Here is a 1,129,625-nt window from a genome sequence, read left to right on the forward strand (position 1 = left end):
TTTTCGCACAGTGCTGAGAGAAAACGTTTACACCTTTCTCTCGTGTACTCTTCGACGACTTGTAAAATCGATGCTCGTGAATGTTGCTAGTTTCGTTCTAAAACGATGTATCCCGTTGTTTTGAGCTGGAATACAAGTTTTCGCGCAGTTCTGAGAGAAAAAGTTTACACCTTTCTCTCGTATACTCTTCGAAGACTTGTAAAATCGATGCTCGTGAATCTTGCTAGTTTCGATCTAAAACAATGTATACCGTTTTTTTGAGCCGGAATACAAGTTTTCGCGCAGTTCTGAGAGAAAAAGTTTACACCTTTCTCTCGTGTACTCTACGACGACTTGTAAAATCGATGCTCGTGAATCTTGCTAGTTTCGATCTAAAACGATGTATCCCGTTTTTTTTTTGAGCCGGAATACAAGTTTTCGCGCAGTTCTGAGAAAAAAAGTTTACACCTTTCTCTCGTTTCCTCTTCGAAGACTTGTAAAATCGATGCTCGTGAATCTTGCTAGTTTCGATCTAAAACGATGTATCTCGTTGTTTTGAGCCGGAATACAAGTTTTCGCGCAGTTCTGAGAGAAAAAGTTTACACCTTTCTCTCGTCTACTCTTCGACGACTTGTAAAATCGATGCTCGTGAATTTTGCTAGTTTCGATCTAAGACGATGTATCCCGTTGTTTTGAGCCGGAATACAAGTTTTCGCGCAGTTCTGAGAGAAAAAGTTTACACCTTTCTCTCGTCTACTCTTCGACGACTTGAAAAATTGATGCTCGTGAATCTTGCTAGTTTTGATCTAAGACGATGTATCCCGTTGTTTTGAGCCGGAATACAAGTTTTCGCGCAGTTCTGAGAGAAAAAGTTTACACCTTTCTCTCGTCTACTCTTCGACGACTTGTAAAATCGATGCTCGTGAATCTTGCTACTTTCGATCTAAAACGATGTATCCCGTTTTTTTAATCGGAAAACAAGTTTTCGCGCAGTTCTGAGAGAAAAAGATTACACCTTTCTCTCGTGTACACTTCGACGACTTGTAAAATCGATGCTCTTGAATTTTGCTTGTTTCGATCTAAAACGATGTTCCCGTTGTTTTGAGCCGGAATACAAGTTTTCGCGCAGATCTGAGAGAAATTTTACACCTTTCTCTCGTCTACTCTTCAACGATTTGCAAAATCGATGCTCTAGAATCTTGCTAGTTTCGATCTAAAACGATGTATCCCGTTGTTTTGAGCCGGAATACAAGTTTTCGCGCAGTTCTGAGAGAAAAAGTTTACACCTTTCTCTCGTCTACTCTTCGACGACTTGTAAAATCGATGGTCGTGAATTTTGCTACTTTCGATCTAAAACAAAGTATCCCGTTGTTTTGAGCCGGACTACAAGTTTTCGCGCAGTTCTGAGAGAAAAAGTTTACACCTTTCTCTCGTCTACTCTTCGACGATTTGTAATATATATGCTCGTGAATCTTGCTAGTTTCGATCTAAAACGATGTATCCCGTTGTTTTGAGCCGGAATACACGTTTTCGCGCAGTTCTGAGAGAAAAAGTTTACACATTTCGTCTACTCTTCGACGACTTGTAAAATCGATGCTCGAGAATCTTGCTAGTTTCGACCTAAAACGATGTGTCCCGTTGTTTTGAGCCGGAATACAAGTTTTCGCACAGTGCTGAGAGAAAAAGTTTACACCTTTCTCTCGTCTACTCTTCGAAGACTTGTAAAATCGATGCTCGGGAATCTTGCTAGTTTCGATCTAAAACGATGTATCTCGTTGTTTTGAGCTGGAATACAAGTTTTCGCGCAGTTCTGAGAGAAAAAGTTTACACATTTCTCTCGTCTACTCTTCGACGACTTGTAAACTCGATGCTCGTGAATCTTGCTAGTTTCGATCTAAAACGATGTATCCCGTTGTTTTGAGCCGGAATACAAGTTTTCGCGCAGTTATGAGAGGAAATGTTTACACCTTTCTCTCGTCTACTCTTCGACGACTTGTAAAATCGATGCTCGTGAATGTTGCTAGTTTCGTTCTAAAACGATGTATCCCGTTGTTTTGAGCTGGAATACAAGTTTTCGTGCAGTTCTGAGAGAAAAAGTTTACACCTTTCTCTCGTGTACTCTTCGACGACTTGTAAAATCGATGCTCGTGAATCTTGCTAGTTTCGATCTAAAACGATGTATCCCGTTGTTTTGAGCCGGAATACAAGTTTTCGCACAGTGCTGAGAGAAAACGTTTACACCTTTCTCTCGTGTACTCTTCGACGACTTGTAAAATCGATGCTCGTGAATCTTTCTAGTTTCGATCTAAAACGATGTATCCCGTTGTTTTGAGCCGGAATACATGTTTTCGCACAGTTCTGTGAGAAAAAGTTTACACCTTTCTCTCGTGTACTCTTCGACGACTAGTAAAATCGATGCACGTGAACCTTGCTAGTTTCGATCTTAAACGATGTATCCCGTTGATTTGAGCCGGAATACAAGTTTTCGTGCAGTTCTGAGAGAAAACGTTTACACCTTTCGTCTACTCTTCGACGACTTGTAAAATCGATGCTCGTGAATCTTGCTAGTTTCGACCTAAAACGATGTACCCGTTGTTTTGAGCCGGAATACAATTTTTCGCACAGTGCTGAGAGAAAACGTTTACACCTTTCTCTCGTGTACTCTTCGACGACTTGTAAAATCGATGCTCGTGAATCTTTCTAGTTTCGATCTAAAACGATGTATCCCGTTGTTTTGAGCGGGAATACAAGTTTTCGCGCAGTTCTGAGAGAAAAAGTTTACACCTTTCTCTCGTGTACTCTTCGACGACTTGTAAAATCGATGCTCGTGAATCTTGCTAGTTTCGATCTAAAACGATGTATCCCGTTGTTTTGAGCCGGAATACAAGTTTTCGTGCAGTTCTGAGAGAAAAGGTTTACACTTTTCGTCTACTCTTCGACGACTTGTAAATTGATGCTCGTGAATCTTGCTAGTTTCGACCTAAAACGATGTGTCCCGTTGTTTTGAGCCGAAATACAGGTTTTCGCACAGTTCTGAGAGAAAAAGTTTGCACCTTTCTCTCGTCTACTCTTCGAAGACTTGTAAAATCGATGCTCGTGAATCTTGCTAGTTTCGACCTAAAACGATGTGTCCCGTTGTTTTGAGCCGGAATACAAGTTATCGCACAGTGCTGAGAGAAAAAGTTTACACTTTTCTCTCGTGTACTCTTCGACGACTTGTAAAATCGATGCTCGTGAATCTTGCTAGTTTCGATCTAAAACGATGTATCCCGGTTTTTTGAGCCGGAATTCAAGTCTTCGCGCAGTTCTGAGAGAAAAAGTTTTCAGCTCTCTCTCGTCTACTCTTCCACGACTTGTAAAATTGAAGTGCGTAAATACGCTACTTTCGAACTAAAATGATGTATCCCGTTGTTTTGAGCCGGAATACAAGTTTTCGCACAGTGCTGAGAGAAAAAGTTTACACCTTTCTCTCGTCTACTCTTCGAAGACTTGTAAAATCGATGCTCGGGAATCTTGCTAGTTTCGATCTAAAACGATGTATCTCGTTGTTTTGAGCTGGAATACAAGTTTTCGCGCAGTTCTGAGAGAAAAAGTTTACACATTTCTCTCGTCTACTCTTCGACGACTTGTAAACTCGATGCTCGTGAATCTTGCTAGTTTCGATCTAAAACGATGTATCCCGTTGTTTTGAGCCGGAATACAAGTTTTCGCGCAGTTATGAGAGGAAATGTTTACACCTTTCTCTCGTCTACTCTTCGACGACTTGTAAAATCGATGCTCGTGAATGTTGCTAGTTTCGTTCTAAAACGATGTATCCCGTTGTTTTGAGCTGGAATACAAGTTTTCGTGCAGTTCTGAGAGAAAAAGTTTACACCTTTCTCTCGTGTACTCTTCGACGACTTGTAAAATCGATGCTCGTGAATCTTGCTAGTTTCGATCTAAAACGATGTATCCCGTTGTTTTGAGCCGGAATACAAGTTTTCGCACAGTGCTGAGAGAAAACGTTTACACCTTTCTCTCGTGTACTCTTCGACGACTTGTAAAATCGATGCTCGTGAATCTTTCTAGTTTCGATCTAAAACGATGTATCCCGTTGTTTTGAGCCGGAATACATGTTTTCGCACAGTTCTGTGAGAAAAAGTTTACACCTTTCTCTCGTGTACTCTTCGACGACTAGTAAAATCGATGCACGTGAACCTTGCTAGTTTCGATCTTAAACGATGTATCCCGTTGATTTGAGCCGGAATACAAGTTTTCGTGCAGTTCTGAGAGAAAACGTTTACACCTTTCGTCTACTCTTCGACGACTTGTAAAATCGATGCTCGTGAATCTTGCTAGTTTCGACCTAAAACGATGTACCCGTTGTTTTGAGCCGGAATACAATTTTTCGCACAGTGCTGAGAGAAAACGTTTACACCTTTCTCTCGTGTACTCTTCGACGACTTGTAAAATCGATGCTCGTGAATCTTTCTAGTTTCGATCTAAAACGATGTATCCCGTTGTTTTGAGCGGGAATACAAGTTTTCGCGCAGTTCTGAGAGAAAAAGTTTACACCTTTCTCTCGTGTACTCTTCGACGACTTGTAAAATCGATGCTCGTGAATCTTGCTAGTTTCGATCTAAAACGATGTATCCCGTTGTTTTGAGCCGGAATACAAGTTTTCGTGCAGTTCTGAGAGAAAAGGTTTACACTTTTCGTCTACTCTTCGACGACTTGTAAATTGATGCTCGTGAATCTTGCTAGTTTCGACCTAAAACGATGTGTCCCGTTGTTTTGAGCCGAAATACAGGTTTTCGCACAGTTCTGAGAGAAAAAGTTTGCACCTTTCTCTCGTCTACTCTTCGAAGACTTGTAAAATCGATGCTCGTGAATCTTGCTAGTTTCGACCTAAAACGATGTGTCCCGTTGTTTTGAGCCGGAATACAAGTTATCGCACAGTGCTGAGAGAAAAAGTTTACACTTTTCTCTCGTGTACTCTTCGACGACTTGTAAAATCGATGCTCGTGAATCTTGCTAGTTTCGATCTAAAACGATGTATCCCGGTTTTTTGAGCCGGAATTCAAGTCTTCGCGCAGTTCTGAGAGAAAAAGTTTTCAGCTCTCTCTCGTCTACTCTTCCACGACTTGTAAAATTGAAGTGCGTAAATACGCTACTTTCGAACTAAAATGATGTATCCCGTTGTTTTGAGCCGGAATACAAGTTTTTGCGCAGTTATGAGAGGAAATGTTTACACCTTTCTCTCGTCTACTCTTCGACGACTTGTAAAATCGATGCTCGTGAATGTTGCTAGTTTCGTTCTAAAACGATGTATCCCGTTGTTTTGAGCTGGAATACAAGTTTTCGTGCAGTTCTGAGAGAAAAAGTTAATACCTTTCTCTCGTGTACTCTTCGACGACTTGTAAAATCGATGCTCGTGAATCTTGCTAGTTTCGATCTAAAACGATGTATCCCGTTGTTTTGAGCCGGAATACAAGTTTTCGCACAGTGCTGAGAGAAAACGTTTACACCTCTCTCTCGTGTACTCTTCGACGACTTGTAAAATCGATGCTCGTGAATCTTTCTAGTTTCGATCTAAAACGATGTATCCCGTTGTTTTGAGCCGGAATACATGTTTTCGCACAGTTCTGTGAGAAAAAGTTTACACCTTTCTCTCGTGTACTCTTCGACGACTAGTAAAATCGATGCACGTGAACCTTGCTAGTTTCGATCTTAAACGATGTATCCCGTTGATTTGAGCCGGAATACAAGTTTTCGTGCAGTTCTGAGAGAAAAAGTTTACACCTTTCGTCTACTCTTCGACGACTTGTAAAATCGATGCTCGTGAATCTTGCTAGTTTCGACCTAAAACGATGTACCCGTTGTTTTGAGCCGGAATACAATTTTTCGTGCAGTTCTGAGAGAAAAAGTTTACACCTTTCTCTCGTGTACTCTTCGACGACTTGTAAAATCGATGCTCGTGAATCTTGCTAGTTTCGATCTAAAACGGTGTATCCCGGTTTTTTGAGCCGGAATACAAGTCTTCGCGCAGTTCTGAGAGAAAAAGTTTTCAGCTCTCTCTCGTCTACTCTTCCACGACTTGTAAAATTGAAGTGCGTAAATCTCGCTACTTTCGAACTAAAATGATGTATCCCGTTGTTTTGAGCCGGAATACAAGTTTTCGCGCAGTTCTGAGAGGAAAAGTTTACACCTTTCTCTCGTCTACTCTTCGACGACTTGTAAAATCGATGCTCGTGAATGTTGCTAGTTTCGTTCTAAAACGATGTATCCCGTTGTTTTGAGCTGGAATACAAGTTTTCGCGCAGTTCTGAGAGAAAAAGTTTACACCTTTCTCTCGTATACTCTTCGAAGACTTCTAAAATCGATGCTCGTGAATCTTGCTAGTTTCGATCTAAAACAATGTATACCGTTTTTTTGAGCCGGAATACAAGTTTTCGCGCAGTTCTGAGAGAAAAAGTTTACACCTTTCTCTCGTGTACTCTACGACGACTTGTAAAATCGATGCTCGTGAATCTTGCTAGTTTCGATCTAAAACGATGTATCCCGTTTTTTTTTTTGAGCCGGAATACAAGTTTTCGCGCAGTTCTGAAAAAAAAAGTTTACACCTTTCTCTCGTTTCCTCTTCGAAGACTTGTAAAATCGATGCTCGTGAATCTTGCTAGTTTCGATCTAAAACGATGTATCTCGTTGTTTTGAGCCGGAATACAAGTTTTCGCGCAGTTCTGAGAGAAAAAGTTTACACCTTTCTCTCGTCTACTCTTCGACGACTTGTAAAATCGATGCTCGTGAATTTTGCTAGTTTCGATCTAAGACGATGTATCCCGTTGGTTTGAGCCGGAATACAAGTTTTCGCGCAGTTCTGAGAGAAAAAGTTTACACCTTTCTCTCGTCTACTCTTCGACGACTTGAAAAATTGATGCTCGTGAATCTTGCTAGTTTTGATCTAAGACGATGTATCCCGTTGTTTTGAGCCGGAATACAAGTTTTCGCGCAGTTCTGAGAGAAAAAGTTTACACCTTTCTCTCGTCTACTCTTCGACGACTTGTAAAATCGATGCTCGTGAATCTTGCTACTTTCGATCTAAAACGATGTATCCCGTTTTTTTAATCGGAAAACAAGTTTTCGCGCAGTTCTGAGAGAAAAAGATTACACCTTTCTCTCGTGTACACTTCGACGACTTGTAAAATCGATGCTCTTGAATTTTGCTTGTTTCGATCTAAAACGATGTTCCCGTTGTTTTGAGCCGGAATACAAGTTTTCGCGCAGATCTGAGAGAAATTTTACACCTTTCTCTCGTCTACTCTTCAACGATTTGCAAAATCGATGCTCTATAATCTTGCTAGTTTCAATCTAAAACGATGTATCCCGTTGTTTTGAGCCGGAATACAAGTTTTCGCGCAGTTCTGAGAGAAAAAGTTTACACCTTTCTCTCGTCTACTCTTCGACGACTTGTAAAATCGATGGTCGTGAATTTTGCTACTTTCGATCTAAAACAAAGTATCCCGTTGTTTTGAGCCGGACTACAAGTTTTCGCGCAGTTCTGAGAGAAAAAGTTTACACCTTTCTCTCGTCTACTCTTCGACGACTTGTAAAATCGATGCTCGTGAATCTTGCTAGTTTCGATCTAAAACGATGTATCCCTTTGTTTTGAGCCGGAATACAAGTTTTCGCGCAGTTCTGAGAGAAAAAGTTTACACCTTTCTCTCGTCTACTCTTCGACGACTTGTAAAATCGATGCTCGTGAATCTTGCTACTTTCGATCTAAAACGATGTATCCCTTTGTTTTGAGCCGGAATACAAGTTTTCGCGCAGTTCTGAGAGAAAAAGATTACACCTTTCTCTCGTGTACTCTTCGACGACTTGTAAAATCGATGCTCGTGAATCTCTCTACTTTCGATCTAAAACGATGTATCCCTTTGTTTTGAGCTGGAATACAAGTTTTCGCGCAGTTCTCAGAGCAAAAGATTACACCTTTCTCTCGTGTACTCTTCGACGACTTGTAAAATCGATGCTCGTGAATTTTGCTTGTTTCGATCTAAAACGATGTATCCCGTTGTTTTGAGCCGGAATACAAGGTTTCGCGCAGTTCTGAGAGAAATTTTACACCTTTCTCTCGTTAACTCTTCGACGATTTGTAAAATCGATGCTCTAGAATCTTGCTAGTTTTATCAAAAACGATGTATCCCGTTGTTTTGAACCGGAATACAAGTTTTCGCGCAGTTCTGAGAGAAAAAGTTTACACCTTTCTCTCGTCTACTCTACAACGACTTGTAAAATCGATGATCGTGAATCTTGCTAGTTTCGATCTAAAACAATGTATACCGTTTTTTTGAGCCGGAATACAAGTTTTCGCGCAGTTCTGAGAGAAAAAGTTTACACCTTTCTCTCGTGTACTCTACGACGACTTGTAAAATCGATGCTCGTGAATCTTGCCAGTTTCGATCTAAAACGATGTATCCCGTTTTTTTTTTTGAGCCGGAATACAAGTTTTCGCGCAGTTCTGAGAAAAAAAGTTTCACCTTTCTCTCGTTTCCTCTTCGAAGACTTGTAAAATCGATGCTCATGAATCTTGCTAGTTTCGATCTAAAACGATGTATCTCGTTGTTTTGAGCCGGAATACAAGTTTTCGCGCAGTTCTGAGAGAAAAAGTTTACACCTTTCTCTCGTCTACTCTTCGACGACTTGTAAAATCGATGCTCGTGAATTTTGCTAGTTTCGATCTAAGACGATGTATCCCGTTGTTTTGAGCCGGAATACAAGTTTTCGCGCAGTTCTGAGAGAAAAAGTTTACACCTTTCTCTCGTCTACTCTTCGACGACTTTTAAAATCGCTGCTCGTGAATCTTGCTAGTTTTGATCTAAAACGATGTATCCCTTTGTTTTGAGCCGGAATACAAGTTTTCGCGCAGTTCTGAGAGAAAAAGTTTACACCTTTCTCTCGTCTACTCTTCGACGACTTGAAAAATTGATGCTCGTGAATCTTGCTAGTTTTGATCTAAGACGATGTATCCCGTTGTTTTGAGCCAGAATACAAGTTTTCGCGTAGTTCTGAGAGAAAAAGTTTGCACCTTTCTCTCGTCTACTCTTCGAGGACTTGTAAAATCGCTGCTCGTGAATCTTGCTAGTTTCGATCTAAAACGATGTATCCCGTTTTTTTAATCGGAAAACAAGTTTTCGCGCAGTTCTGAGAGAAAAAGATTACACCTTTCTCTCGTGTACACTTCGACGACTTGTAAAATCGATGCTCTTGAATTTTGCTTGTTTCAATCTAAAACGATGTTCCCGTTGTTTTGAGCCGGAATACAAGTTTTCGCGCAGATCTGAGAGAAATTTTACACCTTTGTCTCGTCTACTCTTCAACGATTTGCAAAATCGATGCTCTAGAATCTTGCTAGTTTCGATCTAAAACGATGTATCCCGTTGTTTTGAGCCGGAATACAAGTTTTCGCGCAGTTCTGAGAGAAAAAGTTTACACCTTTCTCTCGTCTACTCTTCGACGACTTGTAAAATCGCTGCTCGTGAATCTTGCTAGTTTTGATCTAAAACGATGTATCCCTTTGTTTTGAGCCGGAATACAAGTTTTCGCGCAGTTCTGAGAGAAAAAGTTTACACCTTTCTCTCGTCTACTCTTCGACGACTTGAAAAATTGATGCTCGTGAATCTTGCTAGTTTTGATCTAAGACGATGTATCCCGTTGTTTTGAGCCAGAATACAAGTTTTCGCGTAGTTCTGAGAGAAAAAGTTTGCACCTTTCTCTCGTCTACTCTTCGAGGACTTGTAAAATCGCTGCTCGTGAATCTTGCTAGTTTCGATCTAAAACGATGTATCCTTTTGTTTTGAGCCGGAATACAAGTTTTCGCGCAGTTCTGAGAGAAAAAGTTTACACCTTTCTTCGTCTACTCTTCGACGACTTGTAAAATCGATGCTCGTGAATCTTGCTACTTTCGATCTAAAACGATGTATCCCGTTTTTTTAGCCGGAAAACAAGTTTTCGCGCAGTTCTGAGAGAAAAAGATTACATCTTTCTCTCCTGTACACTTCGACGACTTGTAAAATCGATGCTCGTGAATTTTGCTTGTTTCGATCTAAAACGATGTTCCCGTTGTTTTGAGCCGGAATACAAGTTTTCGCGCAGATCTGAGAGAAATTTTACACCTTTCTCTCGTCTACTCTTCAACGATTTGCAAAATCGATGCTCTAGAATCTTGCTAGTTTCGATCTAAAACGATGTATCCCGTTGTTTTGAACCGGAATACAAGTTTTCGCGCAGTTCTGAGAGAAAAAGTTTACACCTTTCTCTCGTGTACTCATCGACGACTTGTAAAATTGATGCTCGTGAATCTTGCTAGTTTCGATCTAAAAAAATGTATCCCGTTGTTTTTAGCCCGAATACAAGTTTTCACGCAGTTCTGAGAGAAAACGTTTACACCTTTCTCTCGTGTACTCTTCGACAACTTGTAAAATCGATGCTCATGAATCTTGCTAGTTTCGATCTAAAACGATGTATCCCTTTGTTTTGAGCTGGAATACAAGTTTTCGCGCAGTTCTGAGAGAAAAAGTTTACACCTTTCTCTCGTCTACTCTTCGACGACTTGTAAAATCGATGCTCGTGAATCTTGCTACTTTCGATCTAAAACGATGTATCCCTTTGTTTTGAGCCGGAATACAAGTTTTCGCGCAGTTCTGAGAGAAAAAGATTAGACCTTTCTCTCGTGTACTCTTCGACGACTTGTAAAATCGATGCTCGTGAATCTCTCTACTTTCGATCTAAAACGATGTATCCCTTTGTTTTGAGCTGGAATACAAGTTTTCGCGCAGTTCTCAGAGCAAAAGATTACACCTTTCTCTCGTGTACTCTTCGACGACTTGTAAAATCGATGCTCGTGAATTTTGCTTGTTTCGATCTAAAACGATGTATCCCGTTGTTTTGAGCCGGAATACAAGTTTTCGCGCAGTTCTGAGAGAAATTTTACACCTTTCTCTCGTCTACTCTTCGACGATTTGTAAAATCGATGCTCTAGAATCTTGCTAGTTTTATCAAAAACGATGTATCCCGTTGTTTTGAACCGGAATACAAGTTTTCTCGCAGTTCTGAGAGAAAAAGTTTACACCTTTCTCTCGTGTACTCTACGACGACTTGTAAAATCGATGCTCGTGAATCTTGCTAGTTTCGATCTAAAACGATGTATCCCGTTTTTTTTTGAGCCGGAATACAAGTTTTCGCGCAGTTCTGAGAAAAAAAGTTTACACCTTTCTCTCGTTTCCTCTTCGAAGACTTGTAAAATCGATGCTCGTGAATCTTGCTAGTTTCGATCTAAAACGATGTATCTCGTTGTTTTGAGCCGGAATACAAGTTTTCGCGCAGTTCTGAGAGAAAAAGTTTACACCTTTCTCTCGTCTACTCTTCGACGACTTGTAAAATCGATGCTCGTGAATTTTGCTAGTTTCGATCTAAGACGATGTATCCCGTTGTTTTTAGCCGGAATACAAGTTTTCGCGCAGTTCTGAGAGAAAAAGTTTACACCTTTCTCTCGTCTACTCTTCGACGACTTGTAAAATCGCTCCTCGTGAATCTTGCTAGTTTCGATCTAAAACGATGTATCCCTTTGATTTGAGCCGGAATACAAGTTTTCGCGCAGTTCTGAGAGAAAAAGTTTACACCTTTCTCTCGTCTACTCTTCAACGACTTGAAAAATTGATGCTCGTGAATCTTGCTAGTTTTGATCTAAGACGATGTATCCCGTTGTTTTGAGCCAGAATACAAGTTTTCGCGTAGTTCTGAGAGAAAAAGCTTGCACCTTTCTCTCGTCTACTCTTCGAGGACTTGTAAAATCGCTGCTCGTGAATCTTGCTAGTTTCGATCTAAAACGATGTATCTCGTTGTTTTGAGCCGGAATACAAGTTTTCGCGCAGTTCTGAGAGAAAAAGTTTACACCTTTCTCTCGTCTACTCTTCGACGACTTGTAAAATCGCTGCTCGTGAATCTTGCTAGTTTTGATCTAAAACGATGTATCCCTTTGTTTTGAGCCGGAATACAAGTTTTCGCGCAGTTCTGAGAGAAAAAGTTTACACCTTTCTCTCGTCTACTCTTCGACGACTTGAAAAATTGATGCTCGTGAATCTTGCTAGTTTTGATCTAAGACGATGTATCCCGTTGTTTTGAGCCAGAATACAAGTTTTCGCGTAGTTCTGAGAGAAAAAGTTTGCACCTTTCTCTCGTCTACTCTTCGAGGACTTGTAAAATCGCTGCTCGTGAATCTTGCTAGTTTCAATCTAAAACGATGTATCCTTTTGTTTTGAGCCGGAATACAAGTTTTCGCGCAGTTCTGAGAGAAAAAGTTTACACCTTTCTTCGTCTACTCTTCGACGACTTGTAAAATCGATGCTCGTGAATCTTGCTACTTTCGATCTAAAACGATGTATCCCGTTTTTTTAGCCGGAAAACAAGTTTTCGCGCAGTTCTGAGAGAAAAAGATTACATCTTTCTCTCCTGTACACTTCGACGACTTGTAAAATCGATGCTCGTGAATTTTGCTTGTTTCGATCTAAAACGATGTTCCCGTTGTTTTGAGCCGGAATACAAGTTTTCGCGCAGATCTGAGAGAAATTTTACACCTTTCTCTCGTCTACTCTTCAACGATTTGCAAAATCGATGCTCTAGAATCTTGCTAGTTTCGATCTAAAACGATGTATCCCGTTGTTTTGAACCGGAATACAAGTTTTCGCGCAGTTCTGAGAGAAAAAGTTTACACCTTTCTCTCGTCTACTCTTCGACGACTTGAAAAATTGATGCTCGTGAATCTTGCTAGTTTTGATCTAAGACGATGTATCCCGTTGTTTTGAGCCAGAATACAAGTTTTCGCGTAGTTCTGAGAGAAAAAGTTTGCACCTTTCTCTCGTCTACTCTTCGAGGACTTGTAAAATCGCTGCTCGTGAATCTTGCTAGTTTCAATCTAAAACGATGTATCCTTTTGTTTTGAGCCGGAATACAAGTTTTCGCGCAGTTCTGAGAGAAAAAGTTTACACCTTTCGTCGTCTACTCTTCGACGACTTGTAAAATCGATGCTCGTGAATCTTGCTACTTTCGATCTAAAACGATGTATCCCGTTTTTTTAGCCGGAAAACAAGTTTTCGCGCAGTTCTGAGAGAAAAAGATTACATCTTTCTCTCCTGTACACTTCGACGACTTGTAAAATCGATGCTCGTGAATTTTGCTTGTTTCGATCTAAAACGATGTTCCTGTTGTTTTGAGCCGGAATACAAGTTTTCGCGCAGATCTGAGAGAAATTTTACACCTTTCTCTCGTCTACTCTTCAACGATTTGCAAAATCGATGCTCTAGAATCTTGCTAGTTTCGATCTAAAACGATGTATCTCGTTGTTTTGAACCGGAATACAAGTTTTCGCGCAGTTCTGAGAGAAAAAGTTTACACCTTTCTCTCGTGTACTCATCGACGACTTGTAAAATTGATGCTCGTGAATCTTGCTAGTTTCGATCTAAAAAAAATGTATCCCGTTGTTTTTAGCCCGAATACAAGTTTTCACGCAGTTCTGAGAGAAAACGTTTACACCTTTCTCTCGTGTACTCTTCGACAACTTGTAAAATCGATGCTCATGAATCTTGCTAGTTTCGATCTAAAACGATGTATCCCTTTGTTTTGAGCTGGAATACAAGTTTTCGCGCAGTTCTGAGAGAAAAAGTTTACACCTTTCTCTCGTCTACTCTTCGACGATTTGTAAAATCGATGCTCTAGAATCTTGCTAGTTTTATCAAAAACGATGTATCCCGTTGTTTTGAACCGGAATGCAAGTTTTCTCGCAGTTCTGAGAGAAAACGTTTACACCTTTCTCTCGTGTACTCTACGACGACTTGTAAAATCGATGCTCGTGAATCTTGCTAGTTTCGATCTAAAACGATGTATCCCGTTTTTTTTTTGAGCCGGAATACAAGTTTTCGCGCAGTTCTGAGAAAAAAAGTTTACACCTTTCTCTCGTTTCCTCTTCGAAGACTTGTAAAATCGATGCTCGTGAATCTTGCTAGTTTCGATCTAAAACGATGTATCCCGTTGTTTTGAACCGGAATACAAGTTTTCTCGCAGTTCTGAGAGAAAAAGTTTACACCTTTCTCTCGTGTACTCTACGACGACTTGTAAAATCGATGCTCGTGAATCTTGCTAGTTTCGATCTAAAACGATGTATCCCGTTTTTTTTTGAGCCGGAATACAAGTTTTCGCGCAGTTCTGAGAAAAAAAGTTTACACCTTTCTCTCGTTTCCTCTTCGAAGACTTGTAAAATCGATGCTCGTGAATCTTGCTAGTTTCGATCTAAAACGATGTATCTCGTTGTTTTGAGCCGGAATACAAGTTTTCGCGCAGTTCTGAGAGAAACAGTTTACACCTTTCTCTCGTCTACTCTTCGACGACTTGTAAAATCGATGCTCGTGAATTTTGCTAGTTTCGATCTAAGACGATGTATCCCGTTGTTTTTAGCCGGAATACAAGTTTTCGCGCAGTTCTGAGAGAAAAAGTTTACACCTTTCTCTCGTCTACACTTCGACGACTTGTAAAATCGATGCTCGTGAATTTTGCTTGTTTCGATCTAAAACGATGTTCCCGTTGTTTTGAGCCGGAATACAAGTTTTCGCGCAGATCTGAGAGAAATTTTACACCTTTCTCTCGTCTACTCTTCAACGATTTGCAAAATCGATGCTCTAGAATCTTGCTAGTTTCGATCTAAAACGATGTATCCCGTTGTTTTGAACCGGAATACAAGTTTTCGCGCAGTTCTGAGAGAAAAAGTTTACACCTTTCTCTCGTGTACTCATCGACGACTTGTAAAATTGATGCTCGTGAATCTTGCTAGTTTCGATCTAAAAAAATGTATCCCGTTGTTTTTAGCCCGAATACAAGTTTTCACGCAGTTCTGAGAGAAAACGTTTACACCTTTCTCTCGTGTACTCTTCGATAACTTGTAAAATCGATGCTCATGAATCTTGCTAGTTTCGATCTAAAACGATGTATCCCTTTGTTTTGAGCTGGAATACAAGTTTTCGCGCAGTTCTGAGAGAAAAAGTTTACACCTTTCTCTCGTCTACTCTTCGACGACTTGTAAAATCGATGCTCGTGAATCTTGCTACTTTCGATCTAAAACGATGTATCCCTTTGTTTTGAGCCGGAATACAAGTTTTCGCGCAGTTCTGAGAGAAAAAGATTAGACCTTTCTCTCGTGTACTCTTCGACGACTTGTAAAATCGATGCTCGTGAATCTCTCTACTTTCGATCTAAAACGATGTATCCCTTTGTTTTGAGCTGGAATACAAGTTTTCGCGCAGTTCTCAGAGCAAAAGATTACACCTTTCTCTCGTGTACTCTTCGACGACTTGTAAAATCGATGCTCGTGAATTTTGCTTGTTTCGATCTAAAACGATGTATCCCGTTGTTTTGAGCCGGAATACAAGTTTTCGCGCAGTTCTGAGAGAAATTTTACACCTTTCTCTCGTCTACTCTTCGACGATTTGTAAAATCGATGCTCTAGAATCTTGCTAGTTTTATCAAAAACGATGTATCCCGTTGTTTTGAACCGGAATGCAAGTTTTCTCGCAGTTCTGAGAGAAAAAGTTTACACCTTTCTCTCGTGTACTCTACGACGACTTGTAAAATCGATGCTCGTGAATCTTGCTAGTTTCGATCTAAAACGATGTATCCCGTTTTTTTTTTTGAGCCGGAATACAAGTTTTCGCGCAGTTCTGAGAAAAAAAGTTTACACCTTTCTCTCGTTTCCTCTTCGAAGACTTGTAAAATCGATGCTCGTGAATCTTGCTAGTTTCGATCTAAAACGATGTATCTCGTTGTTTTGAGCCGGAATACAAGTTTTCGCGCAGTTCTGAGAGAAAAAGTTTACACCTTTCTCTCGTCTACTCTTCGACGACTTGTAAAATCGATGCTCGTGAATTTTGCTAGTTTTGATCTAAGACGATGTATCCCGTTGTTTTGAGCCAGAATACAAGTTTTCGCGTAGTTCTGAGAGAAAAAGTTTGCACCTTTCTCTCGTCTACTCTTCGAGGACTTGTAAAATCGCTGCTCGTGAATCTTGCTAGTTTCAATCTAAAACGATGTATCCTTTTGTTTTGAGCCGGAATACAAGTTTTCGCGCAGTTCTGAGAGAAAAAGTTTACACCTTTCGTCGTCTACTCTTCGACGACTTGTAAAATCGATGCTCGTGAATCTTGCTACTTTCGATCTAAAACGATGTATCCCGTTTTTTTAGCCGGAAAACAAGTTTTCGCGCAGTTCTGAGAGAAAAAGATTACATCTTTCTCTCCTGTACACTTCGACGACTTGTAAAATCGATGCTCGTGAATTTTGCTTGTTTCGATCTAAAACGATGTTCCTGTTGTTTTGAGCCGGAATACAAGTTTTCGCGCAGATCTGAGAGAAATTTTACACCTTTCTCTCGTCTACTCTTCAACGATTTGCAAAATCGATGCTCTAGAATCTTGCTAGTTTCGATCTAAAACGATGTATCCCGTTGTTTTGAACCGGAATACAAGTTTTCGCGCAGTTCTGAGAGAAAAAGTTTACACCTTTCTCTCGTGTACTCATCGACGACTTGTAAAATTGATGCTCGTGAATCTTGCTAGTTTCGATCTAAAAAAATGTATCCCGTTGTTTTTAGCCCGAATACAAGTTTTCACGCAGTTCTGAGAGAAAACGTTTACACCTTTCTCTCGTGTACTCTTCGACAACTTGTAAAATCGATGCTCATGAATCTTGCTAGTTTCGATCTAAAACGATGTATCCCTTTGTTTTGAGCTGGAATACAAGTTTTCGCGCAGTTCTGAGAGAAAAAGTTTACACCTTTCTCTCGTCTACTCTTCGACGATTTGTAAAATCGATGCTCTAGAATCTTGCTAGTTTTATCAAAAACGATGTATCCCGTTGTTTTGAACCGGAATGCAAGTTTTCTCGCAGTTCTGAGAGAAAAAGTTTACACCTTTCTCTCGTGTACTCTACGACGACTTGTAAAATCGATGCTCGTGAATCTTGCTAGTTTCGATCTAAAACGATGTATCCCGTTTTTTTTTTGAGCCGGAATACAAGTTTTCGCGCAGTTCTGAGAAAAAAAGTTTACACCTTTCTCTCGTTTCCTCTTCGAAGACTTGTAAAATCGATGCTCGTGAATCTTGCTAGTTTCGATCTAAAACAATGTATCCCGTTGTTTTGAACCGGAATACAAGTTTTCTCGCAGTTCTGAGAGAAAAAGTTTACACCTTTCTCTCGTGTACTCTACGACGACTTGTAAAATCGATGCTCGTGAATCTTGCTAGTTTCGATCTAAAACGATGTATCCCGTTTTTTTTTTGAGCCGGAATACAAGTTTTCGCGCAGTTCTGAGAAAAAAAGTTTACACCTTTCTCTCGTTTCCTCTTCGAAGACTTGTAAAATCGATGCTCGTGAATCTTGCTAGTTTCGATCTAAAACGATGTATCTCGTTGTTTTGAGCCGGAATACAAGTTTTCGCGCAGTTCTGAGAGAAAAAGTTTACACCTTTCTCTCGTCTACTCTTCGACGACTTGTAAAATCGATGCTCGTGAATTTTGCTAGTTTCGATCTAAGACGATGTATCCCGTTGTTTTTAGCCGGAATACAAGTTTTCGCGCAGTTCTGAGAGAAAAAGTTTACACCTTTCTCTCGTCTACACTTCGACGACTTGTAAAATCGATGCTCGTGAATTTTGCTTGTTTCGATCTAAAACGATGTTCCCGTTGTTTTGAGCCGGAATACAAGTTTTCGCGCAGATCTGAGAGAAATTTTACACCTTTCTCTCGTCTACTCTTCAACGATTTGCAAAATCGATGCTCTAGAATCTTGCTAGTTTCGATCTAAAACGATGTATCCCGTTGTTTTGAACCGGAATACAAGTTTTCGCGCAGTTCTGAGAGAAAAAGTTTACACCTTTCTCTCGTGTACTCATCGACGACTTGTAAAATTGATGCTCGTGAATCTTGCTAGTTTCGATCTAAAAAAATGTATCCCGTTGTTTTTAGCCCGAATACAAGTTTTCACGCAGTTCTGAGAGAAAACGTTTACACCTTTCTCTCGTGTACTCTTCGATAACTTGTAAAATCGATGCTCATGAATCTTGCTAGTTTCGATCTAAAACGATGTATCCCTTTGTTTTGAGCTGGAATACAAGTTTTCGCGCAGTTCTGAGAGAAAAAATTTACACCTTTCTCTCGTCTACTCTTCGACGACTTGTAAAATCGATGCTCGTGAATCTTGCTACTTTCGATCTAAAACGATGTATCCCTTTGTTCTGAGCCGGAATACAAGTTTTCGCGCAGTTCTGAGAGAAAAAGATTAGACCTTTCTCTCGTGTACTCTTCGACGACTTGTAAAATCGATGCTCGTGAATCTCTCTACTTTCGATCTAAAACGATGTATCCCTTTGTTTTGAGCTGGAATACAAGTTTTCGCGCAGTTCTCAGAGCAAAAGATTACACCTTTCTCTCGTGTACTCTTCGACGACTTGTAAAATCGATGCTCGTGAATTTTGCTTGTTTCGATCTAAAACGATGTATCCCGTTGTTTTGAGCCGGAATACAAGTTTTCGCGCAGTTCTGAGAGAAATTTTACACCTTTCTCTCGTCTACTCTTCGACGATTTGTAAAATCGATGCTCTAGAATCTTGCTAGTTTTATCAAAAACGATGTATCCCGTTGTTTTGAACCGGAATGCAAGTTTTCTCGCAGTTCTGAGAGAAAAAGTTTACACCTTTCTCTCGTGTACTCTACGACGACTTGTAAAATCGATGCTCGTGAATCTTGCTAGTTTCGATCTAAAACGATGTATCCCGTTTTTTTTTTGAGCCGGAATACAAGTTTTCGCGCAGTTCTGAGAAAAAAAGTTTACACCTTTCTCTCGTTTCCTCTTCGAAGACTTGTAAAATCGATGCTCGTGAATCTTGCTAGTTTCGATCTAAAACGATGTATCTCGTTGTTTTGAGCCGGAATACAAGTTTTCGCGCAGTTCTGAGAGAAAAAGTTTACACCTTTCTCTCGTCTACTCTTCGACGACTTGTAAAATCGATGCTCGTGAATTTTGCTAGTTTCGATCTAAGACGATGTATCCCGTTGTTTTTAGCCGGAATACAAGTTTTCGCGCAGTTCTGAGAGAAAAAGTTTACACCTTTCTCTCGTCTACTCTTCGACGACTTGTAAAATCGCTCCTCGTGAATCTTGCTAGTTTCGATCTAAAACGATGTATCCCTTTGATTTGAGCCGGAATACAAGTTTTCGCGCAGTTCTGAGAGAAAAAGTTTACACCTTTCTCTCGTCTACTCTTCGACGACTTGAAAAATTGATGCTCGTGAATCTTGCTAGTTTTGATCTAAGACGATGTATCCCGTTGTTTTGAGCCAGAATACAAGTTTTCGCGTAGTTCTGAGAGAAAAAGCTTGCACCTTTCTCTCGTCTACTCTTCGAGGACTTGTAAAATCGCTGCTCGTGAATCTTGCTAGTTTCGATCTAAAACGATGTATCCCGTTTTTTTAGCCGGAAAACAAGTTTTCGCGCAGTTCTGAGAGAAAAAGATTACATCTTTCTCTCCTGTACACTTCGACGACTTGTAAAATCGATGCTCGTGAATTTTGCTTGTTTCGATCTAAAACGATGTTCCTGTTGTTTTGAGCCGGAATACAAGTTTTCGCGCAGATCTGAGAGAAATTTTACACCTTTCTCTCGTCTACTCTTCAACGATTTGCAAAATCGATGCTCTAGAATCTTGCTAGTTTCGATCTAAAACGATGTATCCCGTTGTTTTGAACCGGAATACAAGTTTTCGCGCAGTTCTGAGAGAAAAAGTTTACACCTTTCTCTCGTGTACTCATCGACGACTTGTAAAATTGATGCTCGTGAATCTTGCTAGTTTCGATCTAAAAAAATGTATCCCGTTGTTTTTAGCCCGAATACAAGTTTTCACGCAGTTCTGAGAGAAAACGTTTACACCTTTCTCTCGTGTACTCTTCGACAACTTGTAAAATCGATGCTCATGAATCTTGCTAGTTTCGATCTAAAACGATGTATCCCTTTGTTTTGAGCTGGAATACAAGTTTTCGCGCAGTTCTGAGAGAAAAAGTTTACACCTTTCTCTCGTCTACTCTTCGACGATTTGTAAAATCGATGCTCTAGAATCTTGCTAGTTTTATCAAAAACGATGTATCCCGTTGTTTTGAACCGGAATGCAAGTTTTCTCGCAGTTCTGAGAGAAAAAGTTTACACCTTTCTCTCGTGTACTCTACGACGACTTGTAAAATCGATGCTCGTGAATCTTGCTAGTTTCGATCTAAAACGATGTATCCCGTTTTTTTTTTGAGCCGGAATACAAGTTTTCGCGCAGTTCTGAGAAAAAAAGTTTACACCTTTCTCTCGTTTCCTCTTCGAAGACTTGTAAAATCGATGCTCGTGAATCTTGCTAGTTTCGATCTAAAACAATGTATCCCGTTGTTTTGAACCGGAATACAAGTTTTCTCGCAGTTCTGAGAGAAAAAGTTTACACCTTTCTCTCGTGTACTCTACGACGACTTGTAAAATCGATGCTCGTGAATCTTGCTAGTTTCGATCTAAAACGATGTATCCCGTTTTTTTTTTGAGCCGGAATACAAGTTTTCGCGCAGTTCTGAGAAAAAAAGTTTACACCTTTCTCTCGTTTCCTCTTCGAAGACTTGTAAAATCGATGCTCGTGAATCTTGCTAGTTTCGATCTAAAACGATGTATCTCGTTGTTTTGAGCCGGAATACAAGTTTTCGCGCAGTTCTGAGAGAAAAAGTTTACACCTTTCTCTCGTCTACTCTTCGACGACTTGTAAAATCGATGCTCGTGAATTTTGCTAGTTTCGATCTAAGACGATGTATCCCGTTGTTTTTAGCCGGAATACAAGTTTTCGCGCAGTTCTGAGAGAAAAAGTTTACACCTTTCTCTCGTCTACACTTCGACGACTTGTAAAATCGATGCTCGTGAATTTTGCTTGTTTCGATCTAAAACGATGTTCCCGTTGTTTTGAGCCGGAATACAAGTTTTCGCGCAGATCTGAGAGAAATTTTACACCTTTCTCTCGTCTACTCTTCAACGATTTGCAAAATCGATGCTCTAGAATCTTGCTAGTTTCGATCTAAAACGATGTATCCCGTTGTTTTGAACCGGAATACAAGTTTTCGCGCAGTTCTGAGAGAAAAAGTTTACACCTTTCTCTCGTGTACTCATCGACGACTTGTAAAATTGATGCTCGTGAATCTTGCTAGTTTCGATCTAAAAAAATGTATCCCGTTGTTTTTAGCCCGAATACAAGTTTTCACGCAGTTCTGAGAGAAAACGTTTACACCTTTCTCTCGTGTACTCTTCGATAACTTGTAAAATCGATGCTCATGAATCTTGCTAGTTTCGATCTAAAACGATGTATCCCTTTGTTTTGAGCTGGAATACAAGTTTTCGCGCAGTTCTGAGAGAAAAAATTTACACCTTTCTCTCGTCTACTCTTCGACGACTTGTAAAATCGATGCTCGTGAATCTTGCTACTTTCGATCTAAAACGATGTATCCCTTTGTTCTGAGCCGGAATACAAGTTTTCGCGCAGTTCTGAGAGAAAAAGATTAGACCTTTCTCTCGTGTACTCTTCGACGACTTGTAAAATCGATGCTCGTGAATCTCTCTACTTTCGATCTAAAACGATGTATCCCTTTGTTTTGAGCTGGAATACAAGTTTTCGCGCAGTTCTCAGAGCAAAAGATTACACCTTTCTCTCGTGTACTCTTCGACGACTTGTAAAATCGATGCTCGTGAATTTTGCTTGTTTCGATCTAAAACGATGTATCCCGTTGTTTTGAGCCGGAATACAAGTTTTCGCGCAGTTCTGAGAGAAATTTTACACCTTTCTCTCGTCTACTCTTCGACGATTTGTAAAATCGATGCTCTAGAATCTTGCTAGTTTTATCAAAAACGATGTATCCCGTTGTTTTGAACCGGAATGCAAGTTTTCTCGCAGTTCTGAGAGAAAAAGTTTACACCTTTCTCTCGTGTACTCTACGACGACTTGTAAAATCGATGCTCGTGAATCTTGCTAGTTTCGATCTAAAACGATGTATCCCGTTTTTTTTTTGAGCCGGAATACAAGTTTTCGCGCAGTTCTGAGAAAAAAAGTTTACACCTTTCTCTCGTTTCCTCTTCGAAGACTTGTAAAATCGATGCTCGTGAATCTTGCTAGTTTCGATCTAAAACGATGTATCTCGTTGTTTTGAGCCGGAATACAAGTTTTCGCGCAGTTCTGAGAGAAAAAGTTTACACCTTTCTCTCGTCTACTCTTCGACGACTTGTAAAATCGATGCTCGTGAATTTTGCTAGTTTCGATCTAAGACGATGTATCCCGTTGTTTTTAGCCGGAATACAAGTTTTCGCGCAGTTCTGAGAGAAAAAGTTTACACCTTTCTCTCGTCTACTCTTCGACGACTTGTAAAATCGCTCCTCGTGAATCTTGCTAGTTTCGATCTAAAACGATGTATCCCTTTGATTTGAGCCGGAATACAAGTTTTCGCGCAGTTCTGAGAGAAAAAGTTTACACCTTTCTCTCGTCTACTCTTCGACGACTTGAAAAATTGATGCTCGTGAATCTTGCTAGTTTTGATCTAAGACGATGTATCCCGTTGTTTTGAGCCAGAATACAAGTTTTCGCGTAGTTCTGAGAGAAAAAGCTTGCACCTTTCTCTCGTCTACTCTTCGAGGACTTGTAAAATCGCTGCTCGTGAATCTTGCTAGTTTCGATCTAAAACGATGTATCCTTTTGTTTTGAGCCGGAATACAAGTTTTCGCGCAGTTCTGAGAGAAAAAGTTTACACCTTTCTCTCGTCTACTCTTCGACGACTTGTAAAATCGATGCTCGTGAATCTTGCTACTTTAGATCTAAAACGATGTATCCCGTTTTTTTAGCCGGAAAACAAGTTTTCGCGCAGTTCTGCGAGAAAAAGATTACACCTTTTTCTCGTGTACACTTCGACGACTTGTAAAATCGATGCTCGTGAATTTTGCTTGTTTCGATCTAAAACGATGTTCCCGTTGTTTTGAGCCGGAATACAAGTTTTCGCGCAGATCTGAGAGAAATTTTACACCTTTCTCTCGTCTACTCTTCAACGATTTGCAAAATCGATGCTCTAGAATCTTGCTAGTTTCGATCTAAAACGATGTATCCCGTTGTTTTGAACCGGAATACAAGTTTTCGCGCAGTTCTGAGAGAAAAAGTTTACACCTTTCTCTCGTCTACTCTTCGACGACTTGTAAAATCGATGCTCGTGAATCTTGCTACTTTCGATCTAAAACGATGTATCCCTTTGTTTTGAGCCGGAATACAAGTTTTCGCGCAGTTCTGAGAGAAAAAGATTACACCTTTCTCTCGTGTACTCTTCGACGACTTGTAAAATCGATGCTCCTGAATGTTGCTTGTTTCGACCTAAAACGATGTATCCCGTTGTTTTGAGCCGGAATACAAGTTTTCGCGCAGTTCTGAGAGATATTTTACACCTTTCTCTCGTCTACTCTTCGACGATTTGTAAAATCGATGCTCTAGAATCTTGCTAGTTTTTATAAAAAACGATGTATCCCGTTGTTTTGAACCGGAATACAAGTTTTCGCGCAGTTCTGAGAGAAAAAGTTTATACCTTTCTCTCGTCTACTCTACGACGACTTGTAAAATCGATGCTCGTGAATCTTGCTAGTTTCGATCTAAAACAATGTATACCGTTTTTTTGAGCCGGAATACAAGTTTTCGCGATGTTCTGAGAGAAAAAGTTTACACCTTTCTCTCGTGTACTCTACGACGACTTGTAAAATCGATGCTCGTGAATCTTGCTACTTTAGATCTAAAACGATGTATCCCGTTTTTTTAGCCGGAAAACAAGTTTTCGCGCAGTTCTGAGAGAAAAAGATTACACCTTTCTCTCGTGTACACTTCGACGACTTGTAAAATCGATGCTCGTGAATTTTGCTTGTTTCGATCTAAAACGATGTTCCCGTTGTTTTGAGCCGGAATACAAGTTTTCGCGCAGATCTGAGAGAAATTTGACACCTTTCTCTCGTCTACTCTTCAACGATTTGCAAAATCGATGCTCTAGAATCTTGCTAGTTTCGATCTAAAACGATGTATCCCGTTGTTTTGAACCGGAATACAAGTTTTCGCGCAGTTCTGAGAGAAAAAGTTTACACCTTTCTCTCGTCTACTCTACGACTTGTAAAATCAATGCTCGTGAATTTTGCTAGTTTCGATCTAAAACGGTATATCCCGTTGTTTTGAGCCGGAATACAAGTTTTCGCGCAGTTCTGAGAGAAAACGTTTACACCTTTCTCTCGTCTACTCTTCGACGACTTGTAAAATCGATGGTCGTGAATTTTGCTACTTTCGATCTAAAACAAACTATCCCGTTGTTTTGAGCCGGACTACAAGTTTTCGCGCAGTTCTGAGAGAAAAAGTTTACACCTTTCTCTCGTCTACTCTTCGACGACTTGTAAAATCGATGCTCGTGAATCTTGCTAGTTTCGATCTAAAACGATGTATCCCTTTGTTTTGAGCCGGAATACAAGTTTTCGCGCAGTTCTGAGAGAAAAAGTTTACACCTTTCTCTCGTGTACTCTTCGACGACTTGTAAAATCGATGCTCCTGAATTTTGCTTGTTTCGATCTAAAACGATGTATCCCGTTGTTTTGAGCCGGAATACAAGTTTTCGCGCAGTTCTGAGAGATATTTTACACCTTTCTCTCGTCTACTCTTCGACGATTTGTAAAATCGATGCTCTAGAATCTTGCTAGTTTTTATAAAAAACGATGTATCCCTTTGTTTTGAACCGGAATACAAGTTTTCGCGCAGTTCTGAGAGAAAAAGTTTATACCTTTCTCTCGTCTACTCTACGACGACTTGTAAAATCGATGCTCGTGAATCTTGCTAGTTTCGATCTAAAACAATGTATACCGTTTTTTTGAGCCGGAATACAAGTTTTCGCGATGTTCTGAGAGAAAAAGTTTACACCTTTCTCTCGTGTACTCTACGACGACTTGTAAAATCGATGCTCGTGAATCTTGCTAGTTTCGATCTAAAACGATGTATCCCGTTCTTTTTGAGCCGGAATACAAGTTTTCGCGCAGTTCTGAGAGAAAAAGTTTACACCTTTCTCTCGTCTACTCTTCGACGACTTGTAAAATCGATGCTCGTGAATTTTGCTAGTTTCGATCTAAGACGATGTATCCCGTTGTTTTCAGCCGGAATACAAGTTTTCGCGCAGTTCTGAGAGAAAAAGTTTACACCTTTCTCTCGTCTACTCTTCGACGACTTGTAAAATCGCTGCTCGTGAATCTTGCTAGTTTCGATCTAAAACGATTTATCCCTTTGTTTTGAGCCGGAATACAAGTTTTCGCGCAGTTCGGAGAGAAAAAGTTTACACCTTTCTCTCGTCTACTCTTCGACGACTTGTAAAATCGATGCTCGTGAATCTTGCTACTTTCGATCCAAAACGATGTATCCCGTTTTTTTTAGCCGGAAAACAAGTTTTCGCGCAGTTCTGAGAGAAAAAGTTTACGCCTTTCTCTCCTCTACTCTTCAACTTGTAAAATCGATGCTCGTGAATTTTGCTAGTTTCGATCTAAAACGATGTATTCCGTTGTTTTGAGCCGGAATACAAGTTTTCGCGCAGTTCTGAGAGAAAAAGTTTACACTTTTCTCTCGTCTACTCTTCGACGACTTGTAAAATCGATGCTCGTGAATCTTGCTAGTTTCGATCTAAAACGATGTATCCTGTTGTTTTGAGCCGGAATACAAGTTTTCGCGCAGTTCTGAGAGAAAAAGTTTACACCTTTCTCTCGTCTACTCTTCGACGACTTGTAAAATCGATGCTCGTGAATCTTGCTAGCTTCGATCTTAAACGATGTATCCCGTTGTTTTGAGCCGGAATACAAGTTTTCGCGCAGTTCTGAGAGAAAAAGTTTGCACCTTTCTCTCGTCTACTCTTCGACGACTTGTAAAATCGCTGCTCGTGAATCTTGCTAGTTTCGATCTAAAACGATTTATCCCTTTGATTGAGCCGGAATACAAGTTTTTGCGCAGTTCGGAGAGAAAAATTTTACACCTTTCTCTCGTCTACTCTTCGACGACTTGTAAAATCGATGCTCGTGAATCTTGCTACTTTCGATCCAAAACGATGTATCCCGTTTTTTTTAGCCGGAAAACAAGTTTTCGCGCAGTTCTGAGAGAAAAAGTTTACGCCTTTCTCTCCTCTACTCTTCGACTTGTAAAATCGATGCTCGTGAATTTTGCTAGTTTCGATCTAAAATGATGTATTCCGTTGTTTTGCGCCGGAATACAAGTTTTCGCGCAGTTCTGAGAGAAAAAGTTTACACCTTTCTCTCGTCTACTCTTCGACGACTTGTAAAATCGATGCTCGTGAATTTTGCTTGTTTCGATCTAAAACGATGTTCCCGTTGTTTTGAGCCGGAATACAAGTTTTCGCGCCGATCTGAGAGAAATTTTACACCTTTCTCTCGTCTACTCTTGGACGATTTGTAAAATTGATGCTCTAGAATCTTTTGCTAGTTTTTATAAAATACAATGTATCCCGTTGTTTTGAACCGGAATACAAATTTTCGCGCAGTTCTGAGAGAGAAAGTTTACACCTTTCTCTCGTCTACTCTACGACGACTTGTAAAATCAATGCTCGTGAATCTTGCTAGTTTTGATCTAAAACGATGTATACCGTTTTTTTGAGCCGGAATACAAGTTTTCGCGCAGTTCTGAGAGAAAAAGCTTACACCTGTCTCTCGTGTACTCTACGACGACTTGTAAAATCGATGCTCGTGAATCTTGCTAGATTCGATCTAAAACGATGTATCCCGTTTTTTTGAGCCGGAATACAAGTTTTCGCGCAGTTCTGAGACAAAAAGTTTACACCTTTCTCTCGTCTACTCTTCGAAGACTTGTAAACTCAAATGCTCGAGAATCTTGCTAGTTTCGATCTAAAACGATGTATCTCGTTGTTTTGAGCCGGAATACAAGTTTTCGCGCAGTTCTGAGAGAAAAAGTTTACACCTTTCTCTCGTCTACTCTTCGAAGACTTGTAAAATCGATGCTCGTGAATTTTGCTAGTTTCGATCTAAGACGATGTATCCCGTTGTTTTCAGCCGGAATACAAGTTTTTGCGCAGTTCTGAGAGAAAACGTTTACACCTTTCTCTCATCTACTCTTAGAAGACTTGTAAAAATGATGCTCGTGAATTTTGCTAGTTTCGGTCTAAAACGATGTATCCAGTTGTTTTGAGCCGGAATACAAGTTTTCGCGCAGTTCTGAGAGAAATTTTATACCTTTCTCTCGTCTACTCTTCGACGATTTGTAAAATCGATGCTCTAGAATCTTGCTAGTTTCGATCTAAAACGATGTATCCCGTTGGTTTGAGCCGGAATACAAGTTTTCGCGCAGATCTGGGAGAAATTTTACACCTTTCTCTCGTCCACTCTTCGACGATTTGTAAAATCGATGCTCTAGAATCTTGCTAGTTTCGATCTAAAACGATGTATCCCGTTGTTTTGAACCGGAATACAAGTTTTCGCGCAGTTCTGAGAGAAAAAGTTTACACCTTTCTCTCGTCTACTCTACGACTTGTAAAATCGCTGCTCGCGAATCTTGCTAGTTTCGATCTAAAACGATGTATCCCGTTTTTTTGGCCGGAAAACAAGTTTTCGCGCAGTTCTGAGAGAAAAACATTACACCTTTCTCTCGTGTACACTTCGACGACTTGTAAAATCGATGCTCGTGAATTTTGCTTGTTTCGATCTAAAACGATGTTCCCGCTGTTTTGAGCCGGAATACAAGTTTTCGCGCAGATCTGAGAGAAATTTTACACCTTTCTCTCGTCTACTCTTCGACGATTTGTAAAATCGATGCTCAAGAATCTTGCTAGTTTCGATCTAAAACATAGTATCCCGTTGTTTTGAACCGGAATACAAGTTTTCGCGCAGTTCTGAGAGAAAAAGTTTACACCTTTCTCTCGTCTACTCTACGACTTGTAAAATCAATGCTCGTGAATTTTGCTAGTTTCGATCTAAAACGATGTATCCCGTTGTTTTGAGCCGGAATACAAGTTTTCGCGCAGTTCTGAGAGAAAAAGTTTACACCTTTCTCTCGTCTACTCTTCGACGACTTGTGAAATCCATGCTCGTAAATTTTGCTACTTTCGATCTAAAACAATGTATCCCGTTGTTTTGAGCCGGACTACAAGTTTTCGCGCAGTTCTGAGAGAAAAAGTTTACACCTTTCTCTCGTCTACTCTTCGACGACTTGTAAAATCGATGCTCGTGAATCTTGCTAGTTTCGATCTAAAACGATGTATCCCGTTGTTTTGAGCCAGAATACAAGTTTTCGCGCAGTTCTGAGAGAAAAAGTTTACACCTTTCTCTCGTCTACTCTACGACTTGTAAAATCAATGCTCGTGAATTTTGCTACTTTCGATCTAAAACGATGTATCCCTTTGTTTTGAGCTGGAATACAAGTTTTCGCTCAGTTCTCAGAGCAAAAGATTACACCTTTCTCTCGTGTACTCTTCGACGACTTGTAAAATCGATGCTCGTGAATTTTGCTTGTTTCGATCTAAAACGATGTATCCCGTTGTTTTGAGCCGGAATACAAGTTTTCGCGCAGTTCTGAGAGAAATTTTACACCTTTCTCTCGTCTACTCTTCGACGATTTGTAAACTCGATGCTCTATCATCTTGCTAGTTTTATCAAAAACGATGTATCCCGTTGTTTTGAACCGGAATACAAGTTTTCGCGCAGTTCTGAGAGAAAAAGTTTACACCTTTCTCTCGTATACTCTACAACAACTTGTAAAATCGATGATCGTGAATCTTGCTAGTTTCGATCTAAAACAATGTATACCGTTTTTTTGAGCCGGAATACAAGTTTTCGCGCAGTTCTGAGAGAAAAAGTTTACACCTTTCTCTCGCCTACTCTTCGACGACTTGTAAAATCGATGCTCGTGAATTTTGCTAGTTTCGATCTAAGACGATGTATCCCGTTGTTTTGAGCCGGAATACAAGTTTTCGCGCAGTTCTGAGAGAAAAAGTTTACACCTTTCTCTCGTCTACTCTTCGACGACTTGTAAAATCGCTGCTCGTGAATCTTGCTAGTTTCGATCTAAAACGATGTATCCCTTTGTTTTGAGCCGGCATACAAGTTTTCGCGCAGTTCTGAGAGAAAAAGTTTACACCTTTCTCTCGTTTACTCTTCGACGATTTGAAAAATTGATGCTCGTGAATCTTGCTAGTTTTGATCTAAGACGATGTATCCCGTTGTTTTGAGCCGGAATACAAGTTTTCGCGCAGTTCTGAGAGAAAAAATTTACACCTTTCTCTCGTCTACTCTTCGACGACTTGTAAAATCGATGCTCGTGAATCTTGCTACTTTCGATCTAAAACGATGTATCCCGTTTTTTTAGCCGGAAAACAAGTTTTCGCGCAGTTCTGAGAGAAAAAGATTACACCTTTCTCTCGTGTACACTTCGACGACTTGTAAAATCGATGCTCGTGAATTTTGCTTCTTTCGATCTAAAACAATGTTCCCGTTGTTTTGAGCCGGGATACAAGTTTTCGCGCAGATCTGAGAAAAATTTTACACCTTTCTCTCGTCTACTCTTCAACGATTTGCAAAATCGATGCTCTAGAATCTTGCTAGTTTCGATTTAAAACGATGTATCCCGTTGTTTTGAACCGGAATACAAGTTTTCGCGCAGTTCTGAGAGAAAAAGTTTACACCTTCCTCTCGTCTACTCTACGACTTGTAAAATCAATGCTCGTGAATTTTGCTAGTTTCGATCTAAAACGGTGTATCCCGTTGTTTTGAGCCGGAATACAAGTTCTCGCGCAGTTCTGAGAGAAAAAGTTTACACCTTTCTCTCGTCTACTCTTCGACGACTTGTAAAATCGATGGTCGTGAATTTTGCTACTTTCGATCTAAAACAAAGTATCCCGTTGTTTTGAGCCGGACTACAAGTTTTCGCGCAGTTCTGAGAGAAAAAGTTTACACCTTTCTCTCGTCTACTCTTCGAGGACTTGTAAACTCGATGCTCGTGAATCTTGTTAGTTTCGATCTAAAACGATGTATCCCTTTGTTTTGAGCCGGAATACAAGTTTTCGCGCAGTTCTGAGAGAAAAAGTTTACACCTTTCTCTCGTCTACTCTTCGACGACTTGTAAAATCGATGCTCGTGAATCTTGCTACTTTCGATCTAAAACGATGTATCCTTTGTTTTGAGCCGGAATACAAGTTTTCGCGCAGTTCTGAGAGAAAAAGATTACACCTTTCTCTCGTGTACTCTTCGACGACTTGTAAAATCGATGCTCCTGAATTTTGCTTGTTTCGATCTAAAACGATGTATCCCGTTGTTTTGAGCCGGAATACAAGTTTTCGCGCAGTTCTGAGAGAAAACGTTTACACCTTTCTCTCGTCTACTCTACGACGACTTGTAAAATCGATGCTCGTGAATCTTGCTAGTTTCGATCTAAAACAATGTATACCGTTTTTTTGAGCCGGAATACAAGTTTTCGCGAAGTTCTGAGAGAAAAAGTTTACACCTTTCTCTCGTGTACTCTACGACGACTTGTAAAATCGATGCTCGTGAATTTTGCTAGTTTCGATCTAAAACGATGTATCCCGTTTTTTGAGCCGGAATACAAGTTTTCGCGCAGTTCTGAGAGAAAAAGTTTACACGTTTCTCTCGTCTACTCTTCGAAGACTTGTAAAATCAAATGCTCGAAAATCTTGCTAGTTTCAATCTAAAACGATGTATCCCGTTGTTTTGAGCCGGAATACAAGTTTTCGCGCAGTTCTGAGAGAAAAAGTTTGCACCTTTCTCTCGTCTACTCTTCGACGACTTGTAAAATCGCTGCTCGTGAATCTTGCCAGTTTCGATCTAAAACGATTTATCCCTTTGTTTTGAGCCGGAATACAAGTTTTCGCGCAGTTCGGAGAGAAAAAGTTTACACCTTTCTCTCGTCTACTCTTCGACGACTTGTAAAATCGATGCTCGTGAATCTTGCTACTTTCGATCCAAAACGATGTATCCCGTTTTTTTTAGCCGGAATACAAGTTTTCGCGCAGTTCTGAGAGAAAAAGTTTACACCTTTCTCTCGTCTACTCTTCGACGACTTGTAAAATCGATGCTCATGAATCTTGCTAGTTTCGATCTAAAACAATGTATCCTGTTGTTTTGAGACGGAATACAAGTTTTCGCGCAGTTCTGAGAGATATTTTACACCTTTCTCTCGTCTACTCTTCGACGATTTGTAAAATCGATGCTCTAGAATCTTGCTAGTTTCGATCTAAAAGGATGTACCCCGTTGCTTTTAACCGGAATACAAGTTTTCGCGCAGCTTTGATTGAAAAAGTTTACACCTTTCTCTCGTCTACTCTACGACGACTTGTAAAATCGATGCTCGTGAATCTTGCTAGTTTCGATCTAAAACAATGTATCCCGTTGTTTTGAGCCGGAATACAAGTTTTCGCGCAGTTCTGAGAGAAAAAGTTTACACCTTTCTCTCGTGTACTCTACGACGACTTGTAAAATCGATGCTCGTGAATTTTGCTAGTTTCGATCTAAAACGATGTATCCCGTTGTTTTGAGCCGGAATACAAGTTTTCGCGTAGTTCGGAGAGAAAGTTTACACCTTTCTCTCGTCTACTCTACAACGACTTGTAAAATCGATGCTCGTGAATCTTGCTAGTTTCGATCTAAAACAATGTATACCATTTTTTTGAGCCGGAATACAAGTTTTCGCGCAGTTCTTAGAGAAAAAGTTTACACCTTTCTCTCGTGTACTCTACGACGACTTGTAAAATCGATGCTCGTGAATCTGGCTAGTTTCGATCTAAAACGATGTATCCCTTTGTTTTGAGCCGGAATACAAGTTTTCGCGCAGTTCGGAGAGAAAAAGTTTACACCTTTCTCTCGTCTCCTCTTCGAAGACTTGTAAAATCGATGCTCGTGAATCTTGCTAGTTTCGATCTAAAACGATGTATCTCGTTGTTTTGAGCCGGAATACAAGTTTTCGCGCAGTTCTGAAAGAAAAAGTTTACACCTTTCTCTCGTCTACTCTTCGACGACTTGTAAAATCGATGCTCGTGAATTTTGCTAGTTTCGATCTAAGACGATGTATCCCGTTGTTTTGAGCCGGAATACAAGTTTTCGCGCAGTTCTGAGAGAAAACGTTTACACCTTTTTCTCGTCTACTCTTCGACGACTTGTAAAATCGCTGCTCGTGAATCTTGCTAGTTTCGATCTAAAACGATGTATCCCTTTGTTTTGAGCCGGAATACAAGTTTTCGCGCAGTTCTGAGAGAAAAAGTTTACACCTTTCTCTCGTCTACTCTTTGACGACTTGTAAAATCGATGCTCGTGAATCTTGCTAGTTTCGATCTAAAACGATGTATCCCGTTGTTTTGAGCCGGAACACAAGTTTTCGCGCAGTTCTGAGAGAAAAAGTTTACACCTTTCTCTCGTCTACTCTTCGTCGACTTGTGAAATAGATGCTCGGGAATTTTGCTAGTTTCGATCTAAAACGATGTATCCCGTGGTTTTGAGCCGGAATACAAGTTTTCGCGCAGTTCTGAGAGAAAAAGTTTACACCTTTCTCTCGTCTACTCTTCGACGACTTGTAAAATCGATGCTCGTGAATCTTGCTACTTTCGATCTAAAACGATGTATCCAGTTTTTTTAACCGGAAAACAAGTTTTCGCGCAGTTCTGAGAGAAAAAGATTACACCTTTCTCTCGTGTACACTTCGACGACTTGTAAAATCGATGCTCGTGAATTTTGCTTGTTTCGATCTGAAACGATGTTCCCGTTGTTTTGAGCCTGAATACAAGTTTTCGCGCAGATCTGAGAGAAATTTTACACCTTTCTCTCGTCTACTCTTCGACGATTTGTAAAATCGATGCTCTAGAATCTTTTGCTAGTTTTCATAAAATACAATGTATCCCGTTGTTTTGAACCGGAATACAAGTTTTCGCGCAGTTCTGAGACAAAAAGTTTACACCTTTCTCTCGTCTACTCTACGACGACTTGTAAAATCGATGCTCGTGAATCTTGCTAGTTTCGATCTAAAACAATGTATACCGTTTTTTTGAGCCGGAATACAAGTTTTCGCGCAGTTCTGAGAGAAAAAGTTTACACCTTTCTCTCGTGTACTCTACGACGACTTGTAAAATCGATGCTCGTGAATCTTGCTAGTTTCGATCTAAAACGATGTATCCCGTTTTTTTTTGAGCCGGATTACAAGTTTTCGCGCAGTTCTGAGACAAAAGTTTACACCTTTCTCTCGTCTACTCTTCGACGACTTGTAAAATCGATGCTCGTGAATCTTGCTAGCTTCGATCTTAAACGATGTATCCCGTTGTTTTGAGCCGGAATACAAGTTTTCGCGCAGTTCTGAGAGAAAAAGTTTGCACCTTTCTCTCGTCTACTCTTCGACGACTTGTAAAATCGATGCTCGTGAATTTTGCTAGTTTCGATCTAAGACGATGTATCTCGTTGTTTTCAGCCGGAATACAAGTTTTCGCGCAGTTCTGAGAGAAAAAGTTTACACCTTTCTCTCGTCTACTCTTCGACGACTTGTAAAATCGATGCTCGTGAATCTTGCTACTTTCGATCTAAAACGATGTATCCCGTTTTTTTAGCCGGAATACAAGTTTTCGCGCAGTTCTGAGAGAAAAAGTTTACACCTTTCTCTCGTCTACTCTTCGACGACTTGTAAAATCGATGCTCATGAATCTTGCTAGTTTCGATCTAAAACAATGTATCCTGTTGTTTTGAGACGGAATACAAGTTTTCGCGCAGTTCTGAGAGATATTTTACACCTTTCTCTCGTCTACTCTTCGACGATTTGTAAAATCGATGCTCTAGAATCTTGCTAGTTTCGATCTAAAAGGATGTACCCCGTTGCTTTTAACCGGAATACAAGTTTTCGCGCAGCTTTGATTGAAAAAGTTTACACCTTTCTCTCGTCTACTCTACGACGACTTGTAAAATCGATGCTCGTGAATTTTGCTAGTTTCGATCTAAAACAATGTATCCCGTTGTTTTGAGCCGGAATACAAGTTTTCGCGCAGTTCTGAGAGAAAAAGTTTACACCTTTCTCTCGTGTACTCTACGACGACTTGTAAAATCGATGCTCGTGAATTTTGCTAGTTTCGATCTAAAACGATGTATCCCGTTGTTTTGAGCCGGAATACAAGTTTTCGCGTAGTTCGGAGAGAAAGTTTACACCTTTCTCTCGTCTACTCTACAACGACTTGTAAAATCGATGCTCGTGAATCTTGCTAGTTTCGATCTAAAACAATGTATACCATTTTTTTGAGCCGGAATACAAGTTTTCGCGCAGTTCTTAGAGAAAAAGTTTACACCTTTCTCTCGTGTACTCTACGACGACTTGTAAAATCGATGCTCGTGAATCTAGCTAGTTTCGATCTAAAACGATGTATCCCTTTGTTTTGAGCCGGAATACAAGTTTTCGCGCAGTTCGGAGAGAAAAAGTTTACACCTTTCTCTCGTCTCCTCTTCGAAGACTTGTAAAATCGATGCTCGTGAATCTTGCTAGTTTCGATCTAAAACGATGTATCTCGTTGTTTTGAGCCGGAATACAAGTTTTCGCGCAGTTCTGAAAGAAAAAGTTTACACCTTTCTCTCGTCTACTCTTCGACGACTTGTAAAATCGATGCTCTTGAATTTTGCTAGTTTCGATCTAAGACGATGTATCCCGTTGTTTTGAGCCGGAATACAAGTTTTCGCGCAGTTCTGAGAGAAAACGTTTACACCTTTTTCTCGTCTACTCTTCGACGACTTGTAAAATCGCTGCTCGTGAATCTTGCTAGTTTCGATCTAAAACGATGTATCCCTTTGTTTTGAGCCGGAATACAAGTTTTCGCGCAGTTCTGAGAGAAAAAGTTTACACCTTTCTCTCGTCTACTCTTTGACGACTTGTAAAATCGATGCTCGTGAATCTTGCTAGTTTCGATCTAAAACGATGTATCCCGTTGTTTTGAGCCGGAACACAAGTTTTCGCGCAGTTCTGAGAGAAAAAGTTTACACCTTTCTCTCGTCTACTCTTCGTCGACTTGTGAAATAGATGCTCGGGAATTTTGCTAGTTTCGATCTAAAACGATGTATCCCGTGGTTTTGAGCCGGAATACAAGTTTTCGCGCAGTTCTGAGAGAAAAAGTTTACACCTTTCTCTCGTCTACTCTTCGACGACATGTAAAATCGATGCTCGTGAATCTTGCTACTTTCGATCTAAAACGATGTATCCAGTTTTTTTAACCGGAAAACAAGTTTTCGCGCAGTTCTGAGAGAAAAAGATTACACCTTTCTCTCGTGTACACTTCGACGACTTGTAAAATCGATGCTCGTGAATTTTGCTTGTTTCGATCTGAAACGATGTTCCCGTTGTTTTGAGCCTGAATACAAGTTTTCGGGCAGATCTGAGAGAAATTTTACACCTTTCTCTCGTCTACTCTTCGACGATTTGTAAAATCGATGCTCTAGAATCTTTTGCTAGTTTTCATAAAATACAATGTATCCCGTTGTTTTGAACCGGAATACAAGTTTTCGCGCAGTTCTGAGACAAAAAGTTTACACCTTTCTCTCGTCTACTCTACGACGACTTGTAAAATCGATGCTCGTGAATCTTGCTAGTTTCGATCTAAAACAATGTATACCGTTTTTTTGAGCCGGAATACAAGTTTTCGCGCAGTTCTGAGAGAAAAAGTTTACACCTTTCTCTCGTGTACTCTACGACGACTTGTAAAATCGATGCTCGTGAATCTTGCTAGTTTCGATCTAAAACGATGTATCCCGTTTTTTTTTGAGCCGGATTACAAGTTTTCGCGCAGTTCTGAGACAAAAGTTTACACCTTTCTCTCGTCTACTCTTCGACGACTTGTAAAATCGATGCTCGTGAATCTTGCTAGCTTCGATCTTAAACGATGTATCCCGTTGTTTTGAGCCGGAATACAAGTTTTCGCGCAGTTCTGAGAGAAAAAGTTTGCACCTTTCTCTCGTCTACTCTTCGACGACTTGTAAAATCGATGCTCGTGAATTTTGCTAGTTTCGATCTAAGACGATGTATCTCGTTGTTTTCAGCCGGAATACAAGTTTTCGCGCAGTTCTGAGAGAAAAAGTTTACACCTTTCTCTCGTCTACTCTTCGACGACTTGTAAAATCGATGCTCGTGAATCTTGCTACTTTCGATCTAAAACGATGTATCCCGTTTTTTTAGCCGGAAAACAAGTTTTCGCGCAGTTCTGAGAGAAAAAGATTACACCTTTCTCTCGTGTACACTTCGACGACTTGTAAAATCGATGCTCGTGAATTTTGCTTGTTTCGATCTAAAACGATGTTCCCGTTGTTTTGAGCCGGAATACAAGTTTTCGCGCAGATCTGAGAGAAATTTTACACCTTTCTCTCGTCTACTCTTCGACGATTTGTAGAATCGATGCTCTAGAATATTTTGCTAGTTTTTATAAAATACAATGTATCCCGTTGTTTTGAACCGGAATACAAGTTTTCGCGCAGTTCTGAGAGAAAAAGTTTACACCTTTTTCTCGTCTACTCTACGACGACTTGTAAAATCGATGCTCGTGAATCTAGCTAGTTTCGATCTAAAACGATGTATCCCTTTGTTTTGAGCCGGAATACAAGTTTTCGCGCAGTTCTGAGAGAAAACGTTTACACCTTTTTCTCGTCTACTCTTCGACGACTTGTAAAATCGCTGCTCGTGAATCTTGCTAGTTTCGATCTAAAACGATGTATCCCTTTGTTTTGAGCCGGAATACAAGTTTTCGCGCAGTTCTGAGAGAAAAAGTTTACACCTTTCTCTCGTCTACTCTTTGACGACTTGTAAAATCGATGCTCGTGAATCTTGCTAGTTTCGATCTAAAACGATGTATCCCGTTGTTTTGAGCCGGAACACAAGTTTTCGCGCAGTTCTGAGAGAAAAAGTTTACACCTTTCTCTCGTCTACTCTTCGTCGACTTGTGAAATAGATGCTCGGGAATTTTGCTAGTTTCGATCTAAAACGATGTATCCCGTGGTTTTGAGCCGGAATACAAGTTTTCGCGCAGTTCTGAGAGAAAAAGTTTACACCTTTCTCTCGTCTACTCTTCGACGACTTGTAAAATCGATGCTCGTGAATCTTGCTACTTTCGATCTAAAACGATGTATCCAGTTTTTTTAACCGGAAAACAAGTTTTCGCGCAGTTCTGAGAGAAAAAGATTACACCTTTCTCTCGTGTACACTTCGACGACTTGTAAAATCGATGCTCGTGAATTTTGCTTGTTTCGATCTGAAACGATGTTCCCGTTGTTTTGAGCCTGAATACAAGTTTTCGCGCAGATCTGAGAGAAATTTTACACCTTTCTCTCGTCTACTCTTCGACGATTTGTAAAATCGATGCTCTAGAATCTTTTGCTAGTTTTTATAAAATACAATGTATCCCGTTGTTTTGAACCGGAATACAAGTTTTCGCGCAGTTCTGAGACAAAAAGTTTACACCTTTCTCTCGTCTACTCTACGACGACTTGTAAAATCGATGCTCGTGAATCTTGCTAGTTTCGATCTAAAACAATGTATACCGTTTTTTTGAGCCGGAATACAAGTTTTCGCGCAGTTCTGAGAGAAAAAGTTTACACCTTTCTCTTGTGTACTCTACGACGACTTGTAAAATCGATGCTCGTGAATCTTGCTAGTTTCGATCTAAAACGATGTATCCCGTTTTTTTTTGAGCCGGATTACAAGTTTTCGCGCAGTTCTGAGACAAAAGTTTACACCTTTCTCTCGTCTACTCTTCGACGACTTGTAAAATCGATGCTCGTGAATCTTGCTAGCTTCGATCTTAAACGATGTATCCCGTTGTTTTGAGCCGGAATACAAGTTTTCGCGCAGTTCTGAGAGAAAAAGTTTGCACCTTTCTCTCGTCTACTCTTCGACGACTTGTAAAATCGATGCTCGTGAATTTTGCTAGTTTCGATCTAAGACGATGTATCTCGTTGTTTTCAGCCGGAATACAAGTTTTCGCGCAGTTCTGAGAGAAAAAGTTTACACCTTTCTCTCGTCTACTCTTCGACGACTTGTAAAATCGATGCTCGTGAATCTTGCTACTTTCGATCTAAAACGATGTATCCCGTTTTTTTAGCCGGAAAACAAGTTTTCGCGCAGTTCTGAGAGAAAAAGATTACACCTTTCTCTCGTGTACACTTCGACGACTTGTAAAATCGATGCTCGTGAATTTTGCTTGTTTCGATCTAAAACGATGTTCCCGTTGTTTTGAGCCGGAATACAAGTTTTCGCGCAGATCTGAGAGAAATTTTACACCTTTCTCTCGTCTACTCTTCGACGATTTGTAAAATCGATGCTCTAGAATATTTTGCTAGTTTTTATAAAATACAATGTATCCCGTTGTTTTGAACCGGAATACAAGTTTTCGCGCAGTTCTGAGAGAAAAAGTTTACACCTTTTTCTCGTCTACTCTACGACGACTTGTAAAATCGATGCTCGTGAATCTTGCTAGTTTCGATCTAAAACAATGTATACCGTTTTTTTGAGCCGGAATACAAGTTTTCGCGCAGTTCTGAGCGAAAAAGTTTACACCTTTCTCTCGTGTACTCTACGACGACTTGTAAAATCGATGCTCGTGAATCTTGCTAGTTTCGATCTAAAACGATGTATCCCGTTTTTTTTTAGCCGGAATACAAGTTTTCGCGCAGTTCTGAGACAAAAAGTTTACACCTTTCTCTCGTCTACTCTTCGAAGACTTGTAAAATCAAATGCTCGAGACTCTTGCTAGTTTCGATCTAAATCGATGTATCTCGTTGTTTTGAGCCGGAATACAAGTTTTCGCGCAGTTCTGAGAGAAAACGTTTACACCTTTCTCTCGTCTACTCTTCGACGACTTGTAAAATCGATGCTCGTGAATTTTGCTAGTTTCGATCTAAGACGATGTATCCCGTTGTTTTCAGCCGGAATACAAGTTTTCGCGCAGTTCTGAGAGAAAAAGTTTACACCTTTCTCTCGTCTACTCTTCGACGACTTGTAAAATCGATGCTCGTGAATCTTGCTAGCTTCGATCTTAAACGATGTATCCCGTTGTTTTGAGCCGGAATACAAGTTTTCGCGCAGTTCTGAGAGAAAAAGTTTGCACCTTTCTCTCGTCTACTCTTCGACGACTTGTAAAATCGCTGCTCGTGAATCTTGCTAGTTTCGATCTAAAACGATGTATCCCTTTGTTTTGAGCCGGAATACAAGTTTTCGCGCAGTTCGGAGAGAAAAAGTTTACACCTTTCTCTCGTCTACTCTTCGACGACTTGTAAAATCGATGCTCGTGAATCTTGCTACTTTCGATCTAAAACGATGTATCCCGTTTTTTTAGCCGGAAAACAAGTTTTCGCGCAGTTCTGAGAGAAAAAGATTACACCTTTCTCTCGTGTACACTTCGACGACTTGTAAAGTCGATGCTCGTGAATTTTGCTTGTTTCGATCTAAAACGATGTTCCCGTTGTTTTGAGCCGGAATACAAGTTTTCGCGCAGATCTGAGAGAAATTTTACACCTTTCTCTCGTCTACTCTTCGACGATTTGTAAAACCGATGCTCTAGAATATTTTGCTAGTTTTTATAAAATACAATGTATCCCGTTGTTTTGAACCGGAAAACAAGTTTTCGCGCAGTTCTGAGAGAAAAAGATTACACCTTTCTCTCGTGTACACTTCGACGACTTGTAAAATCGATGCTCGTGAATTTTGCTAGTTTCGATCTAAGACGATGTATCCCGTTGTTTTCAGCCGGAATACAAGTTTTCGCGCAGTTCTGAGAGAAAAAGTTTACACCTTTCTCTCGTCTACTCTTCGACGACTTGTAAAATCGATGCTCGTGAATTTTGCTAGTTTCGATCTAAGACGATGTATCCCGTTGTTTTCAGCCGGAATACAAGTTTTCGCGCAGTTCTGAGAGAAAAAGTTTGCACCTTTCTCTCGTCTACTCTTCGACGACTTGTAAAATCGCTGCTCGTGAATCTTGCTAGTTTCGATCTAAAACGATGTATCCCTTTGTTTTGAGCCGGAATACAAGTTTTCGCGCAGTTCGGGGAGAAAAAGTTTACACCTTTCTCTCGTCTACTCTTCGACGACTTGTAAAATCGATGCTCGTGAATCTTGCTAGTTTCGATCCAAAACAATGTATCCCGTTTTTTTTAGCCGGAAAACAAGTTTTCGCGCAGTTCTGAGAGAAAATGTTTATGCCTTTCTCTCCTCTACTCTTCGACATGTAAAATCGATGCTCGTGAATTCTGCTAGTTTCGATCTAAAACGATGTATTCCGTTGTTTTGAGCCGGAATACAAGTGTTCGCGCAGTTCTGAGAGAAAATGTTTACACCTTTCTCTCGTCTACTCTTCGACGACTTGTAAAATCGATGCTCGTGAATCTTGCTAGTTTCAATCTAAAACGATGTATCCTGTTGTTTTGAGCCGGAATACAAGTTTTCGCGCAGTTCTGAGAGATATTTTACACCTTTCTCTCGTCTACTCTTCGACGATTTGTAAAATCGATGCTCTAGAATCTTGCTAGTTTCGATCTAAAACGATGTACCCCGTTGCTTTTAAAAGGAATACAAGTTTTCGCGCATCTCTGATTGAAAAAGTTTGCACTTTTCTCTCCTCTACTCTTCGACGACTTGTAAAATCGATGCTCGTGAATTTTGCTACTTTCGATCTAAAACAATGTAACCCGTTGTTTTGAGCCGGACTACAAGTTTTCGCGCAGTTCTGAGAGAAAAAGTTTGCACCTTTCTCTCGTCTACTCTTCGACGACTTGTAAAATCGATGCTCTAGAATCTTGCTAGCTTCGACCTAAAACGATGTATCCAGTTGTTTTAAGCCGGAATACAAGTTTTCGCGCACTTCTGAGAGAAAACGTTTACACCTTTCTCTCGTCTACTCTTCGACGACTTGTAAAATCGATGACGTGAATTTTGCTAGTTTCGATCTAAAACGATGTATCCCGTTGTTTTGAGCTGGAATACAAGTTTTCGCGCAGTTCTGAGAGAAAAAGTCTACACCCTTCTCTCGTCTACTCTTCGACGACTTGTAAAATCGATGCTCGTGAATATTGCTAGTTTTGATCTAAAACGATGTATCCCGTTGTTTTGAGCCGGAATACAAGTTTTCGCGCAGTTCTGAGAGAAAAAGTTTACACCTTTCTCTCGTCTACTCTTCGACGACTTGTAAAATCGATGCTCGTGAATTTTGCTACTTTCGATCTAAAACAATGTAACCCGTTGTTTTGAGCCGGACTAGAAGTTTTCGCGCAGTTCTGAGAGAAAAAGTTTACACCTTTCTCTCGTCTACTCTTCGACGACTTGTAAAATCGATGCTCGTGAATCTTGCTCGTTTCGATCTTAAACGATGTATCCCGTTGTTTTGAGCCGGAATACAAGATTTCGAGCAGTTCTGAGAGAAAAAGTTTGCACCTTTCTCTCGTCTACTCTTCGACGACTGGTAAAATCGCTGCTAGTGAATCTTGCTAGTTTCAATCTAAAACGATGTATCCCTTTGTTTTGAGCCGGAATACAAGTTTTCGCGCAGTTCTGAGAGAAAACGTTTACACCTTTCTCTCGTCTACTCTTCGACGACTTGTAAAATCTATGCTCGTGAATCTTGCTAGTTTCGATCCAAAACGATGTATCCCGTTGTTTTGAGCCAGAATACCAGTTTTCGCGCAGTTCTGAGAGAAAAAGTTTGCACCTTTCTCTCGTCTACTCTTCGAGGACTTGTAAAATCGCTGCTCGTGAATCTTGCCAGTTTCGATCTAAAACGATGTATCCTTTTGTTTTGAGCCGGAATACAAGTTTTCGCGCAGTTCTGAGAGAAAACGTTTACACCTTTCTCTCATCTACTCTTAGAAGACTTGTAAAATCGATGCTCTAGAATCTTGCTAGCTTCGACCTAAAACGATGTATCCAGTTGTTTTAAGCCGGAATACAAGTTTTCGCGCACTTCTGAGAGAAAACGTTTACACCTTTCTCTCGTCTACTCTTCGACGACTTGTAAAATCGATGACGTGAATTTAGCTAGTTTCGATCTAAAACGATGTATCCCGTTGTTTTGAGCTGGAATACAAGTTTTCGCGCAGTTCTGAGAGAAAAAGTCTACACCCTTCTCTCGTCTACTCTTCGACGACTTGTAAAATCGATGCTCGTGAATATTGCTAGTTTTGATTTAAAACGATGTATCCCGTTGTTTTGAGCTGGAATACAAGTTTTCGCGCAGTTCTGAGAGATATTTTACACCTTTCTCTCGTCTACTCTTCGACGATTTGTAAAATCGATGCTCTAGAATCTTGCTAGTTTCGATCTAAAACGATGTACCCCGTTGCTTTTAAAAGGAATACAAGTTTTCGCGCATCTCTGATTGAAAAAGTTTACACCTTTCTCTCGTCTACTCTACGACGACTTGTAAAATCGATGCTCGTGAATTTTGCTAGTTTCGATCTAAAACGATGTATCCCGTTGTTTTGAGCCGGAATACAAGTTTTCGCGTAGTTCGGAGAGAAAGTTTATACCTTTCTCTCGTCTACTCTTCGACGACTTGTAAAATCGATGCTCGTGAATCTTGCTAGTTTCGATCTAAAACAATGTATCCCGTTGTTTTGAGCCATAATACAAGTTTTCGCGCAGTTCTGAGAGAAAAAGTTTGCACTTTTCTCTCCTCTACTCTTCGACTTGTAAAATCGATGCTCGTGAACTTTGCTAGTTTCGATCTAAAACGATGTATCCCGTTGTTTTGAGCCGGAATACAAGTTTTCGCGCAGTTCTGAGAGAAAAAGTTTACACCTTTCTCTCGTCTACTCTTCGACGACTTGTAAAATCGATGCTCTAGAATCTTGCTAGCTTCGACCAAAAACGATGTATCCAGTTGTTTTAAGCCGGAATACAAGTTTTTGCGCACTTCTGAGAGAAAACGTTTACACCTTTCTCTCGTCTACTCTTCGACGACTTGTAAAATCGATGACGTGAATTTTGATAGTTTCGATCTAAAACGATGTATCCCGTTGTTTTGAGCTGGAATACAAGTTTTCGCGCAGTTCTGAGAGAAAAAGTCTACACCCTTCTCTCGTCTACTCTTCGACGACTTGTAAAATCGATGCTCGTGAATATTGCTAGTTTTGATCTAAAACGATGTATCCCGTTGTTTTGAGCCGGAATACAAGTTTTCGCGCAGTTCTGAGAGAAAAAGTTTGCACCTTTCTCTCGTCTATTCTTCGACGACTTGTAAAATCGATCCTCGTGAATTTTGCTAGTTTCGACCTAAAACGATGTATTCCGTTGTTTTGAGCCGGAATACAAGTTTTCGCGCAGTTCTGAGAGAAAAAGTTTACACCTTTCTCTCGTCTACTCTTCGACGACTTGTAAAATCGATGCTCGTGAATTTTGCTACTTTCGATCTAAAACAATGTAACCCGTTGTTTTGAGCCGGACTAGAAGTTTTCGCGCAGTTCTGAGAGAAAAAGTTTACACCTTTCTCTCGTCTACTCTTCGACGACTTGTAAAATCGATGCTCGTGAATCTTGCTCGTTTCGATCTTAAACGATGTATCCCGTTGTTTTGAGCCGGAATACAAGATTTCGAGCAGTTCTGAGAGAAAAAGTTTGCACCTTTCTCTCGTCTACTCTTCGACGACTGGTAAAATCGCTGCTAGTGAATCTTGCTAGTTTCAATCTAAAACGATGTATCCCTTTGTTTTGAGCCGGAATACAAGTTTTCGCGCAGTTCTGAGAGAAAACGTTTACACCTTTCTCTCGTCTACTCTTCGACGACTTGTAAAATCTATGCTCGTGAATCTTGCTAGTTTCGATCCAAAACGATGTATCCCGTTGTTTTGAGCCAGGATACCAGTTTTCGCGCAGTTCTGAGAGAAAAAGTTTGCACCTTTCTCTCGTCTACTCTTCGAGGACTTGTAAAATCGCTGCTCGTGAATCTTGCCAGTTTCGATCTAAAACGATGTATCCTTTTGTTTTGAGCCGGAATACAAGTTTTCGCGCAGTTCTGAGAGAAAACGTTTACACCTTTCTCTCATCTACTCTTAGAAGACTTGTAAAATCGATGCTCTAGAATCTTGCTAGCTTCGACCTAAAACGATGTATCCAGTTGTTTTAAGCCGGAATACAAGTTTTCGCGCACTTCTGAGAGAAAACGTTTACACCTTTCTCTCGTCTACTCTTCGACGACTTGTAAAATCGATGACGTGAATTTAGCTAGTTTCGATCTAAAACGATGTATCCCGTTGTTTTGAGCTGGAATACAAGTTTTCGCGCAGTTCTGAGAGAAAAAGTCTACACCCTTCTCTCGTCTACTCTTCGACGACTTGTAAAATCGATGCTCGTGAATATTGCTAGTTTTGATCTAAAACGATGTATCCCGTTGTTTTGAGCTGGAATACAAGTTTTCGCGCAGTTCTGAGAGATATTTTACACCTTTCTCTCGTCTACTCTTCGACGATTTGTAAAATCGATGCTCTAGAATCTTGCTAGTTTCGATCTAAAACGATGTACCCCGTTGCTTTTAAAAGGAATACAAGTTTTCGCGCATCTCTGATTGAAAAAGTTTACACCTTTCTCTCGTCTACTCTACGACGACTTGTAAAATCGATGCTCGTGAATTTTGCTAGTTTCGATCTAAAACGATGTATCCCGTTGTTTTGAGCCGGAATACAAGTTTTCGCGTAGTTCGGAGAGAAAGTTTATACCTTTCTCTCGTCTACTCTTCGACGACTTGTAAAATCGATGCTCGTGAATCTTGCTAGTTTCGATCTAAAACAATGTATCCCGTTGTTTTGAGCCAGAATACAAGTTTTCGCGCAATTCTGAGAGAAAAAGTTTACACCTTTCTCTCGTCTACTCTTCGACTTGTAAAATCGATGCTCGTGAATCTTGCTAGTTTCGATCTAAAACGATGTATCCCGTTGTTTTGAGCCATAATACAAGTTTTCGCGCAGTTCTGAGAGAAAAAGTTTGCACTTTTCTCTCCTCTACTCTTCGACTTGTAAAATCGATGCTCGTGAACTTTGCTAGTTTCGATCTAAAACGATGTATCCCGTTGTTTTGAGCCGGAATACAAGTTTTCGCGCAGTTCTGAGAGAAAAAGTTTACACCTTTCTCTCGTCTACTCTTCGACGACTTGTAAAATCGATGCTCTAGAATCTTGCTAGCTTCGACCAAAAACGATGTATCCAGTTGTTTTAAGCCGGAATACAAGTTTTTGCGCACTTCTGAGAGAAAACGTTTACACCTTTCTCTCGTCTACTCTTCGACGACTTGTAAAATCGATGACGTGAATTTTGATAGTTTCGATCTAAAACGATGTATCCCGTTGTTTTGAGCTGGAATACAAGTTTTCGCGCAGTTCTGAGAGAAAAAGTCTACACCCTTCTCTCGTCTACTCTTCGACGACTTGTAAAATCGATGCTCGTGAATATTGCTAGTTTTGATCTAAAACGATGTATCCCGTTGTTTTGAGCCGGAATACAAGTTTTCGCGCAGTTCTGAGAGAAAAAGTTTGCACCTTTCTCTCGTCTATTCTTCGACGACTTGTAAAATCGATGCTCGTGAATTTTGCTAGTTTCGACCTAAAACGATGTATTCCGTTGTTTTGAGCCGGAATACAAGTTTTCGCGCAGTTCTGAGAGAAAAAGTTTACACCTTTCTCTCGTCTACTCTTCGACGACTTGTAAAATCGATGCTCGTGAATTTTGCTACTTTCGATCTAAAACAATGTAACCCGTTGTTTTGAGCCGGACTACAAGTTTTCGCGCAGTTCTGAGAGAAAAAGTTTACACCTTTCTCTCGTCTACTCTTCGACGACTTGTAAAATCGATGCTCGTGAATCTTGCTCGTTTCGATCTTAAACGATGTATCCCGTTGTTTTGAGCCGGAATACAAGATTTCGAGCAGTTCTGAGAGAAAAAGTTTGCACCTTTCTCTCGTCTACTCTTCGACGACTGGTAAAATCGCTGCTAGTGAATCTTGCTAGTTTCAATCTAAAACGATGTATCCCTTTGTTTTGAGCCGGAATACAAGTTTTCGCGCAGTTCTGAGAGAAAACGTTTACACCTTTCTCTCGTCTACTCTTCGACGACTTGTAAAATCTATGCTCGTGAATCTTGCTAGTTTCGATCCAAAACGATGTATCCCGTTGTTTTGAGCCAGAATACCAGTTTTCGCGCAGTTCTGAGAGAAAAAGTTTGCACCTTTCTCTCGTCTACTCTTCGAGGACTTGTAAAATCGCTGCTCGTGAATCTTGCCAGTTTCGATCTAAAACGATGTATCCTTTTGTTTTGAGCCGGAATACAAGTTTTCGCGCAGTTCTGAGAGAAAACGTTTACACCTTTCTCTCGTCTACTCTTCGACGACTTGTAAAATCGATGCTCGTGAATCTTGCTAGTTTCTGTCTAAAACGATGTATCCCGTTGTTTTGAGCCGGAACACAAGTTTTCGCGCAGTTCTGAGAGAAATTTTATACCTTTGTCTCGTCTACTCTTCGACGATTTGTAAACTCGATGCTCTAGAATCTTGCTAGTTTCGATCTAAAACGATGTACCCCGTTGCTTTGAACCGGAATACAAGTTTTCGCGCAGTTCTGAGAGAAAAAGTTTACACCTTTCTCTCGTCTACTCTACGACGACTTGTAAAATCGATGCTCGTGAATTTTGCTAGTTTCGATCTAAAACGATGTATCCCGTTATTTTGAGCCGGAATACAAGTTTTCGCGTAGTTCGGAGAGAAAGTTTCCACCTTTCTCTCGTCTACTCTTCGACGACTTGTAAAATCGATGCTCGTGAATCTTGCTAGTTTCGATCTAGAACAATGTATCCCGTTGTTTTGAGCCGGAATACAAGTTTTAGCGCAGTTCTGAGAGCAAAAGTTTACACCATTCTCTCATCTACTCTTAGAAGACTTGTAAAAATGATGCTCGTGAATTTTGCTAGTTTCGGTCTAAAACGATGTATCCAGTTGTTTAGAGCCGGAACACAAGTTTTCGCGCAGTTCTGAGAGAAAAAGTTTACACCTTTCTCTCGTCTACTCTTCTACTTGTAAAATCGATGCTCGTGAATCTTGCTAGTTTCGATCTAAAACGATGTATCCCGTTGTTTTGAGCCGGAACGCAAGTTTTCGCGCAGTTCTGAGAGAAAAAGTTTACGCCTTTCTCTCGTCTACTCTTCGACGACTTGTAAAATCGATGCTCGTGAATCTTGCTAGTTTCGATCTAAAACGATGTATCCTGTTGTTTTGAGCCGGAATAAGAGTTTTCGCGCAGTTCTGAGAGATATTTTACACCTTTCTCTCGTCTACTCTTCGACGATTTGTAAAATCAATGCTCTAGAATCTTGCTAGTTTCGATCTAAAACGATGTACCCCGTTGCTTTTAAAAGGAATACAAGTTTTCGCGCATCTCTGATTGAAAAAGTTTACACCTTTCTCTCGTCTACTCTACGACGACTTGTAAAATCGATGCTCGTGAATTTTGCTAGTTTCGATCTAAAACGATGTATCCCGTTGTTTTGAGCCGGAATACAAGTTTTCGCGTAGTTCGGAGAGAAAGTTTATACCTTTTTCTCGTCTACTCTTCGACGACTTGTAAAATCGATGCTCGTGAATCTTGCTAGTTTCGATCTAAAACAATGTATCCCGTTGTTTTGAGCCAGAATACCAGTTTTCGCGCAGTTCTGAGAGAAAAAGTTTGCACCTTTCTCTCGTCTACTCTTCGAGGACTTGTAAAATCGCTGCTCGTGAATCTTGCCAGTTTCGATCTAAAACGATGTATCCTTTTGTTTTGAGCCGGAATACAAGTTTTCGCGCAGTTCTGAGAGAAAACGTTTACACCTTTCTCTCGTCTACTCTTCGACGACTTGTAAAATCGATGCTCGTGAATCTTGCTAGTTTCTGTCTAAAACGATGTATCCCGTTGTTTTGAGCCGGAACACAAGTTTTCGCGCAGTTCTGAGAGAAATTTTATACCTTTGTCTCGTCTACTCTTCGACGATTTGTAAACTCGATGCTCTAGAATCTTGCTAGTTTCGATCTAAAACGATGTACCCCGTTGCTTTGAACCGGAATACAAGTTTTCGCGCAGTTCTGAGAGAAAAAGTTTACACCTTTCTCTCGTCTACTCTACGACGACTTGTAAAATCGATGCTCGTGAATTTTGCTAGTTTCGATCTAAAACGATGTATCCCGTTGTTTTGAGCCGGAATACAAGTTTTCGCGTAGTTCGGAGAGAAAGTTTCTACCTTTCTCTCGTCTACTCTTCGACGACTTGTAAAATCGATGCTCGTGAATCTTGCTAGTTTCGATCTAGAACAATGTATCCCGTTGTTTTGAGCCGGAATACAAGTTTTAGCGCAGTTCTGAGAGCAAAAGTTTACACCATTCTCTCATCTACTCTTAGAAGACTTGTAAAAATGATGCTCGTGAATTTTGCTAGTTTCGGTCTAAAACGATGTATCCAGTTGTTTTGAGCCGGAACACAAGTTTTCGCGCAGTTCTGAGAGAAAAAGTTTACACCTTTCTCTCGTCTACTCTTCTACTTGTAAAATCGATGCTCGTGAATCTTGCTAGTTTCGATCTAAAACGATGTATCCCGTTGTTTTGAGCCGGAACGCAAGTTTTCGCGCAGTTCTGAGAGAAAAAGTTTACGCCTTTCTCTCGTCTACTCTTCGACGACTTGTAAAATCGATGCTCGTGAATCTTGCTAGTTTCGATCTAAAACGATGTATCCTGTTGTTTTGAGCCGGAATACAAGTTTTCGCGCAGTTCTGAGAGATATTTTACACCTTTCTCTCGTCTACTCTTCGACGATTTGTAAAATCGATGCTCTAGAATCTTGCTAGTTTCGATCTAAAACGATGTACCCCGTTGCTTTTAAAAGGAATACAAGTTTTCGCGCATCTCTGATTGAAAAAGTTTACACCTTTCTCTCGTCTACTCTACGACGACTTGTAAAATCGATGCTCGTGAATTTTGCTAGTTTCGATCTAAAACGATGTATCCCGTTGTTTTGAGCCGGAATACAAGTTTTCGCGTAGTTCGGAGAGAAAGTTTATACCTTTCTCTCGTCTACTCTTCGACGACTTGTAAAATCGATGCTCGTGAATCTTGCTAGTTTCGATCTAAAACAATGTATCCCGTTGTTTTGAGCCAGAATACAAGTTTTCGCGCAATTCTGAGAGAAAAAGTTTACACCTTTCTCTCGTGTACTCTACGACGAGTTGTAAAATCGATGCTCGTGAATCTTGCTAGTTTCGTTCTAAAACGATGTATCCCGTTTTTTTTTTTGAGCCGGAATACAAGTTCTCGCGCAGTTCTGAGAGAAAAAGTTTACACCTTTCTCTCGTCTACTCTTCGACTTGTAAAATCGATGCTCGTGAATCTTGCTAGTTTCGATCTAAAACGATGTATCCCGTTGTTTTGAGCCATAATACAAGTTTTCGCGCAGTTCTGAGAGAAAAAGTTTGCACTTTTCTCTCGTCTACTCTTCGAGGACTTGTAAAATCGCTGCTCGTGAATCTTGCTACTTTCGATCTAAAACGATGTATCCCGTTGTTTTGAGCCAGAATACAAGTTTTCGCGCAATTCTGAGAGAAAAAGTTTACACCTTTCTCTCGTGTACTCTACGACGACTTGTAAAATCGATGCTCGTGAATCTTGCTAGTTTCGTTCTAAAACGATGTATCCCGTTTTTTTTTTGAGCCGGAATACAAGTTCTCGCGCAGTTCTGAGAGAAAAAGTTTACACCTTTCTCTCGTCTACTCTTCGACTTGTAAAATCGATGCTCGTGAATCTTGCTAGTTTCGATCTAAAACGATGTATTCTTTTGTTTTGAGCCGGAATACAAGTTTTCGCGCAGTTCTGAGAAAAAACGTTTACACCTTTCTCTCGTCTACTCTTCGACGACTTGTAAAATCGATGCTCGTGAATCTTGCTACTTTCGATCTAAAACGATGTATCCCGTTTTTTGAGCCGGAAAACAAGTTTTCGCGCAGTTCTGAGAGAAAAATATTACACCTTTCTCTCGTGTACACTTCCACGACTTGTAAAATCGATGCTCGTGAATTTTGCTTGTTTCGATCTAAAACGATGTATCCCGTTGTTTTGAGCCGGAATACAAGTTTTCGCGCAGTTCTGAGAGAAAAAGTTTACACCTTTCTCTCGTCTACTCTTCGACGACTTGTAAAATCGATGCTCTAGAATCTTGCTAGCTTCGACCTAAAACGATGTATCCAGTTGTTTTAAGCCGGAATGCAAGTTTTCGCGCACTTCTGAGAGAAAACGTTTACACCTTTCTCTCGTCTACTCTTCGACGACTTGTAAAATCGATGACGTGAATTTTGCTAGTTTCGATCTAAAACGATGTATCCCGTTCTTTTGAGCTGGAATACAAGTTTTCGCGCAGTTCTGAGAGAAAAAGTCTACACCCTTCTCTCGTCTACTCTTCGACGACTTGTAAAATCGATGCTCGTGAATATTGCTAGTTTTGATCTAAAACGATGTATCCCGTTGTTTTGAGCTGGAATACAAGTTTTCGCGCAGTTCTGAGAGAAAAAGTTTACACCTTTCTCTCGTCTACTCTTCGACAACTTGTAAAATCGATGCTCGTGAATTTTGCTACTTTCGATCTAAAACAATGTAACCCGTTGTTTTGAGCCGGACTACAAGTTTTCGCGCAGTTCTGAGAGAAAAAGTTTACACCTTTCTCTCCTCTACTCTTCGACGACTTGTAAAATCGATGCTCGTGAATCTTGCTCGTTTCGATCTTAAACGATGTATCCCGTTGTTTTGAGCCGGAATACAAGATTTCGAGCAGTTCTGAGAGAAAAAGTTTGCACCTTTCTCTCGTCTACTCTTCGACGACTGGTAAAATCGCTGCTAGTGAATCTTGCTAGTTTCAATCTAAAACGATGTATCCCTTTGTTTTGAGCCGGAATACAAGTTTTCGCGCAGTTCTGAGAGAAAACGTTTACACCTTTCTCTCGTCTACTCTTCGACGACTTGTAAAATCTATGCTCGTGAATCTTGCTAGTTTCGATCCAAAACGATGTATCCCGTTGTTTTGAGCCAGAATACCAGTTTTCGCGCAGTTCTGAGAGAAAAAGTTTGCACCTTTCTCTCGTCTACTCTTCGAGGACTTGTAAAATCGCTGCTCGTGAATCTTGCCAGTTTCGATCTAAAACGATGTATCCTTTTGTTTTGAGCCGGAATACAAGTTTTCGCGCAGTTCTGAGAGAAAACGTTTACACCTTTCTCTCGTCTACTCTTCGACGACTTGTAAAATCGATGCTCGTGAATCTTGCTAGTTTCTGTCTAAAACGATGTATCCCGTTGTTTTGAGCCGGAACACAAGTTTTCGCGCAGTTCTGAGAGAAATTTTATACCTTTGTCTCGTCTACTCTTCGACGATTTGTAAACTCGATGTTCTAGAATCTTGCTAGTTTCGATCTAAAACAATGTATCCCGTTGTTTTGAGCCGGAATACAAGCTTTAGCGCAGTTCTGAGAGCAAAAGTTTACACCATTCTCTCATCTACTCTTAGAAGACTTGTAAAAATGATGCTCGTGAATTTTGCTAGTTTCGGTCTAAAACGATGTATCCAGTTGTTTTGAGCCGGAACACAAGTTTTCGCGCAGTTCTGAGAGAAAAAGTTTACGCCTTTCTCTCGTCTACTCTTCGACGACTTGTAAAATCGATGCTCGTGAATCTTGCTGGTTTCGATCTGAAACGATGTATCCCGTTGTTTGAGCCGGAATACAAGTTTTCGCGCAGGGCTGAGAGAAAAACGTTTTCAGCTCTCTCTGCTACTCTTCCACGACATGTAAAATCGAAGTGCGTAAATCTCGCTACCTTCGATCTAAAACGATGTATCCCGTTGTTTTGAGCCGGAATACAAGCTTTCGCGCAGTTCTGAGAGAAAAAGTTTACACCTTTCTCTCGTCTACTCTTCGACGACTTGTAAAATCGATGCTCGTGAATCTTGCTAGTTTCGATCTTAAACGATGTATCCCGTTCTTTTGAGCCGGAATACAAGTTTTCGCGCTGTTCTGAGAGAAAAAGTTTACACCTTTCTCTCGTGTACTCATCGTCGACTTGTAAAATTGATGCTCGTGAATCTTGCTAGTTTCGATCTAAAAAATGTATCCCGTTGTTTTGAGCCGGAATACAAGTTTTCACGCAGTTCTGAGAGAAAAAGTTCACACCTTTCTCTCGTGTACTCTTCGACGACTTGTAAAATCGATGCTCGTGAATCTTGCTAGTTTCGATCTAAAACGATGTATCCCGTTGTATTGAGCTGGAAAACAAGTTTTCGCGCAGTTCTGAGAGAAAAAGTTTACACCTTTCTCTCGTCTACTCTTCGACGACTGTAAAATCGATGCACGTGAATTTTGCTAGTTTCGATCTAAAACGATGTATCCCGTTGTTTTGAGCTGGAATACAAGTTTTCGCACAGTTCTGAGAGAAAACGTTTTCAGCTCTCTCTCGTCTACTCTTCCACGACTTGTAAAATCTAAGTGCGTAAATCTCGCTACTTTCGATCTAAAACGACGTAACCCGTTGTTTTGAGCCGGAATACAAGTTTTCGCGCAGTTCTGAGCGAAACGTTTACACCTTTCTCTCGTCTACTCTTCAACGACTTGTAAAATCGATGCTCGTGAATTTTGCTAGTTTCGATCTAAAACGATGTATCCCGTTGTTTTGAGCCGGAATACATGTTTTAGCGCAGTTCTGAGAGAAAAAGTTTACACCTTTCTCTCATGTACTCTTAGAAGACTTGTAAAAATGATGCTCGTGAATTTTGCTAGTTTCGGTCTAAAACGATGTATCCAGTTGTTTTGAGCCGGAACACAAGTTTTCTCGCAGTTCTGAGAGAAAAAGCTTACACCTTTCTCTCGTCTACTCTTCGACTTGTAAAATCGATGCTCGTGAATCTTGCTAGTTTCGATCTAAAACGATGTATCCCGTTGTTTTGAGCCGGAACACAAGTTTTCGCGCAGTTCTGAGAGAAAAAGTTTACACCTTTCTCTCGTCTACTCTTCGACGACTTGTAAAATAGATGCTCGGGAATTTTGCTAGTTTCGATATAAAACGATGTATCCCGTGGTTTTGAGCCGGAATACAAGTTTTCGCGCAGTTCTCAGAGAAAAAGTTTACGCCTTTCTCTCGTCTACTCTTCGACGACTTGTAAAATCGATGCTCATGAATCTTGCTAGTTTCGATCTAAAACGATGTATCCCGTTGTTTAGAGCCGGAATACAAGTTTTCGCGCAGTTCTGAGAGAAAAAGTTTACACCATTCTCTCATCTACACTTAGAAGACTTGTAAAAATGATGCTCGTGAATTTTGCTAGTTTCGGTCTAAAACGATGTATCCAGTTGTTTTGAGCCGGAACACAAGTTTTCGCGCAGTTCTGAGAGAAAAAGTTTACACCTTTCTCTCGTCTACTCTTCGACTTGTAAAATCGATGCTCGTGAATCTTGCTAGTTTCGATCTAAAACGATGTATCCCGTTGTTTTGAGCCGGAACACAAGTTTTCGCGCAGTTCTGAGAGAAAAAGTTTACACCTTTCTCTTGTCTCCTCTTCGACGACTTGTGAAATAGATGCTCGGGAATTTTGCTAGTTTCGATCTAAAACGATGTATCCCGTGGTTTTGAGCCGGAATACAAGTTTTCGCGCAGTTCTGAGAGAAAAAGTTTACGCCTTTCTCTTGTCTACTCTTCGACGACTTGTAAAATCGATGCTCGTGAATCTTGCGGGTTTCGATCTGAAACGATGTATCCCGTTGTTTTGAGCCGGAATACAAGTTTTCGCGCAGGGCTGAGAGAAAAAAGTTTTCAGCTCTCTCTGCTACTCTTCCACGACATGTAAAATTGAAGTGCGTAAAATTCGCTACCTTCGATCTAAAACGATGTATCCCGTTGTTTTGAGCCGGAATACAAGCTTTCGCGCAGTTCTGAGAGAAAAAGTTTACACCTTTCTCTCGTCTACTCTTCGACGACTTGTAAAATCGATGCTCGTGAATCTTGCTAGTTTCGATCTAAAACGATGTATCCCGTTCTATTGAGCTGGAATACAAGTTTTCGCGCAGTTCTGAGAGAAAAAGTTTACACCTTTCTCTCGTCTACTCTTTGACGACTTGTAAAATCGATGCACGTGAATTTTGCTAGTTTCGATCTAAAACGATGTATCCCGTTGTTTTGAGCTGGAATACAAGTTTTCGCGCAGTTCTGAGAGAAAACGTTTTCAGCTCTCTCTCTTCTACTCTTCCACGACTTGTAAAATCGATGACGTGAATTTTGCTAGTTTCGATCTAAAACGATGTATCCCGTTGTTTTGAGCTGGAATACAAATTTTCGCGCAGTTCTCAGAGAAAAAGTCTACACCTTTCTCCCGTCAACTCTTCGACGACTTGTAAAATCAATGCTCGTGAATATTGCTAGTTTCGATCTAAAACGATGTACCCCGTTGCTTTGAACCAGGATACAAGTTTTCGCGCAGTTCTGAGAGAAAAAGTTTACACCTTTCTCGTCTACTCTGCGACGACTTGTAAAATCGATGCTCGTGAATTTTGCTAGTTTCGATCTAAAACGATGTATCCCTTTGTTTTGAGCCGGAATACAAGTTTTCGCGTAGTTCTGAGAGAAAAAGTTTACACCTTTCTCTCGTCTACTCTTCGACTTGTAAAATCGATGCTCATGAATCTTGCTAGTTTCGATCTAAAACGATGTATCCCGTTGTTTTGAGCCGGAACACAAGTTTTCGCGCAGTTCTGAGAGAAAAAGTTTACACCTTTCTCTTGTCTCCTCTTCGACGACTTGTGAAATAGATGCTCGGGAATTTTTCTAGTTTCGTTCTAAAACGATGTATCCCGTGGTTTTGAGCCGGAATACAAGTTTTCGCGCAGTTCTGATTGAAAAAGTTTACACCTTTCTCTCGTCTACTCTACGACGACTTGTAAAATTGATGCTCGTGAATTTTGCTAGTTTCGATCTAAAACGATGTATCCCGTTGTTTTGAGCCGAAATACAAGTTTTCGCGTAGTTCGGAGAGAAAGTTTATACCTTTCTCTCGTCTACTCTTCGACGACTTGTAAAATCGATGCTCGTGAATCTTGCTAGTTTCGATCTAAAACAATGTATCCCGTTGTTTTGAGCCAGAATACAAGTTTTCGGGCAATTCTAAGAGAAAAAGTTTACACCTTTCTCTCGTGTACTCTACGACGACTTGTAAAATCGATGCTCGTGAATCTTGCTAGTTTCGATCTAAAACGATGTATCACGTTTTTTTTTGAGCCGGAATACAAGTTCTCGCGCAGTTCTGAGAGAAAAAGTTTACACCTTTCTCTCGTCTACTCTTCGACTTGTAAAATCGATGCTCGTGAATCTTGCTAGTTTCGATCTAAAACGATGTATCTTGTTGTTTTGAGCCATAATGCAAGTTTTCGCGCAGTTCTGAGAGAAAAAGTTTGCACTTTTCTCTCGTCTACTCTTCGAGGACTTGTAAAATCGCTGCTCGTGAATCTTGCTAGTTTCGATCTAAAACGATATATTCTTTTGTTTTGAGCCGGAATACAAGTTTTCGCGCAGTTCTGAGAGAAAACGTTTACACCTTTCTCTCGTCTACTCTTCGACGACTTGTAAAATCGATGCTCGTGAATCTTGCTACTTTCGATCTAAAACGATGTATCCCGTTTTTTGAGCCGGAATACAAGTTTTCGCGCAGTTCTCAGAGAAAAAGTTTACGCCTTTCTCTCGTCTACTCTTCGACGACTTGTAAAATCGATGCTCATGAATCTTGCTAGTTTCGATCTAAAACGATGTATCCCGTTGTTTAGAGCCGGAATACAAGTTTTCGCGCAGTTCTGAGAGAAAAAGTTTACACCATTCTCTCATCTACTCTTAGAAGACTTGTAAAAATGATGCTCGTGAATTTTGCTAGTTTCGGTCTAAAACGATGTATCCAGTTGTTTTGAGCCGGAACACAAGTTTTCGCGCAGTTCTGAGAGAAAAAGTTTACACCTTTCTCTCGTCTACTCTTCGACTTGTAAAATCGATGCTCGTGAATCTTGCTAGTTTCGATCTAAAACGATGTATCCCGTTGTTTTGAGCCGGAACACAAGTTTTCGCGCAGTTCTGAGAGAAAAAGTTTACACCTTTCTCTTGTCTCCTCTTCGACGACTTGTGAAATAGATGCTCGGGAATTTTGCTAGTTTCGTTCTAAAACGATGTTTCCCGTGGTTTTGAGCCGGAATACAAGTTTTCGCGCAGTTCTGATTGAAAAAGTTTACACCTTTCTCTCGTCTACTCTACGACGACTTGTAAAATTGATGCTCGTGAATTTTGCTAGTTTCGATCTAAAACGATGTATCCCGTTGTTTTGAGCCGAAATACAAGTTTTCGCGTAGTTCGGAGAGAAAGTTTATACCTTTCTCTCGTCTACTCTTCGACGACTTGTAAAATCGATGCTCGTGAATCTTGCTAGTTTCGATCTAAAACAATGTATCCCGTTGTTTTGAGCCAGAATACAAGTTTTCGGGCAATTCTGAGAGAAAAAGTTTACACCTTTCTCTCGTGTACTCTACGACGACTTGTAAAATCGATGCTCGTGAATCTTGCTAGTTTCGATCTAAAACGATGTATCCCGTTTTTTTTTTTGAGCCGGAATACAAGTTCTCGCGCAGTTCTGAGAGAAAAAGTTTACACCTTTCTCTCGTCTACTCTTCGACTTGTAAAATCGATGCTCGTGAATCTTGCTAGTTTCGATCTAAAACGATGTATCTTGTTGTTTTGAGCCATAATGCAAGTTTTCGCGCAGTTCTGAGAGAAAAAGTTTGCACTTTTCTCTCGTCTACTCTTCGAGGACTTGTAAAATCGCTGCTCGTGAATCTTGCTAGTTTCGATCTAAAACGATATATTCTTTTGTTTTGAGCCGGAATACAAGTTTTCGCGCAGTTCCGAGAGAAAACGTTTACACCTTTCTCTCGTCTACTCTTCGACGACTTGTAAAATCGATGCTCGTGAATCTTGCTACTTTCAATCTAAAACGATGTATCCCGTTTTTTGAGCCGGAAAACAAGTTTTCGCGCAGTTCTGAGAGAAAAAGTTTACGCCTTTCTCTCCTCTACTCTTCGACTTGTAAAATCAATGCTCGTGAACTTTGCTAGTTTCGATCTAAAACGATGTATCCCGTTGTTTTGAGCCGGAACACAAGTTTTCGCGCAGTTCTGAGAGAAAAAGTTTACACCTTTCTCTTGTCTCCTCTTCGACGACTTGTGAAATAGATGCTCGGGAATCTTGCTAGTTTCGATCTAAAACGATGTACCCCGTTGCTTTGAACCGGAATACAAGTTTTCGCGCAGTTCTGAGAGAAAAAGTTTACACCTTTCTCGTCTACTCTGCGACGACTTGTAAAATCGATGCTCGTGAATTTTGCTAGTTTCGACCTAAAACGATGTATCCCGTTGTTTTGAGCCGGAATACAAGTTTTCGCGTAGTTCGGAGAGAAAGTTTACACCTTTCTCTCGTCTACTCTTCGACGACTTGTAAAATCGATGCTCGTGAATCTTGCTAGTTTCGATCTAAAACAATGTATAACGTTGTTTTGAGCCGGAATACAAGTTTTAGCGCAGTTCTGAGAGAAAAAGTTTACACCTTTCTCGTCTACTCTGCGACGACTTGTAAAATCGATGCTCGTGAATTTTGCTAGTTTCGATCTAAAACGATGTATCCCTTTGTTTTGAGCCGGAATACAAGTTTTCGCGTAGTTCTGAGAGAAAAAGTTTACACCTTTCTCTCGTCTACTCTTCGACTTGTAAAATCGATGCTCATGAATCTTGCTAGTTTCGATCTAAAACGATGTATCCCGTTGTTTTGAGCCGGAACACAAGTTTTCGCGCAGTTCTGAGAGAAAAAGTTTACACCTTTCTCTTGTCTCCTCTTCGACGACTTGTGAAATAGATGCTCGGGAATTTTTCTAGTTTCGTTCTAAAACGATGTATCCCGTGGTTTTGAGCCGGAATACAAGTTTTCGCGCAGTTCTGATTGAAAAAGTTTACACCTTTCTCTCGTCTACTCTACGACGACTTGTAAAATTGATGCTCGTGAATTTTGCTAGTTTCGATCTAAAACGATGTATCCCGTTGTTTTGAGCCGAAATACAAGTTTTCGCGTAGTTCGGAGAGAAAGTTTATACCTTTCTCTCGTCTACTCTTCGACGACTTGTAAAATCGATGCTCGTGAATCTTGCTAGTTTCGATCTAAAACAATGTATCCCGTTGTTTTGAGCCAGAATACAAGTTTTCGGGCAATTCTAAGAGAAAAAGTTTACACCTTTCTCTCGTGTACTCTACGACGACTTGTAAAATCGATGCTCGTGAATCTTGCTAGTTTCGATCTAAAACGATGTATCACGTTTTTTTTTGAGCCGGAATACAAGTTCTCGCGCAGTTCTGAGAGAAAAAGTTTACACCTTTCTCTCGTCTACTCTTCGACTTGTAAAATCGATGCTCGTGAATCTTGCTAGTTTCGATCTAAAACGATGTATCTTGTTGTTTTGAGCCATAATGCAAGTTTTCGCGCAGTTCTGAGAGAAAAAGTTTGCACTTTTCTCTCGTCTACTCTTCGAGGACTTGTAAAATCGCTGCTCGTGAATCTTGCTAGTTTCGATCTAAAACGATATATTCTTTTGTTTTGAGCCGGAATACAAGTTTTCGCGCAGTTCTGAGAGAAAACGTTTACACCTTTCTCTCGTCTACTCTTCGACGACTTGTAAAATCGATGCTCGTGAATCTTGCTACTTTCGATCTAAAACGATGTATCCCGTTTTTTGAGCCGGAATACAAGTTTTCGCGCAGTTCTCAGAGAAAAAGTTTACGCCTTTCTCTCGTCTACTCTTCGACGACTTGTAAAATCGATGCTCATGAATCTTGCTAGTTTCGATCTAAAACGATGTATCCCGTTGTTTAGAGCCGGAATACAAGTTTTCGCGCAGTTCTGAGAGAAAAAGTTTACACCATTCTCTCATCTACTCTTAGAAGACTTGTAAAAATGATGCTCGTGAATTTTGCTAGTTTCGGTCTAAAACGATGTATCCAGTTGTTTTGAGCCGGAACACAAGTTTTCGCGCAGTTCTGAGAGAAAAAGTTTACACCTTTCTCTCGTCTACTCTTCGACTTGTAAAATCGATGCTCGTGAATCTTGCTAGTTTCGATCTAAAACGATGTATCCCGTTGTTTTGAGCCGGAACACAAGTTTTCGCGCAGTTCTGAGAGAAAAAGTTTACACCTTTCTCTTGTCTCCTCTTCGACGACTTGTGAAATAGATGCTCGGGAATTTTGCTAGTTTCGTTCTAAAACGATGTTTCCCGTGGTTTTGAGCCGGAATACAAGTTTTCGCGCAGTTCTGATTGAAAAAGTTTACACCTTTCTCTCGTCTACTCTACGACGACTTGTAAAATTGATGCTCGTGAATTTTGCTAGTTTCGATCTAAAACGATGTATCCCGTTGGTTTGAGCCGAAATACAAGTTTTCGCGTAGTTCGGAGAGAAAGTTTATACCTTTCTCTCGTCTACTCTTCGACGACTTGTAAAATCGATGCTCGTGAATCTTGCTAGTTTCGATCTAAAACAATGTATCCCGTTGTTTTGAGCCAGAATACAAGTTTTCGGGCAATTCTGAGAGAAAAAGTTTACACCTTTCTCTCGTGTACTCTACGACGACTTGTAAAATCGATGCTCGTGAATCTTGCTAGTTTCGATCTAAAACGATGTATCCCGTTTTTTTTTTGAGCCGGAATACAAGTTCTCGCGCAGTTCTGAGAGAAAAAGTTTACACCTTTCTCTCGTCTACTCTTCGACTTGTAAAATCGATGCTCGTGAATCTTGCTAGTTTCGATCTAAAACGATGTATCTTGTTGTTTTGAGCCATAATGCAAGTTTTCGCGCAGTTCTGAGAGAAAAAGTTTGCACTTTTCTCTCGTCTACTCTTCGAGGACTTGTAAAATCGCTGCTCGTGAATCTTGCTAGTTTCGATCTAAAACGATATATTCTTTTGTTTTGAGCCGGAATACAAGTTTTCGCGCAGTTCCGAGAGAAAACGTTTACACCTTTCTCTCGTCTACTCTTCGACGACTTGTAAAATCGATGCTCGTGAATCTTGCTACTTTCAATCTAAAACGATGTATCCCGTTTTTTGAGCCGGAAAACAAGTTTTCGCGCAGTTCTGAGAGAAAAAGTTTACGCCTTTCTCTCCTCTACTCTTCGACTTGTAAAATCAATGCTCGTGAACTTTGCTAGTTTCGATCTAAAACGATGTATCCCGTTGTTTTGAGCCGGAACACAAGTTTTCGCGCAGTTCTGAGAGAAAAAGTTTACACCTTTCTCTTGTCTCCTCTTCGACGACTTGTGAAATAGATGCTCGGGAATCTTGCTAGTTTCGATCTAAAACGATGTACCCCGTTGCTTTGAACCGGAATACAAGTTTTCGCGCAGTTCTGAGAGAAAAAGTTTACACCTTTCTCGTCTACTCTGCGACGACTTGTAAAATCGATGCTCGTGAATCTTGCTAGTTTCGATCTAAAACAATGTATAACGTTGTTTTGAGCCGGAATACAAGTTTTAGCGCAGTTCTGAGAGAAAAAGTTTACACCTTTCTCTCATCTACTCTTAGAAGACTTGTAAAAACGATGCTCGTGAATTTTGCTAGTTTCGGTCTAAAACGATGTATCCAGTTGTTTTGAGCCGGAACACAAGTTTTCGCGCAGTTCTGAGAGAAAAAGTTTACGCCTTTCTCTCGTCTACTCTTCGACGACTTGTAAAATCGATGCTCGTGAATCTTGCTGGTTCCGATCTGAAACGATGTATCCCGTTGTTTTGAGCCGGAATACAAGTTTTCGCGCAGGGCTGAGAGAAAAAAGTTTTCAGCTCTCTCTGCTACTCTTCCACGACATGAAAAATTGAAGTGCGTAAATCTCGCTACCTTCGATCTAAAACGATGTATCCCGTTGTTTTGAGCCGGAATACAAGCTTTCGCGCAGTTCTGAGAGAAAAAGTTTACACCTTTCTCTCGTCTACTCTTCGACGACTTGTAAAATCGATGCTCGTGAATCTTGCTAGTTTCGATCTTAAACGATGTATCCCGTTCTTTTGAGCCGGAATACAAGTTTTCACGCAGTTCTGAGAGAAAAAGTTCACACTTTTCTCTCGTGTACTCTTCGACGACTTGTAAAATCGATGCTCGTGAATCTTGCTAGTTTCGATCTAAAACGATGTATCCCGTTGTATTGAGCTGGAAAACAAGTTTTCGCGCAGTTCTGAGAGAAAAAGTTTACACCTTTCTCTCGTCTACTCTTCGACGACTGTAAAATCGATGCACGTGAATTTTGCTAGTTTCGATCTAAAACGATGTATCCCGTTGTTTTGAGCTGGAATACAAGTTTTCGCGCAGTTCTGAGAGAAAACGTTTTCAGCTCTCTCTCGTCTACTCTTCCACGACTTGTAAAATCTAAGTGCGTAAATCTCGCTACTTTCGATCTAAAACGACGTAACCCGTTGTTTTGAGCCGGAATACAAGTTTTCGCGCAGTTCTGAGCGAAAAGTTTACACCTTTCTCTCGTCTACTCTTCAACGACTTGTAAAATTGATGCTCGTGAATGTTGCTAGTTTCGATCTAAAACGATGTATCCCGTTGTTTTGAGCCGGAATACATGTTTTAGCGCAGTTCTGAGAGACAAAGTTTACACCTTTCTCTCATCTACTCTTAGAAGACTTGTAAAAATGATGCTCGTGAATTTTGCTAGTTTCGGTCTAAAACGATGTATCCCGTTGTTTTGAGCCGGAACACAAGTTTTCGCGCAGTTCTGAGAGAAAAAGTTTACACCTTTCTCTCGTCTACTCTTCGACGACTTGTAAAATAGATGCTCGGGAATTTTGCTAGTTTCGATCTAAAACGATGTATCCCGTGGTTTTGAGCCGGAATACAAGTTTTCGCGCAGTTCTCAGAGAAAAAGTTTACGCCTTTCTCTCGTCTACTCTTCGACGACTTGTAAAATCGATGCTCATGAACCTTGCTAGTTTCGATCTAAAACGATGTATCCCGTTGTTTAGAGCCGGAATACAAGTTTTCGCGCAGTTCTGAGAGAAAAAGTTTACACCATTCTCTCATCTACTCTTAGAAGACTTGTAAAAATGATGCTCGTGAATTTTGCTAGTTTCGGTCTAAAACGATGTATCCAGTTGTTTTGAGCAGGAACACAAGTTTTCGCGCAGTTCTGAGAGAAAAGGTTTACACCTTTCTCTCGTCTACTCTTCGACTTGTAAAATCGATGCTCGTGAATCTTGCTAGTTTCGATCTAAAACGATGTATCCCGTTGTTTTGAGCCGGAACACAAGTTTTCGGGCAATTCTGAGAGAAAAAGTTTACACCTTTCTCTCGTGTACTCTACGACGACTTGTAAAATCGATGCTCGTGAATCTTGCTAGTTTCGATCTAAAACGATGTATCCCGTTTTTTTTTTGAGCCGGAATACAAGTTCTCGCGCAGTTCTGAGAGAAAAAGTTTACACCTTTCTCTCGTCTACTCTTCGACTTGTAAAATCGATGCTCGTGAATCTTGCTAGTTTCGATCTAAAACGATGTATCTTGTTGTTTTGAGCCATAATGCAAGTTTTCGCGCAGTTCTGAGAGAAAAAGTTTGCACTTTTCTCTCGTCTACTCTTCGAGGACTTGTAAAATCGCTGCTCGTGAATCTTGCTAGTTTCGATCTAAAACGATATATTCTTTTGTTTTGAGCCGGAATACAAGTTTTCGCGCAGTTCCGAGAGAAAACGTTTACACCTTTCTCTCGTCTACTCTTCGACGACTTGTAAAATCGATGCTCGTGAATCTTGCTACTTTCAATCTAAAACGATGTATCCCGTTTTTTGAGCCGGAAAACAAGTTTTCGCGCAGTTCTGAGAGAAAAAGTTTACGCCTTTCTCTCCTCTACTCTTCGACTTGTAAAATCAATGCTCGTGAACTTTGCTAGTTTCGATCTAAAACGATGTATCCCGTTGTTTTGAGCCGGAACACAAGTTTTCGCGCAGTTCTGAGAGAAAAAGTTTACACCTTTCTCTTGTCTCCTCTTCGACGACTTGTGAAATAGATGCTCGGGAATCTTGCTAGTTTCGACCTAAAACGATGTATCCCGTTGTTTTGAGCCGGAATACAAGTTTTCGCGTAGTTCGGAGAGAAAGTTTACACCTTTCTCTCGTCTACTCTTCGACGACTTGTAAAATCGATGCTCGTGAATCTTGCTAGTTTCGATCTAAAACAATGTATAACGTTGTTTTGAGCCGGAATACAAGTTTTAGCGCAGTTCTGAGAGAAAAAGTTTACACCTTTCTCTCATCTACTCTTAGAAGACTTGTAAAAACGATGCTCGTGAATTTTGCTAGTTTCGGTCTAAAACGATGTATCCAGTTGTTTTGAGCCGGAACACAAGTTTTCGCGCAGTTCTGAGAGAAAAAGTTTACGCCTTTCTCTCGTCTACTCTTCGACGACTTGTAAAATCGATGCTCGTGAATCTTGCTGGTTCCGATCTGAAACGATGTATCCCGTTGTTTTGAGCCGGAATACAAGTTTTCGCGCAGGGCTGAGAGAAAAAAGTTTTCAGCTCTCTCTGCTACTCTTCCACGACATGAAAAATTGAAGTGCGTAAATCTCGCTACCTTCGATCTAAAACGATGTATCCCGTTGTTTTGAGCCGGAATACAAGCTTTCGCGCAGTTCTGAGAGAAAAAGTTTACACCTTTCTCTCGTCTACTCTTCGACGACTTGTAAAATCGATGCTCGTGAATCTTGCTAGTTTCGATCTTAAACGATGTATCCCGTTCTTTTGAGCCGGAATACAAGTTTTCACGCAGTTCTGAGAGAAAAAGTTCACACTTTTCTCTCGTGTACTCTTCGACGACTTGTAAAATCGATGCTCGTGAATCTTGCTAGTTTCGATCTAAAACGATGTATCCCGTTGTATTGAGCTGGAAAACAAGTTTTCGCGCAGTTCTGAGAGAAAAAGTTTACACCTTTCTCTCGTCTACTCTTCGACGACTGTAAAATCGATGCACGTGAATTTTGCTAGTTTCGATCTAAAACGATGTATCCCGTTGTTTTGAGCTGGAATACAAGTTTTCGCGCAGTTCTGAGAGAAAACGTTTTCAGCTCTCTCTCGTCTACTCTTCCACGACTTGTAAAATCTAAGTGCGTAAATCTCGCTACTTTCGATCTAAAACGACGTAACCCGTTGTTTTGAGCCGGAATACAAGTTTTCGCGCAGTTCTGAGCGAAAAGTTTACACCTTTCTCTCGTCTACTCTTCAACGACTTGTAAAATTGATGCTCGTGAATGTTGCTAGTTTCGATCTAAAACGATGTATCCCGTTGTTTTGAGCCGGAATACATGTTTTAGCGCAGTTCTGAGAGACAAAGTTTACACCTTTCTCTCATCTACTCTTAGAAGACTTGTAAAAATGATGCTCGTGAATTTTGCTAGTTTCGGTCTAAAACGATGTATCCCGTTGTTTTGAGCCGGAACACAAGTTTTCGCGCAGTTCTGAGAGAAAAAGTTTACACCTTTCTCTCGTCTACTCTTCGACGACTTGTAAAATAGATGCTCGGGAATTTTGCTAGTTTCGATCTAAAACGATGTATCCCGTGGTTTTGAGCCGGAATACAAGTTTTCGCGCAGTTCTCAGAGAAAAAGTTTACGCCTTTCTCTCGTCTACTCTTCGACGACTTGTAAAATCGATGCTCATGAACCTTGCTAGTTTCGATCTAAAACGATGTATCCCGTTGTTTAGAGCCGGAATACAAGTTTTCGCGCAGTTCTGAGAGAAAAAGTTTACACCATTCTCTCATCTACTCTTAGAAGACTTGTAAAAATGATGCTCGTGAATTTTGCTAGTTTCGGTCTAAAACGATGTATCCAGTTGTTTTGAGCAGGAACACAAGTTTTCGCGCAGTTCTGAGAGAAAAGGTTTACACCTTTCTCTCGTCTACTCTTCGACTTGTAAAATCGATGCTCGTGAATCTTGCTAGTTTCGATCTAAAACGATGTATCCCGTTGTTTTGAGCCGGAACACAAGTTTTCGCGCAGTTCTGAGAGAAAAAGTTTACACCTTTCTCTTGTCTCCTCTTCGACGACTTGTGAAATAGATGCTCGGGAATTTTGCTAGTTTCGATCTAAAACGATGTATCCCGTGGTTTTGAGCCGGAATACAAGTTTTCGCGCAGTTCTGATTGAAAAAGTTTACACCTTTCTCTCGTCTACTCTACGACGACTTGTAAAATTGATGCTCGTGAATTTTGCTAGTTTCAATCTAAAACGATGTATCCCGTTGTTTTGAGCCGAAATACAAGTTTTCGCGTAGTTCGGAGAGAAAGTTTATACCTTTCTCTCGTCTACTCTTCGACGACTTGTAAAATCGATGCTCGTGAATCTTGCTAGTTTCGATCTAAAACAATGTATCCCGTTGTTTTGAGCCAGAATACAAGTTTTCGGGCAATTCTGAGAGAAAAAGTTTACACCTTTCTCTCGTGTACTCTACGACGACTTGTAAAATCGATGCTCGTGAATCTTGCTAGTTTCGATCTAAAACGATGTATCCCGTTTTTTTTTTGAGCCGGAATACAAGTTCTCGCGCAGTTCTGAGAGAAAAAGTTTACAACTTTCTCTCGTCTACTCTTCGACTTGTAAAATCGATGCTCGTGAATCTTGCTAGTTTCAATCTAAAACGATGTATCTTGTTGTTTTGAGCCATAATACAAGTTTTCGCGCAGTTCTGAGAGAAAAAGTTTGCACTTTTCTCTCGTCTACTCTTCGAGGACTTGTAAAATCGCTGCTCGTGAATCTTGCTAGTTTCGATCTAAAACGATATATTCTTTTGTTTTGAGCCGGAATACAAGTTTTCGCGCAGTTCTGAGAGAAAACGTTTACACCTTTCTCTCGTCTACTCTTCGACGATTTGTAAAATCGATGCTCGTGAATCTTGCTACTTTCGATCTAAAACGATGTATCCCGTTTTTTGAGCCGGAAAACAAGTTTTCGCGCAGTTCTGAGAGAAAAAGTTTACGCCTTTCTCTCCTCTACTCTTCGACTTGTAAAATCGATGCTCGTGAACTTTGCTAGTTTCGATCTAAAACGATGTATCCCGTTGTTTTGAGCCGGAACACAAGTTTTCGCGCAGTTCTGAGAGAAAAAGTTTACACCTTTCTCTTGTCTCCTCTTCGACGACTTGTGAAATAGATGCTCGGGAATCTTGCTAGCTTCGACCTAAAACGATGTATCCAGTTGTTTTAAGCCGGAATACAAGTTTTCGCGCAGTTCTGAGAGAAAACGTTTACACCTTTCTCTCGTCTACTCTTCGACGACTTGTAAAATCGATGACGTGAATTTTGCTAGTTTCGATCTAAAACGATGTATCCCGTTGTTTTGAGCTGGAATACAAGTTTTCGCGCAGTTCTGAGAGAAAAAGTCTACACCCTTCTCTCGTCTACTCTTCGACGACTTGTAAAATCGATGCTCGTGAATATTGCTAGTTTTGATCTAAAACGATGTATCCCGTTGTTTTGAGCCGGAATACAAGTTTTCGCGCAGTTCTGAGAGAAAAAGTTTGCACCTTTCTCTCGTCTATTCTTCGACGACTTGTAAAATCGATGCTCGTGAATTTTGCTAGTTTCGACCTAAAACGATGTATTCCGTTGTTTTGAGCCGGAATACAAGTTTTCGCGCAGTTATGAGAGAAAACGTTTACACCTTTCTCTCGTCTACTCTTCGACGACTTGTAAAATCGATGCTCGTGAATTTTGCTACTTTCGATCTAAAACAATGTAACCCGTTGTTTTGAGCCGGACTACAAGTTTTCGCGCAGTTCTGACAGAAAAAGTTTACACCTTTCTCTCGTCTACTCTTCGACGACTTGTAAAATCGATGCTCGTGAATCTTGCTCGTTTCGATCTTAAACGATGTATCCCTTTGTTTTGAGACGGAATACAAGTTTTCGCGCAGTTCTGAGAGAAAAAGTTTGCACCTTTCTCTCGTCTACTCTTCGACGACTGGTAAAATCACTGCTAGTGAATCTTGTTAGTTTCAATCTAAAACGATGTATCCCGTTGTATTGAGCCGGAACACAAGTTTTCGCGCAGTTCTGAGAGAAAAAGTTTACGCCTTTCTCTCGTCTACTCTTCGACGACTTGTAAAATCGATGCTCGTGAATCTTGCTAGTTTCGATCTAAAACGATGTATCCCGTTGTATTGAGCTGGAAAACAAGTTTTCGCGCAGTTCTGAGAGAAAAAGTTTACACCTTTCTCTCGTCTACTCTTCGACGACTGTAAAATCGATGCACGTGAATTTTGCTAGTTTCGATCTAAAACGATGTATCCCGTTGTTTTGAGCTGGAATACAAGTTTTCGCGCAGTTCTGAGAGAAAACGTTTTCAGCTCTCTCTCGTCTACTCTTCCACGACTTGTAAAATCTAAGTGCGTAAATCTCGCTACTTTCGATCTAAAACGACGTAACCCGTTGTTTTGAGCCGGAATACAAGTTTTCGCGCAGTTCTGAGCGAAAAGTTTACACCTTTCTCTCGTCTACTCTTCAACGACTTGTAAAATTGATGCTCGTGAATGTTGCTAGTTTCGATCTAAAACGATGTATCCCGTTGTTTTGAGCCGGAATACATGTTTTAGCGCAGTTCTGAGAGACAAAGTTTACACCTTTCTCTCATCTACTCTTAGAAGACTTGTAAAAATGATGCTCGTGAATTTTGCTAGTTTCGGTCTAAAACGATGTATCCAGTTGTTTTGAGCCGGAACACAAGTTTTGGCGCAGTTCTGAGAGAAAAAGCTTACACCTTTCTCTCGTCTACTCTTCGACTTGTAAAATCGATGCTCGTAAATCTTGCTAGTTTCGATCTAAAACGATGTATCCCGTTGTTTTGAGCCGGAACACAAGTTTTCGCGCAGTTCTGAGAGAAAAAGTTTACACCTTTCTCTCGTCTACTCTTCGACGACTTGTAAAATAGATGCTCGGGAATTTTGCTAGTTTCGATCTAAAACGATGTATCCCGTGGTTTTGAGCCGGAATACAAGTTTTCGCGCAGTTCTCAGAGAAAAAGTTTACGCCTTTCTCTCGTCTACTCTTCGACGACTTGTAAAATCGATGCTCATGAACCTTGCTAGTTTCGATCTAAAACGATGTATCCCGTTGTTTAGAGCCGGAATACAAGTTTTCGCGCAGTTCTGAGAGAAAAAGTTTACACCATTCTCTCATCTACTCTTAGAAGACTTGTAAAAATGATGATCGTGAATTTTGCTAGTTTCGGTCTAAAACGATGTATCCAGTTGTTTTGAGCCGGAACACAAGTTTTCGCGCAGTTCTGAGAGAAAAAGTTTACACCTTTCTGTCGTCTACTCTTCGACTTGTAAAATCGATGCTCGTGAATCTTGCTAGTTTCGATCTAAAACGATGTATCCCGTTGTTTTGAGCCGGAACACAAGTTTTCGCGCAGTTCTGAGAGAAAAAGTTTACACCTTTCTCTTGTCTCCTCTTCGACGACTTGTGAAATAGATGCTCGGGAATTTTGCTAGTTTCGATCTAAAACGATGTATCCCGTGGTTTTGAGCCGGAATACAAGTTTTCGCGCAGTTCTGATTGAAAAAGTTTACACCTTTCTCTCGTCTACTCTACGACGACTTGTAAAATTGATGCTCGTGAATTTTGCTAGTTTCAATCTAAAACGATGTATCCCGTTGTTTTGAGCCGAAATACACGTTTTCGCGTAGTTCGGAGAGAAAGTTTATACCTTTCTCTCGTCTACTCTTCGACGACTTGTAAAATCGATGCTCGTGAATCTTGCTAGTTTCGATCTAAAACAATGTATCCCGTTGTTTTGAGCCAGAATACAAGTTTTCGGGCAATTCTGAGAGAAAAAGTTTACACCTTTCTCTCGTGTACTCTACGACGAATTGTAAAATCGATGCTCGTGAATCTTGCTAGTTTCGATCTAAAACGATGTATCCCGTTTTTTTTTGAGCCGGAATACAAGTTCTCGCGCAGTTCTGAGAGAAAAAGTTTACAACTTTCTCTCGTCTACTCTTCGACTTGTAAAATCGATGCTCGTGAATCTTGCTAGTTTCAATCTAAAACGATGTATCTTGTTGTTTTGAGCCATAATACAAGTTTTCGCGCAGTTCTGAGAGAAAAAGTTTGCACTTTTCTCTCGTCTACTCTTCGAGGACTTGTAAAATCGCTGCTCGTGAATCTTGCTAGTTTCGATCTAAAACGATATATTCTTTTGTTTTGAGCCGGAATACAAGTTTTCGCGCAGTTCTGAGAGAAAACGTTTACACCTTTCTCTCGTCTACTCTTCGACGATTTGTAAAATCGATGCTCGTGAATCTTGCTACTTTCGATCTAAAACGATGTATCCCGTTTTTTGAGCCGGAAAACAAGTTTTCGCGCAGTTCTGAGAGAAAAAGTTTACGCCTTTCTCTCCTCTACTCTTCGACTTGTAAAATCGATGCTCGTGAACTTTGCTAGTTTCGATCTAAAACGATGTATCCCGTTGTTTTGAGCCGGAACACAAGTTTTCGCGCAGTTCTGAGAGAAAAAGTTTACACCTTTCTCTTGTCTCCTCTTCGACGACTTGTGAAATAGATGCTCGGGAATCTTGCTAGCTTCGACCTAAAACGATGTATCCAGTTGTTTTAAGCCGGAATACAAGTTTTCGCGCAGTTCTGAGAGAAAACGTTTACACCTTTCTCTCGTCTACTCTTCGACGACTTGTAAAATCGATGACGTGAATTTTGCTAGTTTCGATCTAAAACGATGTATCCCGTTGTTTTGAGCTGGAATACAAGTTTTCGCGCAGTTCTGAGAGAAAAAGTCTACACCCTTCTCTCGTCTACTCTTCGACGACTTGTAAAATCGATGCTCGTGAATATTGCTAGTTTTGATCTAAAACGATGTATCCCGTTGTTTTGAGCCGGAATACAAGTTTTCGCGCAGTTCTGAGAGAAAAAGTTTGCACCTTTCTCTCGTCTATTCTTCGACGACTTGTAAAATCGATGCTCGTGAATTTTGCTAGTTTCGACCTAAAACGATGTATTCCGTTGTTTTGAGCCGGAATACAAGTTTTCGCGCAGTTATGAGAGAAAACGTTTACACCTTTCTCTCGTCTACTCTTCGACGACTTGTAAAATCGATGCTCGTGAATTTTGCTACTTTCGATCTAAAACAATGTAACCCGTTGTTTTGAGCCGGACTACAAGTTTTCGCGCAGTTCTGACAGAAAAAGTTTACACCTTTCTCTCGTCTACTCTTCGACGACTTGTAAAATCGATGCTCGTGAATCTTGCTCGTTTCGATCTTAAACGATGTATCCCGTTGTTTTGAGCCGGAATACAAGTTTTCGAGCAGTTCTGAGAGAAAAAGTTTGCACCTTTCTCTCGTCTACTCTTCGACGACTGGTAAAATCACTGCTAGTGAATCTTGTTAGTTTCAATCTAAAACGATGTATCCCGTTGTATTGAGCCGGAACACAAGTTTTCGCGCAGTTCTGAGAGAAAAAGTTTACGCCTTTCTCTCGTCTACTCTTCGACGACTTGTAAAATCGATGCTCGTGAATCTTGCTAGTTTCAATCTTAAACGATGTATCCCGTTCTTTTGAGCCGGAATACAAGTTTTCGCGCAGTTCTGAGAGAAAAAGTTTACACCTTTCTCTCGTGTACTCATCGTCGACTTGTAAAATTGATGCTCGTGAATCTTGCTAGTTTCGATCTAAAAAATGTATCCCGTTGTTTTGAGCCGGAATACAAGTTTTCACGCAGTTCTGAGAGAAAAAGTTCACACCTTTCTCTCGTGTACTCTTCGACGACTTGTAAAATCGATGCTCGTGAATCTTGCTAGTTTCGATCTGAAACGATGTATCCCGTTGTTTTGAGCCGGAATACAAGTTTTCGCGCAGGGCTGAGAGAAAAAAGTTTTCAGCTCTCTCTGCTACTCTTCCACGACATGTAAAATCGAAGTGCGTAAATCTCGCTACCTTCGATCTAAAACGATGTATCCCGTTGTTTTGAGCCGGAATACAAGCTTTCGCGCAGTTCTGAGAGAAAAAGTTTACACCTTTCTCTCGTCTACTCTTCGACGACTTGTAAAATCGATGCTCGTGAATCTTGCTAGTTTCGATCTTAAACGATGTATCCCGTTCTTTTGAGCCGGAATACAAGTTTTCGCGCAGTTCTGAGAGAAAAAGTTTACACCTTTCTCTCGTGTACTCATCGTCGACTTGTAAAATTGATGCTCGTGAATCTTGCTAGTTTCGATCTAAAAAATGTATCCCGTTGTTTTGAGCCGGAATACAAGTTTTCGCGCAGTTCTGACAGAAAAAGTTTACACCTTTCTCTCGTCTACTCTTCGACGACTTGTAAAATCGATGCTCGTGAATCTTGCTCGTTTCGATCTTAAACGATGTATCCCGTTGTTTTGAGCCGGAATACAAGTTTTCGAGCAGTTCTGAGAGAAAACGTTTGCACCTTTCTCTCGTCTACTCTTCGACGACTAGTAAAATCGCTGCTAGTGAATCTTGCTAGTTTCGATCTAAAACGATGTATCCTTTTGTTTTGAGCCGGAATACAAGTTTTCGCGCAGTTCTGAGAGAAAACGTTTACACCTTTCTCTCGTCTACTCTTCGACGACTTGTAAAATCGATGCTAGTGAATCTTGTTAGTTTCAATCTAAAACGATGTATCCCTTTGTTTTGAGCCGGAATACAAGTTTTCGCGCAGTTCTGAGAGAAAAAGTTTGCACCTTTCTCTCGTCTACTCTTCGACGACTGGTAAAATCGCTGCTAGTGAATCTTGTTAGTTTCAATCTAAAACGATGTATCCCTTTGTTTTGAGCGGAATACAAGTTTTCGCGCAGTTCTGAGAGGAAACGTTTACACCTTTCTCTCGTCTACTCTTCGACGACTTGTAATTCTATGCTCGTGAATCTTGCTAGTTTCGATCCAAACGATGTATCCCGTTGTTTTGAGGCAGAATACCAGTTTTCGCGCAGTTCTGAGAGAAAAAGTTTGCCACCTTTCTCTCGTCTACTCTTCGAGGACTTGTAAAATCGCTGCTCGTGAATCTTGCTAGTTTCGATCTAAAACGATGTATCCTTTTGTTTTGAGCCGGAATACAAGTTTTCGCGCAGTTCTTAGAGAAAACGTTTACACCTTTCTCTCGTCTACTCTTCGACGACTTGTAAAATCGATGCTCGTGAATCTTGCTAGTTTCTGTCTAAAACGATGTATCCCGTTGTTTTGAGCCGGAATACAAGTTTTCGCACAGTTCTGAGAGAAATTTTATACCTTTCTCTCGTCTACTCTTCGACGATTTGTAAACTCGATGCTCGTGAATCTTGCTAGTTTCGATCTAAAACGATGTATCCCGTTGTTTTGAGCTGGAATACAAGTTTTCGCACAGTTCTGAGAGTAAACGTTTTCAGCTCTCTCTCGTCTACTCTTAGAAGACTTGTAAAAATGATGCTCGTGAATTTTGCTAGTTTCGATCTAAAACGATGTACCCCGTTGCTTTGAACCGGAATACAAGTTTTAGCGCAGTTCTGAGAGCAAAAGTTTACACCATTCTCTCATCTACTCTTCGACTTGTAAAATCGATGCTCGTGAATCTTGCTAGTTTCGATCTAAAACGATGTATCCCGTTGTATTGAGCCGGAACACAAGTTTTCGCGCAGTTCTGAGAGAAAAAGTTTACGCCTTTCTCTCGTCTACTCTTCGACGACTTGTAAAATCGATGCTCGTGAATCTTGCTAGTTTCGATCTTAAACGATGTATCCCGTTCTTTTGAGCCGGAATACAAGTTTTCGCGCAGTTCTGAGAGAAAAAGTTTACACCTTTCTCTCGTGTACTCATCGTCGACTTGTAAAATTGATGCTCGTGAATCTTGCTAGTTTCGATCTAAAAAATGTATCCCGTTGTTTTGAGCCGGAATACAAGTTTTCACGCAGTTCTGAGAGAAAAAGTTCACACCTTTCTCTCGTGTACTCTTCGACGACTTGTAAAATCGATGCTCGTGAATCTTGCTAGTTTCGATCTGAAACGATGTATCCCGTGTTTTGAGCCGGAATACAAGTTTTCGCGCAGGGCTGAGAGAAAAAAGTTTTCAGCTCTCTCTGCTACTCTTCCACGACATGTAAAATCGAAGTGCGTAAATCTCGCTACCTTCGATCTAAAACGATGTATCCCGTTGTTTTGAGCCGGAATACAAGCTTTCGCGCAGTTCTGAGAGAAAAAGATTACACCTTTCTCTCGTCTACTCTTCGACGACTTGTAAAATCGATGCTCGTGAATCTTGCTAGTTTCGATCTTAAACGATGTATCCCGTTCTTTTGAGCCGGAATACAAGTTTTCGCGCAGTTCTGAGAGAAAAAGTTCACACCTTTCTCTCGTGTACTCATCGTCGACTTGTAAAATTGATGCTCCTGAATCTTGCTAGTTTCGATCTAAAAAATGTATCCCGTTGTTTTGAGCCGGAATACAAGTTTTCGCGCAGTTCTGACAGAAAAAGTTTACACCTTTCTCTCGTCTACTCTTCGACGACTTGTAAAATCGATGCTCGTGAATCTTGCTCGTTTCGATCTTAAACGATGTATCCCGTTGTTTTGAGCCGGAATACAAGTTTTCGAGCAGTTCTGAGAGAAAAAGTTTGCACCTTTCTCTCGTCTACTCTTCGACGACTGGTAAAATCGCTGCTAGTGAATCTTGCTAGTTTCGATCTAAAACGATGTATCCTTTTGTTTTGAGCCGGAATACAAGTTTTCGCGCAGTTCTGAGAGAAAACGTTTACACCTTTCTCTCGTCTACTCTTCGACGACTTGTAAAATCGATGCTAGTGAATCTTGTTAGTTTCAATCTAAAACGATGTATCCCTTTGTTTTGAGCCGGAATACAAGTTTTCGCGCAGTTCTGAGAGAAAAAGTTTACACCTTTCTCTCGTCTACTCTTCGACGACTTGTAAATTCTATGCTCGTGAATCTTGCTCGTTTCGATCTTAAACGATGTATCCCGTTGTTTTGAGCCGGAATACAAGTTTTCGAGCAGTTCTGAGAGAAAACGTTTACACCTTTCTCTCGTCTACTCTTCGACGACTTGTAAAATCGATGCTAGTGAATCTTGTTAGTTTCAATCTAAAACGATGTATCCCTTTGTTTTGAGCCGGAATACAAGTTTTAGCGCAGTTCTGAGAGCAAAAGTTTACACCATTCTCTCATCTACTCTTCGACTTGTAAAATCGATGCTCGTGAATCTTGCTAGTTTCGATCTAAAACGATGTATCCCGTTGTATTGAGCCGGAACACAAGTTTTCGCGCAGTTCTGAGAGAAAAAGTTTACGCCTTTCTCTCGTCTACTCTTCGACGACTTGTAAAATCGATGCTCGTGAATCTTGCTAGTTTCGATCTTAAACGATGTATCCCGTTCTTTTGAGCCGGAATACAAGTTTTCGCGCAGTTCTGAGAGAAAAAGTTTACACCTTTCTCTCGTGTACTCATCGTCGACTTGTAAAATTGATGCTCGTGAATCTTGCTAGTTTCGATCTAAAAAATGTATCCCGTTGTTTTGAGCCGGAATACAAGTTTTCACGCAGTTCTGAGAGAAAAAGTTCACACCTTTCTCTCGTGTACTCTTCGACGACTTGTAAAATCGATGCTCGTGAATCTTGCTAGTTTCGATCTGAAACGATGTATCCCGTGTTTTGAGCCGGAATACAAGTTTTCGCGCAGGGCTGAGAGAAAAAAGTTTTCAGCTCTCTCTGCTACTCTTCCACGACATGTAAAATCGAAGTGCGTAAATCTCGCTACCTTCGATCTAAAACGATGTATCCCGTTGTTTTGAGCCGGAATACAAGCTTTCGCGCAGTTCTGAGAGAAAAAGATTACACCTTTCTCTCGTCTACTCTTCGACGACTTGTAAAATCGATGCTCGTGAATCTTGCTAGTTTCGATCTTAAACGATGTATCCCGTTCTTTTGAGCCGGAATACAAGTTTTCGCGCAGTTCTGAGAGAAAAAGTTCACACCTTTCTCTCGTGTACTCATCGTCGACTTGTAAAATTGATGCTCCTGAATCTTGCTAGTTTCGATCTAAAAAATGTATCCCGTTGTTTTGAGCCGGAATACAAGTTTTCGCGCAGTTCTGAGCGAAACGTTTACACCTTTCTCTCGTCTACTCTTCAACGACTTGTAAAATCGATCCTCGTGAATTTTGCTAGTTTCGATCTAAAACGATGTATCCCGTTGTTTTGAGCCGGAATACATGTTTTAGCGCAGTTCTGAGAGAAAAAGTTTACACCTTTCTCTCATCTACTCTTAGAAGACTTGTAAAAATGATGCTCGTGAATTTTGCTAGTTTCGGTCTAAAACGATGTATCCAGTTGTTTTGAGCCGGAACACAAGTTTTCTCGCAGTTCTGAGAGAAAAAGCTTACACCTTTCTCTCGTCTACTCTTCGACTTGTAAAATCGATGCTCGTGAATCTTGCTAGTTTCGATCTAAAACGATGTATCCCGTTGATTTGAGCCGGAACACAAGTTTTCGCGCAGTTCTGAGAGAAAAAGTTTACACCTTTCTCTCGTCTACTCTTCGACGACTTGTAAAATCGATGCTCATGAATCTTGCTAGTTTCGATCTAAAACGATGTATCCCGTTGTTTAGAGCCGGAATACAAGTTTTCGCGCAGTTCTGAGAGAAAAACTTTACACCATTCTCTCATCTACTCTTAGAAGACTTGTAAAAATGATGCTCGTGAATTTTGCTAGTTTCGGTCTAAAACGATGTATCCAGTTGTTTTGAGCCGGAACACAAGTTTTCGCGCAGTTCTGAGAGAAAAAGTTTACACCTTTCTCTCGTCTACTCTTCGACTTGTAAAATCGATGCTCGTGAATCTTGCTAGTTTCGATCTAAAACGATGTATCCCGTTGTTTTGAGCCGGAACACAAGTTTTCGCGCAGTTCTGAGAGAAAAAGTTTACACCTTTCTCTTGTCTCCTCTTCGACGACTTGTGAAATAGATGCTCGGGAATTTTGCTAGTTTCGATCTAAAACGATGTATCCCGTGGTTTTGAGCCGGAATACAAGTTTTCGCGCAGTTCTCAGAGAAAAAGTTTACGCCTTTCTCTTGTCTACTCTTCGACGACTTGTAAAATCGATGCTCGTGAATCTTGCGGGTTTCGATCTGAAACGATGTATCCCGTTGTTTTGAGCCGGAATACAAGTTTTCGCGCAGGGCTCAGAGAAAAAAGTTTTCAGCTCTCTCTGCTACTCTTCCACGACATGTAAAATTGAAGTGCGTAAATCTCGCTACCTTCGATCTAAAACGATGTATCCCGTTGTTTTGAGCCGGAATACAAGCTTTCGCGCAGTTCTGAGAGAAAAAGTTTACACCTTTCTCTCGTCTACTCTTCGACGACTTATAAAATCGATGCTCGTGAATCTTGCTAGTTTCGATCTAAAACGATGTATCCCGTTCTATTGAGCTGGAATACAAGTTTTCGCGCAGTTCTGAGAGAAAAAGTTTACACCTTTTTCTCGTCTACTCTTTGACGACTTGTAAAATCGATGCACGTGAATTTTGCTAGTTTCGATCTAAAACGATGTCCCCCGTTGTTTTGAGCTGGAATACAAGTTTTCACAGTTCTGAGAGAAAACGTTTTCAGCTCTCTCTCGTCTACTCTTCCACGACTTGTAAAATCGATGACGTGAATTTTGCTAGTTTCGATCTAAAACGATGTATCCCGTTGTTTTGAGCTGGAATACAAATTTTCGCGCAGTTCTGAGAGAAAAAGTCTACACCTTTCTCCCGTCTACTCTTCGACGACTTGTAAAATCAATGCTCGTGAATATTGCTAGTTTCGATCTAAAACGATGTACCCCGTTGCTTTGAACCGGAATACAAGTTTTCGCGCAGTTCTGAGAGAAAAAGTTTACACCTTTCTCGTCTACTCTGCGACGACTTGTAAAATCGATGCTCGTGAATTTTGCTAGTTTCGATCTAAAACGATGTATCCCGTTGTTTTGAGCCGGAATACAAGTTTTCGCGTAGTTCGGAGAGAAAGTTTACACCTTTCTCTCGTCTACTCTTCGACGACTTGTAAAATCGATGCTCGTGAATCTTGCTAGTTTCGATCTAAAACAATGTATAACGTTGTTTTGAGCCGGAATACAAGTTTTAGCGCAGTTCTGAGAGAAAAAGTTTACACCTTTCTCTCATCTACTCTTAGAAGACTTGTAAAAATGATGCTCGTGAATTTTGCTAGTTTCGGTCTAAAACGATGTATCCAGTTGTTTTGAGCCGGAACACAAGTTTTCGCGCAGTTCTGAGAGAAAAAGTTTACACCTTTCTCTCGTCTACTCTTCGACTTGTAAAATCGATGCTCGTGAATCTTGCTAGTTTCGATCTAAAACGATGTATCCCGTTGTTTTGAGCCGGAACACAAGTTTTCGCGCAGTTCTGAGAGAAAAAGTTTACGCCTTTCTCTCGTCTACTCTTCGACGACTTGTAAAATCGATGCTTGTGAATCTTGCTGGTTTCGATCTGAAACGATGTATCCCGTTGTTTTGAGCCGGAATACAAGTTTTCGCGCAGGGCTGAGAGAAAAAAGTTTTCAGCTCTCTCTGCTACTCTCCCACGACATGTAAAATCGAAGCGCGTAAATCTCGCTACCTTCGATCTAAAACGATGTATCCCGTTGTTTTGAGCCGGAATACAAGCTTTCGCGCAGTTCTGAGAGAAAAAGTTTACACCTTTCTCTCGTCTACTCTTCGACGACTTGTAAAATCGATGCTCGTGAATCTTGCTAGTTTCGATCTTAAACGATGTATCCCGTTCTTTTTAGCCGGAATACAAGTTTTCGCGCAGTTCTGAGAGAAAAAGTTTACACCTTTCTCTCGTGTACTCATCGAAGACTTGTAAAATTTATGCTCGTGAATCTTGCTAGTTTCGATTTAAAAAATGTATCCCGTTGTTTTGAGCCGGAATACACGTTTTCACGCAGTTCTGAGAGAAAACGTTCACACCTTTCTCTCGTCTACTCTTCGACGACTGTAAAATCGATGCACGTGAATTTTGCTAGTTTCGATCTAAAACGATGTATCCCGTTGTTTTGAGCTGGAATACAAGTTTTCGCGCAGTTCTGAGAGAAAACGTTTTCAGCTCTCTCTCGTCTACTCTTCCACGACTTGTAAAATCTAAGTGCGTAAATCTCGCTACTTTCGATCTAAAACGACGTAACCCGTTGTTTTGAGCCGGAATACAAGTTTTCGCGCAGTTCTGAGCGAAAAGTTTACACCTTTCTCTCGTCTACTCTTCAACGACTTGTAAAATTCATGCTCGTGAATTTTGCTAGTTTCGATCTAAAACGATGTATCCCGTTGTTTTGAGCCGGAATACATGTTTTAGCGCAGTTCTGAGAGAAAAAGTTTACACCTTTCTCTCATCTACTCTTAGAAGACTTGTAAAAATGATGCTCGTGAATTTTGCTAGTTTCGGTCTAAAACGATGTATCCAGTTGTTTTGAGCCGGAATACAAGTTTTCGCGCAGTTCTGAGAGAAAACGTTTACACCATTCTCTCATCTACTCTTAGAAGACTTGTAAAAATGATGCTCGTGAATTTTGCTAGTTTCGGTCTAAAACGATGTATACAGTTGTTTTGAGCCGGAACACAAGTTTTCGCGCAGTTCTTAGAGAAAAAGTTTACACCTTTCTCTCGTCTACTCTTCGACTTGTAAAATCGATGCTCGTGAATCTTGCTAGTTTCGATCTAAAACGATGTATCCCGTTGTTTAGAGCCGGAATACAAGTTTTCGCGCAGTTCTGAGAGAAAAACTTTACACCATTCTCTCATCTACTCTTAGAAGACTTGTAAAAATGATGCTCGTGAATTTTGCTAGTTTCGGTCTAAAACGATGTATCCAGTTGTTTTGAGCCGGAACACAAGTTTTCGCGCAGTTCTGAGAGAAAAAGTTTACACCTTTCTCTCGTCTACTCTTCGACTTGTAAAATCGATGCTCGTGAATCTTGCTAGTTTCGATCTAAAACGATGTATCCCGTTGTTTTGAGCCGGAACACAAGTTTTCGCGCAGTTCTGAGAGAAAAAGTTTACACCTTTCTCTTGTCTCCTCTTCGACGACTTGTGAAATAGATGCTCGGGAATTTTGCTAGTTTCGATCTAAAACGATGTATCCCGTGGTTTTGAGCCGGAATACAAGTTTTCGCGCAGTTCTCAGAGAAAAAGTTTACGCCTTTCTCTTGTCTACTCTTCGACGACTTGTAAAATCGATGCTCGTGAATCTTGCGGGTTTCGATCTGAAACGATGTATCCCGTTGTTTTGAGCCGGAATACAAGTTTTCGCGCAGGGCTCAGAGAAAAAAGTTTTCAGCTCTCTCTGCTACTCTTCCACGACATGTAAAATTGAAGTGCGTAAATCTCGCTACCTTCGATCTAAAACGATGTATCCCGTTGTTTTGAGCCGGAATACAAGCTTTCGCGCAGTTCTGAGAGAAAAAGTTTACACCTTTCTCTCGTCTACTCTTCGACGACTTATAAAATCGATGCTCGTGAATCTTGCTAGTTTCGATCTAAAACGATGTATCCCGTTCTATTGAGCTGGAATACAAGTTTTCGCGCAGTTCTGAGAGAAAAAGTTTACACCTTTCTCTCGTCTACTCTTTGACGACTTGTAAAATCGATGCACGTGAATTTTGCTAGTTTCGATCTAAAACGATGTCCCCCGTTGTTTTGAGCTGGAATACAAGTTTTCACAGTTCTGAGAGAAAACGTTTTCAGCTCTCTCTCGTCTACTCTTCCACGACTTGTAAAATCGATGACGTGAATTTTGCTAGTTTCGATCTAAAACGATGTATCCCGTTGTTTTGAGCTGGAATACAAATTTTCGCGCAGTTCTGAGAGAAAAAGTCTACACCTTTCTCCCGTCTACTCTTCGACGACTTGTAAAATCAATGCTCGTGAATATTGCTAGTTTCGATCTAAAACGATGTACCCCGTTGCTTTGAACCGGAATACAAGTTTTCGCGCAGTTCTGAGAGAAAAAGTTTACACCTTTCTCGTCTACTCTGCGACGACTTGTAAAATCGATGCTCGTGAATTTTGCTAGTTTCGATCTAAAACGATGTATCCCGTTGTTTTGAGCCGGAATACAAGTTTTCGCGTAGTTCGGAGAGAAAGTTTACACCTTTCTCTCGTCTACTCTTCGACGACTTGTAAAATCGATGCTCGTGAATCTTGCTAGTTTCGATCTAAAACAATGTATAACGTTGTTTTGAGCCGGAATACAAGTTTTAGCGCAGTTCTGAGAGAAAAAGTTTACACCTTTCTCTCATCTACTCTTAGAAGACTTGTAAAAATGATGCTCGTGAATTTTGCTAGTTTCGGTCTAAAACGATGTATCCAGTTGTTTTGAGCCGGAACACAAGTTTTCGCGCAGTTCTGAGAGAAAAAGTTTACACCTTTCTCTCGTCTACTCTTCGACTTGTAAAATCGATGCTCGTGAATCTTGCTAGTTTCGATCTAAAACGATGTATCCCGTTGTTTTGAGCCGGAACACAAGTTTTCGCGCAGTTCTGAGAGAAAAAGTTTACGCCTTTCTCTCGTCTACTCTTCGACGACTTGTAAAATCGATGCTTGTGAATCTTGCTGGTTTCGATCTGAAACGATGTATCCCGTTGTTTTGAGCCGGAATACAAGTTTTCGCGCAGGGCTGAGAGAAAAAAGTTTTCAGCTCTCTCTGCTACTCTCCCACGACATGTAAAATCGAAGCGCGTAAATCTCGCTACCTTCGATCTAAAACGATGTATCCCGTTGTTTTGAGCCGGAATACAAGCTTTCGCGCAGTTCTGAGAGAAAAAGTTTACACCTTTCTCTCGTCTACTCTTCGACGACTTGTAAAATCGATGCTCGTGAATCTTGCTAGTTTCGATCTTAAACGATGTATCCCGTTCTTTTTAGCCGGAATACAAGTTTTCGCGCAGTTCTGAGAGAAAAAGTTTACACCTTTCTCTCGTGTACTCATCGAAGACTTGTAAAATTTATGCTCGTGAATCTTGCTAGTTTCGATTTAAAAAATGTATCCCGTTGTTTTGAGCCGGAATACACGTTTTCACGCAGTTCTGAGAGAAAACGTTCACACCTTTCTCTCGTCTACTCTTCGACGACTGTAAAATCGATGCACGTGAATTTTGCTAGTTTCGATCTAAAACGATGTATCCCGTTGTTTTGAGCTGGAATACAAGTTTTCGCGCAGTTCTGAGAGAAAACGTTTTCAGCTCTCTCTCGTCTACTCTTCCACGACTTGTAAAATCTAAGTGCGTAAATCTCGCTACTTTCGATCTAAAACGACGTAACCCGTTGTTTTGAGCCGGAATACAAGTTTTCGCGCAGTTCTGAGCGAAAAGTTTACACCTTTCTCTCGTCTACTCTTCAACGACTTGTAAAATTCATGCTCGTGAATTTTGCTAGTTTCGATCTAAAACGATGTATCCCGTTGTTTTGAGCCGGAATACATGTTTTAGCGCAGTTCTGAGAGAAAAAGTTTACACCTTTCTCTCATCTACTCTTAGAAGACTTGTAAAAATGATGCTCGTGAATTTTGCTAGTTTCGGTCTAAAACGATGTATCCAGTTGTTTTGAGCCGGAATACAAGTTTTCGCGCAGTTCTGAGAGAAAACGTTTACACCATTCTCTCATCTACTCTTAGAAGACTTGTAAAAATGATGCTCGTGAATTTTGCTAGTTTCGGTCTAAAACGATGTATCCAGTTGTTTTGAGCCGGAACACAAGTTTTCGCGCAGTTCTTAGAGAAAAAGTTTACACCTTTCTCTCGTCTACTCTTCGACTTGTAAAATCGATGCTCGTGAATCTTGCTAGTTTCGATCTAAAACGATGTATCCCGTTGTTTTGAGCCGGAACACAAGTTTTCGCGCAGTTCTGAGAGAAAAAGTTTACACCTTTCACTTGTCTCCTCTTCGACGACTTGTGAAATAGATGCTCGGGAATTTTGCTAGTTTCGATCTCAAACGATGTATCCCGTTGTATTGAGCTGGAATACAAGTTTTCGCGCAGTTCTGAGAGAAAAAGTTTACACCTTTCTCTCGTCTACTCTTTGACGACTTGTAAAATCGATGCACGTGAATTTTGCTAGTTTCGATCTAAAACGATGTATCCCGTTGTTTTGAGCTGGAATACAAGTTTTCGCGCAGTTCTGAGAGAAAACGTTTTCAGCTCTCTCTCGTCTACTCTTCCACGACTTTTAAAATCGATGACGTGAATTTTGCTAGTTTCGATCTAAAACGATGTATCCCGTTGTTTTGAGCTGGAATACAACTTTTCGCGCAGTTCTGAGAGAAAACGTCTACACCTTTCTCCCGTCTACTCTTCGACGACTTGTAAAATCAATGCTCGTGAATATTGCTAGTTTCGATCTAAAACGATGTACCCCGTTGCTTTGAACCGGAATACAAGTTTTCGCGCAGTTCTGAGAGAAAAAGTTTACACCTTTCTCTCGTCTACTCTGCGACGACTTGTAAACTCGATGCTCGTGAATTTTGCTAGTTTCGATCTAAAACGATGTATCCCGTTGTTTTGAGCCGGAATACAAGTTTTCGCGTAGTTCGGAGAGAAAGTTTACACCTTCCTCTCGTCTACTCTTCGACGACTGGTAAAATCGCTGCTAGTGAATCTTGTTAGTTTCAATCTAAAACGATGTATCCCTTTGTTTTGAGCCGGAATACAAGTTTTCGCGCAGTTCTGAGAGGAAACGTTTACACCTTTCTCTCGTCTACTCTTCGACGACTTCTAAATTCTATGCTCGTGAATCTTGCTAGTTTCGATCCAAAACGATGTATCCCGTTGTTTTGAGGCAGAATACCAGTTTTCGCGCAGTTCTGAGAGAAAAAGTTTGCACCTTTCTCTCGTCTACTCTTCGAGGACTTGTAAAATCGCTGCTCGTGAATCTTGCTAGTTTCGATCTAAAACGATGTATCCTTTTGTTTTGAGCCGGAATACAAGTTTTCGCGCAGTTCTGAGAGAAAACGTTTACACCTTTCTCTCGTCTACTCTTCGACGACTTGTAAAATCGATGCTCGTGAATCTTGCTAGTTTCTGTCTAAAACGATGTATCCCGTTGTTTTGAGCCGGAATACAAGTTTTCGCGCAGTTCTGAGAGAAAGTTTATACCTTTCTCTCGTCTACTCTTCGACGATTTGTAAACTCGATGCTCGTGAATCTTGCTAGTTTCGATCTAAAACGATGTATCCCGTTGTTTTGAGCTGGAATACAAGTTTTCGCACAGTTCTGAGAGTAAACGTTTTCAGCTCTCTCTCGTCTACTCTTAGAAGACATGTAAAAATGATGCTCGTGAATTTTGCTAGTTTCGATCTAAAACGATGTACCCCGTTGCTTTGAACCGGAATACAAGTTTTAGCGCAGTTCTGAGAGCAAACGTTTACACCATTCTCTCATCTACTCTTCGACTTGTAAAATCGATGCTCGTGAATCTTGCTAGTTTCGATCTAAAACGATGTATCCCGTTGTATGGAGCCGGAACACAAGTTTTCGCGCAGTTCTGAGAGAAAAAGTTTACGCCTTTCTCTCGTCTACTCTTCGACGACTTGTAAAATCGATGCTCGTGAATCTTGCTAGTTTCGATCTTAAACGATGTATCCCGTTCTTTTGAGCCGGAATACAAGTTTTCGCGCAGTTCTGAGAGAAAAAGTTTACACCTTTCTCTCGTGTACTCATCGTCGACTTGTAAAATTCATGCTCGTGAATCTTGCTAGTTTCGATCTAAAAAATGTATCCCGTTGTTTTGAGCCGGAATACAAGTTTTCACGCAGTTCTGAGAGAAAAAGTTCACACCTTTCTCTCGTGTACTCTTCGACGACTTGTAAAATCGATGCTCGTGAATCTTGCTAGTTTCGATCTGAAACGATGTATCCCGTTGTTTTGAGCCGGAATACAAGTTTTCGCGCAGGGCTGAGAGAAAAAAGTTTTCAGCTCTCTCTGCTACTCTTCCACGACATGTAAAATCGAAGTGCGTAAATCTCGCTACCTTCGATCTAAAACGATGTATCCCGTTGTTTTGAGCCGGAATACAAGCTTTCGCGCAGTTCTGAGAGAAAAAGTTTACACCTTTCTCTCGTCTACTCTTCGACGACTTGTAAAATCGATGCTCGTGAATCTTGCTAGTTTCGATCTTAAACGATGTATCCCGTTCTTTTGAGCCGGAATACAAGTTTTCGCGCAGTTCTGAGAGAAAAAGTTTACACCTTTCTCTCGTGTACTCATCGTCGACTTGTAAAATTGATGCTCGTGAATCTTGCTAGTTTCGATCTAAAAAATGTATCCCGTTGTTTTGAGCCGGAATACAAGTTTTCGCGCAGTTCTGACAGAAAAAGTTTACACCTTTCTCTCGTCTACTCTTCGACGACTTGTAAAATCGATGCTCGTGAATCTTGCTCGTTTCGATCTTAAACGATGTATCCCGTTGTTTTGAGCCGGAATACAAGTTTTCGAGCAGTTCTGAGAGAAAAAGTTTGCACCTTTCTCTCGTCTACTCTTCGACGACTGGTAAAATCGCTGCTAGTGAATCTTGCTAGTTTCGATCTAAAACGATGTATCCTTTTGTTTTGAGCCGGAATACAAGTTTTCGCGCAGTTCTGAGAGAAAACGTTTGGTAAAATCGCTGCTAGTGAATCTTGCTAGTTTCGATCTAAAACGATGTATCCTTTTGTTTTGAGCCGGAATACAAGTTTTCGCGCAGTTCTGAGAGAAAACGTTTACACCTTTCTCTCGTCTACTCTTCGACGACTTGTAAAATCGATGCTAGTGAATCTTGTTAGTTTCAATCTAAAACAATGTATCCCTTTGTTTTGAGCCGGAATACAAGTTTTCGCGCAGTTCTGAGAGAAAAAGTTTACACCTTTCTCTCGTCTACTCTTCGACGACTTGTAAATTCTATGCTCGTGAATCTTGCTCGTTTCGATCTTAAACGATGTATCCCGTTGTTTTGAGCCGGAATACAAGTTTTCGAGCAGTTCTGAGAGAAAAAGTTTGCACCTTTCTCTCGTCTACTCTTCGACGACTGGTAAAATCGCTGCTAGTGAATCTTGTTAGTTTCAATCTAAAACGATGTATCCCTTTGTTTTGAGCCGGAATACAAGTTTTCGCGCAGTTCTGAGAGAAAACGTTTACACCTTTCTCTCGTCTACTCTTCGACGACTTGTAAATTCTATGCTCGTGAATCTTGCTAGTTTCGATCCAAAACGATGTATCCCGTTGTTTTGAGGCAGAATACCAGTTTTCGCGCAGTTCTGAGAGAAAACGTTTACACCTTTCTCTCGTCTGCTCTTCGACGACTTGTAAATTCTATGCTCGTGAATCTTGCTAGTTTCGATCTAAAACGATGTACCCCGTTGCTTTGAACCGGAATACAAGTTTTCGCGCAGTTCTGAGAGAAAAAGTTTACACCTTTCTCTCGTCTACTCTACGACGACTTGTAAAATCGATGCTCGTGAATTTTGCTAGTTTCGATCTAAAACGATGTATCCCGTTGTTTTGAGCCGGAATACAAGTTTTCGCGTAGTTCGGAGAGAAAGTTTCCACCTTTCTCTCGTCTACTCTTCGACGACTTGTAAAATCGATGCTCGTGAATCTTGCTAGTTTCGATCTAAAACAATGTATCCCGTTGTTTTGAGCCGGAATACAAGTTTTAGCGCAGTTCTGAGAGCAAAAGTTTACACCATTCTCTCATCTACTCTTGGAAGACTTGTAAAAATGATGCTCGTGAATTTTGCTAGTTTCGGTCTAAAACGATGTATCCAGTTGTTTTGAGCCGGAACACAAGTTTTCGCGCAGTTCTGAGAGAAAAAGTTTACACCTTTCTCTCGTCTACTCTTCGACTTGTAAAATCGATGCTCGTGAATCTTGCTAGTTTCGATCTAAAACGATGTATCCCGTTGTTTTGAGCCGGAACACAAGTTTTCGCGCAGTTCTTTGAGAAAAAGTTTACGCCTTTCTCTCGTCTACTCTTCGACGACTTGTAAAATCGATGCTCGTGAATCTTGCTGGTTTCGATCTGAAACGATGTATCCCGTTGTTTTGAGCCGGAATACAAGTTTTCGCGCAGGGCTGAGAGAAAAAAGTTTTCAGCTCTCTCTGCTACTCTTCCACGACATGTAAAATCGAAGTGCGTAAATCTCGCTACCTTCGATCTAAAACGATGTATCCCGTTGTTTTGAGCCGGAATACAAGCTTTCGCGCAGTTCTGAGAGAAAAAGTTTACACCTTTCTCTCGTCTACTCTTCGACGACTTGTAAAATCGATGCTCGTGAATCTTGCTAGTTTCGATCTTAAACGATGTATCCCGTTCTTTTGAGCCGGAATACAAGTTTTCGCGCAGTTCTGAGAGAAAAAGTTTACACCTTTCTCTCGTGTACTCATCGTCGACTTGTAAAATTGATGCTCGTGAATCTTGCTAGTTTCGATCTAAAAAATGTATCCCGTTGTTTTGAGCCGGAATACAAGTTTTCACGCAGTTCTGAGAGAAAAAGTTCACACCTTTCTCTCGTGTACTCTTCGACGACTTGTAAAATCGATGCTCGTGAATCTTGCTAGTTTCGATCTAAAACGATGTATCCCGTTGTTTTGAGCCGGAACACAAGTTTTCGCGCAGTTCTGCGAGAAAAAGTTTACACCTTTCTCTTGTCTCCTCTTCGACGACTTGTGAAATAGATGCTCGGGAATTTTGCTAGTTTCGATCTAAAACGATGTATCCCGTGGTTTTGAGCCGGAATACAAGTTTTCGCGCAGTTCTCAGAGAAAAAGTTTACGCCTTTCTCTTGTCTACTCTTCGACGACTTGTAAAATCGATGCTCGTGAATCTTGCGGGTTTCGATCTGAAACGATGTATCCCGTTGTTTTGAGCCGGAATACAAGTTTTCGCGCAGGGCTGAGAGAAAAAAGTTTTCAGCTCTCTCTGCTACTCTTCCACGACATGTAAAATTGAAGTGCGTAAATCTCGCTACCTTCGATCTAAAACGATGTATCCCGTTGTTTTGAGCCGGAATACAAGCTTTCGCGCAGTTCTGAGAGAAAAAGTTTACACCTTTCTCTCGTCTACTCTTTGACGACTTGTAAAATCGATGCACGTGAATTTTGCTAGTTTCGATCTAAAGCGATGTCCCCCGTTGTTTTGAGCTGGAATACAAGTTTTCACAGTTCTGAGAGAAAACGTTTTCAGCTCTCTCTCGTCTACTCTTCCACGACTTGTAAAATCGATGACGTGAATTTTGCTAGTTTCGATCTAAAACGATGTATCCCGTTGTTTTGAGCTGGAATACAAATTTTCGCGCAGTTCTGAGAGAAAAAGTCTACACCTTTCTCCCGTCTACTCTTCGACGACTTGTAAAATCAATGCTCGTGAATATTGCTAGTTTCGATCTAAAACGATGTACCCCGTTGCTTTGAACCGGAATACAAGTTTTCGCGCAGTTCTGAGAGAAAAAGTTTACACCTTTCTCGTCTACTCTGCGACGACTTGTAAACTCGATGCTCGTGAATCTTGCTAGTTTCGATCTAAAACGATGTATCCCGTTGTTTTGAGCCGGAACACAAGTTTTCGCGCAGTTCTGAGAGAAAAAGTTTACGCCTTTCCCTCGTCTACTCTTCGACGACTTGTAAAATCGATGCTTGTGAATCTTGCTGGTTTCGATCTGAAACGATGTATCCCGTTGTTTTGAGCCGGAATACAAGTTTTCGCGCAGGGCTGAGAGAAAAAAGTTTTCAGCTCTCTCTGCTACTCTTCCACGACATGTAAAATCGAAGCGCGTAAATCTCGCTACCTTCGATCTAAAACGATGTATCCCGTTGTTTTGAGCCGGAATACAAGCTTTCGCGCAGTTCTGAGAGAAAAAGTTTACACCTTTCTCTCGTCTACTCTTCGACGACTTGTAAAATCGATGCTCGTGAATCTTGCTAGTTTTGATCTTAAACGATGTATCCCGTTCTTTTGAGCCGGAATACAAGTTTTCGCGCAGTTCTGAGAGAAAAAGTTTACACCTTTCTCTCGTGTACTCATCGAAGACTTGTAAAATTTATGCTCGTGAATCTTGCTAGTTTCGATTTAAAAAATGTATCCCGTTGTTTTGAGCCGGAATACAAGTTTTCGCGCAGTTCTGAGAGAAAAAGTTTACACCTTTCTCTCGTCTACTCTTCAACGACTTGAAAAATTGATGCTCGTGAATCTTGCTAGTTTTGATCTAAGACGATGTATCCCGTTGTTTTGAGCCAGAATACAAGTTTTCGCGTAGTTCTGAGAGAAAAAGCTTGCACCTTTCTCTCGTCTACTCTTCGACGACTTGTAAAATCGATGCTCGTGAATCTCTCTACTTTCGATCTAAAACGATGTATCCCTTTGTTTTGAGCTGGAATACAAGTTTTCGCGCAGTTCTCAGAGCAAAAGATTACACCTTTCTCTCGTGTACTCTTCGACGACTTGTAAAATCGATGTTCGTGAATTTTGCTTGTTTCGATCTAAAACGATGTATCCCGTTGTTTTGAGCCGGAATACAAGTTTTCGCGCAGTTCTGAGAGAAATTTTACACCTTTCTCTCGTCTACTCTTCGACGATTTGTAAAATCGATGCTCTAGAATCTTGCTAGTTTTATCAAAAACGATGTATCCCGTTGTTTTGAACCGGAATACAAGTTTTCTCGCAGTTCTGAGAGAAAAAGTTTACACCTTTCTCTCGTGTACTCTACGACGACTTGTAAAATCGATGCTCGTGAATCTTGCTAGTTTCGATCTAAAACGATGTATCCCGTTTTTTTTTGAGCCGGAATACAAGTTTTCGCGCAGTTCTGAGAAAAAAAGTTTACACCTTTCTCTCGTTTCCTCTTCGAAGACTTGTAAAATCGATGCTCGTGAATCTTGCTAGTTTCGATCTAAAACGATGTATCTCGTTGTTTTGAGCCGGAATACAAGTTTTCGCGCAGTTCTGAGAGAAAAAGTTTACACCTTTCTCTCGTCTACTCTTCGACGACTTGTAAAATCGATGCTCGTGAATTTTGCTAGTTTCGATCTAAGACGATATATCCCGTTGTTTTTAGCCGGAATACAAGTTTTCGCGCAGTTCTGAGAGAAAAAGTTTACACCTTTCTCTCGTCTACTCTTCGACGACTTGTAAAATCGCTCCTCGTGAATCTTGCTAGTTTCGATCTAAAACGATGTATCCCTTTGATTTGAGCCGGAATACAAGTTTTCGCGCAGTTCTGAGAGAAAAAGTTTACACCTTTCTCTCGTCTACTCTTCAACGACTTGAAAAATTGATGCTCGTGAATCTTGCTAGTTTTGATCTAAGACGATGTATCCCGTTGTTTTGAGCCAGAATACAAGTTTTCGCGTAGTTCTGAGAGAAAAAGCTTGCACCTTTCTCTCGTCTACTCTTCGAGGACTTGTAAAATCGCTGCTCGTGAATCTTGCTAGTTTCGATCTAAAACGATGTATCTCGTTGTTTTGAGCCGGAATACAAGTTTTCGCGCAGTTCTGAGAGAAAAAGTTTACACCTTTCTCTCGTCTACTCTTCGACGACTTGTAAAATCGCTGCTCGTGAATCTTGCTAGTTTTGATCTAAAACGATGTATCCCTTTGTTTTGAGCCGGAATACAAGTTTTCGCGCAGTTCTGAGAGAAAAAGTTTACACCTTTCTCTCGTCTACTCTTCGACGACTTGAAAAATTGATGCTCGTGAATCTTGCTAGTTTTGATCTAAGACGATGTATCCCGTTGTTTTGAGCCAGAATACAAGTTTTCGCGTAGTTCTGAGAGAAAAAGTTTGCACCTTTCTCTCGTCTACTCTTCGAGGACTTGTAAAATCGCTGCTCGTGAATCTTGCTAGTTTCAATCTAAAACGATGTATCCTTTTGTTTTGAGCCGGAATACAAGTTTTCGCGCAGTTCTGAGAGAAAAAGTTTACACCTTTCTTCGTCTACTCTTCGACGACTTGTAAAATCGATGCTCGTGAATCTTGCTACTTTCGATCTAAAACGATGTATCCCGTTTTTTTAGCCGGAAAACAAGTTTTCGCGCAGTTCTGAGAGAAAAAGATTACATCTTTCTCTCCTGTACACTTCGACGACTTGTAAAATCGATGCTCGTGAATTTTGCTTGTTTCGATCTAAAACGATGTTCCCGTTGTTTTGAGCCGGAATACAAGTTTTCGCGCAGATCTGAGAGAAATTTTACACCTTTCTCTCGTCTACTCTTCAACGATTTGCAAAATCGATGCTCTAGAATCTTGCTAGTTTCGATCTAAAACGATGTATCCCGTTGTTTTGAACCGGAATACAAGTTTTCACGCAGTTCTGAGAGAAAAAGTTCACACCTTTCTCTCGTGTACTCTTCGACGACTTGTAAAATCGATGCTCGTGAATCTTGCTAGTTTCGATCTGAAACGATGTATCCCGTTGTTTTGAGCCGGAATACAAGTTTTCGCGCAGGGCTGAGAGAAAAAAGTTTTCAGCTCTCTCTGCTACTCTTCCACGACATGTAAAATCGAAGTGCGTAAATCTCGCTACCTTCGATCTAAAACGATGTATCCCGTTGTTTTGAGCCGGAATACAAGCTTTCGCGCAGTTCTGAGAGAAAAAGTTTACACCTTTCTCTCGTCTACTCTTCGACGACTTGTAAAATCGCTGCTCGTGAATCTTGCTAGTTTCGATCTAAAAAATGTATCCCGTTGTTTTGAGCCGGAATACAAGTTTTCGCTTAGTTCTGACAGAAAAAGTTTACACCTTTCTCTCGTCTACTCTTCGACGACTTGTAAAATCGATGCTCGTGAATCTTGCTCGTTTCGATCTTAAACGATGTATCCCGTTGTTTTGAGCCGGAATACAAGTTTTCGAGCAGTTCTGAGAGAAAAAGTTTGCACCTTTCTCTCGTCTACTCTTCGACGACTGGTAAAATCGCTGCTAGTGAATCTTGCTAGTTTCGATCTAAAACGATGTATCCTTTTGTTTTGAGCCGGAATACAAGTTTTCGCGCAGTTCTGAGAGAAAACGTTTACACCTTTCTCTCGTCTACTCTTCGACGACTTGTAAAATCGATGCTAGTGAATCTTGTTAGTTTCAATCTAAAACAATGTATCCCTTTGTTTTGAGCCGGAATACAAGTTTTCGCGCAGTTCTGAGAGAAAAAGTTTACACCTTTCTCTCGTCTACTCTTCGACGACTTGTAAATTCTATGCTCGTGAATCTTGCTCGTTTCGATCTTAAACGATGTATCCCGTTGTTTTGAGCCGGAATACAAGTTTTCGAGCAGTTCTGAGAGAAAAAGTTTGCACCTTTCTCTCGTCTACTCTTCGACGACTGGTAAAATCGCTGCTAGTGAATCTTGTTAGTTTCAATCTAAAACGATGTATCCCTTTGTTTTGAGCCGGAATACAAGTTTTCGCGCAGTTCTGAGAGAAAACGTTTACACCTTTCTCTCGTCTACTCTTCGACGACTTGTAAATTCTATGCGCGTGAATCTTGCTAGTTTCGATCCAAAACGATGTATCCCGTTGTTTTGAGGCAGAATACCAGTTTTCGCGCAGTTCTGAGAGAAAACGTTTACACCTTTCTCTCGTCTGCTCTTCGACGACTTGTAAATTCTATGCTCGTGAATCTTGCTAGTTTCGATCTAAAACGATGTACCCCGTTGCTTTGAACCGGAATACAAGTTTTCGCGCAGTTCTGAGAGAAAAAGTTTACACCTTTCTCTCGTCTACTCTACGACGACTTGTAAAATCGATGCTCGTGAATTTTGCTAGTTTCGATCTAAAACGATGTATCCCGTTGTTTTGAGCCGGAATACAAGTTTTCGCGTAGTTCGGAGAGAAAGTTTCCACCTTTCTCTCGTCTACTCTTCGACGACTTGTAAAATCGATGCTCGTGAATCTTGCTAGTTTCGATCTAAAACAATGTATCCCGTTGTTTTGAGCCGGAATACAAGTTTTAGCGCAGTTCTGAGAGCAAAAGTTTACACCATTCTCTCATCTACTCTTGGAAGACTTGTAAAAATGATGCTCGTGAATTTTGCTAGTTTCGGTCTAAAACGATGTATCCAGTTGTTTTGAGCCGGAACACAAGTTTTCGCGCAGTTCTGAGAGAAAAAGTTTACACCTTTCTCTCGTCTACTCTTCGACTTGTAAAATCGATGCTCGTGAATCTTGCTAGTTTCGATCTAAAACGATGTATCCCGTTGTTTTGAGCCGGAACACAAGTTTTCGCGCAGTTCTTTGAGAAAAAGTTTACGCCTTTCTCTCGTCTACTCTTCGACGACTTGTAAAATCGATGCTCGTGAATCTTGCTGGTTTCGATCTGAAACGATGTATCCCGTTGTTTTGAGCCGGAATACAAGTTTTCGCGCAGGGCTGAGAGAAAAAAGTTTTCAGCTCTCTCTGCTACTCTTCCACGACATGTAAAATCGAAGTGCGTAAATCTCGCTACCTTCGATCTAAAACGATGTATCCCGTTGTTTTGAGCCGGAATACAAGCTTTCGCGCAGTTCTGAGAGAAAAAGTTTACACCTTTCTCTCGTCTACTCTTCGACGACTTGTAAAATCGATGCTCGTGAATCTTGCTAGTTTCGATCTTAAACGATGTATCCCGTTCTTTTGAGCCGGAATACAAGTTTTCGCGCAGTTCTGAGAGAAAAAGTTTACACCTTTCTCTCGTGTACTCATCGTCGACTTGTAAAATTGATGCTCGTGAATCTTGCTAGTTTCGATCTAAAAAATGTATCCCGTTGTTTTGAGCCGGAATACAAGTTTTCACGCAGTTCTGAGAGAAAAAGTTCACACCTTTCTCTCGTGTACTCTTCGACGACTTGTAAAATCGATGCTCGTGAATCTTGCTAGTTTCGATCTAAAACGATGTATCCCGTTGTTTTGAGCCGGAACACAAGTTTTCGCGCAGTTCTGCGAGAAAAACTTTACACCTTTCTCTTGTCTCCTCTTCGACGACTTGTGAAATAGATGCTCGGGAATTTTGCTAGTTTCGATCTAAAACGATGTATCCCGTGGTTTTGAGCCGGAATACAAGTTTTCGCGCAGTTCTCAGAGAAAAAGTTTACGCCTTTCTCTTGTCTACTCTTCGACGACTTGTAAAATCGATGCTCGTGAATCTTGCGGGTTTCGATCTGAAACGATGTATCCCGTTGTTTTGAGCCGGAATACAAGTTTTCGCGCAGTTCTGAGAGAAAAAGTTTACACCTTTCTCTCGTCTACTCTTTGACGACTTGTAAAATCGATGCACGTGAATTTTGCTAGTTTCGATCTAAAGCGATGTCCCCCGTTGTTTTGAGCTGGAATACAAGTTTTCACAGTTCTGAGAGAAAACGTTTTCAGCTCTCTCTCGTCTACTCTTCCACGACTTGTAAAATCGATGACGTGAATTTTGCTAGCTTCGATCTAAAACGATGTATCCCGTTGTTTTGAGCTGGAATACAAATTTTCGCGCAGTTCTGAGAGAAAAAGTCTACACCTTTCTCCCGTCTACTCTTCGACGACTTGTAAAATCAATGCTCGTGAATATTGCTAGTTTCGATCTAAAACGATGTACCCCGTTGCTTTGAACCGGAATACAAGTTTTCGCGCAGTTCTGAGAGAAAAAGTTTACACCTTTCTCGTCTACTCTGCGACGACTTGTAAACTCGATGCTCGTGAATCTTGCTAGTTTCGATCTAAAACGATGTATCCCGTTGTTTTGAGCCGGAACACAAGTTTTCGCGCAGTTCTGAGAGAAAAAGTTTACGCCTTTCCCTCGTCTACTCTTCGACGACTTGTAAAATCGATGCTTGTGAATCTTGCTGGTTTCGATCTGAAACGATGTATCCCGTTGTTTTGAGCCGGAATACAAGTTTTCGCGCAGGGCTGAGAGAAAAAAGTTTTCAGCTCTCTCTGCTACTCTTCCACGACATGTAAAATCGAAGCGCGTAAATCTCGCTACCTTCGATCTAAAACGATGTATCCCGTTGTTTTGAGCCGGAATACAAGCTTTCGCGCAGTTCTGAGAGAAAAAGTTTACACCTTTCTCTCGTCTACTCTTCGACGACTTGTAAAATCGATGCTCGTGAATCTTGCTAGTTTTGATCTTAAACGATGTATCCCGTTCTTTTGAGCCGGAATACAAGTTTTCGCGCAGTTCTGAGAGAAAAAGTTTACACCTTTCTCTCGTGTACTCATCGAAGACTTGTAAAATTTATGCTCGTGAATCTTGCTAGTTTCGATTTAAAAAATGTATCCCGTTGTTTTGAGCCGGAATACAAGTTTTCGCGCAGTTCTGAGAGAAAAAGTTTACACCTTTCTCTCGTCTACTCTTCAACGACTTGAAAAATTGATGCTCGTGAATCTTGCTAGTTTTGATCTAAGACGATGTATCCCGTTGTTTTGAGCCAGAATACAAGTTTTCGCGTAGTTCTGAGAGAAAAAGCTTGCACCTTTCTCTCGTCTACTCTTCGACGACTTGTAAAATCGATGCTCGTGAATCTCTCTACTTTCGATCTAAAACGATGTATCCCTTTGTTTTGAGCTGGAATACAAGTTTTCGCGCAGTTCTCAGAGCAAAAGATTACACCTTTCTCTCGTGTACTCTTCGACGACTTGTAAAATCGATGCTCGTGAATTTTGCTTGTTTCGATCTAAAACGATGTATCCCGTTGTTTTGAGCCGGAATACAAGTTTTCGCGCAGTTCTGAGAGAAATTTTACACCTTTCTCTCGTCTACTCTTCGACGATTTGTAAAATCGATGCTCTAGAATCTTGCTAGTTTTATCAAAAACGATGTATCCCGTTGTTTTGAACCGGAATACAAGTTTTCTCGCAGTTCTGAGAGAAAAAGTTTACACCTTTCTCTCGTGTACTCTACGACGACTTGTAAAATCGATGCTCGTGAATCTTGCTAGTTTCGATCTAAAACGATGTATCCCGTTTTTTTTGAGCCGGAATACAAGTTTTCGCGCAGTTCTGAGAAAAAAAGTTTACACCTTTCTCTCGTTTCCTCTTCGAAGACTTGTAAAATCGATGCTCGTGAATCTTGCTAGTTTCGATCTAAAACGATGTATCTCGTTGTTTTGAGCCGGAATACAAGTTTTCGCGCAGTTCTGAGAGAAAAAGTTTACACCTTTCTCTCGTCTACTCTTCGACGACTTGTAAATTCGATGCTCGTGAATTTTGCTAGTTTCGATCTAAGACGATATATCCCGTTGTTTTTAGCCGGAATACAAGTTTTCGCGCAGTTCTGAGAGAAAAAGTTTACACCTTTCTCTCGTCTACTCTTCGACGACTTGTAAAATCGCTCCTCGTGAATCTTGCTAGTTTCGATCTAAAACGATGTATCCCTTTGATTTGAGCCGGAATACAAGTTTTCGCGCAGTTCTGAGAGAAAAAGTTTACACCTTTCTCTCGTCTACTCTTCAACGACTTGAAAAATTGATGCTCGTGAATCTTGCTAGTTTTGATCTAAGACGATGTATCCCGTTGTTTTGAGCCAGAATACAAGTTTTCGCGTAGTTCTGAGAGAAAAAGCTTGCACCTTTCTCTCGTCTACTCTTCGAGGACTTGTAAAATCGCTGCTCGTGAATCTTGCTAGTTTCGATCTAAAACGATGTATCTCGTTGTTTTGAGCCGGAATACAAGTTTTCGCGCAGTTCTGAGAGAAAAAGTTTACACCTTTCTCTCGTCTACTCTTCGACGACTTGTAAAATCGCTGCTCGTGAATCTTGCTAGTTTTGATCTAAAACGATGTATCCCTTTGTTTTGAGCCGGAATACAAGTTTTCGCGCAGTTCTGAGAGAAAAAGTTTACACCTTTCTCTCGTCTACTCTTCGACGACTTGAAAAATTGATGCTCGTGAATCTTGCTAGTTTTGATCTAAGACGATGTATCCCGTTGTTTTGAGCCAGAATACAAGTTTTCGCGTAGTTCTGAGAGAAAAAGTTTGCACCTTTCTCTCGTCTACTCTTCGAGGACTTGTAAAATCGCTGCTCGTGAATCTTGCTAGTTTCAATCTAAAACGATGTATCCTTTTGTTTTGAGCCGGAATACAAGTTTTCGCGCAGTTCTGAGAGAAAAAGTTTACACCTTTCTTCGTCTACTCTTCGACGACTTGTAAAATCGATGCTCGTGAATCTTGCTACTTTCGATCTAAAACGATGTATCCCGTTTTTTTAGCCGGAAAACAAGTTTTCGCGCAGTTCTGAGAGAAAAAGATTACATCTTTCTCTCCTGTACACTTCGACGACTTGTAAAATCGATGCTCGTGAATTTTGCTTGTTTCGATCTAAAACGATGTTCCCGTTGTTTTGAGCCGGAATACAAGTTTTCGCGCAGATCTGAGAGAAATTTTACACCTTTCTCTCGTCTACTCTTCAACGATTTGCAAAATCGATGCTCTAGAATCTTGCTAGTTTCGATCTAAAACGATGTATCCCGTTGTTTTGAACCGGAATACAAGTTTTCGCGCAGTTCTGAGAGAAAAAGTTTACACCTTTCTCTCGTCTACTCTTCGACGACTTGTAAAATCGCTGCTCGTGAATCTTGCTAGTTTTGATCTAAAACGATGTATCCCTTTGTTTTGAGCCGGAATACAAGTTTTCGCGCAGTTCTGAGAGAAAAAGTTTACACCTTTCTCTCGTCTACTCTTCGACGACTTGAAAAATTGATGCTCGTGAATCTTGCTAGTTTTGATCTAAGACGATGTATCCCGTTGTTTTGAGCCAGAATACAAGTTTTCGCGTAGTTCTGAGAGAAAAAGTTTGCACCTTTCTCTCGTCTACTCTTCGAGGACTTGTAAAATCGCTGCTCGTGAATCTTGCTAGTTTCAATCTAAAACGATGTATCCTTTTGTTTTGAGCCGGAATACAAGTTTTCGCGCAGTTCTGAGAGAAAAAGTTTACACCTTTCTTCGTCTACTCTTCGACGACTTGTAAAATCGATGCTCGTGAATCTTGCTACTTTCGATCTAAAACGATGTATCCCGTTTTTTTAGCCGGAAAACAAGTTTTCGCGCAGTTCTGAGAGAAAAAGATTACATCTTTCTCTCCTGTACACTTCGACGACTTGTAAAATCGATGCTCGTGAATTTTGCTTGTTTCGATCTAAAACGATGTTCCTGTTGTTTTGAGCCGGAATACAAGTTTTCGCGCAGATCTGAGAGAAATTTTACACCTTTCTCTCGTCTACTCTTCAACGATTTGCAAAATCGATGCTCTAGAATCTTGCTAGTTTCGATCTAAAACGATGTATCCCGTTGTTTTGAACCGGAATACAAGTTTTCGCGCAGTTCTGAGAGAAAAAGTTTACACCTTTCTCTCGTGTACTCATCGACGACTTGTAAAATTGATGCTCGTGAATCTTGCTAGTTTCGATCTAAAAAAATGTATCCCGTTGTTTTTAGCCCGAATACAAGTTTTCACGCAGTTCTGAGAGAAAACGTTTACACCTTTCTCTCGTGTACTCTTCGACAACTTGTAAAATCGATGCTCATGAATCTTGCTAGTTTCGATCTAAAACGATGTATCCCTTTGTTTTGAGCTGGAATACAAGTTTTCGCGCAGTTCTGAGAGAAAAAGTTTACACCTTTCTCTCGTCTACTCTTCGACGATTTGTAAAATCGATGCTCTAGAATCTTGCTAGTTTTATCAAAAACGATGTATCCCGTTGTTTTGAACCGGAATGCAAGTTTTCTCGCAGTTCTGAGAGAAAAAGTTTACACCTTTCTCTCGTGTACTCTACGACGACTTGTAAAATCGATGCTCGTGAATCTTGCTAGTTTCGATCTAAAACGATGTATCCCGTTTTTTTTTGAGCCGGAATACAAGTTTTCGCGCAGTTCTGAGAAAAAAAGTTTACACCTTTCTCTCGTTTCCTCTTCGAAGACTTGTAAAATCGATGCTCGTGAATCTTGCTAGTTTCGATCTAAAACGATGTATCCCGTTGTTTTGAACCGGAATACAAGTTTTCTCGCAGTTCTGAGAGAAAAAGTTTACACCTTTCTCTCGTGTACTCTACGACGACTTGTAAAATCGATGCTCGTGAATCTTGCTAGTTTCGATCTAAAACGATGTATCCCGTTTTTTTTTGAGCCGGAATACAAGTTCTCGCGCAGTTCTGAGAAAAAAAGTTTACACCTTTCTCTCGTTTCCTCTTCGAAGACTTGTAAAATCGATGCTCGTGAATCTTGCTAGTTTCGATCTAAAACGATGTATCTCGTTGTTTTGAGCCGGAATACAAGTTTTCGCGCAGTTCTGAGAGAAAAAGTTTACACCTTTCTCTCGTCTACTCTTCGACGACTTGTAAAATCGATGCTCGTGAATTTTGCTAGTTTCGATCTAAGACGATGTATCCCGTTGTTTTTAGCCGGAATACAAGTTTTCGCGCAGTTCTGAGAGAAAAAGTTTACACCTTTCTCTCGTCTACACTTCGACGACTTGTAAAATCGATGCTCGTGAATTTTGCTTGTTTCGATCTAAAACGATGTTCCCGTTGTTTTGAGCCGGAATACAAGTTTTCGCGCAGATCTGAGAGAAATTTTACACCTTTCTCTCGTCTACTCTTCAACGATTTGCAAAATCGATGCTCTAGAATCTTGCTAGTTTCGATCTAAAACGATGTATCCCGTTGTTTTGAACCGGAATACAAGTTTTCGCGCAGTTCTGAGAGAAAAAGTTTACACCTTTCTCTCGTGTACTCATCGACGACTTGTAAAATTGATGCTCGTGAATCTTGCTAGTTTCGATCTAAAAAAATGTATCCCGTTGTTTTTAGCCCGAATACAAGTTTTCACGCAGTTCTGAGAGAAAACGTTTACACCTTTCTCTCGTGTACGCTTCGATAACTTGTAAAATCGATGCTCATGAATCTTGCTAGTTTCGATCTAAAACGATGTATCCCTTTGTTTTGAGCTGGAATACAAGTTTTCGCGCAGTTCTGAGAGAAAAAGTTTACACCTTTCTCTCGTCTACTCTTCGACGACTTGTAAAATCGATGCTCGTGAATCTTGCTACTTTCGATCTAAAACGATGTATCCCTTTGTTTTGAGCCGGAATACAAGTTTTCGCGCAGTTCTGAGAGAAAAAGATTAGACCTTTCTCTCGTGTACTCTTCGACGACTTGTAAAATCGATGCTCGTGAATCTCTCTACTTTCGATCTAAAACGATGTATCCCTTTGTTTTGAGCTGGAATACAAGTTTTCGCGCAGTTCTCAGAGCAAAAGATTACACCTTTCTCTCGTGTACTCTTCGACGACTTGTAAAATCGATGCTCGTGAATTTTGCTTGTTTCGATCTAAAACGATGTATCCCGTTGTTTTGAGCCGGAATACAAGTTTTCGCGCAGTTCTGAGAGAAATTTTACACCTTTCTCTCGTCTACTCTTCGACGATTTGTAAAATCGATGCTCTAGAATCTTGCTAGTTTCGATCTAAAACGATGTATCCCGTTCTATTGAGCTGGAATACAAGTTTTCGCGCAGTTCTGAGAGAAAAAGTTTACACCTTTCTCTCGTCTACTCTTTGACGACTTGTAAAATCGATGCACGTGAATTTTGCTAGTTTCGATCTAAAGCGATGTCCCCCGTTGTTTTGAGCTGGAATACAAGTTTTCACAGTTCTGAGAGAAAACGTTTTCAGCTCTCTCTCGTCTACTCTTCCACGACTTGTAAAATCGATGACGTGAATTTTGCTAGTTTCGATCTAAAACGATGTATCCCGTTGTTTTGAGCTGGAATACAAGTTTTCGCGCAGTTCTGAGAGAAAAAGTTTACACCTTTCTCGTCTACTCTGCGACGACTTGTAAACTCGATGCTCGTGAATCTTGCTAGTTTCGATCTAAAACGATGTATCCCGTTGTTTTGAGCCGGAACACAAGTTTTCGCGCAGTTCTGAGAGAAAAAGTTTACGCCTTTCCCTCGTCTACTCTTCGACGACTTGTAAAATCGATGCTTGTGAATCTTGCTGGTTTCGATCTGAAACGATGTATCCCGTTGTTTTGAGCCGGAATACAAGTTTTCGCGCAGGGCTGAGAGAAAAAAGTTTTCAGCTCTCTCTGCTACTCTTCCACGACATGTAAAATCGAAGCGCGTAAATCTCGCTACCTTCGATCTAAAACGATGTATCCCGTTGTTTTGAGCCGGAATACAAGCTTTCGCGCAGTTCTGAGAGAAAAAGTTTACACCTTTCTCTCGTCTACTCTTCGACGACTTGTAAAATCGATGCTCGTGAATCTTGCTAGTTTCGATCTTAAACGATGTATCCCGTTCTTTTGAGCCGGAATACAAGTTTTCGCGCAGTTCTGAGAGAAAAAGTTTACACCTTTCTCTCGTGTACTCATCGAAGACTTGTAAAATTTATGCTCGTGAATCTTGCTAGTTTCGATTTAAAAAATGTATCCCGTTGTTTTGAGCCGGAATACACGTTTTCACGCAGTTCTGAGAGAAAACGTTCACACCTTTCTCTCGTCTACTCTGCGACGACTAGTAAACTCGATGCTCGTGAATTTTGCTAGTTTCGATCTAAAACGATGTATCCCGTTGTTTTGAGCCGGAATACAAGTTTTCGCGCAGTTCTGAGAGAAAAAGTTTACACCTTTCTCTCGTCTACTCTTCGACGACTTGTAAAATCGCTCCTCGTGAATCTTGCTAGTTTCGATCTAAAACGATGTATCCCTTTGATTTGAGCCGGAATACAAGTTTTCGCGCAGTTCTGTGAGAAAAAGTTTACACCTTTCTCTCGTCTACTCTTCAACGACTTGAAAAATTGATGCTCGTGAATCTTGCTAGTTTTGATCTAAGACGATGTATCCCGTTGTTTTGAGCCAGAATACAAGTTTTCGCGTAGTTCTGAGAGAAAAAGCTTGCACCTTTCTCTCGTCTACTCTTCGACGACTTGTAAAATCAATGCTCGTGAATATTGCTAGTTTCGATCTAAAACGATGTACCCCGTTGCTTTGAACCGGAATACAAGTTTTCGCGCAGTTCTGAGAGAAAAAGTTTACACCTTTCTCGTCTACTCTGCGACGACTTGTAAACTCGATGCTCGTGAATCTTGCTAGTTTCGATCTAAAACGATGTATCCCGTTGTTTTGAGCCGGAACACAAGTTTTCGCGCAGTTCTGAGAGAAAAAGTTTACGCCTTTCCCTCGTCTACTCTTCGACGACTTGTAAAATCGATGCTTGTGAATCTTGCTGGTTTCGATCTGAAACGATGTATCCCGTTGTTTTGAGCCGGAATACAAGTTTTCGCGCAGGGCTGAGAGAAAAAAGTTTTCAGCTCTCTCTGCTACTCTTCCACGACATGTAAAATCGAAGCGCGTAAATCTCGCTACCTTCGATCTAAAACGATGTATCCCGTTGTTTTGAGCCGGAATACAAGCTTTCGCGCAGTTCTGAGAGAAAAAGTTTACACCTTTCTCTCGTCTACTCTTCGACGACTTGTAAAATCGATGCTCGTGAATCTTGCTAGTTTCGATCTTAAACGATGTATCCCGTTCTTTTGAGCCGGAATACAAGTTTTCGCGCAGTTCTGAGAGAAAAAGTTTACACCTTTCTCTCGTGTACTCATCGAAGACTTGTAAAATTTATGCTCGTGAATCTTGCTAGTTTCGATTTAAAAAATGTATCCCGTTGTTTTGAGCCGGAATACACGTTTTCACGCAGTTCTGAGAGAAAACGTTCACACCTTTCTCTCGTCTACTCTGCGACGACTAGTAAACTCGATGCTCGTGAATTTTGCTAGTTTCGATCTAAAACGATGTATCCCGTTGTTTTGAGCCGGAATACAAGTTTTCGCGCAGTTCTGAGAGAAAAAGTTTACACCTTTCTCTCGTCTACTCTTCGACGACTTGTAAAATCGCTCCTCGTGAATCTTGCTAGTTTCGATCTAAAACGATGTATCCCTTTGATTTGAGCCGGAATACAAGTTTTTGCGCAGTTCTGAGAGAAAAAGTTTACACCTTTCTCTCGTCTACTCTTCAACGACTTGAAAAATTGATGCTCGTGAATCTTGCTAGTTTTGATCTAAGACGATGTATCCCGTTGTTTTGAGCCAGAATACAAGTTTTCGCGTAGTTCTGAGAGAAAAAGCTTGCACCTTTCTCTCGTCTACTCTTCGACGACTTGTAAAATCGATGCTCGTGAATCTCTCTACTTTCGATCTAAAACGATGTATCCCGTTGTTTTGAGCCGGAATACAAGCTTTCGCGCAGTTCTGAGAGAAAAAGTTTACACCTTTCTCTCGTCTACTCTTCGACGACTTGTAAAATCGATGCTCGTGAATCTTGCTAGTTTCGATCTTAAACGATGTATCCCGTTCTTTTGAGCCGGAATACAAGTTTTCGCGCAGTTCTGAGAGAAAAAGTTTACACCTTTCTCTCGTGTACTCATCGAAGACTTGTAAAATTTATGCTCGTGAATCTTGCTAGTTTCGATTTAAAAAATGTATCCCGTTGTTTTGAGCCGGAATACACGTTTTCACGCAGTTCTGAGAGAAAACGTTCACACCTTTCTCTCGTCTACTCTGCGACGACTAGTAAACTCGATGCTCGTGAATTTTGCTAGTTTCGATCTAAAACGATGTATCCCGTTGTTTTGAGCCGGAATACAAGTTTTCGCGCAGTTCTGAGAGAAAAAGTTTACACCTTTCTCTCGTCTACTCTTCGACGACTTGTAAAATCGCTCCTCGTGAATCTTGCTAGTTTCGATCTAAAACGATGTATCCCTTTGATTTGAGCCGGAATACAAGTTTTCGCGCAGTTCTGAGAGAAAAAGTTTACACCTTTCTCTCGTCTACTCTTCAACGACTTGAAAAATTGATGCTCGTGAATCTTGCTAGTTTTGATCTAAGACGATGTATCCCGTTGTTTTGAGCCAGAATACAAGTTTTCGCGTAGTTCTGAGAGAAAAAGCTTGCACCTTTCTCTCGTCTACTCTTCGACGACTTGTAAAATCAATGCTCGTGAATATTGCTAGTTTCGATCTAAAACGATGTACCCCGTTGCTTTGAACCGGAATACAAGTTTTCGCGCAGTTCTGAGAGAAAACGTTTACACCTTTCTCGTCTACTCTGCGACGACTTGTAAACTCGATGCTCGTGAATCTTGCTAGTTTCGATCTAAAACGATGTATCCCGTTGTTTTGAGCCGGAACACAAGTTTTCGCGCAGTTCTGAGAGAAAAAGTTTACGCCTTTCCCTCGTCTACTCTTCGACGACTTGTAAAATCGATGCTTGTGAATCTTGCTGGTTTCGATCTGAAACGATGTATCCCGTTGTTTTGAGCCGGAATACAAGTTTTCGCGCAGGGCTGAGAGAAAAAAGTTTTCAGCTCTCTCTGCTACTCTTCCACGACATGTAAAATCGAAGCGCGTAAATCTCGCTACCTTCGATCTAAAACGATGTATCCCGTTGTTTTGAGCCGGAATACAAGCTTTCGCGCAGTTCTGAGAGAAAAAGTTTACACCTTTCTCTCGTCTACTCTTCGACGACTTGTAAAATCGATGCTCGTGAAACTTGCTAGTTTCGATCTTAAACGATGTATCCCGTTCTTTTGAGCCGGAATACAAGTTTTCGCGCAGTTCTGAGAGAAAAAGTTTACACCTTTCTCTCGTGTACTCATCGAAGACTTGTAAAATTTATGCTCGTGAATCTTGCTAGTTTCGATTTAAAAAATGTATCCCGTTGTTTTGAGCCGGAATACACGTTTTCACGCAGTTCTGAGAGAAAACGTTCACACCTTTCTCTCGTCTACTCTGCGACGACTAGTAAACTCGATGCTCGTGAATTTTGCTAGTTTCGATCTAAAACGATGTATCCCGTTGTTTTGAGCCGGAATACAAGTTTTCGCGCAGTTCTGAGAGAAAAAGTTTACACCTTTCTCTCGTCTACTCTTCGACGACTTGTAAAATCGCTCCTCGTGAATCTTGCTAGTTTCGATCTAAAACGATGTATCCCTTTGATTTGAGCCGGAATACAAGTTTTCGCGCACTTCTGAGAGAAAAAGTTTACACCTTTCTCTCGTCTACTCTTCAACGACTTGAAAAATTGATGCTCGTGAATCTTGCTAGTTTTGATCTAAGACGATGTATCCCGTTGTTTTGAGCCAGAATACAAGTTTTCGCGTAGTTCTGAGAGAAAAAGCTTGCACCTTTCTCTCGTCTACTCTTCGACGACTTGTAAAATCGATGCTCGTGAATCTCTCTACTTTCGATCTAAAACGATGTATCCCTTTGTTTTGAGCTGGAATACAAGTTTTCGCGCAGTTCTCAGAGCAAAAGATTACACCTTTCTCTCGTGTACTCTTCGACGACTTGTAAAATCGATGCTCGTGAATTTTGCTTGTTTCGATCTAAAACGATGTATCCCGTTGTTTTGAGCCGGAATACAAGTTTTCGCGCAGTTCTGAGAGAAATTTTACACCTTTCTCTCGTCTACTCTTCGACGATTTGTAAAATCGATGCTCTAGAATCTTGCTAGTTTTATCAAAAACGATGTATCCCGTTGTTTTGAACCGGAATACAAGTTTTCTCGCAGTTCTGAGAGAAAAAGTTTACACCTTTCTCTCGTGTACTCTACGACGACTTGTAAAATCGATGCTCGTGAATCTTGCTAGTTTCGATCTAAAACGATGTATCCCGTTTTTTTTTGAGCCGGAATACAAGTTTTCGCGCAGTTCTGAGAAAAAAAGTTTACACCTTTCTCTCGTTTCCTCTTCGAAGACTTGTAAAATCGATGCTCGTGAATCTTGCTAGTTTCGATCTAAAACGATGTATCTCGTTGTTTTGAGCCGGAATACAAGTTTTCGCGCAGTTCTGAGAGAAAAAGTTTACACCTTTCTCTCGTCTACTCTTCGACGACTTGTAAAATCGATGCTCGTGAATTTTGCTAGTTTCGATCTAAGACGATGTATCCCGTTGTTTTTAGCCGGAATACAAGTTTTCGCGCAGTTCTGAGAGAAAAAGTTTACACCTTTCTCTCGTCTACTCTTCGACGACTTGTAAAATCGCTCCTCGTGAATCTTGCTAGTTTCGATCTAAAACGATGTATCCCTTTGATTTGAGCCGGAATACAAGTTTTCGCGCAGTTCTGAGAGAAAAAGTTTACACCTTTCTCTCGTCTACTCTTCAACGACTTGAAAAATTGATGCTCGTGAATCTTGCTAGTTTTGATCTAAGACGATGTATCCCGTTGTTTTGAGCCAGAATACAAGTTTTCGCGTAGTTCTGAGAGAAAAAGCTTGCACCTTTCTCTCGTCTACTCTTCGAGGACTTGTAAAATCGCTGCTCGTGAATCTTGCTAGTTTCGATCTAAAACGATGTATCTCGTTGTTTTGAGCCGGAATACAAGTTTTCGCGCAGTTCTGAGAGAAAAAGTTTACACCTTTCTCTCGTCTACTCTTCGACGACTTGTAAAATCGCTGCTCGTGAATCTTGCTAGTTTTGATCTAAAACGATGTATCCCTTTGTTTTGAGCCGGAATACAAGTTTTCGCGCAGTTCTGAGAGAAAAAGTTTACGCCTTTCCCTCGTCTACTCTTCGACGACTTGTAAAATCGATGCTTGTGAATCTTGCTGGTTTCGATCTGAAACGATGTATCCCGTTGTTTTGAGCCGGAATACAAGTTTTCGCGCAGGGCTGAGAGAAAAAAGTTTTCAGCTCTCTCTGCTACTCTTCCACGACATGTAAAATCGAAGCGCGTAAATCTCGCTACCTTCGATCTAAAACGATGTATCCCGTTGTTTTGAGCCGGAATACAAGCTTTCGCGCAGTTCTGAGAGAAAAAGTTTACACCTTTCTCTCGTCTACTCTTCGACGACTTGTAAAATCGATGCTCGTGAAACTTGCTAGTTTCGATCTTAAACGATGTATCCCGTTCTTTTGAGCCGGAATACAAGTTTTCGCGCAGTTCTGAGAGAAAAAGTTTACACCTTTCTCTCGTGTACTCATCGAAGACTTGTAAAATTTATGCTCGTGAATCTTGCTAGTTTCGATTTAAAAAATGTATCCCGTTGTTTTGAGCCGGAATACACGTTTTCACGCAGTTCTGAGAGAAAACGTTCACACCTTTCTCTCGTCTACTCTGCGACGACTAGTAAACTCGATGCTCGTGAATTTTGCTAGTTTCGATCTAAAACGATGTATCCCGTTGTTTTGAGCCGGAATACAAGTTTTCGCGCAGTTCTGAGAGAAAAAGTTTACACCTTTCTCTCGTCTACTCTTCAACGACTTGAAAAATTGATGCTCGTGAATCTTGCTAGTTTTGATCTAAGACGATGTATCCCGTTGTTTTGAGCCAGAATACAAGTTTTCGCGTAGTTCTGAGAGAAAAAGCTTGCACCTTTCTCTCGTCTACTCTTCGACGACTTGTAAAATCGATGCTCGTGAATCTCTCTACTTTCGATCTAAAACGATGTATCCCTTTGTTTTGAGCTGGAATACAAGTTTTCGCGCAGTTCTCAGAGCAAAAGATTACACCTTTCTCTCGTGTACTCTTCGACGACTTGTAAAATCGATGCTCGTGAATTTTGCTTGTTTCGATCTAAAACGATGTATCCCGTTGTTTTGAGCCGGAATACAAGTTTTCGCGCAGTTCTGAGAGAAATTTTACACCTTTCTCTCGTCTACTCTTCGACGATTTGTAAAATCGATGCTCTAGAATCTTGCTAGTTTTATCAAAAACGATGTATCCCGTTGTTTTGAACCGGAATACAAGTTTTCTCGCAGTTCTGAGAGAAAAAGTTTACACCTTTCTCTCGTGTACTCTACGACGACTTGTAAAATCGATGCTCGTGAATCTTGCTAGTTTCGATCTAAAACGATGTATCCCGTTTTTTTTTGAGCCGGAATACAAGTTTTCGCGCAGTTCTGAGAAAAAAAGTTTACACCTTTCTCTCGTTTCCTCTTCGAAGACTTGTAAAATCGATGCTCGTGAATCTTGCTAGTTTCGATCTAAAACGATCTATCTCGTTGTTTTGAGCCGGAATACAAGTTTTCGCGTAGTTCTGAGAGAAAAAGCTTGCACCTTTCTCTCGTCTACTCTTCGAGGACTTGTAAAATCGCTGCTCGTGAATCTTGCTAGTTTCGATCTAAAACGATGTATCTCGTTGTTTTGAGCCGGAATACAAGTTTTCGCGCAGTTCTGAGAGAAAAAGTTTACACCTTTCTCTCGTCTACTCTTCGACGACTTGTAAAATCGCTGCTCGTGAATCTTGCTAGTTTTGATCTAAAACGATGTATCCCTTTGTTTTGAGCCGGAATACAAGTTTTCGCGCAGTTCTGAGAGAAAAAGTTTACACCTTTCTCTCGTCTACTCTTCGACGACTTGAAAAATTGATGCTCGTGAATCTTGCTAGTTTTGATCTAAGACGATGTATCCCGTTGTTTTGAGCCAGAATACAAGTTTTCGCGTAGTTCTGAGAGAAAAAGTTTGCACCTTTCTCTCGTCTACTCTTCGAGGACTTGTAAAATCGCTGCTCGTGAATCTTGCTAGTTTCAATCTAAAACGATGTATCCTTTTGTTTTGAGCCGGAATACAAGTTTTCGCGCAGTTCTGAGAGAAAAAGTTTACACCTTTCTTCGTCTACTCTTCGACGACTTGTAAAATCGATGCTCGTGAATCTTGCTACTTTCGATCTAAAACGATGTATCCCGTTTTTTTAGCCGGAAAACAAGTTTTCGCGCAGTTCTGAGAGAAAAAGATTACATCTTTCTCTCCTGTACACTTCGACGACTTGTAAAATCGATGCTCGTGAATTTTGCTTGTTTCGATCTAAAACGATGTTCCCGTTGTTTTGAGCCGGAATACAAGTTTTCGCGCAGATCTGAGAGAAATTTTACACCTTTCTCTCGTCTACTCTTCAACGATTTGCAAAATCGATGCTCTAGAATCTTGCTAGTTTCGATCTAAAACGATGTATCCCGTTGTTTTGAACCGGAATACAAGTTTTCGCGCAGTTCTGAGAGAAAAAGTTTACACCTTTCTCTCGTCTACTCTTCGACGACTTGTAAAATCGCTGCTCGTGAATCTTGCTAGTTTTGATCTAAAACGATGTATCCCTTTGTTTTGAGCCGGAGTACAAGTTTTCGCGCAGTTCTGAGAGAAAAAGTTTACACCTTTCTCTCGTCTACTCTTCGACGACTTGAAAAATTGATGCTCGTGAATCTTGCTAGTTTTGATCTAAGACGATGTATCCCGTTGTTTTGAGCCAGAATACAAGTTTTCGCGTAGTTCTGAGAGAAAAAGTTTGCACCTTTCTCTCGTCTACTCTTCGAGGACTTGTAAAATCGCTGCTCGTGAATCTTGCTAGTTTCAATCTAAAACGATGTATCCTTTTGTTTTGAGCCGGAATACAAGTTTTCGCGCAGTTCTGAGAGAAAAAGTTTACACCTTTCTTCGTCTACTCTTCGACGACTTGTAAAATCGATGCTCGTGAATCTTGCTACTTTCGATCTAAAACGATGTATCCCGTTTTTTTAGCCGGAAAACAAGTTTTCGCGCAGTTCTGAGAGAAAAAGATTACATCTTTCTCTCCTGTACACTTCGACGACTTGTAAAATCGATGCTCGTGAATTTTGCTTGTTTCGATCTAAAACGATGTTCCTGTTGTTTTGAGCCGGAATACAAGTTTTCGCGCAGATCTGAGAGAAATTTTACACCTTTCTCTCGTCTACTCTTCAACGATTTGCAAAATCGATGCTCTAGAATCTTGCTAGTTTCGATCTAAAACGATGTATCCCGTTGTTTTGAACCGGAATACAAGTTTTCGCGCAGTTCTGAGAGAAAAAGTTTACACCTTTCTCTCGTGTACTCATCGACGACTTGTAAAATTGATGCTCGTGAATCTTGCTAGTTTCGATCTAAAAAAATGTATCCCGTTGTTTTTAGCCCGAATACAAGTTTTCACGCAGTTCTGAGAGAAAACGTTTACACCTTTCTCTCGTGTACTCTTCGACAACTTGTAAAATCGATGCTCATGAATCTTGCTAGTTTCGATCTAAAACGATGTATCCCTTTGTTTTGAGCTGGAATACAAGTTTTCGCGCAGTTCTGAGAGAAAAAGTTTACACCTTTCTCTCGTCTACTCTTCGACGATTTGTAAAATCGATGCTCTAGAATCTTGCTAGTTTTATCAAAAACGATGTATCCCGTTGTTTTGAACCGGAATGCAAGTTTTCTCGCAGTTCTGAGAGAAAAAGTTTACACCTTTCTCTCGTGTACTCTACGACGACTTGTAAAATCGATGCTCGTGAATCTTGCTAGTTTCGATCTAAAACGATGTATCCCGTTTTTTTTTGAGCCGGAATACAAGTTTTCGCGCAGTTCTGAGAAAAAAAGTTTACACCTTTCTCTCGTTTCCTCTTCGAAGACTTGTAAAATCGATGCTCATGAATCTTGCTAGTTTCGATCTAAAACGATGTATCCCGTTGTTTTGAACCGGAATACAAGTTTTCTCGCAGTTCTGAGAGAAAAAGTTTACACCTTTCTCTCGTGTACTCTACGACGACTTGTAAAATCGATGCTCGTGAATCTTGCTAGTTTCGATCTAAAACAATGTATCCCGTTTTTTTTGAGCCGGAATACAAGTTTTCGCGCAGTTCTGAGAAAAAAAGTTTACACCTTTCTCTCGTTTCCTCTTCGAAGACTTGTAAAATCGATGCTCTAGAACCTTGCTAGTTTTATCAAAAACGATGTATCCCGTTGTTTTGAGCCGGAACACAAGTTTTCGCGCAGTTCTGCGAGAAAAAGTTTACACCTTTCTCTTGTCTCCTCTTCGACGACTTGTGAAATAGATGCTCGGGAATTTTGCTAGTTTCGATCTAAAACGATGTATCCCGTGGTTTTGAGCCGGAATACAAGTTTTCGCGCAGTTCTCAGAGAAAAAGTTTACGCCTTTCTCTTGTCTACTCTTCGACGACTTGTAAAATCGATGCTCGTGAATCTTGCGGGTTTCGATCTGAAACGATGTATCCCGTTGTTTTGAGCCGGAATACAAGTTTTCGCGCAGGGCTGAGAGAAAAAAGTTTTCAGCTCTCTCTGCTACTCTTCCACGACATGTAAAATTGAAGTGCGTAAATCTCGCTACCTTCGATCTAAAACGATGTATCCCGTTGTTTTGAGCCGGAATACAAGCTTTCGCGCAGTTCTGAGAGAAAAAGTTTACACCTTTCTCTCGTCTACTCTTCGACGACTTGTAAAATCGATGCTCGTGAATCTTGCTAGTTTCGATCTAAAACGATGTATCCCGTTCTATTGAGCTGGAATACAAGTTTTCGCGCAGTTCTGAGAGAAAAAGTTTACACCTTTCTCTCGTCTACTCTTTGACGACTTGTAAAATCGATGCACGTGAATTTTGCTAGTTTCGATCTAAAGCGATGTCCCCCGTTGTTTTGAGCTGGAATACAAGTTTTCACAGTTCTGAGAGAAAACGTTTTCAGCTCTCTCTCGTCTACTCTTCCACGACTTGTAAAATCGATGACGTGAATTTTGCTAGTTTCGATCTAAAACGATGTATCCCGTTGTTTTGAGCTGGAATACAAATTTTCGCGCAGTTCTGAGAGAAAAAGTCTACACCTTTCTCCCGTCTACTCTTCGACGACTTGTAAAATCAATGCTCGTGAATATTGCTAGTTTCGATCTAAAACGATGTACCCCGTTGCTTTGAACCGGAATACAAGTTTTCGCGCAGTTCTGAGAGAAAAAGTTTACACCTTTCTCGTCTACTCTGCGACGACTTGTAAACTCGATGCTCGTGAATCTTGCTAGTTTCGATCTAAAACGATGTATCCCGTTGTTTTGAGCCGGAACACAAGTTTTCGCGCAGTTCTGAGAGAAAAAGTTTACGCCTTTCCCTCGTCTACTCTTCGACGACTTGTAAAATCGATGCTTGTGAATCTTGCTGGTTTCGATCTGAAACGATGTATCCCGTTGTTTTGAGCCGGAATACAAGTTTTCGCGCAGGGCTGAGAGAAAAAAGTTTTCAGCTCTCTCTGCTACTCTTCCACGACATGTAAAATCGAAGCGCGTAAATCTCGCTACCTTCGATCTAAAACGATGTATCCCGTTGTTTTGAGCCGGAATACAAGCTTTCGCGCAGTTCTGAGAGAAAAAGTTTACACCTTTCTCTCGTCTACTCTTCGACGACTTGTAAAATCGATGCTCGTGAATCTTGCTAGTTTCGATCTTAAACGATGTATCCCGTTCTTTTGAGCCGGAATACAAGTTTTCGCGCAGTTCTGAGAGAAAAAGTTTACACCTTTCTCTCGTGTACTCATCGAAGACTTGTAAAATTTATGCTCGTGAATCTTGCTAGTTTCGATTTAAAAAATGTATCCCGTTGTTTTGAGCCGGAATACACGTTTTCACGCAGTTCTGAGAGAAAACGTTCACACCTTTCTCTCGTCTACTCTGCGACGACTAGTAAACTCGATGCTCGTGAATTTTGCTAGTTTCGATCTAAAACGATGTATTCCGTTGTTTTGAGCCGGAATACAAGTTTTCGCGCAGTTCTGAGAGAAAAAGTTTACACCTTTCTCTCGTCTACTCTTCGACGACTTGTAAAATCGCTCCTCGTGAATCTTGCTAGTTTCGATCTAAAACGATGTATCCCTTTGATTTGAGCCGGAATACAAGTTTTCGCGCAGTTCTGAGAGAAAAAGTTTACACCTTTCTCTCGTCTACTCTTCAACGACTTGAAAAATTGATGCTCGTGAATCTTGCTAGTTTTGATCTAAGACGATGTATCCCGTTGTTTTGAGCCAGAATACAAGTTTTCGCGTAGTTCTGAGAGAAAAAGCTTGCACCTTTCTCTCGTCTACTCTTCGACGACTTGTAAAATCGATGCTCGTGAATCTCTCTACTTTCGATCTAAAACGATGTATCCCTTTGTTTTGAGCTGGAATACAAGTTTTCGCGCAGTTCTCAGAGCAAAAGATTACACCTTTCTCTCGTGTACTCTTCGACGACTTGTAAAATCGATGCTCGTGAATTTTGCTTGTTTCGATCTAAAACGATGTATCCCGTTGTTTTGAGCCGGAATACAAGTTTTCGCGCAGTTCTGAGAGAAATTTTACACCTTTCTCTCGTCTACTCTTCGACGATTTGTAAAATCGATGCTCTAGAATCTTGCTAGTTTTATCAAAAACGATGTATCCCGTTGTTTTGAACCGGAATACAAGTTTTCTCGCAGTTCTGAGAGAAAAAGTTTACACCTTTCTCTCGTGTACTCTACGACGACTTGTAAAATCGATGCTCGTGAATCTTGCTAGTTTCGATCTAAAACGATGTATCCCGTTTTTTTTTGAGCCGGAATACAAGTTTTCGCGCAGTTCTGAGAAAAAAAGTTTACACCTTTCTCTCGTTTCCTCTTCGAAGACTTGTAAAATCGATGCTCGTGAATCTTGCTAGTTTCGATCTAAAACGATGTATCTCGTTGTTTTGAGCCGGAATACAAGTTTTCGCGCAGTTCTGAGAGAAAAAGTTTACACCTTTCTCTCGTCTACTCTTCGACGACTTGTAAAATCGATGCTCGTGAATTTTGCTAGTTTCGATCTAAGACGATGTATCCCGTTGTTTTTAGCCGGAATACAAGTTTTCGCGCAGTTCTGAGAGAAAAAGTTTACACCTTTCTCTCGTCTACTCTTCGACGACTTGTAAAATCGCTCCTCGTGAATCTTGCTAGTTTCGATCTAAAACGATGTATCCCTTTGATTTGAGCCGGAATACAAGTTTTCGCGCAGTTCTGAGAGAAAAAGTTTACACCTTTCTCTCGTCTACTCTTCAACGACTTGAAAAATTGATGCTCGTGAATCTTGCTAGTTTTGATCTAAGACGATGTATCCCGTTGTTTTGAGCCAGAATACAAGTTTTCGCGTAGTTCTGAGAGAAAAAGCTTGCACCTTTCTCTCGTCTACTCTTCGAGGACTTGTAAAATCGCTGCTCGTGAATCTTGCTAGTTTCGATCTAAAACGATGTATCTCGTTGTTTTGAGCCGGAATACAAGTTTTCGCGCAGTTCTGAGAGAAAAAGTTTACACCTTTCTCTCGTCTACTCTTCGACGACTTGTAAAATCGCTGCTCGTGAATCTTGCTAGTTTTGATCTAAAACGATGTATCCCTTTGTTTTGAGCCGGAATACAAGTTTTCGCGCAGTTCTGAGAGAAAAAGTTTACACCTTTCTCTCGTCTACTCTTCGACGACTTGAAAAATTGATGCTCGTGAATCTTGCTAGTTTTGATCTAAGACAATGTATCCCGTTGTTTTGAGCCAGAATACAAGTTTTCGCGTAGTTCTGAGAGAAAAAGTTTGCACCTTTCTCTCGTCTACTCTTCGAGGACTTGTAAAATCGCTGCTCGTGAATCTTGCTAGTTTCAATCTAAAACGATGTATCCTTTTGTTTTGAGCCGGAATACAAGTTTTCGCGCAGTTCTGAGAGAAAAAGTTTACACCTTTCTTCGTCTACTCTTCGACGACTTGTAAAATCGATGCTCGTGAATCTTGCTACTTTCGATCTAAAACGATGTATCCCGTTTTTTTAGCCGGAAAACAAGTTTTCGCGCAGTTCTGAGAGAAAAAGATTACATCTTTCTCTCCTGTACACTTCGACGACTTGTAAAATCGATGCTCGTGAATTTTGCTTGTTTCGATCTAAAACGATGTTCCCGTTGTTTTGAGCCGGAATACAAGTTTTCGCGCAGATCTGAGAGAAATTTTACACCTTTCTCTCGTCTACTCTTCAACGATTTGCAAAATCGATGCTCTAGAATCTTGCTAGTTTCGATCTAAAACGATGTATCCCGTTGTTTTGAACCGGAATACAAGTTTTCGCGCAGTTCTGAGAGAAAAAGTTTACACCTTTCTCTCGTCTACTCTTCGACGACTTGTAAAATCGCTGCTCGTGAATCTTGCTAGTTTTGATCTAAAACGATGTATCCCTTTGTTTTGAGCCGGAGTACAAGTTTTCGCGCAGTTCTGAGAGAAAAAGTTTACACCTTTCTCTCGTCTACTCTTCGACGACTTGAAAAATTGATGCTCGTGAATCTTGCTAGTTTTGATCTAAGACGATGTATCCCGTTGTTTTGAGCCAGAATACAAGTTTTCGCGTAGTTCTGAGAGAAAAAGTTTGCACCTTTCTCTCGTCTACTCTTCGAGGACTTGTAAAATCGCTGCTCGTGAATCTTGCTAGTTTCAATCTAAAACGATGTATCCTTTTGTTTTGAGCCGGAATACAAGTTTTCGCGCAGTTCTGAGAGAAAAAGTTTACACCTTTCTTCGTCTACTCTTCGACGACTTGTAAAATCGATGCTCGTGAATCTTGCTACTTTCGATCTAAAACGATGTATCCCGTTTTTTTAGCCGGAAAACAAGTTTTCGCGCAGTTCTGAGAGAAAAAGATTACATCTTTCTCTCCTGTACACTTCGACGACTTGTAAAATCGATGCTCGTGAATTTTGCTTGTTTCGATCTAAAACGATGTTCCTGTTGTTTTGAGCCGGAATACAAGTTTTCGCGCAGATCTGAGAGAAATTTTACACCTTTCTCTCGTCTACTCTTCAACGATTTGCAAAATCGATGCTCTAGAATCTTGCTAGTTTCGATCTAAAACGATGTATCCCGTTGTTTTGAACCGGAATACAAGTTTTCGCGCAGTTCTGAGAGAAAAAGTTTACACCTTTCTCTCGTGTACTCATCGACGACTTGTAAAATTGATGCTCGTGAATCTTGCTAGTTTCGATCTAAAAAAATGTATCCCGTTGTTTTTAGCCCGAATACAAGTTTTCACGCAGTTCTGAGAGAAAACGTTTACACCTTTCTCTCGTGTACTCTTCGACGACTTGTAAAATCGATGCTTGTGAATCTTGCTGGTTTCGATCTGAAACGATGTATCCCGTTGTTTTGAGCCGGAATACAAGTTTTCGCGCAGGGCTGAGAGAAAAAAGTTTTCAGCTCTCTCTGCTACTCTTCCACGACATGTAAAATCGAAGCGCGTAAATCTCGCTACCTTCGATCTAAAACGATGTATCCCGTTGTTTTGAGCCGGAATACAAGCTTTCGCGCAGTTCTGAGAGAAAAAGTTTACACCTTTCTCTCGTCTACTCTTCGACTACTTGTAAAATCGATGCTCGTGAATCTTGCTAGTTTCGATCTTAAACGATGTATCCCGTTCTTTTGAGCCGGAATACAAGTTTTCGCGCAGTTCTGAGAGAAAAAGTTTACACCTTTCTCTCGTGTACTCATCGAAGACTTGTAAAATTTATGCTCGTGAATCTTGCTAGTTTCGATTTAAAAAATGTATCCCGTTGTTTTGAGCCGGAATACACGTTTCACGCAGTTCTGGGAGAAAACGTTCACACCTTTCTCTCGTCTACTCTGCGACGACTAGTAAACTCGATGCTCGTGAATTTTGCTAGTTTCGATCTAAAACGATGTATTCCGTTGTTTTGAGCCGGAATACAAGTTTTCGCGCAGTTCTGAGAGAAAAAGTTTACACCTTTCTCTCGTCTACTCTTCGACGACTTGTAAAATCGCTCCTCGTGAATCTTGCTAGTTTCGATCTAAAACGATGTATCCCTTTGATTTGAGCCGGAATACAAGTTTTCGCGCAGTTCTGAGAGAAAAAGTTTACACCTTTCTCTCGTCTACTCTTCAACGACTTGAAAAATTGATGCTCGTGAATCTTGCTAGTTTTGATCTAAGACGATGTATCCCGTTGTTTTGAGCCAGAATACAAGTTTTCGCGTAGTTCTGAGAGAAAAAGCTTGCACCTTTCTCTCGTCTACTCTTCGACGACTTGTAAAATCGATGCTCGTGAATCTCTCTACTTTCGATCTAAAACGATGTATCCCTTTGTTTTGAGCTGGAATACAAGTTTTCGCGCAGTTCTCAGAGCAAAAGATTACACCTTTCTCTCGTGTACTCTTCGACGACTTGTAAAATCGATGCTCGTGAATTTTGCTTGTTTCGATCTAAAACGATGTATCCCGTTGTTTTGAGCCGGAATACAAGTTTTCGCGCAGTTCTGAGAGAAATTTTACACCTTTCTCTCGTCTACTCTTCGACGATTTGTAAAATCGATGCTCTAGAATCTTGCTAGTTTTATCAAAAACGATGTATCCCGTTGTTTTGAACCGGAATACAAGTTTTCTCGCAGTTCTGAGAGAAAAAGTTTACACCTTTCTCTCGTGTACTCTACGACGACTTGTAAAATCGATGCTCGTGAATCTTGCTAGTTTCGATCTAAAACGATGTATCCCGTTTTTTTTTGAGCCGGAATACAAGTTTTCGCGCAGTTCTGAGAAAAAAAGTTTACACCTTTCTCTCGTTTCCTCTTCGAAGACTTGTAAAATCGATGCTCGTGAATCTTGCTAGTTTCGATCTAAAACGATGTATCTCGTTGTTTTGAGCCGGAATACAAGTTTTCGCGCAGTTCTGAGAGAAAAAGTTTACACCTTTCTCTCGTCTACTCTTCGACGACTTGTAAAATCGATGCTCGTGAATTTTGCTAGTTTCGATCTAAGACGATGTATCCCGTTGTTTTTAGCCGGAATACAAGTTTTCGCGCAGTTCTGAGAGAAAAAGTTTACACCTTTCTCTCGTCTACTCTTCGACGACTTGTAAAATCGCTCCTCGTCAATCTTGCTAGTTTCGATCTAAAACGATGTATCCCTTTGATTTGAGCCGGAATACAAGTTTTCGCGCAGTTCTGAGAGAAAAAGTTTACACCTTTCTCTCGTCTACTCTTCAACGACTTGAAAAATTGATGCTCGTGAATCTTGCTAGTTTTGATCTAAGACGATGTATCCCGTTGTTTTGAGCCAGAATACAAGTTTTCGCGTAGTTCTGAGAGAAAAAGCTTGCACCTTTCTCTCGTCTACTCTTCGAGGACTTGTAAAATCGCTGCTCGTGAATCTTGCTAGTTTCGATCTAAAACGATGTATCTCGTTGTTTTGAGCCGGAATACAAGTTTTCGCGCAGTTCTGAGAGAAAAAGTTTACACCTTTCTCTCGTCTACTCTTCGACGACTTGTAAAATCGCTGCTCGTGAATCTTGCTAGTTTTGATCTAAAACGATGTATCCCTTTGTTTTGAGCCGGAATACAAGTTTTCGCGCAGTTCTGAGAGAAAAAGTTTACACCTTTCTCTCGTCTACTCTTCGACGACTTGAAAAATTGATGCTCGTGAATCTTGCTAGTTTTGATCTAAGACGATGTATCCCGTTGTTTTGAGCCAGAATACAAGTTTTCGCGTAGTTCTGAGAGAAAAAGTTTGCACCTTTCTCTCGTCTACTCTTCGAGGACTTGTAAAATCGCTGCTCGTGAATCTTGCTAGTTTCAATCTAAAACGATGTATCCTTTTGTTTTGAGCCGGAATACAAGTTTTCGCGCAGTTCTGAGAGAAAAAGTTTACACCTTTCTTCGTCTACTCTTCGACGACTTGTAAAATCGATGCTCGTGAATCTTGCTACTTTCGATCTAAAACGATGTATCCCGTTTTTTTAGCCGGAAAACAAGTTTTCGCGCAGTTCTGAGAGAAAAAGATTACATCTTTCTCTCCTGTACACTTCGACGACTTGTAAAATCGATGCTCGTGAATTTTGCTTGTTTCGATCTAAAACGATGTTCCCGTTGTTTTGAGCCGGAATACAAGTTTTCGCGCAGATCTGAGAGAAATTTTACACCTTTCTCTCGTCTACTCTTCAACGATTTGCAAAATCGATGCTCTAGAATCTTGCTAGTTTCGATCTAAAACGATGTATCCCGTTGTTTTGAACCGGAATACAAGTTTTCGCGCAGTTCTGAGAGAAAAAGTTTACACCTTTCTCTCGTCTACTCTTCGACGACTTGTAAAATCGCTGCTCGTGAATCTTGCTAGTTTTGATCTAAAACGATGTATCCCTTTGTTTTGAGCCGGAGTACAAGTTTTCGCGCAGTTCTGAGAGAAAAAGTTTACACCTTTCTCTCGTCTACTCTTCGACGACTTGAAAAATTGATGCTCGTGAATCTTGCTAGTTTTGATCTAAGACGATGTATCCCGTTGTTTTGAGCCAGAATACAAGTTTTCGCGTAGTTCTGAGAGAAAAAGTTTGCACCTTTCTCTCGTCTACTCTTCGAGGACTTGTAAAATCGCTGCTCGTGAATCTTGCTAGTTTCAATCTAAAACGATGTATCCTTTTGTTTTGAGCCGGAATACAAGTTTTCGCGCAGTTCTGAGAGAAAAAGTTTACACCTTTCTTCGTCTACTCTTCGACGACTTGTAAAATCGATGCTCGTGAATCTTGCTACTTTCGATCTAAAACGATGTATCCCGTTTTTTTAGCCGGAAAACAAGTTTTCGCGCAGTTCTGAGAGAAAAAGATTACATCTTTCTCTCCTGTACACTTCGACGACTTGTAAAATCGATGCTCGTGAATTTTGCTTGTTTCGATCTAAAACGATGTTCCTGTTGTTTTGAGCCGGAATACAAGTTTTCGCGCAGATCTGAGAGAAATTTTACACCTTTCTCTCGTCTACTCTTCAACGATTTGCAAAATCGATGCTCTAGAATCTTGCTAGTTTCGATCTAAAACGATGTATCCCGTTGTTTTGAACCGGAATACAAGTTTTCGCGCAGTTCTGAGAGAAAAAGTTTACACCTTTCTCTCGTGTACTCATCGACGACTTGTAAAATTGATGCTCGTGAATCTTGCTAGTTTCGATCTAAAAAAATGTATCCCGTTGTTTTTAGCCCGAATACAAGTTTTCACGCAGTTCTGAGAGAAAACGTTTACACCTTTCTCTCGTGTACTCTTCGACAACTTGTAAAATCGATGCTCATGAATCTTGCTAGTTTCGATCTAAAACGATGTATCCCTTTGTTTTGAGCTGGAATACAAGTTTTCGCGCAGTTCTGAGAGAAAAAGTTTACACCTTTCTCTCGTCTACTCTTCGACGATTTGTAAAATCGATGCTCTAGAATCTTGCTAGTTTTATCAAAAACGATGTATCCCGTTGTTTTGAACCGGAATGCAAGTTTTCTCGCAGTTCTGAGAGAAAAAGTTTACACCTTTCTCTCGTGTACTCTACGACGACTTGTAAAATCGATGCTCGTGAATCTTGCTAGTTTCGATCTAAAACGATGTATCCCGTTTTTTTTTTGAGCCGGAATACAAGTTTTCGCGCAGTTCTGAGAAAAAAAGTTTACACCTTTCTCTCGTTTCCTCTTCGAAGACTTGTAAAATCGATGCTCGTGAATCTTGCTAGTTTCGATCTAAAACGATGTATCCCGTTGTTTTGAACCGGAATACAAGTTTTCTCGCAGTTCTGAGAGAAAAAGTTTACACCTTTCTCTCGTGTACTCTACGACGACTTGTAAAATCGATGCTCGTGAATCTTGCTAGTTTCGATCTAAAACGATGTATCCCGTTTTTTTTTGAGCCGGAATACAAGTTTTCGCGCAGTTCTGAGAAAAAAAGTTTACACCTTTCTCTCGTTTCCTCTTCGAAGACTTGTAAAATCGATGCTCTAGAATCTTGCTAGTTTTATCAAAAACGATGTATCCCGTTGTTTTGAGCCGGAACACAAGTTTTCGCGCAGTTCTGCGAGAAAAAGTTTACACCTTTCTCTTGTCTCCTCTTCGACGACTTGTGAAATAGATGCTCGGGAATTTTGCTAGTTTCGATCTAAAACGATGTATCCCGTGGTTTTGAGCCGGAATACAAGTTTTCGCGCAGTTCTCAGAGAAAAAGTTTACGCCTTTCTCTTGTCTACTCTTCGACGACTTGTAAAATCGATGCTCGTGAATCTTGCGGGTTTCGATCTGAAACGATGTATCCCGTTGTTTTGAGCCGGAATACAAGTTTTCGCGCAGGGCTGAGAGAAAAAAGTTTTCAGCTCTCTCTGCTACTCTTCCACGACATGTAAAATTGAAGTGCGTAAATCTCGCTACCTTCGATCTAAAACGATGTATCCCGTTGTTTTGAGCCGAAATACAAGCTTTCGCGCAGTTCTGAGAGAAAAAGTTTACACCTTTCTCTCGTCTACTCTTTGACGACTTGTAAAATCGATGCACGTGAATTTTGCTAGTTTCGATCTAAAGCGATGTCCCCCGTTGTTTTGAGCTGGAATACAAGTTTTCACAGTTCTGAGAGAAAACGTTTTCAGCTCTCTCTCGTCTACTCTTCCACGACTTGTAAAATCGATGACGTGAATTTTGCTAGTTTCGATCTAAAACGATGTATCCCGTTGTTTTGAGCTGGAATACAAATTTTCGCGCAGTTCTGAGAGAAAAAGTCTACACCTTTCTCCCGTCTACTCTTCGACGACTTGTAAAATCAATGCTCGTGAATATTGCTAGTTTCGATCTAAAACGATGTACCCCGTTGCTTTGAACCGGAATACAAGTTTTCGCGCAGTTCTGAGAGAAAAAGTTTACACCTTTCTCGTCTACTCTGCGACGACTTGTAAACTCGATGCTCGTGAATCTTGCTAGTTTCGATCTAAAACGATGTATCCCGTTGTTTTGAGCCGGAACACAAGTTTTCGCGCAGTTCTGAGAGAAAAAGTTTACGCCTTTCCCTCGTCTACTCTTCGACGACTTGTAAAATCGATGCTTGTGAATCTTGCTGGTTTCGATCTGAAACGATGTATCCCGTTGTTTTGAGCCGGAATACAAGTTTTCGCGCAGGGCTGAGAGAAAAAAGTTTTCAGCTCTCTCTGCTACTCTTCCACGACATGTAAAATCGAAGCGCGTAAATCTCGCTACCTTCGATCTAAAACGATGTATCCCGTTGTTTTGAGCCGGAATACAAGCTTTCGCGCAGTTCTGAGAGAAAAAGTTTACACCTTTCTCTCGTCTACTCTTCGACGACTTGTAAAATCGATGCTCGTGAATCTTGCTAGTTTCGATCTTAAACGATGTATCCCGTTCTTTTGAGCCGGAATACAAGTTTTCGCGCAGTTCTGAGAGAAAAAGTTTACACCTTTCTCTCGTTTACTCATCGAAGACTTGTAAAATTTATGCTCGTGAATCTTGCTAGTTTCGATTTAAAAAATGTATCCCGTTGTTTTGAGCCGGAATACACGTTTTCACGCAGTTCTGAGAGAAAACGTTCACACCTTTCTCTCGTCTACTCTGCGACGACTAGTAAACTCGATGCTCGTGAATTTTGCTAGTTTCGATCTAAAACGATGTATCCCGTTGTTTTGAGCCGGAATACAAGTTTTCGCGCAGTTCTGAGAGAAAAAGTTTACACCTTTCTCTCGTCTACTCTTCGACGACTTGTAAAATCGCTCCTCGTGAATCTTGCTAGTTTCGATCTAAAACGATGTATCCCTTTGATTTGAGCCGGAATACAAGTTTTCGCGCAGTTCTGAGAGAAAAAGTTTACACCTTTCTCTCGTCTACTCTTCAACGACTTGAAAAATTGATGCTCGTGAATCTTGCTAGTTTTGATCTAAGACGATGTATCCCGTTGTTTTGAGCCAGAATACAAGTTTTCGCGTAGTTCAGAGAGAAAAAGCTTGCACCTTTCTCTCGTCTACTCTTCGACGACTTGTAAAATCGATGCTCGTGAATCTCTCTACTTTCGATCTAAAACGATGTATCCCTTTGTTTTGAGCTGAAATACAAGTTTTCGCGCAGTTCTCAGAGCAAAAGATTACACCTTTCTCTCGTGTACTCTTCGACGACTTGTAAAATCGATGCTCGTGAATTTTGCTTGTTTCGATCTAAAACGATGTATCCCGTTGTTTTGAGCCGGAATACAAGTTTTCGCGCAGTTCTGAGAGAAAGTTTATACCTTTCTCTCGTCTACTCTTCGACGATTTGTAAACTCGATGCTCGTGAATCTTGCTAGTTTCGATCTAAAACGATGTATCCCGTTGTTTTGAGCTGGAATACAAGTTTTCGCACAGTTCTGAGAGTAAACGTTTTCAGCTCTCTCTCGTCTACTCTTAGAAGACATGTAAAAATGATGCTCGTGAATTTTGCTAGTTTCGATCTAAAACGATGTACCCCGTTGCTTTGAACCGGAATACAAGTTTTAGCGCAGTTCTGAGAGCAAAAGTTTACACCATTCTCTCATCTACTTTTCGACTTGTAAAATCGATGCTCGTGAATCTTGCTAGTTTCGATCTAAAACGATGTATCCCGTTGTATGGAGCCGGAACACAAGTTTTCGCGCAGTTCTGAGAGAAAAAGTTTACGCCTTTCTCTCGTCTACTCTTCGACGACTTGTAAAATCGATGCTCGTGAATCTTGCTAGTTTCGATCTTAAACGATGTATCCCGTTCTTTTGAGCCGGAATACAAGTTTTCGCGCAGTTCTGAGAGAAAATTTTACACCTTTCTCTCGTGTACTCATCGTCGACTTGTAAAATTCATGCTCGTGAATCTTGCTAGTTTCGATCTAAAAAATGTATCCCGTTGTTTTGAGCCGGAATACAAGTTCTCACGCAGTTCTGAGAGAAAAAGTTCACACCTTTCTCTCGTGTACTCTTCGACGACTTGTAAAATCGATGCTCGTGAATCTTGCTAGTTTCGATCTGAAACGATGTATCCCGTTGTTTTGAGCCGGAATACAAGTTTTCGCGCAGGGCTGAGAGAAAAAAGTTTTCAGCTCTCTCTGCTACTCTTCCACGACATGTAAAATCGAAGTGCGTAAATCTCGCTACCTTCGATCTAAAACGATGTATCCCGTTGTTTTGAGCCGGAATACAAGCTTTCGCGCAGTTCTGAGAGAAAAAGTTTACACCTTTCTCTCGTCTACTCTTCGACGACTTGTAAAATCGATGCTCGTGAATCTTGCTAGTTTCGATCTTAAACGATGTATCCCGTTCTTTTGAGCCGGAATACAAGTTTTCGCGCAGTTCTGAGAGAAAAAGTTTACACCTTTCTCTCGTGTACTCATCGTCGACTTGTAAAATTGATGCTCGTGAATCTTGCTAGTTTCGATCTAAAAAATGTATCCCGTTGTTTTGAGCCGGAATACAAGTTTTCGCGCAGTTCTGACAGAAAAAGTTTACACCTTTCTCTCGTCTACTCTTCGACGACTTGTAAAATCGATGCTCGTGAATCTTGCTCGTTTCGATCTTAAACGATGTATCCCGTTGTTTTGAGCCGGAATACAAGTTTTCGAGCAGTTCTGAGAGAAAAAGTTTGCACCTTTCTCTCGTCTACTCTTCGACGACTGGTAAAATCGCTGCTAGTGAATCTTGCTAGTTTCGATCTAAAACGATGTGTCCTTTTGTTTTGAGCCGGAATACAAGTTTTCGCGCAGTTCTGAGAGAAAACGTTTACACCTTTCTCTCGTCTACTCTTCGACGACTTGTAAAATTGATGCTAGTGAATCTTGTTAGTTTCAATCTAAAACAATTTATCCCTTTGTTTTGAGCCGGAATACAAGTTTTCGCGCAGTTCTGAGAGAAAAGGTTTACACCTTTCTCTCGTCTACTCTTCGACGACTTGTAAATTCTATGCTCGTGAATCTTGCTAGTTTCGATCCAAAACGATGTATGCCGTTGTTTTGAGGCAGAATACCAGTTTTCGCGCAGTTCTGAGAGAAAACGTTTACACCTTTCTCTCGTCTGCTCTTCGACGACTTGTAAATTCTATGCTCGTGAATCTTGCTAGTTTCGATCTAAAACGATGTACCCCGTTGCTTTGAACCGGAATACAAGTTTTCGCGCAGTTCTGAGAGAAAAAGTTTACACCTTTCTCTCGTCTACTCTACGACGACTTGTAAAATCGATGCTCGTGAATTTTGCTAGTTTCGATCTAAAACTATGTATCCCGTTGTTTTGAGCCGGAATACAAGTTTTCGCGTAGTTCGGAGAGAAAGTTTCCACCTTTCTCTCGTCTACTCTTCGACGACTTGTAAAATCGATGCTCGTGAATCTTGCTAGTTTCGATCTAAAACAATGTATCCCGTTGTTTTGAGCCGGAATACAAGTTTTAGCGCAGTTCTGAGAGCAAAAGTTTACACCATTCTCTCATCTACTCTTAGAAGACTTGTAAAAATGATGCTCGTGAATTTTGCTAGTTTCGGTCTAAAACGATGTATCCAGTTGTTTTGAGCCGGAACACAAGTTTTCGCGCAGTTCTGAGAGAAAAAGTTTACACCTTTCTCTCGTCTACTCTTCGACTTGTAAAATCGATGCTCGTGAATCTTGCTAGTTTCGATCTAAAACGATGTATCCCGTTGTTTTGAGCCGGAACACAAGTTTTCGCGCAGTTCTTTGAGAAAAAGTTTACGCCTTTCTCTCGTCTACTCTTCGACGACTTGTAAAATCGATGCTCGTGAATCTTGCTGGTTTCGATCTGAAACGATGTATCCCGTTGTTTTGAGCCGGAATACAAGTTTTCGCGCAGGGCTGAGAGAAAAAAGTTTTCAGCTCTCTCTGCTACTCTTCCACGACATGTAAAATTGAAGTGCGTAAATCTCGCTACCTTTGATCTAAAACGATGTATCCCGTTGTTTTGAGCCGGAATACAAGCTTTCGCGCAGTTCTGAGAGAAAAAGTTTACACCTTTCTCTCGTCTACTCTTCGACGACTTGTAAAATCGATGCTCATGAATCTTGCTAGTTTCGATCTTAAACGATGTATCCCGTTCTTTTGAGCCGGAATACAAGTTTTCGCGCAGTTCTGAGAGAAAAAGTTTACACCTTTCTCTCGTGTACTCATCGTCGACTTGTAAAATTGATGCTCGTGAATCTTGCTAGTTTCGATCTAAAAAATGTATCCCGTTGTTTTGAGCCGGAATACAAGTTTTCACGCAGTTCTGAGAGAAAAAGTTCACACCTTTCTCTCGTGTACTCTTCGACGACTTGTAAAATCGATGCTCGTGAATCTTGCTAGTTTCGATCTAAAACGATGTATCCCGTTGTTTTGAGCCGGAACACAAGTTTTCGCGCAGTTCTGAGAGAAAAAGTTTACACCTTTCTCTTGTCTCCTCTTCGACGACTTGTGAAATAGATGCTCGGGAATTTTGCTAGTTTCGATCTAAAACGATGTATCCCGTGGTTTTGAGCCGGAATACAAGTTTTCGCGCAGTTCTCAGAGAAAAAGTTTACGCCTTTCTCTTGTCTACTCTTCGACGACTTGTAAAATCGATGCTCGTGAATCTTGCGGGTTTCGATCTGAAACGATGTATCCCGTTGTTTTGAGCCGGAATACAAGTTTTCGCGCAGGGCTGAGAGAAAAAAGTTTTCAGCTCTCTCTGCTACTCTTCCACGACATGTAAAATTGAAGTGCGTAAATCTCGCTACCTTCGATCTAAACCGATGTATCCCGTTGTTTTGAGCCGGAATACAAGCTTTCGCGCAGTTCTGAGAGAAAAAGTTTACACCTTTCTCGTCTACTCTGCGACGACTTGTAAACTCGATGCTCGTGAATCTTGCTAGTTTCGATCTAAAACGATGTATCCCGTTGTTTTGAGCCGGAACACAAGTTTTCGCGCAGTTCTGAGAGAAAAAGTTTACGCCTTTCTCTCGTCTACTCTTCGACGACTTGTAAAATCGATGCTTGTGAATCTTGCTGGTTTCGATCTGAAACGATGTATCCCGTTGTTTTGAGCCGGAATACAAGTTTTCGCGCAGGGCTGAGAGAAAAAAGTTTTCAGCTCTCTCTGCTACTCTTCCACGACATGTAAAATTGAAGCGCGTAAATCTCGCTACCTTCGATCTAAAACGATGTATCCCGTTGTTTTGAGCCGGAATACAAGCTTTCGCGCAGTTCTGAGAGAAAAAGTTTACACCTTTCTCTCGTCTACTCTTCGACGACTTGTAAAATCGATGCTCGTGAATCTTGCTAGTTTCGATCTTAAACGATGTATCCCGTTCTTTTGAGCCGGAATACAAGTTTTCGCGCAGTTCTGAGAGAAAAAGTTTACACCTTTCTCTCGTGTACTCATCGAAGACTTGTAAAATTTATGCCCGTGAATCTTGCTAGTTTCGATTTAAAAAATGTATCCCGTTGTTTTGAGCCGGAATACACGTTTTCACGCAGTTCTGAGAGAAAACGTTCACACCTTTCTCTCGTCTACTCTTCGACGACTGTAAAATCGATGCACGTGAATTTTGCTAGTTTCGATCTAAAACGATGTATCCCGTTGTTTTGAGCTGGAATACAAGTTTTCGCGCAGTTCTGAGAGAAAACGTTTTCAGCTCTCTCTCGTCTACTCTTCCACGACTTGTAAAATCTAAGTGCGTAAATCTCGCTACTTTCGATCTAAAACGACGTAACCCGTTGTTTTGAGCCGGAATACAAGTTTTCGCGCAGTTCTGAGCGAAAAGTTTACACCTTTCTCTCGTCTACTCTTCAACGACTTGTAAAATCGATGCTCGTGAATTTTGCTAGTTTCGATCTAAAACGATGTATCCCGTTGTTTTGAGCCGGAATACATGTTTTAGCGCAGTTCTGAGAGAAAAAGTTTACACCTTTCTCTCATCTACTCTTAGAAGACTTGTAAAAATGATGCTCGTGAATTTTGCTAGTTTCGGTCTAAAACGATGTATCCAGTTGTTTTGAGCCGGAACACAAGTTTTCGCGCAGTTCTGAGAGAAAAAGCTTACACCTTTCTCTCGTCTACTCTTCGACTTGTAAAATCGATGCTCGTGAATCTTGCTACTTTCGATCTAAAACGATGTATCCCGTTGTTTTGAGCCAGAACACAAGTTTTCGCGCAGTTCTGAGAGAAAAAGTTTACACCTTTCTCTCGTCTACTCTTCGACGACTTGTAAAATAGATGCTCGGGAATTTTGCTAGCTTCGATCTAAAACGATGTATCCCGTGGTTTTGAGCCGGAATACAAGTTTTCGCGCAGTTCTCAGAGAAAAAGTTTACGCCTTTCTCTCGTCTACTCTTCGTCGACTTGTAAAATCGATGCTTATGAATCTTGCTAGTTTCAATCTAAAACGATGTATCCCGTTGTTTAGAGCCGGAATACAAGTTTTCGCGCAGTTCTGAGAGAAAAAGTTTACACCATTCTCTCATCTACTCTTAGAAGACTTGTAAAAATGATGCTCGTGAATTTTGCTAGTTTCGGTCTAAAACGATGTATCCAGTTGTTTTGAGCCGGAACACTAGTTTTCGCGCAGTTCTTAGAGAAAACGTTTACACCTTTCTCTCGTCTACTCTTCGACTTGTAAAATCGATGCTCGTGAATCTTGCTAGTTTCGATCTAAAACGATGTATCCCGTTGTTTTGAGCCGGAACACAAGTTTTCGCGCAGTTCTGAGAGAAAAAGTTTACACCTTTCACTTGTCTCCTCTTCGACGACTTGTGAAATAGATGCTCGGGAATTTTTCTAGTTTCGATCTTAAACGATGTATCCCGTTCTTTTGAGCCGGAATACAAGTTTTCGCGCAGTTCTGAGAGAAAAAGTTTACACCTTTCTCTCGTGTACTCATCGTCGACTTGTAAAATTGATGCTCGTGAATCTTGCTAGTTTCGATCTAAAAAATGTATCCCGTTGTTTTGAGCCGGAATACAAGTTTTCACGCAGTTCTGAGAGAAAAAGTTCACACCTTTCTCTCGTGTACTCTTCGACGACCTGTAAAATCGATGCTCGTGAATCTTGCTAGTTTCGATCTAAAACGATGTATCCCGTTCTATTGAGCTGGAATACAAGTTTTCGCGCAGTTCTGAGAGAAAAAGTTTACACCTTTCTCTCGTCTACTCTTTGACGACTTGTAAAATCGATGCACGTGAATTTTGCTAGTTTCGATCTAAAGCGATGTCCTCCGTTGTTTTGAGCTGGAATACAAGTTTTCACAGTTCTGAGAGAAAACGTTTTCAGCTCTCTCTCGTCTACTCTTCCACGACTTGTAAAATCGATGACGTGAATTTTGCTAGTTTCAATCTAAAACGATGTATCCCGTTGTTTTGAGCTGGAATACAAATTTTCGCGCAGTTCTGAGAGAAAAAGTCTACACCTTTCTCCCGTCTACTCTTCGACGACTTGTAAAATCAATGCTCGTGAATATTGCTAGTTTCGATCTAAAACGATGTACCCCGTTGCTTTGAACCGGAATACAAGTTTTCGCGCAGTTCTGAGAGAAAAAGTTTACACCTTTCTCGTCTACTCTGCGACGACTTGTAAACTCGATGCTCGTGAATCTTGCTAGTTTCGATCTAAAACGATGTATCCCGTTGTTTTGAGCCGGAACACAAGTTTTCGCGCAGTTCTGAGAGAAAAAGTTTACGCCTTTCTCTCGTCTACTCTTCGACGACTTGTAAAATCGATGCTTGTGAATCTTGCTGGTTTCGATCTGAAACGATGTATCCCGTTGTTTTGAGCCGGAATACAAGTTTTCGCGCAGGGCTGAGAGAAAAAAGTTTTCAGCTCTCTCTGCTACTCTCCCACGACATGTAAAATCGAAGCGCGTAAATCTCGCTACCTTCGATCTAAAACGATGTATCCCGTTGTTTTGAGCCGGAATACAAGCTTTCGCGCAGTTCTGAGAGAAAAAGTTTACACCTTTCTCTCGTCTACTCTTCGACGACTTGTAAAATCGATGCTCGTGAATCTTGCTAGTTTCGATCTTAAACGATGTATCCCGTTCTTTTTAGCCGGAATACAAGTTTTCGCGCAGTTCTGAGAGAAAAAGTTTACACCTTTCTCTCGTGTACTCATCGAAGACTTGTAAAATTTATGCTCGTGAATCTTGCTAGTTTCGATTTAAAAAATGTATCCCGTTGTTTTGAGCCGGAATACACGTTTTCACGCAGTTCTGAGAGAAAACGTTCACACCTTTCTCTCGTCTACTCTTCGACGACTGTAAAATCGATGCACGTGAATTTTGCTAGTTTCGATCTAAAACGATGTATCCCGTTGTTTTGAGCTGGAATACAAGTTTTCGCGCAGTTCTGAGAGAAAACGTTTTCAGCTCTCTCTCGTCTACTCTTCCACGACTTGTAAAATCTAAGTGCGTAAATCTCGCTACTTTCGATCTAAAACGACGTAACCCGTTGTTTTGAGCCGGAATACAAGTTTTCGCGCAGTTCTGAGCGAAAAGTTTACACCTTTCTCTCGTCTACTCTTCAACGACTTGTAAAATTCATGCTCGTGAATTTTGCTAGTTTCGATCTAAAACGATGTATCCCGTTGTTTTGAGCCGGAATACATGTTTTAGCGCAGTTCTGAGAGAAAAAGTTTACACCTTTCTCTCATCTACTCTTAGAAGACTTGTAAAAATGATGCTCGTGAATTTTGCTAGTTTCGGTCTAAAACGATGTATCCAGTTGTTTTGAGCCGGAATACAAGTTTTCGCGCAGTTCTGAGAGAAAACGTTTACACCATTCTCTCATCTACTCTTAGAAGACTTGTAAAAATGATGCTCGTGAATTTTGCTAGTTTCGGTCTAAAACGATGTATCCAGTTGTTTTGAGCCGGAACACAAGTTTTCGCGCAGTTCTTAGAGAAAAAGTTTACACCTTTCTCTCGTCTACTCTTCGACTTGTAAAATCGATGCTCGTGAATCTTGCTAGTTTCGATCTAAAACGATGTATCCCGTTGTTTAGAGCCGGAATACAAGTTTTCGCGCAGTTCTGAGAGAAAAACTTTACACCATTCTCTCATCTACTCTTAGAAGACTTGTAAAAATGATGCTCGTGAATTTTGCTAGTTTCGGTCTAAAACGATGTATCCCGTTGTTTAGAGCCGGAATACAAGTTTTCGCGCAGTTCTGAGAGAAAACGTTTACACCATTCTCTCATCTACTCTTAGAAGACTTGTAAAAATGATGCTCGTGAATTTTGCTAGTTTCGGTCTAAAACGATGTATCCAGTTGTTTTGAGCCGGAACACAAGTTTTCGCGCAGTTCTTAGAGAAAAAGTTTACACCTTTCTCTCGTCTACTCTTCGACTTGTAAAATCGATGCTCGTGAATCTTGCTAGTTTCGATCTAAAACGATGTATCCCGTTGTTTTGAGCCGGAACACAAGTTTTCGCGCAGTTCTGAGAGAAAAAGTTTACACCTTTCACTTGTCTCCTCTTCGACGACTTGTGAAATAGATGCTCGGGAATTTTGCTAGTTTCGATCTCAAACGATGTATCCCGTGGTTTTGAGCCGGAATACAAGTTTTCGCGCAGTTCTGAGAGAAAAAGTTTACGCCTTTCTCTTGTCTACTCTTCGACGATTTGTAAAATCGATGCTCGTGAATCTTGCGGGTTTCGATCTGAAACGATGTATCCCATTGTTTTGAGCCGGAATACAAGTTTTCGCGCAGGGCTGAGAGAAGAAAGTTTTCAGCTCTCTCTGCTACTCTTCCACGACATGTAAAATTGCAGTGCGTAAATCTCGCTACCTTCGATCTAAAACGATGTATCCCGTTGTTTTGAGCCGGAATACAAGCTTTCGCGCAGTTCTGAGAGAAAAAGTTTACACCTTTCTCTCGTCTACTCTTCGACGACTTGTAAAATCGATGCTCGTGAATCTTGCTAGTTTCGATCTAAAACGATGTATCCCGTTGTATTGAGCTGGAATACAAGTTTTCGCGCAGTTCTGAGAGAAAAAGTTTACACCTTTCTCTCGTCTACTCTTTGACGACTTGTAAAATCGATGCACGTGAATTTTGCTAGTTTCGATCTAAAACGATGTATCCCGTTGTTTTGAGCTGGAATACAAGTTTTCGCGCAGTTCTGAGAGAAAACGTTTTCGGCTCTCTCTCGTCTACTCTTCCACGACTTTTAAAATCGATGACGTGAATTTTGCTAGTTTCGATCTAAAACGATGTATCCCGTTGTTTTGAGCTGGAATACAACTTTTCGCGCAGTTCTGAGAGAAAAAGTCTACACCTTTCTCCCGTCTACTCTTCGACGACTTGTAAAATCAATGCTCGTGAATATTGCTAGTTTCGATCTAAAACGACGTACCCCGTTGCTTTGAACCGGAATACAAGTTTTCGCGCAGTTCTGAGAGAAAAAGTTTACACCTTTCTCTCGTCTACTCTGCGACGACTTGTAAACTCGATGCTCGTGAATTTTGCTTGTTTCGATCTAAAACGATGTATCCCGTTGTTTTGAGCCGGAATACAAGTTTTCGCGTAGTTCGGAGAGAAAGTTTACACCTTCCTCTCGTCTACTCTTCGACGATTGGTAAAATCGCTGCTAGTGAATCTTGTTAGTTTCAATCTAAAACGATGTATCCCTTTGTTTTGAGACGGAATACAAGTTTTCGCGCAGTTCTAAGAGGAAACGTTTACACCTTTCTCTCGTCTACTCTTCGACGACTTCAAAATTCTATGCTCGTGAATCTTGCTAGTTTCGATCCAAAACGATGTATCCCGTTGTTTTGAGGCAGAATACCAGTTTTCGCGCAGTTCTGAGAGAAAAAGTTTGCACCTTTCTCTCGTCTACTCTTCGAGGACTTGTAAAATCGCTGCTCGTGAATCTTGCTAGTTTCGATCTAAAACGATGTATCCTTTTGTTTTGAGCCGGAATACAAGTTTTCGCGCAGTTCTGAGAGAAAACGTTTACACCTTTCTCTCGTCTATTCTTCGACGACTTGTAAAATCGATGCTCGTGAATCTTGCTAGTTTCTGTCTAAAACGATGTATCCCGTTGTTTTGAGCCGGAATACAAGTTTTCGCGCAGTTCTGAGAGAAATTTTATACCTTTCTCTCGTCTACTCTTCGACGATTTGTAAACTCGATGCTCGTGAATCTTGCTAGTTTCGATCTAAAACGATGTATCCCGTTGTTTTGAGCTGGAATACAAGTTTTCGCACAGTTCTGAGAGTAAACGTTTTCAGCTCTCTCTCGTCTACTCTTAGAAGACATGTAAAAATGATGCTCGTGAATTTTGCTAGTTTCGATCTAAAACGATGTACCCCGTTGCTTTGAACCGGAATACAAGTTTTAGCGCAGTTCTGAGAGCAAAAGTTTACACCATTCTCTCATCTTCTCTTCGACTTGTAAAATCGATGCTCGTGAATCTTGCTAGTTTCGATCTAAAACGATGTATCCCGTTGTATGGAGCCGGAACACAAGTTTTCGCGCAGTTCTGAGAGAAAAAGTTTACGCCTTTCTCTCGTCTACTCTTCGACGACTTGTAAAATCGATGCTCGTGAATCTTGCTAGTTTCGATCTTAAACGATGTATCCCGTTCTTTTGAGCCGGAATACAAGTTTTCGCGCAGTTCTGAGAGAAAAAGTTTACACCTTTCTCTCGTGTACTCATCGTCGACTTGTAAAATTCATGCTCGTGAATTTTGCTAGTTTCGATCTAAAAAATGTATCCCGTTGTTTTGAGCCGGAATACAAGTTTTCACGCAGTTCTGAGAGAAAAAGTTCACACCTTTCTCTCGTGTACTCTTCGACGACTTGTAAAATCGATGCTCGTGAATCTTGCTAGTTTCGATCTGAAACGATGTATCCCGTTGTTTTGAGCCGGAATACAAGTTTTCGCGCAGGGCTGAGAGAAAAAAGTTTTCAGCTCTCTCTGCTACTCTTCCACGACATGTAAAATCGAAGTGCGTAAATCTCGCTACCTTCGATCTAAAACGATGTATCCCGTTGTTTTGAGCCGGAATACAAGCTTTCGCGCAGTTCTGAGAGAAAAAGTTTACACCTTTCTCTCGTCTACTCTTCGACGACTTGTAAAATCGATGCTCGTGAATCTTGCTAGTTTCGATCTTAAACGATGTATCCCGTTCTTTTGAGCCGGAATACAAGTTTTCGCGCAGTTCTGAGAGAAAAAGTTTACACCTTTCTCTCGTGTACTCATCGTCGACTTGTAAAATTGATGCTCGTGAATCTTGCTAGTTTCGATCTAAAAAATGTATCCCGTTGTTTTGAGCCGGAATACAAGTTTTCGCGCAGTTCTGACAGAAAAAGTTTACACCTTTCTCTCGTCTACTCTTCGACGACTTGTAAAATCGATGCTCGTGAATCTTGCTCGTTTCGATCTTAAACGATGTATCCCGTTGTTTTGAGCCGGAATACAAGTTTTCGAGCAGTTCTGAGAGAAAAAGTTTGCACCTTTCTCTCGTCTACTCTTCGACGACTGGTAAAATCGCTGCTAGTGAATCTTGCTAGTTTCGATCTAAAACGATGTATCCTTTTGTTTTGAGCCGGAATACAAGTTTTCGCGCAGTTCTGAGAGAAAACGTTTACACCTTTCTCTCGTCTACTCTTCGACGACTTGTAAAATCGATGCTGGTGAATCTTGTTAGTTTCAATCTAAAACAATGTATCCCTTTGTTTTGAGCCGGAATACAATTTTTCGCGCAGTTCTGAGAGAAAAAGTTTACACCTTTCTCTCGTCTACTCTTCGACGACTTGTAAATTCTATGCTCGTGAATCTTGCTCGTTTCGATCTTAAACGATGTATCCCGTTGTTTTGAGCCGGAATACAAGTTTTCGAGCAGTTCTGAGAGAAAAAGTTTGCACCTTTCTCTCGTCTACTCTTCGACGACTGGTAAAATCGCTGCTAGTGAATCTTGTTAGTTTCAATCTAAAACGATGTATCCCTTTGTTTTGAGCCGGAATACAAGTTTTCGCGCAGTTCTGAGAGAAAACGTTTACACCTTTCTCTCGTCTACTCTTCGACGACTTGTAAATTCTATGCTCGTGAATCTTGCTAGTTTCGATCCAAAACGATGTATCCCGTTGTTTTGAGGCAGAATACCAGTTTTCGCGCAGTTCTGAGAGAAAACGTTTACACCTTTCTCTCGTCTGCTCTTCGACGACTTGTAAATTCTATGCTCGTGAATCTTGCTAGTTTCGATCTAAAACGATGTACCCCGTTGCTTTGAACCGGAATACAAGTTTTCGCGCAGTTCTGAGAGAAAAAAGTTTACACCTTTCTCTCGTCTACTCTACGACGACTTGTAAAATCGATGCTCGTGAATCTTGCTGGTTTCGATCTGAAACGATGTATCCCGTTGTTTTGAGCCGGAATACAAGTTTTCGCGCAGGGCTGAGAGAAAAAAGTTTTCAGCTCTCTCTGCTACTCTTCCACGACATGTAAAATCGAAGTGCGTAAATCTCGCTACCTTCGATCTAAAACGATGTATCCCGTTGTTTTGAGCCGGAATACAAGTTTTCGCGTAGTTCGGAGAGAAAGTTTCCACCTTTCTCTCGTCTACTCTTCGACGACTTGTAAAATCGATGCTCGTGAATCTTGCTAGTTTCGATCTAAAACAATGTATCCCGTTGTTTTGAGCCGGAATACAAGTTTTAGCGCAGTTCTGAGAGCAAAAGTTTACACCATTCTCTCATCTACTCTTAGAAGACTTGTAAAAATGATGCTCGTGAATTTTGCTAGTTTCGGTCTAAAACGATGTATCCAGTTGTTTTGAGCCGGAACACAAGTTTTCGCGCAGTTCTGAGAGAAAAAGTTTACACCTTTCTCTCGTCTACTCTTCGACTTGTAAAATCGATGCTCGTGAATCTTGCTAGTTTCGATCTAAAACGATGTATCCCGTTGTTTTGAGCCGGAACACAAGTTTTCGCGCAGTTCTGAGAGAAAAAGTTTACGCCTTTCTCTCGTCTACTCTTCGACGACTTGTAAAATCGATGCTCGTGAATCTTGCTGTTTCGATCTGAAACGATGTATCCCGTTGTTTTGAGCGGGAATACAAGTTTTCGCGCAGGGCTGAGAGAAAAAAGTTTTCAGCTCTCTCTGCTACTCTTCCACGACATGTAAAATCGAAGTGCGTAAATCTCGCTACCTTCGATCTAAAACGATGTATCCCGTTGTTTTGAGCCGGAATACAAGCTTTCGCGCAGTTCTGAGAGAAAAAGTTTACACCTTTCTCTCGTCTACTCTTCGACGACTTGTAAAATCGATGCTCGTGAATCTTGCTAGTTTCGATCTTAAACGATGTATCCCGTTCTTTTGAGCCGGAATACAAGTTTTCGCGCAGTTCTGAGAGAAAAAGTTTACACCTTTCTCTCGTGTACTCATCGTCGACTTGTAAAATTGATGCTCGTGAATCTTGCTAGTTTCAATCTAAAAAATGTATCCCGTTGTTTTGAGCCGGAATACAAGTTTTCACGCAGTTCTGAGAGAAAAAGTTCACACCTTTCTCTCGTGTACTCTTCGACGACTTGTAAAATCGATGCTCGTGAATCTTGCTAGTTTCGATGTAAAACGATGTATCCCGTTGTTTTGAGCTGGAATACAAGTTTTCGCACAGTTCTGAGAGAAAAAGTTTACACCATTCTCTCATCTACTCTTAGAAGACTTGTAAAAATGATGCTCGCGAATTTTGCTAGTTTCGGTCTAAAACGATGTATCCAGTTGTTTTGAGCCGGAACACAAGTTTTCGCGCAGTTCTGAGAGAAAAAGTTTACACCTTTCTCTCGTCTACTCTTCGACTTGTAAAATCGATGCTCGTGAATCTTGCTAGTTTCGATCTAAAACGATGTATCCTGTTGTTTTGAGCCGGAACACAAGTTTTCGCGCAGTTCTGAGAGAAAAAGTTTACACCTTTCTCTTGTCTCCTCTTCGACGACTTGTGAAATAGATGCTCGGGAATTTTGCTAGTTTCGATCTAAAACGATGTATCCCGTGGTTTTGAGCCGGAATACAAGTTTTCGCGCAGTTCTCAGAGAAAAAGTTTACGCCTTTCTCTTGTCTACTCTTCGACGACTTGTAAAATCGATGCTCGTGAATCTTGCGGGTTTCGATCTGAAACGATGTATCCCGTTGTTTTGAGCCGGAATACAAGTTTTCGCGCAGGGCTGAGAGAAAAAAGTTTTCAGCTCTCTCTGCTACTCTTCCACGACATGTAAAATTGAAGTGCGTAAATCTCGCTACCTTCGATCTAAAACGATGTATCCCGTTGTTTTGAGCCGGAATACAAGCTTTCGCGCAGTTCTGAGAGAAAAAGTTTACACCTTTCTCTCGTCTACTCTTCGACGACTTGTAAAATCGATGCTCGTGAATCTTGCTAGTTTCGATCTAAAACGATGTATCCCGTTCTATTGAGCTGGAATACAAGTTTTCGCGCAGTTCTGAGAGAAAAAGTTTACACCTTTCTCTCGTCTACTCTTTGACGACTTGTAAAATCGATGCACGTGAATTTTGCTAGTTTCGATCTAAAACGATGTCCCCCGTTGTTTTGAGCTGGAATACAAGTTTTCACAGTTCTGAGAGAAAACGTTTTCAGCTCTCTCTCGTCTACTCTTCCACGACTTGTAAAATCGATGACGTGAATTTTGCTAGTTTCGATCTAAAACGATGTATCCCGTTGTTTTGAGCTGGAATACAAATTTTCGCGCAGTTCTGAGAGAAAAAGTCTACACCTTTCTCCCGTCTACTCTTCGACGACTTGTAAAATCAATGCTCGTGAATATTGCTAGTTTCGATCTAAAACGATGTACCCCGTTGCTTTGAACCGGAATACAAGTTTTCGCGCAGTTCTGAGAGAAAAAGTTTACACCTTTCTCGTCTACTCTGCGACGACTTGTAAAATCAATGCTCGTGAATATTGCTAGTTTCGATCTAAAACGATGTACCCCGTTGCTTTGAACCGGAATACAAGTTTTCGCGCAGTTCTGAGAGAAAAAGTTTACACCTTTCTCTCGTCTACTCTTCGACGACTTGTAAAATCGATGCTCGTGAATCTTGCTAGTTTCGATCTAAAACAATGTATAACGTTGTTTTGAGCCGGAATACAAGTTTTAGCGCAGTTCTGAGAGAAAAAGTTTACACCTTTCTCTCATCTACTCTTAGAAGACTTGTAAAAATGATGCTCGTGAATTTTGCTAGTTTCGGTCTAAAACGATGTATCCAGTTGTTTTGAGCCGGAACACAAGTTTTCGCGCAGTTCTGAGAGAAAAAGTTTACACCTTTCTCTCGTCTACTCTTCGACTTGTAAAATCGATGCTCGTGAATCTTGCTAGTTTCGATCTAAAACGATGTATCCCGTTGTTTTGAGCCGGAACACAAGTTTTCGCGCAGTTCTGAGAGAAAAAGTTTACGCCTTTCTCTCGTCTACTCTTCGACGACTTGTAAAATCGATGCTCGTGAATCTTGCTGGTTTCGATCTGAAACGATGTATCCCGTTGTTTTGAGCCGGAATACAAGTTTTCGCGCAGGGCTGAGAGAAAAAAGTTTTCAGCTCTCTCTGCTACTCTTCCACGACATGTAAAATCGAAGCGCGTAAATCTCGCTACCTTCGATCTAAAACGATGTATCCCGTTGTTTTGAGCCGGAATACAAGCTTTCGCGCAGTTCTGAGAGAAAAAGTTTACACCTTTCTCTCGTCTACTCTTCGACGACTTGTAAAATCGATGCTCGTGAATCTTGCTAGTTTCGATCTTAAACGATGTATCCCATTCTTTTGAGCCGGAATAAAAGTTTTCGCGCAGTTCTGAGAGAAAAAGTTTACACCTTTCTCTCGTGTACTCATCGTCGACTTGTAAAATTGATGCTCGTGAATCTTGCTAGTTTCGATCTAAAAAATGTATCCCGTTGTTTTGAGCCGGAATACAAGTTTTCACGCAGTTCTGAGAGAAAAAGTTCACACCTTTCTCTCGTGTACTCTTCGACGACTTGTAAAATCGATGCTCGTGAATCTTGCTAGTTTCGATCTAAAACGATGTATCCCGTTGTTTTGAGCTGGAATACAAGTTTTCGCACAGTTCTGAGAGAAAAAGTTTACACCATTCTCTCATCTACTCTTAGAAGACTTGTAAAAATGATGCTCGTGAATTTTGCTAGTTTCGGTCTAAAACGATGTATCCAGTTGTTTTGAGCCGGAACACAAGTTTTCGCGCAGTTCTGAGAGAAAAAGTTTACACCTTTCTCTCGTCTACTCTTCGACTTGTAAAATCGATGCTCGTGAATCTTGCTAGTTTCGACCTAAACCAAGTATCCCGTTGTTTTGAGCCGGAACACAAGTTTTCGCGCAGTTCTGAGAGAAAAAGTTTACACCTTTCTCTTGTCTCCTCTTCGACGACTTGTGAAATAGATGCTCGGGAATTTTGCTAGTTTCGATCTAAAACGATGTATCCCGTGGTTTTGAGCCGGAATACAAGTTTTCGCGCAGTTCTCAGAGAAAAAGTTTACGCCTTTCTCTTGTCTACTCTTCGACGACTTGTAAAATCGATGCTCGTGAATCTTGCGGGATTCGATCTGAAACGATGTATCCCGTTGTTTTGAGCCGGAATACAAGTTTTCGCGCAGGGCTGAGAGAAAAAAGTTTTCAGCTCTCTCTGCTACTCTTCCACGACATGTAAAATTGAAGTGCGTAAATCTCGCTACCTTCGATCTAAAACGATGTATCCCGTTGTTTTGAGCCGGAATACAAGCTTTCGCGCAGTTCTGAGAGAAAAAGTTTACACCTTTCTCTCGTCTACTCTTCGACGACTTGTAAAATCGATGCTCGTGAATCTTGCTAGTTTCGATCTAAAACGATGTATCCCGTTCTATTGAGCTGGAATACAAGTTTTCGCGCAGTTCTGAGAGAAAAAGTTTACACCTTTCTCTCGTCTACTCTTTGACGACTTGTAAAATCGATGCACGTGAATTTTGCTAGTTTCGATCTAAAACGATGTCCCCCGTTGTTTTGAGCTGGAATACAAGTTTTCACAGTTCTGAGAGAAAACGTTTTCAGCTCTCTCTCGTCTACTCTTCCACGACTTGTAAAATCGATGACGTGAATTTTGCTAGTTTCGATCTAAAACGATGTATCCCGTTGTTTTGAGCTGGAATACAAATTTTCGCGCAGTTCTGAGAGAAAAAGTCTACACCTTTCTCCCGTCTACTCTTCGACGACTTGTAAAATCAATGCTCGTGAATATTGCCAGTTTCGATCTAAAACGATGTACCCCGTTGCTTTGAACCGGAATACAAGTTTTCGCGCAGTTCTGAGAGAAAAAGTTTACACCTTTCTCGTCTACTCTGCGACGACTTGTAAAATCGATGCTCGTGAATTTTGCTAGTTTCGATCTAAAACGATGTATCCCGTTGTTTTGAGCCGGAATACAAGTTTTCGCGTAGTTCCGAGAGAAAGTTTACACCTTTCTCTCGTCTACTCTTCGACGACTTGTAAAATCGATGCTCGTGAATCTTGCGGGATTCGATCTGAAACGATGTATCCCGTTGTTTTGAGCCGGAATACAAGTTTTCGCGCAGGGCTGAGAGAAAAAAGTTTTCAGCTCTCTCTGCTACTCTTCCACGACATGTAAAATCGAAGCGCGTAAATCTCGCTACCTTCGATCTAAAACGATGTATCCCGTTGTTTTGAGCCGGAATACAAGCTTTCGCGCAGTTCTGAGAGAAAAAGTTTACACCTTTCTCTCGTCTACTCTTCGACGACTTGTAAAATCGATGCTCGTGAATCTTGCTAGTTTCGATCTTAAACGATGTATCCCATTCTTTTGAGCCGGAATAAAAGTTTTCGCGCAGTTCTGAGAGAAAAAGTTTACACCTTTCTCTCGTGTACTCATCGTCGACTTGTAAAATTGATGCTCGTGAATCTTGCTAGTTTCGATCTAAAAAATGTATCCCGTTGTTTTGAGCCGGAATACAAGTTTTCACGCAGTTCTGAGAGAAAAAGTTCACACCTTTCTCTCGTGTACTCTTCGACGACTTGTAAAATCGATGCTCGTGAATCTTGCTAGTTTCGATCTAAAACGATGTATCCCGTTGTTTTGAGCTGGAATACAAGTTTTCGCACAGTTCTGAGAGAAAAAGTTTACACCATTCTCTCATCTACTCTTAGAAGACTTGTAAAAATGATGCTCGTGAATTTTGCTAGTTTCGGTCTAAAACGATGTATCCAGTTGTTTTGAGCCGGAACACAAGTTTTCGCGCAGTTCTGAGAGAAAAAGTTTACACCTTTCTCTCGTCTACTCTTCGACTTGTAAAATCGATGCTCGTGAATCTTGCTAGTTTCGACCTAAACCAAGTATCCCGTTGTTTTGAGCCGGAACACAAGTTTTCGCGCAGTTCTGAGAGAAAAAGTTTACACCTTTCTCTTGTCTCCTCTTCGACGACTTGTGAAATAGATGCTCGGGAATTTTGCTAGTTTCGATCTAAAACGATGTATCCCGTGGTTTTGAGCCGGAATACAAGTTTTCGCGCAGTTCTCAGAGAAAAAGTTTACGCCTTTCTCTTGTCTACTCTTCGACGACTTGTAAAATCGATGCTCGTGAATCTTGCGGGATTCGATCTGAAACGATGTATCCCGTTGTTTTGAGCCGGAATACAAGTTTTCGCGCAGGGCTGAGAGAAAAAAGTTTTCAGCTCTCTCTGCTACTCTTCCACGACATGTAAAATTGAAGTGCGTAAATCTCGCTACCTTCGATCTAAAACGATGTATCCCGTTGTTTTGAGCCGGAATACAAGCTTTCGCGCAGTTCTGAGAGAAAAAGTTTACACCTTTCTCTCGTCTACTCTTCGACGACTTGTAAAATCGATGCTCGTGAATCTTGCTAGTTTCGATCTAAAACGATGTATCCCGTTCTATTGAGCTGGAATACAAGTTTTCGCGCAGTTCTGAGAGAAAAAGTTTACACCTTTCTCTCGTCTACTCTTTGACGACTTGTAAAATCGATGCACGTGAATTTTGCTAGTTTCGATCTAAAACGATGTCCCCCGTTGTTTTGAGCTGGAATACAAGTTTTCACAGTTCTGAGAGAAAACGTTTTCAGCTCTCTCTCGTCTACTCTTCCACGACTTGTAAAATCGATGACGTGAATTTTGCTAGTTTCGATCTAAAACGATGTATCCCGTTGTTTTGAGCTGGAATACAAATTTTCGCGCAGTTCTGAGAGAAAAAGTCTACACCTTTCTCCCGTCTACTCTTCGACGACTTGTAAAATCAATGCTCGTGAATATTGCCAGTTTCGATCTAAAACGATGTACCCCGTTGCTTTGAACCGGAATACAAGTTTTCGCGCAGTTCTGAGAGAAAAAGTTTACACCTTTCTCGTCTACTCTGCGACGACTTGTAAAATCGATGCTCGTGAATTTTGCTAGTTTCGATCTAAAACGATGTATCCCGTTGTTTTGAGCCGGAATACAAGTTTTCGCGTAGTTCCGAGAGAAAGTTTACACCTTTCTCTCGTCTACTCTTCGACGACTTGTAAAATCGATGCTCGTGAATCTTGCGGGATTCGATCTGAAACGATGTATCCCGTTGTTTTGAGCCGGAATACAAGTTTTCGCGCAGGGCTGAGAGAAAAAAGTTTTCAGCTCTCTCTGCTACTCTTCCACGACATGTAAAATCGAAGCGCGTAAATCTCGCTACCTTCGATCTAAAACGATGTATCCCGTTGTTTTGAGCCGGAATACAAGCTTTCGCGCAGTTCTGAGAGAAAAAGTTTACACCTTTCTCTCGTCTACTCTTCGACGACTTGTAAAATCGATGCTCGTGAATCTTGCTAGTTTCGATCTTAAACGATGTATCCCGTTCTTTTGAGCCGGAATACAAGTTTTCGCGCAGTTCTGAGAGAAAAAGTTCACACCTTTTTCTCGTGTACTCATCGAAGACTTGTAAAATTTATGCTCGTGAATCTTGCTAGTTTCGATTTAAAAAATGTATCCCGTTGTTTTGAGCCGGAATACAAGTTTTCACGCAGTTCTGAGAGAAAACGTTCACACCTTTCTCTCGTGTACTCTTCGACGACTTGTAAAATCGATGCTCGTGAATCTTGCTAGTTTCGATCTAAAACGATGTATCCCGTTGTTTTGAGCTGGAATACAAGTTTTCGCACAGTTCTGAGAGTAAACGTTTTCAGCTCTCTCTCGTCTACTCTTAGAAGACATGTAAAAATGATGCTCGTGAATTTTGCTAGTTTCGATCTAAAACGATGTACCCCGTTGCTTTGAACCGGAATACAAGTTTTAGCGCAGTTCTGAGAGCAAAAGTTTACACCATTCTCTCATCTTCTCTTCGACTTGTAAAATCGATGCTCGTGAATCTTGCTAGTTTCGATCTAAAACGATGTATCCCGTTGTATGGAGCCGGAACACAAGTTTTCGCGCAGTTCTGAGAGAAAAAGTTTACGCCTTTCTCTCGTCTACTCTTCGACGACTTGTAAAATCGATGCTCGTGAATCTTGCTAGTTTCGATCTTAAACGATGTATCCCGTTCTTTTGAGCCGGAATACAAGTTTTCGCGCAGTTCTGAGAGAAAAAGTTTACACCTTTCTCTCGTGTACTCATCGTCGACTTGTAAAATTCATGCTCGTGAATTTTGCTAGTTTCGATCTAAAAAATGTATCCCGTTGTTTTGAGCCGGAATACAAGTTTTCACGCAGTTCTGAGAGAAAAAGTTCACACCTTTCTCTCGTGTACTCTTCGACGACTTGTAAAATCGATGCTCGTGAATCTTGCTAGTTTCGATCTGAAACGATGTATCCCGTTGTTTTGAGCCGGAATACAAGTTTTCGCGCAGGGCTGAGAGAAAAAAGTTTTCAGCTCTCTCTGCTACTCTTCCACGACATGTAAAATCGAAGTGCGTAAATCTCGCTACCTTCGATCTAAAACGATGTATCCCGTTGTTTTGAGCCGGAATACAAGCTTTCGCGCAGTTCTGAGAGAAAAAGTTTACACCTTTCTCTCGTCTACTCTTCGACGACTTGTAAAATCGATGCTCGTGAATCTTGCTAGTTTCGATCTTAAACGATGTATCCCGTTCTTTTGAGCCGGAATACAAGTTTTCGCGCAGTTCTGAGAGAAAAAGTTACACCTTTCTCTCGTGTACTCATCGTCGACTTGTAAAATTGATGCTCGTGAATCTTGCTAGTTTCGATCTAAAAAATGTATCCCGTTGTTTTGAGCCGGAATACAAGTTTTCGCGCAGTTCTGACAGAAAAGTTTACACCTTTCTCTCGTCTACTCTTCGACGACTTGTAAAATCGATGCTCGTGAATCTTGCTCGTTTCGATCTTAAACGATGTATCCCGTTGTTTTGAGCCGGAATACAAGTTTTCGAGCAGTTCTGAGAGAAAAAGTTTGCACCTTTCTCTCGTCTACTCTTCGACGACTGGTAAAATCGCTGCTAGTGAATCTTGCTAGTTTCGATCTAAAACGATGTATCCTTTTGTTTTGAGCCGGAATACAAGTTTTCGCGCAGTTCTGAGAGAAAACGTTTACACCTTTCTCTCGTCTACTCTTCGACGACTTGTAAAATCGATGCTGGTGAATCTTGTTAGTTTCAATCTAAAACAATGTATCCCTTTGTTTTGAGCCGGAATACAATTTTTCGCGCAGTTCTGAGAGAAAAAGTTTACACCTTTCTCTCGTCTACTCTTCGACGACTTGTAAATTCTATGCTCGTGAATCTTGCTCGTTTCGATCTTAAACGATGTATCCCGTTGTTTTGAGCCGGAATACAAGTTTTCGAGCAGTTCTGAGAGAAAAAGTTTGCACCTTTCTCTCGTCTACTCTTCGACGACTGGTAAAATCGCTGCTAGTGAATCTTGTTAGTTTCAATCTAAAACGATGTATCCCTTTGTTTTGAGCCGGAATACAAGTTTTCGCGCAGTTCTGAGAGAAAACGTTTACACCTTTCTCTCGTCTACTCTTCGACGACTTGTAAATTCTATGCTCGTGAATCTTGCTAGTTTCGATCCAAAACGATGTATCCCGTTGTTTTGAGGCAGAATACCAGTTTTCGCGCAGTTCTGAGAGAAAACGTTTACACCTTTCTCTCGTCTGCTCTTCGACGACTTGTAAATTCTATGCTCGTGAATCTTGCTAGTTTCGATCTAAAACGATGTACCCCGTTGCTTTGAACCGGAATACAAGTTTTCGCGCAGTTCTGAGAGAAAAAGTTTACACCTTTCTCTCGTCTACTCTACGACGACTTGTAAAATCGATGCTCGTGAATCTTGCTGGTTTCGATCTGAAACGATGTATCCCGTTGTTTTGAGCCGGAATACAAGTTTTCGCGCAGGGCTGAGAGAAAAAAGTTTTCAGCTCTCTCTGCTACTCTTCCAGGACATGTAAAATCGAAGTGCGTAAATCTCGCTACCTTCGATCTAAAACGATGTATCCCGTTGTTTTGAGCCGGAATACAAGTTTTCGCGTAGTTCGGAGAGAAAGTTTCCACCTTTCTCTCGTCTACTCTTCGACGACTTGTAAAATCGATGCTCGTGAATCTTGCTAGTTTCGATCTAAAACAATGTATCCCTTTGTTTTGAGCCGGAATACAAGTTTTAGCGCAGTTCTGAGAGCAAAAGTTTACACCATTCTCTCATCTACTCTTAGAAGACTTGTAAAAATGATGCTCGTGAATTTTGCTAGTTTCGGTCTAAAACGATGTATCCAGTTGTTTTGAGCCGGAACACAAGTTTTCGCGCAGTTCTGAGAGAAAAAGTTTACACCTTTCTCTCGTCTACTCTTCGACTTGTAAAATCGATGCTCGTGAATCTTGCTAGTTTCGATCTAAAACGATGTATCCCGTTGTTTTGAGCCGGAACACAAGTTTTCGCGCAGTTCTGAGAGAAAAAGTTTACGCCTTTCTCTCGTCTACTCTTCGACGACTTGTAAAATCGATGCTCGTGAATCTTGCTGGTTTCGATCTGAAACGATGTATCCCGTTGTTTTGAGCCGGAATACAAGTTTTCGCGCAGGGCTGAGAGAAAAAAGTTTTCAGCTCTCTCTGCTACTCTTCCACGACATGTAAAATCGAAGTGCGTAAATCTCGCTACCTTCGATCTAAAACGATGTATCCCGTTGTTTTGAGCCAGAATACAAGCTTTCGCGCAGTTCTGAGAGAAAAAGTTTACACCTTTCTCTCGTCTACTCTTCGACGACTTGTAAAATCGATGCTCGTGAATCTTGCTAGTTTCGATCTTAAACGATGTATCCCGTTCTTTTGAGCCGGAATACAAGTTTTCGCGCAGTTCTGAGAGAAAAAGTTTACACCTTTCTCTCGTGTACTCATCGTCGACTTGTAAAATTGATGCTCGTGAATCTTGCTAGTTTCAATCTAAAAAATGTATCCCGTTGTTTTGAGCCGGAATACAAGTTTTCACGCAGTTCTGAGAGAAAAAGTTCACACCTTTCTCTCGTGTACTCTTCGACGACTTGTAAAATCGATGCTCGTGAATCTTGCTAGTTTCGATCTAAAACGATGTATCCCGTTGTTTTGAGCTGGAATACAAGTTTTCGCACAGTTCTGAGAGAAAAAGTTTACACCATTCTCTCATCTACTCTTAGAAGACTTGTAAAAATGATGCTCGCGAATTTTGCTAGTTTCGGTCTAAAACGATGTATCCAGTTGTTTTGAGCCGGAACACAAGTTTTCGCGCAGTTCTGAGAGAAAAAGTTTACACCTTTCTCTCGTCTACTCTTCGACTTGTAAAATCGATGCTCGTGAATCTTGCTAGTTTCGATCTAAAACGATGTATCCCGTTGTTTTGAGCCGGAACACAAGTTTTCGCGCAGTTCTGAGAGAAAAAGTTTACACCTTTCTCTTGTCTCCTCTTCGACGACTTGTGAAATAGATGCTCGGGAATTTTGCTAGTTTCGATCTAAAACGATGTATCCCGTGGTTTTGAGCCGGAATACAAGTTTTCGCGCAGTTCTCAGAGAAAAAGTTTACGCCTTTCTCTTGTCTACTCTTCGACGACTTGTAAAATCGATGCTCGTGAATCTTGCGGGTTTCGATCTGAAACGATGTATCCCGTTGTTTTGAGCCGGAATACAAGTTTTCGCGCAGGGCTGAGAGAAAAAAGTTTTCAGCTCTCTCTGCTACTCTTCCACGACATGTAAAATTGAAGTGCGTAAATCTCGCTACCTTCGATCTAAAACGATGTATCCCGTTGTTTTGAGCCGGAATACAAGCTTTCGCGCAGTTCTGAGAGAAAAAGTTTACACCTTTCTCTCGTCTACTCTTCGACGACTTGTAAAATCGATGCTCGTGAATCTTGCTAGTTTCGATCTAAAACGATGTATCCCGTTCTATTGAGCTGGAATACAAGTTTTTCGCGCAGTTCTGAGAGAAAAAGTTTACACCTTTCTCTCGTCTACTCTTTGACGACTTGTAAAATCGATGCACGTGAATTTTGCTAGTTTCGATCTAAAACGATGTCCCCCGTTGTTTTGAGCTGGAATACAAGTTTTCACAGTTCTGAGAGAAAACGTTTTCAGCTCTCTCTCGTCTACTCTTCCACGACTTGTAAAATCGATGACGTGAATTTGCTAGTTTCCGATCTAAAACGATGTATCCCGTTGTTTTGAGCTGGATTACAAATTTTCGCGCAGTTCTGAGAGAAAAAGTCTACACCTTTCTCCCGTCTACTCTTCGACGACTTGTAAAATCAATGCTCGTGAATATTGCTAGTTTCGATCTAAAACGATGTACCCCGTTGCTTTGAACCGGAATACAAGTTTTCGCGCAGTTCTGAGAGAGAAAAGTTTACACCTTTCTCGTCTACTCTGCGACGACTTGTAAAATCAATGCTCGTGAATATTGCTAGTTTCGATCTAAAACGATGTACCCCGTTGCTTTGAACCGGAATACAAGTTTTCGCGCAGTTCTGAGAGAAAAAGTTTACACCTTTCTCTCGTCTACTCTTCGACGACTTGTAAAATCGATGCTCGTGAATCTTGCTAGTTTCGATCTAAAACAATGTATAACGTTGTTTTGAGCCGGAATACAAGTTTTTAGCGCAGTTCTGAGAGAAAACGTTTACACCTTTCTCTCATCTACTCTTAGAAGACTTGTAAAAATGATGCTCGTGAATTTTGCTAGTTTCGGTCCTAAAACGATGTATCCAGTTGTTTTGAGCCGGAACACAAGTTTTCGCGCAGTTCTGAGAGAAAAAGTTTACACCTTTCTCTCGTCTACTCTTCGACTTGTAAAATCGATGCTCGTGAATCTTGCTAGTTTCGATCTAAAACGATGTATCCCGTTGTTTTGAGCCGGAACACAAGTTTTCGCGCAGTTCTGAGAGAAAAAGTTTACGCCTTTCTCTCGTCTACTCTTCGAACGACTTGTAAAATCGATGCTCGTGAATCTTGCTGGTTTCGATCTGAAACGATGTATCCCGTTGTTTTGAGCCGGAATACAAGTTTTCGCGCAGGGCTGAGAGAAAAAAGTTTTCAGCTCTCTCTGCTACTCTTCCACGACATGTAAAATCGAAGCGCGTAAATCTCGCTACCTTCGATCTAAAACGATGTATCCCGTTGTTTTGAGCCGGAATACAAGCTTTCGCGCAGTTCTGAGAGAAAAAGTTTACACCTTTCTCTCGTCTACTCTTCGACGACTTGTAAAATCGATGCTCGTGAATCTTGCTAGTTTCGATCTTAAACGATGTATCCCGTTCTTTTGAGCCGGAAATACAAGTTTTCGCGCAGTTCTGAGAGAAAAAGTTCACACCTTTTTCTCGTGTACTCATCGAAGACTTGTAAAATTTATGCTCGTGAATCTTGCTAGTTTCGATTTAAAAAATGTATCCCGTTGTTTTGAGCCGAATACAAGTTTTCACGCAGTTCTGAGAGAAAACGTTCACACCTTTCTCTCGTGTACTCTTCGACGACTTGTAAAATCGATGCTCGTGAATCTTGCTAGTTTCGATCTAAAACGATGTATCCCGTTGTATTGAGCTGGAAAACAAGTTTTCGCGCAGTTCTGAGAGAAAAAGTTTACACCTTTCTCTCGTCTACTCTTCGACGACTGTAAAATCGATGCACGTGAATTTTGCTAGTTTCGATCTAAAACGATGTATCCCGTTGTTTTGAGCTGGAATACAAGTTTTCGCGCAGTTCTGAGAGAAACGTTTTCAGCTCTCTCTCGTCTACTCTTCCACGACTTGTAAAATCTAAGTGCGTAAATCTCGCTACTTTCGATCTAAAACGGACGTAACCCGTTGTTTTGAGCCGGAATACAAGTTTTCGCGCAGTTCTGAGCGAAAAGTTTACACCTTTCTCTCGTCTACTCTTCAACGACTTGTAAAATCGATGCTCGTGAATTTTGCTAGTTTCGATCTAAAACGATGTATCCCGTTGTTTTGAGCCGGAATACATGTTTTAGCGCAGTTCTGAGAGAAAAAGTTTACACCTTTCTCTCATCTACTCTTAGAAGACTTGTAAAAATGATGCTCGTGAATTTTGCTAGTTTCGGTCTAAAACGATGTATCCAGTTGTTTTGAGCCGGAACACAAGTTTTCGCGCAGTTCTGAGAGAAAAAGCTTACACCTTTCTCTCGTCTACTCTTCGACTTGTAAAATCGATGCTCGTGAATCTTGCTACTTTCGATCTAAAACGATGTATCCCGTGGTTTTGAGCCGGAATACAAGTTTTCGCGCAGTTCTCAGAGAAAAAGTTTACGCCTTTCTCTCGTCTACTCTTCGACGACTTGTAAAATCGATGCTCATGAATCTTGCTAGTTTCGATCTAAAACGATGTATCCCGTTGTTTAGAGCCGGAATACAAGTTTTCGCGCAGTTCTGAGAGAAAAAGTTTACACCATTCTCTCATCTACTCTTAGAAGACTTGTAAAAATGATGCTCGTGAATTTGCTAGTTTCGGTCTAAAACGATGTATCCAGTTGTTTTGAGCCGGAACACAAGTTTTCGCGCAGTTCTTAGAGAAAAAGTTTACACCTTTCTCTAGTCTACTCTTCGACTTGTAAAATCGATGCTCGTGAATCTTGCTAGTTTCGATCTAAAACGATGTATCCCGTTGTTTTGAGCCGGAACTTAAGTTTTCGCGCAGTTCTGAGAGAAAAAGTTTACACCTTTCACTTGTCTCCTCTTCGACGACTTGTGAAATAGATGCTCGGGAATTTTGCTAGTTTCGATATTAAACGATGTATCCCGTGGTTTTGAGCCGGGAATACAAGTTTTCGCGCAGTTCTGAGAGAAAAAGTTTACGCCTTTCTCTTGTCTACTCTTCGACGATTTGTAAAATCGATGCTCGTGAATCTTGCGGGTTTCGATCTGAAACGATGTATCCCGTTGTTTTGAGCCGGAATACAAGTTTTCGCGCAGGGCTGAGAGAAAAAAGTTTTCAGCTCTCTCTGCTACTCTTCCACGACATGTAAAATTGCAGTGCGTAAATCTCGCTACCTTCGATCTAAAACGATGTATCCCGTTGTTTTGAGCCGGAATACAAGCTTTCGCGCAGTTCTGAGAGAAAAAGTTTACACCTTTCTCTCGTCTACTCTTCGACGACTTGTAAAATCGATGCTCGTGAATCTTGCTAGTTTCGATCTAAAACGATGTATCCCGTTGTATTGAGCTGGAATACAAGTTTTCGCGCAGTTCTGAGAGAAAAAGTTTACACCTTTCTCTCGTCTACTCTTTGACGACCTTGTAAAATCGATGCACGTGAATTTTGCTAGTTTTCGATCTAAAACGATGTATCCCGTTGTTTTGAGCTGGAATACTAGTTTTCGCGCAGTTCTGAGAGAAAACGTTTTCAGCTCTCTCTCGTCTACTCTTCCACGACTTTTAAAATCGATGACGTGAATTTTGCTAGTTTCGATCTAAAACGATGTATCCCGTTGTTTTGAGCTGGAATACAACTTTTCGCGCAGTTCTGAGAGAAAAAGTCTACACCTTTCTCTCCGTCTACTCTTCGACGACTTGTAAAATCAATGCTCGTGAATATTGCTAGTTTCGATCTAAAACGATGTACCCCGTTGCTTTGAACCGGAATACAAGTTTTCGCGCAGTTCTGAGAGAAAAAGTTTACACCTTTCTCTCGTCTACTCTGCGACGACTTGTAAACTCGATGCTCGTGAATTTTGCTAGTTTCGATCTAAAACGGTGTATCCCGTTGTTTTTAGCCGGAATACAAGTTTTCGCGTAGTTCGGAGAGAAAGTTTACACCTTTCTCTCGTCTACTCTTCGACGACTTGTAAAATCGATGCTCGTGAATCTTGCTAGTTTCGATCTAAAACAATGTATCCCGTTGTTTTGAGCCGGAATACAACTTTTAGCGCAGTTCTGAGAGAAAAAGTTTACACCTTTCTCTCATCTCTTCTTAGAAGACTTGTAAAAATGATGCTCGTGAATTTTGCTAGTTTCGGTCTAAAACGATGTATCCAGTTGTTTTGAGCCGGAACACAAGTTTTCGCGCAGTTCTGAGAGAAAAAGTTTACACCTTTCTCTCGTGTACTCTTCGACGACTTGTAAAATAGATGCTCGGGAATTTTGCTAGTTTCGATCTAAAACGATGTATCCCGTGGTTTTGAGCCGGAATACAAGTTTTCGCGCAGTTCTGAGAGAAAACGTTTACGCCTTTCTCTCGTCTACTCTTCAACGACTTGTAAAATCGATGCTCGTGAATTTTGCTAGTTTCGATCTAAAACGATGTATCCCGTTGTTTTGAGCTGAATACAAGTTTTCGCGCAGTACTGAGAGAAAACGTTTTCAGCTCTCTCTCGTCTACTCTTCCACGACTTGTAAAATCTAAGTGCGTAAATCTCGCTACTTTCGATCTAAAACGACGTAACCCGTTGTTTTGAGCCGGGAATACAAGTTTTCGCGCAGTTCTGAGCGAAAAGTTTACACCTTTCTCTCGTCTACTCTTCAACGACTTGTAAAATCGATGCTCGTGAATTTTGCTAGTTTCGATCTAAAACGATGTATCCCGTTGTTTTGAGCCGGAATACATGTTTTAGCGCAGTTCTGAGAGAAAAAGTTTACACCTTTCTCTCATCTACTCTTAGAAGACTTGTAAAAATGATGCTCGTGAATCTTGCTAGTTTCGATCTAAAACGATGTATCCCGTTGTTTTGAGCCGGAACACAAGTTTTCGCGCAGTTCTGAGAGAAAAAGTTTACACCTTTCTCTCGTCTACTCTTCGACGACTTGTAAAATAGATGCTCGGGAATTTTGCTAGTTTCGATCTAAAACGATGTATCCCGTGGTTTTGAGCCGGAATACAAGTTTTCGCGCAGTTCTCAGAGAAAAAGTTTACGCCTTCCTCTCGTTCTACTCTACGACGACTTGTAAAATCGATGCTCATGAATCTTGCTAGTTTCGATCTAAAACGATGTATCCCGTTGTTTAGAGCCGGAATACAAGTTTTCGCGCAGTTCTGAGAGAAAAAGTTTACACCATTCTCTCATCTACTCTTAGAAGACTTGTAAAAATGATGCTCGTGAATTTTGCTAGTTTCGGTCTAAAACGATGTATCCAGTTGTTTTGAGCCGGAACACAAGTTTTCGCGCAGTTCTTAGAGAAAAAGTTTACACCTTTCTCTCGTCTACTCTTCGACTTGTAAAAATCGATGCTCGTGAATCTTGCTAGTTTCGATCTAAAACGATGTATCCCGTTGTTTTGAGCCGGAACACAAGTTTTCGAGCAGTTCTGAGAGAAAAAGTTTACACCTTTCACTTGTCTCCTCTTCGACGACTTGTGAAATAGATGCTCGGAAATTTTGCTAGTTTCGATCTAAAACGATGTATCCCGTGGTTTTGAGCCGGAATACAAGTTTTCGCGCAGTTCTGAGAGAAAAAGTTTACGCCTTTCTCTTGTCTACTCTTCGACGATTTGTAAAATCGATGCTCGTGAATCTTGCGGGTTTCGATCTGAAACGATGTATCCCGTTGTTTTGAGCCGGAATACAAGTTTTCGCGCAGGGCTGAGAGAAAAAAGTTTTCAGCTCTCTCTGCTACTCTTCCACGACATGTAAAATTGAAGTGCGTAAATCTCGCTACCTTCGATCTAAAACGATGTATCCCGTTGTTTTGAGCCGGAATACAAGCTTTCGCGCAGTTCTGAGAGAAAAAGTTTACACCTTTCTCTCGTCTACTCTTCGACGACTTGTAAAATCGATGCTCGTGAATCTTGCTAGTTTCGATCTAAAACGATGTATCCCGTTGTATTGAGCTGGAATACAAGTTTTCGCGCAGTTCTGAGAGAAAAAGTTTACACCTTTCTCTCGTCCACTCTTTGACGACTTGTAAAATCGATGCACGTGAATTTTGCTAGTTTCGATCTAAAACGATGTATCCCGTTGTTTTGAGCTGGAATACAAGTTTTCGCGCAGTTCTGAGAGAAAACGTTTTCAGCTCTCTCTCGTCTACTCTTCCACGACTTGTAAAATCGATGACGTGAATTTTGCTAGTTTCGATCTAAAACGATGTATCCCGTTGTTTTGAGCTGGAATACAAATTTTCGCGCAGTTCTGAGAGAAAAAGTCTACACCTGTTCTCCCGTCTACTCTTCGACGACTTGTAAAATCAATGCTCGTGAATATTGCTAGTTTCGATCTAAAACGATGTACCCCGTTGCTTTGAACCGGAATACAAGTTTTCGCGCAGTTCTGAGAGAAAAAGTTTACACCTTTCTCTCGTCTACTCTGCGACGACTTGTAAAATCGATGCTCGTGAATTTTGCTAGTTTCGATCTAAAACGATGTATCCCGTTGTTTTGAGCCGGAATACAAGTTTTCGCGTAGTTCGGAGAGAAAGTTTACACCTTTCTCTCGTCTACTCTTCGACGACTTGTAAAATCGATGCTCGTGAATCTTGCTAGTTTCGATCTAAAACAATGTATCCCGTTGTTTTGAGCCGGAATACAACTTTTAGCGCAGTTCTGAGAGAAAAAGTTTACACCTTTCTCTCATCTACTTTTAGAAGACTTGTAAAAATGATGCTCGTGAATTTTGCTAGTTTCGGTCTAAAACGATGTATCCAGTTGTTTTGAGCCGGAACACAAGTTTTCGCGCAGTTCTGAGAGAAAAAGTTTACACCTTTCTCTCGTCTACTCTTCGACGACTTGTAAAATAGATGCTCGGGAATTTTGCTAGTTTCGATCTAAAACGATGTATCCCGTGGTTTTGAGCCGGAATACAAGTTTTCGCGCAGTTCTGAGAGAAAACGTTTACGCCTTTCTCTCGTCTACTCTTCAACGACTTGTAAAATCGATGCTCGTGAATTTTGCTAGGTTCGATCTAAAACGATGTATCCCGTTGTTTTGAGCTGGAATACAAGTTTTCGCGCAGTACTGAGAGAAAACGTTTTCAGCTCTCTGTCGTCTACTCTTCCACGACTTGTAAAATCTAAGTGCGTAAATCTCGCTACTTTCGATCTAAAACGACGTAACCCGTTGTTTTGAGCCGGAATACAAGTTTTCGCGCAGTTCTGAGCGAAAAGTTTACACCTTTCTCTCGTCTACTCTTCAACGACTTGTAAAATCGATGCTCGTGAATTTTGCTAGTTTCGATCTAAAACGATGTATCCCGTTGTTTTGAGCCGGAATACATGTTTTAGCGCAGTTCTGAGAGAAAAAGTTTACACCTTTCTCTCATCTACTCTTAGAAGACTTGTAAAAATGATCCTCGTGAATTTTGCTAGTTTCGGTCTAAAACGATGTATCCAATTGTTTTGAGCCGGAACACAAGTTTTCGCGCAGTTCTGAGAGAAAAAGCTTACACCTTTCTCTCGTCTACTCTTCGACTTGTAAAATCGATGCTCGTGAATCTTGCTAGTTTCGATCTAAAACGATGTATCCCGTTGTTTTGAGCCGGAACACAAGTTTTCGCGCAGTTCTGAGAGAAACAGTTTACACCTTTCTCTCGTCTACTCTTCGACGACTTGTAAAATCGATGCTCGTGAATCTTGCTAGTTTCGATCTAAAACGATGTATCCCGTTGTATTGAGCTGGAATACAAGTTTTCGCGCAGTTCTGAGAGAAAAAGTTTACACCTTTCTCTCGTCCACTCTTTGACGACTTGTAAAATCGATGCACGTGAATTTTGCTAGTTTCGATCTAAAACGATGTATCCCGTTGTTTTGAGCTGGAATACAAGTTTTCGCGCAGTTCTGAGAGAAAACGTTTTCAGCTCTCTCTCGTCTACTCTTCCACGACTTGTAAAATCGATGACGTGAATTTTGCTAGTTTCGATTTAAAACGATGTATCCCGTTGTTTTGAGCTGGAATACAAATTTTCGCGCAGTTCTGAGAGAAAAAGTCTACACCTTTCTCCCGTCTACTCTTCGACGACTTGTAAAATCAATGCTCGTGAATATTGCTAGTTTCGATCTAAAACAATGTACCCCGTTGCTTTGAACCGGAATACAAGTTTTCGCGCAGTTCTGAGAGAAAAAGATTACACCTTTCTCTCGTCTACTCTGCGACGACTTGTAAAATCGATGCTCGTGAATTTTGCTAGTTTCGATCTAAAACGATGTATCCCGTTGTTTTGAGCCGGAATACAAGTTTTCGCGTAGTTCGGACAGAAAGTTTACACCTTTCTCTCGTCTACTCTTCGACGACTTGTAAAATCGATGCTCGTGAATCTTGCTAGTTTCGATCTAAAACAATGTATCCCGTTGTTTTGAGCCGGAATACAACATTTAGCGCAGTTCTGAGAGAAAAAGTTTACACCTTTCTCTCATCTACTCTTAGAAGACTTGTAAAAATGATGCTCGTAAATTTTGCTAGTTTCGGTCTAAAACGATGTATCCAGTTGTTTTGAGCCGGAACACAAGTTTTCGCGCAGTTCTGAGAGAAAAAGTTTACACCTTTCTCTCGTCTACTCTTCGACGACTTGTAAAATAGATGCTCGGGAATTTTGCTAGTTTCGATCTAAAACGATGTATCCCGTGGTTTTGAGCTGGAATACAAGTTTTCGCGCAGTACTGAGAGAAAACGTTTTCAGCTCTCTCTCGTCTACTCTTCCACGACTTGTAAAATCTAAGTGCGTAAATCTCGCTACTTTCGATCTAAAACGACGTAACCCGTTGTTTTGAGCCGGAATACAAGTTTTCGCGCAGTTCTGAGCGAAAAGTTTACACCTTTCTCTCGTCTACTCTTCAACGACTTGTAAAATCGATGCTCGTGAATTTTGCTAGTTTCGATCTAAAACGATGTATCCCGTTGTTTTGAGCCGGAATACATGTTTTAGCGCAGTTCTGAGAGAAAAAGTTTACACCTTTCTCTCATCTACTCTTAGAAGACTTGTAAAAATGATGCTCGTGAATTTTGCTAGTTTCGGTCTAAAACGATGTATCCAATTGTTTTGAGCCGGAACACAAGTTTTCGCGCAGTTCTGAGAGAAAAAGCTTACACCTTTCTCTCGTCTACTCTTCGACTTGTAAAATCGATGCTCGTGAATCTTGCTAGTTTCGATCTAAAACGATGTATCCCGTTGTTTTGAGCCGGAACACAAGTTTTCGCGCAGTTCTGAGAGAAAAAGTTTACACCTTTCTCTCGTCTACTCTGCGACGACTTGTAAAATCGATGCTCGTGAATTTTGCTAGTTTCGATCTAAAACGATGTATCCCGTTGTTTTGAGCCGGAATACAAGTTTTCGCGTAGTTCGGAGAGAAAGTTTACACCTTTCTCTCGTCTACTCTTCGACGACTTGTAAAATCGATGCTCGTGAATCTTGCTAGTTTCGATCTAAAACAATGTATCCCGTTGTTTTGAGCCGGAATACAAGTTTTAGCGCAGTTCTGAGAGAAAAAGTTTACACCTTTCTCTCATCTACTCTTAGAAGACTTGTAAAAATGATGCTCGTGAATTTTGCTAGTTTCGGTCTAAAACGATGTATCCAGTTGTTTTGAGCCGGAACACAAGTTTTCGCGCAGTTCTGAGAGAAAAAGTTTACACCTTTCTCTCGTCTACTCTTCGACGACTTGTAAAATAGATGCTCGGGAATTTTGCTAGTTTCGATCTAAAACGATGTATCCCGTGGTTTTGAGCCGGAATACAAGTTTTCGCGCAGTTCTGAGAGAAAACGTTTACGCCTTTCTCTCGTCTACTCTTCGACGACTTGTAAAATCGATGCTCATGAATCTTGCTAGTTTCGATCTAAAACGATGTATCCTGTTGTTTTGAGCCGGAATACAAGTTTTCGCGCAGTTCTCAGAGAAAAAGTTTACACCTTTCTCTCGTCTACTGTTCGAAGACTTGTAAAATCGATGCTCGTGAATCTTGCTGGTTTCGATCTAACACGATGTATCCCGATGTTTTCAGCTGGAATACAAGTTTTCGCGCAGTTCTGAGAGAAAACGTTTTCAGCTCTCTCTCGTCTACTCTTCCACGACTTGTAAAATCTAAGTGCGTAAATCTCGCTACATTCGATCTAAAATGACATAACCCGTTGTTTTGAGCCGGAATACAAGTTTTCGCGCAGTTCTGAGCGAAAAAGTTTACACCTTTCTCTCGTCTACTCTACGACGACTTGTAAAATCGATGCTCGTGAATTTTGCTAGTTTCCATCTAAAACGATGTATCCCGTTGTTTTGAGCCGGAATACAAGTTTTCACGCAGTTCTGAGAGAAAAAGTTTACACCTTTCTCTCGTGTACTCTTCGACGACTTGTAAAATCGATGCTCGTGAATCTTGCTAGTTTCGATCTAAAACGATGTATCCCGTTGTATTGAGCTGGAATAGAAGTTTTCGCGCAGTTCTGAGAGAAAAAGTTTACACCTTTCTCTCGTCTACTCTTCGACGACTTGTAAAATCTATGCACGTGAATTTTGCTAGTTTCGATCTAAAACGATGTATCCCGATGTTTTGAGCTGGAATACAAGTTTTCGCGCAGTTCTGAGAGAAAACTTTTTCAGCTCTCTCTCGTCTACTCTTCCACGACTTGTAAAATCTAAGTGCGTAAATCTCGCTACATTCGATCTAAAACGACGTAACCCGTTGTTTTGAGCCGGAATACAAGTTTTCGCGCAGTTCTGAGCGAAAAAGTTTACACCTTTCTCTCGTCTACTCTACGACGACTTGTAAAATCGATGCTCGTGAATTTTGCTAGTTTCGATCTAAAACGATGTATCCCGTTGTTTTGAGCCGGAATACAAGTTTTGGCGCAGTTCTGAGAGAAAACGTTTACACCTTTCTCTCATCTACTCTTAAAAGACTTGTAAAAATGATGCTCGTGAATTTTGCTAGTTTCGGTCTAAAACGATGTGTCCAATTGTTTTGAGCCGGAATACAAGTTTTCGCGCAGTTCTGAGAGAAAAAGTTTACACCTTTCTCTCGTCTACTCTTCGACGACTTGTAAAATTGATTACGTGAATTTTGCTAGTTTCGATCTAAAACGATGTATCCCGTTGTTTTGAGCTGGAATACAAATTTTCGCGCAGTTCTGAGAGAAAAAGTCTACACCTTTCTCCCGTCTACTCTTCGACGACTTGTAAAATCAATGCTCGTGAATATTGCTAGTTTTGATCTAAAACGATGTATCCCGTTGTTTTGAGCCGGAATACAAGTTTTCGCGCAGTTCTGACAGAAGAAGTTTGCACCTTTCTCTCGTCTACTCTTCGACGACTTGTAAAATTGATGCTCGTGAATTTTGCTAGTTTCGATCTAAAACGATGTATCCAGTTGTGTTGAGCCGGAATACAAGTTTTCGTGCAGTTCTGAGAGAAATTTTATACCTTTCTCTCGTCTACTCTTCGACGATTTGTAAAATCGATGCTCGTGAATTTTGCTAGTTTCGATCTAAAACGATGTATCCCGTTGTTTTGAGCTGGAATACAAGTTTTCGCGCAGTTCTGAGAGAAAACGTTTACACCTTTCTCTCGTCTACTCTACGACGACTTGTAAAATCGATGCTCGTGAATTTTGCTAGTTTCGATCTAAAACGATGTATCCCGTTGTTTTGAGCCGGAATACAAGTTTTCGCGTAGTTCGGAGAGAAAGTTTACACCTTTCTCTCGTCTACTCTTCGACGACTTGTAAAATCGATGCTCGTGAATCTTGCTAGTTTCGATCTAAAACAATGTATCCCGTTGTTTTGAGCCGGAATACAACATTTAGCGCAGTTCTGAGAGAAAAAGTTTACACCTTTCTCTCATCTACTCTTAGAAGACTTGTAAAAATGATGCTCGTAAATTTTGCTAGTTTCGGTCTAAAACGATGTATCCAGTTGTTTTGAGCCGGAACACAAGTTTTCGCGCAGTTCTGAGAGAAAAAGTTTACACCTTTCTCTCGTCTACTCTTCGACGACTTGTAAAATAGATGCTCGGGAATTTTGCTAGTTTCGATCTAAAACGATGTATCCCGTGGTTTTGAGCCGGAATACAAGTTTTCGCGTAGTTCGGACAGAAAGTTTACACCTTTCTCTCGTCTACTCTTCGACGACTTGTAAAATCGATGCTCGTGAATCTTGCTAGTTTCGATCTAAAACAATGTATCCCGTTGTTTTGAGCCGGAATACAACATTTAGCGCAGTTCTGAGAGAAAAAGTTTACACCTTTCTCTCATCTACTCTTAGAAGACTTGTAAAAATGATGCTCGTAAATTTTGCTAGTTTCGGTCTAAAACGATGTATCCAGTTGTTTTGAGCCGGAACACAAGTTTTCGCGCAGTTCTGAGAGAAAAAGTTTACACCTTTCTCTCGTCTACTCTTCGACGACTTGTAAAATAGATGCTCGGGAATTTTGCTAGTTTCGATCTAAAACGATGTATCCCGTGGTTTTGAGCTGGAATACAAGTTTTCGCGCAGTACTGAGAGAAAACGTTTTCAGCTCTCTCTCGTCTACTCTTCCACGACTTGTAAAATCTAAGTGCGTAAATCTCGCTACTTTCGATCTAAAACGACGTAACCCGTTGTTTTGAGCCGGAATACAAGTTTTCGCGCAGTTCTGAGCGAAAAGTTTACACCTTTCTCTCGTCTACTCTTCAACGACTTGTAAAATCGATGCTCGTGAATTTTGCTAGTTTCGATCTAAAACGATGTATCCCGTTGTTTTGAGCCGGAATACATGTTTTAGCGCAGTTCTGAGAGAAAAAGTTTACACCTTTCTCTCATCTACTCTTAGAAGACTTGTAAAAATGATGCTCGTGAATTTTGCTAGTTTCGGTCTAAAACGATGTATCCAATTGTTTTGAGCCGGAACACAAGTTTTCGCGCAGTTCTGAGAGAAAAAGCTTACACCTTTCTCTCGTCTACTCTTCGACTTGTAAAATCGATGCTCGTGAATCTTGCTAGTTTCGATCTAAAACGATGTATCCCGTTGTTTTGAGCCGGAACACAAGTTTTCGCGCAGTTCTGAGAGAAAAAGTTTACACCTTTCTCTCGTCTACTCTGCGACGACTTGTAAAATCGATGCTCGTGAATTTTGCTAGTTTCGATCTAAAACGATGTATCCCGTTGTTTTGAGCCGGAATACAAGTTTTCGCGTAGTTCGGAGAGAAAGTTTACACCTTTCTCTCGTCTACTCTTCGACGACTTGTAAAATCGATGCTCGTGAATCTTGCTAGTTTCGATCTAAAACAATGTATCCCGTTGTTTTGAGCCGGAATACAACATTTAGCGCAGTTCTGAGAGAAAAAGTTTACACCTTTCTCTCATCTACTCTTAGAAGACTTGTAAAAATGATGCTCGTAAATTTTGCTAGTTTCGGTCTAAAACGATGTATCCAGTTGTTTTGAGCCGGAACACAAGTTTTCGCGCAGTTCTGAGAGAAAAAGTTTACACCTTTCTCTCGTCTACTCTTCGACGACTTGTAAAATAGATGCTCGGGAATTTTGCTAGTTTCGATCTAAAACGATGTATCCCGTGGTTTTGAGCCGGAATACAAGTTTTCGCGTAGTTCGGACAGAAAGTTTACACCTTTCTCTCGTCTACTCTTCGACGACTTGTAAAATCGATGCTCGTGAATCTTGCTAGTTTCGATCTAAAACAATGTATCCCGTTGTTTTGAGCCGGAATACAACATTTAGCGCAGTTCTGAGAGAAAAAGTTTACACCTTTCTCTCATCTACTCTTAGAAGACTTGTAAAAATGATGCTCGTAAATTTTGCTAGTTTCGGTCTAAAACGATGTATCCAGTTGTTTTGAGCCGGAACACAAGTTTTCGCGCAGTTCTGAGAGAAAAAGTTTACACCTTTCTCTCGTCTACTCTTCGACGACTTGTAAAATAGATGCTCGGGAATTTTGCTAGTTTCGATCTAAAACGATGTATCCCGTGGTTTTGAGCTGGAATACAAGTTTTCGCGCAGTACTGAGAGAAAACGTTTTCAGCTCTCTCTCGTCTACTCTTCCACGACTTGTAAAATCTAAGTGCGTAAATCTCGCTACTTTCGATCTAAAACGACGTAACCCGTTGTTTTGAGCCGGAATACAAGTTTTCGCGCAGTTCTGAGCGAAAAGTTTACACCTTTCTCTCGTCTACTCTTCAACGACTTGTAAAATCGATGCTCGTGAATTTTGCTAGTTTCGATCTAAAACGATGTATCCCGTTGTTTTGAGCCGGAATACATGTTTTAGCGCAGTTCTGAGAGAAAAAGTTTACACCTTTCTCTCATCTACTCTTAGAAGACTTGTAAAAATGATGCTCGTGAATTTTGCTAGTTTCGGTCTAAAACGATGTATCCAATTGTTTTGAGCCGGAACACAAGTTTTCGCGCAGTTCTGAGAGAAAAAGCTTACACCTTTCTCTCGTCTACTCTTCGACTTGTAAAATCGATGCTCGTGAATCTTGCTAGTTTCGATCTAAAACGATGTATCCCGTTGTTTTGAGCCGGAACACAAGTTTTCGCGCAGTTCTGAGAGAAAAAGTTTACACCTTTCTCTCGTCTACTCTGCGACGACTTGTAAAATCGATGCTCGTGAATTTTGCTAGTTTCGATCTAAAACGATGTATCCCGTTGTTTTGAGCCGGAATACAAGTTTTCGCGTAGTTCGGAGAGAAAGTTTACACCTTTCTCTCGTCTACTCTTCGACGACTTGTAAAATCGATGCTCGTGAATCTTGCTAGTTTCGATCTAAAACAATGTATCCCGTTGTTTTGAGCCGGAATACAAGTTTTAGCGCAGTTCTGAGAGAAAAAGTTTACACCTTTCTCTCATCTACTCTTAGAAGACTTGTAAAAATGATGCTCGTGAATTTTGCTAGTTTCGGTCTAAAACGATGTATCCAGTTGTTTTGAGCCGGAACACAAGTTTTCGCGCAGTTCTGAGAGAAAAAGTTTACACCTTTCTCTCGTCTACTCTTCGACGACTTGTAAAATAGATGCTCGGGAATTTTGCTAGTTTCGATCTAAAACGATGTATCCCGTGGTTTTGAGCCGGAATACAAGTTTTCGCGCAGTTCTGAGAGAAAACGTTTACGCCTTTCTCTCGTCTACTCTTCGACGACTTGTAAAATCGATGCTCATGAATCTTGCTAGTTTCGATCTAAAACGATGTATCCTGTTGTTTTGAGCCGGAATACAAGTTTTCGCGCAGTTCTCAGAGAAAAAGTTTACACCTTTCTCTCGTCTACTGTTCGAAGACTTGTAAAATCGATGCTCGTGAATCTTGCTGGTTTCGATCTAACACGATGTATCCCGATGTTTTCAGCTGGAATACAAGTTTTCGCGCAGTTCTGAGAGAAAACGTTTTCAGCTCTCTCTCGTCTACTCTTCCACGACTTGTAAAATCTAAGTGCGTAAATCTCGCTACATTCGATCTAAAATGACATAACCCGTTGTTTTGAGCCGGAATACAAGTTTTCGCGCAGTTCTGAGCGAAAAAGTTTACACCTTTCTCTCGTCTACTCTACGACGACTTGTAAAATCGATGCTCGTGAATTTTGCTAGTTTCCATCTAAAACGATGTATCCCGTTGTTTTGAGCCGGAATACAAGTTTTCACGCAGTTCTGAGAGAAAAAGTTTACACCTTTCTCTCGTGTACTCTTCGACGACTTGTAAAATCGATGCTCGTGAATCTTGCTAGTTTCGATCTAAAACGATGTATCCCGTTGTATTGAGCTGGAATAGAAGTTTTCGCGCAGTTCTGAGAGAAAAAGTTTACACCTTTCTCTCGTCTACTCTTCGACGACTTGTAAAATCTATGCACGTGAATTTTGCTAGTTTCGATCTAAAACGATGTATCCCGATGTTTTGAGCTGGAATACAAGTTTTCGCGCAGTTCTGAGAGAAAACTTTTTCAGCTCTCTCTCGTCTACTCTTCCACGACTTGTAAAATCTAAGTGCGTAAATCTCGCTACATTCGATCTAAAACGACGTAACCCGTTGTTTTGAGCCGGAATACAAGTTTTCGCGCAGTTCTGAGCGAAAAAGTTTACACCTTTCTCTCGTCTACTCTACGACGACTTGTAAAATCGATGCTCGTGAATTTTGCTAGTTTCGATCTAAAACGATGTATCCCGTTGTTTTGAGCCGGAATACAAGTTTTGGCGCAGTTCTGAGAGAAAACGTTTACACCTTTCTCTCATCTACTCTTAAAAGACTTGTAAAAATGATGCTCGTGAATTTTGCTAGTTTCGGTCTAAAACGATGTGTCCAATTGTTTTGAGCCGGAATACAAGTTTTCGCGCAGTTCTGAGAGAAAAAGTTTACACCTTTCTCTCGTCTACTCTTCGACGACTTGTAAAATTGATTACGTGAATTTTGCTAGTTTCGATCTAAAACGATGTATCCCGTTGTTTTGAGCTGGAATACAAATTTTCGCGCAGTTCTGAGAGAAAAAGTCTACACCTTTCTCCCGTCTACTCTTCGACGACTTGTAAAATCAATGCTCGTGAATATTGCTAGTTTTGATCTAAAACGATGTATCCCGTTGTTTTGAGCCGGAATACAAGTTTTCGCGCAGTTCTGACAGAAGAAGTTTGCACCTTTCTCTCGTCTACTCTTCGACGACTTGTAAAATTGATGCTCGTGAATTTTGCTAGTTTCGATCTAAAACGATGTATCCAGTTGTGTTGAGCCGGAATACAAGTTTTCGTGCAGTTCTGAGAGAAATTTTATACCTTTCTCTCGTCTACTCTTCGACGATTTGTAAAATCGATGCTCGTGAATTTTGCTAGTTTCGATCTAAAACGATGTATCCCGTTGTTTTGAGCTGGAATACAAGTTTTCGCGCAGTTCTGAGAGAAAACGTTTACACCTTTCTCTCGTCTACTCTACGACGACTTGTAAAATCGATGCTCGTGAATTTTGCTAGTTTCGATCTAAAACGATGTATCCCGTTGTTTTGAGCCGGAATACAAGTTTTCGCGTAGTTCGGAGAGAAAGTTTACACCTTTCTCTCGTCTACTCTTCGACGACTTGTAAAATCGATGCTCGTGAATCTTGCTAGTTTCGATCTAAAACAATGTATCCCGTTGTTATGAGCCGGAATACAAATTTTAGCGCATTTTTGAGAGAAAAAGTTTACACCTTTCTCTCATCTACTCTTAGAAGACTTGTAAAAATGATGCTCGTGAATTTTGCTATTTTCGGTCTAAAACGATGTATCCAGTTGATTTGAGCCGGAACACAAGTTTTCGCGCAGTTCTGAGAGAAAAAATTTACACCTTTCTCTCGTCTACTCTTCGACGACTTGTAAAATCGATGCTCGTGAATCTTGCTAGTTTCGATCTAAAACGATGTATCCCGTTGTATTGAGCTGGAATACAAGTTTTCGCGCAGTTCTGAGAGAAAAAGTTTACACCTTTCTCTCGTCCACTCTTTGACGACTTGTAAAATCGATGCACGTGAATTTTGCTAGTTTCGATCTAAAACGATGTATCCCGTTGTTTTGAGCTGGAATACAAGTTTTCGCGCAGTTCTGAGAGAAAACGTTTTCAGCTCTCTCTCGTCTACTCTTCCACGACTTGTAAAATCGATGACGTGAATTTTGCTAGTTTCGATCTAAAACGATGTATCCCTTTGTTTTGAGCTGGAATACAAATTTTCGCGCAGTTCTGAGAGAAAAAGTCTACACCTTTCTCCCGTCTACTCTTCGACGACTTGTAAAATCAATGCTCGTGAATATTGCTAGTTTCGATCTAAAACGATGTACCCCGTTGCTTTGAACCGGAATACAAGTTTTCGCGCAGTTCTGAGAGAAAAAGTTTACACCTTTCTCTCGTCTACTCTGCGACGACTTTTAAAATCGATGCTCGTGAATTTTGCTAGTTTCGATCTAAAACGATGTATCCCGTTGTTTTGAGCCGGAATACAAGTTTTCGCGTAGTTCGGAGAGAAAGTTTACACCTTTCTCTCGTCTACTCTTCGACGACTTGTAAAATCGATGCTCGTGAATCTTGCTAGTTTCGATCTAAAACAATGTATCCCGTTGTTTTGAGCCGGAATACAACTTTTAGCGCAGTTCTGAGAGAAAAAGTTTACACCTTTCTCTCATCTACTTTTAGAAGACTTGTAAAAATGATGCTCGTGAATTTTGCTAGTTTCGGTCTAAAACGATGTATCCAGTTGTTTTGAGCCGGAACACAAGTTTTCGCGCAGTTCTGAGAGAAAAAGTTTACACCTTTCTCTCGTCTACTCTTCGACGACTTGTAAAATAGATGCTCGGGAATTTTGCTAGTTTCGATCTAAAACGATGTATCCCGTGGTTTTGAGCCGGAATACAAGTTTTCGCGCAGTTCTGAGAGAAAACGTTTACGCCTTTCTCTCGTCTACTCTTCAACGACTTGTAAAATCGATGCTCGTGAATTTTGCTAGGTTCGATCTAAAACGATGTATCCCGTTGTTTTGAGCTGGAATACAAGTTTTCGCGCAGTACTGAGAGAAAACGTTTTCAGCTCTCAGTCGTCTACTCTTCCACGACTTGTAAAATCTAAGTGCGTAAATCTCGCTACTTTCGATCTAAAACGACGTAACCCGTTGTTTTGAGCCGGAATACAAGTTTTCGCGCAGTTCTGAGCGAAAAGTTTACACCTTTCTCTCGTCTACTCTTCAACGACTTGTAAAATCGATGCTCGTGAATTTTGCTAGTTTCGATCTAAAACGATGTATCCCGTTGTTTTGAGCCGGAATACATGTTTTAGCGCAGTTCTGAGAGAAAAAGTTTACACCTTTCTCTCATCTACTCTTAGAAGACTTGTAAAAATGATCCTCGTGAATTTTGCTAGTTTCGGTCTAAAACGATGTATCCAATTGTTTTGAGCCGGAACACAAGTTTTCGCGCAGTTCTGAGAGAAAAAGCTTACACCTTTCTCTCGTCTACTCTTCGACTTGTAAAATCGATGCTCGTGAATCTTGCTAGTTTCGATCTAAAACGATGTATCCCGTTGTTTTGAGCCGGAACACAAGTTTTCGCGCAGTTCTGAGAGAAAAAGTTTACACCTTTCTCTCGTCTACTCTTCGACGACTTGTAAAATCGATGCTCGTGAATCTTGCTAGTTTCGATCTAAAACGATGTATCCCGTTGTATTGAGCTGGAATACAAGTTTTCGCGCAGTTCTGAGAGAAAAAGTTTACACCTTTCTCTCGTCCACTCTTTGACGACTTGTAAAATCGATGCACGTGAATTTTGCTAGTTTCGATCTAAAACGATGTATCCCGTTGTTTTGAGCTGGAATACAAGTTTTCGCGCAGTTCTGAGAGAAAACGTTTTCAGCTCTCTCTCGTCTACTCTTCCACGACTTGTAAAATCGATGACGTGAATTTTGCTAGTTTCGATTTAAAACGATGTATCCCGTTGTTTTGAGCTGGAATACAAATTTTCGCGCAGTTCTGAGAGAAAAAGTCTACACCTTTCTCCCGTCTACTCTTCGACGACTTGTAAAATCAATGCTCGTGAATATTGCTAGTTTCGATCTAAAACAATGTACCCCGTTGCTTTGAACCGGAATACAAGTTTTCGCGCAGTTCTGAGAGAAAAAGATTACACCTTTCTCTCGTCTACTCTGCGACGACTTGTAAAATCGATGCTCGTGAATTTTGCTAGTTTCGATCTAAAACGATGTATCCCGTTGTTTTGAGCCGGAATACAAGTTTTCGCGTAGTTCGGACAGAAAGTTTACACCTTTCTCTCGTCTACTCTTCGACGACTTGTAAAATCGATGCTCGTGAATCTTGCTAGTTTCGATCTAAAACAATGTATCCCGTTGTTTTGAGCCGGAATACAACTTTTAGCGCAGTTCTGAGAGAAAAAGTTTACACCTTTCTCTCATCTACTCTTAGAAGACTTGTAAAAATGATGCTCGTGAATTTTGCTAGTTTCGGTCTAAAACGATGTATCCAGTTGTTTTGAGCCGGAACACAAGTTTTCGCGCAGTTCTGAGAGAAAAAGTTTACACCTTTCTCTCGTCTACTCTTCGACGACTTGTAAAATAGATGCTCGGGAATTTTGCTAGTTTCGATCTAAAACGATGTATCCCGTGGTTTTGAGCCGGAATACAAGTTTTCGCGCAGTTCTGAGAGAAAACGTTTACGCCTTTCTCTCGTCTACTCTTCAACGACTTGTAAAATCGATGCTCGTGAATTTTGCTAGGTTCGATCTAAAACGATGTATCCCGTTGTTTTGAGCTGGAATACAAGTTTTCGCGCAGTACTGAGAGAAAACGTTTTCAGCTCTCTCTCGTCTACTATTCCACGACTTGTAAAATCTAAGTGCGTAAATCTCGCTACTTTCGATCTAAAACGACGTAACCCGTTGTTTTGAGCCGGAATACAAGTTTTCGCGCAGTTCTGAGCGAAAAGTTTACACCTTTCTCTCGTCTACTCTTCAACGACTTGTAAAATCGATGCTCGTGAATTTTGCTAGTTTCGATCTAAAACGATGTATCCCGTTGTTTTGAGCCGGAATACATGTTTTAGCGCAGTTCTGAGAGAAAAAGTTTACACCTTTCTCTCATCTACTCTTAGAAGACTTGTAAAAATGATGCTCGTGAATTTTGCTAGTTTCGGTCTAAAACGATGTATCCAATTGTTTTGAGCCAGAACACAAGTTTTCGCGCAGTTCTGAGAGAAAAAGTTTACACCTTTCTCTCGTCTACTCTGCGACGACTTGTAAAATCGATGCTCGTGAATTTTGCTAGTTTCGATCTAAAACGATGTATCCCGTTGTTTTGAGCCAGAATACAAGTTTTCGCGTAGTTCGGAGAGAAAGTTTACACCTTTCTCTCGTCTACTCTTCGACGACTTGTAAAATCGATGCTCGTGAATCTTGCTAGTTTCGATCTAAAACAATGTATCCCGTTGTTTTGAGCCGGAATACAAGTTTTAGCGCAGTTCTGAGAGAAAAAGTTTACACCTTTCTCTCATCTACTCTTAGAAGACTTGTAAAAATGATGCTCGTGAATTTTGCTAGTTTCGGTCTAAAACGATGTATCCAGTTGTTTTGAGCCGGAACACAAGTTTTCGCGCAGTTCTGAGAGAAAAAGTTTACACCTTTCTCTCGTCTACTCTTCGACGACTTGTAAAATAGATGCTCGGGAATTTTGCTAGTTTCGATCTAAAACGATGTATCCCGTGGTTTTGAGCCGGAATACAAGTTTTCGCGCAGTTCTGAGAGAAAACGTTTACGCCTTTCTCTCGTCTACTCTTCGACGACTTGTAAAATCGATGCTCATGAATCTTGCTAGTTTCGATCTAAAACGATGTATCCTGTTGTTTTGAGCCGGAATACAAGTTTTCGCGCAGTTCTCAGAGAAAAAGTTTACACCTTTCTCTCGTCTACTGTTCGAAGACTTGTAAAATCGATGCTCGTGAATCTTGCTGGTTTCGATCTAACACGATGTATCCCGATGTTTTCAGCTGGAATACAAGTTTTCGCGCAGTTCTGAGAGAAAACGTTTTCAGCTCTCTCTCGTCTACTCTTCCACGACTTGTAAAATCTAAGTGCGTAAATCTCGCTACATTCGATCTAAAATGACGTAACCCGTTGTTTTGAGCCGGAATACAAGTTTTCGCGCAGTTCTGAGCGAAAAAGTTTACACCTTTCTCTCGTCTACTCTACGACGACTTGTAAAATCGATGCTCGTGAATTTTGCTAGTTTCCATCTAAAACGATGTATCCCGTTGTTTTGAGCCGGAATACAAGTTTTCACGCAGTTCTGAGAGAAAAAGTTTACACCTTTCTCTCGTGTACTCTTCGACGACTTGTAAAATCGATGCTCGTGAATCTTGCTAGTTTCGATCTAAAACGATGTATCCCGTTGTATTGAGCTGGAATAGAAGTTTTCGCGCAGTTCTGAGAGAAAAAGTTTACACCTTTCTCTCGTCTACTCTTCGACGACTTGTAAAATCTATGCACGTGAATTTTGCTAGTTTCGATCTAAAACGATGTATCCCGATGTTTTGAGCTGGAATACAAGTTTTCGCGCAGTTCTGAGAGAAAACTTTTTCAGCTCTCTCTCGTCTACTCTTCCACGACTTGTAAAATCTAAGTGCGTAAATCTCGCTACATTCGATCTAAAACGACGTAACCCGTTGTTTTGAGCCGGAATACAAGTTTTCGCGCAGTTCTGAGCGAAAAAGTTTACACCTTTCTCTCGTCTACTCTACGACGACTTGTAAAATCGATGCTCGTGAATTTTGCTAGTTTCGATCTAAAACGATGTATCCCGTTGTTTTGAGCCGGAATACAAGTTTTGGCGCAGTTCTGAGAGAAAACGTTTACACCTTTCTCTCATCTACTCTTAAAAGACTTGTAAAAATGATGCTCGTGAATTTTGCTAGTTTCGGTCTAAAACGATGTGTCCAATTGTTTTGAGCCGGAATACAAGTTTTCGCGCAGTTCTGAGAGAAAAAGTTTACACCTTTCTCTCGTCTACTCTTCGACGACTTGTAAAATTGATGACGTGAATTTTGCTAGTTTCGATCTAAAACGATGTATCCCGTTGTTTTGAGCTGGAATACAAATTTTCGCGCAGTTCTGAGAGAAAAAGTCTACACCTTTCTCCCGTCTACTCTTCGACGACTTGTAAAATCAATGCTCGTGAATATTGCTAGTTTTGATCTAAAACGATGTATCCCGTTGTTTTGAGCCGGAATACAAGTTTTCGCGCAGTTCTGACAGAAGAAGTTTGCACCTTTCTCTCGTCTACTCTTCGACGACTTGTAAAATTGATGCTCGTGAATTTTGCTAGTTTCGATCTAAAACGATGTATCCAGTTGTGTTGAGCCGGAATACAAGTTTTCGTGCAGTTCTGAGAGAAATTTTATACCTTTCTCTCGTCTACTCTTCGACGATTTGTAAAATCGATGCTCGTGAATTTTGCTAGTTTCGATCTAAAACGATGTATCCCGTTGTTTTGAGCTGGAATACAAGTTTTCGCGCAGTTCTGAGAGAAAACGTTTACACCTTTCTCTCGTCTACTCTACGACGACTTGTAAAATCGATGCTCGTGAATTTTGCTAGTTTCGATCTAAAACGATGTATCCCGTTGTTTTGAGCCGGAATACAAGTTTTCGCGTAGTTCGGAGAGAAAGTTTACACCTTTCTCTCGTCTACTCTTCGACGACTTGTAAAATCGATGCTCGTGAATCTTGCTAGTTTCGATCTAAAACAATGTATCCCGTTGTTATGAGCCGGAATACAAATTTTAGCGCATTTTTGAGAGAAAAAGTTTACACCTTTCTCTCATCTACTCTTAGAAGACTTGTAAAAATGATGCTCGTGAATTTTGCTATTTTCGGTCTAAAACGATGTATCCAGTTGATTTGAGCCGGAACACAAGTTTTCGCGCAGTTCTGAGAGAAAAAATTTACACCTTTCTCTCGTCTACTCTTCGACTTGTAAAATCGATGCTCGTCAATCTTGCTAGTTTCGATCTAAAACGATGTATCCCGTTGTTTTGAGCCGGAACACAAGTTTTCGCGCAGTCCTGAGAGAAAAAGTTAACACCTTTCTCTCGTCTACTCTTCGACGACTTGTAAAATAGATGCTCGGGAATTTTGCTAGTTTCGATCTAAAACGATGTATCCCGCGGTTTTGAGCCGGAATACAAGTTTTCGCGCAGTTCTGAGAGAAAACGTTTACGCCTTTCTCTCGTCTACTCTTCGACGACTTGTAAAATCGATACTCATGAATCTTGCTAGTTTTGATCTAAAACGATGTATCCCGTTGTTTTGAGCCGGAATACAAGTTTTCGCGCAGTTCTGAGAGAAAAAGTTTACACCTTTCTCTCGTCTACTCTTCGAAGACTTGTAAAATCGATGCTCGTGAATCTTGCTAGTTTCGATCTTAAACGATGTATCCCGTTGTTTTGAGCCGGAATACAAGTTTTCGCGCAGTTCTGAGAGAAAAAGTTTACACCTTTGTCTCGTCTACTCTTCGACGACTTGTAAAATTGATGCTCGTGAATTTTGCTAGTTTCGATCTAAAACGATGTATCCAGTTGTGTTGAGCCGGAATACAAGTTTTCGCGCAGTTCTGAGAGAAATTTTATACCTTTCTCTCGTCTACTCTTCGACGATTTGTAAAATCGATGCTCTAGAATCTTGCTAGTTTCGATCTAAAACGATGTACCCCGTTGCTTTGAACCGGAATACAAGTTTTCGCGCAGTTCTGAGAGAAAAAGTTTACACCTTTCTCTCGTCTACTCTACGACGTCTTGTAAAATCGATGCTCGTGAATTTTGCTAGTTTCGATCTAAAACGATGTATCCCGTTGTTTTGAGCCGGAATACAAGTTTTCGCGTAGTTCGGAGAGAAAGTTTACACCTTTCTCTCGTCTACTCTTCGACGACTTGTAAAATCGATGCTCGTGAATCTTGCTAGTTTCGATCTAAAACAATGTATCCCGTTGTTATGAGCCGGAATACAAATTTTAGCGCATTTTTGAGAGAAAAAGTTTACACCTTTCTCTCGTGTACTCATCGACGACTTGCAAAATAGATGCTCGTGAATCTTGCTAGTTTCGATCTTAAACGATGTATCCCGTTGTTTTGAGCCGGAATACAAGTTTTCGCGCAGTTCTGAGAGACAAAGTTTACACCTTTCTCTCGTGTACTCATCGACGACTTGTAAAATTGATGCTCGTGAATCTTGCTAGTTTCGATCTAAAAAAATGTATCCCGTTGTTTTATCCGGAATACAAGTTTTCACGCAGTTCTGAGAGAAAAAGTTTACACCTTTCTCTCGTGTACTCTTTGACGACTTGTAAAATCGATGCTTGTGAATCTTGCTAGTTTCGATCTAAAACGATGTATCCCGTTGTATTAGCTGGAATACAATTTTTCGCGCAGTTCTGAGAGAAAAAGTTTACACCTTTCTCTCGTCTACTCTTCGACGACTTGTAAAATCGATGCACGTGAATTTTGCTAGTTTTGATCTAAAACGATGTATCCCGTTGTTTTGAGCTGGAATACAAGATTTCGCGCAGTTCTGAGAGAAAACGTTTTCAGCTCTCTCTCGTCTACTCTTCCACGACTTGTAAAATCTAAGTGCATAAATCTCGCTACTTTCAATCTAAAACGACGTAACCCGTTGTTTTGAGCCGGAATACAAGTTTTCGCGCAGTTCTGAGAGAAAACGTTTACACCTTTCTCTCATCTACTCTTAGAAGACTTGTAAAAATGATGCTCGTGAATTTTGCTAGTTTCGGTCTAAAACGATGTATCCAGTTGTTTTGAGCCGGAATACAAGTTTTCGCGCAGTTCTGAGAGAAAATGTTTACACCTTTCTCTCGTCTACTCTTCGACGACTTGTAAAATCGATGACGTGAAATTTGCTAGTTTCGATCTAAAACGATGTATCCCGTTGTTTTGAGCTGGAATACAAATTTTCGCGCAGTTCTGAGAGAAAAAGTCTACACCTTTCTCCCGTCTACTCTTCGACGACTTGTAAAATCAATGCTCGTGAATATTGCTAGTTTTGATCTAAAAGGATGTATCCCGTTGTTTTGAGCTGGAATACAAATTTTCGCGCAGTTCTGAGAGAAAAAGTCTACACCTTTCTCCCGTCTACTCTTCGACGACTTGTAAAATCAATGCTCGTGAATATTGCTAGTTTCGATCTAAAACGATGTACCCCGTTGCTTTGAACCGGAATACAAGTTTTCGCGCAGTTCTGAGAGAAAAAGTCTACACCTTTCTCCCGTCTACTCTTCGACGACTTGTAAAATCAATGCTCGTGAATATTGCTAGTTTCGATCTAAAACGATGTACCCCGTTGCTTTGAACCGGAATACAAGTTTTCGCGCAGTTCTGAGAGAAAAAGTCTACACCTTTCTCCCGTCTACTCTTCGACGACTTGTAAAATCAATGCTCGTGAATTTTGCTAGTTTTGATCTAAAACGATGTATCCCGTTGTTTTGAGCCGGAATACAAGTTTTCGCGCAGTTCTGAGAGAAAACGTTTACACCTTTCTCTCATCTACTCTTAGAAGACTTGTAAAAATGATGCTCGTGAATTTTGCTAGTTTCGGTCTAAAACGATGTATCCAGTTGTTTTGAGCCGGAATACAAGTTTTCGCGCAGTTCTGAGAGAAAAAGTTTACACCTTTCTCTCGTCTACTCTTCGACGACTTGTAAAATCGATGACGTGAAATTTGCTAGTTTCGATCTAAAACGATGTATCCCGTTGTTTTGAGCTGGAATACAAATTTTCGCGCAGTTCTGAGAGAAAAAGTCTACACCTTTCTCCCGTCTACTCTTCGACGACTTGTAAAATCAATGCTCGTGAATATTGCTACTTTTGATCTAAAAGGATGTATCCCGTTGTTTTGAGCTGGAATACAAATTTTCGCGCAGTTCTGAGAGAAAAAGTCTACACCTTTCTCCCGTCTACTCTTCGACGACTTGTAAAATCGATGCTCGTGAATTTTGCTAGTTTCGATCTAAAACGATGTACCCCGTTGCTTTGAACCGGAATACAAGTTTTCGCGCAGTTCTGAGAGAAAAAGTTTACACCTTTCTCTCGTCTACTCTACGACGACTTGCAAAATCGATGCTCGTGAATTTTGCTAGTTTCGATTTAAAACGATGTATCCCGTTGTTTTGAGCCGGAATACAAGTTTTCGCGTAGTTCGGAGAGAAAGTTTACACCTTTCTCTCGTCTACTCATCGACGACTTGTAAAAATGATGGTCGTGAATTTTGCTAGTTTCGGTCTAAAACGATGTATCCAGTTGTTTTGAGGCGGAATACAAGTTTTGGCGCAGTTCTGAGAGAAAACGTTTACACCTTTCTCTCGTCTACTCTTCGAAGACTTGTAAAATCGATGCTCGTGAATCTTGCTGGTTTCAATCTGAAACGATGTATCCCGTTGTTTTGAGCCGGAATACAAGTTTTCGCGCAGTTCTGAGAGAAAAAAGTTTTCAGCTCTCTCTGCTACTCTTCCACGACATGTAAAATCGAAGTGCGTAAATCTCGCTACCTTCGATCTAAAACGATGTATCCCGTTGTTTTGAGCCGGAATACAAGCTTTCGCGCTGTTCTGAGAGAAAAAGTTTACACCTTTCTCTCGTCTACTCTTCGACGACTTGTAAAATCGATGCTCGTGAATCTTGCTAGTTTCGATCTTAAACGATGTATCCCGTTGTTTTGAGCCGGACTACAAGTTTTCGCGCAGTTCTGAGAGAAAAAGTTTACACCTTTCTCTCGTCTACTCTTCGACGACTTGTAAAATCGACGCTCGTGAATCTTGCTAGTTTCGATCTTAAACGATGTATCCCGTTGTATTGAGCTGGAATACAAGTTTTCGCGCAGTTCTGAGAGAAAAAGTTTACACCTTTCTCTCGTCTACTCTTCGACGACTTGTAAAATCGATGCACATGAATTTTGCTAGTTTCGATCTAAAACGATGTATCCCGTTGTTTTGAGCTGGAATACAAGTTTTCGCGCAGTTCTAAGAGAAAAACTTTACGCCTTTCTCTCGTCTAGTCTTCGACAACTTGTAAAATCGATGCTCGGGAATTTTGCTAGTTTCGATCTAAAACGATGTATCCCGTGGTTTTGAGCCGGAATACAAGTTTTCGCGCAGTTCTAAGAGAAAAACTTTACGCCTTTCTCTCGTCTACTCTTCGACGACTTGTAAAAATGATGGTCGTGAATTTTGCTAGTTTCGGTCTAAAACGATGTATCCAGTTGTTTTGAGCCGGAATACAAGTTTTGGCGCAGTTCTGAGAGAAAAAGTTTACACCTTTCTCTCGTCTACTCTTCGAAGACTTGTAAACTCGATGCTCGTGAATCTTGCTAGTTTCGATCTTAAACGATGTATCCTGTTGTTTTGAGCCGGACTACAAGTTTTCGCGCAGTTCTGAGAGAAAAAGTTTACACCTTTCTCTCGTCTACTCTTCGACGACTTGTAAAATCGATGCTCGTGAATCTTGCTAGTTTCGATCCTAAACGATGTATCCCGTTGTTTTGAGCCGGAATACAAGTTTTCGCGCAGTTCTGAGAGAAAAAGTTTACACCTTTCTCTCGTGTACTCATCGACGACTTGTAAAATTGATGCTCGTGAATCTTGCTAGTTTCCATCTAAAAAATTGTATCCCGTTGTTTTGAGCCGGAATACAAGTTTTCACGCAGTTCTGAGAGAAAAAGTTTACACCTTTCTCTCGTGTACTCTTCGACGACTTGTAAAATCGATGCTCGTGAATCTTGCTAGTTTCGATCTAAAACGATGTATCCCGTTGTATTGAGCTGGAATACAAGTTTTCGCGCAGTTCTGAGAGTAAAAGTTTACACCTTTCTCTCGTCTACTCTTCGACGACTTGTAAAATCGATGCACGTGAATTTTGCTAGTTTCGATCTAAAACGATGTATCCTGTTGTTTTGAGCTGGAATACAAGTTTTCGCGCAGTTCTGAGAGAAAACGTTTTCAGCTCTCTCTCGTCTACTCTTCCACGACTTGTAAAATCTAAGTGCGTAAATCTCGCTACTTTCGATCTAAAACGACGTAACCCGTTGTTTTGAGCCGGAATACAAGTTTTCGCGCAGTTCTGAGCGAAAAAGTTTACACCTTTCTCTCGTCTACTCTTCAACGACTTGTAAAATCGATGCTCGTGAATTTTGCTAGTTTCGATCTAAAACGATGTATCCCGTGGTTTTGAGCTGGAATACAAATTTTCGCGCAGTTCTGAGAGAAAAAGTTTGCACCTTTCTCTCGTCTACTCTTCGACGACTTGTAAAATCGATGCCCGTGAATTTTGCTAGTTTCGATTTAAAACGATGTATCCAGTTGTGTTGAGCCGGAATACAAGTTTTCGCGCAGTTCTAAGAGAAAAAGTTTACACCTTTCTCTCGTCTAGTCTTCGACGACTTGTAAAATCGATGCTCGTGAAATTTGGTAGTTTCGATCTAAAACGATGTATCCCGTTGTTTTGAGCCGGAATACAAGTTTTCGCGCTGTTCTGAGAGAAAAAGTTTACACCTTTCTCTCGTCTACTCTTCGACGAATTGTAAAATCGATGCTCGTGAATCTTGCTAGTTTCGATCTAAAACGATGTATCCCGTTGTTTTGAGCTGGAATACAAGTTTTCGCGCAGTTCTGAGAGAAAAAGTTTACACCTTTCTCTCGTCTACTCTTCGACGACTGTAAAATCGATGCTCGTGAATCTTGCTAGTTTCGATCTTAAACGATGTATCCCGTTGTTTTGAGCCGGAATACAAGTTTTCGCGCAGTTCTGAGAGAAAAAGTTTGCAACTTTCTCTCGTCAACTGTTCGACGACTTGTAAAATCGGTGCTCGTGAATTTTGCTAGTTTCGATATAAGACGATGTATCCCGTTGTTTTGAGCCGGAATACAAGTTTTCGCGCATTTCTGACAGAACAAAATTACACCTTTCTCTCGTATACTCTTCGACGATATGTAAAATCGATGCTCATAAATCTTGCTAGTTTCGATCTAAAACGATGTATCCCGTTGTTTTGAGCCAGAATTCAAGTTTTCGCGCTGTTCTGAGAGAAAAGGTTTACACCTTTCTCTCGTCTACTCTTCAGCGACTTGTGAAATTGATGCTCGTGAATTTTGCTAGTTTTGATTTTAAACGATGTATCCCGTTGTTCTGAACCGGAATACAAGTTTTCGCGCAGTTCTGAGAGAGAACGTTTACATCTATCTCTCGTCTACTCTGCGACGACTTGTAAAATCGATGCTCGTGAATTTAGCTAGTTTCGATCTAAAAAAATGTATCCCGTTGTTTTGAGCCGGAATACAAGTTTTCACGCAGTTTTGAGAGAAAAAGTTTACAGCTTTCTCTCGTGTACTCTTCGACGACTTGTAAAATCGATGCTCGTGAATCTTGGTAGTTTCGATCTAAAACGATGTATCCCGTTGTATTGAGCTGGAATACAAGTTTTCGCGCAGTTCTGAGAGAAAAAGTTTACACCTTTCTCTCGTCTACTCTTCGACGACTTGTAAAATCGATGCACGTGAATTTTGCTAGTTTCGATCTAAAACGATGTATCCCGTTGTTTTGAGCTGGAATACAAGTTTTCGCGCAGTTCTGAGAGAAAACGTTTTCAGCTCTCTCGTCTACTCTTCCACGACTTGTAAAATCTAAGTGCGTAAATCTCGCTACTTTCGATCTAAAACGACGTAACCCGTTGTTTTGAGCCGGAATGCAAGTTTTCGCGCAGTTCTGAGCGAAAAAGTTTACACCTTTCTCTCGTCTACTCCACGACGACTTGTAAAATCGATGCTCGTGAATTTTGCTAGTTTCGATCTAAAACGATGTATCCCGTTGTTTTGAGCCGGAATAGAAGTTTTAGCGCAGTTCTGAGCGAAAACGTTTACACCTTTCTCTCATCTACTCTTAGAAGACTCGAAAAATGATGCTCGTGAATTTTGCTAGTTTCGGTCTAAAACGATGTATCCAGTTGTTTTGAGCCGGAATACAAGTTTTCGCGCAGTTCTGAGAGAAAAAGTTTACACCTTTCTCTCGTCTACTCTTCGACGACTTGTAAAATCGATGACGTGAATTTTGCTAGTTTCGATCTAAAACGATGTATCCCGTTGTTTTGAGCTGGAATACAAATTTTCGCGCAGTTCTGAGAGAAAAAGTCTACACCTTTCTCCCGTGTACTCTCCGACGACTTGTAAAATCGATGCTCGTGAATTTTGCTAGTTTCAATCTAAAACGATGTATCCAGTTGTGTTGAGCCGGAATACAAGTTTTCGCGCAGTTCTGAGAGAAATTTTATACCTTTCTCTCGTCTACTCTTCGACGATTTGTAAAATCGATGCTCTAGAATCTTGCTAGTTTCGATCTAAAACGATGTACCCCGTTGCTTTGAACCGGAATACAAGTTTTCGCGCAGTTCTGAGAGAAAAAGTTTACACCTTTCTCTCGTCTACTCTGCGACGACTTGTAAAATCGATGCTCGTGAATTTAGCTAGTTTCGATCTAAAAAAATGTATCCCGTTGTTTTGAGCCGGAATACAAATTTTCGCGCAGTTCTGAGAGAAAAAGTCTACACCTTTCTCCCGTCTACTCTCCGACGACTTGTAAAATCGATGCTCGTGAATTTTGCTAGTTTCAATCTAAAACGATGTATCCAGTTGTGTTGAGCCGGAATACAAGTTTTCGCGCAGTTCTGAGAGAAAGTTTATACCTTTCTCTCGTCTACTCTTCGACGATTTGTAAAATCGATGCTCTAGAATCTTGCTAGTTTCGATCTAAAACGATGTACCCCGTTGCTTTGAACCGGAATACAAGTTTTCGCGCAGTTCTGAGAGAAAACGTGTACACCTTTCTCTCATCTACTCTTAGAAGACTCGTAAAAATGATGCTCGTGAATTTTGCTAGTTTCGGTCTAAAACGATGTATCCCGTTGTTATGAGCTGGAATACAAATTTTCGCGCAGTTCTGAGAGAAAAAGTCTACACCTTTCTCCCGTCTACTCTCCGACGACTTGTAAAATCGATGCTCGTGAATTTTTGCTAGTTTCGATCTAAAACGATGTACCCCGTTGCTTTGAGCCGGAATACAAGTTTTCGCGTAGTTCGGAGAGAAAGTTTACACCTTTCTCTCGTCTACTCTTCGACGACTTGTAAAATCGATGCTCGTGAATCTTGCTAGTTTCGATCTAAAACAATGTATCCCGTTGTTATGAGCCGGAATACAAATTTTAGCGCAGTTCTGAGAGAAAAAGTTTACACCTTTCTCTCATCTACTCTTAGAAGACTTGTAAAAATGATGCTCGTGAATCTTGCTAGTTTCGGTCTAAAACGATGTATCCAGTTGTTTTGAGCCGGAACACAAGTTTTCGCGCAGTTCTGAGAGAAAAAGTTTACACCTTTCTCTCGTCTACTCTTCGACTTGTAAAATCGATGCTCGTGAATCTTGCTAGTTTCGATCTAAAACGATGTATCCCGTTGTTTTGAGCCGGAACACAAGTTTTCGCGCAGTTCTGAGAGAAAAAGTTTACACCTTTCTCTCGTCTACTCTTCGACGACTTGTAAAATAGATGCTCGGGAATTTTGCTAGTTTCGATCTAAAACGATGTATCCCGCGGTTTTGAGCCGGAATACAAGTTTTCGCGCAGTTCTGAGAGAAAAAGTTTACGCCTTTCTCTCGTCTACTCTTCGACGACTTGTAAAATCGATGCTCATGAATCTTGCTAGTTTCGATCTAAAACGATGTATCCCGTTGTTTTGAGCCGGAATACAAGTTTTCGCGCAGTTCTGAGAGAAAAAGTTTACACCTTTCTCTCGTCTACTCTTCGAAGACTTGTAAAATCGATGCTCGTGAATCTTGCTAGTTTCGATCTTAAACGATGTATCCCGTTGTTTTGAGCCGGAATACAAGTTTTCGCGCAGTTCTGAGAGAAAAAGTTTACACCTTTCTCTCGTGTACTCTTCGACAACTTGTAAAATCGATGTTCGTGAATCTTGCTAGTTTCGATCTAAAACGATGTATCCCGTTGTATTGAGCTGGAATACATGTTTTCGCGCAGATCTGAGAGAAAACGTTTACACCTTTCTCTCGTCTACTCTTCGACGACTAGTAAAATCGATGCACGTGAAGTTTGCTACTTTTGATCTAAAACGATGTATCCCGTTGTTTTGAGCTGGAATACAAGTTTTCGCGCAGTTCTGAGAGAAAACGTTTTCAGCTCTCTCGTCTACTCTTCCACGACTTGTAAAATCTAAGTGCGTAAATCTCGCCACTTTCGAACTAAAACGACGTAACCCGTTGTTTTCAGCCGGAATACAAGTTTTCGCGCAGTTCTGAGCGAAAACGTTTACACCTTTCTCTCATCTACTCTTCAACGACTTGTAAAATCGATGCTCATGAATATTGCTAGTTTCGATCTAAAACGATGTATCCCGTTGCTTTGAGCCGGAATACAAGTTTTCGCGCAGTTCTGAGAGAAAAAGTTTACACCTTTCTCTCGTCTACTCTTCGACGACTAGTAAAATCGATGCACGTGAAGTTTGCTACTTTTGATCTAAAACGATGTATCCCGTTGTTTTGAGCTGGAATACAAGTTTTCGCGCAGTTCTGAGAGAAAACGTTTTCAGCTCTCTCGTCTACTCTTCCACGACTTGTAAAATCTAAGTGCGTAAATCTCGCCACTTTCGAACTAAAACGACGTAACCCGTTGTTTTCAGCCGGAATACAAGTTTTCGCGCAGTTCTGAGCGTAAACGTTTACACCTTTCTCTCATCTACTCTTCAACGACTTGTAAAATCGATGCTCGTGAATCTTGCTAGTTTCGATCTTAAACGATGTATCCCGTTGTTTTGAGCCGGAATACAAGTTTTCGCGCAGTTCTGAGAGAAAAAGTTTACACCTTTCTCTCGTGTACTCTTCGACAACTTGTAAAATCGATGTTCGTGAATCTTGCTAGTTTCGATCTAAAACGATGTATCCAGTTGTGTTGAGCCGGAATACAAGTTTTCGCGCAGTTCTGAGAGAAATTTTATACCTTTCTCTCGTCTACTCTTCGACGATTTGTAAAATTGATGCTCTAGAATCTTGCTAGTTTCGATCTAAAACGATGTACCCTGTTGCTTTGAACTGGAATACAAGTTTTCGCGCAGTTCTGAGAGAAAAAGATTACACCTTTCTCTCGTCTACTCTACGACGACTTGTAAAATCGATGCTCGTGAATTTTGCTAGTTTCGATCTAAAACGATGTATCCCGTTGTTTTGAGCCGGAATACAAGTTTTCGCGTAGTTCGGAGAGAAAGTTTACACCTTTCTCTCGTCTACTCTTCGACGATTTGTAAAATCGATGCTCGTGAATCTTGCTAGTTTCGATCTAAAACGATGTATCCCGTTGTTTTGAGCCGGAACACAAGTTTTCGCGCAGTTCTGAGAGAAAAAGTTTACACCTTTCTCTCGTCTACTCTTCGACAACTTGTAAAAATGATGCTCGTGAATTTTGCTAGTTTCGGTCTAAAACGATGTATCCAGTTGTTTTGAGCCGGAATACAAGTTTTCGCGCAGTTCTGAGAGAAAAAGTTTACACCTTTCTCTCATCTACTCTTCGAAGACTTGTAAAATCGATGCACGTGAATTTTGCTAGTTTCGATCTAAAACGATGTATCCCGTTGTTTTGAGCTGGAATACAAGTTTTCGCGCAGTTCTGAGAGAAAAGGTTTTCAGCTCTCTCTCGTCTACTCTTCCACGACTTGTAAAATCTAAGTGCGTAAATCTCGCTACTATCGATCTAAAACGACGTAACCCTTTGTTTTGAGCCGGAATACAAGTTTTCGCGCAGTTCTGAGCGAAAAAGTTTACACCTTTCTCTCGTCTACTCTTCAACGACTTGTAAAATCGATGCTCGTGAATTTTGCTAGTTTCGATCTAAAACGATGTATCCCGTTGTTCTGAGCCGGAATACAAGTTTTAGCGCAGTTCTGAGAGAAAACGTTTACACCTTTCTCTCATCTACTCTTAGAAGACTTGTAAAAATGATGCTCGTGAATTTTGCTAGTTTCGGTCTAAAACAATGTATCCAGTTGTTTTGAGCCGGAATACAAGTTTTCGCGCAGTTTTGAGAGAAAAAGTTTACACCTTTCTCTCGTCTACTCTTCGACGGCTTGTAAAATCGATGACATGAATTTTGCTAGTTTCGATCTAAAACGATGTATCCCGTTGTCTTGAGCTGGAATACAAATTTTCGCGCAGTTCTGAGAGAAAAAGTCTACACCTTTCTCCCGTCTACTCTTCGACGACTTGTAAAATCAATGCTCGTGAATATTGCTAGTTTTGATCTAAAACGATGTATCCCGTTGTTTTGAGCCAGAATACAAGTTTTCGCGCAGTTCTGAGAGAAAAAGTTTGCACCTTTCTCTCGTCTACTCTTCGACGACTTGTAAAATCGATGCCCGTGAATTTTGCTAGTTTCGATCTAAAACGATGTATCCAGTTGTGTTGAGCCGGAATACAAGCTTTCGCGCAGTTCTGAGAGAAAAAGCTTACACCTTTCTCTCGTCTACTCTTCGACGACTTGTAAAATCGATGCTCGTTAATCTTGCTAGTTTCGATCTTAAACGATGTATCCCGTTGTTTTGAGCCGGACTACAAGTTTTCGCGCAGTTCTGAGAGAAAAAGTTTACACCTTTCTCTCGTCTACTCTTCGACGACTTGTAAAATTGATGCTCGTGAATCTTGCTAGTTTCGATCTTAAACGATGTATCCCGTTGTTTTGAGCCGGAATAAAAGTTTTCGCGCAGTTCTGAGAGAAAACGTTTACACCTTTCTCTCGTGTACTCATCGACGACTTGTAAAATTGATGCTCGTGAATCTTGCTAGTTTCGATCTAAAAAAATGTATCCCGTTGTTTTGAGCCGGAATACAAGTTTTCACGCAGTTCTGAGAGAAAAAGTTTACACCTTTTTCTCGTGTACTCTTCGACAACTTGTAAAATCGATGCTCGTGAATTTTGCTAGTTTCGATCTAAAACGATGTATCCCGTTGTTCTGAGCCGGAATACAAGTTTTAGCGCAGTTCTGAGAGAAAACGTTTACACCTTTCTCTCATCTACTCTTAGAAGACTTGTAAAAATGATGCTCGTGAATTTTGCTAGTTTCGGTCTAAAACAATGTATCCAGTTGTTTTGAGCCGGAATACAAGTTTTCGCGCAGTTTTGAGAGAAAAAGTTTACACCTTTCTCTCGTCTACTCTTCGACGGCTTGTAAAATCGATGACATGAATTTTGCTAGTTTCGATCTAAAACGATGTATCCCGTTGTCTTGAGCTGGAATACAAATTTTCGCGCAGTTCTGAGAGAAAAAGTCTACACCTTTCTCCCGTCTACTCTTCGACGACTTGTAAAATCAATGCTCGTGAATATTGCTAGTTTTGATCTAAAACGATGTATCCCGTTGTTTTGAGCCAGAATACAAGTTTTCGCGCAGTTCTGAGAGAAAAAGTTTGCACCTTTCTCTCGTCTACTCTTCGACGACTTGTAAAATCGATGCCCGTGAATTTTGCTAGTTTCGATCTAAAACGATGTATCCAGTTGTGTTGAGCCGGAATACAAGCTTTCGCGCAGTTCTGAGAGAAAAAGCTTACACCTTTCTCTCGTCTACTCTTCGACGACTTGTAAAATCGATGCTCGTTAATCTTGCTAGTTTCGATCTTAAACGATGTATCCCGTTGTTTTGAGCCGGACTACAAGTTTTCGCGCAGTTCTGAGAGAAAAAGTTTACACCTTTCTCTCGTCTACTCTTCGACGACTTGTAAAATTGATGCTCGTGAATCTTGCTAGTTTCGATCTTAAACGATGTATCCCGTTGTTTTGAGCCGGAATACAAGTTTTCGCGCAGTTCTGAGAGAAAACGTTTACACCTTTCTCTCGTGTACTCATCGACGACTTGTAAAATTGATGCTCGTGAATCTTGCTAGTTTCGATCTAAAAAAAATGTATCCCGTTGTTTTGAGCCGGAATACAAGTTTTCACGCAGTTCTGAGAGAAAAAGTTTACACCTTTTTCTCGTGTACTCTTCGACGACTTGTAAAATCGATGCTCGTGAATCTTGCTAGTTTCGATCTAAAAAAATGTATCCCGTTGTTTTGAGCCGGAATACAAGTTTTCACGCAGTTCTGAGAGAAAAAGTTTACACCTTTCTCTCGTCTACTCTTCGACAACTTGTAAAATCGATGCACGTGAATTTTGCTAGTTTCGATCTAAAACGACGTATCCCGTTGTTTTGAGCTGGAATACAAGTTTTCGCGCAGTTCTGAGCGAAAAAGTTTACACCTTTCTCTCGTCTACTCTTCAACGACTTGTAAAATCGATGCTCGTGAATTTTGCTAGTTTCGATCTAAAACGATGTATCTCGTTGTTCTGAGCCGGAATACAAGTTTTAGCGCAGTTCTGAGAGAAAACGTTTACACCTTTCTCTCATCTACTCTTAGAAGACTTGTAAAAATGATGCTCGTGAATTTTGCTAGTTTCGGTCTAAAACGATGTATCCAGTTGTTTTGAGCCGGAATACAAGTTTTCGCGCAGTTTTGAGAGAAAAAGTTTACACCTTTCTCTCGTCTACTCTTCGACGGCTTGTAAAATCGATGACATGAATTTTGCTAGTTTCGATCTAAAACGATGTATCCCGTTGTTTTGAGCTGGAATACAAATTTTCGCGCAGTTCTGAGAGAAAAAGTCTACACCTTTCTCCCGTCTACTCTTCGACGACTTGTAAAATCAATGCTCGTGAATATTGCTAGTTTTGATCTAAAACGATGTATCCCGTTGTTTTGAGCCAGAATACAAGTTTTCGCGCAGTTCTGAGAGAAAAAGTTTGCACCTTTCTCTCGTCTACTCTTCGACGACTTGTAAAATCGATGCCCGTGAATTTTGCTAGTTTCGATCTAAAACGATGTATCCAGTTGTGTTGAGCCGGAATACAAGCTTTCGCGCAGTTCTGAGAGAAAAAGCTTACACCTTTCTCTCGTCTACTCTTCGACGACTTGTAAAATCGATGCTCGTTAATCTTGCTAGTTTCGATCTTAAACGATGTATCCCGTTGTTTTGAGCCGGACTACAAGTTTTCGCGCAGTTCTGAGAGAAAAAGTTTACACCTTTCTCTCGTCTACTCTTCGACGACTTGTAAAATCGATGCTCGTGAATCTTGCTAGTTTCGATCTTAAACGATGTATCCCGTTGTTTTGAGCCGGAATACAAGTTTTCACGCAGTTCTGAGAGAAAAAGTTTACACCTTTCTCTCGTCTACTCTTCCACGACTTGTAAAATCTAAGTGCGTAAATCTCGCTACTATCGATCTAAAACGACGTAACCCTTTGTTTTGAGCCGGAATACAAGTTTTCGCGCAGTTCTGAGCGAAAAAGTTTACACCTTTCTCTCGTCTACTCTTCAACGACTTGTAAAATCGATGCTCGTGAATTTTGCTAGTTTCGATCTAAAACGATGTATCCCGTTGTTCTGAGCCGGAATACAAGTTTTAGCGCAGTTCTGAGAGAAAACGTTTACACCTTTCTCTCATCTACTCTTAGAAGACTTGTAAAAATGATGCTCGTGAATTTTGCTAGTTTCGGTCTAAAACAATGTATCCAGTTGTTTTGAGCCGGAATACAAGTTTTCGCGCAGTTTTGAGAGAAAAAGTTTACACCTTTCTCTCGTCTACTCTTCGACGGCTTGTAAAATCGATGACATGAATTTTGCTAGTTTCGATCTAAAACGATGTATCCCGTTGTCTTGAGCTGGAATACAAATTTTCGCGCAGTTCTGAGAGAAAAAGTCTACACCTTTCTCCCGTCTACTCTTCGACGACTTGTAAAATCAATGCTCGTGAATATTGCTAGTTTTGATCTAAAACGATGTATCCCGTTGTTTTGAGCCAGAATACAAGTTTTCGCGCAGTTCTGAGAGAAAAAGTTTGCACCTTTCTCTCGTCTACTCTTCGACGACTTGTAAAATCGATGCCCGTGAATTTTGCTAGTTTCGATCTAAAACGATGTATCCAGTTGTGTTGAGCCGGAATACAAGCTTTCGCGCAGTTCTGAGAGAAAAAGCTTACACCTTTCTCTCGTCTACTCTTCGACGACTTGTAAAATCGATGCTCGTTAATCTTGCTAGTTTCGATCTTAAACGATGTATCCCGTTGTTTTGAGCCGGACTACAAGTTTTCGCGCAGTTCTGAGAGAAAAAGTTTACACCTTTCTCTCGTCTACTCTTCGACGACTTGTAAAATTGATGCTCGTGAATCTTGCTAGTTTCGATCTTAAACGATGTATCCCGTTGTTTTGAGCCGGAATACAAGTTTTCGCGCAGTTCTGAGAGAAAACGTTTACACCTTTCTCTCGTGTACTCATCGACGACTTGTAAAATTGATGCTCGTGAATCTTGCTAGTTTCGATCTAAAAAAAATGTATCCCGTTGTTTTGAGCCGGAATACAAGTTTTCACGCAGTTCTGAGAGAAAAAGTTTACACCTTTTTCTCGTGTACTCTTCGACGACTTGTAAAATCGATGCTCGTGAATCTTGCTAGTTTCGATCTAAAAAAATGTATCCCGTTGTTTTGAGCCGGAATACAAGTTTTCACGCAGTTCTGAGAGAAAAAGTTTACACCTTTCTCTCGTCTACTCTTCGACAACTTGTAAAATCGATGCACGTGAATTTTGCTAGTTTCGATCTAAAACGATGTATCCCGTTGTTTTGAGCTGGAATACAAATTTTCGCGCAGTTCTGAGAGAAAAAGTCTACACCTTTCTCCCGTCTACTCTTCGACGACTTGTAAAATCAATGCTCGTGAATATTGCTAGTTTTGATCTAAAACGATGTGTCCCGTTGTTTTGAGCCAGAATACAAGTTTTCGCGCAGTTCTGAGAGAAAAAGTTTGCACCTTTCTCTCGTCTACTCTTCGACGACTTGTAAAATCGATGCCCGTGAATTTTGCTAGTTTCGATCTAAAACGATGTATCCAGTTGTGTTGAGCCGGAATACAAGCTTTCGCGCAGTTCTGAGAGAAAAAGCTTACACCTTTCTCTCGTCTACTCTTCGACGACTTGTAAAATCGATGCTCGTTAATCTTGCTAGTTTCGATCTTAAACGATGTATCCCGTTGTTTTGAGCCGGACTACAAGTTTTCGCGCAGTTCTGAGAGAAAAAGTTTACACCTTTCTCTCGTCTACTCTTCGACGACTTGTAAAATCGATGCTCGTGAATCTTGCTAGTTTCGATCTTAAACGATGTATCCCGTTGTTTTGAGCCGGAATACAAGTTTTCGCGCAGTTCTGAGAGAAAAAGTTTACACCTTTCTCTCGTGTACTCATCGACGACTTGTAAAATTGATGCTCGTGAATCTTGCTAGTTTCGATCTAAAAAAAATGTATCCCGTTGTTTTGAGCCGGAATACAAGTTTTCACGCAGTTCTGAGAGAAAAAGTTTACACCTTTTTCTCGTGTACTCTTCGACGACTTGTAAAATCGATGCTCGTGAATCTTGCTAGTTTCGATCTAAAAAAATGTATCCCGTTGTTTTGAGCCGGAATACAAGTTTTCACGCAGTTCTGAGAGAAAAAGTTTACACCTTTCTCTCGTCTACTCTTCGACAACTTGTAAAATCGATGCACGTGAATTTTGCTAGTTTCGATCTAAAACGACGTATCCCGTTGTTTTGAGCTGGAATACAAGTTTTCGCGCAGTTCTGAGAGAAAAAGTTTACACCTTTCTCTCGTCTACTCTTCAACGACTTGTAAAATCGATGCTCGTGAATTTTGCTAGTTTCGATCTAAAACGATGTATCCCGTTGTTTTGAGCCGGAATACAAGTTTTAGCGCAGTTCTGAGAGAAAACGTTTACACCTTTCTCTCATCTACTCTTAGAAGACTTGTAAAAATGATGCTCATGAATTTTGCTAGTTTCGGTCTAAAACGATGTATCCAGTTGTTTTGAGCCGGAATACAAGTTTTCGCGCAGTTTTGAGAGAAAAAGTTTAAACCTTTCTCTCGTCTACTCTTCGACGGCTTGTAAAATCGATGCTCGTGATTTTTGCTAGTTTCGATCAAAAGCGATGTATCCAGTTGTGTTGAGCCGGAATACAAGTTTTCGCGCAGTTCTGAGAGAAATTTTATACCTTTCTCTCGTCTACTCTTCGACGATTTGTAAAATCGATGCTCTAGAATCTTGCTAGTTTCGATCTAAAACGATGTACCCTGTTGCTTTGAACTGGAATACAAGTTTTCGCACAGTTCTGAGAGAAAAAGATTACACCTTTCTCTCGTCTACTCTACGACGACTTGTAAAATCTATGCTCGTGAATTTTGCTAGTTTCGATCTAAAACGATGTATCCCGTTGTTTTGAGCCGGAATACAAGTTTTCGCGTAGTTCGGAGAGAAAGTTTACACCTTTCTCTCGTCTACTCTTCGACGACTTGTAAAATCGATGCTCGTGAATCTTGCTAGTTTCGATCTAAAACGATGTATCCCGTTGTTTTGAGCCGGAACACAAGTTTTCGCGCAGTTCTGAGAGAAAAAGTTTACACCTTTCTCTCGTCTACTCTTCGACGACTTGTAAAGTAGATGCTCGGGAATTTTGCTAGTTTCGATCTAAAACGATGTATCTCGTGGTTTTGAGCCGGAATACAAGTTTTCGCGCAGTTCTGAGAGAAAAAGTTTACGCCTTTCTCTCGTCTACTCTTCGACGACTTGTAAAAATGATGCTCGTGAATTTTGCTAATTTCGGTCTAAAACGATGTATCCAGTTGTTTTGAGCCGGAATACAAGTTTTCGCGCAGTTCTGAGAGAAAAAGTTTACACCTTTCTCTCGTCTACTCTTCGACGACTTGTAAAATCGATGCTCGTGAATCTTGCTAGTTTCGATCTTAAACGATGTATCCCGTTGTTTTGAGCCGGAATACAAGTTTTCGCGCAGTTCTGAGAGAAAAAGTTTACACCTTTCTCTCGTGTACTCATCGACGACTTGTAAAATTGATGCTCGTGAATCTTGCTAGTTTCGATCTAAAAAAAATGTATCCCGTTGTTTTGAGCCGGAATACAAGTTTTCACGCAGTTCTGAGAGAAAAAGTTTACACCTTTTTCTCGTGTACTCTTCGACGACTTGTAAAATCGATGCTCGTGAATCTTGCTAGTTTCGATCTAAAAAAATGTATCCCGTTGTTTTGAGCCGGAATACAAATTTTCACGCAGTTCTGAGAGAAAAAGTTTACACCTTTCTCTCGTCTACTCTTCGACAACTTGTAAAATCGATGCACGTGAATTTTGCTAGTTTCGATCTAAAACGACGTATCCCGTTGTTTTGAGCTGGAATACAAGGTTTCGCGCAGTTCTGAGAGAAAAAGTTTACACCTTTCTCTCGTCTACTCTTCAATGACTTGTAAAATCGATGCTCGTGAATTTTGCTAGTTTCGATCTAAAACGATGTATCCCGTTGTTTTGAGCCGGAATACAAGTTTTAGCGCAGTTCTGAGAGAAAACGTTTACACCTTTCTCTCATCTACTCTTAGAAGACTTGTAAAAATGATGCTCATGAATTTTGCTAGTTTCGGTCTAAAACGATGTATCCAGTTGTTTTGAGCCGGAATACAAGTTTTCGCGCAGTTTTGAGAGAAAAAGTTTAAACCTTTCTCTCGTCTACTCTTCGACGGCTTGTAAAATCTATGCTCGTGAATTTTGCTAGTTTCGATCAAAAGCGATGTATCCAGTTGTGTTGAGCCGGAATACAAGTTTTCGCGCCGTTCTGAGAGAAATTTTATACCTTTCTCTCGTCTACTCTTCGACGATTTGTAAAATCGATGCTCTAGAATCTTGCTAGTTTCGATCTAAAACGATGTACCCTGTTGCTTTGAACTGGAATACTAGTTTTCGCCCAGTTCTGAGAGAAAAAGTTTACACCTTTTTCTCGTGTACTCTTCGACGACTTGTAAAATCGATGCTCGTGAATCTTGCTAGTTTCGATCTAAAAAAATGTATCCCGTTGTTTTGAGCCGGAATACAAGTTTTCACGCAGTTCTGAGAGAAAAAGTTTACACCTTTCTCTCGTCTACTCTTCGACAACTTGTAAAATCGATGCACGTGAATTTTGCTAGTTTCGATCTAAAACGACGTATCCCGTTGTTTTGAGCTGGAATACAAGTTTTCGCGCAGTTCTGAGAGAAAAAGTTTACACCTTTCTCTCGTCTACTCTTCAACGACTTGTAAAATCGATGCTCGTGAATTTTGCTAGTTTCGATCTAAAACGATGTATCCCGTTGTTTTGAGCCGGAATACAAGTTTTAGCGCAGTTCTGAGAGAAAACGTTTACACCTTTCTCTCATCTACTCTTAGAAGACTTGTAAAAATGATGCTCATGAATTTTGCTAGTTTCGGTCTAAAACGATGTATCCAGTTGTTTTGAGCCGGAATACAAGTTTTCGCGCAGTTTTGAGAGAAAAAGTTTAAACCTTTCTCTCGTCTACTCTTCGACGGCTTGTAAAATCGATGCTCGTGATTTTTGCTAGTTTCGATCAAAAGCGATGTATCCAGTTGTGTTGAGCCGGAATACAAGTTTTCGCGCAGTTCTGAGAGAAATTTTATACCTTTCTCTCGTCTACTCTTCGACGATTTGTAAAATCGATGCTCTAGAATCTTGCTAGTTTCGATCTAAAACGATGTACCCTGTTGCTTTGAACTGGAATACAAGTTTTCGCACAGTTCTGAGAGAAAAAGATTACACCTTTCTCTCGTCTACTCTACGACGACTTGTAAAATCTATGCTCGTGAATTTTGCTAGTTTCGATCTAAAACGATGTATCCCGTTGTTTTGAGCCGGAATACAAGTTTTCGCGTAGTTCGGAGAGAAAGTTTACACCTTTCTCTCGTCTACTCTTCGACGACTTGTAAAATCGATGCTCGTGAATCTTTCATAATGCGATACAGCGCGAATAAAGACGGGGACGAAGCGAGACAAGACACCACAGCGCTGACTTCAACTGAATTTTTATTGCGGAAAGGGGATATTTATACAGGAAATGGAAGGGAACGCATGATGCCGCTACTGCTGGAATTGATACGCGGGATAAGATATTTAAAGGCGAAAAGAAGAGGCTGCAACAGCGCACAAGGATGACTGCTAATAACAAACAACAACGCAGTGCAAGTCAATGATGAACGATAAGACAAGGCACCGGCATTTTGCAACAAAAACACAAAAACAAGAGCCAAAGGGTCCTAAACCGCAGTACAAGGCGAGGAATGAAACTAGGGAGCAAAAAGCAGGGCACTAACAATTTGCTAGGGAAAAATAAAGCAAAAAAAAAGGGTAAAAAAGATCTAAAACCGTGCGAGAGAGACTAAAATTGCAGGGCCAAAAGGGCAAATAAGAGGCTGCTCATGACATGGTGGCAAACGCACCTGAAAACTACTAAGAGCCAAAAGGTTCTAAAATCGCTGAAAATCAAAACCGAATGAAGAGATCACCGAGATGACATCTGGCTCAAATAATCTACTTCTCGTTTCGTCAGGGCGATCGAGGGAGAGCTGACACAGTCCTCTCCTAGTTTCAAGATGTGCAATGCCTCCATGATTTCGCGAGTGCTTTGATGGGCATTTTTATCTAGAACAGTGCAATCTTGAAACAACGGCTTGCAAGGGCGAGACGGACACTTCAAGCAATGCACTCCCAGGTTCCTCTTTGCTGTGTTGCTGACGTCATTAGAGTGCTCCATCAATCGCTCATTAAGGCACCGACCAGTTTGGCCTATGTAAGCCCTGCCACAACTCAAAGGAATTTTATACACGACACCGACTTTGCAGGATACAAACGGTGAACGGTGTTTGACCGGGCAGGCTGGTTTACGCTCTGCAGGGGCGTTTACTCTGTGGCAGAGCTTGGAGAGCTTGTCGGGAGCCGAAAACACCACTCTAACATCAGCCCGCTGGCCTATTCTCTTCAACCGGTGAGACACCGCGTGCAGGTAAGGAATCACAACAACCTTGTTGTGCTTGTCTGGAACCGCAACTTCGCGTATTCCTCCCTTAAGCTTCTTCAGGAGGCCTTCTGCTACCGAGATGAGAAGTGTCTTAGGGTAGCCTGCTCTTTCCAGCCTAGAAGACTGTTTGTTAAAGCTGTCACCCATAGAGTGCAGACAAGATTTCTTTAGAGCATTAGTAAAACACAGGTTCGCGATGCCGCGCTTAACAATCTTAGAGTGGGCAGAACTATAAGGAAGCAGGGACTTGCCCCCTCTCGGCTCATACCGCCAGCATAAGTGTCTTTCTGCTAGAGAAAGCCTTAAATCAAGGAAGCGTAGTGACCCACTCTCAGGTGTCTCATGTGTCAACATGAGAGGTGACAAGCACTGCTCAAAGGAGGAGAGAACACGAGAAACAGTACATGGAAAGGAGCAAACATTGTCAGCAAGTAATACTATGTAATCGTCTACAAATCTAAAAACTTTTGTGACAACTGAAGGGAGTCGTTCAGCGAGCAGTCGGTCATAATGGGCAAGGTAGATGTCACTGAGGATGGGAGCAATGCATGAGCCAATGCACACACCGCTTTTCTGAATGTAACTGCTCTCGCCCCATTTAACAAAAGTGGAATTAAGATAGACCGTCAACAATTCTAAGAGGCCACCTACCGACATACCGGAAGAATTTTGAAATGCAACCGAGCCGAACGCATCGATGCTACTTTCAACACAAGACAAAAGCTTGTCATGTGGCAAAGAATAATAAAGATCTTTAATGTCAATCGAGAATGGCATGAGAGCTCTGCGGTTAGATTTCAGGAAGTCAAGAACTTTACTCGAGTCCTTCAGAAGGAAGGGATCGTCAAGTGTCAGAACCTTGAGCCTAGACTGAAGGAATTGCCCCAAAGCTTTCTGCCAAGTGCCATTCTCAGTGACAATTACCCTCAATGGGCAGTCTGCTTTATGCGTCTTCGCTGTGAAGAATATGTCCAGACTGGCCTTGCCAGCAGCATTTATGCTTGTAACAAGTTTTTCTAGATTTAAGCGGCTGCAGATTTGCTTAGCTTTTGATTTTATCCTTGACAAAGATACCCTTTCACGCCGCTCGAAGACTGATTCCAAAGCATCAACAGCTTTTGTGCCAAACATGTCTTTGGGCAGGACCAGGAAACCATCTTCTTTGTCAGCTGCTAATAACGAAAGATCATGGCCTCTTAAGTAAGAGACGACATGATTGAAGGGCCTAGTTTTGTCCTTCAATTTGTGGCGAGACAACACGTCAACTCCTTCAGACAGGCAGCTGGCGAAATCAGAGTCCTGAGCACGATGAGCCACTTGCCTGACCAAGCCCAGAAGATCCGGTGGCGACTTCTTGGGTTCCAAGGCGAATTTCGGACCTAGGCTGAGAACACGAGCCACTTTGTCCGGGAGCACCACATCTCCAAGGGTGTGCACTCGATTGCTTTGACTTGAGCGCTGTTTCGGTGAGATGGCACGAAGGTAGCAAAGCTCATGTTGCCATAAGGCTTCAGCAGTTCTGTTAGCAAGCGCGGAAAGCTCACGCCACTTCATCCTGGCCCTTGGGGATCTGTCGAGGCGATGAAGCTGCAGGTACAGCGCTTCTCGGAAGAAGCGTGCTTGGCGCTGCCACTCTGACCGTAGGATCTTCATGATTCTTATGCCATGATGGAGCGAGGGCTGGAAACCTCCCCAAGGGCCAGGATGAAGTGGCGTGAGCTTTCCGCGCTTGCTAACAGAACTGCTGAAGCCTTATGGCAACATGAGCTTTGCTACCTTCGTGCCATCTCACCGAAACAGCGCTCAAGTCAAAGCAATCGAGTGCACACCCTTGGAGATGTGGTGCTCCCGGACAAAGTGGCTCGTGTTCTCAGCCTAGGTCCGAAATTCGCCGTGGAACCCAAGAAGTCGCCACCGGATCTTCTGGGCTTGGTCAGGCAAGTGGCTCATCGTGCTCAGGACTCTGATTTCGCCAGCTGCCTGTCTGAAGGAGTTGACGTGTTGTCTCGCCACAAATTGAAGGACAAAACTAGGCCCTTCAATCATGTCGTCTCTTACTTAAGAGGCCATGATCTTTCGTTATTAGCAGCTGACAAAGAAGATGGTTTCCTGGTCCTGCCCAAAGACATGTTTGGCACAAAAGCTGTTGATGCTTTGGAATCAGTCTTCGAGCGGCGTGAAAGGGTATCTTTGTCAAGGATAAAATCAAAAGCTAAGCAAATCTGCAGCCGCTTAAATCTAGAAAAACTTGTTACAAGCATAAATGCTGCTGGCAAGGCCAGTCTGGACATATTCTTCACAGCGAAGACGCATAAAGCAGACTGCCCATTGAGGGTAATTGTCACTGAGAATGGCACTTGGCAGAAAGCTTTGGGGCAATTCCTTCAGTCTAGGCTCAAGGTTCTGACACTTGACGATCCCTTCCTTCTGAAGGACTCGAGTAAAGTTCTTGACTTCCTGAAATCTAACCGCAGAGCTCTCATGCCATTCTCGATTGACATTAAAGATCTTTATTATTCTTTGCCACATGACAAGCTTTTGTCTTGTGTTGAAAGTAGCATCGATGCGTTCGGCTCGGTTGCATTTCAAAATTCTTCCGGTATGTCGGTAGGTGGCTTCTTAGAATTGTTGACGGTCTATCTTAATTCCACTTTTGTTAAATGGGGCGAGAGCAGTTACATTCAGAAAAGCGGTGTGTGCATTGGCTCATGCATTGCTCCCATCCTCAGTGACATCTACCTTGCCCATTATGACCGACTGCTCGCTGAACGACTCCCTTCAGTTGTCACAAAAGTTTTTAGATTTGTAGACGATTACTTAGTATTACTTGCTGACAATGTTTGCTCCTTTCCATGTACTGTTTCTCGTGTTCTCTCCTCCTTTGAGCAGTGCTTGTCACCTCTCATGTTGACACATGAGACACCTGAGAGTGGGTCACTACGCTTCCTTGATTTAAGGCTTTCTCTAGCAGAAAGACACTTATGCTGGCGGTATGAGCCGAGAGGGGGCAAGTCCCTGCTTCCTTATAGTTCTGCCCACTCTAAGATTGTTAAGCGCGGCATCGCGAACCTGTGTTTTACTAATGCTCTAAAGAAATCTTGTCTGCACTCTATGGGTGACAGCTTTAACAAACAGTCTTCTAGGCTGGAAAGAGCAGGCTACCCTAAGACACTTCTCATCTCGGTAGCAGAAGGCCTCCTGAAGAAGCTTAAGGGAGGAATACGCGAAGTTGCGGTTCCAGACAAGCACAACAAGGTTGTTGTGATTCCTTACCTGCACGCGGTGTCTCACCGGTTGAAGAGAATAGGCCAGCGGGCTGATGTTAGAGTGGTGTTTTCGGCTCCCGACAAGCTCTCCAAGCTCTGCCACAGAGTAAACGCCCCTGCAGAGCGTAAACCAGCCTGCCCGGTCAAACACCGTTCACCGTTTGTATCCTGCAAAGTCGGTGTCGTGTATAAAATTCCTTTGAGTTGTGGCAGGGCTTACATAGGCCAAACTGGTCGGTGCCTTAATGAGCGATTGATGGAGCACTCTAATGACGTCAGCAACACAGCAAAGAGGAACCTGGGAGTGCATTGCTTGAAGTGTCCGTCTCGCCCTTGCAAGCCGTTGTTTCAAGATTGCACTGTTCTAGATAAAAATGCCCATCAAAGCACTCGCGAAATCATGGAGGCATTGCACATCTTGAAACTAGGAGAGGACTGTGTCAGCTCTCCCTCGATCGCCCTGACGAAACGAGAAGTAGATTATTTGAGCCAGATGTCATCTCGGTGATCTCTTCATTCCGTTTTGATTTTCAGCGATTTTAGAACCTTTTGGCTCTTAGTAGTTTTCAGGTGCGTTTGCCACCATGTCATGAGCAGCCTCTTATTTGCCCTTTTGGCCCTGCAATTTTAGTCTCTCTCGCACGGTTTTAGATCTTTTTTACCCTTTTTTTTGCTTTATTTTTCCCTAGCAAATTGTTAGTGCCCTGCTTTTTGCTCCCTAGTTTCATTCCTCGCCTTGTACTGCGGTTTAAGACCCTTTGGCTCTTGTTTTTGTGTTTTTGTTGCAAAATGCCGGTGCCTTGTCTTATCGTTCATCATTGACTTGCACTGCGTTGTTGTTTGTTATTAGCAGTCATCCTTGTGCGCTGTTGCAGCCTCTACTTTTCGCCTTTAAATATCTTATCCCGCGTATCAATTCCAGCAGTAGCGGCATCATGCGTTCCCTTCCATTTCCTGTATAAATATCCCCTTTCCGCAATAAAAATTCAGTTGAAGTCAGCGCTGTGGTGTCTTGTCTCGCTTCGTCCCCGTCTTTATTCGCGCTGTATCGCATTATGGAAAATTACCAACTAGCCCGATCTGCCACTCTTGCTCGTGAATCTTGCTAGTTTCGATCTAAAACGATGTATCCCGTTGTTTTGAGCCGGAACACAAGTTTTCGCGCAGTTCTGAGAGAAAAAGTTTACACCTTTCTCTCGTCTACTCTTCGACGACTTGTAAAGTAGATGCTCGGGAATTTTGCTAGTTTCGATCTAAAACGATGTATCCCGTGGTTTTGAGCCGGAATACAAGTTTTCGCGCAGTTCTGAGAGAAAAAGTTTACGCCTTTCTCTCGTCTACTCTTCGACGACTTGTAAAAATGATGCTCGTGAATTTTGCTAATTTCGGTCTAAAACGATGTATCCAGTTGTTTTGAGCCGGAATACAAGTTTTCGCGCAGTTCTGAGAGAAAAAGTTTACACCTTTCTCTCGTCTACTCTTCGACGACTTGTAAAATCGATGCTCGTGAATCTTGCTAGTTTCGATCTTAAACGATGTATCCCGTTGTTTTGAGCCGGAATACAAGTTTTCGCGCAGTTCTGAGAGAAAAAGTTTACACCTTTCTCTCGTGTACTCATCGACGACTTGTAAAATTGATGCTCGTGAATCTTGCTAGTTTCGATCTAAAAAAATGTATCCCGTTGTTTTGAGCCGGAATACAAGTTTTCACGCAGTTCTGAGAGAAAAAGTTTACACCTTTTTCTCGTGTACTCTTCGACGACTTGTAAAATCGATGCTCGTGAATCTTGCTAGTTTCGATCTAAAAAAATGTATCCCGTTGTTTTGAGCCGGAATACAAGTTTTCACGCAGTTCTGAGAGAAAAAGTTTACACCTTTCTCTCGTCTACTCTTCGACAACTTGTAAAATCGATGCACGTGAATTTTGCTAGTTTCGATCTAAAACGACGTATCCCGTTGTTTTGAGCTGGAATACAAGTTTTCGCGCAGTTCTGAGAGAAAAAGTTTACACCTTTCTCTCGTCTACTCTTCAACGACTTGTAAAATCGATGCTCGTGAATTTTGCTAGTTTCGATCTAAAACGATGTATCCCGTTGTTTTGAGCCGGAATACAAGTTTTAGCGCAGTTCTGAGAGAAAACGTTTACACCTTTCTCTCATCTACTCTTAGAAGACTTGTAAAAATGATGCTCATGAATTTTGCTAGTTTCGGTCTAAAACGATGTATCCAGTTGTTTTGAGCCGGAATACAAGTTTTCGCGCAGTTTTGAGAGAAAAAGTTTAAACCTTTCTCTCGTCTACTCTTCGACGGCTTGTAAAATCGATGCTCGTGAATTTTGCTAGTTTCGATCAAAAGCGATGTATCCAGTTGTGTTGAGCCGGAATACAAGTTTTCGCGCCGTTCTGAGAGAAATTTTATACCTTTCTCTCGTCTACTCTTCGACGATTTGTAAAATCGATGCTCTAGAATCTTGCTAGTTTCGATCTAAAACGATGTACCCTGTTGCTTTGAACTGGAATACTAGTTTTCGCCCAGTTCTGAGAGAAAAAGATTACACCTTTCTCTCGTCTACTCTACGACGACTTGTAAAATCGATGCTCGTGAATTTTGCTAGTTTCGATCTAAAACGATGTATCCCGTTGTTTTGAGCCGGAATACAAGTTTTCGCGTAGTTCGGAGAGAAAGTTTACACCTTTCTCTCGTCTACTCTTCGACGACTTGTAAAATCGATGCTCGTGAATCTTGCTAGTTTCGATCTAAAACGATGTATCCCGTTGTTTTGAGCCGGAACACAAGTTTTCGCGCAGTTCTGAGAGAAAAAGTTTACACCTTTCTCTCGTCTACTCTTCGACGACTTGTAAAGTAGATGCTCGGGAATTTTGCTAGTTTCGATCTAAACCCGATGTATCCCGTGGTTTTGAGCCGGAATACAAGTTTTCGCGCAGTACTGAGAGAAAAAGTTTACACCTTTCTCTCGTCTACTCTTCGACGACTTGTAAAAATGATGCTCGTGAATTTTGCTAATTTCGGTCTAAAACGATGTATCCAGTTGTTTTGAGCCGGAATACAAGTTTTCGCGCAGTTCTGAGAGAAAAAGTTTACACCTTTCTCTCATCTACTCTTCGAAGGCTTGTAAAATCGATGCTCGTGAATCTTGCTGGTTTCGATCTGAAACGATGTATCCCGTTGTTTTGAGCCGGAATACAAGTTTTCGCGCAGTTCTGAGAGAAAAAAGTTTTCAGCTCTCTCTGCTACTCTTCCACGACATGTAAAATCGAAGTGCGTAAATCTCGCTACCTTCGATCTAAAACGATGTATCCCGTTGTTTTGAGCCGGAATACAAGCTTTCGCGCAGTTCTGAGAGAAAAAGTTTACACCTTTCTCTCGTCTACTCTTCGACGACTTGTAAAATCGATGCTCGTGAATCTTGCTAGTTTCGATCTTAAACGATGTATCCCGTTGTTTTGAGCCGGAATACAAGTTTTCGCGCAGTTCTGAGAGAAAAAGTTTACACCTTTCTCTCGTGTACTCATCGACGACTTGTAAAATTGATGCTCGTGAATCTTGCTAGTTTCGATCTAAAAAAAATGTATCCCGTTGTTTTGAGCCGGAATACAAGTTTTCACGCAGTTCTGAGAGAACAAGTTTACACCTTTTTCTCGTGTACTCTTCGACAACTTGTAAAATCGATGCTCGTGAATCTTGCTAGTTTCGATCTAAAAAATGTATCCCGTTGTTTTGAGCCGGAATACAAGTTTTCACGCAGTTCTGAGAGAAAAAGTTTACACCTTTCTCTCGTCTACTCTTCGACAACTTGTAAAATCGATGCTCGTGAATTTTGCTAGTTTCGATCTAAAACGACGTATCCCGTTGTTTTGAGCTGGAATACAAGTTTTCGCGCAGTTCTGAGAGAAAAGGTTTTCAGCTCTCTCTCGTCTACTCTTCCACGACTTGTAAAATCTAAGTGCGTAAATCTCGCTACTATCGATCTAAAACGACGTAAACCGTTGTTTTGAGCCGGAATACAAGTTTTCGCGCAGTTCTGAGCGAAAAAGTTTACACCTTTCTCTCGTCTACTCTTCAACGACTTGTAAAATCGATGCTCGTGAATTTTGCTAGTTTCGATCTAAAACGATGTATCCCGTTGTTTTGAGCCGGAATACAAGTTTTAGCGCAGTTCTGAGAGAAAACGTTTACACCTTTCTCTCATCTACTCTTAGAAGACTTGTAAAAATGATGCTCGTGAATTTTGCTAGTTTCGATCTAAAACGACGTATCCCGTTGTTTTGAGCTGGAATACAAGTTTTCGCGCAGTTCTGAGAGAAAAGGTTTTCAGCTCTCTCTCGTCTACTCTTCCACGACTTGTAAAATCTAAGTGCGTAAATCTCGCTACTATCGATCTAAAACGACGTAAACCGTTGTTTTGAGCCGGAATACAAGTTTTCGAGCAGTTCTGAGCGAAAAAGTTTACACCTTTCTCTCGTCTACTCTTCAACGACTTGTAAAATCGATGCTCGTGAATTTTGCTAGTTTCGATCTAAAACGATGTATCCCGTTGTTTTGAGCCGGAATACAAGTTTTAGCGCAGTTCTGAGAGAAATCGTTTACACCTTTCTCTCATCTACTCTTAGAAGACTTGTAAAAATGATGCTCGTGAATTTTGCTAGTTTCGGTCTAAAACGATGTATCCAGTTGTTTTGAGCCGGAATACAAGTTTTCGCGCAGTTCTGAGAGAAAAAGTTTACACCTTTCTCTCGTGTACTCATCGACGACTTGTAAAATTGATGCTCGTGAATCTTGCTAGTTTCGATCTAAAAAAATGTATCCCGTTGTTTTGAGCCGGAATACAAGTTTTCACGCAGTTCTGAGAGAAAAAGTTTACACCTTTTTCTCGTGTACTCTTCGACGACTTGTAAAATCGATGCTCGTGAATCTTGCTAGTTTCGATCTAAAAAATGTATCCCGTTGTTTTGAGCCGGAATACAAGTTTTCACGCAGTTCTGAGAGAAAAAGTTTACACCTTTCTCTCGTCTACTCTTCGACGACTTGTAAAATCGATGCCCGTGAATTTTGCTAGTTTCGATCTAAAACGATGTATCCAGTTGTGTTGAGCCGGAATACAAGTTTTCGCGCAGTTCTGAGAGAAAAAGTTTACACCTTTCTCTCGTCTAGTCTTCGACAACTTGTAAAATCGATGCTCGTTAAATTTGGTAGTTTCGATCTAAAACGATGTATCCCGTTGTTTTGAGCCGGAATACAAGTTTTCGCGCTGTTCTGAGAGAAAAAGTTTACACCTTTCTCTCGTCTACTCTTCGACGAATTGTAAAATCGATGCTCGTGAATCTTGCTAGTTTCAATCTAAAACGATGTATCCCGTTGTTTTGAGCTGGAATACAAGTTTTCGCGCAGTTCTGAGAGAAAAAGTTTACACCTTTCTCTCGTCTACTCTTCGACGACTTGTAAAATCGATGCTCGTGAATCTTGCTAGTTTCGATCTTAAACGATGTATCCCGTTGTTTTGAGCCGGAATACAAGTTTTCGCGCAGTTCTGAGAGAAAAAGTTTGCAACTTTCTCTCGTCAACTGTTCGACGACTTGTAAAATCGGTGCTCGTGAATTTTGCTAGTTTCGATATAAGACGATGTATCCCGTTGTTTTGAGCCGGAATACAAGTTTTCGCGCAGTTCTGACAGAACAAAATTACACCTTTCTCTCGTATACTCTTCGACGATTTGTAAAATCGATGCTCATAAATCTTGCTAGTTTCGATCTAAAACGATGTATCCCGTTGTTTTGAGCCAGAATTCAAGTTTTCGCGCTGTTCTGAGAGAAAAAGTTTACACCTTTCTCTCGTCTACTCTTCAGCGACTTGTGAAATTGATGCTCGTGAATTTAGCTAGTTTCGATTTTAAACGATGTATCCCGTTGTTCTGAACCGGAATACAAGTTTTCGCGCAGTTCTGAGAGAAAACGTTTACATCTATCTCTCGTCTACTCTTCGACGACTTGTAAAATAGATGCTCGGGAATTTTGCTAGTTTCGATCTAAAACGATGTATCCCGTGGTTTTGAGCCGGAATACAAGTTTTCGCGCAGTTTTGAGAGAAAAAGTTTACACCCATCTCTCGTCTACTCTTCGACGGCTTGTAAAATCGATGACATGAATTTTGCTAGTTTCGATCTAAAACGATGTATCCCGTTGTTTTGAGCCAGAATTCAAGTTTTCGCGCAGTTCTGAGCGAAAAAGTTTACACCTTTCTCTCGTCTACTCTTCAACGACTTGTAAAATCGATGCTCGTGAATTTTGCTAGTTTCGATCTAAAACGATGTATCCCGTTGTTCTGAGCCGGAATACAAGTTTTAGCGCAGTTCTGAGAGAAAACGTTTACACCTTTCTCTCATCTACTCTTAGAAGACTTGTAAAAATGATGCTCGTGAATTTTGCTAGTTTCGGTCTAAAACGATGTATCCAGTTGTTTTGAGCCGGAATACAAGTTTTCGCGCAGTTTTGAGAGAAAAAGTTTACACCTTTCTCTCGTCTACTCTTCGACGGCTTGTAAAATCGATGACATGAATTTTGCTAGTTTCGATCTAAAACGATGTATCCCGTTGTTGTGAGCTGGAATACAAATTTTCGCGCAGTTCTGAGAGAAAAAGTCTACACCTTTCTCCCGTCTACTCTTCGACGACTTGTAAAATCAATGCTCGTGAATATTGCTAGTTTTGATCTAAAACGATGTATCCCGTTGTTTTGAGCCGGAATACAAGTTTTCGCGCAGTTCTGAGAGAAAAAGTTTGCACCTTTCTCTCGTCTACTCTTCGACGACTTGTAAAATCGATGCCCGTGAATTTTGCTAGTTTCGATCTAAAACGATGTATCCAGTTGTGTTGAGCCGGAATACAAGCTTTCGCGCAGTTCTGAGAGAAAAAGCTTACACCTTTCTCTCGTCTACTCTTCGACGACTTGTAAAATCGATGCTCGTTAATCTTGCTAGTTTCGATCTTAAACGATGTATCCCGTTGTTTTGAGCCGGACTACAAGTTTTCGCGCAGTTCTGAGAGAAAAAGTTTACACCTTTCTCTCGTCTACTCTTCGACGACTTGTAAAATCGATGCTCGTGAATCTTGCTAGTTTCGATCTTAAACGATGTATCCCGTTGTTTTGAGCCGGAATACAAGTTTTCGCGCAGTTCTGAGAGAAAAAGTTTACACCTTTCTCTCGTGTACTCATCGACGACTTGTAAAATTGATGCTCGTGAATCTTGCTAGTTTCGATCTAAAAAAAATGTATCCCGTTGTTTTGAACCGGAATACAAGTTTTCACGCAGTTCTGAGAGAAAAAGTTTACACCTTTTTCTCGTGTACTCTTCGACGACTTGTAAAATCGATGCTCGTGAATCTTGCTAGTTTCGATTTAAAAAAATGTATCCCGTTGTTTTGAGCCGGAATACAAGTTTTCACGCAGTTCTGAGAGAAAAAGTTTACACCTTTCTCTCGTCTACTCTTCGACAACTTGTAAAATCGATGCACGTGAATTTTGCTAGTTTCGATCTAAAACGACGTATCCCGTTGTTTTGAGCTGGAATACAAGTTTTCGCGCAGTTCTGAGAGAAAAAGTTTACACCTTTCTCTCGTCTACTCTTCAACGACTTGTAAAATCGATGCTCGTGAATTTTGCTAGTTTCGATCTAAAACGATGTATCCCGTTGTTTTGAGCCGGAATACAACTTTTAGCGCAGTTCTGAGAGAAAACGTTTACACCTTTCTCTCATCTACTCTTAGAAGACTTGTAAAAATGATGCTCATGAATTTTGCTAGTTTCGGTCTAAAACGATGTATCCAGTTGTTTTGAGCCGGAATACAAGTTTTCGCGCAGTTTTGAGAGAAAACGTTTAAACCTTTCTCTCGTCTACTCTTCGACGGCTTGTAAAATCGATGCTCGTGAATTTTGCTAGTTTCGATCAAAAGCGATGTATCCAGTTGTGTTGAGCCGGAATACAAGTTTTCGCGCAGTTCTGAGAGAAATTTTATACCTTTCTCTCGTCTACTCTTCGACGATTTGTAAAATCGATGCTCTAGAATCTTGCTAGTTTCGATCTAAAACGATGTACCCTGTTGCTTTGAACTGGAATACAAGTTTTCGCGCAGTTCTGAGAGAAAAAGTTTACACCTTTCTCTCGTCTACTCTTCGACGACTTGTAAAGTAGATGCTCGGGAATTTTGCTAGTTTCGATCTAAAACGATGTATCCCGTGGTTTTGAGCCGGAATACAAGTTTTCGCGCAGTTCTGAGAGAAAAAGTTTACGCCTTTCTCTCGTCTACTCTTCGACGACTTGTAAAAATGATGCTCGTGAATTTTGCTAATTTCGGTCTAAAACGATGTATCCAGTTGTTTTGAGCCGGAATACAAGTTTTCGCGATGTTCTGAGAGAAAAAGTTTACACCTTTCTCTCATCTACTCTTCGAAGACTTGTAAAATCGATGCTCGTGAATCTTGCTGGTTTCGATCTGAAACGATGTATCCCGTTGTTTTGAGCCGGAATACAAGTTTTCGCGCAGTTCTGAGAGAAAAAAGTTTTCAGCTCTCTCTGCTACTCTTCCACGACATGTAAAATCGAAGTGCGTAAATCTCGCTACCTTCGATCTAAAACGATGTATCCCGTTGTTTTGAGCCGGAATACAAGCTTTCGCGCAGTTGTGAGAGAAAAAGTTTACACCTTTCTCTCGTCTACTCTTCGACGACTTGTAAAATCGATGCTCGTTAATCTTGCTAGTTTCGATCTTAAACGATGTATCCCGTTGTTTTGAGCCGGACTACAAGTGTTCGCGCAGTTCTGAGAGAAAAAGTTTACACCGTTCTCTCGTCTACTCTTCGACGACTTGTAAAATCGATGCTCGTGAATCTTGCTAGTTTCGATCTTAAACGATGTATCCCGTTGTTTTGAGCCGGAATACAAGTTTTCGCGCAGTTCTGAGAGAAAAAGTTTACACCTTTCTCTCGTGTACTCATCGACGACTTGTAAAATTGATGCTCGTGAATCTTGCTAGTTTCGATCTAAAAAAAATGTATCCCGTTGTTTTGAGCCGGAATACAAGTTTTCACGCAGTTCTGAGAGAAAAAGTTTACACCTTTTTCTCGTGTACTCTTCGACGACTTGTAAAATCGATGCTCGTGAATCTTGCTAGTTTCGATCTAAAAAATGTATCCCGTTGTTTTGAGCCGGAATACAAGTTTTCACGCAGTTCTGAGAGAAAAAGTTTACACCTTTCTCTCGTCTACTCTTCGACAACTTGTAAAATCGATGCACGTGAATTTTGCTAGTTTCGATCTAAAACGACGTATCCCGTTGTTTTGAGCTGGAATACAAGTTTTCACGCAGTTCTGAGAGAAAAGGTTTTCAGCTCTCTCTCGTCTACTCTTCCACGACTTGTAAAATCTAAGTGCGTAAATCTCGCTACTATCGATCTAAAACGACGTAAACCGTTGTTTTGAGCCGGAATACAAGTTTTCGCGCAGTTCTGAGCGAAAAAGTTTACACCTTTCTCTCGTCTACTCTTCAACGACTTGTAAAATCGATGCTCGTGAATTTTGCTAGTTTCGATCTAAAACGATGTATCCCGTTGTTTTGAGCCGGAATACAAGTTTTAGCGCAGTTCTGAGAGAAAACGTTTACACCTTTCTCTCATCTACTCTTAGAAGACTTGTAAAAATGATGCTCGTGAATTTTGCTAGTTTCGGTCTAAAACGATGTATCCAGTTGTTTTGAGCCGGAATACAAGTTTTCGCGCAGTTCTGAGAGAAAAAGTTTACACCTTTCTCTCGTGTACTCATCGACGACTTGTAAAATTGATGCTCGTGAATCTTGCTAGTTTCGATCTAAAAAAAATGTATCCCGTTGTTTTGAGCCGGAATACAAGTTTTCACGCAGTTCTGAGAGAAAAAGTTTACACCTTTTTCTCGTGTACTCTTCGACGACTTGTAAAATCGATGCTCGTGAATCTTGCTAGTTTCGATCTAAAAAATGTATCCCGTTGTTTTGAGCCGGAATACAAGTTTTCACGCAGTTCTGAGAGAAAAAGTTTACACCTTTCTCTCGTCTACTCTTCGACAACTTGTAAAATCGATGCACGTGAATTTTGCTAGTTTCGATCTAAAACGACGTATCCCGTTGTTTTGAGCTGGAATACAAGTTTTGGCGCAGTTCTGAGAGAAAAGGTTTTCAGCTCTCTCTCGTCTACTCTTCCACGACTTGTAAAATCTAAGTGCGTAAATCTCGCTACTATCGATCTAAAACGACGTAAACCGTTGTTTTGAGCCGGAATACAAGTTTTCGCGCAGTTCTGAGCGAAAAAGTTTACACCTTTCTCTCGTCTACTCTTCAACGACTTGTAAAATCGATGCTCGTGAATTTTGCTAGTTTCGATCTAAAACGATGTATCCCGTTGTTTTGAGCCGGAATACAAGTTTTAGCGCAGTTCTGAGAGAAAACGTTTACACCTTTCTCTCATCTACTCTTAGAAGACTTGTAAAAATGATGCTCGTGAATTTTGCTAGTTTCGGTCTAAAACGATGTATCCAGTTGTTTTGAGCCGGAATACAAGTTTTCGCGCAGTTTTGAGAGAAAAAGTTTACACCTTTCTCTCGTCTACTCTTCGACGGCTTGTAAAATCGATGACATGAATTTTGCTAGTTTCGATCTAAAACGATGTATCCCGTTGTTTTGAGCTGGAATACAAATTTTCGCGCAGTTCTGAGAGAAAAAGTCTACACCTTTCTCCCGTCTACTCTTCGACGACTTGTAAAATCAATGCTCGTGAATATTGCTAGTTTTGATCTAAAACGATGTATCCCGTTGTTTTGAGCCGGAATACAAGTTTTCGCGCAGTTCTGAGAGAACAAGTTTGCACCTTTCTCTCGTCTACTCTTCGACGACTTGTAAAATCGATGCCCGTGAATTTTGCTAGTTTCGATCTAAAACGATGTATCCAGTTGTGTTGAGCCGGAATACAAGTTTTCGCGCAGTTCTGAGAGAAAAAGTTTACACCTTTCTCTCGTCTAGTCTTCGACAACTTGTAAAATCGATGCTCGTTAAATTTGGTAGTTTCGATCTAAAACGATGTATCCCGTTGTTTTGAGCCGGAATACAAGTTTTCGCGCTGTCCTGAGAGAAAAAGTTTACACCTTTCTCTCGTCTACTCTTCGACGAATTGTAAAATCGATGCTCGTGAATCTTGCTAGTTTCGATCTAAAACGATGTATCCCGTTGTTTTGAGCTGGAATACAAGTTTTCGCGCAGTTCTGAGAGAAAAAGTTTACACCTTTCTCTCGTCTACTCTTCGACGACTTGTAAAATCGATGCTCGTGAATCTTGCTAGTTTCGATCTTAAACGATGTATCCCGTTGTTTTGAGCCGGAATACAAGTTTTCGCGCAGTTCTGAGAGAAAAAGTTTGCAACTTTCTCTCGTCAACTGTTCGACGACTTGTAAAATCGGTGCTCGTGAATTTTGCTAGTTTCGATATAAGACGATGTATCCCGTTGTTTTGAGCCGGAATACAAGTTTTCGCGCAGTTCTGACAGAACAAAATTACACCTTTCTCTCGTATACTCTTCGACGATTTGTAAAATCGATGCTCATAAATCTTGCTAGTTTCGATCTAAAACGATGTATCCCGTTGTTTTGAGCCAGAATTCAAGTTTTCGCGCTGTTCTGAGAGAAAAAGTTTACACCTTTCTCTCGTCTACTCTTCAGCGACTTGTGAAATTGATGCTCGTGAATTTTGCTAGTTTCGATTTTAAACGATGTATCCCGTTGTTCTGAACCGGAATACAAGTTTTCGCGCAGTTCTTAGAGAAAACGTTTACATCTATCTCTCGTCTACTCTTCGACGACTTGTAAAATAGATGCTCGGGAATTTTGCTAGTTTCGATCTAAAACGATGTATCCCGTGGTTTTGAGCCGGAATACAAGTTTTCGCGCAGTTCTGAGAGAAAAAGTTTACGCCTTTCTCTCGTCTACTCTTCGACGACTTGTAAAAATGATGCTCGTGAATTTTTCTAGTTTCGGTCTAAAACGATGTATCCAGTTGTTTTGAGCCGGAATACAAGTTTTCACGCAGTTCTGAGAGAAAAAGTTTACACCTTTCTCTCGTCTACTCTTCGACAACTTGTAAAATCGATGCACGTGAATTTTGCTAGTTTCGATCTAAAACGACGTATCCCGTTGTTTTGAGCTGGAATACAAGTTTTCGCGCAGTTCTGAGAGAAAAAGTTTACACCTTTCTCTCGTCTACTCTTCAACGACTTGTAAAATCGATGCTCGTGAATTTTGCTAGTTTCGATCTAAAACGATGTATCCCGTTGTTTTGAGCCGGAATACAAGTTTTAGCGCAGTTCTGAGAGAAAACGTTTACACCTTTCTCTCATCTACTCTTAGAAGACTTGTAAAAATGATGCTCATGAATTTTGCTAGTTTCGGTCTAAAACGATGTATCCAGTTGTTTTGAGCCGGAATACAAGTTTTCGCGCAGTTTTGAGAGAAAACGTTTAAACCTTTCTCTCGTCTACTCTTCGACGGCTTGTAAAATCGATGCTCGTGAATTTTGCTAGTTTCGATCAAAAGCGATGTATCCAGTTGTGTTGAGCCGGAATACAAGTTTTCGCGCAGTTCTGAGAGAAATTTTATACCTTTCTCTCGTCTACTCTTCGACGATTTGTAAAATCGATGCTCTAGAATCTTGCTAGTTTCGATCTAAAACGATGTACCCTGTTGCTTTGAACTGGAATACAAGTTTTCGCCCAGTTCTGAGAGAAAAAGATTACACCTTTCTCTCGTCTACTCTACGACGACTTGTAAAATCGATGCTCGTGAATTTTGCTAGTTTCGATCTAAAACGATGTATCCCGTTGTTTTGAGCCGGAATACAAGTTTTCGCGTAGTTCGGAGAGAAAGTTTACACCTTTCTCTCGTCTACTCTTCGACGACTTGTAAAATCGATGCTCGTGAATCTTGCTAGTTTCGATCTAAAACGATGTATCCCGTTGTTTTGAGCCGGAACACAAGTTTTCGCGCAGTTCTGAGAGAAAAAGTTTACACCTTTCTCTCGTCTACTCTTCGACGACTTGTAAAGTAGATGCTCGGGAATTTTGCTAGTTTCGATCTAAAACGATGTATCCCGTGGTTTTGAGCCGGAATACAAGTTTTCGCGCAGTTCTGAGAGAAAAAGTTTACGCCTTTCTCTCGTCTACTCTTCGACGACTTGTAAAAATGATGCTCGTGAATTTTGCTAATTTCGGTCTAAAACGATGTATCCAGTTGTTTTGAGCCGGAATACAAGTTTTCGCGATGTTCTGAGAGAAAAAGTTTACACCTTTCTCTCATCTACTCTTCGAAGACTTGTAAAATCGATGCTCGTGAATCTTGCTGGTTTCGATCTGAAACGATGTATCCCGTTGTTTTGAGCCGGAATACAAGTTTTCGCGCAGTTCTGAGAGAAAAAAGTTTTCAGCTCTCTCTGCTACTCTTCCACGACATGTAAAATCGAAGTGCGTAAATCTCGCTACCTTCGATCTAAAACGATGTATCCCGTTGTTTTGAGCCGGAATACAAGCTTTCGCGCAGTTGTGAGAGAAAAAGTTTACACCTTTCTCTCGTCTACTCTTCGACGACTTGTAAAATCGATGCTCGTTAATCTTGCTAGTTTCGATCTTAAACGATGTATCCCGTTGTTTTGAGCCGGACTACAAGTGTTCGCGCAGTTCTGAGAGAAAAAGTTTACACCGTTCTCTCGTCTACTCTTCGACGACTTGTAAAATCGATGCTCGTGAATCTTGCTAGTTTCGATCTTAAACGATGTATCCCGTTGTTTTGAGCCGGAATACAAGTTTTCGCGCAGTTCTGAGAGAAAAAGTTTACACCTTTCTCTCGTGTACTCATCGACGACTTGTAAAATTGATGCTCGTGAATCTTGCTAGTTTCGATCTAAAAAAAATGTATCCCGTTGTTTTGAGCCGGAATACAAGTTTTCACGCAGTTCTGAGAGAAAACGTTTACACCTTTTTCTCGTGTACTCTTCGACGACTTGTAAAATCGATGCTCGTGAATCTTGCTAGTTTCGATCTAAAAAATGTATCCCGTTGTTTTGAGCCGGAATACAAGTTTTCACGCAGTTCTGAGAGAAAAAGTTTACACCTTTCTCTCGTCTACTCTTCGACAACTTGTAAAATCGATGCACGTGAATTTTGCTAGTTTCGATCTAAAACGACGTATCCCGTTGTTTTGAGCTGGAATACAAGTTTTGGCGCAGTTCTGAGAGAAAAGGTTTTCAGCTCTCTCTCGTCTACTCTTCCACGACTTGTAAAATCTAAGTGCGTAAATCTCGCTACTATCGATCTAAAACGACGTAAACCGTTGTTTTGAGCCGGAATACAAGTTTTCGCGCAGTTCTGAGCGAAAAAGTTTACACCTTTCTCTCGTCTACTCTTCAACGACTTGTAAAATCGATGCTCGTGAATTTTGCTAGTTTCAATCTAAAACGATGTATCCCGTTGTTTTGAGCCGGAATACAAGTTTTAGCGCAGTTCTGAGAGAAAACGTTTACACCTTTCTCTCATCTACTCTTAGAAGACTTGTAAAAATGATGCTCGTGAATTTTGCTAGTTTCGGTCTAAAACGATGTATCCAGTTGTTTTGAGCCGGAATACAAGTTTTCGCGCAGTTTTGAGAGAAAAAGTTTACACCTTTCTCTCGTCTACTCTTCGACGGCTTGTAAAATCGATGACATGAATTTTGCTAGTTTCGATCTAAAACGATGTATCCCGTTGTTTTGAGCTGGAATACAAATTTTCGCGCAGTTCTGAGAGAAAAAGTCTACACCTTTCTCCCGTCTACTCTTCGACGACTTGTAAAATCAATGCTCGTGAATATTGCTAGTTTTGATCTAAAACGATGTATCCCGTTGTTTTGAGCCGGAATACAAGTTTTCGCGCAGTTCTGAGAGAAAAAGTTTGCACCTTTCTCTCGTCTACTCTTCGACGACTTGTAAAATCGATGCCCGTGAATTTTGCTAGTTTCGATCTAAAACGATGTATCCAGTTGTGTTGAGCCGGAATACAAGTTTTCGCGCAGTTCTGAGAGAAAAAGTTTACACCTTTCTCTCGTCTAGTCTTCGACAACTTGTAAAATCGATGCTCGTTAAATTTGGTAGTTTCGATCTAAAACGATGTATCCCGTTGTTTTGAGCCGGAATACAAGTTTTCGCGCTGTCCTGAGAGAAAAAGTTTACACCTTTCTCTCGTCTACTCTTCGACGAATTGTAAAATCGATGCTCGTGAATCTTGCTAGTTTCGATCTAAAACGATGTATCCCGTTCTTTTGAGCTGGAATACAAGTTTTCGCGCAGTTCTGAGAGAAAAAGTTTACACCTTTCTCTCGTCTACTCTTCGACGACTTGTAAAATCGATGCTCGTGAATCTTGCTAGTTTCGATCTTAAACGATGTATCCCGTTGTTTTGAGCCGGAATACAAGTTTTCGCGCAGTTCTGAGAGAAAAAGTTTGCAACTTTCTCTCGTCAACTGTTCGACGACTTGTAAAATCGGTGCTCGTGAATTTTGCTAGTTTCGATATAAGACGATGTATCCCGTTGTTTTGAGCCGGAATACAAGTTTTCGCGCAGTTCTGACAGAACAAAATTACACCTTTCTCTCGTATACTCTTCGACGATTTGTAAAATCGATGCTCATAAATCTTGCTAGTTTCGATCTAAAACGATGTATCCCGTTGTTTTGAGCCAGAATTCAAGTTTTCGCGCTGTTCTGAGAGAAAAAGTTTACACCTTTCTCTCGTCTACTCTTCAGCGACTTGTGAAATTGATGCTCGTGAATTTTGCTAGTTTCGATTTTAAACGATGTATCCCGTTGTTCTGAACCGGAATACAAGTTTTCGCGCAGTTCTTAGAGAAAACGTTTACATCTATCTCTCGTCTACTCTTCGACGACTTGTAAAATAGATGCTCGGGAATTTTGCTAGTTTCGATCTAAAACGATGTATCCCGTGGTTTTGAGCCGGAATACAAGTTTTCGCGCAGTTCTGAGAGAAAAAGTTTACGCCTTTCTCTCGTCTACTCTTCGACGACTTGTAAAAATGATGCTCGTGAATTTTTCTAGTTTCGGTCTAAAACGATGTATCCAGTTGTTTTGAGCCGGAATACAAGTTTTCGCGCAGTTCTGAGAGAAAAGGTTTTCAGCTCTCTCTCGTCTACTCTTCCACGACTTGTAAAATCTAAGTGCGTAAATCTCGCTACTATCGATCTAAAACGACGTAAACCGTTGTTTTGAGCCGGAATACAAGTTTTCGCGCAGTTCTGAGCGAAAAAGTTTACACCTTTCTCTCGTCTACTCTTCAACGACTTGTAAAATCGATGCTCGTGAATTTTGCTAGTTTCGATCTAAAACGATGTATCCCGTTGTTTTGAGCCGGAATACAAGTTTTAGCGCAGTTCTGAGAGAAAACGTTTACACCTTTCTCTCATCTACTCTTAGAAGACTTGTAAAAATGATGCTCGTGAATTTTGCTAGTTTCGGTCTAAAACGATGTATCCAGTTGTTTTGAGCCGGAATACAAGTTTTCGCGCAGTTTTGAGAGAAAAAGTTTACACCTTTCTCTCGTCTACTCTTCGACGGCTTGTAAAATCGATGACATGAATTTTGCTAGTTTCGATCTAAAACGATGTATCCCGTTGTTTTGAGCTGGAATACAAATTTTCGCGCAGTTCTGAGAGAAAAAGTCTACACCTTTCTCCCGTCTACTCTTCGACGACTTGTAAAATCAATGCTCGTGAATATTGCTAGTTTTGATCTAAAACGATGTATCCCGTTGTTTTGAGCCGGAATACAAGTTTTCGCGCAGATCTGAGAGAAAAAGTTTGCACCTTTCTCTCGTCTACTCTTCGACGACTTGTAAAATCGATGCCCGTGAATTTTGCTAGTTTCGATCTAAAACGATGTATCCAGTTGTGTTGAGCCGGAATACAAGTTTTCGCGCAGTTCTGAGAGAAAACGTTTACACCTTTCTCTCGTCTAGTCTTCGACAACTTGTAAAATCGATGCTCGTTAAATTTGGTAGTTTCGATCTAAAACGATGTATCCCGTTGTTTTGAGCCGGAATACAAGTTTTCGCGCTGTTCTGAGAGAAAAAGTTTACACCTTTCTCTCGTCTACTCTTCGACGAATTGTAAAATCGATGCTCGTGAATCTTGCTAGTTTCGATCTAAAACGATGTATCCCGTTGTTTTGAGCTGGAATACAAGTTTTCGCGCAGTTCTGAGAGAAAAAGTTTACACCTTTCTCTCGTCTACTCTTCGACGACTTGTAAAATCGATGCTCGTGAATTTTGCTAGTTTCGATCTTAAACGATGTATCCCGTTGTTTTGAGCCGGAATACAAGTTTTCGCGCAGTTCTGAGAGAAAAAGTTTGCAACTTTCTCTCGTCAACTGTTCGACGACTTGTAAAATCGGTGCTCGTGAATTTTGCTAGTTTCGATATAAGACGATGTATCCCGTTGTTTTGAGCCGGAATACAAGTTTTCGCGCAGTTCTGAGAGAAAAAGTTTACGCCTTTCTCTCGTCTACTCTTCGACGACTTGTAAAAATGATGCTCGTGAATTTTTCTAGTTTCGGTCTAAAACGATGTATCCAGTTGTTTTGAGCCGGAATACAAGTTTTCGCGCAGTTCTGAGAGAAAAGGTTTTCAGCTCTCTCTCGTCTACTCTTCCACGACTTGTAAAATCTAAGTGCGTAAATCTCGCTACTATCGATCTAAAACGACGTAAACCGTTGTTTTGAGCCGGAATACAAGTTTTCGCGCAGTTCTGAGCGAAAAAGTTTACACCTTTCTCTCGTCTACTCTTCAACGACTTGTAAAATCGATGCTCGTGAATTTTGCTAGTTTCGATCTTAAACGATGTATCCCGTTGTTTTGAGCCGGACTACAAGTGTTCGCGCAGTTCTGAGAGAAAAAGTTTACACCGTTCTCTCGTCTACTCTTCGACGACTTGTAAAATCGATGCTCGTGAATCTTGCTAGTTTCGATCTTAAACGATGTATCCCGTTGTTTTGAGCCGGAATACAAGTTTTCGCGCAGTTCTGAGAGAAAAAGTTTACACCTTTCTCTCGTGTACTCATCGACGACTTGTAAAATTGATGCTCGTGAATCTTGCTAGTTTCGATCTAAAAAAAATGTATCCCGTTGTTTTGAGCCGGAATACAAGTTTTCACGCAGTTCTGAGAGAAAAAGTTTACACCTTTTTCTCGTGTACTCTTCGACGACTTGTAAAATCGATGCTCGTGAATCTTGCTAGTTTCGATCTAAAAAATGTATCCCGTTGTTTTGAGCCGGAATACAAGTTTTCACGCAGTTCTGAGAGAAAAAGTTTACACCTTTCTCTCGTCTACTCTTCGACAACTTGTAAAATCGATGCACGTGAATTTTGCTAGTTTCGATCTAAAACGACGTATCCCGTTGTTTTGAGCTGGAATACAAGTTTTGGCGCAGTTCTGAGAGAAAAGGTTTTCAGCTCTCTCTCGTCTACTCTTCCACGACTTGTAAAATCTAAGTGCGTAAATCTCGCTACTATCGATCTAAAACGACGTAAACCGTTGTTTTGAGCCGGAATACAAGTTTTCGCGCAGTTCTGAGCGAAAAAGTTTACACCTTTCTCTCGTCTACTCTTCAACGACTTGTAAAATCGATGCTCGTGAATTTTGCTAGTTTCAATCTAAAACGATGTATCCCGTTGTTTTGAGCCGGAATACAAGTTTTAGCGCAGTTCTGAGAGAAAACGTTTACACCTTTCTCTCATCTACTCTTAGAAGACTTGTAAAAATGATGCTCGTGAATTTTGCTAGTTTCGGTCTAAAACGATGTATCCAGTTGTTTTGAGCCGGAATACAAGTTTTCGCGCAGTTTTGAGAGAAAAAGTTTACACCTTTCTCTCGTCTACTCTTCGACGGCTTGTAAAATCGATGACATGAATTTTGCTAGTTTCGATCTAAAACGATGTATCCCGTTGTTTTGAGCTGGAATACAAATTTTCGCGCAGTTCTGAGAGAAAAAGTCTACACCTTTCTCCCGTCTACTCTTCGACGACTTGTAAAATCAATGCTCGTGAATATTGCTAGTTTTGATCTAAAACGATGTATCCCGTTGTTTTGAGCCGGAATACAAGTTTTCGCGCAGTTCTGAGAGAAAAAGTTTGCACCTTTCTCTCGTCTACTCTTCGACGACTTGTAAAATCGATGCCCGTGAATTTTGCTAGTTTCGATCTAAAACGATGTATCCAGTTGTGTTGAGCCGGAATACAAGTTTTCGCGCAGTTCTGAGAGAAAAAGTTTACACCTTTCTCTCGTCTAGTCTTCGACAACTTGTAAAATCGATGCTCGTTAAATTTGGTAGTTTCGATCTAAAACGATGTATCCCGTTGTTTTGAGCCGGAATACAAGTTTTCGCGCTGTCCTGAGAGAAAAAGTTTACACCTTTCTCTCGTCTACTCTTCGACGAATTGTAAAATCGATGCTCGTGAATCTTGCTAGTTTCGATCTAAAACGATGTATCCCGTTCTTTTGAGCTGGAATACAAGTTTTCGCGCAGTTCTGAGAGAAAAAGTTTACACCTTTCTCTCGTCTACTCTTCGACGACTTGTAAAATCGATGCTCGTGAATCTTGCTAGTTTCGATCTTAAACGATGTATCCCGTTGTTTTGAGCCGGAATACAAGTTTTCGCGCAGTTCTGAGAGAAAAAGTTTGCAACTTTCTCTCGTCAACTGTTCGACGACTTGTAAAATCGGTGCTCGTGAATTTTGCTAGTTTCGATATAAGACGATGTATCCCGTTGTTTTGAGCCGGAATACAAGTTTTCGCGCAGTTCTGACAGAACAAAATTACACCTTTCTCTCGTATACTCTTCGACGATTTGTAAAATCGATGCTCATAAATCTTGCTAGTTTCGATCTAAAACGATGTATCCCGTTGTTTTGAGCCAGAATTCAAGTTTTCGCGCTGTTCTGAGAGAAAAAGTTTACACCTTTCTCTCGTCTACTCTTCAGCGACTTGTGAAATTGATGCTCGTGAATTTTGCTAGTTTCGATTTTAAACGATGTATCCCGTTGTTCTGAACCGGAATACAAGTTTTCGCGCAGTTCTTAGAGAAAACGTTTACATCTATCTCTCGTCTACTCTTCGACGACTTGTAAAATAGATGCTCGGGAATTTTGCTAGTTTCGATCTAAAACGATGTATCCCGTGGTTTTGAGCCGGAATACAAGTTTTCGCGCAGTTCTGAGAGAAAAAGTTTACGCCTTTCTCTCGTCTACTCTTCGACGACTTGTAAAAATGATGCTCGTGAATTTTTCTAGTTTCGGTCTAAAACGATGTATCCAGTTGTTTTGAGCCGGAATACAAGTTTTCGCGCAGTTCTGAGAGAAAAGGTTTTCAGCTCTCTCTCGTCTACTCTTCCACGACTTGTAAAATCTAAGTGCGTAAATCTCGCTACTATCGATCTAAAACGACGTAAACCGTTGTTTTGAGCCGGAATACAAGTTTTCGCGCAGTTCTGAGCGAAAAAGTTTACACCTTTCTCTCGTCTACTCTTCAACGACTTGTAAAATCGATGCTCGTGAATTTTGCTAGTTTCGATCTAAAACGATGTATCCCGTTGTTTTGAGCCGGAATACAAGTTTTAGCGCAGTTCTGAGAGAAAACGTTTACACCTTTCTCTCATCTACTCTTAGAAGACTTGTAAAAATGATGCTCGTGAATTTTGCTAGTTTCGGTCTAAAACGATGTATCCAGTTGTTTTGAGCCGGAATACAAGTTTTCGCGCAGTTTTGAGAGAAAAAGTTTACACCTTTCTCTCGTCTACTCTTCGACGGCTTGTAAAATCGATGACATGAATTTTGCTAGTTTCGATCTAAAACGATGTATCCCGTTGTTTTGAGCTGGAATACAAATTTTCGCGCAGTTCTGAGAGAAAAAGTCTACACCTTTCTCCCGTCTACTCTTCGACGACTTGTAAAATCAATGCTCGTGAATATTGCTAGTTTTGATCTAAAACGATGTATCCCGTTGTTTTGAGCCGGAATACAAGTTTTCGCGCAGATCTGAGAGAAAAAGTTTGCACCTTTCTCTCGTCTACTCTTCGACGACTTGTAAAATCGATGCCCGTGAATTTTGCTAGTTTCGATCTAAAACGATGTATCCAGTTGTGTTGAGCCGGAATACAAGTTTTCGCGCAGTTCTGAGAGAAAACGTTTACACCTTTCTCTCGTCTAGTCTTCGACAACTTGTAAAATCGATGCTCGTTAAATTTGGTAGTTTCGATCTAAAACGATGTATCCCGTTGTTTTGAGCCGGAATACAAGTTTTCGCGCTGTTCTGAGAGAAAAAGTTTACACCTTTCTCTCGTCTACTCTTCGACGAATTGTAAAATCGATGCTCGTGAATCTTGCTAGTTTCGATCTAAAACGATGTATCCCGTTGTTTTGAGCTGGAATACAAGTTTTCGCGCAGTTCTGAGAGAAAAAGTTTACACCTTTCTCTCGTCTACTCTTCGACGACTTGTAAAATCGATGCTCGTGAATTTTGCTAGTTTCGATCTTAAACGATGTATCCCGTTGTTTTGAGCCGGAATACAAGTTTTCGCGCAGTTCTGAGAGAAAAAGTTTGCAACTTTCTCTCGTCAACTGTTCGACGACTTGTAAAATCGGTGCTCGTGAATTTTGCTAGTTTCGATATAAGACGATGTATCCCGTTGTTTTGAGCCGGAATACAAGTTTTTGCGCAGTTCTGACAGAACAAAATTACACCTTTCTCTCGTATACTCTTCGACGATTTGTAAAATCGATGCTCATAAATCTTGCTAGTTTCGATCTAAAACGATGTATCCCGTTGTTTTGAGCCAGAATTCAAGTTTTCGCGCTGTTCTGAGAGAAAAAGTTTACACCTTTCTCTCGTCTACTCTTCAGCGACTTGTGAAATTGATGCTCGTGAATTTTGCTAGTTTCGATTTTAAACGATGTATCCCGTTGTTCTGAACCGGAATACAAGTTTTCGCGCAGTTCTGAGAGAAAACGTTTACATCTATCTCTCGTCTACTCTTCGACGACTTGTAAAATAGATGCTCGGGAATTTTGCTAGTTTCGATCTAAAACGATGTATCCCGTGGTTTTGAGCCGGAATACAAGTTTTCGCGCAGTTCTGAGAGAAAAAGTTTGCACCTTTCTCTCGTCTACTCTTCGACGACTTGTAAAATCGATGCCCGTGAATTTTGCTAGTTTCGATCTAAAACGATGTATCCAGTTGTGTTGAGCCGGAATACAAGCTTTCGCGCAGTTCTGAGAGAAAAAGCTTACACCTTTCTCTCGTCTACTCTTCGACGACTTGTAAAATCGATGCTCGTTAATCTTGCTAGTTTCGATCTTAAACGATGTATCCCGTTGTTTTGAGCCGGACTACAAGTTTTCGCGCAGTTCTGAGAGAAAAAGTTTACACCTTTCTCTCGTCTACTCTTCGACGACTTGTAAAATCGATGCTCGTGAATCTTGCTAGTTTCGATCTTAAACGATGTATCCCGTTGTTTTGAGCCGGAATACAAGTTTTCGCGCAGTTCTGAGAGAAAAAGTTTACACCTTTCTCTCGTGTACTCATCGACGACTTGTAAAATTGATGCTCGTGAATCTTGCTAGTTTCGATCTAAAAAAAATGTATCCCGTTGTTTTGAACCGGAATACAAGTTTTCACGCAGTTCTGAGAGAAAAAGTTTACACCTTTTTCTCGTGTACTCTTCGACGACTTGTAAAATCGATGCTCGTGAATCTTGCTAGTTTCGATCTAAAAAAATGTATCCCGTTGTTTTGAGCCGGAATACAAGTTTTCACGCAGTTCTGAGAGAAAAAGTTTACACCTTTCTCTCGTCTACTCTTCGACAACTTGTAAAATCGATGCACGTGAATTTTGCTAGTTTCGATCTAAAACGACGTATCCCGTTGTTTTGAGCTGGAATACAAGTTTTCGCGCAGTTCTGAGAGAAAAAGTTTACACCTTTCTCTCGTCTACTCTTCAACGACTTGTAAAATCGATGCTCGTGAATTTTGCTAGTTTCGATCTAAAACGATGTATCCCGTTGTTTTGAGCCGGAATACAAGTTTTAGCGCAGTTCTGAGAGAAAACGTTTACACCTTTCTCTCGTCTACTCTTCAACGACTTGTAAAATCGATGCTCGTGAATTTTGCTAGTTTCGATCTAAAACGATGTATCCCGTTGTTTTGAGCCGGAATACAAGTTTTAGCGCAGTTCTGAGAGAAAACGTTTACACCTTTCTCTCATCTACTCTTAGAAGACTTGTAAAAATGATGCTCATGAATTTTGCTAGTTTCGGTCTAAAACGATGTATCCAGTTGTTTTGAGCCGGAATACAAGTTTTCGCGCAGTTTTGAGAGAAAACGTTTAAACCTTTCTCTCGTCTACTCTTCGACGGCTTGTAAAATCGATGCTCGTGAATTTTGCTAGTTTCGATCAAAAGCGATGTATCCAGTTGTGTTGAGCCGGAATACAAGTTTTCGCGCAGTTCTGAGAGAAATTTTATACCTTTCTCTCGTCTACTCTTCGACGATTTGTAAAATCGATGCTCTAGAATCTTGCTAGTTTCGATCTAAAACGATGTACCCTGTTGCTTTGAACTGGAATACAAGTTTTCGCCCAGTTCTGAGAGAAAAAGATTACACCTTTCTCTCGTCTACTCTACGACGACTTGTAAAATCGATGCTCGTGAATTTTGCTAGTTTCGATCTAAAACGATGTATCCCGTTGTTTTGAGCCGGAATACAAGTTTTCGCGTAGTTCGGAGAGAAAGTTTACACCTTTCTCTCGTCTACTCTTCGACGACTTGTAAAATCGATGCTCGTGAATCTTGCTAGTTTCGATCTAAAACGATGTATCCCGTTGTTTTGAGCCGGAACACAAGTTTTCGCGCAGTTCTGAGAGAAAAAGTTTACACCTTTCTCTCGTCTACTCTTCGACGACTTGTAAAGTAGATGCTCGGGAATTTTGCTAGTTTCGATCTAAAACGATGTATCCCGTGGTTTTGAGCCGGAATACAAGTTTTCGCGCAGTTCTGAGAGAAAAAGTTTACGCCTTTCTCTCGTCTACTCTTCGACGACTTGTAAAAATGATGCTCGTGAATTTTGCTAATTTCGGTCTAAAACGATGTATCCAGTTGTTTTGAGCCGGAATACAAGTTTTCGCGATGTTCTGAGAGAAAAAGTTTACACCTTTCTCTCATCTACTCTTCGAAGACTTGTAAAATCGATGCTCGTTAATCTTGCTAGTTTCGATCTTAAACGATGTATCCCGTTGTTTTGAGCCGGACTACAAGTGTTCGCGCAGTTCTGAGAGAAAAAGTTTACACCGTTCTCTCGTCTACTCTTCGACGACTTGTAAAATCGATGCTCGTGAATCTTGCTAGTTTCGATCTTAAACGATGTATCCCGTTGTTTTGAGCCGGAATACAAGTTTTCGCGCAGTTCTGAGAGAAAAAAGTTTTCAGCTCTCTCTGCTACTCTTCCACGACATGTAAAATCGAAGTGCGTAAATCTCGCTACCTTCGATCTAAAACGATGTATCCCGTTGTTTTGAGCCGGAATACAAGCTTTCGCGCAGTTGTGAGAGAAAAAGTTTACACCTTTCTCTCGTCTACTCTTCGACGACTTGTAAAATCGATGCTCGTTGGTAATCTTGCTAGTTTCGATCTTAAACGATGTATCCCGTTGTTTTGAGCCGGACTACAAGTGTTCGCGCAGTTCTGAGAGAAAAAGTTTACACCGTTCTCTCGTCTACTCTTCGACGACTTGTAAAATCGATGCTCGTGAATCTTGCTAGTTTCGATCTTAAACGATGTATCCCGTTGTTTTGAGCCGGAATACAAGTTTTCGCGCAGTTCTGAGAGAAAAAGTTTACACCTTTCTCTCGTGTACTCATCGACGACTTGTAACATTGATGCTCGTGAATCTTGCTAGTTTCGATCTAAAAAAAATGTATCCCGTTGTTTTGAGCCGGAATACAAGTTTTCACGCAGTTCTGAGAGAAAAAGTTTACACCTTTTTCTCGTGTACTCTTCGACGACTTGTAAAATCGATGCTCGTGAATCTTGCTAGTTTCGATCTAAAAAATGTATCCCGTTGTTTTGAGCCGGAATACAAGTTTTCACGCAGTTCTGAGAGAAAAAGTTTACACCTTTCTCTCGTCTACTCTTCGACAACTTGTAAAATCGATGCACGTGAATTTTGCTAGTTTCGATCTAAAACGACGTATCCCGTTGTTTTGAGCTGGAATACAAGTTTTCGCGCAGTTCTGAGAGAAAAGGTTTTCAGCTCTCTCTCGTCTACTCTTCCACGACTTGTAAAATCTAAGTGCGTAAATCTCGCTACTATCGATCTAAAACGACGTAAACCGTTGTTTTGAGCCGGAATACAAGTTTTCGCGCAGTTCTGAGCGAAAAAGTTTACACCTTTCTCTCGTCTACTCTTCAACGACTTGTAAAATCGATGCTCGTGAATTTTGCTAGTTTCGATCTAAAACGATGTATCCCGTTGTTTTGAGCCGGAATACAAGTTTTAGCGCAGTTCTGAGAGAAAACGTTTACACCTTTCTCTCATCTACTCTTAGAAGACTTGTAAAAATGATGCTCGTGAATTTTGCTAGTTTCGGTCTAAAACGATGTATCCAGTTGTTTTGAGCCGGAATACAAGTTTTCGCGCAGTTCTGAGAGAAAAAGTTTACACCTTTCTCTCGTGTACTCATCGACGACTTGTAAAATTGATGCTCGTGAATCTTGCTAGTTTCGATCTAAAAAAAATGTATCCCGTTGTTTTGAGCCGGAATACAAGTTTTCACGCAGTTCTGAGAGAAAAAGTTTACACCTTTTTCTCGTGTACTCTTCGACGACTTGTAAAATCGATGCTCGTGAATCTTGCTAGTTTCGATCTAAAAAATGTATCCCGTTGTTTTGAGCCGGAATACAAGTTTTCACGCAGTTCTGAGAGAAAAAGTTTACACCTTTCTCTCGTCTACTCTTCGACAACTTGTAAAATCGATGCACGTGAATTTTGCTAGTTTCGATCTAAAACGACGTATCCCGTTGTTTTGAGCTGGAATACAAGTTTTGGCGCAGTTCTGAGAGAAAAGGTTTTCAGCTCTCTCTCGTCTACTCTTCCACGACTTGTAAAATCTAAGTGCGTAAATCTCGCTACTATCGATCTAAAACGACGTAAACCGTTGTTTTGAGCCGGAATACAAGTTTTCGCGCAGTTCTGAGCGAAAAAGTTTACACCTTTCTCTCGTCTACTCTTCAACGACTTGTAAAATCGATGCTCGTGAATTTTGCTAGTTTCGATCTAAAACGATGTATCCCGTTGTTTTGAGCCGGAATACAAGTTTTAGCGCAGTTCTGAGAGAAAACGTTTACACCTTTCTCTCATCTACTCTTAGAAGACTTGTAAAAATGATGCTCGTGAATTTTGCTAGTTTCGGTCTAAAACGATGTATCCAGTTGTTTTGAGCCGGAATACAAGTTTTCGCGCAGTTTTGAGAGAAAAAGTTTACACCTTTCTCTCGTCTACTCTTCGACGGCTTGTAAAATCGATGACATGAATTTTGCTAGTTTCGATCTAAAACGATGTATCCCGTTGTTTTGAGCTGGAATACAAATTTTCGCGCAGTTCTGAGAGAAAAAGTCTACACCTTTCTCCCGTCTACTCTTCGACGACTTGTAAAATCAATGCTCGTGAATATTGCTAGTTTTGATCTAAAACGATGTATCCCGTTGTTTTGAGCCGGAATACAAGTTTTCGCGCAGATCTGAGAGAAAAAGTTTGCACCTTTCTCTCGTCTACTCTTCGACGACTTGTAAAATCGATGCCCGTGAATTTTGCTAGTTTCGATCTAAAACGATGTATCCAGTTGTGTTGAGCCGGAATACAAGTTTTCGTGCAGTTCTGAGAGAAAAAGTTTACACCTTTCTCTCGTCTAGTCTTCGACAACTTGTAAAATCGATGCTCGTTAAATTTGGTAGTTTCGATCTAAAACGATGTATCCCGTTGTTTTGAGCCGGAATACAAGTTTTCGCGCTGTTCTGAGAGAAAAAGTTTACACCTTTCTCTCGTCTACTCTTCGACGAATTGTAAAATCGATGCTCGTGAATCTTGCTAGTTTCGATCTAAAACGATGTATCCCGTTGTTTTGAGCTGGAATACAAGTTTTCGCGCAGTTCTGAGAGAAAAAGTTTACACCTTTCTCTCGTCTACTCTTCGACGACTTGTAAAATCGATGCTCGTGAATTTTGCTAGTTTCGATCTTAAACGATGTATCCCGTTGTTTTGAGCCGGAATACAAGTTTTCGCGCAGTTCTGAGAGAAAAAGTTTGCAACTTTCTCTCGTCAACTGTTCGACGACTTGTAAAATCGGTGCTCGTGAATTTTGCTAGTTTCGATATAAGACGATGTATCCCGTTGTTTTGAGCCGGAATACAAGTTTTTGCGCAGTTCTGACAGAACAAAATTACACCTTTCTCTCGTATACTCTTCGACGATTTGTAAAATCGATGCTCATAAATCTTGCTAGTTTCGATCTAAAACGATGTATCCCGTTGTTTTGAGCCAGAATTCAAGTTTTCGCGCTGTTCTGAGAGAAAAAGTTTACACCTTTCTCTCGTCTACTCTTCAGCGACTTGTGAAATTGATGCTCGTGAATTTTGCTAGTTTCGATTTTAAACGATGTATCCCGTTGTTCTGAACCGGAATACAAGTTTTCGCGCAGTTCTGAGAGAAAACGTTTACATCTATCTCTCGTCTACTCTTCGACGACTTGTAAAATAGATGCTCGGGAATTTTGCTAGTTTCGATCTAAAACGATGTATCCCGTGGTTTTGAGCCGGAATACAAGTTTTCGCGCAGTTCTGAGAGAAAAAGTTTGCACCTTTCTCTCGTCTTTTCTTCGACGACTTGTAAAATCGATGCCCGTGAATTTTGCTAGTTTCGATCTAAAACGATGTATCCAGTTGTGTTGAGCCGGAATACAAGCTTTCGCGCAGTTCTGAGAGAAAAAGCTTACACCTTTCTCTCGTCTACTCTTCGACGACTTGTAAAATCGATGCTCGTTAATCTTGCTAGTTTCGATCTTAAACGATGTATCCCGTTGTTTTGAGCCGGACTACAAGTTTTCGCGCAGTTCTGAGAGAAAAAGTTTACACCTTTCTCTCGTCTACTCTTCGACGACTTGTAAAATCGATGCTCGTGAATCTTGCTAGTTTCGATCTTAAACGATGTATCCCGTTGTTTTGAGCCGGAATACAAGTTTTCGCGCAGTTCTGAGAGAAAAAGTTTACACCTTTCTCTCGTGTACTCCTCGACGACTTGTAAAATTGATGCTCGTGAATCTTGCTAGTTTCGATCTAAAAAAAATGTATCCCGTTGTTTTGAACCGGAATACAAGTTTTCACGCAGTTCTGAGAGAAAAAGTTTACACCTTTTTCTCGTGTACTCTTCGACGACTTGTAAAATCGATGCTCGTGAATCTTGCTAGTTTCGATCTAAAAAAATGTATCCCGTTGTTTTGAGCCGGAATACAAGTTTTCACGCAGTTCTGAGAGAAAAAGTTTACACCTTTCTCTCGTCTACTCTTCGACAACTTGTAAAATCGATGCACGTGAATTTTGCTAGTTTCGATCTAAAACGACGTATCCCGTTGTTTTGAGCTGGAATACAAGTTTTCGCGCAGTTCTGAGAGAAAAAGTTTACACCTTTCTCTCGTCTACTCTTCAACGACTTGTAAAATCGATGCTCGTGAATTTTGCTAGTTTCGATCTAAAACGATGTATCCCGTTGTTTTGAGCCGGAATACAAGTTTTAGCGCAGTTCTGAGAGAAAACGTTTACACCTTTCTCTCATCTACTCTTAGAAGACTTGTAAAAATGATGCTCATGAATTTTGCTAGTTTCGGTCTAAAACGATGTATCCAGTTGTTTTGAGCCGGAATACAAGTTTTCGCGCAGTTTTGAGAGAAAAAGTTTAAACCTTTCTCTCGTCTACTCTTCGACGGCTTGTAAAATCGATGCTCGTGAATTTTGCTAGTTTCGATCAAAAGCGATGTATCCAGTTGTGTTGAGCCGGAATACAAGTTTTCGCGCAGTTCTGAGAGAAATTTTATACCTTTCTCTCGTCTACTCTTCGACGATTTGTAAAATCGATGCTCTAGAATCTTGCTAGTTTCGATCTAAAACGATGTACCCTGTTGCTTTGAACTGGAATACAAGTTTTCGCCCAGTTCTGAGAGAAAAAGATTACACCTTTCTCTCGTCTACTCTACGACGACTTGTAAAATCGATGCTCGTGAATTTTGCTAGTTTCGATCTAAAACGATGTATCCCGTTGTTTTGAGCCGGAATACAAGTTTTCGCGTAGTTCGGAGAGAAAGTTTACACCTTTCTCTCGTCTACTCTTCGACGACTTGTAAAATCGATGCTCGTGAATCTTGCTAGTTTCGATCTAAAACGATGTATCCCGTTGTTTTGAGCCGGAACACAAGTTTTCGCGCAGTTCTGAGAGAAAAAGTTTACACCTTTCTCTCGTCTACTCTTCGACGACTTGTAAAGTAGATGCTCGGGAATTTTGCTAGTTTCGATCTAAACCGATGTATCCCGTGGTTTTGAGCCGGAATACAAGTTTTCGCGCAGTTCTGAGAGAAAAAGTTTACGCCTTTCTCTCGTCTACTCTTCGACGACTTGTAAAAATGATGCTCGTGAATTTTGCTAATTTCGGTCTAAAACGATGTATCCAGTTGTTTTGAGCCGGAATACAAGTTTTCGCGATGTTCTGAGAGAAAAAGTTTACACCTTTCTTTCATCTACTCTTCGAAGACTTGTAAAATCGATGCTCGTGAATCTTGCTGGTTTCGATCTGAAACGATGTATCCCGTTGTTTTGAGCCGGAATACAAGTTTTCGCGCAGTTCTGAGAGAAAAAAGTTTTCAGCTCTCTCTGCTACTCTTCCACGACATGTAAAATCGAAGTGCGTAAATCTCGCTACCTTCGATCTAAAACGATGTATCCCGTTGTTTTGAGCCGGAATACAAGCTTTCGCGCAGTTGTGAGAGAAAAAGTTTACACCTTTCTCTCGTCTACTCTTCGACGACTTGTAAAATCGATGCTCGTTAATCTTGCTAGTTTCGATCTTAAACGATGTATCCCGTTGTTTTGAGCCGGACTACAAGTGTTCGCGCAGTTCTGAGAGAAAAAGTTTACACCTTTCTCTCGTGTACTCATCGACGACTTGTAAAATTGATGCTCGTGAATCTTGCTAGTTTCGATCTAAAAAAAATGTATCCCGTTGTTTTGAGCCGGAATACAAGTTTTCACGCAGTTCTGAGAGAAAAAGTTTACACCTTTTTCTCGTGTACTCTTCGACGACTTGTAAAATCGATGCTCGTGAATCTTGCTAGTTTCGATCTAAAAAATGTATCCCGTTGTTTTGAGCCGGAATACAAGTTTTCACGCAGTTCTGAGAGAAAAAGTTTACACCTTTCTCTCGTCTACTCTTCGACAACTTGTAAAATCGATGCACGTGAATTTTGCTAGTTTCGATCTAAAACGACGTATCCTGTTGTTTTGAGCTGGAATACAAGTTTTCGCGCAGTTCTGAGAGAAAAGGTTTTCAGCTCTCTCTCGTCTACTCTTCCACGACTTGTAAAATCTAAGTGCGTAAATCTCGCTACTATCAATCTAAAACGACGTAAACCGTTGTTTTGAGCCGGAATACAAGTTTTCGCGCAGTTCTGAGCGAAAAAGTTTACACCTTTCTCTCGTCTACTCTTCAACGACTTGTAAAATCGATGCTCGTGAATTTTGCTAGTTTCGATCTAAAACGATGTATCCCGTTGTTTTGAGCCGGAATACAAGTTTTAGCGCAGTTCTGAGAGAAAACGTTTACACCTTTCTCTCATCTACTCTTAGAAGACTTGTAAAAATGATGCTCGTGAATTTTGCTAGTTTCGGTCTAAAACGATGTATCCAGTTGTTTTGAGCCGGAATACAAGTTTTCGCGCAGTTCTGAGAGAAAAAGTTTACACCTTTCTCTCGTGTACTCATCGACGACTTGTAAAATTGATGCTCGTGAATCTTGCTAGTTTCGATCTAAAAAAAATGTATCCCGTTGTTTTGAGCCGGAATACAAGTTTTCACGCAGTTCTGAGAGAAAAAGTTTACACCTTTTTCTCGTGTACTCTTCGACGACTTGTAAAATCGATGCTCGTGAATCTTGCTAGTTTCGATCTAAAAAATGTATCCCGTTGTTTTGAGCCGGAATACAAGTTTTCACGCAGTTCTGAGAGAAAAAGTTTACACCTTTCTCTCGTCTACTCTTCGACAACTTGTAAAATCGATGCACGTGAATTTTGCTAGTTTCGATCTAAAACGACGTATCCCGTTGTTTTGAGCTGGAATACAAGTTTTGGCGCAGTTCTGAGAGAAAAGGTTTTCAGCTCTCTCTCGTCTACTCTTCCACGACTTGTAAAATCTAAGTGCGTAAATCTCGCTACTATCGATCTAAAACGACGTAAACCGTTGTTTTGAGCCGGAATACAAGTTTTCGCGCAGTTCTGAGCGAAAAAGTTTACACCTTTCTCTCGTCTACTCTTCAACGACTTGTAAAATCGATGCTCGTGAATTTTGCTAGTTTCGATCTAAAACGATGTATCCCGTTGTTTTGAGCCGGAATACAAGTTTTAGCGCAGTTCTGAGAGAAAACGTTTACACCTTTCTCTCATCTACTCTTAGAAGACTTGTAAAAATGATGCTCGTGAATTTTGCTAGTTTCGGTCTAAAACGATGTATCCAGTTGTTTTGAGCCGGAATACAAGTTTTCGCGCAGTTTTGAGAGAAAAAGTTTACACCTTTCTCTCGTCTACTCTTCGACGGCTTGTAAAATCGATGACATGAATTTTGCTAGTTTCGATCTAAAACGATGTATCCCGTTGTTTTGAGCTGGAATACAAATTTTCGCGCAGTTCTGAGAGAAAAAGTCTACACCTTTCTCCCGTCTACTCTTCGACGACTTGTAAAATCAATGCTCGCGAATATTGCTAGTTTTGATCTAAAACGATGTATCCCGTTGTTTTGAGCCGGAATACAAGTTTTCGCGCAGTTCTGAAAGAAAAAGTTTGCACCTTTCTCTCGTCTACTCTTCGACGACTTGTAAAATCGATGCCCGTGAATTTTGCTAGTTTCGATCTAAAACGATGTATCCAGTTGTGTTGAGCCGGAATACAAGTTTTCGCGCAGTTCTGAGAGAAAAAGTTTACACCTTTCTCTCGTCTAGTCTTCGACAACTTGTAAAATCGATGCTCGTTAAATTTGGTAGTTTCGATCTAAAACGATGTATCCCGTTGTTTTGAGCCGGAATACAAGTTTTCGCGCTGTCCTGAGAGAAAAAGTTTACACCTTTCTCTCGTCTACTCTTCGACGAATTGTAAAATCGATGCTCGTGAATCTTGCTAGTTTCGATCTAAAACGATGTATCCCGTTGTTTTGAGCTGGAATACAAGTTTTCGCGCAGTTCTGAGAGAAAAAGTTTACACCTTTCTCTCGTCTACTCTTCGACGACTTGTAAAATCGATGCTCGTGAATCTTGCTAGTTTCGATCTTAAACGATGTATCCCGTTGTTTTGAGCCGGAATACAAGTTTTCGCGCAGTTCTGAGAGAAAAAGTTTGCAACTTTCTCTCGTCAACTGTTCGACGACTTGTAAAATCGGTGCTCGTGAATTTTGCGAGTTTCGATATAAGACGATGTATCCCGTTGTTTTGAGCCGGAATACAAGTTTTCGCGCACTTCTGACAGAACAAAATTACACCTTTCTCTCGTATACTCTTCGACGATTTGTAAAATCGATGCTCATAAATCTTGCTAGTTTCGATCTAAAACGATGTATCCCGTTGTTTTGAGCCAGAATTCAAGTTTTCGCGCTGTTCTGAGAGAAAAAGTTTACACCTTTCTCTCGTCTACTCTTCAGCGACTTGTGAAATTGATGCTCGTGAATTTTGCTAGTTTCGATTTTAAACGATGTATCCCGTTGTTCTGAACCGGAATACAAGTTTTCGCGCAGTTCTGAGAGAAAACGTTTACATCTATCTCTCGTCTACTCTTCGACGACTTGTAAAATAGATGCTCGGGAATTTTGCTAGTTTCGATCTAAAACGATGTATCCCGTGGTTTTGAGCCGGAATACAAGTTTTCGCGCAGTTCTGAGAGAAAAAGTTTACGCCTTTCTCTCGTCTACTCTTCGACGACTTGTAAAAATGATGCTCGTGAATTTTGCTAGTTTCGGTCTAAAACGATGTATCCAGTTGTTTTGAGCCGGAATACAAGTTTTCGCGCAGTTCTGAGAGAAAAAGTTTACACCTTTCTCTCATCTACTCTTCGACGACTTGTAAAATCGATGCCCGTGAATCTTGCTGGTTTCGATCTGAAACGATGTATCCCGTTGTTTTGAGCCGGAATACAAGTTTTCGCGCAGTTCTGAGAGAAAAAAGTTTTCAGCTCTCTCTGCTACTCTTCCACGACATGTAAAATCGAAGTGCGTAAATCTCGCTACCTTCGATCTAAAACGATGTATCCCGTTGTTTTGAGCCGGAATACAAGCTTTCGCGCAGTTCTGAGAGAAAACATTTACACCATTCTCTCGTCTACTCTTCGACGACTTGTAAAATCGATGCTCGTTAATCTTGCTAGTTTCGATCTTAAACGATGTATCCCGTTGTTTTGAGCCGGACTACAAGTTTTCGCGCAGTTCTGAGAGAAAACGTTTACACCTTTCTCTCGTCTACTCTTCGACGACTTGTAAAATCGATGCTCGTGAATCTTGCTAGTTTCGATCTTAAACGATGTATCCCGTTGTTTTGAGCCGGAATACAAGTTTTCGCGCAATTCTGAGAGAAAAAGTTTACACCTTTCTCTCGTGTACTCATCGACGACTTGTAAAATTGATGCTCGTGAATCTTGCTAGTTTCGATCTAAAAAAAATGTATCCCGTTGTTTTGAGCCGGAATACAAGTTTTCACGCAGTTCTGAGAGAAAAAGTTTACACCTTTCTCTCGTGTACTCTTCGACGACTTGTAAAATCGATGCTCGTGAATCTTGCTAGTTTCGATCTAAAAAAATGTATCCCGTTGTTTTGAGCCGGAATACAAGTTTTCACGCAGTTCTGAGAGAAAAAGTTTACACCTTTCTCTCGTCTACTCTTCGACGACTTGTAAAAATGATGCTCGTGAATTTTTCTAGTTTCGGTCTAAAACGATGTATCCAGTTGTTTTGAGCCGGAATACAAGTTTTCGCGCAGTTCTGAGAGAAAAAGTTTACACCTTTCTCTCGTCTACTCTTCGACAACTTGTAAAATCGATGCACGTGAATTTTGCTAGTTTCGATCTAAAACGACGTATCCCGTTGTTTTGAGCTGGAATACAAGTTTTCGCGCAGTTCTGAGAGAAAAGGTTTTCAGCTCTCTCTCGTCTACTTTTCCACGACTTGTAAAATCAATGCTCGTGAATATTGCTAGTTTTGATCTAAAACGATGTATCCCGTTGTTTTGAGCCGGAATACAAGTTTTCGCGAAGTTCTGAGAGAAAAAGTTTGCACCTTTCTCTCGTCTACTCTTCGACGACTTGTAAAATCGATGCCCGTGAATTTTGCTAGTTTCGATCTAAAACGATGTATCCAGTTGTGTTGAGCCGGAATACAAGTTTTCGCGCAGTTCTGAGAGAAAAAGTTTACACCTTTCTCTCGTCTAGTCTTCGACAACTTGTAAAATCGATGCTCGTTAAATTTGGTAGTTTCGATCTAAAACGATGTATCCCGTTGTTTTGAGCCGGAATACAAGTTTTCGCGCTGTTCTGAGAGAAAAAGTTTACACCTTTCTCTCGTCTACTCTTCGACGAATTGTAAAATCGATGCTCGTGAATTTTGCTAGTTTCGATCTAAAACGATGTATCCCGTTGTTTTGAGCTGGAATACAAGTTTTCGCGCAGTTCTGAGAGAAAAAGTTTACACCTTTCTCTCGTCTACTCTTCGACGGCTTGTAAAATCGATGACATGAATTTTGCTAGTTTCGATCTAAAACGATGTATCCCGTTGTTTTGAGCTGGAATACAAATTTTCGCGCAGTTCTGAGAGAAAAAGTCTACACCTTTCTCCCGTCTACTCTTCGACGACTTGTAAAATCAATGCTCGTGAATATTGCTAGTTTTGATCTAAAACGATGTATCCCGTTGTTTTGAGCCGGAATACAAGTTTTCGCGCAGTTCTGAGAGAAAAAGTTTGCACCTTTCTCTCGTCTACTCTTCGACGACTTGTAAAATCGATGCCCGTGAATTTTGCTAGTTTCGATCTAAAACGATGTATCCAGTTGTGTTGAGCCGGAATACAAGTTTTCGCGCAGTTCTGAGAGAAAAAGTTTACACCTTTCTCTCGTCTAGTCTTCGACAACTTGTAAAATCGATGCTCGTTAAATTTGGTAGTTTCGATCTAAAACGATGTATCCCGTTGTTTTGAGCCGGAATACAAGTTTTCGCGCTGTTCTGAGAGAAAAAGTTTACACCTTTCTCTCGTCTACTCTTCGACGAATTGTAAAATCGATGCTCGTGAATCTTGCTAGTTTCGATCTAAAACGATGTATCCCGTTGTTTTGAGCTGGAATACAAGTTTTCGCGCAGTTCTGAGAGAAAAAGTTTACACCTTTCTCTCGTCTACTCTTCGACGACTTGTAAAATCTATGCTCGTGAATTTTGCTAGTTTCGATCTTAAACGATGTATCCCGTTGTTTTGAGCCGGAATACAAGTTTTCGCGCAGTTCTGAGAGAAAAAGTTTGCAACTTTCTCTCGTCAACTGTTCGACGACTTGTAAAATCGGTGCTCGTGAATTTTGCTAGTTTCGATATAAGACGATGTATCCCGTTGTTTTGAGCCGGAATACAAGTTTTCGCGCAGTTCTGACAGAACAAAATTACACCTTTCTCTCGTATACTCTTCGACGATTTGTAAAATCGATGCTCATAAATCTTGCTAGTTTCGATCTAAAACGATGTATCCCGTTGTTTTGAGCCAGAATTCAAGTTTTCGCGCTGTTCTGAGAGAAAAAGTTTACACCTTTCTCTCGTCTACTCTTCAGCGACTTGTGAAATTGATGCTCGTGAATTTTGCTAGTTTCGATTTTAAACGATGTATCCCGTTGTTCTGAACCGGAATACAAGTTTTCGCGCAGTTCTGAGAGAAAACGTTTACATCTATCTCTCGTCTACTCTTCGACGACTTGTAAAATAGATGCTCGGGAATTTTGCTAGTTTCGATCTAAAACGATGTATCCCGTGGTTTTGAGCCGGAATACAAGTTTTCGCGCAGTTCTGAGAGAAAAAGTTTACGCCTTTCTCTCGTCTACTCTTCGACGACTTGTAAAAATGATGCTCGTGAATTTTGCTAGTTTCGGTCTAAAACGATGTATCCAGTTGTTTTGAGCCGGAATACAAGTTTTCGCGCAGTTCTGAGAGAAAAAAGTTTTCAGCTCTCTCTGCTACTCTTCCACGACATGTAAAATCGAAGTGCGTAAATCTCGCTACCTTCGATCTAAAACGATGTATCCCGTTGTTTTGAGCCGGAATACAAGCTTTCGCGCAGTTCTGAGAGAAAACGTTTACACCATTCTCTCGTCTACTCTTCGACGACTTGTAAAATCGATGCTCGTTAATCTTGCTAGTTTCAATCTTAAACGATGTATCCCGTTGTTTTGAGCCGGACTACAAGTTTTCGCGCAGTTCTGAGAGAAAACGTTTACACCTTTCTCTCGTCTACTCTTCGACGACTTGTAAAATCGATGCTCGTGAATCTTGCTAGTTTCGATCTTAAACGATGTATCCCGTTGTTTTGAGCCGGAATACAAGTTTTCGCGCAATTCTGAGAGAAAAAGTTTACACCTTTCTCTCGTGTACTCATCGACGACTTGTAAAATTGATGCTCGTGAATCTTGCTAGTTTCGATCTAAAAAAAATGTATCCCGTTGTTTTGAGCCGGAATACAAGTTTTCACGCAGTTCTGAGAGAAAAAGTTTACACCTTTCTCTCGTGTACTCTTCGACGACTTGTAAAATCGATGCTCGTGAATCTTGCTAGTTTCGATCTAAAAAAATGTATCCCGTTGTTTTGAGCCGGAATACAAGTTTTCACGCAGTTCTGAGAGAAAAAGTTTACACCTTTCTCTCGTCTACTCTTCGACGACTTGTAAAATCGATGCACGTGAATTTTGCTAGTTTCGATCTAAAACGACGTATCCCGTTGTTTTGAGCTGGAATACAAGTTTTCGCGCAGTTCTGAGAGAAAAGGTTTTCAGCTCTCTCTCGTCTACTCTTCCACGACTTGTAAAATCTATCGCGTAAATCTCGCTACTATCGATCTAAAACGACGTAAACCGTTGTTTTGAGCCGGAATACAAGTTTTCGCGCAGTTCTGAGCGAAAAAGTTTACACCTTTCTCTCGTCTACTCTTCAACGACTTGTAAAATCGATGCTCGTGAATTTTGCTAGTTTCGATCTAAAACGATGTATCCCGTTGTTTTGAGCCGGAATACAAGCTTTAGCGCAGTTCTGAGAGAAAACGTTTACACCTTTCTCTCATCTACTCTTAGAAGACTTGTAAAAATGATGCTCGTGAATTTTGCTAGTTTCGGTCTAGAACGATGTATCCAGTTGTTTTGAGCCGGAATACAAGTTTTCGCGCAGTTTTGAGAGAAAAAGTTTACACCTTTCTCTCGTCTACTCTTCGACGGCTTGTAAAATCGATGACATGAATTTTGCTAGTTTCGATCTAAAACGATGTATCCCGTTGTTTTGAGCTGGAATACAAATTTTCGCGCAGTTCTGAGAGAAAAAGTCTACACCTTTCTCCCGTCTACTCTTCGACGACTTGTAAAATCAATGCTCGTGAATATTGCTAGTTTTGATCTAAAACGATGTATCCCGTTGTTTTGAGCCGCAATACAAGTTTTCGCGCAGTTCTGAGAGAAAAAGTTTGCACCTTTTTCTCGTCTACTCTTCGACGACTTGTAAAATCGATGCCCGTGAATTTTGCTAGTTTCGATCTAAAACGATGTATCCAGTTGTGTTGAGCCGGAATACAAGTTTTCGCGCAGTTCTGAGAGAAAAAGTTTACACCTTTCTCTCGTCTAGTCTTCGACAACTTGTAAAATCGATGCTCGTGAAATTTGGTAGTTTCGATCTAAAACGATGTATCCCGTTGTTTTGAGCCGGAATACAAGTTTTCGCGCTGTTCTGAGAGAAAAAGTTTACACCTTTCTCTCGTCTACTCTTCGACGAATTGTAAAATCGATGCTCGTGAATCTTGCTAGTTTCGATCTAAAACGATGTATCCCGTTGTTTTGAGCTGGAATACAAGTTTTCGCGCAGTTCTGAGAGAAAAAGTTTACACCTTTCTCTCGTCTACTCTTCGACGACTTGTAAAATCGATGCTCGTGAATCTTGCTAGTTTCGATCTTAAACGATGTATCCCGTTGTTTTGAGCCGGAATACAAGTTTTCGCGCAGTTCTGAGAGAAAAAGTTTGCAACTTTCTCTCGTCAACTGTTCGACGACTTGTAAAATCGGGGCTCGTGAATTTTGCTAGTTTCGATATAAGACGATGTATCCCGTTGTTTTGAGCCGGAATACAAGTTTTCGCGCAGTTCTGACAGAACAAAATTACACCTTTCTCTCGTATACTCTTCGACGATTTGTAAAATCGATGCTCATAAATCTTGCTAGTTTCGATCTAAAACGATGTATCCCGTTGTTTTGAGCCAGAATTCAAGTTTTCGCGCTGTTCTGAGAGAAAAAGTTTACACCTTTCTCTCGTCTACTCTTCAGCGACTTGTGAAATTGATGCTCGTGAATTTAGCTAGTTTCAATTTTAAACGATGTATCCCGTTGTTCTGAACCGGAATACAAGTTTTCGCCCAGTTCTGAGTGAAAAAGTTTACACCTGTCTCTCATCTACTCCTCGAAGGGACGTAAAATCGATGCTCGTGAATCTTGCTAGTTTCGTTCTAAAACAATGTATCCCGTTGTTTTGAGCCGGCATACAAGTTTTCACGCAGTTCTGAGAGAAAAAGTTTACACCTTTCTCTCGTGTACTTTTCGACGACTTGTAAAATCGATGCTCGTGAATCTTGCTAGTTTCGATCTAAAACGATGTATCCCGGTGTTTTGAGCCGGAATACAAGTTTTCGCGCAGTTCTGAGAGAAAACGTTTTCAGCTCGCTCTCGTCTACTCTTCCACGACTTGTAAAATTGAAGGGCGTAAATCTCGCTACTTTCGATCTAAAATGATGTATCCCGTTGTTTTTAGCCGGAATACAAGTTTTCGCGCAGTTCTGAGAGAAAAAGTTTACACCTTTCTCGCGTCTACTCTTCGACGATTTGTAATATCGATACTCGTGAATCTTGCTAGTTTTGTTCTAAAACGATGTATCCCGTTATTTTTAGCTGGAATACAAGTTTTCGAGCAGTTCTGAGAGCAAAAGTTTACACCTTTCTCTCGTCTACTCTTTGACGACTTGTAAAATCGATGCTCGTGAATTTTGCTAGTTTCGATCTAAAACGATGTATCCCTTTGTTTTGAGCCGGAATACAAGTTTTTGCGCAGTTCTGAGAGAAAAAGTTTTCAGCTCTCTCTCGTCTACTCTTCCACGACATGTAAAATCGAAGTGCGTAAATCTCGCTACTTTCAATCTAAAATGATGTATCCCGTTGTTTTGAGCTGAAATACAAGTTTTCGCGCAGTTCTGAGAGAAAAAGTTTACACCTTTTTCTCGTGTACTCTTCGAGGACTTGTGAAATCGATGCTCGTGAATCTTGCTAGTTTTGATCTAAAATGATGTATCCTGTTGTTTTGAGCCGGAATACAAGTTTTCGCGCAGTTCTGAGAAAAATTTTACACCTTTCTCTCGTCTACTCTTCGACGACTTGTAAAATTGAAGGGCGTAAATCTCGCTACTTTCGATCTAAAATGATGTATCCCGTTGTTTTGAGCCGGAATACAAGTTTTCGCGCAGTTCTGAGAGAAAAAGTTTACACCTTTCTCGCGTCTACTCTTCGACGATTTGTAATATCGATGCTCGTGAATTTTGCTAGTTTCGATCTAAAACGATGTATCCCTTTGTTTTGAGCCGGAATACAAGTTTTTGCGCAGTTCTGAGAGAAAAATTTTTCAGCTCTCTCTCGTCTACTCTTCCACGACATGTAAAATCGAAGTGCGTAAATCTCGCTACTTTCAATCTAAAACAATGTATCTCGTTGTTTTGAGCCGGAATACAAGTTTTCGCGCAGTTCTGAGAGAAAAAGTTTACACCTTTCTCGCGTCTACTCTTCGACGATTTGTAATATCGATGCTCGTGAATCTTGCTAGTTATGTTCTAAAACAATGTATCCTGTTATTTTGAGCTGGAATACAAGTTTTCGCGCAGTTCTGAGAGAAAAAGTTTACACCTTTCTCTCGTCTACTCTTTGACGACTTGTAAAATCGATGCTCGTGAATCTTGCTAGTTTCGATCTAAAACGATGTATCCCGTTGTTTTGAGCCGGAATACAAGTTTTCGCGCAGTTCTGAGAAAAAGTTTACACCTTTCTCTCGTCTACTCTTCGACGACTTGTAAAATCGATGCTCGTGAATCTTGCTAGTTTCGACCTAAAACGATGTATCCCGTTGTTTTCAGCCGGAATACAAGTTTTCGCACAGTGCTGAGAGAAAAAGTTTACACCTTTCGTGTACTCTTCGACGACTTGTAAAATTGATGCTCGTGAATCTTGCTAGTTTCGATCTAAAACGATGTATCCCGTTGCTTTGAGCCGGAATACAAGTTTTCGAACAGTTCTGCGAGAAAAAGTTTACACCTTTCTTTCGTTTACTCTTCGACGGCTTGTAAAATCGATGCTCGTGAATCTTGCTAATTTCGATCTAAAACGAGGTATCCCTTTTTTGAGCCGGAATACAAGTTTGCGCGGAGTTCTGACATAAAAAGTTTACACCTTTCTCTCGTCTACTCTTCGACGACTTGTAAAATCGATGCTCGTGAATCTTGCTAGTTTCGATCTAAAACGATATATCCCGGTGTTTTGAGCCGGAATACAAGTTTTCGCGCAGTTCTGAGAGAAAAAGTTTTCAGCTCTCTCTCGTCTACTCTTCGACGACTTGTAAAATCGATGCTCGTGAATCTTGCTAGTTTCGACCTAAAACGAAGTATCCCGTGTTTTTGAGCCGGAATACATGTTTTCGCACAGTTCTGTGAGAACAAGTTTACACCTTTCTCTCGTGTACTCTTCGACGACTAGTAAAATCGATGCACGTGAACCTTGCTAGTTTCGATATAAAACGATGTATCCCGTTGTTTTGAGCCGGAATACAAGTTTTCGCCCAGTTCTGAGTGAAAAAGTTTACACCTGTCTCTCATCTACTCCTCGAAGGGACGTAAAAACGATGCTCGTGAATCTTGCTAGTTTCGTTCTAAAACAATGTATCCCGTTGTTTTGAGCCGGCATACAAGTTTTCGCGCAGTTCTGAGAGAAAAAGTTTACACCTTTTTCTCGTGTACTCTTCGAGGACTTGTGAAATCGATGCTCGTGAATCTTGCTAGTTTCGATCTAAAATGATGTATCCTGTTGTTTTGAGCCGGAATACAAGTTTTCGCGCAGTTCTGAGAAAAATTTTACACCTTTCTCTCGTCTACTCTTCGACGACTTGTAATATCGATGCTCGTGAATCTTGCTAGTTTTGTTCTAAAACGATGTATCCTGTTATTTTGAGCTGGAATACAAGTTTTCGCGCAGTTCTGAGAGAAAAAGTTTACACCTTTCTCTCGTCTACTCTTCGACGACTTGTAAAATCGATGCTCGTGAATTTTGCTAGTTTCGGTCTAAAACGATGTATCCAGTTGTTTTGAGCCGGAATACAAGTTTTCGCGCAGTTCTGAGAGAAAAAGTTTACACCTTTCTCTCATCTACTCTTCGAAGACTTGTAAAATCGATGCCCGTGAATCTTGCTGGTTTCGATCTGAAACGATGTATCCCGTTGTTTTGAGCCGGAATACAAGTTTTCGCGCAGTTCTGAGAGAAAAAAGTTTTCAGCTCTCTCTGCTACTCTTCCACGACATGTAAAATCGAAGTGCGTAAATCTCGCTACCTTCGATCTAAAACGATGTATCCCGTTGTTTTGAGCCGGAATACAAGCTTTCGCGCAGTTCTGAGAGAAAACGTTTACACCATTCTCTCGTCTACTCTTCGACGACTTGTAAAATCGATGCTCGTTAATCTTGCTAGTTTCGATCTTAAACGATGTATCCCGTTGTTTTGAGCCGGACTACAAGTTTTCGCGCAGTTCTGAGAGAAAACGTTTACACCTTTCTCTCGTCTACTCTTCGACGACTTGTAAAATCGATGCTCGTGAATCTTGCTAGTTTCGATCTTAAACGATGTATCCCGTTATTTTGAGCTGGAATACAAGTTTTCGCGCAGTTCTGAGAGAAAAATTTACACCTTTCTCTCGTCTACTCTTTGACGACTTGTAAAATCGATGCTCGTGAATCTTGCTAGTTTCGATCTAAAACGATGTATCCCGGTGTTTTGAGCCGGAATACAAGTTCTCGCGCAGTTCTGAGAGAAAACGTTTTCAGCTCTCTCTCGTCTACTCTTCCACGACTTGTAAAATTGAAGGGCGTAAATCTCGCTACTTTCAATCTAAAATGATGTATCCCGTTGTTTTGAGCCGGAATACAAGTTTTCGCGCAGTTCTGAGAGAAAAAGTTTACACCTTTCTCGCGTCTACTCTTCGACGATTTGTAATATCGATGCTCGTGAATTTTGCTAGTTTCGATCTAAAACGATGTATCCCTGTGTTTTGAGCCGGAATACAAGTTTTTGCGCAGTTCTGAGAGAAAAATTTTTCAGCTCTCTCTCGTCTACTCTTCCACGACATGTAAAATCGAAGTGCGTAAATCTCGCTACTTTCAATCTAAAACAATGTATCTCGTTGTTTTGAGCCGGAATACAAGTTTGCGCGGAGTTCTGAAATAAAAAGTTTACACCTTTCTCTCGTGTACTCTTCGACGACTTGTAAAATCGATGCTCGTGAATCTTGCTAGTTTCGATCTAAAACGATATATCCCGGTGTTTTGAGCCGGAATACAAGTTTTCGCGCAGTTCTGAGAGAAAAAGTTTTCAGCTCTCTCTCGTCTACTCTTCGACGACTTGTAAAATCGATGCTCGTGAATCTTGCTAGTTTCGACCTAAAACGAAGTATCCCGTGTTTTTGAGCCGGAATACATGTTTTCGCACAGTTCTGTGAGAACAAGTTTACACCTTTCTCTCGTGTACTCTTCGACGACTACTAAAATCGATGCACGTGAACCTTGCTAGTTTCAATATAAAACGATGTATCCCGTTGTTTTGAGCCGGAATACAAGTTTTCGCCCAGTTCTGAGTGAAAAAGTTTACACCTGTCTCTCATCTACTCCTCGAAGGGACGTAAAATCGATGCTCGTGAATCTTGCTAGTTTCGTTCTAAAACAATGTATCCCGTTGTTTTGAGCCGGCATACAAGTTTTCGCGCAGTTCTGAGAGAAAAAGTTTACACCTTTTTCTCGTGTACTCTTCGAGGACTTGTGAAATCGATGCTCGTGAATCTTGCTAGTTTCGATCTAAAATGATGTATCCTGTTGTTTTGAGCCGGAATACAAGTTTTCGCGCAGTTCTGAGAAAAATTTTACACCTTTCTCTCGTCTACTCTTCGACGACTTGTAATATCGATGCTCGTGAATCTTGCTAGTTTTGTTCTAAAACGATGTATCCTGTTATTTTGAGCTGGAATACAAGTTTTCGCGCAGTTCTGAGAGAAAAAGTTTACACCTTTCTCTCGTCTACTCTTCGACGACTTGTAAAATCGATGCTCGTGAATTTTGCTAGTTTCGGTCTAAAACGATGTATCCAGTTGTTTTGAGCCGGAATACAAGTTTTCGCGCAGTTCTGAGAGAAAAAGTTTACACCTTTCTCTCATCTACTCTTCGAAGACTTGTAAAATCGATGCCCGTGAATCTTGCTGGTTTCGATCTGAAACGATGTATCCCGTTGTTTTGAGCCGGAATACAAGTTTTCGCGCAGTTCTGAGAGAAAAAAGTTTTCAGCTCTCTCTGCTACTCTTCCACGACATGTAAAATCGAAGTGCGTAAATCTCGCTACCTTCGATCTAAAACGATGTATCCCGTTGTTTTGAGCCGGAATACAAGCTTTCGCGCAGTTCTGAGAGAAAACGTTTACACCATTCTCTCGTCTACTCTTCGACGACTTGTAAAATCGATGCTCGTTAATCTTGCTAGTTTCGATCTTAAACGATGTATCCCGTTGTTTTGAGCCGGACTACAAGTTTTCGCGCAGTTCTGAGAGAAAACGTTTACACCTTTCTCTCGTCTAGTCTTCGACGACTTGTAAAATCGATGCTCGTGAATCTTGCTAGTTTCGATCTTAAACGATGTATCCCGTTATTTTGAGCTGGAATACAAGTTTTCGCGCAGTTCTGAGAGAAAAATTTACACCTTTCTCTCGTCTACTCTTTGACGACTTGTAAAATCGATGCTCGTGAATCTTGCTAGTTTCGATCTAAAACGATGTATCCCGGTGTTTTGAGCCGGAATACAAGTTCTCGCGCAGTTCTGAGAGAAAACGTTTTCAGCTCTCTCTCGTCTACTCTTCCACGACTTGTAAAATTGAAGGGCGTAAATCTCGCTACTTTCAATCTAAAATGATGTATCCCGTTGTTTTGAGCCGGAATACAAGTTTTCGCGCAGTTCTGAGAGAAAAAGTTTACACCTTTCTCGCGTCTACTCTTCGACGATTTGTAATATCGATGCTCGTGAATTTTGCTAGTTTCGATCTAAAACGATGTATCCCTTTGTTTTGAGCCGGAATACAAGTTTTTGCGCAGTTCTGAGAGAAAAATTTTTCAGCTCTCTCTCGTCTACTCTTCCACGACATGTAAAATCGAAGTGCGTAAATCTCGCTACTTTCAATCTAAAACAATGTATCTCGTTGTTTTGAGCCGGAATACAAGTTTTCGCGCAGTTCTGAGAGAAAAAGTTTACACCTTTCTCGCGTCTACTCTTCGACGATTTGTAATATCGATGCTCGTGAATCTTGCTAGTTATGTTCTAAAACAATGTATCCTGTTATTTTGAGCTGGAATACAAGTTTTCGCGCAGTTCTGAGAGAAAAAGTTTACACCTTTCTCTCGTCTACTCTTTGACGACTTGTAAAATCGATGCTCGTGAATCTTGCTAGTTTCGATCTAAAACGATGTATCCCGTTGTTTTGAGCCGGAATACAAGTTTTCGCGCAGTTCTGAGAAAACGTTTACACCTTTCTCTCGTCTACTCTTCGACGACTTGTAAAATCGATGCTCGTGAATCTTGCTAGTTTCGACCTAAAACGATGTATCCCGTTGTTTTCAGCCGGAATACAAGTTTTCGCACAGTGCTGAGAGAAAAAGTTTACACCTTTCGTGTACTCTTCGACGACTTGTAAAATTGATGCTCGTGAATCTTGCTAGTTTCGATCTAAAACGATGTATCCCGTTGCTTTGAGCCGGAATACAAGTTTTCGAACAGTTCTGCGAGAAAAAGTTTACACCTTTCTTTCGTTTACTCTTCGACGGCTTGTAAAATCGATGCTCGTGAATCTTGCTAATTTCGATCTAAAACGAGGTATCCCTTTTTTGAGCCGGAATACAAGTTTGCGCGGAGTTCTGAAATAAAAAGTTTACACCTTTCTCTCGTGTACTCTTCGACGACTTGTAAAATCGATGCTCGTGAATCTTGCTAGTTTCGATCTAAAACGATATATCCCGGTGTTTTGAGCCGGAATACAAGTTTTCGCGCAGTTCTGAGAGAAAAAGTTTTCAGCTCTCTCTCGTCTACTCTTCGACGACTTGTAAAATCGATGCTCGTGAATCTTGCTAGTTTCGACCTAAAACGAAGTATCCCGTGTTTTTGAGCCGGAATACATGTTTTCGCACAGTTCTGTGAGAACAAGTTTACACCTTTCTCTCGTGTACTCTTCGACGACTAGTAAAATCGATGCACGTGAACCTTGCTAGTTTCGATATAAAACGATGTATCCCGTTGTTTTGAGCCGGAATACAAGTTTTCGCCCAGTTCTGAGTGAAAAAGTTTACACCTGTCTCTCATCTACTCCTCGAAGGGACGTAAAATCGATGCTCGTGAATCTTGCTAGTTTCGTTCTAAAACAATGTATCCCGTTGTTTTGAGCCGGCATACAAGTTTTCGCGCAGTTCTGAGAGAAAAAGTTTACATTTTTTTCTCGTGTACTCTTCGAGGACTTGTGAAATCGATGCTCGTGAATCTTGCTAGTTTCGATCTAAAATGATGTATCCTGTTGTTTTGAGCCGGAATACAAGTTTTCGCGCAGTTCTGAGAAAAATTTTACACCTTTCTCTCGTCTACTCTTCGACGACTTGTAATATCGATGCTCGTGAATCTTGCTAGTTTTGTTCTAAAACGATGTATCCTGTTATTTTGAGCTGGAATACAAGTTTTCGCGCAGTTCTGAGAGAAAAAGTTTACACCTTTCTCTCGTCTACTCTTCGACGATTTGTAATATCGATGCTCGTGAATCTTGCTAGTTTTGTTCTAAAACGATGTATCCCGTTATTTTGAGCTGGAATACAAGTTTTCGCGCAGTTCTGAGAGAAAAATTTACACCTTTCTCTCGTCTACTCTTTGACGACTTGTAAAATCGATGCTCGTGAATCTTGCTAGTTTCGATCTAAAACAATGTATCCCGGTGTTTTGAGCCGGAATACAAGTTCTCGCGCAGTTCTGAGAGAAAACGTTTTCAGCTCTCTCTCGTCTACTCTTCCACGACTTGTAAAATTGAAGGGCGTAAATCTCGCTACTTTCGATCTAAAATGATGTATCCCGTTGTTTTGAGCCGGAATACAAGTTTTCGCGCAGTTCTGAGAGAAAAAGTTTACACCTTTCTCGCGTCTACTCTTCGACGATTTGTAATATCGATGCTCGTGAATCTTGCTACTTTTGTTCTAAAACGATGTATCCTGTTATTTTGAGCTGGAATACAAGTTTTCGCGCAGTTCTGAGAGAAAAAGTTTACACCTTTCTCTCGTCTACTCTTTGACGACTTGTAAAATCGATGCTCGTGAATTTTGCTAGTTTCGATCTAAAACGATGTATCCCTTTGTTTTGAGCCGGAATACAAGTTTTTGCGCAGTTCTGAGAGAAAAATTTTTCAGCTCTCTCTCGTCTACTCTTCCACGACATGTAAAATCGAAGTGCGTAAATCTCGCTACTTTCAATCTAAAACAATGTATCTCGTTGTTTTGAGCCGGAATACAAGTTTTCGCGCAGTTCTGAGAGAAAAAGTTTACACCTTTCTCGCGTCTACTCTTCGACGATTTGTAATATCGATGCTCGTGAATCTTGCTAGTTATGTTCTAAAACAATGTATCCTGTTATTTTGAGCTGGAATACAAGTTTTCGCGCAGTTCTGAGAGAAAAAGTTTACACCTTTCTCTCGTCTACTCTTTGACGACTTGTAAAATCGATGCTCGTGAATCTTGCTAGTTTCGATCTAAAACGATGTATCCCGTTGTTTTGAGCCGGAATACAAGTTTTCGCGCAGTTCTGAGAAAAAGTTTACACCTTTCTCTCGTCTACTCTTCGACGACTTGTAAAATCGATGCTCGTGAATCTTGCTAGTTTCGACCTAAAACGATGTATCCCGTTGTTTTCAGCCGGAATACAAGTTTTCGCACAGTGCTGAGAGAAAAAGTTTACACCTTTCGTGTACTCTTCGACGACTTGTAAAATTGATGCTCGTGAATCTTGCTAGTTTCGATCTAAAACGATGTATCCCGTTGCTTTGAGCCGGAATACAAGTTTTCGAACAGTTCTGCGAGAAAAAGTTTACACCTTTCTTTCGTTTACTCTTCGACGGCTTGTAAAATCGATGCTCGTGAATCTTGCTAATTTCGATCTAAAACGAGGTATCCCTTTTTTGAGCCGGAAAACAAGTTTGCGCGGAGTTCTGAAATAAAAAGTTTACACCTTTCTCTCGTGTACTCTTCGACGACTTGTAAAATCGATGCTCGTGAATCTTGCTAGTTTCGATCTAAAACGATATATCCCGGTGTTTTGAGCCGGAATACAAGTTTTCGCGCAGTTCTGAGAGAAAAAGTTTTCAGCTCTCTCTCGTCTACTCTTCGACGACTTGTAAAATCGATGCTCGTGAATCTTGCTAGTTTCGACCTAAAACGAAGTATCCCGTTGTTTTGAGCCGGAATACATGTTTTCGCACAGTTCTGTGAGAACAAGTTTACACCTTTCTCTCGTGTACTCTTCGACGACTAGTAAAATCGATGCACGTGAACCTTGCTAGTTTCGATATAAAACGATGTATCCCGTTGTTTTGAGCCGGAATACAAGTTTTCGCCCAGTTCTGAGTGAAAAAGTTTACACCTGTCTCTCATCTACTCCTCGAAGGGACGTAAAATCGATGCTCGTGAATCTTGCTAGTTTCGTTCTAAAACAATGTATCCCGTTGTTTTGAGCCGGCATACAAGTTTTCACGCAGTTCTGAGAGAAAAAGTTTACACCTTTCTCGCGTCTACTCTTCGACGATTTGTAATATCGATACTCGTGAATCTTGCTAGTTTTGTTCTAAAACGATGTATCCCGTTATTTTTAGCTGGAATACAAGTTTTCGAGCAGTTCTGAGAGCAAAAGTTTACACCTTTCTCTCGTCTACTCTTTGACGACTTGTAAAATGGATGCTCGTGAATTTTGCTAGTTTCGATCTAAAACGATGTATCCCTTTGTTTTGAGCCGGAATACAAGTTTTTGCGCAGTTCTGAGAGAAAAAGTTTTCAGCTCTCTCTCGTCTACTCTTCCACGACATGTAAAATCGAAGTGCGTAAATCTCGCTACTTTCAATCTAAAACGATGTATCCCGTTGTTTTGAGCTGGAATACAAGTTTTCGCGCAGTTCTGAGAGAAAAAGTTTACACCTTTTTCTCGTGTACTCTTCGAGGACTTGTGAAATCGATGCTCGTGAATCTTGCTAGTTTCGATCTAAAATGATGTATCCTGTTGTTTTGAGCCGGAATACAAGTTTTCGCGCAGTTCTGAGAAAAATTTTACACCTTTCTCTCGTCTACTCTTCGACGACTTGTAAAATCGATGCTCGTGAATCTTGCTAGTTTCGACCTAAAACGATGTATCCCGTTGTTTTGAGCCGGAATACAAGTTTTCGCACAGTGCTGAGAGAAAAAGTTTACACCTTTTTCTCGTGTACTCTTCGACGACTTGTAAAATCGATGCTCGTGAAACTTGCTATTTTCGATCTAAAACGATGTATTCCGGTGTTTTGAGCCGGAATACAAGTTTTCGCGCAGTTCTGAGAGAAAACGTTTTCAGCTCTCTCTCGTCTACTCTTCCACGACTTGTAAAATTGAAGGGCGTATATCTCGCTACTTTCGATCTAAAATGATGTATCCAGTTGTTTTGAGCCGGAATACAAGTTTTCGCGCAGTTCTGAGAGAAAAAGTTTACACCTTTCTCGCGTCTACTCTTCGACGATTTGTAATATCGATGCTCGTGAATCTTGCTAGTTTTGTTCTAAAACGATGTATCCCGTTATTTTGAGCTGGAATACAAGTTTTCGCGCAGTTCTGAGAGAAAAATTTACACCTTTCTCTCGTCTACTCTTTGACGACTTGTAAAATCGATGCTCGTGAATCTTGCTAGTTTCGATCTAAAACGATGTATCCCGGTGTTTTGAGCCGGAATACAAGTTTTCGCGCAGTTCTGAGAGAAAACGTTTTCAGCTCTCTCTCGTCTACTCTTCCACGACTTGTAAAATTGAAGGGCGTAAATCTCGCTACTTTCAATCTAAAATGATGTATCCCGTTGTTATGAGCCGGAATACAAGTTTTCGCGCAGTTCTGAGAGAAAAAGTTTACACCTTTCTCGCGTCTACTCTTCGACGATTTGTAATATCGATGCTCGTGAATCTTGCTAGTTTTGTTCTAAAACGATGTATCCTGTTATTTTGAGCTGGAATACAAGTTTTCGCGCAGTTCTGAGAGAAAAAGTTTACACCTTTCTGTCGTCTACTCTTTGACGACTTGTAAAATCGATGCTCGTGAATTTTGCTAGTTTCGATCTAAAACGATGTATCCCTTTGTTTTGAGCCGGAATACAAGTTTTTGCGCAGTTCTGAGAGAAAAATTTTTCAGCTCTCTCTCGTCTACTCTTCCACGACATGTAAAATCGAAGTGCGTAAATCTCGCTACTTTCAATCTAAAACGATGTATCCCGGTGTTTTGAGCCGGAATACAAGTTTTCGCGCAGTTCTGAGAGAAAAAGTTTTCAGCTCTCTCTCGTCTACTCTTCGACGACTTGTAAAATCGATGCTCGTGAATCTTGCTAGTTTCGACCTAAAACGAAGTATCCCGTTGTTTTGAGCCGGAATACATGTTTTCGCACAGTTCTGTGAGAACAAGTTTACACCTTTCTCTCGTGTACTCTTCGACGACTAGTAAAATCGATGCACGTGAACCTTGCTAGTTTCGATCTAAAACGATGTATCCCGTTGTTTTGAGCCGGAATACAAGTTTTCGCCCAGTTCTGAGTGAAAAAGTTTACACCTGTCTCTCATCTACTCCTCGAAGGGACGTAAAATCGATGCTCGTGAATCTTGCTAGTTTCGTTCTAAAACAATATATCCCGTTGTTTTGAGCCGGCATACAAGTTTTCGCGCAGTTCTGAGAGAAAAAGTTTACACCTTTCTCTCGTGTACTCTTCGACGACTTGTAAAATCGATGCTCGTGAATCTTGCTAGTTTCGATCTAAAACGATGTATCCCGGTGTTTTGAGCCGGAATACAAGTTTTCGCGCAGTTCTGAGAGAAAACGTTTTCAGCTCGCTCTCGTCTACGTTTCCACGACTTGTAAAATTGAAGGGCGTAAATCTCGCTACTTTCGATCTAAAATGATGTATCCCGTTGTTTTGAGCCGGAATACAAGTTTTCGCGCAGTTCTGAGAGAAAAAGTTTACACCTTTCTCGCGTCTACTCTTCGACGATTTGTAATATCGATACTCGTGAATCTTGCTAGTTTTGTTCTAAAACGATGTAACCCGTTATTTTTAGCTGGAATACAAGTTTTCGATCAGTTCTGAGAGCAAAAGTTTACACCTTTCTCTCGTCTACTCTTTGAGGACTTGTAAAATCGATGCTCGTGAATTTTGCTAGTTTCGATCTAAAACGATGTATACCTTTGTTTTGAGCCGGAATACAAGTTTTTGCGCAGTTCTGAGAGAAAAAGTTTTCAGCTCTCTCTCGTCTACTCTTCCACGACATGTAAAAAGGAAGTGCGTAAATCTCGCTACTTTCAATCTAAAACGATGTATCCCGTTGTTTTGAGCTGGAATACAAGTTTTCGCACAGTGCTGAGAGAGAAAGTTTACACCTTTTTCTCGTGTACTCTTCGACGACTTGTAAAATCGATGCTCGTGAATCTTGCTAGTTTCGATCTAAAACGATGTATCCCGGTGTTTTGAGCCGGAATACAAGTTTTCGCGCAGTTCTGAGAGAAAACGTTTTCAGCTCTCTCTCGTCTACTCTTCCACGACTTGTAAAATTGAAGGGCGTAAATCTCGCTACTTTCAATCTAAAATGATGTATCCCGTTGTTTTGAGCCGGAATACAAGTTTTCGCGCAGTTCTGAGAGAAAAAGTTTACACCTTTCTCGCGTCTACTCTTCGACGATTTGTAATATCGATGCTCGTGAATCTTGCTAGTTTTGTTCTAAAACGATGTATCCTGTTATTTTGAGCTGGAATACAAGTTTTCGCGCAGTTCTGAGAGAAAAAGTTTACACCTTTCTCTCGTCTACTCTTTGACGACTTGTAAAATCGATGCTCGTGAATTTTGCTAGTTTCGATCTAAAACGATGTATCCCTTTGTTTTGAGCCGGAATACAAGTTTTTGCGCAGTTCTGAGAGAAAAATTTTTCAGCTCTCTCTCGTCTACTCTTCCACGACATGTATAATCGAAGTGCGTAAATCTCGCTACTTTCAATCTAAAACGATGTATCCCGTTGCTTTGAGCCGGAATACAAGTTTTCGAACAGTTCTGCGAGAAAAAGTTTACACCTTTCTTACGTTTACTCTTCGACGGCTTGTAAAATCGATGCTCGTGAATCTTGCTAATTTCGATCTAAAACGAGGTATCCCTTTTTTGAGCCGGAATACAAGTTTGCGCGGAGTTCTGAAAGAAAAAGTTTACACCTTTCTCTCGTGTACTCTTCGACGACTTGTAAAATCGATGCTCGTGAATCTTGCTAGTTTCGATCTAAAACGATGTATCCCGGTGTTTTGAGCCGGAATACAAGTTTTCGCGCAGTTCTGAGAGAAAAAGTTTTCAGCTCTCTCTCGTCTACTCTTCGACGACTCGTAAAATCGATGCTCGTGAATCTTGCTAGTTTCGACCTAAAACGAAGTATCCCGTTGTTTTGAGCCGGAATACATGTTTTCGCACAGTTCTGTGAGAACAAGTTTACACTTTTCTCTCGTGTACTCTTCGACGACTAGTAAAATCGATGCACGTGAACCTTGCTAGTTTCGATCTAAAACGATGTATCCCGTTGTTTTGAGCCGGAATACAAGTTTTCGCCCAGTTCTGAGTGAAAAAGTTTACACCTGTCTCTCATCTACTCCTCGAAGGGACGTAAAATCGATGCTCGTGAATCTTGCTAGTTTCGTTCTAAAACAATGTATCCCGTTGTTTTGAGCCGGCATACAAGTTTTCGCGCAGTTCTGAGAGAAAAAGTTTACACCTTTCTCTCGTGTACTCTTCGACGACTTGTACAATCGATGCTCGTGAATCTTGCTAGTTTCGATCTAAAACGATGTATCCCGGTGTTTTGAGCCGGAATACAAGTTTTCGCGCAGTTCTGAGAGAAAACGTTTTCAGCTCGCTCTCGTCTACTCTTCCACGACTTGTAAAATTGAAGGGCGTAAATCTCGCTACTTTCGATCTAAAATGATGTATCCCGTTGTTTTGAGCCGGAATACAAGTTTTCGCGCAGTTCTGAGAGAAAAAGTTTACACCTTTCTCGCGTCTACTCTTCGACGATTTGTAATATCGATACTCGTGAATCTTGCTAGTTTTGTTCTAAAACGATGTAACCCGGTATTTTTAGCAGGAATACAAGTTTTCGATCAGTTCTGAGAGCAAAAGTTTACACCTTTCTCTCGTCTACTCTTTGAGGACTTGTAAAATCGATGCTCGTGAATTTTGCTAGTTTCGATCTAAAACGATGTATACCTTTGTTTTGAGCCGGAATACAAGTTTTTGCGCAGTTCTGAGAGAAAAAGTTTTCAGCTCTCTCTCGTCTACTCTTCCACGACATGTAAAATGGAAGTGCGTAAATCTCGCTACTTTCAATCTAAAACGATGTATCCCGTTGTTTTGAGCTGGAATACAAGTTTTCGCACAGTGCTGAGAGAAAAAGTTTACACCTTTTTCTCGTGTACTCTTCGACGACTGGTAAAATCGATGCTCGTGAATCTTGCTAGTTTCGATCTAAAACGATGTATCCCGGTGTTTTGAGCCGGAATACAAGTTTTCGCGCAGTTCTGAGAGAAAACGTTTTCAGCTCTCTCTCGTCTACTCTTCCACGACTTGTAAAATTGAAGGGCGTAAATCTCGCTACTTTCGATCTAAAATGATGTATCCCGTTGTTTTGAGCAGGAATACAAGTTTTCGCGCAGTTCTGAGAGAAAAAGTTTACACCTTTCTCGCGTCTACTCTTCGACGATTTGTAATATCGATGCTCGTGAATCTTGCTAGTTTTGTTCTAAAACGATGTATCCCGGTATTTTGAGCTGGAATACAAGTTTTCGCGCAGTTCTGAGAGGAAAATTTACACCTTTCTCTCGTCTACTCTTTGACGACTTGTAAAATCGATGCTCGTGAATCTTGCTAGTTTCGATCTAAAACGATGTATCCCGGTGTTTTGAGCCGGAATACAAGTTTTCGCGCAGTTCTGAGAGAAAACGTTTTCAGCTCTCTCTCGTCTACTCTTCCACGACTTGTAAAATTGAAGGGCGTAAATCTCGCTACTTTCGATCTAAAATGATGTATCCCGTTGTTTTGAGCCGGAATACAAGTTTTCGCGCAGTTCTGAGAGAAAAAGTTTACACCTTTCTCGCGTCTACTCTTCGACGATTTGTAATATCGATGCTCGTGAATCTTGCTAGTTTTGTTCTAAAACGATGTATCCTGTTATTTTGAGCTGGAATACAAGTTTTCGAGCAGTTCTGAGAGAAAAAGTTTACACCTTTCTCTCGTCTACTCTTTGACGACTTGTAAAATGGATGCTCGTGAATTTTGCTAGTTTCGATCTAAAACGATGTATCCCTTTGTTTTGAGCCGGAATACAAGTTTTTGCGCAGTTCTGAGAGAAAAATTTTTCAACTCTCTCTCGTCTACTCTTCCACGACATGTAAAATCGAAGTGCGTAAATCTCGCTACTTTCAATCTAAAACAATGTATCCCGTTGTTTTGAGCCGGAATACAAGTTTTCGCGCAGTTCTGAGAGAAAAAGTTTACACCTTTCTCGCGTCTACTCTTCGACGATTTGTAATATCGATGCTCGTGAATATTGCTAGTTTTGTTCTAAAACGATGTATCCTGTTATTTTGAGCTGGAATACAAGTTTTCGCGCAGTTCTGAGAGAAAAAGTTTACACCTTTCTCTCGTCTACTCTTTGACGACTTGTAAAATCGATGCTCGTGAATCTTGCTAGTTTCGATCTAAAACGATGTATCCCGTTGTTTTGAGCCGGAATACAAGTTTTCGCGCAGTTCTGATAAAAAGTTTACACCTTTCTCTCGTCTACTCTTCGACGACTTGTAAAATCGATGCTCGTGAATCTTGCTAGTTTCGACCTAAAACGATGTATCCCGTTGTTTTCAGCCGGAATACAAGTTTTCGCAACGTGCTGAGAGAAAAAGTTTACACCTTTCGTGTACTCTTCGACGACTTGCAAAATTGATGCTCGTGAATCTTGCTAGTTTCGATCTAAAACGATGTATCCCGTTGCTTTGAGCCGGAATACAAGTTTTCGAACAGTTCTGCGAGAAAAAGTTTACACCTTTCTTTCGTTTACTCTTCGACGGCTTGTAAAATCGATGCTCGTGAATCTTGCTAATTTCGATCTAAAACGAGGTATCCCTTTTTTTGAGCCGGAATACAAGTTTGCGCGGAGTTCTGAAAGAAAACGTTTACACCTTTCTCTCGTGTACTCTTCGACGACTTGTAAAATCGATGCTCGTGAATCTTGCTAGTTTCTATCTAAAACGATGTATCCCGGTGTTTTGAGCCGGAATACAAGTTTTCGCGCAGTTCTGAGAGAAAAAGTTTTCAGCTCTCTCTCGTCTACTCTTCGACGACTTGTAAAATCGATGCTCGTGAATCTTGCTAGTTTCGACCTAAAACGAAGTATCCCGTTGTTTTGAGCCGGACTACATGTTTTCGCACAGTTCTGTGAGAACAAGTTTACACCTTTCTCTCGTGTACTCTTCGACGACTAGTAAAATCGATGCACGTGAACCTTGCTAGTTTCGATCTAAAACGATGTATCCCGTTGTTTTGAGCCGGAATACAAGTTTTCGCGCAGTTCTGAGAGAAAACATTTTCAGCTCTCTCTCGTCTACTCTTCCACGACTTGTAAAATTGAAGGGCGTAAATCTCGCTACTTTCGATCTAAAATGATGTATCCCGTTGTTTTGAGCAGGAATACAAGTTTTCGCGCAGTTCTGAGAGAAAAAGTTTACACCTTTCTCGCGTCTACTCTTCGACGATTTGTAATATCGATGCTCGTGAATCTTGCTAGTTTTGTTCTAAAACGATGTATCCCGGTATTTTGAGCTGGAATACAAGTTTTCGCGCAGTTCTGAGAGGAAAATTTACACCTTTCTCTCGTCTACTCTTTGACGACTTGTAAAATCGATGCTCGTGAATCTTGCTAGTTTCGATCTAAAACGATGTATCCCGGTGTTTTGAGCCGGAATACAAGTTTTCGCGCAGTTCTGAGAGAAAACGTTTTCAGCTCTCTCTCGTCTACTCTTCCACGACTTGTAAAATTGAAGGGCGTAAATCTCGCTACTTTCGATCTAAAATGATGTATCCCGTTGTTTTGAGCCGGAATACAAGTTTTCGCGCAGTTCTGAGAGAAAAAGTTTACACCTTTCTCGCGTCTACTCTTCGACGATTTGTAATATCGATGCTCGTGAATCTTGCTAGTTTTGTTCTAAAACGATGTATCCTGTTATTTTGAGCTGGAATACAAGTTTTCGAGCAGTTCTGAGAGAAAAAGTTTACACCTTTCTCTCGTCTACTCTTTGACGACTTGTAAAATCGATGCTCGTGAATTTTGCTAGTTTCGATCTAAAACGATGTATCCCTTTGTTTTGAGCCGGAATACAAGTTTTTGCGCAGTTCTGAGAGAAAAATTTTTCAACTCTCTCTCATCTACTCTTCCACGACATGTAAAATCGAAGTGCGTAAATCTCGCTACTTTCAATCTAAAACAATGTATCCCGTTGTTTTGAGCCGGAATACAAGTTTTCGCGCAGTTCTGAGAGAAAAAGTTTACACCTTTCTCGCGTCTACTCTTCGACGATTTGTAATATCGATGCTCGTGAATATTGCTAGTTTTGTTCTAAAACGATGTATCCTGTTATTTTGAGCTGGAATACAAGTTTTCGCGCAGTTCTGAGAGAAAAAGTTTACACCTTTCTCTCGTCTACTCTTTGACGACTTGTAAAATCGATGCTCGTGAATCTTGCTAGTTTCGATCTAAAACGATGTATCCCGTTGTTTTGAGCCGGAATACAAGTTTTCGCGCAGTTCTGATAAAAAGTTTACACCTTTCTCTCGTCTACTCTTCGACGACTTGTAAAATCGATGCTCGTGAATCTTGCTAGTTTCGACCTAAAACGATGTATCCCGTTGTTTTCAGCCGGAATACAAGTTTTCGCACAGTGCTGAGAGAAAAATTTTACACCTTTCGTGTACTCTTCGACGACTTGCAAAATTGATGCTCGTGAATCTTGCTAGTTTCGATCTAAAACGATGTATCCCGTTGCTTTGAGCCGGAATACAAGTTTTCGAACAGTTCTGCGAGAAAAAGTTTACACCTTTCTTTCGTTTACTCTTCGACGGCTTGTAAAATCAATGCTCGTGAATCTTGCTAATTTCGATCTAAAACGAGGTATCCCTTTTTTTGAGCCGGAATACAAGTTTGCGCGGAGTTCTGAAAGAAAACGTTTACACCTATCTCTCGTGTACTCTTCGACGACTTGTAAAATCGATGCTCGTGAATCTTGCTAGTTTCTATCTAAAACGATGTATCCCGGTGTTTTGAGCCGGAATACAAGTTTTCGCGCAGTTCTGAGAGAAAAAGTTTTCAGCTCTCTCTCGTCTACTCTTCGACGACTTGTAAAATCGATGCTCGTGAATCTTGCTAGTTTCGACCTAAAACGAAGTATCCCGTTGTTTTGAGCCGGAATACATGTTTTCGCTCAGTTCTGTGAGAACAAGTTTACACCTTTCTCTCGTGTACTCTTCGACGACTAGTAAAATCGATGCACGCGAACCTTGCTAGTTTCGATCTAAAACGATGTATCCCGTTGTTTTGAGCCGGAATACAAGTTTTCGCGCAGTTCTGAGAGAAAACGTTTTCAGCTCTCTCTCGTCTACTCTTCCACGACTTGTAAAATTGAAGGGCGTAAATCTCGCTACTTTCGATCTAAAATGATGTATCCCGTTGTTTTGAGCAGGAATACAAGTTTTCGCGCAGTTCTGAGAGAAAAAGTTTACACCTTTCTCGCGTCTACTCTTCGACGATTTGTAATATCGATGCTCGTGAATCTTGCTAGTTTTGTTCTAAAACGATGTATCCCGGTATTTTGAGCTGGAATACAAGTTTTCGCGCAGTTCTGAGAGGAAAATTTACACCTTTCTCTCGTCTACTCTTTGACGACTTGTAAAATCGATGCTCGTGAATCTTGCTAGTTTCGATCTAAAACGATGTATCCCGGTGTTTTGAGCCGGAATACAAGTTTTCGCGCAGTTCTGAGAGAAAACGTTTTCAGCTCTCTCTCGTCTACTCTTCCACGACTTGTAAAATTGAAGGGCGTAAATCTCGCTACTTTCGATCTAAAATGATGTATCCCGTTGTTTTGAGCCGGAATACAAGTTTTCGCGCAGTTCTGAAAGAAAACGTTTACACCTTTCTCGCGTCTACTCTTCGACGATTTGTAATATCGATGCTCGTGAATCTTGCTAGTTTTGTTCTAAAACGATGTATCCTGTTATTTTGAGCTGGAATACAAGTTTTCGAGCAGTTCTGAGAGAAAAAGTTTACACCTTTCTCTCGTCTACTCTTCGACGATTTGTAATATCGATGCTCGTGAATCTTGCTAGTTTTGTTCTAAAACGATGTATCCCGTTATTTTGAGCTGGAATACAAGTTTTCGCGCAGTTCTGAGAGAAAAATTTACACCTTTCTCTCGTCTACTCTTTGACGACTTGTAAAATCGATGCTCGTGAATCTTGCTAGTTTCGATCTAAAACGATGTATCCCGGTGTTTTGAGCCGGAATACAAGTTCTCGCGCAGTTCTGAGAGAAAACGTTTTCAGCTCTCTCTCGTCTACTCTTCCACGACTTGTAAAATTGAAGGGCGTAAATCTCGCTACTTTCGATCTAAAATGATGTATCCCGTTGTTTTGAGCCGGAATACAAGTTTTCGCGCAGTTCTGAGAGAAAAAGTTTACACCTTTCTCGCGTCTACTCTTCGACGATTTGTAATATCGATGCTCGTGAATCTTGCTAGTTTTGTTCTAAAACGATGTATCCTGTTATTTTGAGCTGGAATACAAGTTTTCGCGCAGTTCTGAGAGAAAAAGTTTACACCTTTCTCTCGTCTACTCTTTGACGACTTGTAAAATCGATGCTCGTGAATTTTGCTAGTTTCGATCTAAAACGATGTATCCCTTTGTTTTGAGCCGGAATACAAGTTTTTGCGCAGTTCTGAGAGAAAAATTTTTCAGCTCTCTCTCGTCTACTCTTCCACGACATGTAAAATCGAAGTGCGTAAATCTCGCTACTTTCAATCTAAAACAATGTATCTCGTTGTTTTGAGCCGGAATACAAGTTTTCGCGCAGTTCTGAGAGAAAAAGTTTACACCTTTCTCGCGTCTACTCTTCGACGATTTGTAATATCGATGCTCGTGAATCTTGCTAGTTATGTTCTAAAACAATGTATCCTGTTATTTTGAGCTGGAATACAAGTTTTCGCGCAGTTCTGAGAGAAAAAGTTTACACCTTTCTCTCGTCTACTCTTTGACGACTTGTAAAATCGATGCTCGTGAATCTTGCTAGTTTCGATCTAAAACGATGTATCCCGTTGTTTTGAGCCGGAATACAAGTTTTCGCGCAGTTCTGAGAAAAAGTTTACACCTTTCTCTCGTCTACTCTTCGACGACTTGTAAAATCGATGCTCGTGAATCTTGCTAGTTTCGACCTAAAACGATGTATCCCGTTGTTTTCAGCCGGAATACAAGTTTTCGCACAGTGCTGAGAGAAAAAGTTTACACCTTTCGTGTACTCTTCGACGACTTGTAAAATTGATGCTCGTGAATCTTGCTAGTTTCGATCTAAAACGATGTATCCCGTTGCTTTGAGCCGGAATACAAGTTTTCGAACAGTTCTGCGAGAAAAAGTTTACACCTTTCTTTCGTTTACTCTACGACGGCTTGTAAAATCGATGCTCGTGAATCTTGCTAATTTCGATCTAAAACGAGGTATCCCTTTTTTGAGCCGGAATACAAGTTTGCGCGGAGTTCTGAAATAAAAAGTTTACACCTTTCTCTCGTGTACTCTTCGACGACTTGTAAAATCGATGCTCGTGAATCTTGCTAGTTTCGATCTAAAACGATATATCCCGGTGTTTTGAGCCGGAATACAAGTTTTCGCGCAGTTCTGAGAAAAAGTTTTCAGCTCTCTCTCGTCTACTCTTCGACGACTTGTAAAATCGATGCTCGTGAATCTTGCTAGTTTCGACCTAAAACGAAGTATCCCGTTGTTTTGAGCCGGAATACATGTTTTCGCACAGTTCTGTGAGAACAAGTTTACACCTTTCTCTCGTGTACTCTTCGACGACTAGTAAAATCGATGCACGTGAACCTTGCTAGTTTCGATATAAAACGATGTATCCCGTTGTTTTGAGCCGGAATACAAGTTTTCGCCCAGTTCTGAGTGAAAAAGTTTACACCTGTCTCTCATCTACTCCTCGAAGGGACGTAAAATCGATGCTCGTGAATCTTGCTAGTTTCGTTCTAAAACAATGTATCCCGTTGTTTTGAGCCGGCATACAAGTTTTCACGCAGTTCTGAGAGAAAAAGTTTACACCTTTCTCGCGTCTACTCTTCGACGATTTGTAATATCGATACTCGTGAATCTTGCTAGTTTTGTTCTAAAACGATGTATCCCGTTATTTTTAGCTGGAATACAAGTTTTCGAGCAGTTCTGAGAGCAAAAGTTTACACCTTTCTCTCGTCTACTCTTTGACGACTTGTAAAATCGATGCTCGTGAATTTTGCTAGTTTCGATCTAAAACGATGTATCCCTTTGTTTTGAGCCGGAATACAAGTTTTTGCGCAGTTCTGAGAGAAAAAGTTTTCAGCTCTCTCTCGTCTACTCTTCCACGACATGTAAAATCGAAGTGCGTAAATCTCGCTACTTTCAATCTAAAACGATGTATCCCGTTGTTTTGAGCTGGAATACAAGTTTTCGCGCAGTTCTGAGAGAAAAAGTTTACACCTTTTTCTCGTGTACTCTTCGAGGACTTGTGAAATCGATGCTCGTGAATCTTGCTAGTTTCGATCTAAAATGATGTATCCTGTTGTTTTGAGCCGGAATACAAGTTTTCGCGCAGTTCTGAGAAAAATTTTACACCTTTCTCTCGTCTACTCTTCGACGACTTGTAAAATCGATGCTCGTGAATCTTGCTAGTTTCGACCTAAAACGATGTATCCCGTTGTTTTGAGCCGGAATACAAGTTTTCGCACAGTGCTGAGAGAAAAAGTTTACACCTTTTTCTCGTGTACTCTTCGACGACTTGTAAAATCGATGCTCGTGAATCTTGCTAGTTTCGATCTAAAACGATGTATTCCGGTGTTTTGAGCCGGAATACAAGTTTTCGCGCAGTTCTGAGAGAAAACGTTTTCAGCTCTCTCTCGTCTACTCTTCCACGACTTGTAAAATTGAAGGGCGTAAATCTCGCTACTTTCGATCTAAAATGATGTATCCAGTTGTTTTGAGCCGGAATACAAGTTTTCGCGCAGTTCTGAGAGAAAAAGTTTACACCTTTCTCGCGTCTACTCTTCGACGATTTGTAATATCGATGCTCGTGAATCTTGCTAGTTTTGTTCTAAAACGATGTATCCCGTTATTTTGAGCTGGAATACAAGTTTTCGCGCAGTTCTGAGAGAAAAATTTACACCTTTCTCTCGTCTACTCTTTGACGACTTGTAAAATCGATGCTCGTGAATCTTGCTAGTTTCGATCTAAAACGATGTATCCCGGTGTTTTGAGCCGGAATACAAGTTTTCGCGCAGTTCTGAGAGAAAACGTTTTCAGCTCGCTCTCGTCTACTCTTCCACGACTTGTAAAATTGAAGGGCGTAAATCTCGCTACTTTCGATCTAAAATGATGTATCCCGTTGTTTTGAGCCGGAATACAAGTTTTCGCGCAGTTCTGAAAGAAAAAGTTTACACCTTTCTCGCGTCTACTCTTCGACGATTTGTAATATCGATGCTCGTGAATCTTGCTAGTTTTGTTCTAAAACGATGTATCCTGTTATTTTGAGCTGGAATACAAGTTTTCGAGCAGTTCTGAGAGAAAAAGTTTACACCTTTCTCTCGTCTACTCTTCGACGATTTGTAATATCGATGCTCGTGAATCTTGCTAGTTTTGTTCTAAAACGATGTATCCCGTTATTTTGAGCTGGAATACAAGTTTTCGCGCAGTTCTGAGAGAAAAATTTACACCTTTCTCTCGTCTACTCTTTGACGACTTGTAAAATCGATGCTCGTGAATCTTGCTAGTTTCGATCTAAAACGATGTATCCCGGTGTTTTGAGCCGGAATACAAGTTCTCGCGCAGTTCTGAGAGAAAACGTTTTCAGCTCTCTCTCGTCTACTCTTCCACGACTTGTAAAATTGAAGGGCGTAAATCTCGCTACTTTCGATCTAAAATGATGTATCCCGTTGTTTTGAGCCGGAATACAAGTTTTCGCGCAGTTCTGAGAGAAAAAGTTTACACCTTTCTCGCGTCTACTCTTCGACGATTTGTAATATCGATGCTCGTGAATCTTGCTAGTTTTGTTCTAAAACGATGTATCCTGTTATTTTGAGCTGGAATACAAGTTTTCGCGCAGTTCTGAGAGAAAAAGTTTACACCTTTCTCTCGTCTACTCTTTGACGACTTGTAAAATCGATGCTCGTGAATTTTGCTAGTTTCGATCTAAAACGATGTATCCCTTTGTTTTGAGCCGGAATACAAGTTTTTGCGCAGTTCTGAGAGAAAAATTTTTCAGCTCTCTCTCGTCTACTCTTCCACGACATGTAAAATCGAAGTGCGTAAATCTCGCTACTTTCAATCTAAAACAATGTATCTCGTTGTTTTGAGCCGGAATACAAGTTTTCGCGCAGTTCTGAGAGAAAAAGTTTACACCTTTCTCGCGTCTACTCTTCGACGATTTGTAATATCGATGCTCGTGAATCTTGCTAGTTATGTTCTAAAACAATGTATCCTGTTATTTTGAGCTGGAATACAAGTTTTCGCGCAGTTCTGAGAGAAAAAGTTTACACCTTTCTCTCGTCTACTCTTTGACGACTTGTAAAATCGATGCTCGTGAATCTTGCTAGTTTCGATCTAAAACGATGTATCCCGTTGTTTTGAGCCGGAATACAAGTTTTCGCGCAGTTCTGAGAAAAAGTTTACACCTTTCTCTCGTCTACTCTTCGACGACTTGTAAAATCGATGCTCGTGAATCTTGCTAGTTTCGACCTAAAACGATGTATCCCGTTGTTTTCAGCCGGAATACAAGTTTTCGCACAGTGCTGAGAGAAAAAGTTTACACCTTTCGTGTACTCTTCGACGACTTGTAAAATTGATGCTCGTGAATCTTGCTAGTTTCGATCTAAAACGATGTATCCCGTTGCTTTGAGCCGGAATACAAGTTTTCGAACAGTTCTGCGAGAAAAAGTTTACACCTTTCTTTCGTTTACTCTACGACGGCTTGTAAAATCGATGCTCGTGAATCTTGCTAATTTCGATCTAAAACGAGGTATCCCTTTTTTGAGCCGGAATACAAGTTTGCGCGGAGTTCTGAAATAAAAAGTTTACACCTTTCTCTCGTGTACTCTTCGACGACTTGTAAAATCGATGCTCGTGAATCTTGCTAGTTTCGATCTAAAACGATATATCCCGGTGTTTTGAGCCGGAATACAAGTTTTCGCGCAGTTCTGAGAAAAAGTTTTCAGCTCTCTCTCGTCTACTCTTCGACGACTTGTAAAATCGATGCTCGTGAATCTTGCTAGTTTCGACCTAAAACGAAGTATCCCGTTGTTTTGAGCCGGAATACATGTTTTCGCACAGTTCTGTGAGAACAAGTTTACACCTTTCTCTCGTGTACTCTTCGACGACTAGTAAAATCGATGCACGTGAACCTTGCTAGTTTCGATATAAAACGATGTATCCCGTTGTTTTGAGCCGGAATACAAGTTTTCGCCCAGTTCTGAGTGAAAAAGTTTACACCTGTCTCTCATCTACTCCTCGAAGGGACGTAAAATCGATGCTCGTGAATCTTGCTAGTTTCGTTCTAAAACAATGTATCCCGTTGTTTTGAGCCGGCATACAAGTTTTCACGCAGTTCTGAGAGAAAAAGTTTACACCTTTCTCGCGTCTACTCTTCGACGATTTGTAATATCGATACTCGTGAATCTTGCTAGTTTTGTTCTAAAACGATGTATCCCGTTATTTTTAGCTGGAATACAAGTTTTCGAGCAGTTCTGAGAGCAAAAGTTTACACCTTTCTCTCGTCTACTCTTTGACGACTTGTAAAATCGATGCTCGTGAATTTTGCTAGTTTCGATCTAAAACGATGTATCCCTTTGTTTTGAGCCGGAATACAAGTTTTTGCGCAGTTCTGAGAGAAAAAGTTTTCAGCTCTCTCTCGTCTACTCTTCCACGACATGTAAAATCGAAGTGCGTAAATCTCGCTACTTTCAATCTAAAACGATGTATCCCGTTGTTTTGAGCTGGAATACAAGTTTTCGCGCAGTTCTGAGAGAAAAAGTTTACACCTTTTTCTCGTGTACTCTTCGAGGACTTGTGAAATCGATGCTCGTGAATCTTGCTAGTTTCGATCTAAAATGATGTATCCTGTTGTTTTGAGCCGGAATACAAGTTTTCGCGCAGTTCTGAGAAAAATTTTACACCTTTCTCTCGTCTACTCTTCGACGACTTGTAAAATCGATGCTCGTGAATCTTGCTAGTTTCGACCTAAAACGATGTATCCCGTTCTTTTGAGCCGGAATACAAGTTTTCGCACAGTGCTGAGAGAAAAAGTTTACACCTTTTTCTCGTGTACTCTTCGACGACTTGTAAAATCGATGCTCGTGAATCTTGCTAGTTTCGATCTAAAACGATGTATTCCGGTGTTTTGAGCCGGAATACAAGTTTTCGCGCAGTTCTGAGAGAAAACGTTTTCAGCTCTCTCTCGTCTACTCTTCCACGACTTGTAAAATTGAAGGGCGTAAATCTCGCTACTTTCAATCTAAAATGATGTATCCAGTTGTTTTGAGCCGGAATACAAGTTTTCGCGCAGTTCTGAGAGAAAAAGTTTACACCTTTCTCGCGTCTACTCTTCGACGATTTGTAATATCGATGCTCGTGAATCTTGCTAGTTTTGTTCTAAAACGATGTATCCCGTTATTTTGAGCTGGAATACAAGTTTTCGCGCAGTTCTGAGAGAAAAATTTACACCTTTCTCTCGTCTACTCTTTGACGACTTGTAAAATCGATGCTCGTGAATCTTGCTAGTTTCGATCTAAAACGATGTATCCCGGTGTTTTGAGCCGGAATACAAGTTTTCGCGCAGTTCTGAGAGAAAACGTTTTCAGCTCTCTCTCGTCTACTCTTCCACGACTTGTAAAATTGAAGGGCGTAAATCTCGCTACTTTCAATCTAAAATGATGTATCCCGTTGTTTTGAGCCGGAATACAAGTTTTCGCGCAGTTCTGAGAGAAAAAGTTTACACCTTTCTCGCGTCTACTCTTCGACGATTTGTAATATCGATGCTCGTGAATCTTGCTAGTTTTGTTCTAAAACGATGTATCCTGTTATTTTGAGCTGGAATACAAGTTTTCGCGCAGTTCTGAGAGAAAAAGTTTACACCTTTCTCTCGTCTACTCTTTGACGACTTGTAAAATCGATGCTCGTGAATTTTGCTAGTTTCGATCTAAAACGATGTATCCCTTTGTTTTGAGCCGGAATACAAGTTTTTGCGCAGTTCTGAGAGAAAAATTTTTCAGCTCTCTCTCGTCTACTCTTCCACGACATGTAAAATCGAAGTGCGTAAATCTCGCTACTTTCAATCTAAAACGATGTATCCCGTTGCTTTGAGCCGGAATACAAGTTTTCGAACAGTTCTGCGAGAAAAAGTTTACACCTTTCTTTCGTTTACTCTTCGACGGCTTGTAAAATCGATGCTCGTGAATCTTGCTAATTTCGATCTAAAACGAGGTATCCCTTTTTTGAGCCGGAATACAAGTTTGCGCGGAGTTTTGAAAGAAAAAGTCTACACCTTTCTCTCGTGTACTCTTCGACGACTTGTAAAATCGATGCTCGTGAATCTTGCTAGTTTCGATCTAAAACGATGTATCCCGGTGTTTTGAGCCGGAATACAAGTTTTCGCGCAGTTCTGAGAGAAAAAGTTTTCAGCTCTCTCTCGTCTACTCTTCGACGACTTGTAAAATCGATGCTCGTGAATCTTGCTAGTTTCGACCTAAAACGAAGTATCCCGTTGTTTTGAGCCGGAATACATGTTTTCGCACAGTTCTGTGAGAACAAGTTTACACCTTTCTCTCGTGTACTCTTCGACGACTAGTAAAATCGATGCACGTGAACCTTGCTAGTTTCGATCTAAAACGATGTATCCCGTTGTTTTGAGCCGGAATACAAGTTTTCGCCCAGTTCTGAGTGAAAAAGTTTACACCTGTCTCTCATCTACTCCTCGAAGGGACGTAAAATCGATGCTCGTGAATCTTGCTAGTTTCGTTCTAAAACAATGTATCCCGTTGTTTTGAGCCGGCATACAAGTTTTCGCGCAGTTCTGAGAGAAAAAGTTTACACCTTTCTCTCGTGTACTCTTCGACGACTTGTAAAATCGATGCTCGTGAATCTTGCTAGTTTCGATCTAAAACGATGTATCCCGGTGTTTTGAGCCGGAATACAAGTTTTCGCGCAGTTCTGAGAGAAAACGTTTTCAGCTCGCTCTCGTCTACTTTTCCACGACTTGTAAAATTGAAGGGCGTAAATCTCGCTACTTTCGATCTAAAATGATGTATCCCGTTGTTTTGAGCCGGAATACAAGTTTTCGCGCAGTTCTGAGAGAAAAAGTTTACACCTTTCTCGCGTCTACTCTTCGACGATTTGTAATATCGATACTCGTGAATCTTGCTAGTTTTGTTCTAAAACGATGTAACCCGTTATTTTTAGCTGGAATACAAGTTTTCGATCAGTTCTGAGAGCAAAAGTTTACACCTTTCTCTCGTCTACTCTTTGAGGACTTGTAAAATCGATGCTCGTGAATTTTGCTAGTTTCGATCTAAAACGATGTATACCTTTGTTTTGAGCCGGAATACAAGTTTTTGCGCAGTTCTGAGAGAAAAAGTTTTCAGCTCTCTCTCGTCTACTCTTCCACGACATGTAAAATGGAAGTGCGTAAATCTCGCTACTTTCAATCTAAAACGATGTATCCCGTTGTTTTGAGCTGGAATACAAGTTTTCGCACAGTGCTGAGAGAGAAAGTTTACACCTTTTTCTCGTGTACTCTTCGACGACTTGTAAAATCGATGCTCGTGAATCTTGCTAGTTTCGATCTAAAACGATGTACCCCGGTGTTTTGAGCCGGAATACAAGTTTTCGCGCAGTTCTGAGAGAAAACGTTTTCAGCTCTCTCTCGTCTACTCTTCCACGACTTGTAAAATTGAAGGGCGTAAATCTCGCTACTTTCAATCTAAAATGATGTATCCCGTTGTTTTGAGCCGGAATACAAGTTTTCCGCGCAGTTCTGAGAGAAAAAGTTTACACCTTTCTCGCGTCTACTCTTCGACGATTTGTAATATCGATGCTCGTGAATCTTGCTAGTTTTGTTCTAAAACGATGTATCCTGTTATTTTGAGCTGGAATACAAGTTTTCGCGCAGTTCTGAGAGAAAAAGCTTACACCTTTCTCTCGTCTACTCTTTGACGACTTGTAAAATCGATGCTCGTGAATTTTGCTAGTTTCGATCTAAAACGATGTATCCCTTTGTTTTGAGCCGGAATACAAGTTTTTGCGCAGTTCTGAGAGAAAAATTTTTCAGCTCTCTCTCGTCTACTCTTCCACGACATGTAAAATCGAAGTGCGTAAATCTCGCTACTTTCAATCTAAAACGATGTATCCCGTTGCTTTGAGCCGGAATACAAGTTTTCGAACAGTTCTGCGAGAAAAAGTTTACACCTTTCTTTCGTTTACTCTTCGACGGCTTGTAAAATCGATGCTCGTGAATCTTGCTAATTTCGATCTAAAACGAGGTATCCCTTTTTTGAGCCGGAATACAAGTTTGCGCGGAGTTCTGAAAGAAAAAGTTTACACCTTTCTCTCGTGTACTCTTCGACGACTTGTAAAATCGATGCTCGTGAATCTTGCTAGTTTCGATCTAAAACGATGTATCCCGGTGTTTTGAGCCGGAATACAAGTTTTCGCGCAGTTCTGAGAGAAAAAGTTTTCAGCTCTCTCTCGTCTACTCTTCGACGACTCGTAAAATCGATGCTCGTGAATCTTGCTAGTTTCGACCTAAAACGAAGTATCCCGTTGTTTTGAGCCGGAATACATGTTTTCGCACAGTTCTGTGAGAACAAGTTTACACCTTTCTCTCGTGTACTCTTCGACCGACTAGTAAAATCGATGCACGTGAACCTTGCTAGTTTCGATCTAAAACGATGTATCCCGTTGTTTTGAGCCGAATACAAGTTTTCGCCCAGTTCTGAGTGAAAAAGTTTACACCTGTCTCTCATCTACTCCTCGAAGGGACGTAAAATCGATGCTCGTGAATCTTGCTAGTTTCGTTCTAAAACAATGTATCCCGTTGTTTTGAGCCGGCATACAAGTTTTCGCGCAGTTCTGAGAGAAAAAGTTTACACCTTTCTCTCGTGTACTCTTCGACGACTTGTAAAATCGATGCTCGTGAATCTTGCTAGTTTCGATCTAAAACGATGTATCCCGGTGTTTTGAGCCGGAATACAAGTTTTCGCGCAGTTCTGAGAGAAAACGTTTTCAGCTCTCTCTCGTCTACTCTTCCACGACTTGTAAAATTGAAGGGCGTAAATCTCGCTACTTTCAATCTAAAATGATGTATCCCGTTGTTTTGAGCCGGAATACAAGTTTTCGCGCAGTTCTGAGAGAAAAAGTTTACACCTTTCTCGCGTCTACTCTTCGACGATTTGTAATATCGATGCTCGTGAATCTTGCTAGTTTTGTTCTAAAACGATGTATCCTGTTATTTTGAGCTGGAATACAAGTTTTCGCGCAGTTCTGAGAGAAAAAGTTTACACCTTTCTCTCGTCTACTCTTTGACGACTTGTAAAATCGATGCTCGTGAATTTTGCTAGTTTCGATCTAAAACGATGTATCCCTTTGTTTTGAGCCGGAATACAAGTTTTTGCGCAGTTCTGAGAGAAAAATTTTTCAGCTCTCTCTCGTCTACTCTTCCACGACATGTAAAATCGAAGTGCGTAAATCTCGCTACTTTCAATCTAAAACGATGTATCCCGTTGCTTTGAGCCGGAATACAAGTTTTCGAACAGTTCTGCGAGAAAAAGTTTACACCTTTCTTTCGTTTACTCTTCGACGGCTTGTAAAATCGATGCTCGTGAATCTTGCTAATTTCGATCTAAAACGAGGTATCCCTTTTTTGAGCCGGAATACAAGTTTGCGCGGAGTTCTGAAAGAAAAAGTTTACACCTTTCTCTCGTGTACTCTTCGACGACTTGTAAAATCGATGCTCGTGAATCTTGCTAGTTTCGATCTAAAACGATGTATCCCGGTGTTTTGAGCCGGAATACAAGTTTTCGCGCAGTTCTGAGAGAAAAAGTTTTCAGCTCTCTCTCGTCTACTCTTCGACGACTCGTAAAATCGATGCTCGTGAATCTTGCTAGTTTCGACCTAAAACGAAGTATCCCGTTGTTTTGAGCCGGAATACATGTTTTCGCACAGTTCTGTGAGAACAAGTTTACACCTTTCTCTCGTGTACTCTTCGACGACTAGTAAAATCGATGCACGTGAACCTTGCTAGTTTCGATCTAAAACGATGTATCCCGTTGTTTTGAGCCGGAATACAAGTTTTCGCCCAGTTCTGAGTGAAAAAGTTTACACCTGTCTCCTCATCTACTCCTCGAAGGGACGTAAAATCGATGCTCGTGAATCTTGCTAGTTTCGTTCTAAAACAATGTATCCCGTTGTTTTGAGCCGGCATACAAGTTTTCGCGCAGTTCTGAGAGAAAAAGTTTACACCTTTCTCTCGTGTACTCTTCGACGACTTGTACAATCGATGCTCGTGAATCTTGCTTGTTTCGATCTAAAACGATGTATCCCGGTGTTTTGAGCCGGAATACAAGTTTTCGCGCAGTTCTGAGAGAAAACGTTTTCAGCTCGCTCTCGTCTACTCTTCCACGACTTGTAAAATTGAAGGGCGTAAATCTCGCTACTTTCGATCTAAAATGATGTATCCCGTTGTTTTGAGCCGGAATACAAGTTTTCGCGCAGTTCTGAGAGAAAAAGTTTACACCTTTCTCGCGTCTACTCTTCGACGATTTGTAATATCGATACTCGTGAATCTTGCTAGTTTTGTTCTAAAACGATGTAACCCGGTATTTTTAGCTGGAATACTAGTTTTCGATCAGTTCTGAGAGCAAAAGTTTACACCTTTCTCTCGTCTACTCTTTGAGGACTTGTAAAATCGATGCTCGTGAATTTTGCTAGTTTCGATCTAAAACGATGTATACCTTTGTTTTGAGCCGGAATACAAGTTTTTGCGCAGTTCTGAGAGAAAAAGTTTTCAGCTCTCTCTCGTCTACTCTTCCACGACATGTAAAATGGAAGTGCGTAAATCTCGCTACTTTCAATCTAAAACGATGTATCCCGTTGTTTTGAGCTGGAATACAAGTTTTCGAACAGTTCTGCGAGAAAAAGTTTACACCTTTCTTTCGTTTACTCTTCGACGGCTTGTAAAATCGATGCTCGTGAATCTTGCTAATTTTCGATCTAAAACGAGGTATCCCTTTTTTTGAGCCGGAATACAAGTTTGCGCGGAGTTCTGAAAGAAAACGTTTACACCTTTCTCTCGTGTACTCTTCGACGACTTGTAAAATCGATGCTCGTGAATCTTGCTAGTTTCTATCTAAAACGATGTATCCCGGTGTTTTGAGCCGGAATACAAGTTTTCGCGCAGTTCTGAGAGAACAAGTTTTCAGCTCTCTCTCGTCTACTCTTCGACGACTTGTAAAATCGATGCTCGTGAATCTTGCTAGTTTCGACCTAAAACGAAGTATCCCGTTGTTTTGAGCCGGAATACATGTTTTCGCACAGTTCTGTGAGAACAAGTTTACACCTTTCTCTCGTGTACTCTTCGACGACTAGTAAAATCGATGCACGTGAACCTTGCTAGTTTCGATCTAAAACGATGTATCCCGTTGTTTTGAGCCGGAATACAAGTTTTCGCGCAGTTCTGAGAGAAAACGTTTTCAGCTCTCTCTCGTCTACTCTTCCACGACTTGTAAAATTGAAGGGCGTAAATCTCGCTACTTTCGATCTAAAATGATGTATCCCGTTGTTTTGAGCAGGAATACAAGTTTTCGCGCAGTTCTGAGAGAAAAAGTTTACACCTTTCTCGCGTCTACTCTTCGACGATTTGTAATATCGATGCTCGTGAATCTTGCTAGTTTTGTTCTAAAACGATGTATCCCGGTATTTTGAGCTGGAATACAAGTTTTCGCGCAGTTCTGAGAGGAAAAGTTTACACCTTTCTCGCGTCTACTCTTCGACGATTTGTAATATCGATGCTCGTGAATCTTGCTAGTTTTGTTCTAAAACGATGTATCCTGTTATTTTGAGCTGGAATACAAGTTTTCGCGCAGTTCTGAGAGAAAAAGTTTACACCTTTCTCTCGTCTACTCTTTGACGACTTGTAAAATCGATGCTCGTGAATTTTGCTAGTTTCGATCTAAAACGATGTATCCCTTTGTTTTGAGCGGAATACAAGTTTTTGCGCAGTTCTGAGAGAAAAATTTTTCAGCTCTCTCTCGTCTACTCTTCCACGACATGTAAAATCGAAGTGCGTAAATCTCGCTACTTTCAATCTAAAACGATGTATCCCGTTGCTTTGAGCCGGAATACAAGTTTTCGAACAGTTCTGCGAGAAAAAGTTTACACCTTTCTTTCGTTTACTCTTCGACGGCTTGTAAAATCGATGCTCGTGAATCTTGCTAATTTCGATCTAAAACGAGGTATCCCTTTTTTGAGCCGGAATACAAGTTTGCGCGGAGTTCTGAAAGAAAAAGTTTACACCTTTCTCTCGTGTACTCTTCGACGACTTGTAAAATCGATGCTCGTGAATCTTGCTAGTTTCGATCTAAAACGATGTATCCGGTGTTTTGAGCCGGAATACAAGTTTTCGCGCAGTTCTGAGAGAAAAAGTTTTCAGCTCTCTCTCGTCTACTCTTCGACGACTCGTAAAATCGATGCTCGTGAATCTTGCTAGTTTCGACCTAAAACGAAGTATCCCGTTGTTTTGAGCCGGAATACATGTTTTCGCACAGTTCTGTGAGAACAAGTTTACACCTTTCTCTCGTGTACTCTTCGACGACTAGTAAAATCGATGCACGTGAACCTTGCTAGTTTCGATCTAAAACGATGTATCCCGTTGTTTTGAGCCGGAATACAAGTTTTCGCCCAGTTCTGAGTGAAAAAGTTTACACCTGTCTCTCATCTACTCCTCGAAGGGACGTAAAATCGATGCTCGTGAATCTTGCTAGTTTCGTTCTAAAACAATGTATCCCGTTGTTTTGAGCCGGCATACAAGTTTTCGCGCAGTTCTGAGAGAAAAAGTTTACACCTTTCTCTCGTGTACTCTTCGACGACTTGTAAAATCGATGCTCGTGAATCTTGCTTGTTTCGATCTAAAACGATGTATCCCGGTGTTTTGAGCCGGAATACAAGTTTTCGCGCAGTTCTGAGAGAAAACGTTTTCAGCTCTCTCTCGTCTACTCTTCCACGACTTGTAAAATTGAAGGGCGTAAATCTCGCTACTTTCAATCTAAAATGATGTATCCCGTTGTTTTGAGCCGGAATACAAGTTTTCGCGCAGTTCTGAGAGAAAAAGTTTACACCTTTCTCGCGTCTACTCTTCGACGATTTGTAATATCGATGCTCGTGAATCTTGCTAGTTTTGTTCTAAAACGATGTATCCTGTTATTTTGAGCTGGAATACAAGTTTTCGCGCAGTTCTGAGAGAAAAAGTTTACACCTTTCTCTCGTCTACTCTTTGACGACTTGTAAAATCGATGCTCGTGAATTTTGCTAGTTTCGATCTAAAACGATGTATCCCTTTGTTTTGAGCCGGAATACAAGTTTTTGCGCAGTTCTGAGAGAAAAATTTTTCAGCTCTCTCTCGTCTACTCTTCCACGACATGTAAAATCGAAGTGCGTAAATCTCGCTACTTTCAATCTAAAACGATGTATCCCGTTGCTTTGAGCCGGAATACAAGTTTTCGAACAGTTCTGCGAGAAAAAGTTTACACCTTTCTTTCGTTTACTCTTCGACGGCTTGTAAAATCGATGCTCGTGAATCTTGCTAATTTCGATCTAAAACGAGGTATCCCTTTTTTGAGCCGGAATACAAGTTTGCGCGGAGTTCTGAAAGAAAAAGTTTACACCTTTCTCTCGTGTACTCTTCGACGACTTGTAAAATCGATGCTCGTGAATCTTGCTAGTTTCGATCTAAAACGATGTATCCCGGTGTTTTGAGCCGGAATACAAGTTTTCGCGCAGTTCTGAGAGAAAAAGTTTTCAGCTCTCTCTCGTCTACTCTTCGACGACTCGTAAAATCGATGCTCGTGAATCTTGCTAGTTTCGACCTAAAACGAAGTATCCCGTTGTTTTGAGCCGGAATACATGTTTTCGCACAGTTCTGTGAGAACAAGTTTACACCTTTCTCTCGTGTACTCTTCGACGACTAGTAAAATCGATGCACGTGAACCTTGCTAGTTTCGATCTAAAACGATGTATCCCGTTGTTTTGAGCCGGAATACAAGTTTTCGCGCAGTTCTGAGAGAAAACGTTTTCAGCTCTCTCTCGTCTACTCTTCCACGACTTGTAAAATTGAAGGGCGTAAATCTCGCTACTTTCGATCTAAAATGATGTATCCCGTTGTTTTGAGCAGGAATACAAGTTTTCGCGCAGTTCTGAGAGAAAAAGTTTACACCTTTCTCGCGTCTACTCTTCGACGATTTGTAATATCGATGCTCGTGAATCTTGCTAGTTTTGTTCTAAAACGATGTATCCCGGTATTTTGAGCTGGAATACAAGTTTTCGCGCAGTTCTGAGAGGAAAAGTTTACACCTTTCTCGCGTCTACTCTTCGACGATTTGTAATATCGATGCTCGTGAATCTTGCTAGTTTTGTTCTAAAACGATGTATCCTGTTATTTTGAGCTGGAATACAAGTTTTCGCGCAGTTCTGAGAGAAAAAGTTTACACCTTTCTCTCGTCTACTCTTTGACGACTTGTAAAATCGATGCTCGTGAATTTTGCTAGTTTCGATCTAAAACGATGTATCCCTTTGTTTTGAGCCGGAATACAAGTTTTTGCGCAGTTCTGAGAGAAAAATTTTTCAGCTCTCTCTCGTCTACTCTTCCACGACATGTAAAATCGAAGTGCGTAAATCTCGCTACTTTCAATCTAAAACGATGTATCCCGTTGCTTTGAGCCGGAATACAAGTTTTCGAACAGTTCTGCGAGAAAAAGTTTACACCTTTCTTTCGTTTACTCTTCGACGGCTTGTAAAATCGATGCTCGTGAATCTTGCTAATTTCGATCTAAAACGAGGTATCCCTTTTTTGAGCCGGAATACAAGTTTGCGCGGAGTTCTGAAAGAAAAAGTTTACACCTTTCTCTCGTGTACTCTTCGACGACTTGTAAAATCGATGCTCGTGAATCTTGCTAGTTTCGATCTAAAACGATGTATCCCGGTGTTTTGAGCCGGAATACAAGTTTTCGCGCAGTTCTGAGAGAAAAAGTTTTCAGCTCTCTCTCGTCTACTCTTCGACGACTCGTAAAATCGATGCTCGTGAATCTTGCTAGTTTCGACCTAAAACGAAGTATCCCGTTGTTTTGAGCCGGAATACATGTTTTCGCACAGTTCTGTGAGAACAAGTTTACACCTTTCTCTCGTGTACTCTTCGACGACTAGTAAAATCGATGCACGTGAACCTTGCTAGTTTCGATCTAAAACGATGTATCCCGTTGTTTTGAGCCGGAATACAAGTTTTCGCCCAGTTCTGAGTGAAAAAGTTTACACCTGTCTCTCATCTACTCCTCGAAGGGACGTAAAATCGATGCTCGTGAATCTTGCTAGTTTCGTTCTAAAACAATGTATCCCGTTGTTTTGAGCCGGCATACAAGTTTTCGCGCAGTTCTGAGAGAAAAAGTTTACACCTTTCTCTCGTGTACTCTTCGACGACTTGTAAAATCGATGCTCGTGAATCTTGCTTGTTTCGATCTAAAACGATGTATCCCGGTGTTTTGAGCCGGAATACAAGTTTTCGCGCAGTTCTGAGAGAAAACGTTTTCAGCTCTCTCTCGTCTACTCTTCCACGACTTGTAAAATTGAAGGGCGTAAATCTCGCTACTTTCAATCTAAAATGATGTATCCCGTTGTTTTGAGCCGGAATACAAGTTTTCGCGCAGTTCTGAGAGAAAAAGTTTACACCTTTCTCGCGTCTACTCTTCGACGATTTGTAATATCGATGCTCGTGAATCTTGCTAGTTTTGTTCTAAAACGATGTATCCTGTTATTTTGAGCTGGAATACAAGTTTTCGCGCAGTTCTGAGAGAAAAAGTTTACACCTTTCTCTCGTCTACTCTTTGACGACTTGTAAAATCGATGCTCGTGAATTTTGCTAGTTTCGATCTAAAACGATGTATCCCTTTGTTTTGAGCCGGAATACAAGTTTTTGCGCAGTTCTGAGAGAAAAATTTTTCAGCTCTCTCTCGTCTACTCTTCCACGACATGTAAAATCGAAGTGCGTAAATCTCGCTACTTTCAATCTAAAACGATGTATCCCGTTGCTTTGAGCCGGAATACAAGTTTTCGAACAGTTCTGCGAGAAAAAGTTTACACCTTTCTTTCGTTTACTCTTCGACGGCTTGTAAAATCGATGCTCGTGAATCTTGCTAATTTCGATCTAAAACGAGGTATCCCTTTTTTGAGCCGGAATACAAGTTTGCGCGGAGTTCTGAAAGAAAAAGTTTACACCTTTCTCTCGTGTACTCTTCGACGACTTGTAAAATCGATGCTCGTGAATCTTGCTAGTTTCGATCTAAAACGATGTATCCCGGTGTTTTGAGCCGGAATACAAGTTTTCGCGCAGTTCTGAGAGAAAAAGTTTTCAGCTCTCTCTCGTCTACTCTTCGACGACTCGTAAAATCGATGCTCGTGAATCTTGCTAGTTTCGACCTAAAACGAAGTATCCCGTTGTTTTGAGCCGGAATACATGTTTTCGCACAGTTCTGTGAGAACAAGTTTACACCTTTCTCTCGTGTACTCTTCGACGACTAGTAAAATCGATGCACGTGAACCTTGCTAGTTTCGATCTAAAACGATGTATCCCGTTGTTTTGAGCCGGAATACAAGTTTTCGCCCAGTTCTGAGTGAAAAAGTTTACACCTGTCTCTCATCTACTCCTCGAAGGGACGTAAAATCGATGCTCGTGAATCTTGCTAGTTTCGTTCTAAAACAATGTATCCCGTTGTTTTGAGCCGGCATACAAGTTTTCGCGCAGTTCTGAGAGAAAAAGTTTACACCTTTCTCTCGTGTACTCTTCGACGACTTGACAATCGATGCTCGTGAATCTTGCTTGTTTCGATCTAAAACGATGTATCCCGGTGTTTTGAGCCGGAATACAAGTTTTCGCGCAGTTCTGAGAGAAAACGTTTTCAGCTCGCTCTCGTCTACTCTTCCACGACTTGTAAAATTGAAGGGCGTAAATCTCGCTACTTTCGATCTAAAATGATGTATCCCGTTGTTTTGAGCCGGAATACAAGTTTTCGCGCAGTTCTGAGAGAAAAAGTTTACACCTTTCTCGCGTCTACTCTTCGACGATTTGTAATATCGATACTCGTGAATCTTGCTAGTTTTGTTCTAAAACGATGTAACCCGGTATTTTTAGCTGGAATACTAGTTTTCGATCAGTTCTGAGAGCAAAAGTTTACACCTTTCTCTCGTCTACTCTTTGAGGACTTGTAAAATCGATGCTCGTGAATTTTGCTAGTTTCGATCTAAAACGATGTATACCTTTGTTTTGAGCCGGAATACAAGTTTTTGCGCAGTTCTGAGAGAAAAAGTTTTCAGCTCTCTCTCGTCTACTCTTCCACGACATGTAAAATGGAAGTGCGTAAATCTCGCTACTTTCAATCTAAAACGATGTATCCCGTTGTTTTGAGCTGGAATACAAGTTTTCGAACAGTTCTGCGAGAAAAAGTTTACACCTTTCTTTCGTTTACTCTTCGACGGCTTGTAAAATCGATGCTCGTGAATCTTGCTAATTTCGATCTAAAACGAGGTATCCCTTTTTTTGAGCCGGAATACAAGTTTGCGCGGAGTTCTGAAAGAAAACGTTTACACCTTTCTCTCGTGTACTCTTCGACGACTTGTAAAATCGATGCTCGTGAATCTTGCTAGTTTCTATCTAAAACGATGTATCCCGGTGTTTTGAGCCGGAATACAAGTTTTCGCGCAGTTCTGAGAGAAAAAGTTTTCAGCTCTCTCTCGTCTACTCTTCGACGACTTGTAAAATCGATGCTCGTGAATCTTGCTAGTTTCGACCTAAAACGAAGTATCCCGTTGTTTTGAGCCGGAATACATGTTTTCGCACAGTTCTGTGAGAACAAGTTTACACCTTTCTCTCGTGTACTCTTCGACGACTAGTAAAATCGATGCACGTGAACCTTGCTAGTTTCGATCTAAAACGATGTATCCCGTTGTTTTGAGCCGGAATACAAGTTTTCGCGCAGTTCTGAGAGAAAACGTTTTCAGCTCTCTCTCGTCTACTCTTCCACGACTTGTAAAATTGAAGGGCGTAAATCTCGCTACTTTCGATCTAAAATGATGTATCCCGTTGTTTTGAGCAGGAATACAAGTTTTCGCGCAGTTCTGAGAGAAAAAGTTTACACCTTTCTCGCGTCTACTCTTCGACGATTTGTAATATCGATGCTCGTGAATCTTGCTAGTTTTGTTCTAAAACGATGTATCCCGGTATTTTGAGCTGGAATACAAGTTTTCGCGCAGTTCTGAGAGGAAAAGTTACACCTTTCTCTCGTCTACTCTTTGACGACTTGTAAAATCGATGCTCGTGAATCTTGCTAGTTTCGATCTAAAACGATGTATCCCGGTGTTTTGAGACGGAATACAAGTTTTCGCGCAGTTCTGAGAGAAAACGTTTTCAGCTCTCTCTCGTCTACTCTTCCACGACTTGTAAAATTGAAGGGCGTAAATCTCGCTACTTTCGATCTAAAATGATGTATCCCGTTGTTTTGAGCCGGAATACAAGTTTTCGCGCAGTTCTGAGAGAAAAAGTTTACACCTTTCTCGCGTCTACTCTTCGACGATTTGTAATATCGATGCTCGTGAATATTGCTAGTTTTGTTCTAAAACGATGTATCCTGTTATTTTGAGCTGGAATACAAGTTTTCGCGCAGTTCTGAGAGAAAAAGTTTACACCTTTCTCTCGTCTACTCTTTGACGACTTGTAAAATCGATGCTCGTGAATCTTGCTAGTTTCGATCTAAAACGATGTATCCCGTTGTTTTGAGCCGGAATACAAGTTTTCGCGCAGTTCTGATAAAAAGTTTACACCTTTCTCTCGTCTACTCTTCGACGACTTGTAAAATCGATGCTCGTGAATCTTGCTAGTTTCGACCTAAAACGATGTATCCCGTTGTTTTCAGCCGGAATACAAGTTTTCGCACAGTGCTGAGAGAAAAAGTTTACACCTTTCGTGTACTCTTCGACGACTTGCAAAATTGATGCTCGTGAATCTTGCTAGTTTCGATCTAAAACGATGTATCCCGTTGCTTTGAGCCGGAATACAAGTTTTCGAACAGTTCTGCGAGAAAAAGTTTACACCTTTCTTTCGTTTACTCTTCGACGGCTTGTAAAATCGATGCTCGTGAATCTTGCTAATTTCGATCTAAAACGAGGTATCCCTTTTTTGAGCCGGAATACAAGTTTGCGCGGAGTTCTGAAAGAAAACGTTTACACCTTTCTCTCGTGTACTCTTCGACGACTTGTAAAATCGATGCTCGTGAATCTTGCTAGTTTCTATCTAAAACGATGTATCCCGGTGTTTTGAGCCGGAATACAAGTTTTCGCGCAGTTCTGAGAGAAAAAGTTTTCAGCTCTCTCTCGTCTACTCTTCGACGACTTGTAAAATCGATGCTCGTGAATCTTGCTAGTTTCGACCTAAAACGAAGTATCCCGTTGTTTTGAGCCGGAATACATGTTTTCGCACAGTTCTGTGAGAACAAGTTTACACCTTTCTCTCGTGTACTCTTCGACGACTAGTAAAATCGATGCACGTGAACCTTGCTAGTTTCGATCTAAAACGATGTATCCCGTTGTTTTGAGCCGGAATACAAGTTTTCGCCCAGTTCTGAGTGAAAAAGTTTACACCTGTCTCTCATCTACTCCTCGAAGGGACGTAAAATCGATGCTCGTGAATCTTGCTAGTTTCGTTCTAAAACAATGTATCCCGTTGTTTTGAGCCGGCAAACAAGTTTTCGCGCAGTTCTGAGAGAAAAAGTTTACACCTTTCTCTCGTGTACTCTTCGGCGACTTGTAAAATCGATGCTCGTGAATCTTGCTAGTTTCGATCTAAAACGATGTATCCCGGTGTTTTGAGCCGGAATACAAGTTTTCGCGCAGTTCTGAGAGAAAACGTTTTCAGCTCGCTCTCGTCTACTCTTCCACGACTTGTAAAATTGAAGGGCGTAAATCTCGCTACTTTCGATCTAAAATGATGTATCCCGTTGTTTTGAGCCGGAATACAAGTTTTCGCGCAGTTCTGAGAGAAAAAGTTTACACCTTTCACGCGTCTACTCTTCGACGATTTGTAATATCGATACTCGTGAATCTTGCTAGTTTTGTTCTAAAACGATGTATCCCGTTATTTTTAGCTGGAATACAAGTTTTCGAGCAGTTCTGAGAGCAAAAGTTTACACCTTTCTCTCGTCTACTCTTTGACGACTTGTAAAATCGATGCTCGTGAATTTTGCTAGTTTCGATCTAAAACGATGTATCCCTTTGTTTTGAGCCGGAATACAAGTTTTTGCGCAGTTCTGAGAGAAAAAGTTTTCAGCTCTCTCTCGTCTACTCTTCCACGACATGTAAAATCGAAGTGCGTAAATCTCGCTACTTTCAATCTAAAACGATGTATCTCGTTGTTTTGAGCTGGAATACAAGTTTTCGCGCAGTTCTGAGAGAAAAAGTTTACACCTTTTTCTCGTGTACTCTTCGAGGACTTGTGAAATCGATGCTCGTGAATCTTGCTAGTTTCGATCTAAAATAATGTATCCCGTTGTTTTGAGCCGGAATACAAGTTTTCGCGCAGTTCTGAGAAAAAGTTTACACCTTTCTCTCGTCTACTCTTCGACGACTTGTAAAATCGATGCTCGTGAATCTTGCTAGTTTCGACCTAAAACGATGTATCCCGTTGTTTTGAGCCGGAATACTCGTGAATCTTGCTAGTTTTGTTCTAAAACGATGTATCCTGTTATTTTGAGCTGGAATACAAGTTTTCGAGCAGTTCTGAGAGAAACAGTTTACACCTTTCTCTCGTCTACTCTTTGACGACTTGTAAAATCGATGCTCGTGAATTTTGCTAGTTTCGATCTAAAACGATGTATCCCTTTGTTTTGAGCCGGAATACAAGTTTTTGCGCAGTTCTGAGAGAAAAATTTTTCAACTCTCTCTCGTCTACTCTTCCACGACATGTAAAATCGAAGTGCGTAAATCTCGCTACTTTCAATCTAAAACAATGTATCCCGTTGTTTTGAGCCGGAATACAAGTTTTCGCGCAGTTCTGAGAGAAAAAGTTTACACCTTTCTCGCGTCTACTCTTCGACGATTTGTAATATCGATGCTCGTGAATATTGCTAGTTTTGTTCTAAAACGATGTATCCTGTTATTTTGAGCTGGAATACAAGTTTTCGCGCAGTTCTGAGAGAAAAAGTTTACACCTTTCTCTCGTCTACTCTTTGACGACTTGTAAAATCGATGCTCGTGAATCTTGCTAGTTTCGATCTAAAACGATGTATCCCGTTGTTTTGAGCCGGAATACAAGTTTTCGCGCAGTTCTGATAAAAAGTTTACACCTTTCTCGCGTCTACTCTTCGACGATTTGTAATATCGATGCTCGTGAATCTTGCTAGTTTTGTTCTAAAACGATGTATCCTGTTATTTTGAGCTGGAATACAAGTTTTCGCGCAGTTCTGAGAGAAAAAGTTTACACCTTTCTCTCGTCTACTCTTTGACGACTTGTAAAATCGATGCTCGTGAATTTTGCTAGTTTTGATCTAAAACGATGTATCCCTTTGTTTTGAGCCGGAATACAAGTTTTTGCGCAGTTCTGAGAGAAAAATTTTTCAGCTCTCTCTCGTCTACTCTTCCACGACATGTAAAATCGAAGTGCGTAAATCTCGCTACTTTCAGTCTAAAACAATGTATCCCGTTGTTTTGAGCTGCAATACAAGTTTTCGCGCAGTTCTGAGAGAAAAAGTTTACACCTTTCTCTCGTCTACTCTTTGACGACTTGTAAAATCGATGCTCGTGAATCTTGCTAGTTTCGACCTAAAACGATGTATCCCGTTGTTTTCAGCCGGAATACAAGTTTTCGCACAGTGCTGAGAGAAAACGTTTACACCTTTCGTGTACTCTTCGACGACTTGTAAAATTGATGCTCGTGAATCTTGCTAGTTTCGATCTAAAACGATGTATCCCGTTGCTTTGAGCCGGAATAGAAGTTTTCGAACAGTTCTGCGAGAAAAAGTTTACACCTTTCTTTCGTTTACTCTTCGACGGCTTGTAAAATCGATGCTCGTGAATCTTGCTAATTTCGATCTAAAACGAGGTATCCCTTTTTTTGAGCCGGAATACAAGTTTGCGCGGAGTTCTGAAAGAAAAAGTTTACACCTTTCTCTCGTGTACTCTTCGACGACTTGTAAAATCGATGCTCGTGAATCTTGCTAGTTTCGATCTAAAACGATGTATCCCGGTGTTTTGAGCCGGAATACAAGTTTTCGCGCAGTTCTGAGAGAAAAAGTTTTCAGCTCTCTCTCGTCTACTCTTCGACGACTTGTAAAATCGATGCTCGTTAATCTTGCTAGTTTCGACCTAAAACGAAGTATCCCTTTGTTTTGAGCCGGAATACATGTTTTCGCACAGTTCTGTGAGAACAAGTTTACACCTTTCTCTCGTGTACTCTTCGACGACTAGTAAAATCGATGCACGTGAACCTTGCTAGTTTCGATCTAAAACGATGTATTCCGTTGTTTTGAGCCGGAATACAAGTTTTCGCGCAGTTCTGAGAAAAAGTTTACACATTTCTCTCGTCTACTCTTCGACGACTTGTAAAATCGATGCTCGTGAATCTTGCTAGTTTCGATCTAAAACGATGTATCCCGTTGTTTTGAGCCGGAATACAAGTTTTCGCGCAGTTCTGAGAAAAAGTTTACACATTTCTCTCGTCTACTCTTCGACGACTTGTAAAATCGATGCTCGTGAATCTTGCTAGTTTCGACCTAAAACGATGTATCCCGTTGTTTTCAGCCGGAATACAAGTTTTCGCACAGTGCTGAGAGAAAATGTTTACACCTTTCGTGTACTCTTCGACGACTTGCAAAATTGATGCTCGTGAATCTTGCTAGTTTCGATCTAAAACGATGTATCCCGTTGCTTTGAGCTGGAATACAAGTTTTCGAACAGTTCTGCGAGAAAAAGTTTACACCTTTCTTTCGTTTACTCTTCGACGGCTTGTAAAATCGATGCTCGTGAATCTTGCTAATTTCGATCTAAAACGAGGTATCCCTTTTTTTGAGCCGGAATACAAGTTTGCGCGGAGTTCTGAAAGAAAAAGTTTACACCTTTCTCTCGTGTACTCTTCGACGACTTGTAAAATCGATGCTCGTGGATCTTGCTAGTTTCTATCTAAAACGATGTATCCCGGTGTTTTGAGCCGGAATACAAGTTTTCGCGCAGTTCTGAGAGAAAAAGTTTTCAGCTCTCTCTCGTCTACTCTTCGACGACTTGTAAAATCGATGCTCGTGAATCTTGCTAGTTTCGACCTAAAACGAAGTATCCCGTTGTTTTGAGCCGGAATACATGTTTTCGCACAGTTCTGTGAGAACAAGTTTACACCTTTCTCTCGTGTACTCTTCGACGACTAGTAAAATCGATGCACGTGAACCTTGCTAGGTTCGATCTAAAACGATGTATCCCGTTGTTTTGAGCCGGAATACAAGTTTTCGCCCAGTTCTGAGTGAAAAAGTTTACACCTGTCTCTCATCTACTCCTCGAAGGGACGTGAAATCGATGCTCGTGAATCTTGCTAGTTTCGTTCTAAAACAATGTATCCCGTTGTTTTGAGCCGGCATACAAGTTTTCGCGCAGTTCTGAGAGAAAAAGTTTACACCTTTCTCTCGTGTACTCTTCGACGACTTGTAAAATCGATGCTCGTGAATCTTGCTAGTTTCGATCTAAAACGATGTATCCCGGTGTTTTGAGCCGGAATACAAGTTTTCGCGCAGTTCTGAGAGAAAACGTTTTCAGCTCGCTCTCGTCTACTCTTCCACGACTTGTAAAATTGAAGGGCGTAAATCTCGCTACTTTCGATCTAAAATGATGTATCCCGTTGTTTTGAGCCGGAATACAAGTTTTCGCGAAGTTCTGAGAGAAAAAGTTTACACCTTTCTCGCGTCTACTCTTCGACGATTTGTAATATCGATGCTCGTGAATCTTGCTAGTTTTGTTCTAAAACGATGTATTCCGTTATTTTGAGCTGGAATACAAGTTTTCGCGCAGTTCTGAGAGCAAAAGTTTACACCTTTCTCTCGTCTACTCTTTGACGACTTGTAAAATCGATGCTCGTGAATTTTGCTAGTTTCGATCTAAAACGATGTATCCCTTTGTTTTGAGCCGGAATACAAGTTTTTGCGCAGTTCTGAGAGAAAAAGTTTTCAGCTCTCTCTCGTCTACTCTTCCACGACTTGTAAAATTGAAGGGCGTAAATCTCGCTACTTTCGATCTAAAATGATGTATCCCGTTGTTTTGAGCCGGAATACAAGTTTTCGCGCAGTTCTGATAAAAAGTTTACACCTTTCTCTCGTCTACTCTTCGACGACTTGTAAAATCGATGCTCGTGAATCTTGCTAGTTTCGACCTAAAACGATGTATCCCGTTGTTTTCAGCCGGAATACAAGTTTTCGCACAGTGCTGAGAGAAAAAGTTTACACCTTTCGTGTACTCTTCGACGACTTGCAAAATTGATGCTCGTGAATCTTGCTAGTTTCGATCTAAAACGATGTATCCCGTTGCTTTGAGCCGGAATACAAGTTTTCGAACAGTTCTGCGAGAAAAAGTTTACACCTTTCTTTCGTTTACTCTTCGACGGCTTGTAAAATCGATGCTCGTGAATCTTGCTAATTTCGATCTAGAACGAGGTATCCCTTTTTTTGAGCCGGAATACAAGTTTGCGCGGAGTTCTGAAAGAAAAAGTTTACACCTTTCTCTCGTCTACTCTTTGACGACTTGTAAAATCGATGCTCGTGAATTTTGCTAGTTTCGATCTAAAACGATGTATCCCTTTGTTTTGAGCCGGAATACAAGTTTTTGCGCAGTTCTGAGAGAAAAATTTTTCAACTCTCTCTCGTCTACTCTTCCACGACATGTAAAATCGAAGTGCGTAAATCTCGCTACTTTCAATCTAAAACAATGTATCCCGTTGTTTTGAGCCGGAATACAAGTTTTCGCGCAGTTCTGAGAGAAAAAGTTTACACCTTTCTCGCGTCTACTCTTCGACGATTTGTAATATCGATGCTCGTGAATATTGCTAGTTTTGTTCTAAAACGATGTATCCTGTTATTTTGAGCTGGAATACAAGTTTTCGCGCAGTTCTGAGAGAAAAAGTTTACACCTTTCTCTCGTCTACTCTTTGACGACTTGTAAAATCGATGCTCGTGAATCTTGCTAGTTTCGATCTAAAACGATGTATCCCGTTGTTTTGAGCCGGAATACAAGTTTTCGCGCAGTTCTGATAAAAAGTTTACACCTTTCTCTCGTCTACTCTTCGACGACTTGTAAAATCGATGCTCGTGAATCTTGCTAGTTTCGACCTAAAACGATGTATCCCGTTGTTTTCAGCCGGAATACAAGTTTTCGCACAGTGCTGAGAGAAAAAGTTTACACCTTTCGTGTACTCTTCGACGACTTGCAAAATTGATGCTCGTGAATCTTGCTAGTTTCGATCTAAAACGATGTATCCCGTTGCTTTGAGCCGGAATACAAGTTTTCGAACAGTTCTGCGAGAAAAAGTTTACACCTTTCTTTCGTTTACTCTTCGACGGCTTGTAAAATCGATGCTCGTGAATCTTGCTAATTTCGATCTAGAACGAGGTATCCCTTTTTTTGAGCCGGAATACAAGTTTGCGCGGAGTTCTGAAAGAAAAAGTTTACACCTTTCTCTCGTGTACTCTTCGACGACTTGTAAAATCGATGCTCGTGAATCTTGCTAGTTTCTATCTAAAACGATGTATCCCGGTGTTTTGAGCCGGAATACAAGTTTTCGCGCAGTTCTGAGAGAAAAAGTTTTCAGCTCTCTCTCGTCTACTCTTCGACGACTTGTAAAATCGATGCTCGTGAATCTTGCTAGTTTCGACCTAAAACGAAGTATCCCGTTGTTTTGAGCCGGAATACATGTTTTCGCACAGTTCTGTGAGAACAAGTTTACACCTTTCTCTCGTGTACTCTTCGACGACTAGTAAAATCGATGCACGTGAACCTTGCTAGTTTCGATCTAAAACGATGTATCCCGTTGTTTTGAGCCGGAATACAAGTTTTCGCCCAGTTCTGAGTGAAAAAGTTTACACCTGTCTCTCATCTACTCCTCGAAGGGACGTAAAATCGATGCTCGTGAATCTTGCTAGTTTCGTTCTAAAATAATGTATCCCGTTGTTTTGAGCCGGCAAACAAGTTTTCGCGCAGTTCTGAGAGAAAAAGTTTACACCTTTCTCTCGTGTACTCTTCGGCGACTTGTAAAATCGATGCTCGTGAATCTTGCTAGTTTCGATCTAAAACGATGTATCCCGGTGTTTTGAGCCGGAATACAAGTTTTCGCGCAGTTCTGAGAGAAAACGTTTTCAGCTCGCTCTCGTCTACTCTTCCACGACTTGTAAAATTGAAGGGCGTAAATCTCGCTACTTTCGATCTAAAATGATGTATCCCGTTGTTTTGAGCCGGAATACAAGTTTTCGCGCAGTTCTGAGAGAAAAAGTTTACACCTTTCACGCGTCTACTCTTCGACGATTTGTAATATCGATACTCGTGAATCTTGCTAGTTTTGTTCTAAAACGATGTATCCCGTTATTTTTAGCTGGAATACAAGTTTTCGAGCAGTTCTGAGAGCAAAAGTTTACACCTTTCTCTCGTCTACTGTTTGACGACTTGTAAAATCGATGCTCGTGAATTTTGCTAGTTTCGATCTAAAACGATGTATCCCTTTGTTTTGAGCCGGAATACAAGTTTTTGCGCAGTTCTGAGAGAAAAAGTTTTCAGCTCTCTCTCGTCTACTCTTCCACGACATGTAAAATCGAAGTGCGTAAATCTCGCTACTTTCAATCTAAAACGATGTATCTCGTTGTTTTGAGCTGGAATACAAGTTTTCGCGCAGTTCTGAGAGAAAAAGTTTACACCTTTTTCTCGTGTACTCTTCGAGGACTTGTGAAATCGATGCTCGTGAATCTTGCTAGTTTCGATCTAAAATAATGTATCCCGTTGTTTTGAGCCGGAATACAAGTTTTCGCGCAGTTCTGAGAAAAAGTTTACACCTTTCTCTCGTCTACTCTTCGACGACTTGTAAAATCGATGCTCGTGAATCTTGCTAGTTTCGACCTAAAACGATGTATCCCGTTGTTTTGAGCCGGAATACAAGTTTTCGCACAGTGCTGAGAGAAAAAGTTTACACCTTTTTCTCGTGTACTCTTCGACGACTTGTAAAATCGATGCTCTTGAATCTTGCTAGTTTCGATCTAAAACGATGTATCCCGGTGTTTTGAGCCGGAATACAAGTTTTCGCGCAGTTCTGAGAGAAAACGTTTTCAGCTCTCTCTCGTCTACTCTTCCACGACTTGTAAAATTGAAGGGCGTAAATCTCGCTACTTTCGATCTAAAATGATGTATCCCGTTGTTTTGAGCCGGAATACAAGTTGTCGCGCAGTTCTGAGAGAAAAAGTTTACACCTTTCTCGCGTCTACTCTTCGACGATTTGTAATATCGATGCTCGTGAATCTTGCTAGATTTGTTCTAAAACGATGTATCCCGTTATTTTGAGCTGGAATACAAGTTTTCGCGCAGTTCTGAGAGAAAAATTTACACCTTTCTCTCGTCTACTCTTTGACGACTTGTAAAATTGATGCTCGTGAATCTTGCTAGTTTCGATCTAAAACGATGTATCCCGGTGTTTTGAGCCGGAATACAAGTTTTCGCGCAGTTCTGAGAGAAAACGTTTTCAGCTCTCTCTCTCGTCTACTCTTCCACGACTTGTAAAATTGAAGGGCGTAAATCTCGCTACTTTCGATCTAAAATGATGTATCCCGTTGTTTTGAGCCGGAATACAAGTTTTCGCGCAGTTCTGAGAGAAAAAGTTTACACCTTTCTCGCGTCTACTCTTCGACGATTTGTAATATCGATGCTCGTGAATCTTGCTAGTTTTGTTCTAAAACGATGTATCCTGTTATTTTGAGCTGGAATACAAGTTTTCGCGCAGTTCTGAGAGAAAAAGTTTACACCTTTCTCTCGTCTACTCTTTGACGACTTGTAAAATCGATGCTCGTGAATTTTGCTAGTTTCGATCTAAAACGATGTATCCCTTTGTTTTGAGCCGGAATACAAGTTTTTGCGCAGTTCTGAGAGAAAAATTTTTCAGCTCTCTCTCGTCTACTCTTCCACGACATGTAAAATCGAAGTGCGTAAATCTCGCTACTTTCAATCTAAAACGATGTATCCCGTTGCTTTGAGCCGGAATACAAGTTTTCGAACAGTTCTGCGAGAAAAAGTTTGCACCTTTCTTTCGTTTACCCTTCGACGGCTTGTAAAATCGATGCTCGTGAATCTTGCTAATTTCGATCTAAAACGAGGTATCCCTTTTTTGAGCCGGAATACAAGTTTGCGCGGAGTTCTGAAAGAAAAAGTCTACACCTTTCTCTCGTGTACTCTTCGACGACTTGTAAAATCGATGCTCGTGAATCTTGCTAGTTTCGATCTAAAACGATGTATCCCGGTGTTTTGAGCCGGAATACAAGTTTTCGCGCAGTTCTGAGAGAAAAAGTTTTCAGCTCTCTCTCGTCTACTCTTCGACGACTTGTAAAATCGATGCTCGTGAATCTTGCTAGTTTCGACCTAAAACGAAGTATCCCGTTGTTTTGAGCCGGAATACATGTTTTCGCACAGTTCTGTGAGAACAAGTTTACACCTTTCTCTCGTGTACTCTTCGACGACTAGTAAAATCGATGCACGTGAACCTTGCTAGTTTCGATCTAAAACGATGTATCCCGTTGTTTTGAGCCGGAATACAAGTTCTCGCCCAGTTCTGAGTGAAAAAGTTTACACCTGTCTCTCATCTACTCCTCGAAGGGACGTAAAATCGATGCTCGTGAATCTTGCTAGTTTCGTTCTAAAACAATTTATCCCGTTGTTTTGAGCCGGCATACAAGTTTTCGCGCAGTTCTGAGAGAAAAAGTTTACACCTTTCTCTCGTGTACTCTTCGACGACTTGTAAAATCGATGCTCGTGAATCTTGCTAGTTTCGATCTAAAACGATGTATCCCGGTGTTTTGAGTCGGAATACAAGTTTTCGCGCAGTTCTGAGAGAAAACGTTTTCAGCTCGCTCTCGTCTACTCTTCCACGACTTGTAAAATTGAAGGGCGTAAATCTCGCTACTTTCGATCTAAAATGATGTATCCCGTTGTTTTGAGCCGGAATACAAGTTTTCGCGCAGTTCTGAGAGAAAAAGTTTACACCTTTCTCGCGTCTACTCTTCGACGATTTGTAATATCGATACTCGTGAATCTTGCTAGTTTTGTTCTAAAACGATGTAACCCGGTATTTTTAGCTGGAATACAAGTTTTCGATCAGTTCTGAGAGCAAAAGTTTACACCTTTCTCTCGTCTACTCTTTGAGGACTTGTAAAATCGATGCTCGTGAATTTTGCTAGTTTCGATCTAAAACGATGTATACCTTTGTTTTGAGCCGGAATACAAGTTTTTGCGCAGTTCTGAGAGAAAAAGTTTTCAGCTCTCTCTCGTCTACTCTTCCACGACATGTAAAATGGAAGTGCGTAAATCTCGCTACTTTCAATCTAAAACGATGTATCCCGTTGTTTTGAGCTGGAATACAAGTTTTCGCACAGTGCTGAGAGAAAAAGTTTACACCTTTTTCTCGTGTACTCTTCGACGACTTGTAAAATCGATGCTCGTGAATCTTGCTAGTTTCGATCTAAAACGATGTATCCCGGTGTTTTGAGCCGGAATACAAGTTTTCGCGCAGTTCTGAGAGAAAACGTTTTCAGCTCTCTCTCGTCTACTCTTCCACGACTTGTAAAATTGAAGGGCGTAAATCTCGCTACTTTCGATCTAAAATGATGTATCCCGTTGTTTTGAGCAGGAATACAAGTTTTCGCGCAGTTCTGAGAGAAAAAGTTTACACCTTTCTCGCGTCTACTCTTCGACGATTTGTAATATCGATGCTCGTGAATCTTGCTAGTTTTGTTCTAAAACGATGTATCCCGGTATTTTGAGCTGGAATACAAATTTTCGCGCAGTTCTGAGAGGAAAATTTACACCTTTCTCTCGTCTACTCTTTGACGACTTGTAAAATCGATGCTCGTGAATCTTGCTAGTTTCGATCTAAAACGATGTATCCCGGTGTTTTGAGCCGGAATACAAGTTTTCGCGCAGTTCTGAGAGAAAACGTTTTCAGCTCTCTCTCGTCTACTCTTCCACGACTTGTAAAATTGAAGGGCGTAAATCTCGCTACTTTCGATCTAAAATGATGTATCCCGTTGTTTTGAGCCGGAATACAAGTTTTCGCGCAGTTCTGAGAGAAAAAGTTTACACCTTTCTCGCGTCTACTCTTCGACGATTTGTAATATCGATGCTCGTGAATCTTGCTAGTTTTGTTCTAAAACGATGTATCCTGTTATTTTGAGCTGGAATACAAGTTTTCGAGCAGTTCTGAGAGAAACAGTTTACACCTTTCTCTCGTCTACTCTTTGACGACTTGTAAAATCGATGCTCGTGAATTTTGCTAGTTTCGATCTAAAACGATGTATCCCTTTGTTTTGAGCCGGAATACAAGTTTTTGCGCAGTTCTGAGAGAAAAATTTTTCAACTCTCTCTCGTCTACTCTTCCACGACATGTAAAATCGAAGTGCGTAAATCTCGCTACTTTCAATCTAAAACAATGTATCCCGTTGTTTTGAGCCGGAATACAAGTTTTCGCGCAGTTCTGAGAGAAAAAGTTTACACCTTTCTCGCGTCTACTCTTCGACGATTTGTAATATCGATGCTCGTGAATATTGCTAGTTTTGTTCTAAAACGATGTATCCTGTTATTTTGAGCTGGAATACAAGTTTTCGCGCAGTTCTGAGAGAAAAAGTTTACACCTTTCTCTCGTCTACTCTTTGACGACTTGTAAAATCGATGCTCGTGAATCTTGCTAGTTTCGATCTAAAACGATGTATCCCGTTGTTTTGAGCCGGAATACAAGTTTTCGCGCAGTTCTGATAAAAAGTTTACACCTTTCTCGCGTCTACTCTTCGACGATTTGTAATATCGATGCTCGTGAATCTTGCTAGTTTTGTTCTAAAACGATGTATCCTGTTATTTTGAGCTGGAATACAAGTTTTCGCGCAGTTCTGAGAGAAAAAGTTTACACCTTTCTCTCGTCTACTCTTTGACGACTTGTAAAATCGATGCTCGTGAATTTTGCTAGTTTTGATCTAAAACGATGTATCCCTTTGTTTTGAGCCGGAATACAAGTTTTTGCGCAGTTCTGAGAGAAAAATTTTTCAGCTCTCTCTCGTCTACTCTTCCACGACATGTAAAATCGAAGTGCGTAAATCTCGCTACTTTCAGTCTAAAACAATGTATCCCGTTGTTTTGAGCTGCAATACAAGTTTTCGCGCAGTTCTGAGAGAAAAAGTTTACACCTTTCTCTCGTCTACTCTTTGACGACTTGTAAAATCGATGCTCGTGAATCTTGCTAGTTTCGATCTAAAACGATGTATCCCGTTGTTTTGAGCCGGAATACAAGTTTTCGCGCAGTTCTGAGAAAAAGTTTACACATTTCTCTCGTCTACTCTTCGACGACTTGTAAAATCGATGCTCGTGAATCTTGCTAGTTTCGACCTAAAACGATGTATCCCGTTGTTTTCAGCCGGAATACAAGTTTTCGCACAGTGCTGAGAGAAAACGTTTACACCTTTCGTGTACTCTTCGACGACTTGTAAAATTGATGCTCGTGAATCTTGCTAGTTTCGATCTAAAACGATGTATCCCGTTGCTTTGAGCCGGAATACAAGTTTTCGAACAGTTCTGCGAGAAAAAGTTTACACCTTTCTTTCGTTTACTCTTCGACGGCTTGTAAAATCGATGCTCGTGAATCTTGCTAATTTCGATCTAAAACGAGGTATCCCTTTTTTTGAGCCGGAATACAAGTTTGCGCGGAGTTCTGAAAGAAAAAGTTTACACCTTTCTCTCGTGTACTCTTCGACGACTTGTAAAATCGATGCTCGTGAATCTTGCTAGTTTCGATCTAAAACGATGTATCCCGGTGTTTTGAGCCGGAATACAAGTTTTCGCGCAGTTCTGAGAGAAAAAGTTTTCAGCTCTCTCTCGTCTACTCTTCGACGACTTGTAAAATCGATGCTCGTTAATCTTGCTAGTTTCGACCTAAAACGAAGTATCCCTTTGTTTTGAGCCGGAATACATGTTTTCGCACAGTTCTGTGAGAACAAGTTTACACCTTTCTCTCGTGTACTCTTCGACGACTAGTAAAATCGATGCACGTGAACCTTGCTAGTTTCGATCTAAAACGATGTATTCCGTTGTTTTGAGCCGGAATACAAGTTTTCGCGCAGTTCTGAGAAAAAGTTTACACATTTCTCTCGTCTACTCTTCGACGACTTGTAAAATCGATGCTCGTGAATCTTGCTAGTTTCGATCTAAAACGATGTATCCCGTTGTTTTGAGCCGGAATACAAGTTTTCGCGCAGTTCTGAGAAAAAGTTTACACATTTCTCTCGTCTACTCTTCGACGACTTGTAAAATCGATGCTCGTGAATCTTGCTAGTTTCGACCTAAAACGATGTATCCCGTTGTTTTCAGCCGGAATACAAGTTTTCGCACAGTGCTGAGAGAAAATGTTTACACCTTTCGTGTACTCTTCGACGACTTGCAAAATTGATGCTCGTGAATCTTGCTAGTTTCGATCTAAAACGATGTATCCCGTTGCTTTGAGCTGGAATACAAGTTTTCGAACAGTTCTGCGAGAAAAAGTTTACACCTTTCTTTCGTTTACTCTTCGACGGCTTGTAAAATCGATGCTCGTGAATCTTGCTAATTTCGATCTAAAACGAGGTATCCCTTTTTTTGAGCCGGAATACAAGTTTGCGCGGAGTTCTGAAAGAAAAAGTTTACACCTTTCTCTCGTGTACTCTTCGACGACTTGTAAAATCGATGCTCGTGGATCTTGCTAGTTTCTATCTAAAACGATGTATCCCGGTGTTTTGAGCCGGAATACAAGTTTTCGCGCAGTTCTGAGAGAAAAAGTTTTCAGCTCTCTCTCGTCTACTCTTCGACGACTTGTAAAATCGATGCTCGTGAATCTTGCTAGTTTCGACCTAAAACGAAGTATCCCGTTGTTTTGAGCCGGAATACATGTTTTCGCACAGTTCTGTGAGAACAAGTTTACACCTTTCTCTCGTGTACTCTTCGACGACTAGTAAAATCGATGCACGTGAACCTTGCTAGTTTCGATCTAAAACGATGTATCCCGTTGTTTTGAGCCGGAATACAAGTTTTCGCCCAGTTCTGAGTGAAAAAGTTTACACCTGTCTCTCATCTACTCCTCGAAGGGACGTGAAATCGATGCTCGTGAATCTTGCTAGTTTCGTTCTAAAACAATGTATCCCGTTGTTTTGAGCCGGCATACAAGTTTTCGCGCAGTTCTGAGAGAAAAAGTTTACACCTTTCTCTCGTGTACTCTTCGACGACTTGTAAAATCGATGCTCGTGAATCTTGCTAGTTTCGATCTAAAACGATGTATCCCGGTGTTTTGAGCCGGAATACAAGTTTTCGCGCAGTTCTGAGAGAAAACGTTTTCAGCTCGCTCTCGTCTACTCTTCCACGACTTGTAAAATTGAAGGGCGTAAATCTCGCTACTTTCGATCTAAAATGATGTATCCCGTTGTTTTGAGCCGGAATACAAGTTTTCGCGAAGTTCTGAGAGAAAAAGTTTACACCTTTCTCGCGTCTACTCTTCGACGATTTGTAATATCGATGCTCGTGAATCTTGCTAGTTTTGTTCTAAAACGATGTATTCCGTTATTTTGAGCTGGAATACAAGTTTTCGCGCAGTTCTGAGAGCAAAAGTTTACACCTTTCTCTCGTCTACTCTTTGACGACTTGTAAAATCGATGCTCGTGAATTTTGCTAGTTTCGATCTAAAACGATGTATCCCTTTGTTTTGAGCCGGAATACAAGTTTTTGCGCAGTTCTGAGAGAAAAAGTTTTCAGCTCTCTCTCGTCTACTCTTCCACGACTTGTAAAACTGAAGGGCTTAAATCTCGCTACTTTCGATCTAAAATGATGTATCCCGTTGTTTTGAGCCGGAATACAAGTTTTCGCGCAGTTCTGAGAGAAAACGTTTACACCTTTCTCTCGTCTACTCTTCGGCGATTTGTAATATCGACGCTCGTGAATCTTGCTAGTTTCGATCTAAAACGATGTATCCCGTTGTTTTGAGCCGGAATACAAGTTTTCGCGCAGTTCTGATAAAAAGTTTACACCTTTCTCTCGTCTACTCTTCGACGACTTGTAAAATCGATGCTCGTGAATCTTGCTAGTTTCGACCTAAAACGATGTATCCCGTTGTTTTCAGCCGGAATACAAGTTTTCGCACAGTGCTGAGAGAAAATGTTTACACCTTTCGTGTACTCTTCGACGACTTGCAAAATTGATGCTCGTGAATCTTGCTAGTTTCGATCTAAAACGATGTATCCCGTTGCTTTGAGCTGGAATACAAGTTTTCGAACAGTTCTGCGAGAAAAAGTTTACACCTTTCTTTCGTTTACTCTTCGACGGCTTGTAAAATCGATGCTCGTGAATCTTGCTAATTTCGATCTAAAACGAGGTATCCCTTTTTTTGAGCCGGAATACAAGTTTGCGCGGAGTTCTGAAAGAAAAAGTTTACACCTTTCTCTCGTGTACTCTTCGACGACTTGTAAAATCGATGCTCGTGGATCTTGCTAGTTTCTATCTAAAACGATGTATCCCGGTGTTTTGAGCCGGAATACAAGTTTTCGCGCAGTTCTGAGAGAAAAAGTTTTCAGCTCTCTCTCGTCTACTCTTCGACGACTTGTAAAATCGATGCTCGTGAATCTTGCTAGTTTCGACCTAAAACGAAGTATCCCGTTGTTTTGAGCCGGAATACATGTTTTCGCACAGTTCTGTGAGAACAAGTTTACACCTTTCTCTCGTGTACTCTTCGACGACTAGTAAAATCGATGCACGTGAACCTTGCTAGTTTCGATCTAAAACGATGTATCCCGTTGTTTTGAGCCGGAATACAAGTTTTCGCCCAGTTCTGAGTGAAAAAGTTTACACCTGTCTCTCATCTACTCCTCGAAGGGACGTGAAATCGATGCTCGTGAATCTTGCTAGTTTCGTTCTAAAACAATGTATCCCGTTGTTTTGAGCCGGCATACAAGTTTTCGCGCAGTTCTGAGAGAAAAAGTTTACACCTTTCTCTCGTGTACTCTTCGACGACTTGTAAAATCGATGCTCGTGAATCTTGCTAGTTTCGATCTAAAACGATGTATCCCGGTGTTTTGAGCCGGAATACAAGTTTTCGCGCAGTTCTGAGAGAAAACGTTTTCAGCTCGCTCTCGTCTACTCTTCCACGACTTGTAAAATTGAAGGGCGTAAATCTCGCTACTTTCGATCTAAAATGATGTATCCCGTTGTTTTGAGCCGGAATACAAGTTTTCGCGAAGTTCTGAGAGAAAAAGTTTACACCTTTCTCGCGTCTACTCTTCGACGATTTGTAATATCGATGCTCGTGAATCTTGCTAGTTTTGTTCTAAAACGATGTATTCCGTTATTTTGAGCTGGAATACAAGTTTTCGCGCAGTTCTGAGAGCAAAAGTTTACACCTTTCTCTCGTCTACTCTTTGACGACTTGTAAAATCGATGCTCGTGAATTTTGCTAGTTTCGATCTAAAACGATGTATCCCTTTGTTTTGAGCCGGAATACAAGTTTTTGCGCAGTTCTGAGAGAAAAAGTTTTCAGCTCTCTCTCGTCTACTCTTCCACGACTTGTAAAACTGAAGGGCTTAAATCTCGCTACTTTCGATCTAAAATGATGTATCCCGTTGTTTTGAGCCGGAATACAAGTTTTCGCGCAGTTCTGAGAGAAAACGTTTACACCTTTCTCTCGTCTACTCTTCGGCGATTTGTAATATCGACGCTCGTGAATCTTGCTAGTTTCGATCTAAAACGATGTATCCCGTTGTTTTGAGCCGGAATACAAGTTTTCGCGCAGTTCTGATAAAAAGTTTACACCTTTCTCTCGTCTACTCTTCGACGACTTGTAAAATCGATGCTCGTGAATCTTGCTAGTTTCGACCTAAAACGATGTATCCCGTTGTTTTCAGCCGGAATACAAGTTTTCGCACAGTGCTGAGAGAAAATGTTTACACCTTTCGTGTACTCTTCGACGACTTGCAAAATTGATGCTCGTGAATCTTGCTAGTTTCGATCTAAAACGATGTATCCCGTTGCTTTGAGCTGGAATACAAGTTTTCGAACAGTTCTGCGAGAAAAAGTTTACACCTTTCTTTCGTTTACTCTTCGACGGCTTGTAAAATCGATGCTCGTGAATCTTGCTAATTTCGATCTAAAACGAGGTATCCCTTTTTTTGAGCCGGAATACAAGTTTGCGCGGAGTTCTGAAAGAAAAAGTTTACACCTTTCTCTCGTGTACTCTTCGACGACTTGTAAAATCGATGCTCGTGGATCTTGCTAGTTTCTATCTAAAACGATGTATCCCGGTGTTTTGAGCCGGAATACAAGTTTTCGCGCAGTTCTGAGAGAAAAAGTTTTCAGCTCTCTCTCGTCTACTCTTCGACGACTTGTAAAATCGATGCTCGTGAATCTTGCTAGTTTCGACCTAAAACGAAGTATCCCGTTGTTTTGAGCCGGAATACATGTTTTCGCACAGTTCTGTGAGAACAAGTTTACACCTTTCTCTCGTGTACTCTTCGACGACTAGTAAAATCGATGCACGTGAACCTTGCTAGTTTCGATCTAAAACGATGTATCCCGTTGTTTTGAGCCGGAATACAAGTTTTCGCCCAGTTCTGAGTGAAAAAGTTTACACCTGTCTCTCATCTACTCCTCGAAGGGACGTAAAATCGATGCTCGTGAATCTTGCTAGTTTCGTTCTAAAACAATGTATCCCGTTGTTTTGAGCCGGCAAACAAGTTTTCGCGCAGTTCTGAGAGAAAAAGTTTACACCTTTCTCTCGTGTACTCTTCGGCGACTTGTAAAATCGATGCTCGTGAATCTTGCTAGTTTCGATCTAAAACGATGTATCCCGGTGTTTTGAGCCGGAATACAAGTTTTCGCGCAGTTCTGAGAGAAAACGTTTTCAGCTCGCTCTCGTCTACTCTTCCACGACTTGTAAAATTGAAGGGCGTAAATCTCGCTACTTTCGATCTAAAATGATGTATCCCGTTGTTTTGAGCCGGAATACAAGTTTTCGCGCAGTTCTGAGAGAAAAAGTTTACACCTTTCTCGCGTCTACTCTTCGACGATTTGTAATATCGATGCTCGTGAATCTTGCTAGTTTTGTTCTAAAACGATGTATCCTGTTATTTTGAGCTGGAATACAAGTTTTCGCGCAGTTCTGAGAGAAAAAGTTTACACCTTTCTCTCGTCTACTCTTTGACGACTTGTAAAATCGATGCTCGTGAATTTTGCTAGTTTCGATCTAAAACGATGTATCCCTTTGTTTTGAGCCGGAATACAAGTTTTTGCGCAGTTCTGAGAGAAAAATTTTTCAGCTCTCTCTCGTCTACTCTTCCACGACATGTAAAATCGAAGTGCGTAAATCTCGCTACTTTCAGTCTAAAACAATGTATCCCGTTGTTTTGAGCTGCAATACAAGTTTTCGCGCAGTTCTGAGAGAAAAAGTTTACACCTTTCTCTCGTCTACTCTTTGACGACTTGTAAAATCGATGCTCGTGAATCTTGCTAGTTTCGATCTAAAACGATGTATCCCGTTGTTTTGAGCCGGAATACAAGTTTTCGCGCAGTTCTGAGAAAAAGTTTACACATTTCTCTCGTCTACTCTTCGACGACTTGTAAAATCGATGCTCGTGAATCTTGCTAGTTTCGACCTAAAACGATGTATCCCGTTGTTTTCAGCCGGAATACAAGTTTTCGCACAGTGCTGAGAGAAAAAGTTTACACCTTTCGTGTACTCTTCGACGACTTGTAAAATTGATGCTCGTGAATCTTGCTAGTTTCGATCTAAAACGATGTATCCCGTTGCTTTGAGCCGGAATACAAGTTTTCGAACAGTTCTGCGAGAAAAAGTTTACACCTTTCTTTCGTTTACTCTTCGACGGCTTGTAAAATCGATGCTCGTGAATCTTGCTAATTTCGATCTAAAACGAGGTATCCCTTTTTTTGAGCCGGAATACAAGTTTGCGCGGAGTTCTGAAAGAAAAAGTTTACACCTTTCTCTCGTGTACTCTTCGACGACTTGTAAAATCGATGCTCGTGAATCTTGCTAGTTTCGATCTAAAACGATGTATCCCGGTGTTTTGAGCCGGAATACAAGTTTTCGCGCAGTTCTGAGAGAAAAAGTTTTCAGCTCTCTCTCGTCTACTCTTCGACGACTTGTAAAATCGATGCTCGTGAATCTTGCTAGTTTCGACCTAAAACGAAGTATCCCGTTGTTTTGAGCCGGAATACATGTTTTCGCACAGTTCTGTGAGAACAAGTTTACACCTTTCTCTCGTGTACTCTTCGACGACTAGTAAAATCGATGCACGTGAACCTTGCTAGTTTCGATCTAAAACGATGTATTCCGTTGTTTTGAGCCGGAATACAAGTTTTCGCGCAGTTCTGAGAAAAAGTTTACACATTTCTCTCGTCTACTCTTCGACGACTTGTAAAATCGATGCTCGTGAATCTTGCTAGTTTCGATCTAAAACGATGTATCCCGTTGTTTTGAGCCGGAATACAAGTTTTCGCGCAGTTCTGAGAAAAAGTTTACTCATTTCTCTCGTCTACTCTTCGACGACTTGTAAAATCGATGCTCGTGAATCTTGCTAGTTTCGACCTAAAACGATGTATCCCGTTGTTTTCAGCCGGAATACAAGTTTTCGCACAGTGCTGAGAGAAAAAGTTTACACCTTTCGTGTACTCTTCGACGACTTGTAAAATTGATGCTCGTGAATCTTGCTAGTTTCGATCTAAAACGATGTATCCCGTTGCTTTGAGCCGGAATACAAGTTTTCGAACAGTTCTGCGAGAAAAAGTTTACACCTTTCTTTCGTTTACTCTTCGACGGCTTGTAAAATCGATGCTCGTGAATCTTGCTAATTTCGATCTAAAACGAGGTATCCCTTTTTTTGAGCCGGAATACAAGTTTGCGCGGAGTTCTGAAAGAAAAAGTTTACACCTTTCTCTCGTGTACTCTTCGACGACTTGTAAAATCGATGCTCGTGAATCTTGCTAGTTTCGATCTAAAACGATGTATCCCGGTGTTTTGAGCCGGAATACAAGTTTTCGCGCAGTTCTGAGAGAAAAAGTTTTCAGCTCTCTCTCGTCTACTCTTCGACGACTTGTAAAATCGATGCTCGTGAATCTTGCTAGTTTCGACCTAAAACGAAGTATCCCGTTGTTTTGAGCCGGAATACATGTTTTCGCACAGTTCTGTGAGAACAAGTTTACACCTTTCTCTCGTGTACTCTTCGACGACTAGTAAAATCGATGCACGTGAACCTTGCTAGTTTCGATCTAAAACGATGTATTCCGTTGTTTTGAGCCGGAATACAAGTTTTCGCCTAGTTCTGAGTGAAAAAGTTTACACCTGTCTCTCATCTAGTCCTCGAAGGGACGTGAAATCGATGCTCGTGAATCTTGCTAGTTTCGTTCTAAAACAATGTATCCCGTTGTTTTGAGCCGGCATACAAGTTTTCGCGCAGTTCTGAGAGAAAAAGTTTACACCTTTCTCTCGTGTACTCTTCGACGACTTGTAAAATCGATGCTCGTGAATCTTGCTAGTTTCGATCTAAAACGATGTATCCCGGTGTTTTGAGCCGGAATACAAGTTTTCGCGCAGTTCTGAGAGAAAACGTTTTCAGCTCGCTCTCGTCTACTCTTCCACGACTTGTAAAATTGAAGGGCGTAAATCTCGCTACTTTCGATCTAAAATGATGTATCCCGTTGTTTTGAGCCGGAATACAAGTTTTCGCGAAGTTCTGAGAGAAAAAGTTTACACCTTTCTCGCGTCTACTCTTCGACGATTTGTAATATCGATGCTCGTGAATCTTGCTAGTTTTGTTCTAAAACGATGTATTCCGTTATTTTGAGCTGGAATACAAGTTTTCGCGCAGTTCTGAGAGCAAAAGTTTACACCTTTCTCTCGTCTACTCTTTGACGACTTGTAAAATCGATGCTCGTGAATTTTGCTAGTTTCGATCTAAAACGATGTATCCCTTTGTTTTGAGCCGGAATACAAGTTTTTGCGCAATTCTGAGAGAAAAAGTTTTCAGCTCTCTCTCGTCTACTCTTCCACGACTTGTAAAACTGAAGGGCTTAAATCTCGCTACTTTCGATCTAAAATGATGTATCCCGTTGTTTTGAGCCGGAATACAAGTTTTCGCGCAGTTCTGAGAGAAAACGTTTACACCTTTCTCTCGTCTACTCTTCGGCGATTTGTAATATCGACGCTCGTGAATCTTGCTAGTTTCGATCTAAAACGATGTATCCCGTTGTTTTGAGCCGGAATACAAGTTTTCGCGCAGTTCTGATAAAAAGTTTACACCTTTCTCTCGTCTACTCTTCGACGACTTGTAAAATCGATGCTCGTGAATCTTGCTAGTTTCGACCTAAAACGATGTATCCCGTTGTTTTCAGCCGGAATACAAGTTTTCGCACAGTGCTGAGAGAAAAAGTTTACACCTTTCGTGTACTCTTCGACGACTTGCAAAATTGATGCTCGTGAATCTTGCTAGTTTCGATCTAAAACGATGTATCCCGTTGCTTTGAGCCGGAAGACAAGTTTTCGAACAGTTCTGCGAGAAAAAGTTTACACCTTTCTTTCGTTTACTCTTCGACGGCTTGTAAAATCGATGCTCGTGAATCTTGCTAATTTCGATCTAAAACGAGGTATCCCTTTTTTTGAGCCGGAATACAAGTTTGCGCGGAGTTCTGAAAGAAAAAGTTTACACCTTTCTCTCGTGTACTCTTCGACGACTTGTAAAATCGATGCTCGTGGATCTTGCTAGTTTCTATCTAAAACGATGTATCCCGGTGTTTTGAGCCGGAATACAAGTTTTCGCGCAGTTCTGAGAGAAAAAGTTTTCAGCTCTCTCTCGTCTACTCTTCGACGGCTTGTAAAATCGATGCTCGTGAATCTTGCTAGTTTCGACCTAAAACGAAGTATCCCGTTGTTTTGAGCCGGAATACATGTTTTCGCACAGTTCTGTGAGAACAAGTTTACACCTTTCTCTCGTGTACTCTTCGACGACTAGTAAAATCGATGCACGTGAACCTTGCTAGTTTCGATCTAAAACGATGTATCCCGTTGTTTTGAGCCGGAATACAAGTTTTCGCCCAGTTCTGAGTGAAAAAGTTTACACCTGTCTCTCATCTACTCCTCGAAGGGACGTAAAATCGATGCTCGTGAATCTTGCTAGTTTCGTTCTAAAACAATGTATCCCGTTGTTTTGAGCCGGCAAACAAGTTTTCGCGCAGTTCTGAGAGAAAAAGTTTACACCTTTCTCTCGTGTACTCTTCGGCGACTTGTAAAATCGATGCTCGTGAATCTTGCTAGTTTCGATCTAAAACGATGTATCCCGGTGTTTTGAGCCGGAATACAAGTTTTCGCGCAGTTCTGAGAGAAAACGTTTTCAGCTCGCTCTCGTCTACTCTTCCACGACTTGTAAAATTGAAGGGCGTAAATCTCGCTACTTTCGATCTAAAATGATGTATCCCGTTGTTTTGAGCCGGAATACAAGTTTTCGCGAAGTTCTGAGAGAAAAAGTTTACACCTTTCTCGCGTCTACTCTTCGACGATTTGTAATATCGATGCTCGTGAATCTTGCTAGTTTTGTTCTAAAACGATGTATTCCGTTATTTTGAGCTGGAATAGAAGTTTTCGCGCAGTTCTGAGAGCAAAAGTTTACACCTTTCTCTCGTCTACTCTTTGACGACTTGTAAAATCGATGCTCGTGAATTTTGCTAGTTTCGATCTAAAACGATGTATCCCTTTGTTTTGAGCCGGAATACAAGTTTTTGCGCAGTTCTGAGAGAAAAAGTTTTCAGCTCTCTCTCGTCTACTCTTCCACGACATGTAAAATCGAAGTGCGTAAATCTCGCTACTTTCAATCTAAAACGATGTATCTCGTTGTTTTGAGCTGGAATACAAGTTTTCGCGCAGTTCTGAGAGAAAAAGTTTACACCTTTTTCTCGTGTACTCTTCGAGGACTTGTGAAATCGATGCTCGTGAATCTTGCTAGTTTCGATCTAAAATAATGTATCCCGTTGTTTTGAGCCGGAATACAAGTTTTCGCGCAGTTCTGAGAAAAAGTTTACACCTTTCTCTCGTCTACTCTTCGACGACTTGTAAAATCGATGCTCGTGAATCTTGCTAGTTTCGACCTAAAACGATGTATCCCGTTGTTTTGAGCCGGAATACAAGTTTTCGCACAGTGCTGAGAGAAAAAGTTTACACCTTTTTCTCGTGTACTCTTCGACGACTTGTAAAATCGATGCTCTTGAATCTTGCTAGTTTCGATCTAAAACGATGTATCCCGGTGTTTTGAGCCGGAATACAAGTTTTCGCGCAGTTCTGAGAGAAAACGTTTTCAGCTCTCTCTCGTCTACTCTTCCACGACTTGTAAAATTGAAGGGCGTAAATCTCGCTACTTTCGATCTAAAATGATGTATCCCGTTGTTTTGAGCCGGAATACAAGTTTTCGCGCAGTTCTGAGAGAAAAAGTTTACACCTTTCTCGCGTCTACTCTTCGACGATTTGTAATATCGATGCTCGTGAATCTTGCTAGTTTTGTTCTAAAACGATGTATCCCGTTATTTTGAGCTGGAATACAAGTTTTCGCGCAGTTCTGAGAGAAAAATTTACACCTTTCTCTCATCTACTCTTTGACGACTTGTAAAATCGATGCTCGTGAATCTTGCTAGTTTCGATCTAAAACGATGTATCCCGGTGTTTTGAGCCGGAATACAAGTTTTCGCGCAGTTCTGAGAGAAAACGTTTTCAGCTCTCTCTCGTCTACTCTTCCACGACTTGTAAAATTGAAGGGCGTAAATCTCGCTACTTTCGATCTAAAATGATGTATCCCGTTGTTTTGAGCCGGAATACAAGTTTTCGCGCAGTTCTGAGAGAAAAAGTTTACACCTTTCTCGCGTCTACTCTTCGACGATTTGTAATATCGATGCTCGTGAATCTTGCTAGTTTTGTTCTAAAACGATGTATCCTGTTATTTTGAGCTGGAATACAAGTTTTCGCGCAGTTCTGAGAGAAAAAGTTTACACCTTTCTCTCGTCTACTCTTTGACGACTTGTAAAATCGATGCTCGTGAATTTTGCTAGTTTCGATCTAAAACGATGTATCCCTTTGTTTCGAGCCGGAATACAAGTTTTTGCGCAGTTCTGAGAGAAAAATTTTTCAGCTCTCTCTCGTCTACTCTTCCACGACATGTAAAATCGAAGTGCGTAAATCTCGCTACTTTCAATCTAAAACGATGTATCCCGTTGCTTTGAGCCGGAATACAAGTTTTCGAACAGTTCTGCGAGAAAAAGTTTACACCTTTCTTTCGTTTACTCTTCGACGGCTTGTAAAATCGATGCTCGTGAATCTTGCTAATTTCGATCTAAAACGAGGTATCCCTTTTTTGAGCCGGAATACAAGTTTGCGCGGAGTTCTGAAAGAAAAAGTTTACACCTTTCTCTCGTGTACTCTTCGACGACTTGTAAAATCGATGCTCGTGAATCTTGCTAGTTTCGATCTAAAACGATGTATCCCGGTGTTTTGAGCCGGAATACAAGTTTTCGCGCAGTTCTGAGAGAAAAAGTTTTCAGCTCTCTCTCGTCTACTCTTCGACGACTTGTAAAATCGATGCTCGTGAATCTTGCTGGTTTCGACCTAAAACGAAGTATCCCGTTGTTTTGAGCCGGAATACATGTTTTCGCACAGTTCTGTGAGAACAAGTTTACACCTTTCTCTCGTGTACTCTTCGACGACTAGTAAAATCGATGCACGTGAACCTTGCTAGTTTCGATCTAAAACGATGTATCCCGTTGTTTTGAGCCGGAATACAAGTTTTTGCCCAGTTCTGAGTGAAAAAGTTTACACCTGTCTCTCATCTACTCCTCGAAGGGACGTAAAATCGATGCTCGTGAATCTTGCTAGTTTCGTTCTAAAACAATGTATCCCGTTGTTTTGAGCCGGCATACAAGTTTTCGCGCAGTTCTGAGAGAAAAAGTTTACACCTTTCTCTCGTGTACTCTTCGACGACTTGTAAAATCGATGCTCGTGAATCTTGCTAGTTTCGATCTAAAACGATGTATCCCGGTGTTTTGAGCCGGAATACAAGTTTTCGCGCATTTCTGAGAGAAAACGTTTTCAGCTCGCTCTCGTCTACTCTTCCACGACTTGTAAAATTGAAGGGCGTAAATCTCGCTACTTTCGATCTAAAATGATGTATCCCGTTGTTTTGAGCCGGAATACAAGTTTTCGCGCCGTTCTGAGAGAAAAAGTTTACACCTTTCTCGCGTCTACTCTTCGACGATTTGTAATATCGATACTCGTGAATCTTGCTAGTTTTGTTCTAAAACGATGTAACCCGGTATTTTTAGCTGGAATACAAGTTTTCGATCAGTTCTGAGAGCAAAAGTTTACACCTTTCTCTCGTCTACTCTTTGAGGACTTGTAAAATCGATGCTCGTGAATTTTGCTAGTTTCGATCTAAAACGATGTATACCTTTGTTTTGAGCCGGAATACAAGTTTTTGCGCAGTTCTGAGAGAAAAAGTTTTCAGCTCTCTCTCGTCTACTCTTCCACGACATGTAAAATGGAAGTGCGTAAATCTCGCTACTTTCAATCTAAAACGATGTATCCCGTTGTTTTGAGCTGGAATACAAGCTTTCGCACAGTGCTGAGAGAAAAAGTTTACACCTTTTTCTCGTGTACTCTTCGACGACTTGTAAAATCGATGCTCGTGAATCTTGCTAGTTTCGATCTAAAACGATGTATCCCGGTGTTTTGAGCCGGAATACAAGTTTTCGCGCAGTTCTGAGAGAAAACGTTTTCAGCTCTCTCTCGTCTACTCTTCCACGACTTGTAAAATTGAAGGGCGTAAATCTCGCTACTTTCGATCTAAAATGATGTATCCCGTTGTTTTGAGCCGGAATACAAGTTTTCGCGCAGTTCTGAGAGAAAAAGTTTACACCTTTCTCGCGTCTACTCTTCGACGATTTGTAATATCGATGCTCGTGAATCTTGCTAGTTTTGTTCTAAAACGATGTATCCTGTTATTTTGAGCTGGAATACAAGTTTTCGAGCAGTTCTGAGAGAAAAAGTTTACACCTTTCTCTCGTCTACTCTTTGACGACTTGTAAAATCGATGCTCGTGAATTTTGCTACTTTCGATCTAAAATGATGTATCCCGTTGTTTTGAGCCGGAATACAAGTTTTCGCGCAGTTCTGAGAGAAAAAGTTTACACCTTTCTCGCGTCTACTCTTCGACGATTTGTAATATCGATGCTCGTGAATCTTGCTAGTTTCGATCTAAAACGATGTATCCCGTTGTTTTGAGCCGGAATACAAGTTTTCGCGCAGTTCTGATAAAAAGTTTACACCTTTCTCTCGTCTACTCTTCGACGACTTGTAAAATCGATGCTCGTGAATCTTGCTAGTTTCGACCTAAAACGATGTATCCCGTTGTTTTCAGCCGGAATACAAGTTTTCGCACAGTGCTGAGAGAAAAAGTTTACACCTTTCGTGTACTCTTCGACGACTTGCAAAATTGATGCTCGTGAATCTTGCTAGTTTCGATCTAAAACGATGTATCCCGTTGCTTTGAGCCCGAATACAAGTTTTCGAACAGTTCTGCGAGAAAAAGTTTACACCTTTCTCTCGTGTACTCTTCGACGACTTGTAAAATCGATGCTCGTGAATCTTGCTAGTTTCTATCTAAAACGATGTATCCCGGTGTTTTGAGCCGGAATACAAGTTTTCGCGCAGTTCTGAGAGAAAAAGTTTTCAGCTCTCTCTCGTCTACTCTTCGACGACTTGTAAAATCGATGCTCGTGAATCTTGCTAGTTTCGACCTAAAACGAAGTATCCCGTTGTTTTGAGCCGGAATACATGTTTTCGCACAGTTCTGTGAGAACAAGTTTACACCTTTCTCTCGTGTACTCTTCGACGACTAGTAAAATCGATGCACGTGAACCTTGCTAGTTTCGATCTAAAACGATGTATCCCGTTGTTTTGAGCCGGAATACAAGTTTTCGCCCAGTTCTGAGTGAAAAAGTTTACACCTGTCTCTCATCTACTCCTCGAAGGGACGTAAAATCGATGCTCGTGAATCTTGCTAGTTTCGTTCTAAAATAATGTATCCCGTTGTTTTGAGCCGGCAAACAAGTTTTCGCGCAGTTCTGAGAGAAAAAGTTTACACCTTTCTCTCGTGTACTCTTCGGCGACTTGTAAAATCGATGCTCGTGAATCTTGCTAGTTTCGATCTAAAACGATGTATCCCGGTGTTTTGAGCCGGAATACAAGTTTTCGCGCAGTTCTGAGAGAAAACGTTTTCAGCTCGCTCTCGTCTACTCTTCCACGACTTGTAAAATTGAAGGGCGTAAATCTCGCTACTTTCGATCTAAAATGATGTATCCCGTTGTTTTGAGCCGGAATACAAGTTTTCGCGCAGTTCTGAGAGAAAAAGTTTACACCTTTCACGCGTCTACTCTTCGACGATTTGTAATATCGATACTCGTGAATCTTGCTAGTTTTGTTCTAAAACGATGTATCCCGTTATTTTTAGCTGGAATACAAGTTTTCGAGCAGTTCTGAGAGCAAAAGTTTACACCTTTCTCTCGTCTACTGTTTGACGACTTGTAAAATCGATGCTCGTGAATTTTGCTAGTTTCGATCTAAAACGATGTATCCCTTTGTTTTGAGCCGGAATACAAGTTTTTGCGCAGTTCTGAGAGAAAAAGTTTTCAGCTCTCTCTCGTCTACTCTTCCACGACATGTAAAATCGAAGTGCGTAAATCTCGCTACTTTCAATCTAAAACGATGTATCTCGTTGTTTTGAGCTGGAATACAAGTTTTCGCGCAGTTCTGAGAGAAAAAGTTTACACCTTTTTCTCGTGTACTCTTCGAGGACTTGTGAAATCGACGCTCGTGAATCTTGCTAGTTTCGATCTAAAATAATGTATCCCGTTAGTTTTGAGCCGGAATACAAGTTTTCGCGCAGTTCTGAGAAAAAGTTTACACCTTTCTCTCGTCTACTCTTCGACGACTTGTAAAATCGATGCTCGTGAATCTTGCTAGTTTCGACCTAAAACGATGTATCCCGTTGTTTTGAGCCGGAATACAAGTTTTCGCACAGTGCTGAGAGAAAAAGTTTACACCTTTTTCTCGTGTACTCTTCGACGACTTGTAAAATCGATGCTCTTGAATCTTGCTAGTTTCGATCTAAAACGATGTATCCCGGTGTTTTGAGCCGGAATACAAGTTTTCGCGCAGTTCTGAGAGAAAACGTTTTCAGCTCTCTCTCGTCTACTCTTCCACGACTTGTAAAATTGAAGGGCGTAAATCTCGCTACTTTCGATCTAAAATGATGTATCCCGTTGTTTTGAGCCGGAATACAAGTTGTCGCGCAGTTCTGAGAGAAAAAGTTTACACCTTTCTCGCGTCTACTCTTCGACGATTTGTAATATCGATGCTCGTGAATCTTGCTAGTTTTGTTCTAAAACGATGTATCCCGTTATTTTGAGCTGGAATACAAGTTTTCGCGCAGTTCTGAGAGAAAAATTTACACCTTTCTCTCGTCTACTCTTTGACGACTTGTAAAATTGATGCTCGTGAATCTTGCTAGTTTCGATCTAAAACGATGTATCCCGGTGTTTTGAGCCGGAATACAAGTTTTCGCGCAGTTCTGAGAGAAAACGTTTTCAGCTCTCTCTCGTCTACTCTTCCACGACATGTAAAATGGAAGTGCGTAAATCTCGCTACTTTCAATCTAAAACGATGTATCCCGTTGTTTTGAGCTGGAATACAAGCTTTCGCACAGTGCTGAGAGAAAAAGTTTACACCTTTTTCTCGTGTACTCTTCGACGACTTGTAACATCGATGCTCGTGAATCTTGCTAGTTTCGATCTAAAACGATGTATCCCGGTGTTTTGAGCCGGAATACAAGTTTTCGCGCAGTTCTGAGAGAAAACGTTTTCAGCTCTCTCTCGTCTACTCTTCCACGACTTGTAAAATTGAAGGGCGTAAATCTCGCTACTTTCGATCTAAAATGATGTATCCCGTTGTTTTGAGCAGGAATACAAGTTTTCGCGCAGTTCTGAGAGATAAAGTTTACACCTTTCTCGCGTCTACTCTTCGACGATTTGTAATATCGATGCTCGTGAATCTTGCTAGTTTTGTTCTAAAACGATGTATCCCGGTATTTTGAGCTGGAATACAAGTTTTCGCGCAGTTCTGAGAGGAAAATTTACACCTTTCTCTCGTCTACTCTTTGACGACTTGTAAAATCGATGCTCGTGAATCTTGCTAGTTTCGATCTAAAACGATGTATCCCGGTGTTTTGAGCCGGAATACAAGTTTTCGCGCAGTTCTGAGAGAAAACGTTTTCAGCTCTCTCTCGTCTACTCTTCCACGACTTGTAAAATTGAAGGGCGTAAATCTCGCTACTTTCGATCTAAAATGATGTATCCCGTTGTTTTGAGCCGGAATACAAGTTTTCGCGCAGTTCTGAGAGAAAAAGTTTACACCTTTCTCGCGTCTACTCTTCGACGATTTGTAATATCGATGCTCGTGAATCTTGCTAGTTTTGTTCTAAAACGATGTATCCTGTTATTTTGAGCTGGAATACAAGTTTTCGAGCAGTTCTGAGAGAAAAAGTTTACACCTTTCTCTCGTCTACTCTTTGACGACTTGTAAAATCGATGCTCGTGAATTTTGCTACTTTCGATCTAAAATGATGTATCCCGTTGTTTTGAGCCGGAATACAAGTTTTCGCGCAGTTCTGAGAGAAAAAGTTTACACCTTTCTCGCGTCTACTCTTCGACGATTTGTAATATCGATGCTCGTGAATCTTGCTAGTTTCGATCTAAAACGATGTATCCCGTTGTTTTGAGCCGGAATACAAGTTTTCGCGCAGTTCTGATAAAAAGTTTACACCTTTCTCTCGTCTACTCTTCGACGACTTGTAAAATAGATGCTCGTGAATCTTGCTAGTTTCGACCTAAAACGATGTATCCCGTTGTTTTCAGCCGGAATACAAGTTTTCGCACAGTGCTGAGAGAAAAAGTTTACACCTTTCGTGTACTCTTCGACGACTTGCAAAATTGATGCTCGTGAATCTTGCTAGTTTCGATCTAAAACGATGTATCCCGTTGCTTTGAGCCGGAATACAAGTTTTCGAACAGTTCTGCGAGAAAAAGTTTACACCTTTCTTTCGTTTACTCTTCGACGGCTTGTAAAATCGATGCTCGTGAATCTTGCTAATTTCGATCTAAAACGAGGTATCCCTTTTTTTGAGCCGGAATACAAGTTTGCGCGGAGTTCTGAAAGAAAAAGTTTACACCTTTCTCTCGTGTACTCTTCGACGACTTGTAAAATCGATGCTCGTGAATCTTGCTAGTTTCGATCTAAAACGATGTATCCCGGTGTTTTGAGCCGGAATACAAGTTTTCGCGCAGTTCTGAGAGAAAAAGTTTTCAGCTCTCTCTCGTCTACTCTTCGACGACTTGTAAAATCGATGCTCCTGAATCTTGCTAGTTTCGACCTAAAACGAAGTATCCCGTTGTTTTGAGCCGGAATACATGTTTTCGCACAGTTCTGTGAGAACAAGTTTACACCTTTCTCTCGTGTACTCTTCGACGACTAGTAAAATCGATGCACGTGAACCTTGCTAGTTTCGATCTAAAACGATGTATTCCGTTGTTTTGAGCCGGAATACAAGTTTTCGCCTAGTTCTGAGTGAAAAAGTTTACACCTGTCTCTCATCTACTCCTCGAAGGGACGTGAAATCGATGCTCGTGAATCTTGCTAGTTTCGTTCTAAAACAATGTATCCCGTTGTTTTGAGCCGGCATACAAGTTTTCGCGCAGTTCTGAGAGAAAAAGTTTACACCTTTCTCTCGTGTACTCTTCGACGACTTGTAAAATCGATGCTCGTGAATCTTGCTAGTTTCGATCTAAAACGATGTATCCCGGTGTTTTGAGCCGGAATACAAGTTTTCGCGCAGTTCTGAGAGAAAACGTTTTCAGCTCGCTCTCGTCTACTCTTCCACGACTTGTAAAATTGAAGGGCGTAAATCTCGCTACTTTCGATCTAAAATGATGTATCCCGTTGTTTTGAGCCGGAATACAAGTTTTCGCGAAGTTCTGAGAGAAAAAGTTTACACCTTTCTCGCGTCTACTCTTCGACGATTTGTAATATCGATGCTCGTGAATCTTGCTAGTTTTGTTCTAAAACGATGTATTCCGTTATTTTGAGCTGGAATACAAGTTTTCGCGCAGTTCTGAGAGCAAAAGTTTACACCTTTCTCTCGTCTACTCTTTGACGACTTGTAAAATCGATGCTCGTGAATTTTGCTAGTTTCGATCTAAAACGATGTATCCTTTTGTTTTGAGCCGGAATACAAGTTTTTGCGCAATTCTGAGAGAAAAAGTTTTCAGCTCTCTCTCGTCTACTCTTCCACGACTTGTAAAACTGAAGGGCTTAAATCTCGCTACTTTCGATCTAAAATGATGTATCCCGTTGTTTTGAGCCGGAATACAAGTTTTCGCGCAGTTCTGAGAGAAAACGTTTACACCTTTCTCTCGTCTACTCTTCGGCGATTTGTAATATCGACGCTCGTGAATCTTGCTAGTTTCGATCTAAAACGATGTATCCCGTTGTTTTGAGCCGGAATACAAGTTTTCGCGCAGTTCTGATAAAAAGTTTACACCTTTCTCTCGTCTACTCTTCGACGACTTGTAAAATCGATGCTCGTGAATCTTGCTAGTTTCGACCTAAAACGATGTATCCCGTTGTTTTTTAGCCGGAATACAAGTTTTCGCACAGTGCTGAGAGAAAAAGTTTACACCTTTCGTGTACTCTTCGACGACTTGCAAAATTGATGCTCGTGAATCTTGCTAGTTTCGATCTAAAACGATGTATCCCGTTGCTTTGAGCCGGAAGACAAGTTTTCGAACAGTTCTGCGAGAAAAAGTTTACACCTTTCTTTCGTTTACTCTTCGACGGCTTGTAAAATCGATGCTCGTGAATCTTGCTAATTTCGATCTAAAACGAGGTATCCCTTTTTTTGAGCCGGAATACAAGTTTGCGCGGAGTTCTGAAAGAAAAAGTTTACACCTTTCTCTTGTGTACTCTTCGACGACTTGTAAAATCGATGCTCGTGGATCTTGCTAGTTTCTATCTAAAACGATGTATCCCGGTGTTTTGAGCCGGAATACAAGTTTTCGCGCAGTTCTGAGAGAAAAAGTTTTCAGCTCTCTCTCGTCTACTCTTCGACGACTTGTAAAATCGATGCTCGTGAATCTTGCTAGTTTCGACCTAAAACGAAGTATCCCGTTGTTTTGAGCCGGAATACATGTTTTCGCACAGTTCTGTGAGAACAAGTTTACACCTTTCTCTCGTGTACTCTTCGACGACTAGTAAAATCGATGCACGTGAACCTTGCTAGTTTCGATCTAAAACGATGTATCCCGTTGTTTTGAGCCGGAATACAAGTTTTCGCCCAGTTCTGAGTGAAAAAGTTTACACCTGTCTCTCATCTACTCCTCGAAGGGACGTAAAATCGATGCTCGTGAATCTTGCTAGTTTCGTTCTAAAACAATGTATCCCGTTGTTTTGAGCCGGCAAACAAGTTTTCGCGCAGTTCTGAGAGAAAAAGTTTACACCTTTCTCTCGTGTACTCTTCGGCGACTTGTAAAATCGATGCTCGTGAATCTTGCTAGTTTCGATCTAAAACGATGTATCCCGGTGTTTTGAGCCGGAATACAAGTTTTCGCGCAGTTCTGAGAGAAAACGTTTTCAGCTCGCTCTCGTCTACTCTTCCACGACTTGTAAAATTGAAGGGCGTAAATCTCGCTACTTTCGATCTAAAATGATGTATCCCGTTGTTTTGAGCCGGAATACAAGTTTTCGCGAAGTTCTGAGAGAAAAAGTTTACACCTTTCTCGCGTCTACTCTTCGACGATTTGTAATATCGATGCTCGTGAATCTTGCTAGTTTTGTTCTAAAACGATGTATTCCGTTATTTTGAGCTGGAATACAAGTTTTCGCGCAGTTCTGAGAGCAAAAGTTTACACCTTTCTCTCGTCTACTCTTTGACGACTTGTAAAATCGATGCTCGTGAATTTTGCTAGTTTCGATCTAAAACGATGTATCCCTTTGTTTTGAGCCGGAATACAAGTTTTTGCGCAGTTCTGAGAGAAAAAGTTTTCAGCTCTCTCTCGTCTACTCTTCCACGACATGTAAAATCGAAGTGCGTAAATCTCGCTACTTTCAATCTAAAACGATGTATCTCGTTGTTTTGAGCTGGAATACAAGTTTTCGCGCAGTTCTGAGAGAAAAAGTTTACACCTTTTTCTCGTGTACTCTTCGAGGACTTGTGAAATCGATGCTCGTGAATCTTGCTAGTTTCGATCTAAAATAATGTATCCCGTTGTTTTGAGCCGGAATACAAGTTTTCGCGCAGTTCTGAGAAAAAGTTTACACCTTTCTCTCGTCTACTCTTCGACGACTTGTAAAATCGATGCTCGTGAATCTTGCTAGTTTCGACCTAAAACGATGTATCCCGTTGTTTTGAGCCGGAATACAAGTTTTCGCACAGTGCTGAGAGAAAAAGTTTACACCTTTTTCTCGTGTACTCTTCGACGACTTGTAAAATCGATGCTCTTGAATCTTGCTAGTTTCGATCTAAAACGATGTATCCCGGTGTTTTGAGCCGGAATACAAGTTTTCGCGCAGTTCTGAGAGAAAACGTTTTCAGCTCTCTCTCGTCTACTCTTCCACGACTTGTAAAATTGAAGGGCGTAAATCTCGCTACTTTCGATCTAAAATGATGTATCCCGTTGTTTTGAGCCGGAATACAAGTTTTCGCGCAGTTCTGAGAGAAAAAGTTTACACCTTTCTCGCGTCTACTCTTCGACGATTTGTAATATCGATGCTCGTGAATCTTGCTAGTTTTGTTCTAAAACGATGTATCCCGTTATTTTGAGCTGGAATACAAGTTTTCGCGCAGTTCTGAGAGAAAAATTTACACCTTTCTCTCGTCTACTCTTTGACGACTTGTAAAATCGATGCTCGTGAATCTTGCTAGTTTCGATCTAAAACGATGTATCCCGGTGTTTTGAGCCGGAATACAAGTTTTCGCGCAGTTCTGAGAGAAAACGTTTTCAGCTCTCTCTCGTCTACTCTTCCACGACTTGTAAAATTGAAGGGCGTAAATCTCGCTACTTTCGATCTAAAATGATGTATCCCGTTGTTTTGAGCCGGAATACAAGTTTTCGCGCAGTTCTGAGAGAAAAAGTTTACACCTTTCTCGCGTCTACTCTTCGACGATTTGTAATATCGATGCTCGTGAATCTTGCTAGTTTTGTTCTAAAACGATGTATCCTGTTATTTTGAGCTGGAATACAAGTTTTCGCGCAGTTCTGAGAGAAAAAGTTTACACCTTTCTCTCGTCTACTCTTTGACGACTTGTAAAATCGATGCTCGTGAATTTTGCTAGTTTCGATCTAAAACGATGTATCCCTTTGTTTTGAGCCGGAATACAAGTTTTTGCGCAGTTCTGAGAGAAAAATTTTTCAGCTCTCTCTCGTCTACTCTTCCACGACATGTAAAATCGAAGTGCGTAAATCTCGCTACTTTCAATCTAAAACGATGTATCCCGTTGCTTTGAGCCGGAATACAAGTTTTCGAACAGTTCTGCGAGAAAAAGTTTACACCTTTCTTTCGTTTACTCTTCGACGGCTTGTAAAATCGATGCTCGTGAATCTTGCTAATTTCGATCTAAAACGAGGTATCCCTTTTTTGAGCCGGAATACAAGTTTGCGCGGAGTTCTGAAAGAAAAAGTTTACACCTTTCTCTCGTGTACTCTTCGACGACTTGTAAAATCGATGCTCGTGAATCTTGCTAGTTTCGATCTAAAACGATGTATCCCGGTGTTTTGAGCCGGAATACAAGTTTTCGCGCAGTTCTGAGAGAAAAAGTTTTCAGCTCTCTCTCGTCTACTCTTCGACGACTTGTAAAATCGATGCTCGTGAATCTTGCTGGTTTCGACCTAAAACGAAGTATCCCGTTGTTTTGAGCCGGAATACATGTTTTCGCACAGTTCTGTGAGAACAAGTTTACACCTTTCTCTCGTGTACTCTTCGACGACTAGTAAAATCGATGCACGTGAACCTTGCTAGTTTCGATCTAAAACGATGTATCCCGTTGTTTTGAGCCGGAATACAAGTTTTCGCCCAGTTCTGAGTGAAAAAGTTTACACCTGTCTCTCATCTACTCCTCGAAGGGACGTAAAATCGATGCTCGTGAATCTTGCTAGTTTCGTTCTAAAACAATGTATCCCGTTGTTTTGAGCCGGCATACAAGTTTTCGCGCAGTTCTGAGAGAAAAAGTTTACACCTTTCTCTCGTGTACTCTTCGACGACTTGTAAAATCGATGCTCGTGAATCTTGCTAGTTTCGATCTAAAACGATGTATCCCGGTGTTTTGAGCCGGAATACAAGTTTTCGCGCATTTCTGAGAGAAAACGTTTTCAGCTCGCTCTCGTCTACTCTTCCACGACTTGTAAAATTGAAGGGCGTAAATCTCGCTACTTTCGATCTAAAATGATGTATCCCGTTGTTTTGAGCCGGAATACAAGTTTTCGCGCCGTTCTGAGAGAAAAAGTTTACACCTTTCTCGCGTCTACTCTTCGACGATTTGTAATATCGATACTCGTGAATCTTGCTAGTTTTGTTCTAAAACGATGTAACCCGGTATATTTAGCTGGAATACAAGTTTTCGATCAGTTCTGAGAGCAAAAGTTTACACCTTTCTCTCGTCTACTCTTTGAGGACTTGTAAAATCGATGCTCGTGAATTTTGCTAGTTTCGATCTAAAACGATGTATACCTTTGTTTTGAGCCGGAATACAAGTTTTTGCGCAGTTCTGAGAGAAAAAGTTTTCAGCTCTCTCTCGTCTACTCTTCCACGACATGTAAAATGGAAGTGCGTAAATCTCGCTACTTTCAATCTAAAACGATGTATCCCGTTGTTTTGAGCTGGAATACAAGCTTTCGCACAGTGCTGAGAGAAAAAGTTTACACCTTTTTCTCGTGTACTCTTCGACGACTTGTATAATCGATGCTCGTGAATCTTGCTAGTTTCGATCTAAAACGATGTATCCCGGTGTTTTGAGCCGGAATACAAGTTTTCGCGCAGTTCTGAGAGAAAACGTTTTCAGCTCTCTCTCGTCTACTCTTCCACGACTTGTAAAATTGAAGGGCGTAAATCTCGCTACTTTCGATCTAAAATGATGTATCCCGTTGTTTTGAGCCGGAATACAAGTTTTCGCGCAGTTCTGAGAGAAAAAGTTTACACCTTTCTCGCGTCTACTCTTCGACGATTTGTAATATCGATGCTCGTGAATCTTGCTAGTTTTGTTCTAAAACGATGTATCCTGTTATTTTGAGCTGGAATACAAGTTTTCGAGCAGTTCTGAGAGAAAAAGTTTACACCTTTCTCTCGTCTACTCTTTGACGACTTGTAAAATCGATGCTCGTGAATTTTGCTACTTTCGATCTAAAATGATGTATCCCGTTGTTTTGAGCCGGAATACAAGTTTTCGCGCAGTTCTGAGAGAAAAAGTTTACACCTTTCTCGCGTCTACTCTTCGACGATTTGTAATATCGATGCTCGTGAATCTTGCTAGTTTCGATCTAAAACGATGTATCCCGTTGTTTTGAGCCGGAATACAAGTTTTCGCGCAGTTCTGATAAAAAGTTTACACCTTTCTCTCGTCTACTCTTCGACGACTTGTAAAATCGATGCTCGTGAATCTTGCTAGTTTCGACCTAAAACGATGTATCCCGTTGTTTTCAGCCGGAATACAAGTTTTCGCACAGTGCTGAGAGAAAAAGTTTACACCTTTCGTGTACCCTTCGACGACTTGCAAAATTGATGCTCGTGAATCTTGCTAGTTTCGATCTAAAACGATGTATCCCGTTGCTTTGAGCCGGAATACAAGTTTTCGAACAGTTCTGCGAGAAAAAGTTTACACCTTTCTCTCGTGTACTCTTCGACGACTTGTAAAATCGATGCTCGTGAATCTTGCTAGTTTCTATCTAAAACGATGTATCCCGGTGTTTTGAGCCGGAATACAAGTTTTCGCGCAGTTCTGAGAGAAAAAGTTTTCAGCTCTCTCTCGTCTACTCTTCGACGACTTGTAAAATCGATGCTCGTGAATCTTGCTAGTTTCGACCTAAAACGAAGTATCCCGTTGTTTTGAGCCGGAATACATGTTTTCGCACAGTTCTGTGAGAACAAGTTTACACCTTTCTCTCGTGTACTCTTCGACGACTAGTAAAATCGATGCACGTGAACCTTGCTAGTTTCGATCTAAAACGATGTATCCCGTTGTTTTGAGCCGGAATACAAGTTTTCGCCCAGTTCTGAGTGAAAAAGTTTACACCTGTCTCTCATCTACTCCTCGAAGGGACGTAAAATCGATGCTCGTGAATCTTGCTAGTTTCGTTCTAAAATAATGTATCCCGTTGTTTTGAGCCGGCAAACAAGTTTTCGCGCAGTTCTGAGAGAAAAAGTTTACACCTTTCTCTCGTGTACTCTTCGGCGACTTGTAAAATCGATGCTCGTGAATCTTGCTAGTTTCGATCTAAAACGATGTATCCCGGTGTTTTGAGCCGGAATACAAGTTTTCGCGCAGTTCTGAGAGAAAACGTTTTCAGCTCGCTCTCGTCTACTCTTCCACGACTTGTAAAATTGAAGGGCGTAAATCTCGCTACTTTCGATCTAAAATGATGTATCCCGTTGTTTTGAGCCGGAATACAAGTTTTCGCGCAGTTCTGAGAGAAAAAGTTTACACCTTTCACGCGTCTACTCTTCGACGATTTGTAATATCGATACTCGTGAATCTTGCTAGTTTTGTTCTAAAACGATGTATCCCGTTATTTTTAGCTGGAATACAAGTTTTCGAGCAGTTCTGAGAGCAAAAGTTTACACCTTTCTCTCGTCTACTGTTTGACGACTTGTAAAATCGATGCTCGTGAATTTTGCTAGTTTCGATCTAAAACGATGTATCCCTTTGTTTTGAGCCGGAATACAAGTTTTTGCGCAGTTCTGAGAGAAAAAGTTTTCAGCTCTCTCTCGTCTACTCTTCCACGACATGTAAAATCGAAGTGCGTAAATCTCGCTACTTTCAATCTAAAACGATGTATCTCGTTGTTTTGAGCTGGAATACAAGTTTTCGCGCAGTTCTGAGAGAAAAAGTTTACACCTTTTTCTCGTGTACTCTTCGAGGACTTGTGAAATCGATGCTCGTGAATCTTGCTAGTTTCGATCTAAAATAATGTATCCCGTTAGTTTTGAGCCGGAATACAAGTTTTCGCGCAGTTCTGAGAAAAAGTTTACACCTTTCTCTCGTCTACTCTTCGACGACTTGTAAAATCGATGCTCGTGAATCTTGCTAGTTTCGACCTAAAACGATGTATCCCGTTGTTTTGAGCCGGAATACAAGTTTTCGCACAGTTCTGAGAGAAAAAGTTTACACCTTTTTCTCGTGTACTCTTCGACGACTTGTAAAATCGATGCTCTTGAATCTTGCTAGTTTCGATCTAAAACGATGTATCCCGGTGTTTTGAGCCGGAATACAAGTTTTCGCGCAGTTCTGAGAGAAAACGTTTTCAGCTCTCTCTCGTCTACTCTTCCACGACTTGTAAAATTGAAGGGCGTAAATCTCGCTACTTTCGATCTAAAATGATGTATCCCGTTGTTTTGAGCCGGAATACAAGTTGTCGCGCAGTTCTGAGAGAAAAAGTTTACACCTTTCTCGCGTCTACTCTTCGACGATTTGTAATATCGATGCTCGTGAATCTTGCTAGTTTTGTTCTAAAACGATGTATCCCGTTATTTTGAGCTGGAATACAAGTTTTCGCGCAGTTCTGAGAGAAAAATTTACACCTTTCTCTCGTCTACTCTTTGACGACTTGTAAAATTGATGCTCGTGAATCTTGCTAGTTTCGATCTAAAACGATGTATCCCGGTGTTTTGAGCCGGAATACAAGTTTTCGCGCAGTTCTGAGAGAAAACGTTTTCAGCTCTCTCTCGTCTACTCTTCCACGACATGTAAAATGGAAGTGCGTAAATCTCGCTACTTTCAATCTAAAACGATGTATCCCGTTGTTTTGAGCTGGAATACAAGCTTTCGCACAGTGCTGAGAGAAAAAGTTTACACCTTTTTCTCGTGTACTCTTCGACGACTTGTAAAATCGATGCTCGTGAATCTTGCTAGTTTCGATCTAAAACGATGTATCCCGGTGTTTTGAGCCGGAATACAAGTTTTCGCGCAGTTCTGAGAGAAAACGTTTTCAGCTCTCTCTCGTCTACTCTTCCACGACTTGTAAAATTGAAGGGCGTAAATCTCGCTACTTTCGATCTAAAATGATGTATCCCGTTGTTTTGAGCAGGAATACAAGTTTTCGCGCAGTTCTGAGAGATAAAGTTTACACCTTTCTCGCGTCTACTCTTCGACGATTTGTAATATCGATGCTCGTGAATCTTGCTAGTTTTGTTCTAAAACGATGTATCCCGGTATTTTGAGCTGGAATACAAGTTTTCGCGCAGTTCTGAGAGGAAAATTTACACCTTTCTCTCGTCTACTCTTTGACGACTTGTAAAATCGATGCTCGTGAATCTTGCTAGTTTCGATCTAAAACGATGTATCCCGGTGTTTTGAGCCGGAATACAAGTTTTCGCGCAGTTCTGAGAGAAAACATTTTCAGCTCTCTCTCGTCTACTCTTCGACGACTTGTAAAATCGATGCTCGTGAATCTTGCTAGTTTCGACCTAAAACGATGTATCCCGTTGTTTTCAGCCGGAATACAAGTTTTCGCGCAGTTCTGAGAGAAAACGTTTTCAGCTCTCTCTCGTCTACTCTTCCACGACATGTAAAATGGAAGTGCGTAAATCTCGCTACTTTCAATCTAAAACGATGTATCCCGTTGTTTTGAGCTGGAATACAAGCTTTCGCACAGTGCTGAGAGAAAAAGTTTACACCTTTTTCTCGTGTACTCTTCGACGACTTGTAAAATCGATGCTCGTGAATCTTGCTAGTTTCGATCTAAAACGATGTATCCCGGTGTTTTGAGCCGGAATACAAGTTTTCGCGCAGTTCTGAGAGAAAACGTTTTCAGCTCTCTCTCGTCTACTCTTCCACGACTTGTAATATCGATGCTCGTGAATCTTGCTAGTTTTGTTCTAAAACGATGTATCCTGTTATTTTGAGCTGGAATACAAGTTTTCGAGCAGTTCTGAGAGAAAAAGTTTACACCTTTCTCTCGTCTACTCTTTGACGACTTGTAAAATCGATGCTCGTGAATTTTGCTACTTTCGATCTAAAATGATGTATCCCGTTGTTTTGAGCCGGAATACAAGTTTTCGCGCAGTTCTGAGAGAAAAAGTTTACACCTTTCTCGCGTCTACTCTTCGACGATTTGTAATATCGATGCTCGTGAATCTTGCTAGTTTCGATCTAAAACGATGTATCCCGTTGTTTTGAGCCGGAATACAAGTTTTCGCGCAGTTCTGATAAAAAGTTTACACCTTTCTCTCGTCTACTCTTCGACGACTTGTAAAATCGATGCTCGTGAATCTTGCTAGTTTCGACCTAAAACGATGTATCCCGTTGTTTTCAGCCGGAATACAAGTTTTCGCACAGTGCTGAGAGAAAAAGTTTACACCTTTCGTGTACCCTTCGACGACTTGCAAAATTGATGCTCGTGAATCTTGCTAGTTTCGATCTAAAACGATGTATCCCGTTGCTTTGAGCCGGAATACAAGTTTTCGAACAGTTCTGCGAGAAAAAGTTTACACCTTTCTCTCGTGTACTCTTCGACGACTTGTAAAATCGATGCTCGTGAATCTTGCTAGTTTCTATCTAAAACGATGTATCCCGGTGTTTTGAGCCGGAATACAAGTTTTCGCGCAGTTCTGAGAGAAAAAGTTTTCAGCTCTCTCTCGTCTACTCTTCGACGACTTGTAAAATCGATGCTCGTGAATCTTGCTAGTTTCGACCTAAAACGAAGTATCCCGTTGTTTTGAGCCGGAATACATGTTTTCGCACAGTTCTGTGAGAACAAGTTTACACCTTTCTCTCGTGTACTCTTCGACGACTAGTAAAATCGATGCACGTGAACCTTGCTAGTTTCGATCTAAAACGATGTATCCCGTTGTTTTGAGCCGGAATACAAGTTTTCGCCCAGTTCTGAGTGAAAAAGTTTACACCTGTCTCTCATCTACTCCTCGAAGGGACGTAAAATCGATGCTCGTGAATCTTGCTAGTTTCGTTCTAAAATAATGTATCCCGTTGTTTTGAGCCGGCAAACAAGTTTTCGCGCAGTTCTGAGAGAAAAAGTTTACACCTTTCTCTCGTGTACTCTTCGGCGCCTTGTAAAATCGATGCTCGTGAATCTTGCTAGTTTCGATCTAAAACGATGTATCCCGGTGTTTTGAGCCGGAATACAAGTTTTCGCGCAGTTCTGAGAGAAAACGTTTTCAGCTCGCTCTCGTCTACTCTTCCACGACTTGTAAAATTGAAGGGCGTAAATCTCGCTACTTTCGATCTAAAATGATGTATCCCGTTGTTTTGAGCCGGAATACAAGTTTTCGCGCAGTTCTGAGAGAAAAAGTTTACACCTTTCACGCGTCTACTCTTCGACGATTTGTAATATCGATACTCGTGAATCTTGCTAGTTTTGTTCTAAAACGATGTATCCCGTTATTTTTAGCTGGAATACAAGTTTTCGAGCAGTTCTGAGAGCAAAAGTTTACACCTTTCTCTCGTCTACTGTTTGACGACTTGTAAAATCGATGCTCGTGAATTTTGCTAGTTTCGATCTAAAACGATGTATCCCTTTGTTTTGAGCCGGAATACAAGTTTTTGCGCAGTTCTGAGAGAAAAAGTTTTCAGCTCTCTCTCGTCTACTCTTCCACGACATGTAAAATCGAAGTGCGTAAATCTCGCTACTTTCAATCTAAAACGATGTATCTCGTTGTTTTGAGCTGGAATACAAGTTTTCGCGCAGTTCTGAGAGAAAAAGTTTACACCTTTTTCTCGTGTACTCTTCGAGGACTTGTGAAATCGATGCTCGTGAATCTTGCTAGTTTCGATCTAAAATAATGTATCCCGTTAGTTTTGAGCCGGAATACAAGTTTTCGCGCAGTTCTGAGAAAAAGTTTACACCTTTCTCTCGTCTACTCTTCGACGACTTGTAAAATCGATGCTCGTGAATCTTGCTAGTTTCGACCTAAAACGATGTATCCCGTTGTTTTGAGCCGGAATACAAGTTTTCGCACAGTTCTGAGAGAAAAAGTTTACACCTTTTTCTCGTGTACTCTTCGACGACTTGTAAAATCGATGCTCTTGAATCTTGCTAGTTTCGATCTAAAACGATGTATCCCGGTGTTTTGAGCCGGAATACAAGTTTTCGCGCAGTTCTGAGAGAAAACGTTTTCAGCTCTCTCTCGTCTACTCTTCCACGACTTGTAAAATTGAAGGGCGTAAATCTCGCTACTTTCGATCTAAAATGATGTATCCCGTTGTTTTGAGCCGGAATACAAGTTGTCGCGCAGTTCTGAGAGAAAAAGTTTACACCTTTCTCGCGTCTACTCTTCGACGATTTGTAATATCGATGCTCGTGAATCTTGCTAGTTTTGTTCTAAAACGATGTATCCCGTTATTTTGAGCTGGAATACAAGTTTTCGCGCAGTTCTGAGAGAAAAATTTACACCTTTCTCTCGTCTACTCTTTGACGACTTGTAAAATTGATGCTCGTGAATCTTGCTAGTTTCGATCTAAAACGATGTATCCCGGTGTTTTGAGCCGGAATACAAGTTTTCGCGCAGTTCTGAGAGAAAACGTTTTCAGCTCTCTCTCGTCTACTCTTCCACGACATGTAAAATGGAAGTGCGTAAATCTCGCTACTTTCAATCTAAAACGATGTATCCCGTTGTTTTGAGCTGGAATACAAGCTTTCGCACAGTGCTGAGAGAAAAAGTTTACACCTTTTTCTCGTGTACTCTTCGACGACTTGTAAAATCGATGCTCGTGAATCTTGCTAGTTTCGATCTAAAACGATGTATCCCGGTGTTTTGAGCCGGAATACAAGTTTTCGCGCAGTTCTGAGAGAAAACGTTTTCAGCTCTCTCTCGTCTACTCTTCCACGACTTGTAAAATTGAAGGGCGTAAATCTCGCTACTTTCGATCTAAAATGATGTATCCCGTTGTTTTGAGCAGGAATACAAGTTTTCGCGCAGTTCTGAGAGATAAAGTTTACACCTTTCTCGCGTCTACTCTTCGACGATTTGTAATATCGATGCTCGTGAATCTTGCTAGTTTTGTTCTAAAACGATGTATCCCGGTATTTTGAGCTGGAATACAAGTTTTCGCGCAGTTCTGAGAGGAAAATTTACACCTTTCTCTCGTCTACTCTTTGACGACTTGTAAAATCGATGCTCGTGAATCTTGCTAGTTTCGATCTAAAACGATGTATCCCGGTGTTTTGAGCCGGAATACAAGTTTTCGCGCAGTTCTGAGAGAAAACGTTTTCAGCTCTCTCTCGTCTACTCTTCGACGACTTGTAAAATCGATGCTCGTGAATCTTGCTAGTTTCGACCTAAAACGATGTATCCCGTTGTTTTCAGCCGGAATACAAGTTTTCGCGCAGTTCTGAGAGAAAACGTTTTCAGCTCTCTCTCGTCTACTCTTCCACGACATGTAAAATGGAAGTGCGTAAATCTCGCTACTTTCAATCTAAAACGATGTATCCCGTTGTTTTGAGCTGGAATACAAGCTTTCGCACAGTGCTGAGAGAAAAAGTTTACACCTTTTTCTCGTGTACTCTTCGACGACTTGTAAAATCGATGCTCGTGAATCTTGCTAGTTTCGATCTAAAACGATGTATCCCGGTGTTTTGAGCCGGAATACAAGTTTTCGCGCAGTTCTGAGAGAAAACGTTTTCAGCTCTCTCTCGTCTACTCTTCCACGACTTGTAATATCGATGCTCGTGAATCTTGCTAGTTTTGTTCTAAAACGATGTATCCTGTTATTTTGAGCTGGAATACAAGTTTTCGAGCAGTTCTGAGAGAAAAAGTTTACACCTTTCTCTCGTCTACTCTTTGACGACTTGTAAAATCGATGCTCGTGAATTTTGCTACTTTCGATCTAAAATGATATATCCCGTTGTTTTGAGCCGGAATACAAGTTTTCGCGCAGTTCTGAGAGAAAAAGTTTACACCTTTCTCGCGTCTACTCTTCGACGATTTGTAATATCGATGCTCGTGAATCTTGCTAGTTTCGATCTAAAACGATGTATCCCGTTGTTTTGAGCCGGAATACAAGTTTTCGCGCAGTTCTGATAAAAAGTTTACACCTTTCTCTCGTCTACTCTTCGACGACTTGTAAAATCGATGCTCGTGAATCTTGCTAGTTTCGACCTAAAACGATGTATCCCGTTGTTTTCAGCCGGAATACAAGTTTTCGCACAGTGCTGAGAGAAAAAGTTTACACCTTTCGTGTACTCTTCGACGACTTGCAAAATTGATGCTCGTGAATCTTGCTAGTTTCGATCTAAAACGATGTATCCCGTTGCTTTGAGCCGGAATACAAGTTTTCGAACAGTTCTGCGAGAAAAAGTTTACACCTTTCTCTCGTGTACTCTTCGACGACTTGTAAAATCGATGCTCGTGAATCTTGCTAGTTTCTATCTAAAACGATGTATCCCGGTGTTTTGAGCCGGAATACAAGTTTTCGCGCAGTTCTGAGAGAAAAAGTTTTCAGCTCTCTCTCGTCTACTCTTCGACGACTTGTAAAATCGATGCTCGTGAATCTTGCTAGTTTCGACCTAAAACGAAGTATCCCGTTGTTTTGAGCCGGAATACATGTTTTCGCACAGTTCTGTGAGAACAAGTTTACACCTTTCTCTCGTGTACTCTTCGACGACTAGTAAAATCGATGCACGTGAACCTTGCTAGTTTCGATCTAAAACGATGTATCCCGTTGTTTTGAGCCGGAATACAAGTTTTCGCCCAGTTCTGAGTGAAAAAGTTTACACCTGTCTCTCATCTACTCCTCGAAGGGACGTAAAATCGATGCTCGTGAATGTTGCTAGTTTCGTTCTAAAATAATGTATCCCGTTGTTTTGAGCCGGCAAACAAGTTTTCGCGCAGTTCTGAGAGAAAAAGTTTACACCTTTCTCTCGTGTACTCTTCGGCGACTTGTAAAATCGATGCTCGTGAATCTTGCTAGTTTCGATCTAAAACGATGTATCCCGGTGTTTTGAGCCGGAATACAAGTTTTCGCGCAGTTCTGAGAGAAAACGTTTTCAGCTCGCTCTCGTCTACTCTTCCACGACTTGTAAAATTGAAGGGCGTAAATCTCGCTACTTTCGATCTAAAATGATGTATCCCGTTGTTTTGAGCCGGAATACAAGTTTTCGCGCAGTTCTGAGAGAAAAAGTTTACACCTTTCACGCGTCTACTCTTCGACGATTTGTAATATCGATACTCGTGAATCTTGCTAGTTTTGTTTTAAAACGATGTATCCCGTTATTTTTAGCTGGAATACAAGTTTTCGAGCAGTTCTGAGAGCAAAAGTTTACACCTTTCTCTCGTCTACTGTTTGACGACTTGTAAAATCGATGCTCGTGAATTTTGCTAGTTTCGGTCTAAAACGATGTATCCCTTTGTTTTGAGCCGGAATACAAGTTTTTGCGCAGTTCTGAGAGAAAAAGTTTTCAGCTCTCTCTCGTCTACTCTTCCACGACATGTAAAATCGAAGTGCGTAAATCTCGCTACTTTCAATCTAAAACGATGTATCTCGTTGTTTTGAGCTGGAATACAAGTTTTCGCGCAGTTCTGAGAGAAAAAGTTTACACCTTTTTCTCGTGTACTCTTCGAGGACTTGTGAAATCGATGCTCGTGAATCTTGCTAGTTTCGATCTAAAATAATGTATCCCGTTAGTTTTGAGCCGGAATACAAGTTTTCGCGCAGTTCTGAGAAAAAGTTTACACCTTTCTCTCGTCTACTCTTCGACGACTTGTAAAATCGATGCTCGTGAATCTTGCTAGTTTCGACCTAAAACGATGTATCCCGTTGTTTTGAGCCGGAATACAAGTTTTCGCACAGTGCTGAGAGAAAAAGTTTACACCTTTTTCTCGTGTACTCTTCGACGACTTGTAAAATCGATGCTCTTGAATCTTGCTAGTTTCGATCTAAAACGATGTATCCCGGTGTTTTGAGCCGGAATACAAGTTTTCGCGCAGTTCTGAGAGAAAACGTTTTCAGCTCTCTCTCGTCTACTCTTCCACGACTTGTAAAATTGAAGGGCGTAAATCTCGCTACTTTCGATCTAAAATGATGTATCCCGTTGTTTTGAGCCGGAATACAAGTTGTCGCGCAGTTCTGAGAGAAAAAGTTTACACCTTTCTCGCGTCTACTCTTCGACGATTTGTAATATCGATGCTCGTGAATCTTGCTAGTTTTGTTCTAAAACGATGTATCCCGTTATTTTGAGCTGGAATACAAGTTTTCGCGCAGTTCTGAGAGAAAAATTTACACCTTTCTCTCGTCTACTCTTTGACGACTTGTAAAATTGATGCTCGTGAATCTTGCTAGTTTCGATCTAAAACGATGTATCCCGGTGTTTTGAGCCGGAATACAAGTTTTCGCGCAGTTCTGAGAGAAAACGTTTTCAGCTCTCTCTCGTCTACTCTTCCACGACTTGTAAAATTGAAGGGCGTAAATCTCGCTACTTTCGATCAAAAATGATGTATCCCGTTGTTTTGAGCCGGAATACAAGTTTTCGCGCAGTTCTGAGAGAAAAAGTTTACACCTTTCTCGCGTCTACTCTTCGACGATTTGTAATATCGATGCTCGTGAATCTTGCTAGTTTTGTTCTAAAACGATGTATCCTGTTATTTTGAGCTGGAATACAAGTTTTCGCGCAGTTCTGAGAGAAAAAGTTTACACCTTTCTCTCGTCTACTCTTTGACGACTTGTAAAATCGATGCTCGTGAATTTTGCTAGTTTCGATCTAAAACGATGTATCCCTTTGTTTTGAGCCGGAATACAAGTTTTTGCGCAGTTCTGAGAGAAAAATTTTTCAGCTCTCTCTCGTCTACTCTTCCACGACATGTAAAATCGAAGTGCGTAAATCTCGCTACTTTCAATCTAAAACGATGTATCCCGTTGCTTTGAGCCGGAATACAAGTTTTCGAACAGTTCTGCGAGAAAAAGTTTACACCTTTCTTTCGTTTACTCTTCGACGGCTTGTAAAATCGATGCTCGTGAATCTTGCTAATTTCGATCTAAAACGAGGTATCCCTTTTTTGAGCCGGAATACAAGTTTGCGCGGAGTTCTGAAAGAAAAAGTCTACACCTTTCTCTCGTGTACTCTTCGACGACTTGTAAAATCGATGCTCGTGAATCTTGCTAGTTTCGATCTAAAACGATGTATCCCGGTGTTTTGAGCCGGAATACAAGTTTTCGCGCAGTTCTGAGAGAAAAAGTTTTCAGCTCTCTCTCGTCTACTCTTCGACGACTTGTAAAATCGATGCTCGTGAATCTTGCTAGTTTCGACCTAAAACGAAGTATCCCGTTGTTTTGAGCCGGAATACATGTTTTCGCACAGTTCTGAGAGCAAAAGTTTACACCTTTCTCTCGTCTACTCTTTGAGGACTTGTAAAATCGATGCTCGTGAATTTTGCTAGTTTCGATCTAAAACGATGTATACCTTTGTTTTGAGCCGGAATACAAGTTTTTGCGCAGTTCTGAGAGAAAAAGTTTTCAGCTCTCTCTCGTCTACTCTTCCACGACATGTAAAATGGAAGTGCGTAAATCTCGCTACTTTCAATCTAAAACGATGTATCCCGTTGTTTTGAGCTGGAATACAAGTTTTCGCACAGTGCTGAGAGAAAAAGTTTACACCTTTTTCTCGTGTACTCTTCGACGACTTGTAAAATCGATGCTCGTGAATCTTGCTAGTTTCGATCTAAAACGATGTATCCCGGTGTTTTGAGCCGGAATACAAGTTTTCGCGCAGTTCTGAGAGAAAACGTTTTCAGCTCTCTCTCGTCTACTCTTCCACGACTTGTAAAATTGAAGGGCGTAAATCTCGCTACTTTCGATCTAAAATGATGTATCCCGTTGTTTTGAGCAGGAATACAAGTTTTCGCGCAGTTCTGAGAGAAAAAGTTTACACCTTTCTCGCGTCTACTCTTCGACGATTTGTAATATCGATGCTCGTGAATCTTGCTAGTTTTGTTCTAAAACGATGTATCCCGGTATTTTGAGCTGGAATACAAATTTTCGCGCAGTTCTGAGAGGAAAATTTACACCTTTCTCTCGTCTACTCTTTGACGACTTGTAAAATCGATGCTCGTGAATCTTGCTAGTTTCGATCTAAAACGATGTATCCCGGTGTTTTGAGCCGGAATACAAGTTTTCGCGCAGTTCTGAGAGAAAACGTTTTCAGCTCTCTCTCGTCTACTCTTCCACGACTTGTAAAATTGAAGGGCGTAAATCTCGCTACTTTCGATCTAAAATGATGTATCCCGTTGTTTTGAGCCGGAATACAAGTTTTCGCGCAGTTCTGAGAGAAAAAGTTTACACCTTTCTCGCGTCTACTCTTCGACGATTTGTAATATCGATGCTCGTGAATCTTGCTAGTTTTGTTCTAAAACGATGTATCCTGTTATTTTGAGCTGGAATACAAGTTTTCGAGCAGTTCTGAGAGAAACAGTTTACACCTTTCTCTCGTCTACTCTTTGACGACTTGTAAAATCGATGCTCGTGAATTTTGCTAGTTTCGATCTAAAACGATGTATCCCTTTGTTTTGAGCCGGAATACAAGTTTTTGCGCAGTTCTGAGAGAAAAATTTTTCAACTCTCTCTCGTCTACTCTTCCACGACATGTAAAATCGAAGTGCGTAAATCTCGCTACTTTCAATCTAAAACAATGTATCCCGTTGTTTTGAGCCGGAATACAAGTTTTCGCGCAGTTCTGAGAGAAAAAGTTTACACCTTTCTCGCGTCTACTCTTCGACGATTTGTAATATCGATGCTCGTGAATATTGCTAGTTTTGTTCTAAAACGATGTATCCTGTTATTTTGAGCTGGAATACAAGTTTTCGCGCAGTTCTGAGAGAAAAAGTTTACACCTTTCTCTCGTCTACTCTTTGACGACTTGTAAAATCGATGCTCGTGAATCTTGCTAGTTTCGATCTAAAACGATGTATCCCGTTGTTTTGAGCCGGAATACAAGTTTTCGCGCAGTTCTGATAAAAAGTTTACACCTTTCTCTCGTCTACTCTTCGACGACTTGTAAAATCGATGCTCGTGAATCTTGCTAGTTTCGACCTAAAACGATGTATCCCGTTGTTTTCAGCCGGAATACAAGTTTTCGCACAGTGCTGAGAGAAAAAGTTTACACCTTTCGTGTACTCTTCGACGACTTGCAAAATTGATGCTCGTGAATCTTGCTAGTTTCGATCTAAAACGATGTATCCCGTTGCTTTGAGCCGGAATACAAGTTTTCGAACAGTTCTGCGAGAAAAAGTTTACACCTTTCTTTCGTTTACTCTTCGACGGCTTGTAAAATCGATGCTCGTGAATCTTGCTAATTTCGATCTAAAACGAGGTATCCCTTTTTTTGAGCCGGAATACAAGTTTGCGCGAAGTTCTGAAAGAAAAAGTTTACACCTTTCTCTCGTGTACTCTTCGACGACTTGTAAAATCGATGCTCGTGAATCTTGCTAGTTTCTATCTAAAACGATGTATCCCGGTGTTTTGAGCCGGAATACAAGTTTTCGCGCAGTTCTGAGAGAAAAAGTTTTCAGCTCTCTCTCGTCTACTCTTCGACGACTTGTAAAATCGATGCTCGTGAATCTTGCTAGTTTCGACCTAAAACGAAGTATCCCGTTGTTTTGAGCCGGAATACATGTTTTCGCACAGTTCTGTGAGAACAAGTTTACACCTTTCTCTCGTGTACTCTTCGACGACTAGTAAAATCGATGCAAGTGAACCTTGCTAGTTTCGATCTAAAACGATGTATCCCGTTGTTTTGAGCCGGAATACAAGTTTTCGCCCAGTTCTGAGTGAAAAAGTGTACACCTGTCTCTCATCTACTCCTCGAAGGGACGTAAAATCGATGCTCGTGAATCTTGCTAGTTTCGTTCTAAAACAATGTATCCCGTTGTTTTGAGCCGGCAAACAAGTTTTCGCGCAGTTCTGAGAGAAAAAGTTTACACCTTTCTCTCGTGTACTCTTCGGCGACTTGTAAAATCGATGCTCGTGAATCTTGCTAGTTTCGATCTAAAACGATGTATCCCGGTGTTTTGAGCCGGAATACAAGTTTTCGCGCAGTTCTGAGAGAAAACGTTTTCAGCTCGCTCTCGTCTACTCTTCCACGACTTGTAAAATTGAAGGGCGTAAATCTCGCTACTTTCGATCTAAAATGATGTATCCCGTTGTTTTGAGCCGGAATACAAGTTTTCGCGCAGTTCTGAGAGAAAAAGTTTACACCTTTCACGCGTCTACTCTTTGACGACTTGTAAAATCGATGCTCGTGAATTTTGCTAGTTTCGATCTAAAACGATGTATCCCTTTGTTTTGAGCCGGAATACAAGTTTTTGCGCAGTTCTGAGAGAAAAAGTTTTCAGCTCTCTCTCGTCTACTCTTCCACGACATGTAAAATCGAAGTGCGTAAATCTCGCTACTTTCAATCTAAAACGATGTATCTCGTTGTTTTGAGCTGGAATACAAGTTTTCGCGCAGTTCTGAGAGAAAAAGTTTACACCTTTTTCTCGTGTACTCTTCGAGGACTTGTGAAATCGATGCTCGTGAATCTTGCTAGTTTCGATCTAAAATAATGTATCCCGTTGTTTTGAGCCGGAATACAAGTTTTCGCGCAGTTCTGAGAAAACGTTTACACCTTTCTCTCGTCTACTCTTCGACGACTTGTAAAATCGATGCTCGTGAATCTTGCTAGTTTCGACCTAAAACGATGTATCCCGTTGTTTTGAGCCGGAATACAAGTTTTCGCACAGTGCTGAGAGAAAAAGTTTACACCTTTTTCTCGTGTACTCTTCGACGACTTGTAAAATCGATGCTCTTGAATCTTGCTAGTTTCGATCTAAAACGATGTATCCCGGTGTTTTGAGCCGGAATACAAGTTTTCGCGCAGTTCTGAGAGAAAACGTTTTCAGCTCTCTCTCGTCTACTCTTCCACGACTTGTAAAATTGAAGGGCGTAAATCTCGCTACTTTCGATCTAAAATGATGTATCCCGTTGTTTTGAGCCGGAATACAAGTTTTCGCGCAGTTCTGAGAGAAGAAGTTTACACCTTTCTCGCGTCTACTCTTCGACGATTTGTAATATCGATGCTCGTGAATCTTGCTAGTTTTGTTCTAAAACGATGTATCCCGTTATTTTGAGCTGGAATACAAGTTTTCGCGCAGTTCTGAGAGAAAAATTTACACCTTTCTCTCGTCTACTCTTTGACGACTTGTAAAATCGATGCTCGTGAATCTTGCTAGTTTCGATCTAAAACGATGTATCCCGGTGTTTTGAGCCGGAATACAAGTTTTCGCGCAGTTCTGAGAGAAAACGTTTTCAGCTCTCTCTCGTCTACTCTTCCACGACTTGTAAAATTGAAGGGCGTAAATCTCGCTACTTTCGATCTAAAATGATGTATCCCGTTGTTTTGAGCCGGAATACAAGTTTTCGCGCAGTTCTGAGAGAAAAAGTTTACACCTTTCTCGCGTCTACTCTTCGACGATTTGTAATATCGATGCTCGTGAATCTTGCTAGTTTTGTTCTAAAACGATGTATCCTGTTATTTTGAGCTGGAATACAAGTTTTCGCGCAGTTCTGAGAGAAAAAGTTTACACCTTTCTCTCGTCTACTCTTTGACGACTTGTAAAATCGATGCTCGTGAATTTTGCTAGTTTCGATCTAAAACGATGTATCCCTTTGTTTTGAGCCGGAATACAAGTTTTTGCGCAGTTCTGAGAGAAAAATTTTTCAGCTCTCTCTCGTCTACTCTTCCACGACATGTAAAATCGAAGTGCGTAAATCTCGCTACTTTCAGTCTAAAACAATGTATCCCGTTGTTTTGAGCTGCAATACAAGTTTTCGCGCAGTTCTGAGAGAAAAAGTTTACACCTTTCTCTCGTCTACTCTTTGACGACTTGTAAAATCGATGCTCGTGAATCTTGCTAGTTTCGATCTAAAACGATGTATCCCGTTGTTTTGAGCCGGAATACAAGTTTTCGCGCAGTTCTGAGAAAAAGTTTACACATTTCTCTCGTCTACTCTTCGACGACTTGTAAAATCGATGCTCGTGAATCTTGCTAGTTTCGACCTAAAACGATGTATCCCCTTGTTTTCAGCCGGAATACAAGTTTTCGCACAGTGCTGAGAGAAAAAGTTTACACCTTTCGTGTACTCTTCGACGACTTGTAAAATTGATGCTCGTGAATCTTGCTAGTTTCGATCTAAAACGATGTATCCCGTTGCTTTGAGCCGGAATACAAGTTTTCGAACAGTTCTGCGAGAAAAAGTTTACACCTTTCTTTCGTTTACTCTTCGACGGCTTGTAAAATCGATGCTCGTGAATCTTGCTAATTTCGATCTAAAACGAGGTATCCCTTTTTTTGAGCCGGAATACAAGTTTGCGCGGAGTTCTGAGAGAAAAAGTTTACACCTTTCTCTCGTGTACTCTTCGACGACTTGTAAAATCGATGCTCGTGAATCTTGCTAGTTTCGATCTAAAACGATGTATCCCGGTGTTTTGAGCCGGAATACAAGTTTTCGCGCAGTTCTGAGAGAAAAAGTTTTCAGCTCTCTCTCGTCTACTCTTCGACGACTTGTAAAATCGATGCTCGTGAATCTTGCTAGTTTCGACCTAAAACGAAGTATCCCGTTGTTTTGAGCCGGAATACATGTTTTCGCACAGTTCTGTGAGAACAAGTTTACACCTTTCTCTCGTGTACTCTTCGACGACTAGTAAAATCGATGCACGTGAACCTTGCTAGTTTCGATCTAAAACGATGTATTCAGTTGTTTTGAGCCTGAATACAAGTTTTCGCGCAGTTCTGAGAAAAAGTTTACACATTTCTCTCGTCTACTCTTCGACGACTTGTAAAATCGATGCTCGTGAATCTTGCTAGTTTCGATCTAAAACGATGTATCCCGTTGTTTTGAGCCGGAATACAAGTTTTCGCGCAGTTCTGAGAAAAAGTTTACACATTTCTCTCGTCTACTCTTCGACGACTTGTAAAATCGATGCTCGTGAATCTTGCTAGTTTCGACCTAAAACGATGTATCCCGTTGTTTTCAGCCGGAATACAAGTTTTCGCACAGTGCTGAGAGAAAAAGTTTACACCTTTCGTGTACTCTTCGACGACTTGTAAAATTGATGCTCGTGAATCTTGCTAGTTTCGATCTAAAACGATGTATCCCGTTGCTTTGAGCCGGAATACAAGTTTTCGAACAGTTCTGCGAGAAAAAGTTAACACCTTTCTTTCGTTTAATCTTCGACGGCTTGTAAAATCGATGCTCGTGAATCTTGCTAGTTTCGATCTAAAACGATGTATCCCGTTGCTTTGAGCCGGAATACAAGTTTTCGAACAGTTCTGCGAGAAAAAGTTTACACCTTTCTCTCGTGTACTCTTCGACGACTTGTAAAATCGATGCTCGTGAATCTTGCTAGTTTCTATCTAAAACGATGTATCCCGGTGTTTTGAGCCGGAATACAAGTTTTCGCGCAGTTCTGAGAGAAAACGTTTTCAGCTCGCTCTCGTCTACTCTTCCACGACTTGTAAAATTGAAGGGCGTAAATCTCGCTACTTTCGATCTAAAATGATGTATCCCGTTGTTTTGAGCCGGAATACAAGTTTTCGCGAAGTTCTGAGAGAAAAAGTTTACACCTTTCTCGCGTCTACTCTTCGACGATTTGTAATATCGATGCTCGTGAATCTTGCTAGTTTTGTTCTAAAACGATGTATTCCGTTATTTTGAGCTGGAATACAAGTTTTCGCGCAGTTCTGAGAGCAAAAGTTTACACCTTTCTCTCGTCTACTCTTTGACGACTTGTAAAATCGATGCTCGTGAATTTTGCTAGTTTCGATCTAAAACGATGTATCCCGTTGTTTTGAGCCGGAATACAAGTTTTTGCGCAGTTCTGAGAGAAAAAGTTTTCAGCTCTCTCTCGTCTACTCTTCCACGACTTGTAAAACTGAAGGGCTTAAATCTCGCTACTTTCGATCTAAAATGATGTATCCCGTTGTTTTGAGCCGGAATACAAGTTTTCGCGCAGTTCTGAGAGAAAACGTTTACACCTTTCTCTCGTCTACTCTTCGGCGATTTGTAATATCGACGCTCGTGAATCTTGCTAGTTTCGATCTAAAACGATGTATCCCGTTGTTTTGAGCCGGAATACAAGTTTTCGCGCAGTTCTGATAAAAAGTTTACACCTTTCTCTCGTCTACTCTTTGACGACTTGTAAAATCGATGCTCGTGAATCTTGCTAGTTTCGACCTAAAACGATGTATCCCGTTGTTTTCAGCCGGAATACAAGTTTTCGCACAGTGCTGAGAGAAAAAGTTTACACCTTTCGTGTACTCTTCGACGACTTGCAAAATTGATGCTCGTGAATCTTGCTAGTTTCGATCTAAAACGATGTATCCCGTTGCTTTGAGCCGGAATACAAGTTTTCGAACAGTTCTGCGAGAAAAAGTTTACACCTTTCTTTCATTTACTCTTCGACGGCTTGTAAAATCGATGCTCGTGAATCTTGCTAATTTCGATCTAAAACGAGGTATCCCTTTTTTTGAGCCGGAATACAAGTTTGCGCGGAGTTCTGAAAGAAAAAGTTTACACCTTTCTCTCGTGTACTCTTCGACGTCTTGTAAAATCGATGCTCGTGGATCTTGCTAGTTTCTATCTAAAACGATGTATCCCGGTGTTTTGAGCCGGAATACAAGTTTTCGCGCAGTTCTGAGAGAAAAAGTTTTCAGCTCTCTCTCGTCTACTCTTCGACGACTTGTAAAATCGATGCTCGTGAATCTTGCTAGTTTCGACCTAAAACGAAGTATCCCGTTGTTTTGAGCCGGAATACATGTTTTCGCACAGTTCTGTGAGAACAAGTTTACACCTTTCTCTCGTGTACTCTTCGACGACTAGTAAAATCGATGCACGTGAACCTTGCTAGTTTCGATCTAAAACGATGTATCCCGTTGTTTTGAGCCGGAATACAAGTTTTCGCCCAGTTCTGAGTGAAAAAGTTTACACCTGTCTCTCATCTACTCCTCGAAGGGACGTAAAATCGATGCTCGTGAATCTTGCTAGTTTCGTTCTAAAACAATGTATCCCGTTGTTTTGAGCCGGCAAACAAGTTTTCGCGCAGTTCTGAGAGAAAAAGTTTACACCTTTCTCTCGTGTACTCTTCGGCGACTTGTAAAATCGATGCTCGTGAATCTTGCTAGTTTCGATCTAAAACGATGTATCCCGGTGTTTTGAGCAGGAATACAAGTTTTCGCGCAGTTCTGAGAGAAAACGTTTTCAGCTCGCTCTCGTCTACTCTTCCACGACTTGTAAAATTGAAGGGCGTAAATCTCGCTACTTTCGATCTAAAATGATGTATCCCGTTGTTTTGAGCCGGAATACAAGTTTTCGCGAAGTTCTGAGAGAAAAAGTTTACACCTTTCTCGCGTCTACTCTTCGACGATTTGTAATATCGATGCTCGTGAATCTTGCTAGTTTTGTTCTAAAACGATGTATTCCGTTATTTTGAGCTGGAATACAAGTTTTCGCGCAGTTCTGAGAGCAAAAGTTTACACCTTTCTCTCGTCTACTCTTTGACGACTTGTAAAATCGATGCTCGTGAATTTTGCTAGTTTCGATCTAAAACGATGTATCCCTTTGTTTTGAGCCGGAATACAAGTTTTTGCGCAGTTCTGAGAGAAAAAGTTTTCAGCTCTCTCGTCTACTCTTCCACGACATGTAAAATCGAAGTGCGTAAATCTCGCTACTTTCAATCTAAAACGATGTATCTCGTTGTTTTGAGCTGGAATACAAGTTTTCGCGCAGTTCTGAGAGAAAAAGTTTACACCTTTTTCTCGTGTACTCTTCGAGGACTTGTGAAATCGATGCTCGTGAATCTTGCTAGTTTCGATCTAACATAATGTATCCCGTTGTTTTGAGCCGGAATACAAGTTTTCGCGCAGTTCTGAGAAAAAGTTTACACCTTTCTCTCGTCTACTCTTCGACGACTTGTAAAATCGATGATCGTGAATCTTGCTAGTTTCGACCTAAAACGATGTATCCCGTTGTTTTGAGCCGGAATACAAGTTTTCGCACAGTGCTGAGAGAAAAAGTTTACACCTTTTTCTCGTGTACTCTTCGACGACTTGTAAAATCGATGCTCTTGAATCTTGCTAGTTTCGATCTAAAACGATGTATCCCGGTGTTTTGAGCCGGAATACAAGTTTTCGCGCAGTTCTGAGAGAAAACGTTTTCAGCTCTCTCTCGTCTACTCTTCCACGACTTGTAAAATTGAAGGGCGTAAATCTCGCTACTTTCGATCTAAAATGATGTATCCCGTTGTTTTGAGCCGGAATACAAGTTTTCGCGCAGTTCTGAGAGAAAAAGTTTACACCTTTCTCGCGTCTACTCTTCGACGATTTGTAATATCGACGCTCGTGAATCTTGCTAGTTTTGTTCTAAAACGATGTATCCCGTTATTTTGAGCTGGAATACAAGTTTTCGCGCAGTTCTGAGAGAAAAATTTACACCTTTCTCTCGTCTACTCTTTGACGACTTGTAAAATCGATGCTCGTGAATCTTGCTAGTTTCGATCTAAAACGATGTATCCCGGTGTTTTGAGCCGGAATACAAGTTTTCGCGCAGTTCTGAGAGAAAAAGTTTTCAGCTCTCTCTCGTCTACTCTTCCACGACTTGTAAAATTGAAGGGCGTAAATCTCGCTACTTTCGATCTAAAATGATGTATCCCGTTGTTTTGAGCCGGAATACAAGTTTTCGCGCAGTTCTGAGAGAAAAAGTTTACACCTTTCTCGCGTCTACTCTTCGACGATTTGTAATATCGATGCTCGTGAATCTTGCTAGTTTTGTTCTAAAACGATGTATCCTGTTATTTTGAGCTGGAATACAAGTTTTCGCGCAGTTCTGAGAGAAAAAGTTTACACCTTTCTCTCGTCTACTCTTTGACGACTTGTAAAATCGATGCTCGTGAATTTTGCTAGTTTCGATCTAAAACGATGTATCCCTTTGTTTTGAGCCGGAATACAAGTTTTTGCGCAGTTCTGAGAGAAAAATTTTTCAGCTCTCTCTCGTCTACTCTTCCACGACATGTAAAATCGAAGTGCGTAAATCTCGCTACTTTCAATCTAAAACGATGTATCCCGTTGCTTTGAGCCGGAATACAAGTTTTCGAACAGTTCTGCGAGAAAAAGTTTACACCTTTCTTTCGTTTACTCTTCGACGGCTTGTAAAATCGATGCTCGTGAATCTTGCTAATTTCGATCTAAAACGAGGTATCCCTTTTTTGAGCCGGAATACAAGTTTGCGCGGAGTTCTGAAAGAAAAAGTTTACACCTTTCTCTCGTGTACTCTTCGACGACTTGTAAAATCGATGCTCGTGAATCTTGCTAGTTTCGATCTAAAACGATGTATCCCGGTGTTTTGAGCCGGAATACAAGTTTTCGCGCAGTTCTGAGAGAAAAAGTTTTCAGCTCTCTCTCGTCTACTCTTCGACGACTTGTAAAATCGATGCTCGTGAATCTTGCTGGTTTCGACCTAAAACGAAGTATCCCGTTGTTTTGAGCCGGAATACATGTTTTCGCACAGTTCTGTGAGAACAAGTTTACACCTTTCTCTCGTGTACTCTTCGACGACTAGTAAAATCGATGCACGTGAACCTTGCTAGTTTCGATCTAAAACGATGTATACCGTTGTTTTGAGCCGGAATACAAGTTTTCGCCCAGTTCTGAGTGAAAAAGTTTACACCTGTCTCTCATCTACTCCTCGAAGGGACGTAAAATCGATGCTCGTGAATCTTGCTAGTTTCGTTCTAAAACAATGTATCCCGTTGTTTTGAGCCGGCATACAAGTTTTCGCGCAGTTCTGAGAGAAAAAGTTTACACCTTTCTCTCGTGTACTCTTCGACGACTTGTAAAATCGATGCTCGTGAATCTTGCTAGTTTCGATCTAAAACGATGTATCCCGGTGTTTTGAGCCGGAATACAAGTTTTCGCGCATTTCTGAGAGAAAACGTTTTCAGCTCGCTCTCGTCTACTCTTCCACGACTTGTAAAATTGAAGGGCGTAAATCTCGCTACTTTCGATCTAAAATGATGTATCCCGTTGTTTTGAGCCGGAATACAAGTTTTCGCGCAGTTCTGAGAGAAAAAGTTTACACCTTTCTCGCGTCTACTCTTCGACGATTTGTAATATCGATACTCGTGAATCTTGCTAGTTTTGTTCTAAAACGATGTAGCCCGGTATTTTTAGCTGGAATACAAGTTTTCGATCAGTTCTGAGAGCAAAAGTTTACACCTTTCTCTCGTCTACTCTTTGAGGACTTGTAAAATCGATGCTCGTGAATTTTGCTAGTTTCGATCTAAAACGATGTATACCTTTGTTTTGAGCCGGAATACAAGTTTTTGCGCAGTTCTGAGAGAAAAAGTTTTCAGCTCTCTCTCGTCTACTCTTCCACGACATGTAAAATGGAAGTGCGTAAATCTCGCTACTTTCAATCTAAAACGATGTATCCCGTTGTTTTGAGCTGGAATACAAGCTTTCGCACAGTGCTGAGAGAAAACGTTTACACCTTTTTCTCGTGTACTCTTCGACGACTTGTAAAATCGATGCTCGTGAATCTTGCTAGTTTCGATCTAAAACGATGTATCCCGGTGTTTTGAGCCGGAATACAAGTTTTCGCGCAGTTCGGAGAGAAAACGTTTTCAGCTCTCTCTCGTCTACTCTTCCACGACTTGTAAAATTGAAGGGCGTAAATCTCGCTACTTTCGATCTAAAATGATGTATCCCGTTGTTTTGACAGGAATACAAGTTTTCGCGCAGTTCTGAGAGATAAAGTTTACACCTTTCTCGCGTCTACTCTTCGACGATTTGTAATATCGATGCTCGTGAATCTTGCTAGTTTTGTTCTAAAACGATGTATCCCGGTATTTTGAGCTGGAATACAAGTTTTCGCGCAGTTCTGAGAGGAAAATTTACACCTTTCTCTCGTCTACTCTTTGACGACTTGTAAAATCGATGCTCGTGAATCTTGCTAGTTTCGATCTAAAACGATGTATCCCGGTGTTTTGAGCCGGAATACAAGTTTTCGCGCAGTTCTGAGAGAAAACGTTTTCAGCTCTCTCTGGTCTACTCTTCCACGACTTGTAAAATTGAAGGGCGTAAATCTCGCTACTTTCGATCTAAAATGATGTATCCCGTTGTTTTGAGCCGGAATACAAGTTTTCGCGCAGTTCTGAGAGAAAAAGTTTACACCTTTCTCGCGTCTACTCTTCGACGATTTGTAATATCGATGCTCGTGAATCTTGCTAGTTTTGTTCTAAAACGATGTATCCTGTTATTTTGAGCTGGAATACAAGTTTTCGAGCAGTTCTGAGAGAAAAAGTTTACACCTTTCTCTCGTCTACTCTTTGACGACTTGTAAAATCGATGCTCGTGAATTTTGCTACTTTCGATCTAAAATGATGTATCCCGTTGTTTTGAGCCGGAATACAAGTTTTCGCGCAGTTCTGAGAGAAAAAGTTTACACCTTTCTCGCGTCTACTCTTCGACGATTTGTAATATCGATGCTCGTGAATCTTGCTAGTTTTGTTCTAAAACGATGTATCCTGTTATTTTGAGCTGGAATACAAGTTTTCGCGCAGTTCTGAGAGAAAAAGTTTACACCTTTCTCTCGTCTACTCTTTGACGACTTGTAAAATCGATGCTCGTGAATTTTGCTAGTTTCGATCTAAAACGATGTATCCCTTTGTTTTGAGCCGGAATACAAGTTTTTGCGCAGTTCTGAGAGAAAAATTTTTCAGCTCTCTCTCGTCTACTCTTCCACGACATGTAAAATCGAAGTGCGTAAATCTCGCTACTTTCAATCTAAAACGATGTATCCCGTTGCTTTGAGCCGGAATACAAGTTTTCGAACAGTTCTGCGAGAAAAAGTTTACACCTTTCTTTCGTTTACTCTTCGACGGCTTGTAAAATCGATGCTCGTGAATCTTGCTAATTTCGATCTAAAACGAGGTATCCCTTTTTTGAGCCGGAATACAAGTTTGCGCGGAGTTCTGAAAGAAAAAGTCTACACCTTTCTCTCGTGTACTCTTCGACGACTTGTAAAATCGATGCTCGTGAATCTTGCTAGTTTCGATCTAAAACGATGTATCCCGGTGTTTTGAGCCGGAATACAAGTTTTCGCGCAGTTCTGAGAGAAAAAGTTTTCAGCTCTCTCTCGTCTACTCTTCGACGACTTGTAAAATCGATGCTCGTGAATCTTGCTAGTTTCGACCTAAAACGAAGTATCCCGTTGTTTTGAGCCGGAATACATGTTTTCGCACAGTTCTGTGAGAACAAGTTTACACCTTTCTCTCGTGTACTCTTCGACGACTAGTAAAATCGATGCACGTGAACCTTGCTAGTTTCGATCTAAAACGATGTATCCCGTTGTTTTGAGCCGGAATACAAGTTTTCGCCCAGTTCTGAGTGAAAAAGTTTACACCTGTCTCTCATCTACTCCTCGAAGGGACGTAAAATCGATGCTCGTGAATCTTGCTAGTTTCGTTCTAAAACAATGTATCCCGTTGTTTTGAGCCGGCAAACAAGTTTTCGCGCAGTTCTGAGAGAAAAAGTTTACACCTTTCTCTCGTGTACTCTTCGGCGACTTGTAAAATCGATGCTCGTGAATCTTGCTAGTTTCGATCTAAAACGATGTATCCCGGTGTTTTGAGCCGGAATACAAGTTTTCGCGCAGTTCTGAGAGAAAACGTTTTCAGCTCGCTCTCGTCTACTCTTCCACGACTTGTAAAATTGAAGGGCGTAAATCTCGCTACTTTCGATCTAAAATGATGTATCCCGTTGTTTTGAGCCGGAATACAAGTTTTCGCGAAGTTCTGAGAGAAAAAGTTTACACCTTTCTCGCGTCTACTCTTCGACGATTTGTAATATCGATGCTCGTGAATCTTGCTAGTTTTGTTCTAAAACGATGTATTCCGTTATTTTGAGCTGGAATACAAGTTTTCGCGCAGTTCTGAGAGCAAAAGTTTACACCTTTCTCTCGTCTACTCTTTGACGACTTGTAAAATCGATGCTCGTGAATTTTGCTAGTTTCGATCTAAAACGATGTATCCCTTTGTTTTGAGCCGGAATACAAGTTTTTGCGCAGTTCTGAGAGAAAAAGTTTTCAGCTCTCTCTCGTCTACTCTTCCACGACATGTAAAATCGAAGTGCGTAAATCTCGCTACTTTCAATCTAAAACGATGTATCTCGTTGTTTTGAGCTGGAATACAAGTTTTCGCGCAGTTCTGAGAGAAAAAGTTTACACCTTTTTCTCGTGTACTCTTCGAGGACTTGTGAAATCGATGCTCGTGAATCTTGCTAGTTTCGATCTAACATAATGTATCCCGTTGTTTTGAGCCGGAATACAAGTTTTCGCGCAGTTCTGAGAAAAAGTTTACACCTTTCTCTCGTCTACTCTTCGACGACTTGTAAAATCGATGATCGTGAATCTTGCTAGTTTCGACCTAAAACGATGTATCCCGTTGTTTTGAGCCGGAATACAAGTTTTCGCACAGTGCTGAGAGAAAAAGTTTACACCTTTTTCTCGTGTACTCTTCGACGACTTGTAAAATCGATGCTCTTGAATCTTGCTAGTTTCGATCTAAAACGATGTATCCCGGTGTTTTGAGCCGGAATACAAGTTTTCGTGCAGTTCTGAGAGAAAACGTTTTCAGCTCTCTCTCGTCTACTCTTCCACGACTTGTAAAATTGAAGGGCGTAAATCTCGCTACTTTCGATCTAAAATGATGTATCCCGTTGTTTTGAGCCGGAATACAAGTTTTCGCGCAGTTCTGAGAGAAAAAGTTTACACCTTTCTCGCGTCTACTCTTCGACGATTTGTAATATCGACGCTCGTGAATCTTGCTAGTTTTCTTCTAAAACGATGTATCCCGTTATTTTGAGCTGGAATACAAGTTTTCGCGCAGTTCTGAGAGAAAAATTTACACCTTTCTCTCGTCTACTCTTTGACGACTTGTAAAATCGATGCTCGTGAATCTTGCTAGTTTCGATCTAAAACGATGTATCCCGGTGTTTTGAGCCGGAATACAAGTTTTCGCGCAGTTCTGAGAGAAAAAGTTTTCAGCTCTCTCTCGTCTACTCTTCCACGACTTGTAAAATTGAAGGGCGTAAATCTCGCTACTTTCGATCTAAAATGATGTATCCCGTTGTTTTGAGCCGGAATACAAGTTTTCGCGCAGTTCTGAGAGAAAAAGTTTACACCTTTCTCGCGTCTACTCTTCGACGATTTGTAATATCGATGCTCGTGAATCTTGCTAGTTTTGTTCTAAAACGATGTATCCTGTTATTTTGAGCTGGAATACAAGTTTTCGCGCAGTTCTGAGAGAAAAAGTTTACACCTTTCTCTCGTCTACTCTTTGACGACTTGTAAAATCGATGCTCGTGAATTTTGCTAGTTTCGATCTAAAACGATGTATCCCTTTGTTTTGAGCCGGAATACAAGTTTTTGCGCAGTTCTGAGAGAAAAATTTTTCAGCTCTCTCTCGTCTACTCTTCCACGACATGTAAAATCGAAGTGCGTAAATCTCGCTACTTTCAATCTAAAACGATGTATCCCGTTGCTTTGAGCCGGAATACAAGTTTTCGAACAGTTCTGCGAGAAAAAGTTTACACCTTTCTTTCGTTTACTCTTCGACGGCTTGTAAAATCGATGCTCGTGAATCTTGCTAATTTCGATCTAAAACGAGGTATCCCTTTTTTGAGCCGGAATACAAGTTTGCGCGGAGTTCTGAAAGAAAAAGTTTACACCTTTCTCTCGTGTACTCTTCGACGACTTGTAAAATCGATGCTCGTGAATCTTGCTAGTTTCGATCTAAAACGATGTATCCCGGTGTTTTGAGCCGGAATACAACTTTTCGCGCAGTTCTGAGAGAAAAAGTTTTCAGCTCTCTCTCGTCTACTCTTCGACGACTTGTAAAATCGATGCTCGTGAATCTTGCTGGTTTCGACCTAAAACGAAGTATCCCGTTGTTTTGAGCCGGAATACATGTTTTCGCACAGTTCTGTGAGAACAAGTTTACACCTTTCTCTCGTGTACTCTTCGACGACTAGTAAAATCGATGCACGTGAACCTTGCTAGTTTCGATCTAAAACGATGTATACCGTTGTTTTGAGCCGGAATACAAGTTTTCGCCCAGTTCTGAGTGAAAAAGTTTACACCTGTCTCTCATCTACTCCTCGAAGGGACGTAAAATCGATGCTCGTGAATCTTGCTAGTTTCGTTCTAAAACAATGTATCCCGTTGTTTTGAGCCGGCATACAAGTTTTCGCGCAGTTCTGAGAGAAAAAGTTTACACCTTTCTCTCGTGTACTCTTCGACGACTTGTAAAATCGATGCTCGTGAATCTTGCTAGTTTCGATCTAAAACGATGTATCCCGGTGTTTTGAGCCGGAATACAAGTTTTCGCGCATTTCTGAGAGAAAACGTTTTCAGCTCGCTCTCGTCTACTCTTCCACGACTTGTAAAATTGAAGGGCGTAAATCTCGCTACTTTCGATCTAAAATGATGTATCCCGTTGTTTTGAGCCGGAATACAAGTTTTCGCGCAGTTCTGAGAGAAAAAGTTTACACCTTTCTCGCGTCTACTCTTCGACGATTTGTAATATCGATACTCGTGAATCTTGCTAGTTTTGTTCTAAAACGATGTAACCCGGTATTTTTAGCTGGAATACAAGTTTTCGATCAGTTCTGAGAGCAAAAGTTTACACCTTTCTCTCGTCTACTCTTTGAGGACTTGTAAAATCGATGCTCGTGAATTTTGCTAGTTTCGATCTAAAACGATGTATACCTTTGTTTTGAGCCGGAATACAAGTTTTTGCGCAGTTCTGAGAGAAAAAGTTTTCAGCTCTCTCTCGTCTACTCTTCCACGACATGTAAAATGGAAGTGCGTAAATCTCGCTACTTTCAATCTAAAACGATGTATCCCGTTGTTTTGAGCTGGAATACAAGCTTTCGCACAGTGCTGAGAGAAAAAGTTTACACCTTTTTCTCGTGTACTCTTCGACGACTTGTAAAATCGATGCTCGTGAATCTTGCTAGTTTCGATCTAAAACGATGTATCCCGGTGTTTTGAGCCGGAATACAAGTTTTCGCGCAGTTCTGAGAGAAAACGTTTTCAGCTCTCTCTCGTCTACTCTTCCACGACTTGTAAAATTGAAGGGCGTAAATCTCGCTACTTTCGATCTAAAATGATGTATCCCGTTGTTTTGACAGGAATACAAGTTTTCGCGCAGTTCTGAGAGATAAAGTTTACACCTTTCTCGCGTCTACTCTTCGACGATTTGTAATATCGATGCTCGTGAATCTTGCTAGTTTTGTTCTAAAACGATGTATCCCGGTATTTTGAGCTGGAATACAAGTTTTCGCGCAGTTCTGAGAGGAAAATTTACACCTTTCTCTCGTCTACTCTTTGACGACTTGTAAAATCGATGCTCGTGAATCTTGCTAGTTTCGATCTAAAACGATGTATCCCGGTGTTTTGAGCCGGAATACAAGTTTTCGCGCAGTTCTGAGAGAAAACGTTTTCAGCTCTCTCTCGTCTACTCTTCCACGACTTGTAAAATTGAAGGGCGTAAATCTCGCTACTTTCGATCTAAAATGATGTATCCCGTTGTTTTGAGCCGGAATACAAGTTTTCGCGCAGTTCTGAGAGAAAAAGTTTACACCTTTCTCGCGTCTACTCTTCGACGATTTGTAATATCGATGCTCGTGAATCTTGCTAGTTTTGTTCTAAAACGATGTATCCTGTTATTTTGAGCTGGAATACAAGTTTTCGAGCAGTTCTGAGAGAAAAAGTTTACACCTTTCTCTCGTCTACTCTTTGACGACTTGTAAAATCGATGCTCGTGAATTTTGCTACTTTCGATCTAAAATGATGTATCCCGTTGTTTTGAGCCGGAATACAAGTTTTCGCGCAGTTCTGAGAGAAAAAGTTTACACCTTTCTCGCGTCTACTCTTCGACGATTTGTAATATCGATGCTCGTGAATCTTGCTAGTTTTGTTCTAAAACGATGTATCCTGTTATTTTGAGCTGGAATACAAGTTTTCGCGCAGTTCTGAGAGAAAAAGTTTACACCTTTCTCTCGTCTACTCTTTGACGACTTGTAAAATCGATGCTCGTGAATTTTGCTAGTTTCGATCTAAAACGATGTATCCCTTTGTTTTGAGCCGGAATACAAGTTTTTGCGCAGTTCTGAGAGAAAAATTTTTCAGCTCTCTCTCGTCTACTCTTCCACGACATGTAAAATCGAAGTGCGTAAATCTCGCTACTTTCAATCTAAAACGATGTATCCCGTTGCTTTGAGCCGGAATACAAGTTTTCGAACAGTTCTGCGAGAAAAAGTTTACACCTTTCTTTCGTTTACTCTTCGACGGCTTGTAAAATCGATGCTCGTGAATCTTGCTAATTTCGATCTAAAACGAGGTATCCCTTTTTTGAGCCGGAATACAAGTTTGCGCGGAGTTCTGAAAGAAAAAGTCTACACCTTTCTCTCGTGTACTCTTCGACGACTTGTAAAATCGATGCTCGTGAATCTTGCTAGTTTCGATCTAAAACGATGTATCCCGGTGTTTTGAGCCGGAATACAAGTTTTCGCGCAGTTCTGAGAGAAAAAGTTTTCAGCTCTCTCTCGTCTACTCTTCGACGACTTGTAAAATCGATGCTCGTGAATCTTGCTAGTTTCGACCTAAAACGAAGTATCCCGTTGTTTTGAGCCGGAATACATGTTTTCGCACAGTTCTGTGAGAACAAGTTTACACCTTTCTCTCGTGTACTCTTCGACGACTAGTAAAATCGATGCACGTGAACCTTGCTAGTTTCGATCTAAAACGATGTATCCCGTTGTTTTGAGCCGGAATACAAGTTTTCGCCCAGTTCTGAGTGAAAAAGTTTACACCTGTCTCTCATCTACTCCTCGAAGGGACGTAAAATCGATGCTCGTGAATCTTGCTAGTTTCGTTCTAAAACAATGTATCCCGTTGTTTTGAGCCGGCATACAAGTTTTCGCGCAGTTCTGAGAGAAAAAGTTTACACCTTTCTCTCGTGTACTCTTCGACGACTTGTAAAATCGATGCTCGTGAATCTTGCTAGTTTCGATCTAAAACGATGTATCCCGGTGTTTTGAGCCGGAAAACAAGTTTTCGCGCAGTTTTGAGAGAAAACGTTTTCAGCTCGCTCTCGTCTACTCTTCCACGACTTGTAAAATTGAAGGGCGTAAATCTCGCTACTTTCGATCTAAAATGATGTATCCCGTTGTTTTGAGCCGGAATACAAGTTTTCGCGCAGTTCTGAGAGAAAAAGTTTACACCTTTCTCGCGTCTACTCTTCGACGATTTGTAATATCGATACTCGTGAATCTTGCTAGTTTTGTTCTAAAACGATGTAACCCGTTATTTTTAGCTGGAATACAAGTTTTCGATCAGTTCTGAGAGCAAAAGTTTACACCTTTCTCTCGTCTACTCTTTGAGGACTTGTAAAATCGATGCTCGTGAATTTTGCTAGTTTCGATCTAAAACGATGTATACCTTTGTTTTGAGCCGGAATACAAGTTTTTGCGCAGTTCTGAGAGAAAAAGTTTTCAGCTCTCTCTCGTCTACTCTTCCACGACATGTAAAATGGAAGTGCGTAAATCTCGCTACTTTCAATCTAAAACGATGTATCCCGTTGTTTTGAGCTGGAATACAAGTTTTCGCACAGTGCTGAGAGAGAAAGTTTACACCTTTTTCTCGTGTACTCTTCGACGACTTGTAAAATCGATGCTCGTGAATCTTGCTAGTTTCGATCTAAAACGATGTATCCCGGTGTTTTGAGCCGGAATACAAGTTTTCGCGCAGTTCTGAGAGAAAACGTTTTCAGCTCTCTCTCGTCTACTCTTCCACGACTTGTAAAATTGAAGGGCGTAAATCTCGCTACTTTCAATCTAAAATGATGTATCCCGTTGTTTTGAGCCGGAATACAAGTTTTCGCGCAGTTCTGAGAGAAAAAGTTTACACCTTTCTCGCGTCTACTCTTCGACGATTTGTAATATCGATGCTCGTGAATCTTGCTAGTTTTGTTCTAAAACGATGTATCCTGTTATTTTGAGCTGGAATACAAGTTTTCGCGCAGTTCTGAGAGAAAAAGTTTACACCTTTCTCTCGTCTACTCTTTGACGACTTGTAAAATCGATGCTCGTGAATTTTGCTAGTTTCGATCTAAAACGATGTATCCCTTTGTTTTGAGCCGGAATACAAGTTTTTGCGCAGTTCTGAGAGAAAAATTTTTCAGCTCTCTCTCGTCTACTCTTCCACGACATGTAAAATCGAAGTGCGTAAATCTCGCTACTTTCAATCTAAAACGATGTATCCCGTTGCTTTGAGCCGGAATACAAGTTTTCGAACAGTTCTGCGAGAAAAAGTTTACACCTTTCTTTCGTTTACTCTTGGACGGCTTGTAAAATCGATGCTCGTGAATCTTGCTAATTTCGATCTAAAACGAGGTATCCCTTTTTTGAGCCGGAATACAAGTTTGCGCGGAGTTCTGAAAGAAAAAGTTTACACCTTTCTCTCGTGTACTCTTCGACGACTTGTAAAATCGATGCTCGTGAATCTTGCTAGTTTCGATCTAAAACGATGTATCCCGGTGTTTTGAGCCGGAATACAAGTTTTCGCGCAGTTCTGAGAGAAAAAGTTTTCAGCTCTCTCTCGTCTACTCTTCGACGACTTGTAAAATCGATGCTCGTGAATCTTGCTAGTTTCGACCTAAAACGAAGTATCCCGTTGTTTTGAGCCGGAATACATGTTTTCGCACAGTTCTGTGAGAACAAGTTTACACCTTTCTCTCGTGTACTCTTCGACGACTAGTAAAATCGATGCACGTGAACCTTGCTAGTTTCGATCTAAAACGATGTATCCCGTTGTTTTGAGCCGGAATACAAGTTTTCGCCCAGTTCTGAGTGAAAAAGTTTACACCTGTCTCTCATCTACTCCTCGAAGGGACGTAAAATCGATGCTCGTGAATCTTGCTAGTTTCGTTCTAAAACAATGTATCCCGTTGTTTTGAGCCGGCATACAAGTTTTCGCGCAGTTCTGAGAGAAAAAGTTTACACCTTTCTCTCGTGTACTCTTCGACGACTTGTAAAATCGATGCTCGTGAATCTTGCTAGTTTCGATCTAAAACGATGTATCCCGGTGTTTTGAGCCGGAATACAAGTTTTCGCGCAGTTCTGAGAGAAAACGTTTTCAGCTCGCTCTCGTCTACTCTTCCACGACTTGTAAAATTGAAGGGCGTAAATCTCGCTACTTTCGATCTAAAATGATGTATCCCGTAGTTTTGAGCCGGAATACAAGTTTTCGCGCAGTTCTGAGAGAAAAAGTTTACACGTTTCTCGCGTCTACTCTTCGACGATTTGTAATATCGATACTCGTGAATCTTGCTAGTTTTGTTCTAAAACGATGTAACCCGGTATTTTTAGCTGGAATACAAGTTTTCGATCAGTTCTGAGAGCAAAAGTTTACACCTTTCTCTCGTCTACTCTTTGAGGACTTGTAAAATCGATGCTCGTGAATTTTGCTAGTTTCGATCTAAAACGATGTATACCTTTGTTTTGAGCCGGAATACAAGTTTTTGCGCAGTTCTGAGAGAAAAAGTTTTCAGCTCTCTCTCGTCTACTCTTCCACGACATGTAAAATGGAAGTGCGTAAATCTCGCTACTTTCAATCTAAAACGATGTATCCCGTTGTTTTGAGCTGGAATACAAGTTTTCGCACAGTGCTGAGAGAAAAAGTTTACACCTTTTTCTCGTGTACTCTTCGACGACTTGTAAAATCGATGCTCGTGAATCTTGCTAGTTTCGATCTAAAACGATGTATCCCGGTGTTTTGAGCCGGAATACAAGTTTTCGCGCAGTTCTGAGAGAAAACGTTTTCAGCTCTCTCTCGTCTACTCTTCCACGACTTGTAAAATTGAAGGGCGTAAATCTCGCTACTTTCGATCTAAAATGATGTATCCCGTTGTTTTGAGCAGGAATACAAGTTTTCGCGCAGTTCTGAGAGAAAAAGTTTACACCTTTCTCGCGTCAACTCTTCGACGATTGGTAATATCGATGCTCGTGAATCTTGCTAGTTTTGTTCTAAAACGATGTATCCCGGTATTTTGAGCTGCAATACAAGTTTTCGCGCAGTTCTGAGAGGAAAATTTACACCTTTCTCTCGTCTACTCTTTGACGACTTGTAAAATCGATGCTCGTGAATCTTGCTAGTTTCGATCTAAAACGATGTATCCCGGTGTTTTGAGCCGGAATACAAGTTTTCGCGCAGTTCTGAGAGAAAACGTTTTCAGCTCTCTCTCGTCTACTCTTCCACGACTTGTAAAATTGAAGGGCGTAAATCTCGCTACTTTCGATCTAAAATGATGTATCCCGTTGTTTTGAGCCGGAATACAAGTTTTCGCGCAGTTCTGAGAGAAAAAGTTTACACCTTTCTCGCGTCTACTCTTCGACGATTTGTAATATCGATGCTCGTGAATCTTGCTAGTTTTGTTCTAAAACGATGTATCCTGTTATTTTGAGCTGGAATACAAGTTTTCGAGCAGTTCTGAGAGAAAAAGTTTACACCTTTCTCTCGTCTACTCTTTGACGACTTGTAAAATCGATGCTCGTGAATTTTGCTAGTTTTGATCTAAAACGATGTATCCCTTTGTTTTGAGCCGGAATACAAGTTTTTGCGCAGTTCTGAGAGAAAAATTTTTCAACTCTCTCTCGTCTACTCTTCCACGACATGTAAAATCGAAGTGCGTAAATCTCGCTACTTTCAATCTAAAACAATGTATCCCGTTGTTTTGAGCCGGAATACAAGTTTTCGCGCAGTTCTGAGAGAAAAAGTTTACACCTTTCTCGCGTCTACTCTTCGACGATTTGTAATATCGATGCTCGTGAATATTGCTAGTTTTGTTCTAAAACGATGTATCCTGTTATTTTGAGCTGGAATACAAGTTTTCGCGCAGTTCTGAGAGAAAAAGTTTACACCTTTCTCTCGTCTACTCTTTGACGACTTGTAAAATCGATGCTCGTGAATCTTGCTAGTTTCGATCTAAAACGATGTATCCCGTTGTTTTGAGCCGGAATACAAGTTTTCGCGCAGTTCTGATAAAAAGTTTACACCTTTCTCTCGTCTACTCTTCGACGACTTGTAAAATCGATGCTCGTGAATCTTGCTAGTTTCGACCTAAAACGATGTATCCCGTTGTTTTCAGCCGGAATACAAGTTTTCGCACAGTGCTGAGAGAAAAAGTTTACACCTTTCGTGTACTCTTCGACGACTTGCAAAATTGATGCTCGTGAATCTTGCTAGTTTCGATCTAAAACGATGTATCCCGTTGCTTTGAGCCGGAATACAAGTTTTCGAACAGTTCTGCGAGAAAAAAATTACACCTTTCTTTCGTTTACTCTTCGACGGCTTGGAAAATCGATGCTCGTGAATCTTGCTAATTTCGATCTAAGACGAGGTATCCCTTTTTTTGAGCCGGAATACAAGTTTGCGCGGAGTTCTGAAAGAAAAAGTTTACACCTTTCTCTCGTGTACTCTTCGACGACTTGTAAAATCGATGCTCGTGAATCTTGCTAGTTTCTATCTAAAACGATGTATCCCGGTGTTTTGAGCCGGAATACAAGTTTTCGCGCAGTTCTGAGAGAAAAAGTTTTCAGCTCTCTCTCGTCTACTCTTCGACGACTTCTAAAATCGACGCTCGTGAATCTTGCTAGTTTCGACCTAAAACGAAGTATCCCGTTGTTTTGAGCCGGAATACATGTTTTCGCACAGTTCTGTGAGAACAAGTTTACACCTTTCTCTCGTGTACTCTTCGACGACTAGTAAAATCGATGCACGTGAACCTTGCTAGTTTCGATCTAAAACGATGTATCCCGTTGTTTTGAGCCGGAATACAAGTTTTCGCCCAGTTCTGAGTGAAAAAGTTTACACCTGTCTCTCATCTACTCCTCGAAGGGACGTAAAATCGATGCTCGTGAATCTTGCTAGTTTCGTTCTAAAACAATGTATCCCGTTGTTTTGAGCCGGCAAACAAGTTTTCGCGCAGTTCTGAGAGAAAAAGTTTACACCTTTCTCTCGTGTACTCTTCGGCGACTTGTAAAATCGATGCTCGTGAATCTTGCTAGTTTCGATCTAAAACGATGTATCCCGGTGTTTTGAGCCGGAATACAAGTTTTCGCGCAGTTCTGAGAGAAAACGTTTTCAGCTCGCTCTCGTCTACTCTTCCACGACTTGTAAAATTGAAGGGCGTAAATCTCGCTACTTTCGATCTAAAATGATGTATCCCGTTGTTTTGAGCCAGAATACAAGTTTTCGCGCAGTTCTGAGAGAAAAAGTTTACACCTTTCACGCGTCTACTCTTCGACGATTTGTAATATCGATACTCGTGAATCTTGCTAGTTTTGTTCTAAAACGATGTATCCCGTTATTTTTAGCTGGAATACAAGTTTTCGAGCAGTTCTGAGAGCAAAAGTTTACACCTTTCTCTCGTCTACTCTTTGACGACTTGTAAAATCGATGCTCGTGAATTTTGCTAGTTTCGATCTAAAACGATGTATCCCTTTGTTTTGAGCCGGAATACAAGTTTTTGCGCAGTTCTGAGAGAAAAAGTTTTCAGCTCTCTCTCGTCTACTCTTCCACGACATGTAAAATCGAAGTGCGTAAATCTCGCTACTTTCAATCTAAAACGATGTATCTCGTTGTTTTGAGCTGGAATACAAGTTTTCGCGCAGTTCTGAGAGAAAAAGTTTACACCTTTTTCTCGTGTACTCTTCGAGGACTTGTGAAATCGATGCTCGTGAATCTTGCTAGTTTCGATCTAAAATAATGTATCCCGTTGTTTTGAGCCGGAATACAAGTTTTCGCGCAGTTCTGAGAAAAAGTTTACACCTTTCTCTCGTCTACTCTTCGACGACTTGTAAAATCGATGCTCGTGAATCTTGCTAGTTTCGACCTAAAACGATGTATCCCGTTGTTTTGAGCCGGAATACAAGTTTTCGCACAGTGCTGAGAGAAAAAGTTTACACCTTTTTCTCGTGTATTCTTCGACGACTTGTAAAATCGATGCTCTTGAATCTTGCTAGTTTCGATCTAAAACGATGTATCCCGGTGTTTTGAGCCGGAATACAAGTTTTCGCGCAGTTCTGAGAGAAAACGTTTTCAGCTCTCTCTCGACTACTCTTCCACGGCTTGTAAAATTGAAGGGCGTAAATCTCGCTACTTTCGATCTAAAATGATGTATCCCGTTGTTTTGAGCCGGAATACAAGTTTTCGCGCAGTTCTGAGAGAAAAAGTTTACACCTTTCTCGCGTCTACTCTTCGACGATTTGTAATATCGATGCTCGTGAATCTTGCTAGTTTTGTTCTAAAACGATGTATCCCGTTATTTTGAGCTGGAATACAAGTTTTCGCGCAGTTCTGAGAGAAAAATTTACACCTTTCTCTCGTCTACTCTTTGACGACTTGTAAAATCGATGCTCGTGAATCTTGCTAGTTTCGATCTAAAACGATGTATCCCGGTGTTTTGAGCCGGAATACAAGTTTTCGCGCAGTTCTGAGAGAAAACGTTTTCAGCTCTCTCTCGTCTACTCTTCCACGACTTGTAAAATTGAAGGGCGTAAATCTCGCTACTTTCGATCTAAAATGATGTATCCCGTTGTTTTGAGCCGGAATACAAGTTTTCGCGCAGTTCTGAGAGAAAAAGTTTACACCTTTCTCTCGTCTACTCTTTGACGACTTGTAAAATCGATGCTCGTGAATTTTGCTAGTTTCGATCTAAAACGATGTATCCCTTTGTTTTGAGCCGGAATACAAGTTTTTGCGCAGTTCTGAGAGAAAAATTTTTCAGCTCTCTCTCGTCTACTCTTCCACGACATGTAAAATCGAAGTGCGTAAATCTCGCTACTTTCAGTCTAAAACAATGTATGCCGTTGTTTTGAGCTGCAATACAAGTTTTCGCGCAGTTCTGAGAGAAAAAGTTTACACCTTTCTCTCGTCTACTCTTTGACGACTTGTAAAATCGATGCTCGTGAATCTTGCTAGTTTCGATCTAAAACGATGTATCCCGTTGTTTTGAGCCGGAATACAAGTTTTCGCGCAGTTCTGAGAAAAAGTTTACACATTTCTCTCGTCTACTCTTCGACGACTTGTAAAATCGATGCTCGTGAATCTTGCTAGTTTCGACCTAAAACGATGTATCCCGTTGTTTTCAGCCGGAATACAAGTTTTCGCACAGTGCTGAGAGAAAAAGTTTACACCTTTCGTGTACTCTTCGACGACTTGTAAAATTGATGCTCGTGAATCTTGCTAGTTTCGATCTAAAACGATGTATCCCGTTGCTTTGAGCCGGAATACAAGTTTTCGAACAGTTCTGCGAGAAAAAGTTTACACCTTTCTTTCGTTTACTCTTCGACGGCTTGTAAAATCGATGCTCGTGAATCTTGCTAATTTCGATCTAAAACGAGGTATTCCTTTTTTTGAGCCGGAATACAAGTTTGCGCGGAGTTCTGAAAGAAAAAGTTTACACCTTTCTCTCGTGTACTCTTCGACGACTTGTAAAATCGATGCTCGTGAATCTTGCTAGTTTCGATCTAAAACGATGTATCCCGGTGTTTTGAGCCGGAATACAAGTTTTCGCGCAGTTCTGAGAGAAAAAGTTTTCAGCTCTCTCTCGTCTACTCTTCGACGACTTGTAAAATCGATGCTCGTGAATCTTGCTAGTTTCGACCTAAAACGAAGTATCCCGTTGTTTTGAGCCGGAATACATGTTTTCGCACAGTTCTGTGAGAACAAGTTTACACATTTCTCTCGTGTACTCTTCGACGACTAGTAAAATCGATGCACGTGAACCTTGCTAGTTTCGATCTAAAACGATGTATTCCGTTGTTTTGAGCCGGAATACAAGTTTTCGCCTAGTTCTGAGTGAAAAAGTTTACACCTGTCTCTCATCTACTCCTCGAAGGGACGTGAAATCGATGCTCGTGAATCTTGCTAGTTTCGTTCTAAAACAATGTATCCCGTTGTTTTGAGCCGGCATACAAGTTTTCGCGCAGTTCTGAGAGAAAAAGTTTACACCTTTCTCTCGTGTACTCTTCGACGACTTGTAAAATCGATGCTCGTGAATCTTGCTTGTTTCGATCTAAAACGATGTATCCCGGTGTTTTGAGCCGGAATACAAGTTTTCGCGCAGTTCTGAGAGAAAACGTTTTCAGCTCGCTCTCGTCTACTCTTCCACGACTTGTAAAATTGAAGGGCGTAAATCTCGCTACTTTCGATCTAAAATGATGTATCCCGTTGTTTTGAGCCGGAATACAAGTTTTCGCGAAGTTCTGAGAGAAAAAGTTTACACCTTTCTCGCGTCTACTCTTCGACGATTTGTAATATCGATGCTCGTGAATCTTGCTAGTTTTGTTCTAAAACGATGTATTCCGTTATTTTGAGCTGGAATACAAGTTTTCGCGCAGTTCTGAGAGCAAAAGTTTACACCTTTCTCTCGTCTACTCTTTGACGACTTGTAAAATCGAAGTGCGTAAATCTCGCTACTTTCAATCTAAAACGATGTATCCCGTTGTTTTGAGCTGGAATACAAGTTTTCGCGCAGTTCTGAGAGAAAAAGTTTACACCTTTCGTGTACTCTTCGACGACTTGTAAAATCGATGCTCGTGAATCTTGCTAGTTTCGATCTAAAACGATGTATCCCGTTGCTTTGAGCCGGAATACAAGTTTTCGGACAGTTCTGAGAGAAAAAGTTTACACCTTTCTCTCGTCTACTCTTCGACGACTTGTAAAATCGATGCTCGTGAATCTTGCTAATTTCGATCTAAAACGAGGTATCCCTTTGTTTTGAGCCGGAATAAAAGTTTTCGCGCAGTTCTGAGAGAAAAAGTTTACACCTGTCTCTCTTCTACTCTTCGAAGACGTAAAATCGATGCTCGTGAATCTTGCTAGTTTCGATCTAAAACGATGTATCCAGTATTTTTGAGCCGGCATACAACTTTTCGCGCAGTTCTGAGAGAAAAAGTTTACACCTTTCTCTCGTGTACTCTTCGACGACTTGTAAAACTGAAGGGCTTAAATCTCGCTACTTTCGATCTAAAATGATGTATCCCGTTGTTTTGAGCCGGAATACAAGTTTTCCGCAGTTCTGAGAGAAAACGTTTACACCTTTCTCTCGTCTACTCTTCGGCGATTTGTAATATCGACGCTCGTGAATCTTGCTAGTTTCGATCTAAAACGATGTATCCCGTTGTTCTGAGCCGGAATACAAGTTTTCGCGCAGTTCTGAGAGAAAAAGTTTACACCTTTCGTCTACTCTTCGACGACTTGTAAAATCGATGCTCGTGAATCTTGCTAGTTTCGACCTAAAACGAAGTATCCCGTTGTTTTGAGCCGGAATACATGTTTTCGCACAGTTCTGTGAGAAAAAGTTTACACCTTTCTCTCGTGTACTCTTCAACGACTAGTAAAATCGATGCACGTGAACCTTGCTAGTTTCGATCTAAAACGATGTATCCCGTTGTTTTGAGCCGGAATACAAGTTTTCGTGCAGTTCTGAGAGAAACACTTTACACCTTTCGTCTACTCTTCGACGACTTGTAAAATCGATGCTCGTGAATCTTGCTAGTTTCGACCTAAAACGATGTATCCCGTCGTTTTGAGCTGGAATACAAGTTTTCGCGCAGTGCTGAGAGAAAAAGTTTGCACCTTTCTCTCGTCTACTCTTCGGAGACTTGTAAAATCGATGCTCGTGAATCTTGCTGATTTCGATCTAAAACGATGTATCTCGTTGTTTTGAGCTGGAATACAAGTTTTCGCAGTTCTGAGAGAAAAGTTTACACCTTTATCTCGTCTACTCTTCGACGACTTGTAAAATCGATGCTCGTGAATCTTGCTAGTTTTGATCTAAAACGATGTATCCCGGTGTTTTGAGCCGGAATACAAGTTTTCGCGCAGTTCTGAGAGAAAAAGTTTACACCTGTCTCTCATCTACTCTTCGACGACTTGTAAAATCGATGCTCGTGAATCTTGCTAGTTTCGACCTAAAACGATGTATCCCGTTGTTTTGAGCCGGAATACAAGTTTTTGCGCAGTTCTGAGAGAAAAAGTTTGCACCTGTCTCTCATCTACTCTTCGACGACTTGTAAAATCGATGCTCGTGAATCTTGCTAGTTTCGACCTAAAACGATGTATCCCGTTGTTTTGAGCCGGAATACAAGTTTTCGCGCAGTTCTGAGAGGAAAAGTTTACACCTTTCTCTCGTCTACTCTTCGACGACTTGTAAAATCGACGCTCGTGAATGTTGCTAGTTTCGTTCTAAAACGATGTATCCCGTTGTTTTGAGCTGGAATACAAGTTTTCGCGCAGTGCTGAGAGAAAAAGTTTACACCTTTCTCTCGTGTACTCTTCGACGACTTGTAAAATCGATGCTCGTGAATCTTGCTAGTTTCGATCTAAAACGATGTATCCCGTTGTTTTGAGCCGGAATACAAGTTTTCGCGCAGTTCTGCGAGAAAAAGTTTACACCTTTCTCTCGTCTACTCTTCGACGACTTGTAAAATCGATGCTCGTGAATCTTGCTAGTTTCGATCTAAAACGATGTATCCCTTTGTTTTGATCCGGAATTCAAGTTTTCGCAGCAGTTCTAAGAGAAAAAGTTAACACCTGTCTCTCATCTACTCTTCGAAGACGTAAAATCGATGCTCGTGAATCTTGCTAGTTTCGATCTAAAACGATGTATGCCGGTGTTTTGAGCCGGAATACAAGTTTTCGCGCAGTTCTGAGAGAAAAAGTTTTCAGCTCTCTCTCGTCTACTCTTCCACGACTTTTAAAATTGAAGGGCTTAAATCTCGCTACTTTCGATCTAAAATGATGTATCCCGTTGTTTTGAGCCGGAATACAAATTTTCACGCAGTTCTGAGAGAAAACGTTTACACCTTTCTCTCGTCTACTCTTCGATGATTTTTAATATTGATGCTCGTGAATCTTGCTAGTTTCGATCTAAAACGATGTATCCCGTTGTTTTGAGCCAGAATACAAGTTTTCGCGCAGTTGTGAGAGTAAAAGTTTACACCTTTCTCTCGTGTACTCTTCGACGACTTGTAAAATCGATGCACGTGAACCTTGCTTGTCTCGATCTAAAACGATGTATCCCGTTGTTTTGAGCCCGAATACAAGTTTTCGCGCAGTTCTGAGTGAAAATGTTTACACCTGTCTCTCATCTACTCCTCGAAGGGACGTAAAATCGATGCTCGTGAATCTTGCTAGTTTCAATCTAAAATGATGTATCCCGTTGTTTTGAGCCGGAATACAAGTTTTCGCGCAGTTCTGAGAGAAAAAGTTTACACCTTTCTCGCGTCTACTCTTCGACGATTTGTAATATTGATGCTCGTGAATTTTGCTAGTTTTGATCTAAAACGATGTATCCCTTTGTTTTGAGCCGGAATACAAGTTTTTGTGCAGTTCTGAGAGAAAAAGTTTTCAGCTCTCTCTCGTCTACTCTTCCACGACATGTAAAATCGAAGTGCGTAAATCTCGCTACTTTCGATCTAAAACGATGTATCCCGTTGTTTTGAGCCGGAATACACGTTTTCGTGCAGTTCTGAGAGAAAAGGTTTACACCTTTCGTCTAGTCTTCGACGACTTGTAAATTGATGCTCGTGAATCTTGCTAGTTTCGACCTAAAACGATGTGTCCCGTTGCTTTGAGCCGGAATACAAGTTTTCGAACAGTTCTGAGAGAAAAAGTTTACACCTTTCTCTCGTCTACTCTTCGACGACTTGTAAAATCCATGCTCGTGAATCTTGCTAGTTTCGACCTAAAACGATGTATCCCGTTGTTTTGAGCCGGAATACAAGTTTTCGCACAGTGCTGAGAGAAAAAGTTTACACCTTTCGTGTACTCTTCGACGACTTGTAATATCGATGCTCGTGAATCTTGCTAGTTTCGATCTAAAACGATGTATCCCGTTGCTTTGAGCCGGAATACAAGTTTTCGAACAGTTCTGAGAGAAAAAGTTTACACCTTTCTCTCGTCTACTCTTCGACGACTTGTAAAATCGATGCTCGTGAATCTTGCTAATTTCGATCTAAAACAAGGTATCCCTTTGTTTTGAGCCGGAATACAAGTTTTCGCGCAGTTCTGAGAGAAAACGTTTACACCTTTCTCTCGTCTACTCTTCGACGATTTGTAATATCGATGCTCGTGAATCTTGCTAGTTTCGATCTAAAAGATGTATCCCGTTGTTTTGAGCCGGAATACACGTTTTCGTGCAGTTCTGAGAGAAAAGGTTTACACCTTTCGTCTAGTCTTCGACGACTTGTAAATTGATGCTCGTGAATCTTGCTAGTTTCGACCTAAAACGATGTGTCCCGTTGTTTTGAGCCGGAATACAAGTTTTCGCACAGTTCTGAGAGAAAACGTTTGCACCTTTCTCTCGTCTACTCTTCGAAGACTTGTAAAATCGATGCTCGTGAATCTTGCTAGTTTCGATCTTAAACGATGTACCTCGTTGTTTTGAGCTGGAATACAAGTTTTCGCGCAGTACTGCGAGAAAAAGTTTACACCTGTCTCATCTACTCTTCGAAGACGTAAAATCGATGCTCGTGAATCTTGCTAGTTTCAATCTAAAACGATGTATCCCGTTTTTTTGAGCCGGCATACAACCTTTCGCGCAGTTCTGAGAGAAAAAGTTTACACCTTTCTCTCGTGTACTCTTCGACGACTTGTAAAATCGATGCTCGTGAATCTTGCTAGTTTCGATCAAAAACGATGTATGCCGGTGTTTTGAGCCGGAATACAAGTTTTCGCGCAGTTCTGAGAGAAAAAGTTTTCAGCTCTCTCTCGTCTACTCTTCCACGACTTTTAAAATTGAAAGGCCTAAATCTCGCTACTTTCGATTTAAAATGATGTATCCCGTTGTTTTGAGCCGGAATACAAGTTTTCGCGCAGTTCTGAGAGAAAACGTTTACACCTTTCTCTCGTCTACTCTTCGATGATTTTTAATATCGATGCTCGTGAATCTTGCTGATTTCGATCTAAAACGATGTATCTCGTTGTTTTGAGCTGGAATACAAGTTTTCGCAGTTCTGAGAGAAAAAGTTTACACCTTTATCTCGTCTACTCTTCGACGACTTGTAAAATCGATGCTCGTGAATCTTGCTAGTTTCGATCTAAAACGATGTATCCAGTTGTTTTGAGCCGGAATACAAGTTTTCGCGCAGTTGTGAGAGAAAAAGTTTACACCTTTCTCTCATCTACTCTTCGAAGACTTGTAAAATCGATGCTCGTGAATCTTGCTGGTTTCAATCTGAAACGATGTATCCCGGTGTTTTGAGCCGGAATACAAGTTTTCGCGCAGTTCTGAGAGAAAAAGTTTACGCCTGTCTCTCTTCTACTCTTCGAAGACGTAAAATCGATGCTCGTGAATCTTGCTAGTTTCGATCTAAAACGGTGTATCCCGGTGTTTTGAGCCGGAATACAAGTTTTCGCGCAGTTCTGAGAGAAAAAGTTTTCCGCTCTCTCTCGTCTACTCTTCCACGACTTCTAAAACTGAAGGGCTTAAATCTCGCTACTTTCGATCTAAAATGATGTATCCCGTTGTTTTGAGCCGGAATACAAGTTTTCGCGCAGTTCTGAGAGAAAAAGTTTACACCTTTCTCTCGTCTACTCTTCGGCGACTTGTAAAATCGATGCTCGTGAATCTTGCTAGTTTCGATCTTAAACGATGTATCCCGTTGTTTTGAGCCGGAATACAAGTTTTCGCGCAGTTCTGAGAGAAAAAGTTTACACCTTTCTCTCGTGTACTCATCGACGACTTGTAAAATTGATGCTCGTGAATCTTGCTAGTTTCGATCTAAAAAAAATGTATCCCGTTGTTTTGAGCCGGAATACAAGTTTTCACGCAGTTCTGAGAGAAAAAGTTTACACCTTTCTCTCGTGTACTCTTCGACGACTTGTAAAATCGATGCTCGTGAATCTTGCTAGTTTTGATCTAAAAAAATGTATCCCGTTGTTTTGAGCTGGAATACAAGTTTTCGCGCAGTTCTGAGAGAAAAGGTTTTCAGCTCTCTATCGTCTACTCTTCGACGACTTGTAAAATCGACGCTCGTGAATCTTGCTAGTTTCGACCTAAAACGAAGTATCCCGTTGTTTTGAGCCGGAATACATGTTTTCGCACAGTTCTGTGAGAACAAGTTTACACCTTTCTCTCGTGTACTCTTCGACGACTAGTAAAATCGATGCACGTGAACCTTGCTAGTTTCGATCTAAAACGATGTATCCCGTTGTTTTGAGCCGGAATACAAGTTTTCGCCCAGTTCTGAGTGAAAAAGTTTACACCTGTCTCTCATCTACTCCTCGAAGGGACGTAAAATCGATGCTCGTGAATCTTGCTAGTTTCGTTCTAAAACAATGTATCCCGTTGTTTTGAGCCGGCAAACAAGTTTTCGCGCAGTTCTGAGAGAAAAAGTTTACACCTTTCTCTCGTGTACTCTTCGGCGACTTGTAAAATCGATGCTCGTGAATCTTGCTAGTTTCGATCTAAAACGATGTATCCCGGTGTTTTGAGCCGGAATACAAGTTTTCGCGCAGTTCTGAGAGAAAACGTTTTCAGCTCGCTCTCGTCTACTCTTCCACGACTTGTAAAATTGAAGGGCGTAAATCTCGCTACTTTCGATCTAAAATGATGTATCCCGTTGTTTTGAGCCAGAATACAAGTTTTCGCGCAGTTCTGAGAGAAAAAGTTTACACCTTTCACGCGTCTACTCTTCGACGATTTGTAATATCGATACTCGTGAATCTTGCTAGTTTTGTTCTAAAACGATGTATCCCGTTATTTTTAGCTGGAATACAAGTTTTCGAGCAGTTCTGAGAGCAAAAGTTTACACCTTTCTCTCGTCTACTCTTTGACGACTTGTAAAATCGATGCTCGTGAATTTTGCTAGTTTCGATCTAAAACGATGTATCCCTTTGTTTTGAGCCGGAATACAAGTTTTTGCGCAGTTCTGAGAGAAAAAGTTTTCAGCTCTCTCTCGTCTACTCTTCCACGACATGTAAAATCGAAGTGCGTAAATCTCGCTACTTTCAATCTAAAACGATGTATCTCGTTGTTTTGAGCTGGAATACAAGTTTTCGCGCAGTTCTGAGAGAAAAAGTTTACACCTTTTTCTCGTGTACTCTTCGAGGACTTGTGAAATCGATGCTCGTGAATCTTGCTAGTTTCGATCTAAAATAATGTATCCCGTTGTTTTGAGCCGGAATACAAGTTTTCGCGCAGTTCTGAGAAAAAGTTTACACCTTTCTCTCGTCTACTCTTCGACGACTTGTAAAATCGATGCTCGTGAATCTTGCTAGTTTCGACCTAAAACGATGTATCCCGTTGTTTTGAGCCGGAATACAAGTTTTCGCACAGTGCTGAGAGAAAAAGTTTACACCTTTTTCTCGTGTATTCTTCGACGACTTGTAAAATCGATGCTCTTGAATCTTGCTAGTTTCGATCTAAAACGATGTATCCCGGTGTTTTGAGCCGGAATACAAGTTTTCGCGCAGTTCTGAGAGAAAACGTTTTCAGCTCTCTCTCGACTACTCTTCCACGACTTGTAAAATTGAAGGGCGTAAATCTCGCTACTTTCGATCTAAAATGATGTATCCCGTTGTTTTGAGCCGGAATACAAGTTTTCGCGCAGTTCTGAGAGAAAAAGTTTACACCTTTCTCGCGTCTACTCTTCGACGATTTGTAATATCGATGCTCGTGAATCTTGCTAGTTTTGTTCTAAAACGATGTATCCCGTTATTTTGAGCTGGAATACAAGTTTTCGCGCAGTTCTGAGAGAAAAAATTTACACCTTTCTCTCGTCTACTCTTTGACGACTTGTAAAATCGATGCTCGTGAATCTTGCTAGTTTCGATCTAAAACGATGTATCCCGGTGTTTTGAGCCGGAATACAAGTTTTCGCGCAGTTCTGAGAGAAAACGTTTTCAGCTCTCTCTCGTCTACTCTTCCACGACTTGTAAAATTGAAGGGCGTAAATCTCGCTACTTTCGATCTAAAATGATGTATCCCGTTGTTTTGAGCCGGAATACAAGTTTTCGCGCAGTTCTGAGAGAAAAAGTTTACACCTTTCTCTCGTCTACTCTTTGACGACTTGTAAAATCGATGCTCGTGAATTTTGCTAGTTTCGATCTAAAACGATGTATCCCTTTGTTTTGAGCCGGAATACAAGTTTTTGCGCAGTTCTGAGAGAAAAATTTTTCAGCTCTCTCTCGTCTACTCTTCCACGACATGTAAAATCGAAGTGCGTAAATCTCGCTACTTTCAGTCTAAAACAATGTATGCCGTTGTTTTGAGCTGCAATACAAGTTTTCGCGCAGTTCTGAGAGAAAAAGTTTACACCTTTCTCTCGTCTACTCTTTGACGACTTGTAAAATCGATGCTCGTGAATCTTGCTAGTTTCGATCTAAAACGATGTATCCCGTTGTTTTGAGCCGGAATACAAGTTTTCGCGCAGTTCTGAGAAAAAGTTTACACATTTCTCTCGTCTACTCTTCGACGACTTGTAAAATCGATGCTCGTGAATCTTGCTAGTTTCGACCTAAAACGATGTATCCCGTTGTTTTCAGCCGGAATACAAGTTTTCGCACAGTGCTGAGAGAAAAAGTTTACACCTTTCGTGTACTCTTCGACGACTTGTAAAATTGATGCTCGTGAATCTTGCTAGTTTCGATCTAAAACGATGTATCCCGTTGCTTTGAGCCGGAATACAAGTTTTCGAACAGTTCTGCGAGAAAAAGTTTACACCTTTCTTTCGTTTACCTCTTCGACGGCTTGTAAAATCGATGCTCGTGAATCTTGCTAATTTCGATCTAAAACGAGGTATTCCTTTTTTTGAGCCGGAATACAAGTTTGCGCGGAGTTCTGAAAGAAAAAGTTTACACCTTTCTCTCGTGTACTCTTCGACGACTTGTAAAATCGATGCTCGTGAATCTTGCTAGTTTCGATCTAAAACGATGTATCCCGGTGTTTTGAGCCGGAATACAAGTTTTCGCGCAGTTCTGAGAGAAAAAGTTTTCAGCTCTCTCTCGTCTACTCTTCGACGACTTGTAAAATCGATGCTCGTGAATCTTGCTAGTTTCGACCTAAAACGAAGTATCCCGTTGTTTTGAGCCGGAATACATGTTTTCGCACAGTTCTGTGAGAACAAGTTTACACATTTCTCTCGTGTACTCTTCGACGACTAGTAAAATCGATGCACGTGAACCTTGCTAGTTTCGATCTAAAACGATGTATTCCGTTGTTTTGAGCCGGAATACAAGTTTTCGCCTAGTTCTGAGTGAAAAAGTTTACACCCTGTCTCTCATCTACTCCTCGAAGGGACGTGAAATCGATGCTCGTGAATCTTGCTAGTTTCGTTCTAAAACAATGTATCCCGTTGTTTTGAGCCGGCATACAAGTTTTCGCGCAGTTCTGAGAGAAAAAGTTTACACCTTTCTCTCGTGTACTCTTCGACGACTTGTAAAATCGATGCTCGTGAATCTTGCTTGTTTCGATCTAAAACGATGTATCCCGGTGTTTTGAGCCGGAATACAAGTTTTCGCGCAGTTCTGAGAGAAAACGTTTTCAGCTCGCTCTCGTCTACTCTTCCACGACTTGTAAAATTGAAGGGCGTAAATCTCGCTACTTTCGATCTAAAATGATGTATCCCGTTGTTTTGAGCCGGAATACAAGTTTTCGCGAAGTTCTGAGAGAAAAAGTTTACACCTTTCTCGCGTCTACTCTTCGACGATTTGTAATATCGATGCTCGTGAATCTTGCTAGTTTTGTTCTAAAACGATGTATTCCGTTATTTTGAGCTGGAATACAAGTTTTCGCGCAGTTCTGAGAGCAAAAGTTTACACCTTTCTCTCGTCTACTCTTTGACGACTTGTAAAATCGAAGTGCGTAAATCTCGCTACTTTCAATCTAAAACGATGTATCCCGTTGTTTTGAGCTGGAATACAAGTTTTCGCGCAGTTCTGAGAGAAAAAGTTTACACCTTTCGTGTACTCTTCGACGACTTGTAAAATCGATGCTCGTGAATCTTGCTAGTTTCGATCTAAAACGATGTATCCCGTTGCTTTGAGCCGGAATACAAGTTTTCGGACAGTTCTGAGAGAAAAAGTTTACACCTTTCTCTCGTCTACTCTTCGACGACTTGTAAAATCGATGCTCGTGAATCTTGCTAATTTCGATCTAAAACGAGGTATCCCTTTGTTTTGAGCCGGAATAAAAGTTTTCGCGCAGTTCTGAGAGAAAAAGTTTACACCTGTCTCTCTTCTACTCTTCGAAGACGTAAAATCGATGCTCGTGAATCTTGCTAGTTTCGATCTAAAACGATGTATCCAGTATTTTTGAGCCGGCATACAACTTTTCGCGCAGTTCTGAGAGAAAAAGTTTACACCTTTCTCTCGTGTACTCTTCGACGACTTGTAAAACTGAAGGGCTTAAATCTCGCTACTTTCGATCTAAAATGATGTATCCCGTTGTTTTGAGCCGGAATACAAGTTTTCCGCAGTTCTGAGAGAAAACGTTTACACCTTTCTCTCGTCTACTCTTCGGCGATTTGTAATATCGACGCTCGTGAATCTTGCTAGTTTCGATCTAAAACGATGTATCCCGTTGTTCTGAGCCGGAATACAAGTTTTCGCGCAGTTCTGAGAGAAAAAGTTTACACCTTTCGTCTACTCTTCGACGACTTGTAAAATCGATGCTCGTGAATCTTGCTAGTTTCGACCTAAAACGAAGTATCCCGTTGTTTTGAGCCGGAATACATGTTTTCGCACAGTTCTGTGAGAAAAAGTTTACACCTTTCTCTCGTGTACTCTTCAACGACTAGTAAAATCGATGCACGTGAACCTTGCTAGTTTCGATCTAAAACGATGTATCCCGTTGTTTTGAGCCGGAATACAAGTTTTCGTGCAGTTCTGAGAGAAACACTTTACACCTTTCGTCTACTCTTCGACGACTTGTAAAATCGATGCTCGTGAATCTTGCTAGTTTCGACCTAAAACGATGTATCCCGTCGTTTTGAGCTGGAATACAAGTTTTCGCGCAGTGCTGAGAGAAAAAGTTTGCACCTTTCTCTCGTCTACTCTTCGGAGACTTGTAAAATCGATGCTCGTGAATCTTGCTGATTTCGATCTAAAACGATGTATCTCGTTGTTTTGAGCTGGAATACAAGTTTTCGCAGTTCTGAGAGAAAAGTTTACACCTTTATCTCGTCTACTCTTCGACGACTTGTAAAATCGATGCTCGTGAATCTTGCTAGTTTTGATCTAAAACGATGTATCCCGGTGTTTTGAGCCGGAATACAAGTTTTCGCGCAGTTCTGAGAGAAAAAGGTTTACACCTGTCTCTCATCTACTCTTCGACGACTTGTAAAATCGATGCTCGTGAATCTTGCTAGTTTCGACCTAAAACGATGTATCCCGTTGTTTTGAGCCGGAATACAAGTTTTTTGCGCAGTTCTGAGAGAAAAAGTTTGCACCTGTCTCTCATCTACTCTTCGACGACTTGTAAAATCGATGCTCGTGAATCTTGCTAGTTTCGACCTAAAACGATGTATCCCGTTGTTTTGAGCCGGAATACAAGTTTTCGCGCAGTTCTGAGAGGAAAAGTTTACACCTTTCTCTCGTCTACTCTTCGACGACTTGTAAAATCGACGCTCGTGAATGTTGCTAGTTTCGTTCTAAAACGATGTATCCCGTTGTTTTTGAGCTGGAATACAAGTTTTCGCGCAGTGCTGAGAGAAAAAGTTTACACCTTTCTCTCGTGTACTCTTCGACGACTTGTAAAATCGATGCTCGTGAATCTTGCTAGTTTCGATCTAAAACGATGTATCCCGTTGTTTTGAGCCGGAATACAAGTTTTCGCGCAGTTCTGCGAGAAAAAGTTTACACCTTTCTCTCGTCTACTCTTCGACGACTTGTAAAATCGATGCTCGTGAATCTTGCTAGTTTCGATCTAAAACGATGTATCCCTTTGTTTTGATCCGGAATTCAAGTTTTCGCAGCAGTTCTAAGAGAAAAAGTTAACACCTGTCTCTCATCTACTCTTCGAAGACGTAAAATCGATGCTCGTGAATCTTGCTAGTTTCGATCTAAAACGATGTATGCCGGTGTTTTGAGCCGGAATACAAGTTTTCGCGCAGTTCTGAGAGAAAAAGTTTTCAGCTCTCTCTCGTCTACTCTTCCACGACTTTTAAAATTGAAGGGCTTAAATCTCGCTACTTTCGATCTAAAATGATGTATCCCGTTGTTTTGAGCCGGAATACAAATTTTCACGCAGTTCTGAGAGAAAACGTTTACACCTTTCTCTCGTCTACTCTTCGATGATTTTTAATATTGATGCTCGTGAATCTTGCTAGTTTCGATCTAAAACGATGTATCCCGTTGTTTTGAGCCAGAATACAAGTTTTCGCGCAGTTGTGAGAGTAAAAGTTTACACCTTTCTCTCGTGTACTCTTCGACGACTTGTAAAATCGATGCACGTGAACCTTGCTTGTCTCGATCTAAAACGATGTATCCCGTTGTTTTGAGCCCGAATACAAGTTTTCGCGCAGTTCTGAGTGAAAATGTTTACACCTGTCTCTCATCTACTCCTCGAAGGGACGTAAAATCGATGCTCGTGAATCTTGCTAGTTTCAATCTAAAATGATGTATCCCGTTGTTTTGAGCCGGAATACAAGTTTTCGCGCAGTTCTGAGAGAAAAAGTTTACACCTTTCTCGCGTCTACTCTTCGACGATTTGTAATATTGATGCTCGTGAATTTTGCTAGTTTTGATCTAAAACGATGTATCCCTTTGTTTTGAGCCGGAATACAAGTTTTTGTGCAGTTCTGAGAGAAAAAGTTTTCAGCTCTCTCTCGTCTACTCTTCCACGACATGTAAAATCGAAGTGCGTAAATCTCGCTACTTTCGATCTAAAACGATGTATCCCGTTGTTTTGAGCCGGAATACACGTTTTCGTGCAGTTCTGAGAGAAAAGGTTTACACCTTTCGTCTAGTCTTCGACGACTTGTAAATTGATGCTCGTGAATCTTGCTAGTTTCGACCTAAAACGATGTGTCCCGTTGCTTTGAGCCGGAATACAAGTTTTCGAACAGTTCTGAGAGAAAAAGTTTACACCTTTCTCTCGTCTACTCTTCGACGACTTGTAAAATCCATGCTCGTGAATCTTGCTAGTTTCGACCTAAAACGATGTATCCCGTTGTTTTGAGCCGGAATACAAGTTTTCGCACAGTGCTGAGAGAAAAAGTTTACACCTTTCGTGTACTCTTCGACGACTTGTAATATCGATGCTCGTGAATCTTGCTAGTTTCGATCTAAAACGATGTATCCCGTTGCTTTGAGCCGGAATACAAGTTTTCGAACAGTTCTGAGAGAAAAAGTTTACACCTTTCTCTCGTCTACTCTTCGACGACTTGTAAAATCGATGCTCGTGAATCTTGCTAATTTCGATCTAAAACAAGGTATCCCTTTGTTTTGAGCCGGAATACAAGTTTTCGCGCAGTTCTGAGAGAAAACGTTTACACCTTTCTCTCGTCTACTCTTCGACGATTTGTAATATCGATGCTCGTGAATCTTGCTAGTTTCGATCTAAAAGATGTATCCCGTTGTTTTGAGCCGGAATACACGTTTTCGTGCAGTTCTGAGAGAAAAGGTTTACACCTTTCGTCTAGTCTTCGACGACTTGTAAATTGATGCTCGTGAATCTTGCTAGTTTCGACCTAAAACGATGTGTCCCGTTGTTTTGAGCCGGAATACAAGTTTTCGCACAGTTCTGAGAGAAAACGTTTGCACCTTTCTCTCGTCTACTCTTCGAAGACTTGTAAAATCGATGCTCGTGAATCTTGCTAGTTTCGATCTTAAACGATGTACCTCGTTGTTTTGAGCTGGAATACAAGTTTTCGCGCAGTACTGCGAGAAAAAGTTTACACCTGTCTCATCTACTCTTCGAAGACGTAAAATCGATGCTCGTGAATCTTGCTAGTTTCAATCTAAAACGATGTATCCCGTTTTTTTGAGCCGGCATACAACCTTTCGCGCAGTTCTGAGAGAAAAAGTTTACACCTTTCTCTCGTGTACTCTTCGACGACTTGTAAAATCGATGCTCGTGAATCTTGCTAGTTTCGATCAAAAACGATGTATGCCGGTGTTTTGAGCCGGAATACAAGTTTTCGCGCAGTTCTGAGAGAAAAAGTTTTCAGCTCTCTCTCGTCTACTCTTCCACGACTTTTAAAATTGAAAGGCCTAAATCTCGCTACTTTCGATTTAAAATGATGTATCCCGTTGTTTTGAGCCGGAATACAAGTTTTCGCGCAGTTCTGAGAGAAAACGTTTACACCTTTCTCTCGTCTACTCTTCGATGATTTTTAATATCGATGCTCGTGAATCTTGCTGATTTCGATCTAAAACGATGTATCTCGTTGTTTTGAGCTGGAATACAAGTTTTCGCAGTTCTGAGAGAAAAAGTTTACACCTTTATCTCGTCTACTCTTCGACGACTTGTAAAATCGATGCTCGTGAATCTTGCTAGTTTCGATCTAAAACGATGTATCCAGTTGTTTTGAGCCGGAATACAAGTTTTCGCGCAGTTGTGAGAGAAAAAGTTTACACCTTTCTCTCATCTACTCTTCGAAGACTTGTAAAATCGATGCTCGTGAATCTTGCTGGTTTCGATCTGAAACGATGTATCCCGGTGTTTTGAGCCGGAATACAAGTTTTCGCGCAGTTCTGAGAGAAAAAGTTTACGCCTGTCTCTCTTCTACTCTTCGAAGACGTAAAATCGATGCTCGTGAATCTTGCTAGTTTCGATCTAAAACGGTGTATCCCGGTGTTTTGAGCCGGAATACAAGTTTTCGCGCAGTTCTGAGAGAAAAAGTTTTCCGCTCTCTCTCGTCTACTCTTCCACGACTTCTAAAACTGAAGGGCTTAAATCTCGCTACTTTCGATCTAAAATGATGTATCCCGTTGTTTTGAGCCGGAATACAAGTTTTCGCGCAGTTCTGAGAGAAAAAGTTTACACCTTTCTCTCGTCTACTCTTCGGCGACTTGTAAAATCGATGCTCGTGAATCTTGCTAGTTTCGATCTTAAACGATGTATCCCGTTGTTTTGAGCCGGAATACAAGTTTTCGCGCAGTTCTGAGAGAAAAAGTTTACACCTTTCTCTCGTGTACTCATCGACGACTTGTAAAATTGATGCTCGTGAATCTTGCTAGTTTCGATCTAAAAAAATGTATCCCGTTGTTTTGAGCCGGAATACAAGTTTTCACGCAGTTCTGAGAGAAAAAGTTTACACCTTTCTCTCGTGTACTCTTCGACGACTTGTAAAATCGATGCTCGTGAATCTTGCTAGTTTTGATCTAAAAAAATGTATCCCGTTGTTTTGAGCTGGAATACAAGTTTTCGCGCAGTTCTGAGAGAAAAGGTTTTCAGCTCTCTATCGTCTACTCTTCGACGACTTGTAAAATCGACGCTCGTGAATCTTGCTAGTTTCGACCTAAAACGAAGTATCCCGTTGTTTTGAGCCGGAATACATGTTTTCGCACAGTTCTGTGAGAACAAGTTTACACCTTTCTCTCGTGTACTCTTCGACGACTAGTAAAATCGATGCACGTGAACCTTGCTAGTTTCGATCTAAAACGATGTATCCCGTTGTTTTGAGCCGGAATACAAGTTTTCGCCCAGTTCTGAGTGAAAAAGTTTACACCTGTCTCTCATCTACTCCTCGAAGGGACGTAAAATCGATGCTCGTGAATCTTGCTAGTTTCGTTCTAAAACAATGTATCCCGTTGTTTTGAGCCGGCAAACAAGTTTTCGCGCAGTTCTGAGAGAAAAAGTTTACACCTTTCTCTCGTGTACTCTTCGGCGACTTGTAAAATCGATGCTCGTGAATCTTGCTAGTTTCGATCTAAAACGATGTATCCCGGTGTTTTGAGCCGGAATACAAGTTTTCGCGCAGTTCTGAGAGAAAACGTTTTCAGCTCGCTCTCGTCTACTCTTCCACGACTTGTAAAATTGAAGGGCGTAAATCTCGCTACTTTCGATCTAAAATGATGTATCCCGTTGTTTTGAGCCAGAATACAAGTTTTCGCGCAGTTCTGAGAGAAAAAGTTTACACCTTTCACGCGTCTACTCTTCGACGATTTGTAATATCGATACTCGTGAATCTTGCTAGTTTTGTTCTAAAACGATGTATCCCGTTATTTTTAGCTGGAATACAAGTTTTCGAGCAGTTCTGAGAGCAAAAGTTTACACCTTTCTCTCGTCTACTCTTTGACGACTTGTAAAATCGATGCTCGTGAATTTTGCTAGTTTCGATCTAAAACGATGTATCCCTTTGTTTTGAGCCGGAATACAAGTTTTTGCGCAGTTCTGAGAGAAAAAGTTTTCAGCTCTCTCTCGTCTACTCTTCCACGACATGTAAAATCGAAGTGCGTAAATCTCGCTACTTTCAATCTAAAACGATGTATCTCGTTGTTTTGAGCTGGAATACAAGTTTTCGCGCAGTTCTGAGAGAAAAAGTTTACACCTTTTTCTCGTGTACTCTTCGAGGACTTGTGAAATCGATGCTCGTGAATCTTGCTAGTTTCGATCTAAAATAATGTATCCCGTTGTTTTGAGCCGGAATACAAGTTTTCGCGCAGTTCTGAGAAAAAGTTTACACCTTTCTCTCGTCTACTCTTCGACGACTTGTAAAATCGATGCTCGTGAATCTTGCTAGTTTCGACCTAAAACGATGTATCCCGTTGTTTTGAGCCGGAATACAAGTTTTCGCACAGTGCTGAGAGAAAAAGTTTACACCTTTTTCTCGTGTATTCTTCGACGACTTGTAAAATCGATGCTCTTGAATCTTGCTAGTTTCGATCTAAAACGATGTATCCCGGTGTTTTGAGCCGGAATACAAGTTTTCGCGCAGTTCTGAGAGAAAACGTTTTCAGCTCTCTCTCGACTACTCTTCCACGACTTGTAAAATTGAAGGGCGTAAATCTCGCTACTTTCGATCTAAAATGATGTATCCCGTTGTTTTGAGCCGGAATACAAGTTTTCGCGCAGTTCTGAGAGAAAAAGTTTACACCTTTCTCGCGTCTACTCTTCGACGATTTGTAATATCGATGCTCGTGAATCTTGCTAGTTTTGTTCTAAAACGATGTATCCCGTTATTTTGAGCTGGAATACAAGTTTTCGCGCAGTTCTGAGAGAAAAATTTACACCTTTCTCTCGTCTACTCTTTGACGACTTGTAAAATCGATGCTCGTGAATCTTGCTAGTTTCGATCTAAAACGATGTATCCCGGTGTTTTGAGCCGGAATACAAGTTTTCGCGCAGTTCTGAGAGAAAACGTTTTCAGCTCTCTCTCGTCTACTCTTCCACGACTTGTAAAATTGAAGGGCGTAAATCTCGCTACTTTCGATCTAAAATGATGTATCCCGTTGTTTTGAGCCGGAATACAAGTTTTCGCGCAGTTCTGAGAGAAAAAGTTTACACCTTTCTCTCGTCTACTCTTTGACGACTTGTAAAATCGATGCTCGTGAATTTTGCTAGTTTCGATCTAAAACGATGTATCCCTTTGTTTTGAGCCGGAATACAAGTTTTTGCGCAGTTCTGAGAGAAAAATTTTTCAGCTCTCTCTCGTCTACTCTTCCACGACATGTAAAATCGAAGTGCGTAAATCTCGCTACTTTCAGTCTAAAACAATGTATGCCGTTGTTTTGAGCTGCAATACAAGTTTTCGCGCAGTTCTGAGAGAAAAAGTTTACACCTTTCTCTCGTCTACTCTTTGACGACTTGTAAAATCGATGCTCGTGAATCTTGCTAGTTTCGATCTAAAACGATGTATCCCGTTGTTTTGAGCCGGAATACAAGTTTTCGCGCAGTTCTGAGAAAAAGTTTACACATTTCTCTCGTCTACTCTTCGACGACTTGTAAAATCGATGCTCGTGAATCTTGCTAGTTTCGACCTAAAACGATGTATCCCGTTGTTTTCAGCCGGAATACAAGTTTTCGCGCAGTTCTGAGAGAAAAAGTTTACACCTTTCTCTCGTGTACTCTTCGACGACTTGTAAAATCGATGCTCGTGAATCTTGCTAGTTTCGATCAAAAACGATGTATGCCGGTGTTTTGAGCCGGAATACAAGTTTTCGCGCAGTTCTGAGAGAAAAAGTTTTCAGCTCTCTCTCGTCTACTCTTCCACGACTTTTAAAATTGAAAGGCCTAAATCTCGCTACTTTCGATTTAAAATGATGTATCCCGTTGTTTTGAGCCGGAATACAAGTTTTCGCGCAGTTCTGAGAGAAAACGTTTACACCTTTCTCTCGTCTACTCTTCGATGATTTTTAATATCGATGCTCGTGAATCTTGCTGATTTCGATCTAAAACGATGTATCTCGTTGTTTTGAGCTGGAATACAAGTTTTCGCAGTTCTGAGAGAAAAAGTTTACACCTTTATCTCGTCTACTCTTCGACGACTTGTAAAATCGATGCTCGTGAATCTTGCTAGTTTCGATCTAAAATGATGTATCCAGTTGTTTTGAGCCGGAATACAAGTTTTCGCGCAGTTGTGAGAGAAAAAGTTTACACCTTTCTCTCATCTACTCTTCGAAGACTTGTAAAATCGATGCTCGTGAATCTTGCTGGTTTCGATCTGAAACGATGTATCCCGGTGTTTTGAGCCGGAATACAAGTTTTCGCGCAGTTCTGAGAGAAAAAGTTTACGCCTGTCTCTCTTCTACTCTTCGAAGACGTAAAATCGATGCTCGTGAATCTTGCTAGTTTCGATCTAAAACGGTGTATCCCGGTGTTTTGAGCCGGAATACAAGTTTTCGCGCAGTTCTGAGAGAAAAAGTTTTCCGCTCTCTCTCGTCTACTCTTCCACGACTTCTAAAACTGAAGGGCTTAAATCTCGCTACTTTCGATCTAAAATGATGTATCCCGTTGTTTTGAGCCGGAATACAAGTTTTCGCGCAGTTCTGAGAGAAAAAGTTTACACCTTTCTCTCGTCTACTCTTCGGCGACTTGTAAAATCGATGCTCGTGAATCTTGCTAGTTTCGATCTTAAACGATGTATCCCGTTGTTTTGAGCCGGAATACAAGTTTTCGCGCAGTTCTGAGAGAAAAAGTTTACACCTTTCTCTCGTGTACTCATCGACGACTTGTAAAATTGATGCTCGTGAATCTTGCTAGTTTCGATCTAAAAAAAATGTATCCCGTTGTTTTGAGCCGGAATACAAGTTTTCACGCAGTTCTGAGAGAAAAAGTTTACACCTTTCTCTCGTGTACTCTTCGACGACTTGTAAAATCGATGCTCGTGAATCTTGCTAGTTTTGATCTAAAAAAATGTATCCCGTTGTTTTGAGCTGGAATACAAGTTTTCGCGCAGTTCTGAGAGAAAAGGTTTTCAGCTCTCTATCGTCTACTCTTCGACGACTTGTAAAATCGACGCTCGTGAATCTTGCTAGTTTCGACCTAAAACGAAGTATCCCGTTGTTTTGAGCCGGAATACATGTTTTCGCACAGTTCTGTGAGAACAAGTTTACACCTTTCTCTCGTGTACTCTTCGACGACTAGTAAAATCGATGCACGTGAACCTTGCTAGTTTCGATCTAAAACGATGTATCCCGTTGTTTTGAGCCGGAATACAAGTTTTCGCCCAGTTCTGAGTGAAAAAGTTTACACCTGTCTCTCATCTACTCCTCGAAGGGACGTAAAATCGATGCTCGTGAATCTTGCTAGTTTCGTTCTAAAACAATGTATCCCGTTGTTTTGAGCCGGCAAACAAGTTTTCGCGCAGTTCTGAGAGAAAAAGTTTACACCTTTCTCTCGTGTACTCTTCGGCGACTTGTAAAATCGATGCTCGTGAATCTTGCTAGTTTCGATCTAAAACGATGTATCCCGGTGTTTTGAGCCGGAATACAAGTTTTCGCGCAGTTCTGAGAGAAAACGTTTTCAGCTCGCTCTCGTCTACTCTTCCACGACTTGTAAAATTGAAGGGCGTAAATCTCGCTACTTTCGATCTAAAATGATGTATCCCGTTGTTTTGAGCCAGAATACAAGTTTTCGCGCAGTTCTGAGAGAAAAAGTTTACACCTTTCACGCGTCTACTCTTCGACGATTTGTAATATCGATACTCGTGAATCTTGCTAGTTTTGTTCTAAAACGATGTATCCCGTTATTTTTAGCTGGAATACAAGTTTTCGAGCAGTTCTGAGAGCAAAAGTTTACACCTTTCTCTCGTCTACTCTTTGACGACTTGTAAAATCGATGCTCGTGAATTTTGCTAGTTTCGATCTAAAACGATGTATCCCTTTGTTTTGAGCCGGAATACAAGTTTTTGCGCAGTTCTGAGAGAAAAAGTTTTCAGCTCTCTCTCGTCTACTCTTCCACGACATGTAAAATCGAAGTGCGTAAATCTCGCTACTTTCAATCTAAAACGATGTATCTCGTTGTTTTGAGCTGGAATACAAGTTTTCGCGCAGTTCTGAGAGAAAAGGTTTACACCTTTTTCTCGTGTACTCTTCGAGGACTTGTGAAATCGATGCTCGTGAATCTTGCTAGTTTCGATCTAAAATAATGTATCCCGTTGTTTTGAGCCGGAATACAAGTTTTCGCGCAGTTCTGAGAAAAAGTTTACACCTTTCTCTCGTCTACTCTTCGACGACTTGTAAAATCGATGCTCGTGAATCTTGCTAGTTTCGACCTAAAACGATGTATCCCGTTGTTTTGAGCCGGAATACAAGTTTTCGCACAGTGCTGAGAGAAAAAGTTTACACCTTTTTCTCGTGTATTCTTCGACGACTTGTAAAATCGATGCTCTTGAATCTTGCTAGTTTCGATCTAAAACGATGTATCCCGGTGTTTTGAGCCGGAATACAAGTTTTCGCGCAGTTCTGAGAGAAAACGTTTTCAGCTCTCTCTCGACTACTCTTCCACGACTTGTAAAATTGAAGGGCGTAAATCTCGCTACTTTCAATCTAAAATGATGTATCCCGTTGTTTTGAGCCGGAATACAAGTTTTCGCGCAGTTCTGAGAGAAAAAGTTTACACCTTTCTCGCGTCTACTCTTCGACGATTTGTAATATCGATGCTCGTGAATCTTGCTAGTTTTGTTCTAAAACGATGTATCCCGTTATTTTGAGCTGGAATACAAGTTTTCGCGCAGTTCTGAGAGAAAAATTTACACCTTTCTCTCGTCTACTCTTTGACGACTTGTAAAATCGATGCTCGTGAATCTTGCTAGTTTCGATCTAAAACGATGTATCCCGGTGTTTTGAGCCGGAATACAAGTTTTCGCGCAGTTCTGAGAGAAAACGTTTTCAGCTCTCTCTCGTCTACTCTTCCACGACTTGTAAAATTGAAGGGCGTAAATCTCGCTACTTTCGATCTAAAATGATGTATCCCGTTGTTTTGAGCCGGAATACAAGTTTTCGCGCAGTTCTGAGAGAAAAAGTTTACACCTTTCTCTCGTCTACTCTTTGACGACTTGTAAAATCGATGCTCGTGAATTTTGCTAGTTTCGATCTAAAACGATGTATCCCTTTGTTTTGAGCCGGAATACAAGTTTTTGCGCAGTTCTGAGAGAAAAATTTTTCAGCTCTCTCTCGTCTACTCTTCCACGACATGTAAAATCGAAGTGCGTAAATCTCGCTACTTTCAGTCTAAAACAATGTATGCCGTTGTTTTGAGCTGCAATACAAGTTTTCGCGCAGTTCTGAGAGAAAAAGTTTACACCTTTCTCTCGTCTACTCTTTGACGACTTGTAAAATCGATGCTCGTGAATCTTGCTAGTTTCGATCTAAAACGATGTATCCCGTTGTTTTGAGCCGGAATACAAGTTTTCGCGCAGTTCTGAGAAAAAGTTTACACATTTCTCTCGTCTACTCTTCGACGACTTGTAAAATCGATGCTCGTGAATCTTGCTAGTTTCGACCTAAAACGATGTATCCCGTTGTTTTCAGCCGGAATACAAGTTTTCGCACAGTGCTGAGAGAAAAAGTTTACACCTTTCGTGTACTCTTCGACGACTTGTAAAATTAATGCTCGTGAATCTTGCTAGTTTCGATCTAAAACGATGTATCCCGTTGCTTTGAGCCGGAATACAAGTTTTCGAACAGTTCTGCGAGAAAAAGTTTACACCTTTCTTTCGTTTACTCTTCGACGGCTTGTAAAATCGATGCTCGTGAATCTTGCTAATTTCGATCTAAAACGAGGTATTCCTTTTTTTGAGCCGGAATACAAGTTTGCGCGGAGTTCTGAAAGAAAAAGTTTACACCTTTCTCTCGTGTACTCTTCGACGACTTGTAAAATCGATGCTCGTGAATCTTGCTAGTTTCGATCTAAAACGATGTATCCCGGTGTTTTGAGCCGGAATACAAGTTTTCGCGCAGTTCTGAGAGAAAAAGTTTTCAGCTCTCTCTCGTCTACTCTTCGACGACTTGTAAAATCGATGCTCGTGAATCTTGCTAGTTTCGACCTAAAACGAAGTATCCCGTTGTTTTGAGCCGGAATACATGTTTTCGCACAGTTCTGTGAGAACAAGTTTACACATTTCTCTCGTGTACTCTTCGACGACTAGTAAAATCGATGCACGTGAACCTTGCTAGTTTCGATCTAAAACGATGTATTCCGTTGTTTTGAGCCGGAATACAAGTTTTCGCCTAGTTCTGAGTGAAAAAGTTTACACCTGTCTCTCATCTACTCCTCGAAGGGACGTGAAATCGATGCTCGTGAATCTTGCTAGTTTCGTTCTAAAACAATGTATCCCGTTGTTTTGAGCCGGCATACAAGTTTTCGCGCAGTTCTGAGAGAAAAAGTTTACACCTTTCTCTCGTGTACTCTTCGACGACTTGTAAAATCGATGCTCGTGAATCTTGCTTGTTTCGATCTAAAACGATGTATCCCGGTGTTTTGAGCCGGAATACAAGTTTTCGCGCAGTTCTGAGAGAAAACGTTTTCAGCTCGCTCTCGTCTACTCTTCCACGACTTGTAAAATTGAAGGGCGTAAATCTCGCTACTTTCGATCTAAAATGATGTATCCCGTTGTTTTGAGCCGGAATACAAGTTTTCGCGAAGTTCTGAGAGAAAAAGTTTACACCTTTCTCGCGTCTACTCTTCGACGATTTGTAATATCGATGCTCGTGAATCTTGCTAGTTTTGTTCTAAAACGATGTATTCCGTTATTTTGAGCTGGAATACAAGTTTTCGCGCAGTTCTGAGAGCAAAAGTTTACACCTTTCTCTCGTCTACTCTTTGACGACTTGTAAAATCGAAGTGCGTAAATCTCGCTACTTTCAATCTAAAACGATGTATCCCGTTGTTTTGAGCTGGAATACAAGTTTTCGCGCAGTTCTGAGAGAAAAAGTTTACACCTTTCGTGTACTCTTCGACGACTTGTAAAATCGATGCTCGTGAATCTTGCTAGTTTCGATCTAAAACGATGTATCCCGTTGCTTTGAGCCGGAATACAAGTTTTCGGACAGTTCTGAGAGAAAAAGTTTACACCTTTCTCTCGTCTACTCTTCGACGACTTGTAAAATCGATGCTCGTGAATCTTGCTAATTTCGATCTAAAACGAGGTATCCCTTTGTTTTGAGCCGGAATAAAAGTTTTCGCGCAGTTCTGAGAGAAAAAGTTTACACCTGTCTCTCTTCTACTCTTCGAAGACGTAAAATCGATGCTCGTGAATCTTGCTAGTTTCGATCTAAAACGATGTATCCAGTATTTTTGAGCCGGCATACAACTTTTCGCGCAGTTCTGAGAGAAAAAGTTTACACCTTTCTCTCGTGTACTCTTCGACGACTTGTAAAATCGATGCTCGTGAATCTTGCTAGTTTCGATCTAAAACGATGTATCCCGGTGTTTTGAGCCGGAATACAAGTTTTCGCGCAGTTCTGAGAGAAAAAGTTTTCAGCTCTCTCTCGTCTACTCTTCCACGACTTGTAAAACTGAAGGGCTTAAATCTCGCTACTTTCGATCTAAAATGATGTATCCCGTTGTTTTGAGCCGGAATACAAGTTTTCCGCAGTTCTGAGAGAAAACGTTTACACCTTTCTCTCGTCTACTCTTCGGCGATTTGTAATATCGACGCTCGTGAATCTTGCTAGTTTCGATCTAAAACGATGTATCCCGTTGTTCTGAGCCGGAATACAAGTTTTCGCGCAGTTCTGAGAGAAAAAGTTTACACCTTTCGTCTACTCTTCGACGACTTGTAAAATCGATGCTCGTGAATCTTGCTAGTTTCGACCTAAAACGAAGTATCCCGTTGTTTTGAGCCGGAATACATGTTTTCGCACAGTTCTGTGAGAAAAAGTTTACACCTTTCTCTCGTGTACTCTTCAACGACTAGTAAAATCGATGCACGTGAACCTTGCTAGTTTCGATCTAAAACGATGTATCCCGTTGTTTTGAGCCGGAATACAAGTTTTCGTGCAGTTCTGAGAGAAACACTTTACACCTTTCGTCTACTCTTCGACGACTTGTAAAATCGATGCTCGTGAATCTTGCTAGTTTCGACCTAAAACGATGTATCCCGTCGTTTTGAGCTGGAATACAAGTTTTCGCGCAGTGCTGAGAGAAAAAGTTTGCACCTTTCTCTCGTCTACTCTTCGGAGACTTGTAAAATCGATGCTCGTGAATCTTGCTGATTTCGATCTAAAACGATGTATCTCGTTGTTTTGAGCTGGAATACAAGTTTTCGCAGTTCTGAGAGAAAAGTTTACACCTTTATCTCGTCTACTCTTCGACGACTTGTAAAATCGATGCTCGTGAATCTTGCTAGTTTTGATCTAAAACGATGTATCCCGGTGTTTTGAGCCGGAATACAAGTTTTCGCGCAGTTCTGAGAGAAAAAGTTTACACCTGTCTCTCATCTACTCTTCGACGACTTGTAAAATCGATGCTCGTGAATCTTGCTAGTTTCGACCTAAAACGATGTATCCCGTTGTTTTGAGCCGGAATACAAGTTTTTGCGCAGTTCTGAGAGAAAAAGTTTGCACCTGTCTCTCATCTACTCTTCGACGACTTGTAAAATCGATGCTCGTGAATCTTGCTAGTTTCGACCTAAAACGATGTATCCCGTTGTTTTGAGCCGGAATACAAGTTTTCGCGCAGTTCTGAGAGGAAAAGTTTACACCTTTCTCTCGTCTACTCTTCGACGACTTGTAAAATCGACGCTCGTGAATGTTGCTAGTTTCGTTCTAAAACGATGTATCCCGTTGTTTTGAGCTGGAATACAAGTTTTCGCGCAGTGCTGAGAGAAAAAGTTTACACCTTTCTCTCGTGTACTCTTCGACGACTTGTAAAATCGATGCTCGTGAATCTTGCTAGTTTCGATCTAAAACGATGTATCCCGTTGTTTTGAGCCGGAATACAAGTTTTCGCGCAGTTCTGCGAGAAAAAGTTTACACCTTTCTCTCGTCTACTCTTCGACGACTTGTAAAATCGATGCTCGTGAATCTTGCTAGTTTCGATCTAAAACGATGTATCCCTTTGTTTTGATCCGGAATTCAAGTTTTCGCAGCAGTTCTAAGAGAAAAAGTTAACACCTGTCTCTCATCTACTCTTCGAAGACGTAAAATCGATGCTCGTGAATCTTGCTAGTTTCGATCTAAAACGATGTATGCCGGTGTTTTGAGCCGGAATACAAGTTTTCGCGCAGTTCTGAGAGAAAAAGTTTTCAGCTCTCTCTCGTCTACTCTTCCACGACTTTTAAAATTGAAGGGCTTAAATCTCGCTACTTTCGATCTAAAATGATGTATCCCGTTGTTTTGAGCCGGAATACAAATTTTCACGCAGTTCTGAGAGAAAACGTTTACACCTTTCTCTCGTCTACTCTTCGATGATTTGTAATATTGATGCTCGTGAATCTTGCTAGTTTCGATCTAAAACGATGTATCCCGTTGTTTTGAGCCAGAATACAAGTTTTCGCGCAGTTGTGAGAGTAAAAGTTTACACCTTTCTCTCGTGTACTCTTCGACGACTTGTAAAATCGATGCACGTGAACCTTGCTTGTCTCGATCTAAAACGATGTATCCCGTTGTTTTGAGCCCGAATACAAGTTTTCGCGCAGTTCTGAGTGAAAATGTTTACACCTGTCTCTCATCTACTCCTCGAAGGGACGTAAAATCGATGCTCGTGAATCTTGCTAGTTTCAATCTAAAATGATGTATCCCGTTGTTTTGAGCCGGAATACAAGTTTTCGCGCAGTTCTGAGAGAAAAAGTTTACACCTTTCTCGCGTCTACTCTTCGACGATTTGTAATATTGATGCTCGTGAATTTTGCTAGTTTTGATCTAAAACGACGTATCCCTTTGTTCTGAGCCGGAATACAAGTTTTTGTGCAGTTCTGAGAGAAAAAGTTTTCAGCTCTTTCTCGTCTACTCTTCCACGACATGTAAAATCGAAGTGCGTAAATCTCGCTACTTTCGATCTAAAACGATGTATCCCGTTGTTTTGAGCCGGAATACACGTTTTCGTGCAGTTCTGAGAGAAAAGGTTTACACCTTTCGTCTAGTCTTCGACGACTTGTAAATTGATGCTCGTGAATCTTGCTAGTTTCGACCTAAAACGATGTGTCCCGTTGCTTTGAGCCGGAATACAAGTTTTCGAACAGTTCTGAGAGAAAAAGTTTACACCTTTCTCTCGTCTACTCTTCGACGACTTGTAAAATCCATGCTCGTGAATCTTGCTAGTTTCGACCTAAAACGATGTATCCCGTTGTTTTGAGCCGGAATACAAGTTTTCGCACAGTGCTGAGAGAAAAAGTTTACACCTTTCGTGTACTCTTCGACGACTTGTAATATCGATGCTCGTGAATCTTGCTAGTTTCGATCTAAAACGATGTATCCCGTTGCTTTGAGCCGGAATACAAGTTTTCGAACAGTTCTGAGAGAAAAAGTTTACACCTTTCTCTCGTCTACTCTTCGACGACTTGTAAAATCGATGCTCGTGAATCTTGCTAATTTCGATCTAAAACAAGGTATCCCTTTGTTTTGAGCCGGAATACAAGTTTTCGCGCAGTTCTGAGAGAAAACGTTTACACCTTTCTCTCGTCTACTCTTCGACGATTTGTAATATCGATGCTCGTGAATCTTGCTAGTTTCGATCTAAAAGATGTATCCCGTTGTTTTGAGCCGGAATACACGTTTTCGTGCAGTTCTGAGAGAAAAGGTTTACACCTTTCGTCTAGTCTTCGACGACTTGTAAATTGATGCTCGTGAATCTTGCTAGTTTCGACCTAAAACGATGTGTCCCGTTGTTTTGAGCCGGAATACAAGTTTTCGCACAGTTCTGAGAGAAAACGTTTGCACCTTTCTCTCGTCTACTCTTCGAAGACTTGTAAAATCGATGCTCGTGAATCTTGCTAGTTTCGATCTTAAACGATGTACCTCGTTGTTTTGAGCTGGAATACAAGTTTTCGCGCAGTACTGCGAGAAAAAGTTTACACCTGTCTCATCTACTCTTCGAAGACGTAAAATCGATGCTCGTGAATCTTGCTAGTTTCAATCTAAAACGATGTATCCCGTTTTTTTGAGCCGGCATACAACCTTTCGCGCAGTTCTGAGAGAAAAAGTTTACACCTTTCTCTCGTGTACTCTTCGACGACTTGTAAAATCGATGCTCGTGAATCTTGCTAGTTTCGATCAAAAACGATGTATGCCGGTGTTTTGAGCCGGAATACAAGTTTTCGCGCAGTTCTGAGAGAAAAAGTTTTCAGCTCTCTCTCGTCTACTCTTCCACGACTTTTAAAATTGAAAGGCCTAAATCTCGCTACTTTCGATTTAAAATGATGTATCCCGTTGTTTTGAGCCGGAATACAAGTTTTCGCGCAGTTCTGAGAGAAAACGTTTACACCTTTCTCTCGTCTACTCTTCGATGATTTTTAATATCGATGCTCGTGAATCTTGCTGATTTCGATCTAAAACGATGTATCTCGTTGTTTTGAGCTGGAATACAAGTTTTCGCAGTTCTGAGAGAAAAAGTTTACACCTTTATCTCGTCTACTCTTCGACGACTTGTAAAATCGATGCTCGTGAATCTTGCTAGTTTCGATCTAAAACGATGTATCCAGTTGTTTTGAGCCGGAATACAAGTTTTCGCGCAGTTGTGAGAGAAAAAGTTTACACCTTTCTCTCATCTACTCTTCGAAGACTTGTAAAATCGATGCTCGTGAATCTTGCTGGTTTCGATCTGAAACGATGTATCCCGGTGTTTTGAGCCGGAATACAAGTTTTCGCGCAGTTCTGAGAGAAAAAGTTTACGCCTGTCTCTCTTCTACTCTTCGAAGACGTAAAATCGATGCTCGTGAATCTTGCTAGTTTCGATCTAAAACGGTGTATCCCGGTGTTTTGAGCCGGAATACAAGTTTTCGCGCAGTTCTGAGAGAAAAAGTTTTCCGCTCTCTCTCGTCTACTCTTCCACGACTTCTAAAACTGAAGGGCTTAAATCTCGCTACTTTCGATCTAAAATGATGTATCCCGTTGTTTTGAGCCGGAATACAAGTTTTCGCGCAGTTCTGAGAGAAAAAGTTTACACCTTTCTCTCGTCTACTCTTCGGCGACTTGTAAAATCGATGCTCGTGAATCTTGCTAGTTTCGATCTTAAACGATGTATCCCGTTGTTTTGAGCCGGAATACAAGTTTTCGCGCAGTTCTGAGAGAAAAAGTTTACACCTTTCTCTCGTGTACTCATCGACGACTTGTAAAATTGATGCTCGTGAATCTTGCTAGTTTCGATCTAAAAAAAATGTATCCCGTTGTTTTGAGCCGGAATACAAGTTTTCACGCAGTTCTGAGAGAAAAAGTTTACACCTTTCTCTCGTGTACTCTTCGACGACTTGTAAAATCGATGCTCGTGAATCTTGCTAGTTTTGATCTAAAAAAATGTATCCCGTTGTTTTGAGCTGGAATACAAGTTTTCGCGCAGTTCTGAGAGAAAAGGTTTTCAGCTCTCTATCGTCTACTCTTCCACGACTTGTAAAATCTAATGCGTAAATCTCGCTACTATCGATCTAAAACGACGTAACCCGTTGTTTTGAGCCGGAATACAAGTTTTCGCGCAGTTCTGAGCGAAAAAGTTTACACCTTTCTCTCGTCTACTCTTCAACGACTTGTAAAACTGAAGGGCTTAAATCTCGCTACTTTCGATCTAAAATGATGTATCCCGTTGTTTTGAGCCGGAATACAAGTTTTCCGCAGTTCTGAGAGAAAACGTTTACACCTTTTTCTCGTCTACTCTTCGGCGATTTGTAATATCGACGCTCGTGAATCTTGCTAGTTTCGATCTAAAACGATGTATCCCGTTGTTCTGAGCCGGAATACAAGTTTTCGCGCAGTTCTGAGAGAAAAAGTTTACACCTTTCGTCTACTCTTCGACGACTTGTAAAATCGATGCTCGTGAATTTTGCTAGTTTCGATCTAAAACGATGTATCCCGTTGTTTTGAGCCGGAATACAAGTTTTAGCGCAGTTCTGAGAGAAAACGTTTACACCTTTCTCTCATCTACTCTTAGAAGACTTGTAAAAATGATGCTCGTCAATTTTGCTAGTTTCGGTCTAAAACGATGTATCCAGTTGTTTTGAGCCGGAATACAAGTTTTCGCGCGGTTTTGAGAGAAAAAGTCTACACCTTTCTCCCGTCTACTCTTCGACGACTTGTAAAATCAATGCTCGTGAATATTGCTAGTTTTGATCTAAAACGATGTATCCCGTTGTTTTGAGCCGGAATACAAGTTTTCGCGCAGTTCTGAGAGAAAAAGTTTGCACCTTTCTCTCGTCTACTCTTCGACGACTTGTAAAATCGATGCCCGTGAATTTTGCTAGTTTCGATCTAAAACGATGTATCCAGTTGTGTTGAGCCGGAATGCAAGCTTTCGCGCAGTTCTGAGAGAAAAAGTTTACACCTTTCTCTTGTCTACTCTTCGACGACTTGTAAAATCGATGCTCGTTAATCTTGCTAGTTTCAATCTTAAACGATGTATCCCGTTGTTTTGAGCCGGACTACAAGTTTTCGCGCAGTTCTGAGAGAAAAAGTTTACCCCTTTCTCTCCTCTACTCTTCGACGACTTGTAAAATCGATGCTCGTGAATCTTGCTAGTTTCGATCTTAAACGATGTATCCCGTTGTTTTGAGCCGGAATACAAGTTTTCGCGCAGTTCTGAGAGAAAAAGTTTACACCTTTCTCTCGTCTAGTCTTCGACAACTTGTAAAATCAATGCTCGTGAAATTTGGTAGTTTCGATCTAAAACGATGTATCCCGTTGTTTTGAGCCGGAATACAAGTTTTCGCGCTGTTCTGAGAGAAAAAGTTTACACCTTTCTCTCGTCTACTCTTCGACGAATTGTAAAATCGATGCTCGTGAATCTTGCTAGTTTCGATCTAAAACGATGTATCCCGTTGTTTTGAGCTGTAATACAAGTTTTCGCGCAGTTCTGAGAGAAAAAGTTTACACCTTTCTCTTGTCTACTCTTCGACGACTTGTAAAATCGATGCTCGTGAATCTTGCTAGTTTCGATCTTAAACGATGTATCCCGTTGTTTTGAGCCGGAATACAAGTTTTCGCGCAGTTCTGAGAGAAAAAGTTTGCACCTTTCTCTCGTCAACTGTTCGACGACTTGTAAAATCGGTGCTCGTGAATTTTGCTAGTTTCGATATAAGACGATGTATCCCGTTGTTTTGAGCCGGAATACAAGTTTTCGCGCAGTTCTGACAGAACAAGATTACACCTTTCTCTCGTATACTCTTCGACGATTTGTAAAATCGATGCTCATAAATCTTGCTAGTTTCGATCTAAAACGATGTATCCCGTTGTTTTGAGCCAGAATTCAAGTTTTCGCGCTGTTCTGAGAGAAAAAGTTTACACCTTTCTCTCGTCTACTCTTCAGCGACTTGTGAAATTGATGCTCGTGAATTTTGCTAGTTTCGATTTTAAACGATGTACCCCGTTGTTCTGAACCGGAATACAAGGTTTCGCGCAGTTCTGAGAGAAAACGTTTACATCTATCTCTCGTCTACTCTTCGACGACTTGTAAAATCGATGCTCGTGAATTTTGCTAGTTTCGATCTAAAACGTTGTATCCCTTTTTTTTGAGCCGGAATACAAGTTTTTGCGCAGTTCTGAGAGAAACAGTTTAGACCTTTCTCTCGTCTACTCTTCGACTACTTGTAAAATCGATGCTCGCGAATTATGCTAGTTTCGATCTAAAACGATGTATCCCGTTGTTTTGAGCCGGAATACAAGTTTTCGCGCAGTTCTGAGACAAAAAGTTTACACCTTTCTCTCGTCTACTCTTCGACGACTTGTAAAATCGATGCTCGTGAATCTTGCTAGTTTCGATCTAAAACGACGTATTCTGTTGTTTTGAGCCGGAATACAAGTTTTCGCGCACTTCTGAGAGAAAAAGTTTACACCTTTCTCTCGTCTACTCTTCGACGACTTGTAAAATCGATGACGTGAATTTTGCTAGTTTCGATCTAAAACGATGTATCCCGTTGTTTTGAGCTGGAATACAAATTTTCGCGCAGTTCAGAGAGAAAAAGTCTACACCTTTCTCCCGTCTACTCTTCGACGACTTGTAAAATCAATGCTCGTGAATATTGCTAGTTTTGATCTAAAAGGATGTATCCCGTTGTTTTGAGCCGGAATACAAGTTTTCGCGCAGTTCTGAGAGAAAAAGTTTGCACCTTTCTCTCGTCTACTCTTCGACGACTTGTAAAATCGATGCTCGTGAATTTTGCTAGTTTCGATCAAAAACGATGTATCCAGTTGAGTTGAGCCGGAATACAAGTTTTCGCGCAGTTCTGAGAGAAATTTTATACCTTTCTCTCGTCTACTCTTCGACGATTTGTAAAATCGATGCTCTAGAATCTTGCTAGTTTCGATCTAAAACGATGTACCCCGTTGCTTTGAACTGGAATACAAGTTTTCGCGCAGTTCTGAGAGAAAAAGATTACACCTTTCTCTCGTCTACTCTACGACGACTTGTAAAATCGATGCTCGTGAATTTTGCTAGTTTCGATCTAAAACGATGTATCCCGTTGTTTTGAACCGGAATACAAGTTTTCGCGTAGTTCGGAGAGAAAGTTTACACCTTTCTCTCGTCTACTCTTCGACGACTTGTAAAATCGATGCTCGTGAATCTTGCTAGTTTCGATCTAAAACGATGTATCCCGTTGTTTTGAGCCGGAACACAAGTTTTCGCGCAGTTCTGAGAGAAAAAGTTTACACCTTTCTCTCGTCTACTCTTCGACGACTTGTAAAATAGATGCTCGGGAATTTTGCTAGTTTCGATCTAAAACGATGTATCCCGTGGTTTTGAGCCGGAATACAAGTTTTCGCACAGTTTTGAGAGAAAAAGTTTACGCCTTTCTCTCGTCTACTCTTCGACGACTTGTAAAAATGATGCTCGTGAATTTTGCTAGTTTCGGTCTAAAACGATGTATCCAGTTGTTTTGAGCCGGAATACAAGTTTTCGCGCAGTTCTGAGAGAAAAAGTTTGCACCTTTTTCTCGTCTACTCTTCGACGACTTGTAAAATCAATGCTCGTGAATATTGCTAGTTTTGATCTAAAACGATGTATCCCGTTGTTTTGAGCCGGAATACAAGTTTTCGCGCAGTTCTGAGAGAAAACGTTTGCACCTTTCTCTCGTCTACTCTTCGACGACTTGTAAAATCGATGCCCGTGAATTTTGCTAGTTTCGATCTAAAACGATGTATCCAGTTGTGTTGAGCCGGAATGCAAGCTTTTGCGCAGTTCTGAGAGAAAAAGTTTACACCTTTCTCTTGTCTACTCTTCGACGACTTGTAAAATCGATGCTCGTTAATCTTGCTAGTTTCGATCTTAAACGATGTATCCCGTTGTTTTGAGCCGGACTACAAGTTTTCGCGCAGTTCTGAGAGAAAAAGTTTACACCTTTCTCTCCTCTACTCTTCGACGACTTGTAAAATCGATGCTCGTGAATCTTGCTAGTTTCGATCTTAAACGATGTATCCCGTTGTTTTGAGCCGGAATACAAGTTTTCGCGCAGTTCTGAGAGAAAAAGTTTACACCTTTCTCTCGTCTAGTCTTCGACAACTTGTAAAATCAATGCTCGTGAAATTTGGTAGTTTCGATCTAAAACGATGTATCCCGTTGTTTTGAGCCGGAATACAAGTTTTCGCGCTGTTCTGAGAGAAAAAGTTTACACCTTTCTCTTGTCTACTCTTCGACGACTTGTAAAATCGATGCTCGTGAATCTTGCTAGTTTCGATCTTAAACGATGTATCCCGTTGTTTTGAGCCGGAATACAAGTTTTCGCGCAGTTCTGAGAGAAAAAGTTTGCAACTTTCTCTCGTCAACTGTTCGACGACTTGTAAAATCGGTGCTCGTGAATTTTGCTAGTTTCGATATAAGACGATGTATCCCGTTGTTTTGAGCCGGAATACAAGTTTTCGCGCAGTTCTGACAGAACAAGATTACACCTTTCTCTCGTATACTCTTCGACGATTTGTAAAATCGATGCTCATAAATCTTGCTAGTTTCGATCTAAAACGATGTATCCCGTTGTTTTGAGCCAGAATTCAAGTTTTCGCGCTGTTCTGAGAGAAAAAGTTTACACCTTTCTCTCGTCTACTCTTCAGCGACTTGTGAAATTGATGCTCGTGAATTTTGCTAGTTTCGATTTTAAACGATGTACCCCGTTGTTCTGAACCGGATTACAAGGTTTCGCGCAGTTCTGAGAGAAAACGTTTACATCTATCTCTCGTCTACTCTTCGACGACTTGTAAAATCGATGCTCGTGAATTTTGCTAGTTTCGATCTAAAACGTTGTATCCCTTTTTTTTGAGCCGGAATACAAGTTTTTGCGCAGTTCTGAGAGAAACAGTTTAGACCTTTCTCTCGTCTACTCTTCGACTACTTGTAAAATCGATGCTCGCGAATTATGCTAGTTTCGATCTAAAACGATGTATCCCGTTGTTTTGAGCCGGAATACAAGTTTTCGCGCAGTTCTGAGACAAAAAGTTTACACCTTTCTCTCGTCTACTCTTCGACGACTTGTAAAATCGATGCTCGTGAATCTTGCTAGTTTCGATCTAAAACGACGTATTCTGTTGTTTTGAGCCGGAATACAAGTTTTCGCGCACTTCTGAGAGAAAAAGTTTACACCTTTCTCTCGTCTACTCTTCGACGACTTGTAAAATCGATGACGTGAATTTTGCTAGTTTCGATCTAAAACGACGTATCCCGTTGTTTTGAGCTGGAATACAAATTTTCGCGCAGTTCTGAGAGAAAAAGTCTACACCTTTCTCCCGTCTACTCTTCGACGACTTGTAAAATCAATGCTCGTGAATATTGCTAGTTTTGATCTAAAAGGATGTATCCCGTTGTTTTGAGCCGGAATACAAGTTTTCGCGCAGTTCTGAGAGAAAAAGTTTGCACCTTTCTCTCGTCTACTCTTCGACGACTTGTAAAATCGATGCTCGTGAATTTTGCTAGTTTCGATCAAAAACGATGTATCCAGTTGACTTGAGCCGGAATACAAGTTTTCGCGCAGTTCTGAGAGAAATTTTATACCTTTCTCTCGTCTACTCTTCGACGATTTGTAAAATCGATGCTCTAGAATCTTGCTAGTTTCGATCTAAAACGATGTACCCCGTTGCTTTGAACTGGAATACAAGTTTTCGCGCAGTTCTGAGAGAAAAAGATTACACCTTTCTCTCGTCTACTCTACGACGACTTGTAAAATCGATGCTCGTGAATTTTGCTAGTTTCGATCTAAAACGATGTATCCCGTTGTTTTGAGCCGGAATACAAGTTTTCGCGTAGTTCGGAGAGAAAGTTTACACCTTTCTCTCGTCTACTCTTCGACGACTTGTAAAATCGATGCTCGTGAATCTTGCTAGTTTCGATCTAAAACGATGTATCCCGTTGTTTTGAGCCGGAACACAAGTTTTCGCGCAGTTCTGAGAGAAAAAGTTTACACCTTTCTCTCGTCTACTCTTCGACGACTTGTAAAATAGATGCTCGGGAATTTTGCTAGTTTCGATCTAAAACGATGTATCCCGTGGTTTTGAGCCGGAATACAAGTTTTCGCGCAGTTTTGAGAGAAAAAGTTTACGCCTTTCTCTCGTCTACTCTTCGACGACTTGTAAAAATGATGCTCGTGAATTTTGCTAGTTTCGGTCTAAAACGATGTATCCAGTTGTTTTGAGCCGGAATACAAGTTTTCGCGCAGTTCTGAGAGAAAACGTTTACACCTTTCTCTCGGCTACTCTGCCACGACATGTAAAATCGAAGTGCGTAAATCTCGCTACTTTCGATCTAAAACGATGTATCCCGTTGTTTTGAGCCGGAATACAAGTTTTCGCGCAGTTCTGAGAGAAAAAGTTTACACCTTTCTCTCGTCTACTCTTCGACGACTTGTAAAATCGATGCTCCTGAATTTTGCTAGTTTCGATCGAAAACGATGTATCCCGTTGTTTTGAGCCGGAATACAAGTTTTAGCGCAGTTCTGAGAGAAAAAGTTTACACCTTTCTTTCGTCTACTCTTCGAAGACTAGTAAAATTGATGCTCGTGAATATTGCTAGTTTCGATCTAAAACGATGTATCCCGTTGTTTTGAGCCGGAATACATGTTTTCGCGCAGTTCTCAGAGAAAATGTTTGCAACTTTCTCTCGTCTACTCTTCGACGACTTGTAATATCCATGACGTGAATTTTGCTAGTTTCGATCTAAAACGATGTATCCCGTTGTTTTGAGCCGGAATACATGTTTTCGCGCAGTTCTCAGAGAAAATGTTTGCAAATTTCTCTCGTCTACTCTTCGACGACTTGTAATATCCATGACGTGAATATTGCTAGTTTCGGTCTAAAACGATGTATCCCGTTGTTTTGAGCCGGAATACATGTTTTCGCGCAGTTCTCAGAGAAAATGTTTGCAACTTTCTCTCGTCTACTCTTCGACGACTTGTAATATCCATGACGTGAATTTTGCTAGTTCCGTTCTAAAACGATGTATCCCGTTGTTTTGAGCCGGAATACAAGTTTTCGCGCAGTTCTGAAAGAAAAAGTTTACACCTTCCTCTCGTCTACTGTTCGACGACTTGCAAAATCGTTGCTCGTGAATTTTGCTAGTTTCGATCTAAAACGATGTATCCCGTTGTTTTGAGCTGGAATACAAGTTTTCGCGCAGTTCTGAGAAAAAAAGTTTACACCTTTCTCTCGTCTACTCTTCGACAACTTGTGAAATCGATGGTCGTGAATCTTGCTAGTTTCGATCTAAGACGATGTATTCCGTTGTTTTGAGCCGGAATACAAGTTTTCGCGCAGTTCTGGGAGAAAAAAATTACACCTTTCTCTCGTATACTCTTCGACAATTTGTAAAATCGATGCTCGTAACTCTTGCTAGTTTCGATCTAAAACGATGTATCCCGTTGTTTTGAGCCGGAATACAAGTTTTCGCGCTGTTCTGAGAGAAAAAGTTTACACATTTCTCTCGTCTACTCTTCGACGACTTGTAAAATCGATGCCATCGCGTCGATACGCAGTGTTTCTTTGTACGGGCGACAATGTTCGAAGCTGCCGCACACGCTGATACACGGCCTAGCTGGCGCTTGTTTACGGCCTCGCCGCTTTCTTCGTTTAGCTTGCGTCGAGTTTGCGGAGACATCGTACCATGATGGTATGAGCAGGGCGGTGGTGACTGAGTGCCCAAAGAAGACGAAACGATTAGATACCCGCACTTGCACAGCTCTGCCGTGCACTACGGCTGTTGGACCGACTCGGTCGGCTTTCATACCCCAATATTGCTGCTGCGTCGCAAAGGCGGTGCTGGTCTTCGCGTCGATCAGCAGCGTTCCTGAGGCCGGGCGACAATGTCCGAAGCTGCCGCACACGCTGACACAAGGCGTAGCTGGCGCGTGTTGACGGCCTCGCAGCTTTCTTCGTTTAGCTTGTGTCGAGTTTCCGGAGACATCGTACCGTGATGGTATGAGCAGGGCGATGGTGACCAAGTGCCAAAAGAAGACGAAACGTTTAGAAACCCGTATTTGAGCAGCTCTGCCGTGCCTTATGGCTGTTCGAACGGCTCCGTCGGCCTTCATACCCCTGGATTAATGCTGCGTCGCAAAGCCGGCGCTGATCTTCGCGTCGGCCCACCATGTTTCTGATGCCGGGCGACCATGTTCGAAGCTGCCGCACACGTTGATACACGGCGTAGTTGGCGAGTGTTGAAGGCCTCGCATCTTTCTTCGCAGCCCTCGTGTCGTCGGTTCTTTCCTTGGTCCCTGTCCTGTGTGCGCTGTTTTTTCTAAAATGACTACCTACCAACTCGCCCAGTCTTCCACATTGCCACATTGGGTTCTTCGTTTAGCTTGCGTCGAGTTTCCGGAGACATCGTACCGTGATGGTATGAGCAGGGCGGTGGTGACCGAGTGCCCAAAGACGAAGCGATTAGAAACCCGCATTTGCGCAGCTCTGCCGTGCCCTATGGCTGTTGGAACGACTCGGTCGGCTTTCATACCCCATGATTGCTGCTGCGTCGCAAAGCCGGCGCTGGCCTTCCCGTCGGCCCACAGTGTTTCTCATGCCGGGAGACCATGTTCGACGCTGGCGCACACGCTGATACACGGCGTAGCTGGCGCGTGTTGACTGCCTCGCAGCTTTCTTCGTTTAGCTTGCGTCGAGTTTCCGGAGACATCGTACCGTGATGGTATCAGCAGGGCGGTGGTGACCGAGTGCCCAAAGAAGACGAAACGATTAGAAACCCGCATTTGCGCAGTTCTGCCGTTCCCTACGGCTGTTGGAACGACTCGGTCGGCTTTCATAGCCCATAATTGCTGCTGTGTCGCAAAGGCGGCGCATGTCATCGCGTCGATCCGCAGTGTTTCTTTGTACGGGCGACAATGTTCGAAGCTGCCGCATACGCTGATAAAAGGCCTAACTGGCGCGTGTTGACGGCCTCGCAGCTTTCTTCGTTTAGCTTGCTTCCAGTTTCCGGAGGCATCGTACCGTGATGGTATGAGCAGGGCGGTGGTGACCGAGTGCCAAAAGAAGACGAAACGATTAGAAACCCGCATTTGCGCAGCTCTGCCGTGCCCTACGGCTGTTGGAACGACTCGGTCGGCTTTCATACACCAGGATGACTGCTGCGTCGCAAAAGCGGCGCATGTCATCGCGTCGATCCGCAGTGTTTCTTTGTACGGGCGGCAATGTTCGAAGCTGCCGCATACGCTGATAAACGGCCTAGCTGGCGCGTGTTGACGGCCTCGCAGCTTTCTTCGTTTAGCTTGCTTCCAGTTTCCGGAGGCATCGTACCGTGAGCAGGCCGGTGGTGACCGAGTGCCAAAAGAACACGAAACGATTAGAAACCCGCATTTGCGCAGTTCTGCCGTGCCCTACGGCTGTTGGAACGACTCGATCGGCTTTCATACCCCAGGATGACTGCAGCGTCGCAAAGGCAGCGCTGGCCATCGCGTCGATACGCAGTGTTTTTTTGGCCGGGCGACAATGTTCGAAGTTGCCGGACACGCTGATAAACGGCCTAGCTGGCGCGTGTTGACGGCCTCGCAGCTTTCTTCGTTTAGCTTGCGTCGATTTTCCGGAGACATCGTACCGTGATGGTGTGAGCAGGGCGGTGGTGACCGAGTGCCAAAAGAAGGCGAAACGATTAGAAACCCGCATTTGCGCAGCTCTGCCGTGAACTACGGCTGTTGGAGTGACTCGGTCGGCTTTCATAGCCCATGATTGCTGCTGCGTCGCAAAGGCGGCGCATGTCATCGCGTCGATCCGCAGTGTTTCTTTGTACGGGCGACAATGTTCGAAGCTGCCGCACACGCTGATAAACGGCCTAGCTGGCGCGTGTTGACGGCCTCGCAGCTTTCTTCGTTTAGCTTGCTTCCAGTTTCCGGAGGCATCGTACCGTGAGCAGGCCGGTGGTGACCGAGTGCCAAAAGAACACGAAACGATTAGAAACCCGCATTTGCGCAGTTCTGCCGTGCCCTACGGCTGTTGGAACGACTCGATCGGCTTTCATACCCCAGGATGACTGCAGCGTCGCAAAGGCAGTGCTTTTCATCGCGTCGATACGCAGTGTTTCTCATGCCGGGAGACCATGTTCGAAGCTGCCGCACACGCTGATACACGGCGTAGCTGGCGCGTGTTCAAGCCTCGCAGCTTTCTTCGATTAGCTTGCGTCGATTTTCCGGAGACATCGTACCGTGATAGCATGAGCAGGGCGGTGGTGACCAAGTGCCAAAAGAAGACCAAACGATTAGAAACCCGCATTTGCGCAGCTCTACCGTGCCCTACGGCTGTTGGAACGACTCGGTCGGCTTTCATAGCCCATAATTGCTGCTGTGTCGCAAAGGCGGCGCATGTCATCGCGTCGATCCGCAGTGTTTCTTTGTACGGGCGGCAATGTTCGAAGCTGCCGCATACGCTGATAAACGGCCTAGCTGGCGCGTGTTGACGGCCTCGCAGCTTTCCTCGTTTAGCTTGCTTCCAGTTTCCGGAGGCATCGTACCGTGAGCAGGCCGGTGGTGACCGAGTGCCAAAAGAACACGAAACGATTAGAAACCCGCATTTGCGCAGTTCTGCCGTGCCCTACGGCTGTTGGAACGACTCGATCGGCTTTCATACCCCAGGATGACTGCAGCGTCGCAAAGGCAGCGCTGGCCATCGCGTCGATACGCAGTGTTTTTTTGGCCGGGCGACAATGTTCGAAGTTGCCGGACACGCTGATAAACGGCCTAGCTGGCGCGTGTTGACGGCCTCGCAGCTTTCTTCGTTTAGCTTGCGTCGATTTTCCGGAGACATCGTACCGTGATGGTGTGAGCAGGGCGGTGGTGACCGAGTGCCAAAAGAAGACGAAACGATTAGAAACCCGCATTTGCGCAGCTCTGCCGTGAACTACGGCTGTTGGAGTGACTCGGTCGGCTTTCATAGCCCATGATTGCTGCTGCGTCGCAAAGGCGGCGCATGTCATCGCGTCGATCCGCAGTGTTTCTTTGTACGGGCGACAATGTTCGAAGCTGCAGCACACGCTGATAAACGGCCTAGCTGGCGCGTGTTGACGGCCTCGCAGCTTTCTTCGTTTAGCTTGCTTCCAGTTTCCCGAGACATCGTACCATGATGTTATGAGGAGGGCGATGGTGACTGAGTGCACAAGGAAGACGAAACGAACAGAAACCCGCATTTGCGCAGCTCTGCCGTGCCCATCGGCTGTTGGAACGACTCGGTCGGCTTTCATACTCCAGGATTGCTGCTGCGTCGCAAAAACGGAACTGGTCATCGCGTCGGCCCACAGTGTTTCTCATGCCGGGAGACCATGTTCGAAGCTGGCACACACGCTGATACACGGCATAGCTCGCGAGTGTTTACGGCCTCGCAGCTTTCTTCGTTTAGCTTGCGTCCAGTTTCCGGAGGCATCGTTCTGGGATGGTATGAGCAGGGCGATGGTGACCGAGTGCGCAAAGAATACGAAACGATTAGAAACCTGCATTTGCGCAGCTCTGCCGTGCCCTATGGCTGTTGGAACGACTCGGTCGGCTTTCATACCCTAGGATTGCTGCTGCGTCGAAAAGCCGGCGCTGGTCATCGCGTCGGCCAAGAATGTTTCTGATTCCGGGCGACCATGTTCGAAGCTGCCGCACACGCTGACACACGGCCTAGCTGGCGCGTGTTTACGGCCTCGCAGCTTTCTTCGTTTAGCTTGCGTCGAGTTTCCAGAGACATCGAACTGTGATGGTATGAGCAGGGCGGTAGCGACTGAGCGCACAGGGAAGACGAAACGATTAGATACCCGCACTTGCGCAGGTCTGCCGTGCCCTACGGCTGTTGGAAGGACTCGGTCGGCTTTCTTACCCCAGGATGACTGCTGCTTCGCTAAGGCGGCGCTGGCCTTCCCGTCGGCCCACAGTATTTCTCATGCCGGGCGACCATGTTCGAAGCTGGCGCACACGCTGAAACACGGCCTAGCTGGCCCGTGTTTACGGCCTCGCAGCTTTCTTCGTTTAGCTTGCGTCGAGTTTCCAGAGACATCGAACTGTGATGGTATGAGCAGGGCGGTAGCGACTGAGCGCACAGGGAAGACGAAACGATTAGATACCCGCACTTGCGCAGCTCTGCCGTGCCCTACGGCTGTTGGAAGGACTCGGTCGGCTTTCTTACCCCAGGATGACTGCTGCTTCGCTAAGGCGGCGCTGGCCTTCCCGTCGGCCCACAGTATTTCTCATGCCGGGCGACCATGTTCGAAGCTGGCGCACACGCTGACACACGGCCTAGCTGGCGCGTGTTTACGGCCTCGCAGCTTTCTTCGTTTAGCTTGCGTCGAGTTTCCAGAGACATCGAACTGTGATGGTATGAGCAGGGCGGTAGCGACTGAGCGCACAGGGAAGACGAAACGATTAGATACCCGCACTTGCGCAGGTCTGCCGTGCCCTACGGCTGTTGGAAGGACTCGGTCGGCTTTCTTACCCCAGGATGACTGCTGCTTCGCTAAGGCGGCGCTGGCCTTCCCGTCGACCCACAGTATTTCTCATGCCGGGCGACCATGTTCGAAGCTGGCGCACACGCTGAAACACGGCCTAGCTGGCCCGTGTTGACGGCCTCGTAGCTTTCTTCGTTTAGCTTGCGTCGAGTTCCCGAGTCATCGTGCTGTCATGGTATGAGCAGGGCGGTAGTGACTGAGCGCACAGGGAAGACGAAACGATTAGATACCCGCACTTGCGCAGCTCTGCCGTGCCCTACGGCTGTATGAACGACTCGGTCGGCTTTCATACCCCAGGATTGCTGCTGCGTCGCAACGGCGGCGCTAGTCTTCGCGTCGGCCCACAGTGTTTCTGATGCCGGGCGACCATGTTCGAAGCTGGTGCACACACTGATACACGGCGTAGCTGGCGCGTGTTGACGGCCGCGCAGCTTTCTTCGTTTAGTTTGCGTAGAGTTTCTGGTTCAGATTCCAACCAGAACCAGAGTTGGAATCTGAACCTGGCAACGTTTAACGCTAGAACTTTACCTAGTGAGGCTAGCCTAGCAGTGCTGTTTGAAGAACTAGCGGGAATTAAATGGGATGTGATAGGGCTTAGCGAAGTTAGGAGGACAGGTGAGGCGTATACAGTACTAAAGGCGGACACATACTGTGCTATCGCGGGTTAGAGGATAGACGAGAACTAGGTGTGGGTTTTCTCATTAATAAGGATATAGCTGGCAACGTAGAGGAGTTCTACAGTATTAACGAGAGGGTAGCAGCTATAGTAATTAGGCTGAATAGGAGGTACAAGCTGAAAGTGGTGCAGACCTACGCACCCACATCCAGCCATGATGACCAGACCGTTGAAAGCTTCTATGAGGACGTAGAATCAGCAATGAATAATGCAAAATCGCAGTACACTGTACTGATGGGCGACTTCAATGCGAAGGTGGGGAAGAAGCAGGCTGACGACCACGCGGTAGGTGACTATGGGATAGGCTCCAGAAATAGCAGGGGAGAGTTATTAGTCGAATTCGCGGATAGAAATAATTTACGGATCATGAATACCTTCTTCCGCAAACGAGAAAACAGGAAGTGGACCTGGAAGAGCCCCAATGGTGAGATTAAAAATGAAATCGACTTCATACTATGCGCTAAACCTGGCATCATTCATGATGTGGCCGTCCTGGGAAGGGTGCGTTGCAGCGACCATAGAATGGTAAGGTCTAGAATTAGCTTAGACTTTAAGAGGGAACGGAAGAAGCTAGCGAAGAAGAAGACCATTAACGAGTTAGCCGTAAGAGGGAAAGCACAGGAGTTTAGGATAGCGCTGCAAAACAGATATTCGATTTAACTGAGGAAGATTATCTTGATGTTCATTCAATGCACGATAACCTGACATCAATAATTACGGAGTGCGCAGTAGAAGTAGGCGGTAGGACAGTTCGAAAAGATACCGGGAAGCTATCTCAGGTGACGAAAGATCTGATTAAGAAGCGCCAAAACACGAAGGCATCTAACACTACCGATAGAATAGAACTAACGGAGCTATGAAAGTTAATAAATAAGCGCAAGGTAGCTGACATAAGGAAGTTTAATATGGAGAGAATCGAGCATGCTATAAAGAACGAAGGTAGCCTAAAAACAGTGAAGAGGAAACTAGGCATAGGTAAAAACCAGATATATGCATTAAGAGACCAGCAGGGCAATGTCATTAGCAATATGGATAAGATAGTTAACGTAGCCGAAGAGTTCTACACAGACCTGTACAGTAGCCAATGTAATCAGAGCACTAATGAGAAAGACAGCAGTGCACAGCAATGCGTCATCCCGCCAGTAACGAAAGATGAAGTAAAGAAAGCCTTAGAAGCAATGAAAAGGGGAAAAGCAGCTGGGGAGGATCAGGTAACAGCAGATCTGTTGAAGGATGGAGGGGACATCGTGCTAGAAAAACTAGCCACCCTGTATACGCAATGCCTTATGACCTCAACTGTACCAGAAGCTTGGAAGAATGCAAACATTATCTTAATTCATAAGAAGGGAGACGCCAAGGACTTGAAAAATTACAGGCCGATCAGCTTACTATCCGTTGCCTACAAGGTATTTACTAAGGTAATCGCTAATAGAGTCAGGGCAACGTTACACTTTAATCAACCAAATGATCAGGCAGGCTTTCGTAAAGGATATTCCACAATAGATCATATTCACACTATCAATCAGGTGATAGAGAAATGCGCAGAATATAACCAACCTCTATATATAGCTTTCATTGATTACGAGAAAGCATTCGACTCAGTGGAAACCTCAGCAGTCATACAGGCATTGCGTAATCAGGGGGTAGAAGAGCCTTATGTCAAAATACTGGAAGATATATATAGCAACTGCACAGCTACTATAGTCCTCCATAAAGTCAGCAATAAAATTCCAATAAGGAAGGGCGTCAGGCAAGGAGACACGATCTCGCCAATGCTGTTCACCGCATGTTTGCAGAAGGTATTTCGAAGCCTGAATTGGGAACAGTTGGGAATACGAATAAATGGAGAATACCTAAATAATCTGCGATTTGCTGATGACATTGCCTTGCTGAGTCACTCAGGAGGTGAACTGCAAATCATGATCAACGATTTAGACAGGCAGAGCTGATCGATGGGTCTAAAAATTAACATGCAGAAAACCAAGGTAATGTTCAACAGCCTAGCAAGGGAACAACAGTTCACAATTGGCAGCGAGAGCCTAGAAATTGTGCCGGAATACGTCTACTTAGGGCAGGTAGTGACAGCTGATCCAGATCATGAGAGGGAGATAACTAGAAGGATAAGAATGGGCTGGAGCGCGTATGGCAAATTCTCACAGATCATGAGTGGCAGTTTACCAATTTCCCTCAAGAGGAAAGTGTACAACAGCATAATCTTACCGGTACACACCTACGGGGCAGAAACGTGGAGGCTAACGAAAAGAGTTCAGCTTAGGTTATGGACAACGCAGCGAGCCATAGAAAGAAAAATGATAGGTGTAACGTTAAGAGATCGGAAGCGGGCAGAGTGGGTGAGGGAACAAACACGGGTTAATGACATCCTAGTCGAAATCAAGAGAAAGAAATGGGCTTGGGCAGGGCATGTAATGCGAAGGCAAGATAACCGCTTGTCCTTAAGGGTAACGGAGTGGGTTCCAAGAGAAAGCAAGCGTAGCAGGGGGCGGCAGAAGGTTAGGTGGGCGGATGAGATTAAGAAGTTTGCAGGCAAAGGGTGGATGCAGCTGGCAAAGGATAGGGTTAATATTGGAGAGACATGGGAGAGGCATTTGCCCTGCAGTGGGTGTAGTAAGGATGATGATGATGATTATGATGATGATGAGAGTTTCTGGAGACATCGTACCGTGATGGTATGAGCAGGGCGGTAGCGACTGAGCGCACAGGGAAGACGAAACGATTAGATACCCGCACTTGCGCAGCTCTGCCGTGCCCTACGGCTGTTAGAACGACCCGGTCGGCTTTCATACCCCACGATTGCTGCTGCGGCGCAAAGGCGGCGCTGGTCTTCGCGTCGGCCAACAGTGTTTCTGATGCCAGGCGACCATGTTCGAAGCTGCCGCACACGCTGATACACGGCCTAGCTGGCGCGTGTTTACGGCCTCGCAGCTTTCTTCGTTTAGCTTGCGTCGAGTTTACGGAGACATCGTACCATGATGGTATGAGCAGAAGGGGTTTGTGACCATGTGCACAGGAAAGACGAAACGATTAGATACCAGCAATTGCGCAGCTCTGCCATGCCCTACGGCTGTTGGAACGACTCGGTCGGCTTTCATACCCCAGGATTGCTGCGGCGTCGCAACGGCGGCGCTGGTCTTCGCGTCGGCCAACAGTGTTTCTGATGCCGGGCGACCATGTTCAAAGCTGCCGCACACGCTGATACACGGCCTAGCTGGCGTGTGTTTACGGCCTCGCAGCTTTCTTCGTTTAGCTTGCGTCGAGTTTACGGAGACATCGTACCCTGATGGTATGAGCAGAAAGGGTTTGTGACCATGTGCACAGGAAAGACGAAACGATTAGATACCAGCAATTGCGCAGATCTGCCATGCCCTACGGCTGTTGGAACGACTCGGTCGGCTTTCATACCCCAGGATTGCTGCGGCGTCGCAACGGCGGCGCTGGTCTTCACGTCGGCCAACAGTGTTTCTGATGCCGGGCGACCATGTTCAAAGCTGCCGCACACGCTGATACACGGCCTAGCTGGCGTGTGTTTACGGCCTCGCAGCTTTCTTCGTTTAGCTTGCGTCGAGTTTCCGGAGACATCGTACCCTGATGGTATGAGCAGAAGGGGTTTGTGACCATGTGCACAGGAAAGACGAAACGATTAGATACCAGCAATTGCGCAGCTCTGCCATGCCCTACGGCTGTTGGAACGACTCGGTCGGCTTTCATACCCCAGGATTGCTGCGGCGTCGCAACGGCGGCGCTGGTCTTCGCGTCGGCCAACAGTGTTTCTGATGCCGGGCGACCATGTTCAAAGCTGCCGCACACGCTGATACACATCCTAGCTGGCGTGTGTTTACGGCCTCGCAGCTTTCTTCGTTTAGCTTGCGTCGAGTTTCCGGAGACATCGTACCCTGATGGTATGAGCAGAAGGGGTTTGTGACCATGTGCACAGGAAAGACGAAACGATTAGATACCAGCAATTGCGCAGCTCTGCCATGCCCTACGGCTGTTGGAACGACTCGGTCGGCTTTCATACCCCAGGATTGCTGCGGCGTCGCAACGGCGGCTCTGGTCTTCGCGTCGGCCAACAGTGTTTCTGATGCCGGGCGACCATGTTCAAAGCTGCCGCACACGCTGATACACGGCCTAGCTGGCGTGTGTTTACGGCCTCGCAGCTTTCTTCGTTTAGCTTGCGTCGAGTTTGCGGAGACATCGTACCATGATGGTATGAGCAGGGCGGTGGTGATCGAGTGAACAGGAAAGACGAAACGATTAGAAACCCGCAATTGCGCAGCTCTGCCGTGCCCTATGGCTATTGGAACGACTCGGTCGGCTTTGATACCCCAGGATTGCTGCTGCGTTGAAAAGCCGGCGCTGGTCTTCGCCTCGGCCCACAGTGATTCTCATGCCGGGAGACCATGTTCGACGCTGGCGCACACGCTGATACACGGCGTAGCTGGCGCGTCTTCAAGGCCTCGCAGCTTTCTTCGTTTAGCTTGCGTCGAGTTTCCGGAGACATCGTACCATGATGGTAGCAGCAGGGCGGTGTTGACTGAGTGCACAAGGAAGACGAAACGAATAGAAACCCGCATTTGCGCAGCTCTGCCGTGGAAACCCTTTGTCATTTCAGAATTCTACTGGCATGTCAATTGAAAGCTTTTTAAACCTTGTTTCATTTTACCTGCCATCGACTGTCAAAGCATGAAGGTGCAGAATATGTACAAAAGGATGGCATTTGCATCGGGTCCTGCATCGCCCCTGTTCTTAGTTCTGTCTTTTTAGCATACATTGACCAACGCATTGTCGCGCGGATTAACACTGACAAAGTTAAACGCATTTTTAGATATGTTGATGACTACCTTGTAGTAATGAATCTAACACAGTCTGACAAACCGAACGATGTGGTGAAAAATGTGCTTGATGTTTTTAATTCCTGTAGCCTGGGTCTAGCCTTTACAACCGAAATTCCAAACGGCGAGAGGCTGCAGTTCCTTGATATATGCATTAGGTTTGAAAAGGCCCGTGTTTGCTGGATGTATCAACCGAGAACAAAAAAAGAAATTCTCAGTTATCAATCGGCGCACTCTAAACTTGTAAAAAGGGGTATTGCCATGAATGCCTTCCGCGCTGCTCTCAACAAGTCGTGCGAGCATTGCATCACAGAAAGTGTGAGACTGCAAAAGCTTCGCCTAGAGAACGCCGGGTTTCCAGATTAAACTCTGACATCTGTTGCGGAAAAGCTGCTGAAGGTAGTGAGAACTGGGAAGCAACATAACCGTGACGATCCCCAGCGGCGGACTCAGCTGGTGGCTATACCGTATGTTCACAACATGTCGCACCGTCTAAAAAAGGTGGCGAAAAAGTGTGGCGTCGATCTTGTTTTGACTGCCCCAAAGAAACTAATGCGCTTGTGCCCACTCGTGAACAGCGAGGCAAGGAAGCCAATATGCACTACGAACCACCAAAGGAAGTTCGTACCATGCAAAATGGATGTTGTCTATAAAATCCCGCTCACTTGTGGCAAAGCTTATATCGGGCAATCAGGAAGATGCGTTAATGAAAGGCTGAGAGAGCACCGCTTGGCAACAGAATCCATATCGGCGGGGGGGAATCTCGCGGTGCACTGCAAACGCTGTCTCATCGAACGGTACCCTGGCGACCCTGACCCTGTATCCTGCACACCAATCTTGCATGAAACAAGCATTCAAGGAACACTAAAAACGAAATCGGAACGGGAAATTTTCGAACCTATGTGCATTGATAAAGAAGGTTCAAAATGTGTCAGCACCCCATCTGTTTATCTATCAAAAAAAGAATTGTTGTTCTTGAAACGTGGCGTTGCTACTGCGCGTGTGTGAATCTCAGCATTTAAGATGTCTTATAATGAATGTTTTTTCGATTAAACGACAGTTGAAGACTAGCGTACGTCCTGTGTATTTGTGTTCTTGTCCCTTGTGTTCACTAAGCGCTAGAAAATATGAGTGCCCTACGGCTGTTGGAACGACTCGGTCGGCTTTCATACCCCAGGACGGCTGCGCGTCGCAACGGCGGCGCTGGACTTCGCGCCGCCCACAGTGTTTCTGATGCCGGGCGACCATGTTCGAAGCTGGCTCACACACAGCTACACGGCCTAGCTGGCGCGTGTTGACTGCCTCGCAGCTTTCTTCGTTTAGCTTGCGTCGAGTTTCCGGAGACAACGTACCGTGATGGTATGAGCAGGGCGGTGGTGACCGAGTGCCCAAAGAAGACGAAACGATTAGAAACCCGCATTTGCGCAGCTCTGCCGTGCCCTACGGCTGTTGGAACGACTCGGTCGGCTTTCATACCCCAGGATTGCTGCGGCGTCGCAACGGCGGCGCTGGTCATCGCGCCCATCCGCAGTGTTTCTGACGCCGGGCGACATTGTTCGAAGCTGCCGCACACGCTGACACACGGCCTAGCTAGCGCGTGTTTACGGCCTCGCAGCTTTCTTCGTTTAGTTTCCGTGGAGTTTCCGGAGACATCGAACTGTGATGGTATGGGCAAGGCGGTGGTGATTGAGTGAACAGGAAAGACGAAACGATTAGGAACCCGCAATTGCGCAGCTCTGTCGTGCCCTACGGCTGTTGGAACGACTCGGTCGGCTTTCATACCCCAGGATTTCTGCTGCGTCGCAAAGGAGGCGCTGGTCTTCGCCTCGGCCCACAGTGATTCTCATGCCGGGAGACCATGTTCGACGCTGGCGCACACGCTGATACACGGCGTAGCTGGCGCGTGTTGACTGCCTCGCAGCTTTCTTCGTTTAGCTTGCGTCGAGTTTCCGGAGACATCGTACCGTGATGGTATCAGCAGGGCGGTGGTGACCGAGTGCCCAAAGAAGACGAAACGATTAGAAACCCACATTTGTGCAGCTCTGCCGTGCCCTACGGCTCTTGGAACGACTCGGACGGCTTTCATACCCCAGGATTGCTGCTGCGTCGCAAAGCCGGCCCTGGTTTTCGCGGCGGCCCACCGTGTTTCTGATGCCGGGCGACCATGTTCGAAGCTCGCCCACATGCTGATACACGGCGTAGCTGGCGCGTGTTGACGGCATCACAGCTTTCGTCGTTTAGCTTGCGTCGAGTTTCTGGAGACATCGTACCGTGATGGTATGAGCAGGGCGGTAGTCACTGACTGCAGAGCGAAGACGAAGCGATTAGATACCCGCACTTGCGCAGCTCTGCCGTGCCCTACGGCTGTTGGGACGACTCGTTCGGCTTTCATACCACAGGATTGCTGCGGCGTCGCAACGGCGGCGCTGGTCATCGCGCCCATCCGCAGTGTTTCTGACGCCGGGCGACATTGTTCCAAGCTGCCGCACACGCTGACACACGGCCTATCTAGCGCGTGTTTACGGCCTCGCAGCTTCGTTCGTTTAGCTTCCGTGGAGTTTCCGGAGACATCGAACTGTGATGGTATGAGCAGGGCGGTGGTGATTGAGTGAACAGGAAAGACGAAACGATTAGGAACCCGCAATTGCGCAGCTCTGTCGTGCCCTACGGCTGTTAGAACGACTCGGTCGGCTCTCATACAACAGGATTGCTGCTGCGTCGCAATGCCGGCGCTGGTCATCGCGCCCATCCGCAGTGTTTCTGACGCCGGGCGACATTGTTCGAAGCTGCCGCACACGCTGACACACGGCCTAGCTAGCGCGTGTTTACGGCCTCGCAGCTTTCTTCGTTTAGCTTCCGTGGAGTTTCCGGAGACATCGAACTGTGATGGTATGAGCAGGGCGGTGTTGACTGAGTGCACAAGGAGGACGAAAGGAATACAAACCCGCATTTGCGCAGCTCTGCCGTACCCTACGGCTGTATGAACGACTCGGTCGGCTTTCATACCCCAGGATTGCTGCGGCGTCGCAACGGCGGCGCTGGTCTTCGCGTCGGCCCATAGTGTTTCTGATGCCGGGCGACCATGTTCGAAGCTGGCGCACACACTGATGCACGGCCTAGCTGGCGCGTGCTGACTGCCTCGCAGCTTTCTTCGTTCGGCTTGCGTCGAGTTTCCGGAGACATCGTACCGTGATGGTATCAGCAGGGCGGTGGTGACCGAGTGCACAAGGAGGACGAAAGGAATACAAACCCGCATTTGCGCAGCTCTGCCGTACCCTACGGCTGTATGAACGACTCGGTCGGCTTTCATACCCCAGGATTGCTGCGGCGTCGCAACGGCGGCGCTGGTCTTCGCCTCGGCCCACAGTGTTTCTGATGCCGGGCGACCATGTTCGAAGCTGGCGCACACACTGATACACGGCCTAGCTGGCGCATGTTGACAGCCTCATAGCTTTCTTCGTTCGGCTTGCGTCGAGTTTCTGGAGACATCGTAACATGATGGTATCAGCAGGGCGGTGTTGACTGGGTGCACAAGGAAGACGAAACGAATAGAAACCCGCATTTGCGCAGCTCTGCCGTGCCCTACGGCTGTTGGAACGACTCGGTCGGCTTTCATACCCCAGGATGACTGCTGCGTCGCTAAGGCGGCGCTGGTCATCGCGTCGATCCGCAGTGTTTCTGATGCCGGGCGACCATGTTCGAAGCTGCCGCACACACTGATTCACGGCGCAGCTGGCGCGTGTTGACAGCCTCGTAGCTTTCTTCGTTCAGCGTGCGTCGAGTTTCCGGAGACATCGTGCCGTGATGGTATCAGCAGGGCGGTGGTGACCGAGTGCCCAAAGAAGACGAAACGATTAGAAACCCGCATTTGTGCAGCTCTGCCGTGCCCTACGGCTCTTGGAACGACTCGGACGGCTTTCATACCCCAGGATTGCTGCTGCGTCGCAAAGGTGGCGCTGGTCTCCGCTTCGGCCCACAGTGATTTTCATGCCGGGAGACCATGTTCAAAGCTGGCGCACACGCTTATACACGGCCTAGCTGGCGCGTGTTGACTGCCTCGCAGCTTTCTTCGTTTAGCTTGCGTCGAGTTCCGGAGACATCGTACCGTGATGGTATGAGCAGGGCGGTGGTGACCGAGTGCCCAAAGAAGACGAAACGATTAGAAACCCCGCATTTGCGCAGCTCTGCCGTGCCCTACGGCTGTTGGAACGACTCGGGCGGCTCTCATACCCCAGGATTGCTGCTGCGTCGCAAAGCAGGCGCTGGTGTCCGCCTCGGCCCACAGTGATTCTGACGCCGGGCGACAATTTTCGAAGCTGCCGCACACGCTGACACACGGCCTAGCTGGCGCGTGTTTACGGCCTCGCAGCTTTCTTCGTTTAGCTTGCGTCGAGTTTCTGGAGACATTGTACCATGATGGTATGAGCAGAAGGGGTTTGTGACTGAGTGCACAAGGAAGACGAAACGAATAGAAACCCGCATTTGCGCAGCTCTGCCGTGCCCTACGGCAATACCCCAGTATTGCTGCTGCGTCGCTAAGGCGGCGCTGGTCTTCGCGTCAGCCCACAGTGTTTCTGATGCTAACGTTGGGACGTTTTCAAAACTTTAGTGTTCACATCATCCAGGCCAGTGGATGACGAATTCTTCAACGATTCAATCACCTTGGCAATGCGGATGAGATTAAATGTTATATTTTGTTATGAACGGATGCACAAGGCATAGGGGATGTTGCAAATGGGTTGCAAGCCCCAAGGGTAGCGTTGGCCAGGCGACCTGGGGCAAAGCTGGAAACATCCGAAGGTCCCGGCAAAGGATGAGTCGACTGGCAACAGAACAACTTGTTTATTCTGGCATCGCAAAAGAGGTCAGGGCGACCACGTTACTCGAAGGAAGAAATCGAAGTCTCTCGTTGGCGTCCGGGGCAGCTCCCTTATATACCCACGGAGTCGAGGGCAAGAAGGAACGGCTTGGGATGAGGCGTCCGATACGGCGACGCTCAAACATGTTCAGACGTGACGTGCGCGTCCGCCGGGCCGGCGCCGGTCAGACCTCCTCGCCTCCCAGTTGGGGAGCTTCTCTCCCCGGCTGCCGCGCTTTGACAAGCGTGGGCACCAACATGCACACACACACACACGCACACACGACGACACGTGGAATTGAAACCTGCCTGGACGCGCTTGGCGGGAGGCGTTACGGCAGCACTGAACGGGTCCAAATGACCGCCGCTTTGAACGAAGCCCCGGCGTCCGTTGCATCCGCGCCGGCTATACCGCGCGTCGTAGCCGAAACGTAACAGACCGCCCCGCCGGGAGAAGGAGATCCCGATGGTCAGGGGACTGCATCCGCTGTCCAGAGGGATGTCGCTCGATGATGCTCATAATCGAAACCGGTCGTCCCTCGACGTTGCTTGAGCGCAGCGCACAGAGAAGGCCTCGTTCTCAGGTTCAGGATCACACAGGACACTGCAAAGTAACTTCGGGAGAGTTGCCATTTTTGTGCTCGTTCCCAGCAAGCGTTAGAACTACGCCGAAACGCAACCGCTCAGTCAGCAAGCACGAGACAACCCTCCTTAAGCTCTGCCAGGCTCTTTCCCCTTTAATACTACTGCCTAGTTCCTTACAGTAGTCAAGCAGCACTCAGAACGCGTCCACAAATTGGAAAATTGCACTAGAAAGCACATAATCACTTTGAAACACTAAACAAAAGCAATATGTTAAAAATCCTGCCTCAGGAAGAAAACATCAGTAACAAACAACTTTGAGGCGGATTCCTACGTTAGGGGCTTCGACTTAAGCCATCGGCGTTACCGTTGAGACTCCCCTTTTTGCAACGCACCTCAAAGGAATATTGTTGCAAAGCGAGGCTCCAGCGCAGGAGGCGGCCATTTTTGGGAGAGATGGTCTGCAGCCATTGGAGAGGGCAGTGATCCGTCTCAATGATAAACCTCGAGCCGGCTAGGTAGCATGACAATTTCTGAACGGCCCACACGAGACACGCACTCTTTCTCGGTGGCGCTGTACGCCTGCTCACGACAGGTCAGCTTACGACTAGCATACAGGACGGGGTGTTCCACTTCTCCATTGTCCCTTTGGCACAGTACAACGCCCATGCCTCGCTCACTAGCATCGCACTGAACAACGAACCATTTTGTGTAGTCTGGCGATCGTAGCACAGGCTGGCTTGTTAGGGCGCTCTTTAAGGCGCTAAAAGCTCTTTCCTTTGTCTCGCTCCAGACGACTGTTTGGGGCTCTGTTTTTCTTAGAGCATCCGTCCGGGGAGCCGCGATATCGGAGTACCTGGGGATGTACCTCTGATAGTAGCCGGCGACACCTAAGAACGACCGAATATCGGTCTTCATGCGCGGTTGCGGGAAGTCTCGCACAGCGGCCACCTTTATTTCAGAGGGGCGGCGACGACCCTGTCCAATCACGTGACCGAGGTAGACAACCTCGGCCTGTGCTAATTGGCACTTGGGAGCCTTGACTGTCAAGCCCGCTTCGCGCAGGCGGGTTAGCACTGCCCGCAAGTGTGCCATATGCTCAGACCAGGATGCGGAGAATATCGCTACGTCGTCTAAATACGGTAAAGCGAATTCTTCCTGTCCCCGCAACACTTTGTCCATGAGGCTTGAAAAGCAGTATGGCGCGTTCTTCAAACCAAAACTCAAAACTTTAGGACGGAATGTTCCCATTGGTGAAATGAACGCCGAATACCTACTAGCCTCTTCTGTAAGTGCAACCTGCCAATAACCCCTGACAAGATCTAGGGTGGAAATAAACTGAGCGCTACTAACTTTCTCAAGGCGCTCCTCGATGTTAGGGATCGGATAAATTTGATCCTTAGTGATGGAATTAAGCCTGCGGTAGTCGACGCAAGGACGAGGTTCCTTGCCCGGTACCTCAACTAAAATCAAAGGGGAGGTATAATCACTCTCACCCGCCTCAATAACACCGATCTGTAGCATTTTCTTTACCTCAGCCTCCATAATATCGCGCTGGCGGGGTGACACCCGGTACGCCTTGGATCGTACTGGCTCTGGGTAGGTAAGTTCTATATCATGAGTAAGGACAGAAGTCCTACCAGGCCTCTCAGAGAACTGACCTTGAAACTCTTGTAACAGTTGGTGTAGTTCGGTTTTCTGCTCAGGCGACAGCGGTGCTTTAATGATTAAGTCACTAATGACCTGATCAGTGTCTTCCCTGTTCGTCACTGAGCCTAGTCCCGGAAGCTCGACCGGAAGCTCTTCGGGAACGTTTACCATCATACACACCACTGCTTCCTGTTGTCTATAGGGTTTGAGCAGATTACAGTGGTAAACTTGCTGTGCTTTCCGCTTTCCTGGCAGACTCACCACGTAGTTAACATCCGACAGTTTTTGAACAATCCGTGCTGGGCCCTCCCACTGCACGTCGAGTTTGTTTTTTAGCGATGTGCGCAATATCATTACCTCATCGCCCACCTCAAAACGACGGGCCCTGGCTGTCCGATCATAATAAACCTTGGCCCTCTGCTGGGCCTTTGCCATTGCTTCACCTGACAACTCCTGTGCCCTTCTTAATCGTTCGAGGAGACTAAGCACGTACTCGACCACGACTGGGTCGTCGCCCCTGCCTTCCCACGAGTCTCGAAGCATGCGAAGCGGAGACCGCAGCGAGCGACCATACACCAGCTCAGCTGGCGAAAACCCCGTAGCCGCATGCGGCGCGGTTCTTAATGCAAACATCACCCCAGGCAGACACAGCTCCCAATCACTTTGTTGCTCAAAACACAATGCTCTCAACACGCGCTTCATGACGGAGTGGAGCTTCTCAACGGAATTCGACTGTGGGTGGTACACTGAGCTGTGTAACAGCTTTACCCCACACCTTTCGAGAAAGGCTGTCGTCAAAGCGCTAGTAAACACTGTGCCCTGATCTGACTGGATTTCCGCCGGAAAACCAACTCGCGCAAATATGGACAGTAGTGCATTGACTATCTCAACTGAGCTGAGTTCTTTAAGCGGCACTGCTTCAGGGAACTTTGTCGCTGGGCAGATCACAGTCAAAATGTGTCTGTACCCCGTGGCTGTTACCGGCAGAGGTCCCACTGTATCAATAACGAGCCGTCTAAAAGGCTCCGTAATGATAGGTACCAACTTCAACGGCGCCCTCGATTTGTCCCCTGGTTTGCCAACCCGCTGACAGGTGTCACATGTCCTCACAAGGTGTTCTACGTCACGAAAACACCCTGGCCAATAGTACTCTTGCAAGAGACGGTCCTTAGTCTTCTTAACTCCTAGGTGTCCGGACCACGAACCGCCATGCGACAAGCGCAAGAGATCCTGACGGTAGCACTGAGGCACGATCAGCTAGCTGATCGAACTCGACTCCCCTGCGGTCTAGATACTTCCGGTACAAGACCCCACCTCTTTCCACAAAACGAACATTTTTCTTGGCGATACCTTCCTTGACATTGCAGCGCATGTTTTCTAGGCTGCCATCCTTTTTTTGCTCGGCTATCAAAGCCGACCGGCTGACTTTTAGCAACCTATTAAGTCCATCGGACGTAGGCGCGATGAGCAGATCTGCACATAGCTCTTCTAACTTTCCCGTGTCGGGCGTTTCCTCTCCAGTACCTGGTGCCTTCAGCGCTACAGGCTCAATTTTATTCAGTTCGGACGTGCTCTGAATATCAGCTTGCTGCGCCTCCGACCCTTTCACATTGTTCGACAACGTCGGCCCCGCAACTACCGCCTTTGCAGCGAGCTCCCGAACTCTCGATCTGGTTAAGGCCTGAACGCTAGCCTCACCAAACAAAAGCCCCTTCTCGCGCAGGAGGTGATCGGACCTGTTCGAAAATAGGTACGGGTACTGGGGGGGGGGGGGGGCAGCAGAGATGACACTACGGCCTCCGTCTCAAGTGCTCCGAAAGGTCCTTCAATAAGCACTTTTGCTACGGGCAGACACACGCTGTGAGCTTCCACGGCTTGCTTGATCCATGCGCACTCGCCCGTGAACATATCGGGTTCTACGTAAGAGGGGTGAACTACATCCATTGTAGCTGCGGAATCACGAAGCACTCGGCACTCTTTCCCGTTCACGAGGAAGTCTCGCATGTAAGGCTCGAGAAGCTTCATGTTCTCGTCAGTGCTGCATAATGACAAAAACACGACTTTTGTTTTTGTTTCTGGACACTGCGCCGAAAAGTGACCCGGCTTCTGGCACGTATAACACACGCGCGCTTGCCTCGTCTCGAAACGCTTTCTGCGTTCGGCTTCGGCTGCCGCCGTCTCCTTACGTTCGGTCGGACTGCTTTCACTCGCATCCGCACTACGTGTGTCCCCCCTTGCTCTCATGGGTGTGAACTTCGGCCTCTCAGACTTGGAGCCAAATTCACCCTTTTGACCGTCCTTAGCTCCGCGAGCCCGACGCGTCACAAACTCCTCGGCTAGCTCGGCGGCTTTAGCCACTGTACTAACGTCTGGCCTATCCAAGACCCAGTACCGCACGTTCTCAGGTAACCGACTATAAAACTGTTCTAGCCCGAAACACTGCAGAATTTTCTCGTGGTCACCAAACGCTTTCTCTTCTTTGAGCCACTCCTGCATGTTTGACATAAGCCTGTAGGCAAACTCTGTATATGACTCACTTCTGCCTTTTTCATTTTCCCGAAACTTCCGACGGAACGCCTCCGCTGACAGCCTGTACTTTTTCAGCAGACTCGATTTCACTTGGTCGAAATCCTCTGCCTCCTCTCTCTTCAAGCGAGCGACTACGTCGGCCGCCTCGCCGGGTAACAAAGTGAGCAAGCGCTGTGGCCACATTTCCCGAGAGAACCCCTGCTTCTCGCACGTTCGCTCAAAGTTAACCAGGTACAAACCAATGTCCTCTCCAAGCTTAAACGGCCGCATCAGGTCAGTCATTTTGAACGATACCCGTTCTCCTGCACCGTGTGCCTGACTTCCATTACGAGCGCGTTCCATCTCTACCTCGAGACGCTTCATTTCCAAAGCGTGTTGACGGTCGCGCTCGTCTTTATCTTTTTGTTCTTTACGTTCGCGCTCGTCTTTTTGCTCTTTACGTTCGCGCTCCTCTTTTTGCTCCCTCTCCTCAATGGTCTCAAGGCATTCCGACAGCTCGTCATCCTCAGCCTCCAACTCAAGAATAGCCCTTAGCAGTTCTGGTTTTCTGAGTTTGTCTGAGACATCCAGACCCAACTCTCTTGCAAGCTCCAGCAATTTCGGTTTGCGCAACGACTTCAAATCCATGGCTGCTCCGAATGCTGCTTTCTCTACTGCCTACTATTGTCTTGCCGCGCTTTGACAAGCGTGGGCACCAACATGCACACACACACACACGCACACACGACGACACGTGGCATTGAAACCTGCCTGGACGCGCTTGGCGGGAGGCGTTACGGCAGCACTGAACGGGTCCAAATGACCGCCGCTTTGAACGAAGCCCCGGCGTCCGTTGCATCCGCGCCGGCTATACCGCGCGTCGTAGCCGAAACGTAACAGGGATCGGAAATATTGTTTAACGGTTCACTACTAAAGCTGAACAAAATGTTATGTTTAGAAGACCTGGAACCTCGGGCTCAGGAATCGGACTTTCAGAGCTGTTACAATGTGAAATCTGATTCAACTAATAATAATAATTAGTTTTCCGAAAACGCTTTAGGTTAGTTTGCAGCATAAATACTAAAGTAGTAGAAAATATTTGGCGTTCAGTTCGAGTAGTTTGCCTGTCGTATTTTTTTCGTGGGAGCGTAAAACTTCTGCCATGTAGAAGGAAAGTTGTATCGTTTGGCTGATTGAATGAGGGATTTTTTCTTGTTATTTAGGCGTTTCAGGAATACAGTAAACCACAGAGATGTTATTCTTTCTGTTACTCTAATTTCGGGAATGTAGAGATTTATAAGCCGATGCATACGGCTTTGAAAGTAGCTTTGAAATGCAACCAATTTGACTCCAGAAAATTTAGTGGAAATTTAGCAGCGAAGGTAGCAAAGTAGCCTAATAATTCTATTTTCATGCTGATATAGTCACCTTTATCATATAGCGTAAGTGTTTGTATGCTTTTGTTTCTCTATTACGTTGCATTAAAATGAAGTTTGCAGTGCTAAATGATCGGTCAAACCGCGGAATATAGTGATAGGGTGCAGTTATCAGGAAGAGTTAGTGCAAGATTGAAAATGTTGAACGAGGGATCAGTAACGCGTGTGGGGTGAGTGACAAGCTGCGTTAATAAAAATGTTATGCACATGTTCATGAAATCGCTCGCCGAGCTGGTTATAGATAATGACGGTTCAAGGGTGCCGAAAACAGGTCCAGGATAAATAGCCTTGTATTATATTGCATCGAGGGATAATAAAAAGAAACATGGGTTGGCTCTGAAAACATCATCATTGCGCATGGTGAAAAGTATGCAGACATTCATATAGACTCACGTGAAATTGAGCGTGCACATCGTATTTAGCTTTTCGAAACTGACGAATGCAGGCCAAAATTTTGAGATAAACTCACTTTGAATACATAGAGCAAATATTGTCTTTGGCCCGGAAATTCAAAGATACGTGTTAAGCTGTTGCTGAAGATCTCGCACCAAGCACGCGCCTTGCCCAGAAACGCCTCATCGAGTTTGAAAAGGCCCGAAAATTGCGGTAGAATTTTCGACACGGGAAATTTGTCACAACTGAAAAAACCTGTTATTTCGATCACATTTCTAACCAGGTCGCTGAGGAATGAACATAGACATCAGTAATATCAAATCACAAACGGCATTCGCGCAATCGTCCCATTTATCATTTTCCCTGGCTAACATTCGCGGTGTGGTATAACCTTGAAATTTGAAATTTATTGAAATTCAGACAAAATACATTTTGACTAGGTCGTTTGTCGCTGTGCAGCCTTATAGGTTCATCTTCATGCCATGTGTTACTGCTAACAGAAACATGGCTTAAAACAGTTGATGATATCGAGGTTCTCCCCTTCCTCTCAGATTTCGATGTATTCTGGAAGGATAGACCTGATAATTCGCGTGGGGGTCGGGGGTGTAATAATCGCCACTAAACGGGATCTGAATATATCAACGTTACTTAGCAGTTTCCTTGCACCTTACGATGAAAATACTCCTGGAGGCATAAATAGCATCAATTGCGCCCTGAGGGATATCTGAGCAAGGAGAATTGGTTGGAGTGAATATAGAGAAGAAATATTGGCTAAATAATTCTGGTTTTTCATAATTTTCATATATTATTTGTGCACTATTTTGTAGCGCTGGAATAGAATCATTTTCCTTACCATTACGACGGACGTGCTTCGAAAATTATTTCGAGTCTGATGCAAGTTTCTGACACAGAGTATCAAAGTATTGCTTCCTGGCCAGGTTAGCCTGAAGTTTATTTCTATTTTTTTTATTTTTTACATGCTGTAGGCCCTGAGGCCCAAGCAGGAGTGGATTACAGAAACCGATCAAAAATTGAGCAATCATACGAAAATGGAAACAGAACACGAGCAGCGGGAATTGACATGGAAAGGCAAAAAACAAGCTAACAATGTTCACTTCTCAGGTCAAAAGACCGTACACACGAAGCTGGTAAGCTGTTCCCATCCCTGATGGTTTGCGGAAAGAAAGATTGCAAAGTACGCGGTCGGAGAAAGGGGGCGGGAGTGTCTAGTTCGTCTGGTGTTCTATAGTATAAGATACGGCGAATAATTTATTCCAAGTTTACGATTAAATAACAAAAATAAGAATTTCAACCGAATAAACATGCGCCGGGACTGAAGGGTTGGTATTAAATTCGACTGCATTAATGCAGAGACTGTAGGAGTTCGATTGTATTGCGAAAACACGAATCGCACAGCTTTCTTTTGAATCCGCTTAAGTATTTTATATTTGTGGCAGTATAAGGACCCATACAATGCATGCATATTCAAATTAAGTCCTCGTAAAGGTTTCGTACGCTAGTCTCTTAGCGCGAAGAGGTGTATATTTTAGTTTGTCGCGCAACAAAAATTTTTAAGGCAGACGAGCAAGTGTTAAAAATGTTAGTGTTCCAGCTTATGTTGCTTGTTAATGTAACACCGAGATATTTATATTCGTTTACTTTAATCATTTCTCCTGAGCTCAGAAAAAAAGAGCATATGAATGAATTAATTTTTCTTTTAACACGTAGTAGGACAGTATTTTCAAAGTTAAGTTTCATGCCCCATCGATTACACCATGCGTGAATATTATTAAGGGACATGTTTAGTATTGTCTGAGCGTTAGCTGATCGGATCTCATTGAAGATGATACAGTCATCAGCATACATGCGAAACTGTACACGTTCAACAACAGCAGCTACAATATCGTTTCAATATATCAAAAACAGCAGCCGCCCAAGCACACTGCCATGAGGGACACCTGATGTGACCGGAAGAGCACAAGAATCGCCTCCTTTAATAGTTACGTACTGTTTGCGTTGTATTAAATACATTGATACCTAAGCAATAATAAAATCTGGCAGTCCTATCAGTTGAAGTTTCTCAATTAATTTACTATGGGGAACTAGGCCGAAAGCCTTGCAGAAATGCAAGAAAATTACGTTTACCTGGCCGGCCCTATCCACGACGGAAGACAGAAAGTGAAGTATGGTGACTGAGTAATCGTAGAAAACCCTTTCCTACAGCCATGAAGGTGTTGCGACAGAATATTATTTCATTGACGAAATTTTGAAATGAGTTTAGCCACGATGTGCTCCATGAGCTTTCAAGAAGAGCATAAAATACATATGGCGGAATATATAACGCTAAGACACCAGGAACAACAAAGAAAGAGACAACACGAGCGCTAACTTTCAATTGAAGTTTATTCATTGCATGTGAAGTTCTTATACAGGCTGAATATCGCAGAAATACTACCAGGCTATCATGCCGTGAGTCACCACATAACACGCACATTTAATTTACATCATCGAGGAAATCAAATTCTTTCTTTGAGAGCGAAAATAGATACTGCACTAAAACATTTATCTTTCAGTTTTCGTATCTGCCTGGCTTCTACAATCTCAGGTGTTAGTTGCTGTTTATTTTTACTGAAGATTTGGCATTCTTTGAAAACTGGATGGCACCCCACCGGCTTGCAATCCAAACAGTGTTCGGCAAGGTTTCCTTTGCCGTTCTCCAAGTTCCTATTATGTTCTCGGAGTCTTTCATTAACACACTTACCGGTCTGACCAATGTAATATTTGCCACATGACAAGGGCAGGGAACATACGACGCCTTATGCACATTCTACACGTTTCTTTTGGTGCCTTATTGTGCACGTTTCTTTTTTAGCAGCAATGAGATCCCTCATCCTACAAAGTTTGGCCAGTTTATCGGGTGCTGAAAACACTACCTTAACTCCTTCACGCTGCCAGATTTTTTTTTTTAGATTATGCGAAAATTTGTGGATATACGGAAGCACCGCTACTCGTTTATATTTCTCGGGCGGGCTTTGACCTAGTGACTGTTTTTTGCCGATCAAGATTCCGGCTACTGCTACCAGGAGTGCACTCGGATAGCCTGCTTCTTTCAATCGTTCAACCTGCTGGCGGAAACTATTGCTCGTCATGTGCTGGCATGACTTGTCCAGCGCTTTCTTAAAGATGGTTTTGATTATGCTTCGCTTGATTAATTTCGAATGAGCTGAAGTGTACGGAAGCAATGGTTTGTTAGTCCTAGGTGCACAGCTCCAGCATATGCGATCTTCTGCAAATGTTAACTTGATATAAAAAAACGAATTTTATTGTTAGCTGGCATTTTATACGTTAGCTGAGGCGGGTTCAAACATTATTTGAATACTGAAATTATCTCGGAGCTTGCGTTCCGAAGGTCGTCCATGGTGCCGCCGATGACGACCAGAAAATCATCAAAATAACGAAACACTCTTTTGACTCTTATATATTAAGGCGATAATTAAGAGTCCTGTCAAGATGAGATAAGAACAGATTGCTTAGTACTGGTGCCAAGCAAGACCCGATTCATATATCTTCCTTCTGAAGGTAGGGTTTTGCCTGCCAATTAATGAATGCGGACCGGATATACAAAACTAATAGATCTAAAAAATCATTGTACTGACACACCCGTAGCGTTCTGATATTCAACGGACCCGAATTCGTCAATGAATTTTTCTATACACTTTCCTAAGCCTGCCTGGGGTAGTGAGTAGCACAAATTTTTAATGTCAACAGAGAAGGCTTGAACGCCCCTGTCATGCTGTACTGCGAAGAATTCTAAGATCTCCTCCCAGTTTTTTTGGAAGGAATGGGTCCTTGAGAGTCAAAAGGTTTAGTTTATTTCTTAGAAAGGAAGCGACTGACTTCTGCCAGGAGTCATTTTCCGATACAATTACCCGTAAAGGCATGTCAGGTTTGTGTGTTTTCGCACTAAGAAAGACTTCCAAATGATTAGGCGTACTACTTTCTATGTGCTTCCCGAACCCGTCGATGTTTAGCTGCTGACACTTTTTCTCCACGAGTTTTCAGTCTAGAAAGTGACTCCTTAGCGTGACAGTTAAAGAGGACTGAAATGGCCTCATTTGCTTTTGCATTGAAAATATCCTTAGGGAGAACTGCAAAACCGCCTTCTTTCTCAGCTTGCAAAACGCTTAAGGAATGTTGCACAAGGTACCCTGCAATGTTTCGTACAGAAACTTTCGATGTTGACTTCTTACACCTAGACAAGACATCCATCTCTTCGGCGACGCAGCGGTCCGCTTGCTGTGCAGGGGCAAGCCGGGATACTGTACGGACAAGGGTTAGCAGCTCCTGTGGTGATTTCCTTGTTTCCACGGCGAACTTCGGACCAAGCACTAGAACATCCCTTATGCTTTCGGGCAGAACGACTTGTTCCGGAACGTAGATGGGACCTTTTCGCTCAGGATGCCTGGTGGGTAGACGGGAACGGAGGTGCTTCAGCTGATGCTGCCACATGAACTCGGTTGTCTAGTCGGCTAGACGAAGGAACTGCTGTAGCTGACGTCTCGCTGTATCCGGTGGGGCTGCTTCACGCAGTTGCACACCCAGTTGTTTGAGGTATAGTCGTGCCTGTCGATGAGACTTCGATTTCAGTATTTTACAAATCCTTTTTCCACGGCCCTTAGAAGCCATAAAATCCCACAAAGAGCAGTCTTATGTGTTCCGGAAGTATGTGCGAGCGTGCGCCCATGCAGTTTTCAAAGAATGCCAAATCATCAATAAAAATAAACAGCAACTAACACGTGAGATTGTAGAAGCCAGACAGATACGAAAACTGAACGATAAATGTGTTAGTGCAGCATCTATCTCGCTCTCCAAGAAAGAAATTGAATTCCTCGATGATGTAAATAAAAAGTAAGTGCGTGTTATGTGGTGACTCACGGCATGATAGCCTGCTAGTATTTCTGCAATATTCAGCCGGTATAATAACTTCGCATGCAATGAATAAATTTCAATCAATCAATCAATCAATCAATCAATTTTATTCCTTTAAAGACCCCTTTATAGGGGCATTACATAAGTGGTTGGTACAACGCTTTATGTGATAGCAAGTAATCATGCGTTATGATGATGACGAATAGCTCTAGGCTCTACGCGCGAAGTTCGCGGGACATGTTATTGCTGCAATGTCAGCGGGAAGGCCATTCCAGTCCGCGGCGGCGCGAGAAAAAAATTAAGCTGCGCAGGTGACGGTGCGTGCATGTGGATGGCTGATCTGTAGTGGATTGACAGTGCGATATGCGTGCCGGAGGGACCATGTAGAGCGCAGTTCGTAGATTGCTGTAAAAAAACATGTGGAATAATAAAAGACTGGCATTTCAGCCCTCTTTAACTGTCACGCTAAGGAGTCACTTTCTAGACTGAAAACGCGTGCAGGAAAATTATGTCACCAGCTAAACATCGACGGGGTCGTGAACCACATAGAAAGTAGTACGCCTAATCATTTGGAAATCTTTTTTACTGCGAAAACACACAAACCTCACATGCCTTTACGGGTGATTGTATCGGAAAATGACACCTGTCAGAAGTCAGTCGCTTCCTTTCTAAGAGATAAACTAAACCTTTTCACTCTCAAGGACCCATTCCTTGTAAAAAACTCGGAGAAGATCTTAGAATTCTTCACAGTACAGCATGACAAGGGCGTTCAGCCTTCTCTGTTGACATTAAAGATTTGTACTACTCACTACCCCCGACAGGCTTAGTAATGTCTATAGAAAAAACTATTGGCGAAATCGGGGCCGTTGAATTTCAGAACGCTACTGGTGTGTCAGTGCAAGGATTTTTAGATCTATTAGTTTTGTATATCCTGTCCACATTTATTAACTGGAAGGGAAAACCCTACCCTCAGAAGGAAGGTATATGTATCGGGTCTTGCTTGGCATCAGTACTAAGCATTCTGTTCTTATCTCGTATTGATAGGACTCTTAATGATCGCCTTAAATGTACAAGAGTACAAAGAGTGTTGCGTTATGTTGATGATTTTCTGGTCGTCATCGGCGGCACCATGGACGACCTTCGGAACGCAAGCTCCGAGATAATTTCAGTATTCAAATAATGTTTGAACCCGCCTCAGCTAACATATGAAATGCCAGCTAACAAGGAAATTCGTTTCTTGGATATCAAGCTAACATTTGCAGAAGATCGCACATGCTGGAGCTGTGCACCTAGGACTAACAAACCATTGCTTCCGTACACTTCAGCTCATTCGAAACTAACCAAGCGAAGCATAATCAAAATCACCTTTAAGAAGGCGCAGGACAAGTCATGCCAGCACATGACGAGCAATAGTTTCTGTCAGCAGGTTGAACGGTTGAAAGAAGCAGGCTATTAGAGTGCACTCCTGGTAGCAGTAGCCGAAAGCTTGATCGGAAAAAAACAGTCACCAGGTCAAAGCGCGCACGAGAAATATAAACGAGTAGCGGTGCTTCCGTATATCCACAAGATTTTGCATAATCTCAAAAAAATCGGGGAGCGTGCAGGAGTAGATGTCGTGTTTTCAGCACCCGATAAACTGGCCAAACATTGCAGGATGACCGGTCCCTTTGCTGTTAAAAAAGAAACGTGCCCAATAAGGCACCAAAAGAAAAATGTAGAATGTGCAGAAGGGGGCGTATATTCCCTTCCCTTGTCATGTGGAAAATATTATATTGGTCAGTCCGGTAGGTGTGTTAACGAAAGAATCCTGGAAGATAATAGGAACTTGTGAACGGCAAAGGAAACCTTGCCGAACACTGTTTCGATTGCAAGTTGGTGGGGTGCCATCCAGTTTTCAATGAACGCCAAATCATCAGTAAAAATAAACAGCAACTAACACGTGAGATTGTAGAAGCAAGGCAGGTACGAAAACTGAAAGGTAAATGTGTTAGTGCAGCATTTATCTGGCTCTCAAAGAAAGAAATTGAATTCCTTGATGATGTAAATAAAAAGTAAGTGCGTGTTATGTGTTGACTCACGGCACGACAGCCTGGTAGTATTTCTGCGATATTCAGTCTATTTAAGAACTTCACATGCAATGAATAAAGTTCGGCTGAAAATTAGCGCTCGTGTTGTCTCTTTCTTTGTTCGTCCTGGTGTCGTAGCGCTATATGTTCCGTCATGGCAAACCAACCCGCCCGAACAGCCAATCTGATCTATACATATGAGGCGGTAGTTGAATACAGAAAGTGGGTAACCCTTCTTCAGGAAATGCACCACACGCGCAGTCTTCCAATCGTCAGATATAGACGCAGTTCTAATTGAAGCTTGAAATATAACTGCGAGAAATATGCTCAGTATTTCAGCGAAAGGGCGAAGGAATGCGCCTGGTATACCATCAGGTCCCGGTGAAGGTTTAACTTTAAGTCTGAGCAGCAAGTTCAGCACTCCTTCATGCGAAATCAAATCAGTGACATTCGGGAAATGTGACGGGAGTGTTTAACATGAAGTTTCAACGAGCGTGGAGAAACCACTGTGAAAATATTGGTTAAAGTGTTGTGCCATAATCCGTGCATTAGTGATTACTGCACCGTTATGAGATATGCGTTGAACATGCCTTTTGTTTCCTTCATAATGGTCCAGAAGCCTTGAGGATTCTCAGAAATGAAGTTCTCGAGAGTATTATTAAAATAAAAAGACTGCACGTATAATTGCGTCGGAAAGAGCTGCGCGAACTTCGCTGAAAGCATGAGATCCTGTTCTTCCCTTGCGTAGGCGTTTGGCCTTTTGTTTTAAATGTATTATATGCTTGTTCATCCATGGCGTATTGAAGAAGAAAACCAGCACAAAAGACGAAGACACAGGAACAAGGAACACAGGACGACGCTGGATTATCGACTGTAGAAAGCACAAATGCATTCCGCTCTTCAAGAAGACTACGATTTTTGGACGCGGTCAAACTAAGAGCCAACGTGAAATTCTAGAGGCATACCATATCGGTAATCAGACATCTATGTGTAAGTGACACGACGGTTAGTCTATTTGATAAAGAAATTAGATTTATGAACTCACGCGGTTGTATGTGATGCTGCTATTTACATTGTCTTGTTAATCTGCCATGTGTGCGCAAGCTTGGTTGATAACTGAAGGGTATAAATGTGCTCGTTTCTCAAATAAATACAGTCGATAGTCCAGCGTCGTCCTGTGTTCCTTGTTCCTGTGTCTGCGCTGGTTTCCTTCTTCAATCATGTACCGACTCGCCTAGCTCTCCACTCTACTAATGCATGGCGTATGTTTGGCCGTTTTCTTTATTTTGTCAGGTACAAAGTTACTCAAACAAAAGTGGCATAAATTCTTAGATTTGTTCCAAAGAACTGCATCGTCATCATCACAGAAGTCAGCAAACTGAGAATCCAAGTAACCTAACATGGCATCATCGTAAGCACGCTCAAAATCTTTCAGTTTTAACCACTGGATCATTTTTTACAGATTTGAGAGCACGTGCTAGGCAAACACATACCATTTTATGATCGGATAAGCCGGAATCTACAGACCCTTCATATTCATCAAAAGCACGCTGAATAAAAACTAAATCAAGAATGCAACTAGAAAAATTGTCTACACGTGCAGGCTTACTGACCATTTGAACGAGATTATGCGCTGACATATCAAGCATAGTATTGGAATCAATTGCAGAGTCGGCACTGGAAAGCAAACGTTCCCAGTCAATGCATGGAAAGTTGAAGTCCCCAACCACTATCGTCTTTTATTTGCTCTAATGCGCCATATGATCTCTTAGTTTAATTAGAAGATCAGGCGTGGACTCTCGTCGTCTATATACAGCATACAATAAGAGGACATGTCGAAATAGCTTCACCTTTAAGCATAAACATTCTACGTCATCTTGGTCAGGAAGACGAACGGTTCCTAGGTCCGATTTGTTTGCTACAGCCACTCCACCGCCTCTGGTGAGCCTGTCTTTACGATAAATTTTGAACGCTGGTGGAACAAGATCGTCGTTGCTGACTGCACTGTGCAACCAAGTTTCAGTATTGGCGGTGATGTCTGGGTTGTAGGATAAAAAAACTCCTTCAAGTTGGCTGGTCTTATTTACAACGCTCCTGGCGTATATGTTAAGAAGCCTAACATGCTTATCCTGAATGGGTCATGCGGAAGGTGCTTGGGAGGGTTTTGAATTATCTGCCGTTATTGTTTTGTCTCGTCGCAGATAAATACATCGCTGTCGATGTGCAACTTGTCATGAACAAGAAACACTTTCCGGCCTTGCAATTTCTCGGATTTTACACTCTGCCACAACATCTTCCATCATTTTAAAGTAGGCTGCGGGCAATCGTTCTGGATAGAAATATTAGAGCTTTTAAGTTTCGTGCAATTTTTGAAGACAGATGCTTTTTTCTGTGATGACTTTGCGCTTAAGATCGGACTCAGTTTCGTTGGGTTCTTCGGTTATGCCATAAACGATATGGTTAGAGCGCCTGCTTCTGTCTTCTAGATCTGTGAGCTTACGAACTTGATTGCTCACAGAAGCTTTGTATGCACGGAGCGCGTTTTCAAGATCTTCTAATTTCCGAGTCTTAGCTTTAAGTTCAGAGATGTGGGCTTCAATAGTGGTAAACTGAGCTTTAGTGTTCGTAATCATGTCATCTAATTTATTTTAGGTCAAGTATCTCTTCGAACAGCGAATTTTGACTTTCAAGTACCATTTGCAGCAATTCGTTGTTAGAAATGGGACCGGGGTTGAATTCATTGTCCCCACATAGAAGCAGCTCGAGAATATGGTAGCACTCATAATCAATCATCAGACACCGTAGTGTGCACGGCAGGTCAAGCAAAAAACGGCAGTCACTTTTAACAGAGCTAGAAAACGAACAAACCTGCACGAAGTAAAAGAACCGCCATGCTCTCGCCAGGCCCACCGTGCGCACTGAAGGTGAAATGGTGGAGACGGTCTTACAAGAAGAGGCCGGTCGGTGACGTCATGAATCCCACGTGAGGAGTGGTCGACAGCGTCACGGTTCCATGGTTGGCGTGATGAAGCTGAAGAAACTTTGGATCGTTAGCGACCGCACAACTGTTAAGCTGCATGGTTGCCACGTAAAAGGCAGTTGGTTGATATAAGCACGATGGGTCACCGGTGCAGGAGCATGGCACCGGCGCTCCAGAAAGCCAGAGAAAGAATCCCTGCACGAAGTAAAAGAAGGGCTTGAGTAACGCCCTGCTGTCGCCAGGCCCACTGTGCCCACTCACTCTCTTGTTTCAACGTTTACAGCCGAGTACAGTGTGTTGGTGAATTGTTAGTTTTTTTTTCTCTCTGTACAGGCGAAGTTGAAACCTGACCAGGGACCGTAGCTGCGCAGTGAACGACGGCTTATCGCGCATGTGTTTTGACAAGCCAAAGTGTCAAATGTCGGAAAGAGTCAAGTTCCACATTCATCGCACCATAATCGCCCTCATTATAAACGTACACTTTCTTTTCAGGCTTCTTCACTGCAGGTGTTGCACAATAATACGTCAGCCAAAACAATGCTGTGATCACTCATGCCCGGTGACACATTCATCTGTGACACGACGCTGGGTGCACTGCTACGAAACAAGCCAAGAATGTGATCTCTGCCGTCATCTCGTGTACGTTCTTGAGCGTACTCTTGGAAAGCATGCTGGTCTGTAATGTCAAAAAAGGTGCATTACTGGGTACCGCCAGCTGCCTTTCTAGGCTGTTCCGCCGATAAATGAATACCCGGTAAATTGGAGTCCCCTAAAATAATATGGTCACAATTAATCATTTCAAGTCATGAAAGCTGCATAAGTGATTGATGCGATGCTCTTTGAGGCCGATAGAAGGACCCCAATACGGGTTTCCATTCGATAGTCTAAGCTTGCAAAAAAACCAATTCACCTTCATTGTCAGAAAAATTTGCCTCCACACATGTTATACGATTGCGCACTAGAACTAATACCCTTCCGCCACGTGTGCACCTATCGCGCTGAAAACATTGGTAGTCACTGGTGAAGAACTCAATATGCAAGATATCTGGGCTCAGCCACTGCTCGGTACCCAAGAAAATTTCAGCTTGAATTGAGCAAAGCAAGGAGTGAGAAACATCCGCCTTATTTTTGATGCAGCGGCGATTTATTACATTAATGTAGACGAGCGGCGTCGTGGAGCAGGCATAATCAGGTCATTGCTTGACTACTGTCTCGGTTGTCACCGCAGGGGGGCGCCTGCAGCTTGCAGACGTCGGTGAGTGGCGACACCGCGGGTTCCCGAGCATCCGCAGGGACATCCCCACAAAGGGATGATGGTGAACCGTGCATCACCACTGACCCGAGCACCCGCGCCTAGCCATGCGTGGCATCGCCGTGTCCGGGAAAAAGGGGATCCTGGTGGTTGAGCCGATGCCGAGCGTTTGGACCCTTAAGGCCCCTTGGCGGAGGCAACACACCACTTAGGCCCCAGCTTCCTGCAGACGGCACCTCCGGCCTGACCCGACCGGGGGGAATCGGCAGTCGCCTATTCCTATCCTCCTCTCCATCTTTCACTTTCCTATCTCTGTCTCACAGCTCTCCTATATCCTACTCACTTCTTGGTTTTTCCTGTTTTCCTGGCGGCGAGGGTTAACCTTGTGTGACCAACTACCCTGAGTTGAGTCATATTTGGTTATAGTTGAGGTGTACAGCTAGCGTGGGCAGGACTTGCTTTCAAGTTCCTGTCCCGTCCCCTTGTTGGACTCCGTGGTGGGTGACTGGCACCATGACCGAAAAACTAAATTTTTTTATGGCTCCACCCTTATCCAAACCTGATCGCTCTCTAAAAAGAGGGCGGAACGAAGCAGATTTTTTCTCAAAAAAGAGACAAACATTTTCAAAGTTCCACATAATCCACAGTGAAAGTGACGGAATACAGGCAAGAATATTATCCCCATTCCTTGTGTCAAAATGCTTAGGCGATACCTTGGGCCCTGGCTACAAGGTCTCAAAAATGTCCAGCGGCGACTTACTTCTTGAACTCCGCGACAGCATCCAGTGTTCCAAACTCTCCAACATTGCGTCTATAGGGGACATCTCTGTCTCTGTGACCCCCCACCGATCTCTAAACACAGTCCGAGGTGTAATCTCTGAATCAGACTTTATCCATATCACGGAAGCTGAAATGCTTGAAGGGCTTACCGACCAGAATGTAATCGACGTTCACCGAATCAAGATCCGCAGGAATAAGAAAGAAATAGATACCAAACACATGGTCCTCACATTTAACACCAGTACCTTGCCCGAAACGATCAAGTTGGATACTTGAAAGTCAACGTCAGACATTATGTACTCAATCCCCGCCGATGTTTCAACTGTCAAAAGTTTGGCCACGGCTCACAATATTGCCTCGGCCGCAAAACCTGCGCGAAATGCGCTTCGAGAGACCAGCATTCTGTGGAATGTGACGCAGCACTGCGCTGCGCAAACTGCGAAGGAGACCATGCAGCGTACTCCAGGGCATGTCCGTCCTGGAAAAAAGAAAAGGAAATAATTACCATAAAGACAAAAGAAAATTTCATTCAAAGAAGCAAGGAGGCGTTTTGCGCTTAAGAACACATTCTCTTTCACAGCAAAACCCAACTTCGCTGATGTGGTGCGCGGGGGCGTAGCACCACACAGCACTACGGCACCTGCCGAGGCTACGTTCACAGAGCCAGTGGCAGGGCCATCCACGCCCCAGGCAGGGACAGCGAAGGCTGCTCTGCCGCCCCCAAAGCAGGGAGCACCGGTCCATGGGTCGGCATCCCGCAGGACCTCCTCCCGTCGTGAGAGGCCTGAAACTAACACAACCGCGGCCCCTCCGCGGTCCTCCAGCACCTCGGTTGAGGTGATGGATACAGCACCCTCTCCGCCTCCACTACAGAGGCGGAACAGCTCTCTTGAGCGGAAAAAAGACAGGCCCCTCATAATGGGCCCACCACATAAGTAAACCCCGCTTCATTTCCTCTCAAAAACGTAAATATGGCTATTATTATTATTATTATTATTATTATTATTATTATTATTATTATTATTATTATTATTATTAATATTATTATTATTATTATTATTATTATTATTATTATTATTATTATTATTATTAATTCAGTAGAATTGCAGAGGACTTATGCGGAACTACAGTGACATAACACATATTTTAGGGTCACTGTTACCTACAGTTTTATGTCTTCAGGAGACCAATCTTGGTCCACAACATGGCATATCCTAAAACATTATAAAACTTTTAGACGTGATCGAGAGCAGGCAAATCGACTCTCGGGAGGCGTCGCGATTGTTGTCGAACGTGGCATCTCTGCTCAAGAAATCAAGCTCAAGACAAAACTTGAGGCTGTAGCAGTCAGCACTGTCAGCTAAAAAACACTAACAATCTGTTCCGTGTACATTCCGCCACAGTTTACTTAAAACGTCCATGACCTACAAGAACTGATAGATGAACTTCCAGAGCCATATCTGGTCTGGTAGTTGGAGATTTTAACGCTCACTCCCCTTTCTGGGGAAGCGAACGATGTGACTCAAGGGGACAAATAATAGAAGATTTTATCCTCTCAAATATTATCTGTCTTTTAAATACCGGAAAAGCTACTTATTGTTGACCAAGCTCGGCAAGAATGAGCTTCCTCGATCTAGCTTTCGCATCACCATCGCTTTTTAACGATTTAGAATTGGGATGTTTTAAATGTCCCTCAGGGGATCACCTATCTACTATCATCAGCCTCTCATCGTCTACTCCAGTCATCCACACAAGACCACGGCGCTGGAAACTTCACCTCGCCGACTTTTTACAGCAAGTGCCACACTAGAAAAAGAATTTTGTGAAGATCTCAGCATAGACGAAACTAATGAAAAGTTTACTACATGCATAATATCGGCCGCTACACTAGCCATACCACAAACAGGACTCGTACACAAAAAACATAAAGTATGGTGGACACAAGAATGCACATTGGCAAAAAAAACAACAAAATAAAGCTTGGGGCTCTCTGCGTCGGTATCCCACTGCGGAGAACTTGATTGCCTTTAAGAGAGCCAAGGCCAGAGCGCGATTCGTTCGAAGAAATGCCGAGAAATCCTCGTGGCAGAAATATGTGTCGTCAATAAACAGCTCCATAACCTCAAAAAAAATGTGGGAAAAGGTTCGTAGATTCAGTAGTGAACAATACCCCTTTCACACTTCCTCTATTGACTACACCCGGAACACAAACATCATTGGAAGAACATGGAATGATCATGGAAGACAGTTGGGCTAGTTGGTGTGTATTCGTTAGTGACTGCGACATTGCAACTAGCGTGGAAAGCACAAGGACAGAGGCAAAAGGAACAGACGAGACAGCACGCTAGACTTCAACTGACGTTTAATGCACACGTAACAGATTTTAACACTTGCTTTCGGCGCATGCTCAGGAGACTGTGCCCCCGCCCCCCTCCACTTTATCAAGAAGCAGGTTGTCAAAACAAGGAATAAACATTTAAACCAAATTGATGCGCAAGTTTTTCAACAGATAGATTATCTCCTTTTTTGTGAGGGCTACTGAGGGTGTGCTCACGCACTTGTCCCCTGCCTTGTCAATGCAAAATGCCTCAAATATTTCCCTGTCACCCTGCCTATGAAGCCGCCTCAGCACTCTGGTGTGGCTAAAGAGTGGAACGCATTTTTCTTCATTACCGCCTGCTGCTTTTATTTTGCATTTGCGGCAATGTGCGGCCAAATGGCCTCCGGCCATCAGAGCTGCGACTGTAGACAGGTGTTTTCGTAGCCTTTCATTAAGGCACCGGCCTGTTTGGCCAATATAACACTTACCACAGGGCAGTGGGATCAGGTACAATACACCGATGGTGCAGTTCACAAACCGCGTGGCGTGTTTTGTTGCGCAGGTTTTTGCCTGGTAAGCATTGTTCACCATTCGGCACATCCTAGACAGCTTTTGTGGGGCTGTCAAAACGACACGGATGCCGCACTTTCCCGCAGCCTTTTTGAGGCGATGAGACAAGTTGTGCATGTAGTGTACCTGATCCCACTGACCTGTGGTAAGTGTTATATTGGCCAAACAGGCCAGTGCCTTAATGAAAGGCTGCGAAAACACCGGTCTACAGTCGCAGCTCTGATGGCCGGAGGCCATTTGGCCGCACATTGCCGCAAATGCAAAATAAAAACAGCAGGCGGTAATGAAGAAAAATGTGTTCCACTCTTTAGCCACACCAGAGTGCTGAGGCGGCTTCATAGGCAGGGTGACAGGGAAATATTTGAGGCATTTTGCATTGACAAGGCAGGGGAGAAGTGCGTGAGCACACCCTCAGTAGCCCTCACAAAAAAGGAGGTAATCTATCTGTTGAAAAACTTGCGCATCAATTTGGTTTAAATGTTTATTCCTTGTTTTGACAACCTGCTTCTTGATAAAGTGGAGGGGGGCGGGGGCACAGTCTCCTGAGCATGCGCCGAAAGCAAGTGTTAAAATCTGTTACGTGTGCATTAAACGTCAGTTGAAGTCTAGCGTGCTGTCTCGTCTGTTCCTTTTGCCTCTGTCCTTGTGCTTTCCACGCTAGTTGCAATGTCGCAGTCATTAGAAGAACAGGCCAACATACTGGGTGAGCATTTTGCTGAAGTTTCCAGTTCGTCCAATTACACGAACACGTTCCAGAAGTACAAAGCAATAGCAGAAAAACAAAAACTTCCATTTGCAGCAGGTTTGTACGAGAACAACAATCAACCCATCACACTCCAGGAATTGATTAGGGTAACATCTTCTGGTAAAAAGACAGCACCAGGCCCAGATAATGTGCATTACACTATGCTTGCCCATCTCTCTGAGGCTGCCGTGCTGGCATTGTTGAAATTCCTTAACAAAATATGGACAACTGGGAATATACCTGAGGAGTGGAAGAAAGCAATAATAGTACCTTTTCTGAAACCCGGAAAACCACCAACAAGTCCTAACAATTACAGACCGATAGCCCTCACCAGCTGCATTGCTAAATCTTTCGAAAGCATAATAAACATTAGACTGACCTTCAAACTTGAATCTCGTCGACTCTTAGATGTACATCAATGTGGATTTAAAAAAGCATGCTCGACCACTGATCACCTTCTCCGCCTAGAAAACACCATCCGGGAGGCGTTCATCCACAAACAGCACTGTATCGGGGTCTTCTTCGATTTGGAGAAGGCCTATGATACCACGTGGAAGTTCAGCATCCTACATGGCCTAGCAGAGCTAGGGATCGGCGGCAGGATGCTGAACTGTTTGAACGACTTCTTGACTAACCGCACATTCAGAGTCCGTCTAGGAGCAACTCTGTCAATGACATTCACCCAAGAGAATGGCGTACCCCAGGGATGCATTTTAACAGGGTGAGCATTTTAAGTACGACACTCTTCATAGTAAAAATGAATTCTTTAGCCAAAGTAATACCAAAGTAATATGTAGATGACTTACAGATAGCATACACTTCTTCCAGCATACTGTCCGGCGAGAGACAAATACAAATCACACTAAATAAACTGGCTGCTTGGGCAGAGAAAAATGGATTCAAGTTCTCTCCTCAGAAAACAGTAGCTGTTCTGTTCTCATTACGACGAGGCCTACAGGTAGATCCCAACCTGTGCTTGAATCAAACCACACAGCCAATCAAACAAGAACATAAATTTTTAGGCGTCACTTTTGACAAGAAACTTACATTTCTACCACACATTAGCAACCTTAGAAAGAAAGCATCCCAAGCCCTCAATGTATTAAAGGTACTCTCGCGAAAACGGCGGAGGTCCGATAGAGCATGCCCATTGCAAATATATCGTTCTTTGGTGCGCTCCAAGCTGGACTACGGGTGCGTGGTATATGGTTCGGCAAGAGCATCCTACTTGAAACGACTGGACCCTGTTCATAATCTTGGTTTGCGCCTATCAACTGGAGCATATAGAACATCCCCGGTAAATAGTCTTTATGTTGAAGCTAATGAGCCCACACTACAGGATAGAAGAGTCACACTTACATGCAAGTACATCCTAAAAACCCGTTCTCTTCCTAAACATCTCTGCTATCCTATTGTTACCAAGTGCCCATCGAGAAGATTATTCAATAATAAACTACATTTTATCAGGCCAATAATAACGCGCTTTGAAGATAAATGTGAAGAGTTAGCAGTGCTGGACGCCCTACGGAATATTGCACAAAGACATGAATATCTGCCACCATGGTACAGCCTCCCTTCGGTGTGTGACTTCACACTGACTCACGTAAACAAAGAGGAAATGCCATACGAGCACACGCTGCAAGAGTTCTTTGCACTACAAGAAAAATATGAAAACTACACTGAATTTTACACTGATGGCTCAAAAACAGAAGGTCATGTCGGAAGTGCAGTAATTCAAGGAAAAAACGAAAAAATGACACGATTGCCACAGCATGCATCCGTATTTACTGCAGAGTGTTATGCCATCCTCGTAGCCGTAGAACAAATAGTAAAACAAAACATAAAAAATAGCATCATTTACACCGATTCACTGAGTATGCTCAAAGCGCTGCACCCTACAAATGCTGCTGAACCCATAATAGGAAAAATCATACATAACATAGTTAAAATCACAAAGCAAAAACGTACCATTATATTCTGCTGGGTCCCTAGCCATGTTGGAATTTTAGGTAATGAGAGAGCAGATGCTGGCGCAGCACAAGCTCGAATTGGTCATATAAAACAAGTTAGCATGCCACAGAAGAATTTTTCTAAATTACTGCACAGTAAACTCAGAAATAAGTGGCAGACTGCATGGGACGAACAGACAAACAACAAACTACATTCTATAAAACCAGTTTTGGGAGAATGAAGATCATGTAAACATCAGCAGCGTTTTACAGAAGTTTACGAGAGCGAGTTGACGGGCTAGTTGGTATTGCATGGTGTAGGAACAGCGCTAAAAACAGGACAGAAGTCAAACATGGAAGCACAGGGACACAGCGCCCGTCCCTGTGCTTCCATGTTTGACTTCTGTCCTGTTTTTAGCGCTGTTCCTACAGAAGTTATTTTGTGTCGACTACGCATTGGACACACACACCTTATACACAACTTCTTACTGACAAAAAAAGACAAACCTCTCTGCGAAATGTGTGGCGATGAACTCACGGTAAACCACATTTTAATTGTATGCACAAAACTGGAACAACTGAGGAAAAAATATTTCACAACATTCTACAATGAATACATCCCACTACACCCCATGTTACTTTTAGGAGATCAAGCACTGGTTGATTTTTCAAGCAATTTTAAGTTTCTCAGAGAAGCCAATGTTTTAAACAAACTTTAGATATAAAAAGCGTAACCTTTAGCAAAAGCTCTAACCGCGTCTTTGGCGCATCATAGCCTCAGTTGCTTTTGCGCAATTAAAATCAATATAACTAACTAACTACTGTCTCGGTTGTGCTGTGCCAACCGAGACCGCTATTGTCGAGTTGTAGTTTATCGAAATTCAGAACAGGCTCTGTTCCCTCCTTTTTGTTCTCTTTAGTATACTCCCACAACTTTCGTCGCTTTTCAAGAACTTCTTGCGATAAATCCTCAGAAATTCTTTTTGTCTGTGCCTTTGAATTTGTAGGCGTTGCTAAGTACAGTGTCACCGATCTTATCATACGCAAATCAGACGATAAGAGGGCGATTTTTACTTGGGTAAAACTGTCCAATTTTGTTTCCAGAAGGTTGCAGCGCCGAAAAAGACAACACATAGCAAGCGAGACGGCACAGGCGCAACTTTCAACTGTTTATTCACCGCGAATTCGAATGAATATAAGAACAATCAAGATGGGTGTTACGTATTCGACGGCTAGACGCCGAGGGCGGCAGGACGTTGAATACGGAACAGCTGGTGGCAGCGGACTGCGGACAGCGGATGGAGCGCACGTCGGCGGTGGCCTTAGCGTCCGGTTTGGTGAGAGCACGGCTTACTTGACTTCATTGGGAGCATTAGCGGCATTTACTTGGTAGTCGAGGCTTTTGACTTTGCTAAATATTAGTACGTGTAAGAGTAGCACTTGTTATCAGCAGTCATGAACCTCACATCGTTAACGAAACCCAACCGAGTGTTGCTAGCAGAAGAGTTAGGTATCCCTGTACAGAAGTCGATGCGTAAACCTGCAATTATTGAAGCAATATCCAAATGCGAAGCGAAAGACGACGAAGTCGAGGAATGTTGGAAGACAATTTCCGAACAGCTAAAAGAAAGAGAGATAGAACTGAAGTTAAAATAGATGCAGCTGCATAGCCTTGAACGAACTGACAGTTTCGACATGCGCGGATACATGCAACCTTTCAGGGCCGGTAGCGACATTACTTTGTACCTTGTCAACTTTGAGAGGACGTGTACTAGAGCAGCACTTGCAGAAGGGACCTGGTCGCAACGCCTCTTGACATTGCTTCCAAACGAAGCAGCGGACGTAATCGCGAGAATGCCAGAGGAAGATGCGCGTGACTACAATAAAGTAAAGCTTCAGCTGAGGCGAAGGTACAGCTTGTCTACAGAAGTCTTAAGGATGAAGTTTCGTAACACGAGGCGCAGTCAAGGAGAGTCATTCTCGGAATTCGCCTATAAATCCATAAGCTTGTTGGAAGAATGGCTTAAAAGTGCCAACGCATACGAGAACAAGCAAAGTCTGATTGAAATGTTCGCGCTAGAGCAATTCTATGCGTCTATTCCGGAGCAAATGCGCCTGTGGATTCAGGACAAGTCAAACATGGCTACATTGCAAATGGCAGCCACTTTGGCTGACGAATACTGTTCCCACAGAATGCTAACTTCAGAAGTGCAAAAGAAACCGTCGGGAGCATTCAAAAAGTTTCAGAAAGGAGAGAGAGAAAGCAACCAAGGGAAATCCGAGAGCGTTCCCGCCCAAACGCATGCGGCCAACTCGAGTGAACCAAAAGGTTCGAAGTTTGAAGAAAAGCGACCGTTAGTCAGTCACAAATGCCAACAACCAGGCCATATCGCAGTAGGGTGCCGACAAGCAACTGTGTCCGTTAACTTGCTAACTGAAGACAGCGATTTACTTTTGCCTTACACCTATGACATGACGGTGAATGGCATCAGTTGCAAGGTTCTACGTGACACAGGAGCTACATTTGATATCGTCCACCCGTCGTTTGTTAAGCGCGAAGACTTCACCGGATATTGTGTATGGGTGCGTCAGGCACTAGAGCCCGACACGAAGTGCTTGCCGGTAGCCAAAGTTGAAATGACGGGCGCCTTCGGCAAATTTGAAACTGAAGCCGCTGTTTCAGACAAGCTGCCGCAAAGAATCCCTTATATTTTTTCTAACAGATCAATGAGGGACTTGCAAAACGCTGGAATGGAACTATATGCGAACCCTGTAATGGTCGTCACAAGGTCCAACACAAGAGCGCAAGGACAATATGATCTTGCAAACGCTTCAGTGCTGTGCTTGGACAATCTAGTTGTCCTCCTGTCCCCGCCTTCAGTTGTTCAAGAAGCGTCATCCTCTTGAACGCCTTCCGAAAACTGTAGCTTTGGCCGAGCTGTAACATTCGCGGTGCTGGTCGCACTCTCCGTTGTAATCTACAGATAAGATTGCCCCGCTTGCCACGATATATTCATTTCTTTTGCCACTCCCTGGTTGGCTGCATAGCGCTCAAAAAGCGCGTCGCCGAACGAATAAAGGTCATTGTCTTCCTGGCGCTGCGTGGGTCGTCTCTTCCTCGGGCCGGTCGTCCTGCCGCCCTCAGCGTCTAGCCGTCGAATACGTAACATGGGTAGCAAGAACCACACATGCGCGCGATGGTTTTATAAAAAAGAAGTGGATAAAGATAGGTGAGGCACACAGGTATCTCACCCCCTGAAAAGGCAGTTTCATTCTTATAAATGGTGATAGATGGGGCACTAACACAATCACTACTGTTTATTTTAATATAGAAGGCCTCTAACAGTTCACGGACAGCCTGGTCCTTACTTCTGTTTAAAACCTTCGTTTCTTTCAGCCTTGATACACAGTTAATCTTTCATTTCCGCAGGCTTTACAATAAAGCGGCAAATGTGAACCAGTACCATTTTGTAAATCCCGATTATGTTCTGCTAATCGGTCGTTTATACAGCGGCCGATTTATCCGATGTACTTCTTTTCGCACTTGACAGGAATCTGATAGACGCCTCCCACGGCACATTTAACAAGCAGAGCTGCATGTCTCTTTCTCTAAGCTCGCTCAGTGCAAACAGATGGTAATTGAATTCCGGAGCTACAAAGTTCGGTAACCAATTCCGTTGGTTTCAAAACCGTCTCACCATCTGCGTCAGTAAAACCGTAAAATATCAAGTTAATCCTTCTTTGTCCATTTTCTAGATCGTCCACTTTTCTGGAATGCATTCCCAAAGCTGTATGTTCTTCACACTGCCGATCTTGGATAATATCAATGGAATTGCTCATGTCATCCATTTTTTCAAGTTTCTGTTCCAAAGAATGAAGGCGTGTTTTTAGGCCGGTGACGTCAATGGCGAGTTGGCATTGTGAAGCTTCGATTTATGTAGGTTTTGATAAGACGGCACTTTGACTGTCAAGCATCTCCTGTATTTGTTAGCAAAAATCTGGCCCAGTATTCACCTCTACATCAACAATGCTCAACAGGAACAACAAAGAATAGATGCCCGGACTAGGCAGCGTAAAAAAATGACGCTTAGTACGGAAAGCCATTTTAAGCAGAGATGTAAATTGCTAACAAGATGCAGTGAGGAAAAGAAGTTGGGATGGAGCCGGCAAAGCGAAACTGAGCGTTTCTGCTTGGTCCTGGAGAGCAAGTTGTTAGCACCAAAAACTTTCTTTTTAGTTGTGTCTAGGATTTAATAAAAGCAGACAAAAAGAGGAAAGCGAAGTTAGCCCTTGTTGCCAAGAGTTTATATCACACTCACTTCTGTAGTGAACTGCCATGCTGAATTAGAGTGGGCTGTTTTGGTAACTCATGATAATTGGCAATCCAAGGTGTCCGACGAGTGCATTTGAGGTTAGATTTTGCACAGTGCTTTTAACAGTTGTTAGCCGATCGTGTTCATAGAGTCTAATAGAAAGAAGCCGGCAGAGAATAGTGCAAGGCGCCGCGTCTTAGACAAGAGAGCGCAGAAATATATCTCCCCCTTTCAATGTAGTCTCAACATCGAGTACGCAAGCTTCTCGGTAATGTTTCTTCGGAAAGATCGTATTAGGGCAATGTGAGGCAAATTTTCAACTGGGACAAATTCTTTTAGGCTACAGAGAGTATTGAGGTGATCCAATCTTTGCGTTTTTTTTTTTGCAAGTTTTAGTTATAGAAGTCAAAGCTTTGAGAGACCTCGCCTTAAAGGTGCTACATGGCGGTTTAACTTCAGCGGTTTTGAGTCTGCATATAACCTCGCCTTTTCGTCACGACTATTGCTGTCCAGTGGAGAATTCTGAATTCAATTTTATGCTCACAGCGCATTTGTAATGCATAATAGCCTGGTGAATCTTTGGTGAATACCGAAAGCTTGTTTGTGGAACAGTGCCCTCTCGCGGGGAACAGTCCACTGACGCCCTCCTTTGTTGAATGTTCGAGTTTGCATGATATTTCTGGAAGCCAGCACTTCAACACGGCTCCAGCCTCATCTTTTCCTGCCCAGCGGTCGTCAACTGTGGCCATTCGAGATTTTCCGGGCCACGGAGAAGATGTTGAGGTCGGCGAGCTCGGACCTGGGAAGAATTCCCAGAAGGCCAATGTGAAGGCGGATGAGTAATCTGGCAGAAACGCTGCGGCGACGATTGGCGTTCGCGGAAGCAGCGCGACAGCGGCGGAGTCAAGTGGCCAAGGCTGCCCTCGGGTCGCTGGACTGAGTGATGCTCTTGACAGGTCACGCGGGGGATGTTAATTAAAAGTCGGCTGCAACCTCGACAGAGGTCGCACGCTTGGGACAACAGGCTGGGTAGACAAGGTTGTTCATTCACCTAATGGGAGACTGCTTGACAATCCTTTCCTAGAGTGGCACCAACCCTCCCCCCCCCCCCCCAAATGGTGAAGGCGACGCGCCAGTGTTCGATGCGTCTTTTCCTCTCCCACCTGCTGGGAATCGGCGAGCTATTTCTTTCCTACGAAAACACCGAACTCGTCGCAGTTGTGACATCTATGCGACAGTGTTCGAGGATTGTCATTTCCCCTTTCCATCGACAGCAAGGGGATGGTACCACCAGTGTCGACAGGACCAGATGGTATTCCGATTACGTTCATTAAGAAGCGAGGACCAAATTCCAAGAACACATTAATAGAGGTAGTCAACAAAATGATAGTGGATGGAAAAGCCCCTAATGGATGGCGATTAAGCAGAATGAATATGATATATAAGGGTAAGGAGGACAAGGCTGACAAACAGCTACCGTACGTGCCACAAGAGTGACGCCTGTGGTTTACAGGGTGGGGATGCAGATTATAAAGGACAGATTGCAGGCTTGGGTGGAGAACGAGGGGGTGCTAGGGGAGCTACAAAATGGGTTCCGGAAACAAAGGAGGTTGGAGGACAATCTGTTTTCATTGACGCAGTGTATAGAGATTGCTGAAAGAGCACGCAGACCCATATGGCTACAATTTCTGGATGTAGGGGCAGCCTACGAGAACGTTACCCAAGAGGATTTGCGGGACATACCAGGCACATTGGAAGTGGGAGACGGAGAAATTAATCAATATTTATTAATTGTTTAATTATATATATATATATATATATATATATATATATATATATATATATATATATATATATATTATTCAATACTGCCAGCCGCCATTGGGTAGCCAAAGCAGGAGTGGAACAAACAAACATCGTTGATATAATGCGATGCAACAAAGCAAGCACACACAAAATAAAAAGCGAGCACAGAAGCAATAACAAACACTCTGCGCTTCTTAAGAATACAAATATGCTAAAGTAAGAGCATGAACAAACACACTGCGTCTATAACAGCGACACGACAGCAGATAAGAAGGATTCTTGGTTTGTCAAGCTGACCACGTCACGCGGAAGCTCGTTCCATTATGATATTGTTTTTGGAAAGAAAGAAAACTGGTAAGGTTTAGTTCGGCATCGTGGAACTACTATTGTCGAGCTGTGTTTGCCGCGTGTTGAGCGGGAAGTATTAAATTCCATGTAAAAGCCAAAATTAAAGTTTGTTAAATTATTATTAACACCATGCAACAGTTTTAATCGGTGTAACTTGCGGCGGGATTGAAGCGTCTGGAGTTCAGATTGCCTTAGTAGATTAGTGACACACACGTGCCTACCATATGCGTTGTAGACAAATCTTAGTGCTTTTTTTTGAACGCCTTCGATGTGATTTATATCTACTTGGGTGTGCGGATCCCAAGAACGTCTGCATATTCCAGCATTGGGCGTACTAATGCAGTGTAGGCTGTTAATTTTGTTTTAGTTGTGCAGTGCTTTAGGCGATTTATTAACAGCCAAAGCCTTTTGGACGCCTTTGAAACCAAATTCCCGATATGTAAGCTCCAGCTTAAGCTGCTGCTAAATACAACCGCCAGGTACTTGTATATTGATATGCTTGGGTATCGGGACCGAGGTCTTCACCGCATGACGATGAACTCTGCAGACGACGGAGGGAAGCCTTCAGGAGGGTTGGTAAACTTGAAGGTTTATTTACATATTTACAACAGAAGCAGGGAGACCAAAAGTCAGAGATGAAGTGCTGTGAAACCAGCCCAATCGCGGCTTAAATACAGTGGATATTCCCTAGCCACCTAGCTAGGGAAACCGGTGGCTAATCAAGCGTCCAATGGGCACACACACTTCTTCATAGTCTCTTCCCTAACCCCGTGACCGCTCCGCCCCCACAAACACGTGCACAGGCGATAAGGAATCCTGGCACCTTGAGGTCCTGGAATGCGGTTTCCGACCGGTTGACCAGGTGCATAAGGTCGTTGGCTTAGCAGGCGGTGATGCCCTTCGTGGGAAAGAGGCAACCTGGAATGTGGTTTCCGACGGGTTGACCATGTGCATAAGGTCGTTGGCTTTGTAGGCGGTGATCCTCACCGTGGAAAGATGCGTCCTGACGCCCCCGGGCATTCCAGAGGGTAAGATGAATCAGCCGTGTCCGCCCCCGCTTTGTCTGGCCGCGCAAGTGCAAGCGAGCGAGGCGGGTCCGGCGCCTTTGTTCGGGTCTTTCTGCCGGTCCATGTGAGGGCGCAGTTCGGGAGAAACGCCGCATTCCATACTCCGGACGAAGGGATGAGAGGCCTTACGTCACAGCTCACCGTCGCCAGGAGCCGCTCCTAATCCTCTTCTCAGGACGACAGCACCTTTGGGTCAAACATAGATCGATGGCGCCTGCCGGGCTCGTCTGTTGCCGCTGTCGGGGCCCCCGATCACAACAATCCGTCCGCCGCTAAGAACACGCCACGAAGTGGTTGCAGCTGGTCGGTGCACCACGAATGGGCGTCACAGTCCCAGTCGGCCTCGTAGTAGTCAGTCCGCTTGACCTGCACAGCTGGCAAGGGTCCTCAACGGAGCATTAGCGATCAGATCTGAGCTCAGCCCCTACCTCCGGCTAGGCAGCACGCGGCCAGCCTCAGAACATTGCCAGGTCTTTAATACAGAGCAATATGGCCGCAAATTTTGGATGACTTAACCCTCGCCAACAGCTCACGCCCGGAAGTCTGCTGAACCAAAACTAGTTCCTCTTTGTTTTTCCTTTTTTTCGCTAAAGACATGCGTCTGAAATTTGGTAAGAAACTTTTTTTTTCGGCCATGAGGTAGGTACGGAGAAGCAAGAGAAAAAAATACAAAACAAAAACCAAACATGATACGGTAGCTTTTCTAGAGCATTAGGGCATTTTACGTCAGATTATGCAGGAAAGCTACGACTGAGACCGTCGGCATTCCCGTTTTCCCGCCCTTTTCGGTAGCGGTAGCCAGACTAAGTCACTGGTAGAGGACCGACTACGTCCCCCACCAAACGACGGAAGGGTTCGCTAATCACGGGCACTAGCTTCATCGGAGCCTTCCTTAAATCCCCTGGCTCTCCGACACGCTGACAGGTCTCGCAGGACTTTACAAAGTGCTTGACATCCCTGACGCAGCCAGGCCAATAAAACTCCTGTAAAAGCCTAGTTTTAGTTTTCTTCACTCCAAGGTGGCAAGACCAACCCCCACCATGGCACAATTTAAGGATGCCTGCGCGGTATTTTTGCGGCACCACGAGCTGATCGAACTGGACCCCCTTTGAGTCCTTGTACTCGGCGTTGCATCTGTTCCTGCCGCGAGCCTCTCCGCTCGTCTCAGAAGCATCGCCTCCTGGGTTTGCCCTTGCCTGACCCGTCGTGGGAGAGCCTTCGTTCTTCCTACGATTTACTTCAGCTGCAATCTCGCGAGCCTTCGCACGAGTGGGCGCCTGGACGGTTCGATCGCTGAAACTACGACCCTCTTCTTGGAGCATCTGCTCCGACCGATTTGAAAAGAGGTACGGAAATTTTTCCGGCAGATTCGGTGATACCGCTGCCTCCGTTTCCAGAACGCCAAACGGGCCCTCTATTCTAACTCGTGCGATCGGTAAGCACGCGCTATTCTCTTCGGCCACCTGCCTAATCCCTGCACATTCCCCAGTAAAATCAGCTGCGTTCACGTACGTGGGGTGGATTACGTCCATGGTGGCCGCGGAGTCTCTCAGAACCCGGCACGGTTTTCCATTAACCTGCATATCTTTCAGGTATGGCTTTAGCAGGCGCATGTTCTCATCGCCCGCCTCCACCAAGGAGAGAACGATTTCCTGCTTCCTGCAAGCGTGGGCGAAGTGACCGGGCTCGTGACAACAGAAACACACTGGTTTCTTTCTGGCTTCAAAAGCCTTATCCCTCTCTTTTTCGGTCGCCCCCTTTGTGGGGTTGCTTGATTCTGCTTTGTGGCCTTCGTTCCGCTCCCAGTTGCGGCTTGCTGCCCCTCCTGTCTGGATCCGTGGAAATTTTTTTTTCTACTTTGGGGCTTACGGGGGCACGCGCACCCTCTGCTACGCGCTTGCATGGAACTCTTCGGCCAGCTCTGCTGCACGTTCTAGGGTTTTATTTCCCGGCCTGTCCTGCACCCACACGCGCAGTTCTTCCCTCAAAGAACAAAAAAACTGCTCCAGGCAGATCACCTCTATTACTTTATCGTGAGTTCCGTAAGCCTGTTCTCCCTTTAGCCTTTGTCCGTGTCTCTAGCGCAGTTACCGTGTACATTGAATCTGATTAGGCTGTTTTCTGGCTTCCCTGAAGCGGCGCCGAAAGGCCTCTGCGGACAGGCGATACTTTTTTAGGAGTGCTACCTTTACTTTAGTATAGTCTGCCGCCTCTTCTTTTGCCAGACGAGCGAGTACTTGGGCCGCCTCACATGGAAGAATGGTCAGAAGTTTCTGCGGCCAAGACTCGGTCGGGAATTCGCAACTTTCACATGCCCGCTCAAAGTTCACGAGAAAGAGCCCTATGTCCTCTCCAAGTTTGTACGGTTGCAAGAGGTCCTTTATTTTTATTTTTGATGCTGCCTGGCTTGCCACTGTGTTCAGCACCTCTAGCCTCGTGCGCTCTGCCTGTGCAGCCTGAGCTATCTGTAGATCGAGCCGTTCTTTCTCGATCTCTCTTTCATGCTCTCTTTCCTGCTCTTCGCGCTTCCTTTTGTGCTCCCTTTCCTGCTCTTCGCGCTACCTTTTTTCTTCATCCTCTCGCTTCTTTTGTTTCCTTTCCTTCTCCAACTCCTCCCTAATTAGCTCCCAACATTCTACTATCTCCTCCTCGTCCGCACCGAAATCCTCAATTGCCCTAATCAATTCAGGTTTTCTACGGATCGACCCACAATCAATGTCCAATTCCCCGCATACGAGAACTAGGTCTGGTTTGCGCAGCTTCTTCCAGTCCATGATTATTTAAGCAACGGCAAGTCTCTACTCACGTGGTCAGAGAAGCCCCGGCTGCCTCTTATATCAACCTTCGATTACCTAGGCTAACAAATTTCCAAAGTTGTAAAACCTGGCAATGCTACAAGAGAAAGACCGCGCACTTACCATACCAGAGTCAGGACCAGGCGCAGACCATCCCACCGTTGCCAACCAGTTGATATGCTTGGGTATCGGGACGGAGGTCTTCACCGCATGACGATGAACTCTGCAGACGACGGAGGGAAGCCTTCAGGAGGGTTGGTAAACTTGAAGGTTTATTTACATAGTTACAACAGAAGTAGGGAGACCAAAAGTCAGAGATGAAGTGCTGTGAAACCAGCCCAATCGCGGCTTAAATACAGTGGATATTCCCTAGCCACCTAGCTAGGGAAACCGGTGGCCGATCAAGCGTCCAATGGGCAGCCACACTCTTCATAGTCTCTTCCCTAACCCCGTGACCGCTCCGCCCCCACAAACACGTGCACAGGCGATAAGGAATCCTGGCACCTTGAGGTCCTGGAATGCGGTTTCCGACCGGTTGACCAGGTGCATAAGGTCGTTGGCTTAGCAGGCGGTGATGCCCTCCGTGGGAAAGAGGCATCCTGGAATGTGGTTTCCGACGGGTTGACCATGTGCATAAGGTCGTTGGCTTTGTAGGCGGTGATCCTCACCGTGGAAAGATGCGTCCTGACGCCCCCGGGCATTCCAGAGGGTAAGATGAATCAGCCGTGTCCGCCCCCGCTTTGTCTGGCCGCGCAAGTGCAAGCAAGCGAGGCGGGTCCGGCGCCTTTGTTCGGGTCTTTCTGCCGGTCCACGTGAGGGCGCAGTTCGGGAGAAACGCCGCGTTCCATACTCCGGACGAAGGGATGAGAGGCCTTTCGTCACAGCTCACCGTCGCCAGGAGCCGTTCCTAATCCTCTTCTCAGGACGACAGCACCTTTGGGTCAAACATAGATTGATGTCGCCTGCCGGGTTCGTCTGTTGCCGCTGTCGGGGCCTCCGATCACAATTCATTTACATGAGAAATAGCTGCACAGTTAATTTTATGTGTAATTATGAACCTGCTTCTTGCGTGTAATTGTCATTTTTGCACACTTTGAGGTGTTTAAGGACATTTCCCAGGACAGACACCACTTAGAAACCTCTGATAGGTAGTCGTTTAGTATACTATGATCCTGAGCTTTTTAATAGGTAGGTATACAACGCAGTCGTCTGCGAAAAAACGGCATCGCACTGGGGAATCGAAACTTGTCACTTAAATTAATAAGGAACAGAAGTGGACCAAGCTCAGAGCCTTGGGGAACTCCCGAAATAACTGCAGCTTTCGGAGAATTAGAACCAGAGATCTGGACGTACTGGTGCCGTTCAGAAAGGTAGGAGTCAAGCCACTGAACAAGACGCTGATTTTGCAGCAGATGTAAAAGTTTTACCATTAGCTTACGGTGCGAAACACGATCAAAGGCATTCGCGAAATCTAGAAATATTGCGTCTATTTGCCCACCGTTATCCAGGCATGCCAAGAATTCATTGGTTGTGTGAATTAGTTGTGTTACAGTGTACAGGCCACGCCGAAGCCTATGTTGGCTACTAGAAATGAAATTGCTACTTTCTAAAAAAGAGCTCAAGTGCTAGAAAATGAAATGCTCCATAATCTTACCCGAAGTACATAATAGTGAAACTGGCCTGTAGTAACTTACACAAAGTAAGTTTATCGCCGCATTTGTGAATGAAGATGACCTTCGCAACCTTCCAGTCAGTTGGAACTTCGGAATTTAAAAGGCTTTCATTAAAAATGACCACAAGGTATTTAGCACACCATTCTGCGTAGCGGAAGATAAACGTATTCGGGATGGCATCTTGTCCGGGCAACTTTCTTGCGTTTAAATTAAGCGGGGCAGCAACAACTCCTTCGACAGATATTATTAAGTCTGGCAAGATAAGGCACGGAGACTGAACTTCAGGGGTGTGCGTACTATCCGTTGTAAACACTGAGGAAAAATAATCAGTGAAAGTTGATGCAATGCAATAAGGATCATTAATTTCCCTGTGATTTGAACGAATTTTACTAACTGGATCCTTCTTCTGTGTTGTGTCCAAAATTTTGCGGGGTCTGTAGTGAGAAAATTTTGCATTTTAACATTAAAAAAGTTATACTTAGATTGTTTTATTTTCATGCGCAGCTCTAAGCGAAGGGACTGCAAAGAAACGTGCCCTGTTCTAAATCGTGTGGATCCTATGCGCTTGATGCGACGTTTAAGCTGGATCACTTCACGCGTAATCCATGGATTAGTGCGATTCATTTTTTTATATTTCTTCAGCACGTATCTTGCGATACATTCATGTACGATAGTCTTGAATTGCACCCATAGGTCATTGACATTCATGAGACCAGCCGCATGTTTATCGATGAATTGATCGTAGTCTTGTTCCAATAAATCAAAAATACTTTCGTCTAGGGCCTTGTTAAAGTAATAATAATAATAATTGGTTTTGGGGGAAATGAAATGGCGCAGTATTTGTCTCATATATCGTTGGACACCTCAACCGCGCTGTAAGGGAAGGGATAAGGGAGGGAATGAAAGAAGAAAGGGAGATATGCCGTAGTAAAGCGCTCCGAATAATTTCGACCACCTGGGGATCTTTAACGTGCACTGACATCGCACAGCACACGGGTGCCTTAGCGTTTTTCCGCCATAAAAACGCAGCCGCCGCGGTCGGGTTCGAACCCGGGAACTCCGGATCAGTAGTCGAGCGCCCTAATCACTGAGCCACCGCGGTGGGTCCTTGTTAAAGTCAAGAAATAGTTTTCTTAACTCAAGGGCAGGCGGCCGCAAAATGTTACTTTTGAAGAGCACTGCTTCGTGGTCAGAAATACCTGGCATGATATCAATAGAGAAATCGAGTCTCTCAATGGCATCGCTAATAAACACAAGATCAAGAACCGAGCTTGCACCTGATGCAATACGAGTCGGTCCCTGCACGACCTGCTTTAAATTGAATGCAAAGGCAATGTCAAGCAAAAGATTGGCATGCTGACATGAAGTTATTCCCGCCAGAAGCTCCCAATTCTTGGCAAGTTAAAGTCACCACACATCATTATATGAGTATAATGTCTATGATGATCTTCCATAAAATCGTGCAGTCGTTCAAGAACCGAAATGTCAGCCTCGGGTGGCCTGTACACAGATCCAATAAAAATGTTCAGATGACAAAACCGAAGCAAAATCTAAACCATTTCGATGCCTGTGCTATGAGGAATAACTGTGTAATCTAATTCTTTGTTTATCGCTATAGCTATGCCCCCTCCCCTTGTGCTGCGATCATGCTGTACTATCTCGTGGGTGTAGGGTACTACTTCTGTATCTGGAATTGCTTCGTTCAGCCACGTTTCCGTTATGATTGTGACGTCTGAGTCATGTGTGATAAGGAGAGCGTCTAGGTCATCGCGTTTATTCCATATGCTTCTGGCATTGATATTCAACAAAGAAAAAGAAAGAGGGCCTGCAGTGGGGTGGATATCCAGTCGCTGGCTGGGTAATCCCGCAGTCTGCGCATGTCCGCCATATTTGCGAGAGACCTCACAGGCTGGTCATTCACCACTTACGGCCACCCTCTCCTCACGAGTTTTGTACCATCTGAACAGCTTTCCGTTTATCTTTATCTTGTCGAAAAACAGCCCGACCTTTGCACCGTTTGCTTTGTGCTGTTGGGCGCTGACCCAGAGCTTCTTGCGCATTGACTGAACCCTTGGCTAAAAGTCTTCAGAGATGCTATATTCCGTGTTTTTCAGTTTGCTGCAGTTTTGAAGAATCCTACCCTTGTCCCTTCCGTCCAACAACTTAGATTATTGGGCGGCATTTGTTTTCAGCGGGCCTTTCAATTCTGTGGATTCGCTCGATAGATGCATTAGGCACCTGCAGTATGTCACTCAGAATTTTTTTTGACACAAACGCTTCTAGGTCCTGGTGTTGTTCATTTTTTCCCTTCACGCCATACACAATTACATTGTTTCCCCTCTCCTGTTTTCTAAGTCATCAACTTTCCGGAGCAAAGTTTCTACAGTGTTTTGCAGTTCATCGACTCTCTGGGAATAATCAGTGACAGTGGAGGTGAGTCCGTCCAGTTTTCTTTCGATAGACGCCATCCTGTCATTTGTTTCACCTAGTTGTTGACTTACAGACTGTGTGGTATGTTTCAGTTCACTCAGTTCATCAATAATTTGTTTAAGCATAGTTTCAGTAGTATTAGGGCCAGGATTAGGTTCCACATCGCCACAAGAACAGAGCAAGTCTACGAAACAATGGTAAGTTGCTAGAAGCACTCCGCTCACCAGCCGTGTGCACGGCAGAAGCAAAAGGCAGACATTGTCACTGTGGTAAGCGTGAACGCGACGGTTGTTCCTTACCTGAATGAAAAACAAGGGGCTTCTGAGACTAATAATCCCTGAGCTTCCGCTGTGCCCACTGACTGCACAGCACGGGGGATCCATATATATATAGGCATCAGAGCTGATGACGTAGACGATGGCGGCTCGCGATAATCAGGAAGCTATAGTTTCCAAGTGCGCAGGTGCGGATTTTCTGTTCCGTAGGTGTTGTCCATTGACTGGCTGGTCCAGGGTACGTGTTGCTCGGCCGCTTCTACAGAAAAACCGAAGCATGTTTCGCCTGGTGAACGCTTTGCAGCGATGATGTGCACGGCCTGAATGAAAAACAAGAAGGGGCTTGTGAGACGCATAATCCCTGAGATTCCGCCGTGCCCACTATATATATATATATATATATACGGTTTAGTTTATAGGGGTTTTACGTCCCAAAGCAACTCAGGCTATGAGAGGCGCCGTAGTCAAAAGCTCCGGAAATTGCGACCACCTGGGGTTCTTTAACGTGCACTGACATCGCACAGTACATGGGCCTCTAGAATTTCGACTCCATCCCCAAATTCGACTGCCGCGGCCGGGATCGAACGCTATATATATATATATATATATATATATATATATATATATATATATATATATATATATATATATATATATATATATATATATATATATTATGTTGCAAACGTAGGTTGCGTTGGCTCCGCAGAATAAAGATTTAAGAGAAGTGGGCACTTCTACAAAGACACTTTTATTTATCAACGTTTCGACCGCGGACCGGTCTTCTTCAGGACTGTAGTGGTCTCGCGTCAGATGGACGTTTTAAGTTTGTGAGCTCAAGAGGAGGGAGAAAAAAGTGTAACACGCAAATAGCAACAACTGTTCAAAAAATTGAAAAAAAAATAAAAAAATAAAGATGGGGGTGCGGGGAGCAGACAGGGACAATATTGGGGGAGGAAGAAAAAAATAGAAATAAAAGAAAAAAAGGGGGGAAAACTAGTCATACGACATCAGTGTATCGTCACTTAAACGACAATCAGGTTTATCAACTCTTGCCCATCGTCGTCGCATTGCTTCTCTTAGTCTGTTTCATAAGTTTTTTTACAGTTCCCTCGGACAACCACCCTACATCACACCGCCCGCTCGCATATCTCATCGCACCGGCCATCCACTGCAAGTGTCATGCCAACGCTCCCGCACCGTCACTTTTTCCGCATCCTTTTTTCTTCGCACTGCTAAAGACTGGAATGGCCTTCCCCACGACGTTGATGCCATCACCTGCCAATCAAGTTTTGTGAACAATTTAAATATGCATTTCATAAATATCATGTAAGCAACCATATTCAACCCATATTTGTACTCCCACCCCTTATGTAACACCCCCAAAGTGGGGTCTTTAAGGTAATAAAGTGAAGTGAAGTGAAGTGAAGTGAAGGGTGGGCTACAAAAGGAGATGGCGAAACGAGAGAAAGGGAGAGGAAGACGGTGCGGGGGACATGGGCAGCACGGCAACCACAGGCGTACGAAAGCAAAACGTGCAAACAAAACACACAAACAAAATGCACAAACACAAAGGGCGCCGCTGCAGATGCGTGGCCAAAGAGGAGCCGCTGCGCAAATGACACTGGCAGTGACGAACAGGCCAAGCCAGGCGCCTTCTGAGGGTCTCACTAATTTCCGGTGAGCCGAGGGCTAGAACGTTAAGGAAGTAGTGGGCTACGTTAACGAGCACATGTCTAAGAACTTACTCACGGGGTCTGGGTTTCACTGAACGGTGCACCCCTCTCCGTGGGTGGGTCGTTGAACCGACCTCGCCGGGAATACTTGTTTGTAGGGGAGGAGGGCTGGGCTAGCTGTGTGCAAAGGTTTCAAATTGTCGGAAAATGTAAGGAAAGAACGTCAAAAGCTTATCAATACTGCACGAGGCAGGATAGTGTAAGTAAGGAGGGGTATAATTGCTTGGGATATACACTAGGAGTTATAAAAGGTATATCTGAGTTAGCCAATTAACGAGAAAGGTAGTATTATTTTGTTTTGAGGTCGTGAATAAAAGAAAGGGTACCAGGCTTTTCATTAAGACCTTCTTGAATAGTATTAAACTTGTGGATAAAATAGGATTCACGCTGTTCACGTTCTCGCCTGTTTTTGAAGCCCCCTTGAATAATTGTTACTTTTAGTTGGTCAAATGGGTGTCCTTCTGCGTTTACATGCTTGGATAGGGGAAGGTTTGGAAGAGACTTGGCGTGTGCCCGGTGATTGTTAAATCGAATGCGGAATGCGGTGTTTGTCTGTCCTATGTATTGCTGGTTACACAAAGTGCATTCAAGAAGGTAAATAATGTTTTATGAGTCGCAGTCAAAGTTACCGTTGATTGAATGCTGGAAAACTGACCTCGTACTAGTTGCGGAACACGTATTCTGCATGTGCCTGCAATCTTTGCAGCGACCCTTACCACAGGGCTGGCGTCCATATTTTGGGGTTTTGTGTTCCTTGGAGTGTACTAGGTGGTTCTGAATGTTATTGGCGCGCCTGTAAATCACGCGCGGTGCGCATGTAAATATTTTCGATAGTCGTTGACTTTGCTGGAGAATGTTAAAGTGCTTATTAAGATTTCTGTTTATGTTCGGTGCGTTACTGTTAAATGTGAGGATAAGGTTTGTAGTGTAATCATTTCGGTTATCTATTTGGTGCCCCTGGAGTATTTGACTACGGTTAAGATTTGAAGCTCTGCTTATGGCGTCATCAATAAGGGAACGTGGATAGCGCTGTGTTAAGAGCACGTTGCGCATGTGTTCGGAGTTTTCATGAAAGTCTAGGTCGTTAGAGCAGATTCTTCGAAAACGATGGGCCTGCGAATAAGGGATGCTGGTTTTGCAGTGACGGGGATGGACGCTTTGAAAATGTAGATATTTTTGTGAGTCGGTTGGTTTTCTATAAACGGTTGTACTAACTGACCCCTTGTCCACCAGAATGTCAACATCAAGAAAATTGATTTGACTGGCTGAGTAGGTGTGCGTAAACTTTAAGTTTGGGTGCACGGTGTTGAAACTGTCAATGAAATGGATAAGTTGTTTTTCTGTGTTTGTCCATATTATAAAAATATCATCCAAATAGCGCTTGTAAAAGTACGGCTGAATTGGACAAGAAGAAAGAAATTTTGACTCTATATGATGCATGAAGATATTGGCATAATTTGGGGCCATTCTTGTCCCCATAGCGGTGCCACTTACTTGCAGATAATATTGAAGATCAAATTCGAAGCTATTATATTCTAACACAATTTTGGCTAGTGTTCCTAACACGTTTGGGCTTGGAGATTCATGAGGTTTCTGCTGTTCATAAGATTCTAAAAGGGCTGCAATGCCGTCGGCATGGGGAATGTTTGTGTATAAAGATGTTACATCCATGGTCACAAGAAAGGCTCCTTCTGGTAATGTTATATTGTCTATCTGGCGGAGAAAGTGGTTTGTATCTTTGATGTAGGATGGATGTGTGGCTGGAATGTGGCTAATTAGTGTGTCAATGTACTTTGATATTGGTTCTGTGAGAGTGCCGATTCCTGAAATTATTGGCCGTCCAGGAATAGCGGCTTTATGTAATTTAGGGAGCATGTAGAAACGCCCAGGAGAAGGATGGGTAGCCGTGAGTGCCTTGCATAGTTTCGGGGAGATTTCATTGCGTTTTGTGAGGTCGAGGAGAATGTCAGATATAGATTTTGAGTGCTCGTCGGTGGGGTCGCCATGCAGTTGTTTATAAAAATGGTTGTCAGAAAGCTGTCGGATGCCTTCTGCTATATAGTCATCCCTGTTCAAGATAACAATGCCTCCGCCCTTATCAGCTGGCTTTATGACGATGTCGGTACGGTTGCTGAGCGCCTCGAGAGCAGTACGTTCTCTTTTAGGAAGATTGTCTGGTCCTAACCTGCGGTTCTTAAAATTTTCAACAATGTCATTTTGAACTGCCTTAATATAGATATCCAAGTGTTTTTCCCGCCCGATGTTGGGAGTCCAATTTTGGTTTGCTGGGTGGAAGTCCGTGTTTTGGTGGGGGTTTTCGGGCTTATCAAAGAAGTATTCTCTCAGGCGAAGTTTTCTGGCGAAGTCGTCAAGATCTTTCAGGAGTTGGAATTCATTGAATTTGCCTGTGCGGGGGCAAAAAGTCAGCCCTCTAGATAGGACGGCTCGCTCATACTCTGTGAGCGGTGTTAGAGATAGATTGGTTGTATATCCCAGGCAATCATACCCCTCCTTACTTACACTATCCTGCCTCGTGCAGTATTGATAAGCTTTTGACGTTCTTTCCTTACATTTTCCGACAATTTGAAATCTTTGCACACAGCTAGCCCAGCCCTCCTCCCCTACAAACAAGTATTCCCGGCGAGGTCGGTTCAACGACCCACCCACGGAGAGGGGTGCACCGTTCAGTGAAACCCAGACCCCGTGGGTAAGTTCTTAAGACATGTGCTCGTTAACGTAGCCCACTACTTCCTTAACGTTCTAGCCCTCGGCTCACCGGAAATTAGTGAAACCCCAAAGGCGCCTGGTTTGGCCTGTTCGTCACTGCCAGTGTCATTTGCGCAGCGGCTCCTCTTTGGCCACGCATCTGCAGCGGCGCCCTTTGTGTTTGTGCATTTTGTTTGTGTGTTTTGTTTGCACGTTTTGCTTTCGTACGCCTGTGGTTGCCGTGCTGCCCATGTCCCCCGCACCGTCTTCCTCTCCCTTTCTCTCGTTTCGCCATCTCCTTTTGTAGCCCACCCTTCCTTACTATACTAGTTTTCCCCCTTTTTTCTTTTATTTCTATTTTTTTGCTTCCTCCCCCAATATTGTCCCTGTCTGCTCCCCGCACCCCCATCTTTATTTTTTATTTTTTTCAATTTTTTGAACCGTTGTTGCTATTTGCGTGTTACACTCCTTTCTCCCTCCTCTTGAGCTCACAAACTTAAAACGTCCATCTGACGCGAGACCAGTACAGTCCTGAAGAAGACCGCACCGCGGTCGAAACGTTGATAAATAAAAGTGTCTTTGTAGAAGTGTCCACTTCTCTTAAATCTTTATTCTGCGGAGCCAACGCAACCTACGTTCGCAACATTCTCTACAATGGCTCCTGCTCGCACTTCATCAAGACACGTCCTTTGGAAATTCCCCGTCGAGAGCCCAACTACCGCCATCATCGGGGACTCTCAAGTGAAATATTTACATCAGCACTTTGATCCTGCAATCCCGCACACCCCAGCATTTATCTGCCAACCTGGTGCCAAAATTGAAGACATCCCCAACCTCCTGGATTGGGTACCACGAGGTGTGTCGGACATCGTCCTTCACGTCGGAAGCAACGACGTCGCAATCATGGATTCCGCCACCGCCGCAGACCGGTGCGTGCATCTAATACATCAAATCAGAATAGGAAGACCGGATATTATTAACATTTTTGCAACGCTCGTGCTTCCTCTGGCTCCAAACTTGCGAAGGAACTCAACCAACAGGCCTCAAGTGGTAAATATCAACCAGAAGGCCCAGACCTTTAATGCCCTTCTTGTCGACATCTGCCGACGAGAGCAGAACACCTTCTTCGTAGACCACCAAATGGAAATGTTCCTCCCTAGCACAGTTCTGTCTGCAGATGGCGTGCACCCCAGCTTCGGTGGAGTCTCGCTGCTGTCATGGAATATCTATAATTTACTCCTCCGAATTCGCCACCTCACATTGGGGCAATGGAGAGACTACGCGCCACAACATCCACAGCCTCGGCAGCAACAAAATTCGATGAGTACTCCAGAGCCTCGAACATTTGCACAAGTCGTAGGCCAAAAAGCTATTTCTACTAGACAAGCAGCAGCCAGCCGTCCAGACATCACCACCAGGCCACCACTCACCTCCCGGAACTCGAGGGAACACTGCAGCGCAACACTAAAACAGCCACCCCAGACCACCAGTGGCACAGCAGCAGCACATTCCCCTACAGCAAGCACCTCAGCCGAGGCGAGCACATCAAACAAGCCATCGTGTCGAGAGGCAAGCCCGAAGAGAGGTATGCAACCGAGGCGGAAACCTGCCGTGGATTCTGCACCAGAACAGCAACCCATCACCAGCAGCCCGTCATATAACTGTGGACTGATCCCCAGCACCCCTGTTTTATCATATGACCTCCGGAAGCGTTGTGGTTCCGCCCAGCGAGTGCGCCGGGACTGATACACAGGCCGCGTGAGTACTCCGCCTCCCTTGTTCTCATATCACCGGCAGCAATGTTTCAAATCTTCAGCTTTTCATAAATTACGAAAAATAATTGATAAGCGGCTTAGACATGACCTTCATGTTAAAACCTTAAAAACGTACCTTCGGGCTAATATCGTACCGAAAGGTCTACAAGTGAAGCTGATACCATCAATGAATAATCTATCAGAAGGAGACAAAAAGCAATGGAACGACATATTAAAATCAGCTTCCCTAGAGTTGCTCAAACTCACAATACGGCACTCTGAGAAAGCTTCGGTGATACTGGGAACAGAGGAGCGTCGGGCTCGGAATAATCTTGTTTCCGCGCTGGAGGCCGAGGAACTAGAACGTTTCAAAACAAAAAAAATTCAGAAATTGGCATAATCAAAATTAGAAAATTTACACGGGACAAAGTTCCCCATGACGAATGGATGAAAGAAGTACTAAGTGCGGTTGGATCAAATTCTCCCAACCCCGATATCGCTCAGTCAAAGGTCAGCCAAGGGCAAACACTCTCAAAACAGTGCCATCACAGTGTAGACAACATCACCAATCTATCTCTAACACCGCTCACAGAGTATGAGCGAGCCGTCCTATCTAGAGGGCTGACTTTTTGCCCCCGCACAGGCAAATTCAATGAATTCCAACTCCTGAAAGATCTTGACGACTTCGCCAGAAAACTTCGCCTGAGAGAATACTTCTTTGATAAGCCCGAAAACCCCCACCAAAATACGGACTTCCACCCAGCAAACCAAAATTGGACTCCCAACATCGGGGGGAAAAACACTTGGATATCTATATTAGGGCAGTTCAAAATGACATTGTTGAAAATTTTAAGAACCGCAGGTTAGGACCAGACAATCTTCCTAAAAGATAACGTACTGCTCTCGAGGCGCTCAGCAACCGTACCGACATCGTCATAAAGCCAGCTGATAAGGGCGGAGGCATTGTTATCTTGAACAAGGATGACTATATAGCAGAAGGCATCCGACAGCTTTCTGACAACCATTTTTATAAACAACTGCATGGCGACCCCACCGACGAGCACTCAAAAGCTATATCTGACATTCTCCTCGACCTCACAAAACGCAATGAAATCTCCCCAAAACTATGCAAGGCACTCACGGCTACCCATCCTTCTCCTGGGCGTTTCTACATGCTCCCTAAATTACATAAAGCCGGTATTCCTGGACGGCCAATAATTTCAGGAATCGGCACTCTCACAGAACCAATATCAAAGTACATTGACACACTAATTAGCCACATTCCAGCCACACATCCATCCTACATCAAAGATACAAACCACTTTCTCCGCCAGATAGACAATATAACATTACCAGAAGGAGCCTTTCTTGTGACCATGGATGTAACATATTTATACACAAACATTCCCCAAGCCGACGGCATTGCAGCCCTTTTAGAATCTTATGAACAGCAGAAACCTCATGAATCTCCAAGCCCAAACGGGTTAGGAACACTAGCCAAAATTGTGTTAGAATATAATAGCTTCGAATTTGATCTTCAATATTATCTGCAAGTAAGTGGCACCGCTATGGGGACAAGAATGGCCCCAAATTATGCCAATACCTTCATGCATCATATAGAGTCAAAATTTCTTTCTTCTTGTCCAATTCAGCCGTACTTTTACAAGCGCTATTTGGATGATATTTTTATAATATGGGCAAACACAGAACAATAACTTATCCATTTCATTGACAGTTTCAACTCCGTGCACCCAAACATAAAGTTTACGCAAACCTACTCAGCCAGTCAAATCAATTTTCTTGATGTTGACATTCTGGTGGACAAGGGGTCATAGTACAACCGTTTATAGAAAACCAACCGACTCACAAAAATATCTACATTTTCAAAGCGCCCATCCCCGTCACTGCAAAACCAGCATCCCTTATTCGCAGGCCCATCGTTTTCGAAGAATCTGCTCTAACGACCTAGACTTTCATGAAAACTCCGAACACATGCGCAACGTGCTCTTAACACAGCGCTATCCACGTTCCCTTATTGATGACGCCATAAGCAGAGCTTCAAATCTTAACCGTAGTCAAATACTCCAGGGGCACCAAATAGATAACCGAAATGATTACACTACAAACCTTATCCTCACATTTAACAGTAACGCACCGAACATAAACAGAATTCTTAATAAGCACTTTAACATTCTCCAGCAAAGTCAACGACTATCGAAAATATTTACCTGCGCACCCCGCGTGATTTACAGGCGCGCCAAAAACATTCCGAACCACGAAGTACACTCCAAGGAACACAAAACCCAAAAATATGGCGCCCCGTCGCGGTGGCTCAGTGGTTAGGGCGCTCGACTACTGAACCGAAGTTCCCGGGTTCGTACCCCGACCGCGGCGGCTGCGTTTTTATGGAGGAAAAACGGTAAGGCGCCCGTGTGCTGTGCGATGTCAGTGCACGTTAAAGATCCCCAGGTGGTCGAAATTATTCCGGAGCCCTCCACTACGGCACCTCTCTCTTCCTCTCTTCTTTCACTCCCTCCTTTATCCCTTCCCTTACGGCGCGGTTCAGGTGTCCAACGATATATGAGACAGATACTGCGCCATTTCCTTTCCCCCAAAAAAACCAAACCAAATATGGATGCCAGCCCTGTGGTAAGGGTCGCTGCAAAGTTTGCAGGCACATGCAGACTACGTGTTCCGCAACTAGTACGAGGTCAGTTTTCCAGCATTCAATCAACGGTAACTTTGACTGCGACTCATCAAACATTATTTACCTTCTTGAATGCACTTTGTGTAACCAGCAATACATAGGACAGACAAACACTGCATTCCGCATTCGATTTAACAATCACCGGGCACACGCCAAGTCTCTTCCAAACCTTCCCCTATCCAAGCATGTAAACGCAGAAGGACACCCATTTGACCAACTAAAAGTAACAATTATTCAAGGGGGCTTCAAAAACAGGCGAGAACGTGAACAGCGTGAATCCTATTTTATCCACAAGTTTAATACTATTCAAGAAGGTCTTAACGAAAAGCCTGGTACCCTTTCTTTTATTCACGACCTCAAAACAAAATAATACTACATTTCTCGTTAATTGACTAACTCAGATATACCTTTATAACTCCTAGTGTATATCCCAGGCAATCATACCCCTCCTTACACACACTATCCTGCCTCGTGCAGTATTGATAAGCTTTTGACGTTCTTTCCTTACATTTTCCGACAATTTGAAACATTTGCACACAGCTAGCCCAGCCCTCCTCCCCTACAAACAAGTATTCCCGGCGAAGTCGGTTCAACGACCCACCCACGGAGAGGGGTGCACCGTTCAGTGAAACCCAGACCCCGTGAGTAAGTTCTTAGACATGTGCTCGTTAACGTAGCCCACTACTTCCTTAACGTTCTAGCCCTCGGCTCACCGGAAATTAGTGAGACCCTCAAAAGGCGCCTGGTGTGGCCTGTTCGTCACTGCCAGTGTCATTTGCGCAGCGGCTCCTCTTTGGCCACGCATCTGCAGCGGCGCCCTTTCTGTTTGTGCATTTTGTTTGTGTGTTTTGTTTGCACGTTTTGCTTTCGTACGCCTGTGGTTGCCGTGCTGCCCATGTCCCCCGCACCGTCTTCCTCTCCCTTTCTCTCGTTTCGCCATCTCCTTTTGTAGCCCACCCTTCCTTACTATACTAGTTTTCCCCCTTTTTTTTCTTTTATTTCTATTTTTTTGCTTCCTCCCCCAATATTGTCCCTGTCTGCTCCCCGCACCCCCATCTTTATTTTTTATTTTTTTCAATTTTTTGAACCGTTGTTGCTATTTGCGTGTTACACTCCTTTCTCCCTCCTCTTGAGCTCACAAACTTAAAACGTCCATCTGACGCGAGACCACTACAGTCCTAAAGAAGACCGCACCGTGGTCGAAACGTTGATAAATAAAAGTGTCTTTGTAGAAGTGCCCACTTCTCTTAAATATATATATATATATATATATATATATATATATATATATATATATATATATATATATATATATATATATATATATATATATATATATATATATTGCCACACTGCTCACATTCTGCGAGCGCCGCCATGCGGCCGAGCGGCATGGCTGGGCTCGTGTGGAAGCGAAGAAGACGACGTTCCCGCTCGGACGCGCGCTGATGATCTTCTTGGCCTTCGGACTAAGGGCACAGGGTAAGGTAAAATTAGAAAAAAATCGTTTTTTTTTCTTTTGGAATTTTAGAAGTTCAATTCTTTCTACACATGTTCCATGATCGCACTTTCCTCAGAAAGCCATATTTACGGCTGAAAAACGCTTTTTTCCGAAACCAAGTAGTGAGCGGCCACGCCCCCTTTCAGGATTAACGTCAATTTTTTCAACCAAAAAGTCCACCACCTGATTTCAAAACTTGTCTAAAATCAGCTACATATAAAAAATTGTCTGGCAACTATTGTACAGCTCCTCTTTTTTAGCCAAGACAATCCTGAGACGCTTTGCACGTTTTTTCCACGTTTCTGCAACCTTCATGCAGCTGCGTCCGAGTGCTATCCCTTTCGAACAGTATTGTAAATTGTGCCGGTGTTGGTTGCTGCTGATAAGTTGAGATGCCCAGGGCAAAGAAGGCCTTCGTCAGGCGTGAATTTCACGGCAACCGCTACGCTCATCGTGAAAAAGCAAAAGGATGTCCACGACCGAATGAGATCCCGAACGCCGAACACGCCAGCTCCTCGACATCGAAGCTTTCAAGATTTTCTCTGTGCTTCCAGGAAGAGGATGTGCTACAGAGCAGCAGCCAATATGCCTTAATGGACATGGACGGCATTTGTGCCGCAATTACACAGATTTGTGTGTGCAGAGAGTGCGGTGGAAGTGTTGAGCTCATCGAAATTGTGACAAAACGGGTAGGTGTTGCAAGCGTTTACAGTTTGAACTGTGAAGTGTGTAGTGCCGCACAACGATTTGAGACGTCGAAGAAAACTACTTCTGGCCTCTATGAAGCCAACCTCAGGTTAGTGTATGCCTTGAGGTCCATTGGTAAGGGAATGGCTGCAGGAAATATACTCTGTGCTATGCTAAACCTTCCTAAGCCGCCGACAAAGTTTGCGAAATACAATCAAGAGCTTCTAGGTCACATCGAAGCTGCTGCTCAGGAGTCGATGAAAAGGGCAGCTGACGAAGCTGTGCAGCTGAATGAGGGGGATAAAGACATCGCAGTTGCTCTTGACGGAAGCTGGCAGAAGCGAGGCCATACTTCCAATAACGGCATAGTCTCTGCGACCAGTGTAGACTCTGGGAAAGTGCTGGATGTGGAGGTTTTGTCTAAACGTTGTCCAAAGTGCAGCATCAAGGGTATAAAGAGTGACCCCCTTCATAGAGAGGTGTGCCAAAGCAACTACCAAGGCACCAGCGGTGGAATGGAGGTCGCAGGAGCACTGAAAATTTTCGGCAGGAGTGAGGAGCTTCACGGCGTTCGATACGTCAAATACCTTGGCGATGGTGACAGCAAGGCTTTTATGGCTGTGAAGGCACAAATGCCATATGGTGATTCCGTTGAAATATCCAAGGTTGAGTGCATAGGGCACGTGCAAAAAAGGATGGGCACAAGGTTACGAAGGCTAAAAAAAGGAAACAAAGCAGGAAAACTCTCTGATGGAAAGAGCCTCTCGGGCCGAGGCCGACTGACTGATGCAGTAATAGACAAGCTCCAGACGTACTATGGTTTGGCCATCAGAAGAAATGTAGGAAACCTGGATGAAATGCGAAAGGCCGTTTGGGCAACCTTCTTCCACTTATCGGCCACAGACGATGACCCATGCCATGGACTTTGCCCAAAGGGACCTGATACGTGGTGTGCCTTCAACAGAAGTCAGTCAGAGGGCAAGCCATTTTTCCACAAGGAGAGTTTGCCTGCATCTGTCTTGGAGGCTATCAAACCCATTTATAGGGAGCTATCGAAGGCTGAGCTCCTAGAGAAGTGCCTGCATGGGCGAACTCAAAATGCAAATGAGTCGTTCAACCATGTTGTTTGGGAACGCGCGCCAAAGAATGTGTTTGTTAGGCTTCGGACCCTACGGATGGCAACACTGGATGCTGTTCTTTCATTTAATGATGGTAGCATCGTACGGGCCAACGTTTTGAAGGCGTGTGGATTGAACCCAGGGAGCAACACCATCAAGTGGCTGAGGGAAGCTGACCATAAGCGCATGTACTTTGCGGACCTAGCAACACGACAGCTTACAAAAGAGGCCCGACAGTCAAAACGACAAGCCGAAAAGCGAAAAAATGACGGCGACAGTGACTACGAAGCAGGGGGCTATTAAACCAATTACTATGGAGGCGTTTCTGCGAATAAAAAATGGTTTTTCACATCTTTTTTCTCTTTACGCTCTATTATCTCAAAACAGTGTTTTTTCTTACAAAGGTACCATTATTTCCAATGCCTTTCAAGACAGACGGCTGATTTTTTTTTGCAATCATGTACATAAGTGTTGCCAACTACTGAACTAGAATTAAGCAATTTCACTGAGCAGTTATTCTGTTATGAATTTTGAAATGCGCAAAGAACGGCCAAATTTGTGTACTACCGGAAAAAATTTTATTAAAAACCAATTTTCAACACAATTCAAATATTCTAGTTCAATAAAAAGAGCACAAAATTTGGCAAACAATGATATATGTATTATTAGGCTACTGTTATTAGTTAGTGAGAAACATGTACCTCAACATGGCCTAAAATGCATGGGAAGTATAGGGCTTACCCTGTGCCCTTAAGAGCACCCCTTTTGTGTCGTCCTACGTTTGTCGGCGACATTTTGGTGGAGGTTATGGGAATCGTCTCATGAACGGTGACCCCGAGGACAATTCTGACGATCATCAGCGCCACTTGGACACAACACCCGTCCACAAAGCGAGCCGCCGCCTGCGAGGCCTGCAACCTGAGTGTCAGCCACTGACGAGGCCGGTGCGTACCATGACGTCCACTACTGGCGGCCATACAGGTCAGCCTTCCGGCACTATCCCAACGGTTGTAGTCCTCTCACCTCGCTCGCCGCCAACCTTCCACGGCGACAGGTGCGAGGATGTCGAGGACTGGTTGTCCGGATTTGACCGTGTGGCCACTTTTAACCAGTGGACGACGACCGAAAACTACGAAACGCGTATTTCGCGTTCCAAGACAAGGCGTAGACATGGTTCGAGAACCATGAGGCATCCTTTACCAGCTGGGAAGCGTTCCGTCGTGAGTTGCTTGCTGCCTTCAGCACCAACGCACGCAAGGAAAATGCCGAAATCGCCCTTCGCTCCAGGTCACAGCAGTCGAACGAAAGCGTGACCATTTTTATCGAAGATATATGGCGCATCTCTTCAGTCGGGCTGACCCTGCCATGCCCGAGGCTACGATGGTGCGCCACCTCATGCGTGGTGTGAAGGAGCAGCTCTTCGCTGGCCTCATACGCGACCCTCCAAGAACCGTCGCTGACTTTGCCAAAGAAGCCACGGCCATGGAACGTTCCTTGCAGGAACGCAGTGCGCAGTACGGTCGTCTGGGCAGTCTTGCGGCCACCAACTATTGTGCGTCACTGCCAGTCGCCGGAGACGAGGCGCTTCGAGAGCTTGTGCGGAGTGTGGTTCGAGAACTGCTCAACCACCGCTCAGATGCTCCACCTGCCAGTGTTGCAGCTGTAGCCGATGCCGTCCGTGACGGAATTCGGCGAGTGGTCCAGCCACCACCGGCACCACAGCCGGAGCCGTACATCATGAGCTACAGCGAAGCCCTACGGACACCGCAGCCGGAGCCGTACATCATGAGCTACAGTGAAGCCCTGCGGAGACCTGCGCCAGTGCCACAGGCATTCCGCCCTGCTGCCGAACCAACGCAGGGATACCTTCCCCCGTCGAGCTGCGTGACCCGCGCCCTGTTAGAAAAGCGGACGCGTGGCGCACACCCAACAAGCGGCCACTATGCTACCACGGCGGGGAGCCTGGTCATGTCATCCGCAACTGCCCATACCGGCGGATGGGATTAAAAGGATTTCCACCGAGCACACCTTGACCACGCTATGGTGAGAGACGGCGAGACATTGAGCAGTACCTGGCTGATCATGTGCTGCCCTCACCGCCTCCACGACGTCAGTCTAGGTCGCCGTCTCCAAGACGGGTTCCCAGTCACGCATCATCCGCTGGCCAATTCAGACGCACGTCTCCCCGCCTGGAAAACTCAAGACAGCGGCCTCCGGGGGTAGGACCGCCGCTGCCGCAGAGAGTGAACAGCCTCCATCCGACGGTTCATTATCATCATCATCATCATTTGAACAGCCTCCATCCGACGGTTCATTATCATCATCATCATTTTATTTTATAAAACCAAAACATCAAAACTTAATTAGACCAATAGCAGCTCGGCTAGTGAAAGGTCCAAATACATAATATTCACTAAAGAATGGCAGGCATTCAAAATACATGCGCAAAAAGACGTGAGATGCTACAATAGCGGCATTGCACATATGTCAAGCACGTACATAGTCTGCAGAACAACAAAAAATAGGTATATGAATGTACAAAACTAAGCACAAAAGCATTCAGTCCCACAGTTCTGGGCAGACAAGAAAAATGTTTTTCAATAAGGCCGAAAAATTATGTTTGAGTTTGATGTCATCGGGAATCTCATTCCATATCTGGGCACCATTGTACTCTAATAACCTTTGACCGTAAGTGTTATGACAAGGCGGTAGGTTAAATCTATTATTAGTGGCGGCTCTTGTTTGTTTCAGCGGCGATCTAAACAGTTTAGGAGGAATTAGATCATTAGTTCTTATTACTGTGTTTATTATTTGAGCTATCTTTAGTTTGTATGAAACTGATACCGGTAATATTCGCAGTTCTTGAAAGAGTTGTCGGCTAGGGTCAATTGTCTTTGCAAAGATTATGGTACGAACAGCACCCTTCTGCAGGCGTAAGATTGATTCTAAATACGTTTTATAGGTACCGCCCCATGTCTCTAGGCGACGCCCTGAACGCCGACGACCCCAGCCGCCGACCTCAAAGACGATCTCACCGCCGACCGCAGCGACGATGCCACCGCCGACCCCACCGGCGACCGCGTCGGCGACCACACCGATGACCTCACCGATGACCTCACCGATGACCTCACCGACGGCCCCATCGACGACGGCACCAAACACCGCACCGACGAGTTGTCAAAGAATTGTTTCCGCCGCCGAAATTCTTGTTGCCGCCGATGGCTATGACGTGTCAGCACTCGTGGATACCGGAGCCGACTTTTCGGTCATAAGCCGCCACCTAGCCACGACCCTCAGAAAGGTCCTAACACCTTGGCATGGGCCGCAGATACGCACAGCTGGTTTCCATGTGATGACGCCGGTTGGCGTCTACACCTGCCGTATAAAGATTCGAGGTGCAACTTTCATTGGCTCCTTCGCCGTGCAACGAGAGTGTTCCAAAGAACTGATTCTCGGCATGGACTTCCTTAAAGAGTATGGCGCGGTCGTCAACCTGCATAAGCAATTGGTATCGTTTTCGACACAGCGAGCCGTTGCTACAGACCCCGAGACGCACAGAGCAGCACTACGCATCTCTGACGACCACACAATGATACCGCCGAGAGCAAGCAAGTTTGTCACAGTCAAGTGTGATACCAGCTTCGGTACTCGGGGCATTGCCGAAGCAAACATGTCGCTGCTACTGTATCGGCAAGTTTGCGTTGCTCGCCCCCTTGTCGACCTTGTTCACGCGCGTACCGAGCTCTTAGTGACCAACTTTAGTAGCGAACCCCAACATTTGACGAAAAACACAGTGATTGCCCATTTTGAAGAACTTGGCGAGCATGCCGTCCAATGTGCCTTATCCACAACGGATCCAGGACAGCGGAACAGGACACGGCACCTGCCATTACGATCAGCGTGAACCCTGACCTTCTGACTAATCAGAAACGCCGCGTGGAAAGCCTTATTGACTCTTTCCGCAAATGTTTTGCGTCAACATCTAAGGTTCTTCAGACGCCAATAACTAAGCACCGCATTATCGTCGATAGTGACCAGAGACCACTATGTCAGCGTCTTTATCGTGTTTCGTCGAAGGAACGTGATGCCATCCGCCGCCAAGTTGCCGAAATGCTCCGCGACGACGTCATCCAACCTGTGACGAGTCCCTGGGGATCACCTGTTGTTCTCGTCGCAAAGAAAGATGGCAGCCTACGGTTCTGCGTGGAATATCGACGTCTCAACAACGTTACCAAAAAGGATGTATATCCACTGCCGCGCATTGATGACTCATTAGATCGCCTCTGCCATGCTATTTACTTTTCATCACTCGACCTGCGTAGCGGTTATTGGAAAATCGAGGTCGATGAACGTGACCGAGAAAAGACCGCCTTCGTTACTCCTGACGGAATGTACGAATTTAAAGTGCTTCCTTGCGGCTTATGTTCAGCCCCTGCAACGTTCCAACGTATGATGGACACCGTACTAACTCACCTGAAGTCGCAGTCCTGCCTTGTGTATCTCGACGACGTCGTGATTTTCTCCGAGACGTTCGAGGAGCACCTGAAACGTATGCGTGTTGTTTTCGAGGCCATTCGTTCCGCAGGTCTGTCTCTGAAGCCTGAAAAGTGCCACTTCGCATTTACGGAGCTCAAGTTTCTTGGCCTTATTGTGAGCGCTCAGGGCGTCAGCCCTGACCCAGAAAAGACGGCCGCCGTTGCTGCATTTCCCCAGCCAACAGATAAAGGAAGATTGCGGCGTTTTCTGGGGCTTTGCGCCTATTATCGGAGATTCGTTGAAAACTTCTCCAAGCTCGCAGAGCCGCTGACTCGCCTGACAAAGGACTCCGAACCCTGCTTCTGGGGCCAGGATCAGGAAACAGCTTTCACAGAACTTAAGGCCCGCCTCCAATCTACGCCTATCCTTGGCCACTTCGACGAGAAAGCCGCCACGGAACTGCACACAGATGCCAGCAATGTTTGGCCTCGGTGCGGTGCTTGTGCAGCGGCAAGACGGTGTGGAAGGCGTGCTCGCATACGCAAGTCGCACTTTATCCCGTGTCGAAATTAATTATTCCACCACGCAAAAGGAGTGTCTCTCTGTTTTGTGGGCAATCTCCAAATTTCGTCCCTACCTGTACGGCCGCCCGTTTCGAGTGGTCAGCGATCATCACTCCTTGTGTTGGCGCTTGCGAACCTCAAAGATCTCTCGGGGCGCCTTGCACGGTGGAGCCTTCGGTTGCAAGAGTTCGACGTCACTATCGTGTATAAGTCGGGTCGGCAACGTAGCGATGCAGACTGTCTCTCCCGAGCTCCTCTTCCGTGCCCACCAGATGAGCCCGACGACAATTCTGCTTCCCTCGGCGCTGTCACCACATCCGACCTTGCCCGCCACCAGAGGGTCGACTGCGAACTGCTGCCTCTAATCGAGTACCTCGAAGGAACCGCTCCGTCTCCGCCCAGACTCTTCTCTCGCGGACTTTCGTCGTTTTGCTTAATAGATTGAGTCCTCTACAACAAAAACTACGGCCCGACCGAAACTGGTATCTCCTCGTTGTCCCAACCGCGCTTCGTCAGGAAGTTCTCGCTGCATGCCACGACGACCTTTCTTCTGGCCACCTTGGTTTTTCCAGAACGGTGGGACGCATCCGCTAGAGGTACTACTGGCCTCTGCTTGCTGCGGTCGTCCAACGCTACGTTAGAACCTGTAGTGAGTGTAAACGACGGAAGATACCGCCGACAAAACCGGCCGGCCTTCAGAAGCCAATTGCTCCACCGCAAATCCCATTTTAGCAAGTCGGCATGGACTTACTGGGCCCATTCTCAGTGTCCTCCATGGGTAAACGTTATATTGTTGTTGCCACGGACTACCTCAGCCGCTACTGTGAAATCAAGGCCCCGTGGCACCGCGGCTGAAATTGCACAGTTCATTGTTCGCCACATTGTGCTTCGCCACGGCGCCCCCGCGGTTGTATTAACTGACCGGGGAACCGCGTTTACCTCGGCTCTTACACATGAGGTCCTGCGTCTCAGTGGCACCAGTCATAGAAAAACGACTGCTTACCATCCTCAAACGAATGGTCTGACTGAGAGGCTAAACAAAACCATTGCAGATATGATGTCTATGTATGTCGACGCTGACCATCGCAACTGGGACGGAATACTCCCTTACGCCACGTTCGCGGGCAACACCGCCCTCCAAGAAACGACGCGCTTCACTCCCTTCCGTTTGGTGTATGGCCGGGACGCCCTGACCATACTGGACGCCCTGCTGCTCCCAAATTGTGCCCCTTCGTCTGTCACCGGCCCTGACCAATTCATTCGTGATGCAGAAGCCGCTCGCCACATTGCTAGACAACGAATTTGACACCAGCAGAAAACTGACGCCTGGCGTTACAAGCTCATTCATAGGGAGGTGCTTTACCAACCCGGCGAGCACGTCTGGGTATGGAGCCTTATACGTTTGCACGGGCGCTCTGAAAAGCTTCTGCGCCGCTACTTCGGCCCCTACGAAGTGCTACGTCAACTCAGCGAGGGGAACTGTGAAGTGTTCCCTCAAGGAGTCGTCCGCTCTTCTCGGCTGCCCAAGTCTGAAGTCGTCCACGTGTCTTGCATGAAACCGTATTACGCGCGTTAACCATTGTCGGAGTTCACATTCAGTGCCACCGCCACACGCACCTTCGCACTTTCGGTACCTCAATTGACCATGGATGGATGGATGGATGGATGGATGGATGGATGGATGGATGGATGGATGGATGGATGGATGGATGGATGGATGTATGTATGTGTGTATGTATGTATGTATGTATGTATGTATGTATGTATGTATGTATGTATGTGTGTGTGTGTGTGTGTGTGTGTGTGTGTGTGTGTGTGTGTGTGTGTGTGTGTGTGTGTGTGTGTGTGTGTGTGTGTGTGTGTGTGTGTGTGTGTGTGTGTGTGTGTGTGTGTGTGTGTGTGTGTGTGTGTGTGTGTGTGTGTGTGTGTGTGTGTGTGTGTGTGTGTGTGTGTGTGTGTGTGTGTGTGTGTGTGTGTGTGTGTGTGTGTGTGTGTGTGTGTGTGTGTGTGTGTGTGTGTGTGTGTGTGTGTGTGTGTGTGTGTGTGTGTGTGTGTGTGTGTGTGTGTGTGTGTGTGTGTGTGTGTGTGTGTGTGTGTGTGTGTGTGTGTGTGTGTGTGTGTGTGTGTGTGTGTGTGTGTGTGTGTGTGTGTGTGTGTGTGTGTGTGTGTGTGTGTGTGTGTGTGTGTGTGTGTGTGTGTGTGTGGATGGATGGATGGATGGATGGATGGATGGATGGATGGATGGATGGATGGATGGATGGATGGATGGATGGATGGATGGATACGGCTGAACCCTTTACATCGGGCGGTGGCTCAAGCCACCTAGCCATGTCTTGTGAAATTTTACTCCTGTCTTGCTTTTAGCCACCAATCAGATAACCTTCGCTTGGTTACTTCTAACCTCTTAAAATCCACTTTCCCTTCACTATCCCTAAACCCCAATGCCTTGGGTAAGTCAGCCCCGCTGCCTTCCACTGTAGGGTGAAGCCCTTTACAGAAAAGTATCAAGTGTTCAGCTGTTTCCTCCTCCTCTCCGCACGCAATGCACAAAGTGTCTATCTCCTGGTACCTGACTCTATACGTCTTAGTCCGCAAAACTCCAGTCCTGGCCTCAAACAACAAAGAACTTCCCCTACAATTATCATAGATATTTTCTTTGACAATTTCCTGTTTAAAGGTCCGGTATGTTTCTAGAGCCGATTTCGTCAGCATCCCTGTTTTCCACAAAGCTCTCTCTGTTCCTTTAACCTTTTTCTTAACCGATAATTGCTGATTTGCCCCCTTACTGCTGTCCAGATACTTGCTTGTCAATTTTCTAGTTCGCTTTCTCCATTTCGTGTCAACATTCTTTATATACAGGTATCTGAAAACTTTCCTAGCCCACCGCTTTTCCTCCATCCTTCTCAATCGTTCCTCAAATGCTATCTTACTGCTATCCTCTCTGCTCTCGAAAGACGCCCATCCCATATCACCCTGTACCCCCTGATTTGGTGTATTGCCATGTGCTCCCAAAGCTAACCTCCCTACTCCCCGTTACCATTTGCGGAAAAGCGAGCGCCGCCTGTCGTGCAAACAGAGAAGCTCCGCCGGTACCTTTGGTTGGAAAGGGGCTCTCGAGCAAGCATGCGCAAGGCAGCGTTTAGCAGCTCACGTGCGCTTGTTTTGTTGATTTAGTGTTGTTTATTGGCCGGAAACGTGTGTCAGCTAACGAAAGAGTATGATGTAAGAGGAGAACATCCCATTTCCGTTTTTAGAAACAGGGTGTAGCGAATTATTTTCGCGTTGTAGCCTGAAAAACGACTATGTGTGGCAATACCTGCACTCTGCTACCTCAACGGAGCGCCGAATGACCAAGTGAAAATGTGCGTGAATGTGCGCCTATGCGCGGGCGAGTGTGACAGTATAATGGGATGTACTTTCCTAATGCACACAGACGTTTACGTTTGCGCTTCCTTGATAGGGCCGGAGTTTCTGCTAACTTAACACAACACCTTTTGCCCCAGGGCACACTTAGCTGATTATTAAAGGACCAGTTGTACTATATAAATCCCGGCTCGTGCTGATACGGCAGAGCGTTGCTTTGCGTGCTAACGGGCCGCGGGAGCGTTAGAACACGCGGATATACGCGAGGCTGCGCTCGGCCGTGCTCCCGCTGTTCAGACAGCGCATTGTAGCATTTATGGTGAATGTTCATACTAGTATATATCATTCGGTTTTCCTGCGTCGGTGGCAAAACTCTTCTAGAACGACCGAGCAGTGTGTACTCGGCAGTAAGCGCGAAATAAAGCAGCAACACCCGTTTCGAAACGTGCTGGATGTGCGCATTAGGCCCCATCCACGGGTTCGTTGTTTGCGCCTTGTATGTCGTCGCGGCCTTTATTACGTACAAGTCTCGCTGTTGCAAAACACGCGGTTAGCTGAGATAAATCGCGTTGCAGTTGCATGTCAGTTCCGTGGAAGTTACAGCTCACATCAGTCGTCGCACTACAGCGCAGGAATGCTCTGCCGGCTCATGTTTTCCAACCAAAAACGAAACCGCCCAGAGAGGGCGCTGCCTGCACCTTCACCACGCATGCGCAGAAACTTCTCCGCAAATGGTCAACTCTGTTTTCCCCCTTGCCGGAGGCATCGAGGCGATGCCTCTTGAAAGGAGGGGGGGCAATGCCACACTGCTCACATTCTGCGAGCGCCGCCATGCGGTCGAACGGCATGGCTGGGCTCGTGTGGAAGCGAAGACGACGACGTTCCCGCTCAGAAGCGCGCTGCTGGTCTTCTTGGCCTTCGTTTTAAAAGCCCCCTTTTGTGCTGTCCTACGTTTGTCGGCGACAATATATATATATATATATATATATATATATATATATATATATATATATATATATATATATATATATATATATATATATATATATATATATATATATATATATATATATATATATATATATATTGTCCCTTCCCCCCTACCAGTTCCTCTGGGATGTTGCCTTATGCATGTACAGGGGTCAAGCCCTTCACGCTTGTCACCAAAATGCGCCCTTCACCCCTTTCTAAAGCAGCCCTGAGGTGGTGGAAAAGAATCCCCCTCTTTTTTTCTTTTTTTTTAAATGTCCTATTTTGTATTCTTTCGTGTTGCCACCACCCTTCTCTGAATGCATATTACCAAGCCTTGTACAATGGCTCTTCTTTCCTTTTTTCACTACTTTCTTTTTTTCTTTTTTAGTCTTTTTTCTTTATTAGAGGCCTCGTTTGCATTCCTCTTTACTCCCCCTCCTCCCCCCACCCCTACTAGTTTCTCTGGAATGTAGCTTCCTCCTTGTACAGGGGTCGAGCCCTTCACGCTTGTCACCAAAATGCTGAGAGGAGCGACACCTCGAGGGCCTTTCCAAGGCAGCCCTGAGGGGGTGGGAAAGAATCTCCCCCTTTTTTATATATTTTATTATCTTAATCTTATATTCTTTTGTTATTTCAAAAAAAAAAGTTCCGGCCCCTCTGGAACACCTGCATTCAGGTTAGGAGACACCTTCTTAGATTGTCACCGATTCTCTCCCTTCCTTTGTTAAAAAAAATGTTCTTCCTGGTCTTTCCTCCCCCCCCCCCCCTAGTGTTCTGAACTTGTGCTTTGCTGCAAACTTGTAAACTTTGTACCTCGCGCATTCTCTATAAAAACTGCGTGTTTCAAACGCTGTACTACACTCGAAAAAGGCTGGTCCTCCAGCCGAAACGTCGTGAATTAAATCCTGTTATGTTTCTTCAATTTTTGGTGATTTTATATTATAATGACCAAATCAGCTGTCAGAAATCACTTTTGGTATATATATATATATATATATATATATATATATATATATATATATATATATATATATATATATATATATATATATATATATATATATATATATATATATATATAGGAAAAATATCAGGGCCTACAGGAATACAGCGGGGGCTTAGGCAAGAATGTCCTCTGTCTCCTTTGCTGTTCATGTTGTACCTACAAGGTTTAGAGACCGAACTAGAGAGGAGCGGACTAGGCGTCAATCTTTCTTTTTTCAAGCAAGGGGAATGGATTAAACAGTCATTACTGGGACTTGTATACGCGGATGATATAGTACTCATGGCTGACAAGGAAGACTTGCAGAAGTTGACAGACATATGTGGCACAGGGGAGATAGATTTTTTTTCAAGTTTAGTAAAGAAAAATCTGCAGTCATGCTATTTAATGATGAGGGCGGGGAGCATAGAATACAGGAGTTCACGCTAGCAGTAGTGGATGAGTACTAGTATCTTGGGGTGTGGATAAATAAGGGTGCGGAGTATTTGACACAGCGTGAAAAATATGTAATGTATAAAGCAAGTAGGAATCCAGGCGTCATGAAAAACACAGCAGTTTGGAATTACAATAGCTACGCAGTGGTAAGAGGGTTCTGGAAAGGGGTGATGGTTATTAGTCTGACTTTCGGCAGTACAGTCCCGCGCATGAGACCAGATGTTCAATCAAGGTTAGAAATCAAACAAAGCGGCCTAGGGAGGCTAGCTTTGGGAGCACATGGCAATACTCCTAATCAGGGAACACAAGGTGATATGGGATGGGCGTCGTTCGAGAGCAGAGAAAGGGAGACCAGTAGTAACATATCATTTGAGGAGCGATTACGAAAAATAGGGTAAAAGCAGTGGGCTAGGAAAGTTTTCAGGTACCTGTACATGAGAAATGTGGACACTTGTGGACATTTGGCAGTAGCGACGACCCGTGTGCGCGCCTGTGTAACGCTTTGCTTCTATTTGCCAGTTGTGGCCTGCACCTGAAAACGTCCATCGCCTGGGCAAGCCCAGACGCCCAGCCGATCAAATTTGCCTCCGAATAGCGAAAGCGTCCACTGCGCCTGCGATGTGATACGCCCCGAACGCCACCGTCCCTGACACTACAAAAGGAACTGCTTCATCGCCTGCTACATTTGGCGGTAGCGATGACCCGTGTGCGCACCTGTGTAACGCTTTGCTTCTATTTCCCAGGTTAGTGAAAGTACAGTTTTTTTCCCTTCCTGTTTCCTGTACTTCGTCGCTACTGCCGGGTGGATAACTTAGTGCTTTTGCCTCAAATAGTGTTGTGGACCTTGGTTTTCGCACAGCTGTTTGTTCGTGTTCATTTGCATCGTTTTTGACTTTACGTTAACTCTTGTTGAGATGAAGGACGAGATGAAAGCTGAATTTGCCAAGATGAAAGAGGAAATGAAGCAGGAACTCAAGGTTTTCCGCGAGTCGATGGAAAGGGACCTGCGTAGTGAAATCCAGGACCTAAAGAATGAACAAAAGAATATAACCCAAAACCTTGAATTCGCGCATGCAACAACAGAAGAGCTAAAAAAGAAACTGGATGACGAGGTTACTAAAACCGCCAGATAGAAGCTCAAAACGAGGCACTTCAAACGAGGCTCACGTCGACGGTGACCAAATTGAAAGACCTAGAAAGCCGGCTAACCCGCTCCGAACAATACTCAAGGAAGAACAACCTTGAGATACAAGGTGTGGTTAAAACTGAACACGAATCAGTCCCTGATGTTCTGGCAAAGATCGGAGATGTTATAAAAGAGCCAATTACTGAGGCTGACATCGAAGTCTTCCGTCGGGTGCCGACCCGAAATCCCGATAAAAGTAACATCATCGTCCAGTTCCGGGCACGCACTAAGCGCGATAACGTCCTCGCAAAAGCGAGAAAGGCTCGTTTCACGAACAGCAACCTCGGTCTTAACACTTCGGAGCCTGTCTACATAAACGAGCACCTATGTCCAGCACTTAAAAAACTTCTAACCATTACTGTTAAGAAGTACGAAAACAGTTGGAAGTCCGTTTGGACAAGCAATGGAAAGATCTACGCAAGGCAGGCCGATGGCATGCCGGCAGTACAAATCCTCAGTGAAGCTGACATCGATAAAATCTTCTCAGACCAGGCTAGGGTTGCGTCTTCATTTTCTGACAGTGACTGAAGTATGTACAGGCTTAGCTGCCTGCACAAAAGGTAACAAAAGATATACACAAAATGTCAGTACAGCTCAATTGCCTCAAAAGCCTAAAACCTGATAGCACATTATCTCTTCACCTAAATGCCCGTTCGCTGGAATATAAGCATGATGATTTCGAACTCCTGCTGAATTTCGTAGATATCAAATTTGATGCTATTATGGTATCCGAAACCTGGCATACTGAAGCTTCCTGTTCGTTTAATCATCCAGCTATAATAGCTTTACACTTTGCCGTCCGCATAAAAGGGGCGGTGGTTTGCTGCTCCTTTTGAAATATTGTTTTACCGTGCATATCGTTGAAGACTATTCTGAGTCAAATGAAAATTACGAGGTATTGAGTGTTCGTGATGCTTGCAGATTATTCACCGTGGTTTATTGTCCGCCACACGCAAACGTCACAATTTTTTGCTTTTTGTTGAACATCTTATTGACTTCATATCTTTAAATAAGTACTCATTATTTCTTGGTGCCGATGTAGACATTGACATGCTTGTCAATTCAACCTGTCGAACTGATCTGCTGTCTGTTTTTGATGCATATCGCTTTGTTAACCTCATAAATGAGCCCTCACGTATAAAATCATCCTGGCAAACTCTAATGGATGTATTTGTTACAAATGTTGATAAACCTGCAATCTGTGGAACTCTTGTATGTGATATTAGCGATCACTTTCCTATTTTCGTATTTATTCAGGATAAATATGCCCCCAGGACAGACAGCTCACCTCCCTTGCTTTTTCAAAACATCACCGACACTTCTTTGAACAGTTTTGCACTGATATTCAAGCCCACGACTGGACTCATGTTCTTGAAAAAACTGATGTTGATTCCATGCATGACGCTCTCATGTCAGATATTCCAATCCTGTACAAAAAACATTACCCGTACATATCACGCGTAAATAACAAAAACTCACGGAAGCCATGGATTACAAGCATTCTTCTAGCTCAAATTAAAATAAAAAATAAGCTATACTACAACTTCGTAAACTCAAAGGATGTGTCAGAGCTTCAAACGTTTAAACCATTCAGGAAACATTTAAATGCCAAACTTAAGCATTCCAAGCATCAGTATTTGATGGCGAAATTCAGTGATGCAATTTAAAATACTGATTTGCTGTGGAAGCGTTTAAACAGTATTCTACGATGCAAAAGACAAACTGTAATTACAAGCATGAGGGTGGGTAGTGCAGATGTGACTGGCAAGGCGCCCTCTGGTATGCTGAATGACCACTTTATAGGTGCGAGTGCCTCAAGCAGACTGCCTGCAATAAGTTCGGTACCACTTGCCGGACGAATTTCAGTCAGTAATATCATGGGATTTTTCCCCACAACTGCGACAGAAATTACATCTGCATTTCAGGCAACGAAAAATTCGAAATCACTGGATGTCAATGACATGCAGATTTCTCCAGTTAAATATGTCCTTGATGTGATTGCGCCTGTCTTATGCCAACTGTATAACCTGGTCTAGAATGCAGCTGTTTTCCCAGGAACATGCAGATTGCAAAAGTGGTGGCCCTATAAAAAGGAGGTGGTAAAAATAACATAAATAACTTTCGTCCCATCTCCGTACTGCCTATATTTTCAAAAGGTTTGGAAAAGATAATGCGCACGCGTCTTTACAGTTTCCTAAACAAATTCTCTCTGACCTCGCCGTATCAGTATGGCTTCGTGAAAAGAAAATCCACGGAATCAGCCCTATTAGCTGAAAAGGAACTCATCATGACGCCTTTGAACGTAAAGAACTTGTACTAGGTCTGTACATTGATTTTTCAAAAGCGTTTGACTGTGTCCATCATGAAACCTTATTGTCTTAGCTGGAGGACTACGGAGTGGAAGGAAGGAAGGAAGGAAGGCCTCAGACGTTGCTGGCACATACCCACTACGGGGGAGTGGCCAAGACACAGGCGGTTAATTACTGGATACAGGAAATTTTTGACGGGAAAAGCAGTGGAAATAGTATGTAGTCTGATAGATTGGAAGAGGGAAGGAAAGGGGTCCAGTTAACTTGGAGATCGAAGACGGGACAATTGCTTAATGTGCATAATAGTACACAATGCCTGTAATGTTGCAATGTCTTACTGACAGAGATCAGGAAAAAGAAATTAGAATGGGAGTCGCTGCGTTTCTTGAAGAAAATTTTGCACAGCAGAGCGCACACTCCTGTCGCTTCGTCCAAGCAAAGAAGCGCCAATGGAAAGAACAACCGCGGAAGACACAGGCAAGCCCAGTTGATGAAATGGAATTTGCAAAAGACGCTTCCTCAAATGAGAAAAGCGGCGGCAGAACAGCAGGAAGTGATCTATTGTCTCAGGTTCGGCACAAAAAGGGCACAGTGGGGAAGCTGCCAGGCCAGATCTGTGAAGGTAGAAATTTAGAATGGGAACCCGGCAACGCAAGCGCGTGAAAGAGACCTCTAGTCTGCGTGAGCGCCAGTCTTTGCTACTCCAAGGATGCAGAAGATGCTGATATTCGGGAGACGATGTAAGAGCCGAGGCAGCAAATTCCTGAAATATTGTGTAGCTGCGAAACCTCACCGCAGCTGTATATGCACACGATGGTAGGACAGCAACAATTGGGCCGCTGAGAGAGGCTCTTGCTAAGGAATCTGCAACCTCATTTAAGTGAAAGCCCATGTGACCTGGTACCCAAAGCAACCTTACCGAATTTAGATGCAGCGGAATCAGGAACTTAAAGAGGCGTAATGGCCGAGAGTCAGTGGGCGAGGATAAGGAAGAGCAAATGGACAGAGAGTCTGTCATAACCACGACCTGGGAAACGGTAGATTCTAATTTTCGTAAGGCTAAGATTACTGCTAATAATTCAGCCAGAAAAATTGGAGTGAAGTCAGGAAGACGGAGAGAAAAAGACCAATCCAGTGAAGGTGAAAAAATTCCCACACCTGCCTTTTCGCGATCCTGCGAGGCATCGGTAGCAATAAGAACATGAGAGGGAAAAGACCTTAGGTGGTCCTGCAATAGACCCTGAAGAAGCGGGAAGGGCTGCAGCTTTGCATTCGATGGGAAAATGTCATCGAATTCAATCTGGACAGATGAGGAGTTGTTATATATTTGGCGGACATCAGTGAAATGGATATTTATGCGATCAAGGAGGGACTGCACGTAACATATCTGCGGGGTATGAAATCGAGACCAGGCAGCACTAAAAAAGGCGGAAGGTTGACTAAGAAATATTATACTGGAAGCGTGAAGAGGGGAGTCGCACAATTTTAAAAATGTTTGAACTGTTAAAAGGCGAAACCTAGCTGATAACGAAGGCATTCGCGCCTCAAGGTGCAGAACAGCATTGGCGACATATTTTGGAAGCCCCAGACAAAGGCGTAACGCCTCACGCTCCAAAAGCACAAGAGGGCGAAGTTTATAGGCAGGAGCTCCTGAGAATAAAACACACCCGAACTCCAAAATTGGGCGGACGTAAATTTTATAAATCATCAGAAGCGTATGCCTTCTCATGCCTGACCTAGCACTACAAAGCCTGCGCAGGATGCCAATGGCCCGAACTCCTTTTGCAGAAACTTGCTCAATGTGTGGCCGCCAGGAGAGAGTAGAGTCGTATATTACACCGAGATACTTCACCGTCTGAACTTGAGGTATTATGTTATTTCTATAGACCAGGCAGATGTTTACAGGAACAGAAACTGGAAATACTAACAATGCGCATTTCTTCACATTAAGGGACAGATGAATTCTTCCTAGCCAGTTGTCAAGAACATTGAGGTAATTTTGCAGGGTTCGATAAAGAGTGTGAATGTCACCTGCTGAGTGCGCGGCAGTGCAAATCTTCTTTCTTCATGTCTTCATAACAGGTGCCAATATGTCAATCACAATAGTCATAATTCTAACATAAAAAGCATCCCTTCCGGCGTACCGCAAGGAAGTATCCTTGGGCCTTTGGTATTTGTTGTTTATATTAATGATATTTTTCCCAGCATGACGCCATATCATGGGTTGGTTACGCGGATGATACTGCTATGTTTTTCAGACGGGCAAATATTGATGATTGAATTTACTCTGCAAACCATGCACTGTCATTTGTTAGCGACTGGTCGCAAAGAAATCATTTACTGTTGAACGCTAAAAAGACACAGGCTTTTCTTTTCCGCACTAAGAACACAAATGTTAATCCCGAAGGTAAGATACTTTTAGACGGTGTGGAAGTAAGTATTGCTAACGAAATTAAGACCCTTGGCGTAATATTTTCTGAGACCCTTACGTGGAATAATTATGTTGAAGTACTCTGCAAACAACTTAACAAGTTTTGCGGGATACTAAACAGACACCGCCACTTCCTACCAAACGCAGTTAAACGCGTAATTTATAACGCACTATTTCTGTCTGCACTAAACTACTGCCATCTAATCTGGTCAACTACATCTAAGGAAAACATAGGGAAACATAAAGTCTGTCAGAAACGTGGCTTGCGTGCAATTGCTAATATTCCATGTCATGCGCATACTTCTGATTGCTTTCATCACTTTAAACTTCTTCCCATAGAATCCATCTTTTTCGTCTCACGTCTACATATCGCTCGTCCGTTTTGGCGTGCAATCTCAGCTTCCTGGAGTTAATAAATCTTCGACCCCACATTTCCTTCTACAATACTCGTCGAAATGACTCATGGGTTGTGCCTTTCTGTCGTACAGATTATGGTCGCCAGTCAATTTCTTATCACGCAGCTGTTCTTTTAAATAACCTTGCGGCCATCGATGTCTGCCCCGAAAAGATGTCCGAACGAGCAGTTTATGCACATTTTCTTGCAGCTAACGCCTGATAAATTTTGTACGCTTGTGTTTGTACTTTTTGGTGTTCTTGATGTTTGTTACTTGTTCCTTATTTTATTGTATGCTGTGTTTTTGACTGCATGAAGTGCTCTGTACTGCTGCAGATTCTTTTTCTGAATTGTGCTGAAAGGTTCTTTTATAGGCATTGTGTTTAAGCTGAAGTGTATTTAACGAAATCTGTTTCTAACTTTTGGAAGCTAAATGTGTTTTTTTTCAAACTGCTGCCGAATCGTACATGAGGGGGCCGGGCTTCGTCAAGCCGCAATCATGCGGCTTTTACCCGCCACCCCCTCTTTCTCCTTGAGAGAGAAAATAAAGATTTGATCTGATTTGTCTAAATGGATAGAGCTGGGATAACTTTGGCTAATTTCCACTCATCTGGAAGCCGACTCTCTTGTACTTATTTCGAGAAGATTAGTTGTAAATATTTGCTGACTGGTTCGGTGTGTCATTTTAAGAAAGCGTTAGGTATTTCTTGTGGCCCGGCGCACTTCTCTAGATTGATATTTGATATCTTGGACACTAAACAAGATCCTGAGACTGTAGGCAAAATTCTTTTTTTTTCTCCCTTTAAAGGTATAAATGGCTGATCTGGATAGTTCACATTACGTGTAAATATTGATTGAAAATTGGTATTAAAGGTGTCTGCCTGGCCTTTGCTGTCCGTATGAGATGATCATTGGAGCGCTGCTAGAATTTTATGTATTGCCAAAATTTCTGAGTACAGTTCTTAATAAAATTGTGCACAGGGGTGCTAGTAACACGTTGTTTAGCGCTCTGTATTTTAAGCTTTAATAATTTTCTAAGACCACTCAATTGGGAGTGATAACGAGAACACTTGCATACTTTTTTTTTCGAAATCTTGATTTTGTGTTTTAGGTGTATTGTATCGAGTGTAATTGATGCCTTGTGTTTCCTCGTAACCTTCGCTACTTTTTGGGACGAAAATGTTCATGCAATACATCACATGGGACTTACATTGCAGCCATACATCATTATTGTACCACTGTGAATCAGTACAAAAATTGCAAAATTCCTGGTATTCGTGAACCAGATACGTTACAAGAGCAGCATCATCTGCTCTGTTAAAAGCAAGGACATTTTTACAAGGCAGTCATGCTCAACACGGGCCAATGGGAAAGTACATGAACCTTATTTGCGGTCAGACAGGGCGTTGAGTCTTTCTACATTGGTACTGCTTTTCTGGAAATCATTTCTTGCAAAGACTAAGTCCAGAACAGAACTAGAAGCACCCTGAACAAGAGTCGATGTAGTTACAAGTTGATCAAGATTGAAGGTGAACAAGAAATCGAAAATCCGATTATTTTCAGCTGTTCCCGGGCGCAGAGTGCTCAAGTCTATATCAGAAAGATTGAAATCACCAGCCATAATAATCTCACTGTTAGACATGTATTTCAACATGTGATCATACAGGCAGTCCAGATGGAACATTTCGGAATTTGGTGGTCTATGAATGACACCCAGTGTACAATAAATGTTTGCAAAATAGCCTTGCACCGCAGTGCCTCCACGCTCGGAACATCTGGCATGATATAATTAGATAAGTCCTCTTTAAAAAGAATTGCTACACCCCCGTCTCTTGTAGCCCTATCATTCCGTACAATCCGTAACCGGAAGGAATAATTTCGTCATCAAAAATATTGCGTGTAACCATGTTTCTGCAACTCGTGTTGTGTCTTCCTTTGTTCGTCCTGGTGTCTAAGCGCTATATGTTCCGTCCGACAATGTCGGGCCTAAATCTCGGCAAGGTACCTTCTAGGGCTTCCGTTTCCGTTTCATTCTCAAGGCTACGGGCAAGGATGTTGACGACGACTTTGAGACCGGGTGACCTGCGGTTCCACATTGGCTGCCTTGCAATTTTTCGGTTGTAATGCCATCATATCATCGGGCTCACTATCCCAGGCGAATATACTACCGTTTATTTAAACCTTATCAGGAATCAGCTTCACTTTTTCTTTCTTGACACGATATTATTTAGTGCCATCACACAGCTTTTTTCTAACGTCCCGAATACTGCGTGAAAAGTCTTCGATGATTGAAAATTTTGAACTCTTCAGTTTGAAGCAGCTTTTCAAAATATTGACCTTATCACAATAGTCAAGTAACCTAGAGGTGACTGGACGGGGTTTGCTGCATCTGAGTTGTGATTACCAATTCGGTAACTTTTTCAATCTCTGATACGCTCACTTCGAGCTTACTTTCTAGAATATCTTTTATGACGATAGTAGTAAGTGCTTCTGAAGTTTCTTCATCCTCCTCTTGTATACCAAAAACTATGAGGTTAGATTCTCGACTTCTGTTTTCTGAGTCATCAACGTTTTTAGTCATAAGCGAGAGCCGTTGTTCGTCTGAAACTTTGACCAAACATTCAGAAACTTGTTTTATAGCTGGTCTATATTTTCAAGCTTCAGCTCGATAGCATTAAGCTTCTCATTGGATATCTTTTTCACTTTAATTTCTTGAATGTCCGCAGCAATCAACTTAAGCTAGTTGTTCGGCAGTAGAAGGATCCGGACCATGGTTCGGCTCAAAGTCACCGCCCAGTAACAACCGAAACAGCAGTGAGACGCACATGCTAGTCACAACTTCAAACAAAGTCTGTGGGCATGGCAACAAAAGCAGACACACGTTATTGCTACGAAAACATCGGTTGAGAAAAAGGTTAAAGAAACAGAGAGAGCTCTCTGGAAAACAGGGATACTGACGAAATCGGCACTGGGAACATACAGGATCTTACAGGGCCTTTAAGTAGGACATTGGAAAAGAATATACCTATGATAATTGCAGGGGAAGCTATTTGTTGTCCGCGGCCAGGAGGGGAGTTTTGCGGACTAAGACATATCGAGTCAGGAGTCATGAGATACATACGTTGTGCGGTCCATGCGGAGAGGACGAGGAAACGGCTGAACACTTGATACTTTTCTGTAAAGGGCTTCACCCTACAGTGGAAAGCAGCGGAGCTCATTTATCCAAGGCATTGGGGTTTAAGGACAGTGAAGGGGGAAAGTAGATTTTAAGCGGGTAGAAATAACCAAACGAAGGCTATATGATTGGTGGCTAAAATCAAGACAGGAGTAAAAATTTTACGACTCATGGATACGTGGCTTGAGCCAACGCCCGATTTAAAGGGCTCAGTTTTATCCATCCATCCATCCACCCACCCACCCACCCATCCATCCATCCATCCATCCATCCATCCATCCATCCATCCATCCATCCATCCATCCATCCATCCATCCATCCATCCATCCATCCATCCATCCATCCATCCATCCATCCATCCATCCAATTCATCTTTCCATCCATCCATCCATTCATCCATCCATTCATCCATCCGTCCATCCATCAAGTTGCAAGTTCGTCTTTATTTACATCAGGACGATGTAGGTAGGCCCGGACAGAAAAGTGAAAAAAATTCAATGTGAAGGAGTCCAGGCCCCCTACTACAAGGCAAAATACAACGAAGACAACAGAGCAAGGTTAACAACGGCAAGGTAGGAAAAATATTAAGAGGCACTGCGAGGATATATTGTAAAAAGACAAAGAAAAGAACACATACGCTCAGAACATGAACACTAAAGCTTTTGTACGCCTGTTATAATATGACAAACTGATTGATAAAATTACAATCAAGCGTACAAAATTGAAAAAAAAATGCTTGCGTATGTTATCACGTTTATCAACAGGACTGAAAGTAACCGCTTCAAAGCTACAAGAATGTCACGTGGGCTACTTTTATCCACAGATATGCCTTTACTCAGCAGCTCATTTAACACATATGGAACTGCAAAGCGTAACATAGAACGTCCGTATTCTGTACGACAGAAGGGAACACACCATAATGACTGATTTCGAAATGCATATGTTGGAGGAGGAGGAAAAACATTTATTCAGAGCATAAAAACTTGGTGGGTTCAATACGAGAACCCATTGGTCGCCATCATAATCCGGCCCCTCTCAACCAGCGATTTCTGGTCGAGAGGGCTGTGGATATGAAGGGTTGCCTCCCAGCGCTCATAAGTCGGATCGGGATTGCTGTCCAAGTCTGGGTTTTCTTGACATTCCCAAACCGCGTGAAATAGTGTGCCAACTGCTCCACAGAAGGGGCAGGACGAATCGTAGGTGTCTGGGTACCATTTACTCATTAGGTAAGGATTGGGCAGAGTATTAGTTTGTAGTCGCCTGATTATGTGCTCTTCATATTTACTTAGGGTTTTCTGAGGAAGAGGATATTTCCTTCTTGTGATCTTATAGTACTCCGTAATTTCTGCGTAGCTTAGTAGTGGTGAGGGGTTGTCAACTGTGTCAGAGAGAGGCTGTGTGCCAGATGCTCGGAGGAGGAGAGCTCGAGCAGCTGTGTTGGCCGCCTCATTGCCCGTCGTTGAGGGGTGCCCTGGCGTCCAGAAGATCTTGATGTTGCAAGGATTAGACCTTTCCAAAATTTCCCAACACGGAGCGCCAACGCGGCCTCTGAGGTAATTGCGTACCGCTGCTTGTGAGTCGAATATAACCGTTGCCTCGCTGTTCTTTGATATCGCTAGTGCGATAGCTGCTTCTCCAGCCGATGTGGTATCCACCGCTTGGATAAGGCTGCTTGCAATGATATCCCCCCGGGGTGAAACTGCTGAAATTGCCGCGACTCCGTTAACGGGTCAAGCCGCATCGACGTAGATCGTGTCCTTGTTTTCATCCAAGCACTTAGAGAGGTGTCTAACTCTGGCTAGTCTCCGTCCTCTGTTGTATTCCTCATCCATGCGTTTTGGTATGGGGTGAGTCGTGATGTGTGATCTCATCTGCATGGGCATGTCCATCGTGTCAGCGACTTCCCGGGGTGGACTGATTCTCAGCTTCTGTAATAATTTCCTGCCAGGCTTAGATGTTGAGAGCCTGACAATTTGATTTACACGGTGGGCCTCTATTAGTTCGTCGATGGTGTTATGGATCCCCAGCTGTAGTAAGCGCTTAGTGGATGTGCATAAAGGGAGTGCCAGCGCCGTCTTAACTGCCTTTTGAATAATAACATCTAGTTGGTCTTTCTCCTTTTTGCTAAGCCGTAAGAACGGCGTGGCGTATGTTAGTTTAGAGAGAATGAAAGCCTGAACTAATCTTAGGGCTTCCTTCTCTCTTAGCCCATTTCTTTTCTTGATTACCCGGCGTAGCATTCTAGAGACTTGTTCGGAATAGGCTTGGAGCTGTCTGATTGTAGTGGTGTTAGTGTTGCCGCTGGGTATGATGGCTTGCAGGATCTTGATTTATTTCTTGATCGGAATGCTCATACCCTGGACCGTAATGACGACAGAGGGAGTGGACGGCGAATGCCCCGTATTCTGCTTCTTGCCACGGTCGATCAGGAGTAACTCTGATTTCTCGGGAGAGCACGTTAACCCATGCCTCGCCGCATGCTGGCACACGACATTCGCTGCTTCCTGAAGCTGGTTTTGAATTTCCCCTTCATTACCGCTGCAACACCAGATCGTAATGTCGTCGGCGTATATAGCATGCTCAATGCCTTGGATGCGGTCTAGCTTCTCTGATAGCCCACGCATGGCCAGGTTGAAGAGAAGCGGAGACAAGACTGCTCCCTGCGGGTGCCGTTGGAATCTAGATTGAACGAAGAGGAGGTCCGATCACCAATATTTATTGACGCTCTTCTATTTAAGAGAAAGTCCGCCATGTAATTATATGTGCGGTCATCACAGTTGATGCTGTTAAGCTCATCCAGTATTCCCTGGTGGTTGACATGCCACTTTTAAATGCCACTTTTAAATCGAGCGCAAGGATGGCCTTGACCTGACATCAGCCGGGGTTGTCCAGAATATCCTCTCTGATACGGAGGAGAATATCCTGTGTAGACAGCTTTTCTCTAAACCCGTACAGCGTGTCAGGGAGGATATCAGTCTTCCTCAGGAGTCGTATCAGTCGGGCGTTCACGACCCTCTCGAACAGTTTACCCAGACACGAAGTCAGGGAGATCGGTCGTAAATGATAAATATCGCATGGCTTTTTGGGCTTGCGAATAAATCGCACTAAAGCCAATTTCAAGGAGTCGTGGATCTGGCCCTTGTTCCAGCACTGCGTGTTGAAGTATTTCACTAATTTTCTTAAGGAGATGTCATCCATATTAAAGAGCATCTTGGTGTTAATCTGGTCCGGTCCAGGAGCGGTGTTCTTACGCATGACGTCAAGCTCCGCCCTCAGTTCCTCAACCGTTACGTCTTGGTCCATCTCTTCATTGGGTGCACCGGTGTACGCAGGGAGAGGCTACGAGGATCCCAGATCGAGGAATTTCCGTGCAAGTTCTGCAATGAGGGCTTCGTTGTCCCCTTTATAGGTGTGCAAGGCGGTACAGAGCGTGTCTGTTTGCTCTTTCCAGTTTGAGTTCAGCTCGATAAGGGATCTGAGAAGTCCCCGTGCTTTAGCCGTGCCCATTCTACCGTTGAGCTCATCACACAGCTTGAGCCAGTTTTGGTTAGCGAGGTTATGTCCGCAGTCATCCGCTTCTTTGGTGAGTTCTGCAATCTTGGTCTTCAGCTTGCGATTTAACTTTTGCCTTTTCCACCTCCTTGTCAGAGATCTCCTGGCTTCCCACAGATGGAACAGGTACGGGTCAACTGCCGGAGTTTCCTCCGTGGTGTTCGCTGTCGTAGAGTGCCTGGCGACGGTTTTCATCTGCAGCGCTGCCCATGCCTCAATATCTGTGATATCTTCGTCCGGGAGACGTGCGATTTCCTCTCTCCACTTGTCCCAGTTCACAATCTTAGCCTTGCCAAATTGTTTCCGACATTTAACTCCCTGAACAGTGCAGGAGACGATGAAGTGATCACTGCCCAGGGACTCGCCAGTGTTATACCAGGTGACCTGCAGGCAGTTTTTCACAAGCGTGAGATCTGGACAGGTGCCTCTGCTGACGCTATTACCCGCTCTGGTGGGTTACAGGGGATCCGTTAAGATTGTGAGCCCTTCTCTGTTAGCGATCATCCTCCTGCCTTTCGGGCTGTTAAAGTGATATCCCCATGCTTGATGGGGCGCATTGAAATGACCGGCTATGACGAGGGGGTCCTTACCTGCCCTCTTGGTAAAATTATTAAATAGCGTGGCTATCTGACGACATGAGTCCCTGGGGCGACTGTACACGTTAAGTATGTGCAAACTGCGTTTTCCCCTGTGTTTGGGAAGAATTTCAATGTAAGCATGTTCGATATTTTCGGCATCGGTTCTTGCAGCGTTGCGGTAAACTCCTTGTGAACAAGTATTCCGAGACTGTGCTCGTCTTGGAAAGTTTTGTACCCCTTCATGCTGATGACCGTATTTGCTTCTTGAAGTACTATTACAGCAGGTGGCGGCTCCGACGTGTCGATGAAAAATTGAAGGCTTGCTTTTTTCTTTTTAAATCCCCGACAATTCCATTGCCAAATTATTATTTCCTGTCCCCTATGTGACATGGTCCTTATTCATCCTCTTCTGGAAGGGGGTGCCTGTCGGCATATTTGGATTTCGTATTTCGGAAGTTGCACTTGTTGAGTTTAGATTTGAATTCGTCTCGGACTGTGGCAATGGCGGAGTTTATGTATTTCCTAGTGTTGGCGGACTCGTTTGCGAGCTCGTTTTTGACCATCTGAATAACTTGTAGGAACTTTTTATCCTGCATCTCTCTGTCAGCCCTCAGGTCTGCAATGACGTGCTCATAAACTGACTGTGAGTTTGGCCGAGGATGCGGCGATGGCGTAGAGGTAGAACACCCGCCTCGCGTGCAAGAGGACCGGGGTTCAAATCCTGGTGCCGCGCAATTCTCCACCGGGCTAAAAAAAAAATCCGCGTGTCGATGGAATTGCATAACCAGGCCTGGAGTGCGGCCTGATCTCGGTGACCAAAACCGACAACGCACTCCCTCACCAGAGCAGGATTTGGCCACCCTGGTGTAGTACTTGGCCACAACCTTCTATGATCAAACCAATTAACCCTCGGCCCTCAGTCCCCAGCGGCTGCAGAGCAACTGACCACGGCGGCGGTCAGACCTGTGACGCAGCGGAGGGTGCTAAGAATCTCTGGCTCCGGACAGGCCGCCATTGGAATCTGAACCTGACAACGTTTAAGGCTAGAACTTTAGCTAGTGAGGCTAGCCTAGCAGTGCTGTTTGAGGAACTAGCGGGAATTAAATGGAATGTGATAGGGCTTAGCGAAGTTAGGAGGACAGGTGAGGCGTATACAGTACTAAAGGACGGACACATACTGTGCTATCGCGGGTTAGAGGATAGACGAGAACTAGGTGTGGGTTTCCTCATTAATAAGGATATAGCTGGCAACGTAGAGGAGTTCTACAGTATTAACGAGAGGGTAGCAGCTATAGCAATTAGGCTGAATAGGAGGTACAAGCTGAAAGTGGTGCAGGCCTACGCACCCACATCCAGCCATGATGACCAGACCGTTGAAAGCTTCTATGAGGACGTAGAATCAGCAATGAATAAAGTAAAATCGCAGTACACTGTACTGATGGGCGACTTCAATGCGAAGGTGGGCAAGAAGCAGGCTGACGACCACGCGGTAGGTGACTATGGAATGGGCTCTAGAAATAGCAGGGGAGAGTTACCCCCGAATGCAGAAATGTAACTTGGCTCGCGCTTCGACTCAACTTCGGCAAGTCGAGTCGAAGCACCAAGGCGGCTTCAGAACGGCCAAGTTGGGTTTCGTGTTTCATAGATGCTCAACCTGACTTGCTTCGTCAAGTTAAGCGCGTGCTTGAAAGCGAGGGCGCATTGCTCGTCTGGGGATGAGAGTATTGAACAATCTGTTATAATAACACCCATTTTGCTCCTATAAAACAACGCATCTCGTTCAGCAGTCATAAACAGGCACTAGGTGTGACTTCTGCGGAAAATTGCTGACTATAAAAACTACATTTCAACGATACTCGCTGCTTCCGCTTGATTGAAGCTTCAGTCTGGCAACATGCCCCACATTGAGCCAATTCTAGTTGAGCCATAGCCAGTTTTTTCCATGCTTTTTCTTTGTTGCTCGCGTGTTGTACTGGCAAGTCTCTCCTGCACGCTGTGTTCACCTCACGGGCAGCAAAATGTCGCTCCAATCATCGCAAGACGACTCCTGCTCCCAGCGGAGACCAGCGCCTCGCTTTACTTTCGAAGAAAAAGAAATCTTACTGGGTTTGGTGAAGACATACCAGCATGTGCTGGAGTGCAAAAAAACCGACGTGTCGTCGCTGGCAAAAAAGAATGCCACCTGGAAGGAAGTTGCCGGGCTCTTCAACAGCCATCACGGGGTAACCCGACGGGACCCCAATCAACTCAAGAAATGCTGGGCTAATATGAAGCAGAAGTCGAAGGGGGAGGACGCGACGAAAAAGAGAGATCGCCACAAGACAGGTGAGCGCGGCTTGCAGGCCGTTTACAAATGCTTGTTCCTGCATGCTTTGTATGCCATGGTTAAGGGCATGATTATTCTACTTGGGTCTGCGTAAGCAGCATGTACTGGAATGCATAGTTTTTTTGGCAACAATGTGATAACATGGAAATGGGCACGTAATAACCTTTCGGTGTAGTGTACACTGCTTTATTTACAAACGCAGATAAGTGCAACCTGCGTTAATCGTGTAAATAATGCAAGAGCAGTATCCTGTACAGCCTCCTTAATTGTTAAAAACTACATAGAATGTTTACTACATTCAAGTCAGTACGAAGGCATGCGATTTCTGCTACATAGAAGACGACGATGAGCGGGCAGCGCAGTGGGACGGAGGGCTCGCGCCAGGCCAGCAGCGAACAGACAACGCACGATTTTGCTCGGGGTTGGTACCCTTCGCATACTGTCGCACCGCGAAGCGCAAATTGGGTGCACCGTAGTTCAGACGGTGTCCACACTAGCGATCTTCACGTTCATGAGGAAACTTGCCGCGCAATTTCGCTTGGTACTATCAAAAATCCGGAAGGCTGTACATACAGCTACCTACCTCGGCATAAAAACGGAGCGAAAACAACACGCAGTTGCATGCATTGGTATGCCTGTGGTTGCTTTTGTGTGGCACTTCATGAACAAAATATTTCAATGGCACATTGTCTATAAATTAAGGCTAGCGTCACTGTGTGCGATTGTTTTTTTCTTTTCAGGAGGAGGGCCAGCGAAATGCCACGTGAGCGCTCTGAGCGAGCAGGTGATGGCTGTTGCCAGCCACATCTCGACCAGGGCAGGCAACGCCACAGACTCGGATGGGGGCATCGACCTGCCACCAGTGGCAAGTTTGCCTGTGATAAGGCTGCTGCAGCAAATGGTGGATGAGCCAGGCGATGCAGAATGCCATTACTCAGGTAAAGCACTTCGCATGTTGTTGGAAAACAGCACTCCTCTCTTTATATTCCTTTGATGTGTACTGTGTGTACTGTGTGTACTGTCACGATTGACAGTGTTTCAATTTTTTATATTGCCTTGAACCTGCTGTGAGGAATGTAGGGTTCATCTACAACAAATTATACAAATCTCATTTATACAACACTGTGGAAAGCTGCTGTACATGTGGTTGGCTGAATGTTTGTGCAGATAAAGGCTGCATTGGTTGACAGTGCGAAAGGATGACCTGCTCCAAGCTGCATGTTGTTGGACAGCACTCCGAAGGCATTTTGTCTTGACTGCCTACATTCATGTGAGTGGTATGGTGTGTTTCTGTAGTGGAAGGAGGGTTAACCGTCGGACACTGAGGGAGCGGGCATTCAGTGCTGCAACCTGAACTGCATTCATTATGACATTCTCACCTGGTGTTTTTGAGTCTTGTTTGGCATTCCTGCCTCACTTTAAACAAATGCCAACTTTAATGCAGTTTCATTATACATGCACTCCTTCACATACATTTCCATATTTTTGTGTACTTGTACATGATGGTGCTCCAGGGATAAGGTAACAACATTCTTGTGAATAATGGTGCAGCTTGCCTATGTGTAATGCTCAAAGCCTTTTGGAATTGGGCTGCTAGTTTTAAGGAAATTGTTAGTTTTGCAATGCAGAGGTTTCACTCGAAGCGTGTTTTCTGTAGCCCTGAATTAGGTTGCCTACAAGCATGCTTATTAGTGCAGACTGAAAAGTAGCACTAGTGGCTGCAGTGTGCACACAATAAAACTGTGCAGTAATATTTATGCAGGTAGCGTCAACAGTAAAAACTTCTTGCATAACAGAAGACTCAATTGTCACTTGTGCACAGTTTATTTTTACAGTGCACTGTATTACATAAACATAAAGGAGGTTGCAATACCAGCTATATGAATTGCACTGCCGATACAACACAACAACACTGAAACAGTATTCAGAGATTTTCTGATTCAGGACTACACGAGAAATAGCAGCTTTGTACTGTAGCTGCTATTTTGTACTGTAGCCGATAATGGACATGCGTCCATTATCGGCTGTGGCTCAGGCTGCAGTATTTGTCACTTTTCTTGTATGCCCCACCTTAGCATTGGTATCGCATATATGCGGCGAAGCAAGCAGGCAGGCATTACAAGAAAACCTTTGCAAAAAATTGAAAGTGGATTACCTCAGCTACTCCAGGATGTACAAAGTGAATGCTGTCGGCGTTCATTGGCATTGACAACATTCTAGACGCCGATCATTTTGAGGAAAGGAAGGGTGTATAACTGGCTCCCTGGGTCAGGGGACACACGCCAGTGCAAACTAGCAAATGTACTAAAACTGAAAAGAAACCCATTGAAAGAACAAAAAAGCTGCAGAGTTTGAGGATAACCACATGTGTAAAAACTCGTGGCCTGCGTGGCTATCACTACAGTATCAGCAGAAAAAATAAAGTGAGGTCACCAGGCATACTTCAGAGTGAAAGCTGAGGAATATGGCAGATTAAAACAGAACAACTAAACTGGGGCCCCAAGAAACAAAGGCAGCTATTTGGCGCTGAGAAGGGCAACTGATGCCTTAGATAAGAACATTATAAAGCTTTCGTTATGTCTCTTCACCATTTGACCTAACAATCTGTGCTGTTGAGTCAGACAGCTAATGTATTGTTAGCTTAGGTTTGTGCAACTAATTTTTACCTTTTCTTTGTTACAGAAGACGAGTGGGAAACTCCATTCATGGATCAGCCGCAGTCAACAGTGGCTGCTCTTGGTAGGAGTGGGGCAACTCCAGAAGCAATTGAGCAAGAGAGCAATCTCTTTTTTCCTGCTGTGCAACCTGTTGCACAACCTTCTGATGCTTCAAGCACAGCTGCAGCAGGCTGCATTAGTGCTACAGTTGCTTCTGGAGCTGCCGCTGGTTCCACTACTGCTGAAGCAGTGGCCACTGGTGAACCTGCCAGGGCTCCAAGAGGGCGGATGGCCCTTTTAGAAAAGTCGCTCGCTGATGAAAACGACTTCAGAGCGGCTCTACTGCGAGAAGAGCACGAACTGCGTCTTAAGCTGATGAGGGAAGACCACAAAAGCACTCTGGACGAACGGCACGAAAAAAAAATTCTCGACATCCAGAAAAAAAAATTAGAACTGGAAATATTGGAAATTGAAAGACAAATAAAACTCGAGCAGCTTTGTAGGCTGCGAGAGGCACCAGAGTAAACGGTGCCTACAACTAAAGAAACTGGAATGCTGTCTGAATGCTTGCACAAATATGTGGCAAATCCACATAACTGCACTTCATTTGCACATGTATGGTTTTAAGCACATGACTTGGGAACAAACATACAGCCCCATCACCGCTTTGCATGCAAGTCTGACAAGCTATCGCATAGCAGGAGGCAGGTAGGATGGTTGCGTGGTACTTCTCCTGCTGTTATGCCTATATGGCGCTTGTGGATCTTTGTATGCAAGCAGCAATTTATTCATGGAAATACGCATTGCTGTATGCTACAAATCTGGCTGCTCTTGGAAGGAAAAACCTCCCCTGGCATGGCTGGCAAAACCAACCAGTAGGAAAAATTGTAGGCCACATTGTTAAAGTTTCCATGTATGAAAAGTCTCAACAATCTTGGCTCACGCAGCAGTCAACACTACATAAATGCACAAAGGCCAGCACTGCTCTCTACGCGTTCCATTATCTTTGCTGTCTCACCTAACCTAAACACTTGCAGCTAGTGCCTCCTACTCAAGAACCTTAAACCTTTGAATGCAGTTCCTCCGATGCTGTCTACAAAATGGGCCCATAGCTTGAGTCAATGAAATGCCACAGCCTGCCACTTTGCTGAAGTAATCTATTGCTCCAAAAATATGGCCAGCACATGCCTGTGACAACCCGCACTAGGCATGGAAAAAAAAAAGACTAAAGAAACATGCGTCCAAAAACACTTGCTGATGGCACCCACGTTCTGCTATTTCGAACCCCGCCAAACCATGTAACAATTTTAAAACATGCCAGTTCTCGATAAATGGAATCGGTACTGCTCCAAGAAGGCCGGCTAAATGCAAAGTTTAAGCTGCGACAGCCAACCAGTACCTGCAGGTACAAATCAAAAGAACTGCTAGTCTACGTGTTTGCATGTGAAAGATTTCACTACAGCACTTGCAAGCTAGAAGTAACTACCAAGTCATATCGCAAACCATTAATTGAACCACAAAACAAAATGTTGCAAAGACTACTGGGGTCATAAAAGTTATCTTTCAGTAGTCCACCATGACTGCAGCAGCAAGAACTTTCCAAACGTCAGCAGTGCCTGCACACAATGATCTTGACTAAAGTGTTGGCTCATGAGGACTCACTTTAAGACGTAGTGTTCAGCCATGCAAAGCAAGGCGCCTAACAAACACCAGGTGCATGTGGCTAGAGTACAATGAATATTGAGTGCAACTGCTCGCAGACAGATTGTACAGCCTTTAGCAACTGTTACAGGAGCTCTATGTACTACCATGACCAGGCGGCAGAGGCCCATAAAGGTCGATGCCCACACGATCAAACGGACGGGCAGGGCAAAGTAAGGGCTGCAATGGTCCGGAAAAGTGCTGCGGTGGTCACTTGCGGCGTTGGCAGTCAAGGCACAAGCGAATGTACTTTCATAGAAAGGTGTACAAAGGTATACAGAGGTATGGTCTAAATTTAGTTATTGCCCACAAGATGGCCACAAACATTCTTTTCCGGACACGGAGTAATTGATCTTGGCCTTAGACAGCGTGCGGTTGGCACAGGCGACAGCATATTCATGAAATCCAGGCTTCCGTTGTGCAAGCACAGCACCAATGCCGATGCCACTAGCATCCGTGTGAATCTCGGTTGGAGCGTTCTGGTCACATTTCGGTTGCAACAGTGCCGTTTCTCAGCTCCAGGACGGGGTCAGAGCACACCTCCACCACTTGCAATGGGTTTTTCGGGCACAAAGCACGGCACAAAGCACTGAACGGCGTTCACAGTCAACGGTTCCAGCAGCACCAACCGGAAGCACGCGCTCGCCGAGAGCAGTCCCGCTGCCATGTGGGCACTTCTTCGTCATTACAACTGTGACATAAAAACAAAAATATACTCAATACATAGAAAACATGCAAGAGCCGAAGCTTAAACTGCAAGCCGGGGGAAAGAAGAAAAGACGAAGTAGCAGAACTACCTGCTGTGAGGAACCATAATTCCATGCCGCTACCAAAGCAGCCACACAAATGTTCGCTCTGTGGAAAGGTGCACAAGCCCCGTGACTGCACCACCTAAGGCCTGACTGTTGTACTTCACCAAATCTGGGAATTTTTCACATGTGTGTAAGCAAAGCCGCCAAGGCAGCAGCTCTTAAGACAAATGAACTGAGCGCCATTAAGGCCCTCAGCAGCAGGTTCAACAAGATCTTTTCTGGTATTCGCCTCCTGCAAGATCAATACAGCATTTTTGAAAAATAGCATTTGGAATAGAACACTATAGCAACAAATGCAGGACCTAGAAGTACAAGAGTAGCAGCTTGTTAGCGCAACAAGCTCACAACATAAAAGGTTCCAAAGCTGAGAAAAAATTCTGGTGTAAAGGGGTGTATCCGCAGTGCAGGTCTGTGGTCGTAGATCAAAGCGCGTCATGGTGAGCACACTCTCAGGAGCCACTCAGGATCCACCGCTGCACTTCGCCAACCTCTTCATCCTGCCGCTCAAACTGCTGCCAGTCATTCCCATTACTCTAAAATTTCTTTAGCTCCTGCAGAGAAGTTGGGATACGGGTAGCATGAGCAACTGCGGATTATAAACATACTTGATTCAAAATGCATGGGACAGTGTTGAGGACTGTGCATTTCTTACTTATATGAAGCTCTTCTGGATGAGCACCCGTCGTGCCTGCATTCCTGACAGGCTGTCGCTGACAGCATCAACAGGTGGAAGGTACTGTGGCCGCCTTGCTGCTGTCGTGCTGGTGCGAGTCGGTGGAGTGCCCTGATTGGGAGCGCTTTGAATAGGAGGCTGCGGCTCCTTCATTAAGCATGCAAAGTTCTGCAGGGCTGCACAAGCTGTTATGATAACTGCAGCTTGTTTCGGCTTGTGCTGGAGCCCCATATCCAGACAAGGGAAGCGGCGCTTCCAGACACCGAATGTCCTTTCGACCACATTCCGTGTCTTTATGTGGGCTTTCTGGTACCTGCATGCGTAAAAGAATATTGCATTGATTTAATGCCACAGCTCGAAAGTGTGGTCAAGCTTTGTCCACTTTGTCATGCACTGTCATTGGAAACATATTAACTAACCTTCCTTGCGGTGAATTTGTCGGGCCAGGGTCTGACAGTGGTGTCATCAGGAAAGGCTGGCATGCATAGCCAGCGTCTCCCAGCAGCACTCCAGGCACCCGACCCTCCTCGTAGAGCACCCGCAGGCGGGAATTGTCGAATATCCGACTGTCATGCACAGAGCCTGGCCAGTCGGCAACAATGTTAAAAAATTGCAATTCGGGTCCGCTAACAGCCTGCACCAAACAAACAAAAAGACCAATCAGCAAAGGTAGGGCGACATACGGCACCTTCTACTTCTTCAACTCGTAATGCAACTGTTGACACAATAGCCTATCTTTGAGAACGCGCAGTTCTTGAACAAGCGTGAAACCCGCTCTCGAGCGCAAGGGAGCAAAAAAAAAAAAGAGAGAGACACGACAGACAGTGATTGCGTGCTGCTATAGCGCCTAGAATGCAGTGGCATACTCTTCACGGAGCATGGAGAACGAAGCTACATTATAAAGCAGTACTGGCTTTAAAAGAAATTTGTGGGCCTCGATCGCATATTCCAAAGAGACACATTTCGCTATCTGTCAGCGCTCGACGCAAGCATGCTTGTTTGGTTTTAGGTTTTAGGAGTTCCCAAAGTCAAGCTACGAAGGAGGCCGTAGTGAAGGGCTCCGGAAATTTTGACCACCTGGGGTTTTTCAGCGTGCACCGACGTCGCACAGTACACGGGCCCCTAGCGTTTCGCCTCCATCGAAATGTGACCACCGCGGCCGGGATCGAGCCCGTCTTTCGGGCAAGTAATCTTGTGATTGTACGTTCGTAGCACCGCGGTGAAATAAATAAAATGACAATACGTCCACTACGCGAACGAATACGCATGAGCTGAACAGTCGTAACTGTTCAGAGAACTTCAATTTTCATTGCTCACCTGCACATTGATGGAGAAATAGCCTTTGCGGTTTCGGTAGACTTCCGCATCTGCGCCACCCGGGCTGTTGATGCGGACATGCGTGCAATCTATGCAGCCGGTCACACCAGGGAATTCAGCGATGTCGTAAAAGTCCCGCATCAGCTTTCCAAACTGCGAGGCGGCTGGAAACTGCACCAGCATCGGGCGCAGGTGCTTGGCAATCAGCAAAGTGACCTTGCCAACTGCGCGGCACACCGTGGGCTGCGAAATCCGCACCAGATCCCCGGTGACGGTTTGGAAAGTGCCGGCCCCGTAAAACCTCAAAGCCAGGAGCAGCTGCAGCATCGGAGGCACAGGCTGTCCCCTGTTGTCGGGACTTTCACGCAGGGGCAACATGGTCAGCAGCTCCCGCACGGCGTTCTTGGAGAACCGATAGCGGGCGAGGAACTGCTCGTCGTCGTAGAGTTCCATGGGGTTCCCCCGATCACGTAGCGCTGGCCGTGGAATCTTCGGCAACGAATGGGCCTCAGAAAATGCTACGTCCATGGCGTGGCAAGCGAACTCGAACGCAGCTACCCTCCGTGCGACGTCCGATCGGTAGGTGGCCATGTTGGAAAATACAACGAAGTCGGCTTCAAGCAAGCTCCTCAGCCGACTTGAAGTTGGACCGAACTAGGATCGAGCCAAGCCGGTTGCAAGTCGCACTTCAAGCCGAGTTCGGTTTATGAAACACGATGGAGCTCACTTGAGACCGATGGAAGTCAAGTTCGAGCCAAGTTACATTTCTGCATTCGGGGGTTATTAGTCGAATTCGCGGATAGAAATAATTTACGGATCATGAATACCTTCTTCCGCAAACGAAAAAACAGGAAATGGACATGGAAGAGCCCCAATGGTGAGATTAAAAATGAAATCGACTTCATACTATGCGCTAAACCTGGCATCATTCAGGATGTGGCCGTCCTCGGAAGGGTGCGTTGCAGCGACCATAGAATGGTAAGGTCTAGAATTAGCCTAGACTTGAAGAGGGAACGGAAGAAGCTAGCGAAGAAGAAGACCATTAACGAGTTAGCCGTAAGAGGGAAAGCACAGGAGTTTAGGATAGCGCTGCAAAACAGATCTTCGGCTTTAACTGAGGAAGATGATCTTGATGTTAATTCAATGCACGATAATCTGACATCAATAATTACGGAGTGCGCAGTAGAAGTAGGCGGCAGGACAGTTCGAAAAGATACCGGGAAGCTATCTCAGGTGACGAAAGATCTGATTAAGAAGCGCCAAAACATGAAGGCATCTAACACTACCGATAGAATAGAACTAACGGAGCTATCAAAGTTAATAAATAAGCGCAAGGTAGCCGACATAAGGAAGTCTAATATGGAGAGAATCGAGCATGCTATAAAGAACGGAGGTAGCCTAAAAACAGTGAAGAGGAAACTAGGCATAGGTAAAAACCAGATGTATGCATTAAGAGACAAGCAGGGCAATGTCATTAGCAATATGGATAAGATAGTTAACGTAGCCGAAGAGTTCTATACAGACCTGTACAGTAGCCAATGTAATCAGAGCGCTAATGAGAAAGACAGCAGTGCACAGCAATGCGTCATCCCGCCAGTAACGAAATATGAAGTAAAGAAAGCCTTAGAAGCAATGAAAAGGGGAAAAGCAGCTGGGGAGGATCAGGTAACAGCAGATCTGTTGAAGGATGGAGGGGACATCGTGCTAGAAAAACTAGCCACCCTGTATACGCAATGCCTTATGACCTCGACTGTACCAGAAGCTTGGAAGAATGCAAACATTATCTTAATTCATAAGAAGGGAGACGCCAAGGACTTGAAACATTACAGGCCGATCAGCTTACTATCCGTTGCCTACAAAGTATTTACTAAGGTAATCGCTAATAGAGTCAGGGCAACGTTAGACTTTAATCAACCAAATGATCAGGCAGGCTTTCGTAAAGGATATTCCACAATAGATCATATTCACGCTATCAATCAGGTGATAGAGAAATGCGCAGAATATAACCAACCTCTATATATAGCTTTCATTGATTACGAGAAAGCATTCGACTCAGTGGAAACCTCAGCAGTCATACAGGCATTGCGTAATCAGGGGGTAGAAGAGCCTTATGTCAAAATACTGGAAGATATATATAGCAACTGCACAGCTACTATAGTCCTCCATAAAGTCAGCAATAAAATTCCAATAAGAAAGGGCGTCAGGCAAGGAGACACGATCTCGCCAATGGTGTTCACCGCATGTTTGCAGGAGGTATTTCGAGGCCTGAATTGGGAACAGTTGGGAATAAGAATAAATGGAGAATACCTAAATAATCTGCGATTTGCTGATGACATTGCCTTGCTGAGTCACTCAGGAGGTGAACTGCAAATCATGATCAACGAGTTAGACAGGCAGAGCAGATCGATGGGTCTAAAAATTAACATGCAGAAAACCAAGATAATGTTCAACAGCCTAGCAAGGGAACAACAGTTCACAATTGGCAGCGAGAGCCTAGAAATTGTGCCGGAATACGTCTACTTAGGGCAGGTAGTGACAGCTGATCCTGATCATGAGAGGGAGATAACTAGAAGGATAAGAATGGGCTGGAGCGCATATGGCAAATTCTCGCAGATCATGAGTGGCAGTTTACCAATTTCCCTCAAGAGGAAAGTGTACAACAGCATGATCTTACCGGTACTCACCTACGGGGCAGAAACGTGGAGGCTAAAGAAAAGAGTTCTGCTTAAGCTAAGGACAACGCAGCGAGCCATGGAAAGAAAAATGATAGGTGTAACGTTAAGAGATCGGAAGCGGGCAGAGTGGGTGAGGGAGCAAACACGAGTTAATGACATCCTAGTCGAAATCAAGAGAAAGAAATGGGCTTGGGCAGGGCATGTAATGCGAATGCAGGATAACCGCTGGTCTTTAAGGGTAACGGAGTGGGTTCCAAGAGAAAGTAAGCGTAGCAGGGGGCGGCAGAAGGTTAGGTGGGCGGATGAGATTAAGAAGTTTGCAGGCAAAGGCTGGATGCAGCTGGCAAAGGATAGGGTTAATTGGAGAGACATGGGAGAGGCCTTTGCCCTGCAGTGGGTGTAGTAAGGCTGATAATGATGATGATGAATGATGAGTTTGGCCGGGCTTCGGGTGTTTTGTCGGGAGTTGTTTGTGACTGCAGCCTGACCAATTTATGTTCAGCTCGCAACGCCTCGTTTTGTTTTTTTAGCTGAATAATTTCTGCTTTCAGGTCGTTAAACTCCTTAGATATCGCGTTTCCGGGGAGGAATGGAGGCTACCCAGCAAAGCCAACCTTTACGATGTGTCTTGAGTTTTCTTGCTTCTCAGAAGACGTTCCGCGTTCTCGGGTGCGTGGCGCCTCCTGTGCCGGTGGATCCGCCTTAGGTGCAAAGGAGACCGACCTGGTGGTCCCCTGCTCTTTATGATGTCTTGAGTCTTCCGTTCCGGATCGGCCTGACGAGTTGCGACGTTGACTAGGCTTATATCTTGACCTGGACCTAAACGTAGAATTGGAGGCCGCTCTTCTGGATTCCTTCTTCTCGAACTGCTCTTTTCGGCTGGTGCGTACAGCTGCCGCGTAGCTCTTGCTGGTGCCACTGGTTGTCGGTTTCTCTTCCTGATCATCGAAATGTTGATGTTTCGTAGGCTTATTGATTGGATCCAGAAACTTTTCTTTGCAGTCCCTTGAGTAGGTGTGGTGATTCCCCTGGCATGCCGCACAAGTTGGGGTGCAATCGTGAGCTTCCCCGGGATTCAGCTTGCCGCACGAGTCACATTGCGATTCAGCTGGGCTGGGGCAGGCGTCCGGTCTATGTCCTTCCCTGCCGCTAAGTATGCAAAACGGTCTAGTTTTCCTATAAAGAAAACATTTGCGCTCGATCCATCCGTACGTAACAAAGAAAGGGACTTTGTATCCACTGAACGGTATCACCGCCGAGTTGGATCTGCCGAGCCTTCGGACGCCTAATATTTCGTGGGTTTCCGAGGAAAAGTCTTTCCCTAGGTCTCTGTCTGATGCGTTGGGGTCAATCCCGTACACCACCCCTTTGCATGAGTCTTGCGGTGTTCTCACGTAGGCATTGAGGTGGTACTTTTTCCCGTCTAGGCTGATGTGATCGATCTTCGCAAGTACTGTGGCGCCGTCAACATGGGAAGTTGCCGCGATGATGTTTTGCTCTTCAATAACTCTCATGTAAGGTTTGGCGCGTAGCGTCTTGCCACGTAACGCGTTTTTGAACGCGACGTTAAGTGGGTGTACACTCCCACCCCACATTTTATGTCGAAACGGTCTTTTGGCTTGATAATCACTTTAAATTCATACTTGTCGAGGTCAGGCAGTCTCGGGGGCCTTTTGCGGCTCGTGGGATCCGCTGCTGGTGACTTCGGGTCATCTTCGTATGCCTTCGGAGCCGAGTGCCCTTGTGCACGCTGTCCTGCTCTGAGGTATATCGTCTTCCATCCAGGTTCTGGCTGTGAATTATCAAAGTTCGCCTCGCCTTATCGTCTTCCATCCAGGTTCTGGCTGTGAATTATCAAAGTTCGCCTCGCCTTGTTTGCTGATGCTCGGAACACTTCCCAATCCTCCAGAATCGGGGTCGTAGCCATGGGTGTGGTCCACATCCATCGTCGAAGCCGTAGCGGAGTAGCTGCTCGCTGGTCAGGCCGAACGCGGCAACGGACGCCGGGCCTGGTGCCGAAGTGCTTGCGAGGCTTAGCGATCCCACGTTTTGGCTTGGGGTTTAAAGTCCCGCATAATGCCAAGAAAGTCACTTCTTGGGATCAAAGCGTATCCTCGAGTAGTTCTCGACGTTATACGTCTGATCCGGACGAAAATGTGGATCTGCGAATGGATCCTGCGCGCACAGGACGAGAAATCCATGGAGCGCAGACAAGCTGCGTCCGCTCAATCCTATCTCCAGCGTTCAACCGCATATGCTGGAATAGTGGCTTTCAGGCAGGATAGTTCTAGGAACGTATTCTGGTGGTAGCGTATACACTTTTTATATCTCAGTGCTAAATGATATTCATATAGGTCATGAGCTGGTGTAATGTGAAAGCGCGTGAAAAATTTTTCTGTGTGCGCACGGTAATCCACGTTTGCTATGTGCCGAACTGCTTTCTTTTGGAGCATGAATATTTTATTTATGTTGGCCTGCGTTGTATTGTCCCATACTAAGAAACAGTAATTTAAGTGAGGGAGGAACAGCGTGTTGTAAATTAGTATTTTTATAGACGTCGGAAGAAAATACCGACATTTTGCTAGTATTTCTACACATTTCGTGAGGCAACACAGAACTATACTAACGTGTGCGGCCCAGATCATGCTCTTGCTGAAAAATACTCCCAGTTTTTTGGCCGTATCTAGAATTTCTATAATAGAATTCCCAATGGTAAACTGATGCTCTGCCATGTTCGCCCTATTTCTCGCTTGGAAAACAACTGCTTTTTCCTTTTTCGCGTTTAGCACCAGGGAGTTTGCTGCGCTCCAGTGTTTGAGGGCATCCAGCGCGCTGTTAATGGTTGGGACTAGAAATTCGAGACTATTACCTTTAAAAACATGCTAGTGTCATCTGCGTAAATTACATATTGAGGCTTATTACTTATAACAACAATGTCATTAATGTAAAGGATAAAAAGTAAAGGTCCCAAAACACTTCCCGGTGGGACGCTGGTAAAAATTTTTCTGAAGAGAGGAGGACTCATTTCCTATTTCCACACACTGAAAACGATGTTGAAGATATGATTCGATGAGGAGGAGTGGTGTGCCACGTATGCCGCAGAGTTCAAGTTTCCGTAGTAGTTTGTGGTGATTAAGGCGGTCAAAAGCCTTTGAAAACTCAATAAAAATGCCTATGCATATCTCTTTATTTTCAAATGCTTCAAGAATTATTTCTTTTTGAGTTCGTAAAGCTGTTTCAGTGGATCTGCCTTGAAAAAATCCGCATTGAGACGTAGACACTATGTTGAATTTGCTGCAAAATTTGTATAGTCTCTTACAAATTATTTTTTCCAGACCTTTGGAAAAAACAGGCAATATAAAGATTGGTCTATAATTCGACATGTCATTCTTATCTCCGGTTTTAAAGATTACAATAACTTTTGATACCTGCATCTGTTTGGGGAAGCATCCTGTTGATAAGGAGAGGTTATAAATGTGAGTAAGCACTGGAGCTACAATATCTAAAACATATTTAACATGTGCAACTTGAATGCCATCTGTATCAAGCGCTTTACTATTACTAAGTGAGGAGAAAATGCTGCTAACTTCCTGTTCACTAGTTCTTTCAAGAATTATACTGTTATATAGTTTTCTAATTCCTTGCGTCTGCACCTGAGTACATGGCGCACTGCTCACAACATGCCTGAGAAATTTGTTGAACATTTCACCTAGTTCTGCTCCCTGCACTGGTTGTCCATCAATGATAAGTTCACTAGCACATGGAGGAGATGGTATGCGGTTAAGCAGTTTATTAAGTTTTTGCCATATTTGACCTCCATCTTAACGGCAGTCTATTTGAAATTGTTCATGCAAGTATTTTCTTTTCTTGGTCCTTAAAAAGGCAGTTACTTTCTTACGGTATTGTTTGAACTCTGTTAGATCGTCAAGGGACTTATTTTTGAGAAATTTCTGGAATAATTTGGATTTCATTTCTATCATTTTTAAGCCCTCTTTAGTGATCCATGGCTTACGACTTTTGCTCTTCTTTTTATATGACTTTTCCTTGAAATGATCGTGGTAAAGCTGCTTCACAATAACAACGAAGGATTCATACGCAGCATCGGCTGTGTCTGAAAGAAATACGGTATGCCATGTTTCTTTCATGAGGCTCGAACAAAAAACATCTGTCAGAGTCGGGATAGTCTGGGTTGTAAACCTGTCAGGGCTGTCACGGATTGTGTGGTCTGCGCATTGAACCAGCATATAGATGGGAAAGTGGTCGCTTATATCACTGCAGACGACTCCTGATAGCAGAGACCGAGTGTTGATATTGCTGATAAAGAAATCAATGATTGTCGCGCTGTGTGGCGTGACGAGCGTCGTTGTGCTGGCTAAAGCTGTGTTGCCACTTGATTCTATGACTGATAAAAGCAACACCTAAGTGGAAGAAGGTATGATCATAGAAGGTAGGATAGGGTTAATTGGAGAGACATGGGAGAGGCCTTTGCCCTGCAGTGTGTGTAGTAAGGCTGATGATGATGATGATGATGATGATGATGATGATGATGATGAAGTGGAAGAGGGCTTTGAGAGAACAATATTAAAATCACCATCAAAAATTAAAGTTAAATTATTATCACATACAAAGTTGAGAAAATGTTCTAAGCGATCGAAAAAACAACAAATCAGAATCAGGTGGCCGATACAGAAAACAGAAAAACAGAAAAACCTGTCTACGTGATAACAGCGTTAGACATTCGGCTTCCTTTTCTATTAAAGTGAATTCTGAAACTATTTCACAGCCAAGCGGCCGCGGTGGCTGACTGGTTATGGCGCTCGGCTGCTGGCCCGAAAGACGCGGCGGCCGCGGCGGTCGAACTTCGATGGAGGCGAAATTCTAGAGGCCCGTGTACTGTGCGATGTCAGTGCACGTTAAAGAACCTCAGGTGGTCGAAATTTCCAGAGGCCTTCACTACGGCGTCTCTCATAGCCTGAGTCGCTTTGGGACGTTAAACCCCCTTAAACCTTAAACCTATTTCACAGTCAAAGCCATTTTTCATTAGGATTGCAAGCCCACCCCCATGTCTGCTCGGTCGGTTTAAGAAGAAAGTCGGATAATTATCTCCCATGTATACCTGGTCGTCACATAAATACCACGTCTCAGAGAGCATAATTGTGTCAGATTGGAATTCAGATTCATCTAGCAGAAGTGAAAGTTCCTCTTCATTGTTCCGTGCAAAATGAATATTTAAATGAAAACATGTGAGACCAATTTTAGGACGAGTGCACACAATAATATTGACATCACATGGAGACGCAGCCATTCCTTTTAGAGGACTGTAGTGCACCTACAAGGAGCCCTATTCAGACAAGCTTTTCGACATGTCGAACGTGTAAGACAGAAGTTTTCTCTTTCCGCGCAAGGATCTTCCCGCCTTTTGTCCACACAAAGCTCCATCCCATTTCCTTCTTTCTGGCGACAGCCTTGCCGAGCAGCTGCTTCATGGCTGGGCACAGGTGCTAATTTATAAATATCGAAGAGTTAGACTTATGGCCGAGGTCCTCAGCCGAAATTCTGATTTTCTTCGCCTTCTGCAGGACTGTCTCACGTTTAGCGCGGATCTTGAACTGCACAATAATGTTAGGGATGGCTGTCATCTTCTTACAGGGAACTGTATGACACACTTCCACGTCTGCATCAGCGATAAGCTCATTCAAAAGCGTGCCAATTTTATGAATAATGTCCGGAAGGCTTTCATCTTGAGCATGGGGTACACCTTTGATCTCAATGTTGTACTTGCTCGAATACTGCTCGGATGCAGTGATTCGTTGTTCATGCTGGATAACTTCACTTTTCAGAGCTTCGCACTGAATCAGCAGTTTTTCGTTCTCCTGCTTGAGAGCTTTGTTTTCTTTGATCCTGCTCACTATGTTCGTTTTTATGCTCTGAAATTGTTCTTTGAAAAACCCTTGGCTTTTTTTAAGCTCTCTGATCTCAGTCCCGAGTTCACGCTTCAATTTTGACTTGAACTCACCGATTGACTTCCTGAGTTCTTCACGAAACCGAGCAAAATCTCCCATTGTATGTGAATAAAAAGCACACATGCACGCAACATTACAAACAATGGCGGCAGCAGCCAAAGCAGCAAGTGCAAAATTTTTTGTGTTGTTTCAAACTAGTTTAGAAAAGGTGCTCACCTGTAATAACAAGGGAGCTTGTTACTCGAGGTACTCGTGCTGCCTCCGCTGCTGCCGAGTAACGGCAGCCAGGCGAATGCTCCAGGTTATATATGTTCTGGCTCCCCTGGTGGACGTGGCACCAGTGCCTTTCTTGCTTCGTCAGAGCCAGTTGTCCCTCTTTGCTGGCGTTGGCACCACGTGACTGCTGAATGCTGTTATGATGCCCCGCTTCTGACGATTTGGTCGAAAACTGCAATGATAACAAGGAAGCTTGTCACTCGATGTGCTCGTGCTGCCTCCGCTGCTGCCAAGTCATCCATCCATCCATCCTGCCGCCGCTGTGGCTGTGGTTATGACGATCCCGGCCGCGGCGGTCGAACTTCGATGGAGGCGAAATTTTAGAGGACCACGTACTGCGCGATGTCAATACATGTTAAAGAACCCCAGGGGGTCGAAATTTCCGGAACCCTTCACTACGGCGTCCCCCATAGCCTAAGTCACATTGTGACGTTAAACACCCATAAACCTTGAACCATAAACCGTCCGTCCGTCCGTCTGTCTGTCCGTCCGTCCGTCCGTCCGTCCGTCCGTCCATCCATCCATCCATCCATCCATCCATCCATCCATCCATCCATCCATCCATCCATCCATCCATCCATCCATCCATCCATCCATCCATTGTGGAAAACCTGTTCCCCCTACGTATCGACGCGGCTGACCATATTCATCGTCGTGCGTCAGGACAGCGTCGGCTGGGCGAGCAGGGAAGTCTCCCTCATGGGGGAGCCGGAAACAGTGACGGGAGCGCCACCTCGAAGTTTACGCGAGGAGGAGTATAAACTTTATTTTCGCCGACAAAAGTACGAGATGGTGCGGGGTTATAGCCCAATCAAGGGGCCATGTGCCCGTTGCGTTCTGCGACTTCTAGGGCTCTTGTCACAACCCGGATCTTTGTGTCTGAGTCGGAACACAGCAAAGCGGCCTCCCTCTGGTCTGGATTCGAGAGCTCCAAACCTCGCGGAGGGGAGTCCTGAGGGCAAGCCCAGAGTGTGTGGGATAGAGTGGCATGTTGGCCACATAGTTGACAGGAAAGTAGACCCAAGGGTATATGCAGGCATATATCGCGGGGTTGGGGAAGGTGTTCGTTTGTAGTTGCCTCCACGCGACCTCTTGGGGTTTGGTTAGAGAAATATGTGCGGGGGGATATAGAAGTCTACCTAAGCGGTAGTGCATGGTTATGTCTTGAAATGTAACCGTACGATCTCTCGCCATCCACAGGACGGGTGACACCACAACCCGGTTGACGTATACTCGGGCATGATTGCGGGCCGCCTCGTTCCCTGGATGGGATGAGTGCGCAGGGACCCAGATCAATTGGATTGGGCGGAGTTGGTGTTTGGTGGATTGGAGGAGAGATAGGGTGACGGGGGAGACCCGGTCTTTGGCGGAATTACGAATCGCAGATTTAGAGTCGCTGAAGATGGTTTCTGCGGAGGTGGAGACCATCGCCTAGGCTATGGCCGCCTCTTCGGACGGTCTGACGAGACGGAAGCACGCAACCAACGGCCGTTCACAGTAGTTTACAACCGCGAGCGAAAAAGCATCGCGATCGGGGTATTCGACGGCGTCGACGTAGACCGCTGTGTGATCTGTTAAATACTTTTATACGGAGACTGAGCCCTGACCTTGCGGCGAGCGACATAATGCTCTGGGTGCATGTTTTTAGGGACAGTTGTAACGGATAGGTTACTGTGGATATGGGATGGAAGCTGGGCCTTGTCGGCGACGTTCGTTTCGAAGCTTATTCCAAGCTTGTCGAGTATGTGACGTCCCGTGGAAGTGTGGGTGAGGCGCTCGTACTGAGAAGTGAGATGAGCTTCCGAGAGGTCATCACAGTGTTGTAGACCCCCTAATGCTAGTAGTTTCTACGTGGGGGTCCGGTGGGGGACATGGAGAGCCGCCTTGTATGCCTCCAGTGTCTAATAAGACAGTCAACGCAGCCCCGTTCCTGGCAGCTAAGGTAGAGGTAATGAAATGGTGTATGTGAGGCGACTGATAATAAACGCCTGAACAAGACGTCCGAGGTTGTGGAAATATGGCGGGGGACAGCCTTCCGCCTCTGCCCGCACTCCCACTCCGCGGATGCAGAGTTCCCGCTCGCTAACCGCGGGTGGGGTTCGTGCTCGAGGGACAAAGGGAAGGGATCACAATAGCGTTAACACTCATATGCTATTTATTACACTTGCAATCAATACACATAGCGGGCCGGCTAGCTACAAAACATCAACGAGGCATTCCTCGGAAATAGAAGGCTACGTAAGAAGGTCTTCCGACTTACCGGCAGGGGCAGGGGCGCGACTTCGGAGGTATCGGCGGCGAACGTTTGTATGCGCCGATAATGACGGCCGGGTTCTCCCGTGCGCGCCAAATTCTTGAGGCAAAGCCATTCCTTAGCATTTGCTGGGGAAGGCGTCCAGAGCGCGCGTTCGCTTCACTCGCTTCGCTGCCTGGAACCAGAAGTCCAGCGGCAAGGCACAACGGATCCCCGTGCGCCTGCCGCGGAAAGTGACGAGAGCGTGCGGCTTCAACCGCTCGTAACGCTGGCCGGATCCCGATGAGACTCTCTCCGGTTCCGCAGAATTCCGCGTAACCTACGAGGTGGCGCTCCCGTCGCCATTCCCTTTCCCGAATGAGGGAGACTTCCCTCCTCGCCCAACCAGGGACTGTCCCGACGCACACCGATGGAGATGGTCGCCCGCATCGAAATGGAGGGGGAAAACAGGTTTCCACAAGGTCAGCCTGTCGCATGTCTCTATGTTTATTCGCAATGCGATGAATTATAAAAATGGTCTGCGAGATAGAGACTGTGAGTTTAGCCAGAGTGTCGGTGTTTTTCCGATTGCTCTGGATGAGAAGCCCCAGTAGCCTAATGACTGACACTTAGCGTATGGGTTGGCGACTAGCAGTAATGCAGATGGGAGGATGGCCGTGGAGGCCGGGTTGACCTCGGATGAGCAGTAGCTCGGACTTCTGAGGAGAGCACGAGAGGTCGCCTACGGCTACGTGGCGCTCAATGACATCCACCGCTTGTTGAAGTGCGGATTCAACCTCAGCGTCGTTGCCTGTTGAAACCCTGAGGGTGATGTTGCCTGCGTATAAGGTATGGTATAGCCGGGGGATAGAGTCTAATTTGGAAGGTAGCGTGAGCAAGGCGACATTGAAAAGAAAAGGGGAGAGAACGGATCCTTGGGGGGTGCCATTGTTACCGAGGATTATAGGGTCTGAGAGGAGAGAGCCAAAGCAAAGTTACGCTGTACGACCACACAGGAAAGTGGGTAGATACTGTGACCAGGACTTAGTAGGGAGAGGTTAGCGAGAATAGCTCCGTGCAAGACGCTGTCAAATGCTTTCGATAAATCAAGCTCTAGAGTAGCTTTCGTGACCGCTCTGTTAGAGGGGGCACAGTATCTCTCGAGAGAGCTGGAGCATGATGTCCTTGCATAGAGAGATTTGAGCGGAAGCCAATCATGGTGTGAGGTAGGGGATGGTTTTCTTCAACATAATGACAAAGACGGTTGAGAATGACGTGCTTCATCAGTTTCCCAGCACAGGAAGGGAAAGAAACGGGGCGGAGGTGTTCGAGAGCTAGTCGTTTGCCTGGCTTCAGTATGAAAGTCACGCATGCATGTTCTGCAGGGATTTAAACCTCTCTCCAGCAATCATTCAGGAAGGCAGTGAGAGCCTCAATAGACGGGTCATTTAAATTACGGAGAGTTTTGCTGGAAATGCCGTACGGTCCCCGGGGTAGAGTTAGGGCGGAGTTGATAGAGAGCGAATCTTACCTATGCCTCCAAAATCTCCGCATCGAGGGCACGGTTGGCACCACCCATGTAGGGGGGAGAGGGTCCGAGGAAGTGGTATTGAGATACCGGACACGAAGTTCACGGAGAAGATCCTGGTCTGAGCCGGTGTGTTGATAGACTATCCTGGAAATGTTGTCTCGTTGTGCTGGCCACGCATGTTGCCACAAACTTTACCCCATTGCTGGGCAGCCAATGTGAGAATGACGGAACATATAGCGCTAAGACACCAGCACGAACAAAGAGACACAACGAGCGCTAACTTTCAACTGAACTTTATTCATTGCATGTGAAGTTCTTATACAGGCTGAATATCGCAGAAATACTACCAGGCTATCATGCCGTGAGTCACCACTTAACGAGAACTTACTTTTTATTTACATCATCAAGGAATTCAATTTCTTTCTTTGAGAGCCAGATAGATGCTCGGTGGTCTGAAACCGAGCATATTATTATAAACACTTACCTATCTTACTAATGCACACTTGTGGTTTTATCTGCTGGCAAGATGATTTCACATAGTTGTATGAATTTTGTACTTGTGGCTGTGTGTACTTCTTGAGTTGTATGCATCCACCATGTAACGGCCTTACGGCTGACAGTATCAATAAATAAATAAATAAATAAATAAATAAATAAATAAATAAATAAATAACACATTTACCTTTCAATTTTTGCATCTGTCCGGCTTCTACAATCTCACGTGTTAGTTGCTGTTTATTTTTACTTATGATTTGGGGCTCTTTGAAAACTGGATGGCACCCCACCGGCTTGCAATTCAAACAGTGTTCGGCAAGGTTTCCTTTGCCGTTCTCCAAGTTCCTATTAAGTTCTCGGAGTCTTTCATTAACACATCTACCGGTCTGAACAATGTAATATTTGCCACATGACAAGGGCAGGGAATATACGCCGCCTTCTGCACATTCTACACGTTTCTTTTGGTGCCTTATTGTGCACGTTTCTTTTTTAACTGCAAAGGGATTGGTCATACTACAAAGTTTGGCCAGTTTATCAAGTGCTGAAAACACTAATTTAACTCCTGCACGCTGCCCAATTTTTTGAGATTATGCGAAATCTTGTGAATATACGGAAGCACCGCTACTCGTTTATATTTCTCGGGCAAGCTTTGACCTGGTGACTACTTTTTTTCGATCAAGCTTTCGGCTACTGCTACCAGGAGTGCACTCGGATAGCCTGCTTCTTGCAAGCGTTCAACCTGCTGGCAGAAACTGTTGCTTGTCATGTGCGGGCATGACTTCTCCAGCGCTTTCTTAAAGGTAGTTTTGATTATGCTTCGCTTGATTAGTTTCGAATGAGCTGAAATGTACGGATGCAATGGTTTGTTAGTCCTAGGTGCATAGCTCCAGCATGTGCGATCTTCTGCAAATGTTAACTTGATGTCAAAAAAAAAAGAATTTCATTGTTAGCTGCCATTTCATATGTTAGCTGAAGCGGGTTCAAACATTCTTCGAATACTGAAATTATCTCGGAGCTAGCGTTCCGAAGGTCGTTCATGGTGCCGTCGATGACGACCAGAAAATCATCAACATAACGAAACACTCTTTTTACACTTGTACACTTAAGGCGATCATTAAGAGTCCTGTCAAGATGAGATAAGAACAGATTGCTTAGTACTGGTGCCAAGCAAGACCCGATACATATACCTTCCTTCTGAAGGTAGGGTTTCGCCTGCCAGTTAATAAATGTGGACAGGAGATACAAAACTAAACGATCTAAAAATCCTTGTACTGACACACCAGTGCTGTCATGAAATTCAATGGCCCCAAATTCGTCAGTGCTTTTTTTAAAGCACTTTACTAAGCCTGTCTGGGGTAGTGAGTAGTACAAATCTTGGATGTCAACAGAGAAGGCATGAGCGCCCTTGTCATGCTGTACTGTGAAGAATGCTGAGATCTCCTCTGAGTTTTTTACAAGGAATGGGTCCTTGAGAGTCAAAATGTTTAGTTTATCTCTCAGAAAGGAAGCGACTGACATCTTCCAGGAGTCATTTTTCGATACGTTTACCCGTAAAGGCATGTCAGGTTTTTGCGTTTTCGCACTAAAAATGACTTCGAAATGATTACGCGTACTACTTTCTATGTGCTTCACAATCCCGTCGATGTTTGGCTGCTGACATAATTTTTCTGCACGAGTTTTCAGTCTAGAAAGTGACTCCTTAGCGTGACAGTTAAAGAGGACTGAAATGGCCTCATTTGCTTTTGCATTGAAAATATCCTTCGGGAGAACTGCAAAACCGCCTTCTTTCTCAGCTTGCAAAACGCTTAATGAATGTTGCACAAGGTACCCTGCAATGTTTCGTACAGAAACTTTCGATGTTGACTGCTTACACCTAGACAAGACATCCATACCTTCGGCCACCCCCCTCAAAGCCACCCCCCTCCGACTACAGCACTGGTGACAGTGGGGGGATAGAAGCACCATGCCCAACAGAGGTCTAAACATGGAGAGCCGTTGAATTTTGGCGGCATCCGCGGCTGCTGCAGGACGATCGGGGCCGACCTCTGTGACGAGAAAATGGTTGGCGTTGCTGTGTCTTTTCGCTGTCGGGTGCAGTCCGGCAGGGTCCCGAACTCAGGCTGCTCTCCCTGGAGACGTCAGCTGGTTCGGTGAGCTGCTGGCTCATCCTCTTGTGCGAAGCGCAGAGGGCTGGCGTGACGACATTGGGGGGGGGGGGGGGGGGGGGTCCAGTACATGGACGGGCACCCGTCACCTCCACCAGATATCACGAAATGGTGACTACAAACCGTCTAGCAGAAAGACAACGCAAAGTGCTTCTCAAAGTGAACTGTTTTTGGGCTGACGCGCCCACAATGGACTGCACAATGGACTGAATCACTGGGCGGCGGCGTAGCAACAATCGTGCTCTGCGGTCATCGAAGAAAATCCCCTTTTAAAGTTACAACATTCTAGAAAAACGTAGTATCGCCTCGGCCTAGATGAAATCAATCGAAATAAATCTGGTCGCGTCTTGCATCGATGTGCCGGCCGCTTTGAAGAAGTAACAAATACTACAACGATTCTTAGCAATATGTAGCCTGCGATTAAGCGAGCCTTTCATATTTTGTTGTTCATTGCTGTATCTCATGTCTTCGAGCCTGTATTTTGCACTTTGTATCAAAAGCCTGTGTTCTGCATTTCACTCTTGCTGGCAACACGTTTGTTAGACATCCACCACCTCGCACTACGTTCACCGCACCGGTTAACGATAAGAGGTAACGACCACTCATCTGGAAACTAAACAACAACAAGAAAGGAGTCGAATTTTCGGTGCAGTCTATATAAATTCCTGTCCAGAAACATAATTTTTTCCAAGAAAACTTTCATTGGCCAACGCCCCGCCTCTCTTTCCAGATTGGCGGCACTGTAACAAAAGGATAAAGCCTCCTCCCCTACGCTCAATGCATTCGGCGCTTGCTGCCATTGATACTCTTCTTAAAATACTCTGGACATACCGATTAATATTGTCAGCTGGCCATAAAAAATCGCACGATGTTAACTCCGAAGAGCAGCTCACTGATACTCATATTATTAATAATAATTGATTTTTGGGGAAAGGAAATGGCGCAGTATCTGTCTCATATATCTTTGGACACCTGAACCATGCCGTAAGGGAAGGGATAAAGGAGGGAGTGAAAGAAGAAAGGAAGGGAGATGTGCGTAGTAAAGGGCTCCGGAATAATTTCGACCACCTGGGGATCTTTAACGTGCACTGACATCGCACAGCACACGAGCGCCTTAGCGTTTTGCCTCCATAAAAACGCAGCCGCCGCGGTCGGGTTCGAACCCAGGAACTCCGGATCAGTAGCCGAGCGCCCTAACCACTGAGCCACCGCGGCAGGTCCGATACTCAACTGTGGAATGTGATTCCCGTCGCGCTACTAATCTTTCTTGTAAAAGCCGTCGCGGTAAACTGCCAAATCTTTCTTTTTCTATTATCTTTACCAGCATACGTAGTTTCCTCCCAAAGCGTGAACACGCTTGTAATCTTGTTTCATCATCTGTCATAAATATACTCGTACTAACAGAAACGTGGCTAACAGACGACGTCACCGATCCGGAAGATTTAGCTGATTTACCGAATTTTATCGTTTTTCGCAAGGACCGCAAGGGCTCACGAGGAGGAGGTGTTCTTATTGCCTCTAATTAGCGGTTGCCTTTTTCTGTTATTAACATAAAATCGGAGCTTGAAATACTATGGGCAATTTGTCGTTCTGTTCCGCGAATCGTCAAACTAGGCGTCTGATACAGACCCCCGTCCAGTAGTCCAATCTGTTCTTCATAGTTAAACAATAGGGTAAATCAAATAACTGGCAAATATCCCAACGCGCGCATTCTTCTTTTTGATGATTTTAATTCCCCATCCATTGACTGGCTGAACCTAATACCAACAGGCAACACTGAAATGACGAATTTTGTTGACGTTTGTTTGAATTTCAATCTCACTTAGTAACTGAACCCACATGCGTCACACGTTAATCCTCCAACATCTTGGACCTAATTCCAACTAATCACCCAGAAACTTTACATCGCTTGCTTACCTCCGCAAAATTAGTGACCACAGAGCTTTTCACACTACTTTCACCGTCATCCCGGAATCGCGCCAAACATTACATAAAGCAATTCGCCTTTAGGACAGAGGGAATTACAAAGAAATTAATAATCACTTGATGGCGTCCTTTCCAACTTTTGATACATGTTTCGATGATCGATCATTTGAGGAAAACTGGCTTACTTTCAAAACTAAAATTACAGAACTCGCCGCGACGTTTTTTCCCACCATCACACTTCGTGCCAGTCACAAGAAACCATGGTTTTCAAAACTCTTCAACATACCTCCAATCCATCCGTACTGCCAAACGCGCATTTTTCCAAACTGACCTGCCCAAGATCATAACAAATAACCCGAGGAAGTTCTGGAAAATACTAATTCCTCAACAGGCTCAGGTCATCACGCTAGCTAACCCACTTGGCGAGATGACCAGTGGAACTGAATGCGCAAATATTTTTAACACCGCTTTCTCATCCGTCTTCACACACGAAACTGATATGCCACTTTCTACCGCAACTGCCAACACGAGTTTGCACATGCCTTCAATCATGTTTTCTGTGCACGGCATTATATGTATTATTGAAAATATCAAGATGTCAATTTCCGCGGGTGCTGATGAAATCCCCCCCGCCCCCCCCCCCCCCCAGCTTCCTCAAAGATACTCGCCATGCTTCCGTAGCGTATCTATCAAAACTTTTTTACACAACCCGAAACAACTTACCACACCGAAACACCGACCGAAACAAACTACCACAAAAGGCTCCTTCTGGAATTCTGGCACATCCAAACCACCCCGAACAGCATCAACCGCACAAAAGGATACCTGCCCTCAGTGTATGCTCAGGGACTTCGCTCTCCAACTCAATGAAAAAAGTCGCCATTGACCGCCTCTCCAGGGTGCGATTACTTGATTAACAGCCTTAACCCCCCCCCCCCCTTCATCTCCTTACCTCACACCTTTCTCATCACAACGGTCGTTCCTTTGAAACCCTCCTCCCCTCCCTACTTAAAGACGCTAGCTACTGCCCTCAGTCACCCCTGATGAAGTAGCCGAGTCGGCTTCGAAACGTTGGGTTAAAATTAAAGTTTTTGGTTGGAGACGTGCAGTTTATTATAACACAATCATTTTCCAGAGGTAGCATACCCAGCGATTGGAAGGTGGGGAAGGTTGTTACGGTCTTAAAATGAGAATCACCCCCTTAATTGCCGCCCCATCCCTTTAACAAGTGTGCCATGCAAAATCATAGAACATGTCATATATTCGCACATAATGAACTTTCTTGGCTCTATTAATTTTTTTCATTCTGTTCAACATGGCTTCCGTAAGAACCTATCCTGCGATACACAATTGGCTATTTTCATCCATAACTTGCATGTGAACTGAACCTTGACTGTAACCTTCAAACTGACGCTATATTCCTGGACATCGCGAAAGCGTTTGAAAAAGTACCTCACAAACGCTTGCTACTAAAACTTTCATGGTTAAACCTTCATCCCAACATATTAGAGTGGATAAGCCAATTCCTGGCTAACCACTCCCAGGATGTTTACGTTGATAATCAAGCATCTTCCCGTAACATCAGGTGTCCCGTAAGGATCAGTCCTTGGTCCGCTAATATTTTTATTATACATTATTGATCTCTCAACGCATGTCTCTTGTAACGTCTGTATTTTTGCCGATGACTGTGTCATCTATCGCACAATCAATAACGCCTCTGATCAGTTCGCCCTCCAGATTGACTTAATGAGCTTACAGGACTAGTGTAACCAGTGGCTCAGGGAACTAAGCCTCAATAAATACGTGTGAGTTAACCGAAAACGTAATCCTGTTCTCGTATAAAATCTCAGACGTCACGGTAGAATTAGCTAATACTTATAAATACCTAGGCGTAACATTGTCCAATGATATAACCCGGAACGCGCATGTCACAAAAGTCATATGTCCGCTAACAGAAGCCTTGGATTTTTAAAACAATATATACGCCATGCGCCACAAAACCTCAATCTAATTACCTACAAATCGTTGTCCGTTCTAAATTAGAATACGCCTCTGCTATTTGGAGCCCTAACCAAAATTACCCAACAAATTCCCTAGAATCAGTACAATGTCGAGCCACAAAATGCATATATTCGAGCTATTCATGTAACGTCAGTTTATCATCTTTAAAAGCTCAGGCAGGCTTAACATCCCTGGCTTGTAGAAGTCTTACTACTAGTATGTGCTTGTTTCACAAATTTTATTACAGCTGACTTCGTCATCCGCTTTGCACCAATCCGCCGGCACGCATTTTCCCCCGCATTGGTCATACCCTTGAAGTTGCCCAACCTCGTACGCGCACTACTACATTGGCATCGTCATTGTTTCCACGCTCAGCCACGGACTGGAACAGCCCTCCACGTGATATCGCCGCAATCCCCTGTCCAACAAGATTTGTGAATTGTTTAGCGACTATATTTAGAGCAAATAATTTAGGTACCTTACGTGTTTTCTTTCTTTATTAAATCTCCTTTATACATTGTTGTGTCCCCTGTGCTGTGTCCTCTTCTTTCGTTCTGTTTTGTGTCACCAGTGTAATTTTATAACGGCCACTTGCCCCTCTTCGCGACGGCGCGCGAAGAGGGGCAAGTGGTGGGCCCCACGGTGGCCCCCACGGTGGGCCCCCGCGCCCTCCTTTTCTTCTGGGAAGCCACTCCCTCCTGTGGACACCCCCCCCCCCCCCCCCCCCCCCGTCATATATGTTTTTCGGGCAGCAGTTCAGCTTAGGACTCGGTCGACGCTGGTCGCACCCTCTTTAGTAGTAAATAAACAGTGTAAAATTACCGCGTGTCTTTTGCTGCATTGACAACTACCGGACACGACAGTGGCGACGAGGAAGTGGATTCGACCCGCGCTACGCAACGGTATTGACAAGCCATGGCTGCGCGAGGGTTTCCCAACCAAATACCAGAATTCAACGGTTCATCGTGGTCATTGTGGGTTGGACGCCTTCAGTTCTACTTTGAAGCTAACAACATCACAGACCTAGCCTTGAAGAGGGCCAACCTGCTGACGCTGTGCGGGGAGCAGACCTGCGACACGGTCAGCGCCCTTATTCAGCCAAGCACACCAGCGGCAGTGTCTTACGACGACATCGTAGCAGCACTGCAAAAGCACTACGACCCAAGGCCATCAGAGGTCTACAGCCGAGCTCGCTTCCAACGAAGAGATCAACTCGAAAGAGAAACTGCGAGCGCCTACATAGCAGCGCTCAAGAAGCTTGCCGCCCACTGCGATTTTGGGACGCTGACCACAACAGGTACCCGGCAGGAAAGAGACGCAGCTTCTTCTGCTAACACCACCATGCCTCCCTTGGACGTGATGTTACGTGACAGATTTGTGTCCGGACTGAGTGACGAGTCACTGCAGCAGCGCATGTTCTCTGAGAAGGACCTCACGTTCAACAAAGCTTACGACATCGCCGTACGAGCGGACAGCGCCGGTCACCAGCAGAGAGAGATGCGCCGGAACACCGAGCCGGTACACCAAACAAGCAACCAGGTACGCAAAACTTCTGTTGTTACGAAATCGGTCAAGAAAGCACAACGCTGCTGGCGGTGTGACGACCAGCACATCCCCCAGGAATGCCGATTCCAGTCAGCCACGTGTAATTTTTGCCACAAGCGAGGGCATATCGAGAGAGCTTGCATTAACAAACGGAAGCTTGTCAAGATAAAGTCGCCTTCCCAGCTTAATCACAACGTCGACGCCTCAGAGAATACGCCGCGATCTGATGTCCATGGAACAAAATCAGCAGCACCATCTGTGTTGTACGACCTGAACACCATGAATCTCGGCACGCGACCGAAGATTTTCACCGAAGTAAGCGTACATGATCAACTGATTAATTTCGAGGTGGACTCCGGCGCAGCCTGTACTCTGATCAGTGAGGACACATTCCGAACTTCGTGGCCAGCTGACGCACCAACCCTGCAACAAGACGACACGCACCTGCGAACGTGGTCAGACCAAAACCTGCCGCTATTGGGCTCTGCCAACGTGCGGGTTAACTGCAACGGCAAGACCCATACGCTACCTCTGCTTGTTGTGAAGGGCTCAGGATCAAGCCTCCTAGGTAGAAACTGGTTTGCTTCATTAGGCGTGACCATATGCGGCATTCACCAGACGCCGAGCCAGGATGTGGTTGAGCAACTGCAAGGGAAATACGAAACAGTATTCTCGGAAGAAATTCCAGGAAACGAAGGGCCCCTAGTCACACTGGAGTTGTTGGGCAATGCGCAATCAAAGTTTTTGAAGGCCAGGCCGGTGCCGTTTGCTCTCCGAGCTTCAGCTGAAAAGGAGTTAGGCAAACTGGAGCAGCAAGGTTGTCATCGAGCCGACGCAACATTCACAACGGGCCACACCACTTGTGGTAGTTCGCAAGAAGAACGGAACCATAAGCCTCTGCGGAGACTACCGGAGCACCGTCAACCTTGCGACTAAAGCATCCTCTTACCCGCTACCGACACCTGAGGAAGTGTTCAGTATATTACGCGGCGCAAGAGTCTTCAGCACATTGGACTTCACCCAGGCGTATCAGCAGCTGAAGATGAGCGAATCAACGGCAGAATTACTGACAATTAACACACTGAAAGGCTCGTACAAAGTTAAGCGACTGCCTTTCGGCGTATCTGCAGCCCTGGCCATATTTCAAAATTTCATGGAGACAGTGCTTCAGGGAATCACAGGAGTTTGTGTCTACCTTGACGATGTCATCATCAGTGGCGCTTCCATTGAAGAGCATGCAGCGCGCATAGAGCTCATTTTTCAAAGTCTAGCAAATGCAAATTTGCGCATAAGCAAAGCGAAATGCTGTTTCGCGGTGCCAGAAGTGCGATTTCTCGGACACCGAATTGATGCAGAAGGCGTCCACCCTACCGAATACAAAGTGCCAGCGATCATCGAAGCGCGAGCGCCAACAAACATACAGGAGCTACAGGCGTTTCTCGGACTTTTAATGTTCTACGACCGGTTTTTGGAGCAAAGAGCTACCGTAGCCAACGACTTATACCAACTCCTTCGGAAAGATGTGACATGGACATGGTCGCCACGCCATCAACAGTCATTCAACGCCCTGAAAGGCCTGCTTCGATTATGTACAGTCTTCCGCCACTAGGACGAAAGGAAGCCTCTACTTTTGGCTTGCGACGCATCTCCGTACGGAGTCGGCGCAGTTCTGTCGCATACTGACGACCAAGGAAGGGAAGCCCCTATCGCCTTCGCGTCACGTACGTTGTCGCAAGCAGAGCGCAACTACGCGCAACTTGACAAAGGGCTAGCTGTCGTCTACGCGGCGACACACTTTCGCCAGTACATCGCCGGCCAAAAGGTGACGTTTATAACGGATCACCGACCGCTATTGGGCATTTTGGGACCAAAAAAGCCTATGCCGTCGACGTTGTCTCCACGAATGACCCGTAGGTGCATCAAACGCTCAGCGTACGACTACAATCTGGTCTACCGCAGTGGGAATAAACATAAAAACGCCGATGCGCTGAGCCGCCTGCCGCTGGACACAACTGTTGACGAACCACCTCCACCTAGAGACGTTCTCATGTTCGAAGCACTGCCAGATCCTCCGCTTGCAGCAGCCACAGTTTCAGCATCTACGCAGAAGTGCACAGCTCTCCGGCTAATTTACACAGCTGTTCAACAAGGCAACGTGCACAAACTCAAAGGGGACAGCTTCGACGCTTACCGCAGACGAGCTACAGAGTTGAGCACCTATCGCGGCTGCATCATTTTTTTGTCTCGAGTTGTGATTCCGGGAAAACTACGCGCACAAGCCATGTCTCGCATCCACGCTGGACAGAGGGGCATCGCTGCAATGAAAAAGTGTGCCAGAAGCTACTTGTGGTGGCCTGGTATTGACCACGACATCGAAACAGTGGTCCGAGATTGCAAGCCTTGCCAGAGCAGCCGCAGCACCCCGCCTAAAGCTCCTCTCCCAGAATGGAAAAAGCCAGACGCACCCTGGCACACCTTGCACATTGATTTTGCAGGACCAATTGAGGGCTGCACCTTCCTCGTGGTCGTAGATGCCTACACCAAGTGGCTTGAGATAAGAGAAATGAAACAAACGACTTCGGCAGCAGTCGTTGACAACCTGCGATCACTGTTCACAACGTTCGGCCTGCCCGGCAAGGTAGTGTCGGACAACAGAACACCGTTTGTGTCTGCGGAGATTCTCAAGTTTTATCGTGACAGCGAGATCTCATCAGTCACATCAGCCCCCTACCACCCAGCAACAAACGGACAAGCCGAGCGTACGTGGCCGAGCTAAAACGCGCCCTTGAAAAATATAATACAGGGTCGCTGCAGCGCCGCCTTGCGCGCTTTCTCTTCAAGCAGCGCACGACAGTTCAGAGCACAACGGGCCAGACCACAGCAAAAATGATGTTTGGGCGCGAAATGCGAACCCAGCTCAAAGCCATCCTCCCCGAGCCCAAAGCGGAGACGTTCCTGGAAGAAAAACCAATTCCGCGCTGCGGAACGCTTCATGAGGGGCAGCGCGTCCTCGCCCGGCAGTTTCTCAAATAAAAAACGGCCGTGGCTTAGCTTGGTTAAGCCTCGTGATTGCGAAGCAATAGTGTGTTATTCTCGGATCAGCTGGTAGTATGGCTGGTACACGCCGCCGCATAGCCGAACACGCGTAGCCGAACGGGTTGTTAGTAAAGCGTCTGTTGAATTCACGCGTTCCCGTCTAAAACTCCTTTACTCTTCTCGCATGTTCTGCACGTCGTTCTACTGCAATGTGTCCTTCGGGTTGAGTCGGGCCAGCCTTGGTGAGAGATTTCTCCTGTCTTTTCTTCGAACGCTCTTGTCTCTGCTGGGGTGTTTCTTCTGCAAGCTGTTTTCTTCACTTTTCGTTTTCCTTAGCGCCCCTGGTGAGAGGAGCGGGAGTTAGGCCGCCGTTGGTGGCTACCGCCTCGCCTCGCGACGGCGTGAGATGGGGCCCCGTTTTTACACAGCTGGTGTGACGTCACTCTAGGTCACGTGGTGTGACGTCACGCAGCGAGGTCACGCTAAAGGTCAATGGTGCCTACCACCGCCTCGCCACGGAACGGTCTGAAGTGCGACCTAAAGTAGTATTGCTTCGCAATAAAAGCCACGCTGGGAGGAAGCTACGATTCTCAAACGCATAAGGCTGCACTCTTGGCTCGTCAACATAGATGGAGCAGTAGCACGCCGACATCTCAACCACCTCAAAGACGCCTGCTGACAGCGGTCCGGCATCCAAGAAAACACGAGAACTGTCTAACCACGTAGCCTGGCACCTCTCCCCGGACGAAAAGACTTCGCCCAGGGCAGACCTAGAAGACAAAGCGACTAACAGCCAGCCTACAAGTGCCTCTACCCCGAGCGCGCAAAGCCAGCGCGCCTCCACGCGTCCGAGCAGACCCCCTGCACGCTACCAGGCAACTTTCTAAGGGGGAAGGAAGTGTTGTATCCCCTGTGCTGTGTCCCATTCTTTCGTTCTGTTCTGTGTCACCAGTGTAATTTTCGCGTGCCGTCGCGAGATGCCCCCCACGGCGGGCCCCCGCGCCCTCCTTTTCTTCTGGGAAGCCACTCCCTCCTGTGGACGCCCCACCGTCATATATGTCCTTCGGGCAGCAGTTCGGCTTAGGACTCGGTCGACGCTGGTCGCACCCTCTTTAGTAGTAAATAAACAGTGTGAAATTACCGCGTGTCTTTTGCTGCATTGACAACTACGGGACACGACATACATGTAACGCCCGAATATAGAATACCCCCAATCCCGGGGTCATTTAAGGTAATAAAGTGAAGTGAAAAAGCGCTTCTATCTGCACAGAAAGGCAGGGAAGTATGACCTCAGTCAGACGCTTGCGTTTTCTTGATTTCTTTTTCCAGGTGTTCATTGCCTACGGATTTTGTGCCTAGATAAGTAACTCGTGAAAGCAGGCGCACTTGATACTAAAATTTTAGCTGAAAGTTTGTGCGTGTCGTCCTGCCTGTTGTGCAAAATAATTCGCACACCCCCATGCTAAGAAGAGCATTTGGGTGGGAATCAAAGTTTCCAGCTAGAAAAAGCTACACAAGGGCAAACATGCTAGAGCACGTAAGTCGAATTTAGATCAACCAGGTAATTCGCGTCCAATTTTTGATGATGCTGGCAGTGGCGTTGTATGGCGCAAGGGCATCTGTGGCCTAAGAGCGTCATTTCTCAATCATTTCACACTAAATAAGCCGAGCACCACGCCAGGGGAAAGCCTGTACGAATTGTATCACCCGTGGGCACCCGGCGGCACTGGAGTTCGAGGCATGCACCTCCCGCTTGCGATGTGCATGCTCAGACCACTAGGCCACCGCTACGGTCGGGGCCATCTTTCCGTTTACGTTTCCTGAAAGCCAGTAGCGAGGGCGGCAACCATCCTGTCTTTCGGCTTTCTGTGTCTTCGTGGAGTTCGCAGCCTGCAATAGCCACGAAAGAAACCGAACTCAGCCATCTTTCTATTCTGAGGAAACAATCGGCTGTTTCTATTTTCAACGAGTGCCGGCACTGCAATCTGTACCGTAGGGCGACGGAGATATGCTTCTTGGTCGGAAGCTACCACTCGCTGTTTTCTTTGCAGAAGAGCTTTTACGTTATCTTCTAACTTCACAAGAATATGTTACAAAAACGTGGTAACTTGTCGCGTTATCAGGTGAGCAGTATGACAAACATTGACTGCTGAGAGCCGGCACTCCGCGAAGCCTGCTTCCTTGTCCTAGAATACGCTCAGGCTCGCCGGCGATAAGGGTGCGCCGCAAGCAAGGACGCGCGGCCTTCGCTCGGCCTCGCTCACTCGCACCCACGCATAAAAAGCCACGCGAACGCTTCCGAAGCATGGTCACTGCACATGTAGCTGGAGGTCTGCACACGTGAGCTTTGCGCAATCACGATCGACGTTGCTTACTCGGGAGCAATTGCGCCGTAACACGGAGGCCAGCAGCGCCATGTCCAAGCAAAACAGCACCCAAATGTCCCTCAACTATTGGTCCGGACGCTGGAGCACGAACGACGCGCCTTGGACTCGGCAAGACATCCATGAGTGAGTGCTGCAGCTGCCGCTGGCGCACGTTCACCTGGGAGGCGCTACGAGAGTGGCCCAGAAGCGTTTTTTTTAATTTCTGATATTTATTTATGTACATTCTGAGTATATATGACATTGAAAAATGCATTAAGATCCATCCACGTTTTTGCTGGTGGGCTTAGTGCGAGACGAACGAGGACAAGAGAGGGACACGGGACGACCGCTAACTTGCAACTGACAGAAACGCAAGCATAATTACGTGCTCGAGGAACTCAATGCGCATGCCAAGCTAAACACTGATTAAGATGAGGCGGCTAGATAAAGTCAAACTGAACTAAGATAATCTGGTGCTAAATGACGACAAAAATGGCACGGAAAGAAAGAAACCGTGTCGTCTCTGACATTTAGATACGGGCTATCAAAGTCGTGTTTTCACTAAGTGGAGTCGAGTTTCGGACTTCAGGTCGAACGCCTCAAGAATGCTGGATATCCTGTGTTGCTGACGACTGTTGTGGAAGGCGTGCGTAAGCGAATACGTAAGCGAGAAAAGATAGAACCTGTTTTCAGCACTGCCCTGGAAGCCAGATAGAAAAAAAAATATGTGCTGGACTTTTGCGTTCAACGCGTATCGCATAACAAGAGGATAGCTAGCAAGTTTGGTGCGGACGTCATTTCGTGGCACCTCGATAACTGTCAAGGTTTTGCGAACTGGCGAGCCGCAGCCATAAGCAGTGCCTCCTCTATTTTTACAATGCCAGCCGCATCGCACGCTTCGCAATGGGAGCCTTCGGTACACCTTACTTCAGTTAGTTGCCGCGCTGTGGCGCTACCAAGACGGTTGGACTGCTTGCGTCATGCTTGCCAACGGTCGCGCGGTGCTGGCGTTATCTCTCCTACCCCTATACTACAGACCTACACCACGCGTCTGTCAGATTTCTGCTTCGTAACCCTTCTTCCGTAGCTCTCGATTCATCCGCAGCGCAGCGCTTTTTCCAACGACAATCGGCTGGAGCAGTAGCTTTGCTCGCCGTTTGCAGAGGCGGGCTCAGGCGTTCGCTCCGCCTATCACTTGAGGATGCTGCTTCTTGCCGGACGAATATAGCGTTGTAAGTTGTTACGTTTGCTCGTTTCGTGGCACCATGATTAAGGAAAATTATTTTGCGCGGATAAATGGTGTGGTCCGCGACGCTGACGAGGCGTCCTCGGAGCAGCAGTAAAATGGCGCCAGTTAATAATGGCAAGCACGGCTGCTGCTTTCAGTTTTGTGCGAAGTGCGGGAAATTTTAAGCTCGTTTGTAGAAAAGAAGGGGACGTTCACGTGCACTTGCTTACATATATTTACAACTCTTTAAAGCAAGACCATATACAATACTATCCTTTTCATTTCCTTACTATCCTTAGTATTACAATACTATCCTTTTATATCCTTTTTATTTACATTTGACATCCATTGGGCACCCTTTCATCTAATTTTCTCATTATTCAAATAGGACACTTCCCTTCTACACTTTATGAAGGTATCCTATTTTCTGTCTACTTCAACTTCTGGTTCCCCCTCTTCGTGGAATATCTGTGTTCCCTGGGCGCTTCCTGACGTTTCTCTATCGCCCTCTTGACCTCCTCATCCCACCAACACTTGGATTTGCGTCTTTTCCCTTCTGGGCTTTACTCGCACCTTACCTAGCTCTAGCTCAAGTAATCGAGTTAATTTCGCATAAGTCCATTCTGTTTCAATATCCTCAAAAATTGCATACTGAATTTGTTTGGCTGCTGCTTGCAATTGCTTTTCTAAGATAAACTCCCCTCTTGATTGTTCATCTCGCTTCAGTCCTACTTTGGCTTCTCTTCTGAAACTCAACTTGATACGCTTGTGGTCACTACCTAGTCTTCTGAAACCATTAATCTATGCTCATTACCCCTAATCTATTATACATCCTCTGTGACAATAGTGCATAATCTATCGTCGAGTGCAGACTCCCTGCCTCCCATGTTATGAGCCCTTCACACTTCTCGGTACTGTTGCATACAACTAAATCATGCCTGGCACATATATCCAGCAGCATGCTTCCTGCGGAATCTGTGTACCCATCCAGGTGTTCTATATGTGCGTTAATGTCGCCTAATATAATTATCTCGCACTGTCCTCCTAGCTCATCAATGTCGCTTGCAATGCAATCTAACATTTTCCTGTTTTCCTCTTTGGCATTAGCTCCTGTCCACGGGTATACAAAGCCAAGGAGTGTTTGCTCCCCTGCCACTTTTCCTTTTAGCCATAAATGTTCCTTGCATCCCAGTTTAACCCTTTGGAAATTCTTACTTTTATGAATGAATGCCCCAATTCCACCCCCCTTTCTGATGCCCTCTTTTCTATTGCAATATTCCCATGCGTAGGGTTACAGGGTGGTTGCTCCATGTCTCTAAGATGCATTTCCACTAAGCCATATACCAATTTTTGTGTATTCTCTGTTTTTTGGGGAAAGGAGAGTGCGTCTTCCACGAACGCCATTGCATCGTTTACTACTACCTGTGTTTCTCGTCGCCCGTGTGCCCTCCTTTGAGTTTGTGTGTGTGTGTGTGTGTGTGTGTGTGTGTGTGTGTGTGTGTGTGTGTGTGTGTGTGTGTGTGTGTGTGTGTGTGTGTGTGTACGTGTGCGTGCGTGTACGTGTGTGTGTGTGTGTGTGTGTGTATGTGTGTATGTGTGTATGTGTGTATGTGTGTATGTGTGTGTATGTGTGTGTATGTGTGTGTATGTATGTGTGTGTGTGTGTGTGTGTGTGTGTGTGTGTGTGTGTGTGTGTGTGTGTGTGTGTGTGTGTGTGTGTGTGTGTGTGTGTGTGTGTGTGTGTGTGTGTGTGTGTGTGTGTGTGTGTGTGTGTGTGTGTGTGTGTGTGTGTGTGTGTGTGTGTGTGTGTGTGTGTGTGTGTGTGTGTGTGTGTGTGTGTGTGTGTGTGTGTGTGTGTGTGTGTGTGTGTGTGTGTGTGTGTGTGTGTGTGTGTGTGTGTGTGTGTGTGTGTGTGTGTGTGTGTGTGTGTGTGTGTGTGTGTGTGTGTGTGTGTGTGTGTGTGTGTGTGTGTGTGTGTGTGTGTGTGTGTGTGTGTGTGTGTGTGTGTGTGTGTGTGTGTGTGTGTGTGTGTGTGTGTGTGTGTGTGTGTGTGTGTGTGTGTGTGTGTGTGTGTGTGTTTCCTACGCTCATGTGCGCGACGGGGTGCCATTGGGGACCAGAGCATTGCGGGGACACTCCCAGCTTTTGGAGCGCGGGTGTCTGGCCCGGAATCGGGTTTCGACGACGGCGCCCGGGAGACGAGTTGGGCAACGAAACGGCCGGGTGCAGCTGAAAGCGGCCGGGCCCCTCGGACTCTCGGCAAGACAGTGGCTTCTTAGACGGCAAAGAAGAGAGACGTTTGTGTCGGTTGTTCCGTCTGATCACTATTTGTGTATCCGTAAAGTCAATACAGTTTTGTTTGTTTGTTAAAGAATGCTGCTCCGAGTTTTCTCCGAGTTGTCACTGTTTCCTGAATATTCTCCTCCTCCGAGCATCTGGCACGCAGCCTCTCTCTGACATAGTTGACAACCCCTCACCCTTACTAAGCTACGCAGAAATTACGGAGTACTATAAGATCACAAGAAGGAAATATCCTCTTCCTCAAAAACCCTAAGTAAATATGAAGAGCACATAATCAGGCGACTACAAACTAATACTCTGCCCAATCCTTACCTAATGAGTAAATGGTACCCAGAAACCTACCATTCGTCCTGCCCCTTCTGTGGAGCAGTTGGCACACTCTTTCACGCGGTTTGGGAATGTCAAGAAAACCCAGACTTGGACAGCAATCCCGATCCGACTCATGAGCGCTGGGAGGCAACCCTTCATAGCCACAGCCCACTCGACCAGAAATCGCTGGTTGAGAGGGGCCGGATTATGATGACGACCAATGGGTTCTCGTACTGAATCCACCCAGTTTTTGTGCTCTGAATAAATGTTTTTCGTCCTCCTCCTGAATATTCACCGTCGCATGATTCGACTCTCCCACACGAGTTTCTCGCAACATGGTGCCGAAACCCGGGAACTGCAATCTCCAGGACTTCGAGAACTTCTGAAAGTTGGAACCAGGCTGCGACGCTAACGGAGAAAGTGAGTGACGGCACGGTCCGTGTTCTGCGCAATCATTCAGAGATCGAAAGATAAGAGAACAACATCGCGTCGACAGCAAAATACCAAGATGATCAACGATGCAAAGGTAGCTTTGGGCACGACACCCCTCGGAACACTGTGCTCCCTAATCGAAAGACTTGCAGCCAACAACGACGAATTGCTTAGGCTGAACGCCGAATTGGAAGATTCCATTGCTGATGAAGACTTCAATTCTGAGTTTGAGACGGTCATGCGGTACGAGGACGCAGCCAGGCGCATGTTTGGACAGCTCAATGCGAAAGAAGCTGAACTGCAGAGAGCTTCTCGCCTATTGGCTACACAGCCAGCAGAGCCACAAGGAGGAGCCCAGCATGGCGGCGGCGGAGCTGTTCACCGCTGTGCAGTCAACCTGCCCACCCTCCAGCTGCAGACCTTCAACGGTGAGCTTCGACAGCGGCGCGGTTTTTGGGAGCAGTTTGAAGAAGCCGTTGATGAGAATGAAAAGCTCACAATCGGAGAAAAGTTTCATTACTTGAGAAGCCTTCTGACCGGAGCGGCAGCGTCATCGATAGCCGGATTACAGGCGACAGGGGAGTGCCACGACGGTGCCGTAAACATTCTGGCTAAGCGCTTTGGCGATACCCGACAGATTATCCAGGAGCACCTTGCCCATCTGAGATCGCTACCGTCCGTAACATCATCGGACGACGTGCGAGGCCTGCGGAAGCTTGTGGATCACGTTCAATGCCATGTGCGCGGAATGAATGGGTTGAAGGTGAGCGCGACCACTTATTCTGCCATGATGATAGACATTCTTTTGAAAGCCCTACCTGCTGACATCGTCGTTGGCTATTATAAACGGCTGGCCAACGCTCCGGAGTGGTCGTGTTCAGCTAGCGACACTCAGAACGGTGAGGCTACATCTGTCACGAGCCCTTCAGACGGTGAGCTGGAAGTACTTTTTTGACAGTCGAAGTTGAAAGCCGGGAAAATAGCGGTATTGGCAGCAATACAGACAACAAGTGAGTCAGACAGGAAAGCGGAAAGAAGTCGTCGTCTCTCCCGCCGACGTCTGCTGTACAGCACGCAACTTCCCTAGTAAGGGAACAGTGCTTTTTCTGCGGCTCACTTACTCAGAATACTGCAGATTGCGACAGTAAAATAAACAAGGAAGAAAAATTGCAAAGACTTAAAAGGGACAACCGCTGCTTCCGATGTACCTTGAGAGGACATCGTTCGAAAGACTGCCGCCGCAGACTGAAATGCGGGAAGTGTAGCGGCAGACATGTGTTATCAGTGTGCGACACAAACTGGAAGCCGAAGAAACTAGAGGTGACTCCAAGATTGGATATGAACAGCTTGCATGTAAGCAGCCAAAATTCCCTCAAAAATGAAATTCTTCTGCAAACCTGCCGGCTTTGGGCTATTGGAGAAGGTAGGCGCGGTTACATTCGAGGCATCGTAGATGGGAGAAGTAACCGCACTTTTATCCGTGAAGACATCTCTAAATTTTTAGGCCTCAAAGAAAGTGCAAAGACCTCTCTTCAACTGAATACATTCGGGACAGCCACATCAGCACCAGAAAGACGTCGCCTAGCAGAAGTGCGTCTTCGCAGCCAGTACAGTGACAAGGAATACATTATATAGGCCATTGAGGTTCCTTTCATCTGCAACGACACAGTCCAGGTGCCTGTCGAAAACTACTTTGTCAGAGCAATAGAAGATAAGATAAGATAAACTTTATTTTCCATCAAAAAAAAAGATGGAGGGAGACGGGGCTAAAAGCTGCAACCGCAGCTTGACTGGTCCCCGCCCCCCTATATGAAAACGACAGGTGGCACTTGACAAACATTTAACAACAAAAAGCATGTCAGAAGAACAGTCGTTTTGACACGACTAAATGAAGAAATGCCTATTGTAACAATACATGGCAACAAAACATGAAAAAAAAATAATAATAAAAAATAATAAAAAATCTCAGGAAGGTACATTGAACATGGTTAATTGAACATGGAATTTGAACATGGTTACCGAAAAAGTGATGCATCAGATTTCACGACTAACAACAGAACATCTCTATGAATTATACAATATTAATAGTGGTTACATACAGTTTGCGTTTTATTGAAGAAAAATATTCTTAAGCTGCGTAGAATTCAGCGCTAAAATGTCTACATCTTCAGACAAATAGGAGTTTAAGACCGAAGGAATGCGGTGTTTTAGGGTTTGTGCAGCGTAATTTGTTCTGCAGGAGCCAATTTTCCAGTATTCTGGATTTCTTGTGAAGTGACCTGACGAGCTTTTAACGGCTAGTTGTGCTAATTTTGTTAGGATTGTGCTATTTTGCCTCCTTTCTCGAATTAATGCGAGACATAGGTTGTACTTGTACATCTCTTTAATGTGTAATAGGCCCAGCTTGTGGAATAATGGCTGTACATTAGAATCATGGGCAGAGTGTGTAATGACTCTAACTGCCTTACTCTGTAGTCTGCTAAGTTTCTGGATACCGGTCATTGTGGTCGTTCCCCACACGAGTATGCAGTAATTTAAGTAAGACAGAAAAACAGAGTTGTATAGAAGCATCATGACATTTTTCGGTAGAAAATATTTGTTTCTGTGGAGAATCCCAACTACACTCGCGATTTTTGAGGCTATATATTCTGTGTGCTTGTTCCAGGACATCGTTTCTGTAAAAATAACCCCTAGTGTTTTAAATTCGTCGACAACATCTATCTCCGAACCATTCAACTTAAGTCTTAACTCAGACGGAACTAGTCTTGATTTCGCGCGGAAAACGATCGCTTTTGATTTCAGGCTATTAATTATTAGTCCATTGTGTTTTGCCCAATCACTTACTTTAGCTAACACGGAATTTGCAGTGCTAAACAATTCTGTACATTTATCGGAAGCACAAAAAATGCTAGTGTCATCGGCATAGATGACGAACTTAGTCTGCATATCCACGTTCACAATGTCATTTAAGTATATATTAAATAAAAATGGCCCCAAGATACTTCCTTGCGGGACTCCTGATTTAGTACAAGCCACGCTTGAAGAATAACCATTTAGCTCAACATATTGTACGCGATTTGAGAGGTATGATTTAATTAACTCAAATGGTAGCCCGCGAACACCGTAATTTTTTTAATTTTTCGAGGAGGAGATTTCGGTTGAGGTAGTCAAATGCCTTGGTAAAATCCAGAAATATGCCTACTACATACCTTTTACTATCTATATTGGTTAAAATGTATTCTTTCTGGTCAAGCAAGGCAAGTTGGGTAGATCGAAATTTCCGAAAACCGTACTGGGAATCAGTTATGCTATTCATTTTTTCAAAAAACGTTTCAAAGCGTATTAGAATAAGTTTTTCTAACCCTTTAGAAAACACGGGAAGAATAGAAACTGGGCGATAGTTATTAAGATTGTTATGATCACCTTTCTTGTGTATAGCTCGTACTTTTGCTATTTGCATGTCATTCGGAAAGACTCCAGAGCTTATGCACAAATTAAAAATGTATGACAGGATAGGTGATATAACATCGAGGACATACTTTACGGGCTTGATTTTCACGTCATGGACATCACAACTGGTTGAATTTTTTAGTTGCATCATTGTTAAGTACACTTCATTGGGGGTAACAGGATTCAGGAAAATACTACTAGGATATTCTTTATTGAGGGACTTTGCATGATCATGATTAGGTAATGCTGGTACAGGTAAATTGGCAAAGTGGTCGTTGAATGCATCCGCTAAGGCATGGCCAGATACCGTCGCGCCATTTATCTTTAGCTCGCTAACCGAGCCCGAAATTGATGAACGGCCAAGAACATCATTGAGTTTTCGCCAAGTAGACTTGCAGTCATGCTTGATTGCATTAAAATAGTTTTCAAAATAGGCACTTTTAGCTTTCTTTATTTCTTTATTAAGACAATTTCTATATTGTTTAAATTCTTTCAGCTTAGCCATATCTCGGGTCTGTATAAACCTATAGAACAAGTCATTCTTAACTCTAATTTTACACCATAGGTGATCGTTTATCCAAGGTTTCCTGATCTTCCTAGACACTCTAATAGTTCGGAAAGGAAAATGTTTTCTGTAAAGCTCATTGAACCTATCTGTGAATAAGCAGAAGGAAACATTAGGATCATCTGATTCTAGAACGTGAGACCAGTCCTCCTTATTTAGTTCATCCCGAAATTGGTCTAATTGCGCTGGTAAAATTTGCTGGTAGGTAACTACGCGATTTACTTTTTTTCCCTTTTCTAGAGGCTTCACACATATAAAAATAGGAAGATGATCACTGAGATCGCATACAAGGACACCTGATTTAGTTTTATTGGCTGTGTAATTAGTTAAGAATAAGTCAAGCAGTGTTGATGTGCTGGATGTAATTCGTGTTGCAAGGTAAATGGTGTTTCTTATATTTTGTGCTTCAAGCAACAGCTTAAATTCTTTGATACGACCTGAAGTTGTTTCAAGCATGTTTAGGTTGAAATCTCCCCCGCAAACAAGGCCAAGTACGCAGTCATTAACGTAAGAGAAAAGGGACTCAAGAAAATCGAAGAAAACTGGCAAGTTTCCTTCGGGGGGTCTATATACCACAACAAGAACCATCTTGTTGCAACGTAAAGACAATACCTCAAAATCTGTTGTTGATTCCGTGAAAGCTGTCAGCAATTCGTATTTTATGTCCTTCCTTATCAGCATGGAAACACCGCCTCCTCTGCCGTAACTTCGGTTGAGATTACATGCTTGATATTCCGCCGTACAAAGTGCCTCATCTTCGTGCCGATACCATGTTTCTGTCAACATGAGTATATTAAACTGGGTCTTAATTTGACTGAGAAGAACCTCAAGTGGCGTGCTTTTATTTCGAGCAGATTGCATGTTAGCATGAAATATTTTAAAGGACGAGTGAAAGTCTTTGCCTACAGAAGTGTCAAAGTTATTCAGAGAAACATATTGTGTATCCATGGCAGAATCTGAGGGAAACAAAATAAAAGCACTAACGTGGAACTATCGAGGGCCACTTCTTGCAACTTTGTTCAGTTCGTTCAAAGCCTGGATGCGCCATGCACGCTCTCCGTCTCTGCGCCGTAGAAAAATCCTAGCATTTCTGTGCCACACATACTGGAAGTCCTGCTCTTTGGCCCATTTCTTCGCTTCAAAAAGTAGTTCCCGTGAGTGCTTTGTCAAGTTCTCTTGTATGTAAACCTGCGATGAGTGGGTGCTTAAGGCACGCCTCTTCTCAAACCATTCTTCTCGTGTGTCTTGTCTGGCGAAGCGGAGTATAATGCCAGGAACCCTACCGGGCTTTGCCGGAAGGCGGTGAATGGCTACAACTTCATGCTTGGCTAACTCTGGAACATCAATTGTCTCAGCGAGAGCGTTGATTTTGTCAAGCAGATTTTCCTGTTCACTCTCTGCGACTCCGTGAATCTCTAGGTTTTGCTTACGGTTCCTCCATTCAAGGTCATTTAGCTGTTCTTGCATAGTTTGCACTCCCACTGTGTCCTGCTGTTCAAGTTTTTCAACCCTAGCCTTAATTTCCTTGATTTCTGTTTCATGACGTGCTGAGTCCACGAGAATCTGGTCGTACTTGTCAGACATTAATTGCACAGCTTGTTCGATGTTTTCGACGGTGCTCTTCAGGCTCAGAAGGGTTGCAAGTTTTTCCTGTATGTCCACAAGAGCTAGACTAATGTGGGACATTTCGTTAGTCTCATCTGCAGCCTCTGAGGAACTAGCTTTCTTCGATGCACCTCGTGATCGCCCTACTCGGCACGTCTGGCATCGCCATGCCTTTTTTGTCGTTTCCCTCATGCTGTTAAACTGAGCTTCGGCGATACCAGTGCATTTCCCCAAGTGATAGACATAATTGCACTCATTACACTTCAGGTAGGATTCATCCTTGTCTATTTCTGTTGAACATGTCAAACATATCAAATCATCACCCATGTTTACAGCACAAGTTTCTGGCAGCAACAGAGAACACACAAAGTGAACCGCGCAATCGGTACAAGAAAAAGAAGACTGACCTGTAAAAAGTCACAAAATTGCCTTAGCCGGAGTTGTCAGCGTGTCCTCTGTCGCTGCCAAAATGCCCGCAGATGCGTGCCGTGTCTTCTTTATAGTCCGTGTTGCAGGTGGGCGTGGCTCCCGGCAGGCTTCACCACGGCTATGATAAGGTCATTCCGCTTCGTAATCGATGGTCCTCTGATATGGCTTCGCCGACTGCAGCAGGCCACACAGTGCTACGCGCAGGTCAAGCGCTGCCGATGCCAACTGTAAAAAGTCACAAAATTGCCTTAGCCGGAGTTGTCAGCGTGTCCTCTGTCGCTGCCAAAATGCCCGCAGATGCGTGCCGTGTCTTCTTTATAGTCCGTGTTGCAGGTGGGCGTGGCTCCCGGCAGGCTTCACCACGGCTATGATAAGGTCATTCCGCTTCGTAATCGATGGTCCTCTGATATGGCTTCGCCGACTGCAGCAGGCCACACAGTGCTACGCGCAGGTCAAGCGCTGCCGATGCCAACTGTAAAAAGTCACAAAATTGCCTTAGCCGGAGTTGTCAGCGTGTCCCCTGTCGCTGCCAGGACGGCCCATCGCGGACAAGCTTCTTTTGCCGGGAATGCCAGCGGTACCCGGAATTGGGCTTCTTATTAGTGCTGAACACCTGTGGAAATTCATGACGAGCGAAATTCAAAGCTCCCAGCAAAACGCTGACTTGGTTGCCCTGGGGTCGGTCTTCGGTTGGATGTTTCAGGGTCCGATATCCGTGCATACCTCAGTTGACAATTCAGCCAACTTCTGTGTCCTCAGGATAATTACAGTCCTTGATAGCACTGAAATACTTGTGAAAAGGTTCTGGGACTTGGAAAGCATTGGCATTATGGATCATACCGGAGGGCCGAATGAGGAAGCGGAAGCGATTGTTGGTCAGTTTGAAAGAAACATCAGAATGAAGAACGGCCGCTACGAAGTCGCCCTTCCTTGGAAAGAAAACAGTGGACAACTTTGTGAAAACCGCTCACAGGCACTAAAGCGACTGAAGAGCCTAAGGAAAAGAATTCAGCGCACTCTGAAATTTGGCGAGGAGTATGAAAGTACAGTGCGGAGCTACATAGATATGGGCTACGCCGAACGTGTAACACCTGAAGAGCAAGCCAACGATCAGGTTTATTACATGCCACACCACGCTGTTTTGCGCAGCGACTCAAGAACGACAAAGCTACGCATTGTCTTTGACGCCTCCTCACATGAACAAGGGTCTTCCGCCCTGAACGAAGATTTGGAGAAGGGGCTTTGTCTCTTAGCGGATCTGTCAAGCTGCTGATTCGTTTTCGACTTCATCAGATCGCTTTGAAAGCTGACATTGAGAGGGCATTCTTGCAAATCTGTGCCCGAAAAGAGGACCGAGACTCCCTGCGCTTTCTCTGGTTTAACGGCTTGCCTTCAAAGGAAGAACCTTATCCTGAAGTAGAAGAGTGGCGAATGAAGCGTGTGCCGTTTGGCACCAAGGCTAGCCCTTTCCTGCTAAGTGCCACTCTGCAATAAGACAGTTGAAGAGCCAAAGCAGAGAATAGCTGCGCTTATGGCGGAGTCGTTCTACGTCGACGACCTGTTGGTTGCAGCAGACACAGAAAAGGATGCGGAGGAGATTTTCGCGCAAGCAAGCGATTTTCTTGGAGGTTGCGGAATGAGTCTGCGAAAGTGGTCGTCAAACTCAAGGCGCTTGCAAGACCTATTTGCGTCGCGGGAGGGACTGGATGACTCGGTTGGAACAGTAAAAATTCTTGGGCTTATTTGGAATCCTGCAGAGGACACGATCACCGTGGCCACCAAGTCTCTCTCAAGTGTTTTGGACAGAGAGAACAACTGCAAAAGACTTGTTTTACAAACCATCGCCAGAATATTTGATCCTCTTGGATTGCTTGCGCCATTTATCATACAAGCCAAGACACTGTTTTAGGAATTGTGGCAAAGACACATTGGTTGGGATGACAAATTGCCCAATGATATTTTCAGGAAGTGCGAAGACTGGAAGTCGGAGCTAATGGACCTGTGTTCACTGACCGTGCCCCGATGTGTTGCTCCAGTAGTTTAACCGCAGAGTGCACAGTTGCACATCTTCTGCGACGCCAGTCAGCGAGCGTACGGGGCATGCGTCTACCTGCGACTACAGGACTCCAACGGTAGCGTTCACACGGAACTCATCTTCGCGAAATCGCGAGTTTCTCCCCTAAAAGGTATGATTCCTCCCCGACTCGAACTAATGGGTGCACTGATTGGTGCTAGAATAGCCAAGTTTCGGGAAGGCCGCTTAATGATGTATGCCGGCCGACTGAAAATGATTTACTGGACAGACTCCAGCATAACCCTTCATTGGTTGAAAGGAAACCCTTTGCACTGGAACCAGTTTGTGAGAAACAGAGCGACCGATGTTCAAACCTGCACAGAGAAAGACCAATGAGAGCACTGCCCCGGTTCACAGAACCCCGTGGTTCGTGTGAGACGTGGAGTGACTCTACAGAGTCTTCAAGGAGACCGACTGTGGTGGTTTGGACCGTCATGGCTTTCAGAGAGAGAGAATTCCTGGCAAGCTCTGAATGAGAGTTACGTCCCAACGACTGAGGAAAGTTCGGAAGAAAGGAAAGAAGTAAAGGTGTTGCAAGTGAGGGCATTTATGCCCATCTTGGACCTGACTGACCACAGTAGTTTTTTTCGAGTTTTACGGATAACTGCCTGGGTGTTCAGATTCATGAGTGCCTGTTGGAGTCCGTCAGGCATATTTTCTTCTTGTCTAGCAACGGAAGAGGTAGAAAGGGCCGACGCATACTGGTTGAAAGTCGTTCAGGAAGAAGCATACACAGATGACATATCCCGTCTTGGCCAAGGACACTCATTGAAATCTCAATCAAGCTTGCAGAAGTCACACCCCATTTTGGACCTTGAGGGACTGCTACGAGTGGGAGGGCGGCCGCACTTCTCTGACGAGAATGAACAGGTGAAGACGGGGAGGATCATCGAAGTGATCCACGGAAGAGGTATCCAAGTCCGAGCGTGTGTTGTGAAGCAGCCCAACAGATCCACATTGCGAAAGCCGGTACAGCTTCTCTGTCCCCTCGAGAGTGTGTGTGTGTGCGTGTGCGCGTGTGCGTGTGCGTGCGTGCGCGTGTGCGTGCGCGTGTGCGTGCGTGCGTGCGTGTGCGTGTGCGTGTGCGTGTGTGTGTGTGTGTGTGTGTGTGTGTGTGTGTGTGTGTGTGTGTGTGTGTGTGTGTGTGTGTGTGTGTGTGTGTGTGTGTGTGTGTGTGTGTGTGTGTGTGTGTGTGTGTGTGTGTGCGCGCGCGACGGGGTGCCATTGGGGACCAGAGCAGTGCGGGGACACTCCCAGCTTTTGGAGCGCGGGTGGCGGGTGTCTGGCCCGGGATCGGGTTTCGACGACGGCTCCCGGGAGACGAGTTGGGCAACGAAACGGCCGGGTGCAGCTGAAAGCGGCCGGGCCCCTCGTACTCTCGTCAAGACAGTGACTTCTTAGACGGCAAAGAAGAGAGACGTTTGTGTCGGGTGTTCCGTCTGACCACTCTTTGTGTATCCGTAAAGTTAATACAGTTTTCCTTGTTTGTTTGCTAAAGAATGCGTCTCCGAGTTGTCACTGTTTTCTGAATATTCACCGTCGCACGATTCGAGTCTCCCACACGAATTTCTCGCAACACCAATAATTCCTCCTTCCTTAACTGTTCTTCTATTTCCTCCCATTTCATTCTATTCCTGCCACCTTCCTTGCATGTTAATGGAACATATATCTGAATTAATTTGGTCCTGGCGCTTGCGTTTATTCCTTCTCCTATGGTTCCATCGTCCCTTTGATCTTGGTTCTTCCTTATCTACACTGGTTCCCTCAGAGCTCTGGGTCCCCCAAAAGTCTTAACCGTCAGATTGAGAGATAGTATGCTGCTTAATATCCGCGGCAAATGATAGCCTGTGTTTGCGAAAGCTTGCTACAGAGGATGAAGAATACCAACCGCCAAGCGAACGAAGAAAGAAAACCTGTGTGTCATGCCTTACGGGCACCGAGTGTCACACAATTTAAAGAAGGTTGCAGGAAGATACGGCGTCCAACTCGTGTTTGCGGAGCCGTGTAAGACCGCTAACGTGTGTGCTATCATGAACAGAGATGAGAGAAAGGAAGCATGCACCTGATGAGGTTCACTGGTCACTGACCAAGGTCAACAAAATAATGACGTATCGGGAGCGCTACGGCTCCCTTGTTCACACTGAGCAACCAGCTGGACGTCCCGGGCTTTTTGTAGCCGTTACTATCGTTCTGAGGCATTTCGCGTAGATAGGGTGCAATGTGCCGTCATTATTATTTATTGTGTTGGGCGTGGTCTGGATGATTAATGACTCGAGATTTCGGCTGGCTGATACGTTCTTTTCCGTTATCACTATATCTGCTTCATCCCAGTTAATTTCATGAGCAGTCTCTGGCGCATGCTCCGCGGTTGCGTTCGATTGCACCCTATCTATGCGAAATGCTTCAGAACGATAGTAACCGCTACAAAAAGCCCGAAACGTCCAGCTTGTTGCTCATTGTGAACAATGGAGCCGTAGCGCTCCCGATACGTCATTAATTTGTTGACCTTGGTCAGTTACCAGTGAACCTCATCAAACCATGATTCCTGACCAGACGGTATGCCGTCGAATCATCGACTAAAACATGCACCTTAACTTACAGCCTTGAGTACACAGAATGTGCCAGAGAAGTTATCTATCATGTTCCATCATCCTGTGGAAAGATGTACATCGGCCAAACTGGTAGATGTTTCAATGAGAGGGCGGCTGAACACTTTCGCAATATGTATACCAACTGAGGAGGCAATTTAGCTATACATTGTAACAAGTGCAAGAAAGTGATTGCCACCCGTTTCTCGAAAGCACAAAGTTCCTCGCTACGACTAGAACCGAGACAGAAAGGGAAATAATTGAGGCCTTCTTAATCGCAACGGATGCGAACAAGTTTGTGAGCACATCATCTATTCTGCTTTCGAATAAAGAAATCTCATTTTTACAAAGTAACACTTTAAACTGTCCTTTTTAACCCTGCACCTTTACGCTTGTTACTTGTTGTTTCCATCCTTCATAGATTTTAGCCTGGTTTTAGCCTTTGTCATTCTCGCGTCGCCTTTACCTTTGTTTATTGTTGTTTCAATATTTTACTCTCGGTTTCACGGTTTTAACCTCCTCGTTAATCTTGTTTTGTATTATTCATATGGTTTGTCTGTTATTGCTTTCCTGCTTACTCCTTTTTAGTGCTTGCACTTTCATCTTTTACTTTTGTTACTGTTGGTTCCACGTCTCATCCCTTTTGCTTAGTAAGTTCTCGTTGGTAATACATGGTTCGGCCGTTTCCATATTTCTTTCTCTTTTAATTTTTTAGTTGCACCATCAGGTTTCCTACCGTCCTTTCTCCTTTTATCCAGGTGTCAAAGGTGTTTAGGTAGGCGCACATTTTAGGTTTTTTAGATTAGTTCTCTAGATTGGCTCCACTCAACTGTTAAACTTATCTGCTGTGCTGAATCCTGGCTGTATCATGTGGTGGTTTGGTGCGTATGAAAAGAATGCTCGAAGCGTTTTCGATTAAGAGTTGGAAGTCTGCGCTCTGTGTGTGTAAGTGTTTCTTCTCTGTGTCCCCGTTTCTTTCGCGCAGTTTAATCATGAACGAGAACCACCAACTAACCCGCCAGAAAACCCTTCCTGAATATATTTATTTAGAAATTTATTTACTTAGAAATACTGCCAATCCCAATCGGTATCATCGCAGGAAGGGCAAAAACAGAATTCAACAAAGCAAGTACATAAAACACAGCGTTGCAACTATATGTGAGCAGAAGCTGTTAGGTTTAATAGCAATAATAATAATCGGTGAGAAATCACATGGGAGCAACAATTCAAGGGAAAAGAAATAAGAACAACTTGATGCATTAAACACTAGAAAGAACAATTTTCATTACTTCCAATAGAGCACTGGAGGTGACGAAATGGTGTTTATAATGCACATTGTAGAGCTAGTAGGTGCGCTTCATATGTCTCTAAACATTTTTCTAAAGATGAGCTGGTTACACTTGATGGTAGGTTATTCCATTCTCGAATGGCTGGCGGAATAAACGAATGTCTAAAACAGTCTGTGTTGAATCGGTATTCTTCCCGTGTTTGTGAGTGCTTAAGTCTCGTTTGTCTTGTTTCTGATTTTGAAATATACCTTGTACAATCTATGTTCACCATGTTGTGAATAAGTTGATAAAGTAGTTTCAGTCGTGCAAGCCTGGCGCGGTTTTGTAACGTAAGTATTCCAGCGTTGTTTATCAGTTCTGTGGGGGATTCAGTTAGTCTCTATTTGTTGTAGATAAATCTTACAGCTTTGCTTTGAACTCCCTCTAGTTTCTTTATTAGTTTATCTGTAAACGGAAACCAGGCTATATTCGCATATTCAAGTACAGGTCTCACAAATGTATTGTAGGAAAGTAATTTAATGTCTGACGGCACATCTCGGAGGCGCCTCTTGAAAAAGAAAAGTCGTTTCAGTGCAGATAACGCAATGAAGTTCACGTGCAAGTTCCAGTTCAGATCAGATGATAAAATAAACCAAGGTATTTATGCTGTGTAACTGCGGGAAGCGGGATATTGTTCAGTGTGTATGAAAAGTCAGACACTTTGTTTCCTGGTAGTTCGCAAGATGGCTAATTTTTCGATATTAATACTCATTTGCCATTTAGCGCACCAATCAAATACCGACTGTAGTGCATTGTTAAGTGTTGTGGTCATCTGGAGAATTAATTCCATGGTACAGTTTGCAATCGTCAGCAAAAATACTCATTCGAATAGGAATGGTAGCAGGTAAATCATTGATGAAGATAATGAATAAAATAGGCGAGAGAACACTGCCTTGCGGCACACCGGACGTAACTTCAGTTATGTCGGACTTTTCATTGTTAAATTCTACGAATTATGATCTATTCGCTAAGTAGCTTTCAATACATGCAGTTAGTGATTGGTCCTTCGCCAAGTGTAGATTCCAACTTTAGAATTAGTTTTTTTATGGGATACACGATCGAATGCTTTAGAAAAGTCTAGTAAAATGAGGTCAAGTTTCTGATGGTCGATGCTTAGTGAAACGTATAAGTTCGACGAGCTGCGTGACAGTAGATAGTTTTTGCGAAATACATGCTGAAACGGCGAGATAGTTTTTGCGAAATACATGCTGAAACGGTGATATAATTTGATTACATCCAAGGAAGGATGTTGTATGTTTCAATATTATATGTTCCAGTAGTTTGCAAGCGGAACTTTTAAGTGAAATGGGACTAAAGTTACAGACTTGATCTTCATCTACAGATTTGTGGATAGGAATTCTTTTGGCCAATTTCCAGTCTGCTGGAAGGAAGGAAAATAACTTTAATGGAATAGGAACCTTAAAGGAAGATAACGATTTGTTAAAAATAAGCGATAAATATTTCGCCATTCATTCTGCTCATCTTTTTATAAATGAATTGGGTATATTATCGTGTCTAGATCCCTTTTTAGAATCTAATTTTAGCAAGAGGTTGAGTACACCAGCCTTATTATCTGTAAGGGGCTGAAGGCACGTGTTAGGAACTATTAAGTGTGGTAGGTTTCTGTCATCGGTAGTGAAGATCGACTGAAAGTAGTTATTCAGTATGTTTGCTCTGGATTCGCTTTCTTCAGGACTCATCACCTTAGTATCTTGTTTTCTAGGGTTTAAATATTGCCAAAATTTACGCGGAGAACCTTTCAGGAAGCTACTAAGTTTTCAAGAAAAAAAGTTCGCTTTGGCGACATTTATTTTTGATTTCATATTAGTGATTGCACCTGAGAGCATATAACTTCCTTTGACACTGGGTTTTTTCTTTAAAGATTTTCTCAGCCTTTTGACTTTTTGCTTGGCATGAATGGTGTTGCGATTATTTGTTTCCTTAGTTTTAACTGGTACGCAGTTAGTTATGCAAAAAGCTATAATTCATTTGAATATTTGCCACAGTGTTTCAGTGTCAGTGCTGCTGTCTAGTGCAAGCTGTTCAAAAGAAGAGATGGCTTATGGTGGTTTAACGTCCCAAAACGAATCATACTTTGAGGGACGTCGTAGTGAAGGTCTCCGGAAATTTCGACCACCTGGAGTTTAACGCGCACTTAACTCGCACAGCACACGGGCCTCTTGAATTTCGCCTTCATCGAAATTCGACCGCCGCGGCCGGGATCGAACCCGCGTCTTGCGGGCCGGCAGCCGAGCGCCGTAACCACTCAGCCACCGCGGCGGCTGTTCGAAAGAAGAGAATTCTTAAGACAGGTGGTCGAGTATGCTGGTGTCGTCTGCTCTGTAAAAATCCGGAAATGATAGGAATGATTTTGAGGGCGTTCGCAGGTCAGGAATGGCGATATTGCAGAGTGTTATTTTGTGATCTAACATACCATCGAGAAGCTGTAGCTTTGCTTTGTCTGTAGGAATATGATCACTAAGAAAAAGTAGATTAGTATGTTTGAACTGCTACCTTGTACACGCGTTGGCTCATTTGTTATTTGACTCAAATGAAACGTTAGCATGATATCAAAGACTACGTCTGCGTGTTTAGAAAGATGCTGCATAATATTCCAGTCAATATCAGGTAGATTGAAATCCCCCATCATGTTTAATCTGACTCCAGGGAAGTGCCGAAGCATGAAGGCATGCAATGACTGCAGTGCGTCGATGCTTGAAGATTGGCTGCGATAAACGCAGCCGATAAAGACTAATCGCGATGAATACGAGAGTTTGCAAAACATTGCTTCAACCTCCTTGGTTTCTGGAAGAACCACGAATGGAATTTCCCTTTTTATCAAGATAGCAACTCCCCCGCCACGTGTTAACCTATCTTTTAGGACTATTGCGTAGCTGGGGAGAGCTACCTCGCAATCTTTAATATTGCTTGATAACCACGTTTCCTTGATTGCAATGAAGTCTGGCCTGACGGAAAGGAGGAAGGATTCAAGCTCGGTTGTTTTGTTGACTAGGTATCGAAGGTTCATGTCGGCAAATGTTATTTCGGAAGCTCATTTAGGTGGTGTCACATATATTAAGGAGCCTAAATTAAATTTTAAAGGAAAAAGGTGTGACGAAGACGACGCGAATTAACCGAAGAATAAAGAGGAGGAAGCATTCGGTGAGGTGGAGAGAGATGATTGGTGGAAAAGCATTCGGTGAGGTGGAGAGAGATGATTGGTGGAGAAGAGAAGAAGACGACGACAGGGCTTACGTGGACTAACACCGAGGCTATAAAAGGGCGAGTGAGAGCAAGGCACAGGGGGCGAAACAGCAGAGAAGCGGAGGCTCCGGCGGGTCAGGGACACATCGGCTGGAAGAGAGCGACGCCGGCTACTGCTCCGGTGAGCTCGCGTTCTACGGCATCGCATCGTGGACTTCCTGCCGTGCCTGAGCCCGTTCCGGGGAGTCAACGGAGGACGCTACCACCTGCTACGGCCAGGGGTGTCTACAGCGCTGTTGCCACCCATCCGGGTGGTGCCCCCGAAGCCAACAACACCGGCATCACCTCCACGGGCGCTTGGACCGGGAGCTTGTACGACGCAGACAGCGACGCCAGCCCAAGCGTGTCGAACGCCGCCAACGACGCCAGCCGAAGCACGGCGAACACCGCCTCGACGCCGCCTACTGGATCCATACAACGCCGCAGCTACACCGAACCAACCGTGAGCACGAACGCCGACAGCTAATAGTAGAACACTAGTAGTAGACGCTAGTAGCAGTGTGCCCGGGTAGTGTGTATTTATAGCCTGTGTTTTGTGTTAGGTTTGTTAGTTTTGTGTTCTAGTGTGTGTGTCACGTAGAGTGCATTAAATGTGCGTTTGTGTGGGTATACCCGTCGCCTAGTCCATTCTTTCGGTCCGAGTGTTCTCCGGAGAGATCCGTGACAGATGACGATGACGCAAGCGAGTTTCGGCTGGGTCGTTTTTTTCGTTTCTAGTCTGAGCACCTGGCTAAGACGAAGCATTGCTGTCTATCTCGTTTCTTTGGTTAGCAGCCTGAGGGTATGATCGTATGAAAGCAATACTGTCTGTCTCGTCGTCCCATCGGTACAGATCATTGTTGACACCTAACTTATCAAAAACAAGAGACACTTTCTGTCCTGAATTCTTTTTTTCCTCACCAACTTTCCAGAGCTTCTTACTGATTTCACGTAGTCGAGCTGAAAAATCTTCACCAATCGAGTAGTCAGTCGTTTTTAGTTTGGTACAGTTCCTTAGAATTGTAGTTCATAATGGAGGCAAGTATCGCAGCATGAATAAAACGCACACAGAAGACAAGGAACAAACAAGACAGGACTGTGCTGCACTTCCAACAGATTTTATTTGAAAAAGGTCGACGTTTAAATACATTCAGTTATCATGAGGTGAAACCTAATCACAATCATGCAAAAAAGCCATTTCACTCTCCAGCAATGACAGTGAAGGCGTGCTGACGCAATTGTCACCGGCTTTCCTAATAAAAAAGGCTTCGATAATTTCACGCTGAAGCTTGTCCTTGGCGTGACCCAGAAACTCCGCCTTATTAAACATAGGTTTGCATTTGCACGACCGGCAGAGTACGGCAAGATGGCCGCTGATACCATCTTTTACAAGATTGAAGTGTTCTAGCGCTCTTTCATTAAAACAACGCCCTGTTTGGCCAATGTCCACTTTTTTACACGTAAGAGGAATGCTATAAACGACCTTCGTTACACATTTTGTGAACTTTGTGACGTGCTTAATACTGCACGGCGCCTTCTTCTTTCTCGTTATCATTGGGCAAATTTTTGAAAGCTTGCATGGTGCGGAAAATACAACGTTAACGTTGTATCGGTTGGCGATCTTCTTCAGATTGTGAGATATCTTATGCAGGTACGGTATTACCTGAGTGTTATTCTGCTTCTTTCCTTTATTATCCGTTGCTTTACTTCTCTTTTCTGCATTAGGCTCTCACAAGCAGCTGAAATACCACCATCAGGGAAGCCGGACATGCGTAGCCGCTCGACTTGCTGATTGACACTATCGGTCATTTGATGCGGGCAACTTTTTTCTAAGGCACCATTGATACAGTTCATGGCGATTCCGCGTTTAATTACCTTTGAATGAGCGCTGTTAAAAGAGAGAAGGGACTTTTTTGACCTAGGGTTATATTTCCAACATATGTGGTTCGTTCTTAAAGTAATTCTGAGGTCTAAAAACTGTATGTCGTGAGCGCTGGGAAGTTCGTACGTGAATTATAAACCTCTTGCTGCAGCTTTAAAAGCCGTGAAAATTTCTGCAACTGCGTCGTCAAGGGATGAAATATGCGAATTGTCAAGAATCACCAAGTAATCATCGACATATCTAAAAATTATTTTAACATGAAGGCCCTTTAATGAATTGTTAACGTGCTTATCAACAAAACTAAGATAGATGTCACAAATTATGGGAGCTACTGATGAACCGATGCAAATTCCAGCCTTTTGGGTATAAAAACGATCATTAAAATTGATGGCCGTTGTTTTAAGATAAAATTCTAAAAGCGTTATAAAGTTATCACTGCTGACACCTGTTAAATTACGAAAAGACACATCTCCCGTCTCTTCAATCAACTGTCTCACTGATTTAAACAGTTCATCAAGTGGTACGGAGTAATAAAGTTCCTCAACGTCTACGGAGAAACCGATGGTATCAGAATCAATCAAATTCACGTAGGAACTTCCCAGATCTCACGACATGGTTTTCAGACCTCAGAATTACTTTCAGAACGAACCACATATGTTGGAAATATAACCCTAGGTCACAAAAGTCTCTACTCCCTTTTAACAGCGCTCATCCAAAGATAATTAAACGCGGAATCGCCATGAACTGTATCAATGCTGCCCTAGAAAAAACTTGCCCGCATCAAATGACCGATAGTGTCAATCAGCAAGTAGAGCGGCTACGCATGTCCGGCTTCCCTGATGATGGTATTTCAGCTGTTTGTGAGAGCCTAATGCAGAAAAGAGAAGTAAAGCAACGGATGATAAAGGAAAAAAACAGAATAACACTCAGGTAACACCGTACCTGCATAAGATATCTCACAATCTGAAGAAGACCGCCAACCGATACAACGTTAACGTTGTATTTTCCGCACCATGCAAGCTTTCAAAAATTTGCCCAATGATAACGAGAAAGAAGAAGGCGCCGTGCAGTATTAAGCACGTCACAAAGTTCACAAAATGTGTAACGAAGGTCGTTTATAGCATTCCTCTTACGTGTAAAAAAGTGTACATTGGCGAAACAGGGCGTTGTTTTAATGAAAGAGCGCTAGAACACTTCAATTTTGTAAAAGATGGTATCAGCGGCCATCTTGCCGTACACTTGCAATCGTGCAAATGCAAACCTATGTTTAAGTAGGCGCCAAGGACAAGCTTCAGCGTGAAATTATCGAAACCTTTTTTATTAGGAAAGTCGGTGACAATTGCGTCAGCACGCCTTCACTGTCATTGCTGGAGAATGAAATGGCTTTTTTGCATGATTGTGATTAGGTTTCACCTCATGATAACTGAATGTATTTAAACGTCGAGCTTTTTCAAATAAAATCAGTTGGAAGTGCAGCACAGTCCTGTCTCGTTTGTTCCTTGTCTTCTGTGTGCGTTTTATTCATGCTGCGAAACTTGTCTCCATTATGAACTTCAACCATCTAGCCCAAACCACCGTGTTACTTCAAAGAATTATAGCTTTGTCTCGATAATCCAGAGGCTTCAGTATTACGGGTCTGGATTTGCTAGCTTCTGATTTGCCTAGCCGATGAATCCTTTCAATTGCAACCTGTTCAATTTTAGTGTGTCCCTCACTATCTCTTGGTTAACTAGTTTTTCAAGTGAATTGTTATTTTCCTCAGGGTCCTCATGAATGCCATACACAATTAGTTATTTCTTCTCGAGTAGTTTTCCAGTTCATCAATATTCTTTTCAAGGGGCGCTACTGTTTCCTGCAAGGCAGAAACTTGCTTCACGCAAGTGGAAACCTTATCATCTAGAAATGAAAGCCTTTCTAATTTGGTGTCAATGGAAGTGAGCCTATCTTCTTTAATAACCTTTGGGTCGTCTGCAATTTGCTGTAGCTGCCTAGAAAGCTGTGACATGTCGGGACACGGGTTAGTCTCCACTGTCTCCAGCAAGCAATAATAGTTGTGAAAGATACAAGCATAAATCATAAAGCAACGGACATGCAAGCCGAGGGGATGGCAGCACAATCAAACAAGGGTTATTAGACCGAATGCATTTTCCATAACGTTTGCTCACCTGCACCAAGCAGACAGACGGTTTAGCGTGCATGGTTGACGAGCTGCCGTGCCGTTGGGCTCGCTGGGCGTGATGTCCTTGCCTTATATACTCCGGGGAAGCTCGCAGCGCCGCCAGTGTGTCGCTGATATTCGGCACGGCTATCATTGGGGATTCCACCAGAAGGCCACGCTGGAATCTTTTGTCATGAACTGCAGCTGGCACGTGGCATACGCGATGTCCCAGTAACTTTGAGCCGATGGTCGAGGCTGGCGAGGCAGGTGAGTCGCTCCGAGGTGGAAACAGAAGCAGGACGCCGATGAGCTGCACCAAGCAGACAAACGGGTTAGCGTGCATGGTTGATGAGCTGCCGTGGCCTTGGGCTCGCGGGGCGTGATGTCCTGGCCTTATATACTCCGGGGAAGCTCGCAGCGCCGCCAGTGTGTCGCTGATATTCGGCACGGCTATCATTGTGGATTCCATCGGAAGGCCACGCTGGAATCTTTTGTCATGAACTGCAGCTGGCACGTGGCATGCGCGATGTTCGAGTAACTTTGAGCCGATGGTCGAGGCTGGCGAGGCAGGTGAGTCGCTCCGAGGTGGAAACAGAAGCAGGACGCCGATGAGCTGCACCAAGCAGACAAACGGGTTAGCGTGCATGGTTGATGAGCTGCCGTGCCCTTAGGCTCGCGGGGTGTGATGTCCTGGCCTTATATACTCCGGGGAAGCTCGCAGCGCCGCCAGTGTGTCGCAGATATTCGGCACGGCTATCATTGTGGATTCCATCGGAAGGCCACGCTGGAATCCTTTGTCATGAACTGCAGCTGGCACGTGGCATGCGCGATGTTCGAGTAACTTTGAGCCGATGGTCGAGGCTGGCGAGGCAGGTGAGTCGCTCCGAGGTGGAAACAGAAGCAGGACGCCGATGAGCTACACCAAGCAGACAAACGGGTTAGCGTGCATGGTTGATGAGCTGCCGTGGCCTTGGGCTCGCGGGGCGTGATGTCCTGGCCTTATATACTCCGGGGAAGCTCGCAGCGCCGCCAGTGTGTCGCTGATATTCGGCACGGCTATCATTGTGGAATCCACCGGAAGGCCACGCTGGAATCTTTTGTCGTGAACTGCAGCTGGCACGTGGCATACGCGATGTCCCAGTAACTTTGAGCCGATGGTCGAGGCTGGCGAGGCAGGTGAGTCGCTCCGAGGTGGAAACAGAAGCAGGACGCCGGGGTGAGCTGCACCAAGCAGAGAAACGGGTTAGCGTGCATGGTTGACGAGCTGCCGTGCCCTACCCTGGGCTCTATTCTGTGTTCTGCATCCAAGCAAGCTGCCACCTTTTGCGCATCGCTGATCGCCGTCACCACATGCCGTTCCCGGGTTCTTGCATACCGACTGAGGATGAAGATCCCCCGCCGCAGGTTGAAGTCATGCTGGGCACGCCGAGCCCTCATGGGGATGCGCTACAAGAATTAGCAAAATAATCAAGTCAGAATGTTGGAGACAAGTCCGCTTCTACACTGACTGGCTGCGCGCTCTTGTCTATGAAGATCCCTTCGTGGCAAACCGACAGTTTTCAGAACTGAAAAAGATGGCTGCCAGTTCCACCGAATTTCTGTGGCATCCTGTGAGGCCCAAGCTTCCATCTCGGAAGCGTGCCACCAGCAATGCCGCCAGGACCATCTTAGTGGAAGGCAGCGTTAACATCCATGGAAATATACAGAGCCTCCTGGAGAAGAGTCCGGAGTTTTCCTTTGAACAACCGCTCTGAGCTTCTAGCAGCAGTGCGACAAATTGCCCGTAGCACCACTAACTTGAGTGGGCTCGGCAGCAGCACATCGAGCACAATGCTCAGGAGCCCATTTCGCTTCATATCGCAGGATTTGACCGTCTTGCTGCCCGTACAACCATCATGCCTCGGTTATGATTCCTTCCAACTGCCTTCATATCAAGCAAGTGACGTTCAAATTCAAATTCAAATTTATTTGCCACCATGGTACAGATGATGGCGGGGACCCGTAGTAAAAGCTGCCGTTTGAAAGCTTGACAAGGCCACGGGCCCCCACTTTGACAGCAATACAGTAAAGAAATAAAGAAAATACAATACAATACAATAAAGAAAATAAAAAAATACATATAGCAGAGCTGTTATCCGGTTACAGTAGTCAGCATAAAATCAACAGCATTGTCCTGGCTGGAAAGAAAACTTACAATGACGGTGAAAGAAAGAAGAATTAGGTAGACAAATCACAGAAAAAAGGTTAGGTGTAGTGTAAAAAAAAAATACTCGAACAGTTTGTGGCGTGTTGTGTTTTGGAGATCAATATCGTTTTGTGCGAGTTTGTTAAGAAGTCGTGGTAGTTTATTTTCTAATGTTTGATTACCATAGAAAGTTCTGTATGTTTTTACGTTCCATTGTGCTATATTTCTTGTGCTGTACATTGCATCTCGTTTTTCTAAACCAGCTAATTTTGATAGAAAAGATATGTTCTTCAACACCTCGTTTTTCACACACTTGCTCAGACGATAGTCAAAGCTTAGTAATTGGTAGTAAGTTATACTTTAAGAAAAGTGCGGCCGTATGGTAGGTATGCGATACATTTTCAACAATTCTTAGAAATTTTTTCTGTAACAAGTGTAGTTTCTGAAGTTTGCCTGCTGTTGTTGCACCCCAGGTTAAATGGCAATAGCTGAAATGAGATTGTATCAATGAATTATATAGCATTAGCATTACATTTCGCGGCAGTATCTCACGGTTCTTGTAAAGAAGACCAATAATACGTGAACATTTATTTGTTACAAAGCTAACATGATCATTCCATGACATTCTTTCATTAAATAATATACCTAATGTTTTAAATGAAGGCACAACTTCTAAGGGTACGGACTGCAGGAATATGTTCTTAGTGAGACAGACCTTCTTGTTTCTACCTCTGAAAACAACGACTTTAGTCTTTGCTGTGTTAATCCGCAACGCATTTCTGCTACTCCAGTTTTCTATTTGCTTCAGTGCATTGTTTGCAGTATCTGTGAGTTCAGCTGCATTATCTCCGGCAAGAAAAATACTGGTGTCATCAGCATAGATGATAAATTTAACGAATGGAGTTGCATGTACAATGTCATTGATGTAAAGATTAAACAGAAATGGACCCAAAATGCTACCTTGTGGAACGCCACAGCCTACAGATTGCATATCTGAGAGGAGACCATTTATTGCCACTGCCTGTTTGCGATCCATGAGGTATGACTGCACAAGCGATAGTGCATGGCCGCGGAAGCCACAACGCTCAAGTTTACGAAGAAGTATTGTATGGTTTAATAAGTGGAATGCCTTCGAAAAATCAAGAAAAATACCAATGACTATCCTATTATGTTCGAGTTCGTTCAATATATATTCTCGTTGATCTAATAGTGCAAGTTCAGTAGAGCGGTGCTTACGGAAGCCATACTGAGCTGCTGTTATAATTTTGTGTTTTTCTTCAAACTGCAAAAAGTTTCTAAGTATTACTTTTTCTAGTAGCTTAGAAAACACGGGTAAGATAGATATTGGCCCGTAATTCCTGAGCTGGTTTTTATCACCCTTTTTAAAGATAACTGTTGCACGTGCAATCTGCATCTTACGAGGAAATACAGCGGTACTGACACAAAGGATTAAGATATGCGTGATGTATGGTAAAATAAGGTCAAAAATATACCGTATAGGCTTTATCTGGAGGCCATCAATATCAATGGATGTGCTATTGTTTAGTTCGTGGAAGGCTGCCGTTACATCTGCTTCTTCAACCGGTTTGAGAAATACAGTGTCGCCTATATGAACAACATCACTGAGATTGTTATGCGGGACTCGATTTCTAGAAGCGCAAACAAAGTGCGTATTAAACGTATGTGCTAATTCTTTTCCAGTTATACTTACACCATCAATATTTAGCATATTTAATTCACCTGATTTGCTATTTCTCCCCAAAATTGCGTTTAGCCGCTTCCACATAATGTCGACACGACCACAAGTTGACGTGAATTGATTTGTGTAATAGGCGTTTCTGGCTTTCTTGAGCTCAGTATTCAAGCGGTTTCGATATTTTTTAAACGCTGTCAGATCACATTCAGCTCTCGATTTAATAAACTTATGGTATAGGATGTTCTTTGTGTTTATCTTTGCCACCAACTCCGGTGTGACCCATGGTTTGCGACTGTGACGCCTTTGTTTTTTTGTTAATATTGGGAAACAGGTCTCGTAAATCGGCTTCAGAATGCCTAAGAATGCCTCGTAAGCATTATTGGCGTCATTTTCTAAAAGGACAGGCCTCCAGTTGTTCTTTTCTACCGAGTTTCTAAATGTGGACAGTGTTTTTTCAGATATAAGTTGGAAAGAATATGTTGAACTACGTTTCTTTTTAGACATGTTTTTAACACACATAAATATTGGCAAGTGATCGCTGATGTCAAAAATTATTACTCCAGATGTGATCATACTAGGGTCATGGTTAGTGATAAACAAATCGATCAGCGATGAAGACGTGATCGTAACACGCGTTGGCATTTTGATTGCATTCAGAAGTCCATGTGTTCTAAGCAATAAATTTAAACTCATTTGGGATGCATCAACCGATAACATATTAATGTTTAGGTCACCACCAAGGACAATGTTTAAATGCTGACTGGTTGCAAATGTAATCAGGCTTTCAAGAAAATTCAAGAATATGGCTACGCAACCCTTTGGTGGACGATAGCACACTGCAAAAATAGTGTTGTTTAAACACATTGTTAAGATTTCATATTCTTTCACAGAAACTGTGAATCGCTCTAACATTTCAGGCCGCCACTTCTTTTTAAATGATATGGATACGCCACCACCAATACCAGCGTAACGATTCAGAAAAAATGTCTCATAACCAGGAATTCGAAAGACATCATAATCACTTGTAGACCAAGTTTCGCTGATCATGATAGCGTCAATGGGAACATTTAGTTGTTGAAAGAAAGTGTCGAAATATGCTTCTTTATGTCTGACAGATCGAGCATTGATATGAAGACATTTGAATGACGTCTGGAAAACCGGGCCAAGGTAATCTTTGAAGTTCTCTGGGAGTAGATAATTCTTTTCTGTTACAGTCTGCATTTTTGGCAGGAAACAAATAAAAATTCGAAATCAATTCTCCCTTCTTATTGCAGCTTGCCAAGGTCGCAAGAGTGCTGCACTAGCATTGCTGACGCGCCATCAGTCTTTCTTATCAGAATCTTACCGTTGCTGTGCCAGACATACTTGTACTGATTTGTTTTCGCCCATTCTTTCACTTCCCTCAGCAGTTCTCGATTTCGCCTGGTCAGGTTTTCCAACATGTGAACATTGGCATCCGCAGTGGTCAACTCCCGCCTGTTAGCCCACTATTTGTCCCTCATGCTCTGTCTCGTGAAACGGCAGATGATGCCAGGCACTTTGTCACGCTTTGCCGGCAATCGATGAATTGCCGTGATGTCGTGTTCTGATAGCTGGGGCAATTCACTTTCACTGGCTAGAGCATTAAGTTTTGACAAAAGATTTTCGTCTTCCGTTTGTGGTATACCATGAATTTCTAAGTTCAGTTTCCGGTTGCGCCACTCGAGGTCATCAAGTTGGACACTGAGCGATTCAAGCTGTTCTTTGTTCATTTCTGTTTTTGCGAGCCTAGTCTGGATTGCTTTAATATCTCGCTCATTTTGTTCTGTGCGCGTCATCAGGTCTGTCATCTGTTCGGACATAAACTGCACCGATTGCTCAATCCCATCGACAGTTTCTTTCAATGGCAACAGGACATCAAGTTTTCGGTTAATTTCCTGAAGTACGACCAACATATCTTCTACAGTCAACGGTGTTTTTTCTTTCTCATCCCGGTTAACATGTGAGGTTTGTAGCCTACATTTCGGGCATTTCCATTTCTGGTAGGTTGATTTCTTAGATTTTATTGTTGCCTCCGATACTCCTGCGCAGCTTCCTACATGGTACGAAAGCTTACATGTCATGCAAGATATACTCTCTTTCGGATCCAAAATTTCTTGTTCACACTCAACACACTCCATACTGACAGAAACAAGGTTCGCTCCTTTGGCAGCAGCAGTGGCAGCAACACAATAACACCCCCCCCCCCCCAAAAAAAAAAGCCACTAACCTGTAACAGTATGCAGGAGCATTTAGGAAAACGCTCTTCCGAAAACTGCTGCTGCCAAAGTGCCGTCTTGGATGCGATGCCGTAGCTTTATAGCAGATGCGTCGATGCAAGCGCCACGCCAGGTGATGCCAGCCGGTGACGTCCGTCCTTGATAACTCTTAGTTGATAACCGGAGTCGAAATGCAGCCTCAGAAAACGTGCGCTTCTCGGCTTATAGTGGTGTCGTCCTAGGATCCAGGGTTATCTGTAACAGTATGCAGGAGCATTTAGGCAAACGCTCTTCCGAACACTGCTGCTGCCAAAGTGCCGTCTTGGATGCGATGCCGTAGCTTTATAGCAGATGCGTCGATGCAAGCGCCACGCCAGGTGATGCCAGCCGGTGACGTCCGTCCTTCATAACTCTTAGTTGATAACCGGAGTCGAAATGCAGCCTCAGAAAACGTGCGCTTCTCGGCTTATAGTGGTGTCGTCCTAGGATCCAGGGTTATCTGTAACAGTATGCAGGAGCATTTAGGCAAACGCTCTTCCGAACACTGCTGCTGCCAAATTGCTGTCTTGGATGCGATGCCGTAGCTTTATAGCAGATGCGTCGATGCAAGCGCCACGCCAGGTGATGCCAGCCGGTGACGTCCGTCCTTGATAACTCTTAGTTGATAACCGGAGTCGAAATGCAGCCTCAGAAAACGTGCGCTTCTCGGCTTATAGTGGTGTCGTCCTAGGATCCAGGGTTATCTGTAACAGTATGCAGGAGCATTTAGGCAAACGCTCTTCCGAAAACTGCTGCTGCCAAAGTGCCGTCTTGGATGCGATGCCGTAGCTTTATAGCAGATGCGTCGATGCAAGCGCCACGCCAGGTGATGCCAGCCGGTGACGTCCGTCCTTGATAACTCTTAGTTGATAACCGGAGTCGAAATGCAGCCTCAGAAAACGTGCGCTTCTCGGCTTATAGTGGTGTCGTCCTAGGATCCAGGGTTATCTGTAACAGTATGCAGGAGCATTTAGGCAAACGCTCTTCCGAAAACTGCTGCTGCCAAAGTTGCTGCCACGTTTGCTTCGTGACTCCAGCACGTGGCGCCCTTTGCTTCATTAACCACCCCAGCGTGCCTATCACCACCGCTTTTGCGACTGTGCCATCACTGGGAACGTCACATTTAATTTCATTTTATTACCTTAAAGGCCACAAAAGAGGGTTGTTACATAAGGGGTGGCAACAATTAAAAGCACAGATTCACAATACCAGGAAAGTTTTTACATTTTCAGCGAAAAGACTTGGGCAAGTGATGATGGCAACGTTGTTTGGAAGGCCGTTCCAGTCTGCGGCTGCACGAGGAAAGAAGGAATTAGAAAAAAGTGACGGTGCGTGAGCATGGACGGGCAACTTGTAGGTGATGGCTGGTGCGATGAGATATGCGTGCTGGGGGAAGAATATAAGGTGCGATGTACATACGGCTATGGATGAATTTGTGAAATAAAGACAGGCTGGCAATGCGATGGCGATGCGATAAGGGTGATAATCCGGATGCTGCTTTTAAGGAGGAAACGCTGATGTCATAAGAGTACGATGAATAAATGAAGCGAGCAGCGCGATTTTGAACAGATTCGGGGGCATTGATGAGGTAAGCTTCATGAGCATTCCAAATGGGCGATGCAAATACTAGTTTGGACCTGACGAATGATTTGTAAGCTAATAACTTGACATGTTTTGGAGCATGGTGAAGATGGCGCTTGAGTAAACCTAGCGTCTTGTTTGCTGACGATATTATGTTAGTAACATGCAAGCTCCAAGAAAGATCGCTAAAAATTGTTATGCCTAGGTACTTGTATGAGTGAACTAGTTGTACGGGAACTTCTGATATTTCGTAAGAGAAAATTAGAGGATTACGGCAGCGGCTGATGGACAAAAGATTACATTTACGTGGGTTAAGTTCCATTAGCCACTTATTACACCACTCCTGAACAGCATTGAGATCATTTTGAAGAGAAGATTGGTCAGCAGTGGTGAGAATAGCACTATAAAGTACACAGTCGTCAGCGAACATGCGTATGTTAGATGTTGCGTTTGAAGGCAGATCATTAATATACACGAGAAATAGTAGTGGGCCAAGCACAGATCCCTGTGGAACGCCCGACGTTACTAGGACGTCACGGGGACACCGTCGCCTATATGAGATGCTCCTCATCGCCGCTTGCATCCAGTAGGCTCAGCAGCAGCACATCGAGCACAATGCTGAGGAATCCATTCTGCTTTATTGCGCAGGTTGGTAACTACTTATCTGCCTGTTGCTATCGTAGCGACAACCGCTTTCTGTTCCTGCTGCCCTGCCCACTGTGTATAAGAAATGCTTTGTCGTACGTTTATTCTTTCCAAGACGATGTGTTAAAATATGGGGACATAGAATCAAATCCAGACCCAGATATGACGGAAAAGAAAATGCTACAGCAGCTACTCTTGGGCCAAAGCACCCTGACATCGTCTGTTAATGACATTCTGGCAAAACATGGTTCTTTTGAATAAAAGTTAGATAGCTTGACAGATAGAAATAAAGGCCTTGGAAATGAGGTAGCAGCGATCAATAATTTAAAAACGGAACTGCAGGGCCTGAAGTCGACTGTAACTAAACTGGAAGGCGCCGTTTCATACCTGTTAAAGAAAAAAAAACAGACGACCTGAAAAACAGGAGCCGTAGGAACAACCTGCTCAGTTACGGAATAGAAGAGAATGAAGAATCAGAAGCAGACCATAGGGACAAAAAAACAAAGGAAATTTTTGACGAGAAGTTGGGAGCGGCAATAAACAACACTGAATGGTGTTACAGAATAGGTACGAAATCAACAAAGAATCGCCCTGTCATCATAAAATTGCGTGACTGCCGAGAAAAGGCTTCAATAATGAAGGCATGTCCAAAGTTGAAAGGCAGATTTTTCGGTCTGTGAGGACTTCTCAAAAACAATTCTTGACGTCAGAAAAAAAGTTATGGGAAAGCGCATCTTGGGAAACGAGCAATGGTGCCTAGGTTAAGCTGGTGTTTGACAAGCTTAGCATTGACTGTAACATGTTCCGATGGGATAATGCAAGAAACACTGTATAAAATCCCGAGGAATGAAAAGTGACACCAAAACGGGAACAGTCGGGTTTTAAAAATCCTTGACATAAATTGTAGCAGCGTCGTAAACAAAGCTGCAGAAATTGAAGGCATGCTTGTTTCACACGACGTGGTTGTTGCCATGCTTACTGAGACCTGGTTAAGCAATGAAATATTTGACAGTGAATTTGTTCCCAAGACTATGAAGTTTCTCGTGCGATCGGGACCTAACAGGTGTAGGAGTGGCAATTTTAATGAAATCATCACTGAAACTTTTCAGGATGCCTGATGCTCAAGGTATTGAAGTCATATTTTGCAAAACATACATCAACAAGGTTCGCTTTGCTCTTGGCGCTTTTTACAGGCCTCCCAGCTCTTCTCTTACGGTCGTGGAAACCTGAAGAGCATATTACAATGCCATGCAAGAAGAGACGATATACTAAAACTGGCTAGTGATTTCAGCTTGCCTAACATTGACTGGTACACCCTTTCATCATACTCTGCCATAACGCTGATACTGTAATGCTGGACATTGTGTTTACATTTTACCTGCTGCAAGTAGCAAATAATTTTACGAGAGTGCAAGGAGCCGCAGGATCAATTCTAGATCTAATTTTTTTAAGTGGTGCCATCCGCAACTTCATAACCTGAGACGTCACAAACTGAATATCATCACAAAGCTGTGCTGCTGAGTTTGTCAAATGTGTACCCAGATCGACAATCTAGCGTGCAATTTTTTCCCAATTTTTCGCATGCGGACGACAAATCTATTCTGGATATGCTTGATTCATGTTTTTATAATTTTAGGATTAGCACTGATAGTGTGAATGACATATGGCTTACCTTTAAAATGATTGTTTCCGATTGTATTGCCCATTTCGTCCCAAAGTTGCAAACAAAATCTCTCTACCGTAATTCATGGATTTCTCAGGAGAGTTGCGCTTGCAGCGAAGGCTTAAAAGGTTAAAAAGGAAATCAAGCAGGAATTCAGCATTGAAGCCAATTGTGGCATCAATATCAGAGCAACTTAAGCAGAAAATAATTTGCGACAAAGAAAAATATTACGGAACGCTACTGCATTCGTTCATTAGAACGTCTCCTGAGATATCCTGGCGCTAAATCACGCCCAAATCTTTTTCTACGAACGAATTCATAGTAGACGGCCAATGTGTGCGTAATGAGGCTGTTTGTTTTGCGTTCAATTCTTTGAGTCGGTATACACAGAAGACAACGGTTGTCTGCCAAACTTTCCTGCAGCACTCCCTGCCATATCTGATGTAATTTTAGAGACAGGTGTTTTTAACTTGCTTTTGAACCTTGATGTTAAAAATCACCAGGTCCCGATGGCATACCAAACGCTTTTTTGAAACGCTATGCGGAGTCCTCTGCGATGAAGGCTTACTCCAAGGACCCAGAATCTTGGTTTCAGTAAGGGGCCGAGGGTCTAAACGGCGGAGTGTTGCAGCCAGGAGTGCACGCTCACGCTGAAACCGAGGGCAGTTACAAAGAAGGTGTTCTATAGTCTCGCCGCCCCCACACATCTCACACGCAGGAGAGTCTGCCATTGCGATTAAGTGGGAGTAGGCATTTGTGAACGCCACTCCCAGCCACAGGCGACACAGCAGCGTAGCATCGCAGCGGGAGAGGCCGGACGGAGGACTGAGCCGGAGTAAGGTGTCTGTCTAGGCGGTGCAGACGGCATGTGGAGTTCCTAGTAGAGGACCATGACGCTAAAAGCTCTCTTCGGCCAAGCATTCGCAGATGTCTTGCTGCGTCGGCTCTTGTCAACGGTATCTAGACAATGCTGGCACTGCCGTGAGCCGGCCGAGCTGCAGCGTCAGCTCCGTCGTTTCCAACAATGCCAGAGTGTCCCGGAATCCACTGGAAGACGATGTCATGACCCTCTTCCTGCGCCTGGTGTTCGCGATGTCTTAATTCAGCTACGAGTTGATCGTGATCGCCATGGCGTAAAGCAGAATTTAGACACTGTAAGGCTGTTTTTGAGTCACAGAACACAGCCCATTTCTGGGGTGTTTGTGCACCGATGTACTGCACAGCCGCACGATGAGATGAACGGCCAATTCTGACCCGGTGGAGGTTGTCCGATGCAAAGTTTCCTGAATAATACTGACACTTTTAAAGTTTTTGAAGGGCTCAGGACTGAGTGCAAGATTGTGAACAATCAGTGTGTGCCCTGTGTACCCTACAAGTAACGGCCAACGGACACTTGGAAAAGTGATAATATCCCTTTGTTCTCTCCCTTTTCTATCTCTCCCTCCGTTCCCCTTCCCACGTGTAGGTTAGCATACCAGGCGCTGCCTAGTAAACCTCCCTGCCTTTCTTTCTTTCTTCCTCTCTCTCTCTATGCGGAGTGGTGCGCAAAGTACTTAGTAATGTCCACCAGAGCTTTATATGGCGGTTCTTTACAAGATGACTGGATGACAGCCGAGATTAAACCTCTACACAAAACCGGAAGAAAAGCACACATCGAGAATTACCGATCTATATCTCTAACATTGGCAGCATGTAAAATTTTAGAATATATCTTTAATAAACTAATATTAGGTTTCTTGGAAGAGCAAAAAGTACTCACTGATTTTCAGCATGGTTTCAGGCGTGGGTTTTCTACAAGGACACATACTTGCAAAAAGACGTGGCGCAAAAGAGACGAGCACGGGAGGAAGACACGACGAAGACGAACGCTACTAACAACTGGCCTTATTTTCCGTAACAGATGTAAATATATAGGTGTACACATCGCATGCGCTCATGACACTAGGGCGGCTCTGGGCTTCTTGACAGAAGAAAAGAAAGAAAAAGAGAAAAGAAAAATAAAAGGGGAAATTTGACTACATATGTACGATCGCAGAAAGAACGAGTATCAAAATGTATCATCTGCGAAAAAAAGGGAATGGGGGGGCAAACAGGCAATGAAGATGAACCTACAGAAAAATCCGAAAGAAAAAACAGGCACGCACGAAATAGACACAGGCTTCCCTTGTTCGGTCCTAACGGCAGTCGCTGAAACCCTTTTTTCGGCTCCCATTAAGTTATCAAGTTTGTGCATGCGTGTCAACAATCCAGGGAAAACTATCCCCGTTTGCACGAAAAATCATGAGCGCAAATTCGGGAAGTGTCAAAAAAATGTCGTGTATTCTATTCCACTGACTTGTAGTAGGTTTTATATTGGCCAGACAGGACAGTGCTTAAATGATAGGCTCAGGCAGCACCGCAACAATGTAGATAATAAAGAGTCCCGTAACCTCAGCATGCACTGTCGTGAGTGCGAGTGCACCCCACAGTTTGAATTTTGCAGAGTTGTGGATAGGAACAGAGATAAGCTGTGCCGCGAAATAATCGAGGCTTCGAACATCAAGACGTATGGTGACACTTGTGTAAGCGCTCCATCAGTGTCTTTATCTCAAAAAGAACTTCGCTTCCTGGATCGCACATTTTAGCTTGTGTTGGCTTGCAGAATCCCAGTGCATGAATGAGCTCTTTGCTTTGTTTTCCTTTTTGGTGCCTGAATGTATTTATACGTGCAGCGTGCCAAATAAATGTCAGTTGTTAGTTCAGCGCTGTGTCGTCCGTTTCTTTCTCGGCTCTCTTCTTTGGCTTTCTGCCTTGCGCTGCTTCAAATCAAACTATCCTCCTAAAGAAGCTCGGGCCCCGACGAACGATGCCTGGAACTGAACGCGCGAGGGCCAATCCCGAGGGGATGCCTTACATTCATAAGGTTTCTCATAACCTCAAGAAAGTGGCCAGTAGGCACAATGTTCCTCTTTTCTCGGCGCCAAATAAGTTGGCCAAACTATGCCCCCGTATCTGCGGGGAAATTGAGCGCGGTTGCCAAAAGCAACATGAAGAAGCCTTCGTCAAATGTGCCTTGGGAGTGGTCTACATCATTCCACTGTCCGGTGGAAAATGCTATATAGGGCAGACGGGGCGCTGTCTCAACGACCGTTTAAGGGAGCATGCTCAAAACTTAATCCTACAAGATAAACTCGCAAATTTAGTTTCAAATGTTCTGACGTGCAAGTGCGAGACCCGCTGTAAAGAAGCAAAGATTCTGGGGAGCAGCGCAAGCACAAAAGCCAGAGTTTTGCTGGAGGATTTCTACATTAAAAAATTATCGAGAGGGAGAGAGAGAGGCTGACAAATTATCGAGTAATTGCATTAGCGACGCGTCAATAAGCGTGTTCTCCTCCGAGCGCGCTTTTCTGGAAAGGTTTCTATAAGAATAACACCGCCTCCTTCGTGCGTGCCTGTTTTTTCTTTCGGTTTTTTCTGTAGGTTCATCTTCATTGCCTGCTTGTAGATGATACATTTTGATACTCGTTCATTCTTCGACTGTAGATGTGTAGTCAAATTTCCCTTTTCTTCTTTGCCTTTTTTTCTGTCAAGAAGCCGAGAGCCGCCCTAGTGTCATGAGCGCATGCGATGTGTACACCTATATATTGACATCTGTTACGGAAAATAAAGCCAGTTGTTAGTAGCGTTAGTCTTTTTCGTGTCTCCCTCCCGTGCTCGTCTCTTTTGCGCTGCATCTTTTTGCAATTATGTGTCACCAACTAGCCCAGCTACAAGTTTTATTGAAGAAGTACACAGTTACTTGAAACTGTGCATTACTTTGCTCACTCGATTAATCAGGGAAAGCAAACAGACACAATATTCATGGATTTCTGCAAAGCATTCGATAACGTGTCGCATAACAAATTCATAAAGTAGGTTATTATATTAAAAACGACCGGATACTTGCGCGGATTACAGCTTACCTCCCAAACAGGTGTCAGTTCGTCACTCTAAACAATCTATTTTCTAGCAGTGTCCGGGTTATGTCTGGCGTCCTCCAGGGATCCGTTTTGGGGCCTCTCTTATTTCTATTTTTAATTTATGACATTGTGGCAGATCTTTCAGTCCACGTGAAGCTGACGCGGATGACTGTATTTTGCATCAAGTGGTGTCTTCAGTTAACGACCATGTACGTCTAAATAATGACCTAGCGAAGGAGGTTGCATGGTGCAACAAATGGCTGATGTGCATTATTTTTGAAAAAAAAAGTTTTTCTGAAAATTACACACAAGAAAATGACGTATAAAATAGCGCAACAACAGACAAGGACATGAAAGAACACACACGAGCGCAATCGTGTTTGTCTATTAAAGGTTTTCTTCCAACTTATAAAAAGTAATTATAAAGTTAATACTTCTAATTATTTTGCTTACTCCTCAGGTTATAAGACGATGCAAAGGCATGCACTAAAAATAACCCCCTTGAACGCACGAATTAGCTGCTTTAAATACTCTTTTTTCCGAGGACAATTACTGAATGGAGCAAACTTAATAGCAAGACTGTTAATCCTAATTCTTTACTGATGTTTGAAAAGTGAGTGCAAATGTTATGAATTTGAGTGTATTTATATGCTTGTATTTTGTTTGGTTTTCCCACCCTGCTATCATCTGCACTAGATCGCAGTATCTATAAATAAATAAATAAAAATAAAAAAACCAAAATAAATGTCCTGTTGTCGGCGACGGAGTTGACAGCCTCATCCGCACTGTAATGAACGTCCACCAAATAACCCTCCTTTAAAGAAAATCGTGAACTACTTGAAAGACAACGACCTTACAGTCATACAAGTCGACAAAGAAGGCGGCTTCGTTTTTATGCCAGTTGGAATGTATGAAGAAAAGGCTGTACAGGCGTTAACGAAGAACTTCAGGCCGATAGAGTTTTGTAAAAAAAGACAAAAGAAGGCTGCCAGGAAGCTTCTGAAGAAGGTACAGTTTGAATCAATGGCCAAAGACGTCAAGAAAGATCAAAATGGGTTCCTGCCCGTTTTCTTCACAGGAAAAACCCGCAAGGCGAATTGTCCTCTTCGTGTCATCGTATCAGAGAACGACAGCTGCCAGCGCATGGTAGGGGATTTTCTAAAGAAGCACCTGGACAAAGCTGTGGGACCGGATCCGTTTTTAGTGCAGAGCTGAAAAGAACTTCTTTCCTCTGTGGATGACATAACCTCGGCCACCACGGCGTTCTCGATTGACATAGAGGACTTGTTCTACTCTATTCCGCATGAAGCCTTGTTTGCAGCTTTCAAGCAGCAAGTAGAAGATTTTGGTGAAATCAGCTTCCGCAAAGCAGTTAGCATGTCCTTGGAACAATTCTTTGAACTGTTGAAATTCTACCTTGCTTCGGTCGCAATCTGCCACAAAGGACAGTTTTACATTCAGAAAAGTGGCATTTGCATTGGTTCAACCGTGGCACCCGTTTTATGTAGTATTTTGCTCTCTTCATTTGACCAGCGCTTGCAATGTTGTCTTTACGACCAGCATGTTGTGCGCATTTTTAGGTACGCTGATGATTATCTCGTGATGGTAAACCTCTCTGCTTATTCTAGTCTGCCTGATTCAGTGAGTACCATCCTTAATGTTTTCAAGTGTGAAGGAAGAGGGCTTCATTTCACGCATGAATTGCCTAAGGGTAACCAAATCCAGTTCCTGGATATCCATCTAGAATTTACGCCCTCACATCCCTACAACCCCCGAATGGTCCTACAACCAAAGAATGAACAAGCAGTTTCTACCCTATTATAGTGCACATTCAAACTTGGTAAAAAGAGCGGTCGTCCACCTTTCCCAGCCCTGGATTCAGGGGGGGGGGGGGGGGGGGGGCTAAGGGGGCTGCAGCCCAGGGCCTCACCTCAGGCAGTAGGAGAAGGGGGCCCGTTTATTCTAACCTGCTTAGTATATGGAACCATGGGCAACGGAACTTCGAGCGACATGTATGAAGCGAGAAAACCAGAACGAGCAGACGGGGCCCCCGTCTAATGTAACAACATATGCGTTTAGCCTGATCATTTGGGGAGAGCTTGTCGAGCTGCAAAAACAGGAATCCCCCGCCACCCCGGCCCTCGTTCTTACGAAGCGATGTGCGTTAGCTTCGAAGAGTTTTCGTGGTTTCCTCTCAGTCCGTCTATCCAGTGCTGTCTGCAGAGGAAGAGCAAGGGGGAAACACCTAAAACATGTAATGTGCGATGAGGACCTAAATCTCCCTTGCCCCTCGTCACCACCACGCCACCCACCCTCCTCTCAAATAGTTCCGCCGCTGTCCTCATAGAAAGGATGTGCCGCAGTACCCAACAGTGCCTCCCGTTCGACTTTTCTTTACCGTGATGGTAATTTGGACAGGGGGGATGAGTCCGATAGCACATGGTGATGAGTCTGATGGCGGAGTCTAGACAGGAAAGGAAAGAAGACGTAACATGCGATTTTGTCTGCGTGCCGTGGGGCATGGAATGTTCACTATTCGGGCTAGGGTTGTGGAAGAGTGAAGGGGAAAGTTGGAGAGCTGGACACAAATGCGCCTCCAGGGCCTATTTTTGTCTAGTGGCTGCGCATCCTCGCGCGCGCTCGACCAAAAAAGTAGGTTAGACTGGCCGTCGAACTTTCCAGAAAGAAGTAGAAAAAGATGACTCTGAGACGACGGAGGGCGCGGAACTTCGCCCGCGCTTGGAGTCGCCCTCTCCCCTTCTTTCTCGCGCTCGGCGTCGACGGGGCGAAATAAAAATCGAGAACCTCTTAGAGAGAGAGAGACTCTTTAATGAAGAAACAGAGAATTTAGAAGAACCTCTTAGAACAGAAGACTCCGGTCTCGTGTTCCTATTGGCAGAAGACTGCCCCTAGCCAATAGGAACACTAGACAGGAACGGGAGAAAGAGAGAGTTTGTACGGAGAAGGAGAGAATTTGTACAAGGAACTCTATGCGTACGTGAACGCCTGCTTTGCCGCTAGTAACAGACAGACGCGGCGCGCGTCTACGAAAGGAAGTTGTCGCGGGCTGCGATTCAGCCCGAGCCGCCGGTTAAGCTTGCATAAGCCCGTCCGCTGAGAAGCTCCCGGGTGACGCACCACTCTCGGCCAGCCACGGACCATCCAGGCAGCGTGCGCCAGTCATCGTGCGCCAGCGTGCGCCAGCCAGGCAGAGTGCGCCACCGTTGGACACCTGCGGTAGCGTCAGATTCACGAAGTGCCCGGTGCGGGGTGAACAATTAGCATCCATTCATGCGAAAATGCTGGGTCGGAAGCATCAAAGCGGTGCGTCTAAACCAAAGGCGAAGTTAGAAAGAGAAGAGCGTGAAAAGAAGCTACCAAAGATGACAAAGTACTTACTGAATGCAGCTTCCGCGGAGCGGTATGATCGCTCAACCCAGAGTCCGTGTAACACTCCCAATAGTACCGACTGTGCCTCTGTGGAGGACTTGCCAACTCCATCACTACGGTTTCCTGGAAAGAAGCAAGGTTTGACTCATCTTGGCTGCCTAGATCCTGTGAAAATGGTGCCAACCTCGGTCGTCCATATTTCTGAGCAACCGACGCTAACCGAGCCCTGTCCCGTTCCTGAGTCAGCAACGTCTATGCTACTCGGCCGGGCCCCTGCGACAGTGCTCCAGGTGTGCGGTCCGCCACGCCCGATTTCTACTACTGCTGATCAACAGGTGCCAAACCTCCCCGATGAGCTTCCTTCTACTGACGAGCGGCAGGAAACAACACTCCAAGAACCGACTCATTTGTTTCCTGTTAGTCTGGCTTCAAATAATCACGTTCCCGCCCACAAAGTGTGCCTCGAGAGGACGAATGTGACGGCTTCTTGTTGCGGCAACAGATAAGTACAGACACACCCGCAGCGAAGGTACGTTGCGAGATTCTCCGAAGTGACCCTGCTATGTGGCCGGTCGTTATTACTGACAGCTTTCGGAGTGTGTGCCTTGAGAAAGGGCCATTGTATTTTCAAAATCGGACAGAAAATTTTCCGTCTTCCGAAAGGCAATACAAAACTCAGAAACGCTACATGTCACCTCATCTTTTCGTGCGAAAGGCTGTAAATAGAGAGGAGTACGAGCGACACTGATTAATGTACTCGGGGTCCAAAGGTTCCGTTTGCTGCTTCATGTACAAACTTTTTTCGATTTCAAGCAACCCCGGTGCTTTCACCACGCACGGCTTTTCTGATTGGAATATAGCAGAAGAAAAGGTTTGCGCACATGCAAACATCGTCGAACATCGGGACTGCGTAGCAGCATCACTCGCCCGCTCTGACTCGAGCAGCACAATTGACAAGGAGCTGGTTAAGCATCTTACCACTGAGACCGCTTACTGGACAGAGCTGTTGAAGCGCGTAGTCGTTGTATTTAAGCTTCTAGCTGAGCGCAACCTAGCGTTTAGGGGCAGTGAGGAGATTTTTTGTTCACCGAGAAATGGCAATTATATGGGTGTGCTTGAAGCCATTGCCAAGTTTGATCACTTTCTAGAGAAGGCCATCAAACGCTACGGGAACAAGGGAACAGGTCCCCCATCGTATCCGTCAAAAACCATTTGTGATGAATTTATCGAGCATATGGCTAAGGCTGTCAAGGAACTTCTTGTTGACGAAGTGAAACGCGCAAAATACTTCTCTTGAATTGTTGATTCGACTCGAGACCCTACTCACGTTGATCAGCTGTCAGTTGTTTTACGATACTATTTAAATGGTAAAGTTTGGTTTGGTTGATGGGGCTTTTACGTCCCAAAGCGACTCAGGCTATGAGAGTCGCCGCAGTGGAAGCCTCCGGGAATTTCGACCACCTGGGGTTCTTTAACGTGCACTGACATCGCACAGTACACCGGCCTCTAGAATTTCGCCTCCATCGAAATTCGACCGCCGCGGCCGGGATCGAACCCGCGTCTTTCGGGTCAGCAGCCGAGCGCCATAACCACTCAGCCACCGCGGTGGCTAAATGGGTAAGTGCACGAACGCTTTCTTGGATTTGTTAGAATCGAATCGCATACCAGCTAGTATCATTTCGATACCTAGCTGATGTCCCTCTTGACCACCAATGGCCTCTCAATTGATGATTGTAGGGGCCAAGCTTATGATAATGCGAGTAATATGTCAGGAAAATACAAAAGACTGCAAGCTCAAATCAAACACTTGACCGAATTGGCAGTCTACGTGTCGTGTGCTGGTCATTCACTGAAGTTAGTTTGCGCGTGTAGCGTTGACAGTTGCCTTGAGGCACTCAAATTTTTCACTCTAATTCAGAGACTGTATGTTGTCTTTGCTTCCTCACCTAAGCTTTGGAGGTATCTTTTGGACAGCATGAGCGCAACTGGCCAGCAGCTGGTTTTGAAAAGTCTCTCTGAGACCAGGTGGTCAAGGCACGCTGAATCGTGTAAGGCCATTATGAAAAATTTTAATGCAGTGTTGTGTTGCCATGAAGTTATATCAAAGAACGAGGAAGAAAACGGTGGCACTAAGAACGAAGCGCACTCTCTCTTCAAGAAAATGACAAAACTAGAGACTGCATTCATGGCGATTTTCTGGCGTGAAATCTTGGAGCGTTTTGACAAAACGAGCGTAGCACATCAAAAACGAGGCCTAGACTTTTCAACTGTTGTAGACCTGCTGAGCTCTCTATAAGGCTTTGTTAATTCTTTGCGACCTCTCTTTGAAACCTTCGAAGAGAGAGCATGCACGCCAAGTACCAATCAATGTTATCAGGATGAGGGCAAACGCATCGTTTTGAGTAAGCACCCGGACGGAAAAAGCGATAGTGCGCTACAAGGTAGGAAAAAGTTTATCGCAAAGATCTGCAATGTTGTACTTGACAGTCTAGGCTCTGCTTTGCGAGTGCTAAAGGCTGCCTACACTGAACTATGCGAAAGGTTCGGATTCTTAAAATTACTGACAGAAGTTGGGAGCGAGGCCTCTCTGGCACAGCAGGCTGAGAAGTTGGTGAAGACCTACAAAAAGGATTTGGAGCCAGCATTTTCCGCTGAAATCGTTCAGTTTGCAAACTTTCTGCACAACTCTGTGTGCCAGGACACGAGTCCCCTGGAAATAATAAAGTTGCTGCACGAAAGAAAGCTTATTATTGCTTTCTAGTGCTTTTCGAATGTATACTTAGCATGCCCGTGGCAAACTGTGAGACCCAACGATAGTTTTCTAAGTTGTCGCTGATAAAAAATCACCTTCGTTCCAGACCCCTTGACGACAAGGTGAACTCACTTGCTATCATGTCCATTGAAAGTGTCTCCTCCGCGATCTATCCTTCGAAGAGACTATATCTGATTTCCCCAAAGCGAAGGCGCGAAAGATGTCATTTTAAAAGAGGACTGTTTGCGTTATACATGAATTGTTCCAATAAGTTCGTTGTGTCGCCTCAAAGTCTCCACGTTGCCAATGGAACGCTGAGCAGTGTAATTCAAGATATGCAAATCTTCATTGTTCGTCTCTTTGTTTGTTCTTTCTGTGATATTTAGAATGCTTATAAAGAACTGTATTTTTGTTGTTTTTGATAGTGCTACGTTTATTTGGTGTCGTCTTTGCTTGTCTTACCTTTAACGAAAATATTTTCAAATATTGTTATGTAATTACAGCTGGTAATTTTCATCTGTATTCTAGTGCATTTTTATGGTGTTTATATTGCCTTAAGTATCGTATATATATTGCATATTTATAGAGTAACGTGTATAACGATTACTGCAGTCTGATGCTTGAATTTTAATAAAGAATGTTTTGGACACAATCATGCGTCTCCTCAAGGGATTTAGATTTGTGATGCAAACAAAGCCTAGCTTCAGAAGGATCGACATCTGAGCTGTGTTGTCTTTTCTACGTTCTTGTTCGTCTTGAGTGCACTAAACTTTTCCTTAAAGCCTAGCTTTTGCTGTAAACAGAATGCAGGTTAATCACAAATTGAACATATGTGTTGGTGTTTTTTTTTGTTTTCCTTATAATAATAACAATAATATTAATCGCTCTGTTCGCACATCGTTATTTTTAATTTGGTGGAATTGAAATAAAACATATATCGCATATTTCCAGTAGCGTAGCAGGCGACGGGGGGGGGGGGGGGGGGGGTAAGTATAGGGAAAGGGGGCGTTCATGCGCATTAGCCCAGGGCCCCAATTTTTCTTAATCCGGCCCTGTTGAAGCCAGCTGCCAGGCGACACCCTCAGGGTCGGAAGAGTTACACTTCTCTATACCGCCGCCGTTTAGCAGCGGCCGCACTCTCCTTCTCTGCATGCATGTCAAGCGTTGTGATACAGCCGCCTGCGTCATCTCCGCCTTATCTACGCAATGCTGCGCATGCGAAGTGCGGTTCTGGTTACCATGGTATCGGCGCATGCGCACAACTGCTCATCCGCGTGACGTCACGCTCGGCTCTGACGGTGGAGCGGACGCGCGGCCTCGGCGACGGCGAAGCGCACGCCGCAGCTTGCTCCTTTCCGGTTGCCATGGTAACGGCGCAGGCGCACAACTTTCCTCTCCCAGGCACCGCGAAATGCTCGACTGGTAGCCTAGTGTAACTCTCGGTGCAAAACAAAGCAGACTCGTGTTGAAGAACGTGGACTCGTAGCCCATCCTGCGAGACCGTGGCTAGGAGCCAGGCCTGATTGCATTGCACCAGAAATGGACCTGCTCGTCGAGATAAAGTGCCCCACACCGCAAACACCGAAGAAATATGGCAGCCTGGAAGTGCTCTTCAGGAGGAAAAAGTGCAGTGTTGTGTATAAAGATGACGTGCTTCATCTTCGTGAGGGTGGAAAAAACAAATACTACTTGCCATATAGCGCTAAACAGACACGGACGCATGGAAAGAAACCGGACGGGCGCAAACTTACAACTGAAACCAGGCAATATATGCATTTTCTTAACAGTGAAGAAGAGATGTAAAACTAATGAAATAAAGAAAGAAGCCCTCAAACAACGTTATCGTGGAACAACATTTAAGGATCAGCAGATCAGAAGTTGCAAGTTAGCGCCCGTCCTGTTTGTCTCCCTGCGTCCTTGCCTTTGCTTGCAGTAAGCGGTAAAGTAGCTGTGTGTTCTGTAAAATACAGAGCTGAATTAAACCAATGCTCACACAATATGTACATTCGCTGAATTCGTTTCCTGAGCAGCGACGGTCCTGTCCCCTTCGTGGCTTAATATTTGCAAACAAGTAGCAAATATTGCATGTTACTTCGTGGAAATCAGTTCCCAGCAGTCGCAATACAGTGAGGACTATGGCTCTAGCAACAGGAACTCCGGAACTTTTTTTGAGTGGGGAGCAAGAATTCGAGCTCATTTTGTTGTTTATTTAATGCTCATTTACTTAATAAATTTTTATATTTTCATTATTTTCTACTCAATTTTGAAAGGTTTATGCAAACTGAAACGCTGTGGTGACGACACTGCAGCAGTCAGGAAGACAACGAAACAGCTTCCAAAAGTAAAGCCCCAATTCGATGGACACATCCTACGCGTACCGGCGGAGCGCCTACGCGCACGGGCGTACGCTGGATCCTGTCTGCGCATGCGCAAAGCGCGACGCGCGCAGGCGCGAGCAGGGGCAGATATCTGTCCATGTTAGATATCCGCGCCTGAGCGCGCTTGCTTGCGCGCGCGTCGGTCCGGTTTACAACAATAGGAGGACGGCGGGGGCTCTCGGGGACTCTTTTCTTTATGGCTTGAACCTATCCCAGGTTCCTGGAACTTTTCTTCGCGGTTTAAGTTGTCCTTTCAGCGCCCCCCAAATCCCCTTTCTTCACGCTTGAAATTCCTTCGGTCGGCTCGAGAGGGAGAACGCCCCAGCACAGGGAGCATGGAGGTGTATGACTTTTCGACGCTTGGCACGGCGCGGCGCTGGGCGCGTAGGCGCTCCGCCGTACGCCTAGGATGTGTGCATCGAGTTGGGGCTTAAACTGTTTAAAGGGCTGACTCGCGCCCGCTATGAACTGAATGACTCGGCGGCGGCGAAAGCCACAAGCGTGCTCGGCGGCTATCGGACTTAATTTCTGCAGTTCTTGGCCGCGCTCAATTTGAAGCTGGCAAGGCACCTTCGAGATACAGAAACAAAAGCAACTACAACAATGTGGAAAAATGTGCAAGCATTTGCGCGTGGCCTCAATCTCGCATTGCAAAACAAAATGATAAATCTGAGTGCCGGCTGTCTTGAGTGCGAACGAACAAACGGGGCAGATTCATGGCAATATAAAATAAATTTAAATGGGAAGCTTTACGCACGAGGGGTGAGTGATAAAATGGTTTAAAAAAGTTTGTGCATTTTTTAAAAATTCTGCTAATCATGAGGGTGTACATGTGTCATACAGTCGACTTCTGTTGGAGCATGACTGGTTTTAGGTTACACATATACGAAATGCTTTACATCTGGCTACGAATCCAAGTAGCTCTGCCCCACTGTGATTTGCATTAATGGAGTCCTAGAAATGAAGTGTTTCACTTGTCACAAATCTGACCCAAGTGCCAGCAGTTGGAGACTTGGGGGGGGGGGGGGGGAGGGTTCTGCTGGCAAAACATTGGGGGGCGACCACCCCTTGCCCTCCCCTCTCTGTTCCGCGATCCCTGACTAGAAGTCTGAACAACCACAAACAAGAAAACTCCTAAGCTTTGCAGTAGTGAGGACTATATTCCATAGTCTATATCAGGTGCGACACTGTCACAGCTACCGCACTTGTTTGCGCTGCCTACATCCACGGTCAAAAAGTACTACGCACCTTGTCGTGAGCAAGAAATAAATATTTTACCTGCAGGCTACTTATATGATATTTTGTCAGGAGCTTAATTACATGCGCTCTGATTGCTGACATGACGCTGTCGCTTTCTCGTGGCTTAGACCACTCGGCCTCAAAACAAATGTGACGTAACACGCCTCTCTTTATTTTTTTCATGCGGATATTACCCACCTTTCACAGCACTGCACCTGATGTATGAAACTGAGTATAGTTTGCTCAGTCGCAATAGCTTCGGAGTAGAGGTAGTGCAAAACAAACCATTATATGCAGCCCACAATCAAACCTCATAGCCTGAGAAATTTTAAGGACAGCACACAAGCCATATACCCTTCCTGAAAACAGCTTAGCACAATGTCTCTGTAATTAGAGGTATCTTGAGGCTGCAGAGACCGGCTACAACTGAAAGGATGTCATCAACCAGTTATTTTTGGCAAAAAAGCTTTAGGGGAGCACTTTTAACAGTCTAAAGCACTTCATCCGCCTTATCGAACGCTGAACATGGATCCGCAGCCTCGCCAGGCGAGGCGATTCCACAAGCTCTGGGCGGCTTATCTGAGAGCGACCTTTCAAAAAGCTAAGATCCATCAGCTGAACTCCTACATGAAGGAGGTCACTTCAGTTGAAGCCCCGGTCAGCGAGGATTGCGTCACCTGGTGCCACGAACTGCAAAATTCTACTGTGTTGGGTTATGAAACGGCCACTTGCACGGCCGCCGAATGGCTTTGAAATTAACATTACGAAGCCACAAGGTGCGATTATATACAGGATCTTTGCAGCATTGTGAGACTTATGTCGGCTACATGTCCTGTTCCTGCGATTCAAGTTGCCAGGCCACTCAATGAATGTCTCAAAACAGTCAATAATGCGTTTTGGACGCTCATAACTGTTGAAGCTGTCTGCATTGATGCTTTGATTGTGTGCCTGGCAAGCCAGAAAACATGGTACCGTCGAGAAAATTTGGCAAGCCCTGACAAAACAGTGCAGAAAATGCGACTCACTGCAGTAGTTGATATTGCAAAGGTAAACCTCAGGTCATGAACAAGGAGACCCAGCCGCAATCTCTTTAGCGTCAGTAGCACCTGATCCTCGAAGGGCAATGCGAACGGCGTTTTCATTGTGCTTGCAAGGGCTCTCACCAGCTCGTCAAATGTACCTTTTGAGAGCCCTATAAAAAATATTGTCCAGGATAAACTAGATCTCGACGCAGTGGCCATCGAGCGTATCCACCGTTTGGGGCAGCCTGCTGGAAACAAAATTAGACCTGTTATTATGAAGCTTTTAGACTACAGAGAGAAAGAATCAATACTGAAACGAGGCTTCAAGCTTAAAAATTCCGATCTGTCCATTGGCGAAGATTTCTCGCGGAAAATTAGAGATATTCGGAAAAAGTTGTGGGACAGCGCGAAGCCTAACCGGGACAATGGCGACAAAGTGTCCCTTTCCTTTAATAAATTGTACATTAATGGTCAAGCATTTGTCTGGGACAGTGAAAACGCAGTGAAAGTGCCGTTTGGGAAAAAAAACGACAAAGCAACTACCCCAGAAAGCCAAAACGACAACGTCTCCAGCCCCCGAATGACGCGTCGAAGAGCACATTCAAAAAAATAAAATTATTGAACATAAATGCCAGAAGTGTAGTGAATAAAGTAGAGCAACTCGAAATTGTCCTCATTGACCAAGATCCAGATATTGTGGCTGTCACAGAAACGTGGCTCTCGAGTGATATTGGTAGTCAAGAAATCTTCCCTCCGAACTACTCAGTGATGCGTAAAGATAGGCTTTCCCGGGGTGGTGGCGTTGCGTTATTGATAAAGAACCACTTTTCCTTTATCCCTCTGCCGGACATCCCGGGAGCAGAGGCAGTGTTTTGCAAGATTCTATGTGATGGCGTCAGCATTGTCGTGGGATGTGTTTATCGGAGCCCCTCTTCCGGACATGATTGCTTGAGTGCTGTACACGATTATATGCAAGTGCACGTACGGAACTCTAGACTAATCATCATGGGCGATTTTAACCTTCCGGATAATGTCTGGGGTACCTTGCACCATACTGATCCGGCCTCAGATGCACTCATTGATTTAATGCTGAATTTTAATCTATATCAAACAGTCTCCCGTCCAACTCGCATACTAGGCACAGCAAAAAGCATTCTCGATCTAATACTAGTAAGCGAGAACTTCCCAACACACCAGACTAAGCTTGACATAATCGACGGAATTTCTGATCACAGTATACCAGTCTGCGAGTTACCACTCAATATTCTAATAACAACCCGCTCCTCCCAATCGACAGTAAGTAATTTTAATAGAGCCGACGACGCTAGTATAACAACACATCTTGCACACGAGTTTCAGATGTTTGCTAGAAGCAGCATCTGAAGCACGCTCAGATGTAAACTCCCTCTGGCTCCAGTTCAAGGAAATCATTTTTTTCTGTATATGCAGATATGTCCCCTCAAAAAACAAGCGCGTTAAAACAAAGAACCCGTGGATCACGCGAGAGGTCATTCATGCAAAACGCAAAGTGCTGCGTCGCTCTATTAAGTCCAAAGGTACTAACCCCGACAGAACACAAAAATTAGCCAGTGCAGTTGAAATCTTCAAGGATAAAATGATGAAATCAAAGGAATACTACTTTAGTGTTACGCTGCCTGACTTCCTTACTTATAGCCCACACAGGTTCTGGAACCACTTCCGCAATAGAAACACAGCAGGACACGACAGACACCAGAGGAAAACAGTGCGAAGGCTAATTACTTTAATGACTTTTTTCAGTCCGTATTTACCACCGATAATGGCGTTATTCCCCAGAATGGCAACCACCCGAACTTCAGATATCAGAGAAATAAACATAACTGATGACGGAATTTTCAATCTTCTCTTGAACATCGATACGAAGAAAGCCAGCGGGCCTGATAACATACCCAATGCATTTTTGAAAAGATACGCCAAATGGTGCAGCAAATATCTCGGCATAATATTCCGCAAATCACTTGCTGTGTCAAAACTACCGGATGACTGGAAGCTGCGAAATCATTCCGATCCATAAAGGAGGAGATATCAGTAGTGCATCAAACTTCAGGCCCATTTCACTGACTAGCACAGCATGTAAAGTTTTCGAACACATAATCTCAAAACATCTAACAGATTTTCTAGAGCATAATAAGTTGATATCACCTGACCAGCATGGTTTCCGCCGAGGGCTGTCGACTATCACTCAGTTAATCGAAGTCGTTCATGACTTGGCCCTCAGCATCGATACCTGCAGTCAAACTGATATATTACTACTAGATTTTTCCAAAGCGTTTGATTGCGTGTGCCATAACAAACTAATCGCAAAGCTGCAGTGCATGATCGGGCGGGGGGAAGTTCTGGGTTGGATCAAAGAGTTTCTATCTAACCGTTCTCAATTTGTAATCTTTCAAAATATGCCTTCTAAAATAACCGCGGTCACTTCGGGAGTTCCGCAAGGCTCCGTTCTTGGCCCACTTCTCTTCCTTATCTATATTAACGATATAACCACTCAGATTAAATGTACCATTAAGCTATTTGCAGACGACTGCATCATCTACAGGAAAATAGAAAGTCCGGAAGACCACATTGCGCTTTCCCAGTCACTTGACGCTGTGGTGGATTGGTGTGATAGATGGCAGATGACCGTCAATTCTAAAAAATCAGTGTGCATGACAGTAACCAGGAAAAAAGTATCCTCATCTTTCCCTTACAGCATTCACGGTACGCCACTCATGAAAGTCTCCCAGCATAAGTATCTTGGTGTTACACTAACCGCTGACTTTAGATGGGACGTACACATCGCTAATGTAACATCGGCAGCCTTACGAAAACTGTTTTTTTTTTAGAAGATGCATCCGACTCGCACCAGCATCTACTAAACTCCTAGCATACAAAACTTTCATAAGACCTATTTTAGAGTACGCTCACACTGTTTGGTTTCCGCAAACAGCCACTAACATAGCAAAACTAGAAAAAATACAAAGAAAGGCACTACGGTTCATCCATAACAAATATAAGCGTACTGACTCCCCATCGAACCTTGCAGCTATTTCAGGACTCCCGACGCTATCAATGAGAGCAAAGCACGCGCGTTTAAAATTTTTGTACCAACTGTTGCATAACGATTATAACATCAATGTGTCAAAATATATTTGCCCGTCCCAGACTCGACCGACACGACACAAACATGCGCTCACTCTAATTGATTATTCCTATCGCACAGATGCACTTAAACATTCATTTTTTCCTGTAGCCATCCGAGAATGGAACAAACTGGATGCCTCGATTACTCATGCGCCGACCTTAACAACGTTCGCTACAAGGCTCGAGGCCGGTATTGCCGCAGAGTAACGCTCTCAGTGATGCACATGGGCCTCTGGGTATTGATAATCCGTTTCACATCCGTTCTTTCTTGTCGTCTTAATCAGTGCATCACCCCTTGCGTAGTCATAGTTTGTTTTCCTGGGTTCAATTGTCCGCTATCCTTCAGTATTATTATTGTTTCCAACATATACGTATCTTGTCTTGAGCGCCAAGGTTTTTTTTTTTCGCTTCTACGTGCATGTCGTTCACTGTTAGCCGTGTTTGATCACTTCATATGGTAACCTTGTCTGGAGCCGATTGTACATAGTTTGTCCTCAGGTAGGCAAATGAACCACTGTTCTACCAGATTTATCTTTGCATGTGTTCTTGCCGCATTTTGAAATTTCCTTGTGTTGTGTGATGTAGTTCTTGCCTCATTGTAACTGTTGTGTATGCCCACCTGCTAGGGCCCCGTAAAGGGGCCTGCAGTATTGAAAATAAATAAATAAATAAAATCTGAATGTGCGAGGTTGCAATGTGCAGCAAACCGCAAATGCTGTCTGGCATGCTGTTTCAGTTGAACACTGAGGTGATGAGGCTGCACAGATTGTGTGGCCCTTGTCTTCTTCCATGTCAACTTGCAATGCCTGTTCTATCTTGACGGCCTTGCACCTGCAGCCACAGGTCAGAAATCCTGCTGCAGAACTCTCTTCATTACTCCTGCACAATAAATGGCACTGAGGATTAAGTAACTATCACACTGCTGCGCTGTTTCCAGAGCACATAAATCCTTGCTGACAATCTTCAGTACCACTGAAAATGACATGTGCAATCTAGCTAGCAAAACTGCGTGAGACATGCCTCATAAAAAAGTTTCGAAGGACACTACCAGCAGAACAGGGGCACATGCAAACAACCTAACATGACTCTCGTTGACTTCCATGCAACATTATTGACACTATTAAGCATTCGCCCATTTACACTCCAACCTTTGCAGACCTTTGCTGTATTCTAAGCCGTAGTTCACAGTACACTCATGTCCCATGGTGACAGGTCTGTGTGGAACATATTATTGTAATAGTGGTCATGCATAACGTGTCAAGCACTTCAGTTAGTAGCCTTTCATGGTTATCGGTGTATTAAGCCAACAAAGGAAGAAGTATTTTTCACTAATTGCTGTATATGCGCATCCCAAGTCATACGGTGCGACAGTGCCGCTCCTGAAACTGTGCTCTTCTAGTGTATCGACTGTAGCGCAGTCCGCCAATGAAACTTATGGCCTGATTTTTTGAAGCAAACAATATAGCTTTTGATTTTTTGGGGTTTATGCTGAAAAAGTTTCTGCTCGACCAATCGAGGAATTTGCAGAGGGTGTCAATGGCGCTGTGCAAAAAGTGTGAGCTATTATCTGATGTGAAAAATAACCTGGTATCATCAGCGTACAAAACTAATTTCGCACGGCTATCAATACGATACACATTGTTCACATACACATTAAACAAAAGCGGTCCCAAAATGCTGCCTTGAGGAACGCTGCATGGTATTCTTTTAAAGAATGATAAACTGCCATCGATCAATACAGACTGCATGCGCTTTGCAAAATATGATATTTTAAGAGTGAGTGGGGTACAACTGATGTAAATGTGATGCAAGCATGGCAACGCGTTTATGCTACAAGCAGTTGAGGTTGAGGTTGAGGTTTATTTTCCTTCAAAAATGAAAGAGGGAACTGCGACAAAAGGCGGTAAAGCCTGACGAGGCCACAGTTCCCAAAAACAGTTTATACAGCAGTGAGCAACACAGAAATAACAAATATTAACATAGTATGATGGTGAACAAAATACATTGCATCAAACGACAGTATCACCGTAAAAAAAATTACTTTTGATACAAAGACAGAGCACCATAAATCAAATAAAAGGAAGTGTATAAACATGGAATGAGGTCACTAAAGAAAACACACACACAAACAGCATGACACGAAAATAAGAGATGCTATGCTAAGTAAGAACTGAAATTATATTGAGTCAGTGCTGATTAGTAACCTTTTGATGTCTTTAAAATGTGTTCTTAGGGATATCAAACATGACACTTAAAGATGGGTTATTAGGAACGACTGGAATCTGGTAATCGAGCTTTTATTTGCCGTAATTTGTCCTTGTTTTAGGGACCAAGATTATGTGTTGCCGAAGGGAGCATTTAGAAGGAGGGCGGTTTGGAGGAATGGAATACGAACAATTACGATAGATGTACTGTAACAGGCGAAATATGTAAACATGATTTGCTTTGAGTAAATTACGCTTATGGTAGAGTGGTGATGTTGGTAGGTTTTCCGGCTTACCATGGTAACCCTCTACAGCCCGCAATGCCTTCTTTTGCAAAAGCAATAACTTATGAAATTTACTTATTGTTGTAGTGTCCCAGAACAGTGCACAATAGGACAATTTGGAAAAAAATAGTGCGTAGTATATAGACACTTTTAGGGACACGGGCAAGAGATCGCTGATACGTTAAAGACAACCAACAGTTTTACTGAGATCAGTGAGAAGTTTTGAAATATGTGTGTTCCATGATAAATTTTCATTAAACCAGACACCAAGAAACTTCTGAGTTGTTACCTGTTGCAGTTTTTTGTTGGCTTATGTGCAATGAACAGGGGCAGTGTGCAATGAACACGGGCTTTAATAGGTCTGAAAATTATGTACCTGGTTTTAGACAAGTTTAGCTAGACTTATTCGCCTGCATCCAAGCGTATAATTTACCAAATAAGTGTTCACGTTAGTTTCTAATTCCGGCAGAGTACGTGATGTGAAAAAATATTTGTATCGTCAGCGTACATAAGCAAATCAGGAGAATCAGGTATGTTAATGATGTCGTTTATATACAATAAAAACAAAAGTGGACCCAATATAGACCCCTGCGGAACCCCTTGGGTAATGCACAAACTGTTGTAAACAAAGTTATGCCATTTAACGTGTTGTATTCGGTTATTCAAGTAACTTTTTAGCAGGTTTAGAGCTATTCCGCGTATCCCGTAACTGTTCAGTTTACTCAAAAGAATTTCATGCTGTACGCAGTCAAAAGCTTTCCGAAGGTCTAAGAGCAGACCAAGAGTGTATGTTCTGGATTCAATGTTGTCAACAATCTTTTCTTTAACGGCGAGTAAAGCTTGCTCAGACGATTTATTTTTCGAAAAGTCACACTGAGAGGGGTTAATAATGTTATAAAAGCTTAAGAACTTTTCTAATCTTCTATTAATGGCTCCTTCAAATACCTTCGATAACACTGATAACACGGAGATGGAACGATAGTTCGTGATTTCATTTCTAGTTCCTCTTTTATATATAGGACAAACACAGCACATGTGAACATCTGATTTATAACATACGCTAGAACCTCGCATATCAATGTAGACCCATACTTCAACGGTATCGCTATGATGTCGTCATGGCCTGCTGAGACATTGTTTCTTTATTTTCCCAATGTAGGTAGCTACTTCTTGTGGGATCACAGGCAGCAACGAAATGGAGTTAGGTAAAGTGGTAATGAGGCTGCATACTGGAGAATTAGAGAGAGATTGATCTAATGTATGCTTGCCATCTTCAATGAGGAAATGGTTTATGGTATTAGCTAATTGAGCTCCGCAAACTTGGGAATTAGATGCAACGATTTATGAGCTGTCCCTGCACTTGTGTTTGTTTAATAGTTCGTTTATCTCGCTCCAAGCTTTTTGCGGTCATTATAAATTATAAAGTCATTATAAACTACTTTAATCCGAATATTGTGCGCGAAGACTGTGCACCTCGAAGCGGAATTAAACAGTAGCACTACGTGATGGCACGCAGTGCACGGATCGGCGGCGAGCGTTGCCCGCTCGCATTGCTGTGCGGTGCATACTCTGCAATGACGATATGTATAGGAGCTTCACACGTTCTTCTTTTCCGTTCCAAATTAAGCCTCGGCGACCCTGTCTTATCCCCGCAGATCTTAACATGTTACTTCGATCGCTACACACGCAGGCGCAGCTGACGCCACGGTTTCGTCTGCAGAACAGCTGGGAATGCGGCAATGTTGTGCACTTACCCTCGCAGCCTTTCCAGGATCGAAATCTTCCCTTTGTTGGTTGGCGCTGGCGGACGAGTTTGTTGTGTTCGCCCGTCGGTGGCGAACGGGTGCAAAGAGGGGCACTCCTTGCGCAGTTGGGCACCGTGAAGCTCGTCCCACACCTTCAAGTCTCTATCGCAACTTCTTGCACTCAAAAACGCTGGTGGCAGGCAACCGAGAATAAACAACAAAGTGAAAATAAATCGGAAACAAAACATCGCCAACGGCGAACGACTTGAAAGCGGGCCGCGCAAGCGACGCATATAGCAAACAGCAAGGAACACTAAATAAGTGTGCAGTTGCATCCCCGACAGCTCGCAGTGCTGAGAAGGAGAGGACGCATCGATGCCTGCAGCTCAGGAGAGAGACACGATTGATCTAAGTTTGACATAACACCGTCTCAAATCCTGTTGCAATTGGGAAGCACAGATAAGTTTACAAATGACAGATAGTGTCAAATAATACGGCAGAAAGTGCAGATATTTCATTCTCTGCTTCGCGAATGTCATTGCATGTCATACAGCTATCAGTGCTCGTCCTCCTCCAGCTGAGCCTGTGGGACTGCCGGTCCCTGTAACCAGCTGACAGTACTCCGCTCGTCTCCTGCATGTAAATCGGAGGACGGGACAGGCTCCCGAATAACGAGTGACCTGATTGCGGTGTTTAGAAAGCCATTACGGAAGAGCCCCTGCGCGTTGCCCCTGGCTGCGGGCGCGATTGCGCCATGTTTTCCCGCTGTCGCCGCTTTCACGCCGGTAGCTGCTGGTACGTTGTGAGTGGACTCGTACATCGGCAATAGGATGTTGCGGGGCAGATGCCATGTTGCATACAAGAAAGGTTCACGGAGCTGCTGCATGGTGCGTTAGTCACTCCACCCCGCTATATAGTGACGTCACAGCTGACCAGTGTTTGCATCATTTTCCCCCTCAGAACTAGACAAACTGATCAGCTTACTAGTACTGGTGACCGTATTCCCTGTCTCTCCTCTAACCTGTCGATCTCTCGCCCAGTATTCGGGCCTACTTATTTTCAACGAGACGGAGCAGTGCTGTTGTACAACACACGAATCCACAAACGCTGTCATCTTTTCTCTCCTCCCTCCCACGGCAGCCTGCTGAGGGACAACGCGGCGGTGGTCCTGGACGGCAAGCGAGGCGGCACTGTTTTCCTTCCCATGTGCGGAGATGCTCCTGAGCTAAAGTGGTGAGAACCAATAACGGATGCTTCTAGTCGAGCCATAATGAGGCGCTTCGTATGTAATCATGGCAATACGGAATGCACGTGACATCGCCGCGAATACTTGTCCCGTTTATTTGGCCATGCTCAAAGGCGTGGCTTTGTTGCTTTGTTTTCGATGCAAGATGCAGCCAGATTTATCTCGAATGAACGCAGCCACACTGTTCGAGGTGGTTGTGGCTTCTTTATATATAGGCTACAGCTCACACGTTCTTATTGAGCTTTAAATTCAGTGCGGCCCAGAGCTGCGGTGATGACCGCCGAGCACGCTCGTTGCTGTCGCCGGTATGCTCACGTTGTTCTTCGGAGGCGCAAGTGAGCCGAGTAAGGAGTTCACCTGAAGAAGATCAATCAGCAGATCTCCAAAGATCATACACTGCGTTTACGACAAGCGAACAGAGTTCATCTGAGAGTTCAATAAATACAGACGGGATTTAAAGAAAGACTGGCGCTTGAGAATTAATTGCTAAGCACGAAATATTTAGCTCAAGTACAGCTTTTGCAGGCAGTCATCACTGCCACGAGCCTGAAAGCGTGACTGAGGTCTCCACTGACCAAGATAAGCAGTCATGCGCCTCCAACTTTTTCATCGTCAATGCCAATTCACTCAGAGTGCGCAAGCGACCTGTGACGCTGTGCCGTGTTTCTGCAGCCATTTTGTCATCGCCAACTGGTATTGCTCTAGTGCCTTGTTTTTGCCACAACATTGTCCATGCCAACGCCTGGACAACCTTCTCTCTCTCTCTCCATCTCTGTCACTACCGCCACACAACTCAAAGCACGAATACGAGTATTAGGGGACGGTGAGGACGATGTGCAATGCACATAGCTAGTTCAGGTCGAGGCGTGTTCGGCGGCGGCGGTGCTGTCCCGCAGTGGCCAGCGAAGCTGATCTGTTCGCGCGGCTGCGTGTTCGAATCCCAGTGGTGGATATTTATTCGATTTATTTCTAATCATTTCTTTCACTTGGCACAATCCCTGAAACATCGCAAGCATACAAACATGGCGGGATCTTTCTCAAGGTTCACCCATCAGAATAGCGCATTCGCACTAATAACATCTCCCATCTTTGCCACATTTAGTACGCAACCTCGCGACACTAACGAGAGATGTGCCTCACAGCAATAGATTTGGCAATTTCTACTTGAAATTCAACACTCTATCGCAGTTTAATGTTACAATCTCTTTAAATAAGCGTCAAATGGACGCAATCCATTGTGTCATAAGTGAAGCAGAAGCAGTGTGACAAATGATGCCCGAAGGCGAAACGAAGGACAGGAAAGAGCGCGGGCATCATCTTTCGCTGCTTCACTTATGCCAGAATAGACTAATTAGCCCAGCAAAATGTTCTACTTCGGGAAGCAATCAAGCAGTTCTGGAAACACAGTATTTCGTAGCTAGTGCCGCGTAAACACGCAGTTTTAGCTTTCTTCTACAAAATCCGGTTGACGCGGTTTTTCCACAATGAAAACAAATTCTGTATCTGCGTGACTCAGCCCGATACAATTAATTATCGATAAGATGCGGTTAGAAACGTTTTTAACAAATACAGGAGCCATATGCAGTAGTTCGAAGGTTCTTTCTGATCGTCGTCATGTGAGTTTCCAAGATATCTGTCATTGTGAATTTGTATATCAAGCTATTACACATTAGCGACACAGGTCACCAGGCAGAAAAAAACAAAGCGTACGAACAGATGGATGCAGGAGAATGGAGCACCCCATCTCGTGTGGTTATCGAACAATTTAAGTTTTTGGAGCATTAATATCTGCCATATTTCAGACAAACAAGTGGAATCCTATCCGCGTGTAGAAAGAGCATCTCATTAATAGTTGACACGTCTCGATTAAAGCCGCAGTATCACCCGTATATTGAGAAAGTATACATGAATTCATAACTTCACTTAAATCGCCATTCATATGCGTGACCAGAGCCGACAACGCAATCACCCACGGCTGCGAAACAACTGATTGAGGCGGTGGTCAGAACTTTGACGCAGAGGAGGGTGCTAAGAATCTCTGGCTCCGGACAGGCCGCCACTGGAAACATTGGAAACTTCTGTGGGCACGGCGAAAGCACTGGTCGCAAATTACAATGTGTGTCTTTCTGCTCGTACAGGCTTTGCTAATGTCAACCGCCAGCCCCCTTGCTGTGCCTTCGGCCAAGCCGCTCACAACAACGACATCAAGCGATATCGGCAATGTAACTGCGTGTCTACTTGCGACAAAGAATGACTCAATTTTTACACAGGAACCTGCAATAGTTTGGGTAGTAGAATGTTCCCTACGCACCCGCCGCGGTTGGTCAGTGGTTGAACAGGGCGCGAACCGCAATTTCAGTACATTTTTTTCTGCCTGTTGGTTACATAGAGTGACTTACAGTGATGCTATAAGCATCGATCGTACCGTGCATACTGCGGTTTTTAATATCTTAATTTGCTCGCAAAAACAAATTCATGGCGCTGATGGTGTCGCCACGCAGTGGCGACCTTTAGCAGGGGATATGGCATCATTGGGTGGGAGCTTGATTATGGACAAACAGTAAACATACTGCAAACTGCGTTAATAAATGACGATACCTTTTGTCACTTTCTGAGTTTTATATTAGATCAACGAAACCAACACGAAACCAAAGCGTCTTCTTTACGTAAAAGCACTGCAAATCAAGTAAAACAACAACAAAAAACACCAGAGGCTCTGGTTATTGTTTTGCATCGAAGGCTGCATCTCTATGTATACGTTTATGGACTTGCACAAAACAATCATGGATACTCTCTACGTATCTGAAAACGGCTTGGCGGAATCGATCTGATCCAGCCGTTGTATTCTACGAGCGTTCAGTTTGGTCCCAAGGTAAGACGCATGAAGGGTGCAAAGAAAAAAGCCATTCGTTTCACATTTAGCAGTGCACATCGTCAGCTTGTGGAGGATCACCTACGCCGGTGCCAGATGGCGCCACGTTCCGGTCAACAGAAATTACCCATACGTAGCCATACGTGGAGAGTAGCTGTTAAAGCTTTATATGATGAATATGGAAATAAGGCTACAAGGAAGCAATCTAGGTTATAATCTGTCGTATAGATTAGGCGGAAAGTTCGTTGAGCAACTGCTAGCGGGCTTTATGTATGCGGACGATATTGTCCTGTTAGCAGATAGCCGGGAAGATTTGCAAGCTCTGGTAAATTGCCGTGGAGACGAATGAGATGCTCTGGGTTCCAGCTTTAGCGTGACTTGATTTATTTATACTGAAAGAGGGTTTGTGCACAAATAGGTCAGGGCAAAGAGACCACGGTGGGCGACACAAAACGGCGAGCAGGACAGTGGGCAGCGCCGACGGCCAGTCCAAAATCCAAGCGATCTCGTGCAGCGCGGCGAAACTTCGTCTTTCACCGGCGCCTCGTCTTCATCGGCGCGCACGCCGTGTACTCTTTCTACTGACCTATTTGTGAACAAACACCCTTTCAATACATTTATTTATGCATGTACCTGCATTCGCCCGCAGGGGCATTACTGTTGGGGGTGTACCACAGTATTCTTCATACGTTAGCACCAAGGAAACCAATATATGAACAAGTAAAATAATAGACCATAATGCAAGCATTCCGATAGGACATAGCAAGAGCATGCTACAGAATATCAGCGTAAATGAGCACTGGGAACTGAATGGAAATACAAGGTAATGTCGCCCCGCGCACTAAAATATCGCGAAGTTTAAAACATGGTAAAGGGAACGAATGTTCTTCCCACCATGTCGACATGCAGACCATGACATAGATACAGACAGATAGTCAACATAAAGACCACGGAAATCACGGTTAAACCAGAGAGCAACAGAAAATTCTAAATCGGATGTAGCCACAGCTATGTCGCCGGGAAGGTTATTTCATGAACTTATTGTGCGTGGAAAAAATGGATGTGCAAAAACTGAGATACGCGCTGATATTTCTTTAATCTTATGCGTGTGATGTTGACGCTGGGAAATGTACGTAGTAGGTAAAAGACAGGGATCTTTGTTCAGTACAGTGAAACAATGAAATATGTTTCGTAAAAACACGAGTCGAAAAAATCCCCGATGTGAGGATATAAGAGGCCATTGTAAGCTATAGTTGATGTAAGTGATACTGCTATGATGCGAATAGATGTGGGACACAAAACGGGCGGCTCGGTTCTGAATTGTTAAGAACATGCGTGTGCGGGTCCAATATGACACAAGCATATTCTACGACTGGGCGGACATTTGTTACGTACAGCAGTTTTTTCACGTCTTGTGGAGCATATTTAATATTTAGTTTGATAAAATTTAAAGAGCGGGCAGCCTTCAGGGTTAAAGTGTCTACATGGCGGTTCCACGTCAAGTCGGAGCTAAATGTTACTCCTAGGTATTTTGCCTCGCTTTAAAGAGTATTATGTATTGATCGGTTTATGCTTTCGGGTAAAACGAACATGCTTGCATTTAGACACAATTAGATTCATAAGTCAGGAGCGACACCAGGATGAAATGCTGTTGAGGTCATTTTGGAGTTCTATCTTATCGGAATCATGTTTTATTTCTCGGTACAAGAGCCAATCATCAGCGTCCAATCTAATTTTGGAAGTTATACCTCCAAAATGGAGGTTATACCTCCAAAAAGTCAGGCGTGATGATTTTCAACGATATAACTGATCATGTGCTGACAATACAAGGCCATGGAAAACCCCGAGTGGACGAATGGAAATATCTCCGTGTATGGGTAAACGAAGAACAGATGGACACGGAAAAGCACGAACAGTCACTCATAGCAAAAGGGCGAAGGGATGACGGGATAATGAAACATAGGGTGTTGTGAAAGTGCAAGAGGTATGAAGTACTGAAAGGTATTTGGAAAGGAATAATCGTTCCGGGGCTTACTTTCGGGAATGCGGTTATGTGCTTAAGGGCCAAGGTTCAGCCGAGATTAGAAGTAAATCAGAGCCCTGTTGGAAGATTAGCACTAAGTGCCCACAGACAAACCACAAACGAAGCAGTACAAGTAAATATGGGCTCGGCTTCGTTCGAAGCACGGGAAGTTCAGAGTAAAATGCTATATCAAGAGCGCCTGAGGAAATCGGACGACAACAGATTGGCAGTATAAGGTATTTAAATACTTATACAGAAAGAGCATTGACACACAGTAGCGGAAAAGAAATTGGAAACTGACCAGTAAGTATGCCGGACACTAGGACGGAGAAACAAAGAACATTAAACGGCAGGTTAAAAACGCGGAAGTTAAATATTGGATTAATTCAATGGAAAAGAAGCATAGTGTAGAACTATATAATACTGGAAAAGGCAGAACCGCTAGGAATCGTTCTATTATAACTCAAGAGGCAGTGGCCTACTCTTTGAAGCTAGATGAGGGAGTCTTAGAACGCACAGCTATAAAAAGAAATTTAACGAAGAAGATTACACATTTTCTGTACGTGGTAAATCTGTGGAAACAATTGAACACCTCATACTAAATGTAGTTGTATCAATCCGGATGTCGATGCAGATGCGGTAAATCTTCCTCAAGTGCTAGGGTTTACAATAACAATGGTCGTGTAAATAAATATGCCGGAGCAGCTAGCAAAAAGCGATTAGAAGATTGGTGGCCCAAAAGCGGATATCTCACAGCAGCTTGAAATGTAGGAAAACGTATTTAAAGGAAAATGGCGGATCGTAATAGCAATTTACAGCACAGTTGAAGAAAAATAAAAAAATATGCTGAACATGGAGGCAAAACGGAATAGGTGCCCATGTGCTGTGCGATGTCAGTGCACGTTACAAATCCCCACGTGGTAGAAATTATCCCCAGCCCTCCACTACGGCACCTCTTTCGTCCTTTCTTCTTTCACTACCTCCTTGATCCTTTCCCTTACGACACGGATCAGGTGTCCACGTAGGTGTGAGACAGATACTTCTCCATTTCCTTTCCTGAAAAACCTAAACCGGGATAGTTGGATGTCTGCGCTCGTGGTGTCGTTTTCGTTCCTACGTCTCCTGTGCTTGTGTTATTCACACAGTCGTATCTTTTAAAGTAATAGCTTTGCACAAGCCATTCAGTATAAGCAATTTCAGGGGTTCAGTGGAAGCCGTTAACGTGTTTTTGTAGGCGGACACCACTGCTACGTACCTCTAAGCGCGACTCAGGTGTCCATTGACCCAGGGAGCCAGTTAAGCGCCACCTCACGGCGGGATTGTGGTTTCCACTGACTCAGTCAGCCAGCTATGTGCCTTTCCTTTCCTCAAAGGAAACTGAAGTCTTAGACTGCGATTAAGATAACACTGGAAACCAGAGTATTTTCTTCGTGGAAGCAGGCCCTGGAGTCCGAGGAGTGTGCCGGGAACGCAATCGAACAAGGGTGCCGGGAACGCTATGGAACGCAAGCGGAAGAAGGCTGAGCATGCGCGCGAGCATATAGACGTCAAAAGGGGCCTTTGAAATACTGCGAAAAGTTAATACAGCTTAGAAAGGTGTGGGTGCGGGCTAGTTGATAATGCATTGTAAGACGAAAAGCGCGAAAAAACACACGGACGCAAAGAAATACGAAGGACAAGCGTTTGTCCGTCTTTCTTTGCGTCCGTGTTTTTTCGTGTTTTTCGTCTTATAACGTTAATATAGGTTTGCCCCTACAGACCTCTCGGCCGCTAAGCCCTTCAGCTTGAGCTGATTAGTGCTCTATGCCGGTAAGCTTAGATATAATACTCCTTACAGCTAAAGCTGTACTGAAGACAATTGGTAAAGCAAGGGCGTACATTGGCAGCCATGTAAGGCGTTATGCATAATGCGTTAGGTCGTGTGGTTGTACGAAGGGCGGTCTTCGGCTAGGCACTAGCACTCCACGGCTGCAGAGCCTTCCCTCCCTAGCGGTGGAGGGTTCCGTGCTCTATCATAACAGATAGATGGGCTCACTCAGAGGTTATTTATTACACTCGCAAATAATACTGTTACGTGGTCCAAGGCGAGAACGATGCAAGAACTCCCCGGGCACAGCACACAGGCCGAGAGCACCGGGCCCGCAATGAGCACTCAAGCCCAGAACAGGCGCACCACCGAGACACTTCGTTCACCTCGTCTTCACCAAGAATATCCGTTGCACGGCCCCGGTCGCAAACACACCGTCTCGGTGTGCATTAGGGCGTGGCAAGGTATGGCGATATGTAGGGCTTGAGGCGAGAGACGTGCACAACGCCACGCTGAGCTGCACGGCAGGTGGTCTGCGGGAAGGCCGGGGCGATCTCGTAGGTGACAGCTGTGACCTGGCGGACCTCACGGTATGGGCCAACATACTGGGACAGAAGTTTTTCGCAAAGCCCGACGCGGCGAGATGGCGACCAAAGAAAGACGATGGCGCCAGCGGAGAAAGTGGCCATGCGATGAGGGCGGTCGTAGTAGTGTTGCAGTGAGGCCTGCGATGCTAGCAGTCGCGATCTCTCCAGCTGTCGGGCGTGGTCGGCCCGGCTAATTGCGTCGTGTGCGTATCAGAAGTCTGTGAAGTAGATGTCGGAAGCAGCGTGTCCAAAGGTAATTTGGGCTCACGGCCGTACAAAAGATAGAACGATGAGTAAACCCGATAGTGTAATGACGGCAAGAGTTGTAGGAGAAAGAAGCGTATGGAAGGGCGATATCCCTGTCCCAATGGTCCGGGGAAACGTACATTGCGAGCATATCTGTGAGAGTGCGGTTGAGGTGCTCTGTGAGGCCGTTGGTTTGCGGATGATAGGCGCTGGGCAGCTTATGTTTAGTCGAGCAGCAACGGAGAATGACGTCGACAACTTTTGACAGAAAGCAACGGCGAGCGAGTGGCATAGTCTGTAGCAAGGACAACCCATTTGTTTCTGGAGGTGGACAGAACGGTGGCCGGCAACAGTGATGCGAGCAGTGCATAGTCCGTCCACAGCCTCCATCCGCCACGCGCACAAGGGACGTTGCATGCGTGAGCACTTTACGGACGCGACGGCGAAGGGCGGAACTCACCACAAATACGTGCGCACCGGTGTCAATGAGGGCGCACACAGGAAAGCCGTCGAATGTGACGTCCAGCAAGTTCAGTCCGGTGGTCAGTAGAGAATTTCTCGCCGGGTCAGTGCTGCAGCGTCACCTCCGGGGGCTGCATGAGCTAGTTTTCCTAAAGGGAGCGGACGTAGGACCTTCGCCGTTCTGTGGACTCGGTGGCTTTGCTCACGCACAAGTCACTAATCCTCTGGTATGGGGAACTTGAGCTGAAGTTTGCGGTGCCGATAGCAGCGCCATAACACACTGCCTAGCGAGAAGAGAAAGAAGTTTTGGGTAGTACTATCACTATTTTTCCGCGCCACCTTCAGGCGCTTATTGGCGTGAGCTTCCGCGCTCTGTCCAAGGCGCACCTGCCATGCGTCAGCTAGCTGGGCTACGCCGAGAGAAGCTAGGCAATGAATGCTGTCAGCCAAACGCGGGTATATAATCGTGCAGAATGTGTTCTCGTGTTTGCAGCGGCCCAAGCGGCTGACAAAAGCAGATTTGAGTCACCGAATGGAACAATTGCAGTGCCACCTTAGCAGCGCAGGTTCCCCATTCGTCATGTAGGTTGGTAACAGGTATTCTCTGTTTGCAAAAAAAAAAACTAGCAACTATTTCTTAGTGCAGCTGCCGAGCCGGCAGTGCTGCGTTTTCCTCGTAGCCGATTGCGGCAATGTTTTGCGTGCCTTGTTGCTCTTGGCAGGTGATGTCGAATCTAGCCCAGGCCCTAACACTATCGAGGATGTGCTCGCTGAACTAAGAAGTATATCCTCCGGTCATACCACGCTCATTTCCGAAATACATGACCTCAAAACTCAGATTAATTCCACTGAAGTTGCCACAGCCGCCTTGAATAAGTGAATGACCGATCTTTAGGCCCATTTCCAAGCTTTTTCCGATCTTCAAACCAATTTCGAAGCAATGAAATCTGAGAGTGCTAGTATTGCTGGACATTTAGACATTCTAGATGCGTGAATTGAGGATGCAAAAAATCGCTCGCGTCGCAATAATCTTATATTCTATGGCATTCCCGACACTAAGTAAGCCGAATATTTTGCAGGCTTTGAGGAAACAGTCATCAACCATTGCTGTCAGAACTTGGAATATAACAATTAACCCTGACAACACTGAACGCGCCCATCGCCTTGGGCGTTACAAATCTAACCACACTCGTCCAGTCATCGTTAAGTTTACTTCATCTAAAATTAAAGATGTCATATTATCGAGTGGTCATAAGTTTAAGGAAACTAACTTCAGCATCGGCGAGGACTTTTCCCTCAAAGTACGAAACGCGCGAAAGCACCTAGTCGCGTTCGCTAAAGAAAGGACAACAAAATTTGCTCTGAACTTTGAGACATTGCATATTGGTCCCAAGCGCTACGTGTTCGATGAAATCATGAAAACAGTCAAAGAAACAGTAGCTCGCCCCTCACAATCAGATTAGCAATCACCTCATCATAAACCGTCTGGAAAGCGTACCAAGAACGCTTCTTTATCTAGCTTCTCGCTCTCCGTTATATACACTAACATTCGTAGTTTTATTCCTAAGCGTGAACTTATTTCTAGCCTTGTTTCGTCATCAAGCAGCAACCTGCTTATACTAAATGAGACTTGGCTGAGCAGTGACATAACAGACAACGATGTACTGACTGATCTACCAAACTTTCAAGTCTTTCGTAAAGACCGTAAAGATTCACGAGGAGGGGGTGTACTCATTGCTGTCAGCCAAGATTTATCATGTTCCCTAATACAAGATTCATCCTACCTCGAAATGTTTTGGCTAATCTTTCACGCAGCACCTGAGACAGTTTCACTAGGCGTTGGTTATAGGCCCCACATAGTATCCAGGATTTTCCCCGTCAGCTTAATAACGTACTAAGTCAACTGTCCACAAAGCATCCTAATTCACATATCTTCCTCTTCGGCGATTTTAATTTTCCGAAGATTGACTGGCATAACCAGTTCGCACCTATAGCTAACAATGCAGAAACAAGGGAATTCCTAGATTTTTGCGACAACCTCAACCTTACTCAGGTAATACTTGAACCAACCCGCGTAACACAGAACTGTGCAAATATTTTAGATCTCTTATTAACCAATCACCCCGACAGCGTACAGCCCATTACATACCTACCGAAATAAGCGACAACAAAGTAATTCACGCTAACCTTCCTCTTACGCCAAACCGGCGCCGCAAACAACATAAAACCGTCCGTCTTTATGACAAAGGGAATTGTAACGCCATAAATAATGAACTTAATGCGTTTTTTCAAGTCTTCTCGTCACGTTTTCATTCCCGCAAGGTTCAACAAAATTGGTTGCTGTTCAAAGAAAAACTACAAAAGTCTAACTAATAGCTTCATCACCCAAATTAGGTTTCGTCCTAATTCACAAAAGCCATGGTTTACTAAAACACTGAAACGTTTGGAGAACAAAAAGAAGCACCTTTACTGTTCAGCCAAGTCTCAGGGGACGCGTAGCGCATGGGTAAAATATCGCGAACCTGAAGAATCATATCTCGCCGCTATTTCTAAAGCCAAGCATACCTTTTTTTCACTCGGACTTGCCGAATATGCTAACTAGTAACCCCAGAAAGTCCTGGAAAGTTATCAATCCGCATCACGCACCAGAAATAACTCTCACAATTGAGTCATGCACAGTTTTCACTGATGCTCAGTGCGCTGCTATGCTTAACTCTGCCTTCTCCTCTGTATTTACGAAATAAAATGATATACCGCCGTAATTCTCTGCACCGCCCTCACTGATAAATTATGCTATGCAACCAGTTGTCTTCATGTCATCTAGCATTTCGTCCCTAATTGAAACCATGAAAATTTCATCTTCATCCGGTATTGACAATATCAACTCAAAGCTTTTGAAAAAAAAGGATATTTGTGCGCAATGTTTATGCTTAATTTTTTCACAGTCACTGTTTTCAGGTCGGCCACCACGCGATTGGAAAAGCGGTAAGGTCGTTTCAGTCTTCAAATCTGGTAAAAAAAAATCACCGCTTAACTACCGTCCGATTTCCCTTACTAGCGTACTCTGCAAACTCATGGAACACGTTATCTACTCCAATGTAATGAGCTTCCTCATGTGTCACAACTTTTTTCATTCTGCGCAACACGGTTTTCGAAAAGGCTTCTCATGCGAAACACAGCTAGCCATTTTTATTCATGATCTGTATGCTAATCTTGACTCTAACCTACAGACCGATGCTATTTTTCCGGACTATGCAAAAGCGTTCGACAAAGTTCCTCAGAAACGCTTACTACTAAAATTTTCATATTTGAGCCTCCCCTCTAATATCTTTAAATGGATAGAAAAATTCTTGACTAACCGCTCACAGTACGTCACCGTTAACAATCACAACTCTAATCCTATCCCAGCAACGTCAGATGTCCCGCAAGGGTCTGTTATCGGTCCGCTTATGTTTCTAATTTATATTAACGATTTAACAATGCATTTATCTAGTAATATTCGCATGTTCGCCGATGATTGTTTAATTTACCGCCAGATTAATAACGCTTCTCACCAAACATCTCTTCAACACGACCTTTACCACATTCAGGAATGGTGTGCCAATTGGTTAATGGAACTTAAACCTCAAAAATGTGAAATCTTGCCCTTCACGCGTCGCCACAACCCACTCCATTTCCCATACGTCATAGCTAACGTCCTTGTACACCCGGTTTTATCATACAAATACATAGGTATTGCCTTGTGTAGCGACTTGTCCTGCAGCACACACGTTACGAACATCATTTCTTCTGCTAATAAAACACTTGGATTTTTAAGACGTCGTCTCCGCCAAGCCCCTAAACATGTGAAGTTATTAGCGTACAAATCCCTTGTCAGACCAAAATTAGAATATGCCTCAACCATTTAGCCCGCACCAAACTTACCTGATATATACACTCGAGTCAGTCCAAAACAGAGCAGCCAGATTCATTCATTCATCGTATTCTTACGACATCAGTGCGTCAGCGTTGAACGCTGAATCCGAATTATTGCCTTCATCACTTCGTCACCGCATTGCCACTTTTTGCTTCTTTCATAATTTTTTTCCATAGTTCACTAGGCCGCGCACCTTACATCGTCCCTCCAGCCCGCATATCTCATCGTCCTCGTCACCCTTTTCAAGTTTCCCGACCTCGTGCCCGAACTACCACCTTTGCCGCGTCATTTTTTTCCCGTACTGCAGTAGACTGGAACGACCTACCCAACACATCGCAGCCATCACGTGCTCATCCAACTTTGCCAATAATGTTACCAATCATGTTTCGTCGTGTTAACACTTGCTTACCAAACTATATGTACCCACCCCTTATGCAATACCCCTCGTTGGTCTTTAAGGTAATATTATGAAATGAAATGAATGGAGCGGACGTACGGGACAGCTGGCGAAAGACGGCGTGACTGCGGTGAGCGTGAGCGACGGCCTTGGGGCGACGGAGGGCGCGAATAATAATAATAATAATAATAATTGCTTTTTGGGGGGAAAGGAAATGGCGCAGTATCTGTCTCATATATCGTTGGACACCTTAACCGCGCCGTAAGGGAAGGGTAAAGGAGGGAGTGAAAGGAGAAAGGAAGAGAGAGGTGCCGTAGTGGAGGGCTCCGGAATAATTTCGACCACCTGGGGATCTTCAACGTGCACTGACATCGCACAGCACACGGGCGCCTTAGCGTTTTTCCCCCATAAAAACGCAGCCGCCGAATAGCGGACTGGTAATGCGGGGAGCGGGGCGAGAAGCGGCACTGAAGGTCAGGTCAGTAGTTGGAGGAGCTACCGCCGGGAGGTGAAGACAAGGGGTGCGGCAATGTCGAGAAATATGTTCAACGCGTTGTAGGTACGAATTGCGCACAAAAGACACACACAGGAAAAAGCACGAGGGAGACTGAAAGAGCGCAAACTATCAACTGGTGTTTATTAGATTCAGTGCCGCTTTTATAGGCAGTGTGCACACGTGCCTACGAAGAGGGGAAGGAGAGGAAAAGAAGGCAAATCAACCCTGCGCGACAATCCATCAAAACCGCTCCAAAAAATTCTTTTCCGCGTTGTACAATGAAACGGAGGTTTCACTCACACAGTTATCACCTCTTTCCTTGATGTGGTATGCCTCTAGAAGTTCACGGGAAACTTTGTGATTACTCCTGCCCAGAATTCTGATATTATTTAGCAGTGGCACACAACCCGTGCATGCAATGCAATAAGCAGGCAAATTTGTTCCTTCTCTATTCCTAATTGAACGCTGATGCTCCCCTGCGCGTTCATTCACGCAGCGTCCTGTCTGGCCCACATACACGCGACCACACTTGAGCGGGATGAGATACACAACGCCCGTGGCGCATTTCACAAATTGTGCCGCATGCTTTATCAGGGGGGCGCTACCAGCGCGCGTAGCGAGCGGACGCATGGGACATCGGCTCCGGCGATTTTCGACCGTGGCGGCGGACCAACGCGTTGGATCCCGACAATTTTGGACTTGACAGGACCAGCAAGTCAGCCGGCACGCAGGGAGACCACTCCCAACCCGGTGGGCCGATTTGTTGACCTTTTGTTAGCGTTTTTCCTCCCATCCACCATAGCGCCGCGACGCAGCTTCAAGGCTGAACGCCGGCGTTCGGCGGCGGGGAGGCCGCTCCAGGCCAACATGGCAAGCGCAAACCAGCAACGCGGCTACGACCCGGAAGGCATGGCATGGTCAACTGTGCCGCAGACCAGTCGGGACCAAGCCTGCAACGCTAATGTGATCCGGGCTTTTGAAAAAAGAGCCCAGAAACTCCAAGCCTGCGCGCAAGGGAAGGCCACGTCAGCCCACGGAGGCCACCATGCGCAACCCGACAAGGCATCCGATGAGCGCGCAGCCGGAGGCCCAAGGCAAGTCAAAGCTGCATGGAAACCCAAGTTTCTCTGCAGATTTGACCAGACGATGTGGTGCTAATCATCAAACCATTGACGGCGACAAGCTTGAAGAACTTACAACACGGTGAGCTAGGCCTAGCCCTACGACGAGTCGGGGAGGCCGAAGCGGACAACTTTTACTTCACAATATCCCCGGACCAAAACCTGATCATCGTGGGCACGTCGAGCATCCACGCGGCAGACAAACTGGTCGGGGACTTTGCGATAAAAATCCAAGAAGGAGCAGACCTCCATTTGCACGGGCACGTAAAACAGAGCGAAGACAACGTGGTTCACGGAGTCATCACAGTGGCCAATCTGGAAACCACCGAGTCCCTGCGAGGGAAGGTGAAAAGCTTTCACGGAGAAAGCACCATCCTGGAGATCCGAAAGTTCGGAACTTCGAACAAAGCCAGAATCACCTTCGAAGGCAAGTACAAGCCCAGAGCTGTATTGTACAACGCGCAAGTCATACCGGTAGCAACGTACCGCCGCACCATACCAGCGTGTAACTTGTGCGGCACGGTGGGACATAGGCCAGATACCTGCCCGACACCGAGACAAGAAAACTGCGGACTCTGCGGAACGCTAGCCCCGTTTGTGGAGGGGGTGCGGTCCCCTCACGTGTGCAAACCAATATGTGCGATGTGTGGCGGCGAACACGCCACGAACTCCAGAGACTGCACGGCGAAATTCCGCACGAACGCGCAGCAACAACCCAGCAATCAGGAGAAAAAGAGGAGGAAAAAGAAGAAAAAAAGCAAGAAGAACAAGGGAGGAAGCGGGATTCTCCCGCTCCCTCCACCTAGCAGGGAGTCGACTTCTGATCAACCCAAGCAAAAGAGGACCTGGGCCAGCATAGTCCAGAACGGGACGCGGCAGGTGAGTGGGACCGCCTCTCCTCCTCCTCCTCCCAAACCTTCCTCTCCACCCACACCCAACCCAGTAGAAACCGAGTTACGAAACCAGATAGCAGCCCTAAAAGCGCAGATCGCGATGCTAACGAGCAAACTAGAAAGTGCGCTAGCTAAACCCCAGCCACCTCAGCAAGAGGAGGCGATGGAAAGCGACACAGAACCTAGTCTTGAAAATAAACTAGAAGCTATGATGAGAAGGGTCCAGGAATCCATTCCCACCATAGTCTCACAACACATAGCGAAAGCGATGACGGTTCGCAAATACGCTAACACGAGGAGACTCCAGAATCCCCGAGCCTACAGGATGCGTAGGGTGCTGAGCGAGGACGAGGAGGGAGACCACCAGGAGCAATTTCCCCTCCAGAATAACAACAATCTCCAGATACAACATGGCGAGACAAACTAAAGAGAGTCCCATAACATTAACGCAGTGGAATAGTCGAGGCTTGTAATCGAGGACTAAGAGAGCGGATCTTAGGATGCACCTATCTACGTACGAGCATACTCCGGCAGTAGTGGCCGTACAGGAACCTGGCGGGAACGTGAGCCTCACAAACTACAAAACGTTCCAACTCGACCCCCTAACGTGCATCTTTGTGCACAAAAATTTCACAAAAATTTCACTGCAAATTTGGTAGATCTGGAATTACAAACCAGCTTTTCGCACGTGATGGTGACTCTTCTGCCACTGAAAAAGGAGGATTCCCCGCTACACATCCTGAACGTGTACTGCCCACCTAAAGCAAAAAACGTAACCTTCTCCACACTCCTGAGCAGAGCTATCAGGGAAGCAGGACGAGACCCGCTACTAGTAATGGGAGATTTCAACGCGCAGAGTCCCTCATGGGGCTATCATCGAGAAGACATACGAGGACGGAAGCTGGCGGAGGCGGCGTCCGCGTTAGGTCTAACCCTACACACTGACCCGGCGTGCCCCACGCGGATAGGAAACTCGGTGCAGAGGGACACGTGTCCCGACTTAACCTTCACGAAAAACGCGAGGCGAGTAGAGTGGACGAATACGGAGGAAACTCTCGGTAGTGACCACTGCCTGATCACCATAACGATCCGTACGAAACCCCTTACCAGGCCTACGGGGCACACTATGCTGCCGGACTGGACGAAATTTAGAAAGGAATACGAGGTAAGCTCCATCCAGGAGCAGGGTTATCAAGCCTGGACAAAACAGCTGCTGATCAACCTGCGTTCGACGGAGACGCAGGTAAAGCTCTCAGAGGCGGTGACGGACGTGGACACCCACCTCCTCCACCTCTGGGCAGCCAGACGCAGCATGGTCAAAAGATGGCGTAGACAGAAGCATAACCGAAAGCTAAGAGCTCGGATCGCGGCAATCACTAAAGAAGCGGCAGAGTACGCGGCGCAACTCGCGGACGCGAACTGGGTAGATAGGTGCAACGCGGCCGCTAGGCAGATGTCTAGCAAAAACACGTGGCGCCTCTTCCGGGCGCTCATCGATCCCAACCAGACGCGCACCGAGACGCAGAAGCACCTGCAGAGAGCGGTACATGCATTTAAAGGAAATCAGCCCACCTCCGAAGAACGCGAGAGCACAGAAAAAACAAAAGAAAAACGAGCTGCTGTCCCATACGTGGCGGGAATTAGCGAAGCGCTTGCACGTATTTTCCGCAAGCATGGCGTCAACATCGCGCACGTCCCCGCTGGCAAGGTGCGAACAGAACTGGTGAATGTTAAGGACAAGCTCCCTCGTGAAAGATTTCCAGGTGTTGTATATGAGATAGACTGCGCCGATTGCTCATCAATATATATCGGTGAAACAAAGGACTTCAGGAGACGCCTGAGAGAGCACCAGAACGACGTCCGAAACCGGAAAGCAGCATCTAACGCCATCGCCGAGCATGTGCAAGAATCCGGCCACGAGATTAACTGGGATCAAGTAAAGATATTGACAACAAAAAAGAACACATCAGCACGGCAGAATCTTGAGTCCCTTATCATACAGACATCGTCTAACACATTAAACAGGCACAACGGAACTCTACATCCTATCTATGCTAAATCATTAAAAACGCTACTGGGTGCTACAAAAAGACGAATCCGTGCGCCGATTGCTTTATAGTGAACAAGGGAGCCGTAGTGCTCCCGAAACGTCTTTTCATCTTTTGACTTTGGCCAGTGACCAGCAATCTGCATCAACATGATTCCTGACCAGACAGTATGCCGTCAAACCCTCGACTAAATAGGGCCCAGCTCGCACTGAAGCTTCGGGACCAGTACCTGAGCACGACCCAAGATCCAAGGAGAGAAGCTTACAGATACAGTGGAGCCCAAAATGCTGAGCTGGACGAACCTTTCAAAATATACGAACTCAAGGCCGCTCTAGCGAGGATGAAACGCGGGACCGCGCCAGTAAGGGACGGGATCTCGGTAAAACTCCTAGCCAATCTGCCGGACCGCGCATACGAATCCCTCCTAAAACACTTTATTTCGGTTTGGATGGGCGAAGCTCCACTTCCCACGGAGTGGAAGACGGCGCTGATAACTTTCATCCCCAAGGCGGGCAAGGCCATAGATACGGATAACCTAAGACCTATTTCTCTCACCTCGTGCGTGGGCAAACTGATGGAAGCTATGGTCAGAGATAGACTATCTGAGTACCTAGAAAACAAGCGAGTCTTCGCCGACTCGATGTACGGCTTCAGGCCAAATAAATCGGCTCAGGACATCCTGCTGCAGCTCAGCAGGGAGGTACTAAACCCGATCGAACATCCGAACGGGGATAAGATAGTGCTGGCCCTAGATATGAAGGGAGCCTTCGATAATGTGACACACGAGGCGATCCTCACACACCTATCAGAGACGGGATGCGGCAGGAACGCTTTCGAGTACATAAAACGCTTCCTCACGGACAGACAGGCCTACGTGAGGATCCAGAACGCGGAACACGGCCCCTTTCTATTAGGCACGAGAGGGACGCCACAGGGAGCGGTGCTATCCCCCTTGCTTTTCAACTTGGCAATGAAGAACCTGCCAGTCCACCTGGAGAAAGTCCCGGGTGTGCAGCACGCGCTGTACGGGGACGACATCTCCATTTGGGCCACGCAGGGCTCTCTCGGTGAAATGGAGGCCAGCCTGCAGGAGGCGGCCACCGCGGTGAACGAGTACGCGAAAAGATGTAGCCTTCATTGCTCCCCTCAAAAATCCGAATTCGTGCACATTCGCCCCAACAAAAAATGCACAAACAAGATAGAATTGAGACTTGGATCGGAACCGATACCCGAAAGAAAAGAAATTAGAGTCCTAGGTCTTTTCATCCACCAGCGTCGGCTGGCGACGACCACGCTCGACAAACTAAAGAAGGAGGGAGATCAGGTGGGCCGAATGGTCCGCAGAGTCTCGAACAGGAAAGGGGGATTGCGAAGCAAAGACGCCTTGCGGCTGGCCAATGCCTTTGTAACAAGCAGAATCCTGTACTCGACCCCCTATCTCCGCCTCAACAAACACGACCAGAACATCATCGAGGTGATAATACGCAAAATGGCGAAGAAGGCCCTCGACCTCCCGATAACCACGTCTAGCCTGAGACTCCAAGGTCTGGGTATGACGAACTCCTTCGAGGAACTTAGAGAAGCCCACCTCACAGGTCAATACACGCGATTATCGCAGACGCCGTCAGGACGCCGCCTTTTAGCGTCTGCACATAGAACACACGACTCTAACCGAGGAGAGAGTAAGACTCTCTCAGGAGTGGCGTTACGCCCTGCACGTAAGACCACTCCCAATTAAGATGTCCAGGGACGACCACGAGGGTAGACGCAGGGCCAGGGCAGAGGCCTTAGCTCACCACTACGGAAGGAAACCCGGGGTATACTACGTGGACGCATCCGGCCCGCACCAAGGCGGGTGGTACACGGCGGCAGTGATCCACGAGTCCAAAACGGTGAACGGGCTCACCTTCAAAGCCCGAAGCGTCACTCAAGCAGAGGAAGTCGCCATCGCATTAGCGGCAACACACTCCGATTCCAAGACAATCATAACCGACTCGCGAGGGGCGTGTCGGAACGTCCAACAGGGCTGGGTCCCGTACCTGGCCTACCGGCTACTGCAAAACAGCTCGTACGTAGGAGGTCCATCCCACCGCTTCATAGTCTGGGCTCCGGCCCACTCGGGGCTAGGAGGAAACGAGGCAGCAGATGCAGCCGCCCGCGCGCTCTCTAACCGGGCAACCTCGTCCCCCGCCTCCTCTGAAGAAGTAGCGGAAGCCACGCCGACCTACAGTTACAAGGAAATAACGCAATTATACAAAGATAGACATAAACTGTACCCCCACCCGTGTTAAGGATTAACGAGAGCGGAGGAACGCCTGTTCCTCCGCCTTGTCACGAACACCATGATGTGCCCGGCCTCGCTAAGGCACTTTGACCCTGCCTTCTCCGGGGACTGCCCGCACTGTGGGGAGAGGTCCTCGGACCTCTACCACATGGTGTGGGCGTGCCCCTCCAACCCTGCTTTTACTCCAAACCCAAACCCCACCCGGGAGGACTGGGAGGCGACCCTACTCGCCTGTTGCGACCTGAAAGCCCAAAAGGCGATGGTCGAACGAGCTATGGCGGCAGCGGAAGCCACTGGGGTCCCGTACTAGGGACTCCACCAAGTGATTGTGAGGGGAAGGGCACTAAGCCTGACCCCAGAGCACCCTCCATGTAACTCCCTCTTTTCAGAGGAAATAAACGTTTTTACCACCACCATGCTTTATCACGCATGCTCTTTGTAGAGCGCCTTCCGCGCTGATCCTTGGGCACTACCCAGCTAGCTTGCGTGGCGCCGAAAACACCACAGGGACGCCATGCCTATTAGCCACTTTTTTATATTGTGGGCCACTTTGTGCATATACGGGACGACCGTAGTCTTTCTTCGCGGCAATCGCTCCTCTTTGTTGGCGCGGTTTCCTTTTTTTACCTTCCGAAGAAGGTTCTCGGCCACAGCTGAGATGACCTCGCAGGGGAAGCCGGCTGAAAGCAGACTGTTTATCTGGCTATGAAAGCTGGTGTGCATTGCATGCGGGCATGACTTCGTCAGAGATGATTCCAGGCACGGCTGACTATGGCTCTCTTAACTATCTTCGAGTGGGCAGAATCATATGGAAGAAGCCCTTTCTGCGCTCTCGGTGCGTAATGCCAGCAGAGGTGATGCAATCCAATCTCTAGGTTGAGATCTAAAAACTGCAACGAACCATGGTTCGGAAGCTCGTGCGTAAAATTCAAACCCTTCCCATAACGTTTAAAAAGAGTTAAAATGCTATCCACTGAATGAGTGGGGGTCAAGGTTTTTTGTTTAGATAAAAGAATTAGAAAATCGTCAACGTATCTAAATGCCTTAAGTACACCTTGGTTACTAAACACCTAATTCAGGGATCGGTCAATAGCGGCTAAAAAAATATTGCAAAGGGTCGGTGCAACGCAGGATCCAATGCAAATGACTTATCGTTGAATGTAAAAGTCATCGTTAAAAGAAATAAAAGTGGCTTGCAAATAAAATTCTAGCAAGGAAATAAAGCTGTCTGCTGGCTGTTACGTTTCGCCTACGACGCGCGGTATAGCCGGCGCAGATGCAACGGACGCCGGGGCTTCGTTCAAAGTGGCGGTCATTTTGGGCCCGTTCAGTGCTGCCGTAACGCCTCCCGCCAAGCGCGTCCAGGCAGGTTTCAATGCCACGTGTCGTCGTGTGTGCGTGTGTGTGTGTGTGCATGTTGGTGCCCACGCTTGTCAAAGCGCGGCAGCCGGGGAGAGGAGCTCCCCAACTGGGAGGCGAGGAGGTCTGACCGGCGCCGGCCCGGCGGACGCGCACGTCACGTCTGAACATGCCCGAGCGTCGCCGTATCGGGCGCCTCATCCCGTGCCGTTCCTTCTTGCCCTCGACTCCGAGGGTATAAAAGGCAGCTGCCCCGGACGCCAAAGAGAGACTTCGATTTCTTCCTTCGAGTAACGTGGTCGCCCTGACCGGCTGCTCTTTTGCGATGCCAGAATAAACAAGTTGTTCTGTTGCCAGTCGACTCATCCTTTGCCGGGACCTTCGGATGTTTCCAGCTGTGCCCCAGGCCGCCAGGCCAACGCTACCCTTGGGGCTTGCAACCCATATGCAACAACTGGTTGCCAGCGGTGAGATCGCGACAGCGGAGGCCAGCAGCGAAGATATGCGGTCAACTGTATGCTGAGCAGCACAACGACCATCCGGGAGCAGTGCAACGAGCCCTGTGTGATGACTGGTTGCCTGCAGCGGAACGACTGCGCTGAATTCTCGGCTGCGAGGTTTGGTGAGTGCGGGACTTTCTTCTTCTGAGTTTTGCCAGGCTTTAATTGTTAGTGTCAGAAACAGAGCTGGTAATTGTGGTTGTCGTTGCTGCCGGGTTAGTTTGCGGCAAGACAATAGTAGGCAGTAGAGAAAGCAGCATTCGGAGCAGCCATGGATTTGAAGTCGTTGCGCAAACCGAAATTGCTGGAGCTTGCAAAAGAGCTGGGTCTGGATGTCTCAGACAAACTCAGAAAACCAGAACTGCTAAGGGCTATTCTTGAGTTGGAGGCTGAGGATGACGAGCTGTCGGAATGCCTTGAGACAATTGAGGAGAGGGAGCAAAAAGCGGAGCGCGAACGTAAAGAGCAAAAACAGAAAGACGAGCGCGAACGTAAAGAACAAAAAGATAAAGAGAAAGAAAAGCGCGCTTTGGAAATGAAGCGTCTCGAGGTAGAGATGGAACGCGCTCGTAATGGAAGTCAGGCACACGGTGCAGGAGAACGAGTATCGTTCAAAATGACTGACCTGATGCGGCCGTTTAAGCTTGGAGAGGACATTGGTTTGTTCCTGGTTAACTTTGAGCGAACGTGTGAGAAGCAGGGGTTCTCTCGGGAAACGTGGCCACAGCGCTTGCTCACTTTGTTACCCGGCGAGGCGGCCGACGTAGTCGCTCGCTTGAAGAGAGAGGAGGCAGAGGATTTCGACCAAGTGAAATCGAGTCTGCTAAAAAAGTACAGGCTGTCAGCGGAGGCGTTCCGTCGGAAGTTTCGGGAAAATGAAAAAGGCAGAAGTGAGTCATATACAGAGTTTGCCTACAGGCTTATGTCAAACATGCAGGAGTGGCTCAAAGAAGAGAGAGCGTTTGGTGACCACGAGAAAATTCTGCAGTGTTTCGGGCTGGAACAGTTTTATAGTCGGTTACCTGAGAACGTGCGGTACTGGGCCTTGGATAGGCCAGACGTTAGTACAGTGGCTAAAGCCGCCGAGCTAGCCGAGGAGTTTGTGACGCGTCGGGCTCGCGGAGCTAAGGACGGTCAAAAGGGTGAATTTGGCTCCAAGTCTGAGAGGCCGAAGTTCACACCCATGAGAGCAAGGGGGGACACACGAAGTGCGGATGCGAGTGAAAGCAGTCCGACCGAACGTAAGGAGACGGCGGCAGCCGAAGCCGAACGCAGAAAGCGGTTCGAGAGGAGGCAAGCGCGCGTGTGTTATACGTGCCAGAAGCCGGGTCACTTTTCGGCGCAGTGTCCAGAAACAAAAAGAAAAGTCGTGTGTTTGTCATTATGTAGCACTGACGAGAACATGAAGCTTCTCGAGCCTTACATGCGAGACTTCCTCGTGAACGGGAGAGTGCCGAGTGCTTCGTGATTCTGCAGCTACAATAGATGTAGTTCACCCCTCTTACGTAGAACCCGATATGTTCACGGGCGAGTGCGCATGGATCAAGCAAGCCGTGGACGCTCATAGCGTGTGTCTGCCCGTAGCAAAAGTGCTTATTGAAGGACCTTTCGGAGCACTTGAGACGGAGGCCGTAGTGTCATCTATGCTGCCCCCCCAGTACCCGCACCTATTTTCGAACAGGTCCGATCACCTCCTGCGCGAGAAGGGGCTTTTGTTTGGTGAGGCTAGCGTTCAGGCCTTAACCAGATCGAGAGTTCGGGAGCTCGCTGCAAAGGCGGTAGTTGCGGGGCCGACGTTGTCGAACAATGAGAAAGGGTCGAAGGCGCAGCAAGCTGATATTCATAGCACGTCCGAACTGAATAAAATTGAGCCTGTAGCGTTGAAGGCACCAGGTACTGGAGAGGAAATGCCCGACACGGGAAAGTTAGAAGAGCTTCCGGTCGAGCTTCCGGGAATAGGCTCAGTGACGAACACGGAAGACACTGATCAGGTCATTAGTGACTTAATCATTAAAACACCGGTGTCGGCTGAGCAGAAAACCGAACTACACCAACTCTTACAAGAGTTTCAAGGTAGTAGTAGTAAAGACTTTTATTCGACCATAATTTATAGGCCGAGCATGTCGACCGCCTGGGCGACCAGAAGTCGCTGTTCTTCTTCCCCTTCAGCGCCAAGCCAGTCGAGCCAGGTGGTGATGGATAGAAAGGGTGGGGGGAAGGAACCCGACTGCTGAGCAGCCGGGCAATAGAAGAGGCAATGGGCCAGGTCCGCATAGATGCAGGGGCAGTTGGGACAGGAAGGGTCCGATCGATAGCGATAGAGGAAGAGGCGGGACGGGGTGATAACTGCATTCATCTGAATGTGCCGAAGAAGGCGAGACTCCGGCACCGTGAGTGATGGATGAGGACGAGGGTAAAGGCGTTTGTCGAGGCGGAGCTCAAGGTAGACCTCTTTTATGGTGCGGCGAAGGGTGAGCCTCCCACCGTTCTCCGAGGGCTTGGGCCAGGGGATCAACGGTGCCCGGAAAAGTGTGTCGCGGGCGAGCTGATGAGCCAGCTCATTGCCGTCAATCCCTGAATGCCCAGGGACCCAGCGGAGGAAAACGATGGAAGGCTGCAGTGCGGAGACCGCTCGTTCGACCTCCTGTTGGAGAGAAGGGGTCAGGGTGCGTTTCTGTATGTGGTGTATAGCGGCTTGTGAGTCTGAATAGACTGTGTACTCTTGGAGAGAGGGAAGGAGGGCAAATGACTGGAGGGCATGCGCAATGGCGAGGACCTCGAGGGACAATGCGTCTGGAGGGTGTAGATACGGCCCGCTGGTGTGGGTTTCAGGAGCAGGGAGGTGTGGATGGTACAGGGCGTAGCCGCAGGAACCTCGAGGAGCCACGAAGGAGGCATCCGTGTAAGCTACACCCTGGGTATCAAAGAGAGGAGAATGGTGCTGTGCGGCCGCGTGACGACGTCCGGCGTGCAGGACGGGGGACATGTTGGTCGGGAGGGGAAGGATACGAAGATTGGGAGCGGGGGTGGGAATAGGAGAGGTAAACGGGGAGATTGGAATGGGCGAGATACCCGCTTGAGTCAATAACCACTGACCCTGACGGGTAAGGGAAAGCCGGGCAAGTTGCAAGTCACGATGGAGACTGAGAAGAGAACGAAGAGGATGGAAAAGGCCTGTGGCAAAGAGCTTAGTGGTAGAGGTAGTGATAGGGAGGTTGAGAGCTGCCTTGTAGAGGCCCACAAGGGCAGTCTCGAGAGTGTTAAGTTGAGTCTGATTGAAGGAAGCGTAGGGTGCAAAGTACAAGACTTTGTTGAGGGCCAGCGCGTGGGCAACGCGGCACGCGTGAGCCTCGTGGAGACCTGAGCGTCGAGTGACCACGCGCCGCAGGAGGTGAGTTACAGAGTGGCAGGTGGTGACAGCGCGGTGGAGGGCTTGCACATTCTTAGCCGCATGCAAAGGGAAGCCAAGAACTTTGCACTGTGTGACGACAGGAATGGGAGAGCCAGAAAGGTGGAGAGAGACGAAGTGGTTGTGTGAGCGCTGGTAGGAGGAATGGTTGAGAAGGAGAAGCTCGGATTTCTCAGGAGCAGGAGAGAGGCCAGCGGTGGTGAGAAAGGAGTCGATGAGATCTAGGCCACGTTGCAGGGTGTCCTGTACGTGACCGGGAGAGCCAGATGAACACCAGAGAGTGATGTCATCGGCGTAAAATATATGATGCAGGTCGGGAATTTCAGCTAGCTGGGAGGCGAGAGGGGCCATAGCGAGATTGAAAAGGGTAGGAGAGAGAACAGCACCTTGAGGAGTGCCACGGGTGAGGTGGTGTGGGTTAGACAAGTGGGTATCTACACGAAAGCGAGCCACACGTTTAGAGAGGAATGAGCGGATATAGGAGTACATGCGGGAGCCACAATCCAAAGAGGCGAGTTGAGAAAGGATGTGATCGTGGCAAACACCGTCAAAGGCCTTGCGAACATCGACAGTCACAAGTGCGTAAATTTGAGTGCGTGTAGGGGACAGGAACGTTTGCTGGAGAATCAGAAACATGTCCTGTGCACAGACGCGGCGTCGGAAGCCAATGAGAGAATGGGGGAAAAATTCCCGTGCCTCAAGAAAATCAGAGAGGCGAGTCAGAGCCATTCGCTCAAGGGTCTTACCAACGCACGACGTCAGGGAGATTGGGCGGAGGTTAGAGAGAGAGGGAGGTTTGCCCTGCTTTGGAATCATAGAAATAAGGGAGGATGTCCAGGAGCTCGGCAAGCAGCCGCTCTCCCAGGCCTCATTGTAGATTTCAAGGAGGAATTCTTTGGCGCAGTCAGGAAGGTTACGAAGTGTGGTGTATGTAATGGCATCCTCACCGGGAGCCGAGCGTGTAGAATTAGCAGCCAGAGCAGATTCGAGCTCCCGGAGAGTGAAGCATTGGTCCAGATCGGGGTTAGGTCCACCTGAGTACACCGGGTAGGAGGGTGCCAGAGGGGGCGGGATGTAGAGAGAGGCGAGTTGATCAAAAACTTCGGAGGGAGTCCCCTGAGTGAGGGCTTTAGCTAGAGTGGGAGCAAGGGCAGGCTTATTTCCAAGGAGGGATTTAAAGAGAGACCATGCGGATCGCGAGTGCAATGCAGAATCAAGGCCATCACAAAGAGCACTCCAACGAGAGTGCTCGAGGGAGGCGCAGTGGGCGACGATCTCAGCCCGCAGAGCAGTGATCCGGGAGGAAAGTTGGGCATTGTGTGGTTGGGAGCGAAAGGAGCGTTGAAGACGTTTACGGCGACGCCATAAACGGATAAGGTATGGATCTGGGTCCTGGATTGGGTAACGAGAGCGAACGCGACGGCTACTGGACGTGAGCGCTGCAGAGATGCGCGACGTCCAGTCGTCGTAGGATTGAAAGGAGTCGGAGGCGAGATTAGTGCGAAAAGCATGCCAGTCAGTGTGAATAACCGGATGACAGCGAGGGATGTGGGAAAGAGAGGTGGTGATATGGATGAGAAAGTGGTCACTTAGAAGAGTTTCGGCTGTCACCTGCCAGTGAAAGGAAAGTGAACCCCGAGAGAAAGTGAAGTCGGGTGTCGTGGGGCGTTGTGAGGCAATGCCCGCTCGAGTAGGAGAGCCAGGATTATTAAGAAGGGTGAGGTGGCGTTCCTGGGCCAGACAATGCAGGAGGCGGCCGGGTTTGAGGGTTTGTGGGTAGCCCCAGAGTGTGTGAGGGGCATTAAAGTCACCACCAAAGAGGAGATGGGAGGTAGAAGGAAGAGAGTGAAGGAATTTGCCCAGAGCAGAGAATAAAGAGGAAGTGACAGGGGGGTTGTAAAAAGACAAAAGGACGAGTGAGATGCGGGAAGAAGGGTGGTAATAAACCACACAAACTAAATATTTAAGGAGGGTGGAGGGGATGTCAATTTGCTCTACGAGCACGTCACTGCGTACATAAATAGACGCAAGTGGCGTGGCCGTAGTGGCATGGTAGGCGCGGTAGCCTGGGACATTGCGGGCCGTCCGGGTCTCCTGGAGAAGGAGAAAATGAGGCAGAGAGGGGCGGGTGAGTAGGTACTGGTGGAGGGGGGTCTTATTGTGGCAAAGATTTCGGCAGTTCCACTGCACAATTTCGAGGTCCTCGCCAAACGCCATTATGAGAGTGGAGAGGAACGCGATGGTACGCGTTCCTTCTTTTTTGCCGGGGGCAGTGACTCATGGACGGATTGGAGCATAGATGTGAAAGATTCCAATTGCTTTGATTGTGCTTGGAGGGTGGTAAGAATCTGGAGAACCGAAGTTTCCAGCTGAACCAAGCGAGTGTGATGTGCCTGTGTGGTGGTTTCGACAAGGTCAGCCAAAGGGGCGACCTGGGCGCTGGAGGAGGGAGTGGGGAACGTGGCAAGGTGCTCATTTAGCTTGTTAAGCTGGGAGGTAAGAGAGGAGGTGGTTGTCTGGAGGGTTTGAGTCAAGGCATGTATCTGCTGTTGTTGTTTCAAGGTCAGTTCTCTGAGAGGCCTGGTAGGACTTCTGTCCTTACTCATGATATAGAACTTACCTCCCCAGAGCCAGTACGATCCAAGGCGTACCGGGTGCCACCCCGCCAGCGCGATATTATGGAGGCTGAGGTAAAGAAAATGCTACAGCTCGGTGTTATTGAGGCGGGTGAGAGTGATTATACCTCCCCTTTGATTTTAGTTGAGGTACCGGGCAAGGAACCTCGTCCTTGCGTCGATTACCGCAGGCTTAATTCCATCACTAAGGATCAAATTTATCCGATCCCTAACATCGAGGAGCGCCTTGAGAAAGTTAGTAGCGCTCAGTTTATTTCCACCCTAGATCTTGTCAGGGGTTATTGGCAGGTTCCACTTACAGAAGAGGCTAGTAGGTATGCGGCGTTCATTTCACCAATGGGAACATTCCGTCCTAAAGTTTTGAGTTTTGGTTTGAAGAACGCGCCATACTGCTTTTCGAGCCTCATGGACAAAGTGTTGCGGGGACAGGAAGAATTCGCTTTACCGTATTTAGACGACGTAGCGATATTCTCCGCATCCTGGTCTGAGCATATGGCACACTTGCGGGCAGTACTAACCCGCCTGCGCGAAGCGGGCTTGACAGTCAAGGCTCCCAAGTGCCAATTAGCACAGGCCGAGGTTGTCTACCTCGGTCACGTGATTGGACAGGGTCGTCGCCGCCCCTCTGAAATAAAGGTGGCCGCTGTGCGAGACTTCCCGCAACCGCGCACGAAGACCGATATTCGGTCGTTCTTAGGTGTCGCCGGCTACTATCAGAGGTACATCCCCAGGTACTCCGATATCACGGCTCCCCTAACGGATGCTCTAAGAAAAACAGAGCCCCAAACAGTCGTCTGGAGCGAGACAAAGGGAAGAGCTTTTAGCGCCTTAAAGAGCGCCCTAACAAGCCAGCCTGTGCTACGATCGCCAGACTACACAAAAGGGTTCGTTGTTCAGTGCGATGCTAGTGAGCGAGGCATGGGCGTTGTACTGTGCCAAAGGGACAATGGAGAAGTGGAACACCCCGTCCTGTATGCTAGTCGTAAGCTGACCTGTCGTGAGCAGGCGTACAGCGCCACCGAGAAAGAGTGTGCGTGTCTCGTGTGGGCCGTTCAGAAATTGTCATGCTACCTAGCCGGCTCGAGGTTTATCATTGAGACGGATCACTGCCCTCTCCAATGGCTGCAGACCATCTCTCCCAAAAATGGCCGCCTCCTGCGCTGGAGCCTCGCTTTGCAACAATATTCTTTTGAGGTGCGTTACAAAAAGGGGAGTCTCAACGGTAACGCCGATGGCTTAAGTCGAAGCCCCTAACGTAGGAATCAGCCTCAAAGTTGTTTGTTACTGATGTTTTCTTCCTGACAGGATTTTTAACATATTGCTTTTGTTTAGTGTTTCAAAGTGATGATGTGGTTTCTTGTGCAATTTTCCAATTTGTGGACGCGTTCTGAGTGCTGCTTGACTACTGTAAGGAACTAGGCAGTAGTATAAAAGGGGAAAGAGCCTGGCAGAGCTTAGTGAGGGTTGTCTCGTGCTTCCTGACTGAGCAGTTGCGTTTCGGCGTAGTTCTAACGCTTGCTGGGAACGAGAACAAAAATGGCAACTCTCCCGAAGTCACTTTGCAGTGTCCTGTGTGAACCTGAACCTGAGAACGAGGCCTTCTCTGTGCGCTGCGCTCAAGCAACGTCGAGGGACGACCGGTTTCGATTACGAGCATCATCGAGCGACATCCCTCCGGACTTTTTTTTTTCTTCTTCTTAGTGAAAAACAGCGCACAAGCAAACACAGACAGAAAGAAGGGGACAAGCGCTGAACTAGCAACTGAGGTTTTATTGAGAAGCATGGCGAAATATATACAGCACAGCATACAGCATTCAAAAAGCATATAAACAGCACAAAAAAGGCGGATAAGAAGCCAGCATCCAAACTCATCGCTTAACGTCGCATATCCAAGAATTCCATCTCTTTTGTTGAAAGAAGGATAGACGGGGTGCTGACACATGAGTCCTCCGCTTTTGCTATCGCCCTAGCCTCGATAATTTCCCTTGTTATCGTGCACTTGTTTCGTGCCAGGATTTTGCAGCCGTGAAGGTCGGGTATGCAGGCAGGTTTATGATTGCAACGGTGACAGTGCTTAGCCAGAAAACCTGATGAAGCAATGGATCTTACATTGTTGTTATGCTCCAGTAATCTTTCGTTAAGACACCGACCGGTCTGGCCGATGTATCTGCTTCCACACGGTAACTTAATTTCATAAACAACACCCTGATCACATGCAACAAAAGGATTCTGGTGGTTGATTTTGCATCCAGGACGAGGCTTTTTCATTGGATTTGTCGCTTTACACAGTTTTATTAGTTTTTCTGGGGCAGAAAATACAACCTTAACATCGGCCTTCTTGGCTATTTTCTTAAGGTTGTGCGAGATTTTATGCATATAAGGGATGACCACAACATTTTGTTTATCATCTCTTTGTCCCTTTTGTTGATTGCATCCCGTCTGCCCTTCCGCTTTTTTCTCTTTTAGAACACCTTCCGCCACTGACACTAGGAATTCACTGGGGTAGCCAGCCGCACCTAGACGGGCAGTTTGTTTTATTAGGCTTTCCTCAACTGTGTGAAAACACGACCTGTTTAATGCATTACGAAAGCAAAGCTTAGCAATAAAACTGTGTAAAGCGACAAATCCAATGAAAAAGCCTCGTCCTGGATGCAAAATCAACCACCAGAATCCTTTTGTTGCATGTGATCAGGGTGTTGTTTATGAAATTAAGTTACCGTGTGGAAGCAGATACATCGGCCAGACAGGTCGGTGTCTTAACGAAAGATTACTGGAGCATAACAACAATGTAAGATCCATTGCTTCATCAGGTTTTCTGGCTAAGCACTGTCACCATTGCAATCATAAACCTGCCTGCATACCCGACCTTCACGGCTGCAAAATCCTGGCACGAAACAAGTGCACGATAACAAGGGAAATTATCGAGGCTAGGGCGATAGCAAAAGCGGAGGACTCATGTGTCAGCACCCCGTCTATCTTCTTTCAACAAAAGAGATGGAATTCTTGAATATGCGACGTTAAGCGATGAGTTTGGATGCTGGCTTCTTATCCGCCTTTTTTGTGCTGTTTATATGCTTTTTGAATGCTGTATGCTGTGCTGTATATATTTCGCCATGCTTCTCAATAAAACCTCAGTTGCTAGTTCAGCGCTTGTCCCCTTCTTTCTGTCTGTGTTTGCTTGTGCGCTGTTTTTCACTAAGATGCAAAACCAACTAGCCCATTCAGCTGCTTTACTGACAATCCCTCCGGACAGCGGATGCAGTCCCCTGACCATCGGGATCTCCTTCTCCCGGCGGGGCGGTCTGTTACGTTTCGCCTACGACGCGCGGTATAGCCGGCGCAGATGCAACGGACGCCGGGACTTCGTTCAAAGTGGCGGTCATTTTGGAATCAAGGCGGAAAGCTGGGCTAGTTGGTGTTTCATCATGAATTAAAAGACTAGCGCATATAACAAAGACACAGACATAGAAGTAGACAGGACGAGCGCTAAACATCAACTGAGTTGTTTACTGAACATAAAGGAACATATAAGCAATTCGGTGGTGCATGCGCACACTGGGTTAACAATACATAGACAATCTAATCAAGGTGTGGCAAACCGTTCTTTAGGTACATTTTTTCTTTTTTGGTCAAGGTAAGTGAACTAGTGCTTACACAGTTATCACCTTCTCTGTCAATGTGATAGGCCTCACAAATCTCACGACCTAACTTTGTGCCTTCCCTACCAAGCACACACGTGGCACCAAACGCCGGCACGCACCCGCACCGCTTACAATGCTTGGCCAAATGACCGCCCCCCGCCAATGAATCTACCAGCGTGCTGTGCTCTCGTAGCCGCTCGTTCAGGCACCGTCCAGACTGCCCCACGTAGCATCTACCGCAGGAGAGGGGTATGCGGTATACGATGCCAGCAGTGCAAGGCACAAACTTGCATACGTGTTTTGTGGTGCAGACCGGTTTCCTTTCTTCGTTGACCGCTTTGCACATGCGCACCAGCTTTTCGGGGGCAGTGAACAACACGTCCACACCGCACCTCTCTCCAACTTTCTTCAGCCGGTGCGATAACTGGTGCACGTACGGTATAGCGGTACGCCTCAGCCTCCTGCAGCTAGTTTCCGCTGCCACGCCAGGGCGGCCACCTGCCCTGATTTCATTCAGGAGGCACTGCGCTACAGCCGTCACGGTATCCATAGGAAAACCGGCGTTCTGCAACCGGTGCACTTGCGTCTGCAAACTGATCTCAATTTTATGCTGGCAAGACTTCTCGAGAGAACCACGCAGGCAATTTTTTGCAATGCCCCGTTTTACCAATTTCGAATGAGCCGAATTGTACGCTAAAATTTCCTTTTTTGTGCGTGGCTGGTACGACCAGCAGATGTGCCCCGTGCCAAAGAACAAACAAATCTCGAGGAATTGGAGACACCCGTTGATCGGAACTTCATGCGTGAATCTCAGCTTGACAGAACATTCACCGAAAATATCTAAAACACTTTTTACAACCTGTGGTTTGTCACTCTCGTTCTCAACATTCACAAACACAATAAAATCATCCATATATCTAAAACACCTCACTACACCTTTTCCCCTTTTCATGCACGCTGCAACGCGTTTGTCAAATTGACCTAAAAATATTTCGCTAAGTATTGGAGCTATGCATGAGCCTATGCAAATACCGTCTTTCTGCACGAACAACTTGTCGTTAAAACAAATAAAGGTGGATGAGAGGTAACCCTTAACTAACGCTACAAAGTCATTTACAGAAACCCCGCTGCTATTTTGGAACTTAACAGCCCCCCAGCTTTCAATTCGCTCTTTTACTGCGTCTAATAACTCTATTTGGGGAATGGAATAAAAGAGCTCCTCATTATCTACTGAAAAGGCGAAATTAGCTCCTGAAGCACCACCTTGCTCACCCAAAAATTCAATCACATCCTTTGAGTTGCTCACACGAAAAAGGTCTTCTACATCTAGTTGGCTAAGGTGCTTTTGAAGGTATTTTGATACCAGGCCTTGCCAGGCTTCATTCTCGGATACAATTGCTCTGAGAGGCATGCCTTCTTTGTGGGTTTTGGCGGAAAAAAATACGTTCAGACCCAGCATCTTCGCTGTTTTTACAGACTGATATAGTCCTGTAAAATTGAGCCGTTCACACATTTTTAATGCCTCTGCTTTTACTTTTCTGCCAGATATTTTCAGGGGAATAAAATTCTTGTCAATAGCTTGCTTAGCCTTTTCAAGATACATCGTTTTGGGCAACACGACGAATCCACCCTCTTTATCAGCGGTCAGCAAAGAAAGGTTATTCTTCTTGAGGTAATGGATTGTATTGCTCACCGCTAGCGTTACCCCACGCGAACACGGCTTTCTACTCGACAAGCAGTCGACACCTTCGGAAATACATCTAGCCTTGTCTTCCACGTCTGCACATTGCCCTATTTTCCTAACCATGGTAATGAGTCCGAGAGGTGTTTCGTTAACCTCATTGCAAAATATAGGCCCGCAGCTCAAATCCTTTTGAACTTTATCTGGGAGACCACATTCTGCTAAACACAACACTTTTTTCTTAGGGACATTTTGGGAATCCTCTTTTGCTTTTTTCCAAGCACACAATGATGGCAGGCCACAAGACCAAAGAAACTCGGTAACATTCGCTGCCTCTCTGGCCCAAGTCCTGATAAAGGCATCACAGGTTACCTGGCAGCTTGTCCTGGTCGCAGCATGCACACGTAAGCACAACTGCAAATACCGAATGCTTCTCCAGAGTTCGGCACGGAAGATCTTGGTGATTCTTGTTGCAGCTTGTCCTGGTCGCAGCATGCACACGTAAGCACAACTGCAAATACCGAATGCTTCTCCAGAGTTCGGCACGGAAGATCTTGGTGATTCTTGAAGAATCACCAAGATCTTCCGTGCCGAACTCTGGAGAAGCATTCGGTATTTGCAGTTGTGCTTACGTGTGCATGCTGCGACCAGGACAAGCTGCCAGGTAACCTGTGATGCCTTTATCAGGACTTGGGCCAGTGAAGAATCACCAAGATCTTCCGTGCCGAACTCTGGAGAAGCATTCGGTATTTGCAGTTGTGCTTACGTGTGCATGCTGCGACCAGGACAAGCTGCCATGTAACCTGTGATGCCTTTATCAGGACTTGGGCCAGAGAGGCAGCGAATGTTACCGAGTTTCTTTGGTCTTGTGGCCTGCCATCATTGTGTGCTTGGAAAAAAGCAAAAGAGGATTCCCAAAATGTCCCTAAGAAAAAAGTGTTGTGTTTAGCAGAATGTGGTCTCCCAGATAAAGTTCAAAAGGTTTTGAGCTGCGGGCCTAAATTTTGTAATGAGGTTAACGAAACACCTCTCGGACTCATTACCATGGTTAGGAAAGTAGGGCAATGTGCAGACGTGGAAGACAAGGCTAGATGTATTTCCGAAGGTGTCGACTGCTTGTCGAGTAGAAAGCCGTGTTCGCGTGGGATAACGCTAGCGGTGAGCAATACAATCCATTACCTCAAGAAGAATAACCTTTCTTTGCTGACCGCTGATAAAGAGGGTGGATTCGTCGTGTTGCCCAAAACGATGTATCTTGAAAAGGCTAAGCAAGCTATTGACAAGAATTTTATTCCCCTGAAAATATCTGGCAGAAAAGTAAAAGCAGAGGCATTAAAAATGTGTGAACGGCTCAATTTTACAGGACTATATCAGTCTGTAAATACAGCGAAGATGCTGGGTCTGAACGTATTTTTTTTTCCGCCAAAACCCACAAAGAAGGCATGCCTCTCAGAGCAATTGTATCCGAGAATGAAGCCTGGCAAGGCCTGGTATCAAAATACCTTCAAAAGCACCTTAGCCAACTAGATGTAGAAGACCCTTTTCGTGTGAGCAACTCAAAGGATGTGATTGAATTTTTGGGTGAGCAAGGTGGTGCTTCAGGAGCTAATTTCGCCTTTTCAGTAGATAATGAGGAGCTCTTTTATTCCATTCCCCAAATAGAGTTATTAGACGCAGTAAAAGAGTGAATTGAAAGCTGGGGGGCTGTTAAGTTCCAAAATAGCAGCGGGGTTTCTGTAAATGACTTTGTAGCGGTAGTTAAGTGTTACCTCTCATCCACCTTTATTTGTTTTAACGACAAGTTGTTCGTGCAGAAAGACGGTATTTGCATAGGCTCATGCATAGCTCCAATACTTAGCGAAATATTTTTAGGTCAATTTGACAAACGCGTTGCAGCGTGCATGAAAAGGGAAAAAGGTGTGGTGAGGTGTTTTAGATATGTGGATGATTTTATTGTGTTTGTGAATGTTGGGAACGAGAGTGACAAACCACAGGTTGTAAAAAGTGTTTTAGATATTTTCGGTGAATGTTCTGTCAAGCTGAGATTCACGCATGAAGTTCCGATCAACGGGTGTCTCCAATTCCTCGAGATTTGTTTGTTCTTTGGCACGGGGCACATCTGCTGGTCGTACCAGCCACGCACAAAAAAGGAAATTTTAGCGTACAATTCGGCTCATTCGAAATTGGTAAAACGGGGCATTGCAAAAAATTGCCTGCGTGGTTCTCTCGAGAAGTCTTGCCAGCATAAAATTGAGATCAGTTGGCAGACGCAAGTGCACCGGTTGCAGAACGCCGGTTTTCCTATGGATACCGTGACGGCTGTAGCGCAGTGCCTCCTGAAAGAAATCAGGGCAGGTGGCCGCCCTGGCGTGGCAGCGGAAGCTAGCTGCAGGAGGCTGAGGCGTACCGCTATACCGTACGTGCACCAGTTATCGCACCGGCTGAAGAAAGTTGGAGAGAGGTGCGGTGTGGACGTGTTGTTCACTGCGCCCGAAAAGCTTGTGCGCATGTGCAAAGCGGTCAACGAAGAAAGGAAACCGGTCTGCACCACAAAACACGTATGCAAGTTTGTGCCTTGCACTGCTGGCATCGTATACCGCATACCCCTCTCCTGCGGTAGATGCTACGTGGGGCAGTCTGGACGGTGCCTGAACGAGCGGCTACGAGAGCACAGCACGCTGGTAGATTCATTGGCGGGGGGCGCTCATTTGGCCAAGCATTGTAAGCGGTGCGGGTGCGTGCCGGCGTTTGGTGCCACGTGTGTGCTTGGTAGGGGAGGCACAAAGTTAGGTCGTGAGATTTGTGAGGCCTATCACATTGACAGAGAAGGTGATAACTGTGTAAGCACTAGTTCACTTACCTTGACCAAAAAAGAAAAAATGTACCTAAAGAACAGTTTGCCACACCTTGATTAGATTGTCTATGTATTGTTAACCCAGTGTGCGCATGCACCACCGAATTGCTTATAGTTCAAGTTCAAGTTTATTTTCCTTTCTTACAAAGGAGGAGCCGGGACTAAAAGCTGTGGTAACAGCTTGACTGGAGGTCCCGACTCCTTGAGACAGTGGCAGTACAGAAGGAAGGCGAGGGTCACATCATTTACATCAATTAGTAACGTTCCTTTATGTTCAGTAAACAACTCAGTTGATGTTTAGCGCTCGTCCTGTCTACTTCTATGTCTGTGTCTTTGTTATATGCGCTAGACTTTTAATTCATGGTCATTTTGGGCCCGTTCTGTGCTGCCGTAACGCCTCCCGCCAAGCGCGTCCAGGCAGGTTTCAATGCCACGTGTCGTCGTGTGTGCGTGTGTGTGTGTGTGCATGTTGGTGCCCACGCTTGTCAAAGCGCGGCAGCCGGGGAGAGGAGCTCCCCAACTGGGAGGAGAGGAGGTCTGACCGGCGCCGGCCCGACGGACGCGCACGTCACGTCTGAACATGTCCGAGCGTCGCCGTATCGGGCGCCTCATCCCGTGCCGTTCCTTCTTGCCCTCGACTCCGAGGGTATAAAAGGCAGCTGCCCCGGACGCCAAAGAGAGACTTCGATTTCTTCCTTCGAGTAACGTGGTCGCCCTGACTGGCTGCTCTTTTGCGATGCCAGAATAAACAAGTTGTTCTGTTGCCAGTCGACTCATCCTTTGCCGGGACCTTCGGATGTTTCCAGCTGTGTCCCAGGCCGCCAGGCCAACGCTACCCTTGGGGCTTGCAACCCATTTGCAACATGGCACACCGGCTGAGTTTCGAAAACTTACTTCACCATTCCTTTCAATACATTATCTGACGGCAACAAACATATCATCATGAGGCACGGAATAAAACAAATCCTCCACATCTACAGAGAATGCATAGCCTATAGGGGCGTTGGATTTCCAAAAAGCGCACAACATCGCCGGAGGTCTTTGTGGAAAATGGGTCCTCAACTTGTAACCCGCTCAGATGCTTGTGCAAATACTGGCTTATTAGGAACTGCCACGAACCCTTCTCACTAACAATTGCTCTGAACGGCACTGTGTCCTTGTGGGTCTTTGCGGTGAAGAAAACCGATAACGCTGTTACGTCTCGCCTTCGACGCGCGGTATAGCCGGCGCGGATGCAACGGACGCCGCGGCTTCGTTCATCGCGGCCGCAACGCCTCCCGCCAAGCGCGTCCAGGCAGGTTTCAGTGCCACGTGTCGTCGTGCGTGCGTGTGTGTGTGTGTGCATGTTTTGCCCACGCTTGTCAAAGCGCGGCAGCCGGGGAGAGGAGCTCCCCAACTGGGAGGCGAGGAGGTCTGACCGGCGCCGGCCTGGCGGACGCGCCCGTCACGCCTGAACATGTTAATGCGTCGCCGTCTTGTGCGACTCATCCCAAGCCGCTCCTTCTTGCCCTCGACTCCGAGGGTATATAAAGAGAGCTGCCCCGGACGCCAACGAGAGACTTCGATTTCTTCCTGCGAGTAACGTGGTCGCCCTGACCGGCTGCTCTTTTGGCGATGCCAGAATAAACAAGTTGTTCTGTTGCCAGTCGACTCATCCTTTGCCGGGACCTTCGGATGTTTCCAGCTTTGCCCCAGGCCGCCAGGCCAACGCTACCCTTGGGGCTTGCAACCCATTTGCAACAACTGGTTGCCAGCGGTGAGATCCCGACAACGGAGGCCAGCAGCGAAGATATGCGGTCAACTGTATGCTGAGCAGCACAACGACCATCCGGGAGCAGTGCAACGAGCCCTGTGTGATGACTGGTTGCCTGCAGCGGAACGACTGCGCTGAATTCTTGGCTGCGAGGTTTGGTGAGTGCGGGACTTTCTTCTTCTGAGTTTTGCCAGGCTTTTGTTAGTGTCAGAAACAGAGCTGGTAATTGTGGTTGTCGTTGCTGCCGGGTTAGTTTGCGGCAAGACAATAGTAGGCAGTAGAGAAAGCAGCATTCGGAGCAGCCATGGATTTGAAGTCGTTGCGCAAACCGAAATTGCTGGAGCTTGCAAGAGAGTTGGGTCTGGATGTCTCAGACAAACTCAGAAAACCAGAACTGCTAAGGGCTATTCTTGAGTTGGAGGCTGATGATGACGAGCTGTCGGAATGCCTTGAGACCATTGAGGAGAGGGAGCAAAAAGAGAAAGACGAGCGCGAACGTAAAGAGCAAAAAGAGGAGCGCGAACGTAAAGAACAAAAAGAGAAAGACGAGCGCGAACGTAAAGAACAAAAAGAAAAAGAGAAAGACGAGCGCGAACGTAAAGAACAAAAAGAGAAAGAGGAGCGCGAACGTAAAGAGCAAAAAGAAAAAGAAGAGCGCGACCGTCAACACGCTTTGGAAATGAAGCGTCTCGAGGTAGAGATGGAACGCGCTCGTAATGGAAGTCAGGCACACGGTGCAGGAGAACGGGTATCGTTCAAAATGACTGACCTGATGCGGCCGTTTAAGCTTGGAGCGGACATTGGTTTGTTCCTGGTTAACTTTGAGCGAACGTGCGAGAAGCAGGGGTTCTCTCGGGAAACGTGGCCACAGCGCTTGCTCACTTTGTTACCCGGCGAGGCGGCCGACGTAGTCGCTCGCTTGAAGAGAGAGGAGGCAGAGGATTTCGACCAAGTGAAATCGAGTCTGCTAAAAAAGTACAGGCTGTCAGCGGAGGCGTTCCGTCGGAAGTTTCGGGAAAATGAAAAAGGCAGAAATGAGTCATATACAGAGTTTGCCTACAGGCTTATGTCAAACATGCAGGAGTGGCTCAAAGAAGAGAAAGCGTTTGGTGACCACGAGAAAATTCTGCAGTGTTTCGGGCTGGAACAGTTTTATAGTCGGTTACCTGAGAACGTGCGGTACTGGGTCTTGGATAGGCCAGACGTTAGTACAGTGGCTAAAGCCGCCGAGCTAGCCGAGGAGTTTGTGACGCGTCGGGCTCGCGGAGCTAAGGACGGTCAAAAGGGTGAATTTGGCTCCAAGTCTGAGAGGCCGAAGTTCACACCCATGAGAGCAAGGGGGGACACGCGTAGTGCGGATGCGAGTGAAAGCAGTCCGACCGAACGTAAGGAGACGGCGGCAGCCGAAGCCGAACGCAGAAAGCGGTTCGAGGCGAGGCAAGCGCGCGTGTGTTATACGTGCCAGAATCCGGGTCACTTTTCGGCGCAGTGTCCAGAAACAAAAAGAGAAGTCGTGTGTTTGTCATTATGTAGCACTGACGAGAACATGAAGCTTCTCGAGCCTTACATGCGAGACTTCCTCGTGAACGGGAAAGAGTGCCGAGTGCTTCGTGATTCCGCAGCTACAATGGATGTAGTTCACCCCTCTTACGTAGAACCCGATATGTTCACGGGCGAGTGCGCATGGATCAAGCAAGCCGTGGAAGCTCACAGCGTGTGTCTGCCCGTAGCAAAAGTGCTTATTGAAGGACCTTTCGGAGCAATTGAGACGGAGGCCGCAGTGTCATCTATGCTGCCCCCCCAGTACCCGTACCTATTTTCGAACAGGTCCGATCACCTCCTGCGCGAGAAGGGGCTTTTGTTTGGTGAGGCTAGCGTTCAGGCCTTAACCAGATCGAGAGTTCGGGAGCTCGCTGCAAAGACGGTAGTTGCGGGGCCGACGTTGTCGAACAATGAGAAAGGGTCGGAGGCGCAGCAAGCTGATACTCAGAGCACGTCCGAACTGAATAAAATTGAGCCTGTAGCGCTGAAGGCACCAGGTACTGGAGAGGAAACGCCCGACACGGGAAAGTTAGAAGAGCTATCTGCAGATTTGCTCATCGCGCCTACGTCCGATGGACTTAATAGGTTGCTAAAAGTCAGCCGGTCGGCTTTGATAGCCGAGCAAAAAAAGGATGGCAGCCTAGAAAACATGCGCTGTAATGTCAAGGAAGGTATCGCCAAGAAAAATGTTCGTTTTGTGGAAAGAGGTGGGGTCTTGTACCGGAAGTATCTAGACCGCAGGGGAGTCGAATTCGATCAGCTGATCGTGCCTCAGTGCTACCGTCAGGATCTGTTGCGCTTGTCGCATGGCGGTTCGTGGTCCGGACACCTAGGAGTTAAGAAGACTAAGGACCGTCTCTTGCAAGAGTACTATTGGCCAGGGTGTTTTCGTGACGTAGAAACCTTTGTGAGGACATGTGACACCTGTCAGCGGGTTGGCAAACCAGGGGACAAATCGAGGGCGCCGTTGAAGTTGGTGCCTATCATTACGGAGCCTTTTAGACGGCTCGTTATTGATACAGTGGGACCTCTGCCGGTAACAGCCACGGGGTACAGACACATTTTGACTGTGATCTGCCCAGCGACAAAGTTCCCTGAAGCAGTGCCGCTTAAAGAACTCAGCTCAGTTGAGATAGTCAATGCACTACTGTCCATATTTGCGCGAGTTGGTTTTCCTGCGGAAATCCAGTCAGATCAGGGCACAGTGTTTACTAGCGCTTTGACGACAGCCTTTCTCGAAAAGTGTGGGGTAAAGCTGTTACACAGCTCAGTGTACCACCCACAGTCGAATTCCGTTGAGAAGCTCCACTCCGTCATGAAGCGCGTGTTGAGAGCATTGTGTTTTGAGCAACAAAGTGATTGGGAGCTGTGTCTGCCTGGGGTGATGTTTGCATTAAGGACCGCGCCGCATGCGGCTACGGGGTTTTCGCCAGCTGAGCTGGTGTACGGTCGCTCGCTGCGGTCTCCGCTTCGCATGCTTCGAGACTCGTGGGAAGGCAGGGGCGACGACCCAGTCGTGGTCGAGTACGTTCTTAGTCTCCTCGAACGCTTAAGAAGGGCACAGGAGTTGTCAGGTGAAGCAATGGCAAAGGCCCAGCTGAGGGCCAAGGTTTATTATGATCGGACAGCCAGGGCCCGTCGTTTTGAGGAGGGCGATGAGGTAATGGTATTGCGCACATCGCTAAAAAACAAACTCGACGTGCAGTGGGAGGGCCCAGCACGGATTGTTCAAAAACTGTCGGATGTTAACTACGTGGTGAGTCTGCCAGGAAAGCGGAAAGCACAGCAAGTTTACCACTGTAATCTGCTCAAACCCTATAGACAACGGGAAGCAGTGGTGTGTATGATGGTAAACGTTCCCGAAGAGCTTCCGGTCGAGCTTCCGGGACTAAGCTCAGTGACGAACAGGGAAGACACTGATCAGGTCATTAGTGACTTAATCATTAAAGCACCGCTGTCGCCTGAGCAGAAAACCGAACTACACCAACTCTTACAAGAGTTTCAAGGTCAGTTCTCTGAGAGGCCTGGTAGGACTTCTGTCCTTACTCATAATATAGAACTTACCTCCCCAGAGCCAGTACGATCCAAGGCGTACCGGGTGTCACCCCGCCAGCGCGATATTATGGAGGCTGAGGTAAAGAAAATGCTACAGCTCGGTGTTATTGAGGCGGGTGAGAGTGATTATACCTCCCCTTTGATTTTAGTTGAGGTACCGGGCAAGGAACCTCGTCCTTGCGTCGACTACCGCAGGCTTAATTCCATTACTAAGGATCAAATTTATCCGATCCCTAACATCGAGGAGCGCCTTGAGAAAGTTAGTAGCGCTCAGTTTATTTCCACCCTAGATCTTGTCAGGGGTTATTGGCAGGTTCCACTTACAGAAGAGGCTAGTAGGTATGCGGCGTTCATTTCACCAATGGGAACATTCCGTCCTAAAGTTTTGAGTTTTGGTTTGAAGAACGCGCCATACTGCTTTTCAAGCCTCATGGACAAAGTGTTGCGAGGACAGGAAGAATTCGCTTTACCGTATTTAGACGACGTAGCGATATTCTCCGCATCCTGGTCTGAGCATATGGCACACTTGCGGGCAGTGCTAACCCGCCTGCGCGAAGCGGGCTTGACAGTCAAAGCTCCCAAGTGCCAATTAGCACAGGCCGAGGTTGTATACCTCGGTCACGTGATTGGACAGGGTCGTCGCCGCCCCTCTGAAATAAAGGTGGCCGCTGTGCGAGACTTCCCGCAACCGCGCACGAAGACCGATATTCGGTCGTTCTTAGGTGTCGCCGGCTACTATCAGAGGTACATCCCCAGGTACTCCGATATCGCGGCTCCCCTGACGGATGCTCTAAGAAAAACAGAGCCCCAAACAGTCGTCTGGAGCGAGACAAAGGAGAGAGCTTTTAGCGCCCTAAAGAGCGCCCTAACAAGCCAGCCTGTGCTACGATCGCCAGACTACACAAAAGGGTTCGTTGTTCAGTGCGATGCTAGTGAGCGAGGCATGGGCGTTGTACTGTGCCAAAGGGACAATGGAGAAGTGGAACACCCCGTCCTGTATGCTAGTCGTAAGCTGACCTGTCGTGAGCAGGCGTACAGCGCCACCGAGAAAGAGTGTGCGTGTCTCGTGTGGGCCGTTCAGAAATTGTCATGCTACCTAGCCGGCTCGAGGTTTATCATTGAGACGGATCACTGCCCTCTCCAATGGCTGCAGACCATATCTCCCAAAAATGGCCGCCTCCTGCGCTGGAGCCTCGCTTTGCAACAATATTCCTTTGAGGTGCGTTACAAAAAGGGGTGTCTCAACGGTAACGCCGATGGCTTAAGTCGAAGCCCCTAACGTAGGAATCCGCCTCAAAGTTGTTGGTTACTGATGTTTTCTTCCTGAGGCAGGATTTTTAACATATTGCTTTTGTTTAGTGTTTCAAAGTGATTATGTGCTTTCTAGTGCAATTTTCCAATTTGTGGACGCGTTCTGAGTGCTGCTTGACTACTGTAAGGAACTAGGCAGTAGTATAAAAGGGGAAAGAGCCTGGCAGAGCGTAGTGAGGGTTGTCTCGTGCTTGCTGACTGAGCGGTTGCGTTTCGGCGTAGTTCTAACGCTTGCTGGGAACGAGCACAAAAATGGCAACTCTCCCGAAGTGACTTTGCAGTGTCCTATGTGATCCTGAACCCGAGAACGAGGCCTTCTCTGTGCGCTGCGCTCAAGCAACGTCGAGGGACGATCGGTTTCGATTACGAGCATCATCGAGCGACATCCCTCTGGACAGCGGATGCAGTCCCCTGACCATCGGGATCTCCTTCTCCCGGCGGGGCGGTCTGTTACGTCTCGCCTTCGACGCGCGGTATAGCCGGCGCGGATGCAACGGACGCCGCGGCTTCGTTCATCGCGGCCGCAACGCCTCCCGCCAAGCGCGTCCAGGCAGGTTTCAGTGCCACGTGTCGTCGTGCGTGCGTGTGTGTGTGTGTGCATGTTTTGTGTTTTGCCCACGCTTGTCAAAGCGCGGCAGCCGGGGAGAGGAGCTCCCCAACTGGGAGGCGAGGAGATCTGACCGGCGCCGGCCTGGCGGACGCGCCCGTCACGCCTGAACATGTTCATGCGTCGCCGTCTAGTGCGACTCATCCCAAGCCGCTCCTTCTTGCCCTCGACTCCGAGGGTATATAAAGAGAGCTGCCCCGGACGCCAACGAGAGACTTCGATTTCTTCCTGCGAGTAACGTGGTCGCCCTGACCGGCTGCTCTTTTGGCGATGCCAGAATAAACAAGTTGTTCTGTTGCCAGTCGACTCATCCTTTGCCGGGACCTTCGGATGTTTCCAGCTTTGCCCCAGGCCGCCAGGCCAACGCTACCCTTGGGGCTTGCAACCCATTTGCAACAACGCTCTCTTCCTGCAATCAGTTATCGATCTTGCCAGCTTAGTTAAATCAAGATCACCGCACAGAGCCGCGGCCCTGCTCTTGATTCTTGTTGCACTGGGCTTCACGCGTACAAAGTTCTTAGCGATCGCTTGGCCAGCCTTTTCGTTGAAAGCTTCTTCTCGTAAAACGACGAACCCACCAGTCTTATCAGCCTGTAGCAACCGCAGGTTGTTTTTCCTGAAGGAGACAACACTTCTGGTCGGGTCTTTGGTGCGTTTAGTGTTAACAGTTCTTGCTAGAGCTTCTACTCCTTCCAGGAGGCACCTTTCACGATCTTCTTGTTCAACCTTGCTTGAAACACGCCGGTTAAGTGCTAGCAGGTCGTGAGCTGGGACCGTAGGCTCGTAGCTGTACTTTGGACCCTTGCTGAGTATGCATGTAACATCTTCAGGTAACGCAACGTCTCCTACGACTTGAAGACCTCTTCCCTGGAATGGCTTGGGCGATGTTCTATCATAAGCCCGGACTTGGTGCAGGCACTGAGCCCACCTAAATTCAATCAACTGGGCAGCAAATCTTCTGGCAGCACGTAGCTTGATTTCAGCTAGCCAGGCCTGGTCTAGGGCATAGCAAATCGTTCCCAAGAGATCTTGGAACCTGAGCACTTGACGCCAGAGTTCCGATCTGAGGTACCTGCATATGCGTTTTAAAAGGCTCGCCCGCGGTTTTAGGAAGCCGAACATAGAACTTACATCTTCGGGTATCAGTCCCTTAGGCAGGCAAAAGGCAAGGTACCTGGCGCAGCAAGTTGATCTGACGATGAGGTTCACACAGGAGTTGACTTGCAAAGGTGAAGGAGGAACATTCATGAAAGGGCCCTCTGTACTAGACAGGTAGTTAAGAAGAACTTCTTTTTGGGCGAGTTCAATTAGGAATAGAGGAGCAAACTTGCCTGCTCATTGCATTGCGTGCACGGGTTGTGTGCCACTGCTAAATAATATCAGAATTCTGGGCAGGAGTAATGACAAAGTTTCCCGTGAACTTCTAGAGGCATACCACATCAAGGCAAGAGGTGATAACTGTGTGAGTGACACCTCCGTTTCATTGTACAACGCGAAAAAGAATTTTTTGGAGCGGTTTTGATGGATTGTCGCGCAGGGTTGATTTGCCTTCTTTTCCTCTCCTTCCCCTCTTCGTAGGCACGTGTGCACACTGCCTATAAAAGCGGCACTGAATCTAATAAACACCAGTTGATAGTTTGCGCTCTTTCAGTCTCCCTCGTGCTTTTTCCTGTGTGTGTCTTTTGTGCGCAATTCGTACCTACAACAGTATGCACCAACTCGCCCAACAAGAAGTTCTTAACTACATGTTCAACGCGGGACCAGTGAAAGCAGATGGGTCTGACGTCAGCCGTGCGCCATTCTGCCGGATTTCGGTAACGGGGCTGGGAGTAAAGGAGGGGAAGGTGGCTTGCGGACGGCTGGGCGACCAGCGGAACATACCCGCGGAGAGAGGTCCATGTTTGCGAGTTCTTTTTTTACGACGGCCTGAATAAGCGACACGAAGGGCAGAGTCGTATCGACTACGTATGGCTTGGATATCACCGGTGCGAGGGCCTTCATTTCGCGTCGGATGATCCGAGTGACCGAAACGGTGACGGCAGGGGCGTACGAAGGGCGCGCGGAATGGAGATCGCTGGTCCTCACAGGAAGATGTCGCGGATGTGTTAGGATAGGCAAAAAAAAAACAACGGCTGCGGAATGCGGCAGCCTTTCACTTGCTCAAATCGACGGCACTCTTTGTTGATGGAGTCGCTGGTTAATTAGTCTTTGCAGACAAGCAAATGGAATGCATCGTCTGCAGTGCCTTTGAGCACGTGGCCCACCTTGTCTGTTTCACTCATGGCAGCGTCGACCTTGTGGAAAAGAGCCAAGATGTCCTGGATGTAGGCCGCGTAGCTTTCTGTCGAAGATTGGGCTCGAGACGCAAGCTGTTTTTTGGCGGCGAGCTGCCGGTCATCAGTCCTACCGAACAGCCTCCTGAACTTGTCCTTAAAGGTGTCCCAGCTTGTTAGATCGCTCTCGTGGTTTCGTACCACACTCGTGCCGTTAATTTGAGGTAAAATGTGATTTTGGCGGGCATAAACATTGGGTTCCACCTGTTATTGTTGCTGATGCGTTTGTAGAAGCTAAGCCAGTCTTCCACATCCGTGGCATCAGTGCTGGAAAATGTCCCGGGGTCGCGAGGAGGAGCCATGATCGCGAAAGGAGCGTAGTGGGGCTCCTTCACTCGTTGGGCGGAGTCATGGTGACAGAGCCGGCCTGACGACCACTCCGAAGCTGCATGGTCAGCTCAGCGTAGAATCCGCACCTCCGCCAAAGTTGTTACAGGGTTCAACTCGAGAACGCCGCAACAACGCTCCGGGCACAGCACACAGTCCGAGAGAACAGCGACCGCGCAGAACACGCGCACCATCGAGACACTGCGTTCCCCTCGTCTTCACTTACAATATCCGTTGAAATACATAGACGGGGCTAGCTACAGAACGCCAACTACGCAAGAAGGCCTCGCTACTTACCGGCTGGGGCCGGGCCCGACTTCGAGGTATCGGCGGCGGACCGAGAATTCTTGGGCCAAAACCATTTGCCGGAAAAGACTGAAAGAGCGCGCGTTTGACGTGCTCGTTTGGCTGCCCGGAAGCATATTTACAAAAGAAGACAGCGCGACAGACGAAGACAAAGGAGGCACACAAAGCGACAGTACCGACGCCATTAGCAACTTAATTTTATTTCGTAGCAAACCAGCCTTTTTGTAGGCCAAACTAGCCCATACCCAGGATTCTTGTCCACGCGCCTCGAAAAACCGGTCGCGCCATCTCGTGACAGCCGGCGGCGCGTAACTCAATGGCGATGGAAAATAAAAATTAATACCTCGCCGCGCATAAAAGTTAGAGAATAGCTCTCTCGCCAAGATGTTAAACTCTTCTTAATGTTTATTTTAGTAGAGGTTCATCAATGCAGCTTACATGCTGCGTTTACCATCCGCAATAACCTGCGATAGCATGGAGCCTATGACGAGGCCCTGAAAAATACACCACTTGACTTCACCTTATCGCTCACCAACAGCCCTAATTTACAATATATCGACAAGCTCTCGGACCTTCAGGTAGCGTAATGTCCTACCTTTAAATAAATATAGAGTATGTGACATTTTGATGGAGCAAAAGATTTCCTGCGCTGTTTTTCTATTGCTCATGCATTCTCAGCATCGGCAAGAAGCGTGTGGCGCGCTCTCTCGGTGTTTTGGCAAGGCGCACGTCTTTGCTGCAGTGTCCCTGTTTTGGTAGTTTGCTTTGGGAGTTCGAGCCGTGCCGTACGAATGCGAACTTTTATCAAAAGCGCCCCCATCGGACTGAGGCTATGACCTTGGGCTGCTATATAATATGCTGCAAGAAAGCGCATACCTCCTATGAGGTATATAGAGGAAACTATAAGGAGACTCTCTTGCTTGACAGGTACACTTTTATTTAAGCGCGTACAGTGACCATAAGGGCATTGGTGGTAGTGGAATTGCATGCGCATTAACAGTGCAAAACAATGAAACTCCGAAACTCCTGGGGGGAATGAAATTCCCGGACGCTAATACTTAGAGCTCACTCACCGATACTTGTATATTGGTCTTGCACTGTTCAATGAAAATACCAAAATCGTGTATTAATGACTACATTTGAACAATAATAATATTAGGCTCAATAGCAGACAGCTCTTCGAAAGTTTTGTCGATGTGGAGAAAGTGCAGCACGTATGCTTTGAAGTGACTGTTGTAAGTGCCAGGCGGCAAACCTGATGCCGCGTTTTATGGCAGTAGGTGATTTGTCCAATGTAACAATTAGTAGTGTGGTAGATCACAAAATTTTTTTCTAAGTTGGTAAAGTGAATCCCAAGATTCGATTGTTCGCCGTCGATAAGGGCTTTACCATTGCTGTAACCGATGCTAGTTTCGGCAATTATATCAATGGTGTACGTAAACTATGAACCGCTAACCAAGACTTCATAGAATGGCATGCTGGCAAGTATTCTCAAGACTGCGCCATCTGTTCGGCATGCAAGTAAATACTCCGTTACCCAGAGCAGCAATCAAGAGTCAAACTTTAATTAATGTTCTTGATTACGATTTAAATTTGCTGAGAAATGAACGAAAGTTATTGTCGTATAACACGGGGTTTCAAAGCTTACTGGGTTTCTCCAGCTCGGCGGCTGGGCTGTCCACCCAGCCCGCGTGTGCAATGTGGCGGTCGCATGATTAATTAGTGACAGGACGCTACGTGCGCGCGGCCCTGAATATGCAGTGAATTTACCGTGTTGCGAATATGTGCAACAGCACCTATAGGCACTCTCGGACGAGTGGCGCGAACATATTAATTTTTTTGCATATGGGGTGCAAGGCTACCCCCGCCTTTTTATTTTTTTGCTGTCGCTCTCCTATGTACTTCTAGGTATCCTCTCTCTTTGCCTTTAATTCTGCCGCTTGCAGTTCCGGTACTTGAGAGATTAGATAGCAATCGCCGGGCCGGCAACATTTTTTGATTACTTGTATTTTCGTCAGCTGTTGTCTATGAAGCGATTGGAAAACGATTGGCAAACTACTCCTTCGAGGTGCGGCTCCGGGGGAGTTGCACCGAACGCGGGTGTAAGAGGGTGCCATTTCCAGGGAACGATTAACATCCTTGATTAAGTTTGATTGGTTTTCACAGCCTACGATACCAAGCCCTCGAAGCAGGGTATTTTCCATAAAACGCCTTAGGCCATTTTTGTAGCATGATTGTCTTTGAAGGGGCAGAGGAGGCTTCCGATAACGGTGGCCGGCTTGTGTGTAATTTGCATTCCTTCCTTTCTGACAATACTGGCCAAGCTTTCGCTGACACCTTTCGCGTGCGAACTGCATGCGCATTTTTGCCACTGGCGTGTCCTTAGCGTAACCATATAGAGTTGTTTGCGTTGCTTCCTTTTTGGTTTTGGATGATACATCGAGTGAAGAATCTTGGGTATTCATTTCTTAGAAATGTTTTCTTTTGCTGATGATGAGTTTTAATAGTGCAATGGCAACCTCGCACAAAGCGTAATGGGAGGAAGTGTTTTCTTCAACACAAGGTTAGGTGAAAGAGCATTTGCCAAGCACTTTAACTCAAAGGAACCAAGCGCCAGGCTTCGAGGAAGCTTGTGCCCATTGGAAACCAGTTGGTACACGGTGGCACTGGGGAACGAACCACACACTCCTCGAGCACCATGCTTAAAACGATATGTCATTGCTGTTGTCGCGAATTTCGGAACAAAAAAGAAAGAATTTGGAATCGTCTTAACCAAAACTTGCTTGAATTTCACCCTACCCTTCAGACACAATTTTTGGCAATGTTCCTCCCGCAAAAGGTACGAGAACAAGACCCACTGTTCGCAGCATCTTTTTCCAGAGCTACACGGACAGCCGGTTGCAGGGTGGTAAGGGGGAGGAAGAAAAGGACAGTGGGAAGGGGTCTTCTGCTGTAACTTTTGTGGTATTGTATTCTGTAGTTATGTTTGTATAAACTAGGTGGCGCTAGGCATGCGCCCTATCTTAGCTTTGGGAGCACATGGCAATACACCAAATCAGGGGGTACAGGGTGATATGGGATGGGCGTCTTTCGAGAGCAGAGAGGCTAGCAGTAAGATAGCATTTGAGGAACGATTGAGAAGGATGGAGGAAAAGCGGTGGGCTAGGAAAGTTTTCAGATACCTGTATATAAAGAATGTTGACACGAAATGGAGAAAGCGAACTAGAAAATTGACAAGCAAATATCTGGACAGCAGTAAGGGGGCAAATCAGCAATTATCGGTTAAGAAAAAGGTTAAAGGAACAGAGAGAGCTTTGTGGAAAACAGGGATGCTGACGAAATCGGCACTAGAAACATACCGGACCTTTAAACAGGAAATTGTCAAAGAAAATATCTATGATAATTGTAGGGGAAGTTCTTTGTTGTTTGAGGCCAGGACTGGAGTTTTGCGGACTAAGAAGTATAGAGTCAGGTACCAGGAGACAGACACTTTGTGCATTGCGTGCGGAGAGGAGGAGGAAACGGCTGAACACTTGATACTTTTCTGTAAAGGGCTTCACCCTACAGTGGAAGGCAGTGGGGCTGACTTACCCAAGGCATTGGGGTTTAGGGATAGTGAAGGGAAAGTGGATTTTAAGAGGTTAGAAGTAACCAAGCGAAGGTTATCTGATTGGTGGCTAAAAGCAAGACAGGAGTAAAATTTCACAAGACATGGCTAGGTGGCTTGAGCCACCGCCCGATGTAAAGGGTTCAGCCGTATCCATCCATCCATCCATCCATCCATCTGGTCAGCTGACTCGCACATCTGTATATATATTCATCATTGAACTGGAATAAAGGGTTGTTGGTCGAGGTATGTACGTGGCGGGTGCTTGACGTGGTGGTGCTCCGGCTGCTCCGGGCAGTCGGACCGGGCAGTTCCCCAACGGTACGGGATACAACAGTTGGCGACGAGTGGTGAAGTAACCGAACGCGGAAGCAATGAGCCTGCATCAACCGCCCGAGTTCCTGCCGACGCCCGGGAAGCCCGCCATTCCTTGGACGCAGTGGCACCGCCTTTTCAAGAACTATCTCCTGGCGTCCGGGAGCGACGCTCACCCACCTGCGCGCCGTAAAGCTTTGCTGCTACACTGTTTGGGTGTGGAAGGCCAACGCTTGTACTACGCGTTGCCGGAGGAGAAATCGTCGACGCCGCCTACAGAAGGAAAGGAAGGAAGCGGTACGAGCGACGAGTACGATGCAGCGGTGGCTACGTTGGACGCTTACTTCACTTCTAAAACGAACGTCGTCGTGGAGCGGCATCGGTTCGGACAACGCACCCAACTGCCCGGGGAGACTGCAACAGCGTTCGTCACGGCGTTGCGTGAGCTGGCATTAAGTTGCGACTTCGGTAAGCAGGCTGACGATTTTATTCGTGACCAACTTGTAGCGAAAACGTGCAACCCTGTTCTTCGGGAACGCTTACTGCTTGAAGGCACTTCGCTCACTCTTGAACGCGCACTGGCTATTGCAAACAGTATCGAAGAAGCCACGAAATACTCACTTGAGCTGCAGTCATCGGCTGCGAGCGTTCAAAAGGTCGAAAAACATCGGATGCCATGCCGCTCAGAAACGCAGTTACCGCGTTCGCAGCAGCCGAAGTCCTGTTTCCGTTGCGGGTCTTCAGGGCATCTTGCAGATTCCAAGACATGCAAGGCGCGGGGTAAAACTTGCAGCAAATGTGGCAAACGAGGACATTTTCAGCGTGTCTGTAGAAGCGGCATGCCTGACGAAAGGGCCCTTGCTGTCCGAGAAGTCGACACCTGCAGTGCATCCGGCGATCTCAACGTGTTGCTTCTCGACCGGCAGTGCAAAGGAGGGATACACACAGAAGTCTTCGTACAAGATGTTCCTATACGTTTCCTCGTAGACACGGGTTCTGCTGTCTCCATTCTGTCGAACGCCACGTATTCAAGGTTGAAACGCTTCCCTTTGCAGCCAACATCAGCGTCACTCTACGATTTCTCTCGCCGCAGAATAACCATCGAGGGGTGTTTCACGGCGCCAGTCATCTTCCAGGATCGGCAGGCCGACATTCTCTTCTACATCGTCAAGGACGGTACTGACATTCTCGGCATCGACGCTGTCGAAACGCTGCGTCTGCAAATCAACGGTACGTCATTGCAATGCACCCATATTACGCAAGCGCCAGAAGGCCTTGACCGTGAACTGTTTTGCCAGTTTCCGCACTTGTTTGATGGCAAGTTGGGGCTTGCAACAAATTTTGTCCATAAGGTCAAGATAAGAGAAGGAATCACGCCTGTTGTTGCTAAGTTGCGGCGTTTGCTATTTTCAATGCGAGACCGAGTACGCGAGGAGCTGCAGCGCCTTGAGCAAGAAGATGTCATAGAAAACATTGACACGTCTGAATGGGTGTCTCCAATCGTAGTAGTAGCAAAGAAAAACGGCAAGATAAGAATTTGTGTCGATCTGCGCGAACCAAACAAAGCGATTGTCGTTGACAAATTTCCACTGCCGCACACGGAAGAAATATTGCACAAACTTCATGGCGCAAATTACTTTTCAAAGATTGATTTAGCAGCTGCATATCACCAAGTTCTGCTAAGCCCTGAAAGCAGGGAACTGACTACCTTCATAACCGATAGTGGACTGTACAGATTCAAGCGCGTCTGTTTCGGTCTTGCATCAGCACAGTCTGCGTTTCAGAAAATGATGGCCACTATTTTGCAGAACTGCAAAAACACTTTGTGCTACATAGATGATGTCATTGTGTACGGAAGCACACGTGAAGAGCACTTCAAGAATTTGAAACAAGTTTTGCACTTGATTGCAAAGGCTGGATTGAAGTTGAATGACAAATGCATTTTTAATGTGCAAGAAGTCGACTTCCTTGGTCACAGGATCAGTCACAAGGGAATACGCCCTTTACAAAGTAACATTGACGCCATCAAGGCTGTGCCAGCCCCAACAAATGTCGGTACTCTGCGCTCATTCTTGGGCATGGTAGGCTACTACGCCAAATTTATACCTGACTATGCGGTGGTTGTCGAGCCTCTTCGAGAGTTGCTACGTAAGAATGCCACATTCACATGGAACCCTGCAAGACAAGCTTGTTTCGAGCAACTGAAAGGTTCCCTGGCCACAAGATGTTTACAGCTATTTGATCCTGCGGGTGACATTATTGTCACTACGGATGCCTCATCCATTGGCTTGGGAGCAGTGTTGCAACAGACAAGGAATGATGAACTGGTGACGATTGCTTTTGCTTCTCGCAGGCTTACTTCACAGGAACAGAAGTATTCTGTAGGGGAATTGGAAGCCCTTGCTTGCTTGTGGGCATGCGAATATTGGAGAGTGTGCCTTTGGGGTCGTTCATTCATATTACGCACCGATCACCAGGCTCTGGTCACACTCCTTAGTACAAAGGGAGTAGGTCGCCGACCGTTCCGGATTGCGAGGTGGCACGCCAGGCTGTTGGCATACAACTTCACGATTGAATTTCACAAGGGTGACAAGAATACTGTTGCTGATGCTCTTTCAAGGATGCCCCTTCCAGGTCGTGTGGAGGAAGAGGAAGAAGAGACTGTTTGTGTTGTCTCAACATGCATTACTCATGAAGAGTTTGTCATTGAAACGATGCAGGACCCGTTGCTGCAGCAGGTTATAAAGTGGGTGACATCGGCATGGCCCGCAGTGAAGATGTTGCCTGCCGAAGCAGTTCCGTTCTACCGGGTGCAAACTGAGCTCTCAGTCGTTGGAGACCTCCTGCTTCGTGGTGACAAATTGGTAGTACCTTCGTCCCTCGTAGCACGGCTTCTTGACGCAGCCCACGAGTCTCATCCGGGAATAACGAGGACAAAGCAGCGACTACGTGATCAATACTGGTGGCCTGCTATGTGCAAGCAAGTAGAACAATTCATTGCATCCTGCGCGGTATGCCAATCTGTTGACAAGTCTGCAAAACCCGTGACACCACCTCTGCAGCCAGTTGCATTCCCATCTGCACCATGGCAGAAGCTAGGCATCGATATTGTGGGCCCTTTTTCCGAAGTGCCGGCAGATTGCCGTTTTGCCATTACAGCCATCGATTACTACAGCAAGTGGCCTGAGGTTTGTTTCTCAGCAAGGGTGACAACTGCAACAGTCATCTCCTTTCTGCGAAGCATCTTCAGCAGGGAAGGATATCCAGACGAGATTGTGAGTGATCATGGTGCTCAGTTTACAGCCTTGGAGTTTGACAGTTTCCTCAAAGAACGTGGCATCGCTCATACGTATTCGGCAGTCTATCATCCGCAAGCTAACGGGCAGGTAGAGAGGTTTAATCGAGTACTCAAAGAGTACGTTCAAGTCTGCGCACAAGAACATCGGCCTTTGAAGGAAGCTATCACCGAATACCTGGGAGTCTACCGTTTCACACCGCATGCGACCACAGGAGTGAAGCCTTCCGTCCTTCTTCACGGCCGTCATCCCAGAACAAAACTTGATCTTGTAGGAGCGCCAGGTAAAGAGTTTTTTCAAGATCCGCAGGCAGCGATGAAGTCCATCCACAGCAGAGTAGCACAAAGGCAACAAGCAAGTAAGACTTACACTGACCGTCGACGAGCTGCAAAGTACTCTCCATTAACAACAGGTCAACCGGTGAGAGTCAAGTTGCCTGGTCACGTGCCTAAGGGCGCTCTGAGCTACTCGAGTCCATTCATCATTGTGGACCAATGTGGTCAAGATACCTACAAGCTCAATGATGGCCGCACATGGAATCGGAGTCGGCTGGTACCTTGCCCCCAACCAGTTCCACCACCTACAGTTCCGAAAAGTTGTTCGCCTGAATCAGCAAAACCACTTGGCGAACCACAGCAGGAGAACCACGACCCACCCCAGCAGCCATCTGTTCAGACGCCAGTTGAAAGGGACGTTCCAGGACTGAGGCATTCGACGAGACAAAGAAGACCACCAGTGTGGTTTAAAGACTATGAAAGACATTGAGTGTTTATTGTGTTTTTCCAGTGTTAGTTGCTAACTCTTTTGAGGGGGAATAATGTGGTATTGTATTCTGTAGTTATGTTTGTATAAACTAGGTGGCGCTAGGCATGCGCCCTATCTGGTCAGCTGACTCGCACATCTGTATATATATTCATCATTGAACTGGAATAAAGGGTTGTTGGTCGAGGTATGTACGTGGCGGGTGCTTGACGTGGTGGTGCTCCGGCTGCTCCGGGCAGTCGGACCGGGCAGTTCCCCAACGGTACGGGATACAACAACTTTGCCTGCCTTTCTTTTTTTTCCTCCTTTTACTTTTCCTCGAATTGTGGAGCACAGACCGTGGTTGCTTGTTGAATGAAAACTGAACATTTTGACAGATTTGCCTATCTGGTTTGTTTTGAAGACTTATATAAAGTGTACGTCTCCAACCAAAAAGTTTAATTTTAACGCAAAGTTTCGAAGGTGACTCGGCTCCTTCATCAGGGGTGGCTGATACCTCTATCACACGGGCAACGCAAAGGCCTTTAATAATCAGGTCCTTATATCCAAATGTCGAATTTCGATGAAGGCGAAATTCTAGAGGCTCGTGTACTGTGCGATGTCAGTGCACGTTAAAGAACCCCAGGTGGTCGAAATTTCCAGAGCCCTTCACTACAGCGTCCCTCATAGCCTGAGTCGCTTTGGGACGTTAAACCCCCGCAAACCAAACCTTATATCCAAAGGCGTAAGGTGTGCAGCTACATGGCGCAAATGTTTCGCCTCTGCCGCCAAGGGCCTTGGAGGCGAAGGCGTTCGTCAGAGACCTTTGGAGCCCAAAGGCGCGGCCTTAGAGAACCTACGATCGCAGTGTCATCCAACGTCAAAAGTAAAAGCAATACAAAAAGATACAGCCAACAATGTTTGAAAATATTTTTTTTAAATACGAAAGGTGTGTCTGGCTTTGCTTTTGGTGCGGGTGTTTATAATATATGCACAGATTTCAAGACAGTGAAAGTGTTACAGCAACACCGAGTGCTCCTGGTGGCCAAGGCAATACACAATACGTGCTGCTGATGATGAGAGTAGCTCTCGCAATACTTTTAAGGAAGCTATCAGAATAAAAAAAATTGTCTCAGCTCAACGAATGAGAAGAATACCCCACTTTAATTTCAAAACACTCCCTTCAGCCGCCTCGAGCTCAGCAGCGGGTGCTAAGCCTATACGACTGCTTTACCTTTGGGCTGCGCAGTGTAGGTGCGTCGCTGCTCCCTTAAGCTTTCGCTCCTTTGGTGAAAAAAGGCGCCCTTGCTGGAAAGGCCTTCGAGAAATGCCGTGCGACAGGGGTATGAGGGCAGTAGCTAGCTTCTTTAAGTATGGAGGGGAAGAGGCGGTCAAATGAGGGAAAGCTGTGATGTGAAAGGAGTGGGAGAGGGGGTGGAAGGTGTTAAGGCGGGTTAAGGCTGTGAGTCACGTTGTCGCACTGTGGCGAGGCGGTCAATGGCGACTTGTTTTCGTTCAGTTGAAGAAAGAAGTCTCCGGGCCTATACTGGGGGCAGGCTTCCTTTTGTGCGGTTAATGTTGTTCAGGGTGGTTTGGATCTTCCAGGATTCGAGAAGGAGCCTTTTTTGGTAATTTGTTTCGGTTCCGAGGATGCTGGTTTCTTCGAAGTTGATTATATGGTCTGAGTCCGCAGAATGTTCGGCTACAGGAATGTCCTCTCTTGCGAAGTTGCGGACGTTGTTACTATGTTGCCGAATTCTTTATTTGAAATGTTTGGTTTCGCCGATGTAGCTTGCGTCGCAGTCGGCGCAAGGAATTTTGTAGACAATGCCTTGGGCTTTTTCTCTCGGCGGCCGGTCTTTGGGAACAGGTAGGCAAAACACAACAGCGTTTTTGGGCTTGTGCAAAACCTGAAGACCCCCTTTTTTCAAGATCAGGGCGATGGTTTCGCTGATTCTTCCGACAAGGTAGAGTGACGCATTTTTGGTGGTGGCGCTGGTCTTTTTGCGTTGATTTCTTGGCGCATATTTAATTGTTTTAGAAGTGGAATGGTTCTTTTTCAATAAAATTTTTTGGGTAGCTGGTCATGATGATTTCTTTGAATATCGTGCGTTGTTTCTGCGCTATGTTTCTCCTCCCTACGGTTTGAAGCACGACGAAGTCGGTGCCTTTGCGAAAACGGCGCGGAAAGGTCAGGGACACACTCTTGTCTCCAGGTTGTCAAAAAAAAAACTTACAACCGCTAAAGTGTCAGTCCCGGCAAAGGGTCTCTCCACACACGGACATAAATCTCCCAAAAATGAAATCAGAGCTTGTGCAGAAGATCAGTTACATTCCTTAGTGCCTTCCACCAACCTAAGGAATTCCGCCAGCTTTGTTAAAAGCGCAGCGCATCACACAGGTAAACAGTGGCACAAAAACAAATTTCGGATGGTTTAGCGTGGTTTCGTCCAATGCAACTAGGAGCGCTAGCACATCGGTTTTCAGTGCTGTTTCGGTGTTCGGTTCCGTTGAGCACGGATGCGGTTGAAGACGACGATATCCAAAACAGCGCAATAGACTGGTATTTTAGGACGCAGAATGTGCGGCTGTGGCGGTGTTGCAGTTATCTAATGCAGTAACCAGCAAAACTGATGTGTTCTCGCCGCCTCTGGTTCGAGGCTCACTCGCGGCCGTAAAATATTTACGATTATTTTATTTCAGGTCAAGTAAATCTCAGATATACAGACCGACCACGTCGAAATCCAATATTGAAGCCTCAGTGCCAGAATAAAAAATGCGACCCCGTTAGCCCGCTGTTGTTCTGCCAGCTTGTGGAGGCAGCGGTTGGTACCAATGCGGCCGCTCGATGGAACCGCATCATCGTGTGGCCATGGTTCTCACCTGCTCACTGAATGAAAAAGGCTGCACGCTGAAAGTCTTTTACTTAGAGCCTTTACTACGTTCCTTGTCATGCAACGTGAGTGCACTGTGTTGTAATTGCCTGTGTACAGTACAAAATAATGCCGATCATTGTGCATGGGCGAGACCCTTCTGCGGCCACGTAATTGGCGACAGCTTCAAAAAGCACCTGTTTTCGCCTTGTGTGGCAAGAAATGAGTCGAATGGAGCAAACTGCCCATTTCATCATAGACCATTTGGTGACGAAAGGGGTCGAGCACGGTGCGTCGAGTCTCCAACGCCACTATATCAAAACAAAAGAACACCGCTAAGTACAACACAAAAATCAGGAGACTCGGTTAAAAAAACTAAACATTTTGACAGATTTGCCTGTCTGGTTGGGTTTGAAGACTTATAATAAACTGCACATCTCAGTCTCATCTGCAGAACAAGCACAGTACTTGACAGAAAAAAAGAGCAACGCACGATATTCGAAGAACTCTTCATGAACGGCTAGCCAAAAATTTTATTTAAGAAACCATTCCACGTCAAAAACACGACAACATGCGCCAAGAAATCAACGTACGAAGACCAACGCCACCACCAAAATACGTCACTGTACCTTATGTCGGAGGTGTCAGCGAAACCATCGCCCGATTCCCGAAGAAAGGGGGTCTCCAGGTGGCGCACAAGCCCACAAACACTGTTGCGCTTTGCCTACCTGTTCATAAACACCGGCCGCGGAAAGAGAGAGCCCAAGGAATGGTCTACAGAATTCCTTGCGCCGACTGCGACGCAAGCTACATCGGCGAAACCAAAAACCTCAAATAAAGAATTTGGCAACATAAAAACGATGTCTGCAACTTCGCAAGAGATTGCAATCCTGTAGCCGAACATTCCGAGTACTCAGTCCATAGAATCAACTTCGAAGAAACCAGCATCCTCATAACCGAAACAAATTACCACAAAACGCTCTTTCTCGACTCCTGGCACATCCAAACCACCCCGAACAACATCAACCGCACAACAGGAAACCTGACCCCAGTATATGCCCGGGGACTTCAACGAAAAAAAGTCGCCATTCACCACCTCCCATCAGTGCGCCAGCGTGACTAACAGCCTAAACCCCCCTCCCCCACGCCTTTCGCATCACAGCTTCGTTCCTTTGACCCCCTCCTCCCCTTCATACTTAAAGACGCTAGCTACTGCCCTCGTCTCCCCTGATGAAGGAGCCGAGTCGGCTTCGAAACATTGGGTTAAAATTAAAGTTTTTGGTTGGAGAGGTGCAGTTTATTATGAGACTCGGTTACCACTGCAGAATGGCGGATATCTTAATCTTTATTGACATATATTTTCACATTGCCTTGAGTACGTATGGCGCCAATATTCTTTTATTCTTTTAGTCGTGATGTCACTGTGCTGGTATACCTCTCAGTGGGGAAACGTGAGCGCGTGCACTGAGAATGCGGACAACGCTTTTTCAAAGACACGTGATCTCATCTGTCTCGCGTCACTGCAGCCTAAGGCACCCAAACACAAAGATTTATCGACAGGGTACTCCCGACGTGCCGCATTCATTTTCTCAGAAGTGAATGGACAACTTGTAGAATTGTGACTTACAGGAAACTTACTTCCAACCAGCAACCCACGTTCGCAAACCGCGTTTTCGCTGGATGGCGCAAAAAATTTGCAAGACAGCGCAATCCAGTAGCCGAACATTCCGAGGACTCCTACGATAGAATCAACTTCGAAGAAACGCGCATCCTCGGAACCGAAACAAATTACCACAAGAGGCTCCTTCTGGAATCCTGGCATATCCAAACTACACCGAACAATATCAACCGCACAAAAGGAAACCTGCCCCCAGTATATACCCAGGGACTTCGCTCTTCAACGCAACGAAAAAAAGTCGCCATTCAGCACCTCCCTGCAGTGCGCCAGCGTGACTAACAGCCTAAACCCCCCTCCCCATCCCCCGCGCCTTTCGCGACACAGCTGTCGTTCTTTTCACCCCCCCCCCCCCCTTCCATACTTAAAAGACGCTAGCTACTGTCCTCAGTCACACCTGATGAAGGAGCCGAGTCGGCTTCGAGACGTTGGGTTAAAGTTAAAATTTTGGTTGGAGATGCGCAGTTTATTATAAATAAAATCTAGTTGTAACGAGGCAGCTGTGGTTGACTGCAAGCGAAGTTAACTAGTTTCTTTTCGAGCTGATCGATTCACGGATAAGTTGTCGTCACGTATGATGTAATCGAAACAAACTGCTGATGTAGTCACAACATTTCTTTCTTATTTTAAAGATCTATAATTTAGCTACTAATGAGCGTAGTTCATTACGACGCGGTTGCGTCTGAGCCCTGCCAGCCAACCAGAATGTGTTCGGCGAAAAAAGGGAAGACAAATTATTACGAGTTTCTGTATTGTGTAACAAAAATAAAAGCAGCGCTAATTTTTACACAAACCACACAGAAAGACCAGACAGGAAGGGCGCTGGCTCCAACTATGATTAGTGAAAGCCACACGTTGCATATATATCGCCCGAAGAAGGTGAATGTATGCGCATTTCTTACATGGTAAAAAAGAAAAAAGAGAGGAAAAAAGGAAAACAACACCAAAAAACACACACTCAAACCAAACCTGCTCTTTATCGCGTATTCTTTAGCAATCTATGCTCACTTTCTCGTGGGAGATAGAAGTGGTGCTGACGCCCATTCCACCTCTCTCTTTGATAAAAAAAGGCTTCTGCCAGTTCCCGAGCTAATCTATCTTTGCTTCTAGCTAGATTTTTAATCTCGCCAAGTCATGGTTCACAATTTTTTTTTTTCGTTTTTATCAATGCAGGAGCGGCAATGGGCGGGTAGGTTTTCGGACGAATTTGATGCGATCCCTAACGACCTTTTATATTCGCCTGCACGCTCGTTTACGCAGCGTCCAGTCTGCCCGACGTACACCTTGCCACATACAAGGGGATCTCGTAGACCATTCCCGTGGCACACCTTACGTAGGGCTTCGAGTGCTTCTTTCCACACCCAGATTTAGCCTTGGCACCGCTGCTAACCTTGGGGCACATCTTGGCCAGTTTGCAGGGAGCGTAGAAGACCATGGGGACTCCGTACTTGGTGCCAACTCGTTTTAAATTGTGGGACACCTTGTGAATGTACGGTATCACCACTGGTTTGGCTTCGCCGAAGTCTTCTTTCCGGCGTTGCCCCTTTGGCTTACCCTTAAGTTTTTGCAGCAGTGCCTCGGTCACGGCAGCCAAGACGTGGTTAGAGAACCCTGCTTTACGCACTCAATTCACCTCACCCTGGAAGCTCGCCCGCATCATCTGAGGGCACGACTTGAGGAGTGCTGATTCCATAGAAAGGGTGAAAATAGCCCTTTTAACAGTTTTGATTGAGCCGAATCGAACGGTATAAAATCTTTCTTGGCCCTAGGAAGGTAGCGCCAGCAAACACTTCCGTCGCCCAGCTTAATGTTAAGGTCCAAAAACTGGAGGCAGTCCTGTTCAGGAAGCTCAAATGTGAAACACAGCCCCTTCCCATGTTGTGTGAACATTTCTAAAATTTTCATGGAAGTCTCCTCATACCGGCCTGTCTCTTTAAAATCACTAAAAAATCGTCAACATATCTAAAAATCTTTAGGACAGTTTCATCGTCAGTTAGTGATGCCAAAATGTTGTCAATGGATGCGAGAAAAATGTTACATAAAACTGGCGCGCCACATGATCCGATGCAAATGCCCTGGCGTCGTAGGAACCGCCAGTTGTCAAACTGGATGGAGGTGGACTTAATATAAAACTCTAAAAGAGACATAAAATTGTCAACGCTTACCCCTGCCTTTTTTTGAAATGCAATAGTGCCGCTTGCACTGCACTGTACACTGTCGAACAGCAATGAATAGGTCGCTATAGAGCACAGAGTAAAAAAGATCTACAACATGTATAGAGAACGCGTAACCAATCTCCTCTTCCCTCTCCAACACGCCGGCTACATCGAAGGAATTTTTCGCGGAAAAAGGGTCCGAAACATAGAAATCCTTTAGGTGCTTAAGCAAAAAGCGGCTGATGTGCTGCTGCCAAGTACCTTTCTCACTAACTATGGCCCTAAACGGTGCCTCTGGTTTATGGGTCTTAACCGCAAAGAAGATTGACAGGTTATTCTCAGAAGAGTTCAAAACAGCTCTTGCCAGGCTCTGCAACTCCAGGGATTCGCACAGGGCAACAGCCTTGCCTTTTATCCTGGTGGCGGAGGGTTTTATTTGCACAAAGTTATTCGAAATTGCTTTTAAAGCTTTCTCGTTGTAAAGGCCTGAAGGCATGAGAACAAAGTTCCCTTCTTTGTCCGACTGCGGCAGGGACAGGCTGTTATCCTTGCCATATGCGATCACCTTGTCAGTCAAGGCTTTCCCTCTCGGAGCGGGTTTCTTCTGGGGTGTGGTCCTTGTCAAACTGTCTATGCCGTCGAGAACGCACCTTTCTTGATTTTCTTTTTCTGCTTTCCTTGCTACGCGCCGATTAAAAGCCAACAGCTCGTGTGCCAGTACGGAAGGCTCAAAGCTGTATTTTGGTCCTTTTGCCAGGATGTCCGCGATGTCTTTTGGCACATTCACGCCGCCTAGAACCAGAGGTCCGCTCTTGTTCTGTTCCTTCCATAGGAACCTTTACATCGGTGTGTAGGGTCTTATTCAGTACGCAGCTCCATAATGCCTCCGTAGTTTGAGCCGCTTGATTTCTTAGGGATTGCAGCTTCTTCATGGCTATCCATGCCACATCTTCACTTAAGCACACCAAGTTTATCCAATCATGCAGCAATCGCACTTGCCTCCAGATTTCGGCCCTTAAAACTTTTCTAACTCGCCTTGCGTGTCCTAAAGAAGGTTGAACACTTCCAAAAAGGGCACTCGCTTCCGCTGGTACAAGTCCTTTATTGAGACTAAAGACAATAATTCTTGCTCTGCAGGTGCAAAGGCAGGGAAAGGAGGCAGGGAAAGGAACTACGTTTGTACAACGCAGCACGAGAACCGCTTCACGGCGTGTGTCGCTCAGGTCGTGTACAAGTTACCCCTCACATGCGAAAGAGTATACATAGGCCAAACAGGTCGATGTATTAATGACTGGCTGCGTGAGCACCACTCCTCCCTGGGGTCCGATGACGGTGCCAACTTGCCTCGCCATTGCAATAAATGTGGGTGTTATCCACTGTTCAGCAACGTAATGATTCTTGGTAGAGGCAGGGGTAAGCATGAGCGAGAAATCTTGGAGGCTTAGCATATCAGTTTGTCAGGCCAAGATTGCATTAGCACAACTTCGGTGCGCTTACTCGAAAAGGAATTTGCTTTTTTAGGCCGGTCAGGTAGAGGTGTAACTTGTGTGCCCTATGCGCTGTGAGTTGTGATACGGCTGTTGCGCATGCTCTGCTGGCCTTGCTGGGACTATGTTTTTGTCTAATAAATCTCAGTTGACAGTGTCCAGTCGTTGTGGCGTGTACACTCCTTCTCTTGTGCATTGTCTTTTGTGACTGGTGTTTTTTTCAAGTTACTATGAACCAACTGGCCCGCATTTCAACCCTTGTGCAAAAGGCGATGGCTCTCACGATCTTCAAAGGGTCGGCCTTAACAGGTGGTACACAAAAGAAAGGGCCCACTGAAGAAGAAAGTTCGTTTAACAGTACCTCTTGCTGGGCTAGTTGGTGTAACATTGTGTAACAAAAGTAAAACCAACGCCAATTTTTACACAAACCACACAGAAAGACCATACAGGACGGGCGCTGACTCCAACTATTTTTATTTAAAGCCACATGTTGCATATATATAGCCCGAAGAAGGTGAACGCATGCGCATTTCTTGCATGATAAAAAAGAAAAAAAGAAAAAAGTAAAACACGCACTCAAACCAAACCTACTCATTGAAATCTAAAGTCTGACGAAAACTCGTCTGGTCGGGCAGAAGTATCATGTATGAAGAAAAAAAAAAAGGAACGCCGGCCAAAAGGTTGTTGTTTAAAACGAAGACGTTTCGGCTTCCATACGGAAGCCTTGATCACTGGGCGGAAAGCCCAAAGCACAAAGCTTAAGTGCGTCGCAGTAATCGCCCCAAGCATCTTGCGTACGTAGGCGGGAGATTGCCTGCGTTGTGGTTAAGGGTTTTGTCTGTTGTTTGGATTACCAGGGATTCCAGATATCGACGTGACAGCCAATTCTTTTCTCTTGCGATGACTGATGCTTCTTCCCAAGCTATATTGTGCGCCGCGGCTTCCACGTGTTCCGCAAGTGCATTAGATGCAATCTTTTTGTTCCTGACGTCGTTCTTGTGGTCTCTCAATCCCCTTTCGAAATTCCCGCTCTCGCCGATATAGCAGTAGTCGCAGTCTGCGCAGGGAATGTTATAGATGACGCCAGGAAACTTCTCTCTTTATCTTGTCTTTGGCGGCCACCAGCTCATGCCTCAGCTTGCACGCAGGAACGTGAGCGACGTGCACACCGTAAGTGCGCAGAACGCAAGCCAAAGGCTCGCTCACGCCCGGCACATATGGGATAGCGGCTCGGGCTCGGCAAGGAGGACCAACTGGTTCTGATGGGCGTGAAGGCCGTTGAAGAACAGAATCCACGAAGTGCTTGGGGTAGCCGCATTCACTCAATTCTCGGCGCACTTGGCGTAGGTCAGCAGCCCGATCTTCTGGCCTTTGGCAGATGTTTTTGGCACGTCAGACGAGGGAAGCCACGACGGAGCGTTTGTGGCAAACCGGGTGGATATAATTAAAATGAAGATACCGGCCTGTGGGGGTTTCTTTTCTATAAACTTTGAAAGAAAGGCGGTTTCCACGGCGCTCCACCAAAACGTCCAGAAAAGGGAGACGGCGTGCAGCCTCCTCCTCTACAGTGAATTGAATGGAATCTTCCATGCTATTGATGTGATCCGTGAAAGAACCTAACGCATTCTTTTTGATAATACAGAAAACAATCGTCGACGCAACGCACAAAAACCTTTGGGCGCGGTTCGAAGGTAGCCAGTGCGCGAGCTTCTATTGCTTCCATAGTAAGGTTTGCGGTTGTCACCGATATAGATGCGCCCATAGCAGTGTCATGAACTTGTGTATAGACTGTACCCCGGAAAACAAAATAAGCGTTCTCAAGGCAGAACTGCAACAGCTTCAGAAGATCCGATGCTTCGATAGGGGTTCTTTCACACAATCCGTCGTCATTCTGCAGCGCTGAGCGGCACACCTCCACAGCCAGATCCACGGGTACGCTGGTGAACAGCGATTTCACATCAAAGGACACCATGACCTCGTCGTCCTCCACCGTGACATCACGTACTTTTTCAATAAAATCGAAAGAGTCACGTATGAAAGTCGAGCCCTTTCCAACGAGTGGCGCAATAACCTTGTGTAAGTAGCCCGACAAGCGGTATAAGGGCGATCGTGTAAAGTCAACTATTGGTCGCATCGGGACGTTTGGCTTACGGATCTTCGGGAGGCCATACAATGCGGGAGCTGACCCATTGTGGCAGAGGAGCTTGAAATAAAGTGACTTGTGGTCCGGTGGAACAAATCGGAAGACGTCAGTCGAAAGAATCTGCAAGTTTCTTTCTACCTTGAGCGTAGGGTCCCCCTTCAGCGGCAAGTACGTACTGTCGTCCTGCAGAAAGCCAGTCATTTTCTCAACGTAGTCGTTGCTGTCCAAGATGACGGTAGCGTTGCCTTTGTCAGCGGGAAGTATAATATTGTCCGTGTTTTTACGCAAGCTACTAAATGATTTAAATCATAAACATATCCAACTTGAAAAGGTGACGTTCAAAACACTCCGCCGGTATTTCAACATGTACTAGGACACTTCGCTTGCCATTCCTGTTTACTCTGTCACGTTGTTGTTTACCCTGACTGTACCGCTGTCTGTATTCACTTTCTTTTGAATTTTATTTGAAGCAAAATGTGCTTAATTTATCTGTTACTTTCGCTAAACTCATTGCCATCGCACATAAATGTTTCATTGCTTTTGTAAGTGCTTTCTAACTTCATTCTACCACATTTTCTGTATAATTTTATGTAGTTCTTGTGAATGATTGTAATTGCAGATGTTTTCATGTTTTGTTCTATTTAGTTTTTGGATGAGACATGCCGTTTCATTGCGCCTATGATGCTGTCAAGTGTATAGGGGGGCCTCCGGCTTTGTCAAGCTGTCGCTTGTGACAGCTTTTACTGCGGGTCTCCCGCGCCATGTATTCATTAGGCGCAAATAAAACCATTATTATTATTATTATTATTATTATTATTATTTTGATGGCATCACGCTCCTCGGAAAGAAGGGGTGTCGGAGGATGTCGCGGAAGCTTGGCAAGGATGCTGACTGCACGAGTTCGTGCCTCATCTCGGCGGTTGTTATCTACTTGACCTATAGCGCGTTCGACAGCACAGACGATTTTTCTTGCGTCCGGCGCAGGTCTCGTGTTAAAGTTCAACCCGAGCTTAAGTACGACGAGTTCTGCTCGAGTAGGCCTGTAAGAAGACAGGTTGTGGACTGTCGAAGTGGACGGGCCAGGCGCAAACACTTTTTCGCGAGGCAGCAGCTTGATAACTTCCTTTGGTGGGAAAACTCTCGTTGGCGGGACTGGAGGCTCACCTTGTAGTTAGCATGTAACTGGATGCTGGCGAAGTCGTCCGGACACTGGTGCTCGAGGCGGCGCAACAGTGCGACGCACTTAAGCTTTGTGCTTTCGGCTTTCCGCCCAGTGATCAAGGCTTCCGTATGGAAGCCGAAACGTCTTCGTTTTAAACAACAACCTTTTGGTCGGCGTTCCTTTTTTCTTCATAGAACCTACTCATTATCACGTATTCTTTAGCAATCTATGCTCACTTTCTGGTTCTGTAGCAGCAGTGTTTTATGGAAAAGCCTGAAGCCTATACGGCAGTCTTGCAATAAAGAAAGTTGGTGCTGCTTGCATGTGGTCTATAGTGTTCACATAAGCATATCTCTGTACGGTGACGAAGCTATAGGACGCAAAGATAAAAATCTAGCATGTGTTCTAGAACTCTTCGAGGACAAGCTGTAATTCAGGAAGAGTTCTGTTGGGGTTCAAGCCACAGATTTCAAACCTGGACTTAAGTGCTACTTTGTTGTCTGGACTAGTGTACTGAACTCACAAAGAAAATTTTGGTGATCCTAAACACCTTCCTGGAAATCAGCATCGAAGGCGCAGCTAGGGTGTCTGGAGCGTGGATTGTTGGGCGAGTTGTACTTGTTCACGTGAGAAAAAAAAACAGCGAGAAAAGACGCAACACCAGAGGAAGACGCACACAGACGGTCGCCGGAAAGGGTGTCTGCATCGGTAGAAGGGAGACAATTTTCGATTCTTTTCTCCATACTTAGAAAATAAGAATGGTTTGCTGGGGCACACAAACATGTGCATGAAACTATACGGAGAGAAGTGTTAACAACTTATAAAACCACGCTATCATGGCCGAGAGGTGAGACCCCATCGCTTTGTTCCCCTTCGCTTACTGCGTCCCCGAGCGGACTTATCGTGGAGGCAGGAAGCGTTTGTGACGTCTGAACAACGTACCCTCGAGATTGCTGGAATTCTTGCTCTGTGAATTCCGCATATCAAAAGAAGAAAGGCTGCAATGCATAACGAGGTCCCATTAAACGGGAGAACAGAGGTGGCGAAGGAGTGTTTCCTAATCGGCTCCATGGGGAAAGTACTTTTGCACATTCAGTTGCAATCCCTTGACGTCGTGTTGTTTAGACCGGTGGAAGGTCTTCCTGAAAGCACATGTACACCCGGAAACGCGCTGAGCAATGTTCGAACAAGGATAGACTTGTTATCTTGTTCGGTGAGGATTTGTGCAAGAAAATGCGGCGGTTAAAAAAAATAAAGGAAAGGATTGGGCGCGTCATGTGTGTGTGTGTGTGTTGTGTACATTCTCATGTACAGGTGTGTAGCAGAGCGGCTTCCTGGCTAACAAAACTAGGAAGTGTGTCGCCGTGCACGGAAGCGTGACTTTCTTGAAGATAAGCTATTCATCAAGCACAAAATGTCTCTTTTCATGAGGACATGACCTAATGTCGGATCGAAATGGTCGTGTTTCCTCGAGGTGTCCGCGTCGGAGGAAAACCGCGTCCCTAGTGGTGTTTGCGGCTGGGCGGGCAACCCAATTTAGGCCGGCTTCGTTCAATCGAACACGCTAATTCTTTTAGATAACTATGCCCACATCTTACAATTAGTGCATGCCACATATATTAAGGAGCCTAAATTAAATTTTAAAGGAAAAGGTGTGAAGAAGACGACGCGAATTAACCGAAGAATAAAGAAGAGGAAGAAGCATTCGTTGAGGTGGAGAGAGATGATTGGTGGAGAAGCATACGGTGACGTGTAGAGAGATGATTGGTGGAGAAGAGAAGAAGACGACGACAAGGCTTACATGTACTAACACCGAGGCTATAAAAGGGCGAGCGAGAGCGAGGCACAAGGGGGAACAGCAGAGAAGCGGAGGCTCCGGCGTGTCAGGGACACTTTGGCAGGAAGAGGGCGACGCCGGCTACTGCTCCGGTGAGCTCGCGTTCTACGACTCCGCATCGTGGACTTCCTGCCGTGCCTGAGACCGTTCCGGAGAGTCAACAAAGGAGGCTACGACCTGCTACGGCCAGGGGTGTCTCCAGCGCTGTTGCAACCCATCCGGGTGGTGCCCCCACGCCAACAACACCAGCATCATCTCCACGGGCGCTTGGACCTGGAGCTTTATACGACGCCAGCCCGAGCACGTCGAACACCGCCAGCGACGCCAGCCCAAGCACAGCGAACGCCGCCTCGACGCCGCCTACTGGATCCATACAACGCCGCAGCCACACCGAACCAACCCTGAGCACGAACACCGACCGCTAATAGTAGAACACTAGTTGTAGACGCTAGTAGCTGTGTGCCCGGGTCGTGTGTATTTATAGTCTTTGTGCTTTGTGTTAGTTTTGTTAGTTTTGTGTTCTAGTGTGTGTGCCACGAAGGGTGTATTAAATGTGCGTTTGTATGGGTACACCCGTCGCCTAGTCCATTCTTTCAGTTCGAGTGGTCTCCGGAGAGATCCGTGACAAAAATAAGTGGCGAGCCTGTGCCAGGATACATTTCCTTTTTCTTTGTTGCTTTGTCTCGGATTTTTCCGATCTCTCGACGGCAGAAAGTATGGATTTGGCAAAAACGTTAGCACTGGCGCTCAAGCTGGGGTTAAGCAAAGAAGAGGCGATGCGCGTCTCTATGAGGAGGAGGCAAAGAGGAAGAAAGAGGCAGATAGGCAGAGAGAGCAAAGGGCGCGAGCACGCGCAGACGCTCGCGAGGCAGAAGAACGAGAAGCTAGAAGAGCTCGCGAGGCAGAAGAACAGGAAAAAAGAAGGATAGAACGGGAGAAGGAGTTTATTTTGTGGAGACAGGCGCATGTCGCGGGAGGATATGAGGAGATCACGGACAATGATCAGCGCTCCTTAGCGGGTACAGAATCTCCTAGACCGGCCAGAGTTTGCCCAAGGAAGCTGATGGCTCCTTTTGATGGCAAGAGAGATGATTTGGATGCATATCTGCAACGATTCGAGCGGATAGCTTTGGGGCAAGGCTGGAAGCGCAGTGAATGGGCCACGGCATTAAGTATGTGTTTAGTTCGAGAGGCGCTGAATGTTTTTGGAAGGATGCCTGCTGCTGATTCCATGGACTACGAGAAAGTCAAAAAGGCACTCCTCCAAAGATTCAGGCTTACGGCAGAGGGTTTTCATGAGAGATTTCGCACCGTGAAACCTGAGGATTCGGAAACCGCTAAGCAGTTTTCCTGCAGGCTGACCAACTATTTTGAAAGGTGGCTTGATATGTCAAACACAAAAAAGAGTTTTGAAGGGGTGCGTGACAAGCTGGTCACAGAGCAATTTTTAGCGTGTTGCAGCTCAAAGCTGGCGCTATTCCTGAAGGAAAGAAAGTTGTGTTCATTAGAAGAGTTCGCCGACACTGCAGACCAAATCCTCGAGGCTCAAGGGTTAAGAAATTTGTGTAAGGCAAAGGAGGAAACCCAAAAGGCTTTAGAGACAGATGCGGCAAAACCAAGATCATATGGCAGTGCATCTAAGGCGCCAGTAAGGTGTTTTCTCTGCGGCAAGGTGGGACACCGTGCAGCTGACTGTCGGACTAGTAGTGCTGCCCAAAAAACGCAGGTTGTGTGTCAAGGTTGTAAGAGGAGAGGTCATACTCTGGATGAGTGCTGATACAGAACGCAGGACCGAGCTGCATGCGTGGTCGACTCAAGGGTAGAACTTGTCACACCATCCGAAGTTCCACATCTGAAAGGAGAGCAAACGCCGCTGGAAAATGAGGCAGTGAGTGGAACACCCAAGTCGAAAGCAGCAATGCCAGTGGTGGTTGGGCAAATAGAGGACTGTCCTATATTGGTGCTCAGAGACAGCGGAGCCAACAGAGTTTTTGTTCGGAGAACCCTGGTGAAGGACGAGGATCTTACAGGGGAAGCGTCGGCCGTCACTCTTGTAGATAGCACAGTGAGGTGCCTTCCTGAATCCAGGATTCTAGTGTCCACGCCATATTATACTGGGGCATGTAGTGGCAAAATGCGTAGACCAACCCATCTACGAACTCATCCGCCAAAGGCAATAGATATGTGCTTACTCTAGTTGACGTGGCCACTCGTTATCCTGACGCTATTCCACTGAGAACTATTGACAGTATCCAAGTGGCGAAGGGTCTCGTGGAAATGTTTTTGCGTTATGGGTTCCCGAGGGAAATTTTGAGGGACCGGGGCTCGAACTCCACATCGGAGCTAATGAAGGAGGTTAACCACGTTACCATCCCATGTGTAATGGGCTTGTAGAGTGTTTCAACGGCACCCTCAAAAACATGATCAAAAAATGTGCCAGGAGAGACCTACTGATTGGGATAGATATCTCCCAGCTCTTTTGTTCGCTTACCGCGAAGTACCGCAAACGAGTATTGGTTTCTCGCCCTTTGAGATGCTATATGGGAGAACCGTTAGAAGTCCACTTACAATACTCAAGGAGCTGTGGGCTAATAAGGAGATTGCATCAGATCTCAAGACAACTTTCATATACGTGTTTGAGTTGCGGGATAGATTGAAGGAAACATGCAGGCTTGCACATCAAAGCCTGGAAAAGGCGCGTGAACGCCACAAGGGATGTTATGAAAAGAAAGCCATTCACAGAAATCTGAATCCGGGCGACAGGGTTCTTGTGTTGCTACCCATGGATCATAGTAAGTTACTGATGCAGTGGAAGGGCCCGTACCTTGTGACGCGGAAGAAAAAGGACATGGATTATGAGGTAGTGATAGATGGCACTAAGAGGGTTTTCCATGTTAATATGTTGAATAAATATGAAGAACAAGGTCCCGTACGGTGGTACGCCCCCAGGGCAACTTGTTCGGTAGTGGCCGAGGAGACAGGTGATGCTGCCGAGGTGTCCACGCTCAGTGGGAAGAAAAACGCAGGAGGGGATGAGGTACTTGAGAAGCCCAATTTGAATGCAGACACAGGATTACAGCCCTACTCCAAATCAAGAGGGAGACGTTTTGGGATGGGCCAAGCCAAATTGAGGTTATATGTCACAAATTAGACTTGTATAGAGATAGAGCTAACTGGTCAGCTCTGGGTGTCTCTGGGATATATCATGTTGTTGCTGTGTTAATGTGTCTCTGGGATTTACCTTGTTGGTGTTATGTGATTTTACAAGGGAGTGTGTTGTGGACACGAACATGTTTATTAAGGACTCTGTGCTGACAGCGGCAGTGGTGTGTTAGTGTTCTGGAAACGCAATTTGGTGTGCTGTGTTCGTGGGGTGCGTTGGTGTGTGCTGGACTTCTGCGGTGTGTTGTGTGCTGAGTCCAGAATCGCCACAGAAGATAGTCGGCTGGCTGGATGGCTTGAAGATGAGGATGACGCGAGCAGTTTTTCTGGGAAAAACTCTTGAGAGAGGGGGTCCTTGTCACATATATTAAGGAGCCTAAATTAAATTTTAAAGGAAAAGGTGTGAAGAAGACGACGCGAATCAACCGAAGAATAAAGAAGTGGAAGAGGAAGCATTCGTTGAGGTGGAGAGAGATGATTGGTGGAGAAGCATACGGTGACGTGGAGAGAGATGATTGGTGGAGAAGAGAAGAAGACGACGACAAGGCTTACGTGGACTAACACCGAGACTATAAAAGGGCGAGTGAGAGCGAGGCCCGGGGGAGGGAACAGTAGAGAAGCGGAGGCTCCGGCGGGTCAGGGACACTTTGGCTGGAAGAGAGCGACGCCGGCTACTGCTCCGGTGAGCTCGCGTTCTACGACTCCGCATCGTGGACTTCCTGCCGTGCCTGAGACCGTTCCGGAGAGTCAACAAAGGAGGCTACAACCTGCTGCGGACAGGGGTGTCTCCAGCGCTGTTGCAACCCATCCGGGTGGTGCCCCCACATCAACAACACCAGCATCATCTCCACGGGCGCTTGGACCTGGAGCTTATACGACGCCAGCCCGAGCACGGCGAACACCGCCAGCGACGCCAGCCCAAACCGTCTCGACGCCGCCTACTGGATCCATACAAAGCCGCAGCCACACCGAACCAACCGTGAGCACGAACGCCGACCGCTTATAGTAGAACACTAGTAGTAGACGCTAGTAGCAATGTGCCCGGGTCGTGTGTATTTATAGTCTTCGTGCTTTGTGTTAGTTTTGTTAGTTTTGTGTTTTGTGTTATCTTAAGAAGTTACCTTTGTCACCGATCTCTCCGGAGAACACTAGGACTGAAAGAATGGACTAGGCGAGGGGTGTACCCACACAAACGCACATTTAATACATCCTACGTGGCACACACACTAGAACACAAAACTAACAAAACTAACACAAAGCACGAAGACTATAAATACACACGACCCGGGCACATTGCTACTAGCGTCTACTACTAGTGTTCTACTATTAGCGGTCGGCGTTCGTGCTCACGGTTGGTTCGGTGTGGCTGCGGCGTTGTATGGATCCAGTAGGCGGCGTCGAGACGGCTTGGGCTGGCGTCGCTGGCGGTGTTCGACGTGCTCGGGCTGGCGTCGTATAAGCTCCAGGTCCAAGCGCCCGTGGAGATGATGCTCGTGTTGTTGGCGTGGGGGCACCACCCGGATGGGTTGCAACAGCGCTGGAGACACCCCTGGCCGTAGCAGGTGGTAGCGTCCTCTGGTGACTCTTCGGAACGGTCTCAGGCAGGGCAGGAAGTTCACGATGCGGAGTCGTAGAACGCGAGCTCACCGGAGCAGTACCCGGCGTCGCTCTCTTCCAGCCAAAGTGTCCCTGACCCGCCCACCGCTTCTCTGCTGTTCCCCCTTGTGCCTCGCTCTCGCTCGCCCTTTTATAGCATCGGTGTTAGTACATGTAAGCCTTGTCGCCGTCTTCTTCTCTTCTCCACCAATCATCTCTCTCCACGTAACCGTACGCTTCTCCACCAATCATCTCTCTCCACCTCAACGAATGCTTCTTCCTCTTCTTTATTCTTCGGTTAATTCGCGTCGTCTTCTTCACACCTTTTCCTTTAAAATTTAATTTAGTCTGCTTAAGATATGTGACAGTGCAGCGGCGCCGAAATCAAATTTTGCCACTTAAACAGAAGGATCAGCGTCGCTGCTTTGGCAGGCCTTCTCGCTTAGCAGCGCTTGCCCCTCGTTGATGACATTCAGCTTTAGCATTGAGCGATCCCGCACGTCACTTTTTTGCTTTATGTATCCCCAGCTGAGCGTCGACGCGTCGCGGCCCTCCCTGCCTCGAAAATTTTGTCGAAAAAAGCGTCCCAGTCTTACAGCGTCCCGATATTTTATTATTTTTTTAAACAATGACCGTAATGAGCTTCCGAATACAGTTTTAACGCAGAAATTCATCCAGCTCCCACATTCAGCAGACGGAAGCGAAACCTTCCGAAATTCGTTTGACGGTGCTAAAAAAAGGAAACTTTGCAACCACCAGCGCACAGAGGGATTGTATTAACACTTCTTTTTGGGCGAGTTGGTGCATACTTGATTTGAAGAAAATAGCGCCAGAGCATGCAAACAGCATGCAGAGCATGCGTCCTTGTCTTTTCGTGGTTTGCATGCTCTGGCGCTATTTTCTTCAAATCAAGAGGGATTGTGACCAACGCCGCCAAAAATGGGCATTATTTGTTACCGTACGCTTCATACCACTGAGCCACAGCGTGGCATCCCGCGCTATGATAAGTGCTTGTTGGCAGGAGTTACCTATATCGCCGTCATCATCTTTCATTGCTTCGTTCTCTGGTTCGCAGGGGTTGTGCCGTGAAAGCGTACGAGTGTTAACGATAAAGTAAGACTCGTCTTTGTCACCCACAGCAGCTTTTAAGTAGCCGTAAAAAATAAAGGCGAGAAGCGGACCATTTCTTGTGTGATGTGCATACTTGCAGTAGTTTTAAGAGCGTGAGCTCTTATTGATCACTTTTCTCGATTTCTTAGGGTCTGCTACCGGCTCCCTTCGTTGTGCAATTTTCTAAGTCCGAGGAATTCAAGATGGCAGCCTCCTTAGTAAATCAATTTTGCAACCAATTTTGTGATTTACTCGCAACATCATGAGTATATCGAATTGGTGATTGATTGGTTACATCAATTATAAATGCAATATGTCAAAATTGTATTTCCATTGGTGTCCCCTCACTTTAATCTCATTCATATCAATTCTAGTAAACCACACAGCTAAAGTGCGAACTCCAAGTGCGCTTCGTTGGCGTACGCGCTCGGCGTCGGCGCTCTTTGTGTACGCCAAAACCGGCCTGCGCATGAGCACTGCCGAAGGCGCCAGCGATTCTCGGCGAGGCGCCGATATCTGCCCGTGCTAAGAGATATCGTCCGTGCCAGCGAGCCAGCGCCAGGAACATGGAGATGCATTCCCCTTTTCGACGCCCGTTCCCGCGTACACCAAGAGCGCCGACGCTGGACGCGTACGCCCAGGAAGGGCCCTTGGAGTTGGAACTTAACGCTGGTTACTTCAACATCTTCCAGACAGTGACGGGCCGGCATATTTTCTGACAGATGACCGCTCAACGTCGGACAAAGACGGCGCGGGTATGCCGCGTTAGCCGCGACCCGACTGTTTCGTTTTCTTACAACCTGTCAGATATATTAACGGGACTAAATTAAATTTTAAAGGAAAGAGGTGTGAAGAAGACGACGTGGATTAACCGAAGAATAAAGAAGAGGAAGAAGAAGCATTCGGTGAGGTGGAGAGAGATGATTGGTGTAGAAGCATTCGGTGAGGTGGAGAGAGATGTTTGGTGGAGAAGAGAAGACCACGACGACAAGGCTAACATGGACTAACACCGAGGCTATAAAAGGGCGATTGAGAGCGAGGCACGGGGGGGAACCGCAGAGAAGCGGAGACTCCGGCGAGTCAGGGACGCTTCGGCTGGAAGAGAGCGACGCCGGCTACTGCTCCGGTGAGCTCGCGTTCTACGGCATCGCATCGTTGACTTCCTGCCGTGCCTGAGCCCGTTCCGGGGAGTCAACGGAGGACGGACCACCTGCTACGGCCAGGGATGTCTCCAGCGCTGTTGCCACCCATCCGGGTGGTGCCCCCAATGCCAACAACACCAGCATCACATACACGGGCGCTTGGGCCTGGAGCTTATACGACGCCGTCAGCGACGCCAGCCCAAGCACGTCGAACGCCGCCTCGACTCCGGCCACTGGATCCATACAACGCCGCAGCCGCGCCGAACCAACCGTGAGCACGAACGCCGACCACAAATAGTAGAACGCTAGTAGTAGACGCTCGTAGCAGTGTGCCCGGGTCGTGTGTATTTATAGTCTTTGTGTTTTGTGTTAGTTTCGTTAGTTTTGTGTCCTAGTGTGTGTGTTACATAGGGTGTATTAAATGTGTTTGTGTTGGTACACCTGTCCCTAGTCTATTCTTTAGCACAATAGCCAAACGGGCGAGTTGGTGGTATACATTTGGTGGCAAACAGCGCAACGACGCGGACAGAGTGGAAGATAATACAGGACAAGCGCCGACTCACAACTGAAATTTATTTAAGGAAAGCAGTACATTTCATAGAAAAAGTGGCCAACTTATCAGCTAGTGGTGGGCACGGCGAAGCCTCCAGAATGAAGCCATCTGAACCGTTTATCCTGTTTTTACAGGTTTTCCTGTGCCGTGCTTCAACTTTGGATCACGCCTCGAGTACGTGCTTTGTCGCTACAAGCTTTGAAGATAATCTTTTGCTGCTACCTGTGTGGAAAGCTGCCACCTGGGACGGACCTGCGCACGTGTTCCCTTCGACGGCTACTGCGGCAATCACTACGGACAGCACCAGCTACTTAAGCTCAGTGCGCATCGAGCCGTACTGTGGGCACGGCGAAGCCTCCAGAATGAAGCCATCTGAACCGTTTATCCTGTTTTTACAGGTTTCCCTGTGCCGTGCTTCAACTTTGGATCACGCCTCGAGTACGTGCTTTGTCGCTACAAGCTTTGAAGATAATCTTTTGCTGCTACCTGTGTGGAAAGCTGCCACCTGGGACGGACCTGCGCACGTGTTCCCTTCGACGGCTACTGCGGCAATCACTACGGACAGCACCAGCTACTTAAGCTCAGTGCACATCGAGCCGTACTGTGGGCACGGCGAAGCCTCCAGAATGAAGCCACTAAGCGTAGACAGCTGGGCTAGTTGGTTCACAGTCGCATTATGATACATCGTTCTGGCGCACGAAAAACACGGACGAAGGAAGAACAGACACACAATCGCCGGACATCAACTGAAGTTTATTCACAGAAACCAGTCCTATATGCACACATGTGACCACCAGGTAACTGATATTAAAGGCACAAAATCGGGAAAACCAAAAAGGCAATCAACCAGAGCCACAGGTTCCATATCGCACACGTGCCTTCATGCAAATCGCCCACAATTTCTGTGCCTAGCTGACACGATCAACACCGTTAGCCTTCAGAAAATCTAGTTCCTTTCTTCTAAGCACAATAGAGGGAGTACTGACGCAGTGATCTTTATCATTGGCAATACAGAGGGCTTCAAAAATTTCCCGGCTTTTCTGAGTCCTGAACTTTCTTAACACACTTGTTTCTTCCAAAAACGCCTTGCATGCTGGCTTATACGAACAACGGCGAATGTGGTCAGCTAAATGACGATTGTGTGTCTGTTCTTCCTTCGTCCGTGTTTTTCGTGCGCCAGAACGATGTATCATAATGCGAGAATGAAGCCATCTGAACCGTTTATCCTGTTTTTACAGGTTAGTAAGCATGTAAAATGTTTCAGAAGTGATGATAGGTTCATCATTGTTCTGCCGTGCCCCGCAGTGTGTGCTGATGTTGTGCTGGAGTGTATTTCAATGTTGTTGATGCTTTCCGGAGATGTTCAACTAAACCCTGGGCCAGAAACTGTCGATCAAATGTTTAGTAAACTCATGAAAGGGCAGAAAACTCTAATGAAAGATGTCAAGGAAATTAAAGAAAATCAGAGTACTCTTTCTAAACAACTAGAAAAAGTCAGTGCAAAGATCCATGAGATTGAAAATACTTTAGTGAATGTACTTAAAAATGAAGAACGACTAGACTCGTTGATACAGAGCATGGGAGCCACTATCCGTTCACAGCAACAGAAAATAATTGAGCTGGAAGATAGAAGTCGCCGAAATAACGTTCTTGTGTTTGGCATAGCCGAAACAGAAATCGAAACTACCGATGATCTCAAGAAGAAAGTGTTGCATGATGTTTTCCATGAACGCCTTGGTGTTGAAGTTAACACAGTGGAGCGGATACACAGACTTGGAAAGAAGCGTACGGTCAAGGCGCGTCCAGTGATACTTAGACTTTTTGACTACAACGAAAAGATGAAATTATTTGATAACTGCTAGAAATTAAAGGGCAGCAAATTTTCGTTATCACATGTTTATTCTCAGGCAACTTTGCAAAAGCGTAAGAAACTATGGGATAGTGCTAAACATGAAAAGAACAATGGCGCAAAGGTTCGACTCGAACGCGACAGGATTTTCATTGACAAAGAAGCTTTTTTCTGGGATGACGAAAAGAACTGCCTTACGAAGGCAGAACGGCCGCTCGTAACTGATAGCGAAACAACGTGACAGTGTGAGACGGAAGAAAGGAAATTTGTACTGATAAATATCAATGCGCGCAGCCTCCTGAATAAAACCACTGAACTCGAACACATTATCATGATTCATCAGCCAGATGTCATTGCAGTTACAGAAACGTGGTTGCGTCCTGAAATTGCTGACAGTGAGATTATACTGCCTACATATAGAATGATTCGGAAGGATCGTGCTTCACATTGTGGTGGTGTAGCCCTTATTTTTAAAGAAGGAATTGAATTTGTTCCCATGAAAGATTGCCCCAACACAGAGAGCATCTGGTGCAGGATAAAACTTGGCGTTTCTTTCTGTGTCATTGCAGCGGTTTATAGGCCCCCTAACGCCCCTGTCATATTTCTTGAGTCGTTGCAAGACTATCTTTCAAGTAATGTATCTGCGAATGCAAGAGTAATCATTGCAGGTGATTTCAATTTGCCGCACGTGCGTTGGGAGTCGCTAGACATAGATACAATTGATGCTAAACACTGTGATGCCTTGCTAGACATCGCTTTTAATAATGATCTAACACAAATTGTTAAACAAGCAACAAGGATAGGAGCAACTAGGGAATCAATATTGGACTTGATTTTTATAATTAGTAAAATAACCGAATATGAAGTGTCTATCCAGGAAGGGCTTTCTGATCATAAGCTTGTCTTAGTCACCCAAAATCAACTTATACCACGAAAACATGAAAAAAGGCGGACTATTTTTGTTAGACTTTTCAAGAGCTGAGGATGAAAGCATTTTAGACTATTTGGAAATGTCTTTGGGCTCATTTGATGTGCAGGATGACGTCAACACATTGTGGACAAAGTTGAAACACATTGTCAACTTTTGTCTGAAAAATTTCGTTCCCCATCGAATTAAAACTGTCAGAAAGCATAATCCTTGGATAAGTCGTAAAATTATCCAACTAAAACGCAAGATAAAACGTAGAAAACGAAATCGAGAAAAGATTCAATGAAATTTCGCGCCTTTCCTTGATGCTTAAACAGATGTTGATGACAGCGAAAGAACAATACTTTTCTGAAAAGCTAACAGAATTTATGAAGACTTCCCCACAGCGTTTTTGGCGTCACCTTTCACCCTCATATGAACAAATGAGGTTTATTGAAGTGGATGGTCATGTTATTACTGATCAAGCAGAAATTGCTAACAGGTGCAATCCTTATTTTCATTCTGTGTTCAGCCACCCTATATCTCCGCCTGAGAACTCTAGTACCGAAAAGTGCATACCGCCATCAGACATGGCAGATGTCACTTTGTCTGAGCAATGTATATTTTCCCTCCTACTTAATTTAGACACGAAAAAGTCTTCTGGTCCTGATACTATTACTAATGAGTTTCTTAGACGATATGCGGAATGGGTATCTAAATATTTACTAATCATATTTAAGGCATCTCTGGAGCAGCATTCTTTACCAAAAGATTGGCTCCAGGCTAGGGTTGTACAAATACATAAATCTGGAAACAAGCACATTCCCGATAATTACAGACCCATTTCTATCACTTGTGCCTGTTGCAAAATACTTGAGCATGTCTTGGCAAACTGCTTATCCGACTATCTAGAGGGCAACAACAAGCTAAATCCCAATCAGCATGGTTTCAGACGTAGGTTATCTACTGTTACCCAGCTAGTAGAAACGGTACATGATTTTTCTGAAGCAATGAACAACAGGGATCAAGTGGATGCAGTTTGCCTGGACATGTCTAAAGCATTTGACCGTGTCCCACATGATGAACTTATTGATAGGCTGTTCGAACTTGGCATAAACACAAATATTGTACGGTGGATACAGGCTTATCTAACTAACAGAACCCAGTTCGTGGAATTAGATGGCGCCAAATCAGACGTCCTGGGAGTGCCCTCGGGAGTCCCTCAGGGGTCTGTGCTTGGTCCCTTGTTATTTTTATGCTACGTCAATGATATTGCAGTATCTTTTCCGCCCCCTGTTAAAGTCCGGCTTTTTGCGGATGATTGTTTAATTAAAGCTGCGAACTGGGCGAGTTGGTATTGATTCATATTTGAACAGCGCAATAAAACAACGGGACACAACGAAGAAAGGACACCACAAGCGCTTGTGGTGTCCTTTCTTCGTTGTGTCCCGTTGTTTTATTGCGCTGTTCAAATATGAATGGATTGTTTAATTTACTCTGTCATTTCAAACCAAGAAGACCAGTTACTATTAAATTCGGCATTGAGCACTATCAACCAATGGTGCACATTATCCGGAATGGAAATCAATTATGCAAAAACTTCATTTCTTAAAATTTCCAATAAAACGAAAAATATATTTTCTTTTGATTATGAAATTAGCGGGCACTATATAACTCGAGTCGACCATTTCAGATATCTAGGCGTCACTATAACTTCAAATCTAAACTGGCATACACACATCAATAACATATGCTCAAAGACCGAAACAAAATTGTGGTTCATAAGAAGAAAACTGAAGCTTGCTTCCGCAAAAGCAAAACTAACAGCTTATCTCGCACTGGTACGACCGACACTGGAATATGCAAGCGTAATATGGGATCCACATCAGAAAAACCAAATTGACAGGATAGAAAAAGTTCAGCGAAGGGCGGCTCGATTCATTCTGTCCAAATACAGATCTACAGATTCAGTGACTGACATGCTTCATGAACTAAACTTGCCTCAACTTTCAAAGCGAAGGAAAGTTGCCAGGCTGAAAATGTTTTATCTGCTATATATATACTAACAACTTCAACTTGAACATAAGCGTTTACATGACACAGCGTTCCTCTAGAGCTGTGAGATCTTCTCACAAAGATCAGGTCACACCCATGACGGCCCGAATCAATTCATTTAAATACTCCTTCTTCCCCAGAACCATAGATGAATGGAATTCCTTGCCCCAGGACCTTTTACAAGCAGACAATCTACACCAATTTGAAACTTATCTGTCCCGTTATTTAAGCCTATAGAAGCCATTTGTCTTTGCTGTCAATCATTATGTTCTTCACCTGCGGTTCCGATCCTCGGTGGTCTGAAACTGAGTGTATTATTTTGAACATTAACCTACATCAGGCACTTGTGGCTTTATCTGCTGGCAAAATAATTGATGATTTTAAGTTGTATAAATTTTGTACTTGTGGCTGTGTGTACGTATTCAATTGTATGCATCCACCCTGTAACGGCCTTACGGCTGACAGTATCAATAAATAAATAAATAAATAAATAAATAAATAAATAAATAAATAAATAAATAAATAAATAAATAAATAAATAATAGTACATGGACAAAACCCAAGTTTCTACGTGGCATCGAGGAATACAACCTCATTGTCATATAATGAAATAGATGGCTTACTGACACATAACCTTGTTTTTTTCTTCATGTGATATGCTTCCATAATCTCACGTGTTAATCGGGACGGGTGTTTGTAGAGGATATCACAGTAAGGCAATGAAGGAAAACAAAATTGGCAGTCTCGAACATGGTCAACTAGATGATTAGATTTGTTAGCCTCAAGATTATTTGCATGCTCTTTCAAACGTGTATTGATGCAACGCCCCGTCTGCCCGATATATGTTTGTCCGCATGACATTGGGATTTTGTACACAACCTCTTCTGCGCATGGCACATACATTGTTTCGTGCTTAACCCCACAAGTTGTTTCAGATTCTTTTCGTTGTTCAGCCTTTCTTTCCAAAACAGCATAAACCCTTTTAAGTTTCTTGGTTGCTGAAAAAACCACCCCTACGCCATACCTTTTTGCCACATTTTTAAGATTATGTGACATACGGTGTACGTATGGGAGAATGGCAAACTTTTTCCTTTCCTTCTCTTTTCCCGGACTAGGGACCAAAGATGGATCCCTAAGCTTTTTGGCTACCTTGTTACAGCCCAATAACATAACACCATCCGGGTATCCAGCTTCCTTCAACCTTTTAATTTGTTCGTTGAAGCTGTTGGTTGCCATATGGATACAAGATTTTGATAATGAGGACAAAAGAAATGAGACCACAATTCCTGTTTTAACTGTTTTGGAATGATGCGATTTATAATTTAACAGCGGTTTTCCCATCCTTGGACGATATTCCCAACAGACGTGCCCCGTCGCAACCTTTAAACTCGGATCTAAAAATTGTAGCTTACTACCGACCGTGACCTGAGTGGTGAACTCTAGACCTAAAGCATTTTCTTTACATACCTTTAGTACATCAGTCATGCGCCTTGAAAAGTTAGTTTTTCCTACAAAAATCAAGAAGTCATAGACCTAACGAAAGATGAAGAAAAAAAACAAGGTTATGTGTCAGTAAGCCATCTATTTCATTATATGACAGTGAGGTTGCATTCCTCGATGCCACGTAGAAACTTGGGTTTTGTCTATGTACTAGCTGATAAGTTGGCCACTTTTTCTATAAGATGTACTGCTTTCCTTAAATAAATTTCAGTTGTGAGTCAGCGCTTGTCCTGTATTTTCTTCCACTCTGTCCGCGTCGTTGCGGTGTTTGCCACCATTATTCTTTAGGTCCGAGTGTTCTCCGGGGAGATCCGTGACACAACCCAACCAAGGAAATGAGAAGGGGAGCCGCACAGTCTGTCCCCCTTGAACACGCTGGGTGAGAAAAGAAACAAAGAAACAGATGCAAAACGCCCCCCCCCCCCCCCTCCGCGCTCGGGAAGCTCCCCGGTGTGAGGGGACGACACACGGAGTGGACAATGCGCGAAGCTTATCGGCGTCTCTCTCTCCCAAACAAGGGAGGGAGAATGTAAGAGAAGGAGGAGCCGCTTAACTTCATGCGGCGCGTGGTGGCAGCTTTGTGAACTAGCGGCGCATGAACCACAATCCTGGCCATGGTCTCACACGTGCAAGCAACACCCATATAACGCAGGCTCATGAGGCCAATGCGCAATGTACATCACATAAACATATCAAACAAGAAGCACGATAAACCATCGTAACCACTTTTTGTCATAGGGTTAAAAAAAGGCGGATTTGCTGCGAACTCAAATTTAGTTGCTAGTGGCGCCGGGCCGGTCGTTTTGTGTGCCCCCCTTGTCTTCGTCTGTCGTGCCGTCTTTTGTAAATCTCATGTACCAACTAGCCCATACAAGAGTTCAACCCGGAAGCATAGGTCCCGCGGCTGGGCGTGACGGATATTCCGTGCCACGGGAAGCGACGAGCGCGTGCGGCATTGTGTGCGGCTACAACCGCTCGCGACGTTGGCCGTATCTCGAGACTCTTGCTGGCTCCGCGGGGTAGCGCTCCCGTCGTTGCTTACGCTGTGGTACGGCGGATGAAACCGGAGCGACCAGAGGTTCAAGCAAGGTTAGTAATCAAGCAACGCGGGGTAGGTAGGCTCGTTTCGGGAGAACGCAAAAGGTGACATGACATGGGCATCATTTACGGGCAGAGAAGCTAGCTGTTAGAATATGAGAAATGTTTGAGAGAAATAAAAGAAAAGCAGTTGGCTAGGAAAGTTCTCAGTTACTTGTACAATAGGAATGTCGACACAATATTTAAGAAACAGAACACGACAATTGAAAAGAAAAAATAGCTGTGGTTTAACTACTGCTGAATCTGGATAGAGAGCGACAGCTGTGGTGTATCGGCCACGTAGACGCGGCTTGAGATCTGTAACGTTGAGTGCGTATGTCGGTTTGACTCCTTGTCGCTAGCTGGTTGCCAGCTTGACTAGCATATGTAAGCCATATGCAGCGAAGAATCATAGGACGCCACCCGGAACGCTGTAGGACAGTGAGAGGAACAACTTTATTGTCATATTTTGTCGCGATTTAGCGTAGGTGGGCTTCGTGTGGCCCCCAGATGTGGGCGGCTTCCTGAGTTCACGAAACAAGTGCCAGCTGGATGGTTTTGTCTGAGGAGTTGGCTCCATCTTTCCTCGGAGGGAGCTGGGAGTAAGGTTCCCGCGCAACAACAGGGGATGTGCGGCTGGGTGGCAATTTCTCCCTGGTTATAATTTTGGCAGGCCGGGTCGTATTCCCCGTTGGTGATGAGTGATGATCTAGAATAGCTAAAGATCGAGTGAGTCTGCAACCTGCGGAGCATGGTGCTTGCGCTCGGTTTAAGTCGGGGCGGGAACTGGCGTCTCGTCTCTCTATGGAGGATGGTGATTTCGGCAAAGGTCTGGGAGCCTCAGCAAGAGCCTCTGAATCCGTAGGGCCGGCCGTCCGGTCCGTTGGGCCTCGGGCTAGTCAGTCGAACGCTTCGTTTCCAGAGTTTCCCGCGTGGGCGGGCACCCAGACTAGGCTGATCTTAGGGTCAGGAGTGCAGCCGCGAAGGATGAGTGCAGCGGGGTGGCAGATAAATCCTGCCGAGTAAGTTTGTATCGCTATTTGGAGTCGCTTAGGAGTGTGCGCGTATGTTAGTAAGCGATGGCTATCGCGATGGTGGCGGTTTCTTCCCTCGCGTTGGGAGAGTGGGCTCATACTGTGGCTGTGGTGACGAGAGTGGATTGTGGCGTGGTTGCACAAGCCACGTATGTGGTTGCTTTTTGCCGTGCAGCGTCCACGTATATGGCGTGCTCGTCGGCAACGTATGTGGCATCCAGTGCGTGGGCTTTGAGCTGGCGGCGCGTATCATGGCGGCCAGGTAGCATTTTTCTGCGGACAGTTTTGGCGACAAGGCGGCTATGGGCCCCTTTCACGGGATGCACTGGTTTTGTTCATTGTCAACTCTGAAACCTCAATTCACAGTGCTGGCACAGTAACATCTGACATCAGTGATCATTGCCCAATTTTTATGTTTTGTGACCCTGTAATGAAAGTGAAAAGTACCTCTGAGGAGATAACTGTCCAGCATATGACTGAGGATTCCCTGAGGGCGTTTCAGCATGACATTAGCCAACAAAACTGGTCCTCGGTGTATAGCAAAGCGCATGCCAGTGAGGCGTATTTAAGATTTCTTGAAATTTTTTCTCAAATCTATTCCAAACACTTCCCAATAAAAACCTTTAAGGTATCAAAAAAGATAAGAAAACCTTGGGTGACCCATAATCATTTAAAAGCTATAAAGCAGAAAAATGCTCTTTTTCATACATTTCTGAAAATGCGAAGTCCTGATGCGCTAAAAAAAATCAAAACTGCCAGAAATAAATTAAATGCTGAACTCCGACGAGCAAAGGTTGCTTACTATGAAAAACTTTTTGTAAACATCTATAGACACCAACCAGCTGCAGCGTGGAGAGTAATAAATAGTGCACTAGGAAGAGATAAAAAAGATGCACTCCCTGATCAAATGATTTATAGAAACCACCCAGTTACCGGTCGTGCTCTTGCCGACTTTCTCAATAAACATTTCATCGGATCTTCTGCACACGCTAACAGTTACATAACTAGCGAAGATATAGGACACTCACGGGCTGAAAGTATATTTCTTCAGCCAAAGTATATTTCTTCAGCCAACAGATCAGGCAGAAGTATACAGAACGTTTATGTCCCTGAACAATAGTAAAGCGCTTGATATTGATAATATCCAAATTAAACCCATTAAGTATATTTTAGAGTACATAACTGCTCCACTTACATATATTTTCAACCTATGTATTGAATCGGGAGAATTTCCCGCTGCAATGAAGAAGTCTAGAGTGTCAGTTATATATAAAGGAGGCGATAAAAACTTACCAAAAAATTATCGTCCAATATCAATAATACCTACGTTTGCTAAAGGTTTCGAAAAGATATTGCACTATCGTTTTAACCAATTCTTTGAGAAGAATCATCCATTTCTGATGCACAATTCGGCTTCAGAAAAGGACGTTCAACTGAGCTAGCTTTATTGGGGTTAAAGGAACACGTGCTGTAAAATATACAAATGAAACTAATAACCCTTGGCCTCTTTATAGACTTTAGTAAGGCTTTTGATTCCATTGATCATGGTATCCTAACTCATAAGCTCTCAGTCTATGGGATTCATGGCAACCCTTTATCTTTAATAAAATCTTACTTAGCTGACAGGCAACAGTGTGTATATATTCGAAACCACCAATCATCTCTACTACCTATAATCAGAGGCGTACCTCAGGGAAGTGTACTAGGCCCTCTGCTATTTAATGTCTATTTAAACAGTATTGTGAACATTGACCAAGGTTTAAAATTCATTATTTACGCTGATGACTGCACGATTTTGTTTCTGGTCCTGATGTGAATGAACTAGTCACCAAGTGTAATCAACTTCTTAATCGGCTTCGTGAATGGTCTGATATTAATCTACTAAAAATTAATCCTGCAAAAACGAAAGTTATGTTATTTTGTGCAAGAAACAAAAATTTTCGTCTAGAAAAAAAGATCATTTGTGGTGGTGAAGAAATTGAAATTGTTCACAAACACACCATACTAGGTGTAACATTTTCATCACACCTTACATGGGATTCGCATGTTGAGAAGATAATAAAAAAACCTCTCGTTGGTAACAGGTGCAATTGCTCGTTGCCGCGCGTTCCTTCCTGGTAAAATAAAGCTACAAATATATAATGCATTATTTGTCTCGCAAATAAGCTATTGCTCATTAGTCTGGTTGACAACAACTAAGACCAACCTAGAAAAAATTTACCTTCTGCAAAAGAAAGCTATACGTCACATTGCCAATCTTGATTACCTAAGCCACACACGGCAAGCTTTTGAAACATTCAGTGTGTTAAAAATTCAAAGTATGTATGAATTCCGAATATTGCTTTCATTTCATCTGTCGTCATCCTTTAGGTCTATGATAGAAGGCACTGCGCTACTGAAACAGAACGATCACACAGTTAATACTCGCAACACAGACACTTGGTTAGTTCCCCATTTTCGCACTGACTATAAGCTCCAAGCACTACAGCACAATCTTCCTGTAATTTTAAATAGATATAAAGACATAAATAACCCTACTAAGAAAGCATTGCGTGAATTATTTCTTCAAAAATAATTCCTGACGTATAATTCGCGCCCAAGTACAGCTGCTCCCTTGTATCTTATGTAAATATGCTTTCTGTATTTTCCTATTGTAATTTATTAATGATTTTGTGCTTTCTGGCTGTCCTGTTTTTTGTGAAAACTGTAACCTGACTATGTGTTCGTTTTTTTGTGTGTGTATGTAAATGTTCTCAACAAAGTCTGCTTCTATGTCTTGTAACGGCTGCCTGGGCCTCGTCAAGCTGTATACCTACAGCTTTTAGTCCAGGCAGCCGCCAGAATTTTCTGGAAAATAAATGAAATTGAATTGAATTGAATTGAATCAAAGCGGGGGTCGTGGGGTCGACGTCGCCTATGGGGTTGATGTTAAGACGGTCAAGTATGAGCCGGCCGTGTTTGATGCCTGAAAGGCGGTCTTTTGTGCCTCTATGAGTAGTGGAAGCGTGTTGAAGATGCCGAGTTGGAGGAGATGTTGTGTGCTGGCGTACTGGGGCAGCCCCAGTGCCGCTTTGTACGCTGAACGTATAATGATGTTCACAGCTTTCTCGTCCTTCCGGCGAAGGTGATCGTAGGGGTATCGTAGACTATCCAGCTAATGAGGAAAGCTTTGTAGGGGGCTAGTTGGTTGTACATACTGAAATTGGGGAGCGCTATAATCAAGACAAGGGGACAACACCACATAAGAACACATTGCGCTCGTGTCTTGTGGTGTTCTTATGTTGCGTTGTCCCCTTGTCTTGATTATAGGGCTCCTGAGTTTCAGTAATGAGGAAAGCTTTTATGAGTTGACAGAGGCCATCCTTCTTATCACCTCTGCGGCGGGTGCCGCTGCGGCGGATGAGGCCGTTGATCTCATTAGCTGCGGTGCGGAGTGGCTGGATGGCCTCCGAGTTTTGTGTGTTGTTTTGCATTAGCATGCCCAGAACGCGGATGCTTTGAACCGGAGGTATTGGATGCATATTGACTTGGAAAGCAATAGGCTCTTGCGGGTCGGGGACGGGCTGGCGAGCTCGTTTGTCCCTGATGACCGGCAATTTGGACTTCGTGCGGGAGCATGTTAACCCGTTCGCGTGTACAAAGGAGTGGATTTTGTCAAGTTCTCTTTGGAGGGAGCTTTGGATTTCCCCGTGTGAGCCGCAGTTGGTCCAGAGGGTAATGTTATCGGCATATATTGAGTGTTTAGTGTGACGTATGTCTTCCAGGAGTGGAGGGAGGACTCTTAGTGCAGTGTTGAATAGGAACGGAGATAGGACACTGCTCCTTGTGGCGTTCCTCGGGTGCCTCGCTGTGCAGGTCCCCAGTGTGAAGTTCTGCTGTACGGTTATGAACAAGTCGGCGATGTAGTTGCAGGTGTGGGTGCTTACATTTATTTGTGAGAGCTTTGCCAGGATTTAAGCATGCCACACGTTGTAGAAAGCCTTGCTGGCCTATGATGGTTCATGGAGGAGATAAGGCATGGAGGAGATAATGGAGGAGATAAGGCAAAAAGCTGCGTACGCAGCTTGACTAAGGCCTTATCCCCTCAAAGGCAAAACAGTAGTGAACACAGACCGAACACCGATCAGAAACTAGTAACAAAGAATAATGAAGACAATAGTTACAAATGTACAATAGATTCAAGTATCTGCGCAAAATAAAAACAAATTTCGGTTAGGAGCAAACACAAAATGCAGTGATAGGCCAAGTCGACAATGTACACAATGAAGAAATTATGGGTACGGAAGGAGCATGAGTAGCACAGCATATTATGACGTGAAGCAATGAAGGCACATAAAAATGTCTAGCACATCATTTGACATAGGAAAACAAAGGAAAAAACGGTTAGGTTCTTACTCGCTGAGCATTAAAAATAGCGATAAGGACAGAAAAGTATGGTACAGCTGCACATTGTTTAAGATATAAAACTAATAAGGACATTACAAAAATAGTGTCGTGAATTATCATGAAGGAAAAAAAGTTGTTTTAAATGTTTGAGGTGAATGTTAAGAATGTCTCTATACTCTTGAAGAAAATTGTTGAGAAGAGTTGGTATCTGATATTTTAGAGATTGTGTTGCATAATTAGTTCGATAATGCTCTACTTTCCAGTATAAGGGATTTCGCGTATTATAACCCGATGGCTCTTTGATTTCCAACTCACCAAGGTTAATAAGATAATTATTGTGCTGTAATTTGCCACGAATCAAACATTTACAAAGCTGGTATCTATGTATATCATTAACGCTTAGCAAATTCAGGTTATGGAGCAAGGGTGCAATCGGATGATCATAGGCAGACCGGGTCATAACACGGATTGCCTTATTTTGGAGCCGGGACAGTTTTAACTTGTTGCTTAGTGTGGTAGTACCCCATACAAGAATGCAATAATTCATGTGCGACATGAACAGAGAATTGTATAGGATTAATGCTATTTTCTGAGGAAGGTAGCCTCTATGGCGATGAAAAATACCCGTTTCCTAACTTGGAAGCTATGTGGTCTACATGGGCGTCCCAAGACAAGGTTTCTGTAAATAATACGCCTAGCGTTTTAAAACTAGGTACTATCTCTACTGTGCAATTATTGAGGGTAAGTGTTGTGTTTTGCGGAACAGATCGAGACTTTGCGCGATAAATGATGGCTTTAGTTTTTGTTTCATTAATTACTAGACCATTTGCCCTTGCCCAGTTACTAACTTTATGTAGAATTGAGTTACCGGTATCAAGAAGTTCTGTGCACGTGTCTGACGAGAGTAATATGGCGGTGCCGTCTGCATATATTACAAATTCTGCTCGTGCATCAATTGCTGAAATGTCATTAAGATATATATTAAATAAAAGTGGACCCAATATACTGCCTTGAGGAACTCCAGAGTTAATTGGCAACGGACATGATGGGTGATCGTTTATGCTTACGTACTGGGAGCGATTACTCTAATAAGACTTCAGTAAGTCTAAAGGTGGGCCGTATATACCATAATATTGTAATTTGTCAGTAAGAAGATTGCGATTCATGTAGTCAAATGCTTTAGTGAAATCAATGAATATGCTTAGTACAAATTTCTTAGCCTCCAGATTTTTAATTATATATTCTTTCTGCTTAAGAAGAGCTAACTGAGTAGATCGGTACTTGCGAAAACCGTACTGATCGTCGCTTAGTATATTCATCTTTTCACAGTATGATGTAAGCCGTTTGTGAATTAATTTTTCAAGTCCTTTCGAGAAGACTGGCAAGATAGAAATAGGACGGTAGTTATTGAGATTATTTTTTTCACCTTTTTTATGGATGACAGTTACTTTCGCTAACTGCATTGATGCAGGAAAGACACCATCTCTGAAGCACATATTAAATATATCCGTAAGAATGGGGGCTATGATGTCTAGTACAAATTTGATAGGCTTGATTTGCATGTTATACGCATCACAGCTGCAACTGTTTTTGAGGGACATAAACGCGGCGATTACTTCGTTCTCAGTTACTGGATGGAGATACATACTGTTCGTGTGGTTAGGTTTCATAAAAGAACTTGCAGCACCGGTCAACGTCGGTGTCGGCAAATTAGTAAAGTATTCACTGAATACATTCGCGAAGTCAGAACCGGATATTGTTCGACCATTTATGACAAGATCGTCTACATGCGAGTACACGCGTACACGCGTACGAACTAATACACTAACACTCCCAAGCAGCCGGCTTTTCTCCCAATAGGCCCAGTAACGCTTTTAACCTTAATATCTTTACAGGAGTTATGGCAGGGGGGAGGGGATCAGCAAATATCGATTAGGAAAAAGGCTAAAGGAAAAGAGAACGGTCTGTGGAAAAAATTAAGCAAAGTTTTAACGCCGCTAAACCTAAGTGGACAAACGAAAGGAGAAGGTTATGCGTAGTTGTAGTTGGCTAAGCTCGCTCTTGCTAAGCTGTGGTGTATCGCGCAACTAGACGAGTCTTGGAGTCTGTGACGTTGTGTGCGTTTCCGCACACTGGATAGACAGCGCGCCCACCATGACCGCCTGGCAGGTGGCAGTTAGATTAATAACGGCTCATGGCGAGAGGTTGCTCACCCAATGAACGCTGCGGCCCATTGCTGCAGTGCCGCGTGTCTGCCATAACGGTGTCAGCGCTAACGCATCCAGCCCACATCTCTCTCCCCACCGCCACGTACCTCAAAGCGCGATTGAGGCCTGCAGTGAACCAGGGAGCCAGCTATGCGCCCTTCCTTTCCTGAAAATTACCGGAGTCTAGAACGTTGACAACGCCAACGCCAATGCTCACAATGAACGCCGACAGCCTATGAAACAGAGGCGAGCGGCTGAGTAACGTCACAGCTGTCACGTGGTTTCTTCTCGGTTCAAGGTCAAACTCGCGCACCCGACGAAGATGCTATGGAGGGAAGCGTTCACTTTTCAAGGATGCCGAGAAATCGGCTCTGGGAACATAGAGAACGTTCGAGCAGGAAACTACCAGAGAATCACTCTTCGTTGGGCAACCTGGAACGCTGTCAGCTGATCCGTGCAGTGAAAAGGGCGCCAAGCATCTTCGACGCATCGGTCCACGCCGCCCAAGTTGGGATGTTGCTCTCACCATTCGCATTTGTACATGTTAGATATCTCGGTGCCTACGCGCTTTTCGCGACAACAATGTCTGTCTTATTGCGGTATCGTGGCCACTCGATTCTTGCAAGCGTTTTCGTTCAGCGGCATTGTACTTGTGTCGCCCTTTGCTGTTAGCTGGTGATATTGAGGCGAACACTAATCCGATGACCAAGGCGCAAGAGGATAAGCTTGACTCAGAGTGAAATGCAATTCAGCGTCTTGAGACAAATAGTGCAAGCCTTCTCGAATCAGTTAATGAAGTTTTAGAAATGCATATCGCCCTTAAAATTGACTTAGACACGCTAACTAAACGTGCTGATGAACTGGAAACCAAGCTTGTGCCTGTCTCTTGTAAGCAGCTCCCCGAGGCCTGCAACAGCGATGTTCGCAAACTCCAAGAAAAAATTGATGTCCTGGAAAACGGTTCAAGAAAGTCGAATGCATTGTTCTTTGGCGTTAAAGATTCCGACTGTTCAGAAACGTAGGAAGACACCGAGGGTCTTGTTCGTGAATTCTGTCAAAATAAGCTAGGTGTTTCAGTCCAGTCTATTGCAAGGGCCCACCGTCGTCGGCCGCTATTCAACTGATAAAAATCGACCACTAATAGCGAAATTTAACGATGAAAACGAAATCGACAGTTGGCTAAGCAACGGCAACAAGCTTAAGAATACTGGTTTCAGGATAGCATGTGACTACTCGGTTGATGTGCGCGATAAGCGTCGAAAACTTTGGCAGTTCTCGAAGTCGATAAAGAAGGAGTGCGACCGTCCCCGCCTTGTTTTCAACAAGCTGTTTATAAACGGTAATATTTATGTCTCGGACACAGACGGCAACTGCGCAGTTTGCTTGGAAGCCTCAAGAAATAATGCGGCACAAGTAGAAGTTCGGACCTCTGCAAGTCCCGATCACTGGCCCAATTACCTACCTGCCTCACCACATACATGTAACTCTTCCCTATCGCAACTTGATAAGCATAGTCATGATAACGCGTTATTTTTTTTAATACAAATGTCAGAAGTATCCTCTCGAAAGCCGTTCCTATTTCCTCGCTCATCGACTCATGTTCTGCATCATTAATCGCGCTCACGGAAACATGGCTTACAACGTTCCTGACGACAAAATTTTTTTTACTCAGGCAACGTTCAATATATTTCGCTGCGACAGGGTGAATCGGAGAGGCGGCGGTGTTCTGTTGGCAATAATAAAAAAAAACTTATCCTGTGTAGCCATTACAGCTACTACATTCATTAAAGCTGCGAACTGGGCGAGTTGGTATTGATTCATATTTGAACAGCGCAATAAAACAACGGGACACAACGAAGAAAGGACACCACAAGCGCTGACTCGCAACTAGATTTTTAATTCACGTCCAAGCATCTTAAATACTAAGAACGCCAAACACAAACAAGAGGGAAAAAACCAAAAGAAAAACGACACAAAGCTGCTAATCATGCCCACAAAGGTGACAATCAGCACGAGCGCGAGACTACACATCTTGGCCGGATAAAAACATCATCTCGTTATCAGTTAGTGTGACAGAAGGATCACTAATGCAGCTATCAGGTTCCAAGCGGATGTGAAAAGCCTCCAAAATTTCCCGCGTTAGGCTGTCATTATGTTTTCCTAGGATGACGGTGTTAGACAACAGAGGGGTGCAAGTACCTTCTCTCCAGTGGCGGGCAAGGTTACAAGAAGACCCATTATCTCGGGACCTGTGGTGCTCACTAAGACGAGCGTTGATGCAACGTCCTGTCTGGCCAATATAACCCAACCCGCAAGTGCACGGAATCCTGTAGACAACCCCCACATTACAGGGCACAAAAGGGCTCTTATGGTTGGTCTGACAACCCCCAGTCTTTTTCTTCGCGGTTGTTGCCTTAGCCTTCTCTTCCACCTGCCTGCAAACACCTCTAAATTTTTTAGGCGCTGAAAAGACCACATCAACATCGTATCTCGCCGCAACATTCTTCAAACCATGCCCCATACCATGCGTGTATGGCACCACCATAAACTTCTTTTTTTCCCTTTTTGGCTTATCCCCGCTCTTGATCCATCTAAGAAGCTTATCGCATTCCCTGGAAATCACATGAGAAGGGTAACCGCTAGATTTTAATCGGCCAACTTGACGCAAAATACTTTCATTGATTCTTTCAAGACATGACTTGTTCATGGCAGATTTCAGGCTAGAAAAAACAATGCCATTTTTTACTAGTTTTGTGTGGCTTGATTGGTAATTTAGAAAAGACTTGGTAGAGCGAGGGAAGTATTCCCAACACACATGACGCTCTTCCAACAAGTCTTAAGTCCAGAAATTGAAGTACATCTTGTTTAGGAAGTTCAGTCGTGAAAGTTAGTCCCATCGCACATTCTCTGAAAACCTTCAGTACATCTACCACGCTACGCGTCAAGTAACCCTTCTTAACAAAAACAATATAATCATCGACATACCGAAAAATCCTCAGAACCAACCCGTCACATCTCCTGTCTATGGATCTGTCTACCCTGGCAAGGAAGATATTGGCTAACACAGGTGCTACTTTAGACCCTATGCACACTCCATCATTCTGCGCAAACGATTTCCCTTTCCATTCAATGACAGTTGAACGGAGGTAAAAAGACAGAATATCTAAGAAGCTCTCAAGGGACACACCACATCTAGCAATAAAATCAGTTTCATTGTTGTAATCAGCGATGCACATTTTTACACTTTTCATGAGGTCATCATGCAACCAAAGGAGAGCATATATATGTTGCGCATTAAGTACTGATCAAATATTGCATATACATACAAGCGAGAAAGGTACACGTACGTATGTACCTGCTGTCGCATAAAGGCGCTGGTTTCCGTGGACAATGGGTGCACCGGTGTCGTCGACTGCCTCAAAAATTTCTCTCTCCACACCTTCCAAGATGATTCTCAGCGGCGCGGCCATCTCCTCCGAAATGAACGTATGAAGTGAAAGCGTTGGAAGGGAGGTGACGTATAAATAAGGGTCGAAGAAGATGCAAAAGATAGCATGCAGAACGAATGACTCCTGCTAGACATACGTAAACCGCCAAATAAACAGAATAAGATACTACCCGTAAGCTTACACGCGCACGCATGCATGTCGGCACCAAAGTGATGCCGCACGGGTGCCGAGCAGAGCTGGATGCCGAAGTGCTGTCCGAAACAGAACGATATCGCTCAACCTCTGCAAGAGACGAACCAAATTTAAGATATGTTGATACCAGAAGAGAGATATCGATATCGTAGACGCCACAAACTAAGAATTAGATACCACTTAAGCCAGCAGCAAAAAGCGCTACAACGCATGCACGCCGGCACATATGCTTGCATGCACATCAGAGGAGGGCGCCGACACGCGCGTACATGTGTTGCAATAAAACAAGACCGGAAACCAACCGCGTGGAGTTCACGAGATAACGGGTGCATATCGTATATCAGACGCCCGTGTCTCATATATACGATGCATCCGTTAATTATCTCGTGAACCGCGTCTCACGCGTGTGTACGGGACGCTCGGAGCGCGCATGCCGATACGATCGAGCCGAAACCCAGAGGTGCGAACGAAACAGGCGTCGTTAGCGGTCGCTGAGCCTGCAAGAGAAAAAAAAGCAAATATATACAATACAGCTGTACCCGCCGCGCAAACGAAAAGATATAAGCGCGCTAACGAGTTTGAGAGAGATAACGGCGCGCCCGTTTGAGACGCCACGCAGAACTGCCGAAATTTGCGATATGATATCCGAAGCGCGGCCATCGTCGTTCGAAAAACAAATCGGGAGCGTCCGCTGAACCTGCAAGACACGCAACAAAGATAAATACGGCTGATTCAGGAATAGATATATCGTAGACGCCGCAAGAAGAGAAGGTTAACAGCTGCAAGCCAGCGTACAAGAGCACTCATGCATGCATGCAGTTTAGAGAGATGCCGACGTGAACATAGTAAAATAAAATACGACCGGAAACCAACCTATCTTCTCAAGTAATCAAGAGAGGAAACAACGCTTCGCGCGAGACGCCGCGCGGAGATGCCGAAATAGGAAGCGTCAGTTGAAACGAGTAAACAGGATACGGCTCGGAGATTCCACTCGAAATAAGATACGGTTAGGAAAACAGCACAGATACGAACGCGAACGCTGTTTCTGCGCCCTAGCTATTAACCACCCAAGCTGTCGCGAATGCGCCTCCCTCCATTTTGTCGTCTGCTAGCCGCCAGAGCGGTGAGCTGTGGAACTAGCAGACGACGCTGCCAGCACAAAATCGTCCTGGCGAGTCTGGCTGCCAGCTGGCAGCCCGAAACCGCCCAGCCAGAGAAAATCGAACGCGTTCTGGGTAGCCACCGGAAGTGGGCGGAGCAGCCCGAGAAAATCGAGCGCCTGGCGGCGCGCTCTGGTAGCCCGCGGGCTGCCTGCGGGCTGCCAGAGGTGGATAATCGAAGAGGCCCACTGTGAGCGGCCTTGACCTAGGCAGTGCTGTGGCATGTTGCAAGTTGCGCGTCCGCGCCATAAGTGTCGCCACGGTCGGAACGATTGCAGCGATCCTGGTATCTGGCAGCAAACGCGGCTGGAGTCAATGACACAACGCGTCTGCGCCGCCAGTGCCGCCGCGGGCAACGCTGCAGCGCAGTGGCAGCAGACGACAGCGACCGGCGCAAGCATAGCGAGCAAAGTTTTGAGCAATTTATGTTTTTACCGCCAACTCCCAGGCACCGCCACCGTCGCATTTCAAAATCGTCCCCATTGGCTCTACGGGAATGTCACACCCTTGACCTAGGCGCTAGGCAGGCCTAGCAGCGCCAGCGGGGCCGTCTCGGATTGCGTCGCAGAATTGAGCGCGGCGGGTTGTCTGCAGCCTCTCTTTGAACGGATATCGTGAGCGGCGACTTCGCGCTTGACACTGCTGCTTTTCGATGCGCGACGGAGAAAGGAGAGATGGATGCTTAACCGAGTTCACTGAAGTGGATATCGTAAACGACGACTGGTTTGCAAATAGCGCTATGCGCCGCTGTGAGCGAATTGAGACAAGCGCTGGCTTTGCCGCGCCCTTGGCCAGTGGGAGAGAAATTTCTACCTCGACACAGCTGCCCGGAAGGATATTTTTGAATCCCTGCCGTCTCACATCCGTCTCGCCGTCATGGTGAGTGATTTTGCATCTTAAATATCGTTGTACGATAAGACGTGAGCAGGCTTGTGTGGAGCGCTGAAGCACTGTGCTGCGAAATGGAGCAAAACATTAGCGCAGTTTTTTTGACGATGCGCTGCCAGTGTATGGGTTGTTTTATATGACTATGCGCCAGCGCTTGAGCACCTGCATTGTCAGTCAATCCCACTGCCTGCGTTATAAGTTCGCCTTCATTCCGCAAAGCACCACACGAGCGCTCTGTACAAGTCTGCTTTCGTATGCACTGAAGTACACCTTGAAAGCGGCTGTAGGTTTTCGGCATTTTTATTTTAGTGCCCTCCGAAGCATTTGTGTAATTTTAGTTTAGATATGTGCAGCATTTTTGGCCACTCTTAATTTCATGCATGTTCGCAGAACGAGGTATGCGGCATCGTTATTAACATTAAAAACAATCAGGTTGCTTTTTCTAAAATGCCATGGTTCCCCACAAAAAAACATAATTTTGCTTATCGTGCGCTTCGCAGCAAATGAATGTGCTCAAAGCTTCTGAAGTGCATACTTGTATTCTGCTGTCATAGATTCGGCCGCCACATTTAGAATTCCAATCTGATTATTTGTTGCTTTCAGTCAATGGCGCAATCTGTCACTGGAACGCGAGTGAAAGCAAGAAAGCAACGGCTGTCAGTTCTTGCCTTATGTTCTGCGGTTCGTTGCGGCATAACTTCGGTGGGTGCTGTATAAACGTGCTGTCACTATTTGTGAAAATATAACAGCTGCTTTAATTTCAAAACATCACATACTTCATTGCCTTGCTCACCTATCATTATTGGAGCCAGTAATTCGAACGACATACATTTTGTTCGTAATAATTTGTTTGGTATCAAACCTGACTGGACATTGTTCTATACAGGTTCTAATCTATGAAGAACTCCAAGGTTGCATCAGTTTAATCTACAAGCAATACCAAACAGTTCAGAGTTAAGTTGCAAAGAAAGATGCCCCCTGCAACACTTGTAGGTACTTTTGTGCAAATTATTGGTGGACATAGGCAGGAACTGAAATTTTTGTACGAAAATACAAGCTCAGTATTTGTCTGAGCATCTGATGACTACCTTTTAGACACAGAATTTGCGCAAATTTAGTCATTGATGTCACGAGCCTTAGAAAAGCTTGGGTTTTGCGATTTTTTTAGAATGGGGCTGGCACAAAGCCCTGGTGTTTCGTTATCTTGCAAAGAGGCAGGATGCAAACAGTGACATTAAGGAGCTGCTGACCCCCAAGGAATTTTAAAACTCATAGATAATCTAAAGATGTCCACTTCCCCTGGACCAGACAACCTCCCTGCTAAGATTTTTAAAGCAACTAAATATTTCACGAGCCAAATCTTACAACTCATTTTTGCCCAGTCTCTTAACACTAGTCAGATTCCAGACGACTGGAAATTAAGCAAAGTTGTCCCAGTTTTCAAAGCTGCAGATCGCTCCGACCCCTCAAACTATCGACCAATTTCACTGACATGTATCTCTTGTAAACTTTTCGAACATATAATATACTCGCACATCGCATCTCACCTTGACCACAACCGTTTCTTCTTTCCCAATCAGCATGGTTTCAGGGCAGGTTTTTCGTGCGAAACTCAGTTGTTCGAACTTACAACTGATCTTCACCTAAATCTAGACTCTGCCTTCCAAACCGATATAATTTATTTAGATTTCGCCAAGGCATTCGATCGCGTCCCTCACCAGCGTCTCTTTTCCAAACTCTCAGCTCTGTCACTTGACCCGCTTGTCTTATCCTGGATCCACTGTTTCTTAATCAACCGCTTGCAAATCACCGTCATCGCCAGTCATGCATCTTAAACTACTAGTGTAATCTCCGGGGTTCCCCAAGGATCGGTTCTTGCTCCATTACTCTTTTTAATCTTCATCAACGATTTGCCATCTGGTATTTTATCATCTGTCCGTCTCTTTGCGGATGACTGCGTCATTTATCGCCGCATCAACAATAGCAGTGATCAGGAATTATTACAGGATGACCTAGGCCGAATTCAGAAGTGGTGTTCCGACTGGCTAATGCAGCTCAACGTTTCTAAATGTAAGTTCATGCACATCTCACGTAAAGGTTCGATTCTTCATTTTTCGTACTCCCTGAACTCCATAGCGCTGTCTCAAACTAATTCATACCGGTACCTCGGCATCGAGATAACAACCAACCTAACCTGGGCTAATCACATCACGAAACTATGTGCTAGTGCCTCCAGATCACTCGGATTCATCAGGCGATCACTTTCCATGTCCACGGCAGCCACCAGACAACTAGCATATGAAACATACATTCGAACTAAACTAGAATACGCCTCAACAATATGGAATCCTCACCAAGCCTAATTGATAGATTCACTCGAAGCCATCCAGAATCGGGCAGCACGCTTCATCACCTCACAGTATAAATCTCAGCTCAGCATCACAGCGTTGAAATCATCCCTCGGCATCAAGTCATTAGCCTTTCACAGGAAAAATTCAATTCTTTGTTTTTTTCACAAACTGTACTTTAACTTTCCAGCACTTCGAGAAAACCTTCTACGAGCTCCGGTACGATCATCTCGTCGTTTATTTAACTCCTTAAGCATACAGCGTTTGCACGGCTCCACCAATTATTTCAATAAATCTTTCCTTCCCAGTGCTATAGAAAGCTGGAATAACCTCCCCGAACACATTATCATTGAGACTAATCCTTCCAGATTCAGACAGCTCCTAATCGACCATCTCAACGACAAATAATTTTTTCCTGCACCCTATGCCAACTTCCAAGCCCTGCTAACTGACCATCCTGTGCTACTTCCAAAGTTGCAATTTGTTTTTGTTTATATTTCTGCTACACTCTGTCATGACGTGATTATTTGAATTTGTTACTTCTGTCTTTTTTCGTCTTGTTCTACTTTTTTTTCTATTCTATATTTTCTATATTTTTCTGTATTTTTATATTCCTTCTATATTTATATTCATTCTATTTATATTCATGTATGACGGCTGAACACCCCTGTACCACCCCCCCCTTATGTAATGTCCCTGACGGGACCCTTAAGGGTTAATAAATGATGATGATGATGAAATGATGAATTTTCTTTAAAATTCAGGCATAGTTACTTGTGCAATTAAAAAAAGACAATAGTAGGAATAAGAAGCCAGTGTAACTGCAGCAACTATGCTCAGTTCTGAAAATAGAGTCTTTAATTCATGACTAAACCAGATACAGCGTACTGACACGATGCTATTTTGGGATTTGCGTTGCTACTGTCTCATTTTCACACGTGTTCACTACCACTCTTTTCAACTAACCGATAATCTAATGTTGAGACGGTAGTGGTTTCTTTAGACTCGCACGAAATTATGGAGAGGCGATCACCATTATTTGCTTTTGCGACTGTTGTTTTTTTCCTTTTTTTTGACAAATGGTAATGAGGTCTGGATACGGTGCAGCTATTTTTTTATTTTCAGTTGGAAAAGAGTGTTTTGTGTTGTAGTCTTCGATGGCATCCGATCATTGTGGAGTGCTACATCACAAGCTGTGTATAATGGCGATATACACTTTGAACAACACCATACCAGTTTTGTATTTTTAGGTCTTCATTATACACACGCAAATATAATTCATGGGGAGTACTGATTGTTGCTTCCTGGGCTGTTATAGGTGCTCAAAAGATGATTCCCTATAGAACATTTGCTTTTTCGATGCTCAGCAAAAATTCCTGTATTCGCCATATGTATCAAATGTCACGGATAAAGTAAGAGTGGTAGCTTTGGTGTGCAGCTGTACGTTTCGAATACGCACTTTGTATCATGCTCCCTTATGAGCAGTGGCTCACCATTGTTTCTTTAGCCTCTAGTTCGATTACAGTTAGGCTGTTGCTGCACTGGTTGCAATTAAATGAGATTGAGCAGCTCAGTTGTCTTATAGCTAGAATATGGTTTTTAAATCTTTGGCAGGGAGGCCATTGCAGCATTTTGTTTAACTTTTGAATAGTTGTGGTGGCCCACTAAATGTGATCATGGCTCTAATGGACAAATCATATATACAGTCGCACCTCTGTAATATGGACAATTTGGTTTCCGAGCAAAATTCTCGCAAAGTGATTCATCCATACTAACGAATCATGAATGAAAAAGTTTTGATACAAAACTTGTCACCAAGGTCTCCTGCACATAGTGATGGCCAATGAAATTGAAGCTAGACAGTGTTGATAGCTCCAAGTACATTAGCCTGTTTACCATTATCTTTAAAAATCGGTCAGTGACATGTTTGAACATCGCATTTCTTTGATTTTATTCTTGAAAAAATTGCGTTGAGCATGGTTTTTCTATGTAAAATTTCTCACTTTGAGGAGGGGAGACCACCCCTCATGAATTCATCCCTAGGATAGTGTAGTCATAATGTGCATTATACTGAAATGCGACAGTATTTTTTTGCACTCCTACAAGTGTTAGAAATGTCAGTGATATTTCGTTTTTAATTTTGCAGGACCAAGCACTTACACCATGCCTCCTCACCTATCAAGGCACAGTTTTCCTGTTCATTGGCCATCACCCTGTAGTGAAAACCCCATCGCTTCTGTGGGGATTCGGCGGTTTGCAGTCTTCTGGGTGTTCCGTTTGGAAAATCTAAAGAAGGCACTCTGTCTGCTGACCTTTCTTGAGAGTGCTTCTAGATACTTGGCTCAAAATAAACCACGCTTCGATGGTTTTGAGCTCATCAGTTGTTAAAAACCACTTTGTCTTTCCTTCATAGCTGCCTCTTCTATCTGCCTGTACATGTTTTACATGTCTAGTTTTTTAGTACTGTTTAGAACACTGGTAGTGGAACACAAACTGCGCTGCTAGTAACTTATCAATGTTAACATGATACAGTTGGCCAGAGCGAAGAAAAAGGAAAACAATATCAGCATGAATCTGTGAGAAAACTGATGTATAGCCTTTGTCAAAAAGTACAGAGCCAAAGGGTTTGGCTTCTAAGCCATGTTATAAGGCCTCTGAGCATCCATGGATGTCCAACATTCACGGTGGTCAGGGCGCGATTTTCTGTACCTTCAAGAGATATGGAATGCTAGCGATGCACAACAAGGCTCAGGAACGAATTCCTTGGGCTCTAAACTTTGACAAATGCTATACTCTCATTATGTGACAGCATGGAAAGACATGACAAACAGGAACAGCAACATTTCGTTGACCCTAAGAATGATCACCCCCACTGGTTTCTTGTCCCTGCATGGGCTAGTCATGGTTTTTATCTTTTTGCATCTAGCCCGGGCAGCTTCCTGGGAGCACTGTCAGCATTTTTCAATTTTTTGTTTTTTAATAGACTTCCTGTTCTGCCACATGACACATTTGCTAGCATTTATACACATCCTTTAATTAGAAAAAATAATGGTGATAATGGATTTGGTGAACAATTAAGTTTTCAAGCAAATATGTGCTTAGACACAGGTATTCAGAAATTCAATTACTTATTTAACCACGAAGTTACTAGTCCTTAGTCTGATCAGTTGCCGTGGGAACTTTTCTGGAATTTTTCTTTACATCGTACTAAAGTAGAGGTGATGAATGCCTTTCTCCCGATCAAACAGAATGCATGTGTCCTTAGCGCTTTGAGCTTAACCCATGTGTTTTTGCTTTGCTTGTAGTACGCACAGTCACGTAATACCAGGTTGACTAATTCCTTGTGTTTCAGCATTAGTCATTACTTGTTAGCTAGATTGAAAAGCACGTGTGCATGTGTTTCTGTATACTAATTTTTTCCATATAAGTTATGAGTGCTGCATTTTATTTGCGACAGGCTCCTTCAAATGGGTGGCTAACATATCTTTCGGGGCACATAAATTTCTCTAGAGCATAGGCCTTCATATATTGAGTGTAAAGTTTTGTTTTGTGTTCTTTTTATGTGATTGTGTGTTAAATTGAATGTATTGTATACGTTTTCTAAGGTTATGTTCATCCTATGTGTTTCTCAAGAACAAACACAAACATTAGAGGTTGGATACCTGTGATATTTTACTGTAAATTTAGTGGGGTGCTTTAGGATGTCTGTTTAGTATTTCTTTTACTGTAGTTTGTAATCTGCATCTTGAAGTTAGCCACTTGGGATTAGGCACTGGAGATTGTCTGGTGCATAATATTTTTTTTAGCTAATCTTATCTGACAGCACCAGTTAGCCTGCAGTGTAGCAAAGAAGTTTTCAAGTCAACTCTGCATTTTTTAAGATTTGTTATTGTATCGTTTTGATTACTTTTCGGTGCTGATTTCAAGTTAGTCCCTATCTCTAATACCTGCCCAAGAATTGTGGTTTCAAATGCTGTTTATTCTCCTCCATTTAAAAAAATAATATTGTAATCTACAGGTCTTTGTGACCTTTTCTTTACTTTACGCAGGCTCTTCAATTTCTTTTCAATTGAATAAGCTTGACATGTTAAGCAGCCTTTTAATGCTGCTGGTGTTAATATTTCAGATATGTGAGTAGGTTAGTAACTGACATTTGTGATAATCCAGTGCTATTTGTAGCGGTTGTCTGTGTAATTCAGTATTTTCGAACATCCAATGGAATTAATAAGTCGCATGCGTAAGTTAAATTGCGAACAGCATTTTGAGGACGTGCTAGTAACAATGTTCTGCAAAGTGCTTAAAACTGCAGTCTCGGAAAAAAGATGTCTAACAAACTTACACAGCTACCTTGCACTGTGAAGGTAAAATCCAAGAACTATATCTTTGTTCGAAAATAAAACCACGGAGCACAAGCTATATGCAACATTTTTGTGTAATCATTACGGCGAATCCTGCTTTTATCGACTTTGAAGACTTATAGGCTGGGTGAAAATGCTCGAAAAATATTTTCAATGCGCGAGTGGAGCACGGAATTAAAAATTTTCTTTAAAAAGGTCCATTATGGACTGCAAAAATAAGTGAGAGTAACGAACGGATTTTAAGGATACAATATACAAATGCATTCTTTTTAAAAACTTCTAAACGCAGAGAGATGGCAAACATTATTTGTCCAATGTGGAGCTGCTCGCAAGTGGCTTGTGCACCATTCAGGTTCTTTAACTTCAGGAATTCGGTTTTTGGACCACAGTGAAGAGATGGTATACTTTTAAGAGAAGGAAAATGTGTTGCAGGAATTTGGCGCGTAGATCCGTTACCATGGTCTTGTTTTCAGTTTCACTGCCTGTCGTCTCCCCAACTCTGCTTTTCTTGCCCATTGCAAACCACCCCGTCAAGATACTTTCGGCTAGGCCGGAGCCATGGTTTGTGTATTTTTCATAGAAGTGCCGTATACTCAGCGGAGTCAGATTAAAGATGTTTCCTTGCCGCCGCCGCTGGTCTCGTTTTGTTTCCGCGATGTACGGCAGTACGCTGCGACGTGACTGCGACGTCGTGTGTATGCATGGCGCCACGATCGTGCAACGCAGGCATCCAGGAGAAGGAGGTGAAGACAGCGGTCCGACGCACTTTGTATCCAGCGTTCTTGCCCTGTTCCTTACAGTACTACTTCGTAACGGCATGGAGGGAACGGGGCTGGTTGTTATATCAACATTGAAGTTCGATTGGGCTTTGTTCATGATTACAAAGTGCATTCGAACCTGATTATTGTGATTAACGAACTAGCACCGTTCCGCCTACATAGTTAGCAGTTCTAGTAGCCTTGTAAGAAAGAGCAAAAATGCAGTACAGAAAAACGTAGCGCTGTCATCACCTCCTCCTCCCAGATGCCGGCGTTGCGAAATCTTGGCGCCTGCATAATTACGACACCGCTGCCATCGCTCAGCGTACCGCCGCGGTTGAAACCTCCCATTGCTAACCGGAAGTGCATCGTATTTTTTGGTGTAAAAATCTACACCAAACATATTCCCATTGTCAACCGCAAGTGCTTCGTATTTTTGGTGTAAAAATATACACCCAATCTGCTCCCTTCGCCAACCGTAAGACCTACGTATTTATTGGTGTTGAAATCTACCCCAAGTCTAACGGTGTATATCGAACCTCGATTTGGGAGGACGCTAGAGGAGAAGCCAAAAACACCCATCTGGGTTGATTTGTGTTTAGTGTGTAGAGACATACTTATTAGTGTTTTTTGTCGGCCCCCAGATTTGGGCAGTGTTTTCGCTGAAGAATTTTGTCGCATTCCGAGTGAAGTGTGTAACCGGTTTCCAAATTGTATTCTATTGATATTTGGTGGCTTTAATTACCCCCATAATAATTGGGCTACACTATATGCCGCGGCGAGTGAAAGAGAATCGAGCACATTTCTTCAGTCATGTTTAGATTTTTTGTTATTTCAACTCACCATGAAACCCACACGGCACACACCCACATGCTCTAGCATACTTGATCTAATACTTAATATTCCTGACATTTGCAGCAACATCAGTTATCTTGAAACGTGACATTGAAGACACCGACCACAACAAAGAAAAGAACACACAAAAGAGATTTCGGCTCCCATACGGGAGCCTTGTTCACAGTAAAAAACGAGAAGCGGGTGCGCGACCTTATGTATGCTTGAAAAGGGGGCCCAGGGAGCGTGCGTAAGCCGTTGTCAGATTTCCGCAGTTTCGGTTCAAGGTGTGACGGGTCGTTTGTATAATCAAAGATTCCAGGTGAAGGCGAGGGAATTTCCTCTTTTCTCCCGCAAGAACTTGTGACTTGCCCCAGTCGATAATGTGCTGTTTCGATATGCAGTGTTCTGCGATAGCACTGGAATTCACTTTTCTGTTTTAGTGTCGTTTTTGTGATCTTTTATATGCGCCTTTCGAAGTCGCCAGTGTCACCAATGTAGACACAGTCGCAGTCGGAGCAGGGAATGCTGTAAACCATGACGGGACGACACAGCTATTTCGACCAGAACGTGAAACTGCTGTGCCTTCCCCCCTGAAACGTGCCGCTGTTCCCTACACCCCTGGAATCAGCGAGGCGTTGGCATGCATTCTGCGCACCTTCAATGTTGACACTGGCCACGTCCCAACCAGAAAACTGCGACATGCTTTGGTCAACGTAAAGGACTTTCTTCCAACAGAAAAATATCCCGGCCTGGTTTACAGCACTCCCTGCTCCGACTGCGACTGCGTCTACATTGGCGAAACTGGCAACTTCGAAAGGTGCCTAAAAGATCACAAAAACGACGTTAAAAACAGGGCAGTGGATTCTAGTGCTATCGCCGAACACTGCATATCGAAACCGCAAATTATCGACTGGGGCAAGGCACAAGTTCTTGCGGGAGAAAAGAGGAAATTCCCTCGCCTTCACCTGGAATCTTTGATTATACAAACGACCTGTCACACCTTGAACCGAAACTGCGGAAATTTGACAACTGCTTACGCACGCTCCCTGCGCCTCCGTTTCAAGCATACATAAGCTCGCGCACCCACTTCTCGTTTTTTACTGTGAACAAGGCTCCCGCATGGGAGCCGAAACGTCTTTTGTGTGTTCTTTTCTTTGTTGTGGTCGGCGTCTTGAATGTCACGCTTTATGACCAAGCCGACCGACGAGTTTTCGTCCAACTCTTCATTTCATCAGTTATCTTAAGAGGCTCTCCGATCATGACATCATTACTGGAAACACTGTTTGTTCAGAGAAAGATAGGAAGGTGACTAATAAGAAAATTAAATCCTATAGCAAAGCTAACTTCGATGGAATGAATGCTGAACTACCTCTCTTTACTGACGTTTTTCCTTCTAGCTTCTCGTCCCGTACAGTTGAACAAAACTGGATTGTGTTCAAAAATGTGTTTTCCGCCTTTGTTGATAAGGTATAACCGTTATAACAATTACGAGTTGCAATTCTGCACCATGGTTTAGGAAACAACTTCGACGCTTAAAGAACAAAAAAAGCGATTATACAGGCAAGCAGTCAAGAGCAATCACACACCGTCGTGACTTAAATACAAGCAGTATTAGAAAAAATACCAACCTTACTCAAATCCTCTCGTCGACGCATTTTTAAGCATGACCTATCATCTATGCTGACTAACAACCCTAGAAAATTTTGGCAAGTAATAAACCCCCGTAGTCATGCTGAAATTGCGCTTACTGATCGCACAGGTGCCATTGTTCTTGAGTCAGAGTGCGCACAGATATTAAACAACGCATTTTCGTCTGTATTCACCCGCGAGAACGCCTCCTCCTGCCCAAACATAGGTACACTTTCAGATATGGTTATGCAGCAGATTATTATCAGGAAGTCCGGTATCAAGACGCCTCAGCCACAGCCACTCCATAGCCAGCATCAAGAGCCGTACTTTAGCAATGAGCAGATCTTTTTTTTCCTGACGCAATAACCCATTGGAATGCCCTGTCAAACGACATAGTTTCATGCAACGATCGCAAAACATTTCGCGCGAAACTCACTAGTCATTTTCAGAACACGTGAACTTGTAGTTGCCCTGTACTTTTTCCTGTATTCTTTCCCAGTATTTTTGTGCTTTTTTCTTTTTTTATTACCCTTTTTGTAACCGCTTGATCCTCCTTTTTTAGTGTTTTTTTAGTGTTTACAGTTCCAGTGTTAAGTTCATTGTGCCTATGTTTTCATCATGAGTGCATTTACACAAACCTATTTGTAAGCCCCTCGTTATATAGTGCCTTCGGGCCTTTAAGGATGAAATACATGAAATAAATGAAATGAAATATCACTACTTATTAATAGCAAAATGTCGTCGGCATCTCACCACGTTGGCTTCAACAACAAGTTTGTAAAAAGCGCATAACAAAGCATTTCGGTAATCTTATGCGCACTTTTTTCTCAGTCATTGTCAAGGTCATACCAATTTTTAAAGCTGACGATCGGACATCTCTAATCTACCGGCCCATTTCGTTAACTAGTACCGTCTGTAAACTACTGGAGCACATCATACATTCGCAAATTATAACATATATGCCTACAAGAGCATAACATAATCTTCAAATACTAGCACGGCTTTCGCGAGGGATACTCACGCGATGGGCAGTTAGCGGGATTTACTAATGACTTGCTATCCGATATTGACGTCGCCAACCAGGTGGATGCCATATTTCTGGATTTCTCAAAAGCTTTTGACCGCGTTCTTCACCACATGCTACGAACGAAACTCAAGCATCTTAAACGCCCATAAACCAAAATTTCTGGCAATGATTTCAAAAAAAATTTTTGTTGATATTACGAGAGAATTCGTAAAAAGTACGCATATATAACTAGGGCACCATTATATGCACTTTGCTTATATGTATTTCTGAGTCATCAAATATAAAAAATGGACACTATGCTGTCCTTTTATCCAGCGTATTTCATAAACTGACTTCAAATTAACTTTGCTGCACTGCAGTTTGAACTTCCACGCAACTGTCTGCATACACGGTGAAAGACGCACAACAGGCTACCATGGCACATTTGGAAACTGCAGTGTTCTTGGACAACAGGAGTGGCCCGTGAAGTTTTATAATAGCTTTATAATGTTCCAAGGCTCATTTCTTCGAAGGCTATTTTGTGATCGGCGCGCTCGCGGTGCGGGGCAAAGGTCGAGTTATTACAGCGAGAGGTGTAATAGCTTTCGACAAGTAGAAGCAACTTAGGGGGTACTGCTGCAGCCGTGTAACGCGTTACGCGTAACGCATCAGGTGGAAACCACTGATACAGGCCTCAGAGCGCGGATGAGGTGTCCACTGACTCAGGGAGCCAGTTTAGTTCCTTTCTTTTCCTCAAAACCAACACAAGGTTTAGGATGCGAATAAGGCGGCACTGGAACTAGACTATTTTTTTCGTGCAAGCGGTCTCGATCGAACCGAAAAACGCAAGCGGAAGAATGCTCTAAAAACTTGCGTTCCTTATATGGACGTAAATTATTTTATATATTTTAGGTTCTGCTGAATCATCTGTGTACTCCCCTCCCTCCCCATTCGAGATCGCGCGCTGGAGCAGTCACCTGTTGCTTCCACTCTCAGCCCAGACTATTTAGTCAGCTCTTTCAGAAGTGAATAAAGTGTTGCAAGTAGCGCATGTCCCGTCGTTTTCCTATTCTGTGTGCCGTCTTTGTTGCGCTTGAATTTTAGAAGCTACGCACCAACTTGCCCTGCTAAGTGCTTTGCTGTCATTTTACGCGATCGCTTAAGAAGCTGGTTGGCCAGAAACTCGGCTTCGCAAGTCGTCCTGCGTCAGTCGGAAATAATTCCACAAGTTTCGAACAAAGGTACCCGCCGCGGTGGCTCAGTGGTCAGGGCGCCCGGCTTCTAGGCCGCAGTTCCTTGGTTCGAACCGGGCTAGTGGTGGTGAAAAGCTATTATTGCACAGTAAAGAGAGATGTGGACCCCCTAGTGCTGACCCACATACAAGATGTGCTTGACTAATAATGTGTTTTAGCAGCTTGCACGCGATGCATGTTAAAGAAATCGGACGGTAGCTAGAAGGATCGGACCGGTTACCTGCTTTAAAGTAATCTGGAATTGAACTTGTAGCAATCGATTGCTTGAATATTATTTGCAAAACTGTCTTAAGCTATCCTTGGTGCATCTCAGTATCTTTGAAGGTATATTATCGGGTCCTGGGGAGCTTGAAACCTTAAGCTTATCTGTTAGTGTTGCAATGCCGTTGGCAGTGACAGCAAGAGGCGGCATCTGAGAAAACGGAAGCTTTTGTTAGGCAGGGATATTTAAGGAAGGTTCTTTGGGGGTAAAAATAGAAAAAAAGTGTGGGTTCATTACTGCACTGCGTTGGTCTGATGGAATGAGATATTGCGGGGTGGCCTGTCACCTGAAGTTAGAAGTTTCCAGAAGTTTTTGGGGTTGGAGTGAATGATGCTTTGCAGATCTCGATGATAAAATTTCTTTTTTGATTTTCGAAGAAGTTTCGTGTATTCGTGAATACACGAGAAATATCTTTCCCACTGTTGTGGGCTGCCCAAGAGCTTAGCTACAGGGAAGAGGCGTTTCTTTTTCCTTGAATGTTTTCTGAGTGCTTTAGAAAACCACTGCCTGCTTGCGTCGCCTCGAATACATACAAGGGGACGTAAATATCGATTAGTGATAATAATTTTCTTTTGAATAGTAACCAATTATCACTACTGTTCTCGCTGCGGAGCACATACTGAAATCATTGAGGAAGTTGTCTAACTCTGAGATAATACTTGCAATGTGGGCCCTGTTATAGTCTCGAATATACTTGACTGATGGTTGATGAGTAGCGACGGGCACAGAGAAGTTGAACAATAAGGTGCAATGATCGCTGAAGCCAGCAATACACGATAATGACTAGATATATTCGGGGTTAGAAACAGGAACAACGTCAGGAGTATTGTTGTGCCGAGTGGGTACGTCAACTTTATGAGTAAGCTTGAGAGTAAGCACTATATCCAAAAACTGCTTCAAATGGGCGCTCTGTGCGGTCAACTCTGGCCACTTAATGTCAGGGAAGCTTAAGTCGCCACAAAGTAAATAACAATTGCACGAAGAAAACGGGCCTTGAGGTCCAGTAGGATTGAATACAGTTCGTCAAGGAATGAAGTGTCGCAGTCAGGAGGACAGTAGCATGCAATCAAAATGATTGTATTAGAAGGAAGCGATAACTTAATAGCAACAATTTCATGATTGCTGGTCGGCAAAAGGGAGAAAGATGGCACATTCGATTTCACTTTTTCGCCGGCGCGTGTGGAGCCTCAACGTGGTAAGATCGCAAGATGCGCGCCAAGGTTGCGGGCACATAAGGAACAGCTGGACGTTTTATAGCTGCTGGGCCACTGTCAGAACGTTTGGTTCGCAACAGTCTGCATTTCACAGCGTTGGCGGAAGGCAACGGGTAGCCACATTCTGAGAGGTCCTTGCGAACTCTTTGACGGTCGGCCTTCACGTCCTTTCGCTCTGTGCCGATGCAGTCTGCTCGACGAAAAACCAGAATGTTAAGTTACGCTTTAGCCATCATAACGGGCGTTACTGAAGATGCCGCGGTGCTTATTTCATTCGAAATTGGGCTAAAGAAGCGCAAGGTGAAGGTTTCACCACGGAGAGCTCCCATCGTCACGCGAAGAGAATAATGACGTATACATTAAGGAGCCTTTATGCAACTGTGTCTGCATCTTTGCCGTTGGGGCCTTCTTGAGACGCACGTAAGTACGGTGGTCATTCAGCAGGGCCAGCATTTTGTTATTGTCGAAAAGAGCAGTGACACTTGCTTTGTCAGCTGGTAGAATGACCAAATTGGCATTAGCCCGGAGTCGTTTGATGGCGTTGCGCTGAACTGGAGATAGCGTCGAGGAGGCCTGAAACGGCCGCAGCTTGGAAAGAGCGCCGAGTACGTGCTTCTTCGCGGCGGGAAGGTTCCACCTTGCTGATTGCGTTCTGCACCGCGCATGCAATTTTTTTTTTTTTGGCCTGGGACCCGTGCCACCGTGCAGTTTAGGCTCAGGTTGAGTTCGGACATTTCCGCCGGATCAGGCTTATAAGAGGCTATTATCACTTTAACTCCCTTCACCCAGCCTCTCAGAAGAGATTAGTGGTTGCCTAACTTTTTCGTCGAGCAGACCGCATCTGCACAGAGCCAGAGGACGTGAAAACCGACCGTCAAAGAGTTCGGAAGGACCTCTCCGAATGTTGCTACCCGTTACCTTTCGTTAACGCCGTGGAACGCAAATTGTTGCGACCCCCGATCTGACAGTGGCCCAGCCGCTATAAAGCGTGCACCTATGCCATATGTCCCTGGATCAGCGAAACCTTGGCGCGCATCTTGCGATCTTATGGCGTTGAGATGTCACACGTGCCGGCGAAAGAGTTGCGGCAAGCCCTCGTCAACGTGAAAAACTGGCTGCCAAAAGAAAAATTTTCCAGACGTAGTGTACAGTACACCGTGCAGAGGCTGTAACCATGTGTATGTGGGTGAAAGTGGGAACTCTGTCAAAATGTTGAAACAACGCCATTATGATGTTGCAAACAAGAGAGCTTCGTAAAATGCACTCGCCGAACATTCTGAAAGCAGGCAGCATGACATAGATTGGAGCATTGCGCGCATTTTAAGAACAGAAAAGAATCTCGAAAGCCGTCTATATCTAGAATCCTAAATCATTCAAACAATGGAACACACTCTTAATCGCACTGACGGGGCACTTCCTAGTGCCCCGACATTTTAAAGCTTAAATAGCGAGCATTTCACGCCTGTACCTGTTTGTGAAGAAGGCTCCTGTGCGGGAGCCGAAACGTCATTTAAGAGTTCATTTTTATTTTGGTCGGTGTTCTGCCTCTTCTTAACGTACCAGACGGGTTTCCGTCCAACCCTCGACTCCGCGGACGGCTCGGTCTCGCGCTACATGGGCGGACCTCGCCGCTGTCAAGAAGCTGTCAAGGCCTTCCTTGCAGCTGCCAATTCGGGTGAGGCCCTACATTGTTTAAGTCCCTTGCCACACGCTTTCACTCCCACTCCCGCTCACCGAGGAGGCAGCATGATCACCCATATGCTATTTACGAGGCTTGATAGCTGATGATGGTCGGCCGCGTCGAGACGGAGGGGAAACAGCATGAACGAGGAAAAAAACAGGAGAGGCCCCTTCCATACAACTCCCTGGGAGAAAAGTGTGGAGGAGATGGCGTGATTTTTCTCGATCGGGAGCCTATCTTGTCCGGGCAGCTTGGCGTCGTAGTTGCTGTTTACAAACCGGGCGGCAGCAGCGGGCCGCGGCGTACTATTTGAGGTGCGGCGTAGGCGTACTTTCCTTAACTGCTCGAGATTATGTTTTAGTGGCGCTCGCAGGCTGACGTTGACTGACTGCGTTCACCCATATCTCAAGGTGGAATTCAGCGCAAAAACCTGCTTGCGTGCCAGGATTTGAAAGCTATTGGAGACAACGATAGCACGGGCATTTCGTCTACTGCGACACTGCTCGGAGCCGACGGGAGACCGCCGCTGTTCAATGAGGAGCATTCGCGCTGTTCCTTCACCATTGGTTCAATACGGCGTGCTCTGCTGAGCGTTCGTCGGCGTGTAGTGCGAACGTTTCGTGTCTTGTGCGTGCAGTGTGCGTGTGCCATCCGCGCTCCCGTTTCCGTCGGCAGTGAAACCTTGTTGCTACTTGTGCGCGTTCTTGCAACGCTCCAGCGATTGCAACTGGTGCTCACTATAATACAACTACCAATACAATGTCAGTACAACTGCCATTGGCCCGTAAGAGTAACAGAGTGGAAGTTAGGTGGGCGAATCAGACTAAGAAGTTTGCACGGATAAGATGGCCGGAGCCGGCAAAGGACAGGATTTATTGCAGAGACATGGGAGAGGTCATTGGCCTGCAGTAAGCGTAGTCAGGCTGATGATAAAGATGAAGAAATGTTAGAAAGCAGCTGTGGGAAAGCACGAAAATTTATCGTGACTAGAAGCAGAAATTTAAGGAGAAATTTAATAAACTCTTATACATCTGGGACAGTCGTAAAAATCACATGGCGGAAATTACATAAAATCAAAACAAGGACGAAGAACCAGTCATGCAAACTCGAAACCTCCATCGACCATTCCTATTATCAATAGTAATGCGCGCAGCCTTCTGAACAAAATCGAACAGCTGGAGGAGATTGTTTAAACTTGATATTATTTGCGTAGCTCAGACATTGTAAACCATGAAGTCTGTCCTACCAGTTATACCACTGCCCGAAAAGACTGTGCAGCCAGAGCCGGTGTTAATGCAATAAACACACCAAGAGGACAAATTGAAGTTTGCTTGTATCCATAGATTACCGTGTTCTGTTGGCACAGTGATCGCAATGAAGACGGAGCTTTTGAAATCTACAAAACGCCAGAAATGAAATACAGGCGTCACCACCATCGGATGGCATCGCAAGCGAAGTGCGGCGACATCGAGGCAGTTTTAACGCGACAGCGTTAAGGAGCTCGTGTCGCAGAAAAGCCGGTGTAGGCGTCGACGGCTTTGGCCGCGGGCGAAAATCCTCACCTCGCACTCCTCAGGTTCTCCTCGCAATGTACCCCACTGCCCCAAGGGACGGAGCGCAACGGCAGCGACTCCTAGGGTGCCTGGATGCCCGCTCTGGCCCGTCGAGGCCCGTTCGTTCGGCGCCGAAGCTATGCTGGCGTTAGTGTCATCGGGTTTGGCGAGAACCATGTGCCGACGATCTACGACTGCAGCTTGAGTCCCGCTCGTTTCGGCAAGGCGCCTGGCAGCGCTTCTACTCTCGCCTTCTCTCTCCCCTTCCAACTTGCAGCGTGCGTCATTCGCACACTGCTCCTCTTTCTGCTCACAGCGCGATTCCTAGGTGCAGCGTGCGATGCGGGACGCCTGTGACGTGATCGCTGCGACGTAGCGCGTCTGGTGGGAAAGCGTTCCCTGCGATGTGTGCCGTGCTGCTGGCGAGGAGTCATGCGTCTGCGTCCCAAGCGAAGTAGAGGATGATCCCATCGGGGCGTCAGCCCCGGGTGTGACCGTGTCCGCCTTCATGGCGCGTCGCGGCCCGGCTGTCCGTGCCGATCACGACGTTTGGCTCGCGTAGATCGTTTCTCCGTCCGAGGCACCGAGTTTTTTGGTTCGTTCCGCTTGCTCAGGCGCACCTTTCGTTGCCGCGCCGAGCTCTGCGCTGCTCGCCGCACACCGCGTGATTGGTGGGTGCAAAATCCGATGCTGGGCGCCTCGCAAGTGATCTCTGCGCCGTAGCGCATTCTCTAAGACCCCTTGGCGGTTCGACGGGTGTTGTATTGCAGGGCCTTACGCGCTCGCTCTTGAGACGCGTGTGATGGAGGCGGTGCCGTCTACCAGGCGCACTACAGTATAATAATAATAATAATAATAATGGTTTTATTTGCGCCTAATGAATACATGGCGCGGGAGACCCGCAGTAAAAGCTGTCACAAGCGACAGCTTGACAAAGCCGGAGGCCCCCCTATAGACTTGACAGCATCATAGGCGCAATGAAACGGCATGTCTCATCCAAAAACTAAATAGAACAAAACATGAAAACATCTGCAATTACAATCACTCACAAGAACTACATAAAATTATACAGAAAATGTGGTAGAATGAAGTTAGAAAGCACTTACAAAAGCAATGAAACATTCATGTGCGATGGCAATGAGTTTAGCGAAAGTAACAGATAAATTAAGCACATTTTGCTTCAAATAAAATTCAAAACAAAGTGAATACAGACAAGCGGTACAGTCAGGGTAAACAACAACGTGACAGAGTAAATAGGAATGGCAAGCGAAGTGTCCTAGTACATGTTGAAATACCGGCGGAGTGTTTTGAACGTCACCTTTTCAAGTTGGATATGTTTATGATTTAAATCATTAAGTAACCGGGGTAGTTTATTCTGTATTGTTTGCAGGCCGTATGTTGTGCGAAACGTCCTTACTTTCCAGAGCTCCGTGTGACGTGTCTGGCGTGTAGTAGTGTTTGGTTGCAACCTGGCTAGACGATGTAGAAATGAACTGTTGCTAGCGTTGTCTTGCTCATCAGTGTCTTGCTCATCAGTGTCTTCCTCGCCGGCGAGTACACCATCTCCTTCAACTGGTGTTCGACCACGCGAGGTACGGGCTGCGGACTCCGTCAAGGTCTTTATTTAGAGATTTTGACCCAAAAGAAGAAAACCGGGCCCCTTGGAAGGTACAGACTGGCTCCCCGAGCAGCTGCTCTCTTCTGCTGCCGGAGGAAGACTTTATTTGTCCGTTGACGGTCGCGTTTTCGAACGGCGTGGTCACGTGACCAAGCTGTGGGTTCTAGGAAGGAGGCGTCTTTGGTGGCCGAATCCAGACCAACCCGAGTTCCGACGCGAGACGAGTGGGAAACAGCCGCGCTTCGCGACCCTCATAATCATGTCAAGACCGAGAGGGGTGCGTCCTCGGCTGAACATGAGCCCCGCGTCCGCGGCGAGGCCGGCACCCTGCGGCGCCGAGGGTAGGCCGGAGCGTTCACGGCACAGTTTCCGGAACTCGCGGGCCCTCAGATCAGCAGTGTCTTGCAACGCAACAGACTCCTCCCCCCGGTGAAGTCCTTCGCCAAGGCCCTAGATGCAGAGCCGAAAGAATGCGTTCCGGACGGCAACAGGGAAGCGCTCACTTGCACACACAAGCACCCATACACATCCGTGGAAACCCCTGGCCGATGGTGGTGAAGCGACGAACGACTGCCAGACGCCTTTTCCCAGAAAACCTCTCCTTGTCTGTTTTCGCTTACCAAGTATTCAGCTCTCGTCAACACACGGCAAAACACACAACAACATCGCGACGCAGAGAGCTAAGGCGCTACTTTAACGGCGTCTCATTTTCCCGTACCTCAGAACCCTCCACTCACACCGTCTGCGTTTCGGTTCTCGCTTCCCTTTTTGTACTTCACGTCGAAGTTGTACTTCTGCAATATGAGGCTCCATCTCAGGAGTCTGCCGTTCTTGCCCGGCATTTGCTTCAGCCATGACAAATGGCAATAGTCGGTCTCGACCGTGAATTTTGTACCTTTGATGTAGACAGACAGCCTTTGAATGGCACATACTAGGCGCAGGCACTCTTTCTTAGAAGTGCTGTATGATTCCTCTCGCGGCGTCAATTTCGGACCGAGGAATAGCACGGGATGTTCTTGTTTCTTTTCGTTTATTTGAGAAAGCACGACACCTAGGCCACGGTTACTAGCATCGCACTGGAGAATGAACTCTCGAGAAGAATCTGGTGAAACCAGCACTGGTTGCGATGACAGAGCATTCTTCAAATTTTGGAAGGCTTCCAGTATGGCGCGTGTCCAGTTGACCACATTACCCTCGTGCTTTCGTAGGCTATCTGCGAACGGACTCGCCACATTCGGCAAATCTCACAGGTTCGGACAAAATCCTGAACATCCCTGAAACATCCTGGCCAGTAAAATTCCTGAAGCAACCTTGCTTTCGTTTTGTTTACGCCAAGGTGCCCAGTCAATGAATTGTCGTGACATCGTCATCATCTCATGATCTTCAGCCTTACTACACCCACTGCAGGGAAAAGGCCTCTCCCATGTCTCTCCAATTAACCCTGTCATTTGCCTGCTGCATCCACCCTTTGCCTTCAAACTTCTTAATCTCATCCGCCCACCTACCCTTCTGCCGCTCCCTGCTACGCTTACTTTCTCTTGGAATCCACTCCGTTACCCTTAAGGACCAGCGGTTACCTCGCCTTCTCATTACATGCCCTGCCCAAGCCCATTTCTATCTCTTGATTTCGACTAGGATGTCAGTAACCCGTGTTTGTTCCCTCACCCACTCTGCCCGCTTCCGGTCGTGACAGAGCTGTAGCAATTCCCTGCGATATCGAGCAGGCACTAATAGCTGATCAAATTTCCTTCCTCGTTTATCCTCGTAGTGACGGTACAAAATACCGTTTTCCTCCCTGAAGGAAATGTTCCGTGATGACACGCCTTCTGTCATGTCATTTCTAAATACCTTAAGTGTCGGGTCGCTTTTCTGTGCCGACCTCAGCTTCTCCTTGTTCACTTCAAGCAGCTGATCAAGGCTGCGCTCAGTAGGAGCGACAAACGACGTCTTAAATTCACTTTCCATTCCTTTCGAGCGCTGACTGCTCTGCGCCTTGTGCGCTACGCCAGACTCGTCTTCCCTAGGTACAGCCATTTCAACGGGGCACTTTTCCTCCTTCTCCCCGACTACCCTGGCATCAATTAGTTCACTGGCATCAGTTGCTGTCTCCTGATTATTATTTATTTATTTATTTATTTATTCCTCAAAGGTCCACGAGGGACATTACATGAGGGGTGGGCTGAGAAGACAATTATCATGAATACAGATGATGTTCCGGTCGTGACAGAGCTGTAGCAATTCTCTGCGATATCGAGCTTACGTTGGTAGATAAGCTTCTGCGAAAATTGCCGCGCTTTAGCCCGAGTAAGAGCCATTACTTGGGCTTCGGCGTCAGCGAAAGCGCAACCCCTTTCGTTCAGCAGTTGCTCCGAACTGTTCGAAAAGAGATAACGGTAGCCTTCGGGAAGAGCCTTCGATACAGCAGCTACTGTGTTTCGGGTGCCAAATGGCCCCACAATTTCGACCTTAACCATCGGCAAACACACCGAGTCTTCACTGACTGCCTTACGAATCCTTGCGCACTCCGATACATAGTCTTCTTTGGAGATATATTTCGGATGGACTACATCCATGTTGGCTGCCGAATCCCGCAGTACCCTGAATTTGTGTCCATTTATGATGAACTCTCTAGTGTACGGCTTCAGAAGGTCATGGTTGTTAGGGTGATCACTCAACGAGGCCACCACTGGCCTTTCTTTCGTGCAGTTTTGGGCAAAATGGCCTGGCTCTTTACAAATATAGCACGCTAAGGGCCTTCTTTTTATCCCTGAACAGCGAGCACCACTTTCTTTACTCCCAGACTCCTGAGCCTTATGTGAGGTATCAGGGCGCAGCGAACCACGTTCTTTGTCCGTTTCTCCACAAGCCCTCTGCTGCTCTCTGGAATACAATTTCTGCCCCTGGTACCCGTTCCTGAAGTCTTGACCCACCTTAGGCTGCCTAAAGCTGCGACTTGCCACATACTCGTCCGCAAGCTGCGCCGCTTTTTCCACGGACAGTCCGTCTTGCCGGTCCCTGACCCACAAGCGGATGTTTTCTGGCAAGGTCTCACAGAACTGCTCCAGACAAACTAAATCTTTTAGTTTTTTGAAATAATCACCTGCCTTTGAGCCTTTTACCCACTGCATCAGGTTGTCATTTAAAGTGCAGGCAAATTGCAAAAAACATTCATTCGGATTCTTTCTTGAAGGTCCGAAATCTCCTCCTGAACTCTTCGGTGGAAATCCTACACTTCGCGAGCAGGCTTGATCTCACCAGATCATAGTTACCCGCTTCTCTAGAACTCAAACGAGCCACAACCTGTGAAGGTTCTCCTGGGAGCAACGCCAGCAACTTTTCTGGCCATATGTCGCGGCTAATTGACCGTCTCTCGCACATCCTCTCGAAATTGACGAGGTATAGAGAGCGATGTCATCGCCTTCTTTGAACGGCTGAAGCAAGTTCGTCTTCTTAACATTACCTCCCTGAGGTGTGACGACACTTTCACCCCGTTCTAACCTAGCTCCCTCGAGCCTTGCCTTCTCGATTTCGAGCTCAATCTTTTTGTTCTCTCTCTCTTAGCTTCCAACTGAGCTTCTCTTTCTACTTTTTCTTTCTGCTTTTCTCGCTCATCTGCCTTCGCTTTCTCCGCTCGGAGTATCTTTTCCCAAGCGTCCGTTATCTCGTCCTCTTCAAACTCCACCTCTTCAATTGCGCGGCGAATTTCTGGTTTCCTCATACTTTGATTTACCTCTAAACCAAGTTCAGCTGCCAACAGCAGCAGTTGGTCTTTCCTTAACTTCTTTATATCCATGGTTGGCGAGAGCCGACTACAAAGTCTCCACACTAATCACACACCCAGTGGCGATTAAGTGAAGCCTACTCCTCAGCTAGAACCCAGTTCTAGATCAACTGGCAATACGTAGTCGCTTCAGCACTCACCCAAACCAGGAGCTCGCGATGGCCACCGTGGCTTCCTAAGCCACGAACTGCCAAATCCGGCGATCCCAGATCGTCGAGGTTGCCTTTGAGCGGTTCTCTTCCGCCTGGCCTTCACGTTGCGCTGCGACGAAGGTGACCCCCTGAGCCACGTAGCGGAGCACCGTTGATCCCGGATCCTCGAAGGCGCTCCCTCGTCAGCAGTTGTCCACCATGCAGCCTTGTCCTTATCCCGCCGCTGCCAACCAGTTTCTTGCGAGGTTCGGACTGCGGACTCCGTGAAGGTTAGGAATTGGGTCTTTATTTAGAGATTTTGACCCAAAAGAAGAAAACAGGGCCCCTTGGAAGGTACAGACCGGCTCCCCGAGCAGCTGCTCTCTTCCGAAGCCGGAGGAAGACTCTCTTTGTCCGTTGACGGTCGCGTTTTCGAACGGCGTGGTCACGTGACCAAGCTGCGGGTTCTAGGAAGAAAGCGTCCTTGGTGGCCGAATCCAGACCAACCCGTGTTCCGACGCGAGAGGAGTGGGGAATAGCCGCGCTTCGCGACCCTCATAAACAAGTCAAGTCCGAGAGGGGTGCGTCCCCGTCTGAACATGAGCCCCGCGTCCGCGGCGAGGCCGGCACCCTGCGGCGCCGAAGGTAGCCAGGAGCGTTCGCGGCACAGTTTCCGGAACTCGCGGGCCCACAGGCCAGCAGTGTCTTGCAACGCAACAATGCGACGAATGCGGCGCGGGAACGCTGAGCTGCGGGAATGAGAGGTTCACTCGAAACGGCAACGGCAGACCGTGGACCCGGAATTCACGGCAATGGAGGCCGAGGCAATGCGGCTTAAACGTCACGAAGATGCATAACGAACAACAAGGGAAGCCGAAGCAAAACGGCAGCAACGACGATCAAACGCCGTGCTGAGAGCCAGGGAGGCTGAGATCAAGCGCCAGAGCCGTGACATGAATCCTCGAATACGCGGCGGCTGAGTTTTTATGGAGGAAAAACGCTGAGGCGCCCGTGTGCTGTGCGATGTCAGTGCACGTTAAAGATCCCCAGGTGGTCGAAATTATTCCGGAGCCCTCCACTACGGCACCTCTTCTTCCTTTCTTCTTTCACTCCCTCCTTTATCCCTTCCCTTACGGCGCGGTTCAGGTGTCCAAAGATATATGAGACAGATACTGCGCCATTTCCTTTCCCCCCTCCCCAAAAAAAAACAATTATTATTATTAGCGCGGGAAGATGAGGTCAGGCGACAACCGCGGCAATAATAATAATTGGTTTTTGTGGAAAGGAAATGGCGCAGTATCTGTCTCATATATCGTTGAACACCTGAACCGCGCCGTAAGGAAAGGGATAAAGGAGGGAGTGAAAGAAGAAAGGAAGAAGAGGTGCCGTAGTGGAGGGCTCCGGAATAATTTCGACCACCTGGGGATCTTTAACGTGCACAGACATCGCTCAGCACACGGGCGCCTTAGCGTTTTTCCTCCATAAAAACGCAGCCGCCGCGGTAGGGTTCAAACCCGACAACTCCGGATCAGTAGTCGAGCGTCCTAACCACTGAGCCACCGCGGCGGGGCAACGTTATAGTTCCCCAGGTGGTCGAAATCATTCCGGAGCCCTCCACTACGGCACCTCTTCTTCCTTTCTTCTTTCACTCCCTCCTTTATACCTTCCCTTATGGCGCGGTTCAGGTGTCCAACGATATATGAGACAGACACTGCGCCATTTCCTTTCCCCAAAAACCAATTATTATTATTCTTATTAAGGGAAGGAATAAGGGAGGGAGTGAAAGAAGAAAGAAATAAAGGGGTGCCGTAGTGGAGGGCTCCGGAATAATTTCGACCACCTGGGGATCTTTAACTGCACTGACATCGCACAGCACACGGGCGCCTTAGCGTTTTTCCTCCATACAAACGCAGCCGCCGCGGTCGGGTTCGAACCCGTGAACTCCGGATCAGTAGTCGAGCGCCCTAACCACTGAGCCACCGCGGTGGGTCAACCGCGGCAAGAAAATCCTGATTTTAGGGCGCGTGAAACTGAAGTCAAACGTCAGCAGCGGCAGGGAGACCCCGAGATTACAGCAAGTGAAGCCGAGGCCAGACGGCAACAACGGCAAGAAAGTCCAGAAATGCGAGCCAGGGAAACCGAAGCCAAGCGACTAAGGCGTAAAAGCGACGCAGAACAACGAGCGCGGGAAAGGCTAAGCCAGCATGCTAGTACGACAACCATGTTTCACAAACGCTTCACACAGAATTCATTTGGCCACTCATGCTCTGTGTGCGATCGGCTTTGGCACAAGAACGACCTCAAGCCTCTTCCAGAAGCGCATGCCACAGTGGTTGCCGACGCATTTCGGACGGATGTTTCCAGGTTCGAGATGTGCCGCATTTGCATGCAGACCATCCGGCGAAATCGCATTCGTAACTTCTCCACTGCGAATGGCTATGCCGGCGCATTTAACATACATTGATCTCTTGAGTGAGCGACTTGTATCACTGCGAATCCCTTTTATGCACATCCGGAGGTTTAATTCCTCCTAAATGAACTAATCACGCGCACAACCTGGACACATTACTTATTGTGTAAATAGTTTGTACATATTACTTCTCCCCCTGTCCTCTATTCCTGTCCCCTCACCTCTTTCATTTCATTTCTCCATTCTGCCTGCGGTCCTTTATTTCCGCTGCCCCAGCTCAGGTGCTTCAGTATCGATGGCAGATGCCGGGGCTAGCAAAAATCTTTTCCTTCCTTTTTACTATTATTTTTAATAAAACCACTACCACCACCACCACCATCCGGAGGTTGCTGTTTAGCGACAGCGGTCAGTTCGCCATTAGAGGGCCGATTGTGAACGTGCCTATCAACGTCGACAGAACGGTCCAAATGCTGCCTCGAGATGTCGAAGAAGATCAAGCACTGTGTGTTCACATCAAGCGGCGGATGATATACAAGAGTGTGTACTTTCGTGGCATGGCTGAGTTGCTTCCCTGGCTTGTTTTCCTGGAGATGTCTACGTTGTATCGCTACTATCGCATCCGAAACAGTCGAGAGAAGGCAGACAAATTGTGCAACAACCTGGCTGAGCCAAGCGACGAGAATGCCGAACGTATAGACGATCCTGTAGACCACCATAATCTGGTAGAGACAGCGTTGGCCATGCCACGCGGATAACAGACACTCGCCATTGACGGCAGCAACGTTCTGGTTATGGCGCCACGTGAAGGAATAACACCCGTCAGCACTGTGTATGATCGCCACGCGAAGGAGCTGTCGTTTCCAAAAATCTACCTCGGTGAGCCTCGAAATATCAGTCCAGACAGCAAGCCTAGTGTCTACACCATGGCATCGAGCGAATGTTGGAGAACTGACCACAGGGGTGCGACAGCTTACCACGTTCTCTATATGATAGCCAAAGTGATGCGTACGCGAGTTTTATCGTCGGTAAACGTCTTCTTCAGGAACACATCTGGCATGGTCATTGTAACCAAGGCGCAGCTGAACGACCGAAAGTTTGTCGAGAACGCGGTGGATCATGACATCACGTTCATGAACGGTGTTCCAAACACGGTCCAGTACTTGCACCGACACAAGCAGGGCGTGTTCGCCATGATCCGCCAGCTCGGTAAGCCAACTGCGTTCCTTACTCTGTCTGCCTCTGAAATACACTGGGAGGGATTGATGAGGCTCCTACGACGTCTTCACATAGATCCAAACCATCGGCAAGTGCCATTCGAAAATCTCCGCCTCTGTGAGAAGTCCATGCTCGTGAGCGATGACCCGGTGGTGTGCTCAGTGTACTTCGATCACATAGTGCGGGGGATAATGCAGATTCTGCAACACGAGAGTTTCTCTGTTCGCCCCCTATGTGGTCAAGGAGTACTTCAAAAGCACTGAGTTCCAACATCGGGGCAGTGCTCACGCTCATATGTTGCTCTGGCTCGAGAATACGCCCAACGAGGAGCTTGGCCCGCAAATGCCCGAAACAGCCCGTATGGCCGAACATTTATTCTCTCTGAACGCCGAAAGCCTTCATAGACCTCGCTGTCAGACGCACCAGCACACACAGACGTTTTACAAGAACGGCCGAATAAAATGTCGGCTTAATGCGCCTTCCTGGCCGATGGAAGAAACGCGAGTGGTTATCCCACTCCAGCCTGCCCATACTGAAAAAGAAAAGGAGCTTCACAAAACGTTAAAGGAGTGGTGCAACAAAATCCAAGACGCTCTTGAAACAGCAGTCTACAAATCGTTCGAGGATATGCACCGCCACAATAACGTCGCAGGTGCCGAAGAATACATTGCAATCTTGCTGGCGTTTCCCGCCCGACTCTAGTGTTGAAACAGAATTGTGATCAAGTTAACTTTAATTTCTTCAGCCCATGGATAGCGTCTGTACTGAACTATAATATGGACCTACAGGTCGTCCTAGATGTCTATGCGAGTGCGGCATACGTGCTCGAGTGCGTGAACAAGCCAAACCGAGGCATGTCAAACCAGCACAAACATCTCTGTGCAGTTGTCGACGAATCTCCACACTCGAGCGTAACCTACACCTAAGCCCTCCGACAACTCAGCGTGAAGATGCTGAAAGCAGTCGAGATCTCGGCAAGGAAGCTTCCTGGTATCTGCTCAGCCTCGGCATGTCGCACGCGAGTCGCGTCGTGGTCACAGCCAACACCTCGTGACCGGAGGAACGAGTTCGCGCCCGCAAGAGTCGGGAGTTGATGGGTCGTGATAGGCTGGATGAGAGCAGCACGGACGTGTGGTGCAAGACGACCATACAGACCTATGAGGCCCGCCCGGAAGATAAGCTGCGCTCACGTACGCCTGACGTCGCTCAACGTTCGACAACGGCCGACCCTGCGGTTCTTCGCTACCACGCCTATTCAGTGTCCGACGTGCTCAAGTGCGAGCGCGTGCTTCTCTTCCACCCGTTTCCGCGCAAGGTGGATATCCTAGACACGAAAAAGTTCGTCGAAATTTACGACAACTGCGTGTCGGAAATCCTGGCTGTCACAGCTCCCTTCAGCAGTCCTCACATTGATCTTGCAGAAATGGAAGAGCTTTATAAAAACATACTCAACGAAGAAGCTGCTCAGCGAGAGGCTTTCGACAGACAGACAGAGGTGAGGCGCAGGATGACCGATCTACTCGTGGACGTAAATGACGACTCCGACATCCTCAGTGAGGTCGACGAAGGAACGGCCATGCAACAGACTCAGCGCGAGAGTGCTCAAGCGGCTGCCGCGAGATGTCCAGCCGTCCAGATGCGCACCGACATCATGTCCACCAACGTCTACTTGCATCGATGAGGATGATGAATGCGCGCCAATTTGAAATCGTACGCGAAGTCATTCATCGCCGGGCCACGCCCGACTCGGAGCCCTTGCAAGTCTTCTTTACCAGAGAAGCCGGTTGTGGCAAGACGTTCATGCTACGCACTACCATGGACGTTTACAACCGCTATTTCAGAAGTGCAACACCGGGATGTGAGCATCAACTCTTTCGTTGCCTGTGCGACCACCGAAAAAGCAGCCGTGGCAATCGGTGGGGTTACAGTGCATGCCGCCTTCAAACTCGTCGTATATGGCAAGAATCCGGACAGGGGTCTCAGCTCGAGCGACGCTAATTCCTTCCGCTGCATCTTCAAAGACGTGAAGTGTATCATAATCTACGAAATTAGTATGATGTCGGCAGACACGCTCGTGCTGATTGATCGCAGACTTCGCACAATCTCCCTCAAGTACACGGAATCGTTTGGTGGATTCGATGTCATTCTATGCGGCGACTTGAGGCAGCTTCCGCCGGTCAGAGTAGCTGAGGTGTATCTCTGAGGAGGTCTAAATTGCACCAGTGTCCTTGATACGGAAAGTATGCCGTGGCATAACCCCTCCTTCTTCCAACTCAAAGATGTGCGCCAGAACGACGAGAGGTTTGCCACCACACTGACCAATATCAGGGAAGGGACAGGTCTCGCTCTGAACGAGGTGTCTCTCTTGAAAAGCCGCTTTGTGACCACCGAAGAAGCCGAGAACAACTGCCCATCCGAAGTGCGCCTCTTCTACACAAGCGAAGATGCTGACGCCTTTAACATCGCGACCGCCGAGGCCTGTACCGAATACGTGATACACTACCCGGCTATAGACACCACTTGTGGGCACAGGTCCGACGAGGAGTACACTAACGCCAAAGTCAGAGACGCCACCATTTCCAAAGTTGAGATGGCCAACTTGGCCCCTAACATCCTGCTATGCCTTGAGAAGCCCTACATGGTCATACGGAACATCGACGTATCTGACAGCCTCGTCAATGGTAGTGCGGGGATCCTCAGGCATGTGCAAACGGACACAGACATGCAACAACCCCCTGCGCTTATGGATAGAGTTTCCCAATGGTGTGGGTGCAGCGGCCCTGCTGAAGGGACGACGCTCCCGAGCCAACGATCCTGATATTTGCGGTAATTGGATTCCCATCGAGCTCATCACCATCGCGTGCCACTTCAAAGGAAATGGTCTGGGCCACATAACCGTAAGGCGCAAGCAATTCCCCCTGGTCCAGGCGAGCGCCATAACCATTCACAAGTTTCAGGGTGGCACCTACGATGAGGTTGTGGTCGATTACTCAAAGTCGCGCAATCAGAAGCTCGTGTACTTCGCTGTCAGCAGGGTTACCACCATCGACGGGTTGTACCTGACGAACAAGGACTACGACCATCGGTTCCACCATTTCAAGGACAACCCGGATCGCGCTCTTGCCGACGAGCTCAGGAGACTCGGCAACCATCGTCTCCAGACCATCACTAGCGAGTGCAACACGATGCTGGCAGAGTACTTTGTCACCATGGGCTGCGTCAACGAGCGCTCCCGGGGTGCACTCTCTCTGGACGTCGCCAAGGATTTTGTTCTCGCAAACACTACCGTACTGTGTTTCACCGAGGCCTGGATGGACCGGAAGTCTCCCTACGATATCGATAGGTATCACTGCATCAGCGCGGCGGAGCGCTGCGACAACAGCGCTGCCGGTGTGGCCATTAATGTCAAACGAGAGGTGCAGGCGGAGGACGTTTTCCTGGTCCAATAGGTCTACGAGTACGGTGAAGTTTGTGCTGTGCGACTTGGCATTGTGGTAGTTGCGTGTATATACATCGCGCCCGGAACCGGTGACACGGCAGCGGCAGACCTTATCGTGAGAGCGCTGCAGCCCTGCATTGGGAAGGAGACATTGTTGGTTGTCGGAGATTTCAATCTGACCGTTCGGATATCTAGAACATTTACGGACATGCTACACGTGCGGCTGGTTTGGAGATGGCTACTCCTATGAACGCAATTTCGACCAACCGCGATACGTGTATAGATCTGGCGTGTTATAGCCAGGGCACGGTTAAAGAGGTCAAGTACTGCAGCTGCCATTTCACAGACCATAAGGCGATGCTTCTTGCGGTCGGTTGGAAGAAGCCAGCAGAAGAGCAACCAGACCAGACTACGTACCAATTGACGAATTGAGAGGGGGTGCCTACGCGGATGATGCTGACACGGGTGCTGTTGACACCATCGCAGTCATAGCTTGATGAAAGTGCTCTTGAAGAGGGGGGACGACATTCATCCAAGTGTGTCATGCCAGAAGAGCGATTTGTAGTCCACAATGACTTACACTACGATGAGTGAAAATGCCAGTGCGTTGTGTGTGTGTGTGTGTGTGTGTGTGTGTGTGTGTGTGTGTGTGTGTGTGTGTGTGTGTGTGTGTGTGTGTGTGTGTGTGTGTGTGTGTGTGTGTGTGTGTGTGTGTGTGTGTGTGTGTGTGTGTGTGTGTGTGTGTGTGTGTGTGTGTGTGTGTGTGTGTGTGTGTGTGTGTGTGTGTGTGTGTGTGTGTGTGTGTGTGTGTGTGCTGAGTGAGCGAGATACTCAATGCGTGTGAACGCTAAAGGAAAAGGGGAGCAAGAAACGTTGTAGTGTGCACAACACAGTGCGGCAATGTAGAATGTGAGAAGTACTTATTAGAACAAATAATTAGAAAAAAGTTGTGCTGTGGACTTAGACGTGTTGTATTATGAAAACAATCTCTTTGTGTGATCAAGAGCATGCCGAGCGAATGAGTGGGCGGTGCAAACGGGGTGCCATAACGATATCGCGTTTCACTATTAAAGGCGAAGCTTAAAACAGGACACAGACAAGAAAGACACACCACATGCGCACACTACCAACTGTTTATTCTATGGAAAAGTGGCATATTTAAACAGTTCCGCTCTAGCATGATACTCATCCCATTATCACTTCGAACCCAGCACGTGGAATGAAAAGCTGCTACATCAGGATAACAGACTATATACTGCAGATTAGAATAACAGATACCTCTGATCAAAAGAATTAAAAACGAAAAAAGGCCATCTCTTAACAAAAGCAGTGTAAAACAATCGTAGCAACAGCAGAGTCATACAGGAGAAGCAAAAACAGTCAGAAACCAAAAACAAAATATAAAAAAGTAAAAACAATAACAATCGTAGCAAAAGCAGAGTCAAACATATGAAGCAAAAGCAGTCAGAAAAATAAAGATATAACCAATAAAAAAATTAACAACCCACCTAAACAAACAACAGACGCCGCTAGAAATGCTAGGCTGAAAAGTAGCACAGAACATGACGTCACAAAAAACTGTCTAGAAAGGAAACTTCATTTCTACGGAGGAATACCGAGGCGTCGCTGACACATGTGCTTCCTTTCTTTTTATCATAAAGGCCTCAAGCATTTCACGCGCCACCTGATCGCGACTCCTGCCCAGAATCCTTATTCCGTTAAGCACCGGCTCACACTTGCAGTCTCTACAATGGGGAGGCAAATTTGACCCGCCTCCGCTTCCTAACGTTTTCTCATGCTGCCGTGCCCTGTCGTTAATGTAGCGACCCGTCTGGCCTATATAGACCCTTCCACACGTCAGTGGGATTTCATAAACAGCTCCGACAGCACAGGATACGAATTGCTTGCCGTGCCTGTTTTCGCACAGGGCTTTCTTCTTCTGGCCGAACCGCGAGCATAACCCGCTCAGCTTTTTGGGCGCGGAGAAAACGACAGGAACGTCGAACCGGCCAGCAACCTTCTTCAAACTGTGCGCCACTCGGTGTATATAGGGGACCACTTGTGGTCTTTTTGTTTCCGGCTTAGCAAGGGATTTTTTCTTCCTGCCTTTAATTTTTGAAGGAGGGTCTCTGCTACGCTGCAAACGACAGAACACGGGAAGCCAGTCATTTGAAGCCTTTCGATCTGATGGTTGAAGCTAGCTTCAGCCATGTGAGCACAGGACTTAAGCAATGCAGACTCGAGGCAAAGAGAAGTGATAACCCTTTTTACTGTCTTTGAGTGCGGTGATACGTACGGAAGCAGTTCCATTTTTGCTCGGGGGGAATACATCCAACACACTCGCCCGTCTGAAAACTTGATATTAATATTTAAAAAATGCAAGCTGTTGTTGTCTGGTAGTTTGTGAGTAAAAGCCAGTCCTTTTTCGTGTTGTCTAAACGCGGATAAGATTCTTTCCACTGTGCTGGGGAGCGTCAATGCAGAATTAGTAGTTTTTAGTATCACCAAGAAGTCATCCACGTATCTAAAAATTCGCAGGACTGGGCCACAGTCAAGGGAAAAAGATAAAGCACGGTCAATGGTTGATAAATATATATTACACAACGCCGGGGCAACACAGGAGCCGATGCAGATGCCTCTTCTCTGCGAGTACATTTCTGTTTCAAAGAAAACAAACGTAGACCTAAGGTAAAATTCTAGTAGCCCTACATAAACGGAACCACAGCTGAATGGGATCTCGTAGATAATTCCCATCTTACAGGCTACAAACTTAGGTCTGTGGTTGACTCCGCACCCTACTTTCTTTTGCAGGTTATTGTTAGTTATTCGGCATAAACGAGACAGTTTACATGGGGCGGAAAAGAACACGTTGACACCAAATTTCCCTCCCACCTTCTTCAAACCGTGCGAAGTCTTGTGCACATAAGGAAGGACTTCAATCTTCCTCCTCTCGCTTTCAGTGAGTTCTTGTTGGTTTTGTTTCAACCAAAGGGTTTTCAGCAAAGATTCCGCAACAGCTTTCAGAAGAGCAGGAGGAAACCCAGCAGACTAAAGCCGGTCTACCTTACTGGTAAAACTACATTTCACCGTGTGTGGACATGACTTGACAAGCGAGGATCTTAAACATGAGGTTGCGATTCCCCTTTTTACGAGCTTTCAGTGGCACGAATCATAAGGTAGAAGAGCCTTCTTAGATCTTGATAAATAGGCCCAGCATAAATGGCCCTCTGTATGAAAAAAGAATTTCAAGTCTAAAAACTGTAAACAAGAGCTTTCCGGGAGCTCAAAAGTAAAATTCAGATTAGTGGCTACGGATTTGAAGGTCGCCAAAATTTTATTCACAATCATTTGTAGACTGTCGTCAGGGTTAATATTCAAAAGGATTAGGAAATCGTCAACGTATCTGACCACATGCGTGATCCGGTCATCAGTGAGAACGCACGAAAGTGCAGTGTCAATTTGAGCTAAAAATCATCATCATCATCAGCCCTACTACACCCCCTGCAGGGCAAAGGCCTCTCCCATGTCTCTCCAATTAACCCTATCCTTTGCCAGCTGCATCCACCCTTTGCCTGCAAACTTCTTAATCTCATCCGCCTATCTAACAGTTCTGCCGCCCCCTGCTACGCTTACTTTCTCTTGGAACCCACTCCGTTACCCTTAAAGACCAGCGGTTATCTTGCCTTCGCATTACATGCCCTGCCAAAGCCCATTTCTTTCTCTTGATTTCGACTAGGATGTCATTAACCCGTGTTTGTTCCCTCACCCACTCTGCCCGCTTCCGATCTCTTAACGTTACACCTATCATTTTTCTTTCCATGGCTCGCTGCGTTGTCCTTAACTTAAGCTGAACTCTTTTCGTTAGCCTCCACGTTTCTGCCCCGTAGGTGAGTACCGGTAAGATTATGCTGTTGTACACTTTCCTCTTGAGGGAAATTGGTAAACTGCCACTCATGATCTGCGAGAATTTGCCATATGCGCTCCACCCCATTCTTATCCTTCTAGTTATCTCCCTCTCATAATCCGGATCAGCTGTCACTACCTGCCCTAAGTAGACGTATTCCGTCACTATTTCTAGGCTCTCGCTGCCAATTGTAAACTGTTGTTCCCTTGCTAGGCTGTTGAACATTACCTTGGTTTTCTGCATGTTAATTTTTAGACCCATCGATCTGCTCTGCCTGTCTAACTCGTTGATCATGATTTGCAGTTCACCTCCTGAGTGACTCAGCAAGGCAATGTCATCAGCAAATCTCAGATTATTTAGGTATTCTCCATTTATTCTTATTCCCAACTGTTCCCAATTCAGGCTTCGAAATACCTTCTGCAAACATGCGGTGAACAGCATTGGCGAGATCGTGTCTCCTTGCCTGACGCCCTTCCTTATTGGAATTTTATTGCTGACTTTATGGAGGACTATAGTAGCTGTGCAGTTGCTATATATATCTTCCAGTATTTTGACATAAGGCTCTTCTACCCCCTGATTACGCAATGCCTGTATGACTGCTGAGGTTTCCACTGAGTCGAATGCTTTCTCGTAATCAATGAAAGCTATATATAGAGGTTGGTTATATTCTGCGCATTTCTCTATCACCTGATTGATAGTGTGAATATGATCTATTGTAGAATATCCTTTACGAAAGCCTGCCTGATCATTTGGTTGATTAAAGTCTAACGTTGCCCTGACTCTATTAGCGATTACCTTAGTAAATACTTTGTAGGCAACGGATAGTAAGCTGATCGGCCTGTAATTTTTCAAGTCCTTGGCGTCTCCCTTCTTATGAATTAAGATAATGTTTGCATTCTTCCAAGCTTCTGGTACAGTCGAGGTCATAAGGCATTGCGTATACAGGGTGGCTAGTTTTTCCAGCACGATGTCCCCTCCATCCTTCAACAGATCTGCTGTTACCTGATCCTCCCCAGCTGCTTTTCCCCTTTTCATTGCTTCTAAGGCTTTCTTTACTTCATCTTTCGTTACTGGCGGGATGACGCATTGCTGTGCACTGCTGTCTTTCTCATTAGCGCTCTGATTACATTGGCTACTGTACAGGTCTGTGTAGAACTCTTCGGCTACGTTAACTATCTTATCCATATTGCTAATGACATTGCCCTGCTTGTCTCTTAATGCATACATCTGGTTTTTACCTATGCCTAGTTTCCTCTTCACTGTTTTTAGGCTACCTCCATTCTTTATAGCATGCTCGATCCTTTCCATATTAAACTTCCTTATGTCGGCTACCTTGCGCTTATTTATTAACTTTGATAGCTCCGTTAGTTCTATTCTATCGGTAGTGTTAGATGCCTTCATGTTTTGGCGCTTCTTAATCAGATCTTTCGTCACCTGAGATAGCTTCCCGGTATCTTTTCGAACTGTCCTACCGCCTACTTCTACTGCGCACTCCGCAATTATTGATGTCAGGTTATCGTGCATTGAATGAACATCAAGATCATCTTCCTCAGTTAAAGCCGAGTATCTGTTTTGCAGCGCTATCCTAAACTCCTGTGCTTTCCCTCTTACGGCTAACTCGTTAATGGTCTTCTTCTTCGCTAGCTTCTTCCGTTCCCTCTTCAAGTCTAAGCTAATTCTAGACCTTACCATTCTATGGTCGCTGCAACGCACCCTTCCGAGGACGGCCACATCCTTAATGATGCCAGGTTTAGCGCATAGTATGAAGTCGATTTCATTTTTAATCTCACCATTGGGGCTCTTCCAGGTCCACTTCCTGTTTTCTCGTTTGCGGAAGAAGGTATTCATGATCCGTAAATTATTTCTATCCGCGAATTCGACTAATAACTCTCCCCTGCTATTTCTAGAGCCTATCCCATAGTCACCTACCGCGTGGTCGTCAGCCTGCTTCTTGCCCACCTTCGCATTGAAGTCGCCCATCAGTACAGTGTACTGCGATTTTACTCTATTCATTGCTGATTCTACGTCCTCCTAGAAGCTTTCAACGGTCTGGTCATCATGGCTGGATGTGGGTGCGTAGGCCTGCACCGCTTTCAGTTTGTACCTCCTATTCTGCCTAATTACTATAGCTGCTACCCTCTCGTTAATACTGTAGAACTCCTCTACGTTGCCAGCTATATCCTTATTAATGAGGAAACCCACACCTAGTTCTCGTCTATCCTCTAACCCGCGATAGCACAGTATGTGTGCGTCCTTTAGTACTGTATACGCCTCACCTGTCCTCCTAACTTCGCTAAGCCCTATCACATCCCATTTAATTCCCGCTAGTTCCTCGAACAGCACTGCTAGGCTAGCCTCACTAGCTAAAGTTCTAGCGTTAAACGTTGCCAGGTTCAGATTCCAATGGCGGCCTGTCCGGAGCCAGAGATTCTTAGCACCCTCCGCTGCGTCACAGGTCTGACCGCCGCCGTGGTCAGTTGCTCTGCAGCCGCTGGGGACTGAGGGCCGAGGGTTAATTGGTTTGATCATAGAAGGTTGTGGCCAAGTACTACACCAGGGTGGCCAAACCCTGTTCTGGTGAGAGAGTGCGTTGTCGGTTCTGGTCACCGAGATAAGGCCGCACTCCAGGCCTGGTTATGCAATTCTATCGACACGCGGATTTTTTTTCTTTTTTTTTAACCCGGTGGAGAATTGCGCGGCACCAGGATTTGAACCCCGGTCCTCTTGCACGCGAGGCGGATGTTCTACCTTTAGGCGCCACGCTCGAACCTATACAGATACCTCGCCGTTGTACATAAAACTTGTCCTTAAACGTTACAATGGTACAAGAAAGATAGAGCTTTAACAATTCAAGAAAACCATCGATTGAAATGCCGCAAGTATTCTGGAAGGATACCACTCCCGAACGTTCGATGCAGTTGCGGACCGCCAGGAACAACTTGTCGTGGGGCACACAATAGAATAGTTCTTCAATGTCTATTGAGAAACCTGAGTTGATACTTGACGAGTTCTCACTCAACATTTTCACCAATCTATCAGAGCTGCTGATCCTGTACGGATCTTCAGATGTCAGGCTCTTCAGGTGTCGTTGCAGATACCTGCTGACAATTACTTGCCAAGTACCTCTTTCCGTCACGATGGCTATTATTTGTAAATAGAACCTGTAACAGTGTGGTGTAGGTGCTGGGTCGATCACCACGGACCCCTCTCGCAACCGCTGCAGCCGAAGAATCGCCGGATTGCCACCGTTGCCCGTGCAAATGCCCAAGGAAGCCGAAGCACGTCCGACCGGCGCCGCAACGCCCGCTTGGCAGCACTACCGTGAGCCGCGGACGTTTTCCGGGAAGGCTGGCGAAGACGTGGATGATTGGCTCACCAATTACAAGCGGGTGAGCAAATACAACGGCTGGGATGCCACTCTTCAGCTGGCCAATGTCGTCTTCTTTCTCGATGGCACCGCGCTAACTTGGTTCGAAAACCATGAGGCATCAAGCGCTCGTCCTGTCTACTTCTATGTCCGTGTGTTTTTGTTGCGCCCCTGTGTCCTCCTGAAAAAAAAAAAGTTGGGACCGCTTCATGGAAGAGCTTCGCAGCTGCTTCGGGGATACTGTTGCCAAACGAAAATGCGCTGAGCAGTCTTTGCTTCAGAGAGCGCAAGTGCCTGGAGAGACCTGCACGACTTACATAGAAGAGGTCTTGAAGCTGTGCAAAGTCGTTAATCCCAGTATGTCCGACGAAGATCGCGTTGGTCATCTCCTCAAGGGCATCGCAGAGAACGTCTACAGCTTTCTTATTAGTAAAGAAAATTTAGACTCGCCCACGGATATCATCAAGCACTGCCGCACCTTTGAAGCTCTAAAACTGCGTCGAATTACTCCCAAGTTCGGTCGCCTGCCTAACGTCACCACCGTCGCCAGCGTGGATTTCCACGAGCCTGTGAATGCGGCGACTCTCCCTGACGTCATTCGTCAAATCGTGCGTGACGAACTCTCCCGGCATCAAGATCTTGCGCGCCGCAGTGAGGTCCCGTATGGGAGCTGTTCTCTGCAGGCGGCTCCCGCCTACCGCTCCTCCCCTTGGAGTTTGTCTACCCAGCACCTCCACCACACTGTTACAGGTTCTATTTACAAATAATATTTACAAGGCAGGTCGAGAGGAGCCTGGTGCGCCGGCGGCAGGATACTTGACTTTCTCTTCTACTTCCAGCCGCCGCACGTCTTTATTCCTCAGAGCCCCTGCGCAGCACGTGACAATATGTTTGACTCTGCTTTTGCTAAGATTGCTATCGTTTTTTACTTTTTTATATTTTGTTTTTGGTTTCTGACTGCTTTTGCTTCTCCTGTATGACTCTGCTGTTGCTACGATTGTTTGACACTGCTTTTGCTAAGAGATTGCCCTTTTTGTTTTTAATTCCTTTGATCAGAGATATCTGTTAGTCTAATCTGCAGTATATAGTCTACTAGCCTGATGTAGCGGCTTTTCATACCACGCGCTTGGTTCGAAGTGATAATGGGATGAGTATCATGCTTGAGCGGAACTGTTTAAATATGCCACCTTTCCATAGAATAAACAGTTGGTAGTGTGCGCATGTAGTGTCTCTTTCTTGTCTGTGTCCTGATTTGCGCAGCCGTTCATTTCATCATGCACCAACTCGCCCCTCAGGCCGTTATTCTGCGAAGCTTAAGCGTCCTCCAATTTTTCAGCTTGCGAATTTACCAAGCTAAGGGGATCATTCTATTTACATAAAATTGGTGCAATAAGTAGCCCTCTGTGCCCCATCTGTGGTGTTCCTGAAGATCTGCCACATTTGATCTCCGGCTGCAAACGCTTCAAAAATCATCGCAGGACACTTTTAAGTGCTTTAGGATTCCCACATGATGGCTCTGTGCCCATCGAGCATGTCCTTGGACCCTGGAGGAACGCGGATTCGGGTGTGCGCAGGACAAAAGCGTTTTTAGTGTTTTGAAGAGGCGCGGGTTTGGTGCACATTCTTTGACAATTTTGTGTGTGCGTGTGTGTGAGTGCGCGAGTGTGCTTGTTTTCACCATTCACCCTTTCTTTGTCTCTTTTTTTTCTTTTCACCATCCTCTTCTCTACCCTTCTCTTCTTTCACCCCCATCTGGAGTAGCATGCCAGACCGACAACCAGATAGACACCTCCTATACCATTAAAGTTCTTTTCCTTCCTTCTTTCCTTCCTTCCCCCCAAAATACCCCGCCTCACAGGTGACAGAATTAAATTTGTATGGTATATGGTGTATGGTGTAAGAGGTTGAATGCCGAAATCGACACATGAGCTATGAGGGACGCTGTACTGGATGACTCCAGATTAACATTGTACACCTGTGGTTCTCGACATGCATTGCAAGGCACAGTTCACAGGTGATTTCTAGTTAGTCTCTATGAAAAAGCGGCCTCCACGGCCGGAATTGAAGCCATGTTCTCGAGTTGAGTTGCCGCCACCCCTAACAACCGAGGCACCGCGTTAGATTCAAAAGATTACTTTTTAGGCAAGTAAGGTAAACTGCCATTAGTTTCCATTCTTTGACCATTTAAAGCAGCTTAAACTGTTCTGGTGTACCGTTTCGGCAGTGACATGACCCGTTATACAATGGGAAAGTTATATTTCCAGCTTTATCAGCAACGAATGAATCTTTTGAAGCTAATAGAGTTAGTTCTTGGGCTAGTTGGTACTTTTGATTGAAGCTTATATTTTTTTCTGCGCAATGGCACACAGCCCAAGAATGGAAGAACGAAGAGAAGAAGGGCGACCTCAGCTCTGTGTTCATCCTTCTTCTCTTAGTTCTTCCTTTCTTTGGCTGTGCCGTTGCACAGAAAAAAATCTAAAAAAATGACGTTCAATTTCGAAGCCAACTACACGCCAAATCGGGAGATAGCGGCATAAAATCCCATGTTATTAGGAGCACAAATTGGATGCCGTGCCCTTTAAACCCCTGTGCGCACCCTGACTGCCCTGCGTATACGTGAGGCTCCTGCTCCCCCTTCATCTGTCGTATGCGGTCTCGGCGCAGGTTCTACGAGCGAGGCTTCCGCGTCGTGGGCGTCGAATTCGTCGCGAGCGTGGCTCACCGCTTCTTCACCGCCCATGGCCTTCCCGTCGTCGAGGGCCGCTGCCCCGTCGCCGGCTGCAAGATCCTGCATGTGGGTGATGCCACTGTTCAACCACGCCGCACGTTGGCCTTGCGGTTGCGGGTTCGCGCATGACATTTCTTCCTCGCTACGCATGCAGCCTGCAAATATTTTTTCCCTGTCTCCTAATCCCTCCAGGCTTTTCAGCAAACCGACTTGTCTAACCATGCATGGCATAAATGAACTTTTTCCACGAATCTGCTCCCACACTCGCGGACTGGGTCGAGGCCGTTCCACTGGCTGGGATCACACCTGCGGTCCCGCAAAACAGGGTGTAGACTTATGCCTCACGAGCGAAGGATCGAGCAACTGACTCGGGTGCAGGCAAGAATAGAACAGCCAGCCGTGGCTTCACGTGCCACAGCCCCGCGCCTTCTTTGTTTCCTTTCTTTGGCCGTGTTCTAGGCGCAGCCAAAGGAGGGTGCTACAAGGGTTTATTGGGACGCGCCCATTGATGGCCTCCCTCGTCCCTCGGTAGCCCAGGCAGGTGCGCAGCGCAACCGCTGTGGCTCCTTGCTTGGGCCCCTTCTGCAGAGGGCGGTGGAGACATAGACGCGCTGGTTTGCTTCTTTTTCTTTGGGAAAAAACAACGCACCCTTTTGACACGGACAGACACGACACAGCGCTGACTTTAACTAGTTTTTTTATTTTTGTTGCACAGCGACACAATGTATATATATATATATATATATATATATATATATATATATATATATATATATATATATATATATATATATATATATATATATATATATAGGAAAATTGGGCGGGAAAACATGGGGAGCAGTTGCTGGGCGTGCGCGCGGCAGAAACATGCCGAAGGTGAAAAAGACACGAGAGAACAAAGCTGTACCTGGGAACAGACTAAAATGGAAGAGGTGGTAAATCATGAAGCCGATAGGCAGTAACAGAGTAACAAATGACAATATGCGAAGCCAACATCAAAACAAAAACAATAAAACAGCCAAAAGGCTGTTAAAAGCAAAATGAAACTGAAATGCAATAAAAGATCCGAAGAGGCCGCTAAAACCACGAGGACAGAGAACTAATGCGAAAAGGTTCGATAAGACGAGAAGGTAAATTCAGAAACCACGAAAATTAAAACTTCGAAGTCAGTGAAGACCCGCCGCGGTGGCTCAGTGGTTATAGGGCGCTCGACTACTGATCCGGAGTTCCCGGGTGCGAACCCGACCGCGGTGGCTGCGTTTTTATGGAGGAAAAACGCTAAGGCGGCCGTGTGCTGTGCGATGTCAGTGCACGCTAAAGATCCCCAGGTGGTCGAAATTATTCCGGAGCCCTCCACTACGGCACCTCTTCTTCCTTTCTTCTTTCACTCCCTCCTTTATCCCTTCCCTTACGGCGCGGTTGAGGTGTCTAACGATATATGAGACTGATACTGCGCCATTTCCTTTCCCCCCAAAAAAACAGCTATTATTATTTTTAAGTCAGTGTAGGACGACCTATTTACTATAAGTGAACGTGGCTCAAATGTCTAATTACTGCTTTGATAAAGCTAACGATCGTATGCTTACACAATCTTCTAGCTATAGAACGTCAGCGGCTTCTATTACCGAATTCTCCTATCCATGCGGCACCCAGCCGCGCAGGAAAGAAACGGAGAGTGGAGATGCAATAGCAGACGCCTCTCGCCAGCCTAACTGAAACACGTTCGCATAACTTTCATAGAGGCGCAAGAACCGAAAGAAGCGAACCAGAAACCATATCTGCACCTTTCCGCAGTCCGCGTCAATGCAGTGACACATCATTTCATAAATAATCTTCGCACTGAAACGATCGGCGCCGCAGGATTGGCTGTATTGGGATTCTCCGTGGATCTGGAAAAAGTCACACTAACGTTACTATTTTTTCTATTGCTGGTGCTAATATTTCCTGTCTTCTAGTCTCTGATATCTCCTCCTAAGGTTACTAAGGTGTAAACCTCTGCGCATGTGTTGTGCTCGTACTTGCCTTAAATTTACTATCGCATCGTCGGCACGCTTAAACTGCAACAGCTGGGATCAGAGTGCCCTTCAAGGTCGTGGTGTTAAGTTAAAGCTATCTCTAAATGCGTGTAGAGAAGCAACTCATGGTTGCCGGATTTTTTCGCCGCATCTTTTCTCGATGGTTGAGTGGCACCTGGCTCAATACTGCACCGCGCGCGTTAATGCGAGTTGCACGACAGTTCGCATATTCGGGGCCGGTGGCCGGATTGTAAATTTGCGCACTTAAAGCATAACTCCCGTATTTGTATTGCGTGGATTGCAAGGAGGCGACGACCGGCCGACAAGGCACCCGTTACACAAATGAATTTATTCCAAATAAGGTCCGCTAAGGGCGCACGCCTAGAAGCCAAGTCCATTCATACAGCGGCGCGACGCGCTCTGAAAGGTATGCATTGCTCGCTCGCAAAGGTGCCGTTCGCATAGAGGAGCTCCTTCTAGATTTGATGTGCATCTACATGAATCATCGACATTCAGAGAAGTTTTAAGATTCACACCCAGCTGCACTTGCTGTTAAAACCTGCTAAGCACTGAATAACAAGCCACAAAGGCTCAGCAGAAAGTTAGCCAAGAAGTCTGTCAGGAATTTCTTTCAATAGATTTGCACATTGTTGTAACAAGAACTCGATGTTTCAGTGTCCGCACGATAGGGACATACTTTACATAATGTTGTGCCTGCATCCGACATACTTCTCTTGATATGTCACTTCTTGCACTATTCTCACTTTTTTACTATACTTCTTCCTAAGCCTTAGTAGGCAAATGCGGCAATGTTCGAGCAGTGCAGAATAATAAAATAGTATGACCAGGGGAAAAAAGATATAGGAGCCGTGCGTCATAACTCAAAAGCATCTCTTATGGCTTGCCCTGTAGTGAAGCTTCCACCAAATGCAAACTTCAGCACACACACAGGCAAGGTTATTAACGTAGCTTTTGGGTTGCTATGCACCCAGTCTTTGCGCTGACACTGGAGCTGCGCTTCATGCATTATGCCTTCACTACGAGTTGGCATACCCATTAAAATTATTTTTGAATTTTAAGTTTGTACACCAGTGTTCGCCTGCCTCAGACCCACATCATTATTATAATTAGCGTGCACTGAGGAGGAATTTTGTTGTTCTTCCATGAGTAAGCATACTCACATAGACGCTATGCGGGGAATGCCTTTATTAGAAACCACAGAAGAATGACACAAGTTTTCACTTCAAACAGCGGTGCCAAACACGTCAGAACCTTCTCCTAGTTTTCAGCGGGGAGGGAACAGTACCACGCTCTATCAGTGATGCCGTTCGGATCAAACATCAGAGTACGCAAAAGTTTAGCGTAAGTGCGAAGTGGCTTTTATTGTTGAAAAATGAGGCTGCCGTCTTATGGCACTCACCCGTCTCAACCATTCCAAACACAACTTCAAAGCAATCGCACCGATTCACTTGCAAAACATTATCGCCCTTATGAAAGCTCATTGCAGAAAATGCACACCAATCTCCACCAGCAGCACCCATACAACACTGGTCAGCATCCACGCACAGCCAAACCTGAGGTGAATGAATTACGGAGCACCTACACAAAAACCCTGCCTTCTGTCTTTCTCTCTCTCTTTCTCTCTCTCTACACAAAAACACTCTTAATGTGAATCCTTGCTGAGCTACTTAGCGCACACAGCAAATGGTTTCTAAGCAATAAGCTAAAGACATAAACGAGACATGAAATGTGGTTGGCAATAAAGTGATGTGGGTTTTCATCAAGCCGCATGAAGCCTTCTGGACAGCATAAGTCATTCATTTAAGGGCACAGGGTAAGCCCTATACTTCCCATGCATTTTAGGCCATGTTGAGGTACAGGTTTCTCCCTAACTAAAAACAGTAGCCTAATAATACATATATCATTGTTTGCCAAATTTTGTGCTCTTTTTACTGAACTAGAATATTTGAAATGTGTTGAAAATTCGATTTTTAATAAAATTTTTTCCGGTAGTACACAAATCTGGCCTTTCTTTGCGCATTTCAAAATTCATAACAGAATAACTGCTCAGTGAAATTGCTTAATTCTAGTTCAGTAGTTGGCAACACTTATGTAGATGATTGCAAAAAAAATCAGCCGTCTGTCTTGAAAGGCATTGGAAATAATGGTACCTTTGTAAGAAAAAACACTGTTTTGAGATAATAGAGCGTAAAGAGAAAAAAGATGTCAAAAACCATTTTTTATTCGCAGAAACGCCTCCATAGTAATTGGTTTAATAGCCCCCTGCTTCGTAGTCACTGTCGCCGTCATTTTTTCGCTTTTCGGCTTGTCGTTTTGACTGTCGGGCCTCTTTTGTAAGCTGTCGTGCTGCTCGGTCCGCAATGTACATACGCTTATGGTCAGCTTCCCTCAGCCACTTGATGGTGTTGCTCCCTGGGTTCAATCCACACGCCTTCAAAACGTTGGCCCGTGCGATGCTACCATCATTAAATGAAAGAACAGCATCCAGTGTTGCCATCCGTAGGGTCCGAAGCCTAACAAACACATTCTTTGGCGCGCGTTCCCAAACAACATGGTTGAACGACTCATTTGCATTTTGAGTTCGCCCATGCAGGCACTTCTCTAGGAGCTCAGCCTTCGATAGCTCCCTATAAATGGGTTTGATAGCCTCCAAGACAGATGCAGGCAAACTCTCCTTGTGGAAAAATGGCTTGCCCTCTGACTGACTTCTGTTGAAGGCACACCACGTATCAGGTCCCTTTGGGCAAAGTCCATGGCATGGGTCATCGTCTGTGGCCGATAAGTGGAAGAAGGTTGCCCAAACGGCCTTTCGCATTTCATCCAGGTTTCCTACATTTCTTCTGATGGCCAAACCATAGTACGTCTGGAGCTTGTCTATTACTGCATCAGTCAGTCGGCCTCGGCCCGAGAGGCTCTTTCCATCAGAGAGTTTTCCTGCTTTGTTTCCTTTTTTTAGCCTTCGTAACCTTGTGCCCATCCTTTTTTGCACGTGCCCTATGCACTCAACCTTGGATATTTCAACGGAATCACCATATGGCATTTGTGCCTTCACAGCCATAAAAGCCTTGCTGTCACCATCCCCAAGGTATTTGACGTATCGAACGCCGTGAAGCTCCTCACTCCTGCCGAAAATTTTCAGTGCTCCTGCGACTTCCATTCCACCGCTGGTGCCTTGGTAGTTGCTTTGGCACACCTCTCTATGAAGGGGGTCACTGTTTGTATCCTTGATGCAGCACTTTGGACAACGTTTAGACAAAACCTCCCCATCCAGCATTTTCCCAGAGTCTACACTGGTCGCAGAGACTATGCCGTTATTGGAAGTACGGCCTCGCTTCTGCCAGCTTCCATCAAGAGCAACTGCGATGTCTTTATCCCCCTCATTCAGCTGCACAGCTTCGTCGGCTGCCCTTTTCATCGACTCCTGAGCAGCACCTTCGATGTGACCTAGAAGCTCGTGATTGTATTTCGCAAACTTTGTCGGCGGCTTAGGAAGGTTTAGCATAGCACAGAGTATATTTCCTGCAGCCATTTCCTTACCAATGGACCTCAAGGCATACACTAACCTGAGGTTGGCTTCATAGAGGCCAGAAGTAGTTTTCTTCGACGTCTCAAATCGTTGTGCGGCACTACACACTTCACAGTTCAAACTGTAAACGCTTGCAACACCTACCCGTTTTGTCACAATTTCGATGAGCTCAACACTTCCACCGCACTCTCTGCACACACAAATCTGTGTAATTGCGGCACAAATGCCGTCCATGTCCATTAAGGCATATTGGCTGCTGCTCTGTAGCACATCCTCTACCTGGAAGCACAGAGAAAATCTTGAAAGCTTCGATGTCGAGGAGCTGGCGCGTTCGGCGTTCGGGATCTCATTCGGTCGTGGACATCCTTTTGCTTTTTCACGATGAGCGTAGCGGTTGCCGTGAAATTCACGCCTGACGAAGGCCTTCTTTGCCCTGGGCATCTCAACTTATCAGCAGCAACCAACACCGGCACAATTTACAATACTGATAGAAAGGGATAGCACTCGGACGCAGCTGCATGAAGGTTGCAGAAACGTGGAAAAAACGTGCAAAGCGTCTCAGGATTGTCTTGGCTAAAAAAGAGGAACTGTACAATAGTTGCCAGACAATTTTTTATATGTAGCTGATTTTAGACAAGTTTTGAAATCAGGTGGTGGACTTTTTGGTTGAAAAAATTGACGTTAATCCTGAAAGGGGGCGTGGCCGCTCACTACTTGGTTTGGGAAAAAGCGTTTTTCAGCCGTAAATATGGCTTTCTGAGGAAAGTGCGATCATGGAACATGTGTAGAAAGAATTGAACTTCTAAAATTCCAAAAGAAAAAAAAAACGATTTTTTTCTAATTTTACCTTACCCTGTGCCCTTAAGTTGACACCAAACCTAAGCCTACAAGATACAATGCGTGGGGAACATGGGTCCTAGAAAATGTTTAACTGATAAACAGGCTTTCATTCTAATGGTATTTCACTGTATACTGTACAGATTTAACTCTTACGTGAAGTGTGGCCCTAGGTTAGAATTTTCGTACATTAGGGCAAATTTATGTAGTATTTACCTTTATGGATGCACACTCTACTAAGCTGCAGGATAATGAACGATGATTTAATACTTATTGAAATACCTGGGTTCAGCTTAAGTTAAGGACAACTCAGCACGTAGTCTTTTGGAAAGTATGCCTTTTCACCTCCGCGTTGTCACGGTACGCCCCCACGTACACGGTCTAGGCCTCCGCGCCTCTGCTTTCTCAAGTTCCTCTGAAGGGTTACCATTTCGGATTTAGCATGAGAGCAGGCGAACTCACGCCACCGAGGGAGGCAGCCGAAACGATCGATCACGCAAGTTTTGTGGGATTACTTCGTCGAAAATGCACTGTGAACGCTCTATCCATGCGCAAGACTGAGTATCGATCTTGGAAAGCTTGTTTATCTTTGTGCCATCACGTTGCACATTCACATCCCCTTCTCGAAGGGCCATCCCCTTCTCGACACAGAAAGCTGAATAATCTCAACTGGGAACATAACATATCGTCGACTCGACATGCCCATTGCTGACTGCTACACACTAAACACAAACCAACCCGGATGGGTGCTTTTGGCTTGTCCTCTAGCGTCCTCCCAAATCGAGGTTCGGTATACACCGTTAGTCTAGGGGTAGATTTCAACACCAAAAAATACGGAGGTTTTACGGTTGGCGAAGGGAGCAGATTGGGTGTAGATTGTTACACCAAAAAAATACGAAGCACTTGCGGTTGACAATGGGAGTATATTTGGTGTAGATTTTTACACCAAAAAATACGATGCACTTCCCGTTAGCAATGGGAGGTTTCAATCGCGGCGATACGCTGAGCGGTGGCTGCGGTGTCGTGTTTATGCAGGCGCCGATTTTGCAACGCCGGCATCTAGGAAGAGGTGGTGACAGCGGTCCGTTTTTCTATATTGCATTTTTGTTCTTTCTAACAGGGCTACTAGAACTGCTAACTATATAGGCGGAATAGGATATAAAGTTGGGCTAGTTGGGTTACGTACATTTTAAAGGAAAAAATACAGCGCGAACATAGACGACGGCCTGTGTTGTGCACCTCTTCTTCGTCCGTCGTCTATGTTCGCGCTGTATTTTTTCCTTTAAAATATAGGCGGAACGGTGCTAGTTCGTTAATCACAAGAATCAAGTTCGAATGCGCTTTGTAATCATGAACAAAGCCCAATCGAACTTCCATTTTGAGACATAACAACCAGCCCCGTTCCGTCCATGCCGTTACGAAGTAGTAGTGTAAGGAACAGGGCAAGAACGCTGGATACAAAGTGCATCGGACCGCTGTCTTCACCTCCTCCTGGATGCCTGCGTTGCACGATCGTGACGCCATGCATACACACGACGTCCCAGTCACGTCGCAGCGTACTGCCGTACATGGCGGAAACAAAACGAGACCAGCGGTGGCGGCAAGGAAACGTCTTTAATCTGACTCCGCTGTGCATACGACACTTCTGTAAAAAATACACAAGTCATGGCTCCGGCACTAGCCGAAAGTATCTTGACGGGGTGGTTTGCAATGGGCAAGAAAAACAGAGTTGGGGAGACGACAGGCAGTGAAACTGAAAACAAGACTGTGGTAACGGATCTACGTGCCAAAATCCTGCAACACATTTTTCTTCTCGTAAAAGTATTCCATCTCTTCACTGTGGTCCAAAAACCGAATCCCTGAAGTTAAAGAACCTGAATGGTGCACAAGCCACTTGCGGACAGCTCCACATTGGACAAATAATGTTTGCCAGCTCTCTGCCTTTAGAAGTTTTTAAAAAGAATGCATTTGTATATTGTATCCTTAAAATCCGTTCATTACTGTTACTTATTTTTACAGTCCATAATGGGCCTTTTCAAAGAAAATTTTGAATTCCGTGCTCCACTCGCGCATTGAAAATATTTTTCGGGCACTATTTTCATCCAGTCTTCAAAGTCGATAAAAGCAGGATTCGCAGTAAGGATTACACAAAAACATCGCATATAGCTTGTGCTCCGTGGTTTTATTTTCGAACAAAAATATAGTTCTTGGATTTTACCTTCATAGCGCAAGGTAGCTGTGTAAGTTTGTTAGACATTTTTTTTTCGAGACTGCAGTTTTAAGCACTTTATAGAACATTGTTACTAGCACGTCCTCAAAACACTGTTCGCAATTTAGCTTGTGCATGCGACTTACATTCATTCCATTGGATGTTCGAAAATACTGAATTACACAGACCACCGCTACAACTAGCACTGGATTATCACAAATGTCAGTTACTAACCTACACACATATCTGAAATAGTAACACCAGCAGCATTAAAAGGCTGCTTAACATGTCAAGCTTATTCAATTGAAAAGAAATTGAAGAGCCTGCGTAAAGTAAAGAAAAGGTCACAAAGGCCTGTAGATTACAATTTTATTTTTTTAATGGAGGACAATAAACAACATTTGAAACCACAATTCTTGGACAGGTATTAGAGATAGGGACTAACTTGAAATCAGCACCTAAAAGTAATCAAAACGATACAATAACAAATCTTAAAACAATGCAGTGTTGACTTGAAAACTTCTTCGCTACACTTCAGGCTAACTGGTGCTGTCAGATAAGATTAGCTAAAAAAATGTTATGCACCAGACAATTCCCAGTGGCTAATTCCCAGTGGCTAAATTCAAGATGCAGATTACAAACTACAGTAAAAGGAATACTAAACAGACATCCTAAAGCAGCCCCCTAAATCTACAGTAAAATATCACAGGTATCCAACGTCTAATGTTTGTTTGTTCTTGAGAAACACATAGGATGAGCATAACTTTAGAAAACGTATACAATGCATTCAATTTAACACAATCACATAAAAAGAACACAAAACAAAACTTTACACTCAATATATGGAGGCCTGTGCTCTAGAGAAAGTTTATGTGCCCCGAAAGATATGTTAGCCACGCATTTGAGGGAGCCTGCCGGAAATAAAATGCAGCAGTCCTAACTTATATGGAAAAAATTAGAATACAGAAACACATGCACACATGCTTTTCAATCTAGCTAACAAGTAATGACTAATGATGAAACACAAGGAATTAGTCAACCTGGTATTACGTGACTGTGCGCACTACAAGCAAAGCAAAAACACATGGGCTAAGGTCAAAGCGCTCAGGACACAGGCATTCTCTTTTATCGCGAGAAAGGCATTCATCACCTTCACTTTAGGAGGAAGTGAAGAAAATTTCCAGAAAAGTTCCCATGGCAACTGATCAGACTAAGGACTAGTAGCTTTCTGATTAAATAAGTAATTGAATTTCTGAAGACCTGTGTCGAAGCACATATTTGCTTGAAAACTTTATTGTTCACCAAATCCATTATCACCATTATTTTTTTCTAATTAAAGGATATGTATAAATGCTAGCAAATGTGTCATGTGCCAGAACAGGAAGTCTATTAAAAAACAAAAAATTACAAAATGCTGACAGTGCTCCCAGGAAGCTGCCCGGGCTAGATGCAAAAAGATAAAAACCATGACTAGCCCATGCAGGGACAAGAAACCAGTGGGGGTGATCATTCTTAGGGTCAACGAAATGTTGCTGTTCCTGTTTGTCATGTCTTTCCATGCTGTCACATAATGAGAGTATAGCATTTGTCAAAGTTTAGAGCCCAAGGAATTCGTTCCTGAGCCTTGTTGTGCATCGCTAGCATTCCATATCTCTTGAAGGTACAGAAAATCGCGCCCTGACCACCGTGAATGTTGGACATCCATGGATGCTCAGAGGCCTTATAACATGGCTTTGACAAAGGCTATACATCAGTTTTCTCACAGATTCATGCTGATATTGTTTTCCTTTTTCTTCGCTCTGGCCAACTGTATCATGTTAACATTGATAATTTATAGTAGCACAGTTTGTGTTCCACTACCAGTATTCCGAACAGTACTAAAAAACTAGACATGTAAAACATGTACAGGCAGATAGAAGAGGCAGCTGTGAAGGAAAGACGAAGTGGTTTTTAAAAACTGATGAGCTCAAAGCCATCAAAGCGTGGTTTATTTTAAGCCAAATATCTAAAAGCACTCTCAAGAAACGTCAGCAGACAGAGTGCCTTCTTTAGATTTTCCAAATGGAACACCCAGAAGGCTGCAAACAACAGAATCCCCACAGAAGCGATGAGGTTTTCACTACAGGGTGATGGCCAATGAACAGGAAAGCTGTGCCTTTATAGGTGAGGAGGCATGCTGTATGTGCTTGGGCCTGCAAAATATCATTGACATTTCTAACACTTGTAGAAGTGCAAAAAAATACTGTCGCATTTCAGTATAATGCACATTATGACTACACTATCCTAGGGATGAATTCATGAGGGGTGGTCTCCCCTCCTCAAAGTGAGAATTTTATATAGAAAAACCATGCTCAACCCAATTTTTTCAAGAATAAAGTCAAAGAAATGCGAGGTTCAAACATGTCACTGATCGATTCTTAAAGATAATGGTAACCAGGCCAATGTACTTGGAGCTATCAACACTGTCTAGCTTCAGCTTCATTGCCCACCACTATGTGCAGGAGACTTTGGTGACAAGTTTTGTATGAAAACATTTTCATTCATGATTCGTTAGTATAGATGAATCACTTTGCGAGAATTTTGCTCGGAAACCAAAGTGTCCATATTACAGAGGTGCAACTGTACATATGATTTGTCCATTAGAGCCATAATCACATTTAGTGGGCCACCAAAACTATGCAAAAGTTAAACAAAATGCTGCAATGGCCTCCCTGCCAAAGATTCGAAAACCATATTCTAGTTATAAGACAACTGAGCTGTTCAATCTCATTTAATTGCAACCAGTTCAGCAACAGCCTAACTGTAATCGAACTAGAGGCTAAAGAAACAATGATGAGCCAATGCTCATAAGGGAGTGTGATACAAAGTGCGTATTCGAAAGGTACAGCTGCACACGAAACCTACCACTCTTGCTTTATTAGTGACATTTGATACTACAGGAATTTTTGCTAAGCATCAAAAAAGCAACTGTTCTCTAGGAAATCATATTTTGAGCACCTATAACAGCCCGGGATGCAACAATCAGTATTCCACATGCATCATATTTGCGTGTGTATAATAAAGACCTAAAAATACAAAACTGGTGTGGTGTTGTTCAAAGTGTATATCACCATTATACACAGCTTGTGAAGTAGCACTCCACAATGATTGGATGCCATCGAAGACTACAACAAAACACTCTTTTCCAACTGAAAACAAAAAATAGCTGCACCGTATCCAGACCTCATTACCATTTGTCAAAAAAAAGGAAAAAAACAACAGTCGCAAAAGCAAATAATGGTGATCGCCTCTCCATAATTTCGTGCGAGTCTAAAGAAACCACTACCGTCTCAACATTAGATTATCGGTTAGTTGAAAAGAGTGGTAGTGAACACGCGTGAAAATGAGACAGTAGCAATGAAAATCCCAAAATAGCAGCGTGTCAGTACGCTGTATCTGGTTTAGTCATGAAATTACTCTATTTTCAGAACTGAGCATAGTTGCAGCAGTTACACTCGCTCCTTATTCCTACTATTATCTTTTTTTTAATTGCACATGTAACTATGCCTGAATTTTAACGAAAATCCCTTGTGGGTCAGCAGCTCCTTACTGTCACTGTTTGCATCCCGCCTCTTTGCAAGATAACGAAACACCAGGCCTTTGTGCCAGCCCCATTCTAAAATAAATAACCACAAAACCCAAGCTTTTCTAAGGCTCGTGACATCAATGACTAAATTTGCGCAAATTTTGTGTCTAAAAGGTAGTCATCAGATGCTCAGATAAATACTGAGCTTGTATTTTCGTACAAAAATTTCAGTTCCTGCCTATGTCCACCAATAATTTGCACAAAAGTACCTACAAGTGTTGCAGGGGGCATCTTTCTTTGCGACTTAACTCTGAACTGTTTGGTATTGCTTGTAGATTAAACTGATGCAACCTTGGAGTTCTTCATAGATTAGAACCTGTATAGAACAATGTCCAGTCAGGTTTGATACAAAACAAATCATTATGAATATAATGTATGTCATTCGAATTACTGACTCCAATAATGATAGGTGAGCAAGGCAATGAAGTATGTGATGCTTTGAAATTAAAGCAGCTGTTATATTTTCACAAATAGTGACAGCACGTTTATACTGCACCCACCGAAGTTATGCCGCAACGAACCGCAGAACATAAGGCAGGAACTGACAGCCGTTGCTTTCTTGCTTTCACTCGTGTTCGAGTGACAAAGAGATTGCGCCATTGACTGAAAGCAACAAATAATCAGATTGGAATTCTAAATGTGGCGGGCGAATCTATGACGGCAGAATACAAGTATGCACTTCAGAAGCTTTGAGCACATTCATAAATTTGCTGCGACGCGCACGATAAGCAAAATTGTTTTTTTTTTTGTGGGGAACCATGGAATTTAGAAAAAGCGACCTGATTTTTTTAATGTTAATAACGATGCCGCATACTTCATTCTGCGAACATGCATGAAATTAAGAGTGGCCAAAATTGCTGCACATATCCAAACTAAAATGACACAAATGCTTCGGAGGGCACTAAAGTAACAATGCCGAAAACATACAGCCGCTTGCAAGGTGTACTTCAGTGCAGACTCAAGCAGACTTGTACTACAGAGGGCTCGTGCGGTGTTTTGCGGAATGAAGGCGAACTTATAACGCAGTCAGTGGGATTGACTGACAATGCAGGTGATCAAGCGCTGGGGCATAGTCATATAAAACAACCCATACACTGGCAGCGCGTCGTTAAGAAAACTGCGCTAATGTTTTGCTCCATTCCGCAGCACAGTGCTTCAGCGCTCCACACAAGCCTGCTCACGTCTTTATCGTACAACGATATTTAAGACGCAAAATCACTTACCATGACGCCGAGACGGATGTGAGATGGCGGGGATTCAAGAATATCCTTCCGGGCAGCAGTGTCGAGGTAGAAATTTCTCTCCCGCTGGCCAAGGGCGCGGCAAAGCCAGCGTTTGTCTCAATTCGCTCACAACGGCGCCATACCGCCATTCGCAAACCAGAGCGGGGGGCAAGCTCAGCCGTCGTTTACGATATCCACCTCGGTGAACTCGGTTAAGCATCCATCTTTCCTTTCTCCGTCGCGCATGGAAAAGCAGAAGCGGCAAACGTACAGTCGCCGCTCACGATATCCGTTCAAAGAGAGGCTGCAGACAACCCGCCGAGCTCAATTCTGCGACGCAATCCGAGACGGCCCCGCTGGCGCTGCTAGGCCTAGCGCCTAGGTCGCTCACAGTCTCAGCGTCCGCACCACGGTGTTAGAATTACTTTAGACCTACGACGACGCCCCCAGAGGCGAGACACATTTGTCCCTACTTCCCTCGTCCGCCTCTAGATGGCGTTAGCGTGAGTCGGGCGGTTTTGCTCGTGACACCGTCGGAGGCGGACGCTTTTTTTCGGAGCTCCAGCGACTACGTCTGAAGCTAAGTGCCTTTTGGTTTTTGCACTTGTACATGCTTTCGGGCAGTAGTTTTAAACCGAGTTAAGGGTAGAAAGGCTAGCGGAAGTGTGTGTGCCGAAGGTTTTTGCGTAGAAATTTTGGAAGGCTTTTACCTTGCGTATTGCTGAAAGTTTTTGGTGTAGGATTTTTGGCGGGCGTTTACGTTGCGTAGTGCCGAAGGTTTTTGTGTAGGAATTTTGGTGGGCTTTTACGTTGTGTAGTGCCGAAGGTTTTTTGTGTAGGAATTTTGGCGGGCTTTTACGTTGCGCAGTGCCGAAGGTTTTTGTGCAGGATTTTTAGCGGGCTCATACGTTGACTAGTGCCGAAGGTTTCTTCTGTAGGAATTTTGGCGGGCTTTTACGTTGCGTAGTGCCGAAGTTTTGTGCAGGAGTTTTAGCGGGCTCTTACGTTGACTAGTGCCGAAGGTTTCTTCTCTAGGAATTTTGGCGGGCTTTTACGTTGCGTAGTGCCGAAGTTTTGTGTAATATTCTTGGCGGGTTTTTACGCATAGGAATTTTGGCGGGCTTTCACAAGGCGTAGTCGGCCGGACGATGGGTCGGCAAGCTAGGAAAGTTAAGGAGGACAAGGACGGGGAGTTAGTACAGTGCCAGGAGTGCGACCGTTGGTGTTACTTAGATGAGACAGGGTTCGGGAGCTTAGCCGAGGCGGGTGAGGCTAGCTTCGTGTGTAAGATGTGCAAGCGGTTTGGGGACGCCGTTCATGCGTTAAAAGGGGAATGGGAAGCTGGGTTTAATGCACTTAATGCGGACCGGCAGGTCGAACGAGAGGATCGGATTAAGCTGGAAGCTCAGGTCGCCGATTTGATTAAAAAGGAGGAGAATAATGCCGCCCTGTTGAAGCGAATGGTGGGCGAGATTAAAGAAGAGCGGGAAAAGCGGACCCAGCTAGAAAAACAGGTTGAAGCGCTCAGGTCGCGGCCGGCTGGGCACCCCAGTTCGGAGAAGTGTCAGGTGGAGGACGAGGCTCGTCGATCGTACAGTGCTGTAGTGCAGCGAGCATTGAGTGAGAAAAATGCGAACGAAATGAAAAAGGTTAAAGCGGGCATGGAAACTCGCGACAATAGCGTACAGCGGCAGGAGAGTCAGCTAGAGCGATCCGGAGGCCAACAGATGGAATTAGGAAGCGAACGTTTGGGGCACAGGAGAGTTCTGGTGGTCGGGGACTCGAATGTAGCGAGGGTTGAGGGAGGCGTTCTGACGGCAGTGAATGCAGACAGGCGGGTGCAGGTGGAGGCTCAGTCGGGAAAGTGCATGGTGGATGCAATGGCCAGAGCCCGGGAGGTGGTGGTGGGTAGCATGGATGGCGAACACCTTGTGGTCATCCATGCTGGTCTCAATGATGTACTGCAGGGGAGGAGCCAGAATCTTGAGACGCAGTTGGAGGTGGGGATGCGTAGGCTTAGAGAGGCCTCTGAGAGTGTGCATGTGACCATATGCACAATCCCAGAGGTCCAGAGGCAGGCTCGCGAAACGGAAAGGAGGGTCGTGGAGACTAATCGGGTAATTAGGCTATTGAGTCGACGACTAAGATACGAGGTGATGGAGGTCAACAGGGAAGTGTACGAGGTTAGGCCCCACCCTTTTGCACAGGATGGCATCCACTACGGTGGTGCCACTGGCAAGAAGGTGGGTAGTAGGATAGGTCGCCAGGCAACAGCTTTTTTGGGGGGACCCAGAGCTCTGAAGGAACCAGTGTAGAGAAGGAAGAATTAAGATCAAACGGACAATGGAACCATAGGGGAAGAAAGAGACGCAAGCGCCAGGGCCAAGTTAATTCAGATATAGGTTTCATTAACATGCAAGGTGGCAGGAATAGACTTAAATGGGAGGAAATAGAAGAACAGTTAAGACAGGAGGAATTAATGGTATATGGTTTAGCGGAAACACATCTTAGAGACATGGAGCAACCACCCTGTAACCCAGACTACGCATGGGAATATTGCAATAGAACAGAGGGCAGCAGAAAGGGAGGTGGAATTGGGGCATTCATTCATAAAAGTATGAATTTTCAAAGGGTTAGACTGGGATGCAGGGAACATTTATGGCTAAAAGGAACAGTGGCAGGCAAGCAAACACTCCTTGGCTTTGTATACCTGTGGACAGGGGTTAATGCCAAAGAGGAAAACAGGAAAATGTTAGAATGTATTGCAAGCGACATTGATGAGCTAGGAGGACAGGGCGAGATAATTATATTGGGCGACATGAATGCACACATAGAAGACCTGGATGGGTACACGGATTCGACAGGAAGCATGCTGCAGGACATGTGTGACAGGCATGATTTAGTTGTATGCAACAGCACCGAGAAGTGTGAAGGGCTCATAACATGGGAGGCGGGGAGTCTGCACTCGACGATAGATTATGCACTAATGTCACAGAGGATGTATAACAGATTAGGGGTAATGAGCATAGATGAAGATGGTTCCAGAAGTCTAGGTAGTGACCACAAGCGTATCAAGTTGAGCTTCAGAAGAAAAAGCAATGTAGGACTGAATCAAGATAAACAATCAGGGGGAAATTTTTACTCAGAAAAGCAATTGGAAGTAGCAGCCAAACAAATCGAGAAAGTAATTTTTGAGGATAGTGAAACAGAATGGACTTATGCCAAATTAACTCGATTACTGGAGCTAGAGCTAGCTAAGGTGGGAGTAAAGCTAAAAGGGAAAAGATGCAAACCCAAGAGTTGGTGGGATGAGGAGGTCAAGAGGGCAATAGAAAAGCGCAAGGAAGCATCCAGGGAACACAGATATTCCAAGAAGAGGGGGGAACCAAAACCCGAAGTAGACAGAAAATGGGATACCTTCATAAAGTGTAGAAGGGACGCATCCTATTTGATTAATGAGAAAATTAGAAGAAAGGGTGCCCAATGGATGTCAAAAGTAAATAAAAAGGATAGAAAAGCAGCCCAAAAATTCTGGAAACATCTAAATGCAATGAGTAATAAAACTAGGCTAGAACAAAGGTTTATTGTTACAGATGAGGGTATTCGACTAGAAGGGGATGAAGCAATAAAACACATAGGAACAAGGATGACGGAAAAATTTTCAGCAAAGCACGTGGTACATAATTTATCGAAGGAGGATAGACCGGTTACAGCAATAGCTTCACTTGAGCAAGGAGAGTGGGAAAGGGCAGAGAAGAAGGTTCCTAGTGGCACATCAACAGGACCAGATGGTATCCCGATTATGTTGATAAAGAAGTTAGGACCAAAATCCAAGCAAACATTAATACAGGTAGTGAACAAAATGATAGTGGATGAGAAAGTCCCCGATGAATGGCGATTAAGTAGAATGAACATGATATATAAGGGAAAGGGGGACAAAGCAGACGTAAGTAACTATCGCCCCATAACAGTGACGTCTGTGGTTTACAGGGTGGTGATGCAAATTATAAAGGATAGACTGCAGGCTTGGGTGGAGAACGAGGGGGTGCTAGGGGAACTACAGAATGGGTTCCGGAAACAAAGGAGGTTGGAGGACAATCTATTTTCATTGACACAGTGTATAGAAATTGCGGAAAAGGAACATAGGCCCTTATTGCTAGCATTTCTGGATATTAGGGGAGCCTATGACAACGTTACTCAGGAGCATTTGTGGGACATATTGGGCACATTGGATGTGGAAAATGGAGTAATTAATCTTTTAAAAGATATATATAGAGGTAACAGAGTGCTCATAAAATGGGAAAAAAATGTATCAGGGCCTGTAGAGATACAGCGGGGGCTTAGACAAGGATGTCCTCTGTCCCCTTTGTTGTTCATGTTGTACCTGCAAGGTTTGGAGGCCAAGCTAGAGGGGAGCGGACTAGGTTTCAACCTATCTTTTTTCAAGCAAGGGGAATTGATTAAACAGACATTACCGGGACTAATATATTGGGACGATATAGTGATAATGGCTGACAACAAGGAAGACCTGCAGAAGTTGTTAGACATATGCAGTACAGAGGGAGATAGATTAGGCTTCAAGTATAGTAAGCAAAAATCTGCAGTCATGACATTTAATGAAGATGGCGGCGAGCATAGAATACAGGAGTTCGTGCTAAAGGTAGTGAATGAGTACAAGTATCTTGGGGTGTGGATAAATAACAGTGTTGAGTATCTGACAGAGCATGAAAAATATGTAATGAATAAAGCTAGTAGGAATGCAGCTGTCATGAAAAATAGGGCACTGTGGAATTACAATAGGTATGAGGTGGTAAGAGGGATCTGGAAAGGGGTGATGGTCCCTAGCCTGACCTTCGGGAATGCGGTCCTGTGTATGAGGCCAGATGTTCAAGCAAGGCTGGAAATTAGGCAACGGGGAGTAGGGAGGTTAGCTTTGGGAGCACATGGCAATACACCAAATCAGGGGGTACAGGGTGATATGGGATGGGCGTCTTTCGAGAGCAGAGAGGCTAGCAGTAAGATAGCATTTGAGGAACGATTGAGAAGGATGGAGGAAAAGCGGTGGGCTAGGAAAGTTTTCAGATACCTGTATATAAAGAATGTTGACACGAAATGGAGAAAGCGAACTAGAAAATTGACAAGCAAATATCTGGACAGCAGTAAGGGGGCAAATCAGCAATTATCGGTTAAGAAAAAGGTTAAAGGAACAGAGAGAGCTTTGTGGAAAACAGGGATGCTGACGAAATCGGCACTAGAAACATACCGGACCTTTAAACAGGAAATTGTCAAAGAAAATATCTATGATAATTATAGGGGAAGTTCTTTGTTGTTTGAGGCCAGGACTGGAGTTTTGCGGACTAAGAAGTATAGAGTCAGGTACCAGGAGATAGACACTTTGTGCATTGCGTGCGGAGAGGAGGAGGAAACGGCTGAACACTTGATACTTTTCTGTAAAGGGCTTCACCCTACAGTGGAAGGCAGCGGGGCTGACTTACCCAAGGCATTGGGGTTTAGGGATAGTGAAGGGAAAGTGGATTTTAAGAGGTTAGAAGTAACCAAGCGAAGGTTTTCTGATTGGTGGCTAAAAGCAAGACAGGAGTAAAATTTCACAAGACATGGCTAGGTGGCTTGAGCCACCGCCCGATGTAAAGGGTTCAGCCGTATCCATCCATCCATCCATCCATCCATCCATCCATCCATCCATCCATCCATCCATCCATACATACATACATACATACATACATACATACATACATACGTACGTACGTACGTACGTACGTACGTACGTACGTACATACATACATACATACATACATACATACATACATACATACATACATACATACATACATACATACATACATACATACATACATACATACATACATACATACATACATACATACATACATACATACATACATACATACATACATACATACATACATACATACATACATACATACATACATACATACATACATACATACATACATACATACATACATACATACATACATACATACATACATACATACATACATACATACATACATACATACATACATACATACATACATACATACATACATACATACATACATACATACATACATACATACATACATACATACATACATACATACATACATACATACATACATACATACATACATACATACATACATACATACATACATACATACATACATACATACATACATACATACATACATACATACATACATACATACATACATACATACATACATACATACATACATACATACATACATACATACATACATACATACATACATACATACATACATACATACATACATACATACATACATACATACATACATACATACATACATACATACATACATACATACATACATACATACATACATACATACATACATACATACATACATACATACATACATACATACATACATACATACATACATACATACATACATACATACATACATACATACATACATACATACATACATACATACATACATACATACATACATACATACATACATACATACATACATACATACATACATACATACATACATACATACATACATACATACATACATACATACATACATACATACATACATACATACATACATACATACATACATACATACATACATACATACATACATACATACATACATACATACATACATACATACATACATACATCCATCCATCCATCCATCCGCCCGTGCCCTTTGCCGAGCCTGTTTCACGTTCCGTCTTACGGGTGATCCAGTGAACTCTGGCGCTGCGGCGTTGATTTACGCTCCTTAAGCGGACAGTATTAACGTTGCACGGCACTGTTATCGTCGCTGAACGCTTCTGTTTGCATTGCAAGCGAATATAGGCGGTTTTAAACGCGAAATCGGCGTTGATCGCGATGTGCCGAACTGCGGAGTGTGGTGCTGTTGGGGCGGCGCATTGTGATTTGATATGTTCAATTTTTACCATTTTAATTTTTTTATTTTTCACTTGCCCAATCCCTCCAACTCAGTTTCATGAGAGTGGATAACACATATCTATATTTTTAATGCTTCAAGCTGGTACTTGTGTAAACTGCAAACAAGCTGCAGATGCAATTCCGCAACACAGAGGAAATGTGGCAAGTGGCAGAGTTCGCGATACACATGATTTATTTTGACGAATGCCAGTGAACAGCAAAGTAATCATCAGCGATGCTAGCAGTTCTTGACAAGTAACAAAGAGGGCAGTGACATAAATTTAAACGAAATATCGACAGCAACGGCAGAAATAGACAACACACATGGAAACTCTGAACTCTAAACGTAGTTCTGTACATCTTTAGCCATAGTCCTATACACAGTATCATATCATGACAACCCATTACGTTGTTCCATAAAAAGGCAGCATGCCACTTATGCCAGCTTTGAGAGTTTGCGAAGGTTTTGGCTTTTGTTGGGCTCATTTTTCTTGAGCTGTTTGCAGTACTGGCGCATTCGCAATCCGACGTAGTAGTGCAACACTTGTGCCATTATATCTCTTTTATGTTCTGGACACGGAAAAGAGAAATTGAAGTTTTCTAGCGCGTAGTCAATGGTGATGTCATACACTTCTTTGTCATCAGCGTGCTTCTGAAATATTTCTTCTGTCTGCTTCACAAAGTAGAAGAGCGCGGAGTGAGGATGTTTAAGCCCTCCACGGGTTTTGCACATTACGAGAGCTGCTTCAGGCTTTCTTGCCACATTATCTGTTGCTACTAGCCCGAGTCTACACTGTGAACAGCCCGCGTTTTTCAGTAGCTTCCTGGACAGAAAGCCTGTCACATAGTAAACAATGCAATCTGTCACACTGGTCGCCATGGAGACATTTTCAAACACAGCCTCGCATTCAATTTCGTTCTCCACATAGCCATCAAGTTTTGCCTTAAGCTCCTCCAATCGAGACTGACTAGGCGCATCTTCTAAAAATGCAGCTGTCAGATCTGAAAGACTCAGCAGACGCAGTTCCTCTTTAGCCTCCAACTGGCAGTTCCCGTACTTAGGCGGTTTCATTAGACTGTAAATAGACAGCATGCTGTAAAGCTGCAGAAAAGTTGGCAGACAGGGGTGTTCATTTTGGCCACCTGCATGACGGATGACGCCAAAAAATTTTTATTTATTTATTTATTTATTAGTACCTCACAGGCCCCGAAGAGCATTGGGTGAGGGGGGCAAATACAGATGTACATACAGATGAAAAAAAAAACCATAATATCGGTGCAAGAACGTGGTACAAGTCAAATACAAGAAAGGAACACGAAATTTATACAAAACCGAGTTAAAATAATATCAGACACGAAACAACGTTAAGAACAAATGAAACTGTTGTACATTTCGAACATCACTATGGCAATAAATGTATACATAGATGTTTTTTAAACTCACCAGGATCAATGAAAGAGATTATGTTGTCAGGAAAATCATTCCAGAGTTTTATTGCTCTAGGTAATGCAGAGGAATTAAACGACAGGGTCTTCCCATATATCCGGTTGAAGCTGAGTTGATTGTGTAAGCGTTGTGAAGAGCGGAAAGGTGATGCCAGAGGTAACAACGAAGGACGGGTGTGAACATATTTATGGAATAAACACAGAAGTGAAATGGAGCGACGAATTTCAAGTATCTGTATGTCATTAAGGTATTTAAGCTGGGATACACTTGCGAGGGGACTATAATTGCTAAAAATGTACCGGGCAGCTCTGCTTTGAATGGACTCGAGCATATCTATGAGATATTTTTGATGGGGAGACCATATAGGTGAGATAAATTCCAGCTGTGGGCGAACAAATGTAAAATATGCAAGTTTTCGAACGGAGCTAGGTGAGTTTCGAAGGTTCCGGCGTATGAAACCTAATGTCCTCGACGCTTTGTTGCAGACTGCAGAAATATGAGAAGACCTTGAAAGATTTGGTGTGAACTGAATTCCAAGGTATTTGTACGACGTAACCCTTGATAGAGAGGTATTATTTATAGAGTATATGAAGTTAGAAACAACATGCTTGCGGCTAAAAGTCATTGATTTACATTTATTAGGGTTAAGAATCATTTGCCAGTTTTGACACCAATCAACAATAGTGTCAAGGTCATTTTGAAGGGTCAGGTGGTCAGTCTCAGAAGCGATCTTACGGTAAACAACACAGTCGTCTGCGAAAAGGCGTAAACGGGATGAAATGTTAGTGGGAAGGTCGTTAATGTAGATTAGAAAAAGTAAGGGTCCAAGTACGCTTCCCTGTGGTACGCCTGAGGTTACGTCACATAGGGATGAGGAAGAGCCGTTGACAACTGTGAATTGCTGACGTAATGAGAGAAAGTTTCGAAGCCAAGATAATGTGAGGGAATCAAGGGAAAGGGTAGATAATTTTGTAAAAAGCCGGCCATGTGCAACTCTGTCAAATGCTTTTGAGAAATCTAAAAAAATGCAATCTGTTTGCTGGTTATCATCCATGTTGAAATGCAGGTCAGTAGTAAATTCAAATATCTGGGTATCACATGAGTAGCCTTTCCTAAAACCATGCTGATTTGAAAAGAAGTCATTTCGTTCCAGATGGTTGTAAATGTGAGAAGCGATAATATGCTCAAGTAATTTACAGCATATGCATGTTAACGAAATAGGCCGATAGTTATCAGGAGAGTTTTTGTTACCCGTTTTGAAGACAGGGATGACTTTGGCTTTTTTCCAGTCAGTGGGCAGTTCTCCGGAGGATAATGATTGCTGAAATATATGACACAAAATCTGGCTGGAAATTGAAATGGTGTTTTTAAGTATCTTCGAGTTAATGTTGTCCACTCCGGCAGATGATGATAACTTTAGATTTTTAATTAGTGATGCGATACCCTCAGCACTAATGGTGATGGGCTCCATGAATGGGTAGTCAGACTCGAGAACAATTGGCATACTGGAATAATCTTCCTTAGTAAACACTGATGCAAAAAATCTGTTGAACGCGGTTGGACATTCAGTGTCAGCCAGCGGCAAGTCATCAGTATTGTGTAGTTGTATGAGGTCATGTTTACTTTCGGGAGATATAGTCTGCCAAAACTTCTTAGGATTAGTCTGCAAAAGTGACGGCAGATCATGAGTGAAGTATTTGTTTTTGGCAGCGGTAACAGCAGAACAGTACGCTTTCAAACACAGTTTATATCTTTCCAACGAGGTTGAAGAAGGAGCAGATCTAGCTTTTCTGTATAGGCGCTTCTTTTTATTCCGTAATCGACGGAGGGTCTTGTTGAACCATGGATTTTTTATGTCATTAGCTATTGTAATCAGAGGAACATGTTTCTCTATCAGTGCAGATAGTTTGTGTTTGAAGAGCAACCAGTTTTCTTCGGTAGATCGTTCGTTCCTTAGCGGGAAAAACACCTCATTGAAAAATGAGGCAAGTTCCGTGTTAATTTCATCATATCGTGCTTTACTATAATCTCTAATTTTTTTAGTTGTAATACCTGCAAACAAGCTCGGAACTAGAATATCAAACTGCAACATCTTATGATCGCTAAATCCGTCAAGATACATAACCGGCCCTATGGTATCGGGAGCAGTGGATAGAGCTAAATCAAGAATGTTAGAGCCACGCGTATTCTGGCTAATCACTTGAAATAAATTGAAATCTAGTGTTAGGTTGATGAATTCTGTTGCAGCATGACTAGTTGAAGACAAAGAAGGCCAATCTATTTCAGGAAAATTAAAATCACCCAACAAGTAGATGTTGCTAGGTGAACTGTGTTCGACAGCGGCAGCAATGCTAGACCGAAGATCATGAATGAAAGAAGTCGTACAATCGAGCGGACGGTAACACACTCCAAAAAGTAAATTCGAAGATATAGTTTTGCAGGCAGCCCAAACTATTTCGAGGTCTGAGTTAGAATTGATAGCAGTGGATGGTAACGTTTTTTTGATACCAAGAAGCACCCCACCCCCTCTTTTATCTGCACGGTCATGTCTGTAGACATTATAAGCATGGGCGTCTGGAAAGATTTCATTCTTTGATACCGGCGTGCAACCAAGTTTCAGTTAAAGCAACTATATCAGATTCACTGTCTTGCAGAAAAGAGCAGAGATGATCACGTTTAGGCATCAAGCTTCGGATATTAGAAAATGAAAGGGACAGCGTCGGAGCCTGGGGGCATGACGTGGACTGAGGACAATCACGCAATCTAGGTGCATTGCCTAGCTATGGTGATACTAATATGACCGAATCAGTGGCTCGGTCATACGCATATGTTTGTTTGTCCATTCTAAGTTTATCAAATGCCAGTTTATAAGACTTGGATTGTGACTTTGCAAATTTGGTCAACTTGCTTCTAGCCTCACGAGTTGTAGCGGAAAAATCCTCACGGATTGCAAAACTGGAGTCCTTCAATTTGTGGCCATTTGAAAGGATGTTCTGCTTGTCTTTAAAGAAGGTCATCTTGGCAATGATTGGTCTGTGCCTATCAGTTTTGAATTTGCCTAATCTATGAACCCTTTCAAACTGTGAAGCCGTCATAGATAAATCTAGGTGCTCTGAACAAAATGCAATGACTTTCCCTTCAGAATCTGCCCAGCTTTCGTCTTCCACATCGTTGATGCCAAAGAAAAGCAAGTTATTTCGGCGCAATCTATTTTCAGCATCATCACACCTTGAGTAAATACTAGAAAGCTGGGAAGAAATGGCTTGTATGGCATTGTCAGTTACAAGAGAATCAGGCCTATCAAGTGAGGTTGCCGTTGCCTCGAGGGCTGCCACTCTCAACGTCAGTTGCTTGACTTCTTTATCGGTAGCATCCTGCCTTTCTTTAACACCTTTGATTTCATTAAGTATTACAGCTTGGCCAGCTTCAATTCTTTGGACAGTCAGCAAGAGGGCTTCCAATGTTTCTCTTTCAGTTGCATTCATAGGCCCTGGATTGCTTTCGATGTCACCCGACAGTGAGAGCAGCATACCATAAAAAATAGGTAAAGGCGAGAAGGCAAAGACAATACACGCCTCAGTACATCAATACACTCTCCAGGGCACGACACCGTAAATAGACAGTAATCACTGCTCTTCACACAGGCAGCGCCTTCCAAATAACTAACCTGCAAAATCCGCAGCGGTAAGATTTCCATGGCGTTCACGGTGCCGTGCCCGAGGTGGGTGTTTCCGGGCTTGCTCTTATATGCGTCGTCGATGTCGGAGATAGTAGCTGAAGATCCATGTTGCCAGATGAAAAATCGGTCGCCAACTACGTATGGCCAAAAAGCAGGCGAGAGCGAAGGTCGCTCAGCGGCAGCGGATGGCGATGAAGCAGCGGGATCCGGGAAACAGCAGGAACCACATAGGAACGCGGCCTGCAAAATCCGCAGCGGTAAGATTTCCATGGCGTTCACGGTGCCGTGCCCGAGGTGGGTGTTTCCGGGCTTGCTCTTATATGCGTCGTCGATGTCGGAGATAGTAGCTGAAGATCCATGTTGCCAGATGAAAAATCGGTCGCCAACTACGTATGGCCAAAAAGCAGGCAAGAGCGAAGGTCGCTCAGCGGCAGCGGATGGCGATGAAGCAGCGGGATCCGGGAAACAGCAGGAACCACATAGGAACGCGGCCTGCAAAATCCGCAGCGGTAAGATTTCCATGGCGTTCACGGTGCCGTGCCCGCTTGGCGCCCAACGTGGGCGCCTTGAACATCTTGATTAAATTTTGCTGTCAGGACATACTTGGAGTCGCATTTTTCCAAAAGGTGTTTAGAAAGGTGCACTGTGGAAAGTATGGTCACTCGCAACCCTTCAGCAGTTGAGTCTGATAAAAAGTTGTGGCGATCAATTTTTCCAGCCTTGACATCCTTCTCCCACTCATTCAGCCACTGTAAAAAAGACTCCAGCACTTTAACGTCCTCGCCACCCAACCTCAGCCCTTCGTTTGGATGTCTGCGATTTAGTGCATCAAAGAAATTATTAATTCTGACTGTGAACTCAACTGTGCTTTCTACATTTCGGAGTCCCTCTATTCCTCTCTTGGAATAAAACTGCAGGCCGTTTGCAACGCTCATACTAAAAAGCTGAGTAGCCAGCTTTACTCTCATCTTTTCTGTATTAGTTGGATTCAAATGAGAAAACGACAGTTTTGGACATACCCTGAATCGGCCTTCAGCTTTCATGTGCGCCACAAAGAGCTTATCATAATGCGACCAAAACACTCGGCTCCCATTGATGCTAAACATTTCGTACTGCAACAGGCGATTGCGTACACATTTGATGAGATGTGGTGCGTCCGAAAAAACAAAAACATCACGGTCGTCACATGCAGGGTTCAAAAAGCTATTTCTAGCGCCTTCTAGAACTCCTGTTACACCGAAATGCTTCCACATTGACCGGTTGGTTGCAGCACCATCACACACAATTCCATCGACAAGTGCACCAGCATCTTCAAGTTGAAGGATAGCCTTCATTATAAGTTGTGCCAGTATTGTCCCTTTCGTTGGTCCACGGCTTGCAAAGACTGCAATAGGTTGGAAATAATTTTCCCCAAAAGAACAGAACGCGAAGACTAGTCCATGGTCTGCCAATTGGTTGGGTGCTTGTACCTCGTCTCCGAAGTCCGCATGACCAATGTAGGTCATTGTTCTCGCATTAACTTTCATTTCCTTGCGGACATGGATCTCATCAAATATCAGAATTCCATGCCGCTTAAAACTATCCTTTGTCGCCAGCTTTCTTTTGAAGGCAGAGAGGAAACGGGTGTCAAAGCCACAATTAACACGCACCATAGATAAGTACTCCCTTATAGTTGATGTGCAAGGAAGTGGTAAGATGTTGTTGTCTCTTAGGAAAGAGTACCCTGATGGACTGCGTATATGCAAGAGAAGACAGAGTAAAAGCCATTCTTCGGTATAGTGTCTGCTCTTTTTGTTGGTGCATCTGGCAGCTGCTATGCATTCTTTAATAGCTGCTGTCTGCCCTTCTGGAAGTCTCAAATGCCGGAGCTTGTCATCTAGGGCCTCATCAGAAATGGACGATAACTTTTTTTGAGTGTCCTTGAGTTGAGTCGTCAGTGCCTTCACTCTCTTTGTCAGACGGCTAATCGATTTCTTCAAAGCATACTGAGCCCTTCTGAAGAGAGCACCATCGCCCTTTTTAGCAGTAGTCATGCGGACGTATCGTACGGACTTATTTCCTGTACTTTTGCTCAGCATGCGCTTCTAGTGTATTTGAAGTGTTGTTGCTAGACACTTGCAGCGCGGGCATGCAGTCTCGGTACCCTTTACAAAGAAAGCACAGTTATTGTGCCGCCACCGGCTTGTGATGTCAACAAAGGCAGTAGCTGGGCGAACATTTGTGTACTGCTTGACTCCTGGTCCACCAACACACAAGCGCATCTGGTGCACATGCAGCAACAGCTTTTCAATATCAGCAGTGCGTGCTATATCGCAAGGAACTTCAAGAGACAAGAGTCACACGCTTACCTAGCAAGGCAACAGTCACAACAAGGTCCGAGTCGATGCTGATTGCTTTCCTTACTATTATATGGCTAGGAGGAGCACCCATATAGCTATACCTGCCATCAGGTTCAACAGCATCGGGCAGTACCACTGCGCCTCGAGAAATCTGCACCTCACAGAACACAATCGCCCGCACCCCATCGATGTCAGTTTTATGGCATGCCCACGCATCAGTTGGCAAAGTTATGCACCCAAGATTGTGAAAAACTTCATCGAAAGGCCCTTTCCTGAGTTCAGCATCCGGACTGGTCGAACTTGAGCAGCTTTCAGGCGCACTTCCATTGTCCACACTGGATGATTGCAGGGATTCGCTTGAAGTTCCGCCGTCGTTGGGTGCCTGTGTGCCCAATGGGCCGTCGTCTGCAGCACGATGCCGCTTGGGAGCGGCGGGGTTCTGACGATCCATAGGCTCCTTTCTTCGTTTTGTCTTCTTCGACAAGTAATCCGGGCATCCGGGAAATATCGTCGGAATGGCGTCACCAGCCAAAGTAGCTATTCGTGGCGCACTTGCTAACACTTGACCGTTGAAATGAGCCTCCCATGTTTTAGTGACGAAGCTCGGTTCAAAGTGCTTCTCGCACACGTGGTCAGTCGGCTGCAGCAAGCGGTCCTTGCGCGGTATGGCGTGTCGCCAAGCTTTAAGGCGGTCCTCATCCTTTGGAGCTGCAAACAGGGACACCTTCTCAGAGCACGTCTTGTAACCGGAGTTACATCGAGGAACGAAGCACGTTCTCCCCATGTCACTTTTTCATCACTGTGCGACTGGGCGCAATGGTCGGTGAGAATAATCGCTTCTCCGAGCAATGATTCTCGTGAAGAGCGCGTGAGCGACGGCGAATGTCAAGCACAGCACAAGAGCTAGCTAGCACGTGGAGTGAGCACCACGCGCGGAGATAGCGCTAGAATAGTGCGGCGATGGGACACGGTATACCCGACCGGCCCGACCACGTGGGGCCGACACACAGTGGCGCCCTCTCACGGCATTCTCGGAAGTTCGTCCGAATGTTCTCCGCGGCGGTTGCACGGCGGAGGCGCGCCGTCGTATCACCTAAAGTACTTCTAACACCGTGGTCCGCACTCACGACTCTCTCGCCGTCTTCTGATCCTTTGCGCCGCCTGCTGTCGATTGCATCTCGACCGAAACCAAAACTTGCTGCTTCGTTCCGGAACTAAGCGAAACAGATAAAAGTACACAGTTCCACTGGCGCGTTCTTTTGAACAGCAGCAGGAATTCGACCTCGCTCCGTCTCAGTTGCCGTACGGTGTCTTTTTCTACACCGTTCGGAAGGTTCCGAATGGCGACAACCACTCCGTTAGAGACAGCTGATGAACGATTGCGGACGTCGTTAGCACACCGTCAGTTCTAGCTGGTGTTGCTTCGGTGTTTATGATGTCATGTGCACCGTTTTACCGGTGTTCTCGTCTGGCGATGCGGTGTTTTAAAGCGTACGAACACGGATAAACCTGCCATCTCGTGTCATTCGTGTTTAGTGTGTACCAAAAAGTTAGCGGCAACAAACGCGGCACAGAAAAAGCGCGACGACCGGAGTCACCTCTGGCGAACGCGGCGTTTTCGTGTCGCTGAATAATGGCAAAAGTGCCAAGGTACTGACGCCTTTGGCATTAATGGTAGTAATGGATAAACACGGTGCCAACACGTTTACGTTTTTCACAGACAGCGGCGACACAGGAACACTTCGCGTTCTCCACGGCAGATTCAGTAATGACGTTCGTCTGCTAGCACGATTTTGCGAGCATCGACAGCCACGGTGTCGCCCCAAATTCGGTCTGATACTCTCGGGGGGCCTCAGACAATGTCAAAATTAAGTTCCGCAATACAGTATGCTGGGTGAGTTCGTATGCGGGGCGAGTTCCACAACAGCGCTGTGTTGTGTGACATGCTGCCACACTTCGCAGCGCTCCCTGAAGTTGAGTTTACTCGCGAATAATTTCACGTGTGAGCTGATGAGCGTTCTTCGCGATTACAGCGCATTCTTGAAGAAAGGGCTCACAGGAACGGGAGGGGCACTTTTGGCAGTGTACTCCCAGGTTTCTCTTTACAGTGTTGTAAATATTATTGGAACGCTTCATAAGACCCTCCTTGAGGTAACGCCCTAGGTAGACCTCGCCACAGATCAAGGCAGTTTTATAGACCACACGAACTTCGCAACGAACGAAGGGTGCCTGGTGTTTAATTTAGCAGGATGGCCCTCGCAGAGCTGTGGAGTTCACTCTGAGACGAAGCTTGGATAGCTGGCCGGGTGCCGTGAACACAACACGGACACCTACGTTTTCCCCCGGTCCTATTGAGCCTGTGGGAAAGAGCGTGCAGGTCAGGCAGCCCGGCAACCTTGTGTTGGTGATCTGGAGCAGCAATCTCTTCACTTCGTTTGGCCCGCTGAGTGTACACATTGCTTAAAATCAGTTGCTGGGCGAGTTGGTACTTCATGCTAACATTCACAGCGCAAGACGAACACGGACACGAGGGGAGACACCACAAAGCGCCGTGTGGTGTCTCAACGGCGCTTTGTGGTGTCTCCCCTCGTGTCCGTGTTCGTCTTGCGCTGTGAATGTTAGCATGAGTGTACACAGTACTTCTTTTGGCCATTTGTGAAGCATAGGCTCACAATGCCTCTGTTGACGATCTTAGAGTGAGCCAAACTGTAAGGCTGCAAGGACTTGCTCCCTCTCGGCTCGTACCGCCAGCAGAGGTGGTTTTCTGCCGTTATAGTCTTAAGTGCTAAGGCCCATTCTAGGGTATCTCAAGGGTCAGAACGAGAGACGCGAGGCACTGTCCAAAAGAACAAAGCACTTCTGAAACGGCATTAGGGAAAGTACGTTCGTTACTGGCCAAAAAAGATTAGGCAGTCATCGACGAATCTGAAGACCTTTACAGCAGTTGACGATGAAAGCTGATCATCTAGCAATAGGTCATGATGGGCGAAGTAGATATCGCTTAGGATTGGAGCAATGCAAGAGCCGTTACACACTCCACTTTTTTTTAATAAAATTCCTGTCACCCCATGACAGGAAAGCGGAGTTAAGATAAACGGTCAAAAGTTCTGGGAAGCCGCCCACCGAGGTACCACTAGAATTCGGGAATGTGACAGAACCAACGCGTCAACACAACTTTTAACGCGCCAAAAGAAGCTTGTCATGTGGAAGAGAGTAAGAACGGCCCTTAATGTCGGCCGAAAAAGTCATGAGAGCACCACTTCCAGCTACTAGAAATTCAACAACTTTTCTGGGCTCCTTCGAAAGGAAAGGATCATCGACTGTCAAAAGCTTGAGTTTGGTTTGAAGGAATAGCCCAAGGGATTTCTGCCAAGTGCCATTCTCAGTGACGATTACCCGCGATGGGCAGTCAACCTTATGCATCGTTGCTGCAAAATATATCTCCAAACTTTTCTTATCTGCTGCATGTATGCTTGCAACAAGTCTGCCAAAATTGCTACAGTACCAATACATCCAGTAGCGCCATACCGTGGCAGAAATGTTTTAGCTGGGACTTGCCATGCCTTGCGCATTCGAGGGGCTAGAGGATTGTCTTCTTCGCTCGAGCTACCTGCTGTCTTGTACGCCCAGCATTTCTAATTAAACCTGGTCTGTGTGCTTCGACCATTTAGCAAGATGACATATTTGGTGGAGGTGCTGGGTGACGTCCCGTGTACTCTGACTACGAGGACACTCTTGACGCCAGTTCTCCACGCGTGGACTCGACACCCGTCCACAAGGCGAGCCGCCGTCTGCGAGGCCTACAAATGGAGTTCTGCCAACTGACAGCGCCGGTAAGGCCCATTACATCCACCGCTACTAGCCAGACAATTCAGCATTCCGGGAATGCCCCGCCATTCGCGCTTCACGCACCTTGGTCGCCGCCACCGTTCCACAGGGACAACTTCGAGGACGTCGAAGACTGGTTGGCCAGCTTTGACCGAGTGGCGGGTTTCAATGAGTGGGACGGCGAGCGCAAATTGCGCAATGTCTACTTTGCGCTACACGACTCGACCAAAACGTGGTTTCAGAACCACGAAGCTTCCTTTACCGTCTGGGAGGATTTTCGTTGAGAGCTGCTAGCGACATTTACCAGCAGCGAAAGAAAAGAGAAAGCTGCAATCGCCCTGCACTCGAGATAACAGCAGTCGAACGAGAGTGTCGTTATGTTCATAGAGGACATGACGCCACTGTTCAATCGGGCCGACCCTGCTATGCCCGAAACCAACTAGGTACGCACTTAATGCGCGGCGTAAAACCAGCTGCTTGCCGGGCTGGTTTTTGACCCGCCAAGAACAGTGTCCGACTTCACCAAGGAGGCAACGGGTATCGAGCGCTCTCTTCAGGAACGGGGCGCGCACTACGGACGTCAGGCTACTGTAGCAGCCGCTTCCCAGTAAACGCCTACGTCGCTGCCCGCCGAGGAGCTTCAGGAGCTTGTAAGAAGCCTTGTGCTCGAGGAACTGGCGAAACTTCGCTTTGAAGCTCCACAGGTCAGCGTCGCTGCCTTAACGGACATGGTCCGTGAAGAAATCCGACGAGTTGTGCAGCCACCCCCAGATCCACACCCGGGGCCCTCTGTTATGACGTACAGCGACGCGCTACGAAGTCCCGGGCTAGCGATTCGAGCCTTTTCCCCCGTCGCTCCTGTACCATCTCTGCAGTACCCAATCAGAGCAGTACCTTCCGTGCCGCTGGAGTCCAGGCCCCCCATGAGCAAAGCGCACGTGTGGCGTACGCCAAACAATCGGCCGCTCTGTTACCACGGCGGGGAGCCCGGCCACATCCTCTGCCACTGCCCCTACCGCAGAATGGTGTGACATTCCTTGTGTGCTACGAGGTACATTCCTTGTGTGTGCTACGAGGTACATTCCTTGTGTGTGCTACGAGGTTCCACGTTCGACGGCGCGGCGTAGACGGAGACCCAGATGACAGGCATCATCAATTACCCAGCCATGCTCGTTGAGAGTGACAATCAGAACGAAGGGGTTTAAGCCCAACCGGACCCAACCGGACCCGCCGCCGCGGGGAAACAGGCTTTATCCTCCCCAATTGGCGTGGCGGTTCCAGGGGCGGCCCTCCCGAGCACATTCCAGGACAAGGGAACTGTCAGCGATCCAGAGCGCGCCTTACCTTGAGGAGCGAGTGTCAGTTGATGGATGAAGAATGGAGGCCGGTGACCCGCGGGAACTGTCAGCGGGCCAGAGCGCGCCGTACCACAGCCGACGCTATGCGCTACCGCGAAGACAACCTTCTTTCCCTCGGACTAAACACGTGAGGGGGGCGAGACAATAAGTGCGGTGGTATGTTTGTGCGCCCAAGTGAAAGCCCTAGCCCCCCCCCCCCTCCTTCCCCTCCGGCGTGGGCGTCCTCACCCTAGGGAGTGTGGAGAAGAGGATATAAAAATCGAGAGGCAGTACGGAAGAAGGACGCTCAGGACGACATCGTTCGCCAAGAGGGCCTTCAGCGCCGAAGCCCGACGGCGTGCAGCTTCTGCCAGCAACCGCTCGAGCCCAACTCCGGAGCCACTCCATCGCCCCCATGAAGTCGTCGGCACGTAAGCTCGGACGCCCCAGCCTCTGATGTATAATCTTAATCATGTGTAATTATTGAATATACCTGTTTGTTTAAACTGAGCCATACGGTGTCTCTTTGCCTCTCCGTCCCGTGTGGACCTGCGCATTATGGGGGTCATCACAATGGCTTTAAGGGGGTTTTCACCTGACGCACCTCGACCGCGCTACGGTTAACGGTCACGGGATATCGAGCAGTACCTGGCTGATAACGTGCAGTCCTCGACCTCGCAGCGACGCCAATCCCGATCGCCATCCCCAAGGGGGTTCTCTCCGCCCGGCCACCCGTCGTCCTCTGGCCAGTTCAGAGGTACGTCCCCACGCCGGGAAAACTAAAGACGACGTCATCCGGGGTTAGGGCTGCCGCTGCTGGACCGAGTCAAGAGCCTCCATCCGACGATTCGCCGGACACTCCGACCGACGATGACCTGACCCAACGACCTCGACGACGAGCTGCGACCGACTGGTTTCCGCCGAAATTCCGGTATCCGTCGACAACCACGACGTTACCGCACTTGGGGATACCGGCATTAATTTTTCTGTAATAAGCAGACGGTCAGCCACGGCCCTGAGGAAGGTTCTGACCCCTTGGTCGGCCGCAGATCCTGACAGCTGGTGGCCTTGTGGTAACTCCGATCGGCCATGTGGTAACTCGCGAATCCAGATCCACGGGGTTACTTTCCCTGGTTGCTTTGCTGTGTTACCCGAGTGCTCCAAGGCCCCCATACTCGGTTTGAATTTCCTTCAGGAGTACGGTGCCATTATCAACCTTCAGGAACTAATCGTGTCGTTTTCCACCCAAGGCATTGTCGACGACGATGCCTGGCCACGCAGGGATAAGTTATGCGTCTGTGACGACTACGTATTGATGCTGTCAAGAGCCAGCCAGCATTTTTGTTACCGTGGAGTGCGATAACAGCCCCAGCACTACTGACATCGCTTAAACCAACATATCGTTGCTCCTGGGTCGGCAAGTCTGTGTAGCTCGCGGAATTATTGAATTGAACAGTGGGCGAACCGAACTTTTGGTGGCCAATTTTGGTTCTGAACGTCAGTGTTTGCCTGAAAAAATAGCTATTGTGTATTTCGACGATCTTAGCGAATTCGCGGGATAGCAGGCGTTGCCCGAAATCCCGGCATCAATGGAGGCACCAACCACTCCCATAAAACCCGACGTGAACCCGAACCTCCCGTCTAATCAGAAACGCTGCCTGGAGAGCATTGTCGAATCATTCCGCGAATGTTTTGCCTTGACCTGCAAAGTTAGGGAGACTCCGCTCACAAAGCACCCCATATAGTTGACGCAAACCAGCGACCGTTTGCCAGCCACCTTATCAGACCTCTTCGAAGGAACGTGGTGCCATTCCCCGACAAGTTCAGTACGACGTGATACAGCCGTCGACGAGCCTGTGGGCATTGCTTGTTGTTCTAGTGACGAAGAAAGACGGAACGCTACGGTTCTGTGTTGATTCCAGACATAAACAAAGTCACCAAAAAAGACGCTTACACTCTGCCACGTATTGATGACTCCCTAGATCGGCTACGCCACGCCACATACTTCTCGTCGCTAGATTTACGCAGTAGCTATTGGCAAATCGAGGTGGACGAACGCGACCGGGAAAAGACAATCTTTATTACACCAGATGGTCTGTATGAATACCGGGTGCTCCCTTTCGGCCTGTTCTCGCCTCCTCCCACCATCCAGCGGATGATTGACACCATGCTTGCCGATCTAAAATGGCAGTCCTACCTCGTGTACCTGGATGACGTAGTTATCTTCTACGCCACGTTCAAAGAGCACCTAAGGCGCCTGCGCGCTGTGGTCGCAGCAATTCGTTCGGCTGGTCTTTCCTTCAAGCCCGAAAAGTGTCACTTCGCTTTCCGGGAGTTGAAGTTTCTCGACCACATCGTGAGCGCTGAGGGAGTCAGCCCTGATCCCGATAAGACAGCCGCCGTGGCTGTTTTTCCTGTGCTAAGCGATAAGCGAAGTGTGCGCCACTGTCTGAGTCTCTGCTCACTTTATCGGCGTTTTGTGCAGAACTTCTCCCAGACCGATGAGCCCCTCACCCACATTACGAAAGATCCGAACCGTTCTTCTGAGCCCGGGAGCCACAACAGGCCTTCAAAGACCTCCGCATTCGTCTCCAATGTATGCCCATCCTTGGCCACTACGACGAGTCAGCCGACACTGAACTGCACACAGACGCCAGCATCATCGGCCTCGGTGCGGTCCTCCTGTAGTGGCAGGATATTCTCGAACGCGTAATGGCATACGCGAGCCGCACCTTGTCACGCTCGGAGGCGAAATATTCCAGCACTGAAAAAGAATGCCTGGCAGTTGCGTGGGCAGCGACCAAATTTCGCCTGTATTTATACGGCAGCCCTTTTACAGTCGCCAGTGATCACCATTCGCTGTGTTGGCTGGCGAATCTCAAATATCCCTCGAGACGGCTTACATACAGGAGCCTTCCCCTTCAAGAACTCGATGTCACCATCGTTTATAAGTCCGGTAGGAAGCACAGTGATCCCGACTGTCTGTCTCGTGCTCCCATCGAGGACAACCGAGCTGATCCTGACGCCGATTCTGTTTTTCTCGGCGCCATCTCCACATCCGTCCTCATTCACCACCAAAGAGACGACAGTGAACTACGGTCTCTCATTGAGTATATTGAAGGAAGTGCTGAGTCGCCCACGCGAATCTTCTCACGTGGACTGCCGTCATTCTGTTTGCGCGATGGCGTTCTTTATAAAAGTGAGTGAGTGAATAAACTTTATTGCTCTAATAAAGGAGTCTTGCTGCTTGCCCGAAGATTGCGATGTCTTCCACGCTGAGCGTGGTTGGCGCCCCTAGTCCAAGGCACCACTGTCCCTGGCCATCCGGCATGCGTGGCTCACTAGGTCTCTTCGGACCTTGAGCTGGCTGCTGGTCAGCCGGTCCTCCCACTGCTCTGCATTTGGCTCTTTGTTACCACGGAAAGCTACATTGTGTATGCATTCCCATGTGATATGATACAGCGTGGGGGTTGCCCCGCACGACGGACATGTATCCCTATACTGCTCCGGATACATCTTATGTAGAATGTGAAGGTTGTGGAAGGTTCCTGTTTGAAGTCTTCTCCAACATGTCGCTTTATATTGTGTTAGCAGAGGATGTGGCTGGGGATCTTTGCCTCTTCTGCCTTTGATAAGGTTGAGGATAGCTGCGTACGTGAGCTCTACCGTTATCTCCGGGCCGTCCGAGGCGTTGGACGCACCAGCTCGGATAGAAAGCTCGCGAGCTAGCTTGTCCGCGTTAAGATTGCCTTCGACTCCGGCGTGTCCTGGTACCCAGTAGATCCTATGTTGGATCTTTTCGTTGGTTCGCTGCGTTTTCAAGAGAATCTTTAGTGATTTCTTGTAGATTCTTCCTACCATGTAGCGTCTGCTTTATAAGAAAAACTACAACCCGACGGAAGGTGCCTATCTCCTCGTCGTACCTGCGGCCTTGCGCGACGAAGTCCTGCAGGCGTGCCATAATGACCAATCTTCTGGTCACCTGGGTTTTTCCCGCACTTTGGCGCGGATACGCCAAAAGTAATACTAGGCCAGGGTTGCTGCAGTCGTCCAGCGTTACGTCAGAACTTGCCGTGAATGCCAACGTCGCAAGACGCGCCGACTAAGCCAGCCGGACTACTGCAGCCTATCGATCCGCCACAAGTCCCCTTCCACCAAGTCGACATGGACTATACTCGACCCATTTCCAGAGTCCTCACTGGGTAACCGCTGCATTGTACTCGCCACCGACTACCTCAGCCGCTACTGTGAAACTAAAACTCTCCCTCGTGGTACCTCTGAAGAAATCGCGAGTTTCTTTCGTTCAGAATATTGTGCTTCGTCACGGAGCACCCATCATCATCGTAACTTACAGGGGAACGGCGTTCACCTCGGCCCTTACGCAGGAGGTTATGCGCCTTAGCGGCACAAGTCATCGCAAAACAACTGCTTACCACCCTCAAACGAACGGCCTCACCGAACAACTCAACAAGACAATCGCCGACATGAATTCTATGTATGTTGACGCAGACCACGGGAACTGGGACGCCATACTGCCTTACCTTATATTTGCCTATAATACTACTCTACAACAAACGACGTACTTCACTCCATTTCGTTTAGTGCATGGTCGCGAAGCCACAACCATGCTGGACGCCATGGTGTTCCCGACTAGTAGTACCTCATCTGTTATGGGTGCTGCCCAATTCATTCGTCACGCCGAGGCCGCCCGCCAACTCGCCCGACAGCACATCCGGCACCAGCAAGCCGACGACGCTCGCCGCTATGACCTCCACCGCTGAGCTGCAGTGTATACCAGCCTAGAGAACAAGTCTGGGTTCAGAGCCCAATCCTCATGCATTGGCGCTCCGAAAAGCTTCTGCGCCTATATTTTGGTGAACTATGAAGTGAGGTGAACTATAAAGTGCTCCCCCTGGGAATACTGCTCGCTCCTCTAGGCGGCCGACCTCCGAAATCTTGCATGTCGCACGGATGGAGCCTTATCACGCCCACTAGCGCTTCAGTCGTGTCTAAACCAACCGCGAGATACATGCGGCGTCCCTTGCCTTCCTGCTTCATGTTGGTGCGGCACCGAGTCGCTGGCCTTCATAGAGGCGGAGTAATGTCACAGTACGAATCCATCGAGTGGTGCCGTACAGCGGCCGAACTGTTTCAGCTAGGAGTAAAACCAGTCAAAAGACAGAACACAGCGAAGAGACGAGGCACACACATGACGACTGGACTAGTAACTGTGCTTTATAGAAGAAAACAGTCTCCCATGAAAGTGGCAAAGTTTGCGCAGATCAGTTAACAACAATCTACATCTAAAAATAAGCTGTGATCTAACGCCGTTGCGAAAGGAAGCTTAGTTCCTTCTGCATGAGGTAGATAGAAGGACTGCTGATGCAATCATCTCCTTGAATACTAATGAGGAGCGCTTCGAGGATTTCGCGCTCAACATTTCCCGTGTCTCTGCCGACAATACTAACATTGGAAAATAGCAGATAGCAACCGCATTTCATGCTAAGAACTCCTTATTAACGTACTCGTCAGCTCATTCCAAGATTGTCAAGAGGGGGATTGCTACTAACTGCTTCCGTAATGCACTGCAAAAGAGTTGCCACCACAGCATGAAGACTAGCTTCGATATCCAGTATGAACGTTTGGAGGCGGCCGGTTTTCCAAAAGAACTTCTGAGGGCAGTGGCCGAAACGCTCTTGCAAAAGGTAAAAGTTTCGAGACGTCAAAAGGGTTGACCCAAAGACAGCGGAAAAGAGAAATCTTGAAGTCATGCCTTATGTGCATAAAGTCGCCCACACCATCAATAAGGTCGCCGGAAAGCAGGGCGTCAATGTTGTGTTTTCAGCTCCCTGCAAGCTTTCACGCCTGTGCTCACGTGTTGCACGTGGCAGGACTTATCGGCCGGTTTGTTCGACGCAGCATGAAAACCGCTACGTCAACAGTGCCACAGGTGTGGTTTACAAAATTCCGTTGACCTGCGAAAAAGTGTACATTGGGCAAACAGGCCGATGTGTTAATGACAGACTAAGAGAACACCACAACTCTCTGTCCCCTACTGACGGCGCTAACTTGCCTCGACATTGCCGGGAATGCGGTTGCTACCCGCTATTTTCCAATGTTAGTATTGTCGGCAGAGGCAAGGGAAAAGTTGAGCGCGAAATCCTCGAAGCGTTCCTCATTAGTATTCAAGGAGATGATTGCATCAGCAGTCCTTCTATCTACCTCATGCAGAAGGAACTGAGCTTCCTTTCGCAACCGCGTTAGATCATAGCCTATCTTTAGAAGTAGATTGTTGTTAACTGAGCTGCGCAAACTTCGCCACTTTTCCTGGGAGACTGTTTTCTTCTATAAAGCACAGTTGCTAGTCCAGTCGTCGTGTGTGTGCCTCGTCTCTTCGCTGTGTTCCGTCTTTTGACTGGTTTTACTCCTGAACATGTACCAACTGACCCAGATTTCAACACTACTGTTTCAGCTAGGACTTGACATGCCTTGCGCATTCGAGGGGCCAGAGGCTTCCTCGCTCGAGCTCCCTGCTATCTTGCACGCCCAGCAAGTCTAACTAAACCTGGCCTGTGTGCTTCAATCATTTATTGCTGACAATATTTGGGCTCCTGCAAGCATCCCCAGGATTCTGGACCATGCGCCTCGAAAAACCGGTCGCGCCATCTCGCGACAGCCGGCGGCGCGGCGGCGCGTAACTCAATGGCGACGAAAAATAAAAATTGATATTTCGTCGCGCATAACAGTTAGAAATTAGCTCTCTCGCCTAGATGTTAAATGCATCTTAAAGTATCATTTAGTCGAGTTTCATCGATGTAGCTTACATGTTGCGTTTGCCATGAGCAATGATCTATGACAGCATGGAGCCTATGGCGAGGTCCTGAAAAATACCCCACTTGACTTCAATTTATCGCTCACTACAGCCCTATTTTAAAATATATCGACAAGCTCTAGCAGGTTCACGTAGGGTAATGTCCTACCTTTAAGGAAGTATAAGGTATTTTACATTTCAATGGCGTAAAAGTCTTCCTGCGCTATTTCACTATTCATCATGCATCATCAGCTTTTTCATGAAACGTGTGGCGCCCTCTCTCGGTGCGTTGGAAAGGCACACGTCCCTGCTCGCGGCCGGGCTCGAGTAGCGGAGGCGGCTCGATTCCGGCCGTGCCTTGCTACAGTGTCCCTGCTTTGGTAGGTTGCTTTGGGAGGTTGAGCCTGCCGTACGAATGCGCAGTTTTATCAAAAGTGCCCCCATCGGAGGGAGGCTATGGCCATGGGCTGCTACATAAAATGCTACAAGAAAGCGTGTGCCTTCTATGAGGTATATAGAGGAAATTATAAGAAGACTCTTTTGCTTGACAGGTACATTTTTCATTAAGCGCGTACAGTGACCACACCGGCATAGGTGATAGTGGAATTGCGTACGCAATAACAGTGCAAAGCAATGAAGCTTCTAGGTACTTTCGTTCAAGCAGTGAAATTTGTAATTCCCGGACGCTCATACTTAGAGCTCACTCACCGATACTTGTATATGGTTCTTGCACTGTGCATTCAAAATTGTAAAATTGTGTCTTAATGTCTACATTTCAACACTCATGTTATTAGCCTCAATAGCAGAAAGCTCTTCCAATCTTTTGTCGATGTGGTGCAAGTGCAGCAAGGATGCGTTGAAGTGAATGTTGCATGTGTTGCACATAAGAGGCGGCAAACCTGATGCTGCGTTTTATGCCAGTAGGTTATTTGTCCAATGTAACAATTAGTAGTGTGGTAGTTCACATTTTTGTCTAGGTTGGTAAAGTGCTTCTCACGATTCGATCGTTCGCCGTCGAGAAGGGGTTTACCATTGCTATAATCGATGCTAGTTTCGGCAATTCTGTCAAAGATGTACGTGAAGGATGAACCGCTAACGAAGACTTCATAGAGTGGCATGCTGGGAACTATTCTGAAGAGTGTGCCATCAGTTAGGCAAGCCAGTAACTACGCCGTTACCCAGAGCAGCAATCAAGAGTCAAACTCTAGTTAAATGTTCTTGATTATAATTTAAATCTGCTAAGAAATGAACAGAAGTTATTGTCGGATAACACGATGTTTAAAAGATTACTGGTTTTCTCCAGTACGGTGACTCGGCGCTCCACCCAACCCGTTTGCGCAATGCGCCGCTAGCGCGATTCATTAGCGACAGGACGCTACATGCTCGCGGCCCTGAATATGCAGTGAATTTACCGTGTTGCGAATATGTGCAACAATACCCATAAGCACTTTCGCACGAGTGGCGCGAACATATTTTTTTTTGTGCATAAGTTCCAACCTACCCTCGTTTTTTTTTCTGCCGCTCTCCTATCTACTTTTCGCTATCCTCTCTCTTTGCTTTTAATTCCACCGGTTGCAGTTCCAGTGCTTGAGGGATTAGATAGCAATCGCTGGGCCGGCAACATTTTTAGCTTCCTTTTTGTAATCTCGTCAGTTGTTGTTTCCTCTGAAGCTGTTGGCAAACTACTACTTCTTGGATGTGTGACTCCCGGGGAGTTAGCGCGGCTTTTTAAGCGCACAAACCGCGGGAGTCAGAAGAGGGAGCCGTTTCCACGGAACGATCCAGCGACTTTTAAATGTGCCATGCATCTCCATGTTCCTGGTGCTGGCTCCCTACCCCTGTCGAGCGGACGGAGAGAATTTCAAGCCGTGGAGAGAAGGGGTTGGGGGGCGATGAAAGAACAACTTAAACCGCGAAGAAAAGTTCGGAGAACCTGAAATAGCTTCAAGCCTTGAAGAAAAGAGCCACCGAGAGCCCGGCGATCCTTCCATTGTTATAAACCGGACCCCCCTTCCAACGCGTACACGAGCGCCCGCGCGCTGATGCCGACATCTAGCACGGACGCCTCACCTAGGCTTGCTGGCGTCTCCTGCAGTGCGCATGCGCAGACCGGTTTCGGCTTAAGCCCCAACTCGATGCACACATCCTAGGCGTACGGCGGAGCGCCTACGCGCCCAGCGCCGCGCCGTGCCAAGCGTCGAAAAAAGTCATAAACCTCCATGCTCCCTGTGCTGGGGCGTTCTCCCTCTCGAGCCGACCGAAGGAATTTCAAGCGTGAAGTAAGGGGATTTGGGGGGCGCTGAAAGGACAACTTAAACCGCGAAGAAACGTTCCAGGAACCTGGGATAGGTTCAAGCCATAAAGAAAAGAGTCCCCGAGAGCCCCCGCCGTCCTCCTATTGTTGTAAACCGGACCCCGCTTCCGACGCGCGCGCGAGCGCGCGCGCTCAGGCGCGGAGATTTGACATGGACAGATATCTGCCCCTGCTCGCGCCTGCGCGCGCGTCGCGCTTTGCGCATGCGCAGACAGGATCCAGCGTACGCCCGTGCGCGTAGGCGCTCAGCTGGTACGCGTAGGATGTGTCCATCGAGTTGGGGCTTTAAAAGCCCCAACTCGATGGGCACATCCTAGGCGTACGGCAGAGCGCCTGCGCGCCCAGCCCCGCGCCGCGACGAGCGTCGAAAAAAGGCATCTACCTCCATGCTCTTTAGTGCTGGCGCGTTCCCCCACGAGCCGACTGAAATAATTTCAAGCGTGAAGAAAGGGGATTTGGGGGGAGCTGAAAGGACCACTTAAACCGCGAAGGAATGTTCTGGAAACCGAAGCTAACCCGCACAGGAGGCTTCTACTTGAGTCGTGGCACATCCAACAGACAGGGAAGAATGTTAATCGCTCCCTGGGGACACTTCCCGCTTCTTACACCCATGGTTTGCAGCCACTGACCCGGATGTCTTCAACACGAGGGCTTAAAAAGCCGAGGTTCACACCATCCGAGGGTTTGTCGACAGCCCGGCGCCGAGATGCGGCGATTTCCCTGTTAATCCCCGTCAGCAGGAAGCGTGCATGGCGAGGCAAGCGGGCGTAGACCGGCGAAGGCAAAGACCGAGCCAAAGGAAAGGAGCCAAGACGTTTTCCCGAAACCGCCCGCCCCCCTTCGCCCGTCTAAGGAAACCACCGCAGTGATAGCGTAGCATAGCGCATGGTCAGCGCGGACGCGGCAAGCAGACGCCGCGTCTAAGCCGCGACGGCGTCGAAGTCAGAGGATGGGGCATACCAACGGGTCCCGAGAAGCGGGCCTGCTTAACGAAACGCTGAAGCGTGTTCAGAGGCAGCAACGACAGGCTGGCGCCTCTTTCCAGATTTTGCGGGGACGCGTGTCAACAGTCGTCCCGAAGACGAGTAGTCTACTACTCGCAACGGTAGCGATCGGTTGAATATCGGTAATTGGCGTAAAGCTGGGAGCCGCATGGGAATGTTTTGATGTATTTTCATATGTTTATCTTTTTACTTTTTAAGGGAGAGAGTTTGAGTAATACTGTGGAAGAATGGGGCGTGGCACGTAAACCTGTTGGCCCAAGCATTTCGAGGGTTCATTCCCGGAATTACATTTTCTTATGGCAATTTAGATGTGCTGTGTATTTCAGGGAGAGGGTTTGAACCTTGCCGAAATTGGAGGGCGTGCCATGAAGTTTGTAAACCAATGATGGGTTAGTTTGCTGTTGATAGGGCGATGCAAGAGGTGGGCCGGGTTTCTAGGTCTTTAAAACCAGGGTTCTGAGCTAGATTTAGATCCCTTGCATCTTCGGCGGTGCCAATGAAGGAAGATTTTCCCTTAGCCTGTTCCATGTAACCGCCATCGCCCCCCATACACCTTGTCCTCGTCTCCCGCATCCTTTAAGCTCCTCAGGACCTGGCTGTCTCGCTACTGTCTGTCATCAGCTGCATCTGGTTAGCCAGTTCCCTGCGTCCATTGACTTTCTTCTGCTGAAGTTTTGATGTACCACCTGGTCGAGAGAGTCATTGCCAAAACGGTAAGTAACAACCTTCCCAAGCCATTTCTTTAAGCACCTCGGTCCATGTTACGTTTTGTGTTTGTTTGCACGTCCTGATTACACAATTCAGGGCGGTCTGTAGAGCTTGTTGGTAACTTTTTTTAATTCCTACAGCATGACAAGCGTAGAGCTTACATGCGTGTGCAATCACTGTGGATTTGGTTTGTGTGGAAGGATTGTCACGGAAATTCAGTGTGGGGTCGTCGTTTCGATTAAAGAAGAGGCTTAGGCAGAATTCGACACAACCACTAGGTTTCGAACCAAACGCGCTCGAGGCCACAAGCACGCTTTGGTGTTTTGGGGAAAGGAAATGGCGCAGTATCTGTCTCGCATATCGGCGGACACCTGAACCGCGCCGTAAGGGAAGGGATAAAGGGGGGAGTGAAAGAAGAAAGGAGGAAAGAGGTGCCGTAGTGGAGGGCTCCGGAATAATTTCGACCACCTGGGGATCTTTAACGTGCGCTGACATCGCGCAGCACACGGCGCCTTAGCGTTTTTCCTCCATAAAAACGCAGCCGCCGCGGTCGGGTTCGAACCCGGGAACTCCGGCTCAGTAGCCGAGCGCCCTAACCACTGAGCCACCGCGGCGGGTAATGATCTGGGAACAAGAACCAACAAAGGACGCGTCTTCGTTTGGAGCTATCCACGAGGGCCACGATTAAACATTAATTCTTTCGCATTCCATGATTTCACAAGCAGTCTTCAGTGTCCTCAAAATTTCTTCGTTTTTTTTCAGACATATAACTGCGAATTTGTAAAGATAATACTTGTACATAGTTCCTGAACACTCTCCCTCCTATAGTTTATGGCTATAGTTATTTCATTTCTCTAATCTGCCTGATATCCCTTTATTTGCGCTGCCCCAGCTCAGGTGCTCGCAGCAGGAAAAATCTTTCCCTTCTTTTCTTTTTATTATTTGGATAAAATCACCGCTACTACTACTACATAGAATTGCCACCCATCACAGTTAGCATTCAACATTGCACATGCGACACGTGACACGCCGCCGCGGTGGCTGAGTGGTTATGGCGCTCGGCTCCTGGCCCGAAAGATGCGGGTTCGATCCCGGCCTCGGCGGTCGAATTTCGATGCAGGTGAAATTCGTGAGCCCCGTGTACTATGCGTTGTCGATGCATGTTAAAGAACCCCAGGTGGTCGAAATTTCCCAAGCCCTTCACTACGGCGTCGCTCATAGCCTGAGTCGGTTTGGGGCGTTAAACCCTCATAAAACAACGACCATAAAAAATGTACACAACGACCGGCCGTTCATGTTTATAGCATGCAAACAGCTTAAGGCCCTTGCTTACATGGTGCTAATTGCGGTTTACGTAGTGCTCTCATATTTTATTAGGTAAAATTACAACATTTGGCCAGAAAAAAGCAGTACAGGGAGACGTCGGAGCAAATGTATTATTATTCCAAAGGATATGCAAGGCACTGCAGATAATTTAGCGAAGCTTAAAGAGATAACATGCAAAGGTCCGAATAATGCAGAAATACAGCAGGCGCCTTCTGCTGGACATAATATTTCTGAAGTACGTAATTAACAAGTAGCGCTATCTCTCTTTTTATTCATAACTTTAGCTCAACATTTTCAACATAAATGTAGACCAAGTGAGGACTGTATTTACTAATGTACGCATGCCAGTGTTACCGGATACGTTGTCATTCACAAGTAGACATGATGCAAAGCATGCAAGGCTAGCGAATTAAAGAGGAATAGCTCGTGGGCGATGTAAAACGGTATAGCATACCTACTGACAGAGGAGTGAAGCGGCAAGATTTGACACATAAAAAAAAACCTGCAGCTGGTTCGCTTTCCCATCTCGAGGAATAAAAATAAGCGCACAACAATATGTTTGGATAGAACAGATGACAACCTAAACCTTGCAAGTGCAGAATATTTGCAGCGCGCGCATTTGTTTCTTCAAGCTTTCCTTAGCATTAGCTGAGCGACTCTGAATACCAGGTGTTACCTGGAAGACGTTTCAAAAATGTGCGTTTTGGCTTTAAAATATGGCTTTTACGGCACAGCATTACCAGTGTGAATTGTTTCCGGTGAATCGTTTTAACTATTCAGCTGGTTAACTAGATTTTAATAATTAACTTTTAACAATTGCAGTTAGGCGCTTAGTCGTAATTTTAGATTTGTAGCCGGTAGTTAGTAATAGCCATATAAGTTTTTAGAATTTCCAAAACATGGTTACCTTTGGCCATATGGATCGACAAAATTTGGCTGTTTCGACTAGTTACGCGCACTGGAAATTTTCTTTGCTTGCATGCTTTCGAAAGCGCATGTATTTTGGCGCTAACTGGTTCTTGAAAATTGGGTTTTGAGGAGAGGAAATGACACAGTAACTGTCCCGCCTATCTCGGCGGGCACCCGAATTGCACCGTAAGGGAAGAGATGAAGGAGGGAGTTAAAGAAGAAAGGAACAAATAGGTGCCGTTGTGGAGGGCTCCAGAATAATTTCGACCAACTAGGGATCTTCAAAGTGCAGTGATATTGCACAGCGCATGGGTGCCTTTTGCGTTTCGCCTCCATAGAAGCGCAGCCGCTGCGGTTGAGTGCCAACCCGGGTACTCCGGCTCAGCAGATGAGCACCTTAACCACTGAGCCGTCGCGTGATGTAGCGAAATTTTGTCGAGACACTGCGATAATAATAATAATAATAAAAATTGGTTTTTGGTGGAAAGGAAATGGCGCAGTATCTGTCTCATATATCGTTGGACACCTGAACCGCGCCGTAAGGGAAGGGATAAAGGAGGGAGTGAAAGAAGAGAAGAACAAATAGGTCCGTAGTGGAGGGCTCCGGAATAATTTCGACCACCTGGGGATCTTTAACGTGCACTGACATCGCACAGCACACGGGCGCCTTAGAGTTTTTCCTCCATAAAAACGCAGCCGCCGCGGTCGGGTTCGAACCCGGGAACTCCGGATCAGTAGTCGAGCGCCCTAACCACTGAGCCACCGCGGCGGGGACACTGCGATGAGGGTAATCGCGTTTTCGAAATTCTAAAAACTGATACGGATATTAGTAACCTACCTCTAACTGCAACTAGGCGCCTAACTAATAGTTAAAAGTTAATATCAGAATTAGTAAACCAGCTTCCTCCCGGTTTACTGCCTGTTAACTACTGGGTAACTACCGGTTAGCTACAGTTTGCGGGCACTGGTATACTATGCCGCAAAATCCATATTTTAAAAGCGAAAGCTTTTCCTGCTTTCGTCGGAGCGATTTCGCCGTCACCTCACGTTTGATCTTGAACGTCCTTGCTGCGCCGCTGCCATAGCAACCCAGCAAGTGACTTCGCCGCGCCGCCAAGCCTAGTCTTCGCCGTCTCTGCGCAGGGGCTCCACAGCCGTGCAGCGGCTGCTGCCTGACCACGTTATCTAGCCGAGTATCAGCTGGATAAAAAAATATTAGCTGTTGCTCAACTACTGCTGAACCTTGTTAGAGAGCGAGAGATGTGATGTATCGTGCAAGCAGACGCGGCTTAGCGTCTGTAGCGTTGAGTGCGTTCCGCACACTGGATGAGCAGTGCGCCCAACCTGCCACCCTGGCAGGTGGCATTTGAATTAATGGCTGATCGTGCGAGGTTGGTCAGGCTGCGGCCTATTGCTGCAGTGCCGCGTGTCTGCCACAACGTTGTCAGCGCTAATGCATGCAGCCCACATCTTTCTTTCACCACCATCACGTACCTCAAAGCGCTATTGAGGCGCCCACTTACACAGGTGGCCAGTTATATGCGCCCTTCCTTTCCACAAAATCACCAAGAAAGTCGTCAACGCCAACACCAATGAACACAATGAACGCCGACGACTTTCGCTTTGTTAGCTGAGCTAATCCGAGAAAGCTTAATTTTGATGATGACTTAGTCTTCTCTGTAACACCTGGTATGTGTTACTGCTGTTATCTGTATAAGAGAGCCCAGAAAAATTCAAACCTTTTTCTTTTGCATTTGTTTATTGATGTTTGAAAAAAATGTTGTTAGCTTGCATATAAATAAGCTGCGAGGAATATAAACTTAAGAGGTGTCTTGGTCACGTTTTCTTTAGGTTTTTAGGTTTTCATTGACTAAAATGTGTTAGAGAAATTGGTAAAATTGCACAGTAGGAGGCCCCAAAGCGCGGCAGTCAGGGAGACTTCCTATAACAAAATGTCTCCGCAATTGGTATACCGCCAGTTTTCACTCGGACTCACAAAAGGGACGACGAAAGGCGCGAGTGGACTACCTGCGCCGCACACACCGACAGGCACGAAATGCTGTATACGTCGACGCAGCCATGTACCCCAATTCCACGAACGCGGTGGCGGTAGTTTTGGACACCAACTTCAAGGAAATCGCCAGCGCCTCTCTACGCAACTGCTCTCCCACAGTAGCAGAAACGGCCGCAATCGGTCTCACCATCCAGCACGGCGATACCACGCGAAACGGACTAAAAATTGTTACACACTCCCAGTCGGCCTGTCGGCTCTTCCTCACTGGCAGACTTCCACACTCCATCGCAACCATTCTGACTACCCCACATGTTAAAAATTCCACATGCAAGCACCAAATCACTTGGGCTCCTGGGCACGAGGGGCTCGAGGGAAACGAGGCCGCGGACAGTCTAGTTCGAGATACACCAACCGAGCGACTAACTTCCCCGACGTCACCCCTCTTCCCTCTATGTACGGCGAACGCCTCCTCCTTCTCCGAACGCAAAGGCAAGTCTATCCCCCACCACACTCGAAGCTAACGGCGGCAGAGGCGAGGGGCTGGCGACAACTACAGACGAACACCTTCCCAAACCTACACAAATACCATATCATGTTTCCCGATAGATACGACGGAATCTGCCCCTGGTGTGGCGGAATTCCTACAACATACCATGTAACATGGGGCTGCTCCGGTAGCAAGCCCCCCGAACTAGACAAACATCAATCCGAGGAACAGTGGGAGTCTGCCCTGCTCAGCTCCGATTTGGTGACCCAGCGTAGCCTGATATCCCAAGCAAGAGCAACTGCGGTGGACATTGGGGTCCTGAAATAAGGACTCCACCCAAAATCTGTTTTTTCCCGCCTCTTTATCCTACCTTTCTATGAATAAATGTTTTCTACTACTACTACTACTACTACCGCCAGTTTTGAACACTCGACTTCCAATCTTAGTGATGATGCCAGAGACAAAGCATTTTTCATAAATATATTTTTTCGCGCTAAGCGGGCAGCCTGAGTCCAGTAAGGTAGATAACGCGGTCAAGATTTTGAGCAAACCCTTCAATCCCCAGTAACTTAAGTCTTCTAAGGCACTCATTTCGTCACAAATGGATATGTTAACATTTGCATAAATTACCATTTAAGTTCATTGGCTCTCCATTTCGTAGTGACATATCTTTCCTTTGTCTTTTCTTTGGTTCACTTGTGCTTCGTTTTGTCGTTCCTCGGCGTATGTGAGTTTTCTTGCGCTAAATGTTTCACCATGCCATCTTTTTTTTACAGAGCAAGGGATACCTTATAAATGGAAAGGATATTCCAAGTGGCATTGCTCCGTTGAACCAAGAAAAAATCTGAACGGCGCCTGTCTCCGGGAATTTAAGCACCCAAGCAAGCCATCGCCACAACGACTGGAAGCTGCTGCTGAGGAATTAATTTACGCTGTGCAAAAGAAACTTTCCAACAGCCGTCGATCCAGCGGGCTTGTCAAGGTGAACATAGACCTGGACATCTTTAGATGGGTTTTCAGTAGGAAAGGAAGGCCGCTCGAAAGGGGTTGGATTGTTTGCAATGAGTCAGACTTTTCAAAGCTGAATCTTCCCTTTGGGTGGCATACTCGAGAAACGAAACTTGGCAGTGTAGTGGCAATTGAGTTCCCAGTGCGTGTGAAGGCTGCTGTGACACGACAGAAAGCTTGCAAGCTCTTTCCAGACGGCTATCCTGTGGAAAGTCTGCAAACGTTCCTTGTGTCGAAGGTTGTTGCATGCAGAACCTAACCCACAGAAATAGTGAGCCTTCCGCCTTTCACATATATGTTGCCAGCAAACGTTTTGGAACTTTTTTTTTTCGATATTGTATTGATTCTTGCATTTCAATTTGTGTTGTTTAGAATTTCTTAAAAATGAGTTCGGGAGCTTTGCGCTTAGAGATTTCTAAATGTGCAATTTCATTTACATTGACAAATAAGACAGTTCTGGAAATCTTTAGCAACAAAACGGTTTTGGAGAAATCTTATTTTGAGACAATAACATCTTTTATTCCACTTGGCATCTCCATCCCAGAGAGTTTAAAGGTTGCAGTAGAGACAAGATTTAGAAGCCTCTGCTCCTCGGTAGATACTCAGTACAGAAAAATTAATGGCCGAGCAAAAGAGGGGTTCCTTAAAAAAGAGCGCCATGTAAAAATTCCCTTCGATAAGGAAAGTTCTGTTCAAAATTCAAATAACAGTATCAAGGACATCATTATTCAAGCTTTACAATAAGTGAAGCGAATGGAGGGTGTATCAGAACGGTCTCTTTCTGAACTGCGTAAGTCCATTCAGGATTTTGAGGCAAAATGCCTTCAGCTGCAAAAAGAAAACAAAAGCCTGTCATCACAGGCAAAAAACTGCCGCTTGCTCAACAACTGCGGAAAAAGGGTCGGGGAAGGTTCGAAAAGCACCGATAGAAGAAAGCTGCATTCTGTAGGCAGCGTGATAGTTCAAGGGCTAGAAGAAAATTTTGGAAAGCTATGGCTTGCACTTATGCCAGTTGGTTGTAGAAGACCTTCGAGGGCTACTGCACAAAATTACTTTTTCTGACATTGACGGAATCTTTGTGGAGCGAGGAATCAAAAAAGAATACCGCAGTAATGGTAAAACTGACTATCAGCGTCCGTGCAATCACCGCGCTCTTAGACAACCACTTTGTAAGCAATGTTTTTTGGGAAAAAATGTCTTCAGCTGTCCCTAATTTACCCTCGCTCCGTGTCATCAATTCATACAGGCAAAAACTAGACGAAAGCACTGCTGTGTTTAAAACCCTAGGAGAAGCAGCTGGCGCTCAGGTGTCTTTTTTGCACGAACTTGAAACTGCCGTTGCGGAGTACGCAGTGAATAGAGGTATGACAGGAGAACAGCTCAGGTCGCAGCCAATTTTGGTCAAAATAGGAGATGGCTGTGTAGTCAGCTCACGAACAAGCTGGACAACTCTATCTTTTCTCCTGATTGACAGCAGCCGGAGGCTGCAGAGCCATACCTTACATCGCCTGCTCGCAGTCGTCGAAGTCTCTGAAAACTATTTTCAGATTAGAGAAAGTTTGAAGGATTTGATAGACGAAGTTAACAGTGTTGTGAAAAGGGGCAGTGTCAGCTTGGAAGGACAGGAAGTTCCCGTCATAGTCTGGGTGGGCTCAGATCTAAAATTCTTGCTCATGGTTCAAGGATTGCAGTCAGCGTCTTCTAGGCACCCATGTCCTTTCTGTCGTATTAATTTAAAGGAACGAAGCAGAGCTGGGGCAAACACAGAGGAGTGTAATAAGCCGCCTCTTCTGCGCACTCTAAAAAACATGAGGGAGGACGGCATTGTTGAAGAATTCGGAATGAAAGTCGTTCCCCTATTCAACATTGAACCTGCATTTGTGGTTCCAGACATTTTACACATGCGCATTAGAGTCGTTAATCGCCTGGTTGATGGATTGATTGTCGAAGCAATGGACAAAGACAACCGCGATAAAGTTACGAACTTAAACACCAAGAGCACTCACGTGGAAGCAATTGTGCAGGCAATTAATAGCTGTGGTGTAAAATTTGAACTGTGGCAGGACGAAAGAAAAGGAAAAAATTTCACCTGTATTCAAGGAGACTCCTGCGAGCGCCTGCTCGAAATGCTGCCAGAGAGGCTCACTGGAAAACTCAGCCCGGAAACAGAAAAAAAAAATCATCTCAATTTGGAAAATGCTTAGTCGCATTTTTGATCATTTTGAACATAACACGACCGGCGAAAGCATCGAGCAAGAAATAGCCAAATTCCATAAAACGTACTTAGAACTTGGAAAACGAGGGCATAAGGGTTACGGGGCTGAAAGAATGACGCCATATATGCATATTCTTGTCTGTCATGCCTCAAATAAGCATAAAGAATTCAAGTGTTTGGGGTGGTTTTCGAGCGAAGGCATTGAGAAAAAGAATGATATTCTGAAGCATTTGCATCATGCAATATCCAATAAATGTAATGCGGCCGCCGATGCGCTGAAGCTGGCAAAACGCCTTGAGAATAGCGCGCACGTAACAACAAGTCGAGCGTACAAAAAACACGATCGTTCATACTGGGTTGAGGGTATGATTGAAGAGAGTCGCACAAATAGGGCTCGAAGCGCTCCTGAAATGGAGCGCGAGGATACACCTCCCGCTTGCATCGAGGATATGGACGCGGTTGAACTGCGCACCGAATTGAAAGCTGCTGGCATTTCAACGAAAGTAAAATCAGTTCCCAAACTGCGTGAAATGCTTCGCAAAGAAAGAGAAAAACGATGTTTTCAGCAGTCGACTTGACTTCTATTAGCAAAAATTGCCTGCAATTAGCAATTGCCTGCTCGCGATGTTCCACAAGTCTGTATGCCTCAGTTTTTATCATTTCTTACTTTTTTAATGAAATATTCATCAAAAAGTTTTGTAGTGCAGTATGTGCACACTTGCAGCTTGAACGGTTTACTATGTCTCTTCACTCAATGCTAAAACTCGCATTCTCGCTGGTACGACTAAACGAGAGTGAAATGCTTTGTTTGTGCTTGTGGCGACTTATATGTGCAGTAAATGTTCTTCGTTCTTCGCCATATTTGTGATAATCTTCCTTGATGTGCAATATTTACACGCTGTATCTGTATTCATGTATGATATGTTTATATTTTTTGTATCGCGCCACGCTGTGTTGTTTTGTGTTTTTTGGGTTTCATCAAGATTAGGCCAATTGTGTTTTATAATTACTTCAGTGCACGCTTGAAATGCCTTCGCAGTGCACCTCTGGCTGCCTATGTTCCCTGCGAAACGGCGCGGTTCATGTGGCTGACCTCATTGTAGCGCAAATGTTGCACCTCTCCTTCCCTCACAACCAGCCTAGTGATGTGTGGCGGTTGCAAGTGGTACACGTCTATGTAGAAAGTGTAAAGTTTTGCCATACTTAATATTTACTACCGACACTTTCTCAAGCTGGTTCTGTGCATAAGTGCATTGTGTATTTCTAGCAAACTGTCGAAATGTATCGTTTAGACTTTTTCTGCGCCATGATGTGATGCGATAATAAATGTATTCTGTCATGTCAAGTAAACTGCCGCTTTGATTTTTTGTACGAGTTTTTGTAGCGATTATTACGGCAGCATTTCGAGCCTTCAACGTGGCGGCGCCGTGGTGGTGGCGGCACCGCCACCCTGTGGCTGCGTTGACACCCTGTAGATGCGCCACCACCCTGTCACGTGGTTGGTCACGTGGTGCGGCTGATCACGTGTTTGGTCACGTGACCAAGTTCCACTCGGGCAGCTGTAGCTATCGCGTCACTCCAGGTTTAACCAAAGCTAAACCACCGTTTTTTTTTTTTTGCAACTTGCACAAAAGGACAGGAACAAAGAATTGAGCAAAACACTCAACAGGTTAGGAAATTCGGTAGGCTGAAGAAGTTAAACTGAATGTACGCATTGCTACATTTAATTTTCGCTATTTTCAACTTCACTCCTGAACCTAATATGGCCTCCTTTTGGAGATTCTCATTTGCGATGGCATGTTCTATCTGCGGCCGCCTCAGCATTCACAGTTGACGGCGAGGGGACCGAATTCCCGGGGGTATTCAGCGTCGTTCGTAATCGAGTCACGTCACCATGCTGGTGAGTAACGTCATGTAGATCCGGGCGTCAGGGTACGTTAGTAAATTTCAGCTTTAACATAAGTGATGTGTCTCCACTTGGATCCCAATTTAGATCAGTTACGAAAAACAACAGAAGGAACGAAGAGGACCGGGTGGGACGCATTGCTGCCGTTATATGATCTCTAATCGTCTTTGAAACATTTGTCAGGCAGTGCTTTCAAATACGTGAAAAGGTATGTTTGGCGCATCACAGCTCCAGCTGCCGCTGAGCGAGTTCTTACAACGTGAAAAAGCAATGCTTGCTTTCCGATCCCTCATATTTATGTCACACCCAAAAATAATTGTGGAATCTCCTTCGTCACGCTTTTCCATAAGCCGTATAATATTTCCATGCGTTTTGGTTTATGGTTTATCGTCCCAAAGCGACTCGGGCTATGAGGAACGCCGTAGTGAAAGACTCCGGAAATTTCGACCAGCTGAGGTTCTTTAACATGCACTGAAATCGAACAGTACACGGACCACTAGCATTTCGCCTACATCAAAATCCAAGCGCTCCATAACGATCGCAAAGTACAACATTGATGACTTGACTACACAACTCCTCATTGCGGCAGCACTATGAGCAGTACTTTTGAACAAAGAAAAGAAATCGCGCTGAAATTAAGAAATTTGGGGAACACTTAGCTCCGCCTTGTTGGTATGATGCTATAGCATTAACAGGTCGTTTCTGCGGCTTGGTGTCCTCTGCATATTTTGTATTCGAAATTTCAGGCTATTTCGCATGGTCTCATGACGTAACATTTAGCCCGGCGAGCAATGAGCACTCGACCGTATAACCAGCCAACAGCCACCCGCTAGTGCACCTCCCATCTCGGACATGTGACGGCGCTTGGTCATGTCACCAGGTATCGTAATCTAGTATCTTAACCCCGCTCAGCCACAGCGTTTAATGCCGGGATGCATGAGGCGTTTTTACGGCGTGAGGCCGGCGATTTTCACCCGATGGTGAGCGCCGCCACCAATGTGGACCTACCAGATAATTTTCGCACGTCGTCCGGCGACGGTTGATGAGGCGGCGGCTGACGCGAGCGAATAGGTGCGCAGAAAGCCCGCTCTTTTCCGATATGACTGCTTGCGCACGTCGCCGTCGACGAGGCCGCCATGGCCGACGAGCACGTGGCGACTTGGGAGGCGGGCATGGAAACGTGACTGTCTTGAAGATAAACGATTCATCAAGCATAGCATGTCTTTTTTTATGGGGACATGAATTACTGTCGTATGAAAATGGGCGCGCGCGTTTCTTCAAGGCCGGTGGAAGAAAGCCACGCGCGCAAAAAGCCTGTGTTGTCTCGAGCGTGTGGTTCTCGATATCTGGACATGTTCATGCGGAGTAATGTGATGAAAAAAAATCCGAGGGATCTGGTTGCATGTTACATTCTCGAATTTCCTGTTTACATTATCCCTACGTCATAAGACAGGCCGGTGATCAGCCATGGAACTTAAAAGCTTCACATCCTGAGCCGGCCCTCGCCCTCCTAACCAAGCCAAACTTGCGACAAGCCAAGTGGGAGCTCCGCGTTTTTGCGCCACTGCATGCAATGGACTCTACCGTGGCGCGCGCGCTCACCCACACACTCAGCCCAACACACACACCCACACACACACACATGCAGAAAAAGGCAGTGAACTAGGGCGCCAGAAAGTCACGTGCATGCAGTTACAATTCCTATACAAGCGCATCCCGAAAATGGTTACACGTTTAAATGGTATTATTCAATAATTTGTACGCTGAGCAACCTGTCACCACACTTGTGTATAAATGCAGGAAACACATGTTGTGTGCAAGCAGCCTAGGTAAAATGATCAGCGCCGTTCGTAAGTAGAAGGCAGCATATTTTCATTTTTGCGAAAGCATAGCAGCTCATAAGGAGGAAAATCAGGCGTTGTCCTCCCCAGAGGTTTGGAAAAACCACGTGACCTAATCAAAAAAGGAAAAATTAAGTTTCGTAAATAAAATACTTTCCGAAGTGGGTTCCGCACCAACGAAGGGAACCCACCGCATTGGCTCAGTGGATAGGTCGCGATGTCAGTGCACGCTAAACATCCCCAGGTGGTCTAAATTATTCCAGAACCCTCCACTACGGCACCTTTTTCTTCTTTTTTTTTCACTCCTTCCATTTTCTCTTTACGGCGCGGTTCAGGTGTCAGCCGATATGAAAGACAGATACTGCGCCATTTCCTTTCTCAAAAAACCAATTTTAAATTTTTTCTTTCAAGGTTAGTTTCTAAAATTGGTTTTGAGGAAAGGAAATGGCGCAGTAACTGTCTCACATATATCGGTGGACGCTCGAACCACGCCGTGAGAGGACTGACCTCTGGCCCACTTGAAGGTCAAAACCGTAAGCACCGCGAAATCGTTACGAGGTAGCATAGTGAAGCTTTCGCATCAAAAGTGAAGGAAAATAATGTTGCCGGCCGTGGCAATTGCTATCTAATATCTTAACCACCCGAGCTGCAGCCGGCGAAGGAGAAAGGGAAATGATATCGAGGAGAAATATAAAGGGGAGCGATAGCAAGGAAGCACAGGATCGAGTATTCGGGTGTGGCTCAATCCCCGGTCCGCTTTCGAAGGGGGATGACATTCACATACCTGGCTTAATATCTCATATGGGCCCTTGAGGCTTGGGTGTTACGCATATTTTTGAAAGTATGGCGGAGTGCTTGGCGTAACGCACTCTGGCACAGGTCAGCCCGGTATTGCACTGCCTCCGGGATTGGCCCGTGGCCTACGGGCTATTGCGCGCGCTTTTCTTCTGTCTCTTTACTCCCATCTTTCACCTCCTACTATCAGCACGCAGCAGCTGGGCGTGGCTCCGCATTGAGCCAGTAAGCAAGCCCGTGCTTTTCCTTTCGTCCTTCTGTCGACAACTCCACTCAACTCGAAAAAAAGGAAGCACAGGGGCTCGAGCTGGGTTTGGGTATCGTCGCCTTCATCAACTTCCATTCGGGCGGCGTGAACTGATCAGCTTGGCTGGCCATTGCATTAGAGCAGCACGCCATCGCCGCAGCCGAACACCACGCTGCAAGCTTTCTCCTTCACAGCTCGTCAGTAGACTTAATTGTTGTCCGTAATTTTTTTTCCCCGTTGCGAAAAAACTTGACAATTATGGTGAGTCAGGTTATAACTGCAACCCTCTTTCGAAAAAATAAAAACACTGACGTGTAAACAAATGCGCAACACAAGGTTCTTACTGATGCTTATACGCCGCTAGTTCTGTTCTGTCACCAGTCATCAGAGTTTCTGTACAGCAAAACACCATTTACCATGAAGACACAGACCGTCCCACGGGGAGAAGTTGGGTGCAGCGCTAAAAAAATTCTATTCCACGCATTATGCTCTGGACTCACTGAGTGATAGCTGGCCCTTGGCACAATTCTGGAACGTTTAGCCATATCTTGTGTGATGTGCATATATACCGCCAGTAGTTTTTGACAAATGCCCCTCAAAGTCGGACAAAGACGGGGCGTGTACACCGCTTCAACCCCAACCCGACTTCTTTCTTTTCTTGCACCCGCAGTAAAGGAACAGACTAGGGGGAGCCGCACAGTCAGCCCGTTTCGAACACGCTGGGCGGAAAAAAAACAGAACCGCGAAGGGTGCCCCCCTCCCGAGGAGCTTGGCTTGAGGGGAGGACACACAAGCGGACAATGGGCGAAGCTTACTAGCGTCTCTCTCTCAAACCGGGAGGAAGAATGTAAGAGAAGGAGGAGGAGCTCAACTTCATGCGGCCCGTGCTGCGGGCGTTGTGAACTAGGAGCGGATGAGCCAGAATCCTGGCCATTTAGCATCTAATTTTACCCTGGAAAGGGAAACCTTGTCACACTCAATGAAAATAGACGCTTAAGCTTCATTTTGCCAGCTTTTTTACCAAGCAAGTCTTTAGGTAAGACAAGAAAGCCTTCCTGTTAGTCTGTGACTATTAGTGAAAGATCATGTATTTCTACAAGTGTGAATGAACGCTGGTATAGTCAAGCCACTCCTTGGTCGCAAGCCATAGCCAGTCGCACACGCCCTTCGCTACCTCACTACGCACAGTGCGAATGGCTGTTTGAGGAAATGAATCGTTCAACGCTGCTCACTTCTCGGTGGGCAGCTCACTCACGCCATGAGGGAAAGTGGGAGTGAAATCAGGAAGAGAAATAGGGTGCCGCGCAGCCAGCTGCGACCTCCGGAAGGAATGCATACTATAATCTCCGCTCTCATTCCCTCATTGAGTGGCTCTGGTATCCACCGGGAAGTCACTCATTTCGTCAAAAGCAATACTGTTTTATACACGGTGTCACAGTGCTCTCGCTAACAAGTGGCACTTTGCTTTAAAAGATCGAAGCGTCGCGCCAAGTGCAGAGCAGTTGTGACTGTAAAGCGGTAAACAAAAAGAAAAATTTGGAAGACACTTAAGTTTCGTTTTTAAGAGTGAGGCGTGACAGCGTGTTGCAGCGTTGCCAAGGGGTCCACGGAACGCCATCGCCTGTTCGGCGCGACGCGTGGCCCGTTGGACAATTTAAATAAGGGACGCCTGTCTCACATATCTCGGTGGACACACGAACCGGGTTTTAAGGGAATAATAAGGAAATTGAAATGAAAATTGGTTTTAAGGAAAGGAAATGACGCCTCTCTCGCAGTTCTCTCTGGACACCAGTACCGCGCCCGTACGGCGCGGTACTGGCAGTACTAAGGGCCCGGAACGGCGCGTTTCAGGTGTCCACCGAGATGTGACATATACTGCGGTATTTTTCGCTCACGGCCAACGCCTACGACGCCGGCTTTTCGGCGACACGGGGCCTTTAGCGCTATCGCGTTAAAACAAAAGCGGGCAAGCGTATACACTGGTTTGTAGGCGCAGCAGCAGGGACGAACGAAGGTCAACTGTAGAATCAGCCCAATTTCTCGGGTTTGTTTTGCGTGAGTTAGCATTCTTTCTCACATGATCTCTCCACCATCGTTCCTATGGGAGCAGCGCGCAGACTGCACAGCGGCGCCGCAAAGCACGAAGTTGTGAACCTCGTAGAGCAGTGCGAACGCCTCAGCCGCACGCATAACCTCTTCGTCGGGGCAGCCCGTCGTTTTGCCGGGTGCACAAAATCAGTGCAGGCGGGAGAAAAACTAGTGGGGACACTTGGGCTCCGCCTTCAGGCGAGACAACGCAACAACTTTAGTCAATTGATGCTCACATCTCCAAGGTTGGTCATCCTCTGCATAATATTCATGCATCCCTGCGAATCCTCGCACTCAAGGAGAACTCTAGTGTGGGCGAGTTGGGTCATATTCCACAAAGAAAACGGCACAAAATACGGGGACAAAAGAGAGAAAAAGGCGATACGACCAGCGCAAACTTACAACTTAATTTTATTTCGCGTAAAACCAGCCTTCTTGGAATCAACACGCCGTATCATCCGTGCAATCACGCAATCACGAAACGACTCGGGACTGGTACGTAACCACAGCGATGAGGTTGACACAGAAAATGTTACAATGTTAGAGTTCTCCTTGGATATATTCTGTGTAGTTCGCTGACCTTTTCGCGAACTCGTTGGTCTTGTGTTCGCAAGGTAGGCCGCTCCAGTGGGGTCGGAAGTCGCCAACAAAGGGACTCGTCCCGTCTCGGCCTCCCCTGCTTGCGGCGGACGTCCTCGTTTACACCGCGCCGCCTCGGGCATAATCCGCCTTGAAAAAGCCTAACCAGATACAGCTGTCGACATGTGTGCGTCGTCAAGGGGTGACGAGACTTCGGCGATGCGGGAGAGATACAGCTGGGTGGGGACCGAGTGCTGGGTGACCAGGAAACGGATTATTCCCTTAACGACTGTGTTCTCTTTGTTGCTGTCAACAACCTGAGTCATCGCCTCGTCGGCACGTTTCTAGCATCTGTGGTGCCGTGGGTGGCGTGGGGAACGGAAGTCGCATTTGTGTTGTTTGTGTGGTTATTTGAAACCTCCTCCCCAAATGTTTTAATCAGAACTTTTTCCCCAATCTCTGATCAGTGGGCGGACCTTATTTTCCTTTCCCTAACCACTGATATGCGAGATGGGTCGTTTGTTATCTTATTGGTTGCTGTCACCGCTAAGGGCGGAGACAGAGGGTTTAAAACCAAGTGCTCTGGGTTGAGCGGGGGCTGAATTCGTCTGATCCACGATTTAGTCATGTAAATAGTTTTCTCCTTGCTTTGTTTCTTCTCGTTTTTTTACCTATGTTGTAAATAAATAGTTAACCTTCTCCTTTCCTTGAGTAATGTGATTGTTTGCGAGTAGAACCACCGGGTCATCAAGAAACCCCGATTTCATCATCAAGTAGTTTCCTCTCATCGCCACCGGAAGGGGAAACTCAGCTGACGCAGTCGACAGAGGATCGTAACTTCTTTCTACTCGAGGCATTGGACGGAAGGTGAGAAGAACAAGTCGGTGGACAAGCTGTTTGTCCTAAAGGAGAAAACGTGAAGCTGCGTCGAAAGGCGACGTCGAGAGCTTCAGGATCACTGGTCTGGTCGAGTGTACGTCGGAGGCTCAGGTCAACGAGAAGCTGAAGGAGCCGGCAACGACAAGCCACTGAGGGTTCGAGTCAGCGAGCTGCTGAAAAGAACCAGGCGTCCACCTCGAAAGGGTTCGAGTCAGCGAGCTGCTGAAAAGTAGCCAGGGGACCAAGTGAAGCGAGGCAGAAGTCAGCGAGCTGCTGAGAGATCCAGGGCTTAAGTCGGTGGCATCGAGGAGCCTGTCGTCATCACTGAGGACGACGAGATCACCGGGGCAGAGAGCAACCAGTAAGGTAGGAGACCTTTCTGCTTTCTCCGAATTCACCATGTCGGTGTAGTGTTTAGTGCTAGAAACGATGGCACGGAAAACGGAGATGGCTGCCGTATGGAATAATCACGAGGGCATGATGCGACGCGTTGAGCAGGAGGAGGCAGAAAAGCTGAGTGAAATTGAAAATTTGAGACTCCGAATTGAGCTGGAAAAGAGAAAACTTGCACAGATGCAGTTAAAATTAAGACGGGGGGGGGGGGGGGGAAGTCGATAGCGAGGCCTTATTCGCATCAGTTCAATGTTTTGTCTGCATGAAATTTGGGCATTCGATGATTGAGTGTCCAAAAAAGCAAAAACAAGATGTTCCCGCGGTGAGGGGAGATGTGTGCGAGCTAGTAGCTCAGGTAGAGATACTTGCGCCGGCATGCGGCTACTTGCAAACCGAAGGTCAGAGTTCTGAAGCCTGTGTGGATTCAGGGGCCGAAATAACAAATCAGGAAGGTGATCTAACGTTGTGTGTCGTGCCAGAAGAGATAGGCATAGGAGTGTTAGTCACTCCTGTGACGAACATGCTGTCAGATCAACCCAATATAGACCAGACCCAGGAGACACTTCAGTGTATTGCTCGCGAACAAGAGTTCAGCATCGCGCCCCAGCCAGTGTGCGTTAACTCTGACGCAGTATCAAGGGTCGAGGACGGGGAGAAGGCGGACCTGATTGTGAGAACGCTCTTTGCAGTCGATAGTAATCTAGCCGCCAAAGATGAGTTGTTTTGCCAGCCGGTGCTGACACTGTGCGCGCTGACAGATCTAGCTGAAGGTGTAGGGCAGCTAGTAACATCGGAAACACTCTCGCTACTGGAGCAGCCAGAAAGGCACCAGCCAGATGAAGAACATCATAGCTCAGATTTCGATGAGCGTTTCAGAATCTCGCACGAATCTGTTCGAGACAGGCTCGAGGCTTCAGTGGAGTTTCAGGCAAATCCGGAAGCTCCAAATGTTTCTGCAGCAGATTGGGAGCTGACAGGGACAGCTGCAAAGAGTTTCGCAGCACATAGGAAGCTGGTGGATGCGGGCAATGCCTCCATTCCGGTAGGTTTCCACATGGAGCAACCTGCCCCATTAGCAGAAGTGTGGAAGCAAGGCGGCGAAGATGATCGTAAAAGGATAACCAATGAGCGCATGCTTTTCTTTGAGGTTATAGAACGCCGGCTTCCAACGCTGGAAACAGCTAGCACTGCCGGAAACTGCATGTCAAAATGTAGGTCAAGTTGCCGATGACAGGCCCAACCCTATTCTAAAATTCAAAGTAAGGGCGAATGCAGACGCAATACCAACAGCAGCCTTCGTGGCCCGTGGGGAATCTGTAAGCTCTATTAACTTTGAGAAAAGCGACAAGGGCGATCCGATAGCGGCGGCAGCCTTTACAACCGGCGCCGTTCCGGATAAATCGGAATTTTGGTCCAATCTTGTGGATAACGCTCAACAGAAACATAATGTTCTGTTTCGAGATGTAGGCGGCTAGAAATCATTTCTGCCAATCTGGTGCACCGATATGACATGGTGGATTCTGGAATGTGCAGATTGGTGTCCTAACCTTGTGTGTGCTGATTGAATTAAGCGCAATGTGCGCGTGTGTGTGTGTGTGGACTGATGGAGCAGCCGAGCATACATGGGCGCGTGTGTGTAATTTTGTTCCGGAAGCCTTGTGGCCGGACTTCGTCACACTGACAGCAAGTGTCCGCGTGACATTCTTGGTTGGGAGGTGTGGAGTTCGCTGACCTTTTCGCGAACTCGTTGGTCTTGTGTTCGCAAAATAGGCCGCTCCAGTGGGGTCGGAAGTCGCCAACAAAGGGACTCGTCCCGTCTCGGCCTCCCCTGCTTGCGGCGGACGTCCTCGTTTACACCGCGCCGCCGCGGGCATAATCCACCTTGAAAAAGCCTAACCAGATACAGCTGCCGACATGTGTGCGTCGTCAAGGGGTGACGAGACTTCGGCGATGCGGGAGAGATACAGCTGGGTGGGGACCGAGTGCTGGGTGACCAGGAAACGGATTATTCCCTTAACAACTGTGTTCTCTTTGTTGCTGTCAACAACCTGAGTCACCGCCTCGTCGGCACATGTTTCTAGTATCTGTGGTGCCGTGGGTGGCGTGGGGAACGGAAGTCGCATTTGTGTTGTTTGTGTGGTTATTTGAAACCTCCTTCCCAAATGTTCTAATCAGAACTTTTTCCCCAATCTCTGATCAGTGGGCGGACCTTATTTTCCTTTCCCTAACCACTGATTGGCGAGATGGGTTGTTTGTTATCTTATTGGTTGCTGTCCCCGCTAAGGGCGGAGACAGAGGGTTTAAAACCAAGCGCTCTGGGTTGATTGGGGGCTGAATTCGTCTGATCCACGATTTAGTAATGTAAATACTTTTCTCCTTGCTTTGTTTCTTCTCGTTTTCTTTACCTATGTTGTAAATAAATAGTTAACCTTCTCCTTTCCTTGAGTAATGTGAATGTTTGCGAGTAGAACCACCGGGTCATCAAGAAATCCCGATTTCATCATCAAGTAGTTTCCTCTCATCGCCACCGGAAGGGGAAACTCAACTTATTCCTTCTACAATGGCCCCTATATTTTTTCGAAGGTCTTGCACCGAACCTGCCATTGTCTGGGTCAACCTCATCGCTGTGGCAGCGTGCCAGTCCCGAGTCGTTTCGTATTACATTGTGAGTGCGTGATTGTACGGATGTTACGGCGTCTTGGCTTACAAAAGGCGGGTTTTACCCGAAATGAAATTCAGTTGTAAGTTGGCGCTGGTGATGTCATGTTTGTTTCTCTTCTGTCCCCGTACTTCGCGCCGTTTTAATTGTGAATCCTCACACCTCTCCTGGCGCAGTGGTGAACCGCGTAAGAAACGCGGCATCTCCCTGCGATAGCACGTGCTGCCATCGGTGTGTCTCAGGCGATTTTTCTCAGGTGATTTTTCAGCATTTTTCGCTCATGGTCACGGACGCCGACGATGCCGACGGCGACGGCGGATTTTCCGCAACACCAGCTTCTTAATGCCATTGCATTAATATTGTTTTCAAATCCCCTAATCGCAAGCGGCTAAGGAGTCTAGGTTGCCATCACATCGCCAATGGGATAGCCTGCGACTCAATTGTACAACATGTCTACAACCTCTTTTGTATTGCGTTTTAGCGCGACAACGCTTAAGGCCCCGTTACCCAGAAAATCAGTCGTCGGCGTTGTGCGTGAAATATACGGTGGCACAGGATGGCCCAGCTGGCCACCCTCCAGAGAAGCTACCTAGTTGGGTAAACAGGGCCACCTGACCTTGTGGCGTCATCGCTACGTGCCCACCGGATTGTGAGCAAACTGCACAGCGCGGCAGGCGGCTGTTAAATTAATGATTGATCGCGAGAGGTTGCTCGGGAAGATCAACCTGGCGCCTGTCCTGTTGTGTTCTTGTGCCCCTCTTTTCCTTCTTCCTTTCGCGCCGCCCTGACATCAACTACCGAAAAAGCCCCACCCGTTGCAGCGCCTTCCATCACAGGGCAGTGGCGCATTTCTTAATAGGCGGTGTGAGGAGACGTATGCATGTAAAATTCAGAATGACGAATTTCGCAAATAAGGGCGTTAAATCATTAACGCTGTCGTGTCATATCCATAAGGCAGAGCTTAAGCGTCCATATCCGTAAGGCAGAGCTTAAGCGTCCCCTCATTGCCAGCTCTTTAATTACAATGGTATTGCTTGTGTCGCAGAGCCAAAACTTCTAAAGCGTATCCATAGCATCTGTGATTTCGTTTTCATATTATTCCTTATTACGTACGTAGTACACATTCTCGCGCAGAATAAAGGATTGGCGCCAGCGGCTGGTTGGAGCCGCATGGTGCACGTCAGCGACCAACGTGACAGGTCACAATTAGTTGCAAATAATTTTCTCCTCCTGCATATACTCACTCGTGTCACAGTCATACTCCCTCTGTCACGCTCACATCCACTCACTCTCATCCATACTGCATTTACGCTCACTGAGTCACAGCCGTATTCACTCAGTCGCTCTCACATGCAATCATTGACACTCAAATGTTCTCTCATCCGTTCGGACTCGTGCATCAACTCACATCATTCAACCGTCTACTCACTCAGACTCATGATCACTGAATTTATACCCGCTCACTTACAATCACGCTCACGACCACTCTCTGATACTCACTTTGGTCCCGTCGCACTCACATTCACTCAAATTCACACCCATCAGAAAGTATCGTGTTAACTCAACCAATTTGATGCAGGTGATGATGAGGGCTTAATTGCGTAAGGGCAGCTTTGGGCAAAAAACGCAAAGGCACAAGGTGGTAACCCATTTTCCAGACATTTCAGCCAGGCCAGGGGAAAATTTGTATCCAGTGTATCACCGATGGGTAACCGGCAGCCCCGGGGATCAAAGCCAGCACCTCTCACATGCGAGGTGAATGCTCGAACTACTAGGTCACCGTTGTGGTCTCTACTTACTCACTTAAGCCTTCCGTTTGGCGCATGATAGTCTTAGTTGCTCATGCGGCTTGAAACAAAGCACAACTCATGTCTACCTACGCGCATCCATCATATGCATTCGCATAAATCATTCAGGTTGCAAAGACACACAGCCACTCACTCACTTGCACCCACATACGTCCACTCGGACTCACATATCTGAGTCTTAGTTAATAGAAATGATTGGGCCTACCTGTGGCGCAAGGCCAAATGCAGTTTGCGGTGCCAGCGAGACAGCCCACGGTGTGTCGGAGCACATCTGGTCTTGAGTCGCGTGCCCGGTGCGTGGTCGATCTTATGCCCCCGTCGTAGTGAGATCTCGTGATTGAAGTCAGCGCAGCACAGCAAAAGACAAAATGAAGACACGAGCACACACAAGCGCTTCTGTATTCTCGTGTCTTCATTGTGTCTTTTTGATGGGCTGCGCTGGGATACTTTTATCATGCAACACCAACTAGCTCGCACTCTTACCCTACTCAGATCTCATCCGTGCTTATGAACTCTGTGCGGAGACAAAATGGGTCCTGCGCACATGATGAGGTGCCTTCGTGTGATCATTTCCTAAGTTTTTTAGTTTGGCTCTGTGTTCAAACTATTTTGTTTCGGGTTCATTGCCATCGTGAATACGTAGATGTAATTAAAATAGAAGCGTTGCGTCTTCGACCAAAGACAGAACTGTTAAAGTACCCCGAATTACTCTTGGTACAGAAAGGGTTGAAATAGTTGACTCATTTAATGTTCTCGGAGTACACCAGCATATATTAGTCCACTGCAAAATTTGCAAAATCTTTGGCGTGCTAAACAATCACGCTACCATAACGCGGAGAATTACTATTATATAATTCGTTTATTTTACCCCAGTTCATTCACGCGCATTTGATTTGCTGAACTTGGAGTAATAAAAATTATGATGAAGTCGAGAGTGTGACGGAATCCCGTCTGGCCGGGGGGATACATTTCAAAACAAAGAGACGCCGACCAGTACAAGGCCCCCGTTCTGGGCGCCGAAACGTCAATACAATTTTTTCGTTTTACTGGTCGGCGTCTCTTTGTTTTGAAATGTAAAAATTATGATGAGCAATTTTTGTTAAAAATGTCATTATGATAATTGTTAATGTTTCCTTTTTTCACCACTGTCAAAAAATTCCGTAATGGGAGAGGTTAAAGCGCATATTTCTTCAACAGTTACCTACCTTACCACTAGGGAGCTTTGAGAAATATTAATTTCATTGGGCCGGTTCATTTGTGCGTCGTCTGAACAGAAAGAGGGAATTCGAGGTAATGATGCTTACACGCATAAAAAAAATATTTATACAAGTAAAAAAATTGCACTTTTATAACAATAGAATAATGCAGCGCAAAAACTAGCACTAAAGAACAGAAATAATTACGAATAACTTGATACAAAGATGCCGGAATATACACGTTGCTGTGGTATTGTGACAGTCGAAAACAATAAAACGCAAATGGAGCGAGTCTGTCACGTGACGGAGGCGACCGGGTTGAGAGGGTTTCGAACGTAGGCCGGTGGAGGGAGGCCGAACCTCCCCAAGGCGCACTGACAGAACCGGCCACGAGCCACCAGGGTCAGTGTCCGAGGAGCCCGTCCGAACGTGTCCACGTGGCCTGCCCGTATTTTCCTTGATTTAGGAGCCCTTTTTCAAAGATTCCGGACAACTAAGGTACAGAATTCTTATCAATACCGTTTAGCGCTTTCATTTTGCCAAAATACAAAGAATAATAGCACATTTCTAAGTGATTTAGCAATAATTTACAATCCCCTAGTCACACCCTCCAAACGCTATTAAATCATTTCTAGGAGAACGGGAGTGATGCAAGAAAACTGTCGCAAAAGAAGCGTATAAGCTCTTTCACTTTGAATAGATTGTCTACCACATATGTATTTTCTTTCTGTTCCTTGACCTATTTCGTTTTTGTGTGCGTATAGTAAACAGTGTTCTTGTCTTTTTTGCATCAATTGTGTTTAAACGCGATTTATTTATCTGTGCAAGCTGTGCACGTGTATTTGTGTACATATTGTAAACACGTCATTTGTCTGAATAACGTGTGCACGATTATTTTCTAAATGTGGAGCTGGATGTGCGCGAAACGCCCTGCCGACCAAACAGCGGCGGTCGCCCCGTCCAGCTAGCTGCTTCAGCAGCAGCGTTTTGACGCTGTCTCTCTGCTTTGTAGACAAGGAGAAATAAATGATTTGAAATGCTCGCCGCTGCTAAGAGGTGATTAAGAAATGGGGACACGTGATCCGCGTAACGGTCAAATTCTTCTCTCTCTTTGCAGACACCGGACTTAAAGTTAAGCATCTACATTTGCGACCTGTACGCCTTCAGCAGGTAAGCATTATTGCATTTTTTACGTGGTTTTTGTTGACGCAGCGATGGCGTAGAGGTAAAGCGTCCGCCTCGCATGCAATAGGACCGGGGCTCAAATCCTGGTGCAGCGCAATTCTCCACCGGGTATGAAAAAAACAGAAATCCGCGTGTCGATGAAACTGCATAACCAGGCCTCGGGTGCGGCCTGATCTCGGTGACCAGAACCCACTACGCACTGCCTCACCTGAACAGGACTTGGCCACCCTGGTGCAGTACTTGGCCACAACCTTCTATGAACAAACCAATTAACCCTTGGCCCTCAGTCCCCAGCGGCTGCGGAGCAATTGACCACGGCAACGGTCAGACCTGTGACGCAGCGGAGGGTGCTAAGAATCTCTGGCTCCGGACAGGCCGACATTGGAATCTGAACCTGGCAACGTTTAACGCTAGACCTTTATCTAGCGAGGCTAGCCTAGCAGTGCTGTTCGAGGAACTAGCGGGAATTAAATGGGATGTCACAGGGCTTAGTGAAGTGAGAAGGACAGGTGACGGGTATGCAGTACTAAAGTACGGACACACACTATGCTGTGGCGGATTAGCTGATAGACAAAAACTAGGTGTGGGATTCCTCATTAATCAGGATATAGCTGACAACATAGAGGTGTTCTATATTATTAACGACAGAGTAGCAGCTATTGCAAATAGGCTGAATAGGAGGTACAAATTGAAAGCGGTGCAGGCTTACGCGCCCACATCCAGCCATGATGACCAGGCCGTTCAAAGTTTCTATGAGGACGTAGAATCGGCAATGAATAAAGTAAAATCGCAGTACACTGTACTGATGGGCGACTTCAATGCGAAGGTGGCCAAGAAGCAGGCTGACGACCACGCGGTAGGTGACTATGGGATAGGTTCTAGAAATAGCAGGGGAGAGTTACTACTCGAATTTACATATAGAAATAATTTACGGATCATAAATATATTCCGCAAACGAGAAAACAGGAAGTGGACCTGGAAGGGCCCCAATGGTGAGACTATAAATGAAATTGACTTCATGCTATGCGCTCAACCTGGCATCGTTCAGGATGTGGCCGTCCTCGGAAAGGTGCGCTGTAGCGACCACAGAATGGTAAGGTCTCGAATTAGCTTAGACATGAAGAGGGAACGGAAGACGCTAGTGAAGGGGAAGTCCAATAACGAGTTAGCGGTAAAAGGGAAAGTACAGGAATTCAGGATATCGCTGCAAAACAGATACTCGGCTTTAAGTCAGGAAGACGATCTTGATGTTCATACAATGAACGATAATCTGACAGCCATCATTACGGAGTGCGCAGTAGAAGTAGGCGGTAGGACAGTTCGACAGGATAGCGGAAAGCTATCTCAAGTGACGAAAGATAATATTAAAAACGCCAAAGCATGTGGGCGTCTAACCCTACCGATAGAACAGAACTGACACAGCTATCGAAGTTAATAAATAATAAGCCCAAGGTAGCCGACATAAAGAAGTTTAATATGGAGAGAATCGAGCGTGCTCTAAAGAACGGAGGTAGCCTAAAAGCGGTGAAGAGGAAACTAGGCATACGTAAAAACCAGATGTATGCGCTGAGAGACAAGGAGGGCAATGTCATTAGCAATATGGATAAGATAAATAACGTAGTCGAAGAGGTCTACCCAAATCTGTACAGCAGCCAATGTAATCAGAGCGTTAATGAGAGAGACAGTAGCGCACAGCAATGGTTCATCCCGCCAGTAACAAAAGACGAAGTAAAGACAGCCTTAGGAGCAATGGAAAGAGCAAAAGCAGTTGGGGAGGATCAGGTAACAGCAGATCTGTTGAAGGATGGTGGGGGGGGGGGGGGGGGGGGGAGATCGTGCGAGAAAAACTAGCCACCCTGTATGAGCAATGCCTAATGACCTCGACCATACAAGAAGCTTGGAAGAATCCAAACGTTATTTTAATTCATAGGAAGGGAGACGCCAAGGGCTTGAAAAATTACAGACGTATCAGCTTACTATCCGTTGCCTACAAGGTATTTACTAAGGTAATCGCTAAAAGAGTCCGGGCAACCTTAGACTTTAATCAACCAAACGATCAGGCTGGCTTTCGTAAAGGATATTCCACAATAGATCATATTCACACTATCAATCAGGTAATAGAGAAATATAAACAACCTCAATATATAGCCTTCATATATTACGAGAAAGCATTCGACTCCGTGGAAACCTCAGCAGTCATACAGGCATTGAGTAATCACTGGGTAGAAGAGCCTTATGTCAAAATACTGGAAGATATATATATATATATATATATATATATATATATATATATATATATATATATATATATATATATATATATATATATATATATATATATATATATATATATATATATATATCGAAGTATACGCTTCATTTAAGGAAACATTTTTATTTGACTCGACGTTTCGATCAGAGGACCGATCTTTTTCAAGAGTGACCATACAGTGCATGGGCGCGTGTTCTTATAGCATGGGACTTGACACACAGAAGGCTTAAAAAGAAGAGAACTAAAGAAAAGTAAAGAAAAGGAAAAAGGGGGGAGGGGGCGGCCGGGAGAACGGAACACAACTGACACCGATGGCATATTAGGGAAGCAAAGGTGCCGCGTCGCGTACCCGTGAACTCACTGCACACACACACACACACACACACACGCACACACGAAGCGAAAGAGGGAGGCCGAGCTGAGTGCGCACGCGGCTACTGCGACAAGAAAAAAGAAAAAAAGAAAAAGAGAGAGAGAGAGAGAGAAGCAAAAGCAGAGAAAAAGGGGAAAGCAAAGATGAAACGTGGTGGGGCTTAACAAAAGAAGGGATGCGTCCGCCAATTATTTTTAGGGCAGCCTCAATGCTTGTCTTGTAGATGTCATTCGTTCCCAAATGAAGAATCCGTCCTCTTACACTGGGAGGCACGAAGTCCAGGAGGTTCCCCACGTCAGTGATTTCAGCTCCGGGTTGCGAGATGTAGGCTGGGGCACACAGGCTAGATGCGTCGAAGTGATTGTACATGTGTTTCGCTTGGGAGTCTCCAATCAAGGCCCATCTTGGCGCGTTGAGGGGAAATTTCAAGAAAACGTTCCTTGAAGCGTTAATGGCAGCCGTTGAAGAAAAGTAGCTGTGAAAACATGAGGTACTTGACTGCTTAAAATAATATACATCGAAGTATACGCTTCATTTAAGGAAACATTTATATTTGACTCGACGTTTCGATCGGAGGACCGATCTTTTTCAAGAGTGACCATACAGTGCATGGGCGCGTGTTCTTATAGCATGGGACTTGACACACAGAAGGCTTAAAAAGAAGAGAACTAAAGAAAAGTAAAGAAAAGGAAAAAGGGGGAGGGGGCGGCCGGGAGAACGGTACACAACTGACACCGATGGCATATTAGGGAAGCAAAGGTGCCGCGTCGCGTACCCGTGACCTCACTGCACACACACACACACACACACACACACACACACGAAGCGAAAGATGGAGGCCGAGCTGGGTGCGCACGCGGCTACTGCGACAAGAAAAAAGAAAAAAAGAAAAAGAGAGAGAGAGAAGCAAAAGCAGAGAAAAAGGGGAAAGCAAAGAAGAAACGTGGTGGGGCATAACAAAAGAAGGGATGCGTCCGCCAATGTCTAACTCCTTGATCATGATTTGCAGTTCCCCTCCTGAGTGACTCAACAAAGCAATGTCATCAGCGAATCGCAGATTATTTAGGTATTCTTAATTTACTCTTTTTTCCAACTGTTTCCAATTCAGGCCTCGGAATAAACAAGCGGTGAATACCATTGGCGAGATCGTATCTCCTTGCCTGACGCCCTTCCTTATTGGAATTTTATTGTATTGCTGACTTTATTGAGGACTATAATAGTTGTGCAGTTGTCATATATATATATATATAAGGAAGGGCGTCAGGCAAGGAGATACGATCTCGCCAATGGTATTCACCGCTTGTTTATTCCGAGGCCTGAATTGGAAACAGTTGGAAAAAAGAGTAAATTAAGAATACCTAAATAATCTGCGATTCGCTGATGACATTGCTTTGTTAAGTCACTCAGGAGGGGAACTGCAAATCATGATCAAGGAGTTAGACAGGCAGAGCAGAACGCTGGGTCTAAAAATTAACATGCAGAAAACCAAGGTAATGTTCAACAGTCTAGCAAGGGAACAGCAGTTCACAATTGGCAGCAAGGGCCTGGAAGTGGTAAAGGAATATGTCTACTTAGTGCAGCTAGTGACCACTGATCCGGATCATGAGAGGGAAATAACTAGAAGGATAAGCATGGGGTGGAGCGCATATGGCAGGTTCTCTCAGATCATGAATGGCAGTTTACCAATTTCCCTCAAGAGAAAAGTGTACAGCAGCTGTATCATACCGGAACTCACCTACGGGGCAGAAACGTGGAGGCTAACGAAAAGAGTTCGGCTTAAGTTAAGGACAACACAGGGAGCCATGGACAGAAAATTGATAGGTGTAACGTTAAGAGACCGGAAGCGGGAAGAGTTGGTGAGGGAACAAACGCGAATTAATGACATCCTGGTCGAAATCAAGACGAGTAAATGGGCTTTGACGCGGCATTTAATGCGAAGGCAAGATAACCGCTGGTCCTTAAGGGTAACGGAGTAGATTCCAAGAGAAAGTAAGCGTAGCAGGGGGCGGCAGAAGGTTAAGTGGGCGGACGAGATAAGTTTGCAGGCAAAGGGTGGATGCAGCTGGCAAAGGACAGGGTTAATTGGAGAGACATGGGAGAGGCCTTTGTCCTGCAGTGGGCTTAGTAAGGCTGCTGCTGCTGCTGCTGCTGATGATGATGATGATTATGATGATAATGAATTTTTGCTCTGTATAGTGCGGCGCTTCGTGCGACTTTCTCATAGCAGTGAGACACAATGCCAGATGTAGCACTTGAGAGCAAGCGCTCTAGGCACTACGACCAAAGAATTGAGAAAACCCGCCAGTCCTGAAGCGGACCCGCTTTTCGTTGGTCCCTGAGTAGCATGCTAAATATTGGATGCAGTGCATTATGGTAAAACGACATCCTTGCGTCCTTTGTCACGCATTCTACATCGCAATCGCCGTTTACGAGCAACAAGGCAATTGCAAGTTAAACACTCAGTATTACCATTCCCATAATTCTCTACGTTTTTTTTTTCTGGCCAAGAAGTCCTTACTTAGTCTTGGGTTCTCCCCGACGCCTACCTGCACGGCTCGTCAGGTCGTGACACTGGTAGAGCTGCGACCGATGCTCCATTCTCCTGCGGAAGAGTCGACGCGCCCGCCGGTTGTGACCACCCCTGTCAATCGTGCCAGCTGGAGGATCCGAGGCCTGACCTCCGAGGGCTTCTCTCGTGACGGCGCACCCTCGACTTTCGCTCCGCTCATGGCGATGCCACTGCCCACTGTGACTATGATTGTGCCTTCGGCCAGCCCCACCTATCTGACCCTTCAGACGCCACGAACACCTAATCCCTTTCACGGTGGCCAGTTCGAGGATGCCGAGGACTGGTTGGATCACTACGAACGAGTTGCGACCTTAAACTGCTGGGACGACGCGACCAAGAGGCGTAACGTGTATTTCAGCCTTGAAGACTGTGCCGGCACGTGGTTCGAGAACCGTGAGGCTACCTTGTTCAGAAGCGTGAATTGTGGGGCGAGTTGGTACATGTTCACACGAAAAAAACCATCGAGAAAAGACGCAAGACCAGAGGAAGACAGACACAGACTGTCGGCGACAGTGTGTGTGTCTACCTTGTCTACGTGGCAGGACCTCCGACGTCAGCTACTGACTATGAACGCCAATAGGGACCGCCGGGAGAGCGCGTAGCGTGCCCTGACCTCTCGAATTCAACATCCAAACTAGAGTGTTGCAAAGTACAGGGTCGTGCAAAATATGTGCAAACACGGCGAAGCGTGGCCGTGCTCTGCGGAGCGTCAGCGCATCCGGCGCGGCCGCGCACCGAAGCTAAGCGGCGCAGGCGCACAGGGGCCTGGAGGCGGTGCTTCGTGTCGTCTGGTACAGTGCAGGAGCGCACTGTGCTTGCATTGCAGTGAAGCGCACCAGACTGCGTGCTGACATGTAGCGTCCGATCCCACAGATACGTCGTGGGGGGAAAGCGCACTTCTCTCATTGCAGCGCGTTGTCTTTGCTTCGGCTTGCAAATCAGTGGCCTGTTTTCTCAGTGCCATAATCTATGTTAAATTTATAAGCCCTGCTATTGTTCGGTTATGCGGCTTACTAAAGCAATTCAGGCTTCCTGGGACGCCGATAGGGCCCCGAACGATGAAGACCATGGCGAGAGGGGTAACTTGCACTGACATCGCGAATTAAACAGTTTCTTCGCGTTTGACTTCCACTCAAATGGGGTCTCCGCATCTGAGGTAGATCTCGGGTGCCCCGATACTGCAGTCGGCAGTCTCCATTGAGCCATCGCGGCGAGGCATCCTCAGAGCTTTACCGCACTATGCAAGTAACGTGGACAGCGGAGAACAACTTCATTTTATGTGCGTTGTGTGTGAGGCGGATTAGATACCTTGCAGCAGCTGCTAATCCCTGTGCAGACCGATAAAATCAATGTCATTCTTGGCCACCGTTCTCTCATAATAAGTCTCGCGCGAAAGGCTTCGCATGCTGTGCCGCTCTACATCGAATTTTATTAAAGAACTGATAAACATCATAAACGCTTGTAATTAGTTTTCAAGAAATCAGAATGCGCTTAACTCATCACGAAAGTTTTGTTTATAAGGATGCCATTGATTCCAGCATTAAGCAGGCTGTGCGACAATGCATTTGGAAGCTCAAACGACCACTCACAGCACCCTATCCGTAGCGTGTTGGAATAGTCTGCCACGCTGTTCGCTTTTCCTGGTTCTCCGCTCTGATTCCCGACAATATAAAAGGGCGAAGCCAGCAGTCCCCGAAACTGAGGTTGCGGATTGCCGCACGGGTACCGCATTTCGATGGATGATGAAATGCAAGTATGCCTAAGGGCTGCGCGATGTGCTTGCACGTTAAAGACCCCTCGTAGTTAATAATTATCAGAGGCCCTATCCACGTATCACGTAGCCCGATTCGCTTTAGTAAGCCGCATAACCGAACAACAACAGAGCTTATAAATTTAACCGAGATTATGGCACTGAGAAAACAGGACACTGAGTTGCAAGCCGAAGCAAAGACAACGCGCTGTAAAGAGAGAAGTGCGCTTTCACGCAACGACGTATCTGTGGGCTCGGACGCTGTCAGCACACAGTCTGGTGCGCTTCACTGCAATGCAAGCACAGTGCGCTTCTGCACTGTAGCAGACGGCACGAAACACCGCCTCCGGGCTCCTGTGCGCCTGAGCCGCTTAGCTTCGATGCGCGCCCGCGCCGGATGCACTGACGCTCCGCAGAGCGCGGCCACGCTTTGACGTGTTCGCACATATTTTGCAAGACCCTGTACGTAGAGGAGTGACACGTCTTTGCCATCGCGCCCATCCGGCCATGAGTGAAGGAAAAAGCTGCGGCACCTGATGTGCGGCGTAAAAGACTAGCTCTTTTCCGGCCTCGTGCAGAACCCGCCCAACACCGTCGCGGAGTTTCTGGCCGACGCCGTACACATGGGGCAATTGCTGCAGCAGAGGTCCAGTCAGTACGCCCGGCAACTGCGTCCAGTGCCGACGCTGTCCACTTTGGGGCGGTTCGACTCCGATCCCGGGATGAACCCGAGCTACCTTCGCGAACTCATCCGTTCCGTGGCCCGCGAGGAGCTGCAGCACCTTCAAGGAACATTTGCCCCTCGCATCGATTTCATTACCAGCGTCATAGGAAGGAAATTCAGCAGGCACTCAGGGCACAAGCCGCTGCGGTCGTGCTGGAGACCGCAACCGGCCCCATTCGCTCCCGCGCCGTACCCGGCCCTCTTCAGCCAGTCACGCAAGCGGACGTCGTGCGCCGCCCAGCCCCATTTCCTGGGCCTTCGCCTTATACGCCTCCAGTGGTCGCGGTGCACGCTGCTCAACCGCTTCCTTACTGGGCTGATCGGCGCGTGGCACCGCGGAAGACTGATCTCTCGCGCACTCCGGATCAATGCCCGCTCTGCTACCCCTGTGGCGAAGCCGGCCATCTCTAAAGGCGGTGCCCATATCGCGAAATGGGTCTGCGCGGATTTTCTCTGGACAGTCCCCGTCCACGACCTGGAGAGCCCCCTCAGGAGATCGCCGAGTAGGTCGCCCACCAGCGTAGTTCCCTGCCTCCACCCCGCCGCCCGTCTTCCCGCCGCGTGTCGCGCACGCCTTCTCCACGCCGGTCTTCGCCTTCGGAGTGCCGTTATGCCTCGGCACAACGCGGTTCCTCGAGACAACGCGGTTCCTCGAGTCCTCATCGGGAAATCTAGCTCCCGCGACCTTTAAGGCGAGGCCGCCGAACGCCGATCCGCCGCAAAGCTTCCACCGCCGCACCGACCGACTCGCCCCGGCGTCGAACGCCGCATCGCCGTACAGTTTTCCCCGACACGTCACCCGAATCGCCCCGACGCTGCAACCCCAGTCGCCGACCAGCTTCCGCCGCCGCACCGATTGAGTCACCCCCAACAGCCATCGACAAGCCGCGCTGAAGGCAGGACCTCCTTGGACATCCCTGTTCTCATCCACACTAAGGAGGTCAGTGCGTTGGTCGATACGGGCGCAATTAATTTTACTCCATCCTTAGCGGACGGCTTGCGACTGCCCTAAAAAAAGTGACGACACCGTGGGAAGGCCCCGATATACGTACGGCCGGCGGACATGTCGCACCGCTCGGTCTGTGTGCGGCCCGGGTTACGGTTCGAGGCTGCACCTTCTTCGCCACTTTTCGTGTTCTGCGCGAATGTTCTCGCAATGTCATCCTTGGCATCGACTTTCTCCGCAAGCAGGGTGCTATAATAGACCTCCCGAATTGCTTCGTGACGTTTTCTACCAAAATGGCCACAGCAAAGCCGGCGCACCAGTGTTCTCGTTCCGCCCTGCGAGTCGCCGACGATAACGTTACGGTGCCCCCACGTGCCAGCATTCTCGCTAGTTACCTGTGACGAGCCACATCGCGGACTCCGGGTTGTCGAGCGTAATGTCTCTCTCGTACTCCCTAAGGGGGTTGCGGTGGCACGAGTCCTTGGCTGCCTTCATGACGGTTGCACTGAGGTCCTCGTTACCAACTTTTGCAATGAGCATCGACATCTATTCCGTGGCACAGCCATCGCTTACGTCGGCCATGTTCAGGAAGTGGCCGAATGCTTTGCTTGCGAGGAAGGCACACCTGGAGGTGACGCAGAAGCGCTCAACGACGTCAGCATAAATCCGGGCCTTTCATCCGCTGAAAAGGGGAAACTCCAGGACCTCTTGCGGGAGTTTCCTGCGTGTTTCGCGTCGTCGTCTAAGGTGCGGCAGATGGCGATAGTTAAACACCGCATCATCACGCGTGAAGGAGCTCGACCCATCCATCCATCAGCAGCCCTATCGTGTGTCCCCTCGGGAGCGATATGTTATACAAACACAGGTCAAGGAGATGCTCATGGACGGCGTCATCCAACCGTCAAGCAGCCCGTGGTCGTATCCTGTCGTCCTCGTGAAGAAGAAAGACGGAACACTGCGATTGTGTGTCGACTATAGGAAACTTAGCAGTGTTACAAAGGCGTATATCCGCTGCCGCGTATCGATGACTCCCCCGACCGTCTTCGTCAAGCCAAGTACTTCCCTTCGGTAGACCTCAGGAGCGGTTATTGGCAGATATAAGTCGATGAGAGGAACCGTGAGAAAACCGCCTTCATCACGCCGTACGGGCTCTACGAGTTTCGCGTCCTCCCATTCGGGCTCTGCTGCTCTCCGGTCGCTTTACAAAAAATGATGGAAACCGTCCTCACAGGTCTGAAGTGGCAGACATGTCTTGTTTATCTTGACGAGGTCATTTTTTCCGCAACGTTCACGGAACATCTGTACCGCCTCAGAACTGTCCTCGAAGCCGTTCGTTCCGCCAACCTCTCCCTCAAACCACAAAAATGTCACTTTGGGTTCACCGATTATGTATGACCCGTTCCTCTTACAACCTTGACATACAACCTGTGTTTTTTGGGCAGCGCTACTAGTCGGACAGTCAACTGCACGGTGTCCCACATTGCCGCAGAGCAAACACCTTACTGGTGCCTTAGATACACCGCCATATGCTCTTCGTTTTGCCGCATCTGCCTCTAGGATCTTTTGGGGTTCTTCCTTTGCCTTACTCAATTTTCACAGCCCTTGAACCTCGAGCAATTGGTCTGCAGAGTCGGCGAACTCTTCCAACGAGCACAACTTTCTTTCAGGAATAGCGATAGCTTTGAGCTGCAGCACGCTAAAAATTGCTCTGTGACCAGCTTGTCACGCACCCCTTCAAATCTCTTTTCTGTGTTTGACATATCAATCCACCTATAAAAAGAGCTGGTCAGCCTGCAGGAAAACTGCTTAGCGGTTTCCGAATCGTCGGGTTTCACGGTGCGAAGTCTCTCACGAAAACCCTCTGCCCTATGCCTGAATCTTTGGAGGAGCGCCTTTTTGACTTTCTCGTAGTCCATGGAATCAGCAGCAGGCATCCTTCCAAACACATTCAGCGCCTCTCTGACTAAACACATGCTCAATGCCGTGACCCATTCACTACGCTCCCAGCCTTGCCCCAAAGCTATCCGCTCGAATCGTTGCAGATATGCATCCAAATCATCTCTCTTGTCATCAAAAGGAGCCATCAGCTTTATTGGACAAACTCTGGCCGGTCTAGGAGGTTCTGTACCCGCTAAGGAACGCTGATCATTGTCAGTGATCTCGTCATATCCTCCCGCGGCATGCGCCTGTTTCCACAAAATAAACTTCTCTCATTCTATCGTTCTTTTCTCCAGTTCTTCTGCCTCGCGAGCTCTTCTAGCTTCTCGCTCTTCTGCCTTGCGAGCTCTTTTCGCCTCGCGCTCTTCTGCTTCGCGAGCGTCTGCACGTGCTTACGCCCTTTCCTCTATCTGCCTATCTGCCTCCTCTTTCTGCCTATTTCCCTCCTCGTCATAGAGACGCATCGCCTCTTCCTTGCTTACCCCAGCTTGAGCGCCAGTTCTAACGTTTTAGCCTAATCCATCCTTTCTGCCGTCGAGATATCCTGATTGGTCAGAGATATCCGCTTCCATTGGGCTAGCATCAGGTGCATCAACAGCCTAGCGAAAAAATATGGTGATACGCAGGGGGCCCTTATTGGAAAGGTTTATATAGTGAATGCATTTCATTCACTATACTCCTTTCAGTATAAAGTTGAATGGCGCAACGGAACAAACACAGGAAGACACAGAGACAGAAAAAGCGCCACTGTTGTGTCTTCCTGTGTTTGTTCCTTCGTGCCATTCAACTTTATGATGAACCAACTAATGCCTCAGTAAGTACTTCTGCTTTCAGAAGTAGGAGTGCAAGACTAAAAGCTTGTACTGCTTGACAAGGTACCAACAAGTTGCTGATTGGCAATGTAGCAAGAAAACGGACAGTTATACACGAACATTATAAGCAGACAGCAAGTGATAGAATAGCAGCCAGTACGCAGACCATGTGACACAAACACAACAATGAAAAAGGTAGTACAATGGCAATGAAACAGCAACATAAACAGCAGTGGTCAACAAGAATGAATCATATAAAAATTGAAAGCTCATGCTGGCATTTTACTATCGTCTGTGAGCAAAACTGTTTGAAGAAAGAGATTTGTTTACAGGAAGTAATGAAATCTTCATTATTAGTTCATTAGAGATGGTTGCATGTAGGTGAAGGTTTGTTTGTCATTAGGAGTACTAGTAGTTAGTACGAACCACTTCGTTTTGTAGTTTAACAAGAACCAATAATTAACATTAGCTATATAATGCAAGACTATTTTCTGAAAGCCTGGCCACGACGGTGGATTTTCAATGGGGGTGTAAAGCAAAGCGCTCGTGTACTGTGCAATGTCAGTGCATGTTAATGAACCCCATGTGTTCAAAAATTCTGCAGCCCTTCACTACGGCATCACTCATAGCTCAAGCCGCTTTGGAACGTTAAACTCCATAAACCAAACCTATTTTATGAAGAACATGTAGGTTACGAAAATTACACTAGTTGTAACCCTCATAACCTTCACCCCAGTAGGGAGTATGCATCATGTGCGTGCAATGGTAGCCATTTAAGGTGAGCCGAACCCAGTGTCTGCTCCTTCAATAATGTGTGTGTAGCTCTGTTCAGGGCTGTTCCCTCTTGGCAGAGGTGTCCTTCTGAGCTTCTCTTGAGTTTCCCACGGACTTGGCTCTAGCTCAAGGCAAGGTGCTTGGCCAGGGCGTCCCGATGGCCACACCTGACGTCTTTTCCCGGTTGCTTGTGCACACCGGCTGAGGCCTCCTTTCATCAGCGCTCTGCACCACACCAAACTAGCTTGAATCACAGCGGTCACTGAGCTGCTCCAAATGTGGTACAGCACACAAGCAGCAGGGATAACATAACTGACATTGTGGATGTCACACTCAAGGCCCTTCAGCACCATTATAAAGCGTGCCTTGACACGTCCAAAAGCATTTTCGACAATACGTCTGGCACTCGGAAGCCGGTAGTTAAAGGTCTGTGAGGGGGGACCCAGAGGCACCTGGAAGGGGTACAGCTTCATCAGGTGCGTATGCAAGGGGAAAGCTTGATCACCAAGAAGAATTGTCCCTTTTCGGGCAATAGTATCGGAACGTGACACTTGGCAGCATGCTGTTTCAGGCTATTTGCAGCGGCATTTAGGCTCCCTTAAGCTGTCCGATCCTTGTCTGGTGAAAAACTCTACTGAGGTAGTTGATTTCCTGTCGAAGATGAAGGACAAGAATCATTATGCCTTTAGCATAGATGTGGAGGATCTATTTTACTCCCTACCCCACGCTCAGCTGTCGAAGAACGTCAAGGACTGCATTGTCAACGATAACGACGAAACGAGCTTCATTGCCAACTGTGGCACTTCCGTGGAAAGTTTTCTTGAACTTTTGTCCTTTTACTTACGTTCGACCTTCGTTGGATGGGGTGAAAAAGTTTTCGTCCAACGGCTGGTGTGTGTATTGGGTTTGGAGTCGCCCCTGTGTTGAGTGACATTTTCCTCAGCAGGATGGACGTAAGGCTGAAAGATCTTAAGGCCTTCGCTGTGAAAGTGTTTCGCTATGTAGATAATTTTTTAGTGTTTCTGAACGATGGGTCGCCCAGGAGTGTTACCAATGTCATTAAGATTTTCAAAAGAGGAGCCAGGGTCTGGGTTTCACGTTTGAATTACCAGACTCGAGTTCTATTCGGTTTCTTGACTTAAAAGTCATCAGCCATGAAACAGGAACGTGTTGGGAATATAACCCTAGAAAAGCTAAGCCGCTCCTAAGTTACAATTCAGAGCACTCAAAATTAGTCAAGGCGGGGATATCGGCTTCATGTCTCAAGGCTTCATTGCGTAAATCGTGCTCCGACAGGGTTGAGACTAGCTTCCAGGGCCAGGTTCAGAGGCTTAGGGACGCTGGTTTTCCAGATGTGGCTCTGGCTCAAATATCGGAAAGAATATTGACTAGGGGCGATAGTCTCGCAAAAGAAAAAGGAAAAGACGGCGCGCTAACAAGAATAGCCGGGATTCCGCACCTACATGGATTGTCACACCGCTTGAAGAAGGTAGGGGCAAGATACGGGGTAAAAGTAGTTTTCACTGCTAAGAATAAGCTGAGCAGAGTCTGCAGTGCAGTCAGAAAGAAGCTTGAGGGCCAGGATGACCGAGGGAGGATTAGATGCACAGTTACACATAAAAAACCGCTCGTCGACTGCGACACTGGAGTGGTTTATTCTATCCCGCTTTCCTGTGGAAAGATGTACATCGGCCAGACAGGCCGCTGTATAAACGAGCGGCTGTTTGAACATCGAAGGTCAGTAAAAGGGGCAGTTTCGTCGAACCTTGCTGTCCACTGCCGAAAATGTAAAGACTGTTTCCCCCATTTGGACAGGACAATTATCTTGTTTAGTCACCCAGACCGGACCTGCAGGGAGTTAGTTGAAGCATTTCTGATGAGGCAGGAGTCTGAATCTTGTGTCGCTTCGCCTTCTATCAATCTGGTGGAAAAAGAGATTCACGCTCTTGGGGAATGTGTGGCGACAGGGTGATAGCTGGGTGCATGTCATGTGTTACGATTGCTGATGTGCTTTGTTAAAAGGAGGCGATTAACCTCCCACTTCGTGCACGTACGGTTTACGGACCATCGCGATTTTATGTTCTGGGTTTTTGTGCTTTTTCGGTTATTGTTTTGGTGCCTATATATCTGACCTTTCTAAAATAAAAGTTCAGTTGTTAGAAAAGCGCTCGTGTCGTCTCATGTTTCTTCCTCTTGTCCTGTGTTTCGCGCTGCTTAAAGATGAATACACTCCAACTCGCCCAGTTTTCTGTTCTCGTTAACCAACCCATCTACGATCTCATCTTGGGGAACATTACGGGTGCAAGAGGTGTCGAAGACCCCGATCCCGAGTGGAGGATGCTCGATGTTGAAGAATATCCAAAGGAGGAAAGGCCCGCGACAGCGTAGACGGGTGCAGTCAGTTTCTCGTCGGCATTGGAGACAAGAGCTCAAGCGACAGCCCGAGCAAAGCGGCGTCCGCTCTCTACTCCTGTTGCGATATGCCTGAGCGTAACACCGGGCGAAATTGAAATGAGGCAAAAAGAAGACCCGAGCTTGAAGGCTTGCTTCGAAAGAGTCGGGGAAAGAGTGAAAAGAAAGAAGAGCCGGACGTCATTAGAGTATCAATTGGTAAATGGTCTTCTGTACAGGGAATGCATATTTAGTTCATGAAGGCGGGTCCAACAGGTGGTGTTACCGAGAGATATGCGATTGACCGTGTTACGCTTAGGACATGACGCCATTATGGCCGGACACCTGGGTGTTCAAAAAACGGTGTCTAGGATCACCGAGTTCTTTTGGCCGGGTGTTCAGAGTGACGTTAAGTGCTTTGTTCGCTCATGTGACGTGTGCCAGCGCACAGTTCCGAAGGGAAGAGTTGGTCTTGTACCATTGGGCAAGATTCCAGCCATCGACCTACCGTTTCAGTGAGTGGCTATTGACATTGTTGGGGTGGGATAAGGTACTAATAAACCCCAATTTCAATGAAGACAGAGCATACCGTTGGAGAGGACTTTCATGAGTAGAGCCAACTGAACAGCTCTAGGTATCTCTGGCATGTATCTTGTTGTTGTTGTTGTGTTAATGTATCTCTGGGATTTATCTTGCTGTTGTTGTTGCTGTTGTTGGTGTAATGTGATTATACAAGGGAGGGTGTTGTGGACACCAACATGTTTATTAAGGACTCTGTACGGACAGCGGCAGTGGTGTGTCAGTGTTCTGAAAACGCAATTTGGTGTGCTGTGTTAGTGGTGTGCGTTTGGTGTGTGCTGGACATCTGCGGTGTGGTGTGGGCTGGGTTCAGAATCGCCACAGAAGATAGTCGTTTGGCTGGATGGTTTGGAGATGAGGGTGACGTAAGCAGTTTTTCATGGAAAAACTCTTTTGAGAGAGGGGGCCCTTGTCACATATATTAAGGAGCCTAATTTAAATTTTAAAGGAAAAAGGTGTGAAGAAGACGACGCGAATTAACCGAAAAATAAAGAAGAGGAAGAAGAAGCATTCGTTGAGGTGGAGAAAGATGATTGGTGGAGAAGCATTCTGTGAGGTAAAGAGAGATGATTGGTGGAGAAGAGAAGAAGACGACGACAAGGCTTACGTGGACTAACACCGAGGCTATAAAAGGGGCGAGTGAGAGCGAGGCACAGGGGGGGGGGGGGGGGGGGACAGAAGAGAAGCGGAGGCTCCGGCGGGTCAGGGACACTTTGGCTGGAAGAGAGCGGCGCCGGCTACTGCTCCGGTGAGCTCGCGTTCTACGGCAACGCATCGTGGACTTCCTGCCGTGCCTGAGTCCGTTCCGGGGAGTTAACAGAGGACGCTACCACCTGCTATGGCCAGGGGTGTCTCCAGCGCTGTTGCCACCTATCCGGGTGGTTCCCCCAACGCCAACAACACCGGCATCACCTCCACGGGCGCTTGGACCGTGAGCTTGTACGACACAGCCAGCGACGCCGCCAGCGCCGCCAGCCCAAGCACGCCGAACGCCGCCTCGACGCCGGCTACGGGATCCATACAACGCCGCAGCCGCACCGAACCAACCGTGAGCACGAACGCCGACCACGAATAGTAGAACGCTAGTAGTAGACGCTGGTAGCAGTGTACCCGGGTAGTCTGTATTTATAGCCTTTGTGTGTTGTGTTAGTTTTGTTAGTTTTGTGTTCTAGTGTGTGTGTCACGTAGGGGGCATTAAATGTGCGTTTGTGTGGGTATACACCCGTCGCCTAGTCCATTCTTTCAGTCCGAGCGTTCACCGGAGAGATCCGTGACACACTCTACTTGCGAAAATTCAGAGATATGGTATCAGGGGCCATGTGCTAGAGCTAATTCGTTCTTATCTTTCGCACAGATATCAATATGTCGATATCAATCGATGCTCCTCGCACATGACTCAAATCAAACTGGCGTCCCGCAAGGGAGTGTGTTAGGTCCACTTCTGTTTAATTTATACATCAATGATATTATCACTACTAATAAGAATTCATACTTTTTTAATATACGCGGACGACACAAGCATATTCTACAGTGGTTACAACCCCGATGACCTCATTATCCTTGCAAATAAGACGCTTTCAGCGCTTGTTCACTGGGTAAACTGTAATGTTCTACAGATAAATGTTTCTAAAACGAAAGGAATGTTCTTTCGTCCTAAAGAAAAATTATTAACCTTCTCCAGACAACTTTACTATGCCTCGAGCAGTATAGAAATTGTTAACAGCTTTAAAACTTTAGGAATCTGGTTTACGGAAAAACTGCTCTGAGATACACATATTGATCATATATGCCTTAAGGTTGCTCGAGTAGCTGGCGTACTATCACGGTATGGCCATTTTTTGTCTACCTCAATTTAACTCCTTTTGTTTAAAACTCAATTCATGTCACATTTGCATTACTGCAACCTAGTTTGGGGAACTGCTCCAAAGACCAATCTTCAAAATATTTACCTCCTTGAAACGAAGGCCTTCAGAATTATTTTCAACCAACCCTATGATTATCCTTCCGCAGCCCTTTTTTTACAATAGTAACGTGCCGAGAATATTTAGTCTCTATGATATTCGTCTGTCCTTGCGCTACAAACAGGAAGCACGGGACAAATTTTCAACGATATCTCAAATCGCTAAGCTTGAGCTCCTAGTGCCTACATACCCCCTACGCCGTCTACGGCACTACACCCTTAACACGCCACGAACTAACTACGGGCTACAGATGCTTAGATGTTATCTTCCCGCACAACTCAACCGTCTCTTTGGTGCAGGCATTGACATTAATAAATGCAGCAATGCTGACCTCCGGGCGTTCTTTCACTAAATAATTCTCTTTCTTTTATGGTTTGTCGTTTGTTATGTATTTCTATACGGTCGAAATATGCACGCTCGTAGAATGCTTAGCGTAAACCGTCAGCACGCCAATATTATGTTGTCTTCATTCATTTATGTTGAAAATTGTTCTTTTTTATGCGTTGTCAATGTGTTAACTGCAGTGAAATGAAGTGCTATAATCTCTGTATTTAGAATATTCAAATAATGCTTTCAGTGCATGCTTTGAATTTTGTATAATACTTGTCATTTATGTTATATCGCGTGCTTTGTGTTTCCGCTCTTCATTCATAGATTGTGAATTATGCCTTAGGTTTATGTATGCCTATCTTGTTTGCACGTAACCAATGGCGCCACTGTTGCTGGCTGTTGTGGGTCAAGCTACGGCTTTTTTTCCCGGCGCCCACTGCTCTCTGTAGCAAGAAATAAATAAACTAAAATCTGAAACTGAGACTTCAGCCAATCAAATGATCAGGCAGGCTTTCGTAATGGGTTCTCGACAGTAGACCATATTCACGCTATCAATCAGGTGATAAATACGCAGAATATAACCAACCCCTTTATATAGCCTTTATAGATTACTAGAAATCATTTCAATCAGTTGAAGCTTCAGCAGTCATGCAGGCATTGCGGAATCAGGGTGTAGGAGAGGATAATGGTAAAAAATCTGAAGATACACACCTACCATAGTCTAACATGAACTCAGCAATATAATTTCACAGTACGTTGTGTTGGGCAAGTTGTAAGTAATTCATATTGCGCACCAGCGCAAAACGCCGTCCGTTGTCCGTTGTGCGCTGGTCCGCAATATGAATAAAATTTCAATAAGAAATTTTGTCAGGCAACGGTACATGCTCTCGCCAATGCTGTTCACCGCCTGTTTAAAGGAGATATTCAGAGGCCTGGATTGGGAACAGTCGGGGATAAGAGTCAATGGAGACTACCTAAGTAATCTGCGATTCGCTGATGACATTGCCCTGATGAGTCACTCAGGAGATGAACTGCAAATCATGATCAATGAGTTAGGCAGGTAGAGCAGTGTTGCGGGATAAAAATTAATATGCATAAAGCTAAAGTAATGCTCAACAGTGTCGGCAGGAAGCAGCAGTTCAGAATTAGTAGCGAGCTTCTGGAAGTGGTAAGGAAATACGTGTACTGGATGCAAGCAGTGGCGCAGATCCAGACCGCTAGAGTGAAATAAGTTGAACAATAGTAAAGGGCTGGAGCGCGTCTCGAAGGTTCTCTCAGATCATGAATCGCCGCTTACCAATATCCCGCAAGAGAAAGGTATGGAAAAGCTGTATCATACCGGTTCGCCCACTGTCGGACAGGTCTAAACGTGAAGGCTAACGAAAAGGTTTCAACTTAAGGTTGTAGGAACAGGGCTTCTTGAGAGATCGGAGTGCGCGCCCGCTGCTGCCGTTTGCTCGTTAGTGAGACCCCCGTGGGGTGTCCGCGAGCGGAATGCAGGCGGCCGCGCTGCTTGTCCTCCTTTCCAAGGGAGGCTGTGTTGAAGAACCGCTGTAAATCACCCTCCCTGCTGTTTCGGCGACAGGCCCCGAGCGGGAAATGAACGGGGAGATCGCCACCGACTCGGGCAGCAGAAAGGTGCGTGGATTTCGCCTCCCGGGTGCCCCGGCGTTTGCCGGAGGACCAGGAGCGCGGGTGGTGTAACCTTGTGCACCTACTATGTATGTACGCTTGAGTCCAGGCCCGAACCTCTGGAGTACACTGGATGGATGGATACGGCTGAACCCTTTAAATCGGGTGGTGGCTCAAGCCACCTAGCCATATGGCTTATGAAATTTTTCTCTTGTCTTGCTTTTAGCCGCCAATCAGATAACCTTCGCTTGGTTACTTCTACCCGCTTAAAATCTACCTGCCCTTAACTGTCCTTAAACCCCAATGCCTTGGATAAACCAGCTGTAGCCCTTCAGTGCCCGTCTCGCCACCGCGCTCCGGAAGGGCCTGATTTGGCTGGTTCTCCTTCGTGGCCGGTGACGACACGCGACCTGCGTCGTCAAGATGTGCTCCCCCATCCTCCCTCGTGTTTAACCCTCCGGTCGTCGGGGCGGCATGCGATCGCCCTTAGCTGTGCCGTCTTTGCTTGGCGCTCGCGGCTCAGCGGGCCGCTTTGGGCTGCTGCGGCTGGGCTGTGTGTTGCACTGAAGTCCGGGGATCAGTGCAGTGTTATGTAACACTAGTCCTCTTAAATAACTGCGCCTTCCTTCAGAGTGACAGAGCAGACGCGCTTGCATGCTCTCAGCTTGCTCTGGTCCAATCTGTGGGCGAAGTGCCACCTAATTAACACTTCGGCACGGGTTAGTAACTAAGCCCACAAGGCTATGGAAAGAAAATCGATAGTTGTGACGTTAAGAGATAGGAAAAGGGAAGAGTGGATCAGGGATCAAAGGCGGGTTAATGACATCGCGCATGGCATGTAATGCGAAGGTGAGATAACCGATGGTCCTTAAAGGTAGCAAATTTAATTCCAAAGGAAAGGAAGCGTGGCAGGCGGCTGTAGAAAGTTAGGTGGGCGGATGGGCGGATGAGATTCAGAAGTCTGTGGAGATTGAGTGGACGCAGCTGGCGCAGTTCAGGGTTATTGGAAATATATGAGACAGGTCTTTATTCTGCAAAGGGCGCAGTCAGGCTCATGATGAATGACAAAGAATAAATTGGCGGTGGTTTAGCTCTGGTAAAACCTGGAGTGACGCGATAGCTACAGCAGGCCGAGTGGAACTCGCTCAGTTGAATTGCAAAGTCAGTCTTTCGCCGCTCCGTTTCGCTGGGCGTTCCTTCATCTTCGTTCCACTTGACACGGCGCATGCGCACAGCTGTTACAGCTCGGTTTCGCTGGCGCGCCGCGCCGCCGGCAGCAGCAGCTTCTCCGCACCACGTGGCTGCTCACGTGCCGCCGCCACTGTCCCGTGCCACCGCCAAGCTGAAGGCTCGAAATGCTACCGTGGTGTAGCTATCGCTACAATATTTGTATAGGCTGGAAAACGTCAAGAAACGGAATGTACGTGTGGCTACCACCCATCGTATGGGCGAGCACACATCGCCGATGTTAAGACAGTTCGGCGCGGACCCTTAAGGCTAGGCCATCAACTTCCAAACGGTGGTCACGGAGCCATTTTCAGTCTCAACATAGCAATTTTATACTTAATAGCGGGAAATAAGTGATCTCGTTTTGTAAGGTCCCATTTTCTCTGCAACAAACACATCCTCTGGCGCCGGACAAACATTAACGTAACCAGGGAGGATCTTGGAATGACTTTTTACTACCAGCAAAAATTGTACACGGTCGTCCTCGGGGTGCGTTCATAGCAAAGCGACTCCCGCCGCACTCAGAGCCTAAGAAAAGACGTCTTCTTCCGCAGGGAATGCGCTGGTGCCATGGACATTGTGTGGGACCGAGGTGGCCTGGTGTCCGTGGCGGAGGATGACAGGCGCCGGTAAGAGGTGACAGACGCTATTCCCAGCTGCACGCACAGCACCGCCTTTGCTCGCAGGTACATCGCCCTGATGAAGTCGGTCCTGGCGCGTGATTTCTCCTACGCCCTGTACGCCACAGAGTACGACGACGCCGACTTTTCAGGTATGCGTCGGCCGGTACCCTTCCCATAATTCCCGTAATTCGCCTTGTGTCAATTATGCAGGTCAAACAACTCTCCCATGTCTCTCCAATTAACCCGGTACTTTGCCAGCTGCGCCCAATCTCTGCCTACGAACTTCTTAATCTTACCCGCCCGCCTACCGTTCTACCACCCCCTGCAACGCTTACTTTGTCTTGGAATTCACTCCGTTGCCCTTAAGGACCAGCGGTTGTCTTGCCTTCGCATCGTATGCCCTGCCCAAGCCCATTTCTTCCTCTTGATTTCGACTAGGATGGCATTAACCCGCGCTTGTTCCCTCACCCATTCTGCGCGCTTCCGGTCTCTTAACGTTACACCTATCATTTTTCTTTCCATTGCTCGCTGCGTTGTCTTTAACTTAAGCTGAACCCTTTTCGTTAGCCTCCACTTTACCGCCCGGTAGATGAGCACCGGCAAGATACAGCTGTTGTACACTTCGATCTTGAGGGATATTGGTAAGCTACTATTCATGATCTCAGAGAACCTGCATATACGCTCCACCCCATTCTTACCCTTCTAGTTTTTCCCCTCTCATGATCTACATCAGCTCTCACTACCAGCCCTAAGTAGACGCTTTACCACTTCCAGCACCTCGCTACCAATTGTAAACCGGTGTTCCCTTCTAAAACGGTTGAATATTACTTTGGCTCTCTGCACGTTAATTTTTAGACCCACCTTTCTGTTCTGCCTGCGTAACTCATTGATCATGATTTGCAGTTCACCTCCTGAGTGACTCGGCAAAGCAATGTCATCAGCGAATCGCATATTATTTGGGTATTCCATATTAACTCTTATCCCCAACTGTTCTCAGGCCTCGGAATGCTTCCTTTAAAAAGGCGGCGAGTAGCATTGCCGAGATCGTATCTCCTTGCCTTACGCCCTTCCTTATTAGAATTTTATTGCTTACTTTATGGAGGACTATAGTAGCTGTGCAGTTGCTATATACATCTTCCAGTATTTTGACATAAGGCTCTTCTAACCCCTGATTACGCAATGCCTGTATGACTGCTGAGGTTTTCACTGAGTCGAATGCTTTCTCGTAATCAATGAAGGCTATATATAGAGGTTGGTTATATTCTGCGCATTTCTCTATCACCTGATTGATAGTGTGAATATGATCTATTGTGGAAAATCCTTTACAAAAGCTTGCCTGATCATTTGGTTGATTAAACTCTAAGGTTGCCCTGACTCCATTAGCGATTACGTTAGCAAATACTTTGTAGGGAGCGGATAGTAAGCTGATCGGCCTGTAATTTTTCAAGTCCTTGGCCTCTCCCTTCTTATGAATTAAGATCATGTTTGCATTCTTCCAAGCTTCTGGTACAGCCGAGGTCATGAGGCATTGCGTATACAGGGTGGCTAGTTTTTCTAGCACGATGTCCTCTTGATCCTTCAACAGATCTGCTGTTACCTGATCCTCCCCAGCTGCTTTTCCTCTTTTCATTGCTCCTAAGGCTTTCTTTGCTTCATCTTTCGTTACTGGCGGTACGACGCATTGCTGTGCACTGCTGTCTTTCCCGTTAACGCTCTGATTACATTGGCTACTGTACAGGTCTGTGTGGAACTCTTCGGCTACGTTAACTATCTTATTCGTATTGCTAATGACAGTGCTCTGCTTGTCTCTTCATGCATACATCTGGTTTTTACCTATGCCTAGCTACCTCTTCACTGCTTTTAGGCTACCTCCGTTCTTTAGAGCATGCTCGATTCTCTCCATATTAAACTTCCTTATGTCGGCTACCTTGCGCTTATTATTTATTAACTTTGATAGCTCTGTTAGTTCTATTTTGTCGGTAGGGTTAGACGCCCTCATGCTTTGGCGCTTCTTAATCAGATCTTTCGTCACCTGAGATAGCTTTCCGGTATACTGTCGAACTGTCCTACCGCCTACTTCTACTGTGCACTCCGTAATGATGGCTGTCAGATTATCGTTCATTGCATGAACATCAAGATCGTCTTGCTCTGTTAAAACCAAATATCTGTTTTCCAGAGCTATCCTAAACTCCTGTACTTTCCCTCTTACGGCTAACTCGTTAATGGTCTTCCTCTTCACTAGCTTCTCCCTTCCCTCTTCAAGTCTAAGCTAATTCAAGACCTTACCATTCTGTGGTCGCTACAACGCACATTTCCGTGGACAGCCACATCCTGAATGATGCCAGGTTTAGCGCATAGTATGAAGTCGATTTAATTTATAGTCTCACTATTGGGACTCTTCCAGGTTCACTTCCTGTTTTCTCGTTTGCGGAAGAAGGTATTCATGATCCGTAAATTATTTCTATCTGCGAATTCGACTAATAACTCTCCCCTGCTATTTCTAGAACCTATCCCACTGCCACCTACCGCGTGGTCGGCAGCCTGCTTCTTGCCCACCTTCGCACTGAAATCGCCCATTGGTGCAGTGTACTGTGATTTTACTTTATTCATTGCCGATCATGGCCATGATTCTGGTTCATGGGCCGCTAGTTCACAAAGCCGCCACCACGCGCCACATGAAGTTGAGCGCCTCCCCATTCTCTTCCATTCTCCCTAGACGCCGATAAGCTTCGCGCATTGTCCACTTCGTGTGTCGTCCCCTCACACCGGGGAGCTTCCCGAGAGGTGGGGGGGGGGGGGGGGGGCGGCTTTGCATTTCTGTTTCTTTTTTTCTTTTCTCACCCAGCGTGTTCAATGGGGAGAGACTGTGCGGCTCCCTTACTCATTTCCTTGGCTGGGTTGTAAGAATGTAATACCCGTGCTACACGGGCGCTTCGAATGCCTTCCAACCGAATGTCATTCGGCTCGACTGCCGAACTTACGCTGCTACACGAAATTTTTCAACGGCATTCGGTTCAGATGCCATTCGAGTCGACGGAGCTCCGCGGAGACATTCCAGATTTTGGAATGCCTTCGAAACGCGAACACAGCCCGAACCGGCCAATAGGCGTCGCCGCCGCCATTGCTTCGCCCCGCCCACAGCCGCGCGTCTGCTTTCGGCTCTGTGGCTGCTCATTTTGATACCCGCTGCTCGCTTTTTCCTGCTCCTTGTTTAGCAAATAGCTCGTGTTATGTCCACGTGAGTGCTTGAAGGTAATAGTACACCAATGAACATTTACCGCATGAGCATGAAATTTCTCCAGCAGTGCGCCGGTGAGGACGGCCGCACTCATACTGTTGTTTACATCGCTGCCTACGAACAGCTAGCGCTCGTTTTCATGACATAAAACGCATTCTGCGCTTTAGTTCTATTAAATAAGCTCATCTCTTTTGTACCGGTTTCACCCGTGCTTGTTAACGCAGTGCGACAATCTGTGGGAGGAAGCGTCGATACGATCGCTAGCCTGAGAAACACTTGACAGCCGGGCTACTGACATCGCCTACGACCGGCGCTTGTCGCTAATTGTCCCGACTTCCTCCGACACGATCAGTACTTTATTTTAAACTGATTTGTTCAGAAGTATGATTGGTGAGCACTCGCGGTAATTGAAACGGCATAACTTGTTATCCACAAAATAGCAACGGCGACGACTGCTGCTGACCGTGTAGTGCTCGCCGGTCTAGGTCACACCGGCGCTTCCCGTTCATCGTATGCGCGCCCTGCGATGTGAGCAATAGTTGATTTCATATCACTGTTGTCAAAACTACACTAGTTTATCATTTGCATTCGCTAAAACTGATGATGTCGTTTTCGCCTGTGACTCCGAATTCAACATATTTCGTTGTGACCGCACGGGCCGTAGAGGTGGCGGTGTCCTTCTGGTTGTCAATAAAGTGCTCACTGCTGTGCCTATCGAGGTCACGTCGTGCCTAGAATCGGTATGGGTCCAGTTGAGTTGTGGTCCCACGGTCGCCATCATTGGCGTCATTTACCGCCCTCCGGACATGAATTCTTCATTCGGAAGTCAGTTTTCTAATTTACTAAGCGATCTTACTTGTCGTTTCCCGAATTCAAGCTTACTTTTACTTGGTGACTTTAACTTTCCGGCTATTAACTGGTCGTCATTAACAGCTCCTGCCAATGATCCTGAAGCTCAGGCTTTCCTCCTGTCCTTTCTCGATTTCTCTTTGCAACAACTTATTTTTGAACCTACGCGTCGTTCCGCCACTACAGCCAATATTCTCGATCTTATCTTGACAAGTGACCCTTACCTTTGCTCCAACATTGCGCTCTTAGAAGGCCTTTCCGACCATTCCATAATCACGGGTAACCTGAATTTTGTGCCCCATAAAAAGGCAACTCGCACTAAACAAATAAGGTGCTACAACCGAGCAAACTTCGGTGAAATAAACGCTCAGTTGTCAGTCTTTGCCGATCATTTTCTTCACGATTTTTCGTCACGCTCCGTGGAAACGAACTGGAACCTGTTAAGCGTGAAACTTGCTACTCTCATTGACAGATTCATACCAGTCATCAGTATCCCATGCACTAACACAGCGTCTTGGTTTAATAGGCATCTACGTCGCCTTAATAACAAGAAAAAGCGCCTTTACAGACAAGTCGACAAGAACAGACACTCCGAATCTTGGCAACGGTACAAACTATGTGATAAGGAATATCAGTCTGAGTTGATATCTGTACGTAGGCACTTCTTCACATACGATCTACCGGCAATGCTAACAAACAATCCACGGAAGTTCTGGCAGATAATAAACCCCGCTAATCATCCTGACATTACTCTTACCAACGCGGAAGGCAGCAGTGTTCCAATAACGCATTCAATAACGCATTCACATCCGTTTTTACCCGTGAAGATCTCCCTCTACCTCCTATTTCTGTCAGCACGTCTAATACGTCAATGTCCTAAATATGTATCAGTGAGACAGGTATCTTATCCTTACTAGGGAAGCTTAAAACAACATAAGCATCAGATCACCTTGGCTTTAATAACAAAATACTCAAAAATTCATCTGATGGTATTCATCGCATCTTGTCCGCTATTTTTTCACAATCTCTATCATCAGGCGTGATTCCGCTGGACTGGCGCCTAGCTAAAGTTGTGCCAATTTTCAAGTCTGGTGATCGTTCCTCACCACTAAATCACCGACCCATTTCATTAACTAGCACTGTTTGCAAACTTCTTGAACACGTAATTCACTCGCAGGTAATTAACTATCTTGAAGAACATAACATTATCTTTAAATATCAACATGGGTTCCGTAAAGGCTACTCATGCGAAACGCAACTTGCCGGATTCATTCAAGACATACATTCATCGATTGATGCTGGCATTCAAGTAGACTCCATATTTCTTGATTTTTCTAAAGCTTTCGACAGAGTACCTCACAACCGGTTATTAATGAAACTAGCACTGCTTAATATACACCCTCTTGTCATTGCATGGGTTAAAGTTTTTCTCTTTTCCAGGTCTCAATTTACAGCTGTCAATAACCACAATTCGTCTTTCAGTCAAGTACACTCTGGCGTCCCACAAGGGAGTGTGCTTGGCCCCCCCTTACTTTTCCTAATATTTATCAACGATTTACCGGATTCCATTTCTTCCCATATCAGACTTTTTGCTGATGATTGTGTAATTTATCGGAAAATTTATTCTAACACCGATTGCCAATCCCTTCAATCTGACCTGGATTCAGTAACAGCATGGTGCTCAACCTGGCTTATGCAACTTAATCATTCAAAAACTAAATTGATGTCTTTTACTAACCGAATGTCTCGAATTCAAACAGCATACTCCTTAAATAATAGCTCACTCGAGCTAGTCACCAAGTATAAGTACTTAGGACTTCACCTTCATTCAGACTTAGCATGGAACCACCATATTAACCTTATGCTTGCTTCTGCTAATCGGTCATTTGGTCTCTTAAAACATAACCTAAAGCATGCTCCTCCTCACCTCCGTGCCCATGCCTATACCACTCTAATTCGACCTAAAATCGAATTTGCCTCGGCTATTTGAGACCCTTACCAATATTACCTAATAAATAACATTTAATCATTGCAGAACCGCGCCGTTCGTTTTATTTACTCCGATTATTCACGTAACACCAGCATCACAGCCTTAAATAAGCGCGCAGGTCTCCAGGATTTGTCTCCGCCGCAAAATTGCACGACTATCACTTTTTCATAAACTTTATCATCATCCATCACTTCATAACGACTTTTTTCTTTGCCTCCTTCGATTTTTGACCGCCGCGATCATCCATTTAAAGTTAGGCGTTTCACGTGCAGAACATTTAACTATGCGCATTCATTCTTACCACGCACAATATCTGACTGGAACACTCTGCCTTCACATATCGCAACAACCACTGATCCTGATAAATATTTTAATCTTATATCTTCAATAACTACTGCTTAACTCTTCGCATACATTGTTATTTTTTTCATGGCTTCCTTTACAGGGTATGTAATTGCAGGGTATGTTATTAAATGATTCATTGCATTCGTGTTCTGTTTGTATAATTTTAATACTGCAGTAGTCTTCGTTCTTTGCCGCGCTGCCATTCTTTTGTTTCTTTTGCTTACTTATGTCATGCGAAGTGTCTTATTTTTGCTTTTGTTGTTTTATATTTGTGGTTTTGTTTTATTCTGTTCATTTGCCTGTGCCCCCCCCCCCCCCCCCCTATGTAATACCCTCTCGAGGGCCTTTAGTGGTATTCTGTATAAATAAATAAATATAAATAAAACTTGTGAATTCGCTCTTCACAACCGCCGAATTCACATGCAGACGTTACCGTGCGGACTCACTATAGGCCTAGTCGCCGCGGACGGGAAGGGAGTCGCCGTCGATTAAAATTAATTTGGCAAGCGCTTATAGCTGGTGAGTGTTCGAGTGTGCACATGTGAAATATACCCGTTAGTTTCGCTTGTTAACAACATGTATAAGGTAGAAGCGCGAATATATTCACACCGTCGCCTCATCAGCGTGTTTTTGCTCAGCCGCCGGCCTGCAGAGGACATGAAGGCTCACCGTCCGCCGTTCGGATTCGTCGGTGTCGTTGGCCCCAAAAACTTGTCCCACTACAATCATATATGCTGTTGTTGACCGTGACAGTGTCGTTGTCGCACTAGTGTGACCACCGCCGCCGTCGTCATCGTACACTGAAAACGAGCTGAGGAAATTTCAAATGCGTTCGGAAAGTGTCGTATAGCACCGCGGGAGTCCGAGGAGTCCGAATGTTATTCCAATTCTCGAATGCCATTCGACTCAGATGTCATTCGAACGTGCCCGTGTAGCACAGGTATAGACCTCCTTCACCCCGCGACGTCACGAAGATGCGGTAGCGCTGATGTCAGCATCGACTTTCGCATGGTAGGCAAAACAGCTACCGCCGGCCGGTGCCTATACCGCAGCTGCTGCAGCTACCGGCGGCTGCATATCATGCCTGCGCACTGCAGAAGCAGCATGTATTGATCAGCTGCGTCACTTTTCGATCCACGTAGTAGCATAAAAGGAAATTTAAATTAGCCCCGATAGGCTTCTAGCGATAAATACCGCATTAGTAAACTGGCTAACGGGGAATGGGCCGTGGTACTAAAGCGCGAAGTCTGGGAGTCGATAGGCACTGCCACTCAATGCACTTAATAGCATGAAAGTTACTGCGTTCATTCACCTGAACATCAGCATAGCACGCTTATAACTGCGCAAGGAAAAAAAGCACGTATGTAGCTGCGCACGCACGCATTTATCACCTTGAGCTTGTGTGCACGGGCACGGCCGCTCAATGGCAACGCACTTGACCAAGTGCGTTGCCATTGAATGGCCGTGGCACGGGGCGCCGGCAGGTTGACTCGCCTCAAGGAATGCGTTCTTTTGTTAATAGCACATCATGTTTTAATGGAACGTTTTATGGCATTTGATATTTACTTGAAAGTGTTTCTTAACATGACAGATGTAATTATTTGATTCGAGTAGAAAAAAATCTAATAAGTTCATGTGCGGTCAAGTTGGCGTGCTTAGAATAGCGTGCCTTAAGTGTGCTAAAAGCCACATGTTTTTTCATTACATCATGCAGTGTCATGCTTCATGATGCAGTCCATGACCGCGAAGCTTGTTTGGAAAGAAGCAGCTGCAGGCGTGCTACTAACAGACGTGTCGAGATTGAGAGGGCCCGGGCGTTATTCGTTATTTATGCACGCGATATGAAACTAAATTTGGTGCAAATATGAAATTGCTACGCTAGTTTCAGTAATGCCTTTTATTTTTAGCTACCTGGTGCAGTTATTGGGTAATTATAATTAACACCCTCGTCAAGTCACCTCAAGGTCTTAAATAATTGAGTAGAAAGTGCGCAAATTTTTATGCCAGCATGTTCAGAAAGCCCTGTTCTGTATATGACACTATTACTTCTTTTTTTTAGATGATCATGTACTTATGCATGCATTGTTACGTGAAAACGTTTCTCACAAAAGTAACGAACATAATACGGCACGTGTAGGAAAAAAAAAAACGAGAGATAAATTACACTCCTCAACGTCTCAGGAATCGTCTGCGACAAATAGAATCATTCTATTTTCATGCGTTACGAAATTATGAAGGTGTGAGTGATGCCAATCGCAGAAAATGTGAAAGGTCAGAAAACGAGCCTTATAATTAACGTTTATTTCCTCGTTTTTGGCCTCTTCGCATGCGCTTTGTTCAAAGAAATGCGGCCCTGAACTCAAAGAAGGCCTCAAAGGAATTACCTCACAATTTTCGACGACCCCGCATCTCGAAAGCGTACTTTATAAATGTCTACTGAATATTTTGCTATAATTTTTCGTCACGAAACAGAACACCTCAGGGCTAAGAAAGAAAATAATTCCAGAAATCATACATTTTCACCAAATCGACCAGTTTAACAAGAGGAGAAGTCGGCCTGGCTGGTGCGTGATCCTGCGGATAAAAACAGCGCTTAAGCGGGACAGCTAGAGGAGAATGGGGGCACGACGCTGTCCCCACTTTTCTCACAGCACGACACCTACGTATGTCAGCAGACGGTGAGCGCACGTCTGCTCCGCCGAAAGATCGCCAGCACATCCTCTCACTACTGTCCCGAAGTAAAATCATTCTGGCTAGAGCAGAGTGCCAAAAACTTCCTAGTTTATTCAATGCCGAGCGTAGAAATCAACGGCAGAAACGCTTTCTGTACCATATATACAATACACAGTGGCGAACTATTTCTCTGAATACGCCGCACGTGGCCAACGCGAGCTCGTGTACTTCAATAAATTACTAAGCTGTAAACATCAACCATCATGTGATTCGCAGAACTGAAAACGCGCCTACAAGCCTTGAAAACCCGCGCTCAACACCTCTCCGCGACGACACTCCCTGGCCTTTTGCCTACCACGAGCCCGCTAGCGACTGCAGCGCCACCTCGTTTGTTTACAAACATGTAGGAGGTCCATAAGAAAACGAAAACAGTCGGGTCGCAGCTAACGCGGCATACCCGCGCCGTCTTTGTCCGACGTTGAGCGGTCATCTGTCAAAAAATATGCCGGCCCGTCACTGTCTGGAAGACGTTGAAGTAACCAGCGTTAAGTTCCAACTCCAAGGGCCCTTCCTGGGCGTACGCGTCCAGCGTCGGCGCTCTTGGTGTACGCGGGAACGGGCGTCGAAAAGGGGCATGCATCTCCATGTTCCTGGCGCTGGCTCGCTGGCACGGACGATATCTTCTAGCACGGGCAGATATCGGCGCCTCGCCGAGAATCGCTGGCGCCTTCTGCAGTGCTGCGGCGCCTTCTGCTAAGCGAGAAGGCCTGCCAAAGCAGCGACGCTGATCCTTCTGTTTAAGTGGCAAAATTTGATTTCGGCGCCGCTGCACTAACTGTAAGATGCGGGCATAGTTATGTAAAAGAATGAGCGTGTTCGATTGAACGAAGCCGGCCTAAATTGGGTTGCCCGCCCAGCCGCAAACACCACCAGGGGCGCGGTTTTCCTCCGACGCGGACACCTCGAGGAAACACAACCATTTCGATCCGAGATTAGGTCATGTCCTCATAAAAAAAGAGACATTTTATGCTGGATGAATCGCTTATCTTCAAGAAAGAAAGTCACACTTCCGTGCACGGCGACACACTTCCTTGTTTTGTTGTCCAGGAAGCCGCTCTGTTACACACCTGTACATGAGAATGAGTCAACCTGTGTACACACACATGACGCGGCCAATCCTTTCCTTTTTTTTTTAAACGCCGCATTTTCTTGCGCAAATTCTCACCGAACAAAATAACAAGTCTTAAGTCTTAACAAGCACGCGCTCACGTTTCCCCGCTGAGCGGTATACGAGCACAGCCATATCACGACTAAAAGAATAAAAGAATAGTGGTGCCATACGTACGCAAAGCAATGTGAAAATACATGGCAATAAAGAATAAGATATCCGCCATTTTGCAGTGGTAACCGAGTCTCATAATAAACTGCACATCTCCAACCAAAAACTTTAATTTTAACCCAATGTTTCGAAGCCGACTCGGCTCCATCAGGGGTGACGAGGGAAGTAGCTAGCGTCTTTAAGTATGAAGGGGAGGAGGGGGTCAAAGGAACGAAAGCTGTGATGTGAAAGATTTGGGGGAGGGGAAGGGGGGTTTAGGCTGTTAGTCACGCTGGCACACAGCAGGGAGGTGGTGAATGGCGACTTTTTTTCGTTGAAGTCCCTGGGCATATACTGGGGTCAGGTTTCCTTTTGTGCGGTTGATGTTGTTCGGGGTGGTATGGATATGCCAGGAGTCCAGAAAGAGCGTTTTGTGGTAATTTGTTTCGGTTACGAGGATGCTGCTTTCTTCGAAGTTTATTCTATGGTCTGAGTCCTCGGAATGTTCGGCTACAGGATTGCAATCTCTTGCGAAGTTGCGGACGTCATTTTTATGTTGCCGAATTCTTTATTTGAGATTTTTGATTTCGCCGATGTAGCTTGCGTCGAACTGGGTGCAAGGAATTTTGTAGACAATTCCTTGGGCCCTTTCTCTCCGCGGCCGGTCTTTGGGAACAGGTAGGCAAAGCACAACAGTGTTTGTGGGCTTGTTCGAAACCTGGAGACGCCCTTTTTTCAAGATTCTGGCGGTGGTTTCGCTGACAGCTCCGACGTAAGGTACAGTGACGTATTTTGGTGGCGGCGTTGGTCTTCGTGCGTTGATTTCTTGGCCCATGTTGTCGTGGTTTTGACGTCGAATCTTTTGCTTCATTAAAATGTAACATACCTTATATATCTTTAAAGGTAGGACATTACGCTACCTGAAGCTCCGAGAGCTCGTCGATATATTGTAAATTAGGGCTGTGGTGAGCGATAAGGTAAAGTCAAGTGGGGTATCTTTCAGGGCCTCGCCATAGGCTCCATGCTATCGCAGCTTATTGCGGATAATAAACGCAGCATGTAAGCTACATTGATGAAACTCTGCTAAAATAAACTTTAAGAAGAGTTTAACATCTTGGCGAGAGAGCTATTCTCTAACTTTTATGCGCGACGAGGTATTAATTTTTATTTTTCATCGCCATTGAGTTACGCGCCGCCGTGCCGCCGGCTTTCACGAGATGGCGCGACCGGTTTTTCGAGGCGCATGGACCAGAATCCTGGAGGATGTCTACGTCCTCATAGAAACTTTCAATGGTCTGGTCATCATGGTTGGATGTGGGCGCGTAGGCCTGCACCGCTTACAGCTTATACAGCCGCGGTCAAAAATACGCGGCCCACGGCTCCGGTGCAAGGAGGACGAAAGGACCTACTGTAAGTTGTTCAAGGACCCGACTTCAAAAGTTCAGTCAAGTCTCCAAAAAATCCTTTCGGACATATTCAGTGGTCTCCCCCCTTCTCAAAAGAAGCTTTACTACAGGCTTCTTTGCACAAATGGATCGGCTCCCGCAATATATGGTTTGCCAAAGATCCACAAAATTGGAACTCCGCTCAGGCCTATCGTGGATTACACAAGATCCCCACTTTTCAAGTTGTCTGGATACCTGCACAAAGTTTTGGCTCCATTGGTGGGAAAGTCAGCGACGCACATCAAGAATTCGCAAGATTTCATTGAGAAGGTCAAGGACGTTACCCTGGATGAACACGATATACTTGTGTCATTCGATGTTTGCTCATTGTTCACGAGTGTTCCGGTCGACCTTGCCGTACACACCTGCAAAGAGGCCCTGAAAAACGATCCATCCTTCCCTGATCGTACGCTGTTGGAAGTTGGCGAGATCACTGAACTCCTTCGCTTCTGTCTGGCTAACACGTATTTCGTTTACAACGGTACGCTGTACAAGCAGATATTGGTTACAGCTATGGGAGCGTCAATTTCAATGACGGCTGCCAACCTTACAATGGAAGCCATTGAAAGTAAAGCCCTGAACTCATTCAAGCCACGTCCAATGGTGTTCTTGAGGTACGTGGATGACTGTTTTTGCATTCTGAACAAGCAGAATCTACAAAGCTTCCTTGACCATCTCAATGCCACGGAGCCATCTATAAATTTTACCGTGGAAGAAGAAATGAATGGCAGCATCCCGTTTTTGGACATCAACGTCAAGCGTGCCGCGTGCCGCTCAAGTTTTAGCGTGTTCCGAAAGCCGACACACTCCGGACGATATCTCGACTTTGAATCATCCCACCCCTTGGCTCACAAGCGATCAGTTATCTCGTCACTACTGTGACGTTCCTTGTGTGTGCTACGAGGGTCCGCGTTCGACGGCGCGGCGTAGACGGAGCCCCCAGTGGCGGCAAAAGCACTCAAAGGAAAGCAATTCAGCTGGAAGAGAGATCGGCGACAGCCGGTCTCGTTTTGGAAGCAGCCAGCACACATGTTTCTACTGTATATGGCTGCAAGCAACTTGAGTGGGATTGCTAGCGGGCCTGCCGCCATGGAAGTGTGACGACACCCCATAATGCGCAGGTCCACACGGGACGGAGAGGCAAAGAGACACCGTATGGCTCAGTTTAAACAAACAGATATATTCAATAATTATACATGATTATGATTATACATCAGAGGCTGGGGTGTCCGAGCTTACGTGCCGACGACTTCATGGGGACGATGGAGGGGCTCCGGAGTTGAGCTCGAACAGTTGCTGGCAGAAGCTGCACGCCGTCGGGCTTCGGCGCTGAAGGCCCCCTTGGCGAACGATGTCGTCCTGAGCGTCTTTCTTCCCTACTCCTTGTCGATTTTTATATCCTTCTTATTCCCCACATTCCCTAGGTTGAGGACGCCCACGCCGGAGTGGGAGGGGCCTAGGGCTTTCACTTGGGCGCACAAACACACCACCGCACTTATGGTCTCGCCCATGTCACGTGTTGAGTCCGAGGGAAAGAAGGTTGTCGTCGAGGTAGCGTCGGCTGTGGTAGACGGTCTCTGGCCCGCTGACGGTTCCCGCGGGTCACCGACCTCCGTTCTCCATCAAATGACACTCGCCACTCAAGGCCGGAACGCGAGGTCACTAAAAGGCCGGGAAAGGGGTCCCTTGTCCTAGGATGTGCTCGGGAGTGTTGGTGATGATGCCCGCCGTCTTGTCACGGGGCCAGGCCCGCCGAAACGAGGCCCTTTGTCCCCGGCACGGTCACGGCAATTGGGGAAGATAACGCCCGTCTCCCCGCGGCGGCGGCGTTCGACACGTGCCGACACTATGGAAAGGGGGTCCGGTTGTGCTTAAACCCCTTCGTTTTGGTCGTTCACTCTCAACGAATATGGCTCGGTAATTGGACGCAGCTGTCACCTGGCTCTTCTCCGTGCGGTCCATGGCGGCAGGCCCGCAAGCAATCCCTCTCAAGTTGCTTGCAGCCATATACAGTAGAAACATGTGTGCTGGCTGCTTCCAAAACGAGACCGGCTGTCGCCGATCTCCTGTCTTCCAGCTGAATTGCTTTCCTTTGAGTGGTTTTGCCGCCACTGGGGGCTCCGTCTACGCCGCGCCGTCGAACGCGGACCCTCGTAGCACACACAAGGAAAGTCACACTACTGAACCGTGCAAGAAATGTCTGCACAGACCCGGAAAGCTTCAGCAACGAACTTAAGGTGATAAAAAGGATCTCGAGCGAAACGGTTACCCCAGGAACCTTGTGAACAAAATGTCTAAAAACTTGCAACGCACGAGGGGACAACGAGATGGAACCGCAAAAACCATGAAGCGTGCTGCAGTTCCTTATGCACCTGGAGTCAGTGAAACCCTTTCCCGAATCTTCAGGAAGCACGGAGTGCACATCGCCCACGTGCCCACAAGCAAGCTGCGTGCCGAACTTGCGAACGTAAACGACCCGCTGCCACGCGCCAAATTTCCTGGTGTGGTTTACAAAGTTCCTTGCAATGACCGCACATCCGTCTATATCGGCGAAACCGGGAACTCCCTGCGACGAATGAAAGATCATCAAGGCGACGTAAGGAACCATCGCGCATCAAAGAACGCTATCGCCGAGCATGTGCAGACCACTGGCCACGAGATAGCCTGGGATGAAGCGGAGATTGTAGCCACAGAAAGGAATATTTTGAAAAGACTGCATCTAGAATCATTAGTCACCCAGACGACGAAAGATACTTTGAACAGAAATCAAGGCTCTCTTCATCATATCTACGCAAAAAGATTAGGAACAATACTGAAGACTATATAATCCCGCCTTCTTCTTTGACAGTCTTATTGTGAACAAGGGTCCCGTACGGGACCCGAAACGTCATTTTCGTTTGTTTCTGACTTGGTCAGTGACCCAAACTTCACCCTGTTATTATGCTTCAGTTTGCGTCGGTACCCATTGGTATCACAAGCAAGCGCAAAGGCACAACTGGTGCTGCGGTACGCAACCGTACCGAGCACCGGTACAATCTGAGGCGCCGGTCACCGATGTGATTGATGCCGGATGGCGGACTCTTCCGCAACCGAAGGCACGCAGCCTCAGCTAGCTGGCGAGCTTTCTCGTCGGGCCCTACCCCAGGTGAAGCACGGCGGTTTCTTTTTTTGTTTGTTTGCCGCATGCTCAGTTCCAGCCTTGTGCAGTTATTTAGTCGTTTGTTTGTTTTAGTCAGTCTGTAGCATGTTTTTGTTTCCAGTTTATTCGTTGTTTCTTCTAACGTTCCGAGATCTGTACATATGTAATACACGTTTGCGTTGGCGTTCAATTTTTTTAAACCAGACTTGTACATATGTAAACTTCAACCTACTCGCGATTGCACTTTTCTTGTAGCGGAGAGATGGCCTTCTTTTGTACAGTGCGCCTTCTTTTCATTTACGTTCTGACCCCACTGGTGCGGCCTGCCTCGCGAACACGGGACCGGCTGGTTCGCGGAGGGGTCGGCGAAAGTCTCCCCTTCCGGCTGGGGAGTGGTTTGCTCGTTAAGGAGCGAGTGTCTCGCGGCATGGTCTTTGTATGGCTATGGGGAGCGTGAAGAGTGCGTCTGAAGAGTGTGTCCTTTGACCCCTGCCACGGCGCCTCGGTACGATTCCGACAAGCGGGTCGTTGTGACTGATCAATGTCCGCTTCTGTGCCGGTGCGTGCCTGGGATGATGTGCGTGTTCCCAAGATCAAAGGCAACGCCGAGAAGGGGGCAGAAAGGACAGCACCCTTTCCCGTGCGGGTCCTCTTCGGCATCGTCGAGCGTCGTCAACGTCCTCATGCTCAACTTTGATGACCTTGTGGAGGACATGGGACCGCCGTCAATAAATCATCCACCGGGACCCTGAAGGCAGCAAAAGCGTGAGTTGGCCACCGACAGGCCCAATGGGCCGCGCCATCGAACATTATGAGGCTGCAGGCCACCTGTCAGCTGGCCTTGTGTACAGTGTACAGTGTAGTTAGTTTTGTCTCCTTGAAACGTATGCAAGTGTTTGTTTTCTGTTCTTGTTTGTTTGTATTTTGAGTTTATGGCTGGAACTGAAGTGTGGTAGTTTTATATGGATTAATTTTTTTTATTTTTTTACTTTGCCGCATGCTTTCGCCGATGGGTAGGAGGGCATTTAAGGAGAGGAGGATGTGGGAAGCCTGCTAGATTCCCGCCGTGGCGTCTGCGCAGCATCCCGCGTCGCCCTCTTTCCCTTTCTCCCGCCTCGGGCGGCGGAGAGACGGCTGGTGGCTAATCGCTGTCATTCGGCCGCAGCTCCGCCCCCGGTTTCCCAAGGGCCTTTGCCATTGGTGACTTTTGGCGGGAATTCGGGACCCGTTTGGGGTGGTCGCGCGGCGCGCGACCGTCCGAGCGGGGCCCAGTGAGAGAGACCCCTCCGAGACAGCGTAAGGTGCGTACTTTACTGTTCGTCCGGGCCGGCCTCTGCCGTTCGGACCAGTTCATACTCGAGCTCGCCAGCGTGGGTCCTCGATCCGCCGCGGCTCGAGCCTGTCCAGGGGTCCAACGACCTCTGACAGGCGCACCTTGCGTTGACTGACCACTCTCTCTCGCAAACGGCCCAACGGCCGACACGAGAGAGATCACAGCACTGCCGCGGGGACAATCTCCTGCAGCGGCGTGCTAGCGGCGCGCATTTCTCTTGTTGCCCCAAGCGCACACCGGAGCCTTGCTCTGAGCGCGCCCCGGGACGGGGTGACTGTTGAGTGTGTGTATGTACCGCTGGAGGACGGCGTCAATAAACGTCTCCTTTGTGAACTTGGAGGCCTGTTTCTTGCGGCGAGCCGCTCTCCTCTCTGCAGAGGTTGAACGCCGCCGCAGCGGTGCCCCAGGGTGCGTGTGGTGACGGCTGATCGGGGCCCTTGGCTCGCGCGAAGCTCGAACCCGCGGTGGGTAGTGGCCTGTGCCTACTGAGAAACCCCAACCTCCATCACAGCAGAAGGGTCGAAGTGCCGCAGGAGGGGTGCTGAAGTGAGAGAATATTTGAGGAGATGGAACGAGGACTCGCACTCAGGGGTCCACACAAACTGCGAATCCTTATGCAGAAGAGATGTGAGGGGGTGGGCAATTTGCGCAAAGCCAGCAATGTAACGACGAAAATAAGAAGAGAGTCCCAGGAAGCTCCGAAGGCTTTTCAGGGTGCGTGGAGTTCCGAAATCGCGGACTTCAGTGATATTCTGCGGATCGAGCCTGATGCCATCCTTGTCGATGCGGAAGCCAAGAACTAGAGCTTGCCGGCCCCCAAAATGGCACTTCTTAGAGTTCAAAATGAGTCCCGCTTTGCCGATGCATTCGAGAACAACACGCAGTCTGGCATTGTGCTCCTGGAAGGTCTTGCCCAAAATGATGACATCATCCAGATAACACATGCATATTTCCCATTTTAACCCGCGAAGGATAGAGTGCATAAAGCGCTCGAATGTCGCGGGGGCGTTGCATAAACCAAACGGCATCACATTAAATTCGTACAAGCCATCTGGGGTTACGAAAGCTGTCTTCTCACGGTTGGATGGATGCAGGGGAATTTGCCAATAGCCAGATCGCAAATCAACGGAAGAGAAATATGACGCGGAATGCAGACAATCGACGGCAGTCGTCAATGCCAGGTAGCGGGTAACGTCTTTCTTGGTCAACGCATTTAAACGACGTTAGTCAACACAAAATCGCCAAGAATTGTTTTTTTTCCGGACTAGGATCACAGGTGCGGCCCACGGACTAGAAGACTCGCGGAAAACTCCTTTCTGCAGCATGTCGTCCACCTGTTCTTGAATTAACTTGCGCCCATCCGGAGATACTCTATAAGGTTTCTGGAGAATAGGGGGTGCGCTTCCAGTGTCAATTTTATGCTGCAGTCGAGAGGCAGAGAAATGGCTACCAGATTCGTTGGAGGCAAAGTCGAATACTTGGATATGAGCCGTCAAAATGTTTTTCAGGGTATGGCGTTCAGTAGACGGGAGCGATTTGTTGACCATGCGCTCAAGCGCAGTACCATATTCAGACTTTGCTTGCGCGGTGCCGCTGCAATGAGAAATAGTTTCAATGGTGGGGGTCACATGGTTCTCAAATCTCGCGAGTACTAGACCAGAAGGAAGACGAGCAAGCTCTTCTGACACATTCACAGTCCAGAGGTGTGCATGACCACCCACTGCCTCCAGGATGGCACGTGGCACCAACACATTTTTCTTCGCCCCATTCTGAACATCGGGCTCGACGACTATTGAGTGCCTTCCCAAGAAATGGTCCGATCATTTCACGGGCACAAATGTTGCCGTCATCGGAGGCAGCAGCACATCTTCTGTCAGGGAGAGAACTCCTTCATGATAACGGGACAGGTTATCCACTAATGCCGGAATAGTGTTCGACTTCAAAGAAATCTCACCGCTACCAAAGTCAAGCGTTGCACCACACTCGCGCAAAAAGTCAACACCCAAAATAACGTCATGTGTGGTACGTCTCAGCACAACGAATTCTGTTTTGTAGCACTCGTCACCTAGTACAACTGAAGCCGAGCACAGGCCAACCGGAACTAGAGTTTCACCCCCAACTCCACAAAACGTACCAGTTCTGTCCCACACAAACATAACTTTGTTTCCAAGGCGGTTCTTAAATGAAAGACTCATAACTGACACAACGGCACCAGTATCAACCAAAGCATCCGTCTCAACATTGTCAACACACACTGAGACTTTGTTCTTTAACATGATGATAGGCAGAGGTATTCTCGAAATTGACCGTCCGGCGACCTTACCTCCATCGGTCGCACCATCTAGTTTCCCAGCGGTGGAGAAACGCAGCGGCGACGTGGGGATGGTGAACGGCCTTGCCGCTGCGGCGGCGGAGTGATACTGCGATCGGAGACAGGGGAGTCATTGCGTGCACCTCGGGAGGGAGAAGGAGGCCGATAGAAGCTAGCGGGTGGCCGCTCCCACTGGGCGTCATTCCTGAAGCGTGGTGCGCGTTGTGCAGGGGATCGAGAAAGTTGTCGACACGGTCAAAAGCGGGAGATGTGTCCGCTGCATCCACAGCCGTAACATATGGGCGGCTGGCGGCTCTGGTAGCTCATATCAGGATCCGTTAGAGGTTGAGGAGAGGCGACAGACACGCGACGGGGCGCACCACGAGGCACTTCACCAGGATGGGACGGACGCTGCTGGAAATAAGGGTGCGACGTCGATTGCCGGGTCCGTTCGGAGCCGATGGTGTAACATGGTCCGTTGCCATTTGGGGCAGCAGTCCATGGCGTAGGCTGTTCCCATGATGGCACGGACCTCGATGGCTTTTGGTAATGTACATCAAAATTTGTACGTGGCCGCTGAGCAGCCAACTCCTCGCGTACGATCCTTCTGACTATAGAAGCGATGTCTTCGGGGTCGGGGACGTCGATGCTGGCGACGGTTGTGACATTCGAGAGGCGGCCGAATTTGGGCGCTATCCGGCGTGCTTTAAGCGCCTCAAGTGCACGACACTGCTTTGTGCATCTGCAACCGTATCAAGGGTGTCGCGTGAAATAAGGAAATGATACACATCCTCAGCAATCCCTTTGAGAAGGTGTCCGACCTTATCATCTTCTAGCATTTGCCGTTTGACAGTGCGGCAAAGTTTCAAGACTTCTTCGATGTACCGCGTGCATGTTTCGCCGGGCAGCTGGGCTCTCCGAGAAAGTTGCTGCTCAGCGCGTTCCTTCTTCGCAAGAGTGTCTCCTAAGGACTTACTTATTTCTTCGACAAATCGGCTCCAGGTAGTGAGAATTTCCTCGTGGTTGTCAAACCAAGTCAGAGCCGTGCCAGCAAGGAAGAAAACGACATGTACAGGCGGGCGGTAGAGTCCCAACGGTTGTACTTGCTGCACCTTTCATAATGCCGAAGCCATTCTTCAACGTCCTCTTCGGTCTCGCCGTGGAACGTACGCGGCTCTCGCTGATGGAGCAAGGCCGTCTATTGGACAGGTCGCTGTACCCGAGTCTGCGTCGCTTGCGTGGTAGGCATTGGGAGGAACAGTTGAGGCGAGAAAGGTGGCAAACCTGCTACACGGCGGCTGCGACGAGGTACTGGCGAATCCAGGACGTATTTACCCAGCACCTAGCACCAAATGTAGCGGATGAAATGGCTTTAATACAGTTGAAAGCTCGGTGGATGAAAGCTGGTCGCCGACGGCCCAGAGCCCAGATCAGGCTGCGCGCGCCTCTCCTCTTCTTCCTCGAACTCCGCGGCGTAACAATATATATATATATATATGTATATAATGTTTTAATTTTTTTAATTTGTAGTGCCAATCAATCACTTTTTAAAGAAAATTACTTATAAAGCAGCAGAAAAAACAACCATGCCGCCGGTGGGATCCGAACCCACGACCTCCGAATATCGCGTCCGGTGCTCTTACCAACTGAGCTACGGCGACGGCTGTCCAATCTGCTGCTTTCGTGGATATTTATGTTTACTAGGTGTAAGCGAACCTTGACAGTGTTCACCAGCGCCACCCTCGACCATAGCGGTGGACGTAGCACGTCCTGTAATACCGCGAGTGTGACGTAGAAGGTCATCTAACGGCGTGGGCGGAAACTGTGCGAGAGCCCTCTTATGCTACCTATGGCAACAAGACTGCCAGAACCGAGACCCCCGTTAAGCTAGTGGCAGACAAGGTAAAGGAAATGAGGGGCTCGTTTGACAAACATATTAAGGAAGCCAACAGTCACCGAAACCAAGGTGCATAGGGGAATGTTTTTTTTAATTTGTAGTGCCGATCACTCGCTTTTTAAAGAAAATTACTTATAAAGCAACAGAAAAAACAACCATGCCGCCGGTGGGATCCAAACCCACGACCTCCGAATATCGACAGCCGTCGCCGTAGCTCACTTGGTAAGAGCACCGGACGCGATATTCGGAGGTCGTGGGTTCGGATCCCACCGGCGGCATGGTTGTTTTTTCTGCTGCTTTATAAGTAATTTTCTTTAAAAAGCGATTGATTGGCACTACAAATTAAAAAATGAAGAATAAACATTCCCCTATGCACCTTGGTTTCGGTGACTGTTGGCTTCCTTAATGTTTGTCAAACAAGCCCCTCATTTCCTATATATATATATATATATATATATATATATATATATATATATATATATATATATACTCTTGTATATTTTGGTGCCAACAATCTTCACATCATGTACAGTAAAGCCTACAATATTTTCTGGATGGCTCATGCACATAAGCAACTGGTTTTTCATTTTTTTTCCGTTACCATCTTTGTGTGATTTAATAGAAGTAGTCTGAGAAATTTGTCAGCAATCACATCAGCTGTGCGCCTTGTGTGACCATTGCCAACTTCTTCTGGGCAGTCCAAGATGGGCGATTGTTCAAGGTAGGGTGTAACGAAAAGTTGTAGCACTTCATGCACTTTTGTTCGTGGAAGGTGCTTCACAGTCGCTTCAAAGAAAGCCACAATGCTGTCCAAAATTGCCAAGAGGATGCGATTCGGGTAATGGAGTCCACTTTTGTCCTGCTGGTGCAGTAGAGTGAACAAAGGATCCCCTTTGTTAGTCGTCGTCACCATTATCACACATGCATCACGGCCAAACTCACTAATGAGTTTCACGAGGTACCCCCCAACATACACCAGGCCGGAGAATGTCACTGAGGGGGGATGGATTCAAAGAGTGTCCTTTCAGGTTCTCCTGCTGTGAGATTACTCCCTGTGGTACAGCTGTAGCAAGCTCTTCAGCATGAGTATCTGTCACCTGCATTTGCTTTAGAGGGATGACCTTGCCTTTGACAATGTTATCCCTATTTGTTATCCCTATAAGTTTTCCGTAGTTGCTAAAAAAACCAGTAACTACTTTTTAATGCAGCTGCCGAGCCCTCAGTGCTGCTGTAGTATTGCTGCCGAGTGTTCACGTGTTCTTCGTTTTCGTTTACTATTGTCAGGCGATGTTGAAACTAACCCAGGCCCCGACCATTACGACAGCATACTTTCCGAGCTCCAGAAACTAACTACCGGACAAGCTACATTAATTTCAGATCTGCAGGACATTAAACACCAACTGAAAACTACCGAAAAAACCTTGACCGACTTAAATAAGCCCATGGACACTCTAGAAGCACACTACGCCACACTTTCTACTCTCCATTCTGAAATCGACGCCCTGAAAACTTTAAACACTGAACTTACCTGCAAGGACGACAAACTGGAAGCACGTATGGACGATGCAGAAAATCGGTCTCGCCGTAACAATCTCAGATTTTACAATAAACCTGGCACTAACCTCACTGAAACGTATGCAGACTAGGAAGAAACAATCATTCGCCATTGCTCCACTCAACTAGGTCTTGCCATCGAACCCAATCTAATCGAGCGTGCTCACCGCCTCGGGCGCCGCTCTACTGATCGCACCAGGCCAATCATCGTTAAATTCACGTCGTCGAAAACTAAAGAAAGCATCCTTTCCTGAGGCAATAAGCTGAAAGGCACCAACTACAGTATTGGCGAAGAATTCTCCCTTCCCGTCCGTAACGCCCGCAAACATCTTGTAGCCTTTGCTAAATCGGTATCCGATAAGTTCTCTTTGCGCTTCAAAACATTACACATTGGTCCTAAACGCTACATATTCGATGAATCATCACAAACAGTCAAAGAGGTAAAATAGCAACCATCTCAGCCCCTGTCGACAGATCGTTCTAGGCATGTACACCAAGAAGCCCTTTCATTGTCAGCAATCTTTACTAACGTGCGAAGTTTCATTTCAAAGCGCGACATTGTTTCCCATATCGTCACTTCATCGGCCAGTAACATACTAGTCTTGACAGAAACGTGGCTTAATAGCGATATTTCCGATAGTGAAGTGCTTGCTGACTTGCCCAATTTCTGTGTATTTCGCAAAGATCGCCCAGATCGAAGGGGAGGAGGGGTACTGATTGCCACCGCTCGAGACCTATCATGCTCAGCCATTAACCTTTCGTCAGATATAGAAATAATATGGGTTTTATGCCACGCTTCACCTAAATCAGTTGTGATCGGTGTTTGCTACAGGCCTCCTAACAGCTCAGATTTCCCTCGAAAACTTAATAACGCATTTAATGAAATTAAAGCTCAGCACCCTAACACATGCACTCTTTTATTCGGAGACTTCAATTTTTCGAGTATCAACTGGAATAATCTAACCGCTAGAGATAATGAGGATGCTAATGAATTTCTAGACGTTTGCCTTAATTTTAACCTCATTCAAGCTATATCCCAGCGAACTCGTGTCACCGAAGACTGCGCAAATATTCTAGATCTATTATTAACGGATAACCCTGAATGCGTTCATTCTATCATGTATCTACCAGGCGTCAGTGATCATCACGTCATACATGCTGGCTTCACGATTAAACCATCCTTACATGCAACAACTAAAAGAACTATCCGATTATACGATAAAGGAAACTATACAGCAATAAATAATGAACTTCGCGCATTTTTGCCTGCAATTTAATCTAACTTTAATCAAAGATCCATTCATGATAACTGGTCCTTGTTTAAAAGGAAAATCGACGATTTGGTCGACAGGTTTATTCCGAACATAAATACACGAACTAACCCTCAAAACCCATGGTTCACAAATACACTCAGACGCCTTGAAAATAAAAAGAAGCGTCTCTTCCGATCGGCCAAGTTGCTTCCTAGTCAGAACGCTTGGAAAAATATTACGCAGCCGAAAAAACGTACTTATCAAGTATTCCAGAAGCCAAGCGCACCTTTTTCAACTCCGATCTGCCTAAAATGTTGTCAACTAACCCCCGTAGGTTCTGGCAAGTCATTAACCCCCAGCACACACGCACTATTTCCCTCACCGATGGTTCGGGTGAAACTGTATGCGAAACAGAATGCGCCAATATGTTCAACGCAGCCTTTTCTTCCGTGTTTACTAATGAAACAGATCTGACATTTCCTTCAAACGCCCCAGTTATTCAAGATACCATGCCTTGTCTTACATTTTCTTCAGCAGGAATTTCGTCACTAATTTAAAACATTAAACTTTCATCTTCTGCAGGAACTGACAATATCAACGCTAAAATACTGATTAATACCAAAGATATATGTTCATCTCTGTTGTGCTTGTTATTCGCTCAGTCACTCTTCACAGGTCAACTGCCCATAGACTGGAAAATTGGGAAGGTCGTTCAAGTCTACAAATCAGGTAACAAGAACTCGTCACTTAATTACCGTCCCATCTCTCTAACCAGTATTCCCTGCAAAATCATGGAACATGTCCTCTATACCCATATCATGGCATTCCTTGATTCGAACAACTTTTTTCAACCTGCTCAGCACGGGTTTCGTCGGGGTTATTCCTGCGAGACCCAACTTGCTACGTTCATTCACGATCTGCATGCTAATCTTGATTGTAATCTACAGACTGACATGGTATTTTTAGATTTTGCAAAAGCCTTTGATAAAGTACCCCATAAACGCATCCTGATAAAACTTTTCCAATTAAATTTGCACCCCCATATTTTGAAGTGGATTGAAGAGTTTTTAACTAATCGCTCGCAGTTTGTCTCCGTTAACAATAGGAACTCTAACTCACTCCTAGTAACTTCGGGCGTTCCACAGGGATCTGTGCTTGGCCCAGTACTGTTTCTCGTGTACATTAATGATCTGCCTTCAAACGTAACATCTAACATACGCATGTTCGCTGACGACTGTGTACTTTATCGTGCTATTCTCACCACTGCTGACCAATCATCTCTTCAAAATGATCTCAATGCTGTTCAGGAGTGGTGTAATAAGTGGCTAATGGAACTTAACCCACGTAAATGTAATCTTTTGTCCATCAGCCGCCGCCGTAATCGTCTAATTTTCTCTTACGAAATATCAGAAGTTCCCGTACAACTAGTTCAGTCATACAAGTACCTAGGCATAACAATTTCTAGCGATCTTTCTTGGAGCTTGCATGTTACTAACATAATATCGTCAGCAAACAAGACGCTAGGTTTCCTCAAGCGCCATCTTCACCATGCTCCCCAACATGTAATGTTATTAGCTTACAAATCATTCGCCAGGTCCAAACTAGAATTTGCATTGCCCATTTGGAATCCTCATCAAGCTTACCTCATCAATGCCCTCGAATCTGTTCAAAATTGCGCTGCTCGCTTCATTCATTCATCGTACTCTTATGACATCAGAGTTTCCTCCTTAAAAACAGCATCCGGATTATCACCCTTATCGCTCCGCCGTCGCATTGCCAGCCTGTCTTTATTTCACAAATTCTTCAACAGCCCTATGCCCACCGCACCTTATATTCTTCCCCCAGCACGCATATCTCATCGCACCAGCCATCACCTACAAGTTGCCCGTCCACGCTCACGCACCGTCACTTTTTATAATTCCTTCTTTCCTCGTGAAGCCGCAGACAGGAACGGCCTTCCAAACAACGTTGCCATCATCACTTGCCCAGGTCTTTTCGCTGAAAATGTAAAAACTTTCCTGTTATTGTGAATCTGTGCTTTTAATTGTTGCCACTCCTTATGTAACACCCCTCTTTTGGGGACTTTAAGGTAATAAAATGAAATGAAATGAAGGGCAATTGTGACAGCCCTTGCATCAAGCACATTGTTACCCCCACACATGGACCTGAGCCGTCCGAAGAGTGTTTCAACTGTGTCACTGTTAAAGTTCCGTGTCAGAACATATTTTATTCCCCTCCCTTGGAGGAACCTTGTTGTCTCCACTGTTGCCTTCGTGGTGAACAGGAAGGCGTGCTACGTTTCGTCTGTGAATTCGCCCTTTCCTTATGCGATTGACGCCTCTTGAATATTCCTCACGTAGCAGGGGCAATCCTTCTCCAGCCATAGCATTCTGTGGTCATTTTCGCCAGAGATGGGCTTCTTGTTCTCACTCCCACTGTACACCGTGTCATAGATGTCGAACCATTGCTTCATCATCTTCATGAACTGTAAAGGGCTGGGTCGGCGCACCGGCTCTCCTGGAGGTGACACAACGCTGCAGTCACTTGCGGGGAGAATATCTGAACAGCGCGGAGCGCGTTCATTTTTTCTAAGTTTGACGGGTAAACGTGCTTCCTGGTCAAGTTTCTTGCCAGTTTAACAGTTTTGTCCTTTTGAAATTCATAAAGTTTCTGTACGAACTTCCCAGTAATGAGCCCTGTGCCGTCTGTAAGTTCGCGTTGCAGGAACTGACTGCGTATGTTTTTGAGGATATGACAAGGGTCAAAAGCCAGGAAAGTGACTCTATCTCAATCGTGAGGTTGGGGGACTACTGAAGACAAATATCCACTTCCCATGTGTTTAAGCATAGTGGCATTTGCTGAGTAATTATCTGTAACGATTCTCACAATTACGAATCCACAAGACTCCACAGCAGAGATTATCTCCTTGGTCCAGGCAAACAGGCCTCCCCCACTCAGCTGTTTGGTAAAGTAGTAGGTACATGGTATCCTGTGTGAACTCGCCTCACCATTCAGAACAAAGCGCAGTGCTCTATTTGCAAGAGTATCTGCCGAGCTCCCTGCCGCACTGTTTCTGGGTTTGTCTTTGAGACCAAAAACTTGTCGGCCTTTGTCATACACACATTCTGGCTTAATAGCCTCGTCTACTATCAACGACGCCATGTGCTGTTTGCTGCTGAGCATCGAGGCCTCAAAGATCAGCCTCTCCTTCATGGCAGGACTCATACCTGAAGACATTGGGCTTGGGCCCACATACCTCTGAAGCGTACACTTCGTCGGAAGTGTCAAGAGGTCAGATTTTCGGGCGTGATCATAACATTTTGGCGAAAGGAAGCGCCAAATCACACACTCTCTGACAACTTCTGAATAACAAGGTCGTTTACTGCCACACCTTACTAATAGACTTCAATCTGGTGACGAAGAAAAACAGCCTTTTTCTCACCTTTCTGGGAATCGGCAACGATATTTTTGAAGGCAGTATAGTGTTTGTCGTCGTTGTATTCTTTCATCTTTTCTTTGTCTACAGCAAGCTTTCTCAGGAGCCCCGCGCACTTCGAGCGCTGGTAGGCAACCTGTGCCCGAAGCCTTTTCATCATGACAAGATATTGACTAGCTCGGTGAGCGTTGTTGCTGTTGGTTTGTGTTGAAGCACTTTGTCTCTCCTCGGTTATTTCCTCCCTGGCACCAAAATCTTCATTAGCAGGCAACAGCGACTCTGCTTTTCGCTTTGATGAATTCCCAGGAGTTGGGGGGTCACGACATGCAGGGTCCTTACGCGCTCTTTTTGCAGCTGGCACCATGTAGGACGGATAGAGTTCGAAGATGGTCGGTACAACTCCCACAAGCAACTTCCGTATTTGGCATCCTGGAACATAATAACTCTCATTGAAATGTTTGCTACACACTACAGTTGATGAGGACTTGTCGTTGATGGCGAGAATTTTCCCGTGAAATGTTTTTTCGCCACTTAGAACACAATTCCGCATCGCTAGGAAATTGGTGAAAGGAAACACCCGGCGTCTTCCCCTGTTGAGATTTGCAAAATGGCACACAACAGTACACCATGGCTACAGTGATCGCGTTTGAGGCAGAAGGAAGAAACGACGCTTTCACACTTTAAACGATCCCACGGAGAAAGCTCACACACGCCACTTCCGGTACGCTTCCTTGGTTTATGGTTTATGTGGGTTTAACGTCCCAAAGCGACCTAGGCTATGAGGGACGCCGTAGTGAAGGGCTCCGGAAATTTCGACCACCTGGGATTCTTTAACATGCACTGTTATCATTAATTAAAAGACTAGCGCATAAAACTGGGATGGAGACAGAGAAGAAGACAGGACGAGCGCTAATGATGACATACCAACTAGCCCAGCTTTCCGCATTGATAACATGCACTGACATCGCACAGCACACGGGCCTCTAGAATTTCGCCTCCATCGAAATTCGACCGCCGCGGCCGGGATCGAGCCCGCGTCTTTCGGGCCAGCAGCCGAGCACCATAACCACTGAGCCACTGCGGCGGCTGTACGCTTCCTTCCGGTACGTAACAAAAGCGGCGAGCACCTAGACGACCATTGCAAGACTTGCGTTCGGGACTGACGTTGCGTCGCCTCGATGTGCTGTTACTTTGATATTGTGGGCAATGATTTGTATCTGTGTTAGATAGTTTTATCACAACTGCTCATTTATTTTGGTCACGTGGGTTATGGATGGCATTTTAAAAACTGCTCTTTTCTCTGAATAAATGTGTTGGTAGTCAGCGCCAGTCCAGTGCACTTCTTCGTTTGTCCTTGTCTTTTCGCGCTGTATTCTTTAACCATGATCAGCAGCATAGAATAAAGAACCAACTTGACAGCAGCCAGTTAAGAAAATGGCAGCAGCAAAACCAAGCCCGCGCGACCCTTCGCTCCCGCGAACAACACAGTGAGGTGGTAGCGACCTCTTGCGGCGAGCCGTCGAGCTACTCGTCAGAAAAAAAATCCATTGACTCCCGTCGCGTTGAAAAGGCCGTAGCAAGTACTACGATGGCCAGTTATACACGAAAATTATAACCAAACAGCTAGTGATAGAATAGCTGCCAATACGCAGACCATGTGACACAAACACAACAAAGGAAAAGGTAGTACAATGGCAATGAAACAACATAAACAGCGGTGCTCAACAAGAATGAATCAAATAAAAATGGAAAGCTCATGCTGGCATTTTACTATTGTCTGTGAGCAAAACTGTTTGAAGAGATTTGATTACAGGAAGTAATGAAATCTTCATTATTAGTTCATTAGAGATGGTTGCGTTTAGGTGAAGGTTTGTTTGTCATAAGGAGTACTAGTAGTTGGTACAAACCACTTCGTTTTGTAGTTTAGCAAGAGCCAATAATTAACATTAGCTATATAATGCGACTGTTTTCTGGAAGCCTGGCCCCTACGGTAGCTTTTCAATGGAGGTGTAAAGCAACACACTCGTGTACTGTGCAATGTCAGTGCATGTAAATTAACCCCATGTGGTCGAAAATTCTGCAGCCCTTCACTACGGCATCACTCATAGCCCAAGCCGCTTTGGAACGTTAAACTCCATAAGCCAAACCTATTTTATGAAGAACATGTAGGTTACCAAAATTACACTAGTTGTAACCCTCATAACCTTCACCCCAGTAGGGAGTATGCTTCATGTGCCTACAAAGGTAGCCATTTAAGGTGAGCCCAACCCAGTGTCTGGTCCTTCAATAATGTGTGTGTAGCTCGGTTCAGGGCTGTTGCCTCTTGGTAGAGGTGTCCTTCTGAGCTGCTCTTGAGTTTCCCACGGACTGGGTTCTAGCTCAAGGCAAGGTGCTTGGCCAGGGCATCCTGATGGCCACACCCGACGTCTCTTCCTGGTTGCTTGTGCACACCGGCTGAGGCCGCCTTTCATCAGCGCTCTACACCACACCAAACTAGCTTGAATCACAGCGGTCACTGAGCTGCTCACAAATGTTGTACAGCACACAAGCAGCACGGATCACATAACTGACATTGTGGATGTCACACTCAAGGCCCTTCAGCACCATTCTAAAGCGTGCCTTGACACGTCCAAAATCATTTTCAACAACACGTCTGGCACTCGGCAGCCGGTAGGTAAAGGTCTGTGAGGGGGACCCAGAGGCAGCTGGAAGGGGTACAGCTTGTGGGGTTGACTTGGGGAGATAAGTACGTTCTCCCCACTCAATCGCGGCTGACACGGTTCAAAGCCGCCCGGACCCCACCCCGTGATCGCGTACGCTACCGAGCGCTCGCCGACCACGGCGGGCCTTGCTCCGAGGGAACAAAGGAACGACACATTGGCTGACACAAACAGGCATTTATTGCTACAGAAACAATAACGCCAGCTAGCAACAAGGTACGCTAATGAATCAAGGTCGTCCTACTCACCAGCAAGGTTCCGAGCGAATGTTCGCCCGCGCTAGGGATATAAACTCCGAAGGCCGGACGGGACGAGTACGGGAGCCTGTCTCCCCGTCGCTTCCTCGCCCCGCCGGCGAAGAGCGGAGCCCCGAGCGACGCGTCCGCTCAGGCTGATTATCCGAGCCGAAGAGACCCCATCTCCCGCGGGCGGGCTTCAGCAGTTTCCCGCGCAGCGACGCTGGCGCCCTCTCTTGCCAGTTAATGTAACCGACAAGGGAACGTGTTCATCCTCGGGGTGAGACTGCTGCTGCACGGTGCCTCGCGGGAAAGCAAACTCAGGGGCTGCAGGGCAGATCCCCACATCCCCCCAACCTTAAATAGACCCACGCGCCTGAAGGTACATGCTATGGAGGAGTCTCCTGGTCTTCATGTCCTTGAGGCACGTCTTGCAGCGGAGGTCACGCCGACAGCGTCCACGCAGACTTCCGCGGTATTCCGAAGGCGGCGTGAAGGTCTCCTCTGGGACGACTCGTATGGCCCGCGGACTACCGTGTCCGCAGGCCCGCGAATCGAAGGCCGGTGGGAAAACTGCAGGCCAGGATTCTGCAGTAGTCGCCAGGGCAGCAGCAGCCGGAGGTGACTGCTGACTGGTCTCGCCACAGCTGCCCCGGATGGATGCGGCAAACAGGATACAGGCCGCTCCGTCGCAGCAGGTGGCAGCGAGACGATGTGCACCGGACAGCAAGTCTGGGCGGCTCTACCGGATCTGCAAAATTGCCGAAAGGCTCTCGGCGTGCCTTTAACGTAGGTCACGGGAGGGGAAACGGCATCCGCAAGGGCCTCGTGGCACAATGCCTAACTCGCTAGCAAAACGTGTCGGCGGCTGTGCAAACGCAAAGTTCGAGTGAACAAAGCCCTTTCTTGAGTTGAACGAGACTGCTCAGTTCGTGCGAGGTTACAAACAAACAAAAAAAACGGGCGAGCAGCAAAGCGCGCCCCCTCTCAACGACACGGTCCGGTGGCCGTGTCTCTTTTAACGTGGTGCAGGCAGCTCCGAAAGCCTCAGGCCTGACTACCACTGACAACGACCGTGACCGCCACAAAGACCCAAAACGGGTTATGTGCGCGCAGCCGCGAGGAGACGTCAGCTTTGTGGGGTGGTCCTACCCCGCTCACTGCACAAAGCAGCTTCTGAGCGGTCGGCGCCCATCGTATCGGACGGTGTCGGAGCGCCCGGTGCCGAGCTGAAATACCAGCCAGCTCGTAGCGGCACCCGTGGCCCCAGGCCACCCGGCTCCCGGAGCCGCGACTCCCAGAGTCGAAAAAGAGACAGTAGAGAAAATATATACAGGAACTCGGACCACCCACGCGGCTTCCGTACTCACTCGCTTCGGGCTCGGCGACTCCGTGGGCGCTAGACCTCGCGCTCCCTCGATGCGGACCAAGTGATTCTCACGAAGAAACTCCAGGGAAAAAAATGTGCTCAGCATGTCGAAAAGTTCAAACATGCTGCAGCGCAATACACCGCGCACTCAAGAAAGCATGCCGCAGGTCCTAGCGATCAAAATTCACTCTAGGCCTAGCACTTGTCAAGTCCGGACAAAGAGCGTTCCTCGAACCGAACCGACGGTCGTCTAATGTTCCAAGAGCGGGCCCCACGTTGGGCGCCAAAATATGGGGTCACCCTGCGTCCAGCCGGCCGGGAAGGCGAGCTTCCGTGCAAGCTACACGCAGGCGTTATTCAAGTACGCAACACGTTTCCCCAACCCGTGGCGCAGAGTCGCAGCCAGGGCAGGTCCGGACGAAATAGGCAACGGCAGGGCACGCTAAGAAATAGTTTATTATCCTAACGCGAGGTGATGGACACTGCGGAAGAATGTTCTATCCGTAAAATAGATGTTCAGTAGCTCACCCAGTCGTTGACGTCGACCGGCGTTGGTGTTCGGGGGCCGGCGGGCAGCGGAAGGGGTCCGTGGGGCAGTTAGGTAAGGTCCGGCAGCGAGACTCTCTTCCCGCCGCGCCAACCCCCCTTTTATCCCTTCGGGCATTGCCCCCCTGGCAGCAAATCGTTACCGTCAAGCTTAGGCGTGCTACCCTCTCCGCAGATGGCAGTGCGCTGCCGTGACGCCACGTCAGTGCTGGGGCGGAAATGAGCAGAGTCGCGGGGGTGCCTTCCTTCTCTCCACATTCCTGGTGGCCAGCGCGCCCGTGTAATACCCCTGTCACACGGCCAGTTTCAATCACCCTCGAGTCGAGGGTCTTCGAGATTCTCAATCGGCATCGAACTCGCCGCTGCTACACGGCAAATCTCAATGGCCATTGAAATGGTTCTCGTGTCTTACGCCACAGATGTGTGGCGCCACAATCGCTACTTTGGATTTTGCAAAAACAACAAAAATATTTGATAAATATATACTAAATGCTGAAATACAGGCGTACGCGAAAGTCGTTCAAAGCCCTTTTAGTTGCACGTACGCGACGGACATATGCATACACTGCTGTAGCCACTCTAATACAAGACGATCCAAAACCAATCCAGTCCAACTGCGTCGGAGCGCTGCTTCGTCAGGCTTAAGACCTGGGAAATCGCCATGATATCTGAAAAACAAGAGCTATTTGCCTCTTGAAACTTTTTGCGAGGGTAAGAATTGGCAAATCGAAGGCGAATACAACAGCTTAGAACACGATATTGCTCTGAGGGATTAGCGACGAAGCTGTTATCGCTGTGAAGCGGGCGGGCAGGGTGCCACCATGTTGTCAACGTAAAGTACGCAAGCAACGCAAAGACTGCAACGCAAAATTAATGCGCTTAATGCACTTAAGACCAGTCTAATATAATTTTAAAATAATTTTACAGGCTGCTTGCATTAAATGTTATGCGAATAATGTTTGTTCATGCTTTTGCACCGTGAATGTGTCGTGTACGAAAGTGCGCTTGGCGCCGCTCGAAGCAACGCTAGCAACCTTGGGCAGCGCTCGAAGGCCCTCGAAATCTCGATGGAGTTCTGCGCTACTCCGTTGACTGGATAGGCTATTGACTCGATCGCCATTGAAACTGCCCGTGTGGCAGCGCTCGATCGCCTTTGAGTCGATAGACGATCGGTTCGAGGACCCTCGAAATGCCCGTGTGACAGGCATTTCGCCCCGGTCGCCGCTGGCGCGGGGGACGAGGAGGGGATACCTGTGTATCCCACAAGCTTCATCAGGTGCGTCTGCAAGGGGAAAGCTTGATCACCAGGAAGAATTGTGCCAACTCCCACACCTTCAATGAGCTATGTTTCTTGTCGGAACAGCTCACTAGCCAGAGTAGCTGGCAGTCGAGACTTCTGAAACAGTGCCGGGTCATTGTTCCTACCAGGGCTCCCAACATTCGTGTGCATAAGAACCTGTATGTGTGGTCAACGACAGCAAGTAGAGCGACACTGTACCACCCCTTATGATTGTATTATTCAGCAGCTTCTTGCTTTGGGGGGTACACCTCGACATGACAGCCATCCACTGCACCGACTCCTTGAGAGAAACCACAGACTGCTGGAAATTTACACATGTGCTCATAAAGCTCAGCTGGTTTTGGGAAATGCACAAATCGTGCTTCCAACAACTCCACTACCACGCCGCAAAATTCGTGAAATATTAAATTAACGCAGTGACTGCTGTCAATTTACGCATGTGCTCGTGAAGCTCAGCTGGTGTTGGGAAATTCACAAATCGTGCATCCAACTGCTCCACAACCACGCTGCAAAATTCGTGAAATATTAAATTAACTGACGCAGTGCTCACGCCAAACAAGTTGGCAGCAGTCCGCTACTCTGCTGATGTTGCGAGGCGGTACAAGCAGATCACCACGCGTTTCTCCAGCGGAATCGATTTCCGCATGTTGGTATCTTGCCGGCTCATGCTTCCACAAACAGCAACCATGTACCGGAATGTGCCGCGGTTGATCCGCAAGTGTTCTCAGAGTCCGCTCTCCGGAAGGTGCGGAAGCGTGGTCTCGTACCACGAGTCTGGGCGCGGGTACGCCGACAGATTTCGCTCACGGACGGTCAGGTGCGCCGCCGTCAACAAAAAGAGCTTCGGCCGCCCCCGGTGTCGCTTCCTCGTCTCTTCAAGCATGACAATTTCAGCGCTCAGCGCCAGCATCTGTACGCACAGGCGTTGTAGCGTTTCCTGATGCGTCACGAACGCAGCCCAAAATTGAGCGTCGCCCACGTTCACGACAGGCCTGCTAAGGGCCAACATAGGCTTGACACACAAGACGTCCGAAGGATCTTAGATACACAAGCACAGCACTCACTGTAAAAGAAAAGCCACGAAAATAAACAACAACGATAGCAGTGAGCAGCGATGCGTCACAGCGAGCAGTCACGGGGAAAAGATGCTAAAGTAGCCAAAGTAGAAAGCGCAGTCGGCTACGAAGTCGACTGTGATCATTGTTTAGAACTTGTTTTTAGATTTCGGCTAACGGCAGCCACAAGCACAAAGAAAAAAGTTTTTAAGCAGGCCTTAGCACAAGAAACAACGGTTTTCCTCTTGTGTGTTCTTTTCAACGTAGCCCTGTTTAATTATACGCCTCAGTGGGCGACGTTTTAACTTTAATGGGGCGAGTATCACATGATCTGTTTCGTCGCACTAACCGAGATGGCTAAACTGTGTGTAAGCGCGGCGAACTGCAGTTAACTCTAACCGCGGTTAACCGCCTTAACTGCAGTTAAGCTTAACCACGGTTAAGGCTGCCCGTGTAAAGAGGGTATAAGGGAGTGCGGAGGAGAGGAGAGTCGAGTCCGGCCGTGACTTTACACACCGGACTCGTGCCCACACTCTGTAGCACCTGCCTCTGCGACTGATGCTCAGTGCCTGTTGTGTACGTGCCCAGCGATATCAGCGCAGAGCACCTGGGTTCGCGTATTCTTTGTAAGGCTGCACTGTGCTGTAATAGTGACTTCAAGCTTCGCTTGTGGCTTAGAGATAACGCTTACGCTCGCAATTGGTGGTTATTTACAGCACACTCTATGTCATGCGAGCATGTACCAGTTTCTAAATCCTCCTCATTGTTCAATTTCCTCCGCACGTTTGCTTCCCCTTTTCACTTATCTTCGATCTGATGCAAAATACTGTGCCACACACACACACACACACACAAAAAAAAGAGTAGATTGCCCAAGCGGAGCAGAGGAGTTAGAGGCAAGCGAAACAAGCAGGAGAACCGCTCTTCATATTTTTCGCACATGTTGCTGTGTGACGACCCTCCAGAGGCAAAGCCACCTTCCTGGTGCTTGGGTTGAAGCGAATGAGATGCGCGGTAAGGAATAAGCAGAGAAACATAGGCAGCGGCAGACTGCTTTGCGGTGGATAACGTCGAAGCGTTGGGCGAAGCAATTTTGTTCGCGTTTTCCACCTTGCGACACACGTGATGAGGGCAAGTGGGCAAGAGGAGTCAAGTCATTGAGAGTCCGACGTGCTGAGTTGACGTCTCTGGAGGACACGCGAGCACAGAGGAAAATGGAAGGCTTTTGAAGGAATGCGCTACATCAACCTCGACGAAAATAGTGAAAACCACTCAAGTATTTTATTCGCAGCAACACATTCTATGTTGTTATGTGATATGCTTTAAAACGCTTTTAATAGCGGCAATTTAATTTTGCTTTTTCCTAAAAAAATCTATGGTCTAACTTACAATTACAACTCAACTTCACTTCAATTCGGTGCTTAGGACTGGCCGATATCGAAAAAAGAGCTCCGCAGTTGTCGTAGAGAACAGTAGTGAAGAATAGTATGATGGAGATATACCTGCAAATTCGCTAGAGCAGCCTGTGGCTGACGGTTCGCTTAAAGTGCAACTGACTGCATAATTACCAATGGCGATCTATTTATTGTCGGAGCGTACCGCTGAGAAAGGACCCCGCGCGTCGAGACAAACGCGATATAAAGGTCAGGGAGGAATGTTAATAGGTTTGGAGGGACCAATAGGGACGGTAGGTCGTTTTTGCGTGCGTTGAGAGAAGTCTCAGGGGTCAACAATGCGATGCGATGCAAACTGGGACAACAAAAGAAGAAAACGCCAGCCTAGGCGTTCGTACTTCCGCTTCACGCCAAGATGACCAGTGGTCGGCAGGTCACGAAGTCTCATCGGGAGGCAGAGGAATGGGCAGCAATTCAGGCCTGTCAGAGTGGAAATTGTGGCGATGCGACGTGTAATCGAAGTGAACACGTAGTCGTAGGGAAGGAATCCGTATCCAGCGACTTTCATCGGAGGTAAAGGTTCTGACATGCTCGGAAATGACCTGAAGGCAAAGCCCAGCCCTTTCTGCAGAATATCCTTGATGTCCTCTGGAAGTCTATATTCTATTTAGACTTCTATATAATACACACACACACACACACACACACACACACACACACACACACACACACACACACACACACACACACACACACACACACACACACACACACACACACACACACACATATATATATATATATATATATATATATATATATATATATATATATATATATATATATATATATATATATATATATATATATATATATATGGTGAACACTCTCAAGGTTCGCTTACACCCAATGAACATAAATACCAATGAACATAAATAGATCAGTTGGTAAGAGCACCGGACGCGATATTCGGATGTCGTGGGTTCGGATCCCACCGGCGGCATGGTTGTTTTTTCTCCTGCTTTATAAGTAATTTTCTTTAAGCGATTTATTAATCTAAGTACTATAATATCCCACTGATAAGCACAACACATAAAAAAACATTCCCCTATGCACCTTGGTTTCGGTGACTGTTGACTCCCTTCATATATATATATATATATATATTTATTTTTATATATATATATATATATATATATATATATATATATATATATATATATATATATATATATATATATATATATATATATATATATATATATATATATATATATATATATATATATATATATACCAAAAGTGATTTCTGGCAGCTTATTTGGTCAATATAATATAAAATCACCAAAAATTATAGAAACATAACAGGATTTAATTCACGACGTTTCGGCTGGAGGACCAGCCTTTTTCGAGTGTAGTACAGCGTTTGTAACACGCAGTTTTCATAGAGAATGCGCGAGGTACAAAGTTTGCAAGTTTACAGCAAAACACGAGTTCAGAACACTTGGGGGGGAGGGAAGAGACATTTTTTTTAACAAAGGAAGAGAGAGAATCGGTGCAGGCGTTCCGGAAAGGCCGTTTTTTTTAATAACAAAGGAACAATAAGATTAAGATAATAAAAATATAAAAAAAGGGAGATTCTTTCCCACCACCTCAGGGCTGCCTTGAAAAGGCCCTCGAGGTGTCGCTCCTCTCAGGATTTTGGTGACAAGCGTGAAGGGCTCGACCCCTGTACAAGGAGGAAGCTACATTCCAGAGAAACTGGTAGGGGGGGGGGGGGGGAAGGAGGGGGAGTAAAGAGGAATGCAAACGAGGCCTCTAATAAAGAAAAAAAGACGAAAAAAAGAGAAAAAAAAAGGAAAGTAGTGAAAAAAGGAAAGAGCCATTGTACAAGGCTTGGTAATATGCATTCAGAGAAGGGTAGTGGCCACACGAGAGAATACAAAATAGGACATTAAAAAAATGAAAAAGAGAAAAAAAAGAGAAAAAAAGGGGGGATTCCTTTCCACCACCTCAGAGCTGCTTTGGAAAGGGGTGAAGGGTGTATTTTGGTGACAAGCGTGAAGGGCTTGACCCCTGTACATGCAGAAGGCAACATTCCAGAGGAACTGGTAGAGGGGAAGGGAGGGGGGTAAAGAGGAATGCCAACGAGGCCTCTAAAAAAAGAAGAGAAGAAAAGAAACAAAACACAAAGACAAAAAGAATAAGAAAAAGAAAGAAAATTAGGGGAAAAAAGGAAAGAAGAGCCATTGTATAAGACTTGGAAATATCCATTTAGACAAGGGTTGTGGCAACACAAGAGAAATCAAATAATACAAGTTCCTAATCAATCCTTAGAAGGGCACTCCGTACACACGCATACAGATACAGACAAAAGACAAGGCTAACAATAAATCCAACACCAGAAACGAACTGCAATGAGTCGGAAGTACAATCTACCGCAAGACAAATGACCATTCAGAATAAACAATTCAATGTATGATGCGAAGACCGACATGACAGCAAAAAAGTTTAGGGGGATAACAGCAAATGGGTGACAATATAATACAATGCGGGACAATACAAGATTAGAATAATAATAAAAAGAGGAAAGAAAATATCAGTAAATGTGGGACAATGCAAGTGAAAAAAACGGGGACAATGCAAGTGAAAAAAGGAAAACACGTCGGAAGCTATGCTTGTTATGCATGCTGCCGCCCGTTCTATGAGTCTGGGATAATTATTCTTGATAGTCTGGGGTAATTATTATTCTAGGAGTCTGGGATAACTATTTGTTACATCTATTGAGTGTGTAAGCATGATAGCCGGCCTACTGTTTCGTTAATGCCGCTCGGACTGTGTTAAATTTGTGAATCAGGTACGATTCACAGCTCTCGCGGTAATAATTTGTTTTGAACCTCGATAGGAGTATACAATAGCACTAAAGTTATCGAATGGGTGCCCAAGGTTGTTGATGCGTTTTGAAAGTGGGAGATTTGGCTGTGCCCGCACATGTGATCTGTGGTTGTTGATGCGAATTCTGAATGGTGTAACTGTCTGCCCTACGTACTGAGCTTTATAGGTGCCACATTCCAGGAGGTAGACAACATTAGCGCTGTCGCATGAAAAGTTACCTTTTATCTGAAATGAGAAGGGTGACGCTGTGCTTTTAGCACTGGTTGTTGTTGTCATCATCGGACAGAGTTTGCACCTAGGTTTATTGCATGGCGCGGATCCTCTGAAGCTACGGTTGCCGATTGTAGACGATGTTATCATATCCCGGATGTTCCTTGCACGCCTATACACAACACGTGGGGGATCAGGGATAACTTCTTTCATCTTTTCACTTTGTTGAAGGATGTTGTGGTGTTTTTTTAAGAATTGCGCTAACATTGGGTATTGAAGCCGAATGGGTAAGGACTAGATTGACTTGATAATCCGGGCGCGGCTGCTTTTTGCCATTTATGAGTTCGCGCCGGTCATGCTTTGAAGCTTTCTTGACTGAATCGTCGATGACTGACAATGGGTGCCTCTGTCGTGCTAGGTCCACACGGAGTTGCTCGCAGTTTGATTCAAAGTCGCCTTCTTTAGAGCAAATCCTACGGAAACGTAGGGACTGACTGTAAGCGATGCATGTTTTACAATGGCGAATGTGACTGCTCTGGTAGTGTAGGTACTGGTGACGGTCGGTGGGTTTTCTGTAGACTGTTGTCTCAAGTTTGTTATTCGTGATGGTCACCTGGACGTCAAGAAAATTCATTGTCGAGGCTGAATGCGACGAGGAAAACGAGATGTTAGGATGAGTGCTGTTGAAGTCCGAAATAAATATAATGAGTTTTTCTTCACCATGTGTCCAGACCATAAATATGTCATCGATGAATCTTCTGTAAAATATTGGTTTAAAGGGAAAGTTGTTGAGGAATTTCGTCTCAAGCACAGCCATGAATATATTAGCGTAATTTGGTCCAATTTTGGTTCCCGTTGACGTTCCACTTCTTTGCACGTAGTGCTGGCCATTAAACTCGAAGTTATTTAACTCAAGTATCAGTTTTAACATCTCTGCAAGTGTGCTGCCGTCAACCGGTTGTTTAGATTCTAAGCGCTCATAAGCATAGACGACTGCGTTGATGCCATCAGCATGCGGTGTATTGGTGTACAGCGAAGCGACATCCAGGGTCACTAGTAGGGAATCATCTGGAATGACTAAGTCGAGAATTTCACTCAAAAAATGGGTGGTGTCCTTAACATAGGAAGGATATAAGGAAGGGATATCCCTGATGAGGCTGTCGACATAACTCGAGATGTTTTCAGTAACGGTTCCAATTCCAGAGACAATTGGTCTTCCCGGATTATTTTTTTTATGAATCTTTGGAAGAAGATAAAAACGTCCTGGACTTTAATGTAACGGAATTAGAGCTTTTGCTATCTTGGCCTCAATTTTGTTCTTTTTTGCCAAACATAAAATAGATTCTGAAACTTTCTTATTATACTCTGGCGTAGGATCAGTAGGGAGAGCCTTGTAAAATGAGGAATCACTTAACTGCCTTAGGGCCTCATCAAGGTAATCCTTTTCATTCATAACTACGATGGCGCCACCTTTATCCGCTGGTTTTATTCCGATGTCAGATCGGCTGCTTAGAGCCTGCAACGCATTGCGTTCAAGCATTGTGAGATTAGGGCGATAAGAGCGTCGTTTTTGGAATTCGGAAAGGATATCCTTTTCCACTGCCTTTATGTATAAATCTAGACACTTATCGCGCTGCGGAGGTGGTGTCCAATGAGTAATAGATCGAAGTTTTGGACCAGGATCTAATGTTTGGAGGCGACCGTGGTAGTATTCTCTCAGTCTAAGGTTTCTGGAGAAATTATCCAGATGTTTGTAAAGTTGAAGTTCATTAATTATGCCGCTAGTGGGGCAAAAGTTGAGGCCCTTGGACAGCACCATGCACTCATCGTGCGACAAAGTAACTGACGAGAAATTAACAACATTGTTTGGTGTAGATTTGGTGACTTTTAAGGTTGATTGACATGCGCCTGAATTGGGTGAACTGATTCTTATATCTGATGCAGAGGTTGGACTACCGGTTGAATGGAGCTGACAAATTTCTGATTCTGACGAATGGAGCTGCAGAGGAACCCCATCCCGAAGGAACTTCCTCTCTCTCTGAGTTAGGAGTGAACGCTGTTTCTTGTTTAGAAATAGCTCTAAAAGTGCAGTTTCCTTATCGGTCAGATGAACGTCTTTGCGTAGCTGAGCTTCCTTGAGCCTCAAAGCGTTCAGACAAGACTTATCATGTTGGATTACAATATCCATTAGTTCTCTTGATGCTTTCTGAAGTATGTCCTGCCAATGGGTTTTTAGAGGAAGCGATAAGTCCGATGTGGCTGGTTTTAAATATATTCTCATGCCTTTTGGAATGATATTTGCATGCCTATACAGGTCCAAATTTTTCACATGATGTTCGTATCTAGCTCTTTTTTCTACAACCTTTCTTAATGTTAAAAACTTTTTCGATACAGAAGTTTCAATCAATTCACCTTGGTCTGGTCGAAACCTATGTTCCGCTGATATGCATTCGCGGTGACTCCAACAAGCCCTGGTACTCTAACTCCTTAAGGAGGCTTTCTCAAAAGAAAAAGCGTCTTTTTCGTGAAGCTAACAGAACTGCACTGGCTTATAAATGGACAAAATATTTCTCGTGCCTGCAGGATTACACGCGTCTCCTAAGGTGTAAAAAAAGAAAGTTTTTCCACAATGATCTGTATGGCATTCTACTAACAAACCCAAAGAAATTCTGGCGGATGTTATCACCCAAATCAGGCAACACTCATTGCATTACCCTTTTGTATCCTGATGGTTCACAGGTGCCTCCAGAACTTCGATCTGACGTCATGAACTCTTATTTTACATCAGTCTTCACACATGAACCTGCCTGGAATACATCACACAAAGATTTTTTAAACTTTTCTGCGATGGCACCTATCTACATCACTACTGCTGGCATTTGTGCTCTGATAGACAAACTAAAGTTATCCAGTGCTGCCGGGCCTGACAACCTCACTGCCAAAATATTAAAAGCTACAAAAAATGTATCTTCTCATTTTCTAAAAATAATCTTTGATCAATCTCTTGCGAACAGTTCCATACCTAGTGACTGGAAAATTAACAAAGTCATTCCTGTGTTCAAGGCTGGCAGCCGGAGCGACCCGTCGAATTATCGTCCTATTTCATTAACTTGCATACCATGTAAATTTCTTGAGCATATTATATACTCGCATATTGCATCCCACCTCAATTCCAACTCCTTTTTCTTCAAAAATCAGCATGGCTTTCGTCACGGCTATTCATGTGAATCACAGTTATTTGAGTTTACCATGGACCTTCACTTAAACCTTGATTCTTTGTTCCAAACCGATGTCATCTATCTTGATTTTTCCAAAGCATTCGACCGTGTCCCACATCAACGTCTTATGCTCAAACTTTCAGGTCTTCACCTTCACCCACTTGTTTTAGACTGGATTCACAATTTTCTCACAGCTCGCTCTCAGTTCCCTGTAATAGGCGGACTTCCTTCAAATTCTACTTCCGTCTCCTCCGGAGTACCACAGGGGTCTGTGTTGGGTCCGCTTCTCTTCTTAATATTTATTAACGACCTCCCACACAACATCTCATCCACCATCCGTCTTTTCGCAGATGACTGCCTTATCTACCGCCGTATAAATACTTAAGACGATCAAGCTGCCCTCCAAAACGATCTGAAGCTCATCGAAAATTGGTGCTCTTTGTGGATGATGGAACTGAACATTAGGAAGTGCAGTTTTATGCAAATTTCTCGGAAACGCTCCAATTTAACTTATCCTTACTCTTTATTTTCTGAAGACCTATTGCAAGTTGAATCTTATCGTTACCTTGGCATCACAATCAATAGCAAATTAACTTGGGTTGATCATATTACAAAAATCACGGCCGACGCTTCACGTACACTTGGTTTCATTAGAAGATCACTTCCCTCTTCCCCCGCCAACATACGTAAACTGGCATATGAAACTTTTGTCCGCAGTAGGCTGGAGTATGCATCCGCGATCTGGAGTCCTCATCAGTCCTACCTAATTAACATGCTCGAAGCCGTCCAGAACCGTGCAGCACGCTTCATATCGTCAACATACGACTTTCATTCCAGCGTAAGTTCCATTAAATCATCACTTGACCTCACTTCCTTAGCTCTCAGACGAAAAGTTGCGCGCCTTTGCTTGTTCCATAAGTTATACTTCAATTTCCCCTATCTCCGTGGTTCCCTCATATCTCCTCCCTTTCGTACATCGCGCCGCCTTTTTAATTCAAATAGCGTCCAACGACTTCATGGCTCCACCAATGCTTTCAACAAGTCCTTCTTTCCGACCGCAATTGAAGAATGGAACCTTCTGCCCGACTCACTAACAAATGTGCACGATGCGACAAGGTTTAAGGCGATGTTGTTAGATCACCTGGGTTGACATGTTTTTTTTTTCCCTAACCTCTCGCCGACGTGTGTGGTGCTTGTGGCCTAAAGTCATTTTTTACATGCACCGTTCCAACTATTCGCGTTCCTTGCTTCTCTTTATGTTCCTATATTGCATTGTTATATTTTTGTGACCTTTGTTTTTCCACATCAACCTTGTATACGCTCCCCCCTTATGTAATACCCCGACAGGGGCCTTTAAGGGACAATAAATGATGATGATGATGATGATGATAGTCAGTTCTTGGATGAATTTTCGATGACGTCCTTGTAGCTCCGCAGAGAGTAGCGCGGCTTTGGCTCAGGTGTCGCAGGATTCTGCGTCGGTGGCGGTCTGGGTGTTTTGGGAGTGCCATGGGCATGGTGAGACCACGTTGCTTGTGCCCTTCTAGTAGATTTCCGGAGCAGGATCAGCTGGAGGTGACCCGCTATTATGGCCACACCTTCAAAACTGGGATGCAGGCCATCTGCGGTCATTACTCGTGCAGGTGGAAGCCACTCCAGCCCATGGTCCACGTAAAAGACTCCTCTTGTGCGCTGGCAGTGCTTGCGCAGCATGGTGTTGAGGCGGAAAGCTTCGCGGTTACAACGCTGGACGGTCCTCATGCCAATGCCTCGACGACGTCGGTTTAGGGCACGAGGAAGCACAAGGGTCACGTAAACCGAACGCACCTGAGGATGGTCAGCTTTGATGGTTCCGAGGAGGGTCTTGTACCGCTCGAAGGCAACTTGCGCCGGTGTTGTTGCAACGTCGTTAGCACCGACGTGCAGATGAACGGTGGTGGTGGAGCGCGGCACGTGATCCTAAAGAGAGCCGATGTCTTCTATTCTCGCACCGGACTGGGAGATGAATGCAGGCGTTCCAAGTAGATGAGCATCGAAGTGATTGTGAACGTGCTTCACTTGAGAGTCCCCAATTACTGCAGACGTCACAGTTGTACGAGGAAATTTGCACGTTATGTCCTTCTTCATGGTGATGGTATCAGGAGCCATTGGAGTAATATACCAAAAGTGATTTCTGGCAGCTGATTTGGTCAATATAATATAAAATCACCAAAAATTGAAGAAACATAACAGGATTTAATTCACGACGTTTCGCCTGGAGGACCAGCATTTTTCGAGTGTAGTACAGCGTTTGAAACACGCAGTTTTTATAGAGAATGCGCGAGGTACAAAGTTTGCAAGTTTACAGCAAAACACGAGTTCAGAACACTTGGGGGGAGGGAAGAGACATTTTTTAACAAAGGAAGAGAGAGAATCGGTGCAGGTGTTGCGGAGAGGCCGTTTTTTTTAATAACAAAGGAACAATAAAATTAAGATAATAAAAATATAAAAAAGGGAGATTCTTTCCCACCACGTCAGGGCTGCCTTGAAAAGGTCCTCGAGGTGTCGCTCCTCTCAGGATTTTGGTGACAAGCGTGAAGGGCTCGACCCCTGTACAAGGAGGAAGCTACATTCCAGAGAAACTGGTGGGGGGGGGTAGGAGGGGGAGTAAAGAGGAATGCAAACGAGGCCTCTAATAAAGAAAAAAGACGAAAAAAGAGAAAAAGGAAAGTAGTGAAAAAAGGAAAGAAGAGCCATTGTACAAGGCTTGGTAATATGCATTCAGAGAAGGGTGGTGGCCACACGAGAGAATACAAAATAGGACATTAAAAAAATGAAAAGGGAAAAAAAGAGAAAAAAAAAGAGAAAAAAAAAGGGGGATTCTTTTCCACCACCTCAGGGCTGCTTTGGAAAGGGGTGAAGGGTGTATTTTGGTGACAAGCGTGAAGGGCTTGACCCCTGTACATGCAGAAGGCAACATTCCAGAGGAACTGGTAGAGGGGAAGGAAGGGGGGTAAAGAGGAATGCCAACGGGGCCCCCTAAACTTTTTTACTGTCATGTCGGTCTTCGCTTCATACATTGATGAATTGTTTATTCTGAATGGTCATTTGTCTTGCGGTAGATTGTACTTCCGACTCATTGCAGTTCGTTTCTGGTGTTGGATTTATTGTTAGCCTTGTCTTTTGTCTGTATCTGTATGCGTGTGTACGGAGTGCCCTTCTAAGGATTGATTACGAACATGTATTATTTGATTTCTCTCGTGTTGCCACAACCCTTGTCTGAATGGATATTTCCAAGTCTTGTACAATGGCTCTTCTTTCCTTTTTTCCCCTAATTTTCTTTCTTTTTCTTATTCTTTTTGTCTTTGTGTTTTGTTTCTTTTCTTCTCTTCTTTTTTAGAGGCCTCATTGGCATTCCTCTTCACCCCCCTCCCTTCCCCTCTACCAGTTCCTCTGGAATGTTTCCTTCTGCATGTACAGGGGTCAAGCCCTTCACGCTTGTCACCAAAATACACCCTTCACCCCTTTCCAAAGCAGCCCTGAGGTGGTGGAAAGGAATCCTCTCTTTTTTCCTCTTTTTTTCTCTGTTTTTTCTCTTTTTCATTTTTTTAATGTCCTATTTAGTACTCTCGTGTGGCCACCAGCCTTCTCTGAATGCATATTACCAAGCCTTGTACAATGGCTCTTCTTTCCTTTTTCTCTTTTTTTTCGTCTTTTTTCTTTATTAGAGGCCTCGTTTGCATTCCTCTTTACTCCCCCTCCTTCCACCCCCCTACCAGTTTCTCTGGAATGTAGCTTCCTCGTTGTACAGGGGTGGAGTCCTTCACGCTTGTCACCAAAATCCTGAGAGGAGCGACACCTCGAGGACATTTTCAAGGCAACCCTGAGGTGGTGGGAAAGAATCTCCCTTTTTTATATTTTTATTACCTTAATCTTATTGTTCCTTTGTTATTAAAAAAAACGGCCTCTCCGGAACACCTGCACCGATTCTCTCTCTTCATTTGTTAAAAAAAATGTCTCTTCCCTCCCCCCCAAGTGTTCTGAACTCGTGTTTTGCTGTAAACTTGCAAACTTTGTACCTCGCGCATTCTCTATAAAAACTGCGTGTTTCAAACGCTGTACTACACTCGAAAAAGGCTGGTCCTCCAGCCGAAACGTCGTGAATTAAATCCTGTTATGTTTCTTCATTTTTTGGTGATTTTATATTGTATTGACCAAATCAGCTGCCAGAAATCACTTTTGGTATTTACTCCAATGGCTCCTGATACCATCACCATGAAGAAGGACATAACGTGCAAATTTCCTCGTACTACAGTGACGTCTGCAGTAATTGGGGACTGTCAAGTGAAGCACGTTCACAATCACTTCGATGCTCTTCTACTTGGAACGCCTGCATTCATCTCCCAGTCCGGTGCGAGAATAGAAGACATCGGCTCTCTTTAGGATCACGTGCCGCGCTCCACCACCACCGTTCATCTGCACGTCGGTGCTAACGACGTTGCAACAACACCGGCGCAAGTTGCCTTCGAGCGGTACAAGACCCTCCTCGGAACCATCAAAGCTGACCATCCTCAGGTGCGTTCGGTTTACGTGACCCTTGTGCTTCCTCGTGCCCTAAACCGACGTCGTCGAGGCATTGGCATGAGGACCGTCCAGCGTTGTAACCGCGAAGCTTTCCGCCTCAACACCATGCTGCGCAAGCACTGCCAGCGCACAAGAGGAGTCTTTTACGTGGACCATGGGCTGGAGTGGCTTCCACCTGCACGAGTAATGGCCGCAGATGGCCTGCATCCCAGTTTTGAAGGTGTGGCCATAATAGCGGGTCACCTCCAGCTGATCCTGCTCCGGAAATCTACTAGAAGGACACAAGCAACGTGGTCTGACCATGCCCACGGCACTCCTAAAACGCCCAGACCGCCACCGACGCAGAATCCATCCACTGCGACACCTTAGCCAAAGCCGCGCTACTCCCTGCGGAGCTATAAGGACGTCGTCGAAAATTCATCCAAGAACTGACTATCTGCTAAAGACCATGGTGAACTGATTGAAACTTCTGTATCGAAAAAGTTTTTAACGTTAAGAAAGGTTTTAGAAAAAAGAGCTAGATACGAACATCATGTGATAACCTCAGACCTGTATAGCCATGCAAATATCATTCCGAAAGGCATGAGAATATATTTAAAACCAACCACATCGGACTTATCGCTTCCTCTAAAAACCCACTGGCAGGACATACTTCAGAAAGCATCAAGCGAACTAATGGATATTGTAATCCAACATGATAAGTCTTGTCTGAACGCTTTCAGGCTCAAGGAAGCTCAGCTACGCAAAGACGTTCATCTGACCGCTAAGGAAAGTGCACTTTTAGAACTTTTTCTAAACAAGAAACAGCGTTCACTCCTAACTCAGAGAGAGAGGAAGTTCCTTCGGGATAGGGTTCCTCTGCAGCTCCATTCGTCAGAATCAGAAATTTGTCAGCTCCTTTCAACCGGTAGTCCAATCCTCTGCATCAGAGATAAGGATCAGTTCACCAAATTCAGCGCATGTCAATCAACCTTAAAAGTCACCAAATCTACACCAAACAATGTTGTTAATTTCTCGTCAGTAACTTTGTCACTCGATGAGTGCATGGTGCTGTCCAAGGGCCTCAACTTTTGCCCCACTAGCGGTATAATTAATGAACTTAACTTTACAAAGATATGGATAATTTCTCCAGAAACCTTAGACTGAGAGAATACTACCACGGTCGCCTCCAAACATTAGATCCTGGTCCAAAACTTCGATCTATTACTCATTGGACACCACCTCCGCAGCGCGATAAGTGTCTATATTTATACATAAAGGCAGTGCAAAAGGATATCCTTTCCGAATTTCAGAAACGACGCTCTTATCGCCCTAATCTCACAATGCTTGAACGCAATGCGTTGCAGGCTCTAAGCAGCCGATCTGACATCGTAATAAAACCAGCGGATAAAGGTGGCGCCATCGTAGTTATGAATGAAAAGGATTACCTTGATGAGGCCCAAAGGCCGTTAAGTGATTCCTCATTTTACAAGGCTCTCCCTACTGATCCTACGCCAGAGTATAATAAGAAAGTTTCAGAATCTATTTTAGGTTTGGCAAAACAGAAGAAAATTGAGGACAAGATCGCAAAAGCTCTAATTCCGTTACATTCAAGTCCAGGACGTTTTTATCTTCTTCCAAAGATTCATAAAGAAAATAATCCGGGAAGACCAATTCTCTCTGGAATTGGAACCGCTACTGAAAACATCTCGAGTTATGTCGACAGCCTCATCAGGGATATCCCTTCCTTATATCCTTCCTATGTTAAGGACACCACCCATTTTTTGAGTGAAATTCTCGACTTAGTAATTCCAGATGATTCACTACTAGTGACCCTGGATGTCGCTTCGCTGTACACCAATATACCGCATGCTGATGGCATCAACGCAGTCGTCTATGCTTATGAGCGCTTAGAATCTAAACAACCGGTTGACGGCAGCACACTTGCAGAGATGTTAAAACTGATACTTGAGTTAAATAACTTCGAGTTTAATGGCCAGCACTACGTGCAAATAAGTGGAACGTCAATGGGAACCAAAATTGGACCAAATTACGCTAATATATTCATGGCTGTGCTTGAGACGAAATTCCTCAACAACTTTCCCTTTAAACCAATATTTTACAGAAGATTCATCGATGACATATTTATGGTCTGGACACATGGTGAAGAAAAACTCATATTTATTTCGGACTTCAACAGCACTCATCCTAACATCTCGTTTTCCTCGTCGCATTCAGCCTCGACAATGAATTTTCTTGACGTCCAGGTGACCATCACGAATAACAAACTTGAGACAACAGTCTACAGAAAACCCACCGACCGTCACCAGTACCTACACTACCAGAGCAGTCACACTCGCCATTGTAAAACATGCATCGCTTACAGTCAGTCCCTACGTTTCCGTAGGATTTGCTCTAAAGAAGGCGACTTTGAATCAAACTGCGAGCAACTCCGTGTGGACCTAGCACGACAGAGGCACCCATTGTCAGTCATCGACGATTTAGTTAAGAAAGCTTCAAAGCATGACCGGCGCGAACTCATAAATGGCAAAAAGCAGCCGCGCCCGGATTATCAAGTCAATCTGGTCCTTACCCATTCGGCTTCAATACCCAATGTTAGCGCAATTCTTAAAAAAACACCACAACATCCTTCAACAAAGTGAAAAGATGAAAGAAGTTATCCCTGATCCCCCACGTGTTGTGTATAGGCGTGCAAGGAACATCCGGGATATGATAACATCGTCTACAGTCGGCAACCGTAGCTTCAGAGGATCCGCGCCATGCAATAAACCCAGGTGCAAACTCTGTCCGATGATGACAACAACAACCAGTGCTAAAAGCACAGCGTCATCCTTCTCATTTCAGATAAAAGGTAACTTTTCATGCGACAGCGCTAATGTTGTCTACCTCCTGGAATGTGGCACCTATAAAGCTCAGTACGTAGGGCAGACAGTTACACCATTCAGAATTCGCATCAACAACCACAGATCACATGTGCGGGCACAGCCAAATCTCCCACTTTCAAAACACATCAACAACCTTGTTCACCCATTCGATAACTTTAGTGCTATTGCAAACTCCTATCGAGGTTCAAAACAAATTATTACCGCGAGAGCTGTGAATCGTACCTGATTCACAAATTTAACACAGTCCGAGCGGCATTAACGAAACAGTAGGCCGGCTATCATGCTTACACACTCAATAGATGTAACAAATAGTTATCCCAGACTCCTAGAATAACAATTACCCCAGACTATCAAGAATAATTATCCCAGACTGATAGAACGGGCGGCAGCATGCATAACAAGCATAGCTTCCGACGTGTTTTCCTTTTTTCACTTGCATTGTCCCCGTTTTTTTCACTTGCATTGTCCCACATTTACTGATATTTTCTTTCCCCTTTTTATTATTATTCTAATCTTGTATTGTCCCGCATTGTATTATATTGTCACCCATTTGCTGTTATCCCCTTAAACTTTTTTGCTGTCATGTCTGTCTTCGCATCATACATTGAATTGTTTATTCTGAATGGTCATTTGTCTTGCGGTAGATTGTACTTCCGACTCATTGCAGTTCGTTTCTGGTGTTGGATTTATTGTTAGCCTTGTCTTTTGTCTGTATCTGTATGCGTGTGTACGGAGTGCCCTTCTAAGGATTGATTAGGAACTTGTATTATTTGATTTCTCTTGTGTTGCCACAACCCTTGTCTAAATGGATATTTCCAAGTCTTATACAATGGCTCTTCTTTCCTTTTTTCCCCTAATTTTCTTTCTTTTTCTTATTCTTTTTGTATTTGTGTTTTGTTTCTTTTCTTCTCTTCTTTTTTTAGATGCCTCGTTGGCATTCCTCTTTACCCCCTTCCCTTCCCCTCTACCAGTTCCTCTGGAATGTTGCCTTCTGCATGTACAGGGGTCAAGCCCTTCACGCTTGTCACCAAAATACACCCTTCACCCCTTTCCAAAGCAGCCCTGAGGTGTTGGAAAACAATCTCCCCTTTTTTTCTTTTTTTCTCTTTTTCATTTTTTTAATGTCCTATTTTGTATTCTCTCGTGTGGCCACCACCCTTTTCTGAATGCATATTACCAAGCCTTGTACAATGGCCCTTCTTTCCTTTTTTCACCACTTTCCTTTTTTTCTATTTTTCGTCTTTTTTTCTTTATTAGAGGCCTCGTTTGCATTCCTCTTTACTCCCCCTCCTCCCCCCCCCTCCTACCAGTTTCTCTGGAATGTAGCTTCCTCCGTATACAGGGGTGGAGCCCTTCACGCTTGTCACCAAAATCCTGAGAGGAGCGACACCTGGAGGGCCTTTTCAAGGCAGCCCTGAGGTGGTGGGAAAGAATCTCCCTTTTTTATATTTTTATTATCTTAACCTTATTGTTCCTTTGTTATTAGAAAAAACCGCCCTCTTCGGAACACCTGCACCGATTCTTTCTCTTCCTTTGTTAAAAAAAATGTCTCTTCCCTCCCCCCCAAGTGTTCTGAACTCGTGTTTTGCTGTAAACTTGCGATGTCAGTGCACGTTAAAGATCCCCAGGTGGTCGAATTTATTCCGGAGCCCTCCACTACGGACCTATTCGTTCCTATCTTCTTGCACTCCCTCCTTTATCCCTTCCCTTACGGCGCGGTTCAGGTGTCCAACGATATATGAGACAGATACTGCGCCATTTCCATTCCACCAAAAACCAATTAATATTATTATGTAAACTTGCAAACTTTGTACCTCGCGCATTCTCTATAAAAACTGCGTGTTTCAAACGCTGTACTACACTCGAAAAAGGCTGGTCCTCCAGCCGAAACGTCGAGAATTAAATGCTGTTATGTTTCTTGAATTTTTGGTGATTTTATATACATATATATATATATATATATATATATATATATATATATATATATATATATATATATATATATATATATATATATAGTATAGAAAGATAAACGTATTTGGTTGCTAGAGGCAAGAATTCAAAGTTGAAAACGCTTCATTTAGCCATAGATTTATTTTGAGTCGACGTTTCGGACAGAGCCTGTCCTTTACAGGCTCTGTCCGAAACGTCGACTCAAAATAAATCTATGGCTAAATGAAGCGTTTTCAACTTTGAATTTTATATATATATATATATATATATATATATATATATATATATATATATATATATATATATATATATATATATATACAGTAGAATGTCGATAAACGGAAGTCAGTCAAACGGAACCAACGCTTAAATGGAACAAACGCCTGGCAGTTGGCTGGTTTTGTATTAACGCAATAGTAGAATTTCAGGTCGTCCGTTTCTTCGAGGAAGGTTTACGAACCCTTCCTCTCGTGTCGTTCGGCTTGGAAGATGGACAAGAGGCGTGCTTGTAGATGATGACAGCAGAGCATATATTTACAGCATACAAATACACAGAGTTAAACTGGAAGAAGCAGAAATTAATTTACAAAGAACAAACTTTGCGCTACTTTACTCATCGACCTGACGGGTTAGAGCCCAAGTAGCACCACGTTACATGCTAAGCATGGAGCCCCAGCTCAGACTGGACTCGACTCCATCCGTTCACATGCGCTTTTAAGCACTTCATTAACAAAGGACTAAGGGCGGTCATTTTCAGTGGCCCGCCCTAAGCATCAATTCTCTAATCAAAAATAACATGAGATGGGGACTACTCCGTCGGTTTGGCTTAGCCTCTAACCCAGGGTCTCGTTAACAACACAAACCAAATCACAAACAAATACGCCACCACTCTCTCTCAGGTAAGAGCATCCACACGCTCTCCCTTCGACCATATTCTCCCGAATTTCCTCAGGCGCGACCTCCTCGTCTTGCGCTAGCTCCGTGGCGGCTTCACTCGGATATATAGCGGTGCGCTACGCGTTGGTTGATCGTTCTTGCCATGGAAATTACCCCGAAGAGTCTATATCTGCATCTAGTTGCTCTGCTGCTTCGGAACAGTTAATTCTAAGCTTGCTGCCCGCCGCAGCTAGAAGGGAGTCGCTCGTCGCGTGTGCCGTCGCCCGAGAGCCGGCGCCGCGCCCAACAGGTGGTCTCTCCGTTGATATGACGACCTCCTCGCCTTCCGCTCGCTACGTGGCAGCTTCACTGCGATATATAGCGGTGCGCTACGCGTTGGTTGATCAGTCCCGCCATGGAAGTTACCGACAAACAGTATCTTAATCTAGGAGATCTACTGCTTCGGAACAGTAAAATTCTAAGGCGAAAGCTAAGGAACCTTTCGCAATTCAACCAGGTTTAACCAGAGCTAAACCACAGCCAATTTTTTTGGAAGCGCCACCACCCGCTCTCAGAAATCACGTGCTCGATGTGCGCGCTGCCCAAGCCGCAATCCAGTGCCGCCTCGGTTCGCCATTGGTGTTCCGTATGCGGTCAACTATGGTTCAAGCACCGCAGCAGCGGCGCTCAAAAACCACGGTACCGAGAAGAGCAATCGTCGGCCATTTTTTTATATGATGGATATCATGGGTAGGGTATCTATCTTGAGTACGTTCATCAATTCAGTGAAAACTAACATGCAAAACTTCCCGCAGGCTTTCCGAGGAACCTTCCTCTACCACTGATACGACGGCTTTACGGTAAGAAACAATGCGACGCCAGCGGACGAGCTGTACGGCCTCCAACGGCCAGCCGTGCAGCGTATCTCTTTATTTTTCCTTTTATTGCAGGGGAAGACTACCAGATTACCCAGCTTGGCGTCACGTTCATAGAGCGCTCGTACGTCAAAAACAAGATCATCAGGGAGACCCTGTGGCACTTGAAGAAAGGCAGCACTTGTTGATATGTGACGGTGGCCGGGATAAACCCATGTGTTGAAGAATAAATGCGTTTTCTAATGCATGAGCATTATTCGCCTCATTCGTGGCGTGTATACAAAAGCGTCCACACTTTCTGTCCACAAAGTAACTCGTTCACGCTACACGAGAAGTTGCTCGGGAAGAGAAACATGCATCGCACGATCCCTACAGCAGGCTGTGACGGGAGCAGCCACTTCTCAGTGCAGTCGCGCATCCCTCAGCCGCTGCACTGGTACGAGGACTCGCCGCCATCTATGCATATCAAGTAGAGAATGACCAATTCTCCAGAGAAGAGACGCCGAGTGCCTATATAACAAATATAGAGAGGAGCAGAAGAGATGAGCACGCAAAAGAGTATCGGCACTACCAGTACGTGCCGCTTCAGTCCTCAACGGATGCTACAATAGAATAACCATCGTCGAATGCTTCATTGGAAGATGGGCGACAGGAGCGTCCAGCTCAATGTCAACAGGCGAACGTTGCACCAAGAGTTGCAGTCTCTCCGAACGCACGCCGAGCGAAGAATGCCAAAGCTATGCGACAGAAGCGCCAAGGCGACGACGAATTTAGAGCGCGAAAATGCCACAAAACGCCAGTGCTGTAAAAAGGGAACGGCAACCGACCAGCCGGACTACAGCGCTGCCACCAACTAGTGTGGAGTTGTCGCGAATTGGTAACACATCCTCAACTGCAGAAGGGGAAGGCTACCGCGAGCAGGTAGGTTGCTTGTTTTTTTAGGAAAAGGAGATAGCGCCATATCTGTCTCACATATCGGCGGACACCTGAACCGCACCGTAAGGGAAGGGATGAAAGAGGGAGTAAGAGAATAAAGGAAGAAAGAGGTGCCGTAGTGGAGGGCTCCAGAGTAATTTCGAGCACACGGGCGCCTTAGCCTTTCGCCTCCATCGAAACGCAGCCTATGCAGTCGGATTCGAATTCGCGAACGCCAAATCAGTAGCCGAGCGCCCTATGAGGTTCGAACGGGAAAAATTGATTTCCTTCAAAAATATAATGTCATTACAATGAAACAGTTCGGATTTAGGCAGCACTCATCTACAGAACTGGCACTGCTCCGACAAAAAGAATTCATTCTCACGAACATCGAGAACAAAATGATCACTTTAGGAATATTTGTAGACTTCTCAAAAGCCTTTGACAGAATAAATCATACTACCCTTCTCTTAAAACTTTCTGCATACGGTATTAGGGATAAGATGCTTAATTTAATTTCCAATTACCTCAGTAACCGCGAACAGTTTGTCACTGTCGATAATTTTCACTCTGCTTAAACATGGAGTTCCCCAGGGAAGCTTACTGGGTCCGCTGCTATTCAATATATATATATTAACGATCTAATAAATATAGATAAAGAAGTTGAATATGTATTGTATGCAGACGACACCACTTTTTTTTTTAACTGGCTCAGACGTAAATGGCTTAGTGGCAAAAGGAAATGAAGTCTTGGATAAACTGCATCTGTGGTCTATCAAAAATTCTCTCTTAGTTAATTCAAGTAAAACAAAAGCTGTATTTTTCAGAGCCAAAAACACGAATTATAACATAGAAAATCCTCTGAGAGATTTTTTTTACAGGTCTGGAATAAAGTTGACTTGACTTGACATGGCCTAGGCCTGCTAGGCCAGGGTATACGTAGCGTAAGCGCGGCGACATCTGGTTCGGAAGAGTTAATATATGAAATGTGCGCATTCACTCATCATCATCATTAGCCTGACTACACCCACTGCAGGTCAAAGGCATCTTCCATGTTCCTCCTATTAACTCGGTCCTTTGCCAGCTGCGCCCACCCTATGCTTGCAAACTTCCTAGTCTCATCCGCCCATTTAACCTTCTGCCGTCCCCTGCTAGGCTCGCCTTCTCTTGGAATCCACTCCGTTACCCTTAAGTACCAGCGGTTATCTTGCGTTCGCAGTACATGCCCTGCCCAAGCCCATTTCTTCCTCTTGTTTTCGACTAGGATGTCATTAACACGCGTTTGTTCCCTCACCCACTCTGCCCGCTTCCGGTCTCTTAACGTTACACCAATCATTTTCCTTTCCATGGCTCGCTGTGTTGTCCTTAACTTAAGCTGAACCCTTTTCGTTAGCCTCCACGTTTCTGCCGCGTAGGTGAGTACCGGTAGGATACAGCTGTTGTACACTTTTCTCTTGGGGGATATTGGTAAACTATTCATGATCTGAGAGAACCCGCCATATGCGCTCCACCACATTAGGCTACTTCGGCTACTTTAACTATCTCACCCATATTGCTAATGACATTGCCATCCTTGTCTCTTAACGCATACAACTAGTTTTTCCATTTGCCTAGTTTCCTCTTCACAGCTTTTAGGCTGCCTCCGTTCTTTAGACCATGCTCGATTCTCTCCATATTAAACTTCCTTATCTCGGATACCTTGCGCTTATTTCTTTTTGCGCCTTTATTTACGGTTGAACATCGAGCCGTCGTGGCGTCGTGCTGGCTCCCCTATCTGGATGCATGTGTGTGCCTCCCAGACTTTTGCGCGACCGCGCGCGGTAAAATAAAACAAAAAAAAACAGCGAGGAAGGAACCCCGGAGAGCGCGTCAACCTTGCGTGGGCTTTTCACTCAGCTCGGGAGATCGCTGCGAGCAGCCGAGGCGAGCGGACGCGTGTCACATGCGCTCCGCAGTTTTTGGGCTTTTTGACCCATCAAACCGTACTGGACCACCAAGATTTTGGCTGGGATCGACGCCAGAACGGAAGAGGACCACGAGGATCCTAAATTCAAGCGGGTGGGTCCAATATTTTCTATTTTATCGGACATTGAATTTCCCACGTGGGTGGCAAAACGGTAGGCCTAACAAGGCCTAGCACGAGAGCGGGGCTCCGCGGGCTCCCCGGCCTCGGCCCGAGGTAGAGACGACCCGGAGCGATGTCCCGATCGACTAACGTTAACCTCGAGCAATCATCGATGAGAGGACCGACAGATTTTATGACGGAAACCCAAGAAATCATGGAGGAGGATTTTCACGATGCCACCAAGCCCGACTTCGTGCAAGACCGAAGCGAGCACGCGGCAGGCACCAAAGACCCGAGAGGCAGCACCCCAGTGTAAAGAAGACCACAGGCAGAGAATAGCAACGGCCAGGATTGGGAAGTCGCCATGTCCAAGAGACAGAGGAGACGCCAGCGAGACGGCAACGGACCGAGCGGCCAAGAATTGGCGGGAACGGCGCTAGGGAACGGAAATTCCCTAGCCGACGTAAAGGTCACAGATGGCGCGCCAGCTGCGCCGAAAAGAGGAGGAGAGGGAGTACCGCGGAGGAGACTGCCTCCGCTCCCCAAGGACGATTTAAAGATAGTGCTCAGACCGAGGGGACTTGTAGTCAAGAGCCTGCAAACTCACCAAGTAGCGCGAGTGGTGGTAGCGGCTGCCGGGCCCGGATGCAAGATGGAAGATTTGATCATTCGGCTGCGCAACGGCTCCGACATCATAATAGTAAGCACCGACAACGAAGAAGCGGCCCAACGTATACGGCGCATCACGCAGCTAACGTTTGGGAACAACAGCTACGCCATCAACGCACACGTGGCGGCGCCGGAGGGCACGCTGCGGGGGGTCATCCACGGGGTGGACCCGGGGACCTCGCCGGAAGGACTCACAGCGAACCTTAGGGTCCGAACACAAGGAGTCAAGATCTTGGCAGCCAGGATGTTGGGAAGACCAAGCACGGCGGTCATCACCTTTGACGGCCCCATAATTCCGAAACAAGTACTCTATTACGGTGGAGAGATGGGGTGCTACCCTTACCGCCCGACGAGACAAGTATGCTACGTATGCTGCCAGCAGGGCCACCGGTCGGACGTCTGCCCGACCCCGGGGGCCAAGGCCTGCAAGCAATGCGGCTGCCAAAACCCAGCTGACCAACACCAATGCACTCCTAAACGCCTGATCTGCGGGGGCAACCACGTGGTGGGCACGCGGGACTGCAAGCAACGACTCAAGACGGCCAGCGAACTGCGAGGACGTCCCCAAGGACCGCAGCAGCAAAGGCGCAGCCGCAGCCGAAGCATAGGCGGCGCAGAAGACCACGGTGGTTCCGGGACGAGGGCCAGGACCAAGCTCAACAAAGCTTCAATGGCAACCGGAGCGGGTCGCGGAGCTAGAGCCGCAACCGGGGCAGGAGCCAGAGCCGAGGGTCCTACCGGGACGGGTCCTATCCACCCCTGGGCGGCCTGGCCCAGCAGCAGCAGCAGCAGCAGCAGTAGAAACAGCAAAAGAAGAGCGGCGGCGGCGTTAAGGTGAGCTGGGGGGCTGGCCCTCCCAAAATGCTTTTTGCTCAGCACTCGGGATCAAACAACAACACACAAACAACGGCCTACAGGCAACTCATTGAGGAAAACAAGAGTCTTAAACGCGAACTCGAGCTATACCAAGAGAAAACGCGCCAACTCAAAGAGGATAGACGACCTAATCAGAGAAATGCAGGAACAAAGGCGGGCGGGGTACTCGCCAGTCAGGACGCCAACACCACCACCGCAGGTCGGGGCACCAGTACAACAAAATACAGAGGAGAAAAGCTTCAACGACGAGATGAGAAGCTTTATGACTAGCATGCAAAGCCAGATGCAACAAACACAACAAAAAATAGCTTTGCAGGATCAAAGCTTTCGCACCTATGTTAAAAATCAAAACACGCAAAAGACCACCAACGATGCCAGAGACAGGCTATATAACGAAGGAAGATTCAGATCAGAAACTCAGAATGCAAACTCAAACAACGCAACATGGCAGGACAAAACCAACTAGAAGTATGGCAGTGGAACTGTAGGGGCTACACGCGCAAGCAGGGGCTCCTGCAACAGTTCATATACACTCGAGAAAGACCACCGGGCGTAATAATGCTACAGGAAACAAATAGCACCACCACACTCAGGGGCTACACGTGTCAGGAGAGCACATACAGAAATTGAAGACACCCAGATAGAACATGTAATAACGGAAGTAATTTCCAAAAAGAAGAGGAAGGCTAGAAGCACGTACATAATAACCGATACAGCCCGCCTAAGCAGACAAAAGGTAACTTTATAAAGCTCTTTGCGGAAGCCAAGAGACTAGCGGGGCAAAACACTTTAATTATCGCGGGAGATTTTAACGCGAAAAGCCCGCGCTGGGGCTATAAAAAGGAAGATAAGAAGGGTAGGGGCATCTGCACGTCGGCAGAGAATACCGGGTGCGAGCTACTAACCGACGAAAACCAACCGACCAGACAGGGAAGCAGCGTCAGTCCAGACACGTATCCCGACCTAACCTTTATCAGGGGCGCCAAGCAGGCAGAGTGGGAAAACCTGCTCAAGTACCTAGGCAGCGACCACCACATTATAAGAGTCAGCACGGTGGCAGACAACGTCAAGAGGAAAATTGGCACAGCTCGGCTAACGGATTAGGACGCCTTTAGAGCTCACTGCCGCAAATGAAGGGCGACATCACTCTTGGAGCCAACAACTCAGACAGATCCAGGAAATGTACACGCAAGAATTGGACAGAGCCGAACACCGGAGGTGGACAAGCGACTCCTCAAGCTATGGAAGGCTAGACGCGGGCTCACCAAAAGATGGAAGAGACAAAAGCTAAACAAGAAACTCCAAAAGAAAATAGCGGACATCGCTAAACAAACGGAGGAATACGCGACGCAGCTGGCCAGACAAGGGGGGCAACAGTTTAGCAACTCGCTAAACGGTACTCTCATCACGGCCAAAACGTGGCGCATCCCCAAGGCCCTAATGGACCCCAGCAAGAACAAATCGGAGAGCGGCAAATCGATCCAAAGACTGGTCAACCAGTACGAGGGCTCTGACGAGCAGCTCCTGAAAGAAGTCAGAGACAAGTGCTACGGGAAAGATCAAATCGAAGGCTACGAAGGGGAATACCTCGGCGAGGAAAATCCGAACATGGACAAACCCATCGCGAGAGAGGAAGTTACCGAGGCCGTTAGAGCGGCCACGAAGAACACGGCGGCGGGAGCGGACAAGATTCGAAACTCGCTCATAAGAAATTTAAGCGACGAGGCAATCGATAAGCTGACATCGTACCTCAACACGCCGTTGTGGTCATGATACCCAAGCCGGGCAAGAAGCTACAAATCGAGAACCTCGGGCCAATTTCGCTCACGTCGTGCCTGGAAAAACTGTATGAGAGAGTAGCAACCAAAAGAATCCAGCAACACCTGGAGAACGGCAGACGGTATCCCGACAGCATGTACGGCTTCAGGGCGAACCTTTCGACTCAGGACGTCCTCCTACAATTAAAAGAGGTACTCGACACAATCTCTAAGGCGGGCGAAAACGTTGTGATGGCGCTCGACATCAAAGGCGCCTTCGACAACGTCAGCCACGCGGCCATAATGGAAGGCCTCAACAACACCATCTGTGGAAGGAAAGTACACGACTACGTCAAGGACTTCCTAACCAATAGAACGGCTACGGTAAGGCTGGGGGAGCTGAGAAGCGACACCTTCACCACCCCGTGCAAAGGCACACCCCAAAGCTCCGTAATATCCCCCGTGCTGTTTAACGTGGCGACGATCGGCCTGGCTAAAAGACTCGGTGAGATCCACGGCATCCAACACGCGATGTACGCGGACGACGTCACGGTATGGGTCACCCGATGATCGCTAGGAGAAAAGCAAGAGAGACTCCAAGAGGCGGTGAGCTGCATCGAAAAATACACCAGAGAAAGGGGACTAATTTGTTCTACGGAGAAATCCGAACTCCTGAGAGTCGGAAGACACCCCACCCAAGCAACACTGGAGGTTAAACTCGAAGGTCAAAACATTCCCGAAAAGAACATGATCAGAATCCTGGGCATGTGGCTACAAGGCAGCAGGAAGTGCAGCCACACCATCAGACTGCTGAGCAAAGCGACGGAGCAAGTGGGCCGGATGATCAACAGGGTTTCCCAAAAAAGATACGGCATGAAAGAAGAAAGGCAGCAATGTGGGCTAGTTGGTTACACATTTTGGTTTGAATAACGCGCTACACACTAACAAAACGACACCGGAACGACGGACACAGGACAAGTGCGCACTAACAACTAAAATTTATTCTGGTACGAAGGTACATAAATACATTCCACGAACATGCTGAAATAATCAATTCATTTCCAACGGCTGTGTCGCACGCTCCTTCGTTTTTTTATTAGATGCACCTCCTCACTTGATAACAACACCGAGGGTGTGCTTACGCACTCTTCTTCGGCATCCAATATCTCAAAGGCTTCTTTTATTTCCCTTTCTTTCTTTTCCTTTGCCCGACCTAAAATTGCTGTCTGATCAAAGTATGGTGAACATTTGTGATTTGCGCAATGGGGGGCGAGTATTCCAGGATTCGTTATTTTTCCTAAGTTATTACTGCGCTCTTTCATCCTGGTGTTTAGACATCTGCCTGATTGACCTATGTAGCTCATGCCACACGACAGGGGAATTTTGTACACTATACCGGTGGCACATTCTACGAACTTTTCTTGATATGCGATACCACAAGTGTTAGCCAATTTTTTCTTCAACTTATTCATTTCGTGACAAAGGCTCACTAATTTTCTGGGCGCGGTAAACACCACGGGAACACCATATCTGTCTGCTACTTTCTTTAAGCCGTGCGAAACATTATGTACACAAGGGATGACAACAACACCAGCACCCTGCTCTGCATGCTTTTTCTGCGGTATTTTTCTCTTCAGTAGCTTTTGTAGATTCTTTTCAGCCACTGACGTAATTAGCGCGTCAGGGTACCCACTCATCCTTAGCCTACCAATTTGCCTCTTGATGCTACACTCTACCTGATGGGAACACGATTTCTTAAGACACTGCGCCAAACTGTTACTTGCTATACTTCTTTTCACCAACTTAGAGTGCGCGGAATGATAACTTAAGAAGCTTTTTCCCGTTTTCGTCAGGTACGTCCAAAACGTGTGCTTGCCACCTTCTTTTATCTCTATGTCCTAGAATCTAATCACAGAGTTCTGTGGCAGCTCGAACGTGAATTCCAGCCCGGCGAAAACCTCTCGGAAAACATCTAATATGCTGCTTACTGACAATCGGTTCGCAATCGGTTCGAAATCGGTTAAGAAATCGTGTTCGCATCAGGTAGAGCGTAGCATCAAGAGGAAAATTGGTAGGCTAAGGATGAGTGGTTACCCTGACGCGCTAATTACGTCAGTGGCTGAAAAGAATCTACAAAAGCTACTGCAGAGAAAAATACCGCAGAAGAAGCATGCAGAGCAGGATACTGGTGTTGTTGTCATCCCTTATGTACATAATGTTTCGCACGGCTTAAAGAAAGTAGCAGACAGATATGGTGTTCCCGTGTTGTTTACCGCGCCCAGAAAATTAGTGAGCCTTTGTCACGAAATTAATAAGTTGAAGAAAAAATTGGCTAACACTTGTGGTATCGCACACCAAGAAAAGTTCGTAGAATGTGCCACCGGTATAGTGTACTAAATTCTCCTGTCATATGGCATGAGCTACATAGGTCAATCAGGCAGATGTCTAAACACCAGGTTGAAAGAGCACAGTAATAACTTAGGAAAAATAACGAATCCTGGAAATTTCGCCCCCCATTGCGCAAATCACAAATGTTCACCGTACTTTGATCAGACAGCAATTTTAGCTCGGGCAAAGGAAAAGAAAGAAAGGGAAATAAAAGAAGCCTGTGAGATATTGGAGGCCGGAGAAGAGTGCGTAAGCACACCCTCGGTGTTGTTATCAAGTGGGGAGGTGCATCTAATCAAAAAACGAAGGAGCGTGCGACACAGCCGTTGGCAATGAATTGATTGTTTCAGCATGTTCGTGGAATGTATTTATGTACCCTCGTACCAGAATATTTTTAGTTGTTAGTGCGCACTTGTCCTGGGTCCTTCGTTCCGGTGTCGTTTTGTTTGTGTGTAGCGCGTTATTCAAACCAAAATGGAAGAAGAAGATACACTCAAACTCGTCGGCAGCCTGGTCGTCAGCCGAGTCATCTACTCACTACCATACCACCCGATGACCAAGGGAGAGAGGGAACAGGTGGATACGATACTCAGGTAAACCTACAAGATGGCCCTTCACCTGCCAAAAAAACACGTCGAACGAGAAGTTGCTCCAACTGGGCATCAGCAACACCTTCAGCGAACTGGCGGAAACCTTGCTCGAAACGCAGATCAGACTGAGAAGCACTGCTGCAGGGACAGCGCTCCTGACTAGGTTGCGAAGGGATACGAGTGGATACGCAGACAGATACGCAGACATACCCGACAACCTAAGAAAAATAAAATAAACGTTAGGCCGCTACCCAAGAACATGGACCCTAACCTCCACGAGCGCAGGAGACAGGCGCGGGCTGAACATGTGAAAAACACACTAGCGCGACTGAGCAATACGGTATACACGGATGCCGCCACATACCCGCGAGGAGAGGACCGCGCGGCCTTAGCGGTGGTGGTGGATTGCACAGGAAACCTAATCACATGCGCGACGGCGAAAATCGCCAGTACCGCAGAGGCCGAGGAAATTGCCGTGGCGCTGGCGGCAGCAGAAGGCTACAGAACAGGCGGGCCTCTAAACATCCTAACAGACTAAAAGGAGGCGTGCAGGAATTACACAAGGAGCAGGATAAGCAGAACCGCCCTAAAGATCCCCGGTGGGGTCAAGCTCCCCAGGAGAGACATTACACACAAGGTAATATGGATTCCGGCCCATGCAATCATAGAGGGCAACGAAAGGGCAGACAGCCTAGCTCGAGAAACCACGTTCCGAGCCGGGCCGTCGCATGCCCCGGAGTATCGCCCACACACGTGTGAGGGAGGATATACAGACATCCTAAACCTACACAGGGGGACGAGAGCTAAATACCCCCCACCGCATAAAGCCCTGACGAAAGAGGAAGCAACGTTTTGGCGCAGACTGCAAACAAACTCCTTCCCAAATTTATACATCCTAAACAAAATGTACCGAACGCAGTACAGAGATACCTGCCCCTGGTGCGGGGCCACACCCACACTCTACCACATCACATGGGAATGTAAACGCAACCAAACATTCCACCAACACAACAACCCGAGTGAGGAGCAATGCGAGAGTCGGCTCACCAGCTGCGAGCGCACGGCCCATGGGGCTTTAGTGCAGCACGCAAGTGAGGTAGCTAGGCTCAGTGGAGCACTGGAATAGGGGCCCAACCTTACTTAAGAGGCCTCAAGTCGCCAGCGCAGTGAAGACGACGGAGGCCTTGAGACGCCAAGCCCTTGAAATCACCCAAATAAAGTTTTTTGTCTCTCTCTCTCTCACTCAGCTAGCCGGCGCGGCGCGAAAGTAAACATAGCGACGCGCGGCGTCGATTTCTCTGGTATGTCGGAGAAGTTTCTGCTCGTTGACGGAAAGGGGGTAACCTTGTCCGCGCTAAAGAGATACCCTCTCCCCTTCGCTCCTGCGTCGATGACTCCGCGCGGCGAGAATGACCTAGATGTTTCGGGACGATGATTTCCGCCCTCGATCAATGGGGTCGCGTGCCCGGCCCGAGAAGGAGGAGTTTGTGCAGTTTAAGCTGCGTGTATGTGCGAGCCTGCCTTGGCGCGAAGAACAAACAGACACGGTCTGCGCCTATAAATGAGGGGCTTCAACCGCTGTCGGTTAGCCCGAGCCGCCGTTTAAGCTTCTGAGAAGCGCGCCCGCTCGACTCCCGGGAGAACACCATCGCCCAGCCACGGACCAGCGAGGCACAGCGAGGCACCCCCGACAGACACATGTCCAGCGACCTTCTATTTTTTTAAATAACACTGAAATTGAAGTGGTAACGAGCTTTAAATCACTGGGCGTGTATTTCTCAGAAAACATGACATGGGATGATCACGTAAACTATATCGTTGGCAAGCTATCTAGGACAGCTGGCGTTATGCGCCGTTACTGCTACAATTTTCCCATACCTGTTAACATGCTCATATATAACTCTTTATTTTCCTCTTTATTAAATTACGCGTTTTCTGTATGGGCAACAACAACAGCTGGAAACATTAGCAAACTTACCGTCTTGCAAAAAAGGGCTTTACGCCTCGCCTGTAAAGTTCCATATCGCTTTCACACAGCAGGCCTATTCAAGAAGTACCACATAATACAAGTTCCATCGATGAACCATCACAGACTGTGCCGCTTATATAAACTCAGTTTAATAAAAAATAATGATGCCATTACTAGCCTAGCAAGGCTAGAGAAAAACATTTCTGCTTATAATGTGCGCCATCCTGAGATGTGGTATGTTCCAAAATGCAGAACCAATTATGGAAATCAAATGATAAAATTTAAATTGCCTACACTTCTGAATCACATGATAAAGGATTCTAACATTGACATATCAGATATATCACCAAAAGAACTGCGTTTATTGTTTGTATAATGCTGTGATATGATTTTCTAGTTCTTCTTGCCTGTTTTATACTAACGTTTTCAACGATGTTGCCATATCCGACTGTGTTCTCTTGCTGCACGCTTCTGTCCTACCCCGTGTGTTGGGGGGTCAGGGCTTTTAAAAATGTTCACACAGCTTTTCTCCTGTCCTCCTCGCAGCATCTTTTTGTTGTGGAATAAATTTCAAATTCAAATTCAAAACGTGCGCCAACCTGCGGATCGGCCCCGTCGTGCTGCTCAGGTCGTCGGACTGTCGCGGTGCCCGGAGAACAAATTGTTGTTTTCATTATTTGTCTCTCTCCGTGTTAGTGCACTTCAGGTGCAAATATTTCGTTGGATTGTATCTCTCTATTGTTACTTTGCACGAGTTCCATTGTATTTGTTAATCACTTCGTATCTGCTCGTACGAGTGATTGTGAAATACTATGGTTCGTGTCTTTGCTGTATAAACTTTGGTTTGTTTTGCGAACTTTGGCTCTGACCCATTCTCTGGCTTGCGACCGGCGAAAGCTGGGCACCAAACGACCAACCCCCTTGTCATTGGTAGCTGGTCTCCGGCTGAGCTTCCCACGCCGAGTCGAGGGCATCTCCTCTGTGACCGAGACCGCTACCCCCACACGCTCTAAGGGTGTCTGGGAGCGCACGCAAAAGTGCGCTACGTAGTGACTACGGTGCTGCCGTCAACCTTCAGGAGCTGGTCGTGTCATTTTCCACTCAACCCCCTGTTGACGGTGATCCCGAGCCACGCGGGACTACGTTGCGCGTCTTTGACGACCACGTATTAATCCCGTCAAGAGCTAGCAGGTTTGTTACCGTAGATTGCGACAACATCACTGGAACTCGTGGCATCGCTGAAACCAACATGTCGCTGCTCCTTGGTCGGCAAGTCTGCATTCCTCGCGGAGTTGTTGAGCTGAATAATGCCCGAACCGAGCTCTTGGAAAGCAATTTTGGCTGTGAAGCTCAGTGTTTGCCTGGCAGAACAGTTATTGCGTATTTCTAAGAACTCGGCGGCTTCACGGGACAGCACGCTTTGTCGGAAGCCCCGGCATCAGTAGAGGCAGCAACCACTCCCATAAAAACTGACGTGAACCCGACCCTCCCGTCTAATCAGAAATGCTGCCTTGAAAGCGTTATCCAGTCTTTCTGTGACTGCTTCGCTTCGACCTCTAAGGTTAGGCAGACACCGCTCACTAAGCACCGAATTATAGTCGACGCCAACCAGCGGCCGATATGTCAGCCGCCCTACCGGATCTCTTCAAAGCAGCGTGGTGCCATTCGCCGTCAAGTTCAAGAAATGCTCCAGGACGATGTGATACAGCCGTCGACAAGCCCGTCGGCGTCGCCTGTTGTTCTAGTAGCAAAGAAAGATGGAACCCTGTGGTTCTGCGTTGATTACCGACGTTTAAACAAAGTTACAAAAAAGGATGTTTATCCTCTTCCGCGCATTGATGACTCCCTAGATCGGCTGCGCCACGCCAAGTACTTCTCATCACTAGATTTACGCAGCGGCTATTGGCAAATCGAGGTGGGCGAACGCGACCGGGAAAAGACCGCCTTTGTTACACCGGACGGTCTGTACGAATTCCGGGTGCTCCATTTCGGCCTGTGCTCGGCTCCTGCAACCTTCCAGCCAGCGCCTCCTCTATTTTTACAATGCCAGCCGAATCGCCCGCTTCGCAATGGGAGCCGCCGGTACGCCTCATTTCAGTTAGTTGCCGCGCTGCGGCGCTACCCACATGGTTGGACTGCTTGCGTCATGCTTACGTATAGGCGCGCGCTGTTGGCATTCTGGTTATCGCTCTGCCCCTCTCCTACCCCATGCGTCTGTCAGATTCTGGCTTCGTACCCCTTCTTGTGTAGCTCTCGTTTCATCCGCGGCGCGGCGCTTCTGCCAGCGCCAGCGGCTGGAGCTTTGCTCGCTGTTCGCAGAGGCGGGCTGAGGCGTTCGCGCCGCTGATCACTTGACGATTGCGGCTGGCATATTTGAGGCGCTGCTTGGAGTGTTTGCGGCACCTATTAATACGAAAGCAACTATAGGCTCATGACTACAGGGCCGATTTGGACCAAATCTATGTCCAACCTCATGTCACTACGGCCAACACGATGGTGACCTCTAAATTTGACCTCCCCACCCCCGAAATATGAATTCGACAGATTTGGACCAAAATCGATTTTCAACCTTATTTCACAACAACGAACACGATAGCGACCTCCAAATTTGGCCTAGGCCACTCCAAAACTTGCCCCCACCTCAAAATATGACATAGAAGCAGACATTCACCCAGCTGATTACGTTACATTCAAGTAAAGATATTAGAAAATTCATAAACAATTGCGCACTCTTTAATCAACATCTCCGCCACACATCAGCGACACAAGCATCAACACTGTGCAAAAGGCTTTCGCCTCACCGCACTTTCGGTCAACAAAGTGCCCCCCCCCCCCCCCGAATATTTGCTGTTCCTTGCAGACGAATAAAGCGCTGCAAGCTGTTACTTTACTTCGTTGTGTGGCCGCATTGTTAAAGAAAATTGTTTTGTGCGGGTAAATGGTGTGGTCCGCGAAGCTGACAAACTGCTGTCATCGTAGCAGCTGTAAAATGGCAGCATTTAATTATGTGCCTTACGTCTGCTGCTTTCAGTTTTGCGTCAAGTCCGCGAGTTTTTAAGCTTATCTATGTGGAGCTGAGGAATTCACGGCATAGAATGCATCAAAGACCTGTGGTGTTTACGTACGTTTATTTACATATATTTACAACTATATACAGCAATAAAACATACAAGACTTTGCATGTGTCTGATGCTATATAAATTACAGCTCTTTGCATCTACAGCCATTTACACTTACAGAATTCCTGTCTATTAACTTTCATTTACAGTCAAACGAAATTTTCAGTGTAGGAAAACCACTTTCGTACACGGGAGTAGGGCGAAGCACCTCGTACGCGAGCGAATCGCAGTAGCGAACGAAACAAAACTCACCTAACGCCCGGATGGAGCCGCAGCTATCTCTCTGTACTGAGTTATACTCCATCATCTAGCTCTTATATATGGCTGGCCGGACTCAGCAATAAAAGCGATGCCACCTTTACCATCCATGCACCCTCAACATCACATATAGTCACAGTTTGAGCACTTTGCGTGAGAGTGGCTTTTTCGCGTATAATTTGGCGACAGACTTGTCCGTAATATCAAGGGCATGGTTGCTAAGGAGGGGCCTAGTAAACTTCGTGCACAAAAGCTCTAAAAACTTTCTTCTGTGAGCAAGGCCTTCGTTGTCACACACCAGCCCAGGAGCCTTCATCAAAACTAGCGGCGTGTTCGACGCTCATTCTGAGTGGCTTGGTAATGGCCTTTCTGTGTTGAAGCACAACGTCCACAAAGGCCTTAAGCGCCATCAACACAGAAACAAGTTCCTTTCTGGGGTATTTCAGCCCTCCATGATCTTGGTATTTGATGAGGCAGTCGATCGGCGAGTCTCCGACTGGCTTTTGTACAAGTTGAATGCAGCGTTCGCAGCTCCAGTTTTCTGTTATAACTCGAACGATGTATCCACCAATCATCGAGATGCTGGCTAACTCTGTATCCGGAAGGCGATGACTTGGAGATATGCACAGTTGCAATAGTTTTTCCTCGGCGGCAGTGGGGAAAAAAGCTTTTGTCCAACAACTGTTGGGGGTCACTTTAGCAGAAATGGCAGTGACACTGCAGAATGATGTAGAGCAGTTCACATTGCTTGACATCGAGGAAGACACGATGCCTGTTTTTAGCATCTTTTCCAGTCCTGATATTACACTGGCCACATCCATAGTGTCGTTGCAACCAGCGGACCTTCGCAAAATCCGAATAATGCCTCAATTGGATCACTGGAAAACTTTCGAGTGAGCACAAATTTGAATCCCTTGTCCTTCAATAAAAGACGTATGCACTCCACATTCGATTTGGTGGTGAGCAAGATTGCGTGGTGTGTCTCATTGCTGAGGTAGCTCTGTTGGCTGCTTTCTTCTTTCAGCCTCGACAGGTAAGAAATGAACTCGTGCTCGAGCCATTCTAGTCTCGGGTCCTCGGCGTCGGTGAACGGTTGGCTGTCCGGGTCGTTCTTGTGAATGTGTTGCGTTGTATTGCTAACATCCATGAGGACGAACCACCGGCGCATTACCAGCATGAATTCGACCGTTGGGTCCACTAACACGAACTCCGCATCGCATGTGCGTCCGGCCTGACTTTTCATGTATTCCAGGGCTGCTGTAACCGGAGGGGAAAAAATCTGTAGAGCAGTCTTCACGCTCATCTTCTCGATGTTGGACGGATACAAGTGGCGACGCGTGAGGAACCTCACCGGCTTTACTGTTGAGGCTCGCTGCATTTTGTAGAGCTTCTTCAGCGTTGTCTCTGTAATCTGTTTGTTGCCCCCCATATCCTTTGCCAGGAACTGCGACCTTACATTCTTTATGATGTGGCTCTGGTCGAATGCAAGAAAAATGCGCCTGGACTCATCCAAAGGGTGCGGAGCAATGGCCGTGGCAGCCCCTTTGCAGAGGATGCCCATTGCAGCGACATTGCTTTTATGGTTGTCTGTCACAAAGCGCACGATCTCAAAACCAATTTCTTCAGTTTTCTTGATGACGTACGTCATGGTCTCAGCAAGCTGGACTCCGGTGCTAACTTTCGTGAAGAAATAGGCGACAGGAATCTTAAAGCGTGCGATAAGACTACAGAGCAAAAAGCATAGCAAACTGTTGGCAAGTTAATCATTTTCGGTGCCTACCAAGTGCTGTAATTCTGGGCTCATGTGGACTTCTCCCAAAAAAGCGTCATGCTGCTTATGATACAGCAGCCGTTCCTTGATTCACATTTCATCAACTATTAAGGTGCATGCTCTTGCCTGAGAAGCAGTTAGGGTCAGCAATTCTGCCTCCAGCCTGCAGCTTACGACAGTACTGAAACCGACTTGTCCGGCTGTGAATCCAAGGTACTTTTGCAAAGTGCTCCGGCAAGGCAAATGAAGGAGGCATTCTGACCGCAGGTATTCGTATGCCTTTGCAGAGAGGCTGCGGAGGATGGTCGAATATCTGATCGTTGCTTCCGACCATGACGGCCGTTTTCGTCCGTAGTTCTTGACTTGATCGTGCATAAATGACGCTTGCAGATCGTTTTCCATGGAAGCTTCTACAATTCTCAAGAATGCGCTCACTCCAGAATCTTCTTTAAACTTGCGCACCTCTTCCTTGTAACGTACCATCGTTTGCGTAAGGGTGTTTATCTTTTGTGGAAGGGCTCTTTCTTTACGTTTCCATTTCCTGCGTTCCGCCACGATTCTGAAACATGTTTTGATGGGGTCCATCTGACAGCTGTAACTTCTTTTCAGTAACGGTGTTAAGTTTCGGCGCACGGAAGTTTTGGCGTCCCTCCGACCACTGCCAGGCAGTGAAAGCGCGTTTGTTGCAGTATACATCGCTTGCGGGTGGGATGCAGGGATGAGAGAAGTGGTAGGTTTCAAAAGCGTGTTCACAGAAGGTGATCCCACGACCAACGGGCTCGGGGGTGCATGGTTGTGTTGCCGAGATACATCTGCCGAACTGGTCATTTATGCGCAAGGTGTAACTACGGTCACAGCGTTGAGTGTTCCTGGCTCTGTAGACGCTCCTTCAGCCGTCGACGTAAAATCCTGTGAGATGTTGTGCAAGAATGGTACTGAAGAGGCGACAGAGCTGATTACATCCATATGGTCACCGGTGATGTAAGGAACAGGACCACCAAACGTGCCTCCCGCAGCCTCAACAGAGAGCTCATCACCAGTGGTTTGGAGCTCTTCCTTGCGAGGCTTTTTGACTGCTGCGCCGTCCTCGTCGAGTTCGTGTCCCGCCTCTGACAGACGTTTGGGCGGAATATAACTGCAGCTTCCAGGCGAGCTCGCTGCTTGCATTTGCGGGGCACATGAGGTAAGAATACTCGGAACCGACCCTTTTTTCAGTGTGCGCCTCTTGCAGCCCTCTCTGAAGTCCTCAGGTAGAAAATGCTTGCTGCAGACGGTGGAGCGAGACGGCGCGTAGTTGGGTGGCCAGTCCTTGCGTCCGATCACTTTCAGCCATTGCGCACGCAGCACATCGTCACTGGGAATCTCGTGAAACGAGGCATTAGCATCGATGCTGTCTGTCCTCGACCTGCACGATGGCACACAGCAGTAACGCAACGTGCAATAAAAAATGGAATCCCGCAGACTGCACTGTATCACCTTAGGAAAAGAAGCAAGGAATACGAGGTAAAAGCTAGCTTCCATGCTTTGAAGCTGAAGACGTGAACACGTATCTTATCTCTAGCAGTTACTGAACCGGTCGGTATGAAAATTCGCTTTGGTCACGCTCACTCATCGATGTTACGATGACTGCGTCTCACCACGTGCTGAAGCGGACATGATTTTTGTTTTATTTGCCTCTTCTTCTACCAGCGCTTTTTCATTTTTGTATCGCTTTCTCAGCCGTTTGTTGCCGTCAGCACCGAGCAGAACGTCCGTACAGTGAGTCGCCGAAAGTGAGTTTCCTACGTACGCACCCTTAACTGTTTTTTCTAGCGCGCCCTCTATTTCTAAAAATAAAGGAGGCGCTGGTTTTTCCGAAGCTCCCCTCTTCCCTACCTCTTGCCTCCCTACGTCGCCAATGTTTTTTACACCCGACGAGAAATTTTATTTAATAGCGCAGGAAGAAGAGCAAAAAATAAAGTGAATTCTTCTTCATAGATACCCGAAAGGGCACATCGTCCATAGCTGGTTTGTGGTGAAAGTAACCAAGACTTCCACGTGGTAGGAAGTTCAGTACGTTTGCCATTGTGAATCCTCATCTAGCAGTGCTTCAGGGGAAGACCCACAAATCTCCATGACCTTTCGGCAAGGAATTCAGCCGACTGTTTGGAAGCGTCAACGGTGAAGAACTGAACTCTTGAAGACGGAGAAAACCCCTGTTTTGATGCTTAAGGAGCTTTGTTACATGGCCGACGAGTGCACTGACCTCAACGGACGCGAAAACCTGAGCCACTGCATACGCTGCACACGAGCTGAAATTAGCAACGCAAAAACATCTTTTCGGAAAGCACCGCGCCTTTGAAGCATGAAACATCCACTACTGCTGCATGTTATCTTATTTCTCGTGAAAATTTATAAGCGACTATTTAGCAACGACGCGCGTATGTTATTATAGCAACAATACTCACAATTCGCACAGTATCACACAAAGTGCGAGGTGCTGGCCAAGAATGCCCTTCTCTATTAAAATTTCTGTAGCGCGTCGTGTTCTCGTCGAAGCAGCGTGTTGTATTTGCCGAAGCACCATGGCACGCACGCCTTTATTACATGTGTACAACCTTATTCAAACATTTTAGGCGATAATAGGTTGATTATTTGGGGCATGCCGTATTCGAGAAGTGTCATAATGCAGGCCTCCAGATTAACGTGTGCTTAAGTGTCAATACACGAGCGTTTTTCCATTCACTGTTTACCAAAATGAGGCCACCACGGTCTTGGGTTGAACACGCAATCGCTGCTAAGCAGAATACTACGACAAATAAATCTCATCATCGCATAATTATAAAACTGAGGATAAGCCGGTAACCTGGCAGCCAGGAAGTGCTTTGGCCTCACTTGCGGCGAGATGCATTTGAGAATAGAATGCGCCTTTCGCTTCTTAAAACAATTGTTGCGGACAGATGCCACGAACAGAGAAAAACAAAATGTCGTCGTACCGATGACAGCTTACCCTGGGAAAGCTAGAGCGACGGCTTGAAACTGTTGATACTTGCTAGTTTAGAAAAATGCCTTCTCGTGAGGATTTACGACATTTAACATGTTTTTTTCCTTCTCTGACATTCGTTACCAAATATGATTGAAACACAAACCTATTACTAACTACCTTTGCCCTGTGATTTCACATTTCCGCCAAGAAGTTTCAGTACTTATTCCGGAATGTTTCAGCACTGTAGCTAAAATAGATACACGATTCGAACAAGTCGCCACAATCTTTTGTAGCTAACACTGCTGTACCCCACTCTCTGTGGCCCCTTTTAAAACCAGCGCCTGCAGTGGCTCCACGATGAGCACCGCCACGCACGGCGCGCTCGATGACGCGTCAATTCCTGACACGGCCGGGCTCGAGTAGCGGCGGCGGCGGCGCGCGCTCCTCGAGGCAGGTCGCCTACCTGACAGGCAGCCTGATTACTATGAGGGATGCAGAGCGCCGCCTCACGAAGAAAGAGGCAACGTTTCAAAAACTGTCTTCGTCCGTTTTCCGTCGTCAGGCGCCACTCAGATGGTCACACTAAAGCATGGTATTCTTACACCGTGCTCTAAAGCCCCTTGATATACAAGTAGCGACACTCTCCTCCACTCCCGCGCTTTCCTTCTCGATTCTCCTCGCCCGCCGGCTGCGCGCGCTGCGCACGGCACGCTTCGCAGGCCATCGCGCGCTCGCTGGCCCGATGCATTCGCTGGCACCTGTATTCGCACCTAAGTTCAGGATTTTTTTCTCGCTCTGTTATTAAACGAAACCACTAGGAAGGGGCGCAACGTGCTTGACTCTACCATGACGCACATTTATCACCTCGTTTCAGCAATGAAAGCGCTAAACGTGTGCTCTTGCGGCATGAACAATCGCAGCGTACTATATATGGACCTCCTTCACCCTGCGACGTCGCGAAGATGCGGTGGCGCTGATGTTAGCAGCGACTTTCGCATAGTAGGCAAAACAGGTTCCGCTTGCCCGTGCCTACCGCAGCTGCCGCAGCTACCTTCGGCTGCTTCAAGCCTGTGCACTGCAGAAGCAGCATGTATTGACCAGCTGCGTCACTGCTGGATCCGCGTAGTAGCATAAAAAATATTAAATTAGCCTCGATAGGTTTCTCGCGCATAAATGCCGCATTCGGAAACTGGCTAACAGGCATTGGGCCACGGTAGTAAAGCGCGAAGTCTGGGAGTCGATAGGCACTGCCACTCAATGCACTTAATAGCATGCAAGTTACTGCGTTCATTCACCTGAACTTCAGGATAGTAGGCTGGTAATTGTTCAAGGAAAAAAAAAAGACATATGCAGCTGCAAACGTACTTATCACCTTGAGCCGGAGTGCACGGGGCGCCGACAGGTTCACTCGCCCCCAAGGAATACGTTCTTTTGTTAATAGCACACCATGTTTTAATGGCGCGTTTTATGACATTTAATATTTACTTGAAACTGTTTCTTGATATGACGACGTAATTATTTCATTCGAGTAGTAAGAAGTCTGGTAAGATGTGTCAATCTTTCGCGGTCGCGTTGGTGTGCTTAGAATAGCGTACCTACGCCATATGCCATATGCTTTTTCATTGCATCATGCATGTGCCATGTTTCATGAGGTAGTACATGATCGCGAAGCTTGTTTGGAAAGAAGCAGCCGCAGGCGTGCTACTAACAGACACGTGGCGAGATTGAGAGGGGACGCGGTAATGAAAAGTGTTTTCGTTATTCATGCATGCGATATGTAACTAAACTTGGAGCAAATATGATATTCCTACGCTAGTTTCAGTAATTCCTTTTATTTATAGCTATACCTGGTGCAGTTCTGGGTAATTATAATTAACACCGTCGCCATGTCCCCCCAAGGACTCAAATAATTGAGTAGATAGTGCGCAGTTTTTTTTTATGCCAGCATGTACATAAAGCCCCTGTTCTGTACGATGACGCGATTAGTTCTTTTTCTATATGATCAGTACTTATGCATGCATAGTTACATGAAAACGTTTCTTACAAGAAATAACTAACACAGTACTGCACGTATAGGGAAAAAAATCGAGAGATTTATTACGCTCCTCAACGTCTCAGGAATAGTTTGCGACAAATGGAATCATTTGATTTTCATGCGAATTACGAAGGTGAGTGATCCAGTCGCAGAAAATGTGAGAGGTCACAAAACGAACCTTAAAGTTTATTCCAATGGCATCTTCGCTTTCGCTTTGGTCAAAGAAATGCGGCACTGAAATCAAAGAAATTACCTCACAATTTTTGACGACCACACTTCTAAAAAGCGTAATTTATAAATTTGTATTCAATATTTTGCTATAATTTTTCGTCACGAAACTAGACTTCAGGGCTAGGAAAGAAAATAATTCTAGAAATCAAAAATTTTCACCAAATCGACCAGCTTTACAAGAGGACAAGTCGGCCTGGCTGCTGCGTGGTCATGCGGCTAAAAACAGCGCTAAGCGAGACAGGAGATCGGGGACACGACGCTGTCCCCACTTTTCGCACAGCGCGACACGTACGTATGTCAGCAGACGATGAGCGCATGTCTGCTCCGACGAAACAAGGCCAGCACTTCCCCTCACTATTGTCCCGAAGTAAAATCATTCCGGCTAGTGCAGAGTGTCAAAACTTGTTTTATTCAATGCCTAGCGCATAAATAAACGGCAGGAACGCTTTCTACATGTTTACTACTAACCATATATACAATACAGTGGCAAACTATTTCTCTTTATAGGCCGCACGTGGCCAACGCGAGCTCGTGTACTTCAACAAATTACTAAGTTGGAAGCATCGACCATTGCTATGATTCAAAGAAACTGGAAACGCGCCTACAAGCCTTCAAAACCCGCGCTCAACACCTATCCGCGACGCCACTCCCAGACCTTTTGCCTACCACGAGCTCGCTAGCGACTGCAGCGCCACCTTGTTTGTTTACAAACATGCAGGAGGTCCATAGCCCACATCGGCTTTTGATATCTTCATACTGTTCACCTCAATAGGGCAGAGCTTTAATTAGCATAGTATTTACTTTGAATTTGTACATTCTTTAATATTTTTCGGCAAAGTGGCGCTCCGTAAATGCAATTTCAACTTGCGCTGCATTTTCGCGGAAGTACTTTTTATGACACTACCTTTTTGCAGTCGAGCCAGGCAGAGATTGCGGTAATTCAGTCGGATGTCATTGCAAGCGTGAAGTTTAAGAAGCAGGACAGTGGCCGAAAAAATGCTGCGAAATTTGCTTTAACGCGATTATGGATTTTGTGTGTTTGTGTGTGGGGGGGGGGGGGGGGGCGGGTCAGTCCTAAAAGGTTGGGGGCCTCGTTGTGATGCATATGCCGCGAATTCAATACCTGGGCTATTGAAATTTCACTGCTGCTAGAAAGAGAATAATTTTTTCTAGTGTTTTCGTGCAGTCAAGAGAGATATATTTTTGTTGACTACTGTAGATGTGACCGTAGCCAAGGGTTTGGCTTGAAATTTATGAAAGATTGCTGACGCCAACGGATGACTAGATTAAGAGATGGGAAGGTACGTGATGCTCTCTCTGTGACTTATTCAGTGTAGCCCATCGAATGCATTCAGTTAGTGCTTCAGACACCCGTGGTGATTCAATATTCAGCGCTGTAAAGGACGATAAGAAAGGATCTAGCCATTCTGTGACTGAGTCAGCTTGAAGGAAACAATTCGTACTGTTTTAGAAACACGGAGTTACAGAATCCGACGTTATTTTGATAGCATATTTAAATGTAAATTGTAAAGATTTCGCCTATGGCGAATGAAAGTCAGCCTTAAAAGGCATCTTTGCTGACTATTTCCTCACGTGCCGGTAGACCTTCGCGGTAGGCTTTCGCACTCGCGGCGGTCATACGAAGGCCTTCATCGCTCTTAAGATCCATAGCAAGGTAAGAAGATGATCAAAGCTTATTTTCGCGAAGTTTTTGTGCTTCTTTTCATATTATTCTTCCAATCTGTGGCGCCCAGATGTCATTCCTTTTTGCAATTCGCCAATAAAGCTGTTTCGTAAGAGCTGGAAAACCTGACAGCCGCAGCCATAACCATAGATCTGAGAGGGCGGCAGGGTTTTGTCAGTTCTTTCAGCTGCTTATTGAAAAAATCGTGCCACCCCAAATCAATTTTCAGACCCAGAGTACAGGTCTGGAGCATAGAATACACAGCCGCTGTGACACACCAATACATATCCGGCCAGATGCCATTTTTATTTCAGGTGGCTCCTGTAACGTTACACGTTACACGGGAAGCATACAGTAGAAATCCATGATGGTACACAGTTCGGAAAATGAAAATATTGGCATTAACCGCCGATTAGAAGTAGCATAAGCTTGAACCCAGTAACATGAAACATTGGATGGTGTTAGCCTCTAGACGATATGCGTGAAAGAGGACCAAATATTATTCACAATAGCGCACCAGATGAAGGCAACGTTAAATTTTAACAACATAACATGACTGAAGGAAACGAAGCAGTTGATTTGTAGGCTGACAATGTTTTGGACAGGTGATACAACAGAAAGCCGCGCGATAACAGTCATGTAAAGCAAATGAAATAAACAAGATTATCACGCAAAGAATTTGAATATCTATATAAAAATATGACATATAATACTAGAATACATTCAGGCAACACAGAAAAGCATTCCAGTCGGCGAAGAAATGAAAGCGTCATATTAATATAATATTAGGTCCCTTAATGTAGAAATGCGACGGATTGGCCTAAGGACAGCAAATGCGCATAAGTCCTTATAGATACTGCCTTTATTGCTTGTATAAGCCTGGCTGATGACACGCGCTGTATTGCTGCCATGTACACCAGTAGCAAATGCTCCCACATTTTACCGTATTCCGGATACCGCAGCATGCATACCGACACTTTTGCTTCCACACTTGCTACTGGCCACGTTAAGTGCCCTCACAGAAGCCTCAGTTCGAACAAAGATTTGCATTCGCACTCTCAAGAACATACGAACGATTTCAGGCAATATGTTATGACATGAAGGAAAAAAAGTTTGCACAGAAATACTCTGAAGTATTGGTCTCTCAGCTAGGGATGTGCTGACACGGTTGGCTACACTGTAAAAAAATTCCGTACCTATAACGTAGACTATGTACGTTTTAAATACAGAACCACTTCTGCTTTCAATGAAACGTAGGGAATGACCGTATATTCAGTCCAGTATTGAAGGAAACGTCCGTGTTCCTCTGTAGTCGTTGCAGGGGAAAATACTAAACATTCAGTTTAAGGGATCAAAACTTAACACGACAGGACGGTTGACCCCATCGACTATGTGTTGCACCAACCGCACTAATAACTTGCTTAAAGGCAGCAAAAACAGAAGATGCTTATGATGTGACGCCACTTTTACACGATGAACTGCTGGCCCGCGGACTATAGGCATCACATGACGTCCGATTTTTTATTTGTCTGGTTTACTCTTAGCCAACAATGTCCGCAAACTAGCATGGCGAACGACCGTGAGCATGTCTAATGTGATTAACACAATGAAGAGCCGAGGAAGGGTGATAACGCATTACGTTGCTTCAAGGTTGAGTGATTGGTACAAATTGTGAGCAACGTTAAATAACAAAGGCCTTAATTTGCTATAATGTTAAAAGCTGACTTGATGAAAATATTTTTCGCTACATTGCTAGCCACATGATAGAGTAACATTTAATAAAAATGTTACTGCAACATTTGCTTTCTGTGAGAAATGCTGCGTAATGAGGTCAACTGTTAGAAAACATTTAGACACAGACAATGGTTGGACAACTTCTCCAAAGTGAAACTGAACACCAGCTGAAAGTACATTGCAAACATGATGAAAGTGCACAAGTTGAAAGCTGAATTTCCATCTGCCATTTGGTAAGGAAATAAACAACTGAGTAAACCAAAAGCATGGGCAAACAAATCTGTGAATGCAGTGCAATGTAGCAGTTACATCTTTGCTACACAACCATTAATCAAAACACCAACTCCTTCATGGATAACAAAAGCACCGACACAACAACATATTGCTCAATGCAATGTTTAATTTAGTAGGTACCTATTGCCGCCCATTCATGCCTGCTCTTCCTGCAGATAAATGAAACCCCACCAAAAAGCAGCGAGCAGCCATAATTGCTGCAGTGACAAGGAGGATGTGCACCATCGATGCTGTTCCCCCATCCTGAGTAGGAAATAATAGCAGTTTTTTCTGCAAATACTCTGAAAGCACGAATTTTCTATCCATCGTTTACTTAGCTTGCACTGACATGACCCATTATGTACTCGGTACCTTTGACAAACAAGGGGCCTGCCGATAGGCACACAAGACTGTAGAACCTTGCTAAGTTGCAAAAAATCAATGCACAGAAAGAAAAAGCTGACAAAAAATGAGGAATTCCTTATTTGCACTTTTTATACAATACTAAGAATGTGGCTAAGATATGGCATGAACATTGTTTTTTTCTGTTCACTTACACTTTCCAGCCTGTGCTAGCATATTACTGTGATGTAAATAATGAAGCATGCCAGCACTGTACAATATGCTGTAACACTTATGAAATACTCCCCTTCAAGGCTACCGCATGCCTCTTACATGCAGTAAAGTTTAAATCTGCCAAACTAGCTAGTCTGCAAGATGAGACGCCAAGCCTCTGACATCTGGCGATGTGTACCTCCCATGTAATTAGAGTGCTTGGAGATGCTCCTTTTTGATGGCATTTCAGTTGCTGGGTGTGGAAGGACCAGATATGAAGGGTAACAACTAGACACCAACTTTTTAAGCAACATCACAATAAGCAATGTGCCTTAGCTTTCCTTCTGTCCAAAAAGGAGTTTCATTTTCTATGTTGCGTGTTCACATAACTGCTTGCATGTGCACATTTTGGCTTGCTGGGAGGTGCTTTCCTCTGTTAAACTACAGTTTTAACTCTGGCCTCAGTCTTCTGCGCCTTCTTAATTTTTTGCTAGCGTTCACCTTAAGTCGCGTACAAACTCACGCAGATCTCCACTTTTCTACGTTTCCAGCTGTCACATCTTCTCTGCCTTCGTCATGTCCACCACTGCATCCAATGCCTTCAAGTATGCTGTGTATAATCATTTTAATTAATCTGCCTACACATGTATTTATGTTAGTCGCTCTCCTCTCTTCGATGCCAATTGGCCCTGAGAGTAAATAAGTGAAATGGTAGTCTAATCTAGGTCTGAGCAATCACGCATTATGTTGAGTTTATTTTACCACGTTGGCCAGTAGAGAGTGGAAGGAAAAAAAGCTGCTAAGTGGAGCTCGACATGCCTCTCGACCCCTACACTGGAAAGCAGCAGACACCAAGGCATACGTAATCACTAACGACAACAGAACATGACAAGTGTGAAGTAATTCAATAACGTTCGTCGCATTTACCACAGTGCATACTCGCTGCTCAGTAATTTATTACCTCATTATACATTCTTCAAAGTGAGTGTACAATTATGTGTTTTGTTTGAACATCGCACCACAGTACAATGACAATCATTAACCTTGTGCCAACACAACATAAAATAAACTTCTGCCCAGTAAATGCATTGCTTACAGTGCCACCACGGCACCCGTTTAGAAAATAAGCTCAAAATATTAGTGACATTAAATTTGAGCAGACGGTAATTCCCCCACCCCCTCGCTAAAAAAAATGAAAAAGGGTGAATGCGAGGCGCCAGGGCGCGGGCAAACAGTAATCGTCTTCAGGTATCCACTGGTGCCACGCCCTGAGGGCCACTGCTCGGCGAATACCATTCATGGCCACGTTCACATCCAACAAGCTTGTCACAAACATCACACAGGTGATGATGCAGCAGCAGTTCATCATTGCTGTTGGCCAGTGCTGAATTTTTTGGCGTGGTAAACGGAATCATCCACCGAAACGCGCGTCGACTGTTACTCGCCAGATTCTTGCAGTCCCACGAGGGAGAGCAGCTTTTCCGTCGGCTTCAAGTCTCCTCTTTCGTGCAGGGCCACTGGAATTGTAGCGCACATTCTGCATGATCGTTTTACTACGCACCGATGCCGCACGGGACAGCGAGCTGTTGTATGTACACTCCAATGCAGCGTTCCGGCCACAAACATACACACACACATACTAAAGACACACAACGCGCAGGACGCACGCAGCGAACACGGAAGAACAAAAACCCATTCCATAGCGCCTGTTCATTCAACTCCACACTGCGCTAACTGCGCACATGTTTCCGACTGCGGGCTCGGCTAGCGCTTCGACTTCGCCATGGCTAGCCATGGCCAAGCTGCGCTGCCGCTGGTGGTAATAACGTTCATGCAACGAAAAGAAAAAACAATATATCAAACGATTCAGGTTGTCAGCTAAAAAAGCTACCGTAAAATTAAATACATCTTATATGTTTTTGCCGTTGTGCGCCTTTGCGACATCAGCGACGTGAGCTTGAGCACGAATACGCGAATGGCGCTATGAATTTCCCGTGTATCTCCGTAAATTGCAAATGGCGTGGCTGCGCCGCTAACTTTTAGACATGCTTGCAGAGGTAGTCGGTGCGAACAGTTGGAAGTTCAATCGACTGGAATTGCTCAAGGAAAGTCAGCGGCACTGCATTTTTATTGTTTCTGTGCATTGCGAGTCGCGGCGGCTGCGTTTTTATGGAGGAAAAACGCTAAGGCGCCCGTGTGCTGTGCGATGTCAGTGCACGTTAAAGATCCCCAGGTGGTCGAAATTATTCCGAAGCCCTCCACTACGGACCTATTTGTTCCTCTCTTCTTTCACTCCCTCCTTTATCCCTTCCCTTACGGCGCGGTTCAGGTGTCCAACGATATATGAGACAGATACTGCGCCATTTCCTTTCCACCAAAAACCAATTATTATTATATATTGCGAGTGACTTTGGCGGCAGCCACTCGGCAACGTCTCCGGTTTGGCGAACTTGTGAGAAGGTGAGCCTTTTGTTCTCAAATTTTGAAAGCGGTTTTTTGTTTGTATTGTAACCCTGCGTCTCGTCGCATGTTATGTTCACGATAACATCAGTACAACGTGCATGCGCTTTCTGTCTCTATTTAGAGTAATATTGGTCGATCAGCGTAAACTTTTGGATTCAATTAAGCACGAACTGTCCATGTTGGTACTGCGTGTCGAATGTGTTTTGAGATGATTCTGAGCGGGAGATGGTGTTCTGATAATTTGTGTACTACCAGATATAGTCTAGAGATTTGAAACCATTTATCACACTGAAACAAAGTTGGAAAACTGTTTTGTGTTCATGCATCTGCTGTCCTTAAACTTGGGTTTTCGGCAATCATTCGCATGGCTCCTTTGGATCTGGAAAATTGACTACTGTTGCTAGGGGTGCCTGGTAGCAGAGCTCCTGGGGACGCCCAGTGGGTCATTTGTTTGTCCAAGTGCCCAGTACCAAAGGTACCACTCCTGACATTTTTTCCCAGTCCGTTAATCTCATATTCCTTGCAAAGATTACAGTATGTAATCAGGTAGTAAAAAAATTGGTAACTTCTGCATATTTCAGAACAGTTCAGAGAAATGCACATGCAGCATCAGTATTCTCTCGGTAGAATTTCTGAGACCTGGATTCATTTCCTCCAGGACTGTGGCAAGCAGTAGGTCAACTGTACATAAATTTATTTTCCTCTGGTGCAAAGTAAAGAGTGCAAACGTCATAAGACAAGTCTAGTCTGTTTCATTCTCACTGCATTTGGCCAAAGCATAATATGAAATGCTGTATGTTTTCTGCCCTAGTTTCCTTTACTTTGAGCAGTAGATATTGACAGTGAATAGCAAGGCAACTCCACTCGCTGACGGTTTTGCCTTCGGCAGCAAAACAGGGAATACCTTACCCCATGTGTTATCTCGACAGACTCAAAACTGCGATGGACAGCTGCGTCCACAGCTGCTATCACCTCCCAAGTGCATGCGCTCGTAAGACACATAACTCTAACATAGCCTTGCTCATTGCAGTTGCCGATAAACACCTCATAAGTGGTACTATTATGCACTCTTTTCTTTGGCACTATGTATGAGCTTCCATTCTCCCACTTTCTAGAAATAATGCATGCAGTTTTGAAGTGCGAAAAGGGAATTTACGTGTAACTATATTGTCATGTCAGTATGTTAGTCAAATTGTACATTGATGTCAGTGCTGGTGGTTTCTTTTCATTATTTTAGGAAAATGTTATAATTTTACCTATAGCAAATAATAGCCCTCACTAATTAGCTGATTTTGTCATGTCCAGTATTTTGATATGCTAAGCCACCAAAGCATGATTCAGAATGTTGTCAGAACTAAAGGCACTGAGTCTTTCGTGTCAGTAAAAAATGTACTTTATACCCCTGTCACATGGCATTCCTCGAAGGCCTTTCCAGCAAAGGCACCATTTTTCACCAAAGGAGCGAAAGCTTAAAGGAGCAGCGATGCAGCTACACGGTGCAGCCCAAAGGTGAAAGTCGTTCAGGCTTAGCACCCGCTGCTATACTCGAGGTGGCTGAAGTGAGTGTTCTAAAATTAAAGTGGTGTATTCTGTTCATTCATTGAGCTTTGACAATTTTTTTATTCTGATTGCTTCCTTAAAAGTACTGCAACAGCTACTCTCATCAGCAGGAGCAGGTTTTGTACGTGTATTGCCTTGGCCACCATGGGCGCTCGGTGTTGCCGCAACACTTTCACTGTCTTGAAATTTGAACATAAAACATAAACACCCGTACAAAAACCAAAGCCAGACACACCTTTCGTATTTGAAAAAAATGTTTTCAAACATTATTATATTTTTTTTATTGCTTTTACTTTTTGACTTTGGATAGAACTGCGATCACAGCTTCTCGAATGCCGCATCTTCGGGCTCCGAAGGTCTCGGTTGAGCGCCTTCGCCTCCAAGGCCCTTAGCGACAAAGGCGCAACATTTGTACCGGGTAGCTGCACTCCTTACGCCTTTGGATATGATTCTCAAAGGCCTTCGCGGTGCCCGTGTGACAGGGGTATTAGTGTGGTATGGCTGCTTGAACACCTGTCCCTGGTATCTCACAAACTGAATAAGGAAGGGAAAAGCCTCAGGGTGCTTGCCGACGTTTCGACAAGAGGACTTGTCTTTGTCTGGCAAAGTGTTCATCATTGGTGGGGTTTAAATAAGGTTTTCACTTCGAGGCGAAAGGCCTGTTGTGTGGGACGAGGATGCGATATGGGAAGGGCGTTACGATGGGGAGCGTGAACCTTGACCAGGCATGATAGCTGCTAAAGAAGATTAACCAGTTGACCTGCAAAACTGTGAAAACAAAAAAGCCCAATTCAGTAGAAACGAATCTCGGGGTATGGAGTGTGGATAGTGGGCTTGAATGGCTTTATGTCCAGCCGCAACAGGTGGCTTGGTATGGCTGGCTGCCTTTTCCTGAAAAACTAGGATAAAGGAATTAAGCAGCATGGCAGAATAAAATACCAGGGGGGGGGGGGCAAAATAATTTGAAGGAAAAAGAGAAAATGAGGGCAGGTTCGGAGAAAAGGCAAAAAGAAGGGGGAGGGGGAGGAGTATGGCAGCCAAGGTTCCGAGAAGTGATGTCAGGAGGTGCAGGGCATAAGGTTAAAGTATAACGATAAATTAAAGAAAGCAGAAAAGGAGGGGGAAATTATGGGTTGGGAAAACTCTGACCATGTGCAAGGCCTTTTCAAATAATTATGCCAATTCCGGAAAGTACAGAGCTGGCCACATTTAGTGCAAACATGTGAGCGCATGGCCGCACTCTTTAGAGGTTCACTGTGTGCGGCGCAGCCACTCATCGCTGCAAAATGGCGCAAGAGGAGATGCACCTGGATGTGGTGCTTCGTGTCATGTTACACTTCGATGTGTGGCAATGTCAGACACAGTGGCCCAAAGAGCACAGCCATGTGCTCGCGTGTTCGCACTAAGAGTGGACAACCCTGTACTTGATTCTAAGTTTCCTCTGTATGTGTTGACCCCAGACGAAAACAAGTTGTCTTGTCGAAACGGCAAGCACCCTGAGATTTTTCCTTCCCTTGTTCACTTTTTGAGTGTCAAAAAACCATCCGCCTACTCTCTCTGTACCATGCACTCCACATCTTGTACGGTTATCTTTGTATGAATACACCAGTGATAAATCATGAAGGAAATCAAGGGATTTGTATTTGTATTGCTTAACACTTACTTTAAAGCTATATCATGAGGGTATAGTTGAAAATGTGCTACGGGGGCTTGGTTGTGTGTCGTGACTGGTTTCTCTTTATCAGGGCTACTTGACAGCCACCATGAAACGCAGGCTTTTGAAAAGTCGTTCCTCAAATAAAAGAGAGTTTCCACTGTTACAATGGAAATGTTATTTGCTAAAAACTTCAATCATTGCAGTTCAGGGATTGATATTTTTCAAATAACTAACCTGAAGTTCAAAACCTGCAGAAGGAACTATGTAACTTCTTTCCTGCCTTAAAAACCCAGTACTTATTTGCCAGTTTCAGCAAGCAGAGGTCTGTTTCATGGCACATACTTTCCACTACCTTGCATGAAAATTGTGCAGTACAGGCCCACCATAAAACTAGGGGCATAGTATACTGCTTGTATGCAACTACTTTGGCGTTAGAGCATGCATAGCATGGTCTTACTTAAAGTTATTCTTTTCATTTGCAACTGGTTCATAAAAGGCCTATTCTGGCAAAAGGCATTTAGCAAAATTATCTTCCTCTGAATGCTTCTAAGGATAACTTTAGTTCATTCAAGAAAATATATATTGACAATATCTCTTAAAGGCATGATTGTCCATATTAGCTCTTGTTACCTCACAGTATTTAGTTTTGTGCCTCCAGCATCACTGACTTGCATCATATGTTAAATAGAGTAGTAAAAAGCTCGGTGTTAGTTTAAACCACAACTCATGATGGGGCTGTGCACTTTTTGTTGTGTTACATGAAATATACTTATGTATGAAACAATTTCTTTCAGCTGCACCTCACATGATTCAAATTCCACCAGAAAAAAGGCTGCAACACAACATTGCTCACTACCTGTTGCTTTCCCAGCACATAACATGCCATAACAGCACATAGCAGGTAAGATGTGAACAAAATATGTTCCACACATGCATTTTGTGTACTACCAACACTATGATATGATTAACTATGTCATGTAAGAGAGAGCACACAAATCATTTTTTGTATATATTGCAGCATGGTTATTTCAAGTTTTAAACTGGCCATTGAAACGACCCATTGTATCACCGCTGGTTACCCGGTGGCACTGGGGATCGAACTCCGCACCTCCTGCTTGCGAGGCAGATGCTCGGACCACTAGGCCACTCCTGCGGTCCCCCCACTGATGTTGCTTACACCAGGTGCTGTTAAAGCGCCGGTATGTATGTTAAATGCATTTTAGAAAACCATTCACTTCCAAAGTACCATTTCATCTTTATAGCAAAACCACAGTTCGCCTAGCTAGACAAACCTGCTGCATACAAGCCAGCAGAAGGGTTGCACGTACATGCTTCGTTAGGAAAACAAAAATCAAGCAGAGCCTGCCCTTCATGGTGCATTATACCCTGATTTTGAGCAATGATCAAGATAGGCAGATTGTCATTTCATTGAACACTTGCATGATACATTCGTAGAATCGAAAAGACAAGTACTATTGCAAAATCTTCAAACAGTGTTTATTCTCAGAGAAAACATATCATGAAAAAAGTGTTGGATTAGTTATGGTGCACCTTGTATGGGGAAAAGGGCTCCCACTTTGTGAAAGGCTTAATTTTGGAATAACGACAGCATTTAGACTAGTTGGGTTACCATGTTTAGATAGTGGATGTGCTCAAAAAGACACTGGAAGCAAGCGCACTGTGTGGAAATCTCTTTCTGTATCCTTGTCTTTTTGAGCGCTTTCACGATCTAAACTTAATTTTGCAAGAAAGCAAGGAAAATAAATATTTAAATTCTGATAATTAAGGATAAAAGATCATGTTTCATTGTGTTGCTTAAAGTGTACATTGTATCGCTATTGCTGTATTGCAGCACTTCTGTCGTGGCCTTGAATTGCAGCCTCTTGACTTTTGTTTATATAATAGGCAGTCCTTTTTTTCATTCGATTGCAACACTTTAGGAGTTACTACAGAGTTGCGTGGTAGCAAACTCTCAGATTAACGGTTTGCATTATTACCCCAGCATAACTTGCTAAGTGTTTCACTGCAGTCTTGTTACTAGAACAGCCTCTTGAAAGTATTCAGCCTGGTGGTCATTGAGGGTTACTGTTCACATATCAAAATGCCGGATCAGCTGTATACTCTTTACAGCTACCAGAACTATGGTACATTTCATGACATGCTGGCTGAAGAGTGCTGGAGCACCAGACTGGGGATTTGGATGAAACAATTTTCAAATGTGTGCTCGGTATCACGCTGTTCCAGTTGTGGAGAGGTTTTCTTTTCATATTTGTTCTGTCAAACATTCAAATTTTGGGCAATATGTTGTTGCCTTTATCTTGTGTTCTCTTTGTTGTTGAGGTTTAGTATTTTTGGCACAAGCACTCCACTCTATTACTTTTCAGTATAATTTAAAATTTGTAGGGCACGTCATGAAGAATAAAACTTCTACTTGAATAATCTGCATGTGTTTATGTTCTCATTGTTGGTATAAAAACTTAGTTGAGACAGCTTGTATTTTAGCTCTGGCTAGAATTTTTAGGAGAGCCTCAGTAACATAATCACATGACCAACACAAACTCGGTATTATTGTTTGTGCAATGAAAAACAGTTTTAAAATAGTTATTAACAGCTGTCAGTGTAGGACTGGCCTAAAATGTTTTGTGCTCTATGTAGCTCTTCTCTGAGGCAGGATTAATTCATCTGCACCTGCAGCCTGATACCACCAAGATACCAATTCTTGGGTGAACTTATAATTTTTTTTTCACTGAGCAAACTTGCATCATCTTGAAGCATGGAACTTGAGCTGATTCTTAACAGCTCTAGTGTAGCGAATTTCATTATCCTCATTGCTTAGTTTACATTCACCTCAGGACAATGGCCTTTTCCAGTTTAATTATCTGTGTCTTGCACCAGCTACATGCCACACTATCAGAAATCACCTAATCTTATCTAGTGAGCTTATAATCAGCTATCTCCTGCTATATTTTCCTTAAAGTGAAATTCATTTTGTTGCGATACAATGCACAAGCTGTTTCCCGGCGTGGTGCTCCGCTTATCTGGAATGAAATGCTTGGGAAATGGGTCTCTGATTTCACCTTGAGTAGACGAAATTAACTTGTGCTAAGGCACTCTTTGGCCACAGATGCCCTTGTGCCATTAAAATCCATCACATTCATTCTGTTGCCCTAAGATACCATTGGTGATTCATTCTCTGCATTGTATGCCCTGGCCAGATCCATTTTCTTCTTTTATTTTCTGCCAGAATATTAACAACTTCCTTGTTCATCCCTGTTATGGTTTCACTCGGTCAGTTGTTCTATTAATAATTATAATCACTTTATTGAAAACATATTTTGGGCTAAATGGCATCAAGTTTGCCACTCTGCACAATGATATATATGTTTGGTCTTGTATGTCTTTACTTGTGTGGTAATGTTTATTTTGTGCTCACTGTCTAAACAACCTTATTTGCCTATGATATCCTAAGCCCTTCTATACCTATTTTCCTTCCCCCTGGCTCTTTCTCTTCTCAGTCATTCCTCCTCTTTCCTTTACACCAGCCATTGGTCACAAGGCTGCTGTGGGAACGACAGTCAGCACTGGGCCCTTTTTTGTTCATGGAACCTGCACTGCTACTATTAACACTAATAGTACGTTATCAGTATTTTTGTGATACTGCATTTATTGTTATTTATGAAGTAGTTGGCTAAGGCAATGGTAGCAGTGTTGGATATTGCAATATATTATGCATATATCTCACTTGCAATATATCAGTGTGTTCACTATTACACTACCCTCTATTTCTTTCAGTTCAGTTATTTGGCTATAGATATATTGTGCTGCTTTCCTAGTTTAGTCCACTCTTTGCTCTTTGCTCTTTTTGTCACAGGTAGAATCTACAATGATTGCTGCTCTGTGTCTTGTAAGCAGGAGGCAGTGTTCAATGGAGCCATGAACTTTCCTTGGAATTGAAAAGCCTTTGCCGTATTATGCGCTGAACCACGAGTGTGAAGAGGAAAATGTCATGCCTTGTATTTCTGCAGAGGTGAGCCATTGCGGTGAATCCACCAGCGCGAAAGACAAGGATGAGAAAGGAGACAAGACAGGTGCTGACTCGCGACTAAAGTTTATTGGCGTGAACAGGGAATATATAAAAAGCCAAGCAATACCATAAACCATGTAGTTACAGATAAGCATACAGGACAACATGAGTCAAAAATCGCCCTCAACATTTCCCTGATCGAGGTAGTCCAACTCGTGTGTTAACACGATAGACAAAACACACATTCTTCACGGAGTCATAAGATGTGTCTAGCCTCGATAATCTCCCATTTAATCTCTCTGAATTTACTGCCAAAATGCGTGTTGCCAAAAGGAAAGGGTAGCAGACTTCACATCCCGTGCAGTGTACAGCAGAGTTACCCCAACCACCTAGCCAAGCCCCTACCCTCTTGTGTTCCTGTAGTCTTACATTCATACACCTTCCAGTTGCACCTACGTAAACCAGACTACAAGATAATATTTGATACCACATTCATTTTACAAGGTACATATACATTTCACTCTACACGTGTACTTTTCTCGAGCCACATTCACAGGATTATCTTAAAATTTTACATGCTTTAGACAACGTATTAGGGGCCGAGAAAGCCACTTTTACATCATACCTTCTGGCCACATTTTTCAAATTGTGCGACAATTTATGTACATACGGTAACACAACTGGTCTTTTGGCATCTCGCTGGCTGGCCCCAGCCTGATTGTGCCGGTCACCGCAAAACTGTCTCAGCTTCTTTAACAATTTATCATATGCTCTTGCAGTAAAAAGGTTTGGAAATCCTGCGTTCGTTAACCTTAAAATCTGCTCTTGGAAACTAGTCGTCATGCTGTGAAAGGATAATTTCATCAATTCTGAGCCCGCGCTAGAAAGTGCAATGCTATCTTTCACTAGCTTGGAATGGTCGACATGTAGCCAGGTAGCAGCTTAACACTCGCCAGCACACATGAAGTGTGCTGAACATCAAGGTAAGGTCCAGAAACCACAGCTCTTTTTCTTAGGACATTTGCTCCAAGGTAAACCTGAGATAAAGGCCTTGCTCCTTAAACAACTTGAGAAGATGTACAGGTCCCGAACTATCACAACCTTTATAAAAGACCAGAAAATCATCGACATAGCAAAAGATTTTTCCCCCAGCCCATGCACATTCTGGACAATTATTCTATCCACCCTTACTCAAGAAAATATTGCTTAGCACAAGGTCAACCTTTGAACCACTACATATTCGAGACTTTAGAACACATACCGCACTGCGCTACTCTACAAACATGCTCTTCAAATAAATGCTATTCAATAACATGCTCTTCAGATAAATTTCAGAAAAGGATTCATGCAAAATTATCTCTGGTTATTTGCAAAAGCATCTGTCTACTTCGCATCTTGAAGATCCATTTCTTGTACTCAATTCGCCGTGTGGTTGAGTATCTTAAGAATGACAATCCAGCGGATTGTCTTGTGATTAGTTTCGATGTAGAACTATTTTATTCTATCCCGTATGAAGATCTTGTGAAAAGCTTATGAATGTGTATATCGGAGCACAACGATGAGCTCGTGTTTAGGAACGGGTGTGTAACATAAGTCTTTTTTGGCACTTGCCTCCTTTTATTTGAAGTGAAGAGGATGTTTGTGGAGTATGGCAGTGCGGCATATGTTCAAAAGTCTGCTAAATGTATCGATTCGAAGGTTGCCCCTGTGCTAAGCAATATTCTCTTAAGCAGGGTGGAAGGAATGATTGCCAAGAAATTGCATGGGCTGGGGGAAATCTTTCGCTACGTCTATAATTTTCTGGTCTTTTACAAAGGTTGTGATAGTGTGGGACCTGTACATATTGTGAACTTGTTTAAGGAGCAAGGCCTTTGTCTTAAGTTTACCTTGGAGAAAATGTCCCAACAAAAAGAGCTGCGGTTTCTGAACCTTACCTTGATGTTCTGCACACGCCATGTGTGCTAGCGATATTCACCCAGGAGTGTTAAGCAGCTACTTGACTGTTGGTCGAACGATTCTAAGCTAGTGAAAGATAGCATTGCGTCGTCAAGTCTAGGCTCGGTATTGGTGAAGCCATGCTTTTACAGCGTGACAACTGGTTTCCAAGAGAAGATTTTAAGGCTAATGAAAGCATGATTTCCCAACCATGCTATTGCAGAAGCGTGCGATAAATTGTTAAAGCTGAGCATATAATATTGGGCAAGTTGGTCTGACATGCTAAAGATAAGAATGGCGCAGCATCAAGTAACAAGGACAACAGGAGAGCACACCCACGCACAAGTGCCATCCTTGGAGCGGATGCAGAATCTAGGAGCGTGTACTTGACATTCAGCGTTGGCAGCCAAGGATCGGGCTCGTTCAATCTTTAGCGTTCAAATCCATGTTTCCTCGTTTCCTTGACTGTCAACGCTGAATGTCAAGCACGCGCTCTTGGATTTTGTATCTGCTCCAGGGTTGGCACTTGTGCGTGGGTGTGCTGTCCTGCTTTCCTCGTTACTTGATGCTGTGCCATTCTTCCCTTCAGCATGTTAAAAGCTGAAACCCCTTCGCAGGGACTGGCATGATCAGGCTGGGGCCAGCCAGTGAGATGCCAAAAGACTGACTGTGTTACTGTACATACATAGATTGCTGAAAAATTTGAAAACTGTGGCCAGAAGGTATGACGTAAAAATGGTGTGTTCGGCCCCTAATAAGTTGTCTACAATCTGTAACATTGTTAATAATTTTGTGAATTTCGTTAGGGAAAAGCACATGTGTCGAGTGAAACGTGGCAACATATATGTGCCTTGCAACCATTGCATGCATTGCATACCATTATCATGTGGTGTTGGTGAAACTGGAATGTGTATCAATGTAAGACTACAGGAGCATGAGAGGTATTTGGATATTGGTAGGGGTTGTAACTTATCTGCATATTACAAGGGATGTGAAGGCTGCTAGCCATTCCTTTCGGCAACATGCATTTTGGCACTACGTTCACAGCAGATTAACCAGAAAATTATTGAGGCTAGACACATCTTATGACTCGGTGACGAATGTGTGATTGTGCTGCCCATAGCGTTAACATGCAGCGGGTTGGACTGTCTAGATGAGAGGAATGTTAAGGGCAATCTTTTACTTATGTTGTGATGTAGCTTATGTGTAATTGTGTAGTTTGTGGCGTGTGGCTTTTCTGTATACTCTCTGTTCACTTCAATAAACTTCAGTTGCGAGTCAGTGCCTGTTTTGTTTCTTTTCTCGTCCCTGTCTCGTGCTGATAGATTCAAGTACTTGTAGAGTAGATTCACTGAATTGTGTACTTGCAGAGGCTTGTGAAAAACGAGAGGAATTTTCTTTCCTTTATGCGGAATGGAAGGTTAAATTTTTTTTACTTAAATGTTTGCAGCATTAAAATCTATTCGGAAAGGTAAAACCCACTTTATTGTACATTTTGTGTGCAATTGTGCTGGTGGCTGCATGCAACTGAAAACATTCGTCCAGGTTATCTAGCTAGCGTCCTTCCTTGTGCCACATTTTCTGAAATAATATTTTGTCAGATTTATTTCAATCAGAATTTCTAAGAACATATTGGTGATCACATAATGGTGATCACATATGACATAATTCAAAGCGTGATCATTGGTATTTTTTAGTCTGGGGCAGTACAATGAGAAGTACATAGTATATAGTAAAATTAAATATGACCAGTCTAACATAAACAAAACTACTTTTTTTTAAAGGAAAATTTTGCTACCGAAGTGCTGGAGTGACATGGCATTATGAAGACGTGGACAGTGTGCTGTATTCATGATGGCACGAGAACTTGCGTACAGTGCTTCAGGTAACTGGTGAGTACCTTGGTGCTGTGCTTCTGCTAATGTAGCCAAATTATGTTTTTAATCTAAGAGTGTATCTGAAAACTTAACCAAAATTGAGTAGTGTTTAGATATTCTTGTACCAGATACCACTGTGAGAATTAGTTATTAATGATGTGTCTCACATGTACCCTTGTCTGCTGAATATAGTAAGCATGGCTTTCTTGCTGAGTGCCTCCGACGTATGAAAAAAAAATGGCCACTGGGCTGCTCCACGACGCGTCGAGCAGCCCAGTGTAGCACATTCAGGCTTCATGGAGTGGAGAATGAAGGCAGTAAATAATTTAAGAGTAGAAAACACAGCACAAACCACAGGACCAGGAAACTGACAGAAAACACCGACCCTGATGACACTTTGCATGAAGGGTGTTATAAAGTTGCCTGTCATGTAGTGCAAGATGGAGGTCGCACAGGACGGGTGTTAAATATGAGTTGATGCAGACACCTGTCATTACGTAGTACTCACTGTAGAACTCGAGCAAGAAGCAAAGGTAACCGCTGAGCATGGCCACTCTTGTGCTTTCCTCCGCAAGCAATCTAGAATTGCTTTTAGAAATCTTTTATGCTTTCTCTTGACATATACATCATTGCTGCATGTGGCGAGGAAAAGTACATACCCTTGATGTCAAGTGACAGTGAACTCACAGGGCTGGTAACAGCTCACTTAGGTGTTGTGATATATCTACAGGGCACCTAATGAGAACAAAGAGTCCTTGAAGGAATTCTCTCAAAGTTTGTTGCCACATGGACCTCTTCGTAATCAATGACTCTAAAAGGCAAGCCTTCCTTTAGTGTCACAAAAAAAGGCCTAGGACATGCGTCTTTTTGCTTCTCCATTAGTGCCAAAATGTTTGCTAGCGAGATCTTTTGCAGATATATAATTATTTCACAAAATGTCAAGAAGGAGACTGAAGCTGCACCAAGCAGTACCAGTAAAAAACTTATCACAGCTGTTCAAAAAGCAGAAGGACTTATGCCTTCATCCTTCTTTTGCATCAGACACATGAGGACACTTCGTCTTTCTGGGTCATCATTTTGAAAAGGTTCACATGGCAATGGCCTTTGGTTAAATTTCTGCCAAGAGCCCTTTTTTGAAACTTGAGCATCCGTTCCTTGTGAGGCACACTGCAGAGATATTGGAATGCCTTAGTGAGCTGCTTCCGGTACGTGTGACTGCATTTTCACTGACCTCAGATATTAGTACATTTTCTTGCACATGCTGAGATAATGGAATCTATGAGTGAAAACATGCGGTTTTGGGGAAGTGTGCTTCCTGGGGCCGTATTCCAAGTTTGTGTCATAATAAAAAGCGTTATAATCTGCCGCAACGGGCATGCCCGGGAACTGGATATAAACTGAGTGCGGGACTTTCGCTTCGTCTTGTCTTGCCTATAACAAATTGGATGGACGATAAATTCGGCAAGCGTCTCCCACCTTTTTCAGATGTTACCAATGTTCCTTGCTCGCTAAGTTGTGCATTTAGTACTATGTACAGAAAGGCACCTGCATTGAATTGCATCTGGCCCCCATCCTGAGCTACTTTCTATTTGCATAAAATGATAAGCAACTGTAAAGACTTTCATGCGCACAGTGCCGCCCGGGAAAGCGCATTTTGTCTGCTTCTTTCTGGACCTGTGGTTTTTACTGTTTACTGTTATGAGAAATGAATTTTGGGCAATAAATTATAACGGGTTGGTTCTCGGTGAATGGCTTTTGAAAGCTTCTACGAAAGCTGATTGTTCAATAGCGGATGGTTGAAATGTATTTGTGAAATTTATATTTGGTGTTGTGTGACCACTAAATGAGGTTTTTTTTTATGCTTTTCAGATGGATCCGACAGCAATGTGCAGATGTACAATGTGTGTAGTTTGCCATGAAAAGAAAACGTATGTACTTGTACTCACCCAAACACTTACCACTCTTTCATTCTAAGCTGCATTCTTTGTACGTATGCACTACATAATATGCGCAAAGGAAAGCCTTGTACATAATACTTATTCCTTCGGCACCTGGACGGCTATATCTGCAGTGAACATTGCGGGCAGAAGCTATACGAAGACGCATGTTCATGTACTACAGAAAGTACATAATTACAATACAGATAATTTCCGCTCTAGATGAAATGACTTCCGAGTGAACGGAGGACGTATGCATACACATTGCGGAAACTTCAATAAGAACAAAACATAAGCATTCGTTGTGAAAAAACGATTTCGGTCTCGTGCATAGCATGGCGTAACTTTCCGTTACCAAGAATGTGACAGTCGTCATACGGAGTCTCTGTTTCTGACATTTAGTCCGTACCTCATGTTGCGGAAAACCCTCCGGCAACGCATTACCAGCGGGTTTCTCTGTACTGCGGAGCATTTTTTTTTACAGTGTAGCAGTGCCTCACTGTTTGCACGGAAAAAGTTTTCAGCTACTTTAATGACTTCAACCACCCCTGCAGAAGGACTGGTGAGCGACAGGTGCGATGAGGAGTAGTTCTTGAGCTCAATTAGTCTGCAGCTTGCATCATTAGAAGTTAGAGAAGCACTGCAGTCTTCGCAATGAAGCTTCTTTGTTATTTTGGAAATAACGTAGCCTGCTAGGTACACTAGCGACTCCTCTCCTTCCGAGCTTAAGTCTAGAAGGTCAGAGGGAGCTATGACGCTGCCCTCTTCACTCTGTTCTTTTTCTGCATTCAAGCCCACGAGCAAAAATCCTTCATCATCTGAGTAGCTACCGTACCTACTCGGCCTTAGAAACTGTGCTAGTGTCGCGCTCCTAAGGCTGCACTTGAACTCGTAGAGGCGTGGGATGGGGTTTTTTGCCCGCAGAGTTGAGAACAGGCTCTCAAGTCCATCTTGACTGAACCTACTTAATAAAACATACTCGAAATCGCACTTCTTTATTAACATGTCTTGCACTTCGAGTGCAGACAGTGTTGACAAAATGATGCCTGTTTGAACAGGCTTCCATATTGCTTTAGTCTGTGCACCAATACCAATTTTAGAAAACAACTCTACTGTCTCATTCAGAAATGATACGCCGTCCTCACAAGTTCCTCCATCTGCTTTGCTAAATGCGAGCTTGCTGATTCGTAATGTCAACAAGCGAAACTAGCGAAAGATCGTTGCGACAAACCACGCCGTCGAAAGTGCATTTTTCGATAGCAATCCTTTCTCTACCAAAATGTGCAAACCAGTTGATGTGTCGTTGTGAAATAAACTGTAAGCCAAACTAACTTTCATTTTGTCATAATGAGTAGGATCGACACATGCAGGATTCAGGTGAGGAGCAAGCTTGAGCTCAGATTTTGCGTCGCGCTGAACCAGAATCTTAATATATTCAATGTTTACAACGTTAGTTGGCAGGCCGTTTTTTTTAACTACATCATCGGGAAGGTAAATTAACTGACCTTTAGTCAAGTGGTTCCTCAAATTTTTCAGTAAGTGGGGCACATCAGCAAAAAACCACAGCTTTCGTGTAGGATCACAGGGGTGAACACAGTTTGTATGCGGCCGGCTGTGTCTTCCTGCATGAATGCCAAATAGCCTCCAGAGCGCCAGGTTCCCGCGGAGGTCACGGCATGAATTTTCAATCCCAGTGCTTCGCATTTCGTTATTACATTAATTATTTCTTCCTTCAGTGTTACAGCATCGAATGAATTTCCTGTTAAATGATAGGCAATCGTTTGTTTCCACCTAGTGGACAACCCTCCCAACATGAACACTAAGCCGTGAGTAGCTAGCGTATCTTCCGGTAGGGAACCGTCAGATAAAGGCAGTGTCGGAGCGCCGAGAACACAGCGGCATGAGTGATCGTAAACGAGCCCTGGTGAAACTTGCATTTCGTCAATCATTAAGGTGGCGTGGCGCTCTTCAGGCTTCATGAGGTCAATCTAGGAGGAAAAACACATATTACGCACCACAGGCTTAATACAACATCCACCACAGCCATATCTAAGCTATGATCAATCTTCAAAGCTATAACGTGTAGAGAAATATTGCAGCAACTTTTATAGTATTAAGAGAAGCAAAAGAACGCAGAGTCGCTTTAATATATACTCGTAGTAAATCATAATGCTAGTAAAAGGAACCTTAATGCCATTACCAATTCATAGCCCTCTCATGTCTTACAGGCAGATTCAGAACCGTAGAGGTTTTATGTATGAGGCTCATGTATACATAGTTATTCAGTATACCTTCATTCTGAGAGGCTCGATCATGTCTTGAAGAAGCCCAGGCTGAAACTTGAAATTCTCCAAATGGCGTTGGAGTGTGCGCTCGGACGGGAACGGGAAACCATGGTTTCTCAGCAGACTGTAGCCTTGGGACCCGCAGGACAGACGCAGCTTGAGTGACTTTACAAGCGTGCTGGCCTCCCAGCGCATCCCTTGTGCTGAAAGCCGCTGCATTGACCTCATCTGGTCGTCACTGAAAATATGTTTAAACTTTGACTTCAGCCGTTCTTTTTCTTCTTCGCTTTTAAGATATCTTCTCTTGGCAGCTCCTAGTTTCCTCTGCGACTCCTCATGGAGGCGCTCCAGTTGTGATATGCGGTTTAATAGAGCTTGGTGTGTTGCTAAAAAAAATAAAATAAGCAGTCCTTCAGGCACCAGGGACGAATTTCTGTATAATAAAAAAGCCACTTAAAGTTTGCAGAATTTTACAAAATCTTACAAGCATGCTCAAGATCAGATGCAAGAGGCTCTGGTGTCGCTATGCGGTCCGCGGAGTGCGTGGCTGTTTCCTGATCTGCCAAAAAAAGAAAGGCCTCAAACAAAGGTAACAACTTTGCAGTCAGACCTAACACTTACCGCCTGGAAAAGGCAGCTTTGTGGACTCATGAACTTCGATATCTTCGGCTTGGACTGAAATGAGGAAGCCAAGCACTGTTCAAATACCGATCTCCTGATCTCAAGTATTTATACCATTGCGAGCATTTTCAGCGAGCAATGTGTGGAACGGCAAGCATCTTGTGACCATGCAACTGTGACATTCCGTGTGTGCTACGAGGATCCACGTTCGACGGCGCGGCGTAGACGGAGACCCGTGACAGCGGCATCATCAATTACCCAGCCATGCTCTTTGAGTGACGACCAGAACAACCGGACCCGCCGCCGCCGCCGCGGGGAAACAGGCTTTATCCTCCCCAATTTCCGGGCACATTCCAGGACAAGGGAGCTGTCAGCGGGCCAGAGCGCGCCGTACCACAGCCGACGCTATGCGCTACCGCGAAGACAACATTCTTTCCCTCCTTCCCCTTTCGACGTGGGCTATCGCCGGGAAGGCACCCACAGCTTCCCGCCGTGCCTCGTGAACAAAAGCGCATTCCCAGAAGGGCCGCGACGGACACCTGTCATGGCGGACAGGCAGTACTCGCCAAGAATGTGGAAAGACAGGCGCTAGTGAATTAGCTCCGAAGAGAGAGCCTGTGTATACTCTCACTTGAGAGAGAGTGGTGGCGTTTTTGTTGTTTATTTAGTTTGTATTGTTAACAGACTCTGGGTTCGAGGCTAAGCCCAACCCAAGGGGTGGTCCCCATCTCGCATGTTATTTTGGATGGGAGAATTGATGCTTTGGGCGGGCCACTGGAAATGACCGCCCTTAGTCCTTTGTTAATCAAGTGCTTAAAAGCACATGTAAACGGATGCACCCCAGTCTGAGCTGGGGCTCCATGCTTAGCATGTAATGTGATGCTACTTAGGCACTAACCTGCCCGGTCGATGAGTAAAGTAGTGCAAAGTTTGTTCTTTTGTAAATTCAGTTCTGCTTTTTCCAGTTTAACTCTCTGTATATGTATGTTGAAAAATTATGCTCTGCTGTCATCATCTACAAGCTCGCCTCCTGTTCATCTTCCAAGCCGAACGACACTAGAGGAAGGGTTTGTGAACCATCCTCGAAGAAACGGACGACTATTGAAATTCTACTGCATACACGCTCAGGACGACATCGTTCGCCAAGAGGGCCTTCAGCGCCGAAGCCCGACGGCGTGCAGCTTCTGCCAGCAACCGCTCGAGCCCAACTCCGGAGCCACTCCATCGCCCCCATGAAGTCGTCGGCACGTAAGCTCGGACGCCCCAGCCTCTGATGTATAATCTTAATCATGTGTAATTATTGAATATACCTGTTTGTTTAAACTGAGCCATACGGTGTCTCTTTGCCTCTCCGTCCCGTGTGGACCTGCGCATTATGGGGGTCATCACACTGGTGTCAGAAGTGGGGTCTCAAAAGCAAATGTCCCCTGAATGCTGTGACATTCATGACTTCAAAATTGTAATCAAAAGGGAATCACGGGACTGATTGTGGGACTTTTACCCCCATTTGAGAGGCTTGAGGCACTGGAGGGCTTGAAAAAAAAAAATGACTGTATCTGAGGGAGCTCCCACTCCACAGCCGTCGCTCGGAGCAAGCATGCTGGCATTAGGAAGCGTCATTCCGACGTTTACGGGAGATAAGACAGGGGTTCCAATCTGCGATTTCTTTTCCATGCTAGAAGAGATTGGGAAAATGGGGGGATGGTCCGATGCTCAAATGCTGGGAATGGCGAGGTGTAAGATGGCAGGAGCTGCTCATGATTTTGCATGGCGAGACGAAAAAGTAAAATCCACAAAATCATTTGCGGAATTTAAGAAGCTCGCGTTTGAGCATTTTGACACTGAACCACGTCACGTGCGAGTACAGAGGTTCCGTGACGCCGGACAGATGGTAGGGGAGGACGTGCGAACGTTTGCGTCGCGGCTTCAGCGCTTAGCGCGCGATACGTTAAGCAGGGAGGAGGAAGGAGACCAGCTTAAGAAGAAATACGCGGAGGATATACTTAAAGAGGAAATGACCGCTTTGTTCGTGGCTGGTCTGTAAGACCCCGTGCGCCGGTTCGTGCTCTCGCGCAAGCCGAGCAATTTCGACCAAGCCGTGGAGGCCGCATTGGATGAGGAACAAAATGAGGCGTTACGACAGCCACAGCGAGAGTACGCGTCATAGAGAGAGCGGTGCTCAACCCTGAGGTTGCTCTCTTGACAGAGCGGTTAGATCGCTTAGAACAGCTGCTATCTCAGCAGGTAGAATGCCAGGTTGAAGCGCGCGCTCAACAGCGCCCATTCGCTGGAAACCGGAGACCGCCACAAAGCTACAGGCGCGGTATGCGAGATTTTGAAGAAATCGTATGCTTCGCTTGCCAGGGTCGCGGACACATCGCCAGGTTCTGCCAAAACGTGCGCCGTGGGGAGCCACAAAGAGAAGCAGGCGAGACACGCCCTAAGCAAGCCTACAGCGGGGCTCCAGATACCGAGTCAAAAAACTAGTTAGTCCTCCCCAGCCTGAGGAGCGTGGGGAGGGAGCAGTAGATGATGAGGTGGTGGTAGTTTGTGTGGCCGACGAGGCATGCCCTGTTGTGCGTTGCAAGTTAAATGGTTGTTGTATGGAATTGTTGATAGATACGGGGTCAAAGGTGACATTGCTTAAGGAGAGCAGTTTTAACACGCTTCGAAGGAAGGGGGACCGCGAGGTGTTGGAAGCGTCTGGTGGTAAGGCAACCAAATTTGTAGGCATAACGGGGGATCCTCTTGGCATAAGTGGACTCTACCGGTTACACTTCTCTCTCGGCGGAATTGCATTGGAGCACCCCTGCTACGTATGCCCGGACACGGTGTCTCTGCCAAACGGAGTGTCAGGTATATTAGGGCAGGATTTTTTGAGAAAAGGGAAGGTAGTAGTCTCATTCTCTGAGGAAGAGGTTAATGCGGGCGGCTCAAAAGTTCCGTTTTTGAACAGGAGAGGGGCTGAGATTCGCATTACCGATATTGACACCCGTCAAACAGTGGGATCATTGGAGAAGGTATATTCGCGGGTTGCCGTCCGGCTGGTCGAGGAGGCGGTCGTCCTTCCTTGGTCGGAGCACATTTTGTACGCGTTTGTGCCTTCAGATGTAGAGAGCGGCGCCGTGGGAGTGCTTGAGCCGGTCGACTCTCTCAGCAATGGCCTGAAGGCAGCCGCGTGCCTCGTGACAGTTAATGACGCCCACAGAGTGCCCCTACGGGTGGTTAACTGTAGCCAGCAGCCACTGAGCCTTCCCAAGAACAAAACATTGGCTTTCTTCACCTCTGCGATAGAGCAACGTGAGCCCACCGATACGGTACTCGCAACTGTAGAGCATGCTAGTCCTTCAGCTGCTCCAAAGGTGTCGTTCGATCTTTCTCACGTAAAATCCAGGGAGAGGGAGGCTCTGGCTGGTTTGCTGAACGACTACTCGGAGGTATTCGCCGCGTCCAACCTGGATTTGGGCTGCTGTGGCGTTATAAAGCACATGATAGAAACCGGCACTTCATCGCCCGTTTACCAGCGTGCGTACAGGATTCCTTACTCCCAACGTGAGGAGATGGAGCGGCAGGTGCAGGACCTGATTGATCGCGGCATTGTCGAACACTCAAAGTCACCCTGGGGAGCACCAGCACTATTGGTGGAAAAGCCAGATGGCTCGTATCGATTGGCAGTGGACTACCGCAAACTAAATGCCGTAACTCGCATCGATCCATACCCCATCCCCAATATACAGGAGACGCTTTCTCAGCTGGGCTCTGCCAGGTACTTCACGGTAGTGGACATGGCGGCGGGATTCTGGCAGATAGCAATGGATCCGGCAGATGCCGAGAAAACGGCATTCAACACGCCCTCAGGGCACTATGAATGGAAAAGAATGCCGATGGGTCTGGCCAACAGCCCTGCTGTCCGGCAGAGAACCGCTGATGTTATCCTGGCAGGTCTTCTGGGGAGGCTGTGCTTCGTGTATATGGATGACATTATCATATACAGTGACAGTTTTGAGAACCATTTGCGCGATATTGAGCAGGTTTTGGTGCGACTAATAGGAGCGGGTCTCAAGCTGAAGCCCTCTAAGTGCCAATTCCTCAAAAACGAGGTGAAATACCTCGGGCACGTTGTTTCAGCTGACGGCGTGCGACCGGACCCTGAGAAACTAAGGTGTGTCTCGGATTTTCCATCCCCGACTAGCGTCCGCCAGGTCCGGCAGTTTCTCGGCCTGATCGGTTACTACCGAAGGCACATAGAGGAGTTCGCCAAGCTCGCTAAGCCGCTCACCGCCTTAACAGCCAAAAATGTCGCCTTTCGCTGGGACGAAAACGCGGAGAATGCTTTTGGGGCCCTGAAAGGGAAGCTAATGAGTGCACCGCTGTTGCGCCACCCGGATTTTAATTTGCCCTTCGTTATGGCCACAGATGCGTCAAAGTTCGCAGTTGGTGCCGTGCTATCTCAGATTATCGAGGGCAAAGAACATCCCGTTGCTTTTGCTAGCCGACAGCTGAGCCCCACAGAGCAAAAGTACGGAGCTACGGAAAGGGAGTGCCTCGCCGTTGTCTGGGCAGTAAAGCACTTCAGATGCTACCTTTACGGCCGCAAATTCAAGCTAGTCACAGACTGCCATCCTCTGAAATGGGTGATGAGTGTCAGGGACCCTAGCTCGCGACTCGCTAGATGGAATCTACACCTGCAGGAATACTGCTTTGAAGTTGAGCACAAGTCAGGAAAGACACATCTGAATGCTGATGCACTCAGCCGCACAGCTGCCGTGGCAGCTATAGAAGAGTTTGTCCCCGTAGTCGACCCCGCCGAATTACGCACAGAGCAGTGCAAAGATCCTGACCTGAAGCGAATAATCGAAAGCTTAGAGGGCGCACCGTCTCACCCCGAACAGCTAGGTTATTTCATTGACAAAGACGGCACCCTGTGTCGGCGCACGAGGCCAACCAGGAAAGGGAGACCAGAGAAAACCGCTTCGGAGAGAGTCGTCATACCTCGGTCGTGGACAGAAAGGGTTCTTCGCGCGTTTCACGATGCGCCATGCGCCGGTCATTTTGGCGTAGCGAAGACACGCAGGCGTGTGGAGCGTTTGTACTTTTGGAGTGGCATGCGACAGGATGTTAGAGACTACTGTGCGAAGTGTCATTCCTGTCTCGAAAGAAAAACACCCAAGGAACGAAGACCAGCTCCAATTCAGCCGTTCCCTGAGGTTTCGGCTCCCTTCGAGCGGACAGGTATGGACATAATGGGCCCATTGCCCACGACCACTTCCGGAAACAAGTACATTTTAGTATTTGTCGACCACCTTTCAAAATACGCGGAAGCGGTAGCACTCCCAGATCAGAAGGCAGACACGGTTGCAAGAGCATTTGTCGAACAGATCGTGCTCCGACATGGACCCCCGAGGCAACTCTTGACAGATCGGGGAACGAACTTCGTGTCGCAGCTAATGAGGAGAGTTTGCGAGCTGCTTAAGATCGCTAAGAAGCAGACAACACCGTACCATCCGGCTTGCAACGGCGCGGTGGAGCGACTGAACCAAACCGTGGCCGGGTTCCTGTCGCATTTTGTTTCGCGCGACCAGCGGGACTGGGACTTGTGGCTCCCGTATGCAATGTTTGCCTACAATTCCGCAGCACACGAGAGCACGGGCGAATCGCCATTCTTTCTTCTCTACGGCCGAGACCCGGACCAGCCTAGTGAAGTGCCAGAGGGCCCCCGTCGTGTCCTATACGCTTCACTGGACGACTATAAGGTTGAGCTAGAATCGCGCTTGCAAGTGGCGAGGGACATCGCAAAGGAGTCCTTAAAGAAAGCGGCGAAGCGCAGGAAGGAGGTGCACGATCGCAGTGCTAGAGACGCGCCGTTTGATGTGGGGGACAGCGTGTACATTGAAAACTGCCAAAGGCAGATTGGGCTAGCTCGTAAGTTCCAGACGAAGTGGAGAGGACCGTGCGAGGTTGTCGAGAAGCTTTCTCCGGTAAACTTCAGAGTCCGAGACGTGAACCGGCGTTTGATAAGGATACACGCAAATCGCCTCAAGTCGGCATCGGTTTAGTATTCACGAAATGAGGAAAGGGAAAGCGCGGATTTTGATGGGGACAGAAGTGAAGCGGAGCGCGCAGATAGTTCGCAAGAAACGCCCTCTCCTGCATTTGTTCGGCAGGCGCCCGAGGTGACGGCCGGAATGCCACCGGATTTACTTCATGCATTGCTAGAAGAAGAAGCGCGCGAGGTTGCCGCGCAGATAACGCCAGGAGAGGCTCCTGCCACGAGGCCTCGCGAGTCCCAAAGCAGACAAAGGGGCACAGACTTACTTAGTATGACTCATGAAGGCCGATATCCGCTGCGAAATCGGAAAGCTAAGTCGGACTAATGGCGTAAACAGAGCGGAGTTGTGAACTGGTTAGAATTGTGTAATGCCGCAGCTCATAACATTGCTATGTGCTTATGTGTTAAGTTATCGGAGTTGGTAGTTAAACCTTTCTGTCATTAAGTAACACCTTCACAGGAAAGCATGCGGAGCGCATGCAGAACCTGCCCTACTTCCTTTCGTTATCTATATTTTTGTCTGTGCCGTGATCGTGCTAGAAGTGGGAGCTCCTTTGTAACTGTGGTAAATTTATTTCGTCCAGTTTGGACTAGAAAGGAGAGGCTTGGGTGCTGAGTTTCATGTTTATCTGTAAAAGAAGATCAGTGCTGCCCCTGGAGACGCCAGTATTGACAGCGGAGGCATATGGTGTTGTGCAGTGGTGTTGAGTGCAGCGAAAAGTGTTTTGTCGGACGCACTGTGCGAGGCGATTCAGAAAGACAAGGGGAGCTGCGTGGACTCAAATGTTCGGAGAACATTCTTCTGGAGGGTGAGCGAGTGTGACATTCCGTGTGTGCTACGAGGATCCACGTTCGACGGCGCGGCGTAGACGGAGACCCGTGACAGCGGCATCATCAATTACCCAGCCATGCTCTTTGAGTGACGACCAGAACAACCGGACCCGCCGCCGCCGCCGCGGGGAAACAGGCTTTATCCTCCCCAATTTCCGGGCACATTCCAGGACAAGGGAGCTGTCAGCGGGCCAGAGCGCGCCGTACCACAGCCGACGCTATGCGCTACCGCGAAGACAACATTCTTTCCCTCCTTCCCCTTTCGACGTGGGCTATCGCCGGGAAGGCACCCACAGCTTCCCGCCGTGCCTCGTGAACAAAAGCGCATTCCCAGAAGGGCCGCGACGGACACCTGTCATGGCGGACAGGCAGTACTCGCCAAGAATGTGGAAAGACAGGCGCTAGTGAATTAGCTCCGAAGAGAGAGCCTGTGTATACTCTCACTTGAGAGAGAGTGGTGGCGTTTTTGTTGTTTATTTAGTTTGTATTGTTAACAGACTCTGGGTTCGAGGCTAAGCCCAACCCAAGGGGTGGTCCCCATCTCGCATGTTATTTTGGATTGGAGAATTGATGCTTTGGGCGGGCCACTGGAAATGACCGCCCTTAGTCCTTTGTTAATCAAGTGCTTAAAAGCACATGTAAACGGATGCACCCCAGTCTGAGCTGGGGCTCCATGCTTAGCATGTAATGTGATGCTACTTAGGCACTAACCTGCCCGGTCGATGAGTAAAGTAGTGCAAAGTTTGTTCTTTTGTAAATTCAGTTCTGCTTTTTCCAGTTTAACTCTCTGTATATGTATGTTGAAAAATTATGCTCTGCTGTCATCATCTACAAGCTCGCCTCCTGTTCATCTTCCAAGCCGAACGACACTAGAGGAAGGGTTTGTGAACCATCCTCGAAGAAACGGACGACTATTGAAATTCTACTGCATACACGCTCAGGACGGCATCGTTCGCCAAGAGGGCCTTCAGCGCCGAAGCCCGACGGCGTGCAGCTTCTGCCAGCAACCGCTCGAGCCCAACTCCGGAGCCACTCCATCGCCCCCATGAAGTCGTCGGCACGTAAGCTCGGACGCCCCAGACTCTGATGTATAATCTTAATCATGTGTAATTATTGAATATACCTGTTTGTTTAAACTGAGCCATACGGTGTCTCTTTGCCTCTCCGTCCCGTGTGGACCTGCGCATTATGGGGGTCATCACACAACTAATATGTTTGAGAAAAAAATCAGTGCCTCTTACGATCGTGTTCAAGGGTAGACGAAGCAGGACTTGAAGGCATGACTCTGCCATCAGGCAGTTCTCCAGCTGTCAAGAAATCTGCATGAAAGGACAATGTCAGGCACTGCAAATGCATGCGGTGTGACCAAGCTAGTACTCACCGTCAGGAATGCACTGCTCGCCACTGCCATTATGAATCGCGACATCTTCTTCGGCTGGGACTGAAATGGAAAAGCCAAAGCCTCCTGAAAGCCTGAAGCACCGGTTTAGGTTTGCAAGTAAGCGCAATTTTTTTTTTTAAAAAAGTATGCTTACAGGATGACTCGGCAGGCACTACTGCTGTGACGTTGTTCGCAGGTACGCATGCTGAAGCGAAACAAATATTTCAGATACACCGACAGCAAATTCAATTCCGGAAAATGTTCACGAGTCATCGGCGCATTGCTAGGTTTTTACTGGGTATTTATGTAAAAAGTTAATGTTTTATTACACATTTTCCGATCGTGCTGCAGAAAAATGCAACAAACAACACTCACCGCTTTTGTTTGGGAGTGGCAGCCTTATCGCAGGAGGCTTCCTTTGCTTAGGCGCACTCCGATGAGAAAAAATGGTCGGAATCGCATTAGGCTTTAATTTCTTCTTCCCGTACTTCTGCAGTATGAGCGGCTCAAACTGATCAGTATAGAAATGGAGCTGCAATATTATGCAATACTGTTAAGAAAACATGTGATAAAAAAATATACTCGCCCAGAAAAATTCCCAAAACGATACAAAGTTAATTCCAATGTACCTCGTGAGGTCTTTCTCTTGAATTAATTTTTAAAGGCATAGCTAATATTCGGCTGCTTAATTTATTCAGGACCACTAAACAAGACACGTGATAAAAAAGAGTTTCAGGGCTTTTAGTGATCAAATAAACCAAACTGATAACCCAAAATAAATATTTGAGGTCACGTGTACGCGAGCTAAGAAACTGCTAAATCACCCTAAGGCAGGCGATAGTATAACTCTGCTATAGTGCCAAACGGCATTGTTTTTTCAGACCACAGCAGAGCTCTGGGGAACACGGGAGATAGTCTGGCTTACACGCTGCGAAAATCTACATGCTTCCTATTCTGCGCCACCGTTAGAACCACGTGTATTTGCTGGAAAGAAACATTACGTCCGCGATGGAAACATTTTAGCGGGAAACCCACACCGAGACTCAGAAATTAAGGCGGCTATAATAGGCGCAGCACACAGCAATGCCATCAAATGGAAAGTATAACATGGGAAACGATACACAATGATGAGCGAATTAAGCAAGATTGTCCTGCCTCTTGACGAGCTGGCAAGAAGTTTCAAGTATACAGACTAGTTTATGCACCAAGCAAAGCAGAGTACCTCGCAGAGGACGGTGTGGTTCATCGGAGTGAAGTCCTTACGTCCGATGTTCTGAATCCACTTTTTTCTTCGACTGATGTCGTTCTTTCCTCGAGGGATTGTGAAAAGCATGAAGCCATTTTCACGCCGGCTTGTGCACTGAAATGCGCAGCAACCCGGCATAACGCGGCGCTAAAAGCACGGTTCGATTGAATGAAGCTCGACCCGCGACAGAGGAAGGCGGCCTGCACATGGCGCCGAAGAAAAACAACAGAAGCAAAGCGACGCTTTCGCGCGCGTTTCCAAGGCGACGGCGGAAGGGCCAATCATCGGTCAGAAATGCGCCGAGTGGAGGCGCGGGAAGGAGGACGTGCGAGGGGTTGCGGTGCGGCGGCAAAGTTCACAGAATGGCGCTACTTGTATATCAAGGGGCTTTAGGTCACTCTCCCTCACAAACGTAGAGCAGGCGCCAAGGCTAGCCGACGGGGGAGAGTAGGAAAGGAGGATAGGAGAAGGTGTTGGACCGTCGGATCGGCCGCATTCGGCAGGCATTGTAAAAATAGAGGAGGCGCTGTCCAGGCATATAGCAATGTCCACCTTGATTACGTACGCATCGGAGTAGACGGCGGCAAGTGAGTAGCGTCCAGATTCAGAGCTGCGTGCATGAGGATACGGTGCGTGTACGAGAGACACTCGAACTTGCCATTACATATCTGCTTCACGCCGTCGGACGACGCGATTTCATGCAAACCTTTAAGGCGAAAGCCTTTAATGGCTCATCGTTGTTTGTCCATCTGCGAAATCTTTCACACTATGACGTCATCAACGGTATAATTGCTATAACCCATATACTCTTGGAAAGTATACGAAGTAATGGGTGTTTAGTAATTAGTCATTAGTTTGTAATTAGACGTTAAGAAATTTGCGAAATAAATTAATAAAACAGAAAGAAACAAAACGTTAAAAATAAAAATAAATAACTACATGACAAATTTAAAGAAAAATTTCTCATAAAAAAAGGAAAAAATTATCTTGCTTTCATAGTATGCGTGTCACCTATATCAGATGTGACTGTAATCTTGAGCTATATAACTTAATTGAAATGATCCGTGCTGGTTGCCATCAAATATCATTTTTTTAATTATTCAACAAACCTCGTAACTCATTTCTGTCCCTAAAGGAAAGAAAAGCTTCACTTATATCTCATTGCTTTGGTACATTCATGGTTCATTATGCAATGTAAAATCTTATTCAGAATTATTTTTGTTACACTGTTGCATGGTTTGTTCCTGAAATTCAGCACATCCACAAGTGTTGCGTTCCCGCGTGGTTTTCTTTTTTTATTAATTGAGTACAGGTGAATAGCCGCCAGATTTTTGGCCCATCGCCCAGTGTGGGTATGTGCCATCTTTTGATAGGCTTACAATATCAATAACAGTCGTATTTCACTTTCAATCATATATGTGCTGCACTATACTTTTTCTTCTACTTTGTATTGATTCCATCCATAATTATGTCAGAGTTTAAAGACAAATCCTCAATGCTTGCAGATATTTACTATGTGCCCAATTTTTGTTATTGCGACAACGATTGCACAATATGTAATGAAGAAGTTAATATAGTTCCTCACTTCATTTCGCAAAAGAACTTTGAAAGAGAAGGGCCAATGCACTCACAGCCAAAGTACCTTTCACATACTTCGAAGCTGTGCAGATAAAACGACTAAAACGGCCATTTTCCCTAAACTCATTCCATACTACGGCCGGCTTTCAGGCTAGGTGTGAGAATTTCTGTGTAAGCATGGAGAAAGGGGTGAGCCGGAATGCGGTCATGATTCGTGGAAGAAAAAGACAGTAGGCATGGGAGGCATTGGCCACGCTATCAGCTTCCGCAAGTTAGGTTCACGCAAGCTCCGCTGAAGGTTGATCTGATCTCCTTGCAACGAATTGCTGATGCGCAGGCTGACCCCGTCTTCTATCACGACCACATTTACCCGTCCCATGCGAAATATATGCCCGCAAATATCCTAAATGGTCTTCTTTCTGAACACTTACAGACTTTTCTTCATCATACCGTTCTCTCCACTGATGCCTCCGGCAGCTGTGAGAAGGGGGCGATTGGGATATATTCGCAGGTTCTGGCTTGGAGCTATTCCGTTCGTATCCCTTATTATACTCATATATTCTTCATAGAGTTTTTGGCTATTGGTGTGGCTCTTCTCAAAATTCCAGGCATGTAGCACGAGTTCTTATTTTCTCAGACTGCCTTTCATTTCTAGTCTCTCTCCAAAATTCCGGAAAATCTTTATTGAATCGGTCGCTTAGATTTTTTGTTCCGTGCTCAGTGCGTGAGATCCGCTTTGTCCGGGTACCTGCAGGCATTCAGGTGTCTATTTTAACGAGGTGGCTGATTTATTGGCAAGGTCAGCTCTCAGCGCTCCTGTAATCTATCCCGTCCCTTACTTCATTCTGTTGGAAACTCCACGTTGCCGGCGGTTCCAACATATTCAAGCCAGCTTGAGTGATCCGTGGCTCAATACCGTGGATTTTCACCACTTAAAGTACACATGGAATGTCCGGTGGTGTAAATAAATGCGTTTTTAGGTGTCAATGACGCTTCTGCGATGCAGAATTCCTCACTTGAATTTGTACTTACGCAGATGCGGGTTCGCTTCGACAAACCTTTGTGTCTCATTTGGGAAAGTTGAAACATTAGATCATTTTCTCCTCTCTTGCCGGCGATTCGCAGTTCAAGGAAAGCAGTATTTGGAGGTCCCTCTTTATTTCATTTCTTCATTCTGCCTGCTGTCCTTTATTTCCGCTGCCCCAGCTCAGGTGCTTCAGTATCGATGGCAGATGCCGGGGCTAGCAAAAATCTTTTCCTTCCTTTTTACTATTATTTTTAATAAAGCCACTACCACCACCACCAGGTCCCTCTTTCGAGGTTAGGACTCCCTCTGTCTCTTCCAGTTCTTCTCTCGTTCGGTGCGAGTGCCAAGGAATTCCCGTTAAGCAGTGTTAGTGGCTATCTTCATGATTACGTAAGTGCGACGGATCGGTTACCTTGTTAGCTGTATACAAAATTCTGTCTCACGTCCAAATTCTTGATACTGTTCCTGGTAATTCATATTTCTTAAATTTAATTGCATTTTCCTATTTTTATCTTCTTTCAGTCTTCTACACCACCGCCTCACGTCTTTTTCCCCCGTTGTTGTGCTCGCGCTTCCTTCCTGCTGTGGAATTCGGCGAAGTAGGGCATGGGGAGGATTCCCTGAAGACCACCGCGAGGGTGGGTGAGCCCTCTGGGGGAGACGTGGCTGCAGGACTGCCAGAGGGAACGACGACAATAGCGTCCCCACGTGTTCGAACAGGAATGCCGGAAGCAGCGACGACCCCACGTGTTCAACAGGAATGCCAGCGACGACCATAAGCGTATTCGTTCCGGTCCTCGCCACGACGAAGTGCGGTGTCAGTGTGGTCCCCTTCAGTCACGCCGGATTTGAACAATTGCCCGAGTGCCACACCTGCGACAGAGGTTCCGCGTTCCGGTCACCAGTGCACGCTCTTTCGACACCTGCGGGGAGACAGCCGGCATTCCTGGGTCATGCAGGTGCCCTCCGGACGCACGTGCGCGGCGACCTGGAAGCCGCGGGGACGACAACGTGACCGGGTCCTGTTCCCTTTCCCTCGACCGAGCTGCGAAGAAGCATCAGGATCGCCCTGCCGTGGGTGGTACCATCAGTGCCATCGTGTGATTGGACATCATTCTTCGAACTGTATTCCCCAGCTAGGGATCTGGGGAATACGAAGAGTATTTAAGGAGCTGCTGGTTTGATGCCAGAAAGAGCGACCCCCCCCCCCCCCTTTCTTGAGAGGTATCAGAGACTCCCGACTCCTAAGAAGCTTTACTGAGAAGCACTCTCAGTTGCCCTTACTTGTACATAATGTAAATAGTCCCTGTATAAAGTTTTCCAAGTTATGTTCCTCCGATCGTCCTTGTGTTCTGTGTTTACTTTTGTCTCTTTGCATTGTAAGCCATTAATAGGTAGAAAGGCATGCTCGTAATGGGCATACCCTGTGCACATGAATGCGGAAAGCTGGTCATCGTTGTCCAAGCATTGCCAAAAAAAGCAACGGGACCTTCAAGAAACAGGATATGCTTGTGATCCCTCACATGCAATGATTTTCACATAATTTGAAAATGTGGCAAGTTACAGCAATCCCGTGGTTATATTGCTGCAGAACAGGCTAGCTCATTTATGCAGAAACATTTTTAGAGGCTTTTAAAAAGGAACATGTCAAAAAGGTACACATTTCATGCTGTTTCATTGATGATGTTTATATATATGGTAAATGATATGAACAAGCATCTCTGTGTTGGCTAACTGCTCTGCAATCCACGCACTGTCATGCAGTACATACACAATCACAGTCCAGTGACTGCAGAGCGGTCTGCAACCAGCAACTTGCAATAAAACTATACTATGCAGCAAGCTTCTTTGCACGGTATTTGAGCCATTTATCTAACGGTCACATGGAATTGCTATGGCTATTTCTAAACAGTGCATTTCCTAAAGACTCCTTTCTGCCATACTGTACTTTTTTACCCAAAAAGCTTCCTACAGAGTCATTCAAATTGCTACGTATAAAGATGTTTGTAGCAGGTGTGTGAGCCCGAAGAAAAAAAAATTATTTTCCTTAATTCTTAAGTATTCCTGATTATCACAACAAGGGCATTTATATGTTGGTACAACTTTTTTCAGGTATCACAACTGATGCACTGATGTGGTTGGTACACAATCATCTCTAGACATTTCATGTCTGTTGGGTCAAAAAAATATGAAATAATAGATGACTGCATTAGTTTTGTAGTAGAAAACGTTCTTGGGCAAGTTGGTTCATCCCGCTGACCTGTGGAAAGGTGTACATCGGCCAGACAGGCCGATGTATTAATGCACGTTTAACCGAGCACAAACGATCACTAAGAGTTGGTACCGGGTCACATTTGCCGCATCACTGCAAGGACTGCGGCAAAGAAGAGAAGAAGAATTGTCAACCAAAGCTCCAGGAAACTCAAATCCTTTGCAGAAGTAAAGATAAGACTGCCCGAGAACTGCTAGAAGCCCACCGGATTAAAAAAGGCGGGAGTTCCTGCATCAGCACCCATCGCTAGTCTTACATAAGAATGAGAGTATATTTTTAGATAAGTTTAGAAAGATTTGAGTCACTTTTGTTCTCTACAATGCAGTATCCATACCATAGCCACTATCTTTTACCCTTTGCTTGTGTTTTTTTTCCATCACCCCTACCTCTTGGCTATAAATAAGCCGTGCGTGTATCCAATAAACAGTTGCAAGTAGCGCCTGTGTCGTGTCCGGCTTTGCCTATGTGCCGTGTCTTTTGTGCGCTTCATCCACTCAATGCATTAGTTTTGACTGAGATAACTAGCATCACACAGCATGCTCTTGAAATTCCTCTAGCTGTCTGTAATTGGCTTCATTGTATAGCTTCATAGTTGTTTCATTTAAACTCCTTTCACTGCTCTTTTCACCGCGCATGGCGACATGGCACGCGGAGCCCCGTGGGAATGGGCGAGGAGGATTCGGGGGTCTGGAATCCAAACACAGCGAGGCACTTTTAAGTCACGGCTAGTTTCAGAAAGGCTGCTTTGCCCGCTTCCTTTCGTCGTCTTGTCCATCGTGCGTCGAGTCTCGCGGCGAACCAGACAAAGGAGAGGCCATCACCCCCTCCCCCTCCCCTCCTGAAGCGGGGGAAAGATTCCGCAGATAGTTTCCCAGAGACATCCTTTTTTTTTTCTTGGGGTCAACGAGGGGTCAAACGACAGGCCCAAGCAGTGTGAGGCTACTTTCTCTGTTCATTCTGGAGACGAAAGCTTACAGTGCAAAATGAAACCTTATTTTTCTCTTCCAAATGCAATTAACTAGGAGTCCTGTTCAAAACCACTTCAGCTTATCTGCGTACCCCCAACCTTTTTTTTTATTTGTGTGTAACTTCAGCCCTTCTTCACAAATCTCATTGTAGCCGCTATTGTTTCTCAAGTACCATCTTAATATTATCAGTTCCTAATTCAAGCGTTCTGCAGGGTTTGAAGGACTTATTTAATTGGAAATGAGGAGAACACGTGCACAGGGCGGAAAGCGCGTGATCTGCCTGGAAACACTGAGGCGGCCCCGAGAAGGGCCGTTGTTAAGGATGACAGCCGTTTTGTGCCTCTTCACTTTGCAGCGACGACACAGCGTGTGCGGTCCCCAGGGTTTTGCTCCAGCTGCCGAAGAAATCCTCGGACACGACCATGACCTTCGACATCTGATGTTTTTACTTAAAAAACACAGGGACCAAAGTCGTGCTGTATGCAGTGCGATCGCCATGTGGTTCCACTGACGGCGAACAATCATCCACCTAGCCCGGCTCTTTGGACGGATTCGGGAAACGACTGAAAAGAACAAAAGTAACGAGCAAACTAAGGTGCGCTACATACAAGTTAGAACGCAAAGAAACGAAAGCGCGCTGCGCTGCGCTAATGCTGTAGCGAGGTCTAATATGTAAATTTTCGCGGCTGGCGTCGATTTCTACAAAGCGTGAGTAGTCGCTACGGAAATAAAACAGAGGCGCACTGAAGCTGGGTAAGTCTGTAGCTACAAGTACAAGCACGAGTTTTTTTATCTCTACCGCCTATTTCCACACCGCGCCATCGTCATAACTTTTCTTGGACTTGCTGTTGAAGCCGATAACGATCATAAAATTACGGGCGTCGACTGTAGTGGCAGAGGCTTGCCATTGAAAGGAACAAAGCCGTGCCCTTTGTCAACCGAGTAACGAAGCCTAGCGCTAGTATTAGAGCCTAGTTGTACAAAGCGCGAGACGGCGCGCGCTTCTAACGCTTGCCAACGCAAACAAACAAAGGCACGCTGCGCTAATGCTGTAGCGAGGTCTAATATGTAAATTTTGACGGCTGCCGTAGATTTCTACAAAGCGTGAGTAGTCTCTAAAGAATTAAACAAAGCTGCACTGCACTGGGTGAATGCTGTATATACATGGGTCAGCGCGATTTCCACAATGCGCGAGTCGGAACTTCTGGACTTACCGTTGAAGCTGATATCGATCTTAAAGGGCCTATTGTAGTGGCAGAATCATCGCGGCCACTTTTACCCTGCACTTGCCACTGCAAAGGAACAAAGGCGCACTGCCCTTTACTAAGCCTGCAACAAAGCCTAGCGCGAGGTTTGATGCCTGGCGCCGATTTCGACAAAGAGAGGGAACACGGCCGCGAAACGGGACGCCCGTGATCTCCATCCATCCATCCATCCATCCATCCATCCATCCATCCATCCATCCATCCATCCATCCATCCATCCATCCATCCATCCATCCGTCCGTCCGTCCGTCCGTCCGTCCACCCATGCATCCTTCCGTCCGTCCGTCCGTCCGTCCGTCCGTCCGTCCGTCCGTCCGTCCGTCCGTCCGTCCGTCCGTCCGTCCATCCATCCATCCATCCATCCATCCATCCATCCATCCATCCATCCATCCATCCATCCATCCATCCATCCATCCAACCAGAGTATCGGTTTGCTATGGCGATTTGCGTTTATGAGCTTTGCGTGCCCCGTGGTTTTGTTTTTGACGCTCCTCAATTTACAAGCGCCGAACAACAGAGGAACTGCAAGTGCCGCTTCAAGTGCTAGTTAACCTTTGAAGGAGCCTGTTAAGGCTGGTCAGAGGATCGCCACGGTCGATGAAAAACTATGATGGCACGATGGTCGGTGATCGTACAAGGCAGTTAGCAGTATATAAAGCGCACTTGTGTCTTTGTATGCTTGCCCGGCAAAACTGTCCCGGCTGTGCCAGTCAACTTCGAAATACATAATGGAAATCGTTTATCAGGGAAGGGAGACAAGATACAAGGCAGTTAAGAACAAAAAAATTGGTGATGACCTAGCTCTGTTATTAGGCCACGATATGCGAAAGCGCGGAGACTTCTGCATCGGAAGAGTGCATTCACTAGATGCGCCTTTATTCACGGCCATTGCTTGAGCCGTCGTGGCGGAGCCCTTCTTGCCAGCACTTTCATAAAGACTTTATAATCGACGTTGGAGAGGCTTATCGGCCGTTAAAGAAAGACCTGCCGATCACACCGTATGGGATCCGGTTTTTGCCTGTAGGTGACGATGAGGGTTTCCCTTGTGGCCTCACCATGCTGCTCAGCCTGCATAGTTTATGGACTACAAGAATGACATTTAGAAATGTTGATGTAAACGTTCGGCCAGTGAGAGAAAATTTTATAGAAAGTGTTGTGTACGAGCGCGGTCAGCGTGTTTTAGTGGAGTGATGTGACTGTTGTAAAAACTGGCAATGAAGAAAAAAAGTGTAGTGGCGGAGTGGTAGCGTCTCCGCCTCAAAGCCCAAGCCTCGACGCAGGTTTTTTTTTTTGTTATTCAGTGAATCGCGGCCGATCTCGAGGGGAGCGCGCGCTTTTATTACGGCCTTCGCAATGGGGTCTGTTTCCGCCTCCCGCCTCACCTCGGTGGGGTCGCCACTGCCGCTCCGCCGCTGCGACCGCCGTTCACTCCTAAGGAGAACGCGCGCTCGCTCCCAATTCGGCCCGCGTCTGTGATAACTGTCAAGCCTTTATATTTTGCCCCTTACACTTTACGCAAAGACCGCGTAGTCAGCAGCCCCTTTCCTTGGGCGAAATCTGAAACAACGGATTAACGTTTGCGCGCTCACCCCTTGAGCCCGACTGTGTATGGTCGGACGTATGCTTCGAGCACAGACGTCAACACGTTCTACCCTTATATTTGGCTAAAAAGCAAGGCTTTCAGCTTCTATAGTTCGTCTTAATGCAGGCTCATTATGAGTATGTAGAATGATATGCGGCATGTAATACTTGGATGGCGAGTTTCAAGGAGTAAAGGATTCTGCAGAGCAAATATAGGTGCTGAAATTTCAAGCGCAGCTGCTTTAATTTTGCACAACAATGGCATTAGCAAGAATTCAAGGTGCTACCCAGGAACACGCGTCATGTCATTTGCGAAAGAAACGGTTATAAACGAAACCCAACCCTGGCTGCTGGAGCAGAGCACGTTGCAAGCACGCGACGTCCAAGATTTCCTCTTGGAAAGGCATTTTGAAGTTTGCCGCCGTCTCACGACTGCCCGTCCCAACCCATGACAACGCGAATATTAAGCCACTTGTTTACAGTAACTGCAAGCATGAACTAACTGCCAGCAAAGCAAAATTAGGAACTGCGCTTTGTCTGAATAAAATCGGCCTTTACGAGCGAGCAAACTTATCTGAGAGGCGATGACTACTAGCTTTGCATTATTCTCCTGCATATCTGCAGCCTCGTCATCGCTTTTGATAAACCTCCCGTCAGCATGAACTTCCCTCACGTCATTCAGGAAACAAAGTAGCACCACAAAAAGAAGTTTTCCGCAACTTAACGGAGCTCCACTAAACCTCACAGCAATGCGCGTTATACCAGCTGGCTTAGCTTACAATGTAAGGAACTAAAAATGAACATTTTCAGTGCTTACATGTTAGTAAAATCCCCTGAATTTAAGAGAATAGGGCATTCAAGTCCATAATCTGATGTCTTTTACAATGATATTTAAACCAAATATTTTAGGAAGTTTCAGGACACGTCACATGTTGAATATACGTGAAGAAAAAATGGCGCTCTATATAGCTGAAGTCACTCATTGGACATACATACTTTGTGAAATTGCAATACTCAGTACATGTCAATATCTGTGGCAGCATACGCAGCTTGTACTGGTTGCTTCTGTTACGTTCTGTTAACGTTAGTCAGGCCAGAATGACGACAAGGAAGCTTGCGTCCAACTAGAAAACTATTTATTGGGGCAAAACAAGTGATCAGTCAACGAAGGTAAGAATGACGGTCGCTCTCGGCCTTGCAAAATTAAAAGGTTTCCAGGAAACTGAAACATTAGACGCCTAATGCGCTTACGACAATTTTGAACATGGAGAGAGAGACTTGTACGTGGCTACAGTCGTTCCAGAGAAATCTGGTGGCCTCTTGTTTGACAACAAAAGTGGAAAGGCCACGGGTCATTGGCTTCGAGCAGAGAAGAATTTTTACACTGATGCTTCTTGACCCTTGCTCGCGCACTAGTAATTAGCATTCTTTTGAGATATTGATACAGGCCTCTCGTTTAAGGAAGTTGTGATGCATATGAGGGTGAAAATAAGTTCATTGAGGACGTGCGAAAAACGATATCTACGTAATTAAGTACGCCCCGCCGCGGTGGCTCAGTGGTTAGGGCGCTCGACTACTGATCCGGAGTTCCCGGGTTCGAACCCGACCGCGGCGGCTGCGTTTTTATGGAGGAAAAACGCTAAGGCGCCCGTGTGCTGTGTGATGTCAGTGCACGTTAAAGATCCCAAGGTGGTCGAAATTATTCCGGAGCCCTCCACTACGGCACCTATTCTTCCTTTCTTCTTTCACTCCCTCCTTTATCCCTTACCTTACGGCGCGGTTCAGGTGTCCAAAGATATATGAGACAGATACTGCGCCATTTCCTTTCCCCAAAAAACCAATTATTATTATTATTATTAATTAAGTACTATATACATCTGCCAGCAATCTTGCAATTTATTTGACAGTTCAGCGACTCAAGTACCCTCTCAAACCACCCGCTACGGTGCTATCAGATTTACGGTTCAAGCGTCGTACAGAATTTTTTCCGCGACAAAACTTTCGTTCTCTGAGATTTCATTATGGATCTTCCTCTTAGAATATATTAACTTGTCATTTAATCACGGACCATGACATATACGAGAGGAAATGATCAGTGTTTCCTTCTGGACTTAAAACCACAAATGCTCGACAAGAGTGATTCCTCATTTTCAATGTTTTCATCGATCAAAGTTTGCGACGAAGAATCTGTGCGCGTTGTGGACTGTGCTGCAGATAGGCAGTGTAAGCATCTGCATTTTGTGTTTCTTTGATTTCGGATCTGCGCTCGCCATGAACCAGCGGGCTACAGCGCGAAACCAGGCAAAAGCCACCCGCCGCCGCAGATGCAGGGGGGGGGGGGGGGGGGGGGGGGGGAGCGGTGGGGTCGTCGCGCCTCTAGCGGCGGCGGGCGGCGTAACTCCCGGAGAAAAACTCGCATTGCTTCTGCGGCGAATGCGAAGGCCGTATGAAAAGCGCGCGCGCCCCCCTCGAGACTGGCCGTGAGTGAGTGTGCGGGGGTTTAAGTGGCTCCAATAGATGTCGCCACCGAATACGTTGGTTAGCAGTTAGCACAAGCTCTGTTAACGCGCGTTTATACTCCGGCGTAACGCGCACGCACGCGCTGCACGGCGACGTGACATCGGACAAAGCTAGATCCTCTATACTCCTACTGCGCTTGACCGCCGACGCGTTCGGCGGCTTCGGCGCATTCTGACCGCACTGACGGAGACTGTGTTTCGCGCCGAGTGCGCCAGCTGCCGCCGGCCCGGCCAGACTGATTCGGCTCCACGGCGAGGCGCGCGATGTGAGCCCATGTGCCTCCTCGGAGCACCGCCACGGCGAAATCGCAAGTTCGCCGCCAGTAAAGCTTTCTCTTTGAAAGAGATTTGGAACGTGCAGAGACCGTGACTCCGCTCTCCTCCAACTCGTTTGTTTGCGGCTCCATTCAATAGCTTCGGCAGTTGGGCGGAGCCGTTCGAGCTCTGGGCTAATTTAATCCATTCACAGTACGCACCTGAAGGTACAGGGCAGGTCAAAAATTCGCAGGCGACAGGGCCTGCTTTCTTGCGGTGTAGTTGGGGAGTCACGACACCCCCGAAGCTAAGAGGGTCGAAGTATCTTTCTAGCCTTCGAGAACCTTTTTAGCTTTTTCGGCATTTTAAGTGGCAGGCTATACCGAAGAAAAGCAGAACCTGCGGCCTGGGAACTTATGACCAACCCTGTACATGCAAGTGGGCGAGAGAACCCGATCCAGTGGACCCCGTACCTCCGAAAACGCGCGGAACCCGTTGAAGCGTCGTGCATCGCTTTACTTTCAAGCCGCCAACTTTAAACGCGAGCGCCCTTGAGCACCCATCCGTTTTTTTTTTGTGGCAAAAAAAAAAAGATAACCTGGCCCTTGCAACCGTGAGGAACCTCCTCGACGCCCCCTGCTGCAAAGTGCAACAACGCCTTTCAAGGAATCACAATCCATAGGCCCCAAAGCCTCGGCCAGCCTCCGATGGGCGCGACCTGCCTACCGTGTCCTCGACCCTCGCGACTCCTCGCACTGGGGTTAAGATATTTAATTAGCAACGGCTGCTCACTGGGGAAGGGGGAAACGACCCGCCGGCGCCTAACCTAGCCGTGGTCCCTCAAAAGCATCGCGCGCTCTGTGGGGCTGAGGTCGCTGAAATGCAGGCCGGAGTTTTTGCGAGAGCATCGCTGGCTGGTTCGGGAACGGCACCCATCGTAACACGCCGGTGCAAACGTAAACGAAGCGACGGTAGCGGCCCCCGATAGATGCCTTCAGCGTGCGGCGGCGGTAGCTTTCGTTTCGGCTGCTGCTAGACCGCACCGCTAGCCGCCAGAAATCACGGAGTCTGCGTTTACGTCACGTTTCACGTCACTCCATCCTGTGAAGTCATAAGAGTGCGCCGAGTTTGAATGCGAGGGCGGAAAAACTTTTTGAACTTCGAATCCAAATTTCTTTGAAATAAATGCACCTTTTGCTCTCGGACAGGCGGCAACAAAGCCATGAAATGCCGAACTATCAGATTTTCCTAACAAAAAAAAATTGATAGAGTTCTCCTCACTGTCCCTTTAACCTACACTTCGTGCAAGCTCAGTAGGCCAGTGGAGAGCGGGGCTTAAACTATGACGTGAGACGCTGCACTCGTCTGCACGAGCGTCAGCCAATAGCGTGATATGGAGCGCGTCGTCCTCGGGAGCAGACGACAACCTCTGAATTTTTTAGTCGTCATAATTTATTAAGATTAAATGAAGAGATATACTGCAAAGCGTTTTTGCGCTGCGTTTATTTCGGGAAATGCAGAGGACATTTTTGTTTCCCCTCAAATGGAGCGCAACACACAAACTTGTATCGTCTGCTCTGCAGCCGTCGCACAGTAAGTTCATCGTCGGAGGAGGAGGAGGAAAAACATTTATTCAGAGCACAAAAACTGGGTGGGTTCAGTACGAGAACCCATTGGTCGCCATCATAATCCGGCCCCTCTCAACCAGCAATTTCTGGTCGAGTGGGCTGTGGCTATGAAGGGTTGCCTCCCAGCGCTCATGAGTCGGATCGGGATTGCTGTCCAAGTCTGGGTTTTCTTGACATTCCCAAACCGCGTGAAAGAGTGTGCCAACTGCTCCACAGAAGGGGCAGGACGAATTGTAGGTTTCTGGGTACCATTTACTCATTAGGTAAGGATTGGGCAGAGTATTAGTTTGTAGTCGCCTGATTATGTGCTCTTCATATTTACTTAGGGTTTTGTGAGGAAGAGGATATTCCCTTCTTGTGATATTATAGTACTCCGTAATTTCTGCGTAGCTTAGTAAGGGTGAGGGGTTGTCAACTATGTCAGAGAGAGGCTGCGTGCCAGATGCTCGGAGGAGGAGAGCTCGAGCAGCTGTGTTCGCCGCCTCATTGCCCGTCGTTGAGAGGTGCCCTGGCGTCTAGAAGATCTGGATGTTGGAAGGATTAGACCTTTCCAAAATTTCCCAACACGGAGCGCCAACGCGGCCTCTGAGGTAATTGCGTACCGCTGCTTGTGAGTCGGACATAACCGTTGCCTCGCTGTTCTTTGATATCGCTAGTGCGATAGCTGCTTCTTCAGCCGATGTGGTATCCACCGCTTGGATAAGGCTGCTTGCAATGATATCTTCCCGGGGTGAAACTGCTGCAATTGCCGCGACTCCGTTAGCGGGTCCAGCCGCATCGACGTAGATCGTGTCCTTGTTTCCATCCCAGCGCTTAGAGAGGTGTCTAGCTCTGGCTAGTCTCCGTCCTCTGTTATATTCCTCATCCATGCGTTTTGGTATGGGGTGAGTCGTAATGTGCGATCTCATCTGCATGGGCATGTCGATCTTGTCAGCGACTTCCCGGGGTGGACTGATTTTCAGCTTCTGTAATATTTTCCTGCCAGGCTTAGATGTTGAGAGCCTGACAATTTGATTTACACGGTGGGCCTCTATTAGTTCGTCGATGGTGTTATGGATCCCCAGCTGTAGTAAGCGCTTAGTGGATGTGCATAAAGGGAGTCCCAGCGCCGTCTTAACTGCCTTTCGAATAATAACATCTAGTTGGTCTTTTTTCTTTTTGCTAAGCCGTAAGTACGGGGTGGCGTATGTTAGTTTAGAGAGATTGAAAGCCTGAACTAATCTTAGGACCTCCTTCTCTCTTAGCCCATTTCTTTTCTTGATTACCCGGCGTAGCATTCTAGAGACTTGTTCGGAATAGGCTTGGAGCTGTCTGATTGTAGTGGTGTTAGTGTTGCCGCTGGGTATGATGGCTCCCAGGATCTTGATCTCTTTCTTGATCGGAATGCTCATACCCTGGACCGTAATGGCGACAGAGGGAGTGGACGGCAAAAGCCCCGTATTCTGCCTCTTGCCACGGTCGATCAGGAGTAACTCTGATTTCTCGGGAGAGCACGTTAACCCATACCTCGCCGCATGCTGGCACACGACATTCGCTGCTTCCTGAAGCCGGCCTTGAATTTCCCCTTCATTACCGCTGCAACACCAGATCGTAATGTCGTCGGCGTATATAGCGTGCTCAATGCCTTGGATGCGGTCTAGCTTCTCTGGTAGCCTACGCATGGCCAGGTTGAAGAGAAGCGGAGACAAGACCGCTCCCTGCGGAGTGCCCTTGGAACCTAGATTGAACGGAGAGGAGGTCCGATCACCAATACTTATTGACGCTTTTCTATTGGAGAGAAAGTCCCTCACGTAATTATATATGCGGTCACCACAGTTGACGCTGTTAAGCTCATCCAGTATTCCCTGGTGGTTGACATTGTCAAATGCCTCTTTTAAATCGAGCGCAAGGATGGCCTTGACCTGACATCTACCGGGGTTGTCCAGAATATCCTCTCTGATACGGAGGAGAATATCCTGTGTAGACAGCTTTTCTCTAAACCCGTACAGCGTGTCAGGGAGGATATCAGTCTTCCTCAGGAGTCGCTTCAGTCGGGCGTTCACGACCCTCTCGAACAGTTTACCCAGACACGACGTCAGGGAGATCGGTCGTAAATGATCAATATCGCATGGCTTATTGGGCTTGGGAATAAATCGCACTAAAGCCAATTTCCAGGAGTCGGGGATCTGGCCCTTGTGCCAGCACTGCGTGTTGAAGTATTTCACTAATTTTCTTAAAGAGATGTCATCCATATTAAAGAGCATCTTGGTGTTTATCTGGTCCGGTCCAGGAGCGGTGTTCTTGCGCATGACGTCAAGCTCCGCCCTCAGTTCCTCAACCGTTACGTCTTGGTCCATCTCTTCATTGGGTGCACCGGTGTACGCAGGGAGAGGGTACGAGGATCCCAGATCGAGGAATTTCCGTGCAAGTTCTGCAATGAGGGCTTCGTTGTCCCCTTTATAGCTGTGCAAGGCGTTACAGAGCGTGTCTGTTTGCTCTTTCCGGTTTGAGTTCGGCTCGATAAGGGATCTGAGGAGTCCCCATGCTTTAGCCGTGCCCATTTTACCGTTGAGCTCATCACACAGCTTGAGCCAGTTTTGGTTAGCGAGGTTATGTGCGTAGTCATCCGCTTCTTTGGTGAGTTCTGCAATCTTGGTCTTCAGCTTGCGATTTAACTTTTGCCTTTTCCACCTCCTTGTCAGAGATCTCCTGGCTTCCCACAGGTGTAACAGGTGCGCGTCAACTGCCGGAGTTTCCTCCGTGGTGTTCACTGTCGCAGAATGCCTGGCGACGGTTTTTATCTGCAGCGCTGTCCATGCCTCAATATCTGTGATATCTTCGTCCGGGAGACGTGCGAGTTCCTCTCTCCACTTGTCCCAGTTCACAATCTTAGCCTTGCCAAATGGTTTCCGACAATTAACTCCCTGAACAGTGCAGGATATGATGAAGTGATCACTGCCCAGGGACTCGCCAGTGTTAGACCAGGTGGACTGCAGGCAGTTTTTCACAAGCGTGAGATCGGGACAGGTGTCTCTGCTGACGCTATTACCCGCTCTGGTGGGATGCAGGGGATCCGTTAAGATTGTGAGCCCTTCTCTGTTAGCGATCTCAACGATCCTCCTGCCTTTCGGGCTGTTAAAGTGATATCCCCATGCTTGGTGGGGCGCATTGAAATCACCGGCTATGACGAGGGGGTCCTTACCTGCCCTCTTGGTAAAATTATTAAATAGCGTCGCTATCTGACGACTTGAGTCCCTGGGGCGACTGTACACGTTCAGTATGTGCAAGCTGCGTTTTCCCCTGTGTTTGGGAAGAATTTCAATGTAAGCATGTTCGATATTTTCGGTTAGCGGTTCTTGCAGCGTTGCGGTAAACTCCTTGTGAACAAGTATTCCTAGGCTATGCTCGTCTTGGAAAGTTTTGTACCCCTTCATGCTGATGACCGTATTTGCTTCTTGAAGTACTATTACAGCAGGTGGCGCCTCCGACGTGTCGATGAAAAATTGAAGGCTTGCTTTTTTCTTTTTAAATCCCCGACAATTCCATTGCCAAATAATTGTTTCCTGTCCCCTATGTGCCATGGTCCTTATTCGTCCTCTTCTGGAAGGGGGTGCCTGTCGGCATATTTGGATTTCCTATTTCTGAAGTTGCACTCGTTGAGTTTCGATTTGAATTCGTCTCGGACTGTGGCAATGGCAGAGTTTATGTATTTCCGAGTGTTGGCGGACTCGTTTGCGAGCTCGTTTTTGACCATCTGAATAACTTGTAGGAACTTTTTATTCTGCTCCTCTCTGTCAGCCCTCAGCTCTGCAATGACGCGCTCATAAACTGACTGTGAGTTTGGCCGGGCTTCGGGTGTTTTGTCGTGAGTTGTTTGTGACTGCAGCCTCACCAATTTAAGTTCAGCTCGCAACGCCTCGTTCTGTTTTTTTAGCTGAATAATTTCTGCTTTCAGGTCGTTAAACTCCTTAGATATCGCGTTTCCGGGGAGGGATGGAGGCAACCCATCATAGCCCACCTTTACGATTTGTCTTGAGTCTTCTTGCTGCTCAGAAGACGGTCCGCGTTCTCGGGTGCGTGGCGTCTCCTGTGCCGGTGGATCCGCCTTAGGTGCAAAGGAGACCGACCTGGTGGTCCCCTGCTCTTTATGATGTCTTGACTCTTCCGTTCCGGATCGGCCTGACGAGTTGCGACGTTGACTAGACTTAGATCTTAACCTGGACCTGGACGTAGAATTGGAGGCCGCTCTTCTGGATTCCTTCTTCTCGAACTGCTCTTTTCGGCTGGTGCGTACAGCTGCCGCGTAGCTCTTGCTGGTGCCACTGGTTGTCGGTTTCTCTTCCTGATCATCGAAATGTTGATGTTTCCTAGGCTTATTGATGGGATCCAGAAACTTTGCTTTGCATTCCCTTGAGTAGGTGTGGTGATTCCCCTGGCATGCCGCACAAGTTGGGGTGCAATCGTGAGCTTCCCCGGGATTCAGCTTGCCGCACGAGTCACATTTCGATTCAGCTGGGCTGGGGCAGACGTCCGGTCTATGTCCTTCCCTGCCGCACAGTACGCAAAACGGTCTAGTTTTCCTATAAAGAAAACATTTTCGCTCGATCCACCCGTACGTAACAAAGAAAGGGACTTTGTATCCACTGAACAGTATCACCGCTGAGTTGGATCTGCCGAGCCTTCGGACGCCTAATATTTCGTGGGTTTCTGAGGAAAAGTCTTTCTCTAGGTCTCTGTCTGATGCGTTGGTGTCAATCCCGTGCACCACCCCTTTGCATGAGTCTTGCGGTGTTCTCACGTAGGCATTGAGGTGGTACTTTTTCCCGTCTAGGTTGATGTGATCGATCTTCGCAAGTACTGTGGCGTCTTCGACATGGGAAATTGCCGCGATGATGATGTTTTGCTCTTCGATAACTCTGATGTAAGGTTTGGCGCGTAGCGTCTTGCCACGTAACGCGTTTTCGAATGCGACGTTAAGTGGGTGTACACTCCCACCCCACATTTTTAGGTCCAAACGGTCTTTCGGCTTGATAATCACTTTAAATTCATACTTGTCGAGGTCAGGCAGTCTCGGGGGCCTTTTGCGGCTCGTGGGATCCGCTGCTGGTGACTTCGGGTCGCCATCGTATGTCTTCGGAGCCCAGTGCCCTTGTGCACGCTGTCCTGCCCTGAGGTATATCGTCTTCCATCCAGGTTCTGGCTGTGAATTATCAAAGTTCCCCTCGCCTTGTTTGCTGCTGCTCGGAACACTTCCGAATCCTCCAGACTCGGGGTCGTAGCCATGGGTGTGGTCCACATCCATCGTCGAAGCCGTAGCGGAGTAGCTGCTCGCTGGTCAGGCCGAACGCGGCAACGGACGCCGGGCCCGGTGCCGAAGTGCTTGCGAGGCTTAGCGATCCCACGTTTTCGCTTGGGCTTTAAAGTCCCGCATAATGCCAAGAAAGTCACTTCTTGGGATCAAAGCGTATCCACGAGTAGTCCTCGACGTTATACGTCTGATCCGTACAAAAATGTGGAACTGCGAATGGATCTTGCGCGCACAGGACGAGAAATCCACGGAGCGCAGACAAGCTGCGTCCGCTCAATCCTATCTCCAGCGTTCTCTCCTCATCGTCGGAAGAAGGGTCGACGACGGGTTCCTCGTGCGAAATAAAAAGCATCCATGCTTCTGTCGTGGCTAGGGGAACAGCGTTCTGCGCAGCGTTGAAACCAGCGTTCCGCAGCATATGGGGTGCGACTATCGATGCCTGTCCCTCGGCTCTCGGCCAGCGGCCTGACCGACCACTTTGTGGCGCCGCCGTATTAATACACAGACGTGAAAGACGACACTGTAAGCTTAGGGAGTTTCGCACTAACATACATAGATAGTATACACGACCATGCACGCAAAATACATTTTCCACGTGGGTCGCTCAGCGCCGATACCAACCGAACGAACGCGGCTTGCCTAAACGCGAAGTAGCGTTCAGCACACTAAAGTACGCACTTTCAATCGTGTAAGTAGTTTTTATATTCGTAGAAAGTAAGGTTGCCACTGTCTTCGTATCGTGGGTACAGCGCCATAATGCTGCCGTCGTCCAGGCGGACGACCTTCACAGACATTTAGTCACAAAGTGGCGTTGTGCGTTTGAAACACCCGCGTTCTTTTTTAGTCTGCTAGCCTACTCCTCCAAATGAGGTGTAAAAGAAATGCGTCCGTGTAGGTGGGCGGAGCTATAATTTTCTGCACTGGCAAAAAAAAAAAGAAACCAATCTACACTGGCTACACTAGTGCAGCCAGTGTAGGTAGAAAAATGGCCCTACTATGATGGCGGGGAACTTGTTCGCAATATGTGGCGGCAGCAGTTGTGGGCAACTCAGAAGAGGTGGCGTCAAACGAGCGGTTGTAATGGAAAGAGGACGATGTGAGGATGCTGCCTGAAAAAAATTTTTCAAAATCGATTGAGCCAAAAAATGTCCAAAAAGTGGGCGAGGTCAAAGTAAATTTTCCGCGAAATTTAAAGCAGCCGGAAGTAAACAAAACTACCGAAAAGCGCCAAATTTGAAAAAAAACCGAAAATTTGGACGGAGCCAAAGCGTGGCGACAAGTTTGACAACTCGAAATGGGCAATTAATTGATCAGTGAAAAGTGATGGATACGTAACCAGAAGATAGAAAAAAGATAAATTAGAGGCAATTAGGCAATTAATGAGAAGCAAAAGGTAATGGACAGGTATGTAGTGAGCGGGCGGGAACGAAGCGTGTCGGAAAATTTGAAAGCTCGAAATGGTTGCCCGGATGAAACGAGGGTATAATCAAAGTTAATCGATCACCGACCAATCAAGTGAACGAGAAAACAACCATGGCGGAAAGTCTGAAAGGCGACCTGGGTCGAGGAGGCGTAAATGCTTTCGCATTCTTCCAATGCGGGTAGCCGCAGTGATCTCTAATTATTTTCCAATAGTTCCACTTAATTGATTGATCAATTACATACTCTAAATCATCTTAATTACAGTAATCAAGCACTAGCTTTTTTATTCCGAGCATTTTCACAAAATTGAACCCATTCTTGCTTCTTTTTTATTTATTTAATTAATAAATTACTTGAAAAAAAAAATTAACTCCTCATCGCTTATCACACGCAAAAATCAAGCATCAATCACTAGAACTACAGATTAGCATGATGCGATTTTTTTACGCATCATTTTTACGACAAACGGTGCCGACTATATTCCTACGCCGTCGACGGGTTTTCGACCGAACGAGCGTAATGCGGGTGCACCTTCAATAATTAACATGCCCCGGCTCCTTGGCACAAATTTTGGCATAGGCTATTTGGTATTGCTTTGAGCGTCTTGGGACATGGCATAAGTTTTCAATCAAAGTGATGCCGTAGTGCACTGCACATGCATGCATGTTTTGTTCGTCCACTATTGTTGACAGGTTCAACCAAAAAGAGCGTCATGCCATAATCCAACTGAATTTCATTAAAACTTCCTGTTGGGCGAGTTGGTTGTTCATCTTGGTCTAGAAATGTTCTTTTGCGCAAATAAAACGACACACGAGAAAGGCGACACACACACACAAGCGCAAACTGTCAACTGGCTTTATTGGCGGAAGGCCACACCTTATAAAAGCCGAAGGGTGGGGTGATATACCATGAAAAAAGAAAAAAAGAAGGAAAGAATGAGATAACAAAACAAGGTGCCAAAAAGCCACTAAAAAGAACGCATGCGCGGGCAGACATGCGTAAGACATGAAAAGAAACATTTGTGAAAATTAACAGTCAGCCGCTTTAAAAAAGGCGATCTCAGCCGCGAACAGAGATAAAGAAGGTTCGCTGATGCACTCACCACCAAGTTTCTTTATATGATAGGCTTCTAGGCTAATCCGTGCCGTCTTATCTCTACTCTTGCCAAGAACCTTCGTCTCTTCAAACCGGGCCACACATTCTTCGCAGTTACTAACGTGCGCAACCAAATGCACGTATTTGTCCTCTCGGTTTTCTAAATTTAGGGCGTGTTCCCCCAGACGGTCATTCAGACAACGTCCAGTTTGGCCGACATAAAACTTTCCACAAGACATAGGAATGGAGTAAACCACTCCAGTGGACACCGAACGAACGGTTTCTGGTGCTTCTTCAGACACCCACGTTTTTTTGCGTCACAAATTCGTGGGCAGAGCTTTCCCAATTTGTTGGGAGCCGAGAACACGACAGGTACACCGTGTCTGCTTGCAACTTTTTTGAGGTTGTGCGAAATTTTGTGGATATACGGCACGACCTCAGGCCTAGGGGCCTTTTGTTGAGTTTCAGCAATTTTTGACCCTGCTCCACGTTTGGACTTCTGACCTCCGAAAAAGTGTACATTTGCCGAACAGGCCGGTGTATTAATGAGAGACTGTTTCTTACTGACGGCGCTAATTTGCCCCGGCATTGCCCGGAATGCGGCTTCTACCCGCTGTTTTCTAATGTCAGTATTGTTGGCAGAGGCAAGTGAAAAGTCGAGCGCGAAATTCTCGAAGCGCTCCTCATTAGTGTGCAAAAGGATGACTGCATCAGCAATCTCCCTTATGCACAAGGAACTAAGCTTCCTTTCGCAACGGCGCTAGAGCACGGCTTATCTTTAGAATGTGGATTTTTTATCACTGAGCTGCGCATGCTTTGGCACCTTTACCTGTGAGACCGTTTCCTTCGATAAAGCACAGTTTTGAGTCCAATGGTCGTGTGTGTGCCTCGTTTCTTCGCTGTGTTCCGTCTTTTGACTGTTTTTCCTGAGAAGTGTTTAAATGTGGAAGAAATGTTTCACTTCCCAAACTTAAGGCCCAAGCTAAAAACCTTTGTCTCAAGCTCAATCTCGAAAGAGAAAATAGTGGCATTGAAAATTGTAAGCGCCTCTTCCTAGAAGGGTTTTTCAGTGCAAAAACGCATAAGGCTGGTGTACCCTTAAGGGTAATCATTTCTGGACAGGACTCTTGGCAGAAGTCAATCGCTGTGTTTCTAAAAGAAAAATTAATTATGTTGACGCTGAATGACCCATTTCTAGTAAGTAGTTCAGAGGAAGTGTTAAATGCTGTAAATTCGCTTTCTGACAAGAGCCTTCTTGGTTTCTCAATTGATGTGAAAGATCTTTATTACTCCTTTCCCCATCATAACCTGCTCACCATAGTCGAAGATTCCATCCATCATTTCGGCGCTGTGTCATTTCAGAATGAATCCGGTTTGTCCGTCAGCAGTTTTTTTTAGAATTGTTACACTTTTATCTCCGCTCCACTCATAAATTATCAAGGCGCTGCACACATTCAGAAACAGGAAGTATGCATTGGGTCTTGTCTGACCTCTGTACTTAGTGACCTGTATCTGGCACAAGAGAGAGAGAGAGAGGGTTGTCTTGAAAGGCAGAGAGGTTGGCCTGAAAGATATCTGGCCTGCTAGTCTGCACTGGGGAACGGGAAGAGGAGAGAAAAGAGGGTCATGAGAAGGTTGATGATGGAAGGAGGCTAATGAAAAAATACATAAAAATAAAATAAAAGAGAAAAGGGGCACACTTTCTAACATCACAAACGCGAGGCAAGGTACGTGTCGCTTAAAAAGCGTGAGAGCGCTCGCGTTACCTGTATCTGGCACATCTTGATAGGAGCCCCCAAGGGAGGCTTACCAGCCCACTTGTGGTCAGAGTGTTTCGTTTTGTTGACGATTTCTTTTTTGTGGTTGAGTGCACGCCATCCCGCTTAGAGCAGGTTGCATCCGGTATTTTAGCTAATGTACAAGAGTGATTTCGCCGCTTCTATTGGCTAAAAAAATGCCAACTGCCAACGAGATTCGCTTTCTTGACAACCTTTTTAAATTCCTGGACAACCACGTGTTATGGAGCTACTCACCTCGCGCTAACCAACCTCTACTCCCCTACACATCTGCCCATTCTTAACTCGTAAAGAGAGGGATTATTAATTTATGCTTGAAGAATGCTCTGAAAAATCAAGCCCCCCACGTGATCTGTCAGACCCTTCACGAACAACTCGCAAGATTCCATGAATCAGGCTACCCAGCTGATATTTGTGTTTCTGTCGCTGAATGCATACTGAAGAAGAAGCGCCAGGAAGATAAACTACCGTCCGTGCCTTCAGAAAGAAAGAACGGCAAAATTGCCGTCAATCCCCACAATCATTGCCTGTCCCCAAGTCCCAAGAAAATTGGGACAAAATTGGGACACTGTTCACGTCGTTTTTCAGCCCCTGAAAAACTAAGTGCGCTATTCAAGAAACCTTGCCCGCCGGTAAACGTCTCCAAAAGCTGCAGTCACCATTAATAACAGGAAAAAATTACGAAATGTACTGAAGGCATTGTTTATGATGACATCCCACTCTCCTGTGGGAAGCGGTATGTTGGTCAGTCTGGTCGCTGCTTGAATGAGAGACTTCGGGAACACAAAAACAGCTTGGAAACCTTTACTGCCAGTAGTCTGGTTTTGCACTGTAAGGAGTGTGGTTGTGTGCCATTTTTGGATAACTGTTCGATCGTTGCCAGACACCGGGATCAGTTAACACGTGAAATTATTGAAGCAGCGCATATCGCTGCCTTGAAAGATAAATGTGTCAGCAAGCCGTCTATCTCCCTGTCCAAAAGAGAGCTGACCTTCTTAACGAATCACTGAGGCGTGCATGTCCGTAGTTCCTCGTTCACCTGATTTTCATTATATTTTCCGGGCGCATGCGCCTGTTTCCCCTTACGGATCACGTTCGCCTTGGTCGCCTAGGTTTCTGCCAGTCGGAAGTTAGTGCCTGTGGCGTGTGCGTCATTCTTTGTCTCTTGTCCCGTTTTGCGCTACACTCATACCATGGATCATCGTTACCGACTCGCCCAAGTTTCTAGCCTTGTGAGTAATAGCGCTAATTCATATTTGAACAGCGCAATAAAACAACGGGACACAAAGAAGAATGGACACAACAAGCGCTGTGGTGTCCTTTCTTCGTTGTGCCCCGTTGTTTTATTGCGCTGTTCAAATATGAATCAATACCAACTCAACCATTTCGCAGCCTTAATGTAATAACACTAGCCTAGAGCAAAGATTTATTAGCCGCCACGGTGGCTCAGTGGTTATGACGCTCGGGTGCTGACCCAAAAGACGCGGGTTTGATCCCGGCCGCTGCGGTCGAGATTCCGGCAAGTTGTCGGGCTAGTTGGTGGTGATTCATCCTTTTGTTGACAGCGCTTAAAAGATACGAACAGAAGCGCCTGTGACCTCGTCTTCTATGTGTTCTGTCCGTGTTTTTTTAAGCGCGGTCAACAAAAAAAAACGTCGAGATTCGATGGAGGCGAAATTCTTTAGGCCCGTGTACTGTGCGATGTCAGTGCCCGGTAAAGAACCTCAGATAGTCGAAATTTCCGGAGCCCTTCACTATGGCATCCCTTATAGCCTGAGTCGCTTTGGGACGTTAAATCCCCATAAACCATAAACAAAGATTTATTGTTACAGATCAGGGTGTTCGGCTAAATGGAGATGAAGCAGAGAAACACATACGAACAAGGATGAATGAAAAATTTGAAGAAAGAAATGTGGGAAATAATTTATCGAAGCAGGATAGACCGGTTACTGCAATTGCTTCGCTTGCGCTAAGAGAGTGGGAAGGGGCAGAGAAGAAGGTTCCCAGTGGCGCGTCAACAGGGCCAGATGCATTATTACAGCGCAAAGACGGCACAGAACAAGAAGGGGACACAACAGCGCTGACTGTCAACTAAGTTTTATTCGAGACCAGTAGGGTTTTTTATACCACCTGGTGATCAAACAGGAAAAAAAACATACAAGAATAGCTGTAGGCATGCGCAAGGGTACAAGAACGGCGGTTATCCGGCACGTGTTAGATTTCACATTCTAGATATTTCATCTCTTTCTGGGACAATGCCACGGATGGTGCGCTTATGCACTCGTCCTGCAGTCTTATAATCATAGCAGCTTCTATTATTTCTCTTGTTAGTGTGTCTCGGTGTTTCCCTGTGACACTGCATTGCCTGTACATCGGTTCACATTTATCCTCGCTGTCATCTTCTGCGCTGCAGTCCCTGCAATGTTTGGCTACGTGGCCTGAAGTAGCCACACGTGCGACATTGTCACTGTGCTCTTTTAGCCTTTTGTTGAGACAGCGGCCAGTCTGCCTGATATATTTTTCCCCACAGGACATGGGCAGTGAATACACCACACCTTCTTTACAAGGGACAAAATGATCCCCGTGCTTAACTTTACACCTGCGCGTTTCGTTAGTCGTGCAGTTAACTTTTTTGCACAAGCTGGAAAGCTTTTCCGGCGCTGAAAATACTACGTCAATGCCTGCCCTACTTCCAATTTTTCGGAGGTTGTGCGACACCTGATGGAGATAAGGCAAAACAACAACCTTTCTTCTTTCCCTTTGCCTAACCGGTTCGCTAGTGTGGCGAGGTCTCAGGTCTCGCCACACTAGCGAACCGGTTAGGCAAAGGGAAAGAAGAAAGGTTGTTGTTTTGCCTTATCTCCATCAGGTGTCGCACAACCTCCGAAAAATTGGAAGTAGGGCAGGCATTGACGTAGTATTTTCAGCGCCGGAAAAGCTTTCCAGCTTGTGCAAAAAAGTTAACTGCACGACTAACGAAACGCGCAGGTGTAAAGTTAAGCACGGGGATCATTTTGTCCCTTGTAAAGAAGGTGTGGTGTATTCACTGCCCATGTCCTGTGGGGAAAAATATATCGGGCAGACTGGCCGCTGTCTCAACAAAAGGCTAAAAGAGCACAGTGACAATGTCGCACGTGTGGCTACTTCAGGCCACGTAGCCAAACATTGCAGGGACTGCAGCGCAGAAGATGACAGCGAGGATAAATGTGAACCGATGTACAGGCAATGCAGTGTCATAGGGAAACACCGAGACACACTAACAAGAGAAATAATAGAAGCTGCTATGATTATAAGACTGCAGGACGAGTGCATAAGCGCACCATCCGTGGCATTGTCCCAGAAAGAGATGAAATATCTAGAATGTGAAATCTAACACGTGCCGGATAACCGCCGTTCTTGTACCCTTGCGCATGCCTACAGCTATTCTTGTATGTTGTTTTTCCTGTTTGATCACCAGGTGGTATAAAAAACCCTACTGGTCTCGAATAAAACTTAGTTGACAGTCAGCGCTGTTGTGTCCCCTTCTTGTTCTGTGCCGTCTTTGCGCTGTAATAATGAATGTAGGTAACCAACTCGCCCAAAATGTTGTATTAAGGACCAGATGGTATTCCGATTATGTTAATAAAGCAGCTAGGACCAAATCGTAGCAAACATTAATACAGGGAGTGAACAAAATGATAGTGGAATGCAAAGCCCACGATGAACGGCGATTAAGTAGAATGAACATGATATATAAGGGAAAGGGGGAGAAAGCTGACATAAGCCACTGCCGTCCCATAGCAGTGACATATGTGGTTTACAGGGTGTTGATGCACATTATAAAGGACAGACTGCAAGCTTGGGTGGAAAACGAGGGGGTGCTAAGGGAGCTACAAAATTGGTTCCGAAAACAAAGGAGGTTGCAGGACAATCTGTTTTCATTGACGCAGTGTATAGAGATTGCTGAAGAGGAACACAGGCCCCTATGGCTAGCATTTCTTGATATCAGGGGAGACTACGACAAGGTTATTCAAGAGGGTTTGTGGGGCATACTGGGCAGATTGGATACGGAAGATGGAGTAATTAATCTTTTACAATATATATATATATATATATATATATATATATATATATATATATATATATATATATATATATATATATATATATATATATATATATATATACAAATGGGCTTCTACCGCACGAGGCGGATGGCGGATTTAACGCTGTTGACGGCGGAACTTATCGCTGATCTATCAGAGCAACTGTGGACAAGACCCTTTTCCCAAGCATCTCACCCAGAAGAGCCGAGCACCAGGCCGGGGGAAATCTTGTACTATATATAGAAGTTGCGAAAACATGAGCTACTTGACTGCTTAAAACAATATACATCGAAGTATACGCTTCTTTTAAGGAAACATGTTTCCTTAAATGAAGCGTATACTTCAACAGTCCTGAAGAAGACCGCACCGCGGTCGAAACGTTGATAAATAAAAGTGTCTTTGTAGAAGTGCCCACTTCTCTTTATATATATATATATATATATATATATATATATATATATATATAAAGGCAACAGAGTGCTTATAAAATGGGAAAGAATGTATCAAGACCTATACAGATACAGCGGGGGCTTGGGCAAGCATGTCCTCTGTCTCCTTTGTCGTTCATGTTGCATCTGCAAGGCTTAGAGACTAAACTAGAGAGGAGCGGACTAGGCTTCAACCTTTCTTTTTTTAAGCAAGGAGGATTGATTAAACAGTCATTCTCGGGACTAATGTACACGGATGATATAGTGCTAATGGCTGACAAGGAAGATTTGCAGAAGTTGATAGACTTTTGTGGTACAGAGGGAGGTAGAATACGTTTCATGTTCAGTAAGGAAAAATCTGCAGTCATGATATGTAATGATGAAGGCGGCGAGCATAGAATACAGGAGTTAACGCTAGGAGTAGTGGATGAGTACAAGTTCTTAGGGTGTGGAAAAATAACGGGGCTGAGTATCTGACAGAGCATGAAAAATATGTAACGAATAAAGCTAGAAGGAATGCAGTTGTGAGGGAAAATAGGTCACTGTGGAATTACTATATATGTATGAAGTGGTAAAAGGGACCTGCAGAGGGGCGATGGTTCCTAGCCTGACTTTCGGCAAAGCTGTCCTTTGCATGAGACCAGATGTACAGGCACGGTTAGAAATTAAACAACGTGGCGTAGGGAGGCTAGCTTTGGGAGCACATGGCAATACACCAAATCAGGAGGTACAGGGTGATATGGGATGGGCGTGGTTCGAAAGCAGAGAGGCTAGCAGTAAGATAGCATTTGAGGAGCGATTGAGAAAAATGGGTGCAATACAGTGGGCTAGGAAAGATTTCAGATACCTGTACATAAGGAATGTTGACACGAAATGGAGATAGCGAACTAGAAAATTGACAAATACCTAGACAGAAGTTGGGGGGAGGGGCAAATCAGAAATTATCGGTTCATAAAACGGTTAAAGAAACAGAGAAAGCTCAGTGGGCAACAGGGATGTCGACGAAATCGGCACTGCGAACATACAGAATCTTTAAGCAGGAAATTGCCGAAGAAAATATCTATGATAATTGTAGGGGCAGCTCCCTGTTTTTTGAGGCTAGGACGGTAGCTTTGCGGACTAAGACATAAACAGTCAGGTACCACGAGATAGACACTTGTGCATTGCGTGCGGAGAGGAGGAGGAAACGGCTGAACACTTGATACTTTTCTGTAAAGGGCTTCACCCTACAGTGGAAAGCAGCGGGGCTGATTTATTCAAAGCATTGCGGTTTAAGGACAGTGAAGGAAAAGTAGAGTTTAACCCTTTGATGCCCAAAACTTTATTTCATCAAGGAGCATCACAGAAACTTTGGCATGCATATAGGACGGACAAAATATGCGAATTTTGCTGTCAGAAAAAAATTATGTTTATTCATGGCTGCATGAAGAGGTGCTGCTCCAGAGCAACATTGGGCATCTGTGGTCCTACTTCACATGGAATGCCTTGAAACAGTTGCGGCTTGGAAGGAGACATAGGTGCATGTTACACTTTGCGCAGTATAGAAAAGTGTAGCCGGATTTGCAGTACTTACACCGGTTCTTCTTTTCACCGTACTGAGGCCAGTGATTTATGCCATCATACCTCACGTCCACTGTGGGCTTTGGTGTCACCGGATATTGGATCATCTGTTTTGCAGGCACAATTCCAAGCTCAGTAGCGGCACCTGATCTTCTTTTCAATGGCTTTGACTTCACGAGTGCGAGGGTCTGGGCAATTTGAGCTCGAAAGGTCAGGAGTGACAACTTCCTTTGGACGGACAGCTGAGCGCAGTGATGTTTGTACAGCAGCCACCCATTGACAACTGAAACATCAATCATCCAAAAAAATATCCGCATGTACCATCTTTTGGATTTGTGGTCCGTGCGATACAGCTCAATGAGCATGTCAGCGAGATCAACACCTCCCATGAAGGCATTATACTCCCTTATGGCAAAAGGGCGTGGAACATCGACGATGTGCTTTTCCTTGCTGTTCCAACACTTACATATGTCGGTTGGTTGGACGCCAGCATAGGTGGACACAAGGTGGACGGAGCTGTTATCGAACCATTTGATGATTCCAATATTAGACTCCTCATCCAAGCGAAAATCCACGGAGCCTCTTCCTTGCGCCTTTAGAGCTGCATCAGCAGCCAGCAGGCACTTCTCTGTCCTGTCGGCCTTGACGGTGCCAGCACACAAGAATCCTTTGCACCTCAGTGCCTCCACAAGGCGCAGGCTGGTAAACCAGTTATCAAAAAATAACTTATGGCTTTTGTGCTCTGGAAGATCTTTCACCAGATCAATGACTATATCGCCAGAGATGCCGAACTTATGGTCGTGCGCAGTGCCTTTATTTATTTATTTATTTATTTCATAATACTGCAGGCCACTGCTTGGCCCAAGCAGGAGTGAACATATAATGATACATAACCAAAAGAATAAAGTTATTCAATATTACCAGCACACGGAGACCAAACGAATAAAACCAAAAGAATAAATTTATACAAAGTTAGCAGCGCACGGATACCAAAAGAATAAACCAAACAATAAACTTATACAATATCAGCAGCACACGTATACAAAACATACATATAATCAATATTAGCAGGTAAATAGACGATTTAACGCATCAGAAAAATTTTGCGAGGAAAAAACAGATTCCGGTAGCGAATTCCAATCTTGCACTGTTCTAGGGAAAAAACTGTATTTAAAACTGTTAGTTTTGGCGAAAAGGGGAGTAAGTGAATGTTCATGAACGTTCCGAGTCCTCACTAGAGGACGCTTAATGCACTCCGGTAGCTTGAATTTATTTTTACCTGTTAAACTATTAAACAAGAATACCAATCTATTAATCTTTCGGCGGACTTCTAGCGTAGGAATTTTATTTGACATCATTAACTGCGATGGAGAGTCTTCCGTTTTGTATTTTCCGTATATAAGCCTAACCGCTTTCCTATTGACTTTTTCAAGGACCATTATGTCCTTTTTCGTGTACGGGTCCCAAACGAGTGAGGCATATTCGAGTAAAGACCGCACACAAGTTTCGTAAGCCAATTTTTTCATGTGTGCTGGGGCAGTTTTTAGCTTTCTACGTAAAACCCATAGCTTTCTCAATGCGGCTGTAGAAATATTAGTAATGTGTGACGACCATTTTAACTTACTGTCTCATTAATTTCTACCTAAATATTTAGATTGCTCAACTTACAAAATCCTATTACCGCGAATAAGGTAGGGCAGCAAACTTGGAGACTTTTTTCTAGTTATACGTAAGACGACAGTTTTTTCAATATTAAGTTCCATATCCCATTTAAGACCATTTTTCAATGGCAAAAACTGCTTTTTGTAGAGCTGTGGTCATATTCGGACGAAATTTGTTTAAACACAACACTGTCGTCTGCGAATAACTTAACAGAAACATCTTCAGGTACGACCGCAACTAAATCATTAACATATATTAAAAACAACAATGGCCCAAGCACACTTCCTTCGGGGACTCCTGATTGAACATTAACAACACTTGAAGCGGTCTTATTAATTTCTACATATTGCCGTCTGTCTGTAAGGTATGCTTGAACCCACCGAATGATAAAAAAAGGCACACCCATACATTCCATCTTATAGAGAAGTTTACCATGTGGCACCTTATCAAAGGCCTTGCTAAAATCAAAGAAAACCACGTCCGTTTGCCCGGACATATCAAGCACCCGCGCAAAGTTGTGCACAGCCAGAACAGTCTGAGTAACTGTAGATAAACCCTGCCTAAACCCGTGTTGACAATCAGACAGAAGATTATGATCGCTCAGGAACTTTCGCAGGTAGCCGGCAACAATGTGCTCCAACATCTTACAGCAACTGCATGTTATGGAAACAGGCCGATAATTTGAAACTGACAGTCGATCACCTTTTTTATACACAGGAACCACACGTGCTATTTTCCAATCTGAAGGAAGTTTTCCGCATGCTAATGATAGTTTAAAAATGTCTGCTAGGCAACCTGATATTTGTTCTGCGTATCGCCTCAAAAATGCATTCGGAAGACCATCGGGTCCAGCGGATTTTTTAGTGTCCAGTTTCAAGAGCATCGCCAGGACACCCTCACGAGTCACTTCAATGCCCTCCTCTGGTGCAGCCGCTGCTTTTATTTCATATTTATTTATTTATTTACAATACCCCTAAGGGCCCTCGTGCGAGGGTATTACATAGGGGGGGGGGGCGATACAAGCATAAAAATATGGCACAGGCGTTAGAAACAAAATACACGTAATAATTAATTAAAAACTAGTAATGTACACAAATAACAACAACAAACAACGCAGAAGAAAATACTCAGTAAATGCACATAATACAACAAAAATACCAAATCTGTTAGTCCATGGTTTGTTTTAACGAATGCTGAAACGATTGTGGGTTAACCTCAGTAGCTATGTGTGATGGCAAGTTATTCCAATCTATTATAGTGCGAGGAATGAATGATTTCGAGTAGAGCAATGAACGGCATGTGACGCGTTTTATTTTGTTAACGTGGTCGCGGCGAGGAAAGACTGCAGGGTGTGGCAAAAAGAAGTCGTCGTGGAGGGTGGGATGGTGATACAGTTTGTGAAGCAAGGTTAGGCGAGCGAAATGGCGTCGACATGATAGCGGTTCCAACTCGGCACGTTGTTTTAATGCTGTGACACTGGTGAAGCGTGAATAATCTGAAAAGATGAAGCGAACAGCACGGTTTTGCAGGGATTCAAGGTTGTTTATGATGTAAGCTTGATGAGGGTCCCATATGGCAGACGCATACTCAACTTTCGGGCGGATTAGCGTGATGTAAGCAAGTTTTTTTAAGTGTGAAGGCGCGTGTTTGAGATTACGCCTAAGAAGGCCGAGTGCGCGATTTGCTGATGCTAAGATTGTGTTAATATGGTAATGCCAAGTTAGGTCAGACTGAAAGTGAACTCCTAGGTACTTGTAAGTTGTTGTAAGTTCAACTTTATCGTTATTGAGGAAGTATGTTGTAGCAATTCGAGTGGAACGGTTAGTAAACGACATTAACTTTGTTTTAGATGCATTTAGAGACATTAGCCAGGAAGAACACCAAGCCGTTACAGCGTCAAGATCAGTTTGAAGTGATTGGCGGTCGGTTTCATTAGTAATATTACGATATATTACACAATCATCCGCGAATAACCTAATTTGAGACGATACACACTTGGGTAGATCGTTAATAAAAATTAAAAAGAGCAGAGGGCCAAGTACACTTCCCTGGGGGACTCCAGATGTTACGGGGACAGAAGACGAGTTAAAGCCGTTGACAGAGGTGAATTGTTTTCTGTTATCGAGGAATTGTTTTATCCATGAAATAACGCTGGGATGGAGATTTAAGTTTGTCAATTTGGTTAGGAGCCTGTGATGGGGAACGCGATCAAAAGCTTTAGAATAGTCTAAAAATACTGCGTCAACCTGTAAGCCAGCGTCTACTGCGGAAAATATGTCGTTAGTAAATCCAGTGAGTTGTGTGTCGCATGAATAACCCCTGCGAAAACCGTGCTGGTATTTGAAAATGATATCGTGCTCCTCTAGATAATTAATTACTTGAGTATGAATTATGTGTTCCAGGAGTTTACAGATGTTGCTGGTTAATGAGATAGGGCGATAGTTAAGTGGAATGGTGCGGTCTCCGGATTTGAAAATGGGTATTACTTTCGCTGTACGCCAGTCGTCAGGAATTGTACCAGATGATAATGATTGTGAAAAAAGTGATGTCAATACTTGATAGAGGTTTAGAGAGGCATTCTTTAGTATTTTGTTATTAAATCCAAGGTGATCAGAGCTAGTAGTAACTTTGAGGTTATTCAAAAGGGCTAGAATTCCTGATTCATTAATGATAATTTCTGGCATGGAAGTGACGGAAGATGACTGTAACATGGGCGAGGAAGTGGTATCTTCATGGGTGAACACTGAGACGAATGCGTCGTTAAGAAGCTGTGCACACTCAGTTTCAGTTACAGGATCACCGTCAGGATTAGTTAGTACGATTTCGGGGTGGGATCTCGGATTGATGACGCGCCAAAATCTATGACAGTTATTAGTTAACATGGTGGACAGGTCGTGACTGAAGAAATGATGAGTTGTATTAAGCAGTGACTGATATTCATGATCGCAATGCCTGTACTTTGTCCATGATGATGGAAGACCTGTTTTGACTGCTTGGCGGTACAAGCGTTTTTTCTTATTATTAAGACGACGAAGGCGATTTGTGAACCATGGTGCATTTTTATGATATCTGATGGTGATGACCGGCACAAACTTGTCAACAAGATTAGTTAATGTGTCTTTAAGTGATTTCCAATTTGTTTCGACAGAGCGAGATGAACAGTGAGCTAGGAAGTCCTCCGAAAATGATTGCAGTGCAGAGTTAATCCCATCGAAATTAGCGCGGTTGTAGCAATGAATTCGCTTAGTGGATGTTTTCTTTCTACCAAATGGACGAGTGATGTACCCGGTGATGATTTCATGATCGGATAGGCCTTGTAAATGCAAGATATCGAAACAAACCTCAGGGTTATTTGTTAGGACGAGATCAAGAATATTTGCCGTTGTGGCGGAGCGGCGGGTAGGATCAGTGATAAGTTGAACAAGCGAAAAATCTAAGCAAGTATGAAGGAACATGTGGGCTTCCTGGTCACTGGGGTTAACCGTAAGATTAGGCCAATCAATGTTTGGGAAGTTAAAATCACCAAATACAAGGAAAATGGAGTTAGGAAAACGCACGTATAAGTCACTCAATATTCTATGAAATTCACCTGAAAATGTGGCAGTCATATCTGGCGGTCGGTAGAAGGCAGCAATAACAACATCAGCAATACCAATTTCGCATCGTATCCAAACACATTCAAGAAAAGTAGTGACAGTGATCGGGACAGCAGATATTTGTTTCTTTGTAGCAATAAGGACGCCACCCCCTTTTCTATTTTTTCTATCACAACGAAAAAAGCAAAATTCGGATTCACTGAGAAGAATGTTAGCATCCGGAATAGTATCGTCCAACCAAGTTTCAGTTAATATCAGAAGTGAAGCGCACGTTGAATCGACGAGGGAAGAAAGGGCAACAGATTTTGAAAGTACACTTCGGATATTAGTGAAAAGGAAACTACTGCTATTCTCTGAATTAAGACGAGTGTTCAACGAGCATGAAGACGCTGGAAAAGATGAGGTGGCCGTTGGAACCGGTCAGTCGGTCGTGGAAAGACTAACTGGCACCGCTCGGCCACTGGCGACATCCCACAGATACGTGTCCTTATTGATATGCAATTTATCGAAAGCCAAACGCACGCGGTCACCATCTTTTTTAATCGTTTTCGAGAACTGCAGCAGCTGTCGACGTTTGTTACGGACAGCAAGCGAATAATCACGTCCGATGCTAAAATTTGTTTCCTTTAGCTTGCGGCCGTTACTTAGAATGGCTTCAATTTCTTTATCGTTGATAAACTTCGCTATAATTGGCCGTGCCTTCTCGGTCGAGAAACGGCCCACACGATGCGCCCTAGCAACGGAAGTAACAGTGACTCCAAGCTTATCGAGGCAGAAGTCGTTGACAAGTTGCTCTGACGTCTCCCAACTTTCAGACGAGTCACTATCGGCGATACCATAAAACAGAACATTTGAACGGCGCGACCGGTTTTCTAAGTCATCAATTTTATTGACGATGTTAGATAACCCACTTTCGTGATTTGCAGAAGTACTAACAGATGAAGCCAATTCAAGTTTTGTTTCAAGTTCTTGAACACGTTTGGTTAGATTTTCAAGGTCTGTTTTCAGTGTCGCATGAATGTTTAGCACTTTTGTTACCGCTTCAATAAGAGTGGCGTTGCTCGCTTCAAGTCGTAATACGGTTTCTGCCACGGTGTCTAATTTCTCTTCCTGCGGCTTTGTCATGGGCCCTGGGTTTACTTCTACGTCCCCACTGAGAAGCAACAAGCGCAGAACACAAACAATAGCAGAGCAAGCACGCTTGAAAGGGCTGGGCGGCCACGACACTGCCAAAAGGCAAACATCATTGCATCGGTAACACCGAGTTTGGAGATAACTAACCTGTAGAAATACAGATGATGAGCGACGAGACATTGTGGCAGCGTCGTGGCCCAGAGCGTCGTCCAAGCGTGCGCGCTTTTCAAGGGGCGGAGTAGGTAGTATCGTCCCACGTTGCCCGACGAGCAAAGTGAACGTGTCCAGAAACGGCGGCGGTCGGAGCAGCAGACTCGAAGATAAGTCGCAGCAGATTGGCGGTTCATCCAGGCCACGGAATTTGCGCACGCACGGTTCTTCGTCACGGGTATCAGCTAGCTGTACTGCGGGCAGCGACAACAGCTGTCCCAGGAGTGGCAGCAGCAAAACCTGTAGAAATACAGATGATGAGCGACGAGACATTGTGGCAGCGTCGTGGCCCCAGTTCATCTAATTCTGAAAACACCTCGTAGAAATACTGGTTAAAATTCTCAGCTATTTCGGCAGCGTCCGTGATAGTCTTGTCTCTAACTTTTATTTTGGTAAGTGCATCTTTGGGTCTTCTCAAGTGCCGCCAAAATTTCTGCGGATCAGACTTTAGAAACTCTGCTAAAGTGTGCGAAAAATATTTAGTCCTGGCGCTGCTCACTTTTGATAACAGGTCATGTTTGATGTCTTTAAACAGCGGCGTTGACGTCCCATGCTTTTTACGATGCCTCTTAAGTCTACGCTTAATGTGTATAATTTCACGAGTAATCCATGGATGTTTCCGCTTTTTAAATGTTTTTCTGTCTGGAACGTAATCTTTAATACAATGCCTAAGCACATTAGCAAACCGTTGCCAAGAGCTTTCCACATCACATGTAATCACAAGATTTTCTTCAATATAGTCAATAATCGCCACATCGTCAGCTCGACTAAATTCCTTAACTGTAGCAATATCGAGCGCGTGTGTTCTTGATTTTTCAACTTTCCAGGAAAAAAAATTAACTTATGGTCAGATATACCGGGTTCAATTGTAACCGTTCCTTCTTTAAATCTTTCGCTAATGAACAGCAGGTCAAGAATTGATGTTTCGCGAGTACATTCAGTGATTATTTGATCAAGACCAAGAGCAAGCATAACATCAAGGATAATATCGCTCGTTTGCGATAATCCAAAAGACAGATTGTTCCAATTTAGTGAAGGCAAATTAAAGTCACCCGTTACAATCACATTCTTGTTTCGTAACAACAACAATCGATCATACAATTTACTCAAGAAGCTTTCATCAGCATCTGGGGCACGATAAACCGCACACAAATGAAACACTGTTTCCTTCACTTTGATTTTTAAAAAAAGGCTTTCATGCTCAGCAATCTGGCTTTTGACGTCAACATCGACACAGGATTTAACAACAACAGCAACACCACCCCCTCTAGATCCTCGGTCCCGCCGATATAACCGATAACCTGGTGGGACGATGTCATCGTCACTGATTTGCTCATGTAGCCAGGTTTCAGTTATGATGCACACGTGCGGATCCAAAGAGAGCAAACATTCTTCCAGTTTTTCCGTTTTGTTTACAATGCTTCTAGCATTGAGAGAAACTAACCGCACATCGGACGTATCTGGCCATTAACTTTCAGATAAAGATGTGGTGTTGCGTTCTATCAATCTCCTAGAGTTCAGAACACCATCCCATTTATAGAACCGCCCATCAACCTTCAACTTGTCATAAATCAAGGAAACCTTACTTCCAGCCTTTTTTTTCAAGTTTTGCACTTTGCCAAAGATGCTTGCGTTTGCACAACGTTTCCGCGCAGTAGTCTTTATCGATTCTAATGTTTTCTCCTTTTAGTTTAGAGACATTGCTCCAGCTGCTTGCTTTTCCCTATAGTCCTGAAAGTACATTATGACAGGGCGATTAGAAGAACTTTTCCCCATTCTATGAATTCGAGCTACAGATGAACACTGCACTCCCAATTTAGCGGAGAAAACATCTTCTATAACTTTCCTGCGCAAATCCGACTCTGATTCAATAGGATCTTCCTGTACGCCAAAAACAATCAAATTTGACCTCCGACTTCTATCTTCTAGATCTTCAAGCCTGGCTTGATGCCGTGCAAGTGCATCCTGCACACCATTCAAAACTGTGCTTATGTTTTCAATTTTATCTGTTTTCATCCGCAGCTCTTTTACGTTTGCCTCTATGTTACTTAAGCGATCACCAAAGTTGCCCAGTGCTCTTTCTGTAGCCTCTAAACGAAGCCTAATGTCTTTCTGCCCCTCAATGAGTGTCTGAAACATTTCATCAACTGTTGGACCTGGATTCATCTCTATATCTCCACAAATTAGCAGCATACATGAACAATAGCAGCTATAGGCACAGTTCAGACATGTGCGTGGGTACGGCAAGAGAACAAGAAACCGATCGTCAGATCGTATGGTGCAAACATAACTAACCTGTACCAGGAAAAGACGTTGCATATTGAGCACGTTGCTTGCAGCGCTTTCGCCGCACCCACTGAAGACGGACGGGTGTGGCGCCGAATTTATAGGCCCAAGGGTCGATGACGTCACGGTCGACAACGTCCGATATCCATGCACCTGTGGCGTCCCCACGGCGACGGTGCTGCCCGATGTGTTATCTTTGATGACCAATTCTTCTGTTGAGACTTGATGAAGCTTGGCGATAGTCTGCGAAGGTGCATGCGCACTTGACAGCAGCAGGACCTGTACCAGGAAAAGACGTTGCATATGATGAATGAATTCGTGCATAATGCCGGAAGAATCTGCCCTCGTGAAAACTTTGTAACCCCACTTGTGAGGCTTGGATTTCACGTACTGCTTTAGGGGTGACCTCCCCTTGAATGGAATAATTTGTTCGTCAATAGTTTGCCGCTCCTCTGGAGCCACAGCCTTCATGTTCTTCTTCAGTCGGTCTACAAGTGGGCGCACCTTGAAAAGGCGGTCGTGGCCCTCGGAGTCCCGTGGTACTGCCTGCAAATTGTCATTCATGTGTAGGCATTGATGTATGGCCTCGAAGCGATTCCTCGAATGAGGACCGCCACAGGCGCAAATCTTGTGCCGCGCTGCCAAAACACCCGGAAATGAGGTACTCTGACTGTCCCTGAAATCAACAATATGGAAAGATACTTCCTAATTTCTTCCTAGGTGATGTTCGCACAGGTGCCTTTCTTCTGGGTAGAATACAGATTTGATTGATAGCGCAACATGTCTACCATATCATTATCAAAAAACGAACAAAAGTATTCATAAGGGCTTAGCACCTCGTCGGGCGGAGAGGGCAGCTCCCCCTTCTAGTCAGTGTCATCAACGGAAAGGTCTTCTTTCCTCTATGTTCTGCGAACGTTTTCTTTCTTTTTCTTGCTCGGAGCCACCGAGTGGGCACGAGAAGTACCCGGCAATGCTTCAACAATATCGCCTGACATTCCTTCGTCATCCTCTACGCATGGCTCTTTGTCACGAAGATTGGCCTCTATTTCTATTGGACAGGTATCAATCAATTTTCGAGCATCTCTTGGATCAAAGTCGGGGTCATCCGGGTCGCTGTCGAAGTCAGCGTCGGACAATTCACCGTCCGGAAGAAAGATAAGCTCCTGAATTTCTTCATCAGTAACCCACTTTTTTCTTTTGACATTGCCATCTATATATGAAAGACACAAAATATCATGTTATGAGGAACGCTTATTCTATTCGGTAAAATGAACATTCTGCTATTGCTTTGCTTTACATTCATCACAGCAAAAACTCCCACATACGATATCTCCCTACATGTGATCATGCCTCCGCATATGCCCTTCGTTGCTCCTGGGCAACACCACTTTTGGCGCGTAAAAGTTTGTTGTACAAATTGCAGCAACACCGTTTGGCCCCCTCATAAATGTTGTACAAGGCCTTATGAGCTATTCTAAGTCTGACAGTTGTCATAGTAGTGTCCTAAACCGCCGTAGCTGAACAAGTTTACTCACGTGTGCGGTCCTTGTGCTGGCGCATCTCAGAACCGTCAAGAAAAACAACAATAAAGGAGCAGTGCTGCCATCTCTACGTATTTACTTCAAGCTCAACATGCTCGCTAGTCCTTGTTTATTCCACAGATGGCGCCAGATGTATCGTGCAGCAGGACGCGTTCAAGAAAAAAATAGTTTTTAGCCTGTTGCTCTTGGGCAACACTGGGCACCAAAGGGTTAAGCGGGTGGAAGTAACCAAGCGAAAGGTTATCTGACTGATGGCTAAAATGCCAAGAGTAAAATTTCACAAGTCCAAATCTAAATCCAAATCCACTTTATTTCCAACCTACAAGTTGGGGGTCCCCAAGGAAAAAGTAGTCACAGACAGCTTGACTGGGCCCTGGGGGCCTACCGGCAGGATCACGCAGTGGACACAGTCAAAAAGATATATGAACATGAAGGTCGTACCTAGAGCAAATGCAGTGTTTACACTTCTTAATAATTATACATACAGCAGATGTAAAAAATGAATATGAACATGAAGCATATACACATAGCAAATGCAGTGTTTACACTTCGTGAAGAGTTATAAAGTAATATTTCAATATAATGTATTTCATTTCAATACATTAAAACAAAAAGACAATACACGCTAGCACATTATGATGCAAACAAGAGTTAATCGATTAAAAACCTACCAGTTGCCCGTCGGTCGAGTAGTGGTGTCAGTTCTTATTGTCAGTGCCATTAATTTGAATCGCAGTAATACTCATTGCCCAATCAAAAAATTTCTTAATTCTTGTTTAAATCTGTTAAGTCGGGCAGTAAAGTCAATGTGGGTTTTTAGTTTAATATACAGTGATGGTATGCGGTTGTCATGAGTGGACCGACCATAATTTGTACGTGTACGCGGCACTGGTTTTAGCTCCTTACGTAAGCTGTAAGCATGCAAGGGAGGGTGTGCATTATTTGGAAGGTTATGTTTATGCATATACAGAGACAGTTTGTAATCATATAATTTAGTTGCTTTAAGCATATTATGTTTAGTAAACAAGGGATCAGTAGATAGCTGGCTTGGGTTTCCATAAAAGTTCTCGAGAATTCGTAACACCTTTTTTTGTAGTGTAATTATGGATGGGTGTAACTCCCCAAACTAAAATGCAGTATGAAAGACGAGAGTAGAAATTAGCAAAATATATTGCTTTTTTGAGCCTCACTGGAAGTAGTTCTCTCAGCTTATAGAGACAGCCAACTGTTTTGCTTAATTCTATCGCCATCTTGCTAACTTGCATATTCCACGACATGGTTTCTTCGAACCATACGCCTAAAATTTTTCTGATGGCACACGCTGCAAAGCTGTACCTTGAAAATTTAGAACTAGCTCAGTGTCACAGGCTTTGTTATGTGGCATGACAATGATATACTTAGTCTTTTTAACATTCAAGGTTAATCTATTTTTATGTAACCACTCTTCAAGTTTGATCAAAACTATTTATGACAGTGTTCAATTCAGTTACAGTTTGTGCGGAGAAAAAAATATTTGTGTCATCAGCGTACATGACCATTTTCGGGGAAAATGTCATTGATATACAGAATGAACACAAAGGTCCCAGGATCGACCCCTGAGGTACACCATGTTTACTGTTGTAATGGAAGACGTGAGGTCCCAACTTTTACACCCTGTTTCCTGTCTGAGAGGTAACTTTTGATAAGATCTAGGGCAACGCCACGTATGCCATAATCTTGCAACTTTGAGAGTAATATATTATGGTTTACACAGTCAAATGCTTTCCTGAGGTCAATGATAAGCCTACAGTGAATTGTTTGTTATCAATATTTTGAAGTATTTCATCTTTGATTTGTAATAAGGCCATTTCAACTGATCTCACCGAAAAACAACGCGCTTACACGGGACACGAGAAAGCAGACACGCACACAAACAGCGCTGACTTACAACTGCAGGTTTTATTGCATTGCTCACAATAAATACTAGAAAGAAAAAAACAAAAACAGTGGAAGGCTAGGAAGAATTCCTTCTGTCGCATCATGTCATAGTTATTCAAGATATTGAATCTCTTTTCTTGTCAATGCTATCAATGGTGTGCTAACGCATGACGCGGCTTTCCTATCAATGATGAAAGCTTCATACAGCTCGCGCTTGTGCTAGTGATTATATCGCCTGAAAATCTGGCTTCGTCCAAAGTTAGGTGTGCAGTGACAGCCAGACACGTGTTTTGCCAGCGTGCTGCCGTATCCCATGCGGATGTTAGTGGCGTGCTCTCGCAAACGGTTGTTTATGCAACGTCCACTTTGACCCACATACGATGCACCGCATGACAGCGGGGTCTCGTAAATTACCTCCGTATCACAGGTGGTGAACATTTCTTCATGCTTTTTACTGCACCGCGCTGGTTTTGGGGCATCTTCGTTCACCAATCTGCAAAGCAAATTGAGCTTTCTGGGTGCAATTAGAATCAAATCCACTCCAGCGCGCCCTACTACCTTCTTCAACGAGTGGTTGATCCCGTGTAGATACGGCATAACAGCCCACTTCTCTTTTTCTTTCCGTGGCTTCTTCGGGTGGCCAGATTGGCGGAGATCTTTCAGGAGCTTGAATCCGATCCCTGAAATGAGGGCATCCGGGAAGCCCGCTATCGCGTAGACGTTTCAGCTGGGACTCTGTGCTAGCTTGCTGACGGTGATGGCAAGATCTTTTGAGGGCATTCTTCAAGGCACCCAAGGCTATTGCTCGTTTGACGAGCTTCGTATGCGAGGAAGAGTATGGCAAATTTTTATTTGACCTCGGAGCATAGCACCAGCACAGATGGTCCTCACTTGGAAACAACCGCAGCTCAAGGTACTGAAGTTGGCCTTCATCAGGCAATTCTTTTGTCGATTCAAATTCTCCCAAGTTTTCAGAAAATACCTTTAAAAGGGCCTCCACGTCCTTGCCTGGAAGTTTTGTAGACGACGAGGAAGTCGTCGACAAAACGAAAAACCCTTACTACGTTGGTGTTGAGCAACGCTTCTTTTAACCGACGATCCGCCTTTGCAAGCAGGAGATCGCTGAGTAGAGGTGCGACACAGGAGCAGATGCACACGCCCTGCCTCTGTACGAACAGTTCATTAATGAAGATAAACGTCGACCTTAGGTAAAAGGCCATAGCTTCGAGGAACTTCTCTGTGCTGATTCCGCAGGCGTTCTGAAACCGTACGGTACCCAGAGTTTCAATGCCTTCTCTAATCACATCTAACATCTCGTGTCCCGTGTAAGAGCGCTGTTTTTCGGTGAGATCATGTACCAACTGGTCCGGAAACTGTCCTTAATCCATTTCAACTGATTTTCCTTTCTGGAAGCTGTACTGCGAATCGCTGATAGCATGGTAATTAGTCAGGAAATTTGTAAGTTGAGTGTTAATAACATTCTCAAAAACCTTAGAAAATATGGGCAAAACAGATATCGGGCGATAGTTTGGTATATCACTAACACTTCCCCCGTGGCTAGGTGGCTTGAACGACCACCCGATTTAAAGGGTTCAGCCTTGTCCGTCCGTCCGTCCGTCCGTCCGTCCGTCCGTCCGTCCGTCCGTCCGTCCGTCCGTCCGTCCATCCGTCCGTCCGTCCGTCCATCCATCCATCCATCCATCCATCCACCCACACCCACACACACACACACACACACACACACACACACACACACACACACACACACACACACACACACACACACACACACACACACACACACACACACACACACACACACACACACACACACACACACACACACACACACACACACACACACACACACACACACACACACACACACACACACACACACACACACACACACACACACACACACACACACACACACACACACACACACACACACACACACACACACACACACACACACACACACACACACACACACACACACACACATATATATATATATATATACATACATACATACATACATGCTCCCCGCAGGGGGGCGTCTGCAGCTTGCAGGCGTCGGTGAGTGGCGACACCGCGGGTTACCGAGCATCCGCAGGGACATCCCCGCAGGGGGATGTCCCCTCGGACCATGGACCATCACCACGGACCCGAGCACCCGCGCTTCGCCGTGCGTGGCATCGTCGTGCCCGGGGAAAAGGGGGTCCTGGTGGTTGAGCCGATGCCGAGCGGTTGGACCTTTAAGGCCCCTCGGCGGAGGCAACACACCACTTTGGCTCCAGCTTCCTGTAGATGGCACCTCCGGCCTGGCCCGACCGGGGGAAATCGGCAGTCGCCTTTTCCTGTCCTCCCCTCTATCTTTCACTTTCCTAACTTCTTTCTCACAACTCTCTTGTCTTCTCCTTTCTAAGTAATTTTTCCTTCTTCCTGGCGGCGAGGGTAAACCCTGCGTGAGTGACTACCCCGAGTTGCTTCAGACTGGGTTATAGCGGCGGTGTACAGCTGGCGTGGGCAGGACGTGCTTCCAAGTTCCTGCCCCGTCCCCTTGTTGGGCTCCATGGTGGGTGGCTGGCCCCGCGGCCGGACAACAACCACATTTTATGGCTTCTTCCCCATCAAAAAATGATCGCCATCCTAAAAAAAAAGGCGGACCGAAGATGTGACATCTCAGTTTCTGAACACAAAGAATCTCTTGCCAAATTCCAATTAGTGCACAGTGAATCAAAAGAAAAAACAGCTCGAATGATGTCTCCTTTTCTCGTTGAAAAGACACTCACAGAAACTTTGGGCCCTGGCTACAAGGCGACGAAGTTAGCCAGTGGTGACCTATTACTAGAGATACGCGATAAAGTCCAACTGCCCAAACTCTCAAACATTACCGCCTTTGGAGAAACACCAGTCACTGTAACACCCCACAGGTCGCTTAATACTGTGCGTGGCGTAATATCAGAAAATGACCTCATCTACCTGAGAGAAGAAGAAACATTAGAAGGGCTAAAGGAACAGCATGTAACAAATGTCCACAGAATAAAAATCCGAAAAGAAAACAAAGAAATTCCTACTAAGCACCTAGTTCTCACCTTTGCCTCCTGCACACTGCCCGACTCAATAGAGGTAGGCTACAGAAAGATATCAGTCCGAACATACATTCCTAACCCCCGCCGCTGCTTCAGGTGCCAACGATTCGGCCATGGCTCGCAGAGCTGCCGTGGTGAAGAAAAATGAGCAAAATGCTCCTCAACTGATCACATCTCTGAAAAATGCACTGCTCCTCCACATTGTGCAAACTGTGGGGAGGATCACCCAGCCTACTCACGATCATGCTCAAAATGGAAAGTAGAAAAGGAAATAATAACTCTCAAAACAAACGAAAACAACTTTCAAGGAAGCAAGGCGACGCGTCACAGCCAGCAAATTTTTCTTAGCTCCTAATAGAAACTTCGCCGATGCGGTGCGATGGGGTTGAGCACCACACCGGCTTTCAACGCCTGCCCAGGCCTGACGGAGTGACACCGCGGCAGAGCAATCCACCCCCCTTGGCAGAGGCAGCGAAAGCTGCCTCGCCAACTCCGAGAGAGGGCCTGCCGACGTCCGAGTCGGGAGCCAACAAGACTTCTTCCAACCGGGAGAGGCCTACCACTCCTACACACGTAGCTTCACGGGACCCCAGCGCATCCAGGGAGGTGATGGATGGCATCCCCAGCACTTCTGTGGTGCGGGGGCGGCGTAACTCTCTCGAAAGAAAAGGAAAGCCGAGAGTAAAGCCTCCTGAAAGATAATCTTCTCCAACACACTAATATATGACAATTTTGGTTCAATGGAACTGTAGAGAAATGATGAAGAACTACACAGACATTACAGATATACTAAAATCAACGTCACCTTTAGTTCTATGTCTTCAGGAGACAAACCTAGGGCCAAAAAACAAAAACATATTGAAAAAATTCCAAATTTTTCGACGAGACAAAGAACAGGTGAACAGGCTCGCAGGTGGCATCGCAATTATAACGCAAAGCGGCGTCCCTGCACGAGAAATACCATTGAAAACAAACTTTGAGGCTGTAGCAGTCAGTGTAGTTACACACAAAACAATCACAATATGCTCTGTATATATACCACCACACCTCACAGTTACTATCCACGATTTGGAAAGCCTTTTCCATCAACTACATGAACCATATGTGGTAGTTTGGGATTTTATTGCGCACTCTTCCTTTTGGGGTAGTGAGCGCACAGACACCAGAGGCCAAATAATTGAAGACCTGATACTCACAAACAAATATGCCTAATGAACACAGGAAAAGCCACATATTGCTGTCCCAGCTCGGGAAAAATGAGCTGCCTTGATTTAACTTTCGTATCACCATCAGTTTTTAATGATTTTATTTGGGATGTTTTAAATGATCCAAGAGGAAGTGACCATTTACCCACAGTTTTAAAATTATCATCCTCAATCCAAATCATTCCAGCACGACCCCAGCGCTGGAAACTGCAGCTAGTTGACTGGTCGGTGTTTACCGCAAATGCCACCTTACATAAAGAATTCAATGACAGACTTAGCATAGATGAACTAAATGAAACATTTACCACCTGTATAGTTTCGGCTGCAAAAATAGCGATCCCGCAAACATCAGGATAAATCAGAAAAAATCGCAAAGTTTGGTGGACACAAGAGTGCAGACTGGCAAAAAAGGAACAAAACAAAGCATGGGGAATATTTCGAAGGTACCCCACAGCAGAGAACCTGTTATTATTTCAAAAGGCCCGGGCCAGTGCACGTCGTATTCGCAGAAATGCCGAAAAAACGTCCTGGAGGAAATATGTATCTAAAATAAATAGTTCACTACCGGCCAAGAAATTGTGGGATGAGGTCCGAAAATTCAGTGGTGATTATTCTCCTTACACTTTTCCACTTCTGTCCACCCCTGGTACACAAACATTGCAAGAATAGCGAACATATTAGGTGAGCACTTCTCTGCTGTTTCCAGTTCTTCCACAGAAACTTTTCAAAAATACAAAACATAGCAGAAAAACAAAAACTTCCCATAGGAGCAGGCATGAATGAGCATTATAGCATGAAAATTGCAATAGAGGAACTAAATAGACTACTGTCTGCAGGCAAACAGACAACAGCAGGCCAAGATAATATACACTACACTACGCTTGCACATCTCTCTGAGGCCGCCGTTGAGACACTTCTAAAATTCTTCGACAAAATCTGGATTTCAGGGAAAATACCTGACGCATGGAAGAAAGCCATCATAGTACCTTTCTTGAAGCCTGGCAAACCTTCATCAAGTCCTGGTAGTTGCAGGCCAATTGCACTCACTAGCTGCCTAGCAAAATCATTTGAAAGTGTTGTGAACGTCCGACTAACATTTGTTCTTGAATCTCGTCACCTTCTTGACATACATCAGTGCGGCTTCAGAAAAGCATGCCCCACTATAGATCATACTGTCCGTCTGGAAAACACAGTGCGGGAGGCATTCATACACAAACAGCATTGTCTTGCGGTCTTCTTTGACATGGAGAAAGCGTACGACACGACTTGGAGGTTCGGTATACTCAGTGACTTAGCAGATCTAGGCATCCGGGGCAGGATGCCGAACTGTTTGATGATTTTTTAACAGACCGTTCATTCCACGTACGTACGTCTAGGTACTGTCCTATCAGCGAATTTCATCCAGGAGAACGGTGTACCTCAGGGGTCTGTTCTGAGTACTACACTTTTTGTCGCAAAAAATGAACTCAATAGCAAAAATTATCCCGAAGTCGATTATGTATTCAGTATACGTAGACGACCAGCAAATTGCATGTACATCTTCCAGCGTACCAACATGTGAGAGACAGTTACAAATGACTATACATAAACTGGCTAATTGGGCAGATAGAAATGGATTCAAATTTTCCCCACAAAAATCTGACTGTGCTTTTTTCGCTCATACGAGGATTACAGAGCGACCCTACCCTATACCTGAATGACGTTGTGTTACGCCTAAAACAGGAAAACAAGTTCTTGGCTACAACTTTGATAAAAAGCTCACATTTATACCTCACATAAAGAACTTAAAGAAGAAAGCATCTCGAACCCTGAATATACATACTCAAAGTACTTTCACGAAAACGCTGGGGCTCTGATAGAACTTGTCTTTTGCAGATTTACCGCTGTCTAGTGCGCTACCGTTTAGATTATGGATCTGTGGTTTATGGTTCAGCCAGACCATCATAGTTAAAACGACTGGACCCAATTCACAACTTAGGTCTACGTCTTTCAACCGGAGCCTACAGGAGATCTCCCATAAATAGTCTTTATGTAGAAACAAATGAACCATCCCTAGCAGACAGAAGAACAATGCTCACAGGCGCATATGTACTGAAAATAAGATCTCTACCGAAACATATTTGTTATCCAATAGTTACAAAGTGCACCTCCAGAACCCTGTTCAACCATAAGCCGCAATCAATACGACCTCTGCTTCTCCGTTTCGAGAAAAGTTGCCAAAACCTGGAAATACTGAACAGACTTCATGATGCGCCTGTATTAGCTCATATTTTCAACACTGCATTGTCAACAGGCGTTTTTCCCCAGAGCATGAAGATCGCGAAAGTGACAGTTATACACAAAGGAGGAGATAGGAAGAATATGAGTAATTATCATCCTGTCTCTATACTGCCAATTTTTTCTAAAGGCCTTGAAAAGGTAATTAAGGTCCGAGTGGATAGTTTCTCTCGCAAATATATTTTAATAAAAGATAGTCAGCATGGTTTCAGACAAAATCGCTCTACAGAAACCGCCTTACTAATTTAGAAAGACATAATACTAGATAACTTTGAAAAAAAAATTAATGACGCTTGGTATTTACCTAGACTTCAGTAAAGCTTTTGACCGCGTTAACCACGACTTATTGCTCACAAAATTATAAAGATATGGTATACGAGGACTATCGCTCCAGCTTCTAAAATCCTACCTTCACTCACGAACCCAATTTGTAGAAATTAACGAACATAAATCAAGCCCTCGCCAAATAAAAACTGGCGTTCCACAAGGCAGTATCCTAGGTCCGATATTGTTTTGTACTACGTAAATGATGTTCAAACAATCCCCAGATGTCAATTTGTAATCTACGCCGATTACTGTACTGTGTATGTTGCAGGCCGAGATTTATCATGTATGCTTCGCGAAGCAAGCTCCGTTTGCAATACGCTTCAAGAATGGTCGCAAAGAAACAACCTGCATATCAACGAGGCAAAAACAAAATGCGTCCTTTTCAGGGTTCTAAGGACTTGCGTCAAGATGACAAATACTATCAGATTAGGACCATTTAGTATAACGTGCGATAAAAGTGTAAAAACACTTGGGGTCTTTCTAAGATGACATGTCTTGGAACGAACATGTCAAGAATCTTTGCGGGAAAGTGCAAAAAGCTACCGGTATTTTAAATAGGTGCCGTCACTCGTTTCCAACTTGCGTAAAAAAACTTCTTTATAATTCATTAATCCATTCGCAGCTTGATTATTGCTCACTGATTTGGGGGAACATGACAGTAAAGAATATACATAGCTTAATTCTATTGTAGAAGAAAGCAATACGAGCAATTGAGAATGTTCCATACTTGGAACACACTCAACCACTTTTCCTCAAAAACAATATATTAAAAGCTACTGACGTATATAGCTTCAAGTTATTTAGATGCTACAAGCGAGCAATTAAGGGAAACTTCAGACATTTCTAACACCGGCAAACTTAGAGATCACACACAGCGTCTATCCGTATCATCATCAGGTACCCTGGAACATTCCTTTTTCGCGTACATACTATGGCCAACAAAGAATTGCGCACACGCTGCCAAGCATTCTTATCCGCTTCCTGTTGTCAGGGTGGAACCAGCGGAACACAGACGCAGGACAAGAAAAGGAGGTACACACACCACACCGCTGGACTTGCAACTTATGAACCAACTTATGAACAACATTATGAACCAACTAGCCCAGCAATTTACGCTCCTGAACTATTATCCGCTTCCACTCGGAAGGCGTGGATGTGGAAAGGCTTAAAAACAACCGCATTTCACTGATATCATGTCATAGTGAACATTTGTGATGTCAGTGAAATAATCAATGTGGATAAGTTTTTCATTTCATTGAAATTATTAGTGTTTTCGCATTATTTATTTATTTATTTAAATACCCTAAAGGCCCAAGTGGGCATTACATAGGGGGGGAGGGCATGAAAACAACACAATACAGATTATTGGCACACAGTAGTTAACAAATACAAAGAATAACTATATATACAAATTGCAAGAACACATCACTGCAGTCGCTGAAAGATACATAGGTTGAGCATATAAGACTTAATGCTTCAACAATACTGAAAATATCACGGTGAATTTTGTAGGCCAAGGTGCGATGAAAGTTTTGTTTGGAAATGTGGTAGCTCAGTTTCAGAAACTATGTCAGCCGGTAACGAGTTCCACTCTGCCATAGATAATAGTAAAGGTGATGTTTGATATTTCAGTGTAGACAGATGCGTTGCCTATTGATGTCTCTCTTCCACATATATTTGTCGGAATCTTTCATTTTTTATATTTCTTTTTTCCCTGTAAAAAAATGATTGTCTTTTGCCTGATGCCTTTGTAAACTTCTAGGCTTTGAAACCTGTAGTCTTGTATGCAGTATTTAATTTTTTTTCTGGAATCATGTAATGGGATATATGCAAGCTTTTACTGTTGCCTTTGCCTTTGGGGGGATGGAGAGCTGTCAAGCTGTGTTAAAACAGCTCTTTCTCCACCCTCCCTTTTCATTTTTTGTGTGGAATAAATAAATGTTCAAATTCAAATGTCGCCTCAAGACACGAACCACTCCCCCCCCCCCCCCACCCCCTTGGTACAGCCTTCCCAATGTGTGTGACCTCACGTTAACACACTTCCGAAAAAAACAAACAGCACACGAACACATTACAGGAATATCCGGCACTACAAGAAAAATATGCGAACTGGACAGAATTTTGCACTGATGGCTCATAAACAGCAGAATACGTCGGAAGCGTGGTTGTACAAGGAAACTGGCAAAAAATAGTAAGGCTCCCTAACTGCGCATCCATTTTTACTGCCGAAGGTTATGCAGTCTCTATAGCTGTAGGCAGAATAATAAATAATGGCATTCAAAACAGCATAATATACACAGATTCACTTAGCGTGCTCACGGCATTACATTGCAGAAATGCAGACAAATCCTTACTGGGAAACATATTAAACAACATAGAAAAAGCACACGGACATATAAAATTCTGCTGGGTGCCGAGTCATGTTGGAATATATAGTAATGAAAGAGCCGACCAATGTGCTGCACAAGCTGACATTCAAGAAAGTCTGAATGCCCCATAGAGATTGCATGCAACTAATACACAGAAATCTCAAGGCTAAATGGCAGGAAACCTGGGACCATGAAGTAAATAATCAACTGCATTTGGTAAGTAAGCGTAGCAGGGGGCGGCAGAAGGTTAGGTGGGCGGATGAGATTAAGAAGTTTGCAGGCAAAGGGTGGATGCAGCTGGCAAAAGATAGGGTTAATTGGAGAGACATGGGAGAGGCCTTTGCCCTGCAGTGGGTGTAGTAAGGCTGATGATGATGATGGTAAAGCCCGTACTGGGAGAATGGAAAACCTGTAGTCACCAGGAACGTTTTATAGACGTAATATAATTATTGCTCCGTATTGGACATACACACCTTACATACAATTTCCTACTAACAAAAGAAGACAAGCCTATTTGTGAAAAATGCGGAGATGAAGTTACAGTACACCACAGCTTATTCTCATGCAAATAAATTGAATCACTGAGGAAAAAGTATTGTATTCCATGCTACAAAAAACACATTCCTCTTCACCCCACACTGATTTTAGGTCAAGATGCACTTATTGATATTTCAAGTGTTTTTACCTTTTTAAGGGAAGCAGGAATCCCTGAAAAGCTCTGAATTCCAACTTTGCTCCTAGCTACGTATGGTGATACACCTCAGCCACCTTCTCATTCTGAGAACAGTGCTGATGTTTTTTTATTTTTGATGGATTGGGAGCCTCGAGATCCTTGCCGCAGCAAGGATGGTTGCAGAGGTTACCCGACTCTATTTAAAGCTTTCACTAATAGCCATTATTAAAGTTTTTTTTTCTCTCATTAACAACAAGTACGAAGAATAGTTTTTAGGCCTGTACACCACTGAGCTTTTCACGTTTTTAGAATTCCGCAGAAAACAACTTTCATACACCTTGAGCTTGGCGCATGATAGCCCTAGATGCTTATGCGCCATTAAACCCAACACAAACAGAATGCATGCCTACATATATACATACATCCATACATGCATGCATACATACATACATGCATGCATGCATACATACATGCATACATACATACATACATATATACATCCACCCACCCACCTATTCATCCAAATCACATCAAATCAAATCATATTTTATTCTCCAGCAAGTACCTGGATGGTCACCTGGGCTAAAAGCTGTACGAACAGCTTGACAAAGGCCCAGGAAGCCATTGCATGGCAGCAGCAGACAGAACAAAATAATTTATGAACAATTAAGAAGTGGTCATCACTAAATAAATAGAAAAAAAATTATACAGCGTATGCATGAGAGCAACACAACAGAAATAAGCTAACGGAATGTTTATCAATAATGAATGAATGCAAAAAAAAGAGTACAGTAATAACAAATTTTCTCACATGACATATGAATAAATACAGATTACATTTTCACAAAGTATATTTGCACTTGTCTTGGACTAAATCCAGCAGTATCTTTATATTTATTAAAAAAATGGCAGATTGTGAGCCAAGGATTGCAGCTTGTAATCAGTTCGAAACTGTGACAAGGACCAAGTGTCAGTATGAGTGTTAACTGTTGGTGTGCGATATTCAAGGGAAGCAAGTTGTGTCAAGAAATTACTCATACCCGTGGAAGAAAAGTATCTTAGAAAACATAGCGCAAAAAGGACACGGACGACACAGAAGTGGACAGGACAGGCGCTAACTTGCAACTTTATATTTCGAAAAGCCACCACGTCTAATATATAGGAGCCGATGTTATTTGTAACATCGTTATTTGTAACATCGTAACATCGATGTTATTTGTAAAGTATGTTATTTGTAACAAACGAAATCCATATATATTATCTACACGAATCATATTGAATGATGCTGTTATGGGATTAACACTCGATGTTGTTTCGGTGTTTGCGATAAGACGAACAATTTTCCTCTGCAAAACGAGAAGCTTAATATTTCTTTTAGTTGTTGCTGCCCACACCAGTGTACAGTAGTTAATATGAGAAATAGAGCGTAATATATTTGTTGTTTAGCGCTTGCAGGAAGAAATGTGTGGCATCGTGAGATTACTCCAGTAAAAGCAGACTGTTTTCTAGAGATATAAACAATATGACCGTCCCATTTAAGATGGGCAGAAAAATACACACCGAAAACCTTATGCTCGCTGACTATTTCGATATGCTGGTCTTGAAAAACGAAAGAATTCACCAGAGGAACTGTTTTATTCTGAGCACGAAAAATAACGAATTTGGATTTAGTTGAGTTTACTTTTATTTTATTTACTCTAGTCCATGCCGATAGTTTACTAAGAATATAATTGTATTTTAACTCTAGTGCGCTAATATTACTCTCTGAAATAAGTAAGGTGCTATAAGCGTAGATTACAAATTTTACTGTGGTGTCGATATTTACGATATCATTGATAAAAGTATTAAACAAAAGGGACCCCAATATACTTCCTTGTGGCACGCCACATGCTATTGGTAAGAATGATGACCTTTGGTTGTTAATACACACGCACTGGTACCTACTTTCTAAGTAGGATTTAACTAGAACCAAAGCTGTACCACGAATTCCATATGATGAAATCTTACTAATGAGAATACTGTGATCAATGGAGTCAAACGCTTCACTAAAATCGAGGAAAATTCCGGCTGTCAATAAATTATTATTTTCCAAAATTATTTCTTTCAGGGCTAACCAGGCGGCTTCAGTCGACCGCCCATTTCTAAACCCATACTGTGAGTTTGTCAAAATACTGTGGTCATCATAAAAGGTTGTAATGCGAGAAAGAATAATTTTTTCCAATCCATTCGAAAATACTGGGAGGACAGAAATGGGACGGTAATTGGACGCAAGGTTGTGATCACCGCCTTGTACAGCTCCATTACAAAAATTTCGTTAGACAGTCCATAGACTGTCTATGGACTTTAGTCTAAGAAGTTTAGAGACTGTGTATAGGCAAATCCTTTAGACTGGTGTATAGACAGTCTATAGATTTATGGCAATACACTTTTAGTAGACTTGTCTATAGACAGTCCATAGGCAAATGTCTACTGAAAGTAGATAGGTACATAAACAGTCTATAGACACAGGTCCATAGACAGTCTATAGAAGATTTATAGTTTTACGGCCATAGACTTTCTATAGACTTCTGTCCATAGACCGTCTATAGACAAATGTCTACTGATAATAGGCACAGGTCTATAGGCAGTCTATAGATGATCTATAGACTTAGGCCATACACTTCCAGGTTCTGTCTATAGACAAAAGTCTACTAGTCCAGTAGACATAGGTGTATAGACTGTCTATAGACATTCCACAGTTATGTGTCCTGGCAATGCTGTAGACATTTGTCTATAGACCGTCTATAGAGCTCTGTCTAAAAAACCTTAATAGACCATTGTCTGTAGACGGCCTGTAGACAGTCTACAACTGTTGAGAAAGGTCGCCACACGGTCTTCACAAATGACATGACGATCAATATACTTACAATTTAGTTTATTTCCAAGCTATGCAGGCAAGGAATATGCAATACATGCACCATAAGAATGCACCACAAAAAAATAAATGTTGAAAGTAATGGTCCGACTATAGTTTCCTCAGAAGCAATCTTGCGTCCTGTTGTCTGCAGTCAGTCATCTGGGCATGTTGACCTGTACAGTGGAAGGAAAAAATTAAGAGGAACTGAAAAAAAAAATTCCCACACCATCTCTACAAATGTACTTACAACACAAGGCATATATATCCTGGCTATCCCATTCAAGAAAGCTAGTCGATGTTTTGGTTTGGTTTGATGTGGTCCAAAAACCCAAGGTGACTCAGGCTATGAGAGGCACCGTAGTGAAAGGTTGTGGAGTAATTTCGGCCACCTGCGGTTTCTTACCGTGCACTGACATTGCATAGAACATAGACGTCTAGCATTTTGCCTCTATCGAAACGCGACCGGCTATACCAGGATCGAACCTGCATCATTCAGGTTGTAGTAGTAGTACAGTTTATTTGGGACAAAAAATATACAAAATTTGTCCTGGGTCAGAAGGCTAATGGCATTTTTGCCTGATGAGGCCATCCCACCCACGAGAGCAGTGGCAACCACTATAGGCATATTCGAACACATTTGCAGTACAGTACATTCTACAACAACCAATATGTATGCAAGCACACAAAATAAAACAAATGGACAACCCTGAGGACTGTGTGCATGCTTCTGCATATGAAAAAAAAAGGTTTACAGATTCCCGAATACTATTTATACGTACAACACACCGAAATATCATCCATGACACAGAAATTCTTTTGACTTATTATTCCATTAGGTACATATGTCTTAGTGTTTTCTTTAGGTAATGATAGGTAGATTGGTAACAATTCAAAGATGGCTGGATATTGATTCAATAAATTTGCTATTTGCATACATAATCTCACATCACAATAGTTGGTGCGAGGTCGGGGCACCTGTATTTGATCTTCCCTAAGGAGATGTGGTGTTTTTTTTTGTATTGAACCTCAATATTTGAACGGTGTAACATATACTGGTGCACGATTTCCAGAAATAACTTATATTTGAATAGCTTACTGATCTCTAGTATGTCACAGATCTTAAAGTATGGCAAGAAATGTTCTATTTTTGGAATTTTCGAATACCACATATTGAGCGCTTTTGCAGAGGGTGAAGCTAATCAAGGTTTCTTTGTGTTGTGTCTGACGATACCAGGGAGCAGTATGTTAAACGTGAATGAAAGAGAGCATAGTATGTTTGTTGCTTCACTGGCAACCCGTTTAATATGCCAAAAACACGTGAAAGTTCAATTCGGAGAGCCTCTGTGTGCGAATTCCAGAGAAACGTTTTATGAAAGATAACACCTAGAAAGCAAATCCTCTTAGACTGGTTGATAATGTTATTGCGGAACTTCAATTTGAACTATCTTTTTTGCTACCTTTAGGCTTGAAAATCAGGTATTCCGTCTTGTTTATCTTTAGGTCTAGTTTATTAAATGTTAACCAAAAGTCTAAATAGTGAAGCCATTCATTTGCTTCCCTGTAAACGAAGCTTTCATTGCAACCTGAAAAAAAAATACATTAGTGTCATCTGCATGTAATACCGTTTCAGAGCAGCCTGGGGTGTTTATAATATCACTCATATATATCAAGAATAATATGGGGCCTAGAATAGATCCCTATGGAACTCCATATTTAATAGTGCCTTGATCGGATTCGGTGTCTTTATTGTGGTGTATTGCTCCCTGCAAATTAAACAGCTTTCCATCAGAGCATGTACTGTACCTTGGATTCCATAGAATGGTAGCTTTATTAATAATATATCATGATGGACAGAATCAAAGGCTTTCCTGAAATCAAGAAATAAACCCAAAGTAAGCTTTAATTTCTTAATGTTGTCAAGAATTTTCTGTTTAACATAAAGTAAAGCGGTTTCAGTTGCCTTATTCTTTCTGAATCCAAACTGCTCTTTTACTATCAAGTAATGCAGAGTGAGGAAATCGACAATTCTTTTCTTCATTATGTGTTCAGCAACTTTTAAAAACACTGAAAGCACTGACATTGGTCTATAGCTGTTCAAGTCTTCAAAAGCACCACCTTTATGAATAGCTGGAACACGCGCAAGCTTCATTTGGTTTGGAAATATCCTACTTGAAGTATGCAGTTGCATATACGCGTAAGGACTGGAGTTATCAGTGCGGCTACAGCTTTCACGGGGTTAACTTTCACATCATCGTAGGCTGATGCACTGTTGTCCTTCAGCGTCATGATTATGTTGAGGACTTCTTTGGCGCAAGTTGGAGTGAGAAATACAGTTTGAGGACATTGAATATTCATGTATTGTTCACACGATAATGTACCATGAATATCATTTGAGGCACCAACTTCTACAAAGTGCATGTTGAAAAGGTTTGCAATGTTTTCGTCAGTTCAGCCCTGTGTAGGTAATGCACAGCGATAATGTTGTCTTGTGTAATAGCCTTAACTTGTAGCTTTTGTTCAATCTCATTTACTTTGCTTAGCAAGTCCTCATCCTGGGTTTCACTCAATATATGAATCTCTAGGGTTAGGAAGCAACTACGCCTCTCCAAATCATCTAGGTCCTACTTCAGCTGAGTTATATCACTACCTACATTGTTAAATTTCAGCCCTTCAACTCGCCTCGTTAGTTGTTTTGTAGTTTTTTCTTGAACAGTCAGGTGGTTCTGAAAGTCGTCAAACTTATCAGAGAGCAACTGCATTTGCGACTCAAATGAATCAAACTTTTTTGACAAAGGCAAAAGAGCATCAAGCTTCGTTTCAGTCTGCAGTAATCTGAGTATCACGTCGGAATCATGCTGCGGATTTTTTGTGGTGCTTGTGCCCTTGTGGTTGCCTCGACAAGAGTCACATTTCCATGCTTTCTTTTTGGCTTTGCGCTTAGCATTGAAAGATTCTTCTGTTATTCGCGCAGATGCACCACGATGAAAATTAAATTTGCACTCTGAGCTTGTTGAAAAGATGCTATCAGTGAGTGGAAGACAGCAAGCACAACAACGAGCTATATAGTACGCTCAGATCTTTTACAAAAAACTCCTCCACTTAGCACCAGCGACGACATAAAAGGAAAACAAAATCACATTGAGTGAGGCATAATTATGCACAGACCTGCACAAAGGCAGAGACGGTTACATGATGCTCGCAGTTACGGTCACCACTGCCAAGTGAGGTCCCAGTGGAAGGAATCTTCTTTTATAGCCCACAGTGAACCCGTTGATGCTGTGCCGGATTTCCGGGTGACACCGACGACCACGCCTTCCTGGTCTGCTGCTCGAGGCTACCGTCCGTCTTCAGGGCATGTGCGATGACCAGTGAGATGTACGGCTGCACAGTGGGTTACAGCACTTCCATGCCGTGCTCATTATCCAGAAAAACTCAAACAGCACATAGTGGCTGCAGCAGCGCCATTTCAGAACCATACGTGAGCTTCAGACAACAAGCTCATTATTGTAAGGATGAAATACCATATCAAATTCAGTTAAGTTATTACTTCAAGTGCAGCCCGGACAAAGCAGTAAAAAGGAGACACTTGCATGCAGGTACCCTAACCTAACGCTGATAGAAAAATCAACGAAAGCAACGAACACGCTCAAAGTAAGAATTATTTCATTGAAACCATTAACGTGTTCATCAAAAGGTGCAGCCATAATAAAACAGCGCGAGCAGAATTGCATTCGCGGCGCAAATAAGCGCCAAGTTACATTGGCGTTTTTGTAATGTAGCAGTCTGAGATCAGAAACGCATACTCTTCCTCTCGCACAATTGGTACTGGAGAAATTTGTCCACGCGTAAGCGGGGTTCACGAACGAGCCTCTCGGAACGAAATGTAAGCCATCTCTTGTTGAGGCGACCTTTACTCAGCTTTCGAAATCAATTGCCCGCAGGCCAGCAGCGGCGTCCAACGGCTAGGATAACAGGGATGGACGAATCCATACGTGTGCAACGAAAGGAGAGACGGGATGCAGCTCGTAGGTTCTTCGCGGTGTTTGTACACGCTCGCCATTTGCGCCGGCAACAACATTTTTTTAAAGACTCGGTCTGTGCGCACGACGTCGTGATCTTGAACCGGAAAAGGTATGCGCACGACGCGACCTTAGCGCCTTCAGCGGCGGTGGCGGCGGCGCGCGCTCGAAGAATGTTCGGCTCGGTCGCCGGCCGCCGCGACTACTCGATTAAAATCGGCGGCCGGACGTACTACAGCTTGGCGCGCCGTCGTGAGCTGCTGCTGGAGTTGCATCTGTAAATAAAGCGATGTGCAGTGGCAATTCTTTTCCGCTTTTACGGGGGTACCCGAATTGCTGGCAGCGAGATTCGTGACAGTTGCGCTGAAAAGCACAACGCCGTGCTCGTGACGTTTTGCCCGAATCAGAATTAACTGACATCCCTTTTGCTGTTGAAGAATGTTTGGCTCGGCCGCCGCAACGCCGTGCTCGTGCCGTATTGCTCAGAGTCAGAACTGACACGCCTTACAACAGTAATATACCCCGACCCTAATCGTCGTCGGGCTGACTCGCGCGCGGAACTAGATCTTAGGTTGGTGCTCCTTATCACGCTTAACAGCAGTCATAGACTGTACGACAGCAGCTTATAACTGTTTTTCTAGCAGTGCTACATTCTCTGTTCGGTGAAGTGGCTGCCTGCCTGGAATCGTGGAGCCGTGTGAAGTACTGCTACTTTAAGTTTTGAAGACTGTCACATAAGTTCTAGTAGTTCGCAATGAAAAAGCATAGGCATGCGAGGAAACAGTGGTAAAGTAGAACTACAATTTTCCGGAAATTATCAGAAGGAACAGTAATAATAATTTTTTTCCATTAAGTAAAAGTGCAGTGTGTGGAATAATAAGTCGTAACCGAAACTCCTGTACGTGCCCGGGGGGGGGGGGGGGGGGGGGGGTCCAAACTCAATTTGCATGTATCCGGCTTTCGTAAGTCCGCTGCTGCTGCGGCCGATTATGTTTGCAAAGGAAAATTCGATGCGCACAAGGAAGCGGGCGAGCATCACGGCGCTGACCGCACCCGCGATCGATCAGTATATATCGCCAGCATGGGCAGCGGTAGCGGCACACAAAGCCGAGCCGTCCGGCCGCCGATTTGAGTAACGTGACTGCGACGAGAAAGCAGTCTCCGCGACCGTCCGTGAGCCATGTTTGGCGCCGGAGTAGGGGGCACGGGCTCGACAGCCGGCAGCCGAACCCAAACAGCCTTCGTCGAGCACGCGCCGCCACCGCCGCTCAGGGCGCTAAGGTCGCGTCGTGCGCATACCTTTTCCGGATCAAGATCACGACGTAGTGCGCACAGACCGAGTCTTTTTTAAACCATCACTCTATTAGCATTCCTCAACCGCCGCTTCACTACAACTTTCACAAACGCCTCGAGCTCTAGCCAACAGCGTTACGAAACATATTTGGTGAAACGTCACTGCCCACGACGCGCACCGAGTGAGCGGCTACAACAAACAAGCAATTAACGCACACCTCTCAATGAACAGCGCTCCATGGTCCCGACAGGCGATAATACAAAGAATAAAAAATAAACGTAATCCACCTCAGAACTTGATTGTGCGTTTCCGCAGATGCCAAGTAAATCGTGCTCACACGGCTCCAGCGCATAGTTTCATGGTAAAACAGCGCGGAAAAAACAAGGACGGAACAAACACGACGACAATTCGGCCTTCATTCACGGGCTAAGCGATATTTCTGGCTGTGCACCTACCTTTCAACTGGGAAAAGCCAGTAGAGAGCTCGCGAGGAGGGCTTACCGTCCCGGCTTTCGCACCGAGTGCCTTTCCGCGCGTTTGAAAAGACATAGCGGCACAGACGTAAGCGCATTATTCGAGAACATGGCGGCTGCCGCTGCTTACACAAACGTGCTTACAAACGCAGCTTAAAAACGTGGATAGGAAGTTTGTCGCTGCGCACACAATCTGCTCTGCACACACAGCACTGCTTAGAGTCGCTAAGGAGACCAAATGAATAAAAATAATCGTGTAGACTTATACCCCTGTCACACGGGCACTTTCGATCCTCATTGAGCTCGATCTGCATCGAGATTTTCGAGCACGCTCGAAACATCCGTTGCTACACGGGCATTTTCAATGCTCATTGAGAAGTTTCCCTCATGTGTGTTAGGTGGCGCCAAATGTTCCGCCGACAGCCATAACATGGCGATGTCCGGCAACACTGTGCAGTCGGGGGCAGCGGCAGCCAAATTCGTAGCCAAATCTGTACATTGCGTATCTGCGCCAGGTTTTTGTGGCGCACCTCTGCTGCTGTGCGATGCAACCCAAGGTCCCGCAACGCCTCCGCGATTTCTGCTTAGACTGCGGCGTTTCTCTTCTGGCGCCGCAAATCATTTAGGCGGTACTGTCAGCAGTCGATGAGAGCGGCTGTCTCGCGCTCGCTCCACAGTTTCCGCTCCGACGAGCAGGAGGACGCCATCTTTGTTTACACTGATGGCGAAGCGTGGAGCGTGATGTCGAGATTACTTTCAAATGTTTGCATATAAGCAGGCGTAGTACCTGAAAAATGTTCTGTATTACATTTTAATCGATCACAACAACAACAATTGTGGTTTGGTTTTGTTAACTTGTGTTTATTTTTATAGCTTCATGAGAGCGAGAGTTCTCGATTGTGCTTGGAACCTCAAGCACTCTTGAGGAATCGGCATCGAATCAAGCAGGATCGAGCTCGATTGCGCTTGAAAGTGGCCGTGTGACAACCGTCGATCTGCATTGAGTTCGATGAGCATTGACTCAATGAGGATCGAAAGTGCCCGTGTGACAGGGGTATTACCGTAAGTGGACGATTAAGTTGAATTTCAATCAAAACGTAAACCACGAGAGAAAACGCCGCCGACGCCGACACACCGGCGCACACAGTTGTTTGCTGCCCGGATGATTTTCCGCCGCCTCCGGACAAAATGGGTAAAAAGTGAAACAGAAACCAATTTCACAATCATGTCTATATTGGTCGCACTCTTGACAAGTGTAGCTTGCTCTAGCACCCAAGAACACAAAGGGCCATTGGAATAAAACATAAATACTACACTCGCGCTTTAAAAACCTTATTACTTTCGCGAAAACCAAAACCGAAACCTTACTACTTTGTCCATGGGCGCCGCATCCCCCTTCGAATAGTAAGTGGCGCCCTTTTCAAATAATTATAATGCTGCATAGCATAACGTCTTTTTGGCGTGTGCTCGTGTTTGGAAAACCGGTATGGACAACAGCGTGTTATCGCCTCAGATGCAGCAGGTGTACGGCGAAGAACGAAAATATACTGGGTTTGTGATTGTTGAGTTGCAGCACTTTTTCACGTGAATGCAAACTGCAAAGGTATAAATGGCATATCTGAATTCCGCAGAGAACCATGATCTTTGAGACTCTTCTAATCATGTTTCTGAGAGATGGGCACATCCTTGAATTCTCAGCCCCGTTATTCCCCCTTATTTTACAGGAGGTTTTAACGAGAAATAAATGTAGTCACTGATGAAATGCTTCTTAATTAAGCGCGTTGGACAGTAACGATAGAACGATGTAATGGTATATTCTCGAGCGATTCCTTTAAGGGAGAGCGTGTTCGTTTGATGTAGTACATTTTGCAGCACCCTTACTTCAGAAATGGGTGCCTTTCCTCGCTCTACCTGTCAGCATTAAAGATTGTTGAATTATATTCTCAATATGCGTCGCGGTTTAAGGAAAATTAGCTCTTCAAAGCTCCTAAAAACAATATATAGGAAGGTATTGCATTGCCGTTGGACAATATTTTTTTATTCCTGAAATAGCAAAGGAAGCGGAGGACTCTGACAATAGTTGCGGTCACCCGATGCAGTTTGGTTCGGGGGGTTTAACGTACCAAGCCAACTCAGGGAATGAGGGACGCCGTAATGAAGGGCTCCGGAAATTTCGACCGCCTGGGGTTCTTTAACGGGTACTGACATCGCACACTACACGGGCCTCAAGAATTTCGCCCTCATAGAAATTCGACCGCCGCGGCTGGCAACGAACCCGCGTGTTTCGGGTCATCAGCCGAGCGCCGTAACCACTTAACCACCGCGGCGGCCCGATGCAGTTCTACTAAGCATGCAGTGCGAAAAGAAATGGCTATTTTATGGACTTAGTCGAAAGCCAGTGTATACATTGTTTGACAAAATTAGGATTGTTATAAACAATAGACAATAGGTCTATAGACAGCAGTCTATATGTGGTCTAAAGATTGTCTATAGGCTATAGGAAATTAAGGTGGTTAGAGATTTTGGTCTATAAATTGTCTATAGGTCGTCTATAGATAAATGGCTGCTAAACCGGTTATAGACTAGTCTATTGATGGTTTATAGATTGTCTATAGACAAAAGGAAATTATGGCGGTTATAGGCTTTAGTCTATAGATGGTCTATAGATTGTCTATGGACAAAAAGAAATAAAGCAGGTATAGACTTTAGTCTATAGAAAATATATTGACCGCCTATAGGCAAAGGAAAATTGTCTACTATAGACTTTGGTCTATAGATGGTCTATAGACTTTCTATGCAGAAAAGGAAATGAGGAAGTTATAGACTTCAGTCTATAGATAATCTATTATTGACCGTCTATAGACAAAGAAATCTTTTGTCTGTTACAGACTAGTCTACAGATATTCTATGGACCATCTAAGACAGAAGAAAATTAAGGCGGTTATATACTTTAGTACATAGATAGTCTATGGATCACCTATAGACGGAAGGAAATTAAGGCTGTTAGAGACTTTAGTCTATAGATAATCTATTGACAGAATATAGTCAAATGAAAAGTATGTCTCTTATGGACTTTAGTCTATAGATGATCTGTAGACAGTCTATGGACAAAAAGAAATAAGGCGGTTATAGACTTTAGTCTATAGATAATCTATTGACCGCCTGTTTGTAAACAAACGAGGTGGCGCTGCAGTAACTAGCGAGCTCGTGGTAGGCAAAAGGTCGGGGAGTGGCGTCGCGGATAGGTGTTGAGCGCGGGTTTTCAAGGCTTGTAGGCGCGTTTCCAGTTTCTGCGAATCATAGCAATGGTCGATGCTTCCAACTTAGTAATTTGTTAAAGTACACGAGCTCGCGTTGGCCACGTGCGGCCTATAAAGAGAAATAGTTTGCCATTGTATTGTATATATGGTTAGTAGTAAACATGTAGAAAGCGTTCCTGCAGTTTATTTATGCGCTAGGCATTGAATAAAACAAGTTTTGACATTGCACTAGCCGGAATGATTTTACTTCGGGACAATAGTGAGGGGAAGTGCTGGCCTTGTTTCGTCGGAGCAGACATGCGCTCATCGTCTGCTGACATACGTACGTGTCGCGCTGTGCGAAAAGTGGGGACAGCGTCGTGTCCCTGATCTCCTGTCTCGCTTAGCGCTGTTTTTAGCCGCATGACCAGCCAGGCCGACTTGTCCTCTTGTTAAACTGGTCAATTTGGGGAAAATTTTTGATTTCTAGAATTATTTTCTTTCCTAGCCCTGAAGTGTAGTTTCGTGACGAAAAATTATAGCAAAATATTGAGTACAAATTTATAAATTACGCTTTTTAGAAGTGTGGGTCGTCAAACATTGTGAGAAAATTTCTTTGATTTCAGTGCCGCATTTCTTTGACCAAAGCGAAAGCGAAGATGCCATAAACGAGGGAATAAACTTTAAGGTTCGTTTTGTGACCTCTCACATTTTCTGCGACTGGATCACTCACCTTCGTAATTCGCATGAAAATCAAATGATTCCATTTGTCGCAAACTATTTCTGAGACGTTGAGGAGCGTAATAAATCTCGATTTTTTTTCCCTACACGTGCAGTACTGTGTTAGTTATTTCTTGTAAGAAACGTTTTCATGTAACTATGCATGCATAAGTACTGATCATATAGAAAAAGAACTAATCGCGTCATCGTACAGAACAGGGCTTATGTACATGCTGGCATAAAAAAACTGCGCACTATATACTCAATTATTTGAGACCTTGGGGGACTTGACGGCGGTGTTAATTATAACTACCCAGAACTGCACCAGGTATAGCTATAAATAAAAGGAATTACTGAAACTAGCATAGGAATTTCATATTTGCACCAAGTTTAGTTACATATCGCATGCATGAATAACGAAAACACTTTTCATTGCCGCGTCCCCTCTCAATCTCGCCACGTGTCTGTTAGTAGCACGCCTGCGGCTGCTTCTTTCCAAACAAGCTTCGCGATCATGTACTACCTCATAAAGCATGACACATGCATGATGCAATGAAAAAGCATATGGCGTTTAGCATACATAAGGTACGCTATTCTAAGCACACCAACGCGACCGCGCAAGATTGACACAACTTACCAGACTTCTTTCTACTCGAATGAAATAATTACGTCGTCATATCAAGAAACAGTTCCAAGTAAATATGAAATGTCATAAAACGCGCCAATAAAACATGGTGTGCTATTAACAAAAGAACGTATTCCTTGGGGGCGAGTGAACCTGTCGGCGCCCCGTGCACTCCGGCTCAAGGTGATAAGTACGTTTGCAGCTGCATATGTCTTTTTTTTTCCTTGAACAATTACCAGCCTACTATCCTGAAGTTCAGGTGAATGAACGCAGTAACTTGCATGCTATTAAGTGCATTGAGTGGCAGTGCCTATCGACTCCCAGACTTCGCGCTTTACTACCGTGGCCCAATGCCTGTTAGCCAGTTTCCGAATGCGGAATTTATGCGCGAGAAACCTATCGAGGCTAATTTAATATTTTTTATGCTACTACGCGGATCCAGCAGTGACGCAGCTGGTCAATACATGCTGCTTCTGCTGTGCACAGGCTTGAAGCAGCCGCCGGTAGCTGCGGCAGCTGAGGTAGGCACGGGCAAGTGGAACCTGTTTTGCCTACCATGCGAAAGTCGCTGCTAACATCAGCGCCACCGCATCTTCGTGGCGTCGCGGGGTGAAGGAGGTCCATAGGCAAAGGAAAATTATGTCTACTACAGACTTTGGTCTATAGATGGTCTATAGACTTTCTATGCACAAAAGGAAATGAGGCAGTTATAGACTTCAGTGTATAGATAATCTATTGACCGTCTATAGACAAAAGGAAGTTAGGGCGGTTTTAGACTTTAGTCTATAGAGTCTCTATAGGCTGTCTATTGAAAGAAATCAGTCTAAAGGGCGTCTATTGAGTCTATAAAAAGCCTATAGACAGTCTATAGAGAATTTTTATAAGGGGGTGTTGCCGCTATACGCCCAAACTGACTTCCATATGTGTTCGTGTTCATTTTTTGCAGTCGTCGCAAGTAGTTTCTTGACTATGGAACATGGTACCAGCGCATGAAACAAGGACGAAGAGAGAAGAAAGACAACACGAATGCCGGACTTCAACTGAAATTTATTGCACACATGCGGGACTTTTATATGCAGAGGAGCACCACTATCGCCACCAACCGTTCACAGCTATCAACACACGCCGGTCCACAAACGACGGAGCATCTGAACTAAATAAAGACAAATCAACCAACTGCGTACAACAGCACATCGCAGACTTTTTTTCTTTTTTCTATTTTACCTGCTTGAACCTACAATCACATTTGCCTGCAAATAATCAATTTCCTTTTTTTCCGAGCGCAACAGATGGGGCACTGACACACTTATCTTTTTCGTTCAATATACATAGGGCTTCGAAAATTTCCCGGCTTCGGTGTGTGCCGAACCTGCGCAGAACACTTGTATCCCTCAGAAACGCTTTGCATGCCGGCTTGTGCAAGCAACGACGAATATGGGCAGCTAAATGGCCCCCGCCACTTACCGAATCGATATTCCTGCGATGCTCCACCAAGCGCTCGTTAAGACAGCGCCCAGTGGGAGATAAACTATTAGTGGGAGATCACTGTTAGTGGGGGATGAAGAGGGCGGCTTCGCCGTGGTGCCTAAAGCCCTCTTCCGACAGAAGGCAAGCGAGGCTATGACAAAAAACTTTGTACCGAAGTCTCTGTCCCTAGGCAAGGTGAAGAAAAAGTCTATCGCCTTATGTGAGGAGTTAAACCTGGTCAAATTGAGAAAAAGCATCGAAGCTGTTGACGTAGATTCACTGAGCGCATTCTTCAATGTCAAGACCCACAAAGAATTTATGCCGTTCAGAACTATTGTCACTGAGAAGGGCTCCTGGCAGGGCGCTTTGTCTAAATTTCTGCAGAGGCACTGTAGTGCTCTTCCTTTATAGGAACCTTTTCTTGTAAATAACTCGAATGATGTCATTGATTATTTCGCTGTGTCTGAATCGTCATGTCATACACGCTATGCTTTTTCAATTGATGTAGAGGATTTGTTCTACTCGATACCTCATCCTGAGCTTTTCCGCGCCGTTAGAGATTTTATTGAAGACGCAGGGGCTGTACGCTTCCAGAACATGACGGGGTTTTCTACCGACCATTTTTTAGAGCTTATACGGTTTTACCTTTCATCCACCATCGTTACTTTCAACAATCGCCAATTCATTCAGAAAGAAGGAGTGTGTATAGGCTCTTGCCTCGCACCTCTTTCAAGTGACATATATTAATCTACTTTTGACAAGCGCATTGAGGAGTCCCTTTACAACGCCTGCGTGCAGAAAGTTTTTAGGTACGTTGACGTGGTAATGAACGCTTCTCAGGCTCAGGATAGGGGTATCGAGGTGGGCAACATCTTGGATGTTTTTGTCAGCAACACCTTTGGCATGAGGTTTACGCACGAACTCCCGCAGGACGGTAGCATCCAATACCTTGATGTGTGCCTTATTTTTCATGAAACGCACGTGTGCTGGCAGTATAAGCCACGGTCGAAAAAACAAATTCTTAACTATCATTCGGCCTATTCCAAGCTCGTAAAGAGAGCTATTGCAAAAAACTGCATCCGCTCTGCTCTGGACAAGTCTTGAGAACATCAAGTTCGTGACAGCGTTGGTGCCCAGTTAAGGCGTCTGGAGAAGGCCGCTTTCCCGAAAGAAATTGTAGCCTCTGTAGTCGAAAGGCTGATTCATGAGGTGAAGTGGGCAGGTGGGCAGCGCAGGCTAGAAGAAAAATCACGCCCTCAACAGCGGCCTGTCGTGGTGCCATACTGGCATCAGTTCTTGCAGGACCTATTGCAAGTTGAATCTTATCGTTACCTTGGCATCACAATCAATAGCAAATTAACTTGGGTTGATCATATTACAAAAATCACGGCCGACGCTTCACGTACACTTGGTTTTATTAGAAGATCACTTCCCTCTTCCCCCGCTAACATACGTAAACTGGCATATGAAACTTTTGTCCGCAGTAGGCTGGAGTATGCATCCGCGATCTGGAGTCCTCATCAGTCCTACCTAATTAACATGCTCGAAGCCGTCCAGAACCGTGCAGCACGCTTCATATCGTCAACATACGACTTTCATTCCAGCGTAAGTTCCATTAAATCATCACTTGACCTCACTTCCTTAGCTCTCAGACGAAAAGCTGCGCGCCTTTGCTTGTTCCATAAGTTATATTTCAATTTCCCCTATCTCCGTGGTTCCCTCATATCTCCTCCCTTTCGCACATCGCGCCGCCTTTTTAATTCAAATAGCGTCCAACGACTTCATGGCTCCACCAATGCTTTCAACAAGTCCTTCTTTCCGACCGCAATTGAAGAATGGAACCTTCTGCCCGACTCACTAACAAATGTGCACGATGCGACAAGGTTTAAGGCGATGTTGTTAGATTACCTGGGTTGACATTTTTTTTTTTTTGCCCTAACCTCTCGCCGACGTGTGTGGTGCTTGTGGCCTAAAGGCATTTTTTACATGCACCGTTCTAACTATTCGCGTTCCTTGCTTCTCTTTATGTTCCTATATTGCATTGTTATATTTTTGTGACCTTTGTTTTTCCACATCAACCTTGTATACGCTCCCCCCTTATGTAATACCCCGACAGGGGCCTTTAAGGGACAATAAATGATGATGATGATGATGATGATGATGTATCAAAAAGGTCGGCGACAAGTGCTAAGCACGTGTGGTGTTTTCGGCCCCTGAAAAACTGTGCAAATGTGCCACCGTGTAAATGACGACAAGAGGAGGCCAGCCTGCAGAATAAAGAACACCGAAGCACTTGTTAAATGTGAGGTTGGCGTGGTATACAGAATTCCCCTCGCCTGCGGGAGAAATTACAACGGTCAAACTGGGCGCTGTCTTAACGAGCGCTTGCTAGAGGATCGCCGGAATATCGATTCGGTAAGTGGCGGGGGCCATTTGGCTGCCTTCATTCGTGGTTGCTAGCCCAAGCCGGCATGCCAAGTGTTTCTGAGGGATACAAGTGCATTAACGCCTCTTTTTGGGCTAGTTGGTGCATACTTGATTTAGAGAAAACCTAGCGCAAAAACATGCAACCACAAAGACAGAACAGACGAGACACAAGCGCTAACTCACAACTGGCTTTTTATTGAAGCAGGATGCAGTTTATATGCGGTGAAGCTTCAAGGGGAGAGAAGGGTGACAAGGAGGAGAAGGTGAACAAAGGGGACATCGCTTCGCAAAAAACAGGCAGGCAGCCAAAAATCATACAAGAAAAAGAAAAAGTTACATGATAACTGAATCTAAAAATTGATACTCTGAATCAAAAAGAGATAAAGAAGGGGTACTGATGCACCTACTGCCATATTTCTTGAAGTAGAAAGCCTCAAGACTAACACGCGCCGTCTTATCTGTGCTCTTGCCAAGAATCTTCGTCCCATTCAAAATCGCCTCGCACCCGTCGCAGCTCATTACGTGCGCAACCAAATGTGCGTACTTGTCTTTTAAGTCTGACAAATTTCGGGCATGGTCCCCCAAGCGCTCATTGATGCAGTGGCCAGTTTGACCAACATAGAACTTCCCACATATTAAGGGGATAGCGTAGACCACTCCTACGGAACACTTGATAAACGGAGTGTCGTGCTTTATCTGGCAACCCCGCTTCCTAGAGCTGGCGATTCGGGGGAACAACTTTCCCAGCTTGTTGGGAGCCGAAAAAACGACACTCACGCCATACCTGTTGGCCACTTTCCTCAAGTTGTGCGAGGTCTTGTGTAAATAAGGCACAACTAGCGGCTTTTGTGTCTTGGCACGATCTTCTCCGGACTTTCTTCTGGTTCCGTGTTTTAGTTTTTGGAGGTGGGTCTCGCAAACAGCAACCAACACAGAGCAGGGGAACCCAGCCGCCGAAAGTCGGCCCATATGATTGTGAAAGCTGTCTTGCAACTGATGCGGGCACGATTTCTTGAGAGAAGACTCCAGGCAATGCGACGCTATAGCCCTTTTAACAATCTTGGAGTGCCTAGATTCATAAGGCAAAAAATCTTTTTTTGCACGCGGGTAATAGCCCCAGCAAACGTGTCTTTCAAGGAATGTTAGTTTCAAATCTAAAAACTGTAAAACATTAGTGTCGGGTAGTTCATGCGTAAAAGTTAGCCCAAGTCCATGTCTGTCAAAAGCATCTAAAACTTCACCTACTGTAGAGGGGTAGGTGAAGGGCGTCTGCTTTTTTAAAAGTACTAAATAATCATCAACATATCTAAAAACCTTTAAAACCACCCCCCTCCCCCTGTATAAAAAAAAATTTGCATATTTGTGGAAAGAATTTGCAAATTAATGCGCTCAGAACTTTGGCGACAACTTCGTCTGTTCCATGATTGGCTCGCATGATATGCTACCATGATCACCCCGATTGGCTCGCCGTCAGAAAGCTTTCTTCCTTGAAGAAAACTGCTGCTCAACTCGCTGAATTCCATTGGAGAGGCATCGTGAGCCAACTGGTGTTGTGCCTGGGGAGGAAGACTGCACATGACAAAAAGAGTAATGTTACAGTCCTGGGCGACGCCTCTGTGCCTGGCAACGTAATGCGAATTCTTCAAAAAGGACCGAAGTACAGTTTGGAGCCTGGTGAACAGCCACACGAGCTCATCGCTGCGAACAGGAAATTGGCCCAAAAAGTAAGAGATGGAGAGAACCAAGACCGGTGCCTCCTAGAGGGTGTGAACTGTTTGAGGAACTGTTCACCAAGCCGCGTATGTGTGCAGACCCAGAGATTGTTGAATGGTGTTGTTTCCTTCTTTAGGCAGAACAGCCTTAAGCTTCTTCAAGCTGACAAAGAGACTGGGTTTGTTGTTTTGCCAGACGAAATGTACAATCAGAAAGCGCGTGCGGCAGTCAGTAAGAATTTTGTACAGGTGAAAAAAAGTGCTGTTAGAATTAAGACAAAATTCAATAACTTTTGCAAAGAGTTCAATCTTCAAACTCTTGCCAAGGATATAAAAAAGAGCAAAGGTAATAGCCTAAATGTATTCTTTACAGCCAAGACCCACAAGCCAGAAACCCCTTTCGGAACTATGGTCAGCGAAGAAGGTTCTTGGCAAAAAAATGTCAGGAGCTTTTAGCAAAAACATCTTAAGTTACTTGAACAGGACGACCCCTTTCTCACAAAAAATTCCACAGTTGTCGCTGAGTAACTACGGGGTTCCGATGACATCGACTTTGGGTTTTCGGTAGACGTGCAAGATTTGTCTTATTCTGTACCTCAAGACCAGCTTTTGTTGGCTGTAAGGGAATGCATAAAAGCAAACGGCGACGTGTCTTTCCAGAATACTTCAGGACTGTCGGTTGATAATTTTATCGCTCTTTTGCAGTTTTACCTAAGTGCTACTTTTATACATTTTGACAACCTGCCTTTTTTGCAGCGCAACGGTGTGTGCATAGGGTCCTGCGTGGCCCCTATCCTTTGCGATATATTTTTAGCAAAGGTTGATCAATCTTTAGATAAACTTTTTTATATGGGAGGGGTGGTTTTAAAGGTTTTTAGATATGATGATTTTTTAGTACTTTTAAAAAAGCAGACGCCCTTCACCTACCCCTCTACAGCAGGTGAAGTTTTAGACGCTTTTGACAAACATGGACTTGGGCTAACTTTTACGCATGAACTACCCGACACTAATGTTTTACAGTTTTTAGATTTGAAACTAACATTCCTTGAAAGACACGTTTGCTGGGGCTATTACCCGCGTGCAAAAAAAGATCTTTTGCCTTATGACTCTAGGCACTCCAAGATTGTTAAAAGCGCTATAGCGTCGCATTGCCTGGAGTCTTCTCTCAAGAAATCGCGCCCGCATCAGTTGCAAGACAGCTTTCACAATCAGATGGGCCGACTTTCGGCGGCTAGGTTCCCCTGCTCTGTGTTGGTTGCTGTTTGCGAGACCCACCTCCAAAAACTAAAACACGGAACCAGAAGAAATCCGGAGAAGATCGTGCCAGGACACAAAAGCCGCTAGTTGTGCCTTATTTACACAAGACCTCGCACAACTTGAGGAAAGTGGCCAACAGGTATGGCGTGAGTGTCGTTTTTTCGGCTCCCAACAAGCTGGGAAAGTTCCAATACACTGTGTAGCGCAGCAAAAGACGAGGACACAAGAGACGAGAGACGAACACCACGAGCGCTAACTTCCAACAAATTTTATTCTCCTGAAGCATCACATTTATACACCAGAAAACAGTAATCACACGTGCGAACAGTATCGATTTCTTAGAAAAACGAGCTCTTTATCTGAGAGGAGAATGGAAGGTGTGCTAACACACGAGCATCCTGACCTATTTATCTTTTCGGCTTCAATGATTTCGCGCGTTAACCTTTCTCTACTTTTTCCTATCACAAGACTTTTATCAAAGAAAGGCTTACAGGATTTTGACTTGCATGCGAGAATGTGGTCAACTAGCGATCCACCTTGCCCGTTTCTGACGTTGCGAGCGTGTTCCATTAGGCGCTCGTTCAGACATCTCCCCGTCTGGCCGATATAGTGTTTCCCGCATGACAAGGGAATTTGATATACAACACCTTCATCGCACGTGACGTAGGGCTTCTGGTGCCTAGTTGCGCATCCGCGCGCTTTGTTGGTGTTGGTTTTTCCCAGTTTGCACAACGTTGCAAGTTTTTTCGGCGCCGAGAACACGACGGTCGCATTCGCTCGTTGACCAATTCTTTTTAAATTGTGGGAAATCTTGTGTAGATACGGTAATACAACAAGGTTTTTTCGTTCATGAGGAACTGGGTTTGGAGAACATTGATTGTCTGGTTTCATTCTCTTAACAAGTTTTTCCGCAACGGAAACTTGAACATGGGAGGGGTATCCGGCATTAGTAAGCCTATTGGACTGCTCTTGAAAACTATCGGTCATCATGTGCGGACAAGATTTCTGGAGAGCATTCCGAAAACATAAATTGACAATACCTCTTTTTATCAGTTTTGAATGAGCGGAGTGATATGGCAGCATCGGCTTGTTGCTTCGCGGCTGGTAGGCCCAGCATATGTGATGAGCGTGAAAGGTGAAGTTAATATCTAAAAATCTAATGGAGTTATCGATGGGCAATTCGCATGTTAAAACAAGCGGTTTAAAATGTTCTGTCATGGTAGTTAAAATGCTATGAGCCTTTGACTCAAGTGAGCCTTGGTCACACTTAACAAGAATAAAAAAGTCATCAACAAATCTAAAGACCTTGATTACGTCCAAGCTGTCAAGGCGGCTGGAAACAGCCTTGTCAAGTTTTGCTAAAAACAGATTACTCAGAATTGGCGCTATGCACGACCCGATGCATATCCCTTCTTTCTGAAGGTAGGGTTTTCCTTCCCAGTTAATGAACGTTGACTGCAAGTAAATAGCTAAAATTTCTAAAAAACTGCTCGCCGACACACCCGCCGCATTCTGGAAAGCAACACATCCGAACTCATCTATGCACTCCTCTACACAGCACAGCACCTTGTCGTTCGGCAGCGAGTAATATAGATCCTGAACATCCACTGAAAATGCAACCATGCTATTATCAGAGCGCGACCGAACAAAGTCTAAAATTTCGTCAGATTTCTTAACCATAAAGGGGTCGTCAAGTGGTAAAAGGTTAAGTTTGCTTTGTAAGTACATTGAAACCGTTTTTTGCCATGTGCCAGTTTCAGAGATGATCACCCTGAATGGTTTTTCCGGTTTATGGGTTTTTGCACTGAAAAAGACGTCTAAAAAATCTTTTCGTGCATCGCCTATTTCTTTAGCCAGCTTGGTAAGGTTTAACTTGTTGCATAGCTTCTTCGCTTTAGCTTTTACTTTTGACATCACTACTTTGTTGCGGCAGTTAAATACAGACGACACGGCTTTGTCAGCCTTGGATTTGTAAAGTTCACAGGATAGAATCGCAAAGCCACCTTCTTTGTCAGCAGGCAGCACGACCAGGTCCTGTTCCTTGATGAAGGACTCGACGCGCTTGAGGGGTAGCTTGGAAGATCCTGGCTTTGAGCACTGCAAAACGTCTTCAGTGGATGTTCAGGATCTATATTACTCGCTGCCGAACGACAAAGTGCTGTGCTGTGTAGAGGAGTGCATAGATGAGTTCGGATGTGTTGCTTTCCAGAATGCGGCGGGTGTGTCGGCGAGCAGTTTTTTAGAAATTTTAGCTATTTACTTGCAGTCAACGTTCATTAACTGGGAAGGAAAACCCTACCTTCAGAAAGAAGGGATATGCATCGGGTCGTGCATAGCGCCAATTCTGAGTAATCTGGTTTTAGCAAAACTTGACAAGGCTGTTTCCAGCCGCCTTGACAGCTTGGACGTAATCAAGGTCTTTAGATTTGTTGATGACTTTTTTATTCTTGCTAAGTGTGACCAAGGCTCACTTGAGTCAAAGGCTCATAGCATTTTAACTACCATGACAGAACATTTTAAACCGCTTGTTTTAACATGCGAATTGCCCATCGATAACTCCATTAGATTTTTAGATATTAACTTCACCTTTCACGCTCATCACATATGCTGGGCCTACCAGCCGCGAAGCAACAAGCCGATGCTGCCATATCACTCCGCTCATTCAAAACTGATAAAAAGAGGTATTGTCAATTTATGTTTTCGGAATGCTCTCCAGAAATCTTGTCCGCACATGATGACCGATAGTTTTCAAGAGCAGTCCAATAGGCTTACTAATGCCGGATACCCCTCCCATGTTCAAGTTTCCGTTGCGGAAAAACTTGTTAAGAGAATGAAACCAGACAATCAATGTTCTCCAAACCCAGTTCCTCATGAACGAAAAAACCTTGTTGTATTACCGTATCTACACAAGATTTCCCACAATTTAAAAAGAATTGGTCAACGAGCGAATGCGACCGTCGTGTTCTCGGCGCCGAAAAAACTTGCAACGTTGTGCAAACTGGGAAAAACCAACACCAACAAAGCGCGCGGATGCGCAACTAGGCACCAGAAGCCCTACGTCACGTGCGATGAAGGTGTTGTATATCAAATTCCCTTGTCATGCGGGAAACACTATATCGGCCAGACGGGGAGATGTCTGAACGAGCGCCTAATGGAACACGCTCGCAACGTCAGAAACGGGCAAGGTGGATCGCTAGTTGACCACATTCTCGCATGCAAGTCAAAATCCTGTAAGCCTTTCTTTGATAAAAGTCTTGTGATAGGAAAAAGTAGAGAAAGGTTAACGCGCGAAATCATTGAAGCCGAAAAGATAAATAGGTCAGGATGCTCGTGTGTTAGCACACCTTCCATTCTCCTCTCAGATAAAGAGCTCGTTTTTCTAAGAAATCGATACTGTTCGCACGTGTGATTACTGTTTTCTGGTGTATAAATGTGATGCTTCAGGAGAATAAAATTTGTTGGAAGTTAGCGCTCGTGGTGTTCGTCTCTCGTCTCTTGTGTCCTCGTCTTTTGCTGCGCTACACAGTGTATTGGAACTATGTACCAACAAGCCCAAAAAGCCACGCTACTGGGAAAGTTGTTCCCCCGAATCGCCAGCTCTAGGAAGCGGGGTTGCCAGATAAAGCACGACACTCCGTTTATCAAGTGTTCCGTAGGAGTGGTCTACGTTATCCCCTTAAAATGTGGGAAGTTTTATGTTGGTCAAACTGGCCGCTGCATCAATGAGCGCTTGGGGGACCATGCCCGAAATTTGTCAGACTTAAAAGACAAGTACGCACATTTGGTTGCGCACGTAATGAGCTGCGACGGGTGCGAGGCGATTTTGAATGGGACGAAGATTCTTGGCAAGAGCACAGATAAGACGGCGCGTGTTAGTCTGGAGGCTTTCTACATCAAGAAATATGGCAGCAGGTGCATCAGTACCCCTTCTTTATCTCTTTTTGATTCAGAGTATCAATTTTTAGATTCAGTTATCATGTAACTTTTTCTTTTTCTTTTATGATTTTTTGGCTGCCTGCCTGTTTTTTGCGAAGCAATGTCCCCTTTGTTCACCTTCTCCCCCTTGTCACCCTTCTCTCCCCTTGAAGCTTCACCGCATATAAACTGCATCCTGCTTCAATAAAAAGCCAGTTGTGATTTAGCTCTTGTGTCTCGTCGGTTCTGTCTTTGTGGTTGCATGTTTTGCGCTAGGTTTTCTCTAAATCAAGGGATACAAATGTTCGGCGCAGGTTCGGCACACAGCGAAGTCGGGAAATTTTCGAAGCCCTATGTATATTGAACGAAAAAGATAACTGTGTCAGTGCCGCATCTGTTGCGCTCCGAAAAAAGGAAATTGATTATTTGCAGGCAAACATGATTGTAGGTTCAGGCAGGTAAAATAGAAAAAAGAAAATAAAGTCTGCGATGTGCTGTTGTAGGCAGTTGGTTGATTTGTCTTTGTTTAGTTCAGATGCTTCGTCATTTGTGGATCGGCGTGTGTTGATAGCTGTGAACGGTTGGTGGCGATAGTGGTGCTTCTCTGCATATAAAAGTCCCGCATGTGTGCAATAAATTTCAGTTGAAGTCCGGCGCTCGTGTTGTCTTTCTTCCCCTTCTCCTTGTTTCATGCGCTGGTACTATGTTCCATAGTAATGCAAACCAACTAGCCCAGCTGTCTACCCTTAGTAGTATCTTGAGCGCGGGACAGAGGTGCTCGTTTACAAAAACAGGTGCTGTATCGTCAAGGCCGATCGAGGTCATTTGTCAGCCGTGCTTTCTTGGCTTTTTTCAAGACAGCATCCCGTTTTGAGCGTGTCTTGAACTGCACGACAATGCTTTTGGTCTTATCAGCCTTTCGTGTCGGCACCCGGTGGCAGGCTTCAATGTCACTTTCCGCTATCGGTTCTTTCACAGCATTGCCAATCTTAACAAGCAAATCTGTCACGATTTCATTTTCTTTCTGAATGACGCCTTGAATTTCGATGTTTGCCCTCCGTGAATACTGCTCTGAAGACACCATACGATCTTCAAGATCTTGAATTTTACTTTCTGCTGCGAGACATTTTTTTGCGGAGGGTTCCCTTTTCTGTTGCAAGACATTCTTTTTTCAAGAATTCTGATTACAGTTTTTTCCTCAGTTCGTCAATACTGCCGTGAGCAAAGTCAAGGCTCTGCACAACATTCCTTTGTTCAGCTTTCAAATCCCGGATTTCATTGCGCAAATCCCTATCTAGTGATTCGCGAAACACTAAGCTCTTGCCTTATTTCATCTTTAAATTTGAAAAAGTCGGCCTCTTTAATCGACATAGTGCATGTGACAGGTGCTACAAACGGGAAAAACGCTGAGAATTATATACTTAGCAAGTAGGATGGTCCTAAGAAAATACTATCTCGGAACCGGGAGGCATTATCGATAAAAAATTGCAACAAGAGCAGCAGCAGCGACAGCAGAAAAGTATTACAAGAGTATTACAAATAAGAGAAGACTTAGACGTTGCACGTTTCGCGGTCGCTGCTGCTCTTGTGGCGGTCTCTTGATGCCGGCTTGATCTTATAGCAGCGGCCACCAGAAGGGCGTCCGCACTGTTCCGGAAGGTTGGTATGCGCAGGTGCAGAGCCCGCACGTGCAACTGGCGATGATGCGGCTTGCAGGTGAGGGTAGCAGGCGAGGGTGGAATGAGTGGTTGACTGGGTAAGCGGGAATCTGCACACAAATAAGAGAAGATAATCAAGGGTTCGACAGAATCCTGTCTGCCGAGGGGGAAGCATATTGGAAGCACAAGAAACATACACTCGCCGAAGCAAAAATATTTAACACATGATGTTTCGAGACCCGTACGGGTCCCTTGTTCACAATGAGGATGGGCGGAATGGGCCGCTACTTATAAGCGGACTTGACTGCACAGTGAGTGGGCGTAGATATCAGGGAGATTCCCTCTAGTCCTGTTGATAGCATTCTTTGTCGTCTGTGTGTAAAGTGATTCGAGAAGTAATCGTGAAGATAAAGCTTTCTTCGTGTCCAAGATTGTGGCGTTCTCCCAGTCAATGGAGAGCTGCATCATTTGGGCATGCTCTGCAAGTGCGTTGGAGGAAGTGCGACCTTTCTTGACGTCATTCTTGTGTTCCCTTCTTCTTCATTTAAAATCACCTGACTCGCCAATGTATGATGCATCGCAATCCTTGCAGGGGATCTTGTATACAACGCCGGGGTTAAATTGTGCGCTCTAGGCGGTCCTTCACGTGACACAGCTGCTGTTTCAGCTTGCTGGACGGTACGTGCGCAATTCGAACGCCGTATTTGGCAAATATTCGCGCCAGAGCCTCACTTGTACCCCGGGGATACGGGACAGTCGCGCGTTTCTGTTGCCCAACAAACTGGGGCTGAGCAGGTTCCTTACAGCGGCGTTCTTGATTTTTTAGCATCTGACGGGGGTAGCCATTATTTTCAAGCTCGACGCGAACTTTCTGCTGCTAGGAAAAGAGAAGACCAGGACTAGAACATAGACGACCAGCTCGCTTGAACAGAGCGGACGCGACGGAGCGTTTGTGGCCTATGAGATGGGCAGATTTGAAATCGAGGTACTTGCTGGTGTGTGAGGGCTTTCGGTATACGGTAGTGGCGAGCCCATCGGGAGTGCGGAGAACGAGAACATCGAGAAAAGCAATACTTCCGGCGGCTTCTTCTTTCATTGGGAACTGAACTGCTGGTTGAAAAGAGTTGAGGGGGTCCAAAAAGGTTTGGCATCCTTGCGCTGAATTACGCAGAAGCAATCGTCCACATACCGTAAAAACAGTTTCGGACGAGTATGAAACGATTGTAGGGCCGAACTTTCAATTCACTCCAGCGCGAGGTTGGCACAGGTTACGGACACAGATGCACCCATGGCCGTACCAAACACCTGCTTGTAATGTACGTTGCTGAACACGAAATATGTGTTCTGAAGACAGAAGCTTAAGAGGCGGCACAGATCAACTGCTTCAAAAGGCGTACGGGATGGTAGTGATTGTTCTTCTTCCAGTGTACTCTCACAGCATTCAACAGCGAAGTTTACTGGAACGCATGTGAACATCGATTTAACATCGAACGAGACCATGTTGTCTTCGTTGTCAACCGCCACGGCCTTGAGTTTAGCAACGAAATCAGCGGAATATTTCACGTATGTCGGCGTACGTCCAACAAGAGGTCCAATACCCTGATGCAGATACTTTGATAGGTTATACAATGGGGAACGCGTGAAGTCAACGATCGGCCTGAGGGGTATGTCCGGTTTATGAATCTTTTTTTCCCGACCGTTCCATGAGCTTGTCGCCATACCTTTCATAAAAATGCCAAGTTATAATTTTGTTTGTCTCTGTATATTTCTATATATTTGTTTCTGGATTGTGTTGGTTCGTTGCCGTCAATGCCAGGGGGGACCAAGGTTTTTTTTTCAAGCCGTAAAGGAACGGCTTTTCTTCTTGGCCCCTTTCACAATGTGTACGTCATGTTGTGAAGAACAAATAATAAAAAAAAGGTAAGCCGTAAATAGCGGGCGCTGAGCCGTTATGACACAATAGCTGGTAGTAAAGGTACTTTTTCGCAGGAGGAACAAATCTGAAAACATCCGTTAGTAGTTTTTGAAGCTCTGCTTGTATTTTCTTCGTGGGATCTCGGCTAAGCTTGGCGTAGGTGACCGCATCTTCGAGGAGTTCAGACATCTTTGAAAGGTACTGAGTGCGGTCTGATATCACAGTTGCGTTTCCTTTGGCAGCCCGAAGGACTACTATCTTTTCGTTGCTCTTGAGTCTCTGATCCCAAGCGGAGAGGGTCGCCAGCCAAGAAGCAAAGTTTCTGCGCCTTCTCGGCAACACCGAATGCAGCCATGCTATACCAGGAATTTACAACTTGTCGCACAACTTGGATCCTGCAGAACATGCACTCCTAAGCCGTGGTATGAGTTTCAACACAGGCGCTGCCCCCAGGGTAGGTCAAATGACTTGTGCTGTTGAGCAGGCAGTTCGTCTTGTAGATTCAAAATTTCAAGGTGAAGCACGCTCACGTGCTATTGGAGCGCTTTTAAAGCTGTCTGCTAAAACCGACACTTTACCCATGTCCGAGAAGCATGCCCAAAAGAGAATCAAGAGCAACGAAAAGATAGTAGTCCTTCCGGCTGACAAAGGAAACGCAACCGTGGTATTAGACCGCACTCAGTACCTTCCAAAGATGTCCGAACTCCTCGAAGATGCGGTCACCTATGCCAAGCTTAGCAGGGATCCCACGAAGACAATACAAACAGAGCTTCAAAAACTACTAACGGATGTTTTCAGATTTGTTCCTCCTGCAAAAAAGTACCCTTAATACCAGCTATTGTGCCATAACGGCTCAGCACCCGCTATTTACGGCTTACCTAAGATTCAGAAACCAGACATACCACTCAGGCCGATAGTTGACTTCACGCGTTCCCCATTGTATAACCTCTCCAAGTATCTGCACCAGGTTATTGGACCTCTTGTTGGTCGTACGCCGACGTACGTGAAAGATTCCGCTGATTTCGTTGCTAAACTCAAGGCCGTGGCGGTTGACAACGAAGACATCATGGTCTCGTTCGATGTGAAATCGATGTTCACATGCGTTTAAACTTCGCTGTTCAAAGCTGTGAGAGGGCACTGGAAGAAGACCCATCACTACCATCCCGTACGCCTTTTGAAGCAGTTGATCTATGCCGCCTCTTAAGCTTCCGTCTTCAGAACACTTATTTCGTGTTCAGCAACGTATATTAAAAGCAGGTGTTTGTTACGGCCATGGGTGCATCTGTGTCCATAACCTGTGCCAACCTCGCGCTGGAGTGTATTGAAAGTTCGGCCCTAAAATCGTTTCGTACTCGTCCGAAACTGTTTTTACGGTATGTGGACGATTGCTTCTGCGTAATTCAACGCAAGGATGCCAAACGTTTTTTGGACCACCACAACTCTTTTCAACCAACAGTTCAGTTCCCAATGGAAGAAGAAGCCGCCGGAAGTATTGGTTTTCTCGATGGTCTCGTACTCCGCACTCCCGATGGGCTCGCCACTACCGTATACTGAAAGCCCACACATACCGGCAAGTACCTCGATTTTAAATCTGCCCATCCCATAGGCCACAAACGCTCCATCGCGTCTGCTCTGTTCAAGCAAGCTGGTCGTCTATGTTCTAGTCCTGGCCTTTTCTCTTCCGAGCAACAGAAAGTTCGTGTCAACCTTGAAAATAATGGCTACCCCCGTCAGATGCTAAACAATCAAGAACGCCACGGTAAGAAACCTGCTCAGCCCGAGTTTGTTGGGCAACAAAAACGCGCGACTGTCCCGTAATCCCAGGGTACAAATGAGGCTCTGACGCGAATATTTGCCAAATACGGCGTTCGAATTGCGCGCGTACGGTCCAGCAAGCTGAAACAGCAGCTGTGTCACGTGAAGGACCGCCTAGAGCGCACATGTTACCCCGGCGTTGTATACAAGATCGCCTGCAAGGATTGCGATGCATCATACATTGGCGAGTCAGGCGATTTTAAAAGAAGAATAAGGGAACACAAGAATGACGTCAAGAGAGGTCGCACTTCCTCCAACGCACTTGCAGAGCATGCCCAAATGATGCAGCACGCCATTGACTGGGAGAGCGCCACAATCTTGGACACGAAGAAACCTTTATCTTCACGATTACTTCTCGAATCATTTTACATACAGACGACCAAGAATGCTATCAACAGGGCGAGAGGGAATCTCCCCGATATCTACGCCCACTCACTGTGCATTCAAGTCCGCTTATAAGTAGCGGCCCATTCCGCCCTTCCTCATTGTGAACAAGGGACCCGTACGGGCATCGAAACGTCATGTGTTAAATATTTTTTCTTTGGCGAGTGTATGTTTCTTGTGCTTCCAAATAAGAGAAGACTTAAACATTCCACGTTTCGCTGTCGCTCCTACTCTTGTGGCGGTCCCTTGATGCCGGCTTGATTTTATAGCAGCGGCCGCCGGAAGGGCGACTGCACTGTTCCGGAAGGTTGGCATGTGCAGGTGCAGAGCCCGCACGTGCAAATAGCGATGATACGGCTTGCAGGTGAGGGTAGCTGGCGAGGGTGGAAGGAGTGGTTGACTGCGTAAGCGGGAATCTGCACACAAATTCCGGTGTCGCTTCTGCTCATTCGGCGGTCCCTTGATGCCGGCTTGATTTTATAGCAGCGGTCACCGGAAGGGCGGCAGCACTGTTCCGGAAGGTTGGTATGCGCAGGTGCAGAGCCCGCACGTGCAACTAGCGATGATGCGGCTTGCAGGTGAGTGTATCTGGCGAGGGTGGAAGGAGTGGTTGACTGCGTAAGCGGGAATCTGCACACAAATAAGAGAAGACTTAGACGTTGCACGTTCCGGTGTCGCTCCTGCTCTTGTGGCGGTCCCTTGATGCCTGCTTGATTTTATAGCAGCGGCCACCGAAAGGGCGACCGCACTGTTCCGGAAGGTTGGTATGCGCAGGTGGAGAGCCTGCACGTGCAACAAGCGATGATGCGGCTTGCAAGTGAGGGTAGCTGGCGAGGGTGGAAGGAGTGGTTGACTGCGTAAACGGGAATCTGCACACAAATTCCGGTGTCGCTTCTGCTCATTTGGCGGTCCCTTGATGCCGGCTTGATTTTATAGCAGCGGCCACCGGAAGGGCGGCAGCACTGTTCCGGAAGGTTGGTATGCGCAGGTGCAGAGCCCGCACGTGCAAATAGCGATGATACGGCTTGCAGGTGAGGGTAGCTGGCGAGGGTGGAAGGAGTGGTTGACTGCGTAAGCGGGAATCTGCACACAAATAAGAGAAGAATTAGACGTTGCACGTTTCGGTGTCGCTGCTGCTCTTGTGGCGGTCCCTTGATGCCGGCTTGATTTTATAGCAGCGGCCACCGGAAGGGCGACCGCATTGTTCCGGAAGGTTGGTATGCGCAGGTGCAGAGCCCGCACGTGTAACTGGCGATGATGCGGCTTGCAGGTGAGGTTAGCTGGCGAGAGTGGAAGGAGTGGTTGACTGCGTAAGCGGGAATCTGGACAAATAAAAGAAGACTTAGACGTTGCACGTTCCGGTGCCGCTCCTGCTCTTGTGGCGGTTCCTTGATGCCGGCTTGATTTTATAGCAGCGGCCACTGGAAGGGCGACCGCACTGTTCCGGAAGGTTTGTATGCGCAGGTGCAGAGCCCGCACGCGTAACAGGCGATGATGCGGCTTGCAGGTGAGGGTAGCTTGCGAGGGTGGAAGGAGTGGTTGACTGCGTATGCGGGAATCTGCACACAAATAAGAGAAGACTTAGACGTTGCACGTTCCGGTGTCGCTCCTGCTCTTGTGGCGGTCCCTTGATGCCGGCTTGATTTTATAGCAGCGGCCACCGGAAGGACGACCGCACTGTTCCAGGAGGTTGGCATGCGAAGGTGCAGAGCCCGCACGTGCAACTAGCGATGATGCGGCTTGCAGGTGAGGGTAGCTGGCGAGGGTGGAAGGAGTGGTTGACTGCGTAAGCGGGAATCTGCACACAAATAAGAGAAGACTTATACGTTGCACGTTTCGCTGTCGCTGCAGCTCTTGTGGCGGTCCCTTGATGCCGGCTTCATTTTATAGCAGAGGCCACCGGAAGGGCGACCGCACTGTTCCGGAAGGTTGGTATGCGCAGGTGCAGAGCCCGCACGTGTAACTGGCGATGATGCGGCTGAGGTGAGGGTAGCAGTCGAGGGTGGAAGGAGTTTTTGGCTGGGTAAACGGGAATCTGCACACAAATAAGAGGACTTGGACATTGCACGTTTCGCTGTCGCTGCTGCTCTTGTGGCGGTCCCTTGATGCCGGCTTGATTTTATAGCGGCGGCCACCGGAAGTGCGATCGCACTGTTCCGGAAGGTTGGTATGCGCAGGTGCAGAGCCCGCACGCGTAACTGGCGATGATGCGACTTGCAGGTGAGGGCAGCTGGCGAGGGTGGAAGGAGTAGTTGACTGCGTAAGCGGGAATCTGCACACAAATAAGAGAAGACTTGGACGTTGCACGTTCCGGTGTCGCTCCTGCTCTTGTGGCGGTCCCTTGATGCCTGCTTGATTTTATAGCAGCGGCCACCCGAAGGGCGACCGCACTGTTCAGGAAGGTTGGTATGCGCAGGTACAGAGCCCGCACGTGTAACTGGCGATGATGCGGCTTGCAGGTGAGGGTAGCAGTCGAGGGTGGAAGGAGTGGTTGGCCGGGTAAGCGGGAATCTGCACACAAATAGGAGAAGACTTAGACGTTGCACGTTTCGGTGTCGGTGCTGCTCTTGTGGCGGTCCCTTGATGCCGGCTTGATATTATAGCAGCGGCCACCGGAAGGGCGACCGCACTGTTCCGGAAGGTTGGTATGCTCAGGTGCAGAGCCCGCACGTGCAACTGGAGATGATGCGGCTCAGGTGAGGGTAGCTGGCGAGGGTGGAAGGAGTGGTTGACTGCGTAAGCGGGAATCTGCACACAAATAAGAGAAGACTTCGACGTGTCACGTTCCGGTGTCGCTTCTGCTCTTGTGGCGGTCCCTTGATGCTGGCTTGATTTTATAGCAGCGGCCACCGGAAGGGCGACCGCACTCTTCCGGAAGGTTGGTATGCGCAGGTGCAGAGCCCGCACGTGTAACTGGCGATGATGCGGCTTGCAGGTGAGGGTAGCAGTCGAGGGTGGAAGGAGTTTTTGGCTGGGTAAACGGGAATCTGCACACAAATAAGAGAAGACTTAGACGTAGCACGTTTCGCTGTCGCTGCAGCTCTTGTGGTGGTCCCTTGATGCCGGCTTCATTTTATAGCAGAGGCCATCGGAAGGGCGACCGCACTGTTCCGGAAGGTTGGTATGCTCAGGTGCAGAGCCCGCACGTGCAACTGGAGATGATGCGGCTTGCAGGTGAGGGTAGCTGGCGAGGGTGGAAGGAGTGGTTGACTGCGTAAGCGGGAATCTGGACAAATAAAAGAAGACTTAGACGTTGCACGTTCTGGTGCCGCTCCTGCTCTTGTGGCGGTTCCTTGATGCCGGCTTGATTTTATAGCAGCGGCCGCTGGAAGGGCGACCGCACTGTTCCGGAAGGTTGGTATGCTCAGGTGCAGAGCCCGCACGTGCAACTGGAGATGATGCGGCTTGCAGGTGAGGGTAGCTGGCGAGGGTGGAAGGAGTGGTTGACTGCGTAAGCGGGAATCTGGACAAATAAAAGAAGACTTAGACGTTGCACGTTCTGGTGCCGCTCCTGCTCTTGTGGCGGTTCCTTGATGCCGGCTTGATTTTATAGCAGCGGCCGCTGGAAGGGCGACCGCACTGTTCCGGAAGGTTGGTATGCTCAGGTGCAGAGCCCGCACGTGCAACTGGAGATGATGCGGCTTGCAGGTGAGGGTAGCTGGCGAGGGTGGAAGGAGTGGTTGACTGCGTATGCGGGAATCTGCAGAATAATAGGAGAAGACTTAGACGTTGCACGTTTCGGTGTCGCTGCTGCTCTTGTGGCGGTCCCTTGATGCCGGCTTGATTTTATAGCAGCGGCCACCGGAAGGGCGACCGCACTGTTCCGGAAGGTTGGTATGCTCAGGTGCAGAGCCCGCACGTGCAACTGGAGATGATGCGGCTTGCAGGTGAGGGTAGCTGGCGAGGGTGGAAGGAGTGGTTGACTGCGTAAGCGGGAATCTGCACACAAATAAGAGAAGACTTCGACGTTGCACGTTCCGGTGTCGCTTCTGCTCTTGTGGCGGTCCCTTGATGCTGGCTTGATTTTATAGCAGCGGCCACCGGAAGGGCGACCGCACTGTTCCGGAAGGTTGGTATGCGCAGGTGCAGAGCCCGCACGCGTAACTGGCGATGATGTGGCTTGCAGGTGAGGGTAGCTGACGAGGGTGGAAGGAGTAGTTGACTGCGTAAGCGGGAATCTTCACACAAATAAGAGAAGACTTAGACGTTGCACGCTCCGCTGTCGCTCCAGCTCTTGTGGCGGTCCCTTGATGCAGGCTTGATTTTATAGCAGCGGCCACCGGAAGGGAGACCGCACTGTTTCGGAAGGTTGGTATGCGCAGGTGCAGAGCCTGCACGTGTAACTGGCGATATTGCGGCTTGCAGGTGAGGGTAGCAGGCGAGGGTGAAATGAGTGGTTGGCTGGGTAAGCGGGAATCTGCACACAAATAAGAGAAGATTTAGATGTTGCACGTTTCGCTGTCGGTGCAGTTCTTGTGGCGGTCCCTTGATGCCGGCTTGATTTTATAGCAGCGGCCACCGGAAGGGCGACCGCACTGTTCCGGAAGGTTGGTATGCTCAGGTGCAGAGCTCGCACGTGTAACTGGCGTTGATGCGGCTTGCAGGTTAGGGTAGCAGGCGAGGGTGGAATGAGTGGTTGACTGTGTAAGCGGGAATCTGTCCACTTCTGTGTCGTCCGTGTCCTTTTTGCGCTATGTTTTCTAAGAATAAGAGAAGACTTAGACGTTGCACGTTCCGGTGTCGCTCCTGCTCTTGTGACGGTCCCTTGATGCCGGCTTGATCTTATAGCAGCGGCCACCGGAAGGGTGACCGCACTGTTCCGGAAGGTTGGCATGCGCAGGTGCAGAGCCCGCATGTGCAACTAGCGATGATACGGCTTGCAGGTGAGGGTAGCTGACGATAGTGGAAGGAGTGGTTGGCTGGGAAAGCGGGAATCTGCACACAAATAAGAGACGATTTAGACGTTGCACGTTCCGGTGTCGCTCCTGCTCTTGTGGCGGTCCCTTGATGCCGGCTTGATTTTATAGCAGCGGCCACCCGAAGGGCGACCGCACTGTTCCGGAAGGATGGTATGCGCAGGTGCAAAGCCCGCACGTGTAACTGGCGATGATGCGGCTTGCAGGTGAGGGTGGAATGATGGTTGGCAGGGTAAGCGGGAATCTGCACACAAATAAGAGAAACCTTAGACGTTGCACGTTTCGGTGTCGCTGCTGCTCTTGTGGCGGTCCCTTGATGCCGGTTTGATTTTATAGCAGCGGCCCCCGGAAGGGCGACCGCACTGTTCCGGAAGGTTGGTATGCGCAGGTGCAGAGCCCGCACGTGTAACTGGTGATGATGCGGCATGCAGGTGAGGGTAGCAGACGAGGGTGGAATGAGTGGTTGGCTGGGTAAGCGGGAATCTGGAGACAAATAAGAGTAGACTTAGACGTTGTACGTTTCGTTGTCGCTCCTGCTCTTGTGGCGCTCCCTTGATGCCGGCTTGGTTTTATAGCAGCGGCCACCGGAAGGGCAACCGCACTGTTCCGGATGGTTGATATGCACAGGTGCAGAGCCCGCACGCGCAACTGGTGATGATGCGGCTTGCAGGTGAGGGTAGCTGGCGAGGGTGGAAGGAGTGGTTGACTGCGTAAGCGGGAATCTGCGCACAAATAAGAGAAGAGTTAGACGTTGCACGTTCCGGTGTCACTCCTGCTCTTGTGGCGGTCCCTTGATGCCGGCTTGATTTTATAGCAGCGGCCACCGGAAGGGCGACCGCACTGTTCCGGAAGGTTGTTATGCGCAGGTGCAGAGCCCGCACGTGTAACTGGCGATGATGCGGCTTGCAGGTGAGGGTAGCAGTCGAGGGTGGAAGGAGTGGTTGGCTGGGAAAGCGGGAATCTGCACACAAATAAGAGACGACTTACACGTTGCACGTTCCGGTGTCGCTCCTGCTCTTGTGGTGGTCCCTTGATGCCGGCTTGATTTTATAGCAGCGGCCCCCGGAACGGCGACCGCACTGTTACGGAAGGTTGGTATGCGCATGTGCAGATGGCGATGATGCGGCTTGCAAGTGAGGGTAACAGGCGAGGGTGGAATGAGTGGTTGGCTGGGTAAGCGGTAATCTGCAGACAAATAAGACAAGACTTAGACGTTGCACGTTTAGGTGTCGCTCCTGCTCTTGTGGCGGTCCCTTGATGCCGGCTTGATTTTATAGCAGCGGCCACTGGAAGGCCAACGGACTGTTCCGGAAGGTTGCTATGCGCATGTGCAGAGCCCGCACGTGTAACTGGCGATGATGCGGCTTGCAGGTGAGGGTAGCTGGCGAGGGTGGAAGGAGTGGTTGACTGCGTAAGCGGGAATGTGCGCACAAATAAGAGAAGACTTAGACGTTGCACGTTCCGGTGTCGCTTCTGCTCTTGTGGCGGTCCCTTGATGCCGGCTTGATTTTATAGAAGCGGCCACCGGAAGGGCGATCGCACTGTTCCGGACGGTTGTGATGCGCAGGTGCAGAGCCCGCATGTGCAACTAGCGATGATGCGGTTTGCAGGTGAGGGTAGCAGTCGAGGGTGGAAGGAGTGGTTGGCTGGGAAGCGGGAATCTGCACACAAAGAAGAGAAGACTTAGACGTTGCAGGTTCCGGTGTCGTCCCTGCTCTTGTGGCGGTCCCTTAATGCCGGCGTGAATTTATAGCAGCGGCCTCAGGAAGGGCGACCGCACTGTTCCGGAAGGATGGTATGCTCAGGTGCAGAGCTCGCACGTGTAACTGGCGATGATGCGGCTTGCAGGTGAGGGTAGCTGGCGAGGGTGGAAGGAGTGGTTGACTGCGTAAGCGGGAACCTGCGCACAAATAAGAGAAGACTTAGACGTTGCACGTTCCGGTGTCGCTCCTGCTCTTGTGGCGGTCCCTTGATGCCGGTTTGATTTTATAACAGCGGCCACCGGAAGGGCGACCGCACTGTTCCGGAAGGTTGGTGTGCGCAGGTGCAGAGCCCGCATGTGCAACTAGCGATGATACGGCTTGCAGGTGAGGGTAGCTGGCGATAGTGGAAGGAGTGGTTGACTGCGTAAGCGGGAATCTGCACAAAAATAAGAGAAGACTTAGACGTTGCACGTTTCGGTGTCGCTCCTGCTCTTGTGGCGGTCCCTTGATGCCGGCTTGATTTTATATCAGCGGCCGCCGGAAAGGCGACCGCACTGTTCCGGAAGGTTGGTATGCGCATGTGCAGAGCCCGCACGTGTAACTGGCGATGATGCGGCTTGCAGGTGAGGGTAGCTGGCGAGGGTGGAAGGAGTGGTTGACTGCGTAAGCGGGAATGTGCGCACAAATAAGAGAAGACTTAGACGTTGCACGTTCCGGTGTCGCTCCTGCTCTTGTGGCGGTCCCTTGATGCCGGCTTGATTTTATAGAAGCGGCCACCGGAAGGGCGATCGCACTGTTCCGGAAGGTTGTGATGCGCAGGTGCAGAGCCCGCATGTGCAACTAGCGATGATGCGGCTTGCAGGTGAGGGTAGCAGTCGAGGGTGGAAGGAGTGGTTGGCTGGGAAAGCGGGAATCTGCACACAAAGAAGAGAAGACTTAGACGTTGCAGGTTCCGGTGTCGCCCCTGCTCTTGTGGCGGTCCCTTAATGCCGGCCTGAATTTATAGCAGCGGCCACCGGAAGGGCGACCGCACTGTTCCGGAAGGTTGGTATGCTCAGGAGCAGAGCTCGCACGTGTAACTGGCGTTGATGCGGCTTGCAGGTTAGGGTAGCAGGCGAGGGTGGAATGAGTGGTTGGCTGGGTAAGCGGGAATCTGCGCACAAATAAGAGAAGACTTAGACGTTGCACGTTCCGGTGTCGCTCCTACTCTTGTGGCGGTCCCTTGATGCCGGCTTGATTTTATAGCAGCGGCCACCTGAAGGGCGACCGCACTGTTCCGGAAGGTTGGTATGCGCAGGTGCAGAGCCCGCATGTGCAACTAGCTATGATACGGCTTGCAGGTGAGGGTAACTGGGGATAGTGGAAGGAGTGGTTGACTGCGTAAGCGGGAATCTGCACACAAATAAGAGAAGACTTAGACGTTGCACGTTTCGCTGTCGCTCCTGCTCTTGTGGCGGTCCCTTGATGCCGGCTTGATTTTATAGCAGCGGCCACCCGAAGGGCGACCGCACTGTTCCGGAAGGATGGTATGCGCAGGTGCAAAGCCCGCACGTGTAACTGGCGATGATGCGGCTTGCAGGTGAGGGTAGCAGGTGAGTGTGGAATGATGGTTGGCAGGGTAAGCGGGAATCTGCACACAAATAAGAGAAACCTTAGACGTTGCACGTTTCGGTGTCGCTGCTGCTCTTGTGGCGGTCCCTTGATGCCGGTTTGATTTTATAGCAGCGGCCACCGGAAGGGCGACCGCACTGTTCCGGAAGGTTGGTATGCGCAGGTGCAGAGCCCGCACGTGTAACTGGCGATGATGCGGCTTGCAGGTGAGGGTAGCAGACGAGGGTGGAATGAGTGGTTGGCTGGGTAAGCGGGAATCTGGACACAAATAAGAGTAGACTTAGACGTTGTACGTTTCGTTGTCGCTCCTGCTCTTGTGGCGCTCCCTTGATGCCGGCTTGATTTTATAGCAGCGGCCACCGGAAGGGCAACCGCACTGTTCCGGATGGTTGATATGCACAGGTGCAGAGCCCGCACGCGCAACTGGCGATGATGCGGCTTGCAGGTGAGGGTAGCTGCCGAGGGTGGAATGAGTGGTTGGCTGGGTAAGCGGGAATCTGCGCACAAAGAAGAGAAGACTTAGACGTTGCAGGTTCCGGTGTCGCCCCTGCTCTTGTGGCGGTCCCTTAATGCCGGCGTGAATTTATAGCAGCGGCCACCGGAAGGGCGACCGCACTGTTCCGGAAGGTTGGTATGCTCAGGTGCAGAGCTCGCACGTGTAACTGGCGTTGATGCGGCTTGCAGGTTAGGGTAGCAGGCGAGGCTGGAATGAGTGGTTGGCTGGGTAAGCGGGAATCTGCACACAAATAAGAGAAGACCTTGACGTTGAACGTTTCGGTGTCGGTCCTGCTCTTGTGGCGGTCCGTTGATGCCGGCTTGATTTTATAGCAGCGGCCCCCGGAAGGGCGACCGCACTGTTCCGGAAGGTTGGTATGCGCAGGTGCAGAGCCCGCATGTGCAACTAGCTATGATACGGCTTGCAGGTGAGGGTAGCAGGGGATAGTGGAAGGAGTGGTTGACTGCGTAAGCGGGAATCTGCACACAAATAAGAGAAGACTTAGACGTTGCACGTTTTGCTGTCGCTCCTGCTCTTGTGGCGGTCCCTTGATGCCGGCTTGATTTTATAGCAGCGGCCACCCGAAGGGCGACCGCACTGTTCCGGAAGGATGGTATGCGCAGGTGCAAAGCCCGCACGTGTAACTGGCGATGATGCGGCTTGCAGGTGAGGGTAGCAGGTGAGGGTGGAATGATGGTTGGCAGGGTAAGCGGGAATCTGCACACAAATAAGAGAAAGCTTAGACGTTGCACGTTTCGGTGTCGCTGCTGCTCTTGTGGCGGTCCCTTGATGCCGGTTTGATTTTATAGCAGCGGCCACCGGAAGGGCGACCGCACTGTTCCGGAAGGTTGGTATGCGCAGGTGCAGAGCCCGCACGTGTAAATGGCGATGATGCGGCTTGCAGGTGAGGGTAGCAGACGAGGGTGGAATGAGTGGTTGGCTGGGTAAGCGGGAATCTGGACACAAATAAGAGTAGACTTAGACGTTGTACGTTTCGTTGTCGCTCCTGCTCTTGTGGCGCTCCCTTGATGCCGGCTTGATTTTATAGCAGCGGCCACCGGAAGGGCAACCGCACTGTTCCGGATGGTTGATAGGCACAGGTGCAGAGCCCGCACGCGCAACTGGCGATGATGCGGCTTGCAGGTGAGGGTAGCTGGCGAGGGTGGAATGAGTGGTTGGCTGGGTAAGCGGGAATCTGCGCACAAAGAAGAGAAGACTTAGACGTTGCAGGTTCCGGTGTCGCCCCTGCTCTTGTGGCGGTCCCTTAATGCCGGCGTGAATTTATAGCAGCGGCCACCGGAAGGGCGACCACACTGTTCCGGAAGGTTGGTATGCTCAGGTGCAGAGCTCGCACGTGTAACTGGCGTTGATGCGGCTTGCAGGTTAGGGTAGCAGGCGAGGCTGGAATGAGTGGTTGGCTGGGTAAGCGGGAATCTGCACACAAATAAGAGAAGACTTTGACGTTGAACGTTTCGGTGTCGCTCCTGCTCTTGTGGCGGTCCGTTGATGCCGGCTTGATTTTATAGCAGCGGCCCCCAGGAACGGCGACCGCACTGTTCCGGAAGGTTGGTATGCGCAGGTGCAGAGCCCGCACGTGTAACTGGCGATGATGCGGCTTGCAGGTGAGGGTATCTGGCGAGGGTGGAAGGAGTGGTTGACTGCGTAAGCGGGAATCTGCGCACAAATAAGAGAAGACTTAGACGTTGCACATTCCGGTGTCGCTCCTGCTCTTGTGGCGGTTCCTTGATGCCGGCTTGATTTTATAGCAGCGGCCGCTGGAAGGGCGACCGCACTGTTCCGGAAGGTTGGTATGCTCAGGTGCAGAGCCCGCACGTGCAACTGGAGATGATGCGGCTTGCAGGTGAGGGTAGCTGGCGAGGGTGGAAGGAGTGGTTGACTGCGTAAGCGGGAATCTGGACAAATAAAAGAAGACTTAGACGTTGCACGTTCTGGTGCCGCTCCTGCTCTTGTGGCGGTTCCTTGATGCCGGCTTGATTTTATAGCAGCGGCCGCTGGAAGGGCGACCGCACTGTTCCGGAAGGTTGGTATGCTCAGGTGCAGAGCCCGCACGTGCAACTGGAGATGATGCGGCTTGCAGGTGAGGGTAGCTGGCGAGGGTGGAAGGAGTGGTTGACTGCGTATGCGGGAATCTGCAGAATAATAGGAGAAGACTTAGACGTTGCACGTTTCGGTGTCGCTGCTGCTCTTGTGGCGGTCCCTTGATGCCGGCTTGATTTTATAGCAGCGGCCACCGGAAGGGCGACCGCACTGTTCCGGAAGGTTGGTATGCTCAGGTGCAGAGCCCGCACGTGCAACTGGAGATGATGCGGCTTGCAGGTGAGGGTAGCTGGCGAGGGTGGAAGGAGTGGTTGACTGCGTAAGCGGGAATCTGCACACAAATAAGAGAAGACTTCGACGTTGCACGTTCCGGTGTCGCTTCTGCTCTTGTGGCGGACCCTTGATGCTGGCTTGATTTTATAGCAGCGGCCACCGGAAGGGCGACCGCACTGTTCCGGAAGGTTGGTATGCGCAGGTGCAGAGCCCGCACGCGTAACTGGCGATGATGTGGCTTGCAGGTGAGGGTAGCTGACGAGGGTGGAAGGAGTAGTTGACTGCGTAAGCGGGAATCTTCACACAAATAAGAGAAGACTTAGACGTTGCACGCTCCGCTGTCGCTCCAGCTCTTGTGGCGGTCCCTTGATGCAGGCTTGATTTTATAGCAGCGGCCACCGGAAGGGAGACCGCACTGTTTCGGAAGGTTGGTATGCGCAGGTGCAGAGCCTGCACGTGTAACTGGCGATATTGCGGCTTGCAGGTGAGGGTAGCAGGCGAGGGTGAAATGAGTGGTTGGCTGGGTAAGCGGGAATCTGCACACAAATAAGAGAAGATTTAGATGTTGCACGTTTCGCTGTCGCTGCAGTTCTTGTGGCGGTCCCTTGATGCCGGCTTGATTTTATAGCAGCGGCCACCGGAAGGGCGACCGCACTGTTCCGGAAGGTTGGTATGCTCAGGTGCAGAGCTCGCACGTGTAACTGGCGTTGATGCGGCTTGCAGGTTAGGGTAGCAGGCGAGGGTGGAATGAGTGGTTGACTGTGTAAGCGGGAATCTGTCCACTTCTGTGTCGTCCGTGTCCTTTTTGCGCTATGTTTTCTAAGAATAAGAGAAGACTTAGACGTTGCACGTTCCGGTGTCGCTCCTGCTCTTGTGACGGTCCCTTGATGCCGGCTTGATTTTATAGCAGCGGCCACCGGAAGGGTGACCGCACTGTTCCGGAAGGTTGGCATGCGCAGGTGCAGAGCCCGCATGTGCAACTAGCGATGATACGGCTTGCAGGTGAGGGTAGCTGACGATAGTGGAAGGAGTGGTTGGCTGGGAAAGCGGGAATCTGCACACAAATAAGAGACGATTTAGACGTTGCACGTTCCGGTGTCGCTCCTGCTCTTGTGGCGGTCCCTTGATGCCGGCTTGATTTTATAGCAGCGGCCACCCGAAGGGCGACCGCACTGTTCCGGAAGGATGGTATGCGCAGGTGCAAAGCCCGCACGTGTAACTGGCGATGATGCGGCTTGCAGGTGAGGGTAGCAGGTGAGGGTGGAATGATGGTTGGCAGGGTAAGCGGGAATCTGCACACAAATAAGAGAAACCTTAGACGTTGCACGTTTCGGTGTCGCTGCTGCTCTTGTGGCGGTCCCTTGATGCCGGTTTGATTTTATAGCAGCGGCCCCCGGAAGGGCGACCGCACTGTTCCGGAAGGTTGGTATGCGAAGGTGCAGAGCCCGCACGTGTAACTGGTGATGATGCGGCATGCAGGTGAGGGTAGCAGACGAGGGTGGAATGAGTGGTTGGCTGGGTAAGCGGGAATCTGGAGACAAATAAGAGTAGACTTAGACGTTGTACGTTTCGTTGTCGCTCCTGCTCTTGTGGCGCTCCCTTGATGCCGGCTTGGTTTTATAGCAGCGGCCACCGGAAGGGCAACCGCACTGTTCCGGATGGTTGATATGCACAGGTGCAGAGCCCGCACGCGCAACTGGTGATGATGCGGCTTGCAGGTGAGGGTAGCTGGCGAGGGTGGAAGGAGTGGTTGACTGCGTAAGCGGGAATCTGCGCACAAATAAGAGAAGAGTTAGACGTTGCACGTTCCGGTGTCACTCCTGCTCTTGTGGCGGTCCCTTGATGCCGGCTTGATTTTATAGCAGCGGCCACCGGAAGGGCGACCGCACTGTTCCGGAAGGTTGTTATGCGCAGGTGCAGAGCCCGCACGTGTAACTGGCGATGATGCGGCTTGCAGGTGAGGGTAGCAGTCGAGGGTGGAAGGAGTGGTTGGCTGGGAAAGCGGGAATCTGCACACAAAGAAGAGAAGACTTAGACGTTGCAGGTTCCGGTGTCGCCCCTGCTCTTGTGGCGGTCCCTTAATGCCGGCCTGAATTTATAGCAGCGGCCACCGGAAGGGCGACCGCACTGTTCCGGAAGGTTGGTATGCTCAGGAGCAGAGCTCGCACGTGTAACTGGCGTTGATGCGGCTTGCAGGTTAGGGTAGCAGGCGAGGGTGGAATGAGTGGTTGGCTGGGTAAGCGGGAATCTGCGCACAAATAAGAGAAGACTTAGACGTTGCACGTTCCGGTGTCGCTCCTACTCTTGTGGCGGTCCCTTGATGCCGGCTTGATTTTATAGCAGCGGCCACCTGAAGGGCGACCGCACTGTTCCGGAAGGTTGGTATGCGCAGGTGCAGAGCCCGCATGTGCAACTAGCTATGATACGGCTTGCAGGTGAGGGTAACTGGGGATAGTGGAAGGAGTGGTTGACTGCGTAAGCGGGAATCTGCACACAAATAAGAGAAGACTTAGACGTTGCACGTTTCGCTGTCGCTCCTGCTCTTGTGGCGGTCCCTTGATGCCGGCTTGATTTTATAGCAGCGGCCACCCGAAGGGCGACCGCACTGTTCCGGAAGGATGGTATGCGCAGGTGCAAAGCCCGCACGTGTAACTGGCGATGATGCGGCTTGCAGGTGAGGGTAGCAGGTGAGTGTGGAATGATGGTTGGCAGGGTAAGCGGGAATCTGCACACAAATAAGAGAAACCTTAGACGTTGCACGTTTCGGTGTCGCTGCTGCTCTTGTGGCGGTCCCTTGATGCCGGTTTGATTTTATAGCAGCGGCCACCGGAAGGGCGACCGCACTGTTCCGGAAGGTTGGTATGCGCAGGTGCAGAGCCCGCACGTGTAACTGGCGATGATGCGGCTTGCAGGTGAGGGTAGCAGACGAGGGTGGAATGAGTGGTTGGCTGGGTAAGCGGGAATCTGGACACAAATAAGAGTAGACTTAGACGTTGTACGTTTCGTTGTCGCTCCTGCTCTTGTGGCGCTCCCTTGATGCCGGCTTGATTTTATAGCAGCGGCCACCGGAAGGGCAACCGCACTGTTCCGGATGGTTGATATGCACAGGTGCAGAGCCCGCACGCGCAACTGGCGATGATGCGGCTTGCAGGTGAGGGTAGCTGGCGAGGGTGGAATGAGTGGTTGGCTGGGTAAGCGGGAATCTGCGCACAAAGAAGAGAAGACTTAGACGTTGCAGGTTCCGGTGTCGCCCCTGCTCTTGTGGCGGTCCCTTAATGCCGGCGTGAATTTATAGCAGCGGCCACCGGAAGGGCGACCGCACTGTTCCGGAAGGTTGGTATGCTCAGGTGCAGAGCTCGCACGTGTAACTGGCGTTGATGCGGCTTGCAGGTTAGGGTAGCAGGCGAGGCTGGAATGAGTGGTTGGCTGGGTAAGCGGGAATCTGCACACAAATAAGAGAAGACCTTGACGTTGAACGTTTCGGTGTCGCTCCTGCTCTTGTGGCGGTCCGTTGATGCCGGCTTGATTTTATAGCAGCGGCCCCCGGAAGGGCGACCGCACTGTTCCGGAAGGTTGGTATGCGCAGGTGCAGAGCCCGCATGTGCAACTAGCTATGATACGGCTTGCAGGTGAGGGTAGCAGGGGATAGTGGAAGGAGTGGTTGACTGCGTAAGCGGGAATCTGCACACAAATAAGAGAAGACTTAGACGTTGCACGTTTTGCTGTCGCTCCTGCTCTTGTGGCGGTCCCTTGATGCCGGCTTGATTTTATAGCAGCGGCCACCCGAAGGGCGACCGCACTGTTCCGGAAGGATGGTATGCGCAGGTGCAAAGCCCGCACGTGTAACTGGCGATGATGCGGCTTGCAGGTGAGGGTAGCAGGTGAGGGTGGAATGATGGTTGGCAGGGTAAGCGGGAATCTGCACACAAATAAGAGAAAGCTTAGACGTTGCACGTTTCGGTGTCGCTGCTGCTCTTGTGGCGGTCCCTTGATGCCGGTTTGATTTTATAGCAGCGGCCACCGGAAGGGCGACCGCACTGTTCCGGAAGGTTGGTATGCGCAGGTGCAGAGCCCGCACGTGTAAATGGCGATGATGCGGCTTGCAGGTGAGGGTAGCAGACGAGGGTGGAATGAGTGGTTGGCTGGGTAAGCGGGAATCTGGACACAAATAAGAGTAGACTTAGACGTTGTACGTTTCGTTGTCGCTCCTGCTCTTGTGGCGCTCCCTTGATGCCGGCTTGATTTTATAGCAGCGGCCACCGGAAGGGCAACCGCACTGTTCCGGATGGTTGATAGGCACAGGTGCAGAGCCCGCACGCGCAACTGGCGATGATGCGGCTTGCAGGTGAGGGTAGCTGGCGAGGGTGGAATGAGTGGTTGGCTGGGTAAGCGGGAATCTGCGCACAAAGAAGAGAAGACTTAGACGTTGCAGGTTCCGGTGTCGCCCCTGCTCTTGTGGCGGTCCCTTAATGCCGGCGTGAATTTATAGCAGCGGCCACCGGAAGGGCGACCACACTGTTCCGGAAGGTTGGTATGCTCAGGTGCAGAGCTCGCACGTGTAACTGGCGTTGATGCGGCTTGCAGGTTAGGGTAGCAGGCGAGGCTGGAATGAGTGGTTGGCTGGGTAAGCGGGAATCTGCACACAAATAAGAGAAGACTTTGACGTTGAACGTTTCGGTGTCGCTCCTGCTCTTGTGGCGGTCCGTTGATGCCGGCTTGATTTTATAGCAGCGGCCCCCAGGAACGGCGACCGCACTGTTCCGGAAGGTTGGTATGCGCAGGTGCAGAGCCCGCACGTGTAACTGGCGATGATGCGGCTTGCAGGTGAGGGTATCTGGCGAGGGTGGAAGGAGTGGTTGACTGCGTAAGCGGGAATCTGCGCACAAATAAGAGAAGACTTAGACGTTGCACATTCCGGTGTCGCTCCTGCTCTTGTGGCGGTCCCTTGATGCCGGTTTGATTTTATAACAGCGGCCACCGGAAGGGCGACCGCACTGTTCCGGAAGGTTGGTATGCGCAGGTGCAGAGCCCGCACGTGCAACTGGCGATGATGCGGCTTGCAGGTGAGGGTAGCTGGCGAGGGTGGAAGGAGAGGTTGGCTGGGTAAGTGGGAATCTGCACACAAATGAGAGAAGACTTAGACGTTGCACGTTTCGCTGTCGCTGCAGTTCTTGTGGCGGTCCCTTGATGGCGGCTTGATTTTATAGCAGCGGCCACCGGAAGGGCGACCGCACTGTTCCGGAAGGTTTTGTTATGCGCAGGTGCAGAGCCCGCACGTGCAACTGGCGACGATGCGACTTGCAGGTGAGGGTAGCTGGCGAGGGTGGAACGAGTGGTTGGCTCGGTAACCGGGAATCTGCACACAAATAAGAGAAGACTTAGACGTTGCACGTTTCGCTGTCGCTGCAGCTCTTGTGGCGGTCCCTTGATGCCGGCTTGATTTTATAGCAGCGGCCACTGGAAGGCCAACGAACTGTTCCGGAAGGTTGGTATGCGCATGTGCAGAGCCCGCACGTGTAACTGGCGATGATGCGGCTTGCAGGTGAGGGTAGCTGACGAGGGTGGAAGGAGTGGTTGACTGCGTAAGCGGGAATGTGCGCACAAATAAGAAAAGACTTATACGTTGCACGTTCCGGTGTCGCTCCTGCTCTTGTGGCGGTCCCTTGATGCCGACTTGATTTTATAGAAGCGGCCACCGGAAGGGCGATCGCACTGTTCCGGAAGGTTGTGATGCGCAGGTGCAGAGCCCGCATGTGCAACTAGCGATGATGCGGCTTGCAGGTGAGGGTAGCAGTCGAGGGTGGAAGGAGTTTTTAGCTGGGAAAGCGGGAATCTGCACACAAAGAAGAGAAGACTTAGACGTTGCAGGTTCCGGTGTCGCCCCTGCTCTTGTGGCGGTCCCTTAATGCCGGCGTGAATTTATAGCAGCGGCCACCGGAAGGGCGACCGCACTGTTCCGGAAGGTTGGTATGCTCAGGTGCAGAGCTCGCACGTGTAACTGGCGTTGATGCGGCTTGCAGGTGAGGGTAGCAGTCGAGGGTGGAATGAGTGGTTGGCTGGGTAAGCGGGAATCTGCGCACAAATAAGAGAAGACTTAGACGTTGCACGTTCCGGTGTCGCTCCTACTTTTGTGGCGGTCCCTTGATGCCGGCTTGATTTTATAGCAGCGGCCACCGGAAGGGCGACCGCACTGTTCCGGAAGGTTGGTATGCGCAGGTGCAGAGCCCGCATGTGCAACTAGCTATGATACGGCTTGCAGGTGAGGGTAGCTGGGGATAGTGGAAGGAGTGGTTGACTGCGTAAGCGGGAATCTGCACACAAATAAGAGAAGACTTAGACGTTGCACGTTTTGCTGTCGCTCCTGCTCTTGTGGCGGTCCCTTGATGCCGGCTTGATTTTATAGCAGCGGCCACCCGAAGGGCGACCGCACTGTTCCGGAAGGATGGTATGCGCAGGTGCAAAGCCCGCACGTGTAACTGGCGATGATGCGGCTTGCAGGTGAGGGTAGCAGGTGAGGGTGGAATGATGGTTGGCAGGGTAAGCGGGAATCTGCACACAAATAAGAGAAACCTTAGACGTTGCACGTTTCGGTGTCGCTGCTGCTCTTGTGGCGGTCCCTTGATGCCGGTTTGATTTTATAGCAGCGGCCACCGGAAGGGCGACCGCACTGTTCCGGAAGGTTGGTATGCGCAGGTGCAGAGCCCGCACGTGTAAATGGCGATGATGCGGCTTGCAGGTGAGGGTAGCAGACGAGGGTGGAATGAGTGGTTGGCTGGGTAAGCGGGAATCTGGACACAAATAAGAGTAGACTTAGACGTTGTACGTTTCGTTGTCGCTCCTGCTCTGGTGGCGCTCCCTTGATGCCGGCTTGATTTTATAGCAGCGGCCACCGGAAGGGCAACCGCACTGTTCCGGATGGTTGATAGGCACAGGTGCAGAGCCCGCACGCGCAACTGGCGATGATGCGGCTTGCAGGTGAGGGGAGCTGGCGAGGGTGGAATGAGTGGTTGGCTGGGTAAGCGGGAATCTGCGCACAAAGGAGAGAAGACTTAGACGTTGCAGGTTCCGGTGTCGCCCCTGCTCTTGTGGCGGTCCCTTAATGCCGGCGTGAATTTATAGCAGCGGCCACCGGAAGGGCGACCACACTGTTCCGGAAGGTTGGTATGCTCAGGTGCAGAGCTCGCACGTGTAACTGGCGTTGATGCGGCTTGCAGGTTAGGGTAGCAGGCGAGGCTGGAATGAGTGGTTGGCTGGGTAAGCGGGAATCTGCACACAAATAAGAGAAGACCTTGACGTTGAACGTTTCGGTGTCGCTCCTGCTCTTGTGGCGGTCCGTTGATGCCGGCTTGATTTTATAGCAGCGGCCCCCGGAAGGGCGACCGCACTGTTCCGGAAGGTTGGTATGCGCAGGTGCAGAGCCCGCATGTGCAACTAGCTATGATACGGCTTGCAGGTGAGGGTAGCAGGGGATAGTGGAAGGAGTGGTTGACTGCGTAAGCGGGAATCTGCACACAAATAAGAGAAGACTTAGAGGTTGCACGTTTTGCTGTCGCTCCTGCTCTTGTGGCGGTCCCTTGATGCCGGCTTGATTTTATAGCAGCGGCCACCCGAAGGGCGACCGCACTGTTCCGGAAGGATGGTATGCGCAGGTGCAAAGCCCGCACGTGTAACTGGCGATGATGCGGCTTGCAGGTGAGGGTAGCAGGGGAGGGTTGAATGATGGTTGGCAGGGTAAGCGGGAATCTGCACACAAATAAGAGAAAGCTTAGACGTTGCACGTTTCGGTGTCGCTGCTGCTCTTGTGGCGGTCCCTTGATACCGGTTTGATTTTATAGCAGCGGCCACCGGAAGGGCGACCGCACTGTTCCGGAAGGTTGGTATGCGCAGGTGCAGAGCCCGCACGTGTAAATGGCGATGATGCGGCTTGCAGGTGAGGGTAGCAGACGAGGGTGGAATGAGTGGTTGGCTGGGTAAGCGGGAATCTGGACACAAATAAGAGTAGACTTAGACGTTGTACGTTTCGTTGTCGCTCCTGCTCTTGTGGCGCTCCCTTGATGCCGGCTTGATTTTATAGCAGCGGCCACCGGAAGGGCAACCGCACTGTTCCGGATGGTTGATAGGCACAGGTGCAGAGCCCGCACGCGCAACTGGCGATGATGCGGCTTGCAGGTGAGGGTAGCTGGCGAGGGTGGAATGAGTGGTTGGCTGGGTAAGCGGGAATCTGCGCACAAAGAAGAGAAGACTTAGACGTTGCAGGTTCCGGTGTCGCCCCTGCTCTTGTGGCGGTCCCTTAATGCCGGCGTGAATTTATAGCAGCGGCCACCGGAAGGGCGACCACACTGTTCCGGAAGGTTGGTATGCTCAGGTGCAGAGCTCGCACGTGTAACTGGCGTTGATGCGGCTTGCAGGTTAGGGTAGCAGGCGAGGCTGGAATGAGTGGTTGGCTGGGTAAGCGGGAATCTGCACACAAATAAGAGAAGACTTTGACGTTGAACGTTTCGGTGTCGCTCCTGCTCTTGTGGCGGTCCGTTGATGCCGGCTTGATTTTATAGCAGCGGCCCCCAGGAACGGCGACCGCACTGTTCCGGAAGGTTGGTATGCGCAGGTGCAGAGCCCGCACGTGTAACTGGCGATGATGCGGCTTGCAGGTGAGGGTATCTGGCGAGGGTGGAAGGAGTGGTTGACTGCGTAAGCGGGAATCTGCGCACAAATAAGAGAAGACTTAGACGTTGCACATTCCGGTGTCGCTCCTGCTCTTGTGGCGGTCCCTTGATGCCGACTTGATTTTATAGAAGCGGCCACCGGAAGGGCGATCGCACTGTTCCGGAAGGTTGTGATGCGCAGGTGCAGAGCCCGCATGTGCAACTAGCGATGATGCGGCTTGCAGGTGAGGGTAGCAGTCGAGGGTGGAAGGAGTGGTTAGCTGGGAAAGCGGGAATCTGCACACAAAGAAGAGAAGACTTAGACGTTGCAGGTTCCGGTGTCGCCCCTGCTCTTGTGGCGGTCCCTTAATGCCGGCGTGAATTTATAGCAGCGGCCACCGGAAGGGCGACCGCACTGTTCCGGAAGGTTGGTATGCTCAGGTGCAGAGCTCGCACGTGTAACTGGCGTTGATGCGGCTTGCAGGTGAGGGTAGCAGTCGAAGGTGGAATGAGTGGTTGGCTGGGTAAGCGGGAATCTGCGCACAAATAAGAGAAGACTTAGACGTTGCACGTTCCGGTGTCGCTCCTACTTTTGTGGCGGTCCCTTGATGCCGGCTTGATTTTATAGCAGCGGCCACCGGAAGGGCGACCGCACTGTTCCGGAAGGTTGGTATGCGCAGGTGCAGAGCCCGCATGTGCAACTAGCTATGATACGGCTTGCAGGTGAGGGTAGCTGGGGATAGTGGAAGGAGTGGTTGACTGCGTAAGCGGGAATCTGCACACAAATAAGAGAAGACTTAGACGTTGCACGTTTTGCTGTCGCTCCTGCTCTTGTGGCGGTCCCTTGATGCCGGCTTGATTTTATAGCAGCGGCCACCCGAAGGGCGACCGCACTGTTCCGGAAGGATGGTATGCGCAGGTGCAAAGCCCGCACGTGTAACTGGCGATGATGCGGCTTGCAGGTGAGGGTAGCAGGTGAGGGTGGAATGATGGTTGGCAGGGTAAGCGGGAATCTGCACACAAATAAGAGAAACCTTAGACGTTGCACGTTTCGGTGTCGCTGCTGCTCTTGTGGCGGTCCCTTGATGCCGGTTTGATTTTATAGCAGCGGCCACCGGAAGGGCGACCGCACTGTTCCGGAAGGTTGGTATGCGCAGGTGCAGAGCCCGCACGTGTAAATGGCGATGATGCGGCTTGCAGGTGAGGGTAGCAGACGAGGGTGGAATGAGTGGTTGGCTGGGTAAGCGGGAATCTGGACACAAATAAGAGTAGACTTAGACGTTGTACGTTTCGTTGTCGCTCCTGCTCTTGTGGCGCTCCCTTGATGCCGGCTTGATTTTATAGCAGCGGCCACCGGAAGGGCAACCGCACTGTTCCGGATGGTTGATAGGCACAGGTGCAGAGCCCGCACGCGCAACTGGCGATGATGCGGCTTGCAGGTGAGGGGAGCTGGCGAGGGTGGAATGAGTGGTTGGCTGGGTAAGCGGGAATCTGCGCACAAAGAAGAGAAGACTTAGACGTTGCAGGTTCCGGTGTCGCCCCTGCTCTTGTGGCGGTCCCTTAATGCCGGCGTGAATTTATAGCAGCGGCCACCGGAAGGGCGACCACACTGTTCCGGAAGGTTGGTATGCTCAGGTGCAGAGCTCGCACGTGTAACTGGCGTTGATGCGGCTTGCAGGTTAGGGTAGCAGGCGAGGCTGGAATGAGTGGTTGGCTGGGTAAGCGGGAATCTGCACACAAATAAGAGAAGACCTTGACGTTGAACGTTTCGGTGTCGCTCCTGCTCTTGTGGCGGTCCGTTGATGCCGGCTTGATTTTATAGCAGCGGCCCCCGGAAGGGCGACCGCACTGTTCCGGAAGGTTGGTATGCGCAGGTGCAGAGCCCGCATGTGCAACTAGCTATGATACGGCTTGCAGGTGAGGGTAGCAGGGGATAGTGGAAGGAGTGGTTGACTGCGTAAGCGGGAATCTGCACACAAATAAGAGAAGACTTAGACGTTGCACGTTTTGCTGTCGCTCCTGCTCTTGTGGCGGTCCCTTGATGCCGGCTTGATTTTATAGCAGCGGCCACCCGAAGGGCGACCGCACTGTTCCGGAAGGATGGTATGCGCAGGTGCAAAGCCCGCACGTGTAACTGGCGATGATGCGGCTTGCAGGTGAGGGTAGCAGGTGAGGGTGGAATGATGGTTGGCAGGGTAAGCGGGAATCTGCACACAAATAAGAGAAAGCTTAGACGTTGCACGTTTCGGTGTCGCTGCTGCTCTTGTGGCGGTCCCTTGATGCCGGTTTGATTTTATAGCAGCGGCCACCGGAAGGGCGACCGCACTGTTCCGGAAGGTTGGTATGCGCAGGTGCAGAGCCCGCACGTGTAAATGGCGATGATGCGGCTTGCAGGTGAGGGTAGCAGACGAGGGTGGAATGAGTGGTTGGCTGGGTAAGCGGGAATCTGGACACAAATAAGAGTAGACTTAGACGTTGTACGTTTCGTTGTCGCTCCTGCTCTTGTGGCGCTCCCTTGATGCCGGCTTGATTTTATAGCAGCGGCCACCGGAAGGGCAACCGCACTGTTCCGGATGGTTGATAGGCACAGGTGCAGAGCCCGCACGCGCAACTGGCGATGATGCGGCTTGCAGGTGAGGGTAGCTGGCGAGGGTGGAATGAGTGGTTGGCTGGGTAAGCGGGAATCTGCGCACAAAGAAGAGAAGACTTAGACGTTGCAGGTTCCGGTGTCGCCCCTGCTCTTGTGGCGGTCCCTTAATGCCGGCGTGAATTTATAGCAGCGGCCACCGGAAGGGCGACCACACTGTTCCGGAAGGTTGGTATGCTCAGGTGCAGAGCTCGCACGTGTAACTGGCGTTGATGCGGCTTGCAGGTTAGGGTAGCAGGCGAGGCTGGAATGAGTGGTTGGCTGGGTAAGCGGGAATCTGCACACAAATAAGAGAAGACTTTGACGTTGAACGTTTCGGTGTCGCTCCTGCTCTTGTGGCGGTCCGTTGATGCCGGCTTGATTTTATAGCAGCGGCCCCCAGGAACGGCGACCGCACTGTTCCGGAAGGTTGGTATGCGCAGGTGCAGAGCCCGCACGTGTAACTGGCGATGATGCGGCTTGCAGGTGAGGGTATCTGGCGAGGGTGGAAGGAGTGGTTGACTGCGTAAGCGGGAATCTGCGCACAAATAAGAGAAGACTTAGACGTTGCACATTCCGGTGTCGCTCCTGCTCTTGTGGCGGTCCCTTGATGCCGACTTGATTTTATAGAAGCGGCCACCGGAAGGGCGATCGCACTGTTCCGGAAGGTTGTGATGCGCAGGTGCAGAGCCCGCATGTGCAACTAGCGATGATGCGGCTTGCAGGTGAGGGTAGCAGTCGAGGGTGGAAGGAGTGGTTAGCTGGGAAAGCGGGAATCTGCACACAAAGAAGAGAAGACTTAGACGTTGCAGGTTCCGGTGTCGCCCCTGCTCTTGTGGCGGTCCCTTAATGCCGGCGTGAATTTATAGCAGCGGCCACCGGAAGGGCGACCGCACTGTTCCGGAAGGTTGGTATGCTCAGGTGCAGAGCTCGCACGTGTAACTGGCGTTGATGCGGCTTGCAGGTGAGGGTAGCAGTCGAAGGTGGAATGAGTGGTTGGCTGGGTAAGCGGGAATCTGCGCACAAATAAGAGAAGACTTAGACGTTGCACGTTCCGGTGTCGCTCCTACTTTTGTGGCGGTCCCTTGATGCCGGCTTGATTTTATAGCAGCGGCCACCGGAAGGGCGACCGCACTGTTCCGGAAGGTTGGTATGCGCAGGTGCAGAGCCCGCATGTGCAACTAGCTATGATACGGCTTGCAGGTGAGGGTAGCTGGGGATAGTGGAAGGAGTGGTTGACTGCGTAAGCGGGAATCTGCACACAAATAAGAGAAGACTTAGACGTTGCACGTTTTGCTGTCGCTCCTGCTCTTGTGGCGGTCCCTTGATGCCGGCTTGATTTTATAGCAGCGGCCACCCGAAGGGCGACCGCACTGTTCCGGAAGGATGGTATGCGCAGGTGCAAAGCCCGCACGTGTAACTGGCGATGATGCGGCTTGCAGGTGAGGGTAGCAGGTGAGGGTGGAATGATGGTTGGCAGGGTAAGCGGGAATCTGCACACAAATAAGAGAAACCTTAGACGTTGCACGTTTCGGTGTCGCTGCTGCTCTTGTGGCGGTCCCTTGATGCCGGTTTGATTTTATAGCAGCGGCCACCGGAAGGGCGACCGCACTGTTCCGGAAGGTTGGTATGCGCAGGTGCAGAGCCCGCACGTGTAAATGGCGATGATGCGGCTTGCAGGTGAGGGTAGCAGACGAGGGTGGAATGAGTGGTTGGCTGGGTAAGCGGGAATCTGGACACAAATAAGAGTAGACTTAGACGTTGTACGTTTCGTTGTCGCTCCTGCTCTTGTGGCGCTCCCTTGATGCCGGCTTGATTTTATAGCAGCGGCCACCGGAAGGGCAACCGCACTGTTCCGGATGGTTGATAGGCACAGGTGCAGAGCCCGCACGCGCAACTGGCGATGATGCGGCTTGCAGGTGAGGGGAGCTGGCGAGGGTGGAATGAGTGGTTGGCTGGGTAAGCGGGAATCTGCGCACAAAGAAGAGAAGACTTAGACGTTGCAGGTTCCGGTGTCGCCCCTGCTCTTGTGGCGGTCCCTTAATGCCGGCGTGAATTTATAGCAGCGGCCACCGGAAGGGCGACCACACTGTTCCGGAAGGTTGGTATGCTCAGGTGCAGAGCTCGCACGTGTAACTGGCGTTGATGCGGCTTGCAGGTTAGGGTAGCAGGCGAGGCTGGAATGAGTGGTTGGCTGGGTAAGCGGGAATCTGCACACAAATAAGAGAAGACCTTGACGTTGAACGTTTCGGTGTCGCTCCTGCTCTTGTGGCGGTCCGTTGATGCCGGCTTGATTTTATAGCAGCGGGCCCCGGAAGGGCGACCGCACTGTTCCGGAAGGTTGGTATGCGCAGGTGCAGAGCCCGCATGTGCAACTAGCTATGATACGGCTTGCAGGTGAGGGTAGCAGGGGATAGTGGAAGGAGTGGTTGACTGCGTAAGCGGGAATCTGCACACAAATAAGAGAAGACTTAGACGTTGCACGTTTTGCTGTCGCTCCTGCTCTTGTGGCGGTCCCTTGATGCCGGCTTGATTTTATAGCAGCGGCCACCCGAAGGGCGACCGCACTGTTCCGGAAGGATGGTATGCGCAGGTGCAAAGCCCGCACGTGTAACTGGCGATGATGCGGCTTGCAGGTGAGGGTAGCAGGTGAGGGTGGAATGATGGTTGGCAGGGTAAGCGGGAATCTGCACACAAATAAGAGAAAGCTTAGACGTTGCACGTTTCGGTGTCGCTGCTGCTCTTGTGGCGGTCCCTTGATGCCGGTTTGATTTTATAGCAGCGGCCACCGGAAGGGCGACCGCACTGTTCCGGAAGGTTGGTATGCGCAGGTGCAGAGCCCGCACGTGTAAATGGCGATGATGCGGCTTGCAGGTGAGGGTAGCAGACGAGGGTGGAATGAGTGGTTGGCTGGGTAAGCGGGAATCTGGACACAAATAAGAGTAGACTTAGACGTTGTACGTTTCGTTGTCGCTCCTGCTCTTGTGGCGCTCCCTTGATGCCGGCTTGATTTTATAGCAGCGGCCACCGGAAGGGCAACCGCACTGTTCCGGATGGTTGATAGGCACAGGTGCAGAGCCCGCACGCGCAACTGGCGATGATGCGGCTTGCAGGTGAGGGTAGCTGGCGAGGGTGGAATGAGTGGTTGGCTGGGTAAGCGGGAATCTGCGCACAAAGAAGAGAAGACTTAGACGTTGCAGGTTCCGGTGTCGCCCCTGCTCTTGTGGCGGTCCCTTAATGCCGGCGTGAATTTATAGCAGCGGCCACCGGAAGGGCGACCACACTGTTCCGGAAGGTTGGTATGCTCAGGTGCAGAGCTCGCACGTGTAACTGGCGTTGATGCGGCTTGCAGGTTAGGGTAGCAGGCGAGGCTGGAATGAGTGGTTGGCTGGGTAAGCGGGAATCTGCACACAAATAAGAGAAGACTTTGACGTTGAACGTTTCGGTGTCGCTCCTGCTCTTGTGGCGGTCCGTTGATGCCGGCTTGATTTTATAGCAGCGGCCCCCAGGAACGGCGACCGCACTGTTCCGGAAGGTTGGTATGCGCAGGTGCAGAGCCCGCACGTGTAACTGGCGATGATGCGGCTTGCAGGTGAGGGTATCTGGCGAGGGTGGAAGGAGTGGTTGACTGCGTAAGCGGGAATCTGCGCACAAATAAGAGAAGACTTAGACGTTGCACATTCCGGTGTCGCTCCTGCTCTTGTGGCGGTCCCTTGATGCCGGTTTGATTTTATACCAGCGGCCACCGGAAGGGCGACCGCACTGTTCCGGAAGGTTGGTATGCGCAGGTGCAGAGCCCGCACGTGCAACTGGCGATGATGCGGCTTGCAGGTGAGGGTAGCTGGCGAGGGTGGAAGGAGAGGTTGGCTGGGTAAGTGGGAATCTGCACACAAATGAGAGAAGACTTAGACGTTGCACGTTTCGCTGTCGCTGCAGTTCTTGTGGCGGTCCCTTGATGGCGGCTTGATTTTATAGCAGCGGCCACCGGAAGGGCGACCGCACTGTTCCGGAAGGTTGGTATGCGCATGTGCAGAGCCCGCACGTGTAACTGGCGATGATGCGGCTTGCAGGTGAGGGTAGCTGACGAGGGTGGAAGGAGTGGTTGACTGCGTAAGCGGGAATGTGCGCACAAATAAGAAAAGACTTATACGTTGCACGTTCCGGTGTCGCTCCTGCTCTTGTGGCGGTCCCTTGATGCCGACTTGATTTTATAGAAGCGGCCACCGGAAGGGCGATCGCACTGTTCCGGAAGGTTGTGATGCGCAGGTGCAGAGCCCGCATGTGCAACTAGCGATGATGCGGCTTGCAGGTGAGGGTAGCAGTCGAGGGTGGAAGGAGTGGTTAGCTGGGAAAGCGGGAATCTGCACACAAAGAAGAGAAGACTTAGACGTTGCAGGTTCCGGTGTCGCCCCTGCTCTTGTGGCGGTCCCTTAATGCCGGCGTGAATTTATAGCAGCGGCCACCGGAAGGGCGACCGCACTGTTCCGGAAGGTTGGTATGCTCAGGTGCAGAGCTCGCACGTGTAACTGGCGTTGATGCGGCTTGCAGGTGAGGGTAGCAGTCGAGGGTGGAATGAGTGGTTGGCTGGGTAAGCGGGAATCTGCGCACAAATAAGAGAAGACTTAGACGTTGCACGTTCCGGTGTCGCTCCTACTTTTGTGGCGGTCCCTTGATGCCGGCTTGATTTTATAGCAGCGGCCACCGGAAGGGCGACCGCACTGTTCCGGAAGGTTGGTATGCGCAGGTGCAGAGCCCGCATGTGCAACTAGCTATGATACGGCTTGCAGGTGAGGGTAGCTGGGGATAGTGGAAGGAGTGGTTGACTGCGTAAGCGGGAATCTGCACACAAATAAGAGAAGACTTAGACGTTGCACGTTTTGCTGTCGCTCCTGCTCTTGTGGCGGTCCCTTGATGCCGGCTTGATTTTATAGCAGCGGCCACCCGAAGGGCGACCGCACTGTTCCGGAAGGATGGTATGCGCAGGTGCAAAGCCCGCACGTGTAACTGGCGATGATGCGGCTTGCAGGTGAGGGTAGCAGGTGAGGGTGGAATGATGGTTGGCAGGGTAAGCGGGAATCTGCACACAAATAAGAGAAACCTTAGACGTTGCACGTTTCGGTGTCGCTGCTGCTCTTGTGGCGGTCCCTTGATGCCGGTTTGATTTTATAGCAGCGGCCACCGGAAGGGCGACCGCACTGTTCCGGAAGGTTGGTATGCGCAGGTGCAGAGCCCGCACGTGTAAATGGCGATGATGCGGCTTGCAGGTGAGGGTAGCAGACGAGGGTGGAATGAGTGGTTGGCTGGGTAAGCGGGAATCTGGACACAAATAAGAGTAGACTTAGACGTTGTACGTTTCGTTGTCGCTCCTGCTCTTGTGGCGCTCCCTTGATGCCGGCTTGATTTTATAGCAGCGGCCACCGGAAGGGCAACCGCACTGTTCCGGATGGTTGATAGGCACAGGTGCAGAGCCCGCACGCGCAACTGGCGATGATGCGGCTTGCAGGTGAGGGGAGCTGGCGAGGGTGGAATGAGTGGTTGGCTGGGTAAGCGGGAATCTGCGCACAAAGAAGAGAAGACTTAGACGTTGCAGGTTCCGGTGTCGCCCCTGCTCTTGTGGCGGTCCCTTAATGCCGGCGTGAATTTATAGCAGCGGCCACCGGAAGGGCGACCACACTGTTCCGGAAGGTTGGTATGCTCAGGTGCAGAGCTCGCACGTGTAACTGGCGTTGATGCGGCTTGCAGGTTAGGGTAGCAGGCGAGGCTGGAATGAGTGGTTGGCTGGGTAAGCGGGAATCTGCACACAAATAAGAGAAGACTTTGACGTTGAACGTTTCGGTGTCGCTCCTGCTCTTGTGGCGGTCCGTTGATGCCGGCTTGATTTTATAGCAGCGGCCCCCAGGAACGGCGACCGCACTGTTCCGGAAGGTTGGTATGCGCAGGTGCAGAGCCCGCACGTGTAACTGGCGATGATGCGGCTTGCAGGTGAGGGTATCTGGTGAGGGTGGAAGGAGTGGTTGACTGCGTAAGCGGGAATCTGCGCACAAATAAGAGAAGACTTAGACGTTGCACATTCCGGTGTCGCTCCTGCTCTTGTGGCGGTCCCTTGATGCCGGTTTGATTTTATAACAGCGGCCACCGGAAGGGCGACCGCACTTTTCCGGAAGGTTGGTATGCGCAGGTGCAGAGCCCGCATGTGCAACTAGCGATGATACGGCTTGCAGGTGAGGGTAGCTGGCGATAGTGGAAGGAGTGGTTGACTGCGTAAGCGGGAATCTGCACACAAATAAGAGAAGACTTAGACGTTGCACGTTTTGCTGTCGCTCCTGCTCTTGTGGCGGTCCCTTGATGCCGGCTTGATTTTATAGCAGCGGCCACCCGAAGGGCGACCGCACTGTTCCGGAAGGATGGTATGCGCAGGTGCAAAGCCCGCACGTGTAACTGGCGATGATGCGGCTTGCAGGTGAGGGTAGCAGGTGAGGGTGGAATGATGGTTGGCAGGGTAAGCGGGAATCTGCACACAAATAAGAGAAACCTTAGACGTTGCACGTTTCGGTGTCGCTGCTGCTCTTGTGGCGGTCCCTTGAGGCCGGTTTGATTTTATAGCAGCGGCCAACGGAAGGGCGACCGCACTGTTCCGGAAGGTTGGTATGAACAGGTGCAGAGCCCGCACGCGCAACTGGCGATGATGCGGCTTGCAGGTGAGGGTAGCTGGCGAGGGTGGAAGGAGTGGTTGACTGCGTAAGCGGGAATCTGCGCACAAATAAGAGAAGAGTTAGAAGTTGCACGTTCCGGTGTCACTCCTGCTCTTGTGGCGGTCCCTTGATGCCGGCTTGATTTTATAGCAGCGGCCAACGGAAGGGCGACCGCACTGTTCCGGAAGGTTGGTATGAACAGGTGCAGAGCCCGCACGCGCAACTGGCGTTGATGCGGCTTGCAGGTGAGGGTAGCTGGCGAGGGTGGAAGGAGTGGTTGACTGCGTAAGCGGGAATCTGCACAAAAATAAGAGACGACTTACACGTTCACGTTCCGGTGTCGCTCCTGCTCTTGTGGCGGTCCCTTGATGCCGGCTTGATTTTATAGCAGCGGCCCCCGGAACGGCGACCGCACTGTTACGGAAGGTTGGTATGCGCATGTGCAGATGGCGATGATGCGGCTTGCAAGTGAGGGTAGCAGGCGAGGGTGGAATGAGTGGTTGGCTGGGTAAGCGGTAGTCTGCAGACAAATAAGACAAGACTTAGACGTTACACGTTTAGGTGTCGCTCCTGCTCTTGTGGCGGTCCCTTGATGCCGGCTTCATTTTATAGCAGCGGCCACTGGAAGGCCAACGGACTGTTCCGGAAGGTTGGTATGCGCATGTGCAGAGCCCGCACGTGTAACTGGCGATGATGCGGCTTGCAGGTGAGGGTAGCTGGCGAGGGTGGAAGGAGTGGTTGACTGCGTAAGCGGGAATGTGCGCACAAATAAGAGAAGACTTAGACGTCGCACGTTCCGGTGTCGCTTCTGCTCTTGTGGCGGTCCCTTGATGCTGGCTTGATTTTATAGCAGCGGCCACCGGAAGGGCGACCGCACTGTTCCGGAAGGTTGGTATGCGCAGGTGCAGAGCCCGCACGTGTAACTGGCGATGATGCGGCTTGCAGGTGAGGGTAGCAGTCGAGGGTGAAAGGAGTTTTTGGCTGGGTAAACGGGAATCTGCACACAAGTAAAAGGACTTAGACGTTGCACGTTTCGCTGTCGCTGCAGCTCTTGTGGCGGTCCCAAGATGCCGGCTTGATTTTATAGCAGCGGCCACCGGAAGGGCGATCGCACTGTTCCGGAAGGTTGGTATGCGCAGGTGCAGAGACCGCACGCGTAACTGGCGATGATGTGGCTTGCAGGTGAGGGTAGCTGACGAGGGTGGAAGGAGTAGTTGACTGCGTAAGCGGGAATCTTCACACAGATAAGAGAAGACTTAGACGTTGCACGTTCCGCTGTCGCTCCAGCTCTTGTGGCGGTCCCTTGATGCAGGCTTGATTTTATAGCAGCGGCGACCGGAAGGGAGACCGCACTGTTTCGGAAGGTTGGTATGCGCAGGTGCAGAGCCTGCACGTGTAACTGGCGATATTGCGGCTTGCAGGTGAGTGTAGCAGGCGAGGGTGAAATGAGTGGTTGGCTGGGTAAGCGGGAATCTGCACACAAATAAGAGAAGATTTAGACGTTGCACGTTTCGCTGTCGCTGCAGTTCTTGTGGCGGTCCCTTGATGCCGGCTTGATTTTATGGCAGCGGCCACCGGAAGGGCGACCGCACTGTTCCGGAAGGTTGGTATGCTCAGGTGCAGAGCTCGCACGTGTAACTGGCGTTGATGCGGCTTGCAGGTTAGGGTAGCAGGCGAGGGTGGAATGAGTGGTTGACTGTGTAAGCGGGAATCTGTCCACTTCTGTGTCGTCCGTGTCCTTTTTGCGCTATGTTTTCTAAGAATAAGAGAAGACTTAGACGTTGCACGTTCCGGTGTCGCTCCTGCTCTTGTGACGGTCCCTTGATGCCGGCTTGATTTTATAGCAGCGGCCACCGGAAGGGTGACCGCACTGTTCCGGAAGGTTGGCATGCGCAGGTGCAGAGCCCGCATGTGCAACTAGCGATGACACGGCTTGCAGGTGAGGGTAGCTGACGATAGTGGAAGGAGTGGTTGGCTGGGAAAGCGGGAATCTGCACACAAATAAGAGACGATTTAGACGTTGCACGTTCCGGTGTCGCTCCTGCTCTTGTGGCGGTCCCTTGATGCCGGCTTGATTTTATAGCAGCGGCCACCCGAAGGGCGACCGCACTGTTCCGGAAGGATGGTATGCGCAGGTGCAAAGCCCGCACGTGTAACTGGCGATGATGCGGCTTGCAGGTGAGGGTAGCAGGTGAGGGTGGAATGATGGTTGGCAGGGTAAGCGGGAATCTGCACACAAATAAGAGAAACCTTAGACGTTGCACGTTTCGGTGTCGCTGCTGCTCTTGTGGCGGTCCCTTGATGCCGGTTTGATTTTATAGCAGCGGCCACCGGAAGGGCGACCGCACTGTTCCGGAAGGTTGGTATGCGCAGGTGCAGAGCCCGCACGTGTAACTGGTGATGATGCGGCTTGCAGGTGAGGGTAGCAGACGAGGGTGGAATGAGTGGTTGGCTGGGTAAGCGGGAATCTGGACACAAATAAGAGTAGACTTAGACGTTGTACGTTTCGTTGTCGCTCCTGCTCTTGTGGCGCTCCCTTGATGCCGGCTTGGTTTTATAGCAGCGGCCACCGGAAGGGCAACCGCACTGTTCCGGATGGTTGATATGCACAGGTGCAGAGCCCGCACGCGCAACTGGTGATGATGCGGCTTGCAGGTGAGGGTAGCTGGCGAGGGTGGAAGGAGTGGTTGACTGCGTAAGCGGGAATCTGCGCACAAATAAGAGAAGAGTTAGACGTTGCACGTTCCGGTGTCACTCCTGCTCTTGTGGCGGTCCCTTGATGCCGGCTTGATTTTATAGCAGCGGCCACCGGAAGGGCGACCGTACTGTTCCGGAAGGTTGGTATGCGCAGGTGCAGAGCCCGCACGTGTAACTGGCGATGATGCGGCTTGCAGGTGAGGGTAGCAGTCGAGGGTGGAAGGAGTGGTTGGCTGGGAAAGCGGGAATCTGCACACAAATAAGAGACGACTTACACGTTGCACGTTCCGGTGTCGCTCCTGCTCTTGTGGCGGTCCCTTGATGCCGGCTTGATTTCATAGCAGCAGCCCCCGGAACGGCGACCGCACTGTTACGGAAGGTTGGTATGCGCATGTGCAGATGGCGATGATGCGGCTTGCAAGTGAGGGTAACAGGCGAGGGTGGAATGAGTGGTTGGCTGGGTAAGCGGTAATCTGCAGACAAATAAGACAAGACTTAGACGTTGCACGTTTAGGTGTCGCTCCTGCTCTTGTGGCGGTCCCTTGATGCCGGCTTGATTTTATAGCAGCGGCCACTGGAAGGCCAACGGACTGTTCCGGAAGGTTGGTATGCGCATGTGCAGAGCCCGCACGTGTAACTGGCGATGATGCGGCTTGCAGGTGAGGGTAGCTGGCGAGGGTGGAAGGAGTGGTTGACTGCGTAAGCGGGAATGTGCGCACAAGTAAGAGAAGACTTAGACATTGCACGTTCCGGTGTCGCTCCTGCTCTTGTGGCGGTCCCTTGATGCCGGCTTGATTTTATAGAAGCGGCCACCGGAAGGGCGATCGCACTGTTCCGGACGGTTGTGATGCGCAGGTGCAGAGCCCGCATGTGCAACTAGCGATGATGCGGCTTGCAGGTGAGGGTAGCAGTCGAGGGTGGAAGGAGTGGTTGGCTGGGAAGCGGGAATCTGCACACAAATAGGAGAAGACTAAGACGTTGCACGTTTCGGTGTCGCTGCTGCTCTTGTGGCGGTCCCTTAATGCCGGCGTGAATTTATAGCAGCGGCCACCGGAAGGGCGACCGCACTGTTCCGGAAGGTTGGTATGCTCAGGTGCAGAGCTCGCACGTGTAACTGGCGTTGATGCGGCTTGCAGGTTAGGGTAGCAGGCGAGGGTGGAATGAGTGGTTGGCTGGGTAAGCGGGAATCTGCACACAAATAAGAAGACTTTGACGTTGAACGTTTCGGTGTCGCTCCTGCTCTTGTGGCGGTCCGTTGATGCCGGCTTGATTTTATAGCAGCGGCCACTGGAAGGGCGACCGCACTGTTCCGGAAGGTTGGTATGCGCAGGTGCTGAGCCCGCACGTGCAACTGGCGATGATGCGGCTTGCATGTGAGGGTAGCTGGCGAGGGTGGAAGGAGAGGTTGCTGGGTAAGCGGGAATCTGCACACAAATGAGAGAAGATTTAGACGTTGCACGTTTCGCTGTCGCTGCAGTTCTTGTGGCGGTCCCTTGATGCCGGCTTGATTTTATAGCAGCGGCCACCGGAAGGGCGACCGCACTGTTCCGGAAGGTTTTGTTATGCGCAGGTGCAGAGCCCGCACGTGCAACTGGCGACGATGCGACTTGCAGGTGAGGGTAGCTGGCGAGGGTGGAACGAGTGGTTGGCTCGGTAAGCGGGAATCTGCACACAAATAAGAGAAGACTTAGACGTTGCACGTTTCGCTGTCGCTGCAGCTCTTGTGGCGGTCCCTTGATGCCGGCTTGATTTTATAGCAGCGGCCACTGGAAGGCCAACGAACTGTTCCGGAAGGTTGGTATGCGCATGTGCAGAGCCCGCACGTGTAACTGGCGATGATGCGGCTTGCAGGTGAGGGTAGCTGGCGAGGGTGGAAGGAGTGGTTGACTGCGTAAGCGGGAATGTGCGCACAAATAAGAAAAGACTTATACGTTGCACGTTCCGGTGTCGCTCCTGCTCTTGTGGCGGTCCCTTGATGCCGACTTGATTTTATAGAAGCGGCCACCGGAAGGGCGATCGCACTGTTCCGGAAGGTTGTGATGCGCAGGTGCAGAGCCCGCATGTGCAACTAGCGATGATGCGGCTTGCAGGTGAGGGTAGCAGTCGAGGGTGGAAGGAGTGGTTGGTTAGGAAAGCGGGAATCTGCACACAAAGAAGAGAAGACTTAGACGTTGCAGGTTCCGGTGTCGCCCCTGGTCTTGTGGCGGTCCCTTAATGCCGGCGTGAATTTATAGCAGCGGCCACCGGAAGGGCGACCGCACTGTTCCGGAAGGTTGGTATGCTCAGGTGCAGAGCTCGCACGTGTAACTGGCGTTGATGCGGCTTGCAGGTTAGGGTAGCAGGCGAGGGCGGAATGAGTGGTTGGCTGGGTAAGCGGGAATCTGCGCACAAATAAGAGAAGACTTAGACGTTGCACGTTTCGGTGTCGCTCCTGCTCTTGTGGCGGTCCCTTGATGCCGGCTTGATTTTATATCAGCGGCCGCCGGAAAGGCGACCGCACTGTTCCGGAAGGTTGGTATGCGCAGGAGCAGAGCCCGCACGTGTAACTGGTGATGATGCGGCTTGCAGGTGAGGGTAGCAGTCGAGGGTGGAAGGAGTGGTTGGCTGGGAAAGCTGGAATCTGCGCACAAATAAGAGAAGACTTAGACGTTGCACGTCCCGGTGTCGCTCCTGCTCTTGTGGCGGTCCCTTGATGCCGGCTTGATTTTATAGCAGCGGCCACTGGAAGGGCGACCGCACTGTTCCGGAAGGTTGGTATGCGCAGGTGTAGAGCCCGCACGTGCAACTGGCGATGATGCGGTTTGCAGGTGAGGGTAGCTGGCGAGGGTGGAAGGAGAGGTTGGCTGGGTAAGCGGGAATCTGCACACAAATGAGAGAAGACTTAGACGTTGCACGTTTCGCTGTCGCTGCAGTTCTTGTGGCGGTCCCTTGATGCCGGCTTGATTTTATAGCAGCGGCCACCGGAAGGGCAACCGCACTGTTCCGGAAGGTTTTGTTATGCGCAGGTGCAGAGCCCGCACGTGCAACTGGCGACGATGCGACTTGCAGGTGAGGGTAGCTGGCGAGGGTGGAACGAGTGGTTGGCTCGGTAAGCGGGAATCTGAACACAAATAAGAGAAGGCTTAGACGTTGCACGTTTCGCTGTCGCTGCAGCTCTTGTGGCGGTCCCTTGATGCCGGCTTGATTTTATAGCAGCGGCCACTGGAAGGCCAACGAACTGTTCCGGAAGGTTGGTATGCGCATGTGCAGAGCATGCACGTGTAACTGGCGATGATGCGGCTTGCTGGTGAGGGTAGCTGGCGAGGGTGGAAGGAGTGGTTGACTGCGTAAGCGGGAATGTGCGCACAAATAAGAAAAGACTTATACGTTGCACGTTCCGGTGTCGCGCCTGCTCTTGTGGCGGTCCCTTGATGCCGACTTGATTTTATAGAAGCGGCCACCGGAAGGGCGATCGCACTGTTCCGGAAGGTTGTGATGCGCAGGTGCAGAGCCCGCATGTGCAACTAGCGATGATGCGGCTTGCAGGTGAGGGTAGCAGTCGAGGGTGGAAGGAGTGGTTGGCTGGGAAAGCGGGAATCTGCACACAAAGAAGAGAAGACTTAGACGCTGCAGGTTCTGGTGTCGCCCCTGCTCTTGTGGCGGTCCCTTAATGCCGGCGTGAATTTATAGCAGCGGCCACCGGAAGGGCGACCGCACTGTTCCGGAAGGTTGGTATGCTCAGGTGCAGAGCTCGCACGTGTAACTGGCGTTGATGCGGCTTGCAGGTGAGGGTAGCAGTCGAGGGTGGAATGAGTGGTTGGCTGGGTAAGCGGGAATCTGCGCACAAATAAGAGAAGACTTAGACGTTGCACGTTCCGGTGTCGCTCCTACTTTTGTGGCGGTCCCTTGATGCCGGCTTGATTTTATAGCAGCGGCCACCGGAAGGGCGACCGCACTGTTCCGGAAGGTTGGTATGCGCAGGTGCAGAGCCCGCATGTGCAACTAGCTATGATACGGCTTGCAGGTGAGGGTAGCTGGGGATAGTGGAAGGAGTGGTTGACTGCGTAAGCGGGAATCTGCACACAAATAAGAGAAGACTTAGACGTTGCACGTTTTGCTGTCGCTCCTGCTCTTGTGGCGGTCCCTTGATGCCGGCTTGATTTTATAGCAGCGGCCACCCGAAGGGCGACCGCACTGTTCCGGAAGGATGGTATGCGCAGGTGCAAAGCCCGCACGTGTAACTGGCGATGATGCGGCTTGCAGGTGAGGGTAGCAGGTGAGGGTGGAATGATGGTTGGCAGGGTAAGCGGGAATCTGCACACAAATAAGAGAAACCTTAGACGTTGCACGTTTCGGTGTCGCTGCTGCTCTTGTGGCGGTCCCTTGATGCCGGTTTGATTTTATAGCAGCGGCCACCGGAAGGGCGACCGCACTGTTCCGGAAGGTTGGTATGCGCAGGTGCAGAGCCCGCACGTGTAAATGGCGATGATGCGGCTTGCAGGTGAGGGTATCTGGCGAGGGTGGAAGGAGTGGTTGACTGCGTAAGCGGGAATCTGCGCACAAATAAGAGAAGACTTAGACGTTGCACGTTTCGCTGTCGCTGCAGTTCTTGTGGCGGTCCCTTGATGCCGGCTTGATTTTATAGCAGCGGCCACCGGAAGGGCGACCGCACTGTTCCGGAAGGTTTTGTTATGCGCAGGTGCAGAGCTCGCACGTGTAACTGGCGTTGATGCGGCTTGCAGGTTAGGGTAGCAGGCGAGGCTGGAATGAGTGGTTGGCTGGGTAAGCGGGAATCTGCACACAAATAAGAGAAGGCTTTGACGTTGAACGTTTCGGTGTCGCTCCTGCTCTTGTGGCGGTCCGTTGATGCCGGCTTGATTTTATAGCAGCGGCCCCCAGGAACGGCGACCGCACTGTTCCGGAAGGTTGGTATGCGCAGGTGCAGAGCCCGCACGTGTAACTGGCGATGATGCGGCTTGCAGGTGAGGGTAGCAGTCGAGGGTGGAATGAGTGGTTGGCTGGGTAAGCGGGAATCTGCGCACAAATAAGAGAAGACTTAGACGTTGCACGTTCCGGTGTCGCTCCTACTTTTGTGGCGGTCCCTTGATGCCGGCTTGATTTTATAGCAGCGGCCACCGGAAGGGCGACCGCACTGTTCCGGAAGGTTGGTATGCGCAGGTGCAGAGCCCGCATGTGCAACTAGCTATGATACGGCTTGCAGGTGAGGGTAGCTGGGGATAGTGGAAGGAGTGGTTGACTGCGTAAGCGGGAATCTGCACACAAATAAGAGAAGACTTAGACGTTGCACGTTTTGCTGTCGCTCCTGCTCTTGTGGCGGTCCCTTGATGCCGGCTTGATTTTATAGCAGCGGCCACCCGAAGGGCGACCGCACTGTTCCGGAAGGATGGTATGCGCAGGTGCAAAGCCCGCACGTGTAACTGGCGATGATGCGGCTTGCAGGTGAGGGTAGCAGGTGAGGGTGGAATGATGGTTGGCAGGGTAAGCGGGAATCTGCACACAAATAAGAGAAACCTTAGACGTTGCACGTTTCGGTGTCGCTGCTGCTCTTGTGGCGGTCCCTTGATGCCGGTTTGATTTTATAGCAGCGGCCACCGGAAGGGCGACCGCACTGTTCCGGAAGGTTGGTATGCGCAGGTGCAGAGCCCGCACGTGTAAATGGCGATGATGCGGCTTGCAGGTGAGGGTATCTGGCGAGGGTGGAAGGAGTGGTTGACTGCGTAAGCGGGAATCTGCGCACAAATAAGAGAAGACTTAGACGTTGCACATTCCGGTGTCGCTCCTGCTCTTGTGGCGGTCCCTTGATGCCGGTTTGATTTTATAACAGCGGCCACCAAAAGGGCGACCGCACTGTTCCGGAAGGTTGGTATGCGCAGGTGCAGAGCCCGCATGTGCAACTAGCGATGATACGGCTTGCAGGTGAGGGTAGCTGGCTATAGTGGAAGGAGTGGTTGACTGCGTAAGCGGGAATCTGCACAAAAATAAGAGAAGACTTAGACGTTGCACGTTTCGGTGTCGCTCCTGCTCTTGTGGCGGTCCCTTGATGCCGGCTTGATTTTATATCAGCGGCCGCCGGAAAGGCGACCGCACTGTTCCGGAAGGTTGGTATGCGCAGGAGCAGAGCCCGCACGTGTAACTGGTGATGATGCGGCTTGCAGGTGAGGGTAGCAGTCGAGGGTGGAAGGAGTGGTTGGCTGGGAAAGCTAGAATCTGCGCACAAATAAGAGAAGACTTAGACGTTGCACGTCCCGGTGTCGCTCCTGCTCTTGTGGCGGTCCCTTGATGCCGGCTTGATTTTATATCAGCGGCCGCCGGAAAGGCGACCGCACTGTTCCGGAAGGTTGGTATGCGCAGGAGCAGAGCCCGCACGTGTAACTGGTGATGATGCGGCTTGCAGGTGAGGGTAGCTGGCGAGGGTGGAATGAGTGGTTGGCTGGGTAAGCGGGAATCTGGACACAAATGAGAGAAGACTTAGACGTTGCACGTTTCGCTGTCGCTGCAGTTCTTGTGGCGGTCCCTTGATGCCGGCTTGATTTTATAGCAGCGGCCACCGGAAGGGCGACCGCACTGTTCCGGAAGGTTTTGTTATGCGCAGGTGCAGAGCCCGCACGTGCAACTGGCGACGATGCGACTTGCAGGTGAGGGTAGCTGGCGATAGTGGAAGGAGTGGTTGACTGCGTAAGCGGGAATCTGCACAAAAATAAGAGAAGACTTAGACGTTGCACGTTTCGGTGTCGCTCCTGCTCTTGTGGCGGTCCCTTGATGCCGGCTTGATTTTATATCAGCGGCCGCCGGAATGGCGACCGCACTGTTCCGGAAGGTTGGTATGCGCAGGAGCAGAGCCCGCACGTGTAACTGGTGATGATGCGGCTTGCAGGTGAGGGTAGCAGTCGAGGGTGGAAGGAGTGGTTGGCTGGGAAAGCTGGAATCTGCGCACAAATAAGAGAAGACTTAGACGTTGCACGTCCCGGTGTCGCTCCTGCTCTTGTGGCGGTCCCTTGATGCCGGCTTGATTTTATAGCAGCGGCCACTGGAAGGGCGACCGCACTGTTCCGGAAGGTTGGTATGCGCAGGTGCAGAGCCCGCACGTGCAACTGGCGATGATGCGGCTTGCAGGTGAGGGTAGCTGGCGAGGGTGGAAGGAGAGGTTGGCTGGGTAAGCGGGAATCTGCATACAAATGAGAGAAGACTTAGACGTTGCACGTTTCGCTGTCGCTGCAGTTCTTGTGGCGGTCCCTTGATGCCGGCTTGATTTTATAGCAGCGGCCACCGGAAGGGCGACCGCACTGTTCCGGAAGGTTTTGTTATGTGCAGGTGCAGAGCCCGCACGTGCAACTGGCGACGATGCGACTTGCAGGTGAGGGTAGCTGGCGAGGGTGGAACGAGTGGTTGGCTCGGTAAGCGGGAATCTGCACACAAATAAGAGAAGACTTAGACGTTGCACGTTTCGCTGTCGCTGCAGCTCTGGTGGCGGTCCGTTGATGCCGGCTTGATTTTATAGCAGCTACCCCCAGGAACGGCGACCGCACTGTTCCGGAAGGTTGGTATGCGCAGGTGCAGAGCCCGCACGTGTAACTGGCGATGATGCGGCTTGCAGGTGAGGGTATCTGGCGAGGGTGGAAGGAGTGGTTGACTGCGTAAGCGGGAATCTGCGCACAAATAAGAGAAGACTTAGACGTTGCACATTCCGGTGTCGCCCCTGCTCTTGTGGCGGTCCCTTGATGCCGACTTGATTTTATAGAAGCGGCTACCGGAAGGGCGATCGCACTGTTCCGGAAGGTTGTGATGCGCAGGTGCAGAGCCCGCATGTGCAACTAGCGATGATGCGGCTTGCAGGTGAGGGTAGCAGTCGAGGGTGGAAGGAGTGGTTGGCTGGGAAAGCGGGAATCTGCACACAAAGAAGAGAAGACTTAGACGTTGCAGGTTCCGGTGTCGCCCCTGCTCTTGTGGCGGTCCCTTAATGCCGGCGTGAATTTATAGCAGCGGCCACCGGAAGGGCGACCGCACTGTTCCGGAAGGTTGGTATGCTCAGGTGCAGAGCTCGCACGTGTAACTGGCGTTGATGCGGCTTGCAGGTTAGGGTAGCATGCGAGGGTGGAATGAGTGGTTGGCTGTGTAAGCGGGAATCTGCGCACAAATAAGAGAAGACTTAGACGTTGCACGTTCCGGTGTCGCTCCTACTTTTGTGGCGGTCCCTTGATGCCGGCTTGATTTTATAGCAGCGGCCACCGGAAGGGCGACCGCACTGTTCCGGAAGGTTGGTATGCGCAGGTGCAGAGCCCGCATGTGCAACTAGCTATGATACGGCTTGCAGGTGAGGGTAGCTGGGGATAGTGGAAGGAGTGGTTGACTGCGTAAGCGGGAATCTGCACACAAATAAGAGAAGACTTAGACGTTGCACGTTTTGCTGTCGCTCCTGCTCTTGTGGCGGTCCCTTGATGCCGGCTTGATTTTATAGCAGCGGCCACCCGAAGGGCGACCGCACTGTTCCGGAAGGATGGTATGCGCAGGTGCAAAGCCCGCACGTGTAACTGGCGATGATGCGGCTTGCAGGTGAGGGTAGCAGGTGAGGGTGGAATGATGGTTGGCAGGGTAAGCGGGAATCTGCACACAAATAAGAGAAACCTTAGACGTTGCACGTTTCGGTGTCGCTGCTGCTCTTGTGGCGGTCCCTTGATGCCGGTTTGATTTTATAGCAGCGGCCAACGGAAGGGCGACCGCACTGTTCCGGAAGGTTGGTATGAACAGGTGCAGAGCCCGCACGCGCAACTGGCGATGATGCGGCTTGCAGGTGAGGGTAGCTGGCGAGGGTGGAAGGAGTGGTTGACTGCGTAAGCGGGAATCTGCGCACAAATAAGAGAAGAGTTAGACGTTGCACGTTCCGGTGTCACTCCTGCTCTTGTGGCGGTCCCTTGATGCCGGCTTGATTTTATAGCAGCGGCCACCGGAAGGGCGACCGCACTGTTCCGGAAGGTTGGTATGCGCAGGTGCAGAGCCCGCACTTGTAACTGGCGATGATGCGGCTTGCAGGTGAGGGTAGCAGTCGAGGGTGGAAGGAGTAGTTGGCTGGGAAAGCGGGAATCTGCACAAAAATAAGAGAAGACTTGGACGTTGCTGGTTCCGGTGTCGCCCCTGCTCTTGTGGCGGTCCCTTAATGCCGGCGTGAATTTATAGCAGCGGCCACCGGAAGGGCGACCACACTGTTCCGGAAGGTTGGTATGCTCAGGTGCAGAGCTCGCACGTGTAACTGGCGTTGATGCGGCTTGCAGGTTAGGGTAGCAGGCGAGGCTGGAATGAGTGGTTGGCTGGGTAAGCGGGAATCTGCACACAAATAAGAGAAGACTTTGACGTTGAACGTTTCGGTGTCGCTCCTGCTCTGGTGGCGGTCCGTTGATGCCGGCTTGATTTTATAGCAGCGGCCCCCAGGAACGGCGACCGCACTGTTCCGGAAGGTTGGTATGCGCAGGTGCAGAGCCCGCACGTGTAACTGGCGATGATGCGGCTTGCAGGTGAGGGTAGCTGGCGATAGTGGAAGGAGTGGTTGACTGCGTAAGCGGGAATCTGCACAAAAATAAGAGAAGACTTAGACGTTGCACGTTTCGGTGTCGCTCCTGCTCTTGTGGCGGTCCCTTGATGCCGGCTTGATTTTATATCAGCGGCCGCCGGAAAGGCGACCGCACTGTTCCGGAAGGTTGGTATGCGCAGGAGCAGAGCCCGCACGTGTAACTGGTGATGATGCGGCTTGCAGGTGAGGGTAGCAGTCGAGGGTGGAAGGAGTGGTTGGCTGGGAAAGCTGGAATCTGCGCACAAATAAGAGAAGACTTAGACGTTGCACGTCCCGGTGTCGCTCCTGCTCTTGTGGCGGTCCCTTGATGCCGGCTTGATTTTATAGCAGCGGCCACTGGAAGGGCTACCGCACTGTTCCGGAAGGTTGGTATGCGCAGGTGCAGAGCCCGCACGTGCAACTGGCGATGATGCGGCTTGCAGGTGAGGGTAGCTGGCGAGGGTGGAAGGAGAGGTTGGCTGGGTAAGCGGGAATCTGCACACAAATGAGAGAAGACTTAGACGTTGCACGTTTCGCTGTCGCTGCAGTTCTTGTGGCGGTCCCTTGATGCCGGCTTGATTTTATAGCAGCGGCCACCGGAAGGGTTACCGCACTGTTCCGGAAGGTTTTGTTATGCGCAGGTGCAGAGCCCGCACGTGCAACTGGCGACGATGCGACTTGCAGGTGAGGGTAGCTGGCGAGGGTGGAACGAGTGGTTGGCTCGGTAAGCGGGAATCTGCACACAAATAAGAGAAGACTTAGACGTTGCACGTTTCGCTGTCGCTGCAGCTCTTGTGGCGGTCCCTTGATGCCGGCTTGATTTTATAGCAGCGGCCACTGGAAGGCCAACGAACTGTTCCGGAAGGTTGGTATGCGCATGTGCAGAGCCCGCACGTGTAACTGGCGATGATGCGGCTTGCAGGTGAGGGTAGCTGGCGATAGTGGAAGGAGTGGTTGACTGCGTAAGCGGGAATCTGCACAAAAATAAGAGAAGACTTAGACGTTGCACGTTTCGGTGTCGCTCCTGCTCTTGTGGCGGTCCCTTGATGCCGGCTTGATTTTATATCAGCGGCCGCCGGAAAGGCGACCGCACTGTTCCGGAAGGTTGGTATGCGCAGGAGCAGAGCCCGCACGTGTAACTGGTGATGATGCGGCTTGCAGGTGAGGGTAGCAGTCGAGGGTGGAAGGAGTGGTTGGCTGGGAAAGCTGGAATCTGCGCACAAATAAGAGAAGACTTAGACGTTGCACGTTCCGGTGTCGCTCCTGCTCTTGTGGCGGTCCCTTGATGCCGACTTGATTTTATAGAAGCGGCCACCGGAAGGGCGATCGCACTGTTCCGGAAGGTTGTGATGCGCAGGTGCAGAGCCCGCATGTGCAACTAGCGATGATGCGGCTTGCAGGTGAGGGTAGCAGTCGAGGGTGGAAGGAGTGGTTGGCTGGGAAAGCGGGAATCTGCACACAAAGAAGAGAAGACAGACATTGCAGGTTCCGGTGTCGCCCCTGCTCTTGTGGCGGTCCCTTAATGCCGGCGTGAATTTATAGCAGCGGCCACCGGAAGGGCGACCGCACTGTTCCGGAAGGTTGGTATGCTCAGGTGCAGAGCTCGCACGTGTAACTGGCGTTGATGCGGCTTGCAGGTTAGGGTAGCAGGCGAGGGTGGAATGAGTGGTTGGCTGGGTAAGCGGGAATCTGCGCACAAATAAGAGAAGACTTAGACGTTGCACGTTCCGGTGTCGCTCCTACTTTTGTGGCGGTCCCTTGATGCCGGCTTGATTTTATAGCAGCGGCCACCGGAAGGGCGACCGCACTGTTCCGGAAGGTTGGTATGCGCAGGTGCAGAGCCCGCATGTGCAACTAGCTATGATACGGCTTGCAGGTGAGGGTAGCTGGGGATAGTGGAAGGAGTGGTTGACTGCGTAAGCGGGAATCTGCACACAAATAAGAGAAGACTTAGACGTTGCACGTTTTGCTGTCGCTCCTGCTCTTGTGGCGGTCCCTTGATGCCGGCTTGATTTTATAGCAGCGGCCACCCGAAGGGCGACCGCACTGTTCCGGAAGGATGGTATGCGCAGGTGCAAAGCCCGCACGTGTAACTGGCGATGATGCGGCTTGCAGGTGAGGGTAGCAGGTGAGGGTGGAATGATGGTTGGCAGGGTAAGCGGGAATCTGCACACAAATAAGAGAAACCTTAGACGTTGCACGTTTCGGTGTCGCTGCTGCTCTTGTGGCGGTCCCTTGATGCCGGTTTGATTTTATAGCAGCGGCCACCGAAAGGGCAACCGCACTGTTCCGGAAGGTTGGTATGCGCAGGTGCAGAGCCCGCACGTGTAAATGGCGATGATGCGGCTTGCAGGTGAGGGTATCTGGCGAGGGTGGAAGGAGTGGTTGACTGCGTAAGCGGGAATCTGCGCACAAATAAGAGAAGACTTAGACGTTGCACATTCCGGTGTCGCTCCTGCTCTTGTGGCGGTCCCTTGATGCCGGTTTGATTTTATAACAGCGGCCACCGGAAGGGCGACCGCACTGTTCCGGAAGGTTGGTATGCGCAGGTGCAGAGCCCGCATGTGCAACTAGCGATGATACGGCTTGCAGGTGAGGGTAGCTGGCTATAGTGGAAGGAGTGGTTGACTGCGTAAGCGGGAATCTGCACAAAAATAAGAGAAGACTTAGACGTTGCACGTTTCGGTGTCGCTCCTGCTCTTGTGGCGGTCCCTTGATGCCGGCTTGATTTTATATCAGCGGCCGCCGGAAAGGCGACCGCACTGTTCCGGAAGGTTGGTATGCGCAGGAGCAGAGCCCGCACGTGTAACTGGTGATGATGCGGCTTGCAGGTGAGGGTAGCAGTCGAGGGTGGAAGGAGTGGTTGGCTGGGAAAGCTGGAATCTGCGCACAAATAAGAGAAGACTTAGACGTTGCACGTCCCGGTGTCGCTCCTGCTCTTGTGGCGGTCCCTTGATGCCGGCTTGATTTTATATCAGCGGCCGCCGGAAAGGCGACCGCACTGTTCCGGAAGGTTGGTATGCGCAGGAGCAGAGCCCGCACGTGTAACTGGTGATGATGCGGCTTGCAGGTGAGGGTAGCTGGCGAGGGTGGAATGAGTGGTTGGCTGGGTAAGCGGGAATCTGGACACAAATGAGAGAAGACATAGACGTTGCACGTTTCGCTGTCGCTGCAGTTCTTGTGGCGGTCCCTTGATGCCGGCTTGATTTTATAGCAGCGGCCACCGGAAGGGCGACCGCACTGTTCCGGAAGGTTTTGTTATGCGCATGTGCAGAGCCCGCACGTGTAACTGGCGATGATGCGGCTTGCAGGTGAGGGTAGCTGGCGAGGGTGGAAGGAGTGGTTGACTGCGTAAGCGGGAATGTGCGCACAAATAAGAAAAGACTTATACGTTGCACGTTCCGGTGTCGCTCCTGCTCTTGTGGCGGTCCCTTGATGCCGACTTGATTTTATAGAAGCGGCCACCGGAAGGGCGATCGCACTGTTCCGGAAGGTTGGTATGCTCAGGTGCAGAGCTCGCACGTGTAACTGGCGTTGATGCGGCTTGCAGGTGAGGGTAGCAGTCGAGGGTGGAAGGAGTGGTTGGCTGGGAAAGCGGGAATCTGCACACAAAGAAGAGAAGACTTAGACGTTGCAGGTTCCGGTGTCGCCCCTGCTCTTGTGGCGGTCCCTTAATGCCGGCGTGAATTTATAGCAGCGGCCACCGGAAGGGCGACCGCACTGTTCCGGAAGGTTGGTATGCTCAGGTGCAGAGCTCGCACGTGTAACTGGCGTTGATGCGGCTTGCAGGTGAGGGTAGCAGTCGTGGGTGGAATGAGTGGTTGGCTGGGTAAGCGGGAATCTGCGCACAAATAGGAGAAGACTTAGACGTTGCACGTTCCGGTGTCGCTCCTACTTTTGTTGCGGTCCCTTGATGCCGGCTTGATTTTATAGCAGCGGCCACCGGAAGGGCGACCGCACTGTTCCGGAAGGTTGGTATGCGCAGGTGCAGAGCCCGCATGTGCAACTAGCTATGATACGGCTTGCAGGTGAGGGTAGCTGGGGATAGTGGAAGGAGTGGTTGACTGCGTAAGCGGGAATCTGCACACAAATAAGAGAAGACTTAGACGTTGCACGTTTTGCTGTCGCTCCTGCTCTTGTGGCGGTCCCTTGATGCCGGCTTGATTTTATAGCAGCGGCCACCCGAAGGGCGACCGCACTGTTCCGGAAGGTTGGTATGCGCAGGAGCAGAGCCCGCACGTGTAACTGGTGATGATGCGGCTTGCAGGTGAGGGTAGCAGTCGAGGGTGTAAGGAGTGGTTGGCTGGGAAAGCTGGAATCTGCGCACAAATAAGAGAAGACTTAGACGTTGCACGTTCCGGTGTCGCTCCTGCTCTTGTGGCGGTCCCTTGATGCCGACTTGATTTTATAGAAGCGGCCACCGGAAGGGCGATCGCACTGTTCCGGAAGGTTGTGATGCGCAGGTGCAGAGCCCGCATGTGCAACTAGCGATGATGCGGCTTGCAGGTGAGGGTAGCAGTCGAGGGTGGAAGGAGTGGTTGGCTGGGAAAGCGGGAATCTGCACACAAAGAAGAGAAGACAGACATTGCAGGTTCCGGTGTCGCCCCTGCTCTTGTGGCGGTCCCTTAATGCCGGCGTGAATTTATAGCAGCGGCCACCGGAAGGGCGACCGCACTGTTCCGGAAGGTTGGTATGCTCAGGTGCAGAGCTCGCACGTGTAACTGGCGTTGATGCGGCTTGCAGGTTAGGGTAGCAGGCGAGGGTGGAATGAGTGGTTGGCTGGGTAAGCGGGAATCTGCGCACAAATAAGAGAAGACTTAGACGTTGCACGTTCCGGTGTCGCTCCTACTTTTGTGGCGGTCCCTTGATGCCGGCTTGATTTTATAGCAGCGGCCACCGGAAGGGCGACCGCACTGTTCCGGAAGGTTGGTATGCGCAGGTGCAGAGCCCGCATGTGCAACTAGCTATGATACGGCTTGCAGGTGAGGGTAGCTGGGGATAGTGGAAGGAGTGGTTGACTGCGTAAGCGGGAATCTGCACACAAATAAGAGAAGACTTAGACGTTGCACGTTTTGCTGTCGCTCCTGCTCTTGTGGCGGTCCCTTGATGCCGGCTTGATTTTATAGCAGCGGCCACCCGAAGGGCGACCGCACTGTTCCGGAAGGATGGTATGCGCAGGTGCAAAGCCCGCACGTGTAACTGGCGATGATGCGGCTTGCAGGTGAGGGTAGCAGGTGAGGGTGGAATGATGGTTGGCAGGGTAAGCGGGAATCTGCACACAAATAAGAGAAACCTTAGACGTTGCACGTTTCGGTGTCGCTGCTGCTCTTGTGGCGGTCCCTTGATGCCGGTTTGATTTTATAGCAGCGGCCACCGAAAGGGCGACCGCACTGTTCCGGAAGGTTGGTATGCGCAGGTGCAGAGCCCGCACGTGTAAATGGCGATGATGCGGCTTGCAGGTGAGGGTATCTGGCGAGGGTGGAAGGAGTGGTTGACAGCGTAAGCGGGAATCTGCGCACAAATAAGAGAAGACTTAGACGTTGCACATTCCGGTGTCGCTCCTGCTCTTGTGGCGGTCCCTTGATGCCGGTTTGATTTTATAACAGCGGCCACCGGAAGGGCGACCGCACTGTTCCGGAAGGTTGGTATGCGCAGGTGCAGAGCCCGCATGTGCAACTAGCGATGATACGGCTTGCAGGTGAGGGTAGCTGGCTATAGTGGAAGGAGTGGTTGACTGCGTAAGCGGGAATCTGCACAAAAATAAGAGAAGACTTAGACGTTGCACGTTTCGGTGTCGCTCCTGCTCTTGTGGCGGTCCCTTGATGCCGGCTTGATTTTATATCAGCGGCCGCCGGAAAGGCGACCGCACTGTTCCGGAAGGTTGGTATGCGCAGGAGCAGAGCCCGCACGTGTAACTGGTGATGATGCGGCTTGCAGGTGAGGGTAGCAGTCGAGGGTGGAAGGAGTGGTTGGCTGGGAAAGCTGGAATCTGCGCACAAATAAGAGAAGACTTAGACGTTGCACGTCCCGGTGTCGCTCCTGCTCTTGTGGCGGTCCCTTGATGCCGGCTTGATTTTATATCAGCGGCCGCCGGAAAGGCGACCGCACTGTTCCGGAAGGTTGGTATGCGCAGGAGCAGAGCCCGCACGTGTAACTGGTGATGATGCGGCTTGCAGGTGAGGGTAGCTGGCGAGGGTGGAATGAGTGGTTGGCTGGGTAAGCGGGAATCTGGACACAAATGAGAGAAGACTTAGACGTTGCACGTTTCGCTGTCGCTGCAGTTCTTGTGGCGGTCCCTTGATGCCGGCTTGATTTTATAGCAGCGGCCACCGGAAGGGCGACCGCACTGTTCCGGAAGGTTTTGTTATGCGCAGGTGCAGAGCCCGCACGTGCAACTGGCGACGATGCGACTTGCAGGTGAGGGTAGCTGGCGAGGGTGGAACGAGTGGTTGGCTCGGTAAGCGGGAATCTGCACACAAATAAGAGAAGACTTAGACGTTGCACGTTTCGCTGTCGCTGCAGCTCTTGTGGCGGTCCCTTGATGCCGGCTTGATTTTATAGCAGCGGCCACTGGAAGGCCAACGAACTGTTCCGGAAGGTTGGTATGCGCATGTGCAGAGCCCGCACGTGTAACTGGCGATGATGCGGCTTGCAGGTGAGGGTAGCTGGCGAGGGTGGAAGGAGTGGTTGACTGCGTAAGCGGGAATGTGCGCACAAATAAGAAAAGACTTATACGTTGCACGTTCCGGTGTCGCTCCTGCTCTTGTGGCGGTCCCTTGATGCCGACTTGATTTTATAGAAGCGGCCACCGGAAGGGCGATCGCACTGTTCCGGAAGGTTGGTATGCTCAGGTGCAGAGCTCGCACGTGTAACTGGCGTTGATGCGGCTTGCAGGTGAGGGTAGCAGTCGAGGGTGGAAGGAGTGGTTGGCTGGGAAAGCGGGAATCTGCACACAAAGAAGAGAAGACTTAGACGTTGCAGGTTCCGGTGTCGCCCCTGCTCTTGTGGCGGTCCCTTAATGCCGGCGTGAATTTATAGCAGCGGCCACCGGAAGGGCGACCGCACTGTTCCGGAAGGTTGGTATGCTCAGGTGCAGAGCTCGCACGTGTAACTGGCGTTGATGCGGCTTGCAGGTGAGGGTAGCAGTCGAGGGTGGAATGAGTGGTTGGCTGGGTAAGCGGGAATCTGCGCACAAATAGGAGAAGACTTAGACGTTGCACGTTCCGGTGTCGCTCCTACTTTTGTTGCGGTCCCTTGATGCCGGCTTGATTTTATAGCAGCGGCCACCGGAAGGGCGACCGCACTGTTCCGGAAGGTTGGTATGCGCAGGTGCAGAGCCCGCATGTGCAACTAGCTATGATACGGCTTGCAGGTGAGGGTAGCTGGGGATAGTGGAAGGAGTGGTTGACTGCGTAAGCGGGAATCTGCACACAAATAAGAGAAGACTTAGACGTTGCACGTTTTGCTGTCGCTCCTGCTCTTGTGGCGGTCCCTTGATGCCGGCTTGATTTTATAGCAGCGGCCACCCGAAGGGCGACCGCACTGTTCCGGAAGGATGGTATGCGCAGGTGCAAAGCCCGCACGTGTAACTGGCGATGATGCGGCTTGCAGGTGAGGGTAGCAGGTGAGGGTGGAATGATGGTTGGCAGGGTAAGCGGGAATCTGCACACAAATAAGAGAAACCTTAGACGTTGCACGTTTCGGTGTCGCTGCTGCTCTTGTGGCGGTCCCTTGATGCCGGTTTGATTTTATAGCAGCGGCCACCGGAAGGGCGACCGCACTGTTCCGGAAGGTTGGTATGCGCAGGTGCAGAGCCCGCACGTGTAAATGGCGATGATGCGGCTTGCAGGGGAGGGTAGCAGACGAGGGTGGAATGAGTGGTTGGCTGGGTAAGCGGGAATCTGGACACAAATAAGAGTAGACTTAGACGTTGTACGTTTCGTTGTCGCTCCTGCTCTTGTGGCGCTCCCTTGATGCCGGCTTGATTTTATACCAGCGGCCACCGGAAGGGCAACCGCACTGTTCCGGATGGTTGATAGGCACAGGTGCAGAGCCCGCACGCGCAACTGGCGATGATGCGGCTTGCAGGCGAGGGTAGCTGGCGAGGGTGGAATGAGTGGTTGGCTGGGTAAGCGGGAATCTGCGCACAAAGAAGAGAAGACTTAGACGTTGCAGGTTCCGGTGTCGCCCCTGCTCTTGTGGCGGTCCCTTAATGCCGGCGTGAATTTATAGCAGCGGCCACCGGAAGGGCGACCACACTGTTCCGGAAGGTTGGTATGCTCAGGTGCAGAGCTCGCACGTGTAACTGGCGTTGATGCGGCTTGCAGGTTAGGGTAGCAGGCGAGGCTGGAATGAGTGGTTGGCTGGGTAAGCGGGAATCTGCACACAAATAAGAGAAGACTGACGTTGAACGTTTCGGTGTCGCTCCTGCTCTTGTGGCGGTCCGTTGATGCCGGCTTGATTTTATAGCAGCGGCCCCCAGGAACGGCGACCGCACTGTTCCGGAAGGTTGGTATGCGCAGGTGCAGAGCCCGCACGTGTAACTGGCGATGATGCGGCTTGCAGGTGAGGGTATCTGGCGAGGGTGGAAGGAGTGGTTGACTGCGTAAGCGGGAATCTGCGCACAAATAAGAGAAGACTTAGACGTTGCACATTCCGGTGTCGCTCCTGCTCTTGTGGCGGTCCCTTGATGCCGGTTTGATTTTATAACAGCGGCCACCGGAAGGGCGACCGCACTGTTCCGGAAGGTTGGTATGCGCAGGTGCAGAGCCCGCATGTGCAACTAGCTATGATACGGCTTGCAGGTGAGGGTAGCTGGCGATAGTGGAAGGAGTGGTTGACTGCGTAAGCGGGAATCTGCACAAAAATAAGAGAAGACTTAGACGTTGCACGTTTCGGTGTCGCTCCTGCTCTTGTGGCGGTCCCTTGATGCCGGCTTGATTTTATATCAGCGGCCGCCGGAATGGCGACCGCACTGTTCCGGAAGGTTGGTATGCGCAGGAGCAGAGCCCGCACGTGTAACTGGTGATGATGCGGCTTGCAGGTGAGGGTAGCAGTCGAGGGTGGAAGGAGTGGTTGGCTGGGAAAGCTGGAATCTGCGCACAAATAAGAGAAGACTTAGACGTTGCACGTCCCGGTGTCGCTCCTGCTCTTGTGGTGGTCCCTTGATGCCGGCTTGATTTTATAGCAGCGGCCACTGGAAGGGCGACCGCACTGTTCCGGAAGGTTGGTATGCGCAGGTGCAGAGCCCGCACGTGCAACTGGCGATGATGCGGCTTGCAGGTGAGGGTAGCTGGCGAGGGTGGAAGGAGAGGTTGGCTGGGTAAGCGGGAATCTGCATACAAATGAGAGAAGACTTAGACGTTGCACGTTTCGCTGTCGCTGCAGTTCTTGTGGCGGTCCCTTGATGCCGGCTTGATTTTATAGCAGCGGCCACCGGAAGGGCGACCGCACTGTTCCGGAAGGTTTTGTTATGCGCAGGTGCAGAGCCCGCACGTGCAACTGGCGACGATGCGACTTGCAGGTGAGGGTAGCTGGCGAGGGTGGAACGAGTGGTTGGCTCGGTAAGCGGGAATCTGCACACAAATAAGAGAAGACTTAGACGTTGCACGTTTCGCTGTCGCTGCAGCTCTGGTGGCGGTCCGTTGATGCCGGCTTGATTTTATAGCAGCTACCCCCAGGAACGGCGACCGCACTGTTCCGGAAGGTTGGTATGCGCAGGTGCAGAGCCCGCACGTGTAACTGGCGATGATGCGGCTTGCAGGTGAGGGTATCTGGCGAGGGTGGAAGGAGTGGTTGACTGCGTAAGCGGGAATCTGCGCACAAATAAGAGAAGACTTAGACGTTGCACATTCCGGTGTCGCTCCTGCTCTTGTGGCGGTCCCTTGATGCCGACTTGATTTTATAGAAGCGGCTACCGGAAGGGCGATCGCACTGTTCCGGAAGGTTGTGATGCGCAGGTGCAGAGCCCGCATGTGCAACTAGCGATGATGCGGCTTGCAGGTGAGGGTAGCAGTCGAGGGTGGAAGGAGTGGTTGGCTGGGAAAGCGGGAATCTGCACACAAAGAAGAGAAGACTTAGACGTTGCACGTTCCGGTGTCGCTCCTACTTTTGTGGCGGTCCCTTGATGCCGGCTTGATTTTATAGCAGCGGCCACCGGAAGGGCGACCGCACTGTTCCGGAAGGTTGGTATGCGCAGGTGCAGAGCCCGCATGTGCAACTAGCTATGATACGGCTTGCAGGTGAGGGTAGCTGGGGATAGTGGAAGGAGTGGTTGACTGCGTAAGCGGGAATCTGCACACAAATAAGAGAAGACTTAGACGTTGCACGTTTTGCTGTCGCTCCTGCTCTTGTGGCGGTCCCTTGATGCCGGCTTGATTTTATAGCAGCGGCCACCCGAAGGGCGACCGCACTGTTCCGGAAGGATGGTATGCGCAGGTGCAAAGCCCGCACGTGTAACTGGCGATGATGCGGCTTGCAGGTGAGGGTAGCAGGTGAGGGTGGAATGATGGTTGGCAGGGTAAGCGGGAATCTGCACACAAATAAGAGAAACCTTAGACGTTGCACGTTTCGGTGTCGCTGCTGCTCTTGTGGCGGTCCCTTGATGCCGGTTTGATTTTATAGCAGCGGCCAACGGAAGGGCGACCGCACTGTTCCGGAAGGTTGGTATGAACAGGTGCAGAGCCCGCACGCGCAACTGGCGATGATGCGGCTTGCAGGTGAGGGTAGCTGGCGAGGGTGGAAGGAGTGGTTGACTGCGTAAGCGGGAATCTGCGCACAAATAAGAGAAGAGTTAGACGTTGCACGTTCCGGTGTCACTCCTGCTCTTGTGGCGGTCCCTTGATGCCGGCTTGATTTTATAGCAGCGGCCACCGGAAGGGCGACCGCACTGTTCCGGAAGGTTGGTATGCGCAGGTGCAGAGCCCGCACTTGTAACTGGCGATGATGCGGCTTGCAGGTGAGGGTAGCAGTCGAGGGTGGAAGGAGTAGTTGGCTGGGAAAGCGGGAATCTGCACAAAAATAAGAGAAGACTTAGACGTTGCTGGTTCCGGTGTCGCCCCTGCTCTTGTGGCGGTCCCTTAATGCCGGCGTGAATTTATAGCAGCGGCCACCGGAAGGGCGACCACACTGTTCCGGAAGGTTGGTATGCTCAGGTGCAGAGCTCGCACGTGTAACTGGCGTTGATGCGGCTTGCAGGTTAGGGTAGCAGGCGAGGCTGGAATGAGTGGTTGGCTGGGTAAGCGGGAATCTGCACACAAATAAGAGAAGACTTTGACGTTGAACGTTTCGGTGTCGCTCCTGCTCTGGTGGCGGTCCGTTGATGCCGGCTTGATTTTATAGCAGCGGCCCCCAGGAACGGCGACCGCACTGTTCCGGAAGGTTGGTATGCGCAGGTGCAGAGCCCGCACGTGTAACTGGCGATGATGCGGCTTGCAGGTGAGGGTAGCTGGCGATAGTGGAAGGAGTGGTTGACTGCGTAAGCGGGAATCTGCACAAAAATAAGAGAAGACTTAGACGTTGCACGTTTCGGTGTCGCTCCTGCTCTTGTGGCGGTCCCTTGATGCCGGCTTGATTTTATATCAGCGGCCGCCGGAAAGGCGACCGCACTGTTCCGGAAGGTTGGTATGCGCAGGAGCAGAGCCCGCACGTGTAACTGGTGATGATGCGGCTTGCAGGTGAGGGTAGCAGTCGAGGGTGGAAGGAGTGGTTGGCTGGGAAAGCTGGAATCTGCGCACAAATAAGAGAAGACTTAGACGTTGCACGTCCCGGTGTCGCTCCTGCTCTTGTGGCGGTCCCTTGATGCCGGCTTGATTTTATAGCAGCGGCCACTGGAAGGGCTACCGCACTGTTCCGGAAGGTTGGTATGCGCAGGTGCAGAGCCCGCACGTGCAACTGGCGATGATGCGGCTTGCAGGTGAGGGTAGCTGGCGAGGGTGGAAGGAGAGGTTGGCTGGGTAAGCGGGAATCTGCACACAAATGAGAGAAGACTTAGACGTTGCACGTTTCGCTGTCGCTGCAGTTCTTGTGGCGGTCCCTTGATGCCGGCTTGATTTTATAGCAGCGGCCACCGGAAGGGCGACCGCACTGTTCCGGAAGGTTTTGTTATGCGCAGGTGCAGAGCCCGCACGTGCAACTGGCGACGATGCGACTTGCAGGTGAGGGTAGCTGGCGAGGGTGGAACGAGTGGTTGGCTCGGTAAGCGGGAATCTGCACACAAATAAGAGAAGACTTAGACGTTGCACGTTTCGCTGTCGCTGCAGCTCTTGTGGCGGTCCCTTGATGCCGGCTTGATTTTATAGCAGCGGCCACTGGAAGGCCAACGAACTGTTCCGGAAGGTTGGTATGCGCATGTGCAGAGCCCGCACGTGTAACTGGCGATGATGCGGCTTGCAGGTGAGGGTAGCTGGCGAGGGTGGAAGGAGTGGTTGACTGCGTAAGCGGGAATGTGCGCACAAATAAGAAAAGACTTATACGTTGCACGTTCCGGTGTCGCTCCTGCTCTTGTGGCGGTCCCTTGATGCCGACTTGATTTTATAGAAGCGGCCACCGGAAGGGCGATCGCACTGTTCCGGAAGGTTGTGATGCGCAGGTGCAGAGCCCGCATGTGCAACTAGCGATGATGCGGCTTGCAGGTGAGGGTAGCAGTCGAGGGTGGAAGGAGTGGTTGGTTGGGAAAGCGGGAATCTGCACACAAAGAAGAGAAGACTTAGACGTTGCAGGTTCCGGTGTCGCCCCTGGTCTTGTGGCGGTCCCTTAATGCCGGCGTGAATTTATAGCAGCGGCCACCGGAAGGGCGACCGCACTGTTCCGGAAGGTTGGTATGCTCAGGTGCAGAGCTCGCACGTGTAACTGGCGTTGATGCGGCTTGCAGGTTAGGGTAGCAGGCGAGGGCGGAATGAGTGGTTGGCTGGGTAAGCGGGAATCTGCGCACAAATAAGAGAAGACTTAGACGTTGCACGTTTCGGTGTCGCTCCTGCTCTTGTGGCGGTCCCTTGATGCCGGCTTGATTTTATATCAGCGGCCGCCGGAAAGGCGACCGCACTGTTCCGGAAGGTTGGTATGCGCAGGAGCAGAGCCCGCACGTGTAACTGGTGATGATGCGGCTTGCAGGTGAGGGTAGCAGTCGAGGGTGGAAGGAGTGGTTGGCTGGGAAAGCTGGAATCTGCGCACAAATAAGAGAAGACTTAGACGTTGCACGTCCCGGTGTCGCTCCTGCTCTTGTGGCGGTCCCTTGATGCCGGCTTGATTTTATAGCAGCGGCCACTGGAAGGGCGACCGCACTGTTCCGGAAGGTTGGTATGCGCAGGTGTAGAGCCCGCACGTGCAACTGGCGATGATGCGGTTTGCAGGTGAGGGTAGCTGGCGAGGGTGGAAGGAGAGGTTGGCTGGGTAAGCGGGAATCTGCACACAAATGAGAGAAGACTTAGACGTTGCACGTTTCGCTGTCGCTGCAGTTCTTGTGGCGGTCCCTTGATGCCGGCTTGATTTTATAGCAGCGGCCACCGGAAGGGCGACCGCACTGTTCCGGAAGGTTTTGTTATGCGCAGGTGCAGAGCCCGCACGTGCAACTGGCGACGATGCGACTTGCAGGTGAGGGTAGCTGGCGAGGGTGGAACGAGTGGTTGGCTCGGTAAGCGGGAATCTGCACACAAATAAGAGAAGGCTTAGACGTTGCACGTTTCGCTGTCGCTGCAGCTCTTGTGGCGGTCCCTTGATGCCGGCTTGATTTTATAGCAGCGGCCACTGGAAGGCCAACGAACTGTTCCGGAAGGTTGGTATGCGCATGTGCAGAGCATGCACGTGTAACTGGCGATGATGCGGCTTGCTGGTGAGGGTAGCTGGCGAGGGTGGAAGGAGTGGTTGACTGCGTAAGCGGGAATGTGCGCACAAATAAGAAAAGACTTATACGTTGCACGTTCCGGTGTCGCGCCTGCTCTTGTGGCGGTCCCTTGATGCCGACTTGATTTTATAGAAGCGGCCACCGGAAGGGCGATCGCACTGTTCCGGAAGGTTGTGATGCGCAGGTGCAGAGCCCGCATGTGCAACTAGCGATGATGCGGCTTGCAGGTGAGGGTAGCAGTCGAGGGTGGAAGGAGTGGTTGGCTGGGAAAGCGGGAATCTGCACACAAAGAAGAGAAGACTTAGACGTTGCAGGTTCTGGTGTCGCCCCTGCTCTTGTGGCGGTCCCTTAATGCCGGCGTGAATTTATAGCAGCGGCCACCGGAAGGGCGACCGCACTGTTCCGGAAGGTTGGTATGCTCAGGTGCAGAGCTCGCACGTGTAACTGGCGTTGATGCGGCTTGCAGGTGAGGGTAGCAGTCGAGGGTGGAATGAGTGGTTGGCTGGGTAAGCGGGAATCTGCGCACAAATAAGAGAAGACTTAGACGTTGCACGTTCCGGTGTCGCTCCTACTTTTGTGGCGGTCCCTTGATGCCGGCTTGATTTTATAGCAGCGGCCACCGGAAGGGCGACCGCACTGTTCCGGAAGGTTGGTATGCGCAGGTGCAGAGCCCGCATGTGCAACTAGCTATGATACGGCTTGCAGGTGAGGGTAGCTGGGGATAGTGGAAGGAGTGGTTGACTGCGTAAGCGGGAATCTGCACACAAATAAGAGAAGACTTAGACGTTGCACGTTTTGCTGTCGCTCCTGCTCTTGTGGCGGTCCCTTGATGCCGGCTTGATTTTATAGCAGCGGCCACCCGAAGGGCGACCGCACTGTTCCGGAAGGATGGTATGCGCAGGTGCAAAGCCCGCACGTGTAACTGGCGATGATGCGGCTTGCAGGTGAGGGTAGCAGGTGAGGGTGGAATGATGGTTGGCAGGGTAAGCGGGAATCTGCACACAAATAAGAGAAACCTTAGACGTTGCACGTTTCGGTGTCGCTGCTGCTCTTGTGGCGGTCCCTTGATGCCGGTTTGATTTTATAGCAGCGGCCACCGGAAGGGCGACCGCACTGTTCCGGAAGGTTGGTATGCGCAGGTGCAGAGCCCGCACGTGTAAATGGCGATGATGCGGCTTGCAGGTGAGGGTATCTGGCGAGGGTGGAAGGAGTGGTTGACTGCGTAAGCGGGAATCTGCGCACAAATAAGAGAAGACTTAGACGTTGCACGTTTCGCTGTCGCTGCAGTTCTTGTGGCGGTCCCTTGATGCCGGCTTGATTTTATAGCAGCGGCCACCGGAAGGGCGACCGCACTGTTCCGGAAGGTTTTGTTATGCGCAGGTGCAGAGCTCGCACGTGTAACTGGCGTTGATGCGGCTTGCAGGTTAGGGTAGCAGGCGAGGCTGGAATGAGTGGTTGGCTGGGTAAGCGGGAATCTGCACACAAATAAGAGAAGACTTTGACGTTGAACGTTTCGGTGTCGCTCCTGCTCTTGTGGCGGTCCGTTGATGCCGGCTTGATTTTATAGCAGCGGCCCCCAGGAACGGCGACCGCACTGTTCCGGAAGGTTGGTATGCGCAGGTGCAGAGCCCGCACGTGTAACTGGCGATGATGCGGCTTGCAGGTGAGGGTAGCAGTCGAGGGTGGAATGAGTGGTTGGCTGGGTAAGCGGGAATCTGCGCACAAATAAGAGAAGACTTAGACGTTGCACGTTCCGGTGTCGCTCCTACTTTTGTGGCGGTCCCTTGATGCCGGCTTGATTTTATAGCAGCGGCCACCGGAAGGGCGACCGCACTGTTCCGGAAGGTTGGTATGCGCAGGTGCAGAGCCCGCATGTGCAACTAGCTATGATACGGCTTGCAGGTGAGGGTAGCTGGGGATAGTGGAAGGAGTGGTTGACTGCGTAAGCGGGAATCTGCACACAAATAAGAGAAGACTTAGACGTTGCACGTTTTGCTGTCGCTCCTGCTCTTGTGGCGGTCCCTTGATGCCGGCTTGATTTTATAGCAGCGGCCACCCGAAGGGCGACCGCACTGTTCCGGAAGGATGGTATGCGCAGGTGCAAAGCCCGCACGTGTAACTGGCGATGATGCGGCTTGCAGGTGAGGGTAGCAGGTGAGGCTGGAATGATGGTTGGCAGGGTAAGCGGGAATCTGCACACAAATAAGAGAAACCTTAGACGTTGCACGTTTCGGTGTCGCTGCTGCTCTTGTGGCGGGCCCTTGATGCCGGTTTGATTTTATAGCAGCGGCCACCGGAAGGGCGACCGCACTGTTCCGGAAGGTTGGTATGCGCAGGTGCAGAGCCCGCACGTGTAAATGGCGATGATGCGGCTTGCAGGTGAGGGTATCTGGCGAGGGTGGAAGGAGTGGTTGACTGCGTAAGCGGGAATCTGCGCACAAATAAGAGAAGACTTAGACGTTGCACATTCCGGTGTCGCTCCTGCTCTTGTGGCGGTCCCTTGATGCCGGTTTGATTTTATAACAGCGGCCACCGGAAGGGCGACCGCACTGTTCCGGAAGGTTGGTATGCGCAGGTGCAGAGCCCGCATGTGCAACTAGCGATGATACGGCTTGCAGGTGAGGGTAGCTGGCTATAGTGGAAGGAGTGGTTGACTGCGTAAGCGGGAATCTGCACAAAAATAAGAGAAGACTTAGACGTTGCACGTTTCGGTGTCGCTCCTGCTCTTGTGGCGGTCCCTTGATGCCGGCTTGATTTTATATCAGCGGCCGCCGGAAAGGCGACCGCACTGTTCCGGAAGGTTGGTATGCGCAGGAGCAGAGCCCGCACGTGTAACTGGTGATGATGCGGCTTGCAGGTGAGGGTAGCAGTCGAGGGTGGAAGGAGTGGTTGGCTGGGAAAGCTGGAATCTGCGCACAAATAAGAGAAGACTTAGACGTTGCACGTCCCGGTGTCGCTCCTGCTCTTGTGGCGGTCCCTTGATGCCGGCTTGATTTTATATCAGCGGCCGCCGGAAAGGCGACCGCACTGTTCCGGAAGGTTGGTATGCGCAGGAGCAGAGCCCGCACGTGTAACTGGTGATGATGCGGCTTGCAGGTGAGGGTAGCTGGCGAGGGTGGAATGAGTGGTTGGCTGGGTAAGCGGGAATCTGGACACAAATGAGAGAAGACTTAGACGTTGCACGTTTCGCTGTCGCTGCAGTTCTTGTGGCGGTCCCTTGATGCCGGCTTGATTTTATAGCAGCGGCCACCGGAAGGGCGACCGCACTGTTCCGGAAGGTTTTGTTATGCGCAGGTGCAGAGCCCGCACGTGCAACTGGCGACGATGCGACTTGCAGGTGAGGGTAGCTGGCGAGGGTGGAACGAGTGGTTGGCTCGGTAAGCGGGAATCTGCACACAAATAAGAGAAGACTTAGACGTTGCACGTTTCGCTGTCGCTGCAGCTCTTGTGGCGGTCCCTTGATGCCGGCTTGATTTTATAGCAGCGGCCACTGGAAGGCCAACGAACTGTTCCGGAAGGTTGGTATGCGCATGTGCAGAGCCCGCACGTGTAACTGGCGATGATGCGGCTTGCAGGTGAGGGTAGCTGGCGAGGGTGGAAGGAGTGGTTGACTGCGTAAGCGGGAATGTGCGCACAAATAAGAAAAGACTTATACGTTGCACGTTCCGGTGTCGCTCCTGCTCTTGTGGCGGTCCCTTGATGCCGACTTGATTTTATAGAAGCGGCCACCGGAAGGGCGATCGCACTGTTCCGGAAGGTTGGTATGCTCAGGTGCAGAGCTCGCACGTGTAACTGGCGTTGATGCGGCTTGCAGGTGAGGGTAGCAGTCGAGGGTGGAAGGAGTGGTTGGCTGGGAAAGCGGGAATCTGCACACAAAGAAGAGAAGACTTAGACGTTGCAGGTTCCGGTGTCGCCCCTGCTCTTGTGGCGGTCCCTTAATGCCGGCGTGAATTTATAGCAGCGGCCACCGGAAGGGCGACCGCACTGTTCCGGAAGGTTGGTATGCTCAGGTGCAGAGCTCGCACGTGTAACTGGCGTTGATGCGGCTTGCAGGTGAGGGTAGCAGTCGAGGGTGGAATGAGTGGTTGGCTGGGTAAGCGGGAATCTGCGCACAAATAAGAGAAGACTTAGACGTTGCACGTTCCGGTGTCGCTCCTACTTTTGTTGCGGTCCCTTGATGCCGGCTTGATTTTATAGCAGCGGCCACCGGAAGGGCGACCGCACTGTTCCGGAAGGTTGGTATGCGCAGGTGCAGAGCCCGCATGTGCAACTAGCTATGATACGGCTTGCAGGTGAGGGTAGCTGGGGATAGTGGAAGGAGTGGTTGACTGCGTAAGCGGGAATCTGCACACAAATAAGAGAAGACTTAGACGTTGCACGTTTTGCTGTCGCTCCTGCTCTTGTGGCGGTCCCTTGATGCCGGCTTGATTTTATAGCAGCGGCCACCCGAAGGGCGACCGCACTGTTCCGGAAGGATGGTATGCGCAGGTGCAAAGCCCGCACGTGTAACTGGCGATGATGCGGCTTGCAGGTGAGGGTAGCAGGTGAGGGTGGAATGATGGTTGGCAGGGTAAGCGGGAATCTGCACACAAATAAGAGAAACCTTAGACGTTGCACGTTTCGGTGTCGCTGCTGCTCTTGTGGCGGTCCCTTGATGCCGGTTTGATTTTATAGCAGCGGCCACCGGAAGGGCGACCGCACTGTTCCGGAAGGTTGGTATGCGCAGGTGCAGAGCCCGCACGTGTAAATGGCGATGATGCGGCTTGCAGGGGAGGGTAGCAGACGAGGGTGGAATGAGTGGTTGGCTGGGTAAGCGGGAATCTGGACACAAATAAGAGTAGACTTAGACGTTGTACGTTTCGTTGTCGCTCCTGCTCTTGTGGCGCTCCCTTGATGCCGGCTTGATTTTATACCAGCGGCCACCGGAAGGGCAACCGCACTGTTCCGGATGGTTGATAGGCACAGGTGCAGAGCCCGCACGCGCAACTGGCGATGATGCGGCTTGCAGGCGAGGGTAGCTGGCGAGGGTGGAATGAGTGGTTGGCTGGGTAAGCGGGAATCTGCGCACAAAGAAGAGAAGACTTAGACGTTGCAGGTTCCGGTGTCGCCCCTGCTCTTGTGGCGGTCCCTTAATGCCGGCGTGAATTTATAGCAGCGGCCACCGGAAGGGCGACCACACTGTTCCGGAAGGTTGGTATGCTCAGGTGCAGAGCTCGCACGTGTAACTGGCGTTGATGCGGCTTGCAGGTTAGGGTAGCAGGCGAGGCTGGAATGAGTGGTTGGCTGGGTAAGCGGGAATCTGCACACAAATAAGAGAAGACTGACGTTGAACGTTTCGGTGTCGCTCCTGCTCTTGTGGCGGTCCGTTGATGCCGGCTTGATTTTATAGCAGCGGCCCCCAGGAACGGCGACCGCACTGTTCCGGAAGGTTGGTATGCGCAGGTGCAGAGCCCGCACGTGTAACTGGCGATGATGCGGCTTGCAGGTGAGGGTATCTGGCGAGGGTGGAAGGAGTGGTTGACTGCGTAAGCGGGAATCTGCGCACAAATAAGAGAAGACTTAGACGTTGCACATTCCGGTGTCGCTCCTGCTCTTGTGGCGGTCCCTTGATGCCGGTTTGATTTTATAACAGCGGCCACCGGAAGGGCGACCGCACTGTTCCGGAAGGTTGGTATGCGCAGGTGCAGAGCCCGCATGTGCAACTAGCTATGATACGGCTTGCAGGTGAGGGTAGCTGGCGATAGTGGAAGGAGTGGTTGACTGCGTAAGCGGGAATCTGCACAAAAATAAGAGAAGACTTAGACGTTGCACGTTTCGGTGTCGCTCCTGCTCTTGTGGCGGTCCCTTGATGCCGGCTTGATTTTATATCAGCGGCCGCCGGAATGGCGACCGCACTGTTCCGGAAGGTTGGTATGCGCAGGAGCAGAGCCCGCACGTGTAACTGGTGATGATGCGGCTTGCAGGTGAGGGTAGCAGTCGAGGGTGGAAGGAGTGGTTGGCTGGGAAAGCTGGAATCTGCGCACAAATAAGAGAAGACTTAGACGTTGCACGTCCCGGTGTCGCTCCTGCTCTTGTGGCGGTCCCTTGATGCCGGCTTGATTTTATAGCAGCGGCCACTGGAAGGGCGACCGCACTGTTCCGGAAGGATGGTATGCGCAGGTGCAAAGCCCGCACGTGTAACTGGCGATGATGCGGCTTGCAGGTGAGGGTAGCAGGTGAGGGTGGAATGATGGTTGGCAGGGTAAGCGGGAATCTGCACACAAATAAGAGAAACCTTAGACGTTGCACGTTTCGGTGTCGCTGCTGCTCTTGTGGCGGTCCCTTGATGCCGGTTTGATTTTATAGCAGCGGCCACCGGAAGGGCGACCGCACTGTTCCGGAAGGTTGGTATGCGCAGGTGCAGAGCCCGCACGTGTAACTGGTGATGATGCGGCTTGCAGGTGAGGGTAGCAGACGAGGGTGGAATGAGTGGTTGGGTGGGTAAGCGGGAATCTGGACACAAATAAGAGTAGACTTAGACGTTGTACGTTTCGTTGTCGCTCCTGCTCTTGTGGCGCTCCCTTGATGCGGGCTTGGTTTTATAGCAGCGGCCACCGGAAGGGCAACCGCACTGTTCCGGATGGTTGATATGCACAGGTGCAGAGCCCGCACGCGCAACTGGTGATGATGCGGCTTGCAGGTGAGGGTAGCTGGCGAGGGTGGAAGGAGTGGTTGACTGCGTAAGCGGGAATCTGCGCACAAATAAGAGAAGAGTTAGACGTTGCACGTTCCGGTGTCACTCCTGCTCTTGTGGCGGTCCCTTGATGCCGGCTTGATTTTATAGCAGCGGCCACCGGAAGGGCGACCGTACTGTTCCGGAAGGTTGGTATGCGCAGGTGCAGAGCCCGCATGTGCAACTAGCGATGATGCGGCTTGCAGGTGAGGGTAGCAGTCGAGGGTGGAAGGAGTGGTTGGCTGGGAAAGCGGGAATCTGCACACAAAGAAGAGAAGACTTAGACGTTGCAGGTTCCGGTGTCGCCCCTGCTCTTGTGGCGGTCCCTTAATGCCGGCGTGAATTTATAGCAGCGGCCACCGGAAGGGCGACCGCACTGTTCCGGAAGGTTGGTATGCTCAGGTGCAGAGCTCGCACGTGTAACTGGCGTTGATGCGGCTTGCAGGTTAGGGTAGCATGCGAGGGTGGAATGAGTGGTTGGCTGGGTAAGCGGGAATCTGCGCACAAATAAGAGAAGACTTAGACGTTGCACGTTCCGGTGTCGCTCCTACTTTTGTGGCGGTCCCTTGATGCCGGCTTGATTTTATAGCAGCGGCCACCGGAAGGGCGACCGCACTGTTCCGGAAGGTTGGTATGCGCAGGTGCAGAGCCCGCATGTGCAACTAGCTATGATACGGCTTGCAGGTGAGGGTAGCTGGGGATAGTGGAAGGAGTGGTTGACTGCGTAAGCGGGAATCTGCACACAAATAAGAGAAGACTTAGACGTTGCACGTTTTGCTGTCGCTCCTGCTCTTGTGGCGGTCCCTTGATGCCGGCTTGATTTTATAGCAGCGGCCACCCGAAGGGCGACCGCACTGTTCCGGAAGGATGGTATGCGCAGGTGCAAAGCCCGCACGTGTAACTGGCGATGATGCGGCTTGCAGGTGAGGGTAGCAGGTGAGGGTGGAATGATGGTTGGCAGGGTAAGCGGGAATCTGCACACAAATAAGAGAAACCTTAGACGTTGCACGTTTCGGTGTCGCTGCTGCTCTTGTGGCGGTCCCTTGATGCCGGTTTGATTTTGTAGCAGCGGCCAACGGAAGGGCGACCGCACTGTTCCGGAAGGTTGGTATGAACAGGTGCAGAGCCCGCACGCGCAACTGGCGATGATGCGGCTTGCAGGTGAGGGTAGCTGGCGAGGGTGGAAGGAGTGGTTGACTGCGTAAGCGGGAATCTGCGCACAAATAAGAGAAGAGTTAGACGTTGCACGTTCCGGTGTCACTCCTGCTCTTGTGGCGGTCCCTTGATGCCGGCTTGATTTTATAGCAGCGGCCACCGGAAGGGCGACCGCACTGTTCCGGAAGGTTGGTATGCGCAGGTGCAGAGCCCGCACTTGTAACTGGCGATGATGCGGCTTGCAGGTGAGGGTAGCAGTCGAGGGTGGAAGGAGTAGTTGGCTGGGAAAGCGGGAATCTGCACAAAAATAAGAGAAGACTTAGACGTTGCTGGTTCCGGTGTCGCCCCTGCTCTTGTGGCGGTCCCTTAATGCCGGCGTGAATTTATAGCAGCGGCCACCGGAAGGGCGACCACACTGTTCCGGAAGGTTGGTATGCTCAGGTGCAGAGCTCGCACGTGTAACTGGCGTTGATGCGGCTTGCAGGTTAGGGTAGCAGGCGAGGCTGGAATGAGTGGTTGGCTGGGTAAGCGGGAATCTGCACACAAATAAGAGAAGACTTTGACGTTGAACGTTTCGGTGTCGCTCCTGCTCTGGTGGCGGTCCGTTGATGCCGGCTTGATTTTATAGCAGCGGCCCCCAGGAACGGCGACCGCACTGTTCCGGAAGGTTGGTATGCGCAGGTGCAGAGCCCGCACGTGTAACTGGCGATGATGCGGCTTGCAGGTGAGGGTAGCTGGCGATAGTGGAAGGAGTGGTTGACTGCGTAAGCGGGAATCTGCACAAAAATAAGAGAAGACTTAGACGTTGCACGTTTCGGTGTCGCTCCTGCTCTTGTGGCGGTCCCTTGATGCCGGCTTGATTTTATATCAGCGGCCGCCGGAAAGGCGACCGCACTGTTCCGGAAGGTTGGTATGCGCAGGAGCAGAGCCCGCACGTGTAACTGGTGATGATGCGGCTTGCAGGTGAGGGTAGCAGTCGAGGGTGGAAGGAGTGGTTGGCTGGGAAAGCTGGAATCTGCGCACAAATAAGAGAAGACTTAGACGTTGCACGTCCCGGTGTCGCTCCTGCTCTTGTGGCGGTCCCTTGATGCCGGCTTGATTTTATAGCAGCGGCCACTGGAAGGGCTACCGCACTGTTCCGGAAGGTTGGTATGCGCAGGTGCAGAGCCCGCACGTGCAACTGGCGATGATGCGGCTTGCAGGTGAGGGTAGCTGGCGAGGGTGGAAGGAGAGGTTGGCTGGGTAAGCGGGAATCTGCACACAAATGAGAGAAGACTTAGACGTTGCACGTTTCGCTGTCGCTGCAGTTCTTGTGGCGGTCCCTTGATGCCGGCTTGATTTTATAGCAGCGGCCACCGGAAGGGCGACCGCACTGTTCCGGAAGGTTTTGTTATGCGCAGGTGCAGAGCCCGCACGTGCAACTGGCGACGATGCGACTTGCAGGTGAGGGTAGCTGGCGAGGGTGGAACGAGTGGTTGGCTCGGTAAGCGGGAATCTGCACACAAATAAGAGAAGACTTAGACGTTGCACGTTTCGCTGTCGCTGCAGCTCTTGTGGCGGTCCCTTGATGCCGGCTTGATTTTATAGCAGCGGCCACTGGAAGGCCAACGAACTGTTCCGGAAGGTTGGTATGCGCATGTGCAGAGCCCGCACGTGTAACTGGCGATGATGCGGCTTGCAGGTGAGGGTAGCTGGCGAGGGTGGAAGGAGTGGTTGACTGCGTAAGCGGGAATGTGCGCACAAATAAGAAAAGACTTATACGTTGCACGTTCCGGTGTCGCTCCTGCTCTTGTGGCGGTCCCTTGATGCCGACTTGATTTTATAGAAGCGGCCACCGGAAGGGCGATCGCACTGTTCCGGAAGGTTGTGATGCGCAGGTGCAGAGCCCGCATGTGCAACTAGCGATGATGCGGCTTGCAGGTGAGGGTAGCAGTCGAGGGTGGAAGGAGTGGTTGGCTGGGAAAGCGGGAATCTGCACACAAAGAAGAGAAGACAGACATTGCAGGTTCCGGTGTCGCCCCTGCTCTTGTGGCGGTCCCTTAATGCCGGCGTGAATTTATAGCAGCGGCCACCGGAAGGGCGACCGCACTTTTCCGGAAGGTTGGTATGCTCAGGTGCAGAGCTCGCACGTGTAACTGGCGTTGATGCGGCTTGCAGGTTAGGGTAGCAGGCGAGGGTGGAATGAGTGGTTGGCTGGGTAAGCGGGAATCTGCGCACAAATAAGAGAAGACTTAGACGTTGCACGTTCCGGTGTCGCTCCTACTTTTGTGGCGGTCCCTTGATGCCGGCTTGATTTTATAGCAGCGGCCACCGGAAGGGCGACCGCACTGTTCCGGAAGGTTGGTATGCGAAGGTGCAGAGCCCGCATGCGCAACTAGCTATGATACGGCTTGCAGGTGAGGGTAGCTGGGGATAGTGGAAGGAGTGGTTGACTGCGTAAGCGGGAATCTGCACACAAATAAGAGAAGACTTAGACGTTGCACGTTTTGCTGTCGCTCCTGCTCTTGTGGCGGTCCCTTGATGCCGGCTTGATTTTATAGCAGCGGCCACCCGAAGGGCGACCGCACTGTTCCGGAAGGATGGTATGCGCAGGTGCAAAGCCCGCACGTGTAACTGGCGATGATGCGGCTTGCAGGTGAGGGTACCAGGTGAGGGTGGAATGGTGGTTGGCAGGGTAAGCGGGAATCTGCACACAAATAAGAGAAACCTTAGACGTTGCACGTTTCGGTGTCGCTGCTGCTCTTGTGGCGGTCCCTTGATGCCGGTTTGATTTTATAGCAGCGGCCAACGGAAGGGCGACCGCACTGTTCCGGAAGGTTGGTATGAACAGGTGCAGAGCCCGCACGCGCAACTGGCGATGATGCGGCTTGCAGGTGAGGGTAGCTGGCGAGGGTGGAAGGAGTGGTTGACTGCGTAAGCGGGAATCTGCGCACAAATAAGAGAAGAGTTAGACGTTGCACGTTCCGGTGTCACTCCTGCTCTTGTGGCGGTCCCTTGATGCCGGCTTGATTTTATAGCAGCGGCCACCGGAAGGGCGACCGCACTGTTCCGGAAGGTTGGTATGCGCAGGTGCAGAGCCCGCACATGTAACTGGCGATGATGCGGCTTGCAGGTGAGGGTAGCAGTCGAGGGTGGAAGGAGTGGTTGGCTGGGAAAGCGGGAATCTGCACAAAAATAAGAGACGACTTACACGTTCACGTTCCGGTGTCGCTCCTGCTCTTGTGGCGGTCCCTTGATGCCGGCTTGATTTTATAGCAGCGGCCCCCGGAACGGCGACCGCACTGTTACGGAAGGTTGGTATGCGCATGTGCAGATGGCGATGATGCGGCTTGCAAGTGAGGGTAGCAGGCGAGGGTGGAATGAGTGGTTGGCTGGGTAAGCGGTAGTCTGCAGACAAATAAGACAAGATTTAGACGTTACACGTTTAGGTGTCGCTCCTGCTCTTGTGGCGGTCCCTTGATGCCGGCTTCATTTTATAGCAGCGGCCACCGGAAGGGCGACCGCACTGTTCCGGAAGGTTGGTATGCGCAGGTGCAGAGCCCGCATGTGCAACTAGCTATGATACGGCTTGCAGGTGAGGGTAGCTGGGGATAGTGGAAGGAGTGGTTGACTGCGTAAGCGGGAATCTGCGCACAAATAAGAGAAGAGTTAGACGTTGCACGTTCCGGTGTCACTCCTGCTCTTGTGGCGGTCCCTTGATGCCGGCTTGATTTTATAGCAGCGGCCACCGGAAGGGCGACCGTACTGTTCCGGAAGGTTGGTATGCGCAGGTGCAGAGCCCGCATGTGCAACTAGCGATGATGCGGCTTGCAGGTGAGGGTAGCAGTCGAGGGTGGAAGGAGTGGTTGGCTGGGAAAGCGGGAATCTGCACACAAAGAAGAGAAGACTTAGACGTTGCAGGTTCCGGTGTCGCCCCTGCTCTTGTGGCGGTCCCTTAATGCCGGCGTGAATTTATAGCAGCGGCCACCGGAAGGGCGACCGCACTGTTCCGGAAGGTTGGTATGCTCAGGTGCAGAGCTCGCACGTGTAACTGGCGTTGATGCGGCTTGCAGGTTAGGGTAGCATGCGAGGGTGGAATGAGTGGTTGGCTGGGTAAGCGGGAATCTGCGCACAAATAAGAGAAGACTTAGACGTTGCACGTTCCGGTGTCGCTCCTACTTTTGTGGCGGTCCCTTGATGCCGGCTTGATTTTATAGCAGCGGCCACCGGAAGGGCGACCGCACTGTTCCGGAAGTTTGGTATGCGCAGGTGCAGAGCCCGCATGTGCAACTAGCTATGATACGGCTTGCAGGTGAGGGTAGCTGGGGATAGTGGAAGGAGTGGTTGACTGCGTAAGCGGGAATCTGCACACAAATAAGAGAAGACTTAGACGTTGCACGTTTTGCTGTCGCTCCTGCTCTTGTGGCGGTCCCTTGATGCCGGCTTGATTTTATAGCAGCGGCCACCCGAAGGGCGACCGCACTGTTCCGGAAGGATGGTATGCGCAGGTGCAAAGCCCGCACGTGTAACTGGCGATGATGCGGCTTGCAGGTGAGGGTAGCAGGTGAGGGTGGAATGATGGTTGGCAGGGTAAGCGGGAATCTGCACACAAATAAGAGAAACCTTAGACGTTGCACGTTTCGGTGTCGCTGCTGCTCTTGTGGCGGTCCCTTGATGCCGGTTTGATTTTATAGCAGCGGCCATCGGAAGGGCGACCGCACTGTTCCGGAAGGTTGGTATGAACAGGTGCAGAGCCCGCACGCGCAACTGGCGATGATGCGGCTTGCAGGTGAGGGTAGCTGGCGAGGGTGGAAGGAGTGGTTGACTGCGTAAGCGGGAATCTGCGCACAAATAAGAGAAGAGTTAGACGTTGCACGTTCCGGTGTCACTCCTGCTCTTGTGGCGGTCCCTTGATGCCGGCTTGATTTTATAGCAGCGGCCACCGGAAGGGCGACCGCACTGTTCCGGAAGGTTGGTATGCGCAGGTGCAGAGCCCGCACTTGTAACTGGCGATGATGCGGCTTGCAGGTGAGGGTAGCAGTCGAGGGTGGAAGGAGTAGTTGGCTGGGAAAGCGGGAATCTGCACAAAAATAAGAGAAGACTTAGACGTTGCTGGTTCCGGTGTCGCCCCTGCTCTTGTGGCGGTCCCTTAATGCCGGCGTGAATTTATAGCAGCGGCCACCGGAAGGGCGACCACACTGTTCCGGAAGGTTGGTATGCTCAGGTGCAGAGCTCGCACGTGTAACTGGCGTTGATGCGGCTTGCAGGTTAGGGTAGCAGGCGAGGCTGGAATGAGTGGTTGGCTGGGTAAGCGGGAATCTGCACACAAATAAGAGAAGACTTTGACGTTGAACGTTTCGGTGTCGCTCCTGCTCTGGTGGCGGTCCGTTGATGCCGGCTTGATTTTATAGCAGCGGCCCCCAGGAACGGCGACCGCACTGTTCCGGAAGGTTGGTATGCGCAGGTGCAGAGCCCGCACGTGTAACTGGCGATGATGCGGCTTGCAGGTGAGGGTAGCTGGCGATAGTGGAAGGAGTGGTTGACTGCGTAAGCGGGAATCTGCACAAAAATAAGAGAAGACTTAGACGTTGCACGTTTCGGTGTCGCTCCTGCTCTTGTGGCGGTCCCTTGATGCCGGCTTGATTTTATATCAGCGGCCGCCGGAAAGGCGACCGCACTGTTCCGGAAGGTTGGTATGCGCAGGAGCAGAGCCCGCACGTGTAACTGGTGATGATGCGGCTTGCAGGTGAGGGTAGCAGTCGAGGGTGGAAGGAGTGGTTGGCTGGGAAAGCTGGAATCTGCGCACAAATAAGAGAAGACTTAGACGTTGCACGTCCCGGTGTCGCTCCTGCTCTTGTGGCGGTCCCTTGATGCCGGCTTGATTTTATAGCAGCGGCCACTGGAAGGGCTACCGCACTGTTCCGGAAGGTTGGTATGCGCAGGTGCAGAGCCCGCACGTGCAACTGGCGATGATGCGGCTTGCAGGTGAGGGTAGCTGGCGAGGGTGGAAGGAGAGGTTGGCTGGGTAAGCGGGAATCTGCACACAAATGAGAGAAGACTTAGACGTTGCACGTTTCGCTGTCGCTGCAGTTCTTGTGGCGGTCCCTTGATGCCGGCTTGATTTTATAGCAGCGGCCACCGGAAGGGCGACCGCACTGTTCCGGAAGGTTTTGTTATGCGCAGGTGCAGAGCCCGCACGTGCAACTGGCGACGATGCGACTTGCAGGTGAGGGTAGCTGGCGAGGGTGGAACGAGTGGTTGGCTCGGTAAGCGGGAATCTGCACACAAATAAGAGAAGACTTAGACGTTGCACGTTTCGCTGTCGCTGCAGCTCTTGTGGCGGTCCCTTGATGCCGGCTTGATTTTATAGCAGCGGCCACTGGAAGGCCAACGAACTGTTCCGGAAGGTTGGTATGCGCATGTGCAGAGCCCGCACGTGTAACTGGCGATGATGCGGCTTGCAGGTGAGGGTAGCTGGCGAGGGTGGAAGGAGTGGTTGACTGCGTAAGCGGGAATGTGCGCACAAATAAGAAAAGACTTATACGTTGCACGTTCCGGTGTCGCTCCTGCTCTTGTGGCGGTCCCTTGATGCCGACTTGATTTTATAGAAGCGGCCACCGGAAGGGCGATCGCACTGTTCCGGAAGGTTGTGATGCGCAGGTGCAGAGCCCGCATGTGCAACTAGCGATGATGCGGCTTGCAGGTGAGGGTAGCAGTCGAGGGTGGAAGGAGTGGTTGGCTGGGAAAGCGGGAATCTGCACACAAAGAAGAGAAGACAGACATTGCAGGTTCCGGTGTCGCCCCTGCTCTTGTGGCGGTCCCTTAATGCCGGCGTGAATTTATAGCAGCGGCCACCGGAAGGGCGACCGCACTTTTCCGGAAGGTTGGTATGCTCAGGTGCAGAGCTCGCACGTGTAACTGGCGTTGATGCGGCTTGCAGGTTAGGGTAGCAGGCGAGGGTGGAATGAGTGGTTGGCTGGGTAAGCGGGAATCTGCGCACAAATAAGAGAAGACTTAGACGTTGCACGTTCCGGTGTCGCTCCTACTTTTGTGGCGGTCCCTTGATGCCGGCTTGATTTTATAGCAGCGGCCACCGGAAGGGCGACCGCACTGTTCCGGAAGGTTGGTATGCGCAGGTGCAGAGCCCGCACGTGTAACTGGCGATGATGCGGCTTGCAGGTGAGGGTACCAGGTGAGGGTGGAATGGTGGTTGGCAGGGTAAGCGGGAATCTGCACACAAATAAGAGAAACCTTAGACGTTGCACGTTTCGGTGTCGCTGCTGCTCTTGTGGCGGTCCCTTGATGCCGGTTTGATTTTATAGCAGCGGCCAACGGAAGGGCGACCGCACTGTTCCGGAAGGTTGGTATGAACAGGTGCAGAGCCCGCACGCGCAACTGGCGATGATGCGGCTTGCAGGTGAGGGTAGCTGGCGAGGGTGGAAGGAGTGGTTGACTGCGTAAGCGGGAATCTGCGCACAAATAAGAGAAGAGTTAGACGTTGCACGTTCCGGTGTCACTCCTGCTCTTGTGGCGGTCCCTTGATGCCGGCTTGATTTTATAGCAGCGGCCACCGGAAGGGCGACCGCACTGTTCCGGAAGGTTGGTATGCGCAGGTGCAGAGCCCGCACATGTAACTGGCGATGATGCGGCTTGCAGGTGAGGGTAGCAGTCGAGGGTGGAAGGAGTGGTTGGCTGGGAAAGCGGGAATCTGCACAAAAATAAGAGACGACTTACACGTTCACGTTCCGGTGTCGCTCCTGCTCTTGTGGCGGTCCCTTGATGCCGGCTTGATTTTATAGCAGCGGCCCCCGGAACGGCGACCGCACTGTTACGGAAGGTTGGTATGCGCATGTGCAGATGGCGATGATGCGGCTTGCAAGTGAGGGTAGCAGGCGAGGGTGGAATGAGTGGTTGGCTGGGTAAGCGGTAGTCTGCAGACAAATAAGACAAGATTTAGACGTTACACGTTTAGGTGTCGCTCCTGCTCTTGTGGCGGTCCCTTGATGCCGGCTTCATTTTATAGCAGCGGCCACTGGAAGGCCAACGGACTGTTCCGGAAGGTTGGTATGCGCATGTGCAGAGCCCGCACGTGTAACTGGCGATGATGCGGCTTGCAGGTGAGGGTAGCAGTCGAGGGTGGAAGGAGTTTTTGGCTGGGTAAACGGGAATCTGCACACAAATAAGAGAAGACTTAGACGTTGCACGTTTCGCTGTCGCTGCAGCTCTTGTGGCGGTCCCAAGATGCCGGCTTGATTTTATAGCAGCGGCCACCGGAAGGGCGATCGCACTGTTCCGGAAGGTTGGTATGCGCAGGTGCAGAGCCCGCACGCGTAACTGGCGATGATGTGGCTTGCAGGTGAGGGTAGCTGACGAGGGTGGAAGGAGTAGTTGACTGCGTAAGCGGGAATCTTCACACAAATAAGAGAAGACTTAGACGTTGCACGTTCCGCTGTCGCTCCAGCTCTTGTGGCGGTCCCTTGATGCAGGCTTGATTTTATAGCAGCGGCGACCGGAAGGGAGACCGCACTGTTTCGGAAGGTTGGTATGCGCAGGTGCAGAGCCTGCACGTGTAACTGGCGATATTGCGGCTTGCAGGTGAGTGTAGCAGGCGAGGGTGAAATGAGTGGTTGGCTGGGTAAGCGGGAATCTGCACACAAATAAGAGAAGATTTAGACGTTGCACGTTTCGCTGTCGCTGCAGTTCTTGTGGCGGTCCCTTGATGCCGGCTTGATTTTATAGCAGCGGCCACCGGAAGGGCGACCGCACTGTTCCGGAAGGTTGGTATGCTCAGGTGCAGAGCTCGCACGTGTAACTGGCGTTGATGCGGCTTGCAGGTTAGGGTAGCAGGCGAGGGTGGAATGAGTGGTTGACTGTGTAAGCGGGAATCTGTCCACTTCTGTGTCGTCCGTGTCCTTTTTGCGCTATGTTTTCTAAGAATAAGAGAAGACTTAGACGTTGCACGTTCCGGTGTCGCTCCTGCTCTTGTGACGGTCCCTTGATGCCGGCTTGATTTTATAGCAGCGGCCACCGGAAGGGTGACCGCACTGTTCCGGAAGGTTGGCATGCGCAGGTGCAGAGCCCGCATGTGCAACTAGCGATGACACGGCTTGCAGGTGAGGGTAGCTGACGATAGTGGAAGGAGTGGTTGGCTGGGAAAGCGGGAATCTGCACACAAATAAGAGACGATTTAGACGTTGCACGTTTAGGTGTCGCTCCTGCTCTTGTGGCGGTCCCTTGATGCCGGCTTGATTTTATAGCAGCGGCCACCCGAAGGGCGACCGCACTGTTCCGGAAGGATGGTATGCGCAGGTGCAAAGCCCGCACGTGTAACTGGCGATGATGCGGCTTGCAGGTGAGGGTAGCAGGTGAGGGTGGAATGATGGTTGGCAGGGTAAGCGGGAATCTGCACACAAATAAGAGAAACCTTAGACGTTGCACGTTTCGGTGTCGCTGCTGCTCTTGTGGCGGTCCCTTGATGCCGGTTTGATTTTATAGCAGCGGCCACCGGAAGGGCGACCGCACTGTTCCGGAAGGTTGGTATGCGCAGGTGCAGAGCCCGCACGTGTAACTGGTGATGATGCGGCTTGCAGGTGAGGGTAGCAGACGAGGGTGGAATGAGTGGTTGGCTGGGTAAGCGGGAATCTGGACACAAATAAGAGTAGACTTAGACGTTGTACGTTTCGTTGTCGCTCCTGCTCTTGTGGCGCTCCCTTGATGCCGGCTTGGTTTTATAGCAGCGGCCACCGGAAGGGCAACCGCACTGTTCCGGATGGTTGATATGCACAGGTGCAGAGCCCGCACGCGCAACTGGTGATGATGCGGCTTGCAGGTGAGGGTAGCAGTCGAGGGTGGAAGGAGTGGTTGGCTGGGAAAGCTGGAATCTGCGCACAAATAAGAGAAGACTTAGACGTTGCACGTCCCGGTGTCGCTCCTGCTCTTGTGGCGGTCCCTTGATGCCGGCTTGATTTTATAGCAGCGGCCACTGGAAGGGCTACCGCACTGTTCCGGAAGGTTGGTATGCGCAGGTGCAGAGCCCGCACGTGCAACTGGCGATGATGCGGCTTGCAGGTGAGGGTAGCTGGCGAGGGTGGAAGGAGAGGTTGGCTGGGTAAGCGGGAATCTGCACACAAATGAGAGAAGACTTAGACGTTGCACGTTTCGCTGTCGCTGCAGTTCTTGTGGCGGTCCCTTGATGCCGGCTTGATTTTATAGCAGCGGCCACCGGAAGGGCGACCGCACTGTTCCGGAAGGTTTTGTTATGCGCAGGTGCAGAGCCCGCACGTGCAACTGGCGACGATGCGACTTGCAGGTGAGGGTAGCTGGCGAGGGTGGAACGAGTGGTTGGCTCGGTAAGCGGGAATCTGCACACAAATAAGAGAAGACTTAGACGTTGCACGTTTCGCTGTCGCTGCAGCTCTTGTGGCGGTCCCTTGATGCCGGCTTGATTTTATAGCAGCGGCCACTGGAAGGCCAACGAACTGTTCCGGAAGGTTGGTATGCGCATGTGCAGAGCCCGCACGTGTAACTGGCGATGATGCGGCTTGCAGGTGAGGGTAGCTGGCGAGGGTGGAAGGAGTGGTTGACTGCGTAAGCGGGAATGTGCGCACAAATAAGAAAAGACTTATACGTTGCACGTTCCGGTGTCGCTCCTGCTCTTGTGGCGGTCCCTTGATGCCGACTTGATTTTATAGAAGCGGCCACCGGAAGGGCGATCGCACTGTTCCGGAAGGTTGTGATGCGCAGGTGCAGAGCCCGCATGTGCAACTAGCGATGATGCGGCTTGCAGGTGAGGGTAGCAGTCGAGGGTGGAAGGAGTGGTTGGCTGGGAAAGCGGGAATCTGCACACAAAGAAGAGAAGACAGACATTGCAGGTTCCGGTGTCGCCCCTGCTCTTGTGGCGGTCCCTTGATGCCGGCGTGAATTTATAGCAGCGGCCACCGGAAGGGCGACCGCACTGTTCCGGAAGGTTGGTATGCTCAGGTGCAGAGCTCGCACGTGTAACTGGCGTTGATGCGGCTTGCAGGTTAGGGTAGCAGGCGAGGGTGGAATGAGTGGTTGGCTGGGTAAGCGGGAATCTGCGCACAAATAAGAGAAGACTTAGACGTTGCACGTTCCGGTGTCGCTCCTACTTTTGTGGCGGTCCCTTGATGCCGGCTTGATTTTATAGCAGCGGCCACCGGAAGGGCGACCGCACTGTTCCGGAAGGTTGGTATGCGCAGGTGCAGAGCCCGCATGTGCAACTAGCTATGATACGGCTTGCAGGTGAGGGTAGCTGGGGATAGTGGAAGGAGTGGTTGACTGCGTAAGCGGGAATCTGCACACAAATAAGAGAAGACTTAGACGTTGCACGTTTTGCTGTCGCTCCTGCTCTTGTGGCGGTCCCTTGATGCCGGCTTGATTTTATAGCAGCGGCCACCCGAAGGGCGACCGCACTGTTCCGGAAGGATGGTATGCGCAGGTGCAAAGCCCGCACGTGTAACTGGCGATGATGCGGCTTGCAGGTGAGGGTACCAGGTGAGGGTGGAATGGTGGTTGGCAGGGTAAGCGGGAATCTGCACACAAATAAGAGAAACCTTAGACGTTGCACGTTTCGGTGTCGCTGCTGCTCTTGTGGCGGTCCCTTGATGCCGGTTTGATTTTATAGCAGCGGCCAACGGAAGGGCGACCGCACTGTTCCGGAAGGTTGGTATGAACAGGTGCAGAGCCCGCACGCGCAACTGGCGATGATGCGGCTTGCAGGTGAGGGTAGCTGGCGAGGGTGGATGGAGTGGTTGACTGCGTAAGCGGGAATCTGCGCACAAATAAGAGAAGAGTTAGACGTTGCACGTTCCGGTGTCACTCCTGCTCTTGTGGCGGTCCCTTGATGCCGGCTTGATTTTATAGCAGCGGCCACCGGAAGGGCGACCGCACTGTTCCGGAAGGTTGGTATGCGCAGGTGCAGAGCCCGCACTTGTAACTGGCGATGATGCGGCTTGCAGGTGAGGGTAGCAGTCGAGGGTGGAAGGAGTGGTTGGCTGGGAAAGCGGGAATCTGCACAAAAATAAGAGACGACTTACACGTTCACGTTCCGGTGTCGCTCCTGCTCTTGTGGCGGTCCCTTGATGCCGGCTTGATTTTATAGCAGCGGCCCCCGGAACGGCGACCGCACTGTTACGGAAGGTTGGTATGCGCATGTGCAGATGGCGATGATGCGGCTTGCAAGTGAGGGTAGCAGGCGAGGGTGGAATGAGTGGTTGGCTGGGTAAGCGGTAGTCTGCAGACAAATAAGACAAGATTTAGACGTTACACGTTTAGGTGTCGCTCCTGCTCTTGTGGCGGTCCCTTGATGCCGGCTTCATTTTATAGCAGCGGCCACTGGAAGGCCAACGGACTGTTCCGGAAGGTTGGTATGCGCATGTGCAGAGCCCGCACGTGTAACTGGCGATGATGCGGCTTGCAGGTGAGGGTAGCAGTCGAGGGTGGAAGGAGTTTTTGGCTGGGTAAACGGGAATCTGCACACAAATAAGAGAAGACTTAGACGTTGCACGTTTCGCTGTCGCTGCAGCTCTTGTGGCGGTCCCAAGATGCCGGCTTGATTTTATAGCAGCGGCCACCGGAAGGGCGATCGCACTGTTCCGGAAGGTTGGTATGCGCAGGTGCAGAGCCCGCACGCGTAACTGGCGATGATGTGGCTTGCAGGTGAGGGTAGCTGACGAGGGTGGAAGGAGTAGTTGACTGCGTAAGCGGGAATCTTCACACAAATAAGAGAAGACTTAGACGTTGCACGTTCCGCTGTCGCTCCAGCTCTTGTGGCGGTCCCTTGATGCAGGCTTGATTTTATAGCAGCGGCGACCGGAAGGGAGACCGCACTGTTTCGGAAGGTTGGTATGCGCAGGTGCAGAGCCTGCACGTGTAACTGGCGATATTGCGGCTTGCAGGTGAGTGTAGCAGGCGAGGGTGAAATGAGTGGTTGGCTGGGTAAGCGGGAATCTGCACACAAATAAGAGAAGATTTAGACGTTGCACGTTTCGCTGTCGCTGCAGTTCTTGTGGCGGTCCCTTGATGCCGGCTTGATTTTATAGCAGCGGCCACCGGAAGGGCGACCGCACTGTTCCGGAAGGTTGGTATGCTCAGGTGCAGAGCTCGCACGTGTAACTGGCGTTGATGCGGCTTGCAGGTTAGGGTAGCAGGCGAGGGTGGAATGAGTGGTTGACTGTGTAAGCGGGAATCTGTCCACTTCTGTGTCGTCCGTGTCCTTTTTGCGCTATGTTTTCTAAGAATAAGAGAAGACTTAGACGTTGCACGTTCCGGTGTCGCTCCTGCTCTTGTGACGGTCCCTTGATGCCGGCTTGATTTTATAGCAGCGGCCACCGGAAGGGTGACCGCACTGTTCCGGAAGGTTGGCATGCGCAGGTGCAGAGCCCGCATGTGCAACTAGCGATGACACGGCTTGCAGGTGAGGGTAGCTGACGATAGTGGAAGGAGTGGTTGGCTGGGAAAGCGGGAATCTGCACACAAATAAGAGACGATTTAGACGTTGCACGTTCCGGTGTCGCTCCTGCTCTTGTGGCGGTCCCTTGATGCCGGCTTGATTTTATAGCAGCGGCCACCCGAAGGGCGACCGCACTGTTCCGGAAGGATGGTATGCGCAGGTGCAAAGCCCGCACGTGTAACTGGCGATGATGCGGCTTGCAGGTGAGGGTAGCAGGTGAGGGTGGAATGATGGTTGGCAGGGTAAGCGGGAATCTGCACACAAATAAGAGAAACCTTAGACGTTGCACGTTTCGGTGTCGCTGCTGCTCTTGTGGCGGTCCCTTGATGCCGGTTTGATTTTATAGCAGCGGCCACCGGAAGGGCGACCGCACTGTTCCGGAAGGTTGGTATGCGCAGGTGCAGAGCCCGCACGTGTAACTGGTGATGATGCGGCTTGCAGGTGAGGGTAGCAGACGAGGGTGGAATGAGTGGTTGGCTGGGTAAGCGGGAATCTGGACACAAATAAGAGTAGACTTAGACGTTGTACGTTTCGTTGTCACTCCTGCTCTTGTGGCGCTCCCTTGATGCCGGCTTGGTTTTATAGCAGCGGCCACCGGAAGGGCAACCGCACTGTTCCGGATGGTTGATATGCACAGGTGCAGAGCCCGCACGCGCAACTGGTGATGATGCGGCTTGCAGGTGAGGGTAGCTGGCGAGGGTGGAAGGAGTGGTTGACTGCGTAAGCGGGAATCTGCGCACAAATAAGAGAAGAGTTAGACGTTGCACGTTCCGGTGTCACTCCTGCTCTTGTGGCGGTCCCTTGATGCCGGCTTGATTTTATAGCAGCGGCCACCGGAAGGGCGACCGTACTGTTCCGGAAGGTTGGTATGCGCAGGTGCAGAGCCCGCACGTGTAACTGGCGATGATGCGGCTTGCAGGTGAGGGTAGCAGTCGAGGGTGGAAGGAGTGGTTGGCTGGGAAAGCGGGAATCTGCACACAAATAAGAGACGACTTACACGTTGCACGTTCCGGTGTCGCTCCTGCTCTTGTGGCGGTCCCTTGATGCCGGCTTGATTTCATAGCAGCAGCCCCCGGAACGGCGACCGCACTGTTACGGAAGGTTGGTATGCGCATGTGCAGATGGCGATGATGCGGCTTGCAAGTGAGGGTAACAGGCGAGGGTGGAATGAGTGGTTGGCTGGGTAAGCGGTAATCTGCAGACAAATAAGACAAGACTTAGACGTTGCACGTTTAGGTGTCGCTCCTGCTCTTGTGGCGGTCCCTTGATGCCGGCTTGATTTTATAGAAGCGGCCACCGGAAGGGCGATCGCACTGTTCCGGACGGTTGTGATGCGCAGGTGCAGAGCCCGCATGTGCAACTAGCTATGATACGGCTTGCAGGTGAGGGTAGCTGGGGATAGTGGAAGGAGTGGTTGACTGCGTAAGCGGGAATCTGCACACAAATAAGAGAAGACTTAGACGTTGCACGTTTTGCTGTCGCTCCTGCTCTTGTGGCGGTCCCTTGATGCCGGCTTGATTTTATAGCAGCGGCCACCCGAAGGGCGACCGCACTGTTCCGGAAGGATGGTATGCGCAGGTGCAAAGCCCGCACGTGTAACTGGCGATGATGCGGCTTGCAGGTGAGGGTAGCAGGTGAGGGTGGAATGATGGTTGGCAGGGTAAGCGGGAATCTGCACACAAATAAGAGAAACCTTAGACGTTGCACGTTTCGGTGTCGCTGCTGCTCTTGTGGCGGTCCATTGATGCCGGTTTGATTTTATAGCAGCGGCCAACGGAAGGGCGACCGCACTGTTCCGGAAGGTTGGTATGAACAGGTGCAGAGCCCGCACGCGCAACTGGCGATGATGCGGCTTGCAGGTGAGGGTAGCTGGCGAGGGTGGAAGGAGTGGTTGACTGCGTAAGCGGGAATCTGCGCACAAATAAGAGAAGAGTTAGACGTTGCACGTTCCGATGTCACTCCTGCTCTTGTGGCGGTCCCTTGATGCCGGCTTGATTTTATAGCAGCGGCCACCGGAAGGGCGACCGCACTGTTCCGGAAGGTTGGTATGCGCAGGTGCAGAGCCCGCACTTGTAACTGGCGATGATGCGGCTTGCAGGTGAGGGTAGCAGTCGAGGGTGGAAGGAGTGGTTGGCTGGGAAAGCGGGAATCTGCACAAAAATAAGAGAAGACTTAGACGTTGCAGGTTCCGGTGTCGCCCCTGCTCTTGTGGCGGTCCCTTAATGCCGGCGTGAATTTATAGCAGCGGCCACCGGAAGGGCGACCACACTGTTCCGGAAGGTTGGTATGCTCAGGTGCAGAGCTCGCACGTGTAACTGGCGTTGATGCGGCTTGCAGGTTAGGGTAGCAGGCGAGGCTGGAATGAGTGGTTGGCTGGGTAAGCGGGAATCTGCACACAAATAAGAGAAACCTTAGACGTTGCACGTTTCGGTGTCGCTGCTGCTCTTGTGGCGGTCCATTGATGCCGGTTTGATTTTATAGCAGCGGCCAACGGAAGGGCGACCGCACTGTTCCGGAAGGTTGGTATGAACAGGTGCAGAGCCCGCACGCGCAACTGGCGATGATGCGGCTTGCAGGTGAGGGTAGCTGGCGAGGGTGGAAGGAGTGGTTGACTGCGTAAGCGGGAATCTGCGCACAAATAAGAGAAGAGTTAGACGTTGCACGTTCCGATGTCACTCCTGCTCTTGTGGCGGTCCCTTGATGCCGGCTTGATTTTATAGCAGCGGCCACCGGAAGGGCGACCGCACTGTTCCGGAAGGTTGGTATGCGCAGGTGCAGAGCCCGCACGTGTAACTGGCGATGATGCGGCTTGCAGGTGAGGGTAGCTGGCGATAGTGGAAGGAGTGGTTGACTGCGTAAGCGGGAATCTGCACAAATAAGAGAAGACTTAGACGTTGCACGTCCCGGTGTCGCTCCTGCTCTTGTGGCGGTCCCTTGATGCCGGCTTGATTTTATAGCAGCGGCCACTGGAAGGGCTACCGCACTGTTCCGGAAGGTTGGTATGCGCAGGTGCAGAGCCCGCACGTGCAACTGGCGATGATGCGGCTTGCAGGTGAGGGTAGCTGGCGAGGGTGGAAGGAGAGGTTGGCTGGGTAAGCGGGAATCTGCACACAAATGAGAGAAGACTTAGACGTTGCACGTTTCGCTGTCGCTGCAGTTCTTGTGGCGGTCCCTTGATGCCGGCTTGATTTTATAGCAGCGGCCACCGGAAGGGCGACCGCACTGTTCCGGAAGGTTTTGTTATGCGCAGGTGCAGAGCCCGCACGTGCAACTGGCGACGATGCGACTTGCAGGTGAGGGTAGCTGGCGAGGGTGGAACGAGTGGTTGGCTCGGTAAGCGGGAATCTGCACACAAATAAGAGAAGACTTAGACGTTGCACGTTTCGCTGTCGCTGCAGCTCTTGTGGCGGTCCCTTGATGCCGGCTTGATTTTATAGCAGCGGCCACTGGAAGGCCAACGAACTGTTCCGGAAGGTTGGTATGCGCATGTGCAGAGCCCGCACGTGTAACTGGCGATGATGCGGCTTGCAGGTGAGGGTAGCTGGCGAGGGTGGAAGGAGTGGTTGACTGCGTAAGCGGGAATGTGCGCACAAATAAGAAAAGACTTATACGTTGCACGTTCCGGTGTCGCTCCTGCTCTTGTGGCGGTCCCTTGATGCCGACTTGATTTTATAGAAGCGGCCACCGGAAGGGCGATCGCACTGTTCCGGAAGGTTGTGATGCGCAGGTGCAGAGCCCGCATGTGCAACTAGCGATGATGCGGCTTGCAGGTGAGGGTAGCAGTCGAGGGTGGAAGGAGTGGTTGGCTGGGAAAGCGGGAATCTGCACACAAAGAAGAGAAGACAGACATTGCAGGTTCCGGTGTCGCCCCTGCTCTTGTGGCGGTCCCTTAATGCCGGCGTGAATTTATAGCAGCGGCCACCGGAAGGGCGACCGCACTGTTCCGGAAGGTTGGTATGCTCAGGTGCAGAGCTCGCACGTGTAACTGGCGTTGATGCGGCTTGCAGGTTAGGGTAGCAGGCGAGGGTGGAATGAGTGGTTGGCTGGGTAAGCGGGAATCTGCGCACAAATAAGAGAAGACTTAGACGTTGCACGTTCCGGTGTCGCTCCTACTTTTGTGGCGGTCCCTTGATGCCGGCTTGATTTTATAGCAGCGGCCACCGGAAGGGCGACCGCACTGTTCCGGAAGGTTGGTATGCGCAGGTGCAGAGCCCGCATGTGCAACTAGCTATGATACGGCTTGCAGGTGAGGGTAGCTGGGGATAGTGGAAGGAGTGGTTGACTGCGTAAGCGGGAATCTGCACACAAATAAGAGAAGACTTAGACGTTGCACGTTTTGCTGTCGCTCCTGCTCTTGTGGCGGTCCCTTGATGCCGGCTTGATTTTATAGCAGCGGCCACCCGAAGGGCGACCGCACTGTTCCGGAAGGATGGTATGCGCAGGTGCAAAGCCCGCACGTGTAACTGGCGATGATGCGGCTTGCAGGTGAGGGTACCAGGTGAGGGTGGAATGGTGGTTGGCAGGGTAAGCGGGAATCTGCACACAAATAAGAGAAACCTTAGACGTTGCACGTTTCGGTGTCGCTGCTGCTCTTGTGGCGGTCCCTTGATGCCGGTTTGATTTTATAGCAGCGGCCAACGGAAGGGCGACCGCACTGTTCCGGAAGGTTGGTATGAACAGGTGCAGAGCCCGCACGCGCAACTGGCGATGATGCGGCTTGCAGGTGAGGGTAGCTGGCGAGGGTGGAAGGAGTGGTTGACTGCGTAAGCGGGAATCTGCGCACAAATAAGAGAAGAGTTAGACGTTGCACGTTCCGGTGTCACTCCTGCTCTTGTGGCGGTCCCTTGATGCCGGCTTGATTTTATAGCAGCGGCCACCGGAAGGGCGACCGCACTGTTCCGGAAGGTTGGTATGCGCAGGTGCAGAGCCCGCACTTGTAACTGGCGATGATGCGGCTTGCAGGTGAGGGTAGCAGTCGAGGGTGGAAGGAGTGGTTGGCTGGGAAAGCGGGAATCTGCACAAAAATAAGAGACGACTTACACGTTCACGTTCCGGTGTCGCTCCTGCTCTTGTGGCGGTCCCTTGATGCCGGCTTGATTTTATAGCAGCGGCCCCCGGAACGGCGACCGCACTGTTACGGAAGGTTGGTATGCGCATGTGCAGATGGCGATGATGCGGCTTGCAAGTGAGGGTAGCAGGCGAGGGTGGAATGAGTGGTTGGCTGGGTAAGCGGTAGTCTGCAGACAAATAAGACAAGATTTAGACGTTACACGTTTAGGTGTCGCTCCTGCTCTTGTGGCGGTCCCTTGATGCCGGCTTCATTTTATAGCAGCGGCCACTGGAAGGCCAACGGACTGTTCCGGAAGGTTGGTATGCGCATGTGCAGAGCCCGCACGTGTAACTGGCGATGATGCGGCTTGCAGGTGAGGGTAGCAGTCGAGGGTGGAAGGAGTTTTTGGCTGGGTAAACGGGAATCTGCACACAAATAAGAGAAGACTTAGACGTTGCACGTTTCGCTGTCGCTGCAGCTCTTGTGGCGGTCCCAAGATGCCGGCTTGATTTTATAGCAGCGGCCACCGGAAGGGCGATCGCACTGTTCCGGAAGGTTGGTATGCGCAGGTGCAGAGCCCGCACGCGTAACTGGCGATGATGTGGCTTGCAGGTGAGGGTAGCTGACGAGGGTGGAAGGAGTAGTTGACTGCGTAAGCGGGAATCTTCACACAAATAAGAGAAGACTTAGACGTTGCACGTTCCGCTGTCGCTCCAGCTCTTGTGGCGGTCCCTTGATGCAGGCTTGATTTTATAGCAGCGGCGACCGGAAGGGAGACCGCACTGTTTCGGAAGGTTGGTATGCGCAGGTGCAGAGCCTGCACGTGTAACTGGCGATATTGCGGCTTGCAGGTGAGTGTAGCAGGCGAGGGTGAAATGAGTGGTTGGCTGGGTAAGCGGGAATCTGCCCACAAATAAGAGAAGATTTAGACGTTGCACGTTTCGCTGTCGCTGCAGTTCTTGTGGCGGTCCCTTGATGCCGGCTTGATTTTATAGCAGCGGCCACCGGAAGGGCGACCGCACTGTTCCGGAAGGTTGGTATGCTCAGGTGCAGAGCTCGCACGTGTAACTGGCGTTGATGCGGCTTGCAGGTTAGGGTAGCAGGCGAGGGTGGAATGAGTGGTTGACTGTGTAAGCGGGAATCTGTCCACTTCTGTGTCGTCCGTGTCCTTTTTGCGCTATGTTTTCTAAGAATAAGAGAAGACTTAGACGTTGCACGTTCCGGTGTCGCTCCTGCTCTTGTGACGGTCCCTTGATGCCGGCTTGATTTTATAGCAGCGGCCACCGGAAGGGTGACCGCACTGTTCCGGAAGGTTGGCATGCGCAGGTGCAGAGCCCGCATGTGCAACTAGCGATGACACGGCTTGCAGGTGAGGGTAGCTGACGATAGTGGAAGGAGTGGTTGGCTGGGAAAGCGGGAATCTGCACACAAATAAGAGACGATTTAGACGTTGCACGTTCCGGTGTCGCTCCTGCTCTTGTGGCGGTCCCTTGATGCCGGCTTGATTTTATAGCAGCGGCCACCCGAAGGGCGACCGCACTGTTCCGGAAGGATGGTATGCGCAGGTGCAAAGCCCGCACGTGTAACTGGCGATGATGCGGCTTGCAGGTGAGGGTAGCAGGTGAGGGTGGAATGATGGTTGGCAGGGTAAGCGGGAATCTGCACACAAATAAGAGAAACCTTAGACGTTGCACGTTTCGGTGTCGCTGCTGCTCTTGTGGCGGTCCCTTGATGCCGGTTTGATTTTATAGCAGCGGCCACCGGAAGGGCGACCGCACTGTTCCGGAAGGTTGGTATGCGCAGGTGCAGAGCCCGCACGTGTAACTGGTGATGATGCGGCTTGCAGGTGAGGGTAGCAGACGAGGGTGGAATGAGTGGTTGGCTGGGTAAGCGGGAATCTGGACACAAATAAGAGTAGACTTAGACGTTGTACGTTGCGTTGTCGCTCCTGCTCTTGTGGCGCTCCCTTGATGCCGGCTTGGTTTTATAGCAGCGGCCACCGGAAGGGCAACCGCACTGTTCCGGATGGTTGATATGCACAGGTGCAGAGCCCGCACGCGCAACTGGTGATGATGCGGCTTGCAGGTGAGGGTAGCTGGCGAGGGTGGAAGGAGTGGTTGACTGCGTAAGCGGGAATCTGCGCACAAATAAGAGAAGAGTTAGACGTTGCACGTTCCGGTGTCACTCCTGCTCTTGTGGCGGTCCCTTGATGCCGGCTTGATTTTATAGCAGCGGCCACCGGAAGGGCGACCGTACTGTTCCGGAAGGTTGGTATGCGCAGGTGCAGAGCCCGCACGTGTAACTGGCGATGATGCGGCTTGCAGGTGAGGGTAGCAGTCGAGGGTGGAAGGAGTGGTTGGCTGGGAAAGCGGGAATCTGCACACAAATAAGAGACGACTTACACGTTGCACGTTCCGGTGTCGCTCCTGCTCTTGTGGCGGTCCCTTGATGCCGGCTTGATTTCATAGCAGCAGCCCCCGGAACGGCGACCGCACTGTTACGGAAGGTTGGTATGCGCATGTGCAGATGGCGATGATGCGGCTTGCAAGTGAGGGTAACAGGCGAGGGTGGAATGAGTGGTTGGCTGGGTAAGCGGTAATCTGCAGACAAATAAGACAAGACTTAGACGTTGCACGTTTAGGTGTCGCTCCTGCTCTTGTGGCGGTCCCTTGATGCCGGCTTGATTTTATAGAAGCGGCCACCGGAAGGGCGATCGCACTGTTCCGGACGGTTGTGATGCGCAGGTGCAGAGCCCGCATGTGCAACTAGCTATGATACGGCTTGCAGGTGAGGGTAGCTGGGGATAGTGGAAGGAGTGGTTGACTGCGTAAGCGGGAATCTGCACACAAATAAGAGAAGACTTAGACGTTGCACGTTTTGCTGTCGCTCCTGCTCTTGTGGCGGTCCCTTGATGCCGGCTTGAATTTATAGCAGCGGCCACCCGAAGGGCGACCGCACTGTTCCGGAAGGATGGTATGCGCAGGTGCAAAGCCCGCACGTGTAACTGGCGATGATGCGGCTTGCAGGTGAGGGTAGCAGGTGAGGGTGGAATGATGGTTGGCAGGGTAAGCGGGAATCTGCACACAAATAAGAGAAACCTTAGACGTTGCACGTTTCGGTGTCGCTGCTGCTCTTGTGGCGGTCCATTGATGCCGGTTTGATTTTATAGCAGCGGCCAACGGAAGGGCGACCGCACTGTTCCGGAAGGTTGGTATGAACAGGTCCAGAGCCCGCACGCGCAACTGGCGATGATGCGGCTTGCAGGTGAGGGTAGCTGGCGAGGGTGGAAGGAGTGGTTGACTGCGTAAGCGGGAATCTGCGCACAAATAAGAGAAGAGTTAGACGTTGCACGTTCCGGTGTCACTCCTGCTCTTGTGGCGGTCCCTTGATGCCGGCTTGATTTTATAGCAGCGGCCACCGGAAGGGCGACCGCACTGTTCCGGAAGGTTGGTATGCGCAGGTGCAGAGCCCGCACTTGTAACTGGCGATGATGCGGCTTGCAGGTGAGGGTAGCAGTCGAGGGTGGAAGGAGTGGTTGGCTGGGAAAGCGGGAATCTGCACAAAAATAAGAGAAGACTTAGACGTTGCAGGTTCCGGTGTCGCCCCTGCTCTTGTGGCGGTCCCTTAATGCCGGCGTGAATTTATAGCAGCGGCCACCGGAAGGGCGACCACACTGTTCCGGAAGGTTGGTATGCTCAGGTGCAGAGCTCGCACGTGTAACTGGCGTTGATGCGGCTTGCAGGTTAGGGTAGCAGGCGAGGCTGGAATGAGTGGTTGGCTGGGTAAGCGGGAATCTGCACACAAATAAGAGAAGACTTTGACGTTGAACGTTTCGGTGTCGCTCCTGCTCTGGTGGCGGTCCGTTGATGCCGGCTTGATTTTATAGCAGCGGCCCCCAGGAACGGCGACCGCACTGTTCCGGAAGGTTGGTATGCGCAGGTGCAGAGCCCGCACGTGTAACTGGCGATGATGCGGCTTGCAGGTGAGGGTAGCTGGCGATAGTGGAAGGAGTGGTTGACTGCGTAAGCGGGAATCTGCACAAAAATAAGAGAAGACTTAGACGTTGCACGTTTCGGTGTCGCTCCTGCTCTTGTGGCGGTCCCTTGATGCCGGCTTGATTTTATATCAGCGGCCGCCGGAAAGGCGACCGCACTGTTCCGGAAGGTTGGTATGCGCAGGAGCAGAGCCCGCACGTGTAACTGGTGATGATGCGGCTTGCAGGTGAGGGTAGCAGTCGAGGGTGGAAGGAGTGGTTGGCTGGGAAAGCTGGAATCTGCGCACAAATAAGAGAAGACTTAGACGTTGCACGTCCCGGTGTCGCTCCTGCTCTTGTGGCGGTCCCTTGATGCCGGCTTGATTTTATAGCAGCGGCCACTGGAAGGGCTACCGCACTGTTCCGGAAGGTTGGTATGCGCAGGTGCAGAGCCCGCACGTGACACTGGCGATGATGCGGCTTGCAGGTGAGGGTAGCTGGCGAGGGTGGAAGGAGAGGTTGGCTGGGTAAGCGGGAATCTGCACACAAATGAGAGAAGACTTAGACGTTGCACGTTTCGCTGTCGCTGCAGTTCTTGTGGCGGTCCCTTGATGCCGGCTTGATTTTATAGCAGCGGCCACCGGAAGGGCGACCGCACTGTTCCGGAAGGTTTTGTTATGCGCAGGTGCAGAGCCCGCACGTGCAACTGGCGACGATGCGACTTGCAGGTGAGGGTAGCTGGCGAGGGTGGAACGAGTGGTTGGCTCGGTAAGCGGGAATCTGCACACAAATAAGAGAAGACTTAGACGTTGCACGTTTCGCTGTCGCTGCAGCTCTTGTGGCGGTCCCTTGATGCCGGCTTGATTTTATAGCAGCGGCCACTGGAAGGCCAACGAACTGTTCCGGAAGGTTGGTATGCGCATGTGCAGAGCCCGCACGTGTAACTGGCGATGATGCGGCTTGCAGGTGAGGGTAGCTGGCGAGGGTGGAAGGAGTGGTTGACTGCGTAAGCGGGAATGTGCGCACAAATAAGAAAAGACTTATACGTTGCACGTTCCGGTGTCGCTCCTGCTCTTGTGGCGGTCCCTTGATGCCGACTTGATTTTATAGAAGCGGCCACCGGAAGGGCGATCGCACTGTTCCGGAAGGTTGTGATGCGCAGGTGCAGAGCCCGCATGTGCAACTAGCGATGATGCGGCTTGCAGGTGAGGGTAGCAGTCGAGGGTGGAAGGAGTGGTTGGCTGGGAAAGCGGGAATCTGCACACAAAGAAGAGAAGACAGACATTGCAGGTTCCGGTGTCGCCCCTGCTCTTGTGGCGGTCCCTTAATGCCGGCGTGAATTTATAGCAGCGGCCACCGGAAGGGCGACCGCACTGTTCCGGAAGGTTGGTATGCTCAGGTGCAGAGCTCGCACGTGTAACTGGCGTTGATGCGGCTTGCAGGTTAGGGTAGCAGGCGAGGGTGGAATGAGTGGTTGGCTGGGTAAGCGGGAATCTGCGCACAAATAAGAGAAGACTTAGACGTTGCACGTTCCGGTGTCGCTCCTACTTTTGTGGCGGTCCCTTGATGCCGGCTTGATTTTATAGCAGCGGCCACCGGAAGGGCGACCGCACTGTTCCGGAAGGTTGGTATGCGCAGGTGCAGAGCCCGCATGTGCAACTAGCTATGATACGGCTTGCAGGTGAGGGTAGCTGGGGATAGTGGAAGGAGTGGTTGACTGCGTAAGCGGGAATCTGCACACAAATAAGAGAAGACTTAGACGTTGCACGTTTTGCTGTCGCTGCTGCTCTTGTGGCGGTCCCTTGATGCCGGTTTGATTTTATAGCAGCGGCCACCGGAAGGGCGACCGCACTGTTCCGGAAGGTTGGTATGCGCAGGTGCAGAGCCCGCACGTGTAACTGGTGATGATGCGGCTTGCAGGTGAGGGTAGCAGACGAGGGTGGAATGAGTGGTTGGCTGGGTAAGCGGGAATCTGGACACAAATAAGAGTAGACTTAGACGTTGTACGTTTCGTTGTCGCTCCTGCTCTTGTGGCGCTCCCTTGATGCCGGCTTGGTTTTATAGCAGCGGCCACCGGAAGGGCAACCGCACTGTTCCGGATGGTTGATATGCACAGGTGCAGAGCCCGCACGCGCAACTGGTGATGATGCGGCTTGCAGGTGAGGGTAGCTGGCGAGGGTGGAAGGAGTGGTTGACTGCGTAAGCGGGAATCTGCGCACAAATAAGAGAAGAGTTAGACGTTGCACGTTCCGGTGTCACTCCTGCTCTTGTGGCGGTCCCTTGATGCCGGCTTGATTTTATAGCAGCGGCCACCGGAAGGGCGACCGTACTGTTCCGGAAGGTTGGTATGCGCAGGTGCAGAGCCCGCACGTGTAACTGGCGATGATGCGGCTTGCAGGTGAGGGTAGCAGTCGAGGGTGGAAGGAGTGGTTGGCTGGGAAAGCGGGAATCTGCACACAAATAAGAGACGACTTACACGTTGCACGTTCCGGTGTCGCTCCTGCTCTTGTGGCGGTCCCTTGATGCCGGCTTGATTTCATAGCAGCAGCCCCCGGAACGGCGACCGCACTGTTACGGAAGGTTGGTATGCGCATGTGCAGATGGCGATGATGCGGCTTGCAAGTGAGGGTAACAGGCGAGGGTGGAATGAGTGGTTGGCTGGGTAAGCGGTAATCTGCAGACAAATAAGACAAGACTTAGACGTTGCACGTTTAGGTGTCGCTCCTGCTCTTGTGGCGGTCCCTTGATGCCGGCTTGATTTTATAGAAGCGGCCACCGGAAGGGCGATCGCACTGTTCCGGACGGTTGTGATGCGCAGGTGCAGAGCCCGCATGTGCAACTAGCTAAGATACGGCTTGCAGGTGAGGGTAGCTGGGGATAGTGGAAGGAGTGGTTGACTGCGTAAGCGGGAATCTGCACACAAATAAGAGAAGACTTAGACGTTGCACGTTTTGCTGTCGCTCCTGCTCTTGTGGCGGTCCCTTGATGCCGGCTTGAATTTATAGCAGCGGCCACCCGAAGGGCGACCGCACTGTTCCGGAAGGATGGTATGCGCAGGTGCAAAGCCCGCACGTGTAACTGGCGATGATGCGGCTTGCAGGTGAGGGTAGCAGGTGAGGGTGGAATGATGGTTGGCAGGGTAAGCGGGAATCTGCACACAAATAAGAGAAACCTTAGACGTTGCACGTTTCGGTGTCGCTGCTGCTCTTGTGGCGGTCCATTGATGCCGGTTTGATTTTATAGCAGCGGCCAACGGAAGGGCGACCGCACTGTTCCGGAAGGTTGGTATGAACAGGTCCAGAGCCCGCACGCGCAACTGGCGATGATGCGGCTTGCAGGTGAGGGTAGCTGGCGAGGGTGGAAGGAGTGGTTGACTGCGTAAGCGGGAATCTGCGCACAAATAAGAGAAGAGTTAGACGTTGCACGTTCCGGTGTCACTCCTGCTCTTGTGGCGGTCCCTTGATGCCGGCTTGATTTTATAGCAGCGGCCACCGGAAGGGCGACCGCACTGTTCCGGAAGGTTGGTATGCGCAGGTGCAGAGCCCGCACTTGTAACTGGCGATGATGCGGCTTGCAGGTGAGGGTAGCAGTCGAGGGTGGAAGGGGTGGTTGGCTGGGAAAGCGGGAATCTGCACAAAAATAAGAGAAGACTTAGACGTTGCAGGTTCCGGTGTCGCCCCTGCTCTTGTGGCGGTCCCTTAATGCCGGCGTGAATTTATAGCAGCGGCCACCGGAAGGGCGACCACACTGTTCCGGAAGGTTGGTATGCTCAGGTGCAGAGCTCGCACGTGTAACTGGCGTTGATGCGGCTTGCAGGTTAGGGTAGCAGGCGAGGCTGGAATGAGTGGTTGGCTGGGTAAGCGGGAATCTGCACACAAATAAGAGAAGACTTTGACGTTGAACGTTTCGGTGTCGCTCCTGCTCTGGTGGCGGTCCGTTGATGCCGGCTTGATTTTATAGCAGCGGCCCCCAGGAACGGCGACCGCACTGTTCCGGAAGGTTGGTATGCGCAGGTGCAGAGCCCGCACGTGTAACTGGCGATGATGCGGCTTGCAGGTGAGGGTAGCTGGCGATAGTGGAAGGAGTGGTTGACTGCGTAAGCGGGAATCTGCACAAAAATAAGAGAAGACTTAGACGTTGCACGTTTCGGTGTCGCTCCTGCTCTTGTGGCGGTCCCTTGATGCCGGCTTGATTTTATATCAGCGGCCGCCGGAAAGGCGACCGCACTGTTCCGGAAGGTTGGTATGCGCAGGAGCAGAGCCCGCACGTGTAACTGGTGATGATGCGGCTTGCAGGTGAGGGTAGCAGTCGAGGGTGGAAGGAGTGGTTGGCTGGGAAAGCTGGAATCTGCGCACAAATAAGAGAAGACTTAGACGTTGCACGTCCCGGTGTCGCTCCTGCTCTTGTGGCGGTCCCTTGATGCCGGCTTGATTTTATAGCAGCGGCCACTGGAAGGGCTACCGCACTGTTCCGGAAGGTTGGTATGCGCAGGTGCAGAGCCCGCACGTGCAACTGGCGATGATGCGGCTTGCAGGTGAGGGTAGCTGGCGAGGGTGGAAGGAGAGGTTGGCTGGGTAAGCGGGAATCTGCACACAAATGAGAGAAGACTTAGACGTTGCACGTTTCGCTGTCGCTGCAGTTCTTGTGGCGGTCCCTTGATGCCGGCTTGATTTTATAGCAGCGGCCACCGGAAGGGCGACCGCACTGTTCCGGAAGGTTTTGTTATGCGCAGGTGCAGAGCCCGCACGTGCAACTGGCGACGATGCGACTTGCAGGTGAGGGTAGCTGGCGAGGGTGGAACGAGTGGTTGGCTCGGTAAGCGGGAATCTGCACACAAATAAGAGAAGACTTAGACGTTGCACGTTTCGCTGTCGCTGCAGCTCTTGTGGCGGTCCCTTGATGCCGGCTTGATTTTATAGCAGCGGCCACCGGAAGGGCGACCGCACTGTTCCGGAAGGTTGGTATGCGCAGGTGCAGAGCCCGCATGTGCAACTAGCTATGATACGGCTTGCAGGTGAGGGTAGCTGGGGATAGTGGAAGGAGTGGTTGACTGCGTAAGCGGGAATCTGCACACAAATAAGAGAAGACTTAGACGTTGCACGTTTTGCTGTCGCTCCTGCTCTTGTGGCGGTCCCTTGATGCCGGCTTGATTTTATAGCAGCGGCCACCCGAAGGGCGACCGCACTGTTCCGGAAGGATGGTATGCGCAGGTGCAAAGCCCGCACGTGTAACTGGCGATGATGCGGCTTGCAGGTGAGGGTACCAGGTGAGGGTGGAATGGTGGTTGGCAGGGTAAGCGGGAATCTGCACACAAATAAGAGAAACCTTAGACGTTGCACGTTTCGGTGTCGCTGCTGCTCTTGTGGCGGTCCCTTGATGCCGGTTTGATTTTATAGCAGCGGCCAACGGAAGGGCGACCGCACTGTTCCGGAAGGTTGGTATGAACAGGTGCAGAGCCCGCACGCGCAACTGGCGATGATGCGGCTTGCAGGTGAGGGTAGCTGGCGAGGGTGGAAGGAGTGGTTGACTGCGTAAGCGGGAATCTGCGCACAAATAAGAGAAGAGTTAGACGTTGCACGTTCCGGTGTCACTCCTGCTCTTGTGGCGGTCCCTTGATGCCGGCTTGATTTTATAGCAGCGGCCACCGGAAGGGCGACCGCACTGTTCCGGAAGGTTGGTATGCGCAGGTGCAGAGCCCGCACTTGTAACTGGCGATGATGCGGCTTGCAGGTGAGGGTAGCAGTCGAGGGTGGAAGGAGTGGTTGGCTGGGAAAGCGGGAATCTGCACAAAAATAAGAGACGACTTACACGTTCACGTTCCGGTGTCGCTCCTGCTCTTGTGGCGGTCCCTTGATGCCGGCTTGATTTTATAGCAGCGGCCCCCGGAACGGCGACCGCACTGTTACGGAAGGTTGGTATGCGCATGTGCAGATGGCGATGATGCGGCTTGCAAGTGAGGGTAGCAGGCGAGGGTGGAATGAGTGGTTGGCTGGGTAAGCGGTAGTCTGCAGACAAATAAGACAAGATTTAGACGTTACACGTTTAGGTGTCGCTCCTGCTCTTGTGGCGGTCCCTTGATGCCGGCTTCATTTTATAGCAGCGGCCACTGGAAGGCCAACGGACTGTTCCGGAAGGTTGGTATGCGCATGTGCAGAGCCCGCACGTGTAACTGGCGATGATGCGGCTTGCAGGTGAGGGTAGCAGTCGAGGGTGGAAGGAGTTTTTGGCTGGGTAAACGGGAATCTGCACACAAATAAGAGAAGACTTAGACGTTGCACGTTTCGCTGTCGCTGCAGCTCTTGTGGCGGTCCCAAGATGCCGGCTTGATTTTATAGCAGCGGCCACCGGAAGGGCGATCGCACTGTTCCGGAAGGTTGGTATGCGCAGGTGCAGAGCCCGCACGCGTAACTGGCGATGATGTGGCTTGCAGGTGAGGGTAGCTGACGAGGGTGGAAGGAGTAGTTGACTGCGTAAGCGGGAATCTTCACACAAATAAGAGAAGACTTAGACGTTGCACGTTCCGCTGTCGCTCCAGCTCTTGTGGCGGTCCCTTGATGCAGGCTTGATTTTATAGCAGCGGCGACCGGAAGGGAGACCGCACTGTTTCGGAAGGTTGGTATGCGCAGGTGCAGAGCCTGCACGTGTAACTGGCGATATTGCGGCTTGCAGGTGAGTGTAGCAGGCGAGGGTGAAATGAGTGGTTGGCTGGGTAAGCGGGAATCTGCACACAAATAAGAGAAGATTTAGACGTTGCACGTTTCGCTGTCGCTGCAGTTCTTGTGGCGGTCCCTTGATGCCGGCTTGATTTTATAGCAGCGGCCACCGGAAGGGCGACCGCACTGTTCCGGAAGGTTGGTATGCTCAGGTGCAGAGCTCGCACGTGTAACTGGCGTTGATGCGGCTTGCAGGTTAGGGTAGCAGGCGAGGGTGGAATGAGTGGTTGACTGTGTAAGCGGGAATCTGTCCACTTCTGTGTCGTCCGTGTCCTTTTTGCGCTATGTTTTCTAAGAATAAGAGAAGACTTAGACGTTGCACGTTCCGGTGTCGCTCCTGCTCTTGTGACGGTCCCTTGATGCCGGCTTGATTTTATAGCAGCGGCCACCGGAAGGGTGACCGCACTGTTTCGGAAGGTTGGCATGCGCAGGTGCAGAGCCCGCATGTGCAACTAGCGATGACACGGCTTGCAGGTGAGGGTAGCTGACGATAGTGGAAGGAGTGGTTGGCTGGGTAAGCGGTAATCTGCAGACAAATAAGACAAGACTTAGACGTTGCACGTTTAGGTGTCGCTCCTGCTCTTGTGGCGGTCCCTTGATGCCGGCTTGATTTTATAGAAGCGGCCACCGGAAGGGCGATCGCACTGTTCCGGACGGTTGTGATGCGCAGGTGCACAGCCCGCATGTGCAACTAGCGATGATGCGGCTTGCAGGTGAGGGTAGCAGTCGAGGGTGGAAGGAATGGTTGGCTGGGAAGCGGGAATCTGCACACAAATAGGAGAAGACTTAGACGTTGCACGTTTCGGTGTCGCTGCTGCTCTTGTGGCGGTCCCTTAATGCCGGCGTGAATTTATAGCAGCGGCCACCGGAAGGGCGACCGCACTGTTCCGGAAGGTTGGTATGCTCAGGTGCAGAGCTCGCACGTGTAACTGGCGTTGATGCGGCTTGCAGGTTAGGGTAGCAGGCGAGGGTGGAATGAGTGGTTGGCTGGGTAAGCGGGAATCTGCACACAAATAAGAAGACTTTGACGTTGAACGTTTCGGTGTCGCTCCTGCTCTTGTGGCGGTCCGTTGATGCCGGCTTGATTTTATAGCAGCGGCCCCCTGAACGGCGACCGCACTGTTCCGGAAGGTTGGTATGCGCAGGTGCAGAGCCCGCACGTGTAACTGGCGATGATGCGGCTTGCAGGTGAGGGTAGCTGGCGAGGGTGGAAGGAGTGGTTGACTGCGTAAGTGGGAATCTGCGCACAAATAAGAGAAGACTTAGACGTTGCACGTTCCGGTGTCGCTCCTGCTCTTGTGGCGGTCCCTTGATGCCGGTTTGATTTTATAACAGCGGCCACCGGAAGGGCGACCGCACTGTTCCGGAAGGTTGGTATGCGCAGGTGCAGAGCCCGCATGTGCAACTAGCGATGATACGGCTTGCAGGTGAGGGTAGCTGGCGATAGTGGAAGGAGTGGTTGACTGCGTAAGCGGGAATCTGCACAAAAATAAGAGAAGACTTAGACGTTGCACGTTTCGGTGTCGCTCCTGCTCTTGTGGCGGTCCCTTGATGCCGGCTTGATTTTGTATCAGCGGCCGCCGGAAAGGCGACCGCACTGTTCCGGAAGGTTGGTATGCGCAGGAGCAGAGCCCGCACGTGTAACTGGCGATGATGCGGCTTGCAGGTGAGGGTAGCTGGCGAGGGTGGAAGGAGAGGTTGGCTGGGTAAGCGGGAATCTGCACACAAATAAAAGAAGACTTAGACGTTGCACGTTTCGCTATCGCTGCAGCTCTTGTGGCGGTCCCTTGATGCCGGCTTGATTTTATAGCAGCGGCCACTGGAAGGCCAACGAACTGTTCCGGAAGGTTGGTATGCGCATGTGCAGAGCCCGCACGCTTAACTGGCGATGATGCGGCTTGCAGGTGAGGGTAGCTAGCGAGGGTGGAAGGAGTGGTTGACTGCGTAAGCGGGAATGTGCGCACAAATAAGAGAAGACTTAGACGTTGCACGTTCCGGTGTCGCTCCTGCTCTTGTGGCGGTCCCTTGATGCCGGCTTGATTTTATAGAAGCGGCCACCGGAAGGGCGATCGCACTGTTCCGGAAGGTTGTGATGCGCAGGTGCAGAGCCCGTATGTGCAACTAGCGATGATGCGGCTTGCAGGTGAGGGTAGCAGTCGAGGGTGGAAGGAGTGGTTGGCTGGGAAAGCGGGAATCTGCACACAAAGAAGAGAAGACTTAGACGTTGCAGGTTCCGGTGTCGCCCCTGCTCTTGTGGCGGTCCCTTAATGCCGGCGTGAATTTATAGCAGCGGCCACCGGAAGGGCGACTGCACTGTTCCGGAAGGTTGGTATGCTCAGGAGGAGAGCTCGCACGTGTAACTGGCGTTGATGCGGCTTGCAGGTTAGGGTAGCAGGCGAGGGTGGAATGAGTGGTTGGCTGGGTAAGCGGGAATCTGCGCACAAATAAGAGAAGACTTAGACGTTGCACGTTCCGGTGTCGCTCCTACTCTTGTGGCGGTCCCTTGATGCCGGCTTGATTTTATAGCAGCGGCCACCGGAAGGGCGACCGCACTGTTCCGGAAGGTTGGTATGCGCAGGTGCAGAGCCCGCATGTGCAACTAGCTATGATACGGCTTGCAGGTGAGGGTAGCTGGGGATAGTGGAAGGAGTGGTTGACTGCGTAAGCGGGAATCTGCACACAAATAAGAGAAGACTTAGACGTTGCACGTTTCGCTGTCGCTCCTGCTCTTGTGGCGGTCCCTTGATGCCGGCTTGATTTTATAGCAGCGGCTACCCGAAGGGCGACCGCACTGTTCCGGAAGGATGGTATGCGCAGGTGCAAAGCCCGCACGTGTAACTGGCGATGATGCGGCTTGCAGGTGAGGGTAGCATTTGAGGGTGGAATGATGGTTGGCAGGGTAAGCGGGAATCTGCACACAAATAAGAGAAACCTTAGACGTTGCACGTTTCGGTGTCGCTGCTGCTCTTGTGGCGGTCCCTTGATGCCGGTTTGATTATATAGCAGCGGCCACCGGAAGGGCGACCGCACTGTTCCGGAAGGTTGGTATGCGCAGGTGCAGAGCCCGCACGTGTAACTGGCGATGATGCGGCTTGCAGGTGAGGGTAGCAGACGAGGGTGGAATGAGTGGTTGACTGCGTAAGCGGGAATCTGCGCACAAATAAGAGAAGAGTTAGACGTTGCACGTTCCGGTGTCACTCCTGCTCTTGTGGCGGTCCCTTGATGCCGGCTTGATTTTATAGCAGCGGCCACCGGAAGGGCGACCGCACTGTTCCGGAAGGTTGGTATGCGCAGGTGCAGAGCCCGCACTTGTAACTGGCGATGATGCGGCTTGCAGGTGAGGGTAGCAGTCGAGGGTGGAAGGAGTGGTTGGCTGGGAAAGCGGGAATCTGCACAAAAATAAGAGAAGACTTAGACGTTGCAGGTTCCGGTGTCGCCCCTGCTCTTGTGGCGGTCCCTTAATGCCGGCGTGAATTTATAGCAGCGGCCACCGGAAGGGCGACCACACTGTTCCGGAAGGTTGGTATGCTCAGGTGCAGAGCTCGCACGTGTAACTGGCGTTGATGCGGCTTGCAGGTTAGGGTAGCAGGCGAGGCTGGAATGAGTGGTTGGCTGGGTAAGCGGGAATCTGCACACAAATAAGAGAAGACTTTGACGTTGAACGTTTCGGTGTCGCTCCTGCTCTGGTGGCGGTCCGTTGATGCCGGCTTGATTTTATAGCAGCGGCCCCCAGGAACGGCGACCGCACTGTTCCGGAAGGTTGGTATGCGCAGGTGCAGAGCCCGCACGTGTAACTGGCGATGATGCGGCTTGCAGGTGAGGGTAGCTGGCGATAGTGGAAGGAGTGGTTGACTGCGTAAGCGGGAATCTGCACAAAAATAAGAGAAGACTTAGACGTTGCACGTTTCGGTGTCGCTCCTGCTCTTGTGGCGGTCCCTTGATGCCGGCTTGATTTTATATCAGCGGCCGCCGGAAAGGCGACCGCACTGTTCCGGAAGGTTGGTATGCGCAGGAGCAGAGCCCGCACGTGTAACTGGTGATGATGCGGCTTGCAGGTGAGGGTAGCAGTCGAGGGTGGAAGGAGTGGTTGGCTGGGAAAGCTGGAATCTGCGCACAAATAAGAGAAGACTTAGACGTTGCACGTCCCGGTGTCGCTCCTGCTCTTGTGGCGGTCCCTTGATGCCGGCTTGATTTTATAGCAGCGGCCACTGGAAGGGCTACCGCACTGTTCCGGAAGGTTGGTATGCGCAGGTGCAGAGCCCGCACGTGCAACTGGCGATGATGCGGCTTGCAGGTGAGGGTAGCTGGCGAGGGTGGAAGGAGAGGTTGGCTGGGTAAGCGGGAATCTGCACACAAATGAGAGAAGACTTAGACGTTGCACGTTTCGCTGTCGCTGCAGTTCTTGTGGCGGTCCCTTGATGCCGGCTTGATTTTATAGCAGCGGCCACCGGAAGGTTGACCGCACTGTTCCGGAAGGTTTTGTTATGCGCAGGTGCAGAGCCCGCACGTGCAACTGGCGACGATGCGACTTGCAGGTGAGGGTAGCTGGCGAGGGTGGAACGAGTGGTTGGCTCGGTAAGCGGGAATCTGCACACAAATAAGAGAAGACTTAGACGTTGCACGTTTCGCTGTCGCTGCAGCTCTTGTGGCGGTCCCTTGATGCCGGCTTGATTTTATAGCAGCGGCCACTGGAAGGCCAACGAACTGTTCCGGAAGGTTGGTATGCGCATGTGCAGAGCCCGCACGTGTAACTGGCGATGATGCGGCTTGCAGGTGAGGGTAGCTGGCGAGGGTGGAAGGAGTGGTTGACTGCGTAAGCGGGAATGTGCGCACAAATAAGAAAAGACTTATACGTTGCACGTTCCGGTGTCGCTCCTGCTCTTGTGGCGGTCCCTTGATGCCGACTTGATTTTATAGAAGCGGCCACCGGAAGGGCGATCGCACTGTTCCGGAAGGTTGTGATGCGCAGGTGCAGAGCCCGCATGTGCAACTAGCGATGATGCGGCTTGCAGGTGAGGGTAGCAGTCGAGGGTGGAAGGAGTGGTTGGCTGGGAAAGCGGGAATCTGCACACAAAGAAGAGAAGACAGACATTGCAGGTTCCGGTGTCGCCCCTGCTCTTGTGGCGGTCCCTTAATGCCGGCGTGAATTTATAGCAGCGGCCACCGGAAGGGCGACCGCACTGTTCCGGAAGGTTGGTATGCTCAGGTGCAGAGCTCGCACGTGTAACTGGCGTTGATGCGGCTTGCAGGTTAGGGTAGCAGGCGAGGGTGGAATGAGTGGTTGGCTGGGTAAGCGGGAATCTGCGCACAAATAAGAGAAGACTTAGACGTTGCACGTTCCGGTGTCGCTCCTACTTTTGTGGCGGTCCCTTGATGCCGGCTTGATTTTATAGCAGCGGCCACCGGAAGGGCGACCGCACTGTTCCGGAAGGTTGGTATGCGCAGGTGCAGAGCCCGCATGTGCAACTAGCTATGATACGGCTTGCAGGTGAGGGTAGCTGGGGATAGTGGAAGGAGTGGTTGACTGCGTAAGCGGGAATCTGCACACAAATAAGAGAAGACTTAGACGTTGCACGTTTTGCTGTCGCTCCTGCTCTTGTGGCGGTCCCTTGATGCCGGCTTGATTTTATAGCAGCGGCCACCCGAAGGGCGACCGCACTGTTCCGGAAGGATGGTATGCGCAGGTGCAAAGCCCGCACGTGTAACTGGCGATGATGCGGCTTGCAGGTGAGGGTACCAGGTGAGGGTGGAATGGTGGTTGGCAGGGTAAGCGGGAATCTGCACACAAATAAGAGAAACCTTAGACGTTGCACGTTTCGGTGTCGCTGCTGCTCTTGTGGCGGTCCCTTGATGCCGGTTTGATTTTATAGCAGCGGCCAACGGAAGGGCGACCGCACTGTTCCGGAAGGTTGGTATGAACAGGTGCAGAGCCCGCACGCGCAACTGGCGATGATGCGGCTTGCAGGTGAGGGTAGCTGGCGAGGGTGGAAGGAGTGGTTGACTGCGTAAGCGGGAATCTGCGCACAAATAAGAGAAGAGTTAGACGTTGCACGTTCCGGTGTCACTCCTGCTCTTGTGGCGGTCCCTTGATGCCGGCTTGATTTTATAGCAGCGGCCACCGGAAGGGCGACCGCACTGTTCCGGAAGGTTGGTATGCGCAGGTGCAGAGCCCGCACTTGTAACTGGCGATGATGCGGCTTGCAGGTGAGGGTAGCAGTCGAGGGTGGAAGGAGTGGTTGGCTGGGAAAGCGGGAATCTGCACAAAAATAAGAGACGACTTACACGTTCACGTTCCGGTGTCGCTCCTGCTCTTGTGGCGGTCCCTTGATGCCGGCTTGATTTTATAGCAGCGGCCCCCGGAACGGCGACCGCACTGTTACGGAAGGTTGGTATGCGCATGTGCAGATGGCGATGATGCGGCTTGCAAGTGAGGGTAGCAGGCGAGGGTGGAATGAGTGGTTGGCTGGGTAAGCGGTAGTCTGCAGACAAATAAGACAAGATTTAGACGTTACACGTTTAGGTGTCGCTCCTGCTCTTGTGGCGGTCCCTTGATGCCGGCTTCATTTTATAGCAGCGGCCACTGGAAGGCCAACGGACTGTTCCGGAAGGTTGGTATGCGCATGTGCAGAGCCCGCACGTGTAACTGGCGATGATGCGGCTTGCAGGTGAGGGTAGCAGTCGAGGGTGGAAGGAGTTTTTGGCTGGGTAAACGGGAATCTGCACACAAATAAGAGAAGACTTAGACGTTGCACGTTTCGCTGTCGCTGCAGCTCTTGTGGCGGTCCCAAGATGCCGGCTTGATTTTATAGCAGCGGCCACCGGAAGGGCGATCGCACTGTTCCGGAAGGTTGGTATGCGCAGGTGCAGAGCCCGCACGCGTAACTGGCGATGATGTGGCTTGCAGGTGAGGGTAGCTGACGAGGGTGGAAGGAGTAGTTGACTGCGTAAGCGGGAATCTTCACACAAATAAGAGAAGACTTAGACGTTGCACGTTCCGCTGTCGCTCCAGCTCTTGTGGCGGTCCCTTGATGCAGGCTTGATTTTATAGCAGCGGCGACCGGAAGGGAGACCGCACTGTTTCGGAAGGTTGGTATGCGCAGGTGCAGAGCCTGCACGTGTAACTGGCGATATTGCGGCTTGCAGGTGAGTGTAGCAGGCGAGGGTGAAATGAGTGGTTGGCTGGGTAAGCGGGAATCTGCACACAAATAAGAGAAGATTTAGACGTTGCACGTTTCGCTGTCGCTGCAGTTCTTGTGGCGGTCCCTTGATGCCGGCTTGATTTTATAGCAGCGGCCACCGGAAGGGCGACCGCACTGTTCCGGAAGGTTGGTATGCTCAGGTGCAGAGCTCGCACGTGTAACTGGCGTTGATGCGGCTTGCAGGTTAGGGTAGCAGGCGAGGGTGGAATGAGTGGTTGACTGTGTAAGCGGGAATCTGTCCACTTCTGTGTCGTCCGTGTCCTTTTTGCGCTATGTTTTCTAAGAATAAGAGAAGACTTAGACGTTGCACGTTCCGGTGTCGCTCCTGCTCTTGTGACGGTCCCTTGATGCCGGCTTGATTTTATAGCAGCGGCCACCGGAAGGGTGACCGCACTGTTCCGGAAGGTTGGCATGCGCAGGTGCAGAGCCCGCATGTGCAACTAGCGATGACACGGCTTGCAGGTGAGGGTAGCTGACGATAGTGGAAGGAGTGGTTGGCTGGGAAAGCGGGAATCTGCACACAAATAAGAGACGATTTAGACGTTGCACGTTCCGGTGTCGCTCCTGCTCTTGTGGCGGTCCCTTGATGCCGGCTTGATTTTATAGCAGCGGCCACCCGAAGGGCGACCGCACTGTTCCGGAAGGATGGTATGCGCAGGTGCAAAGCCCGCACGTGTAACTGGCGATGATGCGGCTTGCAGGTGAGGGTAGCAGGTGAGGGTGGAATGATGGTTGGCAGGGTAAGCGGGAATCTGCACACAAATAAGAGAAACCTTAGACGTTGCACGTTTCGGTGTCGCTGCTGCTCTTGTGGCGGTCCCTTGATGCCGGTTTGATTTTATAGCAGCGGCCACCGGAAGGGCGACCGCACTGTTCCGGAAGGTTGGTATGCGCAGGTGCAGAGCCCGCACGTGTAACTGGTGATGATGCGGCTTGCAGGTGAGGGTAGCAGACGAGGGTGGAATGAGTGGTTGGCTGGGTAAGCAGGAATCTGGACACAAATAAGAGTAGACTTAGACGTTGTACGTTTCGTTGTCGCTCCTGCTCTTGTGGCGCTCCCTTGATGCCGGCTTGGTTTTATAGCAGCGGCCACCGGAAGGGCAACCGCACTGTTCCGGATGGTTGATATGCACAGGTGCAGAGCCCGCACGCGCAACTGGTGATGATGCGGCTTGCAGGTGAGGGTAGCTGGCGAGGGTGGAAGGAGTGGTTGACTGCGTAAGCGGGAATCTGCGCACAAATAAGAGAAGAGTTAGACGTTGCACGTTCCGGTGTCACTCCTGCTCTTGTGGCGGTCCCTTGATGCCGGCTTGATTTTATAGCAGCGGCCACCGGAAGGGCGACCGTACTGTTCCGGAAGGTTGGTATGCGCAGGTGCAGAGCCCGCACGTGTAACTGGCGATGATGCGGCTTGCAGGTGAGGGTAGCAGTCGAGGGTGGAAGGAGTGGTTGGCTGGGAAAGCGGGAATCTGCACACAAATAAGAGACGACTTACACGTTGCACGTTCCGGTGTCGCTCCTGCTCTTGTGGCGGTCCCTTGATGCCGGCTTGATTTCATAGCAGCAGCCCCCGGAACGGCGACCGCACTGTTACGGAAGGTTGGTATGCGCATGTGCAGATGGCGATAATGCGGCTTGCAAGTGAGGGTAACAGGCGAGGGTGGAATGAGTGGTTGGCTGGGTAAGCGGTAATCTGCAGACAAATAAGACAAGACTTAGACGTTGCACGTTTAGGTGTCGCTCCTGCTCTTGTGGCGGTCCCTTGATGCCGGCTTGATTTTATAGAAGCGGCCACCGGAAGGGCGATCGCACTGTTCCGGACGGTTGTGATGCGCAGGTGCAGAGCCCGCATGTGCAACTAGCTATGATACGGCTTGCAGGTGAGGGTAGCTGGGGATAGTGGAAGGAGTGGTTGACTGCGTAAGCGGGAATCTGCACACAAATAAGAGAAGACTTAGACGTTGCACGTTTTGCTGTCGCTCCTGCTCTTGTGGCGGTCCCTTGATGCCGGCTTGATTTTATAGCAGCGGCCACCCGAAGGGCGACCGCACTGTTCCGGAAGGATGGTATGCGCAGGTGCAAAGCCCGCACGTGTAACTGGCGATGATGCGGCTTGCAGGTGAGGGTAGCAGGTGAGGGTGGAATGATGGTTGGCAGGGTAAGCGGGAATCTGCACACAAATAAGAGAAACCTTAGACGTTGCACGTTTCGGTGTCGCTGCTGCTCTTGTGGCGGTCCATTGATGCCGGTTTGATTTTATAGCAGCGGCCAACGGAAGGACGACCGCACTGTTCCGGAAGGTTGGTATGAACAGGTGCAGAGCCCGCACGCGCAACTGGCGATGATGCGGCTTGCAGGTGAGGGTAGCTGGCGAGGGTGGAAGGAGTGGTTGACTGCGTAAGCGGGAATCTGCGCACAAATAAGAGAAGAGTTAGACGTTGCACGTTCCGGTGTCACTCCTGCTCTTGTGGCGGTCCCTTGATGCCGGCTTGATTTTATAGCAGCGGCCACCGGAAGGGCGACCGCACTGTTCCGGAAGGTTGGTATGCGCAGGTGCAGAGCCCGCACTTGTAACTGGCGATGATGCGGCTTGCAGGTGAGGGTAGCAGTCGAGGGTGGAAGGAGTGGTTGGCTGGGAAAGCGGGAATCTGCACAAAAATAAGAGAAGACTTAGACGTTGCAGGTTCCGGTGTCGCCCCTGCTCTTGTGGCGGTCCCTTAATGCCGGCGTGAATTTATAGCAGCGGCCACCGGAAGGGCGACCACACTGTTCCGGAAGGTTGGTATGCTCAGGTGCAGAGCTCGCACGTGTAACTGGCGTTGATGCGGCTTGCAGGTTAGGGTAGCAGGCGAGGCTGGAATGAGTGGTTGGCTGGGTAAGCGGGAATCTGCACACAAATAAGAGAAGACTTTGACGTTGAACGTTTCGGTGTCGCTCCTGCTCTGGTGGCGGTCCGTTGATGCCGGCTTGATTTTATAGCAGCGGCCCCCAGGAACGGCGACCGCACTGTTCCGGAAGGTTGGTATGCGCAGGTGCAGAGCCCGCACGTGTAACTGGCGATGATGCGGCTTGCAGGTGAGGGTAGCTGGCGATAGTGGAAGGAGTGGTTGACTGCGTAAGCGGGAATCTGCACAAAAATAAGAGAAGACTTAGACGTTGCACGTTTCGGTGTCGCTCCTGCTCTTGTGGCGGTCCCTTGATGCCGGCTTGATTTTATATCAGCGGCCGCCGGAAAGGCGACCGCACTGTTCCGGAAGGTTGGTATGCGCAGGAGCAGAGCCCGCACGTGTAACTGGTGATGATGCGGCTTGCAGGTGAGGGTAGCAGTCGAGGGTGGAAGGAGTGGTTGGCTGGGAAAGCTGGAATCTGCGCACAAATAAGAGAAGACTTAGACGTTGCACGTCCCGGTGTCGCTCCTGCTCTTGTGGCGGTCCCTTGATGCCGGCTTGATTTTATAGCAGCGGCCACCGGAAGGGCTACCGCACTGTTCCGGAAGGTTGGTATGCGCAGGTGCAGAGCCCGCACGTGCAACTGGCGATGATGCGGCTTGCAGGTGAGGGTAGCTGGCGAGGGTGGAAGGAGTGGTTGGCTGGGAAAGCGGGAATCTGCACACAAATAAGAGACGATTTAGACGTTGCACGTTCCGGTGTCGCTCCTGCTCTTGTGGCGGTCCCTTGATGCCGGCTTGATTTTATAGCAGCGGCCACCCGAAGGGCGACCGCACTGTTCCGGAAGGATGGTATGCGCAGGTGCAAAGCCCGCACGTGTAACTGGCGATGATGCGGCTTGCAGGTGAGGGTAGCAGGTGAGGGTGGAATGATGGTTGGCAGGGTAAGCGGGAATCTGCACACAAATAAGAGAAACCTTAGACGTTGCACGTTTCGGTGTCGCTGCTGCTCTTGTGGCGGTCCCTTGATGCCGGTTTGATTTTATAGCAGCGGCCACCGGAAGGGCGACCGCACTGTTCCGGAAGGTTGGTATGCGCAGGTGCAGAGCCCGCACGTGTAACTGGTGATGATGCGGCTTGCAGGTGAGGGTAGCAGACGAGGGTGGAATGAGTGGTTGGCTGGGTAAGCAGGAATCTGGACACAAATAAGAGTAGACTTAGACGTTGTACGTTTCGTTGTCGCTCCTGCTCTTGTGGCGCTCCCTTGATGCCGGCTTGGTTTTATAGCAGCGGCCACCGGAAGGGCAACCGCACTGTTCCGGATGGTTGATATGCACAGGTGCAGAGCCCGCACGCGCAACTGGTGATGATGCGGCTTGCAGGTGAGGGTAGCTGGCGAGGGTGGAAGGAGTGGTTGACTGCGTAAGCGGGAATCTGCGCACAAATAAGAGAAGAGTTAGACGTTGCACGTTCCGGTGTCACTCCTGCTCTTGTGGCGGTCCCTTGATGCCGGCTTGATTTTATAGCAGCGGCCACCGGAAGGGCGACCGTACTGTTCCGGAAGGTTGGTATGCGCAGGTGCAGAGCCCGCACGTGTAGCTGGCGATGATGCGGCTTGCAGGTGAGGGTAGCAGTCGAGGGTGGAAGGAGTGGTTGGCTGGGAAAGCGGGAATCTGCACACAAATAAGAGACGACTTACACGTTGCACGTTCCGGTGTCGCTCCTGCTCTTGTGGCGGTCCCTTGATGCCGGCTTGATTTCATAGCAGCAGCCCCCGGAACGGCGACCGCACTGTTACGGAAGGTTGGTATGCGCATGTGCAGATGGCGATAATGCGGCTTGCAAGTGAGGGTAACAGGCGAGGGTGGAATGAGTGGTTGGCTGGGTAAGCGGTAATCTGCAGACAAATAAGACAAGACTTAGACGTTGCACGTTTAGGTGTCGCTCCTGCTCTTGTGGCGGTCCCTTGATGCCGGCTTGATTTTATAGAAGCGGCCACCGGAAGGGCGATCGCACTGTTCCGGACGGTTGTGATGCGCAGGTGCAAAGCCCGCACGTGTAACTGGCGATGATGCGGCTTGCAGGTGAGGGTACCAGGTGAGGGTGGAATGGTGGTTGGCAGGGTAAGCGGGAATCTGCACACAAATAAGAGAAACCTTAGACGTTGCACGTTTCGGTGTCGCTGCTGCTCTTGTGGCGGTCCCTTGATGCCGGTTTGATTTTATAGCAGCGGCCAACGGAAGGGCGACCGCACTGTTCCGGAAGGTTGGTATGAACAGGTGCAGAGCCCGCACGCGCAACTGGCGATGATGCGGCTTGCAGGTGAGGGTAGCTGGCGAGGGTGGAAGGAGTGGTTGACTGCGTAAGCGGGAATCTGCGCACAAATAAGAGAAGAGTTAGACGTTGCACGTTCCGGTGTCACTCCTGCTCTTGTGGCGGTCCCTTGATGCCGGCTTGATTTTATAGCAGCGGCCACCGGAAGGGCGACCGCACTGTTCCGGAAGGTTGGTATGCGCAGGTGCAGAGCCCGCACTTGTAACTGGCGATGATGCGGCTTGCAGGTGAGGGTAGCAGTCGAGGGTGGAAGGAGTGGTTGGCTGGGAAAGCGGGAATCTGTACAAAAATAAGAGACGACTTACACGTTCACGTTCCGGTGTCGCTCCTGCTCTTGTGGCGGTCCCTTGATGCCGGCTTGATTTTATAGCAGCGGCCCCCGGAACGGCGACCGCGCTGTTACGGAAGGTTGGTATGCGCATGTGCAGATGGCGATGATGCGGCTTGCAAGTGAGGGTAGCAGGCGAGGGTGGAATGAGTGGTTGGCTGGGTAAGCGGTAGTCTGCAGACAAATAAGACAAGATTTAGACGTTACACGTTTAGGTGTCGCTCCTGCTCTTGTGGCGGTCCCTTGATGCCGGCTTGATTTTATATCAGCGGCCGCCGGAAAGGCGACCGCACTGTTCCGGAAGGTTGGTATGCGCAGGAGCAGAGCCCGCACGTGTAACTGGTGATGATGCGGCTTGCAGGTGAGGGTAGCAGTCGAGGGTGGAAGGAGTGGTTGGCTGGGAAAGCTGGAATCTGCGCACAAATAAGAGAAGACTTAGACGTTGCACGTCCCGGTGTCGCTCCTGCTCTTGTGGCGGTCCCTTGATGCCGGCTTGATTTTATAGCAGCGGCCACTGGAAGGGCTACCGCACTGTTCCGGAAGGTTGGTATGCGCAGGTGCAGAGCCCGCACGTGCAACTGGCGATGATGCGGCTTGCAGGTGAGGGTAGCTGGCGAGGGTGGAAGGAGAGGTTGGCTGGGTAAGCGGGAATCTGCACACAAATGAGAGAAGACTTAGACGTTGCACGTTTCGCTGTCGCTGCAGTTCTTGTGGCGGTCCCTTGATGCCGGCTTGATTTTATAGCAGCGGCCACCGGAAGGGCGACCGCACTGTTCCGGAAGGTTTTGTTATGCGCAGGTGCAGAGCCCGCACGTGCAACTGGCGACGATGCGACTTGCAGGTGAGGGTAGCTGGCGAGGGTGGAACGAGTGATTGGCTCGGTAAGCGGGAATCTGCACACAAATAAGAGAAGACTTAGACGTTGCACGTTTCGCTGTCGCTGCAGCTCTTGTGGCGGTCCCTTGATGCCGGCTTGATTTTATAGCAGCGGCCACTGGAAGGCCAACGAACTGTTCCGGAAGGTTGGTATGCGCATGTGCAGAGCCCGCACGTGTAACTGGCGATGATGCGGCTTGCAGGTGAGGGTAGCTGGCGAGGGTGGAAGGAGTGGTTGACTGCGTAAGCGGGAATGTGCGCACAAATAAGAAAAGACTTATACGTTGCACGTTCCGGTGTCGCTCCTGCTCTTGTGGCGGTCCCTTGATGCCGACTTGATTTTATAGAAGCGGCCACCGGAAGGGCGATCGCACTGTTCCGGAAGGTTGTGATGCGCAGGTGCAGAGCCCGCATGTGCAACTAGCGATGATGCGGCTTGCAGGTGAGGGTAGCAGTCGAGGGTGGAAGGAGTGGTTGGCTGGGAAAGCGGGAATCTGCACACAAAGAAGAGAAGACAGACATTGCAGGTTCCGGTGTCGCCCCTGCTCTTGTGGCGGTCCCTTAATGCCGGCGTGAATTTATAGCAGCGGCCACCGGAAGGGCGACCGCACTGTTCCGGAAGGTTGGTATGCTCAGGTGCAGAGCTCGCACGTGTAACTGGCGTTGATGCGGCTTGCAGGTTAGGGTAGCAGGCGAGGGTGGAATGAGTGGTTGGCTGGGTAAGCGGGAATCTGCGCACAAATAAGAGAAGACTTAGACGTTGCACGTTCCGGTGTCGCTCCTACTTTTGTGGCGGTCCCTTGATGCCGGCTTGATTTTATAGCAGCGGCCACCGGAAGGGCGACCGCACTGTTCCGGAAGGTTGGTATGCGCAGGTGCAGAGCCCGCATGTGCAACTAGCTATGATACGGCTTGCAGGTGAGGGTAGCTGGGGATAGTGGAAGGAGTGGTTGACTGCGTAAGCGGGAATCTGCACACAAATAAGAGAAGACTTAGACGTTGCACGTTTTGCTGTCGCTCCTGCTCTTGTGGCGGTCCCTTGATGCCGGCTTGATTTTATAGCAGCGGCCACCCGAAGGGCGACCGCACTGTTCCGGAAGGATGGTATGCGCAGGTGCAAAGCCCGCACGTGTAACTGGCGATGATGCGGCTTGCAGGTGAGGGTACCAGGTGAGGGTGGAATGGTGGTTGGCAGGGTAGGCGGGAATCTGCACACAAATAAGAGAAACCTTAGACGTTGCACGTTTCGGTGTCGCTGCTGCTCTTGTGGCGGTCCCTTGATGCCGTTTTGATTTTATAGCAGCGGCCAACGGAAGGGCGACCGCACTGTTCCGGAAGGTTGGTATGAACAGGTGCAGAGCCCGCACGCGCAACTGGCGATGATGCGGCTTGCAGGTGAGGGTAGCTGGCGAGGGTGGAAGGAGTGGTTGACTGCGTAAGCGGGAATCTGCGCACAAATAAGAGAAGAGTTAGACGTTGCACGTTCCGGTGTCACTCCTGCTCTTGTGGCGGTCCCTTGATGCCGGCTTGATTTTATAGCAGCGGCCACCGGAAGGGCGACCGCACTGTTCCGGAAGGTTGGTATGCGCAGGTGCAGAGCCCGCACTTGTAACTGGCGATGATGCGGCTTGCAGGTGAGGGTAGCAGTCGAGGGTGGAAGGAGTGGTTGGCTGGGAAAGCGGGAATCTGCACAAAAATAAGAGACGACTTACACGTTCACGTTCCGGTGTCGCTCCTGCTCTTGTGGCGGTCCCTTGATGCCGGCTTGATTTTATAGCAGCGGCCCCCGGAACGGCGACCGCACTGTTACGGAAGGTTGGTATGCGCATGTGCAGATGGCGATGATGCGGCTTGCAAGTGAGGGTAGCAGGCGAGGGTGGAATGAGTGGTTGGCTGGGTAAGCGGTAGTCTGCAGACAAATAAGACAAGATTTAGACGTTACACGTTTAGGTGTCGCTCCTGCTCTTGTGGCGGTCCCTTGATGCCGGCTTCATTTTATAGCAGCGGCCACTGGAAGGCCAACGGACTGTTCCGGAAGGTTGGTATGCGCATGTGCAGAGCCCGCACGTGTAACTGGCGATGATGCGGCTGGCAGGTGAGGGTAGCAGTCGAGGGTGGAAGGAGTTTTTGGCTGGGTAAACGGGAATCTGCACACAAATAAGAGAAGACTTAGACGTTGCACGTTTCGCTGTCGCTGCAGCTCTTGTGGCGGTCCCAAGATGCCGGCTTGATTTTATAGCAGCGGCCACCGGAAGGGCGATCGCACTGTTCCGGAAGGTTGGTATGCGCAGGTGCAGAGCCCGCACGCGTAAATGGCGATGATGTGGCTTGCAGGTGAGGGTAGCTGACGAGGGTGGAAGGAGTAGTTGACTGCGTAAGCGGGAATCTTCACACAAATAAGAGAAGACTTAGACGTTGCACGTTCCGCTGTCGCTCCAGCTCTTGTGGCGGTCCCTTGATGCAGGCTTGATTTTATAGCAGCGGCGACCGGAAGGGAGACCGCACTGTTTCGGAAGGTTGGTATGCGCAGGTGCAGAGCCTGCACGTGTAACTGGCGATATTGCGGCTTGCAGGTGAGTGTAGCAGGCGAGGGTGAAATGAGTGGTTGGCTGGGTAAGCGGGAATCTGCACACAAATAAGAGAAGATTTAGACGTTGCACGTTTCGCTGTCGCTGCAGTTCTTGTGGCGGTCCCTTGATGCCGGCTTGATTTTATAGCAGCGGCCACCGGAAGGGCGACCGCACTGTTCCGGAAGGTTGGTATGCTCAGGTGCAGAGCTCGCACGTGTAACTGGCGTTGATGCGGCTTGCAGGTTAGGGTAGCAGGCGAGGGTGGAATGAGTGGTTGACTGTGTTAGCGGGAATCTGTCCACTTCTGTGTCGTCCGTGTCCTTTTTGCGCTATGTTTTCTAAGAATAAGAGAAGACTTAGACGTTGCACGTTCCGGTGTCGCTCCTGCTCTTGTGACGGTCCCTTGATGCCGGCTTGATTTTATAGCAGCGGCCACCGGAAGGGTGACCGCACTGTTTCGGAAGGTTGGCATGCGCAGGTGCAGAGCCCGCATGTGCAACTAGCGATGACACGGCTTGCAGGTGAGGGTAGCTGACGATAGTGGAAGGAGTGGTTGGCTGGGAAAGCGGGAATCTGCACACAAATAAGAGACGATTTAGACGTTGCACGTTCCGGTGTCGCTCCTGCTCTTGTGGCGGTCCCTTGATGCCGGCTTGATTTTATAGCAGCGGCCACCCGAAGGGCGACCGCACTGTTCCGGAAGGATGGTATGCGCAGGTGCAAAGCCCGCACGTGTAACTGGCGATGATGCGGCTTGCAGGTGAGGGTAGCAGGTGAGGGTGGAATGATGGTTGGCAGGGTAAGCGGAAATCTGCACACAAATAAGAGAAACCTTAGACGTTGCACGTTTCGGTGTCGCTGCTGCTCTTGTGGCGGTCCCTTGATGCCGGTTTGATTTTATAGCAGCGGCCACCGGAAGGGCGACCGCACTGTTCCGGAAGGTTGGTATGCGCAGGTGCAGAGCCCGCACGTGTAACATGGTGATGATGCGGCTTGCAGGTGAGGGTAGCAGACGAGGGTGGAATGAGTGGTTGGCTGGGTAAGCGGGAATCTGGACACAAATAAGAGTAGACTTAGACGTTGTACGTTTCGTTGTCGCTCCTGCTCTTGTGGCGCTCCCTTGATGCCGGCTTGGTTTTATAGCAGCGGCCACCGGAAGGGCAACCGCACTGTTCCGGATGGTTGATATGCACAGGTGCAGAGCCCGCACGCGCAACTGGTGATGATGCGGCTTGCAGGTGAGGGTAGCTGGCGAGGGTGGAAGGAGTGGTTGACTGCGTAAGCGGGAATCTGCGCACAAATAAGAGAAGAGTTAGACGTTGCACGTTCCGGTGTCACTCCTGCTCTTGTGGCGGTCCCTTGATGCCGGCTTGATTTTATAGCAGCGGCCACCGGAAGGGCGACCGTACTGTTCCGGAAGGTTGGTATGCACAGGTGCAGAGCCCGCACGTGTAACTGGCGATGATGCGGCTTGCAGGTGAGGGTAGCAGTCGAGGGTGGAAGGAGTGGTTGGCTGGGAAAGCGGGAATCTGCACACAAATAAGAGACGACTTACACGTTGCACGTTCCGGTGTCGCTCCTGCTCTTGTGGCGGTCCCTTGATGCCGGCTTGATTTCATAGCAGCAGCCCCCGGAACGGCGACCGCACTGTTACGGAAGGTTGGTATGCGCATGTGCAGATGGCGATGATGCGGCTTGCAAGTGAGGGTAACAGGCGAGGGTGGAATGAGTGGTAGGCTGGGTAAGCGGTAATCTGCAGACAAATAAGACAAGACTTAGACGTTGCACGTTTAGGTGTCGCTCCTGCTCTTGTGGCGGTCCCTTGATGCCGGCTTGATTTTATAGAAGCGGCCACCGGAAGGGCGATCGCACTGTTCCGGACGGTTGTGATGCGCAGGTGCAGAGCCCGCATGTGCAACTAGCGATGATGCGGCTTGCAGGTGAGGGTAGCAGTCGAGGGTGGAAGGAATGGTTGGCTGGGAAGCGGGAATCTGCACACAAATAGGAGAAGACTTAGACGTTGCACGTTTCGGTGTCGCTGCTGCTCTTGTGGCGGTCCCTTAATGCCGGCGTGAATTTATAGCAGCGGCCACCGGAAGGGCGACCGCACTGTTCCGGAAGGTTGGTATGCTCAGGTGCAGAGCTCGCACGTGTAACTGGCGTTGATGCGGCTTGCAGGTTAGGGTAGCAGGCGAGGGTGGAATGAGTGGTTGGCTGGGTAAGCGGGAATCTGCACACAAATAAGAAGACTTTGACGTTGAACGTTTCGGTGTCGCTCCTGCTCTTGTGGCGGTCCGTTGATGCCGGCTTGATTTTATAGCAGCGGCCCCCTGAACGGCGACCGCACTGTTCCGGAAGGTTGGTATGCGCAGGTGCAGAGCCCGCACGTGTAACTGGCGATGATGCGGCTTGCAGGTGAGGGTAGCTGGCGAGGGTGGAAGGAGTGGTTGACTGCGTAAGTGGGAATCTGCGCACAAATAAGAGAAGACTTAGACGTTGCACGTTCCGGTGTCGCTCCTGCTCTTGTGGCGGTCCCTTGATGCCGGTTTGATTTTATAATAGCGGCCACCGGAAGGGCGACCGCACTGTTCCGGAAGGTTGGTATGCGCAGGTGCAGAGCCCGCATGTGCAACTAGCGATGATACGGCTTGCAGGTGAGGGTAGCTGGCGATAGTGGAAGGAGTGGTTGACTGCGTAAGCGGGAATCTGCACAAAAATAAGAGAAGACTTAGACGTTGCACGTTTCGGTGTCGCTCCTGCTCTTGTGGCGGTCCCTTGATGCCGGCTTGATTTTGTATCAGCGGCCGCCGGAAAGGCGACCGCACTGTTCCGGAAGGTTGGTATGCGCAGGAGCAGAGCCCGCACGTGTAACTGGCGATGATGCGGCTTGCAGGTGAGGGTAGCTGGCGAGGGTGGAAGGAGAGGTTGGCTGGGTAAGCGGGAATCTGCACACAAATAAAAGAAGACTTAGACGTTGCACGTTTCGCTATCGCTGCAGCTCTTGTGGCGGTCCCTTGATGCCGGCTTGATTTTATAGCAGCGGCCACTGGAAGGCCAACGAACTGTTCCGGAAGGTTGGTATGCGCATGTGCAGAGCCCGCACGTGTAACTGGCGATGATGCGGCTTGCAGGTGAGGGTAGCTAGCGAGGGTGGAAGGAGTGGTTGACTGCGTAAGCGGGAATGTGCGCACAAATAAGAGAAGACTTAGACGTTGCACGTTCCGGTGTCGCTCCTGCTCTTGTGGCGGTCCCTTGATGCCGGCTTGATTTTATAGAAGCGGCCACCGGAAGGGCGATCGCACTGTTCCGGAAGGTTGTGATGCGCAGGTGCAGAGCCCGTATGTGCAACTAGCGATGATGCGGCTTGCAGGTGAGGGTAGCAGTCGAGGGTGGAAGGAGTGGTTGGCTGGGAAAGCGGGAATCTGCACACAAAGAAGAGAAGACTTAGACGTTGCAGGTTCCGGTGTCGCCCCTGCTCTTGTGGCGGTCCCTTAATGCCGGCGTGAATTTATAGCAGCGGCCACCGGAAGGGCGACTGCACTGTTCCGGAAGGTTGGTATGCTCAGGAGGAGAGCTCGCACGTGTAACTGGCGTTGATGCGGCTTGCAGGTTAGGGTAGCAGGCGAGGGTGGAATGAGTGGTTGGCTGGGTAAGCGGGAATCTGCGCACAAATAAGAGAAGACTTAGACGTTGCACGTTCCGGTGTCGCTCCTACTCTTGTGGCGGTCCCTTGATGCCGGCTTGATTTTATAGCAGCGGCCACCGGAAGGGCGACCGCACTGTTCCGGAAGGTTGGTATGCGCAGGTGCAGAGCCCGCATGTGCAACTAGCTATGATACGGCTTGCAGGTGAGGGTAGCTGGGGATAGTGGAAGGAGTGGTTGACTGCGTAAGCGGGAATCTGCACACAAATAAGAGAAGACTTAGACGTTGCACGTTTCGCTGTCGCTCCTGCTCTTGTGGCGGTCCCTTGATGCCGGCTTGATTTTATAGCAGCGGCTACCCGAAGGGCGACCGCACTTTTCCGGAAGGATGGTATGCGCAGGTGCAAAGCCCGCACGTGTAACTGGCGATGATGCGGCTTGCAGGTGAGGGTAGCATTTGAGGGTGGAATGATGGTTGGCAGGGTAAGCGGGAATCTGCACACAAATAAGAGAAACCTTAGACGTTGCACGTTTCGGTGTCGCTGCTGCTCTTGTGGCGGTCCCTTGATGCCGGTTTGATTATATAGCAGCGGCCACCGGAAGGGCGACCGCACTGTTCCGGAAGGTTGGTATGCGCAGGTGCAGAGCCCGCACGTGTAACTGGCGATGATGCGGCTTGCAGGTGAGGGTAGCAGACGAGGGTGGAATGAGTGGTTGGCTGGGTAAGCGGGAATCTGGACACAAATAAGAGTAGACTTAGACGTTGTACGTTTCGTTGTCGCTCCTGCTCTTGTGGCGCTCCCTTGATGCCGGCTTGATTTTATAGCAGCGGCCACCGGAAGGGCAACCGCACTGTTCCGGATGGTTGATATGCACAGGTGCAGAGCCCGCACGCGCAACTGGCGATGATGCGGCTTGCAGGTGAGGGTAGCTGGCGAGGGTGGAATGAGTGGTTGGCAGGGTAAGCGGGAATCTGCGCACAAAGAAGAGAAGACTTAGACGTTGCAGGTTCCGGTGTCGCCCCTGCTCTTGTGGCGGTCCCTTAATGCCGGCGTGAATTTATAGCAGCGGCCACCGGAAGGGCGACCACACTGTTCCGGAAGGTTGGTATGCTCAGGTGCAGAGCTCGCACGTGTAACTGGCGTTGATGCGGCTTGCAGGTTAGGGTAGCAGGCGAGGGTGGAAGGAGTGGTTGACTGCGTAAGCGGGAATCTGCGCACAAATAAGAGAAGACTTAGACGTTGCACATTCCGGTGTCGCTCCTGCTCTTGTGGCGGTCCCTTGATGCCGGTTTGATTTTATAACAGCGGCCACCGGAAGGGCGACCGCACTGTTCCGGAAGGTTGGTATGCGCAGGTGCAGAGCCCGCATGTGCAACTAGCGATGATACGGCTTGCAGGTGAGGGTAGCTGGCGATAGTGGAAGGAGTGGTTGACTGCGTAAGCGGGAATCTGCACAAAAATAAGAGAAGACTTAGACGTTGCACGTTTCGGTGTCGCTCCTGCTCTTGTGGCGGTCCCTTGATGCCGGCTTGATTTTATATCAGCGGCCGCCGGAAAGGCGACCGCACTGTTCCGGAAGGTTGGTATGCGCAGGAGCAGAGCCCGCACGTGTAACTGGTGATGATGCGGCTTGCAGGTGAGGGTAGCAGTCGAGGGTGGAAAGAGTGGTTGGCTGGGAAAGCGGGAATCTGCGCACAAATAAGAGAAGACTTAGACGTTGCACGTTCCGGTGTCGCTCCTGCTCTTGTGGCGGTCCCTTGATGCCGGCTTGATTTTATAGCAGCGGCCACCGGAAGGGCGACCGCACTGTTCCGGAAGAATGGTATGCGCAGGTGCAGAGCCCGCACGTGCAACTGGCGATGATGCGGCTTGCAGGTGAGGGTAGCTGGCGAGGGTGGAAGGAGAGGTTGGCTGGGTAAGCGGGAATCTGCACACAAATGAGAGAAGACTTAGACGTTGCACGTTTCGCTGTCGCTGCAGTTCTTGTGGCGGTCCCTTGATGCCGGCTTGATTTTATAGCAGCGGCCACCGGAAGGGCGACCGCACTGTTCCGGAAGGTTTTGTTATGCGCAGGTGCAGAGCCCGCACGTGCAACTGGCGACGATGCGACTTGCAGGTGAGGGTAGCTGGCGAGGGTGGAACGAGTGGTTGGCTCGGTAAGCGGGAATCTGCACACAAATAAGAGAAGACTTAGACGTTGCACGTTTCGCTGTCGCTGCAGCTCTTGTGGCGGTCCCTTGATGCCGGCTTGATTTTATAGCAGCGGCCACCGGAAGGGCGACCGCACTGTTCCGGAAGGTTGGTATGCGCAGGTGCAGAGCCCGCACGTGTAACTGGCGATGATGCGGCTTGCAGGTGAGGGTAGCAGTCGAGGGTGGAAGGAGTGGTTGGCTGGGAAAGCGGGAATCTGTACAAAAATAAGAGACGACTTACACGTTCACGTTCGGGTGTCGCTCCTGCTCTTGTGGCGGTCCCTTGATGCCGGCTTGATTTTATAGCAGCGGCCCCCGGAACGGCGACCGCACTGTTACGGAAGGTTGGTATGCGCATGTGCAGATGGCGATGATGCGGCTTGCAAGTGAGGGTAGCAGGCGAGGGTGGAATGAGTGGTTGGCTGGGTAAGCGGTAATCTGCAGACAAATAAGACAAGACTTAGACGTTCCACGTTTAGGTGTCGCTGCAGTTCTTGTGGCGGTCCCTTGATGCCGGCGTGAATTTATAGCAGCGGCCACCGGAAGGGCGACCGCACTGTTCCGGAAGGTTGGTATGCTCAGGTGCAGAGCTCGCACATGTAACTGTCGTTGATGCGGCTTGCAGGTTAGGGTAGCTGGCGAGGGAGGAAGGAGTGGTTGACTGCGTAAGCGGGAATGTGCGCACAAATAAGAGAAGACTTAGACGTTGCACGTTTCGCTGTCGCTGCAGTTCTTGTGGCGGTCCCTTGATGCCGGCTTGATTTTATAGCAGCGGCCACCGGAAGGGCGACCGCACTGTTCCGGAAGGTTGGTATGCGCAGGTGCAGAGTCCGGACGTGCAACTAGCGATGATACAGCTTGCAGGTGAGGGTAGTTGGCGAGGGTGGAAGGAGTGGTTGACTGCGTAAGCGGGAATCTGCCCACAAATAAGAGAAGACTTAGATGTTGCACGTTTCGATGTCGCTCCTGCTCTTGTGGCGGTCCCTTGATGCCGGCTTGATTTTATAGCAGCGGCCACCGGGAAGGCGACCGCACTGTTCCGGAAGGTTGGTATGCGCAGGTGCAGAGCCCGCACGTGTAACTGGCGATGATGCGGCTTGCAGGTGAGGGTAGCTGGCGAGGGTGGAAGGAGAGGTTGGCTGGGTAAGCGGGAATCTGCACACAAATAAGAGAAGACTTAGACGTTGCACGTTTCGCTGTCGCTGCAGCTCTTGTGGCGGTCCCTTGATGCCGGCTTGATTTTATAGCAGCGGCCACTGGAAGGCCAACGAACAGTTCCGGAAGGTTGGTATGCGCATGTGCAGAGCCCGCACGTGTAACTGGCGATGATGCGGCTTGCAGGTGAGGGTAGCTGGCGAGGGTGGAAGGAGTGGTTGACTGCGTAAGCGGGAATGTGCGCACAAATAAGAAAAGACTTATACGTTGCACGTTCCGGTGTCGCTCCTGCTCTTGTGGCGGTCCCTTGATGCCGACTTGATTTTATAGAAGCGGCCACCGGAAGGGCGATCGCACTGTTCCGGAAGGTTGTGATGCGCAGGTGCAGAGCCCGCATGTGCAACTAGCGATGATGCGGCTTGCAGGTGAGGGTAGCAGTCGAGGGTGGAAGGAGTGGTTGGCTGGGAAAGCGGGAATCTGCACACAAAGAAGAGAAGACAGACATTGCAGGTTCCGGTGTCGCCCCTGCTCTTGTGGCGGTCCCTTAATGCCGGCGTGAATTTATAGCAGCGGCCACCGGAAGGGCGACCGCACTGTTCCGGAAGGTTGGTATGCTCAGGTGCAGAGCTCGCACGTGTAACTGGCGTTGATGCGGCTTGCAGGTTAGGGTAGCAGGCGAGGGTGGAATGAGTGGTTGGCTGGGTAAGCGGGAATCTGCGCACAAATAAGAGAAGACTTAGACGTTGCACGTTCCGGTGTCGCTCCTACTTTTGTGGCGGTCCCTTGATGCCGGCTTGATTTTATAGCAGCGGCCACCGGAAGGGCGACCGCACTGTTCCGGAAGGTTGGTATGCGCAGGTGCAGAGCCCGCATGTGCAACTAGCTATGATACGGCTTGCAGGTGAGGGTAGCTGGGGATAGTGGAAGGAGTGGTTGACTGCGTAAGCGGGAATCTGCACACAAATAAGAGAAGACTTAGACGTTGCACGTTTTGCTGTCGCTCCTGCTCTTGTGGCGGTCCCTTGATGCCGGCTTGATTTTATAGCAGCGGCCACCCGAAGGGCGACCGCACTGTTCCGGAAGGATGGTATGCGCAGGTGCAAAGCCCGCACGTGTAACTGGCGATGATGCGGCTTGCAGGTGAGGGTACCAGGTGAGGGTGGAATGGTGGTTGGCAGGGTAAGCGGGAATCTGCACACAAATAAGAGAAACCTTAGACGTTGCACGTTTCGGTGTCGCTGCTGCTCTTGTGGCGGTCCCTTGATGCCGGTTTGATTTTATAGCAGCGGCCAACGGAAGGGCGACCGCACTGTTCCGGAAGGTTGGTATGAACAGGTGCAGAGCCCGCACGCGCAACTGGCGATGATGCGGCTTGCAGGTGAGGGTAGCTGGCGAGGGTGGAAGGAGTGGTTGACTGCGTAAGCGGGAATCTGCGCACAAATAAGAGAAGAGTTAGACGTTGCACGTTCCGGTGTCACTCCTGCTCTTGTGGCGGTCCCTTGATGCCGGCTTGATTTTATAGCAGCGGCCACCGGAAGGGCGACCGCACTGTTCCGGAAGGTTGGTATGCGCAGGTGCAGAGCCCGCACTTGTAACTGGCGATGATGCGGCTTGCAGGTGAGGGTAGCAGTCGAGGGTGGAAGGAGTGGTTGGCTGGGAAAGCGGGAATCTGCACAAAAATAAGAGACGACTTACACGTTCACGTTCCGGTGTCGCTCCTGCTCTTGTGGCGGTCCCTTGATGCCGGCTTGATTTTATAGCAGCGGCCCCCGGAACGGCGACCGCACTGTTACGGAAGGTTGGTATGCGCATGTGCAGATGGCGATGATGCGGCTTGCAAGTGAGGGTAGCAGGCGAGGGTGGAATGAGTGGTTGGCTGGGTAAGCGGTAGTCTGCAGACAAATAAGACAAGATTTAGACGTTACACGTTTAGGTGTCGCTCCTGCTCTTGTGGCGGTCCCTTGATGCCGGCTTCATTTTATAGCAGCGGCCACTGGAAGGCCAACGGACTGTTCCGGAAGGTTGGTATGCGCATGTGCAGAGCCCGCACGTGTAACTGGCGATGATGCGGCTTGCAGGTGAGGGTAGCAGTCGAGGGTGGAAGGAGTTTTTGGCTGGGTAAACGGGAATCTGCACACAAATAAGAGAAGACTTAGACGTTGCACGTTTCGCTGTCGCTGCAGCTCTTGTGGCGGTCCCAAGATGCCGGCTTGATTTTATAGCAGCGGCCACCGGAAGGGCGATCGCACTGTTCCGGAAGGTTGGTATGCGCAGGTGCAGAGCCCGCACGCGTAACTGGCGATGATGTGGCTTGCAGGTGAGGGTAGCTGACGAGGGTGGAAGGAGTAGTTGACTGCGTAAGCGGGAATCTTCACACAAATAAGAGAAGACTTAGACGTTGCACGTTCCGCTGTCGCTCCAGCTCTTGTGGCGGTCCCTTGATGCAGGCTTGATTTTATAGCAGCGGCGACCGGAAGGGAGACCGCACTGTTTCGGAAGGTTGGTATGCGCAGGTGCAGAGCCTGCACGTGTAACTGGCGATATTGCGGCTTGCAGGTGAGTGTAGCAGGCGAGGGTGAAATGAGTGGTTGGCTGGGTAAGCGGGAATCTGCACACAAATAAGAGAAGATTTAGACGTTGCACGTTTCGCTGTCGCTGCAGTTCTTGTGGCGGTCCCTTGATGCCGGCTTGATTTTATAGCAGCGGCCACCGGAAGGGCGACCGCACTGTTCCGGAAGGTTGGTATGCTCAGGTGCAGAGCTCGCACGTGTAACTGGCGTTGATGCGGCTTGCAGGTTAGGGTAGCAGGCGAGGGTGGAATGAGTGGTTGACTGTGTAAGCGGGAATCTGTCCACTTCTGTGTCGTCCGTGTCCTTTTTGCGCTATGTTTTCTAAGAATAAGAGAAGACTTAGACGTTGCACGTTCCGGTGTCGCTCCTGCTCTTGTGACGGTCCCTTGATGCCGGCTTGATTTTATAGCAGCGGCCACCGGAAGGGTGACCGCACTGTTTCGGAAGGTTGGCATGCGCAGGTGCAGAGCCCGCATGTGCAACTAGCGATGACACGGCTTGCAGGTGAGGGTAGCTGACGATAGTGGAAGGAGTGGTTGGCTGGGTAAGCGGTAATCTGCAGACAAATAAGACAAGACTTAGACGTTGCACGTTTCGCTGTCGCTGCAGTTCTTGTGGCGGTCCCTTGATGCCGGCTTGATTTTATAGCAGCGGCCACCGGAAGGGCGACCGCACTGTTCCGGAAGGTTGGTATGCGCAGGTGCAGAGTCCGGACGTGCAACTAGCGATGATACAGCTTGCAGGTGAGGGTAGTTGGCGAGGGTGGAAGGAGTGGTTGACTGCGTAAGCGGGAATCTGCCCACAAATAAGAGAAGACTTAGATGTTGCACGTTTCGATGTCGCTCCTGCTCTTGTGGCGGTCCCTTGATGCCGGCTTGATTTTATAGCAGCGGCCACCGGGAAGGCGACCGCACTGTTCCGGAAGGTTGGTATGCGCAGGTGCAGAGCCCGCACGTGTAACTGGCGATGATGCGGCTTGCAGGTGAGGGTAGCTGGCGAGGGTGGAAGGAGAGGTTGGCTGGGTAAGCGGGAATCTGCACACAAATAAGAGAAGACTTAGACGTTGCACGTTTCGCTGTCGCTGCAGCTCTTGTGGCGGTCCCTTGATGCCGGCTTGATTTTATAGCAGCGGCCACTGGAAGGCCAACGAACAGTTCCGGAAGGTTGGTATGCGCATGTGCAGAGCCCGCACGTGTAACTGGCGATGATGCGGCTTGCAGGTGAGGGTAGCTGGCGAGGGTGGAAGGAGTGGTTGACTGCGTAAGCGGGAATGTGCGCACAAATAAGAAAAGACTTATACGTTGCACGTTCCGGTGTCGCTCCTGCTCTTGTGGCGGTCCCTTGATGCCGACTTGATTTTATAGAAGCGGCCACCGGAAGGGCGATCGCACTGTTCCGGAAGGTTGTGATGCGCAGGTGCAGAGCCCGCATGTGCAACTAGCGATGATGCGGCTTGCAGGTGAGGGTAGCAGTCGAGGGTGGAAGGAGTGGTTGGCTGGGAAAGCGGGAATCTGCACACAAAGAAGAGAAGACAGACATTGCAGGTTCCGGTGTCGCCCCTGCTCTTGTGGCGGTCCCTTAATGCCGGCGTGAATTTATAGCAGCGGCCACCGGAAGGGCGACCGCACTGTTCCGGAAGGTTGGTATGCTCAGGTGCAGAGCTCGCACGTGTAACTGGCGTTGATGCGGCTTGCAGGTTAGGGTAGCAGGCGAGGGTGGAATGAGTGGTTGGCTGGGTAAGCGGGAATCTGCGCACAAATAAGAGAAGACTTAGACGTTGCACGTTCCGGTGTCGCTCCTACTTTTGTGGCGGTCCCTTGATGCCGGCTTGATTTTATAGCAGCGGCCACCGGAAGGGCGACCGCACTGTTCCGGAAGGTTGGTATGCGCAGGTGCAGAGCCCGCATGTGCAACTAGCTATGATACGGCTTGCAGGTGAGGGTAGCTGGGGATAGTGGAAGGAGTGGTTGACTGCGTAAGCGGGAATCTGCACACAAATAAGAGAAGACTTAGACGTTGCACGTTTTGCTGTCGCTCCTGCTCTTGTGGCGGTCCCTTGATGCCGGCTTGATTTTATAGCAGCGGCCACCCGAAGGGCGACCGCACTGTTCCGGAAGGATGGTATGCGCAGGTGCAAAGCCCGCACGTGTAACTGGCGATGATGCGGCTTGCAGGTGAGGGTACCAGGTGAGGGTGGAATGGTGGTTGGCAGGGTAAGCGGGAATCTGCAAACAAATAAGAGAAACCTTAGACGTTGCACGTTTCGGTGTCGCTGCTGCTCTTGTGGCGGTCCCTTGATGCCGGTTTGATTTTATAGCAGCGGCCAACGGAAGGGCGACCGCACTGTTCCGGAAGGTTGGTATGAACAGGTGCAGAGCCCGCACGCGCAACTGGCGATGATGCGGCTTGCAGGTGAGGGTAGCTGGCGAGGGTGGAAGGAGTGGTTGACTGCGTAAGCGGGAATCTGCGCACAAATAAGAGAAGAGTTAGACGTTGCACGTTCCGGTGTCACTCCTGCTCTTGTGGCGGTCCCTTGATGCCGGCTTGATTTTATAGCAGCGGCCACCGGAAGGGCGACCGCACTGTTCCGGAAGGTTGGTATGCGCAGGTGCAGAGCCCGCACTTGTAACTGGCGATGATGCGGCTTGCAGGTGAGGGTAGCAGTCGAGGGTGGAAGGAGTGGTTGGCTGGGAAAGCGGGAATCTGCACAAAAATAAGAGACGACTTACACGTTCACGTTCCGGTGTCGCTCCTGCTCTTGTGGCGGTCCCTTGATGCCGGCTTGATTTTATAGCAGCGGCCCCCGGAACGGCGACCGCACTGTTACGGAAGGTTGGTATGCGCATGTGCAGATGGCGATGATGCGGCTTGCAAGTGAGGGTAGCAGGCGAGGGTGGAATGAGTGGTTGGCTGGGTAAGCGGTAGTCTGCAGACAAATAAGACAAGATTTAGACGTTACACGTTTAGGTGTCGCTCCTGCTCTTGTGGCGGTCCCTTGATGCCGGCTTCATTTTATAGCAGCGGCCACTGGAAGGCCAACGGACTGTTCCGGAAGGTTGGTATGCGCATGTGCAGAGCCCGCACGTGTAACTGGCGATGATGCGGCTTGCAGGTGAGGGTAGCAGTCGAGGGTGGAAGGAGTTTTTGGCTGGGTAAACGGGAATCTGCACACAAATAAGAGAAGACTTAGACGTTGCACGTTTCGCTGTCGCTGCAGCTCTTGTGGCGGTCCCAAGATGCCGGCTTGATTTTATAGCAGCGGCCACCGGAAGGGCGATCGCACTGTTCCGGAAGGTTGGTATGCGCAGGTGCAGAGCCCGCACGCGTAACTGGCGATGATGTGGCTTGCAGGTGAGGGTAGCTGACGAGGGTGGAAGGAGTAGTTGACTGCGTAAGCGGGAATCTTCACACAAATAAGAGAAGACTTAGACGTTGCACGTTCCGCTGTCGCTCCAGCTCTTGTGGCGGTCCCTTGATGGCGGCTTGATTTTATAGCAGCGGCCACCGGAAGGGCGACCGCACTGTTCCGGAAGGTTGGTATGCGCAGGTGCAGAGCCCGCACTTGTAACTGGCGATGATGCGGCTTGCAGGTGAGGGTAGCAGTCGAGGGTGGAAGGAGTGGTTGGCTGGGAAAGCGGGAATCTGCACAAAAATAAGAGACGACTTACACGTTCACGTTCCGGTGTCGCTCCTGCTCTTGTGGCGGTCCCTTGATGCCGGCTTGATTTTATAGCAGCGGCCCCCGGAACGGCGACCGCACTGTTACGGAAGGTTGGTATGCGCATGTGCAGATGGCGATGATGCGGCTTGCAAGTGAGGGTAGCAGGCGAGGGTGGAATGAGTGGTTGGCTGGGTAAGCGGTAGTCTGCAGACAAATAAGACAAGATTTAGACGTTACACGTTTAGGTGTCGCTCCTGCTCTTGTGGCGGTCCCTTGATGCCGGCTTCATTTTATAGCAGCGGCCACTGGAAGGCCAACGGACTGTTCCGGAAGGTTGGTATGCGCATGTGCAGAGCCCGCACGTGTAACTGGCGATGATGCGGCTTGCAGGTGAGGGTAGCAGTCGAGGGTGGAAGGAGTTTTTGGCTGGGTAAACGGGAATCTGCACACAAATAAGAGAAGACTTAGACGTTGCACGTTTCGCTGTCGCTGCAGCTCTTGTGGCGGTCCCAAGATGCCGGCTTGATTTTATAGCAGCGGCCACCGGAAGGGCGATCGCACTGTTCCGGAAGGTTGGTATGCGCAGGTGCAGAGCCCGCACGCGTAACTGGCGATGATGTGGCTTGCAGGTGAGGGTAGCTGACGAGGGTGGAAGGAGTAGTTGACTGCGTAAGCGGGAATCTTCACACAAATAAGAGAAGACTTAGACGTTGCACGTTCCGCTGTCGCTCCAGCTCTTGTGGCGGTCCCTTGATGCAGGCTTGATTTTATAGCAGCGGCGACCGGAAGGGAGACCGCACTGTTTCGGAAGGTTGGTATGCGCAGGTGCAGAGCCTGCACGTGTAACTGGCGATATTGCGGCTTGCAGGTGAGTGTAGCAGGCGAGGGTGAAATGAGTGGTTGGCTGGGTAAGCGGGAATCTGCACACAAATAAGAGAAGATTTAGACGTTGCACGTTTCGCTGTCGCTGCAGTTCTTGTGGCGGTCCCTTGATGCCGGCTTGATTTTATAGCAGCGGCCACCGGAAGGGCGACCGCACTGTTCCGGAAGGTTGGTATGCTCAGGTGCAGAGCTCGCACGTGTAACTGGCGTTGATGCGGCTTGCAGGTTAGGGTAGCAGGCGAGGGTGGAATGAGTGGTTGACTGTGTAAGCGGGAATCTGTCCACTTCTGTGTCGTCCGTGTCCTTTTTGCGCTATGTTTTCTAAGAATAAGAGAAGACTTAGACGTTGCACGTTCCGGTGTCGCTCCTGCTCTTGTGACGGTCCCTTGATGCCGGCTTGATTTTATAGCAGCGGCCACCGGAAGGGTGACCGCACTGTTTCGGAAGGTTGGCATGCGCAGGTGCAGAGCCCGCATGTGCAACTAGCGATGACACGGCTTGCAGGTGAGGGTAGCTGACGATAGTGGAAGGAGTGGTTGGCTGGGTAAGCGGTAATCTGCAGACAAATAAGACAAGACTTAGACGTTGCACGTTTCGCTGTCGCTGCAGTTCTTGTGGCGGTCCCTTGATGCCGGCTTGATTTTATAGCAGCGGCCACCGGAAGGGCGACCGCACTGTTCCGGAAGGTTGGTATGCGCAGGTGCAGAGTCCGGACGTGCAACTAGCGATGATACAGCTTGCAGGTGAGGGTAGTTGGCGAGGGTGGAAGGAGTGGTTGACTGCGTAAGCGGGAATCTGCCCACAAATAAGAGAAGACTTAGATGTTGCACGTTTCGATGTCGCTCCTGCTCTTGTGGCGGTCCCTTGATGCCGGCTTGATTTTATAGCAGCGGCCACCGGGAAGGCGACCGCACTGTTCCGGAAGGTTGGTATGCGCAGGTGCAGAGCCCGCACGTGTAACTGGCGATGATGCGGCTTGCAGGTGAGGGTAGCTGGCGAGGGTGGAAGGAGAGGTTGGCTGGGTAAGCGGGAATCTGCACACAAATAAGAGAAGACTTAGACGTTGCACGTTTCGCTGTCGCTGCAGCTCTTGTGGCGGTCCCTTGATGCCGGCTTGATTTTATAGCAGCGGCCACTGGAAGGCCAACGAACAGTTCCGGAAGGTTGGTATGCGCATGTGCAGAGCCCGCACGTGTAACTGGCGATGATGCGGCTTGCAGGTGAGGGTAGCTGGCGAGGGTGGAAGGAGTGGTTGACTGCGTAAGCGGGAATGTGCGCACAAATAAGAAAAGACTTATACGTTGCACGTTCCGGTGTCGCTCCTGCTCTTGTGGCGGTCCCTTGATGCCGACTTGATTTTATAGAAGCGGCCACCGGAAGGGCGATCGCACTGTTCCGGAAGGTTGTGATGCGCAGGTGCAGAGCCCGCATGTGCAACTAGCGATGATGCGGCTTGCAGGTGAGGGTAGCAGTCGAGGGTGGAAGGAGTGGTTGGCTGGGAAAGCGGGAATCTGCACACAAAGAAGAGAAGACAGACATTGCAGGTTCCGGTGTCGCCCCTGCTCTTGTGGCGGTCCCTTAATGCCGGCGTGAATTTATAGCAGCGGCCACCGGAAGGGCGACCGCACTGTTCCGGAAGGTTGGTATGCTCAGGTGCAGAGCTCGCACGTGTAACTGGCGTTGATGCGGCTTGCAGGTTAGGGTAGCAGGCGAGGGTGGAATGAGTGGTTGGCTGGGTAAGCGGGAATCTGCGCACAAATAAGAGAAGACTTAGACGTTGCACGTTCCGGTGTCGCTCCTACTTTTGTGGCGGTCCCTTGATGCCGGCTTGATTTTATAGCAGCGGCCACCGGAAGGGCGACCGCACTGTTCCGGAAGGTTGGTATGCGCAGGTGCAGAGCCCGCATGTGCAACTAGCTATGATACGGCTTGCAGGTGAGGGTAGCTGGGGATAGTGGAAGGAGTGGTTGACTGCGTAAGCGGGAATCTGCACACAAATAAGAGAAGACTTAGACGTTGCACGTTTTGCTGTCGCTCCTGCTCTTGTGGCGGTCCCTTGATGCCGGCTTGATTTTATAGCAGCGGCCACCCGAAGGGCGACCGCACTGTTCCGGAAGGATGGTATGCGCAGGTGCAAAGCCCGCACGTGTAACTGGCGATGATGCGGCTTGCAGGTGAGGGTACCAGGTGAGGGTGGAATGGTGGTTGGCAGGGTAAGCGGGAATCTGCAAACAAATAAGAGAAACCTTAGACGTTGCACGTTTCGGTGTCGCTGCTGCTCTTGTGGCGGTCCCTTGATGCCGGTTTGATTTTATAGCAGCGGCCAACGGAAGGGCGACCGCACTGTTCCGGAAGGTTGGTATGAACAGGTGCAGAGCCCGCACGCGCAACTGGCGATGATGCGGCTTGCAGGTGAGGGTAGCTGGCGAGGGTGGAAGGAGTGGTTGACTGCGTAAGCGGGAATCTGCGCACAAATAAGAGAAGAGTTAGACGTTGCACGTTCCGGTGTCACTCCTGCTCTTGTGGCGGTCCCTTGATGCCGGCTTGATTTTATAGCAGCGGCCACCGGAAGGGCGACCGCACTGTTCCGGAAGGTTGGTATGCGCAGGTGCAGAGCCCGCACTTGTAACTGGCGATGATGCGGCTTGCAGGTGAGGGTAGCAGTCGAGGGTGGAAGGAGTGGTTGGCTGGGAAAGCGGGAATCTGCACAAAAATAAGAGACGACTTACACGTTCACGTTCCGGTGTCGCTCCTGCTCTTGTGGCGGTCCCTTGATGCCGGCTTGATTTTATAGCAGCGGCCCCCGGAACGGCGACCGCACTGTTACGGAAGGTTGGTATGCGCATGTGCAGATGGCGATGATGCGGCTTGCAAGTGAGGGTAGCAGGCGAGGGTGGAATGAGTGGTTGGCTGGGTAAGCGGTAGTCTGCAGACAAATAAGACAAGATTTAGACGTTACACGTTTAGGTGTCGCTCCTGCTCTTGTGGCGGTCCCTTGATGCCGGCTTCATTTTATAGCAGCGGCCACTGGAAGGCCAACGGACTGTTCCGGAAGGTTGGTATGCGCATGTGCAGAGCCCGCACGTGTAACTGGCGATGATGCGGCTTGCAGGTGAGGGTAGCAGTCGAGGGTGGAAGGAGTTTTTGGCTGGGTAAACGGGAATCTGCACACAAATAAGAGAAGACTTAGACGTTGCACGTTTCGCTGTCGCTGCAGCTCTTGTGGCGGTCCCAAGATGCCGGCTTGATTTTATAGCAGCGGCCACCGGAAGGGCGATCGCACTGTTCCGGAAGGTTGGTATGCGCAGGTGCAGAGCCCGCACGCGTAACTGGCGATGATGTGGCTTGCAGGTGAGGGTAGCTGACGAGGGTGGAAGGAGTAGTTGACTGCGTAAGCGGGAATCTTCACACAAATAAGAGAAGACTTAGACGTTGCACGTTCCGCTGTCGCTCCAGCTCTTGTGGCGGTCCCTTGATGCAGGCTTGATTTTATAGCAGCGGCGACCGGAAGGGAGACCGCACTGTTTCGGAAGGTTGGTATGCGCAGGTGCAGAGCCTGCACGTGTAACTGGCGATATTGCGGCTTGCAGGTGAGTGTAGCAGGCGAGGGTGAAATGAGTGGTTGGCTGGGTAAGCGGGAATCTGCACACAAATAAGAGAAGATTTAGACGTTGCACGTTTCGCTGTCGCTGCAGTTCTTGTGGCGGTCCCTTGATGCCGGCTTGATTTTATAGCAGCGGCCACCGGAAGGGCGACCGCACTGTTCCGGAAGGTTGGTATGCTCAGGTGCAGAGCTCGCACGTGTAACTGGCGTTGATGCGGCTTGCAGGTTAGGGTAGCAGGCGAGGGTGGAATGAGTGGTTGACTGTGTAAGCGGGAATCTGTCCACTTCTGTGTCGTCCGTGTCCTTTTTGCGCTATGTTTTCTAAGAATAAGAGAAGACTTAGACGTTGCACGTTCCGGTGTCGCTCCTGCTCTTGTGACGGTCCCTTGATGCCGGCTTGATTTTATAGCAGCGGCCACCGGAAGGGTGACCGCACTGTTTCGGAAGGTTGGCATGCGCAGGTGCAGAGCCCGCATGTGCAACTAGCGATGACACGGCTTGCAGGTGAGGGTAGCTGACGATAGTGGAAGGAGTGGTTGGCTGGGTAAGCGGTAATCTGCAGACAAATAAGACAAGACTTAGACGTTGCACGTTTAGGTGTCGCTCCTGCTCTTGTGGCGGTCCCTTGATGCCGGCTTGATTTTATAGAAGCGGCCACCGGAAGGGCGATCGCACTGTTCCGGACGGTTGTGATGCGCAGGTGCAGAGCCCGCATGTGCAACTAGCGATGATGCGGCTTGCAGGTGAGGGTAGCAGTCGAGGGTGGAAGGAATGGTTGGCTGGGAAGCGGGAATCTGCACACAAATAGGAGAAGACTTAGACGTTGCACGTTTCGGTGTCGCTGCTGCTCTTGTGGCGGTCCCTTAATGCCGGCGTGAATTTATAGCAGCGGCCACCGGAAGGGCGACCGCACTGTTCCGGAAGGTTGGTATGCTCAGGTGCAGAGCTCGCACGTGTAACTGGCGTTGATGCGGCTTGCAGGTTAGGGTAGCAGGCGAGGGTGGAATGAGTGGTTGGCTGGGTAAGCGGGAATCTGCACACAAATAAGAAGACTTTGACGTTGAACGTTTCGGTGTCGCTCCTGCTCTTGTGGCGGTCCGTTGATGCCGGCTTGATTTTATAGCAGCGGCCCCCTGAACGGCGACCGCACTGTTCCGGAAGGTTGGTATGCGCAGGTGCAGAGCCCGCACGTGTAACTGGCGATGATGCGGCTTGCAGGTGAGGGTAGCTGGCGAGGGTGGAAGGAGTGGTCTACTGCGTAAGTGGGAATCTGCGCACAAATAAGAGAAGACTTAGACGTTGCACGTTCCGGTGTCGCTCCTGCTCTTGTGGCGGTCCCTTGATGCCGGTTTGATTTTATAACAGCGGCCACCGGAAGGGCGACCGCACTGTTCCGGAAGGTTGGTATGCGCAGGTGCAGAGCCCGCATGTGCAACTAGCGATGATACGGCTTGCAGGTGAGGGTAGCTGGCGATAGTGGAAGGAGTGGTTGACTGCGTAAGCGGGAATCTGCACAAAAATAAGAGAAGACTTAGACGTTGCACGTTTCGGTGTCGCTCCTGCTCTTGTGGCGGTCCCTTGATGCCGGCTTGATTTTGTATCAGCGGCCGCCGGAAAGGCGACCGCACTGTTCCGGAAGGTTGGTATGCGCAGGAGCAGAGCCCGCACGTGTAACTGGCGATGATGCGGCTTGCAGGTGAGGGTAGCTGGCGAGGGTGGAACGAGAGGTTGGCTGGGTAAGCGGGAATCTGCACACAAATAAAAGAAGACTTAGACGTTGCACGTTTCGCTATCGCTGCATCTCTTGTGGCGGTCCCTTGATGCCGGCTTGATTTTATAGCAGCGGCCACTGGAAGGCCAACGAACTGTTCCGGAAGGTTGGTATGCGCATGTGCAGAGCCCGCACGTGTAACTGGCGATGATGCGGCTTGCAGGTGAGGGTAGCTAGCGAGGGTGGAAGGAGTGGTTGACTGCGTAAGCGGGAATGTGCGCACAAATAAGAGAAGACTTAGACGTTGCACGTTCCGGTGTCGCTCCTGCTCTTGTGGCGGTCCCTTGATGCCGGCTTGATTTTATAGAAGCGGCCACCGGAAGGGCGATCGCACTGTTCCGGAAGGTTGTGATGCGCAGGTGCAGAGCCCGTATGTGCAACTAGCGATGATGCGGCTTGCAGGTGAGGGTAGCAGTCGAGGGTGGAAGGAGTGGTTGGCTGGGAAAGCGGGAATCTGCACACAAAGAAGAGAAGACTTAGACGTTGCAGGTTCCGGTGTCGCCGCTGCTCTTGTGGCGGTCCCTTATTGCCGGCGTGAATTTATAGCAGCGGCCACCGGAAGGGCGACTGCACTGTTCCGGAAGGTTGGTATGCTCAGGAGGAGAGCTCGCACGTGTAACTGGCGTTGATGCGGCTTGCAGGTTAGGGTAGCAGGCGAGGGTGGAATGAGTGGTTGGCTGGGTAAGCGGGAATCTGCGCACAAATAAGAGAAGACTTAGACGTTGCACGTTCCGGTGTCGCTCCTACTCTTGTGGCGGTCCCTTGATGCCGGCTTGATTTTATAGCAGCGGCCACCGGAAGGGCGACCGCACTGTTCCGGAAGGTTGGTATGCGCAGGTGCAGAGCCCGCATGTGCAACTAGCTATGATACGGCTTGTAGGTGAGGGTAGCTGGGGATAGTGGAAGGAGTGGTTGACTGCGTAAGCGGGAATCTGCACACAAATAAGAGAAGACTTACACGTTGCACGTTTCGCTGTCGCTCCTGCTCTTGTGGCGGTCCCTTGATGCCGGCTTGATTTTATAGCAGCGGCTACCCGAAGGGCGACCGCACTGTTCCGGAAGGATGGTATGCGCAGGTGCAAAGCCCGCACGTGTAACTGGCGATGATGCGGCTTGCAGGTGAGGGTAGCATTTGAGGGTGGAATGATGGTTGGCAGGGTAAGCGGGAATCTGCACACAAATAAGAGAAACCTTAGACGTTGCACGTTTCGGTGTCGCTGCTGCTCTTGTGGCGGTCCCTTGATGCCGGTTTGATTATATAGCAGCGGCCACCGGAAGGGCGACCGCACTGTTCCGGAAGGTTGGTATGCGCAGGTGCAGAGCCCGCACGTGTAACTGGCGATGATGCGGCTTGCAGGTGAGGGTAGCAGACGAGGGTGGAATGAGTGGTTGACTGCGTAAGCGGGAATCTGCGCACAAATAAGAGAAGAGTTAGACGTTGCACGTTCCGGTGTCACTCCTGCTCTTGTGGCGGTCCCTTGATGCCGGCTTGATTTTATAGCAGCGGCCACCGGAAGGGCGACCGCACTGTTCCGGAAGGTTGGTATGCGCAGGTGCAGAGCCCGCACTTGTAACTGGCGATGATGCGGCTTGCAGGTGAGGGTAGCAGTCGAGGGTGGAAGGAGTGGTTGGCTGGGAAAGCGGGAATCTGCACAAAAATAAGAGAAGACTTAGACGTTGCAGGTTCCGGTGTCGCCCCTGCTCTTGTGGCGGTCCCTTAATGCCGGCGTGAATTTATAGCAGCGGCCACCGGAAGGGCGACCACACTGTTCCGGAAGGTTGGTATGCTCAGGTGCAGAGCTCGCACGTGTAACTGGCGTTGATGCGGCTTGCAGGTTAGGGTAGCAGGCGAGGCTGGAATGAGTGGTTGGCTGGGTAAGCGGGAATCTGCACACAAATAAGAGAAGACTTTGACGTTGAACGTTTCGGTGTCGCTCCTGCTCTGGTGGCGGTCCGTTGATGCCGGCTTGATTTTATAGCAGCGGCCCCCAGGAACGGCGACCGCACTGTTCCGGAAGGTTGGTATGCGCAGGTGCAGAGCCCGCACGTGTAACTGGCGATGATGCGGCTTGCAGGTGAGGGTAGCTGGCGATAGTGGAAAGAGTGGTTGACTGCGTAAGCGGGAATCTGCACAAAAATAAGAGAAGACTTAGACGTTGCACGTTTCGGTGTCGCTCCTGCTCTTGTGGCGGTCCCTTGATGCCGGCTTGATTTTATATCAGCGGCCGCCGGAAAGGCGACCGCACTGTTCCGGAAGGTTGGTATGCGCAGGAGCAGAGCCCGCACGTGTAACTGGTGATGATGCGGCTTGCAGGTGAGGGTAGCAGTCGAGGGTGGAAGGAGTGGTTGGCTGGGAAAGCTGGAATCTGCGCACAAATAAGAGAAGACTTAGACGTTGCACGTCCCGGTGTCGCTCCTGCTCTTGTGGCGGTCCCTTGATGCCGGCTTGATTTTATAGCAGCGGCCACTGGAAGGGCTACCGCACTGTTCCGGAAGGTTGGTATGCGCAGGTGCAGAGCCCGCACGTGCAACTGGCGATGATGCGGCTTGCAGGTGAGGGTAGCTGGCGAGGGTGGAAGGAGAGGTTGGCTGGGTAAGCGGGAATCTGCACACAAATGAGAGAAGACTTAGACGTTGCACGTTTCGCTGTCGCTGCAGTTCTTGTGGCGGTCCCTTGATGCCGGCTTGATTTTATAGCAGCGGCCACCGGAAGGTTGACCGCACTGTTCCGGAAGGTTTTGTTATGCGCAGGTGCAGAGCCCGCACGTGCAACTGGCGACGATGCGACTTGCAGGTGAGGGTAGCTGGCGAGGGTGGAACGAGTGGTTGGCTCGGTAAGCGGGAATCTGCACACAAATAAGAGAAGACTTAGACGTTGCACGTTTCGCTGTCGCTGCAGCTCTTGTGGCGGTCCCTTGATGCCGGCTTGATTTTATAGCAGCGGCCACTGGAAGGCCAACGAACTGTTCCGGAAGGTTGGTATGCGCATGTGCAGAGCCCGCACGTGTAACTGGCGATGATGCGGCTTGCAGGTGAGGGTAGCTGGCGAGGGTGGAAGGAGTGGTTGACTGCGTAAGCGGGAATGTGCGCAGAAATAAGAAAAGACTTATACGTTGCACGTTCCGGTGTCGCTCCTGCTCTTGTGGCGGTCCCTTGATGCCGACTTGATTTTATAGAAGCGGCCACCGGAAGGGCGATCGCACTGTTCCGGAAGGTTGTGATGCGCAGGTGCAGAGCCCGCATGTGCAACTAGCGATGATGCGGCTTGCAGGTGAGGGTAGCAGTCGAGGGTGGAAGGAGTGGTTGGCTGGGAAAGCGGGAATCTGCACACAAAGAAGAGAAGACAGACATTGCAGGTTCCGGTGTCGCCCCTGCTCTTGTGGCGGTCCCTTAATGCCGGCGTGAATTTATAGCAGCGGCCACCGGAAGGGCGACCGCACTGTTCCGGAAGGTTGGTATGCTCAGGTGCAGAGCTCGCACGTGTAACTGGCGTTGATGCGGCTTGCAGGTTAGGGTAGCAGGCGAGGGTGGAATGAGTGGTTGGCTGGGTAAGCGGGAATCTGCGCACAAATAAGAGAAGACTTAGACGTTGCACGTTCCGGTGTCGCTCCTACTTTTGTGGCGGTCCCTTGATGCCGGCTTGATTTTATAGCAGCGGCCACCGGAAGGGCGACCGCACTGTTCCGGAAGGTTGGTATGCGCAGGTGCAGAGCCCGCATGTGCAACTAGCTATGATACGGCTTGCAGGTGAGGGTAGCTGGGGATAGTGGAAGGAGTGGTTGACTGCGTAAGCGGGAATCTGCACACAAATAAGAGAAGACTTAGACGTTGCACGTTTTGCTGTCGCTCCTGCTCTTGTGGCGGTCCCTTGATGCCGGCTTGATTTTATAGCAGCGGCCACCCGAAGGGCGACCGCACTGTTCCGGAAGGATGGTATGCGCAGGTGCAAAGCCCGCACGTGTAACTGGCGATGATGCGGCTTGCAGGTGAGGGTACCAGGTGAGGGTGGAATGGTGGTTGGCAGGGTAAGCGGGAATCTGCACACAAATAAGAGAAACCTTAGACGTTGCACGTTTCGGTGTCGCTGCTGCTCTTGTGGCGGTCCCTTGATGCCGGTTTGATTTTATAGCAGCGGCCAACGGAAGGGCGACCGCACTGTTCCGGAAGGTTGGTATGAACAGGTGCAGAGCCCGCACGCGCAACTGGCGATGATGCGGCTTGCAGGTGAGGGTAGCTGGCGAGGGTGGAAGGAGTGGTTGACTGCGTAAGCGGGAATCTGCGCACAAATAAGAGAAGAGTTAGACGTTGCACGTTCCGGTGTCACTCCTGCTCTTGTGGCGGTCCCTTGATGCCGGCTTGATTTTATAGCAGCGGCCACCGGAAGGGCGACCGCACTGTTCCGGAAGGTTGGTATGCGCAGGTGCAGAGCCCGCACTTGTAACTGGCGATGATGCGGCTTGCAGGTGAGGGTAGCAGTCGAGGGTGGAAGGAGTGGTTGGCTGGGAAAGCGGGAATCTGCACAAAAATAAGAGACGACTTACACGTTCACGTTCCGGTGTCGCTCCTGCTCTTGTGGCGGTCCCTTGATGCCGGCTTGATTTTATAGCAGCGGCCCCCGGAACGGCGACCGCACTGTTACGGAAGGTTGGTATGCGCATGTGCAGATGGCGATGATGCGGCTTGCAAGTGAGGGTAGCAGGCGAGGGTGGAATGAGTGGTTGGCTGGGTAAGCGGTAGTCTGCAGACAAATAAGACAAGATTTAGACGTTACACGTTTAGGTGTCGCTCCTGCTCTTGTGGCGGTCCCTTGATGCCGGCTTCATTTTATAGCAGCGGCCACTGGAAGGCCAACGGACTGTTCCGGAAGGTTGGTATGCGCATGTGCAGAGCCCGCACGTGTAACTGGCGATGATGCGGCTTGCAGGTGAGGGTAGCAGTCGAGGGTGAAAGGAGTTTTTGGCTGGGTAAACGGGAATCTGCACACAAATAAGAGAAGACTTAGACGTTGCACGTTTCGCTGTCGCTGCAGCTCTTGTGGCGGTCCCAAGATGCCGGCTTGATTTTATAGCAGCGGCCACCGGAAGGGCAATCGCACTGTTCCGGAAGGTTGGTATGCGCAGGTGCAGAGCCCGCACGCGTAACTGGCGATGATGTGGCTTGCAGGTGAGGGTAGCTGACGAGGGTGGAAGGAGTAGTTGACTGCGTAAGCGGGAATCTTCACACAAATAAGAGAAGACTTAGACGTTGCACGTTCCGCTGTCGCTCCAGCTCTTGTGGCGGTCCCTTGATGCAGGCTTGATTTTATAGCAGCGGCGACCGGAAGGGAGACCGCACTGTTTCGGAAGGTTGGTATGCGCAGGTGCAGAGCCTGCACGTGTAACTGGCGATATTGCGGCTTGCAGGTGAGTGTAGCAGGCGAGGGTGAAATGAGTGGTTGGCTGGGTAAGCGGGAATCTGCACACAAATAAGAGAAGATTTAGACGTTGCACGTTTCGCTGTCGCTGCAGTTCTTGTGGCGGTCCCTTGATGCCGGCTTGATTTTATAGCAGCGGCCACCGGAAGGGCGACCGCACTGTTCCGGAAGGTTGGTATGCTCAGGTGCAGAGCTCGCACGTGTAACTGGCGTTGATGCGGCTTGCAGGTTAGGGTAGCAGGCGAGGGTGGAATGAGTGGTTGACTGTGTAAGCGGGAATCTGTCCACTTCTGTGTCGTCCGTGTCCTTTTTGCGCTATGTTTTCTAAGAATAAGAGAAGACTTAGACGTTGCACGTTCCGGTGTCGCTCCTGCTCTTGTGACGGTCCCTTGATGCCGGCTTGATTTTATAGCAGCGGCCACCGGAAGGGTGACCGCACTGTTCCGGAAGGTTGGCATGCGCAGGTGCAGAGCCCGCATGTGCAACTAGCGATGACACGGCTTGCAGGTGAGGGTAGCTGACGATAGTGGAAGGAGTGGTTGGCTGGGAAAGCGGGAATCTGCACACAAATAAGAGACGATTTAGACGTTGCACGTTCCGGTGTCGCTCCTGCTCTTGTGGCGGTCCCTTGATGCCGGCTTGATTTTATAGCAGCGGCCACCCGAAGGGCGACCGCACTGTTCCGGAAGGATGGTATGCGCAGGTGCAAAGCCCGCACGTGTAACTGGCGATGATGCGGCTTGCAGGTGAGGGTAGCAGGTGAGGGTGGAATGATGGTTGGCAGGGTAAGCGGGAATCTGCACACAAATAAGAGAAACCTTAGACGTTGCACGTTTCGGTGTCGCTGCTGCTCTTGTGGCGGTCCCTTGATGCCGGTTTGATTTTATAGCAGCGGCCACCGGAAGGGCGACCGCACTGTTCCGGAAGGTTGGTATGCGCAGGTGCAGAGCCCGCACGTGTAACTGGTGATGATGCGGCTTGCAGGTGAGGGTAGCAGACGAGGGTGGAATGAGTGGTTGGCTGGGTAAGCGGGAATCTGGACACAAATAAGAGTAGACTTAGACGTTGTACGTTTCGTTGTCGCTCCTGCTCTTGTGGCGCTCCCTTGATGCCGGCTTGGTTTTATAGCAGCGGCCACCGGAAGGGCAACCGCACTGTTCCGGATGGTTGATATGCACAGGTGCAGAGCCCGCACGCGCAACTGGTGATGATGCGGCTTGCAGGTGAGGGTAGCTGGCGAGGGTGGAAGGAGTGGTTGACTGCGTAAGCGGGAATCTGCGCACAAATAAGAGAAGAGTTAGACGTTGCACGTTCCGGTGTCACTCCTGCTCTTGTGGCGGTCCCTTGATGCCGGCTTGATTTTATAGCAGCGGCCACCGGAAGGGCGACCGTACTGTTCCGGAAGGTTGGTATGCGCAGGTGCAGAGCCCGCACGTGTAACTGGCGATGATGCGGCTTGCAGGTGAGGGTAGCAGTCGAGGGTGGAAGGAGTGGTTGGCTGGGAAAGCGGGAATCTGCACACAAATAAGAGACGACTTACACGTTGCACGTTCCGGTGTCGCTCCTGCTCTTGTGGCGGTCCCTTGATGCCGGCTTGATTTCATAGCAGCAGCCCCCGGAACGGCGACCGCACTGTTACGGAAGGTTGGTATGCGCATGTGCAGATGGCGATGATGCGGCTTGCAAGTGAGGGTAACAGGCGAGGGTGGAATGAGTGGTTGGCTGGGTAAGCGGTAATCTGCAGACAAATAAGACAAGACTTAGACGTTGCACGTTTAGGTGTCGCTCCTGCTCTTGTGGCGGTCCCTTGATGCCGGCTTGATTTTATAGAAGCGGCCACCGGAAGGGCGATCGCACTGTTCCGGACGGTTGTGATGCGCAGGTGCAGAGCCCGCATGTGCAACTAGCTATGATACGGCTTGCAGGTGAGGGTAGCTGGGGATAGTGGAAGGAGTGGTTGACTGCGTAAGCGGGAATCTGCACACAAATAAGAGAAGACTTAGACGTTGCACGTTTTGCTGTCGCTCCTGCTCTTGTGGCGGTCCCTTGATGCCGGCTTGATTTTATAGCAGCGGCCACCCGAAGGGCGACCGCACTGTTCCGGAAGGATGGTATGCGCAGGTGCAAAGCCCGCACGTGTAACTGGCGATGATGCGGCTTGCAGGTGAGGGTAGCAGGTGAGGGTGGAATGATGGTTGGCAGGGTAAGCGGGAATCTGCACACAAATAAGAGAAACCTTAGACGTTGCACGTTTCGGTGTCGCTGCTGCTCTTGTGGCGGTCCATTGATGCCGGTTTGATTTTATAGCAGCGGCCAACGGAAGGGCGACCGCACTGTTCCGGAAGGTTGGTATGAACAGGTGCAGAGCCCGCACGCGCAACTGGCGATGATGCGGCTTGCAGGTGAGGGTAGCTGGCGAGGGTGGAAGGAGTGGTTGACTGCGTAAGCGGGAATCTGCGCACAATAAAGAGAAGAGTTAGACGTTGCACGTTCCGGTGTCACTCCTGCTCTTGTGGCGGTCCCTTGATGCCGGCTTGATTTTATAGCAGCGGCCACCGGAAGGGCGACCGCACTGTTCCGGAAGGTTGGTATGCGCAGGTGCAGAGCCCGCACTTGTAACTGGCGATGATGCGGCTTGCAGGTGAGGGTAGCAGTCGAGGGTGGAAGGAGTGGTTGGCTGGGAAAGCGGGAATCTGCACAAAAATAAGAGAAGACTTAGACGTTGCAGGTTCCGGTGTCGCCCCTGCTCTTGTGGCGGTCCCTTAATGCCGGCGTGAATTTATAGCAGCGGCCACCGGAAGGGCGACCACACTGTTCCGGAAGGTTGGTATGCTCAGGTGCAGAGCTCGCACGTGTAACTGGCGTTGATGCGGCTTGCAGGTTAGGGTAGCAGGCGAGGCTGGAATGAGTGGTTGGCTGGGTAAGCGGGAATCTGCACACAAATAAGAGAAGACTTTGACGTTGAACGTTTCGGTGTCGCTCCTGCTCTGGTGGCGGTCCGTTGATGCCGGCTTGATTTTATAGCAGCGGCCCCCAGGAACGGCGACCGCACTGTTCCGGAAGGTTGGTATGCGCAGGTGCAGAGCCCGCACGTGTAACTGGCGATGATGCGGCTTGCAGGTGAGGGTAGCTGGCGATAGTGGAAGGAGTGGTTGACTGCGTAAGCGGGAATCTGCACAAAAATAAGAGAAGACTTAGACGTTGCACGTTTCGGTGTCGCTCCTGCTCTTGTGGCGGTCCCTTGATGCCGGCTTGATTTTATATCAGCGGCCGCCGGAAAGGCGACCGCACTGTTCCGGAAGGTTGGTATGCGCAGGAGCAGAGCCCGCACGTGTAACTGGTGATGATGCGGCTTGCAGGTGAGGGTAGCAGTCGAGGGTGGAAGGAGTGGTTGGCTGGGAAAGCTGGAATCTGCGCACAAATAAGAGAAGACTTAGACGTTGCACGTCCCGGTGTCGCTCCTGCTCTTGTGGCGGTCCCTTGATGCCGGCTTGATTTTATAGCAGCGGCCACTGGAAGGGCTACCGCACTGTTCCGGAAGGTTGGTATGCGCAGGTGCAGAGCCCGCACGTGCAACTGGCGATGATGCGGCTTGCAGGTGAGGGTAGCTGGCGAGGGTGGAAGGAGAGGTTGGCTGGGTAAGCGGGAATCTGCACACAAATAAGAGAAGACTTAGACGTTGCACGTTTTGCTGTCGCTCCTGCTCTTGTGGCGGTCCCTTGATGCCGGCTTGATTTTATAGCAGCGGCCACCGGAAGGGCGACCGCACTGTTCCGGAAGGTTTTGTTATGCGCAGGTGCAGAGCCCGCACGTGCAACTGGCGACGATGCGACTTGCAGGTGAGGGTAGCTGGCGAGGGTGGAACGAGTGGTTGGCTCGGTAAGCGGGAATCTGCACACAAATAAGAGAAGACTTAGACGTTGCACGTTTCGCTGTCGCTGCAGCTCTTGTGGCGGTCCCTTGATGCCGGCTTGATTTTATAGCAGCGGCCACTGGAAGGCCAACGAACTGTTCCGGAAGGTTGGTATGCGCATGTGCAGAGCCCGCACGTGTAACTGGCGATGATGCGGCTTGCAGGTGAGGGTAGCTGGCGAGGGTGGAAGGAGTGGTTGACTGCGTAAGCGGGAATGTGCGCACAAATAAGAAAAGACTTATACGTTGCACGTTCCGGTGTCGCTCCTGCTCTTGTGGCGGTCCCTTGATGCCGACTTGATTTTATAGAAGCGGCCACCGGAAGGGCGATCGCACTGTTCCGGAAGGTTGTGATGCGCATGTGCAGAGCCCGCATGTGCAACTAGCGATGATGCGGCTTGCAGGTGAGGGTAGCAGTCGAGGGTGGAAGGAGTGGTTGGCTGGGAAAGCGGGAATCTGCACACAAAGAAGAGAAGACAGACATTGCAGGTTCCGGTGTCGCCCCTGCTCTTGTGGCGGTCCCTTAATGCCGGCGTGAATTTATAGCAGCGGCCACCGGAAGGGCGACCGCACTGTTCCGGAAGGTTGGTATGCTCAGGTGCAGAGCTCGCACGTGTAACTGGCGTTGATGCGGCTTGCAGGTTAGGGTAGCAGGCGAGGGTGGAATGAGTGGTTGGCTGGGTAAGCGGGAATCTGCGCACAAATAAGAGAAGACTTAGACGTTGCACGTTCCGGTGTCGCTCCTACTTTTGTGGCGGTCCCTTGATGCCGGCTTGATTTTATAGCAGCGGCCACCGGAAGGGCGACCGCACTGTTCCGGAAGGTTGGTATGCGCAGGTGCAGAGCCCGCATGTGCAACTAGCTATGATACGGCTTGCAGGTGAGGGTAGCTGGGGATAGTGGAAGGAGTGGTTGACTGCGTAAGCGGGAATCTGCACACAAATAAGAGAAGACTTAGACGTTGCACGTTTTGCTGTCGCTCCTGCTCTTGTGGCGGTCCCTTGATGCCGGCTTGATTTTATAGCAGCGGCCACCCGAAGGGCGACCGCACTGTTCCGGAAGGATGGTATGCGCAGGTGCAAAGCCCGCACGTGTAACTGGCGATGATGCGGCTTGCAGGTGAGGGTACCAGGTGAGGGTGGAATGGTGGTTGGCAGGGTAAGCGGGAATCTGCACACAAATAAGAGAAACCTTAGACGTTGCACGTTTCGGTGTCGCTGCTGCTCTTGTGGCGGTCCCTTGATGCCGACTTGATTTTATAGAAGCGGCCACCGGAAGGGCGATCGCACTGTTCCGGAAGGTTGTGATGCGCAGGTGCAGAGCCCGCATGTGCAACTAGCGATGATGCGGCTTGCAGGTGAGGGTAGCAGTCGAGGGTGGAAGGAGTGGTTGGCTGGGAAAGCGGGAATCTGCACACAAAGAAGAGAAGACAGACATTGCAGGTTCCGGTGTCGCCCCTGCTCTTGTGGCGGTCCCTTAATGCCGGCGTGAATTTATAGCAGCGGCCACCGGAAGGGCGACCGCACTGTTCCGGAAGGTTGGTATGCTCAGGTGCAGAGCTCGCACGTGTAACTGGCGTTGATGCGGCTTGCAGGTTAGGGTAGCAGGCGAGGGTGGAATGAGTGGTTGGCTGGGTAAGCGGGAATCTGCGCACAAATAAGAGAAGACTTAGACGTTGCACGTTCCGGTGTCGCTCCTACTTTTGTGGCGGTCCCTTGATGCCGGCTTGATTTTATAGCAGCGGCCACCGGAAGGGCGACCGCACTGTTCCGGAAGGTTGGTATGCGCAGGTGCAGAGCCCGCATGTGCAACTAGCTATGATACGGCTTGCAGGTGAGGGTAGCTGGGGATAGTGGAAGGAGTGGTTGACTGCGTAAGCGGGAATCTGCACACAAATAAGAGAAGACTTAGACGTTGCACGTTTCGCTGTCGCTGCAGCTCTTGTGGCGGTCCCTTGATGCCGGCTTGATTTTATAGCAGCGGCCACTGGAAGGCCAACGAACTGTTCCGGAAGGTTGGTATGCGCATGTGCAGAGCCCGCACGTGTAACTGGCGATGATGCGGCTTGCAGGTGAGGGTAGCTGGCGAGGGTGGAAGGAGTGGTTGACTGCGTAAGCGGGAATGTGCGCACAAATAAGAAAAGACATACGTTGCACGTTCCGGTGTCGCTCCTGCTCTTGTGGCGGTCCCTTGATGCCGACTTGATTTTATAGAAGCGGCCACCGGAAGGGCGATCGCACTGTTCCGGAAGGTTGTGATGCGCAGGTGCAGAGCCCGCATGTGCAACTAGCGATGATGCGGCTTGCAGGTGAGGGTAGCAGTCGAGGGTGGAAGGAGTGGTTGGCTGGGAAAGCGGGAATCTGCACACAAAGAAGAGAAGACAGACATTGCAGGTTCCGGTGTCGCCCCTGCTCTTGTGGCGGTCCCTTAATGCCGGCGTGAATTTATAGCAGCGGCCACCGGAAGGGCGACCGCACTGTTCCGGAAGGTTGGTATGCTCAGGTGCAGAGCTCGCACGTGTAACTGGCGTTGATGCGGCTTGCAGGTTAGGGTAGCAGGCGAGGGTGGAATGAGTGGTTGGCTGGGTAAGCGGGAATCTGCGCACAAATAAGAGAAGACTTAGACGTTGCACGTTCCGGTGTCGCTCCTACTTTTGTGGCGGTCCCTTGATGCCGGCTTGATTTTATAGCAGCGGCCACCGGAAGGGCGACCGCACTGTTCCGGAAGGTTGGTATGCGCAGGTGCAGAGCCCGCATGTGCAACTAGCTATGATACGGCTTGCAGGTGAGGGTAGCTGGGGATAGTGGAAGGAGTGGTTGACTGCGTAAGCGGGAATCTGCACACAAATAAGAGAAGACTTAGACGTTGCACGTTTTGCTGTCGCTCCTGCTCTTGTGGCGGTCCCTTGATGCCGGCTTGATTTTATAGCAGCGGCCACCCGAAGGGCGACCGCACTGTTCCGGAAGGATGGTATGCGCAGGTGCAAAGCCCGCACGTGTAACTGGCGATGATGCGGCTTGCAGGTGAGGGTACCAGGTGAGGGTGGAATGGTGGTTGGCAGGGTAGGCGGGAATCTGCACACAAATAAGAGAAACCTTAGACGTTGCACGTTTCGGTGTCGCTGCTGCTCTTGTGGCGGTCCCTTGATGCCGTTTTGATTTTATAGCAGCGGCCAACGGAAGGGCGACCGCACTGTTCCGGAAGGTTGGTATGAACAGGTGCAGAGCCCGCACGCGCAACTGGCGATGATGCGGCTTGCAGGTGAGGGTAGCTGGCGAGGGTGGAAGGAGTGGTTGACTGCGTAAGCGGGAATCTGCGCACAAATAAGAGAAGAGTTAGACGTTGCACGTTCCGGTGTCATTCCTGCTCTTGTGGCGGTCCCTTGATGCCGGCTTGATTTTATAGCAGCGGCCACCGGAAGGGCGACCGCACTGTTCCGGAAGGTTGGTATGCGCAGGTGCAGAGCCCGCACTTGTAACTGGCGATGATGCGGCTTGCAGGTGAGGGTAGCAGTCGAGGGTGGAAGGAGTGGTTGGCTGGGAAAGCGGGAATCTGCACAAAAATAAGAGACGACTTACACGTTCACGTTCCGGTGTCGCTCCTGCTCTTGTGGCGGTCCCTTGATGCCGGCTTGATTTTATAGCAGCGGCCCCCGGAACGGCGACCGCACTGTTACGGAAGGTTGGTATGCGCATGTGCAGATGGCGATGATGCGGCTTGCAAGTGAGGGTAGCAGGCGAGGGTGGAATGAGTGGTTGGCTGGGTAAGCGGTAGTCTGCAGACAAATAAGACAAGATTTAGACGTTACACGTTTAGGTGTCGCTCCTGCTCTTGTGGCGGTCCCTTGATGCCGGCTTCATTTTATAGCAGCGGCCACTGGAAGGCCAACGGACTGTTCCGGAAGGTTGGTATGCGCATGTGCAGAGCCCGCACGTGTAACTGGCGATGATGCGGCTTGCAGGTGAGGGTAGCAGTCGAGGGTGGAAGGAGTTTTTGGCTGGGTAAACGGGAATCTGCACACAAATAAGAGAAAACTTAGACGTTGCACGTTTCGCTGTCGCTGCAGCTCTTGTGGCGGTCCCAAGATGCCGGCTTGATTTTATAGCAGCGGCCACCGGAAGGGCGATCGCACTGTTCCGGAAGGTTGGTATGCGCAGGTGCAGAGCCCGCACGCGTAACTGGCGATGATGTGGCTTGCAGGTGAGGGTAGCTGACGAGGGTGGAAGGAGTAGTTGACTGCGTAAGCGGGAATCTTCACACAAATAAGAGAAGACTTAGACGTTGCACGTTCCGCTGTCGCTCCAGCTCTTGTGGCGGTCCCTTGATGCAGGCTTGATTTTATAGCAGCGGCGACCGGAAGGGCTACCGCACTGTTCCGGAAGGTTGGTATGCGCAGGTGCAGAGCCCGCACGTGCAACTGGCGATGATGCGGCTTGCAGGTGAGGGTAGCTGGCGAGGGTGGAAGGAGAGGTTGGCTGGGTAAGCGGGAATCTGCACACAAATGAGAGAAGACTTAGACGTTGCACGTTTCACTGTCGCTGCAGTTCTTGTGGCGGTCCCTTGATGCCGGCTTGATTTTATAGCAGCGGCCACCGGAAGGGCGACCGCACTGTTCCGGAAGGTTTTGTTATGCGCAGGTGCAGAGCCCGCACGTGCAACTGGCGACGATGCGACTTGCAGGTGAGGGTAGCTGGCGAGGGTGGAACGAGTGGTTGGCTCGGTAAGCGGGAATCTGCACACAAATAAGAGAAGACTTAGACGTTGCACGTTTCGCTGTCGCTGCAGCTCTTGTGGCGGTCCCTTGATGCCGGCTTGATTTTATAGCAGCGGCCACTGGAAGGCCAACGAACTGTTCCGGAAGGTTGGTATGCGCATGTGCAGAGCCCGCACGTGTAACTGGCGATGATGCGGCTTGCAGGTGAGGGTAGCTGGCGAGGGTGGAAGGAGTGGTTGACTGCGTAAGCGGGAATGTGCGCACAAATAAGAAAAGACTTATACGTTGCACGTTCCGGTGTCGCTCCTGCTCTTGTGGCGGTCCCTTGATGCCGACTTGATTTTATAGAAGCGGCCACCGGAAGGGCGATCGCACTGTTCCGGAAGGTTGTGATGCGCATGTGCAGAGCCCGCATGTGCAACTAGCGATGATGCGGCTTGCAGGTGAGGGTAGCAGTCGAGGGTGGAAGGAGTGGTTGGCTGGGAAAGCGGGAATCTGCACACAAAGAAGAGAAGACAGACATTGCAGGTTCCGGTGTCGCCCCTGCTCTTGTGGCGGTCCCTTAATGCCGGCGTGAATTTATAGCAGCGGCCACCGGAAGGGCGACCGCACTGTTCCGGAAGGTTGGTATGCTCAGGTGCAGAGCTCGCACGTGTAACTGGCGTTGATGCGGCTTGCAGGTTAGGGTAGCAGGCGAGGGTGGAATGAGTGGTTGGCTGGGTAAGCGGGAATCTGCGCACAAATAAGAGAAGACTTAGACGTTGCACGTTCCGGTGTCGCTCCTACTTTTGTGGCGGTCCCTTGATGCCGGCTTGATTTTATAGCAGCGGCCACCGGAAGGGCGACCGCACTGTTCCGGAAGGTTGGTATGCGCAGGTGCAGAGCCCGCATGTGCAACTAGCTATGATACGGCTTGCAGGTGAGGGTAGCTGGGGATAGTGGAAGGAGTGGTTGACTGCGTAAGCGGGAATCTGCACACAAATAAGAGAAGACTTAGACGTTGCACGTTTTGCTGTCGCTCCTGCTCTTGTGGCGGTCCCTTGATGCCGGCTTGATTTTATAGCAGCGGCCACCCGAAGGGCGACCGCACTGTTCCGGAAGGATGGTATGCGCAGGTGCAAAGCCCGCACGTGTAACTGGCGATGATGCGGCTTGCAGGTGAGGGTACCAGGTGAGGGTGGAATGGTGGTTGGCAGGGTAAGCGGGAATCTGCACACAAATAAGAGAAACCTTAGACGTTGCACGTTTCGGTGTCGCTGCTGCTCTTGTGGCGGTCCCTTGATGCCGGTTTGATTTTATAGCAGCGGCCAACGGAAGGGCGACCGCACTGTTCCGGAAGGTTGGTATGAACAGGTGCAGAGCCCGCACGCGCAACTGGCGATGATGCGGCTTGCAGGTGAGGGTAGCTGGCGAGGGTGGAAGGAGTGGTTGACTGCGTAAGCGGGAATCTGCGCACAAATAAGAGAAGAGTTAGACGTTGCACGTTCCGGTGTCACTCCTGCTCTTGTGGCGGTCCCTTGATGCCGGCTTGATTTTATAGCAGCGGCCACCGGAAGGGCGACCGCACTGTTCCGGAAGGTTGGTATGCGCAGGTGCAGAGCCCGCACTTGTAACTGGCGATGATGCGGCTTGCAGGTGAGGGTAGCAGTCGAGGGTGGAAGGAGTGGTTGGCTGGGAAAGCGGGAATCTGCACAAAAATAAGAGACGACTTACACGTTCACGTTCCGGTGTCGCTCCTGCTCTTGTGGCGGTCCCTTGATGCCGGCTTGATTTTATAGCAGCGGCCCCCGGAACGGCGACCGCGCTGTTACGGAAGGTTGGTATGCGCATGTGCAGATGGCGATGATGCGGCTTGCAAGTGAGGGTAGCAGGCGAGGGTGGAATGAGTGGTTGGCTGGGTAAGCGGTAGTCTGCAGACAAATAAGACAAGATTTAGACGTTACACGTTTAGGTGTCGCTCCTGCTCTTGTGGCGGTCCCTTGATGCCGGCTTGATTTTATATCAGCGGCCGCCGGAAAGGCGACCGCACTGTTCCGGAAGGTTGGTATGCGCAGGAGCAGAGCCCGCACGTGTAACTGGTGATGATGCGGCTTGCAGGTGAGGGTAGCAGTCGAGGGTGGAAGGAGTGGTTGGCTGGGAAAGCTGGAATCTGCGCACAAATAAGAGAAGACTTAGACGTTGCACGTCCCGGTGTCGCTCCTGCTCTTGTGGCGGTCCCTTGATGCCGGCTTGATTTTATAGCAGCGGCCACTGGAAGGGCTACCGCACTGTTCCGGAAGGTTGGTATGCGCAGGTGCAGAGCCCGCACGTGCAACTGGCGATGATGCGGCTTGCAGGTGAGGGTAGCTGGCGAGGGTGGAAGGAGAGGTTGGCTGGGTAAGCGGGAATCTGCACACAAATGAGAGAAGACTTAGACGTTGCACGTTTCGCTGTCGCTGCAGTTCTTGTGGCGGTCCCTTGATGCCGGCTTGATTTTATAGCAGCGGCCACCGGAAGGGCGACCGCACTGTTCCGGAAGGTTTTGTTATGCGCAGGTGCAGAGCCCGCACGTGCAACTGGCGACGATGCGACTTGCAGGTGAGGGTAGCTGGCGAGGGTGGAACGAGTGGTTGGCTCGGTAAGCGGGAATCTGCACACAAATAAGAGAAGACTTAGACGTTGCACGTTTCGCTGTCGCTGCAGCTCTTGTGGCGGTCCCTTGATGCCGGCTTGATTTTATAGCAGCGGCCACTGGAAGGCCAACGAACTGTTCCGGAAGGTTGGTATGCGCATGTGCAGAGCCCGCACGTGTAACTGGCGATGATGCGGCTTGCAGGTGAGGGTAGCTGGCGAGGGGGGAAGGAGTGGTTGACTGCGTAAGCGGGAATGTGCGCACAAATAAGAAAAGACTTATACGTTGCACGTTCCGGTGTCGCTCCAGCTCTTGTGGCGGTCCCTTGATGCCGACTTGATTTTATAGAAGCGGCCACCGGAAGGGCGATCGCACTGTTCCGGAAGGTTGTGATGCGCAGGTGCAGAGCCCGCATGTGCAACTAGCGATGATGCGGCTTGCAGGTGAGGGTAGCAGTCGAGGGTGGAAGGAGTGGTTGGCTGGGAAAGCGGGAATCTGCACACAAAGAAGAGAAGACAGACATTGCAGGTTCCGGTGTCGCCCCTGCTCTTGTGGCGGTCCCTTAATGCCGGCGTGAATTTATAGCAGCGGCCACCGGAAGGGCGACCGCACTGTTCCGGAAGGTTGGTATGCTCAGGTGCAGAGCTCGCACGTGTAACTGGCGTTGATGCGGCTTGCAGGTTAGGGTAGCAGGCGAGGGTGGAATGAGTGGTTGGCTGGGTAAGCGGGAATCTGCGCACAAATAAGAGAAGACTTAGACGTTGCACGTTCCGGTGTCGCTCCTACTTTTGTGGCGGTCCCTTGATGCCGGCTTGATTTTATAGCAGCGGCCACCGGAAGGGCGACCGCACTGTTCCGGAAGGTTGGTATGCGCAGGTGCAGAGCCCGCATGTGCAACTAGCTATGATACGGCTTGCAGGTGAGGGTAGCTGGGGATAGTGGAAGGAGTGGTTGACTGCGTAAGCGGGAATCTGCACACAAATAAGAGAAGACTTAGACGTTGCACGTTTTGCTGTCGCTCCTGCTCTTGTGGCGGTCCCTTGATGCCGGCTTGATTTTATAGCAGCGGCCACCCGAAGGGCGACCGCACTGTTCCGGAAGGATGGTATGCGCAGGTGCAAAGCCCGCACGTGTAACTGGCGATGATGCGGCTTGCAGGTGAGGGTACCAGGTGAGGGTGGAATGGTGGTTGGCAGGGTAGGCGGGAATCTGCACACAAATAAGAGAAACCTTAGACGTTGCACGTTTCGGTGTCGCTGCTGCTCTTGTGGCGGTCCCTTGATGCCGTTTTGATTTTATAGCAGCGGCCAACGGAAGGGCGACCGCACTGTTCCGGAAGGTTGGTATGAACAGGTGCAGAGCCCGCACGCGCAACTGGCGATGATGCGGCTTGCAGGTGAGGGTAGCTGGCGAGGGTGGAAGGAGTGGTTGACTGCGTAAGCGGGAATCTGCGCACAAATAAGAGAAGAGTTAGACGTTGCACGTTCCGGTGTCACTCCTGCTCTTGTGGCGGTCCCTTGATGCCGGCTTGATTTTATAGCAGCGGCCACCGGAAGGGCGACCGCACTGTTCCGGAAGGTTGGTATGCGCAGGTGCAGAGCCCGCACTTGTAACTGGCGATGATGCGGCTTGCAGGTGAGGGTAGCAGTCGAGGGTGGAAGGAGTGGTTGGCTGGGAAAGCGGGAATCTGCACAAAAATAAGAGACGACTTACACGTTCACGTTCCGGTGTCGCTCCTGCTCTTGTGGCGGTCCCTTGATGCCGGCTTGATTTTATAGCAGCGGCCCCCGGAACGGCGACCGCACTGTTACGGAAGGTTGGTATGCGCATGTGCAGATGGCGATGATGCGGCTTGCAAGTGAGGGTAGCAGGCGAGGGTGGAATGAGTGGTTGGCTGGGTAAGCGGTAGTCTGCAGACAAATAAGACAAGATTTAGACGTTACACGTTTAGGTGTCGCTCCTGCTCTTGTGGCGGTCCCTTGATGCCGGCTTCATTTTATAGCAGCGGCCACTGGAAGGCCAACGGACTGTTCCGGAAGGTTGGTATGCGCATGTGCAGAGCCCGCACGTGTAACTGGCGATGATGCGGCTTGCAGGTGAGGGTAGCAGTCGAGGGTGGAAGGAGTTTTTGGCTGGGTAAACGGGAATCTGCACACAAATAAGAGAAAACTTAGACGTTGCACGTTTCGCTGTCGCTGCAGCTCTTGTGGCGGTCCCAAGATGCCGGCTTGATTTTATAGCAGCGGCCACCGGAAGGGCGATCGCACTGTTCCGGAAGGTTGGTATGCGCAGGTGCAGAGCCCGCACGCGTAACTGGCGATGATGTGGCTTGCAGGTGAGGGTAGCTGACGAGGGTGGAAGGAGTAGTTGACTGCGTAAGCGGGAATCTTCACACAAATAAGAGAAGACTTAGACGTTGCACGTTCCGCTGTCGCTCCAGCTCTTGTGGCGGTCCCTTGATGCAGGCTTGATTTTATAGCAGCGGCGACCGGAAGGGAGACCGCACTGTTTCGGAAGGTTGGTATGCGCAGGTGCAGAGCCTGCACGTGTAACTGGCGATATTGCGGCTTGCAGGTGAGTGTAGCAGGCGAGGGTGAAATGAGTGGTTGGCTGGGTAAGCGGGAATCTGCACACAAATAAGAGAAGATTTAGACGTTGCACGTTTCGCTGTCGCTGCAGTTCTTGTGGCGGTCCCTTGATGCCGGCTTGATTTTATAGCAGCGGCCACCGGAAGGGCGACCGCACTGTTCCGGAAGGTTGGTATGCTCAGGTGCAGAGCTCGCACGTGTAACTGGCGTTGATGCGGCTTGCAGGTTAGGGTAGCAGGCGAGGGTGGAATGAGTGGTTGACTGTGTTAGCGGGAATCTGTCCACTTCTGTGTCGTCCGTGTCCTTTTTGCGCTATGTTTTCTAAGAATAAGAGAAGACTTAGACGTTGCACGTTCCGGTGTCGCTCCTGCTCTTGTGACGGTCCCTTGATGCCGGCTTGATTTTATAGCAGCGGCCACCGGAAGGGTGACCGCACTGTTTCGGAAGGTTGGCATGCGCAGGTGCAGAGCCCGCATGTGCAACTAGCGATGACACGGCTTGCAGGTGAGGGTAGCTGACGATAGTGGAAGGAGTGGTTGGCTGGGAAAGCGGGAATCTGCACACAAATAAGAGACGATTTAGACGTTGCACGTTCCGGTGTCGCTCCTGCTCTTGTGGCGGTCCCTTGATGCCGGCTTGATTTTATAGCAGCGGCCACCCGAAGGGCGACCGCACTGTTCCGGAAGGATGGTATGCGCAGGTGCAAAGCCCGCACGTGTAACTGGCGATGATGCGGCTTGCAGGTGAGGGTAGCAGGTGAGGGTGGAATGATGGTTGGCAGGGTAAGCGGGAATCTGCACACAAATAAGAGAAACCTTAGACGTTGCACGTTTCGGTGTCGCTGCTGCTCTTGTGGCGGTCCCTTGATGCCGGTTTGATTTTATAGCAGCGGCCACCGGAAGGGCGACCGCACTGTTCCGGAAGGTTGGTATGCGCAGGTGCAGAGCCCGCACGTGTAACTGGTGATGATGCGGCTTGCAGGTGAGGGTAGCAGACGAGGGTGGAATGAGTGGTTGGCTGGGTAAGCGGGAATCTGGACACAAATAAGAGTAGACTTAGACGTTGTACGTTTCGTTGTCGCTCCTGCTCTTGTGGCGCTCCCTTGATGCCGGCTTGGTTTTATAGCAGCGGCCACCGGAAGGGCAACCGCACTGTTCCGGATGGTTGATATGCACAGGTGCAGAGCCCGCACGCGCAACTGGTGATGATGCGGCTTGCAGGTGAGGGTAGCTGGCGAGGGTGGAAGGAGTGGTTGACTGCGTAAGCGGGAATCTGCGCACAAATAAGAGAAGAGTTAGACGTTGCACGTTCCGGTGTCACTCCTGCTCTTGTGGCGGTCCCTTGATGCCGGCTTGATTTTATAGCAGCGGCCACCGGAAGGGCGACCGTACTGTTCCGGAAGGTTGGTATGCACAGGTGCAGAGCCCGCACGTGTAACTGGCGATGATGCGGCTTGCAGGTGAGGGTAGCAGTCGAGGGTGGAAGGAGTGGTTGGCTGGGAAAGCGGGAATCTGCACACAAATAAGAGACGACTTACACGTTGCACGTTCCGGTGTCGCTCCTGCTCTTGTGGCGGTCCCTTGATGCCGGCTTGATTTCATAGCAGCAGCCCCCGGAACGGCGACCGCACTGTTACGGAAGGTTGGTATGCGCATGTGCAGATGGCGATGATGCGGCTTGCAAGTGAGGGTAACAGGCGAGGGTGGAATGAGTGGTTGGCTGGGTAAGCGGTAATCTGCAGACAAATAAGACAAGACTTAGACGTTGCACGTTTAGGTGTCGCTCCTGCTCTTGTGGCGGTCCCTTGATGCCGGCTTGATTTTATAGAAGCGGCCACCGGAAGGGCGATCGCACTGTTCCGGACGGTTGTGATGCGCAGGTGCAGAGCCCGCATGTGCAACTAGCGATGATGCGGCTTGCAGGTGAGGGTAGCAGTCGAGGGTGGAAGGAATGGTTGGCTGGGAAGCGGGAATCTGCACACAAATAGGAGAAGACTTAGACGTTGCACGTTTCGGTGTCGCTGCTGCTCTTGTGGCGGTCCCTTAATGCCGGCGTGAATTTATAGCAGCGGCCACCGGAAGGGCGACCGCACTGTTCCGGAAGGTTGGTATGCTCAGGTGCAGAGCTCGCACGTGTAACTGGCGTTGATGCGGCTTGCAGGTTAGGGTAGCAGGCGAGGGTGGAATGAGTGGTTGGCTGGGTAAGCGGGAATCTGCACACAAATAAGAAGACTTTGACGTTGAACGTTTCGGTGTCGCTCCTGCTCTTGTGGCGGTCCGTTGATGCCGGCTTGATTTTATAGCAGCGGCCCCCTGAACGGCGACCGCACTGTTCCGGAAGGTTGGTATGCGCAGGTGCAGAGCCCGCACGTGTAACTGGCGATGATGCGGCTTGCAGGTGAGGGTAGCTGGCGAGGGTGGAAGGAGTGGTTGACTGCGTAAGTGGGAATCTGCGCACAAATAAGAGAAGACTTAGACGTTGCACGTTCCGGTGTCGCTCCTGCTCTTGTGGCGGTCCCTTGATGCCGGTTTGATTTTATAACAGCGGCCACCGGAAGGGCGACCGCACTGTTCCGGAAGGTTGGTATGCGCAGGTGCAGAGCCCGCATGTGCAACTAGCGATGATACGGCTTGCAGGTGAGGGTAGCTGGCGATAGTGGAAGGAGTGGTTGACTGCGTAAGCGGGAATCTGCACAAAAATAAGAGAAGACTTAGACGTTGCACGTTTCGGTGTCGCTCCTGCTCTTGTGGCGGTCCCTTGATGCCGGCTTGATTTTGTATCAGCGGCCGCCGGAAAGGCGACCGCACTGTTCCGGAAGGTTGGTATGCGCAGGAGCAGAGCCCGCACGTGTAACTGGCGATGATGCGGCTTGCAGGTGAGGGTAGCTGGCGAGGGTGGAAGGAGAGGTTGGCTGGGTAAGCGGGAATCTGCACACAAATAAAAGAAGACTTAGACGTTGCACGTTTCGCTATCGCTGCAGCTCTTGTGGCGGTCCCTTGATGCCGGCTTGATTTTATAGCAGCGGCCACTGGAAGGCCAACGAACTGTTCCGGAAGGTTGGTATGCGCATGTGCAGAGCCCGCACGTGTAACTGGCGATGATGCGGCTTGCAGGTGAGGGTAGCTAGCGAGGGTGGAAGGAGTGGTTGACTGCGTAAGCGGGAATGTGCGCACAAATAAGAGAAGACTTAGACGTTGCACGTTCCGGTGTCGCTCCTGCTCTTGTGGCGGTCCCTTGATGCCGGCTTGATTTTATAGAAGCGGCCACCGGAAGGGCGATCGCACTGTTCCGGAAGGTTGTGATGCGCAGGTGCAGAGCCCGTATGTGCAACTAGCGATGATGCGGCTTGCAGGTGAGGGTAGCAGTCGAGGGTGGAAGGAGTGGTTGGCTGGGAAAGCGGGAATCTGCACACAAAGAAGAGAAGACTTAGACGTTGCAGGTTCCGGTGTCGCGCCTGCTCTTGTGGCGGTCCCTTAATGCCGGCGTGAATTTATAGCAGCGGCCACCGGAAGGGCGACTGCACTGTTCCGGAAGGTTGGTATGCTCAGGAGGAGAGCTCGCACGTGTAACTGGCGTTGATGCGGCTTGCAGGTTAGGGTAGCAGGCGAGGGTAGAATGAGTGGTTGGCTGGGTAAGCGGGAATCTGCGCACAAATAAGAGAAGACTTAGACGTTGCACGTTCCGGTGTCGCTCCTACTCTTGTGGCGGTCCCTTGATGCCGGCTTGATTTTATAGCAGCGGCCACCGGAAGGGCGACCGGACTGTTCCGGAAGGTTGGTATGCGCAGGTGCAGAGCCCGCATGTGCAACTAGCTATGATACGGCTTGCAGGTGAGGGTAGCTGGGGATAGTGGAAGGAGTGGTTGACTGCGTAAGCGGGAATCTGCACACAAATAAGAGAAGACTTAGACGTTGCACGTTTCGCTGTCGCTCCTGCTCTTGTGGCGGTCCCTTGATGCCGGCTTGATTTTATAGCAGCGGCTACCCGAAGGGCGACCGCACTGTTCCGGAAGGATGGTATGCGCAGGTGCAAAGCCCGCACGTGTAACTGGCGATGATGCGGCTTGCAGGTGAGGGTAGCATTTGAGGGTGGAATGATGGTTGGCAGGGTAAGCGGGAATCTGCACACAAATAAGAGAAACCTTAGACGTTGCACGTTTCGGTGTCGCTGCTGCTCTTGTGGCGGTCCCTTGATGCCGGTTTGATTATATAGCAGCGGCCACCGGAAGGGCGACCGCACTGTTCCGGAAGGTTGGTATGCGCAGGTGCAGAGCCCGCACGTGTAACTGGCGATGATGCGGCTTGCAGGTGAGGGTAGCAGACGAGGGTGGAATGAGTGGTTGGCTGGGTAAGCGGGAATCTGGACACAAATAAGAGTAGACTTAGACGTTGTACGTTTCGTTGTCGCTCCTGCTCTTGTGGCGCTCCCTTGATGCCGGCTTGATTTTATAGCAGCGGCCACCGGAAGGGCAACCGCACTGTTCCGGATGGTTGATATGCACAGGTGCAGAGCCCGCACGCGCAACTGGCGATGATGCGGCTTGCAGGTGAGGGTAGCTGGCGAGGGTGGAATGAGTGGTTGGCAGGGTAAGCGGGAATCTGCGCACAAAGAAGAGAAGACTTAGACGTTGCAGGTTCCGGTGTCGCCCCTGCTCTTGTGGCGGTCCCTTAATGCCGGCGTGAATTTATAGCAGCGGCCACCGGAAGGGCGACCACACTGTTCCGG

At 46.3% G+C, this 1,129,625-nt stretch overlaps 3 protein-coding genes, 3 long non-coding RNA genes and 2 pseudogenes across 9 annotated transcripts; 4 read left to right on the forward strand and 4 right to left on the reverse strand.

Annotated features, from left to right (window-relative positions):
* Positions 1–504,449: 504,449 nt before the first annotated feature.
* Positions 504,450–507,855, forward strand: LOC144108747 (uncharacterized). Its single transcript, XM_077641912.1, has 3 exons — positions 504,450–505,073; positions 505,698–505,896; positions 507,575–507,855. The coding sequence occupies exons 1-3, from the start codon at positions 504,450–504,452 to the stop codon at positions 507,853–507,855; spliced, it is 1,104 nt and encodes a 367-aa protein (XP_077498038.1).
* A 2,509-nt stretch (positions 507,856–510,364) lies between these two features.
* Positions 510,365–962,393, forward strand: LOC144106297 (putative thiopurine S-methyltransferase). Of its 3 annotated transcripts, XM_077639078.1 has the most exons (8): positions 510,365–510,625; positions 567,374–567,466; positions 701,933–702,062; positions 769,396–769,448; positions 790,296–790,370; positions 790,428–790,513; positions 843,181–843,225; positions 843,316–843,484. In XM_077639078.1, the coding sequence occupies exons 1-8, from the start codon at positions 510,531–510,533 to the stop codon at positions 843,426–843,428; spliced, it is 690 nt and encodes a 229-aa protein (XP_077495204.1). In that variant the 5' UTR covers positions 510,365–510,530; the 3' UTR covers positions 843,429–843,484. The 3 variants fall into 3 exon arrangements, with proteins under 3 accessions (XP_077495204.1, XP_077495206.1, XP_077495205.1); XM_077639080.1 differs by lacking the exons at positions 843,181–843,225; positions 843,316–843,484 and adding an exon at positions 962,237–962,393; XM_077639079.1 differs by lacking the exon at positions 567,374–567,466.
* On the forward strand, positions 685,746–689,612 carry LOC144107340 (uncharacterized; annotated as a pseudogene).
* LOC144107341 (uncharacterized) lies at positions 809,261–816,185 on the reverse strand (annotated as a pseudogene).
* On the forward strand, positions 866,813–900,895 carry LOC144106669 (uncharacterized). Of its 2 annotated transcripts, XR_013309088.1 has the most exons (9): positions 866,813–871,554; positions 871,962–872,032; positions 875,569–875,675; positions 875,793–875,973; positions 878,290–878,406; positions 878,646–878,801; positions 882,518–882,625; positions 884,480–884,538; positions 900,088–900,895. It is a non-coding gene; the product is annotated as an uncharacterized LOC144106669 (long non-coding RNA). The 2 variants fall into 2 exon arrangements; XR_013309087.1 differs by having other exon boundaries at positions 866,813–872,032.
* LOC144106196 (uncharacterized) lies at positions 887,108–887,627 on the reverse strand. The gene is made up of 3 exons (XR_013308929.1): positions 887,454–887,627; positions 887,317–887,391; positions 887,108–887,218 (listed from the first exon to the last, which is right to left on the reverse strand). It is a non-coding gene; the product is annotated as an uncharacterized LOC144106196 (long non-coding RNA).
* LOC144107342 (uncharacterized) lies at positions 895,561–896,960 on the reverse strand. Its single transcript, XM_077640332.1, has 5 exons — positions 896,937–896,960; positions 896,090–896,225; positions 895,869–895,919; positions 895,715–895,774; positions 895,561–895,652 (listed from the first exon to the last, which is right to left on the reverse strand). Exons 1-5 carry the CDS (start codon positions 896,958–896,960, stop codon positions 895,561–895,563), a joined length of 363 nt encoding a protein of 120 aa, XP_077496458.1.
* On the reverse strand, positions 950,924–954,233 carry LOC144106479 (uncharacterized). Its single transcript, XR_013309019.1, has 2 exons — positions 954,086–954,233; positions 950,924–951,093 (listed from the first exon to the last, which is right to left on the reverse strand). It is a non-coding gene; the product is annotated as an uncharacterized LOC144106479 (long non-coding RNA).
* Positions 962,394–1,129,625: the final 167,232 nt, after the last annotated feature.

The sequence above is a fragment of the Amblyomma americanum genome, chromosome 10, assembly GCF_052857255.1.
Source record: "Amblyomma americanum isolate KBUSLIRL-KWMA chromosome 10, ASM5285725v1, whole genome shotgun sequence".
Lineage (NCBI taxonomy): Eukaryota > Metazoa > Arthropoda > Arachnida > Ixodida > Ixodidae > Amblyomma > Amblyomma americanum.

Bases quoted from the DNA above. Each gene is read 5' to 3' on its own strand.
- LOC144108747 (XM_077641912.1), top strand. From the start codon at position 504,450: ATGGCTGCGCGAGGGTTTCCCAACCAAATACCAGAATTCAACGGTTCA. The intron at 505,074-505,697 runs GTACGCAAAACT...GGCATTCACCAG, and splicing joins TACACCAAACAAGCAACCAG to ACGCCGAGCCAGGATGTGGT. The intron at 505,897-507,574 runs GTTGTCATCGAG...TTGATTTTGCAG, and splicing joins AGGCAAACTGGAGCAGCAAG to GACCAATTGAGGGCTGCACC.
- LOC144106297 (XM_077639078.1), top strand. From the start codon at position 510,531: ATGTCCAAGCAAAACAGCACCCAAATGTCCCTCAACTATTGGTCCGGA. The intron at 702,063-769,395 runs GTGGGTGATGCC...CTCTCTTTGCAG, and splicing joins CCGGCTGCAAGATCCTGCAT to ACACCGGACTTAAAGTTAAG. The intron at 790,514-843,180 runs GTATGCGTCGGC...AACTTCCCGCAG, and splicing joins CGACGACGCCGACTTTTCAG to GCTTTCCGAGGAACCTTCCT.
- LOC144107342 (XM_077640332.1), bottom strand. From the start codon at position 896,960: ATGAACCACACCGTCCTCTGCGAG. The intron at 896,226-896,936 runs GTACTCTGCTTT...TATACTGATCAG, and splicing joins ACCACACCGTCCTCTGCGAG to TTTGAGCCGCTCATACTGCA. The intron at 895,775-895,868 runs GTAAGCATACTT...TTTCCATTTCAG, and splicing joins AGTGCCTGCCGAGTCATCCT to TCCCAGCCGAAGAAGATGTC.